The following is a 1,031,849-nucleotide window of genomic DNA, read 5'->3' as shown; positions in this document are numbered from 1 at the left end:
AAATGCAATACACACTTAATTACAATATCGTGTATTATTCTTCTATATATTTTTTTGAACACACTCTGTCTCGACACCAAACATGTCTTTTTTATTTATTTAGATTTTTTTTAATCCTACAGTTCGTAAGAATCCATTATAAAAAACGAACAAAAATAGAAGTTGAGCTACATATTGACATTTATTTGAAAGATTCCCATAGTAGTACATTTAGTTCATTTTGTTTGATATAAAATGAGCACGTTTCATTATTGAGAGAGACACTTATAGTCCACAATCAAAAAGGTTCCTCTATTAAGTAGTTAAAACCACACTGAGAGAAAGAGAGATAGAAATCTGTTTTTCACTAAATTTACCATTTATATCATTTACTGGGTTCGGGGTTGGATGGGGACACAACCAAGTCTTTTGTGATTTTTAAACGATCAATATTAATACTTAAAATTAAAAAAATAGTGATTTATTACAGATGAACAGTCAGGTACAGATGGGGACGGTCCTAAATATTTTGTTTAAAATGTGCAAAAGCCTTTACTAATGTTTAATTATTAAAACAGACTCAGTTAAAACTTGGAATAGTTTGGTGATCATATTTTGTTTTATATTTTGATTATTTTTTTTATTTTATTTTCGATGTTAGAGTGGAAAAACGCTTCTTGCATTAAACGTTTTTAGAAATATGGATGTGGGTACTAAATTCTTTACAAAACATGAGAAGCCTCTACTTAATTTTAGAACATAATATTTGCTGCTTACAATAGAAATTATGCATCTAGTGTCAAAGTCATTTGAAATGTAATGTGTTGATTTCTGTCATTCCAGAATGTTACTACTTTTCCTGTCTTTTGATGAAAATGCTATTAAATATTTAAAGCTTGAATTGCAGGACATTAAAAAATTTCAGAAATTTTCTGAAAGTCAGGTTTTTTCAAATCTCAAAACTTTTCTTAGGTTGTATTTGTTTTTGTTGTTCTTCCAAGCATATTTTTGTTAAAGCAATTAAAACTAGTAAAATTCTTACCTGATTATTTAGACCAGTAAAAAACAGTTGAAATGGCCGACGTTAAAATATGATAATATTTTTATTTTACATCATCACGTTAAAGAAAACATTTTTTACCATCAAATAATCCAAGTTTTAAATTGTGCGAAAAACCTCTTAAACAAACCAAGAAAACGCGTATATTTTATGGAGAAGGGTTAACTCTTTGACCGTCCCCGTATATTTTTTTAGCAACATCGAGATTTGGCAGCGGTACGGCAAGGTCTTAAAAATGTACATAATATCGATACATGGTGTATATAAAGCCGCGCTAACGTCATTATATAAAAAAGGAAAAACATAAAAAATATCGAAGCAACAAACAATCGATTTCATAAAATTAATAATAAAAAATACTCTATGAAAAACGTTTAACAAGAACATTAAATTTGGCCTATTTACAACAATATACAAAGCAACGAATGTTTTATCTAGCGATATGTTACGTGACACTATCGGGTATAAGCTCCGCTAAACACGTATAGTAAGTTTTATTATTTTTGGCACATGTTTGTTTATTTCGAGTAAGGAAAATCAAAAGGGCGTAAAAATAGTGCCAAGTGACATACAAAGTTTACGACAACCACAGTATTTTAACTTAATTAAAGCAAGGAGAAAAATAAGAATCTGACGGACATTTTCAACCTTAAATACGTGTTTTGTTTTAATATACTTAACTGGGTTTATCACATTTATTTTCAATGCTAAAACGTAGTTCGTTCTCCATTTTAGTAAAATTACTTAGGCCGTTTAGAAACCTCGTTATAATTATTAACTCAAACACAAAAATTGCTGATTGTTTTATTTTGTATGATTACTAATTATTATTTATATCTAAAGTAACATATTATGATACCCGTCAGAAATCTAAGAGGACATTTTGCCTTCCGTTCTTTAATTTTCATAAAAAAAGTTGGTTTACAAGACTGATGTTGTTTTGTAGTAGATATGAGGAAAAATAAATGATATAATGTTTACTGCAAGTAAATTCTCTCTTGTCTATTTGTAATTCTTGTCAGGTGTTAATAAGAGAAATCAATCAATAAATAAATACATAGAGTTTGAAGATTTTGCTATGTGACAATTCTAAAATTAGATTGAAACCACAAACTAAATCTGTCCTAAAATCAAATTGTGTATATTGACATTCTGACGGGTATTTCAAGTAAGACTAATAACAGAACAATACAAACCAGGTTACAATATAAATATCTTTCACTCAACTTTTGCTATGTACAAATAGAAAGTTAAACTTTTATTAGCTAGGATAAAGTGTCATTATAGTAAGTTTCTGTTCATTGTACGAGAACGGACGTTTTGCGTGACTTTTAGTTAACTTCTTTTCGTATTATCGAATACTGATATGAAAGACCACGAGACAATCGCGAAATATATTGCTTTCACGTCAAACATTTTAAGGCTTTTAATCTCACACGGGTCAGATTCCACTTACTCGAAATTAGGAAACAGCAAATAAAATCTCACTAAAGTTCGATGCGGTATGTGTTTAAAGCGAAAGTTTCCTATTTAGAACTATGAACAACAAAATGGCCGTCAGTTCCGTTTTGGGGGGGGGGGGAAGGAGGTACATCGATTAACAACAATAATTTAATTGATAGGTCTGAGCACCTGATAACCTAAGACTACTATCGTTTGGCTCAGTCAGGCGGCCCGTAATCGTCCTGATCGGCAAGCGACATCAACTTTTCACATTTAAAAGCTAGAAAACCGATTGTTTTTGTTGTCTTTATGAATATTGAGAGAGGAAGAGTGATTCCAGATGATAATTATTAACACAACGTCCTTTTGGCACCGCTTGTGCGTTTTCAGTAAAATCATCCAAATTCGAAGATTTTACTCATCAAAATCTAAAAATTGAGCAACACATTAATACTTGATCTCTTGAGCAAACCTAACTTCTGTAAATCACCCTTCCATGGGGTTATACAACGGAGGTCCTTAATTTTAACATTGCACACTTATTAAACGAACACCTAAGAAGCGTCTAGGACCTACAATTCAGAATAAAAAATACACGCACAACTTTGCCAGGTTTTGGAGCAGATTGTCTTATTTATAATAACATTTAACATTGGGAAGAAGGAAGGGCTGCCGATTTCAGGACAACGCGGACCTCTATATATAAATACTCTTCTAATATCGTACATACAGTAGTAATAACATATACAAATATCTTTGTTTTTTATTTTAATTCAATAATAAGTATTAATATAGATATAGACTCGTAGTAATAGACTTTAAAAAGATCACAACACAGAGTTAAAGCGGTACCAAGCCTTTTCGGGAGGGTGGCACCAATTTTGGTTTTGAGTAAAACAAACTTGCACGATTACGTCACTGCTCGCTCATACACCACTCAACCAATCATCCAAACACACACACAAGTAGACAGTTATGTACACACATAAAAATAAAAGACGTCAGACAGAACCACCATTTTGTTAACTAGAGCAGTACAATGACGTCACCACCTAAAGACGACAGTTAGTACCGTTTTTAATATAAAATAGCACGAAAGGTAGTTCCTTGTTCACGCTTATAAATATCAGTAAGTACATCTAAAAACAGGAATTTCACTGAAACGCTTTATTTTTGAGCAAATCCTCAACAACCTAGTTACAATATAGTGAGTTTATTGAGTTGTTTTATATAAGTTATTAACTGGTTTTGTTGTGGTGCTTGAGGTCAAATCGGTATCAGGAGCAGGTTTAAGACTGTATTAAAAATAAACTGTAAATTTTGTTATTTTGTAATATACAATATTTTATAGCAAAAAATACAGCACAGACATTGAAATTGAAAAAGACCGTTAAAAGGGTGCTTAACTGTAATTACTGGGAATAAGAAAAACTCAAGTTGATAACCATCAAATATAAGAGAAAAACGTCATAATTATGACGTCTTAATGCGACATTACTTTTAGAACGAAAATCACTGACTTGACTAAGTTTTTTCTTGTGCTTTTCTGCACATTTTCAAGCTGTTCTTCACAGTCTTCAATTTCTTCACTTGCTCTGTAGTATGTGGAACTTTGCTTGTGCACGTCTCACATTTTTCTTAATACATTTCTTTTAGCTTCTCTGGTGTGTTACTCTCCTAGTAACAAGTTGGTTTTTACTTTCTGTTACTTAAAAGTTTTAAATCTTATTTACTAAAGCTCAGCTGTTATTTACTTTTTTGTTTCTTCTCTTGGAAGGTTTCAGCTACACTTTGTTAGCTAAGTAAGCTACAAGGTTAAGTTCTTCATTCTGGGCTTATCTTCGGAGGCAGTAGTAAGTTTCTTCCTCAAATGGAATAATTTACGTTTTTTCTACCTTCTTTACGCCATGAGCGAATATCTTAGGTTCTTGTAATATGGTTGGTAATAAACTGTTACTTCAATTATTTGATGGTGGCAAGAGATTTTCTTTAAACAAAATCTAATAGAATATGAATCAAAGATATCTATTAGGCAGTTTTTAGATTTTACTGGTAGAGTTTAGTACACGAGTTTAAAAACTAAGTGACAATTATTTGGACAGATAATAAAATGGGAAATGCACGAAAAGAAACTGCAATACATAACAATAAGTAATATTAGGGGGACCGGAAAGTAATGTCGTTTTCTTAAGCTAAATACAAACACATATTTTAGGGCATTTTGGCATTTTCGTTATCATCCAAATAAGCAAATGTTTTGTCATATTGTTCGTTTTGAATTGCCCAAATCTGGGCAAACTGGTAATGCAAACATTGCAGCGAATTAATCAATTTTTGACTGAAAAGTGGCCCGAGATTGTCAACCGAAAAAAATCCAATTCCTAGAAAAAGGGTGGCAGATGCTGTCTTATCCACCATCCACCATATTCTTCTGATGTTGCACCATCGGATTTCCACTTATTCCGAGTGCTGCAACATTTTTGGCACATTTGGATGATATCCAAAATGCCATCTCTAGATATTTTGCCGAAAAACCAATTAATTTTTATCAATCAGGGATTGAAAATTTTCTCACTAGGTGGCAAAAGGTTATTGAAAACGATGGGGAGTCTTCATTAAAAATCAAGACTGGCTGAAAGTGTACGTGTTTGAATTTAGCGTAAAAAAAACGATATTACTTTTCGGTCCCCTTAATAATATTTGTTACTCAGGAAGAAATAGTAAACAGTGTGGTGCACTAAAATGAGACAATTTTGACAGTTTATACTTTGTTATTTATCATATAGGTACACTCAACGAACTCACTATACTTAAATAGTAACGAAGCGAATGACGTAATCGGCAATACCAAGTGTACGTATATAGCTCGTAAAGAATACCAATGGCCATTATTCTTTTTTTGATATTTTTTTAATACAACTTGAGTTCAGATCTTATTGCTCATCAATAAATTTAAAAATTAAGAGCCGTTCCCGGACACGCGCAGTACAGTAAAAAAGCGACTTTGCGAGCGTCCCGGATGGCGAGCACTACAAAAAGTCCCCCCAAGAAAGTGTTTTCTTCGTTAATATCAGTTTTTGCGTGCTCTTAGTTAAAAAAGTTGTGTCTCACTCGACAGTCGGAAAGGCACTAACGTTGCGCGTGCGCGCAACGCAAACACAACCCCGATAAATATTAAATATAAATCTCTGTTTAAGTACTCTCTATGGATTGAGTTTTATACACAATTCTATTAACTAGCTATTTTTTGTCTCGTATTTTAAATACCCTAAAAATGTTTTATCATTTCGCTAAACTTAAATATGTCTTTTATTAAGAATTACTTTTTTTTTTAGTTCAATATAAAAATCAGCATTTTTCTGGTTTTGCGATCTGACTCATTTTAGTTGCTCTAGTTAGTTTAATTAGTTTTGATTGCCCGTGACCATGTTTTGATTACAATTACACAGTAGTTTATACGCTTCCGCCTTTCTCGTTTCAAAAGAGGCGGACGGGAGCTTATAAATATTATTTTAAAACGCTCGTAGTAAAAAAATAAATCGAAAGGGAAACGCAACTGAGCTTACTTAAAACAGCACTAATACGTATACTACAAACTAAAAGGGCTTGGCACGGAAGGTTCGTAAGTCGAAGAAAGTTCTTTGGGTTCCTTGTGGTGGTCTTTAGGTTCGCTGTTTCGGCGTTTTGACGGTTCGGCGTCAGGCGGCCGATGCGATTTCATGTGCGCGCTGCGGCTCTTGATTTTTGAAAACACTCTAAAAATTTGAAAAATTTTATGGGTTAAATTTTAGTTTGTGTCGTATGTAGCCGCCTTAATCTTTTGGTTTTGAGTCAATTATCCATGTGATTTTTTACAGTAAATACCAATAAATTATTCATAATCCTGATTTCGAAGTAAGTGTATTTGCACCTCATTTGTATGTAGAGACAAAGTTTTTTACATGTTTACATTTTGACACTCCAATATGATCTCTATATCCTCAATGTGGTTCAAATGTCCAAAAGGACAATACTTTACTGAAATAATTGTAAATTGCCTAGTTTTTGCCTAAATGTCTTTAAACTTGTAAACAACATATTCTACAGGCTGGTCCAGTTTTAAATGTCAATAATTCACCAATGGATAGCCAATCAAAAAATAAGTTGTCATGCATTATGTCATTTTCCTGAAGAACGCTTCCTAAGGAACAGACACAGACCTTCAAAATTGACAAAAATGTCTACTTGTATTTTTTACTTTAAAATGGTTCAAAACGATTCAAATCTGGTCATCTGTGAGGTTTACGAGTTAATTTTTGACACTGAAAATAGTCAAAAATCAAGATTTTTAGACTTTATTTTTTTTATTCAATTAAACACTGGTAACAGTCCGAATTTTTGGACTAATTTAATTCTAAAAATTAGTGTTTAAGACTAATATCGTAGCATTTAATGCCATAATTGTTTACTTTCATCAATCAAGAGTCTGAAACTTAACTTTTACTATAAAAAATTGTTTGAAACTCGATTTTTCAGTCTTAAAGCAAAGTGAAGCGTCTAGAAGTCAAGTTAATACTGTCAAGAGAATGTAAAAATAGTTTTTTAAGGCTCCTATGTCAAAAACTTGGTGAAGATAACCCTAAAACTCGATTTTCTTAGCTGAAAGCAGTTTTAAAGCCCTAAAAATAGTCCAGAGTTCTAAGAAAATATGAAAAGCAAAGTAAACCTGAAAAGTTAGTCTTCAAGTCAATTTTTATGAATGTAATGTCAATATATTATTATAATAATCCTGTATTTAAGACTATTTTCAAATTATGAAAACTTATTTTAAATGGAAATTTTAAGCTTTTGATGTCACTTTTCATTGGTTTAGAGTTACTTTTTGGTGTCCAAGTCCATTTTCAAGGTTGAAATGTGTGAATTTGCAGTAAACAATTGTAGATAAAGTAGTTTTTCATGACTACAACCTAATTTTCACTACTAAAGTTTTTCAACTTATCTGAAAACTATAACGACTGACTACAAAGACAGTTTTTAGCCTTTCAAGTCAATTTTCACCGTTTCAAAGTAAATTTACTGGGTTTCTGTCAATTTTGTCTGGAAACTATGAAAGTTGGCTACAAAGACATTTTTTAAGCTTCTTTAAGGAAATTTTCACTGTTTTCAAGACAATTTTTAAGTTAAGTTGGGTTGATTTAGGGTCTATGAACGTAATAACTCAATTATCTCGTAAACGAAGCTTCAAATCAGAATTTTATAGGAGGTACTTATAAAAATATCCAGTGCCGTAAAGAATCAGGCAGAAAAATGAAATCCATCTTCCTGTATCTACGCTACTGGAGAATTTTGGCAAACGTCATTCTTAATAAGTATTAATTTTATAAGTGCCTGTTCCAAATTTATTTATTTATGACAAAAAATCGATTTTTTAAATTGAAATTTGAAGGACTGTATTTTTCAGGAAAATGATATAATGCATGTCAACTTATTTTTTAATGAGCTATGCAATGGTAAATTATTGATTTAAAACTGGACCACCCTGTATATACAAGTACAGCCAGTCGTTGGCTGTAAACTATCTTCTGGATGTAAAACGGTTCTGAAGTGACTCCGAAAGATTAAGGCGAGCTGAAGCCAAAAAAAACAATCTTAACTTAAGAGAAATTGAAGAAAAGAACAGCTAAATCTAGCCTGAAAGACAGAATAAAAAGCAGCTAGTGCCGTGTTTGTTAGTACTGGAGTTTCACGTAACCAAATTACTTTAATTTTGAATAAGATAATATTGCTTACTTGTTTTGCAATATTAAAATTTCAATACAAAGTTTGTATAATTGACTCGATTTGTAAAATAGCTTTTGAACAATTTCGTATAATCCACTTTCACATACTTAACTGAATATAACAATGTGAGAAAAGGCAAGTAAAGAGAGCGTTTTGTTTAAAAATAACAGGATAGTTCATATTTGAAACATCGACTATAAACTGAATTACTTTTAGCTATCCATCCATATCTGATAAGTAAAACTGTATATTTTATTATTTACAAGACTGTATTGTTGTTTTTATATTGCAACACTAATTAGTCTTGCATAATATATTAAGATCATGCATCTGAAATTTCTCCAGGGCAAAATTAGTCAGTATTTTGTTGTGACATGCTGACGTGCGTTTCAAGTATATATTATGTTGCCGGCGACGGATCCAGAAAAACTCCATATTGTATTTCTGTAGTGGTACTAGGGCAAAAAAAATCGCATGCTCGAAACTAAACATAAACGTCCAACCAAAAATGAGGCATAGTAAGTGTCGGAAACTGAGACAAGTAGTAAAAACTAAAACAGACATCGAGGTACTCCATGTAACTTTAGGGAGCCTGGAAAAAATCAACTGAAGGACAACGAAAAACTAAAGGAAAACATGAAAAGGATACCTTCCGTCCGCTCACTGGATGTTTGAACGAGATGAAAGAACAAGAAACGTATACGTAAAATACAGTATTAGCTGCACGTAAGCAGAGGACGCAACAACACACCGAGCATTTACCTGATCCGGTTTAACGAACGCGTTGAGTTACGACAACTTACTTCCCGCATATCTTGCATGGGTACTCTTGGTCGGTCGAATCTGGGTGGCAGATTGACGTCGACGTCACCGTGAAAGACGTCGTTGCGACGCCGTTCTTCCGGTGTTCCGGACCGCCCGTGGTCGACGACGATGGCGTCGGCGAATTTCGGGCGGCCGTACCTCCATGGATTCGGATGTGACCGTTCAGTGCTGCTCTCGAGTTAAAACTCTAATAAATTAGACAAAATCATTATAAAATGATTGATAAAATTATTATTTTTACGCCTAATTTTTTTAAAAGTTTCTTATTCAAGGTTGGAGAAAAGAAGTTTTACTTACCGCCGAGCACTCTGGGTATTCGCAGAGGAAGTTCCGCATCGGAGATTCACTGTCAGCGATCTGAAAATATTGTTGTAATAATTAGCCGACCCAGATCAGCATCAAGACAGTACCCCCAAAAGCTTCACATCCGGATACGGCTTATCATCCACGTCCGCTACGTTCTTGTTGTGGTTGCGTTTCATCTGCCTTAACGCCTTCAGTCGATTGTACTCGTCTGAACAGACTTTCTTCCACACGTAGTAGAACTGGATGCACTGCTTCACCGTTTTCGACTTGATCTGCAAATCACCAAGTAAAAACCACTGCGTGTGCAATTTTAAAGACTAACCTCCTCAGATGTTTTGATAAAATCTTTGTCAAATTTCAGCAGACAACGGTGGAATAGTTCTGTTTCAGCTGACGTCCATTTGTCTCCTTCACTATACGAGTAGGCTAGCAAAGGATGATCCACTGGCAAATGCGGACATGGTTGCATAAGCCTCAACATAGCCTCCTGTATGAGTTTTTTTAGCAAAGTCTACTAAGAGATTAAAAAACTCACGTGTATGTTCCCACCACACATGTGCAGAAGATGCATAGCGTATTCTTTGTTTCGACCTCCACCGGGAATGGCCGCACAACAAGCAAACTCCAGATACATATCGACTGAAAAACTGGAATTAGTTTAATTTTTCCTGAAAGGCACAAAACAAACCTTCAGCGTCTGTACAATTGCTGATTCCTGGATCCCAAAGTAAGTCCTCATAGACCGGCTGTGGACTAATTCGTTTTGGGACTGGCATGCAAGTAGGAATTGCGCACTGATACTGCGGTCCAATGTTAATATGTGGAGTAGAATCCGTTTCCGGAATAGGATCACCCCAGTTCGAACTATCATCGCCTAGGACGCAAACAAAATCAGTTTCAATCAGTAAAATTTATTTGCAGGAAATGCCCACCGGAATTGATCTTAATGTTAGCGTAAAGCCCACTTCCAGCTCTTTGAGGATTCAATATAGGTTGCGGAGTGAATCTGGAGCATCCTTGGGGTTTACTTCTAGTTGTCCTCAATTTAGACTGGTGAAACACCGGCAATTGCAATGGTTCAGTCCTCAGCTTTTTCCTTGGCGGTCTAATGGGACTATTGGTAGGAATGCTACATAAAAATAACAATAACTTTTACCGGAAACTTGTTTTGTTACTGAAACTTACGCAGAAGGACTGACAAACACATCACCAGTACACTCATCTCTTCGTCCTTCCCCGACTAGTCGACATCTATTGGTGACAATTTTGGCAACACTTGCCGCTGGTAAAGCTTTCGTTAAAGTTAACTTTTGAACCTTCACTCTGCCATCTTTAGTTTCTATTTGCTGCCCAGTGGTAATTAGCTGGGCGTTGGATAAGACAAAGTTTTTGGCAGCACAGTTCCCAGTCTGGATCAGTTTCAATTCACCGTTAGCGTCCACCAAAAGACCGGTGAAGTTGCCAGAGTTCAGCTCAATTAGCCCACCGTTATTGCTAAGGAGCCTCACCGGGACCCCATTGAGTTGAATACGTTTCTTTTGCACGAAATCCTTTGGCTGACTGGATAGAAGAGGGTCTTCGGAATTGGGTAACATTAAGGTGGCCGACGTATTAGAGGTTTGACCTGTTTGGTTTAATGTGTAGAATTGCTTGAGTAAGTACTTTGAAAACAAATGGTGTACTTACCCCATTGATTTGGCAACGCTGTACTTTGGACCCCTTTTGGTGACGCATAAACGTTGCTAGTAATAGGTGAGGGTATTGATGGTGCTACCCTAGGTGAAGGTTCGGGGGTTAATCCCAAAGAATCATTCTCCGACTGTGAAGGTGGCGTATTCGATAAGGGGTACAGGCTGTCTTCTGTTATGCTTTCCCCTGGTAATATTTCTTGAATAGCTTCTTCAACAGCAGCCGAGCTAGACATGGTGCTAGTGTAAAATGCCGCCGAAAGCGGTGACGAAGCTTGAGGTGGTTCGTCTATTCCCCTCTCCACTATGTGCCCGAAATCCTCACTAGGAGACACTAGAGGGACGTTCATGTTTTGTCCGAAACACGGACTTTGCCCTTCATGGCTAGCTGGAGGCGTTGGGTAAGCGAAGCCAGGTGAGTCATGTCTGAGCATTGGACTTTGGAGGGGAGATTGCGCTGTTAAGGTGTGAGGTGAGCGCGAGTAAGCACCTATCATTTAGAAGACTTAATTCAGTAATTTTGTGACAACAATCGGTGACTTACCAGGTGATTGTGTGTTGTAACTGGGACTTTGCATATCCAACGTTCTGGATGTATGGTATGTGCTGAACTCTGCCAAACTTTCTGGCAAGGGAGAATTGAGCACTGCTTGCAACTCCTGGTTCACTTGCGGGATAGCCTGGGCCATTCCCAAAGGTTCATCGTGCAAACTAGCGATGTCGTCCAAACTCAATTCTTGTAGATCTTCATCACCATCGTGCTTCATATCCACCATCTCCTTAATGTCCAACAGATTGTCGTCTTTCATCTCCAGGCAATCGTCCAGAGATTCAGACTGGAATGGTTGCAACTGGGACAACTGTCCTTGCAGTATGTTGGTAGGAAAAACCTCGTCGTCCAACCCAGGAGCAGCAAATTGCTGCTGTTCCTCCTGATACATATCAACATTGTCGAGGGAAAATGAGTCCGCCCGGTATTGAAGTAGGTGAGCTGCAGCAGATGCAGCCGGACCAACCTCCGCACCTCCCGGATCTGAGGTTGTGCGTTTTACAGAAATTTTCTCTCTTTTAACGATGAGATCCGCCAAAGTTTGAGCGTCTTGATAAGACTTGGAGGCCGTTTTCATGGCTTCCGCGTCGGAATGTCTACGTCTGTCGATGATGAGCTGGGGCGGCGCGGGCACCACGAAGGAGGTGCGTGCGTCCATATCCACTTGGGTTGCCGAAGATGTGTGACTAACCTCTGATCCGGTGCAGGGCGACGAGTTACGTTTGCTGATGATTTTTTCTTCAATCAGAGCGCGTACGCTACTGCTCGCTGTTTGAAGCGGAGGACCGGTTTGTTCTTTTTTGTCCGCCTTTTTGCTGTCCGGATCCTAGAAAAAGAGGATAGTTGTGTTTTTCAATGATGTCTACCTGATTAAAGTAAATGTCGATGTATGAATGCTACTCTACAGACTAGGACTAAGTCACTCTGGCCTCGAATAACCATTAGTCAAGACATGGTTTGAATACATTAGCAACAAGCTTCGAAAATTAAAATTCGCGTTTTCGAGTTAAAATTACGAAACTAAATTTCTGGTTTTCTTCAAGTTTCATCCTAGACTTATTGTCATGTCTTCCATGTTTATCTTATGGCTTAGCAATCAAGGGAATAAGGCAACATCTTCGAATTTTGAAAAATTACATAACCAACTGATTTTTAAATCACTTTTCTGTAAAAGTAATCGTCATCTGACACAGTTTAGGATCTATGTTTCGAAAGAGCTATAAATTTTCTCATAATTGTACAGAATCATGCAGAAAATTATTAGAATATCCGGTGTCATTCGGGGGCCTTTTGAAACTCAGTCCTGTCGTAAATTTACAAGAGATGGTATGTACAAGAGTCAGCGTTGCATAAATCGAGGCCAGATAATAACGCTATTACAAATTTGAGGCTTTTATTAATTACGTCACAACAACATGCCTTTGTTGCGTTAATACGCGTTCTGTACGTTCCAACAAGCTTTTTGTGTAGCTGCACAATAATTCGACAATGGAAGCCTCTAGGCGTCCCATTGTTGAACTAATATTTGAATTTTATATATTTTTTTAAAATCGAATTATGCGATTGTAATGAAGTCTAGTCTACACAAAATGAATCTACTCGACTGGATGTTTGTTCGCAAACAACGCAGGAGGTTTTTTCATTTCGTCCGGACGAAACGAGAAAATCCCTTTAGTAATCTACAAAAGCGGTGATGAAACTATACCGCCTGGACTTGCCAATAATTTACCTCGTCAGATTCTACGGTTGTTTTTTCGCACAACGATATTACCTAAAAAATCAAGGCCAAGAATTTGGTGAGAGTAGCTAAAAGAGCGAAATGTCGCGCTAGAGCTCGCAAGTTATACTGACTGACAGTTTTGCTTATATCTAAGCGACATTCCGTTTATATAGAGTAGTAATTACCTGTTCTAGTGGAATACTAGATTTGTCGTGTAACTTAGCCACCTAGAAAGCAGAAGAGTTAGGACAGAGCAAGATTACGTTGTCGTCACAGTAGTAGACAGCGAGGAGTAGATAACATGTTGCATTTAATCTTTGTTAAGATTTCCTAAGAGAATACTTTAGCCAAACAAAATTAGGGCAAATTTCCTGTCCAAAGAGTATAAGCCGTCGTCATGTACACAATGGAAAGTTGCAATAACAATGAGATAATGTAACATTGTAGTCAAAACGTCCCCAGGTAAAACCAATTGCAGATGTTGTATTTTGATTTTAATAACAGATAAAGTAAGTTGGTGAATGGCGTAGTAAGTGTTATCTACTCCTCGATAGGCAATAAGCAGAAGGAACAGCAACATCTCAAAACATTACAAACTCCACATCGTACTCACCTTCTTGAAATAACCTCCATGTAGTCGCATGTGCCCGTTGAGGGCTGGAATATTCTTGAAGCGCCTTTTACACAGGTTACATTCCACCGGCTTCAGGACCGGCTGTTTGTCTTGAGACGTGGGGGAGGGCGTCGTCGTAGTAACTTTGCCTTGGGGGCTCGACGCTCCCGTTGAAATGGTTTTGATCTGCATGCAGGTTTGTTGTTGCTGCAACGATAAGCCGGCGTCAAAGTGTATTCCATTTCGGTAACAGTAAGTCCAGTAACTTTCCATGAACAAAACTGTGTTGTAACTCAACCCTTCCGTTATCTCGAAACCGGCAAGAGGGACTGAGACTACGTCACGCGGTCCCCAACCGGATTAGATGAAGACGTCCCTATGTGATGAGAGGGACTCCCTTGTTAGGTTGATTAGGAGTTTTTAGCAGGGTGGAAGTTTATGTGAGAAAAATGCTAATTGGTTTTTGTATCCTTGCGGAAGATATTGTTTCAATAATTATTTGAAATGCTTGGCAGAAAAGTTAAAAATATTGAGGAGAGAGGAATTGATTTGATTTGTCGTAGAAGTCGAGTATTTAAAATTTTATTCTTATTTAGCTAAAAGAAAATTCAAAAAGCTTAAAATGTCGATAGTAACGTTCAACAGGGCCCCCTTAAGGTTAGAGAAATATTTAAAGAGTCAGAACCGCCGGGGGAAATTTGCTATTCAAACGTCGACTTTACGAAATGTTGATTTAAAATTTTCATTATTCAATCTTGCTTCTGGCTAAAGTTCGTCCAGCTCCGGCACTAAGCAAATGATAGAGAGCCATTAGTCCCAACTTCAGAACCGCCGGGTAAAAATAATTTAAGACCTTGTTTGGAAGGGCTCTAATTTTTTAAAAAAAGCTCCCGTCTAGTTTAGAACGTAGAAAATTGCCCATTAATTCGTCATTTCTATGCACTTTCCAACTTGTCACTGATTCGTGATGAATTTGCCCGGGAGTGCGAAGAGAAAAATGCATATGTAAATTGGGGGGAGGGGGATGTTTGTAGGGACGTAAAAGCGTATCGGTTTAATGATTAAGGGGTGAGTCCAACGAAATCTAGGACGAGGGTCAAAGGTGTTTGAATTCCCAGAGCAGCACCGCCCTTAAATAATAAACGAACCGTTTGTCGAAACGCGCTTAAACGGCCATAAATCGGCCTAAAAAATGAGATACCGACATTCTCATTTGGGAAAGTGGATTGCCGGGTCGTTTCTCTGTTGTTTATGGAAAACTTTAATAAGAAAACTTGTGCTATCTGCTCCGCAGCTTCATAATTCACGCGGAAGTAGTTAATGTTGCTAATAACCGAGCCAGCTACATTAAAAACGGTTTTTTATGGTCAATTTTACGACTTGCGGCCGCTTGTTTCGAAGTGGAATAGTAAAATCTTAACAATCCTATCAAAATTAATTTGGAATTAATTAGCTGGAAAGCCGGCACTGCCCGTGCATAATGAAATTAAAAAGGGAAAAGTTTCGGCGGCGCTGAATTAAAAATCCTTCACGAAGTTTAGAGCGGTCGTGTTTGCCTAAGAGCTTAATTATTTTTTAATGTACGCTCAGCAACAAAAAAAATTACTCAGCTGCACTTGCAGCTGGTTTTTTCCGATCTAATATTCGCTTCAAACTCAAAAATAAGAGTCAAACTTTAATCGGTTTACAAACTCGAAAGTAGTTACATTACTAGTGTGGTATAAGTATGTTTTTTTACGACTAGTTTTGAATAGATAATATCACCCTTTACCCACGCATGAGTAATGATTAATTAGTAGCGAGTAATTAATCATTACTGACGACGAGTTTAGCCACTCGCGTACGCCACCAATATACAGGGTGGTCCAGTTTTAAATGTCAATAATTCACCAATCCATAGCCAATTAAAAAATAAGTTGACATTCATTATGTCATTTTCCTGAAAAGTGCTTCCTAAGGAAAACACAGTCCTTCAAATTTCTGTTTAAAAAATTGTTTTTTTTGTCATAACTGTCAGACCGTTGGAGCAATATTGATCAAATTTGGAACAAGCACTTTATTACACGTTATTACGGTCAAAGAACCAAAACTAACCCAACCCAACTTAAAAATTGTCTTGGACACGGAAAATTCACTTAAGAAGTTTAAAAAATATTATTGTAGCCAGTTTTCATAGTTTCCAGACAAACTAAAAGACTTTAGTTTTGAAAATTGAATTAGAAAAGATAAAAAATTCAGAAGCTTAAAAATTGTGTTTGTAACCAGTTTTCATGCAAATCGAGAGACTTTAATACTGAAAATTGACTTGTAGACATAAAAACTACTTTTTCAATAATTTGTTACAACAAATTCACACATTTAAACCTTAAAAATTTGACTTGAACCCCAAAATGTGACTGAACTAATGAAAAGTGACATCAGAAGCTTAAAATTTGCATTTGGAGTAAGTTTTCATAATTTTAAGACAAATTTCAATATTTTAGTCTTGGAAATAGTTTTAGATGCAGGACATTAACATTAGATTCAAGAAAATTGCCTTGAAAATGAACTTTTCGTGCTTTTTACTTTGCTTTTCATTTTCTTCGAATTCTGGACTATTGTTAGTGCTTCAAAACTGCTTTCAGCTTGGAAAATCGAGTTTCAAGACTATCTTCACCAAGTTATTGACATAGCAAACTTAAAAAACAATTTTTACATTCTTCATAGACTTAAAATAGCATTTCAAGCTTTGACACTATTAAATCTACTTCTAGACACCTCAGTGCTAAAAATTCGGGTATTTCTTAATAAACTAGACTGTTTTTAGTGTTTTAAGGCTGTTTTCAGTGCCTCAAATCGAGTTTCAAGACTATCTTTACAAAGTTTTTGACTTATCAGGTCTAAAAGCCAGTTTTTCCACTGACCATAGTTTTCAAAATGTTATTTCAAGCTTCTTCACTATTAAATTGAGTTCTACACTCATAGGTGCAATAAATTGTAGCATCTCTAAGAAATTCAGACTGTTTTTAGTGCTTTTTAAGACTGAAAAATCGAGTTTAAGACTATTTCCAAAAGTCAAGTTTCTTCAGTAATAAAAGTATAAAATTTTGGTACCAAATGCTACAATAATAGTCTTGAGAACTAATTTTTAGAAATAAAATAGTCCGAAAATTTAATTTACTTCTTGACTTGTTGAAAGTTGAAGAAAATTGAGTTGTACACCAATTAAAGTCTTGAAAATATACTTTTGGACTCTCTTTAGTCCTAGTAAAGTCAGTTCTAGCATTAAAAGTCAACTTTTATATTATTTTTAGTAGTAAAAAATGAGTTTTTTTTAGATCTTGAATGCCAGTTTCAGACACTCAACCAGGATGGCAGTCTGAGAAAGCGAATCATAAGACCATTCCTAGTAGTAAAAAAGTTTTTAGACTATTCAGTACAAATTTGGACTTTCACAAGTCTTGGATGTTCAGTTTTAAACTATAAAACGATTTATTAAATTGAAATTTGGAGGACTGTATCTTCCTTAGGAAACGTTTTTCAGAAAAATGACATAATGCAAGTCAACTTATTTTTTGATTGGCTATCAAATGGTGAATTATTGACACTTAAAACTGGACCACCCTGTATAGGGTGTTTTTTAATAAGGCGATTCCTCAGGTACTTCAAAGGTATAACTTTGTATAGACATGAGTCCGCATTGCCTTACTTATCGAGCTACAGGGTGTTTAAAAATTAAGATTAATATCGGTATTTGGACAAAACTTGGGCGATTTCGTAACCTGAGAAACTTAAATTAGATCTTGGTTTTGCTTTTACATGTAGAGGACGCTAATTAAAATCAGTCAAATTGTGTTTCATGTCAGTTGAGTGCGTTTTCTGCCATTTTCTGTTTGCTTATTTCAGTTTGATGAATACCAGGATTTTTATAATAATTTACTAGTACGGCACTGGTTGGGAGGTTTAATTTACTAGGCTCAAAAGTTTGAGGTAACTAATACCCAAATTAGTCAAACTGTGTTTCATGTCAGTTCAATACTTTAATCGCATGTAATGTCTATTAACATACTCGTTGAATAATATACTATTATAGTCATGAGTGGGAGGGTATTGCTTCTTATTTTGTATTACATAATTAACGATTTTATTCACTAGTGCGGTAATGACGTGTTTTACCACATAAGCGTTGTGTCATGATGAACCTTTAAAACACTACTACTACTTGAAGAATGTAATTTTAACAATTTCAGTCACTCACACGTAATATTCTTGGGTTTAAATCCATTAACCAGCCAAATATCATCATGAATCATTTCAATCACTATACAGGGTGACTCACACGTTCTTAGAAGCATCTAGAAAACGGCTCAATACACTTTTTTAAAAGTTGGAGTTTTACGCTATTTGAAACTTCAGTGTTGCCGCTTCAAACGAAAAGAAGTACCCATTTTCAATAACACCATGTAAACTCTAAAATACAGATTTCAAATCAAGATTCCAAACTTCAAAAAAAGTATTGAGCCGTTTTCTAGAAATTTCTAGTTATTGCTTTGTGGAATTTTTATATAATTTAACTTACCGAATTTGGAGACCATGACGTAGATGAAGCAGCCGCCACTGTTTTTTCCCTGGACCTAGACTTGGATTTTTTAGGGGATGACTTTGGGGGTGACGGAGACGACACCACCTGATTTTGCCTCTGCGTTTGTTCCATAATTTGATGGATTAGATCTAGTTGTTGTTTGGTCAACCCGTCGTTGTTACCCCCAACGCTCTGTATTTAACAACAAAAAATGTCACCTAAGAGTAAAATCCATTTGAAAATGCATTGTTTCAGTGAATGTCATTAATTTCAACTACTTTTTTTGTTTAATGTTTAATCCTATAAAATTATATATTTTCAAAATTTTATTAACTTGAAACAATCTGTTAATGTTAATGAAAAACAATGGATTCTATTGCAATTATTAATACACACACAGAGAACTAAAATTTTATTTTAATAATACCTTTTGATGTGGTTGATAATTCTATTACAAAAGACTAACCTATTGTCAAAATGAAACTCTGAAAAACATACGTTGAATGGATACATATTCACATAAAATTAAAATATTTTAATAAAGGGTTTAGGTCATTTCAATACGAAATTCGAACTAGCATTTTGGGGGCACAAAAGCAAAAAACTTTCTATTGAACTGCCTGCAATAATTCATTTTAATGGCGAACGAAACAAATTCGAGAGGGAAAAATAAATCGTAATTAGCGAATTGTTCTCGTGATTCGTTATTAACGGAAAATTTATTTCCTCTTTTGCATTGTTAAATTCGTTTATTTTACCGAACGGGCACAAAAAGTGTTATTGTGCTCCGCTGCCAAAAACAAACAATCCCAGGGATTTCGGTCCTCCGAAAACGTCCGCCACTATTCTCTAAGCGTTACAAATTGCGAAACTTCAAGGATGATCTAAAAGATGGTTCATTTTTCCACGTTGAGTTTTAGGTAAGACAAATGTCTCCGGTATTTACAGTTAGGGATAAAGGTTGCTGCTGTTTTTCTTTTAGTGTACATCTCTAGTTGGCGTTTTGCCAATTTAACAAGTTCAAGACAATCTATGTTAGTTACAGCAGCAAACTAAAAGCTGCTTTTTTTCACCAATCACTGTGCTGAAATTGACTAATGAAAGACATTACTATGTTTTTCCGGACACTAACAAATAACAGGACAAAAAACAACTAAATTATTAGGTTAGGTTAGTACTAACCTTAGCAGGTTCACTAGACAACAATTGTTGCAATTGACTTTTTCCTCCCTCTTTGCACTCCTTGATGGTGGGCGACCCTGTAGGAGGCGGCGCGTACTGAATGCAACTGCTGCCGTGCGGGGAGGCGGCATCGCCGGATGCCGCCCCTTGTGCCGGGGACATGGTGGTACTGCTGCTACTACTGCTCGACGTAGATGGTGCCACGTGATGATTTTCCGTATGCCTGCGCAGCGATCTTGCGTCGCAGTAACTTTTACCGCAACCGTCCGCTTTGCATTCGTACGGTTTCTTGTTGCGATGCGTCAGCATGTGACCGTTTCTATATTTGATTGATTTCGACTTGATTATGAGTTTTTTAATACAAAAATAGGTTGAGTTTTAGTAAAAGAGTTACTTTTAGTTTGTTGTTTTACTACTAGAAATGAAAAAGTGAAAACTAATTCTATTAAGGATTCAGCAGTTTCATGAAACGTTCTTGATGATGTTTACCTCAGAGTAAATTAAAATTACTCACAAGTGATCTTGTCTTTTGAAAGCCTTATTGCATACGTTGCAAATGTACTTCCTTTCATCGCTGTGAGTGAGTTTGTGTTTAGCCAAAGCGGATGCATTTCCAAACACCTTCGAACACACCTAGAGAAATAATGCAGTTAAACTGAGTGTGGTTTTGCATGTGATCAACTCTTGTATACCGTGCATTGCTGAGGACCCTGTCTATTTGGGGAAGTCGGTTTCGGTTTAGGCCTTTTTCCTTTGGGGTCTGGCGACATGCTTCCCGGTTTGCCGTCATCCTTTGTAGTCGTTGATACTGAAAAATATTATTCATCCTAGTTTAAGTACGAAAACATTCTAAAGTTTAGGTGTTTAATAACAAAAAAAACCTAAAATTGTAGTACTGCAGTCAGAATATTATGGCATACCGCAAATACGATAGAAAAACACCAAATGAAGATATTCTGTTTTAATTCTGAGACTATAGCAGACAGTGTTAAGCTTTCTACAGAGAGACCCTCAACATGAGCTACCCATTTGAGCGATGAATCAGTGATCAAACCAAGAAATCTACTCTTGTTCGCCACCGTCAATATGTTATGATCGAAAACGAGTTCAGAAAGCAAACTGATATTATTTAGGCCATTATTTAAGCCATTACTTCAAACCACCTCTTATATTGTTCTTCTACTGTCAATACCAACTTTGATAGACTAGTATCTTTTATGATCAAATTAGTATCATCTGCATAGTTTATTAAGCAGTTACTATTATGAAATGCATGTGGCAGATCATTCAAATAAATGATAAAAAGAAGGGCCCAGTATATTGCCCTGGGGTACACCTAATTTCATTTGAAGGCTCTCTGATTTTTTGTCCTTTATTTTCACATACTGACTACGACCATGGAGATAAGACTCTATCCACGACAAAGCACATCCCCTAATACTGTATCTATTAAGTTTACAAAGTAGACTTTTGTGGTCGAAAACCTTGGACAAATCGAGGAAAAGCCCTGCACAAAGATTTCTCTCCTCCAGAGCATCAGAAATCTCAGAAATGAACTCAAAAATTGCGGTCTCTACAGATCTACCGCGTAGAAAACCGTGCTGGAAATTCGAGAGCAATTTATTGGAATCGACAAAATTTACAATTCCATTATAGAAAGCTCGTTCAAAAAACTTTGAAAAAGAAGACATTACATAATAAATTAAATATCATCCGTCTTGATCATTTGGAACAGATATACCAGTAACGATTGTCAAAATGGAAAAAAGTTGCAAAATGTCAATTGGTTTCAATTATTTCATGAAATAAGCTGAGAACAACATGACAACATGTTGTTTTCTAGTGGATGCTTAAAACTTCTCAGTATTTTCTTCACAAACAGTGGGATAGTCTTACCAAACAACTTACACTGATGGAATTGAAATTACCTTCAACACTTAGCACGTCGCGTATTGTAAGGAAAGTTTTCTTTAAACTTCCAGCTTGTTTGTAGTTCTTCTTTAGTTTAATGCTCGGCGAACGAAAAATTACGCAACCGAAAAGCTGGAAGGAAACAAAGCAAATAAATGCAACGGGAGCCTGCTATTGTGTCTAATATCGTGTAAAAAGGAAAGGGCATTGTTCCGTACTGATCCCGGTGACAGGTAAAACAAAAACAGTAAAAGCCCGACCCCGAAAACTGAAAAAGAGAAGGAGAACAAAAACCGGAGAAGAAATCCGGGCGGACATTTTCGACGGGTCAAATAAAAGTTTGTAATCTTCCGAGCTGCATCTTTTCGAAGTTTTTTCACGTACGTCTAGCGACTTATTTCTATTCAACTCCAGACGTCATATGACTTCTATTTTATTTCAGTTGGGCAGAGTCGTTAGTGTTCACGACGTGTTAAATCATGAAATTTTATTACGATGAAATTGGTAAATTTCAGAGTATTTACTCTAAAATTAGTGAAATGTAACAGACGGACAAAACGCGCTTTAATTTACAAGGATAGATAGGCCGAATGACGTCCCGGGTAAGATAGATTACATCTCTTGCTTGAAAGACGTCCATTAAGGGAATGAAAATAATAATTGAATGAATTTCTTTAGGAAAACATTCCTCAAGGGGCGGGAGGACCTTTGGGATCTCGTTCTGAATGATAGCTTGAATATTAAATTATTACATTTCGGTTGCGGATGCAGACGGGGCCATATTTAAATATTTACCAAGCCAGAGAGGAAATTTTTAGACGTCGTTTTTCATCCAACTTATACTTAAAGCAGTTTTCATAATTTACCAGGGTACGACTGCCGTTTAATTACCTTTTCTTGGTTATAGAGTTAAAAATTTATTTCTAAAAACTGAAGAATCTTGTTGAAGATGCTTTAAAAGTGACTTTTACTTGAAATACTGTAAGAAGGGAAAAGAGCTGATAAGAGTTATTTACCAACTAAAATTGTAGGTTTATTTAGTAAATTGATAATAATACAACAATTAAAAATAAATTAATAATTTATAACTTTTATTCATTACAATACTTTCAAACGATTTTAACAGGTTATACTTATGCAAAATTACTCGATATATGCAATGTGATCAATACCCGGTGACAAAAGACATCATTTTAGGATCAAATTTTAAATTATTTCAGATACTTTGTGACGTGTAAACTTAAAAAGTTAGAGAAACGCTTAGAATTCTTAAAATCGAGAAAAATTTACTTTTGATAAATCACAAACCTAAAATACACTCAAGATGTAAAACTAACTAATGTACTACATTTATTAATTTAATTTTAATTGGTAGTTTATTAATGTTAAGAGTTAATTAAAACAATTTGCAAACTCTCGTCCCTGATCACCTTTTGTATTCAAGCAATTCAAATCTTGGTTTTGACCCAAATAATTAGGAATTCTTTTAGTTTTAAAGTAAGTATTTAAACCACTTACTTTGATTTTATCTGATAAAAATGCCTTCCTTATTGTTCTTTAGCCAACCTGACTCTAAAATGTTAAATGGTAAACCACATATCGAGTGACATTAAATTTCCTCTTTAAATTGTGTCAAAAAATGTAAATTTAAAAATTGCTATTGCAAATTACAAATAAAAGAAACTAAAGAAATTTTCTTCTAGCACTGGTTGTGATTTTCCTTTAATACGTGAAATTGTTAATAATCTAGTAATTTACTGAGTTTTTGTTAATATTGTGTCAAAAAATGTAAATTTAAAAATTGCTATTGCAAATTACAAATAAAAGAAAGTAACGAAATGTTTTTCTAGCACTGGTTATGATTTTCCTTTAATATGTGAATTTGTCAATAATCTAGTAATTTACTGAGTTTTTGTTAATAAGTTTTTAATAAGTTTAAGTTAGTTATTTATTTTTCAACATTCTGAGAGGGCTGAAGAGATATTTTGGTATTCCAGAACAGAATTTTTACCTAATTTATGCCCGAATGTCAATAATTAATTATTCTTCTTTCATAGAATTCAAATGTTTTAACGCAATCCCAACTTCCAAAATAAACAATCAGAATAGTAAATTGTAATTCAGAAGGACTCAAATGTTTTTGACTTTTTTAAGTTAGCTGAAGGAAATATCCTAAGAAATACTTTCTTCAATTAGTTTTCCCTCTCTATTTAAACTTATTCAGGTACTTTAACGAGAATATCCTGATCACTTTTACTTACACATTTTCAACCAATCTTTAAGTAGATTTTTGAGTCGAGAAAACGAAGTATAATTGACATACCCGATACTGGCATAAAATAAACATCAAAACCGAGCGAAAGCGATATTTCAAAGCCGGCTTGGTAAGTAAATAAACGCAGGCTGGAAAATGCATTATGCATCAAAAATTAAGGCTGCGTTTAACGGCCGATTGGTATTGACAGCCGTCGTTTCCATAACGACGATAATGGAGAGAGCGCTCGTGTTTGAAGGGAAAACGGCTTATTTCCACCGGGTATTGTTGCTTCAACAGCAATAGAACATCCATCATGTGTTTTTTTTTGAAATTATTTCCAAATAACTTACCGGCATCGCTATCATGACCGAGTCCTAAACTGTTAGAATTGTCATTTATTAAGGCCTCTGTAGTATTTGAAAGGGTCTGAGGTGATAGCGTTAAATCGTGAGCACTGGATGAGTCGAAGAAGTCAAATGATGCAGTTACAGTATCCGTTCCTGCAAAAAAATGTTTTATAAATAATTAACACAAAAGTTTATTTTATGACACAATTTAGAATTTTAATTGACTAATCACAAACTACCCAGTATGCAGAGATTTACACGAATGCTACAAAAAAAGTGTCATTTTATTTTGTCAAGATTTAAAGAAATTAATTTGAATGGGACAATATCTTCTTATCGTACATTAAATAAATTTGTGCGAGGGGCGAAGACCGTTAACATTTTTGGCACGGGACATAGTCCCATTTTAGTTTCTGTCACGGGACTGAAATTTATGTGTCTATTTTGACCTACAGGGGGGCACGATATTTTAGCAGGTGGCATAAATTTTAATATTCTAACCGAGCGCCACGATGCACGAGTAAGATAAACGTATCGTGGGTTTGGGAATATTTTTCAAAGTATGGGCGCTATAGTTTATTTACTAGGTCATCTCAAAAAATGTACCTACTTAAAGATACCGAAGCATCTTAGTTGATTTGATAGATACAACCCTAATGTTTTTAATACTGTAAAGTGGCAAATGTTTTGTTAGTTGCAAATATCTAATATATAAATTGAAATGAGAAATGTTCAAAAATTCCAATAAATGCCATATCGCTACTATAGTCTATCCGGCGAAACTACGGAGTAATAAAAGCGAAATTTAGGAGGGGTTGACCCGCCCCGTCATTTAGTATTGGTCCATATCCGGTCCGTTTTACAATATAATATCTTCTTCTCTCTCTAATATAAGGACTTCTCGGGTCTCATGTTCACTTTTACGTACTGTTTTACAGTGTAATGCGGGTTGACCAAAGTAGCCGCCCATCGAATTTTATTACTCCGTAGGTTCGCCGGATAGACTATAGTAAATTACTATACACTTTTAGTTACCTACATGACCATCTAATGTATTTAACAGGTTGTTATTATAGTTTGACACTTTCGCACTTTTAGCTTGACATTTCGATTTGCAAAATTTAAAATTTGTGTAAGCAGAAATGTCTTAAAAAGAGATTTCTATAATTACGTGACTTTTCAATTTCGGTTACCAGGCACACGATAGAATTAGATAGTTTTTCAGCTTGACATTCTTAAATAATTGATTGGAAATGATCAGATAGTATATGAACATAATTAAGTGAAGAAAAAACGAACAGGCTCGAATGGTATATTTTGAGGCAGAAAAAGTTGATATTCTGTCAGTTTTCATACAAAAAACAATACAAATCACTATTTTCTTAAAAAAACTTACATAACCTCAATAAAATAAATATGTATAACTGAAATCAGAAAAACGAGAATTATCAGTTGAACAAATAAAACACAGGATATTTTATTAATAAACACCTGTATTTTAATTCTTACATAATCTAAACGTGTGTCTAAAATTTGACATACAGTGTGAACCATTTAGAATGGAAACACCCCTATAAAATTTTAGGTTATTAACCGATTTCAATGATGTATTTTTTGAAATAATTAGGGATGAAATGTCTATTACGGGAGAAAATTTTAAATATTTATTTCAGGTCGTATTACGATACTTTTTCTTGATAGAAAATGGAGAATTTTTATTAGCGATTTTTTTATTGAAAAAATTACTACGCCACTCGATCTATAGTGCTTTCAAATAGCTGTGACCAAAATTTCATAAAAATCCATTCATTAATAACAAAGTTATGACAAATTAAAATTCAAAAATCCTCTAAGCTAACGGTCACAAAAGAACACCCTGCATCAACTGTTGCCATAGAAATGGTGTTATTATTTACTTGTTTATTGTTAATTATTAATTGATCAATTTAATAAAAAAAAAAAATTAATAAAAAAAAATAAAAAAATTAAAAATTAATTTTTTAATTTTGGTCACAGCTATTTGAAAGCACTATAGATCCAGTGGCGTAGTAATTTTTTCAATAAAAAAATCGCTAATAAAAATTCTCCATTTTCTATCAAGAAAAAGTATCGTAATATGACCTGAAAACTGAAATAAATATTTAAAATTTTCTCCCGTAATAGACATTTCATTCCTAATTATTTCAAAAAAAAAATCATTGAAATCGGTTAATAATTGAAATCGGTTAATAACCTAAAATTTTATAGGGGTGTTTCCATTCTAAATGGGTCACACTGTATATCAATTTTGACATCAGAATGGCGATTCAAGAAAACTACTGCAACGTTGCTAATACCCTGTACAATAGTGAAAATGTTGAAAAAAGAAAAAAAGGTCAGTATGACAGACAAAGATAGGAGTTGAATTAGAAACAGCCTTTATTCCCTCCTACTTCGGTCATAGCAGCTTAATTGAAAACACCATAAATTTAGGGTAACCAATATCAGTGACATTTCTTGAGTCACGTGACCATTCAGTCTGCTTATCAATCCTCGGTCACGTGTTTTTTTAATTTCTTTGTAAGCTTAACATTTCTTAAGTATTAATATTGTGACGACACAGTTTCTTCAACAAAGAACTAAAATTAATTTGAATTACAATTATTTTTATAAGTAAGTAAAATGGAAAAGTGCAAAAGCGTTTTGTATTTAACCATTTGACTGATAATAGTCATATTTTTAATGTTTAATCTTGCTCGCTATTTAATTAGAGAGTTCTGAAGAGAACCATGACTAGAAATCGAAACGTCAGAACATGGGACATTTTAGAAAATTCAGTAATAATGTGATTGCCTGATCATTTAATCACTCACTCACTCCCATTTAATGTTACTGAATTTGGGGCAATACTAAACAACCGAAAATAAAAAAGTAATATTTTTCCTGGAGTTATTTAAATTCCCGGGTCTGGTTTCTTATCCGGGTAACATCTGGTTATTACAAATTGCAAAACGGAACGCGCGGTTAATGCGAAGTAGACGTGGGGGGGAGGAAACTGCAGGCGAACGTGCGAGAAGTGCCCGGGGGACCGTTCCATCATGACCCCCCTGGGCGGTGTCCACTCCGATTTGGGCCACCCTCTCGTACATCATGTCGCTCCCAAGATCTGCACAATATTATATCCTCCCACCTCACCCTCCCTGTTCCTGGATCGATCGTCTGTGATTTACTCAGTCCCTTATACATTAAGGCGACTTAGTCTGGCGATTAATCAATTCCTTTCAAACTCATCCAGAATTGGTACAGCTGATGTTCCATAATATTCCATTCTCCATAGTTGTTCTACCCCGAGATAAACTTTCTAAATAGTTTAAGTAAAACTGAGAGATACAATCTGTTTGAAAGGGCGGAATAAGTTTCTAGCATTTAAAACCGAAATAAAATCGCCTGGAGAGAAAACCAAAATTGATGGTTCTGATTTGCATTTTTGCTCGCCTTAGAAATTAAAACGGCCCGATCTATGATTTAGGGCCCGACAGTTCCAAACTTCGAAATTTCTTTTTGATTTGTTGTCGACGCTTAATGGAATTGGTTCTGGGAATTCCACGATTTATGCTCCGAAGCGTCCACTTCAAGCAATTCCGCTCGTAGTCCGCGGGGAATTAACATGCAAATGGGTTAAGAATATCAAAATCGGTCAGTTATTAATGTTGGCAACGGTTAAAGTCCCAATATGCAAATGTCAAATTAAGTTCCGTTCATTAATGCAAAATGCAACACATGAACATGGACAAATCTGATGGCTTGGCTGGGTCAAATGTAATACTGATCATTTAGTAATCGATTTCATATTTAGGTCTATTTAATTTGGTATTGTTACATATTTTTGATAACGTTGACATATTATGATAGTTCTTCTTAATTTAGAAGCCTTCTTCATTATGTAATCGAGAAGACAGACATAACGAAGATAAACTTTAAACTAAACTAAACCAGCAACAGAGGATTTTTTTTTATCTATATTTACTACTAAAGAAATGCTGAAAACTATTGTCATAGTACTGTTTTCCTAACCTTTCAATTTTTTTGTAATATTACATAGACAAATTACTTCGTAATTTTAATATTTGACTAGAAAACGAAACAAAAATTATCTTGTCGTTTTAATTATAATTAAACCGGTTTCCAGGAACGATGACGTTTTCATCCTGGGTTGACGTAAAAACATAGGATGCAACATTAATTACGCCAAAATGTTTAATTTCGCTTAATGCAGAGGTAAACAGGCGCTTTACGTACTTTTAATTTCGTTGGCAACGAGAATAACGTCCCGGGTCCCCCTTAAAAGTTTAACAGACGACGCTTACTTCTAATTAATGTTTCGAATATTTCGGACACGGCAAAATTAAAAAATAAATATTAAAATAAACAAGCAACTATTTACGGGCTCGGGAAATTTTCCTTCTCAACGTATAATTTCAAATTAAATTTTATGCGGCGAAAATTTTAATATTGCCAGATTCGCAGCGGTAGTTTCCTAGGCAAAAAACAAGCTGAGCCATGATTGATTTGATTCTAAAAGTTGCGTAATTACATCCAACTAAACGTCAAAAATAATGATCAAGTAATGGTTGGTCCTATATTAATTAAACTCTAGTTTAAACGTGGTTTAAGAAGACGGAAAAGCTTTATTTAGGAATAATCTTAAAAGTTGTTTGACTTGACACTTTGATGTTGATAAAATCACGTAACCAGACGCACTTTTTAGGTCCAAAACGTACTTGATAATATGCCAAATGTACAAATTGTTGTAATCCAATTCTAAAAATCAGGTTGTTCGTCTAACCCCAATTTGCACCGTCGATTTGAATGTGACAGAACGAGTGAGAAGAATCACATTCTCAACTACGCTTGACTTAAGTACGATGGTGCAATAACCCCTCAAACCTTAATTCGTTTTCGAGCAAAACAAACAGTGACCTTTTCCAAATAATCGAATGTAAAAAGTCAAAATATCCTACTGGATAAAACGTCAAAAGTCAGAAATAAAAAAGGTTTAAAAACCAGAATATTGACTATATGACAAATTAAGTCCCTTGTGTATTAAAACCGTAAAAAAATTGCAACTGCAACAGTTGAAAACAGGGTAGTATTAAGAAAATCCAGATTAGTGACTTATTGGGTGTAAGCAGTCTTAATCAATATAGCTGTTGAATAACAGATTATGGGATAAATAGTGATTTTGTCCTGCAGTCAAAAATAAACAATCAATCGATATTTTCAACACTATTGCGCAGATGATACAGTATTTGTAGTCAAAAGCAAAAAAGTCAAATTTCCCAGGTGCCTGCCAAAAATGAGAATATTAAGAAGCAAGCAAAACAAATGAGATAACTTATTTGGAGGATAAAACAAGAGGAAAAAAAAGTGAATGAGACCCTGAAGAACAAATTGCTTAGAATGAAACAATCTTGCACGTTGCTAGCAAAGCAGTTTAACGCTTAAAACTGTGAAAAAACAACCAAAACCGCTATTTTTAGATCAACAGATTATAATGGTTTATTTGCAAATTTGAACAATCATCTGACTCACTTCAAACTCAATCCTCACCAAGAAACAGTAACTCCATCTGTGCTGCATCCAAGTATTGAAAATTACCATCATTGACGTTCTGGATTTGATCTTGGATCGACTTGAGCTTCTTCATTTCTTCCTTAATCTTTCCAGTTTGTTCCGTGTACCACATCTTCAGCACGTTAATGGCTTTTTCCCTTGAAACGGAGTCCAATTTCTCTATGGATTCGACTCCAGCCGCTTTCTTCAAATTCTCTAATTCTTGTTGTGCTTCTTGTGACGTTATCGATGGTTCATCATGGATCTTGTTCTCTCCCAGCACGTTAACCAAATCAGCATAGTTAACCGAGAAAGGAAACTTTTTAGTGACCACCGTTTTGGAGCCTAAAGCTCCATCAGCAAAATGTACAGTCTCGTTGATTCTGTTCATTTTATCCATTTCCTGATTCATAGCGGCGTATCGGTCGATTAGGATGTTTTCGATGTTTTCAATGCAGATTTCCACGTCTTTTGGCCGTTCCCCGGTTCGGAGGAAGATGGTTTTTAAAAAGGCTAAAGCCCATTGCAGTTGTACAATACCTAGTGGAGAATTGGCATACTTTTCCGTAGAAAAAATCATCCAGATCACTGCCAAAGTGTGGTCCACTAAAACGTGAAAGGGAGGACTTTTGGCCACGACGTTTTTAATTTGAGTCGGTTTGGAAGCACCGGGTAATCTAAATGTGTACGGCATCGGAACATACTTGCCCGGTTGTTCTGGAATAAGCGGGAGATTGGTAAGGCAATTGGTCCAGTTTGGAGTTATGGGAGTTTCCATGTTGAACGGTTTGCCAGGTCGTACGTGAACTTTGGTGATTGTAAAAGTAGTGCTTTTTTCTGCGGTATCACTATCACCCATTGTGTTTGGTGCACTAAAAATTTTTCAGTTTTTAGTCAATTTCTATTGACATAAGTGTCATAGACTCAATGACATGGATTTATTGTTGCGAACGGTAAGTCTACATGTGCAGTATTTGTGTAAATCAGAGTGTTGTTCGTAATTTGGTCAAGAAAAAGTAGTAAGCTGAAAATTGCTTTTTTGACTAAACACAAACTAAGAACACTACTGTGATTTACGCAAATACTACACATGTGGACTTGGCTAGACAAAATATTACAATTTCTTGTCTTGTCACTTTTTCACTACTTTAGATTTTCTGATACAAGATTGCATCAGGGCACGTTTGCCCTAGTATGTTATTTATGGAAAATATTCCCCCAAAACTGTTTCAAAAAATGAAACGACAGCATATCTAAGTTATTTGAAAAATATCGAAAAAGTTGTAGGGAATTTTATTCTCTACAAGATTGCATCAGGGAACTTTTTCCCTAAATTTTCATTTATAAGAGATATTTTCTCAAAACTGTTTCAAGAATAACTAAGTTATTTGAAAAAACATCAACAAAGTGTAATAAGGGAAAGTTGTTGGGAATTCTATTCTCTACAAGATAGCACTAGGGCACTTTTGCCCTAAAAGGTCATTTATGGGAGATATTCCCACAAAACTGAAAATCTTTGTATTTTCTATCAAAAATTCAGTGACTCGGTTTAATCTAAATTGATTTAGGTGCAGTTTTACAATCATAGTATAATGCTTTTTTACTGTCTATAACTAACCTAACCTACATATCTGTCAAACGTTCATTTCTATTATTTGAAAAAGACAAAACGGTTAAACTAGTTAACATCTTTCATATTGTCAACAGAAAAGTAAGTTAAATTAAGACAGTTAAGATTAAACTATTTAATTGATTTCCTGTAATTTACACAGCATTTCCAATTTTTACGAGGAGAATAAAATTTATTATTTTCTGCATTGCACCGGTTGATATTCCATTTGATTCTATTTGTAGTCACTTTCAAAAAGCGGAAATGAACTGTGTTTGAAGTTCCAAAATTCTCTATTTTTAAGCCAATACGGGCTCCCAGTTTGGTAATTAAAACTAAAAGTGGAATATGGTTTAAAAATTTGTTTGGAGGCTTTTTTGCGTGTTAAAACGGCGGCTTTCCGCCCGACGAAGCGGAATATGCGATTCTCTCTTTATTTCGGCACGGCATTCGGTATCCCGCAATTGATTACCCAGAAAAGGGTTTTGTTGTTTTCGCTATTTTTTTTCGGTAACAATTTTGTAGCGCGTGGCTGGTAGATTGCGGAACGAGAATGGCGTTTTAACCAGTTCCCGGATCAAACCGATAACACAAACAATCCACCTTTTCCGTGTTGGAAAAATCGAAAACCAAATTAAGGAAATTTCATTTTCTTTTGTAAAAGCCGAACCAACAATGAGAAAAAGGTCACGGTTAATTCGATTTCGTACCGGCGAACAGTTGATTTTTGCTGCCCCGTTAACATAATTTGTGCCCCTTCTGCTATTGTCGAATTTCCCGTTCCCGGAGCCGATTTCCAAGTCAAATAGAAAAACGAAATTACCGCCCCGTATATATAAAACGAAATTAAGGGTGCCGGCCTCTTTAATCATGTTTTTTTCGATTGGAAATTTGGTAACCTTCTGTTTTTTTCTTATTTATTTGATCGATTCAAAAGCACTTTTATCCAAGTAAAATCGATAGGAGTGAAAGCTGATCAGAAAAGTCTGATTATCTATTTCATAAAAGTTTGTTTAATGTTTTTTTTTTAAAGAATGGATGGAAATAGTAAATAATTTTGCCATGAAAATGACATAACTTATAATTAATTTTGTTTTAATTTTAAAATAGTGACTTGTATTTGATTAAAAAATGTGAAAATTGACTTAATTTTTAAGCTTTTAGGTCAACTCTTACAAAACCACGAAACATATTAGAAAAGTAACCAAATTAGTGTGACTATAGTTGAATGCATTTTATATTTTCATGTCCTTCATCAATATACTTTTGGCATTAACAACATTAGGTTTTGTATCTCTGACTTAATTTTAGACAATTTTTAAATATGACAACCGTCAAAATCCTCTAAATAAAGCTGTATAACCATAAAACACTATTAAGATCGTGTCTTGATCCGTATAAGCAGTACCAAACATATTTTATGCTTTATGAAAGAAATTTTGACAGTTATGACTGTTTTTTGTTCTGTTCTAAACTTGAAAACTGTCAAATTTCATCCCATAAAGGTACAAAGCAACAAAACATACTTGAAAAGTAACAAAATTAGATTGAATTTGGTTGAATGCATTTTATACAAAACTTCTTTTTTCGGACATTAACCTCACTAATCGATAGGTTCAAGATTAAAAGTGGAAGAGGAAATTTAATTTGGAATAACTAAAGGTCGAGCTCTTTAAGCTAAATTCAGTTAGTTTCCAATTTCCAAAGTTGTTAGTAATTGAATTAAAATGAAATAAACTTAATCATTTACAGATTAATAAAATTACTTGAATCAGTCGTAATTTAGTTAAATCTGAAAACTACGTCCACACTAAATCTGAAGAAAGTTCTGAGCTTTTAAGTAATGACTTCCTTTCAACAAAAAGTTCGCCAGACAAGTCATAAATCGAATTGTTAACTTCTAGGTGGAACGGCAACGCTAAGACAAAAATGAACACAAGTAGTGATGGTTGAAATGAAACGAAATTCCAAAAGAAAAAAAATTTGGCAACCGCTTTTACCAAAGTTGCCAAACGTAACTTGTGTAATAACTATGTCGTGCAACAACATTGTAACAAAGTGGGATGTTGTAATTTGATGCCACAATACATCAAACTGTATTTTGGGAATGCAAGCAAAACAATGTAGTTAAGTGACTTAATGCTAGAAAGTTTGAAAAAAAGTAAAGTTTGTTTTAAAAAATAATAAAATTCCACAGCTTGTTAACTCGATAGTGATTTCTTTGGTGTTAGGGCACATAAATTTAGTTTTTATCTTTTTTTCTTTACAATAATGAGTTTTGTCAGATCATTTCTTATAGTTAACATTCTTGTGTGTTTTATATCAATATTTATAAAAATAACTATTTAGTAGGTCAAGAAGAAATTATTCTATTTTTAATAAAAAAAAACTGCTGCCTAAACTGCCAAGGCGTTGTGATTTTTTAAAATAATAAAAATAATTAATTAGTGCCATTATTAATTAATTAAGTTATAGTTAATTAGCGGCGAAATTAGGTTAATTTTTTTACTGAAATGTACATGATTTAAGGAAAAAACACGTTTTTATGGTGCTTTTAGGGTATGTAAATTTTCTAGTTGTAAGTGTAGGGTAAGGGGGGGGGGAAGGACAAAACCTAACCTCAAAAATTCACTTTGATCACTCTAACCGTTCCCGAGATATGGCAAAGTGTAACTTTGACGCCCTCTAGCGGGCTTATCAGTCAACTTAGCCCGTTCGTTCAAACGTCATTTGTTAACCCTGACAGTCCTCTGCGAGTTTCCTTATCGCGTATTTTTAGTAAAAGTTTGATATAACAGAGTTATTTACTATTATTTCTAGAACGGTGCACACATGTGGTCCTTCGAGCCGGTCGAAAAGGTTTTTCAACGCGCCACCGTACGGCCAAAGCGTGTAGAAGGTCAAAGTTGCGTTCGGTCACGGCCTATCTAATCTCAAAAAATTCGGCTCGATCGCTCGAACCGTTTCCGAGATATGGGCAAAAGAGTGGAACGGTCAAAACCGACCTAACCTAACCTAAATTCACCCCGTTGGGGTTAAGATAAAGGGGTCTTGATGGTACTCGTTTTCGACTAATTTGGGGTCGGGGAATCCATTTCTGACGTCAGTTTAACAGTAGCTGTCATTCGGTTGTCAAACCCCCCCCCCCCCCCCCTTTCGTATTTTTTTGTTTTTTTGATACACTTTTTTGTAAATAACTAGTTGTTTACGATTTTTCCTATTATTGTATAGTTTTTTTTTTGCAAAAACTAGATCTCTTATATGGCCATTGCATTTTCTCGACTAAACTGTTACGTAATAAAAACGATATTAATATATATTGAGTTGTGTGATTATCTTCAATCCCCCGTAACTCGGTTGTTCGACCAGTTAGCCGAGTGGGCAAAAAAGGGTTTTGTAGGGAATTTTCCGCTCTACAACTTTGATTCTTAGAGTTTTTTCCCTAGGTGGTACCGTAAGGGAGTTGCTCTCGAGAAACCACAACTTTAAAGACCCCACCAAATTCAAACCCTCCAAACTCACTTATTTGTTCACTAATCAAAAAAAACTTTAAGAAGTAAAGTTGTAGGGAATTTTTCGCTCTACAACTTTGATTCTTAGAGTTTTTTCCCTATGTGGTACCGTAAGGGAGTTATTCTCGAGAACCCACAACTTCAAACCCTTCTATTTTATATTACTACATCCTGTTTGGATGATTTTTTTCTTTCCTTTATAGACAAGTTTGTTGATATTGATCGATTGAATTTCATAGATCTCAAGATTGACAATATTGGCGTCAAAGTATTATTTATTAAATTTTAGAATTATTAGCAAAAAAGTTTTGCAAGTTTCGGAACAACTCGAACCATCAGTTTCCAGAAATTGCCGATAAACTTCGCACATAAATCTTAGCCCTATCGTTGCATCAACGCGCCCTCAGGTTGTTAAAGTTAACGCGACTTCCCAACTAACGCCTATATTTCAGTCCCTTCTCGACCTTAACTAGTTCCTGCCTTCTATTTAGAACAACCATTTTAAACACACCCAACAGTATTCATCTCCATCAGTTTTAATTCGATTACACAACAAGACTTTTTCCTGTCATTGGACAATCTTCCTACAAACACTTCGTTAAGGACTAACTAAAGCAGTGCTCTTCTTTTTAACAAAACGAGTTTTTCCAGCACAATAACGTTTTATGTTGGGTTAGTTTTGCGACAATAATAAAAAAAAACAACGTAGAGCCCCCTTAAGCCAAGGTTTGTCCGATTTAATTTAATAGTGGGACACCAGTAAGCTGGGAAGAATAAACTCGTAATTTTTCGAGGAAAAACCTCAATATCTAGTGGTTTAAGCAGGCGCCGGTTGCTAAATCACAAACTTCCATTTTTCCGAGCAAAAAGAGAGGCTGAATGGGTCTTCCAGTCGAGGCACTACGTCATAGAAATTGCTTTTCTTTCTATATAAGTCTCCGGCACGAGACAAGATAAATTAAAGTTGTTACAGTTATTAAATTTTGGGGTGGGCTTTATTATATCGTCTCTCTCGAGTGCGGTTTTCTCGAGGTTTATAATTTGAATTTTCCGATAGAAAGCTTGACAAAAAGGAGAGATTTATTAAAGTCGTGTAATTAAAATCAGAAGAGTGCCAAATGAATGACGGATAATATTTCTGGAAGTTGTATATTAGTTGATTAGAGGACGTTTTGAAATAACATCCCCTGCAATTTAAATAAATGCGCTAATTAATTTTGCTAATGGAAATTGCAAACCTAACTTTATTACCTGTTTCACCGTCCAGAATTATTTATACAAGTTATAAATATTTTTCAAATAAAATCATGAAACCAGAATTACGAATTTAATTAAAGTTGAGCGCATTTATCAGCATTGGAGCAAATCCATAATTATTTCAGATATTACAATTACATAATTTTGTATTCTATTATTAAATAATAATGTTAACTAAAAGTGCTGTTCAGTCATTAATAAAAAAAACCAGTTCATTTTACATTCAATTATTTAACGTTAATGGTCCAACTGTCCTTTTTTATGCATTTTTAGAAGATCTTCAAGGAAAACCTCCAGCAAAACAGAATACACTTAACAGACGTAGCTTAAAAGCGTTTTTCAGATTGTAAAGGGATTATGTTATAAATGCATTAGCGTTAAAAATGAACAGGCCGGAAGAGTTCGTGCATTCTTTATAATTTTAAATGGAACTTTGAAGGATTACGTAAAATATTCAAGCAAACGATGGGTACAAAAGGCTTTTAAAAAGTTTCCATTCTATAAATCTCGATTGTTGATCGTTTCCCACGATCCCGGTCTATTGATTTTAATCTATTTTTAGTACTGCATTCATTATTTTGTTTCCATTAATTACTATCCGCAATTGTTAACCATAACAGGTGAACAATCAGACAAAAGTGGATGAATTTTTTCCAAAATTGACTTGAATGTTAATTTTTGTTTAATTTGAATGATAAGCTGGTGATATCCGTTTTGAGGAAAACACATTGAAAATCAAGAAAAAATTAAGTAAGAAACTAAATTGTATTCCGTTGAAAGCAAAAATCACTATGGTCTCATGAAAAATATGTACTTGAATATTTTCTAAGGATATTTTTGTCTTGATCAACTTTTGTTTGAGCAAAAACATCCTAAGATATCATTTATAAAAAGAATTATTTCTTCCTTCATCTTGGTGAGTAATAACTATCATTAAATGCTTGTTATACAGAGTGGTCCAGTTTTAAATGTCAATAATTCACCAATCCATAGCCAATTAAAAAATAAGTTGACATTCATTATGTCATTTTCCTGAAAAGTGCTTCCTAAGGAAAATACAGTCCTTCAAATTTCTGTTTAAAAAATCGTTTTTTTTGTCATAACTGTCAGACCGTTGGAGCAATATTGATCAAATTTGGAACAAGCACTTTATTACACGTTATTACGGTCAAAGACCCAAAACTAACCCAACCCAACTTAAAAATTGTCTTGGAAACGGAAAATTCACTTAAGAAGTTTAAAAAATATTATTGTAGCCAGTTTTCATAGTTTCCAGACAAACTGAAAGACTTTAGTTTTGAAAATTGACTTAGAAAAGATAAAAATTTCAGAAGCTTAAAAATTGTGTTTGTAACCAGTTTTCATGCAAATCGAGAGACTTTAATACTGAAAATTGACTTGTAGACATAAAAACTATTTTTTCAAGAATTTGTTACAACAAATTCATACATTTAAACCTTAATAATTGACTTGAACCCCAAAATGTGACTGAACTAATATAAAATGTGACATCAGAAGCTTAAAATTTGCATTTGAAGTAAGTTTTCATAATTTGAAGACAAATTTCAATATTTTAGTCTTGAAAATAGTCTTAGATGCAGGACATTGACATTAGATTCATGAAAATTGTCTTGAAAACTAACTTTTCGTGCTTTTTACTTTGCTTTTCATTTTCTTCCAATTCTGGACTAATTTTAGTGCTTCAAAACTGCTTTCAGCTTGGAAAATCGAGTTTCAAGACTATCTTCACCAAGTTATTGACATAGCAAACATTCTTCATATACTTAAAATGACATTCCAAGCTTTGTCACTATTAAATCGACTTCTAGACACCTCAGTGCTAAAAATTCGGGTATTTCTTAATAAACTAGACTGTTTTTAGTGTTTTAAGGCTTTCAGTGCCTCAAATCGAGTTTCAAGACTATCTTTACAAAGTTTTTGACTTATCAGGCTTAAAAGCCAGTGTGTGCACTGACCATAGTCTTGAAAATGTTATTTCAAGCTTCTTCACTATTAAATTGACTTCTACACTCATAGGTGCAATAAATTGTAGCACCTCTAAGAAATTCAGACTGTTTTTAGTGTTTTTTAAGACTGAAAAATCGAGTTTAAGACTATTTCCAAAAGTCAAGTTTCTTCAGTAATAAAAGTAAAAAATGTTGGTACCACATGCTACAATAATAGTCTTGAGAACTAATTTTTAGAAATAAAATTGTCCGAAAATTTAATTTACTTCTAGACTTGTTGTCCAGTCCAGAAAATTGAGTTGTACACCAATTAAAGTCTTGAAAATATACTTTTGGACTCTCTTTAGTCCTAGTATAGTCAGTTCTAGCATTAAAAGTCAACTTTTATATTATTTTTAGTAGTAAAAAATGAGTTTCATGCACAATACAATCTTTGTCTTGATTTCCGGACTTTTTTTAGTTCTTGAATGCCAGTTTCAGACACTCAACCAGGATGGCAGTCTGAGAAAGCGAATCATAAGACCATTCCTAGTAGTAAAAAAGTTTTTAGACTATTCAGTACAAATTTGGACTTTCACAAGTCTTGGATGTTCAGTTTTAAACTATAAAACGATTTTTTAAATGGAAATTTGGAGGACTGTATTTTCCTTAGGAAACGTTTTTCAGAAAAATGACATAATGCAAGTCAACTTATTTTTTGATTGTCAATGGTGAATTATTGACACTTAAAACTGGACCACCCTGTATAATATTATTCTATCAAGGGAGTAAATAAAACGGTTATTTTATCACTAGCACAATTACTGCTCCCTTGTTCAGCTAGAGTGGTTATGAAAATAGTTTTTCGTCTTTGAAACCGTAAACTAGTTTTAGGGGTCAAACCCTAATCTAATTTTATGTGAATTAACTTTATCCGTACCAAACCACCCCACTCAACGCACACCTACATTATAAACCCCGAATAGCGACCTATAAATCCTGATTTGTTTTGAAACCTAATTTTCCTCTGCCGTTCCGTCGTTTTAGCACCTTTCGCAACTTTCCTTTCATAAACTTTAAATTAGATTCTGCCATAGTTAGATGCACGAGTAAAAGTGGAAGCTTTTTATTGCCATTTCGGCAATTTGAAACTTCTTGTCAAGCCCAGGTACCGAAACGTTTAATGCCGGTAAATATAGTCGTTTTGCATATTTTTAATTTCGCATTTCGCGAATATAAAGTGGTGGGATTATTACGGAAATTGTTCGTTTTCCTGGTTGGAGAGAGCGTTGTTCAACTCTGGCAGAGTTGTAATTAGTAGTTGAGTAAATGGGAGTTGTCAGCTTAAATACTTCAACTTGAAATTGTAATTATTTACATACGAAGCAACCAATTTTCTATTCCTGGACGTGGTAGGTAATCTGGTCATGTTTGGCCAATCCGACTGATAATCTGAAACTGGGAATATAAAGGTTTCATTATTGCTAACATCGTTGTAGGATAAACTTGGTTAAACTGTGAACGTGAGCAAAATTTCAATAATCAACCTTTCACAAACCACACGTAGGTCAAATCCTAATTAGGGTACAGCGACTATTTTCTCGATTATGGCCTTAAGGGGAAAAACCTATTAAATCGTACCCACACACAATACCGTCGACATGGAATTTTCATTTTAGATTCATGTTTCAGAGAGTCTATTGAAACCCTCTAATATCGAGTGAATTTTCATTTATGCAGATTGAATTTATACCTTTAGGCTTCAACCAGAACAGCGTTACAAAATAGCGCAGTAATTGAACATTAAAAATGCTCATATTAAAATGTGATATACATTTCTAAAGGAGGTTGCTTAGTGGGGTAATTATGAAATGGAAATTTACAAGTTTTTAGAAATGTACATATCAAAAATCAAACAAAAGTAGGATTGCGTTACAACCTCACAAATTTTCAGTGTTTTCAAAGCATAAAATGTTTTAATACTATTTTGAGATGCGATTGAGAATCATTTTTGAAATAGCATCAAAAACCTCAAATACCAGAAAACCTTTTAAAAACGCTACCAAAAGTTTTTAGTTCCACCACCAAAAAAATAGCCATAAACAGAAATATAACAATGGCGTCTTTGGATAACAAAACTTACCAAACTGCGTTTACATAAGCTCTAAGTGACAAATTATCTTCTATCTAACCAGTAGTTGAAGCATTCCTTCCAAGGCTTGCTATTTTTTCAGTTTTGGCTTTTACTGTGCTGTAGTTTACTAGTTTTTGTATTGTTTAATGAAAAAAACTTTTTTTTTATGTTATGAGAAACTACTACTGTACCAATGATAAACTGGAGGAATTCGGACACGTAAAATTTCATAACGAAACGTCACTCGAAAAATACGTCTTTCATTATAACTTTTAAATTGGAAACAAATTGAAATTTTTATTGAGAAATCCCGTTCGCCGTACGGGAAGAGAAAACTAGGAAACTTTTTATTATTGCCATTTAAAATTCCCCACTCCCGTGGAAAGTTAGCGCTTTTTCCATTTTTCGTCGAATAAAATAAGTAACGAAATCGCACCTCGCTTCTAAATTTGTATCGATCCGGCGACGAGCTAAATTATATTTTCTATTACAGAAAAAGAAAGTTTTCAGTTCGAAAGTTTCAGTATTTTCCGTGGACCGGGGCCCCGGCGACAAAAGCCATGAATCTGAACTTTTTAATTTCGTTACGACGGAACTTCAACGGCATATTCAATTTTCATTTACTTACTGCCAAAAGAAAGGTTAAAATTAAATGACCAACTTTGTGAGAATGTCTGAGACCTCTAATTGCAAATGATATCATTCTACAAGTGTCTTAATCTTCCCAGAGTTATTTTAAATTGTCAGAGGTTGCCAGGACCATTTTAGAAATTCCATAGACTTCTAAATTCTTTTGAGAACCTTCTAAAAAGTGCCAGAAGCCTGTACAAGTGTCTTAAACCTTGCCAGAGGTGTTTTAAATTTTCAAAGACCTCTGAGACCGTTTTGAATGTACCAAAGACCTCTAAAGGCTACTGAGAACTTTCTGAAAAGTTCCAGAGTCCTGTACAACTGTCTTAAACTTTCCCAGAACTGTTTTAAATTGCTAGAGGCCTCTACAAGTATCTTAAACCTTTCCAGAGTTCTTTTAAATTGTCAAAGGCTTCTGAGGCCGTTTTGAATGTGCCAAAGACCTCTAAAGGCTACTGAGAACTTTCTGAAATATTCCAGACACCTCTACAACTGTCTTAAACCTTCCCAGAACTGTTTTAAATTGCTAGAGGCCTCTCCAAGTGTCTTAAACCTTTCCAGGGTTATTTTAAGTTGTCAGAGGCCTCTAAGACCGTTTTGAATGTGCCAAAGACCTCTAAAGGCTACTGAGAATTTTATGAAAAGTTCCAGAGCCCTCTACAACTGTCTTAAACCTTCACAGAACTGTTTTAAATTGCTAAAAGCCTCTACAAGTGTCTTAAACCTTTCCAGAGTTATTTCAAATTTTCAGGGGCCTCTGAGACCGTTTTGAATGTGCCAAAGACCTCTAAAGGCTACTGAGAACTTTCTGAAAAACTTCATAGCCCTCTACAACTGTCTTAAACCTTCCCAGAACTGTTTTAAATTGCTAGAGGCCTCTACAAGTATCTTAAACCTTTCCAGAGTTATTTCAAATTTTCAGGGGCCTCTGAGACCGTTTTGAATGTGCCAAAGACCTCTAAAGGCTACTGAGAACTTTCTGAAAAACTTCATAGCCCTCTACAACTGTCTTAAACCTTCCCAGAACTGTTTTAAATTGCTAGAGGCCTCTACTAGTGTCTTAAACCTCTCCAGAGTAATTTTAAAATGTCAGAGGCCTCTGAGACCGATTTGAATGTGCCAAAGACTTCTAAATGCTACTGAGAACTTTCTGAAATATTCCAGAGCCCTCTACAACTGTCTTAAACCTTCCCAGAACTGTTTTAAATTGCTAGAGGTCTCTACAAATGTCTTAAACCTTTCTAGGGTTGTTTTAAATTGTCAAAGGCTCTGAGACCGTTTTGAATGTGCCAAAGACGTCTAAATTCTACTAAAAACTTTCTGAAAAGCTTCAGATCCCTCTACAACTGTCTTAAATCTTCCCAGAACTGTTTTAAATTGCTAGAGGCCTCTACAAGTATCTTAAACCTTTCCAGAGTTATTTTAAATTGCCAGAGGCCTCTGAGACCGATTTGAATGTGCCAAAGACTTCTAAATGCTACTGAGAACTTTCTGAAATATTCCAGACACCTCTACAACTGTCTTAAACCTTCCTAGAACTGTTTTAAATTGCTAGAGGTCTCTACAAATGTCTTAAACCTTTCTAGGGTTGTTTTAAATTGTCAAAGGCTCTGAGACCGTTTTGAATGTGCCAAAGACGTCTAAATTCTACTAAAAACTTTCTGAAAAGCTTCAGATCCCTCTACAACTGTCTTAAATCTTCCCAGAACTGTTTTAAATTGCTAGAGGCCTCTACAAGTATCTTAAACCTTTCCAGAGTTATTTTAAATTGCCAGAGGCCTCTGAGACCGATTTGAATGTGCCAAAGACTTCTAAATGCTACTGAGAACTTTCTGAAATATTCCAGACACCTCTACAACTGTCTTAAACCTTCCTAGAACTGTTTTAAATTGCTAGAGGTCTCTACAAATGTCTTAAACCTTTCTAGGGTTGTTTTAAATTGTCAAAGGCTTCTGAGACCGTTTTGAATGTGCCAAAACCGTCTAAATTCTACTAAAAACTTTCTGAAAAGCTTCAGATCCCTCTACAACTGTCTTAAATCTTCCCAGAACTGTTTTAAATTGCTAGAGGCCTCTCCAAGTGTCTTAAACCTTTCCAGGGTTATTTTAAGTTGTCAGAGGCCTGTGAGACCGTTTTGAATGTGCCAAAGACTTCTAAATTCTACTGAAAACTTTCTGAAAAGCTTCAGAGCCCTCTACAACTGTCTTAAACCTTCCCAGAACTGTTTTAAATTGCTAAAGGCCTCTCCAAGTGTCTTAAACCTTTCCAGGGTTATTTTAAGTTGTCAGAGGCCTCTGAGACCGTTTTGAATGTGCCAAAGACCTCTAAATTCTACTGAAAACTTTCTGAAAAGCTGCAGAGCCCTCTACAACTGTCTTAAAACTTCCCAGAACTGTTTTAAATTGCTAGAGGCATCTACAAGTGTCTTAAACCTTTCCAGGGTTATTTTAAGTTGTCAAAGGCTTCTGAGGCCGTTTTGAATGTGCTAAAGACCTCTAAATGCTACTGAGAATTTTCTGAAAAGTTTCAGAGCCCTCTACAACTGTCTTAAACATTATAAGATTTTCGCCCAAACAATTACGAAAAAGCAAACAACATCGATACCGTTTAGAAAACTGAGCCTTGGGAGGCGGGTATAAAATTTACTGCCGCCGCCAAATTTTCCGTTTTATGGTTTTGCGGTTCTCTGGCTGTACGCAACCGGAGAAACTTTATATCCTTTATTCTATCCAGATGTCTGCGGTTGAGCGAGGCTCTCGAGAATATGCCTTTGACGAAATTAGAACTCGCACTGTTCTTAATAAGGATAAACCGCTGGAGATATGAAGAATATATGTGTGTGCAGGCGGGAGAAAGAGGGGGCGGCAAAATCTGGAAATGGAATATAACGGAAAGCGCCGCCTGATCCAAAGCCCCATAAACAATCCTCGTGGGGGGTTTAAGCTGTCGGAAATTGGCTGTGCGCAGTTTTATCCCGTCTTCTGTTAAATGGGTTTCATTATTTACGCAAATCTTTCCTTTTATGGTGTCTTAATAATAAATGTAACAACTCCACCTACTACTAAGATAATTTTGATTTAATCCTGAAAAACAAGTTTACCTGGAAGTGTTTCTAACTTTGGTTCATATCGGATGAAGATAGGAAATTCATATTGGATCAAGCATGAGGAGCCTTAATTATCCTAAAAAGTGGTGAAATTGATGAGAAAAGATCGAAACAATGAATCTTGGGAGCAGTAGATAACAGAACTAATTGATATTAATTTTTTGAAACTGTCGTTTTTGATAATAAAATACAATCTTCCTCAAAGACGGTATGTTTTTTGAAACATTACCAAAAGTAATTTTTGATGTAGAATACTTCAAGGCTTTAGAAAAACGTTCTAAAATGCCCAGTTTATTTCTAGTGACGTAGTAGTTAAAGTTAAAAAAAAACATTGGCAACCCAAAATTTCCGCCAAAGGTTTATGAAAAATCAATCGATTTACACTTAAAAAACTGCGTTTCCTAGGAAACTAATCCTGGAAAAGTTGCTCTCAGTACGACAAACGGTTCCGGAGATATAACTAAATATTTAACTTGACATGATCTATCTTGAAAAAGAAGTGGCATTTAAGAAGGTATGTTTATAAGAACTTTGTTTCATATGACACCCTAGTAAAACTAAATTGAGGATATTAGGGGTAACACAAGTAAATCAATCGAACAATTTTCTTGCGTAAAGTCTCTACAAATACATTAGAGCAATATGTGTAAAAATTTGGTTAGCATGAATAAAAATTCAAGCATGACAGAATAAGTTTGAGCCTTTCAACATATGATAAAATAAGCGAAACATGTTTTGATAATGATTTTTTCCATCGGTAAGGTTGAAACGGTTACCAACGTCTAAAACAGTACTATTTGTAGTAGAGCCCATCCCTACTTAAGATTGTCGTACGTCTAATAAGACAATGACATTGTACAGGGTGCTGCATTTTCGATGGTTTTACGGGGTACAGAGAAAAAGGTAATAGATAGAAAAAAAGTAGCATACGTGTTCTGATCTTTTTTTCTGAGCTGAGATGACTGGCGATGAGTGGGCTGAGCAAACTTCTCTTGTTTCAAAGATACGGGGGCTTTTGAAAATTGGTCATTTTGGAACCTCCTCTGTATTTCATTTGCTATTAAAGTTATCAAAAAAATAAAAAACGGTTTCCGGTAGAAGTTTTGACGTAGAATCCAATGGCGTATTCAGTTTTTTTCTATTACGTTTAGTTTCTGACATATGACAGTAAGTTATATTTTTTTTAAATGGAACACCCTTTATATTTTTAGTTCATTTAATTCTGTTGATTTTTACTTTTTCAACGGTGTATTAAAACATACAGTGCGTTTTTTTTAACGCGCAACATAGGATTTCACGTGTTAAATTTTTAAGCCCATGTTAGACCATGTTATTTTGGAACTACAAGTATAAAACTTGACGGGTGGCTATTTCGTACCCTGAAGCTTAAGTAAATTTACCAATTCGGCCTAAAAAGTGTTAAAAAACTTGCAAAAAATCATCTTTTTTCGAAAAGGTTTTATCGTTTCATACTCCCTGTATGTATTGTTGTTCTTTGTTGTTTTTGATACTGGCATGGCAGGTAGCAGGTAAAATTTGGCGTAGAAAGTAAAACAGGGTGATCATTAACTTTATATCAAGAAAGTTAAGAACAAAAAAAGTATTTTAACTGAACAATCACTTTAAGTGAATTGTTCAAATTGACCTCCGTTTGAAGCCAAACAGTATATTCCAAACAATCATAAAATTCCCTTTTGACGTTCAAAAGATGTCGGGTCGTGATGCAGTCAAAATAAGTCACTTTACCTGCTACCTGCCCTGCCAGTATCAAAAACAACAATGCATACAGGGAGTATGAAAGGATAACATCTTTTCGAAAAAAAATGATTTTTTCCAGTTTTAAATCACTTTTTAGACCAAATTGGTAGACTTACTTAAGCTTCAGGGTACTAAAGACACACCCGTCAAGTTTTATACTTGTAGTTCCAAAATAACATGGTCTAACATGGGCTTAAAAATTTAACACGTAAAATCCTATGTTGCGCGTTAAAAAAAACGCACTGTATAAGTTTGTAAGCGTTAATCTTGGTAATTAGAAAAAAAGCGTTTCCTTAACAAAAAAGTGCTAAATAATATGTATAAAAATACCCACAATTGAAATAAAATTTGGCTATGTTCATATTAACATGTTACATGTCGTTTATAAACAGTTTTTTCAACTTTTACCTTAAAATCAGTAGAAAATTGAAATGGCCACTTTTCTTATTAAAGTGACGGTAGAACTGTTTGTGACTTAGATTTTTAATAAGATTTATTAAAAATATTTAATTTTCTGATGTGTTAGTTTATTTAATTTCCGATTTTGTTTGGTATTTTAGATATTGGCCATTTTTTAGCTTAGCAAAGGTCTTTTTTTAAAATAACAGGATTAACCTCTACAAACTTATATGTTGTAATACACCGTTGAAAAGGTAAAAATCAACAGAATTAAATGACGTAAAAATATATAGGATGTTCCATTTAAAAAAATGTAACTTACTGTCATATGCAGAAACTAAACAAAATATAAAAAAACTGACTACGCCATTGGATTCTACATGAAAACTACTACCGGGAACCGTTCTTCCTTTTTTGATAACTTTAAGAGCAACTGAAATACTGAAGAGGTTCAAAAATTACCAATTTTCGAAAACCCCCCGTATCTTTGAAACAAAAGAAGTTTGCGCCGCCCACTTTTCGCCGGTCATCTCAGCTCAGAAAAAGAGATCAGAACACGTATGCTACTTTTTTTCTATCTATTACCGTTTTCTCTGTACCCCGTAAAACCATCGAAAATGCAGCACCCTGTACAGTAAAACTTCCGGTTTGGAGGCTTTTGTCATTAGCTTTCAGAACTTAAGATGTTATTAACAAGTGGTTCATACTTAACTTTAATAACATAAATATTAATTCATACAGTGAACCAAACAATCAAGATTGTTGAATATTACAACTTCTATCCATCTGTTGTACACAGTTATAATAAAAACAGCCCGTCAATTTTCCCAACGAAAACAATTTGAGTTATATCAAAGCCACCGGACAAACCATCTATCCACTAGCAACCAATTTTAGCGGCTTTTCGCTAAATCTCGAAATCGTGAAGGAGAATAATAGACTTTTGATTGAATCGGCACGTTCTTAAAATAAATTTGAAACAGATTTAGAGAAATAAAGGACTCTATTTCGCGCGCCACGGTCGCAATCCCGAATTTATACGGCTCCCTGGCAACCGATCGTGACCTCAATATGCCATAAACTTGAAAGGCGAAAAAATCACTTTTCGGTTCGTATATTATGCGTGTGTCTAATGCAAAATGAACCACCGCACAAAGACTGGTTTCCTAAAAAGAATCCGTATACTTTATGTAGTCATCAAACGAAAGAAAACAGTAAATTTGGAGTAAGGAGTCATCTGCGCAAAAGTAATCAGCAACACTCGGCGCAGTTTTTTTGCTGGTTACGAGGGAAAGTTTAGGGATTTACAGCACGTTGCATTAATAGAAGTTTGAGGCAACGTTAGAGCTGTAGAGAAACAGTGACTGCTGTTATTTACGGCCGCTTTTCATTTTTGTAATGCCGCCGCGCGCTGCATGAAAGCAACTTTCGGAGATTTATGGGCCCGTTGTTGTGTTTGGGGTTTGTACTATTCGTTGTTTCGTTTAGGGGATTAAGTGTGCTTAGGGCTTAGGAATGTTTTTTTGGAAAGGGTTAATGTTTTAGTTTTTGTTATGCTCAAATAAATTTAGCAAGGGAATTACTATTCAGCGTAATGCAGAAAGTTTAAATTATAATGAGTCAACCAAACTATAGTTGGTTTTCTTAAGCTACGATAATTGGCCAGTGTTATAGATGGTTATTATTAATTTAAACTTAAAAATAAGACAAGAAAAATAAAAATTGAATTCGGAATAAAAAGGACTTTTAGAATCTAACATAAAGACATCAGGACCATATAAAAAAGTAAAGTTGATGATGGTTGCGCAAAAACGAAATGATTTAATCAAATCTGTATCTCTAACCTTTTTCGAGATCCCCATAGTGGCCCTCCTTATCCTGGACACACTGTATTTTTTGACCTATTCACCAACTGTAATTTCTTTTCTTTCAAAAATCAGATATTGATTTATTTTAGTTACATTCAAATCGTCCGCCTAAGCGAAGATTTACTGTCTACATTGATGTATAAAATTGTCTACTTAAAATTGTATATTTTGACCTGTTTGTGCTTTTGTCTCAATTTTTGAATGTTTTTCATAAAAGACTTCTTTTCGTACAAGTGACTTGTTTCGAAATTTGTCGTAAAAATTCTTTGTTGTTCTGACACAACTTCTGACGACAAGCACTTAAATCAGCTCTTTAGGGTAAAGATTTTCTGATTTTTTTCTACCAATATTCCTGGACTAGATTAAGGACTTATCACACCTTTTCACCTCAGCAAAAATGTTGCCAATTTTATAAAAAAATCATTTCGGCTAACAACTCTGTTAAAAGTCATAAAAGTTAAAGATCTTTGGACATTTCTTAGCATCACTTTCATGAGCTAACTTCTTAGAGCTTCATGGATCTAAGTTTGACAGTTTCAACGTTTAATGACACTTTAGGACATTGTCTTTAGTCACGTGACAGATGTCATTATTGTCAGAATTAGCTTAGAAGTGCCGTAAAGCTATAAATGATCATAATAGTCTATAATTTTATGAGTTACAATTTATGTGATATTTACCGCTCTATGGGCGTAAATTTGATAAATGTGACATTTGTAGACAGTTTAGGACGTTGATTATGTCATATGACAGCTGTCAAAACTGTACAAATTGACTAGAAAGTGTGTAGGGTGTGCTATAGAATATCATAATGATGTATCGTTTTCTTGAGTTACAGTTGAAGCTGTATTCAGAGCTTCATGGATCTAAGTTTGACAGTTTCAACGTTTGATGACACTTTAGGACATTGTCTTTAGTCACGTGACAGATGTCATTATTGTCAGAATTAGCTTAGAAGTGCCGTGAAGCTATAAATTATCATAATAGTCTATAATTTTATGAGTTACAATTTATGTGATATTTACCGCTCTATGGGCGTAAATTTGATAAATGTGACATTTGTTGACAGTTTAGGACGTTGATTATGTCATATGACAGCTGTCAAAACTGTAAAGATTGACTAGAAAGTGTCTAGGGTGTGCTATAAAATATCATAATAATGTATCGTTTTCTTGAGTTACAGTTGAAGCTGTATTCAGAGCTTCATGGATCTAAGTTTGACAGTTTCAACGTTTGATGACACTTTAGGACATTGTCCTTAGTCACGTGACAGATGTCATTATTGTCAGAATTAGCTTAGAAGTGCCGTGAAGCTATAAATTATCATAATAGTCTATAATTTTATGAGTTACAATGTATGTGATATTCACCGCTCTATGGGCGTAAATTTGATAAATGTGACATTTTGTTGACAGTTTAGAACGTTGATTATGTCATATGACAGCCGTCAAAACTGTAAAGATTGACTAGAAAGTGTCTAGGGTGTGGTATAAAATATCATAATGATGTATCATCTTCTTGAGTTACAGTTGAAGCTGTATTTATGGAACTAAGTTTGATCAGTCAAATTATTTTATTTTATACGTTTTCTTCCACGTACTGCACAATTTGGACGTCATTTTCAATACATCCTGTATACTATTATTATTAAATATTCCTAATAAACTTCTAAAATGTATTCATACAACTTTATCTCTGTCGCCTGAAAGTTTGTATCTTTTATTTTTTAAGTCGTTATATTCTGGTTTGTTTCTCTGCAGTCCAACGTTCATGTTAAGCGGTCTCGCTTGTCACCATTTATAAAACTGATTGAAACAATCCCTTATATACTCTAGAAATGCAGTGCTGTGCCTCGTTTAACTCGGGAAAACTGACTATTTACGTCGCTAGTGGCGGATTTAGATTTCGGTTGCACTCTCCCCGGCTTGAACATTTCTGACGGGGAATGTTTTTGCCGGGGAAAAAGCCAAAGTTAAACTTCCCGACGTAAAATCGGAATAAATATTCGGCAAATTTGAGCGGCGCACTTCAAGAAAAGACCTGCATCTGACGGGCGCCGTTTTAGCTGTTGCTCAACTAAAATATATTCCTTCGTTCGCCTTCACGATAGATTCGTGCATGATAAAAGAATTTCCAATTCCAATGGGAGAAAAGGAAAAAAAAAAACGTCTGCTCGTTGAAGTAACGTAATTTCAAAGTAAAATCTTTAACGAGCTTATTCAAAAAAAAAGGCAAAGAGTTCTATGCCATGTTAATAATTGTTTCCGCCATTACATCACAAAGAAAACATGGAAAAACGCAGTCGAGCTATCATAACAACTTAAAATTGCCGCTTTTTACCTTGGAACATTAAACTTTTAGTTGGAAGTTTTTAAGCGGAAGCTTCTTCGACTTCGTCTACCAAAGAATTCGTAACAGCGGACGTGTCTTTTGCGGTGTACAGAACTGTTCAGACGCGTCCACGAGTTTGGACTTTTAATGAGGCCTTAATCTTGACTATTCTAGTTTTTCTCCCCAAAGGAAACCGCCAAACTTAGAATAACTTTCTTCTTTAATGCTCTCACTGCGAGAAAAGAATGAATTTTGCGTTATTTGTTTTCAGGATAGTATCCATTAATCATAAGATATAATAATCATCGTAAAACGTAAAGTGAACTTCTTTTTAACTAAATATAACAATTAAAAATACAGATTCTTTCAAAATATCTCAAAAACGTCATTCAAATATCTTGACGAATCAGAATAACCCTAAAGTCAGCTCTTTCTCTGAGCCATTAACTACATTAGAGGCCGGAGTCTATTTTCGCCCTAAAAGTAATTTCCTTTATATTCAACGGGGAGAATGTCGAAATCCGAAAAGTCAAACAAAAGAACCGACCAAAACGGTCGGACGCGTAACTTCTTAATGCAAAAGTTCCCGCTTTGAAGTCTGTTATTGTTTTGGCAACTCCGAAGGAATTATAAGTGTTTCTCCGGGGCCCCGGAGTCTATTTAAGCGTGGGGGGATCGGTCCCGTTGTTTCCATATTTATTGCCATCAACCTCAAATCCTTGACCTAGTTTTGTATTTTTTTTTTGGTTTGGGGGTCGGATTAAGCCGTTGTGTGTTTTAACGCTATCAAGAAGGGTGGAGCAATGATGCCAACCTCAGATTACTGGAAATCTTCTTTCTAATGAAAAGCTTTGTTTTTCACCAAACGTGATCCACGAACAAATTTTAGGATTACGGGTTGATTTAATAAACTGTAGCCCAGTTTTTTCCGTGGCAATTTCAACATCAATACGGGAGTTTTTAATTAAGAGATGCGTTACAGTTAATCTGAAGCCTTAAACAGGATTTCGATCTAAATCTATTAAAGAGAAAATACTAAACAACACTATGTAAAAATAAAGACATAATTCCTAATTCTACTTATTTCAGTAAATACAGGGTTAATTTTTAGAACGTGACCAGCTGTAATGGCTTTATTATTAAATTTTTGTAGAAGATTTTTGCATACATTTTTTCTACGTGCAATCAAGAACTTTGCAAATCGCAAACAAAAATCGCATTACGTTCTTTTAAATGTAACACTACATATATTTTTACACATCTAGTTTTCAATTTCCATGCAAATTTTTCTTTTTAATAATATGCAGGAAGTATTTGAAATTTTGAAATTAAGATAAATTTGATAACGCTATACAGTGCGTTTTTTTTAACGCGCAACATAGGATTTTACGTGTTAAATTTTTAAGCCCATGTTAGACCATTTTATTCTGGAACTGCAAGTCTATAACTTGACGGGTATGTCTTTAGTACCCTGAAGCTTAAGTAAGTCTACCAATTTGGTCTAAAAAGTGATTAAAAACTGGGAAAAAATCACTTTTTTTCGAAAAGATTTTATCGTTTCATACTCCCTGTATGCATTGTTGTTCCTTGTTGTTTTCGATACTGGCAGGGCAGGTAGCAGGTAAAGTGACATATTTTGACTGCACCACGATCCGACATCTTTTGAACGTCAAAAGGGCATTTTATGATTGTTTGGAATACTGTTTGGCTTCAAACGGAGGTCACTTTGAACAATTCACTTATAAAAATACTTCTTTTGTTCTTAACTTTCTTGATATAAAAATGATCACCCTGTTTTACTTTCTACACCAAATTTTACCTGCTACCTGCCGTGCCAGTATCAAAAACAACAAAGAACAACAATGCATACAGGGAGTATGAAACGATAAAACCTATTCGAAAAAATATGATTTTTTGCAAGCTTTTTGACACTTTTTAGGCCGAATTGGTAAACTTACTTAAGCTTCAGGGTACGAAATAACCACCCGTCAAGTTTTATACTTGTAGTTCCAAAGTAACATGGTCTAACATGGGCTTAAAAATTTAACACGTGAAATCCTATGTTGCGCGTTAAAAAAAACGCACTGTATTTTTAACCCTAAGTAGACCAGGATACTTGTAGAGACCTTTGGTTCGTTTTAAAAGCTTTTCAGTAGCATTTAGAGGTTTCTGAAATATTCAAAATGTTCCTAGAGGCCTCTGAAAGTTTAAAATAGTTATGGAAAGGTTTAAGACAATTGTAAAGGGCTCTGGCACTTTTTAGAAGATACTCAGTTGCATTTAGAGGTCTCTGACAATCTCAAAATGGTTCCAGAGGGCTCTGGCAATTTATAATAATTTTAAGAATATTTAAAACACTTGTATAGGCTTCTGGCTCTTTTTAAAAGGTTATAAATAGCATTTAGAGGTTTATGGAACTTTCAAAATAGTGCTAGAAGCCTCTGGTACTTTTTAGAAGGTTCTCAGTAGCATTTAGAGGTGTTCTAGAGGCCTCTGGCAATAGGACACCTATTTTTGGTTAATTCAGAAACATTTTATGTATAATGTTCTATACTGGTAGAACAGTTTTGCAGATATTTGACATTTCAAGAACAAGTGTACCTTTTGAAAGACAATTTGTAAAAAAGCGTATTGCCATAATAATTATGAAAGACATAAACTTACGAAGGCGTAGAAGGGCCACATTTTTCTTAATTTTTTACTTCAAACTCAGAAATTAACTAAATTCCGACAAATTCCGATTTTGGTTCGAAGAGTGTTTTTGCAATGTTGACAAATTAACAAATTCTACTAATTAAGATCAAAGAGTGTTTGCAATGTTGCCAAACTGACTAATTTTACTAATTTAGGTTGAAGAGTATATGCAATGTTATCAAACTGACAAATTTTACAATTTTGGTTTGAAGAGGGTTTCCAACCTGTCCAAACTGACAAGTTCAACTAATTTCTTTGAAGTGTGTTTGTTTGCAATGTTGCCAAATTAACAAACTCTCCTAATTTAGATCGAAGACTGTTTCCAATGTTGCCTAACTGACAAAATTTGGTAATTTGGTTCAAAAGTGTCCTTGCAATGTTATCAAACTAACAAATTCTACAATTTTGGTTCGAAAGAGTGTTTGTAATGTAACCGAACTGACAAGTCCGACTAATTTCTTTGAAGTGTGTTAGCAATGTTGCCAAAGTTAACAAATTTTACTAATTTGCTTCGAAGAATGTTTGCAATGTTGCCAAACTGAAAAATTTTGTCTAATTTGGTTTGAAGAGCTTTTGCAATGTGACAATGTAAATTCTGAGTTGGAAGTCGGAATTTAACTAAATTCCGAGGAATTTAAGAAAAAAAATGTTTGTGGCCCTTCTACGCCTTCGTATAAACTTCATATAGTCTGAACTGTCTAAAATTCAGTTGTCAAAGTGTATTTTTTGTAATAAATCACCGTAATGTCTCATTTTCAGATATAGTAATAATTTACCTGTAATTCTAGGAGAGCTTTTAATTTTAAGCATCAATTTAAAAAAATCTAAGAGTTTATGCGAATTCAGGATATGCAGGCATTTATTCTTATTTATTTCAAAAACTATCAATTTTCAAGCTGTAGTTTAAGGAAATCTGATGGAAACACATGATAGCCCATAATCATCAAAATGAAACTTACCAGAATTCTCCCCCGAACTTCCGGTGCCTAACAAAACGTCGATGCCTCCGTCCGACAGAATGTCCGCGTCTTGAGTGTAAATTGAAAAGGACGAGTCTTCTTGCAGTCTGGCCAACATAACCGCCAAACTATTCCTAAGAGAACACAGATTTAATTGCAGAAAATAAGAGAAAAACCCTGTCAAGACTCCATGATGATGGACATGATATGCTGCAGTGCTTTGGTTTATTTACCATCTTTATGTAGTAAGTGAGAGTTTCGCTTTTATATCCCGTAGGAATATAGGACAGAAGGGTTGGTATCCTACGAAAAGTTTTTCACAATGACGATCGAAACAATGAGGATAATCTTCTATGTGCGTTAAACGTTGTGTGTAAGATGGTAAACCTTTGAGCAAAACATAATCTTTATCTTTCGGCCCTCTGTACGTAAACTACAATTTTTTTCCCGTAATAAAAAAATTAAGTGGCATTCTAAGTCGAAACGAAGTGAGATAAACTCTCGAAAAATGATTAGCAATTCCCTAAGGAATGGAGAAAGTTACCTGTCGAGATCATCGGGCTCCTTGAGCTGCAACGTGACGTTGCCATCGGAAGCTGTGGAATACATAAAAACGGCATGGCTGCCGGTATAGGGCTGGAGGGGCACCCGGACTCCGGAGAATTCGTGCACGGCCTGCAAAAAAGCAACATTTTAAAAATTCAAATTTTTTCCTCAGAAATATTTATAAAGCGGCAGTAAGTCGTTCGTTGAAATTACTAAAACGACAGTCCTGCATATTAAACCAATTTGGTTGGATTTTTTTTTGGGTATATTTTTGTGTCATCAGAACAAGAAGGAGCCATCACTTTTTTCAATTATTAACAAGTAATGTCTAACAATTGACTTTTGAATGTAAAACTTAAAGTGTCAAATTTTAAATTCAGTAAAACAGTCAGATGACCCTGAAAAAAAAAAAAATAAATAAATACAGTTTTAAACTTGAAAATTGTCTGGGACGTCAAATTGAAGCTGTCAATGTTCAAATTAAAATTATTAAAGTTTTAAAATTATTAAAGCAGTCACGTGACTCCAAGTAATCCAGTTTTGAACTTGAAAATGTTGCAGAAAGACAAATTTTAACTGTCAAAATTCAAATCAGATAAAACAGTCACGTAAACCTAAAAAAATTGAATTTGCAACTGTAAAAGTTCTAATCTTATCAGAATAAAGCAATTGATGTTAAAAAACAGTAATCACTGACACACTGCAAGCATTCTAAAAACACAAAAACTCCTTTCTGTCTTTCAAATAACGTGGTAAATCGACGCGCCACCTACACTCAGACAAATGAATCATTTACTGCCACACGCAACAATCTCCCTATTTAAATATTAGTTTGTCGTCTCTGACACTAACATTAATTCTTCCCAGTTTTTTTTTATCAAATCACTTGTGGAAGAAAACACTTTCATATTCTGAATGATGTTTTTGTTTTGGATTGAATTTTCGAAATGTATCCTTCTGTTACCGTGGAGAATTTTCACATGATTTCCACCCACCATTGATTGTAGTAAGATATGAACCGAAATTTATTAGATGATGCCGATGAACGACGAAAAGAAGTGACCAGAGAAAAGCGAGTTCGGGAGTTTAAGAAATCTGCTATGACACTGAGCATTTTTTATGTCACTGAGTTTTAAGTATTAGTACATTTGTTGTAAGAGTAGACTATGTTGGGTGTTTTCTGAACGTATAATAATATTGCACATAACGATGTTCATTTGTAACAACAGTTCTTGGAAGATTCGGTTTTGTATCAGGGATGTTTACTACTAGGAAACTCCAGTGTCTTCATAAAGTAATCAGATCAAAGAGACGGAGATTTCCAGTCTTGGAAACATTTCTCAAAATAATCCAAAGCAAAACATTTCTTATATATTTTCCTTTTAGTACTCATATCATAAATAACTATTATGGTAGATAACGATATGTTGCATATTATAAGGTTTTGGCGGTCATATTCCTGTCACATATATTTCAGCTTTTGTAGTTGTTTGTAAACCGTTCCTTATTGACATATTCTGGATCAGGTCAAGCACATGTCGAACTAAGATTAATACGTGAATTAATCGACCGACAACATGTCGCCGGGGTGTTTAACACGACCGATGGGGTCGATAACGGCCATTTTTAAATCGAAACAGGTACGATCACGATCGCCAATTACGTCGGGCATAATGAATCTATTATTGTCCCCTTTAAAACGCATGAATGTGTTTGTCGGTAAATAACAGGAATAATTAACGCTGTAACTCTGCATGATTTACGGCATCGGACACCCGAAAACGGATAATTGTTTCTCTAACTCCTCCGAACCAGATGCTGCCGCACATTTTAGTAAATTACGATCCTATTCTGATGTATATTTTACAGTTTTGAATTCATCCCCCTCGCTTAAATTAAAAATAAACACCGAACGCGTAGACGGTTTGTTTTAATTAGACTTGTCAGAGCGGGTGTTTTACCTGAACATTTTCCTAAAAAAAATGTTTTTTATTTGGTTTTTACTGGTGTGTTTGTTCGGTGATTTTTTGTCCTGAACGTCCACGTGTAAGTCGTAAAAGTAGACATTAATGAAAAAAGGAATTCGAATTAATTTACACAGCCACGTCCACATCTGTCCACCAGAAGTTTTGTCCAAAAATATATTTCTAGATGATTAATTAAATATTTCTAATTTTGCCCTGAAATTCTTTAATTTTTTTTTGTGCTTTTTTTGCGTTTATTTCACCTAATTTAAGGTTTTTTAGTATAAATATGCCCTTTGCTGTGCATTAGAATTTTTTTTTCCAAAATTGCTCTTTTGACCAAAAACGTAATTTTCTCATTTTTTGAAGGGTTGTAACTTTTTTATTTGAACTCCAATCAATTTTGCTAAATCGCAATTAGAAAAAGGATAAAAAATACTATAAAATGAGTCAAACCTCGCCTCTCTAGCTGTTCATGTTACCGAATTACTGTATCTCAAAAAAATAGTTAAAAAATACCCCTAATACTCCCCCATTTTTTAAATTTTTTTGAAAAATGAAAAATTTTAAAGTGCTTTTTTTGCGCTTATTGCACCTAGTTTAAAGTTCTATGGTATAAATATGCCCTTTGCTGTAGATTAGAACCCCTACGGAGCAAAATAAAACGTTGCCAAAATTCCACTTTTGACCAAAAATGTAATTTTCTCACTTTTTGAAAGGTTGTAACTTTTTTATTTGAACTCCAATCAATTTCGCTAAATCGCCATTAGAAAAAGGATAAAAAATACTATAAAATGAGTCAAAACTCGCCTCTCTAGCTGTTCATGTTACCGAGTTACTGTATCTCAAAAAATAGTTAAAAAATACCCCTAATACTCCCCCATTCTTTCAATTTTTTTGGAAAAATGAAAAATTTTAAAGTGCTTTTTTGCGCTTATTTCACCTAATTTAAAGTTCTTTGGTATAAATATGCCCTTTGCTGTACATTAGAACCCCTACGGAGCAAAATAAAAATTTGCCAAAATTCCACTTTTGACCAAAAATGTAATTTTCTCACTTTTTGAAAGGTTGTAACTTTTTTATTTGAACTCCAATCAATTTCGCTAAATCGCCATTAGAAAAAGGATAAAAAATACTATAAAATGAGTCAAAACTCGCCTCTCTAGCTGTTCATGTTACCGAGTTACTGTATCTCAAAAAATAGTTAAAAAATACCCCTAATACTCCCCCATTTTTTAAATTTTTTTGAAAAATGAAAAATTTTAAAGTGCTTTTTTTGCGCTTATTTCACCTAGTTTAAAGTTTTTTGGTATAAATATGCCCTTTGCTGTACATTAGAACCCCTACGAAGCAAAATAAAAATTTGCAAAAATTTCACTTTTGACCAAAAATGTAATTTTCTCACTTTTTGAAAGGTTGTAACTTTTTTATTTGAACTCCAATCAATTTCGCTAAATCGCCATTAGAAAAAGGATAAAAAATACTATAAAATGAGTCAAAACTCGCCTCTCTAGCTGTTCATGTTACCGAATTACTGTATCTCAAAAAATAGTTAAAAAATACCCCTAATACTCCCCCATTTTTTAAATTTTTTTGAAAAATGAAAAATTTAAAGTGCTTTTTTTGCGCTTATTTCACTTAGTTTAAAGTTCTTTGGTATAAATATGCCCTTTGCTGTACATTAGAACCCCGACGGAGCAAAATAAAAATTTGCCAAAATTCCACTTTTGACCAAAAATGTAATTTTCTCACTTTATGAAAGGTTGTAACTTTTTTATTTGAACTCCAATCAATTTCGCTAAACCGGCATTAGAAAAAGGATAAAAAATACTATAAAATGAGTCAAAACTCGCCTCTCTAGCTGTTCATGTTACCGAATTACTGTATCTCAAAAAAATAGTTAAAAAATACCCCTAATACTCCCCCATTTTTTAAATTTTTTTGAAAAATGAAAAATTTTAAAGTGCTTTTTTTTGCGCTTATTTCACCTAGTTTAAAGTTTTTTGGTATAAATATGCCCTTTGCTGTACATTAGAACCCCTACGAAGCAAAATAAAAATTTGCAAAAATTTCACTTTTGACCAAAAATGTAATTTTCTCACTTTTTGAAAGGTTGTAACTTTTTTATTTGAACTGCAATCAATTTCGCTAAACCGGCATTAGAAAAAGGATAAAAAATACTATAAAATGAGTCAAAACTCGCCTCTCTAGCTGTTCATGTTACCGAGTTACTGTATCTCAAAAAATAGTTAAAAAATACCCCTAATACTCCCCCATTCTTTCAATTTTTTTGGAAAAATGAAAAATTTTAAAGTGCTTTTTTGCGCTTATTTCACCTAATTTAAAGTTCTTTGGTATAAATATGCCCTTTGCTGTACATTAGAACCCTTACGGAGCAAAATAAAAATTTGCCAAAATTCCACTTTTGACAAAAATGTAATTTTCTCACTTTTTGAAAGGTTGTAACTTTTTTATTTGAACTTCAATCAATTTCGCTAAACCGGCATTAGAAAAAGGATAAAAAATACTATAAAATGAGTCAAAACTCGCCTCTCTAGCTGTTCATGTTACCGAATTACTGTATCTCAAAAAAATAGTTAAAAAATACCCCTAATACTCCCCCATTTTTTAAATTTTTTTGAAAAATGAAAAATTTTAAAGTGCTTTTTTTGCGCTTATTTCACCTAGTTTAAAGTTTTTTGGTATAAATATGCCCTTTGCTGTACATTAGAACCCCTACGAAGCAAAATAAAAATTTGCAAAAATTTCACTTTTGACCAAAAATGTAATTTTCTCACTTTTTGAAAGGTTGTAACTTTTTTATTTGAACTCCAATCAATTTCGCTAAATCGCCATTAGAAAAAGGATAAAAAATACTATAAAATGAGTCAAAACTCGCCTCTCTAGCTCTTCATGTTGTAAAAAAGACTTTCAGTTTTTTAAGTTTTAGGTTTTTTGGTATAAATCGTCCCAATAGTAAATTTATGGAAAACTTATGTAAATTTTATGAAAAATTATGAAAACGTTGCGGTTCGGAGTAGAAACAGGACAACATATTAACGAGATTATCAAACTACTTATTCCGAAACATAGAAACATTTTAAGATCGTCCATTTGAAGACCGTTTGACAAAAAGAAGAGTTCAAGCTTGACAGAACAACGTCTGTGGAAGTTGTACAGTTTTGCATATTGGAACAACAATTTGAACTCTCAGTACAAAGAGAGTGTTGTGAAAACTATGGGAATTGTTACTGCTCAGCTCATTAAAAAAATGTACATGTAAGAGTTTTCTCAGATTGTTTATTAGATTCTGTTGGAATTAAACAGAATTTATTGTCATACTTGTTGTTTTGTTGCATAAAATAATTTTTACTTCAGAAAAATCTGAGAATGGTTTCAAAAATTTGAACGTCCTTGTACATCTCTATAAGGATTGATAATAATTCGTCTGTGATTGGGTTAAGGTGATGATAAAATATCAATTTTTTGTTGTTGTAACATATAATTTTACTGATGAATAAAATTCTCCTTACCAAAACTGCACTCACATGCGGTAGTAATCTATCTACCCATTTTATAAAATATGTCAACCATTATTATGTAACAAGCAAAAACTGCGGTGTAACAATAATTTAAATACTCTGGTGGATGATACCGGCCTGATAAGCGGTAATTGTAGTTCCGATGGGAAATAAAAACTGCGGCCAGTTTTTAAAGCTAAATTTAAACGGCGTTTTATTATTGTTTCATGCAAATGACCCTCTATACATTTCGCTAATCTTCCTAGGGAAATAAGCTCTCCGAGATTAACTCGCGCTATTTAGGTATTAATTATGCATTTTCGGATTTCGTCCCGATTCAAATATTTACGAGTCCTACTAAAAATTTAAAAGACATAGTCGCGTTTCCATTAGACATGGTAAAAATTTAAAATATTCCTTTATTGAAAAATATTTGTTGTTGGTGGTTTTGCTATAAAATTTTGTAGGTTTAATTAGCAGCAAAAAATGTGCAGGGATAAAATCAATACTGCATTTTGATGGTTTTTTTAATTAAACCGCCAATATTTAACATTCCTTTTCAACGTTGTTTTTAATTTCCAAATTGTATGGATGGATTATTAAAATCCGGGCAAAACTTCACTCTTTCCCCACCCCCAAAACTTGCATTCTATACCAGCAATTCAATGATGACTGCGGAATTTACGGCGGTGCCGGCATAAAAGTTGCCTGAAATATTGCATGCGATTTCCTCAAGGTAAATAAAATTGGATCACGTTTGAAACTGTCGTAAAATTTTATATCGGCAATCAGCAGACCCATAGATGTCGCAAATAAAATAAAAATCGAACCGGAACTGGGAAAGACTACGGGATGGAGTTTTCCTAACTCGATAACAGACTATTTGGTTGAACAAAAAAAATTTGCTTTTAAAGGAAGAAGCTGATATCGATTACTCCAAACCATATAAAATAACACAAGACAATGTTATTTGCATTTTGTCAAACGTTCAGATATTTTTTCAAAATAATATATTAGAAATATACTTAGGTAGAAAATGTTTCATTTCTGTCGGGAACTTCTGAATTTTATCCGTAGACAGAAATGAAACTTTCCACTGAGGTTAATATACTATTTTATTTTTAATCATGCAAATCTATTCAAATAATACAGTACATGGGTTTAATGTTGGTCACTATAACAAAATTAGTTATTAAAATGAGTTATTAATTATGAGAATACCAGTGCAACCAACTTATTTACAGAACTTTCTAATGTATTTTTTTCCTTTCTTCCTAATAACTGGAGAATAATAAATAATAACTAGACAATAGATCTCAAAAAGTTAAGATAACATGCAAGCCCTTTTGCTCTATCTCATTCTGGTTAGGAGTTATGACACTTGAAAAGCTGAAAGTGTCATTTTTTAAACGTCAATATCTCGAAAACCGTTGTAGATCTGAATGCCTAAAATCCCTTTTTATTCTGAATTCAATGATGTATGTATATAATTGAACAAAAAACTGTGGTCAAGTTTGAATCCCTCTAGCGGCCAAACTATTTAACCAATCAATGAATGTTGCAAATCACTTTCCACCTGGTTTACATTACATGATTGAAAATAACAGTATATTAAATGAGCATGTAATATCACCAAGTGAGTACTTTTTATACGACTGTGGTAAATATTCATAACAAAAGAAAATAACGAAATTGCGTTGTTTTGTACCTCCATGGGATCGAATTTGACAAGTTTATGACAGAACTGTAACTGACTGATTTTAGTGGATTTTAAGAGGGTGTTGTGGTTAAATACTGCTTAATGGAGAGGATTTTGATGGTTGTCATAATTAAAAATAGACTAAAATTAAGGCAGAAACAGACAACCAAATGTTACAAATGCCAAAAATGCAACCAATGTCACACTGATTTTGATACTTTTCACGTTTCGTTGTTTGGTACCTCCATTGGATTGAATTTGACAGTTTCTAAGCTTAGAACAGAACTGTAACTGACAGCTAATTGTCGTCTGTCAAAATATGACGTATTAATGTATTAGAAAAGAAAATCAAGGTTTAGGAATAACACTAAGAAATAATAACTGTTACGTTACTCCATTTTACTTTGATTTTTGCTATTTATTGGTGGTGTCCGCGAGTGAACTAACCCAGTAAGTAATAGCCGTGAGTAATAACTCATTACTCATGGGTAGGTAATGAGTGTTATTATCTCCTTTAGTCCAAACCTCATTGTTTCAAAATGGCAAGGTTTTAAAATGTGTTTTTATTTGCTTGAATCGATTGTAAAAATTCAAAACTAAATAAGACAAAATCACTGAAACTTAAGATGACCAGATGACACTAAGTTTCAAAATGACGGACATCAAATATGTATTAGTGCCCATGTTGTAGAAAACAATAATTAATACAACAAAAAGTATAAAATAATGAACATACAGTTATATGTACAAGCTTAAAACCACACTAATCAAAAAATCAACAAAACTTTTATAATTTGTGACGTCATTCTCATTTAGTTTTATTTTTCATATATTATAACTAGTGTCCTGGATGCGTATTCTTGAAATGAGGGAAGGAAGTTACCAAGAGAAATGTATGAAGAAAGTGGCAGAATCCTGCCATTGTCAGTTTCTTCTGTCACATTATATCAAAACTTCTCTTGAAATTCCTGCTCCCTGCTTTCCAGAATTAGGGCCCTGGATGACAAATCAATGATTACCAAAAGTTGGACAAAATATTAAATACAGCTAGGACAAATTTTAATCAGTGACAAAAGTTGGGCGCAATGTAGTGATGCGACGGCCCATAAAGGGCATAAATGGAGATTAATGCCGTTCAGCGGTCCTAGAACTGCGAGTAATTGGACATAGATATGCCCGAACTCTACTTTATCGCTATCTATATTGCCGACCGGTGCTAGATACATGCTGGGGCCAATTAGACTCGCTATTATACACCCGGACGTTTTTCCAGCTTATCGCGTAGCCAGATAAAGCTGTCTGTTTTGTTATTAGAATTAATGCTTTCTGTTATCTTTTGTCGCTTTTTTTAATAGTTTTTGCTAACTGCCAGACGACTTTGTCTACAGTAGTGTGTTGTCTCTTGGTAATCGAATTCTAGAGATTTAAAAGGTTTGAAAAGATCGTTTTCTGTAAGAGCTTTGGCTCGGAAAAAGTCATTATCTAAAGTTTCTAAACACTAGCAGCAGTTGTTTGTGGAATTACAAGTTGAAAAATACAGTAATTTTGAATTTAACTTGAACCAAGTGAATAATGAAAGGGTGAAACACATTAGAAGACTGTTACAGATGAAGTTAAAGTTGTTAATTTGTCATAAAAGTTTAGAACCCCATTTGAGACGCTCCATTCATTCATGAAAGAGTAAGAAACTTTTTGCTTTTTAATAAATTCATACTAATTTGATTAGGGAACAACAAAATGTGCATTAGTTCCGAATTTCAGATTGAAATTACAGCTTTCAATCAAGTTTGATTAGTTTCTCCGCAATTTGAAATGAGATCAACTGTTTCTATTGTGATCATTCACTAGTTAGTTAGTTAGTTGAACTTTTTATTCGCTAAATTGTTAAAGAGCATGGTTAACGTTAATTTTTGATAATCTTGAACAGTCAGACTTTGAGTACAAAGAATGGGGCCCATCAAAGGGTTATAAAATTATTGGCTGGTCAGAATGCCTATAAGTTTGACAACATTGCACGAATTTAAACTTACAAACTAAAGGTAAAAGTCCACTCAATGCTGTTTTTCTTAGACGTGTACTTTTTTGCGCAAAAAATCAAAGTTTAGCAGCAATATTCTCCGTAGCCAAGTCAAACTTCATCCTCCAATTTAGTTTAAACTTACTGTACAACAAAGTAGCCAGAAGAAGTCCACAAATAAAATTGTCCTGTAACTGTGAAAGCTTTGAACAAATACGGTCAAATTCAGATTTTAATTTGATTTTCATTGATACATAACGTTGTTAGTTGAAATTTTCATTTGTAGCTAATAAGGTGATCAAAGGAAAACTGGACGAGCTACAAATCGATATATTAAATTACGCTGTAACTATCAAAATATCGGTGTTGTAATACTTGACATTGTATGTTGTATGATAAAACAAACTTTGATTAGAGAAACTTTTTAGAAGAAAGACATCAAGGAGCAGAATCATAAAATGGTATCAATTATCATGGGTCGTAACGCTAGAATTTCAAAAATAATTTGGAAGTGTTTCTCTTGGCCTTTTTAGTTTGTGCCGCAAAAAGTATAGGTTTACAAAAATAACAAATTTGGTAATCTAATCGACAAATTCAGAGAGGTTTGACATCATCGCAGCAAAAATTCTGCCTTCTTAGACTTTTTTTAGGTTTTCTGTCTTGTCTCGCTTTTGCAATTATCAGTTCAGTAAATTTAGTTTAACATTACAAATAACAGAAAGTTTTTCCTTCAAAAATATACTTCTGTCGATGGTTGCATTTTTATTTTAAAACTGATTTTCCCCTTCCTTCAAAAAAGGAAATTGATCACTCTATTATATTTCCATTTCTTTAGGAAGAACGTTTGTTCCATTTTGCAAATATTCACTTTGGTCCTGGTTTTGATATTAGTTTAATATTTAATAGTAAACCTTACTGCACTTAAGTTCAGAAAGTCACACATAATACTGACCTCAAAGGGTGAAAGAAATAAGTCGAAAAGAACTAAAAGCAAAAGTCGAAACGACAAAACAATAAATTTCCCCCAGAATGCATTGACGTTTCAAATTCTATATTACCTATAAGGAACGACGTGGTTTATTGGTGCTATATCCACGGGAAGTCCGCACGTAAACTTTATCGTTCTTTGACATTTCATAACTGGTCTTGAAGCAGGTGCAACCGGGAAATTATTGGTCAATTTCCGAGTCCGATAGAGCGCACTATTTTCCTTCGGTAACGGTGGAAAAATATTGCCGTTGCGGGGGGGTGGTGTCGAAAGAAAACGTCGTGATTCAAGTCGGAAAAGTGTATTTTATTAAGCCCGAGAAATTGATTATTAGAGTAAATTGGGGTGTTTTCGGAAAAAATCGTCCCATTCCTGCACGTTTTCGCAAGGCCATCTCATCTGCTCCTCCCCTTTGGTGTATTTCGTGCACCAAGTGCCGCTTTCGTCTTTCAAGATACTGCTCACGCCCCCAGAACATTCGCATTTCGGAAGTTTCGGCATGTTGCACGGCATTACGTGGAACTGGTCTGGTTTATGCCGTTTTACCACATAACCATTTCAAATAAATCACAAAAAATTACCTAGAGCGACACACTGCAATCCTGTTTCTCCCGTTTCAGCTTGGTAGTCTTCCCAGCACTTGCACGATGATGTGGGAATCACTTTAGCAGGCTGCGCTACTGAAAGCCCCAGCACAAGGAGAAGAACCAAAATGGCAGTTACTGGCATCCTACGCACAGTAATCGAAAGGTAACACCAAAAGTTTTATTGTGGAAAAACTTACATTTTTAATATTCGTAGTTTCAGGAGATGATTCACATAACCGGTACCAACGCGTTTTGCACATGAAAGTAAACAAGTGGCACATCATCGACGCATAATGTATGAAATGCTGGTTTGTAGGTAAGCTGGTGGTTTTCTTGTAGAATAGTCCGAGGGCATAGTTTAGTAACATGTCCAAAGAAAGTTGACGGAAAAATTGTCACTGACAAATACAAATTTATTAACTTTTTTCGATCATTTATTTGAATTTATATATGGAAGTTGTGGTCGTCCAAATTATAATTTCAGGATTATTTATAATTTCGTAACACCTGTGCTATAATGCACTTTCTGTTTGGGGACCACTCGTATTGCAGTTTAGGATACAACATTTTCACTGAATTGGAAGTTTAACTATTTAAATTAATTATTTTCATTGATGACAGTATTAATCTTTGAACACACATTGATATAAATTACAGAAGTTTTAGTTTTTCCAAATTTGACTAATCAAAGCAATTTTCACGATATTTTGCTGTAATTCAAACATTTGTGATCAAAAAATTATTTTATTTAGAAAGTAAATTTGGCACAAAATTGCCTCTACAGGGTGGTCCAGTTTTAAATGTCAATAATTCACCATTCGATAGCCCATCAAAAAATAAGTTAACATACATTATGTCATTTTTCTGAAAAAGGCTTCCTAAGGAAAATACAGTTCTTCAAATTTCACTTTAAAAATTCGTTTTTTTTGTCATAACTGTCAGACCGTTGGATCAAATTTGGAACAAGCACTCTAGAAATTAATACTCATTATGAATGACGTTTGCCAAAATTCTCCAGAAGCGTAGATACAGGAAGATGGTTTTCATGTTTTTGTCTTATTTTCTCGGTGTTTGGATATTTTTCCAAAATTACAGTTTCTTTTAATTTTATTGTTCACGATGAAAAAGAAATTATCTCTTATAAAATTCTAATTTGAAACTTCGTTTACGAGATAATTCAGTTATTACGTTCAAAGACCCAAAACTAACCCAACCCAACTTAAAAATTGTCTTGGAAACGAAAAATTGATTTAAGAAGCCTAAAAAATTTTATTGTAGCCAGTTTTCATAGTTTCCAAATAAACTGAAATACTTTAGTTATTAAAATTGATTTAGAAAAGATAAAAATTGATTTCAGAAGCTTAAAAATTGTTTGTAACCAGTTTTAATACAAATCGAGAGACTTTAATATTCAAAATTGACTTGTTTATATAAAAAACCACATTTAAACCTTAAAAATTGACTTGAACACCAAAAAGTGACATCAGAAACGTAAAATTTGCATTTGAACTAAGTTTTCATAATTTAAACACAAATTTCAATATTTTAGTCTTGAAAATAGTCTTAAATACAGGACATTGACATTAGATTCATGAAAATTGTCTTGAAAACTAACTTTTCGTACTTTTTACTTTGCTTTTCATTTTCTTAGAATTCTGGACTATTTTTAGTGCTTCAAAACTGCTTTCAGCTTGGAAAATCGAAGTTATTGACATAGCAAACTTAAAAAAACAAATTTTACATTCTCCGTAGACTTAAAATATCATTTTAAGCTTTTTTACTATTAAATCGACTTCTACACACCTCAGTGCTAAAAATTCAAGTATTTCTTAAAAATCTAGACTGTTTTTAGTGCTTTAAGATGCTTCAAGACTATCTTTTGACTTATCAGGCCTAAAAGCCAGTTTGGACACTTATAGTCTTGAAAATGTCATTTCAAACTTAGCTTATTTACTATTCAATTTCTACACTCATAGGTGCAATAAATTGTAGTATCTCTAAGAAATTCAGACTGTTTTTAGTGCTTTTTAAGACTGAAAAATCGAGTTTAAGACTATTTCCAAAAGTCAAGTTTCTTCAGTAATAAAAGTAAAAAAATTTGGTACCAAATGCTACGATATTAGTCTTGAGAAATAAAATAGTCCGAAATTTTAATTTACTTCTAGTCTTGTTTCAGAAAATTGAGTTGTACACCAATTAAAGTCCTGAAAATAGACTCTCTTTAGTTCAAGTCAGTTCTAGCCTTTTAATCAACTTTTAGATTATTTTTAATAGCAAAAAATCAGTTTTATGTACAATACAATCTTTGTCTTCCGGACTGTTTTTAGTTCTTAAAATCCAGTTTCAGATACTGACAGTCTGAGAAAACGAATTATAAGGCTATTCCTAGTAGTTAATAGCAAATTTTTAGACTATTCAGTACAAATTTGAACTCTCACAAGTCTTGAATGTTCATTTTTACACTATAAAACGATTTTTTAAATTGAAATTTGGTGGGCTGTATCTTAGGAAACGTTTTTCAGAAAAATTACATAATGCAAGTCAACTTATTTTTTGATTGGCTATCGAAAGGTGAATTATTGACACTTAAAACTGGACCACCCTGTATAGACATACAGCTACTATCAATTTCATTTTAGTACTGTAAAATTGAGTCATTATTAGGTTAGATTAGGTTTTTAACTTGTCTAAATTTCTAGTGTTGCTACAGGCGTCAAAACAATTTTTCCTTAAAAATTAAATGTTAATAAACACCGACGCTCATACTACAAGCACGTTTTCATCAAAGAGTCAACCGAGTGGCGAATAAATTAAACTGAACAAACCTGCGTGCCTTTGTAAGTCCTATTAAAGAAGCGTTGACACTTAACACAGAAACTTAATTGTTTTACGCTACTTCTTCAACCTCTCCGCATTAAAACACATATTCTTTCGGTGGGAGCAAAAGGAAAACCGTCTTCAAACTCGGATGTAAATTAACAGAAACGACGGCACAATCGACTCTTTAATATGCAATCAAGTTGATTATGAAAGAGCGTCGCGACGCCCCATCACATGCCACTTGAACACGCGACGTCGACGTCGGCTGAACCACTTGTTGTATGCCCCAGACTGAAAATCGGTCAATATTTTCATTTTTACAGACGCTAATCTATTAGCGAGATGCTTTTAACTTGAGTGCTTGCTCGAGACTCTTTTGTTATAAACGTACCTGGAACATTTTTAAAGATGGCACTAAAACGGTTTAGGGATGTTTTGTAATATCGATAAGTGCTCTAGTAATTTGATAATTTTTTAAATCAACTTTAAACCGGCAAGTCTTAGAAATAGAAGAATAACGAAGAAGAAGAAAGTTATATGTTAAATATTCAAAAAATATTCCTGAAGTCTCATATATCACATTATAGGTAAAAACGTGGGTACATGTGTGTCGTCAAACTAGGCACCATCAGACCTACAATCCGTATGAGACTACAGATAGTGGATGGTATACAGGGTGTCCGTTTTACTAGCCTCACCATGGGAATCTCTCTTTTAAAAACAACACAAACAGTTTCCCTGTCTCTCTTCTCCTCATAGCAAACTGAGCGAAACAAAATATGTATGGACATATGTCTTCAATGCATTTTTATCAAATGTCAAAAATTTCAATTGTCATTCTGAATCACAGTCTAATGTCGTTGCAGATGACAGGTTGCCATATTCACTTTAAAATACCGAATGTTTGTTTTTCAGTTTTAGTGTTTCACTGATTTAAATTAAACCCAAACACACTAAAAATTGGTATTTTTGCAGTTCCTTACTATTTGGTGCAATCGTTCAAACTCTAAATGTACTGGTTACAAAGAATTACTAATTTACCTTCCGACTCTAGCCTTCCACCTACGTTACGTATTTCAAAAGTCTCTAATTACATCACGGAGGATGGTGGCAAGCTCATTTTAACATTCGATATAAGCCTTTTATAAAAATACTGGCGATTTAATATTGGAAAGCAAAACTTAATAGCATATTGTTACGATTTTCCCGTGGGTTCACACAAAGTCAATTTAACTCAACGATTAATAAATTTATTACACTTCAAAACACTCCGTACAATAATTAACACAGCTACTAAAAACACTACTACAATTCCACAATTATTCCACTATTTAAACTTAACCGCGTTCCCAAATTCACTACTTCACTACTACTCTGTCATCGACGCCGCTTCTTTTATATTCGCAAACCACGTTCTAGAATGACCGCGAAACGCTTCGCGATTTGCTTCGAATATTCCAGGTGTGGCGCTTCCTAACTGTGGCCTACTTTAATACGCGCCCGGCCAGATATTGCGGCGCTTCGATTCCATCCCGAATCGAGTATAGTAGGCCCAAACCGTAACAATATTGTAAGGCATAAATTGTATTAAGTTTATATTTTGAACCTTAAATTCCACTATGGTAGAGGACCCCATTGGAGACCAATATGTGGCTAATAATGAAATGACATGCATGACAACTGACATTTGACATTAGTTATAAAAAAAAGGTCTGAGTTCACTAGTTCCTTTGGTCACGTGATGGTCAACTTTTGAGAATCAGACATTATTATCAATCATCATTGTAATAAATATTTTTTTTGACCTACGACAGTCTTATTATGAACATTTTCATATTTTCGAGGCACTAATATATTTCAAGAATCTCTTTTTTATACGAAACACTCACTCCACGCTCTTTTACTAACAACGATGCTGATTTTGAACGTGGAATGTATGCAAAGTTCTAGTTAGAAGAGAAAGGTACTCATCGCCCTCGTTGTAATCTGAACAAGTGAAATGAGTCGATAAAGGGCTTTTAGCTTTTAACACTGGAGAAGGGCGTGTTAAAGTGTATCGCACCCCTAGCTAGAATCTTAAACAACAGGAAAAGTCAAAATGAGAGCTTTTAGGAATTGTTTCGCACTTAAGGTCATATTAAATTGCAACTCGATATTCTCAATGGTAAAGTAGTATTAAAATCGGAGTTTTATAAGACACCCAAATCAATACTTTATTTGTTTTGAATATAGTCTGGAAAGTGTTTTTTCAAGCGGTCTAAAATAAGCTTATTGTGTACCTGTACTGCCGGCGTGGAAAGACTATTTCATATCCTAGGAGGTAAAAAAATAATGTCCAAAACTTGATCCAGACTAAAAGCGTTGCATTTAGAAAAAAGCAGATAAAATTAATGCAACACTTACTTTGCTTTGATTGGCTTGTCAGGCTTGGCTCTGCAATACAATCCTTTCATGGTCTTATTCTGAAATACAGTTTTCCTGAAGGTGTCAGGGCTAAATTTGTGATCAAATTCAAAATCAACATAAACAAACGGACAGAGCGTACAATAAATTCACCACTTGGGCCAGAGAACACCAAGCTGTCAATTTTACCGAAAATGTTGTATTGGCCTATTTTGCCCATTTAAGTAAATCATTGAAGAGTTTGACAATGTGGGCTCAATATTCCATGCTTAAAGCTGAGCTAAATATTCAAGACAGTATAAATATTCTATCGTATAAAAAGGTGCAAGCATTTTTAAAGCAAAAAAGTGAAAACTATGCAGCTAAAAAGTCTAAAACTTTCACCAAGAACCAAGTAGACACTTTTTTAACAGAAGCACCTGACAAAAAGTATTTAGCCATGAAGGTAAGATCCGAAACAAAAATGAATTTATGATTTTTTTTAATACCTATATTCAACATTTTTAGGTTGTTTCAATATACGGCATATCAGGGGCATCTCGATGTAATGAATTGGTAAACTTGAGAATTCAAGATATTGAATACATGGAAAGATTAATTCTGGCCCAGAACATTTACAATTGTTGGAGAATTTTACATAAATATTTGTAAAAAATACTTGTCTCTTCGTCCAGATGTTATTGATACAGATCGTTTTTTCATTAAATATCAAAATGGAGTTTGCCACAGAGTTGTAATGGGTATTCACAAAATCTCAAGTATTCCCAAGGAAATAGCGTTGTTTTTGAAATTGGCTGATGTCAAAGAATATACTGGTCACTGCCTTCGCCGAACCTCTGCAACTCTTCTTGTAGATAATGGTGGACACATTTACTCATTGAAAAGACACGGTGGTTGGAGGTCTACAACTGTAGCAGAAGGCTACATTGACGATTCTTTAAGAAATAAAAATGACACAGCAATAAAAATTCTGGATGTAAATGATTGTAATTTAATACCTATGGAGAACAATACCACAGATGATATCAGAGAACCAGTAATTTCAACAAACCCACAACAACAACCTACTTTAAATGTAGACCATGAAGTAAAGGGGCAGGAATTTCATTTATGGCAGAATTGTAAATTTGAAAATTGCTCATTTAAACTGACAATGACGGTTCATAGTTCGAATACCGACGAAGAAAATTGAAATATACAAATTATCCATTTTTAGATACTGGTACACATTTGCAAAATTTGGTTTTTTACATATTTGAATTATTGTTCGACTACTATGTGTAACTTAATTAATGTAACTATTTTAATTACAGTTTTGATTTAAATTTTTACTGTTTAATTTGAAATGCATTTGTTCTATAAATGTTTAATCTTAAACTGTGACGTCATTCTGTTTTAGTTTCATTTTTTGTGTACTTTTTGATTTTGAGAATTTTTAATTATTGACCTTAAACCAAAAGGTTAACATTTCGTGATATGCTTGTTAGGGTTAGGTGGAGCATCTTAACCGGTTCTAAGTTAATAATCCAGTTAGTTACTAAGTTTTCCCCATTTGAAATCGGGGGCGAATCCTCGATAACAACTAATTAATTTCGGCAGCTTGAACGGGCGCGGCCAACTTGGAGGCTTTCGGGTTAAGTACATTGATAACGTTTGTTAGTACAGCGCAAAGAGCTTTAAACCTCAAGATGGGGGTAATTATCGATTTGCTAGTCGACCTCAAAGTCTGCCGCACTACAAACTTGAGTTATTAGTTACCTGCGACTGTTAAAATTTAGCCAAAACGCCTTAGTTCGGGCATAACAAAATTAAAAAAACATCAGGTAATTAGGGGCATTTTTCGCGCAGATTTCGGGCAAAAAAACTGTACGAAAATGGGAGGGGGGCTTAAGAGTGAGCCGTAATTTGTATACTCTGACACGGCAATTTTTCACAGAAGAGGAAGATTAGTGTTTGCGATTAAAGGGCCGCCCTCAGCCGGAACGAGAGTTTTGAGAGTTATTGCCTATTATATTTTATTGACAAAAACTCTCGCCGTCGGGACTTAAGAGCCCTTCGCTAAAATAAATATCGAAAGATATTTTTTCCAATTATAAAAGGAGTCGACCTTGTTTTTAAGGTCGATTTCATCCCCTGATTTTTATCAGGTCAACGCACTTTATCGTCGTGTAATACGAGGTGTTTTCGAAAATTGGTAATTTTTGAACTTCTTTAGTATTTCAGTTGCTCTTAAAGTTATCAAAAAAGGAAGAACGGTTCCCGGTAGAAGTTTTCATATAGAATCCAATGGCGTAGTCAGTTTTTTTCTATTCCGTTTAGTTTCTGACATATGACAGTTACATTTTTTTAAATGGAACATCCTATATATTTTTACGTCATTTAATTCTGTTGATTTTTACCTTTTCAACGGTGTATTACAACATATAAGTTTGTAGAGGTTAATCCTGTTATTTAAAAAAAGACCTTTGCTAAGTTAAAAAAGGCCAATATCTAAAATACCAAACAAAATCGGAAATCGTGTAAACTAACACATCAAAAAATTATATATTTTTAATAAATCTTATTAAAAATCTAAGTTACAAATAGTTCTACCGTCACTTTAATAAGAAAAGTGGCCATTTCTATTTTCTACTATTTTTAAGGTAGAAGTTGAAAAAACTGTTTATAAACGACATGTAACATGTTAATATGAACATAGCCAAATTTTGTTTCGACTGTGGGTATTTTTTTACATATTATTTAGCACTTTTTTGTTAAGGAAACGCTTTTTTTCTAATTACCAAGATTAACGTTTACAAACTTATATGTTTTAATACACCGTTGAAAAAGTAAAAATCAACAGAATTAAATGAACTAAAAATATAAAGGGTGTTCCGTTTAAAAAAATATAACTTACTGTCATATGTCAGAAACTAAACGTAATAGAAAAAAACCGACTACGCCATTGGATTCTACGTCAAAACTTCTACCGGAAACCGTTTTTCCTTTTTTGATAACTGTAATAGCAAATGAAATACAGAGGAGGTTCCAAAATGACCAATTTTCAAAAGCCCCCAAGCACACAACAAATTTATTTGTTATCCAATTGAAGTGACATTTTAGAAAATTCCCATCTTAGGTTTGTATAATTATTTAGATTTTTTTTAACAAAACTTTCTGAAGTAAAATTCCAAAAAGTACAACAAAAAAAAAATTTTTGATTTTACAGCCACTCCATTGATTTCTCACAGGTATGCAACAACCACTTTGGTCCCCTTGCTTCTTCCTGCTATACTTACATTCATTTTCATCATTGATCAAAACAAAGAAAAAAACCGCAGACAACCACTCACCCAAATAAGCCAACTTAAACCCTTACAAAAGAGGCTTAAACCCTTTTTTAAAGGATACACGTGCAAAACCAACTCACTTAATTAAGACCCCATTAAGCTTAATTCGCCCCCCTTTTTAATTAAACGTGTGCTAATTGCAAATAAGTTTTATTATTCGGGTTAATTAAAAATAAATTTAGACCGAGCATTCGCAATTTTACCGCACAAGGGTTTGGAAAAACAGTCGAGTTGAAGGCGGGACAGTGTTTTCCTTTTTTTTCCAACGCGTTGAAAACGTGGAAAATCAATGTTTTAATTTGTACTGCCCTTTGAACGTTAAGAACTACTCGCTTTGATCTTGTTAACAAACACGAAATGAGTGACAAGGCTTTCAATATGCTTTGTCGTTTACTTTTTGTTGAAGTTTGAGTTCAATTCCAGAAATTTATTAAAACAAGCAGTTTTTCCTAGAAATGTTTGTTGTTTCTATTTTTATCTATCTCTAAAAATGTCTAAATCTACGAGTAATTGATACTATAACAATTTATAATGCGAAAAGATCCCATTAAGTCCTATAAAATTAACTTTCCTTTAATTGAAACGTGTGTGTTGAAAAAATGTAACTTACACAAAGAAAAGTTCTAGATTTAAGAAATTTTCCTCATTTGACGAAAAATTCAATCAAATTTTGGCATGGACAGAAGGTTTAGTGATTTCCAATTTTACGAAACTTCTTTAGTTTTATAATCTTGCTTTCAAATAAGAAGTAATGTACGAGAGAAATGCAGATAATTTACAATTAATTATTATAAATTCAACTAAGTAGGCTTTTTTTTAACGTCAAGACTTATTTTGGCGTCCCATAAAGCTGAAATAGAGCTGTCCTTTCAGGAACTTAGTCTCAAGCCAAACTAGACCTAATTTACACCCAAAATGTTTAAATGAAATGCCACTTTTGACACTTTTATTAATGTTTTTGTTGAAAAACATTGAGTTATACTAGTGCTGACATTGCCACTAAGTTCAGTTTTAATTAACATAAAACCAATACCATTAAGACTCATTTTATCCTGCTGATGATAAACTAATTAGTATTAAGGTAAATTATACTTAATTTGCCAAGTAAATTGATACTTTTGACATAATTAAATTGTCTTAACTAAATTAACATAACGCACACTGCTAAATTGTCACTAAATTCAAATTTAATTAAGTAAAAAATTGTGTGTTTTCTTAATTACAATAAAATTCTTTTCAGAAGGTAATTATCTAGTTTTAAGTAAAATTTAGCCTAATTTACACACAATTTTTTTAATAATAATTTTTATATTTGTTATATGAGGCTTTTGTGAAAACCAATGGGTTACATTGTTAAGTTAGTTCAGTTTAAAACTAGATTAAAATTGATATTATTAAGACGATAAAGAATGAAATATGTGTCTCATTGGTGTCTCATGAGGAAAATCAAAATGCCACAGCCCCCAAGGTATACATTGTTGCCAAAGTGTAAAAAAAAACTGTTTAATATGGAACTTAGATACATACATTGCTAATCAATAAAACGTTCTTTTGGGAGCGATAGAGAAGTTCATTCTCCATTTTCATTTAGCCTTTTGGTTTCCTTTTTACTTTTTTTTTATAGTTTTGCATCAACATCTTTTAAAGCCAAGTTCCCTTCTACTCATTTTCATAAAATTCCATGTTCACATTGTAGTACAAGTTTTCCACATCCAAACATATTTCACCGGTTTTTCCAGACGTCTGGACTATCAGTGTCGAGGATCGAAAGTACAAGACATTCCACAGTCGATAAACCAGTAGTTAATTAAGGCAACATTGACCCAACTGTCGATATCGCCCATTAAGGGTCCGGTAAAGCTGATATTCCAGAGAGAGTAAACATAAAAAGACCCTATCCGAAGACGTTCCATATAGGAGAACGTACTTTGAAAGTCAACTGCCCGTCTCGAAAAGTTCATATCAGTCGTCGACGTTAAAAAACAACGGTTACGGCAGGCATAAACATGTTTATGACGTGCATGTTTATGTCCGCGCCGTTGTCCCCGATTTTATGTCGTCAGTTAAGGGAAGAAGGGCTGAAAATGAAATTTGGTTGAAAAGGGCCAAAAAAGGGATATCGAGTCACGTTTTTAAGAGAACCCTCACTATTTATTATACATGGGGAAAACGAAGTACAGCTTTGGATGTATCAGAGCTGTATAGGCCTTATCGATAAAAGTAAAAATTGTAAGGGCTGATGATAGATGTAAATTTATGCGGTTTCTTTGTTTGGTTCTCTTTAGTGTTTCCTTATACACGTTGAAAGTTTTAGCATCCACTATGCAAGCAAAGAAAATCCATTATTCATGGCATATTTACCAACATCTTTTCGCGGAAGATTATATTTACCTTAAGACAGCCGCAATAGTCGACGAATTAGCTGTGTTGAGTTTGAATATTCATGGTTTCAAGAAAGTTTAGTCTCAGTCAGTGTAGTTTCTGATAATTACATATTTATAAAATCTTGATGAAGGTAAGCATCAGGCAGATTTAATAGGAGCGCGCATCTAATTTAATTAACTCGGAGAATCCCTCTGAAGGCTCCTTTGACGGAGCCCAAAGTAGATGTAGTGGCTTGTAGACGTTAATTAAATTTTAGTATTCAGCCCCTTCGTCGGTACGACGTGAAAGTTTAGCTGATACTTGTGTATGATGACACTACAATGATTTGAGTCTCAAAAAAAGGAGAGCAAAGCGTCATGGGATATAAAGAGGGAAGGAGTATGTCAAAATTTACATCAAGTATTTAATAAATGAGTTTGTTTTGAGTTTTAACTCGATTCTTACTGCAATTTGGGCCATATTTTATAAAAATAAATTAAACAAGCACAACCAAAAGAAAACCTCAAAAAGTCGGTTATTTTAAATTATTTTCGGTTCAATATGGCAACCCTGCTCTTGCAAGGTATTGAAACAACTTTGTACAGTAGTAAACAAAAAGTTTTCCAGTTAAAAAGTTGTTTTTGCAGCATTGTAAGCCAAATAGAAAACACAATAAAATGCTTTCACCAGGTTAAACAAGCCAAAAAGTCGGTTATTTTGAAATAATATCAGTTAAATGTGACAACAGGTTAAAGGATCTTTGTACAGTAAAAAACAAAATTTTTTTCAGCCAAAAAGTAGTTTTTGCAGCGTTGCCAGTTTGAAAGCACATTTGCCATGTTAGTTAGAAAGTCGGTTATTTTTAATTTTTTTTGGTTTAATGTGTCAATACGAATGCGTAGAAGGGCCACAGACGTTATTTTTCTTAAATTTTTACTTCAAACTCAGAAATTAACTAAATTCCGACTTCAAACTCGGAATTTAGTTGCAATGTTGTCAAACTGATAAATTCTAGTATTTTAGATCTACTAATTAAGATCAAAGAGTGTTTGCAATGTTGCCAAACTGACTAATTTTACTAATTTGGTTTGAAGAGTATATGCAATGTTATCAAACTGACTAATTCTACAATTTTGGTTTGAAGAGTGTTTCCAATCTGTTCAAACTGACAAGTTCAACTAATTTCTTTGAAGTGTGTTTGCTTGCAATGTTGCCAAATTAACAAACTCTCCTAATTTAGATCGAAGACTGTTTGGAATGTTGCCTAACTGACAAAATTTGGTAATTTGGTTCAAAAGTATCCTTGCAATGTTATCAAACTAACAAAGTCTGCAATTTTGGTTCGAAGAGTGTTTGTAATGTAACCAAACTGACAAGTCCGACTAATTTCTTTGAAGTGTGTTAGCAATGTTGCCAAAGTTAACAAATTTTACTAATTTGCTTCGAAGAAGGTTTGCAATGTTGCCAAACTGAAAAATTTTGTTTAATTTGGTTTGAAGAGCTTTTGCAATGTGACAATGTAAATTCTGAGTTCGAAGTCGGAATTTAACTAAATTCCGAGTTCAAAGTCAGAATTTAACTAAATTCAGAGTTTGAAGTCGGAATTTAGTTAATTTCCGAGTTTGAAGTCGAAATTTAAAAAAAATAACGTCTGTGGCCTTTCTACGCCTTCGTATGTTAACACTGCTTTTAAAAGGCTTTAGGGTAATTCTAGAAGTATAAAACAAAGAGTTTTTAAAGCAAAAAGTGGCTTTGCAATAAAACTTTATAAAAAGGCATATTTTGTTCCAAAGTTATGAGAAGACTAAGGTAGTCGTTAACTAGCTAATAAATGGAACCGCTGATAAAAAAATGTTAAGCCAACTCAAATACTTTCATTTGAAAAATATTCTGTTTTAGCAAAATGGCAAAATACAGAATGTAAAATACCACAAAATTAGCCAAAACTCGATTCTCTAGCTCTTTACGTTTCAAAAATATCAATTTAAAAAAATACTTTAATGTTTTCCTCTGAACTAGAAACATCTTAATTCTTTAAAAATATGCTCACGTTTTAATTAAGTTTTACCCTTTGCCTCAATTTAACTATTCGTGTATAATTAGGAAACTAAAGAACACTGGATAAAAAAATTGCCAAGAAATAGAAGAGATGAGCTTGAAACTCGACACAGGAAACTTACACAAGAAATTGAGAGAGATCACTGGCAACAGTGGCAACACACGAAATAGAAAACCACAGGTAGTAAGGAAATCAAATGGAGAACTTTAATTATCAGAAGAAGATAAAATAACAACATGAGAAGAAAACATAAAAGATAATAGAGAAGAAATTACATAAAATACATAATGATCGACTAACTCTGAAATCAGTAATGAAATACACAATTAAAAACTAAAAGAGGTAGAGCTCCAGGGCCAGACGAAATTCCGGCCAAACTAATGAAAATCATGGATGATAAAAATAAAAACTTTCAAATTAAATAAAAATCAATAAAACCAAATCCATGATAATTTCAAAAGCTACACTGGAAGGTAAGTAGTTGGAGAGGTTGAAAATGGTGAGGTTTTGTTTTTTGTTCATCAATCCCAATCCTCTGACCGGTTTCGCCGTATTACGGCTCATCAGAGAGGCTATAGGGCTTGATAACCAAAGAACAAAACCTTCGTTCCAGTATAGTCAACTGGATGCCAGAAATGATAGTTGTGTGCAACATCTGGTGACATCTGTACTCAACTCTATGAGTTAGAACCTCACCATTTTCAACCAATCAGATCGGTGTTTACCGAATGATGCGGCATTAATGGTGCTGTTCCTAGATTTTGGAACGCCATCTGTACTTTCTAACTCATAGAGTTGAGTACAGATGTCACCAGATGTTGCACACAACTATCATTAGTTGGAGAGGGTTGACAAATACAAATACCTGGGAGAAACCATACATTTTTAAAAGTCAGTGTTAAAAATCGTTGGACTGAAGAATTAGACCACATACGTCTACTTAGCAATGACAAATACTTTCTCTTACAGGTACTCATGAATAGAAGAAGAAAAAACACAAAAGCATATGAAGAAAAAAGAAATATTAGCTGAGGAATATGAGAGAGAGTGAACTAGCATGAGTGGTGATCAGTTTTTCACGTTGCAAGGGATACAACTGTCGTAAAGGAAGACGGCATATGAAGAAGAAGAAGTACATTCCTAATTTGTAGTACTCTGTAAATTAGCCGTCACCTGACAATTTTTTTTAAAAATATTCTCTCTCAAGTCTCGAGAGTTTATACAAAATTTAAGTGGAGCTACTCGAAAAGAGCTATGTGTCGCAGGACGGTGCAGTAATGATAGAACGGATTACGGTCCCTTCGGGAGTGCTAATGCTACCCTTAAGACGTTTTAGGATGACCCTTTACGCCCGTATATTGAGATTTATTTCGGCGCTCCCGCTTAGTGAATTCCCCAATTTAGGCGAGGCACCTTTGTAATTTTGAAACGATCGTCGACGTACTTCGACATAATTTATCGCGCTCTCGCTTTATATTAAAAGGTGATTTCGGTTAGGATTTATACTCTCTGTCTCTTTTATGTAATAACAACACACACCTCTTGGTCGTGAAAATTGATGATTCGGGAATATAGCGCCCAGACGTTATTCCTCCGCAAAACAACACCCGCAACAAAAACAAAAGGACCGCCTTGCCGCTAATAAAACATAAACACACGAAGCAATTTCCCGCTATACATAAAATAAACTTTGGCATAAAGAAAACTGATGCCGCGATATAACCAATTCGCCGGATTGACAAACATCAATTTTACGGATCGGGAACAAAGTTTGTCGTTGCATTATCCTACGGGGTCTGATAGATCTATTCCGGGTTGTTTTCGCTTTGCAGACAGTTTCATTGAAACTTGCCAACGGATTCCGAATTAGTTCAGGTGAGCGAACCTTTCGATTCGATTGCTTACTGTTTTTGAAAAGGTATTGCGACATCAAAGATACAATTTTAGAATATTGCAGCTTCTGCTCTGTTAAATTAATCTGTGAAGACGACAAAGTGTAGTAACAGTACCTTGATGATATCTGTGTGTTTGTCTGGTTTGCTGTTTTGGAGTGAAATCGTGTTACTCAGTTTTTCATAAAACCCACAAATCTGCTGTGATTACTGTAGGATATCAGGTCAAAGCAAATTGTTCAAAATGAACAAACCATTGAATACTGTCAAAAAAGTTTTAGAATCTCATTATTAAGCATTTTGTTCCCAGTGATCTTTAAAAACTTCTCTTTGTGATTTGTGATCTAACTCACTATTTTCCTGAACAAACCAGTTTTGAAGAACTAAATACCTATCAAAGTAATCGACCTTTAAAAATATTATCTTTAAAGTTTTCAGTAGTTTGGCATTTTCAGGTATGAAATCTCTAAGGTACAAAGGAAGAAGTAAATCCTGTTCCATTGATGTTCAGCTGAAGATACTTGAATATTACTTGAAGAAATCTGCATCTTCAGTTCAGAAAAACTTTAAGTAATCATTTAAGAAGATAAAATCATTGTTTTTTTCAGCAACCTTATTTTACTAAGCATTTTTGGTTCTACTGAGACGTTGTCGAGTTTATAAATTCCTAGCTGCTCCCGAGGGGTAAACCGCTGGGGCATTATGGTGTAACCATTTTAGGAATTAATGGGCATTACTGGAGGACATTGGTATTTTGAAAACTATTAATATAATTGGGAACGTCTAAATTATATTATAAAAAAAAATCATAAAATAATGTTTTCTATACATCTACCATTCAAATTTAAACATAAATAAAGTTTGGTAATTTCAATGTATTTCGTTGGAATACAATGAAAAATTATGAATTTTGTAATTTTACTTTTAAACATTTTAACGTTCACTAGCGACCAAACTGTACCACTAATCCATCAACTTTTATACGTCCATAGAAAGCTTATTTCATTAGCTATTTATTGGCATATAAAAGTGTATACAAAGTGTGGAAAATAAGCTAGTTATTGACGATTGAACAAAAGAATGCACCAAAAAAGTCATGAAAAAATTTGTCAATTTTGACACCCTCTAGCGGCCGAACTGTCTAACCTATCCATTCAAATTGAGAGACTGTTAGAAAGCTCATTGCATTGGCTATCTATTGACGTATAAAACACTACTAAAAATGGTGCAAATAAACGAGTTATTGAAGATTAAACAAAAGGATGCACGAAAAAAGTCACAAAAAATAGTCAACTTTGACGTTCTCTAGCGGCCAAACCGTTTAACCTATCAACCCAAGTTGGAGAATTTTTAGAAAGGTCATTCCATTGGGTCTCCATTGACGTATAAAACTCTAGCAAAAATAGTGCAATTAAGCGGGTTTTTGAATATTAAACAAACGGATACACCAAAGTTAACGCCCTTTAGTGGCCAAACGGGACCACTAACCAACCGACTTTTCTACGTCAATGGAAAGCTCATTTCATTGGCTGTCCATCGACATATAAAAGTACATACAAAGTGTTACAAATACGCGTATTATTTACGGTTTACAGACAGGGTGCCCCAGAAAAACTTTTTGACTGGTTAGGACAAATTTGACCCTGTAAAATTAAGAAAAAAATTACGGTTACATGAGCTACTAGGTTGACTACGATGTAATGTATATAAATTTCTTGAAAAACCGATTTTGCAAATGACAATTTTCGTAAGGGTCAAATTTGCCTGAAAAGCCACCACTATTCCAATGGGTTTTGCGTTATGTTGGCCACTTAGTGCAAGCGAAAATCGACTTTAATGATTTTATTTCGTAAGTATACAGATTTGCTACGGCTCTAAAATTGACACTCACTGTACTGGGTTTGTGTTAAGAAGTTTTAAAGAAAATCCCTCAAAGAAGTTAAAGTGGTTACAGTCAAGAAAAACGTTTAGTTAGTTTTGGAGCCCTCTGGCGGCCAAACAAAGCACCCTATCAACACAAACGACCATATTTTTGGAAAGCCTATTATATTTTCTATCCATTGACATATAAAAGTCTATACAAAATGTTCCAATAAACGAGTTGTGTGACAATAAAGAACAGTTTTGACTGAGTTTGACAGCTACTATAACCTTCAATAACTCGATTATTTTGACAGTTACAGGGTGGTTCAATGTATCAATTTAAAGAATAAATTTTTCAAATAAGTGACCTAATACAAACTTACCTTAATTTTGAACAGAGAATCAGACAAAAGGAGTGTTTAATTTGAAAAACGTCCTTTTTTAGAACTTGAGCTCTTTTTTTGACCATCCTGTATAATATATTTTATCGTTTTTCTCCATCCACGCTTAGAACAAACCTTAAATAACACGACAAAACAAAAACCAAGAAAAAAACGTTTCCTGATATGCATAAATTAAAATTATTGTTATGGAGACTGAAAATATTAAATTTCACAAATATCTCAGAAACGGATACAGACAAGTGTATGCCATTAATACACGAAATATGTCTAGAATTTGTCGTAAAATCCAAAAATGCAATAATATACAAGGTGTCCCATTTAAACTAAGCAACAGTTGATATCTACTTCCGGTTAAATCGTTGCACGCATATTTTCTTATTTTTACTTCTTTTTTAATTTTAATTTTTAGACTCTCCAGTCGTGGTAATTTTGAAAATTAGTGGTATTGTTAGGTTAGGTTAGGTTAGGTTAGGTTAGTTATTGGGAATTATTAGGAATTACTGGGCATTACAAGGAATTAGTGGACATTATTGGCATATTAGGAATTAGTGTACAAAATTGTACTCAGCTGTTCACCCATCGAGCTGCTCCTTCAACCAAGCACTATTGTGTTTTCACAGTCCAGAGAATGTGGATAGCGTGAACAAATTCAAAGTTTGTAAAAGAATGTGTCATATTCGTTATGAAAACCTCTTTTTGCTGGATTTGTATGTTGGAACGTTACTGAAACGCACATTTTAATATACCAAATGCTAATCCAGGTCAACAAACTGTTTTTTACATTTTGTGGGTTTAATATGCGAGAAACAAAGATGTACAACAACAGTAGCAACCATATGACTGAGTGAACCAACAAAAAGTTTCCTGACTGATGTTGGATAGCTTGTTCTACGTTCAACAATCAAAATTAAACTTTCTAAAAGTGTTGGAAGCGATTAAATTCCGCACAATAACCTTTGTCTAAAAGCGAATAAACAGGTCCCATACTTAAAATTTAGGACACTCATTACAGGACGGTCCCGGCAGACGCAATAATCTACATAGAATAGACCGCGAACCGGGACCCTAAATTCACCGACATCCGACAGTTATGACGACAATAATTTACAAAGCACGTCATAACCGAGATTTTAGAAATTCAATTTTGTCGGATTTATTGCTTAATACGCGCAAAGTCAACGGCGTGTTTAAGGGCGGCTTTCAAAGGGCCTAATTAACCTCTCTCTTGACGCTCCCAGTCGGATTTCCGTCTTTGCCAATCAGAAAAGGACAGGATTAAATTCATTCGTGAGTGGGTTATAATTTAGCTAATTTGTTAATTTTTTACTGCTGACCACCAACTTGATATTGATTTATGCCTCGGTTCGGGCTGATGGTAATTACGTAATTACGGACAGAGGCTCAAGATACTTAAGCCGTCCTCATGGAACCCGGTCCATTAACTCTATTAAATATGCAGGGAGAGCGGGAGATTGTCAAAGCCGCGTTGTGCATTACTTTAGCCTTGTAACCTGGTTAAACTGGTTTAGCCTGGATTGTATTCAAAAGTTTGTTTTGTAAAAAGTTGGATCCGAAAAGTGCCTTATTAAGTAGTTTAACTTGAAGATTTAAACTTTAGAAGGTGTCTTGAAAATAAGGATTTTTTTCAAGAAAATAAAGAAAATTTATTTTTATTATACTTAACAGAAAATACTACATTTTCAACTGTTTATAAAATACAGTAAATATGACATTTTCGGAACAGCGCACGGAAATTTTTTCCCGATCCCTCTTTCCGTGCGCTTAATAATAAACATAGATATCCATGATACTAGATATCCTATGGCAACCCGAAGAAAAAAAAGAAACGAGTAATGTGTCTATAGCAACGATTTATTTATTAATGACAAATTTTATTTTCTGTCAGTGAAAATTAAGTATTTATGTATTTATTACATTTTGCAAAAATGAATTCAGATTGTGAAGAAAATCGGGATATTCCCGAAAATATCTTACAACGAGCGGCAGAAGTGAGTGCAGATTTATTACCAGTGAAATCCAGGTTGAGATATGAACAAAAATATAACAGTTTTACCGAATGGCGGACTCAGAAACGAATCAAAATTGTGAGTGACGATATTCTTTTAGTATATTTTTCTGAAAAAGCCAACACTATGAAATCCTCCACTTTATGGAGTCGATTCTCTATGTTAAAGAGTTGTTTGGCAATAAAAGAAAATACTCACCATCAATATCCAAAAACGATTGCTTTTTTGAAACGACAAGCTGTAGGATATATACCAAAGAAATCCAAGATTCTTACAGCAGAACAAGTAACCAAATTTTTATGTGAAGCTTCAGATGGAGAATATCTACTAGCAAAAGTAATTTTAGTGTTTGGCATCTTCGGTGCATGCCGCAGAGATGATTTAATACGTTTGAGTTTAGATGATGTTGAAGATAATGGGCGTTTCCTTGTCGTGTTCTTACGAGATAGAAAAACTCACAGGTCAAGAAGTTTTACCATTACCAATGAAAATTGCAAATTCGATCCCTGTACAATTTACCGTAAATACGCAGATCTCCGCCCTAAACATATGGAGAGTAGAAGATTATTTGTTGCATACCGAAACCAAAGATGTTACGCTCAACATGTTGGGTGCCATACTATCAGTGGTATTCCAAAACTTATTGCAAAATACCTAAAACTAAAAAATCCCGAAGAATATACCGGACATGGGCTAAGGCGCTCTTCGGCAACCATGTTGGTGGAAAACGGCGGTGATTTCCTCACTTTGAAAAGACACGGAGGATGGCTTTCTTCCAATGTAGCAGAAGGATATATAGAAGAGTCCATACAAAGAAAAATTGAAGTATCACGGAAGTTGTTTAGCCCTTGTAACTTGGAAACTACAACATCTGTAACAGTCAATCAAGAGAACCAAAGCACACACGAACACTCCGCTTCAACATCTTTAGCAGAGTCTTTAGTTCAACAAAAAGAAATGCAAAAGGGATTGAGCTTCAACAATAATACGAATTGTACAATAATTATTACTATTAATCATAACGGTTCTGTTCAAAATTAATTTTCCTAGAATTACCTACTTGTATTTTTTTTGTTAATTTGAGTTGTATGTACTTACATTTTTACTGTTTTAAAAATAAAAATAAATATTCCCGATTTTCTTAATAATTTTTTGCGATATTTTTTGTTTATGTTGATTTCAGGCACCTAAGTATAATATATCGTTCATTACTCGTCCATAAATGGATTTTCCGTTCTTGCATGACTTCCCCATGAGAATATGTCACGCGCGCACGGAAAAATCCTCATTTCTGTACTGGTAATGAAATATACTATTACTTAATTTATTGGAAAGGTACATTTTTGTAGGGATGCCAAGTGTTTACCATTATAGTTAGTTTTAGTAGGATTGTATGTAGTTAATTAAGAAAATTAACAGTATTACTTGATGAACTTCAAAGGAGGTGAAAAAGGTGGTACGTGGAGGTAGAAGGTGGGAAAAAAGGTTTTTTTTTGTTTTTGGTTGTGGATTGTCAAGAGAGACTTTTAATGAGAGCTGGAAAGTCAGTTTTCTAAAAAATTCGAGCAAAAATCAGACTATTGAAGATCAGGGAAGCTTTTTCCTTCCGGAACGGAAATTACTGGGTGTAATACCGAGGGCTACTAGCAATTGTACCGTCTAGTCCACGTTATGACATGGAGCAGATTGTGATAGAGGACCTATTCCAGAAGTGGTTAAATCGATAACCGAGGAGGCCTCCCGGCTGTTACCGAGATACAGCCTTTGCAGTTAAAAATCCACCTCAACGGAAAAGAAGAAGATTGGTCAACTGACGGTTTATTTTGGACAATTTGGACTCTTTGACGAAGAGTATTAGTTGTAAGTAGTTTGTAATTTTTTGTATTAAAGATATTTGTAGTTTCAATGATACATTTAGAAGCAGGATTTTTAGGTAGAAAGTAAGTTAGATAGGTTTAGTTATTTACCTTAAAAATAACTTGGCATCCCTATAATAGAATTTTTATTCAAGCTTATTTATTTAAATTTTCTTTATTTACTAGAATATTAGAATGAATGGTCAGGGTGAATCTGATGCCAGTTATGACGATATTATCATGCAACTAGGAGGTGAGGAAGATTTGAGTAAATCTCATCTTCAGGATGATAATAATCATGACAAAGGCTACCGCAGACGCAGTTCAAAACTAAAGGTGTTAAAAATGTAGAATCAGTAATGAATTGATACGATTCAAGAATCTGTTAATATTACCAGATGCTTTTAGATCCATTTTGGAAATGCCAGAGGTCTCTGAACTCTAAAAACTGTATTTGACAACATCAAAGCATTCACCTGGTTAAAATCTACGCAAATAAAGGTTGTTGGTTTTATATAATTGAAATTTGTGACATCTGCCTAATTTAGTTTGAATTTCTTGTATATCTAGCATGTTTATTGTAAGAAGCCGACCGCAGATGGTGACGATCCCCCAAATGTGAAATGATCAGACCTACAAAGTGTCGTAAACCGTGGTAAACGAGATTTTATACACACGTCGTCGCCAGAGAATATTTCTCTAATTACAAATGCCGGGTGTTAGCCGGCTTTAGGAAGAAACGAAAACTGGCAAAACGTGGCCGGAGTTTATAACTTTGGCGCTGAACTGCGTCGAAAATGGCGGTGGGTAAAAGTAGACGTGATATCCGGAGAATTTACGGCAGTTAACAAGGGAGGCCCCCGGTAAATTAGCCAAGTTTCGGGGCGGAAGGCTACAATAAAACATAACTCGGGCTTTTCAAAATTGCCGACTCGCGCACTTTAAAACTCTGACAAATCAGCGTTAATTGCGACGAAAGTTGCCTTGATTCGCCCCGAGAGTTTTTAAACTGCATCACCTTTTCCGTACAATGCAGACCGCGTCGGCGACTTTTTAAAGTGTCATAACTTCCGAAAGTTCCTCGTAAACCAAATTGCACAGACGAATTTTATGTTCAATTAAATACTGAAATTTTCATAACTTAATTGTATATGACGCACACGTTTTAAGAAAATTGCCCAAAAACGCCGGATTGCACCCAAGTAATTTAGGGCATTCTAAGATTTACCTAGGCTAAGTTGTGATTTGACTGTTACAGATCAAGTGCTCAACACCTAACCTAAGATGCCCTATAAAGTTTATTTTTCTAATTTTGGCATATAAAGTGACACTTTTCAAAATTGCTTAGAGTGACAAAACGTTTTACTTTTCGTAACTAGTTACGAAAAGTATCACTTTATGTAACTAGTTATGAAAAGTTCATTTCATCACTCCCTGTTTTTATGCATTTCCGTAGAAACATATGGGCGACATCCATCATAATACTATAAAAGTGAATATTTGTGTTAAATCACTTTAAAAGATGGTTTTCACAGCTTTTTGGTCAAAACTAGAAAAAATTATGTATGCAACACGTTTCGAAAATGTCTTATTGTGTAACTCATTCAAATTGTAGGACCTCGCTGCGCTCGCCCTACAAACATTCATTCGTTACACAAAATCGAACTTTTCGTAACTGGTTACATAAATACCTATTATACGTACTTCCAATATTTTAAACTCGTAGCTTTTTAGTAATATTTTACTTCAAACCCTCTTGTTTTTGTGTATTTCTAAGTTTTAATAAGTACGAACGAAAAGTAGATTATTAAACGTTTTTGCGGTTGCGGTTTTATGATCGTGGACGTCCCAGAATAATATCCTTTTTGCTTACAACCTCACTTCTCTGAAACTCCATCAGAGGGCTCAACTTTTCCTAATGTTTCTTCTAGAGTTTAAATACATGAAATCGTATTCCTCGAGTGGCAAGAGGATATGAAGTACGGGATAAAAGGGAAAAGGAAACTTTCCATCTAGTTGCCGGAGCAACCTAAAAATAACCGTCACTAAGGTAAGTCGACTTCCTGGAATACGAAACTTAAATCCCTCCGCTATTGAACTTTTCCTAACGGTCACATTTAATCTTCTTCCTTCCGACGAGCTAAGCGGAACAAAGAAACAAAGTAAAAATCCTCCGGCAAGACTTAACGTCTTAAGCCTGTTGTTTGTTCATTATTATTGTGTTCGGGGGTCTCTGGCACAAAGAACAACTTTCTAAATGCTTTTATTTTAAAGCAAATATAAATTCTGCAGCTTTGAGGCTTTTTCCCGATAGAGTTTATATGCCGGAGCAGATACTTTGAAGCGGACGTATAAACAGGGGCACTCGGTTTAATAAAACATTACTTTAGTTTCCGCATTTTTATCTCGAAAAAGCGCTTCCTTTTTCAGATTCCTTATTGGGCTGAAGGAATTGGTACTGAAATATGCATGTTCCGGCTTTTAGTCCCACAATCTGTTACGTTTATTCCGCGTAGGTCTATTAACTTCAAATTAAGTCATTTTCTTGGAATAACTCCAAATTTGCTGTATTTATATCTGGCTGTTTATCAAACATCTCTTACAGCCTACACTCGGAATGAATCATTTACGAATGTAAATATGTAATGTTTTTCTGTAATTGCACACCGGCACTAAACAAAAATACATGAAATCTAAAAATATTCGAAATGAATCCGTTCGCTGTAATAAAAACAAAGTTTACTGTTACCGCTCGTAGTCATAATCCAGCTGCACATCCGATAATTATCTTCCATGATAAACTTTATACAGGCAACTATTTTCTGACTGTTACTAACAGCCCATAGTCAACCTAATTAACAAACAGTGAATAACTTAACAAAACAATCAACTGTTTAGAACGACTTTTAATTTATTTTCTTTTATTTTAAGAGTTACGGTTAATTGCTCCTCAGAATGTCCAATTTATGTAGGTAGTTTATCTTGTTGTAGTGGAATTTAGACCAACTGGTGTTTCTAAATGTTAGTCTAATTTGTACACTTTAAAGGATGAAAGTAAAAGGAAAGTAATCTAAAATAATATTTATGGATATAAAATGTTATATCTCATATGACTTTCTTGGGCTGCTTTCACTTCTTTTTAACGGTGTTTGAGAATTACTTAGTTTTCTTTTCTTCTTTTTTGAAAACTCGTTATAGTAGAATAGACCATTCCAGAACACGTGAATTTGATAGATGTCCACCATGTTAGCTGTATGGCATGCAGTGTCAAATGTTATACTATACATATAATAGAATTATTATTTATTAAGGTTCCTGTTATACGGACGTTGCTTTCGTCAAATTTGTGACCGCCATCCTAGTCTTAAGATCTCTCAGTATTATGATTATTCATAAAATGTCAAAAACATATAAACTGTCATTCTAATTGGTTTTAGTAGTTCCTTAAGCAGGTTTTACACCGCAGTTTGATGTCAAAGAAATTGATGAATTATGTTAGTGTAAAACAAAATCTTTTGTCATATTGATCTTCAAATAATAATACATTATTAAGTGATATCTTTTACGTAATAGAACAGATTCTATTTTCAGCCAACTAGTGTGATTAAACTTGCTGTTATGTCTGTTGCCAACACTTTAAAACGAAGAAAGTAAAGTTTACTTTTTTGTTTTGAGCACATACAAGGTTATCTTCCTGAATATCTTCCAAAATAATTCCTCTGTTAAAAAGACACGTCAACAAATTGCAAGGGGGACATCTTTTTACGTAGGATTTGAATTTCTGCCATCCGCCCCTTTGCCGCCATAGCCACCCCCACTAAGTTTTCAAATGGCACCATACCCTGTGTGGCACATCGTTGGAAAGGGTATTTCATAAGGAATTAATTGCACTATTTCCTTTAAAATGCAGATGCAAGTCAATATTTTGACAGAAATTTCAAAATGGCGACCTCGGACGCCATTTTGTTTGTCATTTCTTGAAACTACGTGAAATTTCCTTTAAAATGAGGTGCAAGTAAATATTTTGACAGAAAATTCAAACTGTCGGGCTGGAACGCCATTTTGTCTGTCATTTCTTGAAACTACGTGAAATTTTCTTTTAAAATGAGGTGCAAGTCAATATTTTGACAGAAAATTCAGAATGGCGGGCTGGAACGCCATTTTGTGTGTCACTTCTTGAAACTACGTGAAATTTCTTTTAAAATGAGGTGCGAGTCAATATTTTGACAGAAAATTCAAAATGGCGGCCTGGAACGCCATTTTGTCTGTCATTTCTTGAACCTACGTGAAATTTGCTTTAAAATGAGGTGCAAGTCAATAATTTGACAGAAAATTCAAAATGGCGGCCTCGAACTGTCAAAAAATACAACTTTTTTATTTGTCAAGTTACAGTTGACGTCTCGGTGTCATTTTATGTTAAAATTTCCCGGAAAAGACTCTGGTGCAGTCGGTTTTTTGATATCTCAAAAACTAACAGAGTTAGATCTAAAATTTAACATTTTAACTGTCTGTGTTAATTGTGTAAAATTTCTTTGCCAGGAACTCGGTCGGATTAAGAGACATGAAATCTGGCTAAAAAAGATTTACAATATAATATGTGATATTATGGTAAAGGAAATTTGATGCCCTCTAGCGGCCAAACGGTGTCATCAATCAACTCATGTGGGGACATTTTTAGAAAGCTTGAAATCTGCTCTATCTTTTGATTTCTATGACATTTTGATGTAACTTGTCAAATAGGAGTAATTTAGGGTCAAAGCAAGGTGTGTCCCAAAATATGTGATTTTAGGGTGAAATAATTTTGACGCCCTCTAGCGTCCAAACGGTGAAAAAGAACGTGAAAATAAACTGAGCGACGATGAGGCCGAGGAAGAGAAGATGAAAACACCGACAAACCAAAAGTTGAGTACATTGGAGAAGATAAGGATGCTGAGAGAGAGAAGGACAAAGATGAGAAGAAGACCATCAAAAATACACTGAAGATGAAGAACTGAACCAAACCAAGTATATCTTACTCTATCAACATCAACCTTTACATCATACATGTCTTCATCATGGACAGCTCTGAAGAACCATCAAGTTATTTGTAGAATGAATCCATGTTGTGCTCCAAGAAGTTCATGAATTTATTTGAGGTGTAAATTTTCATAAAATAAGCACGTCAAATTACTTTCATTTTGAAACTTTTGGTGTAAGACAAACAAAAATAAAAAAATAACTATACTTATCTGTAAGTGTCCATCTATTATAAAATAATATCCAACTAAACTAAACAATGTACACTGGCAAAGCTAAAGCCGAAATCTGGCAGAAAACACACAAACCAAGAGCTTTACCCTCGCGAAATAAAAACGGGATCTTGTGTTCTTAAACTTCATTTAAGGGCCTTTGTTCGCTTTTGCTCCTTTACCATTTTCCGTCGTTGTTACGAAAGCCGCTTTTAATTTTAATTTCCGCTAAAACAACTAGATATAGTCAAAGGCGTCCTGCCGGAAAACCGGAAGAGATTTCACATTTTCTTTTCCGTGTTCTATGCAGAAAAAAATCAGCGCCGAAAGAGGACATAATGTAGCCTGAATAATTTAGGTTACAAAGACTGCTTTAAATCGGAGAGAGCTGAGTTTCCCCTTACTGTTGTAACTGGATTTTCCGTCTCTAAGGAATTCTTTTTAAATCTCATTTGTTTCCGTGAGTTTCTGGCTGATTCAGTGTGTATCATTTCAGTCTTAAAACTAGCTTAAGCGGAATAGTGCCCAAAAATGCAATTTTAGGATCAGCTGTGGCTACATGCGCCAAAACCACAACGCAAGCAGATTTTGCATCTAATTGTTTTCTAAGCGATTCCGTTGCCACGTTGCGATCGTTCTTATCGGTCTGGTAGAGCAATAGAGTGTGTACACGAGAGTGCTCCGTGTGGCTTTAAACGCTTTCTAAATACCATTTATATGCGAAAGCGTTACAGCACAATATCCTCCCCGTAACGGCGATTATATGCATGGCCTAAACTCGTAATTTGTCAGTTAATTTCGTCAAAGTTAGCCCCGGGTGGTTTCTCGAGTTCGGCTGGTCCCCATTTTGCGGTTCCTGCTATTACACTTGCGAGTTTAGCGCCAAGTTTCGACTTCTTGTCGCTTTCGACCGCTGCCCTTTAAACGCCTACCACTCGATTATTGTCAAAGTTTCTGACCTACAATGTCTACAATTTGACCAAATGTCGAAAATGCCAACAATAAAATTTCAACTCTCAAGCACCAATATTGCACTGCTTGGAATAGTTTAGTTTTCGGCTCCGGTATCCAGTGTTATATTATTCAAAGTTTAGTGCATTAACTATAAGACGCATTTACTCGTGTCAAATAGCTAAAATAAGTAATTAAATGGAATAGTAAAAAGTTATGTCCGTTTGTTTAGCGAGCATCTAAACTATAAAAATTTTATTGCAGTTTAACTGTTGAATCTGGCCGGAAAAGTTATGCGTGTAGAAATGCAATATTACAAGAAAAAGGCAAAATTGAAAACAAACCTGGTTGGTACAAAAATATTAAACAAACAAAAATATCCATAAAGGACGTTACTTCTATTCAAAAATTCCAACCACCAAAATGAAATTCAAAAATAATAAATTTAAATATTGAAAATTGACTAAAACATAATTTTAAGGCTAAATACAACGAAATGATAATCAAAAACTTGAAAATTAACTCATAGCCAATTTGCAAATTTCTGAGCCAATTGCAACGTTTCAAAGGCAATTTCAAAACATTCAGATCATTTCTTGATTTATAAATGTAAAAATTAAAAACAACCATCATGAAAATTGACTAAAAACACAATTTTTTGTCTTCCAAAGCAGATTTTTAAGCCAATCAACCAAGAAAGGATAGATAAAAACTTGAAAATTGACTTCATAGCCAATTTGCAAGTTTCTGAGCCAATTGCAACGTTTTAAAGGCAATTTCAAAACATTCAGATCATTTCTTGAATTAGAAATGTGAAAATTAAAAACAACCATCATGAAAATTGACTAAAAACACAATTTTTTGGCTTCCAAAGCAGATTTTTAAGGCTATCAACTAAGAAAGGATAGATAAAAACTTGAAAATTGACTTCATAGCCAATTTGCAAGTTTCTGAGCCAATTGCAACGTTTTAAAGGCAATTTCAAAACATTCAGTTCATTTCCTGATCTGGAAATGTAAAAATTAAAGGCAACAATCATTAAAATTTACTAAAAACAACAATTTTTGGCTGTCAAAGCAGATTTTTAAGGCTACCAACAAAGAAAGGATAGTTAAACACAATTGCAACGTTTCAAAGGCAATTTCAAAACATTCAGATCATTTCTTGAATTAGAAATGTGAAAATTAAAAACAACCATCATGAAAATTGACTAAAAACACAATTTTTTGGCTTCCAAAGCAGATTTTTAAGGCTATCAACTAAGAAAGGATAGATAAAAACTTGAAAATTGACTTCATAGCCAATTTGCAAGTTTCTGAGCCAATTGCAACGTTTTAAAGGCAATTTCAAAACATTCAGTTCATTTCCTGATCTGGAAATGTAAAAATTAAAGGCAACAATCATTAAAATTTACTAAAAACAACAATAATTGGCTGTCAAAGCAGATTTTTAAGGCTACCAACAAAGAAAGGATAGTTAAACACAATTGCAACGTTTCAAAGGCAATTTCAAAACATTCAGATCATTTCTTGATTTATAAATGTAAAAATTATAAACAACTATCACGAAAACTTGACTAAATACACAAGTTTTTGACTTCCAAAGCAGATCAAAAAAAAATGACAGTCAAAAACTTGAAAATTGACTTTATAGCCAATTTGCTAATTTCTGATCGAATTTTTAATGTTTTAAAAGCAATTTTAAAGCTTTCACATTATTTGTTAATGTGGAAATGTGAAAGTTAAAAGCAACAATCATGAAAATTGACTAAAAACTCAAATTTAACTTTAAATAAATTAATTTATTTTTAACTTGGGCATTCGGTACAAAACACCTTATGAGCCTATTTGAGTTTCTACTTTTCTACTTTTCTACGTTTCTACAGCTTTGTCAAAGATTTGTGTTTTGTCTATAATTTGTAGGTTTTGTAAAATAAGTTGGCAATGTTACCATTGTTTGCAAAGCTGAAAACTAATTCAGATGCAGAATTTCATCAAAAGATCGTGTACAACTTTTATTTTTAATTTTTCGAAAAATTACTAATAACAGAAATATAGGACTTGGTGATGCAAGCTTGCTAGTTATAAAAAATACCACAACTTTAGCTTACTTTTACGAAATTTTAAAAATATGCAATGATTCTAGGATCATGCGGATCATTATCAATTATGCATTTGGTTGACCATTGAAATTTGCAGTTGAAATTGACCAAGAAATTGAAGAAAAATCTTTTTAGAGATTAGTTAATAAGAGTGAGGTAATAAAATAAACCGTGGATTTCAACTTCTGTGAGAGACTGGGGGTATTCTATTCTAAAACAAAAAAACTAATTTAGACAGCTAAGAACACTAACATTATACCAATTTTGTTTAATTTTCTGTATATTTTTATATTTTCTTGTTATCATTTTACACACTATTGAAACTGAATTTCAGACAACAGCCCAGTTTTCTAACCAAGAAAACGGTGGTTACACGTGCACGAAAATCATCACGATTGTAAAAGAATTGTTTGAAACTCTGCCAATCTGTTGTAATAAAGGTGCTTTTATTGCTAGTCTCATTTACATTTTTTGGCAAACGATGTTATTCAAATTGCTTAACTGCTTTTAGTAGTTTTATCGTATATTAGGTGTAATATTTCGCGGTATAATAGACGAACTTTTATAGCCGGAGCGTTCAAATCTTGAAATTTTGAAAGGAAACCGGTGGGAAACAATTCGGGATTTACGGGCGTTTATGCCGTAAATTCGCGCAATCCGGCCCTCTGAATAGGTAGCCATAAAACGCGAGTTATCCCAATTTACAGTTTTGGATTGTTCGGTTGCTAGAAGGGGTTATTATTGCTATTTGACTGGGAACGATGCCAGTTCCGATAAGGATCCGGAGGAATTTGAACTGGTGGTTTTCAGTTCACTCAAGCCGATATTCCGAAAAAAAAAGAGCGTGAAATGAAACAAAAGCATTTCCTCCGCTTATTCAAATCGGCTTTGATCTGCAAAAGAAAACGATGTACCCGAGAAAAATGTAAAGTTTGAAATGTTCCTGGATCCTCGTGCGATGTATGCAAACACCTCAGCTCCAGAAAATAAGAAAAGCATTTTCTATTCATAAACTTTATTTAAAACATCTTTGTTCCCCAGTATAACTTGCCTGAAAAGGCGGACATCGATTCCTTTTATCGTGTTTTATACTCGACTCACTCTCAACAAGTAAAATGTAAATATTAAATCTCCGAAAGAAAAAAAAACAGTGAAAAGAAGAGTGTGTTTGCTTTTCCAATGATACATTTATTGTTTGACGAGACATTAAAACGCTTTGTTTGAAATTGGAATGGGTGTGGAAGAATTTGCCTAAACGAGGGTCGTCGAAGGATTTCGTCATTGACGATTCGTCCTAAAATAAAATCGAATTGAAAAAGGACAAGCAATTCTACTGCCCTGGGTCTCGTTAGCTCTCTGTGTGAACATTTCAAAGCGCAAATTAGAGAAAAAGGGTCCGAAACAATGAATTCTAACAACTTTGTCTTTCTTATTCAGAGTGACAAATTTTGATTGTGTACAAATTTGCTGCAGTAAGATATGATTTAACATGTGATGAGTACACGAATCCACTAATTTGCCATACTGCATGAGTAATACAGTGCTAGTCTCTAATTTTGTTTGAAAATATGTATGGACCCGTTGATTTTCATTTTAAATTGCGATTTTATTGACGTAAAAAAATGTAATACAGAATGTCTCAAATTTGCTACAAAAATAAAAAGAATTATCAAAAAGCACTCAAAGTTCCACCACCTCCAGCTCGTGAGTATAAAAACACTAATAATGTAAATAACTATTAGCGCACTTGTGCTGTAATTGTTGTTTTATTGTAGAAAAAGCACTCTTAGGGTGATAAAATAGCTCATTACGTAATTCAAAGTGAGCTATGTAATGAATCATTACCAAGCTAGTCGTAAATATACAGAGTGTCCCTGAAAGGTGCGGAAAAATTGCTACCACAAATTCCTAAGATACAGAGTGTCAAAAGTTCAATTTGGTTTTAGTTTTTCAGATATATTTTTTTAATAATTGATGTAATTCGCACAATTCAGCTTAGAAGGGTTTTGTGGTGTGAAAATTTTAAATCAGCTCTTTCTCTTTGTAAAATGTAGAGGGCGCCACCTACGACACCTTGTAGACATTTAAAACCAAATAACGTTTTTGAGTAACCCTGTGTTTAATTTTTCGATAAAGATTTTATCTAAAAAAGGTATGATTTGATTCGGGCAGATGTTTTTGAGATATCTGGATTTAAAAAATGTACTGATTAGGTGTAAATTATTATTGAAAAAAATTTAACACAATTTAAAGCGTAGGTGTTGTTAATTTTATTATCTAGTAAAAATGTTTCCTAATAAGAGATTTATCAAAAACAAAAATTTTATAACAATCTAATTTAAAAAACCTTTCAACAAATATTCAAAATTACTTCCATTTTCGCGTCTACTAAGATTAATACGTTTTAAAAATTTAAGTTGAACTTTGTAGCATTTTGTCATCATTTTTCCATTCAATTCCATTTGAAAAAACTAATACAAAATTGAACTTTTGACATCCTGTATCTCCGAAATCATCGACTTTTGGACTGAGGTAAGTTGGGTCATATTTAAGCCTCGAGAATTTGTGGTATCATTTTTTCCGCACCTTTCAGGGACACCCTGTATAAATTTACATAAATAAAAAAAGTTTCTAGTGAAAAAAATTAGCTCATAATATTCCTTCCTATAACGTCCAAAGCTAGAAAATGGTCTTTAAAATTAAGTTAATCTGGCGTAAGTGCCGAAATGAGCGTTTACAGTTGTACCGTCGCGTGGTAATTAGTAATAACTGCCTTTCTGCCCTATTTAGAATAATCGTTAATTTTACATCAAAATCGCGTTTGTATAATTTAATGGGACTGCGAAAACGTTTAGACTCACAATGGATTCCGTAAATTGCCGTCGAGATTTTGGCAGTTTTCATTCAAACCTTTCGACCGGCCTTAAAGACCGGGAGGATCTATTGAAGCCTTTAAGATGTTTACGAAATCGCTTTTATTGTTCACGCAGATTTCCAGTTTAAACTGCGGTAAATGTAATGAAACATTAATCACCGTTCCTGTTCAACTAGCAAAGTCATAGATCAACTAACATTGTGATGTGACGATCTGAATTCAACTTGGGGTTTACATAATGTAGTTATCTAAAGTATTATTTCTCCTTGGAGAATAAAATTTTATGTTTCTGCTCGGTCTGTGCGCAATTCAAACCAGACCAGTTTCAAATTTTATTACTTTTTTCAAGGGCCGAGTTTTTAGATAATTCGATAAATTCCTTCAATGATGTAATTAGATGTTTGAAAAATGGTTTTGTTGTTCCATCTGTGGCAACTTTCTCTTCAATAACGGCAAAAGGGAGAAAAACGTTTTAAAGTAAGCAGACGCGTAATAAACGAATGTAAAGGGAATATTTCAAGATGAAATGGGATAGAAGTCACGATAGAAAAATCACAACCCATCCTGGCAATTTATCATCGTGCTTTCCTGCCTGTAAACGGGATCCGCTTATATTTTACCTGGGTTGTCCCCAACATATCATCCATCAACCAACCGAGTCTCGTTCAGGTACTTTAGCGTTATTCGACCAAGAAAATTACATTTTTCTTTGGAAAACGCTTTATGCATCCGTCCACTTGACTCTATGGCAGCACAGGCGCATTTTTTTATTGTTGTTGCTGGCATAACTCATACATACGCAAGGTTTTTGTGCACATCTGGAATTGTGTTGTAATTGAAACCAGCGACCATAAAACAATTCAAAATTAAATCAACAAAGTCCCTAGAAACGTCCCTAAAAATATTCCCTTTCCCGGATGATGTTGTTTTAACAATGCTCGCATGTGTGTCGGCGTTTGCCGCTAGGGAGATGTAAACATAAAAGCAGAGCGAAATTTTGAAATAATTACATCTGTCCCGGATATATTAGTTTTGACAGCTGCTCCCCGTTTTTGTTGGTTTTTTTTCAAATTATATCTTTTCTGCTAGCAAAATTGGATACAAAAAATATTAAATGCTTAACTTGAATTGACGTTAATAGTTTTGTAACAAGCATTTTAAGTATGAATGGGACAGTTACGCTTAGAAACGTCAGAAATTTAAACTCTAATATTATGTATTAAAATACTTTATATAAACATACTATTAATCTTCGCTTCGATCCTACCTCTATACGGATGTAATTTCGATTACCTGTAATATAACCAGTGACCCAGTTATTAAACCAGTAGCATGAGAAATGGGAAAACGCAAATTCGAAGTCTGCAATACACGTAAAGTAAATTTCAACAATTTCGCGCAGACATGATCGATATTAAATTTCGAAATACACAGTTATTAACCGAGTTGTATTAAGAGCTAAGGCCAATATTCCTCGTTAGTGTTTCGCTAAATCCTTAGCCGCAATAGTAATACGCCGCCATTGCATTTCAATTTATGGGTATTACCTAAAGCGGTATTGCTTGCCCGAGAAGGACGAAATTAGACCAAGATTTCTACCTATTTCGAGATTGAGATTAGTTAGGAAAATAGAATCGATCATATTCTAATTTACAGTGATTAAAAGTGTGTAAATCAATTGGTCAAGAAAACAGGCTCAAAGCTGCTGTTTTTGACCAATCAAACTACAATCAGTGATAGTTTAGTGACAAATACTCAAAGCTGTCAAAATGTCTTTCTTATTAGTAATGATGGGCGTAAATTTACCGTGATCGGTTATGTACCGGTAAGGTAACAAGAAAATTTATCAATTTTACCAGTAAATCCCAATTTGACTATAATTCTTGCAAATTCTAAACAAATTTTGACAGTTTGACATTCGTGACAGGTATCACGTGGTTTTTTAAGGATAATTTAGCTGGGCAGTCACGTGACCACTCACAAAATAATTGTCATAAGTCGTTTTTTATCGAATACTGCAAGAAAACTTTTGAGCACAGTTTGACAGTCAGAAACAAAATTTCCTGTCAAACATACTTAGAGTAAGAAAATGACTGGTTTAACCACATTTATGGAATTTTCATTAAATTTCCTATCCAATAATTTGAAAAAACACTACAAAATTTGGTAGAGTCAAAAAAAGCAGTGTCAAAGTTTGAACTGTCAGAAACACAGTTTGAAAGGACAGTTAGGGACAAAATCGCCTGTAAAACCCACTTGGACTGAGAAAATGACTGTTTTACTCACATTTTTGGAATCCTCACTAAATTTCCTATCTTTTATCCTAAAAAAAAACGTACAAACTTTAGTACAGTCAGGGAGAAAAGCGGTGTCAGAGTTTGAATTGCCAGAAAAATAGTTTGAAAGGACAGTCAGGGACCAAATCGCCTGTAAAACCCACTCGGGCTGAGAAAATGACTGTTCTAGGCACATTTTTGGAATCCTCATTAAATTTTCTATCCAACAACCTGAAAAAACACTACAAAATTAGGTACAGCCAGGAAGAAAAGCGGTGTCAAAGTTTGAACTGTCAGAAACACAGTTTGAAAGGACAGTTACGGACAAAATCGCCTGTAAAACCCACTTAGACTGAGAAAATTACTGTTTTAAGCACATTTTTGAAATCCTCATTAAATTTCTTATCTTTTATCCTAAAAAAAAACGTACAAACTTTAGTACAGTCAGGGAGAAAAGCGGTGTTAGAGTTTGGATTGCCAGAAACACAGTTTGAAAGGACAGTTAGGGACAAAATCGCCTGTAAAACCCACTTGGACTGAGAAAATGACTGTTTTACTCACATTTTTGGAATCCTCACTAAATTTCCTATCCAACAACCTGAAAAATCACTACAAAATTGGGTACAGCCAGGAAGAAAAGCGGTGTCAAACTTTGAATTTGCCAGAAACACAGTTTGAAAGGACAGTCAGGGACCAAATCGCCTGTAAAACCCACTCGGGCTGAGAAAATGACTGTTTTAGGCACATTTTTGAAATCCTCATTAAATTTTCTATCAAATTGCAATTTGTAATTTGCTAGTAATTTACTGACAATTGCCAAAATAACTGTCATAAATGTCAGAAAAACGTCTTGTTTCGAAAATTGCTAGAAAACTGTGTTAAACTATAATTCCTGCAAATTCTAGACAAATTCTGACAGTTTTGACATTAGTGACAGGTATAACGTGGTTTTTTGAGGATAATTTAGCTAGGCAGTCACGTGACCACTCTCAAAATAATCGTCATAAATCTCAGAAACACGTTTCGTATCGAATACTTCAAGAAAACTTTTCTAATCCCTGATTTTTGCGACTTTTGAGCACAGTTTGACAGTTAGAAACAAAATTTCTTGTCAAACACACTTAGAGTAAGAAAATTACTGTTTTAATCACATTTATGGAATTCGCCTTAAATTTCCTACCAAATAACCTGAAAAAACACTACAAAATTGGGTAGAGTCAAAAAAAGCAGTGTCAAACTGCCAGAAACACAGTTTGAAAGGACAGTTAGGGACAAAATTTCCTGTAAAACCCACTTGGATTGAGAAAATGACTGTTTTAAGCACAATTTTGGAATCCTCATTAAATTTTCTATCCAATAACCTGAAAAAACCCTACAAAATTTGATACAGCCAGGAAGAAAAGCGGTGTCATAATTTGAACTGCCAGAAACACAGTACTTGTAACTGGCTAGTAATTTACCGGTCAAATTGTCCTGGTAAAGTAAAACGTTTACCTTACAGGTAATTTACCTATCACTACTTATTAGCAATTTGGCAACACTGCCCTTATTGACACCACTGCATTTTACTGAGAGTCACTTGTGTGGTTTCTTGTTTGAAGTTATATATTTGCACGTACTTGTCTTTTGTGATATTTCATAACTACATCTATTTTATGATGGCTTATTGTCTTTCTGTTAGAGCTTTCATTTTTGAGAAGAAAGAATTATTTCGACCATGCGATAGACATTAATTCGTAAACAAATATTTTTTTTCTTCAGCTTAATATTATAATAATAATAATAAAATAATATTAATTCGAACTAAGCTTTCATACAACTTTGACTGTTTCTTCACCGAACCGTCTCAACTATAATTTGTCCTGAAATAACGATTTTCAACCCTACCTTTTTAGATATTCCATTACAAAAGAAATAAATATTTTTCAATTTTCACAGTAAAACAGTTTTCATACAAAACAATACAAATTAAATTTCCAACATTTGAACAGCAATAAATACGAATACAGGACGGTTATTTTTGAGCATCGAAATGAACGGGCTGGTTCGATAATTTAAAACAATTTTTTCGATTGTACAAAAAGGGATAAGTGTTGTCGAAACATTGCTTTTTGTAGAAACGCCGGAAAAAGAGAGGGTGTAGAGAGGCAAAATCCAATTAAACATCGAAACGGGACGTCGAAAGGTTATTTAACAAAAGATAATTGGTAATAACGATTTTACGATATTAACGGGAATGCAAGGGATAAATTGTATTAAAATTATATCGCCAGTTAACCGAGCGGAATCAATAAGGGTCTTTACAAAAAAGCCAGCCCTCCGATATTGAAAAACTGAAAATCGCGCTTTTTATTTTACTATTTTAATATAACGAGCCTGGTTTTTATTATTTTCTGATCGCTTTAATCGTCGACCGACCGATTTCCACAAAATTGATGTATGAATAAAAATATGCAACTGGCTTATTTGGAATAAAATAAAATTAATGGTTGTGCGTGTGGGTTTAGATTTTGGATGTTCAATAATTGGAATATTTAACTCCGGCAATGTTTTCCTGTAGATGCAGAATGCAGAATATTTCTCTGTCAACTTAAGCTTGATGGCACTTTTTTCACACGTCTGTTTGCTTTCTATAGTCTTTTATCAGAATACAAACGAGCTATACCTTTTACGCTCGCTTTTCCATCTCATTTATGCGCTGCGAGGCGTCATAAAGAAATTACCTTCCTGCAGGTCTAACGGCTTAATAACTCGCAATGCGACAAAGTCGTTTAGCAAAAATACCTAGTATAGAGCAGTCGATTCCCATCCAGAAGAGCGCTATACACGCCCGTCCTACCATTTAATCAGATAAAGATACTACGACGAACAAAAGGCGACGGGAGAATTGACACGAATTTTACCACCCATAAAACGAGAGTAACTTGCATTAGAGGAAGATAAACTTTTGCTCAGGTGGGAATTGCTAAATGAAAATACGGGACGGCGTAAATTGAGCATCGACATTTTTCTAAAGTCGGTATAGAAGTAGAGACGTAGAGAATATTAAGGAGACAAATGGAACAGAAAGAAAAACAGTACGTTTTCTGAAAAAATGTTGTTATAAAAAACTCAATTTTCTTCAGCAAGAATAACAATCTGTTATCATATGCATAGACAAATTAAACTAATTTTAAAGTAAATTGTAGAATTGTCATTTAGTTCAACTCTCAGTGAGGATGACAATCAAAAGTATGATTTATTTAAAACTGTCTTTGATTGGTCTATTTCTTATCTCACAGTTCAGATTAGATTGTGATTCCAAAACGGTTTAGTCAGTGACCTACTTATCTGTTCTCTAAACTATTAGGGAATTAACCAATATCTGTGTTGGCGTAGAGAAAAACTCTATATTACTCTTATGACTGTTATGAACTGTCTAATGTTTACAATCTTAAGCAATTTGTTTTCATAGCAGGGAAAATGTGACATGAAACCAACATTTCAAAGATGTGAGAAAGAACTAATGGAGATTAACTGAGTATTAGTCTGTTACATAACGTTTTTTGACATCATGTCATAACTAGAGTCCAGATTTCTAGACATTTTGCTTTTTGTAAATAATAAAAGCAACCCACCTTTGACATGTAATGTGAACAATTTATGTAAAAACGCGTCATTTGACAGATTTTGTTGATGCTTTTTTCCTCGTTTTGTGCTTATTTACTGCTATTTTTGTATGGTTTAACTAGTTTTTTACAAAACAAGCTTTTCAAGTTTTTAAAAATAATCTAAACTAATAACTGCTTTGACAAAAAATTGCTATATTGAGGCCAAAACGATTCTGAACGATAAAAACGTTGCAAAATGTATAAGTATCAACTTACAAATTTAAACTGACCAAAACATTTCCAAATTCTCCTAAAGTAGTCTAAAAAAATGTAAAAACTTTCCAAAACACTATAAAACCTCTAAAATGCCTTACAAAGTTTACAAAACAGCCTAGAAGCTTCTAAAAGCTTTTAGAACAGCCTAAAAGCTTTCAAATGCTTTTCAATTTATCTATAAACTCTCAAATTCCGTATGCTTCTAAAGCAGTTTAACAGCTTCAAAAAGTTTCTAAAACCGTCTACAAGGTTTCAAATGTCTTAAACACAGTCCTTCAAGGCTCTTTAAACTGCCCAAACACCTTCCAAATGCTTCTAAAGTAGTCTGAAAAGGTTTTAAAACATTACAGAAACTCCAAAATATGTCTAAAGCCTTCCAAAACAGGCTAGAAGCTTCCAAAAGCTTTAGAACACTCTAAAGGCTGCCAAATAATCTTTAACTAGTCTAGAAGCTCTCAAAAAATTTCAAGGCAGTCTAAAATCTTCCATATGCTTCTAAAGCGGTTTCAAAGCTTTCAAAAATTTAAATTCACATGTCTTAAAAGCAGTCCAGAATCTTCAATGCTCCTAAAGTAGTCTAAAAAGATTTCGAAACACTACAGAAACTCCAAAATGCTTCTAAAGCAGTCGGAAGTCTTTCAAAACAGTCTAGAAGCTTTCAAAATCATTTAGAACAGTCTAAAAGATTCCAAACGCCTTTCAACTAGTCTAGAAGCTCCCAGAAAATATTAAAGCAGTTTATTAGCTTCTAAAAAATTTTGTAAACCGTGTAAGAGATTTCAAATGCCTCTAAAGCATTCCAGAACCTTCAATATGCTGCTTAAACAGTCCAAAAACCTTCCAAATGCTCTCAAGTAGTTTTCAAATTTGAACTGAAAAAAATGTTGCATTTCTGAAAGAGTTTTGTGCTGTTTTACAGATTTTTATGCTTTTTTAAAGAAAATAATTTAGCTTTTTAAGCGGTTTTTTCTCGACTTTAGTGCTTTTTAATCCGGACTCTATTCATAACATACCTAAGACACTGTCATGCTTTAAGTACCTGGAAAACCAAGATTACTAGATGCTGTTTTGAATAATTTAAAAGTCAGAAACTTGCAGTTTTCTCTATACCGGTTGTAATATTTAGTTCTGTTCATTTTGTCATCGTAGTCACTTTGTTATGTAACGTTGACTATACTGTGAGTGTAGATGTAGGTACGTATTTTTGCATTATTTTGTAGTCAGTTTATAAACAGTATCAACATTTATCAAGTTTCTATAAGGTTTTCTGTAATATGGTGGATTAAAATCTGTTAGGCAATAAAATAATGCAGAATACCACGAAAATAATGGTTCTTCCAAATAAAAATAGTCTTCACACAAACTGCTCTTTTATTTAATCGATCATATTCTAATTTACAGTGATTAAAAGTGTGTAAATCACAGCACAGTGAGTAGTTAGTGATTGGTCAAGAAAACAGGCTCAAAGCTGTTGTTTTTGACCAATCAAACTACAATCAGTGATAGTTTAGTGTTAAATACTCAAAGCTGTCAAAATGTCTTTCTTATTAGTAATGATGGGCGTAAATTTACCGTGATCGGTTATGTACCGGTAAGGTAACAAGAAAATTTATCAATTTTACCAGTAAATCCCAATTTGACTATAATTCTTGCAAATTCTAGACAAATTTTGACAGTTTGACATTAGTGATAGGTATCACGTGGTTTTTTAAGGATAATTTAGCTAGGCAGTCACGTGACCACTCACAAAATAATTGTCATAAATCTTAGTCGTTTTTTATCGAATACTGCAAGAAATCTTTTGAGCACAGTTTGACAGTCAGAAACAAAATTTCCTGTCAAACACACTTAGAGTAAGAAAATGAGTGGTTTAACCACATTTATAGAATTCTCATTAAATTTTCTATCTAATAACTTGAAAAAACACTACAAAATTTAGAAGTCAAAAAAAGCAGTGTTAAAGTTTGAACTGCGAGAAACACAGTTTGAAAGGACAGTTACGTACAAAATCGCCCGTAAAACCCACTTAGACTAAGAAAATTACTGTTTTAAGCACATTTTTGGAATCCTCAATAAATTTCCTATCTTTTATCCTAAAAAAAACGTACAAACTTTAGTACAGTCAGGGAGAAAAGCGGTGTCAACCTTTGAATTGCCAGAAACACAGTTTGAAAGGACAGTTAGGGACAAAATCGCTCGTAAAACCCACTTAGACTGAGAAAATGACTGTTTTAAGCACATTTTTGGAATCCTCATTAAATTTCCTATCCAATAACCTGAAAAAACACTACAAAATTTGATACAGCCAGGAAGAAAAGCGGTGTCAAAATTTGAACTGACAGAAAAAAAATAATGCAGAATACCACCAAAATAATGGTTCTTCAAAATAGTCTTCACACAAACTGCTCTTTTATTTTAATCATCTGGAAACTGTAAACTATTTGTTAAATAACAATCAAACTTTATGTTGTACAACGTCTTTTAGTAAATTGTAGAATTGATTATCGATTGTCCATCTAAAATGGACTTGACCTCCATCTAGCCATTGTAAATAAAAGCATCAGGGGTTTAAAAACAGCACCCTCGGCCTTAAAACTATGTCGGATAGAAAAGATTTATGGCACTGTTTTCGACTTCTGCTCACTTATTTTTGAACCCCTCTAATCCAGTGCAGTCTCGTTTCCGAATCTTTTAAGGGCTGTCTAAAATAATTGCCGCTCCTTTTTACCATCGTTTTTCGTCAAAATTATGTTTGCAAAACGAATGGAACGCGAAGAACCTCGCTGATGACTGGGCAGTTAATTTGAATAGACTTCGTCAAGGGTGGATTACAACCGGATTTACAGCTCGGCATTAAATCGTTTTGCGGTGCCGGAAACGTAGTAAAAAATGGTCGTCAACAAAGTCCTGGAATGGCATAAAATACAAACCCCCGGCATTAAGCGGTGCTGAGAGCGAACAGCTGCGCCCCATATAAACATTTCCAAGCGTTTTGACTACGAAACTTCCTTCATACCATTTACATAATATCGGCATGGAGGATCGTAATATTGTTTTCATTAGTAAAACGCATTCTTTACTCCCACCTTGCGGAAAGGGGGGTGCAAAAAAGCACACAATTCTCCAATCAACAAAGATTGTTTTCGTCATATACGCGGACGTATTGTAGATAGAGAATTGAATTTATTGTCACATTCCGAATCGTCGAAAAAGGAACGAAACAAGCGGGGTCAATTTCGAAAATAACGTCTTATTGGCGAAACACTGAAAATGGAATGTCAGAATTGTGTATCGCCCGGAAATCCGGCGAGAAGTATCAATTTATATTTACTTACGTTTCGAATGAAACGTCGCCTTCTCTATTCCCGAAATACCTTTCTTAAATGTTTGCAATTTTTTCCACTTCAAAATAGTTCAACCTTAAACTTGCAAGTTTAAAAATAACTTCACATTTAAACTTTTTTTTGATTTTTATTAATTTTTAAATTGCTAAAAGATTTGCAAATAGTAAAAAACACCAAGTCAGATAGAAGAATCCCTGGTGACATTAAATGAGATGTCATTATGTAATGAAAAATGTTATTTTACATGTAGTCAGAAAAGGGTATATTACATAACAAGTGTAGTAAGAAGGTTTTCTCCACGACCAGAAAATAGCTGTTACGAGTAGCATGGTAATGATTCTATACGTAGCTGCCTTTCAGTTACGTAGTAAGCATGGTACCACATAGGCTGTTAAAACAAATGTTAAATATGCCAAAAATGTACTGATAAAGGTATAAAATGCATTCAACCAAAATCAAACTGATTTCGATATTTTTTAAGGATGTTTTGTTGTTTTGTACCTCTATGGGATTGAATTTGACAGTTTTCAGGTTTAGAATAGAACAAAAGACAAAACTGTAACTAACGGCCAAATATAACTGGCAAAATTAATTTCCAGAAACTTCTAAGACTATTCTGAAAGTCCCATAAACCTCTAAATGCTATTGAGAATCTTTTAAAAAGTTGCAGAGGCCTCTACAAGTGTCTTAAACTTTCCCAAAGTTGTTCGAAATTGCCAGAAGCTTCTAGAACTATCCTGAAGTCATAAGCCTCTACAAGTGTCTTAAATCTTCCCAAAGTGGCTCTAAATTATCAGAAGCTTCTAGGACTATTTTTTAGTGCTTTTTAGTCCCATAAACCTCTAAATGCTATTGAGAATTAAAACAAATGTTAAATATGCCAAAAATGCACTGATGAAGGTATAAAATGCATTCAACCAAAATCAAACTGATTTCAATATTTCTTAAGGATGTTTCGTTGTTTTGTACCTCTATGGGATTGAATATGACAGTTTTCAGATTTAGAACAGAACAAAAGACAGAACTGTAACTAACGGCCAAATGTTATAACAAAGTTCTAGTCATAAAGCTATAAAATATGTTTGGTACTGCTTATACTGATTTTACTGGATTGTATAAGAGTGTTTTGTGGTTTTACAGCATCATATTTAAAAATAGACTAAAAACTAGGAAGGTAAATACTTTAAATTTAACAAATTAAGAAATAAACGTTCACAAACGTTACATTCTAAACATTTTGGTTTCTATTAACTGATACGTCATTTTATTTTACTTTGATTTTTGCTATATATTGGTGGTGTCCACGGGTAAACTGGACCAGTGAGTAAGAGCCGTGAGTAATGACTCATTGCTCACGGGTAGGTGATTGGTGTTATTATCTATTCAAAACTAGTGAGTAATAAGCATTAAAAAGTCTTAAAAAATATTGTACATTACTTGTGTGGTATGGAAAATTAATTGGCCAATTTCGTCTACGACCTCGTCGTGACTGAAAATGTTCATACCACACTAGTGATGTAAATAACTATTACATGATTAAGGCACTTTCTTAAGTAGATTACTATTCTGTTACTTTAAAAAAATACCGTGGCAACTTTGTGTGCTTTTTAAACTTTGTAATAGTATACTTATATGTGTACTATATTGACTTGTTACGATTTGAAAAATTGTTTCGTCCAAATATTATTCTTTTTTAGCACTTTACAGTAAAATTAAATACTAATTCTAGTTTAAGTTTGATCTCAAAATCGATCCTTTTCTATGTAGGTTAAAGCTCATTTATAAGCTTCAACCACTCAGTGCCGGTAAGTGTGTCGAGCACTAAAAGCCTTAAGTCTAAATAGAACTTGATGTACATTTCCGGGCTGGATTCATCAATTATTCGCTAGATACTTAGACAACTTTTAAGAGCAGCTTGTGATTAGGGTATGTGTAATAACCCTAATTGCTGATGTATTTGATTTACCTTTCATCCAGACGAAACTCGCTTTAATAATGCACGAGTGGTAATGAGAGTTACGCGCCACCCTTCCCCGTCGAAATTTGGGGCTCATTATTGTGATACAAATTTAAACAAGGGCGGATTTGAGGACGGGGAGGATTACTTTCTAATTGATTTCGAAAAACGGGGCCGGTCCCGACAAAGCGCATATTTAGTTAATGTTATTAAATAGAAACTCGAAGTAACTTCAGGAAAAATTTAGTGTAGTTTAACATGAATGGCCGCATTGTGTTTCATGACAGGAAAGAATAATTTAATTTAGAACTTTCCCAAAACCCGCTGTTTTGCGGTTGGAAATAGTTGACATCCACTTTGAGCTTTTGAGTGGGTTAGATTGCCGCAACTAACTTTAATCTTTAGGAATTTGTCCATTTAGAATAATGAGACAAGCTCAAAATTATTTTGCTTTAAATCAGAAGGTAGTAGAGTGATTGAGGATAAGATTTTACAGTAAACCTTAACACACAATGCATTTTTCACGACTCGTTAAATTGCCATTTTAGGCGGTTTTATCTTTTCCGTTGATTGTAGTGGGAATAGGTGGATTTAACGGACTGAGCGAAAAAGTAATCGCACAGATCCGGACTTTAACTAGGGAATATAAATTTGAATATTCCCGGTTAAACTTTCCGGCTACATTATTCGATTACCAACTACCGAGTGGACGAATTAAAACCGAATAACGAAATTTATCCGCACAGAAACTAACAAACTTGAAAATCGCTGGGGGAATTTCAATTCGAGGTACCTTTGAACCGCGCACTTGTTTGTGCATTATCCACTGCATATACATGCACAATTTTGTGTAGCAGCACATTAGCGGTAATGCCCGTTCCGGGCATCGAAATTGCGAAACTCGACCGAGCAAATGATTATTATGCGTCATTATTTTGTTGCGCATAATGGCCGCACTTAATTAGGCTTTAAACAGAACAACCAAATTAATAATAAATTGCGTATACGTTTTGCTCTTGTCCTCTATTACAAATAGGTATTTTGCTTAGTTTTTGTTTAGTTTACAATTAGGTGCTAAAGCATAGTTTAAACTATACCCTTATTTCATGGTAGAAATTTACAGCATCTTAAAAATGACGGATTGTAATAACTCCATCTTTTACACCCTAGTAAATTAACTTCATGGAAACAAATAACGTTTTTCTGTAATGAACAAAAAAAGTGAAAGCCATGCGAACGTATATTTTGAATTTCCGAACCGAATAGAGTTATTTTGGCAAATATGGCTCATAAACACCCTTGGCAGAGTGGAATGAAGTAAATGGACCGACTGTGACAAATACTCCTTGTTTGTGCTCTGCGAGGGGGACTTTTAGTTTTTTTCATGCACCAACTCAAATTTATGTGTGCCAAAATATAGTGACATAAAAATGTTTGGCAAAATTCAAAGTAAAATGGAATGACCTAACAATGTAAAAAATAAAGCACCAAATGTCACATTCAAAACATGTAGCTTTGAATTTGTCCTTTTATACCATATCTTTGACATTTGCGCAGGGTAATCAACTAAGAAGAAACGTGGGATGTAATTAGAAAAGTGAAGTCTCTAAAACTCCACAAATTCTCCTCTACAAGTGTCTTAAACCTTCTCAAAGTTCTTTAAAATTGCTAGAAGCTTTTAGGACCATTTTGAAAGTCCCATAAACCTCTAAATGCTATTGAGAATCTTTAAAAAAGTGCCAGAGGCCTCTACAAAAGTCTTAAATCTTCCCAAAGTTGTTTTCAATTGCCAGAAGCTTCTAAGACCATGTTGACAGTCCCATAAACTTATAAATGCTATTGAGAATCTTTAAAAAAGTACCAGAGGTCTCTACAAGGGTCTTAAACCTTCTCAAAGTTGTTCTAAATTGCCAGAAGCTTCTAGAACTAACCTGAAAGTCTCATAAACCTCTAAATGCAATTGAGAATTTTCTAAAAAGTGGCAGAAGCCTCTAAAAGTGTCTTACACCTTACCATTGCCAGAAGCTTCTAAGACTATTTTGAAAGTCCCATAAACCTCTAAATGCAATTGAGAATCTTTAAAAAAGTGCCAGAGGCTCTACAAAAGTCTTAAATCTTCCCAAAGTTGTTTTCAATTGCCAGAAGCTTCTAAGACCATTTTGACAGTCCCATAAACTTATAAATGCTATTGAAAATCTTTAAAAAAGTACCAGAGGCCTCTACAAGTCTCTTAAATCTTCCCACTGTTGTTCTAAATTGCCAGAAGCTTCTAGAACTAACCTGAAAGTCTCATATACCTCTAAATGCAATTGAGAAACTTTAAAAAAGTGCCAGAGGCTCTACAAAAGTCTTAAATCTTCCCAAAGTGGTTCTAAATTGCCAGAAGCTTCTAGGACTATCCTGAAAGTCTCATAAACCTCTAAATGCAATTGAGAATCTTCTAAAAAGTGGCAGAAGCCTCTAAAAGTGTCTTACACCTTACCAAAGTTGTTTTAAATTGCCAGAAGCTTCTAAGACTATTTTGAAAGTCCCATAAACCTCTAAATGTTATTGAGAATCTTTTAAAAAGTTCCAGAGGCCTCTACAAGTGTCTTAAATCTTCCCAAAGTTGTTTTCAATTGCCAGAAGCTTCTAAGACCATTTTGACAGTCCCATAAACTTATAAATGCTATTGAGAATCTTTAAAAAAGTACCAGAGGTCTCTACAAGGGTCTTAAACCTTCTCAAAGTTGTTCTAAATTGCCAGAAGCTTCTAGGACTATCCTGAAAGTCTCATAAACCTCTAAATGCAATTGAGAATTTTCTAAAAAGTGGCAGAAGCCTCTAAAAGTGTCTTACACCTTACCATTGCCAGAAGCTTCTAAGACTATTTTGAAAGTCCCATAAACCTCTAAATGCAATTGAGAATCTTTAAAAAAGTGCCAGAGGCTCTACAAAAGTCTTAAATCTTCCCAAAGTTGTTTTCAATTGCCAGAAGCTTCTAAGACCATTTTGACAGTCCCATAAACTTATAAATGCTATTGAAAATCTTTAAAAAAGTACCAGAGGCCTCTACAAGTGTCTTAAATCTTCCCACTGTTGTTCTAAATTGCCAGAAGCTTCTAGAACTAACCTGAAAGTCTCATATACCTCTAAATGCAATTGAGAAACTTTAAAAAAGTGCCAGAGGCTCTACAAAAGTCTTAAATCTTCCCAAAGTGGTTCTAAATTGCCAGAAGCTTCTAGGACTATCCTGAAAGTCTCATAAACCTCTAAATGCAATTGAGAATCTTCTAAAAAGTGGCAGAAGCCTCTAAAAGTGTCTTACACCTTACCAAAGTTGTTTTAAATTGCCAGAAGCTTCTAAGACTATTTTGAAAGTCTCATAAACCTCTAAATGCTATTGAGAATCTTTTAAAAAGTTCCAGAGGCCTCTACAAGTGTCTTGAATCTTCCCAAAGTTGTTTTCAATTGCCAGAAGCATCTAAGACCATTTTGACAGTCCCATAAACTTATAAATGCTATTGAAAATCTTTAAAAAAGTACCAGAGGCCTCTACAAGTGTCTTAAATCTTCCCACTGTTGTTCTAAATTGCCAGAAGCTTCTAGAACTAACCTGAAAGTCTCATATACCTCTAAATGCAATTGAGAAACTTTAAAAAAGTGCCAGAGGCTCTACAAAAGTCTTAAATCTTCCCAAAGTGGTTCTAAATTGCCAGAAGCTTCTAGGACTATCCTGAAAGTCTCATAAACCTCTAAATGCAATTGAGAATCTTCTAAAAAGTGGCAGAAGCCTCTAAAAGTGTCTTACACCTTACCAAAGTTGTTTTAAATTGCCAGAAGCTTCTAAGACTATTTTGAAAGTCCCATAAACCTCTAAATGCTATTGAGAATCTTTTAAAAAGTTCCAGAGGCCTCTACAAGTGTCTTGAATCTTCCCAAAGTTGTTTTCAATTGCCAGAAGCATCTAAGACCATTTTGACAGTCCCATAAACTTATAAATGCTATTGAGAATCTTTAAAAAAGTACCAGATTTCTCTACAAGTGTCTTAAACCTTCTCAAAGTTGTTCTAAATTGCCAGAAGCTTCTAGAACTATCCTCAAAGTCTCATAAACCTCTAAATGCTATTGAAAATCTTTTAAAAAGTGCCAGACGCATCTACAAGTGTCTTAAACCTTCCAACGTTGTTCTAAATTGTCAGAAGCTTCTATGACTATCCTGAAAGTCTCATAAACCTCTAAATGCAATTGAGATCCTTCTAAAAAGTGGCAGAAGCCTCTACAAGTGCCTTAAACCTTCCCAAAGTTGTTTTAAATTTCAAGAAGCTTCTAAGACCATTTTGAATGCCTATAAACCTCAAAATGAGTCAAGATTAAGCAGTAATATGTAAACTATGAGTTCGTTCAAAAAACATCAGTTTGCCGGATGTATTTCTCAATCTTTGGGACACCCTGTCTAAAGCATTATTATTATTAGGAATTATTCATCTGCATCTATCTACTTAGAAGCAATATTTTACAGCTTGAAGAAAGTTCCCTTCATTGTACCTACGTCAAATGGGAAAAAAAAATCTAATTGACTATCTTTTCAAGCTTACAAAGGTTAAATATTCAGTTAACCGACATTGTTATACATAAAAAAAATCACTCTGGTATATTTAGGTATTATATCGATACGTGTATCTCATTCTTAGTCATTTACCGTTTATACCAGGTAAACGACTGAAAGTGATAAGAATGTGAGTTCCAGTCGATTTGCCCGGTCATTACTCTGAAAACATCTGGAGAACACATCTTTTTCGAGTTTTCGGTCAGAGCGTTCGTGCCTTTTTCCCATTAATAAAGCCTCCTATTTGGTATGTAATTAGATCTGGCAGATAGAGGGCTTTTATATCATTTTTTCCTGGCAAACGAGATATTAATGACTTTTGCGTGGTCTTCCGTTTCCGTTTCGGTAGTAATAAGGCACTTTTTGTTAAGTAAACGAGGAAATAAGTGGTCCTCCGTTACAAGGTCAAATCTCTGTTTGGGTTTTGGTCCCTTCTGTTCGGAAAACTGGTATTCGTTTTCGTCACCGCCGGAACCGAAACAGATCTTTCATTTTACGGTTTTTCGTGACATTCGGGATATTTTGGCCATTACATTATTCATTTCCCGTGTTGAATGCAGAAGGAGGACATTTATCACTGTCGACCCAGTTCCGTCAGATGGTACCTCGGAGGAATACACTAAATATTGCAAACGGGGCCTTGTTATAATAAAACTCGGTCCGTATAGATCTCATTTCGGCCGTTCTCACAGCAACGGCTCATTGTTGTACCCCCCCGTTTAAAAGGAAATTGAATTATAGCGAAATTCCGAGACCGTGTCATATTTCATTTCGTTCTTGTTCATTCTTACGAAATACGCTGAGACAATTCTTTTTGCAGTATTTACCGGGAAAATCCATTTATAAACGGAACGGTACGGTTGCATCTTTTATTTATAATGATTCTACGGCGCGAAAATGTCACGGAAATATTTTACGGACGCCCCAACAAAGTTAACATTTCGTTTTTCTTTCTAGTTTACTTTTATTCACGGCACAATATCACTATAGCGAGTTCATTTATTTCTTTGATGTGACGTTTAGTTGTGTTTTTCTTCAAGTGGCACATTCAGCATGTTTTTTGTTGAGCGACAAAAAAAACTACAATGTTCATTAGGACATTATATTCTCTATAACTCCCTTGGTCAGGTTGATTGTCAGCTAAATCGGTTAATTTTGATCTGACAGCATAATTTACATTACCAAAGTTGCAGTATTTTTGTTAATCACTAGAACATGATGTCAAAATTGACATATGTCAATCACTTGTTCTGATCGTATTAAATGGACAACTCCGTTTTCATACCGAAACATCTATTTTTCTGATATCAAATATTAAGAGAGATCCATTAGGGAAAACCGTAAAAACCAAAATTTTGAAAATTTGATAGTAGTATATGGAAGTGGATGGAAGCAACTCGCTTATTTTAAATGAAACGCCCTGCATATTTTGTAGTCTACGAGAAATTTTATCTGTATCTGTTTTTGAGATATTTACCATTTTGTGTGAAATTTGACATTTGCAACATCTAATAAAACAATTATAATTTTTGGATAACAGAAAACGTATTTTTTTTTTAGTTTTTGTGTTAAACGATTTTAAAAGCACTAAGAGTAATTTTCTTGACAAGAATTTGGCAACAATGTTAGTCATTTCTTGGTTCGATTTTTTTCTACTTATTTTTGACAAGATTACGGCAACATTGCTTGTGTTTTTCAGTTGCTTTTTTTGTAGGAAATACCGAGGAAGAATTTTTGACTAAATTGGGCAAAAATTTTGGCATTTTCTGTGGTTAGGCTAGGGAAAAAAGTTTGACAACACTACCTACATTTTTTTTTGTCTTTATTATATGCATAGGATTTTTTATTAAATTTGACAACATTGTTGGACATTTTTGTGCTATTAATTTTTAATTTTGACTAAATTTAGCAACATTTTTCGTCATTTTTTTGTAAAATTTCCTTTTTGCTTAAACTGGGCAAAACTGATAGTATTATTTAATTATATTTTATTTAGAAAAGAAGTCGTATTTTGAGTAAATTTAGTAACACACACAGATTTTTACGAATCTTAACTTAATTTTGGTTAACGATTATTCTACTTTTTATTGACAAGAATTGGCAACATTGCTGATATTTTACAGTGGAATTTTTGACTAGATTTGACAACATTTTTAGAAATCCTTATGTTTGGACTTTCTTTCAAGTTCTGTATAAATTTGACAACCCTTATATTATTGTTTATTTGTCTTTCCTTATTATTTTTACACAAAAAAAACAATTCAGGAATACCTACTAGTTAATGAAACTAAAACAAGAACAAAAAGTGAAAATTCTGCAAATACGTAGCATAATACAAACTTGCTCTACGTTTAGACGGGGAATTCAAAAATTCAAAATAATAAAAAAAGGAAAATGTACTATTTGAAAAACTTGACTTTTTGAATTCATTTTTTAAGACCAATTTTTTACCATCCCGTATCATTATTTTGGACGTTTTTCTACACCCACTTTTAAAACCAACCCTGTTTAACTTGACAAAATACAAAAACCCAGAAAAAAACGTTTTCTGACATGCGAAATTTACAATGATTTTAGATATTTTTTAGATATTATATTGTGATGCATATGTATTTTAAATTTTAAGTTTTTTTATACCCTTATGTAATTATTTTCGTATATAGCATTATGCTAAATAAATCATTATTAAATTTCACATAAAATTATACATTATACATAGAAAACATGATATACATCTCATATCTAGAATTTGCCAAAGAATAAAAAATGCAAGAATATACAGGGTGTTTCATTTCAAATAAGTGAGTCGATATCTACTTAGGGTACTGTAAATGTTACTTTGGGGTCTTGTAAAGATTAAGCATCCGCAAATTTTAAGTTATTTTTTTTAACACTTATATAGTATAGACAAAAAAAAATTTCTTCAGAAAATTGCGACAAAAATTCTTAAAATATACAATAATTTGGTGGAAGAACCACACTTTACAAGACAGGAAATCGGCTTCGTTCGATGTTGCCAAATGATCTACATAATACCTACAACCTAGAAAACTGCGGCTATTTAAAATCAAAATAATGCTTGGCAACCTAGTGCTAACCGTAGTGGCCGATTCGTAAAGTGCCAATATTTGTTTATTGGAAATTTAGGAAAAAAATATGCATTAATAATTGACGTAGACTAACCAAGTGCGAAAGTGATTCATCCAACTTTCTAGTAAACAAACGAAAAATGCGGCTAAAACTATGCTTTAAAACCTCATAATTGAAGGAACATCTGAAGTTGACGTACATAATGTCAAGTATCAGTTATTCTCTGTGAATTATGCGACGTTGCCAGACGCTTTTAATAATACTTCAACTGATTTTTATTGTTGTTATTCATAAAAATATGTTTGGTAGCCTAAATATCCGATTAGTATAGGTGGCAAAGCTTGTTTTTATAAATTGTAACTAATTGTACTGTATGTTAATTGTACCATTCTACAAATCATTATGTAACAGCTATTTAAGCCTATATTAGACATCGTGTTAATTGTAATTACGTGCCATTTTGAATTGCCAGAGGCCTCTGAAACCTTCTTCAGCTTACTATGAATTGTTTTTAACGTGCCAGAGGCCTCTGACAGCCATTTTGTATTGCCAGAGGCCTCTGAAACCTTCTTAAGCTTACTATGAATTGTTTTTAACGTGCCAGAGGCCTCTGACAGCCATTTTGTATTGCCAGAGGCCTCTTAAACCTTCTTAAGCTTACTATGAATTGTTTTTAACGTGCCAGAGGCCTCTGACAGCCATTTTGTATTGCCAGAGGCCTCTGAAACCTTCTTAAGCTTACTATGAATTGTTTTTAACGTGCCAGAGGCCTCTGGCAGCCATTTTGTATTGCCAGAGGCCTCTGAAACCTTCTTAAGATTACTATGAATTGTTTTTAACGTGCCAGAGGCCTCTGACAGGCATTTTGAACTGCCAGAGGCCTCTGAAACCTTCTTAAGCTTACTAAAACTGTTTTTAACGTGCCAGAGGCCTCTGGCAGCCATTTTGTATTGCCAGAGGCCTCTGAAACCTTCTTAAGCTTACTATGAATTGTTTTTAACGTGCCAGAGGCCTCTGGCAGCCATTTTGTATTGCCAGAGGCCTCTGAAACCTTCTTAAGATTACTATGAATTGTTTTTAACGTGCCAGAGGCCTCTGACAGCCATTTTGAACTGCCAGAGGCCTCTGAAACCTTCTTAAGCTTACTAAAACTGTTTTTAACGTGCCAGAGGCCTCTGGCAGCCATTTTGTATTGCCAGAGGCCTCTGAAACCTTCTTAAGCTTACTATGAATTGTTTTTAACGTGCCAGAGGCCTCTGACAGCCATTTTGAACTTCCAGAGGCTTCTGAAACCTTCTTAAGCTTACTAAAACTGTTTTTAACGTGCCAGAGGCCTCTGACAGCCATTTTGAACTGCCAGAGGCCTCTGAAACCTTCTTAAGCTTACTAAAACTGTTTTTAACGTGCCAGAGGCCTCTGGCAGCCATTTTGTATTGCCAGAGGCCTCTGAAACCTTCTTAAGCTTACTATGAATTGTTTTTAACGTGCCAGAGGCCTCTGACAGCCATTTTGAACTGCCAGAGGCCTCTGAAACCTTCTTAAGCTTACTAAAACTGTTTTTAACGTGCCAGAGGCCTCTGGCAGCCATTTTGTATTGCCAGAGGCCTCTGAAACCTTCTTAAGATTACTATGAATCATTGTACATTTTTGGATTTTTATAGAGGAGTTTTTTGAAGAAAATTGGGATTTTACCGCAAATTTTCTTTTTTTTCTGGGAACTATAGAAGCCGTAATCTATATGCAAAAAAAATTTAGTGACAAAACTCGTGGATGCTTAATGTTTACAAGATCCGTCATTTTGAAAATATTACTGTAAAATTTTCAGAATTATGGTCCTTAAGATTATCCATCCTTACGGTTTCACCTTGGTCACCTTGTATACAAGAATCACCCTGTACATAAATAGCTATAATAAACGTTTACATCTTCAAGCGTAACTATTAAGAAAAACTAAATAGTGATGTGTTCACGTCGAGTAAAATCGATATCACACTCACGCTAATTACATTTGAACATTTCCCTACTAAACAAATGCCGAATCGCGGCAGCACGTATATTTCGTAAAAGTCCGCAATGCAAAGTTAATATTTGCGTTGAAAGCGGTATTAAACAGGACCAGTATTGATTTACATCCAGCGCTGCACAGAACGGAAACTTAATCGAAGTATTTGTAAATAAAAGATTAAATTATGGGATGAGGAAATAGCGTAGTAATTTCGAATCTCGATGGTTTGTGTATACAGTTTACAACTCGTTGGAGCGTTAGATTAATGTTTGTTGAATGGGTGTTTTGTTCTAGCCGAACTCGGAAATTAACGCAAACACGCGACTTTATCCGTTAAGCACACCAAAAAAAAATCTCTTACCGTGTTAACTGACGCTGTCATTTCTTTTGACAAAGGTTCGGATTTGACTGGGCTGTCACCCTGAAAAAAAAAGCTTTTTTAAAGTTACTGACAAACAACCGTAAGGCATAAGAGCACGCAGGCCTATGTAAATATCTTATAAAACGACGAGCCGCCCCTGGTCTGAGTGCTTTAACGTACAAGGCATGGCCGGCGGCCTTAACAGCATACCAAATATTATTTTAACGAATTAGGACGGGCCCACTTAAAGCGTTCGGGATCCGAAACCGCGCGTTCAATATAACGAAGTTTTCCTTTTGTAAACACCCTCCTTCCACCATCTTAAAAACAACCACCATCTGAATCGATAATGACAACTGAAGTCGTTAGATTCACTTCAGCTCTAGCAGGATTCATAGGTATGGTTCATTTTTTTTCCCGTGGCGGTTACGTCATCAAGTGCTCCGCCATATTGAAATTTACGCACGTGGTTTATTACAAGCTAGGGTATCCATCTTTTTAATCACCTGTTTGGACGTTGCCGTATTGACAAATTCCTCCTTTAAACCTCACAATATGTATCTTTCATTAAGCAATTATAAATGAAAATGAGAAAACAATATTGTTTTGAAAAAAAAACATTCTAAGAATCTCACATGTTTTGCATGCAATAATAGCTATTTATGTAACCAGTTACGAAAAGATCGATTTTGTGTAACGAATGAATGTCTGTAGGGCGAGCGCAGCGAGGTCCTACAATTTGAATGAGTTACACAATAAGACATTTTCGAAACGTGTTGCATACATAATTTTTTCTAATTTTGACCAAAAAGCTGTGAAAACCATCTTTTAAAGTGATTTAACACAAATATTCACTTTCATAGCACCTTGTATAAACAGTGACAACGACATGTTATGATGGATGTCGCCCATATGTTTCTACGGAAATGCATAAAAACAGGGAGTGATGAAATGAACTTTTCATAACTAGTCACATAAAGTGATACTTTATGTAACTAGTTACTAGTAAAACGTTTTGTCACTCTAATCAGTTTTGAAAAGTGTCACTTTATATGCCAAAATTAGAAAAATGCTTTTTTTTTCGAAATTTGTATAATTTATCGGTCCGTTTATTACTGCAACCAACAATACACCAGGTTCACATCTGCTCGTGGAACATGTGGCAACATAGGACACAGTCCAAACTGACAGACGGCTAAACATTTTGAGGTTAGGAATTTTAAACAGTTAAAAATTGAAAAACACCAAAAACTACAAACAGAAGAAATAAAAACTTAATTTAGGGTTGTTTAAGTTTATTAATTAGTGTTGTTATTGCGAGACCGTCGTAGAATTTAAGATTTTTCTTCACCAAACTGGAAAACTTGCAACATTTGGGGATAAACAAAGACGGAAAGTTCCAATCAAACTTTGGCTTGGGAACAACAACCACATTCAATTAAAATTACCTGGAAAGAACATTAACAGCCCAATACCAACGTTTCAAGAATTATTCCATAAAAATTGCAAGAAAGGAAAGGCAATGTGTGTATCCTGGGGACTATTAAATCCTAAAGCAGTGTTTTAACTTATAACAGAATTGTTGGTGTTTTAAGAACTTGCTTCTTGGTTTTGTGATATAGATTGCTTATTTATTTCCTTTTGTAAATTTACCCAGCATTAAATGCATATCAATTTGGTTTTGTTGTGTGATTTATTTAACATGTTTTTTCAATTTCAGTTCAATTTATTGTAAGAGCAGGTAGGTACCTCAGTTAAAGAAATTATCTAATTTTATGATTGTTTATGAAGAAAACTAGACTTCTTAGATAAAAAAGAAACTTGAGTGTACTTTTTAAAGATTTTATTTGCATATTTTATAATGTGTAAATAATACAATTAAAATAGTAATTTAACCTACTATCTGATGGAAAAGTATTTAACAGTAGCACCATCTGTTTCTAGCCTTACAGTCAGAGAAGATACAGCAAAATTTATAAGGGCTAATTCTGCAAAATAATGGCATTTGATCAAATTTATGTATTAAGTAACTTGTATCTTTCTAATATTACCTGAAACTTATTAGAAATTTGTATTTTCAACACTCTGCATATGGATTTTGACAACACCATTATAACCATAGCTTCAAACACCTTTTGTTCAGTCTTTTAAAGCAATTGACAATGGGACTTTTTAAATTTGGACCCTTTCAAAGCATGATAAGCAAACTCCAAATTAGGCAAATATAAACTATTTAGTATTAGCAGCTTATTAATACCTCTACCAGAGTCTTTTTTATATTATTAGGTAAATCACCTTGTCAGCTTCTGCTAAATACACCTTTACTCTATATCCATGTTTCTTCGAGAACCACTGGCTTGAATAAACTTGGTTTTTGTAGTGTTCTTGTAAAAACTCTTCTTGGGGTAAATATATGGGCTGTTTCATTGTGACAGTGTTTTCTAGTAGAAAAGGCATCCTTTTCTGTTCCACAAACTCTAGTTCCTTCAGAATGTTTCACTGGGCCCCTTGATAGTTGTAAAGTGTATTAAGAAGGTGGGATTTTCAAAACTGACTACCCAAACACACACACATTATCTAGTCTCACACGTAGTATCGCAGTTAAAAACAAGTTAAATCAAAATACTCGTTAAAATATTGTAAAATTTACATCAAAAATAAAAAATGTCTCTTTGTTTACTTTCTGAAAGGCAAGAAAGGCAAATGATGACGTAACCGCCACAGGAAAATAAATGGACCATAAGTTAACTTTTGTGTTGTAGTGTCAAAACTGCATTAAAATAAATCATGCTTAGCAAGTTGGCAATTTTCGTCATAACTCTTCAAACTACGACACCCATTTTATTAAAACAAGTTAAAGCTGATCAACATACAGGAGTTTGAGTGATATAGTCTATTTCGGTCACGTCCGAAACATCTAACAAGCGATTTCCTGCACGTCGACAATTCAAGTTGCGCTTCAAGTTGACCAACTCGGAAAATCTATATACCAGAGTTTTTGGCACAAAGTTGCGAACATTTGTCAAGCGAACTGGTAAACAAGGACAATTCAATATATCTCCCTTAACACCCCGCAAGTGAGATTTATCGACCTGTTTTCTATCGGCGAATTATAAAACCGAAACGTTTCCTTACAAATTCCCATCGTTCAACCGAAAAACCTAGAAAGGAGTAAATTCAATTTTCGGTTTTAATTAACGTGTTACCTTGCATGAAAGATCCGAGAAGGAATATTAAAGTAATTTCCATTGTTCTCGGAGCCCTAAGCACGCCTAATGACGTCGACGTTGGAGGAACCAATCCAACTTTGCCGTCGTGTGAAGTTTCGATAAGCCGTGAGGCTTTTCTTTAGCACGCAAACGAAAATACACGCTATTTTCCTGCATGCCTCCAAGCTGAGTAATTCTCCAAACATGTTATGTTTTTCTTATTCATCATACGTTGCAGGTAACATTAGTCTACTCGAGAGAATAACCCTCTATTAGCATTTCAAATAAAACAAAACACAAAAATTCTGACTTGAAAATCATCTTTGTATTGCTAGGGGATATCGATACGTTTCAAATTGAAAGCGTCAATTCGGATTTGAAAAGGCTTTTCGGGCCGCATTTGTTTCTATGCAATTTAAAACTTCAAAAATGCTCTATTTTAGAGCCGTTCGAATATAAAACGGCTTATATAACGTCGAGATAGTTTGAAACTATGCCTGCAAAAAGGATTAAGGAGCTCACCAAACTAACCGACCAGGTCTGCTAGGTGCTTTAACAAAGTTGGAAAGCACATTCGTAAACGGGAGATTTGCATATGCATCAACTATGTTATGTATAACTTTGGGAGAGAATGTTTGAGTACTAATTTTTAAACCCTAATATGTGGAAGGTAATCCGGGAACAAATAATTTTGTTCGACTGAATGATTCAGGAATAATTTCATGCAAAAACGGTGTAAATTATTCTTTCATCAATTTTCTCACTCCATACTTGTAATATTTCAGTTATTTTTGGACGTTCGGGGAGGTTATACCACTGAAATTAACTGTCTCAAACTGCTAGTTTAGTTCTCAAAGACTTGTTTTGTTCATTCAATCCTGTAGAGGCTGAAATTCTCTACAATTTTCTTCTTTTACACTTTTTTATATTTTTCCAAGTTTGGCGAACTTGTTCAGGGTCTTTTTTTGTGATTTAACGCAGTTTTTAGGGAATATCTCCATAAGGAGGCCCTTTAGGGCAAAAGCACCCTAATGCAATCTTGTAGAGGGTGAAGTACATCAGCAACAATTTGCTGGTTCCTACCAGAGTCTCAGTTTCCATTCTTTCTTCATTTAGCTTGCTATTTTGCCTTATACCCATATTGTAATCATTTTCTGGTTCATATCTGCTCTGCCAAAGCCTTTTCTGTATATTTTCCAATTTCTCCCTTGTCATTGTTTTTAATTCCTTATGGTTTTTCATTCTGCACTTTTATCAATATCTTTTCCATTGTTCCACATGTTACTCCTGACATATCTTGCAAATTTTATTGAATCTTATTCTTCCTAAATTTGTTTATCCTCTCGTTTACTAAATTGATCAAGTCTTCTGGCTTATTCACTTTTTCTTTAGCATTCTTTTTCTCGTAAAATGTTTCCTTTTTGCTTACTTTTAGTTTCTTGTACTAGTCAGTTACTTTAGCGACCAACTCTATTAGCAAATTTAATCATTTTTCAGTAAAAAAAAATACCAGAGAGCTCGTCATCAGTGTGATCTATGTTGACATCAACTTTTCAGATTTGTAAAGTCATTCTTCTAGTTTAATTTTCCTTATAAGATTATCAAATTTTCAGTTACTCTAATTTTGTCTGATTAAAAGAGTTGTATAAAACGTCCATCGTACTTTTAAAGATTATGAATGCTAAGTTTGAAGGAGCTTAATTTTGTCGAATTAATCAAAGGAGTCTCATTAACGGAGAATCAAATTAAAAACTTTCGACAAGCTTAGAATAAAAGAATTTGATCAAATTATAGCGAGTTCGACGTTATTTCAGCATCGTTCATTTTTCGGGTTCTTTGTGCTTTCTTTTACTTTAAAGCCGTCGTTCCGGTAACAAATTAATCTTTTTTTGTTTAACGCTAGACAAATGCGCAAACGAATCGTTAAGGTTCAAATTTCGGATGTCGAAAAAGAGACGATTATCGATTGTCTGAGACTAAAAAAGCGGTCTGCTCCATTTAACAAATCCTCCAAATCTAGGCCGGGCTATATTTCTTTGTTTTGGGAGAAGGCTTAAGCCGATAAGTCGGATCTTAGGCCCACCAAAAACAATTACTTACAGTTCAAAAATAACCCTCAGTTATAGTAAACACACTGATGTGGGACGGGAGTTTTACAAGGTGAATAAATTTGTTTTTGTATCATCGTTGTTAGTTATGTACCAGTGTTTTATTATGTCCAGTATTTGTGCAAATTACAGCACAGTGGGTAGGTTGTGATTGGTCAAGGAAAAGCAGGAAGCTGAAAGCTGCTTTTTTTGACCAATCACAAACCACCCACTGTGTTTTGGCGACACATGGCACGTAAGAAATTTTTTGTTCTTTTTGTCCAGCTCATTGAACTCTTATGGTTCTCTCTTCTTACCACTGGTTTCCTGGAAACATATCTGATATCGCTTTAAAAAGTTAATAAAATCTGGGAATTCTTGTTATTAAACACATTTATGGTCCGTTATTGTGGCTGGTATGGAATCATTGTTTTGACGCACCATGTACGTATCAGGTGGGCTAGAATTTTTTGGATTACACCACTGAAAAAAGCTGTTTAAGACGGTTCTTTTGAGTGCTTTAACCTTAACGAACTCGCAAAAGTAACTAAAATATTAGTTTTTTGGTTAAAAGTGCACCAAACCAGTTTTTGGCAAATATCCCCAAAACGATTAGAGTTACAAAAAATTGCTTGTGACCAAAAAGTTTCTAAATCAGACTCGGTGAATTTAGCTGTATACAGGATGTGCACGAAAAGTAGTTCTCTTGTTTTGGTCACTCTGTAATTTTCAAGTTACAATTTTTTGGATAACACCACTGGACAGAGCAGTTTGAGACGGTTAATTTGAGTGGTATAACCTCACCGAAATATTACAAGTATGGTAGAGAGTGCAAATATGGAAGTAAACATGAGAAGAGAGAATGTTGGTAGTATTAGACTGAATTTTAGGATGATGGAGGACAGAATTAAATTATGATGTTAAATGTTAATGCGCACACTTCTTGGACTACTTCAAAGTTTTGGAAGACTGACACATGGCACGTAAGAAATTTTTTGTTTTTTTTTTGTTCAGCTCTCTTCTTACCACTGGTTTCCTGGAACCATTTCTGATATCACTTTAAAAAGTTAATAAAATCAGGGAATTCTTTTTGTTATTAAATAAGAATGTAAAAGCAACTTAAACTCGGGACGTGATTAGCTTAGCACTTTGATAAAACTTGCAGCTTTACTAGAATGTGACCGTAGCAACACAGAACAGCAAAATCCGTGCATTACATTTACGAGCGAATCCGAATATTAAAGCGAAGCCAGGATTAAATTTAATCGCCTTGGTTTGTCAACATAACATCCCTAGCACGCGCGCATACATTTTAATACGCTAAAACAAGTCGACATGGAACAAAGCAGGTAACAACATTGTCTGGAAAGAAATAAATGACCCGACTTGATATACGGAAAGTGTCTGAGTATTGGGCATAAAGCTGAAGGGTTCTTTCTCTAGGAACGTGCATACATATGCAGCAGTCGTAAAACTTTTTGATGAAACGGTGCCGCAAGCCATAACAGTATAAAAGTTTAGTAGGTACTTTTAAAACTAGGAGGTCGCCGAGAGGGGCAATCATGAGCTCCTAAATGCTCCTGCCTCAGCTCCCGGCATTTAGCAATAAAATTTGCCGGAGAACGCCATGGAAAAAGTTCTACTTTCGTAGAGAATTGAGAGCTCTATTTTATTCCCCCGGACTAAGTTTACGTGCCGATCACTTTCTGACCGTATTTTGTTTTTAAGCTTAAATTATGACAGTTTTGATTTCACGTTTTTCAGCTCAATAGTCGTATGTCGTTACAAATGTTTAGTTTCCAACAAAGGTAGGAATCAAAAAGTTGTTAACGGTGAAAAAAAACTGATCATCAGCTCTACAAATTACCAATAGATCGACATTGTAGATTCTAATAATCTACAGTCTCTTTGTGACAACAATCCGAACAAAGCATTGACTCTATTTTACATAGAGCGTGCCTGGCGGGCAAAAGTCGTCAAAAGCACAGCCGTATATATTGAATGAGAAGTTGATATTAAATTTTCAGCTTCATTTTACTGGCTTTGTCTGACATGTTTTAATTACGTCCGGCGCAAAAACTCATTAAATACCTCTTTTTTCTTTCTGTCGTATTTCTCTCAGCTTTAGTTCTCTGGTCGCTTGCAACTTTACAATCTTACGAAATGAAGTAATTTTGTTATACGTCGAATAATTGGATTGTAAAAGGCATTTAATCCGCCATTGGATCGTGTTTAATCAAAGAGTCGGGGAAAGCTATTTGGAATACAAGATTAGCCCGGTTCTATTAAAAACGATTGTACCTAATGCTGCTGCACGGCTTCAAAGTGCAATTACAATTGATTTTTGACTGGCCGCTTTTGTATTACACATTTCAGTTTAAAGCTCGTGGAATTTTGCAGACAAAATGCCTGATTACAATTTAATGTCCACTTTTATCCGTTCAGAATAATATGCTGCTGAATTTAGGTTAAAAGTTAGATTCAGTTAAGATTTGCTAATGATGGACGTAAAGTCGAAACGTAAAATTTACCAATTTTACTAGTAAATTCTAATTTGACCAGTAAACCAGTATTTGTAATTTACCAGTAATTTACTCAAAATAACTCATAAATCTCATAAACACTTCTTGTTTTGAAAAGATTAAGAAAACTGTATTAAACTGTAATTCTTGCAAATTCTAGGCAAATTTTAACAGTTCTGATATTAGTGACAGATATAACGTGGTTTTGAAAGATAATTTAGTTATGCAGTCACGTGACCGCTGTGAAAATAACTGTCATGAATCTCAAAAACACGTTTTGTATCGAATGCTGCAATAAAACTTTTCTAAACCGTGAATTTTGCGACTTTTGAGCACAGTTTGAGAGTCAGCGATAAAATTGCCTGTGAAATGCACTTACAGTGAAAATTTTTTGGAAACCTCCTTAAATTTCTTATCCAATAACCTGAAAACACAAGATTTGGTACCGTCAGGGAGAAAAGCAGTGTCAAAGTTTAAACTGCCTAAAACACAGTTTGAAAGGACAGTCAAAGAGAAAATTGCCTGTAAAACCCACTTGGAGTACGAAAATGATTGTTTTAAGCACATTTTTGGTATCCTCATGAAATGTACTATCTAATAACATGAAAAAACTTAATAAAATTTGGTACTGTCAGGAAGAAAAGCGGTGTCAAAGTTTGAACTGCCTGAAAGACAGTTTGAATGACAGTCAGCGACAAAATTACCTGTAAAACCCACTTGGAGTAAGAAAATGACTGTTTTAAGCAAATTTTTGAAATTCTCATTAAATTTTCTATACAATAACATGAAAAAAACTACCAAATTTGGTACAGTCAAGGAGAAAAGCAGTGTCTAAGCTTGAACTGCCAGAAACATAGTTTGAATGACAGTCAGGGAGAAAATCGCCTGTAAAACCCACTTGGAGTAAGAAAATGACTATTCTAAGCAAATTTTTGAAATCCTCATTAAATTTCCTATCCAATAGCATGAAAAAACACTACAAGATTTGGTACCGTTAGGGAGAAAAGCAGTGTCAAAGTTTAAACTGCCAAAAACACAGTTTGATAGGACAGTCAAAAAGAAAATCGCCTGTAAAACCCACTTGGAGTACGAAAATGATTGTTTTAAGCACATTTTTGGTATCCTCATGAAATGTACTATCTAATAACATGAAAAAACTCTATAAAATTTGGTACAGTCAGGAAGAAAAGCGGTGTCAAAGTTTGAACTGCCAGAAAGACAGTTTGAATGACACTCAGCGACAAAATTACCTGTAAAACCCACTTGGAGTAAGAAAATGACTGTTTTAAGCAAATTTTTGAAATCCTCATTAAATTTTCTATACAATTACATGAAAAAAACTACCAAATTTGGTACAGTCAAGGAGAAAAGCAGTGTCCAAGCTTGAACTGCCAGAAACATAATTTGAATGACAGTCAGGGAGAAAATCGCCTGTAAAACCCACTTGGAGTAAGAAAATGACTGTTCTAAGCAAATTTTTGAAATCCTCATTAAATTTCCTATCCAATAGCATGAAAAAACACTACAAAATTTGGTACAATCAAGGAGAAAAGTGACGAAAAGAAAATGACTGACCGCAAAGTTTTTGAGATATTTAGCCGGAAACTTGACAGTAAAGTCTAGTTTTTAGGAAATAAATAAATATACAAATGTTTTCCTTGAGTTATTTCCTTTTTTAATCTTCCGGAGTTTTTAGTAGTACTGGACAGAATAAAATTCTCTTTTAAAAATTTAAATTGACTCTTCTCATTTATTGAGCTTTTAGTAGGCACAAGGTATAGTAAAACCACTTGGCGGATACAAACATCCAGGAAAAACACCGAATCAGCAAAAATAGGCGCATAAAACAACAATATTGGTGGGTCCCCTAAACTTTTATTAACTAACCTAAAAACCGTTCGTTGTGTAATAATTTTTCCGGATAGTGGTCCAGCAAAAATAAACACCTACAAATTTCGTTCACGAATAATTTTTACGACACGGAAACCCATTACTGGCGATTTTACGGCCCAATGTGAAATGGAAGCGTTTCTTTGCGGTTAAACTATCAATAAATGGTTTAATAGGTGTAAGGGAACACTGACTCTATTAAAACTTCTGTAATGTAGCCTGCTCTACCTTTTAAAATTAAAGGCGTGCACGTGTTTTGCTTGTAAAGTTATAAAAGTAGAGATGAAAAACACTATTCCAGTAGTATCATGCAGATCATAATGCAGAGAAAAACATATTTGCTAATAGATGTTTCTTCTATCAATTTTTGTTTTTGAAATGAAATTGTACACATCATTTCTACTATCCTTGCTAAAGATAACACTCTCTTTGCCAATGTAAATTACTCCTATTAAGACAACTTTTCGGTTGAATGTTTTAAACTTTTCACTTAAACATTCCAGAAAGTAAATAGGTGAATCGCTTAAGAAGCTTTGGAAACTAGCAGGGCCAGATTTGCCAATTTCCCTTCTGTAAGGTGCTTTGGGAAAGTTGTAAAACACGCTTCGGAAGCGCAACGCTGCACATACATGAAATTCGTTCCGTACGACCGGCAAAGTTTGTTTAACAACTCCACGATTCCATGAAATACTGGAGATTTTACATTTTGTTGGTTTATTAGGCTACAATTTAAATAACAGATTACTTACAAGCCTTCTGTGTCAGAACAAATCAGTCAGATAAAAGAAATATATCGTAAATCTATTTTTTTTTTATCTTAGCACCAATTAAATCTTTAGATAGTTTATTGTAACTTAACTAAGTTCAGTACGTTTTGTTTTCACACAGAAAATAATTTTGAGCATCAAATCTGAAATGACTTATATTTTTTAAACCTGTCTGTGCTATCTAAACATCAATTAGTTTTTATGGAAACTATTTCAAGTTCTGCAGCATACTGATCTGACAGAAATGAGATTTTATTTTTAGAATAGCTATTTTTCTAATCGGTTATGAAAAGTTCAGTTTTGTATTCGAACTAATTTTCGTCTTAGTGTGGTAAAATGAAAGTTTCCAAATTTACATAGATGATACGATTCTACAATTGTGCTTTTAATTTATCTAGGAAAGTAGTAAAATATAGGTAAACAAACTTGTTTAGAAAATTTGTGCTTAAAAAATCGGTCAATTTTACTTCGTAATATCATTGCCGAATATACGATGCTTATTTTACATAATTTCCTGTGTACTGTGCATTGGAAGAAAATGAAAAGTTTGTCAAAATTGTAGTTTTTGACAAAATGTGCATTTTTCCACTTTTTTCAATTTACTTTCTTAACAATTTCAGCCGCCATTAGAAAAAGCGTGTAAAATACTACCAAATAAGCCAAAACTGATATCTCTAGCCCTTTCATGTTTCCGAGATATTAAATTTCAAATAGTATAGTTATTTAATAGTTCAAAAACGCCTCTAAGCTTTTTTCTGGACTGGTAATGGTGGTAAAAACATACCCCAAAAATAAACATCCAAATCGCCGTCACTGAATTGAATTTCGACTTTTCTAATAGCCTCTATATCTCAAAAACTAAAGTTTTAACGACATTGTCTACAAAACATCTTTCACTTATTCTTATTTGTTGTGTAATATGTATTTTTTTCCAACACAACATCCTGTATAATAATTATGACATTTTTGTTGATTGTGAAATTCAGTAAAACCTTAATTTTTTTAGCAAAATTACCCGTTCTTTCCCATTTTTCTCGATGAAAAACAGTTGACACTTTAATAAATGGGGGTGTAATTTACTTTCGCGCCGCATATACACGAAAGATAAAACTTCTGGTTGTTCGTTTTATTGTTCTGGGAGCGTATCTTTGATCTGTTCGCGTGCATTTCAGCCCCCCTCGACCGCACACCTTTCATTTAGAAAAGTCATTAATAAAGAGGGACGGGAGCGGAATAGGAAAATCGGGTCAAACGGGAAATATTTCACGCACAAACCCGAACCGACGAGGCACTTTTGTATTCGCTTCTATTTTTACCGGTTCGGCATTGTTTATCGGTCGTTTATTTAAAGTTTGTGACAGCCAGATTGGGTTCGCTCGTTTTTCTTCGCTCTACGTCCCTCAATGGTCGGGACCATTTTTTTAACCTTGCAGAAAAGCGTTTGTTTGCTCTTTTTCCTTGAGATTTTGCTTATGTAACAAAAATTTAAAAAACCTACGTGAATAATCCGGTTGTTCATTGTAGACTCTATTTATCCCATTATTAATGGCAACACTGTAACAACACTAAAACAAATCATCAATTCATTGAAAGCACTGATCACACGCGTACATTTTTTACGTTTACGAAATTTTGTACGAGCGACGCGTCCTAAACCGCCGAGTCGCATTCCCAACTAAAGCGTCGCGACGCTGCCCCCCAATTGGTCTGTACACTTCATTGAAAACGTCACTGATTTGTTGAAGTGGCGATTTTACCGTTTCACTGCCTATTTCTGACCGCTATCTTATCCGACTAACTGTAGCTGAGTCAGATTTCTGAATAATCCAATCCAAATTCATCTCTGATGTTTACAGGGGGAATTTCCTCTGTGTATTATTGTGGTTAGTTTATACTCTACTAAGTGAATTTGGACATATTCAGTTTTATAATAAACTCACTAATGCAATTTATTAGTAAATTCCTTTAATTCACTAAGAATTATAAATAAACTGAATTTTAATTATTACCAAAATCATAGTTTAAAATACTTCAAACAATATTGGAAAACCCCTACCTGGTTTACACAAACATTTTAATAGTTATCCAATAAATGTCAAATTTTTGGTCTTGTCAAGGCGTGTGTTTGGTTAACAATAGAAGTATTCACGTATATTTTTATGCACGGCACAAAATGTAAAGCTAATTTTAGGTTTAAAAACAAAAAATAGTTTTGCTGATGCAAGATTGACAGCTGTGTTATTCTAAAAGCTTTAATTTTCGGTAACTTTTGTTGTTTGCAGCATATTGGAACTTCGTGTTTTATATTAGTTATTTTGCTAAACAGAGTTTTTAGCAGCTTTTATTATTTATTTTGCAACACATTTACAAAATAATTGAAACAAATTAGTTATAAAAAAAATGAGTTATTTTTATCTTAAAAACTGCGACACACAGCTTTTATATTTTTCCTTAAATATTAATATAACACAATTTTGGTTATTTAATTATTAATTGTTTTCTAGTTTGTGATTGGTCTAGAAAAAGCAAGCTAAAAGCTGATTTTTTTCTTTGAACGATTACAAACTGCCCAGTGTAGGTTCCTAACAATTATTTTGACAGTTATCAAGTGATTTGTATAAGGGTTCCACTATTAAGTGACCGCTGTCACAGAAGTCAAAGTTTACTCAACCAAACCATGATGCTGTGAAAATCAAGTAATTACATACAGTACAGTTTGTACTGGTCGACAAAAGACGTATTTTACAGTTTTATGATTCATAATTTGACAGCTGACAGGTGACTGTTTAAGTAAATGAATGTTCTAATATCACAAGATAGTAGTCGTAAAAGTCAAAACTATCAAACTTTGCGCAGTGTGGGCATGAAGTTGTAAAACTGACACTTTAAAACAGTTTTATGAAAATATTCAAGACAAGACAAGACTTTCGGCTTCTTGATAGTTATTTTGACAATAGTCACGTGACTGACTTAGTAAATGGTGTTCTGGTTTCATGTGACAATTGTCACAAACATCAAAACTGTCAAACTTAATCCAAGTTGAGCATAAAGCTGTAAAAATCACAGTTTAGTTCACTTGAACTATTTGAGACAATATGTGGTTTTTGGCTGCTTGACCTTGAAAGATCACGTGACTGTCTAAGTAAATGATGTTCTAGTATCACATGACAGTACTCAAAAATGTCAAAACTGTCAAAATTTGCTCAGTGTGGACATGAAACTGTACAAATCACGGTTTAGAACATTTTGCTACAGTATTCCAGCCAAGGCATAATTTTCCGCTTCTTGACCGTTACTTTGAAAAGAATCACGTGACTGTCTAAGTAATTCTTGTTCTAGTATCACATGATAGTAATCATAAATGTCAAAACTGTCCCAATTTGCCCTGTATGAGCCTGAAGCTGTAAAAATCACAGTTTAGAACAGTTTTCTTACAGTATTTAAGACAAGACATGGTTTTCGGCTTCTTGACCATTACTTTGACAACGATCACGTGACTATCTAAGTAAATGATGTTCTAGTTTCACATGACAGTAATCATAAATATCAAAACTGGCAAAAATTGCCCAGTATGGCCATAAGGCAGTAAAAAACACGGATTAGAACAGTTTTCTTACAGTATTTGAGACAAATAGTAGTACTTTGACAAGAATCACGTGACTGTCGTGAAAAAGTACAAAGTAGTCCAGGTTACTTGTTTACTATGAGTTGTTATAGACAAAAATTAAGTTATTAAGTTTATGTATGATGATGACTCAGAAGTTAGGTACAAGTAAATTATGTTTTATAAGGTCTGTTCGCAGGGGCAATCCCTGACAGAGTAAACATAAAGTTTCATTGGTTGAATGCTCACGTGACTCTGACTTGCTGCCAATGTATGTATGGATGTATCTATTTCTGTGATTACTAGTTAAAGATTCTGTCAACAGACCTAATATCACATAACAGCAAGAAACTGCTTGACTTCCTTCTTCATGTTTTTTTGTCTACTATTGCAATTTTTAGATGAACACATTATTCACTTTACAAACACGTTAGAAGAAATTTATTAGACCATAGAACCACATAGAACACAACAGTAAATGGTGTTCAGCTCGAATAAAACTCTAAAAGCGTCGGTCAGCTCAGCTCTGTGGCAAGATTGAAGATCGTCCGGCTAAAGTTATCGGACGGTCAGCGACAGACAAAAACACCGAGCCCAATAAAACGGCAAACCGGAAAACACGACCCTTTCGCTAGACTTTTTTTGCTTTCGTTAGACAAACAAATCGCGAATAAGCTTTATTGCGAAGCGATGTTCGAATGTACCGACTTGCCTGTCCGGGGCGTCGGGGACCGATGAATAATGAACGTCCCGTCCCGAAAGTATCTATACCCTTCTCTCTTTGTCCCGGGTTCGCGGTTTCTGGTGTTTTGTCCAACGATACCGATTAATTCATTAGAGGAACGTCTCGGTTTTCAGCTGAATCGATACGAATTCAATTTACGTGAAAACGACGACAGTATTTTTCTGGATCCTTATTATTTTATGATGTACTATAAACTTTAAGAGAAGAAAATAATAGTTTACATAGTCAAACATTTTGTTTAGTTTGACGCTCAGAAATATGTTAGTCTTTATTTATTTTTTTCTTTTGCTTTTTTCGCGCAAATCCGCCATTAGAAAGAGGATAAAAAATACTACAAAATGAGCCAAAACTGGCCTCCTTAGCTCTTCGTGTTACCGAGATATTAAATTTAAAAGAATAATAAAAAAGACACCAAATACCCCCCCATTCTTTCAATTTTTTGGAAAAATGAAAAATTTTATAGTGTTTTTTTTGTACTTATTTTACGTAATTTAAGGTCGTTTGGTATAAAAATGCCCTTTGCTGTCTATTGGAACCCTCCTGGAGCAAAATAAAAAATTGCGAAAATTGCACTTTTTGCAAAAATCGCATTTTTTCAATTTTTGAATGATTGTAACTTTTTTATTTGAACCCTTATAGATTTCGCAAATCCGCCATTAGAAAGAGGATAAAAAATACTACAAAATGTGCCAAAACTGGCCTCTCTAGCTCTTCGTGTTACCGAGATATTAAATTTCAAAGAGTAGTAAAAAAAGACACCAAATACCCCCCCATTCTTTCAATTTTTTGGAAAAATAAAAAAAATGTAAGTGCTTTTTTTGTACTTATTTTACCTAATTTAAGGTCCTTTGGTATAAATATGCCCTTTGCTGTCTATTGGAACCCTCCTGGAGCAAAATAAAAAATTGCCAAAATTGCACTTTTTGCAAAAATCGCATTTTTTGAATTTTTGAATGATTGTAACTTTTTTATTTGAACTCTCATAAATTTCGCAAATCCGCCATTAGAGAGAGGATAAAAAATACTACCAAATGAGCCAAAACTGGCCTCTCTAGCTCTTCGTGTTACCGAGATATTAAATTTCAAAGAGTAGTAAAAAAAGACACCAAATACCCCCCCATTCTTTCAATTTTTTGGAAAAATAAAAAAAATTTAAGTGCTTTTTTTGTACCTATTTTACCTAATTTAAGGTCCTTTGGTATAAATATGCCCTTTGCTGTCTATTGGAACCCTCCTGGAGCAAAATAAAAAATTGCCAAAATTGCACTTTTTGCAAAAATCGCATTTTTTCAATTTTTGAATGATTGTAACTTTTTTATTTGAACTCTTATAGATTTCGCAAATCCGCCATTAGAAAGAGGATAAAAAATACTACAAAATGAGCCAAAACTGGCCTCTCTAGCTCTTCGTGTTACCGAGATATTAAATTTCAAAAAGTAGTAAAAAAAGACACCAAATACCCCCCCATTCTTTCAAATTTTTGGAAAACTGAAAAATTTTAAAGTGCTTTTTTTGTACTTATTTTACCTAATTTAAGGTCCTTTGGTATAAATATGCCCTTTGCTGTATATTGGAACCCTCCTGGAGCAAAATAAAAAATTGCCAAAATTGCACTTTTTGCAAAAATCGCATTTTTTCAAATTTTGAATGATTGTAACTTTTTTATTTGAACTCTCATAAATTTCGCAAATCCGCCATTAGAGAGAGGATAAAAAATACTACAAAATGAGCCAAAACTGGCCTCTCTAGCTCTTGGTGTTACCGAGATATTGAATCAAAAATGAAAAATTTTAAACTGCTTTTTGTTTTGTTTTTTTTTTGTTAAAACTACTTACGGTAAGTTTGTATAAAAAAGATATATTTTTGTAACAACCTTGTTTTTTTCTTTGAAATTAAAAACTGTGTCAATAAAGAATAATATCGTTTATAATAAAAATTGTCATTTTGGTCGTAAACCAATTAAGAATTTAACCGCAACGTAAAAAATAAATTGGATAATAAGACGGGCGTTCGAGGGGTCGAAAAATGCCCTCGTTAAATTTAAAAATAGGTTTTAGTGGCCTATAAAGTCGACATCGTTTTTCATAATTTCCCCGTTGATGGCGCTAGCGTTAAATTTTTTGTGGCGCCCGTACTTTAACAATTGTATTAAAGGCCGCTCGCCACGTCACCAATTAACGTCTGTCAAACTGTCACAATCTGAAACAACACGCACACGTTGTTGCTACAGAGAATTTTTGGCAGAAACTTCGGGAGCGGCCGTTTTTTCTCTCGAAACAAACTAATTAAACTGGGGAAAACAGCTGTGTAAACACGCTTAATTATTGCGGTTGCCAGCCAGACACGGCACAATAATGAACAATTAATATGAATAGGAAGGTCCGTATATTTTACGTGTACGTGTCGCCAATATTTGCCAAGAATTTTGACCGGTACGAGCCAAAAAATTGCCACAAGGTCGCCAATCGCGTTTAAATAGCGGCGTTCTGCTTCGACCCATGTTGTAAAGTGATTCATTTTTAAATTTCAAGTGCATAAGATTGTTGTCAAGTATGAGTACTGTCAACATACACGTTTATGAGTGTTGGCCAGTTAGTCAAACTGTTTTTTTGAATTCAACTTTTGAGAAATCAGTACTTTTTGTAAATAAGCGGTTTAAAAGCTTCAAAAAAATTCTAGAACTTGAACTCAAGAAAAGTAAAAAATTCTGCATCTTTGAGAGATTTGTGCTTTTTTACAGATTTTAATGCTTTTTTGAGGAAAATAATTTTGCTTTTTAAACGCTTTTTCACGCACTTTTGGAGTAGAGCATTCAATGTTTGTTTTCACACTCTAGAATATACCAAACCATCTGAAATCCAAATTCGTTCCTACGCCATTCGAAAAAGCATAAAAAATACTACAAAATGAGTTAAAAATGGCCTCTCTAGCTCCTCATGTTCCCGAGATATTAAATTTCAAAAAGTACCTAAAAAACCTCTCTCGTCCCCCCCATTCTTTCAATTTTGTTGAAAAGTGAAAAATTTTAAAATCCTTTTTTTGTGCTTATTTCACTTAATTTAAGGTTTTTTTGTATAAATATGCCCTTTGCTGTGCATTGGAACCCTTATGGAGCAAAAAAAAAATTGAAAATTTTGACAAAAAATAGCATTTTTCGAATTTTTGAAAGGTTCAAAGTGGTTATTTCCCTTAATTTGAGGTCCTTTGGTATAAATATATCCTTTGCTGTGCATTAGAACCCTTATGGAGCAAAATAAAAATTTCCCAAAATTGCACTTTTGACAAATATTGCATTTTATGACTTTTTGAAAAATCTTAGCTCTTTTATTTAGATTCGCAGGAAATTCGTTCCTACCCCATTCGAAAAAGCATAAAAAATACTACAAAATGAGTTAAAAATGGCCTCTCTAGCTCCTCATGTTCCCGAGATATTAAATTTCAAAAAGTACCTAAAAAACCTCTCTCGTCCCCCCCATTCTTTCAATTTTGTTGAAAAGTGAAAAATTTTAAAATCCTTTTTTTGTGCTTATTTCACTTAATTTAAGGTTTTTTTGTATAAATATGCCCTTTGCTGTGCATTGGAACCCTTATGGAGCAAAAAAAAAAATTGAAAATTTTGACAAAAAATAGCATTTTTCGAATTTTTGAAAGGTTCAAAGTGGTTATTTCCCTTAATTTGAGGTCCTTTGGTATAAATATATCCTTTGCTGTGCATTAGAACCCTTATGGAGCAAAATAAACATTTCCCAAAATTGCACTTTTGACAAATATTGCATTTTATGACTTTTTGAAAAATCTTAGCTCTTTTATTTAGATTCGCAGGAAATTCGTTCCTACCCCATTCGAAAAAGCATAAAAAATACTACAAAATGAGTTAAAAATGGCCTCTCTAGCTCCTCATGTTCCCGAGATATTGAATTTCAAAAAGTACCTAAAAAACCTCTCTAGTACCCCCCCATTCTTTCAATTTTGTTGAAAAGTTAAAAATTTTAAAGTGCTTTTTTTGTGCTTATTTCACTTAATTTAAGGTTTTTTTGTATAAATATACCCTTTGCTGTGCATTGGAACCCTTATGGAGCAAAAAAAAAAATTGAACATTTTGACAAAAAATGGCATTTTTCGAATTTTTGAAAGGTTCAAAGTGGTTATTTCCCTTAATTTGAGGTCCTTTGGTATAAATATATCCTTTGCTGTGCATTAGAACCCTTATGGAGCAAAATAAAAATTTGCCAAAATTGCACTTTTGACAAAAATTGAATTTTTTGACTTTTTGAAAAATCGTAGCTCTTTTATTTAGATTCGCAGGAAATTCGTTCCTACGCCATTCGAAAAAGCATAAAAAATACTAAAAAATGAGTTAAAAATGGCCTCTCTAGCTCCTCATGTTCCCGAGATATTGAATTTCAAAAAGTACCTAAAAAACCTCTCTAGTCTCGAGAAATTCACTAAAATTGTCAGTCATGTTTGGAAGGTTTTAAAATATGCCAAAATCTCCTAAAAACCGGTGAGAAGGGAACCTAACCTAACCTAAATAAAGTGATATTTGCTAAAGCAGTTATTGAAGTCTTTGGAAAAATCGTCACAAATTCACTAAAAAACTCTCAAAAAGACAGTAGAACTTTGGATCTTTAGAAAGATCATTACAGTTACTTGAAAACACTGAAAATTCCTTATACAGAGGATAGCAGAAACACTAGGTGGACTTGAAAGTACCATAAGAAATCTTCTGGAAATGATTTATATTTAACTGAACAAAAAGATATTGAAATTTTTAGAAAAGTTGTCAGAAATTCACTAAACAAGCTGTAAAGAAGACTTGAACCTTTAAAATTCCGAAAAGATACTTAAAAAATGCTAAAATATGTTAAAATTCCTTATACAGAGGACAACAGGAAGACTAAGTGGAATCTTCTGGAAATAATTTAAATTTAACTGAATAAGAAGATATCAAAATTTCTGGAAAAATTGTCAGAAATTCACTAAAAAAAGCTGTCAAGAAGACTTGAACTTTTAAAATTCCGAAAAGATACTTAAAAAATGCTAAAATATGTTAAAATTCCTTATACAGAGGACAACAGGAAGACTAAGTGGAATCTTCTGGAAATAATTTAAATTTAACTGAATAAGAAGATATCAAAATTTCTGGAAAAATTGTCAGAAATTCACTAAAAAAAGCTGTCAAGAAGACTTGAACTTTTAAAATTCTGAAAAGATACTTAAAAAATGATAAAATATGTCAAACCTCCTCATACAGAGGACAACAGGAAGACTAAATGGACTTAAAAATATAAGAAAACTTCTGGAAATAATTTATATTTAACTGAACAAGAAGATATTGAAATTTCTGGAAAATTTGTCTGAAATTCACTAAAAAAAGCTATCAAGAAGACTTGAACCTTTAAAATTCCGAAAAGATACTTAAAAAATGCTAAAATATGTCAAAACTCCTCATACAGAGGACAAAAGGAAGACTAAGTGGACTTAAAAACATAAGAAATCTTCTGGAAATAATTTATATTTAACTCAACAAGAAGATATTGAAATTTTTAGAAAAGTTGTCAGAAATTCAGTAAAAAAGCTGTCAAGAAGACTTGAACCTTTAAAATTCCGAAAAGATACTTAAAAAAATGCTAAAATATGTCAAAACTCCTCATATAGAGGACAAAAGGAAGACTAAGTGGACAAAAACATAAGAAATCTTCTGGAAGTGATTTATATTTAACTGAACAAGAAGATATTTAATTTTTGGAAAATTTGTCTGAAATTTACAAAAAAACTATGAAGAAGGAACTTGTTGTAACTCTGGAAAAATACTTAAAAATCTCTGAAATCTGTCAAAATCCCTTATACAGAGGGTAGCAGAAACACTAGGTGGATTTAAAAATATAAGAAATCTTCTGAACAAGGAGTTATTAAAAAAGACTAAGCAACACAATTTTCAAAACGTTCCCAACGCTTTTTCACGACTTTAGAGCTTTTGAATACGGACCCTAAGTATGTCATTACTTACCAAAATCCAGCAGAAGATATTGGAAAATGAAGAGTCAAATCAATAAGTGTCAAACACAAAAAAACGTGATATTTTTAAGAAAATCAGAATCAAAAATTCTCAGTTTTTACTTGAGACAGACTTCTGCAATTTTGGTAGATTTTATGGTGGACATATTATACATTTTAGTTACAATACTATTAAATTTCATCACATCAATCACCCTATCTGTATTGAGTAGGTGGCAATTTATTTAAGTCGTCATTGAAATCAAACTGGTAATCGATAGGCATTAATCAAACCAAAATGTTTCACTGTATACTAGTGTAACATACATAAATAAGTCATTCTGACTCCTCCTGAATTTCAATCTGTGAATTTACTGAAGCTGACAAGCACAAGCAGACATTAGAAATAGTGGGAGATTTATTTTTGAAAAAAAAAATAGACAGTTATTGATTTACCTAATTTTGCCGTTGGCCGTCAGACATTGTTATTTATTGTGCGACCTGGGATACTAATAATGTTTGGGGCAATTGCCGAAACCAGAATCTTAATTTATACCGTCGCATATTCACGCAAAACTAGCGTTGCCCATTAATTTATTTAACACAACGAGCATCTAGGTCAGCGCCTTCATCTTAAAAGTTAGCGACAACGACAAAATTGTCTGGACACTGAGAATTGAGAAATTAATGAGTTAATTTACCATCGAAATGATATTCATAATGTTGTGGTAATGTAATTGTCCCATAAAATATCTTTTCAACACTTAGACATTACTAAAATAACTAACTTAAATGAAAATTAATGTAACAGGCTTGACGTTGTTAACTATTTATACAGAGACATTTTATTTTGTCAGGGCTTTATTAGAGCTTTGGACATTGAGATAAACACGTGAAAAAATGAAAAATAGTTCTAATAATGAGACAATAGCACCCTGCACATTGTCCAGAACCAGTCTACCAAAAGTTGCAACTTATAAAAGACGTTTCATGGAAACAAATTTGAATAAACACATGTAATGATAGCTATTACTCACGAAGTAACACATTATCAATTGAATAATAGCCATTACATAAGTGTTAGAATACTATATATACTAAAGTATGTTTGAATGTTTTGTTCCTCGAATTTTACAGTTTCCAGGTTTAGGACAGAAATATCATAACTGTCAAAATTCTACTCATAAAGCTATAAAATACCTTTAATACAGTTTATACCGATTTTACTAGATTTTAAGAATGTTCTGTGGTTTTACTCTTTTACTTCTAGCCCGACATTCCTCTATTACTTTCTTTTTGAGTTATTGACAAAAAACTTTCTTTTTACCTAACCTAACCTAACCCACTCCTTCCCCCCACTAACCTAACAGCTCGGACTTTCTTTCTCTTGGTCTGAGATTTTTGATCGGTATTTCTCTATGGGATGGAAGGTTGGACCCTTAAAATCAACAACATTGGAAGCATTCGAAATGTGGCTATACCGCAGAATGCTCAAGATACCGTAGACTGCCAGAATGACAAACGTAGAAGTACTGTCCAGCATCAACAAAGAATGTGAATTGTAAACTACCATCAAAAAGAGAAAGACGAAAGTATGAGTATTTACAGTTGTTGATCGAGGGTAAGATAGAAGGCCGTAGAGGAACAGGAAGGAAGAAATTGTCATGGTTGCGGAACATAAGACAATGGACAGGAGTGAATGACATACATACCCTAATTCATACCGTAAGGGATAGAGAGGAGATGGAAAATGTGATCGCAAACATCCATTAGTGGATAGCATCCGAAGAAGAAAAAGAATCTAACCCAACATAGCTGCACTAAACTGAATTTAAAGCTAGAAAATCTAATAGTTTGCTAGGTTGTATCCTTGAATATCAGGACATTTCGTGATTCCAAAACAACGGTCATTTATTTAAACATTTTTTTTTACAAGGCTAGCAACCGCGTAACTAAAATAAACCTGATTACGAGCAGCACGATAATTTTCTTAAATGACGTGGGACGAAAGTGCCAAGTTTTTTGCCGTCGGTCTCTAATTAGGTGAAAACTGTGTCTGGAGATGTATAAATCGACCGTCATTTTATACAAAATGTTGCTACTTACTAGTGGAAATAGGTTTCTAGGTGGTCGATCCTTCTTACCTGCAATAAAGGCAAAATAGGTTAGTCAGCTCGTTAAAAGTTTAAGAAATCAATTTTTTTATTAAAGACAGTTCTACGTCGCTGAAGGCAATAACTTTTAACAAGCAAACTTTTACTTGAAAATGCAAAGTTTGCTCATTTTCTCGATAAAAAATCGAAGTCGGCTTTATGTATCGAACTTTAATTAAAGCTTCTACAATTTCGAGTTTAGACTAAAAGCGCAAATTTTACGTGCTCAGGCCCACATCTAGCGTTCCCTATTTCCAGTATTTTTAAGCTCGAAGAGGGATGTGCGCATATAAATTGCCCAAGAATATCAGGGCGAACGTGTTCAACAACCAATAACTATCCTGAATTTTAGATATATTTTTATGGAGAAACGTGAGTCCTTCGCTCAAGTCGTTTTCACGAACATGTTTTCCATCATTCTCGGAATTTACTCGACGATTCTCAGAAACAAGTTTAATTTTATGTTTTCCAGTTCGGTCAAAACCAGAAAAGTTTACATACATGTCTATCTTTTGATATGTTATTTGGTTAGCTGATCCAAGTCATGCAGTATGTTAATTTTATATTATGGAAATTATACTTTTTAGTTGTTAACAAAGTAAATCAGCTACAAAAGTTAAAGCATATTTTTAATTGATGTATTTTTGAGGTAGTTTTATTGTTTAAAGACTTTAGAAATTTTGTTTTGATTTGCTTGATTTTGTAGTCCACACGAAAAAAAAAATTTTTCATTTTCTTCAAGTTTCCAATTCCATATTTAAGATGTTTTTCTAATTCGCATTCAAGTCAACATAAATCACCTTGAGAAAGTTTTATATAGAGGTATACAAATTTCAAAATTATACATAGAAATCTCCTGCTGAGAAAAGAGAACTGTTGCAAATCAAAGCTCTAGACAGATACATTTTGTGAGTAGTAGTAAAAAGTGTGTCATAATGTCACGTCATCTGACAGTTGGTCACAAGAATTTAATAAGACTTCTGGATAAAGTCACATGATAAATTTTTAAATAACGTCACATCCGATTGATTTGCAAACGTTCTTTTCTTATTATAGGATTTCTAAGTATAATCTTCAAATTTATATACGTCTTTTAAAAGTTCTTTTTGACGTGAACTATTTGTATATTTTAGTATTCCTGTATTAATTATGCTGAAACTATGCAAAAATCAAACATAAATACAAAAAAGGAAAAACCATAGTCAAAAAACACTGACAAAGGTTACAAAGAAGCAAACGTCAAACTGTGAACATTTTGGAAAAGATCACGTGACTGAAAATACCTAAAATATCTGTTTAAATGTCTCGTGTTTTCCTACAAAAAGCTTGTAAAACGAAACCCTATTAACATTAAGAATGTAGTGACGTTTTTGGTTTCGTTAGATAGAAAATGTTAAAATTTAATTACATCTATTAATGGTTCAATAATCCATATACTGTCATTGTAAATATTTTTCGAAATTAGTAAAAAAATAATTATTTCAATATTAGTTTCGTTGTTTAGTATTTTTCTTATTCTACTCCTCAAATTTATTTATGGTTTATTCAATCCATATACTGTCATTGTAAATATTTATTGAAAAAAAAATGTAGTAGTTATATGGTGTAAAAATTTGTTTTCTAGACAATTGCACTTTTTAAAAGCTGTTTGAGAGTTATGGGTTAGTCTTCTGAGCTTATCTACCGAATTATTTACACTGACAATATGTCAACATTTTTGTAATTTTTACTGTTCAGGAGATAGAAAGAAGAAAAATAACTTTAGACCCATCTGGTAAACTTGTGACTTTGACAAATACCTTTGTGAACATTTTAAGGAAATGTTACTCGTTTCGTGTAAGTAGATGAGTGAATCTTGAAACCGCATTTAATAATAACGTAATTTCCACATTCGGTCTCCACGTTCCCGAAGAGGACGACATCATTTATATCGGTGACACTTACCTAAATTGGATGAGGACGATAAGAGGAGTTTCCAGGTAAAGACCTCTGTCGACTTAAATTATTCTGATATTTGTCATGTCAAGGATGGAAGGCATTTTTATAACAAGTAGGGCGTTTTTTGCCTCCGGGCCAATTTCGAGTCTTGTCTAGAGACCTCGATTTGGCCCCCTCACAGTTTGAAACTTTTGGCATGTGACAATCATGAAAAAGTATTGCGATGACAAACAAAAAAAAATGTTTGGGTTGTTTTCAGACACCAACAGTCAGCTGGATTGGAAAAAAACGGCATCAATTATTCGAGCTTTCTTTCTTCGATTTCTGCAAAGTTCACGTTCTCACGTCGGTTGTTTACTCCACCTGCTCCTAATCGATCTATTTTCGGCAGCTCCATTAAAACGTTTTCGTTTACTTGGAGATACCGGAACCGCAACTTCCACAATCGTTAAAGAGGAGATCGAATATTATTTTTCTTTTTCGGGACGTCGTCGTCGCAACAAGCGAGAAGAAAGTTCCGGCTCATTAATGACAGACAGCCGTCTAATGAAAATTTACAGGGCTCCGAAGAAAAACAAAGGCAAGCTCTCTCCTCCGCAAATTAAACATTCATTTAGCAAAGTTGGACGAAGAAGAGCTAATCAATATTTAACCCACTTTATTCATCTGGCGCGAATATCGCTAAAGTTTTGGAAGTTCGAGTTCGAGTCGACAAAAAACTTTACCGTGAAAGCAAAATGGCGGATCACTTAATCTGAAAAAAAAAGTATACTAAAAGTTGTTATTTTATTCTAGCTTTTATAACGCGTTTTTTCAAGCAATGTCAGCATTATAGAGATGAGAAAACACTACTTTGTTACTCAACAAGTGCATAAAGTACCCTTTTTTGCAACAAAGGTTTTAAGTAAGTAAGTATTTATTTAGCATCAATGCTACAAAAGATACATGTTATAAAAAGGTCACTTAACTATAAGAATAAACTAAAAGTTTTGAGTCTTATCTAAATGGGAACACTAATGTCTAAAACTAAACAAGCAATGTAAAAATAAAATAAAATACACACTCACAAATTAAAACTAAATAAAATGAACAAATCCTACCTAACCTAACCTATCTACATATAATAAATTTTTTTAAAAGCCTCCTGAACTGTGTCAAATTATCGCAGGTTTTAATAATCACAGGTAGTTTATTAAATTCTATTAAGCCTTTATACAGCACAGAGTTGAGCAACTGATTCGTGTTACATCTGTTTGTCAGTATAAAATCTGTACGATTTCTTGTAACATAATTGTGTACATCTTCAAAAACTGTTAACTTATCGCAGATATAGTCAGGTAAAAAACGTTTCTTTAATTTAAAAATAAACAAACACTAAACATAATTCTTTGGTTGACAGACAGCATATTTAGGACACTCAACATAGACTTCACAGGAGTATAATGATTACATTTTAAAATCAGTCTCATTGCTCCGTTTTGGATTATTTCCAATTGATTTATCTTGTATTGGGGTAAATTGAACAGCAATGTTGAGCAGAATTGCAAAATGTTTTCATCTATAAATGATTGTAAAAGTCATTATTATTATTTCATTACCTCCAAGTCCCAAAAAACTTTAATTACATACAGCAAAAAGAACAAGTATCATTATGAAAAGTCAAATTAGCACTTCATTTTTGGATAGGTCACTGTGGCAACATTGCAAAATTTGATCGTCTCATTATTAGTTGTAAAGTATTGTCAAATACAAATTGGCAGCACTGTTTAAGTTAAACTGTTTATCAAGACTGTTGATAAGAATGTGCTTATTACAGAAATTGAAAACAAGCACATTTTTTGCCTTAAAGTGGTTACAATCAAGTTCAATTATTGACGATTCTTACGTGCAATTCATGACTTTTCTTTCCATTTATGTTGACATTAACTTTTAAAATTCCAATTTAGCTTAATTTTTCGTATATTCCTTTAGATACATTTATTTAATTTTTTAACGAGGTTTTTAAACTTGAACTCTTCTAATTTGCGACAATCTAGTCAGAATGGACGATACGGAATCGCAGGGGAGAATTTATGACGTATTCAACGGCTTATGATGTTAATTCCCGAAAGTTCGCGTCGTAAACCGGATAGAAATGACCGAAATAATGTCACGGTTGAAGTATCGCACAACAATTTGGCAAAAGCCTTTCAACATTGGCAACTACTCTAAAAATTTCAGGTCAACACCCGCATTATTGAGGTATTTCGACTCGATAATCCGCGTATTTTTATATCGGAGCTTTCATTTTATTGACTGTCTACTAAAAATCTTGGAGTTATGAACTCAAAAATGTGCATGAAAGTTAAACCTACATACGGTGACAAATAATTGAACCAAAAAATGTCTATTTTTCCCTAGCAACAGATATTTAGTAGGTAAAATCATGAGGGAATTATAACTGTGATACTATACTAGCTTTACTAAAGGTGTTACTCAGTATATTATGTATAAAACTAAACTGGCAAAAAAATGACAACTTTTAGTAGGTTTAGCTGGTAATTTTCATCTTTCCACCTGGTTTACACATAAGAAATAACGTTATTACATACCTGGTTGAAAATAAATAATCTTTCCTACCTTACATAATAATGATCGCATCAGCTGCAAGTTTTCCATTACGGTTTTTCCTTTGGTACATTAACGGGGCTTTTGAAAAGGCGCTCCCATTCGGACCGTAATTAAATGAGCTCGTTACAATTTTTGCCCCGAACAAAAGTCCCGCTTTCCATTAATGCGGAAACGCGGAATTTTCCAAACTGGGTTTTGGTCCGCGACGACCAGAATTGCACTAGACTGGAACTGTTTGTGAGATTCTCGAATGGACCGGCGATTTTCATTAAAGTCGTTTTCAAGAATCGCGCCGTTTTCTTTCCACTTTTAATTTTCGAAATGGATATTAAGTTTTAATGGAAAGAAACCTATTTTCGCGAAATGGTAGAAGTGTGCAGGAATAATCACGTTCGTTATGAAAACAACTTTTTTGTTTAACTTTTGTTTAACCACTTTTTTTTAATGATGGGTGAATTATCGGTAAAGTAAATATTTAACCCATAACCAATAAATTACTGGAAACTTTCAAATATTCTATTTCTGGCAGTTTAAATTTTGACACCGATTTTCTCCCTGACTGTACCAAATTTTGTAGTGTTTTTTAGGTTATCGGATGAGAAATTTAATAAGGATTCCAAGAATGTGCTTAAAACAGTCATTTTCTTACTCCAAGTGGGCTTTACAGGCGATTTTGTCCCTAAGTGTTCATTCAAACTGTGTTTCTGTCAGTTCAAACTTTGACACCGCTTTTCTCCCTAACTGTACCAAATTTTGTAGTGTTTTTCAGGTTATCGGATGGGAAATTTAATGAGGATTCCAAAAATGTGCTTAAAATAGTAATTTTCTTACTCCAAGTGGGTTTTACAGGCGATTTTGTCTCTAAGTGTTCATTCAAACTGTGTTTCTGTCAGTTCAAACTTTGACACCGCTTTTCTCCCTGACTGTACCAAATTTTGTAGTGTTTTTCAGGTTATCGGATGGGAAATTTAATGAGGATTCCAAAAATGTGCTTAAAACAGTCATTTTCTTACTCCAAGTGGGTTTTACAGGCGATTTTGTCTCTAAGTGTTCATTCAAACTGTGTTTCTGTCAGTTCAAACTTTGACACCGCTTTTCTCCCTGACTGTGCCAAATTTTGTAGTGTTTTTCAGGTTATCGGATGGGAAATTTAATGAGGATTCCAAAAATGTGCTTAAAATAGTAATTTTCTTACTCCAAGTGGGTTTTACAAGCGATTTTGTCTCTAAGTGTTCATTCAAACTGTGTTTCTGTCAGTTCAAACTTTGACACCGCTTTTCTCCCTGACTGTACCAAATTTTGTAGTGTTTTTTAGGTTATCGGATGAGAAATTTAATGAGGATTCCAAAAATGTGCTTAAAACAGTAATTTTCTTACTCCAAGTGGGTTTTACAGGCGATTTTGTCTTTAAGTGTTCATTCAAACTGTGTTTCTGTCAGTTCAAACTTTGACACCGCTTTTCTCCCTGACTGTACCAAATTTTGTAGTGTTTTTTAGGTTATCGGATGAGAAATTTAATGAGGATTCCAAAAATGTGCTTAAAACAGTCATTTTCTTACTCCAAGTGGGTTTTACAGGCAATTTTGTCTCTAAGTGTTCATTCAAACTGTGTTTCTGTCAGTTCAAACTTTGACACCGCTTTTCTCCCTGACTGTACCAAATTTTGTAGTGTTTTTCAGGTTATCGGATGGGAAATTTAATGAGGATTCCAAAAATGTGCTTAAAATAGTCATTTTCTTACTCCAAGTTGGTTTTACAGACGCTTTTGTCCCTGAGTGTCCTTTAAACCCTGTTCAAATTTCAGACCACAATTTCAACTGATTTAAATATTTGTTCCACAAAACCAGTTTTTGCTAAATAATTCGAAAACGGTGAAAGTTATGAAAAATTAGCAAGAAACCAAAAATTTTTCTAATCAAGTCTTTAACTCAGCACCGTAGTTTTGCAGGACGGTTTTTGCTTACAGAATTCAAGATTTGCATAAAAATTATGGAGATTGACTGTTTTTGGTCATCCTGTACGCAATTTTTCAAATAGAACTTTTTGCTCAATTCTACTGGAAAAAGAACCTCAAGACGGTTAATTTGAATGGTTCAACCTCCATGAACTCCCAAATATAACCGAGTTACAGGGTGCTCAAATTTTAAACCACAATTTCAACTGATTTAAAAATCCGTTGCATCAAACCAGTTTTTGCTAAATAACTCAGAAAGGGTGAAAGCTACGAAAAATTTGTAAGAGAGCAAAAATGTTCGTAAAGAACTGCTAAACTCATCCCTGTAAGTTTCATAGTCCGTCAGTGCCGCTACTAAAGAGGGAGTGCATGAAAAGTGTGGTAATTCAGATTTTTTGGCTACCCTGCACGCAATTTTTAAGATCGAATTTTTTGCTTTACATTACTGGAAAAAGGAGCTTAAGACGGTTAATTTGAGTGGTCCAACCTCCCTGATCTCCCAAAAATAACCGAACAATTTCAACAAATTCGTTCCATCAAACCAGTTTTTGCTAAATAACTCAGAAACGGTGTAAGCTACGAAAATTTTGAAAGAGAGCAAAAATGTCATAAAGAACTGTCCGTTGGTGCCGCTATTATACAGAGGGTGCATGAAAATTGTAGTGATTCAGACTTTTCAAATTAATGACAGCCATGACAGAAAAATAATATCTTTTAAGCAAATTTCAATTTGCCAATGTCAAAAATAAAACAGCAAAAAATGTAAGAAAAAATTTTGAATAAGAAAAGCTGTCAAAAATAAAAAAAATGATTGCTTTTGATAAATAATAGTAAGACTGGATAAGCTGTATCGGATTTTAAAAAACATTACAAAGAAGAGGCATACAAGCATTCGTATTGATTTTTTAAAAGAAAGAGCAGCTTTTACTGCCCAGTCAATCGTGATTACTGTCATTATATTGATTTTATTATTTCGTTAAGAGAAGGATCTTTGTCCGGTCCAATTCGCTTTTAGTGTCCAGTTTCTCCAATTCTTCTCACGCGCGCCTCGGTTAAATTTAGCCATCGCTTATTAATAGAATCGAAATGTTGTTTGACACTGGACAACAGGTGATCTCAATGATATTGTTAGAACGCACAACAGACTTAACCTTTCCATCAGACCCACTTACGAAATCGCGCTCAAACCGTTTAGAATACGCTAAAGAATGCGTTTCGTTTTATAGAGGGCTCGTCACTCGTTCTAGCGAATTTGGTTTATTTATTCTAGCGCATCACAAGCCACTTAGACTAGTACTTAATAAAAATAGATTTAAAGCCGCTTAAGTTCACGTTTGTTTCGTTTTGAGTTTATTTGAACGCGTTCTTCTGGATAAGTCATCGACCTGAAAACAACTGGATGGCAAATATAGAACTAGTCTCGCACTTCCATAGGCAGCCAGAATCGTGTTACTTTTATTATGTCGATGTTACGTTCACCTGGCTGTTTTCTGGATATTATTATGAATACCAGTATAACGTCCACCCTTGACGTGGAATATTAAAGTTGTAGGATGGGGTAATACAATGGAAGTTAACGATTTATCGATCAGGACTTTAATAATGCAGTCCAATCGGGCGAGTCTAATGCGAACCGATTCAGTTTTTAACAGGATCGTGATTTTATTTCGAAAATGTTGCCAATAACATGCACCACGCAAACAAAATCAAACGTCCAGATATGCACTTTTAAAGTTTTATTTACCATTTGGGCCTATTTAATGAAAATAATGACCCGCAGGCGAAATTCAATAGCGAACGAGGGTTTGATGGTAAATTTGAATTTTGTTTGGTTTGCTAAAATGAAAAAATATACCACTATTATTTGAAAAACTACTTTTTTCCGTGAATTATATTCACCGCATTGCACGTCCCCTGAAATATCAACGGTACTTTATTTTGTGCGTATTTTCATTTGAGGCAAAACCAGAAAACCGACATGGGCCGAATTCATTTTTGTTTTGAATAAATAATTTGATGTTATTTGTTTATTATTTGACGTAAACCCTTGCACGAGCTAACAAAATATGTAAATGTTTGAAATGGAAAAGCAAAATCAAAGCCTTGCAATTGAATGGGCATGCATACTTTAATGGGTGCTCACATGCGATGATAAGTCCTTTAAAAACTTGCATAGCATGCAGTGAGTCAAAATAATAGGATTAAGTTTAACGTTACGTTTAATTAAATAAAGGAAAAGAACTACTGTAAAAATTCTGAAAAACGTTAACATGCTTTAAATTGTGGAGGAAATTTGCATTTTGTGAAAGCAAAGTTTACATCACAGATATCAGCAAGCAATTAATATAATTCCTACAGAATAGTCAATCAATGTACTACGTAAAAATATTCATCTTGCAAAACTATGAAAATGAATTTTACAACATAACTTTTTTGGTTTTTATTGGTTGCACACCTCTTAAGAGAAGTTCTAATTAGAATGTGAAAGTTTAGGTGTGAAGTGTCACAGTCAAAACTACATTAAACTAGATGAGCTTAAAATAGGTTGATGCAATTGACCATCTCTTGAGGATGTAGAAATATTGAAATAGTACAGGAAGAAAAACAAGAAAAATAATAAATATAAAGGTACACCCTGTCACTTATTGTCTTGTAACTGCTTAGGGAGGGCCTTAAGGCCAAAAATGCCTTAAGACAATTTTGTAGGGGATTAAAATTCCTACAACTTTCCTTATTTACACTTTTTTGTAGCTTCTTAAATAACGGAGCCACGCTCAGTCAAAATGAAGTTAGTTTAAAAAAGTGTGACCGTTTCAAATGTGAAAATATTATTTAAAAGGTCACGTGCCCGTTTTTCAGTTTAAACAAATATTTTTAAAGTCACGGGATTCTTTTTAAGGTGCAAATGGTCACGTGACTATTTTTAATTATCAAATTCAATTTTAAAGGTCACGTGACACCTTTTTTTAACGACAAAACGAATCCTAAAGATCACGTTTCCGTTTTAATTGCCAAAATATTATTTCAAGAATAACTTGCCTGTTTTTCAGTTTAAACTGATATTATTAAAATCACGTGACTTTTTTTTCGGTGATAATGATCACGTGAGGAATTTCAATCATCAAATTAATTTTTAAAGGTCTAGTGATTCTGTTTTAACATCCAAAAGGATTTTTTACACTGACATTTTTAAAGTCACGTGACTCCTTTTAAAGCGAAAATGGTCATAGGACAATTTTCAATCATCAGATTAATTTTTAAAGGTCACGTGACTCTTTTTTAAAGTGAAAACTGAATCCTGACGGTCATGTGACCGTTTTTTTTAATTTTAAACTGAATCACGCGACTATTTTTAAGGTTAAAATGTCATAGTCACCTGACAGTGACATTTTTTTAACGATAAAACGAATCTTAAAGGTCACGTTTCCGTTTTAATTGTCAAAATATTATTTCAAGAATAACGTGCCTGTTTTTCAGTTTAAACTGATATTTTTAAAATCACGTGACTTTTTTTCAGTGATCACGTGAGGCATTTCAATCATTCAAATTTATTTTTAAAGGTTTAGTGATTCTGTTTTAACATCCAAAAAGGTTTTTTTTTAACTGACATTTTTAAAGTCACGTGACTCTTTTTACTGGCAAAATGGTCATAGGACAATTTTCAATCATCAGATTAATTTTTAAAGATCACGTGACTCTTTTTTGAAAACAGAATCCTGACGGTCATATGACCGTCTTTTTAGTTTTAAACTGATACAGTAAATCACGCGACTATTTTTAAGGTTAAAATGTCATCCTTAACGTCACCTGACAGTGACATTTTCAGGTTTAAGCTGATGTTTTTAAAGTCACGTGACTCTTTTTTAACGTCAAAAAAAGTTAAAAATTCTTATATTTAAATTATTGTTGATTCCTCTTTTTAATGTGAAATTCGAGTAATTTTAGTTACTTACATACCTACGGCAAAACTAATTTCACTTTACCTTACCTTACCTAAGGCAAAAAAAGGTAAAATCTCTCCTTTAAGAAGAAAAGTTTTAATAACCTGGCTTAAGAAGAGTTGTCGATCAACTTGGGATGTAAAGTTGTAGGAACAAAGTTAAGGCAGTAGCAGACCTAATTAGTTTTTCACTACTATATTAAATTTGAGCCAGAAACTTTCTTTTAGCTGACCATTTAGTGTAACTTATTACAAGAAAGTTTGTATACTGTATTTTCTCTTCTTAGTTTTGATGAAACGACCTCTAAAAACGTTTTCAAAATCACTAGAAAACTGCTACCGTTTCCTAAACATAGAAGGCATTTTAGTCATCGTGTAGTATAGTACAGTTTTACAAACCTGATGAACAGTATACAAATGCAATTTTCAGTATTTTAGACACCATTAATGTTGACTTTAAATTTAGCACCTTTGTTTGTAACCTTTGTACTAACGAGAATAACAGGACGTTATATTGAAGAAAGAGGCGATATAACAATAATAATGCTACAGTAATCCAGCATTCTAAACCCACACAGTTAGAGAACATGTGTTGTTGGAAAGGGACCAAGAATATTTATTGCAATAATAGTATTATTGTCTCAACAGGCGACAACTGGAAAACTATTTCCATAGTACAATAAAATGGATTGCTCTTTGTATTATTTGTAAGCAGCAGAAATAAATTAAATGTAAATAATTTGGTGCATTTGATGAAACTAGAAACTAGAAAAATATGTTATGTTAATCGTCACTTTAGTAATCGCCGCAGTCACCTCTTAACAGTTTTTATTTTCAACTATGTATGTAATAACATTATTTCTTACGTGTAAACCAGGTGGAAAGATGAAAATTACCTGCTTTTATTTTCCACCCGGGTGGAAAGTGAGTACTTTCCACCCGGTTGAATGTCAATATGCTTTTTGTCAGCTCGTAGCTCAGGTGGTGACAAGTAATATCTGCGTCTTCAGAAATCTCCATATAAAAAGTACTTTAAAGCAGGTTTTACACCAAAAGTTTTAATTCAAAGAAATTGGAAACATTTATTTTATCAAATTTTATGCCTCAAATAAATTCATGAACTTTTTGGAGCATAAAGTGATTTGATTTTATACTTCTCAAACTTTTATGTCAAAGCTGTCAATGAAAACAGTTTGACCAACCAAACCAAGTGAATTTAGTGTTTAGGTGGTAATAATTACAGAATATTCCTACTTGTTTTTCTGGTATTTTTGATATTTTTATGTTGAAATTTCATAATCATCCTGAATACTGTGTTTATGTATTGAATTCGGCAGTTCTCACTCTCACTTTTTCGTTTTTGTCTGTTGGATGAAAATAGAACCTGTCCTATTCGATAAAAAATTTGACATAAAATTTGTGTTTTACATTGATAAAATTCCTCCTTGAAGCAGCTTCATGAATAAATTCATGAATTTCTTTGACATCAAAGCGCGGTGTAAAACCTGCTTAAGAAACGTTTTAGCTCAAAATATTGAAAACACAATAGCACAATAATGACGTTGTCAAGATTGTGAACAAATCACCAGTCGTTTATCATGATTGTTATACTACCTTATTGTTAGAGATTATTAGCAATCAATATTTCAACTAAACGATTCATTAAAAGTCTGATAAATAGTTGGAAATAAAATAGTATACAAACCACGGTAGAAAGTTTAATTTCTGTCGCGAAATAAAGTTACCCAACTACCTAATATCTCGAGAAATCAAACACTTTCCAACTGAGTATGTAATATACTATTACCAATATTTTATAGGTTATCTTACAGAAATAAACAGTTCATATTTCAAACGAACAAAAATCTAAAAGCTTCTAAGGAGCCATAATTCAATGGTGACTTTCCACTAATGCAAAATATGCGGTCTTGGCTTGCGGCCAGAAAGTGTCCGTTACACAATAACTCGATAAAACTCGTGCGCTTTTACAACCCAAGGAAATTTACAATAAACTTGTGGTAACATCAAACGGTTTGGGTTTTTGTTACTATTGAGACGTTTTAAGTTAAAATCAGGAGGATTTACAGCAATTAGAGAACTAAGCAAATGTGGTTTAAACATTTCGCGAATTCCCCTACTATACCGGTTTATTTTTATAATAACGTTGAACTAGATTTTTTATGGCTGGCAAATAGGGTTGTCGGATCGTAAAAATAAAGAATGTCGGGGTGCAAAACAGCGAAATGACTCGATGCTAGCTGATGTTTTCATCGCGTATATCAGTTACGAAATATATATTACCGGCTATAAACGTCAAGCAGAAAAGACTATTTTAAATTCATTCACTTTGAGTGCGTGGGCGTAATGTGTTGGCAACTGCTCTTGAATACACAAGTCGATTCTAGTAAATAAAATTGGGCTTTTGTCGAACAGATGACTGCATCTGAATCCTACTTGTTTGATTGCCGTTTTAAAATGCCAACTATGCCATAATGATTACGCACGGAAAAGTGCAAACGGTTTCCCTCTACAATTTGTAGTAGAGTGCTTTCAAAAAGAAAAATTAACACACGTTTTTTTAAGGATTTTAGTGTTTTTTGCTATTAATGTTAGCTTCTTAAAAGTGAAGCTTAAAATTTTCTTTTGGCTGATTTAAGATAAGTAATGACGTCACAAATCTCAATAACTTTTTTTAAAGAAGTTTTTTTTCAGTTTTTTGACTTGAATGATTTTTGAGAATTTACGTTAGTATTTAGAGGCCTCTCCACAATAATTCTAGAGGCGTCTAGCAATTTAAACAACAATTTTGAAGAGTTTAGAACACTTGTACAAGCATTTGTCACGTTTTGAGAGGTTTTCAATAGTAATTAGAAGCGTCTGGCAAATTTAAGAAACCCGTGAAAGGTTTAGGAAACTTCCAGATGCCTCTGGCAATTCTCTGGTAGCTTTTGAGAGGTTTTCAACAATATTTAAAGGCCTCTAATATTTCCAAAATAATTTAGGTAGTTTAGGAAACTCTGGTAAAGTTTGCAATACTTTTGCTTCTAGCAATTTTTGGTAGCTTTTAATAGTATTTAGAAGCCCCTGGAATTTTCAATCTTACAAAGACAATTTTACAAAATTCTTAAATTTATTTTTGTAAAGAGCTCTGGCATTTTCAAAATTTACTTCTAGACCTCTGCTATTTTGAAAAAATCTTGAAAGCTGTTTGTAATAACCCCTCTGTTATTTTCAAAAGAGCTGTCTGGTAGTTTTGAGCTCTGGGAAAGTTTAGCAGACATTTGCCTCTGTCAATTTTTGGTAGGTTTTATTAGTAATGACGTCACAAATCTCAATAACTTTTTTGAAGAATTTTTTTTCCAGTTTTTTGACTCGAATGATTTTTGAGAATTTAACGTTAGTATTTAGAGGCCTCTCCACAATAATTCTAGAGGCGTCTAGCAATTTAAACAACAATTTTGAAGAGTTTAGAACACTTGTACAAGCATTTGCCACGTTTTGAGAGGTTTTCAACAGTAATTAGAAGCGTCTGGCAAATTTAAGAAATCCGTGAAAGGTTTAGGAAACTTCCAGATGCCTCTGGCAATTTTCTGGTAGCTTTTGAGAGGTTTTCAACAATATTTAAAAGCCTCTAATATTTCCAAAATAATTTAGGTAGTTTAGGAAACTCTAGGAAAGTTTGCAATACTTTTGCTTCTAGCAATTTTTGGTAGGTTTTAATAGTATTTAGAAGCCCCTGGAATTTTCAATCTTACAAAGACAATTTTACAAAATTCTTAAATTTATTTTTGTAAAGACTTTCTGGCATTTTCAAAATTCACTTCAAAAAATCTTGAAAGCTGTCACACTTTTGTAATAACCCCTCTGTTATTTTCAAAAGAGCTCTCTGGTAGTTTTGAGCTCTGGGAAAGTTTAGCAGACTTTTGTCCCTGTCAATTTTTGGTAGGTTTTATTAGTATTTAGAGCATTTTCAAAATTATTTTTCAATCTATGACAATTTTACAAAATTCTTGAACGGTATATGGCTTTTGTAAAAAAACTCTGGTAATTTTTGAGAGGTTTTTAACAGTAGAGCCAGAGGCCTCTAGAACTTTCAAAATTACTCTCAGTCTGGCAATTGGAAAAAGGAAGGTTTAAGAAACTTGTAGCTGACTATGGCAATTTTTAGAAGCTTTGAGTAGTATTTAGGGGTTTTTCACAGTTTTACAATTATTTTGGCTTGGCAAACTAAAAAAATCCTTAAAAGGTGTACACTTTTGTAAAGGTTAACTTAGGTTTGAGAGAACATCTCCAAAGCCAAACTAATAGTGTCAACAAATCATGCAGTAATAAGGGCTAAAAAGCCACTTTCCATTAAACCGAATGACACTGCGCCCCATATATCCGTGGCGGACATTTAGGTCGTGGATTTTACGAATTTATGGGGGCACCAGCTGTTCGGCAGCGGCGTAAGCGCGAAAATCGCCCCCCCGGATTTGGGTTGCAGATTTCTTTTCGCTTTTTTTCTTTCTTTCCCCCACCCGGTTCGCCCCGTTTCTTTTTGTCTCTGTCCATTACTTTTAATGCATTAGATTTATTTCCCGGCGGCTCTCCGATGACGGTTTTTGTCAGTTTCCTGGGGGATTTCAAATTGTGTTTGGGTTTTTGTCGCGTTGTCGTTTTAAATGTGGTTTTTGCCAAAGGAAAAAGTCTGCGGTTTTACTTTAATTAAGACCGCTTTTACGAGTTGACTGATGGGACTGGCTTTGTTTTGTGCATTAAAGATAAAACTGTTTTACTGTCAAATGTCGTAAACGAAAATTCCATTATTTTGCTGGGAAGAATATGAGATGATTAAATATGATTATCTGTCTCACGATATTTTCTCTATAGGAAGTAGTATTTCAAAAACAGTTTAAAACAAAGCAATCGAAACCAAAATTACTTGGTGAGATAATTACAAATTTAATGAAATAAACCTTGACACTTTATTTTTCTTCTATATCGTAGTAATATCATATTATTATACTAAACCTCCCAAGGGTCCTTACAGGTGTCCTATACCCCTCATAAACTGCCAGAGGCTTTTACAAAAATCCTACACCAGAGTTCCCTAAATAGTACTAAAAACCTTCCAAAGGCATCTGCAAGTGCCCTTTCCCTTCCAGGGGTTGTTTCCTAGGATAGCCAGGCGCCTTTTTTGCTATTGAAAACTGCTCAAAACGTCTCAATGCTTGTACAAGTGCCTTAAATTTTCAAAAATTTTGTTATGTATTGATGCACGGCTCTAGAATTATCTTTTGGGGAAATTCTAGAAACATTTAAGTAGTACTATAAACCTTCCAAAAATTGCCAGAGGAGGAGGGAGGATTTCTCCGAATTGGAGGGAATCTTAAAACTACCATGCCTCTAATTACTACACAATTTTTAATGTATACAGGGTAATTAATAACTAAATTGAGGCAAAGTTGCTCAATTTAAAGTTAAACCAAATACCGTTTTAATAATTTCAATTTTCCGAAGTACTTCCGAAGATATCCGAAAAAAACTGAAAGGTTTGTTGTTTGTTGAATTTAATTAATTTTGGGGCTGGGCCCATTATGGCAAACCATAGTTTCTATTGATATTCTCACTCTATGTTGTATTGTATGTATTTTTCATGTTTATATGTCTTATACTATGTAGTTGAAAATATGCAAGAAACTTAAAAACATCTAAAAAAATATGCAAATACTCCTTTTGTCATAAGCAAAGTACTACTCGTAAATACTGTAAAACAAGACGAAGTGGTAGTTGGGATGTTTCTTAAATGTTTACATGTTAATTTTAGTCTATCTAAAGATTGTATTGGATCTGAAATTTCAGCTAGTTTTCTTTAATAATCCAGGGCAATATTTGCGCTAGCAGAAAAGGGACAAAGGGACTTTGTTGCATACATAACTACGCATATTCTCGACAGGAAATAAAGCTCGCAGCGGCCGTAACGAAGCGCGAACAGAAAGCGTCTCGTTATCCTTTCAAAAATAATTACATTCCAGCTTTGGATAATGGAGATTTCGATTCGGATTGAAATTATTCAATCCTGGACGGAACATTGTCCTGATTTAATGCAATTTTGCGTTTCGTTGCATAATTTTCCCATGCGACCTCTCGTTGGTATAACCTTTTGTATGTTACCGAACAGAAACAGTTTAGAATATGGATAAATCGTAGAAAATAGTATATTATACGAAGTGTAGGTGTTATTATCTATTCAAAACTAGTGAATAATAACCATCTTATTATATGGTCGTAAAAAAAATATGTAGGTATGCAGTAAAATTCGAGTATGTGCTTCAGTATTCTAGTGTAAATCCAAAAATCCATCTTGTATACTATTTCATTTCACGTACAGACTTCAATAATGTGTGTCTGCCTCGTTTTCGCCCTTTTGGGTTTAAATCCTGACCTGCCCAAGGGTCCCAAAAATCCCCGTTTTTGACGGTTTCGGTAATCTTTTATTTACCAGAAACCAGACCCATCACGACCTTGCACACTGGGAAACGCAGAAACAAAGAAAAACGAGGAGAAAAAACGTTCAGAACAGCTTTACGGGGGTTGTGCCGCACGAGGCCTAGACAGTGTAAAACTTTTATTAAACACACCAACTGGGAAATTTGAATGGAAACAGAGGCGAACACATCACGGTGTGTGTTCTTTTGTATCGCGTTCTCTAAAATTTATAGGCACCTAATATAACCCCTTTTTCGAACGCGGAGGTTTTGCTTTTTTCCCCCGAAAAACAAATACGCTGTTGGGAAATTATTCAGTCCCTATTGATTTCTTTTGCCGTCAGGAGTATTGTTTGCCGATGGTTTTGTTTCCTTTTCCCGAAGACTCCCGTTGTTTCGGTAAATACCCTGTTTTATTTATGTTTGCGATGGATGTAAACAAAACAAAGTTCAAACCTTCTAATGACCCTATCTTGGTTGTATTACAAAAAAAACTCTGAGTTTTGGTTTTAATTATTGATAATGTTGCTTTATCTCAAAATGTTTGCTGAAGATTTAAAACTGAAATTTTCTTTCTTTCCTCTTTTTTGAATTAAAATATCTGAAAAACTGTAAAAGTTAAAAAATTCTTTCAAACACCATTTTAAAGCATTTTTCCATTTGAGTGCAAATTACAGCGTCACAAGGGTTTAATCCCGGCAACAACTCTTTCAACTCACAAGAAGCACACACAACTTTCAACACAATTTTTAAATTAAAATATCTCAAAAACTGAAAAAGCTAGACAGTTTGTTCAAACGCCATATTGTGGCATTTTCTATCTTCTTCCCAATGACATATAGAAAATGTAGATTGGAGTGAAAATTACAGCTTCACAAGGCTTCAAACTTAGCAACAACGCTGCAAACTCACAAAAAGTGACACAATTTTCGAATTGAAATTTCTCAAAAACTGAAAAAGTTAGAAAATTCGCTCAACCGTCATTTTGTAACATTTTTCATCCTCTTTCTAATGATATATAAAAAATCTAGATTGGAGTGCAAATTACAGCTTTACAAGGCTTCAAACTTAGCAACAACGCTGCAAACTCACAAAAAGTGACACAATTTTCGAATTGAAATTTCTCAAAAACTGAAAAAGTTAGAAAATTCGCTCAACCGTCATTTTGTAACATTTTTCATCCTCTTTCTATTGATATATAAAAAATCTAGATTGGAGTGCAAATTACAGCTTTACAAGGCTTCAAACTTAACAACAACGCTGCAAACTCACAAAAAGTGACACAATTTTCGAATTGAAATTTCTCAAAAACTGAAAAAGTTAGAAAATTCGCTCAACCGTCATTTTGTAACATTTTTCATCCTCTTTCTATTGATATATAAAAAATCTAGATTGGAGTGCAAATTACAGCTTCACAAGGCTTCAAACTTAACAACAACGCTGCAAACTCACAAAAAGTGACACAATTTTCGAATTGAAATTTCTCAAAAACTAAAAAAGTTAGAAAATTAAAAAAAAGATTTGTTAATGTGTGTTGATAGGAAATAACCTGTCAGTTAGTTAAAATTAAGTTATTTTTTATTCTCGTTTTTTCAGTAAAACTTTGACACGCTGTACCTTCGTTATTGTTCACAGTTCGAAAAAATTGTATCTAACTTTAAACCTTATTTTTTGAAGCGCTATTCGCAGGTGAAAGGAAAGCCCCAACTTTGGAATCACCCTGTATATTCTCTATATACGTTAAACAATAAGGGTGACAGAACACAACCCTGCCGTACACCACGTTCCACGTTGAAAGGTTCAGAGGTTCTTCCATCCACCATTCCCAATGGGGTACTTGCAAATTATTCTGTATTTGCTCAATATATTCATGATACATGTTTGAAACGAAAATGTTGTTAAGTAATTAGATTCAGTATTTTTAAAGCTGTAATTGCTATATGCTGCATTTAAACCACACTTTGTCAATTATCAAGTGTATATTTATCTGATTTTAGTCTGCATTTTACATTTTACCTTACTAATTAAGCTTGAAGCATTTGAAATTCATAAGAAAATTCAATTGAATTTTCTGAATTCTCATTAAGAAACACTTGATTTATCCAAAATCAATGAACTGTTGTTTTCTACACATGCTAGGAATAAAACTAAAACACACTTTAAAAACCTAACATTTTGTTTTGGTTTTAACACCAACTGGTTCAAAGAAATCGGTTGCGAGATGTCAATCTAGCAAAAAAATCTCTAACAAGCTTGGATGTCCCATTCCTTGTGCCGGGGATGTTTCTCATTACGGAAGAGAGTCGTTGAAACGAATTTAAATGACAAAGAACAAAGTGGCCCGCGACGCTGTTATTTTTAAAGGAGACACCTCCATTTTCTCGCGAGGATTTACGATTGCTCCAGGAGTTTCTTCCTGAGTCGGGAGTGTTTTATTACGACCGCCACAAAAGTATATAATATTTGAATAGCGGTGTTGTCAAGTCTTGTTTGAACAAAAAAAATGCACGTGGCGGTGTTGCTTGAAGACTAAACTTGAATTTAATTTGTCAGTTTCGTTTAACAAACATTAAAGCGACAACCTGTGTAACAACGCATAAAGTACTCAATGGAGAGACAACCTGGTCTGGAAAAGCAGAAGAAAACATTTTAAACAATATATCACCAGCTTAACTGGAAATAAAACAGTAGAACGCGATGTAATGAAATAAAAAGATAATATAATGTTCCATCCTCCAACGTTTATATCCCTCCGCCGGTAATTTAGTGTATAAGGGTATAAAAGAGAGCTTAAAATTTCAATTTACGTTATACCTATTTATTTTACATTTTCTTCTTAAAGTATGCTGGAAGCCTCGTGTATAAACGTGAAATTTGAATATTTATAAATTTCTTCATCAAAAAGTCTACACCGGGATATGGTGAAAATTTCACCCATCCATAGATCCCAAACCTCAAAAGGGCGAGTATAAATTCGAAGAGCCCCTTTAAACTATGTTTATATCCTCGGTGGAAAGTACCGTTTTCCAAGATATATGGCCGCACTTAAAAGGAAACTACTCCTATAAAAACGCCTTTTGTTCGACTCGGTCAATAATTTAAAAATATCTTCCCGCCATTTATTCTCCAGTAATGGCATCGGCGACGAAATCAAATGGACGAGACCGAACTGAACTTTTTTCGTTCCTTTCAAGTTCAGCATCGTGTAACGGCATTTAATGGAAGAATTGATACGAAAAAAGACAATTCAAATCACTAAAATATGTTCAAAAAGATCCGGTTTTTATTACTTCTAGACTACAAGTAAATCCTTTTAAAGGTTTTTTAAAATAATCTTTTAAGTATTCTTCACAGTAATGAAATTAAATAATCTAGATGGGATTTTAGATTCTTAGTGTGATTTAGATTATGTTATGAGAAAACTTTCAAAAATAAGTTGGATTTCTGTCGGTAGAAGTTTGTCGATGAACACCAAAAATTGACACTAGTGTGGTAATGAGTCATTACCATGCTACGCGAGAAAACATAGTCAACCAAGTTATATTTTACAGTTTTTATTTTGAACGCTTGTTTATGTCATACAAGCGTTTGTTTAAATTATAAAATTAAATTAAATTTTAGTACTATTATTAGTAATAATATTTTATTAACTGTAAAAATGGAAATTTTAAGTAATTTCAATCCTCCAACTCCTTTGGTCATAAGCATTGATTCTATTCTTAGTACTAATATTAATACAATTAATAAAATTTATTTTTGTTTTATAAACTAGGCTTTCATCAACATTTTAGGTTGACATTCTCCTACAAAAGAACTAACTGAAATATTGACTATCAAAATTTGTAGGTAAGCCTGAAACAAATTAAGTTTCTGATGAGTTTTCCTTAACAAACCATTGCCAGCAAAATTTGAACTACAAATGTCTGTGTTTAACGGGATCGTTTTTTTAGTTCCCATAATTATGATATGTGATATGTGAATGTCCCAAGTGATAATTTAGGTTTTTTTGGACTGTCATTCTACGTTTACAATTAAAAAAGTGGGAAAAACAACCTGTCTGGTCTATAATTAATCTAAGTCAAGAAATAATTATTGAAAATCGACATTCCAAATTTGTCGTTAAGATCAACATTTGCTTGAAACAAATTTTAAACTTAAGGAAAACCTCATAAATGATTTAATTTGCTTCAGTTCAATTTCGACACTAATGATAAATAATTGATAATTCATTTAGTCATATTGTTTATCAATTTTACTGCACTAGTGTGGTAAAATCTTTCATAACGGAAAACAGGGTTATAAAATTAATCATTTCTGTTTTGATCGTAGATAATAGCTATTTATGTAAACAGTTACGCAAAGTTCGATTTTGTGTAACTTGCGCAGCGAGGTCCTACAATTTGAATGAGTTACACAATAAGACATTTTCGAAACGTGTTGCATACATAATTTTTTCTAATTTTGACCAAAAAGCTGTGAAAACCATCTTTCAAAGTGATTTAACACTAATATTCACTTTCATAGCACCCTGTATAAACTGTGACAACGACATGTTATGATGGATGTCGCCCATATATTTCTACGGAAATGCATAAAAACAGGGAGTGATGAAATGAACTTTTCATAACTAGTTACATAAAGTGATACTTTTCGTAACTAGTTAAACGTTTTGTCACTCTAATCAGTTTTGAAAAGTGTCACTTTATATGCCAAAATTAGAAAAATAATATTCTAGCTACTATTAGTGGTGCATTCACTAATAGACAATATTTCCCACTGGTGCCAGTAAAAATGCTTATATACTGCTCATTCACTCGCCTACGGTAATAACCTACTTACCACACTTATTAATAATTTTTTTTTTATATAATATACTATTATGTTACATAACAAAACACTTACAATTCACATAATCCAGCTCGTATGTTTATATGTAAGTTCTTTAAAAAGCTTTTCCGGACTTCTAGCAGCATTGACTCATATTTTGACACTTTTATCCATTATTCACGGCATTATCCCATTGTGAGTTAGGGAATAATAAATTAATAAACCAGATTTAAAGGAACGACGCTAAGCAAAAGTGTTGCTTGTGGTTTTATCGATTCACGTCTTGCTGCGTGTTTTCGCTTCGAGGAGGTGTGAAGGGGAGGGTTGTGGAATAGATAACAAAATATTTGTCAGCGAATTTCTGTCAGGCACAGCCCCGTAATTAATGTCGTTAAAATCCGAACGTTAAGCGAGGCCCAGACCATAATTTTATTAAATTGTTTAGCTCAGAATTATTCATCATCAGGAATTCCACTAATTAAAGGGAATTAGTGTTGGCATCCGCCTTTGTCTCTACCCCGGTTATATACGGTTAATACTGTTACGCCGATATTATTTCCTAATTGGAAATTCTATTCGCGGATCCATAGGCCGACGCCCTGAAGGTAAACAAGCTCCTACCTGGAGTTAACTTGCCGCGGGGCTGGAAAACGGGATCTTAGGACAACACCCCAAAAGCTGGAGCAGAGCTCACGCACGTGATAAATGGATCGCTCTTTTGTATCGTTGGTTTCTCCTTCCATCGCGTGATTATAAATGGGACTTACCTGCAACAAAAAATAACACGTCTTAACGTTGACGTCAGCTGATTACGAACAAAACGAAACTTTACTAATTGCCGGTAAGTTTTAATTAATTTCCGAGTTTGTGAACTCCGAGGAAAATTGATATCGGGAGTTAGTAACTCAATTTTCGGCGTGTCATTCACCCTCCAAATTTGTGTTGATGATGAACGAGTTGTAGTCGGTTAAGTTGTCAAGACTTTGTTTCTTCTGGAAATACTATAATGGCAAGTCGATACTTGATACTTATTGTCTACTATAAACAATTATTGCATATTTGACTTTTTTATGTCTAATCCTATCGATAATTGAAAGATTTATCAATTATCGATAGACGATGTTCAATTCTAGTTCGGTCATAAATTTTACATCGGGCGCGTTGACGTGAACCGAACCGATACGTGACGGGAAAACGGAAAATCACCGGGTTTCTGATTGGTTTTGGGGGGCCCCTAAGGGCCCCCGTTTAAAGGTTTTCTTAATAGCGCGGGCCGGAGTCTTAGCGAAAGGTATAGACGAAAGGTAAATCGAAACTAATTTTCTTTGTTGGGTAGAACGGCAGTTTGGTGCTCTTTGATGTTTTCCTTTGCACAGTTTCCCTCCACTAGTCAGCAGTTATTAATATTTCAAAGACGAGGGTTTTCCGGTTTGAAGGGTGGAGGTCTAATTAGCTCAGGTAATTTGAAGAAAAATGTTTGATAGTTTATTATGCTAAATTGTTCAAACCTTCATTAACGTAGCTACATCCCAATTATTATAGAAGACGAGTCTCTAATTTGGACTATAATAATAATAATAGCCAAAACAAAACTGGATTTTTTTCATCATTTTTCAAGATCTGAACGATATTTTTACAGGCAGATAGGTTGGAATAGGAGAACCCTTGAGTGGCTTCCTAGATTTCCGGATCTCACACCTCTGGACTTTTTTATGGAGATACTAAATATCGATTGATTGTCAGTTAGTCAGTAGACAATATTTTGAGTATTTACTGAAGAAACATTTTTAAATTGAAATAAAATTACTAATTTTTGTCTGTCCATAACTCACGAGGGGTAAACCGCTGAGTACAATTTTGTACACTAATTCCTAATATACCAATAATGTCCATTAATTCCTAATAACTCCCAATAACTAACTTAACCTAACAATACTCACAAATTTTTTGAATTACCACGACTGGAGAGTCTTTCTTAATAAGAAAATATGCGTGCAACGATTTAACCGGAAGTAGATATCAACTGCTGCTTAGTTTAAATGGGACACCTTGTATATTATTGCATTTTTAGATTCTACGTCATATTCTTTCTGAGACATTTACCGTTCTATGTGAAATTTAATATTTTCAGTCTCCAAAACCATAATTTTAATTTATGCATATCAGAAAACGTTTTTTTCTTGGTTTTTGTATTTTGTCGTGTTATACAAGTTCTAAAAAAGTTTTTCAAATTGAACATTCCTTATTCTTATAACTTTGTCTGATTCTCTGTTCAAAATTAAGGTAAGTTTGTATTAGGTCACTTATTTGAAACATGTATTCTTTAAATTGATACATTTTAACTGTCAAAATAATCGAGTTATTGAAGGTTAAAGTAGGAGCTGTCAAATTCAGTCAAAACTGTCTTTATTGTCAAACAACTCGTTTATTTGCAACACTTTGTATAGACTTTTATATGTCAATGAATGGAAAATATAATGGGCTTTCCAAAAATATGGCCGTTTGTGTCGATAGGGTGCTTTGTTTGGCCGCCACAGGGCTCCAAAGCTAACTAAACGTTTTTCTTGACTGGAACCACTCTAACTTCTTTGAGGGTTTTTTTTAAATCGGTCAGGTACGGCTCTGATATTTGGCACAAACCTAGCACAGTGAATGTTAAATTTAGAGCCGTAGCAAAACCGTAGAAACAAAATTATTAAAGTCGATTTTCGCTTGCACTAAGTGGCCAACATAACGCAAAAGCCAATGGAATAGTGGTAATGTTTCAGGCAAATTTGACCCTTACGAAAATTATCATTTGCAAAATCGGTTTTTCAAGAAATTTCTATGCATTACATCGTAGTAGACTTAGTAGCTCATGTAACCGTGTTTTATTAATTTTCCAGGGTCAAATTAGCCCTAACAAGTCAAAAAGTGTTTCTAGGGCACCCTGATTGTAAAACGTAAATAACAGGCGTATTTTTAACACTTTGTATATACTTTTATATGTTGATGGACAGCCAATGAAATGAACTTTCCATTGACGTAGAAAAGTCGGTTGGTTAGTGGTACCGTTTAGCCACTAGAGGGCGTCAACTTTGACCATTTTTTTTTATGTATCCTTTTGTTTAATATTCCAAAACCCGCTTAATTGCACTATTTTTGCTGGAGTTTTATACGTCAATGGAGAGCCAATGGAATGACCTTTCTAAAAAGTTCCAAAACATGGATTGATAGGTTAGACGGTTTGGCCGCTAGAGAGCGTCAAAGTTGACTATTTTTTTTTTTACTTTTTTCGTGCATCTTTTTGTTCAATCTCCAATAACTCGTTTATGTGCACCACTTTTAGTAGTGTTTTATACGTCGATGGATAGCCAATGAAATGAGCTTTCTAACAGTCTCCCCAATTTGAATGGATAGGTCAGACAGTTCGGCCACTAGAGGGTGTCAAAATTGACTAATTTTTTCATACTTTTTGGGTGCATTCTTTCGTTTAATCGTCAATAACTAGCTTATTTTCCACACTTTGTATAAACTTTTATGTCAATGTATAGCCAATGAAATAAGCTTTCTATTGACGTATAAAAGTTGATAGGAGTACGGTTTTGTCGCTAGAGAACATGAAAATTTTCAAAAGTAAAATTACAAAACTCATAATTTTTTAATGTATTCCAAGGGAATAACTCACTAATGTGTTATTTGATAGTTTATTTGTCTAGAATGTAGATGTAATAATGATAGTAAATAACTGTCATGTATTGGATAAAATATTTAAAATCTTCCAAAAATTAGTAAAATTAAATCTATTTCCAATACTTTACTTCATGGTTGTCATAAGTAAGCCATTTATAATTCAGGTTATTTAGGAGTGGAGCACCAAGTATGATGAGGGGGTTGTAATTCGCAATTAGGTCTGGCAAAACGAGATATTACGTTGTTGATAAAGAGGCTTTAGAGAAAACAGGGAGCAATACAGCTTAGCTGATATATATAAAGGTTCATAAACTGAAAGGCTCCTCTTGAAGTTAAGAAGTTTATCTGCTCGATTGGTTCTATGCGACTGCAGGGCAGTAAGCCGCTTTCGACTTGCTGCTAAACATTTTATATTGAAAGTAAACAACGCCCGAATATAGGAGATTATGCGGGAGCTCCCAAAAATCAACAACCGAATGATAAATTTGGGGAAGTTTACTACATTAAACACCCGGTATAATTTAGTTAATCTTGTGCAGGTGATAAAACTGTAGTGGCGGACGATCAATCGGTTTCATGAGATAACGCTTTTTTATGTCGGCACAATTTATTATCTGGATACATAGTTTTGGAAAGGTACACATTATTAAATTGATTAACGAGGACGTTATTACTACCGGGACTTTGCCGGGACGAAGAAATGTATCATCCTTTTTACTGCTTTTCTTGTTTACAGGGTTGCAACGATCTTTTTAGATGAATTTCTCGAATTATTTATTTTATTCTCCGGAAGAAAGAGGCACATAAAAAACGAAACTTTTCCACTAAAAACCTCCGGAGTTAGGGTGAGGGATATGTCTTAAATTAAGTGGTTTGGTCAGCTTTCTACATTTCAAGATCGTAAATTCCATTCCTTTTGTGAAGTAAATTTACGATTATTTGAGGCTTATTTACCATAAAAGTTCAACTACATACAACCTATATTTTATTCAAATTTACTTTATTTCGAAATTAAATCAATCCCTTTCGGGAAACTAACTTAATGTACTGTGTACAATTCATAATGAAAACTTTCAATCATAAGTTACGTTAGAGCAGGAAAAGATTTTTAGCAACACTTATCCTTACTTTCTCCATGTTGATCTAGCATTGCCAAATTGAACTGAATACTAAATGTATTGTAAAATATTTTAAACATTTTTACTGCAACTTAATTGAATGGAATAAACATTACCACCATCGTCAGCAATAGATAGTTAAACATGTTGCGCTCTTAATACAGGAATTACATTTTAAGCAATTTTTAAAGATCTAGACCGACCAGAACGTGTAATTCATCATAATGATACATACCATCATTCACGTAGTAGTTCTGAAGTTTTCTAAGTGATTTTTCTATCTGCAAATTACATTTTATGTAAAGCCAGCAAGACATCATCTTCAGGAACTTTTCAGTGTAGGAATCATAGTTTTGTAAAAAAATTTGAAGGCAATTTGCTGATGATTAGAAATAGTAATGATTTTGTAGAACCAAACCTATTGCTTCTGTCAAAATCGTAGGTTATTTTGATGATAACAAGTTTGATGAATGAATTATCATTTTGACGGACTTTTAAGGAGAAAGTTCTAATTACTTTCTATTAGAGTTAAGCATAACCAACTGGAAACTGACGTATACATAAATTTAACAGAATAACAAGTGAAATAATTAGAATAATAGTTTCTGTTTGCGTTACGTGATAGCTGTCGTCACTGTCACAACTCACTCACTAGTGACCGGAAAGTATAGAAGGCCAAATAGATGGGTTTCTTTGAGGAATTACTCTGGAAGTTGTGTTTACAGCTCCATGGAGCCAAATTTGACAGATGGGATGTTAAGGAACAGTTTAATACTTTGCTTGCGTCACGTGACAGCTGTCATCACTGTCACAACTCACTCACTAGTGACCGGAAAGTATAAAATGCCAAATAGATGTGTTTCTTTGAGGAATTACAATGGAAGTTGTGTTTACAGCTCCAGGGAGCCAAATTTGACAGATGGGATGTTAAGGAACAATTTAATACTTTGTTTGCGTCACGTGACAGCTGTCATCACTGTCACGACTCACTCACCAGTCACTTGAAAGAAAAAAATGTCAAATAGATGTTTCTTTGAAGAATTGCAATTTAAGTTGTATTTTAAGCTCCATGGAGCCAAATTTGACAGTTGAGATGTTAAGGAACAATTTAATACTTTGTTTGCGTCACGTGACAGCTCTCATAACTGTCACAACTCACTCACCAGTCACTTGAAAGAAAAAAATGCCAAATAGATGTGTTTCTTTGAGGAATTACACTGGAAGTTGTGTTTACAGCTCCATGGAGCCAAATTTGACAGATGGGATGTTAAGAAACAGTTTAATACTTTGTTTGCGTCACGTGACAGCTGTCATCACTGTCACGACTCACTCACCAGTCACTTGAAAGAATAAAATGTCAAATAGATGTTTCTTTGAGGAATTACACTGAAAGTTGTGTTTACAGCTCCAGGGAGCCAAATTTGACAGATGAGATGTTAAGGAACAATTTAATACTTTGTGTGCGTCACATGATAGCTGTCATCACTGTCACAACTCACTCACTAGCGACCGGAAAGTATAAAATGCCAAATAGATGTGTTTCTTTGAAGAATTACAATGGAAGTTGTGTTTACAGCTCCGGGGAGCCAAATTTGACAGATGGCATGTTAAGGAACAATTTAATACTTTGTTTGCGTCACGTGACAGCTGTCATCACTGTCACTCTCACTCACCAGTCACTTGAAAGAAAAAAATGCCAAATAGATGTGTTTCTTTGAGGAATTACACTGAAAGTTGTGTTTACAGCTCCATGGAGCCAAATTTGACAGATGGGATTTTAAGAAACAGTTTAATACTTTGCTTGCGTCACGTGATAGCTGTCATTACTGTCACAACTCACTCACAGTTCTTTTTATTCTTCCAAAATCTTTGCCACACCAGTAAAAATTTAGTACCTACAACAAATTACAATTAGTTCAAAATATTAAAAACAAAAGAGAAATAAAATTATTATTTTCCTTTCAAACATTAAATATCAACTTAGTGTTTTGTTGAGTATATGCACAAAAAACACACGTTTAAATTTTATTTTAATATACTTGGTTGTTTCAGCACTTTCAAAATATATCTCTTCGTTCCGACGTTGAATCAGTATGAATTATATGCGCATATCAAAATACACATATACAGTGTGCCATGTCCGCCTCTACAGTCTACATATATTTGCAATTTATATGGGGTATTTACATATGTACTTCGTACATCGCAGGAACCGAGTGGCTGTTTATAGAGCGAAGTAAGTTTATGTACTATTTTTGAGCTTTATAAATAAAACCAGCCGAGAGGGAAAATTAATGAATTTGAATATTTAATTAAACGAAGCAATTTTCGACCGCTGACGATTGTTTATACGGTTACGAGAATAGTAAACATTATTAAGAGTTATATTTGTTTAGCAACTACAGCGCCCAGCAATTTTTCATATTGCCGTTATTATATGCACTGCCAGGAAAAATTTGCCGGTTATTTCTTTTAAACAGAAGACATTCGAGAAATTTCATAGGGGCTTAATTTCGGGTCATAAATCATCCACGCGAGCATTAAAAATTTAATATTTATGTCGCAATCATTTTTCGCATGACGTCTTTTTTCCACCCAGGTATTTGTATATTACGTGTCTGGCGGGCCTGAAGGAGGAGGGACTCAAAATGAAAATTGCATTCAGCCAGGCAATTTGTTGCCTCAGAATTTAATATCAAGCTAATAGAAGCCGAAAACTTAATTGTGTTTACTTGGGAGATAGAGGAGACTCGGTAATGTTGAAACATTTTAAAATAGTAAAAAGCTATTTTGGTTACTGTTTCACTTTAATTTAATGCGAATATCAGACGTGTAAATGCAACTTCTTACAAGCTGAACAAGTTTATAAAATGCCTTAAATTATTTTAGTGCATGTTGCTTTCCAAATTACGTACAGTGGATTATAGTAACAATAATTTATTAGTGGACTGTGAACTGGATTTTTTATGATAAAAAAATGGCAAATTTAGCTGTGCCATCAAATATAAACGTTAATTTACTGTTATAATTATTTTAGATGCTGTTCAAAATGACACTATAGACAGTAATACATGATACACATAAATATCAAGATCTCGAATACGATAATAGATTGTTAAATTATGACAAAACTGAGCAATTTAGAAATTTTTTATATGCCGTTTAAAAATTCCTTATATTTCCGGAGATATCCATAAATTTTGGAATTTAGTTTTTCATTTTTATTGATTTATTTGATGAGATAACTGAAAATAAAGAACACAATGACACTTTTCTACAACAATATCATATTTAAGATTCGTCGTTTCGGTTTTTGCTTACCATCATCAACTCTCATTCGCTTCTTCAAACTGGAAATTTTCCAGCTAGAATTTTTTACCTTACATATTTACCTTACTAAATTCGAAATGGTATTAGTTGTTTAAATCCGATTGAAGCATTATTTGTGAATCTAATAAACCTTAAAATTATTTTAGAAATTGTTTTTTGTGTTGTTCAATTATGGATTGAGTGTTGCATTTAGAATACTGGTATGAGCATAAGATCATAAGTATAATTAAATTCGTTTATGTTTCACCTATACGTTATGAATACATAATACCTTGGAAACGGTGTAGGTTATAGTGTTTTTAATATTAACAATGGCATTTTTATTCTTCCATGCCATAAAAAATACGTATTTTGTACTTTAGGATCCTTTTGACTTTTTAGGTAATAAACATTCGTCCAGCTTTTGCCATTTTCACTGACTAACAGGACTATTAAAGTCACAACATTCAGGTAAAAGAAACAGTAAACAACATACCGGTAAATTTTCAATTCCAGAAACAGTAAATAATTGCTGAATTAGGTGAAACATAAAACATTGTATGCACCACAGGCGTTAGGGAGAGTATAATGTCCATCAGGACATTATGTTCCCTCTAACGCCCTTCTTACATAAATAGCTATTAAAGTAAAACATTTTACTTGATCAAACTTTAGGTGTCTTCTTCAAAATGCAACTATAACTGACACTATCATCATAAACCGATACCAAAATAGTTGTTTTAAGGGTTAACAAGCTTTTAATTGCTCTACAAAACCATATAATATGTAGAAAATTGGGTTAATTGAACGGTTTGACGTTATCGTATTGACAGAATAATAAATGAAAAGGAAAAAGCGCTTAACATATTTCCAAACCCGAGTCTTAAATTTGCCGAACTTATAGCCTTTGAATTTATCCAAGGCTTCCCGAGTTTATGGTCCCGGCAATCGGGAAAAGAGGGGAAAGGGAGAGTTTAATTTTTAGTCGACGGAGATGATATCTGCAAACTTTTTCCAAAGGGCTGGATTTACCGGAGGCGCTCCCTTTGGAGAACCGATTTCTCCCGCTTTTTATTATTCTTTGTGTATTCGGCAGTTTGGTCTGATACCGTCGATAAAGCCAATGCAGTTTAATAATAGAACGGATTCTTAGTTCCCGAGCGGACCTTCGGAGACAAATGTCGCTGAAAATTTTATCTTTATAGGATTCTGGCCAGGTCCAGATATATCAAGATTGAAAGGGCTCTGCGGGCTATAAAATACGTTACACGCACACCTTCACGTAGGAGAATGAAAAGGCTTTTTTTCACTACCGCCAACTAGGGCGAGTTGTCCCTGTTCGTGACGTCGGCCTGATTAATGTGGATATTAGGGCGGACGTGAGGAAAAATTAGTTTTCCACACCGGGAAGAGCAGGTGATTAAACTGTGCAAAACAAATGTCCAATCAATGGCGATCCGTTTAAGTGAGGTGCCGTGCCGATTTGTTTTCGATGTGTTACGAAAAACGGTTCTCATTTTCAAACTCAACCACACAATAAACCCCTACCAAATACTCGTAATGCGTCACGTTGTAATTAAGCTTTTTACATATTGAATTTTTGATTACATTACACACATCGAAATTTCAGCGCAACTAATTGAACTGCAGCTCTAAAATAAAACCGCACATCGTTGCTATGAATTTTACATGAAATTCGGCAGCGAATATTAATTAGAAATTGTTATTCTGCCCGGATTAACGAGGGCAACAAAAATAAATAATTAACAACTAGCTGACACAAGAGTTGTGGCTTTTTTGTTGCAGCCCTTAATTCAATATTAATATTATAAGAGAATTGCGTAAATACACAACATGTTGGCGATAGAATTATTTTTAGTACAGGGGCGCATCATCAAATATTTCAACTATTATTAATTATTATTAATTAACCATTACGCTACTATACCACTTTTGTGCTTTATAGCGTGTGTGACTGAAAAAAGTGCCATCTGATATGGTAACCTATTTAGGACTTCTAAATCCAGAACGTTATTCCAGACAACGTTTCCGGCGTTCTTCGATTACATATTTTGGCTCGCACAAGAAAAAAAATAGAAGACTGAAAATTCTCTTTACTTACTGAAAGTACGTCAAATATACGTTTATGTGAGGTGAAAATAACACAATAATCCACTCTAAATAAGTATCAATTCTGGATAATAATTAATTATAACTTTATTATCTCAATAGTTTCAAAAAATACAAAAAAAAATGTTAAATACAAAAGTTTTAGAGAATATTGAGATGCATAGTTTTGCTACTTTTGGATATACAGGGTGGTGCATAAAGGTGTGGTAGGTAAAACATTAGTTTTTTTTAAATAAAACCCCCTATTTTTTAACAGATTTTTAGATTTCCTAAAAAATTTTAAAACTTTTTTGTTGATAATATCATATACTTAAATCTAATAGTTTTCAAATTATTTCAATTTTTTCAGAAAAATATTAGTTTTTACTACGATGGAAAATTGTCTGTATGGCCATTGTTTCTAAAAGATTTATCCAAATAAACTTGCGTTAGATGCTACAGGGCGTTCGATTTAAAAAAAAAAATACTTTGACTAATTCAACTTATAAAATCTCGACTTTTTTAAATGGAACACCCTGTGTATTATTCTTTTTTCTGATAGCATTTTGAGGTATTTTTAAAGTATTTATAAGGCATTTCATAGAATTTTGAGGCATTGACTGTATATTTCAAAATGTTTTGCGATATTTTCATTGGAATTTTAAGCGAATTAAATCCTAAATCGATGCCTAAATAAAGGAAATTTTGCGATATTTTAAGAAATACATTGTAGTAGACCAAGCAGTAGACAATATAGTGTATCAATATAACAAAATTGACCACATATTGGTAATAATAATAAATAATTATTATGGTAAAATCTTTGTTACATGATATTAAGTTGCCAATTTTTCAATATTTAAACTACATTTTTAAGGTCACGTGACTGTTTTTGATAGGTGTCAACTGGACTTTACAATGTTGCAAGCTCTAAAATTGCATAATCAAAGTCACGTGATGTGTCTCTTACAATTTCAGTCTTTACAACTGTCTAAAATGTCACGTGATTAATTTTGACAGATATCAACTGGCCTTTATAGTGATGCAAGCTCAGAATTGCATTATCAACGTCAAGTGACGTGTACTTTGCAATTTAAGTTTTGACTAACTGTCAAATTTTATTTATCAGTTTTCCACATTTTAAATTGCGTTTTGAAGGTCACGTGACTGTTTTTGACAATGTCCATTGGTCTTTACAGTGTTGCAACCTCAAAAAATTAATTATCCAAGTCACGTGACGTGTATTTTGCAATTTAAGTTTTTACAACTGTCTAAATTTTATTTATGAATTTTCCAAAGTTTAAACTGCGTTTTTAAGGTCACGTCACTGTTTTTGACAATGTTAACAAATCTTTACAGTGTTGCAAGCTCAAAAATTGAACTATCAAAGTCACGTGACGTAGTTGTTACAATTATACCACTGTCTAAATTTAAAATACTATATATTTAATTTTTCAACTGTTTCTTTTAAATTATAGGTGTCTTTATTTGACACGTGCTAACTTGGTTACTATGACAGTTAGAAGATTCGTCTAAACGTCAAAATGTAACCCGTAATTACAGACAACCGTACAAAAAATATTTTTGTTTGTTAGAATTTGAAAAAACAGTCACCTGACCTGCTTTTGGCATAAGGTCAAATCAAGAGTAAAAAATTTGGAAAAACCTTTACGTTGACACCTAACCTAACCTAAAAACTGTCACGTGACTTTTAAAAAAATTAATTTTAAGCTTTTGGGTTTTCAAAATTTGGAAAAGCAATCAGGTAACCTGAGGAAGTCATTTTTTTTTAATCATTAATACTTATGACATTTTGTCAAGGGTCAAAATGTCATGTACAAATTGTAAAAGCAGACATGCTACTTAATTAATCTGACATAAAAACTGCCACGTGACCAAAAAAAAATTTAAGGGTGTATTTCATCAAGGTTTATCATTGTCCCAATACCAGGGGCCTTATAACTAAATTTACGAATGCCACAAATGTGTAGGTAAACATTTCAAGGCATTCTGAGGCAGTTTAAATAATTTAAAGGCATTTCAAGGTAATCTATCGTTGACTTACCCTGTATATATTAATGATAAGGATGTAGTTACTTACTATACATATTACGCCAAATATCAAATTCAATCCACAAGCTTACTGAGTATCTCTGAGTTGTTGTTCTAATATCCATGATAATAGTACCTATATCCAGTAGATTGGATAGTTACATTACTAATTATGTAATGTTTATTAATGGTTGATGGTTATTACATTGCAATTTGATCGGTTTAGTACAATCACCGGACTTAATGTGTTTTATTAGAAAAGAAATAATACAAATTGAGTGACATTTAGTCAACCTAAATTGGATGGTAAAGTAAGGCTGACACGAAACAGTTTGAATTAATTCAGCAATTTAACCTGGAGATGATCCCTGATAGAAAACCCCGAGTTTAAGAACTACATCACTAGTTATTACGTCAGCATAAACAAAATACTACTATGTTTCTACTGGGGGAATTTTCGAAATTGAATAATTTTCAACAATGCACCTTTGGGCGAGTTCGAAGGGCCCGTACGCTAAACTAATTTCGAACTTTGGTGTGTACGGGATTTATCCGGTTTATGTTGGATTGCGACGTCTCAATGAAAATCAAATCAAACCGGATTTATTACGTTTTGATCGGACGAATAATTATTGTACGTTTGACCATCGAATTGATTGAGTTTGGAATTCGGGTTTTAGTCGTAAAGTTTATGCTAAACCATTGCAAGTTTGGACTGTAAATGTGCGGTTTCCATTAAACGTTTGAACTATACCAAATTGTTTGTAAAGCCACAATTTGTAGAGAAAATTATTCAATTATGTAACCAAACAAAAAAACAGTTGATGACAGTAAATCTACTACTATTTTCTGTTACTGATAGTAAATTGCGAAATAATTCATACTTTAAATCCAGAGAGCAATAAATTAAAACCTTTCAAAAGTCGACGTTCTAATCGATAGTTTCAAATCTTGAATTTGAACTTTCTTAATGCAAACAATTTTGCGTCTCTTTGATACCAAAGTTTATAATAAAAGCGCATTTAAAATATAATTTAAATTCAGTGGTTATCTTGAATAACCTGTCGCTGTAAGTTGATAAGCATTTCAGATTTGGTACTTTCCTGTAAACTATTATTACCATGACATTGTTATTATAAGAAATCAACTCCTTGTGGTGTAATAAACAAAAGAAAGATTTTTTTGTGTCTAATTTTAGGTTAAATCATATGACAGTTACATCAAATTCAACCTAAACTGACCAATCACAAGCAGTGCAAGCACATGTCAAGTTACCATCACTAACATTTGAGAAATATTCATACAAAATAACTACTACTTTGAAGGCAAAATAATACATTTTCTGACTCATCCTGTTATTATAAGACGTAAGAAATAAATTTCGTAGAATCTCATTAACAAATATTTACTCAAGTTGGTTTAATTCGGAAAATAATAAGCTTTTGAAGTAGGCGTAAAACGAAATGTCTACGTCAGTTTAATATTTCGAAAATCCAATTATTACAGAATAATATTTAAGATGATTAATATCGAAAGTATTCAACGTTTATTGTTTTTTTCTAAGCGTGCATTAAATCTAATTTCGATTAGGTAAGCGAACACGAAGTGTTGCTGTTTATAAAATCGCGAAAAGCTTATTTTTCTTTGCCTTTAAGCAGAATTTTGATAAATTTTCTGGCGTATCCAGTTCCTCTTAAATTCAGATTTGAAAACTTTACGATGATGAATTTACGCATTTATTTATTATGGCAAAGAAAACTGGTTTAGTGCAGTTTTTACACCTGACAGCAATTGATTGATTTATTATTTCTGAAAGCAAAAAGTTATCAGGTTTACTCATGTTGGTTAAACGTTAATTCGATATATTTACTATGATTTTTGAAAAGTGACAAACAGATACATTGCGCTAAAGAAAATACAACATTGTTCTTGCCAAACATTTTGTTTATTGGCTCTTAGTACATTGTATTACTAGAAAAACATTTTTTTGCATTAATTCCCCTCAAGACGTTAACGACATTATAACTGTCTGGTTTACGGGGGTAAAATTTGTTGAAAAAATCCATCAACGTCAGATCGGTCGTTTTTCGTCGAGGGCGCAAATTAAAAACTAATTATTCCAATATGGCGCCATAAAAAAAACTTTCAGACCAATTCCCAAAGTAATTAAAAGAAATCCGGAGTTATAAAAGTGTTCGTTTCTTTTTGCCCGGCTTGTTTTCGGGACAATTATTCTAATGCGAATTTGCGAAGAAAAAGTTCCATGAGGGGCAGAATATCGCTCCGGATTTAAGTTGACAATTAAATAAAAGAACTGAAGTTATATGATTTTTTCTGCTTTTGGTTGGTATCGATTTTCGGGCCTAATAACAAAAGCTCACCGCAAATCGTTTAATTTCTTGTTAGGATAATTATTCGGAAAAAAATTTCTACGATTACTTTTTGGAACTTTCCAATTAGTTTCGAATTTACTTTAGAACTTTTCGGTTACCGTTATTTGACTAACTCCGATTTAATTCTGGTTTTAGCCGCAACTTTGCAAACGCCAGTATTAAGAAGTTAGTTCTGAATTAATTTGTTAGCATTGAATTATTTACGATCTTGAGACTTACTAACTAGCGACACTGTATTTTGCTAGAAATCCAGTCATAAACTAGTGCAGAGCACACAAAGATTAGTATCAAGTAACAATTAGTAAATATTTGTATTGACAGACAATTTGTTTAGCTAAAATAATAAAAAAATTGCAAATCCAAGTTAATCTATATTACTTGATTACCGAAATAGAAAAATTAGTTCTTACAACATCCAGAACGATTCTTTAATCTCAATCAGAGCTCTCGCAATTACTCAAAGAAAGTAATTGAATCCCAATTACCAACTACTCTAAAATAGTTGAATGTAATTCAAATCAGCATTTAATTCCCTACAATTTACATGAAAATTGGCGAAACACAGTCCTTATTCAAGTAAAAATGCTGCTAAAATTTTTAACTAAAACTCAGACAATAGACAACTTGGAGCTTATGAAAACCGGTGAAGGAGTAAGGTTAGAAAAGTGAATTGGTTATATTATTCAGCATTAAATTCCCTATATTTCACATGAAAAATGGCATCGATAACTGTTCTGGTTCGTGAAATATCCTAAGTCAAGTAAAAATGGTTTAAGTTTTAACTAAAGCTGAGACAATAGACAATTTAAGCTTGTGAAAACCGGTGAAAGAGTAAAGTTAGAAAAATGAATTCGATATGTTATTGAGCATTATATTCCCTACAATTTACACAAAAAATGACGTCGATAACTCTACTAAGGAATAAAGTTGAAAAGTGAATTTTAGAAATGTTATTTAGTATTTACCTCCCTACTAAAAGCTTTCTTCTGAGAAACTTAAGAACATAATATCTCTCTAAGGTTTTGGTACAGGATAATAAAACTAGCTACAATTTTTTCAATTAGAAATTAGACTTTTGCTGAATTCTGTCAAGGAAAAGAAAATACAAAAGGTTGTTTTCCAGGAACTCAGAGGTCTTGTCTCTTATAATAGATATTTACAAGTATAAAAAAATCACAAAAGACTTAATTAGAACAAAAATAAACCGTATTGCTTTCAGTTAAAATAAAGTAACTGAATTAATCTGAAAGTGTTTCAATTACTCTGAAAGCAATTGAATTACTTTAAAGTAGTTCATCTACTGAAGAAACTGTAATATCAATTACCAATTCCAACTACTTTTGTTTAGTAATTAAAAAAATCAATTACAATTTTGGTTTTTGAAAAGTAATTCAATTACTTGAAAGTAATCTTTAGAAATATTACGGTAAAATATCTGTAAACAACGAACTGGCAACAAAATAATATCCAAAAACTATTATTTGAATTGAAATTTTCTCGCAACTTTGTATTCCCGACAACCGATTTTCATAAATTTTGTTTCGTGTTTCGTCTGGCAATTACGCGAAAAAAGAAAGCGGACAAGAAGCAAGTTTTCCCAGCCCGACTCAACGTCCTTTGAGCTCAAGAACGGGAAATTGCGTTTTCCGCTTTGATAAATTGTTTATGAAGCTCTAAACTAGGAGCATGCTTCAAATAAAAAAAAACCCTCCTATTTAGCTAACTATGGTTGTACATCGCACAGCGAGGCTTTCCTTAAATATATAGTCAACTAGATAGGAACCTATTATATCCTTGATATAATGTCTTCTTCAGAACTTTGTAGAGTATAAAATTAATCGGAGATGAAAGGTATCAGAAGGCTGCATAATAGATGAAAATTATCAACAAATTTTTCTCATTACTGAAGCTAATAAAAAATTTTCTTCATATTATCATTCTCGTTTGAACTTTATATTACCAAAGAGGGAGTATTTTCAGCAAAGTTTGCCCTAAAGTCGCTAACGACCGAAATATCACTCAAAGCCCTTAAAACTTTGTCACAACTTCGGGCTCTCAAACGATGAAATTATTATATTTTTACGATGTTTTTACTGTCTTTAATTCTTCGCTAAGAAGGTTCGCTTTTGAGCTTGAAATTCTTGTTTTAACCCAGCCAAAAAAAGCGAAAGAATGACAATTTTTCCTATACGCTTGGATGGAAATATTCAGAAAAATTTTTAAGTACAAGGATACAACTTTTTCTCTGAAAACTCCATATAATTCCGAGTGCACGCTTTTATTTTTCCGTTCTGTTCTCCCCCAACGCCCCTCAAACAAGCCGAGAACACAAACAACTCGAGCGATATGGAAAATAACTGAAATATTCTTGTTTGGGGACTATGTACTTATTGATTCGGGGTAATATTAAAAAGTGCCTCGAATATGTTCTATATTTAGAAACTTATAGGAATAAATGTATTAGAATAAGGAATTCAATTTGCCTCACTGTAGATTGAAATAAAAAGTTGTGATAAAAGTATAAATCAAATGACAAATAGTGATAATATAATGCCTTAACGAACTTATACATAAATAATAGTAATTATGAAGAAATAGAATGTTATTCTACGTGCATGTAATGATAGCTATTACTAAAGAAGATAAAGTTTGCAATGAGACCTTTTAAGGCTCATTTAAGCTTGTCAGTGGTAAATATAACAGGCAGTTCATGACAACCTGTGATTGTATTTGACAGCTATGACATTGTTTGATTTGTTTACCGTCACTACTCATTTCACAGCCTGTATATTTATTTGAGGCTCGTTTAAGCTTGTCCAAGGTATTATTCACTGGTAGTTACTTTATCCAGGTAGGAGGCATGTCAGATGTTACTAAAAGTCATATCTGACTGACACTAAACGACATATTACTCACGGGTAGGGTGTTATTTTATATTTAAAACTAGTGCACAATAAACATATTATTAAAGAGTAGTAGAAAAACATAATTTTGACACCATTACAAAAGTCAGTGAACTAGACAGACTACAGACAAAACAGAAAAAAACTAGGTCGGTAAAAGATCTAGAAGGATTTTCTTTTTGCCGTCTCCGGCCATTTTAATTAAGGCCCAATTCGAACGAGCTGGGATTGACGAAAGCCCTCCAGCACCAAAAGAAAACCACGGCCAAATTATAAATGCTGTCGTCGGTTTTTGTTTGTGGAAACTCTGAATAGACCCGGTGCACTAGGAAGGGCCATATTTTATACCAAATGCGAATATTTTTGCAACCCCGACGCTCCGGTCCTTTTATAGAATTTCCCACTTTAGAAATAGCGTTTTTATTCGGCAAATTGGCAATAAAAAATGCCACCAACTTGGTATTATATGAGCTCGTACATTTTGGGCTCGGTGCTTTTGTGGTTAAGAGAATCATATTAAGTCTAGAGAAAAATAATAGTAAATACGTAGTATTTTTGTTTTGATTTGTGTGTAGTTTGCACAAAACATTTTGTCTAATTTAAGTTTAGAACCACTTGCAGAAGCTTTTGATATTTTTTGAAAAGTTATCAATAGTATTTACTTACTGAAAATGATTTTTATATTGCTTGTGGCAAAAATCTTGGAGGGACTAGGACTCTCGTACATGGTGTCTCTAGAATGGGAGAAACCAATGCTACCACAAATTATTGAGGTTTAAATAAGATGATACCAACTTACCTCAGTCTAAAAGTTGATTATGTCAGATATACCTTGACAATTTTGACAAAATAGTTTCTTCCATTTTTGAAAACTTTTATTTTAGCTAATTTAAAGTCCTTTGGTATAAATATGCCCTTGCTTGGGCATTGGAATCCTTTTGAAGGAAAAAATAAAAAATTGACAAAATTGCAGTTTTTACAAAATGTGCATTTTTTCACTTAATTAACACTCCTATCAATATGCTCGAAAAATACTACAAAATGAGCCAATTTCTTAGCTGTGTTGTCATCCTAATTTTGTTTAATTTTCGTTATACATAACTGCCAAAATCCACCTTGTTTTCAAACAAAATAGTCAAATTAATGGACGAATTTTTAAAAGTTAATTTGTTGTAACAAACGATCAAACCGAAGGGTAGATCGTCGATTTGGTGTACACACTCGAGGTAATTCGAGGTATTATGAGGCACTTTCCCATTATTACAAAGCATTGTGAGGTATTATAAGGCATTACGAAGTATTACAAGACATTTTAAGATATTTATAAGGCATTTGAGAGTATTTTGAGGCACTGTCTGTAAATTTCAAATTGTAGTGTAGTAATATAACAAAATTGACTGAAAATTTAACACAACAGCATAGGCACATGTAATTATTATTGTAACATCTTTGTTACATGATATTGAGTTGAAACAATATTCTTTACAAATTATTATAATAATTTACCAATTTTTCAACATTTAAACTACATTTTTAAAGTCACGTGTTTTTGACAGGTGTGTATTTTACAAATGTCTAAATTTAATTTACCAAATGAACAACATTTAAATTACATTTTATAGTCACGTGACTGTTTTTGACAGGTGTCAGTTGGCTTGGACAGTGTTGCAAGCTCTAAAATGACATAATCAAAGTCACGTGATGTGTCTCTTGCAATTTAAGTTTTTACAACTGTTTAAATTTAATTTATCATTTTTCAAAGTTTAAACTGCGTTTTGAAGTTCACGTGACTGTTTTTGACAATGTCAACAACTCAAAATTGTATTATTAACGTCACGTAACGTGTATTTTACAATTTCAGCTTTTACAGCCGCCTAAATTTAATTTACCAAATGATCAACATTTAAATTACATTTTAAAGTCACCTGACTAATTTTGACAAATGTCAATTGGCCTTTACAGTGTTGCAAGAACATGCATAATTGCATTTTTAAAGTCACGTGACGTGTACTTTTGCAATTTAAGTTTTTACAACTGTTTAAATTTAATTTACCATTTTTCAAAGTTTAAACTGCGTTTTGAGGTTTACGTGACTGTTTGTGACATTGTCAACTAGCCTTTACAATGTTGCAAGCTCAAAAATTATATTCTCAAGTCACGTGACGTAGTTGTTACAATTTGACTACTGTCTAAATTTAAATTACCAATTTTTCAACTGTTTCTTTTAAATGATAATGGTGTAAACTGTCATAATTGTCAAATAGCGCTACCGTATTGAAAACTTAGAGTACTACCTACTCGAAAATTTTTTATTTTCTCATCAAACTTACCGTACGCTAAAACGTTTATTAAAATTTACCCAAATCGCATTAGCCTTAATTTGAATTTCAACTATTGACAGGCTCGACGAAATTTGGCCAACGGCCGGATGTTTGCCTGAAAAACGTTTCATAAAAATTTTAAAACGCACGTTTCAAACAACCGTTTAATGGATTGCGATAATGCGTTCAATAACGTGCGGTTTAGTCGTAACTCATCATAATAATGACGTAACGAGGTGCTAAATTAAACGTTAACAACGTTAAAAATATCATCGTACGAACGGTCAAGAAACTTAAAATCCTCAGAGAGCGATTCAAACCACGTAAAATCCCCAAAAACGTAATATTTTCCCCGTTGAATATCCTCGATCCTCCTACAATTCTTCATCGGTAGCCTAATGGAAATTTTCACGCCCGACTTAAGCCGGTAATGGCCGTCAATAAGAAACCTCTCAGTCGACCCAAAAAAAATCATTCGTCAAATCTTTTCCGAATGATCATTAAGACGTCAGAGCAGCATTAATTTAGCAACCGTTCCCTGTTAATTAATATTAATGATTGTTGCGGTGCCGCGTATTGTTTTTGTCTTTCGCGTTTGTCCAGTTTCGAGGATTAATTACATTTTGTCCGGTGAAAAAAACTGCGGGCGACTGGGCAACGTTGTGCTGTCACTTTTTAGTTCACCAGTTAAACATGAAATGCCAAAGTCCACGTCCAAAGAAGGTTTCAACAACCACAAAGAACAATGACCCAATTTATGTTTTATTTAGAGCAACTTTAGTAAAATATCATATTTTCAACTGTGTTGATGGAAAAATATTTCAATTAGGTTAAGTTTGGTGAAAATTATTTGTCACAAAAGAATAATGGAGGTTATTTGTTAAAAAACCTACTTGTGACAGGTTTGACAGGTCTAACTATTCTATAAATGTGTTATCAAAATATCAACTCAAGTTTTTAATATTCCCTAAGTCAAAACCAATTCTAATGTATTACTGAAATAGTAAAATCTGCATTAAAAAAGCTGTCTAAGCAATAGTTACTTATGAAGATCAAAAATCGAATGATCAAAGTGGTTTTCACATTACAAAATCCGAAAATCACGTGTGAATTCTTAAAATCATGTCATTCTCAACCAGATTCGTCAGTTTGAAATTTCCGTTTCTGAGACTTTCCAGATTTATTAGAATTGGAGAAATTTTAATTTCGTACTTAAGGGGATCGGTAAAGACTTTACGTTTTTCGATCGCAATGCTTGGCATACGTGTAGAAAAATATATAAAAAACAGTGTTCGTTCTTCTAAAGGTTTTGTGAATATGCGAAAGTTATTTTTGTCACCAAAAAAGTTTTGCAGGTAGGAAAAATAGTGACTTGAAAATAATGGTAATTTTAGTATTTTGTTAAAATGCTTCTAAATAATTTAATTGACGTACTATTAAATTTATATTGATACTTTCGCACATTCTAACAAGTGTTTTCTTTCATATGCCGTTTAAAAAACAGCAATATTTAGCCTAGCCTAGGAATATGCTGTAGCTCTATGTCCCATTACTTATGGTCCACCCTGTATATATATTATTTCCCTATTTGGGTTTGTTTTAAGATTGTCATAAAATGCATTGAATCTCCCATAAGACGTTTTGCTTTACCGATGCCCTTAAGTGTAATTCTTAAGGGCATTGGTAAACCAAAACGTGTTAAGGGAATTTCAGTGCATTTTATGACAATCTTAAAACAAACCCAAATAGGGAAATAATATATATACAGGGTGGACCATAAGTAATGGGACATAGAGCTACAGCATATTCCTGACATCAAAATAATACGATTTAGCGAAATTGTTCTATACCGAAAATTAATATTAAGAAAGATACAGGGTGTGAAAGTTGAAATTTTATTTTTGTTTTTTTATCATATCTTCACGGTCGTTTGATATAAATTACTGAAAGTTGGTATAAAGGGGTTTTGGCAGGCGTTAAATACGATGCTTTCATTTGTTTTGTAGTAGCTGATAGGGGGCGCTAGCTGCAACCATATCCGTTCCTTCAAGAGACTCTAACTTTTTTTTACGGAACTGAAACGACCATATGCTCTCAAAATATGATTCTAAGATGTTTTCTATGTAAAAAAGGTATACTTGTTGTAAGTCTTAAAAGTTGACTGTTTTCGAGTTATTTAATGTTTTATTATTGCATGCATTGTCGTATGTTAATACGATATGTGCTGTATACCCTTAAGTTACATACATAACAGTTTCTGTATGTAAATTTGACCGTTTAAAAAATGTTTGTAAACTTTAAAATAAAGCTAGTTGTTATAAACGCCCTTTTTGTTTTTGTATCAAATCCTACTTAGAATTTAAAAAAAAATAGTAATTAAAATCTGCTGTACATGTAAATGAATGCAATAATAAAAGATTCAATAACTCGAAAACGGTCCACTTTTAAGACTTACAACAAGTATACCTTTTTTACGTAGATAACATCTTAGAATCATATTTTGAAGTCATATGGCCGTTTCAGTTCCGTAAAAAAAAGTTTGAGCCTCTTGAAGGGACGGAGATGGTTACCGCTAGCGCCCCCTATCAGCTACTACAAAACAAATGAAAGCATCGTATTTTACGCCTGCCAAAACCCCTTTGTACCAACTTTCAGTAATTTATATCAAAAGACCGTGAAGATATGACAAAAAAGCTAAAATAAAATTTCAACTTTCACACCCTGTATCTTTCTTAATATTAACTTTCGGTATAGGACAATTCAGCTAAATCGTATTATTTTGATGTCAGGAATATGCTGTAGCTCTATGTCCCATTACTTATGGTCCACCCTGTATAATAGATATGTAAGAAGACACTTGCTAGAATGTGCAAAAGTCAATATAATTTTAATAGTACGTCAATTAAAAATGTTAGAAGCATTTTAACAAATTTCTAAAATTACCAAAATTTCAGTTACTATTTGTCCTACCTGCAAAACTTTTTTAGTGACAAAAATAACTTTCGCAATAAGTTAAAAAATAAAGTCGTAAGTTGGGTTAAAAGAGAGAGACTCGAAATTTAAAGCCAAAGTCTTGCATCTTTGTTCCACATCACTGCCGTAGTTTTATCGAAACAAAGAACAAACACTGTTTTTTTTATACAGGGTGTCTAAAAAGTCTGGAATATTGCAAATATCTCGAAAACTGCTGATTTTATTTTTCTCAAAATTTGCGTCTTGTTAAAGTAAATAACAGCGCATGACGTGAGGGTGAAATGAGGTTCACAAGTATACAGGGTCAGTCACAAAGTATACCAACTTTCTTAATTCAAACCTAACACACTGTATATTACTTCAGATTTTAAGAGTACTTATAAAGGCCAATTCAACGATATACGATTTTTTTTTTTTTTTTTTTTGATTTTTTTTTGTTCCTACCTATAACAATGACAGCTAACGTCAATATAATGTTAAATTAATTGGCAAATTTTCCTATTACTTAAAATGGTGTTTTTGAGTGAGAAGGAAAAGACTGACATCTTAAGTATCATAAAAAAAAAAAAAAATTGTATATCGTTGAATTGGCCTTTATGAGTACTCTTAAAATCTGAAGTAATATACAGGGTGTTAGGTTTGAATTAAGAAAGTTGGTATACTTTGTGACTGACCATGTATACTTGCGAACCTCATGTCACCCTGACGTCATGCGCTGTTATTTACTATAACAAGACGCAAATTTTGAGAAAAATAAAATCAGCAGTTTTCGAGATATTTGCAATATTCCAGACTTTTTAGACACCCTCTATATTTTTCTACACGTATGGCAGGCATCGCGATCAAAAAACGTAAAGTCTTTACCGATTCCCTTAAAGCCAAATCACTTAAAAGTGGTGTCGTTAGAGTCATATTCTCCTACCCTGTATAACATATTTAAAGAAAAAAGTGAAAATCTACAGAGTGTTCTAACTGAAATAAGCAGTAAGTTGGTGTTCAATTATTTTTAAGAATAAAACGACAAACTTTATGTCGAACCACCCTGTATTCTACCAATTCACTTGTCAATCATTGGTAACATTATTGGTTTTGAGGCCGAATATCCACTTAAAAGAGCCAGTGAGGTAGATAAAATATAAGCGAAAAGAGGAAGCCAGAATATGATATTTGCACGACGGCATCAGTTTGCCCCAATGCCCGAGATTTCAATTTTATATTTTGGGGGGAAGGCGAGAGTGAATGATATACGAAATTGAAGCCCACCGCGGCCGCATTTCCGAAAATCTCATACATAATCGATTCCACGGATATAAACAGGATAAAGCAGTACCTAGACGGAAACGGTAAGACCTCCTTGCATTTATATCTAATTACAAGTTTGCCGGCAATGTAAACGAGAGACTGGGGAACGATGGCATCAAAATAATAACCGAGAAAATAAAACGGTTCTTCCAAGACGGCGAGGTTTCTAAAGCCTCTCTTTATTAAATTGAAACGGAGTTTGAAATAAAATATCCATCTTGAGTTTATACATGTAGAAATTTCGCGAAAAGAAATTAAATGAATCCTGCAGCAGAAAAAAAAACGAATTATGATCGGAAAAGTTTTTCCCAGGAAAACATTTCATTACGGAACGACTTTGTTGTTTACTAAAATAACAAAGCGGGAATTTTAATTTCGTTACTTTATTGCCTTTTTTTGACAGAACGGGAAACTTGGCGGAAATCAGTAAAAACTATCCAGTCTCAGATAATCGGGTTGAAGGGGTAAAATGACTCGAGGGGGAAGAGGGGATGGAGAAAAAGCAGCTTTCAAACTGTTATTCCCTCTTATTCGAGCGTTCGCAGTTGAGATATTTGATACACAGCTCTGTCGCAGCGACCGCAGGATTATAATTAGAAACGAAAGCATTCATTAAAGTATGTGTTACGCCACTTGTCTTGTTACGCTCCGTTCTGACACATAATACCGTTCCGAGCACTAATTCGTTAATGTATGAAACATTGAAACCGACTTGAATAAGCGGGGGGCCGAAACCACCCTCGGAAAACCCAGGTCTACGTAATTTGGCCACGTTTCCTCCGGTTTTTCCATCACCTAAAATAATGAGGGCTCGTACGTTAGGTATTTCATTACACATTATTCAAATACCACTTCTATACAGGCTTGCTTGAATGAAAATTTGAAATCGTATATTTAAGTCTAGAGAGTATTGTTATCCAGTAGCTTGGAAGTTTCCATGGCAAGTTTAATATTAGACACATTATACAATGTGTCTCAAATTGTAATCAATTAAGGGTCAGTGTGGCAAACGATAACACAACACAAAGAAGCAAGAACAATTATCCTCATCTTAATCCTACTTGACTTTTAGTAAACTTGTAAATAAAGTTAAAGCCTCAAATTACTATTGCCATATTACTATATTTTGACGTTATCAGAACACGAATAACGGTAAAAGCATATACCTAATAATAGTACATTAGAGCAAGTTTTTAGACATGCACACTGGCCTGCATACATTATATCCATGATTAAATTTATGGAAAAAAAATGAATCAAGGCCATAAAACCCAAATTTATAGGGAGATAAACACGTAATAAATCATAATTTTACCGACGTTGCATGGAAAATGAGGTAACTAAAGCTTTATTATTTCTACCTTCAACTTTTTTTTATTTTGGGATTATTAACACAAGTTTGTAGAGCAAGAGAAACCGGTTTTATAAGGAAAACTTAAAATAAAGTTAAAATCCATTCACTAGTAAAGTCTGTCAAATATAAGTCAAAAGTATGCTAGACAAACTTTTGTTGACCGCCGATAATTGTTTGTACACCAAAATGCCTTTTTGCATACAAAAATACCTTGAATTGCCTTTAAAATACCTCACAATGCTTTTATTATTGCTCAAAATGCCTCAGTGATAATGCCTTAAAACTGCCTAAAATGCCTCAAATTGCCTTGAAACACCTCGAAATGCCTTTAAATTATTTAAACTGCCTCATAATGCCTTCAAATGTTTACACATTTATGGCAATTTAGTTATAAGGGTCCTGGTATTGAAACAACGTAAAACCTTGATGTAATACACCCTTAGAATTTTTTTTTGGTCACGTGACAGTTTGTAGGTCAGATTATTCAAGTAACATGCCTGCTTTTAGAATTTGTACATTAGACCTTTGTCAAAATGTCATAAAGACTAATGAATCAATAAAAATGACTTTCTCAGGTTACGTGATGCTTTTCCAAATTTTGAAAATCCGAAAACCTAAAATTGATTTTTTAAAGTCACGTGACAATTTTTAGGTTAGGTTAGGTGACAACGTAAACGTTTTTCCAAATTTTTGACACTTGATTTGACCTTATGCCGAAGGCTTTAAATTGATTTTCTAATGTCAGGTGACTGTTTTTCCAAATTTTGATAAACAACATTTTTTGTATGGTTGTCTGAAATTACGGGTTATATTTTGACGTTTTGAGAAAATCTTTTAACTGTCATAGTCATGAAAATTTGGCATTTTAAATTTAGACAGTGGCAAAATTGTAAGAAATACGTCACGTGATTTTGATAATTAAATTTTTGAGAATGCATCACTGTAAAGGCCAGTTGACATTGTCAAAAGCAATCACGTGATCTTCAAAACGCAGTTCAAACTTTGCTCGAAACTTTGGAAAATTGATAAATTAAATTTAGGCACTTCTAAAAACTGAAATTGCAAAATACACGTCACGTGACTTTGATAATTCAATTTTTGAGCTTGCAACACTGTAAAGGCCAGTTGCGAGGCCAGTTGACATTATCAAAAACAGTCACGTGACCTTTAGAACGCAGTTTCAACTTTGGAAAATTGATAAATTAAATTTAGGCACTTCTAAAAACTGAAATTGCAAAATACACGTCACGTGACTATGATAATTCAATTTTTGAGCTTGCAACACTGTAAAGGCCAGTTGACATTATCAAAAACAGTCACGTGACCTTTAGAACGCAGTTTAAACTTTGGAAAATTGATAAATTAAATTTAGACAGTTGTAAAAACTTTAATTGCAAAATACACGTTATGTGACTTCGATAATTCAATTTTTCAGTTTGCAACACTGTAACGGCCATATGACATTGTCAAAAACAGTCACGTGACCTTCAAAACGCAGTTTAAACTTAGGAAAATTGATAAATTAAATTTAGACGGTTATAAAAACTGGAATTGGAAAATACACGTCACGTGACTTTAATAATGCAATTTTTCAGTTTGCAACACTGTAAAGGCCAGTTGACATCTGTCAAAAACAGTCACGTGACCTTAAAAATGTAGTTATATTGGTAAATATGTGAATAATTGGTAATGAATATGGTTTCAACTCAAAATAATGTAACAAAGATTTCACCATAATAATTACATGTGCTTATGATAATCTGTTCAATTTTCAGTCAGTTTCGTTATTTTGATACAGTGTATTGTCCACTGAAAAGCATAGTATTTTACTCGTATGTATGCTATTACTCACTCGACAAATTACTTAAACATCTTCGTGAATAAAAGTTATCATTACACTCTCGTTGAATAATACATTAGTTATAGTCAAGTCAAAAGACGAAGTCCTTGCCTTTCTACATGCTTCAAAATATTGACGTGACTAAATATTTGGAAAATCCTATTCCATTTTATTTTGATTTTTGTCCTTGTTTCAAATTTGTCTATTATGTTAGACGAACGTCAATTTTTTTGCTAAAGTGCACAATAAGACTAGATTTATGGTTAACCAGCTACGTCACGGCAACTCATTGCACTTGGCTTTTCCGCAACTGAACATAGAAAAAAAATCAAAACGACTAACCGAGACATCTCCGGGAATAAAATCTGGACTTGCGGACATTCCCTTGGTAACCGGTCGGTATTGAAAGGGGTTAAAGCCGTTTCTTTAAATCGGGCATAAGTCTGGTTTTATGGTCTGAATATTTTTAGAATAAATTTTCCTTTGCAGTTTGAACGGTCAAGATATTCGGGCGCCATAAATAATTCATAAACTGTAGCCCTCTTGGGTATCATCGAAGATAACTGGATCGAGCTATAGTGCCGGAATGCACAAGATCTTTTAGTTCTAGAGTTTTCCATTCGGACACGCGGGGTGATTAATTCATTAAACTTTCCGAGGACACTTTATATTAGTTTTCGAGGACGTAAACCTCCCCGTTTTCGGAAAAATGATAAATGAGCCGTTCCCAACAATGGCGGCAGTTATCATTTGTATATATTAATGAAAAGCCGGTGCCAGGGAATTTCAGTGTTCCCGTGCCGTCTCCTTAAAACAACCATCAATTATCATTGTGATAAATTAGTTTCAGAAGATGATTATTCGCGTCTGTCGCGCTTTAACTCTAAAACTTATTATTTTCGAGCCGAGCCACTTGGAGGAATGTTGAAACTTCAGCCCGGAATTGCCATTTTCTCGGTCTTCTAGTGGGTAAATAATAAGATTTTCAACGGAAAAAGAACCGAAATTATTATTCTCGTGGGGTGGGAGGAAGGAAAATCCAGTCTTTTCTCGCGGTTTAATTAAAAAGGTCTAATGCCGACCTGAGTTCGAGGGACACGCAGGATTTGCGCAAAAAGGCGATCAAAAGATTTAATTTACCTCTGACTGGGAACGTTCTGTAATCGGGCGGCCTGGATTTTTTTAATAAAGCCCGAACTAAATTAATATTTAATGCGATTTTTTTTTGGTTTCGCCATAATTTCATCAATCCATAAAAAACCGCATGTTTTTAATCAAAACAACCACTACAAGTTGACTTTTCTTTTTCACATAAAAGGGCTAAGTTAATTGTGACTTAATTGTGTTTAATTAAAAACTCATTTATGAGAAAGGAATTCTAAGTAAACTTTTCGAGTTTCTTTTCAGTTGTACGAAATTGACTTCTGTCAAAAAATTATTTTTAAAATTATTAGCAACACCTGCGATAAGTAAACGCAATAAATTATTTCAAAGAGTCTGTTACACTGTTTTTCATAAAATCGTGAACCGTGCAATAATTTATTTACTCATTTCAAGTTGAGCGTTTATGAAAAGTGGTGAATAATTTCAGTTTTATAATTTTGTCATGGTGATTCATTAGTAGTTAAAACTACTAGAACACGCAAAGTGATTTACTTTGCCTTTATCAAATAAGAATGTAGTACAAGGTGTAAATGAATGTCTACAAAAACAAATTAAGAGATGATTTCTTACCGAAAACTGAATAAATAAAATGCTCAGACAATTTTTTGTTTTTAAATGTCTTCCAAATATCTAAAAGAGTTGCAAAAATTAAAATTAATAAACCAACAATTTAATAAGAAAATGTTTGGTAGTTCTACATGTATGCAAAAGGTAGTTCAGACATTTTTAACAGGTAAGTAGAGTCAGTTTTTAATTACATATATCAGTAATTTTCAATTTTGTCAGATTTATCTGCAGCTTGTTTTGAAGCTCTATATGTATATGGAGGGAGCAGAGCAAGTTTTGTCAAATTACATTATCGTAAAAACCAAATATATCAAATAATAGTTTCCTCAAAAGAATTTTTGCCAATGACAATGTGACGACAAAAAACAATGCAATTTTTACCACAATGCAATGCAATGTCATATTGTTTGATGAATTTTTCAAGGAAGAATTTGAGTTTACAGACACCCCAAAGGAAAAAAATTAGTGGACGAATTTCAGTAAATGTGTGTGGAGCTGGATTACTTTCTATAATCCAGGCTTATGTTAGAATATTAATAAAAAAAACAGTGAAAAATGAATACCACTATCCAGCAAAACTATCAGATAAGTTGACCACTCACTAACTCATTTATGCAGTGAACTTGAATGTTATTCTTCTCTTTCGAACATTTTTATGCCTCCTAACGTTACCTTTTTAAGGTATATTTAGGAAAACTAGCTGGGATACATTATGGGATAAGCTATGAAATGCCTACTTAACAAAAAAAATGTCAATGTCAATGTTTGTAAGGTGATTTTGAAGCAGACCACGTGAGATATTGACAGTTTTAAGGCAGAAATGGTGTTTCTGTTTCCCAAAATGGGTTTCGTATAATTTCTCACAAAAGGTCAAAGGAATTGAATTTAGCGTGTGAAAAATTTTGTTTTAAAAGAAGTATTTTGCTGTTATATTCGGAAATTGTAGTGATAATCGGTTGGATTGACATTTTATTATTTATCTCAAGATGTTACAGCCTGTCATTAACCCCCCATTTGCACTGTCGTGCTTTAAGCCTATAGTTTAAGTTAAGTGTAGTCCAGACTGTGACTTTTTATATCCGTATGGTCACAGTCTGAACCAAACTTAATTTAAGCTAGGCTTAAAGTATGACGGTAAAAATGAAGTTAAGAAACTAACTCTATTACAAACAGTACAAACTTAAATTAGAAGCTCTTATAAATACTTAAGTTTAAATTAATAAACAGTGTACAGTGTTTAATAAATAGGTTACAATTTTATAAATCCACCAACTAAATCAAGTTCAATTTGTTTTTTTGGAATACTAAATAAATCCTGATAGTTCCATTCTTCAATGACCGTATAATGATGGTTATTATTTTATTATAATACATATCCGAGAAGAAGACTATACATTGTCTCAAACTACTTCTATGAGAAATTCTGGGTGAAAATTACATCAAACATTACATCACACTTGTCATGTAAACAATAACCTGATTGGTTGCTGGTACTATTGCCAGATTGGCTGTGATGACCAATAACAGTGATTTCCAATTTGGAATTCACTGAGGTGTAGAATTGATAACTTTCTTCTTTCTTTAGACATTTTGCTTGTAAAGTCAAAATAAAATTTAAAGTGAACCAAAATTAGCTTTATCAATACAGAAACACATCCGCATTTTTCTAGGTCAGTTGATGTATCTTTTAACTAAGAATAGAACTGAAATAAAAAGGAAATGAGAGTTAATTATAATTACGAGAATGATCCATGAATGATAATCACTATTATTTTCAGGACAAAATTGAAACTATAGTCATATTTCGACAAGTGGTTTGGGAGAGTAAGTAAAATTCACTTACGTCAGAACATTTGCCTTGTGGACCCTATTTCAGATTTGTTGAGCTAAACAAATTACAACATCTCTAGTTATGTGACCTCATACATCATACAGCTCTAGTATAGTTTTTTTGAATTTTCAAATTAACTGCTTACCGGTAATGAAGCTTTTTCCTCGACGGTGGCCTCCCCATTAGGTGGTACATGTCCGGCTTTGGTAAGGAGCCCCGCCGGCACTCGCACGGTGAGGCAGTCCGGAACGTCGCCCCACTCGCACGTGGTCAACTCCAACTCAAACACTCACTCGCGAAGACTCACGCGAACCGGGACTCACTCGAACATCACCCACGCTAATTACGCTACGGTACCATGATTGCCGGCAACTTCACCTGGAATAAAGGCCAAGTTGAAGTACCTTCTGTAACCCCTGAGAGGACGCGTGACTCGTTGTTTGTGCGTGATATGCGATCAGGAGCACCAAGCACCTAGAAGTTTTGTGCGGCACTGGCGTCCCGACGCCGCTATCGAACGACGCCGACTCCGAACCGGCGCACAGCGGCGTCGATTCATGGCGGCCGATTTTTTTTTCATAAACCCAAAACTCACAAAAACTTTTAAGAATGTTTTTGTTACTGTAGTTGCATTGCAGGTGTATTGTTTTACCCAATGAACCATATTTTGAGAATACGATACTTTCGCAGAATGTTTAGTGTTTTATACAGGGTGTTCCAAATGTTGCGGAACAGACAACAAGTGGAGTAGACTTAAAATCTTTTGATGGTGGTTTCGAATTTTTAATTATCCATCAATTTTTTAAGGAGATCAGTAATCATTTTAATCCATTTTTATATTCTTTCAAGATTTTTAGACACAGCAGTATCTCGAAGACATAAATAAAAAATAATGATTTTTTATGAATGTGTCTGAAATTTTAAAAAATCTATACTCACTTATATTAATAATAAAGTAGATTTCAACTACATTTCAATAATGTAGTAGATCTTAATATCTAGTACATATTAGACTTATAATGTATGTTGAGATTCTTAGAAACCAAAAATGTACCACTTTTCACTCTGAATATTACTCATCAAGATTTCAGTACAATTAAGTTAGTATAAATTTGTAATTCTGTCTTATAGATTTCTTCTAAAAACATAAAAAAACAATAATTTTCCTGAAATATAAATTAAAATTAACAAATATATTGTTATAGCTATATAATAAGATTTTTATGAATTTCAATCATCAAACCATTATTAATACTTTGAAAAAATCCAGCTGTTAGTCAAGAGAAAGTTAACTTATCTGCAAAATACATTAAAAACTGTAATTTATTTAGGCAAAATGATAATAATATTATTTTTTCGAGGTCAGATTTTCACCAATGTAAATACAATCTTCACGTCAATTTCTTGCTTTAACATGTCATTTCCAAAGTACTAACCGTTAAAATGACATAAACAAATAAGGTTCTGTTAGATTTTGAATTATAATTTTTGACTTATCCCTCTTTTGCACCACTATTTTCCTGCGGCCTAATTCTTGAAAGCAGGGAACGGAATTCTCAAGAGAATTGTTGATAGAATGTGACAGAAGAAGCTGACAATGGCGAGTTCCTGTCCCATTCTACAGGTCGTTCTCTTGATTATTCCTTTCCCTCATTTCAAGAATACGCACCCTGGTTCCTTTCACTAGGTTTCAGTTTCTCAGAAACAAATTCTGGATGAAGGAGAAAGATTTTTTTTGAGTTGGAGCTATACTAACAACTGTCAAATATAACTATTCATATCCTTCAGGTAATAATGGTGTATGTTTGAAAGTTAAAGATTATGAACAAATCCTCGAATTAATTTGTGAAGATATTCACAAAGAAGTTGTCAGTGTAAAAACACTAATAATCTTTTAAAAATGCTAGAACTTGGAAATATCAATAAAACGCAACACCCTAAATAAACTCTAAATTTGTTTTTTACTTAACTAAAATTGGTAGATACTAATACAGATTTTTTTCAAAATTCTTGTTATCTATTTTGTTTACTTCATCAGTTTCCTCATTGTAATTCAATTTTTCAAAATATATTCTTAAATTATTTATGTTAGATTATAATGGCCATATTCTACATAATTCTTCTTTGTTACGCCACTGATCGTGAAAACTCTCGACGGCCATCACCTACGCCTGCTACCTGCTGCTTGGGCGTGCAATTGTTTTTTGCAGTGTCGGCGCAAGAAATCACAGATGCGGATGACACGGAATATTTAAATTGTCACGCAGCAGGTTAATATATGGTGTCCCCCTACCCCCCCATATACCCTCACGAGTGTGCTAAAAAATGTAGTCCGTTGATGTATGACTGGGATTGCCAGCGACAGATTTGGTTTGTTCTTCTTCTTCGTAAACCGTAGTTTCTCCACTGCTAGAGATAGGTTTTCAAGTTTCTTCAAGACATCTGCGATTTTTGTGTCTAGTTTCATCAGCCCATCTCAATTTAATATCATCAGCCCATCTCTTCATTGTCCTACCCAATATTCGTTTATTTTCCCAGGATCTCCATTTCAATACTCTAGATGTCCATCTATTGCTATCCATCCTGGCCACCTGTTCTGCCCATTGCCACTTCTGGCTATTCTCTCGGTTATATCCGTTATTCTGGTTCTTCTTCTAAACTCTTCATTCCTCATATGTCAATTCAAAATCTACTAAGCCCAATAAAACACAATTTTTGTAAAATGGAATTAAAACATGACTTATGTTGTTGTTCCTGTTTTACTGCTTATGTGTTAAATGTTTGACTTTCCCCATGCTATCTAGTTTGAAAAAAGTCTCTTTTACATGATGATGTAAATTTTGATAAAGCTGTAATCTTGTTTTTTTTTTATTTAGAACTTATAGAAGGAAAGCAAAACAAAACCAAAATTTATCGTAAATATTTTCTGACCGAGTGCCCTTTCTTCTGCGAATAACACATTACCAATATACGAAATGGAGCGGAAGGCAAGACCGCCAACGGTCTGGAGAGTTTCCAACTCCGGTAACGGAATAATCACAAATGCATTTTTAACTTCCGGTAGGCTTAAAAATTTACAACAGTTTTCATTGTTTGCTCGTCATCATTGTCTGCGTTATCCAACTTATTTATTGACGGACTTGCTAAACTTTGGGGGTGACATCTTAAGAAATCCACGAAAGTCAATAGAAAAGTTGTACTTTTTTTGCACGTCACTCTGTACGTCTTGCACACACCACTTAGCCCGAATAATGGCGCCCTTCGAGTCTGCAATTTATTTCGTTGCGATTAGGGCCGGAACTTTTTCTAAATTGTACTCCGGGAGTTTAAAGTTTCCGGTGCCGGTTTGTTTTGTTGCCGTTCCGATGTCGCCTGTATATGGGTACAAACTTTACCGCTCAGAAATTTGGTTTTTTTTTCCATCCTGTTTTCAGTTTAACGTAATAACGTCTATATAATTGCAATTTCCAACTTTTGTCTTCATACAGGGTGAAGTTACAAGTGATAGTATAGATTTCTGCCATTGAAATATTACGAGGTAGCTCAATTGTGTGTCCAAAGCTGAGATATTAAGAAAGATATGGGTGTCCTAGTTAAATTCGTATATTTTAACATTAATTGACCATGATCTCGTATTTCCGTGTTATAAATCTGATTCAATGAGGAAAAACGTTAAAAGTTGGACAAAGCTACTATAGGCTATACTGTTAACACTTTCAGACAGGAGCTATTGTGGCAATCTAACTAAAAATAATGTTGGAATTTTCTTTCTGACTTTGAAATTGACAGTCTGATCCTAAGGCCTATTTATACATAAAATGTAACTAACTTTGTTGTAGATACAACAGTAACAAGCATTTAGACTGTTCTAAAAGCTTTTGGAAGCTTCTGGACACTGTTGGAAGCCTTTAAAGTTTTGGAGGCTTTTGAATTTGTTTTAGACTATTTCAGGAACATTTAGAAGGTTTTTTGACAGTTTGAACAGCATATTGAAAGATCTGGACTGCTTTAGAGGCATTTGGAAATCTTAGACGGTTTTATAAACTGTTGAACGCTTTTAAACTCCTGTAGAATCGCTTTTAGACTGTTTTGAAATCTGTTGAATTCTTCTAGACTAGTTTAAGTGCATTCGGAAGTTTTTAGACGGTTCCAAAGACTTTTGGAAGCTTTTGGACTTTCTATAGTGTTATAAAAGCTTCTGTAATCTTTTTAGTCTACTTCAGGAGCATTTGAAAAGTTTTGGGACAGTTTAATGTACATGTTAAAGGTTCTGGACTGGTTTAGAGGCTTTTAGACGGTTTTAGAAGTGGTTAGAAGCTTTTAAACTGCTCTAAAAGAAATCTTTAAGCGTTACAGTTGACAATTTTCAAAGATTTCCGATTTGAGGAAAAAATTCATTCATTCATTCATATGCATAGATAGTTATTCGAAATAAAAATCTATTAATGTGGAGAGCTGCATTTCATATAATCGCTTTACTTTCGAACAATATTTATTGTAAACATTTATTCCGCAAATTATTTGTTAGAGACTAATATAGAATGCAAATAATAATTCAGTTAATTTTATTAATTTGACTTCAAAACAATAACTCTAAACTAATTGAAATTTTAAATGTTTTTGCTATGGAGTTAAAATAAGCCAAACTCAATACAGTAACAAAAAACTAACTCTTATAAGAGTGGAAATAACTATAAATTAGTGACATTTTCTTATGAGTCTACTTAAATTAACAATTTTCTCCTGTTCTGTTATGTCGTTTTAGGGTTTTAAGGCTTCCTTCCCTTTCTTTCCTAGTGTTAAAAGTGTGTATTTTAAGACACTAGTGTTTAAAGTAATCTGCCTCTTTAACGTAATCTATGTCTTAAAACGTTATTTTTCATGTTCAGTAGCTTATTAAAAGTTTAATTTTTAATGCGTCTGTAGAAAAAATTAATAAAAACTCAAACAGATTTGGGTGATACTCTCTGTCCCATTAGAAGTGGCCATATTGAAATTTTCTTCTATTTTTGAAGATTTTCATCAAAATTCAAAGTCACCAAGTTACAAGTTGCCAAAGTGTTGACACGACTAATTTTACATCAGTTTGATGTTCCCCATGCAATAGCTTCCAAACTGTTGTCATTTATTGAAACATTCTAATAGGGTACTTAAAGACAATTTGAAGGGCTCTGAAACTGTCAAAATCACTAAGTTACGAGCTGTCATACTCTTTTTAAAAAATTTGGTTTGTTCTTGAAATAAAGAGTCATCCATGGTTACTATTGTCTCTCTTCCATTTCCACAAACCCAATTTTCTACACGTGACAATATTTTTGAAAGTTTTCAGGATTAAATTTGTAAGGTTTTTTCTTGTAGTATATGACTTCCAAGTAATAAAATTATACTTTTTAATTGGTTTCAGCCATTTTAAACGTTGATTGAAGTAAATACTATACTTCCATATACAAATTATACTACTTTTAACATTTCCATAAGCTTTAGCTCAACTTCGAGGCATTTTCACTTTATCATGCGCAGAGTCTTGGAAACTGACTCAAAACTTTGTTCGTTAATCTTCATAATCCTCATTCACAATATAGTTTTAAGTAAATTTCAGTCCACCGGCTTACCGTAAAAATACTACTTTTATCGGGTTCTCGCATTCGAGTTACGTTGACGGTTTTAAGTGCGAATCCATTCTCACTCCGTTCTTAATTCGGTCGAGAAACTAAAGGATATGCAAAGAAGATACGCCCCACGTTCTCGAATAAACGTTTTGTTAGCCTAGATAACCGTATTTTAGATTTTCCGAATGATCCCGGACGATTTTCAATTACGAATGCAAATTTCTTGAGCGGAGCCTCCGGTGGATCTATTCAACTTACCTGCTTACTTTGTGCGCAGCCACACTGCTAGTTCGCCCATAAACGCGAAATTGTTAAATATGTAAAATACCTCGAGCTCTAATAATTAAGCCGCTTTAATGAAGGAAAACTTCGTCAAAGGAACTTTATGAATAGAACGACGAATTAGGCGCTTGTTCCTGTGACGGTGGGTGTTAAGCACATTTTCGTTTTTCTGTACCTATTTGTTTTATGACTTGCAAATGAAACGTCGGGAAAACTTCTTTTATGGAAATTAATTAACTGGGTAGAAGCTTGACGGGAGGGAAAAAATTAAAATCAATAACATAAGAAAATGTCTGTGGAAACCCTTGGAATGTGATCCTTTGTCATCCCTTCGAGTAAACGACCTCCAGGTCTAAGAATAACCTTAGGGCCGAGTTTTAAAGGGGAAGCCCAGGTGCGGAACACAATACCTCCATTTAACGTCACTTCCAACGGGGTTAAACTTGCAACGAACCGAGTGGGGAGAAATTCACTAACATTGTCGTTTTATGTCCTTAAAGGGGTTCTATCTTCTCCGAATCGTTAAGGGGGGAAGAAGACGCCGTTTTAAAAGTTTTCAGAAAGTAAGTACTTGAAAATATCAGAAAAGTACTTGCTTAAGTACGTCCAGTAAAATGTGTATTAAAAAGTCTTTCAATCTGCAGTAATTTCCAAGCAGACAAACTCCATCAAGTTGAAAAATAAAGTTTTTTTCGATAATCCAGTAAAAATTAATACAAATTTACTTTATTTACTGTTGATTATAATACAAGGTGCTCGACGTTTTTGTAGCAGGATTTTAACCACGTCTTTTATATTCAAAAATAATTCTAGTGAGCTTAAACCATATTTTTGTAGCAAATTAAGCTAATTTTAAAGTCTTGCCACCAAAACTTTGTACACCCTGTATAGAAATTAGAAAACAAGAAGATGATTAAGAAAGCTCTTGTGGGTATCATAGAAACTGGAGAAGGATGAATAATTTTGAGACAAATGTGAAAAAGTTGCAAAAACTAGAAGAAAAAATAGCATCGAAATATGCAACATACTAAATGTCAGAATAATTGAAGAGATGGGCGAGATGCATAAATGAAGATTTCTATACAGAATATAGAACACAAGAAGGATGATGAGGAATTATGGAGGATTTTGAGAAAAATGTGAAAAAATTGCAAAATTACAAGAAAAAATAGCATTGAAATATGCAAAATACTAAATGTCAGAATAATTGAAGAGATGGTCGAGATGCAGAAATGAAGATTTCTATACAGAAATTAGAAAACAATAGGAAGATTAAGAAAGCTGTTGTGGGTATCATAGAAACTGAAGGATGATGAGGAATAATGGAGGATTTTGAGACAAATGTGAAAAAATTGCAAAAACTAGAACAAAAAATAGCATTGAAATATGCAAAATACTAAATGTCAGAATAATTGATGATTGAGATGCAGAAATGTAGATGCTAAAGTTACATCGGTACCTGGTGAAAGGTTATTTTCAAGAGTAGCTTTAACTGTGACAAAATCAAGAAATTGGCTGGATTCTGTAAAAAGTCTTATGTGCCTTAATTCCAGAGAGCTCCACCATTACTTGTTAAGTGTTAAAATATTATTTCAAACATACTTGATAGTTTTTGTTACCAGATAATATTTAAATTATCTAATGTATGACCTTTATTTGTTTTTTAACTTTTCAGTTTTTATAACGAAACAATTTGATTTTGTTATATTTTATTTTCATTTATACGGGGCTTCAGAATGATATTGACATAACATTTCTTGTCTTGTCTTGAATATACAAATCCATATCTTGTCTTGATCTTGTATTGATTTCTTGAAATCTTGACATTATCAAGAAATTGGCAAACCCTACAAAGCTACGTCTGAAAAATTGATTGATGACAAATAGAGCAGACTGACAAACAGATATTTTTAAGAGCTCCTGTAACTGACCAGAGAGATACAAAATTCGGCAAATTTAACACTTTTTTTTAAATTAAAATAAAAACAACGTGTAAGCAGACAACTGACCGTTTCAAAGCCATTGCGGTAAGGTGATTTTATTTAAATTGTCCACAATCATTTGCATTACCAAATAAAATCGAATATACCGTACAAATTACTCAATTTTATCAAAACCAAATTGTAATATACCACGTTTATAACCGCGTGATCGAAAATATGTCAACAACATAAATTCACATTTTCGATAAAAACTAGAAACGCGGGAGGTCAAAGGTGAAAAGTTGTCGGACTATTGAATTGCAAAGTAGGCAATGTTTATCCAGTTGAGGGTTCAAAACCATCGGGACGTGGAAAATCAGATAGAAACCAAGTGAACTAGAGAATGTGCGATAAATATTTTTGAAATAAAACGGCAATACTTTATGCCGAGACCATACTGCGATGCCTCGGAATATTAGGCTATTTCCATGCAAATGCCGGATGCCGATAAGTCGCTTCGGAATTTTCCCAGGTATAACTTTATACAGAGCTGATGGAAATTGAACCTGAAGCGTTCTTTCGAGACGAAAATAATAACGTTTCGATTCCGGGAACGGTCCATTAGAAAACTGGAAACATCAAGCTAAGTTCGGGAGGGTTATTCTGTAGATGAAATTCAAATACAAGTGAAACGTGTACCATGCCTTGGGCGTGCACGTTTCGAAATATAATATCAGTTGTATCTAAAGTTTTGGAGGGATTACGTATTCGGCCCTTCGGGGCATTTCGCTCCGTTGCAGATCGCCAGAAAGCGCGGTTTACGAATCCGAGGCAGACCGACGTCAATAGCGTTTCGTAAAAAAAACCTAACGGCCATAAATTAGCGAATTAATTCCAGGACCGGCAAAACTTTGCCTCTAAATCACTGGAAGGAATATAATCAAAAGTCCGGCTAGCCCGGCCCAAATTGCCGATTCGCTAAATGATGCACAGTGCCGGATCCGCGCATTGCGCCCGCCGGTTATGAAATATGACCTCGAAAAAGTCAATTTCGTACTGTTATAATTAAACAATCGGCTCGGTGCGGTAGCGGCTTTAGAATCGAATTTCGAACTGTTTTTGTTCAATCCACCAGTTCGAATGTCGGAAAAATGGTTTATGGGTTTTACTGGACTGGAATTTATTATTAGTTTAGGACACAGTAACGTTGTGATAATTAAATATAAGCAACATGCTAAACCAAAAATGGTGTTGTAACTGCCGTTTTGGTATCTTGAGAGAATAATAGTATATTATGTTACTAGAAATAGCTTTTTATATTTTTTGTGCTAATTTCACTTCATTTATAAAGTCCTTTGTCACTGTGCACTGAAATCCTTCTGGAGGAAAATAAAAAAGATACACCAGGTGTCCAAGAGCGCCCTGGACATAGGAGATTAACATGAGAAAACGGTTTTGATTTTTTGCTTTTTAAGTTTATATCCGGCCGTGCTACCAACCTTTCAAAATCATAACAAATCGCTGTCAGTCATTCTGTAATCAAAACATTCAAAAGAAGTTTATTTAGTAATAATTTTGAGTTACTACCCACATAATGCGAAAAAAATACAAATAAATCGTGATAAAAATACTTTATCAGTAGCCACAGCCCAAAAATCTGGTAAGTTGCGTTTATAACCTCATTCAATGTCTCTACTCCACTTATTTACTTTGTAGCAAAATTCTTTAAGAAAACACTGGTTTTGCTTGCAAATATTTAATAAGGATGACCGAATCACCTATCTCAAGCCTCTTCATAACACTACCAAACAATTTAAAGTGATGAACCCAAACAAATATGATACACAACAGTGGACAATGAAGCCAGATCTTTGAAGATAAGTTTCCTACTGTACAGGGACAACAACAAAGGGGCCAAATACTTCCTTCAAAAGTGGTGTGATTTAGCTTCAATGTGCTTAACTTCATGGACTATCATCAGCGAGGGTCTTCATCAGTGTTGCAACTAAAACTTAAAATGAATCAGTGTTGATATCTGGCTATAAAACCTCTGAGAAACCCCTTCTAGGAACAGAATATGGACTTACACAGTCAAATTATCAGTCAGGTGACAAAAGTTTTTGTATATGGGTAGGTATTGTCAAAAAAACAACTTTTCAATTGAGCTATTTACATGAGCTGTTCTATTCTAGGTTTAGGTATTAACATTATAATTGTGTTCTTTTTTCCACACACTCAATTGTTCCAAATAAAACTTTGTACACTGAACGTTTGTATTAATTATTTATTCACAGTTCAAGGTACAGTATACATTTTCTTCAAGTGAAAAGCTTAGGTGGTAAAGAAAACTGGTCTTACCACATAAACAGTGATTGTTCCACAGATTGAGTCTGAGTGGGTGAACCTTTCACCATACAAGCTATGCTAAAAACAACTTTGTCTTACTAACCTAATGTTTGTTTAGATAATAGTGGAGTTCCAAATTAGCAAAGGTAGGTGAAATGTAGTGATTGAAAGTCTCTAAAGAGGAACAACTTGCTTCTAATTCAATACACCATTTCACAGGACATACCTTTACTAATCAAATGTGAACTCGAGTTACACATTACTTGCAAATAAACTACTTTTGGTTAGTAGACATTTTACAGGTATCCTTGTAGGTGAATTATGTTCAAGTTAACTAATAGAGCTAATTAAATCAGTACTTACCTTACCCTGTAGAACTAGGGAAAAAAACATTGAAAATCAGTTACAAAAAATGCCTTTTTATTAATATCATACAATATAAAACCACTTAAACACTATGGTGTGTTGATAACACTACAAAACAGAAGGATACTATAAAACTAGCAGTCACATAGGTCACTAAATTGCATCACTTTTGAGGGAAGTATTTACCCTCTTTTGTGGTCCTTGTATAGTAAAGCAACTTATCTTCAAACATCTGCAGGCCTTTCTAGTCCATTGTTTTTATCACTTTAAATCGTTTTGTAGTGTTATGAAGAGGCTTGAGATAGGTGATTCGGTCATCTTCATTAAATATTTGCAAGCAAAACCAGTGTTTCTAAAGAATTTTGCTACAAAGTAAATAGATTTTTGGGCTGTGTATTCCAACTTAAAATGTTCAGTATTAACCATGCCATCAACTACAGAGCAGTATAGTACCAGGATGAGAAGATATTGCACCAAAACATTATTTTTTTGACAAAAAAATTATATTTTTTTTCTATACTCTTCAACGTCTCATAAACTGCACTTTTTCTGAGATCAGTCAGTTGTAACAATTTTGTAATGTTTTTTACCTTTTCTATTTTTTTTTACTTTAAACAAATTTTTAAGTCTTTTTCACAATTAACAATTTTTGATTGTTGAATTGCGGTTGCCATGCAATGTTGGTCATAACTAGAGTCCGGATTTCTAGAAATTTAGCTTTTTGTAAATAATAAAAGCAACCAACTTTTGACATCTAATGTGAACGATTTATACAAAAACACGTCATTTGACAGATTTTGTTCATGCTTTTTTTGCTTTTTTCTTCTTTTTGTGCTTATTTTAGTTTTTTGTGCATATTTACTGCTATTTTTGTATGGTTTAACTAGTTTTTAACAAGTTTTCAAGTTTTTAAAAATAAACTAATAACTGCTTTGACAGAAAAACGCAGGAGTTTTGACGTAATCTTATTGGTTCTGTAACGTCGCACAGTAGGCCATTGGGCCAAGTGGTAATATTGACTTTTGCTGTATTGAAACGACAAAAACATGCTGCAAAATGTATAAGTATCAATTTACAAATTTAAACTGACCAAAAAATTTCCAAATTCTCCTAAAGTAGTCTAAAAAAAAATAAAAATATTCCAAAACTCTATAGAAGCTCTAAAATGCCTTACAAAAGCTTACAAAACAGACTAGAAGCTTCCAAAAGCTTTTAGAACACTAACAAATGCTTTTCAATTTATCTAAAAGCTCTCAAAATATTTCAAGACAGTCTAAAAGCTTCCGTATACTTCTAGAGCAGTAACAGGTTCAAACGTCTACAAGGTTTCAAATGCCTTAGAACCTTCAAGGATCTTGAAACTGTCCAAACACCTTACAAATGCTCCTAAATTAGTCTAAAAAGGTTTTAAAACACTGGAGAAACTCCAAAATGCTTCTCAAGCAGTCTAAAGCATTCCAAATAGTCTTCAACTAGTCTAGAAGCTCTCAAAAAGTTTCAAGGCAATCTAAAAGCTTCCGCATGCTTCAAGAGCAATTTAAAAGCTTCCAAAAGTTCAAAGTAAAATGTCTTAAAAGCAGTCCAGAAACTTCAATGCTCCGAAAGTAGTCTAAAAAGATTTCAAAACATTACAGAACCTCCAAAGCATTCGGAAGTCTTTTAAAACAGTCTAGAAGCTTCCAAAAAATCCTAGAACCGTGTAAGAGTTTCCAAATGCCTCTAAAGCCTTCCAGAACCTTCAATATGCTCTTTACAGTTCAAAACAGTTCAAAAACCTTCCAAATTATAATCTTCCGTATGCTTCTAAAGCAGTTTGAAAACTTTTAGAAGTTGAACTCAAAAATAGTAAAAAAAATTGTATCTCTGAAAGAGTTTTTGCTTTTTTAAAGCTTTTTTACAGATTTTTATGCATTTTTGGAGGAAAATGATTTTGCTTTTTAAGCGCTTTTTTTCACAATTTTAGTGCTTTTTAATCCGGACTCTAGTCATAACCCACAATTAGCAGAACTTGATTATACAATTTCTAGATGTCTTAAAAAACTTAAAAATGTTGTCTAGACCCAATATAAAACATGGCCTCTACTTTCTACCTCTGTGATGAATTAACATATAGTATGACAAAGTTCTCTGCCCTAAAAACTAACGAATTTAACTGGTACTATTACCAACTAAACTAATATTATTAAATGCCCCATCAAACGATGATGAGCCATTATGATTGGCGCAATGCAATCTTCCTTCCTTGCAAATGTAAAACTATGGCGATTAAGCTCGTTAAAGAAAAATAGCCATTCCATTCCGGCTAAATATCTCAAAAACGATATCTGCACAGAAGCGGATAATCAAATTGAGTCAAAACGCCGGGAATGCTTGCTTTGAAAGCTAAAGCCTAATCTCCAGTAGGAGTCGTAAAAGATTTAACGGTCGACCGTTAAAGGCTCTACTGGATGTTACTCCAGTCGGTTTTATAGCGATCTTGATGACGGCTATACTCCAGACATTGCAACATTTAATGAAACTGTCGAATGTTGTGTTGAAGATTCGACTGACCAGTAAAATTCCCTACTTTGCCACTGAAATAAAACGTAAATTTTACTTTTCCAGCAAGAAAATATCCTAATACCAATTTCTAATTAGAACCCAAAATTATTGCAATTCAGGAATTCCTAGCCCGAATCGCTCAGCTTACGAGACCGCTTTTGTTATCTTAAACCGAGTTTTCCAATCCGTCTTTAACGGGAAAATGTTTTCATTAGAGCTAAGCCGTCGGGGACTCAACTATTGCACTATCTAGCTTTTCAAAGGGGCCACTTAGGGAACTCTAAAGCGCCTATCGTAAGCTTCAGGGACGAGCCACTTCGAAATATGCACGATCGATACTTAATCGGAAAACGAAACAATGGTTAATGCGTCCTTGCTTTACAATCCTTGTTTGTTAATTAAAGTACAAGTTTGTGTATGTTTGGTTGGGTTCAACCCGACTAAATTAAACTTTTGTCTCGACCTTGTTTGGGGTTAAGATTTTCTAGTGTAACAGTGGCTTTACCTGGTAATTACTTGTGTTGGATACGAGACTTAATTAAAAAAAGTGTTTCAGTGTAAACTTGGTTAAAATCAGGAATAATCTACCAGCGTTAATTGAGTTTTGCGGTAGAAAATTTGGGAAAGATTATAATCGTTAGTGAAGATATTATGAAAAGGCGAATTAACTATGTCTGGATTGGTAAACGTTAAATTCCATTATATCACTCACGAGGGTGGATCCACCCTTTTGCGGATGTGTATTTAGGACAAAACGAGGGGTGCGTAACGTCGGTCCGAATTAATGTAAGCTTTTGCACGCGTGACGATTATTTTAAATGAAACAACCTTAAAGAAACCAAGTAAAATAAAGAATCGCAATCCAAATTCTTCTGGATGAAGTAAAGTTTTACTATTTTGATATTTTAAAATTAGACACCATTTTGCACCAAAAATGGATTTTCTACACGATTAAAAGAAGAAGAAATGAAAAAAAATTACAACAATAGTCAATATAATTTTTGCGCTAAAAACGGATTTTCTATTAGATTTAAAAAAAAATGAAACGAGAGAAGAAAAGAAGAGAGATATGTTCTATATGTTTGTTGAGACGAGTTACTTATAAATAGATATTTAAACTACAAATCCAATCATCCAATAATGGTAAAAAAAGGTATTGTAAAAAGTTTATTTGATAGAGCCAAAATTATTTGCAATAATGAACAATTTAATAAAGAAAAATTATTCATTAAAAATGTTCTAAAAGAAAATGACTATCCTGAAACATTTATTAATAAATGTTTTAGAGATTTAGAACATCCAAAACAATCTGGAAATCAAAATCAAATTTTACCTTTTACTAACCTTTTTATTCCTTACATTCCAGGTATTTCTGACAAAATCAAACGAATAGCTAAAAAATATAACATCAGAACAATATTTAGAACTCAAAACACATTTAGATCACACTTAACTAAAACAAAACCTCACAATGAAAATGAATCTACAAGAAACGTGATATATAAAATTCCTTGCGAATGCAATCAATTTTATATTGGTGAAACCTCCAGACCTTTAAAAAAACGTATTAAAGAACACCAAAATTATTTAAGAACTGGAGACTTTCACAAATCTAATATATGCCAACACGCGTTTGATAATGATCATAGAGTCAAATGGAATGAATGTAGTATCATAGACAAAGAAACTTTTTAAAAAAGACGTAAAATAAAAGAAAGTGCATATATTAGATTAAACCATGACTCCTGTGTTGCTACATCCTCTATTAATATTGAACAAACTTGGTTAAATATTCTAGAGGAGGAGATAACACTTGGTCATATCAAACGAAACTAAAATTTCTTGTAATTTTGTTTTCATTATAAAACCCACCTTTCACTACAACAATAGATAACCTTTCCCATTGGAATGACAAAAGTCAAAATTTATGTTAATTTTTATTGACAAAACCCTTCTCAGAGTTCCAAATTGAACATTATCCGGTTTAATATTTATTAAGTTGTTGTTTTCTGTGTTCTGTCGTTGTGTTCTTTCTTTTTTAGATTCTCTGAAGACGGTGGTAGATTTTCCACCGAAACGTCAGCGTTTTTAGGTAACAAGACCGAGCCTAAGTCAGTGGTCTTGTGTTGGGACGACTAGGTTAATGTTATTTTCAACTTTTTTGTGTGAGACAGAAGAACCAATAAAAAAAAAAAAGAAGAGAGGACTATAGAAATTGACAATATAATTTTAGTTCCAAAAACAGATTTTTTACAAGATTAAAAAAGAAGAAGTGAAGGAAGAGAAGAAAAGACCAGAAGACGAAAAAACAATATTTTCAAAGAAGGATCAAAAAAAGAAAAATATGTAAAAGTCTTAGTCAAGGAAACTTTCTCGTTTGCAACACAGGAGTCAGTCACAGGATTTAGATGATTCGAAATCATTTACAAAACTACCAACTTTTTGCTTTTAGCCTTATAAAACTGCTTTGTAAAGCTTTTCAAGTGGTTACCTAAATTTTATGAAAGTTTTCAAAAAAGTGTGCGAAAGAAAGAAAAGAAACCTACTATTTGTATTATTTTGCTGATTTTGAAGACTTTTAAGCTTACCAGCTACCAAATAAAGTTTAAATACAGTCCTTAGTTGGAGAAGGTTTATTACTTTGTCGTTTTAGTGTTATTTGTGATTACCAGAAAATCCAATAAGCTTTATACTTTACAGCTGTTAGTATTTCGTATCAGGTGCACAGTTGCACTAAACTAAAAGTATAGACTTTTTGTGAAAAACTAATTTATTTTAAATTTAATGGGTGCACATCTAATACGTCTCTGTCTTCGTCACCGGGCGAAAAAGCGAAATTTCGAGGCGATGATGCTGAAACTTTCAGTTTCGCAAAAAGTCGCCCACTCGCACGAGATGCAATCTGGTTTAACTATCACTACTTCGCGCTTTTTGCCGCCTTCCTCTTTTATCATCTTTCCGTCGGCCCTTTTTGCGCCGTAGGCCCCGATTTAATTAAATAAACGACGCTCGTTTTGTTCCAGAAAATATACAAAAGGAAACCGAACTAAACGCGTCTCAGCTGTAAAAAGGAAATCATTTCGCGTTATGACCCGCCGTAAATATCGGCTTTGTTCTGTTTCGAGGACCCTTTAAACAAACGTGGATCATACTTTTTTAGGTTATGCACGATGAAAGCATATGTCAAATTATTAGAGTTTTAGAGTATACTACCTACTATACATGATTTTAAACTGAAAATCTGAATTGGTTATAAGAAAAAGTCACCAAATTTTGAAAGATTTTAAAAGTGAACAAATGTACAAGTTTTATTGAAAGGATCCCAATTACATTCAGAATAGTTTTTCCTCTCAATTTCTTTGAAATACCTAAATTTCCTGACAAAGTTAAGTGAAAGATTCAGTTATTCATCCAGATATTATTTTGCTTTTTAGTTAAGACTGAACCCTAAACCGTGAACTGACAAAAAATAACAAACATGGAAACTATTAAGTAACATAATTTCGACTATTTCCAAGGTTCATTAAAGTGCAGTGCACGTAAAATTGATGAATCCAGAAATATGCAAATTAAACGGCCCAAGAAATCTGACAAGAAACCTTCGACTCTAAGACGATTCCACTATTTTACTAAACTCCGAAACGCTCATCTTATATTAAATCCTTTACGTGTCTCTCGTTACATCGGGATAACGACGGTTTTATGCAAATCCAAATCGCTTTTCGGGAAGTTATTTTGTATCGATTCAATGCAAAATGTGCAAAAGGTACTAATTCATCGGAAGAGTTACGAAGAGAGTAAAGAATGTATCTCAAGATATTGCTTCTTTTAAGTCTCGACGATCATATGATGACTGATCATCACTTTGCTAAATCCACATTCTTTCGGGACGCATACTTTATGATGCAAATCTGTTCATGGGTTTTGGGAATCTAATTTTCATAACTGAATTATTTGGTTTCATTAAGGGCAAGTCAGGGTCGGGTTTGTTGGTTTATGACGTTATCTGGTGCAAGACCAGACGACCAATCAATGTTCCAATTAAGTTTCGGTCATAAGGTTTGTCTGAAGTTTATACCCGTAGTGATTGTATGGAAACGTCGTTATCGATCCTTGGAGTCAGAGCGGATGAACGTACGTGGAGATTTATTTGACCGATCCCTTTATTAGTTGTAATTACGGTTCGACCGCTAATCGTCGAATTCTCATCAATCTAACCGAAGCCGGATCTGGAGATCCGTCAAATCGTGGCTTCCCCAACGACTGTACATTTTTCCTTAATCGAACTTTGAATTCCACTGGAGGAATGAATGAAAGAGGACCGTAATGAGGTACTTTGTCGGATTTATATTATGGCTGATGGCGGTTTGTTACACAACCCGTGCGTAACTTTGGCATTGTGTACTGCTCGCCCATTAAATGGAATTAGTTCGTTCGAAGTCGTCTACGAATTAATTCCACAATCCAGTTTGCCTTTATAATTGCGGATAAGCCTCGAATGAATGGCAAATGTGTTCGCGCTCAAATGGCCCGCATGGTGTTTAGCCTAGTTTTCCAACCAGTTTAAAGTAATAAACACACAAAACTCAAATAAACTACAAATTATTCTAAATTAATAACGTGCTAGACGGGTGTTTGATGGGAAATTGCAAGAAATACAGAAGGAGGTCAGTCCAAAAAATGCGAATATTTAATATCGTGTCCATTACTATCAGTTATACAGATACCTCAAAACAAACATATTTTGTCCTATTTTGTCCGTAATAGCTTCGTTTCTGAGGTACAAGGTGTTGAAGTATAAAAAATATACCTATATTAGGTTAAATTGTTTTAGCTATGTAAGGACCTTCTTTACACACAGTAGTAGCACATATCAACTATAATGTTACTGAAACTACTCTGAATTATGTAAGTTGCGAAAACAAGACTTTACTTTTGGTTGTAGGTAAAGTTTAGTACGTCACACGTGCTCTTAAACACCCATAGAATTACTCACTCATCGCACTTTTTCCATTTCATTCGTAAAATGCTTCTAGTTACGTAATATACTATATTATCGCTCTAGTGTAGTAAAGTATTTCATTACGTAACTCAAAATTAGAGTTAAAAAGTGATTCATTTCTGTGTTGATCGTAAATAAAAAAACACTTCTTGTGTGATAATGGCAAGTTAAAATGAACGCGTGTGCTCACTACAAATCGGTCTACAACCTTTCCACTCGTGACTATAAAAATGCTCATACCACACTAGTAATGTAAATAACTATTACCAATTATTAATAATGCAAAGAAAATCAAACTTTCACATTTTTCTCGCATCTTTGATGTCATAATTCAATAACCTGGAGATGCCACAGCACTGCACTGACTAATAAAATTGATCTGCTATTGTCATTCTCATCAATCAATTAATCGAATTGAATAATGCGTGCGATAATTGAACAAATCGGTTAATCTGTACAGTTAATCGTAATATTAGTTGGTATTGTTCTATAGTTAGAATTTTGACGATTGTGTAATGGTCTAGACAGGGGAGATCATAAACCATCCGCTAGAATTTTCTCTGTTGTAATATGGTTTAAATGCTTTTGAGAGTACTATAATGTGCTTGTCATATGCTAGTAGATCGCAAATGAGAATAATAATTAATTGTCATTGACTGGTGGGTTTAGTTGTAATTAAAGCTAAATCTTAAACGATCAACAATGATGACAAAGTTTGTTTTTTAAATAATTATTAGGCTAACAATCAAAATTTACTATTACTTACTCTATTCACGAAAAAACACATATTCAATTATTGATTTGAAAGTTAACTTTCAAACACTGTATATTCGTAATTCACTCAAAACACCGGGATTTGTTTTAATTCCCTTGATAATAAAACATGCGAGTTGCAGAGAATTAAACAGCATTTTCATGTTAAAACACTGATGTTTCCGAATTTACGTGCAAACAACTATTTAATATTATACATATACTATTGCAACTTTAAACAACTTAACGTTTCCATTTGGAGCGAACGCTGGATTAAAATAGCAAAATGAGGGGATTAAACTTGAAAGTGCACGCTTTTTTGTCGCTTTATACTGAAATCTTTTAAATTTTGTTATTAACTTCCTCACATGATTCGTTTCCTAATTAAAATGTCTCTATCAACGCTGCACTGCATATTGATCCTTTTCGATAATTTCCCCGATATTAAATTAATTTCGGAATATCCGGTAATTAAAACCGCAAACCCGCTCGACATCGATATTAATCTGAAGTTTGAACAGCAGCGTACGTTTCCAATAACAGCCACCCGATCTACGTTATTTCCATCGTACGATTTGCAAATAATACAGTCTCGATGCTCTCTGTAACGCTTTAATGGGCAAATTGTACCAATAACGCCTAGAATACCAATTTAAGAGGAGTGCATTATTCAGAGTCGAAAAGCTCATTCGTTTAAGTGCAAATACAATGCACTAGAGTAAGAGTGTTTTCATCCATCAACAATTAACCAATTTTGCACTTGCAAGATGGATTCAATATCTGTGTTTAGTACCAGCTCTAGCCCAATTTAATAGCTATAGTCTAGCTGCCTTAATTATTGAACGTGGGATTAGTGTTTAATCAAATCAAACCAAGAGAAATTTCTAATTTTGGTTCGGTTTCAGGATGGAAGAAGCTCACTTTTTACTATAACAGGCAACACTGGAATGACATAATTTCGATACACTGTTAAACGTCAAAAAGCAATAAATTATAGAAATTCCTATTCAAATATTAGCACAGAAACGCAACTAAGCACAAGTAGTACAGAGCTGATTATTGTTTTGAATTATCAGGAATGACAGATCCTGCAATCATAGACCTATTTTAGGTTCTTCCTAATTTCTACAGGACTAAAACTAGAAAAAAGCTTAATAGACACATGTAAAAAAAATCTCGGAAACTATAAGGAGTATATTTTCCGGAATACTAGTGTTTTGTAACTTTTTTTTATAACAAACTGTTTAGTTACCTTGTATATTTCCTGGTTGTCACAAATCTAAAAAAATACACAAATAGCAAAGTAAAAAAACTTGAAAAGTTAGTCTACAAATCAATTTTCATGAATCTAATGTCAATATCCTGTTTTTAAGACTAAAATATTGAAATGTATTTTTAAATCATGAAAACTTACTTCAATAGCAAATTTTAAGCTTTTGATGTCTGTTTTCATTGGTTCAGAGTCACTTTTTGGTGTTTAAGTCAATTTTCAAGGTTGAAATGTGCGAATTTGTAGTCAAAAATTCTAGATAAAAGTAGTTTTTCATGGCTACAAGTCTATTTTCACTACTAAAGTTTTTCAACTTATCTGAAAACTATAACGACTGACTACAAAGGCAGTTTTTAAGCCTCTCAAGTCAATTTTCACAGTTTCCAAGTTAATTGTTCAGGCTAAAGTCTTTAAATTTGTCTGAAAACTGTAAAAACTGGTTAAAAAGACAATTTTTAAGCCTCTCAAGTCAATTTTCATCGTTTCAAAGTAAATTTACTGGTTATTAAGTCAATTTTGAAATCTAAAGTCTTTTAGTTTGTCTGGTGATTTTTTAAGCTTTTTAAGTCAATTATTTTCTTCGTTTTCAAGACCTCGAATTTTTAAGTTGGGTTGGGTTGGTTTTGGGTCTTTGAATGTAATAACTCAATTATTTTGTAAACAAAGTTTCAAATTAGAATTTTATAAGAGATACTTATTTTGTCAAATTAAACAAGTAAAAAAAAACTAAAAATAAAGCAGAAAAATTAAAACCATCTTTCTGTATTTAGACCACTGGACATGTATGTATTTGTTCTAAATTTTATTAAAATTGTTGCAGCGGTCTGACAATTATGACAAGAAACCGATTTTTTAAACTGAACTTTTATGGACTGTATTTTCCTTGAAAAGCATTTTTCAGGAAAATGACATAATGTATGACATTTAAAACTGGACCACCCTGTATATTCATGTTTTTTAAATATGTTAGGTTAGGTTAGTTGGCGTCTCAAATAATATTTACTATTTACATATTACCATTAAATTAATAAGTGATTTTAGATGAGAGAATACAGAAACTGATTTTGCCTTTCAAAAAAATTTGCTGTCTATGGTCAAACGATTTTTCGTTTCAACAAAAAATCTGTAATGTTAAAAACAGAACTTTTTTTCATATCGGACAATTTCATATCAATTTTCAAAATAATGTTTATTCATTGTTACTCAAAAACAGTGAACACTGCAAATAATTACACTGAGCTGCTTATAAAACAAATCTTTCAAATTTTTCATTGGAAAAGGTGCTCCCACGATGACAGTTGTATGTCTTTGCCCTGAAACACGCTGTACATTACAAAATTTTATTTACCAGCGTATTCTGTAATTGACTTAAGCAACAGTGGCTATAAATCTGACAATTTACCTAACCGGTGGCGGTTTGGGACGTTTAAAAACAACACTGCATCATTAAGAGCGATAAATACGAGTCGATTTTTCACTGGTCCGAAACCTCATGAATCGCGAAAAACGTCATTAATTTTCTGGAAACGTAATTTGTCATCGTTGCGGGACGACCGCCCATTTCGGATTGAAATGTTCAATATGGTTTTACTGAGAGACTGATACAATATATATTTTTAGGCAGCATAATAACCGACCAAAAAAAATAATGGTCGTCATCGATCAAATGTTTGCGACCGTGCACACGAGTAGGCTTTTAACGTTTTTTTTTTTTTTGGAGGGCTAGTACGAACCTGTTCTAGTGACTATTCTCTCCTAAACAATCCCAAAGTGCGTATACGTTATCGTGAAATCGTATTTACCCAGTTCCGTTTACCCTTCCCTAGTAGGTTTCTATTTGGAACAATAGTCTGACAAAGCGATTATCTTCTATCAAAGCATGTTACGTCCGTATTTTCAGGTAATTCGATAAAGCTGGTAACTCGTAATGCCCATTGTCACCAGCCAGAAAAGCAGAAACTCATGACTTACTCAATTAGGAAAATAAAAACCCTCAAGAATAGGAGTTCTGGAAATACCAAAAAAAAAAACGAGGGGGACAAGAGAAGCTATTAGCAATCGACACAAAGCCGTAATAAATGGATTGTCTTTGACGACCGCCCATTTCGCGTTTGTCCCAAATCCGAAACGTCGATAGCTGCGATATATTAATGTCAGAGCACAGAACCACCCATAACGAATTTCCAACCATAAAACAATAATAATCCCGGCTGCTTTCAGAATAATTAGTAAAAGTTTAAAATTCTTGACCAAACTGAATATGTAACAGACCAGTCTCGAATGCGGAAAAAGGGCATTGTAATTAACGGGAGTAGGGCAAGACAAAATTTGCATATGCAAATGTTGTGGTCTCAGCAATTACGTCATAATTGGAAGGGCCCCCAAGGCCCGGTCTCCATTTTGTTTTGCCGCCCATTCGCTAAGTTTGTTAGGATCGACTGTTTGAATTTCCATCGGCTGTGTATCAACCCCTCAACTACTTCATGCTTAATTTACTTTTGAGGACTCGAAACGGGTATCAATCTAGGTTGACGTGAACGGGTTCATTGGTGTTTTTACGCTCCAGTTATTCTATTTCCAGACTCGCTTCATTAGTAGAAAACTGAACGTAAAAGTCAAGATCAAGTATCAATATTTTTTAATATGCTGGTGATTCTAACTTGGAAATCTCTCTGGTATTGGTCAATCAAATTATCCTAATTTTATGCCAGTAGACCAACTAGTTGAGAACACGATAAATGAGAATTCTGTCAGCTTTGTCATTTCTATAGAAATTATTCTAAGAATAAATCTATCCAAAGGTGAAAATACTGGTCCTAAGACGGTTGTAGAAAAGTATAGTCTTTTTTTACGTATATGATAGAGCTTTTTTATTCTGAAAGTTCACTTCATCATTGTTTAATTATTAGATTAGGATCAGGAAGTTAGGATGATCCACAACAAGAGAATTGTAAATAGTGTGAAACGAATTTAATCCGGATCAGAGTGTTTTAAGTCAATTCGTAAATTTAAAAGGATTGAACTGAACTGTGATTTTTAAATTCAACCCATGAAATAAACGCACAAATCTTGGATTAATTTTAATCTAGATCAGTATTGTTTGAATGCTAATAATATCGAGCAATACTGAGGATAACTAAATTACTAAGTGTAATCTTTCTCCAATCAAATCAAGTGCGGCACACGCAAATGATGGTAGATCTGCAAAAAGCTAGCCTGGATGGGAAGGACCTCAAAATCATCAAAAATCTGTACTGGAATCCGATGGCTTGTGTCCGGGTAGACCGGGGTAGAACGAGAGTACAAAATATTACGTCGTGTAAGTAAAGATTGCATTCTATTTCCTGTAATTTTCAATTTCTACTCGGAATACATCTTCAGAGAAGCCCTGCAAGGTATTGAAGCTAGAATCCTGCTAAATGTAGAACGATTGAATAACGTTTGCAGATGATACGTTATTGCTTCCTTACAACTCCTAATAGACAATGTTACAACATACAGTCTAGTCTTGAAATAAACAGCAACAAAAATGCCACCCATTTTCGATTCCCATTTATGGGGATATATATAAGCTTCTTTCTTAATTTGACTGGAACTGTTATCCAGTTAAATTTTACCCAGAAGGCATCTTTTTGTCTTTGAATAGCCAAAGGTGCTGTCTGCCAGTCAGCCTATCTGAGAACTTTGAATTGTCATATTAACACTGCAATAAAATACGCAATATTTCCTTTAAAATAAGGTGCAAGTCAATATTTTGACAGAAATTTTAAAATGGCGGCCTGCGACGCTATTTTGTCTGTCATTTCTAGAAACTACGTGAAATTTTCTTTAAAATGAGATGCAAGTCAATATTTTGACAGAAAATTAAAAATGGCGGCCTGGAACGCCATTTTGTCTGTCATTTCTTGCAACTATTTGAAATTTCCTATAAAATGAGGTGCAAGTCAATATTTTGACAGAAAATTCAAAATGGCGGCCTAGAACCGTAAAAAATACAACTTTTTTATTTGTCAAGCTACAGTTGACGTCTCGGTGTCATTTTATGTTAAAATTTCCCGGAAAAGACGCTGGTTCAGTGGGTTTTTTGATATCTCAAAAACTAACAGAGTTAGACATAAAATTTAACATTTTAACCATTTCTTTGCCAGGAACTCGGTCGGATTAAGAGATACATGAAATCTGACTAAAAAATATTTACAATATAATATGTGATATTATGGTAAAGGAAATTTGACGCTCTCTAGCGGCCAAACGGTGTTATCAATCAACTCATGGGGAGATATTTTTGGAAACCTTGAAATCTGCTCTATCTTTTGTTTCCTATGACATTTTGACGTATCTTGTCAAGTAAGGTAGTAATTTAGGGTCAATCAACGAGTGTCACAAAATATGTGATTTTATGATGAAAGAATTTTAACGCCCTCTAGCGTTCAAACGGAGTTATCAATAAATATGTTGTTTTTACAAAAATTGTGATTTTGGCAATTTTTTATTTTCCTCCAGGACGGTTCGAATGCACAGCAAAGGGAATATTTATACCCCCATTTATGGGGATATAGGTATATAAGCTTCTTTCTTAATTTGACTGGAACTGTTATCCAGTTAAATTTTACCCAGAAGGCATCTTTTTGTCTTTGAATAGCCAAAAGTGCTGTCTGCCAGTCAGCCTATTTGAGAACTTTGAATTGTCACATTAACACTGTAAGCATTTTCAAAGATAAAATTCTCAAATTGAAGCTAGAAAACCTTTCACTGAAGTCAGGAAGCTTCTTATATTGTGTCTGAACTTGTCAAGTAAATCTAGAGGAAGTTATTTATTGTCTTTCGGTAGTCAAAATCATTACTCGGAGGCTTTTTTGCTGTTGTTAAATTGTCAAATTAAAGTCACAAGCCTTGTTCCTTTCTCCGAATTGTCAAACGCACCTTCCTCAAGACCAGAAATTGTCAAATCAGCACTTCAAACGACTACAGATTGTCAAAATAACGCTTGAGCTATTTGTCAAAATAAAAACAGAAAAAAAATCATTTTTATTTCTCTGATGGTCTGTGAATTGACAAATAAACGTCTGAAGGCTCGTCGGTGTCTTTAAACAGTCAAATCAACACAAGAAGCAAGGAAGAAAGCTTTTTGGAAACCTTTTCCTGAGAGCAGCAAAAGTTGTCATATTGCGTTCTTGAAACTAATTTTTTTAAAAAAGTTTGACAGCTGGTATCTTGGTAATTTTGACAGTTGTAGTTTTGAATGCCGTGTTGCTCTTCAAATTGTCTTTAAATGTTCTACTCGAGTTTCTATAAATGCGAACGGTTAGGGAGCCTTTATATGGAGAACATCAAACTAATCACTTATAATCAGACTAATAACTTAGTCTGATTAGCGCTTTGACAGCTCGTTACTTGGTGATTTTGACAGTTCTAGAGTCACTGTGTGTAGTCCTTGAAACTGTCTTTAAATATCCTATTAGAATGTTTCAATAAATGTCATGTTAGGGAGCTATTGCATGGAGCATTGCAAATTAGTCGTGTCAACCCTTTGACAACTCGTAACTTGATGATTTTGGCAGTTACATGGTTCTAATTTTGATTTTGGAAAAAATCTTGAGAACTAATCTAAGATATAAGTGAATTTTAATACGACTGCCACTTTTTTCTGAGACAGAGGGTATTTCAAGTATACTTCTGTTATTTCATGTTTCCCTTATTTCAAAATATGTTATGACCCAGATATTATGAAAACCCTTAGAAATGATGGTGAAATTTTTTACACAGGGTGGTTCAGTAAACTTTATAGACAATATACAAGGTGATTCCAAAGTTGGGGCTTTCCTTTCCCTTACGAATAGGGCTTCAAAAAATAAGTTTTTTTTCCTTTGACAGTTTTTCGTAATATGAACAATAACGAAGATACAGGGTGTCAAAAACTGAAAAAAAAATCAAAATAGAAAATAACTTAAATTTAATTTTAACTAACTACAGGTTATTCCTTATCAACAGACATAAACAAAAACAAAAGATTTCAGCCGCATTTGAACTAATTTTTAATAATTTGACATTTTAAATTCAAACAGCATTTAATTTTAGGCACGCATTAAGACGGTTTTTATTTTTTTACTGGGAAATGGTGCGTCGTAGCAAAAAATAATAAAAGGGGTTTTATTTTTAGAATTGAACAAGGAATTCAATAATACATTTTATTTTGAAAAAAACCAGTAGGGTAATATATTTTTTTTTAACGTTTTAAAAAAATTATACGCACGCCACTGGTAAACGCAAGAAAATTGTTGTTTCTTGGAAAATTTCCTTTCCAGGTAGCTATTGACACCTACAAAATTTTGTTTAATTACTTCAAGTGGTTTGGCCAAAATCATTAAATTATTATTTTTTCAGTAAAACTTTGACACCCTGTATCTTCGTTATTGTTCATATTTCGAAAAAGCGTCAAAGGAAAAAAACCTTATTTTTTGAAGCCCTATTCGCAGGTGAAAGAAAAGCACCAACTTTGGAACCACCCTGTATATCTAATTCATCCCTTCCCTCTATAACATTCTCATTACGTCATCTTAAAATCGTATCATTCCCGAAAAGCACACACTTATTTCTCGATTTGGGCCCGGCATTACCAAGCGTCGCTATTAATCCCGCTCTCCTTTGTTGCGCGAATGTTTTTGAGCGTCGCCATGACTACGACTTCCGGTCGGTATGGCAACGTCGAGACGCCGACCTCCTCCCCCTCCCGGACCCTGCAACAATAGGCGCCGCACGGCGGCGCAAAACAACGCCGCGCTTCTCGTTTGTTTTGTACAATTGCACCGGCAACGATGATGAATATGTATATTATTTTAGCAAAACGACAGGTTTTCTTTGTTGGCAGCCCTGACCCGGCCTAGGCCGGAAAGAGATGGCGCGCGCGTGTATGTGGGTGTGTAAACCCCGGTTTTAATAGGTCTGTTCGCAGAGAAAATCTCCAACTAGTAATCAGACACATCCATTGGCCACAAGTCAGAAAACGTCATAGTCACGTGAGAATTCAACCAATGAAACTTGACATTTACTGTTTCTGAGTTGGAAACCAGTCAGGGATTGCCTCTGCGAACAGACCTAATAGCGCAGGATGCGGCGCGTAATTTACGTTAATTGTTTTCGGGGGTGTTTTAAAGATAATAGCCCATCGACCTAATTTTGGGAAAATTAACGAAAATTCATTACAAAATAGAATGGTAATTAAAGGCAGCCAGTGTATCGGACTGTAGAATGTTTTGTTGCCTGCTTAAAGGGCTCATTTACATTAATTCAAAGTAAACCTCTATTTCAATTCGGGACAAAGGCTATAAATTAGTACGGCGGTCCGACGATCACATACCTGGCAACTACAAGAATGGGGAACTCGCAGTCGTTCTGTATAATTTAGTTTCCATTAATTCTATCACGAAATAAAAATTCTACATTCAACAGACCAAAAGAATTAAATCTGACTCTGAAATACATAATTTGAAACTTTTTTAAAGAACAATTTTAATTACATGTTGGTACTAGAACTATACAGGTGTGGTAAATCCAAAACCGACCATAGGAAAACCGTGTAACGGACAGAGAAACGTACATTATTGCATGCGCGGGACTAAGACAGAAAACGAAAAAAATATCAAGTAGGCCATATTTTCAGCGCGTTGTTGCCAAACGCCAATACCGTCGACAAAATTAATTTTGTCGTACGTAGCCGATACGGGTAACATTGCGCTTATGGGATTAAGCAATCCTTTACTGTTTACCGTCCTTGGCACGTTATAACAAAGGTGTTTGTTACTGGACAATAACATTGCATGTGTCAGTGCAAGAAAATTGTTTTGTCTATCAATAGTAATAACAATATATTTTTTACGAGAGCATTCGGCAACATGGCATCAGTGTGTTTTCAATGATAGCAAAGGACAGAAATATATTGATTGACAATTGACGTTGACAGTGCTTGAGTTTACCGATTTGACAAGACTCAGGAGAAAGGTTAAAGTTAAAGCTGGAAAAAATTGAAAAAAGCAAAATATAAACAAGAGCGGAAAAATTAAATCAGTGTGGTTAGTTACTCGTAAAATTACTTTATTTGAATTGTGCAGGCTGGTGTTGGTAGTGATTCTGGGGACTGTGTGTGTTATTTTCTTGATGGTAAACCTGCAAAGTAAGGTAAGCAGCAACTCTCTGTATGTCACATGAAACATCTATCAGCCGCTGTTCGCTCTTCACTGAATTGTTTAGACATTTTCGGTTACCGAAAATCCAACTAGTAATCAGAGAAATAAATACATCCATTGGCCACAAGTCAGAAAACGTCATAGTCACGTAAGCATTCCCAATGAAACTTGACATTTACTGTTTCTGAGTTGGAAACCAGTCAGTTGGAGAACAGAGTCCTATAGAGTCCCATTAATGCATGATTTTTCAATTGTTTTACTTTAATGCACGATTTTATCATAGGCAACCAAATACGGTCATAGTATAATTCCATCCTTCTTTATTTGTATTAAACAGAGAAAAATAGACGCACATTATTTAGTTGACATCCACCATTACCGACAGAACTTACTGTCACTGTCATTGTCAAGGGTGTCTATGATTTCGGTTTGCCTTAGAGTTTCTTTGGCTTTCGAAAGTTTTCAAACGTTTCAAAGCTTAGTTTTTGGGTGAAATTCATTTGAATTCATCTTCTGAAAGATTACGAGTATTTTAATTACTTTCACATCCTTAAAATTTCTCTAACCATCCTCGAGGCACTTGATAGAGACGGGTCACCATCTCGGTCACCATAAACACCTAAAAATTGGTCGGTGAGTTAAAGCATTCTATTTTAACTTTAACCCATGTATTGGAACTTAATTGGTCGTTCTTAGGAGTATCAGATCAAATGGACTACTTGTCTACAGGAGACATGTTTATCCCAAATTTCTTTAGTTTTCCGACCATGAAACAGAAACAAATGCAAAATCTTTAAAAACGAATACGGAAAACCACCGAAAAACTCTACAAAGAACATCAGCAGTGGAACTATGTAAGGGAATAGAAAAGAAATGTCTTTATCTCACTTTGACTTGCATGTCCAACTATAAGTCTGCCTTGTTTAAATATCTGTTTCTATATCTATCAAGTTACATAGTACCCCTATAATATCTCCTATCATGTTTTCAAACTCCAAAATTTGGCGTCACGATGACATAATTTGGCAAAACCATAATTTGACCAACTGTCAAATTACGTCACCGTGACGTCAAAAAAGCCAACCTCTGAATCCTGAAGGGACTCAAAATAATGGCCTGAATAATGATCTTTCAGTCCCTTGATTATTCATGGCAAAATGTTATTTTAAAAAACAGTAAAATTACAAGTTTGACATTTTATTAACTGGAAAACGACTCTACTAAGGCCCAGTTGTACAATAGTGGTTCAACCTTTGAACCTGGTTTATGTCAGAAATGTCACTTTGACAGCAATGCATTTCTTATGGAAAAGTTTAACTACCAGTTGCAGTTCAACTGAACCGGTCTTTGAACTGCGATTGTACAACTGGGCCTTAATGTCAACATATTTATACAGGGTGTCCCTAAAATACACATACCTAAAACGTCGTAGCTTTTTTGAGACAGTCTGTATTTAACTTTAAATTAAAAATTCTTATTCTCTATTAATGTACTTTCTAGTTGATTAATCCCCACAATTTATGGTAGAGATTTTATTGAAACAAAAAGCAAACCCGAAACTCTATTTATAATTTAAACTACCTCGGGCTAGCCAAATAATACAATATCCATTTTGAAAACGAAATTACCAGTTTTGTAGCCGTATTTATCTACAATGCAGTAAATTCTTTCCATGCAGTGCGTTTAATTAAATGTTAATAATTATCAGATTGATTTACCTTCCCCAATTTGCGGGCGCAGCAAACTTATACCCAAATAAATAGCTTCCGATTATCAATGCCATTATTTTTGTGAATAATGCTTATTGTTTAGGCGCTGGTATTAATTTCAATTTTTGAGAGTAGGGGCCGGAAAATTAATGAATAAATGTAGGCATAACATTGTTGGGTCAATACAAAAAGCGTATTTCAAAAATGAGGGTTTTAACGCATTCCCTTTGTTGAAAATAATTAACCTAATGGCGCGTTGTAAATCCATCCGGACGCTCCAACCTAGATAACGGTGGTGCATTTCAAATGTCAGTTGGATTTTATAATTGCGCACGTCGATGAGGGATCAAAATCCCAATTCGAACTTGCAATATTAATAGACGGGTTGAAATTGATATGTCGGGATATACGCAGTTTCATTTCAGTCCAGTCACGGTTTATTCTCGAATTTCAAAATTTATTATCTGCCTAATTGGCCGATCATGTTTTGTTATGGTAAATGTAACTTTTTTTAAACTTTGACATTTTTGTCATAACAGTTGTGATAAGACACTATCTATTCTGTCAAAGTAATGACCATGAAGCTCTAAAATACATTCTGCTTTTACTATACCTATTACATCGAAACTAACTATACTTTGAGTCATTGAGCTCACTAATGGCTTTCCAAAGCAAACTTGGAAAGTTTTAACGTATTTAACAGCAATGTAGAGCAAGCAAACTGACTTTACTCCGATTTTTTGGGATTCCTAGCCTGAAATTTTGACTAACAGAATATCAGCAAACTATTTACTAGATTGTGATGTCTCAACTGTCAAGGTAATGGTCATAAATTTATAAAACATATTGTGTGCATTGTAGTTAGAGCAAGCGAACTGATTTTACTCCGATTTTTTGAGCGTAAAATTTTGACCGTTTTGGAGTATCTGGCAGTAGTTATGGAGTACCAGAAGAGTATTGATTAGATTGTGACATCACAACTGTCAAAGTAGTGGTCGTGAAGCTTTAAAACATTGGAGAGTAAGCAAACTGACTTTATTTTGATTTTTTTAGCTTTTCAAAGTAAAAACGATGTCGAAAGTCAAAATAAAAAATGGAATTAAATCCAATAGCAACGCTCATAGCTACATCAAACTGTCCGCAAAATACCTGATCAATTTAAATTTATATCAAAGCAGTTTTATTTTTGGTTGAAATTTGAAAATGTTATATTTTTTTCCTTTGTGGGATATGCCCATTAGACTTATTTGAAACAGCCTCTAAGTCAGAAACCTTAATAGTGCTTCAAACAACATACGATCTGTATATCTTACATTTTAGTCAAAACAAGTTTACAGTCAAAGCAACTTTTCATGTTTCTCCAATATGCAACAAAGTCTGGTCCACTGCGTATTACTTTGAACGACTGAACTTAATAATAATAAAAACAGGTAAGAATTTTGGATTTCTTTATTTAATACAATTTATAAAGGCATTTATAGTATTTGGTTCATATAATTTATATGTTTCATTCTAGATTATTAGACAGGACACCAAAACATGGCGATTATTCACCACTAATTGGCATTTATTACTATCAAGTTATTTAAGGACTATGGTATTTTTTTACTGCTCAAAGTTTTACTTAAAAAATTATTGTATGCAATCTGTTAAAATAACCAGAATTTAATGGATTTTTAGTTACAAAAGTAAACCATTTTTCCTAATCCGGTTGAAGAAGAAATGATCCTCCATTTGTTTCATTGTGATGTAATGAAAAATTCATTTGGACATATGTTATACTCCACTGACATGCAACATTCAGTCAGTTTTTTCTTTACACAATAATTCTAAAAAAATACATTAATTTTCTGCGAACATTCCAAAGAACCGTTGAAAATATCTAATAAAAATATGTAAGGCACAAGCACTAGCATTCTAGAAGCACTTATTTAAACACACAATGGAAAGAATACTAATATCCATACTTAACGTTTTCTCGCGACACTTTATTCCTTTTTTACTGAAATAATATTCCCAACTTTATTCTCGCATTTTATTTGCTTGTGGAGAAAAGTTCCACTTTAAAAACTGCAGCGTATCACAATTTAGTTTTGTCTGGCTAATGTCATCAAAAAGGTAGAATATTGAGAGGATAATGGTTTATCGACGAACTATACGGCGTAGGTATGCAAATTTCCGAATCGAGCATGACTTAAAACGGTTTATCGCGCACTGTTCAGATATCCGAACAGATGGTGCAATAATTTATCTTCAGCAGCCTCCTCCAGTGGTTAAGAATCGAACGAAATGTCCACGTCAGCACATTACCGGAAGGGGTTTTCCATAATATTTTCCTGCGAGAAAGCGAACGAAGTTTTCCTGTTATATTGCGGTAATATATCAGTATTGACATTGCAACTCCACGGCATAGAGAGCTTTGCTCTTCATTCAAATTCTGGTTTCTAGGCTTGTTCTATTTATCATAAAGCTGACAATGTTACGCGATTTTACATCAAATTCGTTCTGGAAATGATGGATTATTAGAGAAAATAATTGATTGAATGAAGTACTACTTTCAGTCTAGCTGTCACTAGTCGGTAGTACCCAATAGCACTCCTATATGATCCAGACAGAACACTCAAATATTTTTTGTACTCTAGGCAGACTAACACAAAAAAATAACCTCAGCAAAAATCATACTTATTTGGTACACCCTATACACATTATTTTTCTCGGATGACGTCATTTGGTTTAAGTTGTCAAATCAGATTATTATTCACAAACGATTCGTTTTGAAGATACAAACTGAATACTGTTATACCAGTTTTTCTGTTGAGTAATATGTTTACCTCAAATTTCGATTATTAAACAGTTGTAAGAATCTACTGTGTATTATTTTGATGTTTCATAGGGAAGGGACAAACTAAATTGAGCAAGTTAATGGTTACTAGAACGAAGTGGCAATGAGTTGGGCATGTTGCCAAACTAAGTGTGGACAGATGGGTCTCAAAGCTTATACCCTGCAGACCACGGCAAACAATAACAAAGAAGAGTGTTGGCAGGCCACAGAGGGGATGGTTGGATAATGTGAAGAGAATAGCGGGAGGAAGATGGACAGAACAGCATGGAAACAAAGGAAAGAGGCCTTTGTTCAGGAATGGACAAGTGTGGACATCCACACAAGTGTGGATAGATGGGTATCAAAGCTTGTACACTGCAGACCACGGCAAACAATAACAAAGAAGAGTGTTGGCAGGCCACAGAGGGGATGGTTGGAAGATGTGAAGAGAACAGCGGGAGAAAGATGGACAGAAGCACAGAGCAGCATGGAAACAAATGAAAGAGGCCTTTTTTCAGGAATGGACAAGTGTGGACATCCACACAAGTGTGGATAGATGGGTATCAAAGCTTGTACACTGCAGACCACGGCAAACAATAACAAAGAAGAGTGTTGGCAGGCCACAGAGGGGATGGTTGGATGATGTGAAGAGAACAGCGGGAGGAAGATGGACAGAAGGACAGAGCAGCATGGAAACAAATGAAAGAGGCCTTTCTTCAGGAATGGACAGAAAATGGCTAATAAAGAAAAAGAAGAAGAATGGTTACTAACATTTTGATAATGCAGATAAGTTCATAATTAGGTAATAGTGTCACAATCAATTTGGTACTTATCCTAGATATTTGAATGTCTCGACTTAAAAAAGTAACGTGATCTTACAATAATGGAAAAACTCTAGCGTTCTCTGTAGCTTGGAAATTTATTTAACCCAAGTTTCGTCAAATTACAGCAACTTTTGATAAATAATTTTGAGACACTGTGTATGTAAACTAGCATTATCGATATTGTTTGTAGAGTGACTTACATAAACCGTTTGCATATGAATTAGCCTAGTCTGTAGTGTATTAAAGATCGTCAAAGTGGCTCGGCTGTGTCGTTCAATCAAGAGCAGCCCTTTAATAGTCCGCTTGACCGAAAACACTTGACCCAGTATTGCCTGTTGGACGTTTCGCTTCCTGAAAGATTGGTCGATGGACCATTAAGAATTTATCGTCGAAATAAAATCCGGGATATCTGTTCTAGTTTTAGAAATAAATCGAGTAGACTGTATAGTGCAGGGCTGCGCTGATTTAGATCAACAAAGTTTTTTTAGTGGCAGAAGCGAATGAAATCGATTTAATAATCTGAAAGGAGGAAAGTCGGTTTTACCAAAATGTGTTTCGAAGCAAATTTTCATTTGCGTTTCTGCGTTAAAGAGGGCTTTAGGGTGCGAAACGTGCCGGCAACTAAATGATCCTAATTTGCCGAGTCATTTGGCCGATAGGAAAATTACTATTGTTGCCCGAATGCAGTAGCCGTATTACAAACTTCGGTCGGCCGCTTTTCGTTTTTCTCCATTGTAAAGTGGTAATTTTCATTAATCTCCCTCGATTATAGACGGCTTACATATTAAAAAAGTTTTAACCAAATACATACACTCGAGTATTACGGCTACGCCGAAAGAGATGCGGTAAGTGCCTCAAGTAGTTTATATTGCATAGGAAAACTTTCCGAACTGAACTACTTTGCGAAGGCAAAATTGCTTAAAACCTTAAGGTGTTTTCAAGGTTTAATTAGTCTTAAGTTGCCATTTTCGTTTTGCCAAATCCCTAATGCAAACACTGCCGTAAAACTGATGACGACCTAGAATGGATTTCACGTTGCAACGAACGCTCAACTTAAAATTTAAATCTTGGATCTAAAATAATGGAGCAAGTGATAATCCAACGACGACGGCGGCTTTTTTAACGTCACAATGACGTTATTTGACAGTTGGTCAAATTATGATTTTGCTAAATTACGTCATCGTGACGTCAAAAACGCTCTACTCGCTCCATGGAGCGTGAAAACGAATGCGGCCGACGATTTTTTGACGTCACGATGACAGTTCTGTCATACCACGGAGTAATCAAAACAAATGTAGTGTGGAGGTAAAATAGGAAATATGCTTATAGTCTATTTAAAAACTAGGAGAAGCGAATGGGAGAAGCTTGACATATACAAGCAAAAGTTACCAAAAACACGTGACATTGGCTGTGCAAGTGTATTGGCGTTTCAAAGAGATACTCCCTCTGGTGATCAGTTTTTACATTGATTTTGGTCAGGAATTTTGCAATATGAAGTGACAGTGTCATATTATCTACAATGTTCGGTTAGGAACGGGTTACCCCGACTTTGAAGTAACTTGAAACGCCAATAAAAATAATAACACATAGAGTTTTATTCAAGGTTTAACTAAAATAAAAATGCAAATTGAATGCTAAGCTTGACAATGACAGTGACAGTTCTGTCGGTAATGGTGGCTGTCAACTAAAAATGTGGGTCTATTTCTCTCTGTTTAATACAAATAAAGAAGGATGGAACTATACTATGAGCGTATTTGGTTGCCTATGATAAAATCGTGCATTAAAGCAAAACAATTGCAAAATTATGCATTAATGAACGATTTTGCATTCGTTATCGTCCATTAAAAAAGGCTGTTAATACTCGGTCGACAAAAAACAACTATTGACCGGTACTGCCAGCGTAGAAACAAACTACATTATGTTACTAGTACAATAATGAATTTTTATTGTTGTACTAGTAAATAAATAATGTCAATATTGTCATTTTTGACGCATGATGAATGGTTTTGCGTGAGATTGACATTTTGTGTTTATTGACGTTTTTGCCAAGGAAATAAGATTGTGGTTGTTGTCACCAAGAATCTGTCGATATTTTGGAATTTGAACTAAAAAACGCTTGAAAAAAAATGTATATGTTACACGGCAGTAGAATGCAATAATTGTGCTTTGCTCAGTCAATTCAGGACAATTTTCTACTCCTAGTAACAACGTATTTGTATGGCAAGCCCTTTTACTTTTTATTACATTTTCAACCTCAAATGTCATAAAAACTGTTTTAACGACTTTTTTTAAAATTGATACCTTGTTTTCATTATCAGATAATGGAAACGTTTCTATTATGTGATAATAAAAACACATATCAAAAAAACTAAAGTTTTTTTTAAGACTTCTATTTTTATGATATTCATTTCTATTATGTGATAATGGAAATAGAGGGCGCCATGGGGTGACATGTGGACTCGGACTGTGATGTATAGTATTCTGTATATTAAGGAAATCGTCACAGTCTAAGTTCAGCAATGTCAAAAACGTCATTAAAGGTGCTTGTCACTGGTTGTCAATTTTAGTTTTTTTCCTTTAAATTATCACAATTTTAATAGTGTCTAAAAAATAAGTATCATAAAAACAAAATGCGTTTTTTTGATACTTGTTTTCATTATCACATAATAAAAACTAATTTCCATTATCTGATAATTTAAATACATCTGATTTTAAAATGTCTTAAAAACGCTGGTAGTTTTTATGACTTCTATTTCTATTATCACATAATAGAAACGTTTTCATTATCTGATAATGAAAATAAGTGTAAAAAAAAGTACATTCATTTTTTTGATATGTGTTTTTATTATCACATAATAGAAACGTTTTCATTATCTGATAATGAAAACAAAGTATCATTTTAATACACTCGTTAAAACAGTTTTTATGACATTTGAGGTTGAAAATGTAATAAAAAGTAAAACGGCTTGCCATATATTTGCTAGTAACATGCAAAGAAGCCTGATTTTTTTGAGATAACCTGGCCGCATTCGTTTTCAAGCTCAATGGAGCGAGTAGAGTGTTTTTGACGTCACAATTACGTAATTTGACAGTTGGTTAAATTATGCTTTTGCTAAATTACGTCATCGTGACGTCAAAAACGCGCTGCTCGCTCCATGGAGCTTGAAAACGAATTCGGCCTCAGTCTAATTATGATTTCTGCTATGTAAATTATACGGTCAACCGGCCAATCACATTTGACCACTATAACCAACTTAATTCACAATCACTCCTCCTAGTTTTTAAATAAATTACCAATTACAAATACAGTACAATACATAGTCTATATCGATCTGCTACAACGTCCCTAAAATCATAAGTTCATTGACAAGTTGACAACTGACAAGAGACAGTCAAGGTTATGTTAAAAGTCTTTTTGTTTTGTTTATTACTGAAACCAAAATCTAGATAATCTTGTTTTTTGCAAAAATAAAAAACGCTAAATTACGCAACACTTGTAACAACACACTAGTGCAAACATCAAACATTTTCCCTAACAGTGATTTTTATCTCTAACAAAACAGCTTGGCTCAGTTTGTTGCTATAGTCTTTGTCCTCTGGACAAATTCAGAGAGCCATGGCCAAATCAGTGAAATCCGTTACCGACGTTTTACTGAAAAAGAACATTTTACATTGTGCAGCATGCAAAAACCTCCTACTGTCTCCGCCAGTGATGCTGGTAGAGAATACAGGCAATTTGTGTTTCACTTGTTATAATGAGAATTTTGTGGGAAGCAACTGTCTACAGAATACAGCTCTTGAGGAATTGGTTGTTACACTGAGTTATCCCTGCCGTTACAGAGACAAAGGTTGTGAGCACTGGAGCTCCAGTCTGGATTTACTAGATCATGAAGAAAACTGCAGGTATTGTTCTAAGAAATGCCCCATGTGGTTGATTGCAGACTGTAGTTGGGAAGGGTTTCCAACTGAGTTTGTTGGCCATTTTTTGAACTGTCATGGGGAGCATGTCATTAATTTTGAAAACGGTTTGTTTTACTTGGATATCACATTCAATGAAGGGGAACTCATTAAACTGCTAGTAATGAAGAACATAATCCTCTTGCTAAAAATGCAGCTGAACCATGAAAAAAACAAACTGTTATATGTAGTCTGCAATGTTAAAGATGAGGACAGCAATTATGACTACTCAGTTAAGCACAAAGGCAACAGTGATAGCTACATTAAAACCCGCTCAAAAGTGGTTGATTCCAATTATGTGTACAAGATTCTAGATGAGTGTGATGCAGTAAGTGTCGACCTACTCTCTCTACATCAAACTGTAAAAGTGACCAACCGCATTACCAATATTTTTAAAATTAAAACCTATGACACTCCAGTACAGTATATTGGAGAAAGAATGTTACAATTCTTTGAGTGTCCAGTGTGTAAAGGTTTTATGAAACCACCAATTTTCCAATGCCAATCAGGTCATAGCATTTGCAATACTTGCAAGCCAAGACTGGAGAAGTGTCCCACTTGTCGTGCAGCCTTTGGGATGACCAGAAACTATTCTTTGGAGGGTTTGACAGCTGGTGTGTCTTACCCTTGTGCTTACCATGATTTGGGATGTATGATGTCATTGTCTCCTAGTGATATCACCAGACATGAAGGTATAGTTTTCAGTATGTATGTAACTTCAAAAATTGTAGTAGTTAGTTAGCAAAAGTGTGTTTATTGAGTATAAACAAATAATTAAAGTAACTACATTGCTAAACATAACAATTGAACATTTTTGCAGCTGTTTGCCCCTACAAGCCATATACTTGCCCTCTCCCCCAGTGCTCCATGTCAGGCAGTCATGACATCATAGTAAGTCATCTGGAAACCCATCATTCAGACTACGTAGTTACATCAGAGGCTCAAGGATACACAGATTCATTTAGATTAGAGCAGCACTCCATGTACAACCATGTTTTTGACCGGAAAATTCTTCTGGCTTATGACCATATTTTTAGGTGGGTTCACACCAACTTTCTTTCAATCATTACAGTTTTTTTCGTTACTTAGACTGAGTTGCAAGAGGATGAGCGATTATTGCATGTGGGCAGCTGAAGCAATTGGCGTGCAACGCGACTTGAAAAATTTCGTCTATGAAGTGAGCATCATCGACATTCGCCGGCCGGAAAAACGCCTGATCCGCACTGATTACTGCCTAAACGAAATGTCGGATGAGGATTTATTCAAAAAATGCATAATGTTTCCCAACAGCATCTTGTCGTCCTATTCTAGCAATGGTATGGTGTCCTATCACTTTAAAATTAAGAAAGGAATTTAAGTAACTTTCTTTGAAATGGATTCACTTTTGGTGACAATTAGTTACAAAAAGGCATACCTAACGGTTCTTTTTGTTTTATTATCGCCTCTACAGGTCATGTCAATGTTTATTGGATGTGTTATTAATTAATGTTCTGTAATTTTTCTCAATACATTTAATCTGTTGTAATATTGTCTGTATTTTTTTCTACTTACCTATATCGGAGTCAAATTTATTGCCAGCAGTATCAAAAATGCTAACGCCAAGGCAAAATTCAAATGGTTGATGTCAAGAAGTCGCTGGGCCTTAAAAACACTAGTTGCGGTTCTGACAGGCCACTGTGGTCTAAACAGATATTTGCATCTACTAGGAATTGGTTATAGCCCCGTTTGTTCACAATGTGGAACGGCGGAGGAGATATCATATCACCTATTAGGAGTCTGCCATCGCTGGTCGTCTATTAGGAGGCGCTTTCTTGGGGCCTCCACACTCACCTGCAGGGAACTGTCTTCCTTGGAGTGGAGACGGATTCTTGGCTTCGTCAGGGAGGCGTTCATTGAGGCTGGGTGGCGTAGATCAGATGTGGTAAGGTGGAGGATGAGGGTTTGAGGGGAAACGGCGAAAAGGGTCTTAAGGCCTAGTCGCCGGACCTTTTAGGGGTCCCCCCCGCATTATTACTACTACTACTAACCAGTTTCGGACATAAAAATGGCTATTTTACTTCAGGAACTCAAATCGCAAACCAGTGAGCCGGCTGCCTTTCTATAATGAGAGACAGTCAGACCCATGTTATAATAAACGTAAATTGAAGAATTTGGAGTTTTTAAAGGGAGATAACAAACTCAATATGGAGAAAATACAATATTTTATTTCTAAACAGTTTCTGCTTGCATTTTCTTTAATGTCTCTTCTTTCAATGAGCACATACACATGAACTTAATTTTTTCCAAACCCTTATTTAGGTTTACTTTGCAATCCCTTAGGAAATAATTATTTCCGCTTCAAGGGAGTAAAAGTGATATTTTTATCACTCAAATGAGGAAGAAAAATCTTATTTTCTTAATCATCATCTTCATCCCCAGCCCCAATAAATGGTTTAGGGATTATAAGAGTGGCAAATAATAAAATACACAACCTTCTCCACTCACCTAATAGGGTTCTCTTTAATTTATAATTACTTTTTTCAGTTAATAATATATATATAGGCCGGTTTAGAACGTCTTTCGACGTTGTCCGACACCTAATTTCCAGCCTCTTCGGTCTTCACAATCTTCAGGTGTTAGATTTCTCTCACTCATGCATTTATGCATGGTTTTCTGCCACTCCTGTTTTGGCCTTCCTCGTTTTCTTCTGCCTGTTGGTTGCCAATGAAGTACTCTTTTAGGCCATCGGGTATTTGACATTCTTTCCACGTGTCCGTACCACGTAAGTTGCTTGTTTTCGATATCCTGTGTTATTGCGTCTTCTATTTCCATCCGTTGTTTTATGATGTCGTTTCTTATTCTTTCTCTTCGTGAAATGCGCATCGATCTCCTAATTGCATCCATTTCAACTGCCTCAACTCTTTTCTTGTGTCTATCTGAAATTCTCCAGGTTTCTGATCCATATAGGAGGGTGCTTTTTACCATTGCCTCATAGATATTAAATTTCCGCTTCTTGGTTATTTCTTTGCTCCATAGGATTCCATTCAGAGCTCCGATTACTTTTTTGGCTTTGACTATTCGCTTTCCGATTTCTTTTACATCTGTTCCTGTGTTGTCGAATGTCGAATATAATTATATAATCGAATATAATTATAATTATTATCTCATTTTAAACCAGGCGCTTATCTCATATCATTTTAGGTCCACAATCAATGGTTTCCAGTTAAAACACCAGACATTTTAAAATTTTAAGAATTTTACACAAAAATCTATATTGGTCGCTGTCTTGTAGTAGTGGTTTGAGAACCGCTAATAATTTAAACTGAAACTAATGCCACCCTTTGAGAAAAGAATCAAAAATGTTAAAAATTTAGTTATAGTCAGCATTTTAACAAATAAAACATAATAAAATGTTTTTAATCAATTTACATTAGGAACAAACAAATACCAACAGTACCAGTTACAAAACATCTATATATTAAAATGACCAAATCAAGATTTTACAATCCTACTTTCTTCTCGTACGCTTTGACTTGTTCTTACCCTGATTACTGTTTTTCCTTTTTAGATTCTTATTTAACTTGATGAATACATTATTCGTCTTTTCTTCTCTGTCCTTGGCGGGTTTTGGTTTAAACAAGGGAATATTACGTTTCTTGCTTTGTTTAGCATTGGCTGCAAGAGCGCTCTTCATAACATCTATGGCTGTGTCATCAATTGGAGTAATGTTATGCAGTAAAGGAAACCGCCCCGAAAATCCTTCAGACAATATTGGAACATTAAACATGGCATTCAGTTGCTTCCTCTTTAGATTGGCTAATTTTGTTAGTCTTTGTGTTTCTTTGTTGTCATATTTTTTAATACTGAATAATTGTTAAGAAAAATACTGATCATTTGGCTGATAGTTTAAGGTTTGAAAATTAATTAACCGAATTGGTAAAAAAGGATACGTTTCGTCTACAATTATCTCCATTTCTTTAGCAGCTTTTTGTAGCCAGCTTTCTTCTGAAGTCGCTTTACGTATTTGTAGCTCCAGTTTATCTAATTCTCTTGCTAGATTTACTCTCTCTTTACATCCTTTTAAGTACTTGGGACACACAGGAAAGAGAGGCAAATCTTCCTCTAAAATATATAAAGTGTCAACCAAAATTATCCTGAAACGTCCTTTATAAAAACCAATATTATGGCCAAAAACCAAGTTAGTTTCACATTTTTAAAACACAACACTTACTTTTTCCCAAAGTTTTACATAGTTTGATATAATTATTAAACTCATTAGGCTCCATTATCAATAAGGTAAGTCCTAAAGTTGAAGCCCTGGCTGTCCTTCCAGACCTATGAACATAGCTTTCACTTGTTCTGGGGGTTTGATAGTGAATAACGTGATCGATTTTCGGAATATCCAGACCTCTGGCAGCAACATCAGTCGCTATTAAAATGGCATTTTGATCATCCCTAAACCTACAACCCTCTTACTAAAGTAATTTGGCTAGAAAAAAATGAAAATGGTTCCAACCTATCCAAGTTTTGCAAACGTTGCCGTTGTTGCATACTAGAGTGCAAACACATAGCATTTAGTGCTAGTAATTTCAACAGACTGGTTAAGCGTTTCACGCAACCTATCGAGTTACAAAACACCAAAGTCCTCCCTGGATGTTTGTTCAAGAAACAGTAAATATAGTAATCTTTCTCGTCAATTGAACAAGTGATCCGACATTCCGTCAAAGTTCCTGATGTGCCTTTGCCTTCGGACAAGTCCACAATTTTGGGGTTAGTTACTCCCAAAGTTTCAACGATCTTTTCGAGCTTTTGCTCCGGAGACATGTCTTTTAGCTTACGGCCTTTGATTTTGCTCTTGTTGACTAAATGACGCGGTATATCGTGAATCAAGGTTAAAGTAGCCGAAAACACAAAAGTTTGACGTTGTTTTTTGTCGTTTTCGTTCATGTTGATTCTATCAAGAAGGTTGTGCAACTCTTGAAAATGTCCCTTTTCAAGCATGCGATCGGTTTCGTCTACGGCCAGAAACCTTAAGAGAGATAATAGTTTTGTATTATTAATCTTAAAAAAAATTAAATTAAGTTTCTAAATTGTTATTAAAGTTATATAAACAAAAAAAAGAATGTTTCTAATTTGTTGGCCCAATAAGTATATTTGAAATTAACAACATCTGATTAGTTAGAAGACTAACACAAAATACTTTACTAATAAGAGATTTTTTAATTAATCTGCCACACAAATAAAATGATCAGAAAAAAGATTGACAGAAAATAATGTATAGTTTATTTATCTTATTACTAGGATTAGTGAATTGATAAATTACCATATCAATGTGAAAACAATTATAGTTACCGTTTGTATGTAAAATATAGACCAGATTCTTATTTTTATGGTCAGTTATCACCCAAAAAACTGGTTGTATTTGAAGATTTCAGACTAAAAGTCTAGGAAGGTAAAAGATAGTCCTAACAATGACGTTTTAAAAAATGGGGCTGCAGTCATACTTTTAACAGCTGGGCTGCTAGAGGGCGTCAAAGTCAAGGATTACATACCAAAAAAGTCATTTTGACTACTTTATAATCACTGAATTCTTGACTAAATAATGTTTACATTAAAATGGATTACTTACTTGATATTATCAATTTGAGAAAGATGTTGATTCCCTTGCTGTACTAATTCCCACAATCGCCCTGGTGTCCCCACCACAATTTCAGGTCCCTTACCTAACACTCTTTCCTGTTTCACAGCAGCCATGCCCCCAACAACAACAGCAATGTTAATACCTTAAATAACAAAAAAAATTTGCACGATCATCCTGAAAACCCTCCCTGCATAGTACCTGTGTATTTAGCCACATTAGTCAAGTGATTTTTCACTTGTATGGCAAGCTCCCTGGTTGGAGTTAGTATTAGAGCATATAAAGGCTTTTTAACTTGTTTTTTTCTTTCTATAGAACTCTCTACACCTTGAAGGTAATCATCATTTGGTTCTTCATCAAAACTATCCTCATCTTCTGATTCACTGGCAGTGCTAACAGATGTCTGGTTGGTGTTTTGCTTCAGCCACATAATACCAGATAAAATTGGGAGACCAAAAGCTAAAGTTTTTCCACTGCCAGTTTCAGCAGCTCCAAGAATATCTCTCTTTCCTGAAATTGGTATTTAAGCACCAAATTTATAACAACTTAAAAAGCTTAGGTACCTAAAATAGCTGCGGGTAAAGTACAAGCTTGTATAGAAGTAGGTTGATAAAATCCCTGCTCTTCCAATGCTTTTAAAATTGGTTCTGGAAGATTGAATTGCTCCCATGCCTGCATGTTTTCAGTTTTAACATGCATTTCTTCTAAAATAGCTGACTTGTCAGTACTTCCATTTAATGATGGTTGTAATAGTGGTTCGTCACTACTACATGGTTTTGTGCTTTCCTTATGTATTAAAGCCTTTGCTCTTTTCTTCTACAATGAATTGATGCATATAAGGTTTTTAAGTGTATTTAGTTGCACATGTATAGTTCAAACCTTTTTATTTGTTACTACAATACCATCATCATACTCTGTACATTCCTCTATACCGATCAGGCCTTCAGAAAGGGCATTCTCAAATAAACTGCCCCCAAGTTGAACTGATTTCCATTTCTTAGCAATAAGAGCCATAATAAAAAACCATACAGTTGCCGAAATCACTAGAAACTAGAACTCCACACCCTTAAAAACTTTACAATTTTCTACATAAAATGAAAGTATAACATAGGGAGAAGTCCTTAAGAATTAAAATGATTCTTCCAAAAGTTCAAACCATGCAAATAAAATAAGGTAAACAGAAAAGTAAGGTTAGATTAGTTTAGAAGAAATAAATGAGGTTAAGTTGACATACCTTGTGTGTGTGTGTGTGTGTTGTGGTTACGATGGCCACTCGTCAGTGAGACGTTCAGCCAGATTAAATAACGCGATTACGCGATTCACGATTACGAAAGATCCGCGGAAGAGGCACTTGCGTGCGTCTGAGAAACTCTCATCTCTCCCGCTTGCATAAATAGGACTAAAAATCGCCTTAAAGGCACGATCCGAGTGAAAAATATAGTCATTCCTCGTGGAAACTATAACCGTCACTGTCACATCCACGTGGTCTTGACCTAGGTTTTCACCCTTTCCGCCTCCTGGAAGTGCACCGCACAAGACAATTCCCCGTAGACCTTTAGGAATCCACGTTTCCACTTAGAGGCCCCACATTTCCACTCGACCGGCTGCGGAATTCGGTCGTCAACTCCAAATTTCTCTGAACACCGTTTCAAGAAACGTGGTTTCTTAGCGACAAAAATGGCGCCCACGAAACAGACGTGCGATACGTTTCAAGTTGAAAATCGAAGTCCTTGACATACCTTCTTTTTAATTAATAAAATCTGCTGGGCCTGCTTGCATCGTGACGTCATCTGTATGCCGTTTCTACCTTGTTTGATTTTTTTGAGGGTTAAACCAAGTTAAACTCTAGGGGGCCTATTCTTGAAAGCAGGAAACGGAACACTCTTCTTCACTGTGACACGTTCTGTCACATCCTATAGGTCTTTCTCTTGATAACTCTCTTCCCTCGTTTCAAGAACACGCAACCAGGGCTTTTCAAATATGACCTTATGAACACCATTTTAAATTGCAACTACATATCCCCTTAATAAGTTGATCCTAAATTAGTCTCTCTTTTATTTCATAAAAGCTGTTTCTTTTTTTAATTTAGCGATTTTTTTGTGGTTAAAATTGTTTCACGGGTTTGCCATTTATTATGATGGCGCCAATATGTGTGTGTGTTGTGGTTACGATGGCCACTCGTCAGTGAGACGTTCAGCCAGATTAAATAACGCGATTACGCGATTCACGATTACAAAAGATCCGCGGAAGAGGCACTTGCGTGCGTCTGAGAAACTCTCATCTCTCCCGCTTGCATAAATAGGACTAAAAATCGCCTTAGAGGCACGATCCGAGTGAAAAATATAGTCATTCCTCGTGGAAACTATAACCGTCACTGTCACATCCACGTGGTCTTGACCTAGGTTTTCACCCTTTCCGCCTCCTGGAAGTGCACCGCACAAGACAATTCCCCGTAGACCTTTAGGAATCCACGTTTCCACTTAGAGGCCCCACATTTCCACTCGACCGGCTGCGGAATTCGGTCGTCAACTCCAAATTTCTCTGAACACCGTTTCAAGAAACGTGGTTTCTTAGCGACAAAAATGGCGCCCACGAAACAGACGTGCGATACGTTTCAAGTTGAAAATCGAAGTCCATGGCGCCAATATCGTAAATTCTTCGAGCAAAAAGAGTCAGGAGGTAGCAAATACCCCGTTTGTGCATTAAGCGACCGAGACGGAAGTCGCCATCATTGTCCCCCACAATCAGTTACTGCGCAATTGAATGAAACTTCCGAAGTTAGTCGTAAAACGGTTTTAAGTTAGTTAGCTAAAAACCGCAAAGATTTGTTGTTTTTGTTTGTTTTGTTTTTCGGTCCGTTAAAGATTAATTTTTGCAAATTTAAATTAGTTGAATTATTATTGAAGAGTGGATTTGTGAATAGTGGGTAACAGGAGATTGATTATCGTCACTGATTTTCTGACAGTTTACGGCCGCCATACTGTCCCCCATTTTTGTCCCCCTCTTTGATTGCTATTGCTCCTTTCTGTTATATTTTTTTATTCATTGCGTAAACTGTATAATTACTGTCATCTTGACAGTAATGGCGTGACGATCGCGAATCGCGCGCATCAGCCGGCTGTCAAACTCAGCAGGAAATGCAAAATAGCAAATAGCGGTGGGGGGAAGATAAGGAGAAACAGCAGGCAGCCTGCCGTCTCGTCGGCCATTGGGAACCAGCTGATTCCAATCTGACAATAAAATAAAATGTTCCGGTCTTTGGTCGAAATTTTAGCCGGAAAAGTGTGCGAAACGCGGCCAACCCGCTACCGAAACCATTGAAGTGGTCCAGAAGGGGCCGGCCGCGATGGAGGAGGCACGATGGTCGACCGATTACCAACAATCTGCGAGAACGGGCTCCAACGGCTGCTGCAAACCGGAACCCACGGACGCCGAAAACGGCCTGTCTCTGATCAAGGAAGAACCTGATGCTACCCATACAGTGCCCCCCGGCCAGCATGCTCTGGATAATGTAATTAGGTATGTGCTTGTAATTGACAGTTATATTTATAGCCTTTAATATGTTAACTGATTAATATCTCTTTTCATGTAAACAGTTATCTCACTTATGTGCTCCCTAATGTGGATCCAGTGTCACTCTATTATTCTACTAACAATCATCTTAGTTTCAGTAATACTATTTTCACAAACTTTATGTCATTGAGCCTCTGTTGCTTTCCTTTAACTAACTAGCATTCTAATAACATTACAACCTGTTGTGAGTTAAAAACACTCAAACTCGAATACAATCTTAATATTACTCACTTCATTCTGCCACCTATAATTACAAGATTTTATTTTTTTTTGGAAAACTAGATGCATTTTTAGTATAAAAGTATTTTGCCACTTCAAAAATATCATCTGAGTGAACTAATCTTATCTTTGATAAATTTATATTTTGCTCCTAGATTTATCTTGACCTTACACCTTACATGTTTAAAGCTATTTTTATCTCTCAATAATGTGCAATAATTTGTGCATTTTATATGTGTATCAGGCCAGCAGGAGTAAATAATTTTAGTAGGTCAAATGTCTTTATAAATATGTCCAGAAGATACCTATTTACTCTGCATTTTAGCTGATCAACTTTAGATCAACTTAGTCTACTAGTCCGAACAACCCCAGTATGCTAATCAAATAAACTCTGAGAATGTTCTTTGTCTTTGAGTGAGTCAAAGTTTTTTGGATTTATTCATTTTCAACTTTTGTATAGCTTATTGTATAACATTTTCTCAGAGGAAGAAATGAAGACTATTTGGTTGCCCATTAATGTTAAATAGTCTATTCTAAGTCAGTAGATCTGTAACTTACAGTAAGTTCAATTAAAAAGATTTATACAAATAGTATTTAACTAGTAAAGGACTGTTCTGTTTATAGTTTGTGATTGGTCAAGAAAAATCAGCATTCAGCTTATTAAAACATATCAAAACAAACAAACTTTTAAATTTATTACAAAAATGTGAAATTATGAAGTTACGTCAAAGTCAAAGTAAATTCTTAAGTAAAATATTTTTATTTTTTTAGAAAAAGCTGATTATAAGTTCCAGGCAATAATAGTTAAATAATTAGTTGTTTGTTGTTTTCCCAATGTGGCATTTCAGAATTTTCAAATCTTTTCGCTGAGAAAGTAAACCACAATAATCACATATATGAAAACAAAATACAGAACATAAATTTCTTAATTTTGTTTTTTTTTTCATTCAGATGATCAGAAAGTTCAATTTCTTGATTTCAATAGTATAATCAGTCTAAAAAAAGAAAACCTGTATAATTTTGCCAAATTAATCTAACTCTGATGTTCAAGTAATTACCCACTTAGAAATGCAATTGAATTAAATAAAAATCAACCATCTTTCATATAATCAGTATACTTATCTCACATATTTTACAGTTTTATCACACCTGAACAATTTACGACCTGTATTTCTAAATAAATATTGTCCAGGAGGAAAAAAATGATTAGCAATTTATGTTCCAGCGAAAAATCGAGACAAACTATTCAGCTGATCCTTGCGCAAATCAAATCGCTGTCCCTAAACGACAAGTACCTTCTGTACCTGAAACTGCCCTCAGAAATCACTGATATCGTCGACCCGTTCAGACAACCTCTGAATCCTCTAGGAAGCCGATCTGAGATTTGCCGCACCATTGTCTGGATCCGTACGCATTTAGAAGAGGACCAAAACATTTCGTTGCCCAAAAAGGAAGTTTACAATGAATATGAGTGAGTAGTGTTATTTATTCGTTTGTATATGGATTTGCTGCTTTAATTCCTACAGATCTCTCCCCAGCGAATTTCGATAATCAGTTTTATGTAAGTTCAAGGTGAGATACTAAAAAAGCGTGTATGTTATCTTATCTGTCAGTTGAACTAATGTAAATACTAAATTCTTGCTCAGTATAAATCAATTAAGGAGGTTTATTTTTGTTGTGAGTTTTGAAGGTTTCCTGAAAATTAGGTTTTTTGCTAGGAATTTTAGATGTTATTACATTTACAGGCAAAAATAATTATAGCATATGAAAAATTTTGGTCAATGCGAAAAAACTACTTTCAAAAGAGTAGAACACTTTTTGAAGATGTTTTAAACGTTTTTTGCCCACATATTCACAAAGTATGTGTTCACTAACAGAAAATTCTGAATTCCGTTCGATTACAGTTGTAATTTTCAAGATTGTCTACCATCTGGGCTTAACTGAATCAAAGTTATTTATGACAGGTTTATTATTATTAAACTTTTTTTTGAATGCAAACTCTATGAACAAAGCTTGCATTTTCTATGTATGCTTGTGGTTTGTAAGGTTTATAAAACCATATGTTTGCCAAATAAATTCTGTTAGAATAGGTAATTGGAATTGTATTGTAAAATTGTTCATACCCTTTGTGTTGCATTTAATTGCTGTGGCAACCGAACTGTTAAGTTTGCTATTTAAATTACAATCAATATTGGTTAGGTAATCATTATACAACAGGGTATCCCCAAAAAGTGTTTATAGCGTTCTCCCTAAGATTAGGTTTTCAATATGGTTTAATAATGGTTATTAAAGTCTTAAAGTGCATAATAACAAGAGGGTTCTGTACTGTTTAACAAAAAATTCTGAGAAACCAAATCAGGGTTTTCCAGGTCTTCTGGTGCTGTTTGCACTAACTTTGAAACTGTGATAAACATTGTTTTCAGACAGCAAAAAAATAATTTGTCATGGTTATTAATACTTTCAGGCAGTATTGTGATACAAACAACATCAAGCCCTTATCTCAGGCGGATTTTGGTAAAGTAATGAAACAGGTGTTTCCCAAAGTCCGCGCAAGACGATTGGGCCAAAGGGGCAATTCGAAATATTGCTATTCGGGATTGCAACGAAGGATCACTTTGGACGCCCCCGAGTTGCCGGATTTAAGTGACAAACCTTTGGTAAGTTAAGCTGGGTTTATACAGCGCACAATGCATAACTTAATGCATAACATTGCACAAGAAATCACAAGTGTTTCTTTTTGGTGTTTATACAGTCGCACAACATATAATTTTTAACCAATGAAAAGAGCTTATGACAACACGTGATAAATGTCATTGCAATGTGAAATGTTATTTTTCTGTCACTTGCCATTTGTCAATCATGTCAAGCACAGATAAGGAGGATAAGGCAAAAAAGATGTGCTTGCTGTTGTAAAGTTGGAAAAGGGGAAAAAAAAATTTTTTAATAACAACAATATATTAGAATTCTCCATATTTAGAAAGCCAAGACAAACCGACCATGCCATCCCTGATGATTCCAACCACCACTCGCAACACAAGATGGCAGGGTTCAGGTGTTATTATTCCATGCTAATTTCCTGCATAGAACAACCTTCTGATAAATAACTGAAAAACAGAACTGGCAATACTACACATTTTTATTTGGAATTGAGAATATACTTACTGCAGAGTGAGGGCAAGACGTTGTTTTGGGCTAATTGGATTTTTTGTCTTGTCTTTCTGCAGGAATGGCCCCACAAGAGCTAATAACTTATGGAACAGTTCTGGAGTCATACGCGTATATTTGAAACACTGCTCTGTATCATGTTTTTCTGCAAACTGGACTATTTTTTCAAAAACACTATGTTCATTGCGTTTTCTATTCATAGGTCGCGTTTTAAACCTCCGTATTCTCCTTTTCTTGACATCTAAGCTTAATGCTGTAGTTGCAGCACCCATCAAGAGTAAAAGCTCCAATTGTTGCGAAGGTTCCATCTGCAATTGTTTAATAAATTCTTGATGTAAAGAAACTAATTAGCTCTAGATAATTTTTACCACTAAAATCTGTTTTTTCCGTAGACACTTCAACTGTTTTTATTGCACTAAATGACGAAAAAATCACAAATACAAAATAAACAACAAACCACAATTCTTGAACAATCCAAATCTACCATTCATAAACAAAACAATAACACAATACAATGACGGACGGCGGATGTCAAAATATGACATTACAAAATTTTGCGCATGCGTACAGCTGTTTTCGCATAAGAATTGCATAGAAAGTTAAAAATTATGAACTTTCTATGCGGTATTGTGCAAGTGTTGTGCGCTGAGTAGACGACAGTAGGCATTACTGTAAAGCCAACTTTCTATGTTATGCATTGTGCGCTGTATAAACCCAGCTTTAGTAAGTGCCACTCGAAATGTTTCTCATCTGTGTTGGTGGTGATCTACTTTCAGTCCACTGAAGCTCCAATCTCTCAGTCGAATGTGGCCACTGCGTGGCTGGTGATTAAGGATTGGGCGCAGCAGCAATTCGGGGGTGTTCAATTTACTTCCCTCCATTCTCTGGCTCAGTATTTGGTCCGGAATGGCTTCGTCAGTCGTAATTGTGACGGTGTTGCCAAGTTCACTCCTCATTTGGATTGTCAGACAAAGATTGAGGAAGGTCCTGGCAAAAACGTGAGCAAACACCGCGAGATGCAGTTACAGCTTCAGAAAAAGATCCAGCAACGGAGCGAAGGCAAGGAAAGAAAAAGAAAAGCACAGGTAATGAAAAAAATTCATTGCTAGCTTGCTGAACTGATTGGGATTGGCGAATTTTAGTCCTCGAAGGCCGAACCTAAACCGGGGGCCAAAAAGTGTCGGTCTCATAGCGTGCCGGCTTCTGGCATAAGTCTGATGGGACAGGATTGTCTGACGGGGACCAATGGGGGTGAGGGCAGCAGCAGCGCGCCTAGTAGCAGCTGTGGCAGCAACAGCGTCAGTCCCACTCAGGGCAGAACTATCTGTGATAAACCGGAGTTCACTCAGCAAACTCAGGCTCAGTTACCTGATTTTAAAAGTTTCCACAAGAAGGCGTTGGTGATTGACACCGTTACTAGTACCGTCCTTAATGGTAAGCTATTTGAGTCAAATATAATAAGAGATAATTGAGTAACTGTGGCCGTTAACCTTTAACAACCGGTTTGAGTCCACTATAACTGCAAATTACAGTGAATTGAGGGGACATTGTTACATTTATGTTTTTGGTCTTAAAAACTTTAATTTAAGGTCCTTTGGTATAAATATGCCCTTTGCTGTCTATTGGAATCCTCCTGGAGCAAAATAAAAAATTGCCAAAAATTTTTAAATGATTGTAACTTTTTTATTTGAACTCTTATAGATTTTGCAAATCCGCCATTAGAAAGAGAATAAAAAATACTACAAAATGAGCCAAAACTGGCCTCTCTAGCTCTTCGTGTTACCGAGATATTAAATTTCAAAAAGTAGTAAAAAAAGACACCAAATACCCCCCCATTCTCTCAATTTTTTGGAAAAATGAAAAATTTTAAAGTGCTTTCTTTGTACTTATTTCACCTAACTTAAGGTCTTTTGGTATAAATATGCCCTTTGCTGTCTATTGGAACCCTCCTGGAGCAAAATAAAAAATTGCCAAAATAGCACTTTTTGCAAAAATCGCATTTTTTCAATTTTTGAGTGATTGTAACTTTTTTATTTGAACTCTTATAGATTTCGCAAATCCGCCATTAGAAAGAGGATAAAAAATACTACAAAATAAGCCAAAACTGGCCTCTCTAGCTCTTTGTGTTACCGAGATATTAAATTTCAAAAAGTAGTAAAAAAAGACACCAAATACCCCCCATTCTTTAAATTTTTTGGAAAAATGAAAAATTTTAAAGTGCTTTCTTTGTACTTATTTCACCTAATTTAAGGTCCTTTGGTATAAATATACCCTTTGCTGTCTATTGGAATCCTCCTGGAGCAAAATAAAAAATTGCCAAAATTGCACTTTTTGCAAAAATCGCATTTTTTTCAATTTTTGAGTGATTGTAACTTTTTTATTTGAACTCTTATAGATTTTGCAAATCCGCCATTAGAAAGAGGATACAAAATACTACAAAATGAGCCAAAACTGGCCTCTCTAGCTCTTCGTGTTACCGAGAGATTTATAGAGCAAAATATCTACGAAATGAAAAATTCTGAAAAACGGCTAATTCAGATAATAATCAAAACCTAAAATATTCTTCAGGAGTGCCAGATTCGCCGACCGTTGGAAACGCTAAACTGGTGGTAGCGCCACTTCAGTCAACCACCACATCCCCAAAGGACGTGCCGGCGCTACCAAAACCGCCACCTCAACGCAAAGCCAAGTACAAAATGATCCAGCCCAGACTGCAACCATGTGATATTGCAACGTACAACGCATCGCAGCACGCGCTCGCCCCAACCCGATCTCAGCTAGTGCAGCAGGACGAGCAAGGATGTAATAATGTTAATGGTGAGTGTTGCCTCACAATTTATATTTCGTGTTTTGTTCAACTGTGTTGCGTAGTAGATAATAAGAGCGTAAGTAACCTTAACGACTGCGAAGACGACGACGATTTTCCATTGACCAGGGAACGGCTCGATAGTGTTAGTAATGTGGAAAAGGATGCCATGGATGAGTATTTAGGTATGTATTCTCTTCATGTTTGTAAGGTTTGGTAAGTTTTACGTACGGCAATAAAGTAAAAATTTTCAATAAATTGATATCATTTTTGGTTTGGAAAAAATTCATTAACATTATGAAAACGACTAATGACTGGTTTTATAACTTTGTTTCATTGCGATAACTTAAAAGCAATGGAAATTATAGAATTTTTTCTACATTTGACACACAATAATTGAGATTTTACTGACATTTTAAGGAAATAACAACAGCCAACATGAAGAAGAACTATCCAAATACTTCACTCCAGAGGCAGAGCCTAGCGTCCCGAATCCGGAGGAGACCTCAAAAATCTCCACACTACGACAACTATTAGAGCAAAACGGAATTTCAGAAAAACGTCCTCTACCCCTCGAACCGGTAACTCCCCTGCCTGATCCCCCATCTTTTCCAATCCCTCCATTTTACCTCAATCATTTCCCATACATTCATTTAACACGCTTGGAAGTAGCGCTAGACGGCGAGTGAGCTTTGAAACGCCCGTCACCGATGACTCAGTGCCGCCCAGCCCTAATACGCGCAGTAAAAATTTTAATTTCACGCCAATTTCGCCGAGCTCACCGAATGGAACGCAGTCAAAATGCTCGAGCACTAGCGCCAGTCCTTTTGTCAGTCCCAGGAATACGCCAGTGCCTAGATTGAAAAATAACACTCATCAGAACGCCGGCATTATGCTGGAGGGTCGGACCAAACTTGGCGTCAAAGTTAAGAAAGAATTAGATTTGTCGTTGGAAATTCCTCCAGTGGCGGACGTGAAAAGTTACCTGCATATGTCGGCGCCGGTGAGTCCAATGTTGGCCGGCGACACCAATAAAAGTATGTTGCAGAAGTTGCTGAACGCTGGTAGTAAAGTGCTCTACACACCAGAGTACGCTACTGGTCAGCCAGTAGTTCAAGTCGCTAACAACGAGCCGCAACAGTTTTTCCCTCCCGATATACGGTAAGTTTGGTATTTTTAATGAAATATAGGTTTAATGTCGATCATTTCAAAATCCTCTTTTGAAGATAGCGAAATTAAGTTTATTTACAACCATATATGTAATGCTGTCATTACTAACGTCATTGAAGGTTAGGAAGTATCATATTGCGCACCTCTACTTCCCGCCCTCTAAAATTGTGTGATTGTTAATATTTTTGAAAAAAAAAATGATGAATGAATCAAATTTTTTTAATGTCAGATAAAGTCGGATTGATATTCAGTTCGCAAATAATAAATTGAGAAATCCTGGATTACAACTCGAATTGTATGCATTCTAACGGTTATAATGCCTATAATACATTATGCCTGCTTTATACCTCTCAATTAACAATTAAACTAAACTAAAATTAATTTATCAAAGCTGAAAGTGAACTTACAAGCGAGCCCATTTATACTTTCAATTTACACTAAACTAAAATTAATTTTAAATTAAAGTTAAACCAACTTTATTAACGTTCGGCTTAATTCGTTTAAATTCGTTGACTTTCGGAACTATCACTGTCATACTTGTCATCACTCATGATGTAAATTGCTATCTTCTGTCAGTCTGTGAAGCATCATAATCCTAAAAAATGTTGGTTCCTGGTGTGTATATTTTTTTGATTCATTAAATTCTTGCAAAAATTTAAAAAATATAGCTTTTTATAGCTTTTGTCATATAAGTATGGATATTGCGATACGTAGTCTATTAGACTTGAATCGTCTATTTCCATAATTGGATTTTTTACCAAAAAAGTGGTTTAAGAACAAATATTTTAAATTATTTTAATAAAAATTTTCTTTATCCACAAAACACGCGTAATGACGATGACAATAGAAACGTCAACGTCAAACATCAACGTCGAACGTCCAGTAAGTCAAAACAGTAATTTATTTTTCTAATTATTAATTTGTAGTATAAACCTAAACAAGATTTCTTAGTTTAAATATTAATTTTAGTGGAAATTTAAATTTAATTTAATTCTTAAATGGGAGGTATAAAGCAGGCATTACAATACTAAAATTAACATGATCTAAACTAAAACAAACTACTTATTGAAATTAATGGTTACATTTGAATTATTATAAGTGTTTATAGAAATATTTAGGCCAGTACCAGCACTGGCGTCTCCAACAGTTGTCTCTTTGGTCGACAAATTAATTTGCTGCTGAATGACTGAGGTTTGTGAACTACTTGCAACAGCTTCAGAAGACATGGCACGTTGAGACAGCATAACGGCAGTTTTGGTTTTATTCTCCATTGAGCTATCCACATAACCTTCTGCCACAGTACCAGATTTCCATCCTCCCAGCCTTTTTAATTGGAGTACATTTGTTCCACTGTTGGCAAGTAACGTAGCGGCGGTTCTTCTTAGAGCGTGGCCTGTAAAGCCTTTCGAGTTCTCTAAATTCAAAAAAGTAGCAATTTTTTGGGAATAATTAGCTATGGTATTGTGCCCAATTGGTTGATTTCTTGCTATTTCTCCTCTAAGCTGAACAAAAAGTCTATCGATTTCTATGTTTTCTCTCAAATTTATGTAGTCTCGAACGATCTTCACCCATATTGGATCAGTAATGAGAAATGATCTACTTGTATGTGTTTTGGAATCTGGAATCTCAACCGAAATTTTTTCTTCAAAAAAAGTAACATCCAACATTTTCATTTTCACTAATTCGTCCGTCCGACAAGCTCCAGATACACCTATTATTAATGCGACCTAAAACAATAAGAAGAATATAATACCATAATAACTGTGCACTTGTATAAGCTCAAACACTATTTTTTTAAAATACCTATTTAAAGATCACAAATATCTTACCTTTATCGGTAGAAGATTATTTGGAGCTTTGTTTAAAAAATCCTTTATATTTTTCCTAGAAAATACGTTCGATTTTTTGGGCCTGAAGCCTGAAATTTTGACGTTTTAGAAAGGCCAGCAGTTTCCCATGTTTTGAAATATCAGTTTTTTCTTCAATTTGTAGCATCGTTCGTATCATACTGTACATTGCCCACAAAGTGGACGGCTTCTTTTGTCTGGATTGTTCTTCAAAGTACACTTTCGGAACTAGTATTCTTCACCTTTTTTTCTTCGCACCACTTCCTATATAATTCAATAGCTTTTAGGTAGCGATGCTTACTTTTCTCTGGCACCAAGCCGTGTGCTAATGCGTCAGCAGCCTGTCGTATTTCTGGCGGGGTACACGTCAATTCTTCACCGGAGGACATTTTTCTCAATTTATTAATCCGGAAATGAATATCGATCTAACTTTTTCTGACATTTATTTATATTGGTGAGTTGTTTACCACATAGGTAACAATATACCTGATTGATTATTCTGAGAAAAACGCCTGCTTGGTAGTTTTTTGTTAAATGTAATATTCTAGATATGTTCAGAATGAAACAATGATTTGTAAATTTTGATGGTTGTAAATAAAATAGTATACAAACCTGGGTAGGAAGTTTCATTCCTGTCTCGAGATCCTAGCTAACTCTCTCGACAGTAATGAAACTCTTCCCACCTCGGTGTGTAATATACTATTTTCTTCTTTTATTGACTAAACGTTTTACTTAATTCCAGTTCACAATCAGTTCCTTTAAACCAAATGCAAACAGCAAAGTTTACGTCCCTGGTCACTAATATCCATGACGAGCTGCAACGTAAAAATTCCGTCGAATACGTAAACAACGACGAGACCGTCGTTCTGAATTCTTTGGATCCACCTTGCGACAACAACAACGTCGACCCGTACAAAGTAGATTTGTCTCGTAACAACCAATTTCTGATGGAGGAGTATGGCCTTACCCTGGTCAATGCTTGTCAGGATGCAGACTACACGCAGTACGCGCAAAAAGTGCGCGGTACCGGTCGTTCTCAAAGCATCGACTTTGACGTGGGTAAGCGCAAATCTGTCCCCAACACGCCGTTGCCGTTTGCGCAAACTTTGACAGACAAATCGGCACCGTACCAAGGTGGCAGCAGTTCACGATCGTACCCGTCTACGCCTCGAAACTCGGTGGATACCTTCGTCTACCAGGCGAATACCGATTTGATTATCAACGAGAACACTGGCGGGTTCGTAACTGGTTTCGAAGAGTCCGTAAGTCAGATTGATAGTAACGATTTTATTATTGAAAACGGAGACGCTTTAATGGACGACAGTGGCATTTTGATGACTCAAGAATTTAATGGTAGATTGTAACTCGTCGGTCACGCTTCTGCTGTGGTCGTATTTTCTCTCTTAATACCGGTTATTGAGTTTGAAACTACTTGAGTTCAAATAAGAATCTTTTAATTTGCTGGGTCGGGAAAAATGCTGTGGTAGAAGAAAGATTTACTCCAGTTATACAAGATGTAAATAAATGGATGCTTAAAAATTTAGGGATGGGAAACATTAGAGGGTGATATGTTCTATAATTTCCTTGGGAGTTACTCATTTCGTTTTGCTTGTTGGGAATAGGTTAATGCTATTTTCAACTTAGTTGAAAATATTGCGAAATTCTATTTTCCCAACAAACCTTTTTTGAGAGAGGAAATCCCCAACGAGCAAAACGAAATTAGAGGGCGTATTTAAATTATATTTTTTTTATTTTAGCAACCCTTGTTGTCTAGACACAAAACACTAGCTTATTATTTCAAAAATTTTAAAACTTGAGCAAGTTTCATTAAAATTTATTTATTTTTTCAAAGAACTTGGAACATCAAGAGCAGTGTAACCGTCACCGTTTCCTAATGACAAATCGTCATATTTCGGTGTAACGAATGTCACAGTAAGTACCTTTTTGTTTATGATTAATACCTTTATACACACAGTTTCTTATACACACATTTTTTAAGAAAACATAACTTGGTGTATTATATTACACACAGTCAGGGAAGATTATACAAATATATGATTAGTTTCAAGTAGTCCAGCAGCTATGTTTGATAATTTTAGCCAAACCCAGCTGCTGAACTATAAAATTATTGCTTTTTTTATTTAATTATACATGTTTTTCATTTTTTTTTTTTCATAAATGTGGATACTTTGATTTTGCTGTAATTGTTATTGGAAAGAAGTTATTTATACACATGACTCATTAATGGTGTCACATAAATTCATTTCCGTTAATTAGGTCGATTTAACATATAACCTTAGAACTGTACTATACAGGGACGAAAAGTCTGCTAGGAGGCTTTAAAAAATTAACTAAAATATGCATTGTACCGTTTGTTAATTACCTTTACTAAATTTCGTCAATTATCCAAAACGATTTAAACATTTTTGCAAATTTAATAGAACTGTAATTTTAATTTTTTTTTTATATAAGAAGTCGAAATTTAATAAAATATTGTATAAAACACGTGACTTAAACCGGTTTATTCACTCGAAGAACTGGTTTAAGTCCCTTGCTGTATAAATAACTATTATTATAGTAACTGATTTATGTTGACGTTACAAATGTGAAAAGTTTGTAGCCACATAAATCACAACAAATCTCAGTTATCTGTTACTATTAATGTTCTTCCTATTATAATAATACATCTTAAAAGTTTCCTGTTTTTTGCGATTTAGCTCTAATTGACATCAATCCTAAAAAAAAGAGAAAATACGACCACAACTTTATACAAACGAAGTAAAGCAACAAATATCTCCAGATTTTTACAATGGTTGTCTGTGATAAATTACATTTGGAATATTAGGATTATTTATGATTTGTTGTTGTGTTTTTTAAAATTTTCACGAAAATGGTCTGAGGGCAATCAGTTTTTTTTGCGAAAGCATTTTAATAGCACAGTTTTTTTTGAGTCGATCCAGGCTCATACCCTACGATAACTAACCGTACTCAAAAACTTATACTAATAAATAATTATCGTTGTTAGGTAGGGATTTTAAAATTAACTTGTAAATCTGTTAAAAGGGTGCAGTTAACCCTTATTTAGGTGGATGTTGAGTCCATCCAAATATTTGGAAAAGAATATGGGGTTCCCAAGTTTGTATTGTCGATAATCTAACCGAAAGTCTGAATAATAGTTTGAAGGTAGCTAGGTAGGATGGGTGGGCTTAGCTTTTTCGGTCATTGTTTTAAAAATATGTAATTTTAAGCCTTTGTAAAGGTTTGTTTGTCAAAATTGTTGTTTATTATTATTAATTATACACAAGAATATATTTTTATTTTTTTCAACTTGACATAGTTATTAGGCTTGTAGAAGTTGTCGTAAAAAAAGAGCTTTTCTAGATATGTGATATGTTACTTCTTGTAGAAGTTTGATGATTTTTTTTAGTCGCTTGATTGTCTATAATCTATAAAATTAACTGTGGCGATTTTCTGTTCACAGTTTGTCGACGAACGTTTGAAATTTTGTGCCTAATTTGTGGAGACCCGACGTAATTTTAAGTGCACTTCTGACTAATAGTTTCTACCAATAATAACAACTTTTTTCCCACCTAAAAACAAAATATATCAAGAACGACCAAATCTTAAGTCAGCTCGCATCAGAGCAAACCCATCTCACAGTACTGCGTTTTTTAAAAAAATCGTAGAGTATAAGAATTATTATACAGGTGATTATTTGACTTATGAATAGGGTATTGTGATATTACACCTTAGAGTGTTTTTTTTATATTGTGCCGTCGCCCAGTAACGCATTAGCAGCCAGCCAGAGGTTTGTTTTAAAAAGAACGTTTTACAAGGTGGTTTATAAGTAATGATACATAGAGCCGCAACAGATTGCTAACATCACAATATAGTAGGACCTATTTGAATTGTCTTTTGAAAAATGGTGTGGAAGTCAAACAAAATTAGCAAAACGTCACAGCCATAACAACTTACAACAGTCGGGAAAGAACAGAAAAAATGTGGTAAACAAAAGTTAATATCGACTTTTTCAGCTAGATTGTTAATGTGTTGGGATTATGCTGCAGCTCTATGTGCCATTAATTACGGACTCCCCTGTATAAAAAGAAGTGTTTCTTAATGTAAAAATAGTGTATAACTATGCGCTCAGTGATAGTTAACGTAAGGACGTTAAGGCTCGTAATAAAAGCAAGATGTGATAGTATAAATAGTTGTAAGTAGGCGGGCTGCCAATGTGTCCTGTGGACGTGAGAACGACCATCTTTAAAATGGACTTTTTTTAGTAGAAAAAAGCAGCTGCATCAACTCTTATGTTAGTCTTAGATTTGTAAGTGAAAAAAACTAATCTTCCTCTGTGTTTTTGAGTTTTGAACAGTGCAGTTCCTCAAAAAAAAAAAGAACATATCTGAGCGTTATGTTTTGTACGGTCATTCCTTATTTATGTTTCTCTATCGAATGGGGCAAAACTCATCGTCTAAAAGCGTTTCTTTCTAACTGCCTTTATTAAAGTAGTGTTTACTAATATATCTTACAATTAGTAGCGTTTAATTAATCATGATCTCTATATTTGTTTGCCAAATACAGTGTTAATAGACGGACAGAGGTTTGGCAGAACATATGTAATTACAAGTGATGAAAAATTGTAAATAAAAACAAAATAACGACTGAAAGTCTGATTTATCTGTCGTCGATCAGTTGGTTTAAGCGATCCGCGAACGGTTTTGATAACGAAAGTGACGTCGGTATTTTTGCGAGAGGAGATTTTTTTAAAAAATGAGAGAGCCGTTATTTTCAAAAGTACAAATTTATAATTTTAAAGGTGAATTGAAACTTAAGACTAGTTTGGATGTTTGGTGTACTATTTGTATCTATATGAACAATAAAATATATTCGTATTTGTTTCTTTTTATTGTGGCGCTTTTATTATTGTCCCACAATTTTGCAGGCCTATATGTTGTTAATTTTATTAATATTATAGTTAACCAGAATTTGTTTTTGTTAGGTGATCGGATGAGGCAAGATGAGTCTACGTCTAGTGCAGCATGTTTAAGGTAAGAACTTCCTGAACTCTATATTTTTAAACAGAAAGTTATTGTTGTATATACTATTGTAACTTTACTTCAACTTGCCAGATTACAAATTTCATCCACAAATTAAATTACATTCGAAACGAAATTTTGCCAGCAATATGACAAACTTCTAGGTTAAAATAGGGTAGATATTTTTTTTAAAAAGACGTTAGATCCGGCAACGTCGTCTCTTATAATCAAAATGTTTCTTCTAGTTATTTATTCATTGAAATTAATAATTGTAGTTGTATTTTAAATATTAACAATACATTAGTAGGTAAAGAGGTCCAAAATGGGTGTCTTGGAAATAGTGAGAGAAATATATCCATACTATTTAGTTAGGAGTAGGTTTGAAGAAGAAAGAGCCTTTCTCGAGTATGAATTTTTATTTAGCAAACATTGAGAGATACAATAAAAGAGTGCATACTAAAGTCACAAGATTATCTACTGAAAGCACTTTATAGAAAACACTGTCTTAATCCAACTGCATTTCCTCATCATCATCGTCCTTCTTCTTATCTTTTTTGGTCTCTTTGGCTTTCTCACCTTTAGAAGCATCCGAACCGCTCGCTGTCTTCTCCATAGCCTTGACAAAATCCTGCATATTGCCGGATGCGGCCGCGGCTACTGCGTCTGGATGGACAGCGAGCTGCGACACCACCGGCCCCAATTGTCCTGACTCCAAGGCGCTGGAGAACTGGGACACCGCCTGTTGGAACTGCGGTGATGCTAACGTTGATTTCAACGCTTCTTGGGTATTATTGTCGATCGGTGGCAAGTGTTCTTGCAACTGTTGTAAGGCTTCGGGGTTGTTAATGATACTGGACAGAGCTTCTCCTGTTAAAGCCGACGATAAATCCACTGCAACTTTAATCAGTGGAAAAGCCTGACATAACTGTGGAGCTAGTACTAATAGTTACCTGATTGTTGTTCCGGTTGTTGTTGGGATGAAGCTCCTGACAATGGTGAGAAGCCTTGCAAGAAGTTTTGTAAGTCAGATAGTTGAATTTTTGTATCCGGTTGAGCTGCTGCAGCTCCTCTTGCTGCACCACTCTGTTGGTCTCTCACTGGTGCTCCTGGGGTACTCACCTAAACTCATGTTTAATTTTTCAAGCCTTTTTCATTCAATACTAAACTTACCGGGATTGGAGCCTCTGGTGTAGCTTGAACAGCTGCAGGTGGCGGATTTGGTTGCGGGGTCGAAGGATTTGCTGGCGGAGTGCTAGCAGCAGGACGATGAGTTATAGCAGGAGTGTTGGTTCGCGCACTGCCAACATGTCTAAAATAACCAAGATTAGCTCCATAAGTAGTGGAACCCTGAAAATCCAAACCTCATTGAACCCAACAAACTTGATAAGCCACTTATTTGGTTGGCTCCACCAAATAGTTGCATCAGTTGCGACTGAGACATGCTACTTAAAATAGTTTGCAAATCTTGATCGGGTCGTTCCAAAGAGGACTGCACCGCACTTGACGGGTTATTCAATAACTCATTAATCCGCTTACAGTTGTCATCATCTTTGTCTGTTTTAGGTTCCTTAAAAAAAAAAATTACAAAACCCTCCAAAAAAAGAAATTATTGCACAATCTTACTTGAAGCCAGAAGAAAAATTTTCGATTGGACGATTTGAATCTCAGCAAGTAGGCTCGTCCGGTAGTGCACTGGGACACTTTCACATACTCACAATCATCAGGGAAGATAATTAAATCATCTTCCACCACACCTAATCAGGTTATTTTAGGTTTATGTTCTCTAACTAGTTAAAGAATAAATAAATTACCAGAAGTGCGGTCCTGCCAGCAAAAATGCATCAAAGAGTCTTCACTTTGGTACACATACAGTAAACCCTTACGTTTGTCTGGGTAAACCATACGACCTAAAAATTACAGACTTTCTAGTAAAGTGATCATGTAATCAACTATTAAAGTATCCAATTGTGTTAAGCATAATAATTTTGATGTAAAAACTGAGAATTTTAAAAATTGTACCTAAATCGCGTTTTTTTTTGTGTGCATGTGTGCTTTATATTCTTCTCACTCTATTCTTAGAAGAGGCTCTATTCTTTTCCATTCCATCACTGACAGTGGCCGCGTTTGTTTTGACGCTCAATGGAGCTTGCAGGGCGAATTTGACGTCACGATGACGGAATATGCCAGCTGGCCAAGTTGTTTTGATAAATTACATCATTGTGACCTCAAATTTGCTCTACATGCTCAATGGAGAGTCAAAATAAATGCGTCCAGTGTGTCACTGGATTGACACTGTGTGGTCAATGCCTATTGCCTAGTTGTCTTCCAACTTCCAATATTACTTAAAGCCATGTAATTTTTATTACATTTAAATGTGATCTTTTAATTTAATAAAGATATTTTTTAGTAAAAACCAATCAATGTTAGAATACAAATCTGTATTATAGTTACTTATAAATTGAGAAATAATATCTGACCTTTCAGATTCATTTTTCCAGCCCTGGTTTCAACTAAATGTTTGTTGCCTCCTGTAGATCCAGGGCCTGCAGCTGCACTACCAAAAAGAGCTCCACCAGCTGGCATTTTTACCTAGAATAGTTCTTATTAACTAAAGAATGTGTCAATAAAAAGTATAGTTAAATACTCAATAATAAGTTAAATTAAAAGATAAAAGATTTAAGTGTTGAAGTTTTTGCATGACAATAAACTTATGCAGCCTTTTATTTTTTGAATATTTGTCTCAGCCATCTTTATTGAAGACACCTATTCAATGTGACCCCCTAAAATATCTCATAGTTTATTTATTTACACCTTTCTATTAAAGTACTTACTGAAGAATGAAGAATGATTAGAAACACCAGAGAAAACAAGTTCAAGATTATAAAGAGTTATTTTATGGGAACATGGCAATCAACTGTATAAGCCGTAATACCACTAAATATTAGATACCGTTCATATAAAATTTAGAGTCACTTACCTATTTGGATTTTTGTATATAAGCAAAAAGTAAAATATATGAAAGTAAAAGATTCCTTCAAAATTACACAAAGAACTGATTATAAATAATTATGATTGCTGATTGCAGTAAAAAGGATGACTTGAAAATTTGTTGTTCAGTCATCAAGTTAAGAGGTTAGATTTGTTAAAAATATACAGGACATGGGCAAAAGCCCGAAGGAAGAATTTCAATTGTCAAACGTCAAAGCATACGGCGTTGTCAGATCAAGTACAGTTTGCATGCATTTCTTTAAGAATATTCTTCTCTTGAACTGTAGATTTGACGAGTGTCTTCAAATTTTTAATCTTTTAACTTAGTTTTATTCCTATAACTGTGCACTCAAAAATATTTTCAATTTTTTGCTACAAGATGCCTGAAATAAATGATCTAGGCATTGTAGGCTAGGCTGACTCACAAGGCCGCAATCGTTTTCAAGCTCCATGAAGCGAGCAGAGCGTTTTTTCACGTCATAATGACGTAATCTGACAGTTGGTCAAATTATGGTTTTCCCAAATTACGTCAAGCGTGAAAACGATTGTGGCCACCGCCTTCTTTACAAGAAAGCCTAGAATGTCATTTTAATGGCGGCGTTATCGAATTTTTTTTTGTACACAAACCTATGGAGATGCAGTAGAAAATATGTTTTTTTTTATTTTTTCGTGTAGTTGATTAGAAGTTGTGAGTGAAAAATCAAAGAACGCTTCATTCCTGATCCAGATATGTATAGATATGGCTTTTTATATCCAATAAAGTCCAGCCAAAGCAAGTTTGGTTAGAACCCTTTGTCTTGGAAAGTACAACAAACTAATGTAAAAACTGCTCAATCAAAGAAAATTTGGAAATCCTTGAATCTAGGTAAGCAAAACTGGTAAATGGGTTTTATATTATTACCAAGACCTTTCTTTTAAAATGTAAATGTGCCAATGAAACTTCTAAAAGCTGTCCTGTTTCTTCAGAGTAAACCTTTGTTGCTCTCAAAATGCAGGCGGCCTCAAAATGTAACTCATATAAGTCACATACCAATGTATGTAAGAGGCAATAAGTTTACTGAATGAGAAAGCATATTGTACTTACCACTGAGTATTGTGTTGGAGTAAAATCATTCCAGTTCAAAGCTTTCAACCACTGTTGGGTTCGAGCAGGGTCTTTTGGAAAGGAAAGGACACTTTTGGGCCTTTCTCCAAATTGCTTTTACAATTTGGCAAACAACAAGTGTGACGGCATATTGTAGAGGCAATAGAATTTAAGTTAAAAAACCAACAACAAATTATAGAACAATGAAGGAACAATAACAATAGTGATAACACAATAAAATGAACACAAACTACACTTTCACTAGAACAATAAACATATAAACAACAATTACTTTGGCAAGTAATCCCAAGTCTTGACTTTAAACCTTAAAAATTAATTTAATCATCCAAAAACTCAATTTCCACAATACAAACAAATGCAAACTGTCAATCCCATATTTCGGCCATATTGGAATTTTTGGCATGCACCTTCTTGGCTTTCTTGTACAGAGGGCGGTGTTGTGGCCAAACAGCTTATACTGGAATACTGGCAACAACGCAATGCGGTTATTTTTGATTCGTTTCCTAACCTCAAATTAACAAACAATCATATTTTTTTATAAAGTCAAAGCTGACAAATATTTTTCTTTAAAAAAAATCATCTAGTCAAGATTCAAATTATGTAAATGTGTTTTGATAACATTTTTGTAGCATATAGGTAAATAATGGCAGCCAGGAATTTAGGTGTAGCTGCCCTGCTCACTCTGTTGATGCATATAGTGAGCGCGTCCAAACTAAACGTGCCCCGAGTGTTGCTCCCCATTTTTAACGACATTCAAACACGCTTCGTTCTAGAAGCCACCGAAGGCGGTTGCTACAAATGGTGAGTTTTCCATCAAATCAACCACCAAAAAGCCTTAAAAGCATACAATTCTAGGATGACCACAAGATCTGACATTATTCAACTGACTCTAATCGATGAAGATTCACAGCTTCAATGCTCATCTAAAGTAATTGTCAGTACAGTGACCAAGGAGGCAGCAAGAAATATTGCTGTAGTACTAGCTGAGGATGTTCACACTAAACAAAACTTGAGGTGTGATGTGATTGTTGATGTTATTCATTCTTTGGCAATCACAACCACTACAAAGGAGTTGTTTATGGAGGAAGCTCCAGAGGACTTTGAAGTGAAGGCTTATGATGATCAAGGTTTGTATAATATTAATGTACCATCAGAATTTATTTTTATAATTGAGTACTTCTAACCTGTAACAGGATCATACATTATTTAAAATGAACAAATTATTCAGTCAGAGTTATAAGCACAGACAAGGCTCAATGGTATTTGGTAGCATATTTCAGTATTCTTATGTTGATTGTAAGGACATTCCCAATTTTTGTTGCATTGTTCTGAGCAAAATGTCTTAACCTGTTTGTTTAGGTATATTTTTTAATAAGAAATTTTTTGAATTTACATTATTTAGTTTTGATGAAACAATTGATTTGTTTTATTTATCATGTTTACAAATACTTGAAAAAGTCACCCCTTCCAAACCTGGTCAAATCCCCAGGATTCTGTTTTCTTTCAGTAACTAACCTCACCCTCACTAGCTGTAACAAATATGGAGCTGAAATGCATATGTTGGAAAAGTTTTATCACATTTTTTGTAAAACATTTCACATAAAATTTACCTAAATGTTTGATTGGTCTATTTTATCAAAAGAAATGTTTCAATTGTAAAACATGTTTTGCAAATATAAATCCTTATGTTTGCTCTTAAGTGACAAACTAACTTTACCTACACCAAAATAGATGTTTATTCAACAAGAATTCTAAGAAAAATCACAGCTGTAATGAAATATTGATAACAGAAAAAAGTGTATTAATTAAAATGGGGTAAAAAGCATTAAGTGATTTAAAACTGTATTTCTGAAATTATGAAAATATTTGCTAGACTGCACCAACCCATTAAGGGTAATGCTAAGTTTTAATTTGACTGTGAAATGTTGCAAATGATATGTCACAGTCAAATTACAACTTAGACTACACTCTAGGTGGAACATCCTTAATTATGTCGATGGAATCCACAATAAACATTTCTGTTTAGAATTAGTCAGTGTCCTAACAACTGTCATTGTTTTTTGACATACTATGAACAGTAAAAGTCTGACAACTGTAAAGTCACATTGTAGTGATATATTTTTACCTTAGACTTATTAAATAAAGTTTATCAAAGGTTCAATCAACACTGTGTGTTGCTACAATTCAGGTCTCATATGCACAAAATAACAAATAAATTGTTAAAAATGTATGGCTTTATAGTTAGGAACAGTAAATTATTTGTGAATACAGATTGTATTCATATGTAAGACCAATATTAGAATATTGTTCAATTGTATGGAGTCCATACTATAACAATCATAAATACACCATTGAAAGAGGGCAAAATAGATTCTTAAGATTTATATAGTATGTTATAAGGAAACTGGTAGGTTTGAAATCCATATTCCCCAAATTTGATGTTATGAAAATACACAATCTTAAACCTCTAGAAAATCGTAGAAAAATCACATCCTGTATAAACTGATAAACAATTTTATAAGTGATTCTAAACTATTGGCTAGATTGAGTTTTTGTGTTTTAACTTACAGAACTAGAAAACCATCAACATTTTATATCAATACTAGAACTAATTACTATTGCAATTCTCCTATCAGTGTAATGTGTAGTCTATATAACCAGATTCAGGATAATATTGATATATTTAGTGTAGGCTTGAATTCTTCTTAAAAGAAGAACAAATTAATTAATTTAATTAGTTTAAATTACTAATAGGTATAGATAAGCAATAGTTAAAACAATGAAGATTTTTCTTTTTCCTACTCTGTAATTGGATATTTATATCTGTAGAGTTTGTAGTAAATAAATAAATAAAAACAGTATGATTTTTGTGTATTGCAGGAAATGAGTTTTCCTCATTGGAACTAGTGGAATTTGAATGGAACATTGTTCCTTTACGACCAAACAAAGAAACCGTAATTCGATATATCACATTCAGAGACTCGCCTTATGAAGTACCTTTGGGCATCCAGCCCCTTGAAGATGAAAACAAAAAAGGGTACTCCATATTGCTTGAAGGCGTTAAAAGCGGCTCTGCCAAAGTGTCCGTGCGGTTGCCCTACCCTGAATACAAGCATGTTGAACCTTTTGAAGTGCAGTTGATGATTGTAGCCAATCTCTTAATCAGTCCTGCTGAAGTGTACACAATGCCTGGTGATACGGTGCCTTTTAAAATATTTTGTGTAGGTTGTACCCCATGCAATTTTTATTTGATGATTATCAGAGAGTTTACAGATTAACAATGGAAGAATGGAGGAAATAACTCTACCAGACAAGCAATACTACATTGAAGCTGAAGACACAACAGTAGCAAGTTCCTACAAACATTCGGGCAATGTTACGGCATTAAAAGACGGCAAAACCCGAATAGTTTTAAGGGATCGTAATGTAGATAAGAATGACCCTTTGTTGAAACTACCCGCTGCCACTTTCCACGTCGTGCAACCAGAATACATTGTTTTAAACGTGCTCCCGCACAAAAACTGGGCTGTTTTGGTGGGACAACACCACGATCTAGTGGCTGAAGTCTACGACAGTTCCGATCATAAATTATTCCTGGGAGAGGGAGTCAGCTTGGACTTGGAGGTCACACCGGAGTTTTACACGAGTGCACAGAGTTTAAATGGAAGTTGGCTGACTGGTTATGGTTTGAAACAGGGAATTGCTACGGTTCAAGCGTCCTTAAAAACCACAGCAGATGGACACACTAAATTGAGTCATCCAATCACTGCCAGAGAGGACTTGATGATCTATCCAGCTATTACGATAGAACCGTCAGATGTTATTTTGCCTTGGGATCCAATCACTCGGCCCAAATATGATGTAGATTTGGTCGCCAAAGGTGGAGATGGACGGTTTTTGTGGTCCAGCAGTGATAATTCAATTGGAGTTGTTAGTCAATCAGGTAAGTTTTGTTTAAACGTGTCAGAAGAAAATCATAATGAATAATTAATAAGGAAGGTGATTACTTTAAATTCAGGGTGTTTATGAAATCATTGTGTTTGTTAGAAAGGAGATATTAATACTCATTTTGCTTATAAACTATATAATAGAACTAAAATGTATGTATGTTTTTAACTGCAGAACCAAAAGTAAGAAACTTTATTGACCTTAAACTACTGTTTCTAATATTTTTGTATATTGAAACGAAACTATTTTCTAACTAACCTGGACTATAGGACATACTAAATTAATAAAATGAAATCTTATTCAGGTCACGTTCGCACTCACTCTAACGGCTTCTTCGAAGTGTCTGCGGTAATGATGCGCAACCATCACAACCGACAATCAGCCAAAATCATGATTCTACCGCCGTCTCGCCTTGAAATTGTCGAATTCATCATGGAAGCCGAAGTTGGTGCGCCAGTTTACCTGCACATCGCGCTCTACGCAGAAGACGTGCGTCCGGACGGCACGACCACTCTAGTACCGTTCACCAGGTGCCAGGAGCTGCCCTTTCAAGTTAGACAGACGGACGTTAAATTCAAACAGAACAAAACGGCAGTGTTGCCACCGGTTGGGATTTCCTGCGGCAATATCGCGATGGTCGGTTTGAACGTGGGAACCACCAAAGTTACCGTCACTTATTTTCAAGATGGCAAAGCTTTGGAGGACGCGGTCACTGTGAGCGCCTTTAAACCCTTGCAACTTCTCCAGCCTAAGAAAGATGTAGTGCTGGCCGTTGGAAGTAGTATCAATCTGGTTTTTACTGGAGGTAAGTTTGACAATTTGACAATTTTTTAGTTTTGTTATTAAATTGTCAAGAAAAAAATGGTTAAAACTTGTATTTGAAGAAACATCATGAGAAACAACATTTGATTATTAAAGGATATAAATATGAAGTTAAATTACAATCTTCGACTGCAATTTGAAGATTCTGATAGGCTAGAAGTGTTCCACAGTTTGGCACATTTGTAAGCTGAACTTTCATTTAATTGTATTTCATGAGTTTATTTATTTTTATATTAGGTCCACGATCAATGGTAGGACGTGCTAGCGACCATCAAAAAGTGGTCGTGAGCGAAAACGAAGATATAGCTCATGGAAAGGACGTAACCCAGTTTCATACTATACAGGGGGAGGACTTTACCGTGCTGGAGGTAATCTGTAAGAAATTGGGCGAGACCGACGTTAAACTCATGATTTCAAACAATCCCACGTCATCGAACTGTCAAGGCCAAACCAGTAGCGTCACTACGCGGGTAAGCACATTTATATTCAATGCATTTTAAATGAAAACCCGTATACAGTGTGTAACGATAGTAAAAGGAAGGAAAAACTTTACAAAATTGAAACTTTTTGCATAAACGTTTGGTTAGAGGTTGAAAGTTATGGTCGTCCGAACAACGAAGATCTCAGACCGTGTAACTATTTAACTTTTTACTGCAGTTGACAGTAATTCATTATTTTTCCATGGAACAAACTATATTTTACTTAATTATTGAATTTGCCGTAAAATTTGTATTGAACCATTTTTTGTGTATCAAGTTTTGTTAAAGCAAAATAAAACCGCTTTTGGAAAAAAAATCAAACATATCCAAATCATAATGTTTTACCTTAAATATTTTTTCTGTTATTGCTAAATATGTGTGTCAGTGAAATGTGACATGGATCAATTACACTGAAATAGTTGAAGGAGTTTTTGAGATATTGTAAGGTTTATTTACACACTGTATATTATACCATTAAAGAAAAGGAACCAACTTAGGAATTTTAAAGGGAGTAGTCTGTAGATTTTTTATTCTTCCTTCACTTATATGAATTGTGGCGCCTTTGTCGTGAAAAACCTTGTGTATATATTTTTTTGACTAATTATTTATTTTAAATAAACGATGTTTTATTTATCTATTAATAGGAACTCTACATATTGTCAATATAATGACACATCTGTGTTCTTGAACTTTCTGTCTTATTTTTATATTTTACAATAGGGATTTACAAGCCATTTTTCTCAGGTTTAGGTTTTTTGGATTTTTAACATTGGAAAGGTCCGATTTTTGGTCGCCATTATCTTGGACTTTAGTTGTGTCATTAGTCTGTCACTGACTGAAAATTTTGTCTTTACTTAAAGTGAAAGTCAAAAAAGGTATTTTGTAGGGTATCTAAAATTGGTGGGAGTTTAGGTTGAACAACATCCATCAACTTTACTGTCAAATTTAGACTTTACTTTATGAACTTATTAATTGACTTTTCTGAGAATGATTGATCTGGTTCCATTGCCGGATCGCCCTGTATATTATCTTTACTATTGGCTTTGACTGAGTGACTTTTCAATCCTATTCTGGTTTTATTCTAAGTCTGAACATAGCAAATACCCAAACCTTGATTTGCTACAAATTGGTTTACAACTGTTATTTATCTTTTTAATAGGTAGTATGTGGTAAACCACGTAGAATCACCTTACAACCTGAACTGCAAATCGCCGATACGTCAAACTGTCCAATGGACCTGAGTTCTGGAAACGTGGTGGTGCAAAGCACTAGCCTGATCGACATAGGAGTGGCAGTGTGGGACGATTGCGGCAACCGATTTTTGAACTTTTCTAGCCTGAATTTGGACTGGAGAGTGACACCGTTCGAAGCCGGCATCGTTCTAAGTAAAGATGGAATTTTTCCTAAAAATATTACGCTCGGAAGTGTGCCCATCGCTGACAAAAGCTACCAGTCGTTTATGCCTCATATTGACGTAGGCCCCTTGGAGATTAACGTAACTGTGTTAGGATACAACAAGGCTATCCTAAGCAAAAACGGGATTAAATCCGAGTGGCCGGAGTTTTTGGGACCTGAAGACAAGGACACTGAACTGCCGCCAATCAAGGCAACGCTTTCTTTATATTTAGTGGAGGATACCACCTTGAGTGACTCTAGTTTGACATTATTCAATCATCCGGGAAATAAAAAAGTAGTTAGCGTGCTGCAGGGTTCCAGTTTTTTCGAAATCGCCCTCAGTGCTGACGACATTGTTGACGTAAAGTATTTGGACAACAGCAAACAATTGGAAATAACACCAATGAAGTCTGGCGAGGTGGTTATTCAGTTGTTGGATTTGTGTCTAATGTCCAAACCGGCTTCTTTAAGAGTGACAGTGGTGTCGGTTGGGATAATCAGAGTGGAAATGCCGGACAAGGTGGAGATTAACAAGTGTATTCCATGTAATGTGCGATTGTACGATGACAATGACAATTTGATGGATATACCCGAGTTGAATATGGTCGATTTGCGGCCAGAGTTTGAAGAGAATATTGCAAACATTCAGAGGGCTCAGCAAGATACAAAAAATCCTTGGGGAGTGGGTGAAGTTCGATACATTATTACTGGTAAGTTTTACTAGATTACAACCTACAAGTACATTAAATAAAGTGTTTAGTGACGCACAATTTATGTCATAACGCATGTCATAACTGTCAGACCGTTGGAGCAATATTGATCAAATTTGGAACAAGCACTTTATTACACGTTATTACGGTCAAAGACCCAAAACTAACCTAACCCAACTTAAAAATTGTCTTGGAAACGGAAAATTCACCTAAGAAGTTTAAAAAAATATTATTGTAGCCAGTTTTCATAGTTTCCAGACAAATTAAAAGACTTTAGTTTTGAAAATTGAATTAGAAAAGATAAAAATTTCAGAAGCTTCTAAATTGTGTTTGTAACCAGTTTTCATGCAAATCGAAAGACTTTAATACTAAAAACTACTTTTTCAAGAATTTGTTACTACAAATTCATACATTTAAATCTTAAAAATTGACTTGAACCCCAAAATGTAACTGAACTAATGAAAAGTGACATCAGAAGCTTAAAATTTGCATTTGAAGTAAGTTTTCATAATTTGAAGACAAATTTCAATGTTTTAGTCTTGAAAATAGTCTTAGATGCAGGACATTGACATTAGATTCATGAAAATTGTCTTAAAAATTAACTTTTTGTGCTTTTTACTTTGCTTTTCATTTTCTTCGAATTCTGGACTATTTTTAGTGCTTCAAAACTGCTTTCAGCTTGGAAAATCGAGTTTCAAGACTATCTTCACCAAGTTATTGACATAGCATACTTAAAAAACAATTTTTACATTCTTCATAGACTTAAAATGAAATTCCAAGCTTTGTCACTATTAAATCGACTTCCTCAGTGCTAAAAATTCGGGTATTTCTTAATAAACTAGACTGTTTTTAGTGTTTTAAGGCTGTTTTCAGTGCCTCAAATCGAGTTTCAAGACTATCTTTACAAAGTTTTTGACTTATCAGGCATAAAAGCCAGTTTGTCCACTGACTATAATCTTGAAAATGTTATTTCTAGCTTCTTCACTATTAAATTGACTTCTACACTCATAGGTGCAATAAATTGTAGCATCTCTAAGAAATTCAGACGGTTTTTAGTGCTTTTTAAGACTGAAAAATCGAGTTTAAGACTATTTCCAAAAGTCAAGTTTCTTCAGTAATAAAAGTAAAACATTTTGGTACCAAATGCTACAATAATAGTCTTGAGAACTAATTTTTAGAAATAGTCTGAAAATTTAATTTACTTCTAGACTTGCTGTCCAGTCCAGAAAATTCAGATGTACACCAATTAAAGTCTTGAAAATATACTTTTGGACTCTCTTTAGTCCTAGTAAGGTCCGTTCTAGCATTAAAAGTCAACTTTTATATTATTTTTAGTAGTAAAAAATGAGTTTCATGCACAATACAATCTTTGTCTTGATTTCCGAACTTTTTTTAGTTCTTGAATGCCAGTTTCAGACACTCAACCAGTATGGCAGTCTGAGAAAGCGAATCATAAGACCATTCCTAGTAGTAAAAAAGTTTTTAGACTATTCAGTACAAATTTGGACTTTCACAAGTCTTGGATGTTGAGTTTTAAACTATAAAACGATTTTTTAAATTGAAATTTGGAGGACTGTATCTTCCTTAGGAAACCTTTTTCAGAAAAATGACATAATGCAAGTCAACTTATTTTTTGATTAACTATCAAATGGTGAATTATTGACACTTAAAACTGGACCACCCTGTATATCATCTTTGTAATGTGTATATCTAAAGTAGGGCTAAGATCAAACTAAGTCATTTGCTATACAAAGCAGAAAAGGTCAGCAAATTTCCGTAATAATAAAACTGTCAAAGTTTTAAAATTTGATATTTATATTATTGTTTGGTCAATTTTAGGAGTGGAATTAGGTGACACTAAACTAGTATTTACTGTCGCTGGTAACGACGAGGAGGTGACAAGTGCCCCCATGGACTTGCAGGTGTTTCAACCCTTAAAACTGTACCCCCGAAACGGCACTGTTCTGATCGGTGCTTCGATTCAGTTAGTGGTGAAAGGAGGCCCCCAACCGGACGCAGAAATTGTATTTACAGTGGCCGACAATCGGACTGCAAGTATGGATTTTAGTTTAAGTTTTTTTGATGTTCAGCTCAAGTCAATTTGGTTTAGGAGTTTCCGATAAAGGTATAATAACTGGGTCGGCCATTGGAAAAACGCGGGTCAATGCTAAAGCAATCGGAGTTCATCCTACTACTGGGCAAAGTATGGTTTATTCGGAAGTGAGTTTAAAAGATCCCGAAATTTACCTTTAAAGCTACGATTTTTGACTTTTTGATAGGACTCAGTGGAAATTTCGGTTATCTATCTGTCAGGAGTAAAGATTGGAGCTCCTCTAACCAGGTTTAGAGTGGGAGCCACTGTACCGTTTTGGTGTTTTGGACTACCCGATATTTCCCCAGTGGTTTTAGGGGCAGTGAACGACCCTCCTATTCATTTCAGGTGGCTGGTTGATGACAAGCTGTTAGCTGATTTGACTGGAGTTTATCATCCTTTAGGTATAATATTACTTCTTAAATCCATGCTTTAAATATATACTTATATACAGAGCTGTCGCAATTACTCAAAAAAAGTAATTCAATTACAATTACCAACTACTCTCAAATTCGTGAAAGTAGTTGAATTACAATTAGTCGATGTTTTAAAAATGTAGTTGAACTACCAATTACTTCAGTAAAGTAGTTGAATTAATAGACAATTACAGTAGCTCAACTACTGGCATTAATTCAATTACTGATAAAATGTAGTTAATTACTGATAAAAAGGGGCCAAAAGAATCGCTAGAAAATATTTTCAGGTTCAGGAAATGTCTTCAAGAGGGCGTACTAACAACTTTAACTTAAAAAAGTGCATATCTCCAAAATTTCGAATTCAATGGCACTTTGAAAATACTTGCAAACGGAAGCTACGTTTACTAGCAACAACTTTGATTAAAACCTTTTTTCTCCATTTCTTGACTTAAAGTGGTGGGGGTAAGTCAAAAGTTGCTTTAAAAAATTGCGATAACTTCGAAACCCTTTGTCGTAGAACATTAAGTTTGGCACCATTGAAAAGAGCAGGTTTTTTTCTATTTTGGAACATCTAATAGAAAAAAATAATAATTATTTAAAGTTGTTTTCTTTCGTCCACAGGTGGCGCTTTTTACAAAGAAATATTATTTTACCGCCTAACTCAAAAAAATTAAATGCAACCTATAGCATTGTTTAATGTTAAAATGAAGAGAACAAAATACTACACCAGGCAGCAAAAATCGCAACTTTCTAACTTTTTTCTATTTTTTCGTTTACCCAACCAAAACGCCGCTCTGAACCTGAAATTCAATTACTCTGAAAGTAATTCAATTACTCTGAAAGTAATTCAACTACTTTGAAAGTACAGAACAAATCGTAAAATCAATTACAACTACTTTTGCTGAGTAATTGAAAAATCAATTACAATTATTGTTTTTGAAAAGTAATCTAATTACAGTAGTTCAATTACTTAAAATTAATTGAACTATATTTTCCAATTAAAGTAATTCAACTACCGACAGCTCTGCCTATATATTATACATTTTATCAATACTAAATTTTCTACAGGAATTAATATTGGACGCCCGGATCGGATAGTATTAAAACTGACAGGTTTGCAAGCTGGGACGACGCGTGTCACTGTAAACGTGACCGCGCCAGGCATCGTGGCAAACAAACCGAATGTTCATACCGTCACTTATTACGCCCACGTGGATATTGAAATTGTTGACCAATTTTTGTTGACCCACCCTAAGAACGTGCATGGCACTTCTCTTTTAATGGCACCTTTCTCCAGCGTTCAGTTGATCACTAACATGGACTCTATTACTGACGTAACCTATTCGTGAGTAAAACCTCAGATTTTTAGGATAAAAAAGTTGTAATGTATTTGGTTTAGACTGCCTGGAGAGCAGGTACCGTCCACGGAACTTTTAGCAGACAAGGCGGTTTACAGTTCCTCCGATCGTATTGTAACTTTAACTTCTAATGGATTGTTACAATCGTATGGAGTATTAGGACATGCGCTACTTATTATAACTTCAATTGACAAAAACGGACTGAAACAACGTTTAAATATTGTGGTTGAGGTACTTTTGACTACTTTGACCACTGGAAATACCAAAAGTTTCACTTAACAACAATCATTTGTAGGTTAAACCTATCCAGTATATGAGTTTGAACATACACGCCCATTGGCGTATCAGTTTTAATAACCCCATAGCTACAATACCGTTGGGAACTGACTTTTTGTTGGTGGCGTCTTACCACGATAATATTGGCAACGTTTTTCATGCGGGTCCGACCGATTTGAAAGTGAGAACGAGCAGGTTAATTTATTCGTTTTATTCGTTGAAATTGATCGGTAATTTCAAAGTGATTTCAGGTGTGATTTGATTAAAGTTACTTCATTCCCGGAAAACGGTACCATTTGGGTAAGCACAAAGAAAGAAGGCCATACTATGCTTAAAGTTTGGGCTGACGGCATACAGAAGACCACGGACTATGTTAAGATTCATGTGGAACAGTCGGTGAAACCCATATTGGTAAGATACATTTTAGTTTGTTTTTTTGTTATTATTTTTATGATACAAGTGTAGAAGTAATACTTTATTGCGGAAGCGTCTTGGATTAAGAAACGTGCGAGTTTTTTTAAAAGTTCTTAAAGGAATAAAGACTCGAATAAAGATATACTGTTCTCGCGGAGTGAATTTACCCATGCGTCACGAAGGCTACGTCATTTGTAATCATATGAATCAAATCAAGTTTTCGTCAACAAACCTGTTGTGTTCATATTATAGAAAAGGGCGTGTCTAAAGCTTCGTCACGTTTAAAACTTTGCGTGTATTGTAAGTCAGAAAGTATAGATCATTGTCTGCAAATTTGCACTAAAACAACCTTATACCAAAGCAAATCAAAAATATCTTGACCGAAATAACATTTTTTATTTATGAGAAGTCTCCGTTTGTATCATAGAATTCCGTCTAAATTTGAAACCTAATTTATTTACCAAAATTCGCAGAGATGTATCACCAATATGTAGTATTTCTTTAACTTTAAGATCTTGATTTAGGTTCTGGATGGTTACATGTTTCTCTAAAATAAATACAACAAATTAAAAATTCAATAAGACATTCTGAGTGATGCTGTAGTATCTCATATCGCAATTTCAGGTTGCAATCCACTTATTTTATTTTAAACCCGCTGGAAAACATTTTAGACGCTTATTTTATTTTTTCTATGACTTTTATTATTAATATGTTTCAAGAAATTTTTATGAAAAATCTATAATGCAACCCAAAAATCTCAGTCTCTGGAAACACTGAAATGTTAATAGATGTTTCTTACAAAAGTAGATATATTTTACTATTATTAACATACTATTGTCCATATTATATAATGTATTTCGAACATCCATTTTAATGCTTTCAGATAAATCACTGGTCTTGGCCTGTCGATAACATCTCGATTTACGTTTTCTAGGTGAGGAAATTACTTGCTTGCTTTTTCTGAATGGAATAAACAGTTTTGCGGGAAATTTTCAAACCTTCTAGTATCAAAAAAAACACATCAGTAAGAATATGTAAGGTCTTAAAATTTCTTATTTTCTTCCTGAACAGATGATAAAGCTTCTAAAGGTCCTCCATTGGTTTTTTCCAATTCAAAATATTCACAAAGGTTAAGAATTAACTGCTGGGCTTGTCTGTCAAGAATTTTTCCAGGCATTTTCTAAAAAAATTCTGTAACAGTAAGTAATTCCGAATTTAGGAAAAACCAAATGGCTAAACAAAAACCATAATAGACACTCCCACTTTTTTTTTCAAAACAGGTTAGTAATTGTGCCAATTTTGGTTAGATCGTGACAGCCGACATAAAAAAAATTAAAATATTAATAATAACATTATGAAAGTACTTACAGAATGTTAAAAGCGTAGAAACAATAGCTCTTAAAAGAACTGTGGTGGTGTGGTAAATAGAAAACTTTATAAATGATTAACAACACAAAGAAACGGAAAAGAATTAATAGTAAACAAATCAAATAAATTTCGATGGTTTTCAAACTGACAATGACTGAAATAGAAGCGCTAATCAGTAAATGTTTTTTTTGGAAGACATTCACTTAGATATTTACCCTTTCTGAAAGTGAACAATAGACAAGGATGAAGTTAATAATGCATGTCTACTTCTAAATCACAGGGGGATGACGCACGGATAAACTCAGTCCGCGAGAACAGTACTTTTAAGTCATGCAAATATACAGGGTGTCTTTGAATTGGTATCACAAACTGTAAGGGGAGATAGTAAACGCTGTTTAGTGACTTCTGACTGAAGAAAAATTTTATTGTAGAATAGGTTAGGTTATACACTTTGTAAAATATTTATAATGTTTTTCTTATACAGGATCATCTAACAATGGGTGACACTGTCTGCCTTTGGTCACCAGTGGTATCCGAATACAATACACCAGGATTATGGAAAAGCAGCGATCAGAATTTGGTGGAAATCAATCCCGCCTTGGATATTGGATTCGTTGGTAGTAAAGTGGGCATGGTCACTTTGACGCATTCGTTCTTACAGTCAGCACCCATACACTTACCCATCTTGCCGGTCCATGCAATTGAGTTTCTAATACCTCCCAGTTTCGTACTGACCAACGGAGAAGACCAGACGATTTATCGTCTTGTTTTAGTGTTGCAGAGCGTGAAAAGTGTTGGAGTCAAAACTAACAATTTAGTGAGTCCTGTAAATAGTGATTTTAGTGTTCTAAACAGTTTGTTACATTTTAGATTCAAGGATGGAGATGCCGATCGGACGTTAGAAAACTAGTGAGACCTCAAGGATTCAAATGTTTAATGAAATTCTCTAACGAAAGCCTTCCCATTTCTGCCGAAGAAATGTTTTCTATTTCAAATAGTTGGGTGCCTGAAACTGGTAATACTGACAGGGTAATTTTAGAGGGGATATACTAGAATGTAAAAAAAAAATTTAAAGGGCAATACGCTTGCAAGTTGATAAATCTCAACCTGAATAGCACTAAAACCTCTACGTTGGATACGGATTTGATATTGTGGGCCGAGACGGACGATGGTAAAGTTTCGTCAGAAGTGCAAAACATCAAATTCCTGCCAGGAGTTTACGTGGATTCGGTGTTGATCCTTCATGAAACTAGCAGCACTGGAGAGTTATCCATCAATGGTCTTCCAGAAGTGCTAAACCAACTGTCCGTAAGTTTTTTCTGTTTTTCTTTTATCAGCGTTACGGTTTTATGATTGTTCCTACTGATTGAGTAGGCAAAATTTATTAGAAAAATATGAGGTTGAGTTATACAGGGTGGTCCAGTTTTAAATGTCAATAATTCACCATTCGATAACCCATCACAAAAATAAGTTAACATACAGTTTTCTGAAAAATGCTTCCTGAAGAAAAATACAGTTCTTCAAATTTCAGTTTGAAAAAATCGGTTTTTTTGACTTTTTTTAAGTCAATTTTCATAAATGTAATGCCAATATTCTGTATTTAAGACTATTTTCAAGACTAAAATAATGCAATTTGTTTTCAAATTATGAAAACTTACTTCAAATGCACATTTTAAGATTCTGATGACTCATCAGAGTTATTTTTTGGTGTTTGTCATCAATTTGAAGTCAAAAATTCTAGAGAAAGTAGTTTTTCATGTCTACAAGTATGACTGACTACAAAGACAGTTTTTAAGCTTCTTAAGTCAATTTTCGAGACTAAAGTCTTCCAATTTGTCTGAAAACTGGTTAGAAAGAACATCTTTAAGCCTCTCAAGTCAATTTTAACCGTTTCAAAGTAAATTTATTGGTTTCTAAGTCAATTTTGAAAACTAAAGTCTTTCAAAACATTTTTAAGGTTCTTAAGTTCATTTTCACTGTTTTCAAGGCAATTTTTAAGTCGGTTAGGTTGGTTTTGGGTCTTTGAACGTACTAACTCAATTATCTCGCAAACAAAGTTTTCAATCAAAATTTTATAAGAGAGACTTTGTTTTTCAAAATAAACAAGGAAAGTAAAAGATAATTTTTGAAAAATATTCTATTTTATAAAAAGTAGAAAATACCATCTTTCTATGTATCTACAAACGTCATTAACTGAACGTTGAAGGACTGTATCTTCCTTAGAAAACTTTCAGGAAAATGAAATTTTTGATTGGCTTTCGAATATGCTGAATTATTGACATTTAAAACTGGACCACCCTGTATTATAAGCTAAAGAAATTAAATATTCAATAGCTTGGAGATTAGTTGTTTAGACTGTGACATTTTGCACCTAATCTTGTTAAGCGAATCACTCTCGGGACTAGGTCGAAGGTCTCCGTTCCTGAACCGTTGGACTTTTATCTATTCGCATAATTATATCATCTAAACTTTCTCGAGAGTGATTTTCTTGATTTTTATCCATTCTTTGATTTAAGTTAAATTGAAGAAAAATAAAAATCAAAAAGAATTTACAAAAAACTGATCTTTATAACCCAAAGGGATGCCAAGTTATTTTTCCAAGGGGAAATAACTAAACCTAACTATAATTTCCTACCGCGAATCTAACTTAATTTACTATCTAATTTCTAACACAGGCGACTGTTTGGAAATCAATAATGACTACTGTAATTAAATTTACATCCTGACCAACAATCCCTAAATAGATTAAACAACTTATCTACTACTTACAGTCTCTGAAATTGTTAATTTAGGCTCAGGTTCACTGTTTAAATTGAAAGAGTGTCCCTCCTATGTGTCAGTCACAATGACGGACCTCTCCTCATCTGCTTTCTTTGGCCCCACTGTCGGTATCGTCGTGTACCAGTGTGTAGTACTTCAGATCTCGGCCTATCCTGTTCACCTCAAACCGATCGTCCAAAACTTCTCATTTGACGCCAGCACTGGTTTAGGATTAGGGCACAGCCAAAGTATTGTCCAAAAAAAACAAGCAGGGAAGAAAAACCAAATTCACCACGCGATAACTCGTCAACCGTATTATCGTTTCCGCGTTTTTCTTCGGTTTTCAGCTCAAAATTCGCGACTAAATCGTATTCTAAAGTAATGACATCAATCTCAAGTCAACAATTGACAATCCTCTACCTTTTTTTTTTACCTGAATCCCCCTAGCATCCCTTATAATTTTTTAATTTACGCACACAGAAAAAAAGAAAAAACAAATCTTAAAAAGAATGGATATTTTTAAGACAGTCACATTCAAATCTCAACTCAGCTTAAGCTGTCTTTAAAAACCGACTTGAGGGTTGTGTGAAAAAACGACATAACTGACGTAACTATAAAAGACTCAATTCTATAAAGTTTTTTTGTTTGAAAATTCTATTTTTATTTTGTTGGGGTTACTATTTTCTTTGGTGTTTTTTGTTTAGGTAACTCCGGCCGATAGTACTATTTTATTTGTGGATCCTTTGAAATCCATTGATCCTTTCTATAAAAAGTTCCAAGTGCGTCTAATCGACTATCACTGGAGGTTGGCCAATATGGAGGATGCAATGGGAATTAATGTAGTGTCTCTCGTAACTAAGCAAAACATCAGGGTGAGTTCCGCTAGATTTTTCTTTATAATTTAACAATATGGTTGCACTTGTAACAACGCGGCTAAATTGTGTTGCAGGTTATGGTAAAAGTTACAGGAGACTACAAAGGTGGCCAATGCGGCATTAGTCGTTCCCCGATAATGAACTTTGTACAAAATTATAAATATGCCTTGCTCATGGTTACAGCGATGATTATTATATTCCTGGCTACTTTCTACTGTAAGACCGGAAGTTGACCTCCACATTAATTTATTAATTTTAAATTGTTTTAGTTTACTCAACTTACATGCAACCCGTTGTAAACGTAAACGTTAATCCGTCAGGACGAGCTGGGCCAAGCCCAACCTGCGCAGCCAATCGCTCTTTAAATCAAAGTAGCTGTTACAACCCCATCGTAAGGTCATCGCCGAATACGTCAGGCCAAAGCCCGACTCACACTTGCCGGTTCAATTGTTCCTGTCAGCGGCACGGGTCAAGGGAGCCCGTGTATGGGGACGCGAGCACTTTTTACACGAACAGTCCTGAAGTGCGGCGAAATCGAAAATTTTTGTGATGAGTGAAGACTGTCCCAAGTTTGTGTGTTAAAATTGTAAGGTTGTTTTTTCATTGTTTTCTCAGGGAGCCAATTTTTTTGTAAGAATAAATTTTTTGTAGCATCTATTTTTGGCCAGTAAAAAAACCATTAAATAAAATTCACCTTTTTAATATTATCATCTAACATTTAAGTTATCCGGATTTTAATACTATATTTAAGCTTAGTCTACAAAACAATGAAGGAACTAGTTCACCAACAAATTTTTACATCGTGGACCTTAATATAAACGTAATACTTGGACATTTAACACTGTAAAAGACAATTATTTGTATAACAATTTCACACTAAGTTAATCATGATCTGAGGCGTTGTTATCTGAATATTTTCTACGAGCTGGATGTCCCTCTTCCACTGATCCTTGTCGAGAATCTAACGCGGGTGGTTTTGTTAGAGGTAAGCCAACCGAAGCTGCATGCTCTGCTTCATCCACTTTGATGGTCGTAAAACGAGGATTTTTCACCACCTACCAAATTCATAATAATTATAATATTGCCACTTAGTTCGAAAAACGGACAAAGTTGTTAATCCATATTTGACTATACCAAAAGTTGATACTAAAAAAAGATAATAATATTAGATTTAATGGAAAAACATTAACTGGTCACATTTACAAATCAACGATATACAGTGCGTTTTTTTTAACGCGCAACAGGATTTTACGTGTTAAATTTTTAAGCCCATGTTAAACCATTTTATTTTGGAACTGCAAGTCTATAACTTGACTGCTGTGTCTTTAGTACCCTGAAGCTTAAGTAAGTCTACCAATTTGGTCTAAAAAGTGATTGAAAACTGGAAAAAAATCATTTTTTTTCGAAAAGATTTTATCGTTCCATACTCCCTGTATGCATTGTTGTTCCTTGTTGTTTTTATACTGGCAGGGCAGGTAGCAGGTAAAGGGCATTTTATGATTGTTTGGAATACTGTTTGGCTTTAAACGGAGGTCACTTTGAACAATTCACTTATAAAAATACTTCTTTTGTTCTTAACTTTCTTGATATAAAGTTAATGATCACCCTGTTTTACTTTCTACGACAAATTTTACCTGCTACCTGCCGTGCCAGTATCAAAAACAACAATGCATACAGGGAGTATGAAACGATAAAACCTTTTCGAAAAAAGATGATTTTTTGCAAGCTTTTTAACACTTTTTAGGCCGAATTGGTAAACTTACTTAAGCTTCAGGGTACGAAACAGCCACCCGTCAAGTTTTATACTTGTAGTTCCAAAATAACATGGTCTAACATGGGCTTAAAAATTTAACACGTGAAATCCTATGTTGCGCGTTAAAAAAAATGCACTGTAATAATTATTATGCTAATTGTCCAAGGCAAATTAGCACAAAAATATTATAGTATTACTGGTATTACTTTTCTAGGCTTGTAATTGGATTTAATTTTGGTCACGTGATTGTCAATTATCAATGAAGATTTTTATTTAAAAATTCAGTTGTAGATATTTTTTAAACCAATAAGGATATTTGCATGAATAGTCAATTTGCCACTGAATTAAACTTCTAAATGGTTAATGAAATAAATATAAGATTTCATTGGTTGAAGGCTCATGTGACTATTAACAATTCCTGACATTTACGAGTTGAGGATTTTTCTCTGCGAACAGACCTAATTATGTACAACTTTGTTTATTCAGAGCTTCCTATACTTAACCCTGAAAAATCAAATAACAATACAATCTTAAAAAGATACTTACAAAATCGGCTGCCAACGAAGTTTTTCTCGGTAAATTATCCAACCCTATAGATCTCTCTTCGTATGGATTGGATAGTTGACTAACAAACTGCGGTCTGCGACGCGTTACTCCGTCATTTGGCTTTGACGTTGCACCATTTTCCGCTCCCAAAACCTCATTGACACTTTTACTGCTTAATGGGACATCGCTCGCCCTTCGCCATACATTTGATATGTCCAGGTGGCTGCCTGAACTCGAGTTACCATGGAAACTCCTTGACACTCGCGAAATTTTCGGTGGGTCAATAAAACTTTCTTTAACTAAAATTGATCCTGGATTGAGCTTGTCCACTTTCTTTACCACCCCCGTATTGAGGTTTTTTCCAAGTTCGATATTATCGGTTTTGCAGTCTCTGGTTATGTCGAAGAATTTTTCTTTGCTGGTGCTCCATTTTAAGCAACCGACGTTGGTCATGTTGTTGGAGTTTGACGTGGAAGCGTCTTTGTCAAACTTGCTAAAGTCCTTTACTAAGTGTCTGATATCGATAGTTTCATTGCCAGCTTCGGACTTTTTGGCGTAGAGAGACTGCGCCCTTTTGATGTTCGACACTGGCTTTACTTTGCCGCTTTGCAATTTTTCCAGGTCGTTGCTGTATAGGTTAATGTTTGCGGTGAAGGGGGAAATTGATTTGGGGTTGATGTTGGCTGAGCGAAGAGCGTTGCAATTGTCAATTAAGCAACGGGACGTTGCGCTGGTTAACGTTTGGTTATTGTCCAACGTTTCCGTGTCGTCGCGGTCGATATCTTCGGTTAGAGTAAAGTCGAAGTCCGCGGTTGATGACGAACCTGCTGTAGCATCGTTGGTATTGAATTCTATCTCTGATCCGCAGGAAATTGGGGTCAGATCGCCGCTAACTGCTGATTGTTTTTAAAAGTAGCATTATTAACTATTTAAATAAATCAAATAAAATTATACCGGGTCGTTGTAGGTTGGCATAATAATCACAAAACTCGAGAGAGCCGGATATCTCCTTGTCCAGTCCTCCTAACGTAATACCGATCCGGCCTAAATCGCGATCCAGCCCTGGAGTAGTGGGGAATATCAAGGGGAAATCGTCGATATTCATACTAAAAAAAAATGTTTTTTCTTTTTTGTAGTGATATAAAAAGTAGGTTAATTTGGTGGAAAGCAAGCAAGAAAACAGCACTCCAATTAACCAAAAAAACAATACTGTTCAACCACAATGTTTTGCTTTGTGAGTTTATCTGAGCTTTTTTTTACGTCAAATTTGTTTTATAAGATGATAGTTCTAGACTAGTAAAATTTTTGTGGACCTAATGAAAACTATTGTGCGTGGATGTAACTCTTAAATACTGATCTATTAACATATTAGAAAACCAGTTGTAAATGAATTTTTTGCTAGATAAATCTAAGATGAAGAAAAAAGGTTGTTAGTTAATCGAAAAGCGTTTACGTTTAGGTGTTAATCAACTCACAACATTCAACCAAATATTAACACATGTCATGTAATGTTTGTACTGATTTAGAGATAACAATGATTTTACTACAAAAGTTTCATATTTACCCTCAATGGTACAAAAACATGATGCTTGATTAGAAAATGATAAAACACATTTGAGAAGCAACAAATAAGCAAAACCTAGATTTACCTTCTTAAAGAAAATCCTTACGAGTTCTCAAGCAGAAATGCGAACTTGCAACTCAATGAGCAATTTAAGGCTTTAACTAATAAAACAAGAAAACAAAACAGGCACCAAATAGTCATTATAGCCACTTTTAATACTAACTAAAAAATATCCAGTAAATAAAACTATTAATTTTTGCTACGCCTTAAGCGAAAACCGATATTCTTTAAAAATTGCATCACGACACCTGTCAAGCCCAAAAGAACCAGTACAGTAACATGTGACGTAAAGTGCGTTAATGGCCATTTTTTAAATACCCGTCAGCGCTAACTATACTGGACGACATTTCGCTGCTCTCCTTTGAATTGGTGTCGGACAGTCCAGGCGATGACGGCCCGCTGCTGGACATTAAACTGGGCGGTCCACTCCAACCTGCACCTAAATCAAGTTACAAATTTTTCAACTTACATTTTGAACAAATTTTCAATCTGAAGTTTAAACTCTTTGACCATTAGATAACTTTATATTAGTTAAATCTAAGTTTATTACACAAACTTACTATTGGGAGACTGTAACTTTAAATTTTCCGAGTTTTTCCCCTGCAAGTTGCAATCACACACTCCGGTAGGTGTAGGTAACGGCGTTGACGGGTACTTGGGGGGCGTGGATGAAGGTGTACGGTAGAGCTGCGCCGTCGTCATGGCTTGCAGGAAATTGTCGATTTGCTTCAATGACAATGCATTGTGAAGCGTTTCTAGAGGCCTGATTGGTGGTACGCCTCCAAACCCTTCTAAAGCTTTCAGATGCATTTCAACGAATTATTAACAAAAGATTAGTTGATTACAAAACGATACTGATTTTTCATAAAATGTGCATGTTTTTTAATATCCGCCGATATGTTATAGTAGAACGCCAACTTTTAGTGTGTTCCACAGAATATTATTAGTTTCAAAGTAGAGCTCGAATCAGATGAGAAAAGGCCACCGCATCATCAATGACGCAGTTTTTAAAACTATTTCTTTCTCCTTCTACAGTTGCCGTCGCATTAGATATAATCAGAGGCGTCCTATTAAAATATTCCCGAAAATATATTGTTAAGCGGTCAAAAAGCCACTTGGCAACGTAGTACGGTTTTTACTTGGACACAATTAAAACAGATGCGGCAGCGGCCAGGGACATTTGGACCTTTTTATATGCTTTTACTAGCCGGCACTCTAAACGGTGTTGCCAAGTTTAAAAAAATGTAGTGGCGGACAGGGAGACTTAGGGGGTTAGGTTAGGTTCCGTTTTAGTCTGGTGTTTTGGTTGTATTGTTGATGGTCGCAGTTGAAGTTCACATAGTGTTATGAATAAAAAACGTTATTTTGTCAAAATGTCTTTCAAAAAGGTTGGAAAGAAAGGTGTTATCATATACAGCCAAGGCCGTGAAATCGTCAGTAACGTCTTACAATTTATGAAGAAAGAAGCAGAAGGAGTTTCCATTCCTTTAAAAAACTTGTTGTCTTTTATTTTCTTTATTAAAAACGACGAAAATGTTTCATTTTACTGATAAAATAATAGCACGCCACTGACTGGCTGCAACAACTTGGAAAGTAACGAGAGCAGCAATATTTAAAGCGAGACGTACAGAGATCGTGACATCATCGTTTGATGACGCCTGTGGCCTTTTCTTAGCTGATTCGAGCTCTACAGGCTTGATTTGAATGCATTCACCGCCCTCTGTACAAGAAAGCCTAGAATGTCACTTTTAATGGCGGCGTTAGCGGTTTTCGTTTTGTACACAAACCTATGCAGATGCAGTAGAAAATATGTTTTTTTTTTTTCGTGTAGTTGATTAGAAGTTGTGAGTGAAAAATCAAAGAACGCTTCATTCCTGATCCAGATATGTATAGATATGGCTTTTTATACCCAATAAAGACCAGCCAAAGCAAGTTTGGTTAGAACCCTTTGTCCTGGAAAGTACAACAAACTAATGTGAAAACTGCTCAATCAAAGAAAATTTGGAAATCCTTGAAGCTAGGTAAGCAAAACTGGTCAATGGGTTTTATATTATTACCAAGACCTTTCTTTTAAAATGTAAATGTGCCAATGGAACTTCTAAAAGCTGTCCTGTTTCTTCAAAGTAAACCTTTGTTGCTCTCAAAATGCAGGCGGCCTCAAAATGTAACTCACATACCTATGTATGTAAGAAGCAATAAGTTTACTGAATGAGAAAGCATATTGTACTTACCACTGAGTATTGTGTTGGAGTAAAATCATTCCAGTTCAAAGCTTTCAACCACTGTTGGGTTTGAGCAGGGTCTTTTGGAAAGTAAAATACTGACACTTTTGGGCCTTTCACCAAATTGCTTTTACAATTTGGCAAACAACAAGTGGACGGCATATTGTAGAGGCAATAGAATTTAAGTTAAAAAACCAACAACAAATTATAGAACAATGAAGGAACAATAACAATAGTGATAACACAATAAAATGAACACAAACTACACTTTCACTAGAACAATAAACATATAAACAACAATATATAATAGCAAACAAAAATTACTTTGGTAAGTAATCCCAAGTCTTGACTTTAAACCTTAAAAATTAATTTAATCTGGGGTAATATCCCTAGTGCATTTAATTTTTCCGGAAAAATTCGGAAAAACCGAGTTTCTAAGAGTTCTTTAAACGAGGGTTTTTTTAAAACCACTCTCGCTCATGCTATTTGTTAAAACAAATTACTTAGAAACGGGTATTCCAATTTTTCCACAGGAAATATTAGATGCACGAGGGATATTTGGTAAGATTATTTCCTGAGTTAAATAAACATTTTATTTTAATTATAACAATAAGAAGAATAACTTTCAAGCTAGAAAGGGTAACACTATTCTTTATGTTGCTGTGAGGAGTGTGAAATTTTTTCGATTTTTTTTTCCGGAAAAACTGCTGACAGCTAAGTTGACAGTTGTTAAGTGATTTTTTCCACTTAAAATTTACATTTGTTATACTAATTCTTGATAGCGATTGGTCAAAATTGATAGGAAGGAAATAATCATCAAAAAACTCAATTTCCACAATACAAACAAATGCAAACTGTCAACCACTATTTCGGCCATATTGGAATTTTTGGCATGCACCTTCTTGGCTTTCTTGTACAGAGGGCGGTGATGCATTACATTATTTGATCAGTTTTTGTGAATCAAAAATCCATCAGGACAATAAACACAATTAACAAAAAAGATGTTTACTTACCGGAAGCGGTGGCGGTACTGGTAATCATATCGCGTAAATTGGGTGCGCTGGAACTACCGGAAATCACAGCGGTGGAAAATAACCTATTGGCGCTGCTGGCGATCAGTTTTTTGTATCCAGGCATTCCGTAGCTGAGTCCCATCACTTTAAAGTAGCTCATCTGTCCGGCAATACTGTGTCGGTGGCGTTTGACGGCGGCCTGTCCGCATTCTGAATAGGACACACAAGGATTGGCGGGGTGCGACAGAGAGCGACGAGAGGAGAAAAAGGCAAGGAGATTGGACGGAAAGCGACGCACGCACATTGCGCATGGAAAGTCGCCGCCGTCGCGCCGCCCCCTCGTGTAAAACGCTTTGGGGAAGCGCACCGGTTCGTTGGGAGAAAGAGTATCGGGGCTTCGTTCCCGTTTTAAACTCTCGTTATACTTTTGTAGCAGGAATTCCTTACCCGAGCTACCTTCCAAAATATTAGGATCGGAAAATGACCGGTGATGAATAATCGTTTTCTTTTCGCCCTTGTCCATCTCCTGCAGATCAGTCTCCCAATTAACTTCCATAGAAATGTCGTCGATTTGACTGTCCACGGTGGTTTGTCGGGACAGTCTGTCCCTGTATAACTTAATATCGCTCAAAGGCAGTTCGTTAGTGCTGCTCGTTTTACAAGAGTGCAATTCCGAAGCCGTGAACAACGCTAAGTTAATCTCGGTCAAAGGCAAATCACAGGCGGCACAATCCGAGTCAGACGTTTTCGCGAAAGTTAATGGGGAGTCGCAGGGTGACTCGAAATCCAAAGAACCCGATATGGGACTTAAATTTTTGTCGCTCAACGACACAAAATTGTATCGCTTAATATTGCGTAAAACTCGATCTAATGGATTGGCAGCGCCGGGATGGGGTATATCAATAGGGGGACTGACAGGGCCGTTAGTGGGGGTTACGGACATCTCAGAGTCGTCTAGTAGCGTCAGTCCAATAATTAATAAAGTGAATGCAAGTGATCATAGCGCAAGGGAAAAGACAAGCAAGGGGGAAGGAAAAGAGAAATAATAAATAGTAAGTAAATGTGTTTCCATCACCAGCCCAAAATGCTATGAGAAATTGTAAAAGGCTTTTGCGTAACAAATCTCAAAAGTGATTAAATACCCTTTTACGCTATTAAGCCGTGTACAACCTTGAAAAAAAACCTGCCAAAACCCAATCATGCAAATACCATAGACAAAATCAACTACAATTTGGCATAAATATTTGAAAATATATTTTGAAAAATATATTAGTTTTAGACCTATTCAGGTAAAGTAAGAATGCTGTAATTGTAGTGATATTGTCCCTCAACAACAACAATAAGCGAATAGAACATTCAAAAAAGGAATGGAACGGAAGCGGCAACGCAGCCTTAGGGACATGTATCAGACCCATTCTAAGGTGGCGGAGCTGATACACACCCCCGTTATCGAAATTACACCAGTCGCACGGGTTTGCCAGACAGACGAAAGATGAGTTCGACAACTTGACTTTGCTCATGCTAAGCGAAGCGCCCAAATTCCACAAAGTTTACGGAATTTCCAAAGACTAGAGCACTACAATGACTGTGTAAAATATAATGATCGTGTGTGGCTGTGTCAATTATTATAAACAAAACCAAGTTGTTGAACTCATAATAATAATACAAATTTATAAATTGTGTGTCTCGTAGGTATTGCTCCTGAAACATATTATGATCGACTTACTGGAAAATAAGCAAATTCAGTGACTCAATCTACACTTTCAAAAAAAAAAACAATCAATTAACACCCACGCCCAAAATTGGTTAAATCCAGGCAATCCACAACAAAACAACATCGAGATAACGCGCGTACCTGTACTGTTAACTGCGTCCAAACTTTGATGAAAATTCTCGGCTGCACACAATGAAAAAATTAACGTTACTTCTACTTAAAAGATTTAAAAAGGCGGGAACATATTTTAGCTAAACTCTACCAAAGACCAACCAGGCAGTGATATATTCCCTCCTCATGTCAAATAGCAGCCAATACGTAAGCATAAAAACTACCTTTATTTTTCTGGGGGCTTTTCTGATCGTAGCTCCTGGCTCTTGGTTCCAGTTCCGGACTGTCCACTCGATTGCCCAGCGACCTTCCACTGGCTTGAGTTGCTTGGTTAGCCAGTTCTTCAGTCAGGCATTTTGCTAATTGTAGAGCTTCATGACCGCATACGGTATGGGCACTCCTAATAATAATTACACAAATTAAAAATTATTATTTTCGAAATAAGTGGTTTCTCAACATATCGGTTGTGATGTGATACATTGATCGTTTTTTGAGACTTTTTTCATAGATTTTATACAACAAATTACTTTGTGTTTTCTGGCGTATGCCACTACACATGTATTGTAAATAGTCATAAACTAATTCCATAAGTATTAACAATTAACTATCAAAGTCTTGAGGTTAGCTTGAGAAATTCATGGAAGTGGTACTTAAACCTTTCCATAACTGTTTTAAATTGCCAGAGCCCTCTAGAAACCATTTTGAAAGTGTCAGAGACCTCTAAAGGATATTGATTACTTTCTAAAAAGTGCCAGAGTCCTCTACAAGTGTTCTAAACCTTCTAAGAATTGTTCAATATAAACTTAAATTGGTTGGTCATTTACTATATAATTTATTGAAGCCCTTACTTTATACAGGGTGGTCCAGTTTTAAATGTCAATAATTCACCAATCCATAGCCAATTAAAAAATAAGTTGACATTTATTATGTCATTTTCCTGAAAAGTGCTTCCTAAGGAAAATACAGTCCTTTTAATTTCTGTTTAAAAAACTCGTTTTTTTTGTCATAACTGTCAGACCGTTGGAGCAATATTGATCAAATTTGGAACAAGCACTTTATTACACGTTATTACGGTCAAAGACCCAAAACTAACCCAACCCAACTTAAAAATTGTCTTGGAAACGGAAAATTCACTTAAGAAGTTTAAAAAATATTATTGTAGCCAGTTTTCATAGTTTCCAGACAAACTGAAAGACTTTAGTTTTGAAAATTGACTTGTCATGCAAATCGAGAGACTTTAATACTGAAAATTGACTTGTAGACATAAAAACTACTTTTTCAAGAATTTGTTACTACAAATTCATACATTTAAACCTTAAAAATTGACTTGAACCCCAAAATGTGACTGAACTAATGAAGAGTGTTATAGTTTTCATAATTTGAAGACAAATTTCAATATTTTAGTCTTGATGCATTGACATTAGATTCATGAAAATTGTTTTGAAAACAAACTTTTCGTGCTTTTTACTTTGCTTTTCATTTTCTTCGAATTCTGGACTAATTTTAGTGCTTCAAAACTGCTTTCAGCTTGGAAAATCGAGTTTCAAGACTATCCTTCACCAAGTTATTGACACAGCAAACTTAAAAAACAATTTTTACATTCTTCATAGACTTAAAATGGCATTCCAAGCTTTGTCACTATTAAGTTGACTTCTAGAGACCTCAGTGCTAAAAATTCGGGTATTTCTTAATAAACTAGACTGTTTTTAGTGCCTCAAATCGAGTTTCATCTTTACAAAGTTTTTGACTTATCAGGCCTAAAAGCCAGTTTGTCCACTGACCATAATCTTGAAAATGTTATTTCAAGCTTCTTCACTATTAAATTGACTTCTACACTCAGGTGCAATAAATTGTAGCATCTCTAAAAAAATCAGACTGTTTTTAGTGCTTTTTAAAACTGAAAAATCAAGTTTAAGACTATTTCCAAAAGTCAAGTTTCTTCAGTAATAAAAGTAAAAAATGTTGGTACCAAATGCTACAATAATACGTCTTGAGAACTAATTTTTAGAAATAAAATAGTCCGAAAATTTAATTTACTTCTAGACTTGTTGTCCAGTCCAGAAAATTCAGTTGTACACCAATTAAAGTCTTGAAAATATACTTTTGGACTCTCTTTAGTCCTAGTAAAGTCCGTTCTAGCATTAAAAGTCAACTTTTATGTTATTTTTAGTAGTAAAAAATGAGTTTCATGCACAATACAATCTTTGTCTTAATTTCCGGTCTTTTTTCACTTCTTGAATGCCAGTTTCAGACACTCAACCAGGATGGCAGTCTGAGAAAGCGAATCATAAGACCATTCCTAGTAGTAAAAAAGTTTTTAGACTATTCAGTACAAATTTGGACTTTCACAAGTCTTGGATGTTCAGTTTTAAACTATAAAACGATTTTTTAAATTGAAATTTGGAGGACTGTATCTTCCTTAAAAATGACACAATGCAAGTCAACTTATTTTTTGTTTGGCTATCAAATGGTGAATTATTGACACTTAAAACTGGACCACCCTGTATAAGATAAAACTATAATTATTTTAACAATCAATCCATATCACATTTAAGCACCGACATACGTTTTTGTCTGGTGATTGTGATGCAACAAGTCACTGAACAGATGATACTTACCATTTATTCGCAAAATTTTTATTGAATCTGTCAGATTAACCTCCAAACTTCAATAGTTAATTTATATTCATTAAATTTTACTTGTGATTGTTACCCTATGAATAACATAAAAAAAAACACACCCAATTGGAATCGGTGCACTAGTTCGCATAAACTTCGTCACTTTAGAGGAGTAAACAAATTCAGATCCATTGTCAGGTAAATCGTCGGGTGAAACCGGACCGCTTCGACTCGCCTCAGAAATACTGGGAGTTCCTACTAAAATCTTCTCCTCTTCAATCACTGAAATTTTCCCCTCTTCTACGATAGGCTTATTATCTTCCGGAGTGGGAGTAGTCGAAGTGTTGGCACTCTAAAGCACACGGGTACACATATTATCCATGCCTACTAGACTAACATAAAAACTAACCGAATTTTTGCTGGCGGCCGATTCGTTCCGGGAATGTGGCCGAAATCCAGGTCCGGGCGGTAAATTTTTTTGCACGCAACAATTGACTCCCGGACTAAAGTGTAATTCGATGTGGAAGCGTTCGTCGCTGCAGGGGTCTTTGGTGGGGTCTTCGTATAGCATTATCACTATCTGGGACATGTAGTTTAGTTCGGAAACCATTGAGACGTATTCCATGGCGCGCCGCCATTGTTCGTCTTTACCCACCTAAAAATCAAAAATTGTTAGTTTTTATTAAAGAACACAAAAAACAGCAAACGCACATCCAGTAGCCCTCCATGCCTAAGAACTGTAATTAAAGAGTGTATATGGCTCTCACTGGTAAAGTACAGTCTAGTTCGGACATGTCTACCGGGGCTGCTGACTCCATGAGAATATCGTGGGTTGAGTCGGTTTACCGACTCTTCGCTTTCTTCAATATTGCGCTGAAGATCCGCTTTAATTTTCTTTAGTAGTGGGGTGCATATACCCTGACCTATAGCTAGTTTTTCTTGAGCTGTTAATCCATATTCCTAAAATTATCACATAAACATTACCTACAAAAATAATATTGACTTTATTAAATAGTTCAAGCTTCAACATTATAGAGAAAGCAACAAGCTAAACTACCTAAAATCTTCCATTGCAAGGCGTCTTTGATGTAAGGAACAATTTTAATCATAACACATCATTCAATTTCAATAAGTCCCGGGACTAACCCACAGGTGGCACTACAAATCGCATTTTTATATTTTTCCCTTGAAGTACCATCTTTCAAACGACAGCTGTCAAATCCTGAGCTCATTCCCTCCAATATTTTGTTTGTGAGAATTTTTTAAAGTGAACAACTTTTGAGTTTTTTTTAAAACATGGAAAAAAGTGATTTTCGTGTGCTGATTAAACACTGTTTCCTGATGGGAACAAACACCGTCCAAACAGAACAATGGCTGGAAAAATGTTACGGGGACTCTTCTCCATCGAAAACAACGATTTGTAGGTGGTTTGCTGATTTTAAACGCGGTCGTACAGACACAAATGACGCTGAACGGTCTGGACGCCCAAATTCGGCTGTTGTTCCAGAAAACATAAAAAAAATCCACAAAATGATATTGTCTGATCGTAAACTGAAAGTGAGTGAGATGGCTGAGGCCTCAAAGATATCAGAAGGTAGTGTGTTAACAATTTTGCATGAACATTTGGGTATGCGAAAGCTGCTTTCGAAATGGGTGCCGCGAGTGCTCACTATTGACCAAAAACAACAACGAATTGATGATTCAGAGCGCTGTTTGGAGCTGTTTAACCGTAATAAAAAGGATTTTTTGCATCGATATGTGACCTGGATCCACCACTACATACCTGAATCAAAACGGCAGTCATCTGAGTGGACTGGACCCGGCGAAAGCCGTCCAAAGCGACCAAAACGCAACAATCGGCTGGCAAGGTTATGGCCTCTGTATTCTGGGATACACACGGTATATTGTTCATTGACTATTTGGAAAAGGGAAAAACAATCAACAGCGACTATTATTGTGCATTATTGGACCGATTGAAGGATGAAATCGCACTAAAACGGCCCCATATGAAGAAGAAAAAGATTCTCTTTCATCAAGACAATGCACCGTGTCACAAGTCCATAAAAACGAAGGTCAAATTCAACGAATTGGGTTTCGAATCGCTTTCCCACCCACCGTATAGTCCAGACCTGGCCCCCAGCGACTACTGGCTGTTTTCAGACCTCAAAAAAATGCTCCAGGGAAAGAAATATCAATCAAATGAGGAAGTCATCGCTGAAACTGAAGCGTATTTTGAGGCCAAGGAAAAATCGTTCTATAAACATGGTATAGAAAAGTTGGAAAATCGTTGGAATGATTGTATCACTCACAGAAGGGAACTATATTGATGAATAAAGATGAATTTCATGAAAAATAATTATTTTTCTTAGTTGGTCCCGGGACTTATTGAATGAAGTGTTAATATAAAAGTAATGAACTTTTAGAGACACTTTTACAATTTTCTTATAACTGGAGCTGCCTAATTGACGATTTATATTCTAAGATCAATAAGTACTTTACACAGTAATCGGTTAATAAACAGTTGTAAATAATATTACGGACTTACCTGTGGAATGACAATATCAGCCAGGTACTTAGCATTAATATACAGTTCCTCAGCTTGCTCAAACTGAATCGTATGTTGATTATGCTGTAGATCGTACTTGATGCAATCATAAATATCGGGAATTTTGCTAATATCAAACGTTTTGCTTTTAGTGTAGAAATCCTTTTCGATTTTGCTCCACCTCCTGTACATTAGGTCCCACGTCTCGCCGTGGTAGAGTATCGCTTCTAAAACAATTTTTTACAACTTAAGGTCTGTTCCGTAAACAACTACAGTCGTTAACTAGTCATAGAGTTAGTGGTTACCATAAAAAACGAACCTTTAATCTTACCATCTTCTTTTTTAACGTGAACAATCTCCATCAATGACTTGATAAGCTCGTGCACGTGCTTGCAGCACATGTACGGGTTTTTGACGAAATCTAAAGCCTCGTTAATGCTCGCAGAGTTGCAGGGATTGATTTTTTCGCGATCGGCTGGACTGAAATCCCGGTCGATTTGCATTAGTTCGTGCAGTCTGGCTTTGCACCTAAAACACCGGGACGTCAAGTTTGAGGCCACCAAGAAGTCCCAGAACGTACATATTTTGAAATTTGCTACTATCACAGTCGTTGTCCAACAATCCGTTGGTGTTGGCGCTTTTCACCATCTGCACCAAAATGGGGGTTAGCTCGCCTTCGAGCGCTAATAAACCTTTTGCGAAAGCTGCGGCCGTCATTTGGACCCTGCCCTCGTCCGAGGCGTAGATTTTAAGGTCGTGCCTGAAGGTGGAATGCAAACGAAGCAGCCCTAGACCTTGAGCCCCAGCGTACTCGCCTAAGACGAAAAGAAGCTCAAGTTTGATTTATGTGAAAAAAATGTAACACACAAGAGTAAGTATGTGTGTGTAAGAGGTTGTCTGAATTTATCTATTAACATCTGATGAGTTAATTAACAATTATTATTTCACTTAAAACTGTTTGTTTTATTTGAACTCTTCCAGGTAATTCAGAATTGAACGTGCCAACTTTAATGAAAGAGTCTTGAGCACTATTCTAAATCACCATTTATCTATCAGTGTAAAATATAAAAAAAAAACGTGTACGGATTTAAAATGTGGCACACTTTTACCTATTAACTCAACTGGAGCTTGATATAAATTAAAAAACATATTTTTTATTAAGCAAGTAAACACACGAAAATTGAGTGTTAACAATTATGAAAATAGTCAAACACAAACCATAGAGCTATGAATATGGATTGAAAAGTGGATTACTTACCTGTAATGACTTTTTATGAGAAGCTGATGCTAGCTAAAACCAGTTACTTACCAACAAACAATATAAATTAAATTACTTATTACCCTAAAAAGTGCGTAAATGCCAGTTGAATATCAAGGCCACAATAAAACGATTGAAAACAAAAACAGAAAGTCACAAAGACTGACTACTGCAACTCATAAAAAGTATGACGGACAACTTAAAATAAGGGCTTGAAACGGTCAGCCGCAATTGATGTTCGTTGAGGCTGGCCGTTTTGATGAGTTTAAAAGAAAAATAAAGATAAAAAAAGCGTAATACCAACCGGCAAAGTGTCTACCTTGTCCTCCCGGATACATGCACCGGAAGATACGGCCCAATTCTTCCGCTTGGATTCGTCCGGCCGGTGTTAATTCACCGCCCCATTTTAGGATGAGCACCAACGATGGTTCGGCCGGTTTATCTACTAAAACAACCGTTCAAATGAGCGAGGTGTTTATAAGGATTTTACGTACAAACCATCGTCAGAACTGGAACCTCGCGGTCTTCCTTTCGGCTGATATTTCATTTGTACCTTTCGATTGATTCCACTGAAGTGACCATACCTAATAAGCCTCAACTTATTTTACAAGGTCGTTCAAAATATTTGTTGATTTTGCTGTACGAGTTTCAAGAATAAAAAACAAAATGGACACTTACATTTCTAGGACAGCTTTCAACTGTTCCAGTTTGCCCTGTTTCTCCTCGATTTCGGGTTCGGCTTCGTGTTGCTGAATATCAGTCAACAAAGAACGAGCGATATCTAATATCTCTTGCAGTTGTTTCGGCCGTTTTAGCTTCACGTGACCGTGCTTGAACCCGTCGTACTTGTCAAAAATTTCAAAAAACTTCGGGTGGCGCACCTCAACTTTCATTTTTTGTTTCGGTGTACGATCACCGTGTCGAATCACAGCAGTGACGCACCTCAATTCCATCATTTTCCCGAAAGTGGTGGGGACGATCGGAGGGTCGTCCAGCTGGAACGGCACCGACCAGGGAATGTGCAGTGTGGGCGCTAGTTCTCTTAAAATCATGTTGCCCAGAATTTTGGCTGAGTCGTCATAGTATTTATTCGAGTTTTTGACAAAGCTAAATCCGTTTACGTCGCACACGAACGATTTACCTGACAAATTTGAATATATTTTTTATTTGTTTTCCAGTGTTGTTGTTGTTAAAATATTCTTTCAGATTTTTTGAACGACAGAGAGTGTCTACAGACAGATGAAGTAAAAGAACAACTTGTGAAAACAATTTCAAGTTTTACTTACTGTCTCTGAGCATCCTGTAAGGTCTTATTAAACATGAGGCTTGTCCTGAAAAGTACTCAGATTCTGTACACGTTCTGAACACATAATGGTGATAAATGCAATGGCATGTGAGAGACATACAAAAAGCTGCTGATATGGCTTAATTAAGATTGAACATTGTCATAGAAAAAATCGATATTTCTTCGGGTACATGACGTTAATTAAGAAACGCCCAAAAATGTGCGGAGATTAAGAAAAAATTTAAAAATATTCATTGGTAAAGTGACTGCAAACTTTTCTTTATTTGCACAAGTTTTTCTTCCACTTGAACTGTCTCTAGACACCCTGTATGATCATATTTTGGTTGTTTCAAATTATGTAACAGATAATATTGGATCTACACGTTCACTCAGAAAAAAACTAACAAAAACTAAAGGCTGCAATCATATTTTAAGAACGACTTGCACCCAAAACTTACCGTTTGCCCGTAACAAATCAAAACCGCACACGGCCTGCTTGAATGCCAGACACACCTTTCGAGAAATTAGCTTTTCCGCGTTACTCAAAATCACCGGATAACGAATTTCTTTGCCCTCCCTGTCCCTCTCCACTTTCCCATCCAAAGCGGGAGATTTTCGCGCTTCTGCGTGGGCATAGTCCGGCCCCACCGTGTATACCTTAACGTCAGTCCCATCCGTTGGCATAAAATCCTCATAAATAAAACTTCCAGTCTTGCGCACTCTAGATTCCGGCGAGTATACGCTACTGCGGCTTCCAATCTAAGTTTTTTGCTGTTATAATAATAAACCATTATGAAAAACAGTTGAATACCTTTCGGAAGAGCCTTTGACTTCCACCACCAGCAGATGTGGGATAGTAAATGTAAATATTGTGATCCTCCGCCGATACCGGCTTCTCTACAAACGGTTTGTTAAACACGACTCCATTGACTTCCACATGGTCTTCAGACTCCACCAATTCATGGTCTGAAACCCCAAAATAACCTCCTCAAAATGGGTAACGCTTGACTCAATTTATTGATCTACCTTTGGGATTTGGACTGTCTCTGTCCAAAACTGCATACCGAGGGATTTCGATGCCTTCAGCCTGCAAAGTCGAATACACTTTCCTGCGATCCTGGATGTCGTATTGCATATGCAGATTGTTGATAACGTAAGGATTGTGCAGCTGTGCGTATTGTATGGCTTTGTCCAATGGAAATCCCTTGGAATGGAATGAAATGAGACAATCGCATACGGGCCATTCTTCAACAGGTTTCTGAAAAAAGGTAATCAGGTGATTTAAGTAGCTTAAGCCACTGCATATTAATTTAAATACTTCTAGAATAAACTCACTTTAAAAAAACAAAATTATAGACTTACATGAAGTATCACATCTTCTTGAAACACAATCACCTTGATATATTCAAATTCTTGTAACCTGGTCAAGATTTCTTTCATAGGTTTGCTCTGCGTCTTCTTTTCCATGGCGCAGACCCCAACAATAACCACTTTGCCCCCATCATCCATATCTTGGGAGTCTAGGGTAGGGCTGTTGGGGTCGCATAATTCCAAATCGCCCTATCAAAAATTTTAATAATTAGAAACCTAATCTTTGCAGGTGCAGGTTAAGGTTAATATGATTTTTTTGGTTAGACTATATTTAAAGACTGCATCAGGTTGTATTACCAGAGTGTCAAATGTTATTGGACTGTGACCAATGTAGAACATTATGAATTTGTAATTGGATACAAATGAGCAACAAATTATGAGATGGGCTTATCAGAAAATCCTTGGCGCATTAATTAAACATCAATTATCAAATACCCAGTTGTTGAAATAGGATTATTATGCTTAATGGTTTATTGACTTAATACAAACAAAACTTGTGGTATAAAAATTACAAACAGCTAAAGAAGAAATATTTACATAATCATTGAAACATTCATCACAGTAACATAGAGAGTCTGAAGACTCAGCATCAACATCACTAGCTCTCCTGTACTTCCGCCATTTCTTTAATCTCCACCAGTCTTTGAAATGTGTCCAATCCATTTAGTTGCTTTTTTTCTTAGAGAAATAAAGAGTTTTTTAAATGTTCAGTGTCAAAAGACAGTGTCCATTAGACAATTATTGTCACTTTCACTCCAGTTCACTGCTGCACAACTACAAACTCATCCTCCTGATTCTGTAATTTTATTACAGCATCAAAAACACAAGCTGCGACGCCGACTTTGATAATGAAGAGATAAACATTTAGGCAAATATTTAAATTGGATTATACTGTGAAAACAATAATCACAAGATTTAAACAAACTACTGATGAAACTGGCAACAAATTACTTAGGCATACTTGTGCAGTAGAGAAATTAGTGTCTGGTGATAAGGTTTTTGATTTATTACTTGTTTGATGGCTTGCCAGTGTTTGATAAATTTATTAATATTATTAGTAAAGTGCACTTAAAAAAAAACAACTAACAGGCTAGTTAATACTTGGCATGCAATATGAGTACCAAAACCTTCACTCAACCTATTTGAGTTAGCCACTTCAACAAGATGAAAGGCACACATTAAAAATCTACATAAAAGTGGAAAACCAAAAATATACCATATGCCAATAAGAAGGTGCAATAGAAGGATTGTCAACATCTTGAATAACAACTGAAGGGACAGGCTTAGTAGTGCCCTCAGCGCTCGAACCGTCAGTGTACATGATAACTTTAAGCAAGGATCATAGACGATTTTAAAGGTAAAGGCTTTGACTTACTGCCCCTACATAGAACTGAGTTGGTCTATATGCAGCATTACGCAGACCCTGATAGCCGTGTTCCAATTCGGTGTACGACATGACACTTTCGGGACATGCTAGTGGGCCAACTAGGAGGATGTTTAGGGCTCAGCTGGCCGAGGTTTTTCCTCTGAAACACAAAGGTATTACTTGTATTAGGCAGGTCAATTGGTATTGATTTTTTAGGTACCTACCCAAGGAAAAAAAATACACAACACTCAAAAAACAAAGTTCACAAGCGATGCGAGGAAATCTGCATAAATTATATTTGTATTTATCTCAAGTTCAAGGTGGAAATTGTTGGAAAAGCAGACAGGGACACCTTAAAAATAGAGAATTGATTTTGTTCCATTCAACTTTCAACTGGGGATAACCGGGATAACGTGCTTTCTTTGTCTAACTAGTTATAGCAACGAGCTAAAAGAAGACAACTAAAGACCTGTCAATAGAGATACGTCAGTAAAGTGACAGAGTTCAGCTGATCGAAAGTGCATATTTGACAGTCTGTCTGTTAAAGTCAGCTGATAATTATAATGCGTTCCGCATTTTTGCAGTATGTTTAACTTTAAAACCGATTATTGTAATTTGTAATTTTATTTTTTTATAAATTTATAAGTAACAGATGGGTAAATGTATGTATAAAATAATATAATACATTAATTATTAATTACATGTATAAAATCATGTATTTTACATGAAAAATTTTTAAAATGTGTATAATATTTTTTAAGAATGACATGACGAATAGGAATAACCACCATATTCACCAATATGATATCAAGTTAATAACAGCGTGTTTGCCCGTTTGTTGCTATGGAAACACATGTGAAATGATTGAGCTTAACAGATTGTTAACAACAAACACATAGCACCAAACAGACTGTTAGAGTTATCAATTTGATTTCATATTGGCCGCATTCGTTTTCAAGCTCCATGGAGCGAACAGAGCGTTTTTGACGTCACAATGACGTAATTTGACAATTGGTCAAATTATGGTTTTTCCAAATTACGTCACCGTGACGTCAAAAAAGCTCTGCTCGCTCCATGGAGCGCGAAAACGAATGCCACCATTGGTGAATATGGGTTAATCAGACAAAAAGTGACGGTATTGACGTATAATGTCATAATTGTCCTGTCATTCTTAGAAAATATTATACACATCTTATATACCATTTTTTATGTATAATACATGATTTTATACATGTAATATATTATATTATTTTATACATCCCTGATAAAAAAAAGGGCAACTAAGATAGGAATTACTTTTTCATCCAACAATAATTTTATAATATCACTTATTTTTTCTTTTACTGTTTGAACTCCTCAATTACCCACCATCCACCATTCTTATCATTGCAAATAAATAACACTCATATTAATAGTTAAGTAAAGATAGTTGTTTAATACGATCAAAAATTAGAGACAATACTTGACATCGTAAAAGTCTTCTGCATGAGTCGTTGATTAATAATCACCAAAATACTTGAAGATTTGAAACAAATCGCGAGTCTTAAAAAATTACGTTGTCACTACGTCTAATTTTCCCCTTCGTCGGCCTCTTCTTCCTCGTCGAATTCGCCCTCCTCTTCTGCAGTGGCGTCTTGGTACTGCTGGTACTCCGATACCAGGTCGTTCATGTTCGATTCCGCTTCGGTGAACTCCATCTCGTCCATTCCTTCTCCAGTATACCAATGTAGAAAGGCTTTCCGCCTAAACATGGCTGTAAATTGTTCTGAAATCCGCTTAAACAGTTCCTGAATGCATGTAGAGTTGCCTATAAAGGTCGAAGACATCTTTAAGCCCCTAGGTGGGATGTCGCACACTGCTGTTTTGACGTTGTTTGGTATCCACTCGACGAAATAGCTGCTGTTTTTGTTCTGGATGTTGAGCATCTGTTCATCCACCTCCTTCATGGACATTCTTCCTCTGAAGATGGCGGCTACTGTCAGATATCTACCGTGTCTGGGGTCGCAAGCTGCCATCATGTTTTTGGCATCAAACATTTGTAGAACCAGTTCGGGTACTGTAAGTGCACGATATTGTTGACTTCCTCTTGAAGTTAAGGGAGCAAAACCCGGCATAAAAAAATGCAATCTGGGGAAGGGAACCATATTCACTGCTAGTTTTCTCAAGTCTGAATTCAATTGACCGGGGAACCTTAGACAAGTCGTCACTCCTGACATGGTTGCGGACACTAAATGGTTCAAATCACCGTAGGTAGGGGTGGTGAGCTTGAGTGTACGAAAGCAGATGTCGTACAAGGCTTCGTTATCGATGCAATAAGTCTCGTCTGTGTTTTCTACGAGCTGGTGCACAGACAGCGTTGCGTTATAAGGTTCCACTACCGTGTCGGACACTTTAGGAGAAGGCACCACAGAAAAAGTATTCATAATCCTATCCGGGTATTCTTCTCTGATTTTTGATATCAACAAGGTACCTAATCCAGATCCAGTGCCTCCTCCAAGAGAATGAGTCAGCTGGAACCCTTGCATGCAATCACAACCTTCTGCTTCTTTCCGCACCACATCCAAGACGGAATCGACTAGTTCAGCGCCTTCTGTGTAGTGTCCTTTGGCCCAGTTATTTCCGGCCCCGCTCTGTCCGAAAACAAAGTTGTCTGGCCGAAATATTTGTCCGAATGGACCAGATCGGACTGAATCCATTGTGCCAGGCTCGAGGTCTACGAGCACAGCTCGGGGCACGTACTTCCCCCCGGTCGCTTCATTGTAGTAGACGTTGATTCTCTCCAACTGCAAGTCCGAATCCCCGTGATACGTTCCGGTGGGGTCAATGCCGTGCTCGTCGGAAATAACTTCCCAAAACTGCAAAACAAATGGAATTAAATTTCAACCCTCTGCATTGCTGGGCTTTTACTTACTTTGGCGCCAATTTGATTGCCGCATTGGCCGGCTTGTATGTGCACAATCTCTCGCATTTTGATCTTATTTTATGTAATTTTTTACGAAACAAATACCAAATCTTATTGGCAAGTGTTTACGCTGGTTACCATGTGCAAAACTTGTTTTACGTCCGCCGCCTTGGTTAAAGTCAACCGGATAGATGTTATTGGTCAAAATTAATTTTGACAACTAAAACAATATTTTTGAACTGTCATTGACTGTTTGCTGGTAATTTTTAAGGTAGTTCTCCAATAGCCAAAACAATTTCCAACAATGCTAAAATTTTCAAAATGAATCTATATAGCAAATAATTTGGTGGTAAACCTAATGTGGTAAAATTAAATTAAAAACTAGTTTAACTTTTAATAACAAACGTAACTGAAATAACTACTGGATCTTTATAAATAAAACCACACTCCGTCGTATTATATTTTTTTAATTCTATATTCCCCTTGAGGCTTTATCTACATTTTAGGGGTTTTATATCGTTACGCATCGGCGCACAGGACAAGAATATCACACTTGCTTTAAATTATTTATAAATTGCGGCGGTTTACGATCCGCTTTCGGACACCTCCACGTTTAACCCTCCCGCCTTGGAGTAATTCTTCGCAAAAACGAACAAGCGGAAGAATTAAATTGGACGTGGTTATATTAGTTTGTACAGAAAACCGACATTGTTTTAAAGGTATTCAACTAATAACATATAGCTTGCAGCGTAACTAACAACAATATATTAAAAAATCAACATTTTAGAATCTTAAATTGCTTAATTTAATACATAGTACTAATAATACGACGCTTATCATTTTAACAATGACTTCGTCTAAATAGTCTCTCTAAGTGAAGGGAAAGTGTAAAGCCATCATAAAATTCGTTTCATAAAAACTGAAACGGTTTTTATTAAAAATTGTAACGTTCAGGTTAAATTGATTTTATTCAGTCGTAAAAAACAACTTTTACAGAAGTTCACAAGAGACTTCGATTTTATGTGTTTCATTAAGAAAAAGTGGCTAAGATTGCAAATAAACCTCATAAATATGTCAGATAATAGAGGAGAAAGATAAAATCCAGCTTACATTACGTCACTAACCTCTAGTCACCTAAATTTGGGGTAAATTAACCAAATTTTCTTCATTAAATGCAATGAACAAATTTCCAAAAAAAATCAAATAGTTCTATCGGCCACTAGTTCTAGAAATTAATTCACAAAACAATACGTGACTCGAAAGAAAGTAGCAAAATCTTACTAGCTGAACAAATTATACTAAAAACGTGACATCAATGACAAAACCCAGAAAATGAAACACAAGACTCTTTAAAATACACAGAGAAAAAAATAACAAAATGCAAAGTGGGGTTTTATTTTTTAACCTTATGAATTACCTTACCTATAGTGTAATTGACCAAAAAAATAAAAAATTCTCATTACTTATGGCAGTCTGAAATCCTCAAATTCACTGATACAAGAATTTCAAATTCAAAAGTAAACTATTTAAGTCCAACACCAGTTTAACAACGTGACTGAAACGGAAATCTGGGTATTGTCCCTTTTTTAACACATACCCGGTGGATTTTGTATGAAAAACAGCACTTTTTAGGAAAAAAATGTACTTTTTGGCGACTATCACATCTCCTGAACCTGTACGACCGGAAACCCGGTTCGAAGTTAGGAAAACGGTCCGAGTTTCCATGAAACACACTGGCTGGCAAAATTAAACGGTATCGAAACTACACTTAGGTTTTTAAGAACCAAACAAAAAGGCGGCCGCTTATTCGGAACTAATCTAACACTGGTTAGTCGGGATCGGCTTAAACCTATGCAGCTTTAAGGAAACTTTACCCGACGCAGTCTTTAATATGGCCCCTGCTTCGTCGCTGGTCGCTTCTTGCACGTTCTGTCCGTTGACGGTTATGAGGATGTCACCCCTCGATATTCGGCCGTCCAATTCGGCAGACGTACCAGGAATCTATAAAAAAATTGTATATAATTTATAATAATTAATATCTTAGTTATAGTACTAGATTTTACTACAACTTATGATAAGCCTACATGTGCAGCTCTGCTTTGTTGGTAATTTGTGATTGATCAAGAAAAAACAACTTTCAAACACTTTTTTTACCAATAACATATTACCAACAGTAATTTTAATGTAAATAAATGCTATAGTTACATTGAAAATAAAAGGTAATTACATTGAGGTTTGGTACGTCTAAACTTTACGGTTTCTCAGATATTCGTTATTTTGTAAAAATTTAGAACAAATTTTAAGGTCAACCTCGGTTTGATTTTTATTAATCAAAATTGGCTGGGAACTGCTAAATGATCAAGTTTTAGGATTCATGGGTGGGATGTCTCAAAATTTTTACCCAATAATTGCAACCTTTAAACTTTAATAACTTGTCAAAATCAAATTGTGGTCTCAAATGGTAAAATGGTAATCAAATTTAACACCATTATTGTGAAAGCAGATGCAAAATTTAATTATCTATAGAAAATTATTGAGATCTCCTATGGCTAGCTGTCCGCGTTTTCTTGGAAAGTCAACATTTCTCAAACTCGCACCGATTTTTGAGTGATTTTTGATTCCCTTGAAATTACCACAGATTCAAACTGTTTTAAATGACAGCCTAAATAGCGAATTAGCGAAATTTTTAGAGAGTATATTCATTAAGATACTTAATAATGTTGCTGAAGGAATTAAAAACGGAGTAGGTATGTATGTGTTTGTAGTCGAGTGGTCGCAGTTTTAAACATTTTTATCAATTATTTTTATATTTTTATTAATTATTTATACGTAATTGGAAAAGATACCAAGTGATCTTTGAACGATATCAAAAATCAGTCAGTTAATTTAAGGTTTTTAGTTATAAATGTGCCCTTTGCTGTGCATTGGAACCCTTATGGAGCAAAAAAAAAAATTGAAAATTTTGACAAAAAATGGCATTTTTCGAATTTTTGAAAGGTTAGTAGTAGTTAGTAGTAGTAGTTAGTTAATTTAAGGTTTTTAGTTATAAATGTGCCCTTTACTGTGCATTGGAACCCTTATGGAGCAAAAAAAAAAATTGAAAATTTTGACAAAAAATGGCATTTTTCGAATTTTTGAAAGGTTCAAAGTGGTTATTTCCCTTAATTTGAGGTCCTTTGGTATAAATATATCCTTTGCTGTGCATTAGAACCCTTATGGAGCAAAATAAAAATTTGCCAAAATTGCACTTTTGACAAAAATTGAATTTTTTGACTTTTTGAAAAATCGTAGCTCTTTTATTTAGATTCGCAGGAAATTCGTTCCTACGCCATTCGAAAAAGCACAAAAAATACTACAAAATGAGTTAAAAATGGCCTCTCTAGCTCCTCATGTTCCCGAGATATTGAATTTCAAAAAGTACCTAAAAAACCTCTCTAGTACCCCCCCATTCTTTCAATTTTTTTGAAAAGTAAAAAATTTTAAAGTGCTTTTTTTGTGTTTATTTTAGTTAATTTAAGGTTTTTAGTTATAAATGTGCCCTTTACTGTGCATTGGAACCCTTATGGAGCAAAAAAAAAAATTGAAAATTTTGACAAAAAATGGCATTTTTCGAATTTTTGAAAGGTTCAAAGTGGTTATTTCCCTTAATTTGAGGTCCTTTGGTATAAATATATCCTTTGCTGTGCATTAGAACCCTTATGGAGCAAAATAAAAATTTGCCAAAATTGCACTTTTGACAAAAATTGAATTTTTTGACTTTTTGAAAAATCGTAGCTCTTTTATTTAGATTCGCAGGAAATTCGTTCCTACGCCATTCGAAAAAGCATAAAAAATACTATAAAATGAGTTAAAAATGGCCTCTCTAGCTCCTCATGTTTCCGAGATATTGAATTTCAAAAAGTACCTAAAAAACCTCTCTAGTACCCCCCCATTCTTTCAATTTTTTTGAAAAGTGAAAAATTTTAAAATCCTTTTTTTGTGTTTATTTTAGTTAATTTAAGGTTTTTAGTTATAAATGTGCCCTTTGCTGTGCATTGGAACCCTTATGGAGCAAAAAAAAAAAAATGAAAATTTTGACAAAAAATGGCATTTTTCGAATTTTTGAAAGGTTCAAAGTGGTTATTTTCCTTAATTTGAGGTCCTTTGGTATAAATATATCCTTTGCTGTGCATTAGAACCCTTATGGAGCAAAATAAAAATTTGCCAAAATTGCACTTTTGACAAAAATTGAATTTTTTGACTTTTTGAAAAATCGTAGGTCTTTTATTTAGATTCGCAGGAAATTCGTTCCTACGCCATTCGAAAAATCATAAAAAATACTACAAAATGAGTTCTCAAAAATGGCCTCTCTAGCTCCTCATGTTCCCGAGATATTAAATTTCAAAAAGTACCTAAAAAACCTCTCTAGTCTCGGAAATAAGTATAGGTATGTATATTTATGAAGAAAAAAATAACAGAAAAAATTCAATGTTAAACTGGATTATTAAATATTATAGCAATATTACACCAAGAAAAAAAAAATGCATTTTTTTAATGGTACACACTGTACTAGATCATTCAAAGCCAAACTACACAAAAAAAAATGGGTTTGACTTGGTTACTACAATAACAAGTTAACACTCAAGTAATTTTTTTTAATTCAACCTCGAACCATACAAAATGTATTAAATTCTATAATTATGGCAGTTATACTAATACAAAATATCAATTCAACTCTTGTTTGATATTAATCAGGTAATTATTGCATGGGTTTTCTGTTGGGTCAATTTAAATAAAATCAAATTAGAACTTACAATGTCAGCAACGTAGACACCCTTGCCGGACTTTCGGCCTACGATGCTAAGACCTAAACCTTTACCCGGCTTTTTGATCAGATCCACTTCGATTGGGGTGTACTCTATGTTGGTCGGTCTAAATACGGTGATTTTCATCTGGAATTGTTTAAACGCATCGTAAACCTAAGGTTTTACGGGTTCTATGGGCTCAAAAAACCTTTGGCAGTGTTTGTCTCAGCGCTTGAGATGCGGTCGTGTTTGTACTATCTCGAAGCGACGTACCGTTCACTTCGTTTATTTGGTCGCCCGCTTGTAGGCGGCCATCTTTATCCGCCGCTCCATCTTTAAATACTTCAGTTAGTATTATCGCTTCCTAAAATCAAGGACAATGCCAGTTAGTCAGAGGAAGTCTCAATTAAAAAATGCTGAATGAGTAAGACTGTAAAAGTTGTGGTTGTTAATAGTGATATCATACAAAGATGTAAGCACAGAGTAAAACACCAAATTCCAGTTTGAACTACACAAATTACAAATTATATATTTATATGGTGATACCACTGGTTTTGCCTTGTGGCATCATCAGACCAAATCACTGAAAATAGTACTTCAACTTTTAGTAGGTTTTAAACTACAGCTTTTAATACTGTAACGACGTAATAAGCGTATTTTCTAGAAACTCTAGCTTATAATACTGATTAGTATTTTTAAAAAACGTTTCTAAGAAAGGTAATCAAAAAAAAAATGGTTAAACGTTATTACTTAATTATTTCCAACAACTTGTAATAACTTTAAAATTAGTTTTACTTTCGTGTTAACTTACTTTACAAACTGAGACACTTTAAAAATAAATTAAAACAAACGGGGTTTTCCCCCAAATAAATTGAAGAAAACACAACTTACACTAATGATGGTGTCTTTCCCTCCAATAAATGCAATCCCCAGGGATTCATTATTGGTGTTGATTTCTATTACAGTTTCCCTGCCTGGTATTATGGAGCAGGTCGACGGATCCGCCGGTGGTTCTGGAAACATCCAAATTTCAGTTAACTAGATAAAAAAAAAAGAAACTTAACCAACCAGGTACGGGTGTAGTAGGCCTAGACGTTGTCGTAGACGTCTTTAAGGCGGTTTTACCATCTCCAACGCTATTAGTTTGCGTCGAAGGGGTGGGGGTGAGAGCTCTAGCAGGGTCTTTTTTTCCTGGCTTGGAAACCACCAGATTAACTAAACCTTCTGTTCTTTTCAGCAGACTGGCCGCCTGGAAATAACGACACACATTCAAAATCGCCGAAAAAAAAAATTATATTACCATGAAAAACTATTTTGCATTCTGGCAACTTTCCAAACTAAATTCGCTGTATAAATGGCTTACAGATTGTCCATATCAATTCGGGTAGGAAGCTTTTAATTATTCGCCTTATCTGCATTATCGACAAGTTCAGAAAAACGATAATAAATTCAATGTGGGCTATATTAGATTTTAAATGACCTAGCAGCTCTTTTTTGCCCACATCTATCATATACGTATAGTCTTTGATTTTTATTATCCCCTTTCTCTATTAAGGCTATAATATAGGATCGTCAATCACGGAGTGGGCAAAGATCTGCCAAGGATTGATGCTTGCCTAATGAGTTTCCACCCCTAATAGGGTGATTAAGCGTTTTGAAAGCCCTAACTTTAGTATGTTTTTCCCCCAGTAATTTTCAAAAGTATAATGCTTACCGTGTCATAATTGGAGCCAACTAGAGAGTCTTTATTGACCGCCAGGATCATTTCTCCAATTTCAAGGCCAGCCTTCAAAAAAACAAAAAAAGAAACACATTGAGGCAAATCGAAAACAAATCGATACTGTCAATTAAAGCTTAACAAACTTGCCATGCAATATAATTGCAACAGTACCTTTTCCGCAGCACTGCCTTCCTGAATATCAGAAATGAAGATGCCTTGTCCAACTTCAGCATGTTTGCCCTCTATTATCATAATACCCAGGCTCTGAGCCGTCTGCTTTAAAGAAAGGAATATGCCTCACTTACACATCAATACTCATACTATAGTGTGGGGGGTCCACACGCATTTTCTAATGCAAATAGACCAGGAGGTTGTTAAATAATATACCAAAATCGAAAACAAAATTACAAACACCAACTGGTCTAGAAACATATAAGAAAATTGCAACTTGGTCCACCCCTTACATAGAGTATGGAATGGAGAACAGGCTGAACAGTATAGGAAAAAAGATTAACTTACTATCAGTGTAATACGAAAATATGAAACTGTTTGTTAAACTTTAAGATAATTTTTTTACATAATTTTTTGTTGTGTTTAATATAATATAAACATGGACAACCACCAATATAAACTAAGCTAAAGAGTAATGCAAAACTGAGTTTATCAAAATTCCAGTTCTGTATTTATAGCCATAACACAGTTGAATAGTGATCTTCCAAAATGTTGTTTATTTTTCTTCTTTTACTTGGAGGAAGACTGAAAGTAATCATCACCTTAACTAACTTTTGGTGCAGTTAATGGTTATTAATGGTTATGTTCCAATAATTGTTGATAATTTTTTAAACTTGTGGAAATACAGGGTTTAATGTAGAGAAGTACCACTTAAAAACAATCTATTTAACAACATTGTAAAACAATGTTTTTACAATTTTTAAAATTTCAATGTTATAGTTAAAAGTGTTAAAACCTTGCTATTTGGTACAGTTGACTATTCTCAATGTTAACGATATACCTGAGCAGTGTTAAAGTAAACACTATCTGTAACACTGCTCATATTACAACAAAATTAAAAAAAGTTTAAAATATTAATAAGCATTATAGAAACCTTTTCTTATACGAATTACTACTTTTTTCCTTTTTAGTATCTGCAATTTGACACAAAAATGCATACATCAAATTCCATACTCTATGCATACACTGTATGTTCATTAACACATACTAAATTAAAATAAAACACTGCATAACTCAAATAAATCAGACTACCCACCTGTTATGACCTTTTAAGACAAGAAATAAATAAGCATAATCTTACCTTTTTAATAACCAGGCTGCGCACATTGGGGTAGTTGGCACTGAAATGTTCCACTGAGGTCTGAAATAAAACAATTGGTTGATTTAGTTATCAGCATTACTGTGGGCAAAAGTCCAATCACTATTATTTAGAGAAACTTGAATTTAGCAAAAGAAAACAAAAACAAGGAAAATCCAAACAGATTTAGCCTCCTGCAAGTTTATGTTAAATAACACAATGAGTCAATCTCTGAACCAATTTTGCACAGAATAACAAATAAAGCCTGTCAAACAATAATGGATTTATACTGAACAAAAAGTAAACTTGCCTTGGTCTGTGCAGCTTTTCTTCGTTTTGGCAGCAAATAAGTATCCACAAATTGTTTAAAGTGAATGATATAATACAATTTTGACATTGTCTTCTTTTGAGGAGTGAGCCATTAAAGTTAACTTTAACCTCAAAATGGAATCAAGATTTAAAAGAAAACTCCTGCAAACCAAACACCACATTTCAGTTTAAAACGAAATATTGCATAGTGATATTGCAGAAACTTATTAAACATGACCTGGCACAGAGTTGAAAAGTCAAATACTGAGGTGTAAGCATATTTTCTCACTGTAAGCAACAGACTAACACCAAAAGGTGTAACAACAATTATGGTTGAAAGGTAAACATTTACAATTTGAAGAGTGCACTACATGTAAGTAAATGGTAGTAGGATTTCCCTGAACAATGTTCAGCAAGAACCAAACTGTAATAAATGTGGATAGTTTACACTGTTCAGTTTGTGATGACCTTGGGTAAATTACATGTAATTATCCAATCTAGGTGAATTGATAAGGATATGAGATACTGGAATACAGGATGGATGTGCCTTAGCTTAGTATTTTTTTCAGTTTTGGCTTGCCTAACTTGATCAAAACAGAACCACCACACTCACTCAAACATAATAAACTGACTGTTGACTGCATTCAAGTTTATCAATACAACAGTTATCTATAACAAACATACTTCTAAAAGACCTGGATATGGGAAGTTTACATGAATGTAGATGACTTACCTCTTCAGCCAGGGACACTGGAAATTGAGTGATGGGTTTAACGGCAATATCATTGATAGCAGCTTTCCGCCTAGAAAAACACAAACATATAAATTAACTGGACACCAACAAAGCATATCAAGCTACCGAAAGGACAAGTAGTGTGGACACAAAAATGTGAGCATCGATTAACACATAACAGTAATCTAACACAGGTGCTACAGGTTACATTAACGTGGCAAAAGCGCCACGAATAAATTAGGAAAAAATGCTAAAATATGAACTTTGACTGTAGTTCTAGGATATCAGTATTGTTGAAAGTAAATGATAGGTATTCACTTCTATTATTAATTGCTACGATAAGCAACTAAATGAATCACTTTGATTACAGTATCAATATTGCAAATAATTCGTTTTTGTGATGAGGAGATGAAATAAACAAAAAGAAAAACAAAAATTCCTAATACACCATACAAATAATACACCGCAAACAAAAACAGCTTCCAATGCAAAAAGTCTAAAACGTAAACAAACATGCAAGTACTGTCTACTGTCAAATGTCGTTTTACTACTACATTTGGCAAATGACGGAGTACTACCGCAACGTTGCCAATTTGATTTATTTTTAAAAGCAGTGAAGTAATTTGTTTTTTTTTAACATTTGAAGAGCATTACCATTGGCATTACCATTATTACAATCTTTAAAAAAGCATTTAAAAGTACTTCTTAAAATAATTTTGAGGTTTGCATTCAGTTTTCCACATTTTAAAATACATATTTGAGTGCGCTAGATGCTAGATGGAAGTCGAAACGCAAGAAAAAGCATAATTTTGAACGTTTATAATTTGTACATTCTAGTAATCATTACAAATAAGCCGCAATAAGATAATTTTGAGCCTTATTTAAGGCTATTTTTAACATCTGAATCAACTTTTTTGGTTGCATGTCAACTACAGATTACAGCACGAATGGAGCGAATACGGCAGTTCTCACGAAATTTGACAGTTGGTCGTAAATAAAAAAAAAAAAGTAATTTGTAATTACGGTCTAAATTACTTTCAAACAAATCGCTGAAACATCACTGAAAACACGTGACCTATTCTGTGATAGTTGCGACGTTGCCGTTATGTAAGTTAAGCGCAATCTTTTCGAAAAGAAAATTATGGAAAAATAAAAAATATATTCATCTGTCATTGTGTTTTTGAGCACCGTGATGTAGATACAGGGTGTCCGGATTTAGTGTGTTTTGACAGGGAACTCCATTTCCCGACCAGATAGGAAAAAACTAGTATACATGTCTAGAGCTCAATTTTTGTAAAAATATTAATGACAAAAACCGTATTTCGATATTTTGTCAATTTGCGAAGCAAGAAAGCGTTTTTCGAATTTCGCCCATTTTGAAAACTCTTCAAAACTTTTTTGTTTATGAAAATATGTGAGTGAAACAAAAACATTTTTAAGGCTCTTTTTCAATGTGATTCCAGTGGCATGCTTTTTTTAGACATTTACTAAGATGTAAGTAGGGATATAGTTATTCCTACAATTAACTGAAATATGAAGTTAACTTCCAATGAGTAACAGACCCAATAGATAGACCCAATAACAAATTACCTTTTAAATATTTGCACCCCGATTTTCACACACATTAAAGTAACTATCTGACTAAAGAACTAATTTTTAAATTAATGGTAGAAAATAATACAAGATAAAATAAACGAAAAAAATGAATCTTTGACTCCAAAGTTAAAAACGCAGAAATTTTAAGCAACAAGAAATAAATAAACGTCACTTTTGACAACGGATGTCAAAACCTGAGGCAAAGCCAACTTGAAAAAGTGTAATATCTCAGTTATTTTTAAGATTAACTATAGACATACTTGCATTGTAGTAAACGGCATAAAATGGACATTTTATTAAAGTTGTAGCCAACTGTCATTTCAATTTAAAAAAATAAAGTTAGGTACATTTTTGAGAAAAAGGAAGACATTAGCAAAAAACCAAGCACGCCGCTGGAATCACAGCAAAAGAGTGCCTTAAGAATGTTTTCGTTTCACTTCGATATTTTGATAAACAAAAAAGTTGTGAGGAGTTTTCAAAATGGGCGAAATTTGAAAAACGCCATCTAGCGCCGCAAACTGGCAAGATATCAAAATACGGTCATTTTTGCGATTCATCTTATTTTAAAAATCAAACTCTAAACATGTACACTAGTTTTTTCCTAACTATCTGGAAAATGGGGTTTTCCTGACAAAACAAACTAAATCCGGACACCCTGTACAACAACAAAAATTGTATTTTTTCAAAAAGTGCTTTGGAAACTGTTAAACGTCAATTAATACAAATCGCTGTGTAGGTCAGACGACATTTGACAGTTTGTCATATTTTCACGTTTTAAAATCGGATAATTAAATGTTTTTTTCTTGGTTAAGAATATCGCTATAGCGATTCCGATTTCTAGCTCAGATTTAAAGCTCGGAGAGTTTCCTGTAAAGTTATTTGACATATTGCTCACGTGACATTATTGATATTTGCATACCGAATAATCACGTGACGCATTTTGACTCTCGACCGGATTGCTGAATGATGTTATTTTCGCAACTAACTTCTAAATAGCAAAATTTAAATACTAACTTCTATTAGAACGAAAAAAAAGACAGCTTGTATACAAAAAGTGCTTCCTACATATAAACGAAGATGATAAAAAGTGCGCTGAATGACGTAGGTGTCAGATAATCACACCAAACCGTATAATCTAAAATCTGTTTGATGTCACACACGGCTTTCAGCTAATCCCCCTTTTGTTTGACAAATCAATTTCCCGAAATCAGCGTAAGCAAAAATACGTTACCATTTTGTTTACATTCTGAGCCATCATCATCAGCCCGTTGTACAAACTATTCAAAGATGAATGAACGCGACCGTACAAATTAAATAATTAAGCGCGAGTACTCTACGATGAATTAATGTACTACCAATACGTTACCTTAGAATGATGACTTTAAATATTGGTCCGGTTAAACTTTTAATGATCGCCGAAGCGTTCAGATGACACCGGCCGTGGAGTACGACCCCGTTCACCTAGAAAAACGAAAACAAATCGGTACTGACCTTTCTTTGACACAACTGAAGAAGAAATTCATAAATTCCTAATCATATTTTGCACGGTTTGTGGCGAAAATCTCAGCCGACCTGCGGAAGGTGTTCGCGCGATACTGCGACGGTACTTCTCATTCGGTACTGCACGTTAATGGTACGACCGATACACGGAAATACGACGATAATTATCAGCTGCGCGACTTTTGTGTATTAAACAACACGATTGCGGAGCTTATCAGGAACGGATCATTGTTTTATGGAACGACTAGAAGAATCCGCGGATAGTTTTTAGCCGGTCCGGATTTTCAGTACTAAAAATAAACTGCCGAACGCGGATCTTTTGGGTTTGGTTTATCCCGCCCACGCATCATCGGATTTATCTTGCGAGAAAAAATCTTGGTTGTTTGAAAAATTTTTGATATACGCGCATAAACATATACACTAGAATGTTGCTCTAATTTTAGCGATAAATAACTCCGTTAATTGCGATTTTCCATCAGTACGTTTCATTCAATGTTTACTTAAGTTTAATCCAACGAAAAATGTTAAGTTTCATTTTCAATGAAAAATTTATTACTACAAGGTGATCCTCTGAGAATATTGATCGATTCTGGAAAAAGAAACATACGAAGGTGTAGAAGGGTCACAAACATTTTTTTTCTTAAATTTCTCGGAATTTAGGTAAATTCCGACTTAAAACTCGGAATTTAGTTAAATTCCGACTTCCAACTCAAAATTTACATTGTCACATTGCAAAAGCTCTTCAAACCAAATTAGACAAAATTTGTTAACTTTGGCTACATTGCAAACACACTTCAAAGAAATTAGTCGGACTTGTCAGTTTGGTTACATTACAAACACTCTTCGAACCAAAATTGTAGAATTTGTTAGTTTGATAACATTGCAAGGACACTTTTGAACCAAATTACCAAATTTTGTCAGTTAGGCAACATTGTAAACAGTCTTCGATCTAAATTAGGAGAGTTTGTTAATTTAGCAACATTGCAAGCAAACACACTTCAAAGAAATTAGTTGAACTTGTCAGTTTGGACAGATTGGAAACACTCTTCAAACTAAAATTGTAGAATTTGTCAATTTGATAACATTGCATATACTCTTCAACCCAAATTAGTAAAATTAGTCAGTTTGGCAACATTGCAAACACTCTTTGATCTTGATTAGTAGAATTTGTTAATTTGTCAACATTGCAAAAACACTCTTCGAACCAAAATAGTAGAATTTGTCAGTTTGACAACATTGCAACCAAATTTCCTAGTTTGAAGTCGGAATTTAGTTAATTTCTGAGTTTGAAGTAAAAATTTAAGAAAAATAACGTCTGTGGCCCTTCTACGCCTTCGTAGAAACATACAAATTTTACTAAGTCGATATTGCACTTCCGGTTATACCGGAAGTAAGTGCCAACTTGTTTATTTTAAATAGAATACCCTGTATATTATTACAGTTTTAAATTTTACGATGAATTCGAGACGTACTTCATAATGTTATATACTTATCTGTATCCGTTTCTGAGATATTTACCATTTTATGTGAAATTTGGCATTTGCAAATACCTAAAACGATTGTTATTTTCGTATCCAGGAAATCGGTTTTTCCTTAGTTTTTGGGGTAGTCAAAAATTGCCTCAAAAGTGCAAAAAATCGAGTTTTTCAAACGAAATGTAATTTCTATAATTTAATTTTGTTTTTCGTCTAAATACTTTCTCAAAATAGAAACTTTCTGAAATAATCACAAATATATGATTTTTTGTCATGCAAGCAATGTGCATGTACTATATTGATGCAGTATTATTTTATAGCTCCATTAAGTGTGCAGGACGAATTTGACGTCACGATGACGTAATTTGACAGTTCTTTTGGTTTGTTTTGACAGGCAATAATATTAATTACAATGGTGACGTCAAATGTGCGACTTTAAAAATGTTATACGCATGTCCCGCCTAGTTTGGTGTTGTTCGGGTTGATGAATCTGAACTGTCTGGAATATGGGTTTAGACCATTTGCACGATAATTTGTATTTAGTCCAGTAAATCAGTAGTCCAGCATCCATGCAGATGGCCCAAATCAGTTCGATAACAGTTCAGAATCATCAACCCAAACAAAGCTATTATCCAAACAAAATTATCTTATTTCAAAAAGTATACATTTTTATTTAAATTAAAACCTTATTAAAATAATTTTAAAGTGAAAACAATATAAAATTAGAGATGCTCTATTTAAAAAATTTGTCGCATTTTTTTTTAATTCATTTTTGAGGCCAAATTTTAACCACCCCGTGTCATTATTTTTAACGTTTTTCTGCACCCACTTTTTGAATCAACCTTATTTAAAAGGACAACACAGAAAAACGAAGATTATAAATGAAATATGTCTAAAATTTGTCGTAGAAACCAAAAATGTAATAATATACAGGATGCTCTATTTAAAGAAGTTAGTACCTACTACAGGTATAACCGAAAGTGATGGCTACCCAAATTTTTAGATTTTTCTAATAAAAACTTTCTGTATAATCGATCACATCATTTTAAATCTGAAAAAAATAATAAATAAAATTAAATTAGAGAAATGTTCAGTTCGAAAAATTAATGCATAAATCTTGCATTACGAAACTTAATTAAGCAATAAATGCAATTTATGAAAGTATAAGTTAGCAACATCTGGTAACGCTTGTAAGGAGTAAATCAAGTTAATTAAACAGATACTTAGTAAGCAAAAGTATTAATTTAATAATTTTATTTGGAAAATTTGTAACAAACGTCAGAGGAACAAAGTTTCTGGACTTTCCAGTTGCTAATAAACCGATCATAACAAAACTTGGGACACTAATATAAAATACACTTTCGTCTATAAATGCAGAAATTGTTTAGTTTTTATCTTATTTTCTTATAATAGGATAAAATTGTAAGTTAACTAGGCCCGAATTTAGAAAACACCGAATGGTTCAAGGAAAATCCTAGAACCTAAGAAGAAATTATCTAAATCTTTTCAGTAAAGCCGATTAAAGAGAGAGAGTCAAAAATGTCCTAAGTTCAATTTTCCACGGTATAAAATATGAACGTAAAACCACCCTGCGGTTAAAGCTGCTTAAATTGTTTGACTTGCAACATAAACAAATTGTAGGTTAACTTACTTCTAGAATTTCATCGCCGACTTGAATCAAGCCGGTTCTGCTAGCGGCTCCGTTCGGATTGAGGCCGCAAACGAAGACCGCCATGCAGCTCCGGTCACGATGGCCCGCTAGGCTGAGCCCCAGTCCCCCAGATTCCCTTTCCAGTTGCACCATGTGGATGCTGTGTCCTAAGTTGCCGTACTTCTTTTTTACTTTATCTGCAACCAAAAGTATTTTTTCAGGTTAGGTTAAGTTAGGTTTTTGCAAAAATAAAAAAGTCAAAATTGCAGTTTTGATTTTTGAGATATTTTACACTTTTCTTGACAAATTTGTGAAATTTCATGTTTTCTGCTCTTTTAATACAATTTTCAATTTTTCGGTAAAAATTGGATTTCAGACATTTTTCTTGACAAATTTGTGAAATTTCATGTTTTCTGCTCTCTTAATACAATTTTAAATTTTACTTGTTGGTTCTGTTTGGTTTTAAAAAAGTTTGTTTAGTTCTAGTATCAGCCTAAACTTTTCTACGCTTTCTAGTAACTTACACTCATAATAATAAAAATAACACATTATACATTTTAAGACTTTTACTTATAAACTAACCTCCCCCAGTAAATTTCCCAATTACGATGATATAAGACTCATTTTAAGACGCCTTCCTTGGAGCTCCATAACTGAAGAAATAATCCCGATACAGTCATAAATTATTAAATTATTTAAAGACAAATTTCCCAATTTATTCAGAAAATTGGTTATACTCCTACTATACCTACACTGAAACATTGCATAACACATAAATACTGTCTATGAGGCTTATTTGCGTAGTCATTGGTTCCGTAATTTTCAATTCCAAACACTCAATTTAACAAAAATTGCTCTATTTCTAAATAAAATCTGTTTCTAAAGTAATTGTCTTTTTAGAGCAAAGCTTATAAAAGTTAAAAGTTTCCTGTCCTTGATCAATCTATTAAATACTTTAATTTTTGCACTTCAAAGTAAAAATAAATTTAAGTTTTGACTTTCATCATTAACGTCTTCCGTTTTACTAATAGAGTGGTAGCCAGAGCAAGTGGAGATCAGTATTGCCACATCTATAAACTCTAATTTTCCAGTCGAAATAAAAAAATCCCCAAACTGTCACTTTCCTTCTGTTTTGCAAACAAGTTTTATTGAAGATGTCATAATTTGACAGTTTCTAACTTGGTCCCTATCACAGCGAGAGGGTTCATTCGAACGTCAAAATGTAGCCTAAAATTTCTACTTTCTTTTTTCAAGACAGAGTTTTAATGGAAAAAACACTAATAACTTAGAAAACTAGGTTAGAACACTGTTGTGCACTCCAAAGTTATATACAAAATTTTAAGTGTAATGACTACTCATCCTCAAGGGCTAAATTTTTTATGACATGTCTGCAAACAAAAAAAAGTCACGTGGTCTCCGTGTGATTTTGTAATCATGATGTCATGTGATTTTTAGATCATATAACGCCTTCTGACGTTTGTTCATTCTGACGAACAAAACTAACTCACCAAGTTCATATTCTGTCTCCTGGTCCTCGGCTATGGGTTCCATGGTTCCATGATTGTGCAAGTAACATAACCGCCAGCACTACCGAGGTGCGCGTTTGGTACCAGCTGCGCCGTGGTGGTACCAATCCAGAGGCGGGTATGTAACACTGATTATATTGATGCCTCGATTTTTTTCAGTTCTATTAAAGTTCTCACCGAGCATGATAGTACCGTTTGCGCATCAAAATTTTCAAAACTGTCACTTTAAGAGTCTGTTAGGTTTGGCCATTTTAACTTATTACCGTCCTAGAATATTAAGCTAAATGCTTAAAAGAATTAAATTAGACAGTTTATATGCCGGTTTATTCGCGATGAGAAGCTTGCAAATGCACATAATTTTCCAATTCCGCTTTATCTGGCACGGAAAAATTACTTTTTAAATTGTTTTTCGCAGGGGTCTGTACATTAGCGCGGATATTTATTCGGGCATTAGTTACACCACATTCGTTTTTAGGATTATTTACTTCCGACCAGCTTGGCGAAATTACTTTTTCCAATTTTGATATACAGGGTGTCCCATAAAATATACCGACAGACTGTCAGGAGTAGTAGAGGGCGTCTAAAATTTGTTAACTTCAGAAACAGAAAAACGTGGAAAGATTTTCTGCAGATTTAAAAAAAACTTTATTACATACAATAGTAGATAAACGGGAAATCAAACTAAACATGTCCTCCAGCCGCCATTTTGACCAGGCAATATTCACTTTTATCCAACTAATTATCTCCTGGAGGACAAACAAACCTCTGGTCAAAACTATGCACTGGGATGCAGCAACCAAAACTATACCTAGATCTCAGAAACCTGTGGTTTTACAGAAAATTGTTTATCTTGTGAGAAGTTACATAACCAAGTTATATGTTGATCATTTTAAGAGTGTTCCAGTTTATTATGTTGTGTGTTTTAAACCTGTTAATGAAACCCCTAAAATCAGACTTTTCTTAACTGGTTACATAAATAGTTATTTAAATGACGTGCATTAAAGTGACAAGGACTTGGATTTACTAGGCGTGTATTTCGCTATATTTATGGGTGTAAGCCTCCCGGCCACTCTAATACATTATTCACCCTCGTAAATTTTTGAAACTTCCACCTCAGTCGTTTTGGGATTTGCTTCAACGACACATTAAATAACCGTCACAGTTATGTACAACCCTCTTTCTTTGATTATCATTTTCTTTTTTTAAATAAATAACGAGTTTTTCTTCGACTCGTCAACGAAACAATAAGCAGAAGCAAACGACTGACTCCGTTTGTTCGCCGTTCAAATTGCAGATAAACGAAGTCATTTGCACGACACATTCCTGAAAGGCAGTTTTCCCGAGAAAATACACTTGACCCATTTTCCTTGTTCGTTGCAAAGTCGCTTTTTTTTATGTTTTTTTTTTTCCCGTTGGAAACTCATATTTGCCGTGTCAGCTGCGACAGTTGGAAACCAAGTCGCATGAAAATGGGTCTAGATTCAAATCATTGATATCATTAGGACTGTAATTTATCAGACTGTCATTAGTTCTTGACTTTATTTTATGATTTATAGATAAATGATAACGTTTTACCCGAATTTGAAATGTTTAATTTTTAATTCTGGACACTACATTATCATATTGGGTAAAAAATTGGTTTTAGAAATATCAAACAAAACAACTTTGTCTTATAATAATTAAAATCTTATAACCTAACTGTAATAAATTACCTAAATTGTAATTTAGCTATCACAAATAAAAATAAATTTGTAAAGCAGAATTTTGTTTATGCTAAAATCAGCTGTTCAGATCATAAAAATATGGACTATGGGGTTTTTGGGGCTGATTCTAAATCTGGTAGAAAAACTAAAATTGGCGCAAAAATCTTTTTCCGAAAAATCAACCCCTTTTTACCCCTCCAACACCGCACGCCAATGGTAATTAAAAATGTTTATTATGCCAAATACTTCATTTTTCTGACATACAATTACCACCATAATTTAAAGAAAATCGCATTTTTATTAACTTTTAGATATAAAATATCAGGGTGTAGTCATGAAAAGCGGAACACACTGTATAATATTAACTAATTATAGGTATTCATGAATAAAACCACGTAAACATATTTTCTGCTGTAAAGCGGGTATTTTTGTTCACATTGAACGAGGCTTTCCCATACATTTTGTTATTTAATTTTTGCATACAGTTTTAATCGGAAAATTTGGTTTTAACATTTTTATGTTAAATAACTTCTAGTTGCGTGTAAGAGCAGTGTATTTACAACCGCAGCTTAAAGCACGTGACCTAAACACTGCAGGCTATTTTAAGGTCACATGATGCACATGCCTTATATAGTCAACTAGCGAATTATGGTAAGTCAACATGTGTAGTAGGTATTTGCGAAAATTGTTTTGTCTATCAATACCTTTTTTACTAAAGTATTTGGCAACATGACATCAGTGTGTTTTTAAGGTTAGTAAAGGATAGAAACATATTGATTAACAATTGACATTGACAGTGACAGTGATTTGACAAGACTTAAGACTCATGAGAGTGAGGTTAAGCTGGTAAAAAGCAAAATATAACAAGAGCGGAAAAATTAAATCAGTGTCGTTAGTTAGTCGTAAAATTACCTTATTTGAATTGTGCAGGCTGGTTTTGGAAATGATTCTGGACTGTGTGTGTTATTTTCTTGATTGTAAACCTGCAAAGTAAGGTAAGCAGCAACTTTCTGTATGTCCCATGAAACATCTATCAGCCGCAAAATCAGCCACTGTTCGCTCTTCACTGACTTGTTTAGACATTTTCAGTTACCGAAAATATCAAAATATGAAAAACACAAATACAACTCACACAAAATAATAACCGAATTGATAAATATTTAAGTTGCAACGGGAAAAGTTTGAAGAAACTGTCAACAAACGCCAAACAATCAAAATTATGAATTTTACATGGCGTTGGGGACAGCGCCAACGCCGAATTTCCCCGAATTTTAACGATTGGTTAAAGAACATTTCGTCTCAATCAGTTCACAACTAATAGACAAGGAACGACAGTTATTACGTCGCTAGTCCTGGGATAGCCCCTACGTACTTTTGGTTAGTTTTGTTTACTTACAATAATTACAACCACGATCCAACAGGAGTTGCGATTTTCTTGATAAAAGACCTTTAAAAAAATGCCAATTCAACCGATTATTACCACAGTTTTCACTTTAGACACAATATTGAAAGCGCAAAAGTCAATTTTGCGGAGTTGCCAGCTTGTGCCATATTTGATCAGTAATTCTTTAGTATCCCACCGCTAGGATTACTTTTTCATTACTCATTTATTCATCCTTAATAAATAAAACAGAAACATCACGTAACTGAGTAATTCCAGTATCTGTTGTGGGAAATTAACCCCCACGGCGGCCAATATAAGTGTTACGATATTAAACAGCAAAAGCCGGAACTAATTTGCCGTTAAGCTGGAACAACAACGAAAGCGGCCGTGTTGTTTACACATCAACCGTCTCCATTAACGCTCCTGATTTTAATCGTCTTTTAAAGGTAAACCGTATTACGAGGAACGGTTTAAGGCAATTGTTTTGTACCGGAGGTTATGTACTTTACGTCATTAAATCAACCACGGTTTAGACGATAATATTATACAAACGTGAGGTAAATTTCAATTACCGCACGACGTGGGGTCTAAAATCGCTGGTGAAAGTTTTTACATCCCATTTTGTTATGTGGCTTAACGATATACATAACTGGCTGGAATATAACCGATTATATTTTACCGATTAAAGTAATCTTTTTGCTGTATTTTATAAATAAAACAGACTAATAAACAAACATTCAAGGGTATCCGAAAAGGTTAGGGTAGGTAGGTTTAGTACTAAAAACTGGATTGAGTATATTACTTTCTCTTTCTGTACCATAGGTTTAGGTAAAGTTAGACAAGAAAAGATGAACCGCTGTATATTAAAATTTAATTTGAATTGGGCCAGTTCAAAAAATTAATGGAATTCACATTATCTCAACTTTTCGTTTTTGTGTAAAAAGTGTAAATATACAAGGTGTCCCTGAAATGACCGTACAACGCTTAATCACAAATTTCTTGGTCAAAAATAAGGTGATCTAAGCAAACTTACCTATATCCAAAGTTGCTTAATTTTGCCGCTACAGGGCGCCAAAGTTCTCAAATTAATATCGTTTTTTCAAAATAATTCTTAAAAGCGCTTATCGATTTTTACGTGATTTAGGACCAAAAATTACTACATACTCTGAAATTTTTTGACCTAAACGAAATATTTTTTCAATGCGAGGAAATAATAAAAATTACTTGTGTATCGTAAATAACAGTTTATATTTTTGTTAACACTCAATTACTTCAATATTTTTTCCTACTGGCTGCCTTTATTTTGAAACTTTTTTGTTTCTTGGATAATTATTGTCAGACATACGGTTTTCCAAACCGGAACACACAAAAACATGCACAATAATTACCAATTAGCTAGACGAAAAAAATTATAAAACTTTTTTGAAATTATTTTCAGCTCGGAGTAAACATTTTGATTATTTGTTATAAAGTTTAGCTAATTGGAAGTTATTTCGTATGTTTTTGTTCGTCTCTTGTACGAGCCACACAAGTAAATTTTATTATTTTTCCTCATTGAAAAATGATTTCGTTTAGGTCAAAACATGCCAAAAAATTTGTTGTACAGTCATTTCAGGGACACTCTGTATTTCAATCTTCAGAACTTCATCTATAATGGACAATTTTACAAACCTATATCTTTACTTTAATTCATCATTCTCATAAAAATTTTTACATAAATTTTGTACTTTTTTATTTCTTATACAGAAAGCGACACAGGTTTTTTAACAGATTTTAATAACAATATCAGTCAATATTGCCTATTCTCCAAACCCCTTAAAAATTGCTAAAACTTTTGTTGTTAAAAAGTTAAAATCAGTTTTTCATCACAACCAAAACAGTAAACTGTGCAAACTGACAATCTGGCAACAACGCACCCAACTCGTTAAAAATCGAAATCGAGGAGGTCACGGTTGTTTGCGTCCGTTAAATAATAGCGTGTGAGAAAGAGAGCGCGAAAGCCCGCAACTACGAAAACGTCAAACTCACCGATGACGTGTAATGGCCGAATTACTGCCGTCTACTATACAATACTTTAGCAATACGGAGCAACATAACCTATAATTTCCTAAAGAGGTGGCCTCAAGGTACTGTTACTCTCGGTTAAGGACTACAAAAACGGGCATAAGTAAAACTCTCAATCAACTTTTTTACCCTGCTAATTATACAGGTGTGGTGAATCCAAAAGCGACCATAGGAAATCCGTGTAACGGACAGAGAAACGTAGGTAATTGCATGCGCGGGAGAAAGACAGAAAACGAAAAAAATATCAAGTAGGCCATATTTTTAGCGCGCTGTTGCCAAACGCCGTAAGTATTCAATACCCTCGACAAACTTACTTACGGCGTTTGGCAACAGCGCGCTAAAATATGGCCTACTTGATATTTTTTTCGTTTTCTGTCTTTCTCCCGCGCATGCAATTACCTACGTTTCTCTGTCCGTTACACGGTTTTTCTATGGTAGCCGATTGAAAAATACCATTGATTTTTCAAAATATCCATTTTTTTGGTATTGTTTATAACAATTTTATTAACAGAAGACAAATATTTATTTAGGTCGGTATTTGTAATTTCAGTCCATCACTTATTCTCTTGACCCATTTTGAAGGAAATGTTATAGGTGAAGAGGCGAGAGCTTTGTCCTCTAAACTTGTCTCCTTGAAGTTGCAATTCCCATTCTCCCTTTAAATTTGCATAGTAAATTCGGAACACATGCTCCCGACGGAGGGCTGTTTATTACTAAAAGCTAGCGTTGTTGAAAAGTTAAAACAACTGACAAAGTCGGTTGTTGATTGACATGTTGTAAATGCAAGAATGTCAGCGTTGCTGCACTGCCTTCTAGTAAAATCTCGTTACCAAAGTGGAAAAGCCGACAATAGAGATATTATTCCCGGGCTTTGAAAGCCATTAGGCGGGAGCATTCCGAAATGTTTATTTTACAAATTGGGAAAGAGGTTTTCCTTGTTAAAACTCTAGGATAACAGATCCGCGATTATTCAAGATACTCGCCCGTCGCGGTCTTAATAAGCTCTTTCTCTCGTTTATGTTCTTCTCCGACGCTGAAAGGGCTGTTTATTTCTTTTTATCCCGATAGGGGATGAATAAATGAACGAAATCCTGACCCAAATTCGAAATGTTAGAGGTTAAGGGGTTACGACGACCGTAAGATCGTTGCACCCGGAACAGGATATTCCCTTTTAAACCGCAGTTATAGCATCCATTCAAACGAATTGAAATTTTGTCAAACGCAATTTCCATTTGTTTGAAAACTCCTTTTTCTTATCGCTTTGTAGCACAAAGAAGACGGTCATTTTAACGATCGGCTTTCCAATTTTAAAGGGAAAACGCTTTACAAAGGTAGCAAAAATTTAATGTGATGGGATTGAGATTTCTACAGAGCATGTGTACCAAATGCCTAACCTGTGTGTTTTACATGTTTTTCATCGTCAAATATCTGTTTTTCATATTATCATACTTATGGTAAGCGAACATGTGCAGTAATTAAGTAAATCACCGCACTGTTTATAGGTTGTGATTGATCAAATCTATGTATAAAATTCTACTGTAAAAGCAAAACCAGCGACATCAGCTGATGGTAAATAAAACATCTAAAACACTCCGTAATTTATGTTTTAGTCCAAATATTGGAAAAAAGTCTCAAGATATATCATCAAAGCTCATTTTACAAGGTTTTTTTAGATAAGCGTCGCAACAAATTAAACTGCATTTTTCCGATTTCTCATAGAAAGAAAAACACATTCTTCTTCCAGTTTTCTCTCCGTACTGTAATTTCCCAGATATGGGGTGACAAAAAATTGTGCATCATGACGTAGCTAACTTTGAGCGTTGCTATTGGATGACATTATTTTACGACGCTGACGTACCAGTAGACCATTTCGAGGTGACGTCACAAACGTCAAACGTAAGTCAGCCATATTGCCGGGGGGCATACAGACCCACTAGTTAAATGTAAACCATAGAAATCTTCGATTAGTACAGCATCTAACGAAGTATGGTTAAATAAAATATTATTTTAATTTTTGTGTATTGTGTCAGTTTTGTTTGGTTTTTTTAGGCAAACCAGCCAAATTGGAAGATAAGGACAATCCTGACTGGGTTCCTTCTGTAAATATGGGATATATATTATTACCAAAACCCAAAATGTACAAAGTGTATAGTGACATGTTCAAGCAGTTAAGCGTTAAACAAAACGTCTCATAATAGTAAGTTTTTGTACAAAAGTTATCATTTATCTGTAATAAGACCCTTTATATAGGAAGATGAGCGTGGTGAGAGCACGTTAGCTATGAAAATGGACAGGGAACCCACTGCAGGTCCATCTACAGAAGTATCTGTATCTTACTTGGAACAACTTCAACAAATTGATGACAATAGCCAACTGAAAAGTGAACAAAATGCTGTGTATAAATTGTCTATCAGATCTCAATTTTGCAAATCAAAAAATTATACATTGCAAGATAAACTAAAATCGTCTGGCTTGTCAGAAGAGTCATTTAAAGATAATGATTCAAAAACATTATATTTTACAGGCTTTCCAAAAGCACAGATGATGTTTTTAGTTTTTAACAGTGTCTCTCAAACAATGAGATCACAAATAACAATGAAAATCCATACAGCTAAATTCAGTTGTCTGCCCCCCCGGCAATATGGCTGCCGTCGAAAGCCAGTGTCAAAACCAGGTGACTCAAAATGATCTGTTGCGGTTAGGAGGTTAGGTTGACGTTTGTATTTGTAGGGTTAGGTTAAAAATTAGAGCATTGCTATACCGTTTCAATGACGTTTGATAGAAAGGGATACAACTTACACTAGTTGGTAAACGTCACAAAACTTAGCTTTACAACGTTGCCAAAAACATCCAAAAAGAGTTAGTTTAGTAGTAATTATATATTGACGTTTTTTATCAAAATTATTCATACATAATTTAAAAGCAAACATCCTCTTATTAACGGATATTTCGGATATTACATATGTAATTTAGAAAGCATCAGTTGAATTTTAGAAACCATGTGATGGATTTTAGAAATATCACTTGTATTTCGGAAACGGTACATTCAATATTAGATAATAACTTTGATTTTAGAAATTGCAAATTGTATTTTAGAACAGTTTCTTGAATTTCAGAAAAGATCAGTCGGATTTTTGACACGGTTATTTGTAATTTGGAAAATTAAAGTTGTATATCAGAAATCTTCATACTAACATTTGTGAAAGGTAATTGTGCTGTCATTGTTACAAAGTTATTAAAATTTTTACCAAATGAAGATATGCCAGTTTGGATGTAAACATTGTATTCATTGACAAAGTTATTCTTGTTGGCGTAACTCGTAATTGTTACTACATATAGAACAATTCGCTGATATTAAATTAAAAAAATGGACTAATAAACACACAGAAACATAATAAAATTCTGAAATAGAAATAACTTTTTTCAAAATACACGTGACAAATTCTGAAATTAAAATAACTATTCTAATATCCAACAGATCTTTTCTGAAATACAAGAGACTAATCTGAAATCCAACTCACGCTTTCTAAAATCAAATTTACGATACTGAAATACAATTTTTAAGTTCTGAGAGTTCTAGAGCTCGAATCAGCTAAGAAAAGGCCACAGGCGTCATCAAACGATGATGTCACGATCTCTGTACGTCTCGCTTTAAATATTGCTGCTCTCGTTACTTTCCAAGTTGTTGCAGCCAGTCAGTGGCGTGCTATTATTTTATCAGTAAAATGAAACATTTTCGTCGTTTTTAATAAAGAAAATAAAAGACAACAAGTTTTTTAAAGGAATGGAAACTCCTTCTGCTTCTTTCTTCATAAATTGTAAGACGTTACTGACGATTTCACGGCCTTGGCTGTATATGATAACACCTTTCTTTCCAACCTTTTTGAAAGACATTTTGACAAAATAACGTTTTTTATTCATAACACTATGTGAACTTCAACTGCGACCATCAACAATACAACCAAAACACCAGACTAAAACGGAACCTAACCTAACCCCCTAAGTCTCCCTGTCCGCCACTACATTTTTTTAAACTTGGCAACACCGTTTAGAGTGCCTGCTAGTAAAAGCATATAAAAAGGTCCAAATGTCCCTGGCCGCTGCCGCATCTGTTTTAATTGTGTCCAAGTAAAAACCGTACTACGTTGCCAAGTGGCTTTTTGACCGCTTAACAATATATTTTCGGGAATATTTTAATAGGACGCCTCTGATTATATCTAATGCGACGGCAACTGTAGAAGGAGAAAGAAATAGTTTTAAAAACTGCGTCATTGATGATGCGGTGGCCTTTTCTCATCTGATTCGAGCTCTACCTGTGTAAATGATGTAGTCCAAAACGTCATGCGTTGGCCATCTATTTTCTCCACCTGTTCATCAGTGCGTCAATATATTTTTCTTATACTAATCAACAAGCATGCATTAAAGAAATTGTATAATTAGGACTGCTTCGGGATTATGTAAAAGTCATCTTGATGAGTCGCGCACGCAGAAGTCCCTAGAGAAATTTGATTGCACCAAATCACGCAATTCGAAACAATGGACTCGCGTGAATTCCCCAATAAGGCGCCCTTTATAAGAAAGTATATTGTTTTCATCCGGCATGCGAGAATAAACCTTTAGCACCCCCTAAACAATCAATCAAATGCGTAAAACGTTTTATTTCAACGTTTTTTTTTCCTTTAGTAGTCCTAAAAGTTTAGTATTAAATGTATTCATGTTTACCTGACTATAAGCGATTGACTATGCTCCAAATCTTATCAAACACACACAGCCATTACTTTAAGTGGCTGACAAAATAAGTAGTTGCCAATTTATCATAAAATAGACTCATCCCTTACGAAGGGCAATAGGGCGTCAGGTTTCAAGTAAAGCCCACGTGACCTATTTACACGAACCGTGGAAGTAAAACTTCCGGTCTTAAATTTTCAAATAAATTTTGTGCTTCGCTAAAACCTTGACGGCGATATCATATTTTATGACGCGCTTATGTTCAATAAAAGAAAGGAACTTAAAATGATTGATCCAAAATGGGTTTACGTAAAATATCAAAGTTGCCAGATGGGGCTTGAAAGTTTTCTTTATAAGAAATGTGGCAATAAATGTTTCTTATTTTAATAAAAACTGATCACCCTGTATACTAACCTGAACAATTCAACGGTGTCCTATGGTAAGTCTACGTGGACAGTAAATTTCAGTACAGTGATTGGTAAGAAAAACAGCCTTGTTCTCGACCAATCACAACCTAACAGTGCTGTGATTTATGCTAACTTGCCATTGCACGAATATGATTTCTGACGTTTAATGATGGAACTTTATCTTCAGAGATGTATGGAAATGGTTGTTGGATGCGATATTGCATAGAAAGGATGGTTGGTAATAACTGAAACTCAAAATGTGTTTGTTGATTTTAATAACAACATTTTTGTACAATAAATAGTTTATACAAAAGCATTGAATAGTTGATAAAATACTTAGAGCGGGTTCATACAATCAAAAGCAACGAATGTAGTAAGAAATCTATGATTCAGCTGATTTAAATGATTATTTAGAATCAGGTTTGGACAACTAACAATCTGTTAAAAGAATAACTGAAAAACTGTCATAAACGGCGTTTGACATAAGAAAACGAAAACTTCATCTTGTAAATAATGAGGAATAATATTAAAGATCAGTATAATAATTATTAAAAGCAAAAAGTTGAACTTTAAACCAGGGATGTAAAATTTTCGGGAAATTAAATTTATGGAAATTTTTCCAGAAAATATTCGTAAATAAAAATAATTTGTTTTTTACATTTTTGTACTATTAACTTGAAGGTATTTAGACAGTTGGGTTATTTTTAAAAATAAAAAAATTTTACTTCAAATTTCTTGACAATTCTAGTTTTTAATTTTTTTAATTTCAAACGGTGCGTGCTACCAAAAAAGTGTATAGAAGGTAAAAGTTGTATCCCATCGAGGTGCATTTGTGGTACAAAATTTTAGACCTCTAACCTGAAAGATTCCTGAGATATTGAGCAAAACTGCAAAAGAGTCAATTTTGACGCCCTCTAGCGGCTAAACGGAACGTCGTCGACGGAAGTCGTGCCCGCTCAACGTCACGTGATAGCCCCGTTTATAAGCTTTCTTTTGCTATACGGTGTGTTTATACAGTGTGTTTCAAATAAGCGAGTTATGGAGGATTTTCTGGAAAAGTGCACCAAAATTTCCCTCAAATTGGGAATTTCTGCTTTCGAGGAGGGTGGTCAAAGTAAGGCTGCTGGAGCAAAAACAATTGAATATCGATACAAACATTTTACATCAAGTAGACCTAGAATTTGACATAGATTCCAAAAATCGAATAAAAAATTATAAGTTTGGTTTTTGCTCAAATTTGGGACACCCTGTATACTGATGGATTATTTAGGAAAAAAGTATATGCAAATATCTACAAGATTCATATTTGGTATTTTTTTATAAAATGAAAATTAAACAAATTACAAGGATGTTAAAAATATATTGAATTACCCTGTAAACTACTCCATTGAATTGTCAATAACATGGTTCAATATACCAATTTGTAGCCCTTGAAATTCTCTTTTGACCACCCTGTATAGCGTTTTTACCTAAAACGTCGAATAAGTGAGTTATTTACTGTTAAAACTGAGTCGTTTGATTTTGACAGTTTTTACTGTGACAGCCCATAACTCTGTTATTTTGACAGTTACAGGGTGGTTCAATATACCAATTTGTAGCCCTTTAAATTGTCTTTTGATCACCCTGTATCCATATATAGTAGAAATGTCACGCTACCGAAAGCTTTTATACCGGAAATGTGTTGTCCAGAAGGGATAAATTTATAAATAATATTTTTTTCAAAATTTATATTATTTTGAAAAGTGTTGAAGTTAGGTATACAACATTTTTCAGACTAGGTAATTTTCCGGAAAAAATTGAAAAATCTGAAAATTCAAAAATAATTCGTTTTTTAATTATAATAATTGTACAACAATCCAATATCAATTGGAGCACAGGGTGTTCAAAACAAATCGAACGAAATAAGAAAAACTGCTAATAGGACATGTTTTTTGACACTACAAGGTTCAACTTGCTTATTTTAAATGCAACACCCTGTATAATATTTACTAGAATCATACTGAAATTTAAAACATTCTGAAATATGAATTTTGCAATTTTTCAATTTGATTTCAATCTTATTTCACCATTTTGAGATCGTATTTTTGAATTAAAACAGTGTGAAAACACACAAAATCAATACCATTTCGAAATAAGGAAAAAACAACTGGGTACTTTTCTTTGAGTTAAAGAACATAATCAAAAATTTTGAGCTTAATTAGATTTGTCGTTGATGTTTAGTTTGACAATTTACGTTTGTTAACTGAGTTCTTCATTTGTTACTAATATAAAAGCACGTAAATACGTAATTATTTAAATGCAAAGCGTTTTGACACATGACAGTCGTTTCGGCGTTTTGTTAAAAGCTCAAGCAAATTTCAAAAATTTAAAACGACTTGAATGACCTAACCTAACCTATCTTATGTTCAACTGTTTTCGAGGACACAAATCGTAAAATGGGATGACGTAACAATGTAGTCAGGCAAATGTCACAATTCAAAACATTTAGCTTTTAAATACGTCATCCCATTTCACTTTGATTTTTACTATACGCATCTTTGCCTATTTAAATGTGATATTTTTGACTTTTGCTTAGTTTTGTTAGTTTACTTGTTAATCGTATCCAATGCTAGTAAAAATTATTTTTGTACTTCCGTGACGTAATAGAACACTTTTGATAACCGAAGCTCATCCTTTGACATGTTTTTGGATCCGCCACTGAACATCTCTCCTAAATTAGATTTTAACTTTTTCCCCGACTTCACATAATAATAGATTTAGGGTGGTAAGGTCAGATTTCATAATTTTTCACCTTAACTGAAAATTTGCAATTTTTTCTTTTAAGAATTTTTTTAAATTTTAAACAGTAACTTTCTCAGCTGTTACGCCAGTCTACTTTATTACCAAAAAAAAAAACAAATTCTGATTATCACTACTGTACTAGATAACTTTTGGTGGTAACTTGGGGGGCATTGCACCACCGCTCTAGGTCACCCGGTTACCCCACTAACCTTTAACATTTCGAAAGTGGGTCGTGGAGATCTTTCTCCCGATTCACTCTTCCATGTTTATGGACGCATGTAATGCAAACATAAAAATCGCCCCCGAATGTTTTTATTCGGAAATCGGCATTATTGATGGACCCGCTTCCGGATCATAACGTACCCGTAAAAGCGGAAATTCTTTTTTTGCGCCAGTTCAGACACGGGTTCATATCTCCACCATTTTAGTTTTTTTCTAGAAAAATAAATTATCCCTTTGTGTGTAGGTTAAGGGAAAACTGACACCTTGTTAAAAAAATTTACAGGATCACCCGGAAAAATAACAGTATTTTTAGCTACAGCAAAAATAAATAAAATGTTTGATTTACAATATTCCCTACTGTTTTCGGGTTAAAACTTTTTATCGTCAATAAAATGTTGTTTACAAAGTTGGGAAATGTTCACTTCAAAGCATTTTAAGACCTCTCGTTAAATAGTTGCAAAAACGTGTCATCTCGAATAAACCAGCTTAAATTACCTGAAACTAATTGAAAATTTATACAAATTTTAATTCACAAAAAGTGGATACGTCGTTTTATCCGCATTTTCGCGCGAATTTCCCGTACACAACCGCATTCGCGACCCGTTTCGTACTGGCGAAAATCGCGCCCGAAATTTTCCTCCTCGGGAAAAGTCCATGCGGTTCGATCGCGCGCAAACTCTCCCCAATTTAGTTGAAATACTCGGATTTTGCGTTAAACCACGCTAAACTTCTAAAAGGGAGTTGCGTCACTGAAAAACTTTTTTAAAAGTTTAGATTGTTGTCTTGAAAAATTTCGTTATGGGTAGAAAATGGCACGCGAAAATTTTCATACAAGTTTTCCGATAGAAAGTTTTTGGTTATGAAAAGCCATTTTTTGCGAAAACTTGGCTTTAGAGCACTTTGAACTAAGAGTATTCTTTTTGGGATAATTATTCATTTTGTGTTTCAAAATTTCTTTAAGAATTAAGGTGCAAAACCATTACTACCTTAAAGTCTACACAAATTCAATAAATTCTAGTAAAATGTGAAAAAGTATTTATTAACAGTTGTAATATGTATACAAACGCTCAATCCTGTAGTTCATACGATTCCTAAATAATAAAAAAGATACAATTTTGACACCCCATATCTCTTATTTATACTACCCTGTGTAAAAGTAAAACTCTATTTTATGGTTTGATATACGTATACAGGTTGAATACTTTTTTTTTGGATAAATCGTTATTTCTTCATATAAGGGATATTTACTAGAAAACAAGAAAAATGTCTAAAACGTTCATGAATAAAGCTCTCGAATGGTAAGGTGGTTCACATTTGCAGTATTTGAGTAAACCACAGCACTGTTCGTAATTTGTGATTGCTCTACTGTTTTGGTATACTTGTCATAAACAGAGGGTTGTAGGGCAAACCCATATCTATAAGACTGTGTAAATGGAATCGAAATAGGGTAGAACAAACGAAACAATTAACAAGTCCAGGTTTAACTAAAGGGCCTTTTGGGCGGCATTGCGGTTTTCCATTTCACAAGGGCTGTCCAAATTCAGCTCGAGCAATTCGATCCAATTACAGTATTGACAAATAAACTGTGTCTCAGCTAGTGGAGGAAGTTCGCCAAACGCTCTGCCGCACCAAGAACTTATTAAACAGATTAAATCTACGTCGTGGAACTTCCTGTATATAGGGTTAGCTGACAGCTTTTACCTCACAAAGGGCTAATTACCTTAGCCCTACGCGCCTATAGTACATGCTATTTGTATCTATAACACGAGGGTCTTAAAATATTTCAGTTTGAAAGGAATTTATTAAACTAAAACTTTAAACTTTTTAATACAAACTAGTTAAAGCTTTTACCACATGACAGCAGACTGATTTCTGCTCCAAACGCGTTATGATCCAATAAACGTCACGTGGTCTCCGTGTGATTTTGTAATCATAGTGTCACGTGTTGGTTCGATCATAACGGCTTGAAAATCAAACTAAATAAAACATTTACGTGATTCTAAACAAATTGAATTTGCAACTGTCAAAGTTCAAAAATTAACAAGATCACAGCCGTTTTCTTTCGCTCGATTTTAACAGCTCCATGTGCTGTTAAAAACTGTGTTTCTGTTAGTTCAAACTATGACACTGTTTTTCTCTCTGACTGTACTCAATTTGGTAGTGTTTTTTTAGGTTAGTAAATAGGAAATTTAATGAGGATTCCAAAAATGTGCTTAAAACTGTCATTTTCTCACTCCAAGTGAGTTTAACAGACGATTTTGTCGCTGACTGTGTTTTCAAACTTTGGCAGCACTTTTCTCCCTGACTGTACCGAATTTAGTGATATTTTTTTTAGGCTATTGGATAGGAAATTTAATAAGGATTCCAAAAATGTACTTAAAACTGTCATTTTCACACTACAAGTGGGTTTTACAGGCGATTTTGTCCTTTACTGTCCTTTCAAACTGCGTTTCTAACAGTTCAAATTTTGACACTGTTTTTCTAACTGACTATACTCGATTTTTTAGTGTTTTTTTAGACTATTGGATAGGAAATTTAATGAGGATTCCAAAAATGTGCTTAAAACTGTCATTTCCTCATTCCAAGTGGGTTTTACAGGCGATTTTGTCCTTGACTGTCCTTTCAAACTGTGTTTCTAACAATTCAAACTTTGACACCACTTTTCACCATGACTGTACCGATATGATTTTTGTTTTTTTTTGGCTATTGAATAGGAAATTTAATGGGGATTCCAAAAATGTACTTAAATCAAACATTTTCTTACTAGAAGAGGGTTTCATCAGCGATTTTGTCCCTGACTGTCCTTCCGAACTGTGTTTCTTTTAGTTCAAAGTTTGACACTGCTTTTCTTCCAGACTGTACCACATTTTATACGGTTTTTCCAAGTAACTGAATAGGAAATTTAACGAGGATTCCAAAAATGTGCTTAAAACTGTCATTTTCTCATTCCAAGTGGGTTTTACAGGCGATTTTGTCTCTGACTGTCCTTTCAAACTGTGTTTCTGGCAGTTCAAACTTTGATACTGTTTTTCTAACTGACTATATTCGATTTTCTAGTGTTTTTTTAGGTTAGTAGATAGGAAACTTAATAAGGATTCCAAAAATGTGGATAAAACTGTTATTTTCTCACTCCAAGTGAGTTTAACAGACGATTTTGTCGCTGACTGTCTTTTCAAACTGTGTTTCTGCCAGTTCAAACTTTGGCAGCACTTTTCTCCCTGACTGTACCGAATTTTGTGATTTTTTTTTTAGGTTATTGGATAAGAAATTTATTAAGGATTCCAAAAATGTGCTTAAAACTGTCATTTTCTTACTCCAAGTGAGTTTAACAGACGATTTTGTTGCTGACTGTCTTTTCAAACTGTGTTTCTGGCAGTTCAAACTTTGACAGCGCTTTTCTCTCTGGCGTACCGAATACCTAATAAAAAAAAGACAGCAATAAAATAAAAAACGATACAAAATAGAAATAGAACTGACACTTGACACTGATGACAACGTTGCTATTTTGTCGCAGTCAGCTGTCAAACGACCTTTTCGTTTTCGGTTTTCCCTCCAACAAATCAAAACGAATAAATTGACTAAAATTTAAAACGAAAATCAAAACAAAAAATAAGTCAAAACCAAAAAAATAGGAGTTGTTTTTGTGATTACTTTATTCGCTTGTCTTTGTTAACGTCAGTTGTCAAATGCCAGATTATTAAATCCCGTATATCTCGTTTAAAAAGTGGCGTTTTAATCAGATTCAGTGTTTCAATCCTGTGAATATTACTAGTCAATCCAAATCGTTAATCTGCGTTGTTTATATCGAGAATTTTATGGCGGTTTACTTGATCGGATTGAAAAAGCGGACTCAATTTGTTCGATATAAACGTAGTCACTGACTCAAGCTGTTAACAAATGATATTTGACATTGGGAATGGTCTTGTTAGTGCCAATGGAAGAAAATAGTTAGCTTAACATTAATTAGTCAAAATCGAAATTCAACCTGAAGTGTAATTTTTTAACCCTAATGCACATTTTAACTGAGCAGTCTCACTTAACTGAAAATGAAAAAATTAAACTGAGGTTAAGTTTCCCACAGACAAAAGTCTATAAATTATTAGGATGAATCCTTCCACGAATGATCGATATAGTGACACAGTTTTACAATTTATCCACGTGGACAATGAAATATGTACGAAGCTGAGCAAAAAATAGAATAACGATCAATCCTACAATACGTGCCGTTTACACCCCTAATCTTTCGCGCAAAGGGCCTGGTTATTAACGTCCCTTTTAATTTCACAAATTATGCTCGAGGCTTTTTGTTAATTGCTTGATGACCGGGGCGCACCTCAAAAAAAAAAAAATTCCACGTAGATACTCGATCCCCTTTCGTGGTTTATGGTTCTAGAGCATAGTCTAATTCCAGAAACCATAAATGCGAGACAAACTGGAGGATTCCATTACTGGATTTTTCCAGGTCAAGAACGCCGGCCGCTAAAAAGCCGGTCTCATTTGTCAGGAAACGTGATAGACGAAATAAAGCCGTTCTTGCACTAAATTCTAGTTTGGGGATTTTTTTTTAATCAAGATTAATCACCCGCTTTGTAAACTAACACCAAATTGAATCAAAAATTCCTTCCGGACGTTCTTAAGATGGTCGAAACTTGCGCTATTAATTAAAAAGTTTGATAATTGCATGCAAATGGTTAAGAAAGTTTGCTTTGATCCATACAGAATCGACAATATTATGTATATATGCATGTTGTCTGACATTTTTTGGGAAAGTTTTTGTAAACATGATGTGAATGAACTTACTAATTTTCAGACTACTATACAGAATGTCCCATAAACACTGACTGACATTCTTTAGTTAGACTCTAAATTTGCATTTCGGCAAATTTGATTTTTTTCTACTTTCATAGATTAATTAGACAAAATTATTTAATAGGTATGGAACCTTCTACTTTTTTTCGAATTTTATTCGTTGGGTAAAGTCGAATTTTTCTTCACTGATTACTTAAGTAGGAATTGTTTTATTAATGACGTTTTTGATTGGCAAGTTGTGTCTGTATCCTGCTCTATCAAATGTCATTGAAACAGTATGGCAATACACCGGTTTTGCACATTAAACATGCCAATCAAAAAATACATAACTGTTTTCATTATTACTGATCATGATGCATAACCTTATTTTTTTCTCTATTGCAGTGATTTTTGGATATTTTAGCTTTTACACATGTGCAGAACTAATTGCTGAAAATGTACAATTTACGATTTATTATATTAAAAAGCAAAACTATTTATTGTTTTTTTTATCTTTTTTGAAATCTATGTGTTTGCTTAAAATGCTATTATATTACACCTACTCAACATTGATTTGCTGATCTTAAAACAAACAGAATTTGTAAAATATTTTTTTTTCGGGGGTAATATCCCTAGTGCATTTAATTTTTCCGGAAAAATTCGGAAAACGAGTTTCTAAGTAAATCCTCGTCTTCGACTCGGATGATTGTTAAAACCACTCTCGCTCATGCTATTTGTTAAAACAAATTACTTAGAAACTCGTTTTTCCGAATTTTTCCGGAAAAAATAAATGCACTAGGGATATTGTCACGTTTTGGGGGTAGCGCAGGAAGAGAAACAACAAACGTAGCTCAAGTATGTCTCCTTTATTTGTATACTGACGATGATGCCTAACTAAATCTTACTCCCAGATTAAGAGGGCCGCTAGTACCGCTACAGGCGGGACGCCCATGGGACTCTCTCTACGAGGGGGTGCGTGGGGGTGTGTGTGTGTGTGAGTGTGCGTAAGGCCTCCTGATGTGCCGCCAAGCGGAACCCGCTCGATACGAGCAGGGAACCCCTATGTCCGACAAACCCGAAGGATTTACTTTATGCACAGCAAGCCCCCCTTGGAGTGTCGCCAAGCGAAACCCGCTCGATACGAGCAGGGAACCCCTATGACCGACACGCCCTAAAGGACTTACTTTAGGTACTGAAAGGGTCAAGAGTCCCGACGGTCACCACTGGGTTGCGTAAGGACTCTAGTCTGTTCAGCCTGGATTTCCAAGAAGGTATCGAGCCGTCCGGGCACTAGGAAGTTCGGACTGATGCTCGATAGACCGACCCAGAGACCAGTAATCTTCGATGGCTTGAGACGCTGATTAAATACTCGTCTCATGACCCCAATTTGCCGGTCTCGCTGATTCGGCAGTGCACTGGGGGAGACCGGGGCCAGACTAGGTAACGGAACATGGTGCAACTTATGTTATTCGTGACATCTCCCCCCTCTGAAGAGTGTTCGCCCCGGACACTTAACCCTAACTTGTCACGAATAACATAAGTTGCACCATGTTCCGTTACCTAGTCTGGCCCCGGTCTCCCCCAGTGCACTGCCGAATCAGCGAGACCGGCAAATTGGGGTCATGAGACGAGTATTTAATCAGCGTCTCAAGCCATCGAAGATTACTGGTCTCTGGGTCGGTCTATCGAGCATCAGTCCGAACTTCCTAGTGCCCGGACGGCTCGATACCTTCTTGGAAATCCAGGCTGAACAGACTAGAGTCCTTACGCAACCCAGTGGTGACCGTCGGGACTCTTGACCCTTTCAGTACCTAAAGTAAGTCCTTTAGGGCGTGTCGGTCATAGGGGTTCCCTGCTCGTATCGAGCGGGTTTCGCTTGGCGACACTCCAAGGGGGGCTTGCTGTGCATAAAGTAAATCCTTCGGGTTTGTCGGACATAGGGGTTCCCTGCTCGTATCGAGCGGGTTCCGCTTGGCGGCACATCAGGAGGCCTTACGCACACTCACACACACACACACCCCCACGCACCCCCTCGTAGAGAGAGTCCCATGGGCGTCCCGCCTGTAGCGGTACTAGCGGCCCTCTTAATCTGGGAGTAAGATTTAGTTAGGCATCATCGTCAGTATACAAATAAAGGAGACATACTTGAGCTACGTTTGTTGTTTCTCTTCCTGCGCTACCCCCAAAACGTGACATGGTGGAGGCGCCTTGTTGAATCCCGGGGCTACTGATCTCCATATCTGTGGCCAAACCAAGCCGTACGCCCTAACAGGAATGAGAAAAGCGTACAACTTGAGATCAGCAAATCCTAGCAGCCCCATTCAACCAAGGCACAGGAGCTCAAGCGTAGGAGACCCTTGGATGCAAGAAACAGATTACCTAACCCTTACGCTTGTAAATACAAGAAGGGAAGACACTGAGCAGCCACAAGAACCAGAAAACGATCTGGAAAATACAGGGATAGAGACAGGAGCACAAGTACACCCTGAGAAAGGAGATAAAGCATTAGAAGGCAAGAAGGGGTCAAGAGAAATGGCGGACATTACCATTTCGGCGGTTGAGGCAGGGGAAAAAACACCCGCACTACCTCAATTCATCAGCCCACCAACGTTCAACCCGGGCAGTGATTCAGCCCCTCAGTTTATCGGCACATACGAGCGAACGGCAGTGGCCAATAGCTGGAACGATGCGTTAAAAATACTATACTTTCACTCGTACCTGCAGGGCGCCGCAAACATTTGGTATAGAGAATATAAAGCAGCAAACCCTGACAGCAACTGGCAACACATTTGTCAAGCATTCAAGACTGAGTTTAGCGACGGTATCAACAGTCGCCATTTGCTTGCAAAGTTAAGGCAGAGGAAGCAAAGGGACCTGGAACAGACAAAGAATTATTTCTATGATCTAAGGGTCCTATACGAAGAATACAAAGAAAACGTAGATCTCGACGAATTCGTAGATATTTTCCAGAGTGGGCTAAAAGATATACCAAGAGCTAAATACTACTGGCTCACAAATTTTCCTAATAACCCACCTAGGAACTTGGACGAAGTCAAAAAACTTTGCATCACAATAGATAACGCTCCTGAAAAGTTCTCGACACCGCTCACTTTTAGACCGCAGCATCAAATAGAAGAACAGGCCGCTGGACCAGTAGAACAAAGACAGTCACCTTTTGGCAATCCCCGCCCTTACAGAACCCCGCCACCGCTCAGGAGAGACTATGGCACAAACCATGCCAGTAATCCAGAAAGACAGTACCAATCCACGAGGACATATGACAACAGGCTCAGGTGCTACAACTGCGGTAAAATAGGCCACTTTGCTGCTGTGTGTAGAAGTAGACAGCAGCACCCAAACTCCAGGGGGTGGCAAAACTAAGTCCCGTCACCCTCTCCACTCGGGGCACAACGTGCTATAAGATACTATACATAAATGCTGTTGTGAACGATTATTACGTACCGGCGATTATTGACACAGGTGCGGAACTAAATGTGATAAGCCATCTCCTGGTCAACAAAAAACATAGGATCAGAGACCCACCCACGTTGCTTGTGACAGCTGGCGGTCAGAAAATAAGAAGTCTAGGCGACACATTGGCATCACTGGAGCTCAGAGGCAATTACAAGAAAAAATTAGAAATTAAAGCAACGATATTGGAGAATACACCACAACCCCTTATTTTGGGCATGGAGTTCTTAAGGGAAATGCAGGCATCGATTTGCTTAATATCCAACATACTCACCCTAAATCAAGATTTGGTGATACCGCTCGGTGCAAAGCAAGATTCTGCATCCAAAAAACCATGCAAAACACGAAGCTGGAGAGAAGTGATCCAAGAAATACCTGGGTCCATCTTCAGTCTTCCGAGCAGCACTGCATGGGCCGTTGCAGTCTCTTCGGCTCCCAGTAGAGATAGAGGAGTGGGAAAAGCCATCAGGGACCATTTGGCAGATTACAACACAGAAAAGCTACCCATAGGGAGCGTGGTCAGTTTGTTTAAGAAAAACAGACATACCCTACAGATGATAGTAAAAGAAGAGGGTAGCGAATATATCCCTACTCATACGCTCCAACATTGCTGTAGGAAATTGAAAGATTGGGCAATACGAAATAAAATAAGTAAGGTGGCTATACCTAGATTGACATCCGCAAACGCAAACAGCGAGTCAGATTGGGAGAAGCTTAAAGACTTGCTGTATGAGACTTTCAAGGAAACGAGTGTGACGGTACTGGTTTCAAAAAATAGAGAACCCCGACCAAGAAAGACCAAGACACAAACCAGCTCCTGGAACACCCTGCCGAACTACATAGAATACGATGACCGCTTGATAGTTAAGTTGAAGGCAAAGGAAGATTACACTCTGAAGCCAGGAGAGAAAAAATCCATCAAAACTGAACCAAAAATACCCCTATCTACAGAGATGTTATTAGTACAAAACGAGGGATGGCTAGTACGCAACAACCTACTATGCAACATAGAAAGAGCCGAAAACTCTATATCATTGACCCTCGAGAACATAGGGCCAACTAGAAGGGTTATTTACAAAGACACAACGGTGGCACGGCTAGAAGAGCCCAGTGGGTTGAGCACCACAGCACTCTTTACAACACAGAGAATAGACGAAGAAGTAGTGACATTAGAAGACCACAAACTGGACCACATTACGGATAAGCAGTTCAAAAAAGAACTAGAGAGTCTACTGGTTGAATATGGGGACGTATTTTGCAAGTCACCAAAATATATGGGCAAAACACAACTGATAGAGCACAAAATAGAAGTAACAGAAGATAAACCAGTGAAATGCCGCCCTTATAGAGTCTCACAATCCGAGCGGGAAATCATTGACACACAAATAAAAGAAATGCTCAATTGCGGAGTAATAAGACCATGCCACTCGCCGTGGGCAAGCCCCGTTGTACTGGTGAAAAAGAAAGATGGCACGACGAGGTTCTGCGTGGATTACAAAAGAACTATAAACCCAGTCACCAAAAAATCATGTTACCCGATACCACAAATCGATGACATTCTCACATACATGGGAAATGCCAAGTACTTTACAACTTTGGACATGTTCTCGGGTTACTGGCAGATTCCTATAGAAGAGTCGTCCAAACAATACACGGCTTTCACGGCACAGGGACATGGATCATACGAATTCAACGTGTTAAGCTTTGGTCTATGCAATGCACCAGCAACCTTCCAACAACTTGCAGATAAGATATTTAGAGACTTAAAGTGGAAGGACATACTAATATATCTAGATGATATTATTATTTATTCAGAAAACTTAGAGGAACACTTAGCAAAATTACAAAAAGTATTCCAGAAAATGAGAGAAGCCAATCTGACCATAAAACCGAGTAAATGCGAATATTTGCAGGAAAAGATAAGGATTTTGGGCTACACAGTAAGCAAAGAAGGAATAAGCCCAGAGGAAGAAAAACTTGCAGGGATTAAGCAATTCCCCACACCAAAGAAAACAAAGGACCTACAAAGCTTTTTAGGATTATGCAATTTTTATAGGAAATTTATAAAGGACTACGCGGTATTGGCACGGCCCTTACATGAGGCCACAAAAAAGAACAAGTTCTGCTGGGGTGAAGATCAGGCGAAAGCATTTGAACTGCTGAAAGAAAAACTGACGTCATCCCCAGTATTAAAACATTACAATCCGAATATAGGATGTACAATGCACACGGACGCCTGTATAGATGGAATAGGGGCAATTCTGCTCCAAGAAGGCAGTGACGGTCAAGACCACCCGATAGCTTATATAAGCCGGGCCTTGTCAAAAGCAGAGAAGAACTATTCGATCAGCGAGCTGGAGCTATTAGCAGCAGTCTGGGGAATGACCTACCTTAGGCATCTAATTTATGGACACCCTGTAAAAATCGTAACAGATCACCACGCATTATGCTGGATACACAATGTAAAAGATCACTCAAGAAGATTAGCACGTTGGGCTCTCAAGTTGGCAGAATTTGACTACACGGTAGTCTATAAAAAAGGCAGTAAGCACCAAGATGCGGACTGCCTATCACGGAACCCGGTGGCAGGATGGAGCGAAGTCGAATTAGATGAATTAGACGATATACCCACTTTCACGATATCAACGTTAGACATAGGAGAATTGCAGAATAAGGATAAGGCCATACTAGAATTAAAAACAGCAATAAGCAACCCCGAATCAACAAACGTTGACGCACTGACACGGCGAAAAATAAAGAATTTTAGGCTGAGGGAGGGCGTTCTGTATAGAGCAACACAAACTAAGGAAGGACTGGAACACGCACTCGTGATCCCCCGGTCACTTAGGGAGGAAATTTTGTGGGAAGCTCACAACGCACCTACCAGCGGACACATGGGGGTAACAAAAACTCTGAGCAGACTTACTCCCAAATACTATTGGGATTCGATGACTAAGGACGTCAGAAATTACGTTAAAGGTTGTAGGGACTGCCAGGCGAGAAAAGGGCCAACAAATGATAAGCCATTGGGCTTACTCCAGCCAATAAAAGTGGGCAAAGTATTTGATAAAGTAGGGATAGACCTACTGGGACCATTCCGGAAAAGTAACCAAGGCAAGACAACGATAGTAGTAGTGACAGACTACGCGTCAAGATACGCCATCACAGCGGCCCTGCCTAACGGGAAGGCAGGACCTGTGGCAAAATTCTTATTGGAACGAGTAATACTAATTCACGGCGTTCCTAGAAGCATCCTCAGCGATAGAGGCAAGGTATTCCAATCCGAACTGGTGCAGGAATTACAACAGATTATGGGTTTGAAAAGCACTTTTACAACGGCATACCACCCTTCGTGCAACGGCCTAACTGAACGCTTAAACAAAACGTTGGCGGACATGCTGTCACTATACTGCAACACAGAGCAGACAGATTGGTGCACGTATCTGCCTTTCGTGACATTCGCATACAATACGGCCAAACAGGAGACGACACGTTTTAGCCCATTTCAACTAATATTCGCAAGGAACCCCACACTCCCACTGGACGCCACCCTTTTAGAAACTGAGGACGAGTCGAACACGAACGAATTACGAGAGAAAGCTTTACTGTTAAGGGCAATTGCTGTAGATAATATCCACAAAAAACAAGAAAAGGACAAGGACATTTACGACAAATATCACAGAGATGGTGAATTTGAGGTAGGAGATAGGGTGAAAATATTCATCCCAATTAGGAAAGTGGGAAAAAGTGAGAAACTGCTGCTACGATGGTTCGGACCCTACAGAATAATAAGGAAACTCAGTGAAGTTAACTATGAAGTAAAACAGGAAAAAGGAAAAAAAACGGATATAGTGCACATAGGGAGGATTTTACCATTTTACGATGAATGGACTTTGGGGGATATATCCGATGTGGATTCAGACGTAGAAAGCAAGGAAGTGGAACAATAAAATAAGTTGTAAGGGTAACATTTTGCACAAGTAGGGTGCAAACTCAGTATATTTCATAAAGCTAACATAGTCTAAACAATTATTTAAGTAGGTTGACCAATCATTACGCCTCTTCCGCCAGGATATCACAACCTAGGAACTCACGGAACAAGCGACCATCCCGCGCACTTCGAAGTGGGCGAGGAAAGTCAGTAGAGGGCGCCACCACCCGCGAACTGAGTAACGGGTTAAGGGGTTCCCCAAAAAAAAATATTTTACAAATTCTGTTTGTTTTAAGATCAGCAAATCAATGTTGAGTAGGTGTAATATAATAGCATTTTAAAATCCTCGTCTTGGACTCGGATGATTGTTAAAACCACTCTCGCTCATGCTATTTGTTAAAACAAATTACTTAGAAACGAGTATTCCAATTTTTCCACAGGAAAAATTAGATGCACGAGGGATATTTTGTAAGATTATTTCCTGAGTTAAATAAACATTTTATTTTAATTAAAACAATAAGAACAATAATTAATAAGAACAATAACTTTCAAGCTAGAAAGGGTATTCTTTATGTTGCTGTGAGGAGTGTGAAATTTTTTCGATTTTTTTTCCGGAAAAACTGCTGACAGCTAAGTTGACAGTTGTTAAGTGATTTTTCCACTTAAAATTTACATTTGTTATACTAATTCTTGATAGCGATTGGTCAAAATTGATAGGAAGGAAATAATCACTTAAAAAAGTTTTTGATATTATATTTCACATATTTGACAATTTACAGTATTTTGACATATGGAACTAGCTTCAAACAAAATACCTTCACGTCACATCTGTCAAAACTCCTCATGGAGCTCTAAAAAACAATTTATGTGAAATTTAAAGCTTTGCTATTTTATAGCTTCATGGAGCAGATGTTTATTTGTTTAGATTTTTCGCAGATTGAAATATGATTAAAATAAACAAATACACGTTACGACTGTTTAATTTCTACTCATGGATCTATAAACAAGCATTTATATGGAATCGTATTTGACAGAGCACCATTGTGACAGATCCAAATATATTCCTAATAGATACAGTTACACGTCACAACAACCAAAAAAACTCATAAAACTATAAAATGCATAATAATATGATTTACACTGCTTGTTTTGTTTTCAAGCGTTTTGTAATTTTATAGCTTCATGGAGTGGTATTTGACAGTTTCCATGTTTATGAGAACGTAATCCGATAAAATTACCCAGATCTGGCAACACTGCATATTTTTCAATATTCGGTAATAGATTAAAATGCGAGAAAATTTTAGGACAAAGCTTTTAAATTTGGATCGTTTTAAATAATCCAGTCGAAAATTTCTTGATGAAGACGTATAATTTTGAAAGCACTAGGTGTGCATGAAAGTAAAATGGCGACAAACTTAAGTGTGGTTCAGACTGTGACTTTTTTCAACTGTATTGTACGCAGTCTGAACAACACTTGGCTTATGGTAGTATGATGTTGCAAATGGGGTATTTCATTTAAAGCTTTCATACTGAAAGTTGCTAGATAAATGCCGTTTTTGCACTGTCAACATTTTGAAACGCCACAAATATAAAAAAAAAACGTTTTGAAAGTGACAGCTTGTGAAATCGAGACGATCCAATTAAGGCTGTTAAGCCTTTTGCAGATCGTAAAACGAGCAATAACGTTTTACTTTTACGCGCGCTCGTATAGATAATTTCAGCTGCAGCTGAAGCTTTTTATTATAAGCTTCGTTTTAGAGGCAATAATATCGCTCTAAAAGAGCTGGGTCATTCAAATTGCCTTGAATCGTATCGAAACAGTGGCGTCGCCCAAAACGAATTCGGGATCATAAATAAATCAAATAAAGTTTTTTTTTTCTAACCGCTGACCATTAAAATGGCGCCTTTTCTAGAATCTGATGGCCTAGATTAAGCTTCCTGCAAGCTGAATGAAATCGATATCATAAAATCGCAGACCAAGCCGCTCCATCAAATCGCTCTGTTTTGTCAATGTTGAATTTCCTTTTCGTTTTAGATTTTGGGCCGTTTTAAACGTTCCCTTTCAACGTCACGAAATCGATTTCGGATGTGGATCAGTCATTTTTCCGACGTCTCTGACCGAAATTGAGAAATTAATTAACAAACTCCGCGAATAATGCGTCCGTGTGTGGCAAAGTTTTGAATAGGACGAAACTGAGAAGTTAATAAATCGATCCCGTCACTGACGACTTTACGAACGAGTTAACTCGAAACCAATTTCATTTACGAAACAGAGAGCCAGAAGTTTTGATTTGTTTAGATATGATCGTTTTCCATTTGGAATTGGCCTTTTTTAGTGTTCAGATTGTCCATGTCCTTTTATGATTATTGAATATGATTTTTAATTTTTTAGACCGCATACTACAGGGTGAGTTCTGGAAAACAGTGCTTTTTCGATTTTGAACAATAAGCTCCGGAGGTTCCACCCTGTAATTGATATACCCTCCCCCAATCACATATTTTAGAGTTTGTGATATATTTCATGTTAGTCGTACTAATAAAAATTAGTAGCAGCCACAGACTATTCAGAGAATTCATTTGACAGGTTGTCAAAACTGACCAACATAATAAAGAAATTTAGCTTAAAAATTAGAAGATTATTTGACTGGTGCGACTTTTAGCACCTTTTGCTTAGAAAAATCTGGCAAAAGATAATACAAAAAGATTATAAACCTAGTTTTCTCAGTTTCAGAAAATCAGAGGGTTCATCTGCGGCACTAAACATGAAAAAACTGTTTTACAAATAAATTTTCCACAGCATTTACCAATTCGAAACAATTACGTGTCATATGTAACTTACCCCCAGTATACCCAAATATATCTTCTTTTTCAGTGTCGTTGGCTATTTCTTCGTTACTTCTTCTAACGTTGGCAGCGCTAGCTCTATCAATCTGAAACAATTATTTCGATTATACCACAATTTGGCGATCGATAAACTAAAACTGACTTGTTGACCTTCCGCAGACATCGTCCTCCCTTCCAACTCGGTGTCAATCCCCTCATCTTCTTCATCAGACACGGACTCCACATCGCTCACGTTTTTCGTAACCCTTTCTTCTTTTTTGACCGGTGTCACCGCCGTATCTTCATCTTTTTTAAGTGGTAATATAAGGTCGTCGTCGTGGTCCTCGATGTGATTCGCCAGCTTTTCATTGGTGGGGCTGGGCGACGACGAAGAAAGATGAACGTTTGCCTCGTCTTCAATGGCCGGCTCATCTTGTGCTTTGATCTGCAAGAATATGAATTTCAATTTGATTTAAAATAAGTAGAAATTATCTTTTTTTAAATGTATTTTAAATAAAAATGAATCTAGTGGTGTTTGAATTTTTTTCCATAATTCTTGCATCAAAGTATAAAAAATAGTCTTCCATATCAAGTTATTGAATTTTACTCTATTTAGGAGGGTAGTACTTAGTAATATGTTTGCATAATCCTCTGTAGATTTGGGTGGATATAAATTCAACAATATATTTGACTTAAAAAAATATCATTGTCTCACCTTCAAAAATACAGTACGCTATTATTTCTATTTAATTTTTACACTAAAACAGTATTGATAACACACTTTTGTTTTTTTAGATGATTCCAAAATTATCTCCGAATTTCTGTTTTGGTCTAATATGGTTTTAATGCTAGAAATTCTATTTGTTACTAATTTTTTTAAATGATTGTACTTGTAAATACAACCCCATTTTACTGTTTTTCAAATCTCTGTACTAAAACAAGTAAACATGTCACAGTATTTGTTAGTGCAAATCGTACGTTACTTTTAATGCAGTTGCTACCAAATATTACTTTTGTTTCAAAATAACAAGTTCTTTGATGAACTGTTTAATTATCCCGAATTTTTGTATGGTTTTTAAAATTCATGCTTTTGATCTGGAAAGTGTTCTTGACCCAGAAAATTGAGGATCTTCTCACAAGGATCTCTACGAAGGCGTAGAAAGGCCACAGACGTTATTTTTCTTAAATTTCGACTTCAAACTCGGAAATTAACTAAATTCCGACTTTGAACTCGGAAATTAGTTAAATTCCGACATCGAACTCAGAATTTACATTGTTACATTGCAAAAGCTCTTCAAACCAAATTAGACAACATTTTTCAGTTTGGCAACATTGCAAACATTCTTCGAAGCAAATTAGTAAAATTTGCTAACTTTGGCAACATTGCTAACACACTTCAAAGAAATTAGTCGGACTTGTCAGTTTGGTTACATTACAAACACTCTTCGAACCAAAATTGTAGAATTTGTTAGTTTGATAACATTGCATGGATACTTTTGAACCAAATTACCAAATTTTGTCAGTTAGCCAACATTTCAAACAGTCTTGGATCTAAATTAGGAGAGTTTGTTAATTTGGCAACATTGCAAGCAAACACACTTCAAAGAAATTAGTTGAACTTGTCAGTTTGGACAGATTGGAAACACTCTTCAAACCAAAATTGTAGAATTTGTCAGTTTGATAACATTGCATCTACTCTTCAAACCAAATTAGTAAAATTAGTCAGTTTGGCAACATTGCAAACACTCTTTGATCTTAATTAGTAAATCTAAAATAGTAGAATTTGTCAGTTTGACAACATTGCAACTAAATTGCGAGTTTGAAGTCGGAATTTAACTAATTTCCGAGTTTGAAGTCGAAATTTAAGAAAAATAACCTCTGTGGCCTTCATTGAGAAACTCAAGAGCTAGTCAGCTGGTTGAACACCAAAATGCTAATAACTGGAAGTGTGGTTCGGTGATGGAGTCAGAAGAGCAGGTACAGATAGATAATATGGTATTTATCTTCTACTCGTTTAATGTGTTGTAATAAACCCCAAAAGTTGTAAAATTAAATTGTATTGTTCCCGAACGATCTATTTATTATTCTTTATTGCAGTGTACTGATAGTGGTGCCTCATTGTCGGGTTTGGTCACGTTTTGCCATCTACCTGTTTTGATCCCATTAAATTTTATTATTTCGGTCGTTTCGCCCAGCGTTTTGCAAACCGTTCTTACATTGACGAGCATTAGTTAATTTTGCTCTCTTTCTCTTTGAAATGGACACCTATGTATAAGGACTATATAGAAAAAATCAAATTAAATGTGAACAAACCGATTTATTGTGATTGATTAAATGTTATTCTAATGAAAAAAGAAGCATTTACAAAATTTACATGAAACTAAAATAAAAATGTACAATAGTTACAATGGATAAATTCAAAAATATTGTACAATAATTGAACACTGAAAACAACAAAACACAATAAATTTAGTACGGTCTGTACCGTAGTACAAATCGCAATTTCGATTTAAAATCGCTGAAAAACCTAAATCGCCCTCTGGTCCAATGCTCATTCATAATTTTTTGTACTTTTCTGTTCATTTCTTTCATCAGAACGAAATTCAACAATTTTTCTGTCTTTGGCGCCTCCCAAAGCTGTTTGGTGATTTTCGTCACTAGAGCTTCGGACGGCACCTCCAATTGACAGGTTTCACTTTCTTGACACGTCGGACTGGAAATGGACTCCTGGACCTTGACTTCACTCAGACTCGGTTGGACTTCATTCAAGGAAGCACCATCAAGTGTCTCGTCTACGGGGGGCAATTGATAGGTTTCTTTGTAAGTATTTATCAATTGGTCCCCCTGGTTTTCGAGAAACTCGATTGGCACCTCCAATTGACACGTCGGACTGGACCTGGACTCCTGGACTTCACTCGGACCCGGTTGGACTTCATTCAAGGAAGCACCAGATTCCAACAACGCAGCGAGATCAAGTGCCTCGTCTAAGGTGGGCAATTGATAAATTTCTTTGTAAGTATTTATCGATGCGTCCTCCTGGTTCTCGAGAAACTCGATTGGCATCCCCAATTGACACGTTTCACTTTGTTGATACGTCGGACTGGAAATGGACTCCTGGACTTCTCTCGGACTCGGTTGAACTTCATTCAAGGAAGCATCACAACCCAACAACGCATCGAGATCAAGTGTCTCGTCTAAGGGGGGCAATTGATAGGTTTCTTTGTAAGTATTTACCAATTCGTCCCCCTGGTTCTCGAGAAACTCGATTATATTTTCACCGAAATCAAACATTTTGCAAAATTGCAGACACAGGAGTTTACTTGGTTGATACTACTAGAGTGGTCGATTACCAAAACCGAAATAACTAGAAGTTGCCAAAACAGGCCATATTTAAACAGTACCCTTCAGGTAGCATCATAAAAATAGGCACCAGTTTCTATTGGTCGAAATGTCTAAAACGGCAAATGGTTTCTTTTTTAAAGGAAATGCCAAAACAGGCCATATTTAAACAGTACCCTTCAGGTAGCATCATAAAAAAAGGCATCAGTTTCTATTGGTCGAAATTTTTAAAACGGAAATGGTTTCTTTTTTTAAAGAAATATTGAAAGCGCAATAAAATTTATATGACCTGAAAAAATGAAAGGGCCTGTGGATGACTCAAAGTTGTCTGTTACGTAAGTTTATTATGTGTTTTTAAAGTGTTTTTGACAAACGTTATTATTCTTAAATTCCGACTGTTTCGTTGAATTCTGAATTTGAATTCGTGAATTAGAGTTTTGTTATATGCAAACAGGGTGTTCCACGATGAAACACATCGTCACATATAAGAAAAACTACAAACAGGAAAGTTTTGAAAATTTGGCAACTTTCAACAAGTCTTTATGTTGGATTTTTACCTTTTGAGAATGACGTCATCTTTTTACATCTTTGTTTCTCGCATATCAAACATATGAAATAAACAATTTTAGCAAAGAAGGCACGTTATTAATTTTGTCATCCTGTCAAATTAAAAAGGTTGACATTTACTGTCACTTTGATTTAAACAAATATCAAAGGTATACAAACGCTGCCCTACAATGAGCAAGCTCAAATGCTAATTCTAAATGTGCTGCTTTTTTTGGAATACGAAAAGAAACAGTTTCCAGATGTCATCCCAATTGATGATTTCTAAGAAAATGTCGGTCAGTAAAACCAAACTAACCGCTTTTATGAAAACCAAAGAAATTGATAATGTTGGTATGTCAAATTACTATTTTCGCCTTATTGTGCAAAGCACAATAACACAGCACAAAATCAATGAACATTAATAATATATTATGTTATTAGGAGTAGAAGAGAGCTTTAAGCAAGTGCAAGCACATCTATTCACTGAATGAATGATGATTAAACTGAAACTCTCATGATCATGTGATTTTCAAGGCACTTGATCATCAGTCACTTCCGAACGCACTAATTTTTCAAAGCATTTGTAGGTTAAAATTTGTGATCTAATACCAGACATGCGTATTTTTTCACCTGCTTGACGTCATTCTCAAAGGGTAAAATTTTGACTATATCAGTTTTTTGCCGGTGTGATGTCATACTAATTTTGTTTGATTTTCAGTATACATTATGAATAAAACGTTGCTAGAATTATACGGGAAATGAATTGTTTTTTTTTTTAGTGTAGTAAACATTAAAATTCTATGGCAAACCCCTATTTCCACTTAGTTGGTAATTCACTTTTAGAAATCCCAACACGTCTCCGCTGTGTATTTTAAATTACTGCGCAACTGACTGAATGAAAACTCCATTATGTCAACCCCCTTCGGGGCTCGAAACACAATATAAAAATTGTTCTGCAACAAATTGCACGCCGCGGTTTTTCATCACAAAATTCTATTAATTTACAAGCCGGCCCTGGTTTGTTTCGCAAAATAAACATCCTGCGCGCTACCAGGAAATGATTTATTGTTACGACTAAAATTAGTTGTTGGAAAACGGGGAAGGCGCACTACCCCTAGCATAATGGCTTTAGGTAATAAATCCCTGCTAAACGTACAGAAATAAATTAAACAGATTTGGACCAAAAAAAAAGCCGAAAACCAACTAAGATTTGCAGTGGCGGCCGATCAAAATGTTACTTTCCCAATCAAGTGCCCATTTTTGTTAGGAATACAGTTTTGGTGTAAACTAGTTGATTTTGCAGTTGCAAATACTGATTTTTGTCCACTCACAACGTTTCAGGAAATGTCAAACATTTAATTTAAATTTTTGACGTATTTGCAAGTTTTTACTATGTTTCTGAGATTAATGACAGTTGTCACGTGACTGCCTAGCTAAATTATCTTCTAAAACCACGTGATATCTTTCGCTAATGTCAAACTGTCCAAAATTTGACTAGAGAGTTACAGTTTAAGACAGTTGAATTTTTATGTGTTAGTTATTTTGGAAATTGTCACGTGACCGTCTAGCTAAATAGTGTTCTAGAATCACCTGACAATTGCCACTAACGTCCAAACTTAGAAAACAATTGTAAAAAATTAAAATCTGTATTTTCCTTTAGAAGTATTAACTCTGATTAATAACGTAAAATAAAACTTCTTTTTCTTATTATAAATTGTTTATTTTTTTATCTACCGCCATTCAATATTTTGACTTGACAACACTGCTTTTAGTTAACGTTAAGTTATACATTTCTTTGCCGCAAGTGCATATTAATTGGGATTTATCATTTTGACAAAATTAGCATCTTTAACTTGAAAAGTCTCCTTGCTGAGAAACTAAGATTTTGGCAACGTCGCAATATTTTTAATAACGTTTATTTTTGGAAATTGTAAATTTTGAGATTTTGTAGTTTGTATCATTTGGCTGCTAGAAAGCTTCAAAGTAGATAGTTTTTTGCAGTAACTTTAAAATTCTTCGAATTTGCGAACTGAAACTTTAAGAATGCTTAGAACACTTTTTTGTCCATATTATTTTATAATAAATTCAGCACTTTTCTGTCAAAAAAAAAGGAAAATAGTGATAAACTTTAAAACACGTTCAAATGACTTCCAAATGTACTAAAAGCTAAACCAGAAACCGGAAAATAGGGAGTCACAATGTTGTTGTGAGGTTTCCCCCAATTTCCAGAAAACTGGTTAGTCTGGTCAAAATAAATATAACGCTCCAATTTCTAATTGAATTTTAATCTTTTTGCTCATTATAAAGGTTTAATGTGTGCCTTCATACTTTGGTTATTTCAAGAGTTAAGTATCCCTCTAGGCTTTCCAAAAATATGTCCCTGAAACTTTTACCGTTGGACTTTTTTCAATACTATTGATTCTTGTTACCAAATTTTGTGTCCCTAGATGCCAAATTTCGCCGAACTTTAGATGTAAAATAAACCAAGTTTGGGTACATTCGTTAATATGTAGAATTTTTATTACGAGCCGCTTATGACTATTCCAGTTTTATAACTCCTTCCAAGCTGACTGCTAAGAATTTATAGAGAACGAGAAAAAACAAGAAATCTTTAAAACTCACAGCCGACCAACAAAACACTCTGTGTAAAAGTTGTGGAGAAAACCAGGCAAACAAAACACTTTCCCAACTTTTAATGGTGGTTCGAATGGCAGCAAAACAACTCTGTTTGCCTTAAGTCAGTTCATATAAAAGAAGTAAACGAGATAGAAAAAATGATAATTTGGCGCATGCTAACGCAGTGAAGGAATAATAAATAACGACCCTTCAAAGCGTCGTCGTGTAAAAGTTTTGCGGGGGTGTACCGCCATTTATCTTGCCCCCCCTGTACAGGGCGATTATAATGTGTGAGTGACAAATAAAAATGCTCGACTTCGTATTTATAATGCGGAACGCGAATAAGGCCAAAACGGATTGAAAGCCTGACCCAAAATCTTTTTTTGTGTTAAAAATAAATTGTGGGAAATTTGTCATCTTTTCAGTACAGGGTGATTCCATTTAAAAGTTGTCATTTTGCTTGAAAATGGTGAGGTTTTGTTTTTGTTCAACCAAAGAGTAAATTTCAGAATAGTCAACTGGATGCCAGAAATAATAGTTGTTGTGCAACATCTGGTTTGTTCCTAGGTTTGGGAATACTTTCTAACTCATAGAGTTAAAGTACAGATGTCACAAGATGTTGCACAACAACTATGTTCTAATTTTGCACGGTAAAGACGTTTTTCGATCGCAATGTCTGGCTTACGTGTAGAAAAATATATAAAAAACAGTGTTCGTTCTTTATTTCTGTCGACAAAACTACGGCAGTATTAACGCAGACATTACTGTCTAGAATTTCGAGCAAGTTTTTAGTCCTATGTTTTAACCCAAATTACGACTTTATTTTTACTAACTTATTTGCGTGATTTTTTTTAAATTAAATAGCTAAAGGTTTGGGGAATGTGCGAAAGTTATTTTTGTCACCAAAAAAGTTTTGCAGGTAGGCAAAATAGTGACTTGAAAATTATGGTAATTCTAGCATTTTGTTCAAATGCTTCTAAAATTTTTAATTGACGTACTATTAAAATTATATTGACTTTCGCACATTCTAGCAAGTGTCTTCTTTCATATACCGTTTAAAAAACAGCAATATCTTGTCTAGTTTTTAATTTGGGTTAAAATATTTTCATAAAATGCATTGAATCTCCCATAAGACGTTTTGCTTTACCGATGCCCTTAATAAGTCGTTTTACAAACAAATTATGATTTAGCTCTCACTGGCAGCTATAATAGTATATTACGTAACTAGTGCTGTAAGAAACTTAGAGCACGTGTGACTTAAGCCTGGTTTATAAAACAAAATTTAAATTTAGCAATAAATTTAGTATTAACTTTAAGAATAAGACTAGTGGGTTTAAATCAAGACGTTCATAAATGAAATTTAACTTTAACCTTAAATTTAGCTGTATCTCCTGACCATGGATTTACTTAAAATTCTAAATTCTCTTAAAGTTAAGGCTAAAGTTAAATCATCTTGCTACTGCGCAAGCGTCCCCAATGACACAATCAGCTGATTTATGTTTTGAATTTGAATATTTGGTTATGGTTTTTCCTGGCAGCTAAAGATTACGGTTAAACGGTTAAACTGAAGCCTAGTAATATTTGGTTTTGTGTTTGTGTATTCCCAAATCACAACACTGGGTATGTGGGAATCCCGAATGTCACTTAATATTTTTGAGAGTTGACCTATGTCAAATGAGCGCAAATGACAACTTTGGCGTTTAGCAGTCATTGATTTAAGACTTGAAATATTTCTTTTATGAGCGCCATATTTGTTTAGAGTTACAGCTAAATTTAAATCTAAATGTAAATTTTGTTTTATAAACCAGGCTTACTATACTTTACCTACGACCAAGTGTAAAGTCCTGGCTTTCGCAACTCATACAATTTAGAATATTTTTTGTTTCTTAAAATAGTAGTTTTCCTATTCAGTGTGCAAAGTTATGTTTTCCCACACGCCAAAGCAGTTAGACGAACGACGCGAAGCGGAGTTCGGATAAGCTTCAAGTGCGGGAAAACTACTTTGCACGCGTGTTAGGAACAATATTTTTTCTACGAATGAAATATCTATACATTTTGTTTTTAATTTTTATTGATATTAAAAACAACACCTTATAACTATTTATTGTTATTAACAACATTAATGTTAAATGTACAGTTGGTCGCGTTATTTAAATTGATCGCAGATTGAGCAACTGAAGGTAAAATACTGGTACTTGGAACTGCTTCACTTTCTTTAGGATTGAAGGTCAGAATTTTGTTAATAATCCTTTTTTATAACTTGTGGATTCATCAATGTATTCTTCAGCTACCGTAGTCGATTTCCAACCCCCCAAGCGTTTTATGTCAGTGATTCCTTCTCCAGAATCGGCCAGGAACGTTGCCGATGATCGACGATAACTGTGCCCTGTGTAGAGTTCTGGATTTGGCAACTTCAAAAAAATAGCTATTTCAGAAGGCATTTTTCCAAAACTGTTTACTCCAACACTTTGCGAAAAACATTTACCCTTTCTGTAAACTAGGAAAAAACGATTGTTTGACTTTTTTGGACGTAGGCCGGTGTATCTTCTGTACAGTTGCAGGTAGGTTCCGTTATGAACTTCTTCTGATATTATAAAGTTTCTTGTTGTATGATTTTTGGAATCCCTAATTTTAACAATTATGAGGTTTCCTTTGTATTCAATATCTGTAGTGGTTAAATTGGCTAGCTCTTCCCTTCGACATGCACCAGCAAGTCCGAATATAGCCGAATATAGTGGCAACTTTAATTAACAGGTAAATTTCATCTGGTGCGGAGTTCATAAAACTGAATATTTCTTCTTTTGTAAAAATTTTCGCCTTTTTAGGTGTAAAACCAACATTCTGCTTTTTCAGAAATGCAGTGAGCTTATAAAATTCACCGATATCGATGTCTCTTTTTATTTTTATTACATTTTTGAGCATTGAATACTTTGACCACATTGTGTTAGGTTTGAATTATTTGCTTAAAGTAACAAAATACGCTAAAAGTACCTCTTCCTTTAAGGTTTTTATCCCATTTTGTTCGCACCATTGGGTAAACAACTCGTACTGTTTCTCGTATTTTTCTCGCGATTTGAGAGGCAGCAATTGCAAACTAGCCATGTTGGCGGCTTTTAGAACATCTTCCGGAAGTTCATCTTCAGTGATATCCATTATTAAAATAGTTTTTTTAACTTAAATAAGTAAGAATAAACACTGTTGTAGACTTTAAATTGCATATAAATGCGTTGTTTGACAATGAGCTTTGGTTTCTAAGGAAACAAGCCTCATTTTCAAAGACAGAGACAAGGTGGTTTATTTACCTAAACTGTATGGAAGAATAATGTGAAAAAAGTCGTGTTTTTTATATGAAACCCCTGAATATTATTACATTTTTGAATTCTACGCAAAATTCTAAGCAGATTTTATGTATAATAGTCTATATAAAACCACTGTTGCAAGGTATAATCAGCATTTTAAAAAGTGTGCGGGAAAAATTTTTTATATTATATCTAATAAAAATAAAGGTATTTATATCTAATTGTTAGTGTTGTTCTTAAAATAATGATTTATTTATACGTCATTGAAACAAAAAAAAACATCATAATTCTCAAACAAATGAATATAATAAAACTCACCCAAGGAATTAGCGACTGAACTAGAAAAACTACGGGATTAGGGGCAGCTCGGATAGCTTCGACGGCTTTGTCGTGTGTGGCTTCCCTTAAATCAACGCCACTGACCTCCAATATCCGGTCGCCGGTCTGCAAACAATTCACTATTAGAGAAAAAAAATAAAGACAATCCAATAAACGGCTAATACTTTGAATTGACCAGTTTTGGCGGCCGCCGTCCCTGGCGTCACGTGTTTAACGAAAATCCCCATCAAGGCTCCCGTTTGTCCACCGTTTGATGATTGGACGTCTACCTTTAAAAGTAATTTATCTGTATAATTGTCAAAAAATGTTTTTGATTCACCCATAAGAAAACAGTTGACAAAAATGCTTAACGCGTTTTCGATTGATAAGTTTAGTGCAAAACTAGTGTTTCTGTACCTTGTTTGATCAAATGTCTTTAAATATACCAATACACTGATTTTACACAAAACATGCCAATCGAAAACGCCATTCAATATAGAGCAAGCCAACTAACTTGGCAATTACGTCATTGTGTGCCCCGGCGCCATATTGAAACTTAACTAATGTGGACTTGTGACAACTGACAGCAATATTTTTTAAATGACAATTACATTCGTTTAAAACAGATTTTGAAGAAAATTATACAGAGCTTGATAAAAAGATTCTAAACTTTTGTTTCACCTCCGACAAAGTGTTTTTAAGGTTATAACAAAGATTTCAGATCGCTTCGGTTCAATTCAGTTCAAAGTGGACGGTAAGAAGATAAATAAGCTATAACAACCTAATACTGTCGACCAAAAGGGATCAAAACAAAGTGACACAATAATATGATCAAGTGACTAACTGTCAAGTGATACCACTTTACCTGTCACTTAATAAAAACTTTGGCGTAATCTATCTCTATCTCTCTTATACACACGGAGTTTTTTTGCGCCACCTTATACACATGTAGTACCATATTGAAAACTACGATGTTGCCAACATTAAGTAAATAACAAAAATTAAGATGTTAGATTTAGTGACACAAAACAGTGAGGCAAAACAGTGGCTGCATTCGTTTTGACGCTCCCGAACACCGCCTACTATACTAGAGAGCCTAGAAGGTGCTTGTCAAAAATTCCAATATGGCGGGAATAGTGGTGACAGTTTGTATTGTGGAAATTGAGTTTTTTGAGGATTAGATGAATTTTTACGGTTTAAAATCAAAACTTGAGGTTATTTGCGTAAGTTATTTTTGTTTGCTGCCGTTCATAAGTTTTTCAAGCCACATTGTAACAGCAATTCAGAAAAAAAGCCCAACCGTGTGGTTGAACACTTTGAAGTGGAATGATTTTACTCCAACACTCTACTCAATGGTAAGTACCAGTGCTTTCTAGTACAGTAAACTTATTAGGTACTTGTTACATGCACAGGTATGTGAGTTTCATTTTAAAGCTCCTTCATTGTGAGAGTAACAAAAATAATTTTAAATTAATGTTCTTGGTAATAACATAAGAACCATTTACCAGTTTTGCTTAAGTAGTTTCAAGAATTTACAGATTTTCTTACATTGAACAGTGTTTAAACTAGTTTGCTGTTTGTTGTACTTTCCAAGACAAATGTTCTAACCAATTTGTTTAGGCTGGACTTGATTGTGTATAAAAAAGCTCTATCCATACATATCTGGATCAGGAATGAACCTTTTTTTGATTTTTCACTCACAACTTGCAATCAACTACTCGAAACAATTAAAAAAAACATATTTTTTACTGCATCTGAATACGTTTGTGTATAAAACGAAAACCGCTAACGCCGCCATTAAAAGTGACATTTTAGGCTTCCTAGTATTGAGGGCGGTGTCCCTAATCATGCCTAGGAAATTTGACGTCACAATGATGTAATTATTTTAGCTAACTGTCAAAATATGTCATCGTGACGTCAAACCCGCCCTGCAAGCTTCATAAAGCGTCAAAAGGAACAGGGCCATTAATTGACAAAAACAGCGCCACTTATACAGGTGTGGTAAAACTAAAACTGGCCATAGGAAACTCGTGTAACTGACAGAGAAACATAGATAATTGCATGAGCGAAACAACTTAGAGTTTTAGTTTTACCACACCTGTATAAAAAACTACGAAGCTGGTAGAACAAAATGTCAATAAACAGTTTACATTATGTTCATGTAGAGTTTTGAGTAGCTTTTATTCTTTTAAGCAAAGTTTTGGGAATTGATATTAACTATACCAATTTTAGGGCAGCTAATTTACAAATAAACTAAAATTTCTTGAGTTTTAAATTTAACCTAGAAATCTTGAATAATATTGGAAAAGTCCCTGAAAGCTACAAATATTCTGCAGTTGACATTTTGGCCTATTGAATGAAATAAAAAACACCTGAACATACCCAAGCTAGAACTCTTTGCAGATGACTCTTTAGTTGGCAATAATTATGGTAGCATAACTCATTGACCACAGTATAGAAAGACTAATAGAATATCCTTGCTTTACCTATTATTTACCTTTAATACATTTTATTCATTGCAAAGTAATTCTTTGCTTTTGTGAAAATCTAGAAAATGCTGTAATTTATGTTAACTCTTAGATTATACAAAAAATAAATTAGCCACAAATAAATTTACAGTTTTAAAAAATACATAAAGAAGGAAAAAAATAACAAATTATAAAACATTTTTTACTTTATTAAGTTTTTAGTAATTATTCACTAAAATGGATTTTTCCAGTTGCCTCAAATTATTTTATTATTTTAATGCGATAACCATGAGCGGTGAAATTTTCCAACAAAGCTCAATTTAATTGTTTATCACGTTGAAAAATTAACTATAAAATATTGCAGTTTATTTATTTATGACAGTGAATACAGTAAAAAATATGATATACATATTTATATTTTAAATATAATCTCGTCATAATTTGCACAATTTGATTAATAAAAAAGTAGTGATGAGAAGTTTTGGCTGAACAAGAAACAAGTAAAAAAACCACGATTTTATGAAACAATATAATTTGAAGTTTTTTGACAACCAACAAAAGAAATTTTGCCAGTTTAGCTGCAGTTGCCATTTCACGCAGAAAAAAGAAAAATGGTTTCCTTGATAATTCTTTTTTGAAAAATATTGTCAAAGTGGTAACTCTGTTTACCAGAATTGTCAGTAATTTGTTTTAGAGTATTTATGCTGAGACCTTTTTCCTGAGAAGATTTTCCGTTTTTTAAAGTTTTCCTTTTCTCAAAAACAATAATAGAATTTTTCTATTTTGATCTTCGTCTGAACACCATTTTTTATTTTACGTCACAAAAACATACTGAGATATTCTTACCTTTCCACCAACAATACTAATCCCTAGACTTTTCTCGGCCTCCCTGTACACTTTAACCACGTGAGTGGAGCCCCAATGGTTTTGAAGCGCATCCGCTTGGCCGTCTCTCATGATGCCGTGATCAGGATCGACGTGTCGCACAACCGTCATTTCACTAAAACAAAATCCTCAACTTTACCAATCGCGGATTATACCACATTTTGGGGAAGAAAAATCGAAAAAAACCGAATTAAGAAGGGAACGGTGTCCCGACCTGGTTTCCCCACACTACAGGGCGAGCGACTACACTAAAATCTTTAATCCCATTACACAGACAACGAGATTACCCCGTAAGTATTTGCTTTTGTGTCACCCCCCCCGGGTGAAGGTTACGGACTGGGGTTTTGCATACACGTTTTCAGTGTCTTTGTTTCCGTTAATGGGGGGCCCTCCGTATTCTCAGTCATTTTACAATGCCCTCCTTGTTCGCTTCGGTGAGATCGTAAAACCACTTTTATAGTGTTACTTTTCCAAAAGGGGTGTCAAACAAGCATTACTTTGAAATAGAAATTGGTTGCCAAGTTCATCAAAAATATTGTTTTACACTAGTATGTTCGTTATTGCTATTTTTTTATAAACACACTAAGTATAGTGTATAGTATACAAAGTGTTTAAAATAATTATGTAAATTAACAGATACGAAATATACGTGTGGTAAAAGTAAACCGTGTAACAAACAGAGAAAGACTGATAATTTCATACGCGAGACAAAAAAGAAAAAAGTTGCAAAATATTTTTCCGCGTTGTTGTCAAACACCTCTCCCTAAAGTCATTCTTAATGAAATCTCAAAGTTTTGTTTGATTTTGAGGTTAGAATTGATTTACTTTTAACAGATGAAAATTGAAATATAGTAGAGAATTCTCGCAAATATGAATGAAGAATATTACTGAGAAATGAAAAAGGCACAAAATCCAGTGGGATGTATGCTTCGAGCTTTGATTAAATGACTAACATGACATTAAAAGAAACCCACTGTATATGAGTACCTATATAGGGTGGTCCAGTTTTAAAAGTCAATAATTCACCATTCGATAGCCCATCAAAAAATAAGTTAACATACATTATGTCATTTTCATGAAAAATGCTTCTCAAGGAAAATACAGTCCATAAAAGTTCAGTTTAAAAATTCGGTTTCTTGTCATAACTGTCAAACCACTGGAGCAATTTTAATCAAATTTGGAACAAATACATATGAAATTAATAATCATTAGGTGATTTAATGACATTTGTCGAAACTGTCTCTGTCTGTTAATTTTTCTACCTTATTCTCTACGTCACTGGATATTTTTCAAAAATTTAAATTTTTTTTACTTTACTTGTTCAATTTAACAAAATAAGTATCTTTTATAAAATTCTGATTTGAAACTTTGTTTACGAGATAATTGAGTTATTACGTTCAAACACCCAAAACCAACCCAACCCAATTTAAGAATTGTCTTGAAAACGGTGAAAACTGACCTAAGAAGCTTAAAAAATGTCTTTGTAGCTAGTTTTCATGGTTTCCAGACAAATTGAAAGACTTTAATTTTGAAAATTGACTTATTAACCAGTAAATTTACTTTGAACCGGTGAAAATTGACTTGAGAGGCTTAAAAATTGTCTTTGTAACCAGTTTTCACAGTTTTCAGACAAATTGAAAGACTTTAGCCTTGACAATTGACTTGGAAACTGTGAAAATTGACTTGAAAGGCTTAAAACTGTCTTTGTAGTCAGTCGTTATAGTATTCAGATAAGTTGAAAAACTTTAGTAGTGAAAATGGAATTGTAGCCATGAAAAACTAATTTATCTGGAATTTTTGACTACAAATTCACACATTTCAACCTTGAAAATTGACTTGGACACCAAAAAGTGACTCTGAACCAATGAAAAGTGACAACAAAAGCTTAAAATCTGCGTTTGAAGTAAGTTTTCATAATTTGAAATTACATTTCAATATTTTAGTCTTAAATACAGGATATTGACATTAGATTCATGAAAATTGACTTGAAGACTAACTTTTAAGTTTTTTATACTTTGCTTTTCATGTTCTTAGAACTCTGGACTATTTTTAGGGCTTTAAAACTGCTTTCAGCTTGGAAAATCGAGTTTTAGGGTTATCTACACCAAATTTTTGACATAGCAGTAAAAAACTATTTTTACATTTTCCATAGGCTTGAACATGCCATTTTACGCTTTGTTAGTGTTAAATTGACTTCTAGGCGCTTCACTGTGCTTTAAGACTGAAAAATCGAATTTCAAACAATTTTTTCAGATACTCTTCATTGATAAAATTAAACAATTTTCGAATTAAATGCTACAATATTAGTCTTGAACACTAATTATTAGAATTAAATTAGTTCAAAAATTTGGACTGTAACCAGTGTTTAATTGAATAAAAAAAAGTTTGAATTGAATGATCAGTTTTACACTAACTATAGTCTAAAAATTGAACGCCAGTAAACATTAGTCCAACAATCCTGTTTTTTGACTATTTTCAGTGTCAAAAATTAACTCGTTAACCTCACAGATGACCAGATTTGAATCCTTTTGAACCAGTTTAAAGTAAAAAATACAATAACCCAAGTAGACATTTTTGTCAATTTTGAAGAATGTCATTCACATCACATAACGAGTACTCATTTCATAATTACTTGTTCCAAATTTGATCAAAATTGGTCAAACGGTCTGACAGTTGTAGCAACTTTGGAGGTCTGTGTCTTCCTTAGGAAGCGTTCTTCAGAAAAATGGCATAATGCATGTCAACTTATTTTTTGATGGGCTATCGGTTGGTGAATTATTCACGTTTAAAACTGGACCACCCTGTATGTCGTTTCAACTTTTTCTACGGTACAACAGGAAACATTTGAAAACCATCATCAACTTCTGCTCAACATCTCAACTAGTTGTTAATAAATTAATATTCGTTACCTATCCTGTATTAACAAAAGATTAGAATAATTATCTGTACTTAGTACATAATAACCAAAATTATTAACTTTAATGATAACAGTGAATTTTGTTCAAACTCTCTAGCGCGTTTTTGGCCAATTGTGACCTTACATACATCAAATATGAATCGAACCAGTTAATCAAAATGTTAAACATTATCAATACCTCTTACCATGGATTTCATATGAAATGATAATTTTGAAGTTTCTATATTGGTATAAAATTTTTAATAACAATTGCACTATCAACTGATATCTATAAGAAGCCATTCAACAACAGACGTAATTCTTGACTCAGTACCTACATGGAAACACATATCTAGAAATTAAGTACCGCATGCCCCTATTATATTAATAATGAATATGGAAAAAAAATGTGAATTAGTATGATAGTCACAAGTTATCACTATCTCAAGTGTTTTTCAATTAAAAGTTATAAAACCAGTTACACTCTAATTCGTAAGTTTATTAGCATAATGACCTGGCTTTACTTAATAGGCCTTGCAGCCCTTTTGCACCTAAACGGGGTGTCTTGCGACGGTGCTTTTGTGGAGGTGGATGACAATAACGTCACATTAGGAAATGACTATTTCCAAATCACCTTTTGGGGCAACGCCACCGCCAGATCTTTGCTAGTAGACGACGTAGATTTAATTGCTGACGTAGACAAAAACTTGCAAACTTGGTATTTGGACTGGAATGGTGAAAGGGTGTATTTTAACCCTTACAAAGTGGATGTGTTACAAAATAGTGATGAGGAGGCTCACGTGGCTTACATACAAGAAGCCTCTGAAGGACTGTTGTATATTGAGTTTCACTTGGGTGAGTTTTGAGAATGTAATGTGTGTACAGTAAAAATTAATTAATTTTTTTTTCAGTCGTGTTGAAGAACGTAAGCGGATTGTACCAATATGTTAAAGTGTCCAATCCCAACGAGGAAACGATAGGACTTGCGGAGTTTAGGACTGTCCATAGGTTTAGCCATAGCCTTATGCCTAAAGTGAGCAACATTATTCGCTACGGTGACATTGCTCCAGATGTGACTGGCAGGCCGTTGATCCAAGATACCACATGGCAGATGGCTGATGGTAGTTATTATTCCAAATACGATCTGTGTGGGTACTTGAGGGAAACTCCATGGTTAGGAGTTTATGGAGGTAATCCAAGTTTTTAATATAGTTTTGACAAATTCGCCTCATCCAAGTGAAAAAGTCATGTAGAGAATCTCATTTACAGAAAGTTCTGCCTGTTTTCAAGTATTTAATGAAATATCTATGAAAACATTTTTAAACGTTATATTTGTTGTTCCGAGAATGTTAGAGTGGCAAATCTTCCGTTTTTTTTAATCAACAACTTTTGTAGGTGGTTTTGGTGCTTGGATTGTATCAGCAAGTAGAGAATACCACTCGGGAGGACCGTTAAAACAAGAACTTCTAGTGCATCAGGACTCTTTGATGCTCAACTACTTCCACAGTTCACATTTTGGCACCCCCAATCAATTCGCCCCACCAGGTTGGTCTAAATTCTACGGCCCCGTTTTGATTTACTTGAATACCGGAAGTGACGAAGAAATCCTGGCTGACGTGGCCCAACAAGCCGAAATAGAACGGTCCAAATGGCCTTATACCTGGGTTGAGGAGGCTGAGTATCCTCTGGAACGTGGCAATGTTTCAGGAAATGTAACGGGACAAACCAAAGCCATGGTGGTGGTTTATGATTCTCTGGAAGAGGAGTTTGATCTGCAAACTTTGGGATATTTGTATCACACTGAAACTGACGAGGATGGTGGTTTTACTATAGAAAACATTCGACCTGGGGATTACCAAGTGGTTGCCTATCCTCTTGCTGGACAAGGAAGTGAAAATTTGGCTAGACAGAATGTGACTATCAATGCAAATGGTAAGTTATATTCTTGGTATATAAATGTTTTTTGTTATAACCTATTACTGTAATAGAGTTGGTTTATGTGGACAATTTGGATTTACCGGAACCTGAAGATATCATCTGGTCTTTGGGTGAAGTGGATCGTAGATCCAGTGAATATCACTTTAGTGACGAGGTTAGAAACTTCTATTGGCACTTGCTGCCTCCAGCTAACATAACTTTTGAGATTGGAAAAAGCAATTTGGCTAAAGACTGGTACTACGCTCAGACTAAAACACCAGGGGCGTGGAAAATAATTTTTGAAGACAGCCCCGATGATAACGCTCGAGTTTTACGGGTGGCGTTTGCAGCCGCTAGTAACTCTAGTTCGGTTACCATTTCGGTGAATGGTGTTGAAGTCGGCCATTTTACCTACGTTAACGATCAGACCATTTACAGAGACGCCTTGCAAAGTGGCAGGTACCACCCTGAAAAAATGGAGGTGGCAGCCGACTCGATTGTAGAAGGACAAAACGTAGTTACTTTTACCCTTAACAGAGGAATGGTTATGTACGATGCTATCAGCTTTGGCCGAGCTTGATGTAACAATTATGTAAAAACACTCAATGTAATCTTCGAATAGATTGCTTTTATAAACATCATTTAAATTGGTTTGAACTTATTATCTTCAAGTGTTATAACAACAAATAAAACAAAAATTTCGACTTTCTCTTAATAAAATTGTTCGATCCAGCTTCGAAAAACCCGGTTAAACGGGAACGAAACCGAATCCTTACAAACTAATCCCATTAGGTTATTTCTATTTAGGACGAAATAATGAGATCACTTAAAAAGTTCTCTGGGAATATGTGGTCACGAAAATCAATTAGGGAGATTTCCATCTGGAACAAGGCATGCACATTGGATTGGCTAATGTTGGGCAAAAAATTCAAGGACGAGAAAATTAGTTGTTCTGAACCGTTTAGGTTGGAAAAATGCCCAATTATGAGAATTCTACTTTATTTTCTAGATCTATGGACTAATAAATCATAAAATTTGTTGAGTTTAATTTTTGACTGATAAGTAGGTTGTCTTTTGTTTCATAGTGTAACTTTATTAACCGTTTTTTTTTTTTTGAAGTCAGAAAGTTGAGATTTGAATGTGATAAAATGGCTAATGTTACAGAGTAAAAAAAATGAACCCTGTTGTCTTGAAAATAAGGATTTTTTTTTTAAAGAAAATAAAGAAAATTTATTTATTTAATTTATAGAAAAGGTACATTTTTGTAGGGATGTCAAGTGTTTACCATTATAGTTAGTTTTAGTAGGATTGTATGTAGTTATTAAGAAAATTAACAGTATTACTTGATGAACTTCAAAGGAGGTGAAAAAGGTGGTACGTGGAGGTAGAAGATGGGAAAAAAGGTTTTTTTGTTTTTGGTTGTTGATTGTCAAGAGAGACTTTTAATGAGAGCTGGAAAGTCAGTTTTCTAAAAAATTCGAGCAAAAATCAGACTACTGAAGATCAGGGGATCTTAGAAAGCTGTTTCCTTCCGGAACGGAAGTTACTGAGTGTATTACCGAGTGCTACCAGCAATTGTACCGTCTAGTCCACGTTATGACATGGAGCAGATTGTGATAGAGGACCTATTCTAGAAGTGGTTAAATCGATAACCGAGGAGGCCTCCCGGCTGTTACCGAGATACAGCCTTTGCAGTTAAAAATCCACCTCAACGGAAAAGAAGAAGATTGGTCAACTGACGGTTTATTTTGGACAATTTGGACTCTTTGACGAAGAGTATTAGTTGTAAGTAGTTTGTAATTTTTTGTATTAAAGATATTTGTAGTTTCAATGATACATTTAGAAGCAGGATTTTTAGGTAGAAAGTAAGTTAGATAGGTTTAGTTATTTACCTTAAAAATAACTTGGCATCCCTATAATAGAATTTTTATTCAAGCTTATTTATTTAAATTTTCTTTATTTACTAGAATATTAGAATGAATGGTCAGGGTGAATCTGATGCCAGTTATGACGATATTATCATGCAACTAGGAGGTGAAGAATCATGACAAAGGAAATTGGGGTCATTTAACAGTTGTGACGTCTCGGACATTTGAAACGTCACTTAATTTTGATTGGTTTAAAAATGACAGCCCATCAGAAGCTCATAAGTTTTAGCATTTTGAGCTTTTGAGTGACGGGTGGAGATATTGGTTTAGTAAAGAATGGCAATAGTAATTATCAATTATCCAGTAAATTGTATTTTCTTAAAATGTGGTTATTTATTATAATTGGTTGGTTAAATAAATAATTTATGATTTATGTTGACGTGTGAGTTGACAGATGACAAACGATATAAAACTGCGTTTTCAGCTTCAAATGTGAAGATGGAAGAAACGATGTCTTTGGCTGCCAATTTGAAATTTTGATTTTCAACAGAAATTAAGTGAGGCTCATCTCTCTCTCACTCATTCCAGAAGAAATAGTTAGAACTATTAAAAACTTGAACTAAAAAAAACGACCAGAATACTTGTGAACAACAGCCTGACCCAAGAAGTGCCCATATCAATAGGAATAAGACAGGGAGACTCTCTAAGCCCGGTACTCTTTAACCTGATAATGAACGAAATAATAAAAGACGTTAAAAATACGGGCCACAAGCACATTTATAAAAATGAAAAGGCTTTTCTGCTGTCGGGATCTGAACCTGGAACTGAAGATACGACTAATGAGATGCTATGTGCTGTCCGTACTATATTATGGGATGGAAGCCTGGACGCTGAAGGTAACCGAAGTGAGGAGACTGGAAGCGTTTGAGATGTGGGTATACCGAAGAATACTGAGGATTTCATGGGTGGACAGAATAACCAACGTGGAAGTGATGAGACGTATGAATAAGGAGAGAGAAGTTATTACGACAATTAAGGCCAGAAAATTGCAATATTTGGGACATGTTATGAGGGGGGAAAAGTATCGAATGTTGCAACTTATTATGCAAGGAAAAATCGAAGGAAAGAGATCTGTGGGGAGAAGACGTAATTCATGGCTGAAGAACCTTAGAGAATGGTTTGGTTGCAATAACAACGAACTATTTAGAGCTGCGGTCTCAAAAATAAGAATCGCCTTGATGATTACCAACCTTCGAAACGGAGACGGCACCTGAAGAAGAAGAAAAATACAGAACTAACAAAGGAGAAATAACAATACTGTACTAGGCGGATGACGCAGTAATTATATCAGAAAACGAAGATGAGCTGCAGAGACTACTTCATCAATTCTACCTGACAGCGAAACGCTACAATATGTCGATTGCGATAAACAAGACAAAATGACTAGTTGTAGCAAAAGAACCTGGAAGATGCAAACTAGCTGTTAGCGACGAAATAGTATAACAGGTGATGTCCTTCACATACTTAGGGGTAGAAATAACTGCTCATCAAGAGATAAGAACGCTCCGAAGCATGACAGAATACCTAACCAGGAAATAAGACGAATATCTGCGACATACAGGATATTGTAAGACTGACGAGACAGAGATGGCGAGAGTGGAATCAACACATCAACGGAATGGAAGACAATAGAATTAGTTAGAAAACCATACTCTAGAAGACCGCCAGGCAGACCACCAAAGAGGTGGAGGGATAATTGGATGTGGAGGTCGCAAGAAACTTAAAGCTGGAAAAACAGCCTGAAAGCCTATTTCAAGCAGAAGAAGAAGATAACAGTAATGTATTTTTTTCTACTTTTATACTACTACTACCATCCTCTATATTGATTATATTGAAATATTGGTGGAAAGTTGTATTAAGAACGTCATGACGGCAATAATTCCAATTTGATATTTTTGGAGTTAAATTAATATTTTACCTACCTGTCGGTATTGACATATCCGCCCACAAACGCTGACTTCCTCCTTCCACTGTCAGGTCCAGGATCGTACGTCATAGTAACAAAAGAACGGTCCATGACGTCGGGAGCGGACCGACTTTTAAACGGTAGAAAAAGATCGTTAAAAATCTGCGAATCACTCATTTCCGCGCCGATTTTTTCGTAAATGTCCTGATGGTACGCGTCCAAACAGTTTTCGTAATCGTTGTAGTACTCGCGCAGTTTATAAGTCAATTTTCTGGACACGGGCGATTCTAGAACGTTCGGTTCGCTCACACTTTTACCCACGTCCATTGTAGGGGTGGCGGGGTACTGCACCAGGAAAAATTCATCCCCTTCGCAGAAATCCGTTTCGGTAGATTGCAAAGGTTCAGTGGTCAAGCAAGGTTCCGACGAGCTTGGCACTTGATTCCTCGGTTTGAAAGTTTTGGTGCTACTTAAATCTACCTTAGAATTGGTTGGGGTGATGTCCTCAACGCAACTACTATCTGTAATTTGTGGAGGGTGAGTTAATCTAATAATAAGTTAGAAAGAAGGTTACTTTGATAATGTTGCAGAAATGTTATTATTGTTTATTTTAGAGAAATGGTCAACACTGAAACAAGGAACAGTGAGTTTTACTCTATGACAAACTGGACTCACCTTGTACTGATGCTTTTTCAATTTTCGTGGTCACATCCTCGGATAAAGACTCTTCCATACAAGTGTCGTAGTCCTTGTCCGAGGACAGAGTACGTTTCTCGCTTTGAGTAAGACTGTACTCCCTTAACGCTAAACTAATGGGTACTGCATTGTCACAACCAACGTTGTTCCGTTGAGTCTGTTGCTCCATCTGGAAAGTGTCGTTGCACGAACTTTTGAAGCTGACGTCGACGTCGCTGTCGTCGCACAAACTGTTCCGGTTCACGTCTTTAATGTTCAAATAATTGTCCGTGACGTGTTTGGTAACGTGGTTGTGACCCAATACGTTTTTTTGACCGAAATCCTCCGCTTGTGAAGTTAGTGGGGAACCGTTGAAGGACCGATCGTCCTCAATGTAGATTGGTACCGACAGGATGTCCTCCTGGAACTCTTCGATGCATTCCTGGAATTCTTCTAGGCAAGTGTGGTCTTCTTCTGTTTCCTACAAAACAAGATGTCAGTACTCACTAGATTTTTATGATGATCTGGTACATAAGTTATTTGTAGTCTTTGAGAGATATCATATAATCATGTTTAGAAGCAGCTAGAGTATACGACAAATATACTAAAAAATCCAAAACAATGTTATTGTGGTCAAACAAATTGTTTTTTCCAGAAAACAAAGCGTTATTTCTGGTTTAGTTTTTTTTTAGATTTATTTTGACCTTACTAAGCTGTTTCCTGTATGTAAAAGGCTCATATACAGTACACTTTCACCATTTCTAGCAGAATTGCGGGCACGATTAACAAAGTTTTCTCTAAAAAGTTAAAATGGTGTTAAAAATTTTACGAATAGACTTAAATAGTGATATAACGGGAGGGTAATAATGAGTAAGAACTGTTATCTGGGCCATCCTGTATCTATTAACAATGGTGCCGGTTTAGTTTAGATTACATATCCCTGGATTAATAACAGTGAAAACACAAGATCTCCGAATATAACTACTTAAAAGTGGTTAACAAAATATTTTCATACTGTGCAGATTGCTATTTAAACTACCATTCTAAAAATTACTCTAAGAATTTAAGTGATATTTGATATCAAAAAAATGTAAAAAAAAACAAACTAAGATTATAAAAACATTCTGCTGAAGCACTCTTCTACAAGTGAAATTTTGAAAATTTGTTTTAAACCGTATCATTTTTAATATTTGTTAACTGTAAATTCCCAGTTTAACTGTTGGCTTTTAATACATTTTAATATTCTTAATTTAATTTAGTTTTTGATTTACTAAAATTGGCACTGAAAATTCTCTGTTCGTTTTATGGTTAAAGCGTCACGTGTAGACTGTATATTTCCTTAAGAAAATATCACGTGATCCTTAAGTTTCTGTCACATAGTTATGTTGCTAGTGTTGTTGCGATTTATACAGGTGTGGTAAATCCAAAACCGACTATAGGAAAACCGTGTAACTGACAGAGAAACGTAGATAATTGCATGCGTGGGACAAACACAGTAAACGAAAAAAATACCAAGTAGGCCATATTTTAAAATTAATTTAGTCGACCGTATTGGATTTTGGCAACAGCGTACTGAAAGTATGGCCTACTTGGTATTTTTTTCGTTTACTGTCTTTGTCTCACGCATGCAATTATCTACGTTTCTCTATCAGTGACACGGTTTTCCTATGGTCGGTTTTGGATTTACCACACCTGTATGTCTTGCCATTTTGCAGACTGAAATGATCATGGGTATCTTTGAAACTGTGTTTTTGACACTATGAAAACAAATTTCAATATGGCGTTTAATCAAACTCTGTCAACTGTCATTTGCTTATAGCGCTTTCGATTGGTATGTTTTGTGCTAAACCAGTGTATTCTCGTACAGAGACTAGAGTGACTCGTTTAGTTTGGCACTAAATTTGTCAATCAAACACTCCGTTATTAATACCAAAGGTAATATTTTAAAGCGCTTGGGGTGACATCATTTGACAGTGGGTCAAATGATAAAATAGTCACATAATAAACTGTCTAGTGACGTCACAGAGCGTCATTAGAGTCTCCCCGAAGAGACAATGATCATGACAAAAGCGCCAAAACAATTTAAGTAAGAAACCACTGAAAGACCCAGACCCAGTTAAACCGAAGTTTTAATAAAATAATTAATAATTACAAGCAAAAAACACAAAATCTGATTTTGAGAGTTTTTTGCTTGTCTTACACTACAACTTCACTGTGTGAAGATGGACTATATTTCTTTTCATAATAATTAATAGTTAATTAGGAAACAAAATATTTGCAAGGAAATCTTTTGGTTTAAATGAAGCAACACAACTATCCGAAACAACGTTTAATAGCACATTAAGAACATCTTGAGCACAACCTAATTTGAAATCACAACATTTAACAATAATTGTTTTTTTTGTGATATGTCTCAATATGTCAACATTAGTAAGACTTATAATTATTATAGTGGCTTATTGACACTTCCGCTTCGGCAATGTTGAGCCTTTGCGTCCTGTCGGCTAAGTCTGAAACAGGCATAAAACAAAGTGTTGGTGTTTTTGATGATTCGTTTATCATTCAATCAGCCAGAAGCAATAAACGTGCAATGCTACTTTTACACTCCATTAATATTAATCAATTAAATTATTAGCGGAAGAACGTGCAGAGAAATCACATTCAACTTACCACGATCAAGAATCCAATCTCTTCGGACCATTGATGCAAGATATTCCGCAGAAACTAAAAAAATAAGTCGGCATCAGAGAAAGAGAGCTGTAACACCACACACAAGCTGTATCTTATTTGAAATTTAATAAATTTGTATCTATGTTTCAACACGTTTTTGCTGGATCACACCCGTTTTTACATAAACTTGTGACAGACTTAATGCAATAACCTAAATGTTCATAATAAGTCCCAGCTATGATTATAATCAAATCATAACAAAGTAATGATCTGAACTAAGTTGGTCACATGACCACTTTATCAGAAAGCTTCTGATAGCTTAAATGATTATATTGTGGCCAATAAAACTATCAAAAATGACATCTTCAAACAAGCTGAATCATTGTGTGACACCCACCTGACTAGCATGTGACAAAGCATCGCTGCCGTTCAAAGGTTTGGCAACCGCGATCTTCACTAACCCTTTGGGGGCGCCCTTAAGGACCTGGACGGCAACATCTAGAGAGGCTCTAGCTAAATCTATGTCGTTGACGGCTAACAGTCGATCACCCGGTATCAATCGACCATCAGCCTGGGCCACTCCACCCGGTACTAAGGAACGAATTACTATCACAGTTTCTTGAGGATTAAGAGGGTCCTGAAACCAATTTACCATTAATTATGTCTATCCTTAACATCGAATATAGAAATTTAAGAAAAATAATTAGATATTTACATAATCAATCATTAATGTAACATTTTAAGTAGTCAAAGAACAGAAACATATTGTTAAATCGTTTTCTGATTCGATTCCTCTGAAACCTTCTTAAGCTTACTATGAATTGTTTTTAACGTTCCAGAGGCCTCTGACAGCCATTTTGAATTGCCAGAGGCCTCTGAAACCTTCTTAAGCTTACTAAAACTGTTTTTAACGTTCCAGAGGCCTCTGGCAGCCATTTTGAATTGCCAGAGGCCTCTGAAACCTTCTTAAGCTTACTATGAATTGTTTTTAACGTGCCAGAGGCCTCTGGCAGCCATTTTGAATTGCCAGAGGCCTCTGAAACCTTCTTAGGCTTACTATGAATTGTTTTTAACGTGCCAGAGACTTCTGGCAGCCATTTTGAATTGCCAGAGGCCTCTGAAACCTTCTTAAGCTTACTAAAACTGTTTTTAACGTACCAGAGACCTCTGGCAGCCATTTTGTATTGCCAGAGGCCTCTGAAACCTTCTTAAGCTTACTATGAATTGTTTTTAACGTGCCAGAGGCCTCTGGCAGCCATTTTGAATTGCCAGAGGCCTCTGAAACCTTCTTAAGCTTACTATGAATTGTTTTTAACGTGCCAGAGGCCTCTGGCAGCCATTTTGAATTGCCAGAGGCCTGTGAAACCTTCTTAAGCTTACTAAAACTGTTTTTAACGTACCAGAGGCCTCTGGCAGCCATTTTGTATTGCCAGAGGCCTCTGAAACCTTCTTAAGCTTACTATGAATTGTTTTTAACGTGCCAGAGGCCTCTGGCAGCCATTTGAATTGCCAGAGGCCTCTGAAACCTTCTTAAGCTTACTATGAATTGTTTTTAACGTGCCAGAGGGCTCTGGCAGCCATTTTGAATTGCCAGAGGCCTCTGAAACCTTCTTAAGCTTACTATGAATTGTTTTTAACGTGCCAGAGGCCTCTGAAACCTTCTTAAGCTTACTATGAATTGTTTTTAACGTGCCAGAGGCCTCTGGCAGCCATTTTGTATTGCCAGAGGCTTCTGAAACCTTCTTAAGCTTACTATGAATTGTTTTTAACGTACCAGAGGCCTCTGGCAGCCATTTTGAATTGCCAGAGGCCTCTGAAACCTTCTTAAGCTTACTATGAATTGTTTTTAACGTGCCAGAGGCCTCTGAAACCTTCTTAAGCTTACTATGAATTGTTTTTAACGTACCAGAAGCCTCTAGCAGCCATTTGCACTTTGTGCAAATTAGCAAAACTTTTAAATTCGGTTTAAAACATTAAAAAATCTTCATTAGACTTTTGAAGTGTGATCAGAGAACGAAATCCTGCAAATATTTGCTTGCATTATCGAAAATGTTCTAATTTCTCATAGTAGGTAGGTTGCGTTTAACATTCTTAATTTTGTTTCCTATTGTTCTTCAACTAAAAAATATTTTAACAACATAATGTGTAGCAGAGCAAAAAAGTGGATTATAGTATCATTTCTTATCGATTTCTTCGACAATATAAAAATTATTTGACACACTACCTGATAATCTAAAATGGAGAAGCCTAGACCGTGATCTCCCTTATACAGCTCGACTACGGTGGGTTGTTCACACCACATGGGCAATCCAGCGATCAATTCCAGAGATCTGGATTTGCTGGTGGTTAGACCGCCGCTTCCAGCGCTTGAAGCAATCGACGTTTCCGATTTAGCTTTCACTAAATTTGGTTGCTCCGAGCGGATCAAAGTCTGGAGACTACCTGCCAAAATTTTCTACAAATTTGCAGATTAATATTTTGAGATATCAAGTAAGTCAAACTTACTCTGGCTTGAAAAGCTTCAGGATGCTGGGAGGTATCGATTATCCTAATAGGAACTGGGTATCTGGCGCACACCAACGTCACACTTTTAGGCAGTTGCTTTAGAATGGAGACTACCTCCAGATGGTTGAGGCCTAGTAACTGAATTCCGTTCGCCTACAGAATAGAGAAGGTAAGTGGGTCATGCAATGGTTTTTTATGTATTAAGCAAACTGATTTACCTCTAAAAGTTCGTCACCAGGTTGCAATTCTCCATTCAAACCAACAGGACCATCAGGTAAGATATTTCTGATGTAATGATGAGGCCGCACTTCTTTACCATTCTCCACGTCCACGGTCCCTTCAAGACTAATTCCCAGCCCTTTATTATCCATTTTGTCCATTTGTGCAACCTAGATAATACTAATCAATTAGGAGTAGCAAAAATTTTCTCAGAAATTTGTTTGCAAACATATCGATGCAATTATTTTAAGACTTATAAAAAAGTGTTTCTATTTTTTCTAAAAATCCATGGAATCTTGTTAGTCTCTTATCATAGACAAAGTTGAGTGATAGTCACGTGACCATTACGGTAAGGACACGTTTTTGTGCAAATCACAGCACTTCAGCATTGTTTGCAGTTTGTGATTGGCCAGAAAAAGCAGCAAGCTGAAAGCTGCTTTTTTTGACCAATCACAAACTACCAACAATGCTGAAGTTTACTCACTTGTAGATTTAGCATTACTGTCCATTTTAAAACGAGAGGAAAATTAGAGCCATGTAAAAGTTTTTTTATGGCTTTCTGTTAAGTTAAGCACGTTTTGTGTATGACCTATGACCTATATGACAAGTGTCAACTCATAAACACGTTTTATGATTATATTCAACAAATTGTTATCAAACCGAGGAATTTACCAATCTATTAAGCTCCAAAAATGATTTTACTTGTGTGTTTCCATACCAACAAACCGACTGTTAGACTTATCGACGATCAATAATATTATCAATGAAATTGTCAATAATACTCGTTAATTCATCCACTTGATCGTGTAGGAAGCAATCGAAGCCATTATCAATCGATTAACTAAAATTGCTAGAAAATTTGATTGTAGGACATATTTGAACAATATAAGAAGTTAAGTTATATTGTACGATTAAATTTTAATATAGTTCCAAAAGATAACTGAACAATTGAGATTTATTGACGTATTGATTGAATATCAATCAAAATCATCAAATTCCAATTATTAATTGTTTACCAATTATAAAATAAGTAATTTTAAATATTTCGGATTTACTTGATGCTCTTAATTAATTTTTGGAATATATACCTAAGATCTACTTTTTCGTATTAAAAGAATACTTATCGAAAATGAAAGAGTGCCATTCAAATATTTGTTTTATAGAGTAATCAACTTTGCTGAACTAATTAAAATATCTCAGAGACATAATTGGCTACCCACTTATCGTTACCTAAGCCCTTATAAAATATTGAACTTTCTAAAAAAGCTTTAATCGACTAATCAAACTTTCTGTGATTTCTTAACCGAAAATGGGTTAAGAAATCCACTGAAAAACTGGAATTGAGTTTTCAAGAAACCGCTCTTAAATCAGGGTGGCAACTTTTTAATTAAACAAGTCGTCGTCGATTTGGACCAGTGCCAAACTTCCCAACCCATCTCGTTAAAAACGTAATCTATTAACCGCCCCATTTATAAAATATATTCGTAGACGGCAAAGTTCCGATTTGAACGGGGGATATTAAGTGTAAAATTGGGTAATTTCATTCAAGAGGTAAATGGGTGGAGGTATGATTTATTAATCTCAAAACGTACCACAATTTGTGCCTCTTTATTGACCTTGTCCACCCACTTGGTGCGAATAGATTCGCGACTTTCTTCGCTGAATTGTACCGATTTCCTTCCATCGATCACGATCTCCCCTTCCTCTTGAGGATAAGGGGACTCTTCGAAGATGATTGCCGAGTCAAAGTCGATACTTGTGTGCGATTCTCCTTCTGGTTCAATAGCCAAATGACTCATACGCTGTAAATAATAGAAATAACCTTAAGACTGATACTAATGTGTAAAAAGCTGCTATGATTGACTCAAATGCTGCATATGAAACTCTAAAATGACTTACCACCAAACTCAAAGGAATTTTCGGTAGTGACGAAATGGTTGGTGAAGGTGGCGAAGGTGGACGAAGTTCATTAGCTTTGATGGCTTGTTGGAGTTGTTCATATTTGGGACCCCTCAAATACCTCTCAAACTTAATATTCACAGTGGGTCCTGCATTTTTCAAAAACTCCACCGCTTGATGATTTGTATAGCCTATCACAGATGTTCCATTGACCTATAATAGAAACAAAATGTGCAAAATCGATTTAAAATGATCGGCTATAATAATATCGTTGCGATTAAAGGAAAATAAACGTTTGCCAGAAGTGCACGCTTTGGCATTCAGCCACGTTTTAAAAAGTAGGTTTTTGCGGTAATTTACTAGTGCATATGCCAGAATTAAGCAGCAACATAAATATTACGTTATTATAGCTGAGAAGAGAAACACTGAAATTTCAGAATAGTGGACCATTATGTTTTAACCCATAATGTGTAAAATTTCAAAATTTATCTCACTGAAAGATTGATTGATCAGACAATAGTTTGATAATCTGTTAAACTTCACATCTCTCGTATTTTAGCGTAATTTGAAAATTTATAAAATTAAGTTAAGTTTTATAAATTGCATACTCGCCTTAACTAAAAAAAAAACTTAACAGCAGAACACTTTCAAAATTACATTTTACAATGTTATAGCTTGTATGACTGTTGGTTAATTAACATACTGTATATTATTATACAGGGTGGTCCAGTTTTAAATGTCAATAATTCACCAATCCATAGCCAATTAAAAAATAAGTGCTTCCTAAGGAAAATACAGTCCTTCAAATTTCTTTTTAAAAAATCGTTTTTTTTTGTCATAACTGTCAGACCGTTGGGGCAATATTGATCAAATTTGGAACAAGCACTTTATTACACGGTATTACGGTCAAAGACCCAAAAACTAACCTAACCCAACTTAAAAATTGTCTTGGAAACCGAAAATTCACTTAAGAAGTTTAAAAAAATATTATTGTAGCCAGTTTTCATAGTTTCCAGACAAACTAAAAGACTTTAGTTTTAAAAATTGAATTTTAAAAGATAAAAATTTCAGAAGCTTAAAAATTGTGTTTGTAACCAGTTTTCATGCAAATCGAGAGACATTAATACTAAAAATTGACTTGTAGACATAAAAACTACTTTTTCAAGAATTTGTTACTACAAATTCATACATTTAAACCTTAAAAATTGACTTAAACCCCAAAATGTGACTGAACTAATGAAAAGTGACATCAGAAGCTTAAAATTTGCATTTGAAGTAAATTTTCATAATTTGAAGACAAATTTCCAATATTTTAGTCTTGAAAATAGTCTTAGATGCAGGACATTGACATTAGATTCATGAAATTTGTCTTGAAAACTAACTTTTCGTGCTTTTTACTTTGCTTTTCATTTTCTTCGAATTCTGGACTATTTTTAGAGCTTCAAAACTGCTTTCAGCTTGGAAAATCGAGTTTCAAGACTATCTTCACCAAGTTATTGACGTAGCAAACTTAAAAAACAATTTTTACATTCTTCATAGACTTAAAATGGCATTCCAAGCTTTGTCACTCTTAAATCGATTTCTAGACACCTCAGTGCTAAAAATTCGGGTATTTCTTAATAAACTAGACTGTTTTTAGTGTTTTAAGGCTGTTTTCAGTGCCTCAAATCGAGTTTCAAGACTATCTTTACAAAGTTTTTGACTTATCAGGCCTAAAAGCTAGCTTGTCCACTGACCATAATCTTGAAAATGTTATTTCAAGCTTCTTCACTATTAAATTGACTTATACACTCATAGGTGCAATAAATTGTATCATCTCTAAGAAATTCAGACTGTTTTTAGTGCTTTTTAAGACTGAAAAATCGAGTTTAAGACTATTTCCAAAAGTCAAGTTTCTTCAGTAATAAAATTTTGGTACCAAATGCTACAATAATAATCTTGAAAACTAATTTTTAGAAATAAAATAGTCCGAAAATTTAATTTACTTCTAGACTTGTTGTCCAGTCCAAAAAATTGAGTTGTACACCAATTAAAGTTTTGAAAATATACTTTTGGACTCTCTTTAGTCCTAGTAAAGTCAGTTCTGGCATTAAAAGTCAACTTTTATATTATTTTTAGTAGTAAAAAATGAGTTTCATGCACAATACAATCTTTGTCTTGATTTCCGGACTTTTTTTAGTTCTTGAATGCCAGTTTCAGACACTCAACCAGGATGGCAGTCTGAGAAAGCGGATCATAAGACCATTCCTAGTAGTAAAAAAGTTTTTAGACTATTCAGTACAAATTTGGACTTTCACAAGTCTTGAATGTTCAATTTTAAACTATAAAACGATTTTTTAAATTTGGAGGACTGTATCTTCCTTAGGAAACGTTTTTCAGAAAAATGACACAATGCAAGTCAACTTATTTTTTGATTGGCTATCAAATGGTGAATTATTGACACTTAAAACTGGACCACCCTGTATTTGAAATTCGGCAAATTTGTAACCTAACATAAAGTGGACACTAGTCAACTATGCCATAAATCATTCTCTACGTTCAAAAATTCTGTAAACAAGCCTCAAAAAACCATTTTATCGTTGCTGTTCTATACTTGTTTGTAACTGATAGTGGTTTAACATACTGTATTTCCTTAACCTGGAAAATGATCAATTTGAATGTAACTTCGGAAGGGAAAAATATACAACTCAGTAACTAACTTAAAACTGTGTTTTCAGTATTAAACAAAACTTACCTCAATAATCCGATCGTTGACTTTAATGATGCCTGAAGAATCGGCAGCGCTACCTTTACTGATACTTTTAACGAATATCCCAGAAATTTCTTCTGCAAACCAGAAAATTCAAGCTGTTTTTGGGGAGAAAGCTAACAAAACAACCTAATTTACCCTTTTCGCAAACGTAGCCAGCCACGGTGATACCCAGCCCCAGGTCGTCCTTTTTCAATTCAATCGTAAAAGTTTCAGTTTCCGGAAGTTCCGCAGCATCGGGGGTGGGCGGCGTTAAGGGCGGTGGCGGCGGGCATATTTTCGGTATCGGAATTTTCCCGATCGGCAACGGGTTTCTGACCACTTCCACAATGTCCGGAATTGGCTACAAGTTTATTATATAATTAAAATTCCTTGAGATGCGGTGCATAGTTTAACTTAATTGATCATTTTATTCGTCTAATCGAATCGGCCGGAAGGGATTAATGCCATTACCGGGCTTAATCCCTTTTTGCCCGAAGAGAACCGGGAAACACTGGCAATTTCAGATATTCCCTTTCCAATCTTGGATTGAATAGGGATTTGGGATAGTGCCTTCATGGCTCCAGTTCTTAAGCCTTTATATCTTGAATGGTTATTGAAAGGGGATTACCGTATTGTCTCCCGATTTGTTTTATATGTAACATATTGGTGAGTTGCTAGACAAAAGTACAGCAATCACTTAAGACTTTAAGAGAAAAGAATCTGTAATTATAAAATAACACTTTTCTGTTGAAAAAAAGTGACTGATCTGTCACTTGGAAGATTTCATATTTATACTTTCAGAGTTTATCCCCCCAATTTCAATTTAGTACAAATAAATGAACAGTATTAGTCACTGATGATTCCAATCGAGTTAACGCGATTAATCTTTTCGAAAACCAATTATTTTTCTGACGACTTTGATTAATGAAACCTAACGAATAATTTTTATTAAAACAGAATTTTCAAGATGGTAAGTCTGTAAATAACAAAATAAATCTGTTCATGACATTCAATTATTACGTGGCGAGTTGGCGACCTACACATACATTATTTGTGCGTCCTGAAATTTACCGAAACATACAATTTACAACATTGAAAACAATTTATTATACACATAGAGCGTGTCCAGTAATTTGTAAGTTTTGATCTATGGTTAAAATTTGCTTTGCTCGTCTACAGGGTGGTTTTAAAGGTCAATAATTTACCACTTGATAGCCCATCAAAAGATAAGCTGACATGTCATTTTCTTGAAAAAAGCTTCTTAAGAAACTTACAGTCCTTCAAATTTCAGTTTAAAAATCGGTGTTTTGATCAAGTTTGTAACAATTTGTAACAATTCCTTGTTCAAGTTAAAACAGAAAGTATTTCTTATAAAATTCTGTTTTGAAACTTTGTTTAGGAGATAATTGAGTTGAGTAACGTTTAAAGACCCAACACCAACCCAACCCAACTTAAAAATTGTCTTGAAAACGGTGAAAATTGACTTAGGAAGCTTAAAAATTGTCTTTATAGTCAGTTTGCATAGTTTCCGGAAAGCTTTAGTGTTGAAAATGGAATTAGGAACCAATAAATTAGTTTTGAAACAATGAAAATTGTTTTGAGAAGCTTAAAAATTGTCTTTCTAACAAGTTTTATAATTTCCGGACAAATTGAAAGACTATATAGTATTGAAAATTGACTTGTAGATATGAAAAACTACTTTTTATGGTTTTGACAACAAATTCACACATTTAAACCTTGAAGGTTGACTTGGACACTAAAAAGTGACACCAGAAGCTTAAAATTTACATTTGAAATAAGTTCTCATAATTTGAAGACAAACTTTAATATTTTCAACTTCAAGACTTCTTTTCAAGTTTTTTTACTTTGATTTTCATTTCCTTAAAACTCTGGACAATTTTTAGTGCTTCAAAACTGCTTTCTCCAATCCAATCTTCACCAAGTTTATGGAAACTATTTTTACATTTTCTTTGTCACTATTAAATTGACTTCTAGACACCTCAGTGCTAAAAATTCGGCCTGAAAAATCGAGTTTCAAGACTATCTTCACAAAGTTTTTGACTTATCAGGACTGGATGTCAGTTTGTACCCTGTCCATAGTTTTGAACATGTCATTTCAAGCTTCTTCACTATTAAATTGACTTTTCCACTCATCGGTGCACTAAATTGGAACGTTTCTAAGAAATTCGGACTGTTTTAGTGCTTTTAAGACTGAAAAATCGTGTTTAAGACTATCTATAATAGTAAAACTTTTCAGGCTCTTGAGAAATCAAAGTAAATAAGTTTCTTGAAAGCTAATTTTTAGTCCGAAAATTTAATTTGGACTGTTTCTTTTGGAGTGTTTAATTGAATTCTAGACTTAATTCAGTCAGGAAAATTGAGCTGTACACCAACTAAAGTACTGGAAATACAGTTTTGGGCTTTCTTTAGTTTTAGTAAAGTAATTTTAAGCTAATTTTTGTCTTGATTTCCGGACTGTTTTTAGTGCTTAAAATGCAGTTTCAGACAATTCAGAATGAAATTTGAAAAACTGTATCTTCTTTAGAAATTGTTTTTTAGGAAAATTACATAATGCATGTTATCTTAGAATCTTTTGATGGGCTATCAAGTGGTAAATTATAGACATTTAAAACTGGACCACCCTGTATATTAAACGTGAAACACACACGTGAGACACTGATTAAATTATTTAATAATTCCAATCAAAGATTTTGTTTAATAAAAGCTCAAAACGTATACACTATTGGATTTTGTTTCCGTAATGCTAAGGCTAGCTGAGCACCATTTTTGGTTGCTGCTTTTTTCTGACCAATCACAAAAACTGGTTTTTAAGCAAATGCAACACACGTGTCCTGCTAATACTTGAAGTCTCAGCTTATAAACGTATCGATTTACTTTCGAAAGCAATTTAGAAATACATTTAACCACGGTCGCCTTCAGATGCAAATAAACCGTCCAAACTAGCAGAATTGCGCAAAACTTTCTCCCAACTTCGCCTTTAAATAAACAGATACCGAATTTAATTATTTGTAACAGATAAGGATATCTGTCTAAAGTTTCTGGGCACGTCAAAATCTCAACCCTCTATTTTGGGTAGTATGTCTATAGTTTTCAATTAGGAACAATAACTGAATATTAATCTGTAGTTGGCACACTATAACAATTATTAATGATTCAGTTATTTTGGCTGTTTTTAGCTATAAGATTCTGCACAACAGTAAAGATTAAGTTAAATTGGTATTCACTTATACGGAAGAGATACCGACACCAGGAGGCATCAGACAAGGTGACAGACTTAGCCCATTTCTATTCAATCTCTAATGGAGATAATTATAGAGCACGTATCATCACTAAATATGGGATACCTACGCCGATGATGCAGCTATTTTCGCGGAAACGGAGGACGATCTACAGAGACCACTACTGATCCAGAGGAACCTGCAAAACTAACAGATCGCGAGATCTTAAATATGAATAAGAAGAAGAGGAAGGTATTTACGTTCAAAATGACTTTTAATACAACTGCATATTGATTTATTCATTACACCATTTTTGATTGGTTTCCCGCACTGAAGCAAAAAAGTAACATTTTCTAAACCATAATTTGTGTAGAAAACTGAACCTAAGCACTGACTGAAAAAAAAAACTTAATAAAGCTCAAGTATTCGTTTTAATATATGTAATGTACGTGTTTTAAATACGATCCATTCAGTATAATTTGTAGGCGTGCCAGGTAAAGGCCATTAAGCCACTGTCTGTGCCTTTAGAATGTAATATTAACTCCCGCCTGCAAATCTGCTCCAATTTATATTATCTCTCCGAGGTCTATGGTTTTGCATGTAAAATACGTAAGAGGGCGCAAATTGCGTTTAGATATTTTCCTGCTAGTTTAGTGTTAAAAAATTCAAATTGGATTGCATTGCAGTGTCTGTGAAAACAAAATTGAAATTACTTTTTTTTTGGATCTTCATTATCTTTGTTGTTTTTCCATTTCCAAACTATTTGTCAAACTTCTGTTACAGTTCAGACAACGCTTTTTATCACTTTGTATATGTGAAAAATAATAATTGTTGGGCGAGTTCTATTTGGGGATATCACCATTAATAGTTATTTACATGAGCGTTTCAAAATTTTAGTATTTGCGTGGGGGCACAATTTACAGTTGAGTAGATACTGGATATCACATAAAGTACAAGGTATTCCATTTAAAAAAATAGAACTTTGATACTTTTTCTGTATTTGGGACAACCGGTACATCTTGAATATATTTTTAAAATATACCTCCAATAGGTCTATATCCATCCCAAAATCAAACTAACTTTTCTCAAACTGAACAGTTTAGTTACAATCTCGGTTACAATCTTCCGTGTCGAATAACGTGAATAACTGCAAGAAGGGCTATTAAAATAGAAACGGTCAAATTAAGGTTTCAACTCAATCAAGTACTAAAGTTATTTCAGCTTTTAATTCTACAACACTATAGGGTGGTCAAAAAAAGTTTAGAAAGACTGCAAATTGATATAATGAATCATTATAATGAATGATCAGGTGACCAAATGTCAACTGACCTCAAATCCATTTGGGCAGACTGACACTTGTCTCACTACTTCAAAGTTATTGTTTTCTTATGAACGGCTATGACATTTGCCATACGTGTATTGAATCATCCTGCTATTGATGGTAAAATAACCGGGAATATAACAAATTGTCAGTACTGGAATCATTTTATCCATGAAATTGCACAGAAGGAAAATTTGAAGTTTTAGACTGATTTTGCGTTAAAAAATGATATTTTCCTTAGAAAAAACTTTTAGAACTAGAGGTAATTTAGTAGAATTGGCGTCACTGTTCTTACTGCTTTATACTGAATCTTGACATTACGTTATACAGGGTGGTCCAGTTTTAAGTGTCAATAATTCACCATTTGATAGCTAATCAAAAAATAAGTTGACTTGCATTATGTCATTTTTCTGAAAAACGTTTCCTAAGGAAGATACAGTCCTCCAAATTTCAATTTAAAAAATCGTTTTATAGTTTAAAACTGAACATTCAAGACTTGTGAAAGTCCAAATTTGTACTGAATAGTCTAAAAACTTTTTTACTACCAGGAATGGTCTTATGATTCGCTTTCTCAGACTGCCATCCTGGTTGAGTGTCTGAAACTGGCATTCAAGAACTAAAAAAAGTCCGGAAATCAAGACAAAGATTGTATTGTGCATGAAACTCATTTTTTACTACTAAAAATAATACAAAAGTTGACTTTTAATGCTAGAAATGACTTTACTAGGACTAAAGAGAGTCCAAAAGTATATTTTCAAGACTTTAATTGGTGTACAACTGAATTTTCTGGACTGGACAACAAGTCTAGAAGTAAATTAAATTTTCGGACTATTTTATTTCTAAAAATTAGTTCTCAAGACTATTATTGTAGCATTTGGTACCAAAATTTTTTACTTTTATTACTGAAGAAACTTGACTTTTTGAAATAGTCTTAAACTCGATTTTTCAGTCTTAAAAAGCACTAAAAACAGTCTTTTCAAAAATTTCTTACAGGTGCTACAATTTATTGCACCTATGAGTGTAGAAGTGAATTTAATAGTGAAGAAGCTTGAAATAACATTTTCAAGACTATGGTCAGTGGACACACTGGCTTTTAGGCCTGATAAGTCAAAAACTTTGTAAAGATAGTCTTGAAACTCGATTTGAGGCACTGAAAACAGCCTTAAAATACTAAAAACAGTCTAGTTTATTAAGAAATACCCGAATTTTTAGCACTGAGGTGTCTAGAAGTCGATTTAAGTCTATGAAGAATGTAAAAATTGTTTTTTAAGTTTGCTATGTCAATAACTTGGTGAAGATAGTCTTGAAACTCGATTTTCCAAGCTGAAAGCAGTTTTGAAGCACTAAAAATAGTCCAGAATTCGAAGAAAATGAAAAGCAAAGTAAAAAGCACGAAAAGTTCCTTTTCAAGACAATTTTCATGAATCTAATGTCAATGTCCTGCATCTAAGACAATTTTCAAGACTAAAATATTGAAATTTGTCTTCAAATTATGAAAACTTACTTCAAATGCAAATTTTAAGCTTCTGATGTCACTTTTCATTAGTTCAGTCACATTTTGGGGTTCAAGTCAATTTTTAAGGTTTAAATGTATGAATTTGTTGTAACAAATTCTTGAAAAAGTAGTTTTTATGTCTACAAGTCAATTTTCAGTATTAAAGTCTCTCGATTTGCATGAAAACTGGTTACAAACACAATTTTTAAGCTTTTGAAATTTTTATCTTTTCTAAGTCAATTTTCAAAACTAAAGTCTTTCAGTTTGTCTGGAAACTATGAAAACTGGCTACAATAATATTTTTTAAACTTCTTAAGTGAATTTTCCGTTTCCAAGACAATTTTTAAGTTGGGTTGGGTTAGTTTTGGGTCTTTGACCGTAATAACGTGTAATAAAGTGCTTGTTCCAAATTTGATCAATATTGCTCCAACGGTCTGACAGTTATGACAATGACAACAGAAATTTGAAGGACTGTATTTTCCTTAGGACGCACTTTACAGGAAAATGACACAATGAATGTCAACTTATTTTTTAATTGGCTATGGATTGGTGAATTATTAACATTTAAAACTGGACCCTGTATATTGCAGTACGTTTCCCTTTTACTCCAAAATCGGGGTACATTTATACAGAGCGGTAATTTTAAAATTTCATTTAGGAATAAAATAGTAACTTACACTTTGCGCACCAAAAATGAGTGGTACATATGGCATGGCGGGGAGAGGGGCGCAAGTACCGGCAAAACCATTGTCCAAAAGGTGTCTTTCCAGTTCTGCGGGGTCGCCCAAGATTTTCGTTGGCACTATTGGGGCGTGGCTACCGAGTGTCTGGAAATCAGCCTTGTTGTTGAAGACGGTCAAGTGGTCTGGTAGAATACTTACTTACCTCAATATCGGTAGATGTGGAGTCTACTGGACGAGCGACGACCATCCGAACGTGAACACCACACTGACGTAGTACCGAAGCCACCTGCTCAGAACCCAAACCACGCAAATTTACGTCACCGATTTGTAGGATATGGTCTCCGCTTTGTAATCTACCGTCCTATAGAAATAGTATAATGAATTATTTGTTATGTTCAAAAAGTTTTCCGCGCAAAACTAACGAAAAACACTTTAAATAATGTATACAAGGTGTTGAACTACACCGCGTAAAATCATTTTTCTACCACACCAAAAAAGCAAGAGTGACAGTGACTTTTTCAATCTTGATTCACGTTACAGTTTTTGTCTCTAACATTTCAACACCCTGTAGCTTAGAAGTCATTTCTGACAAATGAGTATAGGATAAAAAGATCTGTATTGGTGTCCTCTGTATAGCGCTTCTGAAAGTGTATCCAGTACACCCTGTAGAAAACTGTTATTACATTCATGTTGTTTATATTGGTACATTTTTTTTTCTGACGTCATCCTAATTTAGTTCCATTTCAAAGCAAAAATGCACGGAGTGTTTGTATTCTAAAGTTGCAGTAAATGTTACAGTAGAATTGAAAAGATAAAGTACGAAATCAATCATATTTTCTTTTTATCTCCTACACATCGCCATAGACAGTCTTGATTCTCTAAGCCAACAACCTCTTTTATATGAGGCAATAAATCAACGTCAACCGTCATTCTGCTTCGTTCCAGTATTTCGATTGCTGTCTATATACACCTCTATACAGGATGATAAATTTAATTTCACCGCACTAAAACAACCGATATCCCGGTTACTTTTCCTGCATCTTAAAGTGTGGAGAGTGGAAACAGCCAATTCCAGTCGCCCTTTGAGCTCAGGCTATCGTTTCCACTAGGACCTGGAAAAACGCAATAAAACGCCTCGTTCGCTTTCCTTTTGTGTTTTCGCCATTGTTTGAAGACGCTTTATTTGTTACGGTTCCAATGTTGGTCGTGGATTAATTTCCAGTGTTCTTTTGTCACTACGATTCTTTTGTCATTCGTTATAAATGTCAGTTTGTTTTCCTTTTCGAGTGTTCCACAGTCATTGAACGTTAATCGTTTGGATGTTTGGACACCATTAAAGAGGTCATCGTGCTGTCATTGATCACAATAATTATCAAGCTAAAAAATTCGTGAAAAAAATCTACATTTATTGGATTACGCTCAAAATGACATTTGGACAGATTCTAAGAAAGTAATACATAATGGTAAATGACCGAATATTATAAAGGTTTTAGGAAAACATACGAGAATTTTACCAGAAACCAGTAACGAATACATACTAACTTAAACATTGTTTCATATAATTTAAGTTCATCATTCACTTCACTAATACTTTCCTCTAAAACTTTTCGTTTAGATACAAAAAATGTAATCTCAAAATGCCCAAATATATTCAAGTTAAAATAATATTTAAAAAATATACAAGATGTCCCTGAAACTACTGATATAAACAAAACACATATAAATCCAGAATAGTTTCATTATTTCAAAATTATTCAGAAACGTATATTTTACTAAAAATAGCTATTTAGGGTGCAGATATGATTTATAGCAGTTAAAGTTGGTTTTTCTAAATTTCGGCAATATTTGCAAGTTTTTGTGTGGTTTCACGGGATTTGTACTTATTTTACCTAATTTAAGGTCCTTTGGTATAAATATGCCCTTTGCTGTCTATTGGAACCCTCCTGGAGCAAAATAAAAAATTGCCAAAATTGCACTTTTTGCAAAAATCGCATTTTTTCAATTTTTGAGTGATTGTAACATTTTTATTTGAACCTTTATAGATTTCGGAAATCCGCCATTAGAAAGAGGATAAAAAATACTACAAAATGAGCCAAAACTGGCCTCTCTAGCTCTTCGTGTTACCGAGATATTAAATTTCAAAAAGTAGTAAAAAAAGACACCAAATACCCCCCCATTCTTTCAATTTTTTGGAAAAATTAAAAATTTTAAAGTGCTTTTTTTGTACTTATTTTACCTAATTTAAGGTCCTTTGGTATAAATATGCCCTTTGCTGTCTATTGGAACCCTCCTAGAGCAAAATAAAAAATTGCCAAAATTGCACTTTTTGCAAAAATCGCATTTTTTCAATTTTTGAGTGATTGTAACTTTTTTATTTGAACTCTTATAGATTTCGCGAATCCGCCATTAGAAAGAGGATAAAAAATACTACAAAATGAACCAAAACTGGCCTCTCTAGCTCTTCGTGTTACCGAGATATTAAATTTCAAAAAGTAGTAAAAAAAGACACCAAATACCCCCCCATTCTTTCAATTTTTTGGAAAAATTAAAAATTTTAAAGTGTTTTTTTTGTACTTATTTTACCTAATTTAAGGTCCTTTGGTATAAATATGCCCTTTGCTGTCTATTGGAACCCTCCTGGAGCAAAATAAAAAATTGCCAAAATTGCACTTTTTGCAAAAATCGCATTTTTTCAATTTTTGAATGATTGTAACTTTTTTATTTGAACTCTTATAGATTTCGCAAATCCGCCATTAGAAAGATGATAAAAAATACTACAAAATGAACCAAAACTGGCCTCTCTAGCTCTTCGTGTTACCGAGATATTAAATTTCAAAAAGTAGTAAAAAAAGACACCAAATACCCCCCATTCTTTCAATTTTTTGGAAAAATTAAAAATTTTAAAGTGTTTTTTTGTACTTATTTTACCTAATTTAAGGTCCTTTGGTATAAATATGCCCTTTGCTGTCTATTGGAACCCTCCTGGAGCAAAATAAAAAATTGCCAAAATTGCACTTTTTGCAAAAATCGCATTTTTTCAATTTTTGAATGATTGTAACTTTTTTATTTGAACTCTTATAGATTTCGCAAATCCGCCATTAGAAAGATGATAAAAAATACTACAAAATGAACCAAAACTGGCCTCTCTAGCTCTTCGTGTTACCGAGATATTAAATTTCAAAAAGTAGTAAAAAAAGACACCAAATACCCCCCCATTCTTTCAATTTTTTGGAAAAATGAAAAATTTTAAAGTGCTTTTTTTGTACTTATTTTACCTAATTTAAGGTCCTTTGGTATAAATATGCCCTTTGCTGTCTATTGGAACCCTCCTGGAGCAAAACAAAAAATTGCCAAAATTGCACTTTTTGCAAAAATCGCATTTTTTCAATTTTTGAATGATTGTAACTTTTTTATTTGAACTCTTATAGATTTCGCAAATCCACCATTAGAAAGAGGATAAAAAATACTACAAAATGAGCCAAAACTGGCCTCTCTAGCTCTTCGTGTTACCGAGATATTAAATTTCAAAAAGTAGTAAAAAAAGACACCAAATACCCCCCCATTCTTTCAATTTTTTGGAAAAATGAAAAATTTTAAAGTGCTTTTTTTGTACTTATTTTACCTAATTTAAGGTCCTTTGGTATAAATAAGCCCTTTGCTGTCTATTGGAACCCTCCTGGAGCAAAATAAAAAATTTCCAAAATTGCACTTTTTGCAAAAATCGCATTTTTTCAATTTTTGAGTGATTGTAACATTTTTATTTGAACCTTTATAGATTTCGCAAATCCTCCATTAGAAAGAGGATAAAAAATACTACAAAATGAGCCAAAACTGGCCTCACTAGCTTTTCGTGTTACCGAGATATTAAATTTCATAAAGTAGTAAAAAAAGACACCAAAAATTCTTCCAATTCTTTCAATTTTTTGGAAAAATGAAAAATTTGAGAGTGCTTATTTAACTTAATTTAAGGTTCTTTGGTCTAAATATGCTGTTAAGTTCGGGTTTTAATGAAAAAACTAAACATCTGGCAACGTGGCGCGTTAAACGTCATCAATGACGTGCATCGGCCAATTTATTGCCCCCTAATGTATATGGTATTAGTGGCTCCAAAACTGTCTTCTGATCCTTAAAACAAGTCACAGTTTTTTGCTGTTCATTTACACCAAAATATCACCAGTGTGTTTTAAACTGTCTTTTGAGTCTTGAAAGTATCACAAGAGGTTTTCAAACGGTTTTCGCAGGTCAGAAACACCAAAATGGCAAAATGGCAGTGGATTCTGATCCTTAAAAATCTCACCAGAAGTTTGAAAACAGTTTTCAGTTGCTTATTAGATTCTCAAGGTTGAGAGAAAAATTGGTTAAGTTTGAAGCCCTCTAGCCTAGCGCCCAAACGAAGAAGAAAATCCAATTTCATTGGCTATATCCAACCAACCAGTGTTGCCATATCGTTGGAAAATCCATTTTTTTCCATCATACCTATCCATCGATGTATAAAAGTCTACAAATTGGCGAGTTATTTATGAGTGACTGCTTCAAAAAAGTGAAAATGGTTGCTCTAGCAGCCAAACCGTCATTCATTCATGTTTTAATCCTATCTTCTTCTTTTTTTAAACTAAAAATGCTATCTTGAAAACCTTTTGGAGTTCAAGGAAAGCATTTTCCTGTTCTGCTTAGTAATTGTAGGTTCATTATAAAAGCTTTTCCTTGGCAACAGCCCATAATTTTTTAATATGGTAACTGCAGTTGCATATGGGTCAAATGTGTAAGGACTGGCTGTACTATAAATTAGTTATTGCTAATCGATACTTGCAAATGCAGTTTCTCAGTTGTACGTTGTTTAAATAAATAGTAGATCACACATAATAATTAATTTCACTTAAACGTAAACTGCTCTATTAACCATTAATATTCTGCACGAGCAATGGACACTCTGTATCTGGTGTACAAAATTTTCTATAGAAGTGTCATTAAGATTTTTTTTTTCTGCCCTGTATTTAGTATAAAATTACTTCTAGACTTTAATAGATTTTGATAGGAAGAAATACTTACTCTATCAGCTACTCCACCTGGTAAAATGGTTTTAACCACCACCCCTGTACTTCTACCACCAATAATGCCGAAAGCCAACCCGGAACCGTCGTTGATGAGATCAATGACTTCAACTTGCGCCCACTCGGTGTTTAACTGCAAAAAAATGTGATAAAATTTATTTTCGCTTGACATCATTGTTCATTATGATAGAAAAGTTCATAACAAACGTATCATAACAGTACGTATTATGAACTTTAATGACATTGATTTAATCAAAAATTATTTCTAGTAAAAGTACGCCAATGCCTTTACTTTTTAGACTACTAAATTGTTGACAAAATTTGGCAAAAACGCTCATTGCTACCAAATTAACAACTGTCAAACCAACTATAGGGCTGTAGGGCATAGCCAATTAAACGTTACGACATAATGTAACAAAACAATATTTTGACTAACTGTCGACATCATTCTAATTTGGTTTGATTTTTGATATACAATTCTGTATAGCAAGGTCTAACAAGTAAAATACTGGCGAATATGTTGTGGAAGGAAACTTTTCCTGACACTTTGTGAAAACTGAGTAAATGTAACAGACATCAAATAAGCATAAAAGAAAACTGAATAAAAAGAAAACCTCAAACTGTTCATATTTCATAACTTTTCGTAAAATTCTCCGAAAAGACGAAGATTAAAACTGAAACGCTCTTGCATTATAAAGGAGAGTTTTAAATTAAAAACTCTGCCAGAAACAATTTGTTGTATGGAGTTTCATATCGAATGAGGAAAATATAAATCCTTTGTAAAAAGATACAGAGGCTTTTGAAAAAAGTGGGTAAACATAAATACACCCATTTTGTATAGGCAGCAACTTGAAAGCAATGGCAAACTTTATTTCCATTCATGTCCTATTTTCACCCTTTTCTTTCCGAAATAACTTTTCCGAGCGGTCGCTATACACAAAATGGCCGTACTGAAACTATCTATCTGTACCGTATTTACTTTGCAAAATTTGGAGAAAAAAAAGTTACTGTTTTAACTTTTACTGATAAATAAACAATGGAAATATTAAGTGATCGAATCAATTTTTAATAACTAATTCTTAAATCTATAAGTATTAAATATTATGCATACCACCATTTCTCTTTTCGGATTACATCAATCCAATGTCTCATGTTTTCTCGTGAATCTTTGCCTTTCTGGAAATGTTGGCCAACTTCCGTTCCATCCGTATAAAATATCTGAAAATTGAAACGGTTTACCTATGAATGTTTGCCTATCATTAATGTATACATTAAAATTGAGAGGTTGTTGAGATCAGAACGGCAAAAAGCAACAAAAGTTGTTTTGCATCACACACACCAGTCGAAGGATTATACTGTAAATATTTTGGCTAGTCGGAGGTTAACCGGGACAGGCTAAAATTAGCCCTAATTGCTTGTGTAAGTGACGGATGCAATCTCGATATTGAGCTATATAAGAACGATTTTCCGTATAATTGGTCAATGTAATGTGTCTATTATACCTATAATTTAGACTGTTTAGATTTTATAGACAAATAATAAAAAAAGCAGGTCAAAATATTATAAACCTAGTCACCGTGTACGCTGTCAAAGTGTAATTTTCTTATTTTCAGTCAGAATTACTTCCAAACGTTTTTCAGTTTTGTTGTAGGGCAAAAATGGCATATCTAAACCTTTTTCCGTAAAAAAATTAGGGTTTACCTGCTTGAGAATAAATCAGTCTGATATAGTGATGGAAAGTATGGTTACTTTTAAGGACTTGGACCAATTAGTTACTTTAGGTTTTAAGACTCGTTACTTTAGACTCGTTACTTCGGACCCGTTAGTCACTTCCATTAAATTACACTTCAGGCCGATATTATTCTTGAAGAGAAGAACAGATTTGGATAACATTTTTATGATTAATAAAACAAAGGTAATAAAGAAATGGCAATATGATTTTTAATTTTTAAAATTATTTATTACCTACTTGTTTTATCTTGTGTCGGTTTTAACTTGTAACGACTATGACGAGATATACACCTACTAAAGATTTATAAATTGGACTCATGAAATCTAACGAGTCTTTTTTTGAATTAAGACTCGTTACTTTCAAGTCCCATTTAGTAACGATTACTTTGTAACCGTTAGTTACTTATTTTACATCACTAGTCTGATATAGTTAAAGAAAAGCATTCCTAGTTAGTAAGTTAAAACTACTTTCAATTTTTATATTTATTTTTTTTTATTGGATTTCAAAATGCTTTTTGGTTCACCCGGTATAGCGTTTACAGCAAAAACGTCAAATAAGTCAATAGTAAGTAATGAAGACAATTAAATCTGAATGTGACAGTTCCCAATTTAAATACAATTCATAATTGGCGTTTCAATGATAAGACATATTCTCCATCTGGTGATCAGTTTTGAAACAAGTTTTGGGCATTCCAGCTGTCATTTCTCCGTTTGTTTTCGTTGATTTTGGTTAGGAATTAAGCACACTGAGATTTCATATAAGTATAAGGTGACAGTGTCATATTATTTATAATGTTAATGTTCTAATCTTAACTTGAAACGCCGATTGCAGCATATCAATTGTTAAAATGGGTCAGTGTGTCAAAACAAATGATGTGACGTCATTCGACAGTTGGTCACATTACCACAATATGAGTAAAACTGAGAACTGTCAAATTACGTCTCATCCGCTTCAGCACACTGACACATGTCACTTCGTATTTGTTCTTATTATGCATAGATAATTGTGCAGTTTTTATACATATGTTATTATTTAATTAATTAGATCTATCCAGCCAGATATAATGATAATAGAAATACCTGTAATATTTATAATCCTGACATTTTTTATTGCATGCGGTATTCGACAACTGTCACACGTGACCTTACATTTTATTTGTGTTCACCTAAATGTGTAGTAACTAAACCTAAAAAAAAATTTTATTTTAAATTCAGATTTACTTGATAGAAAGTATAATAATCTAACAAAACCGCCGGTGTAAATGAACAACAAAACCCATCTGGTCTCAATATTCTCCCTATAGAAATTCCATAGTGGCATAAGGTCGAAAATTCCAAAATGCTTAATGGAGATGAGGATGGCCCATTATTGCTTAATAACCTTATCACTAATTAACGATGAGCATCGGACCGGTCAGCGAAAGCGAACAAAAGCGTTCTGCATCCTCATTCCGGAAAAACGCCAATTCATCGATCGGAAAATGGCACACATATTCCTTTTTGTCGGAAAAACGAAATTGTGCCTTGCTATCTGGCGCTTTTCTCATTATCGAATGATTGTATCAGCGTAATTTTTTAATCGGAACTTTTATTACCAGTCCCAACGGGATACTTTCTACAACATGTAATAACAATGACTTTTGTGTCAAAATAGCATTCGTTTGCTCTAAACCACAGAATACTTTTGGTAATATCATATCCACAAAATGTCGTCTCGTGACAAGTCATAATTCGTCTGTTTTTAGATACAATTATATTTTATTTTTAATGTCTCTTGTGAAATGTGGATGTCCTTTCAGAAGATACATTTCTGATCCCACAAACCAGCCTGTATATTAAGAAACAGCGCTATGGATTTTTGTTGTGGCCGCCTATATGGTATTTATAATAAACTATACCTATAGCTATGTCATGATTTATGATTTCACACAAAAACATTTGAAAAGTCTGATGCTAAGTGCTTTTTGGCGTGCAGTTCTCTTAGTAATTGTACACAAAATTGAATATAAATTAACTTTCAAGTTTATACAAGATGTCTCAGATAAAAGTAACTTCGGAAACGGAGAGAGACACAAATTTTACTTAAATGGAAAAAAAAGTTGCAGTATTCTGGTTCTAACCAATTATAAATAGTTATTTGCGCAACTAGGGAGGAAAGTGCAACTTCAAAGTTCAAGGGTGCAAAAAGCAGTTTACTCCAGAGCTGCGCTTCTAATTTTTTCTACGACCAATGTTATGTTTTATCACAGGTTTTATGAAAAAAAGTAGCAAACAACATAAATACCTGGCTGAAAAAGAAGGTGTTTACTAAAAATATGTCAATTTGTCCAGAAAGTGACAAACTCTTGTCTTTAGAAAGTGTGACTTTTTTACTTTTTAGGAAAATACTTTCAGTCTCTCTGGTGGCACTTTCACTCCCTAGGTAGTGAAAGTTTCATCACTCAAATTCGGGAGGAAAATTTTAGTTTCTATAGGGGTCTTAGAAAAAATATCCACTTAGCGTAGCTAGTGTCATAGCTACTTAACTCTTTCAAAACTTTCTTAATTATTTGTTATAATAACATATCTGCCTTATTCTAAAGTTGTATTTATTCGAAAAATTTTTTAGTTCTTGCGTTTTGAAAACCCTATAAACTTTAATAGTCTTCAGCACTTGTTTGCATGGTACCAAAATTGTATTTCGTACCGGTCGGTATACTTTAATCTGGGACACCCATACAAATTCACAGCAGGTAAAATGTAATCAAACCACCCGCCTGCGTTTTTCATTTAACAATGGCCCTTAGAGCTTGATCGTTTATACCTGACAAACAAATCAACAAAGAAGAAGAAAAACACCTGTGCTCAATATACTATATGCTTACCATAAGAGCCGTGTATTAAAGCCGCTCAACTACGAGCCACCTATTTACCATATGCACCCAATTAATTTGAACCAATCAAAATGTTTATGGGCAATAAATAAAGCGAGCAATAGAAAAAAATAATGAAAAAATGTTTATTATACATGTGAGCGCCGTGAGGCGTCGCGACGTCATCGACCGAGCCCGTTTTCGCGAACGCGGAACGAAAACTAAAATTTCCCGGCTGCGGCGTCGGAAAAGCAATTTCTTGACGCGTGCGCTTTAAAGGGAAATTGTAGGTTATTTGAACGATGTTACTGGAACTTTATTTTGTACAAGGGCGGAAGTTTCGATCGGGCAAGTGTGATATTAACAAACTAGATAATCTATCCGAAAAAAGAATGAATAAGAAATAGTAAACATCGGTGAAAGGTCTGTGGGTAGTCAGCAGTAATTATTGAAAAATGTAAGGTCAAAGCAGATAACAATTTTTCAGTCAAAAGTAGGTAGCTGTAATTGGTCGACTTCATCTCACGCTTACAGCTTCCTTTGATTGGTCGATTTAAAAACTCACGCTTAATATAGGTATACCTATATTCTTCTCGTAACATAAAATAGAGAAGGGTTTATCAGTTTGCTTTAGTTGATTGAAAGCTTCTTTTTTGTTAGATATGAATGGGACAGGCGATACATCATTTTCCATGTTATACAGTTTTAGAAAACTGATTCAATTTAGTCAATTGACTAGAAATTTATACATGAATAAGGTAAATTTCTGAGCTACCCGTATAGTTACTGTAAAAAAAACGCACTATAAAACAATTAACAGTTCTGGAAAACCCGTTTATTTCATACAAAATTTAATACAAGGTTACATTTTATGTACAAACTATAGTAAAAAACTTCGTAGAACAATTAACAAAACATATATTAAAAAAAATCAACTCAAAATTGTCAACTAGTGTTTCTTATAAGTTATCACCAAGTGGCAGCGAGAGGGATTGGAAATTGTGTAATTGCGCCCTAGAAATATTTAAAAAAAAACGTTACATCCACTCACAGCAGTTTACACATCAACTTACCCTTAGGAATATAGCAATAGTCACCGGAACCTAAATTGGCGGTATGGCTATGGCTTTCCAATTGTATCTTGCCAGTACCCTTAATCACGAAAAAGGTCTGCAATGAAAAAATTTGTAGAAGTTATTAACGTCTATTAGGTCAAATATAGAATGTTCCAGATTCAGATTCATGAAAGGGCATAAGGCTCCTAATATGGAGAACAGATGCTGTTTGCAGCCGCCCATTCTGGGTCAAACTATGCTTAAAAATTGGACTGAGGATGAATATCAGTAATGCTCATGAGGAAGGCATAAACCAGGTGGAAAACCATATACAGGGTGTCCCACGAGGTAAGGGACAAAATTTCATTATGTGTTCTTTACGTAAATTTGAGTCAAAAATGTCCCATAAACATGGGTCCGCAAATGCTTCCTTACCAAGATATGATTTTTTTTTTAATTTAATAGTGTTATTTTGCCAAAAAGTGCAATGCTATAATAATAATTATCTCTAGTATATTAAGAAGTATATTAAGCACATATGAAGAGTTTAGTGTATGTAGAGAAATCACATACCAGAGCTGAACTGCTTCGTGAAATTATCGCTGGACCTAAAATAACCACCGTGTTGGGAAAAAATGGGGAAGGTATCAGCCACATCATTAAAAAGGCTAAATTATGCTTACATTGTGAAGGTGGACACTTTGAACAATTATTGTAAACAGGTTTTTTCACAGTAGTAGTAATTTTTTTGTTAAATAAAATTATTATTTCGGAATTATTGTAGTTTACGGCACAATTTTAAAAATTCCTATCTTGGCAAGGAAGCATTTGCGGACCCATGTTTATAGGACATTTTTGACTCGAATTCACCTAAAGAACATGTAGTGAAATTTTGTCCGTTTTCTCGCGGGACCCTGTATTGGAGAGAGTGGAGGAATACGTACCGGGTGTAACATTTAACTTGAGACATCTCAATATCTCGAAAAATAAGCACTTTTCGAAAAAATGTTTAGTATCAAAGTTGTATTATTCCGCGGGGGAAATACATTGATGACAAAATTTGTGTTCCTCTGCCCCTCCATGTGGGGGGGAAGGGGGGTAACTTTGATTTTTTAAATGGCACCCCCAATTTTTTATTGCAGATTCAGATTCTGCGGCTAAAAACACGTGGAATTTGTTTAAAACATTTTTTTGTATTAACGATAGATGGCGCTATAAACGACAAAATTTAATTTACATTTTTTAATTAAATTTGTTTTTTTTTCGCTCATGGCTTACCGGAATGTTTGGTAAAATCTGCTTAAATAACCGTCGTTGCTAGGGATACATAGGTGTAATAAATAACAAAAAAAAAGAAAAAAAAAAAATGAAAAAAAAAAAATAATAAAAAAGTTTTTTTTTGTAAAAAATGTTTTAAACAAATTACAGGTGTTTTTAGCCGCAGAATCTGAATCTGCAATAAAAAATGGGGGGTGCCATTTAAAAAATTAAAGTTACCCCCCTTCCCACCACATGGAGGGGCAGAGGAATACAAATTTTGTCATCAATGTATTTCCCCCGCGGAATAATACAACTTTGATACTAAACATTTTTTCGAAAAGTGCTTATTTTTTGAGATATTGAGATGTCTCAAGTTAAATGTTACACCCGGTATACCTGGAAAAAATTGTTGGAAAAGAAAATCAAACAGTGGAGATTCAAAGAAGACTACAGCAATCCTGGGCGGCGTTTGGCAAACTTTTATGTATGTATACTCAAAAACAAAAAAAATTACGTTAAAGAACAAAAAAAAAGTGAACAATGACATCAAATAATCTGAATAAGCTCAGAGTAACGCAGCATGCTATGGAAGGTTTCAGACAAGCAAATTTGAGATCACCTGTCACATTACGTTCGAGTTTACTTATTTTGCAATAATTACCATGTGGTGACGCGGTTCCGTGCTTCTAGCTTCCGTTCTCGGCTTCAAACGAATATAACCTATACTGCCATCGGGCGGATTTCCACTTTCGTATACGTATAAGTTACCCGATTGCTTATAGGCTTTCCAAGGAGGTTGTTTGCCGCTGAACGCTATAAATTATTGCTTTTAATAAGAATACTAAACCAGGAATTTATGGTACAAACCCGTCATTTCTTGCATATTTATTATTGGAACGTCATTCAATGGCGGTTGTATAACACTGTAAAAATTAAAATAATAATTAAGATTATACGAGTAATAGACTGTGCAATTAAAAATTAACTTGCTTATGGTTGCTAGAAAACCTTCTGCTACAAAATCGCATAAATAGGATTTTATACCAAAAAAAAACAATTTTTTTCCTAATTTTCACTAAAACTACTGCACTATTTACGTAACAGTTTGTCAGTCTGTAAATTAAAAGTAATATTATAATACTACACATACCCAGACTGAGTCAAATTCCTATTAATATCTGGGTCATCTAAAGTAGGTGGAACTGGTTCTTCCTGGTCCAAAACACCGGGCTCAGAAATGTCATCATCTTAAAAAAGAAACTAGATAGTTTCGTGTACAAACGTACTACCTTATAAACCGAACCTAAGTTTAAGGGTGTCGATTTTGGTTTCCTTATTGCAGTATTTTCCTGGACCTGCAACGTTTTTGAATTTGAATTTTCAAAACCGGAATCGGCTGTTATTTCCTGCAACCTAGCATGTTGCGTAGTGGAGATTCGTACAGGTGGTGGTGGCATAAGACAGCTTGAACTTGGCCCTGTTGACGCATTCAATTATGAATTTATGGGATCTAAACTATCGCCCAAATTAAATAAATTAAGCACTTTTAACAGGAATACTATACAATATTCTTTTTCTGCGAAAAGTCAAACCACTTCACCTTGTCAATAATTCCATTACGACCATTATCTTTGTTAGAAACGCTGCTGTTTGAACGCTGTCATCCAATTTAAAAGCATTTTGTGAATATAGTTTTTACTGCGTCAAAAGAAAGTGCGACAGAACAAATTGATGAAACTGCAAAAAAGGCCACGTTGGGCGTACTACCAAAGAAGTCCTGACAATAGTACAAAACAGTATTTAATTATTTGTTTACTTACAACACTAGTGTCTTAAAACGCTATTTTGAACAATTCAGTAGCGTGTAAGAAGTTGAATTTTTAATGCGTTTGTCGAACAAATAATTTAACGTCGAAACAAGGTAAACATTTTAGATTTGGGGTATCGTTTATGAAGATATTCCGGTTAGTCAGTTTACTTCTTAACCTAGTTTATACAGTGATTTATACAAAAATTTCAATTCTCGCAAAAATCAGATTGTTTTTAAAAGAAAATTTCACTTGATGAAAAACGACGGTTTTTTATTTTATAATTTATTTGTTAACGCAACCTTCTAATAATTTGAGTTTTTGCATCCTTGAGAAAACGTGGAGCTAAGGAGTGACTACATCTCAGTAAATTATTTTTGACTTTAACATTTTAGAAAAATCCGTAATCGACTAGTAACTTTCCGGCTATATGCGACATTTTTTAGCCGTTTCAATTTCAATTCAGAATCATAAAAAAAAAGAAAATGTCAGTTCAAATTACCATATTGATTCCTTTACTTATTTATATTTGGGGACTAAGTGTTCTGAATATTTAACACTCTGTATAAGAAATTGAGGGTAGCATCTCATTACACGTCCGTTCACAAGGAATTCATTCAAAAAATGTAATACTGATTTTCGGACATGTTAACTTTTTAATTAAGTGTACTTTTCGGTTGTGATAATTGGAAACGGCCACACTTGGTTTTTTGCAATGCAAGCAAGTTTTTCTAAAGCTTCAACGAAAATAAAAATGTTATCATTTTATTAAAAATACTCACCAGGTTGGTCATTATCTACTTCTCGTTCATCTATTACAGGAAGATTAGTTCTTCGAAGCATTGACCTTGATTTTTTTTTATTGTTCCCATTGGAAGAGTTTCTTTTCTTTGAGTAATTTGGTATCGCTAAAGTTGTCTGTTCCACAAAAACTAAAGAAAACAACATTAGGCGACCGTTTAAGACTAAAACGACGACGCTTACCAAGCCTTCTCTTATCTCCCTCAAAATCGACTTCCTGAATGAATTGGGTGTTTCTACAAGTACGCTTTCGTAGCGATCGAGTGCCATCTGCAAACATAGACAAACATATAATTTGCTTTTCTCAGATACTGTCCCGTTTTAAGGGCGATTCGCATTTTCCGGAACGTCAGCGTCACGTCACGGACCGGCAACGTTTAGTCAAAATTATCTGTATAGTTGGATTTTTACCTTTTGAGAATGACGTCATCTTTTTACATCTTTGTTTCTCGCATATCAAACATATGAAATACACAATTTTAGCAAAAAAGACACGTTGTTGATTTTGTCATCCATTTTTTTTGTTTATAATGTAGTTTCAATGATGATATTCGCATAGTCAAGCACCGTCACGGAACATCCGTCAGTATAGTTTGAATGGATTTAGTTTTGACCGGACGTTGCCGGTCCGTGAAATACCAAAATAGCGTATGATTTTGGTAAAATGTAGTAAAAGGTGTATTGGCAGCCTTATGAAGGCAAATTTAACCAGAAATACCACTTGCAACCACTTTTATTGGACCTTCTACTTTTTTCCATAAAATAAAAGCTACAAAAAGATGTAATTTTGAAATATCAAGATTAAAAAATCTCTCTTGATGATCGTTTCGAGTTTTTAGGATCTATGTTAAACTTTAAACAAACAACAAGTTTCATTATTGAATGGAATCGTTAAATTACCAGTTTATATCAAATTAGAAGCAATTAGGAAAAACTTTTTGATGTTTAAACAAAGCTTGACATATTATGTGTCAAGTTACAAGGCAAGTTGAATAGAAAATGGTACAATTAAATAAAAGAGAACGAGTTGCATTACTCGTAATGGTGAGAAATGATGACAGAAGACGTTCATATCTTCAACACGATAAACATTCCCCAATCGATAACTGATGAAAGTATCTACCGTATACATTTCTCATTCCTAATCCACCTTCAAATTGGACGTTATCACGTATGTTAGTCAAGAATGTTCTGTGAATGAATTCTATGGATTTAAGCTTCTTGGATAGAATTGTCAGTGTTGTTTGAAAACAAACAAAATATTCAGTGAGGAGTAAGTGGTTCAAAGTGGTATTTCTACCTATAAATTAAAAATCAGTTTTGCAACAATACCTTCAGATGGAATAACGTTTGCTATGTTTACTGATGCTAGAGGACGTGATGTATTGAAAGAATTCCTCGAAACTCTAGAAATCTGGCTTCTAGAAGCAGCTTTTGACGATTTCCGTTCGCTAGTAGAGGAGGTCGGTTCGTCCATCCGAATGTCTGAACCATAGAATTAATAGTTATTTATACAGAAAGTGACTTAAATCATTTTTTATCGAGTAACCTAAGTTCTTCGAGTGAATAAACCGGTTTAAGTCACGTGTTTTATACAATATCTTATTAAATTTCGACATTATATTAAAAAAAAAACTAAAATTACAGTTCTATTAAATTTGCACTGCGCCCCGTAAATGTGACATTGATGTTCGTTTGTTTACATCTGTAAATAGTTATTTTTGTACCAAGGGCGTAAAACGCAACTTTTACGCCCGCATGTAAAAGTTGTGGCCCGAGCGAAGCGAGAACAACAATTACATGTTACATTAAAGTGATTTACGCCAGAGGTGCAAACAACATTTTTTGTAGGATGGGAATAATTAAATAATTATATTTTTAACTTATATGGTGTAAGTATCACTTTAGTCATCCCATATGTTGATTTTATTTCACGGGGTTTCGATGAAAAAAATATTAAAACTCCGCTGAGTGTTTTTTATTTTAATCCCATGGGCGTAAAAGTGCTATTTTACGCCCGCAAATGGGGGCGTAAAAGTACACATTTACGCCCGGAAGTACAAAAAAATGTTTTAAACATCTAGTGAATAAAAAAATGTTTAAATCGTTGCTAGGCGTTGAATAATTGACTAGTTATAGGACGAAATGTAATAAAAATACATAAGTGCGCTACACAAATTTGAGCTAAAAAGCTAGTGGAGCATTCCCATTCCTTATTTCAATTTCTTATGGGAAGAATTAAATTTGGTCAATGAAAACCAATTTTATACAATTTATTTCAGTGCATTCAGAAGAAAATTGTCCAACTTAATTTGGAACTCATTAAAACAACAGTAAATATAAATTTTTGCTCTCGCGTAGTTATTAAGTAAACAAAAGAAGCAAAAACTTACCTCGAAGTGAAAATTCACTCAGTTGACTTGTAGCATTAGTAGATGAATTATTTGATTTGGTTTTTCGTTTTTGGATTGACTTCTTCGGTGGTACCTTGAAATTGCAATTGGTATCTTCAACATTAGCCGTAAACAATCCGTTTGTATTGTAATTCTCTTGAGTGACTGGGTTTTCTAACCCTGACAATTCACATCCAACGTCATCCGGGTTAGTTTGGTTTAGTTGAATATAATTTGATATTGCACTCTGGTTAGATGATGAAATGGCTTTTGCCGCATTTTTAGTGGAAGATTTAGGAAGCTGTTTGATTCCAGATTCAACTAATAAGGCCTTGTTTTTCTTTGTTTTGGGACGGCACGACGGTGCCGTTTCTTCTGACTGTTCAGAAGCAACTTGTTCTTCGCACGCTAGATTTTCCAATGCCACGTCATCTTGCATACTTTGTTGTAATTCACTACTGTTTGATGCTGCAGGTTGTTCTGGTGTTGGAAAGTATTTAGAAGGTCGTTTGCTTCTAGCGGGAGATTGAGACAGCTGCTCGATTCCTGATTCAACCAATAAAGACTTGTTTTTCTTGGGTATGGGGAGGCGCGATGGTCCCGCTTCTTCTGACACTTCAGAATCAACTTCTTCTTGACAATCCATATTTTCTCTTTCAATGTCATCTTGGATTCTTTGTTGTAATTTACTACTGTTTGATGCTGCAGGTTGTTCTGGTGTTGGAAAGTATTTAGAAGGTCGTTTGCTTCTAGCGGGAGATTGAGACAGCCGCTCGATTCCTGATTCAACCAATAAAGACTTGTTTTTCTTGGGTATGGGGAGGGGCGATGGTCCCGCTTCTTCTGACACTTCAGAATCAACTTCTTCTTGACAATCCATATTTGCTCTTTCAATGTCATCTTGGATTCTTTGTTTTAATTTACTACTGTTTGATGCTGCAGGTTGTTCTGGTGTTGGAAAGTATTTAGAAGGTCGTTTGCTTCTAGCGGGAGATTGAGACAGCCGCTCGATTCCTGATTCAACCAATAAAGACTTGTTTTTCTTGGGTATGGGGAGGGGCGATGGTCCCGCTTCTTCTGACACTTCAGAAGCAACTTCTTCTTGACAATCCATATTTTCTCTTCCAATGTCATCTTGGATACTTTGTTGTAATTCACTACTGTTTGATTCTGGTGTTGGAAAGTATTTATTAGCTTGTTTGCTTTTCGTGGCAGTTTCAGGTCCTTGCTCCATTTCTGACTCACTTAATAAGGACTTGTTTTTGTTTATTCTTGCGTTGTTTTTGTAGCGCAATGGACACGCTTTACCTGGAACTTTAGAAGCATGTTGAACGCCTGATCTTGACATATCAACTTTTTTCGGTTTATCTTGGATACTTTGTTGTAATTCATTACTGTTTGATTCTGCAGGCTGTTCTGGTGTCGGAAGGTATTTATTAGCTTGTTTGCTTTTCGTGGCAGTTTCAGGCCGTTGCTCCATTTCTGACTCACTTAATAAGGACTTGTTTTTGTTTATTTTTGCGTTGTTTTTGTAGCGCAATGGACACGCTTTACCTGGAACTTTAGAAGCATGTTGAACGCCTGATCTTGACATATCAACTTTTTTCGGTTTATCTTGGATACTTTGTTGTAATTCATTACTGTTTGATTCTGCAGGCTGTTCTGGTGTCGGAAGGTATGTATTAGCTTGTTTGCTTTTCGTGGCAGTTTCAGGCCGTTGCTCCATTTCTGACTCACTTAATAAGGACTTGTTTTTGTTTATTCTTGCGTTGTTTTTGTAGCGCAATGGACACGGTTTACCTGGTACTTTAGAAGCATGTTGAACACCTGACCTAGACAACTGATCAACTTTTTTCGGTTTATCGCGGTTTTTCTCTAATCCTTCCCGAGATTGGTTTGCTTTTGTTGGTGTTGCGACCTCAGCCGAATAGTTTAACATAGACACTACATCTGCGAGAGAACGTCTATGACCACTTTGGTTGATAAAATTGTTAGTATTTTTATCTACCACCACAAATTCGTCGTCAGGTGCGTCATTAATTATACTGTTTTGAGTAGTTAACTGACGTGTCCGTGCATAAGTACGAAGTTTCAAGCCGTGCTGGAGTTTACTCTCACCTTGCACTAAAGTATGATTTTTTGGTAATAGACGATTCATCACTTCGCTATCTTCATCACTAGAATAGTTCAGTACTTGCTTTGATAATCTGTTATTATTCTGCAAACTTTTATCTTTAATATTTTGTCTATTATTAGCAGGTTTATGAAAAGTTCTGCTCAACCAACTTTCGTTGCTTGATTCGATTTGGCTCTCAGGGCGAATAAAACTCGGAACGGTTATATTTTCACCGGCTAAAACTGATTTTCTCGAGTGACTAAAGCGCCATGGTTTGTCCTGGTTTTCCACTAAGCCATCCTCTTTAAGTGCACTGAATCCCAAACAATCCGCTGGGTTTCCTTCTTTCACGCTATCGTAGATATTTGGACAAATGCAGTTTTGATGGCTTACAGTAGGTACAAGAGTAGTGTCTTGGTCCGTCATGTTCCTAAAATGAATATTATTGTCATTTTCACACTTTTTATACAAGACGATAAAATCATATTGAACTGAGTAAGTAAAAAAGCTGGCTTACCTAGCTCTTATTGCAGAACGACGAAATATCGATACCCGACTATGGGTTTTTTTATGTGTCGAAGTTTGCACTTGTTTATTTTCTGTCACCCTGTCCTTCAATTTGGAGATCACTGATTCTATTGTCCGTTGCCGCTCGTCTAACGATTTATTTTCAAGTACCTTTGGGGCAACTGGTTTTCGATTCATTACGCCACAAGAATTTACATAAGGGGTTATCCGATTTGGAAGTCTAAATCTTCTGTTACTACTATTGCTGCTTGCATGGCTATTGCTGCTAGACAACTGGGAGGAAGAATCCTTTAAACCACCTTCCAGTTGCCGTATATCTAAATAAAACTTTTGATAATTAAAATTCCACTCAGTTCCAAAAATGGTAAACCTAACTTTTCCACTAATAAACCGACTACTTGCAACCAAAATGTAGTTATCTAAAACTGAAACACCTTTACTTTTTAATAATGTTCTATCTTTGGTTTCTGGTACAATAGTGGGTCTTTAAAAAATAAAAAACATTCTAACCCTTGAAATAAAATTTAACATCATGTGTGAAGATACTTTTACTTTCTAACCTTACCATCAAATTACGTGCGTCACGTTATTTAGAACTGAGTTTAGTTAATTTCACTTGACTTACCTTGAAGTTCACGTTCACGACAATTTACGGCAAACTCAGTTAAATCTGTTATAAGATCATCAAAGCGCTTTTTCTTCGCATTCATATGCTGTTTATAATCTGACGCCCAATCTCTATTTACAGTACGTGCAGACGACAAGCGATCTAATCCGATTCTTCTACTAGCAATATTGGAGGTTGAAGAAGATTGGACCTCTGTTGTTTTTTGCTGTTTTTGCGCCTTCCTCTGTCGAATTTCTTCAAGTATATAAATCTTAGGAGACTCATTGTTACTGGTTGTAGGTTTTACTGTATTTGTAGATCCTACAACAATGGGATATTTAAATAACGTCTTTGTTCAGAAAAATTAATGGTTTTTGCATTAATCAAACGAGAAAGCAGCAGTCAAATAATTTGCTCTATACAACCCCCTTTGGGTCTAAGTAATTAACATGGTAATGGGTGAATCTATAAACGTTTGAGATTAAGTAGATAAAATCATAACTATCCATAATCAGACCACTTTTCTGTTTGGATTAATGTTACTATATTAGTTTATTCAATATTCCTTAGTTAATAACTAGTGTTTGCTTTTGAAGGATGATATTATTCCCTTTTTACACTTTTACCATTTACAGGGTCTGCCAAAGAAGTGGCACGATTTCCAAAACACCATTGTAAAAGTTGTAATCAATATACTTTTAAAAAAGAAAGTACTTGAGAGGAAATTAATGATAGACAACCAAAAAATCATTTTTAAATACTGTTTCTGTCATCTGGCGTCCATTATGCAATGTTGTAGGCGAAGTGAAAAGTTGTCCATGACAGTCCCTGTAAGGTCTTCCAAGGTCCTTACTGGGTTACTTTGAAAAAGTTTCGATTTCAAGTAACCCCACAGAAAAAAAATGAAATGAAAATGAATGCAATTATTGTCATTTTTGTAATAAGCCTTTAAAGCAAAAGCACCCTGTCCGTTTGTCCACGCCCTCATCACAAAACTAAAGTTCCACGTATCCACAACTCAAATGAGGTTACCACTATCCCTCAAACATCTCACCTTTCCCGCCAGACCTGTAGAATCGTGGCACTTCTCTGGCGGACCGGGTATAAAAAGTGGTCCTGCTCAACTTTAGGCTCAATTATTTATGAATGATTGCCTTGGTATTAAAAATCTTTTTCCACATGAAATTAAATTTGGTCAACCTATGGTTGACATAACCGAATTAGAGCCAAAATATTATCTGTGTCACCAAAAGAAGACGATTCAAGGCCATTCAAATGTTCAATCAAGAACATATCTGTTTCATTATTACATGTCCTCTAACAGCAATTTTCTCTAATTATTCGTAAGTAGTAATTTTCACTTTCTTAATCAAATTTTACCAATAATTTATGCCAAAGAATTTTGAGAGAACAACATCAGATAAGTAAAAATATTACATTTCTGTAAATAAGAAATGCACTAACAACTTACCTGCAAGGTTTACCAGTTCCATGGACCTCTGCTGTGTTTCAGCATCGGAATTTTCGGAGTCGTCATTAAAATTTGTTTTATTTGTATTTCTATTTTTCCTTCTTCTGCTAACAACCGATTTTGTCTTTTTTGCTTCCGTTTTAGACCTGTTTTTTCTCGCTGCTGTAGGACATGTGTCGTCAGAATCTTCTGCACTAGCAAGGGTCCCTCCTGAAGTAAGATAATAAATATTACGAATATTAAAATTTTCTATTCACACGTAATCATTTTATAGTAGATAGATATGTCGAGAGATATGTGCTTGTGATTTTTGTCTAAACAGTATCAATATAGTAGGCATATAATAATAATCACATACAAATAACATATGATGCAAAACACAAGCTCACCAATACAAATAAAATAAAATACCTAATACGCATACCTCAATGCTGTAAAATTAATTCTTGACAAAAAATGCTATCAAAGAATTTTTATATTTACTAAAGTTAAACTAAGGTTAATGAGATATGTGAAAACCATGGGCCGAAGAGGAATAATCTCCAGACATTCCGTCAAATCCATAAAAGCTGTTTGATTTTATTATTTACCAGTATTATCAATTCTTTCTCTATAAAATGAACAGGGACAATACTTTTTGACACAAAATAAGTGTACAGATGTCACCAGATCTTGCACAGTAAACAGTAACTATCATGTTTGTGGTTCAGTTGATATACTGAAATGAGGGCGTAGTTCTTTGGTTATCAATCCCTATAATCTCTCTAAAGAGCCGTAATACGGCAAAACGGGTCAAAGGATTGGGATTGATACCCAAAAAACAAAACCTCACCATTTTAACACATCACCAATGAACAACCTAAAACTTGTTTTCCAACAAAAACCAAAAAGACTGTCAAACTCAAAATCATACTGAAGCATATTGAACCAAGTGTAAAAAGTAATAATAATTTTGACAAGGATGAAAAAAACCTTCATAAGTGACATGTGACGTAATTTGATAATTGTTTACATGATCATTTCATTAGAAAGTTTGATAAATATCTTCTGGTCAAATTCGGTCATACCCGTTTTGGCAGGCTGACACACATGGCAATGAATTTGTAATAATTCTATCTTCTTATCCTTTAGGGAAAAAGTTTTGCTATAACTTATGGGGCTTGAAATATCTTCTATACCTATATCTACTCTTAAGCAAAATATCTTACCATTGAAATTTACCGGCTTCATAGACGTTTGCATATCCTTAGCTTTTTTTGTTGATGCTGGAGTAGGTAATTGCCCATCGCAAGTTGTTTTATTTCCATTAGACACCGTCATACTTTCGTTTCGTTTTTCACTCCTTGTTCTGGCTCGAAAAACTGTTGCGTGAGTCTCCTCATTTTTCCTAGAGGGGCTCGGCGAAGTAGAACATCTGTGTTCTGCTTTGTCACTATCAGACATCATTCCTACTGAATTATAGATTATGATTTGTCTTCCATTCTTGAAATGAATAATTAAACTTACCGGAAAGTTTTGGAATCAGTATAGAAATTTCTCTGATACTTGCTGACGTCGAAATAACTGCTTGCTCATCGTGGTTCAAATCAGTTAAAGTTTCATTACGCTTTTTTTTTCTGGGTGTGCTTCGATGAGAAACTACCGTTTGAATTTTACGATCGTCTTCCCTAGACTGTGCGCTTGTTGAAGCATCAGAATGCCTGCTCGGGGACCGATTATTTTTTACTGACACCACCTTTCTTTTCAGGGGAATATCACTTATGAGTTTGAAGGCATTTTTAGTCGGAGACGCAACGGTCGCAATTTTCTTTAAGGTTTCATCGGGGTCACCTCGTTCAGTTCCGACATAAACTACTGAGCTCCGTTCTGAGCTCTCATTTCCTTCTAATTGTCGCAAGTTACTTGTTTTTAAAACGTTTTCATCTGCATCCAACTGAATTGGAGATCCCTCAGGAGATTCCAACAAACAATTCCTGTTACCCATTTTATTTTTATTGTCACAGTAAGGTGTACTACTAACTAAAGTATGACATTTTTTCAATCCCTTAGCTGTTTTTTTTTTACTTTTTGAAGATGATGGAAGAGGAGGATTTTTAAATATGTTCATATTGTTGTTGTGTACTTTAAAGTCCAGTTTTCCTAAAGGTGGCTGGTGTTTCTGCAAAACGTTATTAATTATTAATAAACAAACCTGTTAGACATTACTTACAATTTTAAATAAATCCAGCTACTTGATATATTTATTTATTTTTTCAAAATTTAATATTAAACCAATAAAATTCAATATTTTTGGGGTTAATGAGAAAGTCAGCTTCATTCTATAAAAATACAACATTACCAAGTACACACATTGTCTGTATAATCTTGCTGGCATAATCTGATCTAATAATTTGACTTCAATCAAATAACAACTTCTGAAGGGAATCACATGCAAGACCATCTATAATACACTAAACTTTTCTACCTATAAATGAAATTTTTAGGATATTACAGGTTATGCTTGGGCAATAAAAGAAAATTACTGTAATAAATGAATTCAAAAGAATTGTAATCAGAGTGTTCCTAACCATTCTTGCTTGAGTATTATCAGAGAACAAAATGAAGAGCATACCAGATGCTTTAAAGTATATCAAATTTTTTAAACTATTTTGTATATTTCCCACTGAATTTAACTCTAAAGTGCTCAAGTATCAACCAATGTCACTAAAGGGGTATTATTTTTTGGCTTTGATGGTCTTAACGGCTGTTCATGTTGTTCCTGTTATGTTAATAGCCAATCAATTCAAAAAAGGTATGTCTAATGTTACTAGAAAATTTTCCAGGCTACATGAGAATTTTTTAGTAAACACTTCTCAAAAAATCCGGCTCTGTCTTAAAGAATGCCAGCAAATGATGTCACTTAGTATAATTATAACCTGCTTCTTCAAACGTAATTCTTTAACTGACACTATGAACTTGTATATGGAAATCGATCAGAATTTAAAAAAGTACTTAATTCAGTTGGATTATAGGTAATTAGTAGAATAACCTCCCAGCAGTTTTAATTTCAATTAGGTTTTCCAGAATGATATTTACAATGATTATTATTAAGCACCTTGTATCAGCCTCTGCAATTATAACAATCAATGTTATTTGCATGGGATGGACTAATTCAGTTACAGATTGTCTCTTTTCAACTCTGGAACATTATTTCAATTATGAAATTTTAACTCAAGTTTCCACTTCACTGTGCGGCCTACTATTACTGGCACACCAGACGTTTATAATTATCAATTTCTCATTAACAAACCTAGTCTTAAAAGGTAGGCTACATATTTCCAGTAAGGTTTTATAAATTAAATTAACTTCTAGGTGGGTTCAACAAAGTACCTGACAACAAAAAAATTCCCTACTATGAAATAGCACCTGAAACCACTTTAAGAATTATTACCAAGCTTCATTTCAAGGCAGTTAAAGCAGCCAATATGAGCAGTTGCACTTATAGTTTCCAAATATTAATAATATTAATGTTTACTTTATTGAGAATAGTAGAAAACCTTCATTACAGCTTAAATAACAGAGTTTCTAGTATGACAGCAATTGGAACTGAATTATTCTGGCTCATTATGGTTATGGGAAATTTATTTATTACCTTTTTCATTGCTACTAAAGTGGAACAAATAGTAAGATTGAAGTATGATCAAATATTTCAGGCAGTTAATCAAAGAAATTGTAGGCCAAAAAAAGTTCTAATATTGTAAATATGGTTTTGTGCTATCACAATCCAATCCTTCAAAGAGAAGTACAATTTTTGATTATTTGTATATTAAATTAATATGGGACAAGTTTATTTCAGAGAGACATGTTTCTTCTGCAATGTTTTCATCAAGCTGTATTCCTGCAAGCTGGAAAGTTCTGCTCGATAAACAATAACACATTTCTAAAGGTTTGTTTCTAAACAAAGTTGAATAAGTCATTACAGCATAGTAAACTTCAGTTATGGGGAGCTGCTCTTACTTATATAATTCTTATGCAAGGGATCACAAAGTAAAGATGCACAGAGTACAAAAAAACTTACCTCTATTTCTGAAACCGTTTCGATGGCTCCATCTATGGTTTGTTTGAAACTGTTTTGATGGTACTTTAGTGGCACCTTCATGGATTTTCTGCAATGTCAACACAATGAGTGAAGTTTTAATAGTTATCACACTATCAGAAAACACAATTTTTTAAACATCTCAATTTTTATGTGTCACTTGAAGAGTAGTAAGTGGTAAGTGTAATGAATGTAGTCTGTAAACTATATGTTTAAAATTATGTATATGACTATACTGGAAACAGTTGCAGATAAAATGTTAAAAATAATCCAATGTTTTCATTTCAAAAAAGACATTATTGTAAAATTGAACTCTCTTCTCTTCTGTTCCTATCTGGGACAAAAATACAGGTTTTTGCTTGGTGCACAACACATTCTTACATAAGCACAAAAATTGTATAGAAATTCCAGTAGGTACTGTGTGACTGTTGTAGCTTTTTAGTACAAAATATTTTAGGGTAAATATACATTTCTGCCTGTAATAGAGAAGAAATTTAGGCAAGTAAATACTAAGTAGGGGGCAGAAGTACATTCATAGTTTCAACCAGAATTATAAAAAATTATATTTATCAAAATGCAATAAAATGATGCCAATGAATGATGAAGAAAGATTTTGGCTTGGGGCTTAAGCAACTCAGCAAGTTTGTTGTTAATGTTGTTATACAAAACAGATCAAAACTGATACTATCACTGGTCCAAACAAATCCTAATGTTCAGACTCCACAATTTCAAAACACCCAGCTTGATATATTATGTAGGTCTCATGGTACAAACCCTGGTGGATAGAGTTACAAAGCCCCAAGCATCACTATATGGGGCTTAAAAAGCCTTTAGATGCTTTACCCAATAACTTAACCAGAGCTTCAGCAGTTAGGTATAAAGGCTACAAATTTGATAGGCAAAACAACTGTACTTACATTTTAGCTTTGCTTTTCTGATTTCCTTTCTTCATTGTGGTATTTTAGCGATACAAACGGTGTAAAATATATAATATCGTTAAGATAATTTTTTAAATTACAAACAAGCTTGAAATTACAGTGACAGATACTGAATCAGTCTGAATGACGGTAATGACACTATTGACGCCATTGACGGTTAAAATTGAAAGCGAAGCGCAGGCGTGATTGAAAATTCTAACGGTTTTCCATTGTTTTCTTCTGGTTTGTGACGACACTCGTCCTGCACTACTAATTATACACTTTTTTTACTTTTCCCTTTTTACTATTTTTTAAGTTTATCAACTACCAAGGCAAACTGTTAACTACAACCTGCACTCTGCACTCTACACTCTACAGGTTTTAAAAAAAAACTTTAAGTTAAAGGTTAGTCATTATGTCATTGTCAAATAAATTATGTTATGTCAAATACATGTCAACTTTGTTTAGAGTTGCTGATAGGTTGAAAGAAAACGAGTCTATTCATTACGTTTACGTATTGTTCTCTCTCTGACATTTATCCTAATAAAGCGACTAGAACAAGAAAGTGATATATCTTCCACGTTTGCAGCAAGGACTTTTTGAAAAGTGACAATAATGACAAACGGTCTCCTAACCTTACAATTTTATAGAATAGTAATATTTTTATTTTATTTGGGATGTTTACTGCGAAAACATTAAACAGTAAACAGTAAACTTAATTTGATTTGTTTTTTTTAATCAGTTCTAAAGCAAAAGTACCTAAGTGTTCTGCTAATAAATAAAACCCTCATTGTAGTGCCAATTTTCCAATTTTAGTATCCGAAAAATAAGAGCCATGGACGATTTTGCATGTCCAAGATGCCGCACAACAAAATTTCAAAATCCATCCTTAAAAATGATGGTAAATGTTTGCGGACACGGTTTGTGTGAAAGTTGCGTGGAATTGCTCTTTTTAAAAGGTTTGTATTTGTATGTTTTCTATGGTTTTATTTCATTAAATCATAATGTTACAGGCTCTGGTAGCTGCCCGGACTGTAAAATACCTCTTCGCCGCAACAACTTTAGAGTACAACTTTTTGAAGATGCCACTGTGGAAAAGGAAGTAGACATCCGTCGTAGAGTGCTTAGAGACTTTAATAAAAAGGAAGAAGACTTTGCCTCTTTGAAGGAATACAATGACTACTTGGAAGAAATAGAAACCATCATTTACAACCTCACAAATAACATTGATGTAGTCAATACAAATAAGAGAATTGAACAGTATAAAAGAGACAACAAAGATGCAATACAGAAAAACAAAAATCGAATAGGTAGGGAAGAGTATGAGCTGGAGGAAATGCTTGAAATGGAAAAACACATGAATGAAGCCCGCAAACAAGAAATACTAATAGAACAAAGTGAAGTGAAAAAAAAGCGCTTGAAGCGCAAAGAGGCTTTAATTGATGAATTAATGTTTTCCAACACTGATGCCAAAAACATTTTGGAAACATTTGCACAGCAGGCCAAAGTGGATGAGGAAGAGATCAAAAAGCCACCCCAGCCTAAAATCACCAAGTTTTCAAGTGGAATTGAGTTTGGCAGGAAATCTCAAACCACTTTTCTTCCAGTACCTACAGATGATGGTCCCATATATGAGTACAGGCCAATTGTGATAAAACCAGATGGACCACAACCACCTACAGATGAGGAAGTATTGAAAAAAGGATTTATTAGTCATATTCGAGGGGAAACTGAACAGGAAAGAGCTGGAGGCTTTAAAACCAACATTGCATGCACAAGAGCTTTGCAGGAAGCCATGATGGGGTTGTATCATGTTACTGCTACAGGATAGTCTAGGCAATTTGTTGTTATTAGACAGGTAAGAAATAAATTATTTTTGTGGTTATTTCAAACAGTTTCTATTTATTTTTTCATACATTTTTATGTATGAAGTTAATCCTCATTAGTTCTTACTTAAAATTTATGAATTTAGGCAAGTTTTATGTCAATCAATATGCAATTTATGCATTATAAACATTTTTGACATAAAAAGGGTGTTCATAGTAATAGGTCAGAATACCGATTTTTTTTTATTAATGTACTTACAGAAGGTCAACTTACCACTTTACTTGCTCAATCAAGAGCTCCACACATCAATCTGGTACACAGATTATTATAATAGAAAATGTATGTGAGTGCTCTATTCCCTAATTGAAGTCCCAAATCAAACAATTATTGAATCCCCAAACATTGTAAATTAATCATTCCTTAGGTTTAGTAACAACCACACATCTCATAGTCCAATCTGACCAATTTACATTCTTAATATGTAATGCCTTCCATCGCAAAACGTGGGTCATAATCAACCTATGATGTCAATAAATTGTGCAATAAGCCCTAATAGGGGTTGACACTTAAAATTCCAATGCCAACAAAGATTTATTTTCTACCTAATATAGGACCTTTTATTTAAACTTACTTTTACCCTTTTTACAGTTCACTTAAGTGAAAATGTCTGTAGTTTTCTTGAAAAATGTTAAAATTAAGAATTAGGTCTATTCACACAAATAATCTTCAACTAATAATCAGAGGAATATGTCCAGCTATTGACCATTAGCCAGAAAATGGCAATGTCACATGAAGATTCAACCAATAAAAGCTAACATTTTCTGATTTTTAGTTGGAAACCAGTTTGAAATTGCCTCTGGGAACCATATAGGTAATCTCACTAACTTAGCCAGTTGATGCAAAGCTATGTAAGAAGGAAGTGTCCTAAATATTAGACAAGTGTCAAGCAAATTTTACGTCACGACGACTTAATTTAACAAAACAGTATTCCCATCAACTGTCAAATTAGGTCATCGTGACGTCAAACTCGCTGCACAGTCCGAGTCTGCAACATTTATCATATCATTAGTTACTTGAAAACGAAATTGTTTATAATGGTTTAAGTTGTACGTGGACACCATTTTTAGCTTTCATTACCACTTCTGTGGTCATAATCATTTCCTGTTCCGGATCGGCTGGAATAACCTCAAAATTCTTGAGAACTTTACTGATTATAGTTTTCATTTCTAGCATTGCAAACTTTTGACCTAAAACACTCTATTAGGTAATATACTTTGTTTTTTTACTGATGTATACCTAGTTTTCTTACCTATGCAGTTTCGTGGCCCAGCACTGAAAGGTATAAAAGCAAAGGGCATTTTTTTACCGGAAGTATCCAAAAATCTTTCGGGCTTAAACTCTTCCGCATTTTCGTGATAATCAGGGTCTCGATTGGCGGAATAAATTAGTAACTCAATTAGAGTGTTTTTGGGGATTGTGTGATTTTTATACTGCACATCTTCCTCAGTAACTCTTGAAATTGCTGTAGCTGGAGGGTATAGCCTTAGAATCTCCTTAACGACCGTTTCTAAGTATTTTAGTTCTTGAAGGTCCTTGTGTGTTACTGGGGTAGAACCGTCTTGACCGAAAACTTCTTGTACCTCGTCTCGAACCATTTTCTGTGGAACTACCGGTTCTAGCCAGTTAAATCAACTTTGTAAATTTATTACCTGAATTTTTGGGTTTTTTGCCAGCACGTAAAAAGCTGATGACATAGCTGATGACGTAGTATCATGTCCCTGTAATTACTTGGTTTTTTTGAGTTAAACAGAATGAAATAGCTTACAGCAAACATAAAAGTGTCTACTTCCGATCTAATTTCTTCTTGAGTAAGGGGTCTTCCACCAATGTTAGTACTAAGGAGTAAATCTAAGAAAGCCATTTTTCGTTTGCATCCTACATCATCCTGTTTAACATCCTTTAGCTGATCTGTAACCTCTTTTCTTCTTTTGTCAATAACCGAATTAGTAAAGTTGTGTAGAATTGCCAACACTTTTTCTTGAGATTTGCCCTGTTTGGATAGATTGAACAGACAATCAAAACTTTTCCACAATGAAAACGTTCTATCCATTATTATTCTGCACATATCCTTAGCAGCTTGCACATATTCCTGGTCGTGGTTCTCTTGTGAGTTTAGGTTCACTCCCATTGCAGTCTCTGAAGTGTTTTAGTTGTACAAATTAAGTGTTTTACGTCGAAGCGTTCTCACCACAAATAATATCCAAAGCGCAAGCAGTAACGTACTGGTAAATATCAAAAGAGGATTTCCCTAAAGCATCACGTTGCAGACTCCTTACTAAAGTATCACCCTGAGAGTTAAACACGTCCACAAACTGTTCCAGGATTGAAAAATGAAAGGCTGGAGTGATCATTTTACGATGAGCTTTCCATTGTAATCCTGCAATTTATTGTTGAGGAGAAAGTTAATATTTTGGGCTAAATTTAACCGTTTGATGTGAGTAAGCCTTGACCTAGCCAGGCGGCTACTGTCCGGTAATCTCCACCTTTGGTAAGGATTTTATTGGAGCTTAATACGAGGTCCAGAAGGTCATGGTCTCTGGTAATAATCATCCATTCGCCCATTACTTCCGCGTAACATGATTTACATGGGTTGTCAGTCAGACGGTGCAAGTTGGGAGTAAAAGCTGTAAGTTTTATGAATTGAAAATATTTTGTTAATGGATCATTACTTTTTTGTTTATTATTTTAGAGGAACAAACAAAAAGAGCTGTGTATATTATAGGTAAAAATTAATACCTGTATTATCTCCAAATTCGAACACAGATCCTATAAGAGGATGTCCGGGGGCGGTGGGCATCCAACTGGCCAACTTGTTTCGAGCATTGTGCAACTTCATCCACCATCTTCCAACGTAGTAGACCAAAATGGCCGCTAAGGACGCGAAAATTGTTAGGAAAAACATCTTGACAACCTTAACCTACACTCTGTTACGCACAACAGCACAAGGTCTCAATGTTTTTCCTGCATAGTGCATAATAACCGCCAATTATTGGTTATATGGTCAGGGGCGTAGAAGGTTTTGGTGAATATTTGTCATGACTCCAATTGGGTGTTTTATTGTGTTCACTAAAACATAAAAAAGATTAAGCCACATCACTGTCAGCAATTATATTTAATTGTTGTTTTGAATGTGCAGTCTCCATTTCGATGCAATTTAAAATATGCCCTGCAGTGAAAGCGCATGTTGTGAAAAATATCCTTATTAACGTTTTTTTTCCGTTTTTTCAGTAAAATAGCGTCACTTGATTTGGCAACTGTGACTCTGTTGTTCGTGACTTTTTTGGATTTAGACTTCTTGTATTCATATTCAATGATATGGTCGCCGTTGTGGAGAGATGTGGAGTTGAGCTGTTTGCGGATGATGGCATGATATACATAAAGGGAAGTGACCTAGCACAAATGCAAGATGATGCTAATTATGATTTGGCAAACATATATAATTGGCTTTGTAGGAACAACTTAAGTTTAAATGCGGCTAAAACAAAATTTTGCATTTTTGGAAAGAAACATAAATTAAACAACATACAAGCTGACAGCATCAAAATAGTAATAAATAATATTAGAATAGCTTTCGAAAGGAATGTAAAATATTTGGGTGTAGTGTTTGATCCGTATTTGGAATTTTATGATCATGCCAATTATATGATGAGAAAATATTCAAAAAAAGTGAACTTTATTTCAAGAGTGGGTAAACATCTGTCGTCACAAACCAGGTTGTTGTTATATAACAGTATCGCTTCTCCACATATACAGTTCTGCTCCACGCTCCTTTGCGGACTACCAAACTTTAAGATAAAGAAATTCCAGGTAATACAAAATAGGGCAATGCGAACCATATTGAGGTGCAATAGATATACGTCTTCGTTCTTAATGCGAGAAACATTAAACATGTTGTCTATAGAACAGAAAGTAATCTTTGATGCTCATTTGTTTATATTTAAATTAAAAAACAACTTACTGCCTGAATACTTATGTATAAAAATTAATTATTTCTCGGACATTCACGAGTATAATACAAGGTATCGTGGTGACTTTATAGTAAATAGGAAATGTTCAAGTAAGCTAGCTCAAAATTCATTATTATATAAAGGACTTCTAAATTTCAATAAATTACCGGAAGTGATAAAAGAATGTAGAAATTTAAAATCATTTAAAGTATTGTTAACCAAGCACATTGTTAGTAATAGTTTGGTTTTTATTTAATTGTTAAAATTTCTGTTTTCCTTATTGTATTTGTATATAGCATTTCTGCTAAATAAATATTATTATTATTATTATGTACATCTCAGATGTTTTACCAACAAACTGCTATGTAATATTTGTTTTCTTACTCGGTAAAAACACACGAAAAAAAAGTAAACTTTACCACACTCATTTTATTTTTCAAAATCATACGTTTAATTCAAAAAACAATAACTGTATATTTAATTTTTCAATTAATACAACACTTTTAATCATTTTTGCAAACAGAGACTTTCATTTTATTAATTTCACTATACATTTTGGTTCAATTTAAGAAAATTGATACTCGTAGAAAAAATTGTATACCTAACACATGTGGAAAGCGTCTTTTTCGCTCTTCAACTATTTGTCCAAACTTCGCTTTGCGACGTACGGGCAATTGCTGTCTCGTGCAGTACCACTTTCCACACTTGTTAGGTAAATAACCTAACACTAAACTTTGATGTAAAAACTTGTCCTTTCCGCTCTCTATACGCTAATAACTGTTTCCAGTCGGCTGTTGAGATAAGTCGTTTTATTCCGTTTGAATAAGAGGACAATATTTATTTGGATTGGTCCTGTTGTTAGAAACCAAGGTCGTTAGTTGTATTGCTTAGACCTGTCGAGTTTAGTTAGATTTAAATCAAATAATGTAAAATTACTTATACTTAATTAACAATACAATGTGTATTATAGTCTCTGTTTGTTCAAAAACTATATTTTTTTGCCACTCACAATCTTATCAAGATGTAAAAAAGGATTATTTATTATCTGGCTACAATACTAAACTTATTGCTCTTCATTCCCCTTAAAAAATATTATTTTAAATGGGTTATTAGTTATTATAAGTGCACGTCTCCATGTATTCACATAAATGATATACACATAAGTTTTTTAGCGTTATAGAAATGATCTCGGTACTTCAAGTTTTAACTGTCCTTGTGCTTTTATTGTTGCACTTCGTGGTTAAAAGATGGTTGAAGATGTATCGCTTCCGAAAAGCACTGGCGAGTTGGATGCCCATGATACCTCAAATACCGATTTTAGGGTCGTTTTTTGAACTAGGTGATCATACAGGTACGATATCGTTTATACCATGTCGACAAATTTGGAATAACATTTATGTTCTATATATAATATAGTACTACTTACTAACTTGTTCCGATTCACCGATAACCCTTGCAAAACTTGTTACGGGGAAGTTTTTGGAGAACCTTTTGTTCTGACGAGAGATCACGACCTTCTGGAATTTCTACTTTCTTCACATAAGCTCATTAACAAGAGTGAAGATTATAGGTTTCTTGAGCCTTGGTTAGGGCATGGATTAATTACATCAAATGGTTTGTATACAGGAACAAAGGATTTGAATGATATATTTTTTGAGTTTGGTGTGCAGGCCAAACTTGGAAAAGTCACAGAAAAATCATCACACCAGCCTTCCATTTCTCGGTTCTTGAGCAGTTTGTTGAGGTGTTTAACACCCACGGAGACACTTTAGTCCAAAGACTCAAAAACGAACCTCTAGGTGAAGAGTCTGTAGATATTTACAAATACGTTACTGCCTGCGCTTTGGACATTATATGCGGTATTAAATCACCTAAAACTTAAACTACAAAACACTAATAAACCATTTTCAATAGAAAGTTCAATGGGTGTTAACATACACTCACAAAAGAATAAGAATTTGGAGTATGTTAATGCGGTAAAAGGTATGTGCCTTACGAGCATTACTAGATCATTTTCCACCTGGAAGAAGAACGATTTCCTGTTTAAATTCAGTCAAGACTACAAAAGACAGTGCAGATATTTGAAAATTCTGCACGGGTTTACCAACTCTGTTATAGAAGCGAGAAGTCGAAAATTGAATGATGAACGCACAGACCAAAAACAAAAGACGACTTTCTTGGATTTACTGCTCAAATCTACCATTAACGGAAAACCCCTAACTAAAGAGGAAATCAGGGAAGAAGTCGACACTTTTATGTTTGCTGTACGATTACTTAGTAGTAGTTTTTATTTTATGTAGCTCTAGCATAAAGTTGTAGGGACACGACACCACATCTTTTGCCATGTCTGCTGCTTTTTACGTTTTGTCAAAACATCCAGAAGTGCAGGTCAGTATACTTTTTTTTCTAAATCAAACGTAACTTTATTTGCACTACACAGAAAATAATTCGTGAAGAAATTAAGTCAGTGATTGGAGACGACCGCGACAAATCTTTAACATATCAGGATTTACAAGAATTAAAGTACTTGGACCTCGTCATCAAAGAGGTATTAAGATTGTACCCCTCCGTTCCCACAATTGCTCGTGAATTGGACCATGACGTGGAGTTTAAAGGAAAAATTATACCCAAGGACACCGTTTTCTCAATTTTTATTTACGGAATCAACCGCGATCCTGACTATCACGACGATCCTGAACTGTTTAAGCCAGAACGGTTTCTGGACGTGAGTAGCAAAAAGCCATATGCTTACGTGCCGTTTAGTGCCGGACCGAGAAATTGTATTGGACAAAAATACGCTATGTTGGAGATGAAGGCTTTAATTAGCAAAATGTTGATGCACTTTGAAATCCTACTGTCCAATCCTTCTTCTGAGTTGGAGTTGGCTCCTGAAATTATTTTGAAGGCACATAACGGTGTCAATGTTAAGTTGGTAGAGTGCAAGTGGTGATTTAAGATCACTTTCTCCAGGAGTATTACGCTATGTATTAAAGTGAAAATTTAATAAAAATATGGCCGAAGACAAACATGATTTCACAAAAAGTAACTCTACTTAAGCTATACAGGGTGTTCCATAAGTAATAATTTAATTCGCCTATTTATGAGATCAAAAAGTTTTCGGGGGTGCCAAATTTGATTATCCAACTTTTTCTAGAAAATCTTTTTTTTTTAAATTGCTCTAATTTTTTCTGGTAGAGCGATATGTATCTTAGTTGGTATCCCTATAAGATCAACGATTTTCGAGATATTTGCAATTAAGGTATTAATTCGGTGCCATACATTATTGCAATTTGTAATCTTCTTAAATGGAGCCTTTTAGCTCATTTCTCATTCCAAGTGAGAAATTACTTGAACAAAAGTTTTCCGAATCATTGAATTAATCTGGGAAGTCAAATAAAAAAACCTTTCAGATTTTTGTGTAAAGGAGACAAATTATTAATTCAAATCCCTGATTTGGGTTTTCAATGTGGATAAGGTACTACAAATGCCGACGTTTAAACTTTACAATAAAACTGAAATCATCACTTTCCTTTCAAAATACCTCCTATATTCCACCTAAACTTTGAAGCAATACACGGACTACTAAAATCAAAATTAAATTGTTGGACTACTAAGTCCAAAAATACTGATTTTTGGCTTAATATAAATTGTTTTTTAATTTTTCTGCACCCTTTACTACCAAAGACACTAATAGGTGAAAATCTGGGTCGCGGTCTGAAATGAAACATCTCTAGATTAAACGAATCAATGCAACAAGTGACGTCAGCGTGGTGGCGTGGTTATTTGAATTCGATAAACATATTTTGACCATTGACAACTAGCGTTTGATAGGTGACAAGTTTTGTGGGTGTTGACAGAATGACACATGACAAAACAATCAGTTTTATTTTCTTTTTGTGGGATGGAGAAGTCAAAAGGTTGTTCCCTATATTTTCTTTGATTTTTTTCGTTTTTTCCCACTTAATTTCAAGTGTTTTGGCAGTAAACGTTGCGAAATTATAATCTTTAAGTGAAAATGTCAAAAGTTAATGATAGAACTCCTAGTCATTTAACCTACAAGCTCGTGATAGTCGGTGGTGGAGGTGTGGGAAAGTCTGCCATCACTTTACAGTTTATACAGGTAATTAAAAACTTTTAAGCCCCAAAAAACACATTTACATAACAGATGCTGCTATACCAAAGATTAGTGGGCACAGTCATAAGCTAGGTTAACCTTTTTTATGTAATTCAATGAAATGTCTTTATATGGAAAGCAAAAATGTTTTTAACCTTGTTTGTAAACCTACACAGACCTGTTGCAATTTCAATCATACTTTTAATTTTCAGAGTTATTTTGTAACTGACTATGATCCTACTATAGAAGACTCCTATACTAAGCAATGTGTTATAGATGATATTCCAGCTAAATTGGACAGTAAGTAGGCACATAAACATTATTGATTAGGCAATTTTAATGAGCTAAAACTGGGCACAGCCTTGTATCCAGAATAAACACTCATAAAAAATTTATGGAGTGAAGTAATTAACTGCTGACACATAAATTAAACAATGTTTTTAGTACTGGATACAGCAGGTCAAGAGGAATTTAGTGCTATGAGAGAACAATACATGCGCTCTGGAGAGGGATTCCTTCTAGTTTTCTCAGTAACTGAACGCTCGAGCTTTGATGAGATCTACAAATTTCACAGACAAATTTTAAGAGTTAAGGACAGAGATGAGTTCCCCATGCTGATGGTGGGTAACAAAGTGGACTTGGAGCCTCAAAGAGTTGTGTGGCAGGAAGAAGCACAACAATTAGCGCGCAATTTAAAAATTCCATATATTGAGTGCAGTGCTAAGATGAGAATTAATGTGGATAATGCATTTTATGAATTGGTAAGGGTGGTGCGTAAATTTCAACTATCAGAGCGACCACCATTAAAACCTAGTTACATGAAGAGGGACAAGAAGAAGTGTTGTATATTGTAATAGGGAGTTGCATGGTGGACTTCCTGTAAGTACAAAAATTTATGGATTTCTGGTATTTTTAATGCTTTGTCAAAAGGGAGGTTACATATCAGAGAAATTGAACACCAAAGAAGTTTTTTTTTCTTTATTAGCCTGTTGAAGTTATAAAGTGATATTTCAGCTATTACAACTGTTTAGTAAAGTGGTTAAAGTAATTTTTTATTTGCATTGAGGTTATGTAAACTAATTGTCTGTGCTTTGTATGTGATAAAGTTTACATGTTTGGTGGATTAATAGAATTGAAAGGATGCAACCTTACATCAAACCATATATAGAGTGAATAATTATAAGAACACCAATGATATGGTTATTTTTATATATTGACTATATTTTTCTAGAAGTAACAGTAGCTTCTATTGATTTAGCCCCTCTGACATGGTTTTGTAAATAATATGTAGACAAATTATTGAAAATATTGTGATTTGTCAGCAAAACCACTTTTATTCAAATTGTTTCCACGGTTTGTCACTGCCAACAATGATATTGTGTTCACATCAATGTTACCCTAAAACTCCTCTGTAAAGTAGGTAACAAACTCGCTAAATGTTGCGCTAAACTGTTCTAAAACTACTAAATTCAACTAACTACTGACGTTTTGCTACATTATCACAAGTATTTTTAGATAATGCAAATAACTAAAGAATGTTCGGACATCAAAAGTTGGAACACCTGTAAACTGGGAATAAAACAAAATTGTGATGACGTCACAACCATAGTACTGTCGCTAAAATTGTTAAAATGTCCACAAACGCGCGTTTGTATCAGGATAACATTCTTTGTTGTCTTGATAGAAACACACAAACTTTTGTTGCATTATGACACTCATATAGAGAGTCGAAAATAAAGTTTGACAGAAAAGCAGCCATAGTCTAAGGAATAAGTCAATTTTTCATGCTTGCAAATGTGTGTATTTAATTTTAGCCACCTCTTAAACTTCTGACAGTTTGTGACATCATCCTAATTTTGTCTTATTTCTAGTATAGCTTGCTTCATAATGATTAGCTGCGGAAAGCTTTAATAATGTGGAAATAACTACTGTATGACGTTATTCCTGTTTTAAACAGTACATCACTTTTATGAAATTCACTGTTCTACTTAATATCATAGCCGCTCTTCCTGAAAAACATGCTTTATGTCTGGCAGAAACATTTGCAATAATAAAGCTGTTTCTCAGACCTCCTTTGTAGGTGTACAATAAATCGGAAAATGTCTGGTGCTATTTTTAAGTAGGTAACGGAGCCTGTAATTTAATTTATGATATGTAATAAATTGTACATTGTGTTCAGCCTTAATAATATTTTCTATTTTAACGATATTGTCTATGATAATAATGATTAATAAATGTTTAATTGTAGATGGTGTCATTATTATTATTAAGCTGCAAAAATAATTAACCACAAGTTTACCAGGATATGCTCTATTTTTAAGTTATTTATTGTGTTCTTGACCTAATATATTTTTATTTGAAGTCAAAAACTAAGGTCATAAACAAATTAAAGCTGCTGACCAGTTACTGCAAAAGCTAGATAATGTTTTTAATTTCACAAAACTAATAAGAGATCTACTTTACCAGAATTGTAAAAGTTTCTACCTGCAAAACTCAACATATAAAGACAAAAATTAGAAAAGAGGGAGATCAAAATACTGCAACGAAATCACGGAAAAATAACAAACCCTGCCACTGGAAGTAATAATAAATTGAACATAACAAAAGAAATACCGACGATTATCTTTAATTAAAACACTTGTAGACGCTCTATGTACTTTATTTTGTAATAACACATAACTAAATATAATATTGCAAATTTAAAAAAAAAACATTTTTTAATAGGTTAAAATCGTCAAAGGGGACAGACACCGGCTATTTATAATTTTAAAGGTTTTGAGTAAAATACTAACTTTTCTACCATACTTATTATACGAAAATAGAAATTGTCTATTTTCTACAGCAATTCTCTTAATCCATTAATTATGCGAATGTACATCTTTAGAGGCTTTCAAAAGGCCACTTTACAGGATTTATTCTACACACTAACATTTAAAATAAACACGTATTATATGCTTACATATTTGGAAAAACTTAATTATTTACACTTTTTTTGTACTGACGAAATATACAACATTAACCATACACTTTAAATATTAAATTATTATATTGATAAAACGATTTTTTAAGGGTTTCAATTCAAATTATTAAATTACTTTAAAATTTACACATTTTTACAAACTTTTGAAGCCAAGTTGACATTTTTAACATAAAAGCTTAGAAAAGTAAAGAACGGGGTTTTAGACTATTACCACCTTTAAGGAAATTGTGCGCCTTTTCCGTTAACTCGATCTGGTCCTTTGTGCGACCGCAAGCAATGTCCGCCCACAATTTGTCGATCTACATTCAAAAAAAAGACATTATTTGACAGTTTTGGTTAGTTGAGTGTTAGTAATTTATAAGTTAAAACCCCACAAAAGCCTCACAAATTGGAAAAAAAGTGTTTTGATTTAATCAGAGTCAGATTAAAACAGAGAAATTTATTAACTGTTCTGTGGCCTTTGTTCATATTCAATGTAAAGAATTTTTACTCAAGCAGTACAAATCAAAACGCTTTTTCTTCTGACAGGTAAATATGATAGTTTTGGTCCCCCAGGTGAAAGTACATTGAAGGTGCCTCACCTTGGGAGCCTTCGACAAAGTCTCCTCGAAGGTAATCCGCTTGGCTGCGGAGGTGCGATGCCCCGGAGAACGGTTGGAAGAAAGCTGAAGGATTACCAATACAGAAAATACTGTTATTCGCCACACAGAACATTGAACAACAAATTAGTCGCTACAACTATTTAGCTACACAAACAACAACGGTGCATACACTAAAAATCATCATGCCCTTTAGAGGTTTTCGATGGCTTTTTATGAAGTTTGATGTGATCAGATTAAGGCTGTGAGCAGTTCAGAAGTGCAATAATCAGTCCAAATCGCTTATACGAAGGTGCTACCATAAATGGACGGTTAAGCGGCCTAAATACCACTTATAATCTAAATTGGCGCAAGCCTTCTGTTCTCAAGTCTATGAACTGTTTCTTCGATGTTTATAGATATATAGCTCGAATCAGCTAAGAAAAGGCCACAGGCGTCATCAAACGATGATGTCACGATCTCTGTACGTCTCGCTTTAAATATTGCTGCTCTCGTTACTTTCCAAGTTGTTGCAGCCAGTCAGTGGCGTGCTATTATTTTATCAGTAAAATGAAACATTTTCGTCGTTTTTAATAAAGAAAATAAAAGACAACAAGTTTTTCAAAGGAATGGAAACTCCTTCTGCTTCTTTCTTCATAAATTGTAAGACGTTACTGACGATTTCACGGCCTTGGCTGTATATGATAACACCTTTCTTTCCAACCTTTTTGAAAGACATTTTGACAAAATAACGTTTTTTATTCATAACACTATGTGAACTTCAACTGCGACCATCAACAATACAACCAAAACACCAGACTAAAACGGAACCTAACCTAACCCCCTAAGTCTCCCTGTCCGCCACTACATTTTTTTAAACTTGGCAACACCGTTTAGAGTGCCGGCTAGTAAAAGCATATAAAAAGGTCCAAATGTCCCTGGCCGCTGCCGCATCTGTTTTAATTGTGTCCAAGTAAAAACCGTACTACGTTGCCAAGTGGCTTTTTGACCGCTTAACAATATATTTTCGGGAATATTTTAATAGGACGCCTCTGATTATATCTAATGCGACGGCAACTGTAGAAGGAGAAAGAAATAGTTTTAAAAACTGCGTCATTGATGATGCGGTGGCCTTTTCTCATCTGATTCGAGCTCTACCACAATAATAAAGCCATTATGAGGCTATACCTTCAAAATCGTCTTATACCCATAGTGTATTTACTTTTACTTTACCACCTTGTATATAGTAGCATAGTCAAAACTGAGTAATTTGATACATTATTCCGACCTTTATTCCTTCAACAGTACTTAGCCGGGTTATTTTAGTGATTCGATTTGCCAAATTTTAGAAGTAATGCAGCAGATATTAAGATACACAATTTTGACACCCTGTATATGAATATTTTTTTATATTCAGTTTGATACTTTTCCAATTAAAAATTCCAAATAACAGCGAGATTTAAAAATAACGTCGTTAATCTGAATTGAAGCCAATATTTCTACTTTAACAGGGTTACAGAGTGATTCGATATACGCATATTTATTTGGTGATATTTACCAAAATATACAACATTTAGGAACTCTAAAGAGCGACTTTCCTACATTTGTAGCTATACAGAGGGTGTTACAAATTCGAGGCATTAGCATTGCTATCTCAGATACTGTAGTTGATAGAGCTTTATAGTTAAATGGAGGCAAAGTTGCGCATTTTAGTGCTTAATAGTTTGACAAAAAAAAAATTCAAAAAATGTTTATTACATCCGGAGATATCCGACAAAAACCGAATAAGTGTAATTTCTATTTTATTTTTTTACTTCTTTATTATTAATTATTTTAGAAAATCAATGGCACCTTCTGGAGGCACTTTTTTGTACTCTTCAAGAAAATAGTTTTAGTTTTCAGATCCGACGTTTCGTTTTTTAAATACCATCATCAACTTCAATTTTTCAAGTTTTCATGAAACAGCTTGAACTTTATTTGTAGTGTTAAAATATATAAGAATATAAGATAATAAGAAGAAAGAAATAATGCACGTCAATGCTGTAGACAGAGATGAAGCATAACTCTGTAAGCGACGTGTCAAATGGAGGTGACCTCACTCAACAATCGGCCACGTGACGACTTCATCAAAAAGTCTGATTAAAATCTTGAGACCAACTTACAAAATTATGCTCTATCTTTAAGTAAAGCATTGATTTGCAATTGCACCCTAATCTTATTCTCTGTGTCAGATTCATAAGTATAATTTCAAAATTTGAAAGCATCTTCAAACCAAAATAACACAAAGAAGACAACACTTTTTCCCATAAGACCCGTGCTTTACTTCTAATATGTTTGACCGTTATCGTGACTTTGATCTGACTTAGCACGAAACATCTTCACATTTTTTTAAATATACAGGTTGTAGGTAAGAATAGACAACACTTAAAAATAAGTCAATAAAGATAAAAACTAAAAAATTCCAAAAGCGAAATGTATTCAAAATTTCTGTATTCACTTGTGCAAGGTTAGTAGGATTATTAAAGGACCAAACCAAGGAAGCAAGCGATGATTAAAAAAAAAACAACACAAAATGCTAATGGAAATACCTTTATTTTGCCTCTTATTTACATAAACAAACACAATAATTTTAATGGAGGGGGTTATGTATTATACAAGCTGACAAAAGCACTGAACCACTAAATTGCGGGCGGGTGTTAGTTTATTATTAATGGTGATTAATCATTGTTAATGGCGTAAATGCAAAAAGAAATAATTTAGTGATTCAATCGCTACAAACTTAAAAGTAACTAAAAAATTTAAAAAGCATGCAACAAAGCCGGTATAATGTTCTGTAAATTCAACAGAGTAGGAACTTATTAATGGTTTGGTATGGTTAGTGTGTACTATTAATTATTATTAACAAAAAAATAGCGATGGCTACATGCAACTTATATACAAAGTAAACAAAATAAAGGTATTTTATGCCGGCTTAAGAGAATACAAAAATTTTGACGTTAATCACACGTTGCTAAATGTAGACTGTAAAACATCACTCAAACCTACAACTAAATCAGGGAATAGCGTCGAGAACGCAAAAAAAAAACAAGAAAAATAAAACAAAAGTGCAACAATAATAATAATACTAATAAAATGATTAAAAACTTAAAATTCGTTTTAAGTTAGTTATGAGAGAAGGAGTAAAAAACCGCCTTATCTACAGGAAATAAACATTATAATAATATATCATAAAAGTGGCATAACAAATTTTTTGGTAACGCGTGATTTTATTACCGAGAATAAGCTTAAAATCTAGTAATGGTTTCACAACCCGAACGCCAAAAAAATAAATAAATAAAAACAAAAATTTTAGCGAATCTTTGATTCGACGATTTGTTTCGCTGAATAAATTAGGTTCGACTTGAAGCCGAATGAAAAAATAATAAGTTAATAGGGACGACGGTAAATCGTATTTTGCTTTGGCACAATCGACTTGGTGCGTAATTATTTACAATCCTTAAGGTTATATCAAAATATTGTATGTACAGAACGCGCCACGTTGTAAACCTAAGTAACGATATTAAAAAAAAATAAATAATCAAGAGACGTACGAAATTTTGGCTTGTCATCTTTGTAAAGAGATGGAATAATTTTAATAATAATTTATAAAAAGTTTTCGTCTTGATATGTATGGCCGCTGCAACAAAAACTCAAAGAATTCCCATTTTCAATAAAATTTGTTTTTAGTCATATTTCTGATTTATATATTATATTTAACTAGGGAGTTATTATCAAATTTCACTCGCTTTTAGTCTTAGTTTCACCCAAACAAAAATTCAATTTGATATAGAAAAAAAGGCTCAGACTCATTTAAAGTTTTAAATTTGCGCAAACAAAAATGCAAACTTATTTATGTACAAAGAAATGAATAATCAAAATCACCACTTTAAGTAGTGATAAATTCCATAAAATAGTATGGGCACCATACTGCCAGTTTTTGATTTTGGAGAATCTACTGCAATTTTAAACATTTTGAGTTATGGAATTAATATAAATTGTGCGGTTTGACATCATCATTACTATGGTATAAAAGCGTTGTAGTAGCGTTCTTATTTTGAGAATTCTTTGGTGGATGAGAATGTAATTAACATTCTTTAGCATCGACTAGAATGTGACCTAGTGTCAGGATTAAACAAGGAGTTTTCTTATGGCAAATACTACAAGAGTGGTGAAAACCTGATAATTCTTCTAACAGGTTTGCAGACGAGGATATCTGCTAAATTCGGTCGTCGTTTTTAATTAAAAGATCAGTTTAGAATAGAAAAATCACATCAAAAAAGCTTTACACGCTTGCACACACTAGACTGTCGAGTGGATAGAAACATTAAAAACAAAACTACGAAGGGAAAATGTCCCCGAAGGGAAACCACCCGTGATGTACCTTGGAAGCGCCGTGTCCAGGCGGTGGCGCTGAATATTCCAAAGCGGACACCCCCAACGAATCTTTCATAATCGAGGGCGGAGTGCTGAATAACATGGACGTATCCTCACCTAGACTTTTGCTCTGTAATACCAGTTACACGTTCAAAAAACGGAAAAAAGTATGAAAAACCAGTGGTTTTGAATAAGTAGTGATCACCAAGTAAAAGTTAAAATAATTGATTCTAAAATACTAATAATTTTAAAATAGGTTCAATTACTCTTTTTCGTAAATACAAATCAATGTCCAGTTCTGCTTAATTTTGTTTAAATTTAAGCTATTTGAAGAAAACAAAATAATTAAACACTTTGGACTAATTATTAGCAATCATCTCAAAATAAAACTGAATTATTATTTAACTTCGTATATCCAAAGGTATTTGAGCAGAATTAAGTTAAACGTAAAAGAAACATTTAAATTAGCTTATTAATCTAACCTTATTCAAAATCACTGTCCACTACCAGAAAAAACGCGATTTAGAATAAAAACGGTATAGCTTACCGGCGTCTCGACGGCAAAGGACATGTCCGAGGACAGGCAGGACGACAATGAGGTGGAGGCCCAGGACGGCGCCAACGCTTTGCGCACCCGCTTGTTCGGCAGCACGTTTTCTTTTCCGAAATTGCCGGATTGCTTCCGTTTGGCCGTCAGGTAACCGCTGTCGTTCTAGAATCAATCAAGAATGGCCGCGTCAACCAAACTGTCAGCAGGTCGCTAACAAACCGTCAAGTAACTCGGACAGTGACAGCTCGACCTGCGCTACACAAATCGGCCTGTCATTGTCTGAGCCGGCGCCGTCCAATATGTGGCCCAAAATCGTCACAAAATAATAGTTCACTGAGGTTGCGTGTGCAAAAAAACGAATATTTGCCTGTTTACTACAACAAAGCACACATTTGTTTGTACATAGGTCATATACAGGGTGGACGTTATAAGGTATTATACAGTGAGCCGCAACGTCGTTCTACATGATGTGAGAATCTTTCTGTTACAGTAGAAATTTGTAAATAACCGACACGCGTAACTTGCAATATGCTTCTCCAAAAAAAATACAAACAATGCCCTGCCGGAGCATTTCAAAATGCTTTCTATAGAAGGTAAGAAACAACTTAACCTAACCTTAAATTTTTGGAATAAACAACATGTTTACAGGTTGTTAGAGTGAAAATTATCAATAGAAAATCCATGGTAATAGAAGAGAACCGCTACAGATCAGTGAGCCAGATAAAGATAGAGCTTTATGTGTAACAAAACGGATGTGACGTATACACTTCAGTCTCAAGAGTGAACTCACGTGACCAACATAAGTGACATGTTACTTAATAAACGGTTTCTCCATCCTTGTTTAGACCATTGATTTCTTATGAATTTTAACACCTGTAGAAAGAGCCATTGTGTGTAACATGTTGTACGTACCAATAGTGAAAAGAAGGCCTACACTCTTAACTGAACGTCGTTACCAGCATAACCTTCTTTCAATCCACTATACGTAAATTATTCCCTCTTTCCAAAAAAACAAATTAGGCAACAAAACCGTATCTGCAGCAACACCGTCCGTTAACTAATTCCCCGAAGCATCAACTGATTATACAGGGTGGTCCAGTTTTAAGTGTCAATAATTCACCATTTGATAGCCAATCAAAAAATAAGTTGACTTGCATTGTGTCATTTTTCTGAAAAACGTTTCCTAAGGAAGATACAGTCCTCCAAATTTCCATTTAAAAAATCGTTTTATAGTTTAAAACTGAATATTCAAGACTTGTGAAAGTCCAAATTTGTACTGAATATTCTAAAAACTTTTTTACTACTAGGAATGGTCTTATGATTCGCTTTCTCAGACTGCCATCCTGGTTGAGTGTCTGAAACTGGCATTCAAGAACTAAAAAAAGTCCGGAAATCAAGACAAAGAATGTATTGTGCATGAAACTCATTTTTTACTACTAAAAATAGTATAAAAGTTGACTTTTAATGCTAGAACGGACTTTACTAGGACTAAAGAGAGTCCAAAAGTATATTTTCAAGACTTTAATTGGTGTACAACTTAATTTTCTGGACCGGACAACAAGTCCAGAAGTAAATTAAATTTTCGGACTATTTTATTTCTAAAAATTCGTTCTCGAGACTATTATTGCAGCATTTGGTATCAAAATTTTTTACTTTTATTACCGAAGAAACTTGACTTTTGGAAATAGTCTTAAACTCGATTTTTCAGTCTTAAAAAGCACTAAAAACAGTCTGAATTTCTTAGAGGTGCTACAATTTATTGCAGTGTAGAAGTCAATTTAATAGTGAAGGAGCTTGAAATAACATTTTCAAGACTATGGTCAGTGGACAAACTGGCTTTTAGGCCTGATAAGTCAAAAACTTTGTAAAGATAGTCTTGAAACTCGATTTGAGGCACTGAAAACAGCCTTAAAACACTAAAAACAGTCTAGTTTATTAAGAAATACCCGAATTTTTAGCACTGAGGTGTCTAGAAGTCGATTTAATAGTGACAAAGCTTCGAATGCCATTTTAAGTCTATGAAGAATGTAAAAATTGTTTTTTAAGTTTGCTATGTCAATAACTTAGTGAAGATAGGCTTGAAACTCGATTTTCCAGGCTGAAAGCAGTTTTGAAGCACTAAAAATAGTCCAGAATTCGAAGAAAATCAAAAGCAAAGTAAAAGGCACGAAAAGTTAGTTTTCAAGACAATTTTCATGAATCTAATGTCAATGTCCTGCATCTAAGACTATTTTCAAGACTAAAATATTGAAATTTGTCTTCAAATTATGAAAACTTACTTCAAATGCAAATTTTAAGCTTCTGATGTCACTTTTCATTAGTTCAGTTACATTTTGGGGTTTGAGTCAATTTTTAAGGTTTAAATGTATGAATTCGTAGTAACAAATTCTTGAAAAAGTACTTAGTTTTTATGTTTACAAGTCAATTTTCAGTATTAAAGTCTCTCGATTTGCATGAAAAGCCAATTTTAAAAACTAAAGTCTTTCAGTTTGTCTGGAAACTATGAAAACTGGCTACAATAATATTTTTTAAACTTCTTAAGTGAATTTTCCGTTTCCAAGACAATTTTTAAGTTGGGTTGGGTTAGTTTTGGGTCTTTGACCGTAATAACGTGTAATAAAGTGCTTGTTCCAAATTTGATCAATATTGCTCCAACGGTCTGACAGTTATGACAAAAAAAACTATTTTTTAAACAAAAATTTGAAGGACTGTATTTTCCTTAGGAAGCACTTTTCAGGAAAATGTTATAATGAATGTCAACTTATTTTTTAATTGGCTATGGATTGGTGAATTATTGACATTTAAAACTGGTACATTAACAGATCTTTAAGCAACATCTTTAACTTTTAATCACATCACCCAGGAAAGCCAACAAAACCTCTAATAAGCGTAAAAAACTAATAGAGTACTCACCCCGGCCGTAGTAGCAATACTTGTGTCGGTCTCGTATTGAGAACTGTCCTGTTCTTTCTTCATGATTTCGGTGATGTCCTCCAGTCGAGACGACGGAGTGTCAGGCATGTTTACGATGGGACCCGACTTCTTCTCCAAGTCGGCCAAAGCCTTCTTGAAGGGAGTCGGCGTCCTAGGAAAGCCGCTTGACAGCCCCCCTCTCTTGCTCGGCGTGGACACTTCTGAAGTAGAAGCCACCCCCTCCTCCGATTTGTAAGGGTTATTCGTTCGAGGTGTGTTCAAAGGACTGTAGTCCTTCACAGACTAAAGTCACAAAGTGTTCAGACCCTTTCAGTTCAAAATTGTAGTTTTTGCAGCTAACCTGTTTAGGTGTTTCGACTTTTCCATTTCCTGGTGTCTTTTTGACTGGTGTGGACGACAATCCCATGTCGAAACAACCCAAATGGGCCATTCCGGGACTGTTTAAGAACTGTGATGGACTGAACGGCAGTTGCTTAATGGGCGAAATGCCGCTATTTCGAATAGGACTGAATATAGTAGGCTTGCCTCCCTCCAAGATCATTTCTTCGTAATCCCTCATTTTGCTAGAGCCCGGTTGATTGGAGGAGAATTGATGATCGTCACTTTCCCGCCTGCGTCGAGATCGACCGGCGCGTCTCAGTATCGAAGGTGTTGCCGCCCTGGATTGCGTCGTTTGCACTGATTGTGGATTGCTTTGGTACACTGAATTCGACTGAACTACTGCGCAAAAATTGTTTATTAATTGTTAACAGGGTGACATGATCATTTAACCAGCACCCTGTACATACAAAAACAGAATAAAGCGTTTTGGATATACAGGCTGTTAAATTCGTCACTACAAAGATTCAATATACTTACAATTCTTAGTACTATTATTTTTTACTGGACTGACAGAGGGGGAGTTAAGCAAATCCATATCGAAATCCGAAATAGCGTCCTCTGTAAGAGGTGTCAGTTTCACTGGTGACTGCTGCACCGGATAACTCCTGGCGTAACTGTGAGTTTCCGCTATTGTAGTGACCTGGGGCGACAGATTCAACCTTTCGAATGTGCTGGTTGGTAGAGGGCTTGGAGAGGGTGTAGGCGCCCCAGCACTAGACTGGTTGCTACCTTGGTCGCACACCTCCACCAAATCTTGCTGAAATTTTTCCTTGTTAACCATGCAAATACCAAAAACGGCGTTAGAGTTTACCTCATTGGTGTAAGAAAGGCGCCCAGGCCAATTGGACAGGCGTAAATTAGTGAACGAGCTGACGTCCACCACTTGGCGCTGATTTTTTCGATTGTTGCGACCCTTTCGACCGTCAGGATCAACGTTTTCGTATCTGCGACGCATCGTCGAGTTCCAGTGGTTTTTGATGGCGTTGTCCGTTCGTCCTGGAAGCAGTTTGGCAATCCTGGCCCATTGATTTCCCAACACTTGGTGCGCTTGGTAGATGATTTCGTCCTCTTGTTCTGTCCAGGCGGATTTTTTGATTTTCGGGTTCAGGTGATTGTGCCAACGTTCTCGGCATTGTTTGCCGATTCTGCCTTTCAAATGTCGCGCAATCAACGTCCATTTTTTTGCGCCAAATTTGTTTACTAGTTCTATCACTTTTTCGTCCTCCTGAAATGTTATGCCATTTTATGATTGTGTATATTTATATTTAAACCCACAATGATAAAAAAAACACAAATTTAGAGCATGGTTTTATTCACTCTGTATATGTCATATTATTTTTGTAAAAATATATTTTTTTTACCCTCATATTTTATTGATGAAACTCTAAATTGTAATATATTATCCTTTCAAATAGTATATAATTTTAAATAGTATTTAAAGTATTTATATTGCATTATAGACAGATAGATATACAGGTGTGGTAAATCCAAAACCGACCATAGGAAAACTGTCTAACGGACAGAGAAACGTACATTATTGCATGCGCGGGACAAAGACAGAAAACGAAAAAAATATCAAGTAGGCCATATTTTCAGCGCGCTGTTGCCAAACGCCAAGTATCACCAATACCGTCGACAAAATTAATTTTATCGACGGTATTGGCCTTTGGCAACAGCGCGCTGAAAATATGGCCTACTTGATATTTTTTTCGTTTTCTGTCTTAGTCCCGCGCATGCAATAATGTACGTTTCTCTGTCCGTTACACGGTTTTCCTATGGTCGGTTTTGGATTTACCACACCTGTTTAGACAATAAATTAATATGACGTCACAAACTTCATACCAACATAATCGACCAAATTGTACATGCATGAAAATCAAGTTAAATTATTGCTTTTCTCAGACTACTACTACACTAATACTATTGTTTTATTTCTATGCTTTAAATAACAAGTAAAATTAAAAAAATTAATTGTCAATGTCATAAAGTAATCTCATAGAGGACAAATCAATTTTTGGCCCTACAAATTAAACTTCATATTTTATCTCAGGAACTTGTGGTTTTAAGAGAAAATGCAGAACTTTGATTGATGTGGTAGAGTGTTATGATGACAGGGTATGCTATTTCTCAAAGTATGGTGTTTCTGAACAAATACGTGCCAATGAAATTTTGAAGGCACTAAATTAAAACTCCTGTGCATTTAAGAAGTATAATGACATAATTACTAAAAAAAGTAGACTTTAATTAAAATCTACTGTTGATGGCGTATCTAGCAAATTTATAGCATAACAAAAATGACCAATTTGAAGAACGTCTGAAAAAGAATGTACTCTACAACAAACTATAAACATCATTGACTATATTCAAGATAAAAAAAACTTATTTCCGATATCTTAGCATATAAATAGACAACACGACTGTTATAACCAGTCTTTGGGCAGTTACATCACCCTTTGAATTATTAAAATATCAATGATAGACTATAAATTCCATAGATACACACTAGCACGTGGACCACACTATTGACCAATAAAATATGCGGATATGACGGTTGAAATTTTTGAATATATAAAACTCGTTCGCGTATTCCTACTTTAAAATGCACACCGCAAATAACATTGGCCTTGGCTTTGTTGGATAATACACTTGAAATGTGATAAAATGGGTTTGGGTAACTGCAAATATAACGCGAATTCGGTTTATAATGCAATTTATATTAGAATTAGGAAAATTTTCCCACGCATTCATCGGTGCATCCGAGCTCATCGAGTCGGAAATTCAAATTACCCCATCAAACTGGACCAACTGTCACTGAAATGAGTAAACTGGGCGATCGGTATTGCACCCTCATAACAAGTGTGAGAGAATTTTGTGAAAAATGCAAATTTTGAAGGTGGTCGAGGGTGTCCATGCATAATGTTTGGGAGAAAGTTTAGATCAGAAAACAACCCTAAACAGCAAACCTGGGAAAACTAGTCATCCGTGTATACTTCCGAACACAATCAAAGTAATAGGTCAGTGCAACTAATTTAAAGGAGCCCTTTTCTTTAAGAGCTGATATATGCAGACAGATTAAAAAAATAATAGGGACAGACGAAAAAAATGGGAAAGAGGTCGGTCCATCCCATCCCAGCAAAAATGTCCTTTGTTTTATTCCCTGCATGGCATTATTCATGGTTGGAAGACTAAAAATAACCTCTCACCAGGGAAGGAAATAAAATGGTGATGGTAGAAGCAACGAGGTTCGTACCTGGAACTTATGTATAAAAACCAGTTTAAGTCTGTTTAGTGGAATATGCTCACTAGAACTATCTGTGACTGACAAACGTAAAAATGCGAAACTGTGTAAAGTTATTGGAAATTAACTATAAAAAAAATTAGTTCAGAAAATCGAACTCGTTGAACACGTGTAAAAAAAACCACTGACGTAACAATGTGGAACACCCCATTTAGTGGACTCGAAAATGGGGTGCGTCTTCAGCCGGTCGGAATTAACCTCTGTAATTTTAGTAGTACTTTTACAGTCGGATGGTCAAGGAAGGCTTCTTTTGTTTGCCACAGAAGATTGTCAGGAATGACTACTTCAGTGCTAAAACAAGATAAACATAAACATAAAGATCAAAAAGTTGTAAGTTGTCTTTAAAGCAACTTTAAATTACTCAATTAGATTTAAATTGACTATTTCGCGCGCAATATAACGTAGCTAACTAAGTGGAAGGTTGTGATTGGATGTAATATTCACATTTCATATCGACTTTTGACATGGATATAGGATTTTGGAATTTACAACGTTGACATTCCAATTTAAATTTAAGTTTGGTTTTAGCCTTGGTAGGGTTGACTACAAGAGTATTGCTGTACTGTTTCAATGACGTTTGATAGAAAAGGACACAATATACAGGTGTGGTAAATCCTAAAACGACCATAGAAAAACCGTGTAACGGACAGAGAAACGTAGGTAATTGCATGCGCGGGAGAAAGACAGAAAACGAAAAAAATATCAAGTAGGCCATATTTCTAGCGCGCTGTTGTAAGTTCGCCGTAAGTAAGTTTATCGAGGATATTGAATACTTACGGCGTGTGGCAACAGCGCGCAAAAAATATGGCCTACTTGATATTTTTTTCGTTTTCTGTCTTTCTCCCGCGCATGCAATTACCTACGTTTCTCTGTCCGTTACATGATTTTCCTAAGGTCGGTTTTGGATTTACCACACCTGTATATGTGTTAAGACTTAACGGCGTGCTTGGGCGCTTTACAACTAGTTTTCAACATTATTCTATAATTTAAAAGAAAACATCCTCTTACAACAATCTTCTAGCTTAGCTTATTTTTGTGAGTTTTCTTTTTGTTTTAAATTTTCTGTATTTTTATCTGGATATTATTATGTTATAAGTATAGGACAGCAGGACAAACTATTGCTTGGCCCTTCTTTACAAGGCAATGTCTTATCGTTGATTGGGCCAACAGCTTACGTCATACAGTAGACATACAATGGTTCAATTTCATTCACATCACAGATTGTTTATGTTGTTTGAGTGAGAAATTACCAGTACATATGACGTCATAGAGAGCATTTTCCTCTCCACTTGTAGATATAAAACACTTTGAGTGAATTACCTCTTTGGTCCAAGGTCCCTTCACCAATTCGGGATTAACAACTTTAGTCCACCTTTGTTGACACTGCACGTCTGACCTGTCCGGAAAGAATTCAGCGATCCGGTCCCATTTCTCGTCAAACTCCTCCACGTATTGCTTCAATTTTGCGTCCTAGAAACGTACAAAAAAATCCTACCGTAACCCTGATTGATCGTTTCCTGTATATAAATAACTTACCTCCTCCTTGCTCCATCTCCCTTTATTGATAAGTTTCTTACTTTTGCCGACTTGCTGGTACTCTTCAGTACCGGCCGACTCGTCCGAGTCCTCGTTTCCGCTATTTTCCACATCCGATTCGGGCTCTTTCTTATACCTGTAAGATAAGACAAAGATGTGCTGAACAAACTGAACATTTCAAATTTCTCTGTTTGCTTATCTCCGAATTAAGGGTCAACGACTTATCTCAGCATTCTATATAGGTACTTATCTGCCTTTGAACCTAAGAAAATTCTGGTAAATTGTGATCGGCTTTAATCATTTTGGCTAAGCAAAGTTGTATTTAGTAAATAGGGGGATTGATGTATTTAAGTCTATTGTGCTGTAGAGGTACAGCTGAGCCCGTTTTTTACGGAATTACGTGAAACCCTGACGGAATTATAATGAGCAAGGTGGTTTCGTGGGAACTGCACCGGGAAGTGGCCCTTTCGGGTTGTCGACGTAACACGACTTTTCAATTATTTCTGGTTCTTCAAACAGACCGGAATAATTTTGGTCTATTAAATTATTTTGCCATTCACCATGTGTAACTCACATGATAGAAAAGTATATTAAATTCTTAGGGTGACAAAAAAAAAGATAAAGTTGGCATCAGAATATGGAAAAATAGAAGAAATTTAGTAACGCAGTAGAGTATTGAAAAAATTACAAAAACAGGAGCTTCTTCCTCATTAACATACAGGGAATTTTAAATACCCTCTACATATAAAAAGTAACAAATTTTTTGAATTATCCGCATGCACTATTCAAGAATATCTCATTACAGTAGCTTGACTATTGTATTGATCCTAGTCAGATTGAAATAAGCACAAATTGAGGCACAATCAAATTTTCGTTATTTTTTCGTATAATTATCCTTCTGGTGTTTCTGTGAATGATTTTCCCATCTTTTACAGTAGTAAAACTGGTTGTTCCTTAATTTAAATATTGTACCTTATTACCGATTGTAATAAAATGATAATTTTTGCTAATTTAATTAAGCATTATCCCCATACTTCTAGCTATCCTAAGGGAATATGTAAATGGGATGAACTATACCTGCAACTATTAAAGCACACGTGTTTTTTTAGTATGGGATCCGGTTTCATAGAATGACGATCTATTTTTGTAAGCCGTCCCTAGTAGGGCAAATTATCAAAGATCTCAGTAGTAAATATAACCCTTAGGATATCAAGAAACAAAGAAAGGAAATATGCTTGACCAGCACTGAACGCTTCCTTTCATTGTTGGCACGCATTTCCTTTGGGGCTAAAATCCAGCTATAGCAATTTAGGATAGATTTAGTGCAGGACATTGTTATTAATTACTAAATGGGACATGCGACGTCTTAATACCATACCTTCATGGGAAACGGTGCAACCCTAAAGGCTGCTCACCCCTTTCCGAGAATGTTGACCCTAAAAAGTCTTTTGTGCTTCCAAGATGCGAAGCATTATTCATATTACGTATATCGTCGACCTATATTTTAGTTTTAAATACAATTAAACCGGAAATGTTTGATTTATATTAGGCTTTTAACTATGGCTATGTAATTTGATATATCCCAGAAAGTCAGACAGGTTATCAAAGTTTTCAGTCTGTGCCAAATTTAATGACTTTATAGATAAGAAAATACAACATGCAAAACGCATCAATTGACCCAGTTTCTTTAATGATTGCAAGTAGCCAGTTCAGCTGCCAAATATTATACAATTACTTTGGTATTCTGCTATCTGAAAACTGTCAAACCCTCAGGGGGCTTACGCAAATTGGGCGCAAACATTCCGAGTTGGGTTAAATTGTAGAAGCAATATTAGATAGATGTAGCGGGGTCGCGATAAGGTCTTTTTATCGATCCGAAGGGCTAAGGGAGGCCATCTGCCTATGAAGGGGAGTCACATGGGACACCTGCCGGGCCCGTATGACCCCTTGTATGTGTACTACTTAGTTGGTGCGTGTACGCGCCATTAGCTATGGTGTGAGTTTTGAAAAAATTTTGATGACTACCAAAATGTTCCTCAATGGTCACGCCTTATCATTAACCCCAAAGATGCGAGTTGATGTTCTGTGATCAAAATGATCGTCTTTGAGATATTGTAAAAAATTCTAAATGGACGATTTTTGCACTGTTTGCTGAAACTAATCTTTTCGTTTCTTTATTTATTATATACAAAATAAAACTTCGTAAACAACGAATTGACAGTTGTTAAAAGTATTACAAATTATTATCAAAACTAACCACCAGGGGTCGTATCTCTTCTCTTGAAACGCCAACAGGCAACGCCTCCTATTACTAGAAAGCTTATAAAAGTGCTTGTCAAAAATACCAAAATGGCCGAATTGGTGGGTTCTGCTAATGCCAAATTATTATTTGTTTGCACCAAATTAGTAGTTTTGAATAGTTTTTACTGTTTTGAACAAACTTTTGAGGAGTTAGGGCGTTTTTTGGGGTAGCACAAGTTAATTTATAAGTCCCCGAGTTGGGAATTTTTAGGTGTTGTATGCAATAAATGCTTTTTTTTTTCGAAATCTGTATAATTCATCGGTCCGTTTATTACTGCAACCAACAATACACCAGGTTCACATCTGCTCGTGGAAGATGTGGCAACATAGAGCATAGTCCCAACTGACAGTCGGCTAAACATTTTGAGGTTAGGAATTTTAAAAAGTTGAAAAACACCAAAAACTACAAACAGAAGAAATAAAAACTTAATTGAGGGTTATTTAAGTTTATTAATTAGTGTTGTTATTGCGAGACCTTCGTAGAATTGAAGATTTTTCTTCACCAAACTGGAAAACTTGCAACATTTGGTGGTAAACAAAGGCGGAAAGTTCCAATCAAACTTTGGCTTGCGAACAACAACCACATTCAATTTAAATTATCTGGAAAGAACATCACAGATAGGTGCATTCAAACGAGTCATTAACACCCCAATACCAACGTTTCAAGAATTATTCCATAAAATTTGCAAGAAATGAAAGGCAATGTGTGTCCTGGGGACTATTAAATCCTAAAGCAGTGTTTTAACTTATAACAAAATTGTTGTTGTTTTAAGAACTTGCTTCTTGGTTTTGTGATATAGATTGCTTATTTATTTCCTTTTGTAAATTTACCCAGCATTAAATACATATCAATTTGGTTTTGTTATGTGATTTATTTAACATGTTTTTTTCAATTTCAGTTCCATTTATTGTAAGAGCAGGTAGGTACCTCAGTTAAAGAAATTATCTAATTTTATGATTGTTTATGAAGAAAACTAGACTTCTTAGATAAAAAAGAAACTTGAGTGTACTTTTTAAAGATTTTATTTGTATATTTCATAATGTGTAAATAATACAATTTAAATAGTAATTTAACCTACTATCTGATGTAAAAGTATTTAACAGTAGCACCATCTGTTTCTAGCCTTATAGTCAAAGAAGATACGGCAATATTTATAAAGGCTAATTCTGCAAAATAATGGCATTTGATCAAATTTATGTATTAAGTAACTTGTATCTTTCTAATATTACCTGAAACTTATTAGAAATTTGTTTTTTCAACACTCTGCATATGGATTTTGACAACATCATTATAACCATAGCTTCAAACACCTTTTGTTTAGAGTCTTTTAGAGCAAAAGATAATGGGACTTTTTAAATTGGGACCCTTTCAAAGCATGATAAGCAAACTCCAGATTAGGCAAATAAAGGTACCTGAAACATAAGCTATTTAGTATTAGCAGCTTATTAATACCTCTACCAGAGTCCTTTTTATAGTATTAGGTAAATCACCTTGTCAGCTTCTGCTAAATACACCGTTCCACAAACTCTAGTTCCTTCAGAATGTTTCACTGGGCCCCTTGATAGTTGTAAAGTGTATTAAGAAGGTGGCATTTTCAAAACTGACTACCGAAACACACACACATTATCTAGTCTCACAGGTAGTATCGCAGTTAAAAACAAGTTAAATCAAAATACTTCTTAAAATATTGTAAAATTTACATCAAAAATAAAAAATGTCTGTTTGTTTACTTTTCGTCAACAATGGCGGCCGATTTTCCGAGCCTTGTCGTCCTGATTCATTGCCGACGTGACTAGATGACGTCAAAATTCTATCGCGCTCGGAATGCATGTAATAGACAAGAAAGGCAAATGATGACGTAACCGCCACGGGAAAATAAATGAACCATACCTTAAATTTACAAAGTTTGCTGTTTTCCTCTTATATTTCGGCTTAACCCTATCTCGACTGGAAATCTGATTAAAGATCTAGAATACAGCTTTCAGGGCATTAAAAATCGAGTTTCTACTTTCTAGACACTATTTATAGTAGGCTATGACAATGTCAAATTTTTCATTTTTCATCACTGTCGTCTGTCAATTTTAATAGTAATGTGGCATGGTTTGACGTTGTCCGAATAGGAATTTAATAATGTGAAACATAAAGAATCATTCCAAATCACTGTATTGTTCCCTCAAAAAATACTTAAGAAACACTCGGTATATTAAAATAAGTAATGCAACGTCGTACTTAGAGTCAATCTAACACACCTACAGGAGGTGTCTACTTTAAAATAAACACACCATATGGTCGACTGAAGCCCCATACCAGACTGCCACACAGCGTGTTTATTAATTTACGCGGGAACTTACACACTCTCGAAGACAGTAACCAAAACCTGCAATAACTGCATAGAATCATTGACCTGGAAGTATCTGAAAAACGAACCAGGTGGTTGAATGGAAATTAGCGAAAATACCATTCAGAGCCCCGTTGGAGCAACCCGACTTATTGGCTTAACAGTACCCTAGGTTAATGCCCATATACTGGGTGGTAAGAAAGGTCCGCAACCTTTCTGGTGGACAGGTGAATAACTAGGACGCACATGTCGGAACTGCGGGAATTTTTTTACTCATCATCAACATCATTAGGTTTTTTCAGTGCCTATTATTAATACCTATTAAAGTCTTCTTTGTAATTACTACGAATGTCCAGAAAACCATATTTCTGGAAGCAAACTACAGTATCTTGAATTATTGTAAACAAAGATGATAATTTACTCTAAACAAAAAGTGGGAAAACGTCTGCTGCATTGGTTTCAATAGAAATCGGCTTGGCATGAGCCATAACAGTTGGCCAATAGGCTGTGTTAAAATTTATTACATCAAGAAGACATATGGAGGATCCGACAATTAGATAATCGCTCTATAAAAAGGTGTGTACCAAAGCTCAAAGTTATACGGGGTGTCTAATAATGTAATGGTTTAAACCTGCTTGAAACAAATCAGTATTGTAATGAGATTTTCCATACCAATTATGGAATTAATATGAAAATTAAATTTATTATAACATACAAAATTAAAGTAATATTAAAAGTACACTTCATCAAAATTTTTGGTGGTTCAGTGTGATCTATGCTAGTTCCAGGTTGTAGATGGTTGAGAGTAGGAGTATGAGAAGATTACAGAATAGAAGAGATTAGAGATACTTGAATTTATTTTTATTAAATAGACAATTTTTATAGTTACTTTATGTGATTTTATCCAGGAGTTTTTCATTCTTACACCTTAATGAATCTCGCTAATACGTCATGTTTCACAAATGTTTTCCTCCAACATAATAAAGCAACAGTCCCTAGCATCATCTACTAAAAGATCCTGAGAAGAAACCCTTTCTATCGTACCATAAATTTGACCCATGAACAAGTGACAGGGCCAGATACCAAAAAAGGGAGATTGAGCACCCCAAAAAGCGTGCACTCACCCCTAGGCGACATTTCCATAGAAAATGGCGATTAAAAATTCTATAAGACCCCATCAGGACTTACCTGTGTCCTACTAGAAGGGGATTTTCGTGGGAAATTTTTCATTCGCGTCATCATAGACGCGTATGAACTTGTTCCCAGAAAAAGGAGGGCGGCGACCCGAGGGGGCAACTTGCATACCCAAACACTCAAAGTGGGTGTTCTGCATTAATAATTATGCTGTTTTTACCAAAACCCACATAGGGGTGAAGGTGTTAAAATGTTTCAATTAGGGATGAAGTGTACACAATTTCAATTATTCAAATACAAACAAAAAAAGACGAATTTATTGAAACCACGCGCGGAAGACTACAATCCCATAAAGCAATGACCCTATTGGATATAATGAGGACAGCTGCCATTTTCCATTGTTAGACGCCCCCAAGCTGAAAGTTTGCAATGGGGTTGAAGCGCGAATTATCAGGGTTTGTTTCGGTCTGGGACAAGGTGCAAAACTTGCTGATCAGCCATTTATTAAAAAAAAAATCAACAAGAACTGAAAAAATTACTGGACGAAATTTTATCTCGGTAGGAGCTCTAAAGTGAAGCCTTCCAAGTTTATAATGTAATAATTAGAATACTTAAATTACCAAAAGGTGGCTTATCAGATGTGATATAGCTTTTTTTGATATTTGGTTGATTTTTCTCATTAATTATTATTTAGCTCAAAAGTATCTATAAGAAACCGATGATCAGAAGAGAGAATCATTACAAACAATACTATTAACAAAAAACTGGAAAGAAATGGTTTTGTAAGTGACTTGTCAGTTTAGGAAAACAGAAGTGACGTCACTCAATATTTGGTCACGTAAGACTATTCATGATTGACGTTTCAAGATAAGAGATACTCCCTCTGGTGATCAGTTTTGAAAACAGTTTTGGGCATTCCAGCTGTCATTTCTCCCTTTGTTTACATTGATTTTGGCTGGGAATTTAGCACTGGTTTCATAAATATGAAGTGACAGTCCATCCTTGTCGATTCCATTATTTTGTCCTTTACCATTCTATGGATATAGTTTTCAAATTTTCACACTCAGGCAAAAAAATCAATTAAAAATAGGATTACATAACATTTATTTGTCACACGTGTCTGTTCACCGCCTACTAGACTAGGAAGCCTAGAAGGTGCTTGTCAAAAATTCCAATATGGCGGAAATAGTGGTGACAGTTTGCGTTTGTTTGTATTGTGGAAATTGAGTTTTTTTAGGATTAGATGAAGTTTTACGGTTTAAAATCACGACTTGAGGTTATTTGCGTAAGTTATTTTAGTTTGCTGCCGTTCATAAGTTTTTCAAGCCACATTGTAACAGCAATTCAGGAAAAAGCCCAACCGTGTCAGTTTTTTACTTTACAAAAAACCGGATCTAAATCAATAGTGGTTGAACACTTTGAAGTGAGATGATTTTACTCCAACACTATACTCAATGGTAGGTACAAGTGCTTTCTAGTATAGTAAACTTATTAGGTACTTGTTACATGCACAGGTATGTGAGTTTCATTTTAAAGCTCCTTCATTGTGAGAGTAACAAAAATAATTTTAAATTAATGTTCTTGGTAATAACATAACAACCATTTACCAGTTTTGCTTACCTAGTTTCAAGGATTTACAGATTTTCTTGTATTGAACAGTGTTTAAACTAGTTTGCTGTGTGTTGTACTTTCCAGGACAAATGTTCTAACCAATTTGTTTAGGCTGAACTTGATTGTGTATAAAACGCTCTATCTATACATATCTGGATCAGGAATGAACCTTTCTTTGATTTTTCACTCACAACTTGCAATCAACTACACGAAATAATTTAAAAAAAAAAACATATTTCTTACTGCATCTGCATACGTTTGTGTATAAAACGAAAAAGTGATTATACATTAAAAGTGACATTTTAGGCTTTCTAGTATAGAGGGCGGTGGTCTATTACATTGTATGTACGTCCTATTTTTGTTTGATTTTCCGCAAGTTGACAGGATGCCCAAGACAAGTCAATTTGACAGTTATTCGCCATGTTTCCTATGAGTCACAGGGTCAATTAACGTCATCCTGGAGTAGAGCACACTGTCAACTGCCAACTTTGTTAATAAAATATGTAATAAGTAACACGATAATTTTGTAGAATAGAGATATATACACTTAGATCCGGTTGAACCTAGTTTCATAAGATCTGGGCTTAACAAATTATTTAGGTAAAATGAAAAATGTCGAACAGTTTTTTCCTACTAGATTACGTTCCTTCTACTAGATTACAGTATTTTGTTTATATTATTAGCTGTTTGTCCAATAGTTACAAACGCACTAAATTGTCAAAAAAAAAACCGAATTTTTTTTTTTTCACTGACAACACTATACTGTCAACTGTCATGTCATAACATAATCATAAACTTATTTTTTCTCCAAACATAGAGTAAACCAAGTAGTCTAGGTTACTGATTTACTATGTGAATGTGTTATGGACAAAAAATTTAAAGTTTACTACGACTGAGAACTTGGGTAAACCCTGCCTAAAACGTAACTATCAAATATTAAAACAAATTTAGGCATTCTTGAGTAAGACACAGGGTGAGACAATGTTTGTGGCCTCAAAAACAATGATTCTGCAGGTCCCGGTGAGTAACAGGACACAGGACACTCACCCAGCATCTGTTCCCAAAAACGTAACATTGTCCTTGGCAAACCCTCGAAAAGGTTAACACCCGGAACCGTTCCCTCCGCGTCAAAGGAAGGAAAATGAAATCGAAAGAATGTATCAATGAGGTCCCTTCTAGCACGCGGAAGACAGACAGCACGCGTTAAGACAGCTGCAAGAATAAATTTTGTGCAAGGGAGCGCCCAGGATACAAAGGTCCTTGTTGCCCCCAGACGTCTCGGAAATCGGCGATACCGTCTTAGAAAATTAGCCCTCGGGGGTCGGCGTTGCCAAAATTAGGACCTATATTGTACACGTATGTGACTTTGTGGATTTGTTTGAATAAGCGCACACCTGGAAATAATAAATCTTGAAGAGACAACTTTGACTTTACGTGACGGCAAGAAGAAAATTAGCCGGTTCATTAGGACGTCCCCGTGTTTTATTGGTGGATTTGAAATTCAAATATTTGTCTTTAATCTGGGATGATCTCATATGCTCAACTGAAATCAGCGGTCGGAGAAACATGTGTGTAAATACGATTTTAAATTTGCTAGGCTATGTTGTCAAATCTAACTTGAATTAATAATACAAGGTCAAACATTGGTCACTAAACAGTTTTATGAATAAATGCTCAATAAGGCAGGTATGTTATGCAATAAATAACATATTAACCACCACTTGCAGAGTTATCAAATTCCAATATATCATAAACTATTTTTAAACTTTAACCCTAAGAACCTCTAATGGTTTTTTTATAATAAAACACTACTTGCATCATCAATTAGCAACTTGATATAAGTATTTTAATAATGAACAATCTTGGAAAAGTCTACTAATGATTAACAGCATTAACACATTTAATATAAGACAACCAAATATTATGTAAAAAGTATCAGAGAAAGAATGACGATAAGGTGAATGACAAAGCAAAGGCAGTTCTGGCCATATTATGAACACATTTTGCAAGAGGCAACCAGGCTACTGATTAATTAAATATTATTATTATCCTTCTATATCATTCAGCTTGGTAACTATCGAATATCTTGAATCAGTATATAAGTTTAGTTCAACTTTGCCTTCCAAAACAGATTGCTTGACAATAAAGGCTCTCAACACAAACTTCTCAGTAATTTTAAGTTGGCATTCTCTATACAAGAGTGTTCCACATGTTTATCCAATATTTGCAATGGGAAGATATGAAAAATAACACTCTTAATAGGTACAATAAGAATGTTATTAGGAAAGAAAGTTATTAATAACAATTTCGCTATTTCCTAACTATTGTTGGTGTTGGAAATGGTTAAAAGTTTGCTTTAAAAAAAAATTGCTTTAGAAGGCAAAGGCAATTGTCTCTTGTGGACAGTCAAAAATGGTATGTACAACATAATAATAAATACAATGGCCTTTGATCAGATCCTATAAAGAACTGGGTAAAAGCTCAATAATTAATATTCTTTGATGCTTACATTGTGTTTTTACCTTATGGGCAGCTATGTTCTACATTCCTTCCATAAACAGATGAAGGATATCAGAATATTGGCTTAAAACTCAAATTTAATATTACACTTACACACAACTTTACATAACCTAGCTTTGCTGTATTTATTAGTGAAATTTGCAAGGTTGGATTGAGTTTAGCTCAAGAGTGTCAACAAATTTATTTACAATTTGTTTTTGTCTCCCCACTGGTCAGTGTAAAACCAGAAACAAGCTTTAATTACCAAAAGGCAGTAAAATGACATTTGCCATGTAACATAACCTCTCTCAAGAAAATTTGTTATTGTTTTATTCAATAGAATAACAAACAATTAATTAATATTTTGTTGACACTTCTGAACAAAATAAACAAAACCTTGACTTTGGAAGTAATTAAGAACTAAATTAATTTAAGAACTTGATTCAGGATTTTCAGGTAATAAGTGGCAAGCGCGCCTGAAATTACGTCACAAATTAAAAGGCTAACCTACATCGTAAGTTGATTCAGTTGCGACCCAACGTGATTGGAATTCTGTTTCCACAACCAAACCCAGCTATTCTGGATACAAAAAAACTGGCAAATTTACTGTAAGCCTTCGATCGATTGAGAGTGGGATATCTCCGTTTTGTAAACAAAGCCTAATGCTAATGCTCAATTTCCAAAGTAGAGACAGTTTGGTTTCAAAATCAAATCAGTGGAACCGTTAAAATAAATAACAAAAAAATCTACTTACAAGTCGACTTCGTGGTTGATATGGTAGTAGTGGTCCATATCAGGGGTAGATTCCCGCGGGAGGGCCCCAAAACACGCCCCGGGCACTTTATAAGGGCCGTGTTGACACTTTGGTTACGGAAAACCGTAAAAAACGAACGTTACACGCGTAGTTTCGTTTGGGAACTGTCGTGTGTGACGTAAGCGGCACCCCGAGCTCGCGATAGTGACGGTCTGCGTTATCGATAAAAAGTTGTGGCGCGCTGTCAAAACTACCTACCGCCAATTTAGAATGTATACGCACCCTTAGTGGAGGGGATACCGTAACCATGCACGATAGGGTCGAATTGCCCTTTATTAAGTGCAGAATTATACCTTTTTAAGTTCTATTTAGTTTTAATCAGAATCAATATGGCCCAGTTGTACAACAGTGGTTCAATCTTTGAATCTGGTTCAAGTGAAGAACGTCACTTTGACAACAATACAATTTCATATAAAGTTCAACTAGCAGTTACAATTGAACTGTACCGGTCTTTAAACTGGTCCGGTAGTAGTACTTGTACAATAGTTCAACTTTAAACCTGGTTTATCAATGACGTCACTTTGACAGCAGTTTGTTATTTGGCAAAGATCAACTACCACAACTAAACCGTCTTTTAACTCTGATTATGCAACCAGATCTAAGGCACCGTTGTATAAGATGGTATAAGTAGTTCAACCTTTGCTTTGTTTGAAAATAGTTCAAGTCAGAAATGTCATTTTGGTAGCAATGTGGGACAGTTCAACGTTCAACTACTAGTCGTAGAACAAATTCAACCGCTGTTTGAACTGCAAACCGGGCAAAAGATGTTTTTTACTTTGATTAAATTTTTATACTTGCGTGAAAATTTTAAAATTTACTGATTTTAAAAAGGAACCATTAATAGACTAAACAAAGAACCAGGTTTTAAAACTTGTGACGTCATTTTAAATTTGTTTCATATTAGATCCATCATTCGATCACACGTGACTTTGACAGACATCCACCATGTTTGTTGTGTCAAATACTATCCTCAAATGGTCTCTTCCCCAACCCTCAATTCTCAAATTTATTGACGATTTATTAGGTATATGAAAAACAGTCGATAATAAAGGCGTTTGTACTTATCCATTTACCGCCTCAATCCTATTTTCAAACGTCAAGTAACCAAAAGCCGATTTTTGGCGTCTCGTCTCACAGCGTTGCGTTTTCGCGTCTAAACTATGACGTCATTACTAACAGCTGGTTACAGCGGTTGTAAGGGACAAATATTGAAGCTAATTTGAGGTTATAGGTTTGCTGTTAGCGCAGCATTTCAGCGTCCTCAAAATCGATGACGAAATGCTGTAAGACGTGTAAGACGCGGTAAGATATCCGTTAAGACGCTTACACGAAAAAACGGCTCAACCATATGCTTTACGTCACTATACTGATGAATGTCAAAACTTTAAACGTCAATAATCGTTTTGACTGCTTGCTGTCCTCTTCAGTTTTGTGGTGTTCGGCTTTCGCTAGTGTTATTTCATTCGGTTTTTTTCCAAAACTTTTTGCCCCTTTTTCATTTTTTCAGACCTTTAACAAATCAATACAAGGTACAATATCCATTTTGTTCCATTCTCTAATAACTGTTTAAGTAACTATTGCAGTGTATAAAGTTTAAATCGCACTAGCACCCGAAAAACAAGGTCAAAAAATAGGGAGACTTGACATTTCCTTCAAATCAAATGTTTCCAGAAAGAAAATCTTTATAAGTTTTTCTAAATGGCGGAGGCAAAAGTGATAATAAATCGACCGAGTTCGGCAAGCACACCTCCAAACTGTGCAATATGTCTGGGCAACTGTACAAACAAGTGTTTTTCTGATTCTTGCATGCACCAGTTTTGCTTCCAGTGCCTATTAGAGTGGTCTAAGGTAAGCCTATGAAAGAGAACTCCTTCAGGACATTTTTGCTAAATGTTATTTCAATTTGAAGATCAAAGCAGAATGTCCACTTTGTAAGCAGTCATTTAAGTCTATCATTCACAATGTCAAATCAAATGAAGAGTATGATGAACATATTGTGGAAGTTCCTAGAAATGATGATGTTCGCCTTATTGGTAATGAGGATATGTGGTTTCTGCCAGTGCCTATCCCACCAAGTCGCCATGAATTCCATGTCAGGTAACATTAATTTTATTTTGGTTATCTATCAATACAGCATACTAAACTTAAATTCTAGGACTACATTTACAGTGGATTCCAGAGGTGAACATGCAATTCAAGAAATGTTACTGACTCACCCTCTGGCTGCCAGTGGTAGAATGACCATCAATAATGGAATTCCTAGGTTAATTTTATTTTTTTCCACATTGACTGTGCTGTTTATTTATAGTGGTATTTTTTCACTGCAGAAATATTTACCCAAACAGACACAGAAGAGATTACTCAGCTACTAGCTTTAGAAGATCAATTTATGCCCAAAATCTTTGGGTCACCATAATGCCAGACTTTACAGGGCGTTACAGAGACTGTTCCCCCACATTTTTTAGGTAAATCTTTCAGGTGTAACTTGAAATTTGAATTCTATGGTTAAAATGTTGCAGAAACAATCCAGCAGCCAGACAGCGCCTAGTACCATGGTTAAATCGTGAACTCAATGCCTTATTATTTGAAAATACTCAATTGATAATGCACTTGGTTGATTTAGTAATGGAACAACTGTTGTTACATCACATTTGCAGTAGAACCTTCCGGAACTTATTACATGAGTATTTGGATATGAAGACTGATCATTTTGTGCATGAGTTTTATAGCTTTATGCGCTCCCCCTTTGATATGATTGGCTATGACAGAAATGTGATTTATGCTAATAGGTGAGTATTAGTATAATATAAATGTAACAGGATTAAAACTCACCTAAGGGTCATCCTTTAATTCATTTGACTTCCACGCTCCCTCTATAATTAAAAATTATGTACTGTGAAATATTGTGCAGTTAAATTTCTTATCTCAAATCCTCATTTTTGACAAAGTATAGATTCTCAGTTAAATTTGAGTGTGTTATCTTAAATATTACATGTTTAATCAGATGTCATTTTCTGTCACATTCATATATTTAATTGGATTATTTTGGGTGTTCAGAATATAGTAGACTAGAACAATCTGATGAATACACAAAGGGTTAATAAAAAAATTTGTTGAGTAATTTTGGAATTTAATTTTAAATGATTTGGGTAGAATTCAGTGACAAAGTTGGTTCTGGTTCGTTGCATTGTTTGACATTTTAATATTTTCAATCTGTAGTCGTAGTCTTTTGCATTAATTCGGCCGTTGTACAGAGTGTCTCATTATAAACGGCCCACCCTTTAACTTGTTTGTTTATGATTTTAGAAAAAAAAATGTTACATGTTGCTGTATACAAAAGTTGTAGGATGTGGTCTAAATATTTGAACGCAACTTACTTGAATTATACAGAATGTCCCAAAAAAAGTGTGACATACCAAACATATTTTTTTTTTTAAATAGAACACCCTATATATTATTCAACTGTTGAATAGAGCACGTCGAGATGATTTCAACGATATACAGGTGTGGTAAATCCAAAAGCGACCATAGGAAAACCGTGTAACGGACAGAGAAACGTAGGTAATTGCATGCGCGGGAGAAAGACAGAAAACGAAAAAAATATCAAGTAGGCCATATTTTTAGCGCGTTGTTGCCAAACGCCGTAAGTATTCAATACCCTCGACAAACTTACTTACGGCGTATGGCAACAGCGCTCTAAAAATATGGCCTACTTGATATTTTTTTCGTTTTCTGTCTTGCTCCCGCGCATGCAATTACCTACGTTTCTCTGTCCGTTACACGGTTTTCCTATGGTCGCTTTTGGATTTACCACACCTGTATGGTTTGTTGGATTTATCTGTAATACTTTTCCACAAAAAACAAGTATTAACAGGTGAATCAACATATTCCATTGGGAGTGTTAGTGTTGACCTAAGTAAAAAGAATTCAATATTATTCATTTGGGGGGTTGTTTGTAATGAGACACCCTGTACGTCATCAGTGAGTTTGAGGTTTTCAAACTGCATTCCTTTTCCTAAGCGATTAGTTGCGGGCTATTGCTCTCTCTTTCACACAGGCAGAGTTATTTATCGGACGCAGATTTGAAAAAACGTAATTTTATCAAAAGTAAAAAAAAATTGAAGAACATGCAAGCTGTTTTGATCCATCTCATTCTGATTAGAAGCTATGACACTCTAAAATCTAAAAATGTCATTTTCAAACGTCAGTATACAGGGTGTTCCATTCAAAATAAGTAAGTTGGTAATTACTTCCGGTATAAGTATAACCGGACTGTACTATGTTACCAAATTGAAAATCTTTCGGTGTCTTTCGTCGTGGAACACACTGTATAATAATAATTGTGTCAGAAAAAATGTACAATTTTTTTGGTGTACCGAACATACTTTTAAATAATTTTAGACCCCAGTCGCCTGCCCCAATTTTAGAAGATGACACTGTAGAAATTCCTGATAACAGCGACGACAGTGATGTGGTAGTGGTGGGAGAAACCACTCCCGCTCAGCCTATAACGATTGATCTGGTTGATAGTAACTCGGATTCAGACGAACCTATTTTGGTGTCTTCTTCTAATGATCACGTACGTTTTTACTTAAGTTCCAGACAGAGAAAACCAAACTCTAATGCTTTCAAACAGGTTCCAATGCCGTTGCCTGCACCAAGTATAACAAATGATTCGGCAGATGTCGCGGCACCTCCGATGACAGTCCGCGAAGTCAGTTTACCGGCCAAACTGCGGCACAAACAAATGAGTATTGAGGAACGAAACGACGACCGGCGCAGATGGTCAAAGAAACGGCAACGTCGCAGGTCGAACAGTACTTCTTCAAACAGTTCAGACGAACGGAACAAACGAGAGAAAGAGTCTTACAGACGGTACAAACGAAAGAAGTTGCTGAAAAAATTGAAACAAAGAAAGTATCAGCACATAGACTCGGCAAGTGAGAGTACGGAGGTATGCAGCGTTTTTTTTATTACCACCATAGTGTGAAGACAGCAAACCAAAGAAAAAATATAAACTTTGCCTTCTCAGATTTTCTGGTGATGCTGTCTTGCTCGTGATTTAGCTCTGTCTATAACATGATTATTTTTATAGCCAGTTTTATTTTCTGCACACCAGTATTTCGAACAGTTGCAAGTTAATATTTGTTTACAGATCAATATCACAACAGAAACAGAAATGGAGGACGAGAAACCGTTGATCAATTTAATCAAAGGACTGAAGCAGGAAAAGAAGTGGCGTTCGCGTCGAGAATTGTCGAGAAAACCATCGAGACGAGAAAGCTTCACCATGACCACTGAACCGAAAGTGGAAAGTTCATGTCAATTGTTTCCCATTGATTTGTCCACCCCCAGTTGCTCCAGGTAGACAATTAAAGGCGCAAAAGTGACGACGTTAGACTCGTTTGTTCGGGGTGTTGTTTTAGATTTCCTAGCGGTTCTTCGAGCAGCAGTAGATATCATATTGAATTACCCAAAACCAGGTCGACGGTGGAATTGTCTGATAATGGACAATATACGTCAGTACAGATTGAAACTTCGGCAGGATTGGCAGGTAAATTATGTCTTTATACATTGATGTGAACTGTTTGTTACATATTTGGTCTAAAAACGCCAAACGATTTAGAGCAACGTTCTGAAATACTAAATCTTAGGGCGATATTAAACATGCAAAATCTTTCCCATTGTCAGTTAGATTTTACTGAATTTGTATTAAAGCTAAAAATTACTTTGAATTAAATAGTTTGTCCCTTATTATATTTGATAGGTTTGACTAAAAACAAGGTAGGTAAAACAATAATTTACTGCAAAGGAAACCTAAACTGGAAAGGTAACAGAATGTGGTTTGGGGCGTTTTGTGGACATGTAGTTCAGTCAGGTTCCCTTAAAAATGTACTACAATGATGGCTGTACAGGGTATCCCAATAAGTCATGCACGCGTATGGCTACCAAAAAAAAATGTTTATTTGTAAATGTGGTCAAGGGAAAATGCTGGAAATAATTTTCAGCTTTCTAAATCCACCGCTAGAATAAAAAATGCCCAAAAACGCTGAAAATTTAAATGGAAAGGTATAGTAAAAATTTCATCAAAGCAATCCCCAAAGAAGAATTTTCCTATTCAACTTTTTTTCTATCTCTTCAACAAATAAAGTGGTGGGAGTAGTCCAAAGTTTGCTTTGAAAGAAATGAGATATCTCGAAAACGGCTAATCGTAGAAACTTCGTTTTTGCGGCATTTTAAAGAGTATTTTCTGTCCTGTAGAGTGTCCCAAAACAATGTTCCATTTAGTTTTCGGTCTTTTCGATAGAGGGCGTTTTTACAAAAATTACACTTCATCAATGATTTTGATCTAGTGATTTTTTTATATTGTGAATCAACAACAAAAGACTTACTTTGTTTGGATTGTCGATCAATAATCAATATTTTTGCAGATAACTACGAGCCTTCTACGTCAAAAACGAAAATCAAAATAGTACGAAACGGCAGGAATAGTCCGCAACATTCCAGACAAGAACCGGAAGAGTCCGGCAGCAGTACGGAACCATACCGATTTGCGCCAGTAAAGAGTGAAATTAGGTAGGTTCAGTCGTTGTGACAGAGTTGCTAGATCAACTTAATACGATTTTAGGGAAGTGCGTTATAACGAGAATCCCGGACCTAGTACCAGCAAGGCGACGCCACTAGTGTTAAGACGGGAACACAACAGGTGGTACGTGTTTGGCGAGAGCGATTCATCAGACTATTAAAGTAGTTTATTCAGTTTTTGTGATTTAAGCCTTAGTGTTAGCCTCAAGTTAACATTCTATTGCAGTAAATACTTAAGAGACTTGTCAGAAACAAACTGTGGGTAAAACACTGGCTTACCCATTGTTTTTGCATATGGAAGCACCATCCAAAGATCACTTTATTGAGGTTGCCTTCCTGTTTAGAGAAAATTTTTATTTGAAGGAAAATTTCAATTAATATTTTTTTTAATAAATTTGTAAAGTTTTAGGACTTAGATGAGAATAGTGTTATTATTATAAACCCTTAAACTGTCAGTAGTATTTTATTGAACCCGCATTTGAAAAATCAGTTTTAGGTAATCAATAGAGCCATATTTTATACAGGCGTTTGATTTTTTATTTTCTTATACCCAACAATAAACCAGAAACTTAAAATCAACTGATGTTCAGGACTTTAGGCACTAAATAACAATAGGGTAATGCACTAAACAATTACTACGCTCACATCTGTAAAATGAACAAAGCCATTATTTGTTGGATCCCCTATGAACAAATATTATATGACATTTTATACACTTACTACAATAACTAAGCTAGTCCTTATTTACAGGCACCAAAAGAAAATGTTACTTTTTTTTAAAATGAACGACATTGATATCTTAAGGTCTAATCTTGGAATGAACAAATGGCAATACTGCTTTTAAAATAGTGTAAACTAGCTGTGGTGGTCTCTTATAAGTCTAAATTCAATTTACAGTATTGGGCTAATCTTGAAGTTACAGATTTTTTTTTACCCAAAAACTAGCAGGGAGACAATTTATACACTTAATGAAGATCTGTTGTTCAACCAAAACTGATGAGCTGATACAACCAGTGTAATTAGATACAGCAAAGCTGCAATCCAGCAATTATAAGCATTCTGAAAATGAAATTAGGATACCAAGATTGAAAACCTTAGGGTGTGTCTTTTGATCATACCTGTTGGTATCCATTGGACATTTGACTGTAAAAATCTTCAAGACTATGGTATTCCTCTATTTCTGGAATATCTTCGGCCAAGGCTACAGCTTCTATGTAATAGAAGACTCCCATTAAGGCCTAAAGTTTCACTTTATAAATTGACTTTGAAAAAACTTGTCCACCATATCTTACCAACTGAATGATACCCCAGGCACTGATGATGAGGCCGCACAGAGACAATTTTGGACCGCAAATTGCCATTTTGATGGATAAATTGCCGAAATTTCGGAGCTAAATTTGATGCAAAAGCAAAACTACCCTTTAACTTTTTGTGTCATGTGAGTGTTGACGTTTTTGAAAAGCAAAATCGTGATTTTTTTGACAGATTGACAACCGGTCATATGATCGAAGAGATGTTCAACCTTAATCGATAGGTACACTGTTATTTTAATTAAATTTTGATTTTAACTTGTGAGTACCGGGCTGTGACATTCAAATGAAACAAAATAACAGTTAACTGGTTTCAGTTAGAGCCAAAAGACTGTTATTTTTCTTGCAATAAATTTTAAAATTGTGAGTGGGCAACGCTGTAAACAGTGTAAACCAAGAAAAAATATTACTGTCAATGTCAAAGTCAACATCAACATTTTGAGTTTAGTTATTCATTTAAGTGGTGTTTTTTTTTTAATAATTAAAAGCAAGCAGAATAATATTTAAGTTTCCCGTCATGGTGGATAAATTAGGTAAGTTGTTGAGTATCGCTTACATTAACTACATAATCTACTTAAATCGGCGCAAACTCTGTCAGGGGCGTCAAGCAAGAAAATCTTTAGGCTCTACCTTAAATGGCTAATTTATCTGATAGCAATACTGTTTTTCATGGTCTGTTTAGTACCCCTCTTTCAAATTTTTCGCGATATGAAAGTGTATGATTTCCCAAACTGCGTTAATTACAACGGTAGATCCCAGTTCTAGATGCGCCACTTGATTACACTTTTTTTGCCAACTGTACTATATTACCTTGAAGCTCCTAATTGCAGCAGTAAAGTGCATTATTTCAAATGTCTGTTGTAGTTAATAGTGAGGCCAATGCCAGGCGGATTGCTATGGTTGAGAGTTGTTTTGGAAACTCAGGACAGGTTAGTACCAAAATGAAACATATTGTACCAGTTTAGATTTCCAATTTTGTTTCAGCCCTTGGCAGTACCTGGTCGTGTTCTAGTAGGCGAGGGTGTGCTCACAAAAATGTGCAGAAAAAAACCTAAAACACGTCAATTTTATTTGTTCAATGACATTCTAGTGTATGGCAACATTATTATTAATAAGAAAAAATACAACAAACAACATATCATTCCACTTGAGGAGGTTAAACTGGAAAGCATTGAGGATGATCCAAGTAAGTTTTTATAGTAATTGTTTGTAGTAGGTTGTGAATTTAAAAACTGTTTTAGGGGGTTATCAGCATGGATGGTTAATTAAGACATCATCCAAGTCTTTTGCAGTGTATGCAGCAACAAGTATTGAAAAGGGTGAATGGATGGCACACATTAACAAATGCATTGATGATTTACTTAGAAAAAGTATTAAAATAGTTTTCATTAAAGAGTTTCAGATTTACTTAAAGTTGAGTTGCAGGTGGTAAAAAGGCTGTGTCAGAACATGCAGCTGTGTGGGTTCCAGATGGTAAAGCTCCAGTGTGTATGCACTGTGAAAAATCACAGTTTACTATACTAAATAGAAGGGTAAAAGTTTGATTGATTTTTAGTTTGGTTATCACTGACTGTTAAATTGTTTTAGCATCATTGTAGAAAGTGTGGAGCAGTGGTGTGTGGTCCATGCTCAAATAAAAGATTTTTACTGCCCAGCCAAAGCTCAAAGCCACTTAGAGTGTGCCTGCGCTGCTATGATTTACTCAGTGGGGCTAAAACAAATAACTTGTCTGAATCTGCCCACAAAAGTAAGTTTAATTACCTTGAAATTGTTGTATTTAAATTATTAAAGAATTTTCCCAAGTGTTTACTGATTACAAGTAGTATAGGGTATTATAGTTGACTCATTAAATCTCTTTATGAATAATAATTGTGATTAAACAATGAGTAATGTTTCAATTGATAATGCAATACAGTGGAAGTCAAGGTTATTCAACTTTTGATAAAGTTGTGGTTTCAGGCAATAATCAAGATTCTTCAGGAGAAGAAGACTCAGATGATGATGAGGAAACACAAAAGGGCCAAGACATGGCTCATGATTTGGTAAGTTTTTTTTTATTGTTGCGGTTTCAAATGCAAATCACAATTTACACTTTAACTGAAATATCGCGATTTTTTCTTAAATAACCAATTATTGCTGTGTATAGTGGGTAAATAGGCAGGTAAGTTTAATTTATTCTTCATAATGTTTTTTTTTTTCCAAAAGACGTTTTTATGCTACCGAAATTTCATGTTAATTCAACTAAGAATTGGCTGCAGTCATTTCTTTTTCAGTATGCTGTGACCGAAAGATCTTCATGGTATCGATGGGGTAGCATGTATGTGACCAAAGAGCAAGAGAAATCACAGGACTGTACAGGCTGTTTAAATATCAATATTAAGTGACAAAAAATAGTCAATAACTACCGTAAAGACTGCAAAAATGCGACAACTAAGCTCAAAATTTTGCACTATCAACTTCTAATAGTTTCAAGAAAAAAAGGCCGCATTTGTTTTTATGCCCCATGGAGCGAGCAGAGCGAATGTGACGTCACGATGACTTAATTTGTCCAACTGTCAAAATACGTCATTGTGACTGAAATGTGTTGCTCTGCCTACTCCATGGAGTGTGAAAACGAATGCGGCCTAAGTTTCCTATTTGCTCTAACAGCACACGCGTTCTGACACATTTTGTTAAATTCAAGGAAAATGGTACCATACAGGGTGTTCTAAACTGGCACCATTCAGGTCTTGTGAATGAAGTTTTTTTTAAATAAGCCAAGCTGTATGATGACTCAAAAGTTTATTGAGTAATCTTTTTTATGCTTTATAAACACTCAATTTTTAAATTTTAAATTGTTGCAAACAGATTGTTGCAGAAATGTTTGCAAATAGTCCTAGTCGAAACTATTACTTATCTTAGATTTTTTCCCTCTTCAACTTTCTTTTTCAATGACAAGAAAATTCTACATATGAGCCCTGATAATGGCTGAAAAAGTATAGCAAACCATTGACATAAAATCACTCAAATCTAAGGATATACCATAACTAGGCAATTTTATTGTGGGATATATTTCATAATTATAAGCGCAAATCGTAGAATTATTCGAGAACAATTAACAGGAACCAGACAGAATCATTAAAGCAAAAATACTCTTTACTAAGGTGGAATAAAGCTTCTTAATAACAGTTTGACAGATTGGGTGCCAGTTAGTCACGTGTGTATCAGGAATGGTTGTGGCATGGGCGTTTTTTAATTTTTTACACTTGACAATAATTAACTAATTAGTTATATACCATTCGAATATTATATAATATTTCCGCGTTTTTATAGTAGAATTTTAACCACATCTTTCACCTAAAAACTTGGAAATTTTGAAACTATCTATAAGAAATCAAGGAGTGAGAATAAGGGGTTGTGCTATAAAACATATCCGTATATTTGAATAGTTTGATGTATTTTAAGCAATTAACACTTTTATATATTAATATTGTTTATATATTTTATTGTTATGAGATCTGATATAGTTCAGTTAATATCCACTTTTTATCTTTCTCTCTCTTTAGTTAGGTAGTACTTGAGGTCAAAAACTTAGGTTACTGTTCAATCAATCTATCAAATTGAAGTCCATATGTGCAGTATTTAAGTAAATCATAACACTAATAATAGTTTGTGATTGGTCAAGAAAAAGCAGCAAGCTGAAATCTGCTTTTTTGACCAATCACAAACTACCCACTGTGAATGGATGTAGATGGATACAAGAATCGAATACAGGGTACATTTAAATTTTTCCAAAGAATCTATTCTGTGATAAGGTTTTATTGTTATATTAAAAATCCAGTATCTACTTATATGTACTTAATATACCTATTATTATTGTTATCTGTATTTTAATAATGTTACACATATTTGAATTGAATTAAATAAAAGTTTTGAACCATGCTGTTTTATTTACAAGTAGATGTTTGTATCTTATCCTAATATGTGATATAACTTTCTTTAAGTAGTCTTGTTGAAATGTCTGTTCAATTGTTAATAACACTGTTATTTTCTTCTGTTAATAGTTTAAAAGTCACTGCCTCGGCTACGCTTGCTGACGTTATTCTCGTAAGTCGAGTTGGTGTTCAATTATTCACTTTTGCTTCATGTTTGGTTTGCAGATTTTTAGATTCACTAGAATTTTCTATTATAATTTTATTTTTCTAGTGTATGTTAGCTGAGTATAGGTTAACATGTACTCAGCATTAACACTTACGATAATATTTTAAAAAAACCATTTTTTTCAGCCGACTTTCTACGGTGATAGTGACACCAAGATGATTCCGTCGAGGGAAGGGAACGAGTAATTAGTCAGGGGCGAGTGTCAGAGAGGATATAATTTATATATTTTTAATATGAACTCATAACGTTATCCAAGTTAAGTAGAATTAGATTTATATAAAATATGCGGTACGCCAAATTTAGTACCCATCATTTTGTTGTTGGGTTCACTTAAAGTCAATATGTTAGTTATACAGTTTTGAACACACTTATTACTTTTGTTCTACTGGCAACTAATCTACTAAAAGACCAGTAAATTTGAGAGATTTTGTTATTTTGTTTCGCTTCCATCCATATTGTTAAATAAATTTTTTTTGTATAATATTTTTTAACAACTATTAACAACCGGTGAAAAGGGAGATTTGGTTTCAAAGTAAATAACAGTGCTTGTCGATATTGTGATGACTATCAACGCAAACAATAAATAAGTAAATATAGAAATTGAAATAAATTCTTTTATTAATGTTTTATCGGATTTTTTTTTTTACTTTTCCTCTATGTATACACAGCCAACATTGAAAAAATAATAATTTTAAGGATGATTCCTAATAATTATCACACTGCCAATTTTTTTTATGAAAAAAAGCTGTCTAAGTCTAAAAGATTTTTTAATTCTCTAATGATGTAAAGTTAAAGTAAAAGTCCGTTATTATTAATTATTATTTTCGTTGCAAAAATGTTAAAAGGATCAAAGGTAGTTTGAAACTTGGTCACTGGGATTTGCTGTGAAACTAGAGATTGACGATAAGCTAGAGAAACAAGTTCAATTCAGTTCAATCAAGGTCGTGTAATTTGAAAATACCTAGTCACCAAACAAAAATCGTTTACGCATGTTTAACCACTGGAAAAACTACTGCAACTTTTAAACCCATTATTATACACCTACGAGCCGCCTATACACAAAATTGCTTTTTCCGCGCCAACAATATCCGCATTATCAGCCGGTGATTTAGCTGTTTTTTTCCCTTCTTCTATCGTACGTCTTCTAAGGTCGCGTATCTTCCAAACTGGTTTTCCCAGAATCTTCTCTAAATTGTTCTATTCCCACCAACCAGACCTGTTAAGTCACACTCCACAACACGCTCGTTAGTGTTGTTTTGTACGCGATGCCGTTTACCGCTATTTATTCAATACAACAAAAAATACAATGACATCCACGGTAGACCTGGTGACCCAATCAGTGGGAGATCTCACTGAGGAAAAAAAGATAAAGAAGAAAACCTTTAAAGAACGTTTGAAATATGTTGCGGAAGTGGTGACTGTAGAGCCTCTTATAGGGGCGTATATTATGGCAGCAATTCTGGTGAAACCAGCCCTACTGGTGTTGGAATATGACAAGGCCTGCAGAGCTAACTTTGCCCTTAACAACACAGTTTGTGATGACATAGCCTTTGGTGATGGTGAAGCATTTCTTAATTCAACCCTGGATGTTCAGTTACTAATCAGTGACGTGCATTCCTGGCAATTGCCTATCCAGAGCGTAATGCCTTTAATTCTGGTGCTGTTCCTAGGGTCGTACAGTGACCGTCACCAATGGCGTAAGCCCTTTCTTCTCCTCCCTCTTATTGGAGAGCTGTTCGCTGTTGCCGGATGTATTTTATCGGTGGTGTTTATGAACTCTTGGACTTTGGAAGTGTTGGGGGTGGTACAGACCATAATTCCCTCCTTTTTTGGTGGTCAAACAATGCTGGTTATGGCGGTTTTTGCTTACATTGCTGATGTTAGCACTTTGGAGATGAGAACTCTACGAGTAGGGGTGGTGCAAATAGTAATGAACGCCTGTGTTCCCCTAGTGCAATCTTTTAGTGCTGTGCTCTTTACCTCCATAGGGTATATCGGGGTGCTAGTGATTGCCGGCTGTCTTTATGGGGCGGCAATATTGTACGGGACGTTTTTCATTAAGGAACCGAAAAGACCTATTAAAGACAGCAAAAAAGGGTTGCTGGCCGATGTTTTTGATACGCGACACGCTGTAGACACCTTCAAGATGCTGCTAAACAAACGTCCAGAAAACGACAGATTATTTGTGGTGCTGTTGCTTTGGGGGATGTTTCTGTACACTCTGGTTAATGTGGGGGAGGAGAGCGTGTTTTTTCTCTACACCAGAGGATTTTTAAATTGGAGCGTAGTGCAGTACACGTCTTTTTTGACCGCCAATACGTTAATTCATTTGATAGGCAAGTACGTAGATATAAATAAACAAAGTCAACCTTTGAAGTTCTTGACTAATTCCGTGTTTATATCAAACTATTAAATCAGAATACTGGTTTATTTGCTTGGGGACAAACCAGTTCCTGTTATACAGTCGATCGATGCAAATTACATTCAGATTGCTTTTATACAGGGTGTTCTAAATTAAGTGCGCACTATTGCCAACTTTTTTATTATTGAAAATTGTTTAAATTAGCAAACTTGTGGCATTTTTTGCGCTCACTAAAAAGGCAAAAACGGATTTTTGCCACATCAGTAAACCATAATTTTCTCAATAAAAAAGATCTTATGAGCATAAGTCATAAAACTTGATCTAACCAAGGTATCAAACAAAGGGGTAAAACGAAAAAGTAAGGTAAAGTAAAGTAAAGTAAAGTTTTTTGGCAATGGTGCGCACTTAAATTAGAACACCCTGTATATGCGTTAATTAATTTTGTTTTTCTTTTTTTTAGGTACCATAATAGCAGTTCCGCTGTTCACTAAATTCCTGAAACTGCACGATTTGATTATTTTGCTGTTGACATTTTTGGATAAGATTATAGCTAACTTATTTTTTGGATTGGCCAAAGATAGTATTTTAATGTACGCTGGTGAGTATCTTTACAAATTTACCTAAAATGAGTGCGGAAAATAACACTGCATCTGAACATTTCGTAATGCTTGAATCATTTAAGAACACTTGTTTTTGTTTCAAAAATAACTATTAATTGGATTAAAATTTTGATTAGAAAAAGTAAAATAGGACTACTATACTAGGTTTATTTGGGTATATTTAAATAACTTTTTCTCTATTTTAACCTATTTTTTATTATAGGTGCTAGTGTAAGCTTTATAACAGGAGTAACTGCCATTTCCCTACGTTCCTTGGCAACCAAAGTGGTATCGGAAAATGATTTAGGAAAAGCCCAATCGCTTTTCGGTATAGTAGAGGCGATTGGTCCGGCCGTAGCCGCCCCCGTTTACAACGTAGGCGTATATTCGCACACTTACCAAATCCTACCCTCAGCCTTTTTCTTTGTCAGCGTAATTGTGTACGCCTACTATGTTTTTATTATTATGTGAGTTTAAGAAAAAAAAAATACTCACAAAATACAAATTTTTACGAAACATTTACAGATGGATGTATATTAGAGATAAGCGAAAACCGGTGAATCAAGGAACGATACATGGATTGGATGCCACCTATGAGAATCCGGTACAGTTGGACAACTTGCAGATCACTCATATGTAAAATGTATTTTGTATACCTATACAGGGTGGTCCCGTTTTAAATGTCAATAATCCACTATCCGATAGTCCATCCAAAAATAAGTTATGTCAATTTGCTGAAGAACGCTTTCTAAGGAAGATACACTCATCCAAAATTTAGTTTAAAAAATTGTTTTTTTGCTATAACTGTCAGACCGTTGGAGCAATTTTGAACAAATACTTATGAAATGAATGCTCAATATGTGATGTGAATGACATGTTTGTCAAACTTATTAAGTGACGTAGATACAGGGGGATGATGCTCATTTTCCTACTCTATTTTCTACGCTGACTGGACTATTTCCCCAAAATTACAGTTTTTTTATGTAAATGACGTTTCTCCTGTAAAATTTTGATTCAAAACTCCTTTTACGAGATAACCGCGTTATTACGTTTTAAAACCCAAAAAAAGGAAATTGAACAAGGATTTAAAAAAAAATTCCAGTGACGTAGAAAAAAAGAAAAATGAAAACTATTCCCCTGTCGCAACTACACAATTTTGACAAACGTCATTAACATCACATAATGAGTATTAATTTCATAACAGTTTGTTCCAAATTTATTCAAAATTGCTCCAACGGTCTGACAGTTATGACAACAAAATGATTTTTTAAACTGAAATTTGGGAGACTATCTTAGAAAAGCATTTTTTACAAAAATTACATAATGCATGTCAACTTATTTTTTGATGGGCTATCCAATGCTGAATTATTGACATTTAAAACTGGACCACCCTATATAAATAATGTAAATAAAAATACGATTTTGATATTCATATTTTCTGTGCGTATTTTCAAAAGGTTACCGTCTGACCGTTGACCGTGCCAAGAAGAAATTCTTGATAAAATTAAGCGCTATCTTTAACCTAGTAAATAACAACCAAAGGAGATATGTTGTACATAAGTAGCAATTTTGCAAATACTAAAATCATTTATTAACTGATGTTGACTAAGACACATTTTCAATCAGTGCGTCAAAATAATGTGAAATAAATGACTGTCTGAGAAATGTTTGTGCGATAAAGTGTTCTGTCTAGAGAACGTGTTTTTTATGGAACTTTCTTAAAAAGAATGTGAGGCAAGTAAATAACTAAAAAATTAGTAGAAAAACCACTCTGTAAACTTTCAAAGTTTGGTTATTAGTTATTTAAGTCGTTTTAAACAAGCAAAGCACTGATACTTTTATTTTTCTAGTTTGTCCCGATATTTCTATCCAGCTCTTTAACTTTATATCATCTGTATTTATCTGCAATCAGGATTTTTTCTTGGTCCTGTTTTTTATTAATATGACAATTTTAAATTTTACTAAATAAGAAGTTTGATTTCACCTTTAATAAGTGAAATGCACATTGAAAATTTATTAAGATGCGCAATAATAATGAACAAAAGCGGAAGCAATTACAGAGCCAGGTAAACAGGTTAAACATGGGATAAACTATTATGTGATTTGCAGTTGAATTTAGAAACAAAACGTTTAAATTCAAGGTAAAACAATGCATTTTTTTTAAATTTACTTTCCGCTTGTAAAAAAAACATCTTATTGTGTTTTCAATCGAAACTTCTTCCAGGTAAAATACAAACGCTTACAGAACGCCACTGGACCCAGATTTTTACCGTTTGATCACCAATAATCATATTAATAACTACAATGAGCCGGTGTACAATCGAAAACTAGATTTACCCAGACCCGGCGAGAAAGACGAAAAGAAATTATTTTTGTTTTGTTACGTTCGCTCGACCTTTACAAGTAGAATTATTAGGCACTGTATTCGCCATGAGGAAACCTATAAAAGACACTGTCAAACGCCTGAAGGAAATCATCACAGTGGAACCGTTACTGGCTTGCTATCAAATGGCCCAGTTTATTTCCAAACCGGCCCTGGATAATTTAGAGTTTGAAAAAGCCTGCAGGTTAGTTATTACGATTTTTATTAGCATGTTGTTGTTAGTTCTTTTTGGTATCAATTCTGTAAAAGAGCAAGTTAAGAAAGAAAAAAGACGCTGTCGTATAAGTACACCGGGTTTCCGTCATTTTGAGGTCATCACTTTGTGAACAGTGACGTTCAGCATTTATTTTAAGCTTGATTTGATTGCAGGGTTAACTTACAGTATAACTCTACCATATGCGGTGCCATATTGACGGGGAACCACTCAGAGTACACCCATGAAAATGAAGAAGTACAAAAAGTGATCAGCACTATACATTCTTGGCAACAGCCAGTGCAAAGTTTTACGCCACTGATTTTGGTTCTCTTCCTTGGATCTTTCAGTGATAGACACAAATGTAGAAAACCTTTCTTCTTAATGCCTATTGTAGGAGAACTTTTTGGAGTTGCAGGTTGGTATCATATCACTTATTACAAACTAAGCAGCTTTACGCAGATAACCGCCATTTTAAATCTAATCTGCAGTACCAACATGATTTGTTAATTTTCAATATAACAGGCCACCAAACTTTTTATTTTCTTCAATCGATTTCATTCAATTGTTTAAAAAAAAAAAATCCATTACAAAGCAGGTTTTTCCTCTTGTGAGAAATTCACTAGAAAAAAATGCAGATCGTGGATTACTGATCCCTGGAATTATACAGTTATTAACAGCCTTAAGATTTTACACCACTGGAAAGAGGAGCTCAAAACTGTTTTTTTAAGTGGTTGAACCACCCTGAACTCCTAAAAATAATTGAGTTACAGGGTGATCAAATTTCAAACCATAATTTCAACTGATTTGAGAATTTGTTGCATCAACTCAGCACCGCAAATTTGCAGTACCGTTTTTGCTTCCAACATGCAGGTCATGCATGAAAATTTTGGTGTTTGCCTGTTTTCATACACCACTGGAAAAAGGAGCTCAAGACGGTTAATTTGAGTGGTTCAACCACCCTGAACTCCCAAAAATAACCGAATTACAGGGTGGTCAAATTTGAAACCACAATTTCAACTAATTTGAGAATTTGTTGCATCAAACCAATCTTTGCTAAAGCAACTGTGTGGACTAACGTAATTTGACATTTTGTCACGTGACACTAATTCATTCTGTAAATAAATTAATCAAAAAGACATATTGCCAAACTGAATTAGCAGCGCGTTTTTGTCCTACTATAGTGAGACAGAAGAAGAGTAATATTTGACCAGCTTCTTTAGCGGAAGACTTTCAATGCTCGTATTCATTTTACCCTTTAAGTTTTCTTTTTGTTTAATAATTATCATCGAACAGCTAATATGTGATTATTTCTTTAGGATGTATCTTGTGCACCATTCTAATGACGCTGCTTCCCTTAGAAGCTCAAGGTATATCGCAGAAAGTGGTTCCTTCACTTTTCGGTGGTCAAACTATGCTAGTAATGGCGACTACGTCCTACATCGCGGACATAAGTTCGGTAGAAATGCGAACGTTACGATTGTGGATCGTTCAAATAGTGATCAGCGTGGTTTTACCCATGGTACAATCATTTAGCGGCTTGTTTTTTGTGCGAGCAGGATATTTGAGCGTTTTAGCAGTTTCGGCGATTTTGTATTCGGTCGCGTTGATTTACGGGATGTTGTGGATCAAAGAGACTCAACCTGACCGGACTAAACAGTTTGATCGGTGCGTTATGGCCGATATGTTCGATCCTAAACACGCAAAGGAAACTTTCAATTTGCTGGTGAAGAAAAATGAAGAGAATGACAAGTTGCTGGTTTGGATGTTGGTTCTGACGGCGTTTTTATACCGGGCTGCTTTTGATGGTAAGTAATTGATTGATACGAACTCCCTGTCCTTCACAGTTTGTGTCTACTTGCCTGTGATATATTTTTTCAGGAGAAAGCAGCGTTCTATACCTTTACACCCAAAACGTTTTCCAATGGACACCTTTAGAATACAGTTACTTTCTCACTGTTAACTCTATGGTGGCACTGGCTGGTCATTTACTAGGAGTGCCACTATTCACCAAACTCTTTCATTTCAGCGACTGTATTATCTTACTAATCACCATCAGTGACAAAATTGTCACCAACGTGTTTTTTGGATTAGCTAAAAGCCCCGGACTGTTTTATGTTGGTAAGTCTGTTGCAGCCGCCAAACTTTCACACACAACTATAACATACATTTCAGGTGTTGCAATTAGTTTGCTGACTAGAAGTTACCGAACAGCAAAAAAGTCAATAGCTACAAAGATCGTAAGCAAAAATGATATAGGCAAAGCGCAGTCGTTGCTAGGAATTTGCGATGTTTTAGCACCTGCCGCTTTGGTTCCAATTTACAATAAAGTGATATACTTGAGTACGTTACGCACGTTTCCGGCTGCTTTTTTCTTTTTCAGTATTCTCCTCTATGCTGGTTGTTGTCTGTTTGTATTGTGAGTACTTTAAAATATATAATTTTTCAGGACCTTTATAACATATGTTACAGGTTAATGCATCTAAGACTTTGCAGAAAAAAGCATCAGAGTAAAGCTGTGGATGTGATAGAGACTATTCACATTTAGTTTAAGATTTCAACAATCTGTGATACTTAAATGCTAAATGTATTCTAATGGTAAAAATATTTACAATACATTCATTCTTACTAAAACTTGTACATGGTTGTCACTTTAGCAGTTTCCTTATCACATTTTTCTTTCAAACCTCTGATATCACTAGCTAGAAGTTCAATCAACTTTCTATTTCGATACACCATAGTCAGATTGATATTGTTCTGCAGTGACCACACAATAATCTCTTTACATTGTCGTAAGTCTCCCTGTTGAACTGCAACACAAATTTGATTTATTGACAAAAAAATACAAAAAAAACTTACTCCAATAATCAATCAAAGACAAAATGACTTGACACACTTCGGACTCCATTTCCAGTTTAAGCAACACTTCATTAAGCCTATACACAATTTCAGTGTTGTGCTTTCTTAATGAAGCACGTACCACAGTTAGAATTCTGTTGGTTATCAATTTATATAAACCTTTATGATGTTTTTCTAGTAGATTTAGGGCAAGTTGTTGATCTGTAATTAATTAACTATAATAATATTATGATGTAAGTATAGGGTGCATGAGCAAATGTCAACCAAACAAAAATAGTGCAAAAACTGTTCACATTACTAACAATCTATATACATACCAGTAAACCATTCACTCAAAATACAAGCTTGCCACAGACAGCCTAATGTAAAATAGTCATTGTGTTCCTTGACTAGCATTTCAGAAAACTTCACTAAAATTACCAAAACAGCCTCACTGTGATCTGCCACACTATTCAGAATTAAGTGTTTTAAAGTGCACCTGTAATTGGGCTTTTTTATTTAAATTCTGTGTGTAAAAATTATTCTTCAACTTACCGAATTTTACGACGGATATAAGCATTTTCTTTATAAACCCTCTCAAAAATTTTCAGAGAGTTTTTAATATCACCTTTTACCCAAATTGCCTCAGCAATATAATTATCAAAATTACCATTTTCTTCTAAAAGTTCTGGGTGAATTTGTTCACAAAGCTGGGAAATACGTACTATGGTATCTTTGTGCCCAAATCGTGAACATATAGATAAGGCACTCAAGAGTATAGTCAATGAGGGTATTTTGTTGTATTCAGTGCATTGTTTTGTCAAATTTATTATGGCTGAATAATCGTCACAATCGATTGCTTGCTGAAACAAATCGTTTACATCCCTAATTTCCAAATTCTGTATTGAATCCAGCCTGGCATTGGGCTCAATAGTAATCATAAAACTAAGTTTGCTTTGAAGAATTGTCTTACGTTTTTCCCATTTAGCACTTTTCTTTTGCATCAAATTTGACGTGAAGTCATCTATTGCATCAGTGGTTTCAACCCCAACTTGAGAATTGTGGTAATATTGAGAAACCAGACAAGGAAACCACTTTCTTGTAGTACACAAGTAAACAGTTCTTGCCGCGCACCATGCCATAATTTTTCACTTGTTCAAGTGCAAATTAATCATAATTTGAAGTAAATAAAATATGTTACATTATATTTAGTTTCTTATTTAATAACAATAATATAGGATAATTACATATTTAAAAATAGGGCTTTGACATTACCTTTTTTAGGTTGAGGTTATGTTATGTGTTAAGAAACTGTCATCATCAGCTGTTAGTTGGACAAAATTAGGTTAGAACTACCATTTGTTTATTCATTTTAAGTTTTTTTTGTGGTTTTTTAATAAACAACTAGTTTTTAGGTGTATTTAGCCCTTTTCCGATACAGCAGTTGATTTTGTTAGTTGCAGAATGTGGTATAACAGATTGTCCTATGATGTTTGTTATTAAACAAATAAGGTTGTCCAACCAAGTCAGCTGATGACAAGCCAGATTGCCAGATTTCTTTCTTTTACATTGTATTAAATCTAAAGTTTTAGGAGAAGCAGAGACTTTAGCATTTTTAGCTTTCTGATGTAGTTTTTAAATGCAGATTATTGTACTTAGTATTATAAATACTAAGTATGGTATCTTTGTAATTTTAATGCCTGCATACCTGCACACCTAAGCAGTGTTGCCGGTTCGTAAGATTACTCAGCTGTCAAATTAGTGAGGAATTATTAATTAAATTAAGTTTCATTAGGGTTGTCTATGGATTACATTCACAAAATTATTTACACAACACAATAGCATTTATAATGTTATCCTTGTAAGGATTAATATTCCATTGCTTTTTACTCACATTAAAGTTAATAAAAAGAAAGGAAAACATAAACATTCCTCAGTTGGTGACATTGATAAAAATGTTTATCACAGTATCAATTCTACAAAGCTTGCCTAAAAATTGTGAAAATGCTTCTTAAGACAGTTGTGTTTCTGTTTTTGTGTATTTTACTAGTTGTGCCAAGTTGGTGTGATGAAAAAGCTCAACTATTTACATCACCTGTAAAAGTTGACTGCAACACTTTACGGCTGGGACAATATCTGTGCCCTGATCCAGCTTATGACTTCATAGACCCTGAAACCCAACAAATAAGAGGCTGTACAAAAGATAACAAAGCTAAAAGTCTGTTTAATTTAATTCTAGTTGTGCTAAGATTTAATTAACTGTTTTTCAGTTCTCTGTTTGGCTGTTGAAGGTTTGGAATGTCTCACAACTAAGAACAGGACTTTCTTCAAAGAAGTACCATGCAAATGGACGTAAGTGTATGTTAATTTTGTGATATCTGGTTTGTAAACTCATTGTTCTAGGAATGGTTACTCATTTGAGACATCATTGCTTCTGTCTATATTTTTGGGGATGTTTGGAGTGGATAGGTTCTACTTAGGGTACCCAGCCATAGGTTTAGCAAAATTTTGCACTTTAGGGTTTATGTTCCTAGGACAACTTGTTGATATTATCTTAATTGCCACTCAAGTGGTTGGACCTGCTGATGGTTCTGCTTATGTGATGCCTTATTATGGGCCAGGTGTTGAAGTGATTCAAAGTGATAATACTACATATAGGTTAGAACAAGACAATTGGTGATTGTACTGTACATTTTTTTATTAAGCTTAAATCATTAATATCACAATTCTGTTATTTCTTGACAGAAGTCAATCAACTACCCCCATTTCCCTCAAAAGGGCATTAATTCGATTGCCTAAACTGGAGTAATATTTCATTTTAACAACAAAGTATTTAGCTTGTTTTAAATCATTTTTTCTGAAACACTCATCAATGTTTTTAGCAATGTTTTCCAATTCACTCCTGTTTTTACTGTCAAGTTGCCTCAACTTATCCACATCTTTTGTGTTTTCAAGTTCCTCATTTAATTCCATCATTTCCATTAAAAACTCTGGATCATTCACAGTTTGTTCTTCCCCTAATTTATCTCCTTTCAACTCCAGTAAGTGCTCAGCCCTTTTCAAGGGAACTTGCAAACTACTATAAGCCTTGTTCACTAATGAAGAGTAATTAGCAGAAATCTCTTTTTCTTCATCACTGCTGTTGCTGAATTTATCAGGATGTAGGTAGCTTTGCATTTTTCGGTACTTGGTTCTCAGCTCATTAGTGTCTATATCAAACTTCTCATCCAAATTAAATACTTTAAAGTAGTTATTGGTGTCATGGGGATTCTGGATAACTTTGCACTCCTCACAAAAAACAGTGATGTTTTTTCTTTTCAGGCCGCATTTCCAGCATACATTAGGCTCAAAACCTTGAGAGGCATAGGCAGCTGAGGGAAACTTTTTCCTGGTTTTTATTTGGTTTCTGAATTTGTTGTAGACCAGAATATCATCATTCAGCAATCCAGCCAGTCGTTTTGCTTTGGTTAATACAAACATTTCTATTTTGTAGGTCGGAATGAACGACAAATTAAAAAACTTTACAAGTACAAATACAAAACAGATCTGGGAAAAAACTAGAACAAATTAAATTAAACTGAAATTAATCTTTCACACTCACAGACATGTTCTTTCATAAGGCAAATCTGTCACGTGATCGATCGGAGTAAAGGTTTAATGGGAGCACGTGATTGCACTTGACTTAAAAATTTAAATTTGTATTTTGACAGATTTAAAATACTATCACGTGCAGAAGTTTCGTTCGAACTATAAAATAATCACATGACCCTATTATATGTCATCAAACAATATCTTTTGTTTGAAGTTTGAATCATCCAAAATAAACAAAATTCAACAATCTTTACTTTTATTTTTAACAACAAGTTTTTAAAGTGTGTGCCATCGGTCTGTGCACTTAAATAGGGCTTTGTTTTTTTTACTAAATGCGTTCTCACAATATGTACCTAACTAATAGCGACTATTACAATCATCTTCACACCAACTTGGGTGTACTAATTGATTGTGGAAAAATCGGTATGTGTACCTTTTAAATTCTTTATACAAACTTCTAACAGCATCTTTTGTCCAGGCCTTTCTAAATTCGAAACCAAAGATATCAAAGCCAAGACAAACAGATACTGGGAATTGGAAGTGAGCAGCTTCAAGAACTATCACTTCTGTATTAGCGTCCCCTATGCTGGTAAAAATTTAGAATGGGAAATTATTTTCAATCCCTATGATTTTTCGATTGTTCCCGATTTTAATTTCAATGATAACACCTTTCTGCCTGAGGCCAACATTGATTACATCACAGAGAATATACCCAGTTGGTACTCATGGAATTTAAGGGAGCCAACTGCATTATTGAGTATTTTGAATGAGTTTTTGGATTTGTATAAAAAGAAACAGGTAAGTAAAATATTAATATTGAAATTTAAATAGTTGTGCATGGAAAACAAAGTGTTTTTTTTTTCTATTATCCACCTTGAAAATATTTTAGAACAGATTCTGACACTTTATATTATAGTCCATCATGTGTAGTTTAAGAGTCTAAATAATGTAATTAGTTAAATTTGTATTTGTAGATTGAGAAGCTGAGTAACAATTACCATTATTCAGGTTTGTGGGAACAATATCAACAACTACTTACAAAACTGAATTTGTCACCCAATGATGTTGAGGTTCAAATTGATACCAATTCTTATGATACTACTGGGGATTTCACTTCAGTTGGATTGCTCATAGCACTGCCAATAGATTTTACCCCTCTACCTGAATACTGTTTAGTTGAAAATGGAGTGCCACAAAATCCAGGTGAAGACATGGCTCTACTCAGTTTACAAGTGAAAAAAGCTGACAATTCACAAACCAAACCAACACTCTTTCTAACCCCTAGACTTGAAGACATAATAGGCAAAGTAAAATTACCTAAAGTGTGTAAAAGTGATAGCGTATTTGATTATGTTCAGTCAGTAAGAACCCTAATAGAAAATCAAATCCAAGGGGTTGCTGATCAACACAAAGCTAAAGGCAACTTTATTTCTGCAATTGTTAATACATTTCCCAACAGTGTCCTTGAGTATGACTATAGGCAATTCAGTAAAGTTTGTTTTCTTTATCAAGAAGAGGGAGATTTTGATTGTCTGGTTACCATACAGTTGGGACCCAAATTTCCATACAATGAGCGACCTAAAGTACAGTTGCAGTCAATTTACTGTCAATCAGGCAAAAGTTGTAATCAATTTGTCACTTTTATCTATCAACCTGATAGTAGTGCAGAACAAAACGCTGTCTCCTTGCGTGATTTATTGCGCACAGAGGAGGTAATAGAATTTCGTAATCATAAACATTAATCATACTTTTGCTGTTAATGTTTCTTTAATTTATTAAAATAAAAACCACTTTTATCTTAAATGTTTTATTATACAATTACTATAACAATCTAACCAAGTTTGCTACAACAAGAAAACCAAAATTACCACATGAACAGGTAGCGAGACCCGTATTTTGCTGGTGGTTTTTCCGCGTCTTCTGGAAGTCGCGCAGCGGCATCAGGAAAGACAGATGGCGCTTCTCCTTCTGGTTTAGGGCGGAGCGTTTTATGTACGCGCACCCTATTGTAGTAATCATAGGCGGGCCTGTCAATACCTAAGTTGTCTTTTACACATTTGTCAAATACAGCTTGAGTTTTTCTACATCTGGAAAGAAATATTTTCCTTAAAACAAACTGTATGAACTCTTTTAAGTGATCATCTAGTTTGAAGGGTTTTAATTAAACTACAGTTTAACTGCCACTGAAAAATTAGTAATTTTTTGCTGATTTCGAAGTTGTTAAAACTTAACCTGTTTACAAATAAGTTTGTAAAGTATGCACTATTTTGAACTAAATTGAACCTGTACTAGATTTTCCATCTGACTTAACTAGTCTTGTAGGTTGTAGAGTCAATTAATGATTGGCCGTTTTTACAAATAATTATAATTCTGTTTAATAGACTACTGAAAAATCCTACTTACGGTAAAAATTTCTGATCAGGACTAGACTTGTCCAGACAATTTGTGAATTGAGCAAACTCTCCAGCACAAGTTTTCTTAATCTGTCTGAAAAAATTCAGAGTGCATTTAGTGACTGCCTTTCCTTCATTTATACATTTTCGGGGGTCTTTCAGTTCGCTGCGGCACAATATAAACTCCTAGGAACCCATTAAACCAATCATAACAATGCTAAAAACAGTTCAAAGTTATGTAAGCTTACATTATTCTCATATTCGCAGGCTTTGCCTAAATGGAACGCTCCCGCTTTTAGTGCGGGTCCGGACAAAAGCACCTCTTGAACGGTTAATTCTTCATGAGTTGGTAATGTAGTTTCGTCCGTTATGGCCATTTTTAACACGGTGGTGACCCCCCGATTATTTATTAAAAAAATAGGAAAAGAAAATCGGAAATTTACGCGTATTTTTAAAGTCAACAGTTTAGGTATTGTTGCCAACACAAGCACCACAATTTTATAAAAAGTGTTCTTAAAGTGCTGATGAATTAATGGTGGATCCAACTGTCACTGTCTTTTAAGTCAACATAAATCTGTGATGAATACAACATAGCCTCAACTTTCCACCAAGCCTGAGAGCTGATGGATTTGTTGATTTCATGTTGGAAGTCAATTTTCACCAATGACAATGTAAGCTTTTTTGACGTTATGTATTAGCCTTTCCGGCATTTGTTATTGTTGGTTGTGTTTGTTGATTAAGGAAAATAGAAAAGGCATAAAATACTCAGCAAAGGTTCTTTAAATGTAAATCCCGTTTTTTAACTCAACAAGAAAAATGTTGCCAACCAGCTCAACAGTTCCAACACAATCTCAACACTACTTCAACAAAACCATTCTCTGACGTCATTCATCACAACTTAATGTTGACTTTAAAAATACGCGTTTTGAAGTATTTTTGGCCACCAGATTTTGACTTTGACAGTTCACCACAGCTGATTAATTTGCTATGTTGACGTTTTTCACATTTCTTCTTTAGATTATTAGGCACGTGATGACAGTATCGACAATGCTTTATGTTTGTCACGTGGCACTCATTTTCTTTTGACATTTCACGGTTCTTTTTAATTTCAAAAGTTTCAAACTTCACTTTAGATTATAAATTCACACGTTTACCACACGTCATCCGTCATCGTCAGTGGTTTATTTTTTTTGCAGAAATATGGATCCTTTAATAAAAAGTATTTTAGCTCAAACGGCTGAAAATTTAACGGAAAATGCCGGCAATAAGACGGAAAAACCTCCAAGCACTCCAGAGGGAATGGCGGTGGCGTACGGGTGCATTGTTTTTATGGCCATGGTACCCATAATATTCGGTTCCTACCGCTCAGTGGTTTACCATAAGGAAAAGGTAAAATATGGTTTATGTATGGTAAAATAGTAATTCATTTAGTTTTAGTAAATTTGTCTTGGCGGTAAATAAAATCTTTGTTACACTACTTTTACTTTAGAGAAGACAAAAGGTATTATTACAAATCTTCAAACTGTTGCAGTTGGCAATTTTAAAGGAAACAGTTCCATATTAGATCAGTTTTTTCACTTATAGGGGTGCTCATGTTCAAATCAGAACTGACTGAGATCTCCAACTAAATTCTAAGTTGATTACTAAACATGTTGAGACAATATAATGAAAGGAATTATGTGTTTTATAATTCATGACTAATTAATATCAATGTTTTAGTAAGTATCATAGTACAGGTTTAGTACAGTAATACCACTGATTATATCTATTGACTTTAGTTTTAGTGTTTATCTCTATCTTTGTCTGGCAGGTCAATGTATTATGTATCAAGTGTTTTTTTAGTAAATATAGTTTTATAATATCAGTATCTTAATGCAGTCATCATGTTTTCTAGCAGGTTGTAGCAATTTACAGAATCAACCATTTCAGTACATGTAGCTTGAGCAATTTAATTTAAATCTCTCTTGTCTAACGGCATTAATATAATTGTATTTTTTTTCAGAAACCTGAAAAGATGACAAAAAAAGATGCTGCTATGTTCCCAATAATGGCATCTGGGGCTCTTTTTGGGCTTTACATAATCTTCAAACTGTTTTCCAAAGAGTACATTAATTTACTGCTAACTGGATATTTTTTCTTCCTAGGTGTATTAGCACTTACTCACATTCTAAGGTAATTTATATGTGAGACAAGTTTGTCAGTGACTAACACTAAATACATCTATTTCAGCCCTGTAATAGGTAAACTAGTTCCTGCTGCCATCCCAAATGTTCCATATCACATAATGTTTAAGCAAGGAGAAGGAGATGCGGCCGAATATTTAATCGATTATCGTTTTTCGACTTATGACGTATTTTCACTGTGCGCCTGTTCTCTTGTCGGAGCTTGGTACCTCTTACAAAAGCACTGGATTGCCAATAACCTGTTTGGGTTGGCTTTCGCAATTAACGCAGTTGAATTGTTGCATTTGAACAATGTTGTAACTGGCTGTATACTGTTATCTGGACTATTTTTCTATGACATATTTTGGGTGTTTGGTACTGATGTTATGGTAACTGTAGCCAAAAGCTTTGAAGCTCCTATTAAATGTATGTTCTTACAGTCAGCTAGTTTTAACTAATTAAGCTAAAAAAAAATGTGTTTTTAGTGGTCTTTCCTCAAGATTTGCTTACAAACGGACTTTCTGCCAACAACTTTGCCATGCTCGGTTTAGGAGACATTGTCATTCCAGGTATATTCATTGCATTGCTGCTGCGATTCGATCACAGTTTGAAGCGCAAAACTAAAACTTACTTCCACGCCACAATGGCAGCCTATTTTATGGGTTTGATGGCAACCATTTTTGTTATGCACGTGTTCAAACATGCGCAGCCAGCTTTGTTGTATTTGGTACCTGCTTGTCTTGGCACACCAATGGCTCTTGCCTTAGTCAAGGGTGATTTGGCTACTTTATTCAAGTAAGTGCAATAATTTAATTTCTTTACATTTTTATCTTCAATCATTTTTACAAATATTGATAATTTAATTCAGGGTATTAGGTAAATAAAAGTTAATTCATGTAGAATGGCACCACTGGAATTATATTTTTGTAACATTTCACTTCTTTTAATACAACAGAGTTTTGTCTTATTTGATCAGCTGTTATAATATACTCTTTAGATGCTTTTAAAAAAAAAATCTGAGTGCATTTTAAACTTTCTCAGATATGAAGACGCTCATAACGAAAAGGAAGGGGAAGAGACGAAACAAATCAAGGAAACCAAACAACAACCGGCGGCTAAAAAAGAGAAAGTTAAATAAACTTAAATTCTTTTGTTTTGTATGTGTGGAATTAAATTGCATACGTTAATCGAAGTTTAAAAAGAAAATCATTGCAACTATGAGTTACATTTCACTGTAGGCTTTTGTAATTTAGATGCAAAAATCATTGTCAATGATTTTAATTTTACATCCTAAAATTGTCTTACAACTTTTTGATTTTACTTTTGTTAAAATTAAAAATATTTTAAGACAATTTCTATATAAATACAGCCAATGGTTGTTAAAAACTATACTTCCACCCAGCAGCACAAAAATAACATATTTTTTTTGCATATGTTGTTATTGTTACTAATTATTACAAGTTTGCTCTAGCTGTAGTTGCAGTGTATTTTCTTATTTAATTTTAAAAAAAATTCATTTACGTGGAGACTGAGTTTATATAATATAAAGCTACTTATTTAGTAATTCCGTATACTTAGAATATAAATCTTTGTCTCACGTTTACAACCTGCCTTTCTGAGTATATAAATATAAATTCGTATATTTTGTGATACTTAAAGTGTCTTCTTTCGTTTCGTATTACTAGTAGCTAAGTTATGGTTATCAGATCTTCCAAATAGTTATGTGACATCTTTTTGATACTAGGTATTGTAACTTCCTTGCTTGATTATAAGTTAGTTAATTTTCGGATGTTTGTAATATCTATCACGTTGTTAAGTAGTAAAGTTCGTTTTTGTTGATGTATGATTAATCTAGACTTTTTCAAATCAAATTTGTTTATTTTTATTTTGTATTAAAACAGTTTAACATTAAAATGATTTGGATCATTTTTGTAATCCTTATTAAAGTGTATTAAATGTGGTTATTTAAGAAGTGGGGAATTGAAAGATTACACACACACAGATACAATTTGCGTTAAAATAGGTGACTACTGCTTAAAAGTGAACTAAAATTAAAGCATAGGCATGGTTTATAGTTTTTAGATTACTAATTAAGTAACCTCCTCTGAGTACTGGAAATTCAGTCACAAAGGGGGGCGCACTTTTATCAGCTGTTTAGCAGGGGATGTAGGACAAAAATCGGCATTTATTTGCTCATTACCATAGCTTTTTGATCAAAAAATGTATTTATTATCTGTAATATAGTGAGATTTTTTTGACCATGTCTCTCTTAAGTGTAGTAGTTAGTAGTTGATTTTTTTCGCAATCCTAGTATAAAAACCGATTGTCCTACGTAAACAAGTCAATAGATTGCGCGGTGTTACCATGCGACTTCTTCCGGTTTTGTCCCTTCATGAATCCTGTTCGTGATCACTAAAGTCAAGAGTCAATAATTAAACGTTTACTGGTTTATTCTTTCTATATTTACCTTGGATGATATCTTTAATGCAAACCTTAAACCTTCCTTAAACTAAATACCAAATGCATTTTTTGCAACGGTTTTATAAGAGAAAAATGGTTAAACATCACTGTCAAAAATGTCATTAACGTCGGACAAACTACAAACATAACCTAATTTTAGTTTGACGTTTGCTGAGGATTCCGATTACCAAGCAGTTTTTGTTGTTCAGAATCAGAATTTATTAGTAAATTTGGAAATATACTAATTTAAATACAAGATGGAATGCCTTTTGGGAATAAAATTCAACGATTTTGTGTTGATTGCCGCCGATAGAACTGCAGCTCACAGTATAATGGTGATGAAATCAGGTGAGAATGAGTTGCAAAAATCCAACTTTCTGGAGCTTTTTCTTGATTTTAAATTAAAGACGAGAACAAACTGCATAAACTCTCGAACCAATTGGTGATGGCTGTATCGGGGGAGTCGGGCGACACAACTCAATTTGCCGAGTACATAGCCAAAAACATTCAGCTGTACAAAATGAGAAACACTTATGAGCTGAGTCCCAAGGAAGCATCAAGTTTCACTCGCAGAATTCTTGCTGACACTCTACGAAGCAGAGTAAGTACTTACCACTACAACCACAGTGCCCCTGTAACATTTTGAATTCAGACTCCATACATGGTGAACTTGCTTTTGGCGGGCTATGATGAAAAAGAGGGTCCCCAGTTATACTACATGGACTATCTGGCTTCAGTTGCCAAAGTTGATTATGCTGCACATGGATATGGTGGTTACTTTTCTCTTTCTATCATGGACCGAAACTACTTGAAGAATATGACCCAGGAACAGGGTTATGACTTGTTGAAAAAGTGTGTTCAGGAAGTTCACAGGAGGCTGATTATTAATTTACCTAACTTTAAAGTTCAGGTTATTGATAAAAATGGTATTCGGGACCTGCCTGATATTAGTTTCAAGTCTTTGGAGTAATTTAAGCTTTATTTCTATTTTGATATGTATTTCCATTAATGTCTGATTAATAAATGTTTTGGTATGAATTGAAGTCTACTTAGATTTGGTTAAATGATTTAACATGTTTTAAATAAATTTTTCTACAAAGCACTAAAAAATTCAACTTTTAACATGGTACTGAACTATTAAGAGTAGAATTTTAAGCACTAGTAAAAATTGCTTCCTGCTACTGTTATGCTCTTAATAGAAAATTCAATTTTTGCAGCAAATCCAGCATATGATAAGAAGGTAAATTTTTATTACTCTTAATATATCCGGCGTTCGCCAATTGTCAAGAAAACTAAATTGATCTCCTATCACTTCCTGATAGAAAATCCATTTTTTGAAGAAAATTGAACATATTATGACCAAAAGAGCAGAAACGCACAAAGGTGTATACCAGGTGTCCAAGAGCACCCTGGACATAGGAGATTAACATGGGAAAACGGTTTTGATTTTTTTGCCTGTATGGTTGATTTGATTGAAAAATCGTATTAATGAAACTTGTAGTACCTATCACGGACTAGTTTTCTGTATTTTTTTCGGATCTCTAACTTGAGCCCTTTCGTCGTAAATCACGAACAAAAATGAGAAAATTTAAACTTTTAGCCTAATACGGTTGCTCGACAACCGCTTCAGCAACATGTCCAGGGTGCTCTGGGACACCTGATATTTTACTTACTTAATACTTGGCGCATTCGCCGATTTTCAAGAAAACTAAATTTATCTCCTAGTAGAACATCCAATTTTTTCAAATAGTTAATGGACTTGATTGAATTGGAAATTGGAGATTCTGATTCAACTGAATACGTACTTTAAAATAATAAGTTTTTGCAAAATTCTAATAAGTTTCATAATAAAATTTGTGTAATTATTTTCGTGTGCATTCCAATAAATGTTGATGCAATCGTACGTTCTTGACGATTTGTTGAAATGCTAAAATAGCATACAAATAAAATTGTATTAGTGCATCTATACAGAAGTATTGCTGGTTGCCTGTCTATGTTTTCATCCTAAATAATAAGCGTTCAGTGTATGTAGAATAGTTCATTCCTAAAAATGGTGTTGAGATGAACCCTGTCTACCTTACAGGTCATTAAAATACCGAAAAAATTAAAAAAACCGAAGAACTAAAATATTGGCTCAAGAAGATTCAAAATTGAGGATTCATTGTTAAATAAAAAATAAAACTCAAAATATATTCGAAAAAAATAACAATATACTATATTACGCTTATTGTTCCTGTATTTTACAAATTGTTATATTGCTTTACGTCATAGATGGCGCTTTCGCAATAAGGATTTTTGTTTAGATCGATATGTGACATTTTTTACAATCTTCAAAACTACCACACTTTGTATATCTATTTATATGGACACATATTAAATTTTATTATTGTTTTGTTACTTAGAAATAAGGGCAAAACCACAATAATAATCAAATATGTATTGCAGAGATGTACATACATATACAAAGTTTTTCGACACAATTATACACGATATAATTTCTAATTAATATAATACTGAAAAATATATATGAAGATAATGAGACACAGGGTGTAATTAATAATTTACTTAAAAAGAAAACTATTATTGTAAGCAAAAGAGAACTAATGCTCTAAATTACATTCTGTTTGACTAGGAGTTGAAAAATGTCAAAACCAAGTTAAAGGAAGGAAAAAACATAAAGAAGCTGCTCAATATGAGCAAGCAAAAATATCATTTGTGTATAGCCTAAGAAGTTACAACAATTTTGTCTTCACTACTTCAAAACTAAACTAGCATTACAATTATGTATTATTAGGTCAGAGTAGGTTTCTTCACAAATTTAAATAGAAAAGAAAAACCTAAAAATCAGTCTCATTTTAAAAACTATTTCAATAGAATAATAATTAACCCCAAAAACAAAATGATTGCACGCCTCAATCCATAAACACACAAAATACTGCTATCTTCATCAGACACAAAAAAGTGCGATTTTCAATCATATTTCTGGGCGCAATCATCTTCGTTTTTAATATCAGTAGACGTACATCTGCTTCAGCTGGGGTTTTAGTTCGGGCGGAATGGCGCACATGTCCGTGGGCGGCTTCTTTTTCACCAGTCGTCGCCATCTGCCACCCAAATTCTTTCGGAAACCTCGCACGAAACCGGGACGGTCACTGTTGGCTATTTGTACAATCTCTTTCTGCAACAATAAATAATTATTAATATTTTATCCGTTTATTGTTAAGAAAAATGTTAGAAATCATCAAGTTGTCCTTTGATGAATTGTTTACCATCGTCAAAATGTCTGTCAAAATAAAGAATGATAATATCAAAAACTTAGAACTTTAATTAATAGTTAAACTGGATTTAACTTTTTTAAATGTATTGGCTGGTCAACTAAGTGCTGTAATTGAGATTGAGAATTTTCAAAAACTTTAAATTTGAAAATTTGCCGCAAGCCTCTAGCTTAAATACAGCACCTCCCATTTTTAGTTGGCCATCCAATACAAAAAAAAATAAGCCTTCTTTGAGCAAACAGAAAAAGTGCCTAGCGGGCATATTCAGGCTAAGCATTTTAGTATCAAATAACTGACATTTGACCACTTTCTAAACTTCTTTTAGGACCACTTTTCCACTTTTTTTTTGTTTTTCAGATACCAAGTGTACTGTAATATGATCAAAATTTTAAATGAAAATGGTTAGCATATGAGTTGAGTTTCATATTTTTGCTTAATTGTTTTTACAGGTGTAGTAAATCCAAAACCGACCATAGGAAAACCGTGTGACTGACAGAGAAACGTAGATAATTGCATGCGTGGGACAAAGACAGAAAACGAAAAAAATACCAAGTAGGCCATTTTTTCAGTACGCTGTTGCCAAAATCCAATACCAATCCAATACATTTTGTCGTTTTTACGATCCGATCGAACAAAGCGTTTTTGACGTCACGATCACGTAATTTGGCAAAAACATAATTTGACCAACTGTCAAATTACATCATCGTGACGTCAAAAACCCTTTGCGTGAGTTTTAAAATTTAGATTTATAACACGTGTTTGAACTTGTATAACAAAAAAGTTTCTAGATTACATACATTGTGAAGGTTGACTCAACTAAAATATGGCCATCTGTTTCAACTTAATCTCTGGTTCTTTTTAAATTGCTATTTTAAGTTAATTTTCAGACATGTCATTTGGAGGGAAAAATTCAAATTAGGAGTCTAAAATTTTCATATCTACTACACACCACAGAAACCCCATAAATTAATATTGTTGGCAAAAACCTAATTTTGCAATTACTCACTCTATCTATAAGCGTGTAAGTTTACTATATTCCGAATCGTTATCGAGAATAATAAATGAACCTTATCATTTCGCATATACATTTAATAAAAACACTCACACCAAAGTGTATGGAGGTTATCAATGCCGTTAAAAAACCGTTGCCATTGCCACACACTCTTTTAAAAATAGACAGATTAAAAATAGCCCCTTCTCTTTCCATCTGTCTGCACCCTATAGACACATGGTGTTTCCTGTTCTAGTGATTGATGGCGCCATCTGTAATAAATTCCAAATCTGCGGGTGCATGTGACAAAAGCGTGGTACCCGATCCCACACAAGTACCCAGTCATGGCTTCAAGGAAATAACGGTTACGAAACATACACCATCGTGTGTGTATATGAGTCAAAACGAGGTCAGACGGTCGTTTTAAAACTATGTAAATGCTGTATATAACACGGTTTACCTCTGTTTGAGGTCCCTAATTAAATTGATGAGCTTCCGGTGTTAGTATTATCGATACTTCCGCAACCCAAACCAAAAGCATTGTGAAGAGAAACATTTCAGTATTTAGAACGGGCCTTTCACGACACCAAGTTTTGCAACGGTTGGCAACATGCAAAAAAATTTCACTTTATTCTTAAGCGATATTAATAAAGAAACACCTATATAGGAGAGAGAAAGTAGGCTATTTAAGCTTTCTGCTTCTACAGTTTTGTTCAAATTTAGCCTTTACGCGCAGCACAAAAAAGACCCGTGGGAATTTCTGAGAGGGTGGAAACCGCCACCCTTTATAGGACTAACACAGTCTGAGATCAATAAAACCGAGGGGTGCCAAACGAAAATTTTGAAAGTCCTGCCCTGTACTCGATGAATGGCGTTGACCTGGACTGGGAACAAAAAGGCCAAAGAGACACACACAAGGCGAATACCTTTTGCTATGTAATGGTGACCTTGCATCCGTAGTTATGTACTTTTTTTCTTCACAAGATGGAATAGAAAAGTTACTGACATGGTCGAAGGCATCGACTCTTTGATTATTCCCCTCTCTCTGGCTTTATTAAAAATATGTTAGTTTCAAGGTTTTGATGTTTTCTAATTTCTAAGATTCTCTTTGATTAAATTAACAAAAAGTCACAGCTTTTAAACTAGATGGTTACCTATACAGGGTGGTCCAGTCTTAAATGTCAATAATTCACCATTCTATAGCCCATCAAAAAATAAGTTAACATACGTATTATGTCATTTTCCTGAAAAATGCTTCCCAAGGAAAATACAGTCCATAAATGTTCAGTTTAAAAAAATCAGTTTCTTGTTCAAATTTAGAACAAATACAAATACTTTCATCACTCGAAACTGTCCAGTGGTATAAATACAGAAAGATGGTTTTCATTTTTCTGCCTTATATTCTATGTCACTGGATATTTTTCAAAATTTTCAGTTTTTTTTTTACTTTTTCAATTTGACAAAATAAGTATCTCTTACAAAACTCTGATTTGAAATTTTGTTTACGACAAAATTGAGTAATTACGTTTAAAGACCCAAAACCAACCCAACCCAACATAAAAATTGTTTTGAAAACGGTGAAAATTGACTTAAGAAGCTTAAAAAATTTCTTTGTAGCCAGTTTTCACAGTTTCCAGACAGATTGAAATACTTTAGTTTTGAAAATTGACTTAGAAACCAGTAAATTTACTTTCAAACTGTGAAAATTTACTTGAGAGGCTTAGAAACTATCTTTGTAGTCAGATAAGTTGAAAAACTTGTGAAAACTGACTTGTAGCCATGAAAAACTACTTTATCTAGAATTTTTTACCACAAATTCACACATTTCAACCTTGAAAATTGACTTGGACACCAAAAAGTGACTCTCAACTAATGAAAAGTGACATCAAAAGCTTAAATTTTGCATTTGAAGTAAGTTTTCATAATTTGAAAAGACATTTCAATAGTTTAGTCTTGAATACAGGATATTTATATTAGATTCATGAAAATTGACTTGAAGACTAACTTTTCAGTTTTTTTTACTTTGCTTTTCATTTTCTTAGAACTCTGGACTATTTTTAGGGCTTTGAAACTGCTTTCAGCTTGGGAAATTGAGTTTTAGGCTTATCTTCACCAAGTTTTTGACATAGCAGACTAAAAAATACTATTTTTACATTTTTCGTAGGCTTAATTATGCCATTTCATGCTTTGTCAGTATTAATTTGACTTCTAGACCCTTCACTGTGCTTTAAGACTGAAAAATCGAAATTGAAACTATTTTGTATAGTAAAAGTTAAGTTTCAGATTCTTCTCATTGATGAAAGTAAACAATTTTGGCATTAAATGCTACGATATTAGTCTAAAACTTTACTTTTTAGAATAAAATTAGTCTGACTGTCTGACAGTTGTAACAAAAAAAAGATTTTCAAAACTGAATTTTGGAGGTCTGTGTTTTCCTTAGGAAGCGTTCTTCAGGAAAATGACATAATGTGTGTCAACTTATTTTTTGATGGGCTATCGATTGGTGAATTATTGACATTTAAAAACTGGACCACCCTGTATAAATTTGCAAAAACATTTTAAAACTTTTCTGATAGCTATTTTCACATTTTTGAAATTTTTATTTGAAATGCAATTAAAAGAAAAATGGGCTCAAATTTTGCACTAATCTTTAGTACATCCTTTCAACCCAAACTCATTTACTTTATTCAGTGTTTTTTTTATTATTAACGCTACTCTACTTTTGTTGTTAATATGCAATTGTTATTTCAGTAATTTGGTCTAATATTTTGCAACTTTGAACTTTCTGTACTGCGCAATTTGTATTTAACTAACTTAAATTAGTAAATAGCCATAATTTCTAGGATTAAAATTCTAATTTAAGTCGGATTTTTAAGATGATCTATTTCTAAAGGAATAAAATTTTGTAATAGACTTTCCGGTAGAATTAACATTACTAAAATTAACAGTTTTCAGTCAAGTTGAACATGTAAATTCGGTTATTCCTTTTTTTAACAATTTGACGATATACTGACAGTTATCACGTGCCTGCGCTAAACGTACACATTGTAGTGTCATGTGACAATTGTCAAATTTAAGTCTGTTTGGTCTAGCGAGGAATAACCGATCCCAACTAATAACTAATCTAATTTTCACTGATTTTCGCTTAAACATTGAACCGTGGAAAGTAAGTGACCCGTCGGTCTTAACCTCAATCAAAACGTTTCTTCACCCCGAAAAGCGACGTAAACCGTGCGTTGCTAAATTTAAAACACCAAAACGAAATCAAATAAACATAAAGTAGTGCGTTTTACGTCTATACTAGTTTCTTAAAAGCAAATGGTGGCCCAACATCCGCTAGAACCAAGCTTTGGCCTTTATCGAATGAATTATTTATTGTGTTTTTGCGGGTGGTTTGCGTAGTTACCAGGCACTATGACGTTAGAGCGCGCCTTGTTACTGTTAAAATCATAATAATTACCGGTTTCCAGGTCAGGATTTAGCATTGAGCATAAAAAGACAGAAATATCATTTCATCTTCAACTCTTTTGTAGGAAAAGTTAGCCAAAAAAACGTAGGAGAGAAAAATTGTAAAAAATTTCAGCTCATTTTGAAATTGTCTCTTAAGGAAGAGATTTGTCAAAAAGTGCAAACTTAAATACACTAAAAAATCTCCTTGAAAATTAAGTTATCCAATTGCGCAATACAATTTGGTTATTAAATATTTAGTTTTTTTGCTTAATAAATCATTAAATCCAGTTACAGTTTTAACTTCTTTGTTGCTACGTCAAAATACCCCGACCTCGGTATTTCAACTTTTTTTTGCTACCATCAATAACAATTACATTACTGTACTGGTTGCAGCCTTGAATTTTTATGGTTCACACACACACACATTGAAAAGTATAAGAAAATCCGTACCTGTTCGTTATTGTACAACATCCTTTGGGCGGGTTGTGGGGGTGGAAAGGCCCACAAAAACTGTCCGCTGTACGCCAATGGATCGTTGATTTCGGGGGGTTGCGCAGTGGCGGCGGTCGCTACGGGGGTGCTTCCATTCGTAGTCTGCAACACTACGGTAGTCGTAGCTTCGGCTACGGGATGGACCGAGTTGGAGTGCTCTTCGCGTTTGCGAAGTTTGCTACAAACAAAAAGCCACCCTCAATTTCCATGCTGATCACTTTATTGATTGGCGATATAAGACTTTTGGCGAAAAAGTGAGACTAACCTACGAACCAGTCTTATGGCGATCATGGTACCGTTCGAACCCACCATTTTAGATTCGGTGGGATCTTTCGAGAATCCAAAGATAGCAATCGTGAGGCTTTTTTGCTTACAAAAACAATTAGTAGAGGAAGGAACACAATGTATAGGCACTTTGTTCACTTTTAATAAAAAGTGTATCACAGGCAGATCAGTTATGTATGTGTGTGTGTTATGAGATCACAAAAACGCACGCACAAGTTCAAAAAGACCAAAATCTTTGGCAGTTGATAGGGAGAGAGAGTATCGCGCACTAAACCACAAAAATTGACTAGATTTAAGTATATTTAAAGGACGATTTTTGAGGGTTATAAACCGTCAAAATGTAGCCGAAAAGTAGCCAAAAAGATCGCCGCGCGACAAGTTTTGGCCATACTCCGTATACGAAAACGGTCGAACACGGAATAAGTATTGGGTCTGTGCTGCCCTGGCGTTTTATGTTTTATATATAAACGATCGGTGACGCAGACTGATGATGGTTTAAAGTGGCAACCAGTAACGTAGCAGGTCTCTCGACGTTGCCAAGTTGCACATAGAAAAAGTCTTCAAATTAGATTTCGTACTGTATTCAACAAGAAAAAAAACACCCTCTGTATGTAAAAGGTACTCCAAATGTCATCTACAGTATGGTAAGTGGTATAGTTAGTTACCAATGATGGTAACTTGTGATTGGTCAAAAAACAGCTGGCTTTAACTTGCAGCTGTTTTTTGACCAATCACAGATTGCAAAGAGTGCTGTTATTTACACAATTGCTGCACATATCGACTTTTACCATCGATTTAGTGTCAGTTGTTGTCGAGATTTACAGTCACGTACTTCAGATTAAGGTTTGACTATAACCTATACAACTAGGTTTATTCATATAATAAATAAGCGTGAAAAACATAATTACAAAATAAATATGCAGTTCGTATTGATAAGAAAATCAAATTTTGATCAAGAAAGACTATAGTAACGATTGTGGGGGTCTACGATGGCCGAAATAATAACGAGATGAATTAATTTTAGTTGGATTTAATCATAATTATTCAAATTGCATCAAACAGTAAAACTCGTAAAAACATAAGTGTGGTTATCTTTCTAAAATCAAAATTTATCCCCCCAATGACAGTAATGACATTTCTCTGTCAGTCCGCAATTGACATGACAATTACAAAGCAGTGTTGCCATACCTCATAAGAAAACTACACGATAAATGAATTTAGAACACCCTGTATGTATATTACAACTTTTAGCAACATTGGATAAAATGTCAACTGTACATTTTTCTAATCTAAGGTATATGTTGGTAGTGCAAACATCAATTTTTAAAATTAGTTTTAGTTGGAATTGAAAAAACTCCACAAAATGAGTAGAGCAAACGTGACGTCATCTAACAATTGGTCACATGACTTTTTGACGCTTCATCCGCATACATGTTTCATTTCTGTTAGTTATGTGTCATCCACTGTCAATTGTCAATAAGTTCCGCTTGCTCTATGAAGCTTAAACTAACCGCCATTTGCACCGTCGTATTGTAAATCGAGCTTAAGTTAAGCGTGGGTTAGACTGTGACAGTACAGGTAAAAAAAGTCACACTCTAAATCACACTTAACTGAAGCTTTGCTTAAAATACGATGGTGCACTAAGACGAATACTTAAATAACGTTATTGTTTTTGGAAAATTGAAAAAAAAAAACGAAAATGACGTCTTTGAGATAATGTCGTTTTTACCCATATTTCTGAAATAAATGACAATATAACTTTTACTAAGACCATCAAAGTGTCGAAAGTACATTTTACTTAGAACTTACTACTCTTACTACTTAGATTAGAAACAGTAAGCAAATATTTGTCACGTTTTTCGAATTTCGGAAATCGGTAATAAGCTTCACATACAATTTTTTAAAATTTTCCTCTTAATAATTAATTATATACTTCTTACAGTTGTAAAGATCCCCTCTATAGGTAGAAACGATTTGGGACATACTGTATACATAATACAAATATATCCAAATGAATCGTGTAATTTATAACTTGTTGTTCAAGTTGGCAACGTTGTCAAAGTCGTGGTGAGGACAGGCAACGATAGGTCTAGATAAAATAGTATGCGTATGGTGGCTGGGCGAGAGGGGTCAGGAGAAAGAGGGGTGTGTAAGAAGGGGAATTAGAGTATGATTACGGACTGATCCCTTAAACTGGTGGGTTTAGTACTTTGACACATTTAAAGATTCCAGCCAATAATAGCAAGTTAAATTTTTTAGAAAACTTTTAATAGTAATGTCTATTTTTACTTGTCATTTACTTTACTTACTAAGGAAAACCCCCTTTCAAGCATATTTCGATCTCAGGTCACTTTCAGCCATTCCAACTAAATTTCGTATTAATATGCATTAACTCTAAGAATTTGGCAAAAACCTTTAACTATTAATAACCAAAATTAACAACAAAAACTTTAGCATTGCCAAAGACCGGATTTTACAATATGGTAGGTGACCGTAGAAAAACCCATGTGATAATAGATAAACTCGAACTTTAATGGTATTTTATCGTGGTAAAGTTGATATTTGCATAAACCAACTAGTGTTAACTTGACAATGCTGGAAAATATCAAATTATATTAGAATGTTGTAAATATCTGTTTAAAGTGCATTGGATTTTCCTAGTTTAAATTAAAGACAAAAAGTCGATACCGCATTTTGTAATACTTATCAGTTGTCAAAGTCTATTGACTTTAGTTTAAAGCACTTTATTACACTTTGTAGGGATTTACCCCCATTTGCACCGTCGTATCACAGGTTCGACGGTTGAAACAGCATTAAAGTAAAAATAGCAATTAACACAGCAAAGTGACGGTCATTTTGTTCTCTGGAATAAAACCCAGGCTTGTCCTACATCATTTTATAAAGGCAATTTCAAACAAATTACAACTGTCGTAGCTTCGAGATTTGTTTATAGCGAAACCACGAGCGGCCATTTTGTGTTTACATAACCTCTATGGACAATTCCATAAACCGGTGACTAATAACTGCCATAAGATGGATCTAATAATTACTAGAATAATAACAAAATTAAGTATTTCAGGTTTACATGACTCATTTCCACTTGATGAAATAAATTTGTAACTTATTTAATTTTAAAGGTTACTTTGACTCATTATAGGACCACGACCCATCTCAAACACCATTTTAACCTATGGAAGAATACTTTTTTGTGGTTAGGTTGTGTACAAACCGAGTTAGTCACTTTTTGTGATTTAGGAACACATATTCTAGTACTGATCTGTTTGATCAAAAAGATGCTTAATTTTGTTTTAAATTACGGTCCAGTTAATTGACCCACAATCGTTAATTTTAATACAAAGTTTCGTTTGATCGTGTCAGCCTTTCACAGGATCGTAACAGTTTTTTCTTCTTCTTTCTTTGGTTAAGCCGACATTTCATAAGGGAAGTAATTTGCTGCATTTAATTAGTATCCAATATGATTTCAGGGTTTTTAGCTATTAATTAGCAAGAAAAAAAACGGTTAGTGTAATATCTCAGGAAATGTCGGTATAGCAGCAATCCTCAAGTCACGTGATCCAAACTACTCTTTTGGGTTTCTCTTCTAGCAAAAAAAAAAACTGGCACGTGCATACTCTCTGATTCACGCACGGCATAAACATCCTGAGAGGAAAAACATAATAATAAAAGAATGTTCATTTAGATTATCGATGCTTAATGCATTAGTAATTGAGTGGTAAAATTAGCCACAGCGAAAAAGAGAACCTTTGACGTAACTTGATTGTTTGCTAAACGAACGTGTTTTCGAGTATACCGATTGATGGGTTATTGATGTTGGGTATTTTCGGCCGCAAAATATTGATTAAAAATCTAGTTTTATTCGCGGTGAATCAATAAAAAATTTTGTTTCTAAAAATTGGATTCGCTTTCCTTGAAAACTTTATAAGATCGTAAAACACCTATTATTATCCAGAATGTTATTTAGACAGAACAAAATACATAAAGCTCAAAATTGCCTATCAAATATCTCAACTGTAATGGTCAATGCCATATAGTTCAACTTTACGTCCTTTACTTCAAAAATTAATTTAATTTTACGTGTCTTTTTTAAGGTAAATTGTTGTTCTATGATACATGTCAATTTGACCATAATGACGACGCGTTTTCAACTGTCACATACATTTTTCTTTTAGGAAGTTTAGTATAGTTCACTAGTAAATATCTATTCTGCTTTATCAAATGTTATTATAACAGTTCACTAGTTTTACACTAAAGTTTTCCAAAAGAAAACGCCATCAGCCTATTTTGAAGCAACAAACTTGCTTCCAGCTTCCTTTGCTGTCCAGCTGTCAAATAACTCTTAAACTTCTTTTATCAATTTTTGACAGTTAAAGAAAGTAAACATGAGAACTTTCAACTTGTACACAACAATTCAAAATCAATTTTTGTCGACGCAATTTTTTTTCCCAGGTCCGCCATATTTATGAGATGGGCAGCATTTCGCTGTCAATTTATTGCCCTTTTGACATCCCTGTAATGTTTTTCGCCGTTGGCCACTCTGTATAGTTCTATGACTAAATTTTGAAGCAACTGGATTATTGTTCGATAAAGATCACGTTGGAACAAGAAAGCTATCTTTAATTTAACAGTTCCTAACTAGGTTATTACAGCTTCAGGGTGGATTTTTCAGACTGATTTGCAGCTTTAAAAACTGGTTTTTGACCACCTTGTAGGTGCAAGTTATACATTTGAAACAAGTGTAGCCTGATTTTATGCAGTTTGATAAGGTAACTGGTTAAACACAATTTTCCATATTTTTTTTCTTGTGGCACTAATTTTGGTTATTTTCAGAACCACTGATATGAACATTTCTGGTTTAAATGACCTCCAACAAATATTTAACCTGCTTTACTGCAAGACCATTGACCTATATTGACATACACCATTTTTTTTAAATTTAATTTATTTTAAAATATTTTTAGTCAATAAAAACTTGAAAGAGTAAGGCTGGAAATATTCGCGGCCAACTGTCGCAACATAAAGCGACACCCAAACAAGAGAAACAAAAAAAAAACTGATCCACGCGTCTCAAAAATAGCCAGCTGGCACGAAACTCGGCCAGACATAGACCGCCTTGATTTTTCCATAAAGATAAATACAACTGACAGTTGCATAAGCTTTGGATTCGTACCAAACGTACGTACACTTAGTAACAAAAATTACTACTGGAACCAAACAAATACTCACAAAATTAGTTGTCTCGGATATTGCAATTTACGCAAACTAACCCTAAAACGGTGCATTCTGAATATACGTAAATATCTACTGGGTGTTTGGTTTCTGGTGGTTTTATCCTGCGAGTTCACTGTCATTGTGCGTCCGAACTATCCAACCGAATTTGCACAACTAAACGCCGAGCCATCCATCAAACCATTATCAGAAAATGTGTGTATATAAACAATATTAGTGCAGAAAAGTTTATTTTTTAAACAGCCAGAAGATTAATGCGCGATATGAGCGATATAAAAACGTTACAACACAAAAGAATTTTTTGAGTGAAATATGAACCGTGTGACGTCAACGATTTTATGGATCGTTGCGAAAATTGATCAGTCCAAAATGTGTCTATTAATCAACTAGAATTGGAATTGTAAATCAATTTTGTATATGAAATTTGAACGTCTGATGACGTTTATACTTTTTTTTGATACGCAACCAATAATGATTTGGTGAAATACATACAACACATTGTTCCGAAACATTTTTGTTTTATCTTCGCATGCACCGATTTAAGCTCGTTTAAGTTAAATGTTGCTTTGACTATGACATTTTGTTTAAGATCTGTCACAGTCAAAGCAATATTTTACCTGAACGTGCTTTTAAATACTTTCGGTGCACACAAGAGCTAATCAGTATTATAGATTCTGTACCAAAAGATTTCTTAAGAGTTGCTGGCAATTTTGAGTTTTGGTACACAGCTTTTAGAGCGAAATACTTGAATTATTAATAAAAAATAATGAAATTTATAATAATAGAAAATCTATTATTATTTTATTGAGGATTTAGTATTTGATAGGAACAATCAAAATGGATAACCAATTATAATAATGCAAATTGAGAATTCAGTAAAACTCTCGTTATAAGTTAGAAAAAGTCAAAAATAAACAATCACATGAATGCAATAATATTACAAAAATTGTCTATTAATTCAAATTGATCAAAGTGTCAAAACTATAATTTGAAGTTTAAATTCCAACTTTAAATTCCAAATGTTTGAAACTGTCACGTGACCAGTACTTTTTAATAAAAAATCGACGTTTCAAAACAATCACTGGTGATATTTGATTATCCAATTTTTATTTAAAAGTTGTTAACAAATTAAAAAAGTTTCGAAAATTTCATCTAGCCATCTTATATTAAAAATTAAAATGTCACGTGATAAAAATTGTTAATTGTCATAGATTGTAAAAATTGTTTCTGTTAAAATTTCAAAATCTAAATTTGAAAAATTCTAAACAGTTACATATTTTACGTGTCCTTCAACACTTCAGCTGAAATTTGAAAATGTTAAATGTAAATGAAATTTATATTTTTAAAGATGAAAAACATTTAATTTAACGATAGTGAAAATTGTGTTTTAAAAATTATGAAAAATTAGATGTAAATAAAACTGTCAAAATATCAGGTTAAAACTTAAAAATGTATCAAAAGTCAAATAGTCACGTGACTTTTCAAATAAGCCTAAAGTGAAACTGTCAGACCTCAAGTCACTTGCAAAAATTTAAATTAATAATGGTTGAAGTTTGAAGTCACGTAACCGTTATGAAACAATTTGCATCGAAACACAAATTTTTAGTATTCCAGTTTCAAGTAAAAAAGAGTCCAAACATTCAGTTAATTTTAAGTTTGTTTAAAAAGCGCAAATTTCCAAATTAGAAGAAATGTCAAAACAGTCATGTGACCCTAAACATTTAGGTAATTTCATTTTTCAAAATTATGCATAAACTTAACTGTCACAAGTTGAAATAATTCATGTTAGCTAAATTTAAACCAGTCACGTGACTTTTAATAGTTTCATTTTTATTTTTGGTATACACAAAACCTAAAATTGTTTTAAAGCAGTTAAACAAGACAATATTTAAAATTCAAGTAAGTTTACGTTACGTCACGATAATAAACGTGTCATTAATGTTATAAAAAATGCTAAAAGTTGAAAATATTCAAAACAGTCACGTGATTATCTGTAAACTTAAAATGTATACGAGTTAAAAATAATCGAAAAGGTTACGTGACTTTTAAAAATTCGATTAATAAGATACTTTAAAAGTTATTTGAAAATCAAAATTAAAATTGTCAAAACTGAATAGATCCAAACTGTCAAAATTAACAAAAGCTGAAATATAGATACGCCTCTGTTCAAAAATATTTCTGACAGGAATGACAGCAGTGACAATTTACTCTTCCTAACTCTATCAGTTTTCGTAATTTCAAAACAATAATTATTAAACTAAGAACAGTTTTGGTTTCATTTTTCTTACAAACAAAAATCAACTTACTTGTCGTCGCCCGTCAATTTTTGCAATTTTAAAACAACTTTACACAACTTTTTCAACTGTTCGTACAATACCAGATCGTCAGCAGCACTCACGGCACTGTAAAGTTCCTCCATTTTTCTATTTTACTTCCTTTCAATTGTCTGGTTATTGATCAAAATCGAACTGGTTCAGATCGGGTTCCTATTGCGACTTTTATAGCGCGATCGCTAATTTTTATGTTTATTCTACAATTTAATCTCAGTCAGATTATTGTAAATTCTGGTTTAATTGATGACTCAGGCACCACATAAAAATTTCTAATTTCCTATTTATTTTGTTTTGACGTAGTGCAACCAGGATTAGAATCAACTTCACTTCCGACAAATAAAAAATTAATATTATACAAAAAAAAATGTTACTTTTTACTGCGCAGTTAGGTGGCACCGCTCCCAAGTGATTGTATTCCGGATTCTTACCAGGTGATATGAATATTGTAAGGTGATAATAAAGTTTATACACATACAGTATTGTTATACAAAAAAAATGCGCACACTTTAATATATTTTTTCTGACAATAGTGGAAAAAATGTCACGAGTGTTTTTTTAAAGCAAATATTTGGAGTAAATATATTGAGTTCCAGAAAATGTTAAATACGTAATGTCGATACGAAATTTTTATTTTAGAAACAAAGTCTTAAGTGAGAATTCAATATGGCGTCAATGTTTACTGAAAAACATTGAAATTCAAAGCATTTTACCTAGAAACTGAATGGCAAAGTTTAAATTTACGGCCCGAAGCATTGTTCGTGTATGTTTTACATGCCATTTTGTGTACTACTTGTTATTGTCCGTACATTACGACCGTGAGTTTTCTATTTTGTGCGACATAAAATCTAATTTTAGTTGGTTTATGTATAGCCGCAAAACTACAGTGTCGTTCATTGTTCAATAGTACAAAAACCGGTCGGTCAAAACGCTTGAACAAAAAATTAATATTTCGTACGTCATCTGACAGCTGTCAAAAATCACGCAGCTGTGACGCAAAATTATCCATTCAAACTAGTTCTCCCTCTTGGATAAATGCACATTGTATTTATAGTTCTATGGAGCGAAATTTGACAGTTGTGACGTTAAGTGTCAAAGTGTTTCTTACGTCAAAAGTGACAAATTTGGCTCCAGGGCCAACTTACAGTGCAATTTCTCTAAGAAACACACCTATTTGTGAGTTTAATACTATCAATACGCCATCTTAGAAGTTTGTGGGATAAAATATCGATAATTAGTGATTATTTCAAAAAGTAACAATTTCATTTAAAAAACTTGACTTTTTGCACTTTTTTGAGGTAATTAATTTGACCATTCCCTATTATTGTTTTTGACGTTTTTCTGCACCATATTCTGTCACGATAAATCTTAAAGCTTAGTAACTAAAATGTCACATTGAAATTTTGTCACATGAATAAAATGTAACAAGAAGATGCCTGGAAAGAAGTAAATATTTAATCGATTCTCGGATATCTGATCACTACGACTTTTGGCACTTATTTTTTTTACTTTTTCTTTTTATTTTTCAATCTCTTCCACTTTCCAAAAGGGAGCGATGTCTGGATAGACCTGCTCATCTTCTGTACGTAATTTTTCTTTTTTTATTTATATTTGCATTACTTAGAACAAAATAACAAATACAATGTAGCTACGAGTTTCATTTTACTTTTAATTTACTGTCTACTGTTTTAATATTTGTGGTAAACATCATCTCGTAAAAAGCAAAATTTACGTCAGGTAACAACAGCATCAGTGAATGAAAACTAGACGAGCAAAACAGTAACCGGAATCGTATTTTTTATAGTCAAAACAACAACTATTTAATGATTTTTCTACGGAAACGTATAAACAAACATTCTGATTTTTTTGCGTTCTTGGTACTAACCTAATCACAATTTTACGAGCGTACCGATTAATCTCGTAAATAATTGTGATGCCATCAAAATCTTAGGTAATTCAAGGATTTTTACTTAACTTAGTCACTGGATTATTAAGTTAAGTAATAACGTTGCGTAGACGATGGTGTTTTGTTTTTAACAGGTGTTTGTAAGGGTTGGTTTTTTGCATATTGTGCAACCCTGCTCTGGATAGATAAAATCGTTATTTACTCCGTAAACATTGAATGCAATAACAATCAAACGTAATACGGTGGAACAGCTTATCAGGAAAAATAATTAACCTCCAAATACACGTGATTTTCCTGCATGACTTTCACCGTCATTAATTCGTTAATGAATCACGAAAATGTGTAATTTGTTAAAAAATTCATTTGAAATTCTCTCTTGTTTGAGTAGATTAGTGTTTAACAGTAAGTACTTACTAAAGTTTTCCGGAAATGTAGCGGATACAACGCCTCCAAATACGACAAAAGAACTGACATACTTCACACCATTCGTTATTTTTAGTTAATCGATACGATTTTATCACCATTTTTTAACGTTAAATCATATGAAAAAAGAGAAATACACTTAAAACCCCACTAATTTTGCGGGGTGATAACGTTTACAAAGACAACATGCGCAGTTGTTATTTTATTTGATCGGACTCATTAGATAAAAGATTACGTTTTACAATAGCTGAGATTCTTACATTTTAAATATTTATCGTGCAGGTAGACGGTAACAATAATTATTCTTTACTGACTTAACCCAAATGGAAGATTTTCAATTTTTTTTTGTAAGTACGATAATAATGATTTCTTCATGTATATCATCGAAAAAAAATTGAAACTACACCAAAAGTGAGGTTATTCATCTATTTTTCTTCTTACACAACAGTAGGGCATTTTAAGTCTCAAAATTTGTGAAAGCAATAAAAAAATGGCGGCGTATTATAGTTACATGTAGTTCATTTAGCCATTTGAATACTTTTTTTAAAATGACCATGTCCAGCCACCATCTTGAATGTTAGGACTTTTATTCTCTATTTTATTTTTACCGTTTTTTTCTACACCATTAAAGTCTAACAACACCCTGTATCTAGAAAACGAGGCAGACCTATGGTCATATCAACTTTTTTCCTTAATTTTGGATATAAAATACGATTTTAAAACGAATGCACTGAGTTTTGAATCGCTCTGGATTACTTGAAGTTTTCAAAGAAAAACTTCTTTTAATTTCAAGAAATTACATATTTCTTTAAAGAATATTAATTCCTTGAATATTCTCATGTAAGGGCAAAGGGCCATCACGTCAATAAATTTTAATCTGTAATCTCACATTATGAAATCTCGTGGTATAAACGAGGTAATAAAAACTTTGACATTGAGCTTTGCACTTAATTCTACACAAATTATGATGATAAGTTAACACGCGGCATTTATTTTTAATTAAGTAAGTGTTGTAATAATATACAAGACAGACACCGGCAGAAAGTTGTAAATTCTATTAATATTTATTTTATTCAATCAAATAGGAAAACAAAATGATAGTGCAATGATTACCTTAAATATCTCCTTATCATAAGTCCTCGTTGCACCTTCAAGTTTCAAGATTTTAAAGTGTTTGCGCCGAAAACGGAAATCTTACTGTAGGATTAACGTGATTTTCTATGACTTTTTAACGACTAAATAATTTTATTTTAACAATAACGTATCGTCACTCATTAAAACCGGCATGTCGAATATACCAGTAATAATCGTAACTTTTTTTTTGTTTGGTAATTTTATGGGCAACTATGAGGTTTGAAGGTAAAAAACGTTTAATTTTCTAATAATAGAAGACGGGAAAAGAAAAACACATCATTCTTTTGTTTAAAAGTTTGTTGAGAGTTTTTTTTTATCTGTAAAAAATGTTTCAGTTACTTATAAAACAAATAAATACAAAGAACAATTTGAAACTAATATAAATGCAATGAAAACACTATTTTTAAGATAAAATTCATTATTCAAAAGTAGAATTTTTAAATTTGTAAATAGTGTAATTGCAATTATTATGTGATCAAAATCCTAAATATGCAACTTTTTTAAATCACACGCTTTTACAAAATTACGCAACTTAATAATTCTGACATTTTTTTGTATGTACCTACATTTTATAGTTATTTATAGAGCAAGTGACTTAAACCATTTCAAGTTCAAGTTCAGTTCAGTTTCAAGTTCTTCGTGTGAATAAACAGGTTTAAATCACTTGTTTTATGCAATATTTTATTAAATTTCGAAGTCTTATATTAAAAAAAATTAAAATTACAGTTCTATTAATTTGCACCGCGCCCCGTAGTTGTGACATTGTTGTTTGTTTATTTACATCTGTAAATAAGCAAATGTCATTCAGAGTGATTTAAAAAATTTTTAAATTGTTGAATAATAAGACGAAATTTAATAATAGTTATTAATTAGTTTAAAACTATGAAAAAATGTAACCTGTAAGTTCTATTGTTTCATTTAAAAACTGAATGACTGTTTTAAGCCAATTTGCGTTGAATTTCCGTCAATAACAATAACGTTTACGTTGTTTAAACACTTTCGGCTTGTTCCAATTTAGAGTTTGTTATTGAAACACCGTGTGCATATACACATGACGTACTGTTGTCATATTTGGTTAAACTGTCAGGGATTCCGGTTAAAATACATTATTTTTCAAATGTCAGTCATTCATCAGATCATTTTTATACTCATTAGCAAACAAACGAGGAATCCTCGAACACGATTATTAATTAAATGGTTATAGGTATTTTACAATTTCTATGCCGATTTAATAATTTAATCAATTACAGAAAAAAACCTTGATTTCTCCCCTGAAAATGACCTGACGTTTTGTAAAAGTGAGTGAGGCAACAAAAAAATGCATACATTATGCCAACTTTACGGACTCGGTCAACAAATATAAAGGCGCGCGTTCGATACGATTGAATAACTAATTGAAGTGGCATTCGTTGTTATTGGCAATGTGAGTAACGATTTTAGAAAATAACAATAACGCAAACGTTAATAGAGCGTGTCAACGCTTATAAGATAAGAAAACTTGTTAATTTATTTCAACTTGTATCGTTGAAATATTTACTTTCATTTATAATTTTTTCCAGCCAACTTTCTTTAAAAAAATTTAACTTTGGTCACCTTGTAAGTTATTTCAAAGTGCGCAACGACATCCGACTGAAACCGGATCACTCGAGCAAAATCCGCAACAATTCCAAACAAAAATTACGGTTTTTTTTCGCTAAATTGTTCGACCGTACACCATCAAGATAATTAGGCATATTTAGCAGACAGTCATTAGCAATATATCACACAATTTAAGTTCAATTAATGTCAATTAACGACATGGAAGTTACCCATTCAGGATGGAATTGCTTAAATACTTTAAATATGATGCTAAAATAAATACAATAGATTTGCTTTACAAATATTTAACTTACTAAAATCAATTTGTCAACTCTCTCTGCTGAAGGTCACCCTGTATTTGGTAAATTTACCGGCCAATATCACCTCTACTATTTATCAGAATGAATGAAAAACTGAATATAAATTTTGGTGATGGTATTAATAATTTGATAAAATAACATTTTTTATTAAAATATTTAAATAGAAAGCAAAACGTCACAATCAAAATCAAACTAGTGTCGTTTTGATAAAAGCGGATTTATCACGTGACCCGTTTAATCAAGGGACGTTACAGCACGTGGTTTGAAATGTCTACCCTGTCGATTCTACTGTAACGTTTTGTGTCTGATCTGTCACATTCAAAACTCAGCTCAGATTAAGAGAGTCGATACGTTGGTCAATCGATCGTAATCATTTATTTTACCTGCAAATTTTTTAAGTAAAATCCTGGTGAACTGGTAAACTGTAATAATAGCAAAAAATAGGTAATTTAAAAAAATGTCACATAATCAGATATGAAGTAAAAATTTTACTAAAAAGCCGAGACAACTTAGCAACAACTTTAAAATAGTTTATACAGAGTGTCCATTTTAAATTGAAATGTTGTACAGGGTGATTGATTACATTTTGGCCACCTCTTTAACTATCATATTTTTTTTTGAAATTAAAAACAAGAGACATAAGGTTAAAAGTCAAAACAATCACCCTGTACACGGGGATATTGGAAACAGTTGCAGATACAAAGCGAATTAAATGGAAGAAACCTTACGTATTGGTCTGTGGAAAAATAAACTGATTTAGTTCGATACCGTTCCGTTGATACAGGGTGAAAACAAAAAATTCCATACATGAAAAAATGTCAATTTTTTTGCAAAAGCTAAGAGCATGACAATTTCAAGTTAGGTTAGGTTAGATCAGATAAATATGATCTTTGTCGGTTTTCACCCTGTATAGAGCAAAACCGATTTAAAATATTATTAATCCGAATTATTTTCACGCAGATCAGTACCAACTTTTCTTTCTTTAACCAACTCCATATGTTACACCAAACTGGACACCCTGTATATGTTAAATTTATCTTACTTATTAGTTAATACGTTGACTATTCTACTCAACCATGGTAAAACATTGCAGCGAATATTTCCCACATGTATGAGCAGTGCATTTTCACCAGAATGACAGCGATAACATTACTCTATACAGGGTGCCACAAATTCGTGTGTAACTATAGGGATCTTGGAAACAGTAAGAGATATGTGTAAATGAAGGCAAAGTGGTACAATTTGGAGTGCAACCGTTTAAAAAAAAATACGATTACTTCCGAAAATATCTGAAAAAACCGAAATTTTGGATTTTTTTTTTCCATTTTTCTTATGGGCACGATCACGATATCAATTACTCAATAAATTTTTGGATAGTCAGTAATAATATAAGACCTGGTTTTAAATGTCATGGTTAATGTTATAATCCAGGTGTTTTTATGAAAACACTTGTCTAAGGCAAATCTACTTAAGATCTAGTTTTACACTGCATCGGTGATTGTCATGGCAGTAAACATGTTTTGATTCGAACATAAACGCCTATATCACATCCTAAAAGAGCAGTTATTTAACAAGAAGAGACAGTTGGAAGGAAAAGGAATTAGCGAGAGAAATGGACTTTTCCCACCAAAGTTAAGAGACAATAATCGACTGATATATCGGCTTTGATAGTTGAATATCAAGAGTTTCATCAGACCAGATCAATTATTTGTTTTTTAAGTTAATAACCTAATAAGGATTGAAATCTTCCAATGATTAAGAGGCGAAAAAAAAAACACTTTGACTCAAAAGAAGTAAACAAATCGATCACAACTTTCTTATTTTAAATGGAACACCCTATATATTATTACATATTTGGATTCCTCACAAAATTCTGACCAACTTTTATGTACAATGCCCTATGCCTATTTCTAGCCGTTTTCGAAATATTTGATGTTTTTCCAAAAAAGTGACAGTTGCAACGCTCAACATATTTTTGTACTCTGTCAAAACCGTATTTCATTTTGCAATGAAACTTTGGGTTGTTGTAAATAAAGGATCGTTTTATTTAACTTGCCACTAAAAAAAATTAAAAATTTCAAATTTTTTAAATAGAAACCCACATTTTTTATGACGGAATCATTTTGAGCATTAAAAATTACTATACGTTTCAATTTACTTGCCTATACCTAAATCCAACCCATTTCGTTTTATTTCGGAATAAATATTTTTTATTATTAAAACGTAGTAATTTTTAATGCTCAAAATGATTCCGTCATAAAAAATGTGGGTTTCTATTTAAACAATTTTTCATTTTTTTTAGTGGCAAGTTTATGATTTTTTTTTTGACGACCCTGTATACAAATGAGTCATTACGCACCCTCAGTTAAATAAAACGATCCTTTATTTACAACAACCCAAAGTTTCATTGCAAAATGAAATACGGTTTTGACAGAGTACAAAAATATGTTGAGCGTTGCAACTGTCACTTTTTTGGAAAAACATCAAATATTTCAAAAACGGCTAGAGATAGGCATAGGGCATTGTACACAAAAGTTGGTCAGAATTTTGTGAGGAATCCAAATATTTAATAATATATAGGGTGTTCTATTTAAAATAAGAATCGACGAAAATGTGATCGACTTCCGGTATAAACGGAAAGGAAAAAGCCAAATTTTCAAAACTCTCCTATTTATACTTTTTCCAATATCAATCGATGTCTTTCGTCGTGGGACACCCTGTATTTGACTTGAAAATTGGATGCAATTTTTATTTCAAAATAAAATTAGATAAGAGACAACCGGCAACATGTTTCCTACCAAATACAAAGGGAGATCAGCCAAAAACATTAACCCAACATCAAAGATTATACCGGCTGTCCTTTCTTGTTAAATAGCTATATTGTGATTGTGGAGAAGGACATGCTGTGTACTATTAAAAAGCATTTTTTGACCTGTTATAGGAAAAACTACTACTGCATCAATTTTATAACTTTTCCAAACTGATTGCAAAATGATTAGTAAAAAAATATCTACTTACATAAAGTCTAATGCTCTTGACATTTACTTAACATTCATAATAAAACCGAGTTTCGATTGGGCTAACTATAATTGCGCTCGATCACGACTAGCTACGACCATTTTGCATATGATCCAGTCGCTAATTGTTAATCCAACGTAGTTTTAGCACCAATCGAAACATTTCGATCCAACTTTTCAATATTTTCCTAATTATATAACACTGAAACTGTTTCCAACCTTGGGTTCTTAGGTTAACAGTCTCAAATTAAACTGCGATAATTTGGGAATGCTTTTCGTTATTACTGTTTAATGCTGTCGATTGTGGTTAAGTGACGATAACTCCCCAAACAATTAAAACCTATTTAGCAATCACGTGATGGTCACGTGAAGATGGTCAATTAGTGTAAAAGGCTTCGAAGTTGGTAGAGACAAGTCAACAATGTGCAGCTGCCTGGCCTGTTGACCTAACTGGTTCGTAAGTTATGTTTTTTTCCACGTACCTTATAGTGACTGCCAATAAAATAATAATGACTGCGACTAGTAGCATGGCAACGCACACCCCACTGATCATGTACAAACTCTCATTGGGCGCATCTGGAACAAAAAAAAGTCAATCAAAGTACAATAATGTTTTTATAGTCGGCCACGTGTCGACAATTTTACCAATACATATTGAAAACGATTACAAAGAATACAAAAACGCTAACCTACGGCTAATTTTAGCCACCTCACGGAGGTCACGAACCATTGTTTGTTGTTGCGAATAATATTCATAAAGCCAATTTAACAACCCTATAAGAAATAGAGGCTGGTTCGTTAAAACCGCATTAAATTGATTGATGCCCCACACACGTCGATACCGTTATCAGCATTGAACTTATTTTCCCATTGTGTGTTTTTTTCTGTGGCTTTGGACTATTTTTAACGTCAGAACAAGGTCGCTTTTATGAAATTATTCCTAAAGAAACAGGAAAACTAACATACAGGGTGATTCACAGTTTAATGGAAATAAAAGTGAGGCTTGTAGAGCACCGCAAAGGTTTGAAAAATATTGGTAGGATTTCGTCTTCAACCCGTACAGTTTATGAGATATTTTAATGAAATCTGTGTAGTAAGTACTTGAACAGACGAAAAACCTTCCAAAATTAACTTAATTTTACCGCGTTTACAATGAAAAATTTACTTTAAAATTTGAGTTTGTTTTTCGCCTTTTGTGTAAATACAAAAAAAAGTGCAATCGACAAAAAAGTTTCTACACGAAGTTGCAGAAAAATTAGACTTAAAATGTCTCGTAAATGTAGGAGTCAAACAGAAAATACCAATACTATTTGGAAAATTGAACACCCTGTATAATCCTTAAGTGTAAATATGCGGTAAGTAAAATAATTCTTTTGGAGCTTATTAAATTGGCGTTATGATCGAAATTAACTATAATTCTTTTCAATAGAAAGTGAAGGAAAAATGGTCCATAATATCATTTAATCAAACTGTTTACTTTGTTACAAACATGTGATCTGGAGTAGGTAGTTCCAGGGCTAGTGGCACGTAATAATTGTCGTTCCTTTTCTATTACATGTTAACTGAGATAGATGAAAATTTGACGTATGCTATTTACAAATTTTTAATTTCGGCCGCGTTCGTTTTCACGCTCCATGGAACGAGCATAGCGTTTTACGTCAGAATGACGTAATTTGACAGTTGGTCAAATTATGGTTTTGCCATATTACGTCATCGTGACGTGAAAAACGCTCTACTCGCTCCATGGAGCTTGAAAACGAATGCGGATTTCGTGAAGTTCAGGCATGGATGTAAAATTTCCGTTTGTGTGTCAAGAAAAAGCAGCCAGCTGAAAGCTGCTTTTTTTGATCAATCACAAACTATGAACAAAGTGCTGTGATTTACGCAAATACTGCATATGTAAGCTTGGAAAATGTTTTCATTTACCCTAATTTGTATACAGGGTGGTCCAGTTTTAAGTGTTAATAATTCACCATTTGATAGCTAATTAAAAAATAAGTTGACTTGCATTATGTCATTTTTCTGAAAAACGTTTCCTAAGGAAGATACAGTCCTCCAAATTTCAATTTAAAAAATCGTTTTATAGTTTAAAACTGAACATACAAGACTTGTGAAAGTCCAAATTTGTACTGAATAGTCTAAAAACGTGCTTTTACTACTAGGAATGGTTTTATGATTCGCTTTCTCAGACTGCCATCCTGGTTGAGTGTCTGAAACTGGCATTCAAGAACTAAAAAAAGTCCGGAAATCAAGACAAAGATTGTATTGTGCATGAAACTCATTTTTTACTACTAAAAATAATATAAAAGTTGACTTTTAATGCTAGAACTGACTTTACTAGAACTAAAGAGAGTCCAAAAGTATATTTTCAAGACTTTAATTGGTGTACAACTTAATTTTCTGAATAGGACAACAAGTCTAGAAGTAAATTAAATTTTCGGACTATTTTATTTCTAAAAATTAGTTCTCAAGACTATTATTGTAGCATTTGGTACCAAAATTTTATACTTTTATTACTGAAGAAACTTGACTTTTGGAAATAGTCTTAAACTCGATTTTTCAGTCTTAAAAAGCACTAAAAACAGTCTGAATTTCTTAGAGGTGCTACAATTTATTGCACCTATGAGTGTAGAAGTCAATTTAATAGTGAAGAAGCTTGAAATAACATTTTCAAGACTATGGTCAGTGGACAAACTGGCTTTTAGGCCTGATAAGTCAAAAACTTTGTAAAGATAGTCTTGAAACTCGATTTGAGGCACTGAAAACAGCCTAGTTTATTAAGAAATACCCGAATTTTTAGCACTGAGGTGTCTAGAAGTCGATTTAATAGTGACAAAGCTTGGAATGCCATTTTAAGTCTATGAAGAATGTAAAAAATGTTTTTTAAGTTTGCTATGTCAATAACTTGGTGAAGATAGTCTTGAAACTCGATTTTCCAAGCTGAAAGCAGTTTTGAAGCACTAAAAATAGTCCAGAAGTCGAAGAAAATGAAAAGCAAAGTAAAAAGCACGAAAAGTTCGTTTTCAAGACAATTTTCATGAATCTAATGTCAATGTCCTGCATCTAAGACTATTTTCAAGACTAAAATATTGAAATTTGTCTTCAAATTATGAAAACGTACTTCAAATGCAAATTTTAAGCTTCTGATGTAACTTTTCATTAGTTCAGTCACATTTTGGGGTTCAAGTCAATTTTTAAGGTTTAAATGTATGAATTTGTAGTAACAAGTTCTTGAAAAAGTAGTTTTTATGTCTACAAGTCGATTTTTAGTATTAAAGTCTCTCGATTTGCATGAAAACTGGTTACAAACACAATTTTTAAGCTTCTGAAATGTTTATCTTTTCTAATTCAATTTTCAAAACTAAAGTCTTATAGTTTGTCTGGAAACTATGAAAACTGGCTACTATAATATTTTTTAAACTTCTTAAGTGAATTTTCCATTTTCAAGACAATTTTTAAGTTGGGTTAGTTTTGGGTCTTAATTGGCTATGGATTGGTGAATTATTGACATTTAAAACTGGACCACCCTGTATAATTTGACATTAAGGAAATTAACAACTAATTCTCTTCTAAGAATATATAATAAGAAAACAAGCCTTTCAAGGGTGTGTTTTCCTAAATATAAGCTAAAACGATGTGATAATAAATATTTATCGCAAAACGTGTCAGCGCCCACCTGCACTAATTTTATTATAAACTGCAATTAACTAATTATACTCTGGAGGATTGATAAGAGTTTTATTAATAGAAATAGAGCCAAACTACATCTGTAGCACTTTACGTCAAATGTAAATCGTAGCTTAGCGCCGTGTCACTCAAAATGTACGATATTGTTGTTGATAAATGGCGATAAATGTTATTAATACCGTTATGCCGGTTGTTTTTGATTACAACATTCTGGAAAGCCGTTCTCGATAACATGAGGTTCCAATATGTGTTAATTAACTAATATTTGCAGACAAATTACTCCGATATCACTTTGGTTAGTTCTAATGAAGTAAAATTGGAACAGCCCATCTTTGTAACCAAAATCTGTCTTACATTAAACGTTAGTAATATTGAAAGATGTATTCGTTTGCGTCAAAACGGTAATGATTACCCAAAAGTTATTTATTTAGTTAGTTTTTCTCGCGGTAAATGCCTTCTAATTTCAAACACGTTTTTAAGCACCTCAAAGTTAATTAACTTTATGGGTTTGCCGAGCTATTTTCAGTTTTATAGGGAAAAAATAGGTTTTCTAGCGTTAGAGTTGGATTATTAAACGTTTGCGGTTTGAGGTAATTTTTCATGGAAAAACGCGTCAACACGTACAAAAAACATATAAAGGAAACTTCAGCAAAAAAAACTATACAGGTGTGGTAAATCCACAAGCGACCAAACTAGGAAAACCGTGTAACGGACAGAGAAACGTAGGTAATTACATGCGCGGGAGAAAGACAGAAAACGAAAAAAAAAATCAAGTAGGCCATATTTTTAGCGCGCTGTTGCCAAACGCCGTAAGTAAGTTTGTCGAGGGTATTGAATACTTACGGCGTTTGGCAACAGCGCGCTAAAAATATGGCCTACTTGATATTTTTTTCGTTTTCTGTCTTTCTCCCGCGCATGCATTTACCTACGTTTCTCTGTCCGTTACACGGTTTTCCTATGGTCGCTTGTGGATTTACCATACCTGTATAAAAATAAAGAACTATCCGATAGGAACTGAGTATGAAATGACCTGTCAATCTTGACAGAGTTGAAGTTTGACATGTGACGCACTATCACGTTTAAAACAATATTCAACCTGCTGAAAAGTGACATTTTCAAGCTGTTAAGGTGGTTTGCATCTTTTGTAAATGACACTTTTCTTATAACACGTTTGTAACAGGGCAAATTTAAATTCCTTTCCGGAAGTAATTTCAAACTACCACATCTGTCAATGTTAACTGATTGACTGGCAAACTGAAAAAGAGAATTGAAAACTATCAAGTTATTTAGAACATGTTGGAAACTATCCTAAACACTTTAGGTACATGTGACTGACTGATTTAGGTGCTAATTAACCATAAACTAGTAGCTTTGCCACTGATGATATTTACTGTAAACGCTGTCGCAAATGCAAAATAATCCTAGTGATATCAGCAAATTAAACTTTGAAAGGGTAGAACAAATTTTTGCGTACTCTCTTGGTAAATTTGGCATTTAACTGAAATGTTGGTATGCCACCTAGCAAACTTATGAGTTGGTAATGTGCCTGACAAGGACCGCCTTTTCCTTGTATAACGGCAAAGAGAATTCAGCGCAACGTTGTCACGTTACTGACCAAGCCTGAAACAATAATCAAAGTATTGTGCCTTATTTTTAAAAAAGATGTGGAAGTTCTTTCAGGATAGAACAGTAATATATGCAAAACACGCTGATATTTACTTTTTCTCAACTGTCACTTCTGAAATAAACAAGACAGTTTGTTCAATATTTTCACAACCCTGTAACTTCTGCTGCTGACGAAAAAATACTTTCAGAGCAAAAACCATCGATGGAGTGTAATCATTCATAATGCACACACATTTTGTTATTAATAAAAAGCAATATCAACGTTGCGCAGCATTTTTTAATAAATATTTGCTGTTGACATTGAGCTAGAAACACTTTTAATGAGTTTTCTGGGGAAACCCTCCTTATTTCATTCAAACTGGATCGATCTGGATCGTAAAACGTAGTAGTTTTATTGATAATGCAACTCGTTTCTGTCCTTTTGATTCAAATTACTTACGACAAAAACCGTCTAGACAGTACACCAGGTGTATAAAGACCGAACCTGATGAAAAGGTGTGCCCCAAATTGAATAAACGTATGTTTCAGACTTGAACCGTTTAGAAAAAACAAAATTTCCCACTCGTTTAAGTTATCGACTGCTAAATTAACTGTACGTACATCAAGTTAGTTTATTATTTTTTCGGGAAACGTATAAACATTAAAGCTAATCGAGTTGCCAATTTTTACACAAACATCCTTCCTGTACAGGTAAACTTTCATATTTTATTACATTGACCAGATCCTAGTCTATCCGTCATACCTGTATTTTGATTTTTTTTCGTTTATTTTTTCAACAATCTTACGGGTATCTACGCACGTAAAACGGAAAATTTTGGTATTGAGAAAGTTTTGCTCACAAACAATAAAGCTATCTAATCGACTCTACAATAAAACCGATGTCATGTCTGATAACGTGACTTGCTGCGTTTCTGTTGACAATTGATCACGTGAGGGCTGACAACAGTGTATCAATGAAGAAATGTCCAAAATAATAGTAACCGATTATTATTGACATTTGACACCTGAGAGTGATCACTGTAAACATCGCCCTCTGTACAAGAAAGCCAAGAAGGTGCATGCCAAAAATTCCAATATGGCCGAAATAGTGGTTGACAGTTTGCATTTGTTTGTATTGTGGAAATTGAGTTTTTCGATGATTAAATTAATTTTTAAGGTTTAAGGCTAACGCCGCCATTAAAAGTGACATTCTAGGCTTTCTTGTACATAGGGCGGTGCTGTAAACAAATGATATTTTAAAATTCCTCATTTGACGATTGACATTTGACATGTGTCTTCAAGATCCCATCCTCGTTGGTTACAGTCCCATCCCTAAGTTAGTGATGACATTCTAGTTGGAAAGTTGGCAATTTCTCTTCCTTGAGAGTTTTGATCTTCTGAGTTTCCTTACTAATAGAGCATCTGCTTGTAATTGGTAATTTTCGTCTGTTGCTACTAAAACTGTATAAACCATAGAAAGGACAAAGCAGATCTTTTCTTAATGGTCTGCCGGTTTTGTCTGTTGCTAGGCGAAAAATCTGCTTTGGATTTGACAGTGGGTCACGTGTGGAGACTGTCAAAATTTTTGAAAAGATGTAAATCTCGTGAAGAACTTTTGACAGACAGTACAAGTACATACAGGAGAAGGTCAGGTTAATAATGCCATATTATGTTTCATTTTTTTTTTCACATTGAAAATCCTGATTATAAGCGATGATGCAGATATTGTTCTTGTTATTATGTAATACCCACTACAACTACATAAATAACTTACGAGAAATGTCAAAACTGGAGCGAAATTTAAAACATACTTTTTACTTTAAACAGCCTTTTTTTCAATCCTGATGTCCAATCATGGCGTAACCAATTTAGGATTAAGGTTTATAATATAAACACTGAAGGTGGCGCCTTCGTGTAGCCTTGACAAACACGACAATTTAATAAAGGTGGGTACACAAATATGGCGACATCCACACGACCATAGCCTTACCCTTGGTTTTTTTTTTAATTCAAATTAATTGATGTGTAAGGTTATGTTTGTAGTGAATTTCCGTGATATATTTATATTGTAAATCACTTTTCTGTTTTGTTGGTAGAAAGTTAAAAATACTTTTTGGTGGATTATCAGTGGACGAAACCGAAGATATGCAATCAAATGGTTGGCGTAACTAAACCAAACCGCCAATAACAGTAAAATTTGTTATTTGTGCAAATCATCCATTCAATTAAATTTATTGAGCAGATTGCAGCATTTAAAAGATCGTTGTGATCGGGTCAACGATATCAGTTAACCGTTTCTCGTGTTTGCCATTTACTTGTTGCGATTACAGTTTTCCACCCTTGAACTAATTGGTTGCTTCTGCATCTTCTTTTCTCGTTAAGAACCACGTTGACTTTGGTGAATTTCATTAAATCTCTTGTCGAAATTTCTGTCCCCGTTACCCACTGACACAATTTTCGATTTGAATGAACTCGCAACCGTTGTATAATCCTCTATAACTGTGTCAACCGAATCACCGTAAATCTAGAGTAATGTTAGGAAATCTTTCGTTTTTCTGTTATTAAATCTCAAAATAGTTACCTTAACATAGTCTTTGTTTTTAAGTTTAGTAACAATGAGTAAAGAAAATGAAATTCCAGGTTATTTCAAACGTAAATTGCCGATTATCCAAATTGTCTGTTCAACCTCAATGACTTTAATAATAGTGAGTAATGCACAAAATTCCACTTTTACCAATAGGAGAAAGTGTCTTTTTCTGTAGAATTTCCGAATTTCTTTAAATACTTATAATTAGAGTCCGAGTGAAAAAAAGCGCTTAAAAAACAAAACTATTTTCCTCAATCTGTAAAAAAGCTTTAAAAAAAGAACAAAACTCTTTCAGAGATGCAATTTTTTATTTTTTTCGTCTTGAAAACTTCAAAAATTTGTTTGAACTACTTAAGGAGCATTTGAAAAGTTTTTGGGCAGTTTAAAGAGCATATTGAAGGTTCTGGAAAGCTTTAGAGGCATTTGGAAGCTTCTAGACTGTTTTGATACCTTTTGGGAGTTTCTAGACTAGTTAAAGAGCATTTGGAATCTTTTAGACCGTTGTGGAAGGCTTGTGACTGCTTGGGAAGCATTTTGGCGTCCCCGTAGTGTTTTAAAACCTTTTTGGACAGAGCATATTGAATCTTTTAGACTGTCTTGAAGTGTTTTGGGAGCTTCTAGACTGTTTTAAAAGCATTTTGCAGTTTCTGTAGTATTTTGAAATCTTTTTTGACTACTTTAGAAGCATTTGGAAGGTTTCTGGAGAGTTTAAGAAGCATTGAAGGTTTTGGACTGCTTTTAAAGCATATGAAAACTTATGGCTGGTTCTAGGAACTTGTGGAAGCTTTTAAACTGTTGAAAAGCTTTTATAAGCTTTTGCAAGGCATTTTGGAGCTTCTATAGTGTTTTGAAATGTTTTGAAATTTTTTTAGACTACTTTTTTTAGACTACTTATACTTACCAATTTTGCAACAGATAATTGGTATGTTTTTGTCTCTCAGAAGCCTTCAATATCTCAATATAGCTATTGCAATAATTGTAAATTAAAACCTATTCAAAATAAAACCATACTAAAAATTACAGCACAAAAAAATAAATTAAGTACAAAAAGAAGAGAAAATCAAAAAAAGCACGAAAAATCTGTCAATTGACATGTTTTTGCGTAAATCGTTCACATTAGATGTCGAAGTTTGGTAGCTTTTATTATTTACAAAAAGCAAAATTTCTACTACTCACTTATAATAGTAAAATATTGTATTAGCTAATTTTCTCGTTGTTCTGGAGATCCTAAAGAGAAAATTTGTATGTAATTTAATTTGAGATTTTTATTTTTCGTTTCCTTATAACCTTAATTTTGATACACATTAAACGCTTTTTTATACAGGGTGAAAATTCCTACTTGTCAAGTAGTGCAAAATTGCAGTTTATAGTTACAGACTATAGTTCAGGTGGGCGTTTTTAAACTACCCATCCGGTATATTCCTAATATTATGGTTGTACAAAAAAAAAATAAAACGAAATCAAAGTCTTTTCTGGGAAACCGTGTTCATAAATTTTCGATCGAGTGATTCACCCGAAACTGTGTTAACGTGTGTCGAGGAAATCGGTTTTCCAGCGACTCTATAAATATTTGCATTAAAATTGCAATTGTCCATTTGTTATTACCAATCTAAAAGGAAACGAGCAGAGTGAAAACGTGTGTTTTTGTATTTTGAAACTTTGTGATATATTGTGTTTTGACTGTTGTTTATCGCTTTTAATATGTCAAATCTTTGCCAATCAACTGGATAAACAAATACATCTAAAAGGCTTTGTCCTTATTAGCTGACTTAATTTAAAACACAATCAATTGAGAGGCTTAGATCAGGTGGTCACGAGATATTCATCATATTGTTAATAACGCAATCTTGTGATCAAGTGTCAGATTACTTCACATGATCTGCTCTTGGTTCTTTCTGGTTCGAGCCAGTTCATTGGCTTTATAATATTTTTCTCTCTCCTTCACAAAACGAGTTTAGTCATTGAAATTTGATAAATTATAAAGTTAATTAAGCAATCATTGTGTTCAAACCTATTACTGTTATTAGATCATCGGGATTTCTTGTCCAGACAGATTTAAACGAGTTGTGTAGTGAAGGTTGATTGCCGCGGTTCGAATTACGACGATTTTCGTCGATAAAAATAGTTCTCTTATTATTTTAAGCCTGGTAACTCAAACGTATAAATGGAACAGTTTCTGATCTTTGTGCTGATCAATTTGAACGTTTTAAGCACAGTAAAAAAATGGATTTTAAACGTCCTAGTTAACGGGTAAAAAAGCTTGAAATAACGAATTCTGAGACTCAACACACAAAAAACGCAAATTCAGCTCAGACTTGCAACAGCAATAAACTTTGCTTTGTACTGCGATAAACGTGAAACTTGTTGCCTATTTTCGCACAATGTTAGTGGCATTTTATTAAATTTTTTCAATAATATCATAAAAAACAATACGATTCCTTAATAGAAAAACCAATAAAACAACCGAGACATCCTTGAGTAGTCATCTACCGCATTTATGCGCGAGTCAATCATTTCAAGTTAAATAACTCTTTTTGGAAACCCGAAAGGTTCACAAACCCAAAATGGTCAGGCAGAAACCATGAAGGTCTAAAATGTAGAGCCTACACAATCCGGTGTTACCTTCCTATATAATATTTGACTTTACTATCTTAGTTTCTTAAGCTATTTGAAGGATTAAATTTTGTCGAGTAGCCAACGTCTAATAGTAACTCCATAAGTGGATGCTGCTTTTTTTTGAATAATTACGATGTACAAACAGTGCTGAAAAACACCTTGATATCAATAAAGCACAATTTTGCTTAGCATCAATTTGGGTCACAAGGACAAATCCTGTAAGAATACCAATTTATTGCAATCCAATTTTAACCTTATATCATTTAAATTGTTAAAACAAAAGTACACTTTAGCATGCAGAAATTGTTTTCAGCCATATCACATTGATATCAATAAGAATCAATTTTGCTTAACTTAACGAATTTTAATTATAATGACAAATCCCACCCGGATAACAATAATTTGTTTCAAGCAAATTTCGACTAAATATGCAATCAAATTTTTAGATAACACATCAATTTTGATAATGTCTTTTTTTCAGAAAAAAATGTGCTGCTTGTGAAGAACATGAAATAAGGTATTAATAGATTGTTTAATAGTCTATTGCAAAAATGCAGCTCTGATGATGCCAACAAGGTAGAAACGCGTGTCAGAAATATTGTCTTTATGCTGTCACAATCAATCATATTATTTTACTCTTTAAAAATCAAAATATTCATGGTTTAATTTACCATACTGAATATAGGAAATATGTTAATTACTTGGCTTTGGATGAAAAATTCATTTTGTCATTTTCAAAATGGCCGTTTAGAAAATAGGTTAATTACAAGAGATTTTAAACTTAATTTCAACAATTTAAATGAGTTACACAAAATGGTGACGCTTTAGTAGACATAAAAAAATTAACTTTCTCCAATTATACGACATTATTTGGAGACTGTAAAACTAGACGTATAAATCACGGGAGCTAAAAGAGGGCATTTGTAGGTTAAAAACCCTGAAACCGTCGCGCATACCAGACTTAAGGTGCTTTGACCTCCAAACTATTGCCTTCAAAATGGGACCGATCTCTGCCTTTTAAAATTCTAAGAATATATTAGACACGAAGACAAAGGCAATTTTGCTGGATTTTTCGTAGGGTTTCGTCGAATACTCGATAATTAATTTGTACAATTTATTTACGCCTTTACCAAGTTTTATTAATACACTCTCCATCAGTTCGTATTGAGTAAATTTCCATCTCGTTCGCAAGTTAAATCTGTTTCAGGGTTTTTCACACATGTCAGAAGTGAAATTAATTAAATAAATATACCTACCAGTTGCGATTATTTTAGAAGATTTTTCAAACTGTTTAGTGAAATCATTATAGATTACTGTAACTAATCTCTTGTCCATCATGCTTAATTTATTAACAACTATTTTTTAGATATTGACGTTAATAAAGATAATTATCACAGTGTGAATTCTTGTTTTATTTCCAATTTTTTTTTGACTTGTGAGAGAATAAACAAAATTTTAACTACGCACATGACATAACGGTAATAATAAATTTTCCGCTGTCGCTAGGTTATTGTTTTTATCACACGGCTTTTTACAAAGATTAAGTCACAATAATAAATCATCCTTGGAGTGTGTTATCATTCGATTAATTGGTTTTTAATTTTCTTGACGGCCACTAATCGATCCAATTGGAAACGCAATAATTAAATTACAACAGTTGTCGTTCACATCAGTATAATTTTAAATGTTCAAATTGTTTTAATAATTAGTCCAAATTCTTACAACTTTTTTACAAAATTTACTTGTCTACACCATTTACACATGTAGTTTAGAAAGCGTCAGTTGAATTTTAGAAACCATAAGATGAATTTAAAAAATATCACTTATATTTCAGAAAAGGTACTTTCAATTTTAGAATAATAACTTTGATTTTCGAAATTGCAATTTGTATTTCAGATTAGTCACTTGTATTATAGAAAAGAGCAGTTGGATTTTAGACATGGTCATTTGTAATTTGGAAAATTAAAGTTGAGCAAAAAAAGTAAATAAAAAAAAAGTAAATAAATAAAAAAAGTAAATAGTTTAACGAATATTTTTAATAACATTGTGGTCTAAGCAGTTCAATGAAAAATCGATTTATCTCGAAAACCGTTTATTTTATCGAAATAAAGGAAGAGTACAATTTTTCGATAAAAATGTCAAGAGTATCCATTAATGGCGTTTGCAGCTGAAAATAATGACAGCTGTCAAAGTTTAAGCAAATTGTGTCTTAGGTCCAGTTAGTTTCTGCCTTTCGAAGACGAGATACCTGGTTTTCATATCAAATAGAAGGTCTCGTTCGATAAAACGTTAAACCCAATAATCATTACAATATACAAAGTTTCAAAAGTTACGGCCAAAAACGTTAAATGGAAGGCAGTTCTTTGGGGCTCGATATTTCCGTTAAGAGTGACTTTAAAAAAAAATTATATGAACAAATCGTATTATTTTGACCTCCCCTGCATGCCCCCGGGAGATTGTCATATAGTATGGGACACACTGTATATTTTATATAAATCAATACTCGATGGGCGGGTTTTTTTGCTTAAAGTGATATTAAAAAAAACCATGAACTAATAACCACATAGAAACACAAAAAAATCTGAAATTGAAATAACGCGTTCTAAAATACAAGTGACCTTTTCTGAAATACAAGTGACGAATCTGAAATACAACTTACGTTTTCTAAAACCAAATTGACGATAATGAAATACAAGTTATAGATTCTGAAATCCAACTTATATTTTTAAAATCCAAGTGATATTTTCTAAACTACATGTGTAAATGGTGTAGAAATTTGATATATTTAACGTTTTCTGCTAAAATCATAAAAAAAATTCTTTAGAAACATTTGATTTGCTGATTTTCAGTTATAGTTGCATCTCATTTTAGGCATAATTAATCTAAAACAGGTTGACGTCAATAAGGCTCCATTTCGCAGAGCATTAATTTAAATTGTAACGGCAATTCGCGTAAGGATGCTGATTTGTTTAAAGCCAATTTCGATTTTATTTGCATCCATATTTTTAAATTATGAGATCAATTTGTAAATGTTAAAATTTGATGTGAGGTTCCGTTTATAATATATTCCAGTCCATAATTAATCAAACATGACTTTAAGTTTCCGACAATAAAGCTACTTTTTTGATTAATTGATTGATTGAATAGTAATCAATTCCAATACAGTGCCGCATACTAAATAAAACACTTAAACCATATTAAATAAATTATTACAACTAACTTAATGTGACGTAATTTAACAGATAGTCACAGATAAAATCACCGTTGCTGATAAAGTTGTCACGTGACCATCTGTAGGATGACGTCACACGCATTTGTTGAGTGCATTGGATTAGCACTCTACTTGACGATGATAGTAACCTAAAACTATACAAAATGTACAATTTTTCATAATAAAGTTTTTGTTTTTCACACATGTAAGTTTTGTCAATTATGATACACGAATTTGATAATAAAACTTATTTTTAATTTGAAATTACACCTCGTACTAAAAAAATTAGACCATTTTACTTACATAAGCCGGATATAATAGAATCTAGTAGATTTTAAGCAGCAAACAGTCAAATTAACATCACAGATGCTAAACAGTTGAATGGACAAAACTCCAGACAGACGCAATCTACCAAGTATAGTCTAGTCGATATTTGCATACATAAACATTTTAATTTAAAACAAATCCTACACGAAATTTGCGATACAATGTATTTTGGGACTGACACTGAATTCGAGGCAGCCTTGGGTTCACACTTCCTCAATTTTTTTTGCAAAAGACCTTCTAAATTTACAGTCTGTTACTATTGAATTTAAGTCCTAAACTGTTGGTGATTGAAACGTGGAAAGGTTAAATTAGACAGAAATAAAAACGTCTTAGATAGTTGTTCAATAAACAGGAGCCATCTGTACAAATATCGAATTATTAACACTCTCCGTTCCTGAATTTGTATGTTTTATTTCCTATATTATATGCGACTGAATTTTATGATAAACAAAACACTCTGACTTTGACCGATTTTTCATAAATCCGTATATTTTCTAAGGTCGGTGTATTTGGTTGTCTGGCTTCTCAAAATAGACAAAACCCGGTAGAATCTGGATTGAATATGTTTGATGAAGTTTGATTTCGGTTTGACTAATACAAAGAAAAAAGCCGCTAATACCCAGAAAATTGTTGTCTGCATCGCGTTTATTTATGTGCATTTAACCTAGATTTGTTTTAATTATAGTTTACCATTTGACACTTGTATATTATTTTGGTACTAAACTTATTTTCGTGCACCCATCAGGTTGTCCGTCTATAATAATCCGATGCAATCGCGGTCCTATGACGTCAATGTGACGTCAACACGTGGCTTTTTCTAGGTCTTGAGGGCGACGAATCTATTTTCTAGCTGGCCTGATGCAAGAATGAAATCGAAAATGTCGAAGTTTGTTCCCTGGAACTTGCATAATGCTCCAAAAGAATAGCATTCTAGGTTAAGTTTTAATTTGACTGTGACATTTTGCATCTGACTTTTCACAGTCAAATTACAACTTAACGTTAGAGGTTAGAGTTATCTTAGGGTAGTCAAAAAAGCAGTTTTCAGATTGCTGCTTGACCAATCACAAAATACGAACAATGCTGTGATTTACCCATGAAAGACTATACATCTGGGAATTCCATTACAAACATTTTTATCAACATTCAGTACATCATGTGACCCTAAAATTGCCTGCAGCGTTAAGGTCACGTGCTTTGAGTTGCGCTTATAAATTTACTGCCCCTACAGGCAAATTTAAGGTCTGTTCGCAGAAGCAATCCCTGACTGGTTTCCAACTCAGAAACAGTAAATGTCAAGTTTTATTGGTTTAATGCTCATTCTGACTTGTGACCAATGGATTGGAGATTTCTCTGATTACTAGTTGGAGTGAAGATTCTCTCTGCGAACAGACCTAATACAAAAGTGTCATTTCTGGAGTTACCCGACGTTGCCAAATATTTGCTATTTAAACTATTTTTTTTCCCGCCAAAACTGTAAAAAGCTATTACAACAAAATACAAAATACTTAAATCCTGGATTGTAAAAACCAAAACATTTCCTAAAAAAACTGATTTTTGACAGAAAAGTCATCGCCAAAATAATTGATTTAACATACTACATACACATCTAATGATGATTTCGATCGAAACCAGTCACTGAAACAAATTATTGTGGCAACGACTTGGAGTATTCTGTTTTACATTAAATATATTTCCACGCAAAACGAATGTAAATATTTGTCTTATTATTAAGGAAACGCAGAAAGGAAAGTTGTTTATATGTTTAACTTTGTTGATATACATACATATTACGTTTCGAGTGTTATAAAAACAACCATCAGGAAGTTGAATTGCCTGAAATTTCCAAAATGAAAATACAAAAATTATCACATCTGAGTAATTGTTTTACTCCAAATTAAAAATAACAAAAAAAAACATGATACGAAGAAAATTTATGAATCAAGACTGGTTATAATAATAAAGATGGGTAATAATCATTTTTATAATTAATGCATCTGTTTGAATAGAGTATACTCGCTTTGTATAAGAAAGCGAGTATTCTATTAAAGTGTGTTTTTTTCCTAACATCAAAATAATCCAAAATTCAAGTAGTCTTAACTAGATAATTTAGAACATTGTTGAACGTAATTGGGACTATAATGATAAATTTGGATTAACGCCATTAATCCACAAATATCTTAATTTCCAAAATGAAAATACAAAAATTATCACATCTGAGTAATTGTTTTACTTCAAATTAAAAATAACAAAAAAAATCATGATACGAAGAAAATTTATGAATCAAGACTGGTTATAATAATAAAGATGGGTAATAATCATTTTTATAATTAATGCATCTGTTTGAATAGAGTATATTCGCTTTGTATAAGAAAGCGAGTATTCTATTAAAGTGCGTTTTTTTCCTAATACCAAAATAATCCAAAATTCAAGTAGTCTTAACTAAATAATTTAAAACATTGTTGAACGTAATTGGGACTATAATGATAAATTTGGATTAACGCCATTAATCCACAAATATCTTAGGTCTGATTCAGTAATAATAACAAATTGATAAAATACCGCAAATTCTAAGTATCCACGAATGTATAACATTCTTTGTCTACGTCTCAATCGGATTATGAACTTTTCATAAAATAATAATTATTATTCTTGATTGGAATTTATATTATTGGTTGATGAACTTTTTCATGTGATAGCAATAATTTCTCATTGTCCTAAAAATCATTTCTACTAAAATTACATCAGCCGTTTGGCAAAAAACCAATCATATTTTTTTCGTGGCATACTAAACCAACTTGGATTAGACAGTGATTAAAAGTAGAGGATAAACCTAAATCTCCATGTATAGCGATTAGATTAATATGAAGACCTTCATACAAATCTGATACACACACGTGCTACGCAAATAAAAGTCACCCTGGATACGCCTTCACCTTTTTTCCATTTACGACGTTATAATTCTAAAAATTGTATAAAGGTCAAGCCAAACACGCAAGGGCTGATGACGTCACAACTAAGGGTTGTTCTGACCTCAATGTTTTGTAACAAAACTTTTTAGAATGTCGGTTCGAGGTCTTGTTTTTGAATAATTTGTTGTTGTTGGCCACGTTCAATTTATAGAGAAAATATGAAACCCAAAATGTATGCAAGTTGGTAAAATAGAAAAAAAGTAACAAATTTTGGAGAGTCTGATCTTTGAAAACGTTATAATTATCTGCAAAGACAGTCATAAATAACAAACAGGAGTATAATCGCTTTGTATGAGAAAATTGTGTGTTTTTTCTTGAGAACTAATCTAAGACAGAAGTGAATTTCAATATGTCGTCACGGTTAATGTCGTCACAATTTTCATTTTTTGTAAAATGGCGGTTTTTTGTCCGCATATTTTGTCACATAAAATAGTTGATAATTTACTGCTTGAAATTTAATGTAACCTAATTTATTATATTAAAATATTTAATATTATAAGTGTTTCACAACTTGTGGTTTAGACTCGAAAGTTCTTTTGTTTTTATCGCTGGGAATTTTCAACCACTCACTCACACCCAAGTATCTGCTAAATTAAATTATCAGCCACCATATCCATCAAAAGTGATGTGGGATTTCCTGTAAAACATGCATTTGTAAAGTGCTCCTTAATGTTAGACTATTGTATAGACTATGCTAATCCGGATAGGCATGTGCTTGTGGTGAAGTATGTGGATTTTCCTTAATCAGAAACAAATCAGAATGTCGTCGGATGATTTTAAACAAACAATGGCAATGATTGGGTGATTTTTGAGCTTTTGACGACACTAAACTTACACAAAACTGCTATAGAAGCAAAATTGGTAAAATACTCTTTCAGAGGGTTTTAATGCGCTTGCCACATCGTTTCTTCACCTTTAATTTTAGATTGAAGCCTCTATTCAACACCAACTCAGTGATAAACCATCTAAACTATAGGAAACTACTAAAAATAGCCCGATTTGCTCTGATGTCGTTGAACGGTCATCCGCCGTTGCACCACTAAAGGCCGTTACCCATGAAATCCTGTTTCCTTTGCCCAAGGTTGAACCGTTTTTTTCCTTCTATTATAATTATTATTGAGCTTTTATTATAAACGACTACAGAAACCATTATTACGTTTACCTGCTTTTTTTGCGTAGCTGTGGGAGCCTTAAAATTAAATAAGTTAATTATTTGTTATTGATCCGTGTATGGTTAAGAGTAGGATAAATCTAATTAGTTTTTTTTTCAAAAAGTTTATGGTTTATGGTTTAAAAAAACCTACAGAAAAGTGTTCGAAATTTAACTTACCGAGATGTGATAATCCTGTGAGGTCTGAATCTGAAACAAAAAAACAAAATAATTTCAATCAACAGTTAATACAACTACAAGGTTGTTTCTTTATTGCTTCAATGAAGTAATGCATTCTTGAATTTCTAGAAGACACTTTGATCGAAAAAATAGAAAAGCAAAGTACTGAAGAATTGAGAAGTGTAGTAAGACAGAGAGACAAACAGAACTAGTTTCCATTCAAAAATTTATAATTTTTAGTTAATTTTCCTTCATAATTAAAAAAAAACCTTTCTTTAGTAAGAAATAAAGCATTATTTTCTTAATTTTCCACTAATCAGTTTCATGAAATTCATTTATTGGATAATTTTCAACTCTTTTCCCCCAACACGTTTCGGTGTTTATTTTTCCTAGGCGCCAAATTGCATAAAGTCAAGTAAATATTTCCTATACCTTTTTCCAAATGAGTCTAGCCAAATTTGTAGACACGAATTGTTGGCAAACCGTTCTAAAGACGCAGTAGTAAATCATATAATTACGGTACATTTTTGCGGTTTCCAAAAACGACAACACGCATGGAAAAACACGGGGAAAACGTTGTTGTTTTCGGGTCTCGGTTTTCGATTTTCACGAGGAAAAACACGATGACCTGTTTGGTAATGATGAAAAGCTGTTTTTTTTTTTGTTTTGACTGGGAGGACTAAAAATATAAAAATGTTTGCTGGCAAATTACTTTTAAAATATTTGAAAATGGTAGAATTTCTTAAGCAAATTTTTAGTCGTACCTGGCTAAATTTTGTAGATTAAACTTTTTTTCAGCGGGGTCGGATTTTGCAAAATTACAAAACAAAGTTTTTGAAAAAAAAATTGTTGTCAATAAAAACTATTTAATAAAATATTCCTATTCAATAACCTCAAAAAACACCTCAAAATTGAGTACAGTCTGGAAGAAAAGCGGTGTCAAAGTTTGAACTGTCAGAAACTCAGTTTAAAAAGACAGTCAAAGACAAAATCGCCTGTACCACTCATAAGGAGTAAGAAAATGGCTTTTTTAAGCACATTTTTGATATCCTTATTAAATTTCCTATTCAATAACCTGAAAAAACACCTCAAAATTTAGTACAGTCTGGGAGAAAAGCGGTGTCAAAATTTGAACTGTCAGAAGCACAGTTTGAAAGAACAGTCAAAGACAAAATCGCCTGTACAACCAATAAGAAGTAAGAAAATGACAGTTTTAAGGACAGTTTTGGAATCCTCATTAAATTCCCTATTCAATAATCTCAAAAAACACTACAAAATTTAGTACCGTCTGGGAGCAAAGCGGTGTCAAAGTTTGAACTGTCAGAAACACAGTTTGAAAGGACAGTCAAAGACAAAATCGCCTGTAAAACCCATATGGAGTAAAAAAATGGCTGTTTTAAACACATTTTTGGAATCCTTAACGATAAATTCCATTAGGATATTAGTTTGTTTCAAGCCAACTTCAACTGCATACACAAATGTGTGTGCAAATATAAAGATCTCAAAAACAGCAATACACAAAGTGGGTTAATTTGAGGCAAAATTGTAAATAATACGCGATTTTAAGACTTCAATAAACTGTTTTGTGCTGTTTCGAACTCATTTAGTTGAGAAAGTTTAAATTGACATAATCAATTTTTTTACTAAAAAAAAAATAAAATAAGAAATACTTATTACACAACCCACACAAATCGTAAAGCGTTTAAACGCAGACACTTCCAGAAAGCTCTGTGTAAACAAACCGAATTTTTTCATTTTTTTTTGGATAAATTGGCAATCGGGAAAGGCTTTTTGGACCAGACTCCAATGTCATATGACTTCGTAAATGATTCTGTGAAAAACAATGACGTCCGCACGTAAACCACTTTGAACGTGACGCGTGACTTTTCGGTGTCGTTTTTGGCGACGCCACAACTTTTTTTTTCTTTAATTTATTTTTGGACCAATGTTATAGAAAAAGGTTACGTATTTCGATACGTAAACGGGCTATAGTACTGTTTTGAATAAGGAATTTTTTTTGTTTTAAACAAGCACCTTTACATGGATTTGGAAAAATAGTAAATATTTTGTGTTTAACTTTATAACCAAAAATAACATCAATATAAACAAAATATTGATGTTATTTTTGGTTGTAAAGTTGTCAAATTATAATAGAAGCATGAAAAAACGCAAAAACCGTCAATACAAGTGACTAATCTGAAATACAACTCGCCATTTCTGAAATCAAAGTTACTATTCTAAAATTGAATGTACTTTTTCTGAAATAGAAGTTATATTTTATTATTATATTATTATGTGTAGTGTCTTCATTTAATATTTAAATTATTAAAAAAATCGTTGGTGATATGATTTTTTTAGGTAATTAAAAAAAAATAGGCGTTTGAGGAAAAAATAAGTTGTAAAAATAAATTGGAAAAAATTGGTTTTAAAATAATTAATTCAAATATTGTCATTCCCAGTAACTGTTAGTCATTGACTCATTCCTTGATCACCCTGTATTTGTTGAGCACAAACTTTCACATTTCAAATGAAAAAGAATAATAATTTTTTTGGAAGGAAACAATAATTTTTAGTGACGACATCTTTGGTTTGGATGGTGTTAAAATTCGTCACTTAAAAAATGTAAATAAATTTATACATTATTTTGTTCGTTTTTGTAGTAAAACTAAGTAACTTCTTGGTGCTAAAAATCAAAATTCAACGCCCTTCAAATTATGTTTTAAAGCGATTCGCACAACAAACGGCAATAACTCGTTGTTGATAAATATTTAGACTTTCATAAACCCCGAGAAGCTAAATTTAACGTTTTTCATTTTATATTTAGTCCCGTTAAAACGTTCCAGTATCAATTAAACGGTGTAGAGGTAATTTCAAAGGAACATAAATTTGTTACAAGGATTAAACGTCCTTGTCGGTTTACATTTAAGTTGACTAAAAATGTAAGTAATGTTTTGAAGACTTTCTAATGGCGTTTTCCACTGGCATGTTTAGTGGAAAGACAGATACATTGGTTTTGCACTAAACTTGCCAATCGAAAACTCCATAAAATTTACCTTCATGACCACAAATGCATCTATACATAATGTCAATGTCAAACAAATTTCAGTTACAGTTCTGGAATATCTAGAAATTATTGCAGTAGTTACTTCATGATTTTTATTATTAATTAAAGATTCTGTAAGGGTTTGAAAAAATATGAAAAAACCACTCTGTAATCTGTAACATCACTTTAAAAAACAAAAATTTACTGATAAAATAACATAACACATTGTTATAATACATGTTATGTTATAATGCATACTTTTTAATCTTCCTGTAACCAATTTACACTGATTTCTAAACTCTCGAATGTTTTAGAAAGTGTTTATTAACAATTTGACATTTAAAAATAACTTTTTTTTTATTACTTTATTGAACTACCCACTACGATCCAAAAGTGTTAAAATGTGAAAATAAACCTTTAGGTTCAATTAGAATGTTTAAAATTAGAGATTAACTAACACACTTACTCATTTATTTATTTATATTTCGAGAATTGATTCATATTAATGGTTTAAAGCGAAATATTGCACAAAGTGGTAATGCGAAAACCAGTTGATATCTGAGGTAAATTGCTTAAGTGTGGCGCCATCTAGTAGTAAATCGTAGAAAACCTTGCCATCTGATATCTGAAACGTGTCGCGCCACCTGTGCACACTAGCTTGAATCGCAAGGTAACTTATATTAATACAGATTTACCGTGTTAAAAGTTTGTGAGCTGTTAGCAGGTGGCGCCACATCACATTGAGCTACAATTACAGGAAATAGTTGATACAACTTGTGAGTAGGTAGTATTTGCATTGTTTACCACCAGAGGGCGCCGGTATCACGCGATTTTCAAGTAAAACCGCCATGTTTAGGCAAAGAATATAATTCTAAAGCACATTTACTTGAAATGCTGCAAATAGAATTAACAAAGCAACTAAACAAGAATTAGTACTAAATTCGAGTTTTGACAATTGATTTTGTTAAAACACTAACAAAAGCATTCTGTGTATGTATCATAAAAAAATTAACGTTACCAGTGTCATTTGGGAACCCTTGTACAGGTTCGTCGCTGTACCCATCCCCTTCGCTGGACATGGCTGAAACAAAAAAAAAAAATGTTTAAAATAAAAAAAACACTGAAATCGTGGTTTTTTGTGTATTTTTTTTGCTAAATTGACCCTCATTTTATACAGGGATTTTTAAAACAAATCTAAATCTATAGTTTTGTAATTATGGAGCAATTTGAATTTTTTGTTTTTATTATTTATTTATATTTTATTGTGTGATGATCACATACCACCAGCTTAGCCTGATTTAATTCCACTTTGTTTTCAACTGATAAGTATACATTTTTAATAGAAAAATATAAAATTTGTTTATAAAAACTTGTGCTTAACATATTCATAGGATGGTATAAAATCTTAATTTATGTTGAAGTTCTAGAATACATACGAGCATTTTTATGAACTAAATACCGTAAAAAAATCAGTATAGATAAAAATGTAATAAAAATGGTATTAAATGCAAGCAATGTCATCTATAAAGGTCAACGGGTCAAGTTCGTCTTTATTGTTACTTATTTTTGTCTTATTTATATCCCGCTGGTGACATTTTTTTTATCGAGCATTTTTCGACCCTGAATCAATAATACGACGATTATTTTTTTTTCAACCGAAGGTTGATTAGCTCTATAGACTATTAAAGATATTATTAGTAATAATTATTGAAATATCAGGTTTTACGTCTATTTCCTTAGTATACAGGGTGATTCTTAATAACAATGAAAGCTAACACTTGAACTTTTTAGAATAGGTTTCTTTAGGTTCATAATAAATTTAGTAAAATCTTAATATACATGTGCAGCATTTGGGGTAAATCACAGTTCTTTTCGTACTTTTTTATTTTGTTTTTGTTTATAACTCAGAGTAACATATTTCAAGGTACTTTATTGAATTAAAAGACAAAAAAGACTTTCAAAGAGTATCTAGCACAATTTTTCTAAGTAAACTATTTAAAGATTGCTAACTTTAATTTGCACTGAACCGAGGCCGTTGCATTGTCTGTTCCGATGATGTAGTCCATTCAATTACAATATAAATTCGATTTTATTTATAAATTACCTTGAACGGTAAATTATTACGAATCTCAAGAGTGTAATTATTATTACAAAATGAAAAATACTAGCTCATAGAAGTAGTGGTAGAGCTGTTTAAATACAGTAAATGACAGAACCAAAAGGAAAACTTTGCAACTTGACTGACTAACACACACTCGTTAAAATAATTTAATTATTTGTCGTTTGTAAACGATTATTGGTTAAAATGGTGTACTTTAATAGATCAACCGGTAATTATTATTACGACCAACATAAATTATTATATTCGAACGGAAATGGCTTTTTGAAATTGTCCAACTCAAGGTTCAAACATGATACGCCGGTGTGTGTTACCGATATTAATTTCCATGTAGCTAATATATTACTACCGTGTTCAATCAGGAAAAATTCGTATATTAGTTGAAACTAATGGATGATATTTTCTTATAAATTTATATTGATAATCAGAATTACGTATGCACCAAACGGTGAAAAGACTGAAGAAAGCATGTAAACCAATAAGCATAGGGACAAACTGATTGACACATTATCAGGGGACAGATAAAAGTTTGAACTGAACCAAACTACATATTCAACTTTTGCAGTTTTGAAATATGTATCTTATTCAAACGTGGGTAATGCTCTTCATTGTTAAATGTGTATAATATTCTGATTGGTATTTTTTGCCTCTGTCCCCAGCACTACTATGTAATTAACTCAAGAACAGTGGTAGATACGAAAAAAATGCAGAAAACTTTGTAAAATAGGATTCTGATCACCCCGCACATTCTTACAACTATTAGATGGTTTGTTTCATGATGAATTGCAGAGAGATCTAGAACGGTGCATCAACGTGACAATTGTCAAAACCAGTCTCATTAGCTGCTGAGAAGACTGAATTTTCATGAGTGTTATTTTGACAGTTCTGAGATTTCGGCTCTTTTTTTGACACCTATTTTGAACTTTTTGACGGGAACGTGGCAACTATCAAAATCTGTCTAATACAGCTATAAATCAACAAAACAGATCTACTAGACTAGGACTAAAAATTCCGTTAATATGGAGGAAAAATCAAAGTAATTTTGAGGTATATTAATTTTCAGATAACCTAGTTCATGATAAGAAAAGAACAAAATTATAGACTTACACACCTTTTCAACTAAAAATCAATCTGAGAAGCTACGGAACATCTTGGAATACACAAAATTTGCTGACTAGTTGTAAACAAATGTTTTAAATGTGAATAACGTCACATTCAAACCACAATTACACGAGGGGTAGATCGCCAAAGTATTTTGGTGTACACACTCGAGGTAATTCGAGGTATTATGAGGCATTGTCAGTATTGCGAAGCATTTTGAGGTATTACAAGGCATTACAAGGTATTATGAGGCATTCTGTGGTAATAAATTTCAAAATGTTTTGCGATATTTTAAAGAATACATTGTATTTTATAGTTTATAGTACACCAGGCAGTAGACAATACAGTGTCTGTACATACAGTGTGTGTCAGAATCTTTGTTACATGATATTAAGTTGAAACAATATTTATTACAAATTTTTATGATAAACTACCAATTTTTCAACTATTTTTTAAGGTCACGTGACAGTGTTACAAGCTCTAAAATTGCATAATCAAAGTCACGTCATGTGTCTCTTACAATTTCAACTTTTACAACTGTCTAAAATGGTCTAAATTTAATTTACCAAGTTTTTAAATTTTAAACCACATTTTAACGATCACGTGATTAATTTTGACAGATAAATTGCATTGTCAACGTCAAGTGACGTGTACTTTGCACTTTAAAGTTTTTACAACGGTTTAAATTTTATTTATCAATTTTTCCAAAGTTTAAACTGCGTTTTGGAGGTCGCGTGACTGTTTTTGACAATGTCAACTGGTCTTTACAGTGTTGCAAGCTCAAAAATTGAATTATCAAAGTCACGTGACTACAATTTTACCACTGTCTAAATTTAATATACTATATATTTAATTTTTCAACTGTTTCTTTTAAACGATCGGTGTCTTTATTTGACACGTGTTAACTTGGTTACTATGACAGTGAGAAGATACGTTTCAACGTCAAAAAATAACCCGTAATTTCAGACAACCGTAAAAAAAATATTTTTGTTTGTTAGAATTTGAAAACCACCACCACCAAGTCACCTGACCTTAGAAAATCAATTTTAAGCTTTCGGCACAAGGACAAATCATGTGTCAAAAAGTTGGAAAACCTAAACTAACCTAACCTAACCTAAAAACTGTCACGTGACTTTTAAAAAAAATTATTTTAAGCTTTTGGTTCTTCAAAATTTGGAAAAGCAATCAGGTAACCTGAGGAAGTCATTTTTTTGAATCATTAATCCTTATGACGTTTTGACAAGGGTCAAAATGTTTTCAAAATTTCAATGTCATATGAGGCATTTTAGGCAGTTTTAAGGCATTATTACTATGAGGCATTTTGAGCAATAATGAAGCATTGTGAGGTATTTTAAAGGCAGTTCAAGGTATTTTGTATGCAAAAAGGCACTTTGGTGTACAAAAAACTATTGGCGGTCTACCCCGTGATCTTATTTTTGTTTGATTTTCGGCATATGTGATATTTTTGAAAACATTTAAAATGTTTTTGGACTTGACGGGGTCTAAATGTTTTCAAAATTTCAATGTAATATGAGGCATTTTAGGCAGTTTTAAGTCATTATTACTATGAGACATTTTGAGCAATAATGAAGCATTGTGAGGTATTTTAAAGGCATTTCAAGGTATTTTGTATGCAAAAAGGCATTTTGGTGTACAAAAAACTATTGGCGGACTACCGCGTGTTCTTATTTTTGTTTGATTTTCCGCATATATGATATTTTTGAAAAAATTGAAAATGTTTTTGGACTGCCTGTTGTATAAGAAACAGTATAATAAATGACGGTTGACTGACATAGTAAGTAGTTTGTGATTGGTGTAAAAGCAGCTTTTCGCTTGCTGCTTTTTTTTGAGCAATCACAAACTACGAACAAATGCTGCATATAACAATTGTTAATTGAAAGACTTAACAATTGTGGTGCATCAATATTGATAGATTAGCATTCCTGTCTTAATTTAATATTGATTTTGATAAAAATTTCGAGGTGCGGAACTATTTCTTTGTCTACTTGATAGAAGCAATTGACTTTTAACATTATTTGCATACGTGTTACTTAATTAATGTTTACTTCATAATTAATCTGTCAGGCTCGTATTATGAAGGTAAAGGAGCAACAAACCTACATTTAACACAGAGATTGCAACTGTAAAAAGTAAATCTGGCTTATCAACGAATTACACGCCATGACAATAAACAGATTAATAATCGTATAAGACAAAAAGTTGAGGTTATTAAAATCGATCATGACCGATTATTATTCAATTTATGGCCGCCTTATTCAGGCTGGCTAATTGCCGCCCATAAAACAATAGCACGACCTCACATGGCACACGAAGCATTATGACAATTTTTAATGTGTTTAAATAATATTGTTGTTACACTCTGTGTACAAGTTCGGACCTTGGCAATTCAATTTTGCATTTTTTTTTGTCCTACCGTGTGTAATGTCACTGCCACCGGAACGGAAGTAACGTTACGTACTTGAATCACGTGTATTGGTATTTTTGCTAGGTTAAATGGTTTATTTAAACGCTTCCTGTGAAGTTCTTTTTTGGGTTTTTATGGTCCACCTTGTATGTTACATTTGAAATTATCCCACAAGAAAGTGTGACAACACTGTCTCTTGTCATTGTTTTCCCAAATTTAAATTTTTATTTTTTAAGTCAAAACATTTTTCTGGCCGCCACTGATCTCTACACGTGATCTCGTATCAGGTGACCGTCAAATGACGGAAGAAGAAGAACATTTTAAATGCACTTGTGGTGTGTTTCTTATAAATACAAAATGTCTAATTGATTGACTAATAATAATAAAGTGGATTATTATGACAAACATTGAAAATCTAAAAAATGTGACAAAAAAACAAAGTAAACCAACATTTTGTAAAAAAGACTGAATACAAATAATACCTGATTATGCACGCTGAACGAACACGACCTTGACATTGCGGTTTTCAGATGTTAATAAATTATATAAGCTTCTTTTCAAACTATAAGTGTTAGGACATTTCATAAAACGCTTTTATAATAAAAATTAAGTAACAATAGTCTATTTATAAAGTCGGAGAAAAAAATGATTGCCTAACACCGCTCTAGGCATAACTTTTGCTTCAGTTCAATGGTCATTTAATGACCAGTCACTACTACCTGATTTTTTAAATAATAATTAGTGTTGGTCAGTGACAGTTAAAAAGTCAAAAACATGACTTTTTCCGTAAAGTTACGACCGAAAATCGCCAAGTTGCTGCTCAAGTTACCTAAAAGATTCTTTCCCGATTACAGGGTTGTGGTTAACGCGACTTTAATTGACCGAAACAGGAGAACATTGTTGGACACGCAAGTTTCAGACTCTTCATCATCATCATCAGAGTCATCAGCTGCGGAAAGGCGCAGGTGCTGTAGATACTGCAACAGACTGTATGATTCTTTGGAGGAAGTTGAAGAACGTACGTCATCCACTCCTTTAAGTCCAGTTAAACTGTCATGGTGTGAAGAAGTAGAGAGAGAGTTGTCCCATCAAAATGAGATTCCTACACCTCCGCCAATGCCTTCCAGCTTTCTAACTCCAAAAGCAACTCCATCGGGAAGGAGGATGACTTTGGATAATATTGGATCAGTAAAGGTTTGGTATTACTACAGGATTTATGACGTTTCAGGGTAAATCAGTAATATTTTTAGCTCAAACCCATACCCATAAAACTGCCCCAAACCCCAGAAATACACGACCTGATGGATATTCTACGAAAAAGATTTGCAGCCCTCCATTCGCCATTGTTTCGTGATGATTCCAGTGTAAGAAATGATTCTGATGATGATGATTACGCTGATTTTGTTGATCAAGTTTGGACTAGGCCAGTGAACAAACATTCAGTGAATCAGCAACTTAGCGTTATGTAATACAGACATGTTTTTTTGTATTAATATTTCTGCAAGTGATTAGTTTTTTTTAATTGTAATAAATGTAAACTAATATCAAATTAATTTTGTTATTACTTCTTGTTACTACATTGGCAGAGACAGCTAATTTACATCGTCGTCGTTTAGGCTCAATTTTTCTTGCCATTATTCGTAAAATATATGGTAAAACTCATTGTTGAAGTAATCAAGCAAACTTAAAACTATTACTGGTTTTTTGTAACAATATTAAGATCAATGAATTGTAAAAAAATGTTAACTCTGCTATTGTTCTAATTTGATCACATAATTAAACTTTAAACAAAACTTAGATTCTAGTTAAATCACGTGACTATCTACAGCCCCTTACATTGTCACTTGTCAAGCAACCAACGAAATGCCTACTGACGTTTATATACGCTGACTTTATAAACGTCAGAAGTATTTAATTTCCTAGAAGTTTAAACAGTGATTTTTAAATGTTCTAGCAGAAATAGTCCCTTCTCTCCCGTTACTTTTGACGTCACACCCAGCTGGTAAGTACATATGAAATACGCTTTTTTTAATCTTTAATTGTTAATATTAATTATTTCTGTAACGCAGTATGTTATACAAAAACGAGTTTTTTCACAAAGAAAATCACGTGATGGGGAAACTTCTTTACGTTGGCCGGTCATGTGGCTTCTCTTATGAACTCACGCTATTGGGCTGTTACTTGACAATTGAAGTACTGGGTGACTTGACTTTGACACTTCATGTGCTAAATGTCACAGTTAAATTAAAACTGAGCCTAAGGCGGCCTTAAATATGTAGGTGCAATCAGCCCTTGAACAAAGGTTATGTTTTGGAATTGTAATTGAATGTTAACTTTCTAAATTTTCTAAAAGTACAAACAAAAATTAATAAACATCCAAAATCTGTCAATAACTAAGTAATGAATGAAATATCAATGTCACAATTGACAACTGACGTCATTTGACTGCGATGTGACCGGTTGTCATCAGATGACACATTGTCAAATGGTTATCCATTTACAGTGTTGCCAGATTTATTAAGTTTAATTTAAACCAACAAAATTAAACTGCATTAAACATGAATCATTCGTATAGCCAGCTTCCTAATTGAAAATTCGTCTATCGTACATCATTAGCGTTTGCTTTCCCAAAGAAAGTTGATGCATTATTATAGGACGTTACGTAATTATTTTAGCTAATTAATTCGCAATAAAAGTGTGTTAATATCGTTACGACACCACTTTTACCGACGATAATCTTCGTTTTAAAAGTCGCCAAAAACACTTATTTTTCTCTATTTTTCAATCGCAAAAAATCCTTGAATTTTTCCGGTGCTTTTCGGAAAAAAAAACCGTTACTAAACTGTTACTTTTAACCGCTTTAATTATAAATTTATTATTACTTATTGCGGCTTCCTTAAATCCAAACTCGAATATTTGAAAGTTTTTGCATTGAGAGGATTTTTTTTTTATTATTGTCGCCGGTAATTAAATTGTGCTATTTACCCGAATTAAAAAAAAAAAACGTAAATTCATAAAAGATACAATTTTACATAATTTACAGATTGGAAATTAAAATGCGTGAAACTCGTGTCAAGGACGTCATCTCGGTTTCCACTACACATTTTATCGAGAGTGTTTGCTTAGGATGACAGTTTTAATAAACTTGCTATTTACTGCTAATCTTAAATTTTGAAATTTTAATAATGAGCCAAGAAAAAACATAAATTAACAGTTAAGTGAGGAATTTCAGTCTAAAGACTCAATTTGGCAACAGTTGATTAAGTTGGACTGGTCTAAATTTTACCTGCACAAAATCCCCTAAATTGTTATGTGCTTTATCAAAATTCTTTAGATAAGAAATTTGATAGGTTCTGGGGTTTGTCGTTTTGGTAAATTTAATACCTTCTTCAGGGCTCACTAATTTATATTAGTTAGGTTTAAATTCTTTTATATTATTACAAGATCAGTACACAGTAGGGAAATTTACATACAAATTTAAAACATCACGTGCACACGAGTGTTTTTTTTTATTAAAACGTGATTCTGATTTATGTATTAATTTATGATATTGTAATGTGCATCTTGATGAAACTATTAAGCATGAAAACGTGTCTCCGTGTTCTCATTTCTGAACAGTTAGACTTACATGCATTAATTGTTTTCATTTTTCTACATTGTCAAGTTATTAAAAATAAAAAGGCAACCACCAAGGCATTTGTCGGTATTGTCGAAATAACTTTTCATTTGCCAAAATGCTCTTACAGGGTGGCAAAGTCTCATATAGTTTATAGTATTTTCAGATTTTGATAAAACTTTTTATGTGAAAGTTGTACATGACCCCAGCTCTGTAATTTAAAAATCAACAATTTCTAAAATTTCAAATAAAACATCCTGTTTATTAGGTAGGTACATACAGTTTGAATTCTGCATAGGAATCAATGTTTTGCTTGAAATAAATGGCGATGCTACAACTTATAAGAAAATGTTTTGACGTTTGCCTTCACTTAATGTATTTTGTACGGTTTTCTGTATGCATTATCGAATTTGTAACCCTGTAGAACACGGAAAAGAGAAATAATATCCATTTGATAGTGCGTACAATAAGAGCATTATTTGCTATGAAAACTAAATTATTCGAAACGAGTGTTAAAAGTTTCAGATTTTTCCAATATTTTCTTTGTAACTGGCATAGTTTTTCAGATATTCAACTAAAATTTTTAGTGACAGGTGTCAGAAATAAACATCAGAATCCCTTTTTTAAATCTTCAAACTTTTTGTGGTTTTTCTCAAAGAATTGACTTTTAGAAATTTAAATTGAATGTTAAGAAACTTTCTTGTGTTTTTCAGTTATTTGCCAAATTCCACAAAAATGTGATAATAATAAAATTTTAACCATTATATTAACACATTATTACATACATATTGAATTGGATATTTTTACACCACCCTGTATTTTCTTAACTATATAATTTTTTTGTAGACTTATTTTTGTACATATAGGAAAATGACTATGACAGAAACGTTTTAACGTCAAACATGGTGACGCATCCACCATTTGTCCTGATTTGAACTGTAGACAATAGCTTTAATTTTCGATGCTGATCTGGTATGTACATGGCTTTGGATCATCTGCATGATAGATTATTTGGAATCCGCTAAATTAGTAAACAACTACTGTAGTTAACTGTTAAACCATACGTGTAAGTGGTCCAAACTAGTTATAAAACAGTTCAAGGAGTCGGAAACAAAATAAAAGTAATATAACAAACAAACTTGGCAATTTTACATTTCTGTCATTTTCGTCATCACCACTTATGACAGCGCGCAATGACGTAACTGCTAACTGCTGTGGCTTGGTCCATATCGGTCACCCAGTTCTCTATACTTTTTAAATTCGATTTCAAACCAATTGAAGCGCTTCGGTAACGAATGAAAAGCCATAGACAGAGACAGTAAACACAACAAATTAAAGAGGCATTGACCGTTTCAACTCTTCCTAGACCCCACGTGACCATTAAAACGTTGCGTGTTGGACCATTCATTAAATTCTTCAAGTTTTTTTTTTATATAAAGAAGCCGCTTCTCGACGCGGCATCATCAGGAATTCCGGCCTCACCTGATTTGGAAAAGTCGCTTTTGATCCGTTTTCGTCCTACTGAAACGCGCCTAATTAACGCTAATTTTCGGCTCGTTAACAATCAAAAATCGTCTTATCGGAAATCCGCGATTAATTCGCGTAAACGTGCGATTATTTACCAAAAGTGTCAGGTGACCTAACGCATAACAAAAACCGCAAAGGAACGTGGGTTTATCGATTTTCTGTTTTTTTTTTTTAATCTAACGACGACGAAGCACGTGACCAGCATTAAACAATAATTTACTAGCAATAAAATCGATCTAATGTCGTTAAGTTTGTGGTTCACATATCTGATTTACTTTAGAATCGCATTAAAGGTTTTTCCGTAAGTACCTGGTTAAGTGATTCGCAGGAAACTCATTTATGTACAGTTATCACCAATGGATTGAAGGCTATGAAAAACTGAGAAATTATGCAAATCTAAACTAAAAAATGATTTATTTTATGATTTATATGAGAAAGTACTGTTACAATTCAAGTTACTCACCAACGAGTAAAATATTCAAAATTGAAGAATAAAACAACTATTCAATTCAAGTTTACAGAAATATGAGTTTACAACACATCTGTCAAGATGTTATGACTGTGATGATTACAGAAATAAATGATATTAAAAAAACGGTATTTTGAAAATAGACCTACATTTAGAACAATGCTTTGATCTGTTATGCATATTTTTCTGAACTGCTTATTATCAAACTACTTTATTTCATTCTATTTATTGAATTAGAAACAAAATATTTTAATATCACTCCTTTTTTTGTTAAACGTAAATTAGCATTTTTTGTGATCTAATAATTTCTAGCTTAATACGATTCTGGAGTTTAAACTTATTAGCGTAATATTTAGAAATTGATTTTATTTTATTTTGGTATGGCTAGAAAATGTCTAAATTTTATTGGTTCTCACTGCACAGCATTTACAATAGACCATTTTGAGGTGACGTCACAAATGTCAAACGTAAGTCAGCCATATTGCCGGGGGGGCATACAGACCCACTAGTTAAATGTAAACCATAGAAATTTTCGATTGAGTTCAGAAGATTGTAGAAAAAGGCCGTCGTTTTGTTCAGTCGTGCGTTGTGGAAATAGAGCAGAAAGGGACGAATTTGTGCAAATCACTGTCTCAGGTATCTATTATTATTATTTGTCAGTGGTACAGCATCTAACAAAGTATGGTTAAATAAAATATTGTTTTAATTTTTATGTATTGTGTCAGTTTTGTTTGGTTTTTTTTAGGCAAACCAGCCAAATTGGAAGATAAGGACAATCCTGACTGGGTTCCTTCTGTAAATATGGCATATATATTATTACCAAAACCCAAAATGTACAAAGTGTATAGTGGCATGTTCAAGCAGTTAAGCGTTAAAAAACGTCTCATAATAGTAAGTTTTTGTACAAAAGTTATAATTTATCTGTAATAAGACCTTTATATAGGAAGATGAGCATGAAGGTGAAAGCACGTTAGCTATAAACATGGACAGGGAACTACAGAAGTATCTGTATCTTACTTGGAACAACTTCAACAAATTGATGACCATAGCCAACTAAAAAGTGAACAAAATGCTGTGTATAATTAATTGTCTATCAGAAGATCTCAATTTTGCAAATCAAAAAATTATACATTGCAAGAAAAACTAAAATCGTCTGGCTTGTCAGAAGAGTCATTTAAAGATAATGATTCAAGAACATTATATTTTACAGGCTTTCCAAAGGCACAGATGATGTTTTTAGTTTTTAACAGTGGTTCTCCCTACATATCATCTCAATGTACTCTGCTTCCTTTTAAACAGTTTATTAAACACCAGGAGATCACAAATAACAATGAAAATCAATACAGCTAAATTCAGTTGTCTGCCCCCCCGGCAATATGGCTGCCGTCGAAAGCCAGTGTCAAAACCAGGTGACTCAAAATGATCTATAGGTAACGACCTTAAATGGACGACCCTTAAAAATATGAACGAACTATCAGTACAGTGAGTAGAATATGACTAATCACAAACTATCAGAGATTTAGTAAAATAAGAAGACAGGTATTACTTTTAGACTTTTGAAAATATGGTTTCAATTAAATGCAGTACTAAACATAGAGCAAGTTATGTAGGGTTGATCATACTTTTGACGTCACTCTAACCTTAACATTGACAGAGTTTAGACAGTGGTCGAAATACGTTTCTGACCAAGACAAAAATTACTTAATTAATTAATTCGACCAACCCATTTTTAAATTTTAACCCTAATTTAAAAAAAATGTTTAAACGTCAATGTTTTAATACAAACTTAAAACATTTCACACAAATAACTTGAATAATATACAAATTGTTCCTAAATATGTATGTTTGTAAATAATTCATTATCGTTATTCGAAATATTAATTTGTTGAATATTCAAATGTTTGTTATTATTGCATTTCGAATTTTCTTACTTAAAATATTCGAATTTAAGAGGCTTTTATCCCCCTTGACAATTCATTAGCAGTAGGAATTTAAACCACTATATTCAGGTAGATTTATTTTTCAGAAAGTTTCAGTGCAGCTGCTCAGATGGTTTGTAAACATTATTGATTATAGACAGGTCACTGTTCTGTTCACCATATTTTTTTGTAACTCCTCAACATGGTTGCCAGACAAGTTTTTAACATTGTATTAACATGTGTCGCAAATTAATTATTTTTTTTTTAAGTTATAAAAAACTTACTGTTTATCAGAGGTTGCTAATACATATTTTTTGGCGGGATAGACAATAATTGGTTAGCATATCGACGCGATTTCTACAACGAAAATGGACTTTTAATCAATTTTTTCGTTAAGTAGGGAACCAATAATTTGCATAAAATTGATTAAATTATTCACGAAACGACGACGGTTTGTCTCGTCGTCCACTTGAAAAACTGGTTCCGCGCCCGTTCGTACCACTTTTAACCCTGAACTAACGTAAATCGAACAATTTTCGGGAAATATTACCTGAATGCTTGAATATCTGATAGACCACCGGTACGCACTTTGAGGAACCACATAAACTGTCTTCCATATCTCGGTGGTACCGCGAGATTTTTGGAACCAATCCACTGCACTTTTGAAATAAGTAAGTGGCTCCCCGCACTAGTTCATTTTAGTCGACACTAATAGGGCTGACACTGGGTACCTCACGTGACTCTTACATTATTACAACCCCTTAAAGTCCACTTTCAGGTCCGCAAACTATTCAAACAATCACTGGCACAGTTTTGAATTTGCAAAAAAATTGGTACCATGATTTATTTTTTTGGCTGGTACGTCTAGTTTTTAAGGGTGTCCTAGAGTGAGTGGTACCCGGGTACTAATTTGTAATCAACGTAGGATATCGGAACCTGAGATTGACACGGTCGAACCGAACCGAAGCGGGTGTTTGAGTCAACTCACCTGTTCGTTGTTGTTTTGCCGGTCACCGGTGTATCTGTTTTCACGGGTACGAACCATCGAGGTATACAACTATTTCGGTAAAGCAAATTATTAATCAAATACACTGTGGTTTGTGTTTTAGTATGTTCTTTGTGTTAGTTGTGTTATTATAGAGAATATTATCAAAACTTGACGTTACAACTTTTCTAAAAATACCATAACAGATAACATTGAACACTATAGTTGTAGCAAAAATTACAAAAAAACACCTGATAGTTTACGTATAAACCATCTAAGCACCTTAATACGTTTATGGTACTAACATGATAGCGTGTGCTTTAAGGTTACGCGCCTACTACATTACCAACCAGGCCAGAGAACCCAAACAAATTCAACTAAGTTGAACAACGGCCCAACTCGTCCAGTATGCTCGATTGTATTATGATGCGACACGGAATCTCGCCATTTCCCACTATCGTGTCATCATTTTTCCTTAATTAGACTTTCCCTTTAATTATTTCGTTGTAACTTTGCCAAAATTGAAATGGACACCGGAAAGATCAAGGCCGGGTCGCGTTTTAGTTGGATTAAAAAGCAGGAAAAATGGCTAGAGATTGATTTTAGATAATTCAAATTGTAGCGTGAGATTTGTCAAGTTAATAAAGTTGGTCAATATTTGCGTATACAGTAGAACTGTTAGTTTGTGATTGGTTAAAAAAAAGCTGCTTTTTTTGACCAATCACAAACTACCCACTGTGCTGAGATTTACAGGACAGTGGTTGTGTGTCTGGAGCGACAAAATGATCACATGACCACTTTAACAGAAAGCTCTACCTGATTTCTTGGGACCAATTGTCAAAAGCGTGACATTCGTTTTCTTTCTCCGCTAAGTGACATATGATCTTGCGCATTTGACAGGTGGACACAAGATATCAAAATATGGCTTTCCGATGAAATGGTCATGTGATCATTTTGTCGCTCCAGACGGAGGTCAAAAAACCAAAAACTTGCAGCTTTGAAATTGCCTCTAACCTGAAATTGAACTATGAAGTCAATTTACAGGTTTATGATTATCAGTTTCCTGCTTTTAGCCTTCAAAATCAGTCTTAGAAGTCAAAATTTACTGTTTCAAGTCAAATTTGGTGTTTATATCTCAGGCTAAAAAAGTGGCCTGAAAGCTATGATATTGCCCTTGCAACATTGAAAACCTGCTCAGAAACTTGCAAATAGCTCATTAAGTCAATTTTCAAGTTTGTGACTATCACTGCCTTGTTAGTAACCTTAAAAATCTATCTAGAAGCTATAGATTAGGGTTTTAAGTCACTCTAATGATTCTTGAATTTGATTTTCACATTTGCAGTTAAAAAGTGACGTAAGAATTTTGAAACATTGAAAACTTGCTCAGATACTTGCATCTAGGTTATTTAAAACATATGCAAATTGTTGACTATCATTTCCGAGTTTCTAGCATTAAAACTCTAAAAAATTAGGGTTTCAAGTCAATTTTCTTGATTCTTGGATTTCAATTTCAAAAGAGGCCTAAAAGCCTTGAAATTGTTTTTAACACATGGAAAATTGGGTTGGAAATTTGTAAGTCAATTTTCGAGTTTGTCACTATCATTTACAAGCTTTTTGCATACAAAAATCAGCTTTAGGAGCTAAAATTTAATGGTTCAGGTCAACTTTTTACATTTCCAGTTGGAAAAGTGGCCTGAAAGCATTTAAACATTGAAAACTGCTTCACAAATCTGAAATAGGTCTATTGAGTCAATTTTCAAATATTTGACTGTCATTTCCTTGTATGTAGGCTTAAAATTCTGTCCTAGAAGTCAAAAATTGAGGTTTTAGTCAACCTTTACGATTCTATACATTGATTTTTGTACATTTTTAGCTTAAAAAATGGCCTGAAAATTTTGGAACTCATTGAAAATTGCCTCACACTTGCATTTGGACTATGGAGAAAAACTTCAAGCAAATGTGCGTTATAAGCATGTCACATTTGTTCCTTGCTAAGTGACAAGTGTCAGAATTTCTTCGCCAAGTAAAGAAACTATGTACGTGACTTTTATGGTAAATTGGAAGCCGAAAGAGTGGACAAAAATACTATCGATATTCTATATTCTAAACTTCAAATAATTGAATTGTTCTACAGGGTGTCCCTGTGCAGAAAAAAGAAAAAATGTTACCACAATGTTCTTAAGCCTTAAATAAAGCGATTTGACCTAACTTTAGTCTAAAAGTGGATTATGTAAGAGATACAGAGTGTCAAAAATTTAGATTTTTGTTTTTTCGGACACCTTATTTAATTAATGCCTAAACAAACCAACTAAGTTTAAGTTAGGTGTAGTTCAAACTGTGACTTTTGTCACTCGTTCTGTCCCATTCAAAACCATACTCAAAGCTTTATAGATTGAATACTAGGTCTGTTCGCAGAATGAATCTCCTGAACTAATAATCAGAGAAATATGTCCAGCTATTACCCATAAAATGTCAATGTCACGTGAGCATTTAACCAATAAAAGCCAACAATTTCCGATTTTCAGTTGGAAACCAGTTTGAAATTGCCTCTAAGAACCGACCTACTATGGTCACTTTGACACTTAAACCTCGGCTATTCTAACATACATCACGTGACTTTTTTTATAATTTTTTTTTAGCTCTTCTTATGGTGACGTGATCATCCGTTTCTGCAAAGACCCGTTAAAGTAATAGTCTGTAAAAACGGTGTTGATGGTGTTTACAACTTGGTGCAAATTATTAATATTAACATACTAATAATGATTTCTTTATATAAATTTACACTTAACGATCAGGGAAAAATACTAAAAATAATGTGACCCATGCAATTAAAAGTTGTTCCATCAGAATGGCTTATTAAAAAAACTGACTCTCTGCTGGTGACTGAATCACACACAACACGTCACAGTCAAACCTTAAAACTAAGCTGGATTAAAAATACGTTGGTGCAATCGGCCATTAGACATTTTATAACAATGAAATCCGGTATACAGTATACACTGTCACTTTCAGAAAAAAAATTTGATGGCCTTACTGATTTGCATTTTATTGTCGAGTCATTCCAACGTAAAAAGAAGATCGAAACCATCTGATCGGTTATCCCCTGTCATCACAGGTAAGAAAAAAACGGTTCACAGTCCAATCGGAAATTATATTGAAAATTATTCTGTAAATAATTAATAGTTCAGTCGAAAGTTCAAGTCGGTCACGACATTCGGATGCCAAAGTCCAAAACAAAGAACCGTGGAATTTCCGTAAATTTTCCTCGATTATTCAACAATCTTCACTACGATCATGTAAAATCGATATATTCAAGTGGTGTTTATTTGGTTTTAGCGGAAACATTTTAGTTTTTCGCTCCGAAAAGACGGCGTACGTCTTCCATTAACGTGCAAAGGTTAAAATTTGCATGTCGGTACCAAAAACGAACAAAGCAAACAAAACACGTACAACTAACGGACAATTAGCAAACAAATTAGCGCGTTTGTCATTCTGTTTTCGACTTGATAAAAGAATTCTTTAAGTCAACAAATCTATATGATTTATGAAGTTTTGGGTCGGGCAAAACCAAAAACCATACAGTGACGTTTTTTAATAAAGTAAAAAAAAAATGTTTTTGGATAGTTTTCTTGGGAGCAGTAGATAGCACAGAAATTATATTAATTTGCCATATTTTAAGACTTTTCCAAGTATTCAAAAAGAAAATTCTTTGATGCTCTTTGAATAGATATTTCTCACTAAGAGTGATACATAGAGTGTTTTGCAAAAGTTGTGGCGAATTTCCTTAATCTACCGATTTTTGTTAAGTGAATTTTAAATTTTTAACATGTAAGCTACTTAAACAAATGCAACTTTTACCTTCTGTTGGGCCTACTACTCTACTAAATGCACAGAAACAGTAAAAGATTTAAAAACACTAATTTTTCAGTTTGAAGTTCCGGGTGTCATGCTTCAACTAAAATAGACTCAAAAAAACCACATCAGAACTGGATGACAAAGCTGTCCTCCAGCAGTCATTTACACCATCAACCGGCGTTCATTTCGATCCAACTGTCAATGTCAATAACAAATGGGGGACAAACAAACTTGTGACCTGTTAGATCAAATTGCGCACTTCGCTTCAAATTAATTCCATTTATAGGAAAATGTTTAACTGTCCACTTATGTCACATCCGTTTCAGCAGGCTGACACATGTCAATTATGTAGTTTGTTGCCATCTTGGTACCTAGAATAGTATGGGAAAAAGCGAAATTATTTGCCTTCTGGTTGACAACAATGCAATTTTCTGTTGTGTCATTGCTTGGCCCACTATTAATGGCATTTTTTACGAAAACCTGTAAATATACAGGGTGGTCCAGTTTTAAATGTCAATAATTCACCAATCCATAGCCAATTAAAAAATAAGTTGACATGCATTATGTAATTTTCCTGAAAAATGATTCCTAAGGAAAATACAGTCCTTCAAATTTCTGTTTAAAAAATCGGTTTTTTGTCATAACTGTCAAACCGTTGGAACAATTTTGATCCAATTTGGAACACGCGGACGTTTGCCAAAATTCTCTAGTAGCCTAGATACAGGAAGATGGTTTTAATGTTTTTGCCTTATCTTCTACGTCTCTAGATATTTTTCAAAAATTACGTGTTTTTTTTTAACTTCATTGTTTACGATGAAAAAGAAATTATCTCTTATAAAATTCTGATTTGAAACCTGTACGAGAAGTTCAAAGACCCAAAACTAACTCAACCCAACTTAAAAATTGTCTTGGAAACAGAAAATTCACTTAAGAAGCTTAAAAAATGTAATTGTAGCTAGTTTTCATAGTTTCCAAACAAACTGAAAGACTTTAGTTTTGAAAATTGACTGAGAAAAGATAAAAATTGATTTCAGAAGCTTAAAAATTGTGCTTGTAACTAGTTTTCATGCAAATTGAGAGACTTTAATATTGAAAATTGATTTGTACTTGTAGACATAAAAAACTACTTTTTCTAGAATTTTTTACTACAAATTCATACATTTAAACCTTAAAAATTGACTTCAACACCAAAAAGTGACTATGAACTAATGAAAAGTAACATCAGAAGCTTAAAATTTGCATTTGAAGTAAGTTTTCATAATTTTCAATCAAACAAATTTCAATAAATTTCAATATTTTAGTTTTGAGAATAGTCTTAGATAGAGGACATTGACATTAGATTCATGAAAATTGTCTTGAAAACTAACTTTTCTTGCTTTTAACTTTGCTTTTAATTTTCTCAGAATTCTGGACTATTTTTAGTGTTTCAAAACTGCTTTCAGCTTGGAAAATCGAGTTTCAAGACTATCTTTACCAAGTTATTGACACAGCAAACTTAAAAACAATTTTCACATTCTTCATAGACTTAAAATGGCATTCCAAGCTTTGTCACTATTTAATCGACTTCTAGACACCTCAGTGCTAAAAATTCGAGTATTTCTTAAAAATCTAGATTGTTTTTAGTGCTTTAAGGCTGTTTTCAGTACCTCAAATCGAGTTTCAAGACTATCTTTAACAGACATGTTGAATTGGTTAAAAGTATTCATACTTTGATGAATTTTCTCCGTTTGTTTCATTGATCTTAAAACCTACAGTTAATCTAAATAATTATTTATACAAAGGAATTTTTTTATTGACCAAATCATATTCGAAGAAACGTTGCTCATTTGTTTTGTTTGTCGTGGTTTCTTTACGTCAAGAATACCTACGCAAAGAATGATTGCAATACTTAATTTATTGTTAATTTCATTATAATATGAGACACGTTTTAAAGCTCCAATTCTTGGTAATCTTTCAGTTTTGTACTATTACGTTTTATGTATGGAAACCATCAAAATTCTCTAAGTTTATACTGGTTTTAAATTTTAATACCTTGCTAAAATAAAGATCATCAACCTTTCATCAAAATGATCATTAACGAAAGATCATTATGTTATTTTGGTTAGACTCCTGATCCATTCATCATACTTTACATGAATGAATAACGGTCTTAAAGCAATCTGTTATGCTAAAGAAAAGTAACGAAAACACTGTTATTATAATGGTATTCTTAATTCAAATTTTTCACGTACTATCTGCTATTAAACGCAAAATAATGTAGCAATAAGCGTTCAATCAGTTAAGTAACGTGTATTTGTGTTATTTTTTAATTTAAGTAAAGGCAAATATCAGATTTTGTAAGGCTATTAAAATAATCTTGGATACGTTGCGTAACTCCCTTATAAGCAAATTAATTTAACATACATTATTCTCTGTTGTTTTGACATTATTTAGTCATTGAGAAACTTGGGGATTTTTGCTTGAAATTGCTTCCTTGTTTACTTAAAATTTGCTTTTTATGTCAAATAATTAATATAAACAAGCTGGAAAAGTCTTCAGAATTTTGTGTCCTGATTTGACTTTGCTCAACAATAATGTGATTAAAATATAATTATCTAATCACACTGTATAGCAAATATTAATTATTATAAATGCGTATACGGAAATTGTTCTTCGCCAAATTAAACATTGCATTGCAAATGTACGAATATTAGTTTTTAATTATATGGTGCGAATGCAAAACGTGCACCAACCATATTAATTATTAATTTAATACACCGTTAATGAACTTAGTTGTCCGGAAGTTTTTTTGTGGTTTTTAGTGAGGTTAATTATCAGTAAACTTGATTTTTTAATTTAAGTGGGAAAAAACCATCGCAGTGACAAAAAATCTTCTTATCTTCCCTGGAAATCTAGTTTTGGTAAACAAAGTGTTTGATACAAGTTGTCTATATGATATATCGACCGTGAGTCTATTTCTGACCTTTCCATTTTAATTGACATTGACTGCCACGGATAATTACTGAAACAAATGAACGTGATCCCATGACAGAATGAGCCAGTTAATTATTGTTGCATTTTTTTCTGTGTAAAAGACTGCACGGATGCAATGCGAACCGTAATAATTTCCAATGTTAACGCCTGTTAAATTAGAAATTAATTAGTTTTTTCTGTCAAGGCAGATGCTCACTAATAAAACTAATTTGTCTGCAAATGTTTCGCCGTAATCGAAAAAAAAACCAACCAGAGAGTGAGTGAGAAATTGGTGCACATAGTGATCAAACTCTGGAAAAAAGTATCCAAGTAAAATATAAGTGTTTTGACGCTATTTTTCCTTTTTTTAAATTACAGAAAAAATGCTGCAAAAACACACAAGCAAACAAATGATACTAACCTAACATTTTGTAGTGTTTTCGAGATATTAAATTGGAACTTTCAGCAGTACTGCATTAAAAAGACTATTTTGCGTCCGGATTTTGACAGTTTTTATTTTATTGTATTGCAGTATTTGCTAATATCAAGTTGGTTTGTGTTATTGCCAACTACAATTTTAATTATTTTTATAGGATATTTTAACGTTTCAACAACCATTTTGCAGACGGCCAGCTTATCAGGAACTAAACTATTTCCTTCACATATTTTGTCAATTTTTTCTTTTTGTATTTTGAGGTTTAACGTCTGGAAATAATTTTTCTAATTTTCAATGAGGATTTTGACGGTTTTAATCTTATTTGACGTTTCAATTTTTAGAAATCGAAATCAAAATTAAACTTGAAAATTGTTTTCCTAAATTTTGAACGTTAAAATACCAAACGGGGAGTGTCAGAATATCAATATTAAAATAATTTTTGAAAAATTTACAAACTCTATATTTATTAATTTTTTTTTTATTTTAAACAGAACAAAATACAATACTGAATAGCAAAGGGGTCATATATTGTCAAATTTCAAGGTCAAAATTATCAAAATATTTAAAAAAATAACGCCATTTTTCTTTTTCAATTACAATCACGCCAAAATCCACATGCTAACTAAACAAAACACACTAATTTAATTTACGAATTATACAGGGCGATTCAGGTTTTAATACGCAAATTTTAACCACGTATTCTACGTCCAAAAAAATGATTTCAGTTTGCTCTATAAACTATATCCCGGAAATGCGTCTTTCAGGAAATACAGGGTGTTGAAGTTTTATAAAAAAAACACAAAATTAGTTTTTTATACCTATTTTAATGAAACTATGTTGGTTTCATAAACATAAAGAGCCGATTATTCGCCAATTAAAAAATTGTTATTATCTCCACCAGTGGCGCGTGTATTAATAAGTCACCTGATAATTTTTAAGGAAAAAAAGGTACGTAACCGCTTTTTATAAAAATAAAATTGATTTTTCCATTTCCCGTTTAATTTTGAAGGAAAAAGGTCTCTTGGAAATTTTTCTTCCGACGCACCGTTTTTGAGTAAATGAAATTCGAACTTATCGAGGCAATAAACTAATAATTGTAAGCAACAAAGAACTAAACATTTGATAAAAAATTGTTCAAAATGGTGTCCTTCGATTTCAATGCTTTTTCTGCAACGTTGGACTAAAGAATTGACAGCTCGTAAAATTGGCAACCTTTTTTTTTCTTTTTTTTATAATACTTCAACACCCTGTATTTCCTGAAAGACGCATTTCCAAGATATGGTATGTAGTTTATAGAGCAAACTGGGATTATTTTTGGACGTAGAATACGTGGTTAAAATTTGTGTATTAAAACCTGAATCACCCTGTATATATTATACTATTTATAAATTATAATATTTTTCTAATTTGTTAAATTTTTGCAACAATCAAAATTCCAAATTCAAGCTACTCGTATTGCATAATATGCAACATTGTAGCAGCTACTGTGCTTCTGTTTTAAGCTACAACCTACAATCACCTGCAACTATAATAGATGGTAAATCTACATGGGTAGTATTTGTAGTTTGTAGTTTATCATTGGTCAAGAAAAAGCAGCAAGCTGAAAGCTGCTTTTCTTCGACCAATCACAAACTACCCACTGTGCTGCAATTTTAACAAATACTGCACATGTAGACTTGATCACCGGCCTATTTTTATCTCTGTTGAGTCATTTTATTCGTAATAAACATGTAAGTAACTGCAGTAAGTGAACTAGATTATTCAAAATGATCTAAACCACTCCTTTTCAGTAAAACGGCGTCAAAGAATGATTTAAACGCGATCACCGCAACCATAAACAAATTGTCTGGTGTTTCACTCATTATACTGAACGTTTATACACTAATGACCGGTACCTCATTTATCATTGTTCTCCTTAGAAGTATGCTCAAAGCATATTTGAATGATGGCATCATCGTGTTTATCTCTGTATCTTTTACTTGCGAGTTTTTAGAAATAGAGTCGTTTGGTGTTTGTGAAAAAACTGCACGAAATGGTTTAGTTAACCAATTAAATTTTCAATAAATTAAAAGTGATAAGCAAACAGATAGCAATAACTAAGTGGTTATTGTGCTTGACATTAAACCGTGCTTAAAATAGTTAATTGACACTGAAGATCCTTGAGAATAACCTATAAAGACGCACTACTAAACTAATTTCCCGCTTGACATGCCACAAAATGAATTAATGGATTCTCGGACCGTGAAATCGCCTCCTTCTATTCAATACTTTACTTGTCAGAGCAGAAAATAACCCCAAGTTTTGTGTCTGGATACTCAATTACCATTGTTATGGTACATCTACAACACTATAATATTTGTTGTTGGAATGTCTATTTTTTATACAGTCGAGGCACCTTTTTTTTCTTTTTTGATCCTTATGTAAGTTATATAAGACTGACTAGAAAAGAAGAAGAAAAATAATGTTTTAAAAAAACGTAATTTTCTATCCGACGCCTTTAATAATAATTACAAATTATCAAGTCGGTCATCAAAAAGAACATTTATTTACGAATGATAAGTACCTATAATAACCAATAGTTATTTTTATAATTACTTGGTTAATGATTATATAATGTCTATGGTATGACGTCTGCTCACATATTGTAAATGTGTTTACAATAAATTACAACTTGTAATTTCCCAAATTTAATAGTATTCAAAACTAGTGAATTAATAATTGGAAAAGTTTGAACAGTATTAGTATTTTCAAAATAATAAAATTTCTAGTTACGTGTACGTTTTGTTGAAGTCAAAAATAAACCAAAACTTCTTTAATTGTGACAAAATTAACATCTAATTCATTTAATTAGGAATGAAATTAGCTTATTACAAATTAGTATCGTAACGGAGTTTGTTGTTATAATTCAAATTGTTGGTATGCGAAAATGGACCTCATCGGAGTTTTTGTTTTATTAATTTCTCGTTGATGTTGGTAGAAAATAATTAAATTTTTTCTTCATATTTCCAGAGCATCACTGAATCTTAACATGTCATACAGAAGCATAAGAAATTTTGGAATATAAAATGGCTTTTATAAGAAAATATAGTTGATAACAGGTTTTAACTATGAATTAGTTTCAAATCAGTTGTAATTTACTAAAATTGTATAAAATCATTTTAAGCAAAAAACACATATGATTTAATTAATGAAACTTCTTGTCACATTTCTACTATATTAACCTATTTAAGGCAGTTGAAGACGATTTTCAAAATTCAAAATGTATGAGGAAAGCCCCTTTAAAGCTCTCAAAAATCTTAGGCTGATAATAAGCTAAAATAGACTTTATGCTGGTCAACTGTATTATGTTTAAAAACCGTTGAAGCTTTGTTTTGACTGTGATTGTACCTGATCTGTAACATTCACACTTTTAAAAATTATATACTCCACTTTAACGTGTGGTTAATATTAGAAATTAAGTTTATCCAGATTTTACAGTTTTCCTTAAGAGCGTTCAAACCGTAGATTTTTTTTCCAAACACACGTCAATTAACTAATAAGGAATGTAATACATACTGACCTGGACCTAGAGTTACCAATTGACATCCCATAGTAGTGATACACATTTTTTTTCTTTTAAAGCTCTAACAACCTGACATCTCGAACGTTGAAAACTCGAACTAAAACTGGAATAATGATATTTCAGAACCCTCATCATAATGAGCGATAAAACGCAAAAATTAGCGATGAATTCTTAATCAGATTCAACATTGAACGATTTTCTCGTCATCGTGTTACTTACACCTAAAATAGCATTACGACGTGTGACGTTTTTTTTTACACCAAAAAGAAAACAACTTAAAGCTTTTCCAGCGCGATTTACAATGCAAAAAAAAACATGACAAAGAGATCCGGAACTAATTACTCTTACAGCTTAATGACTAATAATTTGCATATAAAAATTATCAATTTCCAGGCGGGAATTTAAAAAAAAACTAAATGCTCTCTCTGAGTCATTTATAATGGTGTTTGATCGCATACACGGATTACAATAATGTGGAAAAACAGACAAGCACACCGGAAGAAAAGAATTTTCACATAAAGTGAAACGAAGCGGCAACCAAACAATCGGTGTTTTGTTTTTAGCCTTCCTGATTTTGTAATTAGAATTTAATTCTGTCAGAATAACATTATTAGATTGATACCTTTACTAGGGAAATTATCAGATCAAATATGATTTTCTCAGAGCTGTCATATATGCAGAATTATTATTAGATTGCAGTTTAGCTACAAAGAACGTTGTTTTTCTCGAATTTCCACATTGATTAGCAAAATCATTCCAAAAAGTTTTATGTCCAAAAAAAAAACCGATCTACTATCGTAGAACTTAATTATTGAATCAACAGATTTATCAATTTGCTTTATTAAAGATTAATACATTTTTTTGCAGACTGTTATGCAATTAAGATAATGTAAAAGAAAACGAGGGACTGTAAATCTTTCATTTGGCAAGATTGTGTCAAGTGCAATGATATTGAATTTTCTATCGGAAAAGTTTGCAAATCTGAGAAACTCTATTGGGCTTGAATTTTTTAAATAGGCCACGTGACTAAAAAATATAATTTTAAGTTGGCAACATTGATATTTTATAAACGTTATGATATTAGGAGGTATACTGAAAAAAAATAATAATTTCAAATTTCTCTTCTGAATGATAATTTAAAAAAAAACTTGTCATGTGACTTTAAAAATTACATTTTAACCTCAAAAAATAGTCACCTGACTTTAAAAAACTGTCACGTGACTTTAAGAGTACTTTAAGTACTACTAGCACCCTCCCAAAATCAGGCACTGGATAGTGCTACCACAGTATATAAATATACTGTGGTGCTACTAAACAGTCTGGATGTTTATTATTGTTTGAGAAATTCAACACAATGTAATTACAAGTCAAGTGTAATAAAAATGACAGGAAAATAATCTTAAAGGTTTCAGCTATATGAATAACCTGTCAAATAAAAAAAAATACTTTTAAGATTTGTGACACCATCGTAATTTAGTTTGATTCTTGCTATAGTTTTTAATACAATCAAGTTACCGCATTATAATTACAAAATTATAATGCTGATGTAAACTAAGAAAAAGTTTTGTTTAATACCCTAAAATCACAATACATCATGGTCATTATAAAGATAACTTTTTCGATCCACTTCATGCGTTATCATCATAATTATGTCTTACGTATCTTAAAATAAACTGCTAGTTTCTGGGTACGTATTAAATTAACGTTATCTAACCGGAGTTATCAGACTGCAGTTATCACATTCTGTAAAATTTGAGATTTACATACATAAAATTAACATTTTTTTCTCTCCGTATATATTATGGTGACAGAACATGGGAAAGTAGTATTTGATGCTAATTTGTTCACTTTGGCCATTTCGTGTTCACTTTCACCTGAGTTTTGTTTCTCGGCCCAAACGAATTAGTTAGTTTAAACAATTTTTTTGCCCCATTCGAACCAGATTCAGATAACCGCACAAAAATGTTAATCCGTGACGTACGTTTATGTAACGGTTATTCGATTTTATTATTGTTAAAAGTGTAGTGTCAACAGACTTGGTGCTTTCGCGGTTTTTTTGCCTGGAAAATATCCACCGTTGCCATCTCGCTCATCTGGTAATGAAAAAATTACGACCGGTTTTTGATAATATGTTTAACCTTAGAAACGAGGCTTTAATTTAGATTAACTAGACGCAAATCGATGTCAATACTGCAATAATAATAAACCTAGTGACATTTACTAATAGCGTTCCCGATATACTCGAACAAGACCAGATGCTGATATGAAATAACGGTTTTTTCTCATTGGATTTAGGTGAAAAACCACAACCAGTGATATTTACCAAAACGATATAATCTGATGTTGTTAGTCATTGTTTACATATAATGTTAATGAGTTTTACAAAAAGTAAACGCAGGCTTCTATTTAGAACTAACTTGATTCATATTAGTGTCATTTGTTATACATATGTATACAAAAATTCTTCATTTCTTTATGTGTCCTCTTTCTGGTACTTTTGTGTTCGTTTTACATTTATTTCCTTGTTACCACTTGTTCGTTGCATTACTCTCTTGTCTTCCTTGCATTTTCGTTCGTTCTTTCTCTTTCCTTTACCAAATAGTGTTTGCTTTCTTTTTTAGATATTTTTGTCATTACTTCCACCTTTCATTATTAATTTGTGCTCTCGTTTGCGTTAAGTATATTGAAAACTAAAGGATTTAAAAGTATGATGCTTGTTTTACTGTTTAAAGTACAAAAAAAGAACAAAGTTTTGTGATTCTTTCCTTTCTCTTTAATATTGAATCTACTATTTGCCCTAAAAAATGTCCTTAATTTTCAATGGTATTTACCACATTTTGAGTGAAGTAAGGGGCGTTTGTGGAAAATATGCAGTACTTTCCTAGATTTTAAGGTGAATTTACTGCCTACACAGTAAATTTCAGGGCCGTAACCCACAGATTTTGGAAATACTGGCTAAAATTGGGTTTTATTGACTTTGCAGTACGTCAGTGGTATTTAAGATCAGTATATTGCCTACCCAGTAAATTTCAGCACACTAACCCTCGTATTTCGGAAATACTGACTGAATTGTGTTGGATGCATTTCTTAACTGATTCTTATGTATTTTCAGAGACTTTTAGTAGTACAGTCTGACTGAAATAAGGTTGTTTGTCGAAAATATGCAGATCGCCAATGAATTTCAAAGTCAATTGCACCGCAAATTTTAGGGTCGTAACCCCCAGATTTTAGAATTGGCGTCTTCATGAAAAAACAAGAAACCTAATGATAATGATTTTTGGTTTACTATCCTCGGTTGGTAGCATGTATTAGCTTTTTCTTTTTTGGGAGTTGGATCGGGTTCACGTAGAATCAAAAAAAAACTACAACAGTTTAGCCGACGTTTTGCAAATTTATTTTTGCATCCTCATTGCACGCTGTTCTTGTGATTCCGTGTTATTGCTTTTTTTGCGCTCATTTGGAGGCATACACGGAGATATTGCACTTAAATAAAACGTTATTAAAAAAAACATCTAACAATTAAAAAACTGATGGCGATTTGGTTGGTAAATCGTAGTCCAAATGGTAAATCGTTACCAAAAACTGAAACTTGTGTAATTAGGTGATTGCAAGGTAAGGACAAACGCAACCAGTTACTTGAGGATTTTATTTAATAAAAGCTGAAAAAATACACGCCACTGAACTCGTGTCCCTTTTCCTTACACTGAATATGTTTGTGCGGTACGCATCCACCAATTGTCAAGAAAAAGTTTGTTTTTTACTGTCTGACCAAACAAAAGTTACAAAAATTGTCTGTCCAAATTTTAAGTAAAAGTATTCTATATTATTTTTAACTTTTGTAGTATTGTTACATAATTTAAAAAAAAATCAAAATAATCTAAACCCTTCATGATGGCTTTTATAATACTTTTCTATGATAAACAGTATCAGCAATAAAAAAAAATAATTGTCTGTATATCGTCATAAGACCTTGTTAATAGATTTCGTTCAACTAATAATACAAAAAAATAAAATAAACTTGACAACAGAGAAGGCTATAAAAGTCACAGCGTTAAGTAGCAAATAAGGATACCTTCAATTACCGTCAATTGTCTTGGTAATTTTTCAATGAATGGCGGTGTGTAACGGACAGAGAATAAATAATAGCGGTTGTCACCGACCAATCACCTTTTAAAGGCAAATTCACTTTCGATATTTTCAATTTGCTTTTTTGGGAAATAAATATGACGTCGACACTGATCACTCTAAACCTACAAAATCTGAATGAATTGTGAAATTTCACTTGAGATATTAAATTTATTAAATGGATGTGCCAATGTTATGCCGTGGTGTTTTGCAATCGCTTCTATTAGAGGTTATCGGCATTTCATGTGACAGCAACGCTGTTGACTGGCCTTTAATTTTTGATTGCACATGTTTATGTTTATTTCACTCTTTACCACTATATAATGACGATAAACGGTCAACTTTTATTATACATTAAAATTGGGTTTTTTTGGTTCATTTGCTTAATGATTTATTGATTACTCTATACAGGGTTTTAAAAAATGTCTTTCCATAATAATCAATATTCTAATAACAGTTACTCTATAGACGACAATTGTCGTATAATCGGTCAACGATTAAAATTGCAGCAGCGAATAAATTGCCGGACCAAAGCTGACGTCCTTCTGTCAACATAATCGCCACCGGTTAAAGCAAAAGGAAAAAAAATGTACCAAGGTTTTGGGTGTATATGTATGTTTGGCGGGCAACCAAATTCGTGGAATGAAAAATCAAGTAAGGTTTTTTTTTTTGATACATTATGTATACATAAACGAGGAAGAACTAGCCTAAGAATGATCCGTGCAACCCTAAGGTTACTGTTCTCAATGGTGGGTGACAAGGTGATTTGCTTTTTCACCCATAACCGGCAACATAGTATGAAGCTATAGTCACAATTTGGAATTTATATTATCATCTCTTTTTTACCTAGATTAAACAAATTTTAAATTTGTCAATTGATTTTAATTTACAAAAAAATCTTGGGCCGCATTCGTTTTCAGGCTCCATGGAGCCAGCAGAGCTTTTTAGACGTCACAATGACGTAGTTTGACAATTGGTCAATCTATGGTTTTGCCAAATTACATCATCGTGACGTCAAAAACGCTCTGCTCGCTCCATGGAGCTTGAAAACGAATGCGGCTTTGGAAATGGAGATAAACAACAACATTCCTCACATATCGCTATCTGTTAAAATCTCTGATGTATACGCCTAAAAAAAATTGATTGTTTATGTAGTTTGTTTTTAGAAATAAAAAAAAATGCAGTTAAAAACTTTCGCAGAATTATTAGTTTACTTTTTTCAATGGATAGGCATTTTGAACAGAATTCAAAAATAATTTTGCGAACAGTAATAATAAGCTGTATGAAGACTGAAGAATAATATTGTGGGACGTAGCTCCCCTAGCTATATTTTTCTAAAAACTGGTGGCAACACTGTACTAATTAAAATCGAAACAAGTTTTTTTTTTGCAATTTTGTAACAGTTTGACAACATTGTATGAATAGTTTTCTCGAACTTTAAAAATGTGACATTATCATACAGTTTTTGGAATAAAGCTTAGGATCCTTTTAATTGATTATGCAAAGGTGTGCTCTTGATACACTAGTTAGTTACTAGATAAAAGAAGACTTTGTCGGTGATAACAATCAACCATTGGTCACAAGACATCAATTGTCATGTGACGTGAATTGTCACATTGAATTGACTGACAGCTGTCATATAAGCTGACCTGAAATTCGCAAGAAGTGTAAGCAGTAAGCCGAATTAAAAATAAACAATATACTTGTAGCACACTTTCATTCATAGTTTGACTGTGGTTTGACAAATAAGCGCAAGCCGCATGAACCGCAAGCAGTAAGCAGCAATCATTTTCATTTCTTACCTTGCTTCTTACTGCTTCGCGCATCGTCGGCTGCCTGTTTCACCCATTCGTGGGTTTTCGAATTGTCATTTGTCAAGTATCCGATCTTTTCTGGTTTTCACTTGGATTACTATGATAGAATAGTCATCGACAAAATTCATTTTCCGTAAAAATCAGCAAACATTCAATGAATAGAATAGAAATAAAAAATTCTAACCTAAAATTTATATTGTAAACAAAGAAATGAAACTGTCAAATAATCTGTCGTCTGTCATTTTACTGACGTCGAAGCGTCGAACTATGAATTGAAACATTTACGGAGCGGCTACTTCTTACTACTACTGCTTGCTGCATGCCGCTTACTTCTTGCGGAATTAGAATTATGAATCCAGCTTTATTCCTATAGAGAGTTTTATGAATATAGTTTAAAATTAAGCCAATAATGCATTTTTCTTCATTTTAGTGCTGTTATCTGTGATTTTGTCTGTTTGTTTAATTAAGATCCCTTGTATATTATCACAATACATACAGGTGTGGTAAATCCAAAACCGACCATAGGAAAACCGTGTAACTGACAGAGAAACGTAGATAATTGCATGCGTGTGACAAAGACAGCAAACAAAAAAAATACCAAGTAGGCCATATTTTCAGTACGCTGTTGCCAAAATCCAATACCAATCCAATACATTTTGTCGACGGTATTGTATTTTTTTCGTTTTCTGTCTTTGTCCCACGCATGCAATTATCTACGTTTCTCTGTCAGTTACACGGTTTTCCTATGGTCGGTTTTGGATTTACCACACCTGTAGATTAGATTATTATTATTACTATTTACTTCTTATGGATAATTTAAAATTTTCCAAGCTTGTATAAATTTAGAGTAATCCTTAATATAGATATAAAATCTTAAATGTAAAACCACGTTTAGTGTCATTTTAATTTTAAAATATGTGGTAAATTGGCAACCTGGTATATGCAGATTTATACAAAAATCTTGACGACACTATTGATCTGCTATAATAACGTTCAATAAAGGTTGATTATACAAAATGTGATATCAAGTTGAATATCGTAGACGAGCCACCCTGTATATTACAAACTGAAAGGTAAAAACTTCTGAGTGAGAAAATTGATGTAATTTTTTCCGCGATTTGGAAAATTAAATATCTCAACAATATAAAACTCTAAATTGAAAAATACCTCCCTTAAAATGACGAAGAACCGAAATTAGAACTTACTTTCTTTATTCGGTAATTCTTCCAAGTGAAATTTTAAGTTTATAATCATTTTGTTGATGTCTTAAGATATTTTAGAAAGGAAGTTTACATGTCATAATCATTTCCACCACCAACAGTTGGAGTATAAAATTACACAAATAAAATATAAACAACTGTCAATTCTAAAATGTTAGGTTAGGTTCTGTTCACAAATAAAGTACGTCATTACATCAGGTTGTATAGTAATAAGCAGTTAATGGCAGTCATGAACGTAGACGTAATTCTTTGACGTCAAGTGGATGCGCAATAGAGTAAAATTTGGAGTTATCAGAAACGTCTAAGGTATCAATATCAATCACCCTGTATATGATGGTATAAATTAGTCTAATATCATCAAAACCCTTGTATATAATATACATGGTTAAAACAATTATTACCACTTAGACCTAGAACCACTAAAACCTTGAGCATATACCACCAGTTCAAGTGTATTAAACTAGCAACAATTAGCAATGAAAACCAACACCAAATAAGACATTACAATCGTGATCTTGTTTGTCACCTTAACCAGCAATTGTCATGCTTCAATTGAACCTGATCATCATCATCAGTTTCTCCTCATTTCCAATCAATAATTGAATTCAATTTGCCTAATAGTGCGGTTTTCTCTTCACTGGTTCGATGTATACGTCCGTTTATTTAATGCATAAAATAAATAATAGATTGCGCGAAATGCTTTCTCTTTGTTGATTTGGTCGGTACTTGTTTACATCATTCTTTAAGACGTCCAAATAATACGGATTTCGGAGCCGCTTGTGGTGAAAGAAGTTTGGAAAAGTCGCAAAATATGAAAGAGAAACCCCTTGTACAGTACCCATTTATTTGATCATACTTTCGTTTTCTGTCAGTCGAAATTGGCTCAGATTTTATCAATGTTATCTTACGGATTATCAAACCATTATTCAAAGCAGTTGCCCAGTGGTTAATTATTACAAATCAAGGACAAAGAAAATAGTTTTATTAGTTTTGATAGTAAACTGTATACATATTTCCTAATAAACTGCTTTTTTTTTCAAAACTTATTATTTGAGAGAAATCACTGGGCGGGTACAATTTTTTTTATTCAATTGCAATCCTTTAAGTCCGTAATCTCGCAGTGGAATTGTGCAAAATAAGATTATGGAAGTATCATTCAGAACCTGAAGATGAGACCCTTCTGCTCACAAAACATGTTGGCCAACCTGTTTTTTTAAAAATTTGAAGATGAGACTAATATGTAAATTAATTGTGAGTGTTAATTTCAAAACCTTAATAATGTAAATGCTTGAAATGCATCTTGATACCAAATTGAAGAAAAACAGAACTTACCTTCATCGACGTGGGTTCCATGTTTCAGATGGTGTAAATGAGCGTAGTAATGATGATGGTGCAGGATACACTCCAAATCGGTGCAGTTCAACATTTTGATCAACTGTTCTACCGAGACACTTTAAAGTCACAACCAAGTACAGTGATAATGGCACGAACAAAACAAAACTCACTCCAAAACTGTCACTTTTTCAGTCCAATCAAAACACTTTCCAGGACTTTGCCATTGTGAAGCTTCATGTCCCGACTGTGCTGTTCAGTTCTGGTCTTCTAGGACCCTGAAAAATTAAATAACACAAATTTGAATTTGGTTTGACACTGAATAGTGCGACAGTATAAACTAACTCACTTACGTATGACCAAAAAATGTTGAACAATTTGTTAGTTTAGGCAAAACTAAATAAACCGAATTTTACAGTCTAGGAACGGGCGGAAAAGTGGATTTTTTGCGTTTTCACGAGCGGCAAAAAGCACTTCGAACGGGTCTCAAGTTGTTACTGAATTAACTAACAAACAACGTAGATATCTTCTTCATAGGCCGAGACTTCGGTTAGAGAGATATCTTCAATAAGGGGTCATAAATGTCACGAACGGACAACGAGATCGTATTAATAGAGAAAGTCACAATGATAAATCAAAATTTTTAGCAACATCATGAAATTCACTTTTTTTGAGTAACGAATCAGTGCGTGTGTTGTTTGAACAGCCTTAAAAACTTATGATAAGTGTAGAAAATGTTGCCAAAATCCAAAAATGTTGATTGTTGGTCAGATAATTACTACATTATGTTTGAATTTGCTGTATTATCAATTAATAATGATGAGGGCTTTAAAAGTTGCTAACAATGTTTTATACAATAATATGTCAACTTTTATCAAAAGTATTGTAATTTTTTCAAAATGATCTTCTGGAATATGCATTGAATGAAGGTGTCACTAAAACTTTACGAACGTACTGTAATTGTACTAAATTTGACAGGTGCTACTTGGAGTACAAAGAAAACAGGAAAGTTGAAATTTGGTAGCTCTTTGAAAACAAAATGTTACGAAAAAGTACAAACAAGAAATATCTGAAATGTTGGGTAGCCACCAAAGTCGATAGAATATAATAACATGTAGGTACTTCCTTATTTTAAATTATTTAAATTAAGGCAAATTTGAATTATGTCACTTAATTGCCGATGTTGGTACGGAAAAATGTTTACATACATTAAAAATAAACTCCAAACTGTAATATAAACTGTAGTTTATTTTTCAAAAAAATCAAAAGAATGGTGGTATAAGGGGTCTTTTAATACTACTTTTTGAAATTTTCTCGGTTCTGGCTCATTTTTTAGTATTTTTCATCCTCTTTCTAATGGCGTTTTAGTGAAATCTAAAAGAGTTCAAATAAAAAACTTTATCATATCAATTCATTCAATCATTCAAAAACTGAAAAAATGCCATAGAAATTAAGTGAAATAAGTACAAAAAAAGCACTTTACAATTTTTCATTTTTCAAAAAACTTTTAAAAAGTTATTATACATATATTTGGGATCTTTTTTACTCTCTTAATGTCTCGGTAAAATGAAGAGCTCGAGAGACCAGTTTTGGCTCATTTTGTAGTATTTTTTATCCTCTTTCTAATGGCGTTTTAGTTAAATCTATAAGAGTTCAAATAAAAAAGTTACAATCATTCAAAAAATGAAAAAATGCCATTTTTGCAAAACGTGCAGTTTTGGCAATTTGTTATTTTGCTCCAGGAGGGATCCAATGCGCATATTTATACCAAAGGACCTTAAATTAAATTAGGTGAAATAAGTACAAAAACACTTTAAAGGTGAGCCACTAAAACCATTTTTTAATTTTTAATTCCTAGACGAAAAAAGTTACTCAAATGAAATTTAGTATGCAAGTTCACCATTTTGAAGTGATCATTTAGAATTTTTTTCAGTTTTTTTAAAGTAATCTGGACAAATACGGGGGCTGTTCAAAAAGTTTGACAGCTTAAACTGTAATTTTAGACCGTTCTGATGGGGCACACGTTTTCAAAATCATGTCCAAGCATGCCAAATTTCATATGAGTTTTATTTTAGTTTATTAATTAAGATACATTTTTTTTTCCTTGGGGATATACTTCCCGCTAGCTCCAAAAGGGGGCACTTCAAGAATCCTACTATCAATTTGGACTACCCTGTATACAGTACCTATACTTGGAAAAAATGTCTTAGTTAAGTTTTAACAAATTTGCAGCGTAAGTATGTTAGTTCTTGTGTATACGAAGTAATCAGATATTATGTTAGAACTGAAATTCTGCAAAATTTCTGAAATTTAAGATTCTGCAAAGTTCGTGCAGATCAGTGAACTCAAAAAAAGTGAGTGATGCATTTTTGTTGAGTAGTTTATAGATAGAGCTCGAATCAGCTAAGAAAAGGCCACAGGCGTCATCAAACGATGATGTCACGATCTCTGTACGTCTCGCTTTAAATATTGCTGCTCTCGTTACTTTCCAAGTTGTTGCAGCCAGTCAGTGGCGTGCTATTATTTTATCAGTAAAATGAAACATTTTCGTCGTTTTTAATAAAGAAAATAAAAGACAACAAGTTTTTCAAAGGAATGGAAACTCCTTCTGCTTCTTTCTTCATAAATTGTAAGACGTTACTGACGATTTCACGGCCTTGGCTGTATATGATAACACCTTTCTTTCCAACCTTTTTGAAAGACATTTTGACAAAATAACGTTTTTTATTCATAACACTATGTGAACTTCAACTGCGACCATCAACAATACAACCAAAACACCAGACTAAAACGGAACCTAACCTAACCCCCTAAGTCTCCCTGTCCGCCACTACATTTTTTTAAACTTGGCAACACCGTTTAGAGTGCCTGCTAGTAAAAGCATATAAAAAGGTCCAAATGTCCCTGGCCGCTGCCGCATCTGTTTTAATTGTGTCCAAGTAAAAACCGTACTACGTTGCCAAGTGGCTTTTTGACCGCTTAACAATATATTTTCGGGAATATTTTAATAGGACGCCTCTGATTATATCTAATGCGACGGCAACTGTAGAAGGAGAAAGAAATAGTTTTAAAAACTGCGTCATTGATGATGCGGTGGCCTTTTCTCATCTGATTCGAGCTCTACATACTAGAGCTCGAATCAGCTAAGAAAAGGCCACAGGCGTCATCAAACGATGATGTCACGATCTCTGTACGTCTCGCTTTAAATATTGCTGCTCTCCTTACTTTCCAAGTTGTTGCAGCCAGTCAGTGGTGTGCTATTATTTTATCAGTAAAATGAAACGTTTTCTTCGTTTTTAATAAAGAAAATAAAAGACAAAAAGTTTTTCAAAGGAATGGAAACTCCTTCTGCTTCTTTCTTCATAAATTGTAAGACGTTACTGACGATTTCACGGCCTTGGCTGTGTATGATAACACCTTTCCTTCCAACCTTTTTGGAAGACATTATGACAAAATAACGTTTTTCATTCATAACACTGTGTGAACTTCAACTGCGACCATCAACAATACAACCAAAACACCAGACTAAAACGGAACCTAACCTAACCCCCTAAGTCTCCCTGTTCGCCACTACATTTTTTTAAACTTGGCAACACCGTTTAGAGTGCCGGCTAGTAAAAGCATATAAAAAGGTCCATCTGTCCCTGGCCGCTGCCGCATCTGTTTTAATTGTGTCCAAGTAAAAACCGTACTACGTTGCCAAGTGGCTTTTTGACCGCTTAACAATTTATTTTCGGGAATATTTTAATAGGACGCCTCTGATTATATCTAATGCGACGGCAACTGTAGAAGGAGAAAGAAATAGTTTTAAAAACTGCGTCATTGATGATGCGGTGGCCTTTTCTCATCTGATTCGAGCTCTACCTTAAAGTTAGGTTAGGTTAAGTTAGGCTTAGGACGTTTCTTATTTTGACCTAACCTAACCGCTAATCTTCTCATTTGCACTCTAAAAAATTTAAACGTGACTCTTAAACTGGCGTAACAGATTTGAGCAAATTTACACTAATAATACAACGATGACTTACCCAGATAACACCGTATACAAAACAGTTCTGACATCAAAAAATTGAATGTGATCCTTGAGTGACCGAGGTATCACTTATTGACCAACACGCGTTATTACAAAATAAAGTCAACAGTGAGAAGAGAAAAAAGTGAGCAGTAATAATTTGATTAAGCGAATAAAACCGCACTGCACCGACCTCAATCGCACACCCGCGCGACGTACAATAGAAAAATTCAAGGTTAGAATGGGTATTAACGACAAATTTCCGTAAATACCCATTACATGGTATCACCTACTATCAATTATTTTACTCAAAAGTAAGGTAAACCGTTTTTAAATTGTTTTAACCCGTTAAAATCCGGCATACATAAAAGGTTAACGGTGCGGATTAACATAAAAGATGATCACGATTTAAAAGTTGTGTTTTATTTGATTAGCCTTGACATATTGGTGGTGATGGTGTAAAATTGCGAACATTAATGGAAAAAATGTGAAAAAACTATGTCCGGCTTGGAAAAACTGTTTGAGAAGCGCTGTTGATGCTTCACAGTATTTTTTTGATTTTAAACTCAAGACTCTTAAGCCAAAAATAGTATATTATGTTATTAGGCGTAGAAAGAGGAAGACGTGAGGAAGAGGAAGGTGTTTGAATTTTGAATTAGTGTGCCATGGACATCACGATTTTTGACAGATGACACAGCGAAAGCGTAATAAGGTAAACATAGGATGTGTATCGTTTCCTAGCCAGGTTAACCGATTAATTCGGACTGGTAAATATACACGGTTACTGAAAAAATATCATTCTCATAGAACAACGGAGATTTGAAGCCAGAAAATCAGAGCAAATGGCCGATAACATTTTTGAAAGCCTATTTTCAAGAACCGCGTTCCGTGTAAATTCGGAACGCGTAACCGTAATCGACAGATGACGCTAGACAGCCATGATACGCCCTCTGTTAGACAACTTTGGAAATAGCTTCGTGTTGTTATCGTATTAGCCGTGTTGTGTCAATCAGTTTTTGTTGTCTTTTTGTGTGAGTCCGTTTGTGTTGATTTTGAATTTGATCACAAATTTAGCCCTGACACCTTCAGGAAAACTGTATTTCAGAATAAGAACATGAAAGGATTGTATTGCAGAGCCAAGCCTGACAAGCCAATCAAAGCAAAGTAAGTGTTGCATTAATTTCATCTGCTTTTTTCTAAATGCAACCCTTTTAGTCTGGATCAAGTTCTGGACATTATTTTTTTACCTCCTAGGATATGAAATAGCCTTTCTACGCCGGCAGTACAGGTATACAATAGGCTTATTTAAGACCGCTTGAAAAAAAAGTTATTACCTAACTTCAGAAAAACGTTTTTCTTTTTTGAAACGACAGACGAATCATTTTGACAGTTTATTTTTACTACTTATTTATTTTTAGATGCTCACTTATCGTAAGTCCTGTATGCAGCTTTTGTGTAAATCTCAACACAGTGGGTAAAAAGCAGGCTTCAGCTTCCTGCTTTTTCTTGACCAATCACAAACAAACAATGATTTAGTCTGGATCAAGTTCTGGACATTATTTTTTTACCTCCTAGGATATGAAATAGCCTTTCTACGCCGGCAGTACAGGTACACAATAGGCTTATTTTAGACCGCTTGAAAAAAAAAACATATTTATTAATTCATTTGCTTCACAAAGTAAAACCAACAAATTTTCATTTTTTACAGTTTTAAAGAATACTATTTTTTTTAGAATACAGGGTTGTAAAAAAAGTGATTTTCTAATAAAATTTTACTTTTTAATTTATTTTTTCGTTTTTCATAAAATTTGGAACGTTCAAAATAATTTATCAGACTTCATTAGTCTATTAGAAAAAATAAAACAAAATGCAAAATCTTAAAAGTAGGTACACTTACTAGGTCAACCAGTGTTAAACGGTTTTATGTATAAATTATAAATTATACATAGTTTGCTATACAAGTATGGAAATTTCAATATTATGAATAGGAATCCTATAAAAAAACAGAGAGAACAGTTGTAAATCAATGTTCTAGACAAAGATATAGATACAAATTGTAAGTGATATATGTCAGGGTGAATGACTACTGTAACGTCATTCAACAGTTGGTCACGTGACCAATTTGTCAGGAAGTGTAGCTAGAGCATTGATTTGCAATAGTTCTCTCTTCTTACCGTGGGATTTCGATATCTGTAGGTACCTGTAACCTAGTTCAAAAAAGCTTGGTTACAAATATACAGGATGTTTAATTATTTGATATTTTATAACCCAATTGTATTACTGTTATTATAATTTGTTCTGACCTATTTTTGTACAAAACAACATTTTTGAGTTAGAGAATTAAAATCGATTTAATTCATTAATTTCATCAATAGTCATATCTTTTAATAGTCTATCACCAGGTATACAAATAAATAATGAAAAATCTTCAACTTGTTTTTGAAATACTTCGTTTTTGAGATACGGGAGGTTCATCGAGTTTTAATACAAAATTAGACATTGTAGGCGGAGAAACTAAAGAAAGTTTTCAAACAACACTAACACAAAATTTTTAAAATTTTTAGTTTGGTAATTTATCTATTTGTGTTGTATCATAAAAGTTCGAACACCCTGTATATTAAACTAGGGTTAGTTTAAGGTAGAATTTATAAGACAACTTAACCATTTAACCCATTCTCATCCCGTATAACACAATTTAAGAAACTTGCAGGGTTTATTACATTTTATAAAAGTAAAGTTTTTCACCTGAGCTTCACTTATTAATATAACGCCCTCTAACCATCTAAATCTGAACTAAACCTGAGAGAAAAATTAACATATTTCTTGTTGATTTCCAAAGCTGTCTTAATAATTAACCACTGATATTGATTGCGCCTGGTACTACTAAAGCGAATTCCAGCTCACTCTTTTCCTATTTGCATGCACAGGTACCATGCGGTACTCGTGCGCATTTGCTAGAACAGCTTTAACCTGCTTGAAAATGTTTTTTTTTCAAGGTCTGTCTGATTAGATAATAATGAGAGTACTCACTGTTTTTGTTGTGGTATTCACACGCGGTGCTTTCCGGTACTATCCAAGTGTGGCACTTCCAGTGACGGCAAGAATGTTTCACTTCATCACACAGTTTTCGCGACCAATCACTCCGAGTCACAACATTGCGCCCAATTTGATATTGGAAAAAAAAGTACTAGAAAAGTTGTACTAGTACAAGTCCGCGAGTGAAAAGAAATCGGTACCACTTGGTACGTGAAATAACGGTGAACTGAAAATGAGAATGGTTGCATATAATATGTCGTCGCATGCCACTCGAAAGGACGGTACTAAAGAATTCTTAGTGTCAGTCACAGTCTAGGGTACTACTTTCTAATAATCCGATCGTGGAGATGATCGTCTGACCAGACTGGGTTGTTCTCTTTTTTTTATTTCGATATTGCCATTTTAGCTACAACACTTTAAATCAATAAAATATGAAGGTTTTTTTTTTAAAAAAAATAGGTTAGGTTAAGGTTATGTGGTTCATTATGATACATAATAAATTTTAAAACTAGATTAGGCTAAAATTTTGAAACTGGATGAATCTTAGATTAGAGCCACTTAGGTTAGGTTAATCGGTAAAATTAGATTGGTACAAACGCTTTACACCAGAAAAGTACACGTGACTTGGACAGAAATCTGCCATGTTTGCAATAGTCAGTGTTCGTCACAATCCGACCTAACTTTTTTTTAAATTAACCTAACCTAATTTTACTTAATTTAAATTTTTCTGCACCTACTTCTTGAAGAATATGTGGCGACACTGTCAGCAGTGTCAGCCGGCAAGAAGCAAAAAGAAGAATAGGACGCAAGGACCTGACTTCAGGGCGATGACGAGACACTTTAACTCAGGATTACAACACAAGATGGACGATTCTTGCTCAATGCTTACGTTTTTCGATCTCAATCATTTTCTAGTTAGTTCCTACAAAAATCTGTTATATTTGATTCTACATTGAATTCGAAGGGATTCAATAAAGTGGAGTGTTAAGTTGGTGAAGATTATTATTTTCCTTCTCCTTCTATGACACCCTTCATTGGTGACCCCGACACAAAAGAATCTACAAGCCAGAGTCAGACTTACTTTTTGGACGTTCTAGAACGCTGAACCATTCGAAAACTCACAACTCTCGCACCACAATGGCTACGGAACAACAAGGTACTTCATCATCTCTATCACCTTCAGTTGCAGCACCAGCTCCTACCCACATGGTAGAGAGAGTATCCTTAAAAGTACCACCTTTTTGGCCAAACGAACCGGCACTATGGTTTGCTCAGTTAGACAGTCAGTTTGCTATTAGTGGTATTGTGAATGACAACACCAAATATAATATTGTTGTGGCTAACCTAGACTTTAACCAAGTCCAACTCGTGCGTGACTTAATAGCACAACCTCCTACTGCCAATCAATATGGAACTATTAAGCAGGAACTCATACAGAGACTATCCGCTTCTCAACACCAAAAAATCCACCAGCTTCTTCAACAGGAAGAAATGGGTGATCGAAAGCCATCCGAGTACCTCAGGAAGCTGCAGAGTTTAGCACCAACTTCCCTTCCAGAGGACTTTCTCAGAACATTATGGACTGGAAGACTTCCCCAGCAGATTCAGACAATTCTAACCACTCAGGAAGGTATGTCACTAGACAACTTAGCCAAATTAGCTGACAAAATTCATGAGGTATGTACACCATCTTTAGCTTGTACAGTTTCTAGTGTAGATTCTGATATACACAAACAATTGGCTGAAATTGTTAAGCGTCTGGACAGATTGGAGACCAAAAGTTGTTGTCATAGACAACCACGCTCCAGATCTAGGACATCAGAGAGAACGACAACCAACAGGGCCTCGAACCAAAGTACTCTTTGCTATTATCATTCCAGATTCGGTGATAAAGCAAAAAAATGTAATAGCCCATGTTCTTTCACTATCTCGGAAAACTCAAGGGGGGAGAACCAGTAGCGGCGGGTTTTCTACCCTCCTCAAACCCGCGCCGCTTATTTGTGACTGACAATTCATCAAAAATTCGTTTTTTAGTGGACACCGGCGCCGAGGTTTCCATTTTTCCATACACTTTGCTTAAAGGAAGGCGTCCTCGCTCCAATTACCAGCTTTTGGCAGCCAACAACTCAGAAATTTCGACCTACGGACAGCGTACTTTCACCTTGGACTTTGGACTTCGCAGAAGCTTTCGTTGGACATTTCTTGTGGCCGATGTTTCACATCCAATTTTGGGAATCGACTTTTTATCTTTTTACAACATTATTGTAGATAGCAGAAAGCTCGCAATCTTTGACAGGACAACTGGCCTATCAACCATTGGAAATAATGCCAATTCTTACGGTCCTTTCATTCAAACTATGATTGTCCTTACAGAGTACCACAAACTTCTCAAAAATTTTCCATCACTTACCCAGCCACGCAACCAACACTCCAAAGCCAAACACAACACTGTTCATACCATTATAACTACCCCTGGCCCACCTGCATCAGCTCGCCCTAGACGTTTGGCACCTGACAGACTTGTCATCGCCAAAGAGGAGTTTCAATCCATGTTGGAACAAGGAATCATCCGCCCATCAAAAAGTAGCTGGTCCTCACCTTTGCATCTTGTTCCCAAAAAGGACACTTCTTGGAGACCGTGTGGAGACTATCGAGCTCTTAATGCTCGTACCGTTCACGATTCTTATCCGATCCCCAACATCAAGGACTTTACTCATGGATTGGCCAACAAGAAACTATTTTCCACCCTGGATTTGGTTCGCGCTTACAATCAAATACCGATTGCTGCTGATGATATACATAAGACTGCAGTGACAACACCGTTTGGTCTGTACGAATTTGTGTACATGTCCTTCGGGCTCAGAAACGCTGCTCAAACATTTCAGAGGTTTATGGATGAAATTTTCCGTGACTTGGATTTCTGTTTTGTCTACATTGACGACATCCTTGTTGCCTCTGAGTCAGCCGATCAACATTTAGAACATTTACGTATGGTATTCGAACGTTTATGCCAATATGGAATTTTAATAAATTCGTCAAAATGTGTTTTTGGCCAAAATAAAGTTCTTTTCTTAGGTCATGAAGTTTCGGCAGAGGGCATCAAACCAACAGACGAGAAGTTTTCTGCTATACGGAATTTTACCAAGCCCAACAACACTCAGCAACTTCGACGGTTTCTTGGGATGTTAAATTTCTACCGTTCATTCATTCCCAAGGCTGCTGAGCTTCAAGCACCATTACATGACTTACTTAAAGGTAAGCAGAAAAAACAGCAACCAATAACTTGGACTGATGTTGCAGTGAAGGCATTTGAGAGCTGTAAGGAAATCCTCGCTGAAGCCACCTTTTTGTCACATCCCTTACCTTCTGCTCAACTCATTCTGTCTACAGATGCGTCGGATTTTGCTGTAGGAGCCTCCTTACAACAAAAGAACAATGATCAACTTCAACCATTGGCTTTTTTCTCTCAGAAGTTAAATACTGCTCAGGCTAAGTATAGTGCTTATGACAGAGAACTGTTCGCCATTTATGCTGCTATTAAACACTTTCGATTCATGTTAGAAGGCCGCAGATTTACTGTTTTTACTGACCACAAACCAATCACTTTTGCTTTCTATCAAAAAAGTGACAAGTGCACTCCTAGACAGTTTCGATATTTAGATTTCATTGCACAATTTACCACTGACATTCGCCATGTTCAAGGTTCAGACAACATAGTAGCAGACTACCTTTCCAGACCTGAAATCTCGAGTATTGAAGATATTCAGATTAATTACCAAGCAATAGCTGCAGATCAGACTGACGACGCAGAACTAAACCAGCTGCTTACTGACTCCAGTTTAAATCTTCAACAGATTCAAATCCCAGGCACTGATGTTCAACTTTACTGTGATGTTTTTGAAAATAAATTTCGTCCTTATATCCCAGAAAAACATCGACTTAGTATTTTCAGAAAGCTTCATGGAATTTCTCACCCCGGTGTTAAGGCAACCATCAAGCTTCTGACCAGTCGTTTCGTATGGAGAAACATCAAGAAAGAAGTAGCCCTTTGGAGTAGGCAATGCCTCAACTGTCAACGCTCCAAAATCAACCGACATACTAAGACAGCTCACCAGAAAATTTCTATGCCTGACTACAGATTTGACCATGTCCACATCGACATAGTTGGACCATTGCCATCGTCCAGTGATTTTCGTTATGTGTTAACAATGATGGATCGTTTCACTAGATGGCCCGAAGCAGTTCCAATTAAAGACATGTCAGCAACCACCATTGCATCCACCTTTATTTCTACTTGGATATCGCGTTTTGGTGTACCCAGCAAGATTACTTCGGATAGAGGGAGACAATTTGAATCAAGCTTGTTCAAAGAACTTTCCAGATTCTTGGGTATTCTGCACATCAAAACAACATCATATCATCCTCAAGCAAATGGTTTTATTGAACGTTTTCATAGGACCCTTAAAGCAAGCCTCATTGCAGCCAAGTCGGATCGTTGGACTGAAGTTTTACCAATAACCTTATTGGGTCTTCGAAACATTTTCAAAGAGGACATTGATTGTTCACCAGCTGAGCTTGTTTATGGAACCACTCTTAAACTACCAGGAGAATTTCTAAATTCATCCACTGAACCAGCCAACGAAAATGAGTTGGTCAGCAAACTCAGAGCAACAATGTTAGAACTTCAACCTAGACCAGCATCTGATCATAGCAAGATTAAAACTTTTATCTCCAAGGACCTTTCAAGTTGTTCCCATGTTTTTGTGCGAAATAATGCAGTAAAACCACCTTTGACAGCGCCTTACTCTGGACCCCATCGTGTTATCTCCAGAAGTGACAAGTTCTTCAAGATTGACCTTGGCAATCGTAGTGACAACATCACAATAGACCGCCTAAAGCCCGCCTATCTGCCAGATGATTTCCAGATCCAGTCCGAACATTCGTATGCGCGCCTTGAAGAAGTTCGAAAATCTCCCGCAACGTTGCCAGCTAAGACAAGGAAAACAGTTCGTTTCGCGACTTTGTCGCTGGACGGGGGGTACTGTGGCGACACTGTCAGCAGTGTCAGCCGGCAAGAAGCAAAAAGAAGAATAGGACGCAAGGACCTGACTTCAGGGCGATGACGAGACACTTTAACTCAGGATTACAACACAAGATGGACGATTCTTGCTCAATGCTTACGTTTTTCGATCTCAATCATTTTCTAGTTAGTTCCTACAAAAATCTGTTATATTTGATTCTACATTGAATTCGAAGGGATTCAATAAAGTGGAGTGTTAAGTTGGTGAAGATTATTATTTTCCTTCTCCTTCTATGACACCCTTCAAATAGAATAGAAATTGTACGTCAAATTGAAACTGTCAAACTTCAAATTGAAAAAAATGGGTTACAAATGGTTAAAACAGTCACGTGATCCTAATAAATACAGTTTTAGTTTTCTGGAATGTGAAACTTAATCTGTCAAAGTACGAAATGTAAAAAATGAGTTAAAGAACCATTAAGGTAATCACGGGACCTTAAATAATGCAGTTTTGAATTTGAAACTTTTCTCGAATATCAAATTTAAACGGTGAAAGTTCAAATTGCAGAAGTTTAGTTTAAAGAATAGTCACAACCGTCACGTGACCCTAGTAAGTACCATTTTGAATTTCAAAACTTTTTGGAACATGAAATTAAATCTGTCAAAGTTGAAATTGAAAAAAAAAAATAAAACAGTCACGTGACCCAAATAATTTGAAACTACTTAATTTCAAATTTTAACACGATAAAAAAATGATGTTAGAAAAAAATAATTAACAGTCACGTGATCCTAAATAATGCAGTTTTGAAGAAGGCAAACCAGTAGGTACAGGGTGTCTCATTATAAACGGCCCCCATTTAACTTTCTTGTTAATGATTTTAGAATAAAATGTTTATGCGAAAGTTGTTGAATTTTTTGTAAATAATTGAATATGCCACTTACTTGAATTTGTACAGGATGTCCCAAAAAAGTGTGACAGACCAAACTTCTCGTCCGTTAATACTCGTTTTTTGTTTCAGTTTTTTGGGAAAAGTATTCCAGATAAATCCAACAATCCATATATCGTTGAAATCGGCTCGACATGGTCTATTCAACAGTTAATATACAGGGTGTCCTGAATAATTAAAGTAAGTTGCGTTCAAATCTTTAGAACAAATTCTACAACTTTTGTGTAAACAATTCTTTTGTTTGGTGTACAATTTTACCGTTATACGAAAAAAAAATCATTCTGACTGTCAAAACATATTCCAAATTTTCAAAACCGTAAACTCTTCAACTTAGCAAACATTCTGCATAATATATTATAATATACTTTTATTGCCTGAAAACCGTATTGGCAACATTCATTTTAAAATCAGTAATAAGTAATTAACTAAATTAAAACAGTTATATAAATCATTACAACAAATTTCAAATTTAAATGAATACTTGTTAAAATGTTTGTTTTTTAAGGGTCATTTTTCTAAGGTCGCGTTAACCGTCAATTTATAAAAGTTAACCCAAGTTTGTAACAGTGAAATTACGACAATTATTAGGAAATAATATTCAGGTTTCCTAATCAGCGCATTAACAGTTGCAAAATTTGTTACTAATTAGAATAATTCAAGGTTAATGGCAGGGTTGTTTTGGTTAATACTACAATAAGTAAGTTTGTTTAATTTTTTGAAATTTTTAAGTGAGGTTATAGTGTTCTTATTTGATGGAAAATTGTATAAAAATTTCACAATTCAGCAAATTCGATGAGAGTCCACATTTGTGTAAATTCAAAAAAAAAAGCAGCAAGCTGAAAGCTGCTTTTTTGCCTGCTCACTGTGCTGACGTTTACGCAAAATCAAAATACTTACTTTTTCAACATTTTTCGAAATTTTATAGTAAACAACCAGCAGCATGATTCACTAACATTTTCCTTTAGGTTAACAATTTACTTGAGCCACTTGCAACTGTTCTTATGTAATCCTTTTACTAATACTTAGTCAATAAATTATGTGTCGAAAAAAAAGAACTAGAATGCAAGAAACGTGAGATGCATTTCTTCCTGGTTTTTTTTTAAAGCGCACCTTAAGTGCATTTACATATTGTTGCTTAAACCAAACTGTAAACGTCCTCGAGGCTACTTGACAATTGTCTAGGCATACAGATAACTTTGGTTACACTTGACCTGCACAAATAAATTGGCGGTTTTGTTTTCAAATGATTGATATATGATTTACTCATTGTTGGGCCACTCTATATAGCATGAAAAATACATGTTAATTCTCAAGAATGAACGAAAAGCGAGTGGTTCGTATGTTTTGTGACCTAGTTTGGTGATCATTTTTGCCACTGATAAATAACATGTGATCAACCGATGAGGTTTGAGAATTTTAAGTTGGTTTACCCAGTCACACCTACAACAACTGAACTTTTTTTATTATTCAGGTAAAAACTTTCGGTTTTGTCAATTTTGCAATCAACCATTTACAGAAATTGGTTAAAATGTAAACATTTCACTTTTCTTGGTTTCAGTCCAAATGCGGTGCTCATTGGCCAACAAATTATTGCACATACCCGCACCTCAATCGAATAAAAAAGAAAAAAGGTGAAAGAAAATAAAAACAACTTGAATGCACACACGCCTTATTACATTGTAAAATCGGATTAAGCGCGAGAAGACTGGTTTGGTAAGGTTTTTCTTAATTTCTATTAATTTTATTAAGTTTAGTTGATATATTGACAACGGTTGTTTGATTAAGTTAGATCATAAGAAAATCACTTCAAGAAGAATCATGAATAATAATTTTCTTGATAATAATAATTAGAAGAACATTTTCAGAATAGAAATAAAATAAAATATTGTATTATTTATATTTTAAAATACCATCGTAAACTTTATTTCTTGATACTGCTAATTTTAAAAAAATACAGTTAAATACAAGGAAAATATCCAAAATGTTATTGTTTTAGGTCAATACTTTGTGCGCAACACCAGATGGTCAATTAGTATAAAACATCCATATTGGAGCAAGTTTTATCAAAACAAAAATTATAAGGAGAAAGCTTTCCAAATCAATGCAGCCAAAAGGTTCATATATGACGTCGTTTGACAGCTGATCACATATTGCCAAATTTCACTGGTTTCTCGTGAGAAATTGTTATTAAAACGTCACAGTCTCATCACTGGCTCAATACAGAGTCACTAAAAAGCTTACCGTTGTCAAAAACTTACAATACACTATAATTGTGTTGTGCTTATCATTAATTTATTTATACATAGAAATCAATGATAAGAAGAATACATACAAATCAATGGGGTAGACGAAGACGGAAACACTTTTAGTATTGACGAGTTATTTTCACAGGAATCACCCTGTATTAGGTTAGTTAGTTAGAAAGTAGTTCCAATCCATTGACACTTGCCATAGAATTGATGGATGGAACAAATGAATTTAATTAAATAATAATGAATAAGTGAGTCTTAAGAAACAACTTTACATCATGTACCTATGATAACTTTCTTCTAAGACTATATGTGTTCTGACTATATATATGTGACTTAAATTTGACAATTGTCACGTGGCACTCAATTGGGTACGATGAGTGCTGTAACGTGATAACTGTCTGATGAGGGACAAACGTCAGAACGATTACATTACCACCAAAAATGCTTTTTAGTAGTAGGTAATGCAAGAAAACCGTTTGCACTAAAAAAATCTTTTAAAATGTGCTTTTGGTTGATTATCAATGCCATATCATATTTTATAATGGATTTCAATGCTTTCAACATTTTGTGATTCTTCTTCTTGCCAAGTATTAGTTTGCTTAGTTTGCTCAGCGTAAACAATGACAATTTTTTTTTAATTCTGCTATTTCACTGCTTTGGCGCCATTTTCTTTGAAAAATTAACGTAAAAATCCACACTTAACCAAACAAAAACACTAACCTAACCTAAAAATAACTACCAAACAAAAATGAGCAAACTTTGACAGTTTTGACATTAGTATCAGATATCACGTGGTTTTTGGGGGATAATTTAGCTAGGCAGTCACGTGACCACTGTCCAAAAAACTGTCATAAATCTCAGAAACACGTTTTGTTTCGAATACTACAAGAAAACTTTCCTAAACCCGAATTTTTGCAACTTTTGAACACAGTTTGGCAGTCAGAGACATAATTGCTTGTCAAAACCACTTAAAGTGAGAAAACGACCGTTATAAGCACATTTTTGAAATCCTCATTAAATTTCCTATAAATTACCATGAAAAAATGCTACAAAATTCGGTACAGTCAGGGAGAAATGCGGTGTCAAAGTTTGAACTGCCAGAAACAGTTTGAAAGGAGAATCAAGGACAAAATTGACTATAAAACTCACTTGGAATGAGAAAATGACTGTTTTAAGCACATTTTTAGAATCCTCATTAAATTTCCTATAAGTAACCATGAAAAAACACTACAAAAGTTGGTACAGTCAGGGAGAAAAGGGTTGTCAAAGTTTGAACTGCAAGAAACAGTTTGAAAGGAGAGTCAGGGACAAAATCGCCTATAAAACTCACTTGGAGTGAGAAAATGACTGTTTTAAGCACATTTTTAGAATCCTCATTAAATTTCCTATCTAAGTACCTGAAAAAACACTACAGAATTTGGTACAGTCAGGGAGAAAAGCCGTGTCAAAGTTTGAACCGTCAGAAACAGTTTGAAAGGAGAGTCAGGGACAAAATTGCCTATAAAACTCACTTTGAGTTAGAAAATGACTGTTTTAAGCACATTTTTAGAATCCTCATTAAATTTCCTATAAATAACCATGAAAAAACACTACGAATATTGGTACAGTCAGGGAGAAAAGGGTTGTCAAAGTTGGACCTGCCAGAAACAGTTTGAAAGGAGAGTCAGGGACAAAATTGCCTACAAAACTCACTTGGAGTTAGAAAATGACTGTTTTAAGCACATTTTTAGAATCCTCATTAAATTTTCTATAAATAACCATGAAAAAACACTACCAAAAATGGTACAGTCAGGGAGAAAAGGGTTGTCAAAGTTTGAACCGTCAGAAACAGTTTGAAAGGAGAGTCAGGGATAAAATTGCTTATAAAACTCACTTGGAGTGAGAAAATGACTGTTTTTAGCACATTTTTAGAATCCTCATTAAATTTCCTATAAATAACCATGAAAAAACACTACAAAAATTGGTACAGTCAGGGAGAAAAGGGTTGTCAAAGTTTGAACCGTCAGAAACAGTTTTAAAGGAGAGTCAGGGATAAAATTGCTTATAAAACTCACTTGGAGTGAGAAAATTACTGTTTTTAGCACATTTTTAGAATCCTCATTAAATTTCCTATAAATAACCATGAAAAAACACTACGAATATTGGTACAGTCAGGGAGAAAAGGGTTGTCAAAGTTTGAACCGTCAGAAACAGTTTGAAAGGAGAGTCAGGGACAAAATTGCCTATAAAACTCACTTGGTGAGAAAATTACTGTTTTGGGCGCATTTTTAGAATCCTCATAAATTAATTAATATAAACATCCTATACCATAACCTGAAAAAGTAGTAGTAGTAGTAGTTTTTTTATTTTAAATTTGACTTCTCTGATTCAACTGATTTGTGTTAACTGTTACAATCGACTGTTCCCAAGTAGCTTAGTTTTAGTAGTTTGACAGTTAAATGCTTTTTGTATTTTAAATTTGGCATTTAAAAACCTAATCAAATTTAATAATTTTTGCATTGTTTTGAACGATTTATTAAGTCGGTCATTATTTGGGTCACAAAATTAACTCGATACATATTTTCGTATTGTTTTATCTTAATTTGTGCCAAATTGAATCGATCATTGTATGATAATTTAATCATATCGAAATAGGACCGAAAAAAACTAGTGAGACGTGTAGTGTATATGTCAAGTCCAAAAACAAGAAACTTTCACAATTGTACTGAAAAACGATTGAGTAATCGGTTTTTAACCCGATCAAAAGCTGGTTTCAGTGTTTTCGGGTGTCAACACAGGTTTCGAAACTTTTCATCAACTTATACGGAGATGTAGAACTTAATTAGCCACCTACTTTGAATTATTAGGGCCGACATCAATCAGGTAGAAATGAAAGAAATATTTGATTTTTTTTTAATTGGTTTCTTTGATACAAAGTGAGAAACAGAGTGGGTAGTTTGTGATTGGTCAAAAAAAAGCAGCTTTCAGCTTCTTGATCAATCACAAACTACGAACAGTCTTGTACACCTTTCCACCTAAATGCCAAAATTACCTGGAAACTTCAAGTCATACTGTCAAATAACAGTACATCTGAAAGTATCCCCTAATAATGACTTTTGTACTAATATCATCAGTATTAATTGGTTTTTGCTCTGCACTAACTTTAGGGTTTATCCATGGTAATTTGCCATCACAATTCAGTTTTTCAGTTGTTTAATTCATCAAGTTTTCAGGCAAATACTCGGAAAATATCAGACAATACCACTTGACCGTTCCGCATAAAGCCACAGAGGAGGGCGACTTTTCCTCCTTTCATTTACCACATCTGCACGACTATGACAGAAATCAATTCAGGAAAAAAAGGAAAAGGGAACTGGACGATCCAGATTCCGTGCATTACGGTATAAACCATTGTGATTGAAAAGTGAGTGAAACCAAAATGATTTTTTTGAAAGGGATTATGATCGACAATCAACTGCGACACGTGGAACTGTGGCCCAATCGGGACTTTATACATCCTCAGGCGGTTTTTGAACATCTTGACCCCACCATACCTATACATAAGAGAAAAATTCGGGGGGTACATAGTACGAAAATGTGCTACTATTTGGGCAGAGTGAGAGGTGTTGAAAATTCTTCAGTTGCTATATCAACTTGTGATGGACTGGTAAGTACCAAAAAAAGTACGTCTCCATAAGTTTTAACCCTGGAAATTAGAAGATTTGGGGTTGAGACAGTCAAATAATAAAAATACCAGTAGTCAAGTTTGCAAAACTGTTTAAAATTCAAATCAATTTCATATGCCTTGAAATATACTACTTTATAGCTTTTAATTTTAACTTGGATTCTAATGCATATTTCTCTAGTACCCCCCCATTCTTTCAATTTTTTTGAAAAGTGAAAAATTTTAAAGTGTTTTTTTTGTGCTTATTTCACTTAATTTAAGGTTTTTTTGTATAAATATGCCCTTTGCTGTGCATTGGAACCCTTATAGAGCAAAATAAAAATTTGCCAAAATTGCACTTTTGACAAAAATTGAATGTTTTGACTTTTTGAAAAATCGTAGCTCTTTTATTTAGATTCGCAGGAAATTCGTTCCTACGCCATTCGAAAAAGCATAAAAAATACTATAAAATGAGTTAAAAATGGCCTCTCTAGCTCCTCATGTTCCCGAGATATTGAATTTCAAAAAGTACCTAAAAAACCTCTCTAGTACCTCCCCATTCTTTCAATTTTTTTGAAAAGTAAAGAATTTTAAAGTGCTTTTTTTGTGCTTATTTCACTTAATTTAAGGTTTTTTTGTATAAATATGCCCTTTGCTGTGCATTGGAACCCTTATGGAGCAAAAAAAAAATTGAAAATTTTGACAAAAAATGGCATTTTTCGAATTTTTGAAAGGTTCAAAGTGGTTATTTCCCTTAATTTGAGGTCCTTTGGTATAAATATATCCGTTGCTGGGCATTAGAACCCTTATGGAGCAAAATAAAAATTTGCCAAAATTGCACTTTTGACAAAAATTGAATTTTTTGACTTTTTGAAAAATCGTAGCTCTTTTATTTAGATTCGCAGGAAATTCGTTCCTACGCCATTCGAAAAAGCATAAAAAATACTACAAAATTAGTTAAAAATGGCCTCTCTAGCTCCTCATGTTCCCGAGATATTAAATTTCAAAAAGTACCTAAAAAACCTCTCTAGTACCCCCCCATTCTTTCAATTTTTTTGAAAAGTGAAAAATTTTAGAATCCTTTTTTGTGTTTATTTTAGTTAATTTAAGGTTTTTAGTTATAAATGTGCCCTTTACTGTGCATTGGAACCCTTATGGAGCAAAAAAAAAAAATTGAAAATTTTGACAAAAAATGGCATTTTTCGAATTTTTGAAAGGTTCAAAGTGGTTATTTCCCTTAATTTGAGGTCCTTTGGTATAAATATATCCTTTGCTGTGCATTAGAACCCTTATAGAGCAAAATAAAAATTTGCCAAAATTGCACTTTTGACAAAAATTGAATTTTTTGACTTTTTGAAAAATCGTAGCTCTTTTATTTAGATTCGCAGGAAATTCGTTCCTACGCCATTCGAAAAAGCATAAAAAATACTACAAAATTAGTTAAAAATGGCCTCTCTAGCTCCTCATGTTCCCGAGATATTAAATTTCAAAAAGTACCTAAAAAACCTCTCTAGTACCCCCCCATTCTTTCAATTTTTTTGAAAAGTGAAAAATTTTAGAATCCTTTTTTGTGTTTATTTTAGTTAATTTAAGGTTTTTAGTTATAAATGTGCCCTTTACTGTGCATTGGAACCCTTATGGAGCAAAAAAAAAAAATTGAAAATTTTGACAAAAAATGTCATTTTTCGAATTTTTGAAAGGTTCAAAGTGGTTATTTCCCTTAATTTGAGGTCCTTTGGTATAAATATATCCTTTGCTGTGCATTAGAACCCTTATGGAGCAAAATAAAAATTTGCCAAAATTGCACTTTTGACAAAAATTGAATTTTTTGACTTTTTGAAAAATCGTAGCTCTTTTATTTAAATTCGCAGGAAATTCGTTCCTACGCCATTCGAAAAAGCATAAAAAATACTACAAAATGAGTTAAAAATGGCCTCTCTAGCTCCTCATGTTCCCGAGATATTGAATTTCAAAAAGTACCTAAAAAACCTCTCTAGTCTCGGCATATTATTTGTAATGTTAATAATGCTTCTTTAAAATTGGTCTTTACAGTTAGCAAGCTCAATCATTTCAACACTTTTTCTGTTTTAGCTAGAACCTAATTCTGCTTAAAATATGATCGCCTTTGAAATCAATCACTTTTTTTTAGGCTGGTTCTATTAACATGGGCAATAAGGTGTACTATATTGAACCTGCCCAGAGACATTCGCCTAATAAAAAGGTCATCATTTGCATGTAGTGTTTGAACCACCCAACGCGGAACGAACCCGAAAATGTCCAGTCGATACTTCAATAGAAAATTGGACTAAAGCGGTTAGGGCACGAATGACGTGAGATATATTTTGACTTTTTGTGATTTTTTTTGGAAAATTCGTAAAATTATCAATTTTTTTTGTATAATCTGTTTGAAATTAATTGAATTTTTCTTCCACTAATGTCCAATTGTACAATAGTCGCCTAACTGATGTTAAACTGGGTTTAAACCACAAACCTCACTATCACTACATTTATTTCTATATGAGAGTGCATTGTACAAATGGGCCTACATTTCTTTGAGAACATAGAATGGTTTTAGGGTTAGTTAAGTTATAAACACAGTACCTACTGCGTTACTTGCTAAACGGTTATTTTCAATTACAGGGAAGAACATTTAAAAGGAAAAGACATCTTCAAACGTAGCGAATTTGAGCAACTGTCAAAACCGATGTGGATCGAACTTTTTGTCGCTTGTGACAAAAAATATATTTTGTTTCACCAGGGCAAACGTGACGTTGAGCAATGGGTCTTGACTACGTTGAGTAAAGTAAACGAACATTTTTTTGCTAGTGTTATTTCATACATGTATTTACAAAAATATTTAAGGTAAAAGCTGTATTTGCTGAAGGCTCAATGACCGCCGTAATAGCACCGGTAATTGTACGGATCATTTATTTGGAAAAGGAGGAAGAAGAAATTGATTTGGATATCCAAGAGGACGTTGACAAGACATTGGCAAGTTTTTGTAAATGGGCCAATAAATTTCAACCGGCAGACGAATCGCATCCCAATCATTTTGATATATCGATGCTTCTATCTATGTAAAATTACTAGTTTTCTGTATAGGGAGTTTGTTTCAAAACTTTGTCGTCCTAGTTTTTTTGATTTAAAATTGATGAAAAGATTGCCCATTATTAACCCAACCATGATGTAACTATTTATCAATTTACGTTCATTTTCATAACGTTTCAAAGTTATATAATTAGAATTAGTTGGCTCAAGATCGTGGCATGAGGTAATTTGATAAATGAATTTGAAGTTTGTGAATAACACCCTTGAAAATTCCCTGAAGAAAATCAAACGACACCAATGTAACTTGTGTATATTACAAAATCTACAATAATTTACAGAGGATTGAGAAAAGTGGCAAATACAAAATTACAAATGTGAGTATATAAATTTCAAAATTTAACTTACAGTTTGAAAATTTATGTTATAAGTTGTCAAGGAAAAAAACAAACTTTTTCCCACTTCCAAACCGATTTAAACTATTTCTTTTTCCTTAACAATTTAAAACAAAGTCTGAAGAGAGGCCTTAAGTACATACTATAAAACGTACGTTTTTTACCCGTTTTACGTCTTTACGTACATGAATTTTAAGTATACATCTTTTAATATACAGAAAATTCACGTGACGACGGTACCCAAAAACGTAGCAGAGATGTCAAAATCAGTGTAATTCTTCCCCTTTATGGGTAGGAAAATGTTAAAAACCAAAAATGTTATAGAACTCTGTTTTGCACGTAACAAACTCTACTAAATTTAGTGATGCAAGAAAACTATAAACAATTGATTTATTTCTATAGATCCTTTTTGTCCTATCCAGCTAACTGTTTTATACAATAGCAAAAAGCTGAAAAAAAGTTGATTTAAATTTCTATAGCTTTTTCAAATATTCCTCACCATTTACTTTTTCTAAATTACAATGAAAGGAATACCCAGATTGACAATGAAATTAGGGCGGAAAGTTTTGAAATCAACTCCTTGTATACTTACAATAATTGTATTTTTTTAAAGGTGGGATTTCTGCGCCGTAGGAGACGGGTGCTCGACAACCGGCTTAGCCTACCTGGCGGAGGCTTGTTCTAAAAACAAAAATTGTGGTCTAGCCGAGGACAAAACCTGGATGACTGGTGATACTATAGCTCACGAAATTGGACATTTGTAATCATCAAATTATTGGTTTTACTATCTTAGTAGAATATTTCTTATTAAAGTATCAGTAAATTGACTGAACAAGTTCTTTAAGTAGAATGATTTTAGGCTTGGAATGGATCACGATAATCAGACTAATCCTTGTCCCGACGTGGATCCAATCGACCAAACCGTGACCATTATGAGTCCGTTGACATCTGTTGACACTTTAAGATGGTCTCCCTGTAGTACAGCCTTGTTTAGAGAAATGATTGGGTAAGTCGTAGCTATTTAAAACACAGACAACAACATCATAAAAAGCTCGTTAAATAATACTATCTATGAGCGTGTAACGGACGTTAGTTGCAGAGTATATATCTTAAGCCTTAAGTGAATATCTTAAGCCGCAATATCAACTTTATTGTCAAAATTTATTGTCACTCGCAGTTGCTATATGGTTCGCCTCCCAGTACCTAGCAGCGCACTGGTATGGAACTCTGTACTGTACTTGTCAGGTAAAATTTTTAACAGCATTCCGGTTGACATAAGAGGTATTTCAAATTTTAACGTATTTAAACGGCAGCTAAAGTACTACTTGATTAATAAGTCTTATTACTCTGTCGCAGAATTTCTCTCGGGTAATTGATTGCGGTTTGCCCCCTATTGTTAATAGTTCTAATTGGATTTTAATTTATTTTGTAATAATTAACTTAAGGTATGGCTTTGTCAGTGAGATTTTTGTATCTTTGAACAATAAAGCATTATTATTATTATTATTATAAAACAAAAAGGAATTGGATTTCTTAGATGAATTATCGTAGGGTTCATCTCATGGATTGTTTGAATGACGAGCCCGATTTCGAACAGTATGAGCTTGACGATAACCTGATCGGCGTACTCTACGATGGGACACAACAGTGTCAAATGGTGGATCGCGATGCACGTCATTATATAGGATGGTGTCCCGAACAATCACCCAATCTAGGTAATTATTCATGACAAAGTTGTTTTATTACTAAATGTTAGAATACCATAGCCTATATCTAAACAGCCATAAACATCCATCTTTGGATATAGGCCTTCTTTTCTTTCCTCTCTAAGGTCAATCATCAAGTCATCTGACCATCGCATTTGTGGTCTTTATATAATTATATAATTTTATTCCATCGGTCGTCTTTTTGTCTTATTGTATCTCCCGCAAATTTCCATTTCAGTTTTACCACTTCTGTTGAGACATCTCTCACTTTTGTTTTGTTACGGATCCACTTGTTAATTAATGTTTAGTTTTCCAAGATTTACGCTTTGATCTCGAAAAAATCAAATGGATTGGTAGTATTGGTACTGCTTTCTATTACCCATTCCATTAAGAATCCGATTATCTATCGTGGTGTGAAAACTGCATCTACTGTAACACGAGATATTTTTAAAAATCGTTTAAAAAATGCCTTTTTTCTTCACCCAACGACAGAAAAGTTGTTAATAGACACTTTAAGCAGGAAGACGTAATACCTAATACTCAAGATGACGTAGGTATTTAAGAATTTTGTGTTAAAATTGGCTTTAAGTTCGTTTTAAGTTTTACCTTACACGGTAGGCTATTTCAAGTATCAAAAGACACTATAAGTCAGGACATCTGTCAACCTCGTGTTTTCTCTTAAATTTTCTTTGATTTTTCCTCTTTATTTGGTGTACTGTAGAAGTTTTTATTTTCTTTGTATGTTGTATACTTATCACACGTATACTACATTAAGGATGACATTTTTGAAATTGTCATTATCGATTCCGATTTGGAAAACGAAGACGACTTGGATGATTTGCTGTTTATGCACTTGCATAATGAAAATAATATAGTGATAAAAAAAGAGCTCTATGGATCTCCCATCTCTTGGGGTCTTCACATGGGTTTAGCCCATACACTTTGCTTGCTAAATGTAAATTTAAAGCGCAATTTAAAATCTGACTGTTCAAAATTTTAGATAAACGTTGCGCATCGATGTCGTGTGACATGTCAAAAGATAATGATCGTTGCCAAAGTCTGACGTTTCCATTAGCGGATGGTACATTTTGCGACACTGACAAAGTAAGTCTTGCGTTTTACTTTAATAACAAAAGTGAATGTAACACTATTTTTGTTGGCAAAAATCAAAGTGGTGTATGAAGAAAAAATGTGTTCCAAAAGGCACCAGACCGAAGGCGGTGGACGGCGGTTGGGGTGAATGGGGCGATTGGTAAGTGCATATCACCACTACAACAGAGCACACAACGGTGATTCAAAACTGCATTAGAATTGTTTAAAAATTTGTTTTCTAGTGGTCAGAAACTGAACTGCATTTCAGAATTTGAATTAGTTTAATTTCAGAATTACTTTTTTTCATCGGTCAGAGTTGTTTCGGAACTGTTTTAAAACTGCAAACGTTTTAGAATTATTTTGAACCTAACCTAACCTATTTTGAACCCCTAAAGGTTTATACAGGGTAATTCAAATTCGACCCTCACCATTGGGATCTCGGAAACTATAAGAGATACGAGAAAGTTTAAATTGGGGCAAAGTTGCGCAATGTAAAGCTCAACCAAATGCAGTTTTAAAAATTTCGATTTTCCGAGTACTTCCGAAGATATCCGAAAAAAACTGAAAATTTGATTTTTTGTTTTTATTTATTTCTAATCTTATTTGAAGAGATATTCCACTACTAAAAGCACCTTTTCATTGCCACTTTTTCTCAGCTATTCGATGATGGATTCAAATTTGCCACACGACGTTTCGTTTTTTGGCAGCCATCATCAATTTTCTTTTTTCTTATGGGCGCCATATTGGATTTTTAGCTCATCAAATAATACGTTTTATTCTGATTTTAGTGATGTATAATAACTTATGATTTGCTTCATAAATAACAAAATAATTCAATAAAAACTATTTTTACTTTAGTTATTGGCTTTGAGTTAATGGGCCGTTTTATAAAATGTCATTATTTGACAGTACTTGTCAAACACGATAATTCGGACGATCATTAGAGCTTTTAGAGATTTTTACCTTAGTTAGCTTTGAGTTAATGAGACGTTTTATGAAGATTACTTGGTAGTACTTGTCACACGCAATTGACCTGAACATACTTAGTCACAAAGGTGTACACGTGACTTAAACCGGTTTATTCACGAAGAGCTTAGGCCACTCGCTACGCTTGTGGACCTAATTGTTCTTTTCGTGAATAAAAAAAGGTTTAAGTCACTTGCTGTATTACTAACTATTAAATCACTCTGAATGACATTCGCCTATTTACAGATGTAAACAAACAAACATCAATGTTACATCTACGGGGCGCGGTGCAAATTTAATAGAACTGTAATTTTAGTTTTTTTTTTAATATAAAAAGTCGAAATTTAATAAAATACTGTATAAGACACGTGACTTAAACCGGTTTATTCACTCGAATAAATATGAATGAATAAAAAATGGTTTGTCACTTACTGTATAAATAACTATAAACTTGCACTTAACATTATAAAAAATTGAAATTTGGCAAAAAATGAAGTTCCTAAAATAATGATCTTTCTCTTGGAAACATAAATAAGCCTTTTAAGTTAGAGATAATGCTAACAAATTTCTTTTTCTGATTAACCTAAATAGTTCAGCAATGCTTGTATAATAATAACATTTTCTGCGGGGATTTCTTTTCTAGATACATTTTTAACTATGATTGACGTCCTAATGATCGTCCGAATTATCGTGTTTGACAAGTACTGTCAAATAATGACATTTTATAAAACGGCCCATTAACTCAAAGCCAATAACTAAAGTAAAAATAGTTTTTATTGAATTATTTTGTTATTTATGAAGCAAATCATAAGTTATTATACATCACTAAAATCAGAATAAAACGTACTATTTGGTGGGCTAAAAATCCAATATGGCGCCCATAAGAAAAAAGCAAGTTGATGATGACTGACAGAAAACGAAACGTCGTGTGGCAAATTTGAATCCATCATCGAATAGCTAGGAAAAAGTGGCAATGAAAAGTTGCTTTTAGTTTTTTGATATCTCTTCAAATAAGGTTAGAAATAAATAAAAACAAAAAATCAAATTTTCAGTTTTTTTCGGATATCTTCGGAAGTACTCGGAAAATCAAAATTTTTAAAACAGCATTTTGTTGTGCTTTAAATTGCGCAACTTTGTCCCAATTTAAACTTTCTCGTATCTCTTATGGTTTCTGAAATCCCAATGGTGAGGGTCGAATTTGAATTACCCTGTATAGTCAAAATTTTACTAAAAAAACACGCATGTCTGAATTAGATCACAAATTTTAACCTGCAAATATGTACTTTGCAAAAATGTTGTTTGCATCATAATTGCAAGTTGCAAGACAGAAATGGCCCTGCAAATTTTAAAATGTTCTCCAATAATTCTTTTTGCAAAATTACCATTCCTACATAATAGTTCTGATTTAGCATACCTACATTCATTTGATTATTTTGGTTTCACTGACCGACTTTTTTTTAGAAATGTTGATGAAATAGAAGTCGTCGTCAGCTTAAATTTCAGCCGTTTTTATTCGGCACCAGTTAGCAGTAGGTACTCTTAAGTAAGTACTTTTAAGGCCCGTGATCCTTAAACCTTGAACCAGAATGACGAAATCAACAACGTGCCTTTTTTGCTAAAATTGTTCCTTTCATATATGTTTGATATGCGAGAAACAAAGATGTAAAAAGATGACGTTATATTAGAAAGGTTAAATTTCAACCATTGTGACATATTTATGATGTTGGTTGGATTATCCGTGTTAAATAAATAATTCCATTGTAATAATTGTAATATGAATTATGATTGACGTTTAGGACTCCCTGCACAAGAACGTGTGGCAGAGGAACTCAATTTCAAGAACGACTTTGTGACAATCCGCGACCGGAATATCCCGGTAAAGGGTGTCTGGGACCTACCAAAAAATTACGGATTTGCAATCCACAGGTAAACAATACTCTGCCCTTAAACTCCCATCCAAACTGATTATGATTTTTAGGAGTGTCCCGTCGATTCGCGTCCGTTTCGTTTTCAAGTGTGCGAAGAGAATGTCAAGTTAAATAACATGAACGTACCGGTGTTAGAAGGTCTAATTCAAGAGGGTAAGTTTCATATGCGTTGCCTCCTAATAAGGTAAATAAACATTTTTTTTGTTTTCAGGCAGGCCCTGTAATACTTTCTGCCGGTACGACCGAAATGGAACGTTTTACGTACGCAGTTTTAATAAAGCACTGCCTGACGGTGCCAAATGCGAAATTGGAAATCCGCTCAAAATGTGCTTGGGCGGTAAATGCATCGTAAGTCTGTCATTAATAACAACAAATCCACATAATATTTTAGTAATGTGACATATTATTACGTATTGCACAGTACACAATAATGCAGAACGTGACAACAGAACAAAATACGTGCTGTCATCTTTTTAAAAAACTTGTTCAATGTGGTCAAAAGTATAGTATTTTCTGTCCCAGTAGAAGTGACAATAGGGCTGTAATATCCTAGTTGATTTTTGCTATATGTAACACCCTATATCCATCTGATATTGTGTGCAGTAACACACACAAACAAGCCATAACTGAGAATTGTTGTCGTTTTGTTCTTTTAGGAAGTGGGATGCGACAATAAATTGGAAGGTTCCGAGGCCATAATGGACAGATGCGGAATTTGCAACGGAGACGGTACCCGATGTAAAGCCGTCAATGGGAGTGCTGTAACCTACCCCAAAGAAAGTAAGTTTTAAAAAAAAATTACTTCCTAAGAAATTACTTCCTAGCTTACATAATTACCAGGGGGTCTATTTTTGACCATACGCAACTTTAGAAACGTACTGTTCTCGCGGAGTGAGTTTACCCGTGCGTCACGAAGGGTACGTCATTTATAATCATATGAATCAAATCAAGTTTTCGTCAACAAACCTGTTGTGTTCATATTATAGAAAAGGGCGTGTCTAAAGCTTCGTCACGTTTAAAATTTTGCGTGAATTGTCAGTCAGAAAGTAGAGATCTTTGGCTGCAAATTTGCACTAAAACAACCTTATACCAAAGCAAATCAAAAATATCTTGACCGAAATAACATTTTTTATTTATGAGAAGTCTCCGTTTGGATCATAGAATTCCGTCTAAATTTGAAACCTAATTTATTTACCAAAATTCGCAGATGTATCACCAATATGTAGTATTTCTTTAACTTTAAGCTCTTGATTTAGGTTCTGGATGGTTACATGTTTCTCTAAAATAAATACAACAAATTAAAAATTTAATAAGACATTCTGAGTGATGCTGTAGTATCTCATATCTCATTTTCAGGTTGAAATCCACTAATTTTATTTTAAACCCGCTGGAAAACATTTTAGACGCTTATTTTATTTTTTCTATGACTTTATTATTAATATGTTTCAAGAAATTTTTATGAAAAATCTATAATGCAACCCAAAAATTTCAGTCTCTGGAAACAATGAAATGTTAATAGATGTTTTTTACAAAAGTAGATATATTTTACTATTATTAACATACTATCGTTGTACATATCATATAATGTATTTCGAACATCCATTTTAATGCTTTCAGATAAATCAGTGGTCTTGACCCGTCGATAACGTTTCGATTTAGGTTTTCTAGGAGAGGAAATTATAAGATTACTTGCTTGCTTTTCCCGAATCGAATAAACAGTTTTGCGGGAAATTTTCAAAGTAGCTTAAACCTTCTAGTATCAAAAAGAAATACATTAGTAAGAATATGTAAGGTCTTAAAATTTCTTATTTTCTTCCTGAACAGATGATAAAGCTTCTAAAGGTCCTCCATTAGTTTTTTCCAATTAAAAATATTCACAAAGGTTAAGAATTAACTGCTAGGCTTGTCTGTAGAGAATTTTTCCAGGCATTTTCTAAAAAAAAACTGTAATAGTAAGTAATTCCGAATTTAGGAAAAACCAAATGGCTAAATAAAAATTATAATAGACACTCCCACTTTTTTTTCAAAACAGGTTAGTAATTGTGCCAATTTTGGTTAGATCGTGACAGCCGACATAAAAAAAATAAAAATATTAATAATAATATTATGAAAGTACTTACAGAATGTTAAAAGCGTAGAAACAATAGCTCTTAAAAGAACTGTGGTGGTGTGGTAAATAGAAAACTTTATAAATGATTAACAACACAAAGAAACGGAAAAGAATTAATAGTAAACAAATCAAATAAATTTCGATGGTTTTCAAACTGGCAATGACTGAAATAGAAGCGCTAATCAGTAAATGTTTTTTTGGAAGACATTCACTTAGATATTTACCCTTTCTGAAAGTGAACAATAGACAAGGATGAAGTCAATAATGCATGTCTACTTCTAAATCACAGGGGGATGACGCACGGGTAAACTCAGACCGCGAGAACAGTATGAATATTATACGCAAATTTGCGAAGAAGCTTTATGTTTCACCTATACATTGTGAATAAATAATACCTTGGAAACGGTGTAGGTTATAGTGTTCATAACGCCCTGAAACCTTTTTCAATTATATATGTTTATTTAATTATTTTTATGTTGCTGCTTATTTAATTAAGTATATTCACTTATACCACAAACAACCAAATTAATACAATAAAACTAACTAAACTTTATTTCCAAAATAAAAATTCCAACTTTCAAAAGTTCCGGAAAATAACTTAGTGCGGCATACCTTCTTATTATACCTATGTTTTTCTGGTCGACAATAGTAAAACTTTTTGAAGTAAATGTTTTAGTTTCTGGCACTTTTACAAGTACAATCACCCCTTTATCTTCAATATGGTCAACGGTCACTTTAACTAACTCATCTCGTCTTGATCCACCAAATAAACCAATTACCAGTATAACCTTATGTCACCAGGAGCACTTTCCAGAAATTTCGAAACTTGTTCTCTTTCTAAAACTTTGGATTTTTTCGGAACATATCCTTTTGACTTTACCTTCAAAAATGATATCAGACGTTGAAATTGAGAAATGTCTATAGTTTCATAAACGATCAGCGTAGATCTAAGTGAGTCCATAGACCGGTTTATTCACTCGAAGAACTTATTATTAATAAATAATGGTTTGTTTGGTATTATTAATAAATAATGATTCTTTCTCATATAACATGACTTTCCGAATATAACATAAATTTTATTTGGCATTAAAATGAACAGCTCAAAAGTTGGTCACGGCAAGTCTGTAGAATGCTCCATAACGGCGACGTAATAACACAATCATCGTTTGCTTTAGCTTAGACTTTACTCGAAATAATAATGGTAAAGTGACAAACACAATATGGTTGATTTTAGAGTATCAAATGGTGACGGTAGTGCCAACTGACGCCAGGAACGTGCGCATCAGAAAAGTTGAGCCCACCCCAAATACGATAGGTTTAGGATTGCCTGACAATAAAACTATGTACTTTAACGGTCCCGAGTAAGTATATTTGTTATATTAAGGGCCAGTATCTCCATCTGCTAATAAACTTGTGTCATCAATCGTTTATTAGAAGAATTTTTATTTGATACATCAAAAGTAGAGAAAAACTCCCAGAAAACATCATACTTTCTTCTTTTTAGAACTTTATCACTTTTTTGAGTATTATTGTTTTTCATTATACGACTCTGAAAACTATCTATTTCTCCACTGATTCATTGTCGAGAAAATGTACCTTTTCCGTGAGAACGAATGAAAGTGCGCATTTTGTGTGTGATTGTGACGCAACAATCAGAAGTCGCTGAGAGTATTCCAATTTTGAGTGTACAATTTTAAAATAATTTTTTCTCAAAAGTAATAACCCTAAGTTTACATGGGCAACATTTGCGTAAATCGCAGCATTGTTCGTGGTTTGTGCTGCTTTTTTGTTCAATCAATCAATCAATCAATTGGCATTATTTAATTCAGGCAAGAAACGCAAAGGACGATGCCGCCATCAATTTTTATTCGAACGCTAACTGTATTTTTTCTACAGGTATGTTGGTAGTTATCCTGATGCCTATCAGTTGGGCACGAAGAAAAAAAACTATTTCGTCTACCGAACAGTTAAATACAACGGAAGTACTACGGAAGAAATGATTTGGGATAAAACTTATGAGGATATAGGAGTTTACGTATGTAATTTTACAACTTATAAAATGTTTAATCTCTATCCTAACCAACTGTGATATACCGCCATTTGCACCGTCGAACTTCAAGCCCAGCTTAGGTTAAGCATGGTTCAGACTGTGACTTTTTTAAAATGTGTTCTACATAGTCTGATGAACCACACTTAACTTAAGCTTGGCTTAAAGTACGACGGTGCAAATGGGGGTAAATGACAGTCATTCTTTTGAAATAATATTGAAAGATATTTTGACCGTCAGATTTGAAAAAAATTGTACCATCGCAACGTCAAAACCGTTTTTAGTAATTTGTAACATCCTGTATATTAAAAAGGGGAATATTCTAGACTTCATAAGTGACATGTGTCACTCTGCCGAAGCGGATGTACCATGATTTGACAGTTGGTACAGGGTGTCTCCAAAACTAACAAAGGTAGAGCAATGAGGTTTTTGCGAACCTGATGTGCTGAATTTTTCCATAGCTGCCCCTATTTCTGTCTGAGCTACAGGGTGATTTTGAAAATGACAATTTGGAACCCCTCTCGTATTTTCTTTATCATTAGCGACTGCAGAAAAGCTACAGACGGCTTTCCATAGAAAATTGAACGTAGAATCCATTAAATATTTATAACAGAACGTTCTGGAGCCTGTTGCAACACATTTCAAATTCTTCCACATCTTTGTAAAAGCTTCTAAAAATTTGCCAAAATGTTCTAGAGCCTTCTGAAACGTTTCAAAACCTTCCAGATCTTTGATAAAGCATCTAGAACTAGTCAGAACCTTCTTAATCCTTCTGAAACGTTTCCAAACCTTCCAGACCTTTGCAGAAGCTTCTGTAGTTTTTTGCAACGTTTCAAAGTTTTGCAGAAGTTTCTAGAACTTGTCAGAACATTCTACAACATTTAAATACCTTCCAAATCTTTGATGAAACTTCTAGAACTAGTCAGTACATTCTAAAGCTTTTGGCAACGTTTCAAAAACTTCCAGATTTTGACAGAACACATTTGTTGAGCTCTATCGATAATTTTGAAATATTCATACTCGTAGATCCACAATTATCATAGAGAAAACACGGTAGCGTGGAGCTGGACGGAACCTTCAGAGGTGCCAACTTTCGAACCGAAATACAAATGGGATATTAGTATGTAAATTGAACCAAAAAAAAAAAGATACCTTAACCAAATATTTTAGCGGAATACAAACCGTGCTCGAGAAAATGCGACGGAGGTACTCAGGAAGCGATTCTCTCCTGTTTCGAGGAATCTGCCGGTCGAGTAGGCGATAATTTTTGCGAAAAGTTGGAAAAACCTACGGGACACGAACCGAGACGGTGTAACGAAGATCCTTGCAAAACTGAGTAAGTTGCGGAAAAATATACTAAACGGTCCTGTAGCTTGAATGATGCTTATTAGATGATCCTTCAGTAAAGTTAAATTTTTTTAGGTGGAAAGTGGGGCAATGGGGACGTTGTAGAGCCTGCAAAAAGAAAGGCGGAGTGCGAATTCGTGAAGTGCAATGCATTAAAACAAATCCTAATCTTGTTGGAGATGATATACTATTGGAAGACAAAGAGTGCAAAGGTCTCTCTTTTTTGTTGAAGAATATTTGTGTTACTTATTGACTAGTTAATAAGAAGAATCAAAAATAGGAATTTCTTTCTTTTTTTATTACATTCGAAGCATTTACCTGTCTATTCCATCCGATTTTTATTTAATTGTCCGCTTTGATAATACTGTTTTTGGCAGATGTGAAACCTGGAACGGTGGAACTTTGCGAATCGTACAAGAAATGTGGATCATCCCGTAGAAGAAAATCGGTCTACGTTCCGGGGAAATTCCAGGAGACCATATGGCAACAAATGAACAAGATGCATATCAAAAAACGCGGAGCAATCGTATGTGTAATCTTTTTCTAGCTGATAGAATATGCCAAATAAAATGGCAGGTGTCAACAACTTTTTTGAATATTTGTAATGCTAAAAAAAGTCCATCATAGTGTCAATTAACTTGAACAATACCAATACACAAACTTAAATTGTCAACAAAACATCCTCATTTTACATTTTTGTCGTGTACGCTATTTGGTCGAATTGCAATACTTTACATATTTTTCCAGCAATATAGTAATGAATTCTGCACTTAAAATCAATAAAGTTAAAGTAATTGTTTTCTTATCATTCAATTTACAGAAACATCCTCACGCGTATCTCAAAGGAAAAGCACCTCCGCCATGCACAAAGTCTACGACTGCGTTCACCTGGGAAGCATCTTCTGTAGAAGTTGGTGAGTATAAGAATTAATTTATTTTCTTTTTAACAAAAACAAGAGCATATTAATAAGGAAATCTTCTTTTAAATAATATGGGACGGAACAAAGATCAAAACCAGTCCATCGAATAGTCAGGCCACATTCCAAGACGTCTCTACCTACCTTTTCCTGGCAATTTTTTCAAACTGTCTTATATAATTTCATTATATACTTAAATCTAATAAAATTAGTGAATATACTAATTACCAAAACATGTTCTAGGGAAACTTCTCATAGACAATGAATTAAACGACGCTCTTGGACTCAACTCAGTAATTGAAACAGAAGAAAAAATAGTACAAACCAACGAGACCAAACACGAAAGCAACGTGGATGGTGCGCACCCAAACACAATTGTTGTTCCTGGGACTACCAAAATTATTGAATGTAAGTGATTATTACTGAAATGATCTTCTTATAGAAAGCTTTATAAATAAATTAATGTTATATGTACTCCATGTTGTTATGTAATATGATGGCGCAATTTTATCACAATAGTGCACAAACTATGATTATAGTTAGCTTTCTTTTATCTGTTGTTTTCATATGGATAATTTAAAGTTTCCAACAATAATTAATCTCAAAGTTTATCAAATTTAATTTCACTGAACTTCCTGTTGATTTATTTTCAGCGTCGTCAACTCATCACCATCACCACTCAAAGAACACTACTGCTATTAATAGTCATACCAATAGTAGTAATAGTAGTAGCAGCACCAGCTCAGTTGATGCAATTGCGCAATGCATAATGCCTTCGTCCACTGGCCCAGATACTTCAAAATCGACACAAGAAAATGTAACAAAAATTTAGCTTAATGTTACTGTAAAATAAGATAAATAAATTAATAATTATGTCTTTTTCTACAAACTTTATTGTTGCTTTTTCACGCGTGTATCAAAAATATCCAATTCCAGTTGCATAAATAATAATTAAGAAACTGAATGAATATGCCTTATTAAATTTATTACAAACAAAACTAGTAAGTAAACCAAAAGTAAATAAATTTTTTATACTATTTCTACTAAGCACATTGGTGCTTGGACCCTTAGGCCCAGTTGTACAATTACAGTTATGGTTCAGTTAAGCTTTGTCATATGAAATGCATTTCTGTCAAAACGAAGTTTCTGACTTGAACTAGGTTTACAAATTAAACCATATACAACTGAGCCTTGCCTTAGGAAACTATTTTATTCTACGGTTTTTCAATCTTTCGAAACTGATCAATCAAATCTGCGTTCTATGTTCACTGATGAAGAGACCAATTAGCCATAGTCATATAAAAATAGGGTTGTCATAACAAAATGAATCTGTCCAAACCGTCACTATAACAGTGTGTCAGGGGGTTTAACTAGTTTGATTTTACCATTTTCTTCGCTATTTTTTAGCTTTTGTAAACGCAGTTTTCTATACTGTTCGCGACTTTTTCGCAACATTTCGCTTAATGGAACAGCTGCCATCTTAGTGGGTTCCTCCTTCAAAGTTGTATTCTAAAATTGCAAAAGAAAAAATACTAGAACCATGAGTAAGAATAAAAATAATGCTATTTTGCAGTTTTTAATCAGCCACTTACTAAATTTGATCATTCTAGAACAAATAACTATTAACATTTTGCAAGATTATACCGAGCGGTAGACCGCCGATAATTTTTTGTACACCAAAATGCCTTTTTGCATACAAAATAGGTCAGATTAAATAAGTAGCATGTCTGCTTTTACAATTTGTACATGACATTTTGACCCTTGTCAAAATGTTATAAGCATTGGTGATTCAAAAAAAAAATTACTTCCTCAGGTTACCTGATTGCTTTTCCAAATTTTGAAGACCCAAAAGCTAAAAATTCCTGTTTTTAAAAGTCACGTGACAGTTTTTAGGTTAGGTTAGGTGACAACACAAAGGTTTTCCCAAAATTTTGACACACTGGATTTGACCTTGTGCCGAAAGCTTAATTGATGTTCTAAGGTCAGGTGTGGTGTTTTTTCAAATTCTAACAAACAAAAATATTTTTTGTAGGGTTGTCTGAAATTACGGCTTATATTTTGACGTTTAAACGAATCTTCTAACTGTCATAGTAACCAAGTTAGCACGTGTCAAATAAAGTCACCCATCATTTAAAAGAAACAGTTGAAGAATTAAATATATAGTATTTTAAATTTAGACAGTGGTAAAATTGTAAGAAATACGTCACGTGACTTTGATAATTAAATTTTTGAGCTTGCAACACTGTAAAGACCAGTTGACATTGTCAAAAACAGTTACGTGACCTTCAAAACGCAGTTTAAACTTTGGAAAATTGTAAAAACTTAAATTACAAAGTACACGTCACTTGACGTTGATAATGCAATTCTGAGCTTGCACCACTGTAAAGGCCAGTTGATATCTGTCAAAATTAATCACATGACCGTTAAAATGTGGTTGAAACTTTAAAAACTTGGTAAATTAAATTTAGACTATTTTAGACAGCTGTAAAGGCTGAAATTGTAAGAGACACAGCACGTGACTTTAATTATGCAATTTTAGATCTTGCAACACTGTAAAGTCACCTGTCAAAAACAGTCACGTGACCTTAAAAATGTAGTTTAAATGTTGAAAAATTGGTAACTTATTAAAATAATTTGTAATGAATATTGTTTCAACTTAATATCATGTAACAAAGATTTTACCATAATAATTACATGTGAGGTCAATTTTGTTATATTGATACACTATATTATCCACTGCTTGGTCTACTACAATGTATTCCTTAAAATATCGCAATATTTCCTTTATTTAAACCTTATTTCGCTCAAAATTCCAATGAAAATATTGCAAAACATTTTGAAACATACAGTCAATGCCTCAAAATTCTATGAAATGCCTTATAAATACCTCAAAATGCTTTGTAATACTGGCAAAGGGCCTCATAATACCTTAAGTGTGTACACCAAAATATTTCAGCACTCTACCCCTTGGATTGTACACATAGCATGGCTCCTTTTTGTTGGTTTTATGGGGTAGGTACAAAACCAGCAGTAATAGAAACAAATTTAGATAGAAACTAAAAACCGCCAGTGATACTAAGTCCACATAGTATGTTGAATTTTGTAGTCTCCAATTTTTGAAATTTATTAAACTAATAATTCTAATTTACTAGCCACTTGGCACATAAATTAACTCCATTCCAATTTAATTCGTAAAAAAAACTTACCTCATTATTATTGTCTTTGAACAATTCCGGACTAACTGTACCCTCTGTGGTAGAATTGTTTAGATCATCTTTGCTATCAAAGTATTCAGAACTGTTTGAGCTGGTCGTTGTACTAGCTGTTGCTTTGCTTGCTGTTTCAATTTGATTGTTTTTCTTATTAATAATATTACTGCTGTTGCCTGAAGTCGCGGTTTGAATGTTTTCTTTATTCTCATTTTTTAAAGCACGGTTTTGTCGTAAAGCATTTTCTGTTATGGCGTTACCATATCCAAGCGGCGCCACCTAAAATCATCGGTTAAATTTTGCTGCTTTCTACCTAAAAAAAATACCAACTTTTCTTAAATATCTAGTGACATCTTCATACTCTTGATTTGCTGTTATGCCAGGTTTTTGATAAATACTGCGACCACCTCTTCCCCTGCCTGAAATCACTCTTATCACCTTTCCATTGTCGGGCAGATAGTCACTAGGATTAGATTTTGGTGCGCTTCCAGCATTGTCATTTATTGGTGGTGCAATGTTGTAATCATCAGTGTCAAAAATACTAACTCTATTATTAGCCTCAATTATTTTATGATACTTAAGTATTGTGTAAGGAACTTCGTATTGGGCTCTGTTTCCTTCATCCCATCCTAATTGGTCTGCCAAGTCATTCTCATATTCTATGTCTGAGTTACTCATTATTTTAGAAACTAAAAAAAAAATAAGAAAAATTATAGTAAACTTAAAATTTTAAGACTGAAGAGAGTCTCTTAGAAATAAAAGAGACTAATAATTGGTCTATCTTTACAAAACATTCTACTGTTGTTCTCCTGACTAATTTGTCCTTATAACATTATTTTTTGTCAGAACATGTATAATTTTGAGTGATTACAGCACCTGTTTTAAAGGCAAGAAGGACTACATTCTTTCCTTGTTACTAGGGCCCTGGAAGTTAGTACATGTTATACTTACTGTTCAGCTGACCAAAAAGCAAAATACAGGATTAATCAAAATGTTTATCAAATATTTTTATTTTACTAAATAATTGAAATAATTTGCAGAAAATTGTACAAAAAAATAGTGTAAGCATAAGGAACAGTAACACCTTTCTAAAAATTCCTTTTAAATCAAATGTGTTCAGGCTTTTTCTTTTATTAGACCTTTGTTTTCTTCTCTACATAATCGCCATTTAATTCCAAGCACTTGATGTATTAAGAAACAGGTTTTTTTAGCTCCTCTAAAAAGAAGGGGTCATAATAACCCTGTTGCTTTTTAAAATATTTCAGTTAGGTTATGTTTTGAAAAAAAATTGTAATTGATGTATTGTACTTTAAAATTTGACTTTATATTTGCTCTAGAAAACAGTTTTGGTGCAGAAATCAGTTTACCATCAAAATAAAAAGAGTGACCCTTGCACGTAGTTACAAAAACAAATATATTTAGGAAAGTAATACACAAATAAATAATACTTGTGGTAAACTTCTTAGATAAGATTAGGAACTATGAAAATAAGAAAGGAAGTAGTTCAAATACCTCAAACCACAAAAATGTGGTTTTATTATTCTCAACACAAAAAAAACAAATACCTAGTAAACTTACTTGCTTGACGACAACCAATATTTGGTTAGTTTCCAGTTTATTGTGCCTTTTTTTGGGAACTTCCTACCTTCAACCCACTAGCTTAGGACACCTTGAAATTAGAAAGTTCTTAGCTTAGTAGTTATATGAGAATTAAGAAGTTGAATGTTAATGCTAAAGACTAGCTTACCAATATTTTAAACAAATAGTTATTGGGTCCCCAATTTATGCTAGCTTTCACTTTCCACAACGCCCTACAAACTAAGCAGAATATTGCAATTTACAAAATAAAAGTGAAAGCTAGTGAGTGAAAGCAGACAGGATTAAAGAGTGACTACCAAAGAACACTTAAAGAAATCACTAGGGCTAGGAGTCCGGAGTAGTGACTAGAAATAGGACTAGGACATACAATACAAAACTACAAAAATGTAAAAACAAGTAATCACAAGTTTTTTTTTTAATTTGTAAGGTTGAGGTTAGAAGTTAGAACATTGATGATAGAAGTCATGTCATTTCACAACTTGTGACATGTGACTGCGAATGCTGCACGTGATTATCTATCACATAATTCTCGTAAATGGCACGTGACACTGTTTTTAGCTACGATCGCTTGTCTGATTCTGATTGGAAAATTGAAAGTAGTTGATGATTTGTGCGACATCTAACGTTAGTAAGGGAGAAACTCTATGCCCGGCCATATTTAGGCAATAGTAATAGTTATTCGTATAAAAACAACATTAAAATTATACATTTGATTTTAAAGCTTTTTGTAGAACAAGTGTAAAGATATTTGATTTGAAAATTTTTTATTGAAAAATTGTTTTGTCGCCCTTTATTAAACAAAATTTATTATTTATGTCCGAAGCGTTTGAAAAGTGAACTAAAAATTAAATATGGAAATATAGTAAATAAAAAATTGACAACTTTTAAAGTAGTTTATACTTTAAATTCGGTAAACTAGGTATTCTCCCGCTCTCTGTGGCCTCTCAGAGAGTTTTTAATTTTTAAAGTTTTTTTTTATTTCTTCAAAAGGCCACTGTATGGAAATAGTTTAGTAACATATTACATTTCAGAGTAATTTTTTAAAATCACTTTATAATGGTTACCTACTTGCTATGCTGATGCTTATACAATCCAGACCACGTTGTTATAAAATAGGTATCCTAGCCTCAAGTTTTTTTGCACTCCCATAAGAACTACTGAAACTACCTTATATTTGTCTGGTCCGTGCTTGCTGTCTGACTTTTTTACGATAATGTTTACGGAAAAGTACGTGCCCGGAAAATTCGCCGTGGAAATCGTAAAATTTTTGTTGGCCCAAAGCCTACACACGGGAGACTTCTTACGTCCCTAAATATATACGTTTCCACTCGTAAAAAGTCCACGTAGATACCCGTATAAAATGCCCAATATTACGTTATTTACTAGCAGTTTTTGCAACAAATTGGTAAATGAAACCGTTCACTTTTGGTAGTAAAAGTAATTAGTTAAAAAGGGCTGAAACTAACTTGGGCTCGGTGGTGCATATACACACACGTACGTTTTAAGTGGAATTATGTCCGTATGTGCGTTTACATACATATTTCGGGAATTTGCATATTCAAGGGACGGGAAACAAAACAAAATAAAGCCGGCAATACACACAATATGAGAGAGGGAATTTGGGAAAGCCGGGTCGACCAGCCGGAACAGCCGTCGAAATTTAATACACACACATGCAAGGCTAATTTTATATGTGCACTTGGAATTTGATAAGGGCTTTTAAAAGGTGTATTAACTTTTGGGCTATTTGCATGTATAGATTGCGTTAAAAAATGGAATAATTATACTGGAATTTCATTACTTTAAAAGAGCATTTCTATGTTTATTAGAAATAATATTTCCGTTAGTTTTTCTATAAAATAACATTCTAATAAAAAAATCTGGTAAACTCGAATGATGGTATATTATTACAATAGGAGATGGAAAATCTTCAATTACTGTCAGTTATGTTGAACAACTTTTTCAGACTATTTAAGAAAATTCTTAGGGAATGTATACTGTTTCATACAATACTATTACATTTTCAACCAATAAACGTATATTAATTCATAATTTAAGTGAGGAAAGTATTTTGTTATTTTCAAAATCAGTTTTGTCAACATTTCATTTTATTAGAAATACAAATAAAACAACAACACAAGTTGGATAATTTTGAACCTAAAGTTGCCACGATAAAGTACCTTCTCCAATACGACAAGAAATCATAAGTTACATTTTTTGTTGTCAAGACAAAATGTCGGAGGAACCAATTTATTAAATGTATAGCTCCGGTCATTGTCCATCAGTATGTGAAACGTTCAGTTTTCATAATTTATTGCTTTTGGACACTTTGGTGCACAATCAGAACATCAAAAAGACACTTAGAACATGAAGAGCACACTGGCCACTTAGATTGGAATGAGTATGCCTGGTTGCCTATGAAGTCTCTACCTATGATAATGAAGAAGAAGTTTCTACCTATAATAACACTGGCCGACACAATTTTTGTAACACCAGTCAGACCATTAATTTCACAATGCTTATGCCTTTCTAGTAATAGAAAAAAATTCCATAAAGTCCTAGAACGTCCACTTTTTTCAATAGCTTCATTAAACCTTTTGATGTTGGCCAGTAATAGCCGTGTTTGAGTTGAAGCCCCGCATGAAGGAGCAGAGCAAATATGACGAACCCCCATTTGCACAGTCATACTTTAAGCCAAGATTAAGTTAAGGGTGGTTCACACTGTGACAATACAGGTGAAAAAATGACAGCCTGAATCAAACTTAACTTAGGCGCGGCTTAAAATACGACGGTAGGCGTGTTCGGCAGAGTCGGCACAACGCGTTCATCTAGAATTACAAAGTCGTAACTGCCAAAATGAAACTGTAAAAAAGAATTGCTTTTTTGGGATTAACACAACGGATATTACTTATTTACCAAGAGGAAATATTCGTAAATTCATATGTAGTTACTGTTTTTTTTTTAAATATTTTTAGTATTATATACAAAAGAGCGTTCTTCCAAAAGGAGTTTATATGCATATACGACTTTGTAATTCTAGATGAACAAACGGTAGAAAAGATAAAAAAAAGATAGGTAGAAAAAGAGTTTTTCCATTGTATTGGTATCTATTAATCTAAAATCACTGATGGTCGGCCGGAGAGGAGTGCATTTCAACCTGGATCTCAAAATGTTAAGTATGAGCCTCTTGTAGATCCAAAAAATGTTCTTTTGCCTCCTCTTCATATAAAACTCGGACTGATAAAAAACTTTGTGAAGGCTATGAATAAAGATGGTAAAGGATTTAAGTACCTGAGACAAGTGTTTCCTCAGTTAAGTGACGCCAAATTAAAAGAAGGTATTTTTATTGGACCGCAAACTAGAAAATTGATGGGAGATGTTCATTTCACGGAAAATCTCACCTTAGAAGAATTGAGAGCGTGGAACTCATTTGTAAGAGTGGTGAAGGGATTTTTAGGTAACAATAAGGATCAAAATTATGAACAAATAGTTGAGGAACTTTTGGAATCTTACAATTTGCTTGGTTGTCGAATGTCTTTAAAAATTCACTTTCTTCATTCCCGTCTATCATTTTTTCCGGAGAATTTGGGCGCTGTTAGCGACGAGCAAGGTGAAAGGTTCCATCAGGACATCAGGACAATGGAAACAAGGTACCAAGGACGATGGGATGAAGCCATGATGGGTGACTATTGCTGGTTTTTGAAGAGAGAAGACGTCACCCCACACAAAAGAAAAAAATAGAACTATTTGGTGTGTTTCAAATAACTTTTTTGAATATTTGTATTGTTATTAGATTTCAACTTATTATTAAGTAGATACAGTCGCTATAGAGATTTAAATTACTTGTAAAATATATTTTGTGATAAATAACATATGCATTATAATACCGTTCTACGTTTGTGGTTTGTTTAACGTAACAAGAAAACCTTACGTGCTACAAGTTTTTTTTTTGCTGTTTTCAATTCATATTGGTCCATTTTACCATTCTATGCTATTCAGCTTTTTGTTACAAAAAAAAATATTTTTTTTGTCGACCAGTGTAATTAAAAAAAAATGTTTTCGGCTCTCTCAGATTATTAAGTAAACAGTTAATGAAATGTTAAGAATTTTTTTGTTTAATTAGGTGCCTCTAGAGCAAAAAACGTTGAAATTCCAGAAGAGCAAAAATGTGATGTTGAAATGACCCAATATGACAGTTAGTGAATGTATGCAAAGTTCACTAGTGCAAGCTGAAAGCTACTTTTTTGACCAATCACAAACTATCCACTGTGCTGCATAAAATCACTGACATTTAAAAGTTAATATAAAATGTATATTTGAAAATTAACTAAACTACACTGAGAACACCCCATCAGTGCTATTATGGTGAACTGTTTGATGTTAACACACTCGCATACGCATACCCACACACACTCGTATATGGCCAAAGATCATAGACGACGAGGATCCGGAGCAATTTGCATAAATATTAAGGTCTGATTAATCTAAACTACGACGATAATTACTGCGGGGATCGAGTCGGTTGATGTTCCGCAAGAATAACATGACACTATTATGATACGGCCTGGCCCCGTGTGTATTCAACTGATGTACGTCCATGTTATGCCAAAAGTTGAAATATGCCGAAAAACCTCTATTTTCCTGTCTCGATCCGCGAAATCTCCAACTATCCTTAAATCCATTAAAGGCAGCTTTAGGAACGGCAAGAAAAACGACTGAACGTGGAAGAGAGCGACTCGAAATCGAGAATGAATGTACAAGGGGGGCGAGTTCTTCGTCAACGTCGATTTTCGTTTGATTTCCAGTTTATTTCAAGTGACGCTTACATGTTTTTTTACGACACACTTTAACAGACAAATTACTTGAAAATTATTGACAAAATATTCATGAACAGCCAGTTTACTAATTATAGCTTTTGTGTCGCTGACTATTCAAGTTGATGAGACATTGAACCAACCAAACCTATTTTAGTAGAGTTTCTCCCGTTGAACACGCCCATTGGCGTGGTACCTTGGGAGTGGTCACGCAAATCCACACCCATTTAAGAAGCCCCGCCCATTTGCATTAATTAATATTCTTTTATATTTGAGTTTTTTGATTTTAGTTTCCGTTCTCGTTTTATATCTATAAACAGTGCAACTATTGTAAAACTCAAGACGTAAAATAAAGCTTAAAACAACTCGCCCTCTTTTGGGAGGAGGTAAACTAGAAGCTCTGTCCTTTTTTGGTTTTTCCTCTTTTTAATATAAATATCTTAAGTTGCTGTTACGTCATTATCAATTAAAAAAAATATAATATAAATTTCAAACCCTTATTCAGAATAGCAGAGAATAATTTTGACAGAACAGCCATCTTAAATTTATACATCAAGATGGCCGAAACTTATTTGTGTTTATTTAAACTAAAAAAAAAATAAATTGTCTTTAGAAGCAACAAAATGGCGAGAAAAACGTATAGCACACTTTATTAAAAACTAAATGCATACTTACTCAACGATTAGCACTCGTTTAGCCATTAAAATATACAACAAAGGATCTACAGTTCAACTGTTTTTCTTGCAACTGTTTCGTCACTTTTTCCGTTGCGCTTTTGTTTTGGTATTTCATTATAGGTCAAGTTGTCTAATCGACGCTGTAAACTGTTGCTAATTAGTTACCAATGCAAAACGTGCACGAATAGTACACTACCAAAGTATACAGAGTGAACAAAATATATGTTACACCCAACGTAGAAAATTGTTTTGGAGCAAAATAACAAAAATGAGAAAGTTCTCTTTTTTTGTTTTTTCTCATTTTAATTTTTACCTTGTGGTTTGTCAGTTATTATGAAAGTTTACAGGGTATTTTTGTTTTCCTTGCTGCTTATGAGGCTCTAGTTTTTGAGTGTATATTCAATCATCCTGTATTATTTCACTGGATTTAATTAAACTTCAAAAATATAAACTATATTGTTTTGAAAAAAAACATTCTAAGAATCTCACATGTTTTGCATGCAATTTATGCTTTTTTTTTTCGAAATCTGTATAATTCATCGGTCCGTTTATTACTGCAACCAACAATACACCAGGTTCACATCTGCTCGTGGAAGATGTGGCAACATAGAGCATAGTCCCAACTGACAGTCGGCTAAACATTTTGAGGTTAGGAATTTTAAAAAGTTGAACAACACCAAAAACTACAAACAGAAGAAATAAAAACTTAATTTAGGGTTGTTTAAGTTTATTAATTAGTGTTGTTATTGCGAGACCTTCGTAGAATTTAAGATTTTTCTTCACCAAACGGGAAAACTTGCAACATTTGGTGGTAAACAAAGGCGGAAAGTTCCAATCAAACTTTGGCTTGGGAATAACAACCACATTCAATTTAAATTATCTGGAAAGAACATTCAAACGAGCCATTAACAGCCGAATACCAACGTTTCAAGAATTATTCCATAACATTTGCAAGAAAGGAAAGGCAATGTGTGTATCCTGGGGACTATTAAATCCTAAAGCAGTGTTTTAACTTATAACAGAATTGTTGGTGTTTTAAGAACTTGCTTCTTGGTTTTGTGATATAGATTGCTTATTTATTTCCTTTTGTAAATTTACTCAGCATTAAATGCATATCAATTTGGTTTTGTTGTGTGATTTATTTAACATGTTTTTTCAATTTCAGTTCAATTCATTGTAAGAGCAGGTAGGTACCTCAGTTAAAGAAATTATCTAATTTTATGATTGTTTATGAAGAAAACTAGACTTCTTAGATAAAAAAGAAACCTGAGTGTACTTTTTAAAGATTTTTTTTTGTATATTTCATGTGTAAATAATACAATTTAAATAGTAATTTAACCTACTATCTGATGGAAAAGTATTTAACAGTAGCACCATCTGTTTTTACCCTTATAGTCAGAGAAGATACAGCAAAATTTATAAGGACTAATTCTGCAAAATAATGGCATTTGATCAAATTTATGTATTAAGTAACTTGTATCTTTTTAATATTACCGGAAACTTATTAGAAATTTGTTTTTTCAACACTCTGCATATGGATTTTGACAACATCATTATAACCATAGCTTCAAACACCTTTTGTTCAGTCTTTTAGAGCAATTGATAATGGGACTTTTTAAATTTGGACCCTTTCAAAGCATGATAAGCAAACTCCAGACTAGGCAAACAAAGGTACCTGAAACATAAGCTATTTAGTATTAGCAGCTTATTAATACCTCTACCAGAGTCCTTTTTATAGTATTAGGTAAATCACCTTGTCAGCTTCTGCTAAATACACCTTTACTCTATATTCATGTTTCTTCGAGAACCACTGGCTTGAATAAACTTGGTTTTTGTAGTGTTCTTGTAAAAACTCTTCTTGGGAGTAAGTAAATATATAGGCTGTTTCATTGTGACAGTGTTTTCTATTAGAAAAGGCATTCTTTTCTGTTCCACAAACTCTAGTTCCTTCAGAATGTTTCACTGGGCCCCTTGATAGTTGTAAAGTGTATTAAGAAGGTGGCATTTTCAAAACTGACTACCGAAACACACACACATTATCTAGTCTCACACGTAGTATCGCAGTTAAAAACAAGTTAAATCAAAATACTCCTTAAAATATTGTAAAATTTACATCAACAATAAAAAATGTCTCTTTGTTTACTTTTCGTCAACAATGGCGGCCGATTTTCCGAATTTCCGAGCCTTGTCGTTTGTCGTCCTGATTCATTGCCGACATGACTAGATGACGTCTATCGCGCTCGGAACGCATGTAATAGACAAGAAAGGCAAATGATGACGTAACCGCCACGGGAAAATAATATATGGTATATGGAAAACAAAATAACTTGTTTTTTAAAGAAATGCAGAACAAATAAATATTTTTTCTCGCAAAAATAGTGACAGTTTATATGTTACTTAATCCTCAATTTGGGGCCCTCCCGGTTCATAATGATACCACAAAAAAAGGCGATAAACCCCTGAAAATATTGAGACAACTTTACGACCCTCTCCCGTACCAAAACAGCATTTAATTACGAGTTCCGATATTTGCCTCCCTTCTTCCTTACACCTGCTGAATTGCAACCCCATAAGAACGTGTGGCAACAATGCCCTCATTAACTCCTTCCAGTGTTGCCACTGTTTCTGTTTTATCGTCAATCATGAATTAACGCCACTGTTTTTCCTATCCATTAATCTTGTCAAGGTTGCATTGCATATATCGATTAGTACGGTTAAATTGCTCAGGTGCGTTTGTTTATTGTGTTATATACCTGGTTTTTTTTATCAGTAATGATTGTGGGGAGAGGAAACCTATCGGAATCCACCATTTCGTTTTGACATTTGGCAACGTTGCGTAAAAAGCGTGCGCCCCGCACATTTCTCCTGTCTTCGTCGTGGGGCCGGTTTCTCGATGGTGGAATCTCGACCGACCCCAGAGCTCGACGGCGGCAGTCTCGACATGGAATTCGATCGGTTTACGAGCGACGTTTCGTCACTGACACGGTGCGTCATCGGGGAAATGATCGTCGCGATTACCCACTGGTAAACAATTGTCAACGGTGACTGTACATTTGACTGTTTTTCCTTTGTCGATTCGGACTTATAGATCCGAGTGATGGTGTTCACAGTGTTGTGCCGCTAGTCGAACACGGAAATTGAACCGAGGTGGAAAAAAGTGCGGTACTTTTTCCTTCAGGCAACCGCCAAGTTCATTGATCTTGTTGATCGGGAAGGTCTTACGGCCACCTAACGTCCTTGTCTCCACTAAGTTTTATTTTCAGACACCTGGAGGACACTAATTAGACTACTTTCAAGTAGGAAAATATTCAGAATATAGTCAAGTTTACGTTCAGGTACGCAAAGTGCATTTCTAAATGTCCCAAATATTAGTTTCTTTGTTGTACATCTATTAAACTACATTATTTGTTTCTGTTTAGTTTAGATTGAACAAAGTACTGTACTCACTGTTCTATACGTTTATAGACTGTAACATCCCTGATCTCTATCTGTTAAACATTTGATAGTTATTGTAACCATTGCAAGTATGTATAATTAAAATTAAAATAAATAAAACCACATTTTGTTCTTACAAAAAGTGTCTACAATTTGAAAATGTACGCCACTGAGTTTGGTATATGCTAAAAATTTCAGGTTTCTAATTCAAAAATGTACAGGGTTCAATTTATTAACAGGTGATTTTCCTGTATAACCTTTAATTAGCCTAATTTACACACACAAGACAATTTGTACCTGAACAAATTTGTTATTTAGCAACCACTACAAAAATCGTTTTCAGCCGGATTCGAACACAGATCCTTTTTTGAAAATTTTGTATATAATAATCCCCGATATAGTAGATTAACAGATAAAACCCTGAACAAAACATGACTTGTGAATCACCCTGTATATGTTTTGATTAGGGTGAATCACTGTTACGGAGAACAAAACATTGTTGCCGCTTATATAAAAATTATCTGTATTTTGATATTCTACTCTTGGTATATAGAATAAAATTAGGTTAGAACTACCATTGGGTGGCATTGGTTTGTTTATTTTACTTTTTTGTAATTTAAGTGGGACCTTCATTGACAAAGCTGTCTTCCTGTGCACTAGTTGATTTTGTTAGTTGCAGAATGGGTTATAATGACAGATTGTCGTACGTAAACATCAAATTAATGGTTTTCTTGAGGTGTCTAATAAATTTAAAGAGTAATCAATAGAATGTATGTTGTTGGTGTTCTTCAGTTTGAGTTGAGTTTTGAAACTAAACCCAATCTGTTAGAAAAGACCACTCTCAGAAAGATTTTGATCACCTTAGATGAGAAAAATTACTATTCCAAATACCTACTTATTAGTTATTCCCTCAACTTGGGTTTAAGACTAAAAACATCCGAATCCGGCCAGAAATCCAATAAAACTTTCATTAAGAGAAAATCACAATCAAAGTCCTTAAGAGGAAAGCAAACATAGTCCTGACAGGTGCTTCAGGGCTTAATAACATTTGAATCAATTGTAGATCAATAAACTCTGATACGTCTAATTAAAATATAAAGGGGACAGGGCTGTAAAGACATCTAGAGACCAATTCCCTCGCCAATTCCTCTAGATGTCTTCACAGTCCAGTCACAGTTATACCATTTTTTTCTGTGATTTTCAGGTTAAATCTAACTTGACTAATCGAATGAAAATAAATTCCCATACTTTTTTTATATTTAAGATTATAAATTTAAGAAAAACTTAAGGTTTCTAATTTCTAATTTCAATTTCTTTGGCAGTTAGGTAATATTGTGATCATGCACGCCCCTGCCTTCTGCCCTGCAACACAGTAAACTTCCTTTTATCTTTCTTCAAAAGTTTCAATTTTGTTTTATCAGTATAAAACCTTCATATTGCTTGAATTTGCCTAGTGTTTGCCTAACTAAAATAAAGATTTCCCTTGGGATTCCATATCAATTTTCTCCATTTGCATTTTAACCATGTAATCTACTGATTTTTACTGTTTTTGTTGTTTTTTTCATATCCAAAATCTAAAAAGATATTATATTATCACAAAGTACCGTACTTTTTCTCTTCAGGTATTCTACTAGAGTTACCTACTGAACAAAATAGACTATAATGGAACTAAGTTAAAAAGAAACCAGTGATGGCAACTAACATAGTGTCCGAGTGGCTGAAATCCCTTCGTCTAGGCCAATACTCGGAAAGTTTCATCGATAACGGCTACGATGACCTGGAGATTTGCAAGCAAATCGGCGATCCTGACCTGGACGCCATTGGAGTCTTCAATCCTGCTCACCGAACGCGACTGCTTCAGAGCGTCCGCACTCTAAGGGAAGAAGGGGCGGCCAGCGTGTATTTCAGCTTGGAGGAAGCCGAAAAAACCTCCGTAACCGCCTGCGAAGAAGCTGTGGCCAGTGTGGATGAACCACCTCAACAATCACAACTTTTTCTAATCAGTGAAACTGACCGGTTAAGTGTAGGATCGCGCAATTCTGGCAATGACAATAAGGCACCCAGTGCACCTGTTGAAGAGGTGTCCAGATATCTGGACGAGTACGAAGAAGGCAAGGCGGAGCTGGTGAAAATTCCCAGACTACAACTGAAAGGGTTGCTGAAGGAGAAATTGGCGCAGGATGGAGTCAAACTGGATTTGCAACCATATTCAAATCAGGTTAGTGTTATTTTTTTGTATTTATACATTTTTGTAAACTCTACTGGGTGGAGAACGATGCTAAAATCAATTTAAAAACGAACTTCTCATCTAACTGAATGTATTTTTGATCATTTGGTATTCCTGATGCCAGATTGATGACCACTAGTAGATATGTGCTTTAAACGTTAAAACATGCACTAAAAAATTACTTTTACAAACAAAACTACTTCTTGAATCTAAATAATCGAAAATAACAAAAAGGAAAATCAAACGAAGGGAAACGAACTATTTGAAAGACAATGTCGTGACTGGGGCCCACATTTTAAAAAATTTCAGTATCCCGTTATGATATGCGGCCTCGCTTTTGGGGCAAACGAATTTATTATTGGACGTAGCTAATATTTCCACTCTGGCCCTCTCATTCTGTCTCTCGCTCTGTGTGAGTTTTTTTTAATTATTGGAGTAGCTCGTCGAGTGATGATGGCGTGATTTTCGAGCGTTTCAATCAGCGGGAAAGTGGCCTTATGAAAATGTTTTCTTTTCCTATTGGAGGTGAAAGCGGCCATTTTTCTTGTTTTTGATAAAGTTGCGAGCCGACATTCAGGAATAACTCTATAAGAATAAACAGTTTTTAGTTAATTATTTGAGACTCTAAATATACAGGGTGGTCCAGTTTTATATGTCAATAATTCACCAATCCATAGCCAATTAAAAAATAAGTTGACATTCATTATGTCATTTTCCTGAAAATATACAGCCCTTCAAATTTCTGTTTAAAAAATCGTTTTTTTTGTCATAACTGTCAGACCGTTGGAGCAATATTGATCAAATTTGGAACAAGCACTTTATTACACGTTATCACGGTCAAAAACCCAAAACTAACCCAACCCAACTTAAAAATTGTCTTGGAAACGGAAAATTCACTTAAAAAGTTTAAAAAATATTATTGTAGTGAGTTTTCATAGTTTCCAGACAAACTAAAAGACTTTAGTTTTGAAAATTGAATTAGAAAAGATAAAAATTTCAGAAGCTTAAAAATTGTGTTTGTAACCAGTTTTCATGCAAATCGAGAGACTTTAATATTGAAAATTGACTTGTAGACATAAAAACTACTTTTTCAAAAATTTGTTACAATAAATTCATAGATTTAAACCTTAAAAATTGACTTGAACCCCAAAATGTGACTGAACTAATGAAAAGTGACATCAGAAGCTTAAAATTTGCATTTGAAGTAAGTTTTCATAATTTGAAGACAAATTTCAATATTTTAGTCTTGAAAATAGTCTTAGATGCAGGACATTAACATTAGATTCATGAAAATTGTCTTGAAAACGAACTTTTCGTGCTTTTTACTTTGCTTTTCATTTTCTTCGAATTCTGGACTATTTTTAGTGCTTCAAAACTGCTTTCAGCTTGGAAAATCGCGACCAAGTTATTGACATAGCAAACTTAAAAAACAAGTTTTACATTCTTCATAGACTTAGAATGGCATTCCAAGCTTTGTCACTATTAAATCGACTTCTAGACACCTCAGTGCTAAAAATTCGGGTATTTCTTGATAAACTAGACTGTTTTTAGTGTTTTAAGGCTGTTTTCAGTGTCTCAAATCGAGTTTCAAGACTATCTTTACAAAGTTTTTGACTTATCAGGCCTAAAAGCCAGTTTGTTCACTGACCATAATCTTGAAAATGTTATTTCAAGCTTATTCACTATTAAATTGACTTCTACACTCGTACGTGCAATAAATTTTAGCATCTCTAAGAAATTCAGACTGTTTTTAGTGCTTTTTTTCAAAACTATTTCCAAAAGTCAAGTTTCTTCAGTAACAAAAGTAAAAAATGTTGGTACCAAATGCTACAATAATAGTCTTGAAAACTAATTTTTAGAAATAAAATAATCCGAAAATTTAATTTACTTCTAGACTTGTTGTCTAGTCCAGAAAATTGAGTTGTACACCAATTAAAGTCTTGAAAATATACTTTTGGACTCTCTTTAGTCCTAGTAAATTCAGTTCTAGCATTAAAAGTCAACTTTTATACTATTTTTAGTAGTAAAAAATGAGTTTCATGCACAATACAATCTTTGTCTTGATTTCCGGACTTTTTTTAGTTCTTGAATGCCAGTTTCAGACACTCAACCAGGATGGCAGTCTGAGAAAGCGAATCATAAGACCATTCCTAGTAGTAAAAAAGTTTTTAGACTATTCAGTACAAATTTGGACTTTCACAAGTCTTGGATGTTCAGTTTTAAACTATAAAACGATTTTTTAAATTGAAATTTGGAGGACTGTATCTTCCTTAGGAAACGCTTTTCAGAAAAATGACATGCAAGTCAACTTATTTTTTTATTCTCTATCAAATGGTGAATTATTGACACTTAAAACTGGACCACCCTGTATGTTTCAAACTGACTGGTTTGATTGGTCATTTAACATGATTTTGGTATTGGTATTTATATCTCCATGGAAGTCAAGTCTTCAGTGAAGTCTCTTTTGAAAACCAAATCTATTTTTTTTACCAATCACAAACTACAAACAGGTACTGTATATTACGCAAATGCTGCACAGGTGGACTTGAGTGCTTAAAGTGTTAAAAAAACGTATGAAACAAACAAAAATAAAGTGAAACACGCATAAGGTGTGGGGAAAACTGTGTTGAAAATGAATTCTTTATGTAATAGTGAAAGAGATCGAGAACATTAAAAATATATCCAGCGAGTAGGGGGGTCCGAATCATCCATCATTTTTGTAATTTGAGTGTTCAGCAGTTTTTCTGGACAAATGTCATAGGAGATGATGAAAAAGACGCTTAACGAGAACGAACGCGTGTAATTCTCGTAAAATACGTTTTCGTTACTTATTTAGTTTCGTTTTGTTTCGAGTCTCGCCAAACATGATGCTTTATTTGCTGTACATTTTCCAGTTTTAGAAACTGTCAGAAAAAAACGGAAACCTATTTAAAAGTAAAAAATTGTACAGGTATAAAAGGAAATTTACCAGAATCAGACAATGAAAATAATTAAATGCTGCTTGGCAAATTACTCGGGTTGTATAGTTTCATATGATTATTTCCCTCATTGTACTAGCAGCCAATAAAATTCAATGAACCTTTCTAGTTCGACCAATGAGAGCCGTTGTATGCTGAATAAATCCCTAGTTGCTAAAATTTTACACTGAATAAACACCTCCTACCTTTTTCGAATACGTTTTTTTGAAGAACATTTGATATTAAACGAAATGGGATTTAGACACATATAAAATTTAAGCTATTTTCTTCAATATTAACAATTAATAAATCACTATAACGTAGTTTCCATTAAAAAATTACATAAATTAAAATATTATGACGTCTGATTGTCAATCTGAAATGTAAACAAAAATATACATGGCTGAACGAAAATCTGTCGTCTGCTGGGGTGAGTTCAATATTATCATTAATTTCATCACGTTTAGTTTAGTATTTGTGTTCTAACTAAGGTGTTTTCTTGTTAATAAACTAAAATGTGAGTTTTCAGGAAATAATCTTGACATATACCCCTCGGCGTTCACGTTTTATCACGTAAAATGTGCATTGGTAGGTTTTTTGTAAAAATTTTCTTTTAGGCAAATGGTTTCGACTAAATAATTCTTTGGAAAAAATCCTTCGACCTGCGGTCTCAGGATTTTATCGTCGAATTATTTAGTCTTAATCATTTTCCAAGCAAAATTTTGCAAAAAATCACCAATGCACAGTTTACCCGATAAAACTTGAACGTCTCGGGATATAACCTATGATAATAAAAAGAAAGACTTATTACGCTGTCATCAACATGTGGTGACCTGTGACCATAATAAATATAACTGGACAAGCCTCTTAAATAGAATCGTTATGATTAATAAACTTTATCTGGTTTAATATGATTGTTACTAATAATATAGGACCTGCTTTAGGTAATAGGTAAAACTGGGTATTTGTTTAAGCAAAATGTGCATGGAACATTGTCATCTCTTGGAATCGAACTGGGCACGTAAAGCAAATAGGGGCCCGTATTGGTCGAAATGACCGCACGCACGTCCCCGAAATATTTTCGATGCGATCACGTTTTCCGTTTCTGGCCTTTGTCACATGACAAAATCCTGATTTTGTTAATAGTAATAATTGTGCCCCGGATTGTTATTTTAAAGGAAAACTGGGCCGTAGCACTTTTAATAACGATGCAGAATGGTTTATTATAAAATTTGGTTCCATTGCCATATTTACGAAAAGTTTTTTAGATTAAATAAAATCCAATCAAGTTTGGCAACCTTTCTATTTTTAAAACGTCAAAGTGTTGACGACAAGTGCTAAAGAGGGCAAAGATGGCGCTCTAGTAACGATTAAAATTTTGACAGTTATCACGTAACTTCTGTAAACAAAACATCCTCAAAAACTCGTAACAACTCTCAAACATCATTGACATATGATGCAAAATAAATGCCATCATTTAATTGACATCCTCTATGTACGTTTATACTGTGTTTATACTAAAGTCTCAAGAGCACTAGCAACTCAGTCTAATCAGTAAATAGTGAGTCAGCGGAATAGTTTTCGCCGAAAAGTTGTGCTCTCTCATGCAAAAACGTATCTGACCATTCCCATGGGAGCGTGATACTTTTATCAAGGGCAGCTGATACCTACTCATCGTTTGCCAACAGGTTTTTTAATTTTTGCTTTTTTTAGCCAACTGATGATTGAAAAAGGGGGCATCATCCATATTAGACTGTCTACATGAATTTTTTCTAACCTTGTTAAATTTAAAAATTACTTTTTTCTGTTTTGATTTGATTTGAATGGCGACTGTGTGCTACTTGAGTGTGTGTTTCCCCCATCAAGCAATTACCTCACCGAATATTATAATTGATTCAAAACGCACTAGTGCAGTAATAAAGAAAATACTAACATTTTAAAGAGTGTGAAATAATGTAATTTTATAACAGTTGTAACAAGTAGAATATTATTATTATTAACGCACTTAATGTGATAAAACTAGCCTTCACCGAAAGGTAAACCGCTGGGGCATTAGGGTGTACAAACTTTAGGAATTAATGGGCATTACTGGAGGACATTAGTATTTTAAAAACTATTAATAAAATTGGGAACGTCTAAATTATATTGTAAAAAAAAATCATAAAATATTTTTTTCTATACATCAACCCGGGCATCAACCATTAAAATTTATATTACATAAATAAAATAAATAAAGTTTGGTAGATTCAATGAATTTTTAATTTTGTAATTTTATTTTTAAAAAATTCATTGACGTATAAAACTCTAGAAAAAATAGTGCAATTAAGCGGGTTTTTGAATATTAAACAAAAGAATACACCAAAAAAAATTGGTCAAAGTTGACGCCCTCTAGTGGCCAAACGGTACCATTAACCAACCGACTTTTGTACGTCAATGGAAAGCTCAATTCATTGGCTGTCCATCGGCATATAAAAGTACATACAAAGTGTTACAAATACGCGTGTTATTTACGGTTTACAGACAGGATGCCCCAGAAACACTTTTTGACTGGTTAGGGCTAATTTGACCCTAGAAAATTAGGAAAACACGGTTACCTGAGCTACTAGGTCTACTACGATGTAATTCATATAAATTTCTTGACAAACCGATTTTGGAAATTAAAATTTTCGTAAGGGTCAAATTTGCCTGAAACACCACCACTATCCCAATGGGTTTTGCGTTATGTTGGCCACTTAGTGCAAACGAAAATCGACCTTAATGATTTAATTTCTACAGTTTTGCTACAGCTCTAAATTTGACACTCACTGTGCTCGGTTATTAGAGTCGTACCTAGCCGATTTAAAAAAAATTCTCAAAAAAATTACAGTGGTTACAGTCAAGAAAAACGTTTAGTTAGATTTGGAGCCCTCTGGCGGCCAAACCAAGCACCCTATCAACACAAACGGCCATTAACATATAAAAGTATTGTAAATAAACGAGTTGTTTGACAATAAAGACAGTTTTGACGGAATTTGACAGCTACTACTTCAACCTTCAATAACTCAATTATTTTGACAGTTACAGGGTGGTTCGATGTATCAATTTAAAGAATAAATTTTTAAAATATATGATCTAATACAAATTTACTTATTTTAAACAGAGAATCAGTTATAAGAATAAGGAGTGTTTAATTTGAAAAACGTCCTTTTTTAGAACTGATGTCTTGAGCTCCTTTTTATGACCATCCTGTATCATATATTTTATTGTTTTTCTGCACCCACTCTATGACACGACTGAAACCAAGAAAGAAACGTTTCCTGATATGCACAAATTAAAATTATGGTTTTGAAGACTAAATGTATTAAATTTCACATAAAATGGTAAATATCTCAGAAACGGATACAGATAAGTGTATGACATTAATACAAGAAATATGTCTAGAATTTGACGTAGAATTAAAAAATATGTAATAATATACAAGGTGTCCCATTTAAATTAAGCAGCAGTTGATATCTTATTTTTACTTTTTTTTATTAAAAAAGGTTTTTTTAGTCTCTCCAGTTGTGGTAATTCAGAAAATTAGTGGGTATTTTTAGGTGAGATTAGTTATTGGAAATTATTAGGAATTATTGGGCATTACAAGGAATTAGTCGACATTATTGACATATTAGGAATTAGTGTACAAAATTGTACTCAGCGATTTACCCCTCGGCCTTCACCTAGATCCTAGAAGCGGGGATTACAATAGGAGATCTATCTACCATTATTATAGCTTTCAGTACGGTAATAGAATCAAAAAAGCACTATATGTGCAGTAATAATGATATTTCAGAGCCAAATAACAGTTGTAGATAACGACAATTTACAGGCTTTTCCACTTAAAACAATAACGTTGGACGTTGGCAGGTATATCTTTACGTATAACACTAACTGTGGCCATGCTGAAAACATTAACTGAAATACACTCGAAAATACCCTCATCAATAGGTCAATAAGTTAAGGTGAAGCAAGTAAAAATGAATAAATCCAAAACCGAAAATGAAAAACTTGGAAAGAAGAACTGGTAATAATCAGGGCATTAATGATAAATACATAAAATAAACTAAATAAAAATTAAGACTGAGACTGTTAATTGATTGAATCAACTAAAAACTTCGTTTTGTACACTAAAAAATAATCAAAATGTTGTTAATCAATGAAATAAGCAACATTAGATGAAAGACTCACCTATTTACTGGAATCAGTGCGTTTTCAACCACAAAAACACAGACCAAATGAAATTCAAACTGGCTTCACTAACGTCTAGCTTTATATTAAAGAGTGTGCCTTGTAGATGAAAAAAGCTAACACCCCCCACTTGAATCTAGAAAACTTGGGTCTAGTAAACCTAAAACCCAACTAATAAATCAAATAAAAATCCTAATAGTTTCTTTAAGGGCGTCAAGAAAGTTTGACTGTTAAAAAGAGCCAGAGTTGACCGATTTATGTATACCATCTGTTTTTAAATAATGTATCTTAGTTCCTTTAAATTGGGAACTTTTAAATGAATCATCTTCAAAAGTATATTCAATTGTTGAAGACGCATTACCCTTATACGAAGTAGATAGCTAGGAAATTAGATAATTAGCTGGTCTTAATTGGGTCTTCCCAATAAATCTGTGAGACACTTTGTTACAACGAAAATAACGCAATTAAAAATCCTAATCGGCCTTTCGAACATGTTTTCACAAGATACTGGATTTTTCTGAAATTGTTTTAGAACTTAAGATGAGCAGATTCTAATAAGACTTCAGTAAAGATTGTTTCAAATGTAGGGTTAGTTTACATACAAACTAGACAAGGAATATCATGGATTTGGCATATTAAAACTAGCAAAAGTAAAAGTTTGTTCTCAAATACGAGAAACAAAACTTCCTTACGACCGAACAAACGTTAAACAACAAAATAACAGATATCTAGATCTATAAATTACAAACCTTTATTACACAGGCATACAGCGAAAGCAAGTTTCCATCCAACTACGTCCCTTTCGACTAATCACAATTAATTAATCCGCCGGTCTGAAACACTAATTATCGGGCCGATCATTCAGCCCCCGACGCCTCTAAAACGTGTCGCAGACAATAATTACGCCACCCCTTAAAACGCTAATAGTTTCGCAGGTGACAAATGTTCCATTATAATATCCTCTATAATAGTCGGGAATGTTTAGCTTTTAGGTGCTCTAAGTGCCTATCGTCTAGTTTGACGTTAAAGTGTGCATGGTTTGCGACTACGTGCTCTAAATAAATCTTGGCTTAGCAATAATTTTCGTCAGTTGGTAAACATGTGTAAAATGTGATATTTTTTAAAGTGTTTCTTGAAATTAATCGTATAGTAATTATGAATTTGTTACATCTCAATGATATGTTTTGGCAGCAAAACTTTCCTTTGACAGAGTGTTTTTCAAATTCATATTATTTCCTGTGTGTACTAACTAATATGACAAATTATGACATATCATATACTTACCCCAAATTACTTGTTTAATATAGTCAAACCACACAAACTTTACCTGCTGTCTCCACAATATAACCCACTAAATGACTTTTATTAAGAATACAAATTACAAGTGTCGAGGACCGACCCTACTAAACTTGTTAAAGGACTAGAATGCGTAGAGCCGGCGATAGAGTCGGTTTTTATACAGCTTGATATCTGGGCCCTAATTCTTGAAAACAGGGAATGGAATAATTTTCAAGAGAAATATTGATAGAATGTGACGGAAGAAGCTGACAATAGCGGTTCCTATCACATTCTACAGATCTTTCTCTTGAAAATGTGGTAATGTACTCTTGCCGAAAAGGAATTTTATGTAAACAATATTAGATATCTTAGTGGCTTTTAAGTGATAAAAGTAATTAAAAGATTAAACAAACTAATTGACCGAAAAATAGCTTAATAATTAGTATGACAGATTTATGTGGCAGCTATAAAGAATATTGAAATATTCGAGAAAAGGTTAGATTTTTATAGGGTTTATCGCACCAAGCTAAAACTATTAGGACTAGAGGTTGAAATCAGTTAGTGATAAAGAAAAGGCCCTTTTGAGCGCATTTAATCACTGATTGCAACGTTGAAGGGTGCAAAGTAATTTGAAGTGTTGCTCACCCTTTATAACATCTTCAAGTAGAAGTTCTTCTTCAGCTTGTTGAACTGATAAACTAACACCATCTGTTTCGATAGAAGAGAGAAGTTACCAATTTCTATTATCTACATTAATCACTATCGAGATAGTTTCAGAAGTAATTTATTAGATATTTGTACCACATTTTGTCAGTTTTGTGAGTTTTGGCAGTGGTCTGTCAGTACATCCGCCAGTATGTTAAAACATTCAGTGTTTTGGTTTAGAGGTCTATACCTAATTTTTATGTTGGAGACTTTCCCCGAGGGGTAAACCCTCGGGTAAACCGCTGGGGCATTATGGTGTACAAATTTTAGGAATTAATGGGCATTACTGGAGGTACATTGGTATTTTGAAAACTATTAATAGAATTGAGAACGTCTAAATAATATTATAAAAAAAATCATAAAATAATTTTTTTGTGTACATCTACCAGAGTTTGGTGAATGAATTCTGTTGGAATACAATGAAAATCTATGAATTTTGTAATTTTATTTTAAAAATTTTCACGTTCTCTCTCGCTACAGAACCGTACCCCTAACCCATCAACTTTTATACGTCAATAGAAAGCTTATTTCATTGGCTATCCATTGGTATATAAAAGTTTATACAAAGTGTGGCAAATAAGCTAGTTATTGACGATTGAACGAAAGAATGCACCAACAAAGTCATAAAAAAATAGTCAATTTTGACACCCTCTAGCAGCTAAACCGTCTAACCTATCCATTCAAATTGAGAGACTGTTAGAAAGCTCATTTAATTAGCTATCTATTGACGTATAAAACACTACTAAAAATGGTACCAATAAACGAGTTATTTAAGTTTGAACAAAAGGATGCACAAAAAAAGTCATAAAAAAAATAGTCAACCTTGATGCTCTCCAGCGGCCAAACCGTCAACGTATCAATCCATGTTTGGAACTTTTTAGAAAGGTCATTCCATTGGCCATCTATTGACGTATAAAACTCTAGCAAAAATAGTGCAATTAAGCGGGTTTTTGAATATTAAACAAAAGGATACACGAAAAAAATTGGTCAAAGTTGACGCCCTCTAGTGGCTAAACGGTACCACTAACCAACCGACTTTTCTACGACAATATAAAGCTCATTTCATTGGCTGCCCATCGACATATAAAAGTACATACAAAGTGTTACAAATACGCGTGTTATTTACGGTTTACAGACAGGGTGACCCAGAAACACTTTTTGACTGGCAAGGGCTAATTTGACCCTGGAAAATTAAGAAAACACGGTTACATGAGCTACTAGGTCTACTACGATGTAATGCATGGAAATTTCTTGAAAACCCGATTTTGCAAATGACAGTGTTCGTAAGGGTCAAATTTGCCTGAAACATCACTAACTATTCCAATGGGTTTTGCGTTATATTGGCCACTTGGTGCAAGCGAAAATCGACTTTAATGGTTTTATTTATACAGTTTTGCTACGGCTCTAAATTTGACCCTCAGGGCCGTACCTGAGCTCTTTGTTTGACCTTCCCGTTTAATATATTTTATCGTTTTTCTTCACCCACTTTAGAACAAACCTTGTATAACACGACAAAATACAAAAACCAACAAAAAAGTTGTTTTGGAGACTGAAAATATTAAATTTCACATAGAACGGTAATTATATCAGAATAGGTTACAGAAAAGTGTATGACATTAATGAATTTGACGTAGAATCCAAAAATGCAATAATATACAAGGTGTCCCATTCAAAACTAGCAGCAGTTGACATCTACTTCCGGTTAAATCGTTGCACGCATATTTTCTTAATTTTACTTGTTTTTATTTAAAAAATATTTTTTTAGATTTAGTGGGTATTGTTAGGTTAGGTTAGTTATTGGGAGTTATTACGAATTACTGGGCATTACAGGGAATTAGTGGACATTATTGGCATATTAGGAATTAGTGTACAAAATTGTACTCAGCGGTTTACCCCTCGACTTTCCCAAATACAATACCTCGCATTCTTACTTTGGCCACCCGGTACATTACCAAAGTTGATGTATAAACGAAATTAAAGAAAATGTTTTTCTATTAATTTTTTTAATCGACACTAAATTGCTGAATATCACCGATAAGAGGAGTTGTAATTTCATCAGAAACCAAATCTGGTGCTAAATCATCTAACGTGTTCACGGTAATGCCAACCGTATAACAACAAAACACGCTGCCAGATGCATCGTAACGGTTCGTAGACCGTTAATATTCCTATAATATCGATTTGCTAAGATAAACAGAGGCAATAAATAAACCGACAGTCAAAGATTTAATACGTGCAAAGCGGTTACTGGGCTCGTAGAAGAAACGGCCAGAGAACCGTTTATATTATATCCGCTTTAATACCCAAATTGCGAGAGCCAAATTTCCTCCTAAATGTGGTAAAACTAAATTATGGACTTATTTACGAGGCCAGTAATAAAATAGACGCTACATAAATCTTGGTCTTGAAGCCCTTCTAATTTATTTACCGCCATTTTGATAGATAACCAGAGCCCCACTTTACTGGTTGGTTGCTGCTGGTCTAGAAGTTGCAAATTGCCTGGGAAAGGAGTGCAGAATGCAGTTTTTTGGGGATAATTAACGTAAACCAGGGGCGTATCAATTTGTCATCAAAGTCGTATTATCTTTAGGTTGCAGCTCGGTATTTTATATGTGGGGGAGCGACATTTTGGCAATAAATTTTTTTTCTCGTCGCCCTATTCTGATCCCATCGTAAAACCCGCTTAAATATACACTTTCTAACCGTTATTCCTATTTTCGGCGGTCATAAAAGCTCCAGCTACAATATGCTTCTTTAATGTACTCACAACTTATTACACTCTACCATATTATAGGCTATACGTGACAATAATGGCAAGAATATTGTTTCAATGCTTTTTTTAGTGTCTTTTCAGATTGTTTTCAAAATATTTACGCGTTAAGGTGAATTTTATTATAGTTTATTTCTGGCTAATCCAATTTTGACAAATGTCACATGACCTTACGCTTTATATAGCGAGTGTAGTCACGTGATTTTGATGGATCGCAGGAAAAATGAATCCATGGCCAGCATGGCCTTCCCTACACTAAATATAAAATATACACTTAATTCAATATGGCGGTATATAATATAATGGTGGCTGTCAAACGTTGAATGGTTATGTCAAACATTTGACACGAGACGTGTGACGTTAACGTATGCTCTCAGCGGCGTTGCCATATTAACTTTAACCGGTACAACATTCAATTTTAAGCAGCACTGGTACCTTTGTATTAAAAAATAAAAATCAAACAACATTAAGGTGACGTCGTTACATTAGTAGAAATTTATATCGTTAAAGCAAGTTGAAAAAAAATTGCTTTGTTCTAAAATTGCTTGAAGGCTTCTAAACTTTTTAAGCAACTAATATTTGCCAGATGCCTTTAGAATTATCTTCAAGAAAAATGAGAAATGTCGCCTCTGGAATTACTTTAGGAATACCAGAATTACCAGATAAAACGGTAGAATTATTTAAGTTGCCAGAGGCCAGAGGACATTTTCAAAATGTCAAACGTCTTTAGAATTATTCGACAAATTTTTGTCACCTCTCAGGAAACATTTAAAATTGTGAGGTTCTAGCTAAGGTAGATATTCTGTAACTTTCCGAAAATTACCAAAAATTACTCTATAGAATCATTTTAAATAGCCTCTGAACCTATTCAAACCATCCACGAATTTTTTAATATTACCAGGTGCTTCTAAAATAATTATAAAATTGCTATTGGTTTTTAAAACAACCTTTCAAAACCTAAAATTTTCAAATTAATAAGAAATCGTTAATTATGACCAAATGCCTCTGTTTTTTTGTGACAAAATATATTATAGTATAAATGTAAACTTGACAACAGCGCCCATTGCCACTAACCCACCCAAACGTCAAACCAACTTTATTTCCATTATTCCATTTCATGTATTTTATTGGGGTTTATTTGCAGTTGTTGCGTCATCCCAGTTTGGTTTGAATTTTGGAATACATTATTTTTGATTTGCACAATTTTCACTGATTACCTCAATTTTTATTAAGCTTCAGTTAATTTGTCAAGCAAATTTCGATCTTAAAGCGGATTAAAATTAACTAACCTAGTGACTTAATAAGAAAATAATGGTCTTCTGTCGGCAATTTTATGGAAAAGTAATTTACTACTAAAGCTTCTCGTCCTAATATTTAAGACTGAAACAATATCGGGATTCTTGGATCTGTACGGAGCCATAACCGAAGATGGCCGTTGTAAAATTTCAATATACCGAAGTCCAATTTGCATTTTAATATCAAATATTGAAATATTCATGTCGAGGAAAAGTGCCTTCTCCCTCTCTCGCTCTTCGTCAGTCAATATTGGTAGATCGCAATAAGATATCTGAGGAAATTTATTATCTTTCTTATACTGTTACAGTTGTTCTCTAAAACCTAATTTCTCCATTTTTTTGCTTTTCACGAACTGTTTCGAAGACGTTTTAACAACCGGAAATGTTCGAGTAGGTTCTTATTAGAGTGATAAACGTGTCGAAAACAATGTGTTGCTGTCTAACTACAAATATTTATCGACTTTCAAACGGTTGTCAAACCAAACAGAACGGGTTCTATGTACACATTGAAAATAGACACGAGTTCAAACAAACAGATGCACTTTCAGAGGCTCCCTCCCATCGTTATTTACTGAATAATTTAAAATAGAAAATACCGATACTTGAATTTAGTACCGCATAAGAATTTCTACGATGATTATACTGGATGTCCGAAAAATGTTACAGTATGTGTGTTCCAGGATGAATAGACGTTAAAATATTAGTACTCCAGAAGAGGTGTTAGTAGTAGTAACTAGTAGAAGTCAAAGTTTTCAAATATTTTTATATTTTGCTATTCAAAATGAACCATGTTATGTGTGTGGCTTAGACTCTACACCATTTACACATATAGTTTAGAAAGCGTCAGTTGAATTTTAGAAACCATAAGATGGATTTAAAAAATATCAATTGTATTTCAGAAAAGGTACTTTCAATTTTTGATTTTCGAAATTGCAATTTTTATTTCATATTAGTCACTTGTATTATAGAAAAGAGCAGTTGGATTTTAGATATGGTCATTTGAAATTTGGAAAATTAAAGTTGAGCAAAAAAAGTAAATAAGTAAAAAAAGTAAATAGTTTAACGAATATTTTTAATAACATTGTGGTTTAAGCAGTTCAATGAAAAATCAATTTATCTCGAAAACCGTTTATTTTATCGAAATAAAGAAAGAGTACAATTTTTCGATAAAAATGTCAAGAGTATATACATTAATGGCGTTTGCAGCTGAAAATAATGGCAGCTGTCAGAGTTTAAGCAAATTGTGTCTTAGGTCCAGTTAGTTCCTGCCTTTCGAAGACGAGATACCTGGTTTTCATGTCAAATAGAAACAATCTTTCAATAAAACATTAAACCCAATAATCCTTACAATATACAAAGTGTTTCAAAAGTTACGGCCAAAAACGTTAATTGGAAGGCAGTTCTTTGGGGCTCGATATTTCCCTTGGGAATGACTTATAAAAAATTATATGAACAAATCGTATTATTTTGACCTCCCCTGTATGCCCCCGAGAGATTGTCATATAGTTACGGGACACCCTGTATATTTTATATAAATTAATACTCTCGATGGGCGGGTTTTTTTGCTTAAAGTGATATTAAAAAAAAACAATGAACTAATAACCACATAGAAACACAAAAAAATCTGAAATTGAAATATTGCGTTCTAAAATACAAGTGACCTTTTCTGAAATACAAGTGACGAATCTGAAATACAAGTTACGTTTTCTAAAACCAAATTTACGATAATGAAATACAAGTTATAGATTCTGAAATTCAACTTATATTTTTAAAATCCAAGTGATATTTTCTAAACTACATGTGTAAATGGTGTAGACTGTGCCTTTTCATCTGTATTGCAACAGTCAAAATAATATCACGTAAATATATAATCACGTGACTTATAGGTGGCACCACCTGTGGGTGAAAGAAACCTATACCATTGCAAATATCTCGAGAACGAAAAAATGATAGGAGATATTTCTCGATGGCACAAAATCGTAACTTTTTTGACACTTATTGTTTAACGCACATTGTTGGATAGTAATGTTTCGATGGTCCCTGCTCACCTATTTTCTGAATACCCTGTAATTGTCGAGTACAACTGAAAACAAAAGTAGTGTAACATTTCATTACTAGCACACACACATCCAGAGATTATTAATTTTCACCTCGTCGACTAATTTACTGGATCGTCATTGTCATCAAACAGAGACGAGTGTATTTGACGTATTGCGGATGATATTATTATCCAGCGAATTTCGATTGAACGGCACTCGAGAAACGGTGCGAAATATATATGAAATTCGGTCTAAAGGTTCGATTTTCGTTGACACAATGGCGAGAAATTGGAAATGATTCCGCATATCCGAGATCCGTTGACATGACAAATAAATACCCTTTTTTTGTTTGTTCCTGTATTGGTAGTGCTCTGATATTTTATTGGTCTAAATTTTAGGAGAAAAAAACAGAAAATATGTTGTAGGTAAGTATTAAACAGTTAATTTGTCTTTTTATAATGTGTACAACAATTGGTTATTTATTTGCGAGTCTCTAGTACCCCCCCATTCTTTCAATTTTTTTGAAAAGTGAAAAATTTTAATGTTTTTTTTGTGCTTATTTCACTTAATTTAAGGTTTTTTTGTATAAATATGCCCTTTGCTGTGCATTGGAACCCTTATAGATCAAAATAAAAATTTGCCAAAATTGCACTTTTGACAAATATTGCATTTTATGACTTTTTGAAAAATCGTAGCTCTTTTATTTAGATTCGCAGGAAATTCGTTCCTACGCCATTCGAAAAAGCATAAAAAATACTACAAAATGAGTTCAAAATGGCCTCTCTAGCTCCTCATGTTCCCGAGATATTAAATTTCAAAAAGTACCTAAAAAACCTCTCTAGTACCCCCCCATTCTTTAAATTTTTTTGAAAAGTAAAAAATTTTAAAGTGCTTTTTTTGTGCTTATTTCACTTAATTTAAGGTTTTTTTTGTATAAATATGCCCTTTGCTGTGCATTGGAACCCTTATGGAGCAAAAAAAAAAATTGAAAATTTTGACAAAAAATGGCATTTTTCGAATTTTTGAAAGGTTCAAAGTGGTTATTTCCCTTAATTTGAGGTCCTTTGGTATAAATATATCCTTTGCTGTGCATTAGAACCCTTATGGAGCAAAATAAAAATTTGCCAAAATTTCACTTTTGACAAAAATTGAATTTTTTGACTTTTTGAAAAATCGTAGCTCTTTTATTTAGATTCGCAGGAAATTCCTTCCTACGCCATTCGAAAAAGCATAAAAAATACTACAAAATGAGTTCAAAATGGCCTCTCTAGCTCCTCATGTTCCCGAGATATTAAATTTCAAAAAGTACTTAAAAAACCTCTCTAGTACCCCCCCATTCTTTCAATTTTTTTGAAAAGTAAAAAATTTTAAAGTGCTTTTTTTGTGCTTATTTCACTTAATTTAAGGTTTTTTTGTATAAATATGCCCTTTGCTGTGCATTGGAACCCTTATGGAGCAAAAAAAAAAATTGAAAATTTTGACAAAAAATGGCATTTTTCGAATTTTTGAAAGGTTCAAAGTGGTTATTTCCCTTAATTTGAGGTCCTTTGGTATAAATATATCATTTGCTGTGCATTAGAACCCTTATGGAGCAAAATAAAAATTTGCCAAAATTGCACTTTTGACAAAAATTGAATTTTTTGACTTTTTGAAAAATCGTAGCTCTTTTATTTAGATTCGCAGGAAATTCGTTCCTTCGCCATTCGAAAAAGCATAAAAAATACAACAAAATGAGTTAAAAATGGCCTCTCTAGCTCCTCATCTTCCCGAGATATTGAATTTCAAAAAGTACCTAAAAAACCTCTCTAGTCTCGTTTATTTGTCTATAGCCTATTATTCACATTTTTTTTTAAACTTACTCTATCAATGGAATTTTCCCTGTATAATAAAATGACTGTGGTTGTTTGGTTGTGATGAATTACACTTTAGCAATAATTGTAGAAATCAAGTTAGGAAGTCTATTATTATTGATTTGCCGTAATGCAACTATTAATTTAACATTACCGAATACAGGATCAATTCTAATACAACATTTATAAATATCTATGTATTTTTGAAACAAACAAACTTCACTTTCTTATAAAGTTGAAGTTATTAGCTTGTAAAACTTTGTAAACAAGTGGATTTTATCCGATTTCTTGAGCCATAATTAAGGCCTCGCCGTTGTTTAATCCGTTTTCTATAAAGGATTTCAGTCCCGCAGAGTGCTTACGCCCTTCGTTTTATTATTAAATAAAAGCAAAACAAAAAGGAAACAATATTGTTGGTGTGGTTTCTCCATTTATGCGAGACGTTCAATATCGCATTAAAGCGTACACGATACGTCTGAGCTAAAAAGTAGTAGTAGTTGAAGGGATTCGGGGCATTAACGCCTTTTCAATCCTTATTTTTATTCTACTTGCAGTTTTATACGGATAAACTGACACTCTGAAAGATAACAAAAATGTAAGGTTAACGTTCCGTTAGCGAGTCAACAGCAGGTTGAGTTTTGCTTTTTCCATTTCGGCGACGAGATAATAAAAATTCTGCTTGGGAAAAATCAAAACCGTAAAAGATGCAACTAGGAAAAGATAAAGTTCTAATAAAGATCTTGTGTGCTCGAGCTGGAAAAGGCAAAGAGAGGCAATTTTCAGCGTTTTCGCAAGAATAAAGGAAAATTGCCCACTTTTATCTCAACAACCGGTTGAATTCACTGGGATTCGTTTTTAAGACATACAAGCTGTCGTTATCCGATTTGTAGATCATCAATATTGTCTTTTATTGCTACTACAGGAAAACACCGTTAATATTGTATAACTATTGTAAAACTGTAATTTTACATACATTTCTGTCTGAGTATGTTTTACGTTATTGTAATGGTGTTGTTCTTTTGGTAATTTCAACAAGTATCATGTCACCTTCTGTGAAGTTACCGGACTGTTTTTAAAAATATTTACAATAACTAAATTTACGGATAAGAAATCAAAATCAGAACTGAATAAAACTGAAAGGTTAGATCAAATGGATTCAGCTTTGATACTTAAAAAAAAACAGTATTTTGGAGTTGGAGAAGGAATCAAATCAATCCAAAAAACGGAAAATTAACCATATAGGTTAAATTTGGCAGTTTTAAATAAAGACCACAATTCTAAGTATACTAACTACTAACTATTATAAATACATGTCACTGTGATAATGTTGTCATCAGTTGTCATTTATTTTGACAATTTTTAGTGCCTTGTCAATTAAAACTGAGAATATGATCATATTAAATTTATAATAATTAGATAAAAATGTGATTTTGAAAGTAAATTATAGAATAGGCAAAGTTGCATTTTTTAGTAGCAAAAACGTAATTTTGGAAAAATAAAGTTAAATGATCAATGGTTTCAGATTCAAAATAGACATAAGAAGCATTATAAAAACTTTAAATTGTGTTTTTAGAAGGGAATGATTATCATTGCCTAAAAGAAATTACTTAGATGTAGCAATTGAATCATATTCACTTAGCTGTAATTTTTCTCTCATTTCTTTTAGTGAATAAAATAACCGGATTCCAAAAGAACAAGCCAAATTAGCTTAAATTGAAGCAGTTTTTACTCCCCTTTCAAACACACATTAAGATATTTTCATAGTTTTTTATATTCACTTACATTCAGATTACGCCCTCATTGAAACTAAACTATAAATACAGAAAGTAAGATGGACTTAAGGAACCCTAACTTAAGTGAATTATTAGAAAATACTGAGTCTGAGATGAGTGCAAAAATAAGTTTGACAGGTAATGACACAAAATGTTGCGTCATTTATACGTCACACTGCCACTTTAGTAGGGATGGGTTCACCATATCCATAACGCAAAGTTAAAACTGTCGTAATTCAGAAACCCTCAAACAACAACCGTAAAAGATAAAGACATACATAATTTGGATATTACAATAAAGATAAAGATAACAACGGTTTGGGTTAGTAAGGGTCGTCGTAGTCGTCATCATATTATATCCAGGAAAAGTAATACATCATCAGAGGCAAAGGCGCGCAATTAACGATGGCTGTATCTCGACAAGACCTTAAAGGGTTCGAAGGGTAACCAAAAACACCCTTTCAAAGGGCCCAGACGAGTCGCAATCGATAATAAAGGGGAGAACGTGTACACCGGATCGTATACGTGTGTCACTGGCTTTCGGCTTTTTTAGTGGTGGGGATCGGGTGGGGGGTGGTAGGGGGCGCTGATAATTCCAAACCGTTCCCACGTAGTTTTTCCGATTTAAATTGTCATGTTATTTATATGAGTTAAAATTACAAAATATGAAGTTAAGTTAAATTATATAATCTTTCCCAATTTTGTTTATTTTTTGTAGTGTTTGTGGTTAGTTTCTGTCTACGTTTTTGGTTTATGAATTATTTAATAGTCAGCTGTCAGTGTGATAACAAGTACGGAAACTTTAATCTGTCATAATTTCACTATCCGTCAACTAATGATGACATTGTCAAATTTTCTGTCAACTGTCATAATTTTTGGAAGTTGTCAATTTTTTTTTTCTTTCAATGAAAACTTTTATTTATTTTCACTTTATAACGCACTATACAAATCGGATACATTCGTCTCTGTCTCGTCAGACGGTTAATTATTCCTTCCAATAAATGCATTTATATAAAGGCCCAAACAACGTGCATTCTTCTTTCAATTACCGTCGTCAGTAAACTAAACAGCATTAGCAGCACAAAAAGCATTTTTTTTTGCTCCATTCCTTTTTTTATCAAAGGCGGTTCCGGCCGATTCAGACGGTACCGTTGCGGTCTCTTTTTTTGCATTCACATCTTTTTTACTCTTTAGCTCAGTTCGATTATTCCTGTTCTCATCAAACAGTGATCACGTGACTGCGTTAATTATACACCATGTAGTGTCAGGTGTCAATGGGGTCATCAACTAATTTTTTTTTATTTTGTTAATCGATAGCGCTTCAAAAAATATTTAACACGTATTTTTTGTTTTCGGCTTTAGAAGCATTTAAACCTAAGAAAAATGACAATAAAAATTTTATTTGGTTGTTTCACCCTATATACGTTGTATCCCGTTTGACGTCATAAGGGGACTAGTTTTTGACGTAAAACGGTGTTCGCTGTTTCTTTTCAGCTTAGCGATCCTCGAGCGAAATAGAGTATATGAACGTACGTCGGATATTAGCAGTCGCCAATCGACAATGAAAGCACTGAAAACTGACACTACTGACAGTTGACACAGTTCTCTCTTTCTCTCTCAGATTTCCTTCCTTCAAATGAAATGCACAATGTGCTTATGAATGTAGAATTCCACCTACGTTAGCATATTGAATTGTCCCATACATACGTCACGCACAGGGGTGTGCCAAGCTCAATTTAGTATTTATTCACTTTTTTATAAAAAAAACTAGTGGCGTAAAGTTTAAAATTATCATTTATAACAAATTTTTAAACAGGAAACTTTACAATCCTATTGTTTTGAACGGAAAATTGGACTATAGTTGATGACCCCAGTGGTGTGTTATCAAAAAATAATACGAATTCAACTTCATTTGTAATTGTTTTTTAACACGTCTTTCGATTTATTTTGCTACAGAATTTTTCGCTGTTCTTAGAACAGGGATGGGTACGACGTGTATACAGAGTGTCCCGGATTTTATGTACGAACAGCAAATTATTGAAAATTAAGATCACAATATTTTGTTAATGCTCTCTGGTGTAATTTTTGCTGTTACTGTTTTAAAGCTAAAACAACGTAGTACTTTTTGATTGATTCTGTATTAATACTCATAGAAACAAAATTTAAAAATAGGGTAGCTACATATTATGTATAACAGGTGAAAAACAACCTCATTTTCTCAAACTAAGGAGCGTCAAAATTCAATTTTTAAATTTTTGAAATAAACACTTTATGTTTTCGAATATTCACAATGAAGTCTTTCTGGAATATTGTTTAAACCGTATACCAGGATTATCATAAATCACTACTTATTACCTACACCATTTACACATGTAGTTTAGAAAGCGTCAGCTGAATTTTAGAAACCATAAGATGGATTTAAAAAATATCACTTGTATTTCAGAAAAGGTACTTTCAATTTTAGAATAATAACTTTGATTTTCGAAATTGCAATTTGTATTTCAGATTAGTCACTTGTATTATAGAAAAGAGCAGTTGGATTTTAGACATGGTCATTTGTAATTTGGAAAATTAAAGTTTAGCAAAAAAAAATAAATAAGTAAAAAAGTAAATAGTTTAACGAATATTTTTAATAACATTGTGGTTTAAGCAGTTCAATGAAAAATCGATTTATCTCGAAAACCGTTCATTTTATCGAAATAAAGAAAGAGTACAATTTTTCGATAAAAATGTCAAGAGTATCCATTAATGGCGTTTGCAGCTGAAAATAATGACAGCTGTCAAAGTTTAAGCAAATTGTGTCTTAGGTCCAGTTAGTTTCTGCCTTTCGAAGACGAGATACCTGGTTTTCATGTCAAATAGAAGGTCTCTTTCGATAAAACATTAAACCCAATAATCATCACAATATACAAAGTGTTTCAAAAGTTACGGCCAAAAACGTTAATTGGAAGGCAGTTCTTTGGGGCTCAATATTTCCCTTAAGAGTGACTTAAAAAAAAAATGTGAGAACAAATATATGAACAAATCGTATTATTTTGACCTCCCCTGTATGCCCCCGAGAGATTGTCATATAGTTATGGGACACCCTGTATATTTTATATAAATTAATACTCTCGATGGGCGGGTTTTTTTGCTTAAAGTGATAATAAAAAAAAAACAATAAACTAATAACCACATAGAAACACAAAAAAATCTGAAATTGAAATAACGCGTTCTAAAATACAAGTGACCTTTTCTGAAATACAAGTGACGAATCTGAAATACAACTTACGTTTTCTAAAACCAAATTTACGATAATGAAATACAAGTTATAGATTCTGAAATCCAACTTATATTTTTAAAATCCAAGTGATATTTTCTAAACTACATGTGTAAATGGTGTAGTATTATTAATATTCCAAACTTTTTTTAAAACTTCTACTAGGGTTTGTTAAAATCATAAAAAATCAAAACTTTTTAGGTTTTTCCTAAATAAGTAATCAACAATTCGCTATCATTGTAACATATATGATATATCCTCTGCTAGTACACAACAGTAAAATGCGAAATAATGATTCTCAGAATGCATAAAGTAGAACAATGGCCTTTGCATATGCAGAACACTTGTGCATTTGATACGGAGCTTGAATCGTGCTTATTCCAAAAATGTCGTACTTTTACCATCCTTAACGTTGCAAACTAACAAAATTGTGTAGGAAAAACACCCTGTTTGTGTCCTGTATTAACAACGGTTAAAAGCGGAGAGCTAAAAGTCCTAAGCAAACAATGTCGCCAAATTATTGAAGCCGGAAGTAGGAGGTTGCCTGCGCAATTACGTATGCAGTTTTTCACTAGTTTTCTGCAAATTGAGTTGTAAATTTTAAATAAGCTTTATCCTGCTCCGTGCATAATTAATTCACGTAAAAAACCCTCGGCCACTTTTTGCGAAAGTTTAAAAATTTGCTAAACGCTGTAGTGCCCTTTTTTACTGACGATGTCAAGGAACCCGTTATGTTGAGTTGATTTTTATGATAATGCGACTAGATTATTAAAGGTTAAAAGGTTTAATGAAAAAAGTACTAATGTTTAGAAGCTATTTATGAAGGCAGTTAGGAAAAGTCACTTGGTGTAACGAATTATTTGAATTAGTGTATTATTTCGTAAGAAGTTTCACTTTAAGTGTCAAAATTAGAGTGATACTTGTCAATTTGTTCGCGAACCGTATCACGTAATTTAACAGACTGACATCTGTCATCTTGCCTAATTTGACACCATCTTTGTCTAGCTCATTGATTTCTAATGATTTTCTTTTTTTACCACTTTCATTAGCGACACTGTTTGTTAAATGACTTTTGACAACATTGTTGCTGGTCTTTTGGTGTAACTTTGTATAAATTCTATTATACAAGGTTTTCAAACTTTTTACGTGTTGCTCATTTGCTACTGAAAGGCACACCTGAACGTCTAATGTAAATTGCATATTTCACTTTGCTGGCCTTCTCCCATACATTTATGCGAAATTTGAATGTAAAGCCTGCAGAGATCTCCCTTCTGGCTGCCAACTTTATTAAACTTGCAGTTCTTTAATCTCCACGGCTTTTGCTTTATTTAATTGTTTCAAAAACTTGCCGAGGACGTTATAGTGCGGCCATAATTCAATTTGAGTTTTAATGAAAACTTACGGCAAAATTTTTAGAACTCGGGGAAATTTTTTGATATTACTTTTAGTTTCGCTTCAGGCAAGGTAATATTACTTATTAAATAATAATATAAGGTTGATACTGAATGTGTGTGTTGTTTTTTTAATGGCGTGACTAAGGATTAAGCCCTTGTTTTTGATGTTCAATGTCAGGTCGGTCAGGCGGCAAGTTTCCTAACATTGGGTCGTGCCTATATTTCTAGTGGGAGATTTTAATCTCGAAGCGAGAAATTCATATTAAGGTTATATTTTTTTATGTACCTAATCGGTATATAAAACTTAAAAATACAGTAGAGAGAAAAAAAAAAACAATTTTTTAGATACAGTACAGTCTTGAGTACATACAGTTTTATGATTAGCATATTGGTAGTATTTGCGGCACTATTCGTAGTTTGTGATTAGTCAAGAAAAAGCAGCAAGCTGCTTTTTTGAATCAGAATCCGAAACTACCCACTGTGCTAAGATTTACGCAAATGCCACACATTTGGACTTACAGAAAAAGATATTTTGATTATTGTTACTTTCGTAAAATTTGCACAATGGTTTAGGGCTGAATTGGCACACTTGTCATTTTAGTTCATATTGGCTTGACACAAAGTACTTTCCTGGTAGAATCCGTCTTAAGCGTTTTAAATGAAGTCAAATTTTTAAGTAGTCCCCAATTGACCAATATTTTTTTTAAATTTTGTTTTAACATAGGAAAGTGTTATTTAGGTCAATATCTCGGGACGTTTTTGGGCGTTCTTAACAAATATTGATTTATCCGAAAAAGACGACATTACAGTCCTCAAGCTCGAATTAAGTTATTGCAGCAGCATTTTATGTGTCATTTTGGGTGTAATTCCAATATTATCTGTTACATAATTTTTAAAGCAACTCCATTACCAATAAGACCATACAAGGTAGCTAGAGACAATCAAAGTGGGACAAGAACGAATGTTTCTTAATTAACGTTATGTGTCCGAAAAAATATAAATTTTTAGAAAGGATATGACACTGTTCAATTTTAAATTAAGCCATTTTAGCAGGTTTGTATCTATCATTTAAATGCCGTTGTATGTTTAATCTGTTACATAATCTGAGTACTTTCAGGACCATCACCATATAAGAGCTTACAGGGTGTCCAGCGACAGTGAGTGAAACTTGAAATTGTTTGCACAAGTGGTTCTTCAACTTTAACTGTCTCTAAACACCCTGTATGGTTCTATCGGTCAAAAGAGTTGACTTAAAATTATGTAACACTAAATGACAGTTCAGAGCACTGCTATGTCGCATTTTTTGGTCACAGGATGTTAATTGGGGAACGGCCAAAAACATCCCCAGATGTTGTCACTTTTTTGCAAGCGCTTTTTTCACCCTGTATAGTACAGTGGAGGTGCATTTAAGACAGAGTTTTTTTATCAACCATAAGCCAATAAATTAAGCTCCATAATAGTCCAAACCGCATTAAATTCTGTCGTTTCGTTTCGAAATGGCAACGTTGAAAAATGACCCAAAAAAACGAGGGGTAAACCGCTGAGTAAAATTTTGTACACTAATTCCTAATATGCCAGTAATGCCCGCTAATTTCTTGTAATGCCCAGTAATTCCTAATAATTAACCTAACCTAACCTAGCCTAACAATACCCACTAACTTCCTGAATTATCACAACTGGAAGTCTAAAAAAACACTTTTTTAATGAAAAAAAGTAAAAATAAGAAAATATGCGTGCAACAAATTAACCGGAATGGGATACCCTGTATATTTTTTCATTTTTGTATTTTACGTCAAATTCTAGACATATTTCGCATATTAATGTCATATACCTCTATCTATATCCGTTTCTGAGATATCAGGAAAGGTTTTTTTCTTGGTTTTTGTGTTTCATATGATGACAAGGTTTGTTCTAGAAATGAGTGCAGAAAAACGTCAAAATATATAATACAGTGGGGTCAAAAAATCAGTTCTAAAAAGGACAGAAAGAACACATTCTTATAATTCTGTCTGATTCTCTGTTCAAAATTAAAAAAGTTTGTATTACGCCATTTATTTAAACAAATCACTTTTTAAATTGATACATTGAACCACCCTGTAAGTGTCAAAAAAGTGTCAAAACAATCGAATTAATGAAGGTTAAAGTAGTAGTTGTGAAATTTAGTCAAAACTGTCTTTATATTGTCACACACAACACTTTGTGTAGACTTTTATATGTCAGTGGATAGAAAATAAAATAGGTTTTCAAAAAATATGGCCGCCAGAGGACTCAAAAGCTAACTAAATGATTTCCTTGACTGTTACCGCTCTAATATTTTTTAAATCGGGCTGATACGGCCCAGATATTTGGCACAAACCTAGCACAATGATTGCCAAATCTAGAGTAGTAGCAAAACTGTAGCAATACAATCATTAAGGTCGATTTTCGCTTGCACTAACTGGCCAACATAACGCGCAAAACCCATTAGGATAGTGGCGGTGTTTCGGGCAAATTTGACCCTTACGAAAATTGTCATTTGCAAACTCTGTTTTTCAAAAAATTTCCAACCATTACGTCGTGGTAGATCTAGTAAGTCACGTGACCGTGTTTTCCTATTTTTCTATAGTCAAATTAACCCTTAACCAGTCAAAAAATGTTTGTGGTGCATCCTGTCACTAAACCGTAAATAACACACGTGTATTTGTAGCACTTTGTATACAGGGTAATTCAAATTCGACCCTCACCATTGGGATCTCAGAAACCATAAGAGATACGAGAAAGTTTAAATTGGGGCAAAGTTGCGCAATATAAAGCTCAACCAAATGCTGTTTTAAAAATTTGATTTTCCGAGTACTTCCGAAGATATCCGAAAAAAAACTGAAAATTTGATTTTTGTTTTTATTTATTTCTAACCTTATTTGAAGAGATATCCCAAAACTAAAAGCATCTTTTCATTGCCACTTTTTCCTAGCTATTCGATGATGGATTCAAATTTGCCACACGACGTTTCGTTTTCTGTCAGTCATCATCAACTTTCTTTTTTCTTATGGGCGCCATATTGGATTTTTAGCCCACCAAATAGTACGTTTTATTCTGATTTTAGTGATGTATAATAACTTATGATTTGCTTCATAAATAACAAAATAATTCAATAAAAACTATTTTTACTTTAGTTATTGGCTTTGAGTTAATGGGCCGTTTCATAAAATGTCATTATTTGACAGTACTTGTCAAACACGATAATTCGGACGATCATTAGAGCGTCAATCATAGTTAAAAATGTACTGTTCTCGCGGAGTGAGTTTACCCGTGCGTCACAAAGGCTACGTCATTTATAATCATATGAATCAAATCAAGTTTTCGTCAACAAATCTGTTGTGTTCATATTAGAGAAACGGGCGTGTCTAAAGCTTCGTCACGTTTAAAATTTTGCGTGTGTTATCAGTCAGAAAGTAGAGATCTTTGGCTGCAAATTTGCACTAAGACAACCTTATACCAAAGTGTGAATCAAAAATATGTTGAACGAAATAACATTTTTTATTTATGAGAAGTCTCCCTTTGGATCATAGAAAAAACATATGTCGCCCTATCGTATTTTCCTAATTATTGTCATTGTTTCATTATTGCTGACAATAAATAAATAAAGTAACACTCTAACTATTCAAATGAATATATAAAGTGGAGTTTTCACATTGGCAATGAAAAAAATTTACAAACATCTACAAAATTATTCTGAATCATAAATATCATCAGAGTCTGAATCAGAAGTGTTAGAAACACTTAGCTTGTTCCAGAGCTTCTTTCCACATGCTGAAGACCTTTTCATCACCATAACCATTGCGTCCAATATGCTTGTTGTAGTAATTCTTAGCATGGGCCCAAATTAATTCTATTGAATTAAACTGGCAATGATAAGGTGGAAGTCTTAAAACCTCATGACCATGTTGCCTGATTAGCTCGTCCATTATATAAATATTCTCCTTCTTATTCCTTTTAGCTAATTGTAACAATTCAGCTTTTAGTAGTTTTTCGTCAAATGTAATGTTGTTCTTTTTTAACCATTTTATTATGTCTCCTTTTGTAGAGGCAGATGATGGTTGTTTCTCTTCTAGTACACTATGATATGGCGCGTTGTCCATTACTATTAAAGATGGCTCTTCCAGATTGGGGATTAGCTGTGTTGTCATCCATTTAGTTAATATACTATTATTCATTTCACCATGGTAATCTAGTGTCGTTGATTTTGAACAAAATGATAAACTGGCATTTTGAACAAATCCATTTGAAGATCCGGCATGAACAATGATAAACGTTTGCCATCATATCCTTCTGGTTTACGCACACTTTTATACTTTCATCCTGCCATGACTTTGTTTTATTTCCCTTAGAATAAATCCATGTTTCATCCAGGAAAATCACTTGTCGTCGGTATTCACTGGTCATATTATCCATATATTTGCGTAAAAAACAAGCCCTCATGGAAGAAATATGGCTTCGTTCTATTAGAGCTCTCCTGTTATCATCCCGTCTAAATTTGAAACCTAATTCATTTACCAAAATTCGCAGAGATGTATCACCAATATGTATTATTTCTTTAACCTTAAGCTCTTGATTTAGGTTCTTGATTGTTACATGTTTCTCTAAAATAAATACAACAAATTAAAAATTCAATAAGACATTCTGAGTGATGCTGTAGTATCTCATATGCCAGAACCGGAAGTTTTCAGGTTGCAATTCACTTATTTTATTTTAAACCCGCTGGAAAACATTTTAGACGCATATTTTATTTTTCCCTCTGACTTTATTATTAATATGTTTGAAGAAATTTTTATGAAAAATCTAATGCAACCCAAAAATCTCTTGAAAAAATAAAATGTTTATAGATGTTTCTTACAAAAGTAGATATGTTTTACTATTATTAACTCACTATCTTTGTACATATCATATAATGTATTTCGAACATCCATTTTAATGCTTTCAGATACATCAGTGGTCTTGGCCCGTCGATAACATCTCGATTTACGTTTTCCAGGTGAGGAAATCATAAGATTGCTTGCTTGCTTTTTCCGAATTGAATAAACAGTTTTGCGGGAAATTTTCAAAGCAGCAGCAACCCTCTAGTATCAAAAAAATACATCACTAAGAATATATAAGGTCTTAAAATTTGTTATTTACTTCCTGAACAGATGATAAAGCTTCTAAAGGCCCTCCATTGTTTTTTTCCAATTCAAATATTCACAAAGGTTAAGAATTAACTGCTGGGCTTGTCTGTGGAGAATTTTTCTAGGCATTTTCTAAAAAATACTGTAATAGTAAGTAATTCCGAATTTACGACATATATTAATTCTGTTAAAACCAAATGGCAAAATAAAAACCACAATAGACACTCCCATTTTTTTTTCAAAACAGGTTAGTAATTGTGTCAATTTTGGTTAGACCGTGACAGCCGACATAAAAATAATAAAAATATTAATAATAATATTATGAAAGTACTTACAGAATGTTAAAAGCGTAGAAACAATAGCTCTTAAAAGAACTGTGGTGGTGTGGTAAAAAGAAAACTTTATAAATGATTAACAACACAAAGAAACGGAAAAGAATTAATAGTAAACAAATCAAATAAATGTCAATGGTTTTCAAACTGACAATGACTGAAATAGAAGCGCTAATCAGTAAATGTTTATTTTGAAAGACATTCACTTAGATATTTACCCTTTCTGAAAGTGAACAATAGACAAGGATGAAGTCAATAATGCATGTCTACTTCTAAATCACAGGGTGATGACGCACGGGTAAACTCACTCCGCGAGAACAGTATCTAGAAAATAAACCCCCGCAGAAAATATTATTATACAAGCATTGCTGAACTATTTAGGTTAATCAGAAAAAGAGATTTGTTAGCATTATCTCTAACTTAAAAGGCTTATTTATGTTTCCAAGAGAAAGATCATCATTTTAGGAACTTAATTTTTTGCCAAATTTCAATTTTTTATAATGTTAAGTGCAAGTTTATAGTTATTTATTTTGGAAGTGACAAACCATTTTTTATTCATTCATATTTATTCGAGTGAATAAACCGGTTTAAGTCACGTGTCCTTATACAGTATTTTATTAAATTTCGACTTCTTATATTAAAAAAAAAAACTAAAATTACAGTTCTATTAAATTTGCACCGCGCCCCGTAGATGTAACATTGATGTTTGTTTGTTTACATCTGTAAATAGGCGGATGTCATTCAGAGTGATTTAATAGTTACTTTGCAGCAAGTGACTTAAACCATTTTTTATTCACGAAAAGAACAACTAGGTCCACAAGCGTAGCGAGTGGCCTAAGCTCTTCGAGTGAATAAACCGGTTTAAGTCACGTGTACACCTTTGTGACTAAGTATGTTCAGGCCAATTGCGTGTGACAAGTACTACCAAGTAATCTTCATAAAACGTCTCATTAACTCAAAGCTAACTAAGGTAAAAATCTCTAAAAGCTCTAATGATCGTCCGAATTATCGTGTTTGACAAGTACTGTCAAATAATGACATTTTATGAAACGGCCCATTAACTCAAAGCCAATAACTAAAGTAAAAATAGTTTTTATTGAATTATTTTGTTATTATGAAGCAAATCATAAGTTATTATACATCACTAAAATCAGAATAAAAGGTACTATTTGGTGGGCTAAAAATCCAATATGGCGCCCATAAGAAAAAAGAAAGTTGATGATGACTGCCAAAAAACGAAACGTCGTGTGGCAAATTTGAATCCATCATCGAATAGCTGAGAAAAAGTGGCAATGAAAAGGTGCTTTTAGTTTTGGAATATCTCTTCAAATAAGATTAGAAATAAATAAAAACAAAAAATCAAATTTTCAGTTTTTTTTCGGATATCTTCGGAATTACTCGGAAAATCGAAATTTTTAAAACTGCATTTGGTTGAGCTTTACATTGCGCAACTTTGCCCCAATTTAAACTTTCTCGTATCTCCTATAGTTTCCGAGATCCCAATGGTGAGGGTCGAATTTGAATTACCCTGTATACTTTTATATGTCGATGGGCAGCCAATGAAATGAGCTTTCTAAAAATACCCCAAATGGGGTTAATACGTTGGACGGTTTGGCCACTAGAAGACGTCATTTTTTCGTTAACAACTAGCTTATTTGCTATACTTTGTATAAGCTTTTATATGTCAATAGATAGCTAATGAAATGAGCTTTTTATTGACGTATAAAAGTTGATTGATTAGTTGTACGGTTTCGCCGCTAGAGACAGTCAAAAATGTTGAAAGTAAACTAACTTTATTTATGTTTAGATTTCAATGGTAGATGTATAGAAAAAAATATTGTATGATATATTTAGACCTTTTCAATTTTATTAATAATACTAATTTAATTCCCAAGTAATGCCCACTAATTCCTACAGTTTGTACACTATAATGCCCTAGTGGTTTATCCCTCGCAAAAAAATCACTGTCCCAGTTGAGATGGCGCGCAGTTTATATTTGAAAAATATGTACAATTTCCTGCAAAGAAACAAACCATGTAAAGAGTGAAATGGAATTCAACTGTGAACTAAAACCTGTCATATGTCAAAAATACCAATTGACGGAAAAAAATAAATTATCTTTAAAAAATGTAGGTATAACAAGCCCAACTGATTTTATGTTGTTAAATCGGTTATTATTTTTTTTTATTTAACTTTTTGTGGCTTTTTTGGTTCGGGCGGGACTTTATATGCTTTGCAGTGGCGTTAGCCAATGGGCCTATCCCACATATCATAAATTTTTGATTTAATGACTGGAATCGAAAGAATAGGATCAAAAAACTAATTTTTCATATTCTTGAAGAAAAAGTTATGGTCGTAAATGTTCCTACATTAGTTTGAATTTGTCCATTAAATTTAAAAGATCTGTTTTGGCGCGCATGTGACGTACGTAATTCTGGGCAATTTTATTGGCTGTTGCACGCCAACTATTTCACTTCTTGTCGCTGATTGGTTGATAGTGTAGTACGTCACCGGCGGCGGGTGTTTAAAAATGAGATTAATGTAGTTTTTATCATCATTTTTTTCTATTAGACTTAATATTTTTGAAAACCAAAAAATACGGGTATAATATTTTCAATCCGTTTTTGTAGTTATGAAATTAAAAAAAATTGTGGGACAGGCCCATTAGCCAACAGTTACCACGTGTCCGGGCTTACTATACGCCATATCGGCCTTACTTTTCCACAATAAAATCAGCAAAAGCACTTTAATTAACCTTAACTGCGGTCTCATAAACCAAAATTCAAACATTTTAGTTTTCGTGAGGGTAAAACTCACGGATCACTGACCTCAAATCATAATCATCACCGTTGTATGGATAACACCGAAATGTTTCTGGGGAAATTTGCATGCCGGGATTAATAACCGAAAGTGCGAGAGAGAACGACAGAGGGGTAAGGCCCTGTGGCAACTCACACAATTTCCATTTTACATCATCTTCCAACAAATTCTAGAAGCAATTAGAAACTATACAAAGTTAACGCAGTAAATTTCCAACTAGAGGCGCAACTAATCTTGAGGGATTCCGAAAGTTATTTAGTTTTGGGCCGAGGGAAAAGAGCTTCGCGTCCATGGTCGGATCCCAATTGGATAACGCGGTTCTTTTTAAACGAGTTTACATAAACCGGGGACCGCAAATAAGTAAAAATCCACAAAGCGACGATTAAAACGTCCTCCCCTCAGTCCCCTCCTTTTTTTTTTGAGTCGAAAAGTTTCAAACATCATTAGCTCCGAAATGGGCCGGATTGCAGGTTTGACCTAGTGCACATTGAGCCCATGATAAAACGTTTGATTAATGATGTTGCCCTGAAAGGTTCAACCTTCGCACACAATATTATATTATATTGTATAAAGCAATTGGAGCTTGATTGTTTTGTAAACCCTACATCGAAACGTGACATGTCGTTTTTGACTACACAGGGTGTCCAGTAATATTCTTGAAATATTTTTCAATCATTTTAGATTCTTTCAAGCAATGATAATTTACTCAAATTGTATTTTCTAATAAAATTTTTAAATGTTAGTATAGACCAAGTATGAAACACATAGTTTAAAGTGCTAGTAAAGGAAAATTTAAACTTATTGAGAGTCAACTTAAAATTCCTTTATGGCAAAATACTGAGAGTTAAATTTTTTTTTTTTTTCAGGTAAATTTAATTTCCTGCAAGTTGCCTACCATTATATTGTAAGTAGCATTACTTATAAGTGAAAAGGGCGTTCAAATACAATGGCAATGAAAGTTACTAACTAGCTTATTTGTAGTAATAGTTATTTACCGGTAAGGTAAAGAAAAAAAAACTAGAACAGTAAAATTCACTGACAGGAAAATTTTCTAATTTTACCAGTAAATTTATGGATCTAATTGAAATTTGCGTGAAAGATATCATTTTCCTGTCATAGCTAGCTGTCATTAATTTCATTAAAGTCATCAGTCAAAGGCTGTTTTGATTTATTATTTTTTATTGTTTTAGAGATTTTAGTTTATCAATAATAAGTAAAACTTTTCTGACCAAAGTAACTTCTTGTACCAAATGAATAATTAACTTTTTATGAAAAGTAGTCTTTTCTAAATAAATTGAATTTTCAGATTTTTTTCACTTATCTTTATATCTCATGTTTTAAATTATGACAAATAATATGTTTTGAGATGAAAAAAATTACGCCATTCTGAAGATATTATTATTTACACAATTTGTAATTTACCAGTAATCTATAGAGAATTATCAAAATAACTGTCTAAATCTCAGAAACACGTTTTGTTTCGAAAACTGTTTTGAGGCCCAGTGTTCAACCTTAGAACCTGGTTCAAATCAGAAAACGTCACTTTGACAGCAATGCAATTCATATGGAAAAGGTTAAGTACCAGTCGCAGTTCAAACTAGTCTTTGAACTGTGATTGTACAATCGGACTTAATCTGTTACAATTTTTGCATTCTAGACTGTGTTTGACATTAGTCATAGATATCACGTGGTTTTTTGGAGAATAATTAGCTAGGCAGTCCCCATGACCACTGTCATAAATGTCAGAAAACACGTGTTGTATCGAATACTCGCAAGAAAACTTTTCTAAACCCTGATTTTTGTAAGTTTTGAGCACAGTTTGACCGTCAGGGACAACATTCTTATCAATTCCACTTGGAGTTGAGAAAATTAACAGTTTTTAAGCACCTTTTAAGAATCCTCATTAAATTTCCTTCGCATAACCTAAAAAAACACTACAAAATTTGGTACAGATTTGGAAGAAGCGGTGTCAAAGTTTGAACTGCCAGAAACATAGTTTGGACACTCAGGGACGCCTGTAAAACCCACTTTTAGTGCAAAAATTACATTTTTAAGCACATTTTGGAAATCTTATTAATTTCCTATCTAATAACATGGAAAACACTACAAAATTTGAAACAGTCAGGGAGAAAAGCGGTGTCAAAAGTTTGAACTGCCAGAAACCTAGTTTGTACACCCAGGGACGCCTGTAAAAACCCTCTTTTAGTGCAAAAATTACAGTTTTAAACACATTTTTGAAATCGTTTATTAAATTTCCTATCTAATAACATGGAAAAAACACTACAAAATTTGAAACTGTCAGGAAGAAAAGCGGTGTCAAAGTTTGAACTGCCAGAAACATAGTTTGGACACTCAGGGACGCCTGTAAAACCCACTTTTAGTGCGAAAATTACAGTTTTAAGCACATTTTTGAAATCCTTATTAAATTTCCTATCTAATAACATGGAAAAACACTACAAAACTTGAAACAATCAGGGAGAAAAGCGGTGTCAAAGTTTCAACTGAGAGAAACACACTTTGGAGTGAGATAATGCCTTTTTTTTAGTCAAAAAAGCCGAGATCCACTTTTATTGGACACTCTGTACAAATTGTTCACATTTATTAACTTTAGAAATTAGTGTAGTAAAACTTTCATTTTTGGGAGTTGTCAGAAGTGGGAAATTTCAAAATGTAGAGCTGTTAGAGGGAGCTGATTGCGCTTTCAGTTTTTTCACCGGACATTTTGTATAACATTATCTAACTTAATTCAAACTTAATTCAGTGATGCAACTGTAAAAGGAGCGTGGGTTTGCAATTTTTATTTTATGAACACCCGGTATGTACCCACCGCAAAGACAATATGTGCAAGTTTAAAATTGTATTTCCTTTCATTGCACCTGGCTTCTCAACGTCAGAGGTATAATAAGTAATTAAAAACCGACCAGTGCACGCATAATACCAAGCGCAATGAACCAGTTTATTGAAATTACCAGGTCCGTACTTATGCACATCAATCACTTTTAATTGGTCCGCTATTCAGCCGTTTAATTTAAATATGCTTTGGTTTGTAACTAAGTTTGAACTTTCACTCAGTTATTTTAAAGTGGGTGAACAAGGACGGTTTGTGCTAGTACGCCCCTGTTTAACTAAGACATAGGGTTCAAAAGAAAAGACAGACGTCGCTAATTGGCAAAATGCGGTCGACGTTCGTTGGTTTTGTTCGGCATTTTCCGCTTTGTGATAAATGACGTTCCAGCTGGATTGAGACTGCACTCTTTAAGCCTCTGAGGGACGAACTTAAATAATTACCTACGCTCTAAATGATTGGCCAGTTCAGTTTTTTTTTTCGGGAAAGGCTGCTCTAATTATCCCCAATTTTTTGCTGTTCTGCAGGAAAAGAACATTTACGTATCAAAAAAGTTGCGTAATCCAAGAGCAAAGAATAAATATTTAAATTTCAATCGGCAAAATGCATGGAAATCGCGGCTACTCGAGAATTAAACCTATTTTTCGCGTTACATAATACAAACCCTCATTTAGTTTGTACACATCTCCAATTTTCTACTAAACCATGTGTATTACCAGTCTAATATATGGTGTAAGTTAACTTTACCATACAAAATGGCCGAGGCGCTTTGGCATTAATGTGAAACGATGGACGTATAAAGTATGATATATTGGCAATAATCCGACAAAGTTCGATGCAATCTCGTTTCTAGTTGTCCTTAAATTTGTATTTTTATGATTCCGGATATTGCTGAAGTTTTCAAATGAAACGCATTCATATGTCACTAAGAGAAAAAATGTTAAATCCACTTTATTTGTGATTTTATTACACTTCAAGCAGAACTAGACTGGAGATCTTTATTACATATAATAGGTAGGATTGGTTTAGGTTAGTTGCTAGGTTACGTTAAAAAAAGGAAAGTGATGGGATATGAAATAGGACGGCATCCACGATGACGTAATTCAACTAATACGACCACGTCTCTTTCCTGGAGTAAAATCAAATTTTTCCATAAATTTGTCCAAAAAATCAGATCACTTTCGGTGATCTTCAAGAAATCAGTATCAATCGTACCTTGACAAAATGACCAAAATTAAATCTTCAATAATAATCGTTTGTGTTTCAATGGCTTCTGCACTGTCCAGAACAATTAGTGTCATACATTTTAAAGTCACGTGACTAATTTTGACAGATGTCAACTACCAGTTTTACATTGTTGCAAGAACATGCAGAATTGCATTTTCAACGTCACGTATTTTTCAATTTAAGTTTTTAAAGTTTAAACTTCGTTTTGAAGTTCACGTGACCGTTTTTGACAATGTCAACTGGCCTTTACAATGTTGCAAGCTCAAAAATCATCATCAAGTCACGTGACCTAGTTCTTACAATTTTACTACTGTCTAAATTTAAATTACCCATTTTTCGACTGTTTCTTTTAAATGATAAGTGTCTTTATTTGACACGTGCTAACTTGGTTACTATGACAGTTGGAAGATTCGTGCAAACGTCAAAATTTAACCCGTAATTTCAGACAACCGTACAAAAAAACATTTTTTGTTTGTCAGAATTTGGAAAAACAGTCACCTGAGCTTAGAAAATCAAGTCACGGGATTTAAAAAAAAATCAATTATAAGATTTTGGAAAATTTGGAAAAATAGTCACGTAACCTGAGGAAGTCATTAGGTAAAGATAAGATTTATTTCAGCTTCTTTCATGTGTTTTGCCAGAGCCTGTCTATGTACATTCGTCCTGACAGTTCTATGGTAAGTACATGCGCTATGAGCCTCTCTGTCACTCTAACCGTGTTAGACAAAGACGGAGCCGGTAATAAAATAGGTTGCAAGGCGACTAGTAGGCCTTGAATTTGTTTTGACATTTGAGATGTTTAGGTCTGTCGTCGTGTCTAGATTTTTGTCGTTTTTCGGGTTATTTACACCGTTTTTGCACTAAAATTGTGTGGAAAATGTGTTAAACAGTGCGGGAAAAGTGCAAACTATCATTAAACTTGCAATAGAGACTAATTAAACTCGAAATTTCGGTAAGTCCTCGATCTACAGTCAAAACTAAAGTGGTAAGTTTTTCCTCTTTAATCTTTTTTAAAGTAAAGGATTATTGCACCATTCTACTTAAAGCCAAGTTTAAGTTAGGGAAAGTTCAAACTGTGGACTTTTTCACATTAACATTAATCCTTATCGACATTTTGACAGTAGGCAAAAGTCAAGTACAAATTGTAAAAGCAGACATGCTACTTAATCCAACCTAAAAACTGTCACGTGACCATGAAAAACTTAATTTTATTAAGATTTTTCATTATCTCAATACCAGAGGACTTAGAACTAAATTTAAGAATGCCACAAATGTGTCAACATTTGAAGGTATCCTAAGGCAGTTTAAATAATTTAAAACCATTTTGATGTATTTCAAGGCAGTTTGAGGCATTTTAGGCATTTTTAAGGCATTAACATGAGACATTTTGAGCAATAATAGAAAAAAGGCATTTGTCTAATTATGGCATATAAAGTGACACTTTTCAAAACTGATTAGAGTGACAAAACGTTTTACTTTATGTAACTAGTTACATAAAGTATCACTTTATGTAACTAGTTATGAAAAGTTCATTTCATCACTCCCTGTTTTTATGCATTTCCGCAGAAACATATGGGCGACATCCATCATAACATGTCGTTGTCACTCTTTATACAATGTGCTATGAAAGTGAATATTTGTGTTAAATCACTTTAAAAAATGGTTTTTTACCGCTTTTTGGTCAAAATTAGAAAAAATTATGTATGCAAAATCGATCTTTTCGTAACTGGTTACATAAATAGCTATTTGGTGTACAAAAAATTATCGGCGGTAGATTTTGAAAATGAATATTCAAAACTATAAAAAAATGAAAACAATGTTATGTTATCTAGTATGTGGTAATAATAATTTATCAGAATGTGTGAAAGCGTGAACAACAACATTTCCATTAATATTTTTTGATAGTTTGTGATTACGGACTAAAAAAAAGCCCGGTTAATTTAATAGAAATTGGGATACCGACTGAAAATCGGTTTTCCATTGGCAACACGAAAAAAAAAACCGACGAAAATAGTCGCTATCGCGTTTTTGTCTGTAATTGGACAAATTCCGATGTAACAATCGTATTAGGGCCGCTTTTCTCCCTGCCCCAATCTCGTTCGGAATGTTGCTTTCGTGCTATTTCCCCAATAAACGGTTTTTCCACATGAGTAGTTCTTCCCTCTCAAAAACTAATACCTCTAATACCTTTCACTCTATATCTATATATATCTGGACCACTCTTTCTATTACCGCTTTAATGGAAAAATTGAAACAATTCGCACTTCGCGAACTATTGTCGATATAGTTTTCGCTTTTTCAGTAGCTTTGGAGCTCAATTTAATTTTATTGTGCTCTGTATCTTGATAATATTCAGTGTCTATTTTACTGAAAGAATTAAAAGTCTAGTAGTAAGTTGATTCACTTAATTTAAGTTTTTTTGTATAAATATGCCCTTTGCTGTGCATTGGAACCCTTATAGAGCAAAATAAAAATTTGCCAAAATTGCACTTTTGACAAATATTGCATTTTATGACTTTTTGAAAAATCGTAGCTCTTTTATTTAGATTCGCAGGAAATTCGTTCCTACGCCATTCGAAAAAGCATAAAAAATACTACAAAATGAGTTAAAAATGGCCTCTCTAGCTCCTCATGTTCCCGAGATATTAAATTTCAAAAAGTACCTAAAAAACCTCTCTAGTACCCCCCCATTTATTCAATTTTTTTGAAAAGTGAAAAATTTTAAAGTGCTTTTTTTGTGCTTATTTCACTTAATTTAAGTTTTTTTTGTATAAATATGCTCTTTGCTGTGCATTGGAACCCTTATGGAGCAAAAAAAAAAAATTGAAAATTTTGACAAAAAATGGCATTTTTCGAATTTTTTAAAGGTTCAAAGTGGTTATTTCCCTTAATTTGAGGTCCTTTGGTATAAATATATCCTTTGCTGTGCATTAGAACCCTTATGGAGCAAAATAAAAATTTGCCAAAATTGCACTTTTGACAAAAATTGAATTTTTTTGACTTTTTGAAAAATCGTAGCTCCTTTATTTAGATTCGCAGGAAATTCGTTCCTACGCCATTTGAAAAAGCATAAAAAATGAGTATACTACAAAATGAGTTAAAAATGGCCTCTCTAGCTCCTCATGTTCCCGAGATATTGAATTTCAAAAAGTACCTAAAAAACCTCTCTAATCGCATCTATTACTCTAAACTATAAAACAAATAGAGACATTTGTTGGTTTCAATAATTGCCAAAAATATACACGAGTCGACACTGATTACCACTAAAACCGTGATGGAAAAAAAAACGTTCGAATCAAAACTTTTAAACTTTGTGGCCGTTGGAAAAGTTTCTCGTTCCCCCGATGTCTTTGTTTAATATTGGTTTTTAATATTTTCGACGAAAACGTTCCAACTTTCCTCGGCGAGAAGCTGTTACAGTAAATGAATGTGGAAATCAAGTTTTAAAACTTGTTGTATAGTTTGCCCGAACGTGATGGGATGGAAAATCGGATTGGGCTTTAAAAAAGAATTGGTGGCAGTTCTAGTTTTTGTTTTTTAATAACGTTTTCTTTTTTCGTAAACTATCAAAGCTCGAGAGCGGAAAATCTCATTTGAAGGGATACTCGAAGAAAGTAGTGCATTTTTTCTACAGCAAAAGTTCTTCAAATGTAATCTTTGAACAATTTTAAACCCGAAAGTGGCTGAGGTAAGCAACGATAAATTCGTTCTCAACTCGATAAAAGCGGGATTTTGAAGTGGAAGTTCGAGTTTCACTTATAAATATTTCCACTGTAAGAATTTATTAGTTGAATAGAAGAACGGAGGTTTTTTAAAGTTTCTTAATATTCCAGTGGCTACAATACTAACTTATGCACGACCGTTTATAATCTTCTTGGCTTACACTCCAAACTTACAAATAAAGTTCTGTGCTAAAAATGTGAAACACAATAACGATCTCGGTGCCATCTGTAATTAGGTTGTTCAGACTGTGTTTTTTTCTCATCTTTATTGTCACAGTCTGAACCGCCCTTAACTTGGTCTAAAATGGCTTGCAGTGTAATTTAAAGCTGATTGTTGCATGACGTTTTGGTATTAAATCTAGTTATATAAGTTAAGAAATTTGAACAAAAAATAATGCTTTACTGAAAGCCAGGCGGTAGATTTAAAAAAAAAAACGTACTTACCACTTATTTATCTAAAAAACATTCCTAAATTTTGGTTTTGGCTAAGCTATATGAGTACTAAGATAGAACTCAAGAATCAATGTGGATGGAAATTTTATAATTATCTGTTTTTTTAAACACACTTGAGTTGTTCTTGGAGTTTGAAAAATGCTGTAAACATTTTTCTTGGTTTTTATTACTTTTTGTGTATAATTTCTACTCAAAATTAATTAAATACAAAACCAAAAACCCGAATAATTCTGACGACTTGGTGGCTGTAATTGTGTCTCAATGTTTCACTGTCTGGTCTTAAGGAGGTTTTTTTCCTTCTAGTTTAGAAGCGAGAAACCGTTTCCAGAATGGCACACAATAAACAAATTTAGCGAAGCAAACCTAATTCCCGACCTAATCTGATTCGAGAACAGAGCCTTCCACTCAAAGAGAGCCTCAATAATGCCCGACTAAGACGATTCCGAGACAGAACTTTTTATGGTCGAAGACAATTTGGACCCCGTTAAACTGTTTAATCGTTCTAAACGTAAAATACTGCTTTGCATTTACAAGTGTTAATTTAGCAGTATATAAAATAATAGTCATTTAATTAAAAGAAATTTATTATGTAACGAGCAGATTGTTGTATGATTTCAATGCACATACAAACGGTCATAGTTTCTGTTGACTTACTTGACTGTCTTGTTGAGCATTACTTGACCACTAAATTCTACCAAAATCAGTTATGAGTGGAACAAGTTTCAATAAACTTCCCCAGACATAAACTGAAATTTCTCAAGTTGCACAACACGAAAAATGAAAGATTTAAAATTAAAATCGCTGTGTTTCAGTGCGACGGCATTGTGTAGCTACACTGGAAATTAATTCGCGCACTTTGTTGATTCATTTCGAAGCTTAAATCACACGACGCTGCCTCATCTCGAAAACGAGACTTGGAAAAATACGTAAGGATTAAATGAAAATAAGTGGGCTGACGCGAAAACGGTTAATTCTTCGATTACGAAATTACGAAATCTCCACAAAGTTTGTCTCTACATTTTTAGAAGCTTAAGACACGTTGACATAGGTATAGTAAATGAATTAACATGAAAGGACTAATCCAATGTGCAGTGCTCCAGTGCTTGTACCAGAAACAGACAAGCTAGGATAGTAAATAACTTCCTATTCTTAGACTTACTTAATTAATTTTAACTATTGTAGCCTCTAAATTTTTGAATACAGGTAGAATTGTACTTTGATAGTATGAGTTTAGTAAGAATTAAATGAAATCGTGAGAAACATAAGTTATATAAATATACTTATTTCCGTACATTTTGTGCATTTGTAAAAAATGCGTTCCTATTATGCCTCTTCGGACGTTAGTATCCAGCACTTTTTCCAGCGTTTTAGAGATTTGCCTTGGGGTCGTTTTCCGACAGGATTGTTTGTTTTTGCGATTTTTACAAGTCTGTTGTCTTCTATTCTGTTTACGTGTTTATTCCACTATTTTCTTCTCTGTCTTACCCACCTTCCTATGTCTTGTATCTCGCTCCGTAGTCTAAGTTCTTGGCATCCTGATATTCGAGACGCCTTTATAGTTTGTTCTCTGACTTTATTCTGTAGATTTCCATAACTTGTTATCTCAGCTCCTAAGTATTTGAACTGATTTACTTGTACTACAATTTTCTGGTCAATCTCCAGGTTGCACTTTTCATTAAAAAACGTGGTTAGGTTAGTAGCAGTTTTTGAAATTGGTGCTGGTGAGTACTCTTTACTGGTACCAGTTATTTGTACCTACTAAAAGTACAATATGTGGTTCATAAAATGGTTATATTCCTAACAAGTGCGGAAAGTGATACTTTCCCGCACGCTGAGTTAAGTTACGGTCGTTTAGGCATCAGTCGATTGATTAAAACCTACAAACTTGATTACCATAAAGGGGTTATTGATGTGATGAATTACCTCTAATCTACTTGTTACTAATATTAAGAATAAATGAACAATTATTATATGGAATAATAATTTTGAATATGATACATAAATTAAAATAATTTAACTTTCCTCCAAGTGCGGAAAAGTCTGTATTTTGAGAACAAAAATAGTGCGAAAATGTTATCATTTGCGCAAGCTCGAAGAAAAAATCATTTTTCTGGAAAAAGCATGATTTTAAGTAACCCAAAGAAATTGGACACTTTTATTTTATCCCCATTTCTGTCTCAAATTGATGAACTTCTTGAAGTGAAAAAATATGAAAAATCTTTTTGACAAAATGCATAGTGTCTTCATTTTATAATTTAGACAGTTTGGTTGAAACTAAATCAAATTGTCATATTCAATATTAACCGTTGTTTAGAAGAACCTGGAACCTACATAGAACAACTAGGTAATGAAATTTCCGACGTTACCACACATTCGTCTTTTCTCGAGCTCGAAACTTAACGGTAATGGAGTTATTGTTCCCCAACCTTTACCGGATAACTATGAAGTCGGGGAAGCTAACTGTATTTTGTTCGAGTCGGGCGTGTTTGCCGATTGGTTCTTTATTTGTTCTAATTAGTACAACTTTCGGTTCAGTTCAAAAAAAAAAAAACTGAAAGAGGAAAACTTCAACCCAACTTAAGCAGCAACCAAACAAACTGAAAGTAACTTACGCTATACGCGGAATCGAGGCAAAATCCAGTCAAGTACAGGGACCAACAACATTTCGACGGTATTGACAAACAGATGGAATAACAAAATGATGGACGCACAGTGCCACTTGAGGCGGCGTCGGATTCAATTTCCCCAGGGATGAGAAAGTTGACGAAAAGAGCGGGAACGTCGAGATCCATTGTGTATTGATTCATCCCTATTTCTTTTTCAACGGTGGGATCTGATGGTGTTACGTGCACGAAGCCCGAGGTAACATAGATGGAATTTGGTTTACGAATAGTCAATGTGGAATTTTACACACTCAATCTTGAAACATTTATATTTCAACACCAAACCGTATAGATTCGTTAATTTTAAAGTATTAAGCAGCATCACGTGATTACTCTGAGTTTTTTACAAGTATTTATCACCTGACCTAACAACCCTAACAATATTTCCTCTATCTTCTATTCCAATATCGAACAATGGATGCTGATAATGGCAAAACAGTATTTGTTTGAATTGCATTTGCGAGTAGTTTTTTCTTGGTTTTGTACAAAGATTTGAGTTGAGTACGACCGTTAATTTAAAAGTCTCTGTTTGACCATTACTGAGTTTCCACAAGTTTTCTATACCTTCATATAGTCCCAGTTTATGAAACGAGCTCCAAAAGTTCAGTATTGTAGCTTCCAAATTGCCAATAGTGTGTAAATCTAAAATGTATGTGTATGTGTCAGTTGGTTTTGAAACCTCCTTTCATACAAATGGTTATCATCCTTATTCTTTTCTACTTCACTTTTTTTGCTGAATTACCCAATAAATCAAATTAAAAAAGACCAACAATTTCTTTGTATTTTTTGCATTAAATAAGTCATTATTCATCATATCATTATCAAACTTATACTATGGTCAAAAAGCAGTAGTACGAATAGAAGACATGACATCAGAAGAAATAGAAATACAGAGAGGTGTTCGTCAAGGGTGTATAGTATCACCAATCCTCTTTAATCTGTACTCGGAGGACATAATAAATAGGGCACTTGATGATCAGAACATAGGCATTAAGATCAACTGCATGACAATAAATAATCTAAGCTATGCTGACGATACAGTTATTCTGGCTGGAACATATCTGCAGACGCTAATTAATAGAATGGTCACGGTAAGCGAAGAATATGGACTATCACTGAACATAAACAAAACAAAATATATGTTGATGACAAAAACAACTCAGGACATACGTAAACAATCAACCTATTGAGAGAGTAAGAGAATACAAATACCTAGGCACGACCATTAATGAAAACAACGACAGCTCACAAGAAATACGAATCAGAATCGAACAGGCCAGAAGCACATTTATAAAAATGAAAAGGCTATTCTGCTGTCGGGATCTAAACCTGGAACTGAAAATACGACTAATGAGATGCTATGTGCTGTCCGTACTGTATTATGGGATGGAAGCCTGGACGCTGAAGGTAACCGAAATGAGGAGACTGGAAGCGTTTGAGATGTGGGTATACCGAATAATACTGAGGATTTCATGGGTAGACAGAATAACCAACGTGGAAGTGATGAGACGTATGAATAAGGAGAGAGAAGTTATTACGACAATTAAGGCCAGAAAATTGCAATATATGGGACATGTCATGAGGGGGGAAAAGTATCGAATATTGCAACTTATTATGCAAGGAAAAATCGAAGGAAAGAGATCTGTGGGGAAAAAACGTAATTCATGGCTGAAGAACCTTAGAGAATGGTTTGGTTGCAATAACAACGAACTATTTAGAGCTGCTGTCTCAAAAATAAGAATCGCCCTGATGATTGCCAACCTTCGAAACGGAGACGGCACCTGAAGAAGAAGAAGAAGTCATTATTATCCCCCATAGTGATTAGAATTTTTTTTTAAGAACTTAATATCTCATTGTTAATTGTCTGACCATCTCTATTGAAACATCCGGTTAGTTTTCCAGCATTTGCTACTGATTAGTGCCTTTTGCAGCTTTCCGGTGGAAAATTTAATGAATTTTAGAGCTTTTGGGCAGTTTATTTTCGGCCACACGTTCGTTGTTTGGACATAGTTTCGAATAGTTTCGGAACCGAACCGTTAATTCCGACTTGTCGGCACCGCAAACTTTACTTTATACCCAACCGGATATATTATATCGAATGAATTTTCCGGAAAACTGAATTTTGGAAAGTCGCTCATTATACGATTTCCCCGGTTTGCTTTATGGCCGCCGCCATTAGTTTTATGGGTTTCCGGCTGTTTGGACTTCATGAGAAAAAAAAATGAAAGATGCATTCACCTTTTGCGATGCGAGCCAAGAACTTCAAAATGGCCGAGGTTCGCGCCATTTAAACTTCCGGTTCGATTATTAGGGAGTTTTACGTTTTTCAACCCTCGACCGTTATTTAAGATGTTTTTAATAGTTCATTTTAATATTTTTTTAAGTACAGGACATTGTAAATAAACGTCACTTTTTCTAGACTGTCTTGTATAACGTAACTGGGAAATTCACTCTGACTAGCCGAAATTATTTTGTGGAAGTTGGGAAAACTCTCCTGGAATCGTCTGACCATCGCAAATTTTCCGGATTTGTGAAGATTCCCGCCGTGAAAGAAATATTGTTTTATGTATTTTCGGGATGTTTGAAATTCATGACGGCCATTGCGGCATTCGCCTATACGAATTAAATCCCATTTTCCGCTTTTCCATTTCGCGCACTGGATCGGTTTATTTTCCACCAGTTTCTCGTCCTGGGAAAGCTGATTTAACGATTATACCGTTGTTGTGTGGCGGATAAGCTATAGACATATTTCACGTCTCGAAGCTAAGTTTTCCCCGCTTTTATTACGCGAGACTCTGTTTATTTTCGCTTAATGATGTTCTTTCAATAAAGTTTCGTTTTAATAAAGTTTTCATTTATTTTTTCGTTTTGTCTCGACAGTTGTCTGAAATTTCAAATAAAATTCAATTAGAAACATCGGATCACAACAACTTGATTATAACAGGTCATCACCTAGTGACACTAATTGATACACTGAAACACGTAACTATTTTTAAGGTTAAAATGTCATCCTTAACGTCACGTGATACGATACATTTTAAGATGCAAATGGTCACGTGACTTTTAATATTAAAATAGTGTTAAATTGAGACACTTTCAGTTATACCTAAAATAGGTACCAACTTTCTTATTTTAAATGGAACACCTACAGGGTGCTGCATTTTTGATGGTTTTACGGGGTACAGAGAAAACGGTAATAGATAGAAAAAAAGTAGCATACGTGTTCTGATCTCTTTTTCTGAGCTGATATGACTGGCGAAGAGTGGGCTGCGCAAACTTCTTTTGTTTCAAAGATACGGGGGGCTTTTGGAAATTGGTCATTTTGGAACCTCCTCTGTATTTCATTTGCTATTAAAGTTATCAAAAAAGGAAAAACGGTTTTCAGTAGAAGTTTTGACGTAGAATCCAATGGCGTAGTCAGTTTTTTTCTATTACGTTTAGTTTCTCACATATGACACTAAGTTAAATTTTTTTAAATGGAACACCTTATATATTTTTAGTTCATTAAATTCTGTTGATTTTTACTTTTTCACTGGTGTATTAAAACATATAAGTTTGTAAACGTTGATCTTGGTAATTAGAAAAAAAGCGTTTCCTTAACAAAAAAGTGCTAAATAATATGAATAAAAATACCCACAGTCGAAACAAAATTTGGCTATGTTCATATTAACATGTTACATGTCGTTTATAAACAGTTTTTTCAACTTCTACCTTAAAAATAGTAGAAAATAGAAATAACCACTTTTCTTATTAAAGTGACGGTAGAACTGTTTGTAACTTAGATTTTTAATAATATTTATTTAAAATATTTAATTTTCTGATGTGTTAGTTTATTTGATTTCCGATTTGGTTTGGTATTTTAGATATTGGCCTTTTTTTAGCTTAGCAAAGGTCTTTTTTAAAAATAACAGGATTAACCTCTACAAACTTATATGTTGTAATACACCGTTGAAAAGGTAAAAATCAACAGAATTAAATGACGTAAGAATATATAGGATGTTCCATTTAAAAAAATGTAACTTACTGTCATATATCAGAAACTAAACGGAATAGAAACCAACTGACTACGTCATTGGATTCTACATGAAAACTTCTATCGGGAACCGTTCTTCCTTTTTTGATAATTTTAAGAGCAACTGAAATACTGAAGAGGTTCAAAAATTACCAATTTTCGAAAACCCCCCGTATCTTTGAAACAAAAGAAGTTTGCGCCGCCCACTTTTCGCCAGTCAACTCAGCTCAGAAAAAGAGATCAGAACACGTATGCTACTTTTTTTCTATCTATTACCGTTTTCTCTGTAGGTACCCCGTAAAACCATCAAAAATGCAGCACCCTGTACAGTTTGACAATTGCAGTACCTAAAACAATTATAAGTTTCGTATATCAGAAAACGTTAATTTCTTTGTTTTTTGTGTTTGTCGTGTTATCTGAGGTTGGTTCTAAGAGTGGGTGCAGAAAATATCAAAGATAATAAATAAGGGATGGTCAAAAATTGGTTTCAAACAAATTAATTTTAAAAAGTGGGAAAAGTCAAGTTTTTATGTGGAAACTTTTTCCATTTCATGCGTAAAACGCTTCTTACACCACTAGTTACGCAATTTACTACTACAATTTAATAGTCACACGTTTAGTCCATCCAAGTTAACCATCTAAATATCAGAGACAAAAGTGTTAAACAGAAACATAAAACGATAAACATCAATGTGCATGTCGCGCCTACATATCGTCATGTCGAAAACTGTACATTCTAAGCGCGAGAAGAATCAGTTTGGTTAGGTGAAATGTTCGCCCACACTTCTATTCTACTACACCAATAAAAAAAACCGTATTCAAATAGAGGAAATTTGAGATGCCTTGTAAACTTGTAAGATACAAACACATATGGTCGGTTGTTTGACATATCTAGTTTTAAATTATATTTTATTCATGAAGGAAACGGATATGTGTTTCTGCATTTTGACACTCTTAAGTTATTACAATATTCATATTTTATATGTGAAAATTTGTATAAATGATTTTTTATGACTGTATTAATTAATGCTTTTTATGGTATATTTTTACATTTTTTCAATGTTGGTTTCAAGGTTTGTTAATATTGGTGGGCACATCACACACGTCAAATTATTTTGATGGGCTATATATTTGCATTTTATTACAATAACCGATGTTTAGTGTAGGCATATCCATTTTTATAAATTATTACTTTCTATTTTTCCAGTTGATTTCGTATGTCTAATTTGAAAACTGTATACCTAAGCAGTTTCGATTTTCGATCAAATTCGATTTTGAAACTCCCACCAATCACAGAAAATCTTATCTGTCAAATGTGATAGACCTTTGCACAACCTTTGAACTATCAAGTGTCATTGTAAAAATACGCCCTTAGTTCACCTTAGTTCTTCTTTAAATTGCGCTTAACTTTGCCCCAATTTAATGAGTGAGAGTCGAATTTGAATTACTCTGCATAATTGAATGAAACATCTCAAAACCTATAAAAATCTACTAAACGTATTGATCAGAACAAAAGCAAACTGATTAAACAGTAAAGCGATCGAATTAAAAAAAAACCGTTGGAACGTTTTATAACCAAGAGTTCTTCTTTAAGTATTAAAAGTTTTGATTAAACCGGAACATTCTTCCGTTATCAGCAGCATTCTTTTGCATATTATACAGCCGAAGAACGCTTGTTCTTGCTAACTTTCGCGTATAATCGTAAAAAGTTTACTAGTGGCTTTTTCAATGCGTTTAATTTGTAATTTACCTAACGAAACTTTCCTTTCTGGCATGAATATGGCGTGTAAACTTTTGCAGTTTTACCATTCACTACGAAAAAAAGATGATTTACAATTTACCTATCTATTGATTGGTCTTGGAAAAAGCAACAAGCTAAAAGCTGCTTTCTTGACCAATCCCAAACTACCCACTGTGCTATAATGTCCGTTTTTCCACCATTGGCTAAGTTGAGTTTAAGGACAGCTTAGATAAGTTTAGAGACTGTGTTATTTTATACCTCACAGTCACATTCAAACCTCAACTTAGCTTAAGTTGTACTAATTTTCTAAATGTTCACAATTAAACCGATTCTATCCAAGTTAAATCATCTTTTTATTCTGATTTGAAAGTTTCTAATTTTTTAAGGGTCAATAAAATTTGTGCACGTTCTCGCCAACGTTTTTTTCCGATTCCCGCGACCCTAATTCGGGCATTAATCCCCGAAACTTGCCACCTTTTTCATAACTTTTACCCCGAAAAAGATTGTGTTCCTCGTAATATACCCAATGGACGTGCCTATATAAAACTTTGCCAACGCCACCGAAATAAATTTCTCGTGTGTTGATTTATTTTTCAAGTTCAATTTCATTTTTATTTTGGCAAAAAAAGGGAGTTTAACGTATTTTGTTTTTTTTTGTGCACACACCGAAAATTTACGAGTATTAGAGTAAATCCCCCTTTGGAGTTATTTATAGCTCATATCTTGCAGTTTCTCCTTCATTTCTTGTGTCTTAAACGGTACGGTTACTTTATATCAAAGTTTCCAACCTTAAAACCCGCGAAAAAGTTTTACTAAGCAATCTTTCACTTATTCGAACGAATATTTCATTTCGGATGACTTTTCATAAGCTCGCCGCTTCCAAGCCTGAAATGCATTATTGAATAACGACACTATTTTTGGGTTTTTTTGCGAAAAAAAAAATTAAATACTTACATTTTACCCCCTCTCAATGTTTTTAAAGTGCGGAGAAGAAAATCAATATTTGCCAAAGCGATTCGTTTTGCCTTTCTCCATTTCAACCGCGCGGCTTTTTTGAGCAAATATTGTTCTTCATTTAGAAAGTTTTCCATTTTGTTGTTTGCTCGAATCTCTTATTATTTATCGAAATAAAAAAAAAACTTATTTGTCAGCATTACAGTCTAAAATCCAATTTGGCATTATATACGCACTATGAATTAATAGGCCATTACTGGGCCGTATACGGAGCTCTATTGATGTTAATTCTACTAAGATTGCTTCTAGCATTAGCTGTATAGTAAATCTATTATTATATGGATTTAGTGGTAATGTGTTTTGATGGCCCATCAACGCTAATAGTGTTGACAACATGCATTATTTGTTACACTGTTTTGACTAAGTGCACAGTTTGAATTCTATATAGGGTGTCCGTTTTTGGAGCCCCACCATAAGGATCTTATTTAAGTAGGTACAAAGAAGTTTAAATTGGGGCACGATCCGGGGTTTGACATGATTTGTTATATTTCATATTTCAGAACAACCAAAAAAATAATACACTTATTTTTGAAAATTCTCACTTATAATATCCACATGACAAAATATATAAAATTTGAAAAAAAATAAAGCTTAATAAAATAAAGTTGTGTAAAAACGTCAGTAGGTTTGATTTTTGATTGAAATTTGAAAAATATTGTATTTTTGCACTCATACTTTCTATTTCAGTTAATAATTTGTGGGATGGGCTTATTTGGAGTTGAATAAAGTGCCGCTTTAAAAATGTTGAGTGCCTTCGAAAATATATGATAAAAGTTGACATTTTGGGAACTATAGTAATAATTTTTTTGCTAATCATCAATGCATTCAATCAACTTTGTTTTTTTCTTATAGACGCCATATTAAATTTTTGAATGTTTTTTTTTCTGAATACAATGATGTGTGATCTGTTGTGCTCCAAACTTGAAATTTGTGTACTAAAAATAATGAAAATTATGTTTGTTAAGTTACTTGACACTTATTCAGGTGAATTCATTGCCATTTTCAAATCGATGAACATGTGACTATTTAATAGATTATTCATTAGGTTATGGCATTTTTCTGATTTATTTGATAACTAATAATGGAATTATCATCAAAAGTTTCAGTCTTTGGTAACCATAATTATTTTTGTAGATTTTGGTTTTGAGAAAACCATACTAAGTTTTTACTCTTAAAAATGTTTTTTTTTTTATTAAGTGTGGTGATATATCAAATGCGATAGTTCAGAGTTTAATTAAAATAATAAAAATTGTATTTTCACAAATTAATCAACAATTGATTAGGTAGAGCTCGTTTTGTGACACATCATCATCTGACACATTATCACATGATCATTATTTTGCAAATGACAGTAATATCACGTTGACTAGTGTGTCATTTCGCCTATAGCCGAATTCTTGATATGTTAGTCTAAAAATGATATTTTCAACAAAATTGTAAGGCAAAACCATAACATACGATACATCGTATATGGCGCTCATAAGAAAAATAAAAGTTAATGATGGTAACAAAAAACTCGAAACGTCGGGTATCAAATACGATACTGTAGAGGAGGAAAAATTGCAAAAGTAGTTTATTTTTGATTTTCTCATCAGTTAAGTTGGCAAAAACTAATGCGACATCTTAGTGAACTGTAAATTGCGCATCATTTTACCAATTTAACCTTTCTTGAATCTCTTCAAATAACCGAGATGGTAGAGCTCAAAAAACGGACACCCAGTATATGATTGATACTGACACTTTCTTCATACAGTATGTAGCATTTATTGAAATCTTGTTAACCATATAAGCTGCAGAGTGGTTAAATAAAGACAATTTCAGAGAATTTCATGTTCAATGTCAAACTTATCCGGGGTTGTCAAATTAAAAAAACGTCAAAGATTAAACTTTAAATGAACAAAATTGCAGCATATTTTAATTGGTTAAAATGCAACATCGTGAATTTATAAGCAGAAACTTATCGCTACTGAAGCAGAACTAAACTTGTTTTGTTTTCTTGACTCGCAAAAGCTCTGTAGAGATGGGGACTAGAAAAATCATTCAGACGGGCGTTTCATTGACGACATCTGGTTTTTGCGACCCCGACTCAATAGGAAATAATGAAACAATGGGGATTTATAGCTTTTATCGTTTTTATATTAGCCGTCGCGAAGCTTTCAAACACTCTGCATTGTGCTGTGACGATTCAAAAGGGTAAATTAGCTATAGCCTGGCAGTCTGCGTGTTTTTGTTTGGTGTACAGTTTGTATTTAAAGACAGCAGGAGCGCTTATTACCTTTTAGAAGTTGAATGTTGGGTAAAAAACGGTTTAGTTGTCTGCGTCTAAAGGGTAACAAAAAGAATAAGGGCGAATTGAGGTAAGAGCCTTGACCTTTCAGGTCGACAAGCGGGAACAAATTTCCTGCAGCAAAATCCACTCAAAGGCCAATAAATCAGTTGCGAGTTATTCGCGAATACTAAACAACAACCCGGTTGATATGCGCGCCTCTATTTTTCGTGGGACACACGAAAGTCATCTGTCAAACCCAACATGGTAATTTAGTAGCCAATTTTTCTCCGCTTTTTTTTTGTTGCTACTGCTTGGTACAGTCGGTTATCGAGGGTCATTTTAAACTAACCCAAACACAAAAGGCCACAAAACCGTTTTGTACAGAGTGTACCAATAAAAAATAGAGGTATTGTACAATATTGATATCGCAAGAATTTTAAATTCTCAATCCAACAAAAGCAATATTTTTTCATATTTACATAGTAAACAAATGAAAGCATCGTATTTAACGCCTGCCAAAACCCCTTTATACCAACTTTCAGTAATTTATATCAAACGACCGTGAAGATATGATAAAAAAACAAAAATAAAATTTCAACTTTCACACCCTGTATCTTTCTTAATATTAATTTTCGGTATAGAACAATTTCGCTAAATCGTATTAATTTGATGTCAGGAATATGCTGTAGCTCTATGTCCCATTACTTATGGTCCACCCTGTATAAGTTTGTAGAGGTTAATCCTGTTATTTTATAAAAAAGACGTTTGCTAAGCTAAAAAAAATCTTATTAAAAATCTAAGTTACAAACAGTTCTACCGTCACTTTATTAAGAAAAGTGGCCATTTCAATTTCCTACTATTTTTAAGGTAAAAGTTGAAAAAACTGTTTATAAACGACATGTAACATGTTAATATGAACATAGCCAAATTTTGTTTCGACTGTGGGTATTTTTATACATATTATTTAGCACTTGTTTGTTAAGGAAACGCTATTTTTCTAATTACCAAGATTAACATTTACAAACTTATATGTTTTAATACACCGTTGAAAAAGTAAAAATCGACAGAATTAAATGACCTAAAAATATATAAGGTGTTCCATTTAAAAAAATATAACTTACTGTCATATGTCAGAAACTAAACGTAATAGAAAAAATCTGACAACGCCATTGGATTGGCGTCAAAACTTCTACCGGAAACCGTTTTTCCTTTTTTGATAACTTTAATAGCAAATGAAATACAGAGGAGGTTCCAAAATGACCAATTTTCAAAAACCCCCCGTATCTTTGAAACTAAAGAAGTTTGCGCAGCCCACTCTTCGCCAGTCATCTCAGCTCAGAAAAAGAGATCAGAACACGTATGCTACTTTTTTTCTATCTATTACCGTTTTCTCTGTACCCCGTAAAACCATCGAAAATGCAGCACCCTGTACAGGGTGTCCGGATTTAGAGTGTTTTGTCAGGAAAACCCCATTTCTCGGCTAGATAGAAAAAAACTACTATGCATAGAGGTAGATTTTTGAGAAAAGATTAATGGCAAAAACCGTATTTCAGTTTGCGGCGCTAGAGGGCGTTTTTAAAATTTTGCCCATTTTGAAAAATCCTCAACTTTTTTGTTTATTAAAATATCGAATCGAAAAAAAAAACATTCTTAAGGCACTTTTGCGTGTGGCGTGCTTGGTTTTTTGCTAATTTGTTCCGTTTTCACAAAAATGTACCTACCTTTATTATTTTAAATATGCATGACAGTTGGCTGTAACTTTAAAAAAATTTCAATTTTATGCCGTTTACTACAACGGAAGTATGTCTACAGTTACCTAATCTTAAAAAACTGAGATATTGCACTTTTTTGTTTTTATTCAAGTTGGCTTTGGCTCAGGTTTTGAAATCAGCTGTTAAAAGTGACGTTTATTTGATTCTTGTTTCCATGACAACACTTTAGTGTTTTTAAAAGTTTTTCTAGTTTAATTATTTTCTACCGTTAATTTAAAAATTAATTATTTAGTCGATATTACTTTATGTGTGTGAAAATACTGGAAAAGTAATTTGTTATTGGGTCTATATCTGTTACTCATTGCAAGTTAACTTCATATTTCAATTATTTGTAGGAGAAAATGTTTAAAAAAAATAGACATTTTTTTAAGGTATATTCGATAATGAGTTTCATTTAAAATAAGAAAGTTATGTCAGTTTTGAGAAAATGGAAGACAATAGCAAAAAACTACGCACGCCACTGGAATCACATCGAAAAAGTGCTTTAAAAATGTTTCATTTCGATATTTTTTTCTCAAAGGTTGTGAAGAGTTTTCCAAATGGGCCAAATTCGAAAAACGCCCTCTAGCGCCGCAAACTGAGAAGATATCGAAATACGGTTTTTGCCATTAATCTTTTTACAAAAATCGAAGTCTAGACATGTATACTAGTTTTTTCTTATCTAGCCAGGAACACCTTGTACAACCGGGCATTACCATATTATCGATATTTAGTACCATTTTCCTTCTCAACTAATAAAGTTACTGCCAGGACACTTAAAACTGACTTTTATTTCACAGTAATATTAGCTGTGATTTCACGTCTGTTTAGTCAGCTGCAATTTTCTATTCATCTTTTATCTAAACTGTTAAGGAAATACCAAGATTTCCTGTAGGAGTGAAAAAAAAATCTTCCTATATTGATAACAAACATTATGTATTAGTTATGCTTGTAGTTGCGGTGTTTATAAAAACAGTAAATTATACAGCATTTGTATCATCCCCCTATAAAACTAAAAACGTATTTATAGCAAATGTTAAACGGGCCCCAATTCCCCAGTGTTCACGAATGAACTGTGAATAATTAAATAGCCATATTAGGCTTTATAGCAGGCAACAATAAGCCGGAAGTAAGTTGGCAATTTTATCCATTACCCCCCTCCCGTTTCCATTAACGAAAACCACCAAGTCATGGATAATGTGGCGTTGATAGTTCCACGGCGAATATTCAAGCACTTTAATATGTAATTTTATTATCATTATTATTAAGCGCTCAAACTATATTCGGTTCGAATTCAGATAGTTTCCACTTCCGTTGCTAGAAATTCAATACTTCTTACAGTTAAAGTCTGTATTCAATACCGTGGAAATTTCCATGGAAAATTTTATAGACACTTGAATTTTATCAGTAAATTTAATGTGTTCTTAGGTTATCTAGTCCTACCTACAAAAATTGTATAACGTCAACGCCATTTACAGTTAGCATAAAAAATGTCATAGTAGTGATAATCCAAATATTAATTGTATCAAAAAGTTCATTTGACTATTTGTGTATACATGAAATCTTTGATATTTTACTGCTTGCTGGACTAAATACCCCCTTAATCTTACAATGTTTTTGTTTTGTTTGTGCTTATTTCACCTAATTTAAAGTTCTTTGGTATAAACATGTCTTTTGCAGTGCATTGGAACCCTTATGGGGCAAAATAAAAATGTGTATAAATTGCACTTTTGAACAAAAATGTGATTTTTTTTGAATTTTTGAATGGTTGTAATTTTTTTATTTGAACTCCATACAATTTCACTAAATCGCCTTTAAAAAAGGGATAAAAAATACTACAAAATGAACCAAAACTCTATAGATCTTCATGTTACCGAGATACTGAACCTGAACTATTGCTGGACGTCATTGTTTCATTTGTTTATGTCAATTTGAGCAAGTATTTATTTTCTGAACGTTTTTAAAATGACTGCATTGTTGTTTACCGCTGTTCGACAAATTATTTACTTATTTAATCACAATAATTATTATTAATTAATTAATCACAAACACGTGATTTACGCAAATACTGGACTTGTCGACTTACTATAATTCTTTTTATAACTGATGTTAACTACAAAAATGAATTCCAAAGAAGTGAATAAAGATGGCCATTAACGTGATTTAGGCGGGCATGGACACGGACCCATTTATCAATATTACGCCTAATAAACCGAGTTAGAAAGGTTGGGAAGACGTACAATAAATTAGGAAAAAATGTCCTTTATGATTCCTCTAAGTGACACGCATACGGGGATGCTTAAAAGAAAGTGTAATTAAGGACTCTGGCACGTTAATTGACAGATTTAATTGATTCCAGGGCTGAAAGCTCAAGCGACATAAATCTGATGTCTTAAATTGATTTGGGGCCTTTGAACTGTATAATTCCTTTTAATTGAAGGTTTTGATGCTTTATTTTCTTGCGATAATAATGATGTCGTAAGTAATTTAATATTATAGAACTTAATCTTATTGAACTTCGTGATCAAAATTTTGTTCTCAATTTTTGTAAAATGTAGTGATATCAATATTCAAGTTATCCAGTTAATTTGCAAATAGATGCATGAATAAGTTTACACAACTTTACGCACTATGTAGTTTGTTTCAAAATGCAAACAATAAATTTAGAAAAATGCAAGATAGAAATTTGCTAGAGTATTAAAAAGGTTATGTCAAAAACTGCTAACAAACTGAGTTTCTAAGATAGATTTTCAGAAAATGACACATTAAAAATAGTTGGAATTAAATTTTGTAGATAAACAACCTGGTCCTAGTGTTCCTTCTGTAACAACGTCATTACATCTGTTTACCAAGGGCGTTACGAAGAATGTAATTCGTTTCGGCCTCATGAGCATTATAGTTTTGCTAACGCCTGTGGTGCATACAATGTTTTATGTTTTACCTACCTGGTTTTTCACCCACTATTTACTGTTATTACCTGGTACTTGTATGTAAATGACATGTGATTTTTACCTTAAAGTGATGTTTCTGCCAAAAAATTGAAAAAGAAAAACGTAAAATATAAGAGAAAACGGAGCAAAGCGGATATACGTGGATGAATAATGAATAACAAATTAAAAACAACTAGAAATGTAGCAGGTTTTACGTTTTAATTCCTTATTTAGTTTTTAAAAAAATCCGTCACATCAAGCACTGCAACCCGCGTTACGCCAGGGCATGTATGATGGGTTGCATATTTATCAAAAGGTCAACTTTTGGGTAGTTTCTAAATTGTTTTTTGTTTAATTTTTTTATGGAAAAAAATTATCATTAAGCAGTAGTGTTTTCTTCGTACGCTGTATATTCAATTCAGTGTTGTAATTCGCACATTTCATTTTATTTGAACTAATGATTATGCTGTTTACATGGTGCATTCGGTGTCGAAGGTCGCTAGGGCAAATATCTGTACCTAAAAATTTAAATTTTACGAGATACGGTAAAACAAAATGGCCAATAAAAAGACGATAAATATGCGCGGTAAATATCTTTTTACAACGACAACATGTGTCTCTTTTTGGTCATAATATAGAAATAAATAGCCCCGTATATACAATATTTTACGTACCGTACCTCGCGGAATTCTTTTTCGTTGCCGGGGGGTAATTTCCATCGTAATTTTGTCTTTAAACAAGCATAAAAATGTGCACCATATTTTCGTTAAAAAAAAAAAACAATTTAAGATACATTGTTGAGTGGTATATCGGCAATTAACTGCTCGAAGGAAAAACGACTGGAATGAGATTGTCTATTGTTTCAAAGCAATGGCGGGCGTAAATGGGGCTCGTTTCACATATAATAAAGTCCCATTGATGGAGCCGGCGAGTGATTTAAACCCTTTCCAAGTGGAAATCCGTAATGGAGAGACCTAATTCAACATCGCCTCGACATCGTTTCTATACTCAGATTTGTAAAGTGAAAAGCATTCCGACTGCGTTTGTTGAGGGGCCGTGCGTATACGTACTTAACACGATTATACGCTATAGCTAATTCCCACCTGATGTTTTAGGGGGGGATTTTTTTGTTTGAAGTCCTACTTTGCTTTATATTAACCCAAACTGCTTTCGATTTCATTATTTTTTTCAAGACGAAGTAAGAAGGAGAAATACCATGAAACAATGACAACGAAAAGTGTAGGAGGAGTTTAACTCAAATTATACGCACAAGTTTTTAAACGAAACATGGATTTTTGAGGGCTGAGTGGCCCAAATTTTAAATAAATTATATTGTAAAAACGAAAAGTCTCTTGAAAACAATTTCCTAATGAAAAGTTCACTTTTTACATAATAAGCTAATAATACAGGATGTTCAACAACAATTGAAACAGTAGGGATAAGGAGTAAATTTTTTAAATTTTGGCAGCATCGGTAAAGGTAACTCTCTATACAGGGTGTCCCACGACGAAAGATATCGATTGATATTGGAAAAAGTATAAATAGGAGAGTTTTGAAAATTTGGCAGTATACTGATGTGCCCAATCTAACTAAAATATTTTCAAGGTGGTTGCACTTCCGTTTATACCGGAAGTCGATCACAACTTTCTTATTTTAAATAGAATACCCTATATATTATTACATATTTGGATTCCTCACAAAATTCTGACCAACTTTTGTGTACAATGCCCTATGCCTATCTCTAGCCGTTTTCGAAATATTTGATGTTTTTCCAAAAAAGTGACAGTTGCAACGCTCAACATATTTTTGTACTCTGTCAAAACCGTAATTCATTTTGCAATGAAACTTTGGGTTATTGTAAATAAAGGATCGTTTTATTAAACTAAGGGTGCGCAATGACTCATTTGTATACAGGGTCGTCAAAAAAAAATCATAAACTTGCCACTAAAAAAAATGAAAAATTTCAAGTTTTTTAAATAGAAACCCACATTTTTTATGACGGAATCATTTTGAGCATTAAAAATTACTATACGTTTCAATTTACTTGCCTATACCTAAATCCAACCCATTTCGTTTTATTTGAGAATAATACGAAATAAATTCAATTTTAATTTAAATAAATTTTTTGAAATAATTGGATTTAAAAAATTTGCGTCTTGTTTGCATGGTCATCCGGTTATAAGCCTCAAGAATTGGTAGTAACATTTTTTTGTAAACTTTTGAGACACCCTGTATTTTGCAAATGAAATATTATTTAACTAAAAAAAGTGTCGTTATATGTCCTAAATTTATCCTAAAATTACTCTATGTATACGCTCTCTATTTCATTTTAACAGAATTAGGTTTGACCAAAATGTAATTTGAGAAAATTCCACACTAAAATTTCATTATTATATTGTTCGAATAAATAATGTTCCGTCATGTGTGTGTGTGTGTCTATGAATGGCTAAATTTAATAAACCTAAAATATCATTACGGGTCTGCTGATTAAAAACAAATATGTTCGCCATTCCTGCGTCGTTAATAAATAATAAGGGAGTTTCGGTATATAATAAACGCAACACAATAAAGTTTTGGCGAAACAATTTTCGGGAATGAAAGTAAAACTAATAGTAGAGAATGCAGCATAAAAAACTTCCCGACTGGAAGAATGACTCAATGTACACTGGAGAAAAGAGGGCAATTTCGATATTTTACGACTGTCTTCCTAGAAAAATATAAAACTTTATGGATTGCACCGGAATGGCAGAATGCAATTTTAGTGATTGGTTAGACGGGGATTTAAAAATAAATGAATATTGAGACATTCTCGTCACAAACACCGATAATAAAGATATTCAATTGTTATGCGAGTCATTAATCACAAAAATAGGAATTTTTATCCATTCCTTTCCTCTTAATAGATTTGGTGAGAGTAAATTGACCTCCGGCTTGGGGAATTGGCTTTCATCTCAGTTGCACGTTGGCTTTTAGTGAGAGGCTTCTTGCCTAACAAAATTATCCAGGGATTAAGCTTTTCATCAATTTAGATGGAACGACGAAGACGATTTATGCGCTCGCAGATTTGTTACGGCCTCCATTTTCTCTGTATTCGAAATTTGTCTAACAAATTGAATTAGCCTGTGTAGTTTCAATCATTAACAACGGACCTTCAAACTACTATAATATTAAACTTGGTAAATGTGAGAGTGGTTTGCTTTGTTAGAGAATGAATTAAAGTTTAAGTTAACACAGTAAATATTTTTATTCAGGTGAACCAAAAAAATAAACTTTGAGGATGTAAAGCAATAGTAATTGAGTACGGTTCTGCATACTGCGAGGGCCTAAGTCTAACTGTAACCAAAAAAAACCAGTACCGTACTTTGGATTTGGCCATTTTTAAAAATTATGTGTGGAAAGTGCTACTTTTCCGCTGACTGAATTTTTTCTACTTTTTTTGAAATTGAATTTTTTTACTTTTCTACGAATTTTTTCTAAGAGTGTTTCTAATGATTGAAAAAAATTATAATTTAAAATAAATGATAAATTAAAAGAGAAAATCTTGAAAACTAATCTTAAACATAAAAGAATTTTAATATGACGTCACAGTTAATGTCGTCACTGCCACTTCTCCTGGGACAAACAGTAGTTATCCCTTATTTAATTCTCCCCCACTCTTTCCTCTTTGAGAACATGGACTACTATGGTTTATAATCTTGTGAGAAACTTACTTGATTGAGCAAAAACTTTGTCCGTATCAAAACTGGTAATAACTTCATCGTTTTGCTGACAGACCGGGTCATCCCAAATTGGAATTATACCGATTTCCTGTTCTTTTTGGTAGCTTTTTTCCTTTCCAGCCAGTATTTTACTATATACAATGTATAAATCTGAACGTGAATATCTTTTTATCAAGCTGCTCTTTCATGATTTAGCGATCTGTGGAGCGGCAGAACAAAAAGTTTTTACTTTGGACGCAGATGGCACTTGGCCAGGTTTCTCTATTTGTGCCGTGATTTTCAAATGGAATTACCAAGTCAAGAAAAAGTATCGAGTCATTATCGTCGCTTATTTTGTAGGCCGTAGCAAATAGTTGAGGCGAACGGTTTAAATCATTTCGAGCCTCTTGAAGTGTGCTTAACATATTTTAAAGTGCAATGAATGGCCGCAGTGAATAGCGAAACGACTTGGGCGTGCTGTCGTGTATCGAGAATTCATCACCATAAGTAAATATCATCGAATACTAAACTAAAACACTGGTTACTAGTCATTAAAAGTGTGATTTACATGTACCTAAGCCTACTATTAAATTACCGGGCCGTTGAAGTTTTTGAGAATAAATTTTCGAAAGCCAACGCACTTTTCACTTAACATCTACACATCATTACGCATTTTACACTGTAAACTAAGTAATTCGTTATCATTAAAAAGCCGCCAAACTTTCTTAAGGGCGCGGAAAAATTACCCTCCGGGGAGCCCTTTTACCATCCCCATATCGGCGTCGTGGGAACGTTGGCGGGGACTGGGGGGCGGTAATTGCACGAGCTCATAACTTTCATGAATAATAATTATTCGGGGGCGGAGAAACCAGACTTACAGATTTTATTGCAACGACGTTGCAGTAATTTCTGATTTAAAATCTTCTTCTCACAGAAAACGAGAGGGTAATTAGATGTTTTTTTTGGAGGAGGAAAATGAGGTTTTAACCGCTAATGATGGCGCAAAAAGACGTAATAAGACGCTAACCAGCCAAAAATGCTGACGTGTGCAATTGAACCTTGTGTATACGTATGTAAATATATGCATTGTGGTAACAAGGTCCCTGGTTTCTCTATCCCTTTTCCCTTTACAAACTCGGTAAGGTTCACCCTAAGGGACGTGCGGAATGTAAACTTTTAAATTGAGTCCCCTAAGAAATCAATTATTGACAACACAAACTTTCCGGGTGCAAGGATCTGATGGTGATGTTATTTTAGTTTTTGGGTGATGTTAGATTTATTTATTACACCACAAAATTGCAAGATTTCTATTATTTATACATGTTCGTAAGGAAGACAGAATCTTCTTTAGTTTTTCTAAATCGAATAAAATTAAGCACTTTTTTCCTATATTTTTATGTAAAATGTGTTGGTTTTAAAATTACACATTATTTTATAAAGTCATTCAAACAGTCAAATTCATCAATAAAATAGTTAATTAGAATTTTAGACCTTTCAGGTGACAATTTGACTGGAGTGCACAGGATGGTCAAATGTGGATTAACCAGTCTGCAATTCGGTCAAAACTGGATCTCTGTCACTGTCAAAATAATGGCGAAACTAGCTGTCAATGTGAACTGTCCAGATTGACTAGTGTTGCCTTTTGTGTCGAATTGTGATGTTTCAGGTGACAGTTTGACTGGATTGATACAAGCTGGTCAAAAGAGGATTAAATGGGCTGTAATTTGGTCAAAACTGAAACTCTGTAACTGTCAAAATAACGAAGTTATCAGCTGTCAAAGTGGACTAGTAAAAATTAGCTAATTTTAGTGAGGCATTGATTTTACCGTCAAATTGTGACGTTTCAAGTGACAGTTTTGCCATACAGGGTGGTCAAAATTTTAAATTACAAATTTAAACTGATATTAATTTGGTTACTTACCACTCAATTTCATCAATAAAACATTAATAAATTAATTGCATAATTTTGAATTATATGTTTGAATGCTACATTTTTTTCAGGTAGCATACTTAGACAATCAATTTTCATCATTCCATGTGCAAAAACTTGATCCATCATTGATGAATTTCATTAATTTGGATACTTGGGCACGGTTGTAAAAAATACGAAAAAAAAAATTAACCTCACTTATTAACTGGCAAATGCGGATTGTGAAGGTCTGTAGAATATGACAGAAACCCGCTATTAACAGCTTCTTCTCTCACATTTTATCAACACTTCTCTTGAGAATTTCGTTCCCTACTTTCAACAATTAAGGCCTAGGGGTTCAATTTTTGACATCATACGTTAATTTACGTATACGATTATACGTAAATATAGATATAATAATGCGTCTTGTCAAAAGCTTTTTCACAACTTTGCGTATAATTTTCATACGTTTCTAAAGACCTTGTATAACAAGTGATGATATAACTGCCATTTGCTTTGGTTTTTGCTATAGAAACTGTCCTAGACAAGAGTAACTAAATTTCGGAATTCAAATAGGAAGAAAGTTGTGTTAATCTGAGTCTAATCAGAATATGCTTTATTGAAGAAAGGAATATCTACAGGGGTATTTCAAAACAAAAAATGGTCCTTCTCGAAAAACTCCAAGTCCTAAATTCAAAGTTTCTTCAACAACCAACTAAGTAAAAAGTTTTTAGTAAATAATTTAGCTAATGTAAGTAAAGGGAATTGTAAGCGCTGATTATTATTACGCGATTAAAACTTATGATAATTAAGTAAAAGTAGTAAAATTGAAACGTGGTCGATATAAAGAGACAAATAAAAACGAAGCACGGTTTTCGTAAATTACGTTTCCCTCTAAGAGCTCATGTAAATTGCCTGTAATACGATTAAGAAACCCTTCGCACAATCTCGGGAATCGTCCGAAGGAACAATGGGCCAGTTCTGGCAACTTTGAGAGACTGACTGATAAACAAAGGGACCTCTATGCGAGGAATTTCACCCTTAATGCGTCTTTGAGCGTTCGGCCCATTCAGGCCGCTTTTCAACTCGCTTACCCTGTTTATTTAGTAAATTCTTGTTTGAAAATATAATCAAGAGGAATTTGTCTTGGCTGCTCCGTAAGCCGTGTTTTTGACTAAATGATGACGACGAAGACGGCCCTTATTCTATACATTCGACGTGATTCACATGGAAATTCAATGTACGTAAATTCATTTCAGACGTTATGCTAATTTTAGTTTGTACTTCAGTTTCCGGACGAGTTAATACAATCACAATTTATGTGCATTTTTGTCTCAAAAACATTCCTATCGTCGTTTATACTGTTACCTAATTAAACAGTAATTATTCAATTGGGATTTAGTCAACGCCATCTTAAAAAAAAAATCATTGTCCAGTTAATTAAATCTATTTCAAAATTTGATATATAATAACTAAATATTAACGTAAAAATTGTAACCCAATGATAGTAAAAACAACACGTGACGTCATAGCGGATGCCCGGGAGTACAGCATGGTATTAGATTGAAAAATTGAAAAACAACAATTAATGCAATCACCGTTTAGAACACCTAAAACGACGTTTAATTATCCTGGTAAAATATTACTTTTCAGTTTTTTCTTTATTATTCCATTAGTCATTAAGTCAAAATGTGAGTTTATCAGAAGCAATTCAAAACGAACTGAGCATTGTGGTTTTTTTTCTATCTCTTCCTCTGCACATTTGCGGAATTTCATAAGCATATAAAGTAGGTAACCTCGTAATTTGGACCGATCGGCGGTAATATTCATTCGAAATTTTAATCCAAAAACAGAAATTAATAGAGAATGAGAGGGCCCCAAACGTTCGGTTGGTTCATAAATATTCAGAATGCTAATTCTCTTCTATTTGTAAATTCAATTCTCCAAGTCGCTTCCACCCTCTTTTTTTGGAAAGGGACCATATTTAATTAAAATTTTCCAACTTTTTTTTTGAACTGTTGATTTTGGGAAATTAGAGTGGCTCAAATTCTCCCTAATTTCAAGGGATCAATACTCTACAACAGTTTCACTTCATATGAAACTGACCAAAAATTACAGAGTGTATCAAAAACAAAACGACACCTTTCTTCTCTGTCCGTGTTGTTCTTGTCCCGTCGTCGACAAAATTAATCTTGCGGACTTAAAAAACTTATACTTAAACAAAGTAGATCAGTAAATTTCCGCACCCCGAGGCAATTAGCCTTCTCGTTTCACCAGTTTTAAGTTGGGGATGCAATTAAACAAGATAAAGTGTAACCTGGGGTTGAAATATGGCCCCTTACTTTCCGGCCTCTTCAGATAATTGTTTATTTTTTTCCTGTATTTTTTGGTGATGATTGAACAAAATTGAAAACTGATATATATTTCCGAGTCTCTAGTACCCCATTCTTCAAATTTTTGGAAAAGAGAAAAATTTTAAAGTGTTTTTTTTGTGCTTATTTCACTTAATTTAAGGTTTTTTTGTATAAATATGCCCTTTGCTGTGCATTGGAACCCTTATAAAGCAAAATAAAAATTTGCCAAAATTGCACAGGAAATTCGTTCCTACGCCATTCGAAAAAGCATAAAAAATACTACAAAATGAATTAAAAATGGCCTCTCTAGCTCCTCATGTTCCCGAGATATTGAATTTCAAAAAGTACCTAAAAAACCTCTCTAGTACCCCCCCATTCTTTCAATTTTTTTGAAAAGTGAAAAATTTTAAAATCCTTTTTTTGTGTTTATTTTAGTTAATTTAAGGTTTTTAGTTATAAATGTGCCCTTTACTGTGCATTGGAACCCTTATGGAGCAAAAAAAAAAATTGAAAATTTTGACAAAAAATGGCATTTTTCGAATTTTTGAAAGGTTCAAAGTGGTTATTTCCCTTAATTTGAGGTCCTTTGGTATAAATATATCCGTTGCTGTGCATTAGAACCCTTATGGAGCAAAATAAAAATTTGCCAAAATTGCACTTTTGACAAAAATTGAATTTTTTGACTTTTTGAAAAATCGTAGCTCTTTTATTTAGATTCGCAGGAAATTCGTTCCTACGCCATTCGAAAAAGCATAAAAAATACTACAAAATGAGTTAAAAATGGCCTCTCTAGCTCCTCATGTTCCCGAGATATTGAATTTCAAAAAGTACCTAAAAAACCTCTCTAGTACCCCCCCATTCTTTCAATTTTTTTGAAAAGTGAAAAATTTTAAAGTGCTTTTTTTGTGCTTATTTCACTTAATTTAAGGTTTTTTTGTATAAATATGCCCTTTGCTGTGCATTGGAACCCTTATGGAGCAAAAAAAAAAATTGAAAATTTTGACAAAAAATGGCATTTTTCGAATTTTTGAAAGGTTCAAAGTGGTTATTTCCCTTAATTTGAGGTCCTTTGGTATAAATATATCCGTTGCTGTGCATTAGAACCCTTATGGAGCAAAATAAAAATTTGCCAAAATTGCACTTTTGACAAAAATTGAATTTTTTGACTTTTTGAAAAATCGTAGCTCTTTTATTTAGATTCGCAGGAAATTCGTTCCTACGCCATTCGAAAAAGCATAAAAAATACTACAAAATGAGTTAAAAATGGCCTCTCTAGCTCCTCATGTTCCCGAGATATTGAATTTCAAAAAGTACCTAAAAAACCTCTCTAGTACCCCCCCATTCTTTCAATTTTTTTGAAAAGTGAAAAATTTTAAAGTGCTTTTTTTGTGCTTATTTCACTTAATTTAAGGTTTTTTTGTATAAATATGCCCTTTGCTGTGCATTGGAACCCTTATGGAACAAAAAAAAAAATTGAAAATTTTGACAAAAAATGGCATTTTTCGAATTTTTGAAAGGTTCAAAGTGGTTATTTCCCTTAATTTGAGGTCCTTTGGTATAAATATATCCGTTGCTGTGCATTAGAACCCTTATGGAGCAAAATAAAAATTTGCCAAAATTGCACTTTTGACAAAAATTGAATTTTTTGACTTTTTGAAAAATCGTAGCTCTTTTATTTAGATTCGCAGAAAATTCGTTCCTACGCCATTCGAAAAACCATAAAAAATACTACAAAATGGGTTAAAAATGGCCTCTCTAGCTCCTCATCTAGTCGACATATTTCATATTAGTGGTTTTAGAATTTGTTTAGTGATATAATGGACTAAATTGAGAGTAATTTATATCACTGCGAGGTGGAAAAGCAATGATGAAACTGTCACTTTTCTTCTTCTTTAAAGATGACAGGTGTAAAACCGTATTTGACTTGGTTACTATGACAGCTAGAAATTTCGTTTAACCGTCAAAATGTAGCCCGTAGTTTTGACTTTCTTTTACCTGAATTCAATTTTTTTTATAAAATTACGAATAACCGAGATATTGACCGAGAAATAGAGCAGTGCAAGAGATCATAATTTGACAAGTTCTAACTTGGTTACTAAGACAGCTAGAAGGTTCGTTCAAACGTTAAAATGTAGCACATGATTTTGTTTTTTTTTTGCCTGAATACAATTTTCTTTCAGAAATTACAAATAATCAAGATATTTCACATGAAATACAATAGTGTAGTTTGATAGCTCGTTGACGTTGTATGTCATGGCGACCATTTTTTACCCCGCCACTGATTGTAGCCTATTAACCCCCATCTAAATTATGCACAGTCTACAAGCGGATTAAAACGAGTAAACTTCACAAGATAAACTATTTCGGCCCGCCTTATCAATGTGTTCTACCGAAGTAAAATATTTATTTAGACCCCGGGCCGAATTTGCATTTTTCCTTGTTTGTTAACTAGTTCCACCGGCCAGTATTAACGAAATAAAGCCGGTGGGTTAATAGGTTAGGGATTTACTTCACTTTGTGGATTTCAAGCGAAAAACAACGAAATGGTCGATCAAGACAAAATGTGTTTTGTTATTGTTTGACAAATTTTTAAATACTTTAGTGTTGATTGAGAAAAAACAAATGTTGCGGTGATCCGATCAGGGTTGAAAACATTGTAAACTTACAACGAAGAGGTCAGTTTATCCTCCTTTAGGAACGAACGGACGGTCGATCTAAATCAGAAGTTTTAGGGACGAGTTCGGAAAATAAATTCTCCTCTCGAAAAGGAAAGGGTGACCGGTTTAACCAGGGGTTAAACCGCACAGCTCCGGTTTAATTAGTTACTATAGCTCGGTCGAAGTGTATTCTCAGATGGGACAGTGGCGTAGCGACACGTGTACTAGATTAATTATAGTTATGTGTAGGAAAAGTATATTGCTCTGTTTTAAGCGTAAGGGTTCAAACACAAATTTATTTTGGATATTTGGCAACATTTGAATAGCATACAAGTCTTGTAAAACTAAACTGGCTAGCTTTCAGGTTGGTGCTTTTTACGCAAATGAAACCTATTTTCAGTCATTTAAATAATGAGTAAAAGCATCCGCCTTCGGTGGGGCGATAACCAGCATCAAAGGCATTGTAAAGGCTAACTTGAACCGGCCGAATCCAAATCGGGAATTTGTACAGATATCAGATAATCGCAAATCCTTCACAAGACTCGTCCAAGATGGCGCTTTGTCTAGCACCGAACGGATATCCAGACAGATGAGATACACAAAGGGATCGGGCCCCTTTTCAAAGGGATATTGCGGAACGGACCGTCGTAATTTCGCTTATAAATTGATGAGCTCAATTAGTGCTAAAGGAGACCAAAAAGAAGGCTTTTACCAATTAAAAAAATGTCGCCGAAAGGAAGTTTAATTGAGTGACTATACTGGCGGCCCTTTTGATTTACCTCCTATAGAAAATTTCTACAAAAATCAACTCAAACTTTCGTGGTAACTCTTCTTCAAACTCCAGATTTTGCTCCCTTTCTAAAGTGTTTTAGTTCGCAAAGAACATATCCTGACCCGAGCTCTTTACTCGCCCTAACCGTTCTCTCTCTGTGTATGTCTAAGAACGGAAATCATTGCGATGAAAAGGGTGGGTGTAAAGGGCGAAATCCGGAGAAATTCCCTAATTGTGTGTCGCTATGCGTGTAAACTGAGTATGTTTCTGAATTTAGGGAGCTATTTGCCGTATTTAATGACTGTACATTTGGCCCTTTATTGCCTAACACTGTGTCTCGTTATTACGTTCTGCAGCTTATTAATATTTGCGCAAGGATTTTATCGAGGGCGCGGCCCTTTCTACAAGACGCTCGTCTTTATAGATGTCTTGACAACAGAAGGAAAAGTTCACCGAAACGTACATTTACGTTTTAATTAAGTTTACTAGAATTTCTTTCATTCCTTAAAGTGAACATGGCGTTTCTGACATTATTGGATTTTAAACTAAAAAATAAACTATAATTTAAATAACTAGAAACTAATAAAATAATTTGTGCTCATCACCAGTCATTTTGAAGGTTTAAGTTTAGACTGGGAATGTTCAATAGCATGCACACTAAGAAAATCACACTCTGAACTTACATCTTTAAACTGTCCGTGCTTACGGCCGTTAATGCAGAAAAAAAACACTAGTTGTAAAACTCGTATCCTTCATCACTCTATTTCTTGTTCTAATAATTATGTATTTAATTTTGTAGCCGGGTTTTACGTTTTAATTCTTTATTTTAATAAAAAATAGCTATTACAATTTACCAAACGAGTCCAACTGTCAAATACTGCAACCAGCATCACACCGGCATGTATGGTGGGCTGCATACCCAGTGGTTGTAATTTCTTTTTCATGTGTAAATATTTTTTTTTTAATTTCAGGTAAGACCGATAGTAGCAACGTGAACAGGCGCCTTTGCGTGTAAGTACTCAAATCAATGAGTAAAAAGAACAAGTATCAGGAGGTAACAATAATACAAATTATAACCCGTTTGTGCATTAAGCGAGGGGGACGGAAGTTGATTGCGCATTCGCCTACTGCGCAGTTGAATTGACGCAGTCATTGAAAGTTTGGAGTTTCAAACCCGCAAAAATTTGTTGTTTGTATTTGTTGTAGTATAGAGTTAGTTTGTTTTGTTTGTTTGTGGTTCTTTAACAGTTGAGTTTTACAAATTTAAATTAAGTTGTACAGTGGACAAGATTAAATTTAGATCTGATAGTGCCAACCGGAAGTTGACGGCCGCCATATTACTCCCCCCGCCTCCCCCTTGTTTCTGTCCCCCTCTTTGATTGCTATTGCTCCTTCCTGCTATGTTTACATTTTTTTTATTCATTGACTCAAATGGTTTGAAACTTGTTTTTGATATTTTCTTCTAAACAATACAAATCAAATTTCGGACTAACACGTATAATAATAATAATAATGTTTCTTTATTTCAAATTACATATTTATAGTACATAAAATGAAATAGCGTCAATAAATCAATAGGTGGATGCTGCTTTTACCTATCTTACTGTAATATCCGCAATGCCAACATAAACCAAAAGAAAGGGTTACTCATTACTTACTTAGATCAAATTTCTACCTTGTAGTTTGTTATAATATTCCTGTGTACAATATGGCTCCATTTCAATTAACAATGATTTTAGCTCTTTCTTAAAAAATATTACGTTGGTTTGATTCTTAAGTGACATTGGCAAACTATTATATAACTTAATACAAGAATAATATGGACCGTTTTCAGTTTTTTTCAGGCGGTGAGTTGGTAGGGGCACACTATTAGATCTGGTATTATATTGACGTACTTGGGTCATGTTGAACTTATCTTTATGCTTATATACAAACATTAAACATTCAAAAATGTACACACCAATTGTTGTTAACACATTTAGTTCTTTAAAAACACCTCTACAGCTAGTTATTGGACTCATTTTCTGTATTATTCGAATAACCCTTTTTTGTATTACAAAAACCTTCTGTATTCTAAAACCACTTCCCCAAAAAATTATTCCGTATCGCAATACAGATTCGAAGTTTGCATGATATACAATTTTTGCACAGTCCAAGCTTACATATTGCGAGATTGTCTTTATTCCGTAACCTATTCTGGCTAACCCTACGGTCAAGTGCTCAATATGTCTCTCCCATGACAAAAACTCATCAAGTGTAATTCCAAGAAACTGCACGTTACTGTTTAGTCTGTAAGTTTCATTATTTACATGTATTGAATCATTAACAGTTAGACGTTAATTTTTTGTTTTAAAAATTGCTAACTTTGTTTTTTCGGTGTTCAGTATTAGCTGATTCTGTTTGAGCCAATTAGAGGTTTGGTGTAAGGCATCCTGAGCCTTGACCACAAGGCCAGGCAGGTCTGAGCCAGATAGTAGAATGTTGGTGTCATCTGCATAGCTCGTTAACATAAATTCTTCTCCCATATTGTACATGTCATTAATATAAATAACAAAAAAAACTGGACCCAAAATGCTTCCCTGAGCAACCCCCATATTGCTTATACCTATTTCGGATTTTGCCGAATTTATTACCACTCTTTGCAGCCTATTTGACAAATATGATTTGATCCATTCACTTGATTTTCCCCTTATCCCATATTTTGATAATTTGACTAGCAGATTCTCGTGATTAACACAATCGTATGCCTTGCTCAGATCCAGAAAAATACCCAAAGCAATATCCCCGTGCTCTAAGTGGTCCATAACAGTTTTGATAAATTGAAAGATAGCCATGCAATTCAAGAAATTTAGAATCCTAGTACTCATTACTTTTTCAAATAGTTTGGAGAAACTGGGAAGTATAAATATCGGCCTGTAGTTGTTAGGGTCTTCTGTTTGTCCCTTATTTTTGAATAAAGGAAGATGCCAGCACACAGTGAGTTGTTAATAAGATACCTCAATATATCCAGAAGTTGTATTATACTTGATTTAACAATACATATTGGGATATTGTCATCTCCCGAAGTGTAATTATTTTTTAGTTTACCGGCGATTTCTAACAATTGTAATTTGATAGACTGTTGTTATTACCAAAACCGCTGCAAACAAAATAATTATTTAGCCTAAAGCCGCATTTGTGGAGCGAGCAGAGCTTTTGACGTCACAATGACGTAGTTTGACATTTGGTCAAATTATGGTGTTGCCAAATTTCGTCATCGTGACGTCAGAGTGAACGCTCTGCTCGCTCCAAGGAGCTTGAAAACGAATGCGACCTTAATAATATAACATTCACACAATTTGATCCTTTTGATTGACAGGCGACATTTCTCGATTAAACAGTGTTGCCAACAACTACATTTGACAGAGAATCTAAAACAATAAATTTCCATATGAAACTGTAAAAAATCACATAACTCTTTAACTGTATATCAGCAATACAACAATTCGAGGATACGTTCACCACAAATCTTGGGAATTTGAAGAAAAATACGGCCCAAAGTTCAAACGGTAACCTTCTCTTTTCAAATGGTGACACACGATATAGAAGGACAAAGGTCAAACCGAAAGCTCCGTAGCTGAGTGTCGTCGTGATTTGTCGCTGGTCGAGACACAAATTCCAAGATATATATTACATATATTATGGAGGAGGTTTCGTTTTGGACGTAATTGTGACATCCAGCAGTAGATTCATTTCAGATTTATGGAGATTTCTCAGCAATATGTTCCGTATACATATCAAGTTATTGTGGCTGGGTAAAGTTTTGCGGTTTAGTTTGCATGAATGAAGGTTGATGTTTAGTGTGCGAAGTGACTTATGGAGTTTTGCAAGAGAAACTCCAATAAAACGATTTAAGAATAAAAAGTGCTGAACAAAGATGTAAAAATTGCGAATTTCATGTTTAATAACGTGACATCCTTGTTAGTCCGCGTGACTGAGAGCTCAAGATAAAGTCGGAAATAAATCCGGTACAAGTTTCCAAAGCTCGATTTTTATCCGGCAAACTGGATATTTTTCAGGCTCTTTTCATTTATAAGTATCAGCACACCAGCCACGTATACTTTTCATTACATTCTTTCAATTGCGTCTTTATTTGCCGCCATTTTGTTCTATTCTCGACGAACGCGCGATAAATGACCGCAAATAAATTCAGCCATATAGATATAGCTGGTTGATGCGGCAATAAAAGAAAATTCTTTACAGAAAGTTTCCAAAGTTGAAGTAAAAACTTGAAAAAGTAATTAATTAAATCCACATGTGCTGTATGTGCTTAAATCACAGCACCTGTTAGTAGTTTGTGATTGGTCAGCAAACTGAAAGCTGCTTTTTTTGACCAATTACAAACTGCCCACTGTGCTGAGATTTACACATGTTTTGGGGTACAGAGAAAACAGTAATAGATATAAAAAAGTAGCATACGCGTTCTGATCTCTTTTTCTGAGCTGAGATGACTGGCGAAAAGTGGGCGGCGCAAACTTCTTTTGTTTCAAAGATACGGGGGGTTTTCGAAAATTGGTAATTTTTGAACTTCTTCAGTATTTCAGTTGTTCTTAAAGTTATCAAGAAAGGAAGAACGGTTCCCGGTAGAAGTTTTCATATACAATCCAATGGCTTAGTCAGTTTTTTTCTATTGCGTTTAGTTTCTGACATATGACAGTAAGTTACATTTTTTTAAATGGAATATCCTATATATTTTTACGTCATTTAATTCTGTTGATTTTTACCTTTTCAACGATGTATTACAACATATAAGTTTGTAGAAGTTAATCCTGTTATTTTAAAAAAAGACCTTTGCTAAGCTAAAAAAAGGCCAATATCTAAAATACCAAACAAAATCGGAAATCATATAAACTAACACATCAGAAAATTAAATATTTTTAATAAATCTTATTAAAAATCTAAGTTACAAACAGTTCTACCGTCACTTTGATAAGAAAAGTGGTCATTTCTATTTTCTACTATTTTTAAGGTAGAAGTTGAAAAAACTGTTTATAAACGACATGTAACATGTTAATATGATCATAGCCAAATTTTGTTTCGACTGTGGATATTTTTATACATAATATTTAGCACTTTTTTGCTAAGGAAACGCTTTTTTTCTAATTACCAAGATTAACGTTTACAAACTTAAAAAAAAAATATGTTTTAATACACCGTTGAAAAAGTAAAAATCAACAGAATTAAATGATCTACAATATATAGGGTGTTCCATTTATAAAAATATAACTTACTGTCAAATGTCAGAAACTAAACGTAATAGAAAAAAACCGGAAGCCGTTTTCCCTTTTTTGATAACTTTAATAGCAAATGAAATACAGAGGAGGTTCCAAAATGACCAATTTTCAAAAGCCCCCCGTATCTTTGAAACAAAAGAAGTTTGCGCAGCCCACTCAGCTCAGAAAAAGAGATCAGAACACGTATGCTACTTTTTTTCTATCAATAACCGTTTTCTCTGTACCCCGTAAAACCATCGAAAATGCAGCACCCTGTACAGGGTGTCCCAATAAGCTGTGCACGCGGCTGTTCCTCGGAAACTATACGTAGTATGGCTACAAGAAACTTTTTTATTAGTTAATGTGGCTAAGAGAAATGACAGAAAATAATTTTCAGCTTTCTAAATCCATCACTAGGGGGCCTTTCGATACCACTAAAATGAAAAATGTCCAAAAACTCTGAAAATTTAAATGGAATTTGGACATAAAAGTAATCCCCTATTCTCTCCGAAGAATTTTCCTATTTTTTTTTCTATCTCTTCAAATAAAGTGATGGGAGTAGTCCAAAGTTTGCTTTGAAAGAAATGAAATATCTCGAAAATGGCTAATCGTAGAGACTGGGTTTTTGCGGCATTTTAAAGTGCAATTTCTGTTCTGTAGAGTGTTCCAAAACAATGTTTTCAAGTTTTCGGTCTTTTCACAGAAAACAACAATTTACTAAATATTAAAAAAGGACAAAATGAATGTCACTTTTTAGTTTCTAAAATAGTTCGAATAGCAGTGTTTAGTTTTAGTCACCAAATTTTTGAAAAACCCAAAATTCTTTTTCAAATACTGCCCAGTTCTGATTACGTTCAACTTTTTCCATAATCACACACAACACAAACACGTTGTTACAGATTACAAAGTTACAAACTCAGCCTCTTGTTAGTGTGTAGTTCTAAATTGGACGTGGATGATTGATATCAAAGACCGAAAAAGCGGAAGCCAATTGGATCAACGTGTAAAACAAGCAGAACTCCGCTAGTTAGAAGAGAGATGGTCAGTTTGACCCTCGTCAAATTTTACAAGTGGGAAATACATGAACGGCGGTCGAAACGTCATTTATACCAGTCGAAAATAAGCCCGACTCGGCTAAGACGGTAATTAATAAAATAATTTCCTTCCGACTGTTGACTAATTGAATCGTCGTATTTAGATTTGGATTTCACCCGACCCAGAATTTATCGTTCGCGATTTGTTAGCGCTAAAAAGTGTTTCAAGATCATTTTTGTGTGTGTGCAAAGTTTACGACGCTGGAAATTAAGCCAATTCATGGACGACTATAAAATCCAGACAGAAGCAGAAAACGCAACGTAAAAGAATGGGAAAACGGCAATAAAATAAATTGGTAGACGTATTCGTTTAATAAAAATATAAGGATCAGCCATTCTTTGCAGAAACACTATATACACGCTGCGCGACGAAATTGAATGATAAAATCTCTTTGGGAATATTATATGGATTGCGGGGCCGCAAACAACTAGAAATATTACCTAAGAAAAATTTGTAGAGCCTTGTATACTGTTGCTCAAACTTATCAGAGAAAACGTATGAAGTTTTATAAGCAGTATCAGGGATAAACACTAATACAGGGTGGTCCAGTTTTAAATGTCAATAATTCACCATTCGATAGCCCATCAAAAAATAAGTTGACATGCATTATTAGACATATTAGTCATTTGCCTGAAGAACGCTTCCTAAGGAAGACACCGAAAAAATGGTTCAAAAGAATTCAAATCTGGTCAACTGTGAGGTTTACGAGTTAATTTTTGACACTGAAAATAGTCAAAAAACAGGATTTTTGGACTAATGTTTACTGGCGTTCAATTTTTTAGACTATAAGTAGCGTAAAACAGATCATTCAATTCAAACTTTTTTTTTTATTCAATTAACCACTGGTAACAGTCCGAATTTTCTAAGAAGAAGAAGAAGAAAAGACTAATATCGTAGTATTTAACGCCAAAATTGTTAAATTTCATCAATGAAGAGTCTGAAACTTAACTTTTACTAAAAAAATAGTATAAAATCCGATTTTTCAGTCTTAAAGCACAGTGAAGCGTCTAAAAGTCAATTTAATACCGACAAAGCGTGAAATGGCATGTTTAAGCCTATGGAAAATGTACAAATAGTTTTTTAAGTCTGCTATGTCAAAAACTTGGTGAAGATAAACCTAAAACTCGATTTTTCAAGCTGAAATCAGTTTTAAAGCCCAAAAAATAGTCCAGAGTTCTAAGAAAATGAAAAGCAAAGTTAAAAAAACTTGAAAAGTTAGTCTTGAAGTTAATTTTCATGAATCTAATGTCAATATCCTGTATTTAAGACTAAAATATTGAAATGTATTTTCAAATTATGAAAACTTACTTCAAATGCAAATTTTAAGGTTTTGATGTCACTTTTCATTGGCTTAGAGTCACTTTTTGGTGTCCAAGTCAATTTTTAAGGTTGAAATGTGTGAAGTTGTAGTCAAAAATTCTATTTAAAGTGGTTTTTCAGGGCTACAATTCAATTTTCACTTTTCAATACGATTTTCAACTTATCTGAAAACATAACGACTGGCAGTTTTTAAGCATCTCAAGTCAATTTTCACAGTTTCCAAGTCAATTGACAAGGCTAAACTCTTTCAATTTGTCTAAAAACTGTGAAAACTGGTTACAAAGACAATTTTTAAGCCTCAATTTTCACCGTTTCAAAGTAAATTTGTTGGTTAATAAGTCAATTTTCAAAACTAAAGTCTTTTAATTTGTCTGGAAACTATGAAACTTGGCTACAAAGACATTTTTTAAGCTTCTTAAGTCAATTTTCACCTTTTTCAAGACAATTTTTAAGTTGGGTTGGGGGTTGGGTTGGTTTTGGGTCTTTGAACGTGTAATAACTCAATGATCTCGTAAACAAAGTTTCAAATCAGAATTTTATAAGAGATACTTATTTTGTCAAATTGAACAAGTAAAGTAAAAAAAACTCTGAAATTTTTGAAAAATATCCAGCCACGTAGAGAATAAGGCAGAAAATTAAAACCACCATTCTATATTTAAATCACTGGACAGTTTCGACAAACGTCATTAACATCACATAATGAGTATTAATTTCATATGTATTTGTTCTAAAGTTTTTATGACAAGAAAACCGATTTTTTAAACTGAACTTTTATGGACTGTGTTTTGCTTGGAAAGCATTTTTCAGGAAAATGACATAATGTATGTTAACTTATTTTTTGATGGGCTATCGAATGGTGAAATATTGACATTTAATACTGGACCATCCTGTATAGTATGAAGAATAATAAATTATAAACAAATGTAATATGTAAAGGTTTCTATTTCTTCCTATTGCTCAGTTACCATTTAATTTCCATGTTACTTTTATGAAAGGTGGTACTTATGCTAATTACGCAATCAATGACATTTAAGTAATAGAGAGCACAATGAGTGGTAAATGTTATGAATGGGACAAAGAAATAAGCAAATATTCATTCATTGTGCATTATATTTTCCGCATAGATTATTCCAGCACACGTGACTTTGACAGTCATCTACCATGTTTGCTGTAGCTTACAGTGTAAGCATCCTGGAATTAACCAGTTCTGGTCCGCCTCAAAGATGACACTAATAACATTAATTACCATAATCGCACGTCAGATCGGCCTTAGCCATTCGAATGACTTTATCAAGAAGATGGTTAATAATTGTGGATCCGAGTGGAGCAAGAAATGAGTTTGCACCCCCAGGAGGGGGTGCGTCGGGGGTGCATTACGACGGACGTGCCCGAGACTTGGCGGCCCTTTAGTCATGCCCTTCTGCAATAAGTTCACGGAGAGGTGAATGGGGGGCGAGTTACGCGTCTCGAATGACGACGACGTACAAATTGGGGGGACGTCAAAGTTGATACGGACGTCCAATTTAATGAAACACGTCCGAGTCGGAGAATCAGTAATTGTGTCACCGTCCGAAACTTGGCTAATGAGAGATAGTTAGCGTCAAGTGCCAGATCCAACTTAAGACGTATAATAATCCATTGGCCTGGAGACGTGGGTTACGTGGTGAAAAAGTCATATTTTTCGCTATACATATAACCGAGTCTACTAAAAATAAGGGGGGTGGAAATGAAATTTTTCCGTCACAAAAGAATGTTGTTCCATCAGCTGTCTCGACGTCTGCCGGGTGATTGACATTCGAAATTAAAGATTTTTAATTCACTTTTTTCGGCAGCTGTTAGTTGCCGAGTGAGTTTGAATGAATAATAGACAACATTTTTTAGAAGTTTATTGGTTTGGACTGAAAACTTAATTTGTGATTCATGATCAACCAACCTGCACAACTTTGTTATTACTAGAAAAACATTGAATTTGATTTCAATTGTCACTTGAAACGTTAATAATAATGATTATAGTTTTTAATTTTCAGTTCTCAGATGTCATTTTTCATAGCTTATCAAAATCACGATACTATCACGTTAATTTAGGTTTTTTAATCACCAACTTAGAGAAAATTAGCCTTGCTCTATGAAATGATTTTGCACTACAAGTTTTGTTCACGTACTAAGATTCACTCTTTATAAAGTAATACGACATTTTATTATATTTTTTATTTCTCATGGCGGGCTGGAACGTCATTTTGTCTGTCAGTTCTTGAAACTACGTGAAATTTCCTTTAAAATGAAGTGCAAGTCAATATTTTGACAGAAAATTCAAAATGGCCGCCTGGAATGCCATTTTGTTTGTCATTTCTTAAAACTACGTGAAATTTCCTTTAAAATGAGATGCAAGTCAATATTTTGACAGAAAATTCAAAATGGCGGCCTGGAATGCCATTTTGTCTGTCATTTCTTAAAACTACGTGAAATTTCCTTTAAAATGAGATGCAATTCTATATTTTGACAGAAAATTCAAAATGGCCGCCTGGAATGCCATTTTGTCTGTCATTTCGTAAAACTACGTGAAATTTCCTTTAAAATGAGATGCAATTCTATATTTTGACAGAAAATTCAAAATGGCGGCCTGGGACGCCATTTTGTCTGTCATTTCTTGAAACTACGTGAAATTTCCTTTAAAATGAGGTGCAAGTCAATATTTTGACAGAAAATTGAAAATGGCGGCCTGGAACCGTCAAAAAATAGAACTTTTTTATTTGACAAGTTACAGTTGACGTCTCGGTGTCATTTTATGTTAAAATTTCCCGGAAAAGACGCTGGTGCAGTCGGTTTTTTGATATCTCAAAAACTAACAGAGTTAGATCTAAAATTTAACATTTTAACTGTCTGTGTTAATTGTGTAAAATTTCTTTGCCAGGAACCGGAGGCCGGATTAAGAGACATGAAATCTGAGTAAAAATATAATATGTGATATTATGGTAAAGGAAATTTGATGCCCTCTAGCGGCCAAACGGTGTTATCAATCAGCTCATGGGGGGACATTTTTAGAAAGCTTGAAATCTGCTCTATCTTTTTCTTTCTATGATATTTTGACGTAACTTGTCAAATAAGGGAGTAATTTAGAGTCAATTTAGGTGGCGGCCTGGAACGCCATTTTGTCTGTCATTTCTTGAAACTACGTGAAATTTCTTTTAAAAAGTCCAAAGTTGAAATTTGAATGAAATTAGTTTAGCAGTTTATGCAAGCAAAACTTAACTTAATTGTTTTTTTTTACGTTTAACTGTTGTTTTTACAATTCACTGTTACTAGAAATTCGAGTTAGACAACTTTTTATTTATAGTTCACATTGCGTAAACATCAGCACAGAGCAGTTTCTGATTGGTCAAAAAAAGCAGTTTTCAGCTTGCTGCTTTTTCTTGACCAGTCACAAACTACCAACAGTGTTGCAATTTATTCAAATGCGCACATGTAAAAAGTGTCAAAATTTAATTGGAACCAAACGACATTGTCAACCGGACATAAATAAAAGTGGGGGAAAACAACCGAGTAGATTTAGTCCGGGATTACGTCGGTATTTTTGTGTATTTCTACGTGAACATGCAAAATAGAAATTCGCGCCAGCTTTATGCCGATCTCGTTCGGCCGAAGAGGCATTTTGCTTTTGACGGTCCGCGTCATGAATACAAAATGGCCAATGCTCGGCCCGAACGAAATTCATTACCTCGTTTTTCCGGGGTTACATTTTGGTCGGCCTCTGCTTTTTTTCCTCTTTTCTCTCTCCATTTTGCTTTCGCCACGTATAGAGAGTAGATTGTTTGGTAATTTGGGTGTTCAACATGATTCCGGTTTGATTGATGATAGCTAAGAGAAAATTTCAGTAAAGATTTTAATAAAAAAGCAATGACGAAAAGACGCTCCATAGAAATACTTGCCAAAATAGAACAAACGCCGTTCTGTGAGTAACTACAATTTGAACTCTTCGGTAGTTAACGATATTTAAGTCAAAAAGATTATTAAAGTCTGTTTTTGCTTGTGAAAAGTACATATAACAAATCCAATTGACCGAATGAAGTGTTTCAATCTAATTTCGACCATTTTAACAAAAGAATATTTGAACTAAACACATACATACATTATCAAAATACATGGAAATGATTAGGAATGTTCTAGTCACAAAATTAATTTTGCAAGTAATTAATTAATTAATTAATAAAAAAAAATTAAACATTAATTTGATAACATCGCAACAAAATTTCCAATTTCCACCTACCCGGACTTTTTTTTAAGTTTTCGGTCTTCGTCTCGCGCATATAATTATCAATGTTTCTCCGTCAATTACATAGTTTTCCAATATGGGCAGTTTTAATTTTCCCACACCTTAATTTAATTAATTGTTCATGACAACTGTGATGATTTTGAAAAACAATGTCATGAACAATTAAAGGGACTGGACGTTGCCATTGGTCAATATATTGTTTGGTTAAATTACGTCATCGTGACCTGAAATAATGGCAACATTAAGTTTTTTTAAAGTATTAATGGCAACTGTGACTTTAAAAATTACAATTTTTTCATTCCATTCAGGATCAGAAAAATAGCTATCAATTAATAAAAAAATACAAAGGGTGTGTTAGGTTGTTAACAGAAGATACTATTTTTCTGTCACATTTTGCTCTGATTCGTATGCGTGTCCACAAACACACGCGAGAAAAAAAAATAGTAGAATTCCAATTATTATTGGTATTACTCGATAATCAACGAAGAGAAAGCGTGCAACCAAGCCTTAGCAATAATTTAATAAACCGTAAAATTATGTAAAATTCTAAACTGTCTCGACTGGATAACAGAATCGTTAAATTCACGTCATCGATTTGAACAAGTATAATCTGTTTAATTAGGAAGTTGTTCGCTAATAAATCAATTTACGTCGATACGCCTAGTAGAAAAGAAAAATTGAATATTATAATTTGATAGGGTAAATGGTATTGCAAATTCGCCATTTCACAGTTGATTAATAATCCAAAAGGATCCCATAAATGATCTAAACTTTGCCAGGGTTAGGGGAGAAGAGGAATAACGACGTCACATTTGATTAGAATTAATACCTTTTGCAAATTGACGCTGTGATTTACGTTCTTTTGTCCCCTGAATCCATTTACGGTTGAATTACAAAATGGTCTGAGTGGGTTTATACAGTCAGTGAGGAATAAAAATTGGCAAAACCAGTCTTGTGATTATGGTTTACATTCTGTGAACATTGAAATCTACTCATATCGACGGTTTCTTCATTGCCTATGTTTTTTCTTTTTTTTTCTACTTTCACATGTTTGTTAGTATGTTTTTACTGTGGTTGAAATATTTATTATTTAAAATTGGCTACATTTGATGTTAATATTGACATTTTAGAGGTAAACTTTAGTTTGACTTTTAACTATAATCTGTACAGCTGAGTATTCCGTTTTGAATATTAATAATTAATAAATTATCGTATCGATTCGTTTACCGCCTTTTATTAAAAGTTGACTAACGAATTGAGGCGTTTTCCCCACACACGTTTGTCACATTTACACAACGGCACTTGCGTGGCATTAATTTAATTTCGCAATGTCTAAAGCGGAAACGCAAATACTGGGATTCATGCATGTCTCTTCCCTTTCCTCACCTCTCTCTCTCACTCCTCTACACATGAATATTGAATAGAGTATGCAAATAAACAGGTAACTTTCTCACCTCACCTGTCTGCAGTCTTGTAATTAATATTAAACACGTCCCCGCTCAAACTGATACACGTTTCTCTGTTTCGGAATGCAATTAGATTTCGACACAGTCGTACAAACTTTGTTCGGGCAATGATGCAGTATAATGTAGATGCACATTTGTAGTAGTTGTTTTATCCGATTATTTCAGATTAAAAATATGTATATGAATAATTTTTTTAATCATAAAAGTTACCAGAATAGGTTAGAGTTGCCAAATATTATTATGGTTAGTCCACATGTGCAATATTGGCGTAAATCACAACGGTAGTTTGTGATTGGTCGAAATAAGCAGCAAGCTAAAAGCTGCTATTTTGACCAATCACAAACTACCCACTGAGATTTACATGTAGACTTAGCATTAGAACTAGTTTTCATGAACATGGAAAACAATATTTTGACAGTTTTCAAATTCGATGGAATTTTGCCTTAGCATCTTAGGTATGTTATCTGAAGCCTGATTGATGTGTTTCAGTTTGATTTGTTTGTATGTTTAGTAAAAACCATACCATAACCAACAAACAAGTTTGTGTTTTATTGTTTCAAACGAAGTTCACAATATCAATTGTCAGTTCATTACTTCAAATCATATTCATATTCTTTGTCTAGATTTCTCCACCTATTCATCATTTTTTTGGATTTCGTACGATTTCCTAGTGCTTAAGTCATTCTGAATATCACCGTTATGAACTAGTTTGTATTTTTGGTTGTCATTTTAATAGCGTTCTAATAAATATAAAGTCAATGCCCAGCTGGATATCGTTTTGGAAAATCGTTACATCTACCTGCTGCTAAATAGTAAATAATGAACGTAAAGCTTTCGGGAGACCACTAAACACATAACTAAAAACGGGATTATCATCGCGATAATGCGAAATTTGAATTGTAATTGCGTCCAGCTGCCAAACGCCGCATTAGAACCGTATTTTATCTATATTTGCGGCTAATGATGGCTGGACCGGTTTTACGTCAAAGGAAAAATTGCAAATTCAATCATTTAGTTAAGATGTATGAATAGAGTACATATATTTGAAATTTTGGATAAAAAAGAGAGAAACGTTGCAAATTTTTGTGCTTAACATTGACATTTGTTCTAGGAACAAACTTCAAATTTGTTTAGTGTAATAATTAAATTTTAATGAGTCGTTTTTTGGGCAACACTTTTTTTTAACTATCTTTTAACTCTTTCGAATTGTTATAAAATTCAATTGCAGTTTGTTTTAACACAAATAATATGAGGTCCAAAAAGGTTCTTGTCTTTACACAGCCGTTCATAAAATTCTGATATTTTACTTAAAAAAAAAATGGAACAATGACATACTTTCTCCACAAACTACTAGTAATATTAAATAATGATTCTGCTCTATTTTAAAAAGAAAATGCGAGATAATCCAGTGTGAAATTTCGTATTCGAAAAGAGTCTCGTTTCGCTTTCGTCAAAGTTCGTTCACAAAAGGTCCGGCAACGTTTTTCTTCTTTTTTTGACTACAATGGATTCCTAAGCGGGTTGGATCAAAAATGTATGAGAGGCTGATGGCAATTTAGATAGCTGTATCTGGTATAATTGCCGGTTTTCCTCACCTTTATGTTTTTCCCTGGGACCGGAAAAACTTCTTAAAGACTCCGGAGCGGGATCTTTAAAGTTCTGATTAAAAGTTTTTCTCTGAAGTTGTATTCTCTCCTTAAAGGTAAATTTATATTTATATTTTTTTCTTCAATCGAAATGTATGAATTTTACATAGAAATTCACAATACAAAGTCCTCTTTTGTTTTTCCTGTGGTTATATTGTCTCTTGTCAAATATGTGTGTTAGTGCAGCATTTGTGTAAATTTGAGCACAGGGAGTAGTTTGCGATTCACAATTTACAAACAGTGCTTAAGATTCACGCAAATACTGTACATGTAGACTTAACCTAACCCTAATGTTGCCCAATTTTAAGTAACAGCCAACTACAGCAGTAAATTAATTTTTGTCTGTGACGGTACACTTTGTGACAGTTTATTCAGTTCAGGAAAAGTAATTAGCTACTGAAATTAACTTAATGGATGCAATTGTCCTAAAGTGTCGTTTCATTCAAACAATTAGCTTTTTAAAATAGTAAACATCTCTAAACATTTAACACTAGAACAGCCAATGCGACACGATTTTCCTACCTGTTTAAGCTGGCGACTTGTTCCTAAAAGACTCCAAATTTAATAAAGCTAAAACGCTCATATCCCTTTGTTCTCGGGCCAAATCGTTTCTAACATCGCATTAAGACGCGGCAGACTGCCAGAATTGCTAATTTACTAATTAAGATATTCGAATTAATTTAATTAAAAATCCGTAAGCCGGCAAAAGAGACGCAGCTACTAAAAAGGTAGGAGGAATGGAGACTGGAAATGCTTATAATAATATGAGTGTCGCATCACTTTAAATAATGAAATATCCTCTCTAACATCCTTAATCTAGATTTCATTGACTCTCATCTGTCACTCTGTAGGATTTGACAGTCAATAATGATTTTGTCAATGAACTGAAACATATTGTAGCTGGAAAGTTTTGACGACTGTTTATGCGGTAACCGAAACAGATGTACACAGTATATGGGAACGTTTCGAGCGGAATAAAACTCAACAAGTACCGTTCCGATTCGCTTCGAACCGACAATAAACAGAGCAAGAGGAAATTCGGCGGCAGATTCTCCTTTTCCGTAGGAAGCAATTTTTCTTTTTTAATAAGTTTCGCTGGAAAGTCAGTCCATAAATTCGGCCCCGGATTTATTCTAATGTCGCCCGGAGCGGAATCGTATTCCGTGGCTCGGTTAAATTGGATATGTTTATATTCGTTGCTTCGTGTCTTTGAACGGGATACGTGTGTATACTCGATTTGTTTACCTTTTGAAAATTCCACGGCTTAATGCGTTATAACCGCATATTTTCGCAAAAATGCAATGCACAGCACTATTTTGTTCAGAAATTACAAATTTTACCCCCGAATGTAACATAGATACATAGGCCTCATTCATAATAACAAATCGATTAGCAATCGAAAAATCGGATTTTAAAATCGACGTTTAAGTAATACTTTTTCGATTGGTAATCGATTTCAGTGCATTCATAAGAAAATTGTCTAGCGATTGTCACCGGAAGTTTTTTTGACACTTGGCCACGTGACTGTATTGACACTTTGCAGTTGAATGTTTACTTTTATACCTGTGGTCATGTGACTTTTAATCTTACCAAATATCCCTCGTGCATCTAATTTTTCCGGAAAAATTAAATGCACTAGGGATATTGCCCCCGAAAAAATTTGTTTTGCAACTCAACCATTTCTTCTGGATTTCTCCTAAACTAACTTTATTCTTAACCTAAAGCGTAGGGATCTCTAAAACCTGATTGTGTAAACGGACACAAATATACGTACTCAAAGTCAAAGTTAACAGAATTGTTTAGGTACTTTATTTCGATTTTACTGATTGTAAAGGTACGACAAATCAACAGTTGCTATGACATGACATTTAAAATGTTGGCTTAAATTTTTTAGGTGTTTTTTTTTTTCATGCAGAAAGTTCAGTAAAATTTTATTGATCTCTAAGTTAATTTTATGGGAATTTTCTTACTAAACTTTCGTTGACAGCACCGTTATTTTCGTCTAAGTTACCTCGAGCATGAGAAATAGGGCTCCGCAGAGTGACGGAGTAATCAAATTATGTTCGCTCGATTGGCGTTTTGGAGAGCGAGCCACTTTGAAAATTAAGCCGATATTTTAATTTCAATTTTCCTTTCAAAATCCTCGCGCGCCATCTTTTTTGCCCCCTTCTCCTCATTAAGTTGTTATTTTATTAATACAGTAATAACCATCATCGTCTCAATAATATCACGGAACATTTCTTTTTCTCATTGGTTCGAACAAGATTAATATGACGGTTCATTTTCGTTCCGATCGCAGAAATCAAGATTGATCGAACCCGATCGGAAAAAGAATATTTTTCTCGAAGAATAGGAAAAACGGTTGTCCCCTGATGCAACATTGAATTAAGGTTCAAGATTAATGAATTCGGGACCTTAAAAATCCCGCGCTGCTTATCGGGAGATTCGAAACGCATTTCTATCGATTGATGATTGGCTTTATTGGATCCGGATCGTTCTTTCGGCAATGTTTATTGTACCCATTACTATTCGATCCAGTTTCGTAATGTATTACTTAAATTATGTTTGTTGTCGTAACGATCAATTTTCTTAACAGTTCTTATCCTCCACGAAGTTTTGTAACGTTTTCTGCGCGCTTTCTCAAAAACCTTCTTTTTGCTTGGAAAATTAGGTTATATTTTGCCAATAAAACTGAAAAAAAACCCACGTTAAATCGTCTTGAAAGGGCCTAAAGAATTCGCGAAATGCAATTTCAATACTCATTACCATAATAGATTTTAATATTCATTCCTAATGCACTCTCCACGGCTTCGAACTCCGAACCGCTCTCGGGGTTGGTACCATGTAAACACACTTTATTTTATTTTGAGAGTTTCGATTGGTATAATAATGACTGAGCAGTTTTTACTGGCTTCACTATTCAACCGTGAGAATTATCATGAAGGAAAAATGTCTCAAAAAAACAGTAAAACTCTTCACATAAAACATGTATTAAAAATATACTCGTTAGATGGTGCCACTCCGTTTATTTCATTATTTCTTCTCTTTCTCTTGAAAAATCAGCTTTTTCTACAAATTTACATACATTTTTAAGTAGTCTTTCGGTATTTACATAATATGTTGATTTTACATAGACATGTCTGGAAACCATTGTGTTATTTGCTTTTAATAATTTATTTGCTTTAAATTCAATCATTTCATGAATGTGTAAATCACTGTTCTTAGTTTGTGATTGGTCAGGAAAAAGCAGCAAGCTGAAAAGCTGCTTTTTCTTACCAATCACAAACTACTCACCGTGCTGAGATTTAGGCAAATTCTGCACATAGGTATACCTTATCATTAGATAATTTTTTTTTTTTAGTTTGCTTAAATTCTTCTGGAGTATCAAAAATACTATAATTAAACTTCTAGCGGTAAAATGAACACTACTTTAGTAGTTCTTGTAGATGAGACCTTTTGAAACATTGAACTTTATTTACTTAGCGTTTTATGAACAATTTAAGCGAGAAAACGGTTCGGGGATTGTGTGACGGCATTAAAAGCGGGAAAAATAGTTTCCGGCAGTGAAGTTTCCAAGACAAAATCGTTCCCAAACGTCAGATGAAGCTGCACGTGGATATTGGACGGGAAACATGTTCGTTTTCAGAATTCAGCCAGGGCCGGTTTTATTGCGACTTTTGCAATATGGAAATGTTTTAACACTGCACACGAAGCGCGCTAGAAAAGGGCGTTCGAGACTATTAAAGATGGCGCACGGGGAGAATATTACTCTGTCTGTACGGCTCTGAATATGTAAAAAGACTTTCAGGGAAATAGATATTGCTTGCTGTGGATGATTGGTTGAACCTTACACTTTTCCTGTCCAGAAAACGTATTCTATTCACCGAGCTTAACTTGTTTACCTTCTGAAAGAATAATATTTCTCAAAAAATACCGGAATGAAAAGTTTCCAGGAAATATTGTATGAAGAAGAGATTTTAAAATTCAACTACTTGGAAGCGAACGTGGCAAAGTGCATTTGCGGATATCGGAAAGTTGGTAAATTATCGTTAACACTATCGCATAACATTCGAGGCTGTGTGTGTATACATGAGCTGAAAGTTGGTCGCTAATTTGCCGGGCACTACTTTCTAGTTTAGTCTTGCTTCACTTAGTCTCAAAAGTAAACTTGCTAAATTAATTTAACTTTAGAATTCCGCGAGTTTGCCTTTTAAATTTTTAAATCGTCTTACATATAAAGCGTCTTGAGGGTTTTTTTTTGCTTAATTGAAGAACTAGTTGCCGCATTAAATATTGATGAGATAGAAACGTGCACTATACCGAAGAAAATTTACAACTTGTACACTCTTTAAATCGAGACAAATATGTTTAAGTTTACTTTCCAACTAAAAGGATAACTTTTTTACTTTTGTAACTATATTAATCCAGGAAAGTATAAAAAGTAAAATGTTGTAAAACCGATTAATTTTATTTATGAATTGGAATTGCACTGTAAGCGGCATTGCCAACTCAAACTTTCAAAATTGTTAATCCGAAAGGAACAAACTACATACAGAAAATTTAAATAAAAAAATTATATGTTGAAAATTGGATAAATTATATACACATCTTGTACTCAGACTTTTTAAACCTTTCAAAATTTCTTTGATTTGATGCCAGCATTTTGTGAAATGCACTATAGTTGAAATAGACTACGTAAACCATCAAATAAAGAACAAAAGTGGGCATTTGTCTTTGCACTTTTCCAAAACTTTGACATACAAGAGTGACAGGTAGATAAAATTGTCCCAATGGTAAAGTGAGTATGTTTTATCCTGACCAGCAAAACTCAAAATTAATGAAGAGAAACCTTTTAGCGATGTGGTGCATAATTCTGAAAATTTGGTGGTATACCAAACTCGACGGGAGCAGTTCATCTAAAGTAAGTACCAACTTGCTTATTTTAAATGGTACACCCGGTATATTATTATATTTTTAGATTCTGAACGATATCAAGTATGTTTCATGTATGATAACCTGTATCCATCTTCAACGGTTTTCGAGATATTGACTTATGAAAAATGACATTTTCAAATTTTGTAGTGTTATAGCTCCTAAGCAGACGAAGTTAGAGCAAAATGCACGTTTCTATCTTAACTTCTTCTGGTGTATGCCAAGGTCATACTGCAAAGTTTGACAGGTGTTCATTTTTTACTCTTATAAACTTTTGATACCTGCCAAAATTTAAAAATGTTACCAGGTGATCGGTCTCAAAAAGATAGAAACATGCAAGCCATTTTGCTCAAACTCCCTCTGCTTAGGAGCTATAATACTCCAAAATGTAAAAATGTCATTTTTCATACGTCAATATCTCGAAAAGCGTTGCAGATAGATATAGGTTACATACTTGAAATCGTTAGCAGAATCTAAAAATATAATAATATACAAGGTGTTTCATTTCAAATAAGCAAGTTGGTACCTAGTTAGTACCCTGTTGAAAATATTTTAGATGAACTGCCCCCGTCGACTTTGGCATACCACCAAATTTTCCCCCGGTCGGGATCGCGGCGGTTTCTGATGGACCACCCTGTATATTTAGTTGATTGAATTTTACATTTGATGACTTTTTGGTGGCCTGAATGATCCTGAGAAATTCCTGGGAAACTATAGAGGCTTTAGATATACAGAGAAGAACGAATTGCTTTCTAATTAAGTAAGAATAATGGATTGGGATGAGCTTCCAGTTTCTCCAGCTTCCGTTTCTCCAGCTTACAAGTTAAGCTGGAGAAACGTTTTGTCCTTTGTCAATTGACCACACTGATTGTCATATCTTAAAATATTTCACAATTTTGCAACCTCATACAATACATGGATCTTAGTTCAAATATATTATTTATAAATCATTAAACTTATTTTAATATGTATACCGTTTAATCTAGACTCAAACATCAAGGAAGCATATCTGCAACTATTCAGTTGCTGAGTCACCCTTCGCTTTGATCCTCGTTAGCCCTGGGGGCTTAGAGAGCGGCGTTTTTGTGGCTTAAATGGGGTTGGGCTCTTTTGATAAACACCACCGAAAAAAAAAAAATACAATACATATAAAGCGATAGTCGAATTGAAAACCTTTTTATTCGGGTAGGTCATTAAATTGAACGACAAATTTATTGGTAAATGCCAAGATGAATTAATGCGAAATGTAGGATCAAAGAATGCTGAAACTGTTTCGGAACTCCGAAACTTGCAGAGTGCAAAACTTTTCCTACACACACACGTCTAAAAGTGTAATTTATGTTTTGCCTCTTTTAGCTGCAGACGGTTACGTTTACTGGAGGTAAATTTTACTTTACGACCCGCGGGCTTTTTTTATATTTACAATTTTATTAGAAGGGAAGTGGAATAATTTATGTTCTTTTCTAACTTTAACAGTACAAAAGCTTTCTAAAATTTGAATGCGCAAAAAGTTGCCGAATGGGAGAAAGGCAAATATGTTGAATACGAATTCAGCCCCGAAGAGACTTAAAAAAAGTTATTTGTAACTTTATCAGATTTTACTACAAAAAGTTGTAATTACTCAGCTAAAGTTAATTAACCAGTTAAATTCACCTTGTTGTACAGAATTCAGTTAAGAAAAGCTTGCAGTATTAGACTCAAAAAAGGCATAAAAATTTCAGTCAGTAAATCTAGCGTTCGTGCTCGAATTTGCATCTCCACACCGTCTCAAGTGCAGGACTTAACCCCGTTTGACCGCTTGAGTGTGTGGTTGTCGCTCTCCCTTTAATTTTTACATCCGACCAGGAATTATATACGGGTGCAACTTTACATAAATATGATTTAACCACTTTTACGAAATGTAAAAGGAAAATAGCATTGTTAGTGCAATTTACCAAGTTGACCTTTTAAATCCCCGGCAACATTCGAAATTAGTTTAGATAATTCAAATCTGGGAATCCATTAGATCGCGGATTTCTACATAATCCTCTGCAGAGATTGCAGTGGCTGCCGAGTTTCGGATTCGTGTTGATTTTAGGCTTAGACTCCGTCAGCTTTTGCCTTTATGAAATTTGAATTTCTAATTGACGATCGCTCTAAATCTCTTCTCTCTCTCGGTGAATAATTCTAGTAAACTTGGGAATCTACCAAATCGGTGTACCTTTCTAGTGAAAACCATTTTCGGGTAGAGAGAGTGAAAGTGTATTCGCTTCAAGTGTTTCTGAACACAGAGTAACTAGAAGTGATCTTCTAGAATCACAAGAATGTTACTGTAATTTTATTCTAAGTGAGTTAACTGTGTCACTTTGCCTTCACAATGCTACCAGCGCAGAAAATTGCATTTTTAGCCACGTGACTTGTATTTTTAGTTTTTACCACTGTCTGAATTAGATTTAGCAAATTTTCACAGTTGAAACTACATTTTTGTGGTCATGTGACTGTCTTTAACTGTAGTGTCACTTTGCCAGTTACAATGTTGCCACCTCGATAATTACCATTTTTTGCATTCTTCAAGTAACGTGTATTTTAACATTAGAAACTTTTTCCCCAGTCAAAACTTTATTTAGGAAACTTTCACAGCTGAAATTAACTACCTTTTTCTAGTCATGTGACTGTTTTTACTAGTGCCACTTTCCTTTCACAATGCTGCCAGTGCAAAAATTGCATTTCTAGTCACGTGACTTGTATTTTTAGTTTCTACCATTGTCTAAATTAGATTTAACAAATTTTCACAGTGGAAGCTACATTTTTGTGGTCATCTGACTGTCTTTAACTGTAGTGTCACTTTGCCAGTTACAATGTTGCCACCTCGATAATTACCATTTTTTGCATTCTTCAAGTAACGTGTATTTTACCATTAGAAACTTTTATCACTGTCAAAAGTTTATTTAGGAAATTTTCACAGCTTAAACTACCTTTTTCTAGTCATGTGACTGATTTAACTAGTGTCACTTTACCTTCACAATGCTACCAGTGCAAAAATTGCATTTCTAGTCACGTGAGTTGTATTTTTAGTTTTTACCACTGTCTGAATTAGATTTAGCAAATTTTCACAGTTGAAGCTACATTTTTGTGGTCATGTGACTGTAGTGTCGCTTTGCCAGTTATAACGTTGCCACCTCGATAATTACCATGTTTTACATTCTTCAAGTAACGTGTATTTTACCATTAGAAACTTTTATCACTGTCAAAACTTTATTTAGCAAATTTTCACAGCTTAAACTACCTTTTTCTAGTTATGTGACTGATTTAACTAGTGTCACTTTGCCTTCATAATGCTACCAACACAGAAAATTGCATTTTTAGTCACGTGACTTGTATTTTTAGTTTCTACCATTGTCTAAATTAGATTTAACAAATTTTCACAGTTGAAGCTACATTTTTGTGGTCATGTGACTGTCTTTAACTGTAGTGTCACTTTGCCAGTTACAATGTTGCCACCTCGATAATTACCATTTTTTGCATTCTTCAAGTAACGTGTATTTTAACATTAGAAACTTTTTCCACAGTCAAAACTTTATTTAGGAAACTTTCACAGCTGAAATTAACTACCTTTTTCTAGTCATGTGACTGTTTTTACTAGTGTCACTTTGCCTTCACAATGCTGCCAGTGCAAAAATTGCATTTCTAGTCACGTGACTTGTATTTTTAGTTTTTACCACGTGACTGACTGTTTTTAACTTCATAACTGTTTGAATCGGATTTTGCACATTTTTGTAATTCAGACTACCTTTTCATGGTTACGTGACGTGTATTTTACCGTTAAAACTTTTACCACACCACTGTTGAACGCGAGTTGTCAGATATTACTCTTTACCATTCAAACACAAATTTTTCATAAATTTTGTATTTTTTTATATCTACACAAGACAATAATTAGCTATCAACAACTCCAACAATACCTTCTACAATACAAAAAACTGCCAAAATACGTATTTTAATGTTCAAATATGTTAAAAAAGTAGTTGGTAAGAAGACACCCCAAATTATAAAAATTGACACTCGACATGTCAGAATCATAATTTTTTTGACGTTGAGTATATCAAAAATCTGTCATGCGGCCAATTAAGAAACGACACTGACACATGTCACTTCTGACCTTTGTCGTCAATAACTTTATTTCATTAGCTACGTTTACAATCCCCATCAAATTTGCATGGCGGCACCTCAGGGTAAATTTAGTCTTATCCAGCCCTTAAAAAAGAAATTAAATAAGTTTTGGAAAACAATCCCGAATTACATTACGAAATTAAAGATGTCTGAGCGGGAATGTTACTTTTTTTCCATTTCTCCGCATTCATGATAAACTTTGAACCGTTTTGGCAAAGTTTTTTTCTGGTGGGTGTTTTGAATTAATAATCCGTACAAATTTTGTTCAAGTGGAGGAAAACTTGTATTTAAAATTTAAAAATATTGTAAATTGTCCAAAGGAGACTGAATGCTAGCAGATGTCACTTCTCCACCTTTATCTATAGTACAAAAATAACGTATTCAACACGCACCTGTAGCAATCTTCTGGTTTCTGGTCACGTCCCGAACGCACAAAATTCTTTTGATCGGTACAATAAGGGATGATTTTTGACAAGACAAGTTTTAGGAAGGGGGTCGTCATAATACCCACGTTCCATGTAGGGAGTAGTAAAATTATCATTTCTTGACTTTTGTCTGCTTTTTGCTTTCGGAGCTCCAACCAAGATAGGATGAAAAACTTTATAGTCAAGCACCGAACATCAAATTAGAGTGGATGAGACGTTTAGAAACACATTACCCATCCTCGTTTTCCTTGCTTGCGTTAATTAATTTAAAGAAACTGGGCCAGATGCCCCATTCTAGATAAACACCGAAACAAAGCCGTGAAATTGTACGATCATATGCATATTATACGAAGAGAGTTAACACTGCAAAACTATTATCCACTTTAGGCAAAACTTGAAATGGAGAAGGGGTAAGCTACGTTATATGAATGCAGCTGAGATTATGCAGTTATTTTGGTATTTCGACTGTGAAATTTAGTTAATAGTTGGCTTTTCACCTAATTTTAATATCGATATTTTAACATGATGACAGCACTGTTCTTAGTTGTGATTGGTCAAAAAAAGCAACAAGCTGAAAGTTGCGTAATTCTTCCATCATCTTTGTTGCATTGCAATGGTAGTCTCCTATCTGTTGACTATTTGACAGTTTATCTGTTGTCGAATTACATTGACAGTCAAGTAAAGCAGATAATAAATTGGAATAATTGTCATATTGAATACAATTTTTTTATGATTTTACTAAATAAATATTAAATGTACCGATTAAAAAAATCTTCTTGGAGGTGTTCGTCGAGCAATTTGAACTTTTATAACCTTACATTTTTTCTAGATCGTAATTATTACGAATAAAGTTTAAAGTGAAAACTGTGCGAAACTTTGGTTCCAACTTATTTCCTGGAGTATTTCAAAATAAATCGATCTCGTAAAGATTAAGTGCCCAAAATAATTCACTTTGCAAACAGAAAAGTTGAAATAACTTTAGAAACTTTCGGTAGAGTTTAAGTTTGAAAGCTATTTTCCTGATGAAAACAGCAGTCGAACGCGAGTTAAAGACTTTCAGGGCGAATCGATGCTTTTTGGCTGAGATTGCAACTTTTTTAAACATGTCGGTTTGCATATAGTATAGGACATTCTTTACTTGCATGAGTAATCGAATTATTTTCCACACTGAACTGATTAAATGTGTAGAATATCCAAAGCGCCATGTACGTTTGCGTCCGAAATATTAACGAGGTGCAAATTGGCTAAATTTAAAAGCTGGAACTACTGCTCTCGATAGTCTTTGATATGCTAATATTCATGTTTTATAAAGTGGACAATCTCGATGGCAGCGCTGTATAATGTCGAGCTGCATGTATTATTGAAAAGGGTTTTGTATGTTTCGGAACTTTGAAACAGAACCAGACAATGTCATGTATAAAATATAACAATCTCTGAATATGTCACGATCATCAAGTGACAATTTAAAACAATCTGTCACGTGCCCATGCATCTTGATACAGTGTTATGATCACGTGATTGGACCTCCTCGTTTATTTTTGAGAAAAAACAATTTCAAAGCCATGGATGAATAATGTCTTAGTATATGCCGCCAATCACCGCCTACTATACTAGAAAGCCTAGAAGGTGCTTGTCAAAAATTCCAATATGGCGGAAATAGTGGTGACAGTTTGTATTGTGGAAATTGAGTTTTTTGAGGATCAGATGAATTTTTACGGTTTAAAATCAAAACTTGAGGTTATTTACGTAAGTTATTTTTGTTTGCTGTCGTTCATAAGTTTTTCAAGCCACACTGTAGCAGCAATTCAGGAAAAAGCCCAACCGTGTCAGTTTTTGACTTTACAAAAAACCGGATCTAACTCAACAGTGGTTGAACACTTTTCAATGGTGGTCAATGGTAGGTACAAGTGCTTTCTAGTACAGTAAACTTATTATGTACTTGTTACATGCACAGATATGTGAGTTACATTTTAAAGCATCCCTCATTGTGAGAGCAACAAAAATAATTTTGAATAAATGTTCTTGATAATAACGTAAGAACCATTTACCAGTTTTGCTTACCTAGTTTCAAGGATTTACAGATTTCCGTACATTGAACAGTATTTAAACTAGTTTGCTGTGTGTTGTACTTTAAAGGACAAATGTTCTAACCAATTTGTTTAGGCTGGACTTGATTGTGTATAAAAAAGCTCTATCTATACATATCTGGATCAGGAATGATCCTTTTTTTGATTTTTCACTCACAACTTGCACTCAACTACACGAAATAATAATAAAAAAGCATGTTTTTCTTACTACATCTGAATAGGTTTGTGTATAAAACGAACACCGCTAACACCGCCATTAAGAGTGACATTTTAGGCTTTCTAGTATAGAGGGCGGTGCGCCATTGAGGGTTTGACAGTAGAGTCTGCGACAATACCACATTTTCTAAAACTAGATTGTTAAATCTGTTAGAACAAAGGAAGAGAGAAAATGAGTAAATCAACAGGAAGAAAGCAAAAACATTACAAAGCCTGCATTCGATAAAGTGTTGACTGGTGTCACTCAGACAGTTGGCCGTCATTAGTTAATAGTTTGTTGTGTTGGTTATTCTTCGCTAGACCAGGCAAACTTAAATTTGACAGTTGCCACGTGACATTCCATTGTGTTCGATTAATGGAGTCACGTGATAACTGTCAGATTATCGTCTTATTGGTGAAAAGAAAATTATCCAAACTTAAAAATTTAGAAATTAAATATAATTTGTAATTTACAGTTTACCTTTGTCAATATTCAAAACAAAACACAAACGAGAGTAGAAACAAAACGAGTTTTTTTTTTCGGAAAGTACTTTCCGAACAGGTGCTAATCCGGCTTTAGTTAATTGGCCGGCGGCATTACGTTTAAAAAAATTAGAGACACAAAAAAATAACTTTAGTAGTGCTTTGCTCGAGTTTAACAGCAACCAATACAAAGTTTAATGGAGTAGGGCGAAAGTTAATTGTCCCTCTATTTGAACTTTAAATTGGTTTAAAATTCCAAAGCTCAAAGTTTGGATGTTGATTTTTGTTACCGTCTCTCTCTTTAGACGAGCATTTTAATTTGAAAATATTTGGAATTATTTCGTAGAATATTGTGATGACTTTTGAGAAATCGAATGCACTAAAAAACACTATTTCCACCACTGGATTTTACGGATCTTTTTCAATTTGAACGAACTTAAAAATAAAAGAGCAATAATATTTCATTTAGTAAAAAAAGTGACAACGGGCATCCTGTATGTATGTACAGCGGGTAGACTAGTTTGTACTAACTGTCATTAACATAGACAGTTTGACAGAAAAAAGACAAAAAAAATGTTCACAATTTGTTAAGAAAATTGATTAATTCCAGTCTGGGCAATAACAATAATTATTAGATAATATTGCTTAAATCAATAGAGTCTAGGAACTGAAAAAGCCTGCAACTTTTCTGTAATGACAATTTTGTTAAACGTGATTATTTCCTGAGTTAAATAAACATTTTATTTTAATTAAAACAATAAGAACAATAACTTTCAAGCTTGAAAGGGTAACACTATTCTTTATGTTGCTGTGAGGAGTGTGAAATTTTTTTTTTCCGGAAAAACTGCTGACAGCTAAGTTGACAGTTTTTAAGTGATTTTTCCACTTAAAATTTACATTTGTTATACTAATTCTTGATAGCGATTGGTCAAAATTGATAGGAAGGAAATAATCAAATAAATTCATTTTATTTTAATGAAAAATTCGGAGTTGTCAATTTCACTAGACATTTTAAATATTCCTAAATATTTACCTGAAGATGCAATGTTGCCAGCGAGCTCCCTTATTAGGTAGGGTTGAAATAAACATGGTGCAAACAAATTTTATGTTAGGATAACCTAAAAATTGGGGAAACTCTAGTAAAGTTACTTAATGATATTTCTGTGCACTGCACAAATGGTGCAATAATCTGCACCAGGTGAGTTTACGATTCCATCCCTTATGTTACGTCACTGACAAGTGACAACTGACACTTAACGATTTGACCGAATAAAAAATGACAATTATTGTCTTGTACCATTTGTCAGTGAAAACACGTGACCAATTCTTTTCAAATGTCAGATTATTTTTGCTTAACAAAGACGGATGTAAGAATTCTGTACAACAATGTTGCCGGTGCCGCTATAAAAACTGCAATTTTGCCCTTGTAATGACATTTAGCACGCAAAACACAATACAATCAAGTGTTTACTAAAATTCCAGAAAATTCAATTTATTGACTGACTAAATTTTACTAGAAAGGACTTTTTCTAATTTAAGCAAATACCAAGGTAGAGCGCTTTTGCTTGTATTACGTTTTACTGCCATTTTCGTTAAACTATACTAAATTAAAAACGTACTAACGCAATAAACCAAAAAGTTTTCGGGCGGACGTTATCGGCGATGGAAGAACGGAAACCCCGCCGTAAGTCCGGAAAGTGAGAAATTACCGACTACAAATCAAGTCGAGAGAAGAAAAACAGAAACGCAGTTAGGACAGAGACGACTTTTCTAATGAATAAGAAAATACTCTCGGAAAGATTAACTGGCAAGTTTCCGACGGATCGCATACGAAACTAGTTACTTTTTTGGGGAAAGGGGCGCTGTTGCCACTTTGTGTCATTTCAGTCAAAGTAGGGAGGTAGCATTATCGACACAACATTTTTTTAATTAACATTAAATCTTCTAGAATACAGGGTGATTGAAAAACTTTTAAAGCTTGTATACATATTTAGATTAAAAAGCAAAAAACTGCAAAGTATTCATATTAAAACCGAGCCTTGAGTCGCACAGGGCATTAATACACGAGAATTTAGAGGACCTGAGGGAAATTTATATTTCCCCGCAATTTTCTAGCAGTTTTCTCCGGATGTTGACTGTCGGACGTTATATAAAACGCCAGGTTACATGTTATTCGCTTTCCAGATGCACTGGAAAAGTAATTAGTAAAGTTTTTGGATAAATATTTGCGCGCAATTTCCCGTTTGGCGCACCACACCGAGTTAACTTAACAGTCGCTGCGGTTCTGCATTACACTTTCTCGATTTAAGTTTCCCTTTGACTCGCTTTCCAGGGTCAATAATACGTAATTGAAACTTTTGTAAGTTTTCCGTTTGCTGTTGTGTTACGTTTTCGAGCACCTGAACCTGCAAAGACAATTTATCTGTGCGTATCAAGAAACCGTTCTGTCATCTTTTAAAGTGACGCAAAATCCCTTATTTATTTAGGGATTTTGTTGGCGTGGCTCCCTTATTTTTTTGTACTGTTTGTCAAATTTGGGCGCTTTCCTAACAAGTCAACAAGGATTTGTTCAGTTTGGCTGACAAATAGGAAAATTATTAATATTTTTTTGAATGCAAACTCTTAGAAAAAACTATATTCTGTTAGAACCATCCTGAAATGCCAAAAAATAGCATAAAAACAATAGAGACTCTCTGATCAAAGCTTTTAGAGCGTTAAACCTTGAAATATAGCTTTGGTTACCGTAAATCAGAACAAACACTATCTTATGAATGCTCTACATACTTGAAAAATCTAGAATCGTAGAAATTTTCTGAAGAAAACTCTGTGTACACTAAACGTCTTCATACAGATTTAAGCCATCTCCAAACTTCTTGAGAATTGTACAAAGTGATTGAAATGTGCTCTAAATTACTAAATAATAATATAACAACACACCATCATAACTGACAAAAATGTCAATAGCTAAGTATAGTCATTACCCTTTTCTCCAAGGAAGAGGAAAATTTTACATTTTTGTCACGTGACATGTGTCAAATTACGATTTGACATCTGCATGGAATCAAACAGAACGGGTTGACTGATATTTGACATTGTCAAATTTAGGTTACTTTGACAACAACTGTCAAAATATTTGTCAAAATCGAGCACGTGGTTATCCAAATAGTAAGCAAATCTAATGGATGACAACTGCTTGTTGAGATTTGTTTTTACAACTTGCTTATTTCCAGTAATGCCACATGACATTACTTTTTATATTATAGTAGTAGATCATAAGTAAAGATTAATCAGGAGACCTGAGAAGATTTAGTTATTAAGAGTCACGTGATTGCCCTCCATATAATCAAGCAGGGTTGGGTTGTTTTAAAACAACTGTTTTAACACAGTTGTTTAAAACACGTTTAAAACACTGCAAATAAAACAGGTGGTGTTTAAATCAGTGTTTTAAAACTTATGTTTAAAACACTGTTTTTTTTTTCAACTAATTAAAAGCTGATTATGTGCCTATATTTAATTTATTTAGTGTTTTCAATTCTTTGAGCCTGTGGTCTGCTGTATTGTAATTTTTAAATTAGAGTTTTTCTTGGTTTTTTTTTAATTTTTTTCAGTATGAAAGAACCAAAACTAAAAAAAAAATCAATTTGAAACATACATTTTAATGCTACTTTTTTAAAAGGAATATTTATGCACTAGGCAGCTACCAGCTCTACAAAACTTTATTGAAAATATAGTTTACATAGGAACAGAGGTATAACACCTGTAAAGTGTAAACTGTAAAAAAATCTGAACTTAACATGTCACATGGGTAATAAGTTATAAAAGTTAAAAGTCAAGACCTGAAAAAAAAACATAAAAGCTAATCTTCAGCATTACTAGTAGTATACTATACTAGTAAGGTAGTGCCCACGTTCCCAAGCTAAAAGCTATGAAAACTTTTACGTACATTATTTAACATTTTTATTTAGATGTTGAAACATGGTCAAGGTTGCCTGTATACTGTATTAGATAGCAAGATAAATATTGTTTTAAACCACTTTTTTGATTTTAAAACAATGTTTTATTTCACACGCAAGAAAAGACTGTTTTAAAACAAAAAACATGTTTTTTTGGTTAAAAAACAAGTTTTTTGTTTTTTTTAGAAAAAAACAATTTTCACCCAACCCTGTAATCAAGACACATTTTACTTAAGCGTTCAATATTTTCAATTTTGAAACGAATAACTATTTTCAGTGGATTCCGAAACAAACATGAAGAAGTTTAAACTCCTTTAAGTCTTTAAGAGTTTTCAGCTTGGAATTGCCGCCAAACTGTTTGTTTTGAAATCATATAATCTCCTAAGCCGATTAAAATCCGCCATTGATGCTCTTTTTATCCAGACTATTTGGATTACGCCATTATCGGTTCGGTTTCGAAAATAATCCTCCATAAACCATGGAATTCGGCAGGGATTTCGTTACTATACTATATAATAATAATTTAACTTGCAAATCTTTAATTGCGTTTGACAGTTTGATATCAAATTTTATTTCCATTACGGTTATTAATTTAATATTTTCCTCTCTGATTTGTTTTGTTTTTTTGCAGGATGGTGATCGAGGATACTTGGAAGGTTTGGCTTCCCGTTACGCCGATTTGTTTTCCACCCATTATGGCGACGTTTTGGCCCATTTGGAAGACTTGCGCAAAACCGAAGTGGCCGAATCGATGTCAAGAAATCAACCATCCAACACCCACCAAGATAATCTAAACGTCAACGGCACTAATGTTGGACAGGGCATGACCACCTCGGTTAGTCAACCGTTGTATGTGCCTGGAAAATATCTGGTAAGTTAGGTTAGGTTAAAAATGTATGGAGCGAGCAAAGCCATCAAGTGTCAAATCAAGTGATCATTTGTTCTGTTTGTAGTTTGTGATTGGTCAAGAAAAACCTGCTTTTTTGACCAATCACAAATTAGCCACTGTGTTGAGATTTACACAAAAGCTGCATACAGGACTTACCATAAGTGAGCATCAAAAAATAAATAAGTAGTAAAAATAGACTGTCAAAATGATTCGTCTGTCGTTTCAAAAAAGAAAAACGTTTTTCTGAAGTTAGGTAATAACTTTTTATAATTGTGGTTTGTATCAGCCTTCCAGTTGTTTGTCCCACAAAGACGAAGACGAGATTTATGGTTTCGTCGGTGCTGCTTTCAAACCGAACCAAATCAATCTACCCCAACAGCCCCAAAGAATCGCCGGACCTCACATGACCCAACCGTTGTTGTCTCAGCAACAACACAACTATCAGACGTACGTAAATTTGTGTTAATATTCAGTCCTTATTGACATTTTAAGATAAGAGATACTCCCTCTGGTGATCAGTTTTGAAAACAGTTTCGGGCATCCTCTGTTTGTTTACATTGATTTTGGTTAAGAATTTAGCACATGAAGTGACAGTGTGTCATATTATTTATAATGTTAGGTTAGGTTAGGTTCTTAACTTGAAACGCCAATAGTTGGCGGTTACGTCATCTTCTGCGCTGTCATATTAAATCTACACATGTTGATGATTTGTTCAGCTCGTTTTTTTCTATCTTGTTGTTGGTCATAATTTTTTGTCAGTTACAAATGGATTGGATAACGAGTGCTAAAGCCAAAGTAGTAAAATTATATATTTGCCAAATCACAAATGACAGTCGACTTATCATAACCGACCGAATGACGTAACCGCCCCTTGGTTTGATTAAACTTACTTGAATTACATAACTTGATCAATTTCAGATGTTTAAGTCCACGGTCCGCCTACTTCTACGAATTTCCGCCCAATGGTAAGTTTTTCATCTCATTTTAATTTACCTTATTCGCACCGAATATTCCATTAAAAGACTTTTTACTAATGCAAAGTTCTTAAGAAATGAGCGCCATTTACAATAGTGCATCAAAAAAACCTGCTTTTGTCAACAGAAAAAAAAAGGAAGAAAACGCCAAAATCCTTTGATTAATTCAGGCGCTTCTGGGACCGGAAACATCGCTTCTGTCTGGTCTAGTGTATCGTCGTCCGCAACACACGGCAGCAAAAAAAAGCAATTAACGAATGTATGTGCAAAAGTGCAGACGAGACAATTTTAAACTGTACGCGCTGAATTTTTACCACGTGCTTTTGTAATTATCATTTCAGCGAAACGCGACCGGATTTTTCATACTTAATAGCGAGATTTCCCAAAAATCGTACATTATTTGGTTCATTATAAGTTCGGCAGCTTCGTATTTGTTTCAAAATTTGCATTGTTCCTAATAGTTGAACTAACATAAGCCATCTTGTTTTATCAGAATGAGTTAAAATGAGATAGACATACGTCTAAACTTAAATGACGGTCGGTGGGTTGACAGTTCTTTTTTCGTCAACGTCAACCATCTGTCATTAGTGTCGTTGGTTGTAAATCGGCGGTGTTGCCAATACAGCCAGCTAATCTAGGACATACTTAATTTTAAAAAGAACCCACTATCGTACACAGTTAAATTATGTAACAACACACCTACATTCCATTTTAAAGCAAGTTTACGAAAAGATAATATAAAGTGCATTCCACACGGTTGACTTTTAAAAGAAAAATATTATTAAGACATTTTTGCATGTCACGTGACTCGATAAGATTATTATTATTATTATATGGGGAGCGGGTATTTTACGGGTCTGTGCACACGTTTCAAAGTGGCGGACGATTAATCACGGATCGAGCTAAACCGAGTCGATGTGCGTGTCAGTGGAAGTAGAAGTCAAATAACCCGATAATATGGGGAAAAATGGTCGATTGACAGGACTTGCAAAATTGCAAGTTTCAATGGAGTTTTAATATCCTTTCACGTGTATTATTTACGTGTACTTTAACGTGTGTGTACACGTTAAAGTGTGGCGAGAAAACAAAATTGCCGTTTACCTCAATAAAATTCCGAGCGTAGAGCGGTCGCAAATATAACTAAATATATATTTATAAAACACGGAAAAGACATCTGTTTACTTTTAAAAAACAATTTAGCAAACCGCACAAAGCCCGTTCTTCCGCTATCGTTCCCGTCGTATTTCCATAACCGCGTACGTTATTGTGGCCTAAACAAATATTTTCCGACAATAAATTCACCGACACTGTAACGGAGCCTGACTTTCTTTTACTATTTCGATAAAACATTCGTTTTCAGTGAAAATCGGCAGTTTGTCGACAAAATTTTTTTATAAACCATTCCAGAATTTGACCTGACTTTATCCGCCATGTTTGTCTATTGTCATTCTCATCTAAAATGACAGTTGGCATCAAAACATGAGCCGCTTCAGCGCCCTCTTTCGGTTTGTGGTTCACATAGGTCACGTGGCCTTTGTGGGATTTTGTAATCATGATGTCATGTGATTTTTAGATCAAAACGCGTTTGTGTCCGAACCGTGATGTCATCTGATTTGATTATACAGGTTTCTTTTCTTTGATAAAAATAAACAGTTGTCCCGTGAACTGCTGAATGATGACGTGAACATTGTGGGTTCAAGCATTAGTTATTAGTAGAGTTCGGATTTCGAGAAATTTTGCTTTTTGTAAATAATAAAAGCAACCATCCTTTGACATTTACTGTGAAGGATTTATGCAAAAACACGTCATTTGACAGATTTTGTGGATGCTTTTTTCTTCTTTTTGTGTTTATTTTAGTTTTTTATGCTTATTTACTGCTATTTTTGTATAGTTTAACTAGTTTTTTACAAAACAAGCTTTTCAAGTTTTTAAAAATAAACTAAACTAATAACTACTTTGACAAAAAAATTGCTATATTGAGATATTGAAAGATTCTGAACCAAAAAACATGTTGCAAAATGTATAAGTATCAATTTACAAATTTAAACTGACCAAAAAATTTTCAAATGCTCCTGAAGTAGTCTAAAAACATTCCAAAACACTATAAAACCTCTAAAATGCATTGCAAAGCTTACAAAGCAGCCTAGAAGCTTCTAAAAGCTTCCAAATGCTTTTCAATTTATTTAGAAGCTTTCAAAAGCTTCCGTATGCTTCTATAAAGCAGTTTAACAGCTTCCAAAAGTTTCTAAAACCGTCTACAAGGTTTCAAATGCCTTAAAGGCAGTCCAAAACTTTCAAGGCTCTTTAAACTGTCCAAATGCTCCTAAAGTAGTCTAAAAAGGTTTTAAAACCTTACAGAAACTCCAAAAAAGCCTTCCAAGATAGTCTAGAAGCTTCGAAAAGCTTTTAGAACACTCTAAAGTCTAAAGGCTTCCAAATGAACTTCAACTACTCTAGAAGCTATTCAAAAATTTCAAAGCAGTCTAAAAGCTTCCGTATGCTTCTAGAGCAGTTTCAAATGCCTCTAAAGCATTCCAGAACTTGGAATATGCTGTTTAAACAGTCCAAAAACCTTCCAAATGCTCTCAAGTAGTTCAAAAAACTTTTGAAAGTTTTCAAAACAGTCTAAAATCTTCCGTGCTTCTAAAGCATTTTGAAAAACACTTTTGCATCTCTGAAAGAGTTTTGTACTTTTTTACAGCTTTTTTAAGGAAAATGATTTTGCTTTTTTTCACGATTTTTGTGCTTTTTAATCCGGACTCTAGTTATTAGTGACTTAATTTGAGTTTTGTCTTGTAAACAACTTCTTTTTAAAGGTTTTTCTTTAGAGTGTTCCATTTATTTATCAGGGTACGTTTGCTTACGTCTGGAAATCTTCAAAGGTGAAAAAGAAAATTCGAAACTATGTTAACGAGGAAAATCCTCCGAATTTGGACCCGGTCTTTTATTTCCCCCGGGGGCTTCGGTATAAATATGTTAAAATAGGTTTTTGCCCTACCTTTTGTCGTTTTTGTTTTACTTTTGGGCTAGAATAAAACTTTATGCGACCAGGTTTGAGTTAAGGTAACAACTGGGACAGGTTTTATTGCCCGGAAAAAGCTTCTTCTTTAAGCGAAATGTTTTTCTTTACTGAAATGGAAGCTACATAACATTTAGATATAATTTTATTGTAATCACAAATTAAAATTTGCGACGTTTACTCCATAATGCAGACCAACGGGAACAAGAGATAGAGAATTAATTATTTCTTTTTTGAAGGGTGGGGGCGCCGTCACGCGACTAAATTAAGCGTATCTCTGACACGGCCCTTTCGATTTATGGCACAATTTTAGGGGGTGTAAAGTGAAGCCGTAAAAGTTACTCTTGGAGAGTCAGATTAATGCTCGTCTTCGGCTCGTATTTTTCAGTCGGAGTTTCTACTTTCAGATGGTTAGTTAATCAACGGCGAGGTTGTGTTAATTACTTTGAAAGAAATAAGAAAATGTTTTTTGGTTAAATCCCACCAAAAAAAAGTGAAGCAGAAATAACAAAGATGATAACCCGGCGACACGTGTTTTTGCTTTTTGGCTTTATCAGGCATCTGTATGAAAGGAGGGACAAAACACAAACATGGATATCACAAACGGCCAGCAACGACACAATTGTGATTTTCGCAAGAAGAAATAAGAAATTATTATAATATAAGAACAAGCAAAACGTTTGATATTTTTGGTTAGTTAGTGCATTTATATTTGACTGAAGAAGAGAGAGATCCGTTATTTCTTTGTGTAATACGGAACTAACTAAGAAAGTAATGTAGAGCAGATGGTCGGAATTACCTTAGTTAGCATAGAAAGCTTCCAACTAACTTGACACGACTCTTAAGAAGTAACATTGGGCGTATGTATCACCATATTAAATAGTTAATCTGGGAAAACACTTACTTGGATAGTTGTGCTTTGCGGCATGCCAAGTCATTTAACGAGAACGTTTTATCTTGAGAGCAAAGTTTTATTGCGAATTAGATTAAGTCAAAAGTGTAAATAAATGTGTACTAAAACAACAAAAATGAGAACCGGAAAGCGCGAGAAATTTAAAAAAACTCGTTATTTTGTTTCAGAACAAGCTTACGGCAACACAACGAAGAAAAAGAACACGTTTTCCCGAATCCAGCGGATATTCAAAACTTCGCATAGAAAAGAAAAACACGGATCGAGTTCTCCAAGGCATGGTCGAGCCACAACAGCAAAAGGGGTTCCCCAAAGGGTAAGTCGCTCTAAATACGAAATATAGCTTTCTTCCCATCGACCACCTGGAGACTTTCTTTTTGTCCTTTTCTTGTTAAAGAAAATCTGGGCTTGTTGCTGTGAGCGACTTCTTAGCGATTGTTTTTTCGCTCGACTTAGTTTAATGACGGGAGCCGTTATTATCGCAGTCGAAATGAAATAAGGACCGCGTCGCTATTGATGTGGCATCAGATGGGCTATTTCGGACCATTTCGTCCCATTTTCCGGGGCTTTTCAGTGAAATTACCGAACATTAACGATAATTTTCCCTCCGAGAAGATTTTCTTGAGCGAAATTCGAGGGATAAATTAAGCGCGCGCGAAATCCCACCCTTTCTATGTGTAAATTGAACCTATTTGCATTGCTTAGTATTGTACGTAGTTTCCGGAATGTGTGTCCTGGTTGGTGTCATTAAAATTTAAGATTGTTGGTCTATGGTCTAAGGAAAAGTGTGAAATCTTTCCACTTCAGTTAATGAGAAAATCTTTAAAATATGCTAAGGATGGTGTAGTAAAACATTGCATTTTTAATGGTTAACCTGGAGGACAAACAAACTGTCACTTGCATCTATTAGCTAGTTAATTTCTTATACAAGATCTTGAACAATATACCAAAACAAACTTGCAGCAAATCTTGTTTCCTATCAAAATTTATACTGTTTTACATTACAGCCAAAATATATAATCCTATATTGGATGCAATTCGACAGAAAAATTTCTTCTTTACATCATTAGTGTCATGTAATGAGGTTTGATTTGAAGTTATGCTTATTGTTTATTTGTGTAGTTTACTTACTGTTTCTTGGATAGGTTTTTGATTACTTAAAAAAAGTCATGGATGATCTAAATCAAATAAATTTCACACTCCTGTTTGTTTCAGTAAGTGCTCCTGCACTTACTGTGTGCTGTTCTCTACTCCTCTCATAACGTGCATGTAATATCAAACTGAATTTGATTGAAGGTTTGTTTGTTTTCTGTTGGGCCATGCTCATACCTCATACACATGCGCCGGGCCTAGAAATTGTAATAAAGTTTCGGGCTAATTTACTGTAGGACACTATCCAATCTAATACCTTGGACAGAAAGTTGTTCAAAATCTTGTGTATTGAATAGTCTAAAACGGCCTTTAAGCTGAGTTTATACAGTGCACAATGCATAACTTAATGCATAACATTGCACATGAAATCACAAGTGTTTCTTTTTGGTGTTTATACAGTCCCACAACATGAAAGAGTATTTTTCTGTCACTTGCCATTTGTCAATCATGTCAAGCAAATATATTAGAGTTCTCCATATTTAGAAAGCCAACACAAACCGACCATGCCATCCCTGATGATTCCAACCACCACTTGCAACACAAGATGACAGCGTTCAGGTGTTATTATTCCATGCTATTTCCTGCATAGAACAACCTTCTGATATATAACTGAAAAACAGAACTGGCAATACTACACATTTTTATTTGAAATTGAGAATATACTTACTGCAGAGTGAGGGCAGAAGACCTTGTTTTGGGCTAATTGGATTTTTTGTCTTGTCTTTCTGCAGGAATGGCCCCACAAGAGCTAATAACTTATGGAACAGTTCTGGAGTCATACGCGTATATTTGAAAAACTGCTCTGTATCATGTTTTTCTGCAAACTGAACTATTTTTACAAAAACACTATGTTCATTGCGTTTTCTATTCATAGGTCGCCTTTTTAAACCTCCGTATTCTCCTTTTCTTGACATCTAAGCTTAATGCTGTAGCTGCAGCACCCATCAAGAGTAGAAGCCCCAATTGTTGCCAAGGTTCCATCTGCAATTGTTTAATAAATTCTTGATGTAAAGAGAAACTAATTAGCTCTAGATAATTTTTACCACTAAACTCTGTTTTTTCCGTAGACACTTCAACTGTTTTTATTGCACTAAATGACCAAAAAATCACAAATACAAAATCAACAACAAACCAAACAATCCAAATCCAGAATTCATAAGCAAAACAATAACACAATACAATGACGGACGGCGGATGTCAAAATAACTTTTACTATAATAAAAGTAGTTTACCATTTGTCGGACTAGATGTCGCATCACTCACCATAAAATACATAAGTTGTTAATATGAAATGTAGATGTCGCGTTTCTAGAAGATTTTACATTACGTAAGTTCTCGGAGTCGTAATTACATCATTCACTTCCACTATCAACATTTTCATGATATTCAGCCGTGAAGGAGACAAATTAGCTTCGTCGCGACAACATCAGACCGGGTAAAATAATTTCCACTAATTTTTCAATTAAACCTAACGAGCCCTCCGCCAAACTGGACAGTGACGTATGAAGTCTGTATATTTTTCCAACACCTTCGCGTGTCTGCGTGTACGATTCTAATTTGTTTTCCTCAACATTTTATCTGGAAAATCGGGGGAAAAAACTTACAGTAAATAGAGCGCAATTCTTTGCTTAATTAACTTTTTAAGTAGCTGTAACGTAATTAATTCGATCGTAACACTCTTGTGATTAGTTAGGTTAAGCAATCTAACCTCAAATATATATGACAGCACTATTCGTGGTTGATTGGTCAAAAAATCAGCTTTCATCTTGTTGCTTTTTTTGACCAATCACAAACTATACCCACCACGCAGAGATTTACGCAAAATATCCACATGTAGACTAGAAAATAACGCTCAAAACATTAAAATTGTACAGGTAATTAATTCTAATTAATAGCCAATATTGGAAACTCGTTATGATGATACGCGAATGCAATTCATATATCGATAGTTTCGATGTGGACATTAAACTGAAATTATTTCATTTGTGATTGTAAAAAACGGCATAAACTAATTAAAAGTGTTGAATAATGTATCTTTTCTATGGATACGTAATGTAAAGAAGCCATTATTATTCCGTTGGTGACACTTTAAAATATCACTCACTCTAACGATTTAATAATGGCAATACTTCACAAATGAAAAAAAAAATTGCCAAAATAATACTAACAGGCCAATTTGATCATCAGTAATGAATTCAAGGTACACATAACTGGAAAGTATACGTTTGAAAGCATGCGTATGAATTACTGCAGTAAATTAAAGCTAGTTTTATTGTGTAACTAAACTTTACAAACTAAACAGGAAAAACTCATTTCAATTATAAATGTGCAGTTAATAAAGGAATAATTCACTTTTCAGCGTCCGCGAAAAAAGTGGCTGTATTTTAAATTGGCCAACAACCAGAAATTAAAAAAATATAGGTTAATTTAAAAGCCAGGCTTTGGTAATAACGGAAATTCCGTATGGACGTGGAAAAAAACTTAATTTTACTAGGGAGAGGGTTAAAGTAATTTTGAAAATACTGGTATTGTAATAAGAGTTAAACTTCTTCTGAAAAGCTTTCAAGAAATTTTATTCGACCGTGTAAAAACTTCTTTGTGTAGGAGCTGATTAAAAAAACTCAGTCGATAATGGCTGGTTTTCTCTGGATGGCGAATTTTTAATCTTTAATTGCCTATCCGATGGTTTTTTTCCTAAAATTATTTTTGCCTTTTTTTTAAAGCCTTCTTGATCTGGAATGAAACACTATAATTTTCCTTTTCATTCAAACTGTATTCAAGTTAATTAAACAATCCTGTACATAATTAATTTTGATAGAACGTAATTGAGCGTAATAAAGCGAAAACAAACACAAAAGTCGGATTTTCTACGTCTTATTTTGAAAGATGCAAATTCGTCTGCAAATAAACCGACAAATATTTACGTATTATTCTCATTAATGGGAGTAAAGTTGCTTTGAAATTCTCCCCCAAAATCTCTCTTTTTAAGGAGAAATGGATGGAGCCCGCACGATTTCGACGCTCATATAGCCCGGATGTCTGCATCAAGTCGTATAATCGTCTTTTCTGTTGTTTTCTAAGTGAAAAATACAATCCAAGTTTTGCTAACTAGAGTTTAGGAAGTTTTAGGAGTGAAAATATGTGACCGAATTTTTTAAATGTTAGATTATTTTTAGCAAGCAAGGATAAATATACTTTTTCGACGACTTACTTTGAAAGTACCTCATGTACGCTTCCATTTAGAAACAGAAAGGGGTTATTTGCCGCGCGCGAGCAGAAAGAGAGATTTTCTGCTCTAGAGCGTTTTCGCTTTCTACTAACAATCTACTCACCAACTTTTTTCGGCGTTTCCATAACAACGCTTGACATACCTGTTTGAAATAACCACATTCCGTCAAAGTGATTTATCGGTGACAATGAGTTCGAGCGACGAAAATGATGTGAGTTGTCCTTCTAATCCACCCCACAGCAGTCGTCGAAAAAATATCGTCTATATTTCGAGCCAAAAGTACTTTTGCCGCTTTTATATGATTGCAGCGTTCGGCTTCGCCTCAAGCTGCAAATTTCATGTGCAAGCGGCAAATATATACTTTCCGCTCTTAATATAGAATATACTATTTAGTTTATTATTTTCGTATTCCTGTTTCCTGATTTTGGTATACAATAACAGTCGTGACAGATTGTGTTAAATACCAAAATTGTACAAATATGTCTCTAATGAATTAAATTTTTTCGAAATGTAAAAAGTTACTAAGTGCGACACTGGTGCCCCGTTTCATTTGATAGTACACGGTGAATTGCTGAGCATAGTGCATGGCAATAAAAGTAAATCTTTTTCTAGGAGAACGAGCTCGGCAAGTTTGGCTATTTAGGATATTTAACTATGCAAAATGACGGTTGCGAACGAGCGGCCCTTTTAAAGGGCTTTCGGCTTGTTTATGGGAGCTGTTTTGCCCGCAAAATCTTCCAGAAAATTACTCCCTTTACAGTCGATGATATTCACGAAATTTGGTGTTGTTTCGGCCAGTTTCAATATAGCAATTCGGGGAACAAAAAACGCATAAAAGCTAGAGTCAGACAAACAACTTAAATCCATCCCTTCCTTCCATTTTCTTTTCGAGCAGGGCCCAAAAAAAAAACTCTCAAGTCAAGTTCGAGGGTGCAAATTTTCCGATTCGTTCAACCGTAAAGGAGCAAATAGACGAGAATTTGCATATTTTATTACTGAAGCGAAGGGCTGTTTTAGCTTATATAAGGTTTTTCGGTGACCCTTTTTTTACTGGTTGCTTCCTTTAGTCTAGTAATATTTCATGTGATAGTTGTATAGTACGCTACTTATTTGGAAAATGTCGCGTACATTTTCTAAATTTGACAACGTTGTAAATAACAATGTGTATTTGCACCGCCCTCTATACTAGAAAGCCTAAAATGTTACTTTTAATGGCGGCGTTAGTGGTTTTCGTTTTATACACAAACGTATGCAGATGCAGTAAAAAATATGTTTTTTTTAATTGTTTCGTGTAGTTGATTGCAAGTTGTGAGTGAAAAATCAAAAAAAGGTTCATTCCTGATCCAGATATGTATAGATAGAGCTTTTTATACACAATCAAGTCCAGCCTAAACAAATTGGTTAGAACATTTGTCCTCGAAAGTACAACAAACAGCAAACTAGTTTAAACACTGTTCAATGTAAGAAAATCTTTTTTTGTTGCTCTCACATTGAAGGATGCTTTAAAATGTAACTCACATACCTGTGCATGTAACAAGTACCTAATAAGTTTACTGTACTAGAAAGCACTGGTACTTACCATTGAGTATAGTGTTGGAGTAAAATCATCCCACTTCAAAGTGTTCAACCACTGTTGAGTTAGATCCGGTTTATTGTAAAGTAAAAAACTGACACGGTTGGGCTTCTTCCTGAATTGCTGTTACAATGTTGATTGAAACACTTACGAACAGGAGCAAAGAAAAATAACTTACGCAAATAACCTCAAGTTTTGATTTTAAACCAATTAATTCATCTAATCTTCAAAAAACTCAATTTCCACAACACAAACAAACGCAAACTGTCACCACTATTTCCGCCATATTGGAATTTTTGACAAGCACCTTCTAGGCTTTCTAGTATAGTAGGCGGTGGTATTTGCTGGTGGTAGCGCCCCGTTGTAGCTTACAATAGAACTACAATTATTGTTGTCGAACATGATGTCAAATATCCTTAAATATAATAAGTTGTCAAGTGACCTCTTGCTATAAGTAAAACTGAAGTATGACAGACTGACAATCAAAATGACATTCAATCTTTCATTGAGTATTGGTCAAAAATTTCAAAAGTGTATTACGTCATACTTGCAGGCAAACAATATTACGGATTTAGAGTGTTTTCCTAAACAAATTTGGCATTTTTTTTCCTTGTTAAATTAAATTAAAAAAACCATAAAACGAAAAATTTTACGTTGCTACATAATTAATTTTCTTGGTAAGTACAATAAGGATGTAAGTAGACTTTTCTTCAACAAACCATGAAGTTTCCGCCACACTGTCTAATTAGGTTAATTAACGGGTGGTTATTGTCAGATTTTAGCTATTTGGGACTCTTGTGTGTTACCTATCCTTTTTGCACTTCAGAAAGCACTAGATAAAAGATTTTTTCGACAATAGAACCGTTGAGCCACATTTCCGCTACTCTAGCCACCTTCGACTATTGGAAGCCCTAGAGGATCGCTGTAACTCTTCTTGGCTGTTTCATAGAGTTTCGGAAATTCCTGTCCCTCATCACTGTGACTGATTTATGCAATCTTTTAATGCGACACAGTAAAAGTCAGCATCGAGACGTTTACATGCATCAAGTCGGGAAAGCAGATTTTTTAACTTTTTTTTTTATGTCGAGGCCCGGACGCAGTTTTGAGTCGCTGCAAGTCGTCGCTATTACTGAAATGAGACCCTCTTTTAGCGACGGAAAGAAGTTTTAATCACGATTTTGGAGGTCCTCGACATTCCACTCGTTATACGTGCTAAAGGTGTGGATTCATTAAAAGTAAGGTAAAAAATAAAATTCGACGACGGGCAAATGCAACGAACCGCGTAATTCTTTGGTTTTTTTTTCACTTTTCCTCTTCTGAATTCCACAAAGGCTTCTTCGTTTCCGATGTAAATCTGCATGCGAGATTTTGCTCACAAAAAAATGGTTTTGGGGTTCGTTTTGCGGTAATCGGTTGAGTATTTTGCTGCTGAAATGAAAAACTCCAATTAGTATTGATTTTTGTCTTAATTATTTAGAAAGTACGTTTTGAGCCAGTTTTTCAACAATCACTTTTCTAATCCAAACTGTTATTTCTCATTGTATAATATGACATTTGTGACATATCTTGGATGGTGTCGTGGGTTTTAAGCTATATTATTTAACATAATTTGCTCAATAATTTAAGTAATTGAAACTTACCAAATATAAAAGACAAATTTTATAAAATTCTTTTTCTTCATCTGTTTAACTTTGCTGGAAGACATATCTGACATTCAAAGAAGTCATATTATATAATTTCTTCGTCTTTGCGAAAGATTTACTTTAGCGACAAGACAGACAGACGTCACAACTCTTAAAACTTAAAACACCTGACATAAAACTAGGTAATTTGTGATTGGTCAAAAAAAGCAGCTTTCAGCTTGCTGTTTTTTCTCGACTAATCACTAACTTGCGTCAAATACGTCAATTTGTCTTATCAACCATCACCACCATCACACAAAAAGTAAAATAATCAACATCTTGTCAGTAAAGTGTTTTGTCACTTTCTCGTACAAATCTCGATAAGAAAACCTGTAAATCCCCAATCCACATTCAGTCTTTTAATTGTGTATCTAATTCGAAATAATTTGTTTCAGGTTGATACTCCAGATAGCGTTCTTCAATCCGGATTAGGCCTAACCGATCTAGGACAACACGCCGTATTAAGATCGATGGTTGATCCTTTGGATTACGACAGGCTCAGGCTGCTTCAAATGAATGGAGGAACTCCGAGTTTCGAGGAAACTATTTATAAGGCAAGTAAATATAATTCAAATTAATCTTGCTCAGCGAATGTAAACCGGTGAAATTCGTATTATGGTTATTTTAATTAATACAAGACGAAAAAGCAATCTCAGAAGAAAAAGTCGAGCAGTAATAAATCCTGTTAAGGTGCAGGCCATTCAGTATGGCTAATTCCCGTCACTCACACAGTGTGTTATCTAAGAGTTGAAAATTTATTAGACTCTTCAATTTTCTGCCACCAAAGGGCAGTACTGTTCATATAAGTGAATTTGACATCGCTGATACAGCCACTCTTAAAAAGCTGAACATTCGTAAAATTTATTTTACAGTCAAAAGTGTATATTCCGATATTTTCCATTCTAACCGAATTTGGTATTCATTCTATACAATGAGTTTCTCATCTTGTGACTTACCAAAAATAATACAAAGTGTAAATATGAGTTTATCGAAGCGAACTCTCTTACTTCCAACGTACACTTTTTTGGCCTCGTAAGTTTGTTCCGACATCCCACGAGACTGAGGGATTTCTTCCTGCAGGGTTTTATTACGGGTAGTTTTATGACCCCCAAGGATCGACTTTATATATGGAGAGAGAGAGGATTGCCGCAAAAAAGTCTTGTCTTGTTGCGTTTGGAACGTGCCTCCACCTGGGGGATTGCCCCCTTCCTTTTCGCAGTCTCCTAGGGCCGAAAGAGAGGTTTAACGATCATAAATTAGACCGTAAATACGAACACTTTGTTGTAACTGCTTAGCAAAAAATCTTCTTACATCTCGACCGATATAACGCAATAAAGCGATTGAATTTCTGCCGGTGCAAGTTGATCCCAATCAGTCACGTGACACACATTTTCGGGGGGTTTCGACGTTTCCGGATGGCCACTTAAAATTCCCCAAGCGCCCATTCGGAATCACGAGGTCTCGTAAAAGTTTATCCACTCTCGACTCAAATAGGTTTCTGTCTACATCGAGAACTTTGCAACCGAAAAAAAAACATAACGTTGTCTTTGAAAATTTCGATTTTTCTCTATAGTTTTAGTTCATAAGCTTTCAAATTTACTAGAATTTCAAGTTATAATTTAGTTAAAAAGCATTTTTAATTACAGCTCAAAGTCCAAGAGGCACTAAGAAAACGAGAAAAATTTACCAGGGAGCACGAAGAGGTATGTCAGTCACTATCAAAATTATTAATTTTCTTTTATTGCTAAATGTATATCAGAGGCGTGCTGCAGGTTTTCCAAGTTTCTTCTCTAAAAATTCTCTATTTTACAGATTTTGAGGGACATCAAACAGGGTTTACTACAATTAGGAAAGGAAGGAATTCGAGGACCGATGAGTACTACAGGTACAGAATTGACACTACAATAATAATATTGGCATCAGCTTACTACACTTTCTCAAATCTAGACGATACGTACATGTACGACGACGACGTTCGCATGCTGGCGCCATCTGCCGTTCCTCAGTCGCACGATCCTCGTCTTGGTCACTGGTACGACGAACCGCCCTACGAAAGTGATCCGGAAGATTTTTTAATGGGCGGTGGAGGGCAGGCTACTATACAGGTCAGAAAAAACATAAATTAGGAACCTAAAACAAGCCTGGTAGAGCCTTCAGTTAAATTCTAGTGGTAGTTACATGATCAGCAGCAGGATTAGATATTAGGAAACCATTTGTAGTTTGTAGTAATCTTCAAATTATCGTATTTTCAAAATCACCCTGTAGCTCAGAAACGGGGACAGCTGTAGAAGGTACTACTTTACTACCTTTGCTAGTTTTGGAGGTACCCCTTAACTTACATGTCCACTTTATTAACAAATTTAATGTAACAATCTGTCATATTTGCTCTATGAAATGAAATGTTCATATTTAAGAACGGACGAGTTTGTTTCACATTGAACGTGAGGCCGGATCAAAAAAACGGAGAAGGTGTAATCTCTCTGAGGAGTGCCGGGGACATTTCCTTGGGACACCGTCAAACACCTCGACGAGGTTTAATTTTGCCACACCGCGAGGCTGGTTTCCCTCCAACGATAATACCTCTTAGGTACCTAATTCATTTGTCTGCATTTACACCGCGTGCCTTAACCCTCTTGTCATTAGGTCTTCCAAAGAAAGGGAAAGTGGAGATTACGCGAGTTCTGACGTGCAAAGTGTCAGTTCCAGATTATCCACGCTTTCAATGGACACCAGCAGATCGGAACTGTTTGAAATGAACAATATGATCTCGCCCCAATATTACACCCCTTTAGAAAGCAATAAGAGAAATTTTAGGTTTGTATTAGCATCTATTTTTCTACAGAACATACAACCAATTTAAAATATCAGGAGAAGTCACAATTATCCTAGAAGCGAGGACGGGTTATCACCGAGTCACAGTTCCGACTACGAAGACCAAGAGGAGTTTAGTAATTGCAGCCAGCAGCAAGTTGCTACCGTCCATGTGGTATTAATTCATTGAAATGTACTTAAAGCACTTAAAAAAATTGTAATTTTAGTCCAGCGATGGCAGATCCGGAGTGTCCAATTTAGTTGGAAAAGTACGCGGACTTCGGGAGGACGTTCAACGAAAAATATCAAGACTGAAAGGGGAGGATCAGCGGAATTGTCATGAGCAAGGTTTGACGTTCTCAGCTAGTTCAGTGGAAAGTTTACCAAGTGGATCTGGATCTAGTGAGTTGTAGCTCAATCAATAAAAAGTGTTCACATCTTGTATAAAACGTCAAAATTGACCATTCTCATGCCATACTATTGAAAAAAGTAAATTTCTATGGCTTTATTTATACAGGGTGGTCCAGTTTTAAGTGTCAATAATTCACCATTTGATAGCCAATCAAAAAATAAGTTGACTTGCATATTGCATCATTTTTCTGAAAAACGTTTCCTAAGGAAGATACAGTCCTCCAAATTTCCATTTAAAAAATCGTTTTATAGTTTAAAACTGAACATCCAAGACTTGTGAAAGTCCAAATTTGTACTTTTGTCCAAAACTTGCTTTCTCAGACTGCCATCCTGGTTGACTGTCTGAAACTGGCATTCAGGAACTAAAAAAAGTCTGGAAATCAAGACAAAGATTGTATTGTGCATGAAACTCATTTTTTACTACTAAAAATAATATAAAAGTTGACTTTTAATGCTAGAACTGACTTTACTAGGACTAAAGAGAGTCCAAAAGTATATTTTCAAGACTTTAATTGGTGTACAACTGAATTTTCTGGACTGGACAACAAGTCTAGAAGTAAATTAAATTTTCGGACTATTTTATTTCTAAAAATTAGTTCTCAAGGCGTATTATTGTAGCATTTGGTACCAACATTTTTTACTTTTATTAAAAACAGTCTGAATTTCTTAGAGGTGCTACAATTTATTGCACCTATGAGTGTAGAAGTCAATTTAATAGTTAAGAAGCTTGAAATAACATTTTCAAGACTATGGTCAGTGGACAAACTGGCTTTTAGGCCTGATAAGTTAAAAACTTAGTAAAGATAGTCTTGAAACTCGATTTTCCAAGCTGAAAGCAGTTTTGAAGCACTAAAAATAGTCCAGAATTCGAAGAAAATAAAAAGCAAAGTAAAAAGCACGAAAAGTTAGTTTTCAAGACAATTTTCGTGAATCTAATGTCAATGTCCTGCCTCTAAGACTATTTTCAAGACTAAAATATTGAAATTTGTCTTCAAATTATGAAAACTTACTTCAAATGCAAATTTTAAGCTTCTGATGTCACTTTTCATTAGTTCAGTTACATTTTGGGGTTCAAGTCAATTTTTAAGGTTTAAATGTATGAATTTGTAGTAACAAATTCTTGAAAAAGTAGTTTTTATGTCTACAAGTCAATTTTTAGTATTAAAGTCTCTCGATTTGCATGAAAACTGGTTACAAACACAATTTTTAAGCTTCTGAAATGTTTATCAATTCAATTTTCAAAACTAAAGTCTTTTAGTTTGCCTGGAAACTATGAAAACTGGCTACAATAATATTTTTAAACTTCTTAAGTGAATTTTCCGTTTCCAAGACAATTTTTAAGTTGGGTTGGGTTAGTTTTGGGTCTTTGACCGTAATAACGTGTAATAAAGTGCTTGTTCTAAATTTGATCAATGTTTCTCCAAGGGTCTGACAGTTATGACAAAAAAAACCGATTTTTTAAACAGAAATTTGAAGGACTGTATTTTCCTTAAGAAGCACTTTTCAGGAAAATGACATAATGAATGTCAACTTATTTTTTAATTGGCTATGGATTGGTGAATTATTGACATTTAAAACTGGACCACCCTGTATTGCTTTTTTTTTTGGTAAACTATAATTTCTTATTATACTTTTTATAATACAGGTACGCAAGCCTTGGTTCGAGCAGGCAGCAATCACAGTTCCATTTCAACGGAGGAAGTAGAGCCGAGTCCCTCAGAACAAATTATAGGCCGGGCCAAGGCGATATTGGATCAAATTCCAACGGCTTATGATAAAGACAGTTTAAAATTTAAGGTAATATAGGTAAAACGTCAAAACTTAAACATTTCAGTTCATATACTGAAAATCAAAGTAAATTAGGATAACATCACCACCGGAAATTTTTTATTTTTTCTTGAAATGCATTAAAATTTTCCAAAATGATGTTTAAAAGAACATTTACACCGGATTTACCCAACTTTTTTATTCTTAATTCTTAAGGAGCTAAAACCGTGTTATGGTGCTGTTTATACAAGATCTTATCCTTAATTTTAGCTAAATGCTAAAGGATTCCAACTATTAACTTTTTAAAAATCAAGTGAGGATTACACAAAATCAACACATTTGTAGTCTGGTCTCTCGCAAATTAGTCAAAATGTTCAACTTTTTTAAACGTCATTTCATTTACCACCATTATTAACAATGTTCCATGCTTTTAGGCCAAAACTGTAACTAAAACTTATGTGTATTTGTTTAGGCTGGTGATATAATCGATATAGTTGCAATGAACTCGTCTGGACAGTGGAAGGGCATTTCCCAAGGCAAAAAAGGAACGTTTAAAATCAAAAACGTAGAATTACTGAACGAGAGAAGCGCAAAACCGAAATGGCATCGAAGTACGAAAGGCCGTCCCGTATCTGTAGAGGACCTTCTGCAGAAAATCGGATTGTCCGATTACGTTTCGGTGTTCGTTCGAAACGGCTACGAAGACCTGGAGTTGTTTAAAGAAATCGAACCCTCGGACATGGACTACCTGGGGATCGTAAACGGGGAGCACCGGGCAAAGATTTTGGCCGCGGTTCACCTGCTTCACGAGCTCGATTGTGAGTTTTTCCGGCTTCGAAAGGTTTTCCTCTGCTATTCTCGGTTTTCCAGCTGGAAGTGATCCAGATTTAGGCGAGTCTAGCAGCGAAAACGACGACCAGAGAAAGAGTCGAGCTCCGTTTAATCGACGTCACTTGTCACGTGATTCAGGCTGTTACGATAGTCACAAGAGGACGCACACTTCGCCTCAATCGGACGTCAGCGATCAGGATAAAAACAACTTAGATTCGGTGGTGGAGCAGTGCAACAACGAAATTCTGGCTAGGGTAGGTGCGTCATTTTTTTACACTTTATATTATAGTTAATAATTCTTATTGTATTTATTATTTCTTTTGTTTATTATTTATATGTCGGTCAAAATTCAGTTTTTTTATAACATAGTATCGGTAGTTAAAAATAAGTTACTTCTACACAGTGGACCTCACCGTGATACTGCTAAACTGACTTTGATTTTAAATCAAACACTTTATATTATCAATTATTTTAATTTTAAAAAAGTAATTTTGCTCACGCATTTTTGACGTGTGACGTTATTTTAATTTAGTTTATATTTGACTGAAAAAAAGAACCTAAACATTTGTCATACATTAGGTGCGTCAGGCTCAACAAAATCAGTTGAACTTGAAAGGGGAAGTGGCCTACGACTTGAATATTCCCCCACTATTGGAAGGCAGAACCAAAGATTCGTATGTTTCGATACACGGACAAACCTCGTTGCTGGAACCGTCCAAGAGGGCTGTTCAAAATAGAAAAAAGACGAACGACCAGTTCAACGAAGCCGATCAAAAATTTTCAGGTTTGTCCATCTTCACCCAAACGGTATTTTTACCTAATTTCTTTGATGATTCTAGTAAAATACGTTGTCAATCCTGACATGTCGGATCAAGTGACGCTGAACATTCTAGGCAAGAGCTGCCTAAGCGAAAAATCTAGCGACAGTGGAGTAAGCAGCAGCTCGTTGTCTTCCACATTGAAAGAAAGAGACAACCGACCGATTATAGGAGGTTTTCAACATTTAGAACGAAGCAATAACTGTGCCAACACGTCCAATACTGCCAATAAACGAACATAATCAAATATTTACTTATAGTTTATTTAACAAAAAAATTTAACACAAAATTTATATTATTCAGATATTACAGCCACTCTACAGTGAATATACCTATAAAAGAATGTTTTTCAGGAAAATTCCACTACTGTTTTGGGTAGATTTTTGGTCGACTATTTTTATTATTTTTTAAACGAAAGTAGGTAATAATAAATTATTAAATGTTTTATAAATAAGCTCTACGTGATAGTAAATTGTTAGCATGTATACTACACTACTTTTTTCTGTTAATTTTTTTGCTGGTTTATAATACACGCGCGGAAGTGGGAAAAAGTTTGTATAGTTAAATGAAATGTGTAAATTTTGTATAAAAATAAATTAAAAATCGGCTAGTCCTTATTCTAAATTAGTTTATGGAAAAAATGGCAATATACTTACTAGATGAAATCAAAAGTGTTGTTATATACGGTTTTGCTAAAGAGAAGTCAAAAAGTTTATTAAAAGTAACTCAGGAAATTATATGGAAATTGTTATTTTGTAGGTAATTTTGAAACAAAGTTGGGTTTCTGAGTTTTTTTTAATAAACTTACTGGATTTACTTAGCAATGACAGTGTAGATCAACTTTAAAGCATTTAACATCGCTAAATGTCAGTCAATACGATATTAGATGGTTATTTAATAAATACATTGAAAATAACTCTGGCTTTTATTTAATTCATTTTCTCACCTATCTACAATTAACAAGCTAAGTTTTACAATATTTTCTTGTTCCCATAACGTTTAATTAAAGAAATAGACATATTTTTTGATACAAATACGACATAACATTGATTTTTTTAAAACCTAACAAATCTTTTCTGAGGTTAAATGCAGGGGAAATAATCGGTTGTCCTACGTAAACAAACGTATGACCAATAAACTGCTCAAATGTTAGACGTTATTTTTTAATCAATATGTCAAGTGTCACTTTGATTGTCAACTAAAAATTTTATAACCAATAAAAATAAATAAATACATTTGTGTTTTCATTCAATAAATCATTTTTGATTTATTTATAAGCATAAACAATTTTAAAAAGTACTATTTTACATAAAAGTTATGAGTTTATACTCCATATCAGGTACTTGAACGTTCTCTGAACCAATCACTTTTAAAAAACTACATCATTATTTTAGAATATTTTGAGGAAATTGCTCGAAGATGAACCAAAAATCAAGACTATTCCAAACTACCCACTCGGGATAATGGGTTTGTAGATGCGCAGTTTCAAGGGCCTGCACAGCAAGTGCCCTGGAAGGCTATTACTTTAGCCACTTTGCTTTTAGGTTTGTTTAAAATTAATGATAATTTACACTTTTGCCTACACTTCTTTGATTAGTCATTGGTACTAGTCTGCTCGTTTTTGGTTCCTTGGCGATCAGTGGACGTGTGGAACTGGAGTATCCAGACCGGATGTGGCCAATGATAATTCTGGGTGTTATTATGTTTATACCTGGAGCTTATCATGTTAGGATTGCTTATTATGCTTATAAAGAAGTGCCTGGGTTTTCATTTGATGATATCCCAGAGTTTGAGTAGAGTTGCAACTAAAACCAACACAAAACCACCTTTGTGCCTTTAGGTTACTGTTTGTTTATTTGACTGTGATTTTTAAGTTAAGTCAGCAATGCAAACTTACATATTATGTACTTGCTTTTACTCTAGAAATATTTTATTATTTATTACTTTTTAGTAATGAATAGACCTCAGTATTAATGTAAATGTATATTAAAATTTAACAAAAAATAAACACATTAATCATTATACCAATCCAAAAACAACAAACTAAATGACATAACCAATAAGAAAAACAACATCCACACTCTCAAGCCAGCATTGCGCTGCATTGCCTGTCTAATCTGTTCATTGGCACTCTTCATATTTTCAGTAGAACCTACAACAGTTTCTGAAATCCGTTCAATATCCTTCTCTTGTTGAAGCACCTTTTCAGTAAAAAGTTCCTGCAACTCTGCTATATGCACCACTTTACTTTCCATTTGTTTGACCTAAAAACCTTCATTTTCTAACCCTTACAAAAGTGAAAATCTCAACATACCTCATCAGAAATACTGTTCAACTCATTAAACAAATGCTCATTTTCTTGCTCAAACATTTGCATATCTTCAGGGCTAAGCTGTTCTTCATAACTAGAGGTGGAATTTAATGAAGTCTGCAGATTATCTGCTTCAGGGAGACTAGAATTATTGGTAAAGTCTCTGAATATTTGAGGCTCTTTTGCACCCACATGTTCAGTTTCCAATTTGGACAACTTATGAGTATCAATCACTCTTTTCACCCTGACTGCTTTAGCTTCAGTGTAAATTTTTGAAACTACTTTTAAATAACTTTCCAAACTTTCTACCACATTTTGGTAATGTTCCTTTTTTTGTTTACTGCATGGCAGCTGACTGATATCTTTTTTGTAGTCCTGTATCATACCAGTGCAAGCTGAAATGATTTTTTCTGCTTGTTCATCTACATGCTCTCTGTCCACTTCAGACATAATTTTATTTGTTGACAAATAATTTATTACATTTAAGTAGGCTGCCTTGTTTTCCATTAAAAATTGTTGCAAACTTTTAACATGTTTTAGAACCTCCTTTGCCTTAGACAGATGCACATCTTTGCTAGGGGATTTCAAAATACTGTTCAGTTTAGTGTCCTGCTGCACACCAAGACTTTTATTGGTCACTTTCACTGTTTTTACACAAGCCTTAAACAAAGTGGTAACGTCCATTTTTTTATTTGTGATATGAACTTTTTATTTCACAGAACACTGAACTGAAAACTGAAATTCTAATTATTAAAACACAATCATTTCCAACCACAAATGTTGTTGATTTCTTGACAAATCATCAACAACATCAACCTATTCAACTTTCACTTATTTTTACAAATTTTAGGTTATGCTATATACGCATCAACAAAAGTCTATCACGTGGTGAACTTCAAGAAAGTACTTCTGAGGCCACATGGTTTATAAGTATATTGATTTTATGCCAGTCAATCACGGGATATTCTTCATACTAAACAGTAAATGGTCACGTGATAGAGGATTTTTGTTGACAGTATGAACACTATCAATGCCATACGATTTTTGTTATTTATTTGTTTTTTTATACTTGTAATCCCTATTCCATCTTGAAAAAATCAAAGAAAAGTATAAAGTTAAAAATAATAGAAAAACTGTAGTGAAGTAGAGCTCGAATCAGCTAAGAAAAGGCCACGGCCGTCATCAAACGATGATGTCACGATCTCTGTACGTCTCGCTTTAAATATTGCTGCCTTCGTTACTTTCCAAGTTGATGCAGCGAGTCAATGGCGTGCTATTCTCTGCTCAGTGAAATGAAATTTAATTAACGTAAATAGGTGTAGTTTTTGCTTTTTCATTTCATAAATTGTATTAAAACAGGATAGGTAAGTAGGTTTTATAAAACAAACCAAATACATATACATACATAATATTGACGCTTTGAGAACAAAATTGGCCTAGGTCTCTGGTCCCATTTCTTTAAATATTAATTTAAAAAATAAACAAGAAAACAAGCAAAGGGTAAATTAAAAAAACATACAGTGTGTTTCGGTTAAAAAGATCTGTGCAAATTATTTTTCTGCTGTAGCTGCAGGGTGATGATTGATGAAGAATATTAAATACCAATTAGTTTAAATCCAAATTATATAACTTAACTTAGGGCAATGTTAACCACAAAAAAACATTGTCTTGGGGCAATTAATCAATTATTGGAAGATAAAAATAGGCAGCTGGTTTCTTTTTTCAATTATTCTTAATTTGAAGGTCCTACAGTGCAGCTAGACCTTGAAAATGAAGTCTCAAAGTAACTTTCAGCTTGCCTTTGCATCGTTTTTGATATACAGGGTTTCATGAAGAAGAGGTAATATTTAAAATTTGTTATCTTTGTTAAATTTAATAATCATATATTTTTATAAATTTGATAATTTTGTTTATTTATAAATACATATACATATACAAATTACGAATTCATAACATAAAACAAAAATCCAAAACTTAGTCTAGGAGTGAGCATCCTAATTCTTCTTCGGATAAACTGGCATCACATTCATCATCATCACCAGAATCTTCATCGCTATCGTCAGATGAACCAGTGTTAACAGTAAAAATAAGCTGGTCCACTGTATCATCAAAAATATGCTCTTTTTTTATGAGCTCCTCTTCATACTTTTTTACATGCTGGCAAATGTCAAACCACTCTTTTTCAGACACCTCTTGAAATTTTTGTTTTGTTAAAGCTTCGGTATCAGACAATTTAAAAGTGGTATTATGAGCTGCTACCCAATTTTTAACCAAAGCCCAAATTTTTTCTATTGGGTTTAATTCTGGATAGTAGGGTGGTAAACGCAACACAAGATGCCCATGTTGTTCTAACAGCCTATCTAAGTTATATTGTGGAGGAAATCTAAATTTATTTTCTTGTATGATTTGATACAGCTCTGGCTTTGTTAAATGAGGATCTGCTGGGATTCCTTTTTCCACTAGCCAACTTAACATATCTCCTTTTTTAGTAGCCGTTGTAATATTTTTGTTAACAGTAACATTGTGGTAGGCTGCATTGTCTATAATAAGGACTGAGCGGTCAGGTAAATTAGGAAGCAATTGCTTTTTTACCCAAGTCATGAAATTCTCATGGTTCATATCATCATGATAATCTCCTGCTTTTAAACCTAAAAAAAAAAAAAAAATCATAGTACAAACATTATGTGTCTTATATGATGTGTAAAATGTGGTTAAACTTATTAATTACTTGTTATATAAACTTATTTTATTTAAGCAGGAGGAAGTACTTAAGTAGGTTTGAGGTGTACATAAATATTACCTGACTTAAATATAAGCAATCCATTTTCAATAAATCCTTTTTCTCCACCTGCGTGCACTATTATAAGGCGTTGTCCTTTAGAAATTGGTTTCCTTTGTCCTTTGTCATGAATCTGACTACTGTGAATGTATGTCTCATCTGTATATACAATATTGCGACCTTCTGAGCGGTATTGCACCAATTTTTTTAAAAAATTTATTCGTTTTAAGCGAATGTCATATGATTCACACAAGAATTTTCTTTTGTCTGGTGTCTCCTGCCACCTACAAAAGATAAAGTTATTTTGATGTACATGATTGCCAAGATGTAAAACATACTTAAATCCAATGTTCTTAAGCAATCGCCCTAAGCTGCTTACACTAATGGATTCAGTCAAGATTTGCTGGTCAATAATTTTTTGCAAAATACCTGTAAGATAAAAAATAATCCCATTTTAGTCTAAATTTTGTTGTTTTAAATTTTCAATTAACACATTATCAAGGTTTATACATATAGCAAACTAGGCTTACATTTAATTGTAAAAAACATGGTAAGTTCTGCTAGAAAAACTCTGAAGACTCTGTAGGTATACCTAATGTATTATAAACTTACCTTTTAATGTTGGAAGTTTTTTCTCAAGAATATAGAAATCATAAATAATTTCTCTGATTCTTTTGATTTCATCAGGTTTGATGTTATCCAATTTTAATTTTTTAATCTGTCCCTTCTTTGTAGGAGTCTGAAATGATGAGCTTGGCCCTCCCCATTCAACATGTAGTGCTTCTCTAGATATCTTCTGCACAGTAGATCTAGACACCCCTGTAGCTGCTATAGTTCTCTCTCTAAAATGATATTTATTATATTATTCAACGTTTTCGTCGTTTTTAATCAAAGACAATACCTGTAGTTTTTCAAAGGAATGGAAACTCCTTCTGCTTCTTTCTTCATAAATTCTAAGACGTTACTTACAATTTCACGCCCTTGGCTGTGTATCACAACACCTTTCTTCCCAATCTTTTTTGGAGACATTATGACAAATTAACGATTTTTACTTATAACACGTGAACTCAAACTGCGACCATCAACAATACCATTACAACCAAAACACCAGACTAAAACGGAAACTAACCTAACCTAATTTTTAAACTCAACCTGTCCGCCACTACATTTTTTTAAACTTGGCAACATCGTTTAGAGTGCCGGCTAGTAAAAGCATGTAAAAGGGTCCATCTGTCCCTGGCCGCACCCGCATTTGTTTTAATTGTGCCCAAGTAAAAAACCGTACTACGTTGCCAAGTGGCTTTTTGACCGCTTAAGAATTTATTTTCGGGAATATTTTAATAGGACGCCTCTGATTATATCTAATGCGACGGCAACTGTAGAAGGAGAAAGAAATAGTTTTAAAAACTGCGTCATTGATGATGCGGTGGCCTTTTCTCATCTGATTCGAGCTCTATGTTTTGAATACAAGGTTTGAAATAAAAATAAGTGGTAACCAGAAAACAGTTTTAAAGTATGTCTCGCCGAGATAGAGCTGCATCTCCACATCATAGGGGAAGTTCTAGACGAACGTCGAGAAACCGTAATAGATCCAGATCTAGAAGCCGGTCTAGATCTAGATATACATCCACGGCGAGTAAATTTCATACAAGGTAAGATTTTAACCAATTAAATTCACCCACATTTGTGCCTATTGTATTTTAAGCCAAACATAAGTAAGGTTGGTTTTGAATGTGATGAGTGAAAAAGTCACAGGTCACAGCCTGAACTACCCTTAACCTAAGCTTGACTTAAAATACAACAGTGTGATAACCCCTGGGTCATCTACAAAAGGTACTTTATAACAACATGTCAGTGCTTTCACAAGTTAATTGCTCAATGTAATTTTTCAGAAGTAGTTCTCATTATCCAGAAGACCGACATGTGAAAAATGACAGGATCAATAGTGATTACAGTCATAATAGAGAATCAAAGAAGTTTTCCTCTAATGAGGATGACTTTATGGAGCATAGAAGGCATGAACGTGAGGTGCTTGGTATTAGAGACTCCTCAATTTGGACCAAGTCTCCAGCAAAAGAAGAGTAAGTTTATGCATCAATATTTTTGATTTCAAAAAAGGAAAAGCTAGTGTTTATCTGAAATTTAAATTACTTAAACATTTACTATTGGCATGTATTTAGTTTTTATTTTGTTTCACATTTGCTTGTATTTTTGGTAGGTCTTCTGATGAAGAGCAAACAAAAGATGCCACCAAGGAACACAAGAAAGTGAAAAAAAAGAGCAAAAAACACAAAAAGGACAAGAAGCACAAAAAAGACAAAAAACATAAAAAAAAGAAAAAACAAAAGAAAAGCAACTCTGACAGTTCCAGCAGTGATTCAAACCATTCTGAAGAAGAGGAGTGGGTGGAAAAAGGAACTGAAAAACAGAGCAAAGGAAGGTCGAGTCAGTCAGAATCAGAGGAGGATACCTCATTTGGTCCCACACAAAAACCCTTAACAACGCTGACCCATAAGGAAATGGGAAAAGCGTTGTTGCCGGGTGAAGGGGCGGCTATGGCTGCCTACGTGGCTGAAGGCAAACGTATTCCTAGAAGAGGTGAAATCGGTTTGACGTCGAATGAAATAGCGTCGTTTGAAAAAGTCGGGTACGTTATGAGCGGTTCCAGACATCGGCGAATGGAAGCAGTGCGAATACGTAAGGAAAACCAAATTTACTCGGCCGACGAAAAACGAGCCTTGGCGATGTTTAGCAAAGAGGAGAGGCAAAAACGAGAAAATCTTATTTTGGGTCAATTTAAAGATATGGTCAAGCAAAAACTAGCTGATAAAAATAACCTCTAAAAACTAATTCTTCAGATTAGGTTGTTGAATACTAGAATTAAAGTTATAGTATGTAATGCAGTGTAATTCAATTTTGTAAATAAAGAAGTCACAATACTACAAAAGTGGTTGACTACTTACTTTTCGACCTCAGTTTGTTGTTAGGGTGCTCTACTGCTCTCTGCCGTTCCATCAGCTCAGCTCTAGTATCCTTTATTTTTTAAAAGAAGAGGTCACAAGCCACAAGTAAAGCTACATTAACCTAACATTAGTACAATTTTTTAAATTTTGCTGGATGGTGTAGTGAAGAAAGGGTGGAAAATTCAACTTATGGGAGTTTTTCCATAAAAGTTCTAAAGGATAACAAAGCACTAGGTTTGTAATGGCCACTGCCCTAACGGAAAGGGGGGACTTTTCCGCCTGGCTCGATAAAAAGCTGCAGGAACTCAACACGGACGAAACTGTATTCGGATCCTACATTACGGGGATACTGGACAGCGACGACAGTCCCGAGGAAAAAACGGAAGCCCTACACAGTATTCTGGAAGAAATTGTTGAAGCCGTAAGTAGAAACTGTACCAAGATGATATTACTTTAATGTAGTGTACCTCTACTTTACCATGGTCTTTGATAATGATAAGTTTAGGAAGGTATTTCTTAAACAAAAATAAGATCATTAGATTATTTCCATTCATGTTAATTTTGCCTCAGCAGACAGTACAAAGTACAAAGAATAATTTCGTTACAGGTTGGTTGTTTTCTAGATTGTTCAGTTAGCTTTTACAATTTATCATTATCAATCTAGTGTCCAGATAGTAAAATAGTAGATAGTTTCAGTAACAAGGTTGCCAAATTTTGTTATCTGTAGTCTGTGGTGCTTATATGCAACTAAACTTACTTTTGAGGACATGGAAGAAAAAATGAAAGTTATGTCAAACATTGACAAATGTTTATCTATACTTGAGAATGAATATTTCTTTTCTAGAATTTTCTTGTCCTTACAAAAATATTCAGTTTGTAATGTTACAGCCAACAAAAGTCAAATCAATTTATCAAGCAAGGCTGACAGTGATATCATAAATTGCTTTTCTTATTGGCACTTTATTGAATGAGCAGAGGGAATGTAAGGCCATAACATAATTTAACCAACAAATCTGCTACTTCATCCTTTCTGTTCACTCCATAAAGGCCAAAGCAAAGCCATTCAGTTAGTTGAATTGGGTTTCTCATTAACATGTGTCATGTATGACAACCCTATAGTCACCCAAATTTCTGCATTAGTTGGCATGCCTGTTAATTAAATCACTTTCAGGATAATGATATAAACCAACTATGCAGTGAAATATTAGACAATTATCAGTCTTTTAAGACTTCAAAGGACGCCAACCCAAGTGTAGCAACTAGCGAAGACCTGAACAATAAACTTTCAAAACTCCTAGAATCTCAATCTTTGGCAACATCAAAACCAAAAACTTACACTGAAGAAGAGAAGAAAATTAGGTATTTAACTTCCAATTTACATGAGTAGATTAACATAGTGTGTTAAACAGAGAAGCCATATTGTCTCAGTACAGTCAAATGACCGATTCGGAGGAGGAAAATGACGATGCTACTATCGGTGACGGCAAAGATGACTTGAAAAAAAACGTAAACGCGCAATTAGTGGCCGAGGCTGAAAAACAGAAACGGGAACAGTTTAGATTGGAAAGTCTAAAGAAAAAAGAAAAAGACAAGGAGGATCGGTAAGTATGTTTCAAATTCGAAGTTTGTTGTTTATGTCAATAAATTTCAGAGAAAAGCAAAAACAGTTAAAGGAGGAGAAAAAAGAAAAACGCAAAACTCAAAAGGGAGAAAGAAAGAGATAGCAAAAGTAGCAGTGCTGCCACATTTACAGTGTTGATTTTGTTTTTTTTTCAGGTCAGGAAATGTTGACCCTGATGACCGTCATTTGGTTTTTTTTGTAACCAAAAAATATAAACTTATTAATATTTGAATTTCATTATCTTGAATTATCCTCAAATTTTAGGGGTATTGGTAAAAATAAAATTCATACAATAGTAATTCTCTATATTAAAAAAAATCACACTGATAACATTTCTTTGGAAATAATATTAAAAAAATGAAAATTAAAGATTACACGGGCATATAATGTAATTAACCGAAATATAAGTAAATCTAGACTCTATTTCACATTTATTATCAAATTATATAGGGGGGGGGGTAATATGGTATAGCATGGTTATTAGATAAACTACTCGCCAGAGTTAAAAAAAAAGTAGCTAAACAGTCTTAAATTGCACGAAAATATAATATATAACATATAAATTTTTTTAATAGAATATAAAATGATACTAAACGTATAATTTATTTAGTATAAAATCTTGACCGACCTAAAAATTTAAAAATACAAAAAATTCACTCAGTTAGGCTAAGTTATAAGGGTGAGTGGCCAGTTCATAAAGGCTCCCCTGTACATGATAACCTAGCAACTAACCGAGCAACCATTTCTTATCTAGCTAAAGTGTTAAGAGGGAATATTATTAAGTTCTGCAAAAGTGTATATACATAATATACGGAGTTGACTGGGTGGAACTATATTACAGCCATATAGTTCCCTAGTCTTTATTTACTTGTTATTCAATTTTAAAAAAATCGGTTTATCTACATAGTAATAAGAGTGTGAGCGTACATAATTGTTATTAATATTATTACAACGGTTGGCACCACCAAAAAACTTAACCACAATAAATATTATAAATGCACATGGTTGTTAAAACGTAAAAATATGTCTAATCTTAATCGTAAATAATCTTCCCACTACACCAATTGCTATAGTGTTGGTGGTATGTGGCTGACTTTGTTTAAGTAATGTAGTGTAAACCTTTTTGTAGGAGTAAACGGAGCATGTGACGTTATTTTACAGTTGGTCACCTGATCAGTTATCAGAAAGTCTAATTGATTTCTTGTCACCCAATGTCAAATTACGACATCCGTTGTAGCAAACTGACACACGTCACTTAAAAATGTTTTTTTCCATCTTTGTCGACCTCCTATGAATTTTGAAATCTCCATATTTGTATACATAGTACCTCACTCATTAAGTAAAAAGGAAAATAGAATGGCAATGCAAGTTATGACTTTCGTTATTAGTAATTGACTGTAAGTTATTTTGAATACCAAACACCATAAAATGCACAAAACCTATTTAGAAAGTTACCAAATATAGATTTGTTTTCTCTGGGTGTGCCACCCTGTATATACGTTTTAGAACCGTCATTGTTGAAGACTAGTTTAGTTTATATGAAATCTAGTTTCTATCGAAATTAGATTTTACTTAAACCAAGTTTTATTTAATAAAACTAATCTGTCTGAATAAAATGTGTTAAATGCCATAATATATTAGTCAGTCAGTCAGTCCCATCATAGAACCCATACTACTGGAAAAATAATAATAATACAAAGTGGAAGTGTTGAAGACTGAGCTGCACATTTTCACCCTGTATATACAAAAAGTGTATGTGTATGAAGGTGGCAGTTACTTTGATCACTAAATACAAAAAAAATTGGCCTTTCCAACAGTAAAAGAACCCATAAAATGCTACAAAAACGTTACCAGTTGGCCATGCCGGGCTTGTTAAGGGTCATAAAGTAGATTTGACAGGATGAGCCGCTTTTCGCGCTAGAGAAAAACACTTTATCGTTACGTTCGCAGAGGAATTTGAGACGTTGCGCCTTTTTGTGCATGAACACGCCGTCCAAATGACCGGATTCGACCGATCGGATTTCGATCGCCTTGTTGCCCCAGCCCATTATCTGGCCGGTGCCGATGTACGCCACTGATGTGGGCATTTCACCCCACTAAAACAAAATATTTACATAGTAATAATATGTGTTATTTTATAAATATTTGCTAAATAATAATGTGCAACAGTCCAATAATTACAATTTAATGACTTTCACAAAAAAAACTCAAATTTCTAATTGACAATCGTCTTTTTACGATATCTCATTTTAAAAGAACAAGTTCTCTCTAAATCACTACAAAAACAAATATTGTTTTATCTACGACTGATTTATTTCACAGCTCACTCTGAGTTACATGATAAGCGATTGTACCACACTAGTACGATAAAATCTCTCATTACATAACTCAAAGTTAGAGTTGAATGAATTTCTGTGTTGATCATAGATAAAAAATTGTACAGGGTAACGATTTTGACCTGTGAGCCTAATTTAAATCAGCAAAGTTGCAGTTTTTTTCTGATTCCCTAGAAACTAATAAACAGCGCGCTGAAAATATGGCCTACTTGATATTTTTTTCGTTTTCTGTCTTTCTCCCGCGCATCCAAAAAAAACATTTACTGATTAGCGTTTCTATTTCAGTCATTGTGAGTTTGACAACCATCGAAATTTATTTGATTTGTTTACTATTAATTCTTTTCCGTTTCTTTGTGTTGTTAATCATTTATAAAGTTTTCTATTTACCACACCACCACAGTTCTTTTAAGAGCCATTGTTTCTACGCTTTTAACATTCTGTAAGTACTTTCATAATATTATTATTAATATTTTTATTTTTTTTTTATGTCGGCTGTCACGATCTACCCAAAATTGGCACAATTACTAACCTGTTTGAAAAAAAAGTGGGAGTGTCTATTATGGTTTTTATTTAGCCATTTGGTTTTTCCTAAATTCGGAATTACTTACTATTACAGTATTTTTTTAAAAAATGCCTGGGAAAATTCTCCACAGACAAGCACAGCAGTTAATTCTTAACCTTTGTGAATATTTTGAATTGGAAAAAACCAATGGAGGACCTTTAGAAGCTTTATCATCTGTTCAGGAAGAAAAAAAGAAATTTTAAGACTTTACATATTCTTACTGATGCATTTTTTTGATACTAGAAGGTTGTAGTTGCTTTGAAAATTTCCCGCAAAACTGTTTATTCGATTCGGTAAAAACAAGCAAGTAATCTTATGATTTCTTCACCTAGAAAACGTATATCGAGACGTTATCCACTGGCCAAGATCACTGATTTATCTGAAAACATTAAAATGGATGTTCGAAATACATTATATGATATGTACAACGATAGTATGTTAATAATAGTAAAATATATCTACTTTTGTAATAAACATCTATTAACATTTCATTGTTTCCAAAGACTGAGATTTTTGGGTTGCATTATAGATTTTTCATAAAAATTTCTTGAAACATATTAATAATAAATTCATAGAAAAATAAAATAAGCGTCTAAAATGTTTTTCAGCGGGTTTAAAATAAAATAAGTGGATTGCAACCTGAAAATGAGATATGAGATACTACAGCATCACTCAGAATGTGTTATTGAATTTTTAATTTGTTGTATTTATTTTAGAGAAACATGTAACCATCCAGAACCTAAATCAAGAGCTTAAAGTTAAAGAAATACTACATATTGGTGATACATCTCTGCGAATTTTGGTAAATAAATTAGGTTTCAAATTTAGACATCTCATAAATAAAAAATGTTATTTTGGTCAAGATATTTTTGATTTGCTTTGGTATAAGGTTGTTTTAGTGCAAATTTGCAGCCAAAGTTCTCTACTTTCTGACTGACAATACTCGCAAAATTTTAAACGTGACGAAGCTTTAGACACGCCCTTTTCTATAATATGAACACAACAGGTTTGTTGACGAAAACTTGATTTGATTCATATGATTATAAATGACGTAGCCTTCGTGACGCACGGGTAAACTCATTCCGCGTGAACAGTTTAAAATTGAGCACGTAAAATACAGGGTGTTTGATTTAAAATAATCAAAACATGTATCAAAAGTTTGATAACAGATTGACATATTTTATGTCAATTCTGAAAAAGTACTGCTTAGAGTGAAAAAATAAGTTGGTAAAGGTTTTCAAACATTTGGTTCATCATTGACACATCATTGTAATATTTGGCCTGTTTTCTAAAAATTACTATTTCTAATAAATAGAAACTCAATACTTAATAATCTATTCTAATCTTCGTAATACTCAAGATCATAGAAACTCACCTGTAGTAGCATGTTCTTTGAGACTCTACCGTAAGTATTTACATAAACGCCTTCGTTGTCGTAGCAGAGTAACAGCTGCATTCCGTTACTATTCGGCAACGTAACTATACAATGAGGTGTGATTCCGTTTTGTATCTGAAATAACATTTGGTCATTTGTTTGAATTGATTGATTTTTTAAAGTACTCACGAGTTTGGGAAGATAAATATCGTAGACGCTGGCCGAGTCGAGGTCGACGGCATGGAACCCGTCAGAGCTGCCGTAAATTACTTTTAGTCTAGTGCCCTCCTCGACGGTTAAATCGACCAAAAGCGGCCGGAACGTCAGATCACAGAACGATTTGAATGCCATAAACTTATGATACGGTTTCGGCGCCCAAGCATAAATTTCTATACTATCCCTAAGCGCTATCACTAAGAACTTGATCCGTTCATATTTGACTATTTTAAAATGTACAGCACCTTGCAGATCGCCCACGTTAATCCAACCGTTTCGTCTTTCAACTTGCTGTAATCAAAAACAACACGTCAAAATGATAAGTTAAAAAAAACATCACGTCATATACTCACATCGCTTACACCGTCCGTTCTCAGTATTTTACTTTTCAGCCAACTGAGATAATACACGCGAACTCTATTCTTCTTGCCTGATATAGTAACTAAGATATTCTGTCCCTCCAACACTTCCATTTGTTGGAAACGTCGTCTGGATATGAGTTGATACACTTTACCTTGTCCACTACGGTCTAGCAACATTAGTCCGTGTTCGGTACCGATTAAGAGATTCACACCTAAAACAAGCCAAATGTTATCTAGCAAAGTTTGACTAACAAATTGCACTGTTATTTTCGACCACTAACATAAAATCATCATTTTTTTCTTTCTCCAACTGCCTTCGTCAAACGCTTTTGATTTTTTTAAATTGTGTCCTACATCCTATTAAATGAAACTTACCCCACAAAGAAGCGCACAGTATTTCACTGTTGAACCGTTTCTTGTACTTGCGAATCTCGGGCGTGTCCGAAGAGATGTCGTGTGATGTGGGTGTGACGTTAACATTGACGTGAGATTCTCTTCTCGAAGGCTGCGAATTGGCACCGAACCCAAACGCCAAAAAGGAGCGCTGCTTCTGTTGTAAAGCAAGCGCGTTAGCGTGCATAAATGGCGGATTAGCGTGTTCGGACCGATACTGTAACGTAAATCAGACACTTATAAATAATACGGTTCTGGTAGGTTAAAGCCAAGACCACAGTAATGTTACAAATTATAGATTGTGTGTTAGTCAGGTTAAAATGCTAAGTTACATTCAACGATTTACCAATTTCATCAGTATTTAATGCTTTTCATCCTCAGACTGATTTGCTCTTTTTATTATACTCTTTCGAGAAAAACATTAGTTCTAAACCAACAATCACTTTATTTATAATTCTAGCAGACTTCAGACCGGTTTCGTTGCAGTCTATGCAGGTCTTTAATTTACTCACAAAAAAATGAAAGGTTAAACTCATATTAGTGGCTACAACATAATGAAATAAAATTCCTATAACAATCATGCATAACATGCAGGCATTACAAACACTAAATAATTTATGAAATGAGTGAAAAGACTTGACAGTCTATTTTACTATCAGCAGTTACACATTTGACAACTAATACTACTCGTAATATTGGCTAGATCTTTCTCATTTGTACAAAATAAGGTCCCGTTTGTTCTGACACTCTATGAAGTGAGCAGAGCGAATGTGACGTAGCCCAAAAAATCTTATTATCTGACCAGTTGTCAAATTACGTCATTATACGCTCTCCAAACCACAGAAAAACGAACGGGGCCATGGACATTTTAAAATTATTAATCAACGCTGTAATGTCAATCCACCGGAGTGAAAGTCAATCATCATCAATTTTAAAAGGAATTAATTCCCATTTACAGCTAAACTGTAAGAGTAACGGCTATGAAATTAGTGTAATATACACGCTATACAGGTGTGGTAAATCCAAAACCGACCATAGGAAAACCGCGTAACGGGCAGAGAAACGTAGATAATTAAATGAGCGGGACAAAGACAGAAAACGAAAAAAATATCAAGTAGGCCATGTTTTCAGCGCGCTGTTGCCAAACGCCAAGTTATTTTGTCGACGGTATTTGAGTGATACTTGGCGTTTGGCAACAGCGCGCTGAAAATATGGCCTACTTGATATTTTTTTCGTTTTCTGTCTTAGTCCCGCGCATGCCATAATGTACGTTTCTCTGTCCGTTACGCGGTTTTCCTATGGTCGGTTTTGGATTTACCACACCTGTATAAAATTTGGCAACATAAGAAAGTGGAAGCTATTTTTAAAATCACTCTAAAAGCCGACTTTAAAAAAAATTCAATGTAAAGCTAGAAACCTCACAATTTTACCCATGATGGGACAATGGTGATGTAACTGTCAGTTTAGTTAAACTGGATTTATACAGTGGTGTAATCCATATCTTTTGCTGTACGTTAAACTTGTCACAGAAAATTCAAATGCGTATTAATTATACTCTATCATAAAGCTAAAACCATCAAAATGATATATTATTTCTACACCATTTACACATGTAGTTTAGAAAGCGTCAGCTGAATTTTAAAAACCATAAGATGGATTTAAAAAATATCACTTGTATTTCAGAAAAGGTACTTTCAATTTTAGAATAATAACTTTGATTTTCGAAATTGCAATTTGTATTTCAGATTAGTCACTTGTATTATAGAAAAGAGCAGTTGGATTTTAGACGTGGTTATTTGTAATTTGGAAAATTAAAGTTGAGCAAAAAAAGTAAATAGTTTAACGAATATTTTTAATAACATTGTGGTTTAAGCAGTTCAATGAAAAATCGATTTATCTCGAAATCCGTTCATTTTATCGAAATAAAGGAAGAGTACAATTTTTCGATAAAAATGTCAACAGTATCCATTAATGGCGTTTTAGCAAATTGTGTCTTAGGTCCAGTTAGTTTCTGCCTTTCGAAGACGAGATACCTGGTTTTCATGTCAAATAGAAGGTCTCTTTCGATAAAACATTAAACCCAATAATCATTACAATATACAAAGTGTTTCAAAAGTTACGGTCAAAAACGTTAATTGGAAGGCAGTTCTTTGGGGCTCAATATTTCCCTTAAGAGTGACTTTAAAAAAAAATTATATGAACAAATCGTATTATTTTGACCTCCCCTGCATGCCACCGAGAGATTGTCATATAGTTATGGGACACCCTGTATATGTTATATAAATTAATACTCTCGATGGGCGGGTTTTTTTTGCTTAAAGTGATATTAAAAAAAAAACAATAAACTAATAACCATATAGAAACACAAAAAAATCTGAAATTGAAATAACGCGTTCTAAAATACAAGTAACCTTTTCTGAAATACAACTTACGTTTTCTAAAACCAAATTTACGATAATGAAATACAAGTTATAGATTCTAAAATCCAAGTGATATTTTCTAAACTACATGTTTAAATGGTGTAGTAGTAAAATTATGTATAATATAAAAATGATTTTTACTTAAACCATGTTAACTAAAGCTAAAATTCAAATTCAATCAATTATTACGACGAAAACCACATGAACAAGCAAATGATGGAACAAAGTGGCGACAAAAAAAAAATGAAACCCAAACACTACACAAAACATTTAAAGGATCATACTTACATTTTTAAGATATACAGGGAGTTACAGACGTCACTCGTTAGAGGCACAAACCAAAGAGAAAGACAATTAATTATTATTATCAACAATAAACAACAGAGTGGTTCAGTGTAAACGGTAATAATTCTACTAATGGGATTATGTGATTTTCCTTTGTGTGTCAATAGTTGAAATAATGACCGTTTACAAAGAAAAGGATAGAAACATGTTCGTACAGGCTATATTAATGTATTAGCAAATGTCAACATTGAAATTAGTCTTTTTAGATTTGGATTCGCTTCCTAACAAATTTAAGCTGGAAAAGATTAATCATTTTTCGTAATCGTAGTTGTATGTCCACGTTGAAGGAATTTAACTAAAACTGGCTCTTAATTCCGTTAGTTAAGTTAACGTTGGTTTACTCTTAGATCGGGATTGTAGTTTTTACCAAAAAATTCGAATTAAATAAAATAATTTCTAAAATTTCAAACTTTGAACCTATATTCTTTAATTTCAAAGTGGAAGGGAGAATTCCTCAAAAAGCAGAAAGTTAATTGCACTGGTTTCTATGATATAAAAAATAATGGGTAACATTATCGGAAAATTCCCGTTCTAACAGCAACAGCGCATCAACGATCTATAGAACACACCTCGAAGCGAATGATGCAAATTAATGGAAGCTACTTTACAGGAAAGCAACTGAACTGACTGGGTTGTGGATTTGTTGGTAAAAAATTCTTATCAAAAGTTACTCCGCATTGTGATTGAATACATAATCCACAAACCAATTTTTGTGCTAAAATCGGTACGATAATGATACGAATAACAATTTGAATAAACCGTACAAACCCACCTCTTCGCTTTGCGATTTATCTCTAGAAGAGGGCGTTCCAGGGCTCCCGCTTGCTTGACTCAGCAAATCGGGTAAGACACTGCTTTGCCTTGAATGATCCGCACTTCTTCCATTCTGAAATTCGATGTGGTTTACTATAGTCGTAAAAGTGTAAAACAGCTATAATCTGTTAAGGCACAACAAAGACAGTCAATCTTGCTGGAACAGTATTAAAATTTGTTTTTTTAAATTGCTAGCCAGTAAGCCAAGAATACTGTATAAAAAATTTGAAAGAAATAATCAAAAGTTGTGATTATATCTCATCTAAATTTTTGAATATGAAGCTTTAACGGATATTGGTTTCTACAGGTAAAGAAAAATTTCAAAATTATTCATAGGAAATCAGTGGTAAGAAGAAAAGACATGTCTAAGTGACAATTGTCATCACTGAATTCCTATAAATAAGTTTCAAATCTCCTTGCCTGTATACAGTCCAAAGCTCATAAAACAATTAACTAAGAGCGAAAAACAACCAAAACGGAAACACTGAACGATTTGAGATCAAAAAAAACTACAAATGCACACACAAACAAAACACAAAAAAATAGGAAAAGTGAAAAACAATAAAGCAAACACACTCTAAAACACAAATTACAAAAATGATTATAATGGTAAAATGGCAGCAGCCCTGCAGTAGTAATCCAGTTCCATGCCTCGTTCACAGAAACATGCTCATTCAAATCGATGTCGATCGAAATTCTCTTTTTTTTTGGTATTCTTTAAAGAAAAATTGATTAGATTGAGATGAAATTGTTTCGGTATTATCCACAAAAGCATAAGAAGAAAATGCTACATCTAACAGCTCCACAAGAATGTTATAAATAATTAAAAATACAGTATAAAGTCAAAGCTTGAGAATGTTGATACACGTAAACTCGTTATTTTTTTATTCCCCGCACAAATTGTCACCGCCGATGTTTACAGTTAGTACAAGCGTAAGTTTACCAAATCACAAAATGTTAATAAAAGCACTTCTTATTAAATAGCTAAATTGTTATAACTAGACTAAGCTAACACCTAAGATTATTAATACTCATTAAAATACCTATAACAAGTGATTAACTAGCTTAGAAACAAACTTTGTTAAGTGACTCTCACAAACTGATTTAGTTAAATTGTTGCATTGACACTTAACCAAGCTTGTGTATACTTTTAAAAGCTAAAAAACATCTACATTCATACAATACTTCTCATTTGAATTTTAGTTTAAACTGGAAAAGGTTTTATTATAATATTACATGAAGGATGACGATTATAATATTAGTAAAATGGTCAAATGAATGAAAACTACTAAATATGCACCCGTAAAAAAAACACCAGAGGAAAAGCCAATAGAGTTACCTGAATAAAAGAGAATTCGTCCCCATCGATCGATTGAGATCCGGCAGATATGTTTGACACGTTAAGACTGTGAATTTCAATCGGCTTGGAATTCCTTCTCCTGATAAAGTCCGCCTCTTTGGCAAATTGCGTTTCTACCTCTTTTCTGCGTGCCTCCAACGTTTCCCTAATACTGCGCCGCGCCTCCGAGTGTCTTAGCACTATGTCCGATTCAGTTTTTTCCCGTCGTGGTCGCAAGTAACTGCTTTGTGTGGTACAGACGCACGTAAGATTCAGAGTGCAGGTTTGTTTCAATTAAATTAGCAGGAAAACAGTGAGTAGTTGATTAATGGTGAAACCCAATATTTCACTTTTGAAAACATACGTTATTTCCGGAAATACGACCAGTTAACTTTGAATAAACAGCGCGCTACATTTTTTTTTGTAATGTCTAATAAAATTAGAGAACCATATTTTGTTAAATCACAACAATAATATTGTATTGAGTAGGCTCTAGTTTATTAAATTAAAATTGAATCACCCTGTATTTTGTAAATTACAATATAATAAAAAAAATATGTTAGTTCCATGGACTAAACTTATACCTTGCACTTGTCTTCCTGTTAACTTAAACGGTTCAAAAACAAAACATGCACATTGAATTGGTCTAAAATAGACGAGACACACCTGATGCCGTCCGTTTTCTTGGTTCTAGATACAGACGGAGGAACCTCCGTTCTCTTCCAATCCATAAGAACGGGTTCTCCGGTCGATTTTTTGGTAATGGCCACGTCCGAACCACGCCTGTTACTGAAAATATTGCTTGGACGAGCTTTCTGATCGATATCGATGGCGCTATGCCGGGAACTCAACGGGAAAAAGTCGGAATTCTCTCTGCGGAATCCCCGAAAGAAGGGATTCACTTTCGAATCGCTATCGTTACGACGATGGCCCGGTTTCGACGATTTGTCATTTTTGACGTTCGGTTTCGGCGTCGATTGTTCCGCACTTTTTCGTGTCGGGAAAAACTTGTCAAAGTCCCAGTCTTTCAATAAGGTCGCCTCGTCTACGTCCAATTTTGTTGCCGGCTGCTGCCATTCGGATGTTAAATAGCATTTAAGAGGCTGTTTTTTGTTAAATCATGAAATAAGTTAATTACACTGTACAATGTAGTGTAATACTAGTATTTCTTTTCAACAAACCACAAAACGCCCTTACAATCACACAATACAATATAAACATTTTTAAAGACAAAATTTAGATACGAGAATACGTCAACCTAAAATTGTTCCTATTCGTTATACCGTTTTGGTTACGCACCTAATAACATTATGCAAGAGAAGAGATTCACTAAAAAAAAAATGACAAAAACAACTACTACGATCACGATCACTTTCAGCTTGTTCAGAATCAGAAAACAGCCTCTTAGGAAGCAAAAAATTTAAAAGAAACATGGAAAAAAAAGCCACACGGATAATAATTAAAAGAATATAAAAAGTTGAAGCAAAGGTCCGGTTTACTTACCTTTCGAAGGACTAGAGTACGGTCACCTTGAGATTCTTCGTCGTCCGGAGTGGGAGGGAGGGGGCGATTGGGGGCGCCGCCGGTTCCCGAGCCGGCCGGTGCACCTGCGCTGGACACGCTCGCGGTACCGTCGGGCACGCCAGGTAACCCGGCTCTGTAAGAAAACTCGGGACTAACAAAACAAAAAAAAAACGAAACGAAAGATAAACCATAACAGAAAGAGGACAAAATAAATTGTATAAAGTAAAAATTCAAATAAAAAGTCAACGTAAATGAAAGATAAAGGGAAAATAAAATAGATTAGTACAGTAAATATGTGAACATACAGTAGAAGCGTAATTTTATAATTATAGATTTAATACACTGCCTCTATCATGTAGGAAATAATAATAATCTCGAAGATGCTGCACACCTTCCTTTCTGTCTGTAATTTGCATAAAAATAAAATGCAAAATTTGAAAGTCAACCTTGACTTACTGCAGCAGTTGACCAAACAAATTTAGTTCTCTTTGATTTGGTTCAAGACAGGCTAGATGAATATTATTCTGACAACAAATCTGCAGAAACAGTACAATAAAAATTACAACTTACAGCGGTTTTGGGGGATCGCTAGCCAATAGGGTGCCATCGTTCCTCGCTCCCCTTCCTCCATCTTCAGGCTCCGAGTCGCTTTCGCTGTCCACGAGAACGTCAGTCGAACGATCGTTGCCCGAATTCGAGGTACTCGGAGGCGACACGTTATTGTTATTTGATGTCTACGTCAAAAAAATTAAATCGTCAATATCATTTATTTTAACGACTTATTTTAAATCTATCTATCTCTATACCAAGCTGTTTACAAACCATTAACTTACCTGGGTGCGTGAGTTATTCCTATTGTTTCGAGGAGGAGCTTCCGGTTGATTGGAAGCGCCGTTATTAATGGAAGATTGTTGCATACCCAGCTCGTTAAGATGAGCCGCAATAGTGTCCAATTCCTATAAACCCCCCATTTCATTAAATACACCCAAACAAAACTTAAAAAAAAGCAATAAGCAAGCTTAAAATATTTGTATAAAAAAACACTCCACCAGTAAAAAAAGCATCTGAAATTCAGTAAAATCAAAAAAACATTCTTCTTTAACTCCTGTTTGTGTTCCATTATCGTATACGTAATAGTGAGCTTAGAAACCGTCCAAATTGACTCTAACTAACACAAGTTCCACAAAAAAAGTTTTGTAGTATCTTCACTGAACAAACAATAAATAATATTAAAAGCGTCAAGCAAAAAATTGTCGAATCAACATACCTCAGGTTTACGTGCAGGAGTCTGCAGTGAAATGTGAAAAATGGACATGAAAGAAACAGAAGAGCAAAAATTAGACGGAAAAAAAGGCAAAAATAAAACGTAAAAGTGTGTCGATGAGCACAAATAAACTGAAGAAATTTAGTGATTTCAGACTATACTAATCTGTGACTTGGATATTAAAGTGCACGAACTTACCATGGGTTTGAACATGTGCTGTTGTGATTGAGAGTTACGTTGAGGTTGTTGCGGTTGTGATCTTGACGCGGCAAAGTCATTATCCGGCGGAGGAGGTAAAGGCCTGTAAAAAACGTATTAGTTAGTTAGTCTTCTTTATTTCTAATTATGGTCACAATACATTTCCTGTAACTACAAAAAACATACATGAAAACACAAAAAGCTTTTAAGATGAGCGTACACCTAATGGTCTCTTACATAATCCCTGATACAATATGGCTCTAAATTAATTAACATCTGTTTTACCTTTCTTTTAAAAAGTTTCTCATTTCTTTCTAATTTTAAATCATTTTGTAATGTATTAAAAAGCTTCAAACAGGCATAATATGGATTTTTTTCGGTTATAGTTAATCTGTGTATCGGATAATTTACATTTACGCTTCGAGTGTTATAACTATGATGTACCTCCAGATCAAACATACTTTTGTTTTTGAAAAAGAAAACTATACATTCATAAATATATAGTCCCCACACCGTCAGAATGCCATTAGCTTTGAAAACCCCCCTGCAGCTCTCCCTGTATCCCATTTTCTTGACTATTCTAAGTGCTCGTTTTTGTAAAACAAAATTTTTTTCCATTAAGCTATTAGAACCCCAAAATATTATCCCATACTTGAGCACAGATTCAAAGTTTGCCTAATATAGGATTTTTAATGTTCTTTCATTCATGTATTTCGCAGTGACTCCTATGCCATAGCAAACTGAACTAAGCCTTTTGTTTAACTCTAAAATATAATTTGACCAGTTTAGGAATTCATCCAAGTGAATTCCAAGAAATTGAGTATGTTCTACGAGCTCTGTATTTGATAGTCCAAAAGTTAGTGTTCCAGGTTTTTCAATTTTAGGTTTTTTATTTAAACATTAATAAGTTTAATAGTTTCATTTTACTTGTAACAGTTCAGGTGTTTTGCTAAACTAATGACGTTTTCCATTAACAAGTTTATACAAGCTAGTCCTGCGAGAACTTTATCGATCGATTATTTGTAATTATTTCGATCGGTCATAATCGGATTTCATAATCGGTCTCGGAAGACTACTCTGTATAGTTCAATTAAAGAATAATTTAAGCTCAGTTGAGATTTGAATGTAACAGATTAGGAACAAAATATCACAGTCCAAACAATGCTTATCTAAGTTGTCCTTAAACCCAACTAGTGTTAATAAATAGGTTGGTGTAATCCATCATAAATTGTTTACGACTCTGTAAATTCTTTACAATCTAGAATGTCTTACCTTCTGGGTGGAGCGGCCGGTTCAGGAACAACAATAATTCGTTGAGGAATGGGCGGTCGCGCTGGTGGTCCCGGTTCTGGAATTTCCTCTCTCTCCTTGTTCTTTCCACTTCTACAATCCAAAAAAAAATTAACACTCAAACCAAAACAAGTGGGAAATACAATTACCTTGGAGGTGGTTCAACAAGAGTGCGGCCCTCTTGGATTTGTTGGAAGTTACGACGTAATGTGTCGCCACCTGGCGCCTGAATAATACTACTAGGTTCACCAGCCACTTGAGGCTCCTCCTCCTCATTCTCCGATCCCGAATACCGATAGTCGTCGCGCTCTTTCTCCTGCTTCCTCTTTTTACACCTGTCTATGTGGTCTTTCAACTGGATTCTCACTTGACGTTCGGTAGGTTGATCTCTGTCAACCAATTACAATAAAAAAAATTGCCGGGAAACTTGATTAAAAGATGATTTACTTGATAAAAGCGTGTTTGAGCAGTTGTTCAGTGTAAGGACGCTCATGATAGTCTTTGACCAAGACTGTTTCAATAAAACCATGGAATTTTTTGTTCCATTTCTTGCTTTTCAATCTGGGCGGCGGATTTCTCGGTATAAGAAACAACGCCCTAAAAAATGTTAAATTAACTTTATATAATTTAACAATATTGTTCTATCTTGGTTTTTAAAAGAGTGTTAATATTTTTCCAGTTGGTATCGCCACCAGATTGATGGTGGTATTAATGTCTTATCTAAGCAAAATATTACCTCATAGGATGCAATTCACATAAAGGAGGTTGCGATTCAGCCATTTCTAAAGCGGTAATACCCAATGACCACAAATCGCTGCGATTGTCGTAGGTGGCTTCAGGATTTTCGTCGCAGGCTATTACTTCCGGTGCCATCCAATAGGGAGTACCGATAAACGTGTTACGTCTGCCTATGGTGCGATCCAGTTGGGCCGAAACACCAAAATCCACTGCAAAACCCCTCACGGCTGTTAATTGCTCAAACTCCGATTTTGCCTCTTACTGACCTAATTTTACTTCAGCGTTATCGGTCAGCAAAACGTTCTGGCCTTTGATGTCGCGATGTATCACTTTGTTGGAGTGTAAATATGATAAACCCCGTAAAATTTCCCTGCAAATGTAGGCAATCCACTCTTCTTTCAGTGATTGGCCTTTAGTGGATTTAACTAAATCGGTTACGGAACCCGCCCCGCAATATTCCATAACTAACCACAGTTGATCATCTTTTCCTGTAAAAAGTTACTTGGACTTTAAAAAATGTAAAAGAAATAAACAACGTGCTTCTTTTCTGTAAAGACTTTTGAGAAATGTTCTTACCAGGAGGTGATTTTTTAATAAACGCGCCATAATAAGTGGCAATGTTGCGATGATTAGAAAATTTCTTTAAAACATTTATTTCAAGTTTGATTTCTTCCTCTTCATCCTCGGTAACGTCCATAACCTTAATGGCGGCGAGTTGACCAGTTTTGGTGTGTCTACCCTGTAAATCAAAAAAGTGCCTACCTAGATTTGCAGTTAAATCATATTAAGATCGTAAATTTCAGGGAATTAAACAGGTTTTCAGACAAAAGCTTTAATTTTGTAAGGAGTGGCCTCCATAAATTTAAACAGATAAAAATCTTGATTTTCAGAATGTCAGTCAATTTTTTTGAAATGATTAGGTGAAGGAACAGTTAAATCATCTTGTGGCAGCTTGAAAGTGAGTTTTAATAAAAGTTAATTATGTCATTCATTTAGCCACATTATACTGAGAAAGTGGACTGAAGAGAATTTCTTTAAGAAAATTGAGTATTTGCCAAGGCTTACAACCAAAAAATTCCTTGACTAACCAATATAAAATACAAGAAATAAAAGTCTGCAATACACTTATTGTGATTTATGATGCTGTTCAAATAATGCCTATTTAGACAGTACAAATTATATGCATTCTCACCCAGGAAACTATAAAATGTCCCTCCAGTTATCCAATTTAACAAAAACTGAAGTTATAGAGAAAAGCTTTAAGACATCAACCCCTGTTAAGAAGACTACATTTTATCAGCAAACGGGGAAAAAGTTACATAATCTTCAACATATCCACAATCAAAATAATATTTACAATAACATTGTGGCTTATGATAATGTTTTCATAATAAGTTCATGTCAACTCTAAAGTTTCGTAACACTTTGACAAAATACTAGTTTACTTGACTATCAAATCCAAGATGAAATTAGTTGGTTGTTTTTTGATTTGCAGTCTTCAAGCAGGATTAGCTTAAAACAAAACAAATCTTATGTCTGAAGTGTCTAACCAATCAAACTAAACAACTAAGGGCATCCTAGAAAAATAAACAACTTCTGTTTGTTGTGTCAATCTATAAATCTAGCATAACCAATCAAAATGATTTATTTCCCTTGAATGACTGTTGCTTATTTTGTCTGGTTAGACACACCCATACTGTTTATGTTTTTATATTGTGTTGCTGTGTAAATCCAGGTTTACAATTTCATTTTACAATTCAATTAGGTGACAAACATATTGTATTTCAAACTTGTTTGGATGTAACTGAAGTAAGCTGTTTAATCAAAATATATTAGAGCTATTTCAGTATTGTCAATGTTTACATGACCTGCTCTCTTTCTATTATCTCATATCTGTAAATAAACAAAGCACAGACTTTTTATTAAAATGTCTGTGCTAAAAATCACAAGCAACTTTCTTGATTAGTCATAAATCTCTAGACTTCTTGTATATTACCTAGATTAGACATAGTAGTCACTGATAAGTTTTATAGCAAACTGCTGTTGATATTGATAAGCACTATTTCAATGATACTTTACAGATGAAACCATTATTATCAATATAATTATGATAATTACAGAAATGTCAAAGTTTTAAGATTATTAACCAATCTAATAAAAAACTGGATTTGAACAACAATCACTGTCCTCTTGATGTCAGTTTAAAAACAATGATCCTCTCAGTGAAAATAGATTGATATAATGATATAAATTATCTATATGTGAAAATCCTTTATGACCATACAACTGGGTAACTGAACAAATCTTATTCCCAGGTAACAATAGATGACACATTCTCTAAGAATGAATGAGTGAAATCAAATTGTAAACAATGCAAGGAATTAGAGATAATTTTACCTTGTAAACCTGTCCATAAGTTCCATTTCCAACTACTTCTATGAGTTCAAAGATTCCTGCTGGATCCTGTAAAAGTAAATTAAAAAAAGTTTATATTGACTGTGAGTACAGTGGCCCCCAAAAGGCAAGATACTGTTATGATTTTTCAACCCTTAACAGTATAAATTTCATGGTGTTAAGGGTGGGTCACTACAGGTGAATATGGTGATAAGAGACCCCTAAATTAATGTAATTACCTTTAAAGCTGTTAAGTCGATATCGTCCAAAGAACAGTTGACCGACGGAGGCATTTGATGCGCCATTTTGATTGTAATTTAAAAGTTCACTCACTTTTCACCGAATTTGTTCGAGTCGCCGGCCTAAACTACACTAACGATAATTACAGCAATCGCTTAAAACATAAAAGAAAATTCAGTTCACATAATGGGCCCTTACTAAACGGTTCCAGGGAAAACAATACAGCGTATTTTCAAGACACAACACAACATTTTTTGCCAGTCGGCGCACCCTTTTGTGAACTGGCTGACGGTATGTGAACAACATCCGAAACGGACAAAATCGGTACCAAATGTTAAACGTCACTGTCAGATTAACAAATGACAGAATGACGTCATGATAAACGTGTGTGGTTGTGCGGTGCGAATAATTACACTATTTTACCCTGATTACACTTTTTGCAGCACTTATGTACATTCTTCCTCATAAGAGTCATAAATAAAAGGCGATAAAAAGAAAAACGTTATAAATAATGGTGTCACCTTGTTAATTAACGCGTTATTTTAATCATCATTATTTAATTAATGTTTGATCAGAATGTTTGGAGTGTTCACTCAAAACACAACCATCAGCTACATGTCATTTTAATCACAATCAGCTGAACTGTCAATTGTCAGTATTTGACAGTATGACAGTAAACGAGTTGTGTTACTTGCTTCCTAGTTGTCTTTTTAAAAATTATTACTAAAAATTACGAAAATCTAATGATATTTCATGCAATTTTTCATTATCCTTTGTTTCGTTCAATTTACCGTAGAATTTAATTAACGTAGCCTGCACTCGTTGCCAAGGTTCCCCAATTAAATATAAATTTAATTAAAGTGAAAGTGCATCCCGGTTATGTTAAACGTCACTCACTAGTGTCAGGAAATATGTCCGTCAGTGTTGTTAAAAAACAAGACAATCTTTCTTAACTTAAATAAACTATTAATTATTTATTTTTTCCGTGCTAATTTGCTTAGCTAGAGACCTGTCTGCGGCCCTTTAGAAACAATGCACCACTGGATCTCGTCGCCTTTGTTTATCCTTTGTTGAACAGTAATGAACATTTAAAGGACCTTGTACAAAAAGGGAAAAGCAAGGCAAAAATTTGGGAACTAGGTATGTCAACTATGAAAAGTGGTGGCCTGGCCAAAAAGGAAGGCAAAATGAGGATCCGTGCGTTTCCAGTAAGTTTTTCTACAATTCTTGCTTTTGCACATATAAATTACCTAATCTTTAATTACCTATTATAGCTATTTAAGTTTCATGAATTTGGATAGCCAAAATTGACATGTTGCCACTCTCAAAAAAGTATAAAATGTAATAGTAATAGATTTTTATCAATGTATAAATCAGTTCAGAGCATTTATTTAAGTTGACAAAATGTCTATTTTTTACAATGTGAGTGTGCAAGGTGTTCAAAAATTAAACTAGGATTTTCTTGGATACCTGGTATAACAGAATTGACAGAACATCATCAATTCATCCTTCCAACTCATTTTGAGGGTTTATTTAAATTTATGCCAAGTTTGGACTGTGTCTTTTCACTGTTTTGCATGCTATCTATCTACACATTCACAGTCCAGACTTAATCATCAAAATGACTAATTGATATGCATTAAGGAGTAAATGATGAAAATGTATTGTATACTTTGTTACTTTCTGGGTTAATTCCTAAATTGAAATGTGGGTTCATTTAGAATCAATTAATTATTAAGGATGTATCATCTTAAATATAAGAAAATATTTAATACACATTGAAATAAAAATGTGCAACTAATGGGGTTTGTTGCTTTTTTATTTTTAAATTGGGTGTTGGCTAAAGTGATAGCTACAGTATTTCAAGATAATAAATATTGTATTCATTTTTGGGGATCCCAGCCACATATTTGCTATCTAGAAAATATGCTAGTTTGAGTTCTGTTTTAACTGTGACATTTTGCAATTGTGAATTTGAACTACCACATTCAGATTCCAACTTAGCTTAAGCTAACATACAAATATGTAGGTATTTGCAATCAGCTATTAGTATTAGTTTTTTTTTATTCACAGGGCCTGTATTTTATTTCTTAACTATTTATTTTGATATAAATAAAAACCTATAGCTTTACTCCATTAACTGCCTGGTGCACCATCAGAGTGTATCATTTTTCACTTGTATTGTTCACAGTCTGAACCACACTTAAGTTTGGCTTAAAGTAAGATGGTGCAAATGGGGGTAAGAATTTGTTAAACAAGCTTTAAGCTGTACAACAAACAAGAACATTTTGGGAATTATTCTCTCCAAACAATTTATTTATAACTTGAGACTATTGAAACATTAGTTATTAAACTGGAAGGAAATAGGTATTAATATTAGCAGAGAAATATCCAACAAATAAGGTGTAAAAATGCTGTGTAGTTCTTGCTTGATATGAAACTGTTTCTGTTCATCAAAATAACACTCACCCTGTTGTATATTTTTTTAATAAAGATAGGTTACAAATATGCTTTTTTATTGAGAAAGGTTAGAAAAATGTAACAATGAAGAAAGTCATAATATGTCATTTATTTGGCTTTTAAAAACCTATCAAAAAATTACTGTTTGTGTCATTTTACACTGTTTCTAATTATTATCTACAATGTGCTAGATTTTAGCCTTAGAATGAGCGGACAATCCGACTACTCAACGAAATGGGATCCTCCTGGTGATGATGTACTTATCTCACTGTTACTATCATTACCCACACACAAACATTAGTTTCATTTTATACCATCATTTTCTTGTTCTGTAGATGACTATGGATGAGCGGTATGTGGAAAGCATATGGGCATTGCTGAAGAATGCAATACAGGAAATCCAGAAGAAGAACAATTCTGGTCTCAGTTTTGAAGAGTTGTATAGGAATGCTTACACTATGGTTTTACATAAGCACGGCGAAAGACTTTATACTGGTCTTAAAGAGGTTGTTACTCAGCATTTAGAACTTAAGGTAAGTCATTCAGTTCTTTTTCAAAATAGATTGTATTGTTGACGTTGAGTTTTGAGGCTATTATTCTGCAGTTTTCTTTTTAAAATGTTCTGTACAGTAAAGTGATAAAGGCAAATCAAGTATTTTTTTGTTCTTTTAAGGTGCGGGATGATGTTCTAAAATCCCTACACAATAATTTTTTAATGACTTTAAATCAAGCCTGGAATGATCATCAAACGTCCATGGTAATGATCAGGGATATATTGATGTACATGGACCGGGTGTACGTGCAACAAAACGATGTCGATAATGTTTATAATCTAGGATTAATTATTTTTCGAGATCAGGTAAGGGGCTTGAAAGATGTGCAAATGACAATGATATGACTTTTTATTATTACATCAGGTCGTTCGGCATGGTTGTATTCGAGACCATTTACGTGAAACCTTATTAGAAATGGTGATGCGAGAAAGGCGGGGCGAAAAAGTCGATCGTATTTCGATAAAAAACGCGTGCCAAATGCTGATGGTGTTGGGTATTAACTCTCGAACCGTATACGAAGAGGACTTTGAATGGCCTTTTTTGCAACAATCCGCAGAATTTTACAAGGTACTAATTGATTTATGTTTATGCAAATAATTTACGCCGGACATTTTTAGGTCGAAAGTCAAAAATTCCTGGGTGAAAATAGTGCATCTGTATATATCAAAAAAGTCGAGGCCCGAATAAATGAAGAATCGGACAGGGCCAAGCATTATTTGGATGAATCCACCGAACCCAGAATCGTTGAAGTGGTTGAGGAGGAACTTATTAAAAAACACATGAAGACTATTGTAGAAGTATGTTTTATTTTGTTCTGTAAAGAGTGTAATCAATTTTAGATTTTATCCTTTTACATGAACTAACACAACCTAGAAATAAATTTGTTATTTCCAGATGGAAAACTCAGGGGTAGTTCATATGTTAAAACATCAAAAAACCGACGATCTCGCTTGTATGTACAAAATATTCGGAAGAGTGAACGACGGTCTGAAAACCATGGCGGATTGCGTCAGTCACTATCTGAGGGAACAAGGAAAAGCTTTAGTTCAGGAAGAGGAACACCAAGGAACCAACGCGATTACGTTCGTTCAGTCTTTGTTGGATTTGAAGGATGGATTTGATCACTTTTTAAACAATTCCTTTAACAAGGACAAAATTTTCAAGCAAATGATCGCCTCAGATTTTGAACATTTTCTCAACCTTAACCCGAAATCGCCAGAGTATTTGTCACTGTTTATTGATGATAAATTGAAAAAAGGTGTTAAAGGGGTGAGTGATGTATGGGATCTACTTGGTAGTAAAACTAACATGAACCGTAATTTCAGATGTCCGAACAAGACATTGAGTTAGTTCTTGACAAGTCAATGGTACTATTCCGGTTTCTGCAGGAAAAAGACGTGTTTGAACGTTACTACAAACAACATTTAGCGAAACGGTTGCTCCTTAATAAATCAGTTAGTGACGACTGGGAGAAAAATATGATTTCCAAATTGAAGGTAATCAAAGCAACCTGCCTAACTAATCAAATGTTTTACAAACAGTGAAATTGTAGACCGAGTGCGGTTGTCAGTTCACATCAAAACTGGAAGGAATGTTTAAAGATATGACGGTGTCCAATACGATTATGGAGGAATTTAAAGAGCACGTGACTAAAACTGATGTAAGCAATAGTTAGTTAGTTAGTCTTCTTTATTTCTAATTATGGTCACAATACATTTCCTGTAACTACAAAAAACATACATGAAAACACAAAAAGTAACAGCGTCATTTTAAGATGAGCGTACATCTAATAGTTGTTAAAAGTAGTTAGGGGTTGTAGATAATTTAGATGGTTTTTAGGCCAATTTGGGTGGTGTCGACTTATTTATGCGCGTGCTGACTACCGGATTTTGGCCTACGCAAAGTGCAACTCCTAAATGTCATATTCCAGCCGCACCTTTGGCGGCATTTGAGTGCTTTAGAAGGTAAGTTGATTAAGTTTTGACTGATTTACTTTTTTTGTTTATTAACTACTGACATGAATTACATTCGTTAGGTTTTATCTGGCAAAGCACAGCGGGCGTCAATTGACGTTGCAACCGCAATTAGGAAACGCCGATCTCAATGCCGTGTTCTACGGTCCGCGGAAAGAGGACAACGAGGGCGCCTGCTCGTCGTCGACGAGCGTGGGCAGTACTTCGAAGAACAACGGGCCCCGAAAGCACATCATCCAGGTGTCCACTTACCAGATGGTCGTGCTGATGCTGTTCAACAATCACGATAAACTGACGTACGAAGAAATATTAAACGAATCTGATATTCCCGAACGGTAAGTTGTAATATCGTAAATGTAGATGATTCACATGAAGGCATATATACAGAGTGTCTCTGAAAGTTCTGAACAACGTCCTATCAGGTAGCGGATGCCAAATAATTTTTGTTTTGTCACAATCAGCTGTGTCTTACTTAATAATGGATGCCACTTAAGGTGGATTCATAATTCTGTTTTTGTAAAACATAAAAACGTAAAATTAAAACAAAAAATTGTAATGCTTTGTTTTTTTGCTCGGTTTATTGGCGTTACCAACTAGGGTATTTGTCAGCTCAATACGAAAAGAGAGCCAGATAGCTCAAAGCTCCTGGTTCTCTAGAGCTTTTTGATTAAGTAGTTTTTAGTGCTGTGAATTTTCTGCGTTTTTATGGTGTTCTTCAGGTGGTTCTTGGCTTACTTTCTTCTTTTACTTCTTGGCTGTATTATCCCAAAAAAACCACACAGGACCGACAGGTACAGGAAAAAGTTTTTATCTACAACAAAACAAAAACACAAAATTTCCCAACAACACACGTCACAATTTAATTTTATTGATATTGAGAAATTTATTGATAATGTCAATGATCTCTGCATTTGGCTTTCCTAAAACAACTTCAATGGTGCAGTAACACCCACTTTGATTAACTGACTATAAACATTGAAATCATCTATTTGATTAATGGGACACTCAAAAAAGATATGGTTTAAATCTTCAATCTGTCCACAATCACAAAAAGGATCATCCTTAACTTTAATTTTAAATAAATGAAGTTTTGTACAACAATGACCGAATAATCGTGGTAATTTGCCTTCGGTTTTTGTACGGAATTTTATCGAACCAACGAATTTGAGAGAAATGGTTCTGAATACCTCTGTAAAACGATCCTTTATTCCCTACAATCTCGCGACCATTCTTTTTTATGCTGCTCTATAATATTATTTTTCACAATATTAAATATATCGTTTGAGCTTACAAACACCTTCTTTGGAATGTTAAAACCCCTCCCAATGTTTGCCAGAGTATCCGTTATTTCGTTACCCTGGATCCCGGCATGTCCCGGTGTTCATGCCAAAGAAATATCATATCCCATTTCATTGTAATGCTTACAAGTTTGAAACGTAAACAAAAACAGCGTAACTCCGTTAAACACAAAAATCGCATACTTTTATTTACTCCAACTTAGATAGTTCTCTTACTGTTCTTAGTGTAATGTAATAGCCAAACGTTGCTCAGCATTTATTGCATCTGACAAATTGCGTTTTTATCACTTATTATTGAAAAACTGGGCTTTGTCTTTAGATTTCATTGACAAAAAATATGGTTTAATTTGAATTTTTTTTACTAATTTTCCTGGTTTTTTCCAGACGAATTTTTCTCCTTCTTTTCTTTAGTAACGCACAACAAAAAAATCCAACATCCGCCACTATAAAAGCATCGTCAAAATCCATTTTAAATAAAAATCCCAAAGTCACTAAAAATGTAAACAAAAATATCACCAAATAAACCACTCAACCTATTTTTTTCTGACAATATTGGCTGCCAAGTTACAAGTCATTTATTACATTTTACGGATTTACGGCAAAACTACGAATTGAAAGGCTTATTTTTATGTTTCTCGTTTTATATAATTATGTTTTACGGAAACAAAACTATGAATCCACCTTAACTTACCCGCGATATGACATTTTTGTCAATTTTTTGCAGGCAAATATAGCAGAACGTGTTATAATGCAACTCAAAAGTTCAAAGACATCCTGTATTCTTAAGAAAACCAAAATTTTTTTTCGTTTAAAAGTTTTGTTTGCTTTTATTTGTTCGCTTAAACATAGTAAAATTGAAACCTGCTGCGTTGCCAAATGTGCAAAAAATAGTGGTTTGCTGTAATCGACCATACATTTTATTCGTCCTAAACAAAGTTTCAAACTGGTTTACATTTTTGGGATACTTTTACAAATTTTTAATTAAGAGCAGTAGGTAATGCATAAGAGTAATTCAAAAATAGTGTTTTTCTTTTCTTAATTCTTAAGGGACATAATTTGTATTCTGAAATCTGAATCTGTTGAAGTAGAAATTGCAGATATTTAAACTTTAATTTGTCGTAAATTTCAGAGATCTTATCAGGGCGTTGCAATCATTGGCGATGGGCAAAGCGACGCAGCGTGTATTAATTAAAACACCGAAAACGAAGGAAATCGAGTCGAGTCACGAGTTTCAAGTGAACGATTCTTTCACCTCCAAATTGCACCGAGTGAAAATCCAAACTGTTGCTGCTAAAGGGGAAAGCGAACCGGAACGGAGAGAAACACGCAGCAAGGTAAATTGTTCCAGAAAATCGTATTTTGTTCGCGTTAACTGTAGAAATTGGTTGTTTGGTTTTCAGTATGTTTTAATAAATATGCACTACATCGAAAAAATTTTCAGGTTGATGAAGATCGAAAACACGAAATTGAAGCGGCCATCGTGCGAATTATGAAATCGCGCAAACGCATGCCGCACAACATCCTAGTGACCGAAGTGACCGAACAGTTGCGCAGTCGCTTCCTTCCCTCGCCGGTCATCATCAAGAAACGGATCGAAGGTCTGATAGAACGAGAATACTTGGCCAGAACGCCGGAAGACCGAAAAGTGTACACGTACGTCGCTTAAAAAGACTTTGACCATGCAATTAATTTTAAAAAAGTGCATCAAAAACGCGCAGCAAGCGAGCAAAGAAGTGTTGACCGCCACCACGCCGATAAAAAAATAACAAAAATTTACAGTGTTTTTTTGTACAAATTTCTGAAAATATGGATATGTGTGTGTGAGATGTCAAAAATCAAACAACACTGGTCAAGTTGCCTTAATTCAATCCGAACTAAACCTTAATCTGCTGTTCGTTTTTTTTTTTTAAAGTGCAGACATTTTCAATTGTGTTATATAATAAACATTTTCCGAAGAGAGTAGAAGAAAGTGTAGGAGTGGGAGGATCCTATCCGTTCATTTTTCTTTTAGATAATAAGAGTTTACGATGATGAGTAACTGATTTGATTTATAAAAAGAAAATGTTAAGTTGTGGTTAAATAAAACGTCTTTCAGCGGATTGTTTCCGTTTAAAACACTATCAGATGGGTCAAGGGGAGGTAAGTATATCATTCCGCCGTAACGTAGAATAAAATAAAGAGTATTGTCACTCTTCTATAATAAAGTAACTATTTTTGAGCCCATTCTTAGACGAAAATTATTTTGACAAAATCTCAAACTAATTGCAAATTTTTGGTCTTTCTCAATGTAGAAAATTCATATGGTCATTGGTTTCCAGCAAACTATTATCAATTTTTATTTTTCTTATAAAAGCGTCAATTTGGATTTTAACCTGTTCTAATGTTTACTTAACATACAATTTTAAGAGTAGCCCAGAAAGGTACTGCAAAAGTTGGTATGTTGATATATTTACCTGATACCTGAATTTCAAAATAATGACATTAAATCTCAACAATTTTGACATTACAACAAATTATGAACTGGACAAAGATTTTGTGCAATAAAACGAAATTTAAAATTTCAACACTGCATAGAACGTTTCACGTCCATTCCAAGAATTTCGGAGGTTTTCTGGAGTGTTCCGCAAATGCTGCCCTGGATAAAAATGTTTCAGACAGGTACTGTTACAATATAGTAAAGAAGGTTTTTAGTTGAGCTTTATCTGCGAGTAGATACATGTGTTTGCCAGTACCCGAACCCAAAAGTCAAGTATCATACGTCTGGGTAGATGGTACAGGTTTGGACTTGCGTATGCGTACTAAAACTTTGGATTTCGTCCCTTCCACTTATAAAGATTGTCCTAATTGGGGTTTTGACGGCAGCAGCACTTTTTTCAGTATGATTTTTGAGTTATTCTAGTTTTGAGGTTTGTTCAGTGAGTTTTTTTAAAACAGGTACGGTGGACAAGTCAGACTGTTACATAGTCCCAATTGCTATGTACGCTGATCCTTTTAGACGTGGTACTTTTTTTGAAACTTTTTGGGTAGTAGTTTGTGTGAGAAAACAGAATTTTTAAGGTAACAATAAAATGGTGTTGTGCGAAACGTTCACACATGATAAAAAACCGACCAAGACCAACAACAGACAGGGATGCATCGAAGTGTTGAACAAAGTATGCGATCAGGAAGTGATGTTTGGTTTTGAACAAGAATTTTACTTTATGGGACCGCAAGGGGAACCTTACGGTTGGCCATGTGGAGCTGTTCCCAAACCAGAAGGTAAGATAAGATTAATTAAATCCCATTCTTAAACAATTAAAGTTATGTGCAAAACTTCAATCTAACATATAATTCATAAACACTCTGTATATTTTAGGAAAAAATTATGCTGGCATTGGTTCTAACAGGGTAGTTGGAAGAGAGATTTCCGAATGCATTTATCGGTGTTGTCTATACGCTGGAATTGATGTGAACGGATCGACAGCCGAGGTAATTTTCAATTTGTTTGCATTTTAATAACTTAAAGTGCATTTTTTACTTTTGATTATTAAAAGAATTATTTTAGAGAGCTTGTGGCCAATGGGAAATTCTAACTGGACCAACATTGAGCATAAAAGCAGCCGACGATTTATGGATGCTGAGATACGTGATTCAAAGAGTAGCGGAGGATTTTGGCATATCGGCCTCTTTTAGGTCGGATTTTGTCGAAAATGGAGTACCTTCAGGTTAGTACCCAATGTAAATAACGCACGGTGCTTGAATGTTACATTTAGACAAGAGAGTTTCTTTGAAGATTCCGTATGAATTATATTGTTGATATATTGCAGGTCTACACACCACCATATCAACAAAACAGTCAAGAGACGATAACGGAATCAAGCAGATCAACGAATACATTGCCAAACTGGAAAAAAATCACAAAACCGATCTGAAATATTTCGATTGCTCTCAAGGTGAGTCTTTTATTAATTGCTATTTAATTTTTTTTACTTAATTTGTGCCCCTGTGTGTATTTTTATTTGCAGGAATTCATGTAAAAAAAAGATTGACAGGAAAACATCACACTTGCAATATGGAAAAATTTAAATCGGGCGTGGGAGACAGATCCGCCTGTATACGCATCTCCCCTTCAGTGGCGGACAAAAAAAAGGGCTTTTTTGAGGATCGACGACCTTGCAGTTGTGCCGATCCTTACAACGTTATCACCGCACTAATTAAATCTTGTATCCTTTAGAGAAAAACTCTGTGTATATATTACAATAATACTACAACTAATGCATTGCTGAGTTTAATTAAATATGTGAACATTTAAAGGTTGAGTTGAAATTAAGACTGTTTTGTGAGGAATTTGGGCTTATTCTTACCAGAATATACAACTTTTCGTCGTTTTTGCTGGTTCCAAGGTTCCAATTGCACACTGCAACATATTAAATAATTATATGTGTTTACTAAAAAAACTCTATTTACTCCAAAGTGGTTGATTTAGTTTGTCCATGAATTTCAGTAAACTTTTTCCAGAACTTTGCACTTTCTTCTTTTGTAAAAACTTTCTCAAGCATATTTTCTTCTGCACTTTCTATGTGAGTCTCCTCAAATTTTTCAGTTTTCAATTCACCTACAAATGTGCAAAAGTAAGTGGTTAGTGTTACAAAAAAAGAAAATTACTTCTGGATATTTCTAATTTTTCCAACTCAAATTGTTTCAATTCTATGTCCTTTTTTTTTATTATCTTCACTAACATTTCCTGTTGTTTTTCCAAGAAAAATATGGTTTTTATGGCTGGTACAGTTATGTTTTCTGTAAACTAGTAGTGCCATCATAATAGGAACAAACACACTAGTTTTTACTTACTTTATTTTGATCATCCTTAGTGAATTTAAAATTATAGGAAATCTTTGAATTTGTTACTGTATTATCTAAGTCAGTGCATGTACTCTCTAACCTAAGATGAATTAAATCATCTTCACTTTTAACTAGGATGCTTGCATTTTGGATATTTCCAAGTAAATCTTTTAGGTAGCTGAGTACTTGTTCTTCTGTGGCTCCAATATGTTTGTTGGTTTCCTATTATGATTTGATATCAGTTAAAAGTGGGAAATAAATTAACATAAACAGTATAATCATTAATCATACTCCAAATGTGCTATTTAACCACTAAACATAATACATACTCTGAACAAGTTTTGAAGTTCAGTTATTGAAAAGCAAGTTTTCCACAAATATGTCAAATCTGTGAGCAATAAAGAGAATGTATTATCATCATTATCACTTTTTTCTAACTTTATCATGTAAACAGTTTGGGAATCATTAAACAGTTTCCACATAGTAAGTTTTTGAAAATTTAGTAGGTAAGAAATTGGAAAATTAAAATGACTGAAAAATAATCACCTAACCTAAAAAAATTCTTGTCGCTTCTTCTTCTTCTCGTCTTTCATAGAGTCTTAAGGCTTTGTTTTTAGAAAAAAGAAGACTCAGATTAAAAATAAACAAATAATAAGGTTATGAGAATATTGTAAATTTAAATTTAATTTAAGAAATTTATAAAAACCAACAAACCAAACAGAAGTATTGACTATGAGTGAAATACGAACGGCAATATTATTCAACAGGAAATTCTTGTCAAGTCTCCTAAAAGTTGGTTATAGTTCTCTTTGTCGACCATTGTGTAAACCAGCAGAAAGTAGCCCTAACATCAGGAATGATGAAGAACCCAATGTGAGACAACAGAAAAAACTATCGCAGATTCCTAAGCAAGCCAGAATAAAGCTCCAGTCTGTACTAGGAATTCGTGAAATTGACACAATGAAAATGTTGTTATCTGATGAAAAACTGCTAACTGCCTCTTTGGAATTATTAACAATGAACAAGAAACTGTGTGAAAAAAATTGTATTAGAACTAGTACACTAATTAAGTACCCTTTTTTACTGTACGACCGTAATTTGAATGAAAAAATTGAAATGTTAAAACAACTACCTTTTGCCTTAGAACACAGTATTCCATTAGCTAGACTCAGTTTTTTTGCCTTCAGTAATATTACCCAAAACGTTCAGTGTGTACAACGAATACGGGACTTAACTAAACTATTTAATGTAAATCAAGTACCACTAAGTTAGAGAATAAAATAATTTTCTGCTTTTTTTTTTAGATTGATATTGAATTGGCTTGTGATATAATAGCACGACGTACATTTCTGTATACTAAACCTTTAGAAGAACTTCAAGTCTCACTGAACATTTTACATGGTTAAGTTATAGTTGTTAGCTGGGTATTTTTTACTAAATTGTGCTTTTCCAGCTGAAGGGTTTTCTATTAAAGAAATTCTGAATGACTTGTGGATTTTAAACTACAGTGAGTCATTTCTTAACACTAGAATGGAGCTTATTCAGAAAACCAATATTAAAAAACTAAAAACCTGGATGATAAGGTGTCCTGAAGAAGTACTCTACAAGTAAGCCACAGTGATTTAAATTCACATTGTTAATTAATGGTAAACTTTTTAGACATATTAAAAGAGAGACAGACAACCGGGATATTTTAGGCAAAAATTCAGTGGCCCAGTATTTGTCACAGAAACTGTGCTGCAATGAAAATTTGGCACAAAGTTTAATTATTCGTCAACCGCAATTGAAAACAAAAAGCCTGTCAAAAATTACAAATATGATCAATTTACTCTATGGGCATGGTTATAAACCAGCACAAATTTGTAAAGTGCCAAAGATTTTGTTGCACAGCTATAAAACTACTGAGGTGAGATTGAAGCAGCTCACAGCTTTAGGAGAGAAGCCAGACAGTTTATATGTACTCACTAAAAGTCAGAAACAGTACCAGTTGCATATTGAAAATTTAGGGAAATCTAATAACTGTAATTCCACTGAATAAATCTTACAGTACATGAAGGGATTAAAGAAAACTACCAGGAATTGTGGGGCTCTAACTTAAATTGTTGTTTTATTTGACTTTCTCTTGTATTTTTTGACTTTGAGAGTTAAAGTAGACAAACAGCACAACAGCTGATAATCTGGATTGTAATTCTTGTTGGCTTAAGTCATGTGCCCATTCCACTCTACCCCATCGACCAGTTTGGTACTCCTCTTCCAGCCTGGACAGTAAAACAGCCCTATCTGGGGTCAAAAACTTTTCTGTGGCTGCCAAAGTCAATATAACTGATTTCAAAGTATCCACACCATACATAAACCCTAAAATTTGTCCAATCAGCTTATTATTATAAAGTTTTATAGTACAAACCATTAATTGCAGCAAAATTATATGACATTAGGTGACTAGTCAAGGTGGCTTTGTCTTTGTCACTAATAGGAGAAATATCCATTTGTATGGACTTTTTAAGGTTGACATTAAATCTTTTGTTAAACCAACTTATAACTGGATCCCATTCGTCTGTTTGGAACTTCATTAAATCTTCATCTTCCTGACAAACCAACACTAACAATCAAATTATATTTTGTACAGTCTTCAAATTACTTACATTACAGTGGTACAGAATTGTATCAGTATCTAAATAATTGACTATATAATTTACAATATCTAGTTTGGTTAAGTTGTTCGGATTATCCAGTACTGTATTACATAAAGTGGTCTAAAAAATAAAATTACACTTACTGCAAAACATAAACTAGTCTAGCTACTGACAAGATGCATTTTGCTTCGCTCAATTTTACTTTTTTGGCTGTTCCATTCTGTGGCCACTGCCAAAGCCAAGGGCTCCGAACTAACAGTAAACAAATGGCCTTTAGGTGTTTTTAGTTTCCGTTGATCTAACGTAATCTCATAGTTATTGTTACTCTTTAAAATGCTGGTGTTTTTGTAAAATCTGGTGTGAGTGGCTGCAACATTTTATATTTTAGCCTCTACAGTTGTAGTGAATCAGAGGGTGTTATTACCGTAATTTCTGCAAGACTTTTTTGCAACGTGTTGTACTATACATTTACTGTTTGAAGTGAACCATTTTAAAAACATTATTCAAATCAGTACAAAATTTACTAAAAATTTAATTTGGTTTTTAGGTTTAGTAGGTTATGTTAGAAAGGTTAGGTTACGGTCTTGTATTACTGGTTGCCAACAAAAAAAAGAAGAAATGACATGACCATGCAGCATTGACAATGACAATTGACATAGTACAATATGCATATGCAATTTAAAAATTGGTTTGTCATGGTGACATGAGGCAGTAAACTTTGTTTTGTACTGTAAAAGTTAATATATCCTTTATTTCTCTAATTAATAGCACTCGTTAAAAACTAAAATCTTTGAAATTAATTAAAGTGAATCATGCCTAGCCAGGAATTAACTACCAGTAAGGTTATCGTACACCCTTTGGTGTTGCTGAGTGTGGTGGATCATTTCAATCGAATGGGCAAAATAGGCAACCAAAAACGGGTTGTGGGTGTTCTACTGGGGTGTTGGCGTGCCAAAGGCGTCTTGGATGTCTCCAACAGTTTTGCCGGTATGAAAGTTACAGTATAATTAAATATTGAGATTAAGTGAAAATTGTTTTCAGTACCATTTGATGAGGATGACAAAGACAAATCAGTATGGTTTCTTGACCATGACTACCTGGAAAACATGTATGGCATGTTTAAAAAAGTGAATGCACGCGAAAGAGTCGTGGGCTGGTACCACACTGGTCCTAAACTGCACCAAAATGACATTGCCATTAATGAACTAATCAGGCGCTATTGTCCCAATTCAGTACTGGTAATCATTGATGCCAAACCTAAAGATTTAGGTTTACCCACTGAAGCCTACCAAGCTGTGGAAGAAGTCCATGATGATGGTTCTCCCACTTCCAGAACTTTTGAGCATGTTCCCAGTGAGATTGGGGCTGAAGAGGCTGAAGAAGTTGGTGTTGAACATTTGCTGCGGGATATTAAAGATACCACAGTTGGAACATTGTCTCAAAGAATAACCAATCAACTTTTGGGCCTAAAAGGGCTACACTCACAACTGAGGGAGATTAGAGACTATTTAATTCAAGTGAGTGAGAGTAAACTGCCCATTAACCATCAAATCATTTATCAGTTGCAAGACATTTTCAATTTGTTGCCTGATATAAACCAGATACAGTTTAACAAGTCATTTTATGTGAAGAATAATGATCAAATGTTGGTGGTTTACTTGGCAGCCCTGGTCAGATCTATTGTGGCTCTGCATAATTTAATCAATAACAAGTTGAGCAACAGGGATGTGGAAGAGGGCAAAAAAGAAGAGAAAAAAGACAAAGCAGAGAAAGAGAGTAAAGATAAGGATAAGGATAGTAAGAAGGAGGAGAAAAAGAAGTAATACTGTAAAGTGTGTGTACCTTTTTTTAGGTTGTTTCTGAGTTAAATAAAAGCAAAAGTTCTTGATTTTAGTGTTAGGTTAAATCATCTTTCTTCTATTCTATCGTCCATTAAGTTTCATGAATTGTGCTAAATGATTGGTTATTAATCTTACTTTGAAATTATATTATTCAGTAGGAGTTTCAATATTTTTTTAAAGTTTTGTAAATGTGAACAAAAATTATGCATATTATTTAGTTTAATCACTCTTTTGACACTATAAATGGCAAATTTTTAGGTTATCTGTAGCTATGGAAATGACTCTTATTCATAGTCCACAATTATTTCATTCATAGTCAACTGTCAGTTTCCATAAAGTTTAAAAATAGAATTTTTTTTAATTTGTACCTTTAAGACTAAACTAATGGGTTTGCACAGTCATAAAATATATTAAACATAGATTTTAATTTAATAACATTCAATTATAAAGCCTCATACTCTTTTTTTAAGTCAATAAGTTGTTTTCGTGTACGTATCGCCTTAGACCTGAGATTCTTGTCGTTTTGAATGAGCTGGAGAATTTTTTGGGATTTACTTTTTTGGTATTTCTGATCTATCACCCATCTAAAAGAAAATAAAATACAGTTTTCATAAAATCCTACTAAATTTGCAACCTTGTTGACCTAAGATAGAGTTCTTCCCATAATACCAAACTGACTGGCGCTATACTGGGCCAAATGGCCGCTTTATTAGGTTCATACATTGGATTCAAAAAATTGGTAATAACGTCAGGGCGGTTTAAGTACGACCAGAAACTGATAGTAGATTCTGTAAGTTTCATTTCTTGCCGCTCAAACTCGTTATTTCCGAGAAAAGTACCTGAAATTAGTAGGTCTTCATTATTTTTTCCAGATAATGTAATATTAACACTCACCAAAGTTGCTGAAATAGGAATGTTCAAAAATTAATATAAGCATCTGAGTGGTAAATTCAAAGCTGTAAGGAAATTGAAAATAAATTTGATGAATACAGTCCAAGAACAGTAAGAACGTGGGCTGCTGATGTTTACTTTTTGAACTGGAATAGCAAAACTTTGCGTGCCTTGTTTGAAACGGATGACCGGCCTGAAGCCATTCGCGTTCTATTAAAGCCTGAAAACCTCGAACCGTCCGACAATCCGGATTCAAGATAATCTGAGCCACTGAAGTGACTAGTAAAGTAGCGTCCAGTCCGGACGATCCGTGTACCAGTACAGAAGCGCCATCTTTATCCAAACATTGGGCCACCAAACATGCCGTACTCAACACGTTGTGAATATGCGTCAACCAATGGCAACTTTCCAATCTCGATAACCATTTATCGGTCGAAATTGTTACGTCGTTACAAGCTAAAACAACCAGATTCACTGAAATGATGCATAACCTTCTAAACATTGGAGCAAACCTTCAATAAGTTTACTAAAATGGTCCAGAACCATGCCATCACACTTTACTAAACGATCCAAATTTTTGAATATTTTATTCCACTGATTGTAATGCCCGTCCGGTTCAGTTCCGCCGCCTTTTCCCTTACAATGTCCAATCAAACCAGGACTTCTAGTGTCGATTATGTAACCTTTTTTGTGGGGACCAAGTATGGCGGTTAGAATCTTCTCATCTGCTCTTGATCTTTTATTGCTGTTGCTCAGTAATGGTTGACTACTTCTCAACAAAATAGCACCTTAAAGATGACAATTCTTCCTTTCACATGATACTCTCTAATAAGAACAAAACCACCACAAAAAAAAAACAGAGATTTGCTTGTTACTCACCATTATCGTGACGATAACTTAACAAAGGAAATCGTCCGCCTTCGCGAAAACTGGCAGCTGCTATTAACGTGTTATCATCCACATTTTTAGGCACAATCAATACCGAACTATAACTTTTGCAAACTGAAAATGTTTTGTTGATATTTGAAATTCTCCATTCATCGGCAGCTAACAATTTTGCAAATTCCGTTTCTGGCCTAAACAGGGTATAACCATCTTCCAGAATGTTGTACATTGGCCTATAGAAGAACGGGTAGGACAACTCAGCTTTGTACATTGTGGTCAGTCTTTCTATTGAAGTAAAAACATTTTGAAAATCGTATGTGTGTGGTATGTCCAGTTGCAGTTGACGAAAATCCTTGCATTTTAAAATTATTGTTCCACCACCCTGATTTTGGCTTGCTTGATGTTTTGTCTCTATTGTATCGATTGCTTGGATCAATAACTAAAAATGTGTTATAATTTTCTTTTAAATGTACTTTGGCTCTCTTAATTTATTGTTGTTTTATTGGATATTTTAATAACTTACAGGTAAAATATGGTTGAGGAATAGTGTGTTTCAATCAACAAAAGTACCCAACTTACCCATAACTCTTGGACATTTTCTTTTCGTGTTGAAACTATAAGATGATGACCAGTTATGCACAAAGTTCCATCAATGGGTTCATTAAAAGGTGAATGTAAAATAACCCCATCTAATTTAGGTGTTGTGATAAAGTCCCCAAATTCCATATTTCTTCTATAATAATTCTTCTATTTAAATCATTTTTTTCACATTACCTATTCAGGGCTGAGATTAACCAAAATTTAATTCTGACTCAATAGTTATACTTACTACTTACCAAACCACCTTTTTTAATTAAGGCTTGTGTAGTTATGACTTTAAATTAGTCATTTGAAGGCATTATTTTAGTACTAATTTACTGTAGATACTTTGTTTTAGTTGGATGTTTATTCATTACTCAAAAACTGTTCTTATCCATATTTGTTTATATTATTGTTTTGACATTTTTTTAATAGAACAGCTGATTCTAACATAAAACTTTGACACTAGACCACTGAACACGTGACATTCCTCTTCAAATTGCATTGACGTCACGTGACTAGCTGTTGTAAGCAAACAATCAATTGACAAACTTGGGGCTTTTAATATTATTTTTATTATTATAAACAGATTATTTCAACTAAAACAACATTTCTTAAGATTAACTATCAGACTTTCTGAACTTGTACTTGCCCCTCCACTCTTTGGGAAGAGGGCACAACCCAGGACAAGGTATTTGGCCAGGTATTTCACAAATACAGTGCCGGTCGCATCCAACCCCAAAGTTGGCTGGATTGTCTTTCTTTTCCTTGGCTATCAGCTCCAGTTTCAGTACGTCTCTGTATTATAAATAAATTGTATTGAAAATTCTGTTTTATGCAGTGATTTAATGTATGATCAAGACATTACCGACTCTTTCCAATGACTTTAATTAAATGTTCATATATTTCATCTTTCGATTTACCATCCACATCAATCAGCATATGGTCTCCAGTATCTGCAAGTTTAACCACCTCACTTAATATAGCAATGCTTTAAAAGTGGAAGAATGTATGAGAGTTTTACCATAAAAAGCCCTAATAAATGGTGAGGGAGTCATATTTTTGAAAGTGGATATTTGAATATTTGGATTTTTATACTGGACTTGAGGCAGGTGCCAAAACACAAAATCCCTGAAAATTTACAAAATAGGAGTTGTGTAATTGCAATGATAAATTGTTACCTAGTGCCTTGGTGGCTTTCACCTCTTGTATTATAATTGATAGTTAAAATTTGTATTTGGTCCTTTAAATACAATCGACCTGCCTCCAAGTACTTGGTCGTGCGCCTTATAGGTGCCAGTCCTCGCATAAACGGCATTTTTCTGAATTTGTTCTATCACTTTCCAAACAGTAAGTCAATTTAATTGGTTTTCAGCTGCTAAAACTATATTTTTTCGTTTGGTTTTGTGGTCTAAGCTGCTAGAAATATGCAATTCAAACGTTTAAAAAAATTAAGGCTCAAGCTCAAAAAACTTAAATTCTAAAAAGCAAAGGAAAAATTTGAGGTTACTTCCAACCTCCAAGGATAACATAACCACACTTTTGTCAACCAAGTCCGAGTCACGTGCTATTCAGCTTTTCAGGAATAATGAAATCACATGGTAGGTGTCTTATGCCGCTGTTCACATTTGACCATTGTCATTTTGACAGCAAAACAATAACAAAAACTTCAAAACAATTTTATTAAATTTTAAAAATAATAAGTAAACACAAACCAATAATTATAAAAAATATCACAAGCTTGTGGTGACACGCGATTGGTTTACCGGATCGAATGTTTTCGATTTTTTGGAAAATATTGGCCGTATGGGTAATTTTAATGAAAATCAATTGAAATGAGTGAAATCAACTCTAGAAATTTAGTGGATATCAGTAAATTTGAAGGATTTGTATCGTTTTTGTCTGGTGTAAGTATTGAATATTGTATTTTATTATAATAGTTGGTACTTTTTTTATCAAGTTATTAAATAGTTTTTTGCATTACTTCTGAACATCTGGTTTTCAAAACAGTTTAATATGCTTGTTTTCAATTAGCATAAAGTTCTTAACAAGTTAACTCAGCTCAATCAGCTAATATTATCAGATATACATATAAAAATTTTAGATTGACTGGCAAGATCCATGGCTCATTGGTCTTCTTATGTTTCACCTGGCCATTTTTCTGATGGCACTTTTGACTAGAAACTATGGAAACTTTCAGGCTTTACTATTTTTTGCCTTATGTAAGTGTTGTCATTTAATCCACCAACAATTAACACCCTTAAAATGTATTACACATATACAGTAAATATTTATTGTTACATTTGTTTTTAGTGCTCATGGTGTATTTTTCTGAATATATAAATGAGGTGGCTTCCTCAAATTGGAAAATATTTTCACGCCAGCAGTATTTTGACAGCAATGGACTTTTCATTTCAGTGGTATTTTCCATACCAATTTTAATGAACTGCATGTTAATGGTTGTAAGTATGCACTAGCTGATAGCTTGTCGAAATGCAAAAAAAGAAATTATGTTGTTTTTTTAAGGGTAATTGGTTGTACCAGTCCGCGCAATTAATGACAACGTTGAAAACAGCCCAATTGAAGGAAAAATTGCGAAAAGAAAAACGACCTAAAAGTAAACCAAAACGGGAATGAAATAAAGTGTAGCTTATATTCTAGATTAAGATGAGGATAATGAAAAGGCTTGCTTTTGGTATTTACTAATAGTTACTCTGTCATATCAATTGGAGATATGAGGGTAAAGTCAAAATGGAATTAGTCTGATAATTAAGAATTTTTTTACTGTGGTTTGTAATTTTTCTTATGAAAATGTGCTTTGTGTATAGAGATAATCTGTATTTTGCTTAAATGTATGTAGGCATCAGAAGAGAAAATTTTTACTGATGTATTTGTTGCCATTATTATATTACCATTATAAGACAAAAGGTTGTTTGCTGAATCTGAAAATTACAGGTTTAATTCTTTGAGTTTCTAAATAGCAACAAGTAAAAAATCTAGACATCCTCTGTAAATAAGTATTTTACACTACCCACCTTAATAAAAAACCAATGAAACACTCATTTATAAAGTTTCAATGTATATTTACACGCAAGAATGGTAAAACTTAAGAGGAATAAATTAATGTGTTCTAAAGACTGCAGTTACACTAAATTAACCAGAAAGGGATAAAAAAATAGTTTCCACACACACTCTAACTCAAAAGTAACCGATAAAAGTTATTGTATTTTCTAGAAAAATAAAGAATTGTTTTCCTTCTATATGTAAATTCCGGTTTATTGTATACTGGGACTGTCCGTGCCACTACTGTTGTTGGCATCAGAATTGGTTGCGGCCAGCTGTTCAGTTTTTGACGTTTTCTTGTTGATTTTTGATAGACTCGCTACTTGTTTGAGCAGTCCGGATATTCGTTTGTTCAACGTGTCCACTTTGTCATCGTGCTCTTTCAAATTCGTCTTCATTTTGTTGCGCAACTCCGATTCGGTTGTAAAATGTTTCGCTTTCAATTCAGTTATCTGACAAAACAAATTATACAGTGTGTACATGTAATTGATTATACAGGTGTGGTAAATCCAAAAGCGACCATAGGAAAACCGTGTAACGGACAGAGAAACGTAGGTAATTGCATGCGCGGGAGAAAGACAGAAAACGAAAAAAATATCAAGTAGGCCATATTTTTAGCGCTCTGTTGCCAAACGCCGTAAGTAAGTTTGTCGAGGGTATTGAATACTTACGGCGTTTGGCAACAGCGCGCTAAAAATATGGCCTACTTGATATTTTTTTCGTTTTCTGTCTTTCTCCCGCGCATGCAATTACCTACGTTTCTCTGTCCGTTTCACGGTTTTCCTATGGTCGCTTTTGGATTTACCACACCTGTATATAACTTACCGTTTTGTCTTTTGTAAATAATTGAGCATCTTTTTGAGCCACTTGTTTCTTTAAACTGGCAATTTGCTCTTTGAGTTGCGTCATGGCTACGACATGGTCTGAACTGTTTGGGTCCACATCGCCCCGCATTCCTGGAGCCGCATTATTTCGGGATACTTTATTGGGGGGCTGTTCGTCCGGCACTGGCATTTTCGTAACGTCAGGTCGATTCGGCCTTTTGTTATGACTACGCATCCTATAACAAGGAAACAATTTAAAATTTGAGTTATACTTGATGATGATGATGAAAAAAACTTACTTTCCCTCTTTGTGTTTTTTATGTATGGCGGACAGTTTTAAATGGGCGCGTCTCTCAGCGTCGCCTTGTTTAGTTTTTGCCAAGGCCCGTTTGAATGATAATGTACACAGCCAACACAACAATTTACCATCAACCTATGAAAGAAAACAAACTTTTGCCTACAATTAAAAACTTTGAGTCTCATTACCTTTTTATCATCATCCTGTCTATCAAACGCACACTTTTGTTTGCACTGTTCGCAATTCACGGGTGGTCCATACTTGATTTCCGAGTTGGTGCATCGTTGGCATTTGTTGCCGATAAATGCGGCGATAATGTTACAGTACTCGCAGGCCGTTGGTTTTCCATAAGACTTCACGTTTTGTTCGCACTTTTTGCAAATCGTGCTCGTGTTACCTTTTGACGTTTGCTGGAATTCTGATCGACAATATGTGCATTTTACCACAGGAAACGCACCTCGACATTCCTGATTGTAGAAAGAAAAATTTCAGTGCCATAGTTTTCTCTATAAAAAAAGTTAACAAAAACTAAAAGGAAACACAACTAGGAACATAAAACTGAATGAGGTTACTTGATTAAAACTGTTCACTTTTTTGATTTTCAGGCATCAAAATTAAAATAATTTTGCTAATTCAAGGATTACCTATATGGAAATTGGTGAGAGATACATAGCATTGGTTAAATAATCCTGAACTAAATGACAAAAGGCTACACCTAAAGCAACATAATGGCTTAATTAGGTACAGGTACCAATACAAGTTTTATTTTTAGTTTCAGAAGAAAACTTTCTATACAAAAGTGATAATTACAAAGGTCTACTATATTTCTAGATAAATTTTCAAGCTTTAGTCTCAAAATTACGTGGCTAACCAAACTTACCTTTGTACAATAAGTTTTAATTTTTTAAACTTCTATCAGTATTTTCTTCTAAAACTAAAAATAAAGTTTGTATTGGGTTGGTCTAAATCCAATCAATAACCCTGTACCTTTTATTCCCCCTTATATTTAAGTAAAGCCAAAAAAAGGGTAAAACTCATTTAAGCCAATAAGTTCTATTAATGAAATTATTATGATGCTTAAATGTTTGTTTTTTTGGTCTCACACTCAAACTGGCAATAACAATGCAGTTAAGGTACACAGGTTGTTTTGCCCACCACAGCAGCATCTTCAATCTGTCTGTTTTAAATTGGTACAAAATTTAAAATCCACATATAGAACTCAATTTTCTCAAGATATTTCAAACTAATAAAAAACCTTACAGGACCTTTTAGTTTAGACACTGATTACCCACTTTAGAACCTTATAATTCATCCAGTTAAACTTCTGAATTCAATAATCACAACAGAAATGTACCACAAACTTATCTTACCTAGATGAAAAGTAGATATTGTCAAATTGCCAGAAATGCATTTAAAAAAATTGGCTCATTTTTGCTGACATTGAAACTTGAACTTGAACATTGAGATGATTATAATACATACCTTGAAAACCACAATATTAATTTGTTTATATACCTACCCTGTTATGAGAACCACAATCACATTATGATAAAAGACAATTAAGTATATGTATAATACATAAGAATTAAAACAGACATTAGCATTTTATTTTGACTATGACTACTTGTTATAGGAACATTTGGATGTGAAGTATCAACAAACTTGATTGATTACTACTATTACTCATTGATTACTTGGACTCCTGTGAAACTGCTGAATATAGAATTATTAAGAGTTTATTCTAGTAAAGCTTTAACTAGGTTTTACCACATTAAAAACAGATGACTATCCCAATTTTCAATTTAGATAGTTTACACATAAAGGTGAGATAATTATGATGACTGGGGAGAGAATGATAACTTACTTTGCAAAGCTGCTGACCTGCCGATAGTTCTTCGAAAGGAAACCGAGCAAAGCAACGAGAACAAGCGAAAAGGGCTGTAGCACTCATAATCTGATCTTAAAGTGGCAGATTTCCTAGAAGTTTCCAAAGCACTATTCACTATTCAGTAAACACCCCAGACTTGACCTTGCTTCAACAGATTTACGTCAAATTGTCGTAAACAGGAGAAAATTTGTTATTATTAAAACAAACAGAACAGGCAAAGTTTTGAAAGAAATTGGGGTATTAAAAAAAATTGACAGGTACACAAATCGGATGACCGCTTTGAAAAACGAAAAAACAAAATGGATAAGGAAGGACGAAAGACGAAACGTATATTGACAAATGACAGATAAAAAGACGTCATCAGACGTCAGCTGTGCAGACTTTTTTTGTCACAGTCAGAACAAAAACCACACTTTCTGGTTCTTTTACAGATGGTACGTGCACGCCTCGAGCTGCAGAAACCACAAAAAACCACCCACAACCAGTACCCACATACCGAACGCGCTATTTCAGTGCATCAGAAAAGTAGAAAGTTTTTAGCCGTCTGGTGTACGGTGCGGTTAACCGTACAGAGATGGCGCTACATTCGACTTTCAGTAATCAAGTAATGGCTTCCATTGGGTTAACCAGAATTCCGGTTATATGGTATAAAATGAATTTAAACTCATTCACTCACAGTTTGCATTCTGCTTCTTTAATTTTCATTTACTCACCAAAGAAAATAGTATTAAATTGATGAAAAAGATATTAGTTTGTAGGTCCTGAAACAAAAATTTATTGTTCTGGTTGTTGAGTGACGTCACTTATGCGCCGACCAATAAACTCCGCGGTTGGTCGTTCAATCGAACGCTATCGAGGAAACGCTAGCTTGCAAGCTTGGGGTGTGTACGTTGGTGAAAATATCTGATCGGAAATCGTTTTAATTGCCTGTAATTTGGTCCCAAAAGGTAAAATATATTTTAAAAATTGTTTTTTTACGCTTCTAAACTAGAAAATAGTTGTACACTACGTCAAATAGCCTGAACACTGACAATATTGACGTGACAGTGTCGTTGACATGTGCCTAAAAATTTTGTCATACATCATCGCATTTCAAAATTTGAAGTATTTATTTGGCATTATTAATTTGTTATTAACCCCCCGTCGATTCGTCTGCCAGGGGCCACTCAAAGGGCGCTTAAAAAGACCACAATGTTGGGCCCCATAACCTCCCTTTTGTTCATTCACGTCCGCCATTTTTATTGCGTAGCTTCTATAAGTAACCGCCTATTTATCTTGGACACCATCAACCTCTATTATTGGCTTTTAATTATTATTATTACAAAATTGCAATATTGGCTTAGTTTTTTTCAATTTTGGTGTATTTTGTTTAGGAAAAACCTAAAAGACATCAGAAAGGATGGCGTCTTCACCACAGTATGAAATTCAGGAAACAGGTTTGTACTTAATTTTTTTATGAACATCTGTCAATTTCAATTATCCAATCAGCTTTCCTTTCTATTTATATACTCATACATGTGTTTATATATAATTTTGAGTTTATCTTTATTGTGGTAGAAATTGTTTGTCTATTTGGATTAAATGTAATAGTTTAAGGAGTTTCTTAATGAATAGAACAATATAACCTGTTTGGGTCTGCAATTATAAGTAAAGTTCACCTTTGAGCTATTACAGGAATTTGTTTGGGCTTGCATTATTTGCTTTAAGCCAATATGAGCCTTTTTATTCGTTTTTAAGCTCCATGGAGCCAGCAGAGCGTTTTTGACGTCACAATGACGTAATTTGGCAAAACCATAGATTGACCAATTGTCAAACTACGTCATTGTGACGTCAAAAAGCTCTGCTTGCTCCATGGAGCTCCATATGCATTTTCAGTAAAATTTTTATGATTTCTGTACTTTCACTTCAGAATAATTTTATTCCAAAGATAATTTCTATAGAAACTGTGCAATCAGACCCTTAAAATAAAGTTCTTTTGAAGTGACAATACTGGCCCTAAACTAGTAGGAAAAAAGGAATATAGGAATAGTTTCAAAATGTCCAAATTTGCAGAACAATACAAGGATATTTGTCTAATATAAAAATGTAAAAAATCTGAAAATCTAAACAATGAAAATAAAACAAAAAGTTACTTGTTTTTTAACTTTAGGTCTCAGTTCAGTAAAATTTACATGTAACTTTCTCTTTAATTTTTTTTTAATATTAGAAGTCTTTCAAATCTAATAATTACAGTTGAGTTGACTAACCTTGTTTTTGTTTCCCATATTGGGAGGAAAGTCCTGTTTTCCATTTTCTCTAAAATAATTTTTTACAAAAAAATATTTAATTTAGAGCAACCGCGATTTGAAACCAGCAGCGCAGACGAAGCGGAGTCTATGTCAGATGGTGAGCAACAGGAGGGTGAGCAACAAATTGTGTACGCACAATACGATGGAAGTTTCGAGCCTCAGTACGAGTACGAATACATCCAGAGAACTGTGAAACGACGCGGTCACCTGCCTAAAGATTCAGTAAAAATTCTGAAAAACTGGCTGTACGAGCACCGTTTCAATGCCTACCCGACTGAAATTGAAAAACACGTGCTGTCTCAAGAAACTGGATTGACAGTGCTACAGATCAGCAATTGGTTTATTAATGCACGTAGACGGTACTTGCCGGATATGATGCGTCGCGAAGGTTATGATTCAATGCAGTACACCATTACCAGGAGGAGAAAGGCTTCCTCAAGGGAGGACGAGGGAGAAGTAAGTTGTTTGCAGTAATTATGTATACAAAATTATCTGACATTGATACAGTTAAAATCAAAGTAGAGGTTAATTTATCATTTAAATGCCAGGCAAAATTGTGATGTGATATACAATGATTGCTCATGCTAAACAATGTCCACATGTACAGCACTTAGCATGAAGCGTTTGACTGTGACTTTACTGATATCTAACCTAACTCAATCTTCTCCAGAAAACAAAAATAACTCCTAACCAAATGTCATGTTTATTTGGAAAATATGCATTAAACAATAGTAGCTATTACTTTACAATTTACCAAAAATAAAGTGGAGCTATTTTATTGCAAAAATAATGGATAAAAGATACAAGGCCCTTCATATACAACACTGTTGCTTACTAGAAAACAGCTCTACAGAAAATCAATATATTACTTTATAAAATAATTTAAATTATTGTACCATCAATCTACCAAAAGTATATTTTCTTAAGGTTATGTGTTTTATTACATATTTCATGTTATAAATATTAAAATGTTTCAAAAACTATTAAGAAATGGTAGGTAATGGAAACAGCAGTTTTACTTAAGTTTACTTTTTACGATTTTTTTAAAAGAAAAAAGTTTACATTACGAACATTTACTTAAGCTATTGGAACCTTTCTGACTTTAATTTGACCCTTTAAAGACAGTCAAAAGGCTTCAGAAAGCATTCGTGACAACTTAAAGACATTAAAGGCTTTCTGACTTCAATTTGACACATTAAAGACAGTAAAAATGCCTCAAGTCGCTGTTTTGTTTGTCTAAAATTACCAAGAAGGCCTCAGGCAGCATTTTTGACAACTTAAAGACATCAAAAGCTGTCTGACATCAGTTTGACACTTTAAGAACAGTTAAAAGGCTGCAAGTCGCTGTTTTGACTGTCTGAAATTATGAGAAATACTTCAAGAAGCATTTTTGACAAATTTAAGACATTAAAAGCTTTCTGACTTTAATTTGACGCTCTAAAGACAGTTTTGATTGTTTAAAATTATCAGAAATACTTCAAGAAGCATTTTTGACAACTTAAAAGACAATAAAATTATTCTGACTTCAATTTGACGCTTTAAAGACAGTAAAAATGCCTCAAGTCGCTGTTTTGTCTGTCTAAAATTACCAAGAAGGCTTCAGGCAACATTTTTGACAAATGTAAGCTATTAGAACCTTTCTGACTTTAATTTAATAATAATAAACTTTATTTGCCAACAAAAGTTGGACCCTTTAAAGACAGTCAAAAGGCTTTAGGAAGCATTCATGACAACTTAAAGACATTAAAAGCTTTCTGACTTCAATTTGACACTTTGAAGACAGTAAAAATGCTTCAAGTTGCTGTTTTGACTGTCTAAAATAATCACGAAGACTTCAGATATAATTTTTGACAAATTTAAGCTACTAGAACCTTTCTGACTTTAATTTGATCCTTTAAAGACAGTCAAAAGGTTTCAGGAAGCATTTGTGACAACTTAAAGACATTAAAGGCTTTCTGACTTCAATTTGACACATTAAAGACAGTAAAAATGCTTCAAGTCGCTGTTTTGTCTGTCTAATATTACCAAGAATGCTTCAGGCAGCATTTTTGACAACTTAAAGACATCAAAAGCTGTCTGACTTCAGTTTGACACTTTAAGGACAGTCAAAAGGCTTCAAGTCGCTGTTTTAACTGTCTGGAATTATCAGAAATACTTCAAGAAGCTTTTTTGACAAATTTAAAACATTAAAAGCTCTCTGACTTTAATTTGACGCTTTAAAGACAGTTTTGATTGTTTAAAATTATCAGAAATACTTCAAGAAGCATTTTTGACAACTTAAACACATTAAAGGCTTTCTGACTTCAGTTTGGCACTTTAAGGACAGTAAAAATGCTTCAAGTTGCTGTTTTGACTGTCTAAAATAATCACGAAGACTTCAGATATAATTTTTGACAAATTTAATGTAGTTTTTTGGTTCAGGTCGTCTACCAAAAAGTAAACAAAATAATGAGAATCCAAAGAATGGACGGAAGCGACGACGGTCAGGCCGGCGAATATATAATTGGCGAAAACGGCGTTATCACGCCTAGAAAGTTCAATCCGTGGAACGCTGACATTCACTATGGATTGACCGTGAATCCGGCAGACAGAGGGTTAGTAACAGAGATCTTCTTAAATTAAAACTTTTCATTGCCTAAAAGTCAAAACGACTAGAGTAAATAAGGAAATAATTGTCAATGTTTTAGAAGTGCTAGTGTGGACGTTCCAAAACAAAACATCGTTTTAAAAACGAAAACTTCGACGACTCCCAAAACCCCAACATTTTCTCCATCAAATCTGGTTATGGTCAAAACCGCGTCCGGGAAAAACGTCATATTAAAAGTAGTTCCGCAAGGCAGCGGTAACGTAAGTTAACTGGTACCACCCACAATTACCGGGTGTTTAATAGTAAATTGTTTAGATTCCGAAAGCCGTCATATTGAAGCCCACCAAGATCATCAAGAGACCCATCGTCAAACCACAAATCGTTCACGAAACCATCGAAGTGTCGGATAATGAAGGAGAGGTAATAATTCACAAATTTAATAATTTCGTGGCGGTGCAAATGTGTGTTTTTTTGGTTTTAGCCGCCGAAAACCGTAATATTAAAACCAAAACTTATTAAAAAAACCTTGTCCGCTCCTAAGGTGGTCGAACCGGAGCAGATCGAGATTGTCGAGGAGGAGATCGCGATCGACGAGAGCGAGTTTGCTTGCGCCAGCTTGAAACAGGAAATGTTTGAGGGCGACTCAGAAAATGAAATGGAAGGGGTGGACGGTTCCAGCGGCATGTTAGAGGAGGAACCCGTCACCGAGGATGAATATGTAGACCAGGAAGTCGATCCTGAAGGTATGTGATTGATTTTTCAACTCTGAGGCTGAAAAACTGATTGTTTGACCCAATATGGTAACAATTAATTTACGTATTGTTGCAGCGGTGTTCGAAGAAGAACTCGTCCAGGAAGTTCAGGACGAGGACGCGGCCGAAGAGGAAGTGATTTTGGACGAAAGCACGTTTTTGAGCGAAAACATATTCTGCGAAACTGTGCAAGAGGATGATGAATCTGGTGAAGTGTTTGTGAACGAAGTCACTTTAGAGGAAGGCGTAAACGAGGTCGAGGTGGGTTATTCAATAATTTAGAAACTGGCTTAAACAACGTATTCCATCAATATTAACAGTATCTTTTATAACATCAAAGTTTTATTTTTCTTGTAGGGTACCGAGTTGGTGATTACTGAAGAATCTTCGGAAGAGGTCCAAGAGTTGGAATAACTAGTAAGATGGACATAATAATTATTATAACATTGTTTCATACACGTTACTGCACTTTTTTGATAACTTTAAGTAGATGTTAAAAATGTCGCGCTGTAGTCTTTTAATTTGGTACATTTAATTCCAAAAGGACGTTAAACGTTTATATAGTTGACTAAAAGTAGTATAACACCACTATTTTGTACAATATCATAGTAATACTTACCTATTTGTAAATAGTTACAGAACGAGGCAGTAATACTCCCTCCCATCGTCGTACATGGATTAGTGTAATGTAATTAGTAGAAAATCTATTTCGACAAGCAACACACCAGAATTACCATTGATTCAAAATTCAATATTTTTTAATCTTATCCAAACAGTCCCACTATTTAAAATTTATTAAGTTTACTTTGATGTGTTGTTATTTATAGTTTTTTATATATTTTGATTCATTTAAAGTAGAACTAAGAAGTTAAGTTTGTTCTGCTTGCATGAAATTTCAGTGTGACTGTCAGTATATTCAGTCAACAAGGATTTAACAGTGATGTATAGCATGTACAAAAATTATTGTCTTCTAACTGGATTTAGTATACTTTCTCTCTTTTTTTCTTGCTAGTGTTACTAGAGAAAAAGAGACAGAGATGACAATCATTTCTGAACAGTTTGGATTTGCAAAAAAAGTTGGATGAAGGCAAATTTCTTTAAAGGTGGTGTTTTTAAATCCACTTTAAAAATTCATTGCCTTTATCCACCTTTAGTCATATTGATCAAGTTTGGGCCGCTTTATTTTGTCCAATTTAATATTTATTACACATAGGCCTTTTATTGTACTAGGGTAGTTATTGATTGTATAGTTAGTGTTGTAAAGCAACACAAATCAGTTTTTCCTACTTTATTTTTTGGTATGTTAAATAAAATTAGTATTTACAAGGTGGATATGTAAGGTTTGCTTTTCTATAGTTAAAACTTATGAATAATGTGTAAATAAAATGGAAAAAGTGTGTTTTTTCTTTATTTTACCACATCACATTTTACCCATCAAGAAGGTCAAAAAATGTACAGGGAATTCAGTTGTTAAAATTATTGGATAAAACAATGATCTCAATTACAATAAGTGTCCCAAATCACATTTGTTTTCACCCTCAATGGAGCAAGTAAAGCAAATGTAGTTTTTGTCATAAAATATGTTACATACAGAGATTTATTAAAAGCCAAAAAAACTTATTATTCATTTATTGTAGAGATCTACTTACTACTTAAGTGAAAATTAATATTAAACTAGCCCAATTCCGTAGGTTTAACTTCAGTGGTTGTAGCACCTTTTTGGGTGGTTTTCTGCATCAGATTGTCAGTGAACCACTGAGGTCTGGGTTTTTTCATTTCAACAATACGTTTGCCTTTCCAAAACTCCTCGGGTTTACTGCTTTTATCATCACTGTACATCACTACCACCTCCTGTTCAACTGGTTCTAGTTTTAACTCTTCCTGAATGGTTTCTTGCATTGCTTTTGTTTCATCAATCACTTTCTTGTAACATGTAGCTAAAAATTGGTTATATTTAGCGTAAGGGAGGTCTCCAATGATGGCAACTTACGGCAGAGCACTCCTGCTTCGTGGTCATCCCCACAAACATTGCAAACCTTTAAGTTTTTCTTGGGAAGCAAAATTTTCAGTACATACTCTGGTGAACCAAATTTCCGTTTCAATCGTTTTTCAATCGTTCTCCGGTGCTTGGGCACTGCGAACAGGAACCCATTCCCCAAAATATCATCCAGAACACTCCTTTGGGGGACTTTTTGTACGGTTTGGGACGACGGCAGATAAGCCAAACATAACCTAGATTCGTCTAATACATAAAGTGTGGTTATAGTAGTGTCAGTAGTGTTTGAAGTACTTTGAAGTTATATAATTTTTGTTACCTGAGGGATAGTGTCCAGTTAGGGCACCGATAAAGGCCCTTTCCAGCCCTTTGAGAGCCCCGTTGATCCGGTAAATAAAGGTGGGTAAAGACATTTTTATGAAACTTGTGCCTGTGAATGTATTCTGTCAACTGCTTACTTTGGACGTTGTGCTTTCAATCCAACCATGGATATAGGTTTTAGTGGGGGATTAAATTTAAATTATTTCAGTAAGTTAAAAGTTTTTTTTTAGTTGTAGGAAAATCTGTTGTTTCTAAAACTGAAATAGCAAACTTTAACTTGAAATCTCCAACAAGCAATTAAAAACTGTCCTTGTATTGAAGGAAACTTATAATATCAACTCAACTTAAATTTTTAATAGTTACTAGTAATTTTACAGGTGCTAGGTAATCAATTAGTAACTTAAAAACATTGTAACACAGGATTGCGGGACTCTTTTAATTTCACAAATTACAAATATGTACAAGATTTCTCTGAAAATTCGTACAGTTTCATTCGCCATATTATCAGTTAGTACGTTTCCATGCAATTGAAGGCGTTTTTAAAAGGATCTCAAAATTGAAATTTGTTTGAGTTCTTATGCTAATTTTCAAATCGTTTTTTTTTCGTTTTTTACTTTATTAGTAACAACAATTAATGAAATTAGAAACAATTCGAATGATAAAATGAAAATTTTTTGATTATGTTCTCTTACTTAAAGAAGTGAAAAATGGCATTTACACGTTGACAATTTGTTGACAGTTTTGACGTATTTTCGCGATTTTAAAATCGTTTATTATCGTTTATATTTTTTACCGTTAAGTGTTTATATGCTACTTCAATCTCGATACGATCTCAAAAACTCAAAACATTCTGAGAACGTTTTTATTTTGCATGGAAACGTAGTAACTGATTGTCTGAAATCTTTGACATAAGGTCACCTGGTATCGTAGTAATGCATTATTTACAAAATAGCTGACTACTTATTTATAAGTTTACTGAACTTGAAAGCACTTGTTCCTTGTACCTACCATTGAGTATAGCGTTGGAGTAAAATCCTTCCACTTCAACGTGTTTTTTGTTTTTATCCTTCCACTTCAGTGTTTTTCAAGTGGTTTTTTGTAAAGTAAAAAACTGACACGGTTGGGCTTTTTCCTGAATTGCTGTTACAATGTGGCTTGAAAAACATATGAACAGACAGCAAACAAAAATAACTTACGCAAGTAACCTAAGGTAAGTCTTGATTTTAAACCGTAAAAATTTCCACCATACAAACAAATGCAAACTGTCACCACTATTGGCACTATTTCCGCCATATTGGAATTTTTGACAAGCGTCTTCTAGGTTTTTTAGTATAGTAGGCGGTGAATGTGACACGTGACGTGAGGATTTAAGGCCGCATTCGTTTTCACCCTCCATAGAGCGAGCAGAGCTTTTTTGACGTCACTATGACGTAATTTGACAGTTGCTTAAATTATAGTTTTTCTAAATTACGTCATCGTGACGTCAAAAACACTACTCGCTCCATGGAGGTTGAAAACGAATACCACATTACAATTTTTTTGGTTTTACATGGCTTGAGAAGGTCTATTTTATTCAGAATGTAATTTAAAATTTTACTTGTGAATATAAATCTGCTACTTTCTTTTGTAGATCAGCCAGTTATTGAAGGTGACTATGGAACCGTTTCGGAGATTTTAAACAAAAAACTCTACAGTGCGACTTGGTAGTGTTGCAAAAAAAAAACTACCATGCTGACCTGAAGTTTTAAAACTATACAAACCGAAACTGACTGGATATTAGGTGGGTACTACCGAAAGAGGGAAGCGTGTAACCTAGAGTTACACAAGAAAGAAGAAATTGAATTCTTCGGCGTCAGTTCGCGGCTAGCATACACAAACAAACATTTTACTTTTTGTCACTTTCGATATTCGCTATAAGATTGAGATCGGGACGGTGGGGTGGCCCAAACCGACCATTCGGTAACCGATCGTCCGAAAGAGAGTGAGAGGAACGCGGCTACACAAGAAGTGGGCTTGGAGGCGCTTTTGCTTTCTAAAACCGATTAATCGTGCGGGCGCTGGGTCGAGATGGGTGCCAAAACCATTTTAAATTTCCGATTTCATGGAGGAAAAATCGGTGGACTATTTTCCGGAACGGATTTGTTGCTGCGCGGGCGAGTGCGTGCCGTCCACGAAACCGTTTTACGTTTTAGTTGGTTGCCACAGTGTGGATACGTGCGATCCAGTTTTGGAGATTCTGGACTATCAGCACACGATGGGGTAAGTCCCGTCCTTTAAATTTTAAATTTCTCAGTAACTCATTATAGTTTATAACAGCACGTATATTAAATGTCAAGTGTTTTTTCGTAATAAACAAATATAGGTAGTAAATATATTGCAAAAGCGCGACTAGGCGAGTTATGTAAAAAAATCTCGCGTTTGAAATTTAAAATTTGTGAAAATTGGGTCAGCGAAAAGACGAATTAATTTACAATTCATAATCACCAGTCATTGACAAATCATATTTTCCGTTGTATAATTATTATTGTATTAGATGATCAACTTTATGTAATAATTTAACAACGGTTAACGTTAATTGGATGGTGAACGCTCTTTTATTATACACTGGAAATGAATTTTGATTCATTTTAATTATTCATTACAACTTTCTCACATTTTGTTTTATCAGTCTTTAATTAGTTTAGTTAGAAAATTGGCGATTACCTACTCATAATGAAATGACTTTACTTATTATTATATACATACAGAGGGTGTCCCATTTAAAATAAGAAAGTTGACAGGGTGTTCCGAAATTTAAAACGAGAAATAAGTTAGTATGGAAGTTCCCTAACAAATACCCTAAATTTTCTTCAATATATTTTCGAAACGAATATTTGCTCTAACCCTTCAGAGTGTACTTACATACATTATGTACTTTAATAAGTTGGATTTGAGTAACTTATTATTATTTATTATTTTCGTTTTTTGGAATATTCCTCTTACCAGACATATTATGGTATACCAGGACGTCCACATTTTTTTTAAATCCACAACTTAACCACTTATACTTTTTCTAAGATCTTAGTTTTTGACATTTTCAGCTCAGGTATTTAATTCTGTAAATTTGAAGTTTGATTTGACATATTTAAACCTGTCAAAGTGATAAAAGTCGAAATATAATTTTTTTTTGTCAATTCAGCATTTTTGAAAGGAATTTTTTGCTCGATTTTTTTGTAATGTAAATTAATGTATGTTGTTTGTAAATTAATAATAGTGTTAATGGAAATGCTGATGTTGTTTATTAGTTTCAAAATTGTAAACATAGACAGTTCTTTTTAATAAACAATTTTTGCGAAACCACAATAACATAACCTAACCTATGACAGGTATCATTATGTTTGACGTTTTTCTGGTCCCACTGTTAGAAGTGGAGCCAATCCTTGTTTATGGCGGATTGCACCGACATAATTAAGGGCACCCTAAGGTTCACCTAGACCTCGACCTAGACTAAGTTGTGATTTGACTGTGACAAATGTGCAAAACGTTATGGTCCAATTAAAACCTAGTCTAGGGTGCCCTTAAATAAAACAACAAAAAAGACTATTTCTGATATGCGAAAATTACAATCGTTTTTAGGTAGGTATTGCAAATGTCAAATTTCATTAATTTTCAGAAATCTGTAACTTGAACGTAATTGAAATTCCTAAGGACTGTAAAACATAAAATATTCGTGCTGAACCGCTGAAAAACACTAGCAGCCATCATAAATGGTAAATTATTATTAAATATTACATTCTTGACATCGCGGTGCAACGGAAAGCAAGAGTGGCAAAATCCGGCAAATCGGTCGGTTACTTTCTCATTCTGCCATTGTAACAGACATTGAACTTTCTTTCTCCTCTATACGATAACGTATGCCCGATCCATCTTCAGACTTGCGACATTTTTTTTCTACGTTTTTGATTAATAGGCTGGATAGGTTTTTTCGGTAATATATGGCAACCGTTGTATGCGTGATGCTATTTTTGAAAGCGAATTCGTTTTATTTCGTGACTGCTAATTAGTACAACAGCTGCGAAACTGATCGGTCGAGAACGATTTGATTAATAATAATTAAAGCATTTGAACGACTCGGTTTGTTTGTAAAAATGGAGAAACCGCACTTTTCTGCGTTTTTTTTTCGATTTAGTAACGGTACAATTTGCAATCGGATAAGTCAATGAATGAAAACAATGTAAATTATGCGAAATTTATTTTCGACACATACCAGTACTAGTAATTATAATAATCATTTGAAGAACAAATTTTTTAGAGTAGGTCAAGTTAATTTCACAATAAAAACACTGAAAACTCCTTGTTTTTTCAACTTTTTTGTATTGTTTTGTTTCTGTTTGGTCAAGTGCAGCATAACTTGTCCGTGACATTGAAAATTACAGAGATTAAATTGTGTAGCTTATGGTTTACCACAGCAGACAATATTAAAAGAAAAAATTTGTTCGATTTGGCAACATCGAAAAAAGTGTGTATTTTTCAAATGACACTGACAGTTTTGACTTTGATAGGTTTTTAAAAAGGTTTAGGTTAGAAGATATGTTAGCAGTAGTACGATTCAATATAAAAAGCGATAGGAACGTAACTATACAGGTGTGGTAAATCCAAAACCGACCATAAGAAAACCGTGTAACGGACAGAAAAACGTAGATAAATGCATGTGCAGGACAAAGACAGAACACGAAAAAAATATCAAGTAGGCCAAAATTTGAGCGCGCTGTTGCCAATCGCCTAAGTATCTAATACCGTCGACAAAACCAATTTTGTTGTTGGATTGTTCCTAATTTATTTCCATTCATTTGGATAATCTGTCTTCGGTCAGCGAGCTGTATTTAGTCCGATTTCTGTCTATTTGTTTAACAATTTGAATGAAATTATTTATTTTTCATTTAGCAGTCGAATTGCTATAGCGCTACCACACCTCCCTATATTTCATCTGTCATCTGCGATTAAAATCTAACCTCAAATGTCAAATTAAAAGTAAACAAGAAATTATTTACAGTGACAGGCATATTAATACCAGAATGTACTCCTCTTAGTCCTATTATTGTAAGATTTTAGGAAAACATGAAAAAATAACACTATTTACACAATAGTAAGAGTTCCTCTAGTTGGTGGCCTTCTCAATTTAAGGTAGGAAACTCCCCCCAGACAATTCATCAGTGAGAGAATAGCAAGAGACTCCTCTAGTGTAGTGTTATTAATAAGTTATTTTTAGCCATACAACATCGCAACTTTTATTGAGTCTAGAGTCCAGTTACCAACAAAGCCACATTTAAGGAACCAACTAACAAATGGGGTGTACAGTATTCTGTTGTTATTAGCGAAGTTGCTTAGTTGAATGTTTGAAGGGGTATATTACTTGCTTATTAATATGATTATCACTGTTATTGCTGTGTGTTATTGTCATTTTAATGTTTAGTGTGGTAAACAAGCAGGTTCAACAAAGAAAGACAAGACACAAGACATTTTGAGGTTAGATTGCTTTGCAATCGCATTTGACAGTTGAAGTTTACCACAATAGGGAGGTGTCGCAACGCAATAGCAGTTCGTTAGTTCGAATAGTAACAGTTTTCTGTCAAAAATCAAAATTATGGCCTACTTGGAATTTTTGGACGTGTTCTGTCTTTGTCCCGCGCATGCAATCATCTATGTTTCTCTGTCCGTTACACGGTTTTCCTATGGTCGGTTTTGGATTTACCACACCTGTATATGACGTCAAAATTTCTATGTAACAGATGTAAACTCCATATGATGACGTAACCGCCAGCTGCCTTAGTTGGGACTTTTTCTGGTAGGTAGGTCAATCAATCATCAATCTTTCTGGTAATGTGGTCATGTGACCAACTGTCACATACGTTTTGGAGACTGACACACGTCACTTTTTCAAAAGTGTTTTCCATCTTTGTCGAGAGCAACGGTTTTACTGTTAATTCTAGTTGGATAATTTTGAAATTGTCACCTTGTCAACATCGAATGTGGACAAAAGCAATATAAATAAAAACATTGACCATCAAAATATTGCTGTTAAGCAATAATCGGTATCAACACTAATATGTGCTACAATGCTAGAGTTGTTTTTATTAATAAGAGGTCAAATTATTTAACAACAACCGTCAAATTTGTTTTGTTTCGTCGTTTAGCGCTTTTTAACACTGAATTTGACCCACGCATTAATGTCAACGCGAATGTATGTAAATTGTTATGTAGATTTTATTAATACCGGTAGTAAAAATAAACAAAAATTAGGTTTTTACAACTGTTTAATAATATGGTTATTATAATCACTTAATGAGCGATCACCTCGGTTATTATTTACTGTTGTGGGAAGCGCGCTTTTTCTCTGATCCAAACGCGTTATAATGATCACATGACACCATGATTACAAAATCGATCGAGGTCACGGGACCTTTGCATTATGACGACGCGTTTGGATCCGAAGTTACAAACCGCAAAACAGGACAAAGTGTTTGACAGCTTTGTTTAACTCCTGACCGTTTAGTTATGGATTTTTCAAATTTGAAACATTTTAAATTTGGGTGTAAATTTGGTTAAAGTAACAAAAATAGTTATTTAACCAACGAGTGTATTAATGAAAGCGATTAATAATCGAAATGGTAATTAAATTGAGATTATAATCGCTCATTAATATAAGAGTTGGTAAATATAACATTTTTCCGTCGACTGTAGTTAATAAAAAATGTTTATTATTCTAAAAAGTTTGAAAAAAACTAATTATCAGTTGTATAGGCAATACGGCAAACCGAAATCATAGGCACCCTTGACAATGACAGTGACAGTGACAGTTGGTTCTGTCGTTAATGGTGGATGTCAACTGATTAATATGCGTCTATTTCTCTCTGTTTAATACAAATAAAGTAGAATGGAACTATACTATGAGACCTATTTGAAAAATCATGCATTAATGGGACTCATTAATGAACGATTTTGTATCCGTTATCGTCCATTAAAAAAGCTGTTAATACGTGGTCGACGGAAAACGTACTTTAATGCAAGAAGTAGTCCCAATTAAAATAACTCCAAATACAGGACTAAAAACGTACTGAAGAAGATGTTTAGATTTAGAAGACTAATGAGAAAATGATGACCTAGAGGGACCATTGCTAACGATGCACAGTGGACCAAAATGGTTTGGGTTTGTAAACGCCAAAAACCAATTACATAGAAATTTCTGATGGGGATATGTTTATAAGATAAACGTAGATGTTGTATACAATTGTTTATTCACGTAAAAAACACTACATTTTCTGGGATATCAGACTAAATCCATCAAAATTCAAATTGATAAAGAAAACGAGTTTATTAAAAATGGTTAAAACCGTCACGTGACCCTGATCATACAACTTTAAACGTGACAATGTTGCAAAACTTTTAGTTTAAAATGTCAGTAGATCAATAAGGTCTGAAAGAATTAAATTCGAAACTGAAACCAAAATTCAAGCTATCAAAGTTCAAATTTGAAAAAATTCAGTTTTGGTCACGTGACTCCAAATCTTTATATTCCACTCTCAATGTCGCGGAATGGCAAATTTGATAATTTAAACTGTCAAAATTCAAATTAAATGTAATAAAGTCACGTGACCCTAAAAAACTACCAAATTTTAACAAATGATGTTAAAAAATAGTTTTAAAATAGTAGTCATTGGCCGCATTCATAAGAACACATCAATTAGCAAAATCCGCTTTTTCGATTACCAATCGATTTGTTCTTACGAATGTGGCCATTGATACACTGATTCAAGCTGTTAACGATATTTAAAACCTCCTCATTTGACAATTGACATATGGTGGCCAGTGTGTGACCAGGTGTTTTCACGATCCCATCCCTAGTCAAAAACCTGTACTGACAATTGACAAGTGACGTGACAGCCGTCTCACACGTACTAGAGCTGTTTTAATTCCAATATAAACTCAATAACAAACACAAATAAGACAGAAGGCCAACGTGAAATATAAAACATAAAATGACGTGTTTTTGCGAATGTAGTGGTCCATTACCAATTGCAATAAGTAAAAATAGTCTAAAACTAGACCAAGAAGTAAAAGTTTACGAGGTCTGAGTGATTGCGCAAACGTTGAACTCGTTGGAATTATCCTGCTCGCGTAAAAAAAATCACGTGCACAGTTTGACAACGTCGCAGTACGAACTATTATTTAAATTAACCTGTCGTTCGTGCAGGTATTTAAGAAGTAATCAATTAAGTAATTCTAAGGTTTATATGTCACAAGTGCTGAAAATAGTAATCGGAGTTTTTAATTATTATTGCAATTGCAGTGCCGTAGGTCAAGGTTTCTTTATTCCTCGTTGTGCGGTAAAGACATCGTATTCACTCTTGTTGTATATGTACAATATACTATATTATGAATGGATACTGCTGCTTGGGTAATAAACAGACACTTTTACATGTCATGTGAATTTTATTATACAGAGCGAAGAAACAATCGGTACCAAAAATCTTATTGTTGGAACAAAACACAAAAGAAACAGCATTGGAGCAGGTTTACACACCTGTCGAGCGATCAAGCAGTGTGGTCACTTATTCAAATTGTTGAATCGAGATGGTACCTACCGGCGGCAAAGTGAGAGTGGCCTTGGTAGTACCATCTGGGTCACACGTTTACTTTCTTTCGGTAGGTACTGACCGTAAAATTGCGCTACGTCTAGCGTGTGGATTTTCCTTTTATTCTTTTCAGCACCATACACTTTTAGTACCATAATCAGTTGTTTTCATTAAACTTAACCATCCACCATGTGTTTTGTCTGTATTATTTTTTACAACCAAGGCCGCATTTGTTTTGACGTTAGCCATTTTGATTTGACAGTTGGTTCAATTAATACACGAATTTTTCGGGGGTAATATCCCTAGTGCATTTAATTTTTCCGGAAAAATTCGGAAAAACGAGTTTCTAAGTAATTTGTTTTAACAAATAGCATGAGCGAGCGTGGTTTTAAAAATCATCCGAGTCGAAGACGAGACCGAGATTATATATTTTATGATACCTTCTCATTTGATGATTGACAATTGACATAATAAATTAGAATTTTCTAAAAAAGTGCGGAAAAATCTGTTGAAATGATTGTGTTGGCTAATTACCCAAAATGTTCAAGAGAAGAGTAGAAGAACGTGCTGAAATGATTGAGCTGGCTGATCGCACAGAAAACCGAGGAATAAACCACTGGGGCATTATAGTGTACAAAAAAAACATAAATAAAATAAATAAAGTTTGGTAATTTCAATGAAATCCGTTGGAAAACAGGAAAAAATTATGAATTTTGTAATTTTACTTTCAAAAATTTTGACTGTCTCTAGCGGCGAAACCGTACAACTCAATCAACTTTATACCTCAATAAAAAGCGCATTTCATTAGCTATCCATTGACATATAAAAGCTTATATAAAGTGTAGCAAATAGGCGAGTTATTGACGATTGAACAAAAATACGCACCAAAAAAAGTCATGAAAAAATTAGTCAAATTTGACGCCCTCTAGTGGCCTAACCGTCCAACCTATTAACCCCATTTGGCGTATTTTTCGAAAGTTCATTTCATTGGCGTATAAAACTTTACCAAAAATAGTGAAATTAAGCCAGTTTTTGAGGATTAAACAAAAAGATGCACCAAAGAGGTGATAAAAAAATTGGTTAAATTTGATGCCCTCTAGCGGGCAAACCGTCTAACTTGTCAACCCAAATAGGAATATTTTTAGAAAGCTCATTTCATTGGCTATCCTTTGCGTATAAAACTCTACTAAAAGTAGTACAATTAAGCGAGTTTTTAAGAATTAAACAAAAAGATACCCCAAAAAAATTGATCAACGTTGACTCCTTCTAGCGGGCGAACGGCTAACCAATCGATTTTTATACGTCAATGGAAAGCTCATTTCATTGGCTGTCCATCGACATATAAAAGTGTATACAAAGTGTTACAAATACACGTGTGTTATTTACGATTTAGTGACAAGATGCACCACAAACAGTTTTTGACTGGTTAAAGGCTAATTTGACTATAGAAAATTAGGAAAACACGGTCACGTGACTTACTAGATCTACCACGACGTAATGCTTGGAAATTTTTTGAAAAACTGTTTTTGCAAATGACATTTATTGTAAGGGTCAAATTTGCCTGAAACACTGCCACTATACTAATGGGTTTTGCGCGTTAGGTTGGCCAGTTAGTCCAAGCGAAAATCGACCTTAATAATTGTATTTCTACAGTTTTGCTACTACCCTAGATTTAGCATTGTGCTAGGTTTGTACCAAATATCAGGGCCGTATCTGACCGATTCAAAAAAATATCCTTTAAAGATATTAGAGCAGTATAATTATAACAGTCAAAGGAAAACATTTAGTTAGCTTTGGAGCCCTCTGGCGGCCATATTTTTTTGAAAGCCCCTTTTATTTTCCATCTATTGACACATAAAAGTCTATACAAAGTGGTGTGTGTGACAATAAAGACAGTTTTGACTAAATTTGACAACTACTACTTTAACCTTCATTAACTCGGTTATTTTGATGTAACTGTCACTGATTTTTTGACCACACTGTATTATATATTTTGACGTCTTTCTGCACCCATTCCTAGAACAAACCTTGTCTAACATGACAAAACACAAAAACCTTTCCTGATATGTATAAATTAAAAATGTTTTGGAGACCGAAAATATCAAATTTCATATAAAATGGTAAATATCTCAGAAACGGACATTAATACACAAAATATGTCTAGAATTTGACGTAGAATACAAAAATAAAAAAATATACAGGGTATCCCAATCCGGTTGTTAAGTGATTTTTCCACTTAAAATTTACATTTGTTATACTAATTCTTGATAGCGATTGGTCAAAATTGATAGGAAGGAAATAATCAGTAAAATTTGTTTTTCAGTAAAATGTGCTACTTTTTGCGTTATAAAACAGATAACTTATTTTTCTTAAAATACACCTGAATTACTACTTCCTATATTTTCAAGCGAATTCGCTGCACCATTTTAACTACTGTAGGAAAAAACTCGATTTGACCGAGCAAGCAGGAAATAAACGGGCGATTTACTTAACCGTGGTTACCAAACTTGACAAGGTCGTAACCTCGTCTACTGAGCCCATCGCGAAACACCTTTTCACTAATCTTACAGGTATTTGTGTCGCCAAAAAAATTATTTTTGCCGCTAATTTAACAAGTCAAATGTTGTAACTCATTTACGGTGACTAGTTAAAGTGTTAATGGACGAAAAAAGGACCTTGCTTTGATGATGAAGCAAAGTTGAGCAATCTTAGGCCGCATTCGTTTTGACGCTCCATGAAGCGAACAGAGTGAATTTGTCATCATAGTGACGTAATTTTACACAACTTAAGCCTAGTAGGTACTCATAAACGAATATTCGGACGAAAAGTATGAAAATTCGGTAAAGTGTGTTAGTCATTCAAATAATGTAATTCTCATAGCCTACAAATTTTGTGACAATTCACAAAAAACGATAATAGGCGCCATTTCAAAATTAAATCATTTGTTAACAGCTTCAATCAGGAACTACTATTTTAACTAATTTTTAACATCCTATTACCATTTGAACTTTGACAGTTGCAAATTTAAATTTTTTTTAGGGTCACGAGACTGTTTTATTTAATTTGACTTTTGACAGTTTATATTTGCCGTTCTGCAACATTTTCAAGTTCAAAACTGCACAATTTACGGTCATCAGGGGACTGATTTAATGAATTTTAAACACACAACTTTGTGTGACAGAGAGAAATTTCAGGTACTGGGCACTGGGCTGAGATTTAGGCAAATTCTATACACATGTAGACTAAAAGACGTTATACAGGTGTGGTAAATCCAAAACCGACCATAGGAAAACCGCGTAACGGACAGAGAAACGTACATTATTGCATGCGCGGGACTAAGACAGAAAACGAAAAAAATATCAAGTAGGCCATATTTTCAGCGCGCTGTTGCCAAACGCCAAGTATCACTCAAATACCGTCGACAAAATAACTTGGCGTTTGGCAACAGCGCGCTGAAAATATGGCCTACTTGATATTTTTTTCGTTTTCTGTCTTAGTCGCGCGCATGCAATAATGTACGTTTCTCTGTCCGTTACGCGGTTTTCCTATGGTCGGTTTTGGATTTACCACACCTGTATGTATTTGCTTTATTAAACTTTAACAACTTCAGTAGATCAGAAATTAAGTCAAATTACGTACAAATGTGTATAGACCAATTTTTGTTGCACTCCTGCTAATTTGTTTACGAAACACCCTGTGTACTGAACTTGAAAGTGAATGCACCCGAAAGTAGCCTCAACATTGAAAATAATAAATAAAAAATGGAAGCGATTGTCTACTGAGAGTCAAACAATTCTTGTGCGTGTGTCAGCTCCATTGTTTACAAATCGTTGATCTCTTTTCTGTTTATTAGAGAACTACAGCCACTTGACGTTAATTGTTTTTTTTTTGTTTGCCAGAAATTTTCACCTAAGAAGAAGCAAATTTGTCATGTCAGGAATCAAAAAAAATTACCGATTATACAGTGTGTCAAAAGTGTGGCCGTGCAATGACTCTCTATTCGTCTGAATCGCGTTGCAAAATTGATGATAGAGAGAATTCGACGCTTTACTGCGAAAACGGCAATTTGACGAGCAATTGATGCTGGCTTATTCACTTTCACATTCTTTATGAAATCTGGGTCGAGAGAATCCTGTTGAGTGTTTTTTTTTTTTTTCGAGTAACGCCCAGACGATTGTGCCGCCACCTGTCGTTAGCGGTGTGCGTGCGCGGCAATGAATTTGATCAAAAAAAGACAAAATATCCAAGAAAACGTAAAATCCTTGTCTCGAAAAAGTCGAACGTTAAAATTACCTTGTTTCCTATATACTTAACACTGAAATTTTTTGGGTGCGGTTCCCCCAGTTTAAATCAAACCGAAAGTCACTATCTCCGAAATATTAATTGGTTAACTAATCAGCGGGAGAGATTTGATACTTAATTATAACAGTTTATTATGCTAAATCTCTGTTTGCAGCTTAAATTTACTAATTCAGTTCTTAAGTATGTAATTACCTTTGGCAGAATAAATTTCATAACTAGAAAATGTTTGACATTATATCTGACTTTAAGTTGGAATGAAATGAGTGTCAACATTGTAAACGACTACTCGTCTACATCTCCTATTGGCTTATTCAGTTGATTCATACATTTTATTACATCCGGAGATATCCGACAAAAACCGAAATAATCAAATTGCTGCTTTATTTTTTTATCACTTTATTATTGATTATTTTGGAAAATCAATGGCACCTTCTGGAGGCACTTTTTTATGCTATTCAAGAAAATAATGTTAGTTTTCGGTTTTTGTCGGATATATCCGGAAGAAATGAAAATTATTTGATTTTTTTTTACCAAATTATTTAGCAATAAAATGCGCAACTGCCTCCATTTAACTAAATCAACTATAGTTTCTGAGATAGCAATGCTAATGCATCGAATTTGTAACACCCTGTATGTACAATTTGCATTTACACACTGTAACAAGTGTAATTGCAAATTTCATTAATAACGTTAAATAATAATAAAATGTTGTAATAATTTAGTTTATTTCAAGCCAATTTCGACCTGACTATAACAAAAGTTTCGACTCCCTTATTTGGATCCTCCTCAGGTTTCCAATGTACCCCAAATACAGGGTGGTCCAGTTTTAAATGTCAATATTTCACCAATTCATAGCCAATTAAAAAATAAGTTGACATTCATTATGTCATTTTCCTGAAAAGTGCTTCCTAAGGAAAATAGAGCCCTTCAAATTTCTGTTTAAAAAATCGTTTTTTTTTTCTCATAACTGTCAGACCGTTGGAGCAATATTGATCAAATTTGGAACAAGCACTTTATTACACGTTATTACGGTCAAAGACCCAAAACTAACCCAACCCAACTTAAAAATTGTCTTGGAAACGGAAAAATCACTTAAGAAGTTTAAAAAATATTATTGTAGCCAGTTTTCATAGTTTCCAGACAAACTGAAAGACTTTAGTTTTGAAAATTGACTTTTCATGCAAATCGAGTGACTTTAATATTGAAAATTGACTTGTAGACATAAAAACTAAGTACTTTTTCAAGAATTTGTTACTACAAATTCATACATTTAAACCTTAAAAATTGACTTGAACCCCGAAATGTGACTGAACTAATGAAAAGTGACACCAGAAGCTTAAAATTTGCATTTGAAGTAAGTTTTCATAATTTGAAGACAAATTTCAATATTTTAGTTTTGAAAATAGTCTTAGATGCAGGACATTAACATTAGATTCATGAAAATTGTCTTGAAAACGAACTTTTCGTGCTTTTTACTTTGCTTTTCATTTTCTTCGAATTCTGGACTATTTTTAGTGCTTCAAAACTGCTTTCAGCTTGCAAAATCGAGTTTCAAGACTATCTTCACCAAGTTATTGACATAGCAAACTTAAAAAACAATTTTTACATTCTTCATAGACTTAAAATGGCATTCCAAGCTTTGTCACTATTAAATCGACTTTTAGACATCTCAGTGCTAAAAATTCGGGTATTTCTTAATAAACTAGACTGTTTTTAGTGTTTTAAGGCTGTTTTCAGTGCCTCAAATCGAGTTTCAAGACTATCTTTACAAAGTTTTTGACGTATCAGGCCTAAAAGCCAGTTTGTCCACTGACCATAATCTTGAAAATGTTATTTCAAGCGACTTCACTATTAAATTGACTTCTACACTCATAGGTGCAATAAATTGTAGCATCTCTAAAAAATTCAGACTGTTTTTAGTGCTTTTTAAGACTGAAAAATCGAGTTTAAGACTATTTCCAAAAGTCAAGTTTCTTTAGTAATAAAAGTAAAAAATTTTGGTATCAAATGCTACAATAATAGTTTTGAGAACTAATTTTTAGAAATAAAATAGTCCGAAAATTTAATTTACTTCTAGACTTGTTGTCCAGTCCAGAAAATTCAGTTGTACACCAATTAAAGTCTTGAAAATATACTTTTGGACTCTCTTTAGTCCTAGTAAAGTCAGTTTTAGCATTAAAAGTCAACTTTTATATTATTTTTAGTAGTAAAAAATGAGTTTCATGCACAATACAATCTTTGTCTTGATTTCCGGACTTTTTTTAGTTCTTGAATGCCAGTTTCATACACTCAACCAGGATGGCAGTCTGAGAAAGCGAATCATAAGACCATTCCTAATAGTAAAAAAGTTTTTAGACTATTCAGTACAAATTTGGACTTTCACAAGTCTTGAATGTTCAATTTTAAACTATAAAACGATTTTTTAAATTGAAATTTGGAGGACTCTGTATCTTCCTTAGAAAACGTTTTTCAGAAAAATGACATAATGCAAGTTAACTTATTTTTTGATTAGCTATCAAATGGTGAATTATTGACACTTAAAACTGGACCACCCTGTATAGCGTAGTAGACAAATCCAATAAACTGAATAAACAACAAAAATGAACACATTAGTAATTATGTATTTTTTCAGTTTCTTTAGTTCATAACAAAATGTTTTGTGTATTGAAACTTTGATATAAATTTATTTCCAGACATGCCGACATCGCAACACAAAACAGCCTCACCATCTGGTGGGTCTTACCGCACCGCACCGCCATTACGCCACCATGATGGGTACCCAACAACCGGGTACCTTACCAGAATACCAGGTGGATCCGTACAGATTGCTGGACGACGACCTTAAAGATGTATACGATTACGTAAGAACGGTAAGTACATAACGATGTTCGTGCATATTTACCGATTTTGCGGTCAAATCGTCTGTCGCAATCTACCAAAAACGTTATTTGACTACGTAAGTGGATTTTTATGCATATTCACGGCCAATATTGATTCTTTTACTATGATTAGGAAATGTACGCTTGATCTAACGACACAAATATAAGAAGGAAGTCTAACAAATACAACTCTCACTACATTCTTATAAGGAATATACATGGTATTCCAAATGTTTCAAAACGGTCTACCTTTTTCCACAAGATGAAATTTTGAAATATCACGTAAGATTCAAAAATCTATCTCTTGATGGTAATCAAGAGTTTGTTGTTTTATTCAGGCAGTTTCGAGAAATCTGAGTTTAAACAATTGAGCAAAGAACAATAGGTTTCATTGTTGATTAGAATACCTGATAACGTCAAATTAGAAGGTGAATTAGAGATGAGAAATGTATACGGTAGATGAAGATATGAGTTCTCAATTAGGGAATGTATTATTGAATATTTCCCGTGTTTGGAGGTGTAAACACGAAATGTCAACCTATTTTGAAAGATCAAAAAGTCATCCCTAATCTACGGTTACGTCATCAAGTGCTCCGCCATATTGAAATTTACGCACGTCGTTTATTACCAGCTAGGCTATCCATCTTTTTAATCACGCGTTTGGACGTTGCCGTATTGACAAATTCCTCCTTTAAACCTCACAATATGTATCTTTCATTAAGCAATTATAAATGAAAATGAGAAAACTATATTGTTTTGAAAAAAAACATTCTAAGAATCTCACATGTTTTGCATGCAATAAATGCTTTTTTTTTCGAAATCTGTATAATTCATCGGTCCGTTTATTACTGCAACCAACAATACACCAGGTTCACATCTGCTCGATGTGGCAACAGAGCATAGTCCCAACTGACAGTCGGCTAAACATTTTGAGGTTAGGAATTTTAAAAAGTTGAAAAACCGCAAAAACTACAAACAGAAGAAATAAAAACTTAATTTAGGGTTGTTTAAGTTTATTAATTAGTGTTGTTATTGCGAGACCTTCGTAGAATTTAAGATTTTTCTTCACCAAACTGGAAAACTTGCAACATTTGGTGGTAAACAAAGGCGGAAAGTTCCAATCAAACTTTGGCTTGGGAACAACAACCACGTTCAATTTAAATTATCTGGAAAGAACATCACAGATAGGTGCATTCAAACGGGTCATTAACAGCCCAATACTAACGTTTCAAGAATTATACCATCAAATTTGCAAGAAAGGAAAGGCAATGTGTGTATCCTGGGGACTATTAAATCCTAAAGCAGTGTTTTAACTTATAACAGAATTGTTGGTGTTTTAAGAACTTGCTTCATGGTTTTGTGCAGGTAGGTACCTCAGTTAAAGAAATTATCTAATTTTATGATTGTTTATGAAGAAAACTAGACTTCTTAGATAAAAAAGAAACTTGAGTGAGATTTTATTTGTATATTTCATAATGTGTAAATAATACAACTAAAATAGTAATTTAACCTACTATCTGATGTAAAAGTATTTAACAGTAGCACCATCTGTTTCTAGCCTTATAGTCAGAGAAGATACGGCAAAATTTATAAGGACTAATTCTGCAAAATAATGGTATTTGATCAAATTTATGTATTAAATAACTTGTATCTTTCTAATATTACCTGAAACTTATTAGAAATTTGTTTTTTCAACACTCTGCATATGGATTTTGACAACATCATTATAACCGTAGCTTCAAACACCTTTTGTTTAGAGTCTTTTAGAGCAATTGATAATGGGACTTTTTACATTTGGACCCTTTCAAAGCATGATAACTCCAGATTAGGCAAATGAAGGTACCTGAAACATAAGCTATTTAGTATTAGCAGCTTATTAATACCTCTACCAGAGTCCTTTTTATAGTATTAGGTAAATCACCTTGTCAGCTTCTGCTAAATACACCTTTACTCTATATCCATGTTTCTTCGAGAACCACTGGCTTGAATAAACTTGGTTTTTGTAGTGTTCTTGTAAAAACTCTTCTTGGGTGTAAGTAAATATATGGGCTGTTGTAAATTGATTAAAATCATAACCGATCCATTAAAAAAAATGGTGGTGGTCAAAAGACCCCGGTCCTAAAAATTCGAAATGACCATCAGGAGATAGATTTTTTAACCTTACGTGATATATTTTTGTAACTTTAACCTTGTGGAAAAAGGTAGACCGTTTCGAAACATTTGGAATACCCTGTATACTTTTTGAAATTTTGTTATACACAGCGATCCAGTTGCAACAGTGGTTCAATTCGAAGTTTGAAGAATTAAACAAATGCAGTTTTACAAAATTCAAGCAAATCGAAGAAGTAAATGCTTCTAAATTGCGAAATATTAAATTATCTTACTTATTTGTTAGCACGATTGTTATTAAAGCGATGCTCAATTATTTCTTCATCGCCATCGTAATTTCTTGCCTCACTATCATTTTACTATAGTCATTTTCACGCAAGGTCGTTCAATACACCGACTTTAAAGAGTATCTAAAATAATTGTTCACACACAGGAACGTCCTCTTATTATTTACTTATCATAGAGTATAATGGGGGTATTGCATTTTCATTGTTTTAACGTATTAAAACCCAATTAGTTTAAGCAGCCATTGTTGGGAAGATGTTACTGCGACCCAGTTGCGCGTTTGTACGGAACGTTTCTTAATTATTTTGTTTGTGTTTGATTTTATAGTGTAATATTATGGTAAAATTGCAAATAGTTTCCATATACAGGTATAGAAATGGGCTCATTCCACTTAATGTAAAATTGCGTTTCAATACACATAAATAGGAAAGCTTAGTCTGAAATGTCGGAATTTGTAGATTATTTACAACAAAAAATGGCTTGCTAATTTATAGTGGTTTGAAAATGCGTTAATAAATTAAAATCCACGGCTTTGCCGCGTGTATGACGTAGTCGACTTTCAGGCAGTTTTATTGGCTCTGGTTGTCTGGCAGTTGACAGCATGTTTCGATCAGCTGATTTAAAACCTGAAAGTCAAGAGTCCGCAGAGTGCAATGTTGCCAAATAACACGTTTTACAGCAAAACAAAAAAACTTTCTTATTTCACTGGACCAAAAGTAATTTAATGTCAATTTTACATAATGTCTTTAGTCTAGTGTTATTATAAGAAACTTAAAAACTGTAAACACTGAGATGTTTATGTAAAACTTTATAAACTGGCAAAACAAAAGCAGGACTAGAAAAAGCTGATGAGAGAAGTGGTTCCTTGGCAGCTAATTGGTTGAAACCCGTCTACGTCATATCTAGCGGGAGTTTGAAATCTTACTATGAAATTTGAATCATTTTTATTCAATCTTTGCTATGTTAAGAAAATGAATATAATTTTATATTTTCTTAGTTTACATACATCCAACTTGTATTTATGGTTAAAAGTTAGTTCAACCTGTATGTTGTATTCAAAATATCAGAATGGTAGTGTTGGTATTGTTTGTTTTTTATATAGACTTTTTTTAATTAGGTCCCTTCAGTCTCTTATTACAAGATTCATTTTAAAATTTTCAGTCCGATTTAGGATGACATCCATAAACTTTTTTGATTCACACTGTATTTTGTAAAATAGCAAATAACCAACGTAATTTAATTTGCTTTTGCAGGCACTACGAAGAAACACATATCAAGAGGACCTCTATGAAATAGCGACCTACTATTTCGATGGCAACGGAAAAGCTCTAAGACCCATGATCGCCATCCTAATGGCCCGTGCGATAAACTATCACATGTACAAAGAAAACAGGTAAAATTCAGTAATATCATTATATGGACTGTGGTGCTAATTAGGAATTATTACACTGGTGTGCAAGAATTGTCGATCTGCAAGTTGCAAGTGGATGTTAATTTGTGGTCAATGACAAGCCGTTTCATAAGACGGACGCTTTTTTACTTTCAAATGGCCTAAATTTTCAGGCTTCGCTTTCAATATGTTTACCGTGTCCACGAGATCATTGCATTAAGCATAAAACGAGTTTTCTTGCTAGTCTAGTCTAATAAAAGCAATTTCAAACTTCAAAAAGTCTGGAAAGTTTGAACAAAGAAGTAAATTAGCATTTACCTAATATTGTTGCAAATTTCTGGCCGTCACTGAATTAAGCATGATGATTTACAAAAGGATGATAACATTCAAGGTTTATTATGCTCATTCATCCACATATCACGTACTCTAATACCATCACTTTTTACATCGGAATGTGGCAGCAGTAGTCTTCATGACTTATTAATACTATACTTTATTATTGGAGTCCGATATCATACTGACTTTGCAGTTTAATTGCAGGGATTTCCGTATTGAAACTGAATAAATGTTTAATAGTTATAACGTGTCTCATTTTATTCTATAGTTTAATATTAGTATTACACTGATGAAAGCGAAAAAATCTCGTACATTACGTGGTTAACAACCATAAGTAAAAGAAAAATGTGAAAAACCACAAGAATAGAATGAGAGGTGATTTCAATGTCGTAGGGAAAAACCCAATTAGAAAATTAGTTTCAGACTTTATTAAATACTTCTCACAGATTCAAACTTTAAATTTGTTTTTTTTTTAATGTTAAATTCAACATTTTTAATGGTTATTCAACAGGAATATTCACTTTTAATGATACGCCATGAAAGTTGTGTTGTTATTGTGTTTCTACAAAATCGTTTATCAAAACATTTGTCAGCTGAAAGATCACAAGATTTTAATCAGATTTCTTGATAAGTGGTCACGTGACCAACTGTTGAATGACGTCACATTTGTTTTGTCCTACTGACACACTTACGTTATGCTTTATCTTTGTCGATACCATTGATTTGCAATAGTCCTCTTTTCTTATCATAGTATCCCTATATACAGGTGTGGTAAATCCAAAACCGACCATAGGAAAACCGCGTAACAGACAGAGAAACGTACATTATGGCATGCGCGGGACTAAGACAGAAAACGAAAAAAATATCAAGTAGGCCATATTTTCAGCGCGCTGTTGCCAAACGCCAAGTATTCATTACTGTCGACAAAACTAATTTTGTTTGGCAACAGCGCACTGAAAATATGGCCTACTTGGTATTTTTTTCGTTTTCTGCCTACTTGTCAGTTACACGGTTTTCCTATGGTCGGTTTTGGATTTACCATACCTGTATAATAATTATAAAATTTCCTAGTACATGTTTAATATTATTAACATTTTAAGTATTTTCTTGTCACTGTTTTTTCCTTTTTTTCATATTTTCTGATTTCAGAGACCTTCTAAAATCACAACAAGAGGTAGCCATGATTTCCGAAATGATACACACAGCGTCACTGGTCCACGATGACGTCATAGATCAGTCAGATTTTAGGAGGGGAAAACCAAGCGTCAATGTCATGTGGAACCATAAGCAGGTATGAAATTATCACTTTTGTCTCCTAGTCAGAGTTTAAAAGCAAAGTAAAATTACAGTGTAATTGTAAAGTAACTAAAGGATGTTCGTTAAATGATTCATCCAAGATGTCATTTATCTACTTATAAACAAGGTCAAAACCCGTTTAAAAACAACAATAACAATTCAATTTGTATTATTTATTGTATTTTTATAAATACGCAGTAACCAATTCCTTGGGTATAACTCAAGTTTAAGCATCTTCCTGGTGTCAAGTTAATTACATTCGAATACCTACTCGAAATAAGGAAACGAAATCTTTCGCAAGGCCATTACTTTTGGTTTTGTTTCGTTTCTGAGCAAGGATGGATGCAACATTGTGCGAGTTAACCCGTCCGGATATACGTTCGCCAATTTAAAATAACCTCGATGAAATTTGACCTCCATTATAACCAAAAAGAAGCTTTTCTGAAAAAAGGGAATGTCACTAACTTTAGGATGTCACTTCAATGTTTACCGAATGTGACGGGACACAGGATGACGTAGTAGCCAACTACACTAGCTTCTGTTATAGTAACATTAAGTTCCAATAAATTGTCCTCTTTCAGGTATTTCGTAATAAATCACCGAAAGTGGTTTGAACCACTTTTAGATCTTGTAACAATTGTAAAATGGGTCCGTCATAAATCAACTTTTTAGAACTACATACAATCGGTTTTTTCATATATTATCTTTCTTATAATATCTGTTAAACAGCCACATTAAAAACAAGTAAGTTGCCTATTTTGTAACAAACAGTTGATTAATATTTTATTAGTAAATGTCAGGCACTATTAAAGTCTCTTACCCTAGACACACTTTAGTTTTCCAAAGCTACTTCGTACGTACACAAATTGTTGCCTAACTATTGATAGTTAGTTATTGCACGGCCAACACTCGTATAATTATTAATTATGCGTTCAACTTGTGAAAGGTCAGAACTTTACGTTACTGGAAATGCATATGTTTTAATGATATGGTCGTGACTCGATTCAAGAAGATCAAGTTCTTTCCTGTGGCATATTTTCATTGTTATGCGCTTATTTGAAAGTTCAGTTGGAATATACAGTGTGTTCTATCATTTCTTACATGTAGTGTGTATATTACTCGAAACGTGGAACAAATATAAAGCAGTACAGAGCAAATATGACGTCAAGATGACCTAATCTGATAAAATTGATTTGCTCGGTAAGAACAACATATTTTCTGTAACCGCCAATTTACACTAAAAAAGTAAAACCTACTCAAAACTCTACAAATTCAATCCAAACAAACACTGTTTTGACATTAGCAGCAAATACTAATACGGCCATATTGGAATTTTCGACATACATAATATTTAACCGGTTTCCGTCAGGAAATCAGGTTTTCATTGGTTGAATGCTCACGTGACTACGACACTTCTGGCCAATTGGCAATTCCATTACCTCTCTGACTGCCAACTTCTAGTTGAGGATTCTCTCTGTGAACAGACGTAACACACAGTTGCCACGTGACCCGCTGTCAAAATTTGACGTTATTTGATGCTTATAGTGGCTCTACTTTGTATACTTAATAATTAACTTACAACTAATTAATTAATACATGGAAAGAAATCTCTTGAAATGCACGTGATCCGCTTAATGGCGTTATTAATTCCTTTAATATGGCAAATATTATAAATACCTGACTTAAGGCACTTGCGTATTGGTTTATGCAATATCTGGTTAATAACACATGAATGTCATTATTATGCACTTGTCGGTTGGCAATGCAACATGTTTCGCACTTACGAAATTATTAAACTTGATATTAATAAATTAATAATTCTCTGTGCCCGATCGGTTTCAACTAGTTCGCAAATGTGGATTTGGTAATACGCCATCAACAATATGGCGTTTTGCAATGTAATAAAGTTTTATTTAGGCTCTGTTGAGTTTCAGATTTGAATACCTTGCACGGGGTGTAATTTTGCTTTTTCGATTTGGATCGAGGCCGAATTAAGAAAATACTGTATTTTTAAGTGCATTTAATCAAATTCTATTATAAGTATTTTTTGCTGCAGGTCACAATGGCAGGTGACTTCATCTTAGCTGTAGCCTCGATGATGATAGCTCGATTAAAAAACGACGACGTCACTTTAGTTCTTAGCCAGGTAAGATGGTTCTTTTCCTATCTACAGTGTGACTATTAACATTCGATTTCTGAGATCATTCGAATTAGGCAATTTCAACGTACTCGAGAATTGGATTTGTTAAGCCATTCATAACATTTTTATGTCGAAATCGCATACAATTAAGCTCCTTTCTCGTATAAAATTTATTAGCTTTAACGTGCTATTTAACATTGTGTTTGTTTAAAACATGTATACAACCGTTCGCGTAATTTGTTTGAATAATACGTGTATAATTGCAATCGGTTTAATAACCTGTGGTTTATTAAGTAAGTGCGTTTGGTTAAACAATCCGATACATCTGTTTGTTACTGTCCAGGTAGTCACTGACCTAGTCCAAGGCGAATTCATGCAGTTGGGATCGAAGGAAACGGAAAACGAACGGTTCGCTCACTATTTAACGAAAACCTATCGGAAAACCGCCAGTCTCATGGCCAATTCTGTCAAATCTGTAAGTATATCGGGAATATTAGTTATTTAGAGTGGTTCTCGCAACTAAAGTAAAGCAAAATATTGACAGTGGTCACGTGATCGCGCTTTTGCAAAACGTCACAGTTGAATTAGAAAACTTCTCTCACCGTGATGAGTCCCAAAAAATGCGACGTAACTTTCAAAAAATGGTAACAACTAGCAAACTAAGTCACACATCACTTTTGTCTTATCTTCAGTCAGTCAGTTTATTGGCGTTTCAAGAGATACTCCCTCTGGTGATCTGTTGAGGATCAAGTTTCGGGCATTCCAGCTGTCATTTCTCCGTTTGTTTACGTTGATTTGATGAAATGACAGTGTCAACTTGAAACGCCAATAGCTAAAGAAATATTTTAACAGATAGTGACATTTTATCATAGTGTCTACTATTTTACCAAGGGACGCCATCTGCACGTTATAGACCAAAAGTTATCACCAATTTTCCGACGTTTCCAATGTACCAACGTACTTTTGCGATGAACGCTGACGTTATGTTGTCACATTTTTGAACCCGGTTTGACGAAAGCAAAACCCAACTCAAAAGCTGTGTTTATAAAAGACAGTCATTTCAGATTGTTTTTTGCTTAGTTTTCAGTTTATTATAGGTGAACTAGCTAGTAGGGGGCTAGGATTGTAAACAATTATGGTTGTTACTTTGGTTATTGTTATAATGAAAAATAAACATGTAATTATTGACGTTGACGGAAAAGGATCAATCTGCTTTTGTGACTAATAAACATATGACGTGACAATGTAACTGACTGTGTTCTTTTGCAGGTGGCAATGTTGGCAGGTGCTGACGAAGAGCTGTCAGAATTGGCATATCAGTACGGTCGAAATATCGGTCTCGGTTTCCAATTGGTCGACGATTTGCTCGATTTCGTCTCCAATTCGGCCATGATGGGCAAACCGACCGCTGCAGATTTAAAATTAGGACTGGCTACTGCACCCGTACTATTCGCATGTGAAAAAGTAAGTGAATTAGCAATAATAAGCATTAATTGACCTGACACTTGTGTGTTTTTAAGTATCCCGAACTGAATCCAATGATAATGCGTCGTTTCCAAGAACCGGGCGACGTGGAAAAAGCGTTCGAGCTGGTCCATAAAAGTAAAGGACTCGAGCAAACGCAATTTTTGGCGAAAAAACACTGCACCGAAGCGGTACGGATAGCGAACCAATTGAAGGAGAGCACCTTTCAGAAAGGTTTACTAGTCACGGCCGATTACGTTTTAAATAGGATGAAATAACATTTTTCCACTTGTTTTTCTTTCCATTTTACATACAATATGTATATAGAGCGAGAGTGTGTTTGATAATAATAATAACTCTTGTGGGAGTGATGGACGTCTGTATATACTTTCAAAATGGTCTATAATTAGGTAAGTAAAACAAAATGCCAATCCGGAGTACCTAAATCGACCCAGAGATTTGTCAAGATTCAAGTAGTAGTAGTACATTGTGAACCAATTTCAGCACAAACATCCTTTGTAACATATTAGCTAGCCTAAGTAAAGTAAACGTGTTAAAAACTTCCATATAAATGTTGATATTTGACCACTCTATATGTACCAACTACTTGCAAGGTGTCACCTTAATAGTGAAACAATATTAACTCTCCATACTTAGTAATATTATTTACAGTTTGAAAATGACAAAATAGCAATAAAGACAGATACAAAATTATATATTATGACAGTGTTAATATAAACTTGTAGTATTTATTAGATAATTATTAAAATGTACCTAATAATATGCATAATATATATTTTATAAATAATTAATAATACCTTCTAGTCGTTTAATAAGATTATGTTATTTGGATATGTTTATGCTCAAAAAAAATTTAAGTTTATTCTACTGTTACGCATTTTTTTTAAATCTGCCTATCCACTTTAAAATAGCATCCGAAAATGATGTTTTCCATAACTAGTTTGATTTTTACATAAATATTTATTTTTCGTGACAAACTGTCAAATTTCATCATAAACGCTGTATAACTGGTTGCCTAAATAGAACTTTCCATTCCTTTTGGAAAGTGGATCTAAAGTCCAACAACATTTGTGTTAAACGGTTTTTATCCTTTTTTTTTCTAGAAAAGTTTAAAGTTAAATTCGAATGAAATTCATCAATCAGTGCATCTTTGTTGTGAATAGAAAGTAGTCACACTTAAATCCCAATTAAGCTTTTCTATAAACGTTGTCATCAGTATAATAATGTGAAACGTATAAAAAAAGACCATTTTTGTTTTTCTAAAAGTATTTATCAGAACCTTAAGCCTATTTACTTCTAAACCCCACAAAAATGTTGATAATATTTTGATTGATAAAACATGCACTGAAACATTAAAATGGAGTACTTTAACTCAAGCTTAAATAATATCAATGTTCACTATACTATGATATAAAAATGTCCCCTAATCTTATTGACGTAAAATATCTTAGGCAAAAATTTTAACCACACTTATACCCAACAAAGAATTGTCAGTTGCCACCAATCTTTGTTTCTTTTTATTTGGCAAATCTTTGTAAATATTTCAATGTGTGCTGTATTAGGCGCTATACTACTTACTACTCAAAGTGTTTTCGAAACATTCAGCTTAAACGCATGGTTCAACGTAATTTCCAGGAAACAATCCGGTGATGCCGTCCATGACGCCTTCCCACCATCCGTCATCGTTCTTTTTCAACACGTAAATAACGGAACTTTCCTGAAAACTCAATTCGTCGTCTTTGTCCGCGTAATAGTCGTAGATAGCCACAACTAAAATGATAATTTCAATTGTTATTCTCTATCATAGTTAATTGTTAATTCAAAGCAAAAGAAAAAATCCTACACTTTATTAATGAACTATAAGTTATTTCGTACATACCTTTTTCTATATAATTTTTGGGTACCCAACCGGGTAAATCGTCTTCGTCTGGCACGATAGGCATCACTCCCGAAGAAGCGCGAGGGCGTCCAAAGGACTCGTGTTCGTCTTCGGGAGGCGGTGGAGGTGGCAACGGTGGTGATTGAGAACCGCTCGTTCGCGATGCAGCCTAAGATAATATTGATAAAAGTGATAAAACCCAAATAATTCACATAAACGTAAAAGCAATCTAGAAAATCTCAGTATTATTCAACTTACCAATTGTTGCTGTAATGCTTGACTAATTCGATGGCCTTGCGCATGCGACAACGTGTGCATGCCCAAGCTGCCGTGCGGTACGGGTCCATGATGACCGCCCATCATCATTGGATGATACTGATTGGAGCTCAAAACCATTTCTTGCGAGTTAATCAACGGTGAGGGTGGAGCTAGAAAATAAGGATCAATGCCGCAAATATTAAAATGATAATGACTTAATTCAGTTCAAAATTGTCCTATAAATAGTGGGACAGAATAAGACTTACGTGGCATATTGTGCACTTCATGACCTCCATAGTTGCCGCCTGCAGTCGGTGGAGGAGGTGGAGGCGGCGTCTGAGCCTGAACAGTGCTCTGATGATTTGGTTGGGTGATTGGATGTACCATGCCAATCTGAATATTTATGTCACTTTAAGATCACTAAATGCATTACAAGGAAATAGGTTATACCTGAGGTTGCGTCTGAGCGTTTGCCACCGGTAATGAACTGTATCCAGGTCCTCTCTCTCTTCTTGGATGCCCCATAGGATAGTTAGGGGCGTAGTGACTTGGGACTTGGGGCGGGGCTACCGCCGGAGGCGTTCGGTACTCTCTACTGTTTTTGGATAGAGTACCACCAGAAACGGAAACTGTATGTGACACAATTATTAAAAAGCTCCTAAAAAAGTATTAAACACTTACCTTTGCTTGATGTTCTAGAAACTTGTGGTGGTGTTGGGGGTTTAGTAGTGGGGGCAGGTCCCGAAATAACATTACCAGGTATAGAATTGACCGAGTGAATACTGCCTGAACTAGATCCCCGTTGTTTTTGTCTTGGTGTTCCCCCACTTCTTACTCCATGGCCGATATCGTCAAAAACTAACACACACATTAGTAAACACACCCTGTATAGAAATTCAAGCACTTACTTGTATAATCAATAGCTTTTCTGACGTATTTTATCGGTTTTTCCGGATTGGCAGGAGCAATAATCTTGTACTGCCGGTTTGTGCTTTTATTCGCGGTCAACACGCCGATTTCACGCCTAGCCACTTTTTCTTTGTGTATCATTACTGTTTGTGAAATGTGGTTCATTTGGCTTTCCATTTCAGCAAGTTGAGCTGACTAGGAAATTAAAACAGCATAAATTTCCTGTTTAATTTGATACGATTCCTTCAAACTCACCTGCATTTCTAATAATTGCAAAAAATTGAAGGCCAAAGTGTTGATTTGATAAGCAACACTAGCCAAGGACTGTGTGGTGTAGTTTTTGGTTTCTTCAAGTGCTCCTCGCTTGTTCTGTGTCTGGAAATAGTTGGCTTCGCAATATTCAGCCACTCTTTGCAAATTAGTGTGATTATCTGTCAAATTGCTGCGACCCTCTGGAATTTCAGAGCGCAACAGCGCCGCTAACTCGGCCATCGTGTCGCAATCACTTACTACCCCTGATTCTTTTCCTGGACTACCTTTATGGAGATATTAAATTGTCAAAAGTTAAAATTTGTAATTGTCATTCCTGGTTCTTGGTTATACAGAGTGATAAAAAAGAAACACATTATACAGTTATAGTTTATTCTGAAGTACTCTACCCTCTTTAGAGAGTGTCAATATGGACAATAGGGAGTGGTGTGGTGTGTCCATGAATGGGGGTAAAGACCAGTTGTCTATGCTGAAAGCAGTAAGGAGCAAGGTAAGAAATGAAAATGATTCATTTCTTGCTGCTTACTTCTTGTGGTTTATGGGGCTTGCCCTTATTTGCCCAAGTATGAATTAGAGTGTTACAAGTATATTGTTTATTTTTACTGCAGCTTACTGATTATTTCTTAGTTCTTGCGGAACTAGAACTAGGAATCCAGCTTTAGACTCTACAGGTCAGTATAACTTACTCAAATACAATCTTTTGATGTAAAACACGAATTTTCAGCAAAAAATCATTATTTGTTAACTAAATGTTGTGGAAAACTGAAATACATAGGAAAAGAAACACAAATCTTACAATGGACATGTGTCAGTCCGTCTGAGAGGAAATGTGACCTAATTAAATAATTCTACTCCAAGTGGGTTTTACAGGCGATTTTGTCCTTGACTGTCCTTTTAAAACATCTTTTTGACAGTTGATACTTTGACACCCATTTTCTTCAAAATTTTACCTGATTTTTAGTGTTTTTTTTATGTCATTAGATAGGAAATTTAATGGAGATTCCAAAAATGTGCTTAAAACCATGATTCAGTTACTCCAAGTGGGTTTTACAGGCGATTTTGTCTTAGACTGTCTTTAACAGTATCAACAATGCAGAAGTTAGGTAATTTATCACCATATTTTGTGAAAATAATTAGGGAAATGCTGCTATAACCAAATTTTATCAAATCTTTTATTTTATTTTATATTATAAATGCATATTTATTCAACAAACAAAAAATAATGTGACATTACATCAATAGGTCTATTATTTATTTATTATTATTTTATATGCATAAATAATAGCTAAGTAATAATCTGCCAGGTAACACACCCTTGGACACTACTGAGATCACAAGAAATGGTTAATGACTGATTGGATTTAAAAATTTCAAAATCAATCCTCAATCACTTGAGGTTATTAACTTTAAACACATTAATATAATAAAAATTAACAATCTGAAGCTGGAAAGTACATTTTAAGCAAATAGTTCTTCTTTAGGTTTTAGGGCCTTAAATTGCCAGGACTATATAGTTATGTATGCCTATGTGAATTCTCACTTTCTCAGTGTTACAAAAAGTTGTCTGGTGCATTTTAGCATATTTTATTTATTAAATATACGAAACAGTTCCAAACCAAAGACAATCTGGGCTGGAAAATTGCAAAATAGGTGTGGTTGTTCCCATGTTGTTCCAGTTAATTGAGTTTAATCAGTAATGGTCTAGAGACAAATCTCTTACCTTGTGTATAAAATGCAGCACTCATACTCCATGCAGAACATATAGTATCATAGTTGTAAAGCTAGTTTCTTATGAATTCACCTAAAGATCTTTAAAAAGTTTGTTTTTAGTATTTATACTTTAAAAAAACTGAGAAACTTTTAAAAACAAATATTACAATATAGAAAAATGCTGACGTTTGACTATTTGACATTACTGATATGACATCTGTTATATGTCTTGTCTAGGTTTAACTATCATCTGTCAAATTTATGTTAAATAATTTTCTCATCTCATTCTCAGTCTCATTCGCAGCTTTTAGAAACGTGTAACAGAAAGAGACAGAAAATAAAAACACTTTAAACGTCACTGCCGTTAACCCTTCGCTTCCTCACCCAAATCACCCCCACTACATACAAGCCCGTTCCTACTTGTCAAATTTTTCTCACAGTCAACACTTTTAAGGACACTTTAGTAGCATTTTACTAAATAAATTCAAAGTGTTCGATTATTGTTCAATAAATTAGTGTTCCAAAGGAGAAAAACGTTCAAGTGATGGCAGAGGCGGCGGTTGAGGAAAGGCCGATGACCCGTTTTTATTGTCACATGTGTAATGTAGAGTTTCAGAATGCAGCAAACGTAAGTTAACTAATGTTTAGATGGCATGATTCTTTAATTGAAAAACACTTAAATACACTTCAAAGTATTTACTAGAAAACGTATTCTATTTAGTCACTGTTTGTTGTTTTCCTAGTAAAGGGGAGCTCTTTTGATTCACTTGAGTTTTAAAGTAAAAAAATGCAATTTTTTGGACATCTTCATGTTCTGGACACATAACTCTAGTTAGTAATTAAGCTGCTGGTCTCTGGTGCCAAGGCCACAAATCACTATTTTTACTTCTCCTTACAGATTTTGCTGTTACCTTTGTCCTTATATTTCAAGTTTATTGTACTGTCTCACTGGACTCTTTTTTTTTTTAGAATTATACCTGCCCACATTGTTCAGATGGTTTCATTGAAGAACTACAAGAAAATAGAATGGATGAATCAGCACCAGGACCTGGAAGTTTTGTCACAGTACCATGGGATTCAGAAATGGTATAAAAAGTTTGCATCAGGGTAGTGTAGTATCACTGTTTATCTAAATAACATGACTACATATAATTTGATATAGTCTGTGATGATTGATGATATGATTTTCCTTACATTATCTTGAATTACCATAACTTTTCAAATTAACTGTGTTATCAGGCTTGTCAGCTGCAAAAATGTGTTTTTAATACTTTCCTGGTGTTATTTCCTTGAAAAATGGAAAAAATATATCAAAACAACCAAATTCTCAATTGTCTGATTTTCTTTATGTCATTTTCACTAGTCTTGATACTATGGACATGTTTGAGTCACTAAAATCAACTTGTCAGTGTTTAATGACTTCCTATTATTGTATTTATTGGTTGTAATCACAACTATGTAAAAATAAATAGCATAAGTGAGTAGAGGCAGGGTGTACATTTCAGGTTAAAAAAAAAACAAATTTTTACTTTAGGATGATGTGGGGCTCTTTGGTAATCCAAGGTTGGGCTCTAGAGGACCTGAAAATAGCGGCCCAATGGAAGGAAGGTAAATACACTGATTTTCAGACTGAAGTTTTTTGGTATAGCTCTTTTTAAATAATGCAGGACATTGACTCGCTTAGCATCTTCAAACTTGAGAGCATTCCATCCACCTATTGACCACTTGGTACATGACTTTATTATAAATCTGGGAGTGAATTTGGGGGGTCAAGGGAATGTCCAGCTTTTCCTAGGTAATCCAGGCGACTATGCTTGGGGCAGGGAAGGATTGGATGCTATAGTGACTCAATTGTTAAACCAAATGGATACTTCAGGTAGTATTTTTTGTGTGGTTATTTTGAGACTGGAATTGTAATTTTCTAGGACCGCCACCCGTTTCAAAAGCCGTTATAGACAGTCTTCAGGTGGTTGAGGTTAGTGATGACCAAGCAGGACAAAAGTTACAATGTTCCGTTTGTTGGGAACACTTTCAACTAAAGGAACAAGTTAGGTATGATTAAGTTGTTTGGTTTTTTTTTTTGAAAATGTTTTAAGCTGGGTATTTGTAGGCAACTTCCCTGCCTACATATTTATCATGAGCCTTGCATAAGGCCGTGGTTGGAGTTGCATGGAACTTGCCCTATATGTAGACAGAATTTAGGTGAAGAAGAAGATGGCAATAATAGTCAAAGTAATGGCGATCCAACCGGAGTTGAAGCTGCTGCTAGTCAAGGTTAGTAAATTTGAGTACATAGTACTTACTTTTAATAATAATGAAATGGGAATTTACAAACAACAAATTTTTACTTACAAAAGTGTGTGTAAGGACAAAATTAGCTTCAAACAAACTAATATGTTAGGGGATTTGCTGTTGTAGTTAAGATAGATAGTAAACATAATGGACTCTTATTTACATCAACTTGTGTTCTGTTCAATTAATAATACTTAAGTTTAAGACACTATCATGCCTTTAGTGCAGACAAAATTCTTGTGTAAATGTGGTTACCAAAACACCTTGAGATTGATGATAAACTCAATAAGTTAGTGGTTTAATTGCAAAATAATAAAAACAAAAATGAAGGTAAGTACACATACAAAGATGACTTTTCACCAAAATGTAACAATTTTCTTTCAGCGGAAAACGTACAAAGCGTGCTACGTTCCATATTTGGACAGGCTGCCAGCTCTTCCCCTTATCAATCTGAATCAAACAGTGACACTTTAGGTCCGCAGGGAGGCCACGGTAGTGGTGGCGTTTAGCTTGTGCTGTATAACAGAGAGTTTGATATTATTTGCGTATGAATTGTTTAAACCAATATTTAAAAGAAAATAAAGGAACTTGACGCTACTATAGGTTCCATGTCCGTTTGAGCAGTTGGTTTCATTTTACTATAACCGCATTTGAACTGTACACTCAGTTTTAAACTGATTTTTAAGTCATAATGTGTTTACTGCTTTTACGACAAGAAAAAGTTTAGATTTTAGTCTTTTTCACTGTAATATAACAATAATAATTTATTGTCAGACTTGGACCGTCAATGCACACGAAACTATAGCTTGATTAAAAAGCGTCTAATGATTAAGTCTTGTGATTTATATTCTCCTTTCCGCTTAATAAACAAATTATCTAATTTATTGTATAATGTGATACACTTAGTTTAAAAAAGGATGTTAAAAATAAAAGTGAATGTATTGTTTGTGATTTTTTTTAAGGTAAACAAACGAGTCGGCGTAACATTTTAATTCATCTTTAATCAGAAACGTATTAAAAACGTAACATTATTTTCATCATTTTGCCGTTAAAATAATAAATGACGTACACAAAAACTTGTTATTCTGTTAACATAAAAGATAAAGTATTCTATATTTGGGTTTCTAACTACGAGGACACCTATTATTGTCCCCCGAGACACATTTTTTTTGTAAATTTAACGTTAGTCAATATAACAAACTCTAGTTTTTCACATTAATAAAATTAACAAAACAGAACATTATTCCGGCAGACAGGAGAGCCGCTACAGGTACCGTAATCAACCAAGCGTAGATAATATTCCTGAAAAAGAATATGTTGATGTTGGTGCCTAAACTGGCCAGAATGTTTCACTGTTTAATTGCCACCAATATTGTGACATTTTGATGGATTTAACCATTTTTTTTAAGTAAAATTTACCTAAACAAACTCCAGTCTACACCTCGACTCGATGAATTAAAGTAGCCAACGAAAACCACCGATCCCACTTTGCAATGCGTTGTGGAAATTGGAATTCCTATTTTACTTGCTAATAATACTGTAAAGGCGGCACCGATTTCGATCGTAAACCCCCTGAAACAATAATTTGCTCAAGTTGAACATGTTCAAGATTCCACAAAATTATTTATAGTCGGCTTAATATCTAAAAAACCAAACTATTGAAATATACAGGCAGATGGAGGTAAGGAATATTCAAACATTCGAAATCCACGGTAGCAAGAGAAAAAATTTGTACTTTAACGGCCTCGTTCGTTTTGACGCTCTAGGGAGTGATTTTGACGTCACAATGACGTAATTTGACAGCTGATCAAATTATGGGTTTTGCAAAATTACGTCATCATGACGTTACATTCCTTCTCGTTCCGTGTAGCGTTAAAACGAATGTGACTGTGCAGAGGCAAAATGCCGAACTGTGACAGTCAATACAAAACTAAGCTACCATGCGGCCATTACATTACAAATTAGCTGTTTACGTCAATCGTGATTTTGGTAGGTCCAAACCAGCGAAATCTTGTAAATTTAGTTTTCTATGAGAGAGTGCGCTTGCCTTTACCATAATTGGTGCAATCGGCCATGATGAGCCTGTTTGACAGTTGACTATTCAGAATTTTGCGTCAACTGTCAAAGGGGCCATAAAGCTATAAAATACTACACAACTCTAATAGAATCGTTGTTTCTGGTTTATAAGATGAGTACTTACGTTGATGGTGTAATCGCCGTCAAATCTTCCCCAATAGTTTGTATGACTCTACGACCCCAAAGCCACAACCCCATCGATATACCGATACCACCGTACAGCAATATGAATAATGGAGTCTCGGACTTTTGAGCAACCGTCCCCTCCGAATAAATCAACCATAAGGTAACCAAAGGTCCGATCGCATTACTGTGTAAAGCACGATTAAGACAATGTATGATTTAGAATGGCGGAAAACTTCACCTGACGTCGTTTCCGCCGTGCGCAAAACTCCCAAACATGGCGGTCAACACTTGTAAAAAACTAAATAACTTGGAGACTTGTGCGTCTGTAGAAATTTCGTTTAATTGAACCGCGTAGGCTCCTGAGGATGGATCGTTTTCTACCGAATAACTATTTTTCCGGATCAGCGGCACGCCACTGGAATTGGGCGATAATGTTGGATTGATTACGGTTGAACTGCTTTCTTTCAATTTTAAATCATTCGGCCTGGATAATTAGAAAAAATAGTTAGGCTTAAGTGTTTAGGACCACCTTTAGAAATACATATCAAATGCGCGCTCAATGTGACAATGTATCATGTGATCAACTAGGCTCTTTTTCATAATCTGTCAGCTGTCATTACCTTTCGCTTATATCAGTCTCTTTAGCTTGGATGTAGCCATTTTTGTTGTTACTGCCTTGGACGGGGAAAACAAACTTGGCGGCCGCAATTTTACCGTCCAACGATTGCAGTTCGGTCGTTTCGGATATGACAGTCAATTGGCGGTCCGAATATGACGAGTTTCGGTTCGATTTTTTCGACGGGCTGCCTTCCGGTGACGTATCTAAACATGGAAGTAGTTATGTGGGTAATAGTAGTTGGGTTTCCGGCCGCCAGAGCGAACAACGTTGCCGTTTGTAAAAAATGATAGCTATTTATTACAAGATGGTCTTTTCAAAAAGATTCCTCTGTAGTTATTAAAAAAAATCATTCTTACCAGCAGATCCTCCAATATTAAAATTGACAGGTGGATCTGTCACAGATGCCGATTTGATTTTCTTTCGTTGCCACGGTATCACCACAAACCATATAATCAGCATGGATACTAAGGCAATAGAACCGCTTATAGTGATGGCTAGCCACAACGGAATATTGTCCATGTGGAGCAGTTTTGGACCATCCAAGGCGATGGAGAAAACGTTAATCATAATAGTGAAACTGTAGAAAAATGGTAACGACATCAAACCGGCTTCCAGGGGATCGGGTTTAGTGAGAATACATTTTTTGATGATCCACAGGAGGCTAACGGAACAGAACCCACTTAGCATTGGCGATACGAACCAGGAACCCACTAAAAATAGTAGTTTTTATAACAAAGTCACATACTTTCTTTATTATACAGTTATAGGTAGTAAAATTATACATTACCGACTTTCCCCAACGTTGCCCAGTGTACCCCTTCGGTTCCTCTGGCAACTAGACTGTAACCGATAGTGGCACCCACAATGCTGTGGGTTCCTGATATGGGTAGCTTGAAGAAAGTCGCCACTATCAACCAGATGGCGCTAGCGGCCAAAGCCGATATGGAACCGAACATTAATTCAGCTTCCGCATCTTTATAAACGTTTACGTCCAGAATTCCTTTGCGCATCGTGTCTGATACTTTGTATCCTGTTTTTCAATTTAAAAATGTAGGTCACAAAGGTGTTACAGCTCTTGCTGTATGTTTTCTACTTTAGACAATATGCACATACAGTGGCAATACTAAGTATAATTAAAATTAGTGAATTTTCCGTACCGATCAACATAGCTCCGGCGATTTCGAAAAATGTTGCCAGCCAGCACGCTTGAGCGATGGTGAGCACCTTGGAACCCACACTGGTACCGAACGAGTTGGCAACGTCGTTTGCTCCAATCCCAAAAGCCAAAATGAAGGCGATAACGAAACCCAAAATGATAACCCATAATAAACTAGGCGAGAATGGTTCTAACATAATCTAATTTTTTTTAAAAAATAAAATGTGTGGTGAAAGGAAGTTTTATTATGACAGGTTGGGTTCCGTTTGTGAAGACATTTCTGCAAATCTGGAAAATGGAACTAGATTAGAAATAGAATGTGATTTTCATATTATAAAACGATATAAAACGTTATTTCACACTCTAGAAACTAAATAATCAACAAGTGTATATCACCTGAAAAGGACTTTCTAAGCAGCATTGCAAAAATCCAATTACAAAATTTATTTCCCATATATCTCAAAAATCAATAACGGTAAAAGTTATTGCAATAACGTCATCCAATCATGTTTTACGTCATCATATTAATAATGTCTTAAACTGCATACCTGGCTCAGTTAAAAAATGTAATCACAATCTTTGCTAGAAAATGTCTACAACTTCCATTTAACCGCTTTTGTATAAGCGAAAATGACTCCTGGTTTCATCAATTTGGATCACCGTGTATAGAGAGTTTTTAAGAACAAATTGGACTAACATCACATTTTTGAAAAACCCTTGAAAATCGATTAACGGGATTAAAATCCCACGTGTATCACGTTTTGATTTAGGGTACAGGTTAAAAATCGATACACACGGGATAGTAAGCGGCTTTTTTTTATACCAAAGCCAGTAAAATTCGTCATTTAACTACTAAACAAATACTGTAAAAAGTAATATTTACTTTTTGAGATCCGAGGACACTCTGTATAGCACTGTCATAGTAAATATAGAGTATTATTGTTTATTGGAAAAAGTGATTCACTCAGGTCCCGGCCCGACGCTCTCGCAATGACCCAGACGTAGTTTTCAGAGCGTCTTTACGCCGACGCCAATCCAAAATCCGGATCAATTCCATCTACAACAGGCTACAGGAAATATCGTATTTTTATTGCATCAGCAAATTAAGAAATAATATAAAACTATAACTCTGTTATTAAAATATAAAATTTCTTTCTAATTTAATAACAGAGTAATTAACTGCTTGGAGGAAAAAAAAATTTCTGACACTCATCTTGCCTAAGCAGATGTGACGTAATTTGACATAACAAATCAGGAGAAAAGAAGACACCATGTATATTTGTTTATATTTTTATTTATTACAATCTAAATTATCTAAGCAGTACACGAATTACAGGTGGAAAGCTTTCAAGGAAATAGCGACTAGATATCGAATTTTATATCAATATAGCTCCGTTGATTACTTCTTAGTGAATTGAGTGATTTTTACCTCAAAGTGTGATTTTGAATATAGTTTGTTTATTGATTTAGTGTTACGATTTATTTATAGGCGATTATTATAAAAGTTGAACATAAAAATAACGAATAAGAGATAATCCACATCAACGAGCGTTGCGTGTGATTTTTTCCGGGCGCCGTTAGATGGCGTGTTATTGTAGGTTTCAAAGTACCACGTGATGTCATTTTTCGGGTGTTCACTGGCCACTAAACCAATCGGAGAACCAGGGGCGATTTTCTTTGGTTCGCGATTGTAATTGGCCGTTATCGGTAAAGCAGTATTGGCGCTCGTAGATTCTAGAACCTCCGACGATGACAACTTGGTGACTTTGCCCACGTGTCTAGGGGGCGGTGGTTCGTCGGCGGGTACCAAAAACTTCATTCTAGGACCGACAGCTTTGTCGTTTCTAACCAAACTTTGCTTGACAGGTTCTAGTTTTGTGATTGCCGGTTGTAATGTAGTCGTTTCCATTCTGGTGGTTTGTTCCGTTGGATCCAAACTGGTCGTCAAATCTGAATATTCTTGTTGTGTGGTCGAATCCATACTTTCGTCATTGTCACTATCATAAAACTGGTGCACCAAATACATGCTAGTTTTGTTAAATGATTTCCTTTCGGTTTTGTTGGGCGGAAGTTTCTTTTTTATACCATTGTCTAAGCATACAGTAGTAGTAGAAGGCGGAAGCGTCGTTATGGGTGGTAAAGTGCTTGGTTCCGTTACTAACGGTCGGGTGGTTGTGGTTGATATGAGAACGTTCGAAGATGCTACATTAGAGGAATCCACTCCTTTGCTCGGTTTGAAAGGCAGTAGATTTGAAGGGGGTACAATTGGTTTAAAACCACCTTCACTTCCTGGCAACATTGGAACAAATCCACCTAAAAGTTGTCACACAAGTTTGAAATTTCTTCGTCCACAAGTGACGGATGTAACATTAATCAATTAAAAATTAATTATAAAATCAAAATTATGATTGCAACATACAAGATATTTTGCGATCAACTGGCTAAAACTGAAATTTTGAGAAAAATACTGGTTGATCGAAAATTAATCTTACAACTTATAAAAAAAGTACAGATGCTAATACATAAATTAAAAACAAATTTCCCATATTAATTTTCTACATTCAAAGTTCTTCTGGTCCTGTACCTGGACAGCTGGACATAAGTGGTGTTATGGCTACTTACCAGTTTCAAATTTAGGAAAATTAGGAGCTGGATATTTTTCGATAACATCTCCAGTTGGTTTAGTCACTATGGCCATTCTGTCAGTTTTTTCCGTTGGTATTCTTTGCTTTCTGGTTGCATCGACCACACTTTGGACAATATTGGCTATTTGCAGTAAAGGTATCCCGAAACCACCTAGTAGCCCTTTAGTACTAGTGTCCTTACTTTCGATTTTCTTCTCTTCTGTCAATGAGTTTCCAAATTTGTTTTTTTTTTTCGGAGATTTATTGAAACACTTACCTAGCTCATACGGAGGCGGTGTGGTTAAAGCTTCATTAGTCTCGTTGTCAGGAAAATCAACATAATCATCGTAAAAATAATCGGATTGTTCTGGTGTTGGTGCTAAACTATTACGATCATTGGATGTATTTAGAGCTTTATTCGTGTTCATCAAAGATGAGTGGGTCTATAACAAAAAAATGTTAATGAGATAGTGGTTTTTTTGGATTTTCTTGATCACAAACTACCAACATTGCTGCAAAGCAGTCTTAATCTAAAATCATACCTTTGGCGGTGAGAAAACACCTGGAGCAGATAAAAGCTCAGATTCGCAGCCGGGTGCCACGATTTCGACGTTTCGTTCATCTTCAGTGCAGTCTTGCTTCAAATGTTTGTGTTCAGTTAGTAAATAACCGTCTGCGCATCTTGGTCCCACCGATGACGTTTCGAATAACCACGCCTGCATCCAGAGCATATTGCAGGAACACGACAACGGATTACCTGAACGTTTACACCATTTGGTCTTATCTCTGTCAAAAAAAAAGTAAACAAGCGCAATTCACCTGCGATATCCAAAACAGCAATATTGCTACGGATTTTTTCGACGGCGCGTTCAGAAAAAGACATTATTTTGTTGTTTCTCATCGACAATACTCGAAGACGTGGCATGTGATTGAAGGGCGAACCATGCACCCCGCATATCCTATTGTCGTCCAATCTAAGCTCCACCTGCAACAATTCAGTTAGTCACCATATCTTTGCATTTGTTGAAAACTGACCAGCCATTCCATTTTTTCCAAACTGGCACTGGCGACAGACGCAATAAGGTTATGGCTAGCATCCAGCATTTCCAGGGACTTGGCTCCGGTCAATCCAGACACATCCAACGATGGAATTTGGTTGTGGCTCAAATTCAGCATCAACAAATGCGGAGTATCCACGAAAGCTGTCGGCGCGATAAAGTTGATTTCGTTCTCTTGCAACTCCACCATTTGCAAAGAGGGTAAATTGACGAAAGCCATATCAGCTATTTGCTGATGAAAAACAACAAATAATTTTCTGATTTTTCAATTCCCAGGTAGCAAATAATATTAATTCAGTCTGGTCATGTCGTCAAAATGACGTAATTTGATTTACTTAAGTGCTTTTACTGATTGTTGTTTCCCTCTAAAAAGTTTTTTCAGTATTTTTAAAATCTGGGTTTTGCTGTCTTCCCCATGTAAAAATAGCTACTATAAGCTCTAGCATACTATAAGCTCCTGATGATGGGCATTTCTGTACCCGAAACTAGTTGATCCCCTCTTTATTTACCTTTTGGGGTTAATAAAAGTTTTGTGGAGAAGGCTTTGTGTTACTTTCCCTTTAAATTTGCTTTCAAAATAATATTAGAAAAAGTATAAAAAACAACTTCATAGAAATAACCTTCCTTCATAAAACATATTCAAAATATGCTAAATTTGTGAAAAAAAAATCTAAATTTTTGTGTCAATGACAGCTAATTATACAGTGTGTCTTCGTGTGATTCGATTGAAATTCAGGGAATTATCTTTCAGAAAAATGCACGGGCATGTACTCGTATGTTAGTATTTTGAAACCTGAATTTTTTGAGAAAAATAAATAGATATACAGGGTGTCCCAAAATTGAGATACGACCTTTCAGTTGACATTTTCAAATAAGAATGCCCATTTTTTGTTGCATTTATGGATTCTGCGTTAATTTCTGGGTATTTTTTATGTAGCATATCCCATGTTCAACTGTTTTTGAAAAAATTATAAAAAAAACTCTATACATCTCGGGCTGGTGTTTGAGAGTTTGTTTTTTCCTAGATAATCCATTAGTATACAGGGTGTCCCAAATTTGAGCAACATACCAAAATTTCAATTTCTTTAATGGGATGACCCATTTTTTATTTGATTTATGAAATCTACGTCAAATTCTAGGCCTACTTGATGTAAAATGTCTGTATCTTGATTGGCCGCCCTTCAAATCGAGCAGAAATTCATAATTTGATCGAAATTTTCGTGCACTTTTCCAAAAAATCGTGAATTACTCGCTTATTTGAACCATCCTGTATATACAAGCCATATTACAAAAGAAAGCTAATAAACGGTGTTCTCACGTGACGTGGAGCGAACACGGCCAAGTTGCCCAGTTCGGCCGCTAGAGGGCGTCAACCTTGGCGTTGACTTTGGTTTTTTATAGTTACCTAGTTTTTTTAGGTTTACCAGGTACCTTTGTATTTGAAAAATTAAAAACAAAAATTGTCAAAAAATTTAAAGGCTGGTACCTCTGAATTTTGAATTTTTGAAATAAACTTCCACTAAATTCCTTCAGGTTAATGATACAAAAATGACGTAAGTGTCAGGGTGTATCAGATTAACGGCTGAGTACAGGGTGTCCCAAAAAAGTGAAAAACAACTTTTAGTTTACGGGAATTATTTTTTTGCCGCCCTCTAGCGGTGAAACTATCACACCAATGACCTTTTTTGAACATACTTTAGAAAAGCCTTCTTCCTCACTAACCTTTTGTTGTAACTGTTAAATTAACTGAGTCATTTTTAGGTTAAAGCAAAAGTGGTTAAATCACTTTATAGAAAAAAAAGTTTTGGTAATGTTTTTCCCATTATCTGTCATGGAAAATAAAGAATCCACATTTTCTAACCTTTTTAAATAAAACCCAAAGAATTAAGCTACCAACCAAAAAAAAAAATTTTAAAATCGATTAATTAGTGTAAAAACCTTTTTTTGGAGAGTGTATGAAATTTTGTTTGATACCTACCTTTATTTTGTTGCGATTCAATTTGATCTTAGTCAAAACTGGTAGTCCTTTAATAGAGTTGCTCTCAATAACCTCCAAGTCATTCTCCTCCAACTCTAAAGTGGTCAAGTGTTGCAGCTTCGAGAATCCATTCTCCCTCACATCCTTAATATTGTTCCCGGACAGTTTTAGGATTTTTAACGATGGTAGACTCCTCAAAATGTCTGGATCGACGGCGTCAATTTCATTTTTGTTCAAATCCAACGTTCTCAAATTTTTCAGGCCGATAAACGTGGCCGGAAGCTGTTTGAATTTGTTTCCGGACAGATCGATGAATTGCAGTTTTTTATTTTTGTCCAAAGTGCCCGGTTGTAAGTCGGTTAACATGTTCCGAGTCAAATTTAACATTTTCAGATGCACACAGTAATGTAAACATTCGGGGGGTAGAAATTCCAACTTGTTAAAACCTAAATCAAGGTTTCTTAATTCCGGTTGGAATCTAAAGGCATCCGCACCAATCAGAGCCAAACTATTCGCGGAAGCGTCCAAAGTCTCCAATTTGGTTAGTCCCTTAAAGCTACCGTCTTCAATTATTTTTAATTGGTTTCGACCAATTAAAAGCTTCCTCAACTGAGGCAGTGTTGCCAAACCGCTTTTAGGTAGGCTCAGTATTTTGTTACTGCTCAGATCCAGCATCTTCAACACTGGCAAATCCAAGTCTGGAGTAGGAGCCGGGGGAAGAGTAATGATATCGTTGTATCTCAAGTGTAGATACTCGATTCCTCTAGGTAAGCCGGGAACAAATTCCATTAATAGATTGCTGGATAAATCCAGTTCGTATAATCCCAACAACGATCTGAACGTTGCTGGATGTATGGTGGCTAAGTTGTTAAACGAGATGTTGATATTTTCCAAAGCTGGAGTGGGTACGAAAGCTGCTGGATCGACATAGACCAGCTGATTGTTGCTTACGTCCAGTTTTCTTAATGATGGCAAATCTTGAAGTAGTCTTGGTTCCAGCCTCCTGAAATGTGATTATTAATCAGAAGAAAAAGAATTTTGAAATAGTACCGTAAAAAATTGTTGGACAAATCCAACCCTCGCAATTCAGGTAAAATCCACAAAGGAAGTTCCATAGTGTTGGACAGAGAATTATTTCGTAATCTCAACTCTCTCAAAGCTGGCATTGAAACTATTGCCTCCCTATCGATCAGATGCAAACGGTTATAGTCCAAGTTTAAATGTTCTAGAGTTGGATGACCTCGTAAAGAACCGTACGGTATGACTTCCAGATGGTTGTGACTCATGTCCAAGAAAACCAACCTACAAAATTAGGTAAATCAACCCTCTTTACTGAATTTTTTTTTTAACTAACCTGGGTAAGGCGTCTAAAATCGCTCTCAAATCAGCCACGTGATTGATTTCGTTGCCAATTAGCCACAATTCTTCCAGACCGATCCTGGATTCGGGCAAGAAACTTTCTGGATGTACTCGTCTCAAAAAGTTTTCATTCAAATTCAGTTTTTTCAGTTTGGGCACGCGATGAAAAGCTCCTCGTTGCATTTCAATAATTCTGTTATTGGCTAAATGCAATTCCCGAAGGGACGGTAAGTCCACAAAGGCTGCTTCATTTAGAATATCTAATACGCAAAATTATATATACTTTTTGCTGATTTTTATCAGAAAATTTTACCAATAAGATTGTTGTCGAGTCTTAAAATCTCCAATTGAGGTAATTCTCTAACGACTCTACCGATTAATCCGGCATCCCGAAAACGATTTGACGTTAAAACTAGCTCCTTTAAAAGTGGCAACCTTGTTAGGGCCCTGTGATGCATCCAGGTTATGCCACAATGGGAAATGTTCAACAAAGCCAAACTAGGCAAATCTATGAAGGAACCGGCGTCGAGACGGTTCAGGTTCGGACACTGTCCGATATACAACTTTTCCAGGGCTGGATTGTCCTTGAAATTGTTTGGGGACAGTTCCAGAAGGGCCGTAGACTCAATTTGTACATATCTACTCTCCAAAAAAATCCTTAATAGAAACTAACTGTATTTTTTTATTTTATTTAGTTTACTTCAATTTTGGCAAACCCGAGAACATTGGCAGTCTTTTCATCAAATTTGTTTGGATCGTAACGGCTTGTAGTGATATGAGTGACCTTAACGATTCGTTAGGGATTATTCTCAGCTTTGGTTCAACTATAAACAGTTCCATCAAGGTGGTTTCCATATCACCTAACCAATAATCGGACACGCTCTCCAAACCGTTGTATCGCAGCATCAAACGAATGATCTGAAGTAAAAATGTAGTAAAAAAGTGGAAGATTTTAGAAAAACCAAGATACTTTTAAAGGTGTGAAAGCTCGTCCAGGAAGGGACGGCAAGTAATTGTTTTCTAGTATTAATTCGTCGATGGGTTCTTTGATAAATCGAGCTGTGGCTCGTAATCCTTCCAATACGCTTGGTAAATCACTATGGGTGCACCTAATGAAATAAACTAATTAAACATTTTGTTTAAATAAGCAACCGCCTTTATGTTTAAAAATAATTAATTGTTAAATGGTTAAAATAACTAAAAAATTGCGATTTTGGATCACCATATTTTGTTAACTAAGCTCGGTTATTTCTTTTTTCACCAATCAGACGATAATCTGACAGTTATCACGTGAGTGCGCCAATTGTACACAGTTGAGTGTCATGTGACAATTGCCAAATTTAAGTCTACTTAGTCTAGCAAAGAATAACCGAACACAAGAACAAATCTCTTTTTGTAGAATAAGTTAAATGAACTGATTGTTGGGACGCACCTGTCAACTTATGACGTCACTTACTACAGTTACAACTTGTTGTTTACATTTTGGACTTAGTTACGACTTACTTGTCATAAAAATACGATTTGAGACCTCTAATATGGTAAATACACCTTTTTTACATGGATTTTACAGCTCGATGGACTTGACCGTACTCTGGTCAATAGTTAAAATTAATATGTATATATTAATAGTATAATAATATACAGGTGTGGTAAATCCAAAAGCGACCATAGGAAAACCGTGTAACGGACAGAGAAACGTATGGTAATTGCATGCGCGGGAGAAAGACAGAAAACGAAAAAAATATCAAGTAGGCCATATTTTTAGCGCGCTGTTGCCAAACGCTGTAAGTATTCAATACCCTCGACAAACAGCGCGCTAAAAATATGGCCTACTTGATATTTTTTTCGTTTTCTGTCTTTCTCCCGCGCATGCAATTACCTACGTTTCTCTGTCCGTTACACGGTTTTCCTATGGTCGCTTTTGGATTTACCACAGCTGTATATTATGATACTTAACTCATTATTTTTCGATTTGTGTATCAATGAATTCACTATGTTTTGTAGTTTTTTATGATGGTTTTTCAGAGTTGTTACGTGAATTTGCATACAGTTTAAAGTCACGTGACTGAACTGTCCTAAACGTATCTATTAATTCGAACCAGCTCAGTTCGGGGAAGCACACTAAACGATTTCTATGTCGACATTTGACAGAAGACCTCGTGATACTTGCCAATTGCAAAATAGTCACATCAGCTGTCTAATGGCGTCACAAAGCACGCTTTCACAAAACATCTCTCCGAATACGCTTTTAGATGTCTGTGAATAATGTTACCTGCGTCATAACTGTCAAAAATTACTCTGCTTGGCGTGAATCGAACTAATTTTCCATTTCTAAATATTAAATGATACTAATTGTATTGAAAACACTTACCAGATTTGGTACTCATCCCCTCTTAGCAGACATCTGCACGGTAAAATAGATTTAGGGGTTGGACATGCCCGTTGACCGTTTGAGGCGCTTATAAAAATTCCGCCTAGCGTTAAAACACTCAACGTCCACCTAGCCGCCATTTTGGAACAGAATATGTCATTCCGCTAAATATTTTCCCCTTTGGACCGTACAAGGCCTTCCGCTTTCGTACTGTGGCATTTAATTTAGATTTAGGCGATGGGAAATCTGAAAAATACAAATAGGTTAGGTTTGGTACAATTGTGCTTGTTTAACGGTCAGTTGAATTTTATTGAGGATGTTCTTTTAGATGGGTGCGTGTTGATCGAACTGATCAATCATACTCGGTCAATTTAATTTAATGAGTTTAAAATAGTTTAGCAGAAACGGTACGACAAAACCGTTTTGTCTCTGGTCTGAAAGTTTGCTCAATTTTATGGTACCGTGTCTTGGATTATCCTTTAAAGTAAATGTCACGGAAAAAATGCAAAATAATTTAAAAATGAAGGATTATTAACGTAACTAGGTCGCTACAGCCAATCTTTTAGGTTTATACTGGGAAAAACTTTCAGCAGTAGTGCTGTAAATCACGCCACATACAGATATGGATTATTATACTATAAGAATTACCTCTCATAATAAGAAGAGAACTATAATGATTAAGACAAAGATCGAGATAAACTTTGCAAGACTGCAAGTCATTGTGCTCAATCAAGAATTCAATTCTTGATGAAATGATCACGTGACCAGCTGTTGAATGACGTCACATCCGTTTTGGCACACTTACAAAGTTCACTTTGCCTAGAGCATATTGATTTCTCTCTTCTTTTCATAGGATTTCTATGTAAAATTTTGAAATTTCCCTACCATCAGTATAAAGTTTTCCTGGAATGGTTGACACAAATTTTGCGCCAACTAAATTATTTAATTTAACGTTAAATTGCATACATTTTGCAACTAGACTTTAAACGGATGTAAGTGTGTCTTTTTATAAACGAAACAAAATTAACAAGAAACGGATCTAATGACACACAAATCTTGAACCGTGTATAAGTGTCTATTCTCTTTCACTTTTCAAAATCTGAACGGATATTGGTCAATTTCGTTATTCATGACACTCTTGGATGTTATTGTGCTCGGCCATTACGGTGTGACTGAGTACTATTCATTGTTGTAACGTTTTTTTGTTAATTTCAATGAAATTTGTCCGAACTTTTTTTTTTCGTTATTTATTACAAGGTGGTTATCCGGGAATTGCATTGATTGTTTTTTAGATGTAATAGGAAAAGTTATGTCACTGTGGCAACACCCAAGATCAAAAGCGAAAAGATACACTTATCACGTGAGACACTGACAGAGAAACATTAATAATTGCATGCGCAAAACAAAGACAGAATACCTAATGAAATATCTAGTAGGCTATAACTTTGTGACAATGGATTAATTACACAATTTTGTTATTGGCCTTGTCACCAAGTTTTTTAATAAAAAAACCGAACTAAACATAGGGCACTTATCGCAAATAAATTATCAAAATAAATGGAAATCAATAAGAATGTTCTAGTCATCATTAAGTAATCTAGTCGACGAATTCAGAGAGACGTTTGACAACATCGCAGCAAAACTCTCGCCAACTTGGACTTTTTTAGGTGTTCTGTCTTTGTTGTGCGCATGCAATTATCAATGTTTCTCTGTCCTTTACACACAACATGCTTGTATAAATTTGTTATGACGTTTCCGCAAATAACTTCAGTTTTCATGGCATTCTTTGATGAGTTCAATTGACATTTTTACTAAAAATCGTCACGTCAAAACGTCACGTACGTCAAAAAAATGGATTAAATACCAGTGGCGTACCTATTATAATAAAACGCAAGAAAAATGATGTAACAGCGTTTCTAGTCTGGCTAAAACTTTTACTTTCTACACTTAATTATTTTGAACTCTACTATTAAAATCAAATCTTGTTTGGGGCAATAATTTAAAATACTTTCTCTCTGTTATCATCAGCGGATAACAACTTTTGAATAAACATTATGAAATTTAGACTAGAAACTTTCAGTTTGAAGTTATGCAACTGTACTGACTTTCAGCAAATTACTTACAAATAAATGTCCAGTACTCACTTTGAATTTAAAAATTCATAAAAGCAAATCCACCGCTCAACAGATATGTTTTATCCAACAATTCCCTCTGCAACGTTCATTAACAATTATTACACAAAACTTAATGTAACAATACGCGAATTTTATAAAAAAACGCAAACACTAAAACTTATTGGATGCACGTAAAACGAATAACCGATTATCACTGAAATGGAGGAGCGGAAAAGAAAACTTCTGGCTTCACACTCCGATAATTTCGCGAATGTGTCGACGATGGAAACAAGAAGAATGGGTATTGTTCCGACACTGTTAAGAAATGTTCATATATAACTCCGGGCTAATTTTCCGCATCGTATGTTATTTTGGTTTAACTGTATAAAATTAAAACTGTATAGTAACATTCTGGGTAGATTTGTCAATTTCGGTGGCAACCGGAATTGACACTGAGGATGGCGAAAGCTAAAACGTTTTACTTTTTAGTAAAGTTAAAAATACATACTGCACGTAAAGCAAATATTTTGGTGGGATGACTGAAGAAGTCAACAACTATTGGCGTTTCAAGATAAGAAATACTCCCTCTGGTGATCAGTTTTGAAAACAGTTTCGGGCATTCCAGCTGTCATTTCTCCGTTTGTTTACATCACCGCCTACTATACTAGAAAGCCTAGAAGGTGCTTGTCAAAAATTCCAATATGACGGAAATAGTAGTGACAGTTTGTATTTGTTTGTATTGTGGAAATTGAGTTTTTTGAGGATTAGACGAATTTTTACGGCTTAAAATCAAAACTTGAGGTTATTTGCGTAAGTTATTTTTGTTTGCTGCCGTTCATAAGTTTGTCGAGCCACATTGTAACAGCAATTCAGGAAAAAGCCCAACCGGATCAGTTTTTTACTTTACAAAAAACCGGATCTAACTCAACAGTGGTTGAACACTTTGAAGTGGGATGATTTTACTCCAACACTATACTCAATGGTAGGTACAAGTGCTTTCTAGTACAGTAAACTTATTAGGTACTTGTTACATGCACAGGTATGTGAGTTTCATTTTAAAGCTCCTTCATTGTGAGAGTAACAAAAATGTTCTTGGTAATAACATAAGAACCATTTACCAGTTTTGCTTACCTAGTTTCAAGGATTTACAGATTTTCTTCTACTGAACAGTGTTTAAACTAGTTTGCTGTGTGTTGTACTTTCGAGGACAAATGTTCTAACCAATTTGTTTAGGCTGGACTTGATTGTGTATAAAACGCTCTATCTATACACATCTGGATCAGGAATGAACCTTTCTTTGATTTTTCAGTCACAACTTGCAATCAACTACACGAAATAATTTTAAAAAAACATAACGGGTGTTCAATAATTGTTATGGTCAGGTCGCCTATGGATGGCAATTGTCACAAAAAGCGTACGTCTTAGATAACGTTGGAAACAATTATTATATGACAGCTGTCAATCCAAACCATATACGAACTAATCAACCGCCCTACGTTCATGCTAGAACGAGAGAATCACAGCCAACTACGACCATAACAATTATTGAATACCGGTTATAGAATATAAAAAATTGTGAATCATTTAAAATGGAGTAATTCCAACCATCTACCCATCCCAGATTTAATATTACATCTGAATGTGTAAACAATAGCACCTTTTTAAAAAAAAACCTACCTACCGTTTTCTAAAACTCTTCCCACTCGACTTTTTTATGATTATCGAGTTTATTTGGGCCACACTGTATATATGAAGCCGTCGCGACGCCCGGTTGCGCGGGGTAACGACATTCGGCGTCGTCACGCAAGCAAAATGGTATTTTTAGCCTGTTGATTTAAAATATTCGGGCGCATCATGATATTCTGCTAGTTTTCTTACGGTTTTCGCTATTTTTATCCTGTTAGGTTAATGAAAAAATGCCTTAAACTACCAGATTTATCCACTCTTTTTTCTCTATATTTTGTAGAAATATGTCCGACCCAATTACCGGACTGTTGAATCAACAAACCAACCTTCCATACATGTACTAGTTGTACAAGATTGTGGTAAGTGTGTTTTTTGCATGACCTACATTTTTGCTATCATTAAAGTGCCCTGATGATGTCATAGTTTCAAAACGTACCGGTAGTACTCATATCTACACTTTTCTTTTCAAAACTTGTAGAAGTAACAAAATGGCTTTAGTAATGCTTCCCTGCGACCTACCATGGTGGGACTCGGTAAAAGAAGAACTGAAAAAAATTAGTCTGGCCAAAAGTACGGTGGAAGTAGTACGAGGAATGCAGGAAATCTACGAACTCTGCAAGTAAGTTCGTAATAGTTATTTATATAACAAGTGCGGAAAAGTTTATGTTTTTTCTTATACACTCTAACTTTACACTTATTTTTTCTTCACCAGTTGGTCAACGTCTTTACCGCACTAGAACGGAAAAAATAAACTTTTCGTGTTGTTGCAGTGTCAGTTTAGATCCCGAAGAAGATACGGTTGACCCGGAACAATACATGGGTTTCCTACGTTTCGTGGAGGAGGAAATGACCTGCGAGGAAAAGTGTAACCTTCTGGAACAAACCTTGCCCAACATTGTCACGTGGGCTTTGAGAATTAAAGAACTACGTCCTCCTGATGGAGTTTACTTCAGTTTACAACAACAAGGTTTGTAGTTGGCAAAGTTGCTTTGAATTTTAACCACCAAATCGAATATGACAGATAACAAACTGTCACTCAACTGATACAAATGTGATCTCATTTGACAGTGCGGTTGTCGAACTTACTATTGGCGTTTCAAGATAAGAGATACTCCCTCTGGTGATCAGTTTTGAAAACAGTTTCGGGCATTCCAGCTGTCATTTCTCTGTTTGTTTACATTTGATTTTGGTTAGGAATTTAGCAAATATGAAGTGACAGTGTCATATTATTTATAATGTTAGGTTAGAAACGGGCTGTCCGATTTTAGTTCAACTTGAAACGCTAATAAACCAAATTGCAATTAGATACAACTTATTAATTAGAATGGTTGGAAAATACTTATTGCGAGCAACGTGACGCAAATTGACAATGTGTCACGTGAACAGTTTAGTTACCAAATATACCGGTGTCACGTGACAAAATGTCAAACAAACGATGCGTGCCCTGACGGCATTTTTCCAAGTATTATCCGACATGAGAACTTATTCGTCTAAAACACTCGAATACCCGAGACCCAGAAAAACTGTTGTGGCCTTTGCCATCTTTATATTTCATAGTTCAATGAAAAATAAAAGTTTTCTGGTAAAAAGATCATATAAACTGTCAAATTACGTCACATGAACTACGTCAGACATTTATGATATTTCTCTCCTAATTCACTAATAATATCCCAATAACTATTTTCATTCAGGTGACATAAAAGAAGTGGAATACTCTCTAGCGGCTTCCATATTGGCCAACGCGTTCTTCTCCACGTTTCCTAAAAGAACAGACAAAAGCCATCCGACTCTACAAAACATCAATTTTGCGTCATTTTTCAAAACTCTCCAAACCAGTCCTGCGCAAAAAGCCAAACTGCGCAGCGTCCTACACTATTTCGATTGGATGGAAAATTTGGACAACCGTAAGGGCAGTTTCAAAATTTATAGACAAGTCCGTAATTCAACAATTTTACTGTGACAGTTTGTTTTTAATGGTTTGTGTGGTATTCAAATGTAGGTGATGCACAGTAAGGAATGGTTAACGATAGACGATTGGTTGGAATGCGGTCTGAGGCTTTGTCCCTTGCAAATTAAACACGAAAGTAGACTGGAAAATTCCGATCCAGGCAATTTAATGGTTTGTTTTGCTAGTACTAAAATTGGTGGACAGGTTTTAGGTGCTGGATGCAGTCAGGTGCGTTATACCAGTTACTGTTTTGTCAGAATGGCTAAGGTTATTCTTGCAGGAATCTATTAATATGTTTACAATGCCAGAATTGTTGACTTTAATGTTGAGCGTGGAAGCCCTGGAAGATAACGAGGTTGTTACGGTACATGGGGCAAGACAAATTGGACGAATTAATAGTCCAAAGCGTCCGGTGGCTTTATTTGAAAAATTCGACAATCCTAAAACGGTAAGTTAAGACTTTTACGTTTGTGTGATTGTGATTAGTCAAGAAATGCAACTTAAAATTAATAATTAATTTATCAGGTCAACGTATGCTTTATTGATGCAGACGATTTTGCCAAACTGCCAATCTGTCAACATACGGAAGACAATATTTTAAGAGAACTGAATAAATGTTTCTTGGCCTTCCAACAAAAAACAAAACTGGTGACTGAGGTACCCTATACAGTGCCCTATCAATACAGTCAAAGACATCGCCGATTGTCTCCTATTGGAGAGTCGATCGGCTCGAATAAATCGGATGGAAATTCTTCCAGCGTGCCACTAATAGTGCAACAATCATGTAGGTCGGTGCAGTGTTTCAATGGAAAGTAAATTTAAGTTTCTAAAGCGTGTGTGTTTTCTTCCAGTACGACCAGAACAGATTCCTTAATTTCCGAAGACAAAAGCAAACTTCAATCCAGTAACAAAGTTAGTAACTATCAACGAGGTCCGATTGGGGAAAACTTGGTTGGTAACCGACGAGGTCGTTTTATAGTGCTCGGATCATCGGGAGAGCACCTGCCGATCAGTAGAATAGTGGCCCATAAAGAAACATCAAAAAAGGTTATTCCTATCACAAGTTGCAGTTCGAGTGACGATGATTTCCATAGTGCCAAAAGTAGTTTTGATGAAGGTTTTTTTTTTATCGTAAAACTGATGGATTGTTTTTAAATTAAAAAGACATTTTTAGGGAGCGAAGACGAACATTTTAATAAACGGTACAGTATAGACCTCGAAACAGCCGAACAACGGTATTTGTTTGCGCAAAAGCTGAGAGAAGCGCTGGAAAATGAAAACGTAGAATTGCCGGTTAGTTCGAGCGAAGAATCCAATTATGCTGTTGACATCTCCCTTACCGGGTCTGCAGTAGCCGATAAAGACATCAAGTGAGCTTTTTTTAGTCTCCGAGACAGTTGTCACACACACTACTACATTTTTAGAGTAAAACGAGGTGGTTCCATAGGATTTGCTTTGAAAGAAGATTCCCAAGAAGACTATTACGACAACTCTGTAGCCAGAGAGAAAGAGTGGATCGACAAGTTCAAATCGAACCAAAGTAAGATTAGAAACAAGAAAGGATCCTCGGATTACAGTTTTAGTACCGAATACAGGTGCGGTGTGTTTTAGATGGCAAACTATTAAACTAAACGTAATTTTGTTTTAACTAGTTCAGAATTGGAGGATATTTACGAACAATTTTCGCACTGGGTGGATAATCCCATCTCAGAAACCGGAAATAAGTTAGACTCGCGCGATATGGCCGTGGTGCGTTTCGCCAGTTCCTTATTGAAACGAACTTTGAGCGAATCCTATGCCGGTTAGAATATTTAACGGTTTGAACATCAACTTTTAATTATATTTTTTCTTCGACTTATGCTTAAAATATTTGTAAAAAACACATTTTTAGGTGTTCCAGTGCCTTTAACCGAGGGAGGCGACCGAATCCCAGATAATACAGAATCAACTAATTTAAAAAAAGACAAGATTGCTTTAATTGCTAAATCTTTAAGTTTAGAGCTGGCTAGGCAAAAACATCGACTTGCAGCCCAGCTAGTACGTTATTATCTTAAATTCACAAAAATAGATTTAAGCACATTTTTTTCTTTAGGTATCGAATATAGAACGGAAAACAACCGACGGTCTTCAGCCAGTCTCGACTGGAAATTGGGGCTGTGGTTCCTCTCGTAGAGGAGACGTCCAACTCAAAATGGTGATCCAATGGATGGCTGCCAGTGTTGCCGGCATTCCCTTTTTGTGCTACTACACGCACAAACACGAACACTTGACGAAACTGGACACGTTGTGTCGCATACTGATCGATCGAAAATGGACAGTCAAAGATCTTACCGAAGCGACTTTGCGCTATTCGAATCGAGTACTTTTGGGCAAAGAATTAAGTGGTGCTTTATTTGAGGAATTGATTGGCATCGATAAAAATTGCGAATCGTAGTCGCAAAAAACACAATAAATTTAAGCGTCAAATTTCTCTGGGATTGTCATATATTTTGTAAATAATAGGTATAACATTATATTTTATCTACAAGAGTTTACAATATTTGTATTTAAATAATAATTATACAATGTATGTACATAAAAATTAAAAAGCAAATCTTTATTATTTAAAAAAGAAGATTGGTTTTACGTTTACGTTTCACTTCCTACTTCGTACATTTTGTTTGACATAACGTGTACTTTGTTTGTCCTCCATCTAGCTTGAACAAATGTTACTCACTTTCTCTGTCAGAACCATAGTGTCGGATGTCATTGTCCTGTCATTAGTGTCGTTACAAGTTTCTTTTCAAACGATTTTTGACAAGGTGCGATTGTGAGTAAAATTTTTAATTCCATTTTTTTAATAACCATCCGAATTTTCTGTAACACTTTAGTAAACAATTTAAACCGATTAACTTCCTTTAATTATTAATATTAATATAGTTTTTATCTTGAATCGCAAAAACTGAAAACCAACCTAACCTAACTTTTTCTGTTTACGTTTCAGGGCTTTTCTCTAACGGGTACCAAGTGAAATAAACCGCAATGGCCAAGTCCAAGAATCACACGAATCACAATCAAAGTAAGTTCAAAACGATGCACGCAAAAGGGCTGTTTAAAAATTAATTCATTTACAGATCGTAAAGCTCACAGAAATGGCATCAAGAAACCAAAGAAGTTCTTGCACGAGTCCACTTTGGGGGTAAGTGAAACTTGTCGTAATGACCAGTTAGTAGAGTAATAATACGCGTATTATAAAATTTCAGATGGATGCCAAGTTTCTGAAAAACCAAAGGTTCTCTAAAAGGCACAACTTGAGCACGAAGAAACAGTTGGCGGTTGCTGCACAAAGAAAAGCCGACCGGGAAGCTAAATCTAAGAAATAGGACCTTAAAATAAAATCTTATAAAATTTATATTATTGTATTGTTTGATATACCCAAACAATTTCCTGTGAAGTGTGCAGAGAGGGTAAGTGAAAGTCACATTGAAGTAAAGCCTAGTTTATAAAAGAAATTTTAACTTTAGCTGTAACTTTAGCATTAGTAATAAATTTAGTATTAACCCTAAAAAAAAGGGTGTTTATAAAACCCTTAATTTAACCATACAGTTTTCTGAAAGGTAACCTAACTTTAATGTTATTTTTTTCAAGTTTTGCTGCCTAACGCCACATTACTGCACTAAATCAATAGCAAAAGGATATTCTTTAAATTTCTGTTTAGAAATTTTATAAATAAAGCAAAAATTCAATCTTAAAAAGAAGTTTAAACATTGGAGATTTAACTTTAGTATTAGCTGTAAGAAAATTTAGAATTTTATGTAAAACCAAGGTCAGAAGTTACAGCTAAATTTACAGTTAAAGTTAAATTTTGTTTATAAACATCACAATTTAAAACCACTACTTCTATTCTTAATGCTAATACTAAAGTTAACACTAAAGTTAAATTTTGTTTTATACACCAGGCTTAATATTAAAAATTGTTCTTAATCACATCAATTGAAACAATTATTAGGTAATTTTTGTTTCTTTAAAAATAATGAAAATGTCAAACTGAGATACACATGTCATTTATTTTGAAGCTTCAACAAGAACAAACTACAGCTAATTTAAAACTTTTATAGAGATTCATTATTTGATCCTATTCTTTTAATGAGTATTTTAAAAATATTCAAACTATAGACAGCCTTCTGTATCACCCATGAAATGTGTTGTAGTTTCAAGCAATCAGGGCACTAGATGGAGTCTGATTTACACCGCAAGTACCATCCCCACGATACACTCTATAGTATCCTTGTTCTCCCCATGATTGGCCCCATGAGTTCTTAACAATCCAGTACGGCATTGTTTTGTTAAACAACTTGTAGGCTGTAAGGAAATTAATAATAAGGCGTTTAATTTTTTTACTGCTTTCTTACTGTGCACTCCATAACCAACAATTACAACTCCATGATCCAAATTGTTAGGGTTGCAGAGAACTTTAAAAGGATGAGACACCCCTCCCATATAAAATTGCATGGCGTTAGCGTTGATCGCGATTGATATGGGACCGTTAGCCATCAGCCACTTGGCCATATCAGTCTCGTTATGGCTAATGTTCACAGCGCCAGTCAATTGAACTTCCACTCTGTTTACGTCAAAATGACAGGTATCGTCCGAGCCCTCGTACGGATAGTCTGATTCTGATTCCAATCCGCCCAGTTTTTCAATCACCCTATTTTTAGGTTGAATACTTTTTTTGGAAAATTATGCCGCTACTCACCTATAGGCATTGTCCATTAATCCACCATTACAACCTTCATCAACTTTATCGCAATCAACCAATTCCTGTTCAGAAAATTCTAGTAATTTTCCGTGTTTAATTGCGTACTGTCCTTCGACGTTGCCTGTAACGCTAAAAGCCCAACAGCTACCGCACAGTCCTTGATTTTTTACTGGAGTAACCGCTCCTATAATTTAAAACCCTACAATTGAAACAACCAATTGGAAAGCGCGTATCGAATTAACAACCTTTATTGCGCCAATCAAATTCAATTGGTAAGTCAACGTCTGGAATGACGGCTTTAACGAACGGCAGTTCGTTTTCGTTCTTCAGATCCGGTCGGTACCCATGACGACTGGAGAATTCTTCTTTGGTCCAGTCAGTATATTTCGTAATGCCGTAAGTAGCGGTGCCTTGCTCATATCGATTCAACAACTCAATTGTTTGTATGTTATCTCTAAATACCTGAAAATTATACTACCTTTTTGAAAACTGTTGAATTAACACAAAATCCACAAAAATCTTCAACATTGGATTGTTTCTAATTTAAATTTAGTTACAGGGACAGTTTTTAAGTGTCAGAAGATGTTTTATAGTTATTTAACCAACGAGTGTATTAATTGAGATTATTAATCGCTCATTAATATAAGAGTTGGTTACAACATTTTTCCGTCGACTGTAGTTAATAATAAATGTTTATTATTCTAGAAAGTTTGAAACAAACTAATTGTCAGTTGTATAGGCAATACGGCAAACCGAAATCATAGGCACCCTTGACATTGACAGTGGGTTCTGTCGTTAATGGTGGATGTCAACTGAATAATATGAGTCTATTTCTCTCTGTTTAATACAAATAAAGTAGAATGGAACTATAACACGAGACCTATTTGGTTGCCTTTGATAAAATCGTGCATTAAAGTAAAACAATTGAAAAATCACGCATTAATGAGATCACCGCCTACTATACTAGAAAGCCTAGAAGGTGCTTGTCAAAAATTCCAATATGGCGGGAATAGGTGACAGTTTGTATTGTGGAAATTGAGTTTTTTGAGGTTTAGATGAATTTTTACGGTTTAAAATCAAAACTTGAGGTTATTTGCTTAAGTTCAAGTTATAAGGAGAAAAGCTGAGTTCTCATAACCGCGTCTTGCGTCTGACGTCACTTATTTCTTATTAGTAGAAGCAAATTTTGAAAATGACAGCCCTTGAGAAGCTGAAAATTTTCAATTTCTTGCGTCTGTTTCTAGTGTTTTTACGTTTTGGACGACGCATAGGGCAAAAGTTATATCTGAATGGCAAAACTGAAAAAAAAATGAATAAACACACTGAATACGGCAGTCACAGCATAGATGAGGTAGGTTGCCTATGATTATATTCATATAAAATATAGGTTAATATCTCCAATTCATATTTAGTTTTTATGTGACAGACAACTACTGTGAAAAAAGTTTTGTCCAGATCTGTGAGCAGAAAATTTACTGTTGACCAATTGGAAATAAGTGACGTCAGACGCAAAACGCGGTTATGGGAACATTGAGAACTACGCTAAAGAACCTATAAGCTCTAGACAACAATGAATATAAACTTCACGGTACATTGACACATGTCACACTTAAAAAGTTATGCTCCACCTTTGTCTAAAGCATTGATTTGCAATGTCAACTCTTATTTATGACGTCATCTCAGTTTGCTTTAGACGGATTTTGTGTTCGTTAATGTTTATTACTGTCTATCTCATTTTAACTTATTTTGACAAAATTGGGTGAATCACAAAACTTAACACTTTGGTAACACAATTTTTACAAAAAAAATCCCTCTCTAATTAACTCACCTTGAATCGAAAGTTGTAGTCGTCTTGGTTCTTATATTTTTTACCAAAATGGTCCACAAAATTCCCAAATGCTTCTCTCATCATTGGTTCGGAGTTTAACGTTTTGCAAGTTTTATACGTGAAATAACTGAAGTCTCCGAAAATGGGCTCCACAAATTTTATGGTTAAATTTAAGCAATGAAACTTGTCTTTCTCAAAGTTCAATAAGGAACCCAGCATTAATTGGTTATGCCCTTGTTTACTTCTAGTGAAATGTATAATTGCAGAATCATAATCGTGGTTCTTGATATTCCAGGCCAATGCGTAAGTGTAAATGCGTGACTTGGACGATAAATCCATTAGAGCGTCCCTTAAAACCTCACTTAAATTAACATTGTGAGCGTCACCTGAAATAGAGTTCAGATTTTTACTACTCCGTTAATATTTGGATAAATATACAGGATGTTCTTTTAAATTAATCTGGCTGTTTTGTTAATGGGAGCCCCGGACATTTGCAGCTACTGAACGTTGCATAAGAGTAGCGTACCTGTTTCCACGACGAACCTTTCAGGCCTTAACTTATTGTCGGTTCCATCAAATTTGTAGACTTTATCGCTACACTGCAGTGTGTAGGAGGTGTCTGTCAACCAGGGCCTGTCCCAGACGCTCACCTCGCATTCTTCCGGTTCGGAATTGTCCAGCAAATCGCAACCTTGTGGCTCATCGTTTGTCATTTTTAGACATTTGGTCACGCCTAATTTGAACTTGATTACGTATTGGGCTCCCGCCACTACCTGAGATGTGGCTGAATGTATCTAAATAAAAACAATGATACAAATAAAACATCTGAAATTAAAAAAAATCAGTTTCTCATGAGACTCGGTATATGGGGTAAAAAACATATTCTGAGTAACTTTTTCAAATAACTTGTTTTCGATATCTCTCAAACAAAGCAAAATATCGCAGTTTTGTGTCTGGTTCAAAAGTCGTGAATTTACCTAAAAATAAAACGATAAAAGGTATACAGGTGTGGTAAATCCAAAACCGACCATAGGAAAACCGCGTAACGGACAGAGAAACGTACATTATTGCATGCGCGGGACTAAGATAGGAAACGAAAAAAATATCAAGTAGGCCATATTTTCAGCGCGCTGTTGCCAAACGCCAAGTATCACTCAAATACCGTCGACAAAATAACTTGGCGTTTGGCAACAGCGCGCTGAGAAAATGGCCTACTTGATATTTTTTTCGTTTTCTGTCTTAGCCCCGCGCATGCAAGAATGTACGTTTCTCTCTCCGTTACGCGGTTTTCCTATGGTCCGTTTTGGATTTACCACACCTGTATAATAGTTATTTCTTGACCAATCACAAACTACAAATCTTATTATGTTAGTTATTAGTTAGTTATTTACATTGAATCATTGAAAATTATAATATTGATTTTTTTTTATATTTATTCATGACAGTTTCCTTGAATTTTTTCTAGCTGTAGTTTGAATGTATTGGCTTAGTTATATTTGTAATTTTGATATTTTAATAAGTAAGTACGAACAGCAGCTTATTTTTGGGTTGATGGAATATTTTCAGGCGATTAACTTACTTATAGTTTTATCCTTCAGATCCGTTTTCGAAATAAGTAATTAGAACTTAATTTACTGGTATTTCAGAATCCAAAAAAACCTCAGAATCACTTTACTTAAGATTCTTATAGTGACATTTAAGTTTATAATAACTTAATTTAAAAAAAATCACTTACTTGAACTACTTTATGTTTATTGGGTCCCTGGGACACTGAATCCACATAACCCAAAGTTTTACGCAGAAACTTTTCGATAGTTGGGTGTTCTATTGGAGTGCGACCGCCAACCAATTGCCGTTTGTATCGGCTGTAGTTCGTACGATTCCTATCGTTCTCGTCCTTTTTTATGTTCTGACATTGCGATTTAACGACTTTCGGATTGGAATAGTCGTCGTCGACGTGCACTTGCACCTTGCAAATTTTCGTTAAATTGGTAAATAGTTTTTCTCTGCAGCTTTCGTGGTGTTCATGCTCCTGACACTGGGATATGCCCAAACGCAAAATTATTTGATAGTAGATGCCGTCCAGCTTCAGTTTTTTTGCCCCCAGTATTTGTAGGATGACTCTTTTGTGATTATCGTCGTCTATGTTGTCTAAGGTGTTAGCGGCGAAATCTGCCAGATCTCTTACAATCACCTTGTAGAAGATTTAATAAGGAGTTTAATAAAAACAAATTATTACGAGTACCTTTTCTTCTGATGGCACTTTTTCTAGTTGACCAACAGACCTCTTGGACCTACCGCTAGCCCTAAATAAAAATATTCATTTTCAAGATTTTCATAAAATTGTCTAATAGACTTACATTAGATACGCTGCACGTTTGTGGCGTTTCTTCTCGTCTTCTTCTGAACTATCTTCAGACTTAGTTTTGCTGTCTTCCCCACTCGAATCGGGTTTATTATTCACCTGACGTTTAACCACAACAGCATCGTTAGTTACGGTGGTAGTGGCCAATTTTTTACTTTGTTCTTCTGAAGAACTGCTTGAGTTACTTTTTGATTCGTTTGAAGAAGATTTTTGCTTGGAATCTTCCTCTGAACTGTCTTTTTTAGGAACAGCTTGTCTTTTAAACACTTCTTCTTTAGGTATAATGTCTCTAAACAAATAGTCGTGCATCTGATTCTGTTCTGGGAGGAACTGAATGTTTGGAGGCTGGTAGTTTACTACCTTCGGCTCTGCCTCGTCTACTACCGGCATTGAAACGTACAAAGTGCGTAACGCGGGACTATTATTTTGCATCAGCAGCGGTTCAACTTGTAATTCTTCTATTTTAGATTTTTGTTCTGGAACTGAAAAAAAAATTGCTAATATATGTTTGATTAAAATGAAAGCCTTAAATTTACCCGACTCTGCAGGTGTTTTGAAAGTTTTAGAAGCTTCAAATAAGTCAGCGCCAATTATTTGAGACTCAATGTCAGTTAAACGTTGATCATAATCGGAAATGTCCGCTTTTTGATCATTGCTAGGTCCTGAACCTGTTTAAAAACTTTTAAGTTATGACACGGCAATTGTAAAGCAGTTTTCTAGTTGAAAATTTTGCAACATATCAAAGTCGACATGCCCCACCCAAATGACCAGTTTAAAGATACATTTTCTATGCTTTTCTGTTTAATTACAAGGTGTCAAAGTTGTCAAACTTACCGAAACTGCGCTCCATTGGTAAACAGAGAATTTTTTCCCATGCAACTTATGACATTTACAAAAAAAAACTTTTTGGTAGGTACAGTATATATATAATAAATAAAACTAAAGTAACAAAGTCAAACTGATGTAACAAAGCTTAATACAGAGCTTTAAGGTGATAAAGACTAAAAATCCTCTTGATATTGCTAAGTTGCATAAAAAAAATACTTAAAGTTAAAAAACTAACCTTTCTGGGGTAAAATTTCATTGCTGATGTCATTTTCGTTTGAAGGAAGTTGAAATTCCTGCGAAACAGTGCAGTTGTTCTTAATTATATGTTTTTCCTTGCTGACCCAGGGCTGTTCAAAGAAAGTCACTTGGCAAATAAATGGCTCAACTGACGCGTCCAAAGGACATTCAGCTGAAAAATTAGAATTTTTTTCACAACTGGTTTGAGCCACATCAGCTTCCAGAATATATTTAACACCAGCCACAACCTAAAGCAAAACAAAATACTATCTGGACTTGCAGTTTTTTTGAAACTGTACCTGTTCCTGTAATCGTCTGACGTTAGTGATCTTATGTCTTTGTGTTTTTTCACTTTCAATATGTTTCACAGCTAGGTTGATCAGTTCTGACACTCCGTCGACGTTTTTATCCAAATCGAAAGGACAACCAGCGCAGGGAAATGAGTCTTTACTTAGGGCTATAAAATCTGCATTTTCCTGTTCTGGAGGTAAAGCTTCATGACTTAAATCTAACTGAAAATCACATACAGCTCAGTAAATAAAAAGTCTATGTTCAATTGTTTTACAGGACATAATTCACTCTACATTAACAAGAAAAATTGACTTTATTAATTGATTAAATTATATACTTATTGTGTTTAAAATTCAGACAAAAATAACCTACTAGACGTTTCTAGATTTAGTTCTTGAAAAAGTGTTAAATTTGGCCTACTTCTCCTAATCTACTATCACCCACCCAATAGATTCTTCCACTAATAGTCAACCTTAAGACAAAGGTCAGACATAGAAACAAATCAATATAAATAAAAAGTGTGAATATAAACACAAGGTGAGGTGGTTCTCAAAACAATTATTAACACTGAATCATACATGCATTACCCTGTAATAATCAGCATGATGCATCAGTTTAAATAAAGAGAAACCAATGTTAACCGGAAACAGCAACTATTTAACTTACTTGGCCTGTTTGACTGTTTTGTCCAGCAAAGGACATAGGCACATTTCTGACATTGTCCACCTCTTCTACAGGTCTGTCAAACTTAGGGCTACATCTAACATCACTAAGGACTTTATACAGTTCTGGTTGCTCATTATTCTGACCCAAATAAGAGTGACATGTGAGTATTTGGTTGTTGCACGGTATTTCTGGGTACCATCCATTGCAATTAGCTTCAATGTCAATGGATGCTTCTAGTACTCCACCCTGAGGAAATAAATTATCAATTAACATTTTAAAAGATTAAGACATGTTTATAGTATCCTCAATTAGTAGATAGGTTGGCAGGATGTCTGAAACTTTATTTCCGCCTACTGTTGAAATACAGATTAAAGGAAGTAATTATTATGTTAAGGAGTAAAAATCATACAGCTTCTTTACAGTAATGTCCCACATTAATAATGCTTTTAAGATTAGAAAATGTTAGTTATAATAAAATTCAATATTTAATTAAAATAGTAACTGGATACTGGACAATAAGATTATCTACTGTATTCACTTTTGACTTAATGATAACAAAGGTCACACAATATATCAAAATAACACATGCATAGGATACTCTTTGTTAGTAGATCACAAAAATTTCTGTCTTCAAGATTTTTACATACCTTAAATTGAACATCCACCAATTGACCCCTTGTGTAGTCATACACTCTATTAGGATTGGAATTTAAATATTCCAAAACTGTTTGAATAATCAAAGAATCTTCACAGGTAACATTGTTACTAAACAATAACAAAAAAGCAAAATACAACACTAGCGTCCTGATTTCTTTAATTGCTGCCATAGTTTATATCATTATTAAATCACTCTTCACTAGTTCACTTCAACACAACTGAGGTCGTCTTTACTCGTATCTTAAACGATGACCCGTAATATTAATGCGCATTTAGTAGCAGGAAAGTTTATTTTTAACACTGTGACGATTGTCCCAACTTTGTATGGAATCTGCTAACAAAAACCAAAACAACTTTCAACCAATTAAAGTCAACAAACAACAAAAATCAGCTGATTTAACTCAATTGATCTTGGAGTTTGCTGGTCACGTGCTCAAGTAATTAACAACAGATATACGGTCACGTGATAATCTGTATCAATTGACCAACAAATAAGACATACCTAACCTCAAAATTTAAACTTATATAAATGTCAGGTTTGTTTGTTGTGTAATTTGTTCATTATTTAAATTTGGTTTTATAGTGTCTTGGTAAGTAAAATTTAGTTATTACTATGTTAATTCTATAGAAATACTACAGTAGTAAAAGCTGCAACATTATCCTTGCACCTATCAAGTTGATTGTTTCTTTTTTGTGGAATAATTCAAGTACCTAGGGAAACCGGCCTGAAGCCAAAGTGTTCAAACACAATTGACACAAATTTATTTACACCAAATTCATAACATAAAAAGTGTATAAACTTCAAATTAAATAATTATAAGAATCAATATTACTATTTTAGCTCTTCATGTTAAAGGCTGGTGCATCTTTTGGTCTCCAGCAACTAAGAAAAATGGCATCCACTGCAATCCCCCAAATCAAAAATGTAGACATTGATCCTAGTGGCACCTTCAAGTATATTCTAATTAAGGTGAACAGTCCTGATTCTGATGGAAAACCCCTTCAAAAAGTGATTGTCAGAGGATATGCAGACTGTGGTTATCATGGTAAGTATTAGGACCTATTCTTTATTTTGTTTTGTTATCTGTCATGGTTACAATTTAAATTGTTTATTGCAATATTATGAGAAATCGGAGTTATAGAAAATGGATGATAAATACCTGAAAATTACCTTGATGGTTAAGACAACTTGTGGATGGTTTTCCACCATAAAAAACACTATTTATGTCAGGATATTTAATAACAAAATAAGAATGTTTGATTGCTCACAATCTTGAATATAGGGACGAGCGGACGTTAAAAGTTAGGTTAAACATAATTTTGGTGAGTTTACATTTTTACACCATAAAAACATAACTCAAACTCTCCCATCCTACTTCATCAAAATGGATGGATTTTTATGATCTGAGAGAATACCAGAGACTAGATTAAAATTGCTTTATTTATCAGTACATACTACTACCAATTTTTTTGTACAACCCATAAAGTTAGTATTAGTAAACCAATATAAGTATTAGAATAGATTTAGTAATTTTTCACTATAATGTACACTTAACACACATTTTGTCTGTTGCTATGAGCAGCGCCTTGACTGTAAGCAACAAAAAGCACGTTGAAGGGTAAAAAATACACTTTCATGTTCTTCGTTTTGAGCGCCCTCTAGGTGTTGGGCCCCATTTTGTTTCAGATTGGTCGGTAGTTGTCGATCCGACTCAGATTTGGGCATAGTGAGGATTTCATCCAAATTTTCTGGCTGTTTTTGAGTTTGAAATTTCATAGGCAAGTCTAAAGTTAACTCTTTGGTTTGATTGTTTGTTGCGCTCTCCCTTGAGTCCAGGTTTGATTTATTGATTTCCACAATGACCTACACAAATTAATATAAATAATTTTTTTCTGGGGACTGTAAAGGATTTACGTACTTGTTCCTTGTCTCACGTTCCGTCCTTCTCAGGTTTGATCCTATCCTCAGTTTTGCATGGTTTTTGAATTGATTGGACTCGTTTATATAACTCGGTTTCAACTTTTCGGATCCTTGTCAGTGTTTCACCGTCGTAATCGTTGCACGTATGCATTAGGGTGAAAGGCAATTTCAGACTTACATCCCCTCCCATTACGCTAACTATCAATTTCACTGAAAGCACCATCATTTTATTAAAAAATAATTCACAATGCTAAGAAAGTACCTTTAACGTAATAAGATACGTAAATAGCGAAAACGTTTCTTTCATCCTGATTTCCAGTAACTGAACACACAGTACTAGCCAAACTCGAATTGGTTTTGGTGTAAGTGTCCTCGAGGGCGATCCAATTTTTCGTGCTGCTGTTCATGGGCAAAAGGGTGTAGGTTTTGTTCAAAATGGAACCGGTAAGAATCGGGCACGACTCTTTGTCGCTGATCAACGCTACCACGTTTTTGAATTTTCCATTACTGAACATGCACACATCTACATGTTGTACGATGAAAACCTGAAACAATGTTGTATTTAGTCATTTTTTCTTAAATAAAAGAATGAATTAGCTGGCGGCGTGCTATCAGACCGGAATCATGTAATCAGTTAGAAAGAAGGAGAAACGGATTAAAATATCAAAGACATAAAATATAGTCATTCCACACCTGTTCTATACAGTTTTTTTGTTCAAATTTGCTATGGAAATCGCGTATGGTTTGTCAGAATTAAATGAAAAAATATTGCACTTCTATTTTAGTTAAGAAGTATCCAGAATGGAATGACACCGGTATTTTGGATCAAAATTTATGAGAGATCGACCTTTACAACAACATTGAGATTCTTTTAGATTTGGTTTCTGTTTGTAGTAACGTAGTGCCGCACCGTTGCAATCAAAGCTTTTATATACACTTTTCTTGGAAAAATCAGAGAGCAAATATTTGCCCTTCCTAAATTTAAGAATTGCGCCGCATTTTCCCCACAGTTTTTGTCCCGCAGTGTGATTCGTTAAATATGAAAAAGGTCTTTTCCCCTCTCTTTTTTTTTGCTTGCCACCGACCCAATTTAGATGTGACGCCATATTTTCTACCACGTCCATTTGTTGGTACACGCGGGCAAAATTAATTACTCCATTAGTTTTTTCTTTGTCTGTTTTTTTTAGTTTCATCGATTTAAAAAATGGTTTTTGCACCGAAAAAACCCCAACCCCAAAACAAGTTAATTTGCTTTTTAGGTACAGTTAGAATGGGCTTAGGTTAGTTATGGTTAAGTCCACATGTGCAGCATTTGTGACTGTAGTGTGTGATTGGTCAAGAAAAAGCAGCAAACTGAAAGTTGCTTTTTTGACCAATCACAAACTACCCAATGTGCTTTAATTTATGCAAATATGCTGTTTGTTTCATACAGATTATTGACGTCTAAATGTGATCTAAACTAAAATCAATCCTAGAAGGACGTTAAAAGCTTTAACAAAAAAAAAATAGGAAAACCCAAACTTTTATGGTTAAAAGTACACAACATTATCCATTGCGTTGGCTTTGACAACGTAATTAGATTGGATCGTAAACTCCGCATCCAGAGAGGCAGTGCCCGACTGAATTTAAGTTTGGCGGGCTTTATAGAAAAGGCCCTAAGTATTTTGTGGTCCTCGAATTGCCTTTAAGTGTATTCTGGCGATTTTCCATTTATACAAGACTACTTGACAGTGTCTAGAATTCTATTAGGTCCCAAATAATCCTTTCAATTTTCACAGAACTCTTCTATAATGTTTTAAAAAAATATTTGATTCGAATCTGTAGAGTAAATATGATTGTTAGTCTAAATAGTTAGAAAGTGCTAAAAAAGCTTTTGATTGTAAGCTTGAGACAGAGATTTTCAATTTTTAGTAGATTTATAGTATTAGATCTCTTGATAACTATTGATTTAAGTTTGGACTGTGAATGTTGACTTAGCAATGAGTATCATTTTAAAATTCTGAAGATGGTACATCAATAGTGATCGAAACATTGACTGGTGGTTAGCAATAAACGTCTGCATCTTTCAATGCAACAAAATAACCGAATTAGTACTTGAAGAAAAAAGAAGAAGAAAAAGAGCAGCTTTCAGCTTGCTTTTTCTTGACCAAACACAAACAACGAACAGGATACAAATACTGCACATGTGTATTTACCATTTGCCTCTATTTTGACAAATAATTGACTTACTGATGCACGTATACCATAATAATTACCAACTGCTGTACGTTCTTTCGAATCCTCGGTAATATCGTATAAATTCGAGAGTAAATGGGAAAATTGGGTCCAGAAGCGGAAAAAACGTCTCCCCTATAACGGTAACCTTTTACGGGAAAAGGTTAAAGGGTTTATGTTTTTGATCTTTTTTTGCTGCCTCTTAAGTTCGTTTAAATTTCCTTTGGGCAATTTGAGAGCGTCTGCGTTTTCAGCTTTGGACGTATTAGGTAATTAGGTAAACCTTTCCAAAACACACTTTTGTTGTTAAAATGAGAATTATTATTCAAACAGTGCAGAAATGGCAAACCTGCAAAGTTTCAAGTTATGTTTTTATGAAAAGTTCGTTTAAAGTTTCACTTATTCATGTGCCAACCTAAGCAAAAAAATCTTACCTTAATCCTCCGAATCGTTTTGCTGCTATTATTTCGAATATTCACCGTTACTCTCACTTCTTCTCCGTGGGAATAAATGCCCTTATCCAAAGAGGCACTCAGCATCACTTTGCCGTCGCTAAGTAAAAAGGGCTTTTCGATTGTCGCTTCCGGATTTGGTACTGCGGCCAAATAAGCCGCCATCGAAGGCCTTTTCGCGCTACACAACGATTTGTAGTAGTCCGATATCCGGTCCTAAAAGAAAAGTCAAAATTTTGTTAAATTATTTTTAGTTTTCAAATTACTGAGAGAACTAAGCATGTCACACTCTTAGAAAATGTATAGGGAGTCTTTACGTACGTTCCTACCACCTGTACGTTCCATCTCCAGACCACAACGAAAAGTACCTACATTATATTTTTATTACTCCTCTGCGCATCAACAATATTGAGAGCAAATGGTACCAAAATAAGTCTACTAAATTGACTTATTTTGGTGCCAGATACCTGTATTCTTCGCATGTCATTTATGATCATTGTCAAGAACGTAGTGTTGCAATGATAACATAATTTTACAGAACTCTAAGATGGTTGCTATTTTAAAATTATTACCTGCTGTGTCTTGTGTATTCTGCAAAACTAACTAAAATACTTTAAAATGAATTTTAATGCTATTGAATTCGTTTCATTCATTATTGAACTTAATCCAGAAGCCTTTGACGTAACTTATGCGATGAATTACGGAGGAAACCAACCAAATTATTAAAGGAATCCGGATAAACCGCAGTCAATTATCGGCGTGATTAAGCGATTACGGTTTTGGACCTTTTGCCGTGCGTCTATATTCAGGAAACGTCACATTAGAGGAGCGAAATGGGTTATGGCGGGGGAGGGAGAGAGTTAATCTTCAGCTTCGACAACATAAAATAGGCAGCCCTGGGGGAGAGGTTTGTTGGTTTTGTGCGACGTGAAACTTTGGTCGTCTGCGTGACCGAAATTGCAACAGGCAATATCGGCATTATCGATTATGACGCTCTGTAATCAGTAATTCAACAGTTAATGCATACTATGATTTGGATAAATTTATGTATCAGTGCTGCTGGACGTGACGTAATTTGACAGTTGACTTCTGTCAACCAGTAACATATTTAACGCAAAACAAACCTTGTTAAACAAGTACATACAGGTGTGGTAAATCCAAAAACGACCATAGGAAAACCGTGTAACGGACAGAGAAACGTAGGTAATTGCATGCGCGGGAGAAAGACAGAAAACGAAAAAAATATCAAGTAGGCCATATTTTTAGCGCGCTGTTGCCAAACGCCGTAAGTATTCAATACCCTCGACAAACTTACTTACGGCGTTTGGCAACAGCGCGCTAAAAATATGGCCTACTTGATATTTTTTTCGTTTTCTGTCTTTCTCCCGCGCATGCAATTACCTACGTTTCTCTGTCCGTTACGCGGTTTTCCTATGGTCGCTTTTGGATTTACCACGCCTGTATAGTATTTATTAATAACTTTCTTTGATGTGAATTCTAACCTCGGTACTTTCCACACTATCCATTCTCACTTCCGGTCCGGCGCTTTTCAAAGACATTCGTCGTTTGTCATATTCCATCATCATGTGACCTTCTTCGTCTACGTTTACGTCCGGTTCCGGCTCGCCCACCGACGCTTGGTTAATTACTCGGTCGTTCTTTTGATCGGCGTTTACACTGTCGTCGTCCGGTTCATCGAATGTCACACGTCCGCTGTGCTTTATCGGTGATTTTCTGACCTCGTTTCTAATTTCCGTGCCATCTAAAATACGGAAAAAAGCGTAAATATGTGTACAGTTGTTCACCACAAAAATTAATGCCTTTAGTACAAAATTAGACAAGTGGCCGATGTGAATTGAGAAAATCTGTTCATTGCCTATTAATGACATGGACAGAGATACATTGTACAGGGTGTCTTAAGTTAGATGGTTTTACGGAGTATCTCCAAAAGGGTAGAGCGAAACAGTTTTTGCAAACCTGTTAAGTTTGACACCTTCTAGCGGTTAATAGTTATTTAACCAACGAGTGTATTAATGAAAGTGATTAATAATCGAAATAGTAATTAAATTGAGATTATTAATCGCTCATTAATATAAGAGTTGGTTACAACATTTTTCCGTCGACTGTAGTTAATAATAAATGTTTATTATTCTAGAAAGTTTGAAACAAACTAATTGTCAGTTGTATAGGCAATACGGCAAACCGAAATCATAGGCACCCTTGACAATGACAGTGACAGTTGGTTCTGTCGTTAATGGTGGATGTCAACTGATTAATATGCGTCTATTTCTCTCTGTTTAATACAAATAAAGTAGAATGGAACTATACTATGAGACTCACTATACAGGTGTGGTAAATCCAAAACCGACCATAGGAAAACCGTGTAACTGACAGAGAAACGTAGATAATTGCATGCGTGGGACAAAGAGAGTAAACGAAAAAAATACCAAGTAGGCCATATTTTCAGGACGCTGTTGCCAAAATCCATTCCATCCATTAATTTTGTCGACGGTATTGGATTTTGGCATGACCAAATAAGCGAGTTATTTACGATTGGATGAAAAACTACACTAAAAAGGGTGGAAAATAAATGTATCAACTTTGACGCCCTCTAGCGACCCAACCAATAAATGAACCAACCAGTGATGCCATATTGTTAAAAAACCCAGTTATCCACTGATGTATAAAAGTCTACACAGTGCACCAAGTTGGCGAGTTATTTACGATTGAGTGAAATACTGCATCATAAACTTTGACACCCTCTAGCGGTCAAACCATTTAACCAAAGTCATATTTTTATCAAAACCCATTTTCTTGGCTATCCATCGATATATTAAAGTCCTTACCATGTCAGTTAAATCAGGAAGTTATTTAGGTTCAAACAAAACAGTACTTGAACAGAAAACATTGACGCCATCTAGCGGCAAAACGATTCAACCGGTCAAGCAAAGTAAGTTATATCGTTGGAAAGTCCTAAGCTTATATCGAAAAAAGTCAAAATAGCCGCCAAAAATCACGTGACACTATACCAGAAAAGGGTTAAAATAGCGGATTTGTGTGTGTTTGTATCAAGTGATTTTGACAGAACAGAAAAGTACAACTCAAAATGGCCGGGAAAAAAATGACGTGACCTTTAAAAAACTGGTTGGAATAAAACAATTAAAACATGTCAAAATGGCGTAAATGTCACGTGATCTGAAACTGATTAAGAGTCATAACGGTTGTCAGAACCGGGTCAAAAAAAAAACATAAAATCTAATTTTTTTTGGTAATTCTTAAATATAAAAAAAAAAAAATAATGGGAAACCTCTAAGTTCAGTCAAGCGTAACTCGGTTATTTTGAAAAATATGAAAAAATGTAAAAAGGGAAAGTTGTAGGGAACCCTTTACCAGATTGCATTAGGACACTTTGCCTGGACCTTCTCATAGAGATATTTCCGAAAAACTGAGACCCTATACAAGTCCAACCAAACGTAACGCGGTTATTCGGAAAAATAGCAAAAAAGTGTAAAAGAGGAATTTCTACATGGCTTTTCAATCTAACTCCATTGTGTTACGTATTTTTGAACAGGAAATTTTTAGCTTATTTCAAATCTGCATAAATATTCATATAGGGTGTCCCATTATAAAAAAATTATAAATTCTACGTTAGAGCACAAGATTCGCGAAAACCGCACCTTTGCTACTTTTGGAAATATCCCTTAAAACCATCGAATTTGAGTGATTGTGCGAAAGATAAATGATGTCAGTATCATCTAACAAAAAAGAGATTAGGTTTTGTAAATATTGTATGCATTTTAGTAATATAATTTCTCAGTTATTGCCAGCTGTTGCTTACTTGATCAAAGTATCGATTAGTCCTTTGGTCTTACAATCAAAAACAGAGAACATCATTAAAACCAGAATACATTACACGTATACCGGTGGCTAATTGCGAAAGGACAAGTCCCTTGAATCCATTAAAGCGAACCGCCGAAACTATTTATGAATACATTAGTGGTAGATGGCGCTCCTTTAGGACGGACACCAAAAGACAGTAATTTTAAGTTACCTGGATGATTACCCCCGAACTAATGCGTTCCAGAATTTAATTTCTTCGAAAGATTGAAAATGTCGCTTTAGAATTTTTTTGGTGGATTACGTGGTGTCCATCGGAGCAATAGGATTAACTCATTTGCGGAATCGCACCACAATCTCCCCTTCGAGATTAGAGAGAGCTTGGCCGAACTAATTCCCGGGTTGTAAAGGGAGATCGATTTAACCGGATGTTCCCGTTTCGAGAGCCTTAGCCGCCGTCTCTGGCAAAATTATACTTCAATTTGAAGGTTAAGTTTGTCTATAAGTTAATGTTAACCTTCAATTAAAAAAAAAATCCTCTAGAGTCAATATTGTACTAACTTGACAATTTATGAATCGTATTCGTTTTCAAGTTCCATGGAGCGAGCAGAGCGTTTTCGACGTCACAATGACGTAATTTGACAGTTGGTCCAATTATGTTTTTGCCAAATTACGTCATCGTGACGTTGGAGCTTGAAAACAAATGCGGCCATTGTTGAAATATCCAAAAAAATGCATACCATGTTGACAGCACTCTGGCATCGATCTGTGTGTCGTTCTAATTGACGGTTCAGGTTCAGTCAGTTCGTGTCGAGTGGCATATACAGTGTCCGCTGATCTTGATATGTCTGGAATTATTATTGTTATTATCAGGAAAAAATCAAAAACGGTGGGAAAAAATACCTTGAGGTGGAAAAAATCGATTTTCGATTGGTGCGCTTTTGCATCCGAATAGTAAAGCTTTCCGATTCATTTTTGCTTGCTCTTTTGACGTTTTTCCGACTCCGGGGCTGTAACGGTATGGGGAAGGGGGCGCGAACGCCCTTTGAACCACCCGAATGCCCATCCTAACTGTGGTACGTTTGTGCAGTTTTTCGTCCATTCTTTCGGCTGGAAAAAATATCACAAAACACACAAATTAGCCTAAACGACCTTGCTGAAATTGAAACCAAAGTCAAACGGGGTGATTAATTTTAATTTACGTTTCAGTTACGCAGCGACATTATTTTGCTAACGACCTTGCAAATTATCTCTTTACAAAATTTTTACAGAATTTTCTACAAAGAAACGATAATTTGCTGGAACTGTAACGGTTATTATTATTGGATAGGAAAAAGCTCGAGCAAAAAGAAAGGAGCGGATTAATTAAGATCTCGCTAACTAATGGGGCCCATTGTGGAACAGATTTAACGAACTATCCGCAAATTAATCAAACCGCGTGCGTTTCCTTCAAGAATCCAAATTTCTTGCCACCCGAAAATTGCGACGTTATTAAGTTTTTCCGCGATTCAGGAGAATTTCACTTGCATATCAACAAGTCTAATCTCAATACTCTTGAACACTTTATTAATTATTGGATTGACAAGTTTAGTGCAAGTGTATTTATGTAGTTAGAGTGAACATACCCCAATTTGACAAATGTCATTGATAAATCTCATTTACATTAGACGAATTTTGGCGTTAGTGTTTACTAGATTGTTTACATAAGGTCTGTTTGCAGAACGAATCTCCAACTAATAATCAGAGAAATATGTCCAGCTATTGCCAATTACCCTTCAAATGTCAATGTCACGTGAGCATTCAACCAATAAAAGCCAACAATTTCCGATTTTCAGTTGGAAACAACAAACAGACCTATAGTCTATCTCATTTTAACTTATTCTGACAGAACGAGCCTGTGTTACAATTTTAACTCAAGTTAACACTTTTGCCAAGCCAAAATCAATAATACACTGTTATCTATCAAATGTCGTTCTCTTTGGTGACCTGACGAATAACAGAACTCGGCTAATGACAATTGACATTGACGTGTTTGATGTTGGTGAAAATTAATAGCTAAAAAGCTCCAAATATTCTGTACATTTTTATATACATACAGGTGTAGACATTTCAAAAATTTCAGTAAAAACCAACGATAAGATGAACTCTAATTTCAAACCATTGCTCCAGACAAAGATGGCAAAAAGCCATGTGTGTCAAGTGACGTGTCAATCATTCGTCAATGCAGTCACGTTATACAGGGTGGTCCAGTTTTAAATGTCAATAATTCACCAATCCATAGCCAATTAAAAAATAAGTTGACATTCATTATGTCATTTTCCTGAAAAGTGCTTCCTAAGGAAAATACAGTCCTTTTTTTGTCATAACTGTCAGACCGTTGGAGCAATATTGATCAAATTTGGAACAAGCACTTTATTACACGTTATTACGCTCAAAGACCCAAAACTAACCCAACCCAACTTAAAAATTGTCTTGGAAACGGAAAATTCACTTAAGAAGTTTAAAAAATATTATTGTAGCCAGTTTTCATAGTTTCCAGACAAACTAAAAGACTTTAGTTTTGAAAATTGAGTTAGAAAAGATAAAAATTTCAGAAGCTTAAAAATTGTGTTTATAATCAGTTTTCATTCAAATCGAGAGACTTTAATACTAAAAATTGACTTGTTGACATAAAAACTACTTTTTATACATACATTTAAACCTTAAAAATTGACTTGAACCCCAAAATGTGATTGAACTAATGAAAAGTGACATCAGAAGCTTAAAATTTGCATTTGAAGTAAGTTTTCATAATTTTAAGACAAATTTCAATATTTTAGACTTTAAAATAGTCTTAGATGCAGGACATTGACATTAGATTCATGAAAATTGTCTTGAAAACTAACTTTTCGTGCTTTTTACTTTGCTTTTAATTTTCTTCGAATTCTGGACTAATTTTAGTGCTTCAAAACTGCTTTCAGCTTGGAAAATCGTTTTAAGACTATCTTCACCAAGTTATTGACATAGCAAACTTAAAAAACAATTTTTACATTCTTCATAGACTTAAAATGGCATTCCAAGCTTTGTCACTATTAAATCGACTTCTAGACAACTCAGTGCTAAAAATTCGGGTATTTCTTAATAAACTAGACTGTTTTTAGTGTTTTAAGGCTGTTTTCAGTGCCTCAAATCGAGTTTCAAGACTATCTTTACAAAGTTTTTGACTTATCAGGCCTAAAAGCCAGTGTGTCCACTGACCATAGTCTTGAAAATGTTATTTCAAGCTTCTTCACTATTAAATTGACTTCTACACTCATAGGTGCAATAAATTGTAGCATCTCTAAGAAATTCAGACTGTTTTTAGTGCTTTTTAAGACTGAAAAATCAAGTTTAAGACTATTTCCAAAAGTCAAGTTTCTTCAGTAATAAAAGTAAAAAATTTTGGTACCAAATGCTACAATAATAGTCTTGAGAACTAATTTTTAGAAATAAAATTGTCCGAAAATTTAATTTACTTCTAGACTTGTTGTCCAGTCCAGAAAATTGAGTTGTACACCAATTAAAGTCTTGAAAATATACTTTTGGACTCTCTTTAGTTCTAGTAAAGTCAGTTCTAGCATTAAAAGTCAACTTTTATATTATTTTTAGTAGTAAAAAATGAGTTTCATGCACAATACAATCTTTGTCTTGATTTCCGGACTTTTTTTAGTTCTTGAATGCCAGTTTCAGACACTCAACCAGGATGGCAGTCTGAGAAAGCGAATCATAAGACCATTCCTAATAGTAAAAAGCACGTTTTTAGACTATTCAGTACAAATTTGGACTTTCACAAGTCTGGAATGTTGAATGAATTTTTTAAATTGAAATTGAAACGTTTTTCAGAAAAATGAGATAATGCAAGTCAACTTATTTTTTGATTGGCTATCAAATGGTGAATTATTGACACTTAAAACTGGACCACCCTGTATTTACCTATCAAACTTGTTTCTGATTGGTAACAAAACAAATAACCGAACTCAGTAATTACAATTGACATTCGATAAATATAATTCACGTTGATGACATTAATAATAAATTAATAGACATTGACATAGCTGCAAAATATCCTATTAATGACGTAATTCTAGGGTTCACATTCACATAATCTAAGTTGTGATTTGACTGTGACAGATTATGTGCAAAATGTCACAGTCAAATTTAAACCTAGCCCAGCTGTAGCCAGCCTTAAAGCTGTAGCAATTCCATGACTAAAAATGGCAGTTTTATCAGTCTTGCTCCACAAATTTAGTATGACCATTAAGTTTTATCGATTTGTAACATTTCAATTTTGAAATTATAAAGGTAGAAGGAGACGGAAGGAAGACTATTATATTCTCGTTTAATACGCTCCAGGGAATTCTAGGCCCTCGCAAGCTCCAAAAACATATTTCTCGAGAGGATTACGGCCATCGTTATGTGCTTAATGGATTAGAGGAGTCACAACAATGCCTTATACGAAACAAACAAGTTGGAAAATGCCATTGTTATTCCTTTTGACTGAAACTAAACGATATTAGTATAATAAGTAGGAAGACATACGTTTCTTAGATGTTTACTTTTCTAGAACAGTTTACTACTAAATTGGTAATTTTTTTCCAAAATCCAGTACAGGAAAGGGCACAAGCGTCCTTCGCATCGTTATCGCGTGACGTGGATTTCATTATTCAGAAGATTGATTGGCCCTTCAATGTCGAAATCAGCGAAAACAGAAATAGCGTGCAACCCTTTTCAAACTTTCGATTTTTTTAATTACCCCAATAATTCACGTTCAGGTATGCTCAGGGTCTTTTAATCGATTCAGGCTTGTAAATTTGTAAAATAAAAACTTCACAATTTATTACCGAATGTTTAGTGCAAGAGAATCCAGAGATACATTGAAAACAAATGTATTCGTGCTAATGGTTAAATATTACAATATTATATTCAAACACGACCCTGAATATTGTTCAAGGTTTGCGTGACCTTTTTTTTTTGATAACGTTTAACCTGAAAATAGCCGAGGTAATGTTTTTTCCTTCATTGACTGAACAGTTTTCTTATTTTCCTCGAGTTCTTGACGTTCTCAGGAAAATGTTCAACTTTTTTTGAAAGATTAGTTGAAGTCGTATAACAACATTTGTGTAGAATGAAATAATTTTGAAATATATGTTACTTTAAATAAAAAATTGTGAAAATGCAATAGCAACACTAGCAAAACATTATCACTGACTTATTTTAAGGTTAGTTCAATTTTCTAACCCAGAGTGGTATGGGATTTACAAAAATGCTTCACATGCAGACTCGAAAGCATAAAAACCAGTGTATTGCCGTACTGTTTCAATAACATTTTTTGATAGAGCAGAGTTCGAAATCTGAAAAATGCTGTTGTATTTCGGAAAACAATGATCTCTTGTTGATTTACCTTATTTAAAACCTTTTTGGGTAATTGAATTCCGAACAAGATGTATTAGAAATTCACCAGCTTCTCCAGATGATTTACGCTAAAAGGAAACATTTTGAATAACAAAATCTTCCATTATTACAAAGTCTCGAAGGATTAATCTGAACAAGTACAAAGCTCTTTCAACGGTCTTAATAAAGCACGTGCCATAAGTTTTTAATCACAAAACGCCTTTTTGGCTTCCTCTTTGTGATTTAAATTACGTTTCGACTCAAAATTAGATTGTCGGATGCAGCGAATGAGTGCTGATTTGAGGTCGAACGTGGAACGGAAATTTTTAATTATCGATTTTCTAAACCTCCTTTCAATTAACACCTTATTTTTTTAAATTAATTACTATAAAATAGAATTGTGTGCCTTAAAATAGAGTTCAAACCAAACTCTTGGTGCTTTGTAAAGGTAAAGTAACAAATGATGAAATCAAACTTCTTTCAACTAGAAGAAGTGATTTCTTAACAGTTTCAGAGTATCAATTTAATTTGACAGTTGGTCACGTGACTATTTGATCAGGAAACATTAGGCACTTTTTTGCGTTGACCCGTACCATCCTTCGTAACTACTTTGTAATGGCGATGCCCTTTTTATACAACAATAATTGTAGCTACGATCCCAAAGAGTCTCGTCGGATGTTCTGACAAGTAGAAAAATTGCCTATTCCTAGCCTGATTGATTTCTTGTGTCGACATTCGCTCCAGGCAAATTGACACATGTTATTTATGAAGTTTGGCACCATCGTTCGTTCGAAATCCTGATAAATGTAGGAAGAAGATAATTATTGCTTTTCCTAGGAATTTTTTTAATTCCGAGGATTGTTAGGGCGTTTTATGAGGAAAAACACGTAACCAAGATAGATACTTTATAATGATTCCATCCACTGTTGCTGTTACAGCCCAAAAACTAAATTTTTTTAGTTTAGAGTACTTGTAGTTAAGTTTAGAGTCGTTTTCGGTTTTGGACACTTAAAAATATCTAAACCAAATACTTTTTACTTGCTTGACACAAATATAAGTCCAAACCACTGAAGAACTATAAACAACAGGCAACTATAATACTAAATATTAGTCGCAGTATGAATAGAACTGAATACAAGACAAAACATTTTTCTTTATTTGACATTTGGCGATCTTTATTTAACAATTGCCAACCAATTCTCAATTCTCCAAATACAGACAGATTTCCTTAAGCTTTTGGATGAAGAATCAATAAAAATGATCTGCAAAACATTTAACAATATTTATGACACAGGCAACATCCCGAAAGAATGGCTCATCTGTGAATTTATATTGCTGTCCAAGAAACAAGGGGCAAAGAAAGCTTAATGAGCCATTTACTAAAGCTTTTCCTTAAGGTCATCCATCGCAGAATATATAAAGATATGCGAAGAGAGAGTAGCAGACACACAATTTGGCTTCATGAATGAAGTTGGAACAAGAGAAGTGCTGTTCAGTATACAAGTATTATTTCAACGATGTAGGGACATGAATTTGCCAGATTTATACCTGCTTTGTGGACTACCAAAAGGCGTTTGACAAAGTCCAACACCAGAAGATGATACAAGTGCTAAAAGGAACCGGAATGGATGATAAAGACCTCAGAATTATACGATACAAAACCTGTACTGGAACCAGACAGACACCATAAAAATCAACGCTACAGATGAAACAACAGAGGCAGTTGTATCATCTCCCCTCTGGTGTTCAATATGTATTCAGAAGAGATATTTAGAGAGGCTCTGGAAAACGATGATAATGAAATTCTTGTAAACGGTGAACTGCTGAATAATATCCGATATGCAGATGATACCGTCATATTTGCAGATAGTATAGAAGGTCTACAACAGCTAATGAACAAAGTAAATGAAGTAAGCTAAAGATATGTGCTAAAAAAGAACATCAACAAAACGAAATTTGGGTGGGAAATTTCGGTGATAAGTAAAGAAAAGAAAGAAAAAAAAAATCAGATGTAGAATAGAAAAAGCAAGAGATGCCTTCATCAAAATGTCTAAGCTTTTCAAAAGCCATAACCTCAAATTAGATGTCAAAGTAAATGTGTTCTCCATATTGTACTATGGCATGAAATCCTGGACATTGACCGAAGCTACACAAAAGAAGCCTTCGAGATGTGGCTGTACAGAAGGATCCTTAGAATATCATGGGTAGATAGAGTGACCAACGAAACAATACTGGAAAGAATGGGGAAGGAAAAAGAGGTGATGAAAACGATTAAGAGAAGGAAAGTGGAATATCTCGGACGTATAATGAGAAATGACAACAAATACAAACTCTTAAAATCCATCCTCCAAGAAAAAGTGTTTGGAAAGAGAGGGCCCGGAAGAAGGATATCATGACTCAAGAACCTAAGGACATGATATTCAAAAACAACCACAGAACTGTTTAAAGGCACTAGAAGAAGAGGAACCAATTCTCCCGAAAAATATTGCGAAACTGTGTAAGTGACATATGTCAAATCATAGTTCAACGTCTAGAAAGCCTAGAAGGTGTTTGTCAAAAATTGCAATATGGCCGAATTAGTGCTTGTTGCTAATATCTAGTTTTGAACACCTTCCTTTTGTGAAACAGTTCTGATTTTGATTGAATTTGTACAGTTTTGAGTAGTTTTTCATGTCCACTAGTTTTCTGTCATATACAACGTGTTGATTAAACGAGCCCACAAATTAGAGCTCTCAAACTGAGAAGTTTAGTATTAGAGTACCCAAATTGACAAAAATAAGCACTCAGGGTAAGTAAGTATGAATGAATATTAGTAAAGCAGTTTTAATAATCAAACAAATATTGAAATAAAAAATGCCTTATTGCTTAATTCTTAAGAATAGTGCCACCGCCCTCTATACTAGAAAACCTAAAATGTCACTTTTAATGGCGGCGTTAGCGGTTTTCGTTTTTTTTTTTAAATTGTTTCGTGTAGTTGATTGCAAGTTGTGAGTGAAAAATCAAAAAAAGTTTCATTCCTGATCCAGATATGTATAGATAGAGCTTTTTTATACACAATCAAGTCCAGCCTAAACAAATTAGTTAGAACATTTATCCTGGAAAGAACAACACACAGCAAACTAGTTTAAAAACTATTCAATACAAGAAAATTTGTTTGCTTTTTTCTGAATTGCTGTTACAATGTGGCTAGGAAAACTTATGAAAGGCAGCAAACAAAAATAACTTACGCAAATAACCTCAAGTCTAGATTGAAAATTCAATTTCCACAATACAAACTGTCACCACTATTCCCACTATATTGGAATTTTTGGCAAGCACTTTCTAGGCTTTCTAGTATAGTAGGCGGTGATATTGGCAACGTTGCAACTGTCACAGCAAATTAAATAGGTCACGTGTTTTCACTCGTTAAACGTCTCGTGTATATTATGATGCTTTGGGGTTGTTGCACCGTAGTATTTTAAGCATTAAAGTAAGTGTAGTTTAGACTGAATTTTTCCCTCGTTCGTCACCATCAAAACTAAACCTATTAAATAGCGACGATGCAAATGTCTTGACATTTATCAGCTGTCAAATTTTACTTGGCTAAAATGATGTGGGTTCAGAAATACCGCCGATGCGCGCTACGTGACGTTATTTTATAGTTTGTCACGTGACATTGATTATACAGTCAAATTACTCTGATGTCTTACCAACGTAGGCTCTGATATCATAACTGGTTCCAATAGGGGCGCCACTGTATTCTTTGGCCGGCACCAGTTGAACGCTAGGGGGCGCCAGTGGCGTAATTTCCATCGTAAACGGGTAGGCGTTGGAGCCGAGTCGTTTCAGTAAAGCTTCCTGGAACGAAAAAAATGATTAAATCAAGTTGCGGCTTTTGTCCCATCACAATAATTAAGTGTACAAGTTAATTAAACTGGAAAATTTTGCGTATAATGGACAGACCGATAGACGTGGAAAGTTCAACCAAGTAATAACTTTCCGTAAACGGACGGGTGGCTGCGCAATTTCCAAGTTGTCCTAATATCGTTACGTTCTGTAAAGTTGACTTTTCAGTTCGTAATTTTTTTTTTTTGGAAAACCGATCGTCTTTTCTATAATTTCATAACTCGGAAAAGCGAGGCACGTCGAACTAAATCAGCTCGACATCACTATGTCCGGTATGCGAGGCACGTCAATCGGCTCGCACTTTTCGTCGAAAAATCTCGACGAAAAGAGGAGCGAAAGCAGTGAAATCGCGAACTTCAAACCCAATTTGGAGCCAGTTTGTTCTACCATATACTAGCCTGTATAGAGCGATTCAAAGTGGATTATTTCTTCCTATTGAATTGGTCACAAACAAACAGAAATTTGATTTCAAACCCTTTGTACTCTGATTGCAGGTAAATAAAAGTCAGTAGCATCAGATTTTAGAGTCAGTGGTGCGGATTTTTGGTGATTTTCTTCTTTACAGGCTGTTAAAAATACGATGTAGTAGCATTGCTATTTTAGATACTATAGTAAATAGAGCTTTAGAAGAATACAATATAACATTATGGACCTATGGTAAGCATTTTAAGTTTGACAAATAAAGAAGCAATCGTTTACAAACTGGATCATAACATTTTTGAATTTGAATACACAAACAAAAGTAAATGACAGTGGTAGTTTTCCATCAAATTCCTCAAAAAAAAAGCTACAATCATCTAGCGAATGGGCCCCTTAAGCTGTTTAGGAAATGGGATATACTTCAGTAGGAACAAAAACAAATATTTTAACATATTATGGAAATTTTGAGACCGCTCTATCCTAAAAACAATTCAATAACATAAGCCGCAAAATTGGATATTCTATCCTTTGCTCAACGACGAAATAACTCGACACTCCGTCAGATGTACCGAAATTTGACACCGACTTGTAAATAACCAAAAAAGAAGGCAAAACGTAACTCGCAAGAAATATTTTCCGTGCATACAAATATGAAAACGTAGTCAGGTATTGATTTCAAAAGGCGTTTTAAGACCCTTTCCGAAAGAATACACACGCTCTCTTTCCTATACTCACTCTTTTTCCAGGAAGAAATATTATTTAGGCCGTTAAGAGGCAAGGTGCATAACGTCTATTAGCCTTTTTCTTGAATATCGAACAGCGTCCATTATCTTTTTTCCGAGCATAGGGTTTTGTTCAGGGAAAGGATTGGAAAAACAATTTTTTAGCATGACCTCCAATACCTTAACCAGGCCATGGTTCCTAAAGTGTTTTAAATCAATTTACCTTCACAAAATGGTAGTAATAAATTAGTATGTTAGATAAAAGTTGGCCGTTGGCCCAATTCGATTAATGTGGGTGAATGTGGCTGTCCTTTTTCATCTTGCTAATAAATTCGGACGATCAGTCAGGACAACAGATTTAGTAGAATGACACGTCTTATATCAGCATGAAAAACGCTTCTTTTAGTTTACATTAACATTTGTTTCACTTTCTGTATACAGGAAGAACTACTCTCCATCCCAGCCGAAGTGGCAGTGTCCCAATAAATGGTGACATCAGATTGAAATTCGCTTATGTCTTAGATTAGTTCCAAAGCTTTTTATTGATAATTCGCGGTTGTCAGCTACATGTGATTTAAAAGGTTTTGTTTTCGTTAAGACAGACATATTGTAAAGTTCGGGTATTTTTTTTTCAAGCGGTCTAAAATAAGCCTATTGTGTACCTGTACTGCCGGCGTAGAAAGGCTATTTCATATCCTAGGAGGTAAAAAAATAATGTCCAGAACTTGATCCAGACTAAAAGGGTTGCATTTAGAAAAAAGCAGATGAAATTAATGCGACACTTACTTTGCTTTGATTGGCTTGTCAGGCTTGGCTCTGCAATACAATCCTTTCATGTTCTTATTCTGAAATACAGTTTTTCTAAAAGTGTCAGGGCTAAATTTGTGATAAAATTCAAAATCAACATAAACAAACGGACTGACACAAAAAGACAAAAACTGATTGACACAACACGGCTAATACGGTAACAACACGAAGCTATTTCCAAAGTTGTCTAACAGAGGGCGTATCATGGCTGTCTAGCGTCATCTGTCGATTACGGTTACGCGCTCCGAATTTACACGGAACGCGGTTCTTGAAAATAGGCTTTCAAAAATGTTATCGGCCATTTGCTCTGATTTTCTGGCTTCAAATCTCCGTTGTTCCATGAGAATGATGTTTTTTCAGTAACCGTTATATATGTATATTTACCAGTCCGAATTAATCGGTTAACCTGGCTAGGAAACGATACACATCCTATGTTTACCTTATTACGCTTTCACTGTGTCATCTGTCAAAAATCGTGATGTCCATGGCACACTACTCACACACTCAAGTTGTTGTATTGTCAAATAAAGTTTGAAGTAAAGGGGCAGGAACTTCATTTATGGCAGAATTGTAAATTTGAAAATTGCTCATTTAAACTGACGGTTCATAGTTCGAATACCGACAAAGAAAATGTCTAGATTATTAGTTACATTTTTCTATTAATTGATATTTTAATTTATGTTAATTGTGTAGTGAATATAAAAAGTTTGTAATGCAAGGAATAAAGCAAACAAACATGAAAAATCAGTGGTTTATTATGCCTAATGAAAAAGTTGAATTTTTAAGATTGTGTTAAAATGATTGAACAAATTATGTATGCTAGTATTATCCTAACTAGCCAACAAATTGGGTTTTCCGGTCAAAACATCACAAATCCATACACACTGTATACATGCCGCTTGAAAAAAAATAGTATACGTTACACGGACGTAGAAAGCGATTATTGTGTATAATGTTTAATAATCGCCTCTTTCTACGCCTAATAACATAATATACTATTGTTTTTTGATACCAATAGCTGAAGCAATCGGCCCAAGTATTGTTCAGTGTCAGTGCAAGAAAATTGTTTCACCTTTTTTACGAGAGTATTCGGCAACTTGGCATCAGTGTGTTTTTAAGGTTCGCAAAGGACAGAAACATATTGGTTGACAATTGACATTGACATTAGGTTTACCGATTTGACAAGACTCACAAGAGTGAGGTTAAGCTGGTAAAAAGCAAAATATAAAAACCTTCGGAAAAATTAAATTAGCGTCGTTATTATTTTACTTGAATTGTGCAGGCTGGTGTTTGTAGTGATTCTGGACTGTGTATGTTATTTTTCTTGCAAAGAAAGGTAAGCAGCAACCAACCCTCTGTATGTCACATGAAACATATCTATCAGCCGCAGCTCAGTGTGTTTAGACATTTTCGGTAACCGAAAATATCAAAATATGAAAAACACAAATACAACTCACACAAAATAATAGCCTAATCGATAAATTTAAGTTGCAACGGAAAAAGTTTGAAGAAACTGTCAACAAACGCCAAACAACCAAAATTATGAATTTTAAATGGCGTTGCGAACAGCGCCGAATTTTAACGATTGGTGTATTGCAAACTAAAGATGGAGCAAAGTTTCGTAAATGACACTTAACCACTAATCAGAAAGTCTGCTTGATCAACTGTCAAATTCACGTCGACAGACACATGACAGTTGTTCGCCATCTTTGTTATTAGTTAATACCTCTTCTTAATGAAATTCCCATACCCGTATACTAGATAGGACACCCACTGGATCAGTAATTAACCAACAAAGAGGTTGTCATCAAACCGCATTCAGAACAAAGTGAAACATCTCCAAGTTGTCTGTGTTTTCTATTGTCTCTCTTATCAAACACTGTATATCTACGTTTTACACGTGACATCCACGAATTAAACTCGATCGTCTTTCGCGTTAATTAAGGCCTTAAAGATTGAATTACCTTCAACGTCGCTTCGTGAAATTTGTGGCGGTTAAGCCAGTATTCACACACTGAAAAGCTAATGAGAAACACGAGACGATAAAAACAAACTACTTTCCTAAGACCCTTTTCTAACAACATTGTTTTAGGAAGTTTCCTTTCTACCTGCTTAAAGTGATTGGTTGTTTAGATGAGCAACCGCTAGATTAAACGACCTTCCTGCAGTACTTTGTATATTGTTAAAGTTGCAGTAGCAAACCCGCTGGAAAAACAAACAATATTCGGGTTTCTAGGTCAATGCCACACCCCTGAAACATCCAGGGCAAACGTGCAACTCGTGTTTTCCGCGCAACATCAATTAACACCCCCTAATTACAGTTAAACAACCTCGATCAAGTAGTGTAAAGTAAATATATCGGAGAAATGTAAATAAGTGCCCTTACGCCCTTAAAGAGGTCGTAAAAAGTAATTTGACAGAAATTATACAAAATCAGTGAAGTGATGTAACAAACGGTAAATAATACACACACCACCCTTTTCTTCATCCCTTACGGGTCCTAGATTTGAATTATTCAACGCTGATGAATGCCTGTAGTGAAATGCTTTTAATGTATTATTTGTTGCGGATTGGAAAACAATACGGAGAGGTTTTATTACGAAATAATAGATTCTTGGATAATCTAGTTAATTTTTCAATCACAAACCACGCAATATAAGGGATCAGAGTTCTGTTCTGATTTCCTTGAAAATTGTGTAGAAAACTGCGCTAAACGTTGACAATACAATTTTTGCGTCAAAAATGTCTTTTCTACTGAAAAAGTATAAGATCTCCCGCCTCTAAAATAGTATTAACAAACACTAGGGTGTGTGATCGGAAAACACCCATGCATTCATATGTCAATTGAGGAAGTTTTTAAATGTGTGTCAAATAATCGGTGATTATGTTGGACATGCTTGATTCCAAAACTAGTATGTCTATTCTGGCAGTATAAATACATTAAAATTTTGATTAAAAACCTAATAATTTCCACATTAGTGTGACATTTCCGCCATTAGTGTCATCTCTCAAACAGACTGACGACAGTGACGTAACGATCAAATTTTGAATGCACCCGGTATTTTTTTTATTTCTAACAAAGACACTTACAACTTACAGTTGACAGACATCACTCTTGTCACTGTGAAGTGTGTCTGTCACACTGTCAACAGATTGTCAACTGTCAACAGATTAGCGCCAGAGTACTCCGAATTCAATCGTTTGTAGCTCCCGAGCTGCAACTTCACTTAATATTTATCCTCATGCCGATGCCGTTTGAAAAATAAAATAAAAAACCAGAAGAACGACAAAGTAAAAGCGCGATTAATCTGGCGGTCTTCTTTTTGTCTTGGAAATGCGAGGGTTTGTAGCTGTCCTTCCATTCCAGCTTAAAACCGTATTTTTTCATCTTATTTAAAAAAACACAACGTTGCAATTTTTTTTTTTGGTTGCAGCTGACATCGAGGATAAAGTGACGGAGGAATTGCAAGCCCTCAAAACGGCCAAGACTATTTCGGACTGGTCGGAAAAAGTTTTGGGCGGTGGCCGAATAAAACACGACCCGACTGCTAAAAGTCTTCATGTTTATGGATATTCTCAGGTAATAACTCGATTTTTCCTCTTTTCACCAATCAGACGATAATTTGACAGTTAGCACGTGACTGCGCTAATCGTACACAATAGGACTGTCACGTGATAATTGTCAAATTGAAGTCTGAGTTTTAAACTGTAGTAACATAGGCCATCTTGTTTTGTCAAAATGAGATTGACACTGTAAACACTCTAATAAACACTTCTAAAGAAACGAATACTTTGTTGACAGTTGACACAGTCAACAGTTAGAAGAAAAACTTTTTAATTTTTTGTCTTTATTGAAACTGTATAAAATCTAGGTCAAATTTCTAGTTAAATTGCACAAACAAGAAAATCGGGAGGAGTAAAAATGACAAAACCGTCCACCGGAGCGTAAAAATTTAAATTTCTACAATCTAAATTTGAACTGACAGGTCGTATCGATTCGATTTACATTCGTGATTGAGGGAATATTTCTGAAAAGTGGTAACGTTAAAATCACTAGTAAAAATTTTCTTTACATTATGTCATTCACATCGTTCTAAAAGGGGATTAAATAATTAACACACATTATCGATTTTCTATTGGAGAAGGGAGAAACGTATCCGCTCATTAAACACAATTGGGAAATGCGGCTTTTTTTAAACTTTTATCGTTGCGGTTTTAAAATCGGTCCATCCTTTTTTTTTTTGGAATGGCAACAGTTTATCAGATTTAGTCCACTTTGTTTGCGTTCCGTTTTCAATGTTTGTAGCGCGGTTCATTCAATCTGTTTGTCCGATGTTTCTCAACAGGGTAAAAGTTGCTTTTGAAAAAAGTTTACACGTGTATACTGATTAGCTGGTTTTTATTATGCAAACAGGAATTTGAAGTTAAAACTACCGAAAATAGTACATTAGTGTACGTTTGGCAACTCGAACAAAATGGAACCAAAACATTTCTTTTTTATGGTTATAAGTTATAATAATTGAGAAAATGCTGTGACGTTACGAAAACGTGACGTGACTACTGGGCTTGACATTTTAAAATGCGTTCGTTTTGCTAAGCGATCAGTTGCAGGCTATCGCGCTCTCTTTCTCACACCCTGTTATTTAACTGACGCAGATATGAAACAAACGCGGCCTTTATACTAGAAAGCCTAAAATGTCACTTTTAATGGCGGCGTTAACGGTTTTCGTTTTATACACAAACGTATGCAGATGCAGTAAAAAATATGTTTTTTTTTTTAATTGTTTCACCTTCTAGGCTTTCTAGTATAGTAGGCGGTGGTTGTATAGATTGTTTGCTCAGTTTGCTGTGACCGGCTGACAGCTGACATCATTTCATGCGATTGAAAACGAAAACTTCTTTTAGTCTATAGTTAGTTAATTATTAGTATGTGCACATAATGATATTACTTATCATTGTGATACGTTGTGTGTAAATTTTAAACACCACCATGTAAAAATTTTGTTTTAACGATACAGAAAAACATCTGACAACGCAGCTGATTTGACGTCAATCACGTGCAACAGAATCACGTTCTATTTTAATGTTTATTGGTGTCAATCTTAGCACTGTTTGTAGTTTATTAGTTAGGAGCTCAAAAGAAGAGTTTTACCTAAATTCGCCATTTTGAATTTTAAAATTGTCACGTGACAGACATTTTACGGAAAAACCTCTTAGAAAATCTTGAACTATCATCAAAATTGGTCACGTGACTGATATTTGTTATTTAGTTTTTTAAATCAAATTTTCACTATTTGTAAAAAGTTGATAGAGTAATAACACAGATGGCGCTACAAGTCAAAAACCGTTATTTTAAAATGCGCAACTGCCAAATTGTTTTGGGTTGGTCAAGCTGGTCACGTGACAGATTTTACCACCAAATTTGAGGCTTACCACGAAAAATGAGGCTTCTGTTTAACCAGCCATCTTGAATTTCTAAAAGTGAACACGTGACTGATAATGACAGAAAACTGAAATTATACAATCAAATTGATTGCATTGAACAGAAAAATTTTTTACTCTGTTGGACAAAGCTGATGTCAAATCAAAAATCAAGATGGCGCTAAATGTTGGTCGGCCATCTTGAGTTTTCCAACTGGTCACGTGACAGCTGGATCGCGCGGCAATTCACTTGAAATTTACTTTTTACTTGCAAATGACATTTCCAAGCTAGTTAGTCGTTGAAAACAATCACTACAAAAACCAAAAGATGGCGCTATATGTCAGGCAGCCATCTTGGATGTTTATTTTGACAGAAAACCAGTCACGTGACCAGTCCAGAACCAGAAAACCAGTCAAAACTGTAATACTTGCAATTGATTCACTAAACTTGTCAAATCTAGTTTAACCTTTTTAAGATGGCGCTATTGTGTTGATCACGTGGTTACGTTAGTCACGTGACGGGCTTTTTACCGTCCTTATCAATTTTATTAATTTCTAACTGTCTAAATCAGTTAAAATCTTGCAGCTACAATATTTTGGTATCAATATGACAAACACGGGTCACGTGACGCTCTGGCCCTAATCGGCCATATTGGATTATTAATTGTCAAAATTTTCGTGTCTTGTCCTAGTAATTATCACAAACCACTACGATTTACGCAATTGTGAAGTTTGAGAAAAAAAATAAATTTAACTTAAAATTGTATTTATTTTTTTCACAAATGACTTTTTTTTAGGGTTTTGGTAAGGCAGATCATCAAGTGACCGTCGAGATTCTGAAAACTCAATATCCAGACTACAACATCACTTGGTCAGATGAAGGATATTAAACTAACCACTGAGTTTTTGTGATTTTGTTATTTTAAGGAATCGAAGTTTGTACTACAAACAAATGAGTGGGTAAAAAATAAATTATGATTTCCTTTCCTTTGTTTATCTCAAAGTTGCCATATACACAATTTTTGTTTTCGTATATAAAAAAGGGCAGTTATATTCAGAATTTCAAATAAACATAATTGTATGCAAACGATATGTGTCGCATTGTTCGATGTTACTGCGCCAAATTCGGTAAAATAACTAGGAAAGAGCTTTTTGTTGTAAAATTACTCTGTCACTTTGGGGATTGAGGGTTTTACGCGGAAATCGCGTAATAGGGAAATGTTTTAATTAAAGTTCGAATTTAGCCTGAAAATGGCCTATTTTAATTGAACGGTCAGACCATTCATCATAACATTGTTATTGTATCGGTTACTGAGTCTAATTTACAAAACGAGTGTGAAGGGTTTCCTATAATTGCATCAAACCGTAAATCATTCTTAATGGAACCCATTGAGATATTAAAGAACTTTAAAGGCGTGATGAAAAAGGAGAGAGTTGAATTCTGCACTGGATATTTCTATGCGCAATAAATCGGCCATTTCATATTATTGTCCATTTTGTCCTGTCCGGTTCCTTGGCGTACATGATGAATTTATCGTTCTAATATGCCTCACGGCTCAATAAACCCGAATGTAGTCTATAGTGTATCGTTTCGATGCGTTTATCGAGAAACAATATTTTACTACAGGGTGGCTGATGAATATTGCCGTTCTACTACGGTTAAACAAAAACAGCAACTCAAAAAAGGTTCAAATATGACGAAAGGAACTGTAAGGAAGAATATTTATAAGAATCCGTCAAAAGTGTCGAAAATGAAACATCCTGTCTAGAAGTAGAATGAAAAGTTTCAGATTGATTTGCCTGAAATTTAATTCTCGCTAAGTAAACTAACTCGAGACGTGGACTCTGAAGATCAGGACGATGAACCAACTGGAGGCTTTCGAAATGTGGCTTCACAGAAGAATGTTTCGTATTCCGTGGACACAACATGCTACAAACGAGAATGTACTTCGAAGAGCAAACACCAAAAGACATCATATCTTGGACATATTTTGAGAGATGATAAAGTAATGAGGACTGTACAGCTTTTGCCATGGTGATCGCCAACGTCAGGGAGATCGGACAAGGCACATGAAATAAGAAGAAGTAAACTAAGTGAATGTACAGGGTGTTTCCTAAATATTGGTTCTAAGGGCTAAATTGTTTGCAACACACAATACTGTGGCGTCATGTATTATTAGAATATATTATGAGTACATGCGCCTCCATACCTTCGGCGTTTGATGTCGAGAAATTGTTTATCGATTTCCGCGCCAGTTTGCTACATTGATCAGGCACAAATCCGCTTCGTCACTAGAAATTACGCGTTCTCTGTCCAAAATGCACGCTTACTTTCCAAAAAAAAAGTGAAATATCGCTTCATCCCTTATTGCATTGCAAAATAGAAAAACCGTTATTAGTTCCAGTCGAACGGGAGATGAAATCCGCGAGGGAAAAAACTAAAATACGGTCGACCAAATTCCTTTATCCGATAGCTTTTCTTTTTCAATTCGCTTAAGTTAGCACCTCTGGGCGAATTTAAAAGCAATTTGGAAAGAGGCATGTCGAGTTTCACATTCTGGCTGCCAATCGACCCACAAAAAGTAGCGTGGATCAACGGAAAAAATCTGATTTAAAGGTGAAACAATTATGTAGAATTGTTCTTTGTTACAGTACAGTTCTGAAATCTGTCAATAACCTTTTAGTGGCGTTAGTACTGTTTACATTAGTTATGCAACCATGCATACCAAATGCATCGCTTGATTGTTTGCTAGGCAGATTGATTCATTCACGTGACTAACCTAACCCAGCTTTTTATAGCTGTCAACTAGGGATGGGATCGTAAAAACTCTTGGTGCATTCATATGTCAATTGTCATTTGTCAAATGAGGAAGTTTTTTAATTATCATTTGTTAACAGCTTGAGTCAGTGACTACTATTTTAACTATTTTTGAACGTCAATTGTTGCAAATTCCATTTTTTGTGGTCCCGTGACCGTTTTATTTAATTTGAATTTTGACATTTTTAACATTTTCAAAACTGCATTACTTGGGATCACGTGACTGCTTTAATCATTTCAAAACTCATTTTTTCCAATATGAACTTTGACAGCTTTAATTCGACATCCCAGCTGATAATAGTTATTTACGTAACAAGTAGGATATGAATGTTATGAACGCACGCATGTGAAAATTTGCACGACGAGGCCGCAGGCGCATTTAATGATTAATTTAAAAAAAAAATAAAAATATTTCCAGCAACTTGTAGGCATGTCAACATCTGGCATTAATTTATCCAATTGCAAAGAGTTTACCATTAATATTTATCCTAATAATAATTGAGTTTTCATGTAATTGTATGTCGTTTTTTTAATTAAAAAAAATCTAACTAAAAGTTACTTTTAATATTAATATTAACAAGAAGCAAGATAGTGGAGGCAACAGAACTCCAGATGTACAAACAAATTGTTCACCGATTATTAACGCACTAGTGCGGTAATAAAGGTCATTATGACACTGAAAATAGTGCGAAATTACGATATTATGTAACTGTTGTAGATAAAATGTATTAAACATCATTTTTTTTATTTTGTTGACATTTGAACTTTGACAGTTGCAAATTCAATTTTATGGGTCACGTGACCGTTTTATTTATTTTAAATTTTGAAAATTGAAAACCTGACTGTTTAGTTGTTTTACTGAATTTCAACTTTGACACTTTACATTTGTCGTTCCGCACCTTTAAATTTGTATTTATCAGGGTCACGTGACTGTTTTGACTATTATTTCGAAACTATATTCTTTAAATTTGAATTTTAACAGTTTGATAGAGTTGAGCATTGGTTTTTATCAGGTGTCAAATGTCAATAAGCATTATTATGTCATTTTTAAACTCAATTTTCTTAAGGTTTGTTCGCAGAGCCAATTTCTGACTGGCTTCCAACTCAGAAACAGTAAATGTCAAGTTTCATTGGTTGAATGCTCACGTGACTATGACATTTTCTGACTTGTGGCCAATTTGTTCTATTTTTCTGATCACTAGTTACTATTAATTTGAACTTTGGCAGATTTACTTTTATGGCCCAGCAAATTTTCAATTTCAATACTGTAATCATTAGGGTCACGCGACTGTTTTACTTTGAAACTAATTTTTTTTTAATTTGACAGTTTGACAGAGTTGAGCCCTGTCAGGTGTCAAATGTTAATAAGCGGTTATTATTAATATAAACATGTTTTATTCCAAAGCCAGTATGTCTTTAAATAACACTGTGATTTGAACAGGGCCAGTTGACAGTTCTGTCATAAATGTGGTATTAGGGTCATCTGTCAAACAGGCTGCTGACGCTGCACCGGGGTGCATATTTATGGTAATTCGGTGCAAACGAATGCACCCGGTGTTTTCCCATCCCTACTGTCAACTAATTAAACTATTAAAGTTACATTGGCGACTACTACTACTGTTGTTAGATGGTTTTGTCTGGCTTTAAATTTTAAGCCTTGACGATGGCAGAACGTTGGTTGCTATACTCGTTATTTAATTTCAAAAGACTTTGATCAGAACGTAACATACAGGTGTGGTAAATCCAAAACCGACCATAGGAAAACCGTGTGACTGACAGAGAAACGTAGATAATTGCATGCGTGGGACAAAGACAGTAAACGAAAAAAAATACCAAGTAGGCCATATTTTCAGTACGCCGTGTCGTTTGTTGTCGACCGTCAAAATTAATTTTGTCGACGGTATTGGATTTTGGCAACAGCGTACTGAAAATATGGCCTACTTGGTATTTTTTTCGTTTACTGTCTTTGTCCCACGCATGCAATTATCTACGTTTCTCTGTCAGTTACACGGTTTTCCTATGGTCGGTTTTGGATTTACCACACGCTTTGTAATACAGGGTGGTTAAAATTGAGTGCATTAATTTAACTAACTATTTTTCTCTAAACTTTCCTTATTTAACTTTTTCTATAATTTTCCAGATCCACGTAGACTCCACTCTGGAACACACTGCATACACTTTCCAGATTTAATGATTAAAAACAGTTTTTTTTCTATTCTGTCAACTTCAATGACAGTCTTCCACGTTAAAATCCATTTTTAAAAACTAATTTACCTGTAATGGAGTTGTGCCGTACATTTGATGCTGGGGTGGTGGATAAAGTTGCGACAAGCACATGACAGCCTCATTACAAAACTTCAATCCCATAACTTCTTCGTCTTCGCGTCCATACCTGAAAGTCGCACTCAATTTTAATTAAACGTATACGAGAGCTCCTGGATGCCTAATGTATTTACATTGCAAACACGTGGCGACAAAAAAAAATGATGCGGTGTCCATTTCGTAAGGCTACTCTTGCCGGTAACGAGCCCCACTTTTAATTAAAGCAAGCAAATATCACATCCGACGAGACGAATAAATGTTCAGGTGTAATTACAGTTTATAACATTTTTCCGGTTTAATTAGATTTCTACAGTTTCCAGTTTCGTTGTACACTACAAAAATATAGTATTTCATAGAAATTGAGCATTAAGGAACCATAGTATCATTTTAGAGGCTTAATAAACAGTATGATTGGGTCCTGACTCGCCTGGTGCGACATAAAAGGAGAATAAACAGAAACGCCACACGTTTCGGATCAATATTGGACGCATCAATCAGAAAATAATGTACCATCATACAAATTGAAGCAAAATTTCGGTGTGCAGCACACGACATCCATATCCATAGTCCCCAGGACAGATTTTCATGCATATTATATTGATTACCTTAGTTGCATTGACCTAGTTGAATTAATAAGGGTCGCAGAAGGACCTTATCATGTAAACCCGCTAGGGAAATTATGCTTAACTTTAATCAATTTTCAAGTTTGATTATGCTTAATAAATATAGAAGAGTGGTCACTTGTTTAAGTTGATTTATATTTGGTAACATTGAAAAAGTGACAAATGACAGTGACACTCACGATGGCAAACTTATGACGTCATTATTTGCATATTTCTGTCTGGAGTAATTAATTATAATTTTCCGACTTTGATGGTGATTATCGTAATAACTTCGGCACTAATGGAAAAAAAAGTAATTTGGAAAAAGTAAACGCATAAAAAGCGTGTTTTCCTAAAGCTTTGTAATTCTTTTAACGAGGTTAAAAGCAACTTTCCTTGGTATAAGCACCTTCGTTGGCAATAAATATTAAGTGGCCCCGCAACGCCCCTAAACTTTGAAAAAGCTACTTCATCCATTCAAACCTTTCAGTTCGGAGCAGCTCATTTAATTTAGGATTTAATGGCCGCAGGAATTTCTATTTCAACCGATTGCTCTAGTTCAAAGCGAACTTAATTTCAGATTCACGTTTATTAGTCTGTTTTCTGTCTATATTTTTGTAAAAAAAATGCACTTAATAAATTGGCGCTTAATTCATTTCTAGTTACTTTAGAAAGGTAACACCACAATACTGCTGTCATGTTTTTAACAGTTTGACAGATGTCCAAACTTCCGCAAGATATCTCTATCATTAAAGTAATGAATAGAAGACAAAACTAGAATCGACTATCTTAAAAATAACCATTTTTCAAGAAAATAAAGACAATTTATTTCTTTATTCTTTTTTTTAGTAGAAAAGACAAACTTTTGTAGAGATGTCAAGTGTTTTCTATTTTTAGTAGGGTTGTAGTAGTATTACTTGATGAACTTTAAAGGAGGTGGGATCAAAAGTTGAGTTTTTGTTTGTTGATTGTCAGGAGAAACTTTTAATGAGAGCTGGAAAGTACATTTTCTAAAAGTTCAAGCAAAAATCACAATACATAGGTATATTGAAGATCAGGAGATCTTAGAAAGCTAATTCCTTCCGGAAAATAGCTTGGCATCCCTAGATTTTTATTCAAGTAAACTTATTTTTTTAATTTATTTAAATCTTCTTTATTTGCTGAATCAGAATCTCTTCAACTTCATGGTAATAATTACAAACAAATTGATACATCATCCTCATCAGTTTATATGACTACTGCCTGAATCGTAAAATCTCCAATCTAGCTTCGTCCGATAACGAATTTTTTTATTATACTCATTTTTCCGGGCCGCAAAGTAAAAAGTTTTTCGCATTTTGCGTCAGTTATTATGATTGGTAAATCCAGTGACCTTCCTGTGTAAAAGACGAGTAAAACATAAGGGTAAAACACTCTTTCGCCTGATATCCCTAGGGTGCTTTTTTATTCGTACATTTAAGCCCCATTTGCCTTTCCTCTTAGGAATTTACGATCGGATGACGTGGTAAAAGTCAATAGAAGGTCAAAAGTCAATGTTGTGTGTCGGAAAAAAAGCAGAATTAGTCCATTTTATACAGAAAGTGATGCTTTATTAGGTCTGTTCTGTTTCAAATTGAAAATGTTGACCAATTACCAGACATTTAGGTAATTTTTAACGGGGAATTTTTTGAAAAAATATCATTACTGAAATTAAATTCAGTATAAAATTGATGTCGCAAAACAGAAATATTCAGATATCGCTCCTATAGTGCTATTAACCAGAATGATTGGTACTTTGTTTAGCCAAGATAAACAGATTACCTTTGCTGTAACAAATTACCAATGATAAATATAATTTTTTTAGAGTAAACCTGTCCGACGTTGCCGTTGTAGTCAAATAATGCAACTTAATGACATATGAACGTAATATTTCAATCAGAGTTTACTTCAACAGACATATTTTTATAAAAAAAATGCGCAATAACTAGAATAGTGACAACGTCGCAACTGTCACAGTGAAGTAAATTTTTACATTTTTCTTATTAGTGATTAGTCATGATATTTATGGCAATCGGTTAGATTTGTTTAGACAATTACACCAACAAATATAACATTTAAAATATGTCAAAACTAACTTACATTAAACAACGTAGAAAGTATATAATGACGCTCTTAGCGCGCTCCATGACGTAACGTGACAGCGAAATGAATCTGTCAACATAGAAAACATTATACATCTAGATTTACATGTCAATGGAACTGTTTGAAGTCACGTTTTGACAGATTGGAAGTAGCTATTACGATAATTTCTCCGCGAGAGGGCGTTTTGCAAGGCACACTATATATGTTTTGCTAAGCCGGTTATAAATGGTGTGCTGTCACATTAAACAACAGAAACTCTACAATAGTTGGGAAATGTTTTATTGTTTTTCTATTTGTTAATATAAGGTTTTGATAAAAAGGTGTGTACTATAAGTAATAATTAGTAAGTCGGATTAATGGTGAACCTGCTTTTACCAACAATGCAAATACAATAATAGTATACCTAGATAACTCTACAACATGCTATTTGTGATGCTATTTTATACTGTATATCCAGGTAATAAGTTCATCAACAAAAAAGTAATTCAACAATACGCACCTGATAAATATTTTCATGGCGAGAGTACAGAATTAGATCATCCATTCAGGAGTTTCTTTCGGGATTAGGAAACTTAAACTTGCTAGAAGTTGCTCTTGGTTCATAATCTGACACTCTCATATCACTCACAAATATGCAACTTTAACTTTTAATATACTTTTTAGTACTTTAGTGTGATTTCAACAGACATATTTTTAGAACTATGTGACAACAACAATGACAACTAGTAATTAATCGTTTTCTTTCGGATCTAAACCCGATATGATCCAAAAATCACGTGGCCTACGTATAATTTTGTAATCATGGGGTCATGTGATTTTTAAAAAAAAATAAAGTGGTTCCCTCCGGCGGTGGATTCTATCGAAATAGCTTTTAGTAAAATGTCAAATTTTGTGTCTTCATGGCCTCCTATTTAAGATGGAGATCTAGATTTATAATGTTTTCCATGTCTGTCGAATGACAACAAGGCATTTGACAGTTGTAACTTAAATGCGTCTGAAGTGAAATATGCTCATATTGTAATGGAAAATAAAACAAAAACTTGGCAACAGTGTTATGGCTGTCATTTTTAGTGAAGTGTGAGTAAAGTTAAGTTTGACACTTCGGCGGTTCTCTCTGTACAAGTTAGGATTAAGGTTGATTAATCAATTCTGAATTTCTCACATTTGAGTACTAAATTAAACTTAGTTCACTTTTTAATTTCACATTAAGTGGTTTCGCGAAAAATGGCGACAGCTAAAGTGACAGACAGTGATGCCACATCTAATCAGAACTGCAGCTATAAGTTTATGTTAATCATCGATTTCATAAAAGTTTTCTCAATAATTTAAAACTTACCGAAACGTTAACGTAATTTGTCCATACACTTTACGATCGTCTACGAATTCTGGATCGACCAATAAAACTCCGGTGAGCCGATCGATTTGACCTTGAGACGCCACCAAATCCCGTGATGCCAGGTAGATTGTCAGTTTGCTGTTTGGGGACGACTTCTTAAACACCCTTAAAACATGAAGAACATGATTAATATGTTAGTTCTAAAGCCGGCCGTAGAGCTCGAATCAGCTAAGAAAAGGCCACGGCCGTCATCAAACGATGATGTCACGATCTCTGTACGTCTCGCTTTAAATATTGCTGCCTTCGTTACTTTCCAAGTTGATGCAGCGAGTCAATGGCGTGCTATTCTCTGCTCAGTGAAATGAAATTTAATTAACGTAAATAGGTGTAGTTTTTGCTTTTTCATTTCATAAATTGTATTAAAACAGGATAGGTAAGTAGGTTTTATAAAACAAACCAAATACATATACATACATAATATTGACGCTTTGAGAACAAAATTGGCCTAGGTCTCTGGTCCCATTTCTTTAAATATTAATTTAAAAAATAAACAAGAAAACAAGCAAAGGGTAAATTAAAAAAACATACAGTGTGTTTCGGTTAAAAAGATCTGTGCAAATTATTTTTCTGCTGTAGCTGCAGGGTGATGATTGATGAAGAATATTAAATACCAATTAGTTTAAATCCAAATTATATAACTTAACTTAGGGCAATGTTAACCACAAAAAAACATTGTCTTGGGGCAATTAATCAATTATTGGAAGATAAAAATAGGCAGCTGGTTTCTTTTTTCAATTATTCTTAATTTGAAGGTCCTACAGTGCAGCTAGACCTTGAAAATGAAGTCTCAAAGTAACTTTCAGCTTGCCTTTGCATCGTTTTTGATATACAGGGTTTCATGAAGAAGAGGTAATATTTAAAATTTGTTATCTTTGTTAAATTTAATAATCATATATTTTTATAAATTTGATAATTTTGTTTATTTATAAATACATATACATATACAAATTACGAATTCATAACATAAAACAAAAATCCAAAACTTAGTCTAGGAGTGAGCATCCTAATTCTTCTTCGGATAAACTGGCATCACATTCATCATCATCACCAGAATCTTCATCGCTATCATCAGATGAACCAGTGTTAACAGTAAAAATAAGCTGGTCCACTGTATCATCAAAAATATGCTCTTTTTTTATGAGCTCCTCTTCATACTTTTTTACATGCTGGCAAATGTCAAACCACTCTTTTTCAGACACCTCTTGAAATTTTTGTTTTGTTAAAGCTTCGGTATCAGACAATTTAAAAGTGGTATTATGAGCTGCTACCCAATTTTTAACCAAAGCCCAAATTTTTTCTATTGGGTTTAATTCTGGATGGTAGGGTGGTAAACGCAACACAAGATGCCCATGTTGTTCTAACAGCCTATCTAAGTTATATTGTGGAGGAAATCTAAATTTATTTTCTTGTATGATTTGATACAGCTCTGGCTTTGTTAAATGAGGATCTGCTGGGATTCCTTTTTCCACTAGCCAACTTAACATATCTCCTTTTTTAGTAGCCGTTGTAATATTTTTGTTAACAGTAACATTGTGGTAGGCTGCATTGTCTATAATAAGGACTGAGCGGTCAGGTAAATTAGGAAGCAATTGCTTTTTTACCCAAGTCATGAAATTTATTCGTTTTAAGCGAATGTCATATGATTCACACAAGAATTTTCTTTTGTCTGGTGTCTTCTGCCACCTACAAAAGATAAAGTTATTTTGATGTACATGATTGCCAAGATGTAAAACATACTTAAATCCAATGTTCTTAAGCAATCGCCCTAAGCTGCTTACACTAATGGATTCAGTCAAGATTTGCTGGTCAATAATTTTTTGCAAAATACCTGTAAAGATAAAAAATAATCCCATTTTAGTCTAAATTTTGTTGTTTTAAATTTTCAATTAACACATTATCAAGGTTTATACATATAGCAAACTAGGCTTACATTTAATTGTAAAAAACATGGTAAGTTCTGCTAGAAAAACTCTGAAGACTCTGTAGGTATACCTAATGTATTATAAACTTACCTTTTAATGTTGGAAGTTTTTTCTCAAGAATATAGAAATCATAAATAATTTCTCTGATTCTTTTGATTTCATCAGGTTTGATGTTATCCAATTTTAATTTTTTAATCTGTCCCTTCTTTGTAGGAGTGTGAAATGATGAGCTTGGCCCTCCCCATTCAACATGTAGTGCTTCTCTAGATATCTTCTGCACAGTAGATCTAGACACCCCTGTAGCTGCTATAGTTCTCTCTCTAAAATGATATTTATTATATTATTCAACGTTTTCGTCGTTTTTAATCAAAGACAATACCTGTAGTTATTCAAAGGAATGGAAACTCCTTCTGCCTCCTTCTTCATAAATTCTAAGACGTTACTTACAATTTCACGCCCTTGGCTGTGTATCACAACACCTTTCTTCCCAATCTTTTTTGGAGACATTATGACAAATTAACGATTTTTACTTATAACACGTGAACTCAAACTGCGACCATCAACAATACAACCAAAACACCAGACTAAAACGGAAACTAACCTAACCTAATTTTTAAACTCAACCTGTCCGCCACTACATTTTTTTAAACTTGGCAACATCGTTTAGAGTGCCGGCTAGTAAAAGCATGTAAAAGGGTCCATCTGTCCCTGGCCGCACCCGCATTTGTTTTAATTGTGCCCAAGTAAAAAACCGTACTACGTTGCCAAGTGGCTTTTTGACCGCTTAAGAATTTATTTTCGGGAATATTTTAATAGGACGCCTCTGATTATATCTAATGCGACGGCAACTGTAGAAGGAGAAAGAAATAGTTTTAAAAACTGCGTCATTGATGATGCGGTGGCCTTTTCTCATCTGAATCGAGCTCTAGAGCTCGAATCAGCTAAGAAAAGGCCACAGGCGTCATCAAACGATGATGTCACGATCTCTGTACGTCTCGCTTTAAATATTGCTGCTCTCGTTACTTTCCAAGTTGTTGCAGCCAGTCAGTGGCGTGCTATTATTTTATCAGTAAAATGAAACATTTTCGTCGTTTTTAATAAAGAAAATAAAAGACAACAAGTTTTTCAAAGGAATGGAAACTCCTTCTGCTTCTTTCTTCATAAATTGTAAGACGTTACTGACGATTTCACGGCCTTGGCTGTATATGATAACACCTTTCTTTCCAACCTTTTTGAAAGACATTTTGACAAAATAACGTTTTTTATTCATAACACTATGTGAACTTCAACTGCGACCATCAACAATACAACCAAAACACCAGACTAAAACGGAACCTAACCTAACCCCCTAAGTCTCCCTGTCCGCCACTACATTTTTTTAAACTTGGCAACACCGTTTAGAGTGCCGGCTAGTAAAAGCATATAAAAAGGTCCAAATGTACCTGGCCGCTGCCGCATCTGTTTTAATTGTGTCCAAGTAAAAACCGTACTACGTTGCCAAGTGGCTTTTTGACCGCTTAACAATATATTTTCGGGAATATTTTAATAGGACGCCTCTGATTATATCTAATGCGACGGCAACTGTAGAAGGAGAAAGAAATAGTTTTAAAAACTGCGTCATTGATGATGCGGTGGCCTTTTCTCATCTGATTCGAGCTCTACACGTTCCAGTCTACCGGATGTCTTCATGCATAGGTAACAATCCTGTGCAATTTTGATCTGATTTCGTATATGATCGGCTTTCCATCTGGTGCAGGCAAAATGAGAAAGTTTTAAAACTGGTAACACAAACTTCGTTCAGCATACTAAAATATCCCTTTTCGCAATCGTAAGGAAAATAACCAATTTCCTAAATACAACAATGGCGCTAAACTTTCTTTGTTTTGCATTTTCAGAACAGAAAACAGTTTTGAACAGGCTGTTAACCGATTTGTCATAACCCAGCAGAACAACTGACTGGTTAATAATAGCTAATTAATGTGAACAAAACAAAACGGCAAAAGCTTTTCGCAAAACCAGTTAAACGTTTAAAGTTAAAACTAAGAGGAATACAGTGGCAAATTGCTACTGAAACATCGTTTATTAAGGGACGAGGAAGAGACGGCAACTTTGTGAAAGTTTCTTGGTTATTTCCCTTGGGGGTAGAAATGTTTTTCCAGAGAAAAACGGAAAATTTTGATCTTGGGAAAGGTTTGTCTTAATTACAATGTGCTTCTAATAGGAGCGACTATGTAATGGCCCTGCTATTTACAATAAATCAATAAAGATGTATTAACTGAATAATGTAGAGGTAAAATGGAGAATACGATTTCTTCTAAAAAGTTGTTTACTCTCCTTCCACCAATATTTGTTTTCTGTTTTTATTATTAAAGGAAAAACAACTTTGTTTCCCAGTTAGGTAAGGTTCCTGCTTATTTAGCTAACTTAATTTCAAATGTTAGTGGAGGTAAAAGAGTGATTGGTAAAAATTCTATTACAGGGTGTGAAATTATTCACAAAATCAACCAAAAAGTGTTTTTTTACAGTTGGTCACATGAACTGTAAGTGGGCTTTCACACCAAAGTAGCCTGGAAGCAGAAGAAGCATGCTACTTATTTTAAAACCTACATTACGTTTGAATATATTTTTATAGATACCATCTTGTAAAGCTCGGAAAGGTGCCATAAGAAAGTATTTTTTTGATATAATTTCAAATAACTAAAAACGACTTCGTATATCTCTTACGGTCATCTTTACCTTGGTACAGGGGTGCTTAAAATGACGTATATGGTTCTGTAATACTAACCATTTAATACTAACTATTTGTCTTAACAATGAGAAAACTCAATTTGAGTATTGTCCATAAAACAACATATAAAAAAAAATTAAATAAACTATTACAAAAACGCGTTGCGCGTGTTCTTATACATTAGGCACAGTGAAACTATGCAGAAAATCAAACAAACTTGGACCTAAAAATTGCACAACTTGACGTAAAAAAGACGAATAACGTGACATCATAGGAAATCCAATTCAAAACTTTTACCATTAGTGTGCTTTTCTGCAAATTTTTCTGTTATTTACATAAACAAAAACTAGAAACTAATAACATTTCAAAGTAAACTTAACCCGAATGAAACCCTGGATCATTTACTCCTCGTACTTGTAATATAAATTTCATATCCTTTGGCTGGATAGTTTGCCGTTTTGCGTGAAACGCCGCCAATTGAATATCCGTAAACAGGTCGACCAAATAATGTTCGCAAGCTGTTTGTAGAGCCTGTCAACGTCAAAATATTAATAATATTTGAAAATGCGGCCAAGTAAGTTTTCAAATGGCACCTTTAAACAATCCGCCGTTACTCGAAAATCGGGTCCAATAATTTCTCGAATTAATCTAGAGAAAGGCAATTTTGGAATCACATCCTCTGTGCCTATTTGTAAACGCTTTATCTCTGCGAGAGTAGTCCTATTAAATTTTACCCAATGGGTTACTGTACCATAACGCATCATTATATCTCGAGTTTTCTGTGGTGCGCCTGACTTTTTTCGCATGATGAGACCTGATGAATTAAAAAAAAAATCAGTTTTTTGCATAAATATTGTGTTTTTGTTGCGCAAAGATGCTTGAAAAATAAAGCCACAACCAAAATGACATTTTTATGTATAGGTCCACTGTCCAGCCAACAAATCACTCAGTCAAGTTTTTTGATATCTCTTATAGTTTTTTCAGATATTGGCATTCATACCTCTGCAATTTAATAAAAAATTGTTTCACATATTTGCTCTTTTTGAGCAGATAGCTTTTCAAGGACACAGGTCTCATTTTTTGTTTTTTTGCTTATTACTTTATTGAAAAGGTGAACATTATCATCAAAAATGAAAGAATGTCAGTTAAAATGCAATGAAAGTCTTTTTAAAATCTGGGGGTTACAACCCTGAAATTTGCTGTGTAGCCAGTTAATTAACCATAAAATTCAGAGACCTACCTATTTGAACACCATAAATTGAAGTAGTCTACTGATATCCATATAAATAATTGAAAAACTGTTATTCTTAACTTCTTCAATGGTCATTTACTAGTAAATCAAAGATTGACACATCATGGTCAACTATTGAAAGAAACTACAATTCTGCATGGATATAATATTTGTTATAATACAAAAACTAGAATTTCCAAGGTTTAAAATAGCTACCTAATCACTAATCATAGTTAATGTTTTTCATGTAAATTTACAGATTAAAATACTTTGGATAAGTGAACATTTTGGTTAGATGGTCAATTACTGGTACAGTGATTTGGTTTTTTACACCCAGTAAATTTGTTGTTGATACATTGGTCACAAGACCAAAAACATTATAGACATCAATCAACCAATTAAAGCCGACATTTTTCTGATTTTTAGTTTTATTTTGAGTATCAATCACTGCAAACAGGCCTATTGAGTAAAAAAATACAGTTTTTTTTATCTTCTAACAGTGTTTTGTTGATTTCATCATAACAGCTTTATATGCTCTGTGTCTTTCTCCCATTGATCAGTTGACCTAGATGAATGTGTGTTTGACTTATCTTAGTTCAATACAGGTCATTTTCAAAGCTTGTACTGTTTTTTCACTTTAGAAATTCATTTTATGATAAACAGGGACACAAATGTATTAACCTCACTTTTACCCATAGAAACATTTTACCTGATAAAAATGTTAGTTTTAAATGAAAAAACCCACCTTTTTACCCTGACCTAACCATGTTTTCTTTAGCTCTCAAATATCTCTAGCATTTTTCATCTAGGCCTTGCAATCTTTAGGTAGTTTACAAAAAATCAGTTTTGGGACTTGGCAAAGTAAAAAACAGTTTTCAACTTAATTTAGAACTCAAGCAAACTTTGCGCAAATTTCAAAATAATTTGATCTTAACTTACCTTTCAATTAGAGTCAATTCAGGCTTATTTTTGTGTAACAATTTGAAATAAAACGGCTGGAACCACTAATACATTTAAAACCAAACTACACTACAGTTTAATTAACCTCAAACTTGAATTTTCAAAAACTTTGACAGCAATGACAGCGTCTGGTAATTAACGGTCGGAAAGAGCGGGAACACGGAAACCACTACAACTATTCCGTTTGACAGTCGACAATTCCTTGCTGAAGTGCTAAAGCAATGCTAACACTGCTAAGACCGTTTGTGTAACTGACTGAAAATTGGTTTTTATAAGCTTTAATATTTATTGATTACTTTCTCAACTTCTCTAAAATACTACTGACATCATCTAAACAAAGTACCGTGCACAAAAAAGCATTTACCTTTGCGAACTTAACGATGACTCTGGCGGTTTAGATTCCTCTCTACAAAGAAAAATACAGTTTTTAAATTGTTTTGTAACTGTTTGTCATTGAAATCTTTCTAAGAAAAGTGCAGAATTTTTTTTTCTTGAACAAATTTACTCACTTATTGAAATCTCTGCTGGTCCCTGGCTCTTGATGAGCTGATTTGTCCTCACTTTCAATTGTCATTTTAGAGTGTTATCACTTATCACATTTAAACAAAATCTGAAACCAAATTTTCCTAATTATAATCAGGTACAAGAATCCCAAGATAACAATAATTTTTCTTCGCCAATTTCAATTTGATGTAACTCACATTAAATTAGTTTTTAGTTTATCTACTCAAGACTCTAAACTTACCTTCGGGGTGAACCAGGTTAATCAAAACCAAACAACACTATTTAAATAGATATTCACTTCAAATCATTTTCATTAGACACGCTGTATTAATTAAACTGAAAAATAATGTACTATTTATTTCAGTAGATAGATTTTCGCGCCGTACATTTAATAAGACGTCGCGCTTGCGCCCCAATCTGCACCAGCTTTCCGGCTGAAAGATCCGGATCGACTAAAAAGTAAATTCGGGGACTGCACGCCTGGAAAATGGAAATTCTGATGTTCTGCCAGAGTCAAGGAGAATGAGAGAGCCACTATAGAGCCAATAGGACATGATATGCAAAGTAAACCATGTAGCATGAAGCCTTAATACAGGAGAATGGTGCGATTCGGACTGTACAAATTCAAAATGCAAAATTTAAAGAAATTCTCCATTTCAATTTGTTCTTATCAGAAACAAGTTGTTCTATAAATGAATTATCCTGTGTATTGGACAAATCTATTTTTGTGAATTGTGATTTGTGTTGGTGTTTTCACCTCATTGTTTTCTTATCAATTGTGTCTGAGGCAATTACGGAACGCACTGCAGTAGTCAGTTGACATAATTTTTATTTGACGCTACTTCGACAGAGGCGGATCCTTTGTACAATGTTGTCTGAGCGGTCAAAATTACAGCTCTTTACCGTTATTCCCAGATTAATCTTACAGCTTGGTTGTACTCATAACTTTGTAATTAATAAATAATCATTAAATTACATAGGCTAGTTAAATGTTTTAACAAGCGTGTTTATCTTAACAGCTAACAGTCTGTATTTAAACTTCAAACGAGTTAAGCGATGTTAAAAATTGGTAAATGAAACCAAATGCGGCAACGTGGCAGAGACATAAACATAAACGGCTCGCCGCCATATTGACGTGTCTGTGTGTATCGGGACCGAAAAGTGATGCTTTTTTAAGTTTTTCTCGTTTGGAATGGACGAACTGGAATTATTCGCTCTTAAAACAAGACCGAAAGCTTGGATTAAAACGGGAACGTAAAAATTTCCCGGTAAGTTTGCGTTTTTGTTATGTTTTCCAGTTTGAGCGCCAACGCCAATACCCTAGGCTGCTTCTGTTTCTGCTAGGTTCTACTCCTTTGAACTTCTTTAATTTTCAATATTTCAACCCCGTTACACTTCTTCCATACACACTGTTTTTATAATATTCTACTGTCACAGCTGTAACCAGTAATTTACAACCTCAATTTTTAGGTCTGTGTTTATATTGTATACAGACAGAGGAAGAAAACACAACCCCAATCTGAAACAGGGACACAGTCAGTGAGGTACAATGTTTTACTCACATTTTATTTTGGCCAAGAAAGGCCCTTTGGCTCGCATTTGGTTGGCCGCACATTGGGACAAGAAGATAACCAAGGCACATGTGTTTGAAACAAATATTGAAACATCAGTCGATGGTAAGTACAAGTGCAGGCTTGCTTGTTTTTATATTCTTGTTTGATTAGTGCCTAAAAGGATTCAACTCCCAGGTTGCACAAGTCTGTAAAATCCTATCCTAAAGATACTAAAAAAAAAACTAATTTCTACTATTTATGAGACCTAAAACCTAAACAAGGCATTTTGTATGTGTATGATAAGGTTAGGTTAGTTGTGGTTTAAACAATAAAACCTTTTATTAAAGTAGTCTGTGATAAGTAGTATATTTTTAATGTCAATAAACTAAAATACCCTCTAATGTTGTTCTGATATTGTTAAAAGTATAGTAAAGCTGTTGTTCTTTAGGAAACCCTAGAACATACACCAGTATGCTGTATAATATTGTAATGGTTTAAGTATGTTTAGTTTATAATGTGATTGATTGAATATGATGCATTACAGTAAAAATCACAGTCTGAATCTGACTAACACATAATCTTTCAAAATGACTTGAAGTGTATGTGGTAGTAGAGAGAAAATACATTAATGAAACTGTAGTTTGATTGCAATCAGGTCCTTAGATTTTAGTAGATTTATAAATGGTTCTAAACAGTTTTAGTAGGCTATTTTTGTATTTGTGAAATATTTTTAAGAAGTTAAAATGATGGACTTTAGGTTAATTGATGTTACATTTTACAGCTGTATGCACCACTATTTGGTTTAATCTGGATTGGTGTATCCAGCTTAAATAATTCTTTGATTAATGTGTTATCCACCACCATTCTCTATTTACCAATTAGTTAATCTTTTAAACAATTTGACAAAGCTGCAAAATTAAACAGAAAAAGAAAGAATATGCTTGTGTATATGCCTAACTTGTGTGTTGACTTTGTTATAGTTTGAATGTTTGATTTTTGATATTATTTGTTATTAATATCAGCAAAAATTTTAAAATATCTTTTTCAATCAGAGGATCATTCAATTCTATTTCCTCTGGAAACCATTCCAACATTTTGGCTTTCTCAATCAAAATCGTCGACTATAATAAGTTTTTCTTGGAAATCTAAACTCCAATATATCCATTTTGTATTGTGTGTTTTTAGTATATCATAATATAGAAAAATTTGTTTTAAACAAACCTGTGACAGGAAGAAACTATTTTTTTACTTTTGAGGTTAAGAAGTTAGTGGGATACAATTATTGACAGTTTAAACTTGTTTTTATACATAATTTAATTTTGAAACAAAACACTTGTATCTCTAAAGATAAACAAAATCCCATAGATGCATTAATTCTAAATCTTTTTTCTTCAGGTATAATCAAACCTAAAGTAAAGCTAGCTTTGCGTACTTCCGGCCATTTACTGCTTGGAGTGGTCAGAATCTATTCGCGCAAAGCGAAATATCTATTGGCCGATTGCAATGAAGCGTTCGTCAAAATCAAAATGGCCTTTAGGCCCGGCATGGTGGATTTACCGGAAGAGCATCGTGAAGCTGCCGTCAATGCCATCACGCTGCCGGAAGTGTTTCACGATTTTGACACAACCATACCGGAGTTAAAGTAAGTCAATCATTTCCGTTACACTAGTTATAACATGAAGTAACTTTATTTCTTTTGCAAATAGTGACGTTGACATTGAAGCCCAATTCAGTTTGAACCAATCACGGGCAGAGGAGATAACGATGAGAGAGGAATACGGGAACATATCTTTAGTGACTCACGATGACGGTTTTGGCGATATTGGGTTTGACACTGATGCACCTGAACTTATGCGACATGCCGGTGATCTGGAACCTTCCATGGAACAAGTTAGTGTTCTTTCAGATTTAATTGTGTTCCCCAGTCATTTTCATTAAACTTTCAGAGTAATTTACTGTTTAGTGAACCTGTCCTAGACAGGGACTCTTTACATAAAGATGTGAGTGAACCGCGTCCCTCCACTTCCGGCACACACCAATCTCATGAACAACCCATGGAAATTGACGCCGGTGTTCAAGATGATAATTTAATGTGTATGTATTTTTTTTTTTTTTTTTTTGAGCCAAACTTTACTGTTATATTGTGACTAGCTGGGGGACTATTTGAGGGTGGTTTATTTGATGAGGCGCCCATGGGTGAAGTACCTCCTGTTGATGCTAGCATCCCCGTTCCATCACAGAATTTATCTACGCAAGACAGTGATGATGATGGTGATATGGATAATTTTGGCGGTCCACCCTCTATTGGTATGAGGTGAGTTTTTTCTACACAAGGCTAGTAAACTTGGTAATAACACTCAAATTTGTTGTCCAGTTCGAACGACGGTTCGAGACCGCCCACTCCACTAGAAGATCATTCACAGCCTCCTTCAAACAGGCCTCTTTCACCTTCTCATCTGTCGATAGCACCACATTCGCCCGCGCCTAGTCTCAGATCGATAAGAAGCGCCCAACCTACCCCCGCGCCTCCTGAGGTAAGAAAAATAGTTGCAAAAATCTGTAAAGCAAATTTAACCTCAATTTAGATTCCACAAGTTGAGGAAGTGCCCCAACCTGACCAGACCACGTTGTTAAACAACGAAGAAGAAAGTTTCGCCCTGCCGCCAGTCGATACAACCGCTCTTAAAGGTATCACCGTCATACTAATGGATGTTGTGAATGCATTTTGTCGTTGATTTTTCTTTCTTTTCTGCACCGTTTCTGTCCCTATCCGACTCTTTCTTTTCATCCGGAGGACTGCTCTTATCTCTGAATAGATTTATACGTTTTAGGCACGAGCAAGGCGAAACGGAAGCGAAAACTCATCATCGACGAGGTGAAGAATATTAGCGGCGAGGAGATGAAGAATCAGCTGAGCGATACCAGCGATATCGGTAAGTCTTTATATGGTTTTTGATTTTAGTTAAATCTAATGACAAAATCATGAAAATTGGTCCAAAAACTAAAAAATGAGCAAAATCAATCAAAATCACGAAAATTGGTTCAAAAACTAAAAAATAGCAAAATCATGAAAATTGATCAAATCACGAAAATTGGTTCAAAAACTAAAAAATAGCAAAATCATGAAAATTGATCAAAATTACGAAAATTGGTGCAAAAACTAAAAAATAGCAAAATCATGAAAATTGATCAAATCACGAAAATTGGTTAAAAAACTAAAAAATAGCAAAATCATGAAAATTGATCAAAACATGAGAATTGGTTCAAAAACTAAAAAATTAGCAAAATTATGAAAATCGATCAAAATCACGAAAATTGGGTTAAAAACTAAAAAATAGCAAAATCATGAAAATTGATCAAATCACGAAAATTGGTTAAAAAACTAAAAAATAGCAAAATCATGAAAATTGATCAAAACATGAAAATTGGTTCAAAAACTAAAAAATTAGCAAAATTATGAAAATCGATCAAAATCACGAAAATTGGGTTAAAAACTAAAAAATAGCAAAATTATGAAAATTGATCTAAACATGAAAATTGGTCCAAAAACTAAAAAATGAGCAAAATCATGAAAAAACATGAAAATTGGTCCAAAAACTAGTTAGATTAGTTAAATTAGATCATAAACAGTATTTCTAAATGTAATTTGTTTCTCTCTAAATCACAAGTAAGAATTTTCCGTCCTGTTTACGAAAAAATGTGGTTATTGATTCAATGTTTCAATTGTTTCAAAATCACATTTACATATTATTCAATTTGTTTTCAAACATTATTTGAACAAATTTGAGGACAGTGACTTTATTTCTTATTTAAAGACAATGGAGTCGTCTACTATAGTGGAATTTAAGGTTCCAAATATAATATTTGTAAAATTTATAAATTTAAACGTGCTATTACGTCTTACATTTCAATATTACATCCTTAGTAATTTTAATTTTATAACATACATGGAAGTCTAAAGGTAGGAAGCAAATGTTAAAATATCTTATTTGGACAGCTCTTACTATTGTACAACAAAACACTTAAATGGTATTTTTTCCAGCAAAATATAACTTTCTAAACCTAAATTACTATAAAATAAACATAAAATATAATTTACGGTTGACGTTTAGTTAAAATTGGTATTAGACATACATCCATGTAGGATGATCACTATGAACTGAAGAGAGATGGGCACCTTTTCTACGTCACAGATATATGGTGTACCAAATAAGTAAGGTTTTTTTACAACAACAAAAAATGCAAAAATTGTTTTGTAGGCGACCTCATTGTCTGTCAGTGCTTGAGTTTAACATACTTTTTTCCCAGCCAGAGGAGAGTATGTTCAGTTGGTTACCTAAGTACACAATTTTAGCTAGCTGGGCGCCCTGGACGGGTATAAAATACAACGACCAATTACAGCATATACTGTAGTGAGATTAGTAATTTGCTACATAGCCAAAACGAGAGTCACAAATAAAAGAAAAACCATAATTTTGAGAGTTTAATTTTTTAAATAAGCTTAAAGAAAACAGTTTTTTGAATGTAATACGTTGTTTAACATGTTGTACTTAAGCAGTTTAAAATTATGTTTTCTAATTAAATTTACTTCTGTGACGTAGTAACGTCTTTGGATTTGGCGCCGCCTACCAAACGGCTGATGCACTGGAAAGAAACCGGCGGAGTGGAAAAGTTATTTGCTCTTCCAGCTCGACCAATACCGGCCCGCATATTATTCCAGGTTAGTTAACGTCGTTGTTTGTTACTTTTTAAACTTTCTTTAACTAACAATAATATAAGTGTGTTGTATAAGTTTTTTTTAACATGTTTGTTATTTTTGCAGATATATCAACGGCACTTAACCTTGAAAACTATCCGAAATGAAGATTTTGCCATGCTGGGAGATGCCGACTCGCTGGCTTTGGAACAAGCGAGAGACCACGACGAACCGAGCGCAGAACCCGCCACCCCAGCGAAAAGGGGTAGAAAACGAAAAGTTGTCGAGGAACCCGTTAGTTTTGATTTTTTATCCAAGTGTGTTAAGTGTGTGGTGTTAAATTTGTTACTTTGCAGAATCAAACTCCTTTGCACGTTCCTGATGAATCTTCAGTGCATATTCCGTCATTGTATCATCCGTCGCCTGAGACCTTACCACCTTCGACACCAATTCCGCAGCATCAGTCGCCACTGCCGCCCCCCGGCACTCCACTACATCCACCGGGAACGCCCTTACATCATTCTGGTAAGTACGGTTTTAGCTGCCGAAAACATGTGCAGACGGTAGGGACTAATTTGCGTACAGGAACACCAATACACGCACCGGGTACTCCAATGCATCCCTCTCAGCTCGGACTGCCCCCAGGTACTCCCAGCGGCTCTTCATACGGCGTGCCGCCTCCCACCCCCAGCTACGTGGGCAGCGGCTATCCAGAAACGCCGGCTGCCATAACCGGTCAAACTCCGTTGCATATCCCAGAAGGCGAAATGCCACACTTGGCCGCCGATCAAGTCCAGTCCATTTTACAGCAACAGGACACCTTAGGTGAGGGTTTCAATGTTCAATTTATATACAGGGTGTTGTTAAATTGTAGCTTGAACCACAGCATTATTCTAGAAAAGCTGAAAAAATACGGAATAGGAGGTGCTGCTTATTCTTCGCTAGAATCATATTTGATGCATAGAACGCAAAGTGTTAAGTTGTATGCTCACCAAGAGCAAGTCAAATATAGCAAATTATGTATCATTCGCGGAGTACCGCAGGGTAGCATTCTAGGTCCACTTTTATATTCACAATATGTCTTAACGATCTTCCATTAAATGTTGTGTTCCGTCGCCTGGTCAGTTATGCTGATGATACCAATTTGGTAATGCACGCAAAAACATTTGTTTCTCTTGAAGAACTTTGTATATACCATTTCGAGCATATAGAGAGGTGGTTTAGTCAGAACCGTCTTACTGTAAATATGGATAAAACCCAGTGTATCATTTTCAAAACGAGTAATAATTTGGTGGAACTTCCAGAAAGCATAACTCTCAAGACTAACACTGTACCTATAAGTAATAATACCAAACTATTGGGGCTGCAGGTAGATGCTGGCCAGGCTATCATTGGCATGCTATGCTTTGAGAATTTTAGCTAAACACTGTAGCTTAGACACATTAAGAATTGCTTATTATGGAACAGTGTATTCATTGCTTAAATTCAATATCATATTCTGGGGAAACAGGACTAACATAAGCTTGCTGTTCACTAACCAAAAAGTCGCACTAAGAATAATCACCAAGTCGCCACCGTTAACTACTTGTCGAAATGCATTTAGAAATAATAATCTTCTAACTTTGCCAGCAATATCAATTTTTGAACACATATTGTTTTTAAAACGAAATCCAAATTTATTTGAACGTTTCTTAGAAAATCACTCACACAACACAAGAGGTAGTCAGAATCAGTACAACCTTGCCCATATTTTTCGATAAAATGCTTTAATTCTTTACCTAGAAAGCTTCGAGAAACACAAGGTTTGGGTAAGTTTAAAAAGGATTTGTTTAATCTTCTCGTTTTCATCGAACCTTACAATTTTGAGGAGTTCTTTCAAAAAGTGCAACGTTCTTAGCAATAAGTTAAATATGTATACATCTATCCACTGATACTAGATACTTTTTTCTTCTTTGACGTGTTTAACCATAATTACCCTGTAATTACTTGTTTTAAATAAAAGCTGTTATCTATCTATCTATATTCAGGCCTACCACATATGACGCCGCAAGCCCATCCGGACGATTTGTTGGCGCATCAGCAAATGAGTGGGCTGGCTCATCCCCAGCTAGCTCCCGGACATTTGGGTTTGCCACCACAGTATGGGTTGGACCAACAACATATGTTGGGTCAGCATATGCCAGGTAATGAGTTGACAAGGATAAGGAATCCTACAATTTTAATTACTGAGTAAACTATTATAAGTTTCTTTTTATTATTTTGAGGTGTTCCTCATATGCCGATGGGTATCCCATCAGTTATGGCAGTACAACCGCCAACTGGTAACCAGTCAATACGGTCTGAACATAGTATACATCCGCAATTACCCGAACGACCGTTGGAACAATTACAAGAAGATTTACCCCCCATGGAGAATATGGGATATGATCAGGTCAGTGTGTTGTTTTTGCTTAATTTTTTTTGGTCATAATAATTTTTGATTCAAACTGTAAAAAAGTGATATATTAGCAAGGTTCAGTTGAAATTGTTTTCCAGATGGCTAATATGGGCTATGACGATCAGATGCTGGGTCAAACGCCGCACGCGGGCATGTCCGAACGAGTACATTCGCCCTGGGCCGGCGATTACGACTTGCCACCTTCAGTGGATCCTGTAAGTTCCATTTTTCAAATACAGGGTGAGGTAGCCAGTCAGTTAATTGCCACCTTAATTTTCTCCATGTCTGGCTATTTTATTAAGAAATTCCAAAACATGTAAACAGTATTGCTTAATATCTAGAAATTGTATTAACTTTTTTAAAGAAAAGAAACAGTAATTAAGGCAATTTTTCCGAACTGCAATAATTGTTTGTTGTAAACAACTCTGTAGCTTTCTAAGACCTTACTTTTAAAGTTTTTAAGGTTTGGTTGAATACTGAAAACATTAACAGAAGAACTAGTGGCAATACACAGTCAGATGCAGTGTTCAATTAAAATTTATTGTGTATTCTGTAAAAAACGCATTGTATAATGACGTTTGTTTGAACTCTTACTGAGGGAAAAACGAATGCAAATTGTAGTACTTCACCAAGAGCAATTCGTATAAATGCTGTCGTGCAAAATCAACAATAACAAATTGAGCCTTTGTTGCTATTGTTTGTACTCTAACTTAAGTTGGTCAAGTTACAGACTATCAGTTGACAGACAGGACAGCCTTTCATTGGCGTTTTATGATTCTGAATCACTATTTTGCCTGCTTGCATTAGAGATTAGCATCAAGAATGTATTTAGTACCATTAAGACTGTATCTACAATCCAAATAATTGACAATTCTGACATTTATTAAACAGTAATAATGTTGAAAATAAACATATGGAAATTACAGGCTGAAGAACAGCAGGTAGACGAAACGGACGAGCAATTTGAAGAGCGCGTTCTCAACAAACGAGCTTATCAACTGTTCTTAACGGTGCGCGGACGGCTCCAACAAAACAATCAAATGAACTTATCCGAGATCTGTTTGCGGAACAAGCGCAAACAGGCGGCGCAAAAGTTTTACAGTTTGTTGGTGCTCAAAAAGTTCCAAGTGCTCGAGCTGGAACAGCAGGGCGCTTACCAGGAAGTGCACGTCTCGAAAGGACCGAAATTCGAAAATCCTGTCATCTAAACACTTCCGTTTGATTGGATTATCAATTTGAGAGTGAAGTGGATGTTTTATACGAGTGCGGGTGAGTGAGGTTAGAGAATCTTTTTTGCTTTTCTAAAAAAAAAAAAAATAAAAGTGTTTTGGTAAGTGTCAAATCTGGGATGAGCTTAGAACGTTTAGGAGAAGGTTAAAATTAGTCCCTCATAAGTTAAGTTTTTCTTGAGAAGGAAAACTTAAGTTATAAGAAAAACATGTTTTTGCTGCAGACTGAAAACAATTCTAGATTTGAAATTTACAATTATTGAAAAGAATTTCTACATGCATCCTTTATATTATACAAATCATCGCAGCTTTGTATAGAAAAATGTTTATATATTTTATTAAATTTTAGTAGTTTGTCTATATTAGAGTTACTAGGACATTATACATACTAAAATAAGGAAAAAGAGATGATGTGCAAGTGAGACGAACTTACTCGATTTTTTTGTGAAAGAAATGAAAACTATTTGGGATCAAAAACACTACTTTATTGTAAAATAATTATTTTTGATTGAGTTTTTGGCCAAAAAACTGTGTTGTACATTAATATACAGAGTGATTTTCGTTACATTGTTTTTGTCGCATCACTCTGTATATTTGAATGTGTCCGGCGTATAATAATTCAACAAAAAAAGAATAGTTTTTTTCACTTTCAGGAGCAAATAGTTATTTTTTTTGCTAATTTTGTAAAACTGGTGTAAAGTGACATGACATTTTTGCATTCATTTAAATTCTTCTGAATTCATTTATACGGCGGACCAATTCATCAAAAACCCTGTTTATACGTTAAAGCACTTAAAAACAATTATTTAGGTTAACTTTTTAGATTGTTGCTTTTTCAAGCCAAAGTTAGAATTTGAATCTAAAAGTCTGTTTGTTTAATATTTTGTTACTATCTAGAGTGAAGATATTTCAACGTGGAAATAATTTCACTTTAGATCACCATAACAGATTATGTCTAAGTGTAACATTTTTAGTGACGAATTTCAGTCGTATTTGTGTATTATGACTAAAAAAAAGAACACAATGCAGTACAAATTTTTGTAAAATTCGATGAATTTAATTAAGTACATATTATATTTTTTTGCGGCACTTTTGAAAATTGTATTTTTGGTGTATTGTAACTTTTGTTTAAGATTTGTGTGTCTTTATTTTTACTATTATTATTTAAAATTACTTTGTACTATTTTCAGTTTTTAGTGATGAAAGTGTTTCTTTAAAATGATAATATATTTCAAAACTGTTATTATATTGATAATGTTTATAGTAAAATAAATAGTAAAACTAGGAAAGCCTTGTTACGTTTATTTATTGTGCCGTCTGGAAGTCCTTTAAATAAACGTCGAAAAACTAAAATTATTAAAAATTTAGAACAATTGAGCTAACGTGGAAGTTTTGGCTTTTTTGAACAACTTTTGTATGAACAAATTTTTACTGTAGTTCCCTCGAAGTACGTCGTCCTGACGTCATATTCGCACCATCTATCATAAAGCGTCAAGGAACGTGTAGTTCAGAATGTGACCACACTGAAGCTGTTTTTTTCAACACTATTGCCCTAAAGAGGTTTATGTAAATTGACAAAAAAGCGTGCAAAACAAATTAATCACGTGACTTACGTTTTGTCCATCTTTTTGTTAGAGAACATAAGGGATTATCACAAACTTACTTCTGTAAAATAGAGAAGTTATAACAAATTTGTTTAATTCACATTTAAAAAGACATTGAAGAATGAAAATGAATAGTCCTGGGTTTTGGAAGGGCCATCATTGACACTAACCGCTGTGACGTCACAGCGGTCCAAATGCATCATTCCGATTCACCGATTGTCTATCCTCCGTACGTGTTAGAAAAAGACACCAGATATACTCGAGTAAGTGCAGGGTTTCAACTGATCCCACTAGAAGTGAGGTTAGGGCGCTCTGTTTGAATCGTTATTATAAACTTCAAAAATTGTTTTGTTGTTGCTCGGCGGTTTTTGTCTCATATTTTCACTTCTTTAGCCGGGAGATGAACAAAAACGGTTCGAACAAAAGTAAAAAATGCGTAATCAGCTGGGAAACTCATCCGAAAAACTTGCTGAAAAATTTTTGTTCGCTTATGGAACATCAAAGTTTGGTGGATGTGGTGCTTAGTTGCGGCAGCAACACAATTCAGGCTCACAAGTTTGTTTTGGCAGCGAACAGCCCCTTGTTCAGGGTAAACATTCATTTACTTATTAATACGGTGTCTTATGGTAAAGCCAGACATACTGTGACAACACAGTCCTTGAAAAAAAGGCAGTGTTTGTGAAATGCTTGTGTTATGCAACATGATTGGATGATGTCTCTGTTGCATAAAATCAAGCTTTTTCTAACTGGTTACTAAAATAGCTATTTTCCATTTCCAATTAAACTGAAAAACTGTTAGATACAGTACACATTTTTTTGTTACAGGAGGAGTTTGAAAAAAACCCATCTATACAGCAAATAACCATATCAGGTTGCGATTTCACAATCCTTAAATGTGTGGTGGAAATCATGTATTGTGGACATACTCTTATTAATGAACTGGACATGAAGTTTTTTATTGCCATTATTCGATTGTTTGAAATGAAGTATTTAGAAAATGTATTCCTTGATCATCCAGCAGCAAGTAAGCAAAAATACATGACTTAGTATACTTTACATTCAGTTTCTTAGGGTGTCAGTATAGGTTATAGCTTTAACCAGGGAAAAAGGGTTGTTTATATGACCACTAAAATAATAATACTTTCTTTATGAATCCACAGAGGAAGAAGTAATTTTACCCAAACCCCAATTCCTAACAAAAAAACCCAAATATCCATCTTTTGCCTACCAAACCGCAGGACCAGCGCAAAACCATGTCATCGCACCGTCTTTGGGAAAAAATCCCGATTCAGCTCCTGTCACGGTGACAGTAGTCAATGGAAACGATTTTTCCAATGCGGTTAATATGGTAAAACCGTTAACCGAATTCCATGTCCCGTTAACTGAACCATTATCCGTAATTTCTAATTTTAAATCCTATGCCAGAGGCAAGCGCACTCTAAAACAACAGGTAAATTATAGCATGTATCAATTTTTGTGAGAAAGGAATATGAATTTGTTCAACTAGTTTTTAGTATAAATATCTAGATAGATTTGGGTGATGTAACCCGCCAAAGTCATCTAATTTCTCTATCTTCCAGAAAGAAAAAGATAAAGGGTTTTTAATTTTAAGGTTTCACAAGAATTGGTCACGTGTTGACACCTAAATATTCAACTGTCAAATCATAATAGTTTCATAGAGCTGTTCATGTGTGGCCACATGACATTTTATAAAATTCTGTTTTAAAATTACCTCTTTAATTATGAATTTCAGGCTGAACAGGCTTGCGTCAAAGAAGCCCAAGCGTCGAGGTTGGCTTTGGCCAGTTTGCAGAAGGAAATAGCGGCGGCGCCACAAGTATTTTTTCCGGTTTTGCGTCAATTTTCTGTTAATTTACAGCGTGGCTGCTCCTTTTTTCAGATAAACAGTTTCATTATAGAGGACACTTGTGCCGAAACGACCGTGGAAAACTTTATTCCGCACCCCGAAACCAATTCGCTGGTTCAAGTTTTAAATTACAACGATTTGATGAACCGCAATCTGGAAAATGTTTTGTTAATGCCGATGCCGATCGTTTCAAATCAAAATTCTGGTAATACTAATAAGTTCAATCAACATGAATTTGACAGACAGACATTATTACCACGTGACGTCACGATGACGTTAATTTGGGAAAACTGTCAAATTACGTCGTTGTGACGTCACGTGCACTGTGGCTCCCTCCAGGGAGCGTGAAAATAAATGATCATCCAAATAGAACATTTTTCAGGTTTTAAACACCTGCCAACTAACAACCAAAATGGCGTTCAAATTGAAAAAAAAGCGTTGGCTGCAGACAAATTAAAATCCATTTTAGAGGGTAACAGCACGGCAAACGTGGAGGTTATGTACAAAGATGCTGACGGGAACTATGTGCCGGTTAACGAAGAGGTTTTGCAAAGTTTGGCAGCAAGGGAAGGTCAGTAAATTAATTTTTGAGCCAAATGTTGTGTGAGGTTATTAATGATACACATACTTATTCTAAGGCCACATGTGCGGCATTTGCGTAAATCGCAGCACTGGGTGTGGCCAAGAAAAAGCAGCAAGTTGAAAACTGTGTTTTTTGACCAATCACAAACTACCTACTGTGTTGAAATTTACCCAAATGCTGTACCTGTAGGCTTACTATAAAATAAAATGTAAAATTTTATTTTTAAAGTTATTTGTGTCAGATTAAACTACATAATATCTGCTTATAGGATTGCAGTATCAAGTGATCGATGAGGATGGTCAGATTAGCGAATTGCAAGAGGTCCAAGTGATCGAAAAAATCGACAAACTGTTGCACAACGTCATTAACGCTCCCCCAGACAACGCTATTTGTCTTAAAGATTCCTCGAAGATTAGTTACCTTGCGGAGGTGAAATTTGGCTTTAAATAAGATTAATTTTTAAATATTTAAATTTATAGGAAGAAAAAAACGAGAAAAATATTCAAGCAGTGCCAAAAATCGCTTTGGATCTGCCAACTTTGAGCGAACCCAGCGGGATTTCTGACCAGGAATTGAAATTCTCACCAGAAATGTTTTTTAACGATATCGGCGGTAATAATATTCAAGATGAGGTAACAGTTGTGGAAACTGATGATGTCTTCGTGGAAACTACCAATTCCATCAAAACCGAATACAGTAATACCGTTTAGTGTTTTAAGTTGCATCCATTTGTCTTGGTATTTTTGAATGATAATTGAACTAGCCTTCTTTTTATGCATATTAATTCTTTATCGTCATTTTGTTTCTTGACGAAGCAAAACTGAAAATTAAAACAATTTAACATTTTATGTGCAGATGATTTATAATATAGGCAACCAACAGACTTTGATAATTTAAATTGCGCATCATCAGGGACACGAAAACAAAGAACAAACCACGCGCAAAAAAGACAGAGATAAACGCTGAAACTGAAACTACACGATCGACGTCCACGTTTCAGGTTTAGGAGAATTCACTGAATTCAGTTCGAAGGTTTAGTATACCGTAGATCGCGGCGCTGTTCGGTCATATACTGGCCACGCCCGTTTATTTTTTTATATAGTAAATAGTGGCCTTTACGAATTTATTTAATTTTTTCTTAAATCCGGACGAATCGGCACTAACAATTCGTCTAAAAATGCGCGTCCATTTCGGACGGGCCTTACCATGTTCCTCGATAGCAAAAACGTGAAAACTCCTTGGTTGGTGTACTGTTGTTGGGTTTTTACCATATCGTGGTCGTGGGACGGCGGCCAGTCATCACCGTTACCTGTAAAACCTCGCGAAGGTATAATTTACATTGTAATATACAAGACATACTAATTAATTATATTTAGTTAGTATCTAGTCATTGTTTTATTGTCTATTAGTTTTTATTTTTTCTTCTATTTAGATTAACTTACATAAACATACATAGAGTTTATTGACATACTTTTTTACCAATGCATATTTTTTAGTTTATATTCAATTTCTACATTAAAATTTCTTCCCAAAATGATTTGTGAAAAAGTGCCCAATTGAAAAGATCAAATTGTTGGAATATTAATCATTTTTTTTTTCAAAACATTTTGCAAAATATATTTAATTTAATTTTAGGGGCCTATTAAAATTTATGAAAAGTTCAAAATTATCCAACCAAAATCGACCGTAAAAGAACAGGACCATTATTGCAATAATATTGCTCACCATCAGCTGAAGCATAATGAAAAATATGTAATATGGTAAAAGACATTAAACTGTTTATGTTTTTAATTTAACATTATTACTATACAAGTGTCTCAATAGCGAGAATAAGATCTGACTTGCTTTGACAATACTACATAAATGATAAAAACAAAAGCACTTCAGATACAGCACTACTACAGTTTTTTCAAATGTTTTGTCAGACACTTTTGGTAAATAACTCCGTTCTAAGGCCGTTTAGGGCAAAACACTATTTCATGGTTTTGGAAAGAAATTTAATTCTCTACAACTTTAGTCTCTTAACGTTTTCCTAAATTTTGCACAGTACTCGAGTTACGGAGGATTGAAGTTCCGTTACGTATAATATTCATTCAGACATTTGTCTTCTTGAACACTCTTTGAAAAAATTAACTAAATTTAGATTTTGCCTTTACACAAAATATGATCATTCGTTTTGAAGTTATAATATTTTTGATGTGAATATGGTATAGAGAAAATCAAAACTTTTTAAAGTTACCCTTATTTGAAGTGCACCATTCGAAAGAGCATAAGTCCTCCAAAACATGTTGAAGGTGTACATTTATTCGGATTTTAGTAAAATAATTTTTGCAACTTAATGCTGATCAAGATAAGTTAATGAAAGATAATTTTTTTTTGGCAGTTTTTGATCTCAATTCCTGGATCAGACACTACGATGTGGCCTCTTATGATCACCTTCTTCTGGCCAATCAGCATCGAAGGGTGCGAAGGGCGACACCAAGTAATGAAATTAAGTTACAGCTGACAGGACTAGATAGGTAAGCATCTTTAGACTTTTTAGACACTTTTTTGGATCAAAATCAAATTGTTTGTATACTTTTGTAAGTGCATGTTTTATGTTTGTGGTGGGCTGGTTCAAAAGGGTTTTGGATCATCTGCACAATGGATTAATTGTATACAGGGTGGTCCAGTTTTAAGTGGAATTAATTCACCATTTGATAGCCAATCAAAAAATAAGTTGACTTGCATTGTGTCATTTTTCTGAAAAACGTTTCCTAAGGAAGATACAGTCCTCCAAATTTCAATTTAAAAAATCGTTTTATAGTTTAAAACTGAACATTCAAAACTTGTGAAAGTCCAAATTTGTACTTTTTTTACTACTAGGAATGATCTTATGATTCGCTTTCTCAGACTGCCATCCTTGTTGAGTGTCTGAAACTGGCATTCAAGAACTAAAAAAAGGCCGGAAATCAAGACAAAGATTGTATTGTGCATGAAACTCATTTTTTACTACTAAAAATAATATAAAAGTTGACTTTTAATGCTAGAACTGACTTTACTAGAACTAAAGAGAGTCCAAAAGTATATTTTCAAGACTTTAATTGGTGTACAACTCAATTTTCTTCAACTTTCAACAAGTCAAGAAGTAAATTAAATTTTCGGACTATTTTATTTCTAAAAATTAGTTCGCAAGACTATTATTGTAGCATTTGGTACCAAAATTTTTTACTTTTATTACTGAAGAAACTTGACTTTTGGAAATAATCTTAAACTCGATTTTTCAGTCTTAAAAAGCACTAAAAACAGTCTGAATTTCTTAGAGATGCTACAATTTATTGCACCTATGAGTGTAGAAGTCAATTTAATAGTGAAGAAGCTTGAAATAACATTTTCAAGACTATGGTCAGTGGACACACTGGCTTTTAGGCCTGATAAGTCAAAAACTTTGTAAAGATAGTCTTGAAACTCGATTTGAGGCACTGAAAACAGCCTTAAAACACTAAAAACGATTCTAGTTTATTAAGAAATACCCGAATTTTTAGCACTGAGGTGTCTAGAAGTCGATTTAATAGTGACAAAGCTTGGAATGCCATTTTAAGTCTATGAAGAATGTAAAAAATGTTTTTTAAGTTTGCTATGTCAATAACTTGGTGAAGATAGTCTTGAAACTCGATTTTCCAAGCTGAAAGCAGTTTTGAAGCACTAAAAATAGTCCAGAATTCGAAGAAAATGAAAAGCAAAGTAAAAAGCACGAAAAGTTCGTTTTCAAGACAATTTTCATGAATTTAATGTGAATGTCCTACATCTAAGACTATTTTCAAGACTAAAATATTGAAATTTGTCTTCAAATTATGAAAACTTACTTCAAATTAAGCTTCTGATGTCACTTTTCATTAGTTCAGTCACATTTTGGGGTTCAAGTCAATTTTTAAGGGTTAAATGTATGAATTTGTAGTAAAAATTCTTGAAAAAGTAGTTTTTATGTCTACAAGGCAATTTTTAGTATTAAAGTCTCTCGATTTGCATGAAAACAGGTTACAAACACAATTTTTAAGCTTCTGAAATGTTTATAGGACTGTATTTTCCTTAGGAAGCACTTATCAGGAAAATGACATAATGAATGTCAACTTACTTTTTAATTGGCTATGGATTGGTGAATTATTGACATTTAAAACCTGACCACCCTGTATAACTGTCTAAATTCATAGACAAAGAATACAATACAGGTGGCTCAAACATCAATTTAGAATTATGAACCAAAACAAATCTCAAAAATATTGTAAAATCTGTAGGTACACAATCTGTATAATTTTTTTAATCATATGGATTCAAATAAAGTTTTTTAACAAAGTAAATCTGATTATAACAATAATTATCGAACCCTTCTCGTTGGTTGCTAAAGTCAATAAGCGTAATACCGGGTGTAGGCGGCGGTTCAGTGGTTTAACGAACTTATACATGGGTCCCTCCATGGGTTCACAACATCAGTCACCCATGTTTTTTTAAGGTTAAAAACCCATACGCCCAGGATATGTGCAAGTATCAGCTTTATATGGTGTTCCGTTACTAATTAGTATAGTAAAAACATTTTGAAGCCTATTCAATTGCATGGTTTTTTATAATATAATTATTATTGTTCCAGAATTTTTCAACTTACTCTTGTTCCTGATCCAACTATTTTTTCGGAGGATGTTTTGATAGAATCAACCAGTCGCGGACTTATAAATTTCACTAATGTTGTGGCATATACAGGCAAACTTGATGGTGAGTTCGTTTTTATGGTTGTCAATCATACATAATTTTAAGTTTGAAAATGCATTTAAAAAAGCCAATCAACGACCCAAAATACGTAAAAAAACCTGTTTGGTCTAAGGTTATTTATTCCAGGAACTAAACTCAGGTCAGGTAAATTGAATTAATAAAATGCGTGTCTCGGTTTAATGGAAGCCAAATAACAAACTTGGCAGCACAATGAAACTTTTGTTCGGCAAGACGCCGATTTCGCATCTATCCGATATCGGGGTTTTGTGAAAAATAACTTCTTATCGAAGTAAGAAAGTCGATTTGTCAGTGTCAAAAAAAAATTCTTATGACACTTTTTACCCCAAAAGCCACAAAGAAGGCAAATTCTGTTTATCTCGTTTCGGTAGTGTTTTCAATATGGCTGCCAACTGAAAGAAAAGTGAATAGAACTATTAAAACTAGTGTTTAATGACTGCAGAAACCATGTCCTTCGGTCTTCTGGCAACGATGTGACGATGTTATTGTTATTTGATTTACCGTATACATGTAAATTGACTTGGTAATCACATTTAACAACGGTACAAGGTTTTTCCTTCTAACAATAACAGTAAACCAGTAAAAGGTGATTTGATGACGACTGACTTGACTAAGTAGATTTTTACTGATTTTTTTGGTTCATCCTGTATATCGCTATGATGAGCGGAAAACCGTGTAACAGACAGAGAAACGTAGGTAATTGCATGCGCGGGAGAAAGACAGAAAACGAAAAAAATATCAAGTAGGCCATATTTTTAGCGCGCTGTTGCCATTATTCAATACCCTCAACAAACTTACTTACGGCGTTTGGCAACAGCGCGCTAAAAATATGGCCTTCTTGATATTTTTTCCGTTTTCTGTCTTTCTCCCGCTCATGCAATTACCTACGTTTCTCTGTCCGTTACACGGTTTTCCTATGGTCGCTTTTGGATTTACCACACCTGTATATTACTTTACACTTATGACAACAACAATATGGAGCTCTATAATAATTTTGTACTGAGTTATGATACTATATCAGCTTTAAGTTTTAAGACATTTTTTGTCGGATGCATTATTCTCTCAAAGTGGAGAAAATTAATTACATTGATTAATTAGTTTTCCGGACCGCTGATAGATTTTCCGAGAAAATTGGAAAGGCAATCGAGTGAAATTAATGTCCAACGATAGAAAATATTCGATATTGAATCAAAACGTTTGGCATTAAAGATGACATTTACCGAATGTTGAACAATTTTTCTACAGTTTTTTTATCATTTATTTCCCTTAAGGGAGGAAATTTTAAAACCTTTTTAACTGTCAGAAAAACTTTTACAGATATCCGACAAGGACTCAAAACACTTACTTTCTGGTTAAATCTGATAATATATTGTTCTTTCCCAACTCCCGTCGTATATAAAAGAGGAAGAGAAATTTGAGGGATCACGAAAGAAACTTTCTCTCCCGTATTCCTAAACGGTGGCGAGGGGGCCAAGTCTTTTTGGGGTCCCGGTTTGTTTTAGTAGTAAACCAGTGTCGCCCTGAAGATAGTTTGCCAACAACTTATTGATTGGTCGAATGTCTCTTATTTAATTTTGGTTGAGAGGGGATTTAGTTAGGGCAGATCCGGACTTGAAACTTTTTGCTTTTTTTAACTAAGATTTGGAAATATTGTGTGTTATGCCGGAAAGTTATTTGTTTATTACCGTAAATGCATATGAAAAATCACTACTTGAGATAAGGGTTAGGACGCCACTGTGCTTTCCACTTTATACAACTACGGAATACGGAACATTCATCACCTGTCCAAGGGTTGGGCACATTCTATTTTGTTGAGGGTTCATATTGATTTTTATGATTAGCTAACATCCTTAAATTTGATGAGTCAAAGGACAACTCTAAGCAAACTTTTTCAGGTGATGACGATTCTCTAGTTCACGGAATTGTGACCCAAGATGGGTTATTTGAAGGCACTATCCACACCAAAACCGAGGAACTTTACATTGAACCGGTTAGTCGGTACATTAACCAGGACATCGATAAGGAACCGACTTTCCATTCCATTATTTACCGAGTGAGGGACGTTAAGGACCCTCGGGTGGGATTCTCGTGCGCTTCGAACCGTTTATACCAGAAAACTCAACTCGGCCTTACATTGGAAAACAATAATATTCGAAGGAAAAAGCGGTAAGTGGATTAAACTGTACAGGTCTGTCCAATCTGATTATTTAACTGACAACTTGGTCAGGTTCACGTGAACGTGGTAACGTGACCTAAACTATCACAACAGATTTGATTAACGTTGTATACAATGTGATTTTAAATGCAGATTTTTTTCAGATGGGTCCTTCAAGCAGACGCTAAATCGCCCTACTACGACGATCTGATAATTTTCAATAGGACGTCGTTCAGACCGTTCGACGGCAATTTCGATCAGCAACCTATCGACGAAGTAATCGAAATCGGCAACCGAACGAACGTGGACGCGTCCGCTTTGATATTCAAAAACGTTTTTAAGCGGGCCACCGTCGATCCTAAAAAGACTACTTGTATGCTCTATCTGCAGGTAAGATTTCTACAATAATAAATCACTCCGCTGAACTTAATACCCATGAAACGCCAACTGTCACCGTAAAACAATGTTTGAAATATGAAAAAATTATTAAAACGAAGAATTCAGGGTTAAAATCTAATCCGAAAGTCATTGTGGAACGGTCCGGTGACTTTAGAAAAGCTAATTTTATGCTTTAACTTATTAATTGTTGATTGACAGTGTCCCATATAGTCTCTGTAGTTTGTTTATGACTATGTATGTATTTGCAGGCCGATCATATGTTTTTTCAAAAGTACGGGACCGAGGAAGCGTGCATTGAAGTCATGACAAGGCACGTGCAACGAGTGAACGCCATCTACCGGAATACTGGTAATAAATAAGACTTAACTTAATTAAATGCCGGCCAATAGGTTCTTACAAACTAGCCTACAAGTCTATAGACACTCAAATCCTTACACATTTTGGCCGCATTCGTTTTCATGCTCCATGAAGCGAGCAGAGCGAATGTGACGTCACAGAGTGACAGTTGGTCACATTATGGTTTTGCCAAATTACGTCATCGTGGCGTAACACTTGCTCTATGGAGCGTGAAAACGAATGCGGTCTTAAACTGTTTTAAATCGAAATTAGAAAAAGTCGAAATCGAAATTATATGTTTATTGAGTTTCTTTGTGAAGCAACTCTAATCAGAGGTCCCTCAAAACAGCATATAAACATAAATCTCTCAAAACATTTTTGAAATAGCCAAGTGTCTTAAACAAAAAACAATAACATCTGGTAGCAACAAAACATCAAAAATTTACTATAAATCTGACAACATTGCCTTTTTTCTACCACCTCAACTGGCCGCTGTTCTTAAATAAGTTTTACTGAAAGTACACAGCAACTTTGTGAAAAAATTATATTTTACCAAATAATGAAAAACTTTCAAAAAAAAAATGTTGATAGTTGTTATCTAACTAATGTATTAATGAAAACCATTAATAATTGAAATGGTTTAATAAAATTTAACCGAAATCACTGGCACCTTTGACAATGACAGTTAGCTGTCGGAAATGGCGGATAAGCTAACCTAGTGATAATTAATGTGCGTCTATTTCTGTCTGTTTAGTACAAATAAAAAAAGATAGAACTATACTATAATGAGCGTATTTGGTTGCCTATAATAAAATCGTTCATTAAAGTAAAACAATTGAAAAATGATGCATTGGGTCACCGCCTACTATACTAGAAAGCCTAGAAGGTGCTTGTCAAAAATTCCAATATGGCGGAAGTGGTGACAGTTTGCGTTTGTTTGTATTGTGGAAATTGAGTTTTTTGAGGATTAGGTGAATTTTTACGGTTTAAAATCAAAACTTGAGGTTATTTGCGTGAGTTATTTTTGTTTGCTGCCTTTCATAAGTTTTTCAAGCCGCATTGTAACAGCAATTCAGGAAAAAGCCCAACCGTGTCAGTTTTTTACTTTACAAAAAACCGGATCTAACTCAACAGTGGTTGAACACTTTGAAGTGGGATAATTTTACTCCAACACTATACTCAATGGTAAGTACCAGTGCTTTCTAGTACAGTAGACTTATTAGGTACTTGTTACATGCACAGGTATGTGAGTTACATTTTAAAGCATCCTTCAATGTGAGAGCAACAAAAATAATTTTTAATGAATGTTCTTGATAATAACATAAGAACCATTTACCAGTTTTGCTTACTTAGTTTCAAGGATTTACAGATTTTCTCATACTGAACAGTGTTTAAGCTAGTTTGCTGTGTGTTGTACTTTCCAGGACAAATGTTCTAACCAATTTGTTTAGGCTGGACTTGATTGTGTATAAAGAAGCTCTATCTATACATATCTGGATCAGGAATGAACCTTTTTTTGATTTTCCACTCACAACTTGCAATCAACTACACGAAACAATTAAAAAAAACATATTTTTTACTGCATCTGCATACTTTTGTGTATAAAACAAAAACCGCTAACGCCGCCATTAAAAGTGACATTTTAGGCTTTCTAGTATAGTGATTGGGTGCATTATCGAGATTCATTATCGGCTGTTAATACACGGTTGACGAAAAAAAAATCTAAAATGTCAACTCTATAACGATCGCTCTAATATATCAAAAGTCGGTATTTTCGGCGACTTATTTTCACCATATTTATCATCTTTCTCCACTTTTCCGAGGAGCACGTAATTTGCGAAGCCCTCAGTCAATTTATCACCAGAGGGCGCCAATAAAGCTTGCCGGAATTAGCGCCCCGTATTTATAAAGCTTTATTTTTACGTTGAGAAATTCGCCTTGACTCGATTGGCCAGTTTATTATATTGTCAATTCCGTTTCAGACTTTAACCAGGACGGCAAAAAGGACAACATCACTTTTATGGTTAAAAGGATTAAGGTGCACACGTTGGAGGCTTTGAAAGACCCGTCGTACAGGTTTCCGAATAATTACGGCGTGGAAAAGTTTTTAGAGTTGTTTTCGGGTAAGTTTACTTATTAATGTTGGTCGTAATAATAGTGGAACAGAATTTCAACGCATAAAATGCATAAACTGATGCCGATCATCAGTGAATAAATGGTTAGCAGACCGGTGATGTGCGAAAAAGTGATTTGATTCACTCCTGTTGTCGGTTGGTGTTGCACGTGGTTTCTAATCCATTTAGTTTCCAGTTTTCGGGAAATACCAGCACTACGCATTCGTAACATCCTTAAAAACAAACGAATTAGGGAGAAAAAGTTTGATTTTTTCTTTGGCTTACATGACTGAAATACTTTTCCGTTGATCAAACTTTTTCGAAAACACTATGTAGTTTCCTGTGTCAAAATATCTAAAACACAATAATTTCGATTTTTTGACCAATCATGTCAAAACATAATTTCAGTCAATTATTTAAAAACATTTCTTAAACCTTTGAGGAAGCAAAGTAACTGGACAGGTCACAAGCTGCAACACCCAACTCATAATAATCCTATTTTCCAAAATGGCCACTTTATCTTCACATAAGGCTTTCGGAATATTCTTCCAATCAACCATATCGTTAGGACATTTATCATTGTTAATCACAGGCTTCCATTGTGGCAACAAGGTATGTCTGGAATCCTAAAAAAAAACAATTTTTTTCTCTATTTATTGCTTAAAGGAAATCGTGAAACTTACAGTAAAACTGTCGTAAACAAACGTTATATTCCTCATGCAAAGCGAGTGAGTTTTCTTCTCGCTTATTTCATTAAAGTTTGAAAAAGGCATAGGACGATCGAGTACGGCCAAACTGGCCACCAAACTAGCACTCAAAGCGTAATAACACAAAACCCCAAAAATTAAAGCGAGCAAAATTACCAGTCTGGCCGTAAAACTGCGAAGTTTTAAGTCGTAACCTAAAAACTTCAGTTACACGTTTAAAACGCGATTGCACTCACTTACCAGTATTTAGAAAGGAAGCCACAACAGCCAAGTAGAACGTAGATATAGACAAAACGCTCCTTTCTGTTTTCGGCACCAATTTGTGCAAAATCACGCAGGAGAACCACAAAGTCACAGTTAACAATTTGAAAAAAACCAAAATATACAACCATAGTTTGGCGTTAATCGTTTTAAAATGTAAGTAATCAGCAGGTTTTCCTTCGGGGAGTTTAAAATATAAATGATACCAGTTTCGAAAGTATGGTTGGGAGAAAATCATGTTCGTAGTTTCTTCCGTGTAAACTAGAGCGCCAAGAAACACGTCCGCTTTGTTTTCTTCAATCAGTTCGCGGCCTTTTTTGAATCGAACAACTTTAAAGTTGGATCTAAAAGTTAAAAATAGCCTAAAACAATTTTACCACAATGATATGCTTATACTTACTTGAAACGCAAAGTTTCTCTCAGGATATTCCAAGTGTCACCTAAAAATCCTTCCAAATTTAACGTGTTTGAGTTCATTTCCAAGTACGGATCCAACTAAAAGCAAACTCAATTAAGAAGAATTAATATTAGTAAGGTAAATATATAAATGTGGCAACGTTTAGCTATCGCAAGATATGACCTGTGTGGTCAAAGATGCAGTTTTGGGTCTGTTAGCAATGTTATAACCTAACCTAACCCTCGAAACGTGCCTCCTGACGTCACAGAACGGCGTTGTCTGAAGTGACATTTATTTAAAAAACGTTAAACAAAATTTTGTTTTAATGGTCATGGCATGACTGATACTGATGACAAATATTCAAATTAACTTCAGAAAGAACATTAGTGGCACCACTGGCTCAGAAATTAGGTAAGCAGTCATGTTTAGCTGATAGACTGCTAAAAGCGCTTAATGGCAGCGAATGGGTGATTTGTTAAGCGGCTCGTTTGGTTTTAGTTTTCATAATTTGAAGTTGTGATTTATTGTGAATTACTTATAATTTTGTATTCTTAGAACATTCTGATATATTGTAACTGTAATCTTATCAAACAAAAACTATTAACACGTTAAAACTAAATGTCGTCGGTATAAGGTCTGTTCGCAGACAAAATCTCCAACTATAGTAATCAGAGAAATAGATACATCCATTGGTCAGAAAACGTCATAGTCACGTGAGCATTCAACCAATGAAACTTGACATTTGCTGTTTCTGAGTTGGAAACCAGTCAGGGATTGTTTCTGCGAACAGACCTAATGTCCCTGAGCACTTCTGACAGGAAATGTTAATATTTTGACGGTTAATTAAGTATTTCCATTTTTTTCCCAAAAAAAAATCGACTTACTTTATGCACTAGCACATCAATTGTCAAGTTACTCAAGTCAAGACTTTCTAGCTTCCAATAAGAATTGTTCAGTGTCTTGTTCCATATTCCAGATGGGTTCTCTGATCTTGTCAAATTGACTAACTACATTCAATTCAAGAAAAAAGTTTATAATAAAGTAAATTCAGTAAAAGTGTACTTACCATGAAATAAATAATGAAAAACCACCAAACTGCACGTAAACTCATTTTAAATTGAACTGTTTTTGGTGTTAATGTGAATGAAACTTAACTTAGATTTACATTTTTGTGGTAATAAGACAGTGTCGTACTTGCATTTTTCTTCAGTGAACAATTTAATGGAAAAGTATTGTAATGGGAACGGCACTGACTGACGTCTGTTCAGATTCCCACAATTCGTCATTTTGTATAATTGGCGGAAAAGCTCTTTAAATCATTTTCCATTTATATGGTTTTTCTTTATTTTCTTCTGGGGCTAAAAATTTAGATCAGAATGTAATTGGATTTTCTCAGAAAACTTTGTTTATTATTATAATTATATTATAGTTATGGTTATTTGCATTTTGTGAATGATAGATACTTGAGTTCTGTTAATTTTCTCGTATCAGGTATCGAATCGTTTTAATACTCAACATTTTTCAATCCATTTGATTCTCACAAAATATTCAAAAAGGGGGTTTTGCTATGCTGCTAATAAAACGGTGAAGAAACATCATTGAAATTCCAACGTCGTTGAGCCGGCAATAAAACTCCCCAGTTTTATTTGAGGCTCAACGTTCACGTCAAACAGGCGAAAAGTTTGAGGAGGTGTGCTTTTCCGTTCGCCTACATAATTACTACTCAAAAATGCGAATGAGGTTTTCCCAATATTAGGTTTCTGACGTGTAATTTTATTTCCAGAGGAGGATTACGACGCATTTTGTCTCGCCTACATGTTTACTTACCGGGATTTCGAAATGGGAACTTTGGGATTGGCTTGGACTGGCGATCTTAAAAATGCTGGCGGCGTTTGCGAGAAAAATGGGGTGAGTTTTTTCTATTTTCTTTAAAACTAGGATTTGTAGTTTCCGCCCCTTTGTGTGTGTTATTTGTATAAAAACTTTTTTTTTGTTTACACAGCACTACAGAGGAAGTCTGAAATCGTTAAACACCGGAATAGTTACTTTATTGAACTATGGCAAACACGTTCCACCTGCCGTTAGCCACGTAACTCTAGCCCATGAAATCGGACATAATTTTGGTTCACCTGTAAGTGTAATAATTTGCTGTTGCTGCATTTAATGCTTAATTCATTTGGTAAAAAAGCACGATCCGGAACAATGTACGCCGGGAGGAGAGGACGGCAATTTTATAATGTTCGCCCGAGCCACGTCGGGAGACAAAAAGAACAACAACAAATTTTCCACCTGCAGTCTCAAGAGCATCAACCCCGTCCTGAATTATAAAGCGCGAAGTGTTAAAGGATGTTTTACAGGTAAAACTCTTTTTCATCCCTTGCTTGTGTGGGAATACTAGTTAAGAAAATATTTTTGATTAATCAGAAACTCAATCTAAATTTAAATCAAAAGTTTGCATCAACGTAACACTGTGTGTTATGTGATTGGTCAAGAAAAAGCAGCAAACTGAAAGCTGCTTTTTGACTAATCACATCAAACTACCCACTCAACTGAAATGCGCATGCAGACAGCATAACCACAGTCACCGTATTAGTTTATTGTTACGAAAAGTAGTAGTCCATATGCCCACAGTGGAGTAGTGAGTGTAAGTGAAAGCAAAACTCAGAGTCGATCTCCACAAATATACAGGGTGGTCCAGTTTTAAATGTCAATAATTCACCAATCGATAGCCCATCAAAATGTCAGACCGTTTGACTAATTTTGATCAAATTTGGAACAAGCAATTATGAAATGAGTACTCGTTATGTGATGTGAATGACATTCTTCAAAATTGTTTAGACGCGTCGATATAGGGGGATAGTCTTTATTTTCTACGCTCACTGGGTATTATTCAAAATTGACAAAAATGTCTACTTGGGTTATTGTATTTTTTACTTTAAAATGGTTCAAAAGGATTCAAATCTGGTCATCTGTGAGGTTTTCGAGTTAATTTGTGACACTGAAAATAGTCAAAAAACCGGATTGTTGGACTAATGCTTACTGGCGTTCAATTTTTTAGACTATAAATAGTGTAAAACTGATCATTCAATTCAAACTTTTTTTTATTCAATTAAACACTAGTTACAGTCCAAATTTTTGATCAAGACTAATATTGTAGCATTTAATGCGAAAATTGTTTAATTTTATCAATGAAGCTTAATTTTTACTATAAAAAATACTTCAAAATTCGATTTTTCAGTCTTAAAGCACAGTGAAGCGCCTAGAAGTCAATTTAACACTAACAAAGCGTAAAATGGCATGTTTAAGCGTATGGAAAATGTAAAAATAGTTTTTTAAGTCTGCTATGTCAAAAACTTGGTGAAGATAACCCTAAAACTCGATTTTCCAAGATGAAAGCAGTATTAAAGCCCTAAAAATAGTCCAGAGTTCTAAGAAAATGAAAAGCAAAGTAAATAAACTTGAAAAGTTAGTCTTCAAGTCAATTTTCATGAATCTAATGTCAATATCCTGTATTTAAGACTAAAATATTGAAATGTAATTTCAAATTATGAAAACTTACTTACAAATTTTAAGCTTTTGATGTCACTTTTCATTGGTTCAGAGTCACTTTTTGGTGTCCAAGTCAATTTTCAAGGTTGAAATGTGTGAATTTGTAGTCAAAAATTCTAGATAAAGTAGTTTTTCATGGCTACAATTCAATTTTTCACTACTAAAGTCTTTCAATTTGTCTGAAAACTGTGAAAATTGATTACAAAGACAATTTTTAAGCCTCTCAAGTCAATTTTCACTGTTTCAAAGTAAATTTACTGGTTAATAAGTCAATTTTCAAAACTAAAGCCTTTCCATTTGTCTGAAAACTATGAAAACTGGCTACAAACGCATTTTTTAAGCTTCTTAGGTCAATTTTCACCGTTTTCAGGAAATTGTCTTGAAAACGGTTAAGTTGGGTTGGGTTGGTTTTGGGTCTTTGAACTCAATTATCTCGTAAACAAAGTTTCAAATCAGAATTTTATAAAAAATACTTATTTTGTTAAATTGAACAAGTAAATTAAAAAAAATTGAAATTTTTGAAAAATAAGGACAAGGTAGAAAAATTAACACACAGAGACACAACAGAAATGCTTTAAACGTCAATTTTGACAACTCTAGCACAGAAAAACATTTTTTACTGTATTTGACACTTTTCGGACAATTTTCAGTCCTTATGACGTGATTTCTGACCATTTCTAGATGAAAACAGTCTCTGTGACGTCATTTGACTATTTCAAGACACCAGAAATACTTTAAACGTAAATTTTGACAACTCTAGACAGAAAATCATTTTTTATTGTATTTGACACTTTTTGGTCAGTTTTCAATCTTTTTGGCGTCATTTCTGACAAATTCTAGTCAGAAGCGGTCGCTGTGACGTCATTTGACTAATTCAAGACACTAAAAAGGCTTCAAACGTCAATTTTGACAATTTTAACACCGAAAAACAATGATTGACTGTATTTGACAGTATAAGACCCCAGAAATGCCTAAAAAGTCAATTTTGACAACTCAAACACTATGTATTTGTTCCAAATTCGATTAAAATTGCTCCAGTGGTCTGACAGTTATGGCAAGAAACCGATTTTTTAAACTGAACTTTTATGGACTGTATTTTCCTTGAGAAGCATTTTTCATGAAAATGACATAATGTATGTAAACTTATTTCTTGATGGGCTATCGAATGGTGAATTATTGACATTTAAAACTGGACCACCCTGTATATTAAATAAGTTGTTATCTGCCTAACATGTTTCGGGTGTATTCAGACACCCATCTTCAGAGGCTGAAAGTTGTACAGTATGTTGGTTAATTACTTACAAAGCTAAGGACATGGAAGCCTATCTTAACTAGATCACTAGTCTGCTGACTGTCATTCTACAAGGGGGAACAGCTGAACTTATTGTTAGTTTTTGATCACAGCGACTTAACATCACTACATTCTTATCCTTTACTAACGTCACAGCTAAAGCTATGTTTGGTAACAACGAATTGATATTTATATCGCTAAACAGCTGATTAGTAATGGGTTCCAAAAACGGTTTTTAGAACGCTTCTAGATGGAAATCTTTATAATTCAGCTTAACTGAACAGTTAGGGCAATTTAATTAACAAATAAATTTACCTGGCTTTACAACTTGTAAAATCTCTGTCACAGAACCGAAAGGTGCAATTTGTGGTAATGGCGTGGTTGAAGATGGAGAAGAATGTGACTGCGGATGGGAGGAAGATTGTCGTGATCAGTGTTGTTTCCCAATGAGAAGAGTTCCACCTATCGACGAACCGCCTTGCAGTCTCACTCCGAGAAGCATTTGCAGTCCATCTCAAGTAGGTTTAGCAAATTTACGGGCAGTTAACGTGGTTTTTGACCATCCATTGTGATTATTATAGGGACCTTGTTGTACTGTGGATTGTCAGGTTAAATTCGGCGACAAGTGTCGAGACGATAACGGTTGTCGAGATGAAAGCTTTTGCAATGGCAAAAATCCACACTGTCCTCCATCCATTAATAAACCGAACAAAACTATTTGCAATAAGGAATTCGTTTGTTTCATGGGGGTAATGTTTTCAATACTAGCTGTTCAAGGTTTATTAACTTTTGACACAATTTCTAGGAATGTACCGGATCGATTTGCTTGGCGTACGGTTTAGAATCGTGCCAATGTATCCCGCAAAAGGGCGAACCGAAAACGAAAGCCTGCGAACTGTGCTGTAAATTGCCAGGCGACAATCAACCGTGCCGATCCAGTTTCGATTGGAACGAATCGCCTTACGATGTTCCTGACATGTTTGCCAAACCAGGTTAGTTTTGTCCACCTTGTTAATCAAATCAAATCAAAATACGCTTTATTGTTTTTTTAACTAAAAATAGTTGTAAACAAAGCCATACTATACACATACAAATAAAGATAAAAATACAAATTCACCAACCCACAGTCACGTTATCACTAACATGTAAGTATAAAAGTTTAGTATAAAAACAATAAGACAATTAGAAATTTAAAACCGTTCCTCATAATATTCACTAACATTATAGTAGGCTCTCTCAATGAGCAACATCTTGACCTCCTTTCTAAATCTGCCCCCCTCAGAAATCTTTCTGATGCCAGTAGGCAAATGATTGAACAGCCCAAGTCCATTATACACCAATGAGTTAAGCACCTGAGAGGTCACCGGAATAGGTAATGGCAACATATATGACTGCCTGGTGACATAAGCAGACAAACTCTCACACAGGGTCGTGCCGTACTTCTTATGCATCAGGAACACCGTTTCCAAAATAAACAAAGCTGGCAATGTAAAAATTCTGTTTGCAACAAAGAGCGGCCTGCACGAGTCACCAGGTTTTGCCCCGCTTAAGTACCTAACCGCTCTTTTCTGCAAGACAAATACCGCATGCAGAAGCCGTCCAGTGCAGGATCCCCAAAAACATACGCCAAAACGCAAGTGGGACTCTATCAATGCGAAATATGCTTGCCTTGATAAGCCTTTATCCAGCTCATTTGAAATTATTCTTACAGCATAACAGTTGGATGATAACTTTTTATTGAGGGTCTTTATATGGCATTCAAACTTTAATGCGTCATCCACTATTAGTCCCAAGAATCGGCTTTTTGAGTTGTTTCTTTCAATAATTGGTTTTCAACATACACAGGACCCAAATTACATTTAAATGACATAACATTTGTCGTTAGAATATCAAGCGACAATTAGTTAAATCGGCGCAATCTTGAAATTCTCGTACTGTTTCAGGCACACCCTGTAACGATTATTCCGGTTACTGTGACGTTTTCCAAATGTGCAGGGAAGTGGATCCTTCCGGACCTTTGGCAACGCTGCGCAAATTGTTGCTGAGCGAAGAAAGTATTGCCGGTTTCAAAAAGTGGATAATGCATTATTGGTATGCGGTGGCCGCCATTTTAGTTGCCATAATTTCATTATTGGTAAGTAGTAGAAAAAAATCGAGTCAATGATAAAAAAGAGTTATGGTCTTCCATTGGTTTCCATAATGGATGGTGAACCATCCTGTTTAATTAATACAGTTTTTATTAACAGATCAAAGTTTTACTGTCTCTTAGAAGCTACAAAACTAGTCAGTAAGTGAAACTCAACCTCGAATATCGCTAGATTTTTTATAGAAACATCCAATATCATTAAACCAATTTCAGGGATACTGCCCATTACACTACGTAGCAAAATTTGGGTCATGTTTGGTCCAATGGACTAAAAGTGTTTTCAAAAGTGTTTTTTTTTGGCTTCCTTGGGTCCCAAATAGTGAAAAGCGGCTATTGAGAGCTCTCGGAAAATTGTAATAAGCTCGGGAGAATCGAAAAATGGTACTTTTTAAGTTTTTGCCAAAATTTGCGCTATATTTTAGCGAGGAGAAGAAATATTTGGTATTTTGGTCAATGTGAGACTTTAGGAGGGTCAAGATATTTTAAAAGTTAATCCAAGATTTTGGTAGGGTTGCCTAACCTATAACCTACTTAAATTAGTCCATTTTGGGCCAATTTTTACCCATTGTAAGCGTTTTTTCAAGATTTTTTTAAGATAACTTAATAATTTGATTTTTTGACCGGAAGGAAGGTCCATAGTAAATACAACAAATTCACCAGTATTTTGAACTGCAGTAACTTAATATATTGCTTGTAAATGTAATAATATTAGTGGTTCTGTGGGGGTATTTCTTTATTTTTTATTTCTTGGTGTAAACTAGTAGTTATTGAAAGTAGGCAATATCGAATTTTGTTATAGCAAAAATTCCAAAATCGTAAAAGTCCATGTTTTTAGCTAAATTTACGATAGTTTTTGATATTTTAGCCAAGCCCATTGGTGTCGAGCAATTCTTTTATATTTAGTATGGATCTTCCTTTGTCCTTTTATCTAGTACCGATAACAATTCGAAAAAATCCTTGAACTGAGTAAAAATTGGCTTAAAATGGCCTAATAAGTAGATTATGGGTTAGGAAACCCAACCAAAATCGTGGGTTGGCTTCTTTTGAGGTCCTCTGACCAACCTCACATTGACCAAAACACCGAAAATTTCTGCTTACTGCTAAAATATAGGGCAAATTTCTGCAAAAACTTAAAAAGTGCGTTTCCCGACTTTCCCGAGTTTATGCCAATTTTTCGAGAGCTCTCAAAGACAATTTCCCACTATTTGAGACCCAAGAAACCAAAAGAAAACACGTTTTGTCGATGGGACCAAACATGACCCAAATTTTGTTACGTTGTGTTAGCACACCGTGACGTCATTTGACACTTTATCACATGACAGCTCTGTGAATACATTGCCTAATTATCAAACTACGTCACGGTAAATGCCTCAAGATGGCAACAATTGAATATTAGCTGTAATTGGTCTATTTTTACATCTGACAACTAGAATTCTCTGTCATTGGCCTGAGAAACTCACATATTCGTTCAGCTGGCTAGCTAATGCAAATTGATAATTGATAAACATTCTTAATATCCCTATTCAGGTTGATTTACTAATTTGGCTAAACTTTGCAGATTTTAAGCACTAAATATCTGGGAAAACGTCCCCGAGTCAAACTAAAATCGGTGACAATTATGCACAAACAAACGACGGATGCGGTGCGTTTACCAGAGGGACGTGACGGCGTTATCATCCATCAGGGAATCCGGTCCAAGGTGCCTTTGAAAAAGCGCGTTCGCGACGGACGCATCAAAAGAAAGCGGAAAAGTGGCAAAACCAAAGAGAAACCGTCTAAAAATTCCAAATCCTCGAATAACGCACTCAAAAAAGACACCGTGGTTGAAACTGCTAAAGAAAACAAAACTGTCACTGTGATTTCGTCGTCAGTTGGTAACGGTCAGAAGAAGAAGAGGATAAGCGCCGCAATTGGTGCCAGAGAGAGTGAGAAGAAGAAAGATGGATTAGAGGTGGTGTCTAATAAGTAAGTTATTGATTTAAAACTAGTTGTAGCTTTTTTTCATTTGTAACTTTGCAGCAAACTAAGAAAGTCGCCGTCAAAAACGAAAAAGAAGAAAACTGAAATTATCGACTACAGCTCCATTCAGCCGGACATAAATGGAAAAAATGAAAGTTCCGCCGGCACTGGTGCGGTTCACGCTAACGTCACGACCGAATCAACCGATCCGGTGGGCAAAGTGCACCACTGGCTCAAAAACCAGTACAGACTGCCCAAATCCAAGAGCACTCCAGTGGGATTAACCGCGGTGAGAACGGCCAAACCAATCAGACCGGACAAAACTAAATCCAAAAGCGCGACCAACATCCAAAACGATAAAGACAAAATGCGCGTTCAGGTCGTGTACAAACCGCCGTTTAAATTCAGTCTCAAATTGCGCAAACCAGAGAAAAACGTAATTCTGGAAAAAGTGAGAAAAACCTCTTCGAGACCGGCCGTTTTAGTGCAGAGCCCCGTTGCCACACCACCAGCTCCCAATGTTGCTGTTGATTTGGCAACTGTGGACATTGATTCTAACATACATACCGTCCAAAGCGATCTAGATGTTTTGCTCTCTGATGAGAACGATTATGTCGATATAGATTAAGCAAGCCTAACGTATTTTTTAAAAAAAGCCCACATTAGGCTAAATAAAAGTAACAAATAATATACAGGGTGTTCCATCAAGAAGAAGTGATGATGTTAACGGTGACGTCATATTGAAATTCACTTATGTCTTAGATTAGTTGTTAAGATTTTAAATAACATTTCGTGATTGCCGGCTTAAGCGTTTTTTGATTTAAAAAACGTTTTTGTTGAACCAAACATAATTTTGTAGAGCATTTTTAAAAAACTACTTTTTTTGTTACCGACAGATGATTGTCACGTGACACCGGTTTGGTGTTTAATATGTTCGGTATACACACATTGTCAAATTACGGACAGTGGAGTTATTTCTGAACGTGGCTCCGAACCAGCATAAACATTCACGAATTTAAAAACTGGTAAATAACATACGTCAATGACGTCAGATTCTCACTTAGTTCACACTTAATAGAAAAGGAACGACAATTATTACGTCACTCCCACTAGCCTTGGGACGGACTTTGATAAGTTTAAAAATATCTGAGATAAAGAGTGACTCAAAAATGATAATTTTCAGTTTTAAACTACAACCTTATATCTCTTAGAATATGGATCGAAAATGGGACACCCTGTACGTACATTTTGTCAGAAAAGCTGATCAGTTTTTCTTATACAGGTGTGGTAAATCCAAAAGCGACCATAGGAAAACCGTGTAACGGACAGAGAAACGTAGGTAATTGCATGTGCGGGAGAAAGACAGAAAACGAAAAAAATATCAAGTAGGCCATATTTTTAGCGCGCTGTTGCCAAACGCCGTAAGTAAGTTTGTCGAGGGTATTGAATACTTACGGCGTTTGGCAACAGTGCGCTAAAAATATGGCCTACTTGATATTTTTTTCGTTTTCTGTCTTTCTCCCGCGCCTGCAATTACCTACGTTTCTCTGTCCGTTACACGGTTTTCCTATGGTCGCTTTTGGATTTACCACACCTGTATAACTTTTTATGGTATTTAATGGCTGTGCAGTTACATTTATGTTTTGTAATATTTAATTTTCTCTTATAAATACTATAAATACTGCAGCAGTACCAAATGCAACAGCAACTTCAATCATATCCTAACCTATATTTAAATATAGTAGTAACTATTTTGTTTTATCGGGGTTACGTAAAACGGTGATTGAATGGTTTTTGTTACTTGTAACAAATTTTAATAGTCACTCTGTATTATTAGGGTGAGCTTGTAGAATAGCGTTTTACGTATTTCGTGTGATATTTAATGAATCATTCCTTTTAACCACTAACTTAATACTCTGCTGTGATCCTTTCAATTTGGTTTTTTTTTACACTGAAGAATTGAAGCAGCCGATTAAACTACAAAATATCAACGGTAAAAACAATATTATAAGTTCACATGTGCTGTGTTTGTGAAAAGATGTTTTTTACCAATTACAAACTACCCACAGTGGTGAAATTTACGCAAAAAGATTCACAGTGTCAGTAATAATAGTACCACAGTTGTACTTTATTAATGGTCACTTTTATTAACAAAGATCACGTTAAACTATCATAAAAAACAATCTACCTGCAACTGACTATCTAATTCATATAAGTTTTACTATTATTTCTTACATTTTGTTAAACATTTAGAGCGTAAAAAACTGCATTTTTCAAGGTATATACGGGATGTCCCAATTGTTAAAACTATACCATATTTCCCTATAAATACAGGTTGAAATTGCGAAATAATATGGACAAACGACATTCTAACTAGGCGCTCTCCACCAAAAACTATGTTGCCAGAGAGTTTTCCATACTGTTTTTTCTTCTGTTGCGGTAGCAAATGTATCTGGCAACATAGAAACTGAAGTTTTCTACACCTGTATTAACATGTATATAGTGCCAAAAAATGTGTTGTAGAAAAACTATTATTCTCGCTTTTGATACGGAAACATATGTTAGATATTGATGATTATAAATGGTGTATTTTTTTATAATAACTATTTAAAATGCCAAAAAATCGCAAATAAGAACAATTATACTACTCAGTGTGTCAATTCAGTTCTTTGAGTGAAAATGCTGTTTAATTCCCAATTGATCAGCCTATTGAAAAACGACGATAATTTTTGTTGATTAATAAATTTTATATAAAAATATAATATGCGAAATATCAGTAACACAGTCTAATCACTTGAATGTTGTAATAATTGTGTTTTTTTTTTCAAAGTAAACTATTTTTTACTTATTATCAGGAGTGTTTTTCTTTTACCAAGAATTTGCAGTGTTGGAAATACAGTGTGGTCCAAATTGGTGATGCATGTATGGGGATATCCGTTATCGTAAGAGATACAGGATCGGTTAAATGGGAAAAGTTTTAGGGAATTCAATGCAAAATTCATACCCGGTTTTGAAATTAGATTATTATTTGCCGTTTTCCGGGAAATTGGGAAAACGTGAAACACTGCATTTTTAACTTTGCCTTATACGTAATACCACTAAATTTATTGCAAATAACTGAAACTCTGTGATTACTTTTACACTGCAAAAAAAATCACTGAAAATTTGACAATTCTATATAACAAATAATACAAAAGATTTCTTTTAATATTTATTCCTTAACATAAAAAAATACAATTTAGGCAGCACACTCCAACTTCTTTTAGCTAAACTAGGAGCTAAAGCATTGTAATCCTCCTGTTGTAATTTATCTAAATACATCCACACAGGAACAGCTGGTAAAAGAGTCCTTTTACAATCTTCTGGAACTTTATCACTCAAATTACGGGCTTTTTGTAAATGTTGATGGGCCAAACTGGCCATATCGTACACACAATTTGATAATTTCTCCGAATTTTTTCCCCTCAAAACATCCTCTTGACTCACTTGGTATTTGATTAGTAATTCTTCAGGTATGGGTACAAAATTAATCTTTTTACTGCATGGTACAGATCTTAGGAATGTAAAGTAGAATTTTAGTGCAACACATCATTAAACTTACCTTAATTGTTGTACTAGTCCTTGAGCTTTACCCAAATGGGAAGCTGCATGATCAGCATCCATGTTACTTATACCAGAACCTTCCAGAATCAAGTAATAAGTACTAGACACAGTTTGTTCTGCATATTTCTCAGCTTCATCCAAGGATTTAAAACTATGAGCACTTATAGTTTGTTGTCTAGATGTGACTAGATTTTTTAAAAACCTTTTGCTTAGCTTTACTTTAGAAATTGCCTAAAATGCAACGGTAAAAATCATAGTTTATCACACTCATTTAAGCTGAGCACTTTAAATAATTCCATAGCAACTGGATGTTTGGCGACCTGTTTCAAATCTTTGGTGTAACACTTGTCAATAACTTCATCCCAAAACTTTAAGCGCATCAGACCAATACTTTCCTGAGACACTTGCTCAGCCACTTTGGCTAACTCAACATTTAAACTTCGAATCGCTATAGCCACTGATCTGGCTTGATTTTTGAGTAGTAAAGTGCAGATAAAATTTTCATAGTCATGTTGTCTAAACCCCAAAAAAATAGGTTTCAACATTTAGTTAGGAAAGTGTTTATTGTCAGTATTAGAGTTATTTTTTTTGTCAAGTATTACCTGATAGATTGAAGGCAATATTCTGAAGAAGACTGAGTACTTTTCAGTCTGTGGAATACAGAGCAGTTTACTTGGGCTCCAATGCTGAAGCCCTTGTTAATAGCATTTACACAATAATTCATACTTAAACCATCATAACAAACACACTAAAGTATTGGTAGTTTTTACTCTAAAAAATATTAATTAGGTTTATTTTGTTAATTTTTCCTTAAATTAACAATTAAGGGCTGAAATAATGGAGCTCTTGTTGAAATTAGGTAATAATAATAATAATAAAAACAAACACTAAATTAAATGTGGTTAGGTTGAATTCCTCTTTTCTCATTAAATAATCAATTTTTTTATTCACGTGACAACGTAGAATACGCAACTTAAGCTGTGCACGTGATCATGTATTGAAATAAGTAAACAATACCCACTTGGCATGGATCCTCAAAAAGTTGCTAACATTAGTGACACTGACATTACAGCTGATTGCTTATTGTAAAAAAAAACTAAAAAAATCAGTAAAAAATAATAAAAAGATAAAATTTGTATATGCACCACAAGAAATTGTGCTTTTAAATGTATTTAAAGCAAATTATTATCAATTATGGATTTATTTGGTAAACTATTTGGATTTCCAAACACCCAGAATCCAGAAACTCCAAACAACCACAGAAGGTACAATCTAGAATTCCATTACATTTTTTTGTTTTGTAATGTTCCTAAAACCAACTTAAAAATATTAATGATGCATAATTTGTAGGTTTGGGGTTGCAGACTTTTGGGATGGAATATTCCACAATGGTCAGGAACAGCAAAATGACCCCAGAAAGTCCCAGAGTTTTGTGGACCCTTTTGCAATGCACGAGTTCTTGCATGAGCAAGTGAATAATTTTTTTAGAAACTTTGGAATGCCTACTTTCGGAAGTTTTGGTGTGTGTCCTAGATACAAATAAGCTGCAAGCCATTGTCAATTTGATGTTTCCTAGATTTGCCAGAAATTCCTTCAATAACTGATGGAAATGTTATGGAAGATTATCCTCCAGATTCAAGGGAATCGTTTTTGAAAAAGGGTGCATTGAAACAGAGTCCTAATTATGAAGAAAATGTTGATCAAGACCTTGACGGAAAGTAAGTTACATAAAAACCAGGTTTTCACTTTTAAATAATACTAAATCCTTTTTAGGATTAGCAAACTGGATATCGATAGATTTTTCCAAAAAACTGACTCAGTAGATAAAATTGTTGGACATAAATTTACAAAACCATTTAGTGGAATGTTTTCCCAATCTGTACGAGTAGAAGCTGTAACCAAACCTGATGGAGTAAGTTTCTGTATAACTTTCTTCATTAATGAAAAATTCAAATAAATAATATTTCAGTCTATGGAAATTCGTAAAGTGGTCACAGACAGTGAAGGTAACAAAAAAGTCACCATAACAGAAAGAATGGGCGACAAAGAATATACTTTCAACTACTGAAAATCTAGAATTGTAAAACATTAGTAAATTATTATTATTTAATAGAATGACGTTGTTATGTTGGTAAATAAAGGCTTTTAATCAATATACCCAAGTGTGAGGGACAAATCTGATTTGGTGGATTTTTGACAGCTGTCATTTCACGCTCCATGAGTGGAAACAGAGCGAATGAAGTATGGTTTTGACCAACTACGTCATTGTGACGTCACATTTCTTCAGCTCCATACATACAAGGGGAAAACAAATGCAGGCATTATTTTTTTTCTTTTTTGACTAACAGCTCAGGTTCCAGTTGAAAAATTGCAGTTTTTATTTTTCATTTAAAAAAAAAGTGTGAAAATTATATTTTTTACTTTGTTTTAAGTCACTGGGCAATGTGTTCAACAAAACGTCGATTACCTTGTTTTCTGATGTATTTTGCAATTAAATTTAGGTTGTTGTTAATTAAAGGAATGTAAGTACTGTGAAATTTATTGTAGGGATATATTTACAAACAATTTATTATCTACAACACCTTAAAATACTGCAGAATAACATGTACATTTCTACACATACTCTATTATATTTCTTTGACAACATTCTCATCTATTACATCTAATATAGTTTTATTAATTTATTACGAATATTATTTTAAAATATATACATTACACTTTGGCATTGCGTTTAGTGATTATTTTATGATTTGTGGAATGTACAACATAAGGCTAAGTATTTTTTTTTTAATAATTGTAATACACCTACACCGCCAAAAAATAACTAAATTTTGCTTCCAAAGTAACTTCTTGGTTGGACTTGGTTTTTGCAATCTGATTACAACAATCATCTTATTGGATCAAAGTAGATGGGACAGTAATTTTAAAATGTAAATTTTAGTTAAAGTCTGTTGAAGATAAAAATTGCAGTAAGATTTTTGGTTCAGTTAGAAATTAAAAAAAAAAAAGAAATCTGATTTCATTACTTCTCTAAATTCGTCTGCAATCTAACCTAACCTAACTATTGTGCCAAAATAAATAAAATAAAAATTAGTTATTCCATTTCATTAGACTACTGAAGTCTTATCTTTGACAGACTTTAGTTTATGAGGTAGTTGAATCTCCTGTTACTGCCAATTTGTCATTAAATATTTTTTAGTTTATTCTTACATTTAAAATAGTATACTTTTTTAAGGGATGTAATTTTTCCAATACTACCACTTACCCAATCATATGTTTATTGAGCATTTGATGGTAGAAAGAGTGTTTAAGCTATTCTTCTGAACTACTCATTTAAAAATTAACTAATTTTTATTCTAAACACATATAATTGGTACTATCACAATAAAATATAATATACTGTTCATATTAACAATTAATCTCGATGACTCGATTTTTAGGCATGTACACGAAGCAAAAACGTACATATATACAAAGTGTTCACTACAGAACCATTTTACTTTACATTTGTGTCACTAACAGGCATAAATAAAAATGCATAAAATAGAAAAAAGAACAATTTTTTGTTCCGTTTATGTCTTCTGGACTTATTTTGTACAGGATGTCCCACGTGAGATGTGGATAAGGTTTAATACCTCTGCAATGCTAGTATATACAGCGCGATCAAATCGCAACATGTTATTGAAACCTGCCAGGTTCTAATTTTTGATTAATAATTTTAATTTCTAATTTTTTTTTGGGTAATATATACAAAAATATTAAATATACAGGATCAGTTTTCTAGCAATTGCCATAACTTTCCAAAAGTAATTTTAAAATGTTCTATCAACAATATAAGCTCCCTCTGCTACTAAAACACACAGGCTGAATAGAAAAACGTCTCAAAAGAGAGTATAATAATATTGACAGACACTTCTGAATGTATAAAGAAAACTGGAATAGTGCCATCTCATTTACCTTACTAAAATCAGGTACTTTTTAGTGGTTCCTTTTGATTTACTCTTGTCCGAACGTGTCGGTTTCTTCGATGGCGTAAGTGAGTTTCTCCACCAATTGATCGTAGCTCTTGTACGGCGGCAAATCGAGACGATTGAAACAAGTGTGCGATCGGGGCAGCCACGAGTCTTTACCCACTTTTTCAATACAGAATCGTTGGGGCCCGTTTGAACCCATCAGTTCGGCAAATCCACCCACTGGCACTCTACAAGTACCCGTCACGAATTGCAACAAACGCGCTCTCTTTTCGTTGTCAGACTGTTTGACAAACTGCACAATAAAATTGATTATTTCAAACCATTAAAAAAGAAATCAATGTGACTTACCTGCCAAAACCAGGCAACAGGTTTGCTATTTCTGGTGTAGTGTCTGTAAATGGTATGTCTTTGCCAATCCTCTACGTCGATTTCTTGCATGCCGCACAGCAACAGTTCCAATTCTCTTTCATCAAAGTATTTCAGCCATTCGATGGGCACCACTTCGTTAAAACCGTCCAGGAAAGCTTGCGTTTGCTGTTCGATGCCTCTGGTCATGCGCCAGTTGGTCATCAACGTTAAATACTCCTCTTTGTTCTCTTCAGTCACTTTTTCTGTGTCGCCGTTCTTTTTTAGTTCGTGATGGACTACTTGGCCCAACACCTTAAATAGAATAAGTATTGAAATTTAAATTTAGCTTAAATGTGTTTTTTTATGTTGAAATGATCCATGTGGAGTATACAAGATGTCTGCCAAGTTGTTGCAATAATTTAGCTACAAGAGTGGCTGAAAAGTTTACATGACAAAAATACCTTAAAATTCGTTTTTTAAACTACAGGGTGGTCCAGTTTTAAGTGTCAATAATTCACCATTTGATAGCCAATCAAAAAATAAGTTGACTTGCATTGCGTCATTTTTCTGAAAAACGTTTTCTAAGAAAGATACAGTCCTCCAAATTTCAATTTAAAAAATCGTTTTATAGTTTAAAACTGAACATCCAAGACTTGTGAAAGTCCAAATTTGTCCTGATTAGTCTAAAAACGTGCTTTTTACTATTAGGAATGGTCTTATGATTCGCTTTCTCAGACTGCCGTCCAGGTTGAGTGTCTGAAACTGGCATTCAAGAACTAAAAAAAGTTCGAAAATCAAGACAAAGATTGTATTCTGCATGAAACTCATTTTTTACTACTAAAAATAGTATAAAAGTTGACTTTTAATGCTAGAACGGACCTTACTAGGACTAAAGAGAGTCCAAAAGTATATTTTCAAGACTTTAATTGGTGTACAACTCAATTTTCTTCAACTTTCAACAAGTCAAGAAGTAAATTAAATTTTCGGACTATTTTATTTCTAAAAATTAGTTCTCAAGACTATTATTGTAGCATTTGGTACCAAAATTTTTTACTTTTATTACTGAAGAAACTTGACTTTTGGAAATAGTCTTAAACTCGATTTTTCAGTCTTAAAAAGCACTAAAAACAGTCTGAATTTCTTAAGAGATGCTACAATTTATTGCACCTATGAATGTAGAAGTGGACTAACTGGCTTTTAGGCCTGATAAGTCAAAAACTTTGTAAAGATAGTCTTGAAACTCGATTTGAGGCACTGAAAACAGCCCTAAAACACTAAAAACAGTCGTTTATTAAGAAATACCCGAATTTTTAGCACTGAGGTGTCTAGAAGTCGATTTAATAGTGACAAAGTTTCGAATGCCATTTTAAGTCTATGAAGAATGTAAAAATTGTTTTTTAAGTTTGCTATGTCGATTTTTAAACTGAAAGCAGTTTTGCTAAAAATAGTCCAGAATTCGAAGAAAATGAAAAGCAAAGTAGAAAGCACGAAAAGTTCGTTTTCAAGACAAATTTCATGAATCTAATGTCAATGTCCTGCATCTAAGACTATTTTCAAGACTAAAATATTGAAATTTGTCTTCAAATTATGAAAACTTACTTCAAATGCAAATTTTAAGCTTCTGATGTCACTTTTCATTAGTTCAGTCACATTTTGGGGTTCAAGTCAATTTTTAAGGTTTAAATGTATGAATTTGTAGTAACAAATTCTTGAAAAAGTAGTTTTTATGTCTACAAGTCAATTTTTAGTATTAAAGTCTCTCGATTTGCATGAAAACTGGTTACAAACACAATTTTTAAGCTTCTGAAATTTTTATCTTTTCTAATTCAATTTTCAAAACTAAAGTCTTTTAGTTTGTCTGGAAACTATGAAAACTGGCTACAATAATATTTTTTAAACTTCTTAAGTGAATTTTCCGTTTCCAAGACAATTTTTAAGTTGGGTTGGGTTAGTTTTGGGTCTTTGACCGTAATAACGTGTAATAAAGTGCTTGTTCCAAATTTGATCAATATTGCTCCAACGGTTTGACAGTTCTGACAAAAAAAACGATTTTTTAAACAGAAATTTGAAGGACTGTATTTTCCTTAAGAAGCACTTTTCAGGAAAATGACATAATGAATGTCAACTTATTTTTTAATTGGCTATGGATTGATGAATTATTGACATTCAAAACTGGACCACCCTGTATATTCTGGTTATAAAAACCCGGACACACTGTGTAAACGATTCACATTGTTCTTTATAGAAAACGGAACTAATGAGACAATGCACGTGACCAGCTCAACATTTTAGAATTTTTTTTTTTTTGATAAAATTATGATACATTTAAAACACTTACCTTTCAATTTCCTCAAAATGAAGAAAATTTCATAGACGACTTTTGTTATATCATTTATAAAAATGGATTGAGCGACTAAAATGCCATTATTTCGATACAAACTCAAAATGTCGACTTAAATTTGAATTTCACACTGTCAAATTGAATTTTAAAAAAGTTCTTGCTTGAAGGCCGTTATTTTGTTGGTTTTTTTATTAAAACAAATGTAAATTTGTTAATATCCTGATTGGCTTGCCCACTGATTGGCTACGGCAATTATTAAACTCGAACGCAGAAGTCCTTTGGTCAAAAAAAGCAACTTTCTGTATTTTCTTGACCAATCACAAACAGCAGTGCTGATTACGCAAATACTGCACATTTGGACTTACCATAATTACCTATTTAACTATTTTAGGCGCTTGATGACAACATTTTAGAGATTTGCCATGCCGTTACATTTTCAATAGTAATATTTTAAGCGTAAAATTGCTGAAAATCATGCATGAAGGTTGTTGCCTTAGAAACAGCTTGAATTTTATGGTTATTTGACAATTTTTAGGGAAATAACCAGAAAACACATGAAAGCTGTTTCTTTAGGGCAACAAGTCTGAACGCAAGATTTTTTAAAATTTTACATGCACGAAACGTACTTTTGTGGACTATATCCCGAATAAAAATATACAGTCAATTCGATAATATAACCTTTTTTAGTTTTAATTGTCAGATTTGATTATATGTACCGCCAATTTTTTATACAGTAAGTAGCTATGATTTGAACAATATAGTCACCAGAAAAATGCAATTTTCACGCTGTAACCAAGTGAAAATTGCATTGTAGTTTCAATGGATGAGGGATATAGTCATCAACATTGAGAGCATTCTATGACTCTAAAATCAATTGCAGTCACGTGCTTTGTGTTTTAAAATACACTCGCAAAACAGCAGAAACTTCTTTACCCGCCAAAAGAGTAAAAACCTAATTCTTGGATTGAAACAAATTTAAAAAAAACAGAAATGTATGCAAACCAACACGTTAGTGAATTTCTGTATTGCAAATCCAAGTTTCAAACAACATTTTTTCCACATAAAATTTGAAAACTACTAAAACTATATTATAGTATTATAGTATTGGGTTTATTTTTTAATTCATTCCGAATTTTTTGAGATTATTAATTTGTTTAGTTAACGTTTCAGTTTAAGTAAATAATAATTTCAACTACCTGTAATTATCCACTACTCACCTCAAAATCAACACTGAAAAACAGCTCCAGTCCGCAATCATCAATGTTGTTCTCCTTGATCCACACCAGCGAGTTGTAAAACTCGGGATCGATACTTTCGATGTCCTTCATCACCAGTTTTTTGCCCAGCATCCGCTTGTAGAAAGGCATCGTAAATCCGGAATAAATAAACCGGCCGTGATACAACGCCATCGCGATAAACCGCCCGATAAACTTAAAGTAGGTCAAATGTTCCGGATTGACGTAGGACGCGGGATTGATCTGCAAACTGTAGTTGTTCTTATTCGCGTACTCGAACAAGCAGTACATGGGGTTTAGGGCTTCGTGCGAGACGAGGAAAAACCATTCGCGGCTTACACCACCATAGTCCAGGCCTTCTTCGCCTTTAAACATTATGTAGAGTCGGCGACGTAGCTCGTAGGCGGGTAAACGCATTATGGTGTGGAATGAGTCCTCAAACAGTGTTTGTCGGGACACTTGAATTTTTATATGGCTGGGCAGGGAGTTACTTTGGCATAGGAACCTGTTGAAAGTTTCAAAAAAATACAGATTAAGTAGTAGTAAGGTTATGATTGTATGTACCTAAATTGGCTAATTTTCCATTTGAACGATCTTTCATACGCTCTGGGGACTCCGTAGGCTCCTTTCGGCCCTTTAGGAGCTCCTGGACGAGGGTCTTCAAATGTTGTAGTTTTAGTGTTGTGATCAACGAAATACCTATTTAAATAAATATCACATAAAACCTAAAATATTACTATTTAGTAAAGCAACCTTTTGTTATCCTCTGTGTACCTAATCTCCCAACCTGGAGGTAAAGGTAACTCGTCTATATCACCAATTTCCTGGCCTTGGGTGCGAGGATCTTCCCATTGTGTGGTTCGATTCTAAAAATGAATATCCCCTTGTCAATTTTATTACAAACTAGCAATATTTTAAGTAGGGTTTATCAACCGACTGTCAAGCACTTACCTTGTGGTTGACGAAGTAAACGCGACCCTCGGGTTGCACCCGACGTTCCCAACCAGCGGGCAAAGGTCCAAGACCATCGTCTTCTTCGACGGCTGCGGACGCCGCCGAAGGTCCAGGTGCAGGACTTGATTGATATTGCGGATAGAGAAATCGTTGATTACCTACAGACAAATTGTGTTGTTCGTATATTGCAATTAAACACCCAAAGATAATTATGCTAAAATCTTCTTCATCCATAAGAGAATAATCAGAACAATTTTGGATGTGCATGCCAAAGATAGCTGTAGGAATAATTTCAAAATGCTTGCCTTGTTAACCGCCCCTTCGATTTGCGTTCAGGAGTGTTTATTGTATTTTTTCAAACAGTGTTTAGTGATTTATGCACCTTCTAGCAGATATGGTATAACGACATTAGATTCTAGTACGCCAAAACATTGTATGAGCAAGGTCCTCTTTAAGCATGCATACAATTGCACAATTTATTACCAAAAAGCATGTCCAACCTTAACCAGGTAAAAAAATTATCTATTTATAAGCTACTTGTGGAGATAGAGCCTTACGATTTAGAAAATTACTACACTAGCCTTAAGTAAGATCTTAGACATTTGCCCAACTTTGGACTACAACTTGACGTTATTTTATTATAATGTTGCATATAACACAATTCTAAAATAAAGATTATTATTAATCACAAATCACTTAGTAGTGACAGATTAAAGAGTTGAATTACTGATTGAATTTTTTGTGGAGAAGGCTGAGTGTTCTTACCCATCATTTTTCCAATATTATTTGTTACAGAATTTGGAAACAACCCCATGACCAATAAGTCCATACATAATATCTAGAGAAAGTCAAAGTGGAAGAAAAACTTTTAAAAAAAGACAAGTTTAAAATTACGGTCACTTTCCCACTGAATATTTTGTCTGACAGTAACTGTTGTTTAGGTCACGATAACGTAATTTGTCAAAACCATAATTTGACCAACTGTCAAACGAAGGCGGCCAATATTTCGGGACGTTTTTGGGCGTTTCTTGATTAACGATTTATCCGAAAAATAGATACAACAGTGCTCAATCTTGAATTAAGCCATATCAGCAGCTTTATATCTGTCATTCAAATGTTGTTGTATGTCCAACATTATCTGTCACACAAACTGAGTACCCATGTTTGATAAGACCTTACAGGGTGTCCAGAGACAGTGAAATTTTTCTTTTTCTACACAAGTTTTTCTCCTACTTTAACTGTCTCTGGACGCCCTGTATGGTTCTAGCATATGTAACACAAAATATGAAATCCACGCCTGACTTAAAATTATCTAAATTACTGCCTTAATTTGAGATTGAGCACTTTTCAGATAAATCAAAATTTCTTGAAACACAGGACGTCAATTGAGAAACGGCCAAAAACGTCCCGAGATATGGACCTAAACAACACTTACCTATCATAAAAAAAAAACTAGAAAAAAGTATCGTCAGTTGGGAACTACTTAAAAAAAATCAACTTTTTTGCACGCGTTTCTTTACCAGCCTGTATAGTACAGTTATAGTGCACTAAAGTCAACGTTTTTCCCGTCAGCCAAAAGCCAATAAATCAAGCCCAATGATAATCCAAACGAAAGATTTTAAAAACGATCCAAAAAAATCACTATCCTAGTTGAGGCGGCACACAGTATAATTTAACGTTATTAATAATATAATAAACAAACACACCACATTGCACAAAACTTCGTTTTTCTGGAGTGCAAAAGTTATTTTCTCCAACCATACATAAAATGACATTAATAATAATAATAATAATAACAGTCTTTATTTCGAATTGTGATTAGGATAGAGTACAATGTACATTATCAACTAATACAAAGGAAATAGCGTCATGGTAAACTATGAACTATGTAGTACTTAAAGATACTTATATACATTTTCAGCGATTTTTCCCTAAATACAGATTTCAGAGAATTATCAATCTTTATTTTACAAAATAATCCTCTATAGTGTAGGGTTCTAATTCAATTAGTAAATTTTTTACTTCTTTTTTGAAACTTTTGTCCGTCAATGTTTTCAGCCTGTCTGGTAGGTTGTTAAATAGGCGAATACACATATATTTTGCATCCTCAGTGAGTGTTAATCTATGTTTTGGACAGTTTACATCTTTTTGTCTTGTGTCGTATGTATGATTGACTTTGATGTTAAATAGGTTTTGGTTCTTTTTAAGAAAGATGAGACACTCATATATATAAATTGCATAAACTCAGTCATTATTTTATTTTTTTTAAAGATGGATCTACATGAATCTTTGTATTTCATTTTGAACATTAATCTAATTGCCCTTTTTTGAATTACAAATACATTCTGTATTGAAGTATTTCTACCCCAAAACATAATTGCATACTTCATAATCGATTCAAAGTTGGCAAAATACAATATTTTAAGGGCCGCCAGGTTCAGATACCCGGAGGCAATTCGAATTCCATAGCAAATTGAGTTTAACCAGCCTAGCAGAACATTTATGTGATCAGACCAATCTAGAAATTCATCAATCTGCACTCCCAAAAATTTTGTGTTCTTGGCTAGTAATTGGCTCCTGTCAGTGAGAAGGTGTATTTCATTAGGTTTCTCAAATGTACCTTGTTTTGTTGAAAAAATAATCACACTTGGTTTTTCCATATTTAAAGCTAATTTATTTTTTTTTTAAACCACTCAGAGGTCCTAATAAACAGATCTTTTCCAGACTGAATTAAAGTGCTGATTTCCTCTTGACCTACAAGTAAATTTGTGTCATCTGCAAAGTTGACGATTTTTTCATTTTCTTTTGCTATAGAATTCAGATCGTTCATGTAAATTACAAAGAGTAGTGGCCCCAGAATACTGCCCTGGGCTATTCCATGTTGATTTTCTTTTATATTTGATGTGTATGACTTGCTGTCCCTAAATAGTTTAACCTGTTGTTTCCTATGAGATAAGTAAGAATCAAACAATCTTAGGGCCTTACTTCTAACTCCATAGAGTTCTAATTTTTTTAACCATAATTCTTTATCTACACAATCATAAGCCTTAGATAAGTCTAAAAATATACCTATTCCTAGTTTATGGTTTTCTATGTGTTCAAGGATATGACTTGTAAACTGAAAAATTGCTGTTTATGTTGAACTGATCTTCCGGCAATGTAGCCATGTTGATAACCACTGAAGAGGTCGCACATTATAAAAAAATCTGTTAGCTGTGTGTATAAAACCAATTCAAAAATCTTTGAAAAGGCTGGAAGGATGCTTATTGGTTTGTAATTTCCTATTTCATTTTCATCACCTTTCTTATAAATCGGTTTAACTTGAGCAATTTTCAACTGATCTGGAAAGCATCCCTGCTTGAGACTTTTATTTATTAAGTATGTTAGTGGCTGGATATATGTGGTAGTACCAATTTAACTATACTTGCAGGAATCTCATCTATATACCACTTGTTATTTTGTTTTTTAATTTTGCTGAAAAATCACACAGTTCCTCTTCAGTGATTGGTTTGAAGTGAAATGATTCACTTTAAGTACCTTTTCTTAGAATAAATATAACCACACACAACTTACCCTGTTGAATAACAGTTTGTCTCTGTCCTTGCCACTGTTGAAAATGTTGCAGTCTTTCCAAGTTAGGACGTTGCCACGTTGTCGTTCTTGTGTTATGGTCAACGTAGTAGACGCGACCTCTGGGATCGCGTCTCAATTCCCAACCGGCCGGTAACGGTTGTGGTCTTTCCCATGAAGTTGATCTGGAACATCAAAAATGGTTTTTATTACTACAAACTCCAATATGTAAGTACTGCTGTACCTAGTGTTGTGATCTACGTAATACCGTCGACCATACGTATCCAAACGCATTTCCCAACCGGGTGGTAAAGGTTCATCTTGCCTTTGATCATCTTGATGCATTACGCTTCCGTTGGGTACCGAAGCGGGCGGTCCAATGTTGCCTTATTGATTAAATCAGTTAGAACACATTAGCTAAAAATAAACAGACTCACCATTAGGAATATTATTATTGCTCAAGGAGGTTTGTAATGGCTGAGGCACAGTCTGTGGAGATGGTGGAATTGGTGGGGGCGGTCTTTCTGGTCTGCTGGGTCTTTCACTGACATTATTAGATGTGGTGGCTTCCATGTTTTGTGTACTCTGAGTCCTGGGCTTAATTCTTATACCTTGAAGTAATTTTTTATTTATTTTTATTTAATTTTAAAGCCTTGCAAGATCTAACCATTCAAAACCGTACGTGAAGGGGTACCAGACTGATTTTGAGAACCCATCAAATTAGAACTAGAAACATTATTTAACAACCCATGATCCCTCCGGCTATTACTAGTTGAAACGTCAATGTGCACACCCTTAAAAAGGCACATCAACTCCCCTGCTTTACTAGGAGACTCTGCTTGTGTGGTTTTCATTAAATCCATAGTCACTTCCAGACATTCTCTATAAACAAGTTTAAAAACTAACACTGCAAACAGGACTGTCGTTTCATTTACTTACCGCCCTTCTGCATGTGTCAACAATTGAAAAACATCCACTGTTTTCTCCCCAATTGTTCTGTCTTTCCAGAAACTGTTCTTGTCCAAAACGGCAAAGTGTATTTTTGACGTTAAATTCACTAACAGATTGAAAGGTTCATTCCATTTTGGTTGAGTGGTGTTTTTAACTATTTCCGTTTTGCGCGGATTTTGATCATCCACAGTAATTTCCACATAAGGGCTGGGTTTCATCAAAGATGAAGTACGAATATGAGCACATTCAACTAGAAGAAGATTTAACTTAAGATTTTTTATTTAGAACTTTATTGTTGCCTCACATTCCTTATAACATTTCATTAGACAAGGATTGAATATGTGTTAGGAATAAGTAAAAAGTGGCTTGAAAAACATGATGAAGGCTATTTTCAGTGTAAATTTTTGTTTAATAACACTATTTTTAGTTGTTGTGCAACATCTGGTGACATTTGTACTCAACTCTATAAATTCGAGTAGTACAAATCGCGTTCCCAAAGCTAGAAACAGCTCCATTAATGCCGCATCATTCGGTAAACTAAACCTCACCATTTTTAAGGCTATTTTTGTTTGCTACTGATGTCACATTTCAAAAAGAGCTTCAGATGCTATAAGCATATTGAAATTTAACAATCCATGTAAATAAAGATCAAAGTTTTAAAAAACTACTAACTAGCAAAATGGGTTTTCCAAAGGTATATAAACTTTGATAGCCTAAACTTAAACGTTCCAATAATTGATTTAAACTACCAAAAACCTCTAGTGCCATTTTGAAAGTGTCAGAGACCTATAAATGCTACTGACAATCTTCTAAAAAGTGCCAGAAGCTTCTACAAGTGACTTAAACCTTCCCAGACTTGTTGTTATCAGAGGCCTGTAAGATCATTTTGAAACTTCCATAGACCTATAAATGCTATTGAGAACCCTCTAAAAAGTGGCAGACACCTCAAAAAGTGTCCTTTTTAGACTCTTTTCAATTGTGTCTCTGGGATAGTTTTGAATATGCCAAAGACTTCTAAATGCTACTGAGAACTTTCTGAAAAGTTTGAGAGCTTTCCACCACTGTCTTAAACTTTCCCAGAACAGTTTTAAACTGCCAGAGGCCTCTAGGACCATTTTGAAAGTTCCATAACCCTCTAAATGATATTGGGACCTTCTAAAATGTACCAGAGTCTTCTACAAGTGGCTTAAACTTTCTTAGACTTGTTTTAAATTGTCAGAGGCCTTTAGAACCGTTTTGCTAGTGCCAGGGCTCTTTAAATAATACTGTAAACCTTTTAGAAATTGCCAGAGGCAGTTCTAAAGGCAAATGCATGGCTAACAGATGCTTTTCAAAAAACTGAGCATTAACTTATTATTAATTTAAGTGTGAGTCTTTTGACTATACTTTCTGTTGTAACTAACCCTAATTATGAATCTCTTAACTAGCACTAATTGACCTTCTACTTGAAAAGCTAGGACAATCTAAAACTCAAGTTAGTGTACTAGAAATTGGTTGAGCATTACTTACACTCTTTAAATTAATAGCATATACACACACTGTACCACTGTGCCAGGTAGTAAAAGACCTTTTCTAATTCAATAGGCACAAAGAAACCAACAATAGCCTTTGATGACTGGACATAGATGTCTTGTCTAATCATTAGATTGAGTAAATGTAGAATACAGATAACTTTTATTTCCCTTTGTTTTAAACTTTGTGGTTTTTATTTCATATTTGCAACATTCCATACCTACACACACTAGTTAGGAGACCATTAAAACTAATTATCGCTTACCTGTAACAACAATTTGATGAAAACCTGCTTCAGTTGAAGCAGACTGTGCCATTTGATCCATCTAAAAGAGTTTAAAACTACCATTAGACTAGGAATTCAACTTCAGAAAAATACTTTAGGAATGAAATAGGAGTTCTAAAAATTTACCGTTTTTCTTTTATTAGTCAGTGCTGGATCGAGTGCTAATTGAATTCGGGTTTAATCCTTATCTGTGCCATCTAAAATTAGGTACAATATCCAATTATTTGACAAAATTGTTATAAAATTTTGTGACGATGTTGACGTTTTAATTTACTCTCATTGTGGCGCCCATAAATAATAAAATTATGTCTCACCTTTGTGATGGTAATGCTAGTCAGATACTAAAGAAAAACTGGTGTAAAAGACACAGTAATAACAGGTTTTTTGATGTACAAATTTAACTTTTAATTAATTATCCACCATTTTCACTTTTTGCTTCTTGTATCTTGTATGCAGAAAACTACTGTCATTCGACTGTCAGAAAAGTGAAAACTGTCAACTGTCATCGATTAAATAAATCGCTGGAGTCTTAGATAAGAGATACGGCTGGAGTGGATACCATACAGAACAAACGTACAGATAATTCGCATTTTAATTATGTTATGGGAGATAACTCAAAATCAGGAACAAAGTTTCTTTCGTATACCAAAAAATCAAACATATTAGGTTGACGTCACAATCGTTATTAAGAAGCCATAAACGCACATGACAACGCAATAGTAATTAAGAGACCAAGGGCATTATAAGGACAATATTCAGGAGGTCGATAGGGTCTCGACCGCGGGCATTATCTCCTATAATGCCTGTGGTGTCTTCAATGTTTAATGTCCGACTTTCATTCTTTAATTTTTTATTTTCTTTGAAAATAAATTTTTCATTGTTTCTTAGATAATTGACCTTAATAGGTGTCATTATTGATGAAATAATAGCCCTGTCGGATATTAAATCAATTTGAACTAGGAAAATAATAGAAATTGTTTAGAATGGCGCCTGACATTTGACATTATTTGTGACGTCATTACAATTTTGTCTGAATTGAGGTATATGTAATTGAGGTACTGCTCTCACAATCCCAAATAACAAAATGCTATATAATATTAATAACTCCACTGATTTCTAGGGGAAAGAAAGTTTCTTCACCTTTCTAAATTTAAGAGTAATAAAAACACATACACTGAAGTAAACTAACAACTTTTTCTTTCATAAAAAAGTATAATAAATCACAACACTAAACTCTCTAATAAACTGGAAACTAAATTAAGCATTCACACATAACGGCTGCAACACTCCATTCCACTACAATGATAAGAAATGCTTTTAACAACCATTCTAAACCAACTGCAGCAATAAATTAACTTCTTTTAACCGGAAAGAGTCCTGCATTAGCTTTATATTTTACCGATATCTTCACAAAAAGCGGCCAGCGCTTGACATTCTTCCGTTTTTTGTTTTAGAGCAGTTTCCAATGATGACGCCATAATTTCCAATCGTTTAACGCTAGTACGCAAATTAAGCAGTTTTGATTGGTTCGTTTCTCGTTCATGACTCACTCTATCTTGTACTCTGCGAATGAGAAAATTATAAACTTATTATAAGTTATTAATGTACTTATACTCACTGTTTTACGGTTTGTTCGTATTTATTTTGCAAGTCTTTGCACTTCTGATCCATATAATCCACCTGTTTTTCCACTCCTTCAATGTTTTTGTTTAGTGTTTCTTCGTTTTGCTTAAACGCCGCAATAGTCAATTTGGCTTTTTCATATTTGCTAATTTATTTTAGTAAATTTAAATAAATGAAGGTTTATGTGGATAAACTAAAGCTTACTTAAACACATCAGCAAACGCCATTTCCATGTTAGAAAAGTCTTTCTCTAATTGTTGAGTATCCACTCTCAAGGTGAGCAAATCACTATTTTGCTTATTGACAAATGTTTGATAGTGATTCACAGTAGTCCTATGAAAATAAAAAGGTAAAATAACCGTCTATGTCACTAAATAAGTGTTGGCATATACAGCCATAAATTTGAACAGTAAAATTGTACTAAAAAGTTAAAATAATTTAAACCCTTTGAAAAACAACTTAAAGGTCAAATTTGAGCATTGCTTGGTTTAATTAAAAAAAAAACAGTTGCCATTGAAAAACATCCATTAATGGCAGAAAAATGGTAAATAAACTTACTTGTATTTTGCAAGCACATCCCTGTTAGCTTCCATAGCCAGAACGTTGGCCAGAATACACTTATCTTTAATTTCGTTTTCCTTTTGGATCTCTGTCAGTTCTACTTGTAGCTTGTCAAGCTCATTTTTCAATTGTAGCTCCTTCTCTCTGAACTCTTTCACTCTTGATTCACTGATAACGTTATCTGTAGGAAGGGGCTTTACTATTAATGGATTTGCGATAACTTGAGTTTTTTGCCTCAACGATCGAATATTTGGTCGACAGTGCACTTTAGTTTTGACTGGTTCCTTAAAGTTTTCAATGGTTTTATTCAAAACTTGTTCTGTACTGTCCAATTCTGTTACTCTGGCCGATTCCGCTGAATCAATTGATTCACTCATGCTTTGACTTAAAGCTTCCAGTGCTTTTTTAGACTCTAAATCGTTTTCAACCGTTGGAATAACTCTTTCTTCAATTTGACAAAAAACGGATGGTTCTTCTGTTATTACACCAGAAGATTTAGTAATGTCTGTGTTAGTTTGCGGTATGTGATTTGAATCATCTTCGATTTTGTTGACTGTGTTAACTTGATTAGGCGCAATTTCGTTGTCTGTTGGTGATTCTTCAGTTTGCTTGCAAACATGGCCAGTGTTTACACCATCAACTTGAGTATCATTAAGAACTTCATGTTGTTTAGCTTCTTCCTCATTACTTAATGCATCATCACTGTTGTTACTCTTAGAGTGATCAGGAGAGTTGGGTTTTGAAATTTGTAATTCGTCTGAACTTTTACATTTTGATTCCACTGCAGATTCAGTGGATTCTTCTGGTTGTTTGGCAGAAGTTAAATTCAGGTTTTCTAATGCAGTACAACAAGCAGCAAATTCAGCTTCCTCTGTTTGACCTTTCATTATTTCAACAGCAAGAATCTCTTTGTTGATGTCACATTTGACATTAGGTTCTCCTAGACTCTCCTTTTCATCCTCATCTGGGTTTCTAATTTCATTCTCCAATTCGTGTGCTTCATTTTTGTTAAAATTTATGTTCATATCCTCTTCAACTTCAATTTGAGCTACTTCTTCCTTTATTTCATCATCAACATGCACAGTATCATCTCTAGAATCACTTGAAATCTGAAATGGGTTGAATATATTGTCGCTGCAATCAGGATTAAAAGTTTGAACTTCCATATCACAATCTTCTGTAATTACTTCAAAATGACTGGAATTCTTAACAATTTCACATTTTTCACTGAATTCTGATTGGTCTTGTATTTCTCTAATGCTTTTATTGAAAGAGCTTTCATTTGCTGCATTGTGTTCAGAGCCAACACAATCTACTATTTTCACTTCCTCCATTACTGTGTCATGAGAGTTTTCTGCAGCTATTTTAAAAGTTTTCAAGAGTGATGCAGATGTTGGTTCTTCAGCCAAATAAGAACAACTTGCTGGTGCTTTTTCAAACGTTACATTTAAATTGCGTGGATCTAAGTTTACAGAACTGTCTTTTACTTTTTCAAAAAAAAGAGAAGGAGTATCAGAAAAACTCTCAATACTGCAAGAATCAGCATTGCTTGACATTCCAAAAATTCTAGAAGATTCGGTCGTATCATAGGTTACATTGTTTGATTGAGTTTCAGGCATATATTCGATGGAATAAAACAAATCTTCTTCCACAGTGCCGGTATAAGCTAAACTGTTTCTATCAATGTTTTCGGATTGCGAACAAGTTCCTAAAGGGTCATAACTGGTATTCGGACTAAGAAATGTATCAGTGGTGGACTGGATATCAACAAAAGTGATTTCTTTGCCGTCTCGTTGGAAAGACGTTCCAAACTCTTCGATTAACACTCTAAGATATATCATAAAAATATCGTTAGAACAAGTTTTAAGAACTTGTATCAGTTATATTACCGGTCATTGGAGAAAGTTTCAATTTCTTGTAAAACTGTTCTTGCAGCTTGCAGGGTTGAAGTATTGTTTGTATCAACTAAAATGAAGAAGAAAGAAATTGGTTTTTAGTTTAAATAAATATAAAAACTTTTGATTTCAATTAGACTTACCCGACAATCTTTTTGCTGTATTTTCCTGCGATGATCTGGCATCGTTCTGAAACAATACGCTATACAGTATTATTATGTAATTCTAAATTATTAATTGAAACAATATAGATGTCATTAAGTTATCTTATCAACACTTATCTTCCATGTATCACTTATCTTATTATATTATCATCATTATTACAAAAAAAATAATATTAGGAGCGTTTCTTAAATAGGTACTTTTTGAATTTCAATATCTGGGTAACATGAAGAAGAGCAAAAGAGGCAAGTTTTGACTCATGTTGTAGTATTTTTTATTATTTTCTCTAATGGCGGTAAATGCAATTTGTTTGAAAATACTTAAGAAACACACACAAATACAGAAGAAATTAATGATACAAAGTTAATCATTGGTGCACTACACCATTTCCAAATGTACTTCAGAAAAGGCAAAGTGAGATTCAGAAACGGTCAATCGTAATTCAGAATTCCATTAAGTGTAATTTGGAAAAATCAATTATAATTAAGAAACCATCAAATGAAATTCAGAACATTCCGGTAATTCCATAAAATACATTATCTGTGAATAAAATTACTAAAGCTGAAACTCCAAGGCACTTAAATAAGTTAATAGACTTTAAAGTACAATAAATGTTATGACAAAAATAACATAATTTAGGTTAAAAATTACACTGAAATACACTTGATATACTTTCTGAATTGCAATTATTAACAATTTCTGAATTACACTTGATTCTTTTTGAATTACAGTTGTTAGAAATGGTGTAGAAAAAAGTTTGGAAGGCTAAAACTAAAAGAAAATTAAAACTTTGACACTCTGTATTTCTTTAATGAAGCATTTTTGGAATATAGTTAATATAGCAAACTATACTATAACTAGTTATTAGACCTAGAATATGCATACAAGATATTGTTGTATATGAATTTACTTACACAGATATAGGTCTTTAACACATTTCCAATAAAATACATAATCTCCTTAAGATTTTACTCACACTAAACAAACCACAAATTGAAAAACCCAGCAGGAAATGAATTAAAAGTACAACAGCCACTGAAACACACAAAAAGAACAGGAAGAGCCTGTCTTGCCTCTTTTAAACCTAAAACCTGAATAAAAGAAGTTATTTTTAGAAAAATACACCCATAAAGCAGGGAGGAGTGAACTTTGCCATAAAATTCAGACTAAATTTGGTAATACAGTGAGTAGAGATTTTTCTGTGTTTTTCTACTCCTGTTATTAAATGCTAACAATTATTATTGCATTTGGTATGAAATTGGGATAATGACATTAAAAAATTGCTAAATTATCACAATATTTGAGTAGGTTCTACACTTTTTTCAACTTTAAACAAACCAAAGTGAAAGTTATAATTTAATTTCAAATGAGGCAGCTTTGCTGCTGCATTAATTATTTAAATCAAATTAAGGTATTTAAATAGTTAATTCAAACAAAGTATCCTAAAAGTTATGGGACTAAAAAAAAATTTTAAGTTACAGGGATTTGGCTTTCCTGAACCCTAATAACAAACCTTATCCACTATAAAGAAAACTGAAGAAGCTCTCTCCCATGAGCTACAAATAAACAATAATGAAATTTGAAATAAGCAACTTATTGAAGATATGGGGTTCCATGGGGTTATTATTTTTTGAGACACACAGTATTTCAATATATTTTTGCAAAATACAGGTTTCTTGATGTTTGATGTTTATTTTTAGGTACTTACAGTACTTAACACAAGCATGAACCTAATTAGGTGAAAAGTATAACTACATACAGCCATCATATCCACGTTTGTCTCAATGTTCATTTTACTTTCAACTAACCAAATATCCTGAAAATTTGTCACTTATAAAATGAATGTGATCACAAACTTATCTCCAAATTATTGCAGTTTTGTCATTATTATTACTAGGACTTTATTTCACTTTAAAACTAAGAAACAACAAACAGAAATTCATTACTAAACTTCGTTTAGGGCTTTTCACAAAAGAACACAGTTCTGGTTCCTTCTTCAAACTAAATATAGGTAGGATATTTTAAAAATAGATTTCGGTACATTCTGAGCTTACCTCCTTATTAATGCTTGAATCCATTGATGATGTTTCAAACGCTGAACCTCAACTCTTTTTGTTTCAATTTTTAAATAAACTAACTGAAAAGAAACGGAAAAAACGTTAACAAAGTATTCAAACAATTCAAACAAAAAACAATCCTTTTAAACTGTGATTGACTTATCAGTCAACTGTCAATGTCACTGTGCTGTAAAAATGACAGCATTTTTGACGTATATGACACTATCATACGGTCATGCTGCTCCCGAACATTTTTTATTTCACTTTTTGCTAACGCCTTTATACAATCAGAAGAAGATAGAAACATATTCAGTGTCCTAGGAATTGGATTAACGAATTGGACCAGTCTACAATCAACAACCTACAATAGACTGACAGAATGAAATCTAACCAAACGTCTAAAATAATAAATTTTTAGTAGTTTGCTATTTTTTACTAATTAAATCCACTGAGTGTTATTTAACACTCATATATGACTAATACCAATAGATGTAGAGCCTTTTTCTTTGTATGTTCGGTAAAATGTTATAAAGATTTACGCCCAAAGTGAAGCCACAGCTTAATATAGGTTACTAACCTTCAGTACCTATTTTTTATTTTGTTTTTTTTTTTCAGTGTTCTTGGTAGTTCTTTATAATTAATAATATAACATTATTAAAGTGATAAATAAGTTCAGTGAGAGTGAAATTGTATATTGTTCTGGTTCTAGTCGGAGTAGTTGGTTTAGTACTTTTCAGTTTAGTACTACAAAAACAAATAGATAATTAATTTAATTGATCATCATCATGACTGAATATAAATTGGTGGTTGTTGGGGCTGGTGGCGTTGGTAAATCCGCCCTAACCATACAATTAATTCAAAATCATTTTGTGGATGAGTATGATCCTACAATTGAGGACTCCTATAGGAAACAAGTTGTTATTGATGGAGAGACATGTTTACTGGACATTCTAGATACTGCAGGTACGTTAATTGTTCGTTTTTAGATTAATAGTCAATTTAAAAAATGTTGCTGTTATAAAGTAGCTTTTGTCTTGGTCTCCCTAGGAAGAACTACCAGTCATTATATTGCTAGTCTTATTTTTTGTTAAATAGTACCTACTACTGTATTTATGTAGAAATCTGGGAAACAAGCTTTTTTAATTAATTTGATTACAGATTTAAAAGAAAGAAAGAAAAAAAGTTTATCACATTTTCTCTTATAACTGGAGACAATTCAGTAGAATTGGCATCACTGTTTTGACCTATTGACAGCATGACAGCTACAAAATATACTATATTGTTAATTGTCATATTATTTTAATGAGATCTATTAGAGGAAGATAAATGGGCATGTGTAGATATCCCTGTGTTTTTTTTTATACAGAGCACATTCATTCAATAATTAAAGTATAGTTTCAATTTTTTTTTGGTTATAACAGCAATATTGAAAATTGAAATATAGGCCCACTTCAGGTCACATGGGAGGAAGTATAGCAAGGTTGCCAGAGCCTTCAATTCGGTTGGCACAGTGTAGATAAAACAATCTTAAAAAAAATATTTCTATAGGTTATAATTTGTTATTCCTGAATTTTAATACATTAGAGCCAGCAGAGCTTTTTGGACGTCACAATGACGTTGTTTGACAATTGGTCAAATTATGGTTTTGCCAAATTACGTCATTGTGACGTCAAAAACGCTCTGCTCCCTCCATGGAGCTTGAAAACGAATACAGTCTTTGTCAGTTTCTCTCTCTCTGTTTCCTTCAAGTTGTCACTTTTCTTCTGTTTCTATAAAAATGACAGGTGAATTTGACACGTGCTAACTTGGTTATTATCACAGCTAGAAGATTTGTCAAAACAGAGCCCCTAACTTTGGCTGCCTTTTAATTAAACGCAATTTTGACCTAAAACCCATACTATAGTTATTTTTTTGGTAAATATATTTCCCCAGGAAAAATTTTCTGGAAAAATTATCCCCAAAGAACAAATAAAAATTCCTTACTTTTTTGAAAAAAATCCCCTAATCTGGCAACCCTAGAGTAGAGCCAAATTCTGACATTGTAACATATAACGTCACATTCCTTTTACTCCTTCATAATGTTGGCAGACCTATCAAAAAATACTGCAAGTTTGGTAACTGATATAGAAATTTGAATTTGGTGGATGCTCTCTCTAAATTTTCTTAATACTTAACACTTTTTCCCCATTTTTAAGGTCAAGAAGAGTACAGTGCCATGCGCGACCAATACATGAGAACAGGTGAAGGATTCTTGTTAGTATTTGCCGTAAATTCAGTCAAAAGTTTTGATGACATTGTGGTATATCGAGAACAAATTCTGCGAGTTAAAGACACTGAAGATGTGCCCATGGTCCTTGTAGGAAATAAATGTGATTTGCCTTCTTGGGTTGTTAACATGAATAGGGCGAGGGACGTAAGTAACATTTTCCTAATTATAGGAATACAATTATAAACAAAAATGAACTACAAAAATCCTATAAATGAGTTAACTATTATTTACAGATTGCCAAACAGTACAACATACCATTTGTCGAAACGTCCGCCAAGACACGAATGGGCGTGGACGATGCTTTTTATTCCTTGGTTCGCGAAATTCGCAAAGACAAATTTCACAAGGGCAAAAAGTCTAAAACAAACAAGTTTGCGAATCCGGTCCGGGGTTTTCCCTTTCGGTTTCGTTGCAGTATACTTTAGATAGACCGAGATTTTTCCAATTTGCCTATATAAATAGTTCGAATTTTAATACGATATTTGTATAGGGTGTTCATGATTTAGAACTTTCCAAAAAAAAACTTGAAACCAGTAAACTAAAGAAAACGTTTTCTTTAGTTTTTTCATTAAGAGGAAAAAGTTGCTGATATACATTACATATCTTTTAGTGATACATTTTAAAAAATGATCTAATTTACTGTTTGACCTCTAAAGTATCTTTTATTCATTGTTTTTGTTCCTTTATTTACATTTTTATTAATTTAAGACTATCAATCTAGTCTGTTCAAAAAAAGCAGCAATTTTCTAATAGTAATATGAGTTTAGAATAACATTCTTTTTTAAGATTATGTATTAAAGTGTTTTCGACTCTACCTACTGAATGTTTACAATTTTTGCAAATATCTTATTATTAATAAGAACGATTTCGTCTTCTATGTGACTGCTACTTTAAGGCCGTACTACCTAACTTATTTTATTTGAAAATCATTGTAAATGGTAATGTACCATTAGAACAAAAATTAGGCTGCTTACAATCGGATTTGAAAGAACAAGTGGAAAAAAAAAGAGTACAACAAAACGTGTAAATAAAATGTCCGATAAAGTGTATGTTCTAAATAATTTAGGTTAGTGACTAAATAGAATGAACATTTTACTGAAAACCTTACTGTAGGTATTAAAGAACAAAAAATATTTTTTTTACCAATCATAGAATAATTATTAAGCGTTCATACGGATGGAAATCAGGTGATGTAATTTGTCATATATTATATCAATTTAGTGACTAATCATCAAACACCTTTGTTTTGCATTTCCATTTAAAAAAATCCATTATCATCGCTTTAAAAATGTCATCATTGTTAAAACAGGTGTTCAAATAAAATGCATCTTTTTATATGAAGCCAAAAACGTCTTTGAAAATTTTAACTGTTTTTGAATCCGAAAATGTTGACATACCTAGTTAGTGTGCAATTTACTTGATTTTTATTTTTAAGTCCATATTTATGTAAACACATGCAAAAAGACCTACTTTGATATTTCGTAATTTTAGTTTATCTATACACAACTCGCCTATATATCCACTAATATAATCATGAATAAAAAACTCTTTTTTTGCATTTCTCCACTGACAAAACTTTTAGCAATCATAGAATTTAGATAGCTCTATCTAAGTATATTATATTGTATTAATAAAAATTGTTATTAAAAGAATCGTTTTTTCTTATCCTTAAACTGCGCGTCACCTCAAATTTTGTAGAAATATTGGCCTTAAAAGACTGATTTTATACTTTTACTTAACAACAATACATCAAATCCAGATCTTTCAATTTTTTGTACTTGACATTAAATTACGTTTTAAATCTTGCACAAACAAAACATCATTCAATATTAAATCTACATAACCAGTTTCACTTTTAAACAGTTCTTCAATATTTCCTGTCTCTGTAGTACATAACTTCATTTTGATTCATTCTCTTGACTTCCGAATCCAACAATTTCCCTTTAACGAACTCTAATGTGAGTATGTTTGGTTCCAAAGTTTCAAGGGCAGTAACAAGTGGATCATAATATTTAGGCAACAAAACGTGGCAAACAATGTCAGTTTCTTCTAATTTGGCAGCCACTGACTTCAACTCACGAATATGGTTTCCTCAAACTACACAAAATGAGTTTCCCACAAGTCACCTTAAGATAGTTTCATTGATAGCTTTTTTCCACATATTCCATAAGCAGTTTTCTTGTCCTTGCTTGTTTGTTTGCTTGCCCTTCTTATCCTGTCTCTAGAATTCTTCATTTGGATCCATTTCCTCATTTTCTTGAATATAAAAGTTGTTAAGTATAGTATCAATCCTTTAAGCCCAATATTTCTACATATTTCATTGTTGGGTTATTAATTGAATCATCAGTAATCAGAATGGTTGATGTTAGGTATCGGGAGTTGGATCTTCAATGTCTTGAAATCAAACTTCACAGTAAAGCTAACGTTTCGCACAGTTTATTTTTGCTTCATCAGGGCAAGCTGTAATTTTCTGTGCTTTTAACTTTCAGCCTATTTACACATTTAAAACTTAAATTACCATATAAATATATTTTGCGATTCAGTCTCCAATCCTCCACCCAACTCCCGTAACCTAACATCAACCGTTCAACAGAGGATCGTAAACCACAAAACCTTAAGTAATCAGAATCTTGTGTTATTGGAAAAAAATTAAAAACCTGTAAAAACTATAATATTAAAAGTTCTTTTTATTTAATGTTTATCTAGTCCAGCATTATGTTGTATAATTGGGCCTCTAAATAGGGAAATACATACGTCAGTGAAAATATAGTATGATTGAATATAATTTAAATACAGTAAACCACAGCCAGTGAGTAGACGTCCTCTTCGATATTGTTTATAAATTACGAAATGAGTAAATCCAGAGCTTTGTCTCTATCGTTGCCATTTATCAGCAAGGCTTCGGAAGCGGGTTTTTCCGAAAATCCTAGGTCCAGCAGTTCAGATAGCGCCAGTAAATGATCCACTACCTAAAAATATCAAATTTGGTTTTCAAGTATAAGACAATTTATGGTATAATTGTACCTTCTTTTGATCGCAGCCAACAATTTTACATATCCTCGCCACCCTGTCTATAGGAAAACCCATCAGACTGACATTGTGGCACATTTCTCTCTCCTCTTTCGAGAGGGACTCCAACAACTCTGAAGTACCATCCTTGATTTTTCCTTTGGGGTATCCGTTATCGGTGCTTTTAGGCCGAACAGGAATCGGTAAATTAGCATCCACACACACGTTAGTTAAGTGAGTATTTTCCATTTCTTTGGCGAGATCAGGAACGCTTTTGCATTGCGACTTGCGCATCGAAGATAATTGATACTGTGAATTTGGCAGTCCACTGGCTTGACCAACAGTTTGAGGAATACTGTTGTAAACATAACCATTAAGGGGATTTGCAGTGTAGGAAGGATAATTATTGAGGGAAGGCATATAAGGGTAATGATTTTGATTAAACTGCGAATTGGCTACATCATAAGAGTTTGCCATTTTGTTGTAAGATATATTTTGAGGCAACTGACTGACAGAAACATGGGTATTATTAAATTGCAATGAAGGTTGATAATTACTAGTGCTAGAAGGAAAACTTGATTGATTACTCTTCAAAACCTGAGCCAGCTCCTCTAAATCATTTATAGACTTCAGTTCCATATTATCAAACGGACTAGAAGTGTCTGACTCAAAGTCTGACAAGTTAAACGACTTCACATTATTAAGTTGCTGGTGTTCATAAGCCTGCAAAGGATTTAGGATATTTCGTCCATATGCGGCAGGTATGGGCATCAGTATTCCATTTTTTGTTATGTAATTTTGCTGAGTTTGACTAGGAAGTGCCTGGCTTGAAGGAAAAGAGGGAACCTTAGGTGCAGAAGATTCTTCACCAACCATCCCTGACTCATCAGTATCATAAACAATGTTAGTCTCAGTTTGCTGTTTTTCTGTCATTTCATCTGCAATTTTCTGTTTATGCTCTTCCCGTTTTTGACTAAGTCTTTGTTTTCTTTCTTCCAACTGAAAAAATGTTTTACTCTTAGAAGAATCTTAAATTTCCTTAACAGGTTTTTAGAATAAAAAGAAAACAAAACCAAGCAACTTATTTAAAAATTTTAAATATAAACACAGTAGGGAATGTTATTTGTCTAACAGGTATAATAACCCTTATACATAATACCTTAACTATGTAAGTTTTTTAAAATGCCAAAGGCCCTAGGACCATTTTAAAACCTACGTAGACCTCTAAATGCTATTGAAAACCTTTTAACAAGTGCCAGAGGCCTCTACAAGTGTTTTAAACCTTTCCAGAGTAGTTTAGATTTGCCAGAGGCCTCTAAGACCATTTTGAAAGTGTCAGAGACCTTTAAATGCTTCTGGAAACCTTTTACTAATGTGCTACACCCTCTACAAGTGTCTTGAAACTTCCCATAATTGTTTTAAATTACTAGAGACCTCTAAATGCTATTGAAACATTTTTAACAAGTTACACGGGCCTCTATAAATGTTTTAAAGCTTAACAGAGTTGTTTTGATTTGCCATAGGCCTCTAGGACCATTTTGAAAGTGCTAGAGACTTCTAAATGCTAACTGAGAACTTGCTTAAAAGTGCCAGAGATCTCTACAAGTGTTTCAAACTTTCTTTCAGAAGAAGAAAAGAATTCTTACCATGTTTCTTCTGTGTTCTTTCCTAATGTTAATTTTCTCCAGCATAGTCTTTTCTAACCCAAAGTCATAACCAGGTAACTCTTCTTGCAGCTTTTCGTTTAGCATTAAATATTGCTGCTGCGATTTGCTGATCCGAAAGGGTGGTTTATACTTTTCAGATATTTTTACTTTAATACCCTCAACATATGAATGTGCCATCCTACAGTGTATCTGAAAAACTATTAAATGCTTAAAGGCTGGTAAAACGTTTTATACTTTGATGTGTTTCTGTAACAATGAAATTACTCACCAAGGCTAAACTTTTTTCACTATTTTACAGATGCTTATTCAAAAAAATAGGAAAGCTAGAGTTGTTTTGTTGTTTAGTAGCCCATGAATCAGATTCTAGTTCTGTAGATAACAACATCAAATTTAGAATCTAGATAGAAGTTTAGACTGTCAAATAAAAAAACAAAATATTATGTTATACTTGGGAAATACTTAAGGTTTTATATCAACTTTTTATGGTTTTTACTTTAATGATTTTTAATGACTGTAGACTGTTTATGAACCATTTAACATTTAAGAAATGAGGGTTAGGGAGATTTCTTTGACATTGTTGACAATTTTGACACTTGAAACAATTACCGATCTTGTCAAATGTAGTTCGATGAGCAAGTCAAAACATCTTTTGTTTCAGATTTTGCCAATGCGGTTTTTAACGTTGGAACGAGATAGAAAATGACAATACAACAATCATTTTACCACTTTTACCTAGCTCTTCTACTCGTTTTGCGTCACGTGACCATTTTGAATAATTGAACGTTGAGGTTGAAGGTTTTCTTTGTTTTGCTTATTTATTATTTAAAAAACTTTTGGATCCAAAATAAAATAATAACAATTACTATTACAAATAGGACTAATAAAATACTTTAGGTTGTGTTCTTGGGTACGTATATATTTAAATATTCTTGAAGAAGGGATGTATATTTTTTGTCTGTAGGTTCCTGTTTTAAGTTAACATTGTTTAAAAACTCATTTTAAGGACAAAAATGAAGGAGAAAAGCAGATCTTCAGCATCAAATGGCACTAACTTGAGTGAAGAATCTGGGGATGAGTGTGTAAGTTTTCAAAAGTAGTCAAATGTTACAAGTTTTGATATTCCCTGTACTCTTTAGTCAAAGTTTACAAAATTTAATATTCTGTAAACCTTGCTTTAGTGTACAATTAACCCTTGTTCTCCTATATAAAACCACTAGTCAGTAATCGTAATTTCTTGTCTTAAGCATATTTTTGTTATAAGGATGAAACATCCAGTGTGGGAAGCACCTCGACCACTGACAACACATCCAGAAGTGCCACTCCAACAAACAGAAGTCGTAAGGGAAAGGGGAGTAAGAAACGGTCTAGCAACTCTTTAAAAGTTCCAAAACCCATTTATAAATATGTGTAAGCTGTTTTATTGTCTTATTATATGTTGGTCAAAGTATTTTTTTTTTTTAGTTGTAGCATAAAAGAAGATCATGGTCAACCATTGTTTGGTGCTCAATTTAATCATAATTTAAAAGAGGGACAACCCTTGGTGTTTGCTGCTGTTGGTAGTAATAGGGTGACCATTTATGAATGTCCAGATGGTGGTGGAATCAAATTACTTCAGTGTTATGCAGATCCTGATGTAAAGTTAAGTTTGATTATTGATGGAATATTTGTTATAATTATAGTTGTAGCTGGATGAAAACTTTTACACTTGTGCTTGGTCATATGAGGAAGATTCTGGTAAACCTCTTTTGGCAGTTGCAGGAGCAAGAGGTTTTATTAATTATTTACTTATACAGGCTTTTAAGTACTGTTTTTAGGTGTTGTCCGAATTTTAAGCCCTACCACAATGAGCTGTATTAAACATTACATAGGTCATGGACATGCCATAAATGAACTGAAATTTCATCCTAAAGATCCAAACTTGTTGCTGTCAGTTTCAAAAGATCACTCTTTAAGGTAAAATTTTTATGAAGGAATAAAATAGAAAAGTGCTTACCTTATTGTACCAAACAATGTTGAATAATACAATGACTTTGGTGTTGCCTAATTCAAGATTAAAAACTGTTAGTATCAGTTTATTATATAATAAATGAATTTCTTATATGTCAGCAAATTAGGAACTTTTCTCTGAAAAATAAACAATACATTCTTATGCTGAATTAAAACAAAATACAAAAAATTACTTAATTTAGATTATGGAACATAAAAAACGACGTTTGCATTGCCATTTTTGGAGGTGTGGAAGGGCACAGAGATGAAGTGTTAAGTGCGGTATGTAAAAGTAACTAGTAATGATTATAATAGAGCAATAATACCAGTAAATTGTTGTTTTAAGGATTTTGATTTATTGGGCAACAGAATAATGTCCTGTGGCATGGACCACTCTCTAAAACTGTGGCTTTTGGATAAGGACTATATGAAAGAAGCTATCAAACAGTCATATAATTGGAATTCAAATAGAAATTCCCGACCGTTTGATACTCTAAAAGAGCATTTTCCTGATTTTTCGACCAGAGATATACATAGGTGAGATATCTAGGTGTATTTATCCACATTGAAGCCCTGCTAATTAATCATAATTTTGATTTTTGTTTTTCAGAAACTATGTGGATTGCGTAAAATGGTTCGGTGACTTTTTGCTCAGCAAATCCTGTGAAAACTGTATTATTTGCTGGAAACCAGGTCGTTTGGAAGATACGCAGTTGCGCAAAGGCGAAACAACCTCGACGATTATTCACAAATTCGAATATAAAGAATGCGAAATTTGGTTTGTTCGATTTGCGATGAATTTTTGGCAAAAAGCAAGTTTGTTTGTTTTGTTGTTTATTTTTAATCAATAATCTTGGAAGTTATTTTCAGATTTTGGCCCTAGGAAACCAAACTGGAAAAGTGTTTGTTTGGGATTTGGACGTATCAGACCCGGCTCAGGCAAAATGTTACACCTTACAGCATCCCAGGTGTACATCCGCCATTAGACAAACGACTTTAAGTCGAAACGCTAAAGTTTTATTGTACGTTTGTGACGATGGAACTGTTTGGAGGTGGGATAAAACCACTTAATTGAATAATTGTATGTTTTACTCCCCAGTTCACTTTGTATGTGTCATTTTTTTAATACAAAAACACAGAATTTTTGGAATAATTTATTGAACTCCCAGCACTATAATTGATGCGCCACAGCATAATTCCATTATGCTAACAAATGCGACTCAAATAACTATACAAAAACAACTACAAAGTGTCTATTATTCAGGCACTTTGTCAAGTCTCATCTTTGACCTTTTTTGAGGATTCAGGATCAGAAAGTGTTTTCTGGGTGCTTTTAAGCAGCTGCACCTTTATTCTGGCAGGACCCGCAAATGTTGCCTTTGTGTTACCTGGCATATCAGGGATATATATTTCAAACACCCTGTAGTATTTCACTATTTTTTCTGCAAACATTCAAATTTAATTAATTAGTTTCAAATAGGGGTCATAACATCACTTACTGACTAGATCCTCATCTAATTTATGCTTTTCTGCAATCACACTTGGTGTATAGTTTATTGGGTCATTTTGATGCTGGGATATAAACTGCAAGACATTTCTTAAGGTGCTTTTACCAATTGGAATTTTATCAGGCTCTTTATGACCGAATAGATATTGTTCTGGTTGGGCTCTGTCTTGAGGTAGAGGGCGACTTTCAGGTTTCTTAATGTCTGGACTCTAAGAAAAAGATTATGACAGAAATATTATACTGTGTGAGAGAGTGCATAGGACAAAATTTGATTTTATGCCTTACATCATGTGATGTAACATAAACATCTTTCAAATGTTTATCAAGGATTTCATTCTTTCTTAAACTGGCCTGAAATTCTTCTGGATATTCTGCAATCATACAGTAATGCTAGATTAGTCTTAAAATTGGTCTGAATTTGTCTACTCACGTTCTATAATTCGCTTCAAATCCATTGCGTCCTTTTCAAACTTAGGAGCTGCTTTTTTGATTTCTTGGCCAATAAGTTTATGTGCTCGGCTTTCCACATTAAAATTTCGAAAAGGGTGTTTTATGGTAGAAATTACTTTACCCATATTTATTGACAAAAGGTGTACGTGCTGACCAAATACCAAGAGCGTGAGCGTAACTTACATTTATGTTTTATTTAAAAATTCCATTTCTAATGTTGAACACTTGGATGCTTTTTGACTAGAAAGTAATTTTGAGGTTATAAAATCGAATAGGTTATGTTCTGTAATTTTTGTTTCTAGACTAAGTGAAGAAAGATTTTGTCAGTCAGTCAGTAGTGTCATTATTGTCAAAACTGTCGAAAGCTTTTCAAATGTTTTCAAAACTACAACCAACGGTGTTAACAGCTTTCAAGAAAATTTGAGGAATTTTTACCAATATTTACAAGTTTTTATATTGCCGTATAGTTCTAGCAGCAGTAAAACCGGAGTTTACATTGAAAAAAACGTGTTAAAATGCACAAACGAGTGACAATATAAGTGGAAGTTTTGCAATTTACATGTTACGATCGAGACAGGACAGGGTTATGATGAAGACTGACAAGAAACAGCCCCTTTCGCCAAGACGTCGTGTGGGGCTGGTTAGATCGGGGGGCGTTAGCAAAGCACTTACCAGAGCTTTGCCTCGGCCCGGCTCGGCAGCAACTGCTAGCTCGCCCAGCTGTAATATTAGGGTGGTTGTGAGAGTTCGACCATCTAATGACAAAGAACAGGAACAAAACTACCAGTAAGTTTTTTATTTACATTTTATTGATGAATTTAAATGTGAAAATTCACTATTCAGCAATATATTTTGCTTAAAAACATAGTGTGAACAGCACAGTAATAGAGTAAAAAGTTGTAAGCATTTAAAGTAAATTACTCCCAGTTGGGACACTCTGCTGTACTACTACTGTTACTTTAAAGGAATTTACTTTTATATATTTCTGTAAAGTTTGATTTCTGTAGAAAAAACTTTTGTGATTTTCCAGTAATTGACCAGTTAAACTAATTTTTTACTTAAAAAATCTACAGCTTTTTTGGTAATTGTTTTAATTGTAATTGAGTATTACCAGCAACCAAGGAGCTTCTTTAACACTTGTAAAAACCATTTAAACAAAACATTATTATTTGTGACCTTATGGAAAAAATAAATTATTAAAAAGAAAGAGTACTAAAGGTTTAGTTAGTACCTAATTGACCATATTTTTAAAAAGTGTATACAATTTATTTGGTTGATTGGCTTTTTTCTCTTTCATCACTGTCAGAAGTGTCAGCATCTTCTTCTTCTTCAACTTAGCTTTTTTAGTATTTTTCATTTTTTTTTTTGCTCTTTTTATTTGCAAGGTTTCTATGTTTTTCTTTTTTTTTATCAAATCTCTTTTCTGTTTTGTCTTAAGCCTTTCTTTTTCTTCACAATATTGAAGCCAGAACAAAGAAAGTCCAGTGATTGACCACCATTTTTTATGTGGTTAAATATTGGAAACTGATAAATTTATCAACCCACATTCTATTCTTTTATAAGTACTAAAGTATTGGTTGTGAAAAGGTGAGAAAAAAACAACCTGTTTACTATTAATTGACCAGGGTGAATGATTATGGTTGTATATGTTCTGTTATTACAAAACTCAAAATAATTAAATATTATTTGTTGTAATTCAGAATCACTACAGATTTAATAATGCAAGTGTACTCATCTTGCTTATTGCATATACACTTGTTTTAACTTACTTTCTGTATTACTGAAGGGACAAACTATCATAATAAAACATCCTAAGCCATTTTAAGTTAACTACTAACCTTATTACCATTTTTTGAAATGTGTTTGGTCAATTACTGGCTTATCTACCCTAGTATGGCAAAAACTGGCTTGAATACCTAATCACTGTTGCTATCCCAAGACAAAATAAACAGCTTAATACTTTCTTCTCATAGCAAAATCTGTTCTGTGAATAAAAATGATTGTGTATATTTCAGCAATGTAGTAAATGTAGTTGATGACCAAATGCTTGTGTTTGACCCTAAAGATGAAGAAGCGCATTTCTTTTACCATGGAGTGCAGCAAAAGCGCAGAGACTTGCTGAAAAAACCAAAAAAAGACTTGACCTTTAGGTTTGACAAGGTTTTTAACACAGAGACCACCAATGTTGAAGTGTTTATGAACAGCACTCAGAATCTGATTGAAAACTTAATGGAAGGGTCTAATTGTTCAGTGTTTGCTTATGGGGCCACTGGAGCTGGGAAAACATTTACCATGATAGGCAAGAGACTGTTAATTGGTTTAAAATTTAACATTTTGCTATATCTTTTGTATATTATTAGGAAATACATCAAACCCTGGCATTACTTACCTCACAATAAGAGACCTCTTTAAGCGCACAGAAGAGTTGCGGGACGAACGTGATTTTGAGTTGATGGTGACATACATTGAAGTGTACAATGAATTAGTTAAGGACTTGTTGAATCCTGGAGCTCCTCTGAATTTGCTTGAGGACGCCAAATACGGTATGCACTGGTCACAGATTGTGTGGATTGCAGCACTTTTTTACTTTGTTTTTTTAGGGGTTGTAATATCAGGTGTTAAAGTGCAAAAGATTCACAATCCGGAAGAACTGTTCAGTTTGCTGGATCAGGGCAACAAACAACGGACACAGCATCCGACTGACGCCAATGCCGAAAGTAGCAGATCGCATGCCGTTTTTCAAGTTTACATTCGAATGACTAAGAAAATTACTTCTGAAGTAGGTTTTTTTTACTAACCCTCTTTGTCAAAACGTGAATTTCTACAAACCAATAGTTTTCATGTTTATGTCTTTTTCATATAGGTGATGCATGCTAAATTAAGCATGATTGACCTGGCAGGAAGTGAAAGAGGCAGCGCAACCGGTTTTGTGGGCGCTCGATTTAAAGAAGGTGCCAACATCAACAAATCTCTCTTGGCACTGGGAAACTGTATCAATAGTTTAGCTGATGGGCAAAAACACGTTCCGTATAGGTTTGTAGCTTAATATTTCAGTTTAAACCCTGAAAACAGGATTAAGAGTTAGAGAGATAGGTTACTAATAATGTTTCACGTTCCAGATGTCAACTAAGGCTATTAATACAAGCTATTACACTGGTATCTTTTCTGAACAAAACAAACAACAATTTGTAAACCTTCTTAAGAGTGAAAACTGGGGAATAGTCTTCAGTTCATTTTATCAAACCATCGATGAGCAATGGAACTTATTTTTGTCGGAATTTACAATCCTGTTTAATCAATGTTTTCCTCAGAAATTAGTAACAAATAAAAGCAGAAATAAGTGCAAAACATTATACAAATCGGATGTCAATTAAATGAGTGCAAGAAAAAACTAGATTTGCTACTTCAGCTGTCAAGACATGATATAAGATTTAAACCTCAGTATATCACTGTAAAAAAGGAATATGACAACATTTTATTAAAATCAAGATAGTTATAAAAAACAAATAGAATCTTCTGACAATAAAAATAAATGTATTTGGTCAATTTGTAATGAGATTGGGGAAAACTCAGTGTTGGCTTGAGACTGATATAGCGGGTGATCCTTGTGTTAAAGCAAATAAATTTAATGACAAATTCTTGTCGTTGGTCCCTGATATATTGGAAAATATGCAGCACACGGAGTTTAGTTGTAATATAATCCCCAATAGTGAATCATTTCACTTCAAACCAATCACTGAAGAGGAACTGTGTGATTTTTCAGCAAAATTAAAAAACAAAATAACAAGTGGTATAGATGAGATATCCCGGAAGACATACAGTACAAACAGCAATTTTTCAAAGTCATATCCTTGAACACATAGAAAACCATAAACTAGGAATAGGTATATTTTAGACTTATCTAAGGCTTATGATTGTGTAGATAAAGAACTATTGTTAAAAAAATTAGAACTCTATGGAGTTAGAAGTAAAACCCTAAGATTGTTTGATTCTTACTTATCTCATAAGAAACAACAGGTTAAACTATTTAGGGACAGCAAGTCATACACATCAAATATAAAAAAAAATCAACATGGAATAGCCCAGGGCAGTATTCTACGGCCACTACTCTTTGTAATTTACATGAACGATCTGAATTCTATAGCAAAAGAAAATGAAAAAATCGTCAACTTTGCAGATGACACAAATTTACTTGTAGGTCAAGAGGAAATCAGCACTTTAATTCAGTCTGGAAAAGATCTCTTTATTAGGACCTATGAGTGGTTTAAAAAAAATAAATTAGCTTTAAATATGGAAAAAACAAGTGTGATTATTTTTTCAACAAAACAAGGTACATTTGAGAAACCTAATGAAATACACCTTCTCACTGACAGGAGCCAATTACTAGCCAAGAACACAAAATTTTTGGGAGTGCAGATTGATGAATTTCTAGATTGGTCTGATCACATAAATGTTCTGCTAGGCAGGTTAAACTCAATTTGCTATGGAATTCGAATTTGGTATCTGAACCTGGCGGCCCTTAAAATATTGTACTTTGCCAACTTTGAATCGATTATGAAGTATGCAATTATGTTTTGGGGTAGAAATACTTCAATACAGAATGTATTTGTAATTCAAAAAAGGGCAATTAGATTAATGTTCAAAATGAAATACAAAGATTCATGTAGATCCATCCTTAAAAAAAATAAACTAATGACAGTTTATGCAATTTATATATATGAGTGTCTCATCTTTCTTAAAAAGAACCAAAACCTATTTAACATCAAAGTCAATCATACATACAACACAAGACAAAAAGATGTAAACTGTCCAAAACATAGATTAACACTCACTGAGAAGAATGCAAAATATATGTGTATTCACCTATTTAACAACCTACCAGACAGGCTGAAAACATTGACGGACAAAAGTTTCAAAAAAGAAATAAAAAATTTACTAATTGAATTAGAACCCTACACTATAGAGGATTATTTTTATTTAGGGAAAAATCGCTGAAAATGTATATAAGTATCTTTAAGTACTACATAGTTCATAGTTTACCATGACGCTATTTCCTTTGTATTAGTTGATAATGTACATTGTACTCTATCCTAATCACAATTCGAAATAAAGACTGTTATTATTATTATTAATGTTTGCAGGGATTCCAAATTGACGCGACTCCTAAAAGACAGTTTAGGTGGTAATTGTTACACTATAATGATTGCAAACGTTTCTCCATCATCTATGAGCTTTGAGGACACCTACAACACTCTAAAGTAAGTCGACTACACAGAGATTTAAAGTTTTCAAAACATTATTGCTGATTTTCACTAATAGGTATGCTACTCGGGCGAAAAAAATACAATCAAACGTTAAACGGAATGTGGTGAGAGTGGATATGAACGTGGACCAGTATCTCAAACTGGTTGAGGATCTTCGAACTGAAAATGCTATGTTAAAAACTGAAGTAGCCAAATTGAAGGCTGTAATTGAACAGATGAGCACTGATAAAGATTGTCAAAAGTCTGATTCGACGGATGTAGAAAACAAGGACCCAATTGAACACACAACAGTCATAATCCAAGAGGCAGGTCCTACTTTAGCCCAGTTAGAACAACTGGAAAAAGAAAAGAACGAGTTACAGAAGCAATTAGACCAATTGCAAATTTCAAGGACTAAAGATTCCACTGAACCGGTAAAGAACATAACTGACGATTTATTGAAGACATTTGGAGAGTTGAAATTTGACATGACCCAACTACTGAAGCGAGAACATGAACTGAAAAGTGTCGAATTAGGCATGACATTGAGAAGGTTTGCATTAAAAATTTGTTTTGCATTTTTAAATTACTTTTTCCTTTTACAGAGGATTGAAAATGGAGATTGAGCCGAGATTGAGCGTTTTTTATGTCGACACTCCAAGTAAAGACGAAACTCGTGGTAAACTGAACGATCAAATTCGGCGCTACGAAAAGAGAACTGCGACGGCTCAATTTGCTATGGAACAAAACAAAGTGAAGATCGAAGCTGTGGACCAAACCATTCGAAGATTGGTGCGCGCTCATCCCGAATTGGAGGAGGAAGTTAAACAGTTTGATCTCGACTTGGAACGTATCAAACATCGTTACGAGGTGACTTACCGTCAAAATGTCGGCATTTCAATTTTAACATTTTCCATTTTTGCAGAAAGAATTACTTCAACACGAAAAATCAATCGTTATGGACGATTATCGAGACAAATGCAATCTTATAGAGAATCTGGCTAGCTTGGCTGCCCCTCTTTTCATGGCTGTGGGCGGCAAGGATGACGCTCCCGATTACATCAAGAAGAAGTACGAGCAGCTGGTGGCTGCGTTCGAAGGCAAAAAACATTTGAAATGGTCAGATAACGAGGACCTTCCCACTGAACTAGACTCAGGTAAGTTAATTTTTTGATCAGTTTAAAAAAAATGTTTTCTAATAATTGTGACATACTATACAGGGTGATTGACGGTGATGGTATAATTAGAAGTATCTAGAGAAATAATATTTTTCACTGCAATTTGGAGTGTAGCCCAGGTTGGGTCCAAACTATCTTTCCAAAATATTGACTTAACGGTGTTGCCAGATCAGTCAGAAAGAACACCTACTTTTGATTTTCAAATGGAACACCCTGTTTTTAATAATCTTACTTTTGAATTCCTCGCAAGAAGGCTAGTAATTAATGTTAATACTTCCCTATACCTATCTTGCACCGTTTTTTAGATATTTTATAAAAATGGTGAATTTGTCAGCAAAACGGTGGTCTAAACTTTAATTAAATTCTCAAGCAGAGATGTAAAAGCGGTAATTTTCGAGGCGGAAAATTTCCATTTTTGGAAATTTACCGGAAAATTATTTCACGTTTAAATGAAAATTTTCCATGATAGGGAAAACCACTATCAATCTTGTCATTGTTATTGTCAAACATATCATGCATTCTAATGAGATAATTTAAGACATCTAAATGATTAAATAAAAGTACATTAAACTTTATTTGAATCGATATTGGATTGTTGTACAATTACCTGACCACTCTCGCCGAAAGCAGAAATTCCCAATTTGAGCGAAATTTTGGTGCACTTTTCCAGAAAATCGTCCATAACTCGTTTATTTAAAACATCCTGTATAGAACCACCGTATCACAAAAGAAAGCTAATGAACGTGACGTTGAGCGGGCACGACTAAGTTGTCCCGTTTAGCCGCTAGAGGGCGTCAAAGTTAACTCTCGTTTTTTTTCAGTTTTTGCTCAATATCTCAGGAACATTTCAGGTTAGAGGTCTTACCACAAATGCACCTCGATGGGATGCAACTTTTACCTTCTATACACTTTTTTGGTACAACGCACCGTTTGACTTTAAAAAATTAAAAACTGGAATTGTCAAGAATTTTTAAGGGTGTGAAAAATTTGTATTTTTAAAATTAACCTCAACTGCTTAAATACCTTCAGGTTAATAGTACAAAAATGACGTATAGTGTCATTTGTCATTTTGCAAGGGTGCCACACCCTAAAGTGTCAAAATTGACATAATTTCAAGGTCATCTCCGAAACGGTGCCAGATAGAGCAAAATGGTCGTCAGATTTGTGTTCCCCACGTTCAAATTAGTTAAAAAAATCACTTTGATTAAGGAAAATCAAAAATAGTTGCCGTTAGTATAGTAGGCCCAAAAACTCCCTAATTTAAATAAAAATTTTGGTCACTTTTCCAGAAAATTGTCCATAACTCGCTTATTTGAAACACCCTGTATAAAACCACCGTACAACCAAAGAAAGCTAATGAACGGGGCTGTCACGTAACGTTGAGCGGGCACGGCTAAGTTGCCCCGTTTAGCCGCTAGAGGGAGTGAAAGTTGACTCTCGTTTTTTTCTCAATATCTCAAGAACGTTTCAGGTTAGAGGTATGAAGTTTTGTCAAGAAATTTTAAGTGAAAATTTTTTTATTTTCAAAATGAACCTCAACTGCCTGAATACCTTCAGGTTAATAGTACAAAAATGTAAAAAACTAATTATTTTTGAATTTTTAGATTTACCAATTTTTCCGGAAAATTACCAAAAATGTTCTGGAAAAATTTCCATAAATTTAATTTTCCGGAAATTTTACATCTCTGTTCTCAAGTCCTGAAAGGTTTGCTGATGTGAATTTTTGTCCTTAGTAAGACAATGGTTGAAAAGCCCAGAGACAGAAAATGAAAAAAACTTACAGAGTGGTCAACCTTTTAGTCGGACAGATAAAAAAACTGCAAAAAGTCCGTTTTTTCAAATGGACCCATCGGTGCTTTATGGTTTGTAATAAAAGAACATGAAACTTAGAACAAATCCATGTATACATTTCCTATACCTAACTTCAAGCGTTAGGTATAGGAGGAGTATACATAGAATTGTTCTAAATTTACTGTTCTTTTATTACAAACCATAATACATTGATGGTTGCATTTAAAAAAACGAACTTCTGGCAGTTTTTCTATCTATCCGACTTAAAGGTAAATATTGACCCTGTAGGTTTTTTCATTTTTAGTCTTTGAACTTTTCAACCATGTGGTATTGTCTAACTGAGAACAAAAGGTCACATAAGCAAACCTTTCAGAACTTGAGAATTTAATTAATGTTTAGACTATACTGTTTTGCTGACAAATTTACCATTTTTATGAAATATCTAAGCAACGGTGCAAGATATATAGGCTACACTCCAAATTTCAACGAAAAATATTGAGTTCAGTCGTTCTCTCTAGATACTTCTAATATACCATCAGCGTGAATCACCCTGTATACGGTAATTAACGTTTTGTGAGTTCTGATTCATTTTATCTGTTGCATACTGTACTGTACTTTTACATAACTTAGGGACATATTTTACAATAAAAAAAAACACTTGAAAATTTAGATAAGTCAGTAACAGTATGAAAATGAGAAATTGAAAACTGCAAATTGAACTTTTTCAGGTTTGAGTTCGGCAACCAGTATCCCCGAGGACACAAACAGAGCCGTTAAAAGAAAAATTGAAAGCGACAGTCAACTGTCACTAAATTCAACGTTTACAATGGGGTCAGATGCGGCGTTGCCGTCAGCTGAAAAGGAAGCAGGACCCGCTGTAAATGCGGCAATGGTGCTCAAAGGTGGGGAATATTTATGTCGCGCATGCCTTGAAATTATGTGGCTTTTTACTGACTCGGTCGGGTCAACTACAAATAAACGTTTCTTTAATTACTATCATTGTTCTGGTGTTGTATTTAGTTGTTCGTAAATGAAAATAATCATAGCATTGGCACAAAAAAAACGTAAGAAACGCGAGAAGATTCTAAAGGATCTCATAAAAATTCTTCCTTAAATTTTAGAATCTAACGCTACGGGAGCAAAGAGGCTTGCAAAGACGCACTCGCCCAAACCGCGCTTTCCAATAACTTCCAAAGTGACAAGCAAACAACGTCGCCAAACTCCAGTAAAAAATAACTACAACAGAAAGGATAATGGGCAGATTCTTAGAGCGGAGACCGCCAAAATAAGCGCTATACGTAAAAAAAGTAATTTAAATTTCAAAACTGGTAATAACGTCAATAACGTGAATTGCAAAATTACGTTTTTGATTAAATCATATAGTTCAATCGTCTATTTTCTTTCAGCTCCTGTCAAAGGAATATCAGACCGGCCCCGTTTCAAGATGTAACTGTAAGTCAGGTTGCCTATATTTATATTTTTATTTAAATAACAAAACAAAAGATTTTATGTGTTATAAGTGTATATTTGAATTTATTTTTGTGCTTTATTTTTTTGGTTACTATAGATTTGAAAACACGTGACCAACATTAAAATATAATATTAAGAAACTACTATTTTTTTTCCCATGCAAATTGAAAACACGCCTGTTTTTTCGTAACATCACGCCTATAAGAGATAATTTGAGAATAGTCTATGGTAAATGAGGAAGAAAAATTTGCTGAAAAAACTGTTGTTTTGGTTTACTCCATTTATTTTTAAACCACTTTGAATATACTTAAATACCAACGACTGTTCATAGAAATTATAAACATTTTGATATGCCCGAAAACATAGTAAATTTCAACTGAATACGTCGATGATTTTTGGTAAGCTTATCAGAACAAAATGTCTCGAAAGATTTTAGTTAGACTCAGTTTAAACTCTTGCAAAAGAAAAATTTGTATTAAATGATCGTCTAAAGGAGGTATTTGCCAAAAAATGCATAGCTCATGAAAAGGCTGAAAAAATCAATTTTATGATAAAGAAAACAAAACTAGGTAAATCAGTTATAACAGCTTATTTATTTGTATAATAATTTAATATAACAATGTACAAATTCACTTCTCATTCAAATTTCAACCATTTTTAAAAGCCTCACTTAAATTCAAATCAACCTTATTTTTGCTGAAATACTTGTTAAAATCCAAGTGTAGTACAAGTTGAAGCAAATGATTGCCTCCAACTTTCCCATGCAAACTGTACAGAACAGTGAGCAAGATGTCAATGATTATGTCGGTATTTTTCTGGAACTTTTCAAGTTCTTCCAGTGCAGGATCGGTCAGAGTGGTTTGCCATAAACTGGCCGATTTACAAAACTCGTCGCATAAATTTAATAGTTTTGTGATTATGTTATAGACCTGAAATTTCTGGTTTTATTATTTTGCAACGTCGGATGTTGTGTAAAAACCTGCCTTGCTTGGTGCATTGTCTTGGGTTGCAGGCATTTGGTACAGTCGGTGTTCGCTGGATCTTTGTTGACGCTAAAAAATTGTTACTTTATATACAAAAAAAAATTTAGTTTTTCTGTAAAATTCTGAGATATTTATTTTTGGAGAAAATGCCAAAAGAATTTAAGAGAACGATGAAGAAAAGACTAAGAAATACACATCAAAAGCAATAATTCATGCAATGGAATTTGGAAACTATAAAATGCCAAGCAGAGGTGGTTCTTGAAGAAACCACACTGAAAGTCTTTAAAGCTTCATAGAGCCAAATTTGACAGTTCTGACCGTTAAGGAACACTTTTATATTATTCTGACGTCACGTGACAGTTGTTATTAAGTCGAAACCCGTTCACCACTGACTTAAAACTACTAAAATTATAAATAGTTGCTTATTTGACAAAATTACACTCAAAAGGAGACAAATTTGACAGTTCTGACGATAAGCACCTCTTTAATACTTTGCTTGCGTCACGTGACAGCTGTCATAACTGTCAACACTTACTCAACTGGGACCTGAAAGCATGAAATGTCAAATAGATGTGTTTCTTTGAGGAATTACACTGAAGTTGTTTTTACGGCTCCATGGACCCAAATTTGGCAGTTCTGACCTTAAGGAACACTTTGATACGTTAATTTCGCGTCACAGCTGCGTAATGTTTGACAGCTATCAGGTTACGTAGAAAATATATCAAAGTGTCTGTTAATGTCGCAACTGTTAAATTTAACTCTATGTAGCTGTGAATACAACTTGCAATACGATTTATCAAAGAAATACCAGTAATCTGCGTATTCCAGTGTATCAGGTGACGTAAGGAACGTAACGAACTGTCATGTAGCCTCACAAACGTTAAATTTGGGGTTTTATCGAGGTGTAAATACAAGATACTACTATTTTACATTTGACAGTTTCATCTCATTGCTGGACGAGTTTTAATAGTTATAACGAATGTCACCTGACTATGAGCCACTCTGTGAGGTGTCATAACTGTCAAATTTAGCGCCTTAAACTGCCAAGTTTAACTCCACAGAGTTACGAATAACAATTTGCGGACTATTTGACATTTTACCGTTTTATGGCACTGTTTAATGAGTTCTGACAGCTGTAAGGTGACCATAAGCCTGTCATTAAACGTTATAGTTCGTCAAAGTGGTCCACGTTATTCCAACCACACGATTAAAAGATTCTTGAGCTTTTCGACGTTGCCAAAATGTCCGAATCAGAAGTTTTGGCTTTGGCAACGTTGATTTGATGCAATTTTCAAGCTTTTCCATGTAGAAAAGGTGTTTTAAAGTCTGAAAAGCTGACATTTTTTTGGTTTGTAAACAAAAATTCTCGATAATTACCGTTTTCCGTAAATTACCTTAGACTGTCTCTAAGAAGTGCATATAGTGGTGTTCCTAAACCTTGATTTACATTTCTATTACATTGTACTCATCTTCTTTAATCTTAATTTACTTTGATGCAGATAAAATGACAGCAGATGATATTTTAATTTGTGTGTGATGGCGCAACGTTTTGTTTTAAATACTTACCATAGAGAGTCATAGAAAAATTATTTTACTCGCATGTAACATGTAATAACTATTACTCACTCGATGATTTAAAATAGCTCATCATTACATGCTCGTTGAATAATATACTAATGTGTATTTTTTTATATTTTAAAAATTTGGTATAGTTTAACTTACCTCATCTAAAGTTAGCACAAAACTTTCCGACATCAAACTAGCAACAAAATCATTATGTATTTTAATAACGTCCTCAAACTCGTTGGCCTTTTCCACCGCTTTCAGGAGAGTGGAAAACTTGGCTTCAATCACGTTAACTTGTATGTAATACTGTAAATTGTCAACTAAGAACAATAGAACGTGACGTAAGGTCCAAACGCGGTGATCGCTGAAATCGACATTTTTAGTATTCTGACACTTTTTCGTCCACACACTTACATTTTTTGTTTACTTAAAGTGTGAAAAGCCCATAATTTAAACAAGTTCACTTGCGTTTTTTTTAGTCGTAACAAGAAACTGAAAAGTCTATTGTAGAATCCTATCACTTCAGGGTGGAACACTATGTGCAAAGGCCATTGCACCTCAAAGTTTAGTTGCAAGTGTTGCCAAAGGTTACTTTCTAAAAATTTAAAATGTCCAATTAAGGTGCTGAATGAGAGATGTGAAACTGGAAAAAGTTATCCAAGTTTTTATAGCTTTGTTTAACTTCTTTAGAATTGTAGATCATAAATCAATTTTGACACACACTTACTAGAAATGTCCCCACTAAGAGAATTTAACTCAAACCTCGAGTAACTCTTGTCGTTCTCCCCATATATTTTGCGAGCAGTTTCCTGGAACAAAACATTAATTTGCTGCAACAACAGCTCAGGCGGAACATCTTTTAGAGTGCTATCTGAGGCAGCTAAAAATTGCTGAAACAGCTCCCCTCGACCTAGAGCGTAGTATTCTCTGATTAGCTTCAGATGCTCAATTAAATGGCCTTCCTTCAACATAACCGACCACAAGTACTGTATAGATAAAAAAAGTGTTATTAACAGACCATTAGTAGCAGCAAAAGAAATGTCTCACCTTCGTAAGTTTGCTGCGACACTGTTCAATCACATTGCGGAACTCTGCCATATTTCCACGCTGATCACCCACCGTCCTTATTCGATTGTAATGCTCCATTTCCTTCCCTTCCCAAATATCTTGTCTAAACTTAGTTTCGTAATCTCCAGTGTACTCGGTTCGTTTAGGATTGTTTCGTAAAATCCACATAATTCTTCCCATGAACAGTATACTTTCTGCCAGGTCTTCGCTAATGGATTTCGGCAATTTGTCCCAATTTATAGAAAATTTACGAACGTGCGGTGGTTGTTTGATTTTTGAGACCATTTTCTAGGAAAAATGTGTTCAATTCTAAGTTTGGTAAAATTATAGCAAAGTACCGTCGCTTGCGCTGGATATAAGAAGTTTGTGTCGGCCACTTTACCATCGCAAATGAAAAATTCGTTAAACGGATCCACCAGATTGCCGTAAATAATCCAGTTGCACAAGTGTTGGTAGAATACAGTGTTAATTTCTTTAATGATGCTAAAAAACACATTGTACAGTAATTTATGTTTAGAGGGCGGAAAAATAAGATTAAGCCCATCATCAAACTTTACTAAGAGTGTTTTTCTTTAAAAGGACCAGCAAACGTAAAAAAGCCTTTTTTGTGTTTAGCCTCTATAGACCCTACGACTATTTCCAGAAGTAAAAAATGGTTTGAAAATCATTAATACTGCTTAATGCTGTTTTTAGTGTAAGTTTTTGTTTAATAACACTCTTTTTCTTTGCTACTGCTGTTACATTTTAAAGAGAGTTCAGATGCTTTAAGCATTTCAAAATGTACAAAGTCTAAGCCTAAACGGTGTAAATAAAGATAAAAGGGAACTAACAAAATGGGTTTTCCAACGGTATATAAACTTTGATGGGTGGGGTCATATACTATGGTATCTGCAGAGTTGAAATCTAAATGTTTCAAGAATTGATTTAAATTAGCAAAAACCTCTAGGGCCATTTTGAAAGTGTCAAAAACCTCTAAATGCTACTGAGAACCTTCTGAAAAGTTCCAGAGCCCTCTACAACTGTCTTAAACTTTCTTAGAACTGTTTAAAATTGCCAGAAGCCTCTAGGACCATTTTTAAAGATCTATAACCCTCTAAATACTATTGAGAACCTTCTAAAAAGTGCCAGAAGCCTCTACCAGTGGTTTAGACTTTCCAAGAATTGTCAGATGCCTCTAGAACCATTTTGGAAGTGCCAAAGCTCTCTAAATAATACTACAAACTTTCTAGAAATTGCCAGAGGCTTTTACAAGTGTCAAATTGGCCGGTCAAAACTGATATATGAAAGTTATCTGGGCTTATAAGCTGTGGTCCAATAAAATTTCTTCTTGCCCTACCTAGGAAGAAATTCCATTGGACTACTGCTTATAAGCCTGGATAACTTTCATATTTCAGACCATACTATATCATTTGGAACCTATAAAGTGTTCAAGATTGGTTATTGATAATAATTCTTGAACAATACAAGCTAAACTACTTTATCAAGATTAAAACAAAATTGCTTACATATTTGCAGCTATTTCTAGTTGATCAATGCCACAATCAATGTATTTTTGTACTCCACCAATCAGCAAACATCCATACAAATCATCTTTCTGTATTTTCATGATAATGGACTTTAAAAATGTAAACAGGCTTTTATACTGATCCACTGAACTGAGAATGTAGTTTAAAGACAACTGGGGATACTCTAAAAAGGTTTTTTCCAGCCTAATAATCTCCTTCCGGTAGTCTTCCAAGGACTGTTTAACTCCATTACAGAAAGCTTTCAGGTAAAGACCGTTCAGTCTTTTAGACGACTCGTCTGTTCAACAAAGTCCAGTACAAATGTGAGTTTACATCCTACAGGAGTTAATTCAAACCTTTGAGTGTAAAGTTTTCATCTAGCACTTCACAGGTGAAGGCAGTGATTTTGTGATAGTCGGCACCAATTTCCATTATCATTCTAAGTAGGGATTGTTCAGCGGGGTGCAGAAATTGAGGCAATTCGAATATGTGGTTCCACTAAAATCTTTCAAATCAGACTGGTTTGAGACAATCTGTTTGAGAAAGGGACTTACGTTGTTGCTGTCTGTGTAGACGGTATTTCTGGGATTGTTCCACAAATTGAATAGAAGTTCATGAATCATTTTACAGTCGGTGTATTTAATTTAACAGTTTTTTATTTAAATAAAACTGAATTGTTTATGTTTACATTTACAACTGAACTGCTGAAGATTGGGGGGCTCTAGTGTCAAATTCAAAATTTACAATTCTTCTTCTTTTACGTCTTTTTTGTTGTGTTGGCTCTCACCAGGGTTGCCAGATTAGGGGATTTATTTTTACCAGGGGACTAACAGGAAAAACCATTCTTTACTTTTTCCAAAAATAAAATTACTAGTTTTGGGCTACATTTTGACGTTTGATAGAACCTCCTAGCTGTCAAAGACACCCAGTTAAAAGCTGTCAAATTGTGACACCTTAACTATTTCTAGTGCAGTGTATTTCTATTTCATGTGTAATATGTTGGTTAGTTGGTTAGTGATTTTTGGAAAAAAATTGTATTCAGGTAAAAGAAAGTCGAATTCAGTAGTCATCACGGAGTCTACATGTCACTAAGGCTGCATTCGTTTTCAAGCTCCATGGAGCGAGCAAAGCGTTTTTGCCGTCCCAATGACGTAATTTGACAGTTGGTCAAATTATGGTTTTCCCAAATTACGTCATCGTGACGTCAAAAAAGCTCTGCTCCCTCCATGGGGCGCGAAAACGAAGCGCCCTCTACTTCCATTATCACATAATAGAAAAATAAATGACTGAATGAGAATGTCATAAAAACAACTAAAAATGGCTCCAGAATTATATTATACTCAGTATACTTAGGAAATTACACTGGCAAAACTACCTAGAAAAAAAACAATACAATCTCATTTAGGTACTAAAATAAGTGGATAATAATTAAAGTTAGGGTATAACCACAGTTAACTTAGTTCAATATTTAGTATAACAAGCTGCTTATAAAATTTAGATTAAACTTGAACTGACTTAAACCCTACAAAAATCATAAAAGCATCACAATAGTAATTTACCTAAAATTAGGGTACAATGGAAAGGAGAGCTTCCAGCATAAAAAATTACACAACTATTAAAAATAAATACTTGGAATCTGATCCAGATAAATTGCAGGATGGGTACATAAATTGTTTCAGATCTAAGTTTGATACATTAAATAGTCTTTTAGCAGTTTTGGCAAAGGTAGGGATGCCACTGTGTTCTTTTTAATATGGAATAGAATGGCATCTCTACAGGCAGCTTGCAATGTTGGAACTGAAATAATTGATTTGAAACATAACAGAGAGAACATGACCCTCAAACAGCTTACCATGATACAGCTGCACAATCCTAACTTTCTTTGTAGTTCCATATACATCTACCACAACATGTAGAGGAGCATCTTTGTATGGGATTCTTTTAACACAAGCCCCCATATCTTCTCCATTGATTATATAGTGCATTTCTGCTTCCTTATCATCTGTAGGGATGTACATCACCCCAATTCTAGAGCCTACAATGACAGGTTTATGACTATAATAAAAGTGTCATTTGATCAAGTTGCATACCCATGTCTGTGGGTAAAATATCCTCCAGAGACCTAGGCGGTTTCAATAAACTTACAGGAACAGTTCCTCTACATGTGCGTATAGTTCCATTGTTTTCCTTATCCACAAGTTTACCACCATACCTAATAAATGTTTTACCATTCTCATTATCATACTCAAAGACATTGTTGTGTGCTTTGCTAATGCCATAAATCCAGGATGTTCCAATGTCAGCTAAGTCTGCACACAACCACTTCATTTATTATTCACAGTTAAATTAAGGAAACCTAAAATCCCACCTGGTAACGCATATTGTGGTATAGAGCCACTTTTGTACATTCTTAATGGATCGAGCTGAGTTAGACCCAGTCGCATATGGCCGCTCCAACCTGATTCATTCTGCTCAATCTCAACCAGAAAAATTTCACCAGGCTGTAAAGGTTTTTCACTAAATGTCACAGCATTTGCAAAAGACTTTTTGCGGAAGGCTACAGTGTCATCTTCGGACAGTACAATGTATTCGCCGTGATAGGGGTGGAAACGGGTGATATGGGGATTCCTTTCAGAAGCTATCACAGTCGGCAAAAGAGGCAAACTCGAGGAGCTCTTGGACTGTTGTGTGTTTGTCATCTTCTGAGATTAGCAGTTTAATATCGCTGGATAATCGATATAGAAAACAAAACTGAGTTAATCTTGATTAAATTTATGAGAGTTTACTGAACAGAGAATATCAGAGTTTTGGTTGGATTCCTGGAACAGGCAGAGCAATCAACAATCAACAAAAAATGACAAGATCTCAAGAATTAAGAATTCAAGATTCAAGAACAAAACACAAAACCAACTGAAAATGACAGTTGACAGATTACAATGATAACATTTGACCGCCGTATAATTAAAAAAGAAGAATTTGGGTTAGGTTAGGTTAGGTGACAGTCTGACAGTTCTCAGAAAATTCAAAATATTTGTATTTATATTTTATAGTTTGTTTTCTATCATTTCAAAACTTGTATTATCTATTTCAGGAATTAGTAATTATCAAATACATTTATCTTGATGTAGGTGCGGCAATTATCTCTACCGTATTTTCATGGAAAATTATACTACATTTTTCAACAAATTATAAAAAATGTTTAAAATTTTCCACTGTTGCCTATCATGCAAAAAACAGCCAATTTTCCTATTAAAAACGGCTATCAGACATTTTTCTTTAAGTAGTAGGACCAACAACAAACACAGGTATTATCCACACTATTTATTACTGCTGTATATCTAATTGTGTTCTGTTTACTAGCTGTAAAGTTTTGGTTGTTGGAGGTGGTACTGGAGGCTGTGCTGTTGCAGCTAAACTATCCAGGGATCTGAAAAAAACTGATTTAATAGTATTGGAACCCAGCAATGATCACTACTATCAACCACTTTTTACACTAGTAGGAGGAGGCATTGAAAAAATTGAAGACACTAGAAAGAAAGAGAAAGATGTGCTCCCTGAAAACTGCACTTGGATTCAAGATGAGGCTTTGGAGTTTGACTTGAAGAAAAATTATGTCAAATCAGCTAAAGGGGAACACATAGAGTATGACTACTTGGTGGTTGCCACTGGCATTTTACCACGCTATGACCAGATACCTGGTTTGGAGGAAGGATTGAACAAACCCAACTCAGGAGTATGTTCAATTTACTCCCCTAAATATGTCGAGGGTGTCTACCCAAGCATTCAAAGACTGACATCAGGAAATGCAGTATTCACTTTCCCAAATTCACCAGTTAAGTGTCCAGGGGCACCACAAAAGATTTGTTACCTAACTGATGATTATCTGAGAAAGGAGAAGAAGAGAAGCCAGGTGAAGGTGGTGTATAACACCTCATTACCAGTAATATTTGGTGTGAAAAAGTATGCAGATGCTTTATGGAAAATATGCAAGGAGAGAGATATCACTGTGAATACTCGACGGAATTTAGTGTCTATCAATTTAGAGAAAAGTGAGGCTATGTTTGAGAACTTGGATAACCCAGAGGAAAAATTCATTTTACAGGTAAAACTTCTGTTCAATAGGACCATAGCATATCTTTTTTTATTTCCTTAAATTGATTAATTATACAATATGAAAAACCTTTTTTCTATTTCTGACAAAGCATAACAAATTTTAGTCTAAGAGCCATGTGATCTCAGCAGGCATCTGCATGTTTCAGTTGGTTGCATTTAGGGCTTTTGATGTTGTCTGTCTTGGTGTGATTATTAATTTTTTCTTTGCTTGTTTCTCAATTATTATTGAAAGAAAAATGGTCAAAATCCACATCAGGAAACATTAATAAAGTTCCATTAAACAAAGAAATGTTTTAAAAAAATAAATAACTAGAATAAAAGGCTCTTTTGATTTGTTATTTATTGTTTTAGAAATTTTACTTTATCAATAATAAAATAAATGAAGTAAAAGTTTTCTGGCAAAGTGATTCTTGTACCAAATGTTCCAATCTTATAATGTTTTAATGAACAAGTAACCTTATTTTTAGCTTTTCTTTATTATCTCATGTTTAAGACACATTATCAGTTTTGAGAACAATTACTGACATTTGTCAAAATAACTGTCATAAATCTCAGAAACACATTGTTTCAAAAACTGTAAGAAAACTGTGTTAAACTGTAAATTCTTTTTTATTAATTAGTTACAAATATAATGTAGTATTTGGAGGTCAATTTGTCTAGACAGTCATGTGACTACTGTTAAAGTAACTGTCCTACATCTCAGAATAAGTTTTGTATTGAATACTGTGAGAAAACTTTTATAGCCCTGATTTTTGCAACTTTTGAGCACAGTGTGACAGTCAGGAACGAAATTGCTTGTCAAATCCACTTGGAGTGAGAAAATTACTGTTTTAAGCATATTTTTGGAATCCTTATTAAATTTCCTATCCATTAACCTAAAAAACACTACAAATTTTGGTACAGTCAGGGAGAAAAGCTGTGTCAGATTTTGAACTGCCAGAAACATGGTAATTTACTGTTAATTTACCGTCAAATTTTCTTAGTCTTTTCTAGTAAGATATTTACTTTACCCATAATTTATTCATCACTATTTTTATGTACATCTTGTGCATGTAGATTTTATACAGTAAGGTTACTTTGAAAATATCCTTTTTTAGACCTGGTGGCGTTTTCTAAACAAAATAACCGTGATTTTTTTACCTGCATTCTCAACTCTTTTAGTCTCTTTTTTAGTCTAGTGTGACTTAATCTTGACCATCCAAAATGACACATTTACCTCATAGTTTTCACTGCTTCACGTGACTCCACCCATGTCCACTGCCGAAGCTATTAGCAGCAACAAGGATTTGACTAATCCAGCTGGATTTGTGGATGTGGACAAGGCAACCATGCGCCACACTCGATTTCCAAACGTTTTTGCTTTGGGTGACTGCAGCTCCTCGCCCAACTCCAAAACAGCAGCTGCAGCAGGTAAGATCAATTTTGGCTTCTTACAAACAAGCTGCATATGACAGATTTTCAGCGGCCCAAACTGAGGTAGTCTACGAAAATCTGAAGGCGGTAATGCGAGGCCAGAACATGCCCTTAACATACGATGGCTACGCGTCTTGTCCCTTAATCACCGGCTACGATAAATGTATCTTGGCAGAGTTTGATTACGACTTGAATCCTTTAGAGACATTTCCCTTCAGCCAGGATAAGGAACGGCTGTCTATGTTCTTGTTAAAAAAGAATATAATCCCAACTATTTATTGGACATTGATGATGAACGGACATTGGAACGGACCGGCGTTGTTTAGGAAAATTATGCACTTTGGCAAGAATAAGTAAAAACAAATTGTTAGTATACACTCTCTGATTCAAAATGATGTTAGACTTGTTCTTATTTTATGTGGTTGCGTTATTTTGGGTCGGGTTTTATGAACTACTAGCCTTGTATTTTGCATTGAGAATGTGAAATGTTAGAGTTGAACGCGTGTGTGCAATTATTGAGGCTGTGAAACATTGTTTTTCGATCAAATTAGTATTTTTTTCAGGAATTTATTCGTCCAGATTCCTTCCAGTGCTTTTTAGTGTGATTTACATAGAGTATTTTATTGAATTAACCAAATTTACGTATTTTGCTACTAATCTTCTATTTGCTTCTAGCTGTTGTTAATTTATTGTTATCAAGATAAATAAAAATCATTTACAATTACAATGAATTTTCAATGACACCCCTTAGGGCAAATGTGACGTCAAATCACAGTTATTTGCTCTTTTTTTTTCGGGGATGAGAGCAAATGGTGGTAAACCATTAAATGTTTGCAATTTGAATTTGCAGAATAATATTGTACTCAATAATGCATATTATCAAAGCACAATAAGTAAATAAGCATGTTTTGTGAGACACACTGTATAGATCAATGTCTCTAGATAGTTCTAAAACTAACTGTCCCCCAAAATTATGCCAAAAAAAAACTGACCGCGATGCACTTATACACATTTTGACACAGATAAGCCAACATTATCATTAAAAATAGATTACCTACTAGCAAACATCAGGAAACTCCACCGATGACAAACGTGTGTGTGTGTATGGTGTAAGATTACCGCCAGAGTTTTCATAAATAAATTTGTTTACTAAAATTGGCGTTGTGCCATCGTTAATGGCTTAAAATGCAATGAAATAACATGTTATTTAGTACAGGTATTATTTATTTTGATTAATGGCTTTTATTTGTAAAAGTCGTAGAGATAAACAACGAATTAGATCATAATAAGTCGTGTGCTGGCAGTCTCCAGACCTCTGTATAATAAAAAATTACTTGACCCTGTTATTTATTTGTTTTTGTATTTGGAATACATTTTAAACTCTACATTGTTGCATATTATTGCAACGATGATTGATTGGATAAGCTTTGATGACTTTTTGCGTATTAGAATTAAAACCGTTTTTCTATGCAGGCCTTAATTACTATAACTGCTGCTTAATTAAGCTGATTGCAAAAATTTAGTTTTATTCCTGTTATCTAAATGTTAAGCATCTCAAAGTAACTCTGGGATTCCTGTTTATTCGGACACCCTGTTTTAAGGTGGATTATAGAGTTTACTAGTGCTAATGGTAAAATCGTGACTAAACTGATTTTCAAGGAAAATCTATCAACACTCAAACTATTTAAACAAAATTAGAAATAACATTTACAGCAGCAAAAAGCTGCGTTGTTGCCAAAGTAAGTGCAGCATTTGCATAAATCGTAGTAGTCATCATAGTTTGTAATTGGTCAAGAAAAATCAGCAAGCTGAAAGCTGCTTTTAGATAGACATCTAGACCCAGCATCAAAGAAGTGGGGAAGAAGTGGCACAGTGGCTTTGTTTCGTATTGAAGGAAATGCATAGGTATTCCGGCATTTTTAATGTTTTTTTTTATATTGGTTGAATTGATTATATTATTATACAGTTTGCTCCACTATGTGCTTATTAATAGCTGTCATTGTGTGTAATTATTTTGCGTTTTTGTCTTGTTTTGTCAGATTGAGTTAAAATGAGATAGACACCTATAAACACTGATTTAATGTCCGTTTTCCCACCATTGGCTAAGTATGAAAAACACACAGTGTTCAAAGTCGGTTTTCTTAGTTATTAGTGTTTTTTTAAAAAAAAACTTGTCTTGACCAAAGAAAGCAGAAGTTTTGGGCTACATTTTGACGTTGGAACAAACCTCTTTTACAGGAACCAAGTTAGGAGTTGTCAATTTGAGACATCTTCAATAACTTCTTTACTTGCCCTGCTCTATTTCTAGGTAAAATCGCGGCTATTTGTGATGTTTAAGAAAATTGTGTTTAGGTAAAAGAAAGCAAAAATTACGAGCTATATTTTGACGTTTGAACGAAATTTTTAGCTGTCATAGTAAATAAGTTAGCACGTGTCAACAAATTATAAATTAATAGTTATTTAACCAACGAGTGGTTCAATCGAAATGGTTTAACGTTAATTAAATTGAGATTATTAATCGCTCATTAATATAAGAGTTGGTTACAACATTTTTCCGTCGACTGTAGTTAATAATAAATGTTTATATTATTCTAAAAAGTTTGAAAAAAACTAATTGTCAGTTGTATAGGCAATACGGCAAACCGAAATCATAGGCACCCTTGACAATGACAGTGACAGTTGGTCCTGTCGTTAATGGTGGATGTCAACTGAATAATATGCGTCTATTTCACTCTGTTTAATACAAATAAAGTAGAATGGAACTATACTATGAGACGTATTTGGTTGCTTTTGATAAAATCGTGCATTAATGGGACTCATTAATGAAACATTTTGTATCCGTTATCGTCCATTAAAAAAGCTGTTAATACGTGGTCAACGGAAAATTATTATTAATTATTCAATTATTTATTTATTTATTTTATAATATATAAAAAAAAATTTTTGGGTTTTTTATTTTGGTTGGGAAAATCGAATTGACGGATCTGGCAACTTTGTAAAAATGGCTGGTGGTGTTATTCGTATTTTCTACAAAATAACTCTTCCTTCACTGACAGTACAATAAAATTCTAGGTTGTACTATTGGTGATTTAGTACGAAAAAACAGTAGGAAAGCCGGCAAATCCGCAATTTTATATCACACGCTTCACAGTGCGGTGTTGTAAAGTTAGTTCGTGTGTTGCTGTCGCTTGATACAGGTTGTCCTAAATTGTGCGGTCGAGAAACTCACGCAAATCGATATCTGATCCAAAAACGTGTCCGGTGCCGGAAATCGGATTTTCCTATTTATAAGTGAAAATAGTTTTTGCCAATTGGAAAGCAGCTTTTAAGAAAAAAAAGACAGACACTGACTGAGCAAAATTTATTGATTTCCATCAGGTAAGCTGAATGATGAATTTATCCAGAAAATTATTGCAACTCACCTTATTTTTAAGGTGATAAGTGTGTTTTAGTTTTTTTTTTAAATATTTATCATTGCTTTAAATTGTTACAGTACAGCAACATTTCTTATCATTAATAATAATAATTACACTAGAATATTCGATCGTTCTAGCACATGTAATGTAACTGGTGTTTAATTTTGCAAAGTGGCTGAAACCCAGTGATTATTCATTACAGGAATATAGTTGTTACATTGACGTCACTATAGTTTCTAGTAATGAAATTTAGTATACAAAGGGAGTAGTATTGTAATAATTAGTATTTTTTATAAGTCATTTTAAAAATTGCATCAATTTTGTAATAAATTCAATTTTGTAAAGTTTTCCAGTGCCGTTGAATTTAGGCAGAAGAAAGCCTCTGACACATATGGAACATATGGAAAATTTAATTATATTAGCCATATAAAGTATATGAATTCCTAAAATATTTTGTCAAACAAACTGAAAAAACTAAACAATTTTTTCTTTTTACACACCCAGTATCATTCTTCAAAAGGGGTTTAAATAGGGTAATAAGAGTTTTATTTTACCATATAAATAAAAATTTCCCAATGAATAGAAAACAGTGTTGCCAAACTAAACATTTTCTTTGACAATTGGCTTAAAGACGCGTCATGAAAAGTCACGTGACTTCTGTGCGATTTTGCAACAACCATGGTGTCATGTGATTTTTAAATGAAAACGCGTACACATCCGTTTTGTTAAGATATGTTTATTGAGTATTCGTTAGTTAATAGGACACTTTTCCAAAATGCCAAATTTTTAGTAAAACTGTCCTCATCTAGTCCGTAAAATTTGAAGTAATTACTTTTTAAAAACTTTTAATGTTACTTAATTTGATTTTTAGCAAAACCTAATCAAGATAATTTCTATTTTTTCCCAGTTTTTGTTTAAGTAAATTTGTCTAACAATTGTACTACAAATTGTACATTAATAACCGGGCTAACAACCTTCAATCAGGTATGTTTAAGTTTACCATGTGTATAGTAGATGCATCTGCTTTTATCCGCTAACCGGAATTTAATTTTATCTACCAAAGTGCAGATTCAAGTGGAATTTACGTTATAATGAGCATATAAATTGCCTGTTATGTAACTTTGTAATACAAAAAAAGGTAGAAAAATCGTCAGGATGCTAAAGTAAATGCAGTGATGAGAAACTATTAATGGAAATTATTGTTTTGAATTTTTTGTTACAAATACATCAATTATTGCATTTAAAAACACATGTTTTATGAAAAATTAAAGATGAAGAAGCCAAAATGGCGGATATTATACAGGTGTGGTAAAACTAAAACCGGCCATAGAAAAACTGTGTAGCTGACAGAGAAACATAGATAATTTCATGCGCGAGACAAAGACAGAAAACCTAACAAAATATCACACTGGCACGTTAAAAACAATTCATAGTAAGCTTAAGATGGTTTCAGAGGCCTCTGGCAATTCAAAATGGCTGCCAGAGGCCTCTGGCACGTTAAAAACAATTCATAGTAAGCTTAAGAAGGTTTCAGAGGCCTCTGGCAATTCAAAATGGCTGTCAGAGGCCTCTGGCACGTTCAAAACAATTCATAGTAAGCTTAAGAAGGTTTCAGAGGCCTCTGGCAATACAAAATGGCTGCCAGAGGCCTCTGGCACGTTAAAAACAATTCATAGTAAGCTTAAGAAGGTTTCAGAGGCCTCTGGCAATTCAAAATGGCTGCCAGAGGCCTCTGGCACGTTAAAAACAATTCATAGTAAGCTTAAGAAGGTTTCAGAGGCCTCTGGCAATACAAAATGGCTGTCAGAGGCCTCTGGTACTTTAAAAACAGTTTTAGTAAGCTTAAGAAGGTTTCAGAGGCCTCTGGCAAATCAAAATAGCTGCCAGAGGCCTCTGGCACGTTAAAAACAATTCATAGTAAGCTTAAGAAGGTTTAAGAGGCCTCTGGCAATACAAAATGGCTGTCAGAGGCTTCTGGCACGTTCAAAACAATTTATAGTAAGCTTAAGAAGGTTTCAGAGGCCTCTGGCAATACAAAATGGCTGCTAGAGGCTTCTGGCACGTTAAAAACAATTCATAGTAACCTTAAGAAGGTTTCAGAGGCCTCTGACAATTCAAAATGGCTGCCAGAGGCCTCTGGCACGTTAAAAACAATTCATAGTAAGCTTAAGAAGGTTTCAGAGGCCTCTGGCAATACAAAATGGCTGTCAGAGGCCTCTGGCACGTTAAAAACAGTTTTAGTAAGCTTAAGAAGGTTTCAGAGGCCTCTGGCAAATCAAAATGGCTGCCAGAGGCCTCTGGCACGTTAAAAACAATTCATAGTAAGCTTAAGAAGGTTTCAGAGGCCTCTGGCAATTCAAAATGGCTGCCAGAGGGCTCTGGCACGTTAAAAACAATTCATAGTAAGCTTAAGAAGGTTTCAGAGGCCTCTGGCAATACAAAATGGCTGTCAGAGGCCTCTGGCACCTTAAAAACAGTTTTAATAAGCTTGAGAAGGTTGCAGTAGGCCATCAGGAGCCCATTCCTAGTTCAGGTATAAAAGAAGATGGTTGTCGAAGTCTTATAAAACAAAATGGCGGTTTAAGAAAATGTTTTTGGTTTCGTTGGATTTTTAAAGTTTGAAAGTGTGTAGCGCCATTGTTTTTAAACTTACAATTATTCTCTTTACAAGAATAAAAGAGTGCAAATTTGGCCTAAATTGCCGTCGTGCGAAAAAAAATACACAAAAACTAAAGGCTAAAATTAAGGCTGGTGTCGTTGAGTAATGATATAATTACTCACGGAGGATATGGTGTTTTTATCTATTCAAAATTAGAGATGAATAAGAGTATTATTAAACAACCGTAAAAAGCATTATCAATACATTCATACATTCAAATCATGATAAAATGATTCAAACTGATTTAAATGTTAAACTAACGAAACAGTTATAGTGGTCACTTTGGTATGGCAAAAAATTAATGGTAATTACCAGCTTGTTATGCAATCATTCAAACCAATTACACACGTGACGTATCCATTTCTGGTATGCAAATAATTTCAATGATCAAATTCGTTGCTTGCAGTTAAATCGCATTTATTAAAAGTTCCTACAAGATGCTATAGTAAATACAAGCATAGTTTGTATGTGTATGACTTTAATAGAGTTTATTAATAGTTTCAGTTATTTTATACGTACCTCTATAACTGAAAGTAATCCCTGTTTTTTTATCAATATCTCTTGACCTTTTTATGGTAAAGTCAACGACCAAACAAGGCTCTATTTGTAGTCAAGGAAAATTTCACTAAACAATCTATAACAATGTTTTTCTGAAACTATCACCGGAAAAATATTTATTGAAATTTCGTAAACATGTTTGTCACCTAGTTTGATTTTCCTTTGATTGTAACACACACGTGGTGTGCGTTATCAAATAATCACACAGTTATAACACACCTCTATTTGTTTAATTGCATTTATTCCGCTATCAACGATAACGCTGATGGTTTTAGTAAACAATAAAAGTGCACAAGCCTATTTACTATCGTGGTATTAAAAAACAATGTTTGGGTGTGTCTTCCAAAAATAGATCAAGGATAATCCGGAGGATTTTCCGCACTGGATTGTGCATGTGTAATACGTAAATATCTCGGAAACTACTACGTTTTAAATTTACTGAAAAAGTTTAACATTTCGCGATATTACATCAGAAAGTCTCTAGTCATGGAATTAAATTGGTTAGTGATTAATTGCTGTTATTTTGGATTTTAATGAAAAAATTGCGTAAGCTACACTTGCATATTTAACAAAGTGTGGGAAAGACTGCTGAACAGATTAAATACTGTAGATACATATAGGAATAGTATAACATATACTGACTGTTCCAAAAAAACACTGTTTATGGATGGAAAAGTTAAGTATAAATAGAAAAAATCAGCAATTTTTTGTTCAAAAATATTTCTCTTTTTTTAGCATTTGAAATATTAAAAAATAAAAATAAAAAAATTTTAACTGCTTTAATTGCAATGAGTGGTAAACCATAAAAACAAAACTATTATTATCAGTATCACTAAATCAAGTATTAAATAGGTAGTATTTTGTTGTTTTTATTACATTTAATAGTTATTTAATCAGCGAGTGTATTAATGAAAGCGATTAACAAGTTTTCTTTAATAAAGTTGAGATTATTAATCGCCAATTGGTGGTTGTCAACTAAATAATGTGCGTCTATTTCTTTCTTCGTTTAATACTATACAAATAAAGAAGGATGGAACTACTATGAGTGTATTTGGTTGCCTATATGGGACTCATTCTTCGGTAAAGCTAAAAACCGTAAAGATTTGTTGTTTTTGTTTGTTTTGCTTTTCGGTCCGTTAAAGGTTAATTTTTGCAAACTTAAATTAGTTGAATAATTATTGACGAGTGGATTTGTGAATATTGGACAACAGCAGATTGAATATCGCTACTGATTTTCTGACAGTTGACGGCCGCCATACTGAACGCCTTCAACTTTAGTTGCTTATGCTCCTTCCTGCTATATTTTTTTTCTTTGGACTCATTAATAAACAATTTTGCATTCGTTATCGTCCATTAAAAAAGGCTGTTAATACATGGTCGACGGAAAATTACTTGTACATTTCAAGCTAAATGGTGAACAGAAATGTCACTCAAGGATTTCGTACAGTCGCCATTTTTTACCAGAGATCTCCTGGAGGACAAACAAACTTGTGAACCATCTGCTTTTTACACTTCTTTGCTCGATATTCCAGAAACCTGTGTTGATCACAAAAATCAATTAAGTTTTCTGTCACATGATTATTTATAACGTTTAGGAAAAACTTAATGTAGTTTTTATTAACTTAACAGCTTTTCTTAGTAAGTTGGTTTCATAAAAATCACATTAATTTGGTAGTCTTTGTTGGTATTACAAGTTATAAAGCGCTTTAATTTTATTATCAATGAGCGGGAAACCATAAAAACCAAACTATTATCATAATAATATACTTATGAGGATTATGTAGTGTTTTGTGGTGTCTATGACATTTAAACTATACATTTTAAGTTTTAAATGGACAGCTGGACTAGTGAAGTAAACGTCAACTTCATATGCAAGTGCTCCGCCATATTGAATTAAAAGTCATTCATGTTAATTAAAACTGTGTTACTTTCTTCCTTTATAATTTCTAAAAACAGTATTTTAAACCGAGCTGGGTTTTGAATGTGACTGAACGAGTGAAAAAAGTTACAGTCTGATCTACGCATAACTTAAGCTTGGTTTATGTATAACGGTGACAACTTCTTTCTTTACTAATGCAGCTTCACTTCAGTGTTTGTTAGTTTTGCCACTCTTGCCACATTTATATACAGGTGTGGTAAATCCAAAAGCGACCATAGGAAAACCGTATAACGGACAGAGAAACGTAGGTAATTGCATGCGCGGGAGAAAGACAGAAAACGAAAAAAATATCAAGTAGGCCATATTTTAAGCGCGTTGTTGCCAAACGCCGTAAGTAAGTTTGTCTAGGGTATTGAATACTTACGGCGTTTGGCAACAGCGCGCTGAAAATATGGCCTACTTGATTTTTTTTTCGTTTTCTGTCTTTCTCCCGCGCATGCAATTATCTACGTTTCTCTGTCAGTTACACGGTTTTCCTATGGTCGGTTTTGGATTTACCACACCAGTATATTGACAATTATCGTGACACGTGTCGGACACACAGTGTCAAATGACGTCATCCTGATATAAATTATTATCCGAGCTAAAGTATGAATCACAGGGTGTAATCAATTTTGTTGATTGTTATATTTTTTCTTTTAGCAGCATTTGGTTATGTTATATCTCCTTTTGCGAAGTAAAAATTTGAGGTTTTTCCACGTGACAGTATTAATTATTTAGACTGTAATGTAACGTGACAATTTGTCAAATTCTGGTGAGTTTTAAAAAGAAAAACTCTTGATTTTTGATTAACACCAAAAATGCGATAATTATTGCGTACAATTTGAAGTGAACCGCCTAAACAATAACTTATTTAAACACGTATTAGGCAAATTGTTATCTCGATTACGTGTTAGTACAAGTACTCACGACCGTGACTTTGAACTTTTTTTCGATTGGTTTGAACGTGAAAAAAAAAACCAGTAATGTATTCAATAAGTCATTCATTTAGTCAACTAGAAACGGGTGATTTATGATTTTTTTCCGATCCGATAATGGTGTGATTGTTAATAATTGATTGTTTCCTGGTATCAAGTCGTTTTATGGTGTTTTCCAATGATTTTTAGTTGGAAGGTCGTTTATTGTATGGATTTTGTGATTAAACCGTCGTCTTTTGTATTGGTGTTTCATTGTAAAGTTTGTACTGAGCTTTTGTAGCTATGTTGCTATAAATATAAAAAATATGTTGTGGTAGTTTTTAAAGATTAATGATACCGGTGAAGTAGTTTCTTTGCTTAATTAATTTAATATAATAAAATTTTTCCATTTTGATGGATGACGTTGATTAGTATAGTTCAAAAAGGATCTAGTGTCGTCATTGTTGATAACCTTTGCGGTAACCCTCGTAATCAAACTTTTTGGAAAGCAAATACGAGGCGACAAAGTAAACTTACCACACTTTAATCTATACTGTTATTATAGTTGAGTAGGTACAAAGCAAATACATTAAAATATTTAAGGATTTTACCTTGTAAATGTCCCTGAAGAAGCAAAATTCAATAATTTGCTTGACTGGCGATTCAAAGACTTTCCGGAACCTAAATTTAATGTAATTACTCCCCAAAAAAAAAAAGTTTGATTAATTAGTGCTATTGATGTTGGTGTAGAAAAGGTCAAGAGTGGTAACGCAGACAATTTCTACAGAGTGGTTTCGCTGGTATGCAAATTACGTCCTTCGTGTTGCGAAAAAAAAATGATCAAGATTCATTTAAAGTAGCAATTACCAACACATTTAAAAAAAAGTTATAGTTTCTTAAACACAGAACAGTCACGTGACTACTTTGCAAGGTCCTGATTGATTTATTGTTGTCAAACTACGTCACATCGGTGGTCTGGACAGACTGACAAAAAATTGATTGGGTGATTTGGCCCAAGTGCAAGGCTAATGATGACCTATGGAGTATGTATGTTAGTCAATAACCTTCTAAAAATCACTGCTTATGTTACGTAAATCTTGACCTACTAATAGCATCACTTATGTACAGAGTGTCCCAAGTTGCAAAACTATAGCAAAAAGAAATAGAAAACATATTTTTATTATTTGTTATACGTAATCAATCCAATAATTACCAAATATGTTCTCTCCAATGGCGCTACAGCCCAAATTGAGCCTTGGCCTCCTCTATCTTCCGCATCCAACACTGTCGATCCAACGCCGCTCTCCTCCAGGTTCTGACACCTATCAAGTTCTGTCACTCCATTCTCCCATCTTTTCCTTGGTGTCCCTTTTGGTCTTCTGCCCTGCATATTGAGGGCCCTTTTTGGTAGCCTGTTATCCGGCATTCTTACTACGTGGCCAGCGACCATAGGAAAACCGTGTAACGGACAGAGAAACGTAGGTAATTGCATGCGCGGGAGAAAGACAGGAAACGAAAAAAATATCAAGTAGGCCATATTTTTAGCGCGCTGTTGCCAAACGCCGTAAGTAAGTTTGTCGAGGGTATTGAATACTTACGGCGTTTGGCAACAGCGCGCTAAAAATTTGGCCTACTTGATATTTTTTTCGTTTTCTGTCTTTCTCCCGCGCATGCAATTACCTACGTTTCTCTGTCCGTTACACGGTTTTCCTATGGTCGCTTTTGGATTTACCACACCTGTATGTAAAGCTCTGGACAGCATCCACGTTATCCTCTACTCTGGGGTATTTTTCGTTTCCTCTTGTTCTTGCCCCACCCAAATATGTTATAGAACAATTATATTGGTTTACAGGAACCTTATGTAATTTGTCAAAAAAAAAAAATGTCCGTCAGTGTAACCTTAACATTTTAAAAAACTTTTCATAACCTTCTCTACAAAATTCGGATTAATGCCGGTTAAAATGGTTTTTGAAGGCTGTGAAATGATAATCAGTTTGGGGCAATGTCCGACCAAGATATAGTGGGTGTGGCATTTTTTTTCTTATTCCAACTGTTGCAGCCTTTGTACGGCTTTCTCACACTGTATGATTTAAAATCAATGAAATATACAATTTTTTACAGTAGAGTAGAGAATAGTTTATGTTTAGTATATGGAGGATATTATTTGATAATTTACGTTATTACTGATTACTGTTTATAGTTTTCTATTAGATACTAACAGCAAATGTTTAGGCTGTGACCACAATGCTTGTTAAGATCGACTATTTATTTGTAATAGCCAACCTAGCCCTAGGATAATATTTTTTCTGGAATATATTAATCTTTAAATAATAAGTAATACTCGGATAGCAATTTCTTATTTAATGCAAAATTGATATAAGATTATTCATACGAAATGAACGGTAAAAAAAGAGAACCATATTGCAAACCAATAGTTTCGATAAAGATGGAAACTATGTCAGTTCACTTGGTGCGAAAATCAATTTAAAGCCAGCTGTCAAAGTGTGTGTTATTTGATTTGCTTTCTTCAAGCAGACTAAAGACATTTCATATGGTTTTATAATAAGTGTGATCTTAACTCTTCTACCTTTTATGCTAACTCTACATACAAATCTCAATGGTAAAAAAAAAAACAGTTTTCAACTTATTAGTTTTTCTTGACCAATCACAAACTATAAACAGACTTTTCCTTTTTGTCGTTAACTGATCAAGTGTAGTATTTGTAGACTTCTAACATTACATTCATTTTTCTACTCCTACAGGGATATTGGTTCATTGGTTCATGGATTTAGACCAATCACAGACAATCTTCAGCATTGCGTAAAGAAATAGACCAATTGCAGCTAATCTTGAAAGTAAACAAAATAATTCTTGTGATTGTCATCCTCACTGACAGTTGACATCAAAACATTGCATTTTGGCTTATGTTTTGAGGCAATGAAAAAGCCGTTCAAGTTTCAGTTAGTGTTCCATTAAAGAATAAAAACATCTACTTTATTATATGATAAAGCAAATGATACAAACTTACAATTTACAATGAATCAAAACCATTCAACACCTCAACCTAAAAGACGAAGTTAATCAGCTGTCACCCGGTGACAATCTGAGCCGCTTTTCAGCCGACATTTTGTCAAAGCGCCAAACCCCACGCATGAAGCGCAAATTCTCGAAACAGGAACTCGCAGCCTGGAACTGTCTTTTTGCGGTTTTGCGTCAAGTATTCGTGCCAGTGTCACTTTTGTCGTTAAACTTTTTAAATTAACTACAAATTTTCAGTGCTGTTTTTTAAGTTTAAGTGAAATTATTTACAGATGTTAAGGTAGATTTTTAAGAATCAACTATGGATGAAGAAAAGTTGAGAATTAAAAAAATTAAAGTGTTTTTAACTAACCTCCTGCGATAATCTGATTATAATCGGCTATTGGCACTTTCCAAATTACCACAATCCATATTATTTAATGTTTTAACTCGGAAGTGCAGAAACCAAAACAATTATTTCGTGTTTAACCTCAAACAACAATGACTTGTGCTTGAAGCCCAAATATTGCGGGTGGTGCACCAGGGGAAAAGGGAGAAGGCGTTTGCGTACCAAGCTCACGTCTAAAAATGCGAACTGGGAACGCACATCGGAAAAAGTTTGGTGCACATATGCTCGTTAATGTGCATAAAATGGTCGGCTGGAAAGCGGCTCTGGTCAAACTTTGGCTGCGTCAAAAGTGAAAATGTAAACACGGAAACGTTTCAAACATTGAGAGTTTATTTGTGTGAAATTTGGTAAGTAATTTCAATTAGTCGTAGAAAAAATAGCCTGTAAAACTCGGGCGAATTGTCCATATCGCCTTCGTCCTCGTGCGATAGGGTTTCATCATTTTCACCCTTGTTGTACAATATACTATTTCTTATGTATAAATCATCGTTATAGAAACCAGGTTTAAACTTAATCATCAGTACTAATAAACATGAATAATTTATATTATAAAGTGTGTGTGGTTTAAAAGTAATTAATTATAACAGTTGAAACAAAACGCAAGCGTAAAATTGTTATTTTTTACTGTTTTGAAACAGTTATTAGACTTTGCTCTTTCATTTAACAATAAGCTTAATTAAATCAAATACATGTTGAACGTAGCCAGTAGAATTGTATTTGTCGTTGTGCGTATAATTAATATTAAACAGAATTACTACGCTTTGCGAGTTTTGCATTGTGGTGAAAGTTCGTTTTCAAGCTCTATGGAGCGAACAGAGCGTTTTTGACGTCACAATGACGTAATTTGACAGTTGGACCAATTACGCTTTTGCCAAATTACGTCATCGTGACGTCAAAAACGCTCTGCTCGCTCCATGGAGCTTGAAAACGAATGCGGCCATAACGCTTTATTTTCATAGCGCGTTGATTAATGATTTAAACAGAAGCGGAATAAATTTGTCCAGCAAAAGCTTCTTGAGCAAAAGAAGCGCGTTCTGTCATTTCGTTTGCAAATAACAGAAACTGCCACGTGACCCACTGTCAAATAATACACACAATGACACTTTTCAATCTGTCACAATTGAAATCTCTTTGTCGCGTCATTTGACAATTGTTTACAGAAAATCGTTCAGGTGGCTGAAGAGGCCACATAACCAACTGTCAACGGGTCTTCTGTATAAAACCAGAACTTTCACTACATCAATCCAACTTTGTATCTTTTTAGTTTTAGAAACCATTCAGCAATATGAAAACCAACTTGGAAAAAATGGACCAGGACCCAATCTACAAGGATGTTCTGATTATTGGTGCGTCTCCTAAACAACTCTTTATGTGTGCTATTTTAACCTAGTTTTTCTTCATTATACAGGCAATGGTCCTAGCGGCATCGTTACCTCTTTAATGTTAAGTGGTAAACTGCCCCATCTAGTATCCCATAATCATCCAGATGAAATGCTAAGTGCCCGCTTGAAATCGTCCGACTCTTCCTGTTTAATCACTCAAGATTTGGCTTACTTGGCTCAAGGGCTTGAAGGGCGCAGCACCAATCCCGTGTCCTTGTTAGCGGACGCCCTTTTGCACCCTTGCGCCGATCTCGGTTTAGATTGGGACCCTTTGATTGAGTTTCGATCTGGCGGCAAAGAGGTAATGTGTCCGTTCCATTGTTGTGAGCTTTTAATAAAAGGGTCTGGTAATAGATAGACCACCTAGTGTTAGGACAAGGCCCTCCAGGTGGTTCTTGGCACCGCATCGATCCCGACGTCCTCACCTTGTCTTTGGGAAGCTGGATGGCTTTGCCAGGCAAACCTTTTCCTACCACAGCCTCCAATGAGAAGCGGGCATTCAGCCGCGACGTTGCCGCTTACTACCAAGAATACGTGGACGATATGGGGTTGAATGACTATTTCGTGAATAACATCAAGGTGACGTCAGTGGTCAATCTTAAGGGCAGTTCTGGAGGTGGAACGGTCAATGAGGAGGACGTTTTGCTAAAGAGGAAGATGGATATGTTAAGGCGGGCCGATAGAGACTTACTGGAATGGGTGAAGGATCTTTTTTTGCCGACGAGAAGATCTTTGAACAATGTGTTCAATTGCGTGTTGACGCGAGGTGCTAGAAGAGGACGCCACTGTCGACGATTGCATCGAAATGTGTCTCATTCGGAAGGAGCTAAGAAACTTTGTCAGGTAAGTGGTAATTACTTACAAGGTACCTACTTTAACGACTGAATTAACATTTTGACAACAATGCTGATTTTGTTTTGGTTTTTGTCACTCGTCAATCAGTCACATGACCACTTTTATTAATTGATCAGTCTCATCCACTTCCGCTGACTGACACCACCCCCCATTTACGAGTGTTCTTCTCTATCTTTATCTAGCTCATTGATTTTTAATAGTTCTCTCTTTTTAACATTAATTTCCCATTGAATGATTTTGATAGCGATGAGTATAGTAAAGAAACATCAACAACTGTTAAATTCCGTTACTCTGAACCCATTCGCAAAACCAATTGAGAACCAAAAATAAAAACTAACAATTACTAACTGAGTAAACTGTTTTGAAACTTTTTTTAATAGTTTTGGATGCAATAACTATTGGAAGCTGCATAAAATTCTATGTCAGTGTATACAGGATGGACCAATTAAACGTGAGCATTTCAATATCAAGAACTGCAATATCCTAACAAACTTACTTGTACTGGATATAATCATCACTCTCCATAACTGAGACTGGTGGCAACCAAAATCCAATCATCATCTTTTACTTGCAGGCAAAGTCGGAAACAATCATCATCCCAAAGCACGAAAGAAAAAAACCGATTCTTTGTTGTGGTGACACGAATACCACTACGTTCACCAATACGCCGACCACGCATTCCACTGACATTGACTCATCATCTGCCAATAAGCTGCATGCGCCTTTCCAAACCGATCCTCATTGGTTGCTCGAAGCGATGGACGTAAACAGTGGCGCCACCGTAAAGTACACATGCAAGTACTTGGTGCTGGCTTGCGGTACCTACGATTCCCCCAATCGGTTGGAAGTGTTCAAAGATGGGGAGGATCCTGATTGGCTGGTGCACGATCTGCGCGGATTGGAGAACAAACTGGACCAAAAGGTGCGCGAAAGTCCCGAAGTGGATCCGGTGCTGGTGGTGGGGGCGGGACTCAGCGCTGCCGATGCTGTCATGGCGGTGCGTTCCAGAAATGTGCCGGTGGTGCACGTTTTTCGAGGGCGAAGCGCCGAATTTACGAGACAACTTCCGGAAAATATGTACCCCGAATATCACAAAGTGAGTATTTTTTGTAACTTGTCTTTGAAATTAGTTAAAGCTTATTTAACATCAGGTTAGACAAATGATGAACGACGGTGGATCGACATATCCCCTCTACACTGCCTATCCTGAACATTCTGTAATCAGTTTCGATGAAGACAATCGGACTGTTAAACTAGCGACTACAACAGGAGAGGAGTCCAAATTGCGCATTTCTTTTGCCGCTGTCCTAATCGGTTCTAGGCCCAATTTAAGCTTCATGCCTCCTGATATGGAATTGGGAGTTTTCCCCGAGAGGCCCATCGACTCCAAGTCCAATCCAGTCAATATTAACCCCTTGACTCACGAGGTTAACGGTCAAGAGGGACTGTTTGCTGTAGGACCGCTGGCGGGCGACAATTTTGTTCGATACATTCCTGGTGGAGCGATAGCTGTTGTAGCTGAGTTGTACAAAAAAATGCAATAGATTGTAGATTATATGAGGGAAAGTGTTTAGAGATGAAATTGACTGAGATTTTTCTGGATTTGCTCAACAACACTCAAAGTTTGGCTGTAAACATAATATTGTATATAGATTTGAAGGAAATACTCATTGACATACCACTTAAGGTAGTATTTGTTGTTTATTAAAATTATAGGAAATTATTTTAATTATCATAATGAATCACATTCTTTTTAGCAATTTTAATGAAACTTTAAGGTTGTGATAGGGTTGGTTTGAATAAGACTCTATAAAACCGAGCTGCTAAACTCAAAATAGACCGTTTTTGGGCTCGTTGTTGTTGTTGGACGTGTTTTCCTCCACTTCATGTCTTTTTATCAGAGTTTATTTTTTTATACACACGTAGTTGCGTAAGTAGAATAATTGTCTACTTATTTTGATATATGTACACGTTTACAATTTGTCTTTGGTTGTTATTGATTAATAAAGAATTATTGCACTTCTATTGATTTTTTGTGTACCTACCTATGAGTAGGGGTAGACTAAAACTACTAAGTAAAGAGAAGCCTCCTCAAAGATTTTTAAAACAGAATCCACCGAAAAGTGCTATTTTTCAGTTAGTTTGATTTTTCCAGTAAAAGCGTAGCCACAAAAAAGTGTTAATAATAGAAATTGTAGCTCTACAATATTACATTTGTATGTTTTCATCCATAAAGGCCTCCTCAAAGGGTTACAGTGCAAAATGTGACAGAGTACACCAAGAGTGTTATTTAAGGAGCTATCAAAAAGTGTTAATAAGAAGTTGTAGCAAATTTTTGTGGAGCAACAAAGCTAATTATTAAATTAAATCAAACTAAATTATCTACTCATTAAAATTTACACTTAAACCCAAAATTTGTCTTTGGCAAAAGCACACACATTTTCCAAATTATGTCTAATCTCTTCCATCGATTTTATCAAAAAATTGTAATTTATTTGTAAAATGTATCAACCGACTTTCAACAAATGCTTGTTTCTATATTAATTATCATTTTAGATAATTTTTCAGTTATTTTATTTTCCTTTCGGTTATTTGACGTAAATTTACGGTTTAATTGACGCTATTTACCCGTTACCCCGCTGCTTAAAGATGGTCATGACATGATTGTAACAGAATGATATTTATTAGAAATTACGTAATTTTCAATTCAAAATTATAAAAATCTACCATATCTGCCATTTAAATTTAATTTAGTTGAAAAATAGCAAATAATTCCACTAGTAAAACTACCGCGTAATTGGTTTAGAGTTGCAAGTTAGATAATTAGAACTAGAAACCACAAAATAGAGCGGCAAGTCTTCTTCAATATCTGATGGTACATATTCTAGTAAAAATTCCTATTAAATTAAATAAGGTTTTATTTACAGTATAACTATAAAATATTACAACAAATTTATTTACACTTCTGTACCAATAACAGTTCACATCCCACATACAAAATTCAGTTTACTTTTACAGTCAGCATTAAAAGGTAGTGCAGTATAGTTTAATCAGGAAACATATTAAAGGTATATGACTTAATTATTATGTAAATGCATCACCATTTTATATTAAAAATTGGAATTTGGTACACAAATGATCAAAATTTTGTCATAGATCAGATAACATTCCAATCAGTAGTTGACACTTCTAAACTCAAGTGACAATTTTAAGTACATCCTCAAAGGGTTCATGTAAACAACTCATCAAATTTATCTTTACATTAATCAGTTCTTAAATAAAATTTAACCAAATGATGTCTAAAATGCCCACATATGCTCCAGTCTGTTCAAAATTTAATAATTAGCACCTGCGATAATTAAAAAGTTTGAACACTTAAGCAGAATAATATAAAAGTAAAAGTTTATAGTTGTGTGCCAATATCTTTGGTTTCTTTTACACCATACACCCCCCAAATAAATAAATTGTACTCTCCACTTAAGCTAAATTTGTCATTATTTAGTTGACAACATTTTGGCAATAAACAACCTTGAACGGTAAAAATGTGCGTTTTTTACAACATTATTTGGGTTAACTCCAACTGAGTTCATAGCCTTTCCAGTTTGCGCTTGGAGCTAAATGCACAGTGCGTCCATTATAATAAAAGGTTATAATACCTTTATAGGCCATCCTCGGTACCCCACCCTAAAATCACACTTTAAACTAACCTTTAACTCAAACACGACTGTTAATTGCTTACCCGAAAATCATCCATGAGCCCCAATTTTTTTGTGATGATTTTATACTCATTGAGCTTCCGATAAGTAATGCGAACAGGACCATCAAAACTGATAATATTGTTCCTTAAATCCTCATAATTAACCACTGGACACTTGTAAACAGCTCCTATGAAATCTTTATCGTAAACATCTTTCACTAAATAGGTTAAATTCATTTTGGAGAAAGGAACAAATTCCTCGTTAAGCTTGATGTATTTCAAATGCTTCTCAAAATACATTCCATTGGACACGCCAATTTTCCCAAAAGTTTTCGTTCTAGATATTTCAGGACGTATGCATGAGCGTTCTTTTCGTTGTGTTGGTTCCCGTATCCAATCATCCCAATAGCTGAAAATATTCTCTTACAACGTGATTATTATTTTAAATTTAGTTTACACACGATCGGGGCCATTTTGAGTACAATTCCAGCCACAAATTCCTGGTTAACATCCAACCCAAACCGGGGAAAAAATCAGTTCTATAGAGTAAGTCAGGTCGTTCTGTATTAACCAAACCTTCTTTACCATTGTCGTTCCAAGCGGAAACACACCATAAACTAGGGTCTTTTTGGAGTAGAGGGTAAGTACCAAGGAAATATTCAAAAAAATCTGGCGCTACTTCTAAATCATCTAAAAAATATAAAGACTGTAATAGAATGAGACATTAAAGATGTGGCTAAGAGTAGTAAAACTTTTAAAATTGTTTGTTATTTAGATGGGATATTTCTAAGAGTCCACCTTACTATTTTTGTTTCTAAAATTTCAACAACCTGCAGAAGAGTAAAGAAGATATTTGAGACTAATACATATGGAGTCAAAAATGTTTGATGTCCTCTAGCGCTTCTTAATGTTTGTTGCTGTATTTGTGGAACACCATAAAAAACTTGATCAAAACTAAAAATGGGAAACCATAGAGGTGATTGCAAGGCTTCCAAAATAACACCCTTATTTGTTTAAGTGTGCCTCTCACACATTCAAAATGGTCCTAAAGGCATCTGGGAATTTAAAACAATTCTAGGGTTTAAAACACTTGTAGCTGTCTCTGGCACTTTTAAAAGGTTTTAATAGTATTTAAAGGTCAATCAAACTTTCATAATGGTCCTAGAGGCCTTTGGCAATTTAGAACAAGATGGATGGAAAGGTTAAAGACACTTGTAGAGGAATCTGGTACTTTTTCAAAGATTCTCAGTAACATTTAGAGGTCTCTGGACTCTCTGGCACATTCAATGGTCCTAGAGGCCTCTGGCACTTTTTAAAAAATTTTCTATAACATTTAGAAGTCTGTGGAACATTCAAAATGGTCCTAGAGACCTCTGGCAATTTAAAACAGTTATGGAAAGGTTAAAGACACTTGTAGAGGGCTCTGGCACTTTCAAAATGGACCTAGAGGCAATTTAAATCAAGGCAGTTATTGAAGCCACTTTTTACTTCTGAAAATAGTCTATGAGGTTTTAATATAAAGATTTATTCCTTTCCATTATACTTGAACTGCATTTTAGACACAAAACTGGTCTGAGGAATGTGACACAACAGTCAGAAGTCACTGAACAGAGTATAATCCTTATATAACACTAAATTGGAATATTTTGTTAATGGTTTATTAACTTTCATGTGTCACCCTGTAAATATCAATCTATTCCTAAATATGTCTACTTTTCTGTCAATTTTTTGTACAGCACATTGTAATGGCAAAATAAAGAAACAAACAAATCTGAATGTTTCCAATATACATTAATTTCAATGTTACTTTAAATAAATGGTTTTACTACTCTTTGAAAAGTATTAAACCCCAAAACAAACCTTCAACTATGATCACAGAACTGAAGTTAAAATTAAAAAACATTTGGTTTAAAGCCCAACCATAATGGCGGGCTATTTTGAAATATCCCTTAAACTTCTTTTCCTTAGGTGGTACTTGTATGTCTGACTGATCAGGCTGTTGGATTAAGGTTAACTGAGAGCCATAGCTGCGAATTGTGTTGGCAGTATCTTCATGATCGCAATCCTACAATTAATATAACAGGAAGTGTGCTTCATGGTTTCAATAATTGTGAATGAAAACCGCAAACATACTATTTAGTGTTGCTGTCAAAGTACATTGAACTTTAACAACTTACCTGACTAACTATAATAGGAAACTTATCAGGATCAGGACGATACTGAAGTAACTTATCCAAACATCTAGTAATACTGACTCTATTGCAAGCAAAGACAAGTACAGGCAGTTTTCCTTCTGGAGACTCCACCACAGGTCCACGAGGGTTTGTAATGGCTATTTCTTGGTTCTCCTCCTTTTTTTCATAAAGTTCTTGAGCCAAGTCTTGTTGTTGCTCTAAATATTCTTGAGCCTCCTTTATAATTTGGTTATTTGACTTGAACTGATCCTGAATGCCATTTTCTAGCTTAGTTAGATGGCTGTAGAAGGTTTTTCTATTCTGTTCTCCCAAATTGTTTGAAAACAAGAACAACACAGTTAGCCAGATGATTGCCACCGCCAGGAATATAAGGGCTAAACGCTTCATGCGCATTTTACTAAAATTTAGGTGCCTTGGGCGGATTAAAAGCCTGAGAAAGATGGTTCATTCAGATTTACCATACTGTAGGCTAATTGTTTTGTAAAATTCTTACCCCCGAGAGCATGATAGCTCTTGTCCTGAATGGTTATTGATTGATCATGTCCAGTCCTACCGAATACTGGAGAAATGAGAGCTGAAATACACTGAACATGGGCTAAAAATGGTTTTTTTTCTGAAAAAAAGATGAAAAGTCTCTTCAAAAGTATTTAAAGTTTACGTTTTACGAAGCTGTCACTGTCAAAAATCAAGATAAGAAATGTCATATAAAAATGACAGCCGACTTAATTAATTTCAATTTCGTAGCACACGTGACTAACTGATTATTCCAGTGTTGTTGTTCACGTGACTACACACTTTAAAGACAACAAATTAATATTGAATTTTTTTTGGCTTAAATTTTTTTGTGGAAATTCAAATATCTCAAAAACGTAGAAAAAATACGTTTAGTTAAAAGGCTCTTTATTAAATACGCATTGTTCAGCTCTTTACTTCGGCTATATACAGAATATTTCATGAGCAATACCTATTTTATCCTTATTATTTTTATTTAATATAATATAAAAAGTGATAAGAAAGTTGTAGCAAATTTCATGCTCTACAAGATTACATTTAGGTGCTTTCATTCTCAAAAAGTTAAGATGGCAAAAAGTATATAGTACCATTAAAGTACTCTTTTACAACCAGTTTTTTAATAAGAAAATATAAACGATAACCAATTGAATTATTTCAGGTTATATCCATGGAGAGACGCTTTGTATTCACTTAAAACTAATAAATTCCTCTATTATTTTCTATGGCCTTTATTTTTTCATATTTTTTCTCTTTGTGTAATTGCCTCTGTTATCTTTAACTGTCAATCAAATGTTATCGGTTTTTAGATCAAATTACTATACTTTTTAAGTGGTTTACGCATAGTTGAGCAAATATTGCAGATTACAAGAACACAAATGAACAGGCATACAAATTGACCCCGCCCAATCTTACAGATTTAAGCCAAAAATATACTAATTCTGTCAAACTGTTTTATTGCTAATTAAGTATTTTGTATCAATCATTCTTTAATTTCATAATGACTGTACTTTATTTAATAATGTACTTTATACAATACAAGACGGACATTCTGTATCATAGGCAATTTGTTAAAAAACCTTTTGATTCTAGAATAATGTACACAAGACATTTCTCAAGGATTAATATAAAAACAAAGAAACCCTTATTCGCGATTGTTTCCTTTAATCAAATTACAAAATGTAATTGATAAGATTAGAACATCTGAAATCAGTACACTATAGTAGCCTAATCTCATCCTTAATCCGCCAGCAAGACAGTTTCAAGTCGGTAGTTTTACTACTTGAAAATAAATCTGACTCTCTAAATAGAAAACCATGGTTTTCTGCTGCCGCAACGAAAACTTTGCTCCGGGAGAAGAAGAGGCGAGAAAATACACGAAAACTTTCGTGGGAACGAAGAAAATTTTACTTTTAGGTACGGGAGAATCTGGGAAAACCACGATCATCAAACAAATGAAGATTTTGCACATCAACGGATTTTCTGATGAGTAAGCGTTTGTATTAGCGAAGAAGTTTAGCAGACTTTTAACTTTTATAGGGACCGGAAAGAGCGAATTCCCAATATTAAGCAAAATATTCATGAGTCCATATACGATATTGTGAGTCATATGAATCAAATCGACCCGCCTACAAAGCCGGCCAACGAAACCACAAAATCGTCTATAGAATTCATCCTAAATTTGGGTCCTAAAGAACCAGAGGAGTACACAGAGGTGGGTAAAAGTAACTCAAAAAGCGTGCTAAATAAGTAAACTTTTTAATTTGATAGGAATATTTTGATCATGTGAAACAAGCCTGGTTGGATGATGGAGTGCAAGAAACTTTCAAACGATCCAATGAATATCAACTTATAGATAGTGCGGAGCAGTGAGTTTTGTTAAAAATACGCAATGTGCAGTTACTGAATAATCACTTTCAGCTTCTTAAATCGTATAGACACAATAAGACAGCCTGATTACATCCCAGACACGCAGGACATACTATTCTGTCGTGTAGAAACTAAGAGCATATCAAAAATTGAGTTTGAGGTGCCACTTTCAAAGTTGGAAGGAGGTAAGGCTGTGTTTTGGATGTATGACGTTGGTGGTCAACGAGGTAATAATTAATTCAAATAACTTTCAAATTTTAAACTAAGAATAACATAAAGGTCACCGTAAACGATGGTTGCAAGTGTTTGACGGGATACAGGCGATTTTATTTCTGATAAGCGCAAGCGACTTTGATCAAACTTTGAGGGAAGATTCGACCAAAAATCGGCTGCAGGAGGCTTTCGACTTGTTCAAAGATATTTACAGAAGCAAGTAATGTCTTACTTATTATATATCATGGTTTTGTGACACATTTATGAGTAGATTTATTAGTTTTACTTATGCAAGCCATAGGTAATTTATTCAAAAAAGCAGCATCTATACTTAAAATCATAATAGTCATAATACAAGTACAGTACATTTAACACCCTGTATATAATGCAAAAAATGCAAAGCATGCACTATTTTATGTGATCAAGGTTTGTCAGAGAAGCTGGCCTGATTGTGTTCCTCAACAAACAAGACTTACTCAAAAAGAAAATACTGGAACATCAAAGGAAGTTGGAGACATATTTTCCAGACTATGCCAAATACACACCCTCAAAAAAAGACGAATGGGACGGCCGGGACGAATATGAAAAGGCAAAACTGTACATGAGACACAAAGTTTTGGTAAGGTTTTATACTTTTGTATTAGAGAGTTTTTAATTTTTTATTATGCCTACCTTATACTAATTACCCTATGAACCAGACTCTGAAATAAACAAATTTGGCCCTAAAAATGAAATAATAAGAATATAGTAGTAAAAAGTAAAAAAATATTATATAACATTCAACTTCTCTGCATTAATGTGTTTTTCATGTTTACACTCTAAAAATCCAAATTATTTTACTAAAAGTATAACACACATTTTTTTCAGAGCATTGCATCTACTCCTGTTAAAATTGAAAGTGTGGGATTTGTGCCTGGCTACAATATAAATGAAGAACTTCCCCCCAGACAAGTGCACATACATTTCACCACAGCAACAGACACCAACAATATCAGAAAAGTGTTTGAAAGTGTCAGAGAAATTATCTTAAAAGATATTATTGGGAATGTGTTCTCCTTGTAAAATCCCTTTATCATTTTTAAACTTGTTTAATAATAAAATTTTACCACCTACACATAACAGTAATATACAGTAATTTTGAACTTACTTAAGCAACGACCACTTGAGCTGTTCTTTTGCAGTTTGAAACACCTACAATCAAATATGACAGGATATTAACTTAACAGATAAAATACTGAACCAACTTATAACTTAAGAGAAAGCTCTCATTTCACCAAAATAGAGAGTGTATAGCATTGGTTACCTGAGCAACGGTTTGTTCCCCAATGGGGATATCGTCGCTCCTTAAAGCCACTCTGGATACTACTGATGTTGAATCGGCATCAATGATTATGCCTCCATCACATATCTCATCCATTGCTAACATGACAATGTCTAGGGCTTCCAAGACTGCTCGTTTTTCGACGTTTTTTCTCAAAATTTGGCTGACAGAGTCATAGAGGCAGTTTAAGACACTCATAAGGATTAACTAAAAGATGTAAAAACTAAATAGTTTTACTAAAAAAAAATACTTTACTGTCACACAAAACACCTCGGAGTTTTCTATAGTAGAGTAAGTATTTAACAAACCTCATTGTCATTGGAGCTGCCCATAACATAAAAGAACAAATCAACATTACTCTTATAGACACAAGTGAGACCATCTAGCATTATAATTTCGGCGTTTGCCCTGTGGGTCTTGTTGAACAGGTTCTTCTCGAATGTTTTCTGCTCTTTAGGCGTTGGGAATACGTTTTTATCATAGTATTTCGCTAAAATACGGTTGCCGTCGCTGTCCAAGATTGCGATGCCTTTGACGGCGTACAACATAGGTTCCTGATTGAATATATTTCATTGTAGTAATAAAGGTAAGTAAATTACAAGTGAAATAACTTACTAAGAGGGATCCTTCCATTTTTAGTAACTTAAAAAATTTGAGTTTTCTTCAATTTTACCAGGTTTAACTTTTTAAACCAAAACACGTACACAAATACATGTCAATTCCAGCTGTCATCTGTCACTGTCATTAATGTGATGTGGTTAAAGGTTAGGCCCAGTTGCCAAATGATGAAAAGTACTTTGTTGTTCGGATAAGTTTTTTGTTTGATTTGGTTTTAGAATAGTTTTAAGTTTTAAATTAAAACATTATCTGCTAGAAATAATTAACATATATTAAGTAAGGTGCACTTAATGAAAAATAAGGTTATAATTATTAAAAATAGCTGAATTTATAAAATTTTCTTAAAGTGCTTCTATAAAATGTGGCAATGTTGCAAATAGCTAGTTTCTGATCATGCCAAAGTCAGCTGAACAAAGAGGAAAAAGTAGGAAACTGTAAGGATCAAATTTCAAATTCCTATTTTCGACCAATCAGACGCCAAGTTAAACTGTCATATCATATATCCATCTCTCTTCAGCTCCTTTTCGTCAAATTTGTGCCTCTGAAAAAGTTTGGTGTATTGTATTTGAGAAAATCAGGTAAAATTTCATTTTATTTCAAACATCTTTATAATTTTTACCGTAAAAATGATCTATTTTGGTTGCTTAGTATTATAGTAGCCCATTTTGTTACATATTTTTCTGCAAAACCTAAATTAAGCGGTTTATTTTCGCTTTCAATAATACCCCCTCCACCAAATCAACAACAATCAAAACTCTTTAAGATTTTTAACAATAATAAAATGGATGATGATTTTATTCCAAGGTTTCGCAAATATATCAAATCTGATATAACGTTGATGTCAGTCTTGGCAGTCTGAATTGCATAGCAAAACCTTTAAAACCAAGCCCAGGCTCTCTTAAACAATAACCTTAACCTGTATGTTTGGTCAACAGATCCACAAAATGCCTGAACTAACTGAAGTTGAGAAAACCGCCCCTGTGGAGGCTAAACCCGTCGAACAACCACAACAAAGTGCTGAATCTTCAACAGACAGTTCAGATGAGGAAATTCCTGAGTTGGAAGATGCAGGCACAGCTAATGCTACTGGGGCTGCCTTTCCAGGGGCTTCAGCTGCTGGTTTGCCTGTAGACATGGTCTCCAAAGCCAAACAGTCTCGCGGAGAAAAAAAAGCTAGGAAAATTATGTCCAAATTGGGCTTGAAACCTGTAAGTTGTAACCTTTTATGTTAGCTCTAGGTGTGTAGTTACAGGTTTACTTTTAGGTGCAAGGGGTAAACCGAGTAACCATTCGTAAATCAAAGAATATTTTATTTGTCATTAACAAACCTGATGTGTACAAAAATCCAGTTAGTGATACGTACATTGTTTTTGGTGAAGCCAAAATTGAAGATCTGTCTCAACAAGCTCAAGTGGCTGCTGCTGAGAAGTTCAAAGAGGTTAGTTAGTATTTTAATAACCTTTCTGGTTTCTGTGTAATATGAAATATCATTTTTGAAGGCAAATCCTGCTGGAGATGGTGCTGCTGGCACCACAACCACATCAGTGGCTCCTATTGCAGAAGAATCTGATGAAGATGAGGAGGTGGATGAAACTGGAGTGGAGGATAAAGATGTGGAGTTGGTCATGTCCCAGGCCAATGTTAGTAGGCCAAAGGCCATCAAGGCACTGAAAAACAACCAGAATGATATAGTAAATGCGATAATGGAGCTCACAATGTGAGCTCCTGGATAGTTTTTCATTGTTTTTTTATTTCTTAACAGTGAATTTGCCTTTTGGATTTAGTTAAGTTGTGAAACGTTTAGGTGTAAATACAGCCAATAAATTGTAAAAGATTCACACCAGAAACTGTTTTTGTTTTATTGTGTAGTGGGTGGTTAAAACCCCTGAAATTGTTGGGTAAAATCTAAAAGTAGCTTTCAGCTCACATTCAAACCATTTTTGAAGAGAAGTTTCTATTTTCTGAGTTCGGTTGGGGGATCCAAGACATTTCACTCTGCATATGTGTCCAAAAAAGGGAACATTTTTAAACAGGATTTTGTGGGTTTTATCAATGGGTCACCTTTACAACTAATTAAAAAAAAACCACAAACAGGTGGGCAACCAACTGGCCTATACCAATTTTTTTGCATTGTGTTATTTCCTCTATGATACGAGCCTCCATTAAAGGCTATACATACTGCAGCAAAATAACAATTAACCTTACCGTTAAAAATTACCATAATCTTGGAGGATATATGCAGAGGAATTTTCTAGTGCTGTATGTGGAAGCACGTTTTGCAATGGGTGGAAGAAATTATGTTGAAGAACTATCATATATACAGAAAGTATATGACATAAGAAAAAAGGTTTTTTGAAGAGAACAACAATACCAAAACAGGCTCTCATCACGATGTTCATTCATTACACCCAACACCCATATGTACTATAATGTTGCGTCGAGCCCACGTGAAAGTGCATGGTACTAGTAATGATCGAAAATAAACCGGTCGATTTATCAGTACCGTACTTTATGGTACGTAAATAGTCACAGAAATGTTTTATAATACTTTTTGTGAACTATTTCACACCCTTATTCTATCTTCTTATGGTACTTTTGTTCTATAGATGCTATAGAGACTGTTCCAAGTTTGATCCTTAGTATATTTACACTAATAACTGAGTTGAGAAAACCAAAAAAATCCCAATAATGACTTAAAATTGTCTTTTAAAACTTTAAACATTTAATATAATACCAATGATGTACTTTTCACCTTTCATGGGGGTTTCAATCTGAATGGTAGAGACGGTCCATACCTGGTTGACTCGATAAATTTCAGCTAAACCCGACCATATGGTCAACCCACATTTCGAGATTAAAAACACTTTCAGATGCCGTATTTGGAGATGCCGACGCCCGGCATCCTTCGGTGAGGTCATTCTGGCGTCGCCAGCACAGTTAGACGGTACTGAAGCAGTACCTATACGCTGACAATCATGTTTATTGCCAAAAAAATCGAAAATTATGCAATATGTATACTAAATATATTATTTTACATTTTAAAGTCACGTTTGGTAATACATGTTAAGGTTGTATTTGTCATGGATTAATGATAATTACAATCAATATAATATATAACAGTTTTTTTTGACCGAAGCTCTAAAATGTCAACAAACATGTGGTTATTTTACGCACAAATGGTTCTGTAATGTTTGTTTCCATGGCAAAATAGTTATTTACCTAACTAGTGCGGGAAGTGACACTTTTCCGCACGCTGATTGCACCCTATCGAGTGCGGAAAAGACACTTTCGGCACGTATTAGGGACAATATTTTTCCTGCGATCCTGCAGAAAACTACAATGAGAACATTAGCATTTTACAATTAGTGTTTATGTCATGCTCTTTGTAGATGAAGGTGTTACAATAGAAAACCAGTCAATTAAATTTCTTTCTAAATAGTCACTTAAACTGAACATGTAAAAAAATAATTAAACTATAATAATTTAACTAGAGACATTAAATTATCAATGCAATCAAAATCGTGCGGTAAACACTTTTCCCCACGATCGTAGGAAAACAAAATTACTTTACGACCTCTGTATATAGGGCTTATTATACAGGGTAAGTTTCTTTCGATGTTGCATTCGTTTTCACGGTCCATATGGAGCGAGCAGAGCTTTTTTGACGTCACAATGACGTAATTTGACAATTGGTCAAATTATGGTTTTGCCAAATTACGTCATTGTGACGACAAAAACGCTCTTCTCGCTCCATGGAGCTTGAAAACGAATGCAGCCTTAGTGGAGTCAGAAAATTTAAGAGATCTCGGGAACAGAGATCAAGCTTGGACACCTAGACAAAAACAGACAAATTAAAAAAAGGAATTTAAAGAGTTTTAAAACGACATTTGAACCACCCTGTAAATGATAAATTAACCGAGTTTTTGTTTTGTGATTTCGGATCCAAACGCGTTATGATTCAAAAGTCACGTGACATCTATGTAATTTTATAAAAATGGTGTCATGTGATTTTTTTTATCATATAACGTGTTTGGATCCGAAATCATGGCTCGAAGGCGCCTACTATAGGTGTTGTAAAGTGGCAACAGTCAAATCTATCTTTAACTGTCAAAAACTCGGTTAGTTGACATATTTACTATAGACGCAATATAGAGGGTGGTCAAAAGTAGATTTAAAGGACTTTCTAACGATATTTTGAACCACCCCATAAATGGTAATAAAACTAATAAACCCCTCTCAGTTTGAAAACATTTTTCATGTTTCCCAAGGGACTATAATAATCATATAAAATAGCAGTGGAAAGGTAAGTATTATTTGACCACACGACACGTTAATGAAATGATAATTAAAAAGTTCCATTTAATTAAGCAAATATAAGCAAACGCACAGAATTGGGTAAATTTGGTAATTTATCATTTTTCCGAACAAATTATAAAATGGCAGCACTGCATTTAAGTTTGTCTGGTAAATAGACACACACACGATCACGTATTTAACGAAAAGTACAATAAATAACGGTATTCTGTTTTCCATGTCAAAATTAATCAGGTCTGCTCAATTAATGTATAAAATTATAGAAATAAAACACAGCATTTCAGCCGTTACTTCATTTGACACTTGTCCACGTGATAACATTGCCATTTGACTTGACAAACTGTCAAGAGTTCAGACTTTCTAACCAATTATTGCTGTTATTTCCAATAAGGCACTATTTCTAAAATGTAATATTTGTGTTATTCCTGCTATAAAGAAATAATTTAAATCTAAACTACTCAGAAAAAAGATGCAAAACTCATTGTATGGATGTCCTGTTCTATCTAATGAAATAGTAGCCTTTAGTTCAGAACTGACACCCATAAAAGATTATGATTCAATAAATATAGAGGTAAAAGATGAAAATTGAAAATAAATTAATGAATTATTCTTTTTACGACCAATACAGACGATTTAATGTAAAAAATGTCTTTATTATTTTAATAAATTTATACAAATTTAATAAACTGTAAGTGACATTTAGGCAAATCAATATTAAAATCCAAAATGGCGCACAGTCGCACACTAATCATTTCTGGCCTGTTTATTACAACTACTCAATTTACTCCTAAACTTAAATCAAATATGACTCAGGTGTAAACGAAATTATTCATAAGTCGACAGTAAAAAAAAAATAATAAAAAAATCCAAGTGCAATAACAACAAAAGTGTCCACCGCCCTACATTTAAAATCGAAGATGTAAATCCAAGCAGGCGACCGTTTCGCGTTTCGCGCCGCTACTTCCCCTCACGTATGTGCGAGGGTGGGGATGGCTAATAAAACCGGCAGACCGCCGCAGCCATCTTGCATTTTACGTGAACCGAGTTGATAAGAGTATCGTTCGTGTTTTCTAGTTAGTTTTTTAAATATTTTATACAGACAAAATGAGGGAAATCGTACATATTCAAGCCGGCCAGTGCGGTAACCAAATTGGAGCCAAAGTAAGTGTCGATTTTGTTTTTTTTTTCTTTCATTTCCAAAGCCGGTCTGTGGTTACCGTTTTTCAAGCGGGCCATGACCGGCACGACCCCATTTTTTTTCCCCACTGTACAAAAATTGAAGTTTTAACGGTTCGTACAAGGTTTTCTAATAAGTTTAAGGTGATTTTTGTACAGTTTTGTTTTGTAAATTTTGTTTGAGAAATTTAGCCGGCACACCCGGTTCAATAATCGTTAAACCGGCATATTAATCGTCCTGAGAACGTCGGCCATCACATACTCTCTTCGTCTAGTTGGCTGGTTTAACGGTTTTTTAGCGTCTGCCGTGCTTCTTTCCTATTGGTCCATGACCCAACCTATGTTCATTTTTGAAATTATTCCATCAGGCAAGGGTTTTTCGCCTTATCGACCTTTTTTACAATAATTAAGTCAACATTTAAAGTTAGGTATTAACATTTATCATTCTCGTGTAACGCGTGATGCACATCAATTGTTGGTAATGGTTATTTTTAGTTCTGACTCCAGGTCGAAATGTTTGCATTTTTTTTTTCAGATTAGAATGTACTCCTCTACTAGTGATCTCATTTCATTTATTAATTTAGAAGTTTTAAGTATTTGAATCATTTAAAAGTACCTAATTCAGATCATCTGATAACAGTTTTTGACAGAAGATTGGTTTGTTGTAATGTTGGTAGCAATGTAAAATTGACAAGATCAAGTTCAAGTAGTTGTTTTTTTACCATATTTTGTGTTTTTATTGCCTTGACTAAATTTTGCTGTAAGGTTTCCCCAAAAGTTACAGGTTATTTTAAAGCCATGCATAATTAAGTGTAGTTCAGACTGTGAATTTTTCCATCTGTATTGTCACATTCAAAACTTTAAATCAATGCTGTTGGCAAAGATGGAGAACAGTTTTAAAAATGACAGTTGTGGCAGAGCGGATGGGACGTGATTTGACAGCTGGTCACATGATATTACCTACAGTTTTTCAATGAAGTGATCATGTGATATATTTCAACTTCTGGAGCATCTTTCTCACTGCTTTTCAATAAATCTTTTATGTTAATTTGATGTTTAAAATTTTCCTCTAAAGGATATATAAAAACATCGTTTTTTTCTTTTACTTTCACAAGACCTTACCAAACGACTATTTTTTATGTTGTTTTGGTGTTTAATTCAAATTTCTCAATTTTTTCTTTCATTAGTGTTTTTTTTTAATTTGGGCCTTTGATTATTTTTTTACTATAGCTATGAGACTTACTACTGATTTTTTTCTGTCAAAAATACAATTTCCAGTGTTGTTTAAATGTAGATGCTGAATTCAGACCTGCAAACATTTAAAAAAAAAATCCTAAAAAAATGTCTGAATTTGTGACAAAATAGTGCTATTTGCCACAATGTGGTATTTTTCATTTAACTTAAGACACAAATTTAGTTTTTCAAACAGAACTTACTATTGAGTTTTTCAATATTGCAGCATTTCATTGGCTAAAAAAATTGCAGTGCACTTTTACAACTACTGAAGGAATGTTTTATGCAAAACTATACTGTATTCAACCCAAGAAAAATGAATTTAAAAAAAACCAGTTTGTCTATGGTGTTGAGGGAAAAGTACAGGAAATAACGGGTGTTCAATAATTGTTATGGTCGTAGTTGGCTGTGGTTCAAACCGACGGATTGACAGCTGTCATATAATAATTGTTTGCAACGTTATCTAAGACGTACGCTTTTTGTGACAATTGCCATCCATAGGCGACCTGACCATAACAATTATTGAACACCCGTTAGTTGGCACAGCATACAACTTTGTGGCACAGGAAATCAAAATATTAAAATAACATTTTTGGCAGCTACAATTGTTCCAATTTAACTAACTTTTTCCAATATCCTTATGTTCACCAGTGAAGTACCGAAAAAAGGTTTACATATGAAAAATTGTAATCTTATATTTCAGTGACTTAACCAATTTTGTCAGTCCTAAAATGTTTATACAGAAATATGGTAAATTAAAAGAAAATCTACTAGACAAATGTGTATAATAGGAATTTTTTTCAACAACAATGCTTTATCATCCTCACTGTTTTACCACAGTTTTTACTTCACTCAAGACAAAGCTCCATTAGGACTTAAAACTGTACAAGTGTGTGTTAAACACAGAAAATTTATGTTAAATTTAACAGCACTTTAATGATATCGCCCTTAGTAAAATGTAAAATGTCTTTTTTATTGCCTCCCTCCACCAGTTTTATGGTTGGAATAGACTTTCATATCCCAAAGGCTGACATTGATGAATGTTTTCACTGCAGATGTGGATAAATTTATTAGAATTCAGCAAACTTCATAAATATTGTTTTATGAACAAATTCCTAAGTAATTTGTTAGCAGGAGATTTAGATAGCAGGCCACATGAAGTGTTTTATTACTGTAGTCTAAATATGATTGTTTTTTTTCTAATACAAAAGTTGAACTGAATTACATTAATTTCCTGCTGGTCTCCGAGATTAGATTGAAATGTAATTATTCGCAGATTATTGTGGATTAGTTTAAAAGCGTTTTTAATTGGTCTTAGATGAAATCATCCAACTGTTTTTCATAATGATGCTGTTTGATTTCCGTTATAAAACTGACGGGATCGCATATTTGACGTTGCCGGAGCGCATCGGCATAACTATTTCGTGTCGGTCCAGCGATTCCGGTGATTTTCTTGGCCTTCGTAATGGCTGCAAAGTTCAATATCCTTACAGTCAGCCAGCTCTTCGGCCAATACTAAATTTAAAAACTTCAACCTATAGGATTTATTTTTAATGTTCACATAATGCCATCGGCCGGCTAAATTTAGCCTTAAATGTTATGAAATGCAAAGAATAACCACAAGTTGTGTTGTTGATTTATCACTTTGAAATGTTTTTCTCTAAAATTCTTGGAACACATAAACTTAATGATGCGTCGATTTATCTGAGGATTACCTCATGGTTCAGCTTAATTAACTCTCAATTAGAACATTTTGGTATTTGATGAGCAATATAAAAGGTTTGTATGATCTGGGCATTTATCTCGCGTGCCTACTTCACAAATGTGCAGACAATCTTTTCAGCTAAAACGCACGTTTGCGTTTATAAAGTAGAACACTTTTCATGTTTTGACGATCGCACGCCAGTGCCGCAGACTACATTTTAATCAAACCTCTTTACATATTCATGACTTCTAGAAATAGCAATGATCCAAATCTATTTCAGTTTTAGGAGAAAAAAATCAATTTTTTTGTCATGCTACCATCTCTACTTCCACTTTATTGCTTGTGTAATGTTGAAGAGGAAATTATCCTTGTACGGAAACTCCTACGTCCATCCATTGAATTTATAAGAGCAAAACTGTACACGTTTGCAATGATCCATTTTGGTGGGTAGACAAGTTGCTTAACCAATCCGCCAGTTAAGTTAACCATAAACGGGATGTCGTTAATTGGTGACGTAATCCCGTTGGTTTGTTGTCTATATTTAGTAGTGACTTGAGTCATACACTTGGTACCATTTGTTTGTACCACGATGTGGCAACACCTTTATTACACGGTTCAGGGACGTATACATTTGTATAGTCAATATTTGCCGAACTTTCCGTTAAGAAGCCCTAAATTCAAGGTTTTCCTAACTGAAAAAAGGGACGCTTTGTCGATGTTTTCAGCCCGGCCAGACTATTGATCGACCCCACCTTTGCTTGTATAGCAGCTTGGCGACGAGACCATTCCTTTTTGGGGCGTTTTCCCCTACAGAATGATCTCATCGGGTGGGGGATGACGTCATCAGGGATATTCTAGACACGCACTGGTCCGATCAATAACACATTTTGCCTGTTATTTTCTGTCAATTAACTACTTAATCAAATTAATCAACCTTGAGGTCAAAATGTTCCTTATGTACACTAATCTAATGTAAACATGGAAATCTAAAAAGTTTTTGAAAGTGTTGACTGATCTTGATCTGTTTTATGTTTCTATGTTGTATGCTTTGATTGGTGCTTAATATTTATTTTATACAAATTGTATAAAAAGTAGCAACTTTTTCTTTAAGTAGCAACTTCTAAATCATCTGTATAACAGTTTATCCTCCAAACTACCTTGTAAAGTCCCTTTTATTAAGGTACTTCAATGGTGCGAAAATCCTTTGTAATCCTAATTAACTTCTCAGTGGTGTAAATCTTTTGTAGTTAGGAGGATTTATGGTAAAAGTTAATGTAAAGTTGACCTTAAACTTTCAGATTTCTTGTTGGTACAACTGATAAACATTAAAATTTTATGATTCTTAAATTTTATGAGCTTGGGTACCAACAGAAGCCTAACGTTGGGTAACCAACAAGGTCAATGTTACCAACCTAAATTAGTGTATAGGCAGGTAGGCAGATGGAGAATTTCAAGGGCTATTACTACCTTTATGGGATAGATTTTAATAATGGGTTTGAATTGTTCATTCTTTGTAAGAAAGTTTCTCAACCCACAAAAGTTCTGAATGATTTCATTGAATCCTTTTCAGAGGTATTTCCTAACTAGTTTCCACCTGAACTTTACTTGTCTGTGACTCACTAATTAAGTTTTCATCAAGAAAACAGTTTTTCAACTTGTATAAGGGTATGATTAATATTTATATTTCCTTAATAGCCTCTTCACTATATAATTTATTAGTAATGCAATTGTTGCATCAAATTAGCTCGGAATATTAAATTGAGAACTGATCATCTTTTTCTACATAACTCAGTGTAATTATTATAAACTAATAGTCTACACTTAAAAAATCTAATCAATATTGGTTACAAGGTTCAAAAAATACTAATATTTCAATGCTGGTATGAATGACAGCCAGGTATTTGCATCTGTTCTATAATATACCTTGAAAACTTTAAATTATTTAAGATAATGTTAGTTACATAGAAAATTGGTCTACGTGGCAAATGTCTGATGTAAAAGCAATAGTACCTAGAAAATGTTTTCGATTCGAATATGATTAGTTCCAGCAATTGCCGATTTACTGAATTAATCTATCAATTACTTGATATTGTGTTTTTACGTCTCAAAATTTATTACCTGTAACTAAAGTACTGTGAATATAAATGTTTTATTTTTTTTAGTTCTGGGAAATCATCTCCGACGAGCACGGCATTGACCCCACCGGCGCTTACCACGGTGACTCAGACCTCCAGCTCGAGAGAATCAACGTATACTACAATGAAGCCTCAGGCGGCAAATACGTGCCCCGTGCCATCCTCGTGGACTTGGAGCCCGGTACCATGGACTCCGTCAGGTCAGGCCCCTTCGGACAAATCTTCAGACCAGACAACTTTGTCTTTGGACAGTCCGGAGCTGGTAACAACTGGGCCAAGGGCCATTACACAGAAGGAGCTGAACTCGTCGACTCCGTGTTGGACGTGGTCAGGAAAGAGGCCGAATCCTGCGATTGTTTGCAAGGATTCCAGTTGACTCATTCGCTTGGAGGCGGTACCGGTTCCGGTATGGGTACCCTGTTGATCTCTAAGATCAGAGAAGAATACCCCGACAGGATTATGAACACCTACTCAGTGGTCCCCTCACCCAAAGTATCCGACACTGTTGTGGAACCCTACAACGCCACTTTGTCCGTACATCAATTGGTTGAAAACACAGACGAAACTTACTGCATTGATAACGAAGCTCTCTACGACATCTGCTTCAGAACGTTAAAACTTACCACACCCACTTATGGAGATTTGAATCACTTGGTTTCACTGACAATGTCCGGAGTTACGACGTGTCTCAGGTAATAATTTGATTGTTCTTATCTTACTTAATGTCAGTCAACATAAAATTCTATTAGTATCGTGGGAATATTTTTAGATCAAAAGTTACATAAGAGTACAATGGTGTATACACATCATAAACACTTAAAAATATAATCATCAGTAACGATTTGATTGGAAAAGGGCGTTTTTGAACATGACATAAATTGTTTGCAAAACCTCAAGCTATCCTCTTAACATAACTTCAATTTTCTCTACAAACTGTGGAATAGGAATAGACTAATATATTAAATTTGTAATCTTTGTTTTAGGTTCCCCGGTCAGTTAAACGCTGACTTACGTAAACTGGCAGTCAACATGGTACCATTCCCCCGTCTCCACTTCTTCATGCCGGGATTCGCCCCATTGACATCCAGAGGCAGCCAACAGTACCGCGCCCTCACTGTGCCAGAATTGACCCAACAAATGTTTGACGCCAAAAACATGATGGCCGCCTGCGATCCCAGACACGGACGTTACCTGACCGTCGCCGCCGTCTTCAGAGGACGTATGTCCATGAAGGAGGTGGACGAACAGATGCTCAACATCCAGAACAAGAACAGCAGCTACTTCGTCGAATGGATCCCCAACAACGTCAAGACCGCCGTGTGCGACATCCCACCCAGAGGATTGAAAATGTCCGCCACCTTCATTGGCAACTCCACCGCCATCCAAGAGTTGTTTAAGAGGATTTCCGAACAGTTTACCGCTATGTTCAGGCGTAAGGCTTTCTTGCATTGGTACACTGGTGAGGGTATGGACGAGATGGAATTCACTGAAGCCGAATCAAACATGAACGACTTGGTGTCCGAATACCAACAATACCAAGAAGCCACCGCTGATGAAGATGCCGAATTTGACGAAGACCAGGAACAGGAAGTTGACGAGAACTAAGTCAATTTCATGGCGTTTACCTTTTTTACTTTGTCTCTACAAGTTTGTTTTTTTAATTAGCAATTTTTTGTAATATTTTTGGACATTCCCCTATTTTCTTTTTTTTTAAGACTGAGCATTTTGGCAATTTACAGTTCTGTGGTAGATTTTGTCGCTACTACTACTAAACGCTTTATTCTCCAACCTAATTGGAAACTTAGTTTTTGTCCACCCAAAGGCTTTTCAAAATTAAATTTTTTTGTATGTAATTTGAGTTTGTTGTTTTCTTTGAATCCTTTCCTCTCACGGTTAGATGTAGCACACATTAAAGCATTAGAACCATAAAAATCGATGTAAAAGGTCAAACAAACAGGGAGAAAATTTTGTTTTACAGAGATCTTCATGTCTGGCAGATTAGAGTTTAGATATTGAAATGGCATTCTCGTGACGTCACTTGTTTCTGCCACGGCCATTCTCTCCTTATTTGACAGACGACATATTTACAACCTAACCTCAGTTTATTCTGTCATCTGTCGTTTTATGTTTCTCTGTTCCCGATTTTTCTTAACAGTTGTCCTGTAAACTTTGTTTTATGTTTTTTACATTTTAGAACTAAAAAATCGCATTTAAGAACTATGGAACAATTTAAAGATGCCCACTATTTTCACATACCTTCACAAGGCAACATTTATACAATGACGGAATTACGGTTGGCTAATGATAAAACCCTAATTTTAGCGGCTTCTTTAAAGAGGGATATTTACTATTTGGAGTATCTAGACGGTAGTCAGGGGCTGGCGCCCTCCACTAAAGAAGTTTCCTTCACTTACATTCCAAGTAAGTAGTTTATATCACAATATTTCAGTTAGAAATAATTATCTTTGAAAGATTTTTATACTCAGCAATTTATTTCTTCACAGGCGGTGCTGAAATTATTTCCATAGATGCCTTCAACAAATCCACGGTTACAAATGAAGTGGTTATAGGTATCACAATTATCAAGGTAACATAAAAAATAGGATTACCCTCAAGGTTTCCATACATTTTAATTTGACAGTACCTTTATAGAATTGAATACAAAATGGTAGATACAGCCAAGTAGTAAAATTATGGTAGACATATTTCTTAAAACAATTGTTGGTAATACATGTTGCTAAATTTTGTATTAAAATAAATTTCAAACATAAGTCTTAAGGATAGAGTCTGAAAGGCTAATCTCTATCCATGTCACATTTATCATATTCAGGTTGATACTGTAATTGTTTGCCATAGGAAATGGTCCATAATATCAGCTAATACATTTACATTATTACATTGATTTAAATGAAACATCCTTATGTTGATTATTTTGAACTGCTGCAATTCATTTAAAGGTCCAAAAATATCTCGGTACAATCCAACTTAACTCACTTACAGTGGGCCATTTTTTGATTATTCATTGACTTATTTTATCTTAAAATACTCTTTTACAATATAATTTTGTTGTTACCACTGTAATACTTTAAGTATATTTGTAACTATGGCCATTCACTATACTTCATTAAAGTATTTTAGTTTACTACTTAATCCAGCTCTAAACCTAACAACACAATGTAATATTTTATTTTTGTTTGATTAAGCAAACACCATATTGTCTGGTTAACACAAATAATTTCCACAGAACAGCAATGATTCAGACACTTTGGAAACATTCCTGAACATCTATTCACAACTTGAAGAACATGAGGATTTTAACATAGAAAACATTTCACAAAACTGTCTAACTGTAGAATTGAAATTTGTCCCCTTTAAGTTGTTACACACGTATCTGGTGACTTGGGATGGCGATGAAATCTCTAACAAAGAAGTATAGTCTCATGTTAGTTGTGTTAAAGATGTAAAATTTGCTTATTTAAATGTAGATTGTGTTTATACTGTCTGGGAGCGACAATTTAGTGCACATTTATCAAGAAAACCCAACTGAACACACATACAAAGAGATGGATTGCAAAGAAGTGTTTCCTGAGTTTAGCAAAACCCCCAGTCCCGTTGTTTGGATTGATATTATGTATATTAACAACTACACAGAGTATGTCCATTAACACTGGTTGTTTTTTAATATTTCTTTGGTAAATTACACTTTACAGGAGAGTAACAGCTTTTGGATGTGAATGTGGCTATGTGAAATTCCTGAAAGTAAACACGAAAACCAAAAAGGTCTTGTTGAATTTGTTAACCAGGTTGAACAACTATATTTCCAACGTCTACCTGTACTTGGAGAGCGAGAGCCGTAAACCTCCAGATAGCAGACTGACAATTAAAGAGAAACGTGCGGAAAAGCGACCAGTTGTAAACATGGTAGTTGTTCAATCTACACTACCTTCAGTGTTGTTTCAGTAAGTCAGAATTTAGTTTACCAGATTGTTAATTCTATATTCAGTGAGGGAAAATGAAAACTGCCACTATTGGTCTAAAATAACATTCTTTTTCAAGAAATATACTCAAGTATGGGCTTAGCGATTACGTTACCTTACATCGTCGAGACACCACTACAGTTTTTACGTGCTGTTTGGTTGCTGATATTGATTTTGATGGTACTAAAGAAATTTTAATTGGAACTAGTTCAGAGGTAACTAAAGTCTTATTTTGGTTGACTTTCTATTATTTGAAGTATGTCGCAGCAATTATTCTTGTACAAATTCGACAAGAAAGAGTCAAAATGGTATTTGGAGGAAAATAGACAAATTGTGGCACCGGTACTGTCAATGAAGTATGTCGATATAACCGGAGATGGAATTAGGGAATTAGTTGTTAATTCATTGAAGGGCATTCACGTGCTTCGGGTACGATTTTCTAGGGTAATTTCAGTTGGTTGTTGTAATATCTTTTTATATTGCAGCATAATCCTGATTTCATGCGGCAGAAACTGAAGCAGAGGATTGATTCTTTAACAATACCAAAAGTAGGCAGGTTTTAATATTGATTTGTCCTTGCTAGAATGCTATAAACTCCCTGACGCCGTATTGTCCTGTATACATACTTTTAAGCAAATTTATTGTAATTTTAGTTATAGTTTGGTAATTTTGGAGCCAATAACTTGAAAAGAGTGTCTCAAAACTAGTTTGTCATATGTTAACTGAGAGCCTGAGCGCAAAAAAAATTAATCTACCAGATTTTCAAAAGTATTAAATCAACGGAAGAAAGAGAGGATTGGATAAGTTTTTTCCCATCTCTGTCGAAAGCATTGATCTGCAATTATTCTTTTTTATGCTAAGCTTAGACGTGGATATTTTAGTGCCCACACTTGCTCTATATAGACTGAATAGTGTTAATTATTATTTTTTATTATTCTATGATTTGAATACACTTGTCGATTTTTTTAATCTATTTTGATTGCTACCTGAACAGAGTTTTGTATTTGTCCTTCTAAAATGTTCTGTTTGGTAGAGTGTACAGTGCCCACTACAAATAAATAAACTGCTCTCCACGTCAACCGGGACAGTGATTTTTTGGGATCATTTTTGAAACCTCGCCATTTCTAAACGAATCAACCGATTTTAATGCGGTTTGGACTGTCATTGGACTTGATTTATTAGCTGTTTACTGATGTAAACAACTTTTGGTTTAATTCACTCTAACTGCCTTATACAGGGTGTGTAAGAAATGCGTTCAAAAAAGTTAAATTGTCAAGTAGTCCCCAATTGACCCCCCAATTGGTTTTAACATAAGAAAGTGTCATTTAGTTCAATATCTCGGGACGTATTTGGGCGTTTCCCAATTTACGTCCCATGTCTGAAGAAATATTGATTTATCCAAAGCTTTTTCCAGCAGCTTTTTATGTGTTATTTTTTATTTTAGTTGGGTGTAGATCCAATATTATCTGTTACATAATTTTTAAAGCAAACCTAATAAACTAATAAGACCATACAGGGTGGCTAAAGACAATAAAAGTGGGACAAGAACGTGTGCAAAACCAGAAAAGTATTAAATTACAGTAACTTTACTACTAAATATATTTTTTTATATTGTAACTTGTTGTCTATGGTATTACCTCGGGACGTTTTTGGGCGTTTATTAATTAATGTCATGTGTCCGAAGAAATATCGATTTTTCCAGAAAATCTGTATAACACTGTTCAATCTTGAATTAAGTAATTTTAGCATGTTAGTATCTATCATTCAAATGCCGTTGTATGTTTCAACATTATCTGTTACTGAGTATATTTCAGGACAAGCCTTATATTTGGTAGGACCTTACAGGGTGTCCCGCCACAGTGAGTGAATCTTGAAATTGTTTTGAACACTTTGTATGGTGCTATCGGTTAAGGTAGTTGATTTAAAATTATGCAACACATAATATGGGACCTATACGTGACTTAAAATAACAGTTCAAAGCTACTACTTTAATTCGAGATTGAGCACTGCAATGTCGAATTTTTTGGATAAATAGATATTTCTTGAGTCACAGGATGTTAATTGGGGAACGGCCAAAAACGTCCCGATATATTGACCTAAGCAACACTTCCTTATGTTAAAACAAACCCAAATAAAATTATTGATCAATTGGGGACTACTAGGAAATTTCACTTTTTTGCACCAGCTTCTTTTTCATCAACCAAAAGCCAATAAATTAAGCACAATGATAGTATAAACAGCATCAAAATGTGTCGTTTTTGTTAAGACGGTTGGTGGTGGTGATGCAGTTCAAATTCTACGCCATTATTTCTATTCCCTCTTACTGTGCGAATTTGTTGTATGGGTTTTTTGTTGTGGGGAAGTAAAATGTGAAAGTTTCTGCAAAAGCTGCGGTTGGTACAAGCAAAAACTGAAACTTCTGTGCATTAAGAATGACAAATGTTAAATTAGAACTTACTATAAACGAGAATCTACTACACTACATCGACTTTAGTCGAAAACTGATCGAATTTTAATAAATTAGGCAATCTAACTGAAAATGACAATTTTCCTGGATTATTTACTGCTTGTTTCACGCTTATTACGAAACATCAAATCATGTTCTAATCCATCATAAAAATACCTATAACACCATTGTCTTAAGGTGATTATATAAGAATTTACTCATTAGATTAACTGATATGTAGCACATTGATCTGCACTATTAGATAAACGCTATTACTAGAGATGTCATAAAATGGTGATATACAGCATTATAAATTTAAGTCTTAAAGATTCGTTTCAACACCCGACAAACAGTTTAGTATACAGTAATTAAAGAAAGATGAACGTTTACGAAAAAGTTCCACCGGGCACTAGGATCTGGATTATTATCCAAGGGCTGTTCCATTTTCTATTGGCGGTTTTTATTGTTTCAACCGTTTGGTTAATGGCCCATAATCGCGATTTTACCACTTTGGCTACATGGCACGTGTTTCTTTCTACTGTGGGAGTAAGTTTTGTTTAACCACTTTTGTTCTGAGTTTAATCGTTTTTATGTAGTTTGCATTGTGTATGGCGGAAAGTTCAGCATTACTAAACCCAGGAAATGAGTTTTTTATTGGTGTTAATAAGCCGTTAAGAGGATCAATTCATGGAGTGTTGATGCTACTCTCTGGTATTATGGTAATTGCTGGTGTGGCTATTAAAATTCAGGATAAAGCCAATAGATCCAGTTCGCATTTGGTTTCCCCGCATGCTATTGTCGGTACGTATTTTTGTGATTTTACCAATGTAAATGGACAATTTCTAATTAAAAGTCTGTATTTTAATTATTTTTAGGTTTCACTGCCTTTGTGATAACAATTGTGACACTCATCCTGGGCGTTTTAGTCTACAAATCTAGAGAGCTTTATGAGAAGTTTCATCTTAAGCCAGTGTATATGAGATCACTGCACATTTGTCTGGGAGTATCTGCCTACATTTTGGGAATTACAGCACTGTGTTTAGGCCTGAAGAACTACTTTGGTGAAGCCTCAGACAATGCAAAAATTGGCCTTATTGCTATACTGGGCATTCAAACTGGGCTCAATGTTATACATCCAGTAAAAAATTTATTACGATTGTAAAATAAAAATAATTTAGTGTGAAACTTGGTTTTTATTAACATACAAATAGACTTTACCTCTAGTATCACTGGCCTAGTTACAAAATGTATACATAAACTATACTCTAGTAAGGCATGTGAGTTAAAACAGCACCATAATATAGTAGTAGTTATGAAAAAAACACAACAAATCTTGGGCAAAACTCTCCATCATTATATTTGACAATAGTCACACAGTCTTCTCTGGCGCTACTATCACACCCATCTGGTGGTAATTCCATGTTTTGGGAACCAACAACTGCATGCACCAACAACACATCTGTTACAATTATCACCTTGACATCAACATTTTTTTCACAAAAATTTGCAGCAAAGCATTTCCAAGAGAAATTGACACCTTTACCATATTTGTGGCCTTTCACAGCTCCACACAACCTCCAGTCAAAATTGAAGGTACAAATGTTATTAACATATTGCAACTTAGTACCATGAAATAACGTCAAAGGTGAGCGATCCTTATATTTGTAATGTCTGTTCAACTCAAATGAGGCCTTCAAAAATGGATTGTTTACTTCTTGCACATGCAGGACCTTTAATTTTGATGGAAATCTGGCTTGTATTTTCAAAAAGTTTGAGTCATTTGGTTGCAAGTCTATATACTGCACAACTGGTTGGTTAGGTGTCCATTGGTGGCCAAATTCAAGCAGCAGGCTAGGTTGCTGAACAACATCCTGGGGTTCTGAAACTGTTAGCCAAGACTGTCCTGCCAACATTATGGCTCTCAAAAGAGGGTTGGTTTCAGTGCATGGTTGGCAGTTATTCACATTGTTGTTTACAACTGGACACTGGAGATTTTTAATTTTCTTCTTTCTTGTACGTTTTTTCTTTTTGTTCAAGTTTAAATCTTGGAGCATAAGTGTTAAATTGGTGATATTCACTGTTCTGGATGAGTCTGGTAACTTGTCCATGATGTTTAGTCAAGTTAGTGTGTACAAGGAGATTCAAAGAGTTTTGGGAAAATGGACTTGGATACCCATTGAATTGTTACTAAATTAGGAAAAAAATGTTAGTTGATTAGATGGAGTGCACAATTTAAACTTACCTTTATGCCATGATTGCTTTAATATTGAATAGAATAGAAATTAACAGTGTTTTTAGTTTGGGGTATTCACAATAATTAATTTACTTCAATTCAAATACACATTTTTAGTTTAGTTTTTTTTGTACTTTACTTTTCATCTTCTTTTTATATACATGTTGAGTGTTCGTATTATCAAACAGTTTGGTGTCACGCGGCAATCCGTGCTGTATACGTTAATGTGGTCACGTGATGTGTTGTATAGTCATAACCTATAAAATTTGCCTTGAAAAGACGAGCAGCCGGATGTCAATTAACCAAGCCAGTCATGTGATATGGCTCCATTCTGTGATCAGTTGCTCACATGGTAAGCAGCCAACTGACGGTAATCAGTATCAAAACTATCAACTCGACTCAAAAGACAAGCCGTATCAAGTGAAATGTGAGTTGTGTAAAAAACCGAAATTGGTTTAAGTTTGGGAAACACAGATTATGGGAAATTACCAAATTACTCAAGTAAGAATATTCTAGAATGATGCTACCTCTTATTCTAGATTCCAAGTTTGAACCAATTTGACATTGCTGCATTTTCAGGAAACCATAGAAATGCTTCATATACAATTAAGAATCAAGACGCAAGACAGCCATTTTGTAGTCTAAAAGTCAGAAGAAACATTTAACTTATTTTGTAATGTTTAGGTAATGTTTAATTTATTTTTAGTGGTTTGTACATACACAACCAGGATAAGACAAGTATAGTATATTTTTTTAAATCATGTTTTTTTTTAGGAGTGTTACAATGGTGTAAAGAAATCAAAGGCTAGGATTGTGTCTGGCTCAATAATTTTCAGTGCAGCGCTGTTTTAAGGTATGTATAAATAGTTTTATTGTTTAATTTGCAATAATAATTGCACTTGAACAAATTTGTGAAAGTTTTATGATTTTTAAGAATAATGGACCACATACCATGTCATGTTCAAAATCAATCTTTTTCTTAACTCTTCTTTACTCATTGATTTATGTTGTTTTTAAATTTTTATACTTGAACATGAATAACATAGTAAACCAAATGCTCCTGACCCTATATGCATACCTTACTGAGTAAAATTGTCTTTGTGGTGAAGTTTAAGACAGAAACCTTCCAATAATGAGACCAATCATGAGTTTCTTCAATAACTGACAGACGTGGATCCAGCCACAATTTTGTTGTGCAACTTTTGTTTTAAAAGAAAATCAAAAAAGTTCTATTACATACTTATTATTTGAATACTTATGACTAGTTTACAAACTTCCTATATATTTCTAAATTTTAGAAATATATGGGAATTTCCTCTTTTTTTTATGGTTATTAGTACAACTAATGCTGTACTACAAAGCAACACTTTTAATTTGAGAATACAAAGATTTTAAAGCGGTAATTAGACTCAAAATGGTCAAGTGTATAAATGCAACGTAGCACGCTTTGTAAGTTGTGTCAGACAAGTATATTTCAAAGTGATGACCCGGTAATTTGGTGATAATTGCTGCCATCCCCAATACGAATGCCGTAATTCCTATAAGGTTGTGCAGCAATTTTGCCATCACTGGCTTGACGTACCGGACAAACATTTGGGTTTTTGAGGCTACCACTCCCAAGCACACGGCGCAGAATACCAACAACCACGAGATCAATCCTGTTAAAGTGACTTATTGTACTATAAAACACATTAAACTAGTTTGGAATAAGGTCTAACCTAATAGAGCGTGAGGGCTAGCAAAGTGCTCTCTTCCATCAACATTTTTCTTCCAAATAAGCACTGAGATTCCAGCGGTTACCCCCAAAAAACTTACAAGCAGTAAACCACCGTGTATAGCGTATATGTTAGTTCTCGGCATGTACAAGGTTGTCAAATTGTCTTTCGAAAACAGCATAATGGCCACCGCCATTAGAGGAGCGTACTAAAAAAGTAATTATTTTCTAATATACTTAAAATGAAGAAATACTCACAGCAATAGTAGAAAACACCATGTGCCATAGCATTGGTTCGGATAGCTCATTATGGGCAAAGAATACCCAAAGGGACACCACAGTTAGAACGGCTACTGTTTGGTGATATATTAAGTTACCTAACCATAATAGTCTTTGGATTGTGGACACCTGAGGTTTTTTGATGTTACTTTCATGAGACTCTGTTACGATTATGGTGCGGGAGATCATATTGTAGCACTAACTCATACACTAATAGTGAATTTTAGTCAACCTTATCATTAAAATAACTTAATAGCAATTGACAGGGTTGAATACATTGTGTGATTTGAGCTTTATGTTACAACCATAAGTACTAAATGTACAATAATAGAAATTATTAAGTAGAATAAGGAATGGATTGGATTTTTAAGGAGATTAAGCGATACCTGATGTCGAGTGGAATTTGCGTAATTAGGCAACATGTTATCAAAAAATTAAAGTATATTAATCTTAAATGGCCTATTATAAGTATCCAGTCTGACCAATTAATGAATAGCTACTATAGTTCTGCAGATCTCTATAACTTTAGTTACAAAATGATTACTTTACTAGAAGAATGCTCTCTCTCTACATTTGTCTACAAAGTATCCAAGCTTCAAATCACGTCTTTCACTTGTCTCCACAAGGATTGTAACGCTGCCAGTCCGCTCCAGATACTGACAAAAATAAGTCCGCACTCGAATCCGATTAGGGCATCACCAGACAGGCCAATGTGTCGACGTTCTTGCCAAATGGAAGCGATGCCCGTGCCAAAGGCGAATAGTCCCAAGATGTTGTGGCACAGTTTGGCCACCACTGGTCTTACAAAAGTGGAAAGCGATCTTGTGTTGGCTGCCCCCACTCCCAGCAATAGGGATACGAATACCAAAATCCATGAAACCAAACCTAAAAATTGTGTCCTCAATTTCAGGATATGTTGTAATTTTTTCCAAAGCTTTAGCAACAATACCTCTGGAAAGTCTAAAAGCAGTTCCTCCGGAGGAAAGTTTTTAAACCTTGTTAACACTTACGACTTCGTTGCGTTAGACGTAAACGCTAACTTACCGTAAATGGCATGAGGACTAGTAAAATGAGGTCGTCCAAATTTATTCTTGTTATAAATTTCCACGCCAATTCCAATAGTGACGAACAATGCGCTGGCCATCAACAAACCGCCATGAATCCAATTCCTCTTCGTTCTCGGTATATACAGGGTAGTCACGTTGTCTTCCGCGAATAGTATGATCGAAACCGCCATCAACGGCATGTACTGTTTCAAACATTTCGCGTTCACAAAATAATCGAGAAAAATTGATTTAAAAACTTACCGCAGCGGTGGACAATACCAAATGAGTTGGGAACTTTTTGGTGTTATTTTCGAAAAACAACCAAAACAAAACTATGGTGATCGTGGCCAGAATTTGATAGTAGAAAGTGTTTAAAATCCATCTAGTTCTTTGAAAAGTGGTCACGCGTACTCCAGTTTGAGGTTTGGAAACCAGGTTTACTGTGGATATCGTTGTCGACATTGTTTTCAATGTATTTCCCACACAGACTAACTAAAATCATTTATATGGAGATCAAAGTATTTAAATAACCCTCGACAAAATTATCTTGGTTCCTGCATTTTTTCTTACATTTTTAGTCACGTGACTTCTCTTTTCATTGTCTGATTCGAAACTCGAGTAGTCGTTTTCTTTCTATCACCAAATACCCCACCAATTAAAATGTTCTAAGATTGTCACTGTTTAAAATTAGTGTTGTTTGTTGTGTTTAACCGGATCAGTTAATATTTACACCTCTGAGGAGGAGTTTGAACAGCTTTTGTTCAATTTACATAAATAAAGCTGTACTGATCGATGACAAAGTTTGGATTTCTAATTTGTCTGACATCAGTAAAGCTATTACTGTTTTGTACGACTTCAACAAAATCATCCCAATTATTAAATAAAACGAAAATATTCTAACAAATTCCCTTTAATCCTGTATCTTACCTACTTCCCGTTCAGCTGAACGGTAAGTACAGCAGGTAGGTATTTACTTCCCGGTTTGCAGCCCTAGGAACCAGAAACTGGACAGAAAGTAGTCCTTCCCGCCTTTAAAATAGGTGCTGTAAAATTATACAAGTGGTACAAAAAAAAGAGTTTTTCTATCTTTAGTATCGCTGTCACGTACAGCGAGTACTCGACCTTCGATTACTAGACAAAATCACTTTTTCAGTCACGTAAAATGTAATCACACATTATCTTTGTTTTGAGTAGGTGGGAATACTGAAACTCTGTTTTTTCATTAATTTGGTTTTAACTGCTTGTGAAATATACGAAAAAACAGATATAAGTCCATTTACATTTACATACATACCATTCCATACTTTTAGTATTAATTATGTCTGTAACAATAAGGAGTATCCTTAACTTAAAAGAGAAAATCTGGTTACAACTAAATTTACCGTATTTGAACTTTTTCACCCTGTAGCTTATTGTCAACAAAATAAAACAATTTATATTAAAAAATAGTTAAAATGGCACTGATTAAAGCTGTTAGAATGATATTTAAAAACCTCACCATTTGACAATTGACATATGAATGCACCTGGTGCGAAGATAAATATGAACACACTATAAACACCCAACCCGGTGCATCAGGTGTTTTTACGAACCCATCCCTAGTTATATAAATACGTATCAGTACAGAATAACAAACTGAAAAAAACGAAATAGGTTAATTAACGATTGATAACCTACTAACAAAAATAAGTATTTTAATAGGTCTATAGGCAATCTAGCTGTGCTTTTATTAAGAAAGTTTCATAATTGTAACATTCGCCATTGTACTTCACCTATAAGAACTGTCAAAATGACTTTATTATACAGGTGTGGTAAATCCAAAACCGACCATAGGAAAACCGCGTAACGGACAGAGAAACGTGCATTATTGCATGCGCGGGACTAAGACAGAAAACGAAAAAAATATCAAGTAGGCCATATTTTCAGCGCCGCGCTGTTGCCAAACGCCAAGTATCACTCAAATACCGTCGACAAAATAACTTGGCGTTTGGCAACAGCGCGCTGGAAATATGGCCTACTTGATATTTTTTTCGTTTTCTGTCTTTGTCCCGCGCATGCAATTACCTACGTTTCTCTGTCCGTTACACGGTTTTCCTATGGTCGGTTTTGGATTTACCACACCTGTATACACTTTAGCACTTGTTAAATCAGTTACAAGAACCTCTGCTTACGACAGCTGACGTTAGCGCTTAAGCAATGCTCAGCAGCGCATATTACGTTCATTAAGTCACGTAATTTCTGCCAGATTTAGTAATCTTGAGTGGTTTTGTAACCGTGAAATGTTGTTTGCATTTCTTATATGAAACAAGGAGTACCTCAAAATTTGATAAATTTTGAGATTTCAAAGAGAATGATGTGGCATTAATCAGCCATCAAAAAAGAACAAAGAAACATTCAGCTGATTTGTTGATG

The 1,031,849-nt window shown here is 34.1% G+C and overlaps 90 protein-coding genes and 18 long non-coding RNA genes across 213 annotated transcripts; 54 read left to right on the top strand and 54 right to left on the bottom strand.

Moving 5' to 3' along the window:
- Positions 1 to 1,679: 1,679 nt before the first annotated feature.
- Positions 1,680 to 195,103, bottom strand: LOC145724137 (uncharacterized). 5 transcript variants are annotated; one of them, XM_081972241.1, is made up of 23 exons: positions 194,745 to 195,103; positions 118,979 to 119,038; positions 54,542 to 54,672; positions 53,998 to 54,131; positions 24,206 to 24,355; positions 20,380 to 20,495; positions 20,202 to 20,320; positions 19,688 to 20,006; positions 18,503 to 18,697; positions 13,945 to 14,151; positions 13,517 to 13,558; positions 13,341 to 13,382; positions 11,606 to 12,437; positions 11,060 to 11,551; positions 10,559 to 10,997; positions 10,306 to 10,502; positions 10,062 to 10,247; positions 9,909 to 10,012; positions 9,696 to 9,860; positions 9,478 to 9,645; positions 9,365 to 9,424; positions 9,046 to 9,254; positions 1,680 to 6,237 (listed from the first exon to the last, which is right to left on the bottom strand). In XM_081972241.1, exons 2-23 carry the CDS (start codon positions 118,997 to 118,999, stop codon positions 6,072 to 6,074), a joined length of 4,494 nt encoding a protein of 1,497 aa, XP_081828367.1. In that variant the 5' UTR covers positions 119,000 to 119,038; positions 194,745 to 195,103; the 3' UTR covers positions 1,680 to 6,071. The 5 variants fall into 5 exon arrangements, with proteins under 5 accessions (XP_081828367.1, XP_081828365.1, XP_081828366.1 ...); XM_081972239.1 differs by lacking the exon at positions 194,745 to 195,103 and adding an exon at positions 130,952 to 131,210; XM_081972243.1 differs by lacking the exon at positions 194,745 to 195,103 and adding an exon at positions 130,952 to 131,210 and having other exon boundaries at positions 6,097 to 6,237; positions 9,005 to 9,254.
- LOC145725165 (uncharacterized) lies at positions 29,715 to 30,677 on the bottom strand. The gene has a single exon (XM_081973797.1). It carries the CDS (start codon positions 30,651 to 30,653, stop codon positions 29,781 to 29,783), a length of 873 nt encoding a protein of 290 aa, XP_081829923.1. The 5' UTR covers positions 30,654 to 30,677; the 3' UTR covers positions 29,715 to 29,780.
- On the bottom strand, positions 65,018 to 65,720 carry LOC145725020 (uncharacterized). Its single transcript, XM_081973538.1, has 3 exons — positions 65,517 to 65,720; positions 65,314 to 65,462; positions 65,018 to 65,259 (listed from the first exon to the last, which is right to left on the bottom strand). Coding segments are annotated over exons 1-3 (348 nt in total). The 5' UTR covers positions 65,519 to 65,720; the 3' UTR covers positions 65,018 to 65,062.
- LOC145725244 (uncharacterized) lies at positions 86,466 to 86,805 on the bottom strand. Its single transcript, XR_014177212.1, has 2 exons — positions 86,732 to 86,805; positions 86,466 to 86,666 (listed from the first exon to the last, which is right to left on the bottom strand). It is a non-coding gene; the product is annotated as an uncharacterized LOC145725244 (long non-coding RNA).
- LOC145725120 (uncharacterized) lies at positions 127,529 to 128,658 on the top strand. The gene is made up of 3 exons (XR_014177173.1): positions 127,529 to 127,699; positions 127,761 to 128,245; positions 128,307 to 128,658. It is a non-coding gene; the product is annotated as an uncharacterized LOC145725120 (long non-coding RNA).
- Positions 195,104 to 231,615: 36,512 nt separating the features above from the next.
- On the top strand, positions 231,616 to 233,709 carry LOC145724248 (uncharacterized). Its single transcript, XM_081972414.1, has 3 exons — positions 231,616 to 232,876; positions 233,005 to 233,221; positions 233,274 to 233,709. Exons 1-3 carry the CDS (start codon positions 231,844 to 231,846, stop codon positions 233,539 to 233,541), a joined length of 1,518 nt encoding a protein of 505 aa, XP_081828540.1. The 5' UTR covers positions 231,616 to 231,843; the 3' UTR covers positions 233,542 to 233,709.
- A 1,908-nt stretch (positions 233,710 to 235,617) lies between these two features.
- Positions 235,618 to 239,004, bottom strand: LOC145724247 (ATP-dependent RNA helicase DDX24). Its single transcript, XM_081972413.1, has 8 exons — positions 238,681 to 239,004; positions 238,365 to 238,617; positions 238,003 to 238,311; positions 237,793 to 237,946; positions 236,680 to 237,192; positions 236,395 to 236,624; positions 236,114 to 236,285; positions 235,618 to 236,026 (listed from the first exon to the last, which is right to left on the bottom strand). Exons 1-8 carry the CDS (start codon positions 238,813 to 238,815, stop codon positions 235,672 to 235,674), a joined length of 2,121 nt encoding a protein of 706 aa, XP_081828539.1. The 5' UTR covers positions 238,816 to 239,004; the 3' UTR covers positions 235,618 to 235,671.
- Positions 239,005 to 240,932: 1,928 nt separating this feature from the next.
- On the top strand, positions 240,933 to 257,209 carry LOC145724365 (uncharacterized). Its single transcript, XM_081972604.1, is given in 11 exon segments — positions 240,933 to 241,320; positions 242,819 to 243,064; positions 244,058 to 244,250; positions 245,535 to 245,843; positions 245,901 to 246,192; positions 247,327 to 247,575; positions 247,630 to 247,749; positions 247,985 to 248,193; positions 248,196 to 248,725; positions 251,324 to 251,843; positions 255,584 to 257,209. Coding segments are annotated over 11 exon segments (2,853 nt in total). The 5' UTR covers positions 240,933 to 241,147; the 3' UTR covers positions 255,596 to 257,209.
- On the bottom strand, positions 256,018 to 258,209 carry LOC145724389 (proteasomal ubiquitin receptor ADRM1 homolog). Of its 3 annotated transcripts, none has more exons than XM_081972658.1 (7): positions 258,098 to 258,209; positions 257,432 to 257,527; positions 257,244 to 257,374; positions 256,982 to 257,187; positions 256,791 to 256,929; positions 256,571 to 256,739; positions 256,018 to 256,517 (listed from the first exon to the last, which is right to left on the bottom strand). In XM_081972658.1, exons 1-7 carry the CDS (start codon positions 258,201 to 258,203, stop codon positions 256,126 to 256,128), a joined length of 1,239 nt encoding a protein of 412 aa, XP_081828784.1. In that variant the 5' UTR covers positions 258,204 to 258,209; the 3' UTR covers positions 256,018 to 256,125. The 3 variants fall into 3 exon arrangements, with proteins under 3 accessions (XP_081828784.1, XP_081828785.1, XP_081828786.1); XM_081972659.1 differs by having other exon boundaries at positions 256,018 to 256,511; XM_081972660.1 differs by having other exon boundaries at positions 256,018 to 256,487.
- A 2,008-nt stretch (positions 258,210 to 260,217) lies between these two features.
- On the top strand, positions 260,218 to 277,315 carry Gp210 (nucleoporin 210). The gene is made up of 20 exons (XM_081972571.1): positions 260,218 to 260,514; positions 260,569 to 260,840; positions 262,594 to 262,934; positions 262,987 to 263,656; positions 263,966 to 264,466; positions 264,721 to 264,953; positions 266,122 to 267,067; positions 268,907 to 269,122; positions 269,178 to 269,287; positions 269,347 to 269,563; positions 270,644 to 270,920; positions 270,975 to 271,164; positions 271,229 to 271,404; positions 271,461 to 271,620; positions 273,476 to 273,808; positions 273,862 to 274,006; positions 274,067 to 274,299; positions 276,456 to 276,623; positions 276,701 to 276,842; positions 276,896 to 277,315. The coding sequence occupies exons 1-20, from the start codon at positions 260,357 to 260,359 to the stop codon at positions 277,174 to 277,176; spliced, it is 5,769 nt and encodes a 1,922-aa protein (XP_081828697.1). The 5' UTR covers positions 260,218 to 260,356; the 3' UTR covers positions 277,177 to 277,315.
- Positions 277,311 to 296,210, bottom strand: l(1)G0196 (inositol hexakisphosphate and diphosphoinositol-pentakisphosphate kinase). Of its 25 annotated transcripts, none has more exons than XM_081972547.1 (23): positions 296,062 to 296,199; positions 295,224 to 295,364; positions 294,678 to 294,875; positions 294,342 to 294,573; positions 294,127 to 294,299; positions 293,774 to 294,074; positions 292,709 to 293,171; positions 292,529 to 292,623; positions 292,335 to 292,475; positions 291,353 to 291,587; positions 291,092 to 291,300; positions 290,773 to 290,999; positions 288,939 to 289,187; positions 288,637 to 288,882; positions 288,350 to 288,579; positions 285,834 to 286,009; positions 285,640 to 285,681; positions 283,785 to 284,738; positions 281,110 to 281,346; positions 280,868 to 280,988; positions 279,880 to 280,031; positions 278,926 to 279,821; positions 277,311 to 277,681 (listed from the first exon to the last, which is right to left on the bottom strand). In XM_081972547.1, the coding sequence occupies exons 2-23, from the start codon at positions 295,347 to 295,349 to the stop codon at positions 277,508 to 277,510; spliced, it is 5,877 nt and encodes a 1,958-aa protein (XP_081828673.1). In that variant the 5' UTR covers positions 295,350 to 295,364; positions 296,062 to 296,199; the 3' UTR covers positions 277,311 to 277,507. The 25 variants fall into 25 exon arrangements, with proteins under 25 accessions (XP_081828673.1, XP_081828687.1, XP_081828672.1 ...); XM_081972561.1 differs by lacking the exon at positions 295,224 to 295,364 and adding an exon at positions 295,903 to 296,012 and having other exon boundaries at positions 296,071 to 296,187; XM_081972546.1 differs by having other exon boundaries at positions 295,224 to 295,482; positions 296,062 to 296,186.
- Positions 295,901 to 296,805, top strand: LOC145724427 (uncharacterized). Its single transcript, XR_014176989.1, has 2 exons — positions 295,901 to 296,043; positions 296,097 to 296,805. It is a non-coding gene; the product is annotated as an uncharacterized LOC145724427 (long non-coding RNA).
- Positions 296,806 to 297,460: 655 nt separating this feature from the next.
- LOC145724386 (tubulin beta chain) lies at positions 297,461 to 299,123 on the bottom strand. Its single transcript, XM_081972655.1, has 2 exons — positions 298,964 to 299,123; positions 297,461 to 298,907 (listed from the first exon to the last, which is right to left on the bottom strand). Exons 1-2 carry the CDS (start codon positions 299,018 to 299,020, stop codon positions 297,621 to 297,623), a joined length of 1,344 nt encoding a protein of 447 aa, XP_081828781.1. The 5' UTR covers positions 299,021 to 299,123; the 3' UTR covers positions 297,461 to 297,620.
- A 282-nt stretch (positions 299,124 to 299,405) lies between these two features.
- Positions 299,406 to 393,278, bottom strand: LOC145724359 (multiple PDZ domain protein-like). 8 transcript variants are annotated; one of them, XM_081972574.1, is made up of 32 exons: positions 393,061 to 393,275; positions 389,577 to 389,683; positions 388,464 to 388,598; positions 383,617 to 383,775; positions 383,409 to 383,558; positions 376,833 to 377,037; positions 376,680 to 376,771; positions 373,946 to 374,158; positions 373,639 to 373,848; positions 372,046 to 372,216; positions 371,828 to 371,980; positions 371,547 to 371,777; positions 369,720 to 369,959; positions 369,323 to 369,376; positions 366,653 to 367,133; positions 365,994 to 366,498; positions 357,292 to 357,445; positions 354,163 to 354,267; positions 353,978 to 354,103; positions 344,023 to 344,304; positions 343,876 to 343,966; positions 314,032 to 314,228; positions 310,772 to 310,866; positions 307,810 to 307,879; positions 306,771 to 306,830; positions 305,630 to 305,734; positions 305,453 to 305,524; positions 304,807 to 304,987; positions 304,630 to 304,751; positions 303,947 to 304,102; positions 303,748 to 303,885; positions 299,406 to 300,955 (listed from the first exon to the last, which is right to left on the bottom strand). In XM_081972574.1, the coding sequence occupies exons 2-32, from the start codon at positions 389,580 to 389,582 to the stop codon at positions 300,773 to 300,775; spliced, it is 5,142 nt and encodes a 1,713-aa protein (XP_081828700.1). In that variant the 5' UTR covers positions 389,583 to 389,683; positions 393,061 to 393,275; the 3' UTR covers positions 299,406 to 300,772. The 8 variants fall into 8 exon arrangements, with proteins under 8 accessions (XP_081828700.1, XP_081828702.1, XP_081828701.1 ...); XM_081972576.1 differs by having other exon boundaries at positions 305,630 to 305,731; XM_081972575.1 differs by lacking the exon at positions 393,061 to 393,275 and adding an exon at positions 389,736 to 389,834.
- Positions 352,196 to 352,946, top strand: LOC145724440 (uncharacterized). Its single transcript, XR_014177003.1, has 2 exons — positions 352,196 to 352,587; positions 352,648 to 352,946. It is a non-coding gene; the product is annotated as an uncharacterized LOC145724440 (long non-coding RNA).
- Positions 360,721 to 362,863, top strand: LOC145724375 (rhamnogalacturonate lyase-like). The gene is made up of 4 exons (XM_081972632.1): positions 360,721 to 361,081; positions 361,138 to 361,416; positions 361,622 to 362,158; positions 362,215 to 362,863. Exons 1-4 carry the CDS (start codon positions 360,736 to 360,738, stop codon positions 362,721 to 362,723), a joined length of 1,671 nt encoding a protein of 556 aa, XP_081828758.1. The 5' UTR covers positions 360,721 to 360,735; the 3' UTR covers positions 362,724 to 362,863.
- A 590-nt stretch (positions 393,279 to 393,868) lies between the features above and the next one.
- On the bottom strand, positions 393,869 to 410,483 carry LOC145724358 (uncharacterized). Of its 2 annotated transcripts, none has more exons than XM_081972572.1 (17): positions 410,080 to 410,483; positions 409,145 to 409,232; positions 406,594 to 407,245; positions 406,296 to 406,538; positions 405,088 to 405,297; positions 403,635 to 403,937; positions 402,999 to 403,326; positions 400,366 to 402,911; positions 399,305 to 399,457; positions 398,156 to 398,242; positions 397,954 to 398,103; positions 396,667 to 396,840; positions 396,514 to 396,610; positions 396,231 to 396,286; positions 396,025 to 396,176; positions 394,122 to 394,218; positions 393,869 to 394,062 (listed from the first exon to the last, which is right to left on the bottom strand). In XM_081972572.1, the coding sequence occupies exons 1-17, from the start codon at positions 410,112 to 410,114 to the stop codon at positions 393,998 to 394,000; spliced, it is 5,436 nt and encodes a 1,811-aa protein (XP_081828698.1). In that variant the 5' UTR covers positions 410,115 to 410,483; the 3' UTR covers positions 393,869 to 393,997. The 2 variants fall into 2 exon arrangements, with proteins under 2 accessions (XP_081828698.1, XP_081828699.1); XM_081972573.1 differs by having other exon boundaries at positions 406,296 to 406,535.
- Positions 407,423 to 409,203, top strand: LOC145724397 (uncharacterized). The gene is made up of 7 exons (XM_081972669.1): positions 407,423 to 407,878; positions 407,930 to 408,098; positions 408,151 to 408,389; positions 408,439 to 408,749; positions 408,803 to 408,868; positions 408,923 to 409,012; positions 409,064 to 409,203. The coding sequence occupies exons 1-7, from the start codon at positions 407,686 to 407,688 to the stop codon at positions 409,115 to 409,117; spliced, it is 1,122 nt and encodes a 373-aa protein (XP_081828795.1). The 5' UTR covers positions 407,423 to 407,685; the 3' UTR covers positions 409,118 to 409,203.
- Positions 410,484 to 410,692: 209 nt separating the features above from the next.
- Mat1 (CDK-activating kinase assembly factor) lies at positions 410,693 to 411,971 on the top strand. The gene is made up of 2 exons (XM_081972673.1): positions 410,693 to 411,038; positions 411,093 to 411,971. Exons 1-2 carry the CDS (start codon positions 410,915 to 410,917, stop codon positions 411,908 to 411,910), a joined length of 942 nt encoding a protein of 313 aa, XP_081828799.1. The 5' UTR covers positions 410,693 to 410,914; the 3' UTR covers positions 411,911 to 411,971.
- A 507-nt stretch (positions 411,972 to 412,478) lies between these two features.
- On the bottom strand, positions 412,479 to 415,244 carry LOC145724380 (cytochrome P450 4d2-like). The gene is made up of 7 exons (XM_081972644.1): positions 414,703 to 415,244; positions 414,393 to 414,590; positions 414,155 to 414,343; positions 413,732 to 414,102; positions 413,616 to 413,684; positions 413,216 to 413,564; positions 412,479 to 413,153 (listed from the first exon to the last, which is right to left on the bottom strand). Exons 1-7 carry the CDS (start codon positions 414,866 to 414,868, stop codon positions 412,996 to 412,998), a joined length of 1,500 nt encoding a protein of 499 aa, XP_081828770.1. The 5' UTR covers positions 414,869 to 415,244; the 3' UTR covers positions 412,479 to 412,995.
- A 1,190-nt stretch (positions 415,245 to 416,434) lies between these two features.
- Positions 416,435 to 418,939, top strand: LOC145724382 (cytochrome P450 4d2-like). The gene is made up of 6 exons (XM_081972646.1): positions 416,435 to 417,264; positions 417,330 to 417,527; positions 417,584 to 417,772; positions 417,828 to 418,177; positions 418,233 to 418,301; positions 418,354 to 418,939. The coding sequence occupies exons 1-6, from the start codon at positions 417,096 to 417,098 to the stop codon at positions 418,861 to 418,863; spliced, it is 1,485 nt and encodes a 494-aa protein (XP_081828772.1). The 5' UTR covers positions 416,435 to 417,095; the 3' UTR covers positions 418,864 to 418,939.
- Positions 418,940 to 419,794: 855 nt separating this feature from the next.
- Ras64B (ras-like protein 2) lies at positions 419,795 to 422,274 on the top strand. The gene is made up of 3 exons (XM_081972697.1): positions 419,795 to 420,033; positions 420,240 to 420,327; positions 420,472 to 422,274. Exons 1-3 carry the CDS (start codon positions 419,929 to 419,931, stop codon positions 420,879 to 420,881), a joined length of 603 nt encoding a protein of 200 aa, XP_081828823.1. The 5' UTR covers positions 419,795 to 419,928; the 3' UTR covers positions 420,882 to 422,274.
- A 391-nt stretch (positions 422,275 to 422,665) lies between these two features.
- Myb (proto-oncogene like protein Myb) lies at positions 422,666 to 447,556 on the bottom strand. 7 transcript variants are annotated; one of them, XM_081972623.1, is made up of 11 exons: positions 447,336 to 447,553; positions 436,698 to 436,833; positions 436,482 to 436,631; positions 432,675 to 433,088; positions 432,341 to 432,620; positions 431,823 to 432,199; positions 431,462 to 431,764; positions 428,546 to 428,710; positions 428,006 to 428,128; positions 423,589 to 423,672; positions 422,666 to 423,306 (listed from the first exon to the last, which is right to left on the bottom strand). In XM_081972623.1, exons 1-11 carry the CDS (start codon positions 447,371 to 447,373, stop codon positions 423,184 to 423,186), a joined length of 2,193 nt encoding a protein of 730 aa, XP_081828749.1. In that variant the 5' UTR covers positions 447,374 to 447,553; the 3' UTR covers positions 422,666 to 423,183. The 7 variants fall into 7 exon arrangements, with proteins under 7 accessions (XP_081828749.1, XP_081828748.1, XP_081828746.1 ...); XM_081972622.1 differs by having other exon boundaries at positions 431,823 to 432,202; positions 447,336 to 447,550; XM_081972620.1 differs by having other exon boundaries at positions 431,823 to 432,202; positions 432,341 to 433,088; positions 447,336 to 447,556.
- LOC145724429 (uncharacterized) lies at positions 428,769 to 429,392 on the top strand. 2 transcript variants are annotated; one of them, XR_014176993.1, is made up of 3 exons: positions 428,769 to 428,980; positions 429,039 to 429,141; positions 429,205 to 429,392. It is a non-coding gene; the product is annotated as an uncharacterized LOC145724429 (long non-coding RNA). The 2 variants fall into 2 exon arrangements; XR_014176992.1 differs by having other exon boundaries at positions 428,770 to 428,980; positions 429,197 to 429,392.
- LOC145724434 (uncharacterized) lies at positions 440,006 to 444,846 on the bottom strand. The gene is made up of 2 exons (XR_014176997.1): positions 440,229 to 444,846; positions 440,006 to 440,165 (listed from the first exon to the last, which is right to left on the bottom strand). It is a non-coding gene; the product is annotated as an uncharacterized LOC145724434 (long non-coding RNA).
- Positions 447,557 to 448,769: 1,213 nt separating the features above from the next.
- On the top strand, positions 448,770 to 454,435 carry LOC145724373 (uncharacterized). Of its 2 annotated transcripts, XM_081972628.1 has the most exons (13): positions 448,770 to 448,924; positions 448,979 to 449,243; positions 449,305 to 449,492; positions 449,551 to 449,658; positions 449,723 to 449,860; positions 449,915 to 450,184; positions 451,797 to 451,974; positions 452,032 to 452,349; positions 452,551 to 452,759; positions 452,822 to 452,949; positions 453,827 to 453,971; positions 454,024 to 454,142; positions 454,207 to 454,435. In XM_081972628.1, exons 2-12 carry the CDS (start codon positions 449,094 to 449,096, stop codon positions 454,139 to 454,141), a joined length of 1,950 nt encoding a protein of 649 aa, XP_081828754.1. In that variant the 5' UTR covers positions 448,770 to 448,924; positions 448,979 to 449,093; the 3' UTR covers position 454,142; positions 454,207 to 454,435. The 2 variants fall into 2 exon arrangements, with proteins under 2 accessions (XP_081828754.1, XP_081828753.1); XM_081972627.1 differs by having other exon boundaries at positions 454,024 to 454,435.
- Positions 454,436 to 454,494: 59 nt separating this feature from the next.
- On the bottom strand, positions 454,495 to 455,433 carry RNASEK (Ribonuclease kappa). The gene is made up of 3 exons (XM_081972709.1): positions 455,273 to 455,433; positions 455,099 to 455,218; positions 454,495 to 455,039 (listed from the first exon to the last, which is right to left on the bottom strand). The coding sequence occupies exons 1-3, from the start codon at positions 455,339 to 455,341 to the stop codon at positions 454,938 to 454,940; spliced, it is 291 nt and encodes a 96-aa protein (XP_081828835.1). The 5' UTR covers positions 455,342 to 455,433; the 3' UTR covers positions 454,495 to 454,937.
- A 195-nt stretch (positions 455,434 to 455,628) lies between these two features.
- Positions 455,629 to 460,057, top strand: rush (pleckstrin homology and FYVE domain containing family member rush hour). Of its 3 annotated transcripts, XM_081972680.1 has the most exons (9): positions 455,647 to 455,823; positions 456,155 to 456,219; positions 456,275 to 456,476; positions 456,532 to 456,660; positions 456,716 to 456,822; positions 456,878 to 457,037; positions 457,250 to 457,332; positions 459,334 to 459,376; positions 459,556 to 460,057. In XM_081972680.1, exons 1-8 carry the CDS (start codon positions 455,808 to 455,810, stop codon positions 459,364 to 459,366), a joined length of 795 nt encoding a protein of 264 aa, XP_081828806.1. In that variant the 5' UTR covers positions 455,647 to 455,807; the 3' UTR covers positions 459,367 to 459,376; positions 459,556 to 460,057. The 3 variants fall into 3 exon arrangements, with proteins under 3 accessions (XP_081828804.1, XP_081828806.1, XP_081828805.1); XM_081972678.1 differs by lacking the exons at positions 459,334 to 459,376; positions 459,556 to 460,057 and adding an exon at positions 457,564 to 459,206 and having other exon boundaries at positions 455,629 to 455,823; XM_081972679.1 differs by lacking the exon at positions 459,334 to 459,376 and having other exon boundaries at positions 455,665 to 455,823.
- A 200-nt stretch (positions 460,058 to 460,257) lies between these two features.
- Positions 460,258 to 463,823, top strand: LOC145724379 (lysosomal proton-coupled steroid conjugate and bile acid symporter SLC46A3-like). Its single transcript, XM_081972643.1, has 4 exons — positions 460,258 to 461,766; positions 462,253 to 462,390; positions 462,615 to 462,858; positions 462,917 to 463,823. The coding sequence occupies exons 1-4, from the start codon at positions 460,737 to 460,739 to the stop codon at positions 463,029 to 463,031; spliced, it is 1,527 nt and encodes a 508-aa protein (XP_081828769.1). The 5' UTR covers positions 460,258 to 460,736; the 3' UTR covers positions 463,032 to 463,823.
- A 145-nt stretch (positions 463,824 to 463,968) lies between these two features.
- Positions 463,969 to 467,601, top strand: LOC145724383 (putative peptidoglycan muropeptide transporter SLC46). 5 transcript variants are annotated; one of them, XR_014176988.1, is made up of 8 exons: positions 463,969 to 464,125; positions 464,616 to 464,958; positions 465,144 to 465,385; positions 466,287 to 466,775; positions 466,849 to 467,088; positions 467,143 to 467,207; positions 467,266 to 467,386; positions 467,440 to 467,601. XR_014176988.1 is itself a non-coding variant. In XM_081972650.1 (7 exons), exons 2-7 carry the CDS (start codon positions 464,822 to 464,824, stop codon positions 467,299 to 467,301), a joined length of 1,209 nt encoding a protein of 402 aa, XP_081828776.1. In that variant the 5' UTR covers positions 463,969 to 464,125; positions 464,616 to 464,821; the 3' UTR covers positions 467,302 to 467,601. The 5 variants fall into 5 exon arrangements, 4 of the variants coding, with proteins under 4 accessions (XP_081828776.1, XP_081828773.1, XP_081828775.1 ...); XM_081972650.1 differs by having other exon boundaries at positions 467,266 to 467,601; XM_081972647.1 differs by having other exon boundaries at positions 467,143 to 467,386.
- On the bottom strand, positions 467,479 to 469,100 carry LOC145724395 (uncharacterized). The gene is made up of 4 exons (XM_081972666.1): positions 468,361 to 469,100; positions 468,144 to 468,304; positions 467,827 to 468,027; positions 467,479 to 467,777 (listed from the first exon to the last, which is right to left on the bottom strand). Exons 1-4 carry the CDS (start codon positions 468,945 to 468,947, stop codon positions 467,596 to 467,598), a joined length of 1,131 nt encoding a protein of 376 aa, XP_081828792.1. The 5' UTR covers positions 468,948 to 469,100; the 3' UTR covers positions 467,479 to 467,595.
- Positions 469,101 to 469,412: 312 nt separating this feature from the next.
- On the top strand, positions 469,413 to 471,253 carry bisc (TM2 domain-containing protein 1 biscotti). 2 transcript variants are annotated; one of them, XM_081972698.1, is made up of 4 exons: positions 469,413 to 470,023; positions 470,076 to 470,157; positions 470,209 to 470,463; positions 471,127 to 471,253. In XM_081972698.1, the coding sequence occupies exons 1-4, from the start codon at positions 469,810 to 469,812 to the stop codon at positions 471,161 to 471,163; spliced, it is 588 nt and encodes a 195-aa protein (XP_081828824.1). In that variant the 5' UTR covers positions 469,413 to 469,809; the 3' UTR covers positions 471,164 to 471,253. The 2 variants fall into 2 exon arrangements, with proteins under 2 accessions (XP_081828824.1, XP_081828827.1); XM_081972701.1 differs by lacking the exon at positions 471,127 to 471,253 and having other exon boundaries at positions 470,209 to 470,531.
- Hsc20 (iron-sulfur cluster co-chaperone protein HscB-like protein, mitochondrial) lies at positions 470,483 to 471,285 on the bottom strand. The gene has a single exon (XM_081972684.1). The coding sequence runs from the start codon at positions 471,283 to 471,285 to the stop codon at positions 470,554 to 470,556; it is 732 nt and encodes a 243-aa protein (XP_081828810.1). The 3' UTR covers positions 470,483 to 470,553.
- Positions 471,286 to 471,605: 320 nt separating this feature from the next.
- Positions 471,606 to 473,199, top strand: LOC145724393 (BRISC and BRCA1-A complex member 2-like). Its single transcript, XM_081972664.1, has 3 exons — positions 471,606 to 471,819; positions 471,875 to 472,194; positions 472,371 to 473,199. The coding sequence occupies exons 1-3, from the start codon at positions 471,729 to 471,731 to the stop codon at positions 473,136 to 473,138; spliced, it is 1,179 nt and encodes a 392-aa protein (XP_081828790.1). The 5' UTR covers positions 471,606 to 471,728; the 3' UTR covers positions 473,139 to 473,199.
- ND-19 (NADH dehydrogenase [ubiquinone] 1 alpha subcomplex subunit 8) lies at positions 473,188 to 474,761 on the bottom strand. Its single transcript, XM_081972703.1, has 4 exons — positions 474,717 to 474,761; positions 474,038 to 474,230; positions 473,800 to 473,975; positions 473,188 to 473,483 (listed from the first exon to the last, which is right to left on the bottom strand). Exons 2-4 carry the CDS (start codon positions 474,164 to 474,166, stop codon positions 473,261 to 473,263), a joined length of 528 nt encoding a protein of 175 aa, XP_081828829.1. The 5' UTR covers positions 474,167 to 474,230; positions 474,717 to 474,761; the 3' UTR covers positions 473,188 to 473,260.
- A 173-nt stretch (positions 474,762 to 474,934) lies between these two features.
- LOC145724396 (signal peptide peptidase) lies at positions 474,935 to 477,865 on the top strand. The gene is made up of 5 exons (XM_081972668.1): positions 474,935 to 475,178; positions 475,792 to 475,961; positions 476,019 to 476,377; positions 476,437 to 476,746; positions 476,993 to 477,865. The coding sequence occupies exons 1-5, from the start codon at positions 474,990 to 474,992 to the stop codon at positions 477,087 to 477,089; spliced, it is 1,125 nt and encodes a 374-aa protein (XP_081828794.1). The 5' UTR covers positions 474,935 to 474,989; the 3' UTR covers positions 477,090 to 477,865.
- LOC145724431 (uncharacterized) lies at positions 477,809 to 478,555 on the bottom strand. The gene is made up of 2 exons (XR_014176995.1): positions 478,419 to 478,555; positions 477,809 to 478,363 (listed from the first exon to the last, which is right to left on the bottom strand). It is a non-coding gene; the product is annotated as an uncharacterized LOC145724431 (long non-coding RNA).
- A 60-nt stretch (positions 478,556 to 478,615) lies between these two features.
- Positions 478,616 to 479,449, top strand: LOC145724417 (proteasome subunit beta type-2-like). The gene is made up of 3 exons (XM_081972696.1): positions 478,616 to 478,759; positions 478,819 to 479,012; positions 479,064 to 479,449. Exons 1-3 carry the CDS (start codon positions 478,669 to 478,671, stop codon positions 479,379 to 479,381), a joined length of 603 nt encoding a protein of 200 aa, XP_081828822.1. The 5' UTR covers positions 478,616 to 478,668; the 3' UTR covers positions 479,382 to 479,449.
- A 1,152-nt stretch (positions 479,450 to 480,601) lies between these two features.
- LOC145724411 (uncharacterized) lies at positions 480,602 to 564,887 on the bottom strand. Of its 5 annotated transcripts, none has more exons than XM_081972688.1 (7): positions 564,731 to 564,887; positions 557,692 to 557,969; positions 525,253 to 525,315; positions 521,192 to 521,221; positions 503,342 to 503,435; positions 486,578 to 486,797; positions 480,602 to 481,589 (listed from the first exon to the last, which is right to left on the bottom strand). In XM_081972688.1, exons 2-7 carry the CDS (start codon positions 557,783 to 557,785, stop codon positions 481,422 to 481,424), a joined length of 669 nt encoding a protein of 222 aa, XP_081828814.1. In that variant the 5' UTR covers positions 557,786 to 557,969; positions 564,731 to 564,887; the 3' UTR covers positions 480,602 to 481,421. The 5 variants fall into 5 exon arrangements, with proteins under 5 accessions (XP_081828814.1, XP_081828815.1, XP_081828811.1 ...); XM_081972689.1 differs by lacking the exon at positions 564,731 to 564,887 and adding an exon at positions 561,717 to 561,871; XM_081972685.1 differs by lacking the exon at positions 564,731 to 564,887 and adding an exon at positions 558,045 to 558,203.
- On the top strand, positions 524,114 to 531,428 carry LOC145724412 (uncharacterized). 2 transcript variants are annotated; one of them, XM_081972692.1, is made up of 3 exons: positions 524,114 to 524,130; positions 530,734 to 531,073; positions 531,130 to 531,428. In XM_081972692.1, coding segments are annotated over exons 1-3 (561 nt in total). In that variant the 5' UTR covers positions 524,114 to 524,128; the 3' UTR covers positions 531,349 to 531,428. The 2 variants fall into 2 exon arrangements, with proteins under 2 accessions (XP_081828818.1, XP_081828817.1); XM_081972691.1 differs by lacking the exon at positions 524,114 to 524,130 and having other exon boundaries at positions 530,624 to 531,073.
- An 11,570-nt stretch (positions 564,888 to 576,457) lies between the features above and the next one.
- LOC145724366 (A disintegrin and metalloproteinase with thrombospondin motifs 7-like) lies at positions 576,458 to 593,113 on the top strand. 4 transcript variants are annotated; one of them, XM_081972606.1, is made up of 21 exons: positions 576,458 to 576,601; positions 579,239 to 579,401; positions 579,461 to 579,675; positions 580,652 to 580,798; positions 580,898 to 581,044; positions 581,590 to 581,753; positions 582,745 to 582,848; positions 582,917 to 582,996; positions 585,599 to 585,728; positions 585,781 to 585,883; positions 585,942 to 586,078; positions 586,387 to 586,510; positions 589,075 to 589,201; positions 589,737 to 589,875; positions 590,914 to 591,007; positions 591,058 to 591,223; positions 591,310 to 591,446; positions 591,612 to 591,760; positions 592,055 to 592,148; positions 592,395 to 592,559; positions 592,805 to 593,113. In XM_081972606.1, the coding sequence occupies exons 1-21, from the start codon at positions 576,594 to 576,596 to the stop codon at positions 592,981 to 592,983; spliced, it is 2,772 nt and encodes a 923-aa protein (XP_081828732.1). In that variant the 5' UTR covers positions 576,458 to 576,593; the 3' UTR covers positions 592,984 to 593,113. The 4 variants fall into 4 exon arrangements, with proteins under 4 accessions (XP_081828732.1, XP_081828733.1, XP_081828731.1 ...); XM_081972607.1 differs by lacking the exon at positions 576,458 to 576,601 and adding an exon at positions 578,789 to 578,928; XM_081972605.1 differs by lacking the exon at positions 576,458 to 576,601 and adding an exon at positions 579,061 to 579,174.
- Positions 593,114 to 593,423: 310 nt separating this feature from the next.
- LOC145724407 (uncharacterized) lies at positions 593,424 to 597,390 on the bottom strand. Its single transcript, XM_081972682.1, has 5 exons — positions 597,108 to 597,390; positions 596,939 to 597,029; positions 595,691 to 596,049; positions 595,358 to 595,639; positions 593,424 to 593,660 (listed from the first exon to the last, which is right to left on the bottom strand). The coding sequence occupies exons 3-5, from the start codon at positions 596,036 to 596,038 to the stop codon at positions 593,496 to 593,498; spliced, it is 795 nt and encodes a 264-aa protein (XP_081828808.1). The 5' UTR covers positions 596,039 to 596,049; positions 596,939 to 597,029; positions 597,108 to 597,390; the 3' UTR covers positions 593,424 to 593,495.
- Positions 597,391 to 603,723: 6,333 nt separating this feature from the next.
- LOC145724436 (uncharacterized) lies at positions 603,724 to 605,084 on the bottom strand. The gene is made up of 3 exons (XR_014176999.1): positions 604,204 to 605,084; positions 603,945 to 604,125; positions 603,724 to 603,881 (listed from the first exon to the last, which is right to left on the bottom strand). It is a non-coding gene; the product is annotated as an uncharacterized LOC145724436 (long non-coding RNA).
- A 237-nt stretch (positions 605,085 to 605,321) lies between these two features.
- LOC145724363 (uncharacterized) lies at positions 605,322 to 729,294 on the top strand. 2 transcript variants are annotated; one of them, XM_081972601.1, is made up of 22 exons: positions 605,322 to 605,474; positions 605,539 to 605,785; positions 607,508 to 608,103; positions 707,852 to 708,091; positions 708,396 to 708,556; positions 709,028 to 709,074; positions 713,183 to 713,328; positions 721,044 to 721,202; positions 722,295 to 722,351; positions 722,461 to 722,533; positions 722,596 to 722,753; positions 723,063 to 723,235; positions 723,292 to 723,462; positions 723,517 to 723,634; positions 723,687 to 723,861; positions 725,516 to 725,667; positions 726,110 to 726,455; positions 726,508 to 726,722; positions 727,048 to 727,252; positions 727,308 to 728,625; positions 728,681 to 728,830; positions 728,884 to 729,294. In XM_081972601.1, exons 3-20 carry the CDS (start codon positions 607,576 to 607,578, stop codon positions 727,526 to 727,528), a joined length of 3,345 nt encoding a protein of 1,114 aa, XP_081828727.1. In that variant the 5' UTR covers positions 605,322 to 605,474; positions 605,539 to 605,785; positions 607,508 to 607,575; the 3' UTR covers positions 727,529 to 728,625; positions 728,681 to 728,830; positions 728,884 to 729,294. The 2 variants fall into 2 exon arrangements, with proteins under 2 accessions (XP_081828727.1, XP_081828728.1); XM_081972602.1 differs by lacking the exons at positions 728,681 to 728,830; positions 728,884 to 729,294 and having other exon boundaries at positions 605,322 to 605,785; positions 726,508 to 726,726; positions 727,308 to 727,537.
- LOC145724430 (uncharacterized) lies at positions 644,851 to 648,776 on the top strand. Its single transcript, XR_014176994.1, has 2 exons — positions 644,851 to 644,972; positions 648,465 to 648,776. It is a non-coding gene; the product is annotated as an uncharacterized LOC145724430 (long non-coding RNA).
- Positions 707,737 to 715,920, bottom strand: LOC145724428 (uncharacterized). Of its 2 annotated transcripts, none has more exons than XR_014176990.1 (5): positions 715,208 to 715,920; positions 714,832 to 715,145; positions 714,421 to 714,773; positions 714,144 to 714,361; positions 707,737 to 708,077 (listed from the first exon to the last, which is right to left on the bottom strand). It is a non-coding gene; the product is annotated as an uncharacterized LOC145724428 (long non-coding RNA). The 2 variants fall into 2 exon arrangements; XR_014176991.1 differs by having other exon boundaries at positions 714,247 to 714,361; positions 715,208 to 715,918.
- Positions 718,889 to 720,851, bottom strand: LOC145724437 (uncharacterized). Its single transcript, XR_014177000.1, has 2 exons — positions 720,607 to 720,851; positions 718,889 to 720,394 (listed from the first exon to the last, which is right to left on the bottom strand). It is a non-coding gene; the product is annotated as an uncharacterized LOC145724437 (long non-coding RNA).
- Syx18 (syntaxin 18) lies at positions 729,257 to 730,431 on the bottom strand. Its single transcript, XM_081972676.1, has 2 exons — positions 729,601 to 730,431; positions 729,257 to 729,550 (listed from the first exon to the last, which is right to left on the bottom strand). The coding sequence occupies exons 1-2, from the start codon at positions 730,279 to 730,281 to the stop codon at positions 729,299 to 729,301; spliced, it is 933 nt and encodes a 310-aa protein (XP_081828802.1). The 5' UTR covers positions 730,282 to 730,431; the 3' UTR covers positions 729,257 to 729,298.
- Positions 730,432 to 730,612: 181 nt separating this feature from the next.
- On the top strand, positions 730,613 to 735,323 carry LOC145724400 (uncharacterized). Its single transcript, XM_081972672.1, has 4 exons — positions 730,613 to 730,743; positions 733,833 to 734,028; positions 734,269 to 734,457; positions 734,595 to 735,323. Exons 2-4 carry the CDS (start codon positions 733,892 to 733,894, stop codon positions 735,217 to 735,219), a joined length of 951 nt encoding a protein of 316 aa, XP_081828798.1. The 5' UTR covers positions 730,613 to 730,743; positions 733,833 to 733,891; the 3' UTR covers positions 735,220 to 735,323.
- Positions 730,990 to 733,807, bottom strand: LOC145724385 (uncharacterized). Of its 2 annotated transcripts, none has more exons than XM_081972653.1 (5): positions 733,278 to 733,807; positions 732,989 to 733,218; positions 732,715 to 732,805; positions 732,398 to 732,660; positions 730,990 to 732,245 (listed from the first exon to the last, which is right to left on the bottom strand). In XM_081972653.1, exons 1-5 carry the CDS (start codon positions 733,403 to 733,405, stop codon positions 731,572 to 731,574), a joined length of 1,386 nt encoding a protein of 461 aa, XP_081828779.1. In that variant the 5' UTR covers positions 733,406 to 733,807; the 3' UTR covers positions 730,990 to 731,571. The 2 variants fall into 2 exon arrangements, with proteins under 2 accessions (XP_081828779.1, XP_081828780.1); XM_081972654.1 differs by having other exon boundaries at positions 730,990 to 732,233.
- Positions 735,324 to 735,458: 135 nt separating the features above from the next.
- LOC145724413 (coiled-coil domain-containing protein 43) lies at positions 735,459 to 737,192 on the top strand. The gene is made up of 4 exons (XM_081972693.1): positions 735,459 to 735,760; positions 736,511 to 736,698; positions 736,749 to 736,940; positions 736,991 to 737,192. The coding sequence occupies exons 1-4, from the start codon at positions 735,581 to 735,583 to the stop codon at positions 737,061 to 737,063; spliced, it is 633 nt and encodes a 210-aa protein (XP_081828819.1). The 5' UTR covers positions 735,459 to 735,580; the 3' UTR covers positions 737,064 to 737,192.
- A 58-nt stretch (positions 737,193 to 737,250) lies between these two features.
- On the bottom strand, positions 737,251 to 755,093 carry msn (serine/threonine-protein kinase msn). 13 transcript variants are annotated; one of them, XM_081972584.1, is made up of 21 exons: positions 754,769 to 755,093; positions 754,533 to 754,598; positions 752,712 to 752,874; positions 752,402 to 752,623; positions 752,134 to 752,344; positions 751,845 to 751,994; positions 751,547 to 751,786; positions 751,380 to 751,490; positions 750,108 to 750,210; positions 749,913 to 749,933; positions 749,479 to 749,601; positions 749,216 to 749,379; positions 748,625 to 748,796; positions 747,788 to 748,224; positions 747,122 to 747,365; positions 745,742 to 745,855; positions 742,187 to 742,421; positions 741,803 to 742,023; positions 741,423 to 741,740; positions 741,234 to 741,368; positions 737,251 to 739,056 (listed from the first exon to the last, which is right to left on the bottom strand). In XM_081972584.1, the coding sequence occupies exons 1-21, from the start codon at positions 754,832 to 754,834 to the stop codon at positions 738,808 to 738,810; spliced, it is 3,765 nt and encodes a 1,254-aa protein (XP_081828710.1). In that variant the 5' UTR covers positions 754,835 to 755,093; the 3' UTR covers positions 737,251 to 738,807. The 13 variants fall into 13 exon arrangements, with proteins under 13 accessions (XP_081828710.1, XP_081828717.1, XP_081828711.1 ...); XM_081972591.1 differs by having other exon boundaries at positions 742,187 to 742,361; XM_081972585.1 differs by having other exon boundaries at positions 747,122 to 747,362.
- Positions 755,094 to 755,433: 340 nt separating this feature from the next.
- Cul3 (cullin 3) lies at positions 755,434 to 763,153 on the top strand. 2 transcript variants are annotated; one of them, XM_081972617.1, is made up of 12 exons: positions 755,434 to 755,977; positions 757,565 to 757,762; positions 757,903 to 758,088; positions 758,147 to 758,350; positions 758,401 to 758,580; positions 758,678 to 759,052; positions 759,109 to 759,279; positions 759,336 to 759,443; positions 759,623 to 759,747; positions 759,819 to 760,091; positions 762,184 to 762,388; positions 762,496 to 763,153. In XM_081972617.1, exons 1-12 carry the CDS (start codon positions 755,912 to 755,914, stop codon positions 762,718 to 762,720), a joined length of 2,316 nt encoding a protein of 771 aa, XP_081828743.1. In that variant the 5' UTR covers positions 755,434 to 755,911; the 3' UTR covers positions 762,721 to 763,153. The 2 variants fall into 2 exon arrangements, with proteins under 2 accessions (XP_081828743.1, XP_081828745.1); XM_081972619.1 differs by lacking the exon at positions 755,434 to 755,977 and adding an exon at positions 757,328 to 757,485.
- Positions 763,154 to 763,526: 373 nt separating this feature from the next.
- On the top strand, positions 763,527 to 765,346 carry LOC145724391 (glutamine synthetase 2 cytoplasmic-like). The gene is made up of 8 exons (XM_081972663.1): positions 763,527 to 763,712; positions 763,767 to 763,930; positions 763,989 to 764,054; positions 764,112 to 764,312; positions 764,410 to 764,522; positions 764,599 to 764,758; positions 764,861 to 764,986; positions 765,059 to 765,346. Exons 1-8 carry the CDS (start codon positions 763,570 to 763,572, stop codon positions 765,265 to 765,267), a joined length of 1,182 nt encoding a protein of 393 aa, XP_081828789.1. The 5' UTR covers positions 763,527 to 763,569; the 3' UTR covers positions 765,268 to 765,346.
- LOC145724409 (uncharacterized) lies at positions 765,263 to 766,432 on the bottom strand. Its single transcript, XM_081972683.1, has 5 exons — positions 766,205 to 766,432; positions 765,885 to 766,097; positions 765,699 to 765,837; positions 765,501 to 765,648; positions 765,263 to 765,450 (listed from the first exon to the last, which is right to left on the bottom strand). Exons 1-5 carry the CDS (start codon positions 766,355 to 766,357, stop codon positions 765,360 to 765,362), a joined length of 744 nt encoding a protein of 247 aa, XP_081828809.1. The 5' UTR covers positions 766,358 to 766,432; the 3' UTR covers positions 765,263 to 765,359.
- Positions 766,433 to 766,490: 58 nt separating this feature from the next.
- Positions 766,491 to 767,974, top strand: mTTF (mitochondrial transcription termination factor). Its single transcript, XM_081972665.1, has 4 exons — positions 766,491 to 767,123; positions 767,180 to 767,276; positions 767,329 to 767,482; positions 767,535 to 767,974. Exons 1-4 carry the CDS (start codon positions 766,608 to 766,610, stop codon positions 767,911 to 767,913), a joined length of 1,146 nt encoding a protein of 381 aa, XP_081828791.1. The 5' UTR covers positions 766,491 to 766,607; the 3' UTR covers positions 767,914 to 767,974.
- Positions 767,955 to 769,094, bottom strand: l(2)k14505 (ATP synthase mitochondrial F1 complex assembly factor 2 homolog l(2)k14505). Its single transcript, XM_081972681.1, has 5 exons — positions 768,933 to 769,094; positions 768,682 to 768,875; positions 768,518 to 768,628; positions 768,280 to 768,460; positions 767,955 to 768,230 (listed from the first exon to the last, which is right to left on the bottom strand). Exons 1-5 carry the CDS (start codon positions 769,006 to 769,008, stop codon positions 767,983 to 767,985), a joined length of 810 nt encoding a protein of 269 aa, XP_081828807.1. The 5' UTR covers positions 769,009 to 769,094; the 3' UTR covers positions 767,955 to 767,982.
- Positions 769,095 to 769,186: 92 nt separating this feature from the next.
- Rpn8 (regulatory particle non-ATPase 8) lies at positions 769,187 to 770,396 on the top strand. The gene is made up of 2 exons (XM_081972671.1): positions 769,187 to 769,495; positions 769,550 to 770,396. The coding sequence occupies exons 1-2, from the start codon at positions 769,321 to 769,323 to the stop codon at positions 770,329 to 770,331; spliced, it is 957 nt and encodes a 318-aa protein (XP_081828797.1). The 5' UTR covers positions 769,187 to 769,320; the 3' UTR covers positions 770,332 to 770,396.
- Positions 770,397 to 770,738: 342 nt separating this feature from the next.
- LOC145724377 (myotubularin-related protein 9) lies at positions 770,739 to 773,115 on the bottom strand. Of its 5 annotated transcripts, none has more exons than XM_081972636.1 (7): positions 772,962 to 773,115; positions 772,705 to 772,909; positions 772,120 to 772,564; positions 771,753 to 772,028; positions 771,244 to 771,696; positions 770,993 to 771,188; positions 770,739 to 770,933 (listed from the first exon to the last, which is right to left on the bottom strand). In XM_081972636.1, the coding sequence occupies exons 2-7, from the start codon at positions 772,849 to 772,851 to the stop codon at positions 770,792 to 770,794; spliced, it is 1,659 nt and encodes a 552-aa protein (XP_081828762.1). In that variant the 5' UTR covers positions 772,852 to 772,909; positions 772,962 to 773,115; the 3' UTR covers positions 770,739 to 770,791. The 5 variants fall into 5 exon arrangements, with proteins under 5 accessions (XP_081828762.1, XP_081828764.1, XP_081828766.1 ...); XM_081972638.1 differs by having other exon boundaries at positions 772,705 to 772,899; positions 772,955 to 773,109; XM_081972640.1 differs by having other exon boundaries at positions 772,705 to 772,858; positions 772,955 to 773,109.
- Positions 773,116 to 773,260: 145 nt separating this feature from the next.
- Positions 773,261 to 774,223, bottom strand: mRpS25 (mitochondrial ribosomal protein S25). The gene is made up of 4 exons (XM_081972704.1): positions 773,886 to 774,223; positions 773,729 to 773,835; positions 773,573 to 773,660; positions 773,261 to 773,502 (listed from the first exon to the last, which is right to left on the bottom strand). The coding sequence occupies exons 1-4, from the start codon at positions 774,020 to 774,022 to the stop codon at positions 773,325 to 773,327; spliced, it is 510 nt and encodes a 169-aa protein (XP_081828830.1). The 5' UTR covers positions 774,023 to 774,223; the 3' UTR covers positions 773,261 to 773,324.
- A 134-nt stretch (positions 774,224 to 774,357) lies between these two features.
- Positions 774,358 to 775,631, top strand: Tmem18 (transmembrane protein 18). Its single transcript, XM_081972705.1, has 4 exons — positions 774,358 to 774,611; positions 774,809 to 774,926; positions 775,018 to 775,166; positions 775,231 to 775,631. Exons 1-4 carry the CDS (start codon positions 774,540 to 774,542, stop codon positions 775,339 to 775,341), a joined length of 450 nt encoding a protein of 149 aa, XP_081828831.1. The 5' UTR covers positions 774,358 to 774,539; the 3' UTR covers positions 775,342 to 775,631.
- A 135-nt stretch (positions 775,632 to 775,766) lies between these two features.
- LOC145724398 (protein FAM76A) lies at positions 775,767 to 779,248 on the bottom strand. The gene is made up of 5 exons (XM_081972670.1): positions 778,754 to 779,248; positions 777,078 to 777,356; positions 776,891 to 777,024; positions 776,593 to 776,827; positions 775,767 to 776,219 (listed from the first exon to the last, which is right to left on the bottom strand). Exons 1-5 carry the CDS (start codon positions 778,838 to 778,840, stop codon positions 775,980 to 775,982), a joined length of 975 nt encoding a protein of 324 aa, XP_081828796.1. The 5' UTR covers positions 778,841 to 779,248; the 3' UTR covers positions 775,767 to 775,979.
- A 295-nt stretch (positions 779,249 to 779,543) lies between these two features.
- LOC145724384 (uncharacterized) lies at positions 779,544 to 785,801 on the top strand. 2 transcript variants are annotated; one of them, XM_081972651.1, is made up of 10 exons: positions 779,545 to 779,724; positions 780,151 to 780,213; positions 781,109 to 781,521; positions 783,487 to 783,659; positions 783,753 to 783,912; positions 783,968 to 784,072; positions 784,134 to 784,395; positions 784,481 to 784,665; positions 784,762 to 784,821; positions 785,038 to 785,801. In XM_081972651.1, the coding sequence occupies exons 2-9, from the start codon at positions 780,177 to 780,179 to the stop codon at positions 784,816 to 784,818; spliced, it is 1,392 nt and encodes a 463-aa protein (XP_081828777.1). In that variant the 5' UTR covers positions 779,545 to 779,724; positions 780,151 to 780,176; the 3' UTR covers positions 784,819 to 784,821; positions 785,038 to 785,801. The 2 variants fall into 2 exon arrangements, with proteins under 2 accessions (XP_081828778.1, XP_081828777.1); XM_081972652.1 differs by having other exon boundaries at positions 779,544 to 779,724; positions 784,194 to 784,395; positions 784,762 to 785,801.
- Positions 785,802 to 786,018: 217 nt separating this feature from the next.
- mRpL32 (mitochondrial ribosomal protein L32) lies at positions 786,019 to 787,362 on the bottom strand. The gene is made up of 3 exons (XM_081972695.1): positions 786,720 to 787,362; positions 786,395 to 786,646; positions 786,019 to 786,341 (listed from the first exon to the last, which is right to left on the bottom strand). The coding sequence occupies exons 1-3, from the start codon at positions 786,811 to 786,813 to the stop codon at positions 786,079 to 786,081; spliced, it is 609 nt and encodes a 202-aa protein (XP_081828821.1). The 5' UTR covers positions 786,814 to 787,362; the 3' UTR covers positions 786,019 to 786,078.
- A 1,066-nt stretch (positions 787,363 to 788,428) lies between these two features.
- Positions 788,429 to 812,422, top strand: qless (decaprenyl diphosphate synthase subunit 1 qless). Its single transcript, XM_081972657.1, has 8 exons — positions 788,429 to 788,980; positions 802,329 to 802,505; positions 806,162 to 806,301; positions 807,784 to 807,925; positions 809,987 to 810,076; positions 810,414 to 810,545; positions 811,340 to 811,534; positions 811,591 to 812,422. The coding sequence occupies exons 1-8, from the start codon at positions 788,789 to 788,791 to the stop codon at positions 811,810 to 811,812; spliced, it is 1,290 nt and encodes a 429-aa protein (XP_081828783.1). The 5' UTR covers positions 788,429 to 788,788; the 3' UTR covers positions 811,813 to 812,422.
- On the top strand, positions 790,029 to 792,141 carry LOC145724432 (uncharacterized). The gene is made up of 2 exons (XR_014176996.1): positions 790,029 to 791,913; positions 791,970 to 792,141. It is a non-coding gene; the product is annotated as an uncharacterized LOC145724432 (long non-coding RNA).
- LOC145724439 (uncharacterized) lies at positions 803,959 to 804,436 on the bottom strand. Its single transcript, XR_014177002.1, has 2 exons — positions 804,180 to 804,436; positions 803,959 to 804,116 (listed from the first exon to the last, which is right to left on the bottom strand). It is a non-coding gene; the product is annotated as an uncharacterized LOC145724439 (long non-coding RNA).
- Positions 812,423 to 812,803: 381 nt separating the features above from the next.
- Abi (tyrosine kinase Abl) lies at positions 812,804 to 816,783 on the bottom strand. Its single transcript, XM_081972645.1, has 9 exons — positions 816,592 to 816,783; positions 814,857 to 815,137; positions 814,601 to 814,796; positions 814,374 to 814,550; positions 814,143 to 814,321; positions 813,959 to 814,085; positions 813,693 to 813,862; positions 813,435 to 813,603; positions 812,804 to 813,325 (listed from the first exon to the last, which is right to left on the bottom strand). Exons 1-9 carry the CDS (start codon positions 816,614 to 816,616, stop codon positions 813,162 to 813,164), a joined length of 1,488 nt encoding a protein of 495 aa, XP_081828771.1. The 5' UTR covers positions 816,617 to 816,783; the 3' UTR covers positions 812,804 to 813,161.
- Positions 816,784 to 816,978: 195 nt separating this feature from the next.
- LOC145724404 (E3 ubiquitin-protein ligase Iruka-like) lies at positions 816,979 to 819,819 on the top strand. Its single transcript, XM_081972677.1, has 7 exons — positions 816,979 to 817,209; positions 817,551 to 817,667; positions 818,116 to 818,189; positions 818,249 to 818,457; positions 818,507 to 818,633; positions 818,692 to 818,855; positions 819,258 to 819,819. Exons 1-7 carry the CDS (start codon positions 817,126 to 817,128, stop codon positions 819,380 to 819,382), a joined length of 900 nt encoding a protein of 299 aa, XP_081828803.1. The 5' UTR covers positions 816,979 to 817,125; the 3' UTR covers positions 819,383 to 819,819.
- A 35-nt stretch (positions 819,820 to 819,854) lies between these two features.
- Positions 819,855 to 823,894, bottom strand: NaPi-III (Na[+]-dependent inorganic phosphate cotransporter type III). Of its 3 annotated transcripts, none has more exons than XM_081972633.1 (9): positions 823,734 to 823,894; positions 822,852 to 823,138; positions 822,482 to 822,724; positions 822,051 to 822,404; positions 821,696 to 821,897; positions 821,314 to 821,559; positions 821,074 to 821,259; positions 820,293 to 820,445; positions 819,855 to 820,175 (listed from the first exon to the last, which is right to left on the bottom strand). In XM_081972633.1, the coding sequence occupies exons 2-9, from the start codon at positions 823,045 to 823,047 to the stop codon at positions 820,076 to 820,078; spliced, it is 1,680 nt and encodes a 559-aa protein (XP_081828759.1). In that variant the 5' UTR covers positions 823,048 to 823,138; positions 823,734 to 823,894; the 3' UTR covers positions 819,855 to 820,075. The 3 variants fall into 3 exon arrangements, with proteins under 3 accessions (XP_081828759.1, XP_081828761.1, XP_081828760.1); XM_081972635.1 differs by lacking the exon at positions 823,734 to 823,894 and adding an exon at positions 823,399 to 823,682; XM_081972634.1 differs by lacking the exon at positions 823,734 to 823,894 and adding an exon at positions 823,247 to 823,390.
- A 232-nt stretch (positions 823,895 to 824,126) lies between these two features.
- Positions 824,127 to 835,916, bottom strand: LOC145724360 (uncharacterized). 2 transcript variants are annotated; one of them, XM_081972583.1, is made up of 14 exons: positions 835,486 to 835,916; positions 832,241 to 832,486; positions 830,840 to 830,978; positions 830,570 to 830,787; positions 830,183 to 830,508; positions 829,865 to 830,129; positions 829,561 to 829,812; positions 828,511 to 829,513; positions 826,510 to 826,764; positions 826,294 to 826,459; positions 826,017 to 826,231; positions 825,752 to 825,917; positions 825,473 to 825,694; positions 824,127 to 825,163 (listed from the first exon to the last, which is right to left on the bottom strand). In XM_081972583.1, exons 2-14 carry the CDS (start codon positions 832,378 to 832,380, stop codon positions 824,334 to 824,336), a joined length of 4,197 nt encoding a protein of 1,398 aa, XP_081828709.1. In that variant the 5' UTR covers positions 832,381 to 832,486; positions 835,486 to 835,916; the 3' UTR covers positions 824,127 to 824,333. The 2 variants fall into 2 exon arrangements, with proteins under 2 accessions (XP_081828709.1, XP_081828708.1); XM_081972582.1 differs by lacking the exon at positions 835,486 to 835,916 and adding an exon at positions 834,385 to 834,893.
- Positions 835,917 to 836,181: 265 nt separating this feature from the next.
- On the top strand, positions 836,182 to 840,581 carry LOC145724370 (uncharacterized). Of its 2 annotated transcripts, XM_081972615.1 has the most exons (13): positions 836,184 to 836,399; positions 836,519 to 836,659; positions 836,811 to 837,007; positions 837,732 to 837,973; positions 838,040 to 838,216; positions 838,269 to 838,436; positions 838,514 to 838,776; positions 838,840 to 839,105; positions 839,163 to 839,358; positions 839,413 to 839,583; positions 839,641 to 839,789; positions 839,880 to 840,025; positions 840,081 to 840,581. In XM_081972615.1, exons 2-13 carry the CDS (start codon positions 836,529 to 836,531, stop codon positions 840,420 to 840,422), a joined length of 2,448 nt encoding a protein of 815 aa, XP_081828741.1. In that variant the 5' UTR covers positions 836,184 to 836,399; positions 836,519 to 836,528; the 3' UTR covers positions 840,423 to 840,581. The 2 variants fall into 2 exon arrangements, with proteins under 2 accessions (XP_081828742.1, XP_081828741.1); XM_081972616.1 differs by lacking the exon at positions 840,081 to 840,581 and having other exon boundaries at positions 836,182 to 836,399; positions 839,641 to 839,805; positions 839,880 to 840,020.
- A 139-nt stretch (positions 840,582 to 840,720) lies between these two features.
- On the top strand, positions 840,721 to 841,379 carry RpL29 (ribosomal protein L29). Its single transcript, XM_081972710.1, has 4 exons — positions 840,721 to 840,797; positions 840,972 to 841,046; positions 841,102 to 841,166; positions 841,231 to 841,379. Exons 2-4 carry the CDS (start codon positions 841,010 to 841,012, stop codon positions 841,348 to 841,350), a joined length of 222 nt encoding a protein of 73 aa, XP_081828836.1. The 5' UTR covers positions 840,721 to 840,797; positions 840,972 to 841,009; the 3' UTR covers positions 841,351 to 841,379.
- A 636-nt stretch (positions 841,380 to 842,015) lies between these two features.
- On the bottom strand, positions 842,016 to 849,834 carry LOC145724362 (uncharacterized). 4 transcript variants are annotated; one of them, XM_081972597.1, is made up of 14 exons: positions 849,589 to 849,834; positions 848,942 to 849,187; positions 848,284 to 848,496; positions 847,983 to 848,232; positions 847,456 to 847,587; positions 846,915 to 847,401; positions 846,800 to 846,860; positions 846,290 to 846,748; positions 845,081 to 845,348; positions 844,555 to 844,940; positions 842,972 to 843,188; positions 842,724 to 842,910; positions 842,380 to 842,675; positions 842,016 to 842,329 (listed from the first exon to the last, which is right to left on the bottom strand). In XM_081972597.1, exons 1-14 carry the CDS (start codon positions 849,766 to 849,768, stop codon positions 842,181 to 842,183), a joined length of 3,531 nt encoding a protein of 1,176 aa, XP_081828723.1. In that variant the 5' UTR covers positions 849,769 to 849,834; the 3' UTR covers positions 842,016 to 842,180. The 4 variants fall into 4 exon arrangements, with proteins under 4 accessions (XP_081828723.1, XP_081828724.1, XP_081828725.1 ...); XM_081972598.1 differs by having other exon boundaries at positions 846,915 to 847,395; XM_081972599.1 differs by lacking the exon at positions 847,456 to 847,587.
- Positions 849,835 to 850,035: 201 nt separating this feature from the next.
- Positions 850,036 to 875,670, top strand: LOC145724424 (14 kDa phosphohistidine phosphatase-like). 2 transcript variants are annotated; one of them, XM_081972706.1, is made up of 4 exons: positions 850,036 to 850,188; positions 850,440 to 850,644; positions 872,700 to 872,845; positions 875,484 to 875,670. In XM_081972706.1, exons 2-4 carry the CDS (start codon positions 850,446 to 850,448, stop codon positions 875,574 to 875,576), a joined length of 438 nt encoding a protein of 145 aa, XP_081828832.1. In that variant the 5' UTR covers positions 850,036 to 850,188; positions 850,440 to 850,445; the 3' UTR covers positions 875,577 to 875,670. The 2 variants fall into 2 exon arrangements, with proteins under 2 accessions (XP_081828832.1, XP_081828833.1); XM_081972707.1 differs by having other exon boundaries at positions 850,056 to 850,188; positions 850,455 to 850,644.
- On the bottom strand, positions 851,022 to 892,004 carry LOC145724374 (arrestin homolog). 3 transcript variants are annotated; one of them, XM_081972629.1, is made up of 13 exons: positions 891,532 to 892,004; positions 891,296 to 891,396; positions 891,151 to 891,192; positions 883,886 to 884,050; positions 879,779 to 879,896; positions 867,121 to 867,268; positions 858,926 to 859,132; positions 858,763 to 858,870; positions 855,688 to 855,947; positions 854,168 to 854,401; positions 851,782 to 852,064; positions 851,518 to 851,729; positions 851,022 to 851,462 (listed from the first exon to the last, which is right to left on the bottom strand). In XM_081972629.1, exons 2-12 carry the CDS (start codon positions 891,358 to 891,360, stop codon positions 851,530 to 851,532), a joined length of 1,830 nt encoding a protein of 609 aa, XP_081828755.1. In that variant the 5' UTR covers positions 891,361 to 891,396; positions 891,532 to 892,004; the 3' UTR covers positions 851,022 to 851,462; positions 851,518 to 851,529. The 3 variants fall into 3 exon arrangements, with proteins under 3 accessions (XP_081828755.1, XP_081828757.1, XP_081828756.1); XM_081972631.1 differs by lacking the exons at positions 891,151 to 891,192; positions 891,296 to 891,396; positions 891,532 to 892,004 and adding an exon at positions 887,532 to 887,673 and having other exon boundaries at positions 883,886 to 884,103; XM_081972630.1 differs by lacking the exons at positions 883,886 to 884,050; positions 891,151 to 891,192; positions 891,296 to 891,396; positions 891,532 to 892,004 and adding an exon at positions 883,049 to 883,443.
- LOC145724390 (uncharacterized) lies at positions 884,347 to 887,533 on the bottom strand. Of its 2 annotated transcripts, XM_081972662.1 has the most exons (4): positions 886,247 to 887,533; positions 885,958 to 886,187; positions 885,683 to 885,773; positions 884,347 to 885,628 (listed from the first exon to the last, which is right to left on the bottom strand). In XM_081972662.1, exons 1-4 carry the CDS (start codon positions 886,372 to 886,374, stop codon positions 884,929 to 884,931), a joined length of 1,149 nt encoding a protein of 382 aa, XP_081828788.1. In that variant the 5' UTR covers positions 886,375 to 887,533; the 3' UTR covers positions 884,347 to 884,928. The 2 variants fall into 2 exon arrangements, with proteins under 2 accessions (XP_081828788.1, XP_081828787.1); XM_081972661.1 differs by having other exon boundaries at positions 884,347 to 885,773.
- Positions 887,527 to 887,904, top strand: LOC145724435 (uncharacterized). The gene is made up of 3 exons (XR_014176998.1): positions 887,527 to 887,562; positions 887,624 to 887,695; positions 887,763 to 887,904. It is a non-coding gene; the product is annotated as an uncharacterized LOC145724435 (long non-coding RNA).
- Positions 892,005 to 892,353: 349 nt separating the features above from the next.
- Positions 892,354 to 902,494, top strand: vtd (RAD21 cohesin complex component verthandi). 2 transcript variants are annotated; one of them, XM_081972610.1, is made up of 17 exons: positions 892,354 to 892,558; positions 892,761 to 892,966; positions 894,239 to 894,485; positions 894,550 to 894,733; positions 894,790 to 894,937; positions 894,995 to 895,157; positions 895,218 to 895,377; positions 895,429 to 895,531; positions 895,675 to 895,776; positions 897,445 to 897,563; positions 897,666 to 897,833; positions 897,896 to 898,064; positions 898,125 to 898,364; positions 899,567 to 899,722; positions 899,804 to 899,970; positions 900,075 to 900,191; positions 900,903 to 902,494. In XM_081972610.1, exons 2-17 carry the CDS (start codon positions 892,840 to 892,842, stop codon positions 901,182 to 901,184), a joined length of 2,652 nt encoding a protein of 883 aa, XP_081828736.1. In that variant the 5' UTR covers positions 892,354 to 892,558; positions 892,761 to 892,839; the 3' UTR covers positions 901,185 to 902,494. The 2 variants fall into 2 exon arrangements, with proteins under 2 accessions (XP_081828736.1, XP_081828735.1); XM_081972609.1 differs by having other exon boundaries at positions 895,660 to 895,776.
- LOC145724438 (uncharacterized) lies at positions 902,495 to 903,125 on the bottom strand. Its single transcript, XR_014177001.1, has 2 exons — positions 902,819 to 903,125; positions 902,495 to 902,757 (listed from the first exon to the last, which is right to left on the bottom strand). It is a non-coding gene; the product is annotated as an uncharacterized LOC145724438 (long non-coding RNA).
- A 1-nt stretch (position 903,126) lies between these two features.
- Positions 903,127 to 906,105, top strand: LOC145724378 (uncharacterized). 2 transcript variants are annotated; one of them, XM_081972641.1, is made up of 8 exons: positions 903,127 to 903,398; positions 903,635 to 903,833; positions 903,970 to 904,259; positions 904,563 to 904,646; positions 904,710 to 904,881; positions 905,047 to 905,247; positions 905,528 to 905,688; positions 905,739 to 906,105. In XM_081972641.1, the coding sequence occupies exons 1-8, from the start codon at positions 903,210 to 903,212 to the stop codon at positions 905,967 to 905,969; spliced, it is 1,527 nt and encodes a 508-aa protein (XP_081828767.1). In that variant the 5' UTR covers positions 903,127 to 903,209; the 3' UTR covers positions 905,970 to 906,105. The 2 variants fall into 2 exon arrangements, with proteins under 2 accessions (XP_081828767.1, XP_081828768.1); XM_081972642.1 differs by having other exon boundaries at positions 903,128 to 903,398; positions 905,059 to 905,247.
- A 141-nt stretch (positions 906,106 to 906,246) lies between these two features.
- LOC145724364 (disintegrin and metalloproteinase domain-containing protein 10-like) lies at positions 906,247 to 928,185 on the top strand. The gene is made up of 16 exons (XM_081972603.1): positions 906,247 to 906,586; positions 907,643 to 907,778; positions 909,884 to 910,005; positions 911,916 to 912,186; positions 912,340 to 912,565; positions 912,823 to 912,922; positions 914,893 to 915,033; positions 918,173 to 918,297; positions 918,392 to 918,520; positions 918,578 to 918,746; positions 921,578 to 921,747; positions 921,811 to 921,978; positions 922,035 to 922,221; positions 923,173 to 923,363; positions 924,934 to 925,340; positions 925,395 to 928,185. Exons 1-16 carry the CDS (start codon positions 906,466 to 906,468, stop codon positions 925,960 to 925,962), a joined length of 3,231 nt encoding a protein of 1,076 aa, XP_081828729.1. The 5' UTR covers positions 906,247 to 906,465; the 3' UTR covers positions 925,963 to 928,185.
- Positions 915,026 to 917,575, bottom strand: LOC145724387 (uncharacterized). Its single transcript, XM_081972656.1, has 8 exons — positions 917,456 to 917,575; positions 917,274 to 917,396; positions 916,393 to 916,487; positions 915,972 to 916,336; positions 915,708 to 915,925; positions 915,460 to 915,650; positions 915,310 to 915,378; positions 915,026 to 915,257 (listed from the first exon to the last, which is right to left on the bottom strand). The coding sequence occupies exons 1-8, from the start codon at positions 917,498 to 917,500 to the stop codon at positions 915,047 to 915,049; spliced, it is 1,317 nt and encodes a 438-aa protein (XP_081828782.1). The 5' UTR covers positions 917,501 to 917,575; the 3' UTR covers positions 915,026 to 915,046.
- Positions 928,186 to 928,532: 347 nt separating the features above from the next.
- Positions 928,533 to 929,831, bottom strand: sicily (NADH dehydrogenase (ubiquinone) complex I, assembly factor 6 homolog sicily). The gene is made up of 4 exons (XM_081972675.1): positions 929,540 to 929,831; positions 929,222 to 929,453; positions 928,936 to 929,168; positions 928,533 to 928,887 (listed from the first exon to the last, which is right to left on the bottom strand). The coding sequence occupies exons 1-4, from the start codon at positions 929,659 to 929,661 to the stop codon at positions 928,539 to 928,541; spliced, it is 936 nt and encodes a 311-aa protein (XP_081828801.1). The 5' UTR covers positions 929,662 to 929,831; the 3' UTR covers positions 928,533 to 928,538.
- Positions 929,832 to 929,984: 153 nt separating this feature from the next.
- On the top strand, positions 929,985 to 931,077 carry LOC145724414 (uncharacterized). Its single transcript, XM_081972694.1, has 5 exons — positions 929,985 to 930,202; positions 930,288 to 930,457; positions 930,514 to 930,655; positions 930,711 to 930,849; positions 930,907 to 931,077. The coding sequence occupies exons 1-5, from the start codon at positions 930,132 to 930,134 to the stop codon at positions 931,003 to 931,005; spliced, it is 621 nt and encodes a 206-aa protein (XP_081828820.1). The 5' UTR covers positions 929,985 to 930,131; the 3' UTR covers positions 931,006 to 931,077.
- Positions 931,078 to 931,460: 383 nt separating this feature from the next.
- Positions 931,461 to 944,581, bottom strand: Su(dx) (WW domain containing E3 ubiquitin protein ligase suppressor of deltex). Its single transcript, XM_081972611.1, has 14 exons — positions 944,423 to 944,581; positions 944,235 to 944,305; positions 944,088 to 944,148; positions 942,299 to 942,560; positions 942,027 to 942,241; positions 941,797 to 941,970; positions 941,604 to 941,745; positions 941,363 to 941,544; positions 937,787 to 937,947; positions 937,589 to 937,701; positions 937,400 to 937,534; positions 936,818 to 937,340; positions 933,260 to 933,571; positions 931,461 to 933,203 (listed from the first exon to the last, which is right to left on the bottom strand). Exons 3-14 carry the CDS (start codon positions 944,146 to 944,148, stop codon positions 932,934 to 932,936), a joined length of 2,550 nt encoding a protein of 849 aa, XP_081828737.1. The 5' UTR covers positions 944,235 to 944,305; positions 944,423 to 944,581; the 3' UTR covers positions 931,461 to 932,933.
- A 702-nt stretch (positions 944,582 to 945,283) lies between these two features.
- LOC145724369 (uncharacterized) lies at positions 945,284 to 950,559 on the bottom strand. 3 transcript variants are annotated; one of them, XM_081972614.1, is made up of 7 exons: positions 950,404 to 950,559; positions 948,331 to 948,376; positions 948,182 to 948,257; positions 946,290 to 948,119; positions 945,936 to 946,064; positions 945,727 to 945,876; positions 945,284 to 945,671 (listed from the first exon to the last, which is right to left on the bottom strand). In XM_081972614.1, exons 1-7 carry the CDS (start codon positions 950,425 to 950,427, stop codon positions 945,497 to 945,499), a joined length of 2,430 nt encoding a protein of 809 aa, XP_081828740.1. In that variant the 5' UTR covers positions 950,428 to 950,559; the 3' UTR covers positions 945,284 to 945,496. The 3 variants fall into 3 exon arrangements, with proteins under 3 accessions (XP_081828740.1, XP_081828738.1, XP_081828739.1); XM_081972612.1 differs by lacking the exon at positions 950,404 to 950,559 and adding an exon at positions 950,058 to 950,156; XM_081972613.1 differs by lacking the exon at positions 950,404 to 950,559 and adding an exon at positions 949,264 to 949,405.
- A 211-nt stretch (positions 950,560 to 950,770) lies between these two features.
- Positions 950,771 to 954,327, top strand: Ras85D (GTPase ras-like protein 1). Its single transcript, XM_081972702.1, has 3 exons — positions 950,771 to 951,369; positions 952,602 to 952,819; positions 952,909 to 954,327. The coding sequence occupies exons 1-3, from the start codon at positions 951,192 to 951,194 to the stop codon at positions 953,098 to 953,100; spliced, it is 588 nt and encodes a 195-aa protein (XP_081828828.1). The 5' UTR covers positions 950,771 to 951,191; the 3' UTR covers positions 953,101 to 954,327.
- A 1,015-nt stretch (positions 954,328 to 955,342) lies between these two features.
- LOC145724351 (ubiquitin-associated protein 1) lies at positions 955,343 to 957,899 on the bottom strand. 2 transcript variants are annotated; one of them, XM_081972540.1, is made up of 4 exons: positions 957,620 to 957,899; positions 957,331 to 957,548; positions 955,700 to 956,683; positions 955,343 to 955,644 (listed from the first exon to the last, which is right to left on the bottom strand). In XM_081972540.1, exons 2-4 carry the CDS (start codon positions 957,526 to 957,528, stop codon positions 955,519 to 955,521), a joined length of 1,308 nt encoding a protein of 435 aa, XP_081828666.1. In that variant the 5' UTR covers positions 957,529 to 957,548; positions 957,620 to 957,899; the 3' UTR covers positions 955,343 to 955,518. The 2 variants fall into 2 exon arrangements, with proteins under 2 accessions (XP_081828666.1, XP_081828667.1); XM_081972541.1 differs by having other exon boundaries at positions 957,331 to 957,540.
- A 202-nt stretch (positions 957,900 to 958,101) lies between these two features.
- On the top strand, positions 958,102 to 960,480 carry LOC145724352 (polycomb protein eed-B-like). 2 transcript variants are annotated; one of them, XM_081972542.1, is made up of 10 exons: positions 958,102 to 958,258; positions 958,313 to 958,430; positions 958,613 to 958,758; positions 958,813 to 958,984; positions 959,037 to 959,118; positions 959,166 to 959,304; positions 959,541 to 959,619; positions 959,684 to 959,874; positions 959,948 to 960,149; positions 960,208 to 960,480. In XM_081972542.1, exons 2-10 carry the CDS (start codon positions 958,362 to 958,364, stop codon positions 960,406 to 960,408), a joined length of 1,281 nt encoding a protein of 426 aa, XP_081828668.1. In that variant the 5' UTR covers positions 958,102 to 958,258; positions 958,313 to 958,361; the 3' UTR covers positions 960,409 to 960,480. The 2 variants fall into 2 exon arrangements, with proteins under 2 accessions (XP_081828668.1, XP_081828669.1); XM_081972543.1 differs by having other exon boundaries at positions 958,105 to 958,258; positions 958,355 to 958,430.
- Positions 960,479 to 961,563, bottom strand: LOC145724353 (NADH dehydrogenase [ubiquinone] 1 alpha subcomplex assembly factor 4). Its single transcript, XM_081972544.1, has 4 exons — positions 961,275 to 961,563; positions 961,130 to 961,215; positions 960,837 to 961,053; positions 960,479 to 960,779 (listed from the first exon to the last, which is right to left on the bottom strand). The coding sequence occupies exons 1-4, from the start codon at positions 961,417 to 961,419 to the stop codon at positions 960,610 to 960,612; spliced, it is 618 nt and encodes a 205-aa protein (XP_081828670.1). The 5' UTR covers positions 961,420 to 961,563; the 3' UTR covers positions 960,479 to 960,609.
- A 143-nt stretch (positions 961,564 to 961,706) lies between these two features.
- Positions 961,707 to 971,116, top strand: Klp67A (Kinesin-like protein at 67A). 2 transcript variants are annotated; one of them, XM_081972539.1, is made up of 12 exons: positions 961,707 to 962,080; positions 963,310 to 963,593; positions 963,655 to 963,837; positions 963,895 to 964,073; positions 964,158 to 964,327; positions 966,436 to 966,552; positions 966,614 to 967,090; positions 967,143 to 967,407; positions 967,463 to 967,694; positions 970,235 to 970,408; positions 970,628 to 970,813; positions 970,913 to 971,116. In XM_081972539.1, the coding sequence occupies exons 1-12, from the start codon at positions 961,854 to 961,856 to the stop codon at positions 970,954 to 970,956; spliced, it is 2,538 nt and encodes an 845-aa protein (XP_081828665.1). In that variant the 5' UTR covers positions 961,707 to 961,853; the 3' UTR covers positions 970,957 to 971,116. The 2 variants fall into 2 exon arrangements, with proteins under 2 accessions (XP_081828665.1, XP_081828664.1); XM_081972538.1 differs by having other exon boundaries at positions 970,628 to 970,834.
- A 434-nt stretch (positions 971,117 to 971,550) lies between these two features.
- LOC145724829 (gamma-tubulin complex component 4-like) lies at positions 971,551 to 976,992 on the bottom strand. Its single transcript, XM_081973271.1, has 10 exons — positions 976,653 to 976,992; positions 976,455 to 976,596; positions 976,099 to 976,396; positions 974,932 to 975,076; positions 974,573 to 974,881; positions 974,253 to 974,511; positions 973,940 to 974,120; positions 973,682 to 973,889; positions 971,960 to 972,028; positions 971,551 to 971,905 (listed from the first exon to the last, which is right to left on the bottom strand). Exons 1-10 carry the CDS (start codon positions 976,719 to 976,721, stop codon positions 971,624 to 971,626), a joined length of 1,962 nt encoding a protein of 653 aa, XP_081829397.1. The 5' UTR covers positions 976,722 to 976,992; the 3' UTR covers positions 971,551 to 971,623.
- A 423-nt stretch (positions 976,993 to 977,415) lies between these two features.
- Positions 977,416 to 979,005, bottom strand: LOC145725479 (neuralized-like protein 2). Its single transcript, XM_081974261.1, has 4 exons — positions 978,467 to 979,005; positions 978,189 to 978,407; positions 977,951 to 978,133; positions 977,416 to 977,895 (listed from the first exon to the last, which is right to left on the bottom strand). Exons 1-4 carry the CDS (start codon positions 978,795 to 978,797, stop codon positions 977,780 to 977,782), a joined length of 849 nt encoding a protein of 282 aa, XP_081830387.1. The 5' UTR covers positions 978,798 to 979,005; the 3' UTR covers positions 977,416 to 977,779.
- Positions 979,006 to 979,103: 98 nt separating this feature from the next.
- Positions 979,104 to 982,351, top strand: Sqor (Sulfide quinone oxidoreductase). The gene is made up of 4 exons (XM_081974258.1): positions 979,104 to 979,403; positions 979,459 to 980,200; positions 981,435 to 981,621; positions 981,674 to 982,351. Exons 1-4 carry the CDS (start codon positions 979,294 to 979,296, stop codon positions 981,979 to 981,981), a joined length of 1,347 nt encoding a protein of 448 aa, XP_081830384.1. The 5' UTR covers positions 979,104 to 979,293; the 3' UTR covers positions 981,982 to 982,351.
- A 2,408-nt stretch (positions 982,352 to 984,759) lies between these two features.
- Positions 984,760 to 998,384, top strand: LOC145725475 (oxidative stress-induced growth inhibitor 1-like). Of its 3 annotated transcripts, none has more exons than XM_081974254.1 (6): positions 984,760 to 985,002; positions 995,790 to 995,865; positions 995,928 to 996,202; positions 996,256 to 996,744; positions 997,331 to 997,852; positions 997,908 to 998,384. In XM_081974254.1, the coding sequence occupies exons 2-6, from the start codon at positions 995,805 to 995,807 to the stop codon at positions 998,298 to 998,300; spliced, it is 1,740 nt and encodes a 579-aa protein (XP_081830380.1). In that variant the 5' UTR covers positions 984,760 to 985,002; positions 995,790 to 995,804; the 3' UTR covers positions 998,301 to 998,384. The 3 variants fall into 3 exon arrangements, with proteins under 3 accessions (XP_081830380.1, XP_081830381.1, XP_081830382.1); XM_081974255.1 differs by having other exon boundaries at positions 995,784 to 995,865; XM_081974256.1 differs by having other exon boundaries at positions 995,680 to 995,865.
- LOC145725483 (uncharacterized) lies at positions 991,756 to 993,380 on the bottom strand. 3 transcript variants are annotated; one of them, XR_014177289.1, is made up of 4 exons: positions 992,830 to 993,380; positions 992,306 to 992,504; positions 992,183 to 992,239; positions 991,756 to 992,128 (listed from the first exon to the last, which is right to left on the bottom strand). It is a non-coding gene; the product is annotated as an uncharacterized LOC145725483 (long non-coding RNA). The 3 variants fall into 3 exon arrangements; XR_014177290.1 differs by having other exon boundaries at positions 992,306 to 992,492; XR_014177288.1 differs by lacking the exon at positions 992,830 to 993,380 and having other exon boundaries at positions 992,306 to 992,531.
- On the top strand, positions 994,722 to 1,009,026 carry Nacalpha (nascent polypeptide associated complex protein alpha subunit). Of its 2 annotated transcripts, none has more exons than XM_081974262.1 (5): positions 994,722 to 994,735; positions 1,007,742 to 1,007,757; positions 1,008,115 to 1,008,387; positions 1,008,444 to 1,008,617; positions 1,008,679 to 1,009,026. In XM_081974262.1, exons 3-5 carry the CDS (start codon positions 1,008,124 to 1,008,126, stop codon positions 1,008,898 to 1,008,900), a joined length of 660 nt encoding a protein of 219 aa, XP_081830388.1. In that variant the 5' UTR covers positions 994,722 to 994,735; positions 1,007,742 to 1,007,757; positions 1,008,115 to 1,008,123; the 3' UTR covers positions 1,008,901 to 1,009,026. The 2 variants fall into 2 exon arrangements, with proteins under 2 accessions (XP_081830388.1, XP_081830389.1); XM_081974263.1 differs by lacking the exon at positions 994,722 to 994,735 and adding an exon at positions 998,375 to 998,384 and having other exon boundaries at positions 1,007,740 to 1,007,757.
- Positions 999,657 to 1,003,325, bottom strand: Mgat1 (alpha-1,3-mannosyl-glycoprotein 2-beta-N-acetylglucosaminyltransferase). The gene is made up of 6 exons (XM_081974259.1): positions 1,003,142 to 1,003,325; positions 1,002,631 to 1,003,078; positions 1,002,314 to 1,002,518; positions 1,000,915 to 1,001,143; positions 1,000,496 to 1,000,862; positions 999,657 to 1,000,440 (listed from the first exon to the last, which is right to left on the bottom strand). The coding sequence occupies exons 2-6, from the start codon at positions 1,003,039 to 1,003,041 to the stop codon at positions 1,000,327 to 1,000,329; spliced, it is 1,326 nt and encodes a 441-aa protein (XP_081830385.1). The 5' UTR covers positions 1,003,042 to 1,003,078; positions 1,003,142 to 1,003,325; the 3' UTR covers positions 999,657 to 1,000,326.
- Positions 1,004,415 to 1,006,386, top strand: Galphaf (G protein alpha subunit f). The gene is made up of 7 exons (XM_081974260.1): positions 1,004,415 to 1,004,647; positions 1,004,698 to 1,004,872; positions 1,004,929 to 1,005,026; positions 1,005,079 to 1,005,254; positions 1,005,307 to 1,005,460; positions 1,005,667 to 1,005,859; positions 1,006,108 to 1,006,386. Exons 1-7 carry the CDS (start codon positions 1,004,475 to 1,004,477, stop codon positions 1,006,300 to 1,006,302), a joined length of 1,164 nt encoding a protein of 387 aa, XP_081830386.1. The 5' UTR covers positions 1,004,415 to 1,004,474; the 3' UTR covers positions 1,006,303 to 1,006,386.
- Positions 1,006,309 to 1,007,330, bottom strand: zetaCOP (COPI coat complex subunit zeta). Its single transcript, XM_081974264.1, has 4 exons — positions 1,007,177 to 1,007,330; positions 1,006,870 to 1,007,115; positions 1,006,544 to 1,006,768; positions 1,006,309 to 1,006,431 (listed from the first exon to the last, which is right to left on the bottom strand). The coding sequence occupies exons 1-4, from the start codon at positions 1,007,192 to 1,007,194 to the stop codon at positions 1,006,384 to 1,006,386; spliced, it is 537 nt and encodes a 178-aa protein (XP_081830390.1). The 5' UTR covers positions 1,007,195 to 1,007,330; the 3' UTR covers positions 1,006,309 to 1,006,383.
- Positions 1,008,470 to 1,009,716, bottom strand: LOC145725484 (uncharacterized). Its single transcript, XR_014177291.1, has 2 exons — positions 1,009,551 to 1,009,716; positions 1,008,470 to 1,009,487 (listed from the first exon to the last, which is right to left on the bottom strand). It is a non-coding gene; the product is annotated as an uncharacterized LOC145725484 (long non-coding RNA).
- Positions 1,009,717 to 1,012,492: 2,776 nt separating this feature from the next.
- Positions 1,012,493 to 1,019,595, top strand: LOC145725422 (tubulin beta-1 chain). Its single transcript, XM_081974186.1, has 3 exons — positions 1,012,493 to 1,012,654; positions 1,017,770 to 1,018,434; positions 1,018,726 to 1,019,595. Exons 1-3 carry the CDS (start codon positions 1,012,598 to 1,012,600, stop codon positions 1,019,345 to 1,019,347), a joined length of 1,344 nt encoding a protein of 447 aa, XP_081830312.1. The 5' UTR covers positions 1,012,493 to 1,012,597; the 3' UTR covers positions 1,019,348 to 1,019,595.
- Positions 1,019,596 to 1,019,850: 255 nt separating this feature from the next.
- Positions 1,019,851 to 1,022,684, top strand: LOC145725423 (KICSTOR complex protein kaptin-like). The gene is made up of 8 exons (XM_081974187.1): positions 1,019,851 to 1,020,163; positions 1,020,247 to 1,020,329; positions 1,020,987 to 1,021,172; positions 1,021,228 to 1,021,394; positions 1,021,453 to 1,021,701; positions 1,021,799 to 1,021,934; positions 1,021,987 to 1,022,148; positions 1,022,205 to 1,022,684. The coding sequence occupies exons 1-8, from the start codon at positions 1,019,962 to 1,019,964 to the stop codon at positions 1,022,280 to 1,022,282; spliced, it is 1,263 nt and encodes a 420-aa protein (XP_081830313.1). The 5' UTR covers positions 1,019,851 to 1,019,961; the 3' UTR covers positions 1,022,283 to 1,022,684.
- Positions 1,022,685 to 1,024,396: 1,712 nt separating this feature from the next.
- Positions 1,024,397 to 1,025,350, top strand: LOC145725426 (uncharacterized). The gene is made up of 3 exons (XM_081974191.1): positions 1,024,397 to 1,024,711; positions 1,024,762 to 1,024,966; positions 1,025,041 to 1,025,350. Exons 1-3 carry the CDS (start codon positions 1,024,544 to 1,024,546, stop codon positions 1,025,325 to 1,025,327), a joined length of 660 nt encoding a protein of 219 aa, XP_081830317.1. The 5' UTR covers positions 1,024,397 to 1,024,543; the 3' UTR covers positions 1,025,328 to 1,025,350.
- Positions 1,025,351 to 1,026,407: 1,057 nt separating this feature from the next.
- On the top strand, positions 1,026,408 to 1,027,345 carry LOC145725427 (uncharacterized). Its single transcript, XR_014177266.1, has 3 exons — positions 1,026,408 to 1,026,899; positions 1,026,978 to 1,027,082; positions 1,027,173 to 1,027,345. It is a non-coding gene; the product is annotated as an uncharacterized LOC145725427 (long non-coding RNA).
- A 280-nt stretch (positions 1,027,346 to 1,027,625) lies between these two features.
- LOC145725424 (transmembrane reductase CYB561D2-like) lies at positions 1,027,626 to 1,028,708 on the bottom strand. The gene is made up of 3 exons (XM_081974189.1): positions 1,028,371 to 1,028,708; positions 1,028,117 to 1,028,321; positions 1,027,626 to 1,028,056 (listed from the first exon to the last, which is right to left on the bottom strand). Exons 1-3 carry the CDS (start codon positions 1,028,578 to 1,028,580, stop codon positions 1,027,752 to 1,027,754), a joined length of 720 nt encoding a protein of 239 aa, XP_081830315.1. The 5' UTR covers positions 1,028,581 to 1,028,708; the 3' UTR covers positions 1,027,626 to 1,027,751.
- A 106-nt stretch (positions 1,028,709 to 1,028,814) lies between these two features.
- Positions 1,028,815 to 1,029,941, bottom strand: LOC145725425 (transmembrane reductase CYB561D2-like). The gene is made up of 3 exons (XM_081974190.1): positions 1,029,699 to 1,029,941; positions 1,029,436 to 1,029,640; positions 1,028,815 to 1,029,276 (listed from the first exon to the last, which is right to left on the bottom strand). The coding sequence occupies exons 1-3, from the start codon at positions 1,029,897 to 1,029,899 to the stop codon at positions 1,028,987 to 1,028,989; spliced, it is 696 nt and encodes a 231-aa protein (XP_081830316.1). The 5' UTR covers positions 1,029,900 to 1,029,941; the 3' UTR covers positions 1,028,815 to 1,028,986.
- Positions 1,029,942 to 1,031,849: the final 1,908 nt, after the last annotated feature.

Source organism: Ips typographus, linkage group LG2, assembly GCF_016097725.1.
Source record: "Ips typographus isolate SLU linkage group LG2, UJ_Ityp_2.0, whole genome shotgun sequence".
Lineage (NCBI taxonomy): Eukaryota > Metazoa > Arthropoda > Insecta > Coleoptera > Curculionidae > Ips > Ips typographus.
This window is presented reverse-complemented; position numbering and strand designations above follow the sequence as displayed.

Excerpts from the sequence above, each read along its gene's own strand:
- msn (XM_081972584.1), bottom strand. The coding sequence starts at position 754,834 with ATGGCGCATCAAATGCCTCCGTCGGTCAACTGTTCTTTGGACGATATC. Across the intron at positions 749,934-750,107 it reads AGCACATGTTCAAACCCATG|ACTCCTGCACGTAAACCTGA; the intron begins GTAAGTTCGTGC and ends ATTTCACTGCAG. Across the intron at positions 748,797-749,215 it reads AGCGATCCCCCAAAACCGCT|TCCCGAGTTTTCTTACAGAG; the intron begins GTAAGTTGTAAT and ends TTGTTTTGTTAG.
- LOC145725165 (XM_081973797.1), bottom strand. The coding sequence starts at position 30,653 with ATGGGTGATAGTGATACCGCAGAAAAAAGCACTACTTTTACAATCACC.
- sicily (XM_081972675.1), bottom strand. The coding sequence starts at position 929,661 with ATGAATTATTGTGTAAATGCTATTAACAAGGGCTTCAGCATTGGAGCC. Across the intron at positions 929,454-929,539 it reads TATTGCCTTCAATCTATCAG|ACAACATGACTATGAAAATT; the intron begins GTAATACTTGAC and ends TTTGGGGTTTAG. Across the intron at positions 929,169-929,221 it reads TTGCTATGGAATTATTTAAA|GCAATTTCTAAAGTAAAGCT; the intron begins GTGCTCAGCTTA and ends GTTGCATTTTAG.
- Galphaf (XM_081974260.1), top strand. The coding sequence starts at position 1,004,475 with ATGGTTTTCTGCTGCCGCAACGAAAACTTTGCTCCGGGAGAAGAAGAG. Across the intron at positions 1,004,873-1,004,928 it reads AACCAGAGGAGTACACAGAG|GAATATTTTGATCATGTGAA; the intron begins GTGGGTAAAAGT and ends TTAATTTGATAG. Across the intron at positions 1,005,255-1,005,306 it reads TGACGTTGGTGGTCAACGAG|GTCACCGTAAACGATGGTTG; the intron begins GTAATAATTAAT and ends AATAACATAAAG.
- LOC145724137 (XM_081972239.1), bottom strand. The coding sequence starts at position 130,972 with ATGAACAACCGGATTATTCAC. Across the intron at positions 18,698-19,687 it reads TGTCTAGTGAACCTGCTAAG|AGCGTTGGGGGTAACAACGA; the intron begins GTTAGTACTAAC and ends TGTTAAATACAG. Across the intron at positions 10,013-10,061 it reads CAATTGTACAGACGCTGAAG|TCGATATGTATCTGGAGTTT; the intron begins GTTTGTTTTGTG and ends CCAGTTTTTCAG.
- LOC145724374 (XM_081972629.1), bottom strand. The coding sequence starts at position 891,360 with ATGACAATTGAAAGTGAGGACAAATCAGCTCATCAAGAGCCAGGGACC. Across the intron at positions 884,051-891,150 it reads TCATCGTTAAGTTCGCAAAG|GGTGTTTAAGAAGTCGTCCC; the intron begins GTAAATGCTTTT and ends TCATGTTTTAAG. Across the intron at positions 852,065-854,167 it reads AAACGATTCGGAGGATTAAG|GTTTTCATCGTACAACATGT; the intron begins GTAAGATTTTTT and ends ACATTGTTTCAG.
- LOC145724383 (XM_081972647.1), top strand. The coding sequence starts at position 464,822 with ATGAGGAAACCTATAAAAGACACTGTCAAACGCCTGAAGGAAATCATC. Across the intron at positions 466,776-466,848 it reads ATACCGGGCTGCTTTTGATG|GAGAAAGCAGCGTTCTATAC; the intron begins GTAAGTAATTGA and ends ATATTTTTTCAG. Across the intron at positions 467,089-467,142 it reads CCCCGGACTGTTTTATGTTG|GTGTTGCAATTAGTTTGCTG; the intron begins GTAAGTCTGTTG and ends CATACATTTCAG.
- mTTF (XM_081972665.1), top strand. The coding sequence starts at position 766,608 with ATGAGTGAAATACGAACGGCAATATTATTCAACAGGAAATTCTTGTCA. Across the intron at positions 767,277-767,328 it reads CTCACTGAACATTTTACATG|CTGAAGGGTTTTCTATTAAA; the intron begins GTTAAGTTATAG and ends GTGCTTTTCCAG. Across the intron at positions 767,483-767,534 it reads CCTGAAGAAGTACTCTACAA|ACATATTAAAAGAGAGACAG; the intron begins GTAAGCCACAGT and ends TAAACTTTTTAG.
- LOC145724414 (XM_081972694.1), top strand. The coding sequence starts at position 930,132 with ATGGATTTATTTGGTAAACTATTTGGATTTCCAAACACCCAGAATCCA. Across the intron at positions 930,203-930,287 it reads ACTCCAAACAACCACAGAAG|GTTTGGGGTTGCAGACTTTT; the intron begins GTACAATCTAGA and ends CATAATTTGTAG. Across the intron at positions 930,850-930,906 it reads CTGTAACCAAACCTGATGGA|TCTATGGAAATTCGTAAAGT; the intron begins GTAAGTTTCTGT and ends ATAATATTTCAG.
- ND-19 (XM_081972703.1), bottom strand. The coding sequence starts at position 474,166 with ATGGCCATAACGGACGAAACTACATTACCAACTCATGAAGAATTAACC. Across the intron at positions 473,976-474,037 it reads CCTGCGAATATGAGAATAAT|GAGTTTATATTGTGCCGCAG; the intron begins GTAAGCTTACAT and ends ATGGGTTCCTAG. Across the intron at positions 473,484-473,799 it reads CCTGATCAGAAATTTTTACC|ATGTAGAAAAACTCAAGCTG; the intron begins GTAAGTAGGATT and ends ATTTCTTTCCAG.
- LOC145724400 (XM_081972672.1), top strand. The coding sequence starts at position 733,892 with ATGTCTCGCCGAGATAGAGCTGCATCTCCACATCATAGGGGAAGTTCT. Across the intron at positions 734,029-734,268 it reads GCGAGTAAATTTCATACAAG|AAGTAGTTCTCATTATCCAG; the intron begins GTAAGATTTTAA and ends GTAATTTTTCAG. Across the intron at positions 734,458-734,594 it reads AAGTCTCCAGCAAAAGAAGA|GTCTTCTGATGAAGAGCAAA; the intron begins GTAAGTTTATGC and ends TATTTTTGGTAG.
- LOC145724386 (XM_081972655.1), bottom strand. The coding sequence starts at position 299,020 with ATGCGAGAGATTGTGCACATACAAGCCGGCCAATGCGGCAATCAAATT. Across the intron at positions 298,908-298,963 it reads GCAATCAAATTGGCGCCAAA|TTTTGGGAAGTTATTTCCGA; the intron begins GTAAGTAAAAGC and ends TTTGTTTTGCAG.
- LOC145724409 (XM_081972683.1), bottom strand. The coding sequence starts at position 766,357 with ATGTGGAAACTGTTTAATGATTCCCAAACTGTTTACATGATAAAGTTA. Across the intron at positions 765,838-765,884 it reads CTAAGGATGATCAAAATAAA|TTTACAGAAAACATAACTGT; the intron begins GTAAGTAAAAAC and ends TGGCACTACTAG. Across the intron at positions 765,451-765,500 it reads ACTAAATCAACCACTTTGGA|TGTGCAATTGGAACCTTGGA; the intron begins GTAAATAGAGTT and ends AATATGTTGCAG.
- LOC145724397 (XM_081972669.1), top strand. The coding sequence starts at position 407,686 with ATGAAGAGCATACCAGATGCTTTAAAGTATATCAAATTTTTTAAACTA. Across the intron at positions 408,390-408,438 it reads AACAAACCTAGTCTTAAAAG|GTGGGTTCAACAAAGTACCT; the intron begins GTAGGCTACATA and ends ATTAACTTCTAG. Across the intron at positions 409,013-409,063 it reads ACAATAACACATTTCTAAAG|TTATGGGGAGCTGCTCTTAC; the intron begins GTTTGTTTCTAA and ends AGTAAACTTCAG.
- Tmem18 (XM_081972705.1), top strand. The coding sequence starts at position 774,540 with ATGAGTGAAATCAACTCTAGAAATTTAGTGGATATCAGTAAATTTGAA. Across the intron at positions 774,612-774,808 it reads TTGTATCGTTTTTGTCTGGT|ATTGACTGGCAAGATCCATG; the intron begins GTAAGTATTGAA and ends TAAAAATTTTAG. Across the intron at positions 774,927-775,017 it reads TTTACTATTTTTTGCCTTAT|TGCTCATGGTGTATTTTTCT; the intron begins GTAAGTGTTGTC and ends ATTTGTTTTTAG.
- zetaCOP (XM_081974264.1), bottom strand. Across the intron at positions 1,006,769-1,006,869 it reads GCAGCTCCAATGACAATGAG|TTAATCCTTATGAGTGTCTT; the intron begins GTTTGTTAAATA and ends TACATCTTTTAG. Across the intron at positions 1,006,432-1,006,543 it reads GGGAACAAACCGTTGCTCAG|GTGTTTCAAACTGCAAAAGA; the intron begins GTAACCAATGCT and ends ATTTGATTGTAG.
- Ras64B (XM_081972697.1), top strand. The coding sequence starts at position 419,929 with ATGTCAAAAGTTAATGATAGAACTCCTAGTCATTTAACCTACAAGCTC. Across the intron at positions 420,034-420,239 it reads TCACTTTACAGTTTATACAG|AGTTATTTTGTAACTGACTA; the intron begins GTAATTAAAAAC and ends TTTAATTTTCAG. Across the intron at positions 420,328-420,471 it reads TATTCCAGCTAAATTGGACA|TACTGGATACAGCAGGTCAA; the intron begins GTAAGTAGGCAC and ends CAATGTTTTTAG.
- Mgat1 (XM_081974259.1), bottom strand. The coding sequence starts at position 1,003,041 with ATGCGCATGAAGCGTTTAGCCCTTATATTCCTGGCGGTGGCAATCATC. Across the intron at positions 1,001,144-1,002,313 it reads TTCTGTGATCATAGTTGAAG|ATGATTTAGAAGTAGCGCCA; the intron begins GTTTGTTTTGGG and ends TATATTTTTTAG. Across the intron at positions 1,000,441-1,000,495 it reads GGCTCATGGATGATTTTCGG|GGTGGGGTACCGAGGATGGC; the intron begins GTAAGCAATTAA and ends GTGTGATTTTAG.
- LOC145724247 (XM_081972413.1), bottom strand. The coding sequence starts at position 238,815 with ATGGCTCTTATTGCTAAGAAATGGAAATCAGTTCAACTTGGGGGCAGT. Across the intron at positions 238,312-238,364 it reads TTTACCCGCAGCTATTTTAG|GAAAGAGAGATATTCTTGGA; the intron begins GTACCTAAGCTT and ends TACCAATTTCAG. Across the intron at positions 236,625-236,679 it reads CGTTTGCAAAACTTGGATAG|GTTTAGGGATGATCAAAATG; the intron begins GTTGGAACCATT and ends AGAGGGTTGTAG.
- LOC145725423 (XM_081974187.1), top strand. The coding sequence starts at position 1,019,962 with ATGGAACAATTTAAAGATGCCCACTATTTTCACATACCTTCACAAGGC. Across the intron at positions 1,020,330-1,020,986 it reads TAGGTATCACAATTATCAAG|AACAGCAATGATTCAGACAC; the intron begins GTAACATAAAAA and ends TAATTTCCACAG. Across the intron at positions 1,021,702-1,021,798 it reads CTACCTTCAGTGTTGTTTCA|AAATATACTCAAGTATGGGC; the intron begins GTAAGTCAGAAT and ends TTCTTTTTCAAG.
- vtd (XM_081972609.1), top strand. The coding sequence starts at position 892,840 with ATGTTTTACTCACATTTTATTTTGGCCAAGAAAGGCCCTTTGGCTCGC. Across the intron at positions 892,967-894,238 it reads TATTGAAACATCAGTCGATG|GTATAATCAAACCTAAAGTA; the intron begins GTAAGTACAAGT and ends TTTTTTCTTCAG. Across the intron at positions 895,532-895,659 it reads CGATACAACCGCTCTTAAAG|ATTTATACGTTTTAGGCACG; the intron begins GTATCACCGTCA and ends ATCTCTGAATAG.
- Sqor (XM_081974258.1), top strand. The coding sequence starts at position 979,294 with ATGTTTAAAATTTTCCACTGTTGCCTATCATGCAAAAAACAGCCAATT. Across the intron at positions 979,404-979,458 it reads AGGACCAACAACAAACACAG|CTGTAAAGTTTTGGTTGTTG; the intron begins GTATTATCCACA and ends TCTGTTTACTAG. Across the intron at positions 980,201-981,434 it reads AGGAAAAATTCATTTTACAG|TTTTCACTGCTTCACGTGAC; the intron begins GTAAAACTTCTG and ends TTTACCTCATAG.
- LOC145724373 (XM_081972628.1), top strand. The coding sequence starts at position 449,094 with ATGGCGGAGGCAAAAGTGATAATAAATCGACCGAGTTCGGCAAGCACA. Across the intron at positions 452,950-453,826 it reads AACTTCGGCAGGATTGGCAG|ATAACTACGAGCCTTCTACG; the intron begins GTAAATTATGTC and ends ATATTTTTGCAG. Across the intron at positions 453,972-454,023 it reads CCAGTAAAGAGTGAAATTAG|GGAAGTGCGTTATAACGAGA; the intron begins GTAGGTTCAGTC and ends ATACGATTTTAG.
- LOC145724370 (XM_081972615.1), top strand. The coding sequence starts at position 836,529 with ATGGCTTTAGTAATGCTTCCCTGCGACCTACCATGGTGGGACTCGGTA. Across the intron at positions 836,660-836,810 it reads GAAATCTACGAACTCTGCAA|TGTCAGTTTAGATCCCGAAG; the intron begins GTAAGTTCGTAA and ends GTGTTGTTGCAG. Across the intron at positions 837,974-838,039 it reads GTTTCAAAATTTATAGACAA|GTGATGCACAGTAAGGAATG; the intron begins GTCCGTAATTCA and ends ATTCAAATGTAG.
- LOC145724384 (XM_081972651.1), top strand. The coding sequence starts at position 780,177 with ATGGCGTCTTCACCACAGTATGAAATTCAGGAAACAG. Across the intron at positions 780,214-781,108 it reads GTATGAAATTCAGGAAACAG|AGCAACCGCGATTTGAAACC; the intron begins GTTTGTACTTAA and ends TATTTAATTTAG. Across the intron at positions 783,913-783,967 it reads TTCCGCAAGGCAGCGGTAAC|ATTCCGAAAGCCGTCATATT; the intron begins GTAAGTTAACTG and ends TAAATTGTTTAG.
- LOC145724391 (XM_081972663.1), top strand. The coding sequence starts at position 763,570 with ATGAACTGGACAAAGATTTTGTGCAATAAAACGAAATTTAAAATTTCA. Across the intron at positions 763,931-763,988 it reads CGGCAGCAGCACTTTTTTCA|GTACGGTGGACAAGTCAGAC; the intron begins GTATGATTTTTG and ends TTTTTAAAACAG. Across the intron at positions 764,523-764,598 it reads TGAACGGATCGACAGCCGAG|AGAGCTTGTGGCCAATGGGA; the intron begins GTAATTTTCAAT and ends GAATTATTTTAG.
- qless (XM_081972657.1), top strand. The coding sequence starts at position 788,789 with ATGGGTGCCAAAACCATTTTAAATTTCCGATTTCATGGAGGAAAAATC. Across the intron at positions 807,926-809,986 it reads TCATGTGGAACCATAAGCAG|GTCACAATGGCAGGTGACTT; the intron begins GTATGAAATTAT and ends TTTTTGCTGCAG. Across the intron at positions 810,546-811,339 it reads TGGCCAATTCTGTCAAATCT|GTGGCAATGTTGGCAGGTGC; the intron begins GTAAGTATATCG and ends GTTCTTTTGCAG.
- LOC145725475 (XM_081974254.1), top strand. The coding sequence starts at position 995,805 with ATGAAAACCAACTTGGAAAAAATGGACCAGGACCCAATCTACAAGGAT. Across the intron at positions 996,745-997,330 it reads GAGCTAAGAAACTTTGTCAG|GCAAAGTCGGAAACAATCAT; the intron begins GTAAGTGGTAAT and ends TTTTACTTGCAG. Across the intron at positions 997,853-997,907 it reads TGTACCCCGAATATCACAAA|GTTAGACAAATGATGAACGA; the intron begins GTGAGTATTTTT and ends ATTTAACATCAG.
- LOC145724358 (XM_081972572.1), bottom strand. The coding sequence starts at position 410,114 with ATGAAGAAAGGAAATCAGAAAAGCAAAGCTAAAAT. Across the intron at positions 398,243-399,304 it reads AAACGTTATTCCATCTGAAG|ATGGCACTCGATCGCTACGA; the intron begins GTATTGTTGCAA and ends CTATGTTTGCAG. Across the intron at positions 394,219-396,024 it reads CGGAACCGCGTCACCACATG|ACCTTTTTCGTGATTAAGGG; the intron begins GTAATTATTGCA and ends TTTTCATTGCAG.
- LOC145724382 (XM_081972646.1), top strand. The coding sequence starts at position 417,096 with ATGATCTCGGTACTTCAAGTTTTAACTGTCCTTGTGCTTTTATTGTTG. Across the intron at positions 417,265-417,329 it reads TGAACTAGGTGATCATACAG|TACTACTTACTAACTTGTTC; the intron begins GTACGATATCGT and ends TATATAATATAG. Across the intron at positions 417,528-417,583 it reads TGGATTAATTACATCAAATG|GCCAAACTTGGAAAAGTCAC; the intron begins GTTTGTATACAG and ends TTTGGTGTGCAG.
- LOC145724424 (XM_081972706.1), top strand. The coding sequence starts at position 850,446 with ATGTTAAAGGCTGGTGCATCTTTTGGTCTCCAGCAACTAAGAAAAATG. Across the intron at positions 850,645-872,699 it reads TGCAGACTGTGGTTATCATG|CTGACATCGAGGATAAAGTG; the intron begins GTAAGTATTAGG and ends TTTTGGTTGCAG. Across the intron at positions 872,846-875,483 it reads ATGTTTATGGATATTCTCAG|GGTTTTGGTAAGGCAGATCA; the intron begins GTAATAACTCGA and ends ACTTTTTTTTAG.
- Nacalpha (XM_081974262.1), top strand. The coding sequence starts at position 1,008,124 with ATGCCTGAACTAACTGAAGTTGAGAAAACCGCCCCTGTGGAGGCTAAA. Across the intron at positions 1,008,388-1,008,443 it reads CCAAATTGGGCTTGAAACCT|GTGCAAGGGGTAAACCGAGT; the intron begins GTAAGTTGTAAC and ends GTTTACTTTTAG. Across the intron at positions 1,008,618-1,008,678 it reads CTGCTGAGAAGTTCAAAGAG|GCAAATCCTGCTGGAGATGG; the intron begins GTTAGTTAGTAT and ends TCATTTTTGAAG.
- LOC145724377 (XM_081972636.1), bottom strand. The coding sequence starts at position 772,851 with ATGGAATTTGGGGACTTTATCACAACACCTAAATTAGATGGGGTTATT. Across the intron at positions 772,029-772,119 it reads AAGTTATCGTCACGATAATG|GTGCTATTTTGTTGAGAAGT; the intron begins GTGAGTAACAAG and ends GTCATCTTTAAG. Across the intron at positions 771,189-771,243 it reads TTCCTATTTCAGCAACTTTG|GTACTTTTCTCGGAAATAAC; the intron begins GTGAGTGTTAAT and ends TACTAATTTCAG.
- rush (XM_081972678.1), top strand. Across the intron at positions 457,038-457,249 it reads GTCTGAATCTGCCCACAAAA|GCAATAATCAAGATTCTTCA; the intron begins GTAAGTTTAATT and ends TTGTGGTTTCAG. Across the intron at positions 457,333-457,563 it reads AAGACATGGCTCATGATTTG|TATGCTGTGACCGAAAGATC; the intron begins GTAAGTTTTTTT and ends TTTCTTTTTCAG.
- LOC145724362 (XM_081972597.1), bottom strand. The coding sequence starts at position 849,768 with ATGGCAGCAATTAAAGAAATCAGGACGCTAGTGTTGTATTTTGCTTTT. Across the intron at positions 848,497-848,941 it reads AAAACAGTCAAACAGGCCAA|TTAGATTTAAGTCATGAAGC; the intron begins GTAAGTTAAATA and ends TGTGATTTTCAG. Across the intron at positions 845,349-846,289 it reads ATAAACATAAAGTAGTTCAA|ATACATTCAGCCACATCTCA; the intron begins GTAAGTGATTTT and ends GTTTTTATTTAG.
- Klp67A (XM_081972538.1), top strand. The coding sequence starts at position 961,854 with ATGTTACGATCGAGACAGGACAGGGTTATGATGAAGACTGACAAGAAA. Across the intron at positions 962,081-963,309 it reads GAACAGGAACAAAACTACCA|CAATGTAGTAAATGTAGTTG; the intron begins GTAAGTTTTTTA and ends TGTATATTTCAG. Across the intron at positions 967,408-967,462 it reads GTATCAAACATCGTTACGAG|AAAGAATTACTTCAACACGA; the intron begins GTGACTTACCGT and ends CCATTTTTGCAG.
- Syx18 (XM_081972676.1), bottom strand. The coding sequence starts at position 730,281 with ATGGACGTTACCACTTTGTTTAAGGCTTGTGTAAAAACAGTGAAAGTG. Across the intron at positions 729,551-729,600 it reads TGAACAGTATTTCTGATGAG|GTCAAACAAATGGAAAGTAA; the intron begins GTATGTTGAGAT and ends GAAGGTTTTTAG.
- Hsc20 (XM_081972684.1), bottom strand. The coding sequence starts at position 471,285 with ATGTTTGTATTAACCAAAGCAAAACGACTGGCTGGATTGCTGAATGAT.
- NaPi-III (XM_081972633.1), bottom strand. The coding sequence starts at position 823,047 with ATGTTAGAACCATTCTCGCCTAGTTTATTATGGGTTATCATTTTGGGT. Across the intron at positions 821,560-821,695 it reads GAGACTGATATAAGCGAAAG|GCCGAATGATTTAAAATTGA; the intron begins GTAATGACAGCT and ends CTAATTATCCAG. Across the intron at positions 820,176-820,292 it reads GTAGACTGGAGTTTGTTTAG|GAATATTATCTACGCTTGGT; the intron begins GTAAATTTTACT and ends ATTCTTTTTCAG.
- LOC145724385 (XM_081972653.1), bottom strand. The coding sequence starts at position 733,405 with ATGTCTCCAAAAAAGATTGGGAAGAAAGGTGTTGTGATACACAGCCAA. Across the intron at positions 733,219-733,277 it reads ATTCCTTTGAAAAACTACAG|AGAGAGAACTATAGCAGCTA; the intron begins GTATTGTCTTTG and ends ATATCATTTTAG. Across the intron at positions 732,661-732,714 it reads CTTAAGAACATTGGATTTAA|GTGGCAGGAGACACCAGACA; the intron begins GTATGTTTTACA and ends TATCTTTTGTAG.
- LOC145724359 (XM_081972574.1), bottom strand. Across the intron at positions 366,499-366,652 it reads TGAAAAAGCATCAGTACAAG|ATAGTAGTTGCGTTGAGGAC; the intron begins GTGAGTCCAGTT and ends CACAAATTACAG. Across the intron at positions 305,735-306,770 it reads GCAGCCTGGTTATTAAAAAG|CAGACGGCTCAGAGCCTGGG; the intron begins GTAAGATTATGC and ends CTTTCTTTAAAG.
- RNASEK (XM_081972709.1), bottom strand. The coding sequence starts at position 455,341 with ATGGCAATTTGCGGTCCAAAATTGTCTCTGTGCGGCCTCATCATCAGT. Across the intron at positions 455,219-455,272 it reads CCTGGGGTATCATTCAGTTG|GCCTTAATGGGAGTCTTCTA; the intron begins GTAAGATATGGT and ends GTGAAACTTTAG. Across the intron at positions 455,040-455,098 it reads TGTCCAATGGATACCAACAG|AATGCTTATAATTGCTGGAT; the intron begins GTATGATCAAAA and ends TTTCATTTTCAG.
- LOC145724404 (XM_081972677.1), top strand. The coding sequence starts at position 817,126 with ATGGCAGAGGCGGCGGTTGAGGAAAGGCCGATGACCCGTTTTTATTGT. Across the intron at positions 818,190-818,248 it reads AGCGGCCCAATGGAAGGAAG|GACATTGACTCGCTTAGCAT; the intron begins GTAAATACACTG and ends TAAATAATGCAG. Across the intron at positions 818,634-818,691 it reads CAACTAAAGGAACAAGTTAG|GCAACTTCCCTGCCTACATA; the intron begins GTATGATTAAGT and ends GGGTATTTGTAG.
- LOC145724387 (XM_081972656.1), bottom strand. The coding sequence starts at position 917,500 with ATGAGTTTACGTGCAGTTTGGTGGTTTTTCATTATTTATTTCATG. Across the intron at positions 917,397-917,455 it reads TTTTCATTATTTATTTCATG|TTAGTCAATTTGACAAGATC; the intron begins GTAAGTACACTT and ends AATTGAATGTAG. Across the intron at positions 916,337-916,392 it reads AGAGAAACTTTGCGTTTCAA|ATCCAACTTTAAAGTTGTTC; the intron begins GTAAGTATAAGC and ends TTTAACTTTTAG.
- LOC145724364 (XM_081972603.1), top strand. The coding sequence starts at position 906,466 with ATGTTCCTCGATAGCAAAAACGTGAAAACTCCTTGGTTGGTGTACTGT. Across the intron at positions 907,779-909,883 it reads CAGCTGACAGGACTAGATAG|AATTTTTCAACTTACTCTTG; the intron begins GTAAGCATCTTT and ends TTATTGTTCCAG. Across the intron at positions 925,341-925,394 it reads TTAGAGGTGGTGTCTAATAA|CAAACTAAGAAAGTCGCCGT; the intron begins GTAAGTTATTGA and ends GTAACTTTGCAG.
- mRpS25 (XM_081972704.1), bottom strand. The coding sequence starts at position 774,022 with ATGCCGTTTATGCGAGGACTGGCACCTATAAGGCGCACGACCAAGTAC. Across the intron at positions 773,836-773,885 it reads GAAAGCCACCAAGGCACTAG|GGATTTTGTGTTTTGGCACC; the intron begins GTAACAATTTAT and ends GTAAATTTTCAG. Across the intron at positions 773,503-773,572 it reads AAAGTCATTGGAAAGAGTCG|AGACGTACTGAAACTGGAGC; the intron begins GTAATGTCTTGA and ends TTTATAATACAG.
- LOC145724352 (XM_081972542.1), top strand. The coding sequence starts at position 958,362 with ATGAAGGAGAAAAGCAGATCTTCAGCATCAAATGGCACTAACTTGAGT. Across the intron at positions 958,759-958,812 it reads AAACCCATTTATAAATATGT|TTGTAGCATAAAAGAAGATC; the intron begins GTAAGCTGTTTT and ends TTTTTTTTTTAG. Across the intron at positions 959,620-959,683 it reads GAGATGAAGTGTTAAGTGCG|GATTTTGATTTATTGGGCAA; the intron begins GTATGTAAAAGT and ends TGTTGTTTTAAG.
- mRpL32 (XM_081972695.1), bottom strand. The coding sequence starts at position 786,813 with ATGTCTTTACCCACCTTTATTTACCGGATCAACGGGGCTCTCAAAGGG. Across the intron at positions 786,647-786,719 it reads AACTGGACACTATCCCTCAG|ACGAATCTAGGTTATGTTTG; the intron begins GTAACAAAAATT and ends TTTATGTATTAG. Across the intron at positions 786,342-786,394 it reads CGAAGCAGGAGTGCTCTGCC|CTACATGTTACAAGAAAGTG; the intron begins GTAAGTTGCCAT and ends ACCAATTTTTAG.
- LOC145724369 (XM_081972612.1), bottom strand. The coding sequence starts at position 950,141 with ATGAACATTGAGACAAACGTGGATATGATGGCTGTATGTAGTTATACT. Across the intron at positions 948,377-950,057 it reads TCATGCTTGTGTTAAGTACT|AACGATGCCAGATCATCGCA; the intron begins GTAAGTACCTAA and ends GTATTGTTTCAG. Across the intron at positions 945,877-945,935 it reads GCGTTTGCTGATGTGTTTAA|CAAATATGAAAAAGCCAAAT; the intron begins GTAAGCTTTAGT and ends AAAATAAATTAG.
- LOC145725426 (XM_081974191.1), top strand. The coding sequence starts at position 1,024,544 with ATGAACGTTTACGAAAAAGTTCCACCGGGCACTAGGATCTGGATTATT. Across the intron at positions 1,024,712-1,024,761 it reads TGTTTCTTTCTACTGTGGGA|TTTGCATTGTGTATGGCGGA; the intron begins GTAAGTTTTGTT and ends GTTTTTATGTAG. Across the intron at positions 1,024,967-1,025,040 it reads TTCCCCGCATGCTATTGTCG|GTTTCACTGCCTTTGTGATA; the intron begins GTACGTATTTTT and ends AATTATTTTTAG.
- LOC145724412 (XM_081972691.1), top strand. The coding sequence starts at position 530,654 with ATGACTTTTTCCGTAAAGTTACGACCGAAAATCGCCAAGTTGCTGCTC. Across the intron at positions 531,074-531,129 it reads ATAATATTGGATCAGTAAAG|CTCAAACCCATACCCATAAA; the intron begins GTTTGGTATTAC and ends TAATATTTTTAG.
- LOC145724380 (XM_081972644.1), bottom strand. The coding sequence starts at position 414,868 with ATGTTTTTCCTAACAATTTTCGCGTCCTTAGCGGCCATTTTGGTCTAC. Across the intron at positions 414,344-414,392 it reads AGGCTTACTCACATCAAACG|GATTACAATGGAAAGCTCAT; the intron begins GTTAAATTTAGC and ends AATAAATTGCAG. Across the intron at positions 413,565-413,615 it reads CAAAAAACCCAAAAATTCAG|AAAATGGTTCGAGACGAGGT; the intron begins GTAATAAATTTA and ends GTAGTTCCACAG.
- LOC145725424 (XM_081974189.1), bottom strand. The coding sequence starts at position 1,028,580 with ATGATCTCCCGCACCATAATCGTAACAGAGTCTCATGAAAGTAACATC. Across the intron at positions 1,028,322-1,028,370 it reads TGGTGTTTTCTACTATTGCT|TACGCTCCTCTAATGGCGGT; the intron begins GTGAGTATTTCT and ends TTACTTTTTTAG. Across the intron at positions 1,028,057-1,028,116 it reads TAGCCCTCACGCTCTATTAG|GATTGATCTCGTGGTTGTTG; the intron begins GTTAGACCTTAT and ends TCACTTTAACAG.
- LOC145724413 (XM_081972693.1), top strand. The coding sequence starts at position 735,581 with ATGGCCACTGCCCTAACGGAAAGGGGGGACTTTTCCGCCTGGCTCGAT. Across the intron at positions 735,761-736,510 it reads TGGAAGAAATTGTTGAAGCC|GATAATGATATAAACCAACT; the intron begins GTAAGTAGAAAC and ends AATCACTTTCAG. Across the intron at positions 736,941-736,990 it reads GAAAAAGACAAGGAGGATCG|AGAAAAGCAAAAACAGTTAA; the intron begins GTAAGTATGTTT and ends AATAAATTTCAG.
- LOC145724829 (XM_081973271.1), bottom strand. The coding sequence starts at position 976,721 with ATGATTCATGAACTTCTATTCAATTTGTGGAACAATCCCAGAAATACC. Across the intron at positions 976,397-976,454 it reads TGAAAACTTTACACTCAAAG|ACGAGTCGTCTAAAAGACTG; the intron begins GTTTGAATTAAC and ends TTTGTTGAACAG. Across the intron at positions 974,121-974,252 it reads TCTTAGTGGGGACATTTCTA|AAAGTAACCTTTGGCAACAC; the intron begins GTAAGTGTGTGT and ends TTAAATTTTTAG.
- LOC145724398 (XM_081972670.1), bottom strand. The coding sequence starts at position 778,840 with ATGAGTGCTACAGCCCTTTTCGCTTGTTCTCGTTGCTTTGCTCGGTTT. Across the intron at positions 777,357-778,753 it reads CAGGTCAGCAGCTTTGCAAA|GAATGTCGAGGTGCGTTTCC; the intron begins GTAAGTTATCAT and ends TTCTACAATCAG. Across the intron at positions 776,220-776,592 it reads TATTTACAAAAGACAAAACG|ATAACTGAATTGAAAGCGAA; the intron begins GTAAGTTATATA and ends TTGTTTTGTCAG.
- Abi (XM_081972645.1), bottom strand. The coding sequence starts at position 816,616 with ATGAGTGCTGCATTTTATACACAAG. Across the intron at positions 814,322-814,373 it reads TTCTAGAACATCAAGCAAAG|TTTCCGTTTCTGGTGGTACT; the intron begins GTAAGTGTTTAA and ends TGTCACATACAG. Across the intron at positions 813,326-813,434 it reads CAAAAATTATATAGAAAAAG|TTGTGGCTATCTACGACTAT; the intron begins GTATGTACGAAA and ends TTATCATTTTAG.
- Rpn8 (XM_081972671.1), top strand. The coding sequence starts at position 769,321 with ATGCCTAGCCAGGAATTAACTACCAGTAAGGTTATCGTACACCCTTTG. Across the intron at positions 769,496-769,549 it reads TGTCTCCAACAGTTTTGCCG|TACCATTTGATGAGGATGAC; the intron begins GTATGAAAGTTA and ends AATTGTTTTCAG.
- LOC145724379 (XM_081972643.1), top strand. The coding sequence starts at position 460,737 with ATGACATCCACGGTAGACCTGGTGACCCAATCAGTGGGAGATCTCACT. Across the intron at positions 461,767-462,252 it reads TACGTTAATTCATTTGATAG|GTACCATAATAGCAGTTCCG; the intron begins GCAAGTACGTAG and ends TCTTTTTTTTAG. Across the intron at positions 462,391-462,614 it reads TAGTATTTTAATGTACGCTG|GTGCTAGTGTAAGCTTTATA; the intron begins GTGAGTATCTTT and ends TTTTTATTATAG.
- LOC145724395 (XM_081972666.1), bottom strand. The coding sequence starts at position 468,947 with ATGGCATGGTGCGCGGCAAGAACTGTTTACTTGTGTACTACAAGAAAG. Across the intron at positions 468,305-468,360 it reads TATATCCGTCGTAAAATTCG|GTGCACTTTAAAACACTTAA; the intron begins GTAAGTTGAAGA and ends GCCCAATTACAG. Across the intron at positions 468,028-468,143 it reads TTTGAGTGAATGGTTTACTG|ATCAACAACTTGCCCTAAAT; the intron begins GTATGTATATAG and ends AATTAATTACAG.
- LOC145724351 (XM_081972540.1), bottom strand. The coding sequence starts at position 957,528 with ATGGCACATTCATATGTTGAGGGTATTAAAGTAAAAATATCTGAAAAG. Across the intron at positions 956,684-957,330 it reads AAGAACACAGAAGAAACATG|TTGGAAGAAAGAAAACAAAG; the intron begins GTAAGAATTCTT and ends ACATTTTTTCAG. Across the intron at positions 955,645-955,699 it reads TTGGCTGCGATCAAAAGAAG|GTAGTGGATCATTTACTGGC; the intron begins GTACAATTATAC and ends TGATATTTTTAG.
- Gp210 (XM_081972571.1), top strand. The coding sequence starts at position 260,357 with ATGGCAGCCAGGAATTTAGGTGTAGCTGCCCTGCTCACTCTGTTGATG. Across the intron at positions 262,935-262,986 it reads TGCCTTTTAAAATATTTTGT|ATTAACAATGGAAGAATGGA; the intron begins GTAGGTTGTACC and ends GAGAGTTTACAG. Across the intron at positions 271,405-271,460 it reads TTGAAAGTGAGAACGAGCAG|GTGTGATTTGATTAAAGTTA; the intron begins GTTAATTTATTC and ends AAGTGATTTCAG.
- LOC145724389 (XM_081972658.1), bottom strand. The coding sequence starts at position 258,203 with ATGCCAGCTGGTGGAGCTCTTTTTGGTAGTGCAGCTGCAGGCCCTGGA. Across the intron at positions 257,528-258,097 it reads TGGAAAAATGAATCTGAAAG|GTCGTATGGTTTACCCAGAC; the intron begins GTCAGATATTAT and ends TGTAATTTTTAG. Across the intron at positions 257,188-257,243 it reads AATTTTTCTTCTGGCTTCAA|GAACCTAAAACAGACAAAGA; the intron begins GTAAGATTGTGC and ends TTTTTTTTTAAG.
- RpL29 (XM_081972710.1), top strand. The coding sequence starts at position 841,010 with ATGGCCAAGTCCAAGAATCACACGAATCACAATCAAA. Across the intron at positions 841,047-841,101 it reads TCACACGAATCACAATCAAA|ATCGTAAAGCTCACAGAAAT; the intron begins GTAAGTTCAAAA and ends ATTCATTTACAG. Across the intron at positions 841,167-841,230 it reads TGCACGAGTCCACTTTGGGG|ATGGATGCCAAGTTTCTGAA; the intron begins GTAAGTGAAACT and ends ATAAAATTTCAG.
- LOC145725422 (XM_081974186.1), top strand. The coding sequence starts at position 1,012,598 with ATGAGGGAAATCGTACATATTCAAGCCGGCCAGTGCGGTAACCAAATT. Across the intron at positions 1,012,655-1,017,769 it reads GTAACCAAATTGGAGCCAAA|TTCTGGGAAATCATCTCCGA; the intron begins GTAAGTGTCGAT and ends TATTTTTTTTAG. Across the intron at positions 1,018,435-1,018,725 it reads GGAGTTACGACGTGTCTCAG|GTTCCCCGGTCAGTTAAACG; the intron begins GTAATAATTTGA and ends TCTTTGTTTTAG.
- LOC145724390 (XM_081972661.1), bottom strand. The coding sequence starts at position 886,374 with ATGTCTCCAAAAAAGATTGGGAAGAAAGGTGTTGTGATACACAGCCAA. Across the intron at positions 886,188-886,246 it reads ATTCCTTTGAATAACTACAG|AGAGAGAACTATAGCAGCTA; the intron begins GTATTGTCTTTG and ends ATATCATTTTAG. Across the intron at positions 885,774-885,957 it reads AAAACTTCCAACATTAAAAG|GTATTTTGCAAAAAATTATT; the intron begins GTAAGTTTATAA and ends TTATCTTTACAG.
- Cul3 (XM_081972617.1), top strand. The coding sequence starts at position 755,912 with ATGTCAACTATGAAAAGTGGTGGCCTGGCCAAAAAGGAAGGCAAAATG. Across the intron at positions 755,978-757,564 it reads TGAGGATCCGTGCGTTTCCA|ATGACTATGGATGAGCGGTA; the intron begins GTAAGTTTTTCT and ends CTTGTTCTGTAG. Across the intron at positions 759,748-759,818 it reads GCATTTGAGTGCTTTAGAAG|GTTTTATCTGGCAAAGCACA; the intron begins GTAAGTTGATTA and ends TACATTCGTTAG.
- LOC145725020 (XM_081973538.1), bottom strand. Across the intron at positions 65,260-65,313 it reads ATTGCAGTGTGTCGCTCTAG|ACCAGTTCCACGTAATGCCG; the intron begins GTAATTTTTTGT and ends GGCATAAACCAG.
- Mat1 (XM_081972673.1), top strand. The coding sequence starts at position 410,915 with ATGGACGATTTTGCATGTCCAAGATGCCGCACAACAAAATTTCAAAAT. Across the intron at positions 411,039-411,092 it reads GGAATTGCTCTTTTTAAAAG|GCTCTGGTAGCTGCCCGGAC; the intron begins GTTTGTATTTGT and ends ATAATGTTACAG.
- bisc (XM_081972698.1), top strand. The coding sequence starts at position 469,810 with ATGCTTCTTAAGACAGTTGTGTTTCTGTTTTTGTGTATTTTACTAGTT. Across the intron at positions 470,024-470,075 it reads AAAAGATAACAAAGCTAAAA|TTCTCTGTTTGGCTGTTGAA; the intron begins GTCTGTTTAATT and ends ACTGTTTTTCAG. Across the intron at positions 470,158-470,208 it reads GAAGTACCATGCAAATGGAC|GAATGGTTACTCATTTGAGA; the intron begins GTAAGTGTATGT and ends TCATTGTTCTAG.
- Myb (XM_081972620.1), bottom strand. The coding sequence starts at position 447,373 with ATGGACCACTACTACCATATCAACCACGAAGTCGACTT. Across the intron at positions 431,765-431,822 it reads AAGTCGAAACACCTAAACAG|TCTGTGAAGGACTACAGTCC; the intron begins GTTAGCTGCAAA and ends TTGTGACTTTAG. Across the intron at positions 423,673-428,005 it reads CTGGACACGGCGCTTCCAAG|CTTTCTTCCAACCGTTCTCC; the intron begins GTACATCACGGG and ends GTAATCCTTCAG.
- LOC145724375 (XM_081972632.1), top strand. The coding sequence starts at position 360,736 with ATGACCTGGCTTTACTTAATAGGCCTTGCAGCCCTTTTGCACCTAAAC. Across the intron at positions 361,082-361,137 it reads GTATATTGAGTTTCACTTGG|TCGTGTTGAAGAACGTAAGC; the intron begins GTGAGTTTTGAG and ends TTTTTTTTTCAG. Across the intron at positions 361,417-361,621 it reads ATGGTTAGGAGTTTATGGAG|GTGGTTTTGGTGCTTGGATT; the intron begins GTAATCCAAGTT and ends CAACTTTTGTAG.
- LOC145724396 (XM_081972668.1), top strand. The coding sequence starts at position 474,990 with ATGGATCCTTTAATAAAAAGTATTTTAGCTCAAACGGCTGAAAATTTA. Across the intron at positions 476,378-476,436 it reads CTTTGAAGCTCCTATTAAAT|TGGTCTTTCCTCAAGATTTG; the intron begins GTATGTTCTTAC and ends ATGTGTTTTTAG. Across the intron at positions 476,747-476,992 it reads GATTTGGCTACTTTATTCAA|ATATGAAGACGCTCATAACG; the intron begins GTAAGTGCAATA and ends AAACTTTCTCAG.
- LOC145724360 (XM_081972583.1), bottom strand. The coding sequence starts at position 832,380 with ATGGCGGCTAGGTGGACGTTGAGTGTTTTAACGCTAGGCGGAATTTTT. Across the intron at positions 830,979-832,240 it reads GGGGATGAGTACCAAATCTG|GTGCACCCATAGTGATTTAC; the intron begins GTAAGTGTTTTC and ends TTATTTCATTAG. Across the intron at positions 829,813-829,864 it reads ATTTTAGACGCCTTACCCAG|GTTGGTTTTCTTGGACATGA; the intron begins GTTAGTTAAAAA and ends CTAATTTTGTAG.
- LOC145724407 (XM_081972682.1), bottom strand. The coding sequence starts at position 596,038 with ATGAGTAACTCAGACATAGAATATGAGAATGACTTGGCAGACCAATTA. Across the intron at positions 595,640-595,690 it reads TCACTAGATATTTAAGAAAA|GTGGCGCCGCTTGGATATGG; the intron begins GTTGGTATTTTT and ends CGATGATTTTAG. Across the intron at positions 593,661-595,357 it reads TCAAAGACAATAATAATGAG|AATACAACTTTGAAGGAGGA; the intron begins GTAAGTTTTTTT and ends TTGCAATTTTAG.
- LOC145724366 (XM_081972605.1), top strand. Across the intron at positions 581,045-581,589 it reads TTGTTTAGAGAAATGATTGG|GGTTCATCTCATGGATTGTT; the intron begins GTAAGTCGTAGC and ends GAATTATCGTAG. Across the intron at positions 581,754-582,744 it reads CGAACAATCACCCAATCTAG|ATAAACGTTGCGCATCGATG; the intron begins GTAATTATTCAT and ends TCAAAATTTTAG.
- LOC145724248 (XM_081972414.1), top strand. The coding sequence starts at position 231,844 with ATGGCCAAATCAGTGAAATCCGTTACCGACGTTTTACTGAAAAAGAAC. Across the intron at positions 232,877-233,004 it reads TGATATCACCAGACATGAAG|CTGTTTGCCCCTACAAGCCA; the intron begins GTATAGTTTTCA and ends ACATTTTTGCAG. Across the intron at positions 233,222-233,273 it reads GCTTATGACCATATTTTTAG|ACTGAGTTGCAAGAGGATGA; the intron begins GTGGGTTCACAC and ends TTCGTTACTTAG.
- LOC145724393 (XM_081972664.1), top strand. The coding sequence starts at position 471,729 with ATGCGTTCTCACAATATGTACCTAACTAATAGCGACTATTACAATCAT. Across the intron at positions 471,820-471,874 it reads AATTGATTGTGGAAAAATCG|GCCTTTCTAAATTCGAAACC; the intron begins GTATGTGTACCT and ends TCTTTTGTCCAG. Across the intron at positions 472,195-472,370 it reads ATTTGTATAAAAAGAAACAG|ATTGAGAAGCTGAGTAACAA; the intron begins GTAAGTAAAATA and ends TTGTATTTGTAG.
- LOC145724353 (XM_081972544.1), bottom strand. The coding sequence starts at position 961,419 with ATGGGTAAAGTAATTTCTACCATAAAACACCCTTTTCGAAATTTTAAT. Across the intron at positions 961,216-961,274 it reads TTTGAAGCGAATTATAGAAC|AATATCCAGAAGAATTTCAG; the intron begins GTGAGTAGACAA and ends GTATGATTGCAG. Across the intron at positions 961,054-961,129 it reads TTTATGTTACATCACATGAT|AGTCCAGACATTAAGAAACC; the intron begins GTAAGGCATAAA and ends TCTTTTTCTTAG.
- LOC145724363 (XM_081972601.1), top strand. The coding sequence starts at position 607,576 with ATGGCAACTAACATAGTGTCCGAGTGGCTGAAATCCCTTCGTCTAGGC. Across the intron at positions 709,075-713,182 it reads CTACGAATTTCCGCCCAATG|AACAAGCTTACGGCAACACA; the intron begins GTAAGTTTTTCA and ends ATTTTGTTTCAG. Across the intron at positions 722,352-722,460 it reads TTACCAGGGAGCACGAAGAG|ATTTTGAGGGACATCAAACA; the intron begins GTATGTCAGTCA and ends TCTATTTTACAG.
- LOC145724378 (XM_081972641.1), top strand. The coding sequence starts at position 903,210 with ATGAACAAAAACGGTTCGAACAAAAGTAAAAAATGCGTAATCAGCTGG. Across the intron at positions 903,834-903,969 it reads CCTTGATCATCCAGCAGCAA|AGGAAGAAGTAATTTTACCC; the intron begins GTAAGCAAAAAT and ends ATGAATCCACAG. Across the intron at positions 905,248-905,527 it reads AAGTTTGGCAGCAAGGGAAG|GATTGCAGTATCAAGTGATC; the intron begins GTCAGTAAATTA and ends ATCTGCTTATAG.
- LOC145724417 (XM_081972696.1), top strand. The coding sequence starts at position 478,669 with ATGGAATGCCTTTTGGGAATAAAATTCAACGATTTTGTGTTGATTGCC. Across the intron at positions 478,760-478,818 it reads TATAATGGTGATGAAATCAG|ACGAGAACAAACTGCATAAA; the intron begins GTGAGAATGAGT and ends TTTAAATTAAAG. Across the intron at positions 479,013-479,063 it reads CTGACACTCTACGAAGCAGA|ACTCCATACATGGTGAACTT; the intron begins GTAAGTACTTAC and ends TTTTGAATTCAG.
- LOC145725425 (XM_081974190.1), bottom strand. The coding sequence starts at position 1,029,899 with ATGTCGACAACGATATCCACAGTAAACCTGGTTTCCAAACCTCAAACT. Across the intron at positions 1,029,641-1,029,698 it reads TGGTATTGTCCACCGCTGCG|TACATGCCGTTGATGGCGGT; the intron begins GTAAGTTTTTAA and ends TGTTTGAAACAG. Across the intron at positions 1,029,277-1,029,435 it reads TAGTCCTCATGCCATTTACG|GTTTGGTTTCATGGATTTTG; the intron begins GTAAGTTAGCGT and ends CACAATTTTTAG.
- LOC145725479 (XM_081974261.1), bottom strand. The coding sequence starts at position 978,797 with ATGACAAACACACAACAGTCCAAGAGCTCCTCGAGTTTGCCTCTTTTG. Across the intron at positions 978,408-978,466 it reads ACCACAATATGCGTTACCAG|ACTTAGCTGACATTGGAACA; the intron begins GTGGGATTTTAG and ends GGTTGTGTGCAG. Across the intron at positions 977,896-977,950 it reads GATTGTGCAGCTGTATCATG|TTCCAACATTGCAAGCTGCC; the intron begins GTAAGCTGTTTG and ends CAATTATTTCAG.
- LOC145724411 (XM_081972688.1), bottom strand. The coding sequence starts at position 557,785 with ATGTTGAACTGCACCGATTTGGAGTGTATCCTGCACCATCATCATTAC. Across the intron at positions 521,222-525,252 it reads AGGGTTCCCAAATGACACTG|ATTCAGACCTCACAGGATTA; the intron begins GTAACGTTAATT and ends TTTTTGTTTCAG. Across the intron at positions 481,590-486,577 it reads TGTTGTACAATAACGAACAG|AAAGAGATTGTACAAATAGC; the intron begins GTACGGATTTTC and ends TTATTGTTGCAG.
- Ras85D (XM_081972702.1), top strand. The coding sequence starts at position 951,192 with ATGACTGAATATAAATTGGTGGTTGTTGGGGCTGGTGGCGTTGGTAAA. Across the intron at positions 951,370-952,601 it reads GGACATTCTAGATACTGCAG|GTCAAGAAGAGTACAGTGCC; the intron begins GTACGTTAATTG and ends CCCATTTTTAAG. Across the intron at positions 952,820-952,908 it reads ACATGAATAGGGCGAGGGAC|ATTGCCAAACAGTACAACAT; the intron begins GTAAGTAACATT and ends TATTATTTACAG.